This window comes from Staurois parvus, unplaced genomic scaffold, assembly GCF_062004578.1.
Source record: "Staurois parvus isolate SC_StPar_1 unplaced genomic scaffold, SC_StPar_1.0 ptg000108l, whole genome shotgun sequence".
Classification (NCBI taxonomy): Eukaryota; Metazoa; Chordata; class Amphibia; order Anura; family Ranidae; genus Staurois; species Staurois parvus.
The window spans coordinates 4,209,985-5,363,417 of NW_028317904.1; the positions used below are offsets into that span (position 1 = coordinate 4,209,985).

Here is a 1,153,433-nt window from a genome sequence, read left to right on the forward strand (position 1 = left end):
AATTTGATCTAAATTGCTTTATTAGTGATTTGTAACATCAATTTTGATTAGTTCCACTTAGAATAATGTATGTTCCCTGTTCACTAGTCGTCCCAATGGGTAGATCAAGATGTTTTGGTTAACTAGTGGCTCCTGATGGTATGTGTTACTTTGGATAAGTGGTACATATATGTTTGTTTTTTTATAAATGAAGTGATGTCTAAGACCATGTGATCCTTGGTCATGTGTTTGTTCACATGGGGCAATCATTATTATTGTATTGTTTTTAATTTATACACATAATTTATTCTATATATTTATAAAGTTCATTTAATGTGTATATATGTATATATTTTTATATTTATCTTAATATCCTAATTCCCACACTTTAGTGATGGGTTTTATTGCCTTGGTATGGGTATCTGTGAAGGCTGTTCCGCATACACTATTACCTGTAAGGAAAGGTTTTTGTATGTTCCCCTTTTTTTCTGTATGCTCTTTTTGGCCACTAGTGTTGGCTTAAATTTGTTACACCCGCCGGGTTTTTGTGTTGGCCCGTTTTTTGGTGAGACATCAGTCACCATCAACATGGAGTGGCAGACTGGTCTCCGGAATTATGGCTGCAGGGGGCGTTTCTTCCCGTACTGGATCAACGCCCCGGCCGCCTATTTTAGGCAGAGCTGTCAGGAGGGGTGTTTCACCCTGAAGAAGTCACGTGGATCGTGGCGCAACGCTTCGGAACGCACTGACAGCACTTCCGGGAACGCGGTGACGTCGTTTCCGGCGTGGACGCCAACTCTGGAGTTATTGTGGAGCCGCATGTTTACGCACAGCATCAGAACCATGAGTATACACCCATGATATGGGAATAAGGCTTTTGTGTTTTATTAAGAATGTGAGTGGGCATTTGGCTTTGTTTTTTATATATAATAAAAGCAGGATTACACTATGAAGGATCTTTTCTGTTTTTATTATTATCCTGCAATGGGCACATGTTTTTAAGCATCCCTGTAATAGGAGAAGTTTCAGAAGTACTGAGGTCGTTCATTCAAGTGGTTCAGCCCTGACGACATCTATTTTGAATATTTGTGTTTACCCACACAGTGTGCTGGCCCTGTGGGTCATATTAAGGAGGTGAGGAGCCACTTTGGCCGTTTACGGATTTTTGCACATTGTGTGGTACTGTGATCACCTCACGTTGTTTGCTGTGTCGTGTGTACTGGCCACCAAGCTCGGAATATCTACTACGGACTGTCACATAGCATGTACTGTATTTGCAATGTTTCAGGAGCACGTGCACTGTAATATTGCATTATATATTCATTTCACTTGAGTGGTTATACATTTTTTATATTGATCTTTTATTTGTTACCCACTGCATTATACCATAATATGCATGTCTTATAGGTAGTAATTTTGAGCGCTTCACTATTTTTTCTTTTATGTACATAGACCTTGTGGTTAAGGCCAGTGTGAGCTGCTTAGGAATAGGACATCCATTTCAGCGCAGGAGGTCTCATCTACAATTATAGCCCTAGACCTCCTCTGTAAACTTTACACTGGTAACCTGTAGAAATTTTAAAGCATCACCCATGGAGATTTTTAAGTACCGTAGTTTGACGCCATTTCATGCGCAATTTTAAAGTATGACATGTTGGGCATTATTTACTCGGCGTAACATTTTGCACAAAAAAATTAGGGTATATATAGTGTGTGTTTTTTTTTTTTTTTAATCATCAAAGGGTAGTTTTTTTCCAAAAAAAAATTGCAAGTGAAAAATATATAATATTGTTTAAATCTGTCCGTCCATTTCAGTTTCGGTTTTAAGCTAAGTGCATCCTGAATTTTCGGTTTCGGCACCAGAATTTTTATTTCAGCGCACCACTAATTTTTGTTGGGAATATGGTCAGAATTAATGATCTCTTCACTGCTGGAAAAGGACAAGGAGTCCTGGAAGTGATAGTATGGCTCTCACACAGCCATTAAAACTTATTCTGTCTGGGAATATATGAAGAGATGAAGCAACAGAAAGCCAAAATCCAGAGAAAACCGGTGGTTAGTGCACCTAGATGTTTGAGCGACCTGCCTACCGAGTTCCATAACAATATAGTGTGCAAGTGTAGTTATAAGAATTGAGGATGTTTCAAAGGCCAAAAGGTGGACACACCAAATATTTCCTGTTTATGAATTTTGTAGGCTGATAGATAAAATCTATACACTGCATTATTTTTTAAAACAATCTGACAGCATTTTTTTTTTCCCACACAAGCACCTAAAAACCCCCCAAAAAAGAACAAAAACTTACCTTCCTTTCCATCCGTTCATCCCTTGTCTCTGCCCTAGTTGGTGGTGGAGCATCTCTGGGGTCCTAAAGAAACAAGAACATGTTATCAAATTTCATATGCCATTAAGAAGTGTCAATCTCTCAACATTTTCTCTTAGTTTTTGGGCAGTCTGAAGTTAAAATTCTGCCTTTAAGGATTATTGACAGTATATTCGTTGAGTTGCATTTTGTGTTTCCCGTGTCCCCTGTTCAAACAATTCACGTACAAGGTGTTCAGAGAAGTGCACCTTAATATGGTGTAAGCAAACCTTTAGGTCTCAGATAACCAACACCTGCTGTGGTTTCTACGAGTATTTCCTACTCTCTGCCGGTCTAATAAAAATTGTGAAAAAGATAAAAAGTACAAACACGAATACCCAGGAGCAAATTAACAAAAAAAAAAAAAACACAACACACCACAAACAGGAAAAATCAAGGGAGAGGCGGTTCAGACTTCATGAATATCTGCAACTGAGTATGCCAACCCTAAAAAAAAAAAAAAAAAAAAAAAAACCCCACAAAAAAACCGCACACAATCACAAACTATTCTTACCTCAAATTCTTTAATATAAGGAGCAATTCCACAGTATGGTTGATTATGGTGCTTTTCATGAGGTAGTTTATCCAAAGGTGGCAGGTATGGAACTGGATCTCTTGGGGCAAACAAAGCTAACAAGTTCGGGGGCAGAAACTGCGTCATTTTGAAGACCTATAAAAAAAATAAAAAAAAATAAAAAAAAAAAAAGAAGAAGGAGGAAGGTCAGTGAACACATTTAGCTTTTCTTTGGACCCTAAATATAAAGTGAAATATCAAGGGCAACCAAATTCAAAATTAATAAGTATAACATTTTACCTGGAAAGGATTTGAAAATTTATAGTCAGTCTTGTGATTCACTGACCTATGACAAGTTTCATAGCTAGTTGTGCGACACCACCATTTCCTATTTCAGGTTTGAAGATTCACTTGTCATTTGCCAGCCTAATGTGTTCTAAGGTTAATTAGTAAGTGGAAAAGCTGGATTCATTTCCCCCTCGCAACATACACTACATCGCCAAAAGTATTGTGACACCCCTCCAAGTCATTGGATTCAGGTGCTCCAATCGCCTCCAGGGCTACAGGTGTACAAAATCAAGCACCTAGGCATGCAGACTGCTTCTACAAACATTTGTGAATGAATGAGTCGCTCTCGGGAACTCAGTGAATTCAAGCATGGTACCGTGATAGGTTGCCACCTGTGCCACCAAGTCCACCCATGAAATTTCCTTGCTACTATATATTCCACGGTCAACTGTTAATGGTATAATAAAGTGGAAGAAACCAGGAACAACAGCAACTCAGCCACCAGCTTAGTAGGCCACGGAAAAAGACAGCAGGGTCAGCGCATGCTGAAGCGCACAGTGCACAGAAGTCACTATCTGCAGAGTCAATAGCTAAAGACCTCCAAACTTCTTGTGGCCTTCAGATTAGCACAACAGTGCGTAGAGTGTTTAATGGAATGGGTTTCCAAGGCAGTTGCATCCAAGCCTTACATTACCAACTGCAATGCAAGCTTCAGATGCAATGGTGTAAAGCACACCGGCACTGGACTCTAGAGTAATGGAGACGTGATCTCTGGAGTGACGAATCACGCTTCTCTGTCTGGCAATCCAATGGACATGTCTGGATTTGGTGGTTGCCAGGAGAACAGTACTTGCCCGACAGTATTGTGCTAAGTGTAAAGTTTGGTGGGGGGGTAGGGGGGGGGGGATTATGGTGTGGGGTTGATTTTCAGAGGTTGGGCTTGGCCCCTTAAACTATTTTATGCTGGAGAAACTTAGTGTGAACAGTTTGGGGATGGCCCCTTCCTATTCCAATATGACTGCGCACCAGTGCACAAAGCAAGGTCCATAAAGACATGAATGAGCGAGTTTGGGGTGGAGGAACTTGACTGGCTTGATAGACCACCTTTGGGATAAATTAGAGCAGAGACTGCAAGCCAGGCCTTCTCATCCGACATCAATGCCTGACCTCATAAATGGGCTTCTGGAAGAATGGTCAAACATTCTCAGACATATTCCTAAACCTTGTGGATAGCATTCCCTGAAGAGTTGAAGCTGTTATAGCTACAAAATGTGTGCCAACTCAATATTGAACCCTACGAAGACTGGGATGTAATTAAAGTTCATGTGCGTGTAAAGGCAGGCGTCCCAATACTTTTGGCAATATAATGTAGTTAGTCTGACTTAAAAAAAGACACAAGTCCATCCAGTTCAACCATAAAAAGGGAAGAAAAAAAATTATAATCCACACACCCAGCTGATCCAGAGGAAGGCAAAAAAACCCCCAGTAAAGCATGATCCAATTTGCTCCTGCAAAGGAAAAAAAAATCCTTCCTGATTCTGAGAAGCAATCAGATATTTCCTGGATCAACTGTATCTATAGTTTAGTATCCAGTTATATTATGTGTATATAGGATATTGGAATTGTGGCTATTATTTAAAATAGAAATTAGGCAGCTGTCCTAATTAAATTACAAACAAAATTCATGGATAACATGAGTATATAGCATATAGTGACTTCCCACAAGACCGCGTTCAAATAACTAAAAGATTAAATTAACCAATAAAGCACAGTATATAGGGAAAAAGCTTAAACTATAATCCACTATACTCTCCACCACCGGGTGACAGTGTGTGACCAGAACATAAGAACAGTCCACAAGACGGCCTTAGAGGTGAAGAATCAGAACAAGATTGGATGAATTTTTTTTTTTTTTTTAAAGGGTGGCTTTAGGAACTTATATGGAAAAGACGGAAAATGGGAATTTTAGAAAGGCACGTTAAAGATTTACAACTTGAACCAATAAAAGGTTTGCACCAATGCAGTAAATTTAACAGACAAATAAATGGTTGGAAAAGGTGGATAAGGGTACTCAAAAGAAAAAAAATTCAATAGAGACTTAGGTGACTTCAGGAATAATGCAATATATTTATGGAAAAAATACCTGAGGTGAATAATGGGGAAGGGATGGTCATAATTCCTGTCAGCTCAGATGATAGTGAGGGACAGGGAATTAATTCCATTAATAGTAACCAAGTAGATTTAAATGCACAGAATAAAAATAAATTACCATCCCAAAGTAAATCAAGGTTGAATCCACCTACCAAAACAGGCCTGGTAAAAAGGAATCCAACTGGGGTGAGGGGAAGACAGGAGGGTCCACAACTCCTAGAAATAACTTTAGGGTGCCTACCTACAATAGATTTGAACTCCTAATGGATTATAGGGAAGATTTATTCTCTCATGCCTTTTTTAGGCAATTGGAAACAAGGGAGGAGGTTGGTTATGTCCCCCACAGGGGGAGATCTCAAACTGAATATGGACCACTCCCCCGATCCGCCCCAGAATACAGGGTTGGCAGCCCCCCCCACATTGAGAAAAACAAGGTTATACAAGGGAAGAACCATCAAGAAAGCAGGAAGAGGATGTAGGTTGAGGTCAGGACTGTGCAGGCCAGTCAAGTTCCCTCACCTCAAACTCACTCATCCATGTCTATATGGATCTTACTTTGTGCATGTTAGAACAGGAAGGGGCCATTCCCAAACAGTTCCCACAAAGTTAGGAGCATGCAATTGTCTAAAATGGATTGGTAAGCGGACGCCTTAAGAATTCTCTTCACTGGAACTAAATCCGGTCATACCCCCCCCCGGCCAGGCCATTTTTGCGATAAGATGCTGCGTTACTGACAATTGCACGGTCATGCTGCGCTGTACCCAAAATAAATTTAAGTCCTTTCCCCCCACAAATAGAGATTTCTTTCGGTGTTATTTGATCACCTGTGCGGTTTTAATTTTTTTGTGTTATAAAAAAACAAAACAAAAAAAAACAAACATTGACTTTTTGCTATTAACCCTCCTGATGATTTACCCCCCTTCCTGACCAGGCCACTTTTTGCGTTACAGCGCTGTGTTATTTTAACGGATTGCGTGTCATGCAACACTGCACCCAAATTAAATTTACGTCCTTTTTTCCCCACGAATTGAGCTTTCTTTCGGTGGTATTTGATCGCCTGTGCGGTTTTTATTTTGTTGCACTACAAGCGATAATTTTGAGGAAAAAAAAATAATATTTTTGAATTTTTGCTAACATGTCCAGTAAAAATTTTATTAAAAAATCAAATTGTCATAAATGTACGCCAAAATGTATTCTGCGACAAATTTTTTCCCCAAAACTAGTAATGGCAGCTACCAGCGACTTACAGTGGGATTGCGGCAGACATTCTGACACTGGTGGGAACTGACTTGGTGTCACTGACATCCCCAGTGACACCAATATAATGATCCGTGCTAAAAAAAAAAAAAAAGTACTGACACTACTAATGGCACTGGGCATGAAGGGGTTAACATGTGGGGCGATCAAAGTGTTAACTGTGTACTGGGAGTGTTTTACTAGGGGGCGGTGTGTGCGTTTCACTGTAATCACACTGCTCTGCACAGCAATCCAGAGCAGTGTGCCCGAGCTGAACAGGGAGGAGGACTGTTAGTAAATAAAACAGTCCTCCCTCCCTGTTGGTGAACGTCAGAAATCACCGGGTGCTGGCGAGTAATTACCGGCTGGGATCCAGTGATTGACAGCCACAAACACGAATGGCAGAGCGGGTAGGGCGCACAGGCTGCTCATGCGAACCACCTACCTGAAAATGCAAAATCACGTATATATACACACGTGATTTTGCGCACCCCTGCCGCCCTGTAGCAGTATTTCCTCTATAGGGTGGTGGTGGGGATGCGGTTAAACATGTCAAATGGCAGCGCGGGCAGGGTGCACACGCGCCCCCTACCCAGAACTGAAAAATCGTGTGTGTGTGATTTTGCACACTCATGCAGCCCTGTAGCACTATTTCTGCTACAGGGCAGCACGAAAGCAGTTAAACTCCAGGGATATTGATCTGGTCAGTTAAGCAGCAGAGGGGGTTGTTAACCAGTTTCAGCTGCTTTGGTGTTAATGAAATTAATAGCTGCACTGGATGTGCAACGAGTACGACCCCCAAAACAGGAATAGTTTTACAGGTGGAGTCCATGGACATTTTTTTCCCTACTCATCTTTTCTGAATGTTTTTCACTAGTTTTGCATTTGGCTAGGGTCAGTGTCACTTCTGGTAGGTTGCACAGGCTGTCCAATTCCTCCAGGATGACACATCAATATGTGCCATTGCCAGAAGGTTTTCTGTGTCTCCCAGCACAGTCTCAAGAGCATGGAGGAGATTCCAGGAGACAGGCAGTTACTCTAGGACAGCTGGACAGGGCCACAGAAGCTCATTAACCCATCAGCAGGACCAGTATCTGTTCCTTTGAGCAAGGAGGAACAGGATGAGCACTGCCAGAGCCCTACAAAATTATATCCAGTAAGCCACTGGTGTCAATGTCTCTGACCAAACAATCAGAAAGACTTCATGAAGGTGACCCGAGGGCTCGACGTACTCTAGTGGGCCCTGTGCTCACTGCCTGGCACCACAGAGTTTGACTGGCATTTGAAATTGAACACCAGAATTGTCAGGTCCGCCACTGCTACCCTGTGCTTTTCAGAGATGAGAGCAGGTTCACCCTGAGCTCATGACAGACATGAAAGGGTCTGGAGAGGCCGTGGAGAACGTTATGCTGCCCGCAACATTGTTCAGCATGACTGGTTTGGAGGTGCGTCAGTGATGGTCTGGGGAGGCATATCCATGGAGGGACACACAGACCTCTACAGGCTAGACAATGGCACCCTGACTGCCATTAGTTATCGAGATGAAATCCTTGGACTCACTGTCAGACCCTATGCTGGTGCAGTGGGTCCTGCTTTCCTCCTGGTGCACGACAGTGCCCAGTCTTATGTGGCGAGAGTATGCAGGCAGCTGCTGGAGGATGAAGGAATTGATACCACTGAATGGTCCCCATGCTTTCCTGACCTAAATCCAATAGAACACCTCTGGGATATCATGTTTCGGTCCATCCAACGCTGCCAGGTTGCACCTCAGACTGTCTAGGAAGCTCAGTGATACCTTGGTCCAGATCTTGGAGGATAAACCACAGGACAACATCCATCATCTCATTAGGGTTATGCCCCGACGTTTTCAGGCATGCATACAAGCACATGGAGGCCATAAAAACTGCTGAGTACCATTTTGAGTTGCTGCAATAAAATTTAATAAAAATGGACTAGCCTGCTGCATCATTTTTTTCACTATGATTTTCGTGGTATCTTTGAATTCAGTCATCTGTAGGTTGAGAATTTTCATTTCCATCAAATGATGGGGCATCTATATGTTTCTAATACATTACCCAGTCCATATCAGTATCCAGCATGATATTTTTCCCCATTGAGATCTGATGTGTTTTCAAAGTGTTCCTTTAAGTTTTTTTTATTTTTTTAGCAGTGTGCACATTTTTTTTTTTGCAGAGGCCCAAGAGAATAAAATGGTGGGTGTTGCAATTTTTTGTTGCACAGTAGTTTTTCAAAACTTTTTTGCGAAAAATATCCTTCAATGAATTTTAGTGAACACATATAACACCCAATTTTTGGTTAAATATAACTGATTATGTTACGGCAGATTATGTTCCGCCGAGTAAATAGATACCTAACTTGTCACACTTTAAAAATATGTACGCTCGTGAATGGTACCAAACTATGGTACCTAAAAATCTCCATAGGAGAAGCTTCAAAAGCCTTAACAGCTTACAAGTTTAGAGTTACACAGGAGGTCTGGAGCTAGAATTATTGCCGACTGAATTATTGTTTGTGAAGATACCTCATATGTGCGGGTCAATCACTGTTTATATATGCACACAGGACTTCTGTATGTGTTATTTCCGCATGAGCACAGGGGCACTTACAAATTTTTTTTTTTTTTAGAAGCTTTGTGAACACTGTACCTTGTGATAGCATAGACTTTGACAGTCATATCATAGGATGTCCATCCAGAGGGCAGTGGTTGAAGTGGCTGTAACTACATAAGGGTTTACATCCACTTCATACACCCAGTGAAGCGACTGGCCTCAGGTGATGCACACAAATCCTACATAAATTGTGCCTGTTTATCTGCAATATTGTCTTCTCTACATCTATTCAAAGTCCAGAATTTACTAAGCGTGTCTAAGCTTTCAGGATATGGGGTGGACAGCTGAAACTATACACTGCAGTAGCTCAGTGAGGAGAGCTGACTGCAGGGAATTAACCCCCCCACCCCCCTTTTCACACAGCACCCTCCGGTCACCTTTTTTCTCTTGGCGGCAGGAAAACGTGTCAGAAGAGATTCATGCTGATAGAGTAAGAAAGCAACAGAGAGAAATTACACAGTGATTCTAATTGAAATAAGTACACACTATAGATGGATGCGATTCATACGTGGCTGTATGGGGCGATTCCAAGCCCATTCATTTTCATAGTGCTTGCACAATTTTTTTTAAGCAGACTAACTGGACCGTATGGTACAAAAGTACCATGCAATCCAGTGCGGGCAAATGCACTGCATTTGGGGGCGTGAATACATTTTTGTTGACAAATGCTGCAGATCGCAAAGGCAGCGAGTTTTGCATGTGGGCTGAACCTCACATGAACACAGCACATTCCTGTGCAATTCAGACGCATGGTGGGAACCGGCCCTTACACAATACCCCTCTATGTTCAAATTGTGTACATTATAACAGAACTATAGGCAATATTTTTTTCCATTTTTGAAAAAGCAAGGGAGGGTTATAACCTGTCAGAATTTTGCCAGCTGTGCCCCATTGTGGAGATTTCCCTTCACTTCCTGTCCCATAGTCAAACAGGAAGTGAGGAAATCCCTGCAAATCAAGGGAATTTCTTGGGGACCCCCAGGTCACTAGAACTAGTGTCCCCATTGGCAGATATCCCCCCTATTACTTTTCTGGGGACAACCCAAAATATGTGATTTTCTTTTACTTTCACTAAGAAATGCAAACAGGACAAAGTATGAATCTCCCTAACGGGCACAGATCGCAATAAAAACTGATGGGTTCTAATCCCCTCTGACTATCCAAAACTTAAAAAAAAAAAAAAGTTCTGCCTTTAGTTACACTTTAATGCACACTAAAGTCTACACATTTTTTCCTCCATTAATGCTGTACCTCAAAATGTGGAGAATCCTGAAACTTCTGCTTTGTCCAGGCATTCAGCTAAAGAAGGAGTCCTTGTTATGCATGTTACCTGGCTGCTAAAATGCTGACGTCTCTAACCCGTAATAGCTCAGAGCTGATCAAAACTCCACTGCTCTACAGTACTGTGTTCCAGCAGCGGGTCGAGAAGTTCTCATCCAGGAGAAGATTTGCTCATACAACACAGATTCCTCTGAATTGGAGATCAGCACTAAGCTCGACTTGATTTTGTTTTCCGAAGTGGGATGAACCTCCTTATTCTGCTGCCGGAACACAGCGTGGTATATTACATACAGTCATGCTCTAGCCAAACTACAAATAAAATATCCTAGCCCATCTCTGGAACGAGCAAGGAGAATGGCTAGGTTCCTACATACAGAAGGAACACGGAGGAGCCTGAGAAAATGAACTCAAGGTTATTTGAGTTAAAAATACAAAGTTTTTAAGATTTCTTTAATCCTAAAAATTAAAAGCGAGAGCTTTTTTCCCTCAGGCAGAATGGGCCAAAAAATAGATCCAACTGCCTCTGAAAAGTCAAAAATGGTGAAGTCTTTCAGAGGGATGCAGCACTCTTGAAATTGCTAAAAATTTGGGGCATGATCACAGAACCACACGTTTTGTTGCAAACAGTCAAGAGGGTCGCAAGAAACGTGTAGAGAAAAAAAAATTGACAAAGATTTGAAAAGAATCAAACTTGAAGTTACCAGGAACCCACCGTCCTCCAGTGCGGTCAAATTCCTGAATTGCAACCTACCTGGAGTGCCCAGAAGGTGTACAGTGCTCAGAGACATGACCAAGGTAAAGGCGGCTGAAACCCGACCCCACACTAAACAGGACAATTTGAAAAGTCAAGACTGGGCTAAGAAATATCTGAAGACAGGTTTTTCAAAGCTTTAATGGACTGACGAGATAAGAGTGACTCTTGAAGGATGGGCCTGTGGCTGGATCAGTAATAGGCACGTCAAGAAAAAAAAAAAAAAAAAAACGATGCAGCAGAGTTGCTTAGCTGTGAACAAGGCCTCCTGAACACACAAGTGATTTTTTTTCTGCCTCTAAACGTCTTTAGTAGGGATGCACCAAAATTTCAGCGGCCGAGACATTTTGGCCAAAAACACCCCTTTTGGCTGCCTGCTGAAATGGAAAAAAAAAGCACCGATACAGGTGCTGAAAAAACCCCGCCCCTCAAAGCCGCCCGTCCGCCGCTCGGTAATTCAGTCTTACCTGAGAAACCATCGATCCCGGCGCTGGGCATAGAGATGGGTGAAGGAAAGATGGCCACCACATATCTCTATGCCCTTGGAGGACCGGAGAGATGTCACTTTCGGTTCTGAACATTTTTTTTTTTTTAAAGCATTAGATCAATTTTTTTTTATCTAATTTTTTTACATTGCAGAGGAGAGATGTGGGGTCTTATTGACAGTGCAAAAACAAAAAAAAAACAAAACCTTAAAATACATTTAAAAAAAAAAAAGTTTAAAGTGCCCCTGCCCCCCATCGTGCTCACACGTAGTGGTAAACGCTCATAGGCCATGCCCACATGTAAATGGTGTTCACACCACACATGTGAGGTATCGCCACGAACGTCGGCGCAAGAGCAATCATTCTCGTACTAGACCTCCTCTGTAACTTTACACTGCTAACCTGTAGAAATTTTTAAAGCATCACCCATGGAGATTTTTAAGTACCGCAGCTTCATGCCATTTCACGAGCGTGCGCAATTTTAAAGCATGACATGTTGGGTATCTATTTACTCGCCGTAACATCCTCTTACATATTTTACAAAACAATTGAGGTATATATTGTTTATTAAATCAAAGTTTATTTTTTTAAATATATATATTCATTTTTAAAGTCTGCGCATTTCGGTTTTCAGCCAAGTGCATTTAGAATTTTCAGTTTCAGCATCAAAATTTTCATTTCGGTGCATCACCGAAAACAAACAGAATGGAGCTTAGACCCAGTTCACATCTGATGTTTTGGGATCTCTGGAAGAATTTCTGCCTGTAATCTCAAGTCGCACCACGTGTGTTTTGGTGCCATTAAGTTTCAATTGCACCTAAATAAGGTGTGTTTCTGGCAGGATAAATCATGTTACAATCACAGCAAACTGCATCACATGAAGCTTGCCGTCCAAAAAGAAGCTCTTTTTTGGACAACAAAGTTTGCACGATTTATTGTGCATCAACCATGGTAGAACCGCCACTGAAAATAGATGGCACCTGAACATGTGTGTCGCACTGTACCACCGTTGCACGGCAATTTGAGATTGCACAGTGATTCTGAGATCCCAAAATGCCTTATGCATTTTGGGATCAGGGCCTTATGCCCTCCCTGTTCATACTGCCATTAAAAGCATGAGATTGAGGTGCTTTTTTAATTCATCTCAACCGCCTAGTAAAGTGGTCTGCAACTGAAAATATTGACACCACACAGTGCTGTTCACATTATCAAAACATTAAGCGCTTACGTCAAGTTGCTGTGCTTCCAAAATGAAGCTTCACGAGTTTGGAAGGAGTTGAAGCATCTTATCTATCACCTTCCATTCAAGTTTACGGTAACGCATCATGAACACGCCGCTACGTTTGCAATGCGTAGTGGCGTGTTAGACTGTTCACAACAGCCAAAAAAACCCCCTAGGTATCTGGGCTGTGTCAAATGCACACAGGTCAAACTCAGTGAACAGCTTGCATCAACAGTATATGTGCGCTTGTTAACCACTTGCCATCCACCTGCTGTTTATAAATGGCAGGACAATGGCACTCCAGGGGCAGGTTGCCGTTCATCAACGGCACCCGCCATTTCTAGCTGTGCGCGCTCCCTGGGAGCGCGCAGCACCATGATCCGGTGCCCGCTGTGTCCTCCGGACACAGTGAAACACCGATCGTCGGCCGGGATCCCGATCATGTGATCACTGATTGGCCAATCAGTGATCACATACAAAGTAGTAAGCAAGATGTCTCTTGTGACATCATTGCTTACTACGTGTGAAATCTGTGAATGATTACAGAGGTCACATGGTACAAGGCTATTCGCAACAGCCTTGTACTATGTGACAAACTGTGACCACTCACAGCTCACTCGGTATTTCTCAATGGCTGCAAGAATGCAGACAGAGGAGAAATTATTGCTTTTACATCCTATATGGGTGTAAAAGCAATCACTGTAAAAAAAAAAAATCTTCATCACCCCCCACAAGTAGTAGTGTCACCATGGTGACACTGTACTGCTAGGGTGACAGTATGTAAAAAAAAAAAAAACTAAAATAAAATAAAAATGTAAAAGAAATGTTTAAAAATTATAATTTGTTGTTATAAACTAATTTGGCTTTTTTTTTTTTTTTTTTTTTACTAAAAAGATAACGGAATACATTTCGTCCAAGATTTGTGATGAAAGATTATTTGCACAATTTTATAAGAAACTTTTTTTCAAAATTTTTGGACATTTTCATTTACATAGCAAAAAACATGAAAATCCCAGCGGTGAATAAATACGGCCAAAATAAAGCTTTATCGGTCTCAAAAAAATGGCAAAAAATTCATATGGGTACAGTGTTGCATGACCGCGCAATTGTCAAAGTGTGATAGCGCTGAAAGCTGAAAATTGCCCTGGACAGGAAGGGGGTAAAAGTGTCCGGACAGGAAGTGGTTAAGCCTCAGTATTTTGAGCAAGTGTGAACAAGGCCTTAGGGCTTTACACTTGACTCAAAATGCTAACTCTTAATACACATGTGGGTGCATTAATAGGTGCACATGACTCACATTTAACCCATTCCAGTTTGCCCTATAGCAGAACTACTGCTACAGGGCGGCACGGGTGTGCAAAATCATGTATTTTGCATTTCCGGATAGGGGGCGCGTCCTACCAGCGCCGCCATTCACAGCCATGCAAAGCAGTGTGCTTACTGTGAAACACAAACAAAGCCCCACAGTAAAACACACACAGCAACACCTTTAACCCATCGATCATCCCTCATGTTAACCCCCTCTTGCCCAGTGTCTGTAGTGTCAGCGCTTTTTATTAGCACTGATCACACTGTATTGGTGTCACTGGGGATGTCAGTGACACCACGTCAGTCCTCCCCCCCCCCCCCCCCCCCGTCAGAATGCCCACCTAATTTAAAAAAAATCCAGTATCTATAAAGCCGTTTGTAAACGCTATAAATTTCATGTAAACCAATTTACATGTATTGGAATTTTTTTTTTTTTTTTAGCAGACATATAGCAGAATACATTTTGGCCTAAATTTGACAAAATTTTTTTACTGGATATGTTTAATAGCAAAAAGTCAAAAACGCAGTTTCTCAAAATTGTTTTTTTTTTTTTTTATTAGCGCACAAATTATATATTTAAAAAAATGCACAGTTAATCAAAAACCACCGAAAGAAAACTATTTGTGGGAAAAAAGGAAGTAAATTTCATTTGGGTGCAGCGTTGCAAGACCGGGCAATTGTCAATTAAAGTAATGCAGCGCCGTAACACAAAAAGTGGCCTGGTAAATAGGGAGGGGGAATACTCAGGAGGGCAAGTGGTGAACCACATCCTGACCGCCCTATAGCAGATATACTACTACAGGGCGGCAGAGGTGCGCAAAATCAGCTATATATACACGTGATTTTGTATTTCCGGGTAGGAGGGCGCGCACGAGCGCCCTACCTGCGCCAACATTCGAGGCCCTCAATCACTGAGTCCCGGCCGACAGGGAGGACTGCTTTGTTTACTAACAGTCCTCCTCCCTGTCAGCTCGGGCACACTGCTCTGGATAGCACAGCCATCCAGAGCAGTGTGCTTACAGTGAAGCACACAGGCACCCACCCGTGGCTGTCAATCACCGGGTTCCGGCTGGTAATTACTCCAGCACTCAGTGATTTCCAATCACCGACGGGGAGGGAGGACTGTTTTATTTACTAACAGTCCTCCTCCCTATTCAGCTTGGGCACACTGCTCTGGATGGCTGTGCAGAGCAGTGCGATTACAGTGAAATGCACACCGCCCCCTAGTAAAACACTCCCAGTACACAGTTAACCCTTTGTTTGCCCCTCATGTTAACCCCTTCCTGCCCAGTGCCATTAGGAGTGATGGTGCTTTTTTTTTAGCACGGATCACAATATTGGTGTCACTGGGGATGTCAGTGACACCAAGTCAGCTCCCCCAAGTAAAATAAACTTATATATAAAATCTATATATAAAATCGAGCGCAGTGTATAGGTGTAAGTACGGTAGCTGCTTGCACAAAAAGGCACCTCGGGAACCTCCAAAGTAATTGATAAAGAATGAGAGTGCAGCGCTAACCCAAACAGCGATTAAACATATGATAGACCACATATGATAGTGGATCAGTAAAATGTCAGTGTAAGTTCATCAGATGTGCTGAAAATGCATACAGTCTCCAATATGTAAAGAACCAAAAGTAGTGACTTTCAGAAATGATAATAGCCAAATAATGCACTAACCAGATAGCGCATATTAAAGCGCATGGAGCATTTAAGACCTGCCCCTGGTGCTCAGCCACTGTATCACTGGAGCCAGGAGATGTCATCTATAGGGTGACCACTAGATGTCATCTATCCGGATGGAAGCTGAGTCCAGCCACTGTATTAGAGGATCAGGCGGATGTCATCGAACCGTTGTTAGTAAGTTCTTTTCTGATTATTTACCTACTTTAATAAACGATATCACACTATTTGAGGCCTTTTTCCACGGGCTCTTTATTTCTGGGGAGCCTGTAATTCTGAAGGTCCTGGGGCTGTGCTTAGCAAAGGACACATCTGCAAGTGACATCCCTGGATCCATGACACAGCTCCTCCTGGAACGGATGACATCTAGTGGTCGCCCTATAGATGACATCCGCCTGATCCTCTAATACAGTGGCTAGACTCAGCTTCCATCCGGATAGATGAAATCTAGTGGTCACCCTATAGATGACATCTCCTGGCTCCAGTGATACAGTGGCTGAGCACCAGGGGCAGGTCTTAAATGCTCCATGCGCTTTAATATGCGCTATCTGGTTAGTGCATTATTTGGCTATTATCATTTCTGAAAGTCACTACTTTTGGTTCTTTACATATTGGAGACTGTATGCATTTTCAGCACATCTGATGAACTTACACTGGCAGCTCCCCCAAGTGTCAGAATGTCCGCCGCAGTCCTGCTATAAGTCGCTGATCACCGCCATTACTAGTATAAAAATAAATAAAAATGCCAGTATCTATACCATTTGTAAATGCTATAACTTTCACATAAACCAATTTACACATACTGGGATTTTTCTTAGCAAAGACATGAAGCAGAATACATTTTGACACAAGTTTATGACAAAATTAGATTTTAATTTTTTTTTTTACTGAACATGTTTAACCACTTCCCGACCGGCCGTTGCATATAAACGGCCGGACGGTGGCACTGCAGGGTCGGGTGGCCGTTTATAAACGGCCTCCCCGCACTCTGCTTGTGCGCGCTCCCTGGGAGCGCGCAGCACCGCGATCCGGTACCCGCTGTGTCCTCCGGACACAGTGAATCACCGATCGGACGGGACCTCTGTACGAGGTCCCGATCATGTGATCACTGATTGGCCAATCAGTGATCACATGCAAAGTAGTAAGCAAGATGTCACTTGTGACATCATTGCTTACTACGTGTGAAATCTGTGAATGATCACAGAGGTCACATGGTACAAGGCTATTCACAACAGCCTTGTACCATGTGACAAGCTGTGACCAATCACAGCTCACTCAGTACTTCTCAATGAGTGCAAGAATGCACACAGAGAGAAAGAGAAATGATTGCTTTTACATCCTATAAAAGCAATCAGTGTTAAAAAAAAAAATCTTCATCACCCCCCACAAGTAGTACAGTGTCACCATGGTGATACTGTACTGCTAGGGTGACAGTATGTAAAAAAAAAAAAATATATAAATAAAAATGTAAAAAAAAAAAGTTTAAAAATTATAATTTTTGGTTATAAACTAATTTGGATTTTTTTTTTACTAAAAAGATAACGGAATAAATTTTGGCAAAGATTTATGATGAAATATTATTTGCAAAATTAAAAAAAAAAAAAAAAAAAACTTTTCAAAATTTTTTGACTTTTTCATTTACATAGCAAAAAAAAAAAATAAAAATCCCAGCGGTGAATAAATACCACCAAAATAAAGCTTTATCTGTCTAAAAAAAATGGTAAAAAATTCAATTGGGTACAGTGTTGCATGACCGCGCAATTGTCATTCAAAGTATGATAGCGCTGAAAGCTGAAAATTGCCCTGGTCAGGAAGGGGGTAAAAGTGGTTAATAGGAAAAAGTAAAAAACTCTCAAAAATGTCACTTTTTATTTTTTTAATAGCGCAACAAAACAAAATCGCACAGGCGATCAAATACCACAGAAAGACGTAAATTTAATTTGGGTGCAGCGTTGCATTACCGTGCAATTGTCAGCTAAAGTAACAGCATCATAATACAAAAAAATGGTCTGGTCAAGAAGGGGGGTAAATCCTTGCTGCGTTTGATGCACATTTGCAGCATGTTTCTATAGACATGAATGGAAGGGGTTAAAATGCTCCTAGTTCAAATGGCTGTAGAAGTAGTTTTGCCCTGTAGTGTGCATGAGGCCTAATATTGTGAAGCAGGCCCAGCTCCTCATATACATATCAGCAGGCGGATTCAAGAAATGACACAGGCCCGCCTCTGTTCACACGTGTCCTGGCCAAGACTTCTTATCTGCAGTCACTTGTTTCTTCATTGATGTGAGCCGTGCAGCAACCATCATACCCCATACAGACAAAGCCATCAGTCACGTGGGCGGCTACTAATTTCCGTCTCTTTTCCTAATGTGACTCGGCTGTCCGGGTACATATATAGACAGGAGAGAAACCACAAAGCGGCACAAACCCATCGCCCCCAGCAGCAAACCACCTCACGACGGCCTGGCTCCCAGTCCATAGATATCACCGCACACCCTACCAGGGCAGCGCAACTAACCATAGGGAGTAAGGTCCGGCCGCTTCTCCTGGGGACAATAAGTCCCCACCACTGCCCGCAACACTGGCCGAGGCGTGTGCATATCTTCAGCACGTTCCCGCCTTCCATTCCAGTCAGGACTAAGCCCTACGCAATGTACCAAACCCGCCACTTCCTGGGTATAGTACAGAGACCACCTTCCGCTTCTCTCCCGGTACTCACCAGGCGGTGCCCGATACGTCGCCGCTCTCCTCAACGATCCCGTTCTGTCTCCCGTCTTGCAGTTGAACTAGGCCGCACAGCAGCGGAACTCACCGTGTCATACGTGAGGATTCATCCGCCTAACAAAACAGCCACATGCTAACCTCAAGCCACACCCACTTCCGGGACTATTGAATGGGACTTTCTCTCTGTGTTCTGCTGCGCGGAACGACATGACACTGTAGAAAAAAAGTTCCCGTGAAAGGCAATTGTTAGTAGAATTCCGTGTCCTGTAGTCAAGCGTTAGTGTAGTGTACAGCCGTGTTCTGTCATTTCTGAGGCCCGCTCCACACATGGCGTCTGTACAGCAGAACCATTCCGGGAAATTCCTTCATGACTGCAACCGAAAAGCGGTTGTGGTTTTGGAGTGAATGTAAACCTATCATCGCTTCTTTGTTAGGAAGATCCCTCCAGTGTACTGCAGGCCAGGCTGTGTTCGGTCATTTCAGAAACTCTTCAACAAAATTCAGTCCCTGTAGCAGGCCGATTCCTTGAAATTCTTTTATGATTATAACCATGACGTTGGAGAGGTTTGGGGTTACTCTTAGATTGTAAGCTTCAAGGAGCAGGGCCCTCCTAACCCTCTTGTATTGTTGCTGTATTGTCTCCCATCATATTGTAAAGCGCTGAGCAAATTGTTGGTGCTATATAAATCCTGTATAAAAATAATACTCCGCTCTCGCTGCAGCAGGATTTAATTTGTACAGTACTTAAGAAAAAAAAACATTAACCAGAGCATTCAGCCCAATTCCTATGTGCAGAATGCATGTTTTTCATGTGTTTTAACTTGATACGTATAAAGTAGCTGATCCACTTGAATGGGCTTCCCCCCATATCCTGCAGCTTTTAGGAAATTGCACGTTTTAGTTGCATTTGTCTCTAAAAATGCACGTCTCCTTGTGGAATTTAGTGTGCCATTATTAATGAATGGCACCACAAACACGACGTGTGGTTTTCCTGCGTTTCAGGAGCAAGCAGATGTGAATGTAATATATATATATATATATATATATATATATATGTAAAGCGCTGCGTAAATTGATATATAAGTACCTTAAATAAATAAATGTGAATGCAGCCGTAGGCTCTTCACATCACACAAAAAAGCTCACAGCACACTAAAGCCTGTCATAGATGGTGCGATTTTCTTTCTTGCAGCCATGGGTTGCAGGAAAGAAAAGCACTCGGATAGTGTTAATGGGGGAATGCTTCCTGCGGAATTGTGTTCTGGTGGGGGGAGCTGTCCTTGCCAGGAGAACACAGTGATTACTGCTAGTGGCTACAATAGTCGCTAGCAATAATTGCATGCAAAACCCAGCAGGCTGGTTGTATATTCAGCCTGCCCATACAAGGTTTGAATCTCAGCTGGTCCATACTGAACGCTGCATCTTTGGCCAGGTTTAAGATGCTATTCATTGTTAATGGCACCCCAAACATGGCAAGGAAGTGGGTGTTTTCAAGTGCATCAAAACACACAACAGCACAGTTAAAACCATATGAAACTCAACGACCAAAATGGTACAGGAGTTTCTTTGGCTCCTTTGTTTTGAACTTAGGGCAACTATTTGAATGAAAAAAAACAAAAAAATAATGTGGCACTGCTACCATATAAATCCTTCACATAACACTGAATTTGCATAAATATAAGTCAAAAACAATTGAGTACTGTCCGTGATACTTTTTTTATTTGCACTAACATACAATTTTGAGGACAAGCTTTCGGGGTACATCCCCTTCTTCAAAGTCCAAGCAGTACTATTATAAATCACAAAGTTTAAGCAGAATGTTAGAAGGGATGAAGAAAAAAAAGGCTACAGATAAGATACACCAAAAGGAGGGGGGGAGGAGGGGATACTACACTCACACAGAGGGGGGCAAGCTAGCTCATAGTCATAAAACTGTTGGATAACGAGTGAGGAATCCCATGTCCAAATTAAGGCCGTTCTCTTGTGTCAAATAGAATTATCATATTTAGTTCAAAAGTTTTTCTTTCCTGAATGGATTTCAATTTTCCTTTCAGAACTAAAACATTGAGGTCTCCCATTGTGTGGCCTGGTTGTGTGAAATGGTGTCCTACAGGTGTGCAGAGGTCGTCTTCTTTATGTTCCTTGATGGTATGTCTGTGCAAATTCATACTTGTTTGCAACTTCTGTCTTGTTTCACCAACATAATATCCTTTGCTGCATTTTCTGCACTGGATAAGGTACACAACATTACTGGAGGTGCAGCTGTATGATCCGGAGATATTAAAGATCCCTTTTGAGTGTCTGACACTTTTTGATGGATTGATTTGGTTACACAGCTTGCAGCGTTTCTTATTGCAGGGTTTGCTTCCATTATTTGTGACATCATAATCAGAAGGAAGTTTCCTACTGATTAGTTTATTTCTGAGGTTGGGGGGTTGTCTGAAGGCCAGTATTGGGGGTTGCTGGAATATTTCTTTCAGAGTTCCATCCTCTGTTATGATGGGTTGTAATCAAAGATTTCAGAGGGGGTCCTCTGTGTGAGTGTAGTATCCCCCCCCTCCTTTTGCTGTATCTTATCTGTAGCCTTTTTTTTTTCATCCCTTCTAACATTCTGCTGAAACTTTGTGATTTGTAATAGTACTGCTTGGACTTTGAAGAAGGGGACATACCCCGAAAGCTTGTCCTCAAAATTGTATGTTAGTGCAAATAAAAAAAGTATCACGGACAGTACTCAATTGTTTCTGTCGCACATGCACTAATACGGCTACAATCACCTCATAAATATAAGTGAAATAGTGCAAATGAGTGAAAAAAGACCAATCAACAATACATAAACCGTGATGGACGACAGTGTAAAGTTACCTCACACAATAACACATGTAACAAGTGCCAACCAACAGGTCCAAAATAAGGGACCAAACTTAGGGTAATAGTGCCCCAAAAGATCCTAATGGATCTAATAGTGATCAACAAACAACATAAAAAAGTCCAAAAAGGGACTTGGCATAAATGCGTGCTGCAAAACCTCCCACCAGAACAAATAAATTATTCTAACCACACATAACAAAAAATCACAAGTGCATTCCAAACAACATATAATTGTGTCTAATCATGCAAAAAATTACATATATAAACGCATAATAAAACAGATAATATAGTAAAAAAGTCCCGTGAAGTGAAAAAACACCTAGCAGCAATCAACAAAATAAAGTCTACATAAATTCTTTAAACACAAAGTGATGACAGGTGTTCAAAGATATCCAAAATGGCTGAATTGCCTGCTCACCTCCCTCTTGCGACCCACACAGGGTCAAAGAGCCTTTAGGATCACTAATACCTGGATCCTTAATACCTGGGACTCCTCCACAGCTCTCCACACTGGTCTCCTCAAATACAGGCTCACAGGACAGCAGATCTCCTCTTCAGGCAATGTGCGTCACCGCCGACGCATATCGTTACACTTGTCGGCTCATGAAGCCCTGATGAAGTCACATGACAAGCGTGACGATACGCATCAGCGGTGACGCACTTCCGGTCGGACGCCATCTTGAGACACCTGGGACACCCATGCAACTACATCTGATCTGAGGTTTGAACTAAATGCGCTGGGAAAGTTGATTTAAAATGTGAGAGCATATTAGATTGTATTAGTGCTGTATTAGTGAATAAATAGTTTTACACTATACAAGTATTCACTTATATTTTCTGAGGGATTGAGTGGCTATTTACCATCCTATTGCCTGGAGAGGAGATCTGCTGTCCTGTGAGCCTGTATTTGAGCCTGTACTTGAGGAGATCAGTGTGGAGAGCTGTGGAGGAGTTCCAGGTATTAAGGATCCAGGTATTAGTGATCCTAAAGGCTCTTTGACCCTGTGTGGGTCGCAAGAGGGAGGTGAGCAGGCAATTCAGCCATTTTGGATATCTTCGCACACCTGTCATAACTTTGTGTTCAAAGAATTTATGTGGACTTTATTTTGTTGATTGCTGATAGGTGTTTTTTCACTTCACGGCACTGTTTTACTATATTATCTGTTTTATTATGCATTTATATATGTAATTTTTTGCATGATTAGACACAATTATATGTTGTTTGGAATGCACTTGTGATTTTTTGTTATGTGTGGTTAGAATAATTTATTTGTTCTGGTGGGAGGTTTTGCAGCATGCATTTATGCCGAGTCCCTTTTTGGACTTTTTTATGTTGTTTGTCGATCACTATTAGATCCATTAGGATCTTTTGGGGCACTATTATCCTAAGTTTGGTCCCTTATTTTGGACCTGTTGGTTGGCACTTGTTACACGTGTTATTGTGTGAGGTAACTTTACACTGTCGTCCATCACGGTTTATGTATTGTTGATTGGTCTTTTTTCATTCATTTGCACTATTTCACTAATATTTTTGCAAATTCAGTGTGTTATGTGAAAGATTTATATGGTAGTAGCACAACATTATTTTATTTTTGTTTTTTTCATACTTGTCTATAGGTATATGACTGAATGTTGGCAGCTTTACCTCTGTGATTAGTTGATAGGGTTTTTAGTTAGGAGTGCAGGAGGTCTATCACATTTATATAACTATTTGAATGAGCTGCCAAACGCACACCTAAACATCTCCTGTACCCTTTTGAGCATTGACCTTCATGAGAAAACGCAGTGGATCGCTTCTAAGAGGGCTGTATAGCAGCAGCTGGCAGGCATTCAGGAGGTGATAACACCTACCTTCAAGAGTAGGAGACTAGGCAAAAAAACACAAGCACAGTCGGGGCAGCCCCTAATGGTCACCAAATCCCTCAGCTCAGTTTTGCAAGCCTTAAAGTGGAACTTTAGTTAGAAAATAAAGTCCTGCTAGATCACTTATGGCTGGCCCCTTTTGCAGGTATAGCTGCAGTTAGGTCCATATATATTTGGACACGGGCACAATTTTAGTTTTTTTTCAGGTATTTGCCAAAACATATTCAAGCTATAGTTATATAATGGATATGGGATGAAAGTGCACACTCTCAGATTTAATTTGAGGGTATGTACATCCAAATTGGAGGAAGGGTTTAAGAATTACAGCTCTTAAGAGTAGCCATCCCCCCTTTTTCAAGGGACCAAAAGTAATTGGACAATTAAATCAAAAGCTGTTTCATGGCCAGGTGTAGGCTACTCCTTCGTTATTTTATCAATTAACCACTTGCCCTCCTGAGGATTTATCTCCCTTCCTGACCAGGCCTTTTTTTGCTATACAGCACTGCACTATTTCAACTGGTAATTGCATGGTCATGCAATGCTGTACCCAAAATTTATGTCCTTTTTTTCAATCAAATAGAGATTTCTTTCGGTGGTATTAGATCACCTGTGCGCTTTTTATTTTTTATGCTATCAACAAAAAAAGACTGAAAATTTTGAAAAAAAATAATATTTTTACTTTTGGTTATAAAAAATATACAGTAAACTCAAAGTTAGTCATAAATGTAGGCCAAATGTATTCTGCTACATGTTTTTGGTAAAAAAAAATCCCAATAAGTGTATATTTATTGCTTTGTGTGAAAGGTATAGCATCTACAAACTATGGTATAGATAATAGAATTTACACAGCTTTTGCTTTCTGACTGCCTATCACATTTCTTGAGGTACTAAAATACCACGACAGTACAAACACTCCCAAGTGACCCCTTTTCGGAAAGTAGACTCCCTTAGCTATGTGCCGAGAGGCATATTGAGTCCATGGAAGATTTATTTTTTTCCACAAGTCTTTGGAAAATGACAAAAACATTATTTATTTTACATAAAGTTGTCACTTAAATGATATATTGCTCACACAAGCCATGTGTGTATGTGGAATTACACCCCAAAATACATTCTGCTACTTCTACCGAGTATAGGGATACCACACATATGAGACTTTTTTGGAGCCTAGCCACATACAGGAGCCTGAAATCCAATGACCCTTTTGAAAGCCTGAAGGTGTGTAACTTCCTCATTTCACTTCCTCACTACTTATCACAGATTTGGAGGCTCTGAAATGCCAGGATAGCACCAACCCCCCCCCCCCCCATTACCCCTTTTTGGAAAGGAGACACCCCACAAGTTTTTGAAATAGAAAAAATGAAAAGAAAAAATATGTTTTTGTTTTCTTTCTTCATTTTCCAAAAACTTGTGGAAACAAACAATATCTGCAAAATACTCACCATGCTTCTTATCAAATTCCTTAAGGTGTCTACTTTCCAAAAAGGGGTCATTTGTGGGTTTTGGTGCTATCCTGGCATTACAGGGCCTCTGAAACTGTGATAGGTAGTCAGGAAGTGTAATGGGGAAATAAAGCCCTTTAAAAGCCTGAAGGTGCTTATTGAATTTTGGGGTCCTGTACTTGGCTAGACTGCCAAAAAGTATCTCACGTATCCCCATACTCGGGAGAAGTAGCCGAATGTATTTTGGGGAGTAATTCCACATCTTCCCATGGCATGTGTAGGAAATAAATCATTTAAGTGCCTTTTTTTTGTCATTTTCCAAAAACTTGTGGTAAAAAAATAAATTCTTCTATTGACTCAACATGCCTCTCAGCAAATAGTTTGGGGTGTCTATTATCCAAAAGGGGATGTTTCAGCCTCTGATGTGGATATAAGCAACACCATCAAACCTACTACAATTTTCCACACTACCAAGTAATCCTCATTTTTTAGCACCAATCTCCAATCCCCCCACGCAAACGGGACACAGAAATATAGAAACATACATGAAAAAGTCTATGGAGAAATAGGTCTGAATATTGTCAATCTATCCAATTATTCTTTGTCCAGTGAGGAAAAAAACGTGCTAGCTAAAGTTTCTGCCTTGCTGAAAATCTGTATAAATTCTCAGCTATCAAGAATTTACAATTGTTCGCTCTAAATTTAGTCTTAAAAAGTATGTACGACAAATCTGTCAGTGCACCTCTAAACAGAGAAGATCAAAAAGCCTTTGATGATCTGTTATCATTATTGGAAGAAAATGATCCATCAGATTTGATTGATCATATTAACATCACTCAACTTCTTCGACAAATAGATCTAGAAGAACCTAAACCTTTCGCTTATACCCCGAAGCTTAAGAAAAAAATCGGATTTTTTCCCCTCTCCAAGTACCAATTCATATGAGGCGGCTTTCTTGAAATTGGTGAGTGGACAAATTAACAAACTAAAAGTCAATACTAAAAGGAATGATAATCCTAATTTAAGTGAACAATTGGCATTGAAAGGTTTGGCAGCCTTCCCTCGTCATTAAGCCCTCTGACAAGGGAGGTAATATTGTCATTATGAATAATGACCAATATTTCAGTATGTGTAAATAAATTCTCCCCAATTCAGGTTGGTACTGTCCAATTCATCAGAAGTGATTATTAAATTCTATAGATTCAATAACCAATTTTATGAGCTGGTTGATTCTGCCTTTTTGAATAGCATTATCACCAAAACAACTTGGGATTTTGTTAGAACCAGCTTCCCCAGGATTCCTACTTTTTATTCCCTTCCAAAAATTCACAAGAGATTAGACAACCCTCCAGGAAGGCCTATTATATCTGGCAATGGAGCTCTGACTGAGAATTTAAGTAAATTAATAGATGAACATCTTAGCTAGTCTCCCTTCATATGTGAAGAACGCTATACATCTATTGAGAATTATTGACAATTTACATATTCCTGAAGAGGGCTTTTTGGTCACCATAGATGTGGAAGCAATATATAGTTCCATTCCCCATAGTAGGGGCGTAGCAGCTATTAGACAGCCTCACACAAAGGAGCCACTGTCAGGAATGGATTCAGCACTGGTGGTGGGACTCTCCTGCCGTGTGGGCTGCAGTACCAGAGCTGACCAGCGGGTGCTCTCAGCACTGGTGGTGGGACTCTCCTGCCGTGTGGGCTGCAGTACCAGAGCTGACCAGCGGGTGCTCTCAGCACTGGTGGTGGGACTCTCCTGCCGTGTGGGCTGCAGTACCAGAGCTGACCAGCGGGTGCTCTTAGCAGCCAGAAGTTCACAATCAGCCAAACCTGGGGCTGATTACAGAAAGGTGTATATAAGGCATGACCAGGCCTGTGCTCTGGGCCTTGGTGTATGTTTTCCCATGAGCCCCTGTATCCTGTTCCTAGTTCCTGTGAGAAGATACCTTGTTGCCGACCCTGCCTGATCCTGATTCCTGTTGACCGTCTCCTGTTCTGACTACTGGCTCATCCCTGACCATCCTTCTGCCTGATCCTCTGTACTGCGCTGTCCGTGAGTTACTGAACCCGGCTTGTGACCTTGACCATTCTCTGCCTGCTCCTTTGATACCTTGCTGCCCGCACGTTGCTGACTTGGCCCGTCTGACCACGCTCACTACTCTGCCATCCATCCATCCTGCACGGATCCAGCCGTACCTGCACATACCTCTGGCGGATCCCTCTATCACTAGCAGGTGTACTCAGGGGCCGCGACCTGGTTCCTGTCTGCTCCAAGTCCATCCCCACCATCAGGGGCCCTGGTGAATAGCAGACTGGGACTTAGACTCCGCGCCCTGGGGAATCCTGCCCTGAGGACCGCTAGAGGTACCACCAGGCAGTCGTTACAGAACCCTACGGCCGGCCTGACCATTCCACCTCTCCAGCCCTGACTACGCCTGTGTTCCTGCACCTCCTAAGATTAGTGGAAGGTTAGTTTGCTCACTGTGCGTTTATATATATATATATATATCTGGGTGGCTAATAATAACCTGTATTATACTATACCTGAAACCTGCGTTTCCCTGTGTCAGTCCACATCTTTCTGGTCACTCCTTGATTCCTGACAGCCACCAAGAATGGTCCTATAATGAGTTTATTGTTTCAGCCCTAGATTTCATACTCCAGCACGTCTTCCTTTTCAATGGTTCCCTCTATCTCCAGGTGCAAGGCGTGGCTATGGGGACCTCATGTGCCACATCGTACGCCAATCTTTACCTGGTTGAGTGGGAACAAATGTTTCTCTCCGATGATGGACTTAATGTTGTACATGAACCATAGTACTATGTGAAGCCAGTATATTGATGATATCCTCATGGTTTGGGATGGTCCTGAGGTACTTTTGATTGGTTGTTTAGAAAGAATGAACAAGAATGAGTTCACTATGGCTATAACAAAAGGGAAGTTACCTTTTTAGATGTCAACATTTTGGTCAATAATAATGGCAGTCTGGCTAGTAAACTGTATTGCAAACCTACAGTGGGTAATACCATACTGCATGCTACTAGTTTCCATACTAAGGCTTTAATCTCGTCATAGTCAATGTAACAATCATGCACACAGGGAGAGGCGCAGTTCTCCATTTTGCTCCAAACTTCTGCATTTTGGTATTTCTCTTAAACTCCTATGCAGGGGGGAGGTGTCGCCATCGTGCACACCAGAGCCAGACACGATCCTGTTAAGAAGTCTTAATGTTATCCCCTCATTCCCCCTCCCTCAGGAATGCAATCAGTGTATGATGCTGAGCTCTCTGCCTAACAATCCTCTGCCCAAATAAGGTAATTGGCTTGTCCGTTGTAAGAAGATACCAGTTGATTTTGGGTAGAAAAGAGGCTGTTATGCTTTGTGTGTAGAGAGAGAAGTAAGGATCTCCTGCGTTTAACATCTCGCAGAGAGAGAGAGAGAGAAGCCGAGTCTTGCTGTAACATCGAAACTGAGTGTGAGACCAGAAATCTCTTTTAAGCTCATCAGACTTGAAACTGCTTAACCCCAGGCATCTTTTGGCAAGTACTTATTTACCTAAACGTCTTTCTGTTAGCTGTTTGCTGTGCTGTTGTGCTCTGTATATATATATATATATATATATATATATATATATATATATATATATATATATATATATATATATATATTGGTTACATCTTTTTTCTGTAAATATTTCTACTGCACCCTTTTGACCTTTTAGTAATAAATCTTACTTTCTGAAAGTGTTGAACTATTTCTAAAGCTCTTTAATGCAACTTACGAATCCCTGCCGCTACAGAGCGCTACTATGAGTGTTTAACCCTCTGTATAACCTGTCTGTGGAGATAGCGGTATACCGACGATTAACCAATCATCCTAGTGTATTGTGGAGTTTCCTGTTTCTCTGCACAAAAAGGAGGTGGTGGCAGTGTGAAGGGTTAATTGCGTAATTAACCTGACCCAGTAACAAACGCTTCCAGGCTGCAGGTACGTCGATTGTGGTCCAATTAGCTGGAAAATCGGTGTGGAGGGTGCAGCTGGGCATGGCATTGTTACGCATGTGACATCGCGGTTTCAGATTGGCTAGTCCTTCGGTCACGAGTTTGGTGAGAAGGGCTGGGGTCTGACGCGCGATCGTCACAGTCAATATTTAAGGATAAGTAGAAATTGCTCTGAGGAACAAGCCTTCAAAGAGGAGGCTGATGCACTTCGTGATAGATTGTTGGAGAGGGGATATACAAAATCATGTTTTAAAAAAACCTACAAATGCGCCGGCAGTAATAGTAGGAGTGATCTTTTGTATAAAAAACAGAAAAAAATAGTATCAAACAGCCAAACTAGAATCATCATGAAATTCTTTAATCAGCACAAGCAAATTAGGAATGTGATCCAAATTTATTATCCAAAATTGTATCTTCCACTCCTCAGATTACCCTCAGGAGAGCGACATCCATTAGAGACCGTATCACGTGTAGTGAATATTATGGCGACTCGGCAAAAGATCCGTGCAAATTAAAGGGTACTTTCTGTTGTGGTAATTGCACTTACTGCAAGTATATGCACATGGAAGTACAATGCAAACTACCCAATAGGGTTTTGTTCAAACCCAAGCATTTTGCCAACTGTCATACAGCTTGGATGATATATCTGTTTTTATGTGGGGAAGTTGGAATTCTGGAGATGTGCATATAGACATATTAAAAGCATGCGAACAGGCGATCCTTTGGGACGCCATGTTCTGAATCTACATAATGGACATTTTCCCAAAGTAAAATTTCTTATCCTAGACCGGGTACATCCAGGGCTTCGAGGAGGTGACTAGAACAAACCGTTGTGGATTTTCCATCTACAAGCTACTTCCCCCCTTGTCTGAATGAATCAATCAACTTTCGTTCCTTTTTACAAGCTTTTACATCTGGAGGCATGGAAAAGCAAATTATATTTCATGTCCCCTATTTGTCCTACAATGTCTCTTTTGGGACTATATTGTTGTAATGCTCTCTATATGCCCCATATATGTGTGATGTATCCCTGTTTTGAATATCCATGTATTTCACTTGTCCTGTATTAATATTACAGTATGTATGTTATTGTTGTTAATTGTATAGCACTTTGTTTTATTTTGCTTTAGATGATGTATATTTCCATTATTGCAGACATTAGTGCTTTTTGTTAGTGCCGTCCCGACTGGGGATCCCTTGGTCTCAAATCTTGGCTTTAGGCTTCCCCTAGCTCATATCCCCAGCACGCTAAGGCTGCGCCACCAGTTACTGCTGGTGGTTGGAGCTCTATTTTGGCTGTCTGGGTTGCAGCGGCTGGAATCTCTTCCGGCCTCTGTACCCGGCGGCCTCTCTATGTGTGTCGGCGGTCCAGTGATGCGGGGCGTCATTCTGAAGTCAGGGCAGGGGGATGTCGCTCACCAACGTTCCAGGGGGCGGTTCCCAGCGACGTCCATGCTTTTTCCATCTATGGATCCCTGTGGCACAGCTGGACATCATCACTGCTCTAATTAGACTCCTATATCACAGGGAGCCTCTCTCCTATTCTCTGATAAAATCCTTGTTCTCTGTGAGCTGACACAAATGGTCTTTGACACGCTGCAGGTTTCTTTCCTTTTCTGTGAAGGTTGGAGAGCAGTATCCCTATGGGTTTTGGTAAGCCACATTGCGGCCATGTTGGTTAGCCCTTTTTTGAGTACTTTTAGTGCTTTCTATGCCGTTGTTCAGAACTTGTTAGTTGGATAGTTGCACTAATATGCTGCTTCTTTATCTTCTTAAAGCGGAGTTCCACCCAAAAGGGGAAGGTCCCCTTTAAAGATTGGTCCCTTGCTCCCCATTAAGGATTGGCACCTTTGGGGAGCAGGTACCCGAAAAAGACAGGTACCCGCTGCCACTTCCGCTGCGATCGCCTAGGCGATTGGAAGCTGAAGTTGTCCTCCCTCACCATAGTCTTGTGGGACACGTGACAGGTCCCAGAAGACGACGGGGCCATTCAGGAAGAGCAGCACTACTCGTGCATGCACAATGGGCACCCGGCTGTGAAGCCACAAGCTGTCACAGCTAGGTGCCCACACTGAAGATGCCGGCTCCTAGAATTCAGGACGGCCGATGAAATGGGCTGTGGCGGGGGGCACTGCGGGATCGTGGTACAGGTGAGTGGCTGTTTTTTAAAAGTCAGCAGCTACAGTTTTTGTAGCTGCTGACTTTTATTTTTTTACAGAGTGAGTGGAACTCCACTTTAATGACAGCATTATCGAGTGGCATATGTACATCTGTTTTTGTGAGCTATTGAACACGGTTGTTTTCAGCACTGCAGGTATAGTGAGAAAGCACTATATCCAGGGCTCTTTGGTAAGCCTTTTTTGGTTTCCTTCTTTTGTGCACTTTTTTCTATCCCTGGTCCCTGTCGGGCTTGTGGTGAAATCTTTAAGTAGATCTATATATTTATATAGTAATTTTTTCCTTTATAGTTACTGTACATTGTTGGGATTAATGGTGGAATGTGTTTTAAACCCGATAATTACTTTGTTAATATTAATACAATAAGACCTGGATACTGACACATTCCATTGTGTGTTTTTCATCCATTATTATAAGTTGGTGGACACATTCTGTGTTCCTATGACCCATATATATATACATTCATTGCAATTCCCTGTGGTGTGGTCCTAGTGATTTGTATCCTTTTCTGGACATATTTGTCCTTGAAGCCTCACATTACACTATAACTATTGTGCCAATACAAAGAGGAAATGCAGAATCTTGATTTTTAAACACTCTATGATGGGTTTTTATGTTTTACATTTTTCTCTATATTCTGTCGGATACAGTATGTGGTCTTGTGACTTGTTTACATGCAGTTATTTTTTGAAGCGTTCTGTGGTGTGGCCATAGTAATCTATAGTTCCAATTGGGCATATTCACCTTGAAGCCCTTTATTATACTCACTGTGCCAACATGAAGAGGATATAGAATCAGCTTTGGACATTGAGATATGGTGGGTTGTTCATGTCTTTTTAATTAACATTATACGCTGTTGGACACAGTACATGTGTTTATGACTTACATTTATAGTCATTCATTGCAGTTTTTGTGGTGTGGCCATAGTGACTTTTACCTCTCCCCCCCCCTCTTTTCTTTGGAGATGTCTTTTACAAATTTCCATCAAATACAACTTTGAGGTGGTGTGTGCTGACTTGGACGTCTATAAAATTTATGGTGGGTCCCCTGTTACACAAACAAATATGACACCTTGGTAAGATATATAGCATGTTTTCAATTACTCATATAGTCCTCTATTGCAGTGACCTGGGATGCCCTTGTGATTCAAGGTCCTTTGTGGGGGGTTCTGCTGTCCCGGTTCGTTAGGCTCCCAGCTTTTTGAGACAACATTTCTGAAGCATTTATGTCTTTTTAACCAATTATCCATTTTGCATTTTCATATACTGTAAGTATATTTACAGATTACAAGGTATTATATGTTAAGGATATGAGACATGTTCCAAACAAATATGTTTAATCTTGTAGATGATGTCATCCATGTGAAGAGTTCTCTTTTCCCCGAGAAATTAAATTATTATCTCTGCAGCTTTGTTACATCTATGATGATACTTATTTGTATCTTTTATGACCAGTCAAACACAGTCATACTGGGTATCCTTATCATGTAATTTCATTTTCTGATTGTGATGCTTTATTATGACTCTGTATGATGTATTGTTTTGTATGTCTTTGTGTTATCACCTTTTTTGACAAATAAAATTTGTACTTTTTTAATACTTCTAGTACCTTCTAAGCCCTTAAAGTCCCAGTGTCAGGGGTTCTCTCCTTTTTCCAATTGTACTTTCCAAAAAGGGGTCGTTTTGGGGGGTGGGGGCATTTTATGCCCAGCATTCTAACCACCTGAAGACCAAGTGTCAGGAATCGTGGAATGCGCCGCGGCGCGCGGGTCTGCGCATGCGCGGAGTACGCCGGCACACGAACATGCAGGCTCTAGGACCGGGGTGTCCGCGGCGGCAATTGCGGTCGCGCATGCGCACTCGTGCACACGGGTGCGTGCCTGGCACCAATGACGGTGCGGGGCGCGCTATTTAAACCAGCTCCTGTAGGGCTCACGTTGCCGTATGGTCTTTTCCTGTTATCCTGTGTTCCTGAGAGATTGCCTTGTTGCCGACCCTGCCTGACCCTGATCCGTTGACTGTCTCCTGCTCTGATCCCTGGCTTGTCTGACCACTCTCCTGTCTTATCCTGTACATTGCTGTACCTGGCCTGTGACCCGTTTATCCTTCTGCCTGCCGCTTGTACCATTCTGCCTCCACCATTACTGACCTGGCCTGTCTGACTTCACTCACTCCACCTCTTCACGTCAGGCTCTCACCTGCTACATACCACCAGCAAGTGCCCCTACCACAGCTGGTTGCACCCAGGGGCTGCGACCTGGTTTCGGCCTGCTCCAAGTTCATCCCCACCATCAGGGGCTCTGGTGAACAAGCAGGTCGGAGCTTAGATTCCGCGCCATGGGGAATCCCGGTCTGTGGAGCGCTAGAGGCTACCGCTGGTCGGTTAATAACAGAACCATACAGCCATGGCTGAGTCTGGAAGAGGACCCTCTCCTTGGGAAGAGATGTGTCAACACCTGGCGGTGCTCACTCAAGCCATTAAAACGCTAGAGGAAGGATATAAGCATTTGGAGGGACGTGTTCAGACCCTAGCCGCACCTGCTGTCATAGCATCAGATCCGGTTAGTTCGCCCCCTGCCAGGAGCCCCGCAGAACCTTCCGCTCGAGCAGTGTTCACCATTACCATGCCAGAACCTCGAGTGCCAACGCCCGAGCGTTTCAATGGGGATCGAGGGAAGTTCAGGGCCTTCCAGAATTCCTGCCAGCTATATTTTGATTTACAACCTCGGACTTTTTCGTCTGAATCTGTGAAGGTAGGGTTCATTATATCCTTGTTGCAGGGTGAACCCCAGGGATGGGCTCACTGTCTGCGGGAAACTCGCCACCCACACCTGAACTCTGTGGCTGCCTTTATCAAAGCAATGGCGCAACTTTACGATGGTCCGCATCGAGCTGCCTCGGCTGAGGCAGCCCTCTATACCCTGCAGCAGGGACGCCGGGCTGCGGAGGACTATGCATCCGAATTTAGGCGTTGGAGCGGAAACACTCAGTGGAATGACGCGGCCCTGGGTCATCAATTCCATTTAGGGTTGTCTGACCCACTTAAAATTGAGCTGGCAAGAGTAGGAGTACCTGACTCCTTGGAAGATCTGATAGACCTGGCCATCCAGATTGACGGTAGGTTGCGGGAACGGAGACAGGAGAGGTCCAGCCAGGGGCCAAGACCCACCTGGATGCTGTCAAGGGTACCAGTCCTGCCCAAGGCCACAGTCGGCAATTGGAATCCGGAACCGTCAGAGGGGACTGAGCCCATGCAGCTCGGACTGATGCGGCCTTCCCTTTCAACTGAAGAACGCCAGAGACGTCGGTCGAACAACTTGTGCCTCTACTGCGGAGCAGCGGGTCACATGGTACGCTTCTGTCCAGAGAAGCTCCGTAAGTGCTCTTCCTTTATTTCTGCTATGTCTCCTGCTTGCACAGCTAACCTCACTCAGCCGTGCCTGTTTCTTTTCAGCTCCACGAAAGAATCGTACAAGTGACAGCTATTATTGACTCCGGGGCATGTATGTCAAGGTCCTACCTCAGGGCTTGTGCTGCTCCATGTGCTGGCATCCATCTTAGGTGTCTGCAAAGCATTGTGGGATCCTTTATGCTTTCAGCCCCCTGCAGCTCCTCCCCCAGGAGGTGGCGGCTTATCACATATAAGTCTGCTGTTTGTAGCTGTCCATTGCATTCGTGTCCTGTCTGTTGCACAACAGAAAGCTCCTGTTTAGTTTCTCATTGCTCTCCTGGATACAGACTCGGCTTTGGCAAGACTCCTTCCTGGCTTCTGACCCCGGCTCTGGCGACCATCCTTCCTGGCTTCTGACCCCGGCTCTGGCGACCATCCTTCCTGGCTTCTGACCCTGGCTTTGGCGATCATCCTTCCTGGCTTCTGACCTCGGCTCTGGCGACCATCCTTCCTGGCTACTGTTCTACCAAGTCATCCGCTGTTGCTGTTGGACTTGCATAGACTCTGTCTTGTTTTTGTATAATAAACCTACCTTTAATTGCACCTCCTTGTGTGTCTGGCTCCTCGCTCCCTGACACTACATGAATGCCATGAATCCTGACGGTGCAGGTATGCCCTCGCTCCCTATGTTGGTTGCCAGACTTGATCAGCAGGATCTCTTGTTGGATCAGTTCGCTCAGGCATTGCAGACGCTGCTTGCACGCACAGTGCACCTTACTCCTGGTGCTATTAGGCTGGTTGTCACTCCTGTGGTCGCTCCATCTGTTGCGCCTACCTCCGCATCTGCTGCTGCACCTGCGGTGCCCAGAGGTATGACTGGTTCAGCCCCCCTTCCACAGCACTTTGGGGGTGAGCCGAGTCAGTGTCGGGGTTTCCTTAACCAAGTGGGCATATATTTTAAATTGATACCCCACGCTCTTCCTACGGAGAGGTCAAAGGTGGGCTTCCTAATCTCGCTGCTCTCGGACAAGGCCTTGGCCTGGGCAAATCCCTTATGGGAGAATGATAACCCTGTGATCCACGAGTTTGCCGGTTTTGTTGCCTCCTTCCATACGGTATTTGATGTGCCTGTTCGCTCCGCCTCTGCTACTAAGCTGCTCATGTCCATGCATCAGGGTTCACGAACCGTTGCCGAGTACGCCATAGAATTTCGTACCCTGACGGCAGAGGTGGTGGAGATCCGGGTGTGACCAGAAATCTGTGCACTGACACAGGGAAGCAGCAGGCTTCAGGAACACAGGCATAGTCAGGGCTGGAGAGGTGGAATGGTCAGGCGGGCCGTAAGGTACTGTCAGGCACCGCCCAGCGGGATCTCTAGTGACCCACAGAACAGGATTCCCCAGGGCGCGGAGTCTAAGCCCCAGTCTGCCTTTTCACCAGAGCCCCTGATGGTGGGGATGGACTTGGCGCAGGACTGAGACCAGGTCGCGGCCCCTGAGTGCACCCAACTGTGGTAGAGGGGTCCGCCGAGGGTATGTACCGGGGGAAAGCCTGATGTGAAGGGGCTGGCAGGTTTGGACAGTAGTGACTGGATCCATGCGGGATGGATGGATCGTCTGGGTAGCGTCAGGCGTAGTCAGGCAGGCCAAGTCAGCAACATGCGGGAAGTGAGGTACCGGAGGAGCAGGCAGAGAATAGTCAGGGTCACAAGCCGGGTTCAGTAACTCACGGGCAGCGCGGTACAGAGGATCAGGCATAAGGATGGTCAGGCAAGCCAGTTGTTGGCCATTATTCAGGCTCTCAAGGAATGGAGGCACCTGCTATAGGGTTCTGCGGTTCTGGTCCTCATTCTCACTGACCACAAGCACCTGACGTATCTCTCGGAAGCTAAGAGGTTGACGCCCCGTCAAGCCAGATGGGCTCTGTTCACGTCGCGTTTTAACTATGTGGTCTCCTATTTGCCTGGCTCCAAGAATGTCAGGGCTGATGCCTTGTCGCGGCAATGCTCTGAGCTGTCTAGGGAGGACTCTGAGCCGACCTCGGTCATACCTCCGGATCAGATCCTGGCTGCCATTTGTACCAGCCTGACTTCTCCCCTTGGGGAGCAGATTTTGGCGGCTCAAACTGATGCTCCCTCTGAGAGACCGGCTGGTAGATGTTTTGTACCTGAGGGATTGCGCAGCCGCTTGCTGCGTACCTACCATAATTCCAAGACTGCTGGTCATCCAGGGAGGAACCAGTTGTCCTGGGTCGTTTCTCGTTTTTTCTGGTGGCCATTTCTCCATTCCGACATTGCCTCATATGTAGCGGCATGTTCTGTCTGTGCCCAGAATAAATCTCCTCGGCATCTTCCATTGGGCCTTCTGCAACCCATTCTCAATGGGGAGCGTCCCTGGTCACACCTGGGCATGGATTTTATTGTAGACCTCCCTGCGTCTCGAGGCCATACGGTCATTCTTATGGTCATTGATCGTTTCTCCAAGATGTGCCATCGTGTTCCGTTCAAGAAATTGCCGACTGCGCAAGAACAGGCTACGGTTTTCGCCGGGGAGATCTTTCGCTTGCATAAGTTACCTAAGGTGATTGTCTCGGACTGTGTGAGCCAGTTTGTGTCCAGGTTCTGGCGCGCCTTCCGCTCCCAGTTGGGTATCAAGCTCTCCTTCTCTTCAGCCTACCACCTGCAGTCCAATGGGGCTGCAGAGCGTTCCAACCAGGCCCTGGAACAATTCCTTTGCTGCTATATCTCAGACCATCAAGACAATTGGGTCAATCTCCTGCCATGGGCAGAGTTTGCAAGGAACTTGGCTGTGAACTCCTCCTCCGGGATGTCTCCCTTCATGGCCAACTATGGGTTCCAACCCGCTGTATTGCCTGAGTTGTTCTCGCCACAGGACATTCCGACTGTGGATAACCATCTTGCTGCCCTGCGTTCCTCGTGGGGGCAGATCCAGAGGTCCTTGAAGGACTCAGCTCAGCGCCAGAAGCTCCAGGCTGATCGTAGAAGGTTGCCCACTCCTTCATACCAGGTCGAAGATCGGGTGTGGTTGTCCACTCGTAACCTCAATCTTCGGTTGCCTGCACCGAAACTGGCTCCCTGTTTTGTTGGTCCTTTCCGCATCCTCGACAGGGTGAACCCGGTTGCCTATGCCCTTGCTCTTCCTCCTGGGATGCGTATCTCCAATGTCTTCCACGTATCCCTGTTGAAGCCTCTGGTCTGTAATCACTTTACTGCCTGTTAAGGATCCGGGTATGACCAGAAATGTGTGGACTGACACAGGGAAGTAGCAGGTTTCAGGAATACAGGCGTAGTCAGGGCTGGAGAGGTGGAATGGTCAGGCGTCCGTAAGGTACTGTCAGGCACCGCCCGGCGAGATCTCTAGTGACCCAGAGAACAGGATTCCCCAGGGCGCGGAGTCTAAGCCCCAGTCTGCCTTTTCACCAGAGCCCCTGATGGTGGGGATGGACGTGGCGCAGGACTGAGACCAGGTTGCGGCCCCTGAGTGCACCCAACTGTGGTAGAGGGGTCCGCCGAGGGTATGTACCGGGGGGAAAGCCTGATGTGAAGGGGCTGGCAGGTTTGGACAGTAGTGACTGGATCCGTGCGGGATGGATGGATCGTCTGGGTAACGTCAGGCGTAGTCAGGCAGGCCAGGTTAGCAACGTGCGGGCAGTGAGGTACCGGAGGAGCAGGCAGAGAATAGTCAGGGTCACAAGCCGGGTTCAGTAACTCACGGGCAGCGCGGTACAGAGGATCAGGCAGAAGGATGGTCAGGCAAGCCAGGGGTTCAACAGGAGACGGTCAGCAGTGGTCAGGATCAAAGCAGGGTCAGCAACTAGGCAGATAAGCAGGAACACAGGATACCAGGTACAGGGGCTCATGGGAAACATACACCAAGGCCCTGATCACAGGCCTGGTCCTGCTTAAATACACCTCCTGCAATCAGCTTCAGCTGATGGCTGACTGCAGGAGTGAGCTTCTGGTTGCTGAGAGCACCCGCTGGCCAGCCCTGGTACTGCAGCCCACACGGCAGGTGAGTCCCACCACCAGTGGTGAATCCATTCCTGACACTGCCTCTCCGCCTCGTCCTATCTGGGTTGACGGTCATGAGGAGTATGAGGTGAGCCGCATCCTGAACTCTCGGTTGGTCCGTGGTCGGGTGCAGTTCCTTGTCCATTGGCGTGGTTATGGTCTCGGATGACCACTCGTGGGGATTACTGCCCTTCTTGGTCGGATCTGATAGAGGCTTGGCTAGCGTGGAGAAGCTCCTGATAAACTTCTGATAATAGTTGGCGAATCCCAAAAATGGGATGAATGGACCGAAGACCACTGGAACGAGGCCACTGCAGAACCGCCAAAACCTTCTGAGGGTCCATGGAAAATCCCACAGCGGAAATGATGTAGCCCAAAAAGGCAACCTGGGATCGGTGAAATTCACACTTCTCGAGCTTACAGAAAAGCTCGTTTTCACAAAATCGTTGCAGCACTCGCTTAACATCCTGGATATGAGACTCCATGGACGCAGAGTAAACCAGGATGTCATCCAAGTAAACCACCACGCACTGCTGCAACAAGTCATGAAAGACATCAGTAATGAACTCCTGAAAGATCGCAGGCACGTTACACAACCCAAAGGGCATAACCAGGGATTCATAGTGGCCGGTTCTGGTGTTGAACGCTGTCTTCCACTCGTCGCCCTCCTTGATCCGTACGAGGTTGTATGCAGCCCTAAGGTCGAGTTTAGTAAAGACTGTTGCTCCCTTGAGGCGGTCGAACAACTCGGTTATCAACGGAATTGGGTAAGCATTCTTAATCGTGATTCGATTGAGACCCCTAAAATCAATGCAAGGTCTCAATTCACCGCCCTTCTTTTTCACGAAGAAAAAGCCAGCTCCTGCTGGAGAAGTAGACTTGCGAATGTGCCCCCGGGAAAGCCTATCCGCAACGTACTCCTCCATGGCCTGATTCTCCGCAACCAAAAGAGGATACACTCCCTGCCACGCGGAGGAGTGGCACCGGGTTGTAAGGTTATGGCACAATCGTATGGACGATGAGGAGGCAGAGCACCGGCGCGCACCTTGTCAAACACGTCCAGGTACTCCCCATAGTCAGTGGGCAACACAGAGTCCGAGGAGGCACACAACACCGTAAACAGGTCCACGGATGCAACCGGCCCCATACTGTGGAGACCACGAGAGAATCTCGGCCGACCGCCAATCAAAGGTCGGATTGTGCTTCTGAAGCCAGGGATATCCCAAAACCACGGAGTAGTGCGGGGAAGAAATTACCTGGAAACAGGCCAACTCCCTGTGAACAGCCCCAATAGCTACTTCCACCGGCAGGGTCTCGTGGGTAACCTGCGGCGGTTGCAGGGGCCTGCGATCTATCGCCTCGAGGACCAATGGAGTAACTCTAGCCTGCAGAGGAATGGAGTACTGGGCAGCAAACGAACTGTCCATAAACAACCCACCAGCACCAGAGTCTACCAACGCCTGGGCCGTCCCCGAGCCCTCCGCCCAAGAGAGGACAACGGTGATTAGCGGTTTATCTTTGCGGGAAACCGGGGACGAGGAAACTCCACCCAAGATCTGCCCCCGACAGGATCTAAGGTGCGAGCGTTTCCCGGAAGGACCGGACAGGACTGCCGAAAATGCCCACTGAGACCACAGTACAGGCAGTGACCCTCCCGACGGCGAGAGGCCCACTCCCCCTCGGAAAGGCGAGCAAACCCCAGCTGCATGGGCTCACCGCCAGACAAGCCATCCCCAGGAGGCGTAGGAGGAGACGAAGGAACGGGTGGGACAGAAAACGTAAGCGCCAGTCGGTTAGGAGGCCTCCGCAGATGCTCCTTAAGTGAAGGCTTCTCCCTGAGCCTGGTGTCAATCAGGATTAGGAAGGAAATGAGTCCTTCAAGCTCCACAGGCAGTTCTTTGGCTGCAATCTCGTCCTTCAACGCATCTGAGAGACCATGAGAGAAAGCAGCCACCAGAGCCTCATTGTTCCAACCCACCTCTGCCGCCAGGGTACGAAATTCTATGGCGTACTCGGCAACGGTTCGTGAACCCTGATGCATGGACATGTGCAGCTTAGCAGCAGAGGCGGAGCAAGCAGGCACATCAATACCATATGGAAGGAGGAAACAAAACCAGAAAACTCATGAATCACAGGGTTATCGTTCTCCTATAAGGGATTTGCCCAGGCCAAGGCCTTGTCCGAGAGCAGCGAGATTAGGAAACCCACCTTTGACCTCTAGGAAGAGCGTGGGGTATCAATTCAAAATATATGTCCATTTGGTTAAGGAAACCCCGACACTGGTTCGGTTCACCCCCAAAGCGCTGTGGAAGGGGGGCTGAATCAGTCATACCTCTGGGCACCGCAGGTGCGGCAGCAGATGCAGAGGTAGGCGCAACAACCGGAGCAACAACGGGAGCAACCACAGGAGTGACAACCGGCCTAATAGCACCAGAAGCAAGGTGTGTGCGCAAGCAGCATCTGCAGCGCCTGAGCGAACTGAGCCAACAAGAGATCCTGCTGATCAAGTCTGGCAACCAACATAGGAAGCGGCGGCGTACCTGCACCGTCAGGATTCATGGTATTCATGTAATGTCAGGGAGCGAGGAGCCAGACACACAAGGAGGTGCAATTAAAGGTAGGTTTATTAATATAAAAATAAGACAAGAGTCTATGCAAGTCCAACAGCGGAAATTGTAGCCAAAGCCAGGGTCAAGAGCTAGGAAGAATCGTCGCCAGAGCCGGGATCAGGAGCCAGGAAGAATGGTCACCAGAGTCTTTGCCAAAGCCGAGTCGGTATCCAGGAAAGCAATGAGTAGCTAAACAGGAGCTTGCTGTTGTGCAACAGACAGGACACGAATGCAATGGACAGCCACAAACAGCAGACTTCTATGTGATAAGCTGCCACCTCCTGGGGGAGGAGCCGCAGAGGGCTGAAAGCATAAAGGATCCCACAATGCTTTGCAGACACCTAAGATGGATGCCAGCACATGGAGCAGCACAAGGTCTGAGGAAAGGTAGGACCTTGACAGGAGCGTTCCTGGGTTCTTTCCGCGGATGTTCATGCTCCTGCCCTCCGCGCTTTTCACTCCCGCTTTCCCCAGAAGCCTTATGTTGAGCCGCGGAGGGGGAGGGGCCCTTGAGGAGGAGGTACTGTTAAGGTCCTGCCTTTCCTCAGGGCTTGTGCTGCTCTATGTGCTGGCATTGTGGGATCCTTTATGCTTTCAGCCTCTGCAGCTCCTCCCCCAGGAGGTGGCGGCTTATCACATATAACTCTGCTGTTTGTAGCTGTCCATTGCATTCGTGTCCTGTCTGTTGCACAGCTGCAAGCTCCTGTTTAGTTTCTCATTGCTCTCCTGGATACAGACTCGGCTTTGGCAAGACTCCTTCCTGGCTTTTGACCCCGGCTCTGGCGACCATCCTTCCTGGCTTCTGACCCCGGCTCTGGTGACCATCCTTCCTGGTTGGTTCGTTATTCCTGGTGACGCATGTCCGGATGCCGCGGCCATATTGGATTCCCCAGTGCATGCAGATTTACCCATAGGTTAACCAAGAGGACTATGTGAGTGCAACTATTTGTGGTGTTTTACCCTTTCTTAATAAATATACTACACTATGGAAAGTTTTATGTCTTTCTATGAGTCTGAATAAGAGAGGAGGAGGAATAAGGAGTCTGCCAGAGGAGATACACCACTGAGGTGGAAACTGCTTTGGGGCCCTGTGTGGGTCAAGGAGGGGAGGTGAGCAGGCATTGCTGCCATTTGGAGGAGATTATTTGCACCTAGAAGTGGAGATCACGTGTGTTTTCCAAAAGCACAGAGTCACATGCATGGACATTTTTTCTTTTTCACTTATGATGTATATGCAATGTGTATGAATTAGGCACTATTTTATGTGGATAATTAATCTGTATATTCACTAATTTATTCACATTTGGTTATATATTGGAATTTTTAATATACACGGTATAATAGGTCTCTTTAAAGTGTGTGTTGAATCACTAAAGCTTAATTACATTCGGTTGCACTATTTTTTTCTCCCACTAGAGGGAGGTATTAGTGTTTATTATATAGATTTGTCACACAAGATTATCAGATTTATATTAATCCTTTTTTGTATGCACTTTATTTTATTTATTCATGAGATATAAGCGCCTCACTATTTTTTCTTTTTGTTTGCACTTGTTGGTATTAGTTAAGTGACAGCAGCTGTATTATAGTAATCATTCCATTGAGCGCAGGAGGATCCTTTACACTTTAGTCATCATTCCTGGTTACTGTTCTACCAAGTCATCTGCTGCTGCTGCTGCTGTTGGACTTGCATAGACTCTGTCTTGTTTTTGTATAATAAACCTACCTTTAATTGTACCTCCTTGTGTGTCTGGCTCCTCGCTCCCTGACAGTGTAGCTGTTTCATTGACCTTAGCTTTGCAGCCCAACAGCAAATTCCATTACTCACGAAGGAACATGGCCTGAACATTTTCTTGGCCGATGGGTCTCGAATAAAATCGGGAACGGTAGATCGGGAGACCCCTCCTATACACACCACAGTGGCGGGTCATCATCAAGAACTTCTGTGTTTGGACGCCATTGTGTCTCCTCTGTTCCCAGTCATTTTGGGGCTTCCCTGGCTACGAGCTCACGACCCCCAAATTAACTGGAAAGCCGGGTCAATCCAGTTTTACTCACCTTATTGTCAGGAGCATTGTTTACCCAGGTTACCACTAGACACACAACCTTGTTATGTGTGAATACCGATACCGAATTAGCCCAAATTGTGCCTTCTGTTTATCATCAATTTCTTGACGTTTTTAGCCCACGGGGAGCAGATATTCTCCCCCCGCACCGGGCTTACGACTGTCCCATTGACCTTCTCCCGGGATCTGAGATACCCTTTGGCCAAATTTTTCCCGTCAGAGCGAGAGTTGGGGACATTGAAGGGATAAATTAATGAAAGCCTTCGGAAGGGCTTTATTCGCCCTTCCACATCACCGGCCGGGGCAGGAATCTTTTTTGTTGAGAAAAAGGACCAGTCCCTGAGGACATGTGTCGATTATAGGGACTTAAATAAGATCACAGTCAAGAATCGCTACTCCCTTCCCTTAGTCCCTGAGTTATTCCAAAGATTAAAGAAAGCTTCTATTTTTACGAAACTCGATCTCAGGGGTGCTTACAATCTGGTCCGTATACGCGAAGGGAACGAGTGGAAAACCGCTTTTCGCACTCGGTTCGGGCACTTCGAATACTTGGTTATGCCATTTGGGTTATGTAATGCACCAGCCACTTTCCAGCATTTCGTGAACGATATTTTTAGAGACTTTTTGGACATTTTTGTGATCGTATATCTAGACGATATTCTGATATTTTCCTCGTCTCTGGAGGCACATTGAGGGCATGTCAGGAGCGTGCTGGAGCGACGTCGCCAGCACGGGCTCTATGCCAAAGCTGAAAAGTGCAGTTTCGAGCAGCGCAATATCTCGTTTTTGGGTCTAATCATTTCCACCACTGGAATCGCTATGGATCCCCAGAAAATCGCTGCAATTCTAGAATGGCCGACCCCCACAGATGAGAAGGGGGTTCAGAGATTTATTGGCTTTGCCAATTTCTACAGGAAGTTTATAAAAAATTTCTCAGGCTTGGTATCCCCCATCACCCAACTCACAAAGATGGGGGTACGTTTTCAGTGGACTCCAGCAGCACAGGCTGTCTCTGAGTCTTTGAAGAAACTGTTCACGGCAGCTTCCATCTTAAGCCACCCTGATGCATCATTACCATATATATTAGAGGTGGACGCATCAGAAATTGCTGTAGGAGCAGTATTGTCGCAAAGGGTAGGTGCAAAGGAGCTTATGCACCCGGTAGCTTTCTTTTCTAGGAAGCTCTCCCCTTCGGAAAGGAATTATGACATTGGGGATCGGGAATTGTTAGCAATTAAGACAGCATTAGAAGAGTGGTGGTATCTATTGGAGGGAGCCCTACACCCCATTTTGGTCTACACAGACCATAAGAATTTAGAGTACCTGAGGACAGCTAAACTTCTCAGACCACGTCAGGCCAGATGGGCATTATTCTTTTCTAGGTTCAACTTATATATAACCTATCGACATGGGTCTAGAAACACGAAACCGGATGCTCTCTCCCGGATGTTTGAAGACCCTAAAGAATCACCCAAACCGGATACCATCCTGCTGGCAGGTAGTTTCTTACTGCTTCAGTCTGAGCTTTTGTCTAAACTACAGGCTGCGTCCACCAGGGTTCCCGACCTACCCGGAATTTCAATACAAAGCAGGGAAGGTCTCTTGTGGAGGGGGGAACAGATCCTGGTACCCAAGGAAGCTTAGACCCTGGTTTTGGGCTATTGCCATGATCATCCATTGGCGGGTCACTTTGGAATACACAAGACCCTAGAATTGGCACAATGCACGTTTTGGTGGCCAAAGATTGTGAGACATACGTTAGAACTTGCACTATTTGCAATCGGAATAAGCCCACCAGGGACAAGGCTTGGAGCCTGCTGCGACCCTTGCCAATACCTAACCGGCTCTGGAGCGTGATCTCCATAGATTTTATTGTGGAATTGCCACCATCGCAGGATCACACTGTAATTTTTGTAGTAGTGGACCGTCTCTCTAAGATGGCCCACTTCACATGAATAAAATCAGTATTTTTTGCTAGAAAATTACTTTGAACCCCCAAACATTATATTTTTTTAAAGCAGACACCCTAGTGAATAAAATGCTGGGTACTGCAATTTTTTATGTCACATAGTACTCGCACAGCGATTTTTCAAACGCAAATTAAAAAAAAATACACATTTTTTACTTTTAATGCACAAAAACACAATTTATTGGCCAATTATTTGGTACAATATAAAAGATGATGGTATGCCAACTAGATAGATACCAAACATCACATGCTTTAAAACTGTGCATGCTCCGTGCAATGGCAACAAACTGCGTACATTTTTAATATCTATAGGCAACACTTTAAAAGCCTTTACAAACTACCACTTTAGATTTACAGAAGAGGTCTAGTGCTAGAATTACTGCCCTTGATCTGACGTTCGTGGCAATACTTCACATGCATGGTGCAACCGCTGTTTACATGCTGGCACAGGGTCAACGCTCGCACACACAGGTGCGGGGGGTGCTTTTTTTTTTTGTAAGTTAATTTGATTTTTTACACTGTCCCTTTCTTTTTTTTTTTCTTTTTTTTTTATCACTTTTAATGCTATCCCAAGGAATGCAAATATCCCCTATAACTTCAATGGGCATTGTTATATATTCTTTTTTGAAAAATCTGGGGTCTATCAGACTCTAGATATCTCATCTGCCCTTACATTATCTAATCTCACCAAGATTGTTGTCATCAGATGCTTTCCCAATTTACAAATGGCGCTGTTTATATCCAATTAAAATAAATAGTGTAGCGCTAATAATACTAACAAATTATGTGTTAAAATGCACAAACTCTATATACATCCCCTACATATATATATCCAAGGTGATAAATCAATACATAAATAATAAAATAGTTGTGTCATACGTGAATTCCCTCACGGGGAATATTTAGTGAAAAAAGTGACAAACACACTCCTATTTGCACATTGTGAAACAATATGTATACTGGTGCACAAAATTAGTGAACAAATAATCAATTCAAAAAGTCCAAAATGATATAATAATAGTAATACGATAATTTGTCATGATCCTCACACTTCACTCTTCATGCAAGAATATATAATGTGCCGTATACGTGGTACACACGTGCCAATCCTTTACCAGCCAAAATACCCTCTCACCTCCTTCATTAGACCCCTCAGGGTCAACACACTTTGGAGGATCAAGTGATCCTATCAGAATGGGTCCCTCTCAGGCTTTCCCCTCATGTCTCCAGCCTACAACAGACTAACAGCCAGCTCCTCACAGGATCATGATAAGACACAAACAGAGACCCTCCATAGTGCAACCGGTTTTTATTGCATCAAATTTAAAACAACAATAAGTATTACACTCACATTTGCCCACGAGTTTTCCAGCTTTTTACCACATGCTATGGGTGTACTGCATGGGTGTACTCAACAGGGTGATCCAATATGGCCCCCACGCCGGAAATGACGTCACCGGAAGCTCCTCCCCATGTACTGATGCGTTGCACCACGCCCACCTCGTGACTTCATCAGTGACCCTGACCCGCCTATGCTCTCACCTCAACAACAACAACCTCCTCAATCCCCTACAGTCCGGCTTCCATCCCCTACACTCCACCGAAACTGCCTTACTCAAACTCTCCAACGACCTGCTAACCGCCAAAGCTAATGGCCACTATTCAGTGCTCCTACTCCTTGACCTCTCTGCGGCCTTTGACACAGTCGACCACCCCCTCCTCCTCAAAAAACTACACTCCCTCGGCCTCAGAGATTCTGCTCTCTCCTGGCTCTCATCCTACCTGTCACAACGCTCTTTCAGCGTTACCTATAATGCTACCACCTCACTCCCCCTCTCTGTTGGGGTCCCTCAAGGCTCTGTCCTTGGGCCCCTTCTCTTCTCCATCTACACCTCCTCCCTTGGCCAACTCATACACTCTCACGGCTTCAACTACCACCTCTATGCCGACGACACACAAATCTATCTCTCAACCCCCCACCTCACCCCCTCGGTCTCCGCCCGAATCACACACCTGCTGAGCGACATATCAGACTCGATGTCGCTCCACTTCCTTAAACTGAACCTCTCCAAAACCAAGTTTCTTGTCTTCCCCCCAGCCCGGACACCACCCCCCATTGACTTCTCTATCACATCCAACAACGCTACCATCAAACCCGCCCCGCAGGCCACTTGGTGTCATTCTGGACTCCAACCTATCCTTCCAGCCCCAAGTCCAATCTTTAACAAACTCGTGCAGACTCCACCTCCGCAACATCGCCAAAATCCGCATGTTCCTAACTCCAGAAACCACTAAACAGCTCCTCCACTCCCTCATCATATCACGACTCCACTACTGCAACTCCCTCCTCACTGGCCTGCCTCGCCGCTGGCTATCCCCGCTTCAGTCGATCCTGAATACGGCTGCCAGACTCATTCACCTTTCCAACCGCTCCATCTCCGCCACCCCCCTCTGCCAATCCCTCCACTGGCTTCTGATTGCGCAACGGATCAAATTCAAAATCCTAACGCTGATGTACAAAGCTGTCCACCATACTGCCCCGAACTACATCACTGACCTAATATCCAAGTACCGCCCAGCACGCACACTCCGCTCCTCACAAGACCTCCTTCTCTCTAGTTCCCTGGTCTCCTCCTCCCATGCCCGCCTCCAGGACTTCTCCAGGGTGTCACCCATCCTCTGGAACTCCCTGCCCCAACCCATCAGATTATCACCTACTCTCCTCTCCTTTAGGTGCACCCTGAAAACCCATCTCTTCAGGGAAGCCTACCCCACCCCCTGCTAACTTGCCGACCTCCTCTACTCTTCCTACCACTCCATCCCCCACAGCTATCTCCTCCTGTGCCACCATCCCCTCCCTCCTAGATTGTAAGCTCGAAAGAGCAGGGCCCTCAATCCCCTCATGTTTTGCATTGTATTGGTATTGTTCTGTCACATGTTCTGTCCCCCTCTGTAATGTACAGCGCTGAGCAAACTATTGGTGCTTTATAAATACTGTATAATAATAATAATAATTTTGGTCTCCAATCAGCTCTATGGTCAGCTGGCAGAAACACCGGTTGCATTCTCAAGTTCCCCTCGATGGCAAGGGACTGCCTGAGAAGGCTGTGGAAGGCAGCAGGGGAGGACGCAGGCATCTTCTCCTGCTGCTTGTAAAAGTAATCTTGAAGTTAATTAGCCACTAGGATTGCTTTTACGTGAAATTCCAGTGATATACCAGTACGTCGCTGATTCTTGTTGGGTGTATATGCTATGTTCTTCTTTTTGTTATTTTTGTGTGTATGCAGACTATGGGCTGAATGAAAAAAAGAGAAGAAATCTCTGCCAGAAAAAGTGTGTGGTATGCCCACCATTAGAACATACCGCCCTGCATCCACCCACTTCTAATGGTGGGCACACATGAAATGTGCCAAAAAATATTATAAAATATATATGCCGAAGCATAGGGGCCATCCACCCACTGGCAAACCCAGGCCCCCATGCTTCGGCATATGTGCTCTTTTTTTAACTGCGGATGAAAAATCTCATCCAACAATGCTGCCCACACTGGCTTATGTATATTCTGAGAGTTAGTTCCTGTTGCTGTCAGAATAAACAGGTCGGTGCTGCAGCTGAATGACATTCTTGCAAAGAAAACGGCAATGGTTAACAGTAGAACAGAAACGACAACAGAAAAAAAACTATAACGTTTTGGTTTTTAATTTTTTTTTTATTTTTTTGGACTTTTTTTTTAAACTTTAACTTTTTAAAACAGATTGCAGGGTCTCTCAAAATTCGAAAGCCAGTTTCCTGACTACCTAACATCTTTCGAGACCCTGTGTAAATACAGTATGTGCCCTGAACTGTGCCGTGTTGTACCCTATTCTAATACTCCACTAATGTTTGATAGCGATGGAAGCAGTCCCAGAGACCAGGTTGGCCAGGACAGGAGGGACAAAAAAAGCAGGTGTCGCATCTTATTCCGTATCTGCTATAGACATCTTCTTTGGGGGTGACCTTTGGGTTGGGGTACCAGAGAGGACATCGGGTAAATGCCTCTCATGCATCTGGATTTGAGGATTGGGCCACAGCATCTTCTGGATACAAAAGGGCCGTAACGATCTCTTCCTGGAATTTTAGGAAGGATCCACTTCATCCAGTTGCTTTGTAAATTACAAAATCATTATATAGAACCAATTGAAATAAATAAATAGACACCTTTTTGTACCAGTGTCGAGCTTTCTGGGAAACTAGGTACGGATTCATCATTTGGTTGTTGAAGTCCACCTGTCAGGAATGGACTTGCCAATAATGGTGGGACTCACCTGCCTTGTGGGCTGCAGTACCAGGGCTGGCCAGCGGGTGCTCTCAGCAATCAGAGACTCACCCCTGCAATCAGCCAAACACCTGAAGCTGATTGCAGGGGTTGTATTTAACGAATGGCCAGACTCACAGTCAGGGCCTTGGTGTGTGTTTTTCCATGGGCCCCTGTACCTTGTATCCTGTATTCCTGTTCCTGTTTCGGTCTGACTTGTTGCCGACCCTGCCTGATCCTGACCTTTGCTGACTTCTTCTGCTTGATCCCTGGCTTGTGACCCTGACCATTCTCTGCCTGACCCTCTGTACCGCGCTGCCCGTGAGTTACTGAACCCAGCTTGTGACCCCGACCACTCTCCCGCCTGTTCCTGGTACTCCGTTTGCCCGTTTGCTACTGACCCGGCCTGCCTGACTACTCTTTGTATTGTATGTATTGTTATCGGTGGGTGGTTTGGTTTGTTTGCACTGTGTTTATGTTTAGTTTTGCACTGCATTTTGTATTGTTAGTCTTAATAAATTATATTGTTTATACCATATCTGAAGCCTGCGTTTCCCTGTGTCAGTCCACACACCTCTGGTCATACCTGGAGCCCTGACACCACCCCTCCCATGTTAAGGTTATAGTTGTGGACACAGAGGGGTTTCTCAACAACGCCAGATACCGTGTTAATTTGGACTGTCGCATCTACGTGAATGGGAGACAGGACAAAAACATCCCGTTTGTTCTTCCACTTCACTGCGAGCAATTCATCATTCCTCAAGCAGGCTTTCTCCTCCTTTCTAAGTTGGGTATTTACAAGCCGTTGGGGAAAGCCCTGGCGATTAGGTTGTCCGGTGCCACATGAGTCAATTCCAAGATTGTAGAAATAGTGGAACGCGTGTTTGTTTGCGTCGACTGGCGCTTTCTCCGTCTTACCTTGGAGCAGATTGGTTTGGGCTCACGGACCCTTGCTCGGATTATGTCCCTCTACTCTCACCCCTCAGTGTTTGTCATGGTTACCGGTACAACTTCATCGTCCTTTCCCATATTGAATGGGACCAGACAAGGATGTCCCTTCTCGCCTCTTCTCTTTGTTTTAGTAATGGAACATCTTGCGTGAGCCATACGAGCTAATGACTCTATACTGGGCATACTTACTCCCTCCGCACACTACAAATTATCCTTATACGCCGATGACCTGCTAGTTTATGCTCAACAACCACTTGTTTCCCTCCCCAGTCTTTTCCATGAATTCCGTAGATTTGGTTCCTTCAGTAATTTTAAACTTAATATCTCTAAAACGGAGGCCCTCAATGTTTCTCTACCTGCCCATGTACTGGCGAACCTTCGGCCTAATTTTTCCTTTCAATGGCGACCTAAGGCCATCACATACCTGGGGGTCCTGATTTTGGCTGATCTTAATGCTTTATATTCCCTTAATTATTTACCCTTACTTTCACGTATTCAAAAAGATTTAGCTACATGGGGCTCTTTATCCCTTCCCTGGTTCGGCCGTATCAACACCCTCAAGATGGATACCTTACCTAAGCTTTTATACATTTTTCAGATGGTACCGATCACTGTCCCTAAGAGTTTTGTCCTCTCTTTACGCTTTCTATCGATTCGATTTATTTGGCACTGTGGGTTCTCTAGGTTAAAGCACAGGTCACTTACTTACCCGAAACTTGAGGGCGGAGTGGGTTTGCTGGATTTTGAGCTTTATTACAGAGCTGCATTGCTGGCCCGGATGCTTGATTGATTCCCTAGACCTTTTCTTAAAGCCTTTTTCATGATTGAACAAGATCTTTCTCAGGTGGATCTTCGGGCATTACCATGGGGTTACGATCGGGACTATCAGCGTTTTTCTGCCCTGTCTCCCTTGACCTTGGCTGTGCTGCGGCTGTGGTATAAACAAGGCAAGGCTGCTCTCTTGTCTTCCAATCCCTCTCCTTTGTCATCCCTATTTGACAACCCCACTATTCCCCAAGGGTTGGGCTCCTCTATTATTGGATCCTTTACACGTTCCTCCTGGCCCATAGCTCGGGACTTTATTTGCCCCCAATTGGGTCTTCCGCTCCTTCAAGGTGGGTCTAGGGATTGGTTGACCACTCTACACCTATCCTCATTTTACAAGCACTTACACTCTTCCTCCAACATCCACCGTCCACTTTCTAAGATTGAACGGCTGTGCTCCCTCCCTGAACCGCCGAGACATGTCCTTGCCTTTCTCTATAAAGTGCTTCATAATGCTCTTTACTCTGAACTCCCTTCCTACACTAATGCGTGGGCTTGGGACCTAGGTAGGGAAGTGTCGGAGGAGGAATGGTCCACATCGTTCCACTTCACCCATAAATCGTCTATTTCTTGCTACTCACAAGAAAAGGAGTTTAAGCTTCTTTCCCGATGGTACAGGGATCCCCTCTCTCTACACAAAATGTTTCCTTCTACACCTGATCTTTGTTGACGCTGTGAGAGAGCTGTTGGTATACAACTCCACATTTGGTGGGAGTGTGATCGAATACAACCCTTTTGGTGGCAGGTCTTTGCTGTGTATAACGAGATCTATGGGGAGTCCTTGACCCCTTCGCTGGAAATTGCTCTTCTTTCTATATTACCGGGCTCACGGGCATCACAGAGGAAATGTTTGTTGCGTTTCTTCCTGTCTGCAGCCCGCCAATTAATACCTCTCTTTTGGAAATCGGCTGCCCCCCCTCTCCCGATATGGGTTTTCGTGCTTAATGATACTATGCGTATGGAGGAAATGCTGGTGTTTACTAATGACACCTATGATAAACATAAGCTGTTGTGGTCGATCTGGCTTCATTTCTCCTCCTCTACGACTCTCCGTGATATGTGTGCCCCTGCTGCGCTCTAGTAGATTTGTGCCTTGTCCTCCCATCTTGATCTCATTTTGGCTTATCTGCTGGTTGGACCCTGTGGTGCATGCCGTGCTATGTGCGTCAGAGTTGTTTCCATGAGACACGCGTGGGCAGCTATCCCATTGCTGCTTACTGCCATCCCCGTTCCCCACCCCCTTCTTTTTTCTCCTTCAATATCCTTTCCACTGACCCTTTCTTTTCTTTTTCTTTCCGTTTCCTCTCCCCCCCCCCCCCTTTTTTTTTTATTCTTCTCCTCCCTTTTTTCTTTTCCTTTTTCTCTTTCTCCTCAATTATGATTTATCAACTCGGTCGTGTGGAGTTCTTCCATATTGGTCCATACATCAAGCTGGGGAATCCCCCCCGACAATCTGTTATGTTTTACCTCCGTGATATGGGCTATTGATCCTTCCTCTTACTGTTATATTGCACTATCTTCATTTACCCACATGGATCATAACTACCTCTCTGATGTTTTTCTTTTGTTTATGTACTTGTATTTGTTTTTTTTATACTTCCTATGCTCTGTTTGTTAAATTTACGTAAAATAATAAAGACAAACTTGCCTTCAAATAGTGGAACACTTGTATGCAAATTGTCCTCACATAAGTGTTACCCCTTATGGAACAAACATGACACCAAGTCCCAAACTATCTTGCCACTGCTCCCCATGTAGTCTGGGCAGTTGTACGTATAGCCTGCGGCCCTCTCACAGAGCTTATACAATTTGACACCATATCTGGCACGCTTCCTGGGGATGTATTGTTTGAATGCAAGGCAGCCAGTAAAGTGAACGAGGGACACATTCACACAGATGTTTTGCTGGGGCGTATGCACATCTGCAAATTTCTCAGTGAAGTGGTTTATGAGAGGCCATATTTTGTAGAGCCTGTCATGTTCAGGGTCACCCTGAGGATGACAGAGTGTGTTATTAATGAAATGCATGAAGTGCATGATTGTCATGTGCCTGGTCATGGCAGCAGAGAGCACGGGCATATGATGAATCGGATCTGTGGACCAATATGACCGCAACTAATTCTTTTTTGTAATGCCCATGTTGAGAGTTAGGCCCAAAAAAGTTTTAAATTCAGAAACCGTAATGGGTTTCCATGTGAATGGTCTGAATTTGGGTTTGCGGCAATATTTATTTATTTATTTCAGGTACTTATATAGCGCCGTCAATTTATGCAGCGCTTTACATACAGGTATATCCCTGTTGATAGCTGCCACCACCCATCATGGCTGGCAAATATCCCTAAGGGACAATTCATGAGGATCAGGAGAAACTGTACAAACTTGGACACATTACTCACAGGCCCTGATCCTCAAAAACGGATTCCTTGAAAAGGGTTGTTTTGAAACTACTCTGAATGACACCCTAAATGCCGGGCCAAACTTAAATAGAGACAAAATGCTTATGAGTAGTGAGAAACAAGTTCAAACTTGGGTATGTCCCTTCATTACTACTTTTTCTATGCAACAAAGGGCAATTAGTGGAATTATTAAGAATAATTGGGGCATTCTTAAAACAGACCCTATCTTATCAAGTATTTTACCGAACAAACCGGAAATTATATTTTGTAAAGCTGCAGCCATAAGACATCAACTAGCACCTAATGTTGTGGACCCACCTAAGAACATCTCACTATTTTCAGACTTGAAAGGCTTCCACCCATGCAAGAAATGTATCATCTGCAAATGTAACAATACTAGGAAGCAGAAAATTGGGTCATTCTCTTCCAACTCTACTGGTAGATCATACACTATTAAGAATTTTATCTCTTGCAATAGCCGGTATGTGGTTTATATGCTTGCGTGCCCCTGCCACAAGCAGTACGTTGGTCGTACGACTAGAAGATTAAGGGACCAACTCCGGGAGCGTGTTTACAATATAAAAAGAGGTTTTAAGGAACATTCGCTGTCAAAGCATTATACTTTGCCATAACAAAGACCCCTCTACCCTCAAAGTCGTTGGGATTGATGTCGTTACTCCACATTGGAGAGGTGTATATAAAAAAATGGGCTGTCTCACAGTTGGAGAGCAAATGGGTCTTTGAATTAGGCACTTTACACCCTTTGGGGCACAATATAGAGGTTGATGTGAATAGTTTTATAGATAACAGCTAGATTTACGGGTTTATAACTTTTTATTTGCATGCATAGATTTTATGTATTTACAAATTAGGGTTTTACGTCATTTTACCCACTTATGTAGGTCTAATTCATGAATTATACCCGTTCTATTCTATACAATCAACTACATCTTAGAATTTTATGTACAGTTTTATCAGTGTTTGATTTTTTACTTATATTTATGTCATTTAATGAATTTATTGTATTATGTTAATTATATTCTAGAATTGTTTATTTTTTTTATATTTATTTATCTATAATGGTTTTACATTGTGACGTTTATTTTGCTATGGATTATTACTCATTTTTAAACATTTACCCAATTTTATATATACCATTAACTTTTTTATATACACCAGCAATTTTATATACAGTGGGGCAAAAAAGTATTTAGTGAGCCACCAATTGTGCAAGTTCTCCCACTTAAAAAGATGAGAGAGGTCTGTAATTGGCAACATAGGTAGATCTCAACTATGAGAGACAAAATAAAAAATCCAGACAATCACATTGGCTGATTTGGAAAGAATTTATTTGCAAATTATGGTGGAAAATAAGTATTTGGTCACCTACAAACAAGCAAGATTTCTGGCTCTCACAGACCTGTATCTTCTTCTTTAAGAGGCTCCTCTGTCCTGCACTCATTACCGGTATCAATGGCACCTGTTTGAACTTATTATCAGTATAAAAGACACCTGTCTACAACCTCAAACAGTCACACTCCAAACTCCACTATGGTGAAGATAAAAGAGCTGTCAAAGGACACCAGAAACAAAATTGCAGACCTGCACCAGGCTGGGAAGACTGAATCTGCAATAGGCAAGCAGCTTGGTGTGAACAAATCAACTGTGGGAGTAATAATTAGAAAATGGAAGACATACAAGACCACTGATAATCTCCCTCGATCTGGGGCTCCACGCAAGACCTCACCCCTTGGGGTCAAAATTATCACAAGAACGGTGAGCAAAAATCCCAGGACCACACGGGGGGACCTAGTGAATGACCTGCAGAGAGCTGGGACCAACGTAACAAAGGCTACCATCAGTAACACACTTCTATTGTTGTGACTTAGATGACGTTCAGAGCACATTGTATGCCCAATTCATGCAAAACTCCACGTAATCCCAAGGGGTTCACATACTTTTTCTTGCAACTGTATATAAAAATATATAAGATATGTAAAAACATAAAACTGGTCAGTAAGATAAGGATGATAAAATAAACAGAAACATGAATTATATAAGGCTATATAAATACATAAAAACATAAAAAGACCTATACATGTTCATTTTAATAAATACAATATAGGATAGATAAGAATAGAATAAAAACTAAGAAAATATTGTTTTAAAATTCGCAATGACCATAAAAATTAAGATAAAAAGGGAGTAAGCGAGGGGGCGCTCGTGAGCAGCAACCAGGATGGCTGCTTTTTAAAATCCCACCTCGGCCGCCGGACACATCGGCCGATCTTCGCCCTCCAGGGGGGGTCCCCCTGTCTCCTCTCTGGCCCCCTGTCTCCCTGGTGCCCTGATGGGCAAAAAAACGCCGGCCGCCCGTGCCTCCAGCTCCCGGCGGGCCGCTCCGGAGTTTGCGGCCTACCCGCCGGAGATCGCGGCTGAAGCCGCGGCCTCGATTTTTGGCCGGCCGCCAGACACTTCCAAGACCCCGGCCGCGGATTCGCGGCTCCCGCCGGGGACCTCAGATAGAGCCCCAGACGCAATTTTGGGTCCCTCGCTGTCACCATCCCTGGGTGGGTCGGACCCTGGCAGTGGGGAGGACCTGGCACCAGAGCCATCCCTGCAGTCTCCGATCCCATCCCTGCGGGATGCTGAGCTCCTACGCCGCTTTAAGTGCATGTTGCAGTCCGAGTTGTCCTCCGCTACCTCCAAGCTGGCCGATCGTCTTTCACGGGAAATTCGGGAGTTGGGCAATCGGACGAACGACCTTGAAGATAAGATGGACGCGGCAGTCACGGTCATGGAAAATCACGAACAGGATCTGTGCGACCTCAAGAAAGAATTGGCGGACACGCTACTACGGCTTGAGGATTTCGAAAACCGTTCCCGCCGTGGCAATCTGCGGTTAAGGGGTATCCCGGAAACGGTCGCAGATCTTACTTCTACTGCTACTGCTCTGTTCCAGGAGCTGACACCCGCTATTCCCATAGACCGGCTTGAATTTGACCGCATACATCGTGCATTGGGCCCCAGACGACCGGAGGGGCCCCCCAGGGACATTATCATCAAGTTTACGTATTACTGCACTAAGGAAACTATCCTCTTGGCGGCTAGGAACAACCCTGACCTCAGCTTCCAGGGGCATCGCTACCAGCTCTTTGCGGACCTCTCCCAGACCACTCTTCAGAAGCGCCGCCAGTTGAAGCCCTTCACTTCGGTCCTGGTGAAACACCGTATTAAATACGCCTGGGGCTTCCCGTTTCGCCTCACCTTCACCTACCAGGGCCGCAGTCACTCTGTGGCTACGCCGGAGGAGGCCCATTCTCTGCTGGAGTCCTTGCGCCTTCTTTCGCCTGATTCTGCGGATCGGAGCCCGGCTCATTCATCAGGATCTCCGGCACGGCCGCTTCCTCCGGGCCGCATCTGGGAGCGGTCGTCCGATAGGAAGAGGGCTCTCCCCCAGACCCCTTCGCGATCAAGTCCTTCTTGTTCTTCTCCGGGGTGAGGATGTGTCTTGGACTTCCCGTGTGTCATCTCAGCGATGGACTTCTCTGGCGGGACCGTGAGTTTGGCCCTTGGGGCTCCCCCGGTTTGTCAGCATTCTGGGTTGGGACTGATCTGGTTTACCCCCTTGGGTTCCTTCCCTGGTTGGGTGGGAGGGGGTCCCCTCGCGGACTCAGGACTTATGACTTTCCGCTGCCGCAACCTATCTTGGGCCTGGGTGAGGGTATTTTGGTTTCCGTTGGTAGCATGGGGTGAGGGTTCCCTCGGGCTTCGGGGTGGGAGGTTGATCTGGCTGGGTGGGAGGGGGTTGGCCCCAAGGTTCTTTGGGTTTTTATGGGAGGTCATCATGGAGGCCTCGCTCCTGGGACCCTTAGTTTTATAACTTCGGACCCCGTTCGATTATGTTTGTTGCCTTATTGCCCTTTTGCCCCCTGGGGGCTTTAGTTTCTGATGTTTTCATTTGCAGCCATGTGTCCGGTGGTAGAGCCACCCCTAACTGGTATCCTTCCTTTTGTAGGATGCGCGTCACCATTGGCGTGACACAATTGCACTATTGTATATACTTTTTATGTCTTTTTCCTTTTTTCTTTCTTTGTCTTTTTTCTCCTTTGGTTTTTTTTTTGTTCTTGTTTTCTGCAGGGTTCCAGGACGCCACGGTCCGCTCGCCATTGGAAGCGGAAATTGCTAGCTGCTTTATGGGTTTTTCTGCCGAGCGTGTTGCGTTGATATCGCCATGGCCTCGCCCCTTTTGAAAATACACTCGCAGAATGTTCAAGGCTTCAATTCGCCTCAGAAGCGGGCTAAAGTCTTTCATCACCTTAAATCGCAACAAATTGACGTGGTATGTTTACAAGAGACCAGGTTTTCGCAGTCCTCCGCTCCGCGTTATCTTTCACCTCACTATCCCACCTTTTACACGGCCTCGGCTCCTGAGAAGCGTCGGGGTGTACTGATAGCTTTTAAACGCAATCTTCCCTTTGTCTGTGCTTGGAATATAGCGGACCCCACGGGCAGGTATTTGCTTTTGCAGGGCACTCTCTGGGACCAGGAGGTTACTTTTGTCTCTTACTACGCACCCAATCGTTTTCAGGATAAATTCTTTTCGCATCTTTGCACCATTGTTTCCCGACACTCCAAGGGTCTCATTCTTGTTTTGGGGGATTCAAATGTTACTTTGGATTCCACGTTGGATAGGCGCTGTGCACGGGGGGCGGCCCCTTCCCATGATTTGGTGCTGGAGGAACGTATGCGCTCTCTTTTGCGGACAGCGGGGCTAGCGGACGTCTGGAGGGAGCTTCACCCGACTGAACGCGACTTTACATTTTATTCCAGTCCTCATGATAGTTTTTGTAGAATTGATCATATATTTATGCCGGTTCAGCAGCTTCCCTTGGTCAGGCGGATAACTATTCCCTCCTCACCTTGGTCGGATCACGATCCCTTGGTACTTCTCCTTGCCCTCTCTGGGTCAGAACGGCGCCCTTTTCATTGGCGCATCAACGATTCTTTATTGACCACTCAGGCTACCTGCCAACAAATAGAATTTTTCTTACGTACATACTTCACGGAAAACTCGGGATCGGTCTCCTCGGCAGTGCCCCTATGGGAGGCGCATAAGGCCACGGTGCGGGGTCATGTTATACAGCTGGCGGCGGTCCGGAAGCGGGAGCGGGAGCGCCGACTTTTGGAGCTTCATTCTCTCCTGGCTTCTGCGGATGCGCGCTGGAAGTCGTCTCCATCCGCAGCCCATAAACGCGCTCGGGACGCTCTGGTGACCGAATTAGACTTACTTGCCTCTTCGGAGGCGGAACGGGCTCTGCGTTGGACCAAACACAAATTTTATTCCTGTGCTAATAAACCGGGCCCGATGCTGGCTAGGAAGCTCAATTCCGTGGGGAAACCCCATAAACCAATCCGACTGCGACTTCCCACAGGTGGATGTACTTCTAATCCTCGGCAGATTGTTTCCCGATTTTCGGACTTCCTTTCGCGCCTTTACACTGCGCCTGATCCCTTCCCTGTGGCTCAGGCAGAGGCATTTTTTCAAGATCTTCGTCTTCCGGGATTATCCGGGGCAGCACAGGTGGCCCTCAGTGCCTGTGTTACCGTACCGGAAGTGCTCCAAGCCATCAAATCTTTGAGGTCCACCGCGGCCCCAGGTCCTGATGGCTACTCCGGTCTCTATTATAAGAAATTCTCGGTCCTGTTGGCGCCCTTCTTGGCTGACTATTTCAATGAGTTACGACAGGGCTCCTTGCCCTCCCCGGACGCACTTAGAGCACATATAGCCATGATTCCTAAGACGAACGAGGATGTACAGGAACCGCAAGCCTTTCGGCCCATTTCTCTTCTTAATGAAGACCTGAAGATATTGGGCAAGATTCTTAGCTCTCGCATCAATAACTATTTGCGTAGCCTGGTCCACAGGGACCAAGTGGGGTTTATCCCTGGGAGGCAGGCGGGTGATAACGTTCGTAAGGTGGTCCATCTTATATATCTTCTGCAACAGCGGAAAATCCCGGGATTCTTACTGTCCTTAGACATATATAAAGCCTTCGACTCTCTATCCTGGGAATATCTGCGGTTTGTGCTGTCTCGTTGGGGTTTCGGGGATTCTATCCTTTCTTGGATTCAAGCCTTGTATTCGTCTCCTTCGGCCTCCGTTAAATATGCTGGGTATTTCTCGAACCCCTTTCCTATTGGGCGAGGGACGAGACAGGGCTGCCCTTTGTCCCCGGTGCTTTTTATACTGGCGCTTGAGCCGCTGGCTTTAGCGCTCCGGACCGATTGCAATATATCGGGGGTTTCATACGCGGGACAGGAGTTTAAGCTGAATCTTTTTGCGGACGATGCCCTCTTGACTCTTACTAAGCCTCTGACGATGCTTCCTAATCTGCAACAGGTTCTTGAGCGCTTCTCTTTGATTTCGGGTCTCCGTATTAACTTGGATAAGACTGTCGCTCTTAATATTACTTTGGATTCCGATTTGGTTTCACGCCTTCAATCCTACTTCCCTTATAAATGGGCTTCCTCCTCTCTTGAATATTTGGGCATCCGCTTGACCCCCACCTATGACTCCCTCTTTGCTGCGAATTATTACCCATTGCTTAGTTCTTTATCTTCTCTTCTGCATTCCTGGCAATTTCCGCACCTGTCTTGGATAGGGCGGGTTCATTCGGTGAAAATGACCGTCCTGCCGAAATTGTTATATTATTTTCGTACTCTCCCGGTGCGGGTTCCCCCTCATTTCCTTCGGTTGCTTCAGGCGAAGCTTATGCGTTTCATCTGGGCCAATAAGCACCCCAGAGTATCTAGAAATACGCTCTTTGCTCATAGACTTCAGGGTGGCCTTGGGGTGCCCAATGTAACTAAGTATTACCAGGCAAGCCAGATTGCCCCGCTGTCTATGTTGCACGCTTCCTCTGACGTCCCTTTCTGGGTCTTGCTGGAGCTACCTAACTGTGCCCCTATCCAACCGTCGGCGCTTCTATGGCTTCCCCCTGCCCTGCGCCCTATATCGCTGAGCCCGATGTTGCTCCATGGCTTACGAATCTGGGACTCGGTACGTTATTCCAGTGGCCTGATGTCACCCTTTCTGCCTTTGCTTCCAATTGTTAACAACCCTCTTTTCCCACCGGGTTTAGATCACCCAAGGGCGTTCTCTTGGTGGGTGGCTCATGGGTTTTCGCAGGTACGACACTTTTTGGTTTCTCGGTCCTTCCCTACCTGGGATCTTCTTCGGGAGTCCCGGGATGTTCCCCCGGCGGAATTTTTTCGATACCTTCAATTGCGGCACTGGCTACTCTCGCTGCGGGGCACTTCTTCTTTTCCATACCAGAAATCGGCCTTTGAACAGCTTTGTCAGCAGCGCCCGGGTGCCCCGGGCCTTATCTCCCTTCTTTATGCAGCCTTGAACAGACGCCCGTCGCATACTTCTTTCATATGTTGTTCAGTGGGAGCGTGACCTGGGGGTGGATGTGGATCCGGAGGACTGGAATAGGGCCTGGTCACTCATAGCTAAATGCTCATTCAATACCACCACGCTGGAGGCAGCCTATAAGGTATTGTTTCGTTGGTATTGGGTTCCGGCTCGTTTGGCCCAGGCTAATCCCGCTTGTAGTGATCGATGTTTCCGGGGTTGTGGCCATCGTGGCGATGTCTTGCATATCTGGTGGTCATGCCCGAGACTGGTCCGTTTTTGGTCTCGTGTATTTGGCCTCCTTTTCACGTTGTTTCATCTATCCATACGCCGGGATGCTCGGTATGCCTTGCTTCATTGCCCCATACCGGGTCTCTTTGCTCATCAGCAGAAGCTGGCGTCCTATTTGTTTCTGTCGGCCACCAGAACAATTGCTCAGGCCTGGAAGAGTCCGTTTGTCCCTTTTCAGGGGGTGCGGGATCGTATGACCAATATGATGCTTAATGAGCTGATGTCGAGCATATGCAACGACTCCCAATGTAAATTCTCGAAAATATGGGAACCATGGTTGCAATATGCCTTTCCCACGCTTCCTTTGGCTAGTATGGGGATGTACTGACGTTAGGCACTGGCGTTTGATGGTGGCGCTCCTGGATCTCTGCCCCCTCTTCTCTTTTTTTTCTTTTTCTCTCCTCTTATTTCTCTTCTCTTTCTTTCTTTCCATTTCTGTTAGTTTTTTTGGGTGATAGTTGACAGTTGCCTTTAATTGCAGTTAGAATTTCATTACCGTCATTGTAACCTATGTGCCATTGATAGCCCCTGCGTGGGCGTACCTTCTGCCTTGTTGAAGTTAGAGCACTGTTTTTCTTTTATTATTATGTTTTTTATCTTATCGGTGCAATTGATAGCCCCTGTGGGGGCATGTTTTGTCGCCTCTGTTTTATACTGCTTAAAACTAATAAAAACTATTGAAATACAAAAAAAAAAAAAAAAAAAAAAAAAAGGGAGTAAGCGCCAAGATGATGTACAGGGAGACGGCCACTAAAATAATGATGTGTAATTAAATAAGTCAAACCAAAGAGAATCAATCGATTAAAAACCCATAAAATTAGCAGTATAAAAGGGGGACTAGCTATTGTCGATAAAACAATTAATATCCATATCTACATTAAGCCCCTTAGGGTACATGGACCCCATTTTAAAAATCCATTTTGATTCCATTTGTGATACTTCCCTCCTTCTTGTTAGTGCCTCTCCAATGAGCCTGCACTATATCTATCCCCATAAAAGTTAAAGAGGATGGGTCTCTGTTATGATGCAGTCGGTAATGTTTCGAGAGCGAATGTTCCTTATAGCTCCTCTTCACATTATAAACGTGCTCTTGTAAACGATCTCGTAATCTTCTTGTGGTGCGACCAATGTATTGTTTTTTGCAAGGACATTGCAAAAGGTAAACTATGTACCTACTGGTACAAGATATAAAGCTGTTGATGTTCTAAACTTTTCCAGTAGTAGAAGAGGTGAATTTCTCAACTTTCCTTATTCTATGACCATTGCAAGTGCAAATTACGCATTTATTACATGGATAGAATCCTACCATGTTATTAAAAAATGTCACTTTACTAGGTGGATCAATGATATTTGGGGCTATCTTGTTCCTCAGAGGTCCAGCTCTCCTGAATGTAACTTCCGGTTTATCAGGAAGGATTTTAGCCAAAACTGGATCTGCTTTGAGGATCCATTAATTATCATTAATAATTTTTGTAATGGTCTTATGCTGCATGGAGAAAGTAGTAACGAATGGGGAAACTCTGGATTGTTTTGGTCTTAAGCTATTACCCAGCAAATGATTCCTATCCATGTTTGCGACTGCTTGCATAGTGCGTGTAAGGATGGATTCATCGTAGCCCTTTTCTATGAACCTGTCCTTCAGCACAGTGGCCTGTGAGAAATAGGTGGTATCAAGAGTGGTGCAATTCCTCCTGATCCGTAGGAACTGTCCCTTCGGTATATTTGAAAGCCAACCTGGGTGATGACAACTGGTAACAGGAATATAGCTATTGCGATCCATTTCTTAAAAAAGGACGAGGTGACGATCGCTCCATCCGAATTCATTAGTGTAAGATCCAGAAAATTAACGCTAATCGTGCTATACTCATATGTGAGCTTGATATTCAAAGAATTGTTATTCATTGTCCCAAAAAAGTTAATAAGCGCCTGTTCCTCTCCTTTCCAGATTAGCAGAATATCATCTATGTATCATCTATTAAAAAATAATTCAGGCCAGTCTCTCACATAAATAATATCCTCCTCCCACCTGGCCATAAACAAATTGGCCAGGCTGGGAGCAAACTTTGCTCCCATCGCAACCCCCTTGTTTTGTAAAATACAAGGTAAAATTTGCCATCAAACCAAAATTAGTTTTTGGTCATTGCGAAATCTAAAAGGGTTAAAATAAATGTTTTTTGTAAAATAGGCATGTCACTAAGATCCTCCAGATAAAACGCCACTGCCTGCATCCCATGTGTATGGTCAATACTTGTGTAAAGGGACGCTATGTTCGCAGTGACTAAGAATGTGCCGGGTTCCATAGGCAAATCTTTTATATCCTGAAGGACCTGCTTGGTGTCTTTGAGATAAGATGGGGTTTTGCATACTAACGGCTGCAGGAAATAGTCAATATATTCTCCCGCTCTAGAACATAGGGACCCTATCCCGCTAATGATGGGCCTGCCTGGAGGGTTCTTTGGGTTCTTATGTATTTTTGGGAGAATGTACATCACTGGTAACCTAGGAGCTATCGGACACAAAAACTCTTTTTCCTTCTTATTAATCACCTTGTCCTGATAACCCTTTGCAATTATGGCTTTAAGAGATTTCTTATAGAGATTTAAGGGGTCTTTAGGTAAGATGCAACAAGCAGAACGGGAAATCCCTGCGATGAGGAGGCCAGTCGGGCTGTCTGTGTATGGGGGGCTATGTCGTACAAGGATCATGGCAAGTGGTATCAAGAGGAGCCAATACAGCGTGTTGGAAAGAGCCAGCAAAGTTCTGCTTGGAGAGTGTAATCTCCCATGGTGACCGGAGAAAAATATTGCCTGGGAGGAGGAGCTGCACTGGAGTGTCCCACCAAAGATAAGTGTGGAAATGTACCATGCCTGGAATGAGGTCAGTGGGGGCATGGGATCTTTACCTGTCCCAGATTCTGGAATACTGCTGCTACTGGGCAAATGTCTTCGACTGCAAGCCCAGATTCTTGTTTTAAAATGTTGGCAGCCACCTCTGGCAACAGGGAGGAAGTACCTGTTGGGCCTGCAGGGGGTGCCAGAGAGTCCATGGAGCCTATGAGGGCGTCTTACTTCACCTTGGGGCAAGGGAAAAGTTGCCAAGGAAAGTGCAGTTGAGGATGCATTTATGAGATGACGCACTCAAATGAAGATGGCGACACCTACTACTGTGGTGGGTAAGACTGTGTGTGATAAAACCATGGCTGGGACTGTCATGTTGAGAAGGACTGGTTATGAGACTGTCCATTCTGACTTACGAGTGACCCCAGTTAGTTGGGCCGCTGAATGTGCTTTTGAGAGTGACTTTTCCCTGTGCAGTGCCTTGTACAGTGGGGAGGTAGGGGTTAAAGTAAAATCTGTGTGTGGTTTTCAAAAAGAAAGTGATGTCACTAATGTGTGCCAGTCACAGGTTGGTAGTGGGCTAGTACAGCCCACAAGAGCTAAAAATGCTGATAACGGTGGTGATTATGAGAAATGTACTGCTGTTGGGAAAACCCTGAGCTCTTGCAGTGCAAAAGCGGTAATTAAAGATGGGTCATTTCCCATAGCAACTGGTGGTAAGATAGCACAGGTGTCCTTAGAAATCTCCAGGGGTATTGGAGCCAGAGGTTGCCCTGGACAACTGCGATGTCACTCTGGTGGAACAGAGTGGAACTGCACCTTGTAATAGGAGTGTGTTGGTGTGGTCTAACAATACTGAAAGTGTTCAGGTAAACATCGGGTTAATGCAGCCTGGCAAAAATGCGAATGTGTGGGTAATTCAGGAAGCACCACCAGAGAAAAGTGGTGGATGTGAGGTATTGCAACCTGCAGTTGGAAAACAGGTCTTACCCAAGTCTGACATGATCCAGAGTGATTTGTGCAATGGATCTGCAACTAAGTTCGTCTATTCTTATGTGTCTCCTTGGGCGGATGGATCAGTCCTGAGGAGTACTGGCGAATTGAGCACATATACAATGGATTGGGATAGTTGGGGTAAAAAGCTAATCTCATTCATAGATGAGGCTTTTATGCAAAAAAATAAGGTGGACACTGTTTCTGCTGTGCCAGCAGGAGGGTCTATAGAACAGCCTATAGATAAGAGCGTGCATACAGCAGAGACTTTGCCTGTGACCTACAAACGTGATGTTGGCATGGAGTGTCAAAATGATGTCACTGAGAATGTTTGGGGGCAGCTTATGGGTGCTGAGTCTGAGATGTTGAGAGTGAGCCCAGCATCTGGCAGCGCTCTGGTGGAGTACCAGGCTGTGGTTACCTCCAGCTGGGAGGAGATCCCTTTAAAAGTTTCAACTTCTCAAGTCTCAGCAGGTGAGCCTCTCAGCATTCCCAGTGTCCTAAAGATCGTCAGGAAGGTCTCTGGTCTGGAGTCAAGTGGTTGGGTTGTAACAAAAGTATTAAAGGAGATGCTTGAACTTTGGAATGTACAACCAATGTATACTGGGGTGTCTCCTCCACAGTCCGATGGTCTGGTACTGCGGAGTACCACTAGGGGGAGCACTGAATGGCTGGCTGTACAGATCAAAGGGGAACAAGAAAGTGGTTTATTTCTAAATTTGTTGATGGTGTTAAGTTGTATCAGGGTATGCTGCTGGACTACCTATAAATGTGATATATGAGAGAGGTTTTGGAGAAATGAAAAATGAGTCAAAAAAGGTTTCACCTCCTAACAGCCAGGTGGGAAGCATTTCTGCTGCTATGGTCCAGGATGGTGCCGGTCAGTTGTCAGTGAAGGGTGTGTTTACTGCACCAGTGGACAAACCACATGAGATGGAAGGGCCGAGCATGGACCAGAGAACAGCAGAGATCCTGACCAGTGCTCAAACGGATGTGCATAAATAAATCAGGGTCATTGGGCTAAAAAGAGGTTTATGTAGCAGGTCTGATAAGATACCTGAAATACAGGGACAAGTGGTATGTGAAAACTGGCAAAATGGATCAGAAGAGAGCTCATATGTAGAGGATTTGGATACAGATCCAAGTGGGGTAGTAAAAGTTAAAATGGTGGGACAGCCGCCTGCAGAGTGCATGACACCAGGTGAAGTGGCATCTTGTGAGGTTCCCATGGGTGATGGCTGCCCTATGGTGTGTGTGCCCTCTGCAGACACTGTCCTAACAAATGCTGGAAAAGATATTGAGAGGTGTAATATTGACTAGGATAGATCTGTTCATGGTAAACTAAATGCTGTGGTGATGAGTCATGCAGGTTTGATATCCAAAGGTACCAGAAATAAGAGGAGTGGTCCCGGTACAAATACAGTAGAAATAGTTCCCCTACAGCCTTGGGACAGTAATACTGAGACAGGTATTAGGAAGCCTGAGAACCTGAAGCAAAGAGGCAGAAAGGTCGATAGAAAGACCAGGGGGGCCCCGTAAAGATTTCAAGAGAGAAAGTGTTTATGAAAGTGCACCTGGAAAAAGAGTAGGGAAGGTCTGAGTAGAGCCCATAGTAGAGTGACAATGGGGCTTGGGGAGAGACACCAAAGGAGTCATTGGGTAAAGTTCCCCTTTAGGAAAGTCATGGTCAGACTGGATTGGACTTCTCTAAGTGAGAGCTGGCACAGAGGTGCCAAAGTAAAGAGTTTGGGCTTGTGTGTTCTGCCCCCTACGGGGTCAAAACAAAGGGGGGGATATGCGGCAGCGTGGTACCCTGCTACGGTCGAAATCAAGCCTTTAACCTGGATTCTCAACCAGGCTGGTTGAGGGGCTCCAGAGAGTTTATGTAATGCAGAGGAAACTGGCTTTTCAGTTTCCTCATTTATTCATAAAGTCCGTTTTGGGATCTGGAGCCTGGAGATTTCAAAGTGATCTGGGAGGGATGAAATCTCCAATCCAGGGTCCGTGTTTTCAGAGCCCCCAGCACACTGATTGCACAGGTGTGTGCAGGCCTTTTCATAGACGCCTAACCATGATTCTGGGCTCCACCCTGGCAGACAAGAGGTCTCTGCCTTGGAGTCAGGAAGGCTTCACCTAGGAGAGGTGGAAGCCAGATTAGCTGTATGCTAGTGGCTAGCTGTGTGCGAAAAAGCCATTTAGAAAGAGTCTGCAGGAGACGGACGTAAGCCTGAAGTGGAAGGCCAGAGGAAAATTGTGTACAAGCCAGGAGGCTGAATATTTGTTTGATGGTGGATACCCCTGCGTGGGAAGCTTTATGGAACTTTTTCTTTAAAGAAAAAGTGGGCTAAAAAAGCCTTAAAAAAGAAAGGTGAGTTGCTGTGTGGTTTAAAAAAGCTCTACCATTTGAAGCGAATTCCCACAATAGTTACATAGTCAAAAAATGTATTTATGCAATACATAGGTACATTTAGTTACATCTATTTTGACAGCAGAAACAATTAGGTACATTCAATTACTTGGGGAAAAAGACACAGCGGGATTTATGGTGCTACATTAGAACAGCCCTGCTCATAAGAACTTACAATCTAAAAGATCACATCTTATAATGGTCATAACTTTAACAGGGTACAGCAGGAAGCAAAAGGCTAATATGACACCGGCAACATTTTTGGGTCCAAAAACTTAACACCCCATCAGTTTGTTAGAGGCAGAATTATCTAAAATAAAACAGTCCGATATAAAAATATCCCTAAAATTCAGCACAATAAAGTCCAAAATATACATAAAACACCTACCACCTCCCCAAGTCCTACACACAAATACATACATTTCTGAGTATGGTTGGCAGGAAGCTGCATTTCGATCTTAATGATTCAGCAAATTATATCAATGTTAAGGCCCCATATACACGGGACACTTCTGAACAATGGAAACTGACTGCTGGAAAACGTAGGTTAAAAAAATCTGTTTAGCCGTGTTTGCATAACGCGTTTATGTGTGTTTGTGTTTAGAAGCATTTTTCAAAGATAAGCACAGAAGAACCTCCCAAATGCCCAGAATGCATTTAAAGGTGGTAAATTATTAACTATTTTAGACTGTTTCACAGAAATACAGAGAGTAGAAGCAGAGACAGCTGTATGTGTTGAGTTTAGCTTAGGTGTGAGTTGCTCATTAACATTTCTTTTGTTTTCCAAGGGTGAGAAAAGTGTCTGGTGGAATGAGTCATTAAGACCACCTGGCAAGGGGTCTGCATGAGGAATTTGAGGTGTGAATGGCCATTAATGTATTTTTTGTTTCCAATTGTGGGAGAGGTCTGAGGTGTGAATTGGTCATTAAAATGTTGACAAGCTTGGTAGGAACATCTTGTGTTCAGTGTTTTGTTCATCTGAGTACCTTGAAAACGCTTTGCATGCATTTTTGATGATGAAAAAGGCTCTGGACAGCATCGGGAACTTGAAGAGTTAAAAAAAAATTTCAAACGCTTATAAACGTGATTTGCCGTGTTTACAAGCATTTTGCATTTGAAATGCTGATAAAATCAACTGCTGAACGCAAGTTTTCTGCATTCACAAAAACGACTGTAAACTCAAATGCCTGTAAACGAAGATGTGTACATGGACACATAAGAAAACATTAGGGTGAGTTCAGGGGCTGCTGAAAAAAACGCTGAACAGCTCCTAAACGTGAGTTTATCAGCTGCACTGTAGAAGACCCTAAGGCTGGCCATACATTATACAATTATCTGCAGATTTTCTGCCCAATTTCCTTTAGATTTACCTTCAACTATGTAGTGCAAGGGCCTGCCTAATTGGATACAACTGAAAGTGTTGTTTAGGTTTGTCCTCCTATTATATGGTTTTTGGTAAATCTAAACCAAAAATCTGCAGATAATTGTATAATGTATGGCCAGCCTAAGAGTTTTAAGAGCAGAGCAATTGACATTTGTTAGTATCAATAACAAGGCAAGGATCAACAGAAGCTCACAAACCATAAACCCATGGTGATACTAGAACAATACACACAAGGCTGACGTCTTGCCCCCAAAAACACACTTTAGAGGGACAAAAAGCATTTACAGCAAACATCAAACAACAGCCTTAGTGGGGTCTTGGTCATTATATACAATACCTACCCCCCCCCAAAAAAAAACCCCACAGGCAAGGACTGACTGCAAATAATCTGGCCTCTTCTCAGGCAAAGCAAACCCCCCTACTGCAGTCCTTTAGCATGCCAAACAACTCCACAGGTCCAATGAAGGCAATGCCCATCATTGTCATTCATTTTGTCTGTTACAGTGATTGCACCTGATTAGAAGGCACAAATATTCTTTCCAACTGTGTTAGCCCTTGGCTATGTAGATGAATTACAGAATACAGACAAAAAAAATCCATGTGTACTTGTGCAGCGTACAACAGAAAATGTGAAATGGATGTGAAGGGGAAACCCATGCCAAAAATCATTTTTCACATTGTGTGACTTCCCCCCAAAATCCTTAGCATCCCCAACCCCCCCCCCCCCCCCCCTTTGCACATACACTCTCTTTTTATTTGTAATCTCAGTTTTTTTGTTGACATTATGTAAAACCCTTCAAAACCAGCTCAGATTGCACATAACCAAAAACATCCATTATTTCAGACACTTATATAGGCCCCGCCTTCACGGAGCTTGCAATCTAAAGTCCCAAATTCATATTCAGATACTAGGGATAATTTAGACAGAATCCAAATATGCTATCAGCATGTCTTTGTGAGGAAATCCACACAGGGAGAACATGCAACTTCATTGCCATGGTTGGAATTCAAACCGACAACCCTAGTGCTACTAGGGAGAAGTGCTAAACACTTAGCCACTGTGCTGTCACATGCACATAGATTGTATTTCTGTGGTACGAACCAACCCTACGTCCCTGGACATGGTCAGTGTAACAATCAATATACCTAAAATGTGACACAAATGTTTTGCGCTATGTTGCAAATTCAGAAGTGTGTTGGTCATATGTATCCCAATACAAAGGATTATAATGTTATCCAAAATGTGATATGTGTACCAAAATCATAAAGAAAAAATATCAGAGGGTGACACCACTATTCCAATGAAACAGAAAAAAACCCCCAGGGGTTAATGGTTTTCACCTCTGCTCTACTATGTACAGGGAGCCATGTGATTTTTCCTTGTACTTATGTGAGAAGATACATGATAAAGATGCATGATCAAGATGATTACTGACAACATGCTGCTTACTTAAAATAAAGATGAATAAAGTATTGCGCTCACAACCCTTCAATCAATACATATAAACAATTAAAAAATGTGTATTGATAAACATGAATACTTGTACTTGTGAATCTATTTGAATCCACTCAAATAAACAATATGCATAAGACAGTGAAAAAGTGAACTAATAAATGAAATAAAGAATATATGAAAAAAATATAATTGTATATAATAACGTCCCACAAAAAAGTGACTTTGTGCTGGGGAAATCTTCAATATCATAAAATCGGTGACTGCTTGTGCCTCCTCCCTCAAGTGAAGATATGCGCTCACCTCATAGATAGCCTGCAATTAGGCTATTAAAGCTTGCGGTTCACCTCCTTTGGAACCTACTTGATTAAGAACTCCTGTTTGTGAGATATCCATGGAATGCGACATGTACTATGGAAAAAATCTCCTCTCATGGGGTGCCACTCTAATGTCTTCCTGTCTCCATCCGGTTCTCCATAAACAAGAAAAATCCTGACATGGTGCTTTATCGTTTTAAAAGTTTTTAATTTGCTGACAGGTGGCACTCACATATATTCGTATAGTGGTAGTACAACTATTGTTCCAAACCGCCGCTGACTGTCGGAGCTGTGCGCTCGTGGTCCGGCAACCGGACTGACTCCCTCCGAGTGACGTATATTATATACGTCACTCGGAGGGAGTCAGTCCGGTTGCCGGACCACGAGCGCACAGCTCCGACAGTCAGCGGCGGTTTGGAACAATAGTTGTACTACCACTATACGAATATATGTGAGTGCCACCTGTCAGCAAATTAAAAACTTTTAAAACGATAAAGCACCATGTCAGGATTTTTCTTGTTTATGGAGAACCGGATGGAGACAGGAAGACATTAGAGTGGCACCCCATGAGAGGAGATTTTTTCCATAGTACATGTCGCATTCCATGGATATCTCACAAACAGGAGTTCTTAATCAAGTAGGTTCCAAAGGAGGTGAACCGCAAGCTTTAATAGCCTAATTGCAGGCTATCTATGAGGTGAGCGCATATCTTCACTTGAGGGAGGAGGCACAAGCAGTCACCGATTTTATGATATTGAAGATTTCCCCAGCACAAAGTCACTTTTTTGTGGGACGTTATTATATATAATTATATTTTTTTCATATATTCTTTATTTCATTTATTAGTTCACTTTTTCACTGTCTTATGCATATTGTTTATTTGAGTGGATTCAAATAGATTCACAAGTACAAGTATTCATGTTTATCAATACACATTTTTTAATTGTTTATATGTATTGATTGAAGGGTTGTGAGCGCAATACTTTATTCATCTTTATTTTACGGTTTTCACATTGGTAGTTATGTGCTAGAGGTTTGCGATCCAACAACAGGAATTTTCATTTTTTGGCTCGCAAGATTTCTTTCAAACATACTGCTTACTTAAGGATTTATGTTGATGGATTTTTAATTGATATTTTTGATTTATTGGTGTATCACTGTGGAATAGCGATGTCACCCTCTTTTTTTTTTTTTCAGTAAATTTTAGATTGATTATGTTAGTAAACATATCACATTTTTTGGGATAATATTATGAACCTTTGTATTGGGATACATATAACCAACACACCTCATTTAGTAACACAGCCTATAATTTGTATTCCTTTTAATGTTACTTCAGTACTGGTTTTGTGTATGGTTCGTGAAGACAGCTGGAAGTTTGGATTGAGATTTTTGTTAGATGCTGGGCAACAAGTGCAGTTTTACCACCATTTAGGTAATATATCTCAAAAGTTAAAGCCCCTGGTAATGCTCAGTGTAAAAAGAAACGTCTCAAATGGCTAAGTTCCTGGGCATGATCAGTGCACATGACAGTACATACACAAGTATATATAATGCAGAGAATATATGCTTTAAAAAATGTACTAGCATTTGTTAAAGTAGAAAAGAAAATGAGTGTATAAGAAACAAAGAAACACAGATTACAAAAGATTATAAATGGGAGGAAAAAGTTAGAATATCTATGTGGATGTTTATCTGAGTAGTAACAGTTCTACAGTTACAATCATGGACGTATACTAGGACATATTAAATGTATAATAATATATATAATAAATATGATATATAAATATAACAAATATATATAAATATGAATAAATATCATGTAAAACTGTAGAAGACAATAATAATAATAAAGGATAACAAACTAAAAAATAATAAATAGAAGACAAAAAAATATAGAAAACATAAATATTAGCCTGGGTAATAATGGTGCTGTTTACGAAAGTGAGTTGACACTTACTTTTACTATACAACATTTACTATACGACGTGGTCTAATATAAAAGTGCAAATACGATTTTGCACTTTTTTTGATTTGGGCTTGCGCACTTATATCACTGCATAGACACTTAAACTGCATGAAGTAATTGCCGATCTATTTTTTTTTAAATATCTTACTTCCCACACATATATAATATTTTCGAAGTAGGTATTCTTTAATATATACAGATATCTGGGAAAAAAAATTTGTATGTGATCATGTTTAAAAAAATATTTTTCTCTACTTTGCACCTGGTTCTAGGACGTGAGCTTTTTTAGACGGTCTCTTTTTTTTGTGTCCATTAGTAAATTCGCATTTGCGTCTATTTGTTGATGCATGCTTTAGTAAATCTTTTCTCCGTCTAAAAGTAGACAGTGTCCATGGGAAAGTAGACTACGTCCATGAGCGTTCGTCTATTCCCCAACTAGGCGCTTTAGTAAATCAACCCCTGTGTTTTTTTTCCTTGGCACAGTTACCTGTTTGACATTCAAGGTCTAGATCTTAATTAATCAACAGCAAATGATTAGTAAGAAAAAGTAATCATGCTTGAAATGAGCAAATATCTATACTCAAAAAAACAAAAAACAAAACAAAACACATACAAACAAAAAACAACTGATATAAAAAGTAAATACCAACTTGATGGGCCCTTTGGTATTTTTCTACAATCGCAAAATTTTATTATCAAAAAGCTGTGTTAATGCTCTCTGTAATGTTGACTGACAGCACAACTCACATTACAGTAAATAGGGGAAGCTGTATTACATTATAAAGCTGTGCTTTGTTCTGGTTTAAACCTACGTCAGTACACCAAGATTAAGAGGAAGGAGTGACTGCAAACAGGAACTAAAATTAAGACCTCTGCATGTGAATGTTAGAGGCATATAAACTAACTAAAACTTTAGTTTATGGTAGAGTTTTCAAAAAGTATAATGGGTTGTCACTTCTACCAGCATTGTTCTGCAGAGGTTAGCGAATTATGTACCTGCTATACAATCTAGGTTACACACCATGAAAAATATACAGTCATATGCAAATTATTTATAGCAGGCTGGATATAGCTACCTTGTGTGCGGCTTTTTGACCATTTCAGTACTGGTTTGTATATACCCCTTTAATGCAAGGTTTGATGTTGTTATGGACCACCTGGTGTACTCTAGCAGTCCCCAGGACAGGATTCCCCAGGGCGCAGAGTCTAAGCCCCAGTCCGCTTATTCACCAGAGCCCCTGATGGTGGGGGTGGGCTTGGAGTGGACAGTGACCAGGTCGCGGCCCCTGAGTACACCCACCTGAGGTAGAGGAATCACCAGAGGTAATGACAGGTAGAGAGCCTGACGTGAAGAAGCAGACAGGTCTGGAGACTAATCCGCGTGGATCGGATGGATGGCTGAGCAACAGCGTGGTCAAACGGGCCAGGTCGGCAACAGAGGGGTCAGCGTAGTACAAGGCAGCAGGCAGAAGAATAGTCGGGTCACTTGCCGGGGTCGGTACCAGTAGTTCAGATCAGGTAAGGATATCCAAAAGAGAGGTCGAACTTAGCCAGGGGTCAGAACAGGAGAAGTCAGCAGGGGTCAGGTCCAGGCAGGTCAGCATTGAATCTCAAAACAACGGCAATACAGGAACAAGATCAGACCATACGGCAACTTGTGTCTGTGCAGGGCTGGTTTAAGTAGCCCATCCTGCACCTGACAGGCGCAGCCTAGGTCCTAGTGCCTGCCCAGCACCGTCATAGGTGACGGGTGCGCCTGGGTCCTAGTGCCCTGCTGCCTGCATGTCTTGACAGACACCTACGCATGTGCAGACCCATGCATCGCGATGGTCCCTGACAGATGTTTTGTCTGAAACTGAAACGCTATACCCACATGAATTAAATTTTATTTATGAAAATAAAGCTCTCAATTTCTGGTATAAAGCATAGCAAATCAATGCCATAACAGTCTGAAAACACCCAATTGTCCCTTTTTCGAAAGTAGACACCCTTAAAAAATCTGATATTAATAGGGTTAAAGTATAGAGTGCACTAGATACAGTGAGGAACAGAAGTATTTGAACACCCTGCGATTTTGCGTTCTCCCACTTAGAAATCATGGAGGGGTCTGAAATTCACATTGTAGGTGCATTCCCACTCTGAGAGACAGAATTTAAAAAAAAATTCAGGAAATCACATTGTATGATTTTTAAAGAATTTGTTTGTCTTGCACTGCTGAACATAAGTATTTGAACACCTGAGAAAATCAGTGTTAATATTTGGTACAGAAGCCTTTGTTTGCAATTACAGAGGTCAAACGTTTTCTGTAGTTCTTGACCAGGTTTGCACACACTGCAACAGGGATTTTGGCGCACTCCTCCACACAGATCTCCTCTAGATCTGTCAGGTTTCGGGGCTCTCGCTGAACAACACGGAGTTTCAGCTCCCTCCAAAGATGTTCTATTGGATTTAGGTCTGGAGATTGGCTAGGCCACTCCAGAACCTTGATATGCTTCTTATGGAGCCACTCCTTGGTTATCCTGGCTGTGTGCTTCGGGTCGTTGTCATGTTGGAAAACCCAGCCACGACCCATCTTCAATGCTCTGAGGGAAAGAGGTTGTTGCTCAAAATCTCACAATAAATGGCCCCATTCATCCTCTCCTTAATACAGTGCAGTCACCCTGTCCCCTTTGCAAAAAAGCACCCCCAAAGCATGATGTTACCACCCCCATGCTTCACAGTAGGGATGGTGTTCTTGGGATGCAACTCATCGTTCTTTTTCCTCCAAACACGACGAGTGAAGTTTAGACCAAAAAGTTCTACTTTGGTCTCATCTGACCACATGACTTTCTCCCATACCTCCTCTGGATCATCCAGATGGTCATTGGCAAACTTCAGACGGGCCTGGACATGTGATGACTTGAGCAGGGGAACCTTCCGTGCAATGCATGATTTAAAAACCATGACGGTGTAGTGTTCTACCAACAGTGACCTTTGAAACTGTGGTCCCAGCTCTCTTCATGTCATTGACCAGCTCCTCCCTTGTAGTTCTGGGCTGATTCCTCACCTTTCTTATCAGTGATACTCCACGAGGTGAGATCTTGCATGGAGCCCCAGTCCGAGGGAGACTGACTGTCAGGAATGGACTTGCCAATGGTGGTGGGACTCACCTGCCTTGTGGGCTGCAGTACCAGGGCTTGCCAGCGGGTGCTCTCAATAACCAGAGGTTCACTTCGGCAATTAGCCATCACCTGGGGCTGATTGCAGGTGTATTTAAGGGATGGCCAGACCTGCAGTCTGTGCCTTGGTGTGTGTTTTTCCATGGGCCCTGTACCTTGTAACCTGCATTCCTGTTCCTGTTCCTCCCTGACTTGTTGCCGACCCTGCCTGATCCTGACCTCTGCTGACTTCTCCTGTTTGATCCCTGGCTTGTGACCCTGACCATTCTCTCCGCCTGCTCCTCCTGTACCTACCTGCCCGATAGTTATCGACCCGGACTGCCTGACTACGTTGTGCTCTATATGTGTATGTACCTGTGTATCTTTATCAGTTTAGGTTTGGGTTTGTTTCACCTTGTTGTATGTATTTGTATTAGCTTGGGGTTTGGTGCACTGCGTTTGTTTGTATTGTTAGTCTTAATAAATTGACTTATTTATACCATATCTGAAACTTGCGTTTCCCTGTGTCAGTCCACACACTTCTGGTCACACCCGCATCCCTGACATTACACCAAGGCCACAAACCTGACCAGAAGTGGCTGCACAGGGAGGCCATCTTGGCTTATTGTTGCTGGTAAGGATGGATCTTGATGAGGTGGTGTATTTATCTCTGCTAGTGTTTGATGACAAAGACTATGCTTATCAGACTCTTAAGGAGTATACCTGGGATCAACTGCTAGAGTGTATAAGGATCGCTCATTGTCTAGTTGATCAGGGCACAGAGTTTTCTGAGGTGCAGCCATTGATCCAGGTTTGTGCTGAGTTGGCTCGGTCCTGTACCCCTGAAAGCAGGGATGACTTTTTTCCCCCATTTAGTGTGGATCAAGTGGAATCACTGGTATGGTTGTTGGAGGATGATCCAGATTGTTTCCATGAGTACTATGCAGCATGTCCATCACATGTGCTTATGGATTGCATAAACGCAGTGCAGTCTTTGATCAGACAGGCTAGGTGTAAGCTGAATTTTGTTAAACCAGTACTGCAGACATGGACAGATTTGTTACACCCAGCCTCAGTTGGCTTGCAACATCATTCCTCTGCTCAAGGCACTCTTCCTGCATCCCCGACAGCACCCCCAGTGATGGCCCAGTATACTCTGCTAACTACCACATACCAGTCCCCTGCTCCCACTCGCTGCACCTATCCTTTCTTCAACCCTGTAAAGAAGTCCTCTGTAGCAACTGCTCCCTCCTCTGTTCCATCCTCCAGCTCTTCTCTGTCTCCAGCTGCTCCATCCGTTTACAAACCTGCGCTTACTTACAGTGCTCCGGTAACTAAAACCAGGAAAAGGCGAAAGTTCTTTCCAACCAATACCATCCTGCCAGTATCCAAACCGGTCAGCCTGCCATCTGAGAATCTGCCTTCCATGGTGCAGCCTGGTGCCTCGGCGCCCACAATTCAGCCTGATGCCTTTACCCAGCCTGATGTCTCTACCCAGCCTGATGTCTCTACCCAGCCTGATGTCTCTACCCAGCCTGATGTCTCTACCCAGCCTGATGTCTCTACCCAGCCTGATGTCTCTACCCAGCCTGATGTCTCTACCCAGCCTGATGTCTCTACCCAGCCTGATGTCTCTACCCAGCCTGATGTCTCTACCCAGCCTGATGTCTCTACCCAGCCTGATGTCTCTACCCAGCCTGATGTCTCTACCCAGCCTGATGTCTCTACCCAGCCTGATGTCTCTACCCAGCCTGTTAAACTGATCCAGCCTGATGATCTTATTATGCCAGACGACTCGGTGCCCGCGGTCTTGCCAGACGACTCGGTGCCCGCGGTCTTGCCAGACGACTCGGTGCCCGCGGTCTTGCCAGTTGACTCGGAGCCCGCAGTCTTGCCAGACGACTCGATGCCTGCAGTCTTGCCAGACGATCCAATGCCTGATGACCCAGTGCCCGCTGTCGTGCCTGGTGACCCGATGCCCGCTGTCGTGCCTGGTGGCCCGGTGCCCGCCGCCCTGCCTGGTGGCCCGGTGCCCGCCGCCCTGCCTGGTGGCCCGGTGCCCGCCGCTCCGCCTGGTGGCCCGGTGCCCACCGCTCCGCCTGGTGATCCGGCGTCCAGCCTGATGTGCCTCCGTCCGGTGCCCAGCCCGACGTGCCTCCGTCCGGTGCCCAGCCCGACGTGCCTCCGTCCGGTGTCCAGCTCGAAGTGCCTCCGTCCGGTGTCCAGCTCGAAGTGCCTCCGTCCGGTGTCCAGCTCGAAGTGCCTCCGTCCGGTGTCCAGCTCGAAGTGCCTCCGTCCGGTGTCCAGCTCGAAGTGCCTCCGTCCGGTGTCCAGCTCGAAGTGCCTCCGTCCGGTGTCCAGCCCGATGTGCCAGTCTTTGATATCCCGCCAGTCACCGGACCCGGGCGGTGGAACATTTTGCCCAGCTAGGACTGTTTGGAGCGTCCTGAGGCCACTCCTTGAGGGGGGGGTACTGTCAGGAATGGACTTGCCAATAGTGGTGGGACTCACCTGCCTTGTGGGCTGCAGTACCAGGGCTGGCCAGCGTGTGCTCTCAATAAACAAGGGGTTTACTTCGGCAATTAGCCATCACCTGGGGCTGATTGCAGATGTATTTAAGGGATGGCCAGATCTGCAGTCTGTGCCTTGGTGTGTGTTTTTCCATGGGCCCCTGTAACCTGCATTCCTGTTCCTGTTCCTCCCTGACTTGTTGCCGACCCTGCCTGATCCTGACCTCTGCTGACTTCTCCTGTTTGATCTTTGGCTTGTGACCCTGACCATTCTCTCCGCCTGCTCCTCCTGTACCTACCTGCCCGATAGTTATTGACCCGGACTGCCTGACTACGTTGTGCTCTATATGTGTATGTACCTGTGTATCTTTATCAGTTTGGGTTTGTTTCACCTTGTTGTATGTATTTGTGTTAGCTTGGGGTTTGGTGCACTGCGTTTATGTTTGTATTGTTAGTCTTAATAAATTGTCTTATTTATACCATATCTGAAGCTTGCGTTTCCCTGTGTCAGTCCACACACTTCTGGTCACACCCGCATCCCTGACACTGACAGTCGTCTTTAGCCTCTTCCATTTTCTAACAATTGCTCCAACAGTTGATCTATTTTCACCAAGCTGCTTGGCAATTGCCCCGTAGCCCTTTCCAGCCTTGTGGAGGTCCACAATTTTTTCTTTGGTGTCTTTTGACAGCTCTTTGGTCTTGCCCATGGTAGTAGTTGGCGTCTGACTGACTGTGGGGTGGACAGGCGTCTTTAAAGAGCTCAGACAGGTGCTACTAAGTTAGATTAATGAGTGGAGTAGAGGTGGACTTTTTAAAGGCACAATAACAGGTCTTTGAGAGCCAGAGGTGTTCAAATACTTATGTTCAGCAGTGCAAGACAAATGAATTCTTTAAAAATCATACAATGTGATTTCCTGAATTTTTTTATTAATTTCTGTCTCTAAGTGGGAATGCACCTACAATGTGAATTTCAGACCCCTCCATGATTTCTAAGTGGGAGAACTTGCAAAATTGCAGGGTGTTCAAATACTTCTGTTCCTCACTGTATATTAAATGTACAGGTCATACACAGTGCCTGACAGGACTTCCAGAATTCATGCCAGAATGTCCACTGGTGTTTGCAGAAGCCCTGCCAGGACTTCCAGTGATACTCACTGAATCTCTGCCAGGACTTTCAATGGTAGTCACAGAGTCCCTGCCAGGACTTCAAGTGTTTCCAGTAACAATGCTGGGTGTGCCCTCTGGCCAGATAGGTATTTAAATTGGAGTTCCACTCACTCTGTAAAAAAATAAGTCAGCAGCTACAAAAACTGTAGCTGCTGACTTTTAAAAAAACAGACACTCCCCTGTCCCATGATCCCGCGTTGCCCCCGCCGCAGCCAGTTTCACCGGCCATCGTTTATTCCAGGTGCTGGTATCTTCAGTGTGGGCACCTGGCTGTGACAGCTTGCGGCTTCACAGCTGGGTGCCCACTGTGCATGCGCGAGTAGTGCTGCGCTTCCTTAATGGCCTCGTCGTCTTCTGGGACCTGTCCCGTGCCCCGCAAGACTTCAGGGAGGGAGGGTAGGAGGACAACTTCCGCTTCTGATCGCCTAGGCGATCGCAGCTGAAGTGGGAGCGGGTACCTGCCAAATTCGGGTACCCGTTCTCCCCCCCCCCGCTCCCCAAAGATGCCAATCCTTAATGGGGATCGGGGGACCAATCTTTAAAGCGGAACTTCCCCTTTTGGGTGGAACTCCTCTTTAAGCTCCAGTCTTTGAAGTGGATGGTGCAGTGTTTTGTTGCCAGCTGCAATGTTGTACCTGAGAGCTAAAGAGCCATAATACTTGCCTGCCAGTTGCCTGTTTGTTGCCAGCTGCGACTTACCTGCTCTCTTGCTTGCTGCCTGGCTAGACCTCTGCTTGGACCTGACTATGTTCTTATTTGCTCTGTGCCTGTACCTCTGCCCAGATTTACTTACTCTCTTATCTGAAGCCCTGTGAACATTTTTTCTATCAAGGCCTCTCAGTTCCTGCCTTGGTGTGGCAGTCCTGAGGGCCTTGACATGATAAAAATGTGCAATAAAGTAAACTGGGAACACTAGCGTTCCCACCCAATTCCAACATCAGAAGATCTGGTGAACACCAGCTTCCACCTCAATTTAGTACCTGAAGTGTGCCTGTGTCTTCAGCCAGGAGGTGCCATAATAGTAAGGCACAGCCATGCAACCTTGCTACTGGAGACAGTTCCCCGCTTGATGAATCCTCTGTCAGGAGGAGCCTCAAGCCTAGGCTTTTTGTCTCATGGAAAAAGAAAATTAAATTTTTTACAGTTTTCTCTCTGTTTGAGGCAGTGACCGAACTTTACGACAACCTTTGTTAGAATGCCACCAAAGAGTCTGCTCTAGGAAACTTTTGTCAGGGCTGAGCACTCATCGCGTATATCTCCACCTTTCATAGGTGCAGTATGAACACTCAATCGAATGACGGTGCCAGCAGCAGTTCTGCTTAAATCTTTTGGAACAGTTAAAAGATGAACTAGCAAGAGTTAGTATTCTAGTCTTATTCACTTCAAGACTTTGGCATGCACGTGCTTTCTTTTCATTAGGGTACAACCCACAGACAGATGGTCAAGCTGAAAGGGAACACCAAACTTTGGAGCAACACCTCAGATTCTTCTCCTCTGCAACACTGGACGATTGGGCCCCATTTCTCCCGATTCACTGCTATGGTGCCCCAACAGGTGATGTTGGTTCATGTGAGGTATGAATTTTAAATGACAGAATTCACCAGAGCTCCTGAAGTTAGAAATGGACTGGAGACCCTATGTCAGGGATCCAGGTATGACCAGAGATGTGTGGACTGACAAAGGGAAACAGCAGGCTTCAGAAATGATTAAACAACAGTCCTTAGTGGGCAAAATGTTCCACCGCCTGGGTCAGGTAACTGGCTGATATCAGGGGCTGGCACATCAGGCTGGGCAGCGGCCGGAGGCACGTCAGGCTGGGCAGCGGCCGGAGGCACGTCAGGCTGGGCAGCGGCCGGAGGCACGTCAGGCTGGGCAGCGGCCGGAGGCACGTCAGGCTGGGCAGCGGCCGGAGGCACGTCAGGCTGGGCAGCGGCCGGAGGCACGTCAGGCTGGGCAGCGGCCGGAGGCACGTCAGGCACCGGGCCATCAGGCGGAGCAGCAGGCACCGGGCCATCAGGCGGAGCAGCAGGGACCGGGCCATCAGGCGGAGCAGCAGGGACCGGGCCATCAGGCGGAGCAGCAGGGACCGGGCCATCAGGCGGAGCAGCAGGCACCGGGCCATCAGGCGGAGCAGCAGGCACCATGCCATCAGGCGGAGCAGCAGGCACCGGGCCATCAGGCGGAGCAGCAGGCATCAAGCTCGACAGCGGGCACCGAGTCATCTGGCAGAACAGCGGGCACAGAGTCACCAAGCTTGACAGTGGGCACCGAGTCAACTGGCACGACAACGGGCACCGAGTCACCAAGCTCGAGAGCGGGCTCCGAGTCACCTGGCATGACAACGGGCACAGAGTCACCAAGCTCGACAGCGGGCTCCGAGTCACCAGGCACGACAGCGGGCTCCGAGTCACCAGGCACGACAGCGGGCACCGAGTCACCAGGCACGACAGCGGGCACCGAGTCACCAGGCACGACAGCGGGCACCGAGTCACCAGGCACGGCAACGGGCTCCGAGTCACCTGGTACAACAGCGGGCACCGGGTCACCAAGCTCGACAGCGGGCACAGAGTCACCTGGCACGACAGCGGGCACCGAGGCACCAGGCATGACAGCGGGCACCGAGTCACCAAGCTCGACATCGGGCTCTGAGTCATCTGGCAAGACAGCGGGCACCGAGTCAACTGGCACGACAGCGGGCACCGAGTCAACTGGCACGACAGCGGGCACCGAGTCGCCAAGCTCGACAGCGGGCACCGAGTCACCAAGCTCGACAGCGGGCATCAAGTCAACTGGCACGACAGCGGGCACCGAGTCGCCAAGCTCGACAGCGGGCACCGAGTCACCAAGCTCGACAGCGGGCACCGAGTCGCCAAGCTCGACAGCGGGCACCGAGTCGCCAAGCTCGACAGCGGGCACCGAGTCACCAAGCTCGACAGCGGGCATCGAGTCAACTGGCACGACAGTGGGCACCGAGTCACCAAGCTTGACAGCGGGCACCGAGTCACCTGGCATGACAGCGGGCACCGAGTCACCTGGAATGACAGCGGGCACCGAGTCACCTGGCATGACAGCGGGCACCGAGTCAACTGGCACGACAGCGGGCACCGAGTCAACTGGCACGACAGCGGGCACCGAGTCAACTGGCACGACAGCGGGCACCGAGTCAACTGGCACGACAGCGGGCACCGAGTCAACTGGCACGACAGCGGGCACCGAGTCAACTGGCACGACAGCGGGCACCGAGTCACCAGGCATGACAGCGGGCACCGAGTCACCTGGCATGACAGCGGGCACCGGGTCACCAAGCTCGGCAGCGGGCTCTGAGTCATCTGGTACGACAGCGGGCACCGAGTCGCCAAGCTCGACAGCGGGCACCGAGTCACCAAGCTCGACAGCGGGCTCCGAGTCACCTGGCATGACAGCGGGCACCGGGTCACCAAGCTCGGCAGCGGGCTCTGAGTCATCTGGTACGACAGCGGGCACCGAGTCGCCAAGCTCGACAGCGGGCACCGAGTCACCAAGCTCGACAGCGGGCATCAAGTCAACTGGCACGACAGCGGCCACCGAGGCACCTGGCATGACAGCGGGCACCGGGTCACCAAGCTCGGCAGCGGGCTCTGAGTCATCTGGTACGACAGCGGGCACCGAGTCGCCAAGCTCGACAGCGGGCACCGAGTCACCAAGCTCGACAGCAGGCATCAAGTCAACTGGCACGACAGCGGCCACCGAGTCGCCAAGCTCGACAGCGGGCACCGAGTCGCCAAGCTCGACAGCGGGCACCGAGTCACCAAGCTCGACAGCGGGCACCGGGTCACCAAGCTCGGCAGCGGGCTCTGAGTCATCTGGTACGACAGCGGGCACCGAGTCGCCAAGCTCGACAGCGGGCACCGAGTCGCCAAGCTCGACAGCGGGCACCGAGTCGCCAAGCTCGACAGCGGGCACCGAGTCACCAAGCTCGACAGCGGGCATCGAGTCAACTGGCACGACAGCGGGCACCGGGTCACCAAGCTCGGCAGCGGGCTCTGAGTCATCTGGTACGACAGCGGGCACCGAGTCGCCAAGCTCGACAGCGGGCACCGAGTCGCCAAGCTCGACAGCGTGCACCGAGTCAACTGGCACGACAGCGGGCACCGAGTCAACTGGCACGACAGCGGGCACCGAGTCACCAAGCTCGACAGCGGGCTCCGAGTCACCAAGCTCTACAGCGGGCTCCGAGTCACCAAGCTCTACAGCGGGCTCCGAGTCACCTGGCATGACAGCGGGCACAGAGTCAACTGGCTCGACAGTAGGCACCGAGGTACCAGGCCGGACCAGGTCGTCAGGCTGGATCGGATCATTGGGCTGGATCACGAACACCGGGTCATCAGGCTGGATCGGGTCGTCAGGCTGGATCGGGTCGTCAGGCTGGATCGGGTCGTCAGGCTGGATCGGGTTGTCGGGCTGGATCACGAACACCAGGTCATCAGGCTGGATCAGGCCGGATCGGGTCATCAGGCCGGATCGGGTCATCAGGCTGGGTAGCGTATACCAGATCATCAAGCTGGATCGGGTCATCAGGCTGGATCGGGTCATCAGGCTGGGTAGCGTACACTAGATCAGTGTTTTTCAACCTTTTTTGTGCAAAGGCACACTTTTTTCATGAAAAAAATCACGAGGCACACCACCATTAGAAAATGTTAAAAAAATTTACCTATAGTATAGTAATTCATCCCCCCCTATAGTAATTCATCCCCCCCTATAGTAATTCATCCCCCCCTATAGTAATTCATCCCCCCCTATAGTAATTCATCCCCCATATTAATTCATCCCCCATATTAAGTCTCCAAGCCCCCCCTGTGTCAATTCACTTACCTTTGCTCCGCGCGTTCCTCTCGCCGTTCCGGTGTAGCATGAAAATCTGTCTCCTATGAGGATCTGTCCCCCTCGACGTATCTGCGCATGTGCTAGTTTCAGGCATTAGCAGCCGATCGGCGATCTCCGGCACATGCGCAGATACGTCGAGGGGGACAGATCATCCTGACAGTATCACGCTCCGCGGGCCGGATTAAAAGGTCCGCCGGGCCGTATACGGCCCACGGGCCGTAGTTTGCCCATTGCTGTTCTAATGATTGGTCTATTTGTGAGCCGAGGCCACATGTTATGGATGAAATTGCAATTTTTTCCACGGCACACCAGACAATATCTCACGGCACACTAGTGTGCCGCGGCACAGTGGTTGAAAAACGCTGCACTAGATCATCAAGCTGGATAGGATCATCAGGCCGCATCGGGTCATCAGGCTGGATAGCGGCACTAGATCGTCAGGCTGGGTAGGAACATCAGGCTGGGTAGGAACATCAGGCCGGGTAGCATACACTGGGTCATCGGGCATCAGGGTATCAGGCTGAATTGCGGGCGCCGGGGCACCAGGCTGAACCACGGAAGGCGGGTTCTCAGATGGCAGGCTGACCGGTTTGGATACTGGCAGGATGGTACTGGTTGGAAAGAATTTTCACCTTTTCCTGGTTTTAGTTACTGGAGCACTGTAAGTAAGCGCAGGTTTGTAAACGGATAGAGCAGCTGTAGGCAGAGAAGAGCTGGGGGATGGAACAAAGCAGGGAGCAGTTGCTACAGAGGACTTCTTTACAGGGTTAAAGGCAGGATAGGTGCAGCGAGTGGGAGCAGGGGACTGACATGTGGTAGCTAGCAGGGTATACTGGGCTGTCATTGGGGGTGCTGTCGGGAGTGCAGGAAGAGAGCTTTGAGCAGAGGAATGATGAGAAGCAGGACTGGTTTGTTGCAAGCTGACTGAGGCTGGGTGTAACACGTCTGCCCAGGACTGTAGTATGGGTTGAACATAACTCCACTTACACATAGCCTGTCTGACCAAAGACTGCACTGCGTCTATACACTCCACTAGCACATGTGATGGACAAGCTGCATAATGCTCATGGAAGCAATCTGGATTGGATAGGTTTCTTCTGGAATGGACCTGATTTTAATGATGGAATCGTCAGTTGATTGGAATGGATACAGCATGAGTCTTGGGGCAGAGTGGCAGATCTAAGTGATCTGTGGGACAAGTCCCAAAAGCAGGCATATGTACTTGAGTCAGTAATAGCTTTAACTTCAGTGGTCTTTTTGAATACTTGCAAAGACAGGGATAATGAAGTATGAGTGAATGAGGTGATGGCGATTTCCATACCATCAATTCTGAAGTAAATAACTCAGAGCCCTACAGTAGATACAGAAATTGGCTTGTTGCAACCAGAGGGACTCTTCAGGGGTCAAAGCTGGTCAGCCCAGGCCCAGCTTTATCAATATTGTGTGTAGGGAGGATGCTGGAGTCATTGTTGCCTCACGCAGATGTAAGTAGGTAACCCCAGGACAATGGTAGGCTTCCATGTTTTACTGTTTCCACTCTCTGAGTTGACAGTTGAAAGGTGGCTGAGTAAGCTCATTTAATGTGTTTGGGATTCTAACTTGAGCAAGCTTGTCTTTTAACTGTTCTGAGAGGCCTAGGTACAACTGGTGCTTGAGGACAGGGTTTCTGTAAGTCCTGGCAGGGATTCTGAGAGTAGGACTTCTGGAAAAACAGGCAGGGATTCTGATAATACAGTAACATGGCACAATTTGTATGTAACAATATCTCGTATGCTCCCACCTTCTTCGCCAGGTATGGTTTTCATCTTGCTGCTCTGGATGTTCTCTGGTGAGAACCAAATGCCACTTAGATTCTGCATCTTGGGAGGGCCTGCATCACCTGCCAGGGGACACCATGGCAGAGGAGGAGGTGTGCAGGTCAAATACAGTGTCAGAATGGAGATAAAGGGAGCTAATATTCAGATGTGCAGGACAAGGGAGAAAAGGGTGTTAATATATGGTGACACAGAGGCAGCATTGAGCTGGGATATACAATGGAGAAGGGAGAGATGAAATGATTTAAAACTAACTGCAGCCACATTGATCAATAACAAAATTAGTCATTTCTTCAGTAGTTTCTCCCCTTCCTCCATTTTTATAAAAATAAATAGATACGGCTTAGGGTTGAAAATAATTGGCCAGAGCAATTATTGCTAATGATGATTGCATACAGGCCAGAATTTAGCAAACATAGACTATACCTCTGTAGGAATACAAATTGTCAGTAGTCAGTCAGTAGAAGTTTTAAGTTCTGTCTGGGGAATATTTTTGACCCAAGACTCCACTCTGCCTTTCCCACCATTATTAGAAGTAATACCCACTGCCTGATGGGTTCCTAGTCAATATGCACATGCAATGAAAAATAAATTAGCTTTGAAAAAAATTAACACTATCATCTTCATACAAATTGCCAAAAAGTGTCAAAACAAGTCACATAGCATAGTTTATGATATTCTTTTCAGTACCACACTGTATTGTGTACAAAGTTTAATAAAATGTCAACCCAGAGTGCACTAAAAAATCTCAAACCACAAACCCACTTTCAAAAAATGAGACCGTTCAAGCAGAGTTCCAGCCGTTTTTGTGTTTATTAAAAGTCAGCAGCTACAAAAACTGTAGCTGCTGACTTTTAATAAACACACACTTTGCTGTCCCAGGGTCCAGCGATGTGCTCACCCACGCTGTCCCTTCTCTCCTTCTCTCCACGATGCCGGCATCTTGACTGTGGGCACGGGACTGTGACAGCTTGCGGCTTCATAGCCGGGCGCCCACTGTATATGTGCAAGTTGCGCTTCGCATCCTGATTGGTCCGGAAGTCTTCTGGGACATGTGAAGGTACCCCGGAGACTGCGAGAGAAAGGAGGGGGCCAAAGTTCTGGCTCACTTCGCCGTGGCGAACTGAGTTGGACGTGGGAGTGGGTACCTGTCAAAACCAAATACCCGCTGCCCCCCAAAAGGTGCCAAATATGTCAGTGGAGGGGGGAGGAGCCAAACAAGCAGAGCTTAAGGCTGAATAAAGACATTACGGTTTCAAACACAACAAACAAATATATGGCACAGTGGCTCCAGAATATGTAAGCAGTTGGAATGGGGCAAAGAGCAGCAATGCAGCAGCAGCTGTAAATATTGTATAGGGTTGCTGCACATTATGCATGCATTCACACTTAGGCACTATGTTAGAGGGCGAGATGAGGCATAATTTATTGTGAAAAAAATCAATTTATTGTTTCAGAATCAGGAGCTTGAAATATTTAACACATGCTACACACCATGTATGCATTTTATCAGTGGAAGATGGAAGGACTAGGCATTATCATGAAGTAAAAATATGAGTGTGCTTTTTCAGAGCTGCAATTCAGAAAAAACTCAGCATATTTGCTGGACAGTATGGGGGAGATTTACTAAAACTGGTGCATTCAGAATCTGATGCAGCTGTGCATGATAGCCAATCAGCTTTTAACTTCAGCTTGTTCGATTAAGCTTTGGTAATAAAACCTGGAAATTGAACTGTACCAGATTTTGCATGTTCCAGTTTTAGTAAATGTAATCCTGTTTCTGCTACATGCAACAACAGAGGAAGAGAACAGACATATTTCATTTGGACTAAATTTATAGCATTGGCCTTTTTGTACTGAGACTTAAAATTTTAGTAAACCCACAACAGCAGTAAAATCAGTCTGTATATGCAGTAAATCATGCTTGTTATATTCACTGTGGAACCTAAGGGGTTAATAATCCGCACTGTGTAAAAAGGCTGTTTTATCCTGTCTTCTCTGATCCTCCCCTTCTACTGTCCCCAATCCATCTGCTCATAGTACAGAGCCCTACGAGTCACTCTGCACATGCTCAGTTTGATGTGCATTGCTAGAGTTTTTTTTGGGGGGTAGGGTGCATGTGGTCGGCACAGAGCCAATCAGCACTGTCCAGACAGAGGGTCAGGAGTCATGCAGTCTCATAGGAAAGTCAGATAAGAATGAAAACTCCTCCTACAAGCTTCAATCAGTGCTCGACTGGACACTGATATAAGTCACAAGACTGATATACACTGCTGATGAGTTTTTCAGGCCTTTTTGATAGTCTATTTCAAAGGCAGAAAGCAGACAGATTTGAAGTATAAAAACAAACTATTGTCTGTTTTATAATGCTCTGTTCACACTAGTGCGGGCGGAAGCCTCTGTGGGACCCATACTTCGTCCCGCAACTGCAACCACCCGCACACAAAACACCTGTGGGCTCTTAATGACATGCTGCCTGCACTGGAAATCGCACCCGCACTGGGAAACACACTGCTTTTTGCAAGGCACAACAGCTCATTCAAATGAATAGGCTGCCATGCCTTGGCCTGCTAAATGGCACTAGTGTAAACTGAGGGTTAGACTGAAGATTAAAAAATTTTAATATTTGAAGCACACCTTTTAAGCATTTTTGCATACATCACAGATTTTGTGGGAGAGAGAAAGCAGATTGAATCTGGAATGAAAAATGAGTGTCTTATTCCCCACAATTTAAGATGTTACTGATTTGCACCACAGCAATGAGGCCTTTTTGGTCAGGCCGAAATTTCAGAACAGAGTATTCAAGAAATAGTAATAGGCATATTGCATCTGGGAATGAAAAACTTGAGGTTACATTTCAAATAATTTCACCACCACCACCAGATGCTTTTTTTTTTTTTTACTTGAAAAGATAAACAACATATAGATTTGCACTACACTTTTGAAGCCTTGATTGGATAGGCCACAATTTATCAGGGACAGAAAGCAGATTGTATTTTGCAATAAAAATTGGGTACCTTTTTCACAGTCTATAAAAAAGACAGTAATATGTTTGCAGGGATGATCCAGCACTCTCTAGAGAAAGGAAAAAGCATGAAGGGCTTGTGTACCAAAAGTAGTTATAAATGACACAACAGCAGAAAATAACTTACATCAAAATTAAGCATCAAAAATGCTAAAAAGCATATACCAAGACAATTGGGATAGCAGCCAGTGGTGTAAAAATAAGCAATCATGGTTTACAGAGATGAAACCAGCAGCTAGCTGGAGCTGTATGTCCCTAGCAAGACCACTAAGGATGTTTAATCCACTTCTTGCCCTGCCTACTGTCAAATGACAGTCCGGGTGGGACTTTCATCTTTCCAGGTGGACGGCACGTGTCCACTGGCTGTGGTACCGCCGCTGCCAGTACCATGTGAATGCTGTGACTAATCACAGCAGATCACATGGCAATTGTAAACAATGAATAGCTTTGATTCATGCCATTCATGGTGTACAATTGTGTTGCTAGCTGTGGTTGGTCACAGTGATCGCATGGTACAGACAGGGCCAATCACAGCCCATCTGTACATGTGATTACCTGTGGAAAATCATATCTAATCACAATATTACACATTGAATCAATTTTATAAAGTAAAAATGATTGCTTTTATTAGTGAAAGTCATTGGTATAAGCAATCATAATGTGTAAAAAAAAATCCTGATCACTTCCCTAGTAGTAGCACAATGTTACTATGGTAACACTGTATTGCTCTGGTCAAAGTGTGATAAAAAAAATAGTAAAAAAATGTTATAAAAAAGATTTTACAAAATAGAAATATATTTACTTTACTGTCACTAATCAGTATCCCTGATCACCACCACTTTTCTTTTAATTTCTTCATTTTCAAAAAAGTTAAGACAAAAAAATTACAACTTCAAAAAATTTGCTATGCCTCTTACTAAATACTATAAAAAGGTGTAATTTGGGGGATATTTGTACTGTTGTGCCATTTTTGGGCCTCAAGAAATGAGATAGTCCATCAGTACATCAGGATTGATTGATTTTCAGATATACTGTATACCTAAGTTTATAACTTTCCTACAGAATAAATAATAAACACTAATTTGGGTTATTTTCACCAAAGAAATGTATCAAAATTCATTTTGCCCTAAATTAATTAAGAAAGATTATTTATTTGCAAAATTGTATAACAGAAAAGAAGAAAAACTTTATTTTTCAAAACTTTAGGTATTTTTTCGTTTATTTAGCAAACAATAAAAAACCTAGTAGTGAATAAATAACACCAAAAGAAAGCTCTATTTGTGTGAAAAAATGATAAAAATGTCATATGGGTACAGTGTTCCTTGATTGTACAATTGTTGTTCAACGTGTGACAGCCCTGAAAGCTGTAATATGGCCTGGGGTGAAAGTTCATGATGTTGAAGTGGGCTCCAATTTCCTGGTCAGTAATGCTATGGAAGTGTTGGCCAAACAAGGCAACAAATTTTGTGTCTTTATCCCCTTTCTCAAGCCTAATGGAAAGGTAACATGGGGCTGCCTTAAATCTAATTAGCTTGCTAGAATTACGGCAGTATAGGTAGGATCATCAATGTACATTTTAATAAAATGACAACAAAACTGGTGTACAGTATGGAAAAAGTATTGGTCATTCTGATTTGAAATCTAAAAAAATCTAATCTAAAAATGTAAAAAAATCAACTTATTACTAAAAATGGGGAGGAAAATTAGCGTGGCACACTATGGTCAATGCTGCCCTTGTTCAATGAGTATCCTGCGTTCCACAAAACAACTGCAGAGGGTTCTAATCGTGTGTTCCACATACAGGAAACCACAGGCACATGTGAGACAGATGACATACCCACTAGAACAAATATAACATTTTTCATACTGTATTATTTACCAGCTCTAACCTGGACAGTATTTTTCCCATGCCTAAAAAAATATTTTTAGTAGTGGTAGATGATTGATTTTTGTGCTTGTTTTTTAATTTACTAGGTACAAGTTTGTTTTTGCAGAGCGTCTTCCAGGATGGCTACAGAAGAGATACTGGCTCCACCGACTACAGGAAACACTAACAGAAACAGTTAAATAGCCCTTCCCCCCCCTCATCCTCAGTTGTTATTGTGTTTCTGACCCTTCAGGTGAACACATCGTCCCATTGGTTGTTTTCCCCTTAAGTGGGTAAATATGGTTGCCTGCTTCCTCCCAGTATGAACGACCTGCTTGTAGGCTTTTGTCCACTGTGCTGAGAGAGTTCTATTCTTTTTTCCTGTACCTCGCTCCTCCTGTGGGTATGGACTGACTCAAGGAGCCTCTGGTGGTTTCCCCCCGGTGGTGTTCCCGGGGTGGGCATGTTGGGGTCACCTGGGAGGGGGTAGAAGCAGTCAGCAGTCTGCAGATGGTGCAACAGCTTGGGTCAAGTACAGTGACCATCCTGTCCTCTGTCTTCCCTGGCAGCATGATGCCTCTTGCCCAGAATCTCCAATATTACGGTTGTTGTGTCACTTCCGGCAAGTTGGTTTTAGGGTTGTACCAAGATGGTGGGCTGCGCGGTGATGCATTTCGGTCACTGGAGAAACATGCCAGGGCACCATATTTTAAAGCAGGAGGTACTGTGGTGGGGGAGAATTAGTTGTTCCGACTAGGGCCAGCAGGCTTGTGGTCCAATAGACCTTCTCTTGGTCCCCACAAGCAGTGTGAGGCACTACTCTTTCCGGTATGCAAGAGGGAGATGCAGTGGAACCTAAACCAGGCACTCCTAAGGGTAAGCTGGGTGCTTCTTCAGATGGGTCCAAGGCCCCAGCAGCAGAAGTAAGGGGGCTGAGACCCAAGGAAGAGGGGGATTAGGCCTGGGTATGAGAGTGATCAGCTTCTGTCTTCTTCTTCCATATTTTTTCTTAGGTATCTGTGGAGCAGGGGCGGACTGACAACTCATGGGGCCCCCGGGCAATAGGGGATCATGGGGCCCCTGTGTGCTCGCCCACACCGAAAAAAGCCTATGAGAAAGCCAATGAAAGGTACCAGGGGCATCTCATGGGGCCCCCTACTGACCCCGGGCCCTTGGGCAGGGCCCGAGTGCTCGAATGGTCAGTCTGCCCCTGCTGTGGAGTAATCTCGCACATCTAGAAGGAAATGTGGGAGCTGTGGATCCAAGCTCTTGGACGCATACACTAAAAAGATTTGTGAGAAATGTATTCTGTCAGTGGCAGGCTCTGATTCTGTCTACTTCATTAAGGATTTTATGTGCTCAGTGCTAGAAGAAATTATTTCTACTTTTGTTCTTTTACAACTACCTTTTCATATGCTCCTTCTACCTCACAATCTGCTCCCTTTTCTAGTGAGCAAAGTTCTTTGAGGTTACCGATTTTAGATATGCAGATGGCTGGTTCTCAGGTGGCCTCTTGTTTGAATGAGGAAGAGGGTTCTCCTTGTTCATCAGGAAAGGTGAGCTCAGAGTAAGAGGAAAAAGAAGCTCGGGAAGGTTATGCAGGAAGATTTCTCTTTTCTATGGAGGAGACTGATCAGTTATTAAAAACCATTTATACATCTGAACAGATTGTAGAGGACCTACCCTCTCAGTCTGTGCAGGATGTGATGTATAGAGGTCTGCAGGATAAAAAAATGCAGAACCTTCCCAGTCCATAAATCAAGGATATGATCCTAAAAGAGTGGAAGGATCCAGAAAACAAGTTGTTTTTCTCTAGGGCCCATAAATGGAGATTTCCTTTTGGTGCAGCGGAGGAAATCTTTTATTATCTCAATAAAGTTTATCTGGTATTAACAAAAACAGGTAAGCAATAAGTTGATCCATGCAGGGGCTAGCAGAGGTAGGTGAGCATACATAAAAGCTAAAAACATCCAATAAAGACATTGGATGTCAATCAAAAACTGACACAACAGCAATAACTCGATACACACTGCTGGATACAAAGAGTGGAGGGCTAGGAGGGTCCCCCCTGCAATAGTGCGACTTCCTCGGGATCCATCCGGACCCACATGAGTTCAAAATCTGTAGCTCATGTAGATACAAATGGGTAGAAGAACAAACAGACATAAAAAGAAGACTAGGCTAAAAGACGAGGCAGCCGAAGAAAAAAGTTGCACACCTGTAAAGCAAACATTTCTGGGGGTGAAGAGTCGGCTCGAGGGCCAGAAACCATAGGGAAATCAGAAAGAAGGGAGAGGCATAAGGACTTGGGAGCACTGGGACTGCTCATCAGAGTAGGCCCAGACTAACTGGAGGGAGAGTGGGAAAGGCGTACATCAGCCACAGTTACCAGAGTTAGTTTGAGAATCATTTCAGATACTGGACATCTGTTCACTGAGTATCAGAGCAATCATATGATCCCACATCCCCTGGAATGAGACTGCGCTTTTTTCCAGGCTTGGGCTATCCTCCTGGTGGCTGACAGAAAAAGATAGGAGGCAAACTGCTACTGATGAGCAAATCCGGTATGGGGCAGTTTAATAAGGCAAATTTAGCTTCTCTACATATAGGTAAATGAAACAGGGTAAAGAGGAGGCCAAATATGCAGGACCAAAACCCAATTAATTTAGGGTATGTCCACCATGTATGTATAACATCACCTAGATGGCCACAACCCCGAAAGCAGTGATCTCTATGGGATGGGTTTGCATGGCTGATACCGGCTGGGACCCAGTACCAACATAATATCACCTTATATGCCGCCTCCAAGGTAGCTGTGTTAAATGAGGATTTGGCTACAGAAGACCAGGCCCTGCTCCAGTCCTCTATGTCTATTTCAACTGCCATATTCCATTGAGTAACGTAGGAAAGGGAAGTATGAGAAGGGTGACAGTTCAGAGAAGCATAGAGGGTAAAGATAAGACCTGGGGAACCAGGGTAATGGTAGCAAATGTGTTTAAAGGCAGTTTTCGGAAATGGATATGTGGAACCTCTACATAAGCAGGTGAGCCAGTGCTGTAGTTGAAGATAATGGAAGAACTTCGACTGAGGGATGTCATGGGTCTCCTGCAGAGAGGCCCATGTGGGAAAGGACCTGCAGGTTAAAAAGTGTCAAACTTGAGAGAGTCCTTTGTCTATCCTCCAAGAAAATGCCTGTGGCTGGTAAAAGCCTGGTAGAAAAAGAGGATTGTTAGTAATAGGAAGCAAGGACAGAAAGGGTGACATAAGGCCGCCTGAGTACCGCACTGAGTCTCATACTTGTAGGCTATGCATAAATGGACAGAGTTGCCATGCGGCGGTTAGAAGGGAGCCAGAGAAGGATTAGCATGGTGATGGGAGCACAATTGGGGAGGTCAAGCAGAACCCATAAGGGAACATCAACAGAAGCATGAAGCAAGCATAATTGAGAAATCTGAGGAAATCTTTTTAAAATGTCCTAGATTGGATGGTCCTCTGTTTCAGGTTGCAAAGGATCCTGATAAATCCTTTGAAGAGTCAGGGGTCATTAAGGATTAGATAGGAAAGCGGAGTCCCTTTTAAAGAAAGCTTGAGAGGCTTCAGCTTTTTCTCTGGGGCCAACATTAGCTTCCACTTGTTTGGCTAGGAACCTGAATATTTGGGTGGAAAAACTTAGTGATCTCTCTTATACTCCTACCTCTCAGGCAGCCCTTCAGCTTGTATCCAAAATGGTGGCCTTCCTGGCAGATGCAGTGGCAGAGAGCATTAGAGCAATGGCTAGGGCTACTGAACTCATGAACTCTGCTTGTAGAGTTATTTGGCTAAAGACCTGAGATCTGGAATTTATATTCTAAAGCAAAGCTTTGTGGCTTGCCTTTTGAAGGCAGTTTGCTGTTTGAATCAGGACCTCAGACTGTTTTGTCTTGCTCCACAGAGAAAGGGGACACATTTCCCGTCAAAAAGAACATTTTTCATGGCAAGGGTTCCTTCCAGGGTTGGCAGGCCAAGGCTCAATTTGATTCCTAGAAACCCAAGTCTGGCAAGAAGCGCTGGTCTTTTCATATAAACAAGGGAAAGAATGGCACTTTGTTCACTTCATGAGACCCCGTGTCTAAATCTGACAAGAGACACCCGGCCAAGGGTGGGGGGGAAGGCTATCCTTTTTTTAAAGGGAGTGGGAACAAAGGGAAGTAAGTCCATTTGTTCTGAAGATAGTAAAGGAGGGATACAAGTTGAAGCTATCCTCTCCTCCTCCCCCAAATGTTTTTACAACAAAGCTGCCGAGGAAACAGGCAGGAACTCTTTTGGGGGTGGTGTCCCATTTAGCATCGCAGAGAGCCATTGTCCCTGTGCCTCAGGGATTTTACTCTCATGTATTTCTGGTCAGGAAAGTCTTGACTAGTTACAGGATGATTATAAATCTTAAAAAATTAAACAGACATCTCCTGTACAAATGATTTTGCATGGAGAACATTTATACAGTGAGGAATCTGCTATATAAAGTAGTCCTAATGGTCTCCTTGGATCTGCAAGATACTTATCTTCATGTGCCCATTCACCAGTCCCATCAGAAATATTTGAGGTTCGTGGTACATTCCAAGCAGGGATTGCAGTACTGGCAATTCCAAGAGCTTCTGTTTGGTCTCTTCGGCAGCCCCAAGGGTGTTCACGAAAATTATGGCAGACGCCATGGCCTTTTCATTTGCAGGGCATAGCAATTTTTCCCTACCTGGACAATGTTTTAGTCTTTGCTCAGTCAAAGTAAAAGCTAGAATTAGATATGAACCTGATGATGTCAGGTTTAAGGTTCCTGGGGTGGTTGGCAAATTTGGACAAGTCCAACCTGGTTCTGTGGAGTTCCTGGGTTACATAGTGGACTCTGTTTTGCAAAAAACATTTTGTTACAGAGACAAAGGTTCAGAGCCCTCCAAAGTCATCGGTAGGTTTCTTTAAGGAACATTATGCAGATTATAGGGGTTGGTGACATCTGCCATACCAAGGGTCAGTTGGGTCCAACTACACTCAGGTAAGCTGCAGGTCTTTTTGCTGGCTCAATGGGATTACAGACACAATTCTCTAGACAAGGTAGCAAGTCTTCTAGAAGGTTGTTTACTGGGTCTCAATTGGTGGTTGGATTGGTTAAACTTGGTGAAAAGGACAGGCTTGGTTTCAGAGAGATTTGATAAAGATAACCACAGATGCCAGCTCCTGGGGTTAAGGGGCCCATACAGGGTCGGGGCATGTGCAAGGATCATGGGGTCCAGATTCCTTCAAATTCAAAGAGTTGTTAGCAGTGGGCCACCCCGGAAGGCTTTTTAAGTTCCATTCAAAACAGAGACTTTTTGATCCTTTTGGACAATGCCACCACAGTGGCATACATAAACAAGCAGAGAGATGCAAGGTCTCCAGGTTTGTTGGCTCTGTCTCAGGAGGAAAAGGAAATCTCTAGCTCTCGGTTCAAATGTATTAACTCTGCTTACACCTTTCTTCCACTGGCAATTCTGCCACAGGTGGTGAGGAAGATTATGTTGGAGCCCTGTTAGGTCATTTTTATAGCTCCATACTGGCCAAGGAGGAGATAGTTTTCAGCTCTATTATCCCTGTCAATTTCCCTCCTTGGACACTCCTGGACCATTTGGATCTGTTGCCCCAAGGGCCCATTCTGCACTTCAACCCTCAGCTCTTCTGTTGACAGCCTGGAGGCTCAGAGCTAAGGGTTGCATGGTAATTGGCACTCTGCTGTGCAGTAGAAAGCTCTGCACTAGGAAGATTTACTCTTAAGGTTTTTAACACCTTCTCCTGGAGAGCAAGATCTGTAAGGGTGGACATCTACATTCCCACGGTTTCTGAGTTTTTATAAGCAGTGGTGGATAAGGGTTTGGCAACTAGCATCTTTAAAGTGCAAGTAGCAGACTTATCAATTTTCCTAGGTAGTCCCCCTGGTCAAAGATTTTTTTTTTGGCAGATAGAGATGCACTCCCAAGATGATCAAGACAGTAACACCTTGGGCTCTGTCTTTAGTCCTGGGGTCTCTGATGAAAAACATTTATGAACCTTTACCTGTTTATTCCCTGAAGTTACTGACAATGAAAACTACCTTTTTGATGGCTACTACTTCAACTAGGAGGGTGGGGGACTTGCAGTATCTCTCTCCTGTAAGGATTCTTTTGTATCCATTTTGGAAGATAGGGTTATCATTCGGCCCAACCCTATGTACATCCCAAAGGTCAGATTTTCACCATTCACCGGTGTTTCGTTCTTCTTTCTTTTTGAAATTCTCCCAAGAATGAGAGGGAGGAACAGTTCAGTTTTTTAGATGTTAGGGGATGTTTACTAGCTTATTTGGAAGTCACCAAAGACTTTAGGAGATGCAGTCATCTCTAGATTCTGTTTAGTGGGCCTGACAAGGGTCTTAGTGCTTCCAAGGGTTCTATTGTTAGATGGATTTGTGAGACTATCCTGTTTGCGTTAAAGAGCTTGGTCTAGCAGCCAACCTCCAGAGTGCGCATATTTCACTAGGGCTTTAGTAGCCTCATGGGCAGGGAGAGCAGGCGCCTTGTGGGAAAACAGCTCCAGAGCGGCAGTCTCTTCCAGCAATCACACTTATGTGAAACACTACCGTGTGGAACTTCTTTCTACCCAAGATTTGGCATTTGGAAGGAAAGTTCTGCAAGTAGTTATCCCTCCCTGAGGTAGGAAGATAACTTTTCTATCCTCTCATGTAGCCATCCTGGAAGACCCTTTGGGAAAACCATGTTTAGACTTACCAGTAACCGTCTTTCCAGGACGGTGTCCTTTTTTGCCACCCTTGGTTGTTTTGTACCGTTTATTCTGGGTATTGGGTCATTGGTACATATGTAGCGTTGCATGTCTGCTTATCCCCTCATGTACTCTGGTGGTGGACTTCCTTTTTGCTATCAACTGAGGATGAAGGGGAGGGAGGGGCTTTTTAACTGTTTCTGATATTGTGTTTCCTGTAGAGGGCAGAGCCGGTATCTCTCATGTAGCCGTCTTGGAAGACTCAGGTAAGTCTAACAATGGTTTTTGATGCTGGGAGCTTTCCTATAAACAGATCTGGGTTTTGCTGGTAGAATGAAACCCAATTTTGGATCTCGCAAAAAAATGTACCATTGTCTTGTGATTTGTTTTATATAGCTGTATTATTGATTGAACATGGTAATGAATTTGATATCTGAAGTAGAATTCTTGTCTTGTGTAGGGGTCTTCTGGGCAGGCTTTTAAATATGTATCATAAGCTCCCACTATGACTTCCACAGAATATTAATTTTGAATGAATTTGTTCTTAATGATGTTACTTTGTGTGATATAGTTGTCTTATAACAGTTTTTAGTTTTAGTTGTCAGAACTGGCTCTTTGGGATGTTCTGTTTTTACTTGGAGTGGTGATAATTTTGGGGATGCAAGTTGGAGTTCTCTATGGTGGGTTTGCAGTGGTTAACAGATGTTATGACAAATTCAATATGAGAACTGCACTTGGGAAAATAGAACAAAATAAAAATGAAAACTTGAAAGCGATAGTGATGAGTAGTGTACCTCTCCAACTAACAGCTATAAGATGAGAATATTTCACAGAAAGTTATAGGGTCCTCCACCAGGTAACACCAAGCAAAGCTTGGAGAAATGTATGACCTTCTGATTAAAGAAAGGTCAACATGCGCATTAAGTACTAAAGAAGAGGAAGAGAAGAAGGGTGGGACTCTCTAGGTATCAATTAACAACACATTTGAGATAAAGAAAAACGACTAAATTTTATTAAACAAAATTAAAATTATACATATCACACATAATGGACCAGTCTGTGCTTAACTACAACTGCATAGATAGGACAATTGGGTTCCATCTGGAAAGATGTCTTCAGATGGATTTTGAGACCTTGAAACCTCAACACATTTCAGGTCTTAACAAGTCTTCGTCAGGAGGAAGGGAAATGGTCTAGAACAGAAGCACATATGGATAAATACCCAAAATAAATAAAAGATGTCAGTGAGTGCACAGGGAAGGAAATAAGCCGCTAGCACAAAAGGACCACCTTCTGTATCCTCAATAGTATATGTATAGAAAAGGTGCAGCACTAATGAGATACAGTAAATATGAAGCATATGAAATGGAAAAACAATTATAAGCTGAACGTGCAAATGAATAAATCTGATACATGCAAATAAAGATGACTTGAAAGTGAATATACGGCAACAGATAATACAATCTGAATGAAGCTCACTGATCGGCGCTAAAGTGACATAACAGTGTAACACTGGAGTAGCAGTGCAATAATGGCAAAAATAGTGACTGTAGTGAAACAAAAAATAGTGACTGTAGTGAAACAAATCAACAAGTGTGATGAATGAGAACAAATTCAATGTCCAATATTAAACAACGCAAAATGAGTCCAAATGAAGATCGTGACTTCCAGTGATAAGTGAATCCGTGAAAGTAACGTCTTTACAATGCACTCACCAGAAGCGCATGTAAAATGCGCATATACAGCAAAGATGGCAAAATCCTCCACATACAGGTCAGGCTGTTTTCCGGTCAGGCACAGACAAACAGAAGTTATGATACACCAGGATATTAGATGCCTCCAGCACAGCGATCAATCCTCGATATGAGTAATGGCAAAATCCTGAAGGAACCAGCTCACAAAAGAGGCCAGAAACAGAAACCTCTAATAGTGTAGTATTTTTGTTGCAGTAATAAAAGCATCCACGTAGAGCATGCAAACAAGGTAAAACCACTCACAAAGATGGCCGCCGGACCATCATGTGGACATGGCGGCGTGACGTCAGTATGCAGGCTCCTCCCTGACGCATTTCGTGCGCACGCACATTATCAAAGGGATCCACTTCCTCTCATTAGCACTGCACCTTTTCTATACATATGGAAAAATACTGCATGTCCTATATGGTAGACCTTCAATGGAGTCAGGTGAAGTGCAGAAAGGATAGACCCATTCCAGTGGCATAGAAGAAAGGGGCAACAAACTTGAACAAAGAGAGGTACAGTAATAGTATTTGTAACCACTAGGAAAAACCCTAGAATCACAGCATAGTTGTAACACTATAAAAAAAACTACACTGGTTACCTACCAGGCTCAGAATATAATGAATTATAATGTTAAGGATCCCATAAATGGTCATGATAGATGTATAACAATCACTGTGCTGCATACACCCAGATAGGTCACTTAACAGTATGCCAGAGACAGTCTAAACAAGAAAACACAGTCATTAACAATGAGGTCCACTGCAGACCCATAAATTTACAGACTGGTTATGGCAGTATCTCTGTACCTACCAGACTGAATGTCGTAAGATGTAACTCTAGAGGTCACATGGAAGATCACAATGGCTCCAAAGCAATGGTATAACTGCATGCACCAAAAACAAATCACTTATGGTCCCACAAAGGGCATGGCCTCTAGTCCGTTATCATAGAGATCAAGGCACATACCTAGTAAAAAAAAGCACACAGTATAGTTTTACCTTCAGTCAGTAAATAAATTATTAGCTACACACTACACAAAAGCCCGTGCCATTCAAACTTCCAAAAACTACCTGTCAGAATTGCAACATGCACATATAGGGCTTCCTTTATTGCCTCAGTGGTTCCAAACAAATCCTTAGTGCAGACAGCACTGAATGTCTCCAAACTTGCCTCCATTAATAAGCACCCAATAAAGGATCAGGTGTTGCAAACCAGCCAATAGTATTCGACCAGTCCTAAAATCATTAAAGCTAGCTTTAAGGAGGGGAGGTCAACATACAAGGCCTGTCCAATTCAGCATGGGGCACCATGAATGGCCAACGATCGGCCACTTGGGTCACCATAAATGGTGAATGGAGAGACCACGTCAGTTCTGGTGCGCTGGATATCATATGACCTGTGCACAGTCTCAGATGGAGTTGTGCAGCCATGTTTGATCAGGGCAGGTGCCAGCATGCAAAGAGCCGCCATGCAAGTGTCCCCAAATGGGAAAATCCCCACAAAGCGGAGACACTGGCCATCCGAGGAAACAAAGGGAGCACCAGTTCCCAGTCGGTATGGGGGCCACTTACGCCGGGCACTTAACCTGATCTCAACCAGGGAGGCTCCCAGATTTAAAAGACCATGCATCAACCTCTACAATTACCATATTACAAATACCACCAATATATAGTGATAACATAGTACATCATAAAAAACATTCAGATAATAATCATATAACACCTTGTATTGGGACCACAAAGCAGATCAATCAGAATTATATCAATTAATCAGTATGGATTTAAATTATACTCTATGTTGAAATCTACCTGAAATAAAGCCATCCAAAAATGGTCTGAAACTCAAAATATAATTTAATTCAGGACATTGTGTAGCCCGGAGTTTGTGAATCCAACGAGATTCTTGCTGAAGAATCAATTTATTCCAGTCTTCGCCTGGGGTACAGTGGGATACCATTCTCAGAGTGAATAGCTTTCATCCTAAACCCTTGATTAATTCAATTTCATATTCACAATATTCACATCTTCGCTGTAACTGTAATGGTGATGATAAATTTAAAGCTGCAGCGGATGAATTGAAAATGTGTCTATTGGAATGGGGATATTCGGAAACCTGTCTGTGAAAGGCTTATAACAAAGCCCTGTAACATTCCCGCACGGATTTGTTGTGTTAAAAAAAAGGGGAATTAGTAATCATGAACAACCTTTGAGAATTATCACCTCTTATAACAATCAACATTCCCTGGTACATAAATATATTAGGAGATATTGGCACTTATTAACATAAATTTCTCAGATTGTTCCTCTTGAACCCCTAATTACATATCACAAAGCACCATCTGTACAAAGATAAATTAGTTTTGAGTACATTTAGCTCCAGTCAGTACAAAAAATCTGGACTTACTAGGAGAGCTTTTCCATGTTGTAAATGCAATTATTGGCAATTCATAGGCTGTAATGGGAAGGTGAAGTTATCCAATGCCGAAATTTTCACTCCTAAGGAATTTGTTAATTGTCAAATGAAGGGAGTAATCTATTTGGGGGACTTGTCCTTGTGGATCTTTTACATTGGTAAGACCATTAGGGAATTATGGAGAATAGTTAAGGAACACATTAATGCCGCTGCAACTGGAAACCTATATTCCCCTATTGGATAACATGTGGTGCAAGTACATAATTATCATATGCCCAGGGCTGTCTTTAATATTGAGTGGACCCTGAGCAAACATTTCCCTTTCCCCCCATGCAATTTCGCTCTCCACCACACACAAAGACTTGTCTAAAAAAAACTCTAAAAAGGTTGTAAAGGCTGATGGCTTATTACCTTCATGCATTCTATGCATGAAGGTAAAAAACCTACCTTCTGTGTGTAGCAGCTCCCCCAAACACTTACTTGAGCCCCCTCTTGATCTAGCAATGTCCACAAGAGCCTCTGTTCTCTGGGGACTCTCACTCCTGATTGACTGAGGCAGCAGTGGGAGCCATTAGCTTCCACTGCTGTCAATCACAGCCAGTGAGCCAATCAGGAGAGGGAGGGGTGGGACCGAGCCACTGCTCTGTGTGTGAATGGCACGCAGAACCATGGTTTGGGAGTGCGCCTGCTCGGATGCTCCCATAGCAAGTTGCTAGCTGTGGGGGCACCCGACAGGAGGGAGGGGCCAGGATCGCAGACAGAGGACACAAAAATAGGATGATCCGGGCTGCTCTGTGCAAAACCACTGCAAAGAGCAGGTAAGTATGACATGTTTGTTATTTAAACAAAAACAAAAAAAACAAGACTTTAGTATCTGAAAGTAAACCACACCACCCTAATATAACAATATGTATCCAATAATAGTAGTGCACCCCTGGCCACCAAGATAACCCTTCCACCCAGGAAGTCCAAAATCAAAATATGTTCTATAACATCCAACAAAGTCTCAATTCATCCCCATGCAAACTTATAAAATCTTCATGCTTCTTAGTAGCTTTCTACAATCTTCTACGGAAAATTCCTCCTCTTCCTCTTTATACCTTAGAAAAATAAACTAAACATAGTGCATTACCCTTATCACATGATTAACAAATTTTTTTTAAAGTGCACTCACACAATAGTGTTCAAAACGTGCCCAATAATAACCAAGTGTCATTCCAGTGTCCAAAATTCCTACTCTAACCCTCCTTGGAGAAATAGCTTGCTTTAAATGAATTGTTGACTTAGTGAAGTCCTCCTTCAGAAATTCTTCCCAATATAAAATTCAGACCCTCCGAGAAATGTAAATCAAATATAGTGTAATATTGTCAACACATAATCATCATATCATGCAGATCAGTGCTTTGACACTCCACACCAGTGATCACCAAAAAAGTGAAACAGCCGAGTGATCCACCACCTGTCAATCCATGCACCTTACCAAAATGACAAGGGACAGAGGCTTTTTTTTTAAATTCTAAAAGAATATTTATTGGGTTTTATCACTTACATATTAATGACCAAACAAGCGAAGATGGCCACCGATCCTCAATGGCGGCGGCGTGGCGTCAGCAACAGGGCTCCACCCAATGTGTTTTGTGTACCAACACGTCCTATTGGTGTGCCCCTGAGGACATGTTGGTACACGAAACGCATTGGTTGGAGCCCTATTTCTGATGCCACACCGCCGCCATTGAGGAGCGGCTGCCATCTTGCTACTCACTTTGCTATTATTTTTATTACTCCACGTGGATATTTTAAATTGTTACTCGTGACCATTATAATAAAGTACTACACTATTAAGCACCTTTCTGGCTCCTGTAGCTGAGCTAATTCCTCCCCAGGACCATTTGGGCACCCACCCTGATGGATGGATGGAGCTGGATGACTAACCCATAGCTGCCAGCATACCGCTGCACCCCCAGGTGTGTGATGTGTATAACCCATGCGCATTAATACGTTTGTTCTGGTGAGTGTACACCCGTCCTAAGGGTTAATTACCTTTCACGAGTTCATGCACTACTGTTCGTCACAGATAAACCACACGTGCCATTCATAGGCACTCTCTATAGCACTCTCTATAGGTACTCTCACACAAAGGACATTCCATTATTCAGGAATGATTATATGAACTTTTTTTTAGCACCATTTACCAGTTTACATCATTATTGCACTTATTTGCACTTTTTGGATTTTACATGCATTTATGATTGATAACATGCATTTATAGCCCTGCACTATTACTTTAACATATTTCTATTTTGGGACTGTTGCCAATACCCTGAGTGCTAGCTGCCACCTTCATATCTATACCTATATTTATATTTATCTTGTGTAATACCATTTTAGTAGTCTATATCATTTTACCAGTGCTTGCTTTATCATTATTTTTAAACAATGTAACTATTCTACATTCCAGCTCAAACTCTGTCTCCTACTGTGGTTTAGTGGTTAGAACTCAGAATTTACAGCACTTGAGTCATGGGTTCTAATCCCAATCATGGCTGCACTTGTCTGCATCCCAGTTTGTATGCTTTCTCTGCATGGGTGTGTTTCTGTCAATACTCCAAAGACATACTGTTAGGTTAATAGAACCTAGTATATCTCTGAGTTTCTGGTCTTAGATTGTAAACTCCTTGACATTTGTGAATGCCCAAAATATGGAGATCAATTTCCAAGGTTCTGTCAGTGGCCTTTTAAAATTCTCCTCCCTTTGAGGAAATTTAGGCTTATTGGTATTCCCATATCCTACACCCCTAATCCTTGAAGGAGATTTCCCCGGGGATGACTCAGCCGACAGACAATTGTTGGTAGTGGCATCTTGCCATTTGTAAATCCTGTTGGCTTGATAATCCCCCATGTCTCTCATACTTTTTATGTTTTTTCTTCTTAACCTCCAAATCCTTTTTTGCTATTTGTTCCTGTAATTGTTTCATCAATTTCTCATAATCCTTGTTTTCTTTTAATGATTCCAACTTCCCTCTGATTTCTAATAGCTTATTTTCTACCTTTATGTAGTTTCCTTTTCTTTCTATCAATAAGTATATTGAGAAACTGCCTCTCGCAGGATAGAAAAAACATTTTCCACTCTTTTTCAGACTCTTCATCTGATAACCCATCATTAGGAGCTAAGTCACACCTTATGTGTATATAAGCCGGCCACATTCTGAGGGACGCATCCTTTGATAAAGTCGTGATGACAAAACGTGTCAAGCAGTGACGTCAGACGTTGCCAGAAGTATAGCGGCAGCGATTTTGGATGAGGTTCGGTCTAAGAATACACAACACTAAGGAGGTCCGGTCTAAGGAACACACAAACGCTGATGTTTGCTCTGCATATGTAAGCATCTTTTAAATTAATAAACCAGAATCTTTTGGAGTTGTTATGCAATGGTTGCTTATTCTATTTCTGGGCATATACTATCGTTGTGGTTGGAGAATTGAAAGCAACAGTGCCTGGAGCAGAGTTGACCTGATTAAAGCCTCTGTCCTGACTTTCGGAGCCGCATGCACTAGTCGCGGGACCCATGGCTCCGGACACTTTAACATATTAAGCTGGCTCCCTGCTCCCGAGATATATACTAAACGGCACAAAACTGCGCCCTGATCCTTACCCGAACCTCTCTGCATGGACCGGTGTCTGCTGCCGGCTCCACCAAGCTCTGGTCCAGCTGTGCAGACGGAGGGATGCGGCTCTCCCCCTCCTGCAGCCAAGATGGCCGACATCGGCCGCAGCAGCATGGACACAGGATCAGGTATGGCAGAGACACAGGCACTGACTGCAGCAACACCAGTGCACTTGGACACTCACAGCCCTACAGAGCAGTATGAAAAAATAGCACAAGCTGTTGCTTCATTATTACCTACTGTTACTCAGGCTGTGGACAGAGCAGTATCTCTGAGAATAGAACAGCTTAGAAAGGATTTGGGAGAACACGCTAAATGTATATCTGAAGTGTAACAGCGACTTTCAGACTTAGATAACAAGGTCCAATCTATGTGTTCATTCCAAACGCACGCAACAAAGCATTCTAGAAAAACTTGACGACCTAGAAAATCGTGCGAGCAGAAATAATCTGCACATCGCAGGCCTCCCAGAATCCTACAACTCAGGCGCCCTCTCAGAAATATGCTCCATGTGTATTCCCACAGCACTAGGTATCTCCGCACCTTGTCAAGTGGAGAGAGCGCACTAGGGGCACCCTCAAATGATTGACGCACACCACGCTCTATAATCGTCAAATACCTTAACTACACTGATCGAGTGGCCATCCTTAATTCATTTCGCAACTCTCGCTCCGTACAATTAGAGGATCATACACTGCTATTATTTGCTGACTACTCACAAGAAGTATCGCGAAAAGTATTCCAGCAAATATGTGCCACTTTATACCAAAAAGGGGTTAAAGTTACCCTAGCATACCCAGCTACACTACGATTTACCACGCCTACAGGAGATTCTAAATCTTTCGTTCATCCAGAGGAAGCTCTACAATACATACAGACCAATCTAACCGATACTAATGGTTCGCCGAATTCCCAGCATGCAATCCGAGACCCAGGCCCAAGAGACCAACGCAGTCCTCGCAAAGACCCTCCGAAATGCAATGCGTCAACCTCTCTTCTGCTAAGCTACGACTGCCCTGATAGGGCCAGTGCCCAATAGTCTAAACCAATATCTTACTACCAACCAAACTGACTCACCACTAGGTCTTAAATTTTTCAACGGTCTTACCGCGAGTTACCCACAATGGGGATGTTAAGCATCTAAGATGTGAATTTATAATTACCAATTTGATGTCCTGTACTTTGCCTTATTGTTACATTTATTACCTTAAAGGATCTTTAAGATCCATGGCATTTAGTCACGTGTGTATGTCACTGTCATGATTACTATGCTCCGACCATCATAACACTGCTGATACTTGGGATTGCTGGATCCTTCCCCACCAGGTCCCTCTCACTAAAACAGGGGACCCCCTTTTCACCAATCCCAACACAGCCCCTTGATGCAGGTTCATTTCCTGTCAACTCCGGTTACGCTGGTTGTAGTATAGGAGTAGCAGGCAGAAAAGTATGAAGTTCAGATTGCTATTATGGTTTACTGATTATTTTGCTCACTTGACAGGCCCCCGTTGGGCTTTAACAGTGTTCTTTTCTCTATTCTTCTGTCTATTCTTTTCTATTTACCTGGAGAACCCCCACTACCTCAGACACCAAAACCACTCCAAATGAGTTTGGAAGATAGCTAGCTAGGCCTTTAATGCATAAATATGATCATCACACCTCTCTATACATCCTCACATTCCCGACACTATGACACGCATATTTTCATGGAATGTCAAGGGCCTGAGATCACCCCACAAACGTATGGCCATACTCCGCCATCTTAAACAGCTGAATGCGGATATAGCTTTACTCCAAGAAACACACCTGACTCAATCCGATTTCGTCTGTATGAAAAAATTATGGGTGGGTCAGGTATTAGGTTCCCCTTCACTCAAAAACAAAGCAGGAGTGCTTATACTCATACACAAATGACTTACTCCTGAAATCATCTCCATAGACTTGGATGATGCTGGGCGCTATGTGGCTGCTCATATTAAGCTGGGCTCTTGCTCCCTACTTCTCATGAGCATATATGCCCCAAATTCGCCATGTAAACAAATTTTCCAAGAGATGTCCTCGAGGATATCGAAATACATTCATCTCCGTCTTATTATAGGAGGCGATTTTAACTCCTAAATGAATGCACAGGAAGACAAATAAAAGAAAATTGACCACGGTCGACGGCTTCCCATCATCTCACCCCCGGCACCAATGATGTTATGTAATTTTGTGGAAGCTCTGCAACTTACTGATCTCTGGCGTCTAGCCCACCCAGACGGTAGGGACTATACCTTTTACTCTATCTAGAATTGACTACTTCTTCTGCAACTCAACTTTGCTGCATCACATTACAGACTCCACCATACATGACATTGCTATCTCAGACCACTCTCCGATCTCCATCACTCTAAATTATCTAAATCCAACTCAACACCCACTGATATGGCGATTCCCATCATTCCTAGCAGACAACCAAGAATTATTTCAGTTGCTGGCTAGAATTCAGAGACACAAACGCAGCCCACCTATCCAATCCAAATTTGTTTTGGGAAACGGGCAGAGTGGTGCTACGAGGTAGAATTATCACTTACACATCTACCTACAAAAAAAACCTCATTTTATAAATTCACAGAGGCTAGTAACCTTCTTAGGCAGACTCAGAAAAATATGGCGGACCTTAACTCACACGAAAACAGAAAAGCATGGGCGGACACTAAACAACAATTCGATATATGGGCAGTAGCCCAAGAATCTACACATCAATCTTATCTTGATCTGCAATATCATAAATTTGTAAATAAGCTGGGTAAATTGTTGGCCCGACTATGCTGAAAATCTTTCACCCCCTACTCATTTTGCAACTTTGAAGGATTCCCAGGGCACATTAAAAAAAACTCACCAGAAGAAATCATTTCCATATTGGAAAATTTCTTCGCAAAACTGTATGGTCCAGATCCTATAAATATATCCCAAGCCAACTTTTTTTTGGAACATATTAACCTTCCTCAAATAGATCCTATAGCATTACAATCCCTAAATGCCACGATATCTCAATTAGATATTCTTTTGGCTATACAATCATTAACGAATGGCAAAGCACCTGGACCTGACGGGTCTATAAGCTCATGGCCAAAACCCTCACCCCCACTCCACAGTCAGTATTTCAAACAATTCAGGACGAAGGTGATTACCTCCTGTCAGGATTCCAAGCTCATATCAAATTAATAGCAAAAAAAGACAGACTCCACTGACCCGGGCTCGTACCAGCCCATATCCCTTTTAAACCTAGATGCAAAATTACTATCTAAAATTATAGCAAACCGATTAGCCACTATCCTACCTTTCCTTATTCATCCTTCACAAGCAAGTTGCGTACAAGGACGTTCAGCCGCCTCAAATATAAGTTTTAATAGTCCTGAATCTGGCTAAACATAATCCGCTCCAGGATCTAGCAATCATCTCTCTCGATGCCGAAAAGGCTTTCGACGATGTTAATTTCACATAGCTTTACAGAAATTTGGTTTTGCGGGCCCTTTCACGCATTTGATCCAAGCAATGTATTCGGCACCAGTAGCTCAAGTAATAGCAGCAGGCCGCATATCCAATCCCATGCAACTCCACAAGGGAACAAGACAGGGATGTCCTCTATCCCCTTTACTCTTTAATCTAGCCCTGGAACCATTAGCTTGCTTCCTACTGTTCAATTCCCACCTTCATTGAATTCCAATTGGCCAACAAGAATTGTGAATCGTGCTATTTGCAGACGATATATTAATTTTCACCTCTAGATCTGCCCTATATTCGCAATACATTTTCAGATTTCCGCCACTGTTCAGGCTATATCACGCTCGCCCTCCCACATGGACCCAAAACCCGCTTTTCAAACTTGCTACAAGTCATATCACATATCTTGGCATTAAAAATAGGGAAACTCGCCTCGTCTCCATAAATACTCAATTATACACCAACAATCAATAAAATTATAGGAGAACTGGAGATGTGGAAAGATCTACCATTATCGCTTTTGGGAAGGTCTCACCTCTTCAAGATGGTGAGCTTCCCGAAACTCTTATATCCTCTTCAAACTATACCCCTCCTGCTGAGGCATAGTGATATAACAAAAATAAACAAGGCGATCTCCAAATTTCTGTGGAGGGGATGACACCCACGCATACAAGTTGTTTCTTCCTGCGGAGTGAAGGGTATCTGGATTCCCCAACATGAGAATTTATAATCTCTCTTGTTTGTTACATATCTGCCTGGACTGGCTTACCCAGTCATCTAGATACTCCAACTTGAGTCCGCTATGGTCCATTTGATTTAATCTCACGGCCCTTTTACATTCAAATGTAAATTCACTCCCATTCCATTTAAAACATAACTCTTTCATACGTGACACTCTCATCACATGGAAGGAAGTCAGATGCAAGCTAGGAGTTTCCCCATGGCTTTCTCGATTTCTTCCTATTCACCCCTTCCTTTCCTCTTCCACAACTACATGCAGCTTATGAAACATGGGCTACACATGATCTCATTTTTGTAAAGCAACTGTTTGATACTTCTTCTGGATCTCCTAAGCCTCTTCATCACATCTTGCAAACCTTCAGCTTACCTTCCCATCACTTTCTTTATATTCTACAAGTGCGGAACTATGTCAATTCAATTGCTCCAATCAAATCTACCAGATTTTGCACATCGATAATAGATGTATTTTTTTTTATGTAACTATTGTGTCCATAGTGGACATCGGCTAACATGTCATTGCACCTTCGAAACCCAGAATCAATACCTACACCATACATATCATCCCTCTATACTATTCAAACTATGTTTGTTTCCAGCTAATAAACCACCTCGCTTTTATCACTGTGATACAGCTCGCCTATTAGGTACTAGACTCTACCTACCCCATGCTAGGGGTTCTCTCGTTCACGAACACTTGAATTTTCTATGTCATGCTTCTCATAAGATGCGAATAGAGTTTAACTACATTTTTATGCTGACATGATGACCCTGATTTGCTAATGTGCATAGGCGCATTTCCGTGGGCTAACGTCTACTTTTTATTAGAGACCGTCTACTTTTAGACGGCAAAGACATTTACTAAAGAAAGCGTCAACAAGTAGACTGGAAATCGAATTTACTAACTAGGCACAATCCAGGAATCAGTTTAAAAAAGCAGACTTGCTAAGAAGCACGTCTAACACCACAAAAAAATCACCACAGAGAAATGTTCACATTGAAATTTGCTTTCCAAAATATCAGGACTTCACTTTAAACAATATCTTATATTTAAAAAAAAAATGTAAAATGTGTAAAAAATAGTTTTTTAAAGGAAGTCATGACAGTGAAGAACTAGACACTTTTCCAGCCTGTTTCCAGTCTGTTTTTACACGCTGTTTAATAAATCTCTGTGTGGAGTCCTCTGACAGACGGCACTTGATCGCGTCTACTGTGTTTAACAAACAGCACTATTTGTAGCTAGGCATATCTTTATGTATTCTAATTTGATTTCCTTAGTTCTATTGATTCTGTTTTTGTTTCCTATCCTTTATAATTATTTCTGTAATGATTTTACATATTTCAAAGGTCTAGATAATATATATTTTGACAGCTGAATCTAAAAATAAAGGTCTGCAATTTAAAAAAAAAAAAAAAAAAATGGCGTGGGGTCCCCCCTCCCATCCATGCCAAGCCCTTCAGGTCTTGTATGGATCTTTAGGGGTAACTCCACGCCAAAATTAAAAAAAAATAATGGCGTGGGGTTCCCCCAAAATCCATACTAGACCTTTATCCGAGCATGCAGCCCGGCAGGTCAGGAAAGGGGGGGACGAGCAAGCGCCCCCCCTCCTGAACCATACCAGGCCACATGCCCTCAACATGGGGGGTGCTTTGGGGAAGGGGGGCTCCCCCCAAAAACACCTTGTCCCCATGTTGATGTTTTTTAATATTTATTTAATTTACGGAAATTCTTTAACATTCATCTGTCAGTGGGGAACCCCGCTGACAGCTGAAACATTAACACATGGTTGTCACTACTAAAATCCTGCATGAGTTATTTTATCAAGTCATGCAGCATTTTAGTAGTGAAAACCAATGCAGCGTTCATGTTTCAGCTGTCGGAGGAGTTCCCCACTGACAGCTGAATGTTAAAGAATTGCCGGGAATTTAAAAAATAATTTAAAAAACGGCGTGTGGTCCCCCCTCCCATCCATACCAACCCCTCGGGTCTGGTATGGATCTTAAGGGGTAACTCCACGCCAAAATAAAAAAAAAAACTATGTGGGGTTCCCCCCAAAATACATACTTATCCGAGCATGCAGCCTGACAGATCAGGAAAGGGGGGTGGGACGAGCGAGTGCCCCCCCTCCTAAACCATACCAGGCCACATGCCCTCAACATGGGGGGGTGCTTTGGTGCAGGGGGGCTCCCCCCCAAAGCACCTTGTCCCCATGTTGATGGGGACAAGGGCCTCTTCCCCACAACCCTGGCCAGTGGTTGTGGGGGTCTGCAGGCGGGAGCTTATCAGAATCTTGAAGCCCCCTTTAACAAGGGGGCCCCCAGATCCTGCCCCTCCTATGTGAATGAGTATGGGGTACATGGTACTGCTACTAATTCACAGAAAAACACTGATGGACATTGGATCTACTTCGGGGGACATTCTTTGAGGTTTTTCTTTTTATTAAAGGACTTGTGCTTTGGGGGGAGCCCCCCTGCCCCAAAGCACCCCCCCCATGTTGAGGGCATGTGGCCTGGTATGGTTCAGGAGGGGGGCGCTCACTCATCCCCCCCTTTCCTGACCTGCCAGGCTGCATGCTCGGATAAGGGTGTGGTGTGGATTTTGGGGGGGACCCCACGCCATTTTTTTTGTGTAAATTTTGGCGTGGAGATCCATACCAAAGCCAAAGGGATTGGTATGGATGGGAGGGGGGACCCCACATCATTTTTTATTTATTGTGCTTGTTTTTAAATGTAATTCTCACTTTTTTTTTCTTCACTATAGCTCAGAAATTCAGCTGTCACTTCCCCCAGCTAAAAGAGAAAGTTTTCTTTGAGTTTATATTCCTAAAGGAAACAATGTTTACTTTAATTTATTAAAAGATACAACGTTTTCTGTAACTTCGGGGAAAGTGATAGATAAGCTTATGAACTATAGTGAAGAAAAAAAAAGGCTGGCATATGCATTTAAAAATCGGCGCCGACCTACACTTTGTATTGCGAAAAAAAATATTAACAATTGTGTAAACCGAGGCATGATTTTCAATGGATTTTCATTCGTAAACTGAAAAATACGTCAACCGAGGTGTTGGTAAAACGAGGTACGCCTGTATTAGTATTGCAATCCTTTGTATTGGGATACATAGAACCAACATATATCTGAATTGGCAACATAGCACAACATTTGTGTCACATTGGAGATATCTGGCTAGTTACACTGACCTTGCCCAGGGACTTAGGGTTGATTCACACCACAGAAATACAGGCAGAATTGGTGTTCAACAGCTCCGTGGATGAGTGGTTAGCACTGCTGCCTCACAGTGCTAGGGTGGTTGATTTGAATCCCAACCATGGCAATGAATTTGCATGATTCTTCCTGGGTTACTACCCTAACATAGATGTGCTGGTGGCAGCATCTTTGCTTTCTGTCTAAATGATCCCTAGAACATGAATTAGAATGAGGCCTTGTCTGTTCAAACACCTTCAAAGCTGCATCTTATGTGAATGTCAAAAGATGGGATGAGATAAGGGCCTAGACTAATGATTGATATGATAATGCTGGTTTGCACTCTGCCCCCTTTTGGGAAGGATTTGTCAAGCCAAGAGCTGAGGGAGAGAGAGAGAGAGAAAAGGATTTAAAAAAAAAATAAAAAAATAATGGCATGGAGTCCCCCTCCAAATCCATAACAGACCCTTATCCGAGCATGCAGATACTGCATGCCTTTAAAGATTTATTTCCTTTGTTGATTTGCCTGCTTGGTTCACACTAGATGCGATTTAAAATTGTGCTTTTTGTTGGCAATTTCACCGTGTTTTCTGTAGATTTACCAATTAATTATTGCGTTTTCAACTGTGATTTGCATTGCGATTTCAATTGTAGTCTATATGTGAAATCGCTACAAAATGCAGAAAAAGACAAAAACTACTTTTGAAATTGTGCAGCAAATCGCTTATGTTAAGACACTCATATCCACATTCATTAGATCCGATATCAGGTACAATTTAAATTCCCAAATCGCACCTGAAATCGTGCACCCTGCATGCGACTTGGCATGCGATTTGCATGTCCTGCGACTTGCAAATCGCATGCCAAATTGCACCTGATGTGCCCTGGGGCTAACACCACAGTCACATCTAATCCAATTTGAAAATTTGGCAACTTACAGTGAAGTCGCATGATTTCCAAATCAGATTTTTGTGAATGGAGCCTATAGTGGACAATAGGGTGTGATTTGGCCTATGATTTGCAAGTCACCTAGCATGCAAATCGCATGCCAAATTGCACCCGATATGACTGGGGGCCACCCCGGTCACATCAAAGAGGATATTGAAGTGGTGTGACTTCACTGTAAGTCACATGATGTGACCGTAGTGTAAGTCGCATGATTTCAAAGTCGGGGGACATGCTGATTTAAAGCGCGATTTGCAAGACATCTGACACAGATCTCTCTGTAAATTGCATGAAAAGTAGTGTATTCATTACTTTAAAAATTGTTGCAGCTCCAACCAAGTTTCAACCACACCAATATGAACGCTCTAATAGCGGTCACATTGAGTGCAACTTGGCATGTGACTTGCATGACATGCGACTTGCAAATCGTATGCCAAGTCGCACCCTATTGTCTGCTATTAGAGCGGTCACATGGGTGTGTTTCTGACACTGATTTCTAAAGTAGTACATGTACTACTTTTGTGGCGATTTGCATAGATATCTGTGTCAGATGTCTTGCAAATCGCAAGGAAATCGGCATCTTCACTGTACGTCGCACGATTTCTAAATCGGCTTTGATGTGACCGGGGTGTAAGGCTTTTTATGTTTGATTTCCTGAGTGTTTTTCCGACTTATGGGAAATCCCGCATACTAGCAAAAGTAAATTGACATTTTCAGTATTGCATGCTAGATGTGGTCATGTGACTGCCTTAACTCATGCGATAATCTGGAGTGAATTGTGCCCATAGTGCCAATAAATATTGCCAATAGGGTTCCCTTTCACATCCCTGTTGTGGTGGTTTATGTAAGGATTTATTCTACTTGTAAAGGGCGGTGTCCCTTTCCCTTAGATGAAATATTATAGTGCCTCCAGCCGTTAAAATACGGCAAATATTTAGTAAACCAATAATTTGGACACCTTGATAATTTGATCACCACTTATTATTAAACCTTGAATTATTTTAGCCAGTATGATTTCGTACCATACACACAATTTGCCTTATAATAGATAAATATAAAAATTTATTTATGTACAAAAATTATATATATATTAACACAAAACGCAAAAGACTGGTGATTAATAAATACTGATACACACGGTCAAAGATATACTATACCAATATCATACACAATATAAGGTTTCTAAATAATGAAATCAATATAACAATTTCTAGATGATACTGATTAAAAATTAAATCTAGTAATAACTAATAATTTTAGAGTATTTCAGAGGTTATTTTTAGAGATGAGCGAAGTATTCAAAAATTCGATTCGACTGATTCGGCGAATTCGTGGAAAAATTTTGATTTGAGTCGAATATATTCGCTGTGAATTTAACTTAAAAAAAGGTGTTTCTAGGCTTCAGAGAGACTTAATATTAGTGCAGAACACTGTACCTTTAATTTAAATGCCCTTGGAGTCTGCTGGGGAAGAGAAATAATACTGTCAGTCAGTATGACATGCAGATGAGTGCCGTCGATCTTAGAATCACCGCACACTTCACTCATTTGGGCAGTCACGGGGCCAAAACCAGAGTGTGGAGCCACAGTGTGGCGGTGGAGGCAGCAGCAATGGGAGGCCATACAGCACCCTATGACAAAAATGGAAACCACCAGCAGTGTGAGGAGACCTGAAAGTGGCACATGGCAGAGTGTGGCGATAGAGACAGCAGCAATGGGAGGCCGTACAGGGACCCATGACACACTCTGGACCTGGCAGCAGCATGAGGAGGCGGTACAGGGGCCCATGACAGATTACGGGCCTGGCAGCAGCATGAGGAGTCGGTACGGGGGCCCATGGCAGATTACGGGCCTGGCAGCAGCAATGGGAGGCCGTACAGGGACCCATGACACACTCTGGACCTGGCAGCAGCATGGGGAGGCGGTACAGGGGCCCATGACAGATTACGGGCCTGGCAGCAGCATGAGGAGTCGGTACGGGGGCCCATGACACACTCTGGACCTGGCAGCAGCATGATGAAGGCGGTACAGGGGCGCATGACAGATTACGAGCCTGGCAGCAGCAACTTGGACAGGAGGACGTTCAGCTTCTGCACCGTCGGGTGCGTGCTCGCAAACTGTTGTCTCTTGGAAACGGATTCCAAGAAAGACTGCTGACGGAATCCGTGAAGAGGAGTAGCAGGAGAAGGAGCATCTGAACGAGCGGAATATGCCAACAAGCGACAACAGGGGCCCATGACAGATTACGGGCCTGGCAGCAGCATGAGGAGTCGGTACGGGGGCCCATGGCAGATTAGGGGCCTGGCAGCAGCTATGGGAGGCCCGTAATCTGCCAGCACCCTATGACAAAAAATGGAACCCACCAGCAGTGTGAGGAGACCTGAAAGTGGCACATGGCAGAGTGTGGCGATGGAGACAGCAGCAATGGGAGGCCGTACAGGGACCCATGAGAGACTCTGGAATTGGCAGCAGCATGAGGAGGCGGTATAGGGGCCCATGGCAGATTAGGGGCCTGGCAGCAGCTATGGGAGGCCCGTAATCTGCCAGCACCCTATGACAAAAAATGGAACACACCAGCAGTGTGAGGAGACCTGAAAGTGGCACATGTTTGGGGCATGATTCATGGCGGATTTAGTCAGTTGTGTCAGGAACTGGTGGTTTGAAATCCAGACTAATCCACGCCTGATTCATTTTCACAAACGTGAGTCTCTCCACACTTTGGGTGGACAGTCGTGTCCTCCGCGGAGTTGCAATACCTCCTGCCGCACTAAACACGCGCTCCGCCACGCTACTGGCCGGGCATGACAGCCTTTCAAGGGCAAATTCAGCTAGTTGGGGCCAAAGGTCAAGTTTCGTTGCCCAGTAGTCAAGGGGATTGTCTACCTCGGTTGGCAGGGTGCTGTCCAAGTAGGCCTAAGCCTGTTGTTTGAGGTCCTGCTCCAGGTCCACCTGATGCTGCTGCTGCGGCTGGTTAGTAGTTTCCTCACTGCGCTGGTGAAGAAAGCTACTCATCATCGACTGCAGACTGAGGCAGCCGCTGCTGGTGGAGCTGCCACTGCTCCTACCACCCCACCCCTCCCCTGCTGCCATGGCAGCGGAACGCGAGCGCACAGGGCCCACAGTGTCTGAGGATGGACGTTGGCGCAGACAGGCAGAGACCAGCTGACTACATAGGTGGTTTTTATAGTACGTTATTTTGGCCTCCCTCTCATCAGGTGTGAAAAAGGCCACCATTTTTGAACGGTAGCGAGGGTCCAACAAGGTGGACAGCCAAAAGTCATCCCTCTGTCTGATGGTTATTATTCGGCTGTCGCTACGCAAGCAAGCGAGCATGCTATGGGCCATTTGTGCCAAGGAATGCGAGGGACTCCCTGCCTCCATCTCCACAGCATACTGCCACGGTGCGTCTGGGTCCTCTGTCTCCTCTTCCTCCTCCTCTACCAGATGCTCCTGCTCCTCCACTCCTGTCCGCTGAGTGGAAAAACCACCCATTTCACTCAATAATTCCTGAGCACCAATGTCCTCCTCTACCTCCTCCTCTTCTTCCTGTCCTGCCCCCACAGGGGTCATGTGGCGTTGAGATCTGTGCGCCACGTCTACCGCACCCTGACCAGCCATTGTTAACAGCATTTGTTCCAGGACGTGCAACAGAGGAATGATGTCGTTCATCCTATAGTCCTGCCGACTCACGAATAGCGTGGCCTCCTCAAAGGGCCTGAGCAAGCGCAGGTGTCACGCATGAGCTGCCAATGGCTGACATCTAAGTTACACAGGGAGTACCTTTTATCCGCTTTTAACATCAGGAAATCTGTGATGGCCTTTTGCTGTTCGTAAAGGCGGTCTAACATATGTAGGGTTGAATTCCACCTTGTTGCAACGTCACAGCATGAGGAGTCGGTATAGGGGCCCATGGCAGATTAGGGGCCTGGCAGCAGCTATGGGAGGCCCGTAATCTGCCAGCACCCTATGTCAAAAAATTGAACACACCAGCAGTGTGTGAGGAGACCTGAAAGTGGCACATGGCAGAGTGTGGCGATGGAGACAGCAGCAATGGGAGGCCGTACAGGGACCCATGACAGACTCTGGACCTGGCAGCAGCATGAGGAGGCGGTATATAGGGGCCTATGGCAGATTAGGGGCCTGGCAGCAGCTATGGGAGGCCCGTAATCTGCCAGCACCCTATGTCAAAAAATTCAACACACCAGCAGTGTGTGAGGAGACCTGAAAGTGGCACATGGCAGAGTGTGGCGATGGAGACAGCAGCAATGGGAGGCCGTACAGGGACCCATGACAGACTCTGGACTTGGCAGCAGCATGAGGAGGCGGTATATAGGGGCCTATGGCAGATTAGGGGCCTGGCAGCAGCTATAGGAGGCCCGTAATCTGCCAGCACCCTATGTCAAAAAATTCAACACACCAGCAGTGTGAGGAGACCTGAAAGTGGCACATGGCAGAGTGTGGCGATGGAGACAGCAGCAATGGGAGGCCGTACAGGGACCCATGACAGACTCTGGACTTGGCAGCAGCATGAGGAGGCGGTATATAGGGGCCTATGGCAGATTAGGGGCCTGGCAGCAGCTATGGGAGGCCCGTAATCTGCCAGCACCCTATGTCAAAAAATTGAACACACCAGCAGTGTGTGAGGAGACCTGAAAGTGGCACATGGCAGAGTGTGGCGATGGAGACAGCAGCAATGGGAGGCCGTACAGGGACCCATGAGAGACTCTGGACCTGGCAGCAGCATGAGGAGGCGGTATATAGGGGCCCATGGCAGATTAGGGGCCTGGCAGCAGCTATGGGAGGCCCGTAATCTGCCAGCACCCTATGTCAAAAAATTGAACACACCAGCAGTGTGAGGAGACCTGAAAGTGGCACATGGCATAAGAGACTGTGGACCTGGCAGCAGCATGAGGAGGCGGTATAGGGGCCCATGGCAGATTAGGGGCCTGGCAGCAGCTATGGGAGGCCCGTAATCTGCCAGCACCCTATGACAAAAAATGGAACACACCAGCAGTGTGTGAGGAGACCTGAAAGTGGCACATGTTTGAGGCATGATTCATGGCGGATTTAGTCAGTTGTGTCAGGAACTGGTGGTTTGAAATCCAGACTAATCCACGCCTGATTCATTTTCACAAACGTGAGTCTCTCCACACTTTGGGTGGACAGTCGTGTCCTCCGGAGTTACAATACCTCCTGCCGCACTAAACACGCGCTCCGATGCCACGCTACTGGCCGGGCATGACAGCCTTTCAAGGGCAAATTCAGCTAGTTGGGGCCAAAGGTCAAGTTTCGTTGCCCAGTAGTCAAGGGGATTGTCTACCTCGGTTGGCAGGGTGCTGTCCAAGTAGGCCCAAGCCTGTTGTTTGAGGTCCTGCTCCAGGTCCACCTGATGCTGCTGCTGCTGCTGCTGCTGCTGCGGCTGGTTAGTAGTTTCCTCACTGCGCTGGTGAAGAAAGCTACTCATCATCGACTGCAGACTGAGGCAGCCGCTGCTGGTGGAGCTGCCACTGCTCTTACCACCCCACCCCTCCCCTGCTGCCATGGCAGCGGAACGCGAGCGCACAGGGCCCACAGTGTCTGAGGATGGACGTTGGCGCACAAAGGCGGAGACCAACTGACTACATAGGTGGTTTTTATAGTACGTTATTTTGGCCTCCCTCTCAGCAGGTGTGAAAAAGGCCACCATTTTTGAACGGTAGCGAGGGTCCAACAAGGTGGACAGCCAAAAGTCATCCCTCTGTCTGATGGTTATTATTCGGCTGTCGCTACGCAAGCAACCGAGCATGCTATGGGCCATTTGTGCCAAGGAATGCGAGGGACTCCCTGCCTCCATCTCCACAGCATACTGCCACGGTGCGTCTGGGTCCTCTGTCTCCTCCTCCTCCTCCTCTACCAGATGCTCCTGCTCCTCCACTCCTGTCCGCTGAGTGGAAAAACCACCCATTTCACTCAATAATTCCTGAGCACAAATGTCCTCCTCTACCTCCTCCTCTTCTTCCTGTCCTGCCCCCACAGGGGTCATGTGGCGTTGAGATCTGTGCGCCACGTCTACCGCACCCTGACCAGCCGTTGTTAACAGCATTTGTTCCAGGACGTGCAACAGAGGAATGACGTCGTTCATCCCATAGTCCTGCCGACTCACGAATAGCGTGGCCTCCTCAAAGGGCCTGAGCAAGCGGCAGGTGTCACGCATGAGCTGCCAATGGCTGACATCAAAGTTACACAGGGGAGTACCTTTATCCGCTTGTAACATCAGGAAATCGGTGATGGCCTTTCGCTGTTCGTAAAGGCGGTCTAACATGTGTAGGGTTGAATTCCACCTTGTTGCAACGTCGCAGATCAGGCGATGCTGTGCAATTCCGTTCTGCCGCTGCAGCTCAAGGAGGGTGTGCTTTGCGGTGTAGGAATGGCTGAAATGCATGCAAAGTTTACGTGACATTTTAAGGATGTCTTGCAGTGGGATGGTGGATTTTAGGAACCGCTTGACAACCAGATTGAACACGTGAGCCATGCATGGCGCATGGCACAACCTTCCTTGACGCAGAGCAGACACCATGTTCTTTCCGTTGTCGGTCAACATGGTTCCGATTTTGAGTTTGCGCGAAGACAACCATCTGTCGATTTCTCTGTTCATTACACTGAGAAGTTCCTCCCCTGTGTGACTACGTTCGCCAAGGCATACCAGGTGCAGCACAGCGTGACACCGTTGTGCCCTGCACATGTGATATGCCGGTCGGGTAATGGGACTTGGCACGGGGGTGGCGGCTGAAGACACGGCGGAAGAAGAGGTGGTAGAGGCGGACATCTTTGCCGGACCAAGGACGTGCAAACGTGGAGGCAAAAGCGGCGTGACCTGTCCAAGTTGCTGGTGCGGCTGTGACGGCACCACGTTCACCCAGTGGGCCGTAAATGACATGTACTGTCCCTGACCGTAGTTACAGCTCCACACGTCGGCGCTGCCGTGCACTTTGGCAGAGACCGACATGCTCAAAGACTGGCCCACCATCTCTTCTACATGTGAATGCAGGGCTGGCACTGCCTTTTTGGCGAAGAAATGACGGCTTGGCACTCTCCAACGCGGCGCGGCACAAGCCATCATTTCTCGGAAAGGTGCTGAGTCCACCACTTGGAAAGGGAGGGACTGCAGCACCAGCAACTTGGACAGGAGGACGTTCAGCTTTTGCACCGTCGGGTGCGTGCTCGCAAACTGTTGTCTCTTGGAAACGGATTCCAAGAAAGACTGCTGACGGAATCCGTGAAGAGGAGTAGCAGGAGAAGGAGCATCTGAACGAGCGGAAGATGCCACGAGCGACAACTCCCCTCAGCAGAGGTGTTGGAGCCTTGACTGGCTGATGGAGGGCGATTGACGTCGGGTGACGGAGCAAGTAACGGAGCGGGTGATGGAGCGGGGGCTGGGGCGGGCAGAACCGCCATATCACGGTTTTCCCAGGCCACCAAATGGCGACGCTGCATATGCTGCCGCAACGCTGTAGTCCCAACATGGGCCCCCTGGCCACGCTTGACTTTCTGGCCACATAGTCGACATACGGCTACGTTTACTTCCTCGGGCGGCTTGACAAAAAATTGCCACACCGCCGAGTAGGAAACTTTGCCCCCGATACTCCTCACTGGCTGACTGCTGCTTCCTCCGTGCACACCGGCACCACTACTGGCCGTGGTGGTAGGCTGCAGTGGAGCTGGTGCTCTACTCCATGGCCGTTTGGCTCCACTGACACTGCTGCGACCCTGCTGCTGTCTCCTGGGCAACCCACCGACTGTTTCGCTCACTGCCAAGCTGCCACCCTCTTCTCCTGATGATGCGGAAGAAATTGCCTGATGACGACGAGGCTGCCAAGTGCGATCAACCTCCTCATCAAGTATGGTCTCCGCCTCACTACTAGCCCCCTCGGCTGCGTCTGGGTCAGGAGACAGACCTGTCTCTAGACCGGCTACCGAGCCACTCTCCTCGCCACTACTTCTTCGCCTGGCTGCTGAAAAGGCGGATGTCTCCCCCCGTTCCTGACCACCCTCTGTTAGCTCTTCCTCACTGTACAGTGGGGCTGAGCCCACAGCATGCGATACTTCGCTTGGTGAGGGAACACCAAAGGACAGGGGCAGGTAGAGGACACGTGATTTCAGTGGGCTTGGTCCCGGGCCATGCCAACTAACGGTTGTGTCTGACGTACCCACCGACCGTTGGCTGTAGGTGTCAGAGGTGACCTGGGAAGAGGAAGACGACCGAGCCAACCAATCGACGACGGCAGGGTTGTCGGTGGAGACACGACCGCTGGATGACACCGGGAGCACTGGCCTCTGGCTGCGAATAGTGCTGCCTCGACCCCTTCCTCTGCTGCCACGTCTGCTCGCTCCTAAAACATTGCCTCCTCTGCCACTCCTCTGCATGTTGTCTGACATACTCTTTAATTCAACGATTCTGTGTCCCTGAGTAACAATTCTGTGTCCGTCCCTGAGTAACAATTCTGTGGCCCTAAGTAACGGTTCTGTGGCCCTCAGTAACAATTCTGTGTCCCTCAGTAACAATTCTGTGTCTGTCCCTGAGTAACAATTATGTGGCCCTAAGTAACGGTTCTGTGGCCCTCAGTAACAATTCTGTGTCCCTGATTAACGTTTATGTGGCCCTAAGTAACGGTTCTGTGGCCCTCAGTAACAATTCTGTGTCCCTGAGTAACAATTCTGTGTCTGTCCGAGTAACAATTCTGTGGCTCTAAGTAACAGTTCTGTGGCCCTCAGTAACAATTCTGTGTCCCTGAGTAACCTTTCTGTGGCCCTAAGTAACGGTTCTGTGTCCCTCAGTAACAATTCTGTGTCCCTGAGTAACAATTCTGTGGCCCTAAGTAACGGTTCTGTGGCCCTCAGTAACAATTCTGTGTCCCTGAGTAACAATTCTGTGGCCCTAAGTAACGGTTCTGTGGCCCTCAGTAACAATTCTGTGTCCCTGAGTAACAATTCTGTGTCTGTCCGAGTAACAATTCTGTGGCCCTAAGTAACAGTTCTGTGGCCCTCAGTAACAATTCAGTGTCCCTGAGTAACAATTCTGTGGCCCTAAGTAACGGTTCTGTGGCCCTCAGTAACAATTCTGTGTCCCTGAGTAACAATTCTGTGTCTGTCCGAGTAACAGTTCTGTGGCCCTCAGTAACAATTCTGTGTCCCTAAGTAACAATTCTGTGGCCCTAATTAACGGTTCTGTGGCCCTCAGTAACAATTCTGTGTCCCTAAGTAACAATTCTGTGGCCCTAAGTAACGGTTCTGTGGCCCTCCGTAACAATTCTGTGGCCCTCCGTAACAATTCTGTGTCCCTTAGTAACAATTCTGTGGCCCTAAGTAACGGTTCTGTGTCCCTCAGTAACAATTCTGTGTCCCTCAGTAACAATTCTGTGTCCCTCAGTAACAATTCTGTGTCTGTCCCTGATTAACGTTTACGTGGCCCTAAGTAACGGTTCTGTGGCCCTCAGTAACAATTCTGTGTCCCTGATTAACGTTTCTGTGGCCCTCAGTAACAATTCTGTGGCCCTCAGTAACAATTCTGTGTCTGTCCCTGAGTAAAAATTCTGTGGCCCTAAGTAACGGTTCTGTGGCCCTCAGTAACAATTCTGTGTCCCTGAGTAACAATTCTGTGGCCCTAAGTAACGGTTCTGTGGCCCTCAGTAACAATTCTGTGTCCCTGAGTAAAAATTCTGTGGCCCTAAGTAACGGTTGTGGCCCTCAGTAACAATTCTGTGTCCCTCAGTAACAATTCTGTGTCTGTCCCTGAGTAACAATTATGTGGCCCTAAGTAACGGTTATGTGGCCCTCAGTAACAATTCTGTGTCCCTGAGTAACGTTTCTGTGGCCCTAAGTAACGGTTCTGTGGCCCTCAGTAACAATTCTGTGTCCCTGAGTAACAATTCTGTGTCTGTCCCTGAGTAACAATTCTGTGGCCCTAAGTAACGGTTCTGTGGCCCTCAGTAACAATTCTGTGTCCCTGAGTAACGTTTCTGTGGCCCTAAGTAACAATTCTGTGGCCCTCAGTAACAATTCTGTGTCTGTCCCTGAGTAACAATTCTGTGGCCCTAACTAACGTTTCTGTGGCCCTAAGTAACAATTCTCTGGCACTCAGTAACAATTCTGTCTGTCCCTGAGTAACAATTCTGTGGCCCTAACTAACGTTTCTGTGGCCCTAAGTAACAATTCTCTGGCACTCAGTAACAATTCTGTCTGTCCCTGAGTAACAATTCTGTGGCCCTAATAACGTTTCTGTGGCCCTAAGTAACAGTTCTGTGGCCCTCAGTAACAATTCTGTGGCCCTGAGTAACGTTTCTGTGGCCCTAAGTAACAATTCTGTGGCCCTCAGTAACAATTCTGTGTCTGTCCCTGAGTAACAATTCTGTGGCCCTAACTAACTTTTCTGTGGCCCTAAGTAACAATTCTCTGGCACTCAGTAACAATTCTGTCTGTCCCTGAGTAACAATTCTGTGGCCCTAAGTAATAATTCTGTGGCCCTAAGTAACAATTCTGTGTCTGTCCCTGAGTAACAATTCTGTGGCCCTAACTAACGTTTCTGTGGCCCTAAGTAACAGTTCTGTGGCCCTCAGTAACAATTCTGTGTCTGTCCCTGAGTAACAATTCTGTGGCCCTAACTAACGTTTCTGTGGCCCTCAGTAACAGTTCTGTGGCCCTCAGTAACAATTCTGTGTCTGTCCCTGAGTAACAATTCTGTGGCCCTAACTAACGTTTCTGTGGCCCTAAGTAACAATTCTCTGGCACTCAGTAACAATTCTGTCTGTCCCTGAGTAACAATTCTGTGGCCCTAATAACGTTTCTGTGGCCCTAAGTAACAGTTCTGTGGCCCTCAGTAACAATTCTGTGTCTGTCCCTGAGTAACAATTCTGTGGCCCTAACTAACGTTTCTGTGGCCCTAAGTAACAATTCTCTGGCACTCAATTATACTCCAATTATTAATATTTAATAATTTATAAAATATGAATAATTTATAAAATATGAACAATTCTGTGGCCCTAATAACGTTTCTGTGGCCCTAAGTAACAGTTCTGTGGCCCTCAGTAACAATTCTGTGTCTGTCCCTGAGTAACAATTCTGTGGCCCTAACTAACGTTTCTGTGGCCCTAAGTAACAATTCTCTGGCACTCAATTATACTCCAATTATTAATATTTAATAATTTATAAAATATGAAAAATTTGTAATATGACACCAACAATCTCTAACAGTAATACGGGATCTCTCTATATATATAAACACCCAATACAGTTGTGATACACTAAGGTAATTCTTGTTACTCTACACACAGAGAAAATATACCATACAAAATTAAATGGACAGCCTCACCACACCCGGAATTCAGAATATGACACCTCCCAGTGGATCCAGATGGCAATGGAACGCCTTCAGAATGATGACCACAGGGGAAAGTGAGATATAGTTCAATAGTGTAGGAGAATGTAGAAAGATAGAAGCACAGAGATTTAGAAGTAAAGTTTTTAGAAGTTTGAAAGGATGGAAGAGTTGATAGACAGCAGAGATGGATTTCAGCTTCTTCAGATATCTTCAGTTAGTTTTCAGTCAGGTTCTTCAGTCAGTTGTTCCTTTTTCAATGAAGTTTCTTTAGTGAGTTTTTTTTCTTAGTGAGGTCTTTTTTTTTTAGTGAGGTTTTTTCTTCTAAATGAGGTGCATGGGTTTTTATACCAACTAAACTATTGTTCTAAGAGACCCTCCCACCAGGCTTTTTGATTGGCTGGTTGAGAAATGTATGTATTTAAGCTATCTCTCACCTGTCCACTAAGTGGCGGTCAGAGCTCATAGAACAATTTGAGTATTTGTGATGACTCACACCTCGGGTGGAACTCAAGGTGATTTCAGGTATTAACTATATGTCTTATCCTAGATATATATAGTTGATCATACTTATAATGTTCTAAATAGGAACCATGGAACATCTGTGTATGTTCAGTTATTCATCTCTCTGAGATACAACTTGTGTGAAAGCATTTGTTTCCTGGTAAGACATACAACTAATGCTAATTCACAATATATCTTATTTTTTCTCATCTCAATACTCAAGTTAGTGATATACAATCCCCATTCAGCTGAATATTTTGTGGTGTGTGAAACAGATTCTTTATAACATCCATTGATACTATGCTTTTTGGTAATATCTCCGTGGGTAGATATATTCAATTCTTAGCCTTAAATGTCCTGAATTTAACCTTACAGTTTCAGAATCAAACATTCCCATGGGTAGGAAAGACTCTATGTTTACCTGGCTATTGTGTTGGAAACAGAGTAAACAACCATTTATACTTTCAACCTTAGTGGATAATAGTATATTGTGATAGTTCGAGAGGTTTGTAGGTTCATCACACTTTGCAAGGTTCTGGGCAAACTTTCAACCAGTTGAGTTCCCGTCTTATCATTGTCTTTTAGTTAGGTGTGATGACTCAATGTTTGAAGGTTGAAGTCCTATTTGGCTGTCTATTTAACTTTTGTAGACCTCTTCCACTCAACCCCAATATATAAACAGTATTTGTTGACATCCCACACTTTAATTATTTTCACAGTCTCCAATCTAAACCTTACAATTGTCCGGTCTTAAACTCCCTGTTGACAGTCCAAACAGTCTATTGTCTTGGAAAAAGCTCACTTCACTCATTATGTACATTTCTTAACTGGAGGGTCCTTTGAATTTTCAACCAAGACAAGTTAACCCTTAACGGGCGGCTAGACTAGGTTGTTGTTGAAATAACGTCATGTTTTTGATACATAATTTCAAAAGTCACTACAAAATCCCCCTTTTTTGGGGTACAGGCACGTATAGATGGGTGTCTGTATCGCAAACAATGAGTGGGACTTTTGACTAGGGTGACCGTTCGTCTTCTCAGATGGGGTGAATGAAATAAAGAATTTTTTATTAAAAAAAAATGGCAGCGGTGATGTTGGTTTGGTCCTCAACTTGACTCGGCGTTCTCAGACGGACACTTCTGATGACGATTCTGGTCTTGCGATGAGGCCGGCCTGGCCTGGCACATCCACCTTGGGGTCCATGGGGTCCTCCGCACGGCAGGTCTCTTAGATGGTCTCCTAGGCGGGTCTTTTCCTCTGGACTGGCCCTTGGTGGCCTGGGACATCAGGTTATCGTCTCCGGATCGATCTCTAGCATCTGGTCTTTCCCACAGGACATTATAGCTTCCTTCTAGGGTCTGGTCATTGACACCTCCGATCGCCGGTCTGGTCATCGTCTGGGCCTTCATTTCTAAATTATTAAAATGAACAGTTTAAGTATTGGATATATATAATTATGTTACTGGATCCTGTAAGGCAAAAGATGAATAATAATTTTCCAAGGAAATTTAATAATGATCTCAATATCTCCAGATAGGAACTGGTGGGTTAGTCTTCCAACAACTGCAATTGAGACTTCGGATGGCAAGCACGTAATTGATTGATGTGCACCCATCTATCACTGATTTCACCATACCGGGGAATCTGCAATTTATATGCGACCGGAGAGATTTTATCAATGATAGAGAACGGACCTTTCCAAGATGGAAGGAATTTCCGTTCCTTGATCTGGTCTCTTGCAAAGTTGTATAGATAGACCTTGTCACCAATCTCATATTCCTTCTTAGAGGTTTTGAGATCATAGTATGTCTTAGCACTAGTTGCAGCTCTTTCCAAATTTCGCTGGGCAAAGGCAAAAGCATATTGCAGATGTTTACGTAAATCCTCTATGTACTGGTGTGTGGTGGTGGCATTGATCAAATTTTGATCTGTAGTGCGATACAATAAGTGCTGGGGCAGTACCATCCGTCTACCTGTCATCAGTTCAAAGGATGACATTTTTGTAACTGTATTCGGAGTAGCCCTCAACGCCATCAGGACCAGCGGACGTTTAACATCCCAGTCCTTGCCTGTCCCCTTAACAAATTTCTTAACGACGTTAACGATGGTCTGATTGTATCGTTCAACACCACCACTAGAGGCTGGCCGATAGGCGATATGCAATTTCCTTTTAACCCCCAAAATTTTCCACAATTTGGCCATCACTTCGCTAGTGAAGTGCGATCCTCTATCAGACTCTATCCTCTGTGGGAGACCAAAACGTGAAAAGACATGATTTATTAATAATGCAGCACACGTCTCGGAGCTATTATTCGGTGCTGGTATACATTCGACATACTTGGTGAATAAACATGTAACTGTTAACATATACCGATTTCCTCGTGAAGATTTTGTTACGGGCCCAATAAAATCCATTTGAAGGTCTGACCAAGGCATACATATCCCCCTTTTCTGGAGAGGTGCTCTATGAGTTGGTTTGGTAGGTTGAAATTGGGGACATATTAGGCAACCTTGGCAGTACTCCTTCACATCACGTAACATATGAGGCCAGTAGGCATAATCCCGCAGGATCTCATACGTGATTTTCTCTCCACGATGCCCGGAAGTAGGAGCATCATGGGCATGCTGTAGCATCAAACCTCTAAATTTAAGTGGGACGACCCATTGTTGTACGCCACCCTTTGAGGTTCGTATCAACAATCCCTGGTACAAAGAGAATTGGGATTTGGATTTCATTAAGATACGTAAATCCTCCTTCCCACTACATACTTCCTTATTTATGGGATTTTGGTTGGGATCTTCTATATGACTAAAATAAGCCAATTATTGGGTCTTCTTTTTGGGCAGTAATTAAATCCTCACTAGGAGAATCGTGACTCCACTGTAATGCATTTGGATCACCAGCTGTTCTGGCCTGTTGCCTGGTGATAGCTTCAACCTGTACGGTACCTAAAAGATGATCGATGTCTAATAATTCACCGGTGATTGCCCCTTCCTTAGCTAGAGAATCGGCCAGATTGTTCCCTTCTTTCTCGGCACCTAGAACCTTTGAGTGGCCTTTGGTCTTCTTGAAGTGTAGGGTGATATCATTGGACCTTACCAGTTCATCGATGTGACAAAAGAGCTTACCATGTTTCACGGGTTTGTGATTACTCTTGTTCATGTTGTTTCGCTTCCACCTAGGGAAATACTCCACAAAACTATTCCTGACATAATTGGAATCGGTTATGATGGCACACTCTTTAATGTTGAACTCTATAGCCATCTCAACTGCTCTAAGGATTGCAGTAAGTTCAGCAACCTGACTGCTTTTTGGTCCAAGTTTGTATCCCACAGAAATTGGGGTGACACCTTGGGTCCAAACGATTCCAATACCTGCCACTAGTTGGAGCTGTTCCCCATCCTTGTGATGAAAAGCACAACCATCCACATATACACACGGCAGCTGTTTACAGTATTCTTCATCATAAACCTTGTAGGGAGAGAACAGTTGTTCTTCCAAAAAGTCAGTGTCCGGGGCCTCCATAGCAGGCGTAGTTGCGGAACAATCATGGAGCTCGGCTAGGCCCTGGGCTACTGGACTTTCCTTGTTCTGTTTATAACGAATTTCAAGAGGCCACCCTTGCAAAGACAAAGTCCAAGCAGTGATGCGGCTATTAGACACATTTCCTCCCCTGATACGTTCACTCTTTAAATACTGTAAAGGCTGGTGTGCCGTTTCAACAATGATTCTCTCTCCCTGAATGTAACTGCGGAAATTCTGTAATGCCCACACGGTGGACAATAGAGCTTTTTCACAGTCACTGAATTTTACCGGGGACAAAGTTTTACTGGCATAGGCAATCACCTTACTGATATCATCTTGTTTCTGGTAAAGAACGGAACTCATACTTACCTGCGTAAATCCTGTCTCTAGATAGACAAGGGGGCCCCCAGATCCCGGCCCCCCCCCCTACGTGAACGAGTCTGCGGTACATGATCCAGCAGACTTATTCACAAAAAAACTAAGTGTGGTGTAAAAAAAACACAGTACAGGGTCTTTGACAAGTCCTTTATTAAAACAATGTCCCCCGAAGTAGATCCAACGTCAATCGCGGCGGCGGCGGCAGGGACCCGAAAAAAGAAAAAAAAAAAAGGTTCCGCTCCAGTCCCAGGCTTCCAGCCTTGTGAAGAAGAGGCTAGCTGACAGTTCTTATATAGGTATGGGGCGGGGCCAGCCGGGGACATCATCCGAGTGACCCGCCCCATGTCACATGCTTGCTGTTCCCGGATGGCCCCGCCCCATAGCTATATAAGAAATGTCAGACTGTCTCCTGCATTCAGCTAGTTAGCCTCAGTGGAGAGACAGGGTGACATTTCTCAAATAGGTAAGGGGCGGGGATGATGTGCCCGGCTGGCCCCGCCCCTAACCTATTTAAGAAATGTCAGCTAGCCTCTTCTTCACAAGGCTGGAAGCCTCCGACGGGAGCGGAACCTTTTTTTTTTTTTTTTCTTTTTTCGGGTCCCTGCCGCCGCCGCCGTGATTGACGTTGGATCTACTTCGGGGGACATTGTTTTAATAAAGGACTTGTCAAAGACCCTGTACTGTGTTTTTTTTACACCACACTTAGTTTTTTTGTGAATAAGTCTGCGGGACCATGTACCGCAGACTCGTTCACGTGGGGGGGGGCGGGATCTGGGGGCCCCCTTGTTAAAGGGGGCTTCCAGATTCTGATAAGCCCCCCGCCCGCAGACCCCCACAACCACCGGCCAGGGTTGTGGGGAAGAGGCCCTTGTCCTCATCAACATGGGGACAAGGTGCTCTGGGGGGGAGCCCCCCCTGCCCCAAAGCACCCCCCCATGTTGAGGGCATGTGGCCTGGTATGGTTCAGGAGGGGGGGGCGCTCGCTCATCCCCCCCCCCTTTCCTGAACTGCCGGGCTGCATGCTCGGATAAGGGTCTGGTATGGATATTGAGGGGGACCCACGCTGCTTTTTTTTTTTAATTTCAGTGTGGAGTTCCCCCTTAATATCCATACCAGATCTGAAGGGCTTGGTAAGGATGAGAGGGGGGACCCACGCTGTTTTTTTTATTATTTATTTAATTCACGGAAATAATTTGAAATTCAGCTGTCAGTGGGAAACCCAGATGACAGCTGAAACATTCCTTCTGTCCCTGCAGAGAGCTCCGCTATTATATTTGACATTAAAAAGTATAGAGACTGCAACATTGCATCTATTTGTATCCTTTCCGGATATAGATGTTTTTATTCGGATACAAATAGATACAATGTTGCAACCTTTATACTTTTTAATGTCAAATATAATAGAGCAGCTCTCTGCAGGGACAGAAGTAATTACTTTGCTATTATATTTGCAGGCCGTAGATGGGGCGAAAATCAAACAATTTTTTTACCATTGGTAACGTCGGCCCATTGAACAACCAAATTTTTTTTTTTTTTTTTAAACGGTCAGTTTTCGCCCCATCTATGGCCTGCATTTTTCTTTTTCTTATTATTTTTTTTTTATTCTTCTTTTTCTTGCAGGTCATGGCTCATGTGCAGATTTTTTATCTGTTAAAAGATCAGCCAATTTGCCGATCATTGCAGCTAAAATCGGCCGATCTGCAAAATCGGCCAATTTTTATCCAAATTTACCAATTAAAAAAAGTTGCAAAATCCCCAAAAATGGCTGACCAATTAACCCACTAACGGGCCGAAAATCAGCCGATTTTTTTTTTGCGGACAATTTTAGACCCATGTAAAGCAGGCCATAGATGGGTCTAAAATCGGCCGATTTTTCTGCCGAAAAAAAAATCGAACGATTTTCGGGCCGTTAGTGGGTTAATTGGTCAGCTGTTTTTCGGGATTTTGGCACATTTTTTTTATCAGTAAATTTGGAACAAAAAATTTTCAACTTTACTGGTAAACAAAATATGCTAAAATTCCAAAAAATGGCCGACCAATTATCCCAATAACGGAAGAGGCCCTTGTCCCCATTAACATGGGGACAAGGTGCTTTGGGGGGGAGCCCCCCTTCCCCAAAGCACCCCCCCATGTTGAGGGCATGTGGCCTGGTATAGTTCAGGAGGGGGGGCGCTCGCTCGTCCCCCCCCCCCCCCCCCCTTTCCTGACCTGCCGGGCTGCATGCTCGGATAAGGGTCTGGTATGGATTTTGGGGGGATCCCCAAGCTGTTTTTTTTTTTATTTCAGCGTGGAGTTCCCCCTTAATATCCATACCAGATCCGAAGGGCTTGGTACGGATGTGAGGGGGGACCCCACGCTTTTTTTTTTTTTGTACATTCAGCTGTCAGTGGGGAACCCCGCTGACAGTTGAAACATTAACACATGGCTCTCGCTCCTACAATCCCGCATGAGTTATGTTATCAACTCATGCAGCATTTTAGTAGCGAAAACCAATGCAGCGCTCATGTTTCAGCTGTCGGCGGAGTTCCCCACTGACAGTTGATGTAAAAGTATTGCAGGGAATTATAAACAATTTGTAAAAAACCCGGCGTGGGGTCCCCCCTCTCATCCATAATAAGCCCTTCGGGTCTCGTATGGATGTTAAGGGGTAACTCCACGCTGAAATTAAATAAAAAACAGCATGGGGTACCCCCCAAAATCCATAACAGATACTTATCTGAGCATGCAGCTCAGCAGGTCAGGAAAGGGGGGGGGGGGGGGACAAGCGAGCGCCTCCCCCCCTCCTGAACCATACCAGGCCACATGCCCATACCAAATTATTCAAACATTTGTAAACAGACCAATTAACTGAAATGGTTTGGCATTTGTACCCCAAATATGACGTTCCCTGAGGCATTGGTAAACTGAGGTACGCCTGTATTAGTATTGCATTCCTTTGTATTGGGATACATAGAACCAACATACATCTGAACTGGCAACATAGCACAACATTTGTGTCACATTGGAGATATCTGGTAGTTACACTGACCTTGCCCAGGGACCTAAGATTGATTCACAGCACAGAAATACAGGCTGGATTAGCAATGTAGCTCCGTGGATTAGTGGTTAGCACTACTGCCTCACAACTCTAGGGTTGTCGGTTTGAATCCCAACCCCGGTGAGGAAGTAGCATGATCTCCGTGTGTGGCTGTCTTCAAATAGATGTTCTGGCAACATCTTTGCTTTCTGTCTAAATGATCCCTAAAATGTGAATTAGAATGAGGCCTTGTCTGTTGAAACACCTTCAAAGCTGCACCTTATATGAATGTCATACAATGGAATGTCATACAATGGGATAAGAGCCTGGAGCACTAATAGATTTGATAATGATGGTTTACACTCCATCCACTTTTGTGAAGGATTTGGCAAGCAAAGAGCTGACAGAGAGAGAGAAAGTCTGCTAAGTCGCACCCTATTGTATGCTATTAGAGCGACCACATGGGTGTGTTTCAAACATTGATTTCTATAGTACATATAGTATATGTATATATAGTATGTAGTATATAGTAGTACATGTACTACTTTAGTGGCAATTTGCATAGAGATCTGTGTCAGATGTCTTGAAACTTGCATTGAAATGGTCAATTTTACTGTAAGTCGCAGGATTTGTAAATCCGCTTTGCCCAGAGTGTAATGTTTGGTGATGTTTGATTTCTGGAGTGTTTTGCCAATTGATGGGAAATTCACCATACTAGTCAAATCGATTTGTCATTTTCAGTATTGCATACAAGATGTGGTCATGTGACTGTCTTAACTCATGCGAGAATCTGGAGGGAATTGTGACCATAGTAGCAATAAAGGTTCCAATTGGGGTTCCCTTTCACATCCCTGCTCAATGTTCTGTTGTATGCTGCACACGTACATTTCACTGTATATATCTTTCTGATTTTTGGGGCCTGTATACCAAGGGTTAATGCAGGTAGGAAGAGGATTCATCAGGTGAAAACACTTTCACTGACCAAATTAAGGTCAGTGGTGGGTGAGGCTTCATTGGGTGTGGGGCCTTGTTTGGCATGCTCCAAATACAACCTAGCTTATATAAAGATGTGCAGTAGTGAGTAATTTGGCCTGTTACTAGGCCGGGTGGTTTGTGACTAATGCAGGCCATAGATGGGGAGAAAAAACGGCAGATTTTTCTTTTAAAAAATGAAAATTCGGTCGTTCAAGCGGCCGACGTTACCATCAATGGTAAAAAAAATCGGCCAATTTTCATCCCTTCTACAGCTGGCAAAAAGTGTCCCTGCAGAGAGCTCCGCTATTTCTGACAGTTCCTTCACATTTACAGCGGTTGAAACATTGTATCTATTTGTTTCCATTTAGGATACAGATGTTTTTATTCGGAAACAAATAGGTACAATGTTTCAACCGCTGTAAATGTCAAAGAACTGTCAGAGAACTGTCAGAAATAGCAGAGCTCTCTGCAGAGATACTTTTTGCTGGACTCGAATTCTTCTTATTTTCATCCTACTTCTTCATCCTCATCCTCTTCTTCTTCTTCATCCTCATCCTCTTCTTCTTCATCATCCTCATCCTCTTCTTCTTCTTCTTCTTCATCCTCTTCTTCATCCTCCTCCTCTTCTTCTTCCTCATCCTCCTCCTCTTCTTCTTCATCCTCCTCCTCTTCTTCTTCTTCTTCTTCTTCTTCTTCTTCTTCTTCTTCTTCTTCTTCTTCTTCTTCTTCTTCTTCTCCTTCTTCTTCTCCTTCTTCTTCTTCTCCTTCTTCTTCTCCTCCTCCTCCTCCTCCTCCTCCTCCTCCTCCTCCTCCTCCTCCTCCTCCTCCTCCTCCTCCTCCTCTTCTTCTTCTTCTTCTTCTTCTTCTTCTTCTTCTTCTTCTTCTTCTTCTTCTTCTTCTTCTTCTTCTTCTTCCTCATCCTCCTCCTCCTCCTCCTCCTCCTCCTCCTCCTCCTCCTCCTCCTCCTCCTCTTCTTCTTCTTCTTCTTCTTCTTCTTCTTCTTCTTCTTCTTCTTCTTCTTCTTCTTCTTCTTCTTCTTCTTCTTCTTCTTCCTCATCCTCATCCTCATCCTCATCCTCTTCTTCTTCCTCTTCTTCTTCTTCATCCTCTTCTTCATCCTCTTCCTCTTCTTCTTTTTCTTCTTTTTGTCTTCCTCTTGCAGGTCACTGCTCATGCGCAAATTTTTTATCGGTAAAAAATCGGCCGATTTGCTCACTAATTGCCACGAAAATCGGCCGATTTTTTTCCAACTTTACCGAAAAAAAAAACCGGCCAAAATACCGAAAAACGGCCGACCAAATCGCCCACTAACGATCCGAAAATCGGCCGATTTTATTTTCGGCCGAAAAATCGGCCGATTTTCGACCCATCTATGGCCTGCATTAGTCCTTGCATGGTGTGGTTTGGGGGAAGAAGAGATTTTGTGCTGAATTGCCCCAGACACCACTCAGGCTGTGTTTGGAAGTGGGCTGGAAATGTTTGCATATTTTTGGCCTTGTAAAGTGTTTGTGTGTTATTGCACAATGATTGTGTTTTTTCTCTTTGCATTGAAAGCCTCACACATGTCAATCGTTTTGTTTAAAATCTGCTCTTGTTTTAATTTTGTTTGCTTATTTAGACTCCAATGCATTTTTCTGACAAACCTGCTGACAAATGTATGTGTAGGGGATTTGTAGAGGTGGGAGTGTTTTTTTTTTCACATGCTTTGTTTTCTTTATATTTTGATGTGTAGACTTTTTTTTGTGAATGGATCTTCATACTAAGTGATTGTGTAAGTAAATCTTATGTGCACGAAAATGTTACTTGATTCATCTTCCCCTTTGTTTCCTGCTATAAACTGAGCACACACAGTTCACTAGAAGTATCTTTAGATTGTAAGCTCTTATGAGCAGGAGTGTTTTATTTTTGCCACGTGAATCCTATTTTTGTGACTCACCAAGATATTGACTGTACCTACTTGTTCCTGCTGACCAAATAAATGAAGATATATTTGATCAATAAATGTTTAACCGATGTTTTTGTGTTTATTTTATGTTCAATATATGAACAACCTTAATAGTTACTTTGTATACTTATATAATCTGCTCAAATGTAGCTTGTAAGAGCGTGAATATGCAAGTGTGTGCAAACTGGCTTTTTCAAAACCAAAAAAAAAAAAAACCCACTTGCACCACAATATTGTTATGTACTAATGAATGTCACATTCACTGTGCAGCCAGCTACAGGTTTTCTACAATTCGATTTACAGTAATAAAATAGTCCACACTTTGTTGATTTTTGGACTTTGGCAACAAATATTAGCCAAGGTTAAAAAAAACAAATCAATAAGAAACACACATTTGCGAAAGCTATCATAGCCGTGCAAAGAAATGCGCGATTGCAAACAAATAAGCACCAAACAGGTGTCCGCATGGCGCATGAACGGCTATCCTGGAAGTCCGTCATCACGTGCGCGCGCACCCGGAAGTGGTTGTGGGGAGTGTAAGTGGATGAGAAGTGGTTGGAGGTTTTGTGTTGGTTGAAAATTTTGATAACTTTATTGGCATTTGGACATGGCGAGAGCACAGTTCTCAACTGAGGAGATGATCCTTATATGTAAAGTAACTGTGGCCATTGCAAATATGTTTATAACATCTGAGGGACAGGTAATTGCAATTTTGTGGGTGGGGCCTAGCAGAATCTCACTTGGTGCACATGCTACTTATCTGTACATTAGCTCCTGGGTATTGATGGGTCAATGATATTAACCACTTGCCTACTGGGTACTCCTACCCCCTTCCTGTCCTGGCCAATTTTCATCTTTCTGCACTGTTACCCTTTGAATGACAATTGTGCGGTCATGCCACATTGTACCCATCTTAAATTTGTATCAGTTTTTTCAGACAAATAGAGCTTTCTTTGGGTGGTATTGACTTGCTCCTGTGAGTTTTACTTTTTGCTCGATAAACCACAAAATAGCTCATAATGAATAAAAGTCTGTTTATATTATAACATTTGGTAAACTGGTAATTTAGCAACACTGATGTGCGTTGATGAGGCAGCACTGGTGGGTGGCACTGCTGGCCACAGGTGGGCGGAACTGTTGGGTGGCACTGGTGGGCACTGATCATCAGGGCCGACCCCTGCTTTGATAACTGCTGGTTCTCGGCAGTACTTTCCACACATTCTGACAGCGTGATGAAAGTGCAGCCAAGACCCGGCAAATGCATTTCCCAGTGATCAGCGTGTCATTGGACACGGCTGATCACATGGTAAAAAGCCGCTGTGATTGGCCTTTACCACATCACGTGATCAGCTGTGTCCTTAGGACACAGCAATCACGGAGAGCGCGTTCTGCCAGGATGTCATATGACACCCTCCCAGAGCTGCCTGGATGCAGTGTAGCGTTATTCGGCTATCTGCGGTCGCCAGATAGGTAACCAGCTAGGCCTTCATGGCTAATCTTTGAATATCTGGACATGTATACTGCGTATAATGCATTACATTCTACAATGTGTTGGTGTACATGGTATTACAGTGTGCAATGCGTTGCTGGATTCTGCATGACAGTGGACAGCGTATCACAGTGTGCAATGCGTAGCTCCAGCCTGCATGACAGTGTACAGTGCATTACAGTCTACAATGTGTGGGTGTACACGGTATCACAGTGTGCAATGCGTTGCTCCATCCTGCATGACAGTGTACAGTGCATTACAAGTCTACAATGTGTGGGTGTACACGGTATTACATTGTACAGTGTACTACAGTGTGCAATGCGTTGTACACTGCAGTGTGCACTAAAGCATTTTACACTCATGCACTGTACACACTAACGCATTTGACATTTCTAGTGTGCAATGCGTTAGTGTGCAATGCCTTGGACAGTACAATGCATTTGCAGTATTGGTGTATGTTTATTAAGCACAGATAATTAATCTGATTTTAGTTATCAAGGAGAAGTCTTCTCTGTCCCCCTGTTTATGAGGTGGAGGACAATTGTTTTCCGAAGAAGAGAGGAGACATTTTTTCAAGGAGATCTGTATAGATTTCCAGAGATATGTGTAGATGGTTGAGGGGCTGCATGTGATCTCCGGAGATAATTGTGATTAACGATCACCTGCGTTAAACCAGTGAATGAAAAGTGTAAAAAAACATGGATTGAAAATAATCTGCACTGACCACTGTGCTTTGTCAAGCCACATATTGGCACATTCTGGTTTCACACAGATGCGATGTGAAATTTGCAGTGTTTTCTGTGCAAGCGCTGCACCGCATCACAACCGCAACCCCTTCATGCCACCTGCTGCGGCTTTCTAGGTGAAGTTACCAACACACCAATATTGGTACACAAGCGTATTGCGATTTGCCAAATTGGATGGCATGCCTATTCACACCCATGTGCATACCCTGAAAAAGGGTCCTGCACATTTTTGGCCCGGATGCGGTGCAATTTGAGGTGTGCAAAATGTTTGTCTCTAATTGCAACGCACACAAATTGCATGTGATTTGCCCAGGAGTGCAGTGTTAGACCACAATGCATGTATGTGAAGCCAGAATAAAAGGATGTGTATTTTGTCTATTTTTACTTGCGCATGTTAACATTATGTAAGTGCATTTTTCTTCTGTTTAACATGCTATAGAAATGCAACATGCATTTGGATGTAGTGTTTTTGTATGTGCATTTTGGAAGTATTCTAAACACACATTGACCCTAGGGCCACACCATATCTTATGGAGACCATAGATAGGTCGAAAATCGGCCGATTTTTCGGCCGAAAATAAAATCGGCCGATTTTCGGATCGTTAGTGGGCTATTTGTTCGGCCGTTTTTCGGTATTTTGGCAGATTTTTTTTTTCGGTAAAGTTGGAAAAAAAACGGCCGAATTTGCCGATCGGCCGATTTTCGCGGCAATGATGGGCAAATCGGCCGATTTTTTACTGATAAAAAATCTGCACATGAGCAGTGACCTGCAAGAGGAAGACAAAAAGAAGAAAAAGAAGAAGAGGATGAAGAAGAGGATGATGAAGAAGAAGATGATGAAGAGGAAGAAGAGGATGATGAAGAAGAATAAGAGGATGATGATGATGAAGAAGAGGATGATGAAGAAGAGGATGATGATGATGATGATTAGAGATGAGCGAATTATTCAAAAATTCGGTTCAGCTGATTCGCCGAATTCGCCGAATAAATTCGCTTCGAGCCGAATATATTCGCTGCGAATTTAACTTATAAAAAGGGTGTTTCTAGGCTTCAGAGAGCCTTTATATTAGTGCAGAACACTGTACCTTTAATTTAAATGCCCTTGGAGTCTGCTGGGGAAGAGAAATAATACTGTCAGTCAGTATGACATGCAGATGAGTGCCGTCGATCTTAGAATCACCGCACACTTCACTCATTTGGGCAGTCACGGGGCCAAAACCAGAGTGTGGAGCCACAGTGTGGCGGTGGAGGCAGCAGCAATGGGAGGCCATACAGCACCCTATGACAAAATGGAACCCACCAGCAGTGTGAGGAGACCTGAAAGTGGCACATGGCAGAGTGTGGCGATAGAGACAGCAGCAATGGGAGGCCGTACAGGGACCCATGACACACTCTGGACCTGGCAGCAGCATGAGGAGGCGGTACAGGTGCCCATGACAGATTACGGGCCTGGCAGCAGCATGAGGAGTCGGTACGGGGGCCCATGGCAGATTACGGGCCTGGCAGCAGCATGAGGAGGCGGTACAGGGGCCCATGGCAGAGTGGCGGAGCGTAAGCAGCTAAAATTGAAGGCCATACAGAGGCCTATGTTAAAAAGTCCCCCCAGCAGCAGCGTGGGGAGACGACTATCAAGAGTCCAATGGCAGAGTGGCGGAGCAGAAGCAGCTTCAATTGAAGGCCATACACAGGCCTAGGTTTAAAAGTCCCTCACAGTTAATTCCAATAACGAACTGTACTCCTCCGTGCAATCTACTTACGAGACCCTGGGCAGGTCTGGGTCCAATTTGTGGTAGAGACTGGTTTTGTTCAGCCATGCTTGAGCGAGTAATAACAGGTCTGTGCTGCCCTTTGGTGTCTGGCTTAATGCGCACAACACTGAACGTCCCAGCGTTTGTCAACGATTTGCCGTTAAGTGATGCAAACCCGCTGAACCACGTTCATGAGGAGCCGGTACAGGGGGCCATGAATCAGTATGGACCTGGCAGCAGCGTGAGCAGACGACAGAGGCAGATGGCGCAGGGTGGCGGTGTAGGCAGCATTATTCTGAAGCCATACACAGGCCTAGGTTAAAAAGCGGAAGCCGTCAGCAGCGTGAGCAGACGACAGAGACACATGGCGCAGGGTGGCGGTGGATGCAGCAGTATTCGGAAGCCAAACACAGGCCTCGGTTAAAAAGCGGAAGCCGTCAGCAGCGTGAGCAGACGACAGAGGCACATGGCGCAGGGTGGCGGTGGAGGCAGCAGCAATGGAAGGCCATACAGCACCCTATCACAAAATGGAACCCACCAACAGTGTAAGGAGACCTGAAAGTGGCACATGGCAGAGTCTGGCGATGAAGTCAGCAGCAATGGGAGGCCGTACAGGGACCCATGACACACTCTGGACCTGGCAGCAGCAAGAGGAGGCGGTACAGGGGCCCATGGCAGAGTGGCGAAGCGTAAGCAGCTAAAATTGAAGGCCATACAGAGGCCTATGTTAAAAAGTCCCCCCAGCAGCAGTGTGGGGAGACGACTATCAAGAGTCCAATGGCAGAGTGGCGGAGCAGAAGCAGCTTCAATTGAAGGCCATACACAGGCCTAGGTTAAAAAGTCCCCCCAGCAGCAGCGTGGGGAGACGACTATCAAGAGTCCAATGGCAGAGTGGCGGAGCGGAAGCAGCTTCAATTGAAGGCCATACACAGGCCTAGGTTAAAAAGTCCCCCCAGCAGCAGTGTGGGGAGACGACTATCAAGAGTCCAATGGCTGAGTGGCGATCCGGGAAGTCAGCGTTGTGATTGCAGATGCAATGCAGAAATTCTACGAAGTAATGCCGTGGGTGCGAAGAAGATCATATACCGTCGTACTTCCATCCATAAGACGGAACAACCTGCGAACCGGGAGCTTTATTGCCCTGACCCGCTGAGCAGCTTCTGGGATACCCAAGAGGCCCATGGCAAAAAATATTACCGCCACCCGGCGTGTATATGGATTTAACTCTTTGAACGTACAATAGTGGTTGTGAAGCAGAAAGTCAGTTTATTTAGCACAATCGGTCAATTGCAGCTTGTCGTTGGCTGGAAACTGTACGTTTATGTCACTGGAATGCACTAATCACCCAAAAAATATTACCGCTCCCCGGCGTGTAAATGGATCTAACTCTTTGAACGTACAATAGTGGTTGTGAAGCAGAAAGTCAGTTTATTGTACACAATCGGTCAATTGCAGCTTGCCGTTGGCTGGAAACTGTACGTTTCTGTCACTGGAATGCACTAATCACCCAAAAAATATTACCGCCAGCCGGCGTGTAAATGGATTTAACTCTTTGAACGTACAATAGTGGTTGTGAAGCAGAAAGTCAGTTTATTTAGCACAATCGGTCAATTGCAGCTTGCCGTTGGCTGGAAACTGTACGTTTATGTCACTGGAATGCACTAATCACCCAAAAAATATTACCGCCACCCGGCGTGTAAATGGATCTAACTCTTTGAACGTACAATAGTGGTTGTGAAGCAGAAAGTCAGTTTATTGTACACAATCGGTCAATTGCAGCTTGCCGTTGGCTGGAAACTGTACGTTTGTGTCACTGGAATGCACTAATCACCCAAAAAATATTACCGCCAGCCGGCGTGTAAATGGATTTAACTCTTTGAACGTACAATAGTGGTTGTGAAGCAGAAAGTCAGTTTATTTTGCACAATCGGCAAACTGCAGCACCAACTGTGCACGACAGCCACCAAAAAAAAAAAAGGGTGTATGTCACTTTAAATTTTCGATTCTTTGATAGCTGTGGCCCTAAGTAACGATTCTGTGTCCCTGAGTAACGATTCTGTGGCCCTAAAGTCTCTGTGGCCCTAACTCTGTCCCTTAATACACACAGGTCTGTCTCTCTTGAATGACCGGAGGCTAATGGAGAATTCTAAGATGGCCGCGATTTATAGCTCCACCATTACACAGTGCTGGCTGGCTGCTGATTGGCTAATGCGATCACATGTCATGAATGCATTATGGGTCAGCGCGCCTTCCCAGAGATCCCCGCCCCATCTTCTCTGTCCATTTTCTCCGTCGCCACACATGTCGCCGCCATTTTTGGGAAAATTCGATTCGTGCATCCGAAGTTTGCTAATCTTCGGATTCGTCGCGAATAGAATTTTTCCAAATCTTCGGAACGAATTCCACTTCGTCATGTTCGATTCGCTCATCTCTAATGATGATGAAGAGGATGATGATGATGAAGAGGATGATGATGATGAAGAGGATGATGATGATGAAGAAGAGGATGATGATGCAGAGGATGATGATGATGAAGAAGAAGAAGATGAAGAAGAAGAAGATGATGAAGAAGAAGAAGAAGAGGATGATGATGATGAAGAGGATGATGATGAAGAAGAAGAGGATGATGATGAAGAAGAAGAAGAAGAGGATGATGAAGAAGAGGATGATGAAGAAGAAGAAGAAGAAGAAGAGGATGATGAAGAAGAAGAAGAAGAAGAAAAAGAGGATGATGGTGAAGAAGAAGAAGAGGATGATGGTGAAGAAGAAGAAGATGAGGATGAAGAAGAAGAAGAGGATGAAGAAGAAGAAGAGGATGAAGAAGAAGAAGAGGATGAAGAAGAAGAAGAGGATGATGATGAAGAAGAAGAAGAAGAAGAGGATGATGAAGAAGAAGAGGATGATGATGATGAAGAAGATGATGAGGATGATGATGAAGAAGAAGATGATGAAGGGGAAGAAGAGGATGATGATGAAGAAGAAGAAGAAGAGGATGATGAAGATGATGAAGAAGAAGAGGATGATGAAGAAGAAGAAGAAGAGGATGATGATGATGATGAAGAAGAGGATGATGATGAAGAAGAAGAAGAGGAAGAAGGATGAAAAATGAGAGGAATTCCAGTATGGCAAAAAGTGTCCCTGCAGAGAGCTCCGCTATTTCTTTGACAGTTCCTTGACATTTACAGCGGTTGCAACATTGTATCTATTTGTTTCCGAATAAAAACATCTGTATCCGAAATGGATACAAATACATTGTTGCAACAGCTATAAATGTCAAAGAACTGTCAAAGAAATAGCGGAGCTCTCTGCAGGGACACTTTTTGCTGGCTGTAGACGGGATGAAAATCGGCCGATTTTTTTTTTTTTTTACCATTGCTAGTAACATCGGCCGCTTGAACAACCGATTTTTCATTTTTTAAAAGAAAAATTGGCTGTTTTTCTCCCCGTCTATGGCCTGCATAAGCATTAGTGTGCCTGGGGGAGGGGGGGACCTTTGGCCTTTCCAAACACAGTAGATGCTCCAAGAATGTTTCCTTGAACTGTTGAAATGGTTAAAAAGGAAAGACACTCTAGATAGCCTGCACTGAGAATTGACTGTCATGATGACGTGTCAATGATTATTTGCTCTCATTTTTCACGAGTGGTACTGCTTGCGGTTGAAGCTGGTAGAAATCCACCTTCACGTCCTCCACTCACCTTCACTTGTGGCCAGTGGATATTTTGTGGCCGCAGGCAAGAACTGGCATCGAGGACCTGCATAATGACCCTGGCATGCCAGAGGTGGTTTGGAAGCAGCACAGCAATTTGACCATCCCTTTCCTCTATGTTGGTTTTAGGGGTGCAGAATTGCTTCTCGTTCGTGAACGGACTGTCGCCGGATATCAGAGTCCCCATATTTTCAAGATATGTTTTAGCCATGTTGGCTTATTTTTATGTTATTTTCCAAGTGTGTCGCACCTAACCGCACAGTATTGTGGTGCCATGCGTATTTGTGGCTGTGAATGGGGCTGTTTTTAATAGACGTGTGTAGGTGCAACAACGTTTTCATCATGGTACCTGCGTACATCTACATAGGGCATTGCATTTCTTTGCTGTGCTGGAAAATGTGTGTTCTTGCATGCGTTTCTGCACCACCAATGGTGTGAACAAGTCCTAAGGGCTGCTTCACACTATAGAAACAGTCTAGATGTGTTCCTGATGGGTTTTTTTCATGCCCTTTTGGCATGCATGTTTAGTGTGTTCCAGTACATTTTGGATGCGTTTTTGGACATGTTTACATTGCATTTTTGTATCCCTTCCACTTATTTTTTTCTATTTTCTTTGTATTCAATGTAGTTAGGGACATGTGCGTTTTAGTACATTCAAGGACGTTTCAATGTGTTCCAGTACAGTTCTGTGCAGAAACAATGCAGCGTGGTCAACTTTGTTTACAGCACCTGCAATGCATTGAAAATGCAAGCGCTGATGTGAACTATGACATTGACAACCATATAACCTTCTTTCTGTGCGTTTGTGATGCTGAAAAAGCAACTGAAACACATGTAGTGTGAACTGGCCCTAAAGGTTATTAGAGGTCAGGGAACAGGACTGACCAGGAATTGTGAATTCAATCAGACTAGTGGTGAGATACAATCAGCAATTGTATAATAATGTGAGATCTGAGCTGTAGCTGATAGAAAATGAGACACATTCACTTGATCAGTAAATAGATAGTTAAAGAGTGGGGCGGTGATCCATAGATTTGGGACAGGTGATGATGGGGTGGGGGAGGGGGTCAAGTTGTATAAGGAGACAGATTTAAAAGAGAAAAAGTTACAATGAAATATACACGGCATGAAACTTGCACATTTCCTAATTGGCAGAAGAACAGTACGCAAGTAACATTCATCCACTTTCTAGTCATTAGGCAAAATCATAATTGATTGATCAATATTCCTGCCACAACCCAGAAAATTGATCTCCATTTTTTTGGGATGTTGCCAAGACTGGGATTAGAACCCATGACCCAAGTGCTGTAAGTTCTGAGCTCTAACCACTAAACCACTGTGGGAGACACAGTTTGAGTTATAATGTAGAATAGTTACATTGTTTAAAAATGATAAAGCGAGCGCTGGTCAAATGATATAGACTAGTAAAATGGTATTACACAAGATAAATATAACCACGAACAGTAGTGCATGAACTCGTGAAAGGTTATCCACCCCTGTGACAGTGTACTACACTATTGAGCACCTTTCTGGCTCCTGTGGCTGAGCTAATTCCTCCCCAGGACCATTTGGGCACCCACCCTGATGGATGGATGGATGGATGGAGCTGGATGACTAACCCATAACTGCCAGCATACCGCTGCACCCCCAGATGTGTGATGTGTATAACCCATACACATTAATACTTTTGTTCTGGTGAGTGTAGACCAGTCCCAAGGGTGGTTTACCTTTCACAAGTTCATGCACTACTGTCCGTCACGGAGAGACCACACGTGCCATTCATAGGCACTCTCTGAGTTGGTACTCTCACACGAAGGACATTCCATTATTCAGGAATGATTCTATGAACTTATTTTAGCACCATTTACAATATTACATCATTGTTGCAATTCTTTGCACTTTTTGGTTTTTACATGCATTCATTATTGATCACATGCATTTATAGCGCTGCACTTGTCTTTACCATAGAATAGTTACGTGATTAAAGAGAATGAAGATATATAATTATATTGGGAAATTAGAAGTATATAAATTATTTGAGATATAAGTGTGAAAATGTTTAACATTTGAGTACAGAATGTATGACATTCATTAGTAAATGCATTAGTTTCCTGATCATTTTGGAGACACAGCAAGAAAAGAAATAGAAGAAAATAGAAAATTCTAATACAGGTGTACTATTTATTACATTCTAAGAATTCTCTTTTGCCATCATAAGAACGCCAATGTTAATAAAGCCCGCGCTTGTGCGCCATCTAGCGAACATATCCGGTATTGCACCTAAAAATGTGCCAGACGGGATACCATATTTAGTGATAGCACAGTAGTCAGTAGACGCTCGTCAATGAGCTTGCTAGACGCTGGTCAGACGACTGATTGATTGACCTGAGTCTGCCTGAATGGTCAGTCTCTGCTAATACACTCACATCTTAGTGAATCAAGGCCTTGATGTCTCTTCGATTCGACAGGTACCATCTTTAGAATCGAATGGATAAATAGACTCTATGGTGAAAATACCCTCTGGTAATGAATGGAATGTTTGTTCAATTAATTGTTCCTCCGACAAATATTCATCGGAAATGAGTCCAATCACCTGGTTAGTGACCCCAAAGGTGTAATATTCAGTCTCTACCGCTAGACCAATAAGGGTCTCTTTGGGTAAGACGATGTCCTGATTGGACAGATTATGTATGTAAATGTACATCGGGAATTGATGTGTGTTGACTAAGGGCGTGTGTGTAATGTTCAGTCCTTCCCCCTGCATTTTATGGGAGAGGCATACTAATGCATCTGACCCCTTCAGTCTATGTCCCTTTTTAACTTGGATGGGGAGTATGAAATTATTTATGCCCTTAGGAATTGTAATCTTCTGGGCTACCTGGACTTCAACAGCATAAGGCATCTGTTGCTGGGATTTTAAGGCTAAGTCCAGATTTTGGTACTTCTCGGGGTCCCCCTTTAGTCGACTCCATAAACAGTCATTAATTAGGTCGACGTGCATTGCAAATCGATGTAATACATCGTTGCCAAAATAAATTTTAGTTTGGGGATTATCCAAGACTAGGAACACATGGGTGGCTGTTTTGTTTCCTACAGTGACGTTTAAGAGACACCTAGCTATTGAATTGTAATCATCAGAGTCATCAATGGAGTCTGAAATCCAATGACGCTGAGGTGTGAAGAAACGGATCATTTCCATTTCGGTCAGGTGTTTTATCAGCCCATGGCTTACAAAGCTGTGTTCCTGTCTCAAATCTAGTTTGGCATATTTTGACCTATTAAGACCATTTATCCGGATGGGGATAAACAAGTCGCTGTTAACCCTTTCAATACCTGTCAAGAATTGGGTGTGATTTCCCCCTTTTCTTGGTTTATCCTCCTGATGAAAAGATATCGTAAGGATGTCATCTTGGAGGGAAATATCTTTTATTTTATCTTGGGGAATTCTAAAAATGTGATCCTCATCTCTTCTGATAGGGTTATGGTCATCAGGTTTGATAACCGTTACATCAGGAAGTTGACTGTTCCTGAAATGGATTTCTAATGATCCAGGCCTTTCTTCCACCAGGTGGCAGTGTTGTCGGGAATGGGGAGTTTTAAGTTTCCCATATTTAATCGGGGTATTTACCTGTGACCACAGTACTTGGTTCACACAGTCAACTATTGTGTTCAGCCTTTTTAGAAAGTCCATCCCAATGATGCACCTTTCTCCTACCTCCACTCTTAACTCCAAAACGCATTGACTCCTGCTGCCTTCCTCCTGGGTAAATACACCTTTCTCCTACCTCCACTCTTAACTCCAAAACGCATTGACTCCTGCTATATTCAGAACAAATGGTGTATTTATATTTTTGTATATGTTGACCAGCTCTCACCTTCAGCTGCACCCGTTTTACAATTGGTGTCTGTTTCCTGAGAGAATCATCCCCCACTCCTCATGTGATCTTTATCAGCTTCTAATTGGGGTGGAGTTGAATGCTCATTTGAGCATCTCCCTATAAATTTAGATCAGCTCATGGGGGAGATCTCTGATGGGGGGCACAGTCTCTGATGGGGTGCTGCTTCAGATTGAGTGCGGCTTTGAACGAGTGCATAGAAGAAGCAGTTAAACGCAGCAGTTGAACTCAAGCAGCAGGAAGACACAACAACAGCAAGAAGCTCTACTGCATGCTGGAAGACTGCAAGCAAACACCTTGGGAAACATCTCTTACATGCCTGAGTCCCACTCTGTGTACCTTTATATAATACACCCCTCTTCTCCTTATCATATTACTACCCTCTGTTCCCAAATCTCATTTCTTTACCCCTCTGCTCCACCTCACAACCTGTACATCTCCCCCTCACTGCTATCATCTCCCTACTACTGCTCTCTTCACCTCCCCAAAATGTCTCTTCCACTCCTCCTTCTCATTTTCCTCTCCTCCGTTCCCAAAATCCATTCACTATATCCCTCTGCCCCTCCCAAACATTTGTATATCGTGTCCTCACTGCTTCCCTCACCCCTCTATGGCACCCACCACCTCCTCCTATTACTCCACTCTCCCACTGACCCCAACACCTCCACTAGGAGTTTCTCACGCTCCTGCACATCCCGCTCCCATGCCACCTTTCTCACCCTTCTCCTCCTCCTAGCCGCGGGGGACATCTCCCCGAATCCTGGCCCTCCACCTCCCTCACCCGCTCAACACCCTCCCACCTCCACGTCCTACTGCAACCCCCACAACTTAGTATCTGTCCCCCTGCTCCCTAAAATCTCCCCCCCGTTTTCATGTGCACTCCTGAACGCCCGTTCGGTGTGCAACAAGCTTACCGCCATCCACGACCTCTTTGTTTCCCGCTCCCTCAACCTCCTAGCGATCACGGAAACCTGGATCCAGCCCACTGATTCTACCTCCCCTGCTGCACTCTCCTACGGAGGTCTCACCTGGACCCACTCACCCAGGCCTAACGGTCGTAAAGGTGGTGGGGTTGGTCTGCTCCTGTCACCGCAGAGCACCTTCCGAGTCCTCCCAAACCCCCCCTCCCTATCCTTCTCCTCCTTCGAGGCCCACTGCCTCCGACTATTCTCCCCAACCCCCCTGAAGATTGCTGTGATATACCGGCCTCCTGGATCCATACCCCGCTTCCTGGATGACTTCTCCTCCTGGCTACCCTTCTTCCTCTCCTCTGAGCTACCCACCATCATTCTTGGGGATTTCAACATCCCTGTCAACCTCGACAACCCGGACACAGCCCGTCTCCTCCACCTAACCTCCTCCTTTGCACTTGCACAGTGCATACAATCCACCACCCACTCCGACGGAAATATCCTGGACCTTGTCTTCTCCAACCGCTACGCTCCCCACAACCTCACTAACACCCCCTTCCCTCTCTCTGACCACAACCTGATCACCTTCTCTATCTCCTCGTCCTCCAACGCCTACCCCTCCAAATGTCACACTACTACCAGCCGTAACCTCCGCAACCTTAACCCTGCCTCCCTCCACTCTGCAGCTGATCAACTCCACGGCCGCATCCTCCCCCTGTCCTGCCCCGACTTGGCTGTGACCGCCTACAACAATGCGCTCTCAACAGCCCTCGACTCACTAGCGCCTTTAACCACACGCAACATCAGACCCCGACCGCTCCAGCCCTGGCAGACTGATCACACCAAAACCCTCAAACGACAAAGTCGTGCCCTGGAGCGACTATGGCGCAAAACCAAATCCCAACAAGCCTTCATCCGCTACAAATCTGCCTTCCACACCTACACCTCCTCCCTCCAGGCAGCCAAACAAGCCTACTTCCTGACCCTCATCAAGGCCCTCTCCTCCAATCCTCGCCGACTCTTCTCTGCCTTCAACTCTCTACTCTCTCCACCCCCACCTCCACCCAGCACCTCACTCACCGCCCTTGAGATTGCCAATCACTTCAAAAACAAAATTGACACAATTCGCAAGGACATTGCCGCAACTCACACACCCTCTCAACCCGTCCCCTCTCACACAGATACCCCCTTATCCCCCCTCCCCCTCGACATAACCCGCAGGGACTTCGTCGCTGCTCAAACTCTCTCCAACCCCCTTCACCCTCACTCAGCTACCCCCTCATCACCCCTCTCCCACAGCCCCACCACTGCTCTGACCTCCTCTTCCACCCCACCCTACATTCCTCATACTGAAGCTCCCCCAACACTCCACACCTTTGACCTTACTACCATCGAGGAAGTCTCCAAGATCCTCTCTGATGCCCGCCTCACCACCTGCCCCCTCGACCCTATCCCCTCACAACTCCTACGACCTTCCTCCTCCTCCATCCTACGCTCCCTCACCCACATCTTCAATCTCTCCCTCTCCTCAGGCACTTTCCCCTCCCCTCTGAAACGTGCACACATCACCCCCATACTTAAAAAGCCCTCCCTGGACCCCAATGACCCGAACAACCTCAGACCCATCTCCCTGCTCCCATTTACATCTAAACTCCTCGAGCGCCTCGTCTACACCCGCCTATGCTCTCACCTCAACGACAACAACCTCCTCGATCCCCTACAGTCCGGCTTCCGTCCCCTACACTCCACCGAAACTGCCTTACTCAAACTCTCCAACGACCTGCTAACCGCCAAAGCTAATGGCCACTATTCAGTGCTCCTACTCCTTGACCTCTCTGCGGCCTTCGACACAGTCGACCACCCCCTCCTCCTCAAAAAACTACACTCCCTCGGCCTCAGAGATTCTGCTCTCTCCTGACTCTCATCCTACCTGTCACAACGCTCCTTCAGCGTTACCTATAATGCTACCACCTCCCCCTCACTCCCCCTCTCTGTTGGGGTCCCTCAAGGCTCTGTCCTCGGGCCCCTTCTCTTCTCCATCCATACCTCCTCCCTTGGCCAACTCATACACTCTCACGGCTTCAACTACCACCTCTATGCCGACGACACACAAATCTATCTCTCAACCCCCCACCTCACCCCCTTGGTCTCAGCCCGAATCACACACCTACTGAGCGACATATCAGACTGGATGTCGCTCCACTTCCTTAAATTGAACCTCTCCAAAACCGAGTTTCTTGTCTTCCCCCCAGCCCGGACACCACCCCCCATTGATTTCTCCATCACATCCAACAACGCTACCATCAAACCCGCCCTGCAGGCCAGAGTACTGGGTGTCATTCTGGACTCCAACCTATCCTTCCAGCCCCAAGTCCAATCTTTAACAAACTCGTGCAGACTCCACCTCCGCAACATCGCCAAAATCCGCACGTTCCTAACCCCAGAAACCACTAAACAGCTCATCCACTCCCTCATCATATCACGACTCGACTACTGCAACTCCCTCCTCACTGGCCTGCCTCGCCGCTGGCTATCCCCTCTTCAGTCCATCCTGAACACGGCTGCCAGACTCATTCACCTTTACAACCGCTCTGTCTCCGCCACCCCCCTCTGCCAATCCCTCCACTGGCTTCCGATTGCGCAACGGATCAAATTCAAAATCCTAACGCTGACGTACAAAGCCGTCCACCATACTGCCCCGAACTACATCACTGACCTAATATCCAAGTACCGCCCAGCACGCACACTCCGCTCCTCACAAGACCTCCTTCTCTCTAGTTCCCTGGTCTCCTCCTCCCATGCCCGCCTCCAGGACTTCTCCAGGGTGTCACCCATCCTCTGGAACTCCCTGCCCCAACCCATCAGATTATCACCTACTCTCCTCTCCTTTAGGCGCACCCTGAAAACCCATCTCTTCAGGGAAGCCTACCCCACCCCTGCTAACTTGCCGACCTCCTCCACTCTTCCTACCACTCCATCCCCCACAGCTATCTCCTCCTGTGCCACCATCCCCTCCCTCCTAGATTGTAAGCTCGAAAGAGCAGGGCCCTCGATCCCCTCATGTTTTGCATTGTATTGGTATTGTTCTGTCACATGTTCTGTCCCCCTTTGTAATGTACAGCGCTGAGCGAACTATTGGCGCTTTATAAATACTGTATAATAATAATAATAATAATAATGATCATGTGGTGCTGGGAGATGCTGGCAATGATGATGGGGTGTCTCAGTTCCTTATTACCCAGTTTCAGTTTAAGCCAGGCGGTACCCATGACTTGTAAAGGGTCTCCACCTACACCAATTAATGAGCTATCAAAGCTTTTAAGTCTTGGCTTGGTGGGCATGACATTCGCCACTTTATTAAAATGTTCCTGTGACATAATGGTTGCTTGGGATCCAGTGTCTATTAGGCCGACAATAGAGAGATCACTGGCATCCTGCACCTGCACTGTGGCATAATATCTCCCATCAGATTCAGTCAGCTCACACATGAAATTAGCGTGGTTGAAGATCTGTGGGCCCTTCAATGACATATGACTGGCTCTTATCTCACCGCATGTGGTGGACACATCACCCTTATCCTCCCTGGTGGGATTCTTGGACTGTTTCAAGACAGAAGCACAACTAGAAGTTGGTGCTCCGTCTGGCTTGTCAATCCCGACGACTTCCGATGCCGCGACTATATTAGGGGAAATAGATGGACACTGAAAAACAGGAGAATCGTTAATAAACAACAACTGGTCCCCTTTTGCCTGAGAACTAGATTCTCCATTAGTAGGCGTGTCAGGGACGGTACACACATCTCCTGTCCTTTGACTCAGTGTTCTCCCCTGTTGGTGTAAGTCTTGGTTGCCTGTTAATTCTGTGACCCTTGGTTGGTCACAGGGGCTGTTCCTAAAAAAGGATTGGAAGAAAATTTAGTGACAAGCCTGTCCATTTGTTCAGCTATTTTGCTGACCTGTGCCTCTATTTGCCCAATACGCTCAGAGGAGTCATTCTGTTGATTCTCCCTTTTCCTATACTTGCGCTTGTATTTTGGACGGGACTGGTAATGAGATTCAGAGTCAGAACTACTGCTCTGGTCCCGACGCCATTTTTCTCTCTGAGGTTTCGGGGTCTCCCTGTCATTAAGGGGAGCCTGGGGTACTGTATCCCCCCTTTGAGCTTGAGGGTGTTCTTGGCGTGGTCGAAATCTTTGGAAGTCAGAGTTCTTATTAAAATTGGGATTCTTATTGAAATTATGGTTCCTATTGAAATTGGGGTTCCCATAAAAATTCCCATGTTGGTCTTGGCGAGGATAATAGAACCTCCGAGGATACCATTGACTCCTTTGATTCTCATCACTATACTGGCCCTTACCATACTTTTTATTCTTCTCACTTCCACTACCGTAGTTCCCTGGCTTTTGTCTATCCTTCCTCACCCACTGGTTTTGGGGTGCAAAGTTATGGACCTCCTTCACTTGCTGGGTTTGAGGTACAAATCTAGGGGAACCATTGGTTTTACCTCCATGGACTACTTCCGCATATGATTTCTTCTCTGCCTGCAAATTTGGATTCGGAGGGGAAACGGTAGTGGCTGCTACTATCTTGGGACTATTCTTGGGTTCTCTTTTTATCCCGCCCTCACTGGACTGTTGGATTGAGAACAAATAGTCACTCTCTCTCACCAACCAATCAAGAGAGCATCCCTTTCTGTAATCCTGAGCAAGTCCCAATTTTATGTAAGCAGGTAGTGCTTCATAAAATAAGGTCTTGAATTCTGGCTGGTCAAGATTGGAATCCTTCTCAGCCAGGAAATAGGCATTTCTGAGGACAGCCAGAAATTCTGCAGGGCTTTGGTGAGGACCACACTTCAAATTATAGGCCGCAGCCTTGGCAGAGGTTACAGTTTTATAAGGCCCAAATTCCATGTGGCACTTATGTTTAACCTCTCTCCAGGACTGATTGGAATAGGCCCTCAAGGTATCAAAGAATTGCCGGTATTTCTCTTCAAATACCCATGGCAACAATTCTATTTTGGTGTGGTCATCTCTAATGCCCAGAATTTCTAACATCTGTTCATATGTTTTCATGTGTTCGGTGATCTCAAGGGACCCTTTCTTAGTAAACATAGGAACAGTGTCCTTCAGAAACTTAATGACCTTTGGGGTGTCATATCTTCTGAATGACCCCTGGGATTTCCCTTCCTGCCTATATGAAACCTCATACTTTTCTTCTGAGCGCTCTGGAGTGTATCTTATGAGCCTAGGGGGCGACCTATATTCTGTCTCTGCCTCCCTGTCAGGTACTTCACTGTGATGCGGGTATCCCCGCTCATCAGCCTCCTGCTTGACTGGGTTGGTCCGGTTTTGGACTCCAGAATTTATTTGGGCCGTTAACCTCACGATCTGCTCCTCCAGAGTTTTCTGCTCAGATTTTATCAATGCAAGTTCTGACTGGTCATGCTTATCCCCTGGGTGAACTTTAATTTCAACAGGAGATAACCTTTCTGATCTGAAGTACTCCACTTCATCTTTTAAATCCTGATACTTCTTTTGAAATCGTTTCAATTCCTGAAAATTTCTTTCATACAGGTCTTGAGCACTTTGAAAGTCTCTGACCAATCAATCTTGATATTCCTTGGATTCGTCTAAACGAATACCGGCATGACCAAGCTTCCCTTTCAAAGACTCAATGTCCTGATTTCTGCTTTCCAACAAGAGGCGGGCTTCTGACAACTCTTCCCTTAAAGTTATGGTTTGCTGGGCTGCAGCGCTCATAAACCATAACATAGGCCAGGCTTCTAAGAGAAGTCTGTCACGGCTTTTATCACTTTCTGCTCTAGCAAATGCTACTAAAAACTCAACAACCTGGCCCTTTTGGTTTAACAGGTCCTCAAAGGTGCTCATAGCCTGCTTTTTCTCTTCATCCACGAATTCATTATTGCTATCCCCCAAACCTAATCTCTTGCGGAGATAATCTATTACTGCACATTCAACATACTTCTGCCAAGTACCGACGGCTTTTCGGGCTGGCTTGGGAGATTCCTCCCCAATATCTTGGGCCGCCAGATTTTCCTCGCTATGCTTGGAAGAGGGAGATCCGTGATTACTGGATGCCATTTTGATACAAAATATATGTTTGACAAAGTGTACAGATATACAATCACCAGTGCGTTTTGTATTATGGTACGATTTCTATGGCTCTCAGCAGTGCCTCCAAATTTATCCTGTGGTGGTTTATGTAAGTATTTATTCTACTTGTAAAGGGCGGTGTCCCTTTCCCTTAGATGAAATATTATAGTGCCTCCAGCCGTTAAAATACGGCAAATATTTAGTAAACCAATAATTTGGACACCTTGATAATTTGATCACCACTTATTATTAAACCTTGAATTCTTTTAGCCAGTATGATTTCGTACCATACACACAAAATTTGCCTTATAATAGATAAATATAAAAATTTATTTATGTACAAAAATTATATATATATTAACACAAAACGCAAAAGACTGGTGATGAATGAATACTGATACACACGGTCAAGGATATACTATGCCAATATCATACACAATATAAGGTTTCTAAATAATGAAATCAATATAACAATTTCTAGATGATACTGGTTAAAAATTAAATCTAGTAATAACTAATAATTTTAGAGTATTTCAGAGGTTATTTTCTCTCATTACGTGGCCATAGCAATGGAAGAAGATATTCCCTGATAAATTATACTCCAATTATTAATATTTAATAATTTATAAAATATGAAAAATTTGTAATATGACACCAACAATCTCTAACAGTAATACGGGATCTCTCTATATATATAAACACCCAATACAGTTGTGATACACTAAGGTAATTCTTGTTACTCTACACACAGAGAAAATATACCATACAAAATTAAATGGACAGTCTCACCACACCCGGAATTCAGAATATGACACCTCCCAGTGGATCCAGATGGCAATGGAACGCCTTCAGAATGATGACCACAGGGGAAAGTGAGATATAGTTCAATAGTGTAGGAGAATGTAGGAAGATAGAAGCACAGAGATTTAGAAGTAAAGTTTTTAGAAGTTTGAAAGGATGGAAGAGTTGATAGACAGCAGAGATGGATTTCAGCTTCTTCAGATATCTTCAGTTAGTTTTCAGTCAGGTTCTTCAGTCAGTTGTTCCTTTTTCAATGAAGTTTCTTTAGTGAGTTTTTTCTTAGTGAGGTCTTTTTTTTTTTAGTGAGGTTTTTTCTTCTAAATGAGGTGCATGGGTTTTTATACCAACTAAACTATTGTTCTAAGAGACCCTCCCACCAGGCTTTTTGATTGGCTGGTTGAGAAATGTATGTATTTAAGCTATCTCTCACCTGTCCACTAAGTGGCGGTCAGAGCTCATAGAACAATTTGAGTATTTGTGATGACTCACACCTCGGGTGGAACTCAAGGTGATTTCAGGTATTAACTATATGTCTTATCCTAGATATATATAGTTGATCATACCTATAATGTTCTAAATGGGAACCATGGAACATCTGTGTATGTTCAGTTATTCATCTCTCTGAGATACAACTTGTGTGAAAGCATTTGTTTCCTGGTAAGACATACAACTAATGCTAATTCACAATATATCTTATTTTTTCTCATCTCAATACTCAAGTTAGTGATATACAATCCCCATTCAGCTGAATATTTTGTGGTGTGTGAAACAGATTCTTTATAACATCCATTGATACTATGCTTTTTGGTAATATCTCCGTGGGTAGATATATTCAATTCTTAGCCTTAAATGTCCTGAATTTAACCTTACAGTTTCAGAATCAAACATTCCCATGGGTAGGAAAGACTCTATGTTTACCTGGCTATTGTGTTGGAAACAGAGTAAACAACCATTTATACTTTCAACCTTAGTGGATAATAGTATATTGTGATAGTTCGAGAGGTTTGTAGGTTCATCACACTTTGCAAGGTTCTGGGCAAACTTTCAACCAGTTGAGTTCCCGTCTTATCATTGTCTTTTAGTTAGGTGTGATGACTCAATGTTTGAAGGTTGAAGTCCTATTTGGCTGTCTATTTAACTTTTGTAAACGTCTTCCACTCAACCCCAATATATAAACAGTATTTGTTGACATCCCACACTTTAATTATTTTCACAGTCTCCAATCTAAACCTTACAATTGTCCGGTCTTAAACTCCCTGTTGACAGTCCAAACAGTCTATTGTCTTGGAAAAAGCTCACTTCACTCATTATGTACATTTCTTAACTGGAGGGTCCTTTGAATTTTCAACCAAGACAAGTTAACCCTTAACGGGCGGCTAGACTAGGTTGTTGTTGAAATAACGTCATGTTTTTGATACATAATTTCAAAAGTCACTACACTGTTCAATGTTCTGTTGTATGCTGCACAGGTACACTTCACAGTGGCTTTCTTTCTGACTCTGATTTGTGGGGCCTGTATACCAAGGGTTAACGCAGGTGGGAAGAGGATTATTCAGGTGCAAACACTTTCTCTGACCAAATGAATGACAGTGGTGGGTGTGGCATATGTTATATAAAAAGTTGCAGTAGTGGGTGATTTTTTGCCTTGGAAGAGGCCAGGTTTTTTTCTGCAAGTCTGGTTTGGAGAGGAAGAGATATTGTGGTGAATTGCCCCAGACCTCACTCACGCTGTGTTTTGATGTGGGCTGTAAATGTTTTGCATTTTTTTCCTTCTAAGGTGTGTTTGTGTGTTATTGTACAATGATTGTGTGTTTATTATCTTTGCATTGTAATCCTAACACATGTCAATTGCTCTGCTCTTCCAAATCTGCACTTGGCTATAGTCTGCTTGCTCTTTTAGACTGAAATGCAGTTTTCAGACAAACCTGATGAGAAATGTATGTGTGGGAAATATGGGGAGGTGGAAGGTGTTTTATTTTGGCACGTATGTATTTTTATATTGATATTTTGATCTGCAGCCTGTTTTGTGGATAGATAAGCCTACTACATGATTCATATTAACCGTTTGTTTCCTGCTGTAACCTCTGAAAGCACAGTTCATTAGAAGTATAATCTTTCATGAGCAAGACCGTTCTATTTTAGCAACATCAATCCTGCTTTTTTTTTTCCCACTAAGAAATTGACTACCTACTTGTTGCTGCTGTCGAAATAAATGTGGAATATGTATTTGATCAATAAACGTTTGGACTATGTTTATTTTTTGGGGGGTTATTTCATGTTCAAGTTCAATATACTAGCACCCCTAACACTTATATTTTGCGAGCTATATAATATGCTATGTCTGTGTACCTGCAGCCTGAAAGCAATTGTCACTGGGTCAGGTTAATTACGCAATTAACCCTTCACACTGCCACCACCTCCTTTTTGTACAGAGAAAGAGGAAAGTCGGCAATATCAGCAATAACACTATGATGGTTGAAATAATCATCTGTATACCACTGTCACCACAGGCAGGTTATACAGAGGGTTAAACACACCCAGTAGCGCTCTTCAGCGGCAGGAATTCATAATTTGCATTAAAGAGCTTTAGAAACAGTTCAACACTTTCAGAAAGTAAGATTTATTACTAAAAGGTCAAAAGGGTGCAATAAAAATATTTACAGAAAAAAGATGTAGCCAATATATATATAAATATACAGAGAACAATAGCACAGCAAAGAGATAACAGGAATTTAGAGGGTTAACGTACTTGCCAGTCAGCCTTGGTGTAAGCAGCTTCAAGTTTCATAAGTCAAAAGGATTTCTTGTCTCTACTGTCAGTTTTGATGTTAAAAAAAACAGGAGACTCTTCAACTTTCTCACACACACCAAGCATAACAGCCTTTTTTTAGCAAATGCACAGGGTGTCTCCCAGGAGCAGTGAAACCAATCGTCTCCTTTGGGGAGGGAAGTGTAGGTGGAGCCCTAAGTTATGACTAGAAACTCTCATAGCTGCTATTATGATTCTTAACTCATTCTTGGGGCATTTGCCAGCCTGGGCACTAGTATATTAATACTCAGCAGCATCTGCGGAATGGTTAGAGATGAAACATGTCATATACACTTGAATGATTCAGGAGATACAATTTTCTGCTCTCTTACATGTGTCAGATAAGGGGTGCAACATACCAGGAGAATGGTCTCAAATTGAGCCGTCCGAATATGGGCTCCATGTTTAGGTAATTATGTCCTATGTGAAGATATCAACTTATATGAAAAAGTGAGTTTTTAAATGTAAGTCTGTTTTTACGACCCCTTGGAAGATCTTTTGAACTTCAGTGAGGGACTTGGTTTACACTTTTACAATATCCCAGATTGCACAGCGAACAGACAGCTAGGCCCCAGCTTCGTTGGGGGTTCTATAGCTCTGGAGCTCTCCTGCTGTGCTTTGGCTGCCTGTGACCTCTGCAAACACACTCAGACCACATGTCACTCAACAGAGAGGGAGGGGGGATGATTGGAGGAGGCAGACTTTGGGAGTGAGAAATGGTACAATTTGGAAAATTTTTAACAAAATGGAGGACTGCGTCCACCTTTGTGGGCACGATTGCTACACAAGGTATTCCATAGAAGAAGTTATTGTTCTTTCTAACTATACAGGTGGCACAGACAGAAGCATACACCCAGAGCCACTGTTAGATATCACGGGGCCCCGTACAGCATACCTGACAAATTATATTCATGGTAAAAATACACTAAAACATTATTAATGGACACAATCCCAACCATATTCCTGTGAAATCTAAATGATAAAACTGTACTGAGTTCATAAATAAAGCTGTGTGCATAATTGAGGTCTTGGGGCTCATTCACATGGGTGCTGTGGACTGTAGAGTGTGAATCAGTGGTTTGTTTTTGTGGCTGTTGCCGTTTGCAGGCAAACTATGTTACACTATGGAAATGCTGCAGGTCCTAATTTGACAAGCATATGGGTGCAGGTGTACAGCCCTGAACACAGACAGTGAGCATTCAGGGCCACTTCCCCACGCCTTCACACCTGTCAGATTAAAACCTGTGTTTATACAGCTGCTGTGTCCCCATAGTGTAACAGGTGGCTCCAGCCACATGAACAACCCACTCATTCATGCTGTATAGGCCAGAGGACCTGTGCGAATGTGGCATTTTTTACTTTTGTTTCCTCAGCTCATTACTTTCAATGGGCTGCCTAACGTGTGGGAACATGCAAAAATACTGCAGGCATATTATTTTAAAAGTGTGTTGCACCTAACCGCACAGTAGTGTGGTGCCATGCGTTTTGATGGCTGTGAATGTGTCTGTGTTTACTAGACGTGTGGAGGTGCAATTCAGTTTTCATCATGGTCCCTGCCAGGGGGGGACTGACAACTCATGGGGCCCATGGGCAATAGGGGATCATGGGGCCCTTGTGTCCTTGCCCACACTCAAAGCACACCCAAAAAAGCCTATAAAAGGTACCAGGGGCATTTCATGGGGCCCCCTACTGACCCCGGGCCCTCAGACAGTGCTCGAATGGTCAGTCCACCCCTGGTCCCTGCACACATCTGCAGAGGGCATTGCATTTCTTTGCTGTGCTGGAAAAAACGTGCTCTTGCATGCGTTTCTGCACCACAAATGGTGTGAACAAGTCTTAAGGGTCAGTTCACACTATAGAAACACAGTCTAGATGTGTTCCAGATGTGTTTTTTGCATGCACTTTTTTGATGCATGTTTAACGTGTTCCAGTGCATTTTGGATGCATTTTTGCTGTGTTCCAGTGCATTTTGGATGCATTTTTGGTGTGTTCCAGTGCATTTTGGATGCGTTTTTGGTGTATTCCAGTGCATTTTGGATGCATTTTTGACGTGTTCCAGTGCATTTTTTTATGCATTCCAATTCATTTTTTCCCCTCTCTTTTTCTTTAAGTTAATTAGGGACATATGTGTTTTAGTGCGTTCCAGGGCGTTTTACCGCGTTCCAGTACAGTTCTATGCATAAACAATGCAGCCTGTATGACTTTTTTGGCAGATTTTGGAAAAAGCCCAAGAACCTATGGTAAAAAAAATTTTCAGAGAGATTACAGAGGGAGACCCCAGGGACAACAACCCAGAGCCCCCAACTTCTATCAAGGGTGGGGAAGGGGGGCCCCAGGGAACAACAGTATTAACAGAGGGGAGGAACCCCTAAAGAGTATCACCATTATCAAGGAGGGGCGGAAAGAGATTACAGAAGAAGCCCAGAGAGAACACAACAAGGAAGGGAAGAAAGAGTAGGGGACGACAACAACAAAAGAAGGAGAGAAATATAGGCATATAGAATCTCAGTTCACTCCCTATATCGAAGGAGGAGACAATGGTGTTGGATTTGGGGCTGAAATTTGCACCTAAATCTAATCTGAATAAATTTCTAACTTATATTGATTTGAATAAATATGTTAGAAAACTTAATATAAAGAAATATTTTGCATCTCTCCCTGTCCTGTACGAATACGGCCAATAGGGGAGGAATTCATCATGAATTTTTGGAGAGTGGCCTTAGAAAAAGATTGACATTTAACCCCATTATTTCATCCAATCAAAATGTGGAAGTATTTAAACAAATGGTGAGCATGGACTTGAAGGAATTAAATATAAAAAACAAAGAGATGAGGATCTAATTCACCAAGGGTTAGAACAACTAGAAGAAAGGAAAAACATAGTTATACGACCAGCTGAAAAAGGAGGAGGGGTGGTGCTCTTGGATAGGAAGGATTATGAGGATGAGATGAGAAGAAATTTGAGTGATGGGAGTACATACAAAAAAATCAAAGGGAATCCCACAAGGAAATTGTAGAAGGAATTAAAAGATTTGGTAACTAAAGCAAAGAAGATAAAGATACTGGGTGAGAAAGAGGCGCATTACCTTGTCCCTTCATATTGTAAAGTCCCGGTATTTTATTATTTACCAAAGATACATAAAAGCCTGACCCAGCCACCCGTAAGACCTATAGTCAGTGGCATAGACTTGGTGCATTCTAGAATTGGTGAATATGTGGATATATTTTTACAACCTATAGTGAAGCAGATGCCAGCATACCGTAAAGATGGACAAGCTGTTATAGATATTATTATTATCTTACTCCTTGACCTCTCCGCGGCCTTCGACACAGTTGACCACCCCCTCCTCCTTGATAAACTACACTCCCTCGGCATCAGAGACTCTGCTCTCTCCTGGCTCTCCTCCTATCTCTCCCAACGCTCCTTCAGCGTTGCCTATAACACTACCACCTCCCCCTCTCTCCCCCTCTCTGTTGGGGTCCCCCAAGGCTCTGTCCTCGGGCCCCTTCTCTTCTCCATCTACACCTCCTCCCTTGGCAAACTGATACACTCCCACGGCTTCAACTATCACCTCTACGCCGATGACACGCAAATTTACCTCTCCACCCCTCAACTCACCCCTTCAGTCTCTGCCCATATCACCCACCTGCTGAACGACATATCAGACTGGATGTCGCTCCACTTCCTCAAACTGAAATTTTAAAAAACCGAGCTCCTAACTTTCCCCCCAGCCCGCGCCCCCCCCACCCTCTCCATCACGACAAACAACGCCACCATCAGTCCCACCCCACAAGCCAAAGTCCTAGGTGTCACTCTAGATTCAAACCTGTCCTTCCAACCCCATGTCCAATCGCTAGCAAGCTCATGCAGGCTCCACCTCCATAACATCTCCAAAATACATACGTCCCTAACCCCAGACACTACTAAACAACTCGTTCACTCCCTTATTATCTCATGCCTGGACTACTGCAACTCCCTCCTCACCCGCCTACCTCATCACAGACTATCCCCGCTTCAGTCAATCCTGAACTCAGCGGCCAGACTCATCCACCTTACCAACCGCTCCTCTTCTGCCACCCCCCTCTGTCATTCCCTCCACTGGCTTCCGATTGCCCAACGCATCAAATTCAAACTACTAACACTGACATACAAAGCCATTCATAACGCTGCCCCAAACTACCTCACCGACCTGATACCTAAATACCACCCAACCCGTAATCTTCGCTCCTCACAAGACCTCCTACTTTCTAGCTCCCTGGTCTCCACCTCCCACGCCCGACTGCAGGACTTCTCCAGGACTTCCCCCATCCTCTGGAACTCACTGCCCCAATCCATCAGACTGTCACCTACCCTCCTCACCTTTAGGCGCACACTGAAAACCCATCTCTTCAGGGAAGCCTACCCCACCCTCACCTAACTGCCGATCTTCTCCACTCCTCCTACCACTCCATCCCCCACAGCCACTTCCTCCTGTGCCACTATCCCCTCCCTCCTAGATTGTAAGCTCGAAAGAGCATGGCCCTCGAACCCCTCGTGTATTGTTTTGTCACTGTACTGTCTCATGTACTGTCCCCCACTATAATGTACAGCGCTGAGCAAACCTTTTGGTGCTATATAAATACTGTATAATAATAATAATAATAATTATTGAAAATATGGAGGGGGGTAAAGATTTTATGTTAGCCACTATTGTTAAATCCCTTTATACCGGTATTAAGCATGATGATGGGGTGAGGGCAATGAAATGAGCCCTTAAAAAGAACATGAATATTCAGAGAAAACAATGAAAATTTAGAATTCAGTTACTCGAATTTGGAATGCATAAGAATTATTTTTGGTATGAGGATTTTTATATCCAAAAGAAAGGAGTGGCAAAGGGTGCCAAATTTGCTAATATTTTTATGTCTAGGTGGGAGCATGATGAAATTTTTGGAAGAAAATGAAAGGGATTGAAGCTATGGAAAAGGTTATCGATGACATCTTAGTAATTTGGGAAGGGGATATGGATTCGTTTAATGATTTTATCCTCCATATAGAGAATAACCCCTATGAATTAGGGTTTTCTGAATCAATTGACACTCAATCGGTCGATTATTTTGGATTTGACTATCTTCCAGGAAGAAGGAAAACTTTTTTTACCAAGACCTACTTTAAAATTATAGACCGTAATGATTATATTCCAATATTTAGCTGCCATCATCCCCTTTGGATTAATGGGGTTCCGAAGGGTCAATTTTGTAGAATAAGGAGAAACTGTTCTAGATTAGTAGATTATATCGAACAATCCGAACTGAATAAATCTCGATTTATGGAGAAAGGATATGACCTGGTGACACTGGAAAAGGTCAGGTTTGAAGTTAGTAAGGGATATATAGGAGGGGGTAGAGTTACTAGCAAGATCAAAAATAAAGGCAACGCTAAAGCTAAATTGGAATATGCATTCATTTCCAATTTTAGCTGTCAGTTCAGGGATATGGAAACCATTATTAAGAAACACTGGCCTTTTATAACAAGGGACAAAGTTTTGGGTCCGCTACTACCTAAAAAAAGTCTTTCATATATAGGAAAGCATCCAATTTGTGTAACAGACTAGTTAGGAGCATCATCTCACCACCTAAGCAAAATACTAATACTATGTTTAACCTTAAAGGTGTTTTTCCTTGTAGGAAATGCAATATTTGTAGGACAACAGGACAAAAAACAAGTTGGATAGAAAACTTTATATCACAAATGACAGGCAAAGAATATAATATAAAAAAAATTATTACCTGCACCACCCCCTATGTCACCTACCTGTTGGAATGCTGTTGCAAGTTCCAGTATGTGGGTCGTACCACACGACAATTACATATTAGACTAAGATAACATGTGACGAATATTAAGAAGGGCAAAAAGGATCACAATTTATCCAAATATTTTAGGGAGGTTCACCATTGTGACCCGTCCCTGTTGAAATTATGTGGGATTGACAAGATTGAAGAGGTGTAAACAAAATTATAGAAATTTCTAAGAACTAAACATTTTGGATTTATGACATATGAAACTATGAAGCCTAGAGGGCTGAATGTGGAGATTTAAATTGCTTCATTTTCAGTTCTTGAGGTTAGAGATTAACAGGGACTTGCAGGGAGGGTATGGAATATTAATATTTATCTTCTCCTACACACACCACCATTGAGGACATCTGAGATTTATTGCCTAGTAGGGGTTTAGTATCTTCCCCCCTTTCCTGTTATATTGTAAATGGAGGTTGGGATTTGGTATGATCACTAAGTATATTACACACTCACTTTTGGTATATGTAGAGGCCCTTTAATATTTGATAGATGTTAGTTCCATTAGTCGATTTTGGGTCTTTGTTTTTGATTTATTTAATTTATTTTATTATTATTTTACTCAACACTTATATTTTTTATTTTTCTATTTTAATATTATTTTAATATAATTTAATATATTTAATGGTATGTAGCTGTATATTCAATTGGATGAGATTTGATATCTCGCCACTAGATGTCAGCATTGTGGAATATGGGGATCTATGACCTTAATTTATTGCCATTATTTAGGAGCACATCCATACTCCAGCCTACATTCATCGTTGGTTAGTTTAGACCACTTAAAGCATGTGGGAAGGTTTATGTTGGGCATTTTCACTCTTGCAAAATGGTGATTACATCCATAAGAGGGAGAAGGAACAGTGTATATAGGCCGGCTGCAGTCTGACAGATGCATCCTTTGATAAAGTCGTGATGAAGAAATGCGCCAGGCAGTGATGTCAGACGTTACCAGAAGTATAGCGGTGGCTATTTTGGATGCGGTCTGGTCTAAGAATACACAACGCTAAGGAGGTCCGGTCTAAGGAACACACAAACGCTGATGTTTGCTCTGCATATGTAAGCACTTTTTAAATGAATAAATCAGAGTTTTTTTGAGTTGTTATGCGATGGTTGCTTATTCTATTTCTGAGCATATACTATCAGTGTAGTTGGAGCATTGAAAGCAACAGTGCCTGGAGTGGAGTTTATGTGATTAATGCCTCTGTCCCTTGTTTTTTTGGTAAGGTGCATGGATTGACAGGTGATGGATCACTTGGCTGTTCTACTTTTTTGGTGATCACTAGTGTGGAGTGTCAAAGCACTGATCTGCATGACATGATGATTATGTGTTGACAATATTACACTATATTTGATTTACATTTCTCAAGAGGGTGGGAATTTTATATTGGGAAGAATTTCTGAAGGAGGACTTCACTAAGTCAAGAACTCATGTAAAGCAAGCTATTTAACCAAAGAGACTAAGAGTAGGAATTCCGGACACTGGAATGACACTTGGTTATTTTTGGGCACGTTTTGAACACTATTGTGTGAGAGCACTTTAAAACGTTTTGTTAGTCATGTGACAAGGGTAATGCACTATGTGTAGTTTATTTTTCTGAGGTTTAAAGAGGAAGAGGAGGGATTTTCCTTTGAAGATTGTTGAAAGCTGTTAAGAAGCATGGAGATTTTATGTTTGCATGGGGACAAATTGAGACCTTGTTGGACCCTATAGAACATGTTAATACTTTAGTATCACTTTAATAATGTAAACATAAAGGAATGGCCCAAACTCACTGATAGGTTGCTAGAGGTTACAGCACATCATTACTGCTCACTGATCGGTTGCTAGAGGTTACTGCATATCATTTACTCACTACCTGCACACCATACTACAGAGACTGCAGGTGTACTATAGAAGAAGGTCAGAGACTGCAGACGTACTACAGGAGAGGGTCACAGACTGCAGGCATACTACAGGAGATGGTCAAGAGACTGCAGGCATACTACAGGAGATGGTCAAGAGACTGAAGGCATACTACAGGAGATGGTCAAGAGACTGCAAGCATACTACAGGAGATGGTCAGAGACTGCAGGCATACTACAGGAGATGGTCAGAATGCAGGCATACTACAGGAGATGGTCAGAGACTGCAAACATACCACAGGAGATGATTAGAGACTGCAAACATACCACAGGAGATGATTAGAGACTGAAGACATACCACAGCAGATAGTCAGAGACTGCAGGCATACTATAGGAGAAGGTCAGAAACTGCAAACATGATACAGGAGATGGTCAGAGACTGCAGACAAACTACAGGAGTCGGTCAAAGACTGCAGACATACTGCAGGAGATGGTCAGAGATTGCAGACATACCGCAGCAGATGGTCAGAGACTGCAGACATACCGCAACAGATGGTCAGAGACTGCGAGACTGCAGACATACTAAAGGAGATGGTCAGAGATTGAAGACATACTACAGGAGAAGGTCAGAAACTGCAGTCATATTACAGGCGATGGTCAGAGACTGCAGACATTTTACAAGAGATGATCAGAGATTGCAGACATTTTACAAGAGATGGTCAGAGACTGCAGAAATACTACAGGACATGATTAGAGACTGCAGACATAGTACAGGAGATGGTCAGAGACTGCAGATATACTACAGGAAAAGGGCAGAGACAGCAAACATGATACATGAGATGGTCAGAGACTGCAGATATACTACAGGAGATGGTCAAGAGACTGCAGAAATGATAGGGATGATGGTCAGAGAGTGCAGACATACTACAGGAAATGGTCAGAGACTGCAAACATTTATTTATTACAGGTACTTATATAACGCCATCAATTTACACAGTGCTTTATATACATATATTGTACATTCACATCAGTCCCTAACCCTCAAGGGGCATACAATCTAAACTCCCTAAATTACATTCATACATACACATACTAGGGCCAATTTACCTACCAGCATGTCTTTGGAGTCTGGGAGGAAACTGGAGTACCTAGAGGAAACCCACACAGGCATAGGGAGAACATGCAAACTCCAGGCAGGTGGTTCCATGGTTGGTATTTGAACCAACAACCCTAGTACTGCTAGGTGGAAGTGCTAACCATTTAACCACTGTGCTGTCCAAACATGGTACAGGAGATGGTCAGAGACTGTAGACATATTACGAGAGAAGATCAGAGACTGAGGACATACTACAGGTAATGGTCAGAGACTGCAGACATACAGTGCATCCAGAAAGTATTCACAGTGCTTAACTTTTGCCACATTTTGTTATGTTACGGCCTTGTTCCAAAATGGATTAAATTAATTTTTTTCCTCACATTCTACAAATGATACCCCATAATGACAATATGAAAGAAGTTAATTTTAAAAACCTTTGCAGTTTATTAAAAATAAAAAACAAAAAAAAGCCCCACATGTACATAAGTATTCACAGCCTTTGCTCAATACCTTTATTATTTATTTATTTCAGGTACTTATATAGTGCTGTCAGTTTACACAGCGCTTTACATATATATATTGTACATTCACATTGGTCCCTAACCCTCAAGGGGCGTACAATCTAAGGTCCCTAACTCACATTCATATACAAGGGCCAATTTAGACAGAACCCAATTAACCTACCAGCATATCTTTGGAGTGTGGGAGGAAACTGGAGTACCCGGAGGAAACCCACTCAGGCACAGAGAGAACATACAAACTCTAGGCATGAGGTGTTGTGGCTGGGCTTTGAACCAACAACCCCAGTACTGCCAGGCAGAAGTGGTAACCATTTAGCCACTGTGCTGCCCAATTAGCACCCATTACAGCCTCAAGTCATTTTGAGTATGATGCTACAAGCTTGGCTCACCTATTATTGGGCAATTTCTCCCATTCTTCTTTGCAGTACCTCTCAAGCCCCATCAGGTTGGGTGGGGAGCATTAGTGCACAGCCATTTTCAGATCTCTGTCACCACCATGCTTCACTGTAGGGATGGTATTGGCCAGGTGGTGAGCTGTGCCTGGTTTCCTCCAGATATGACGCTTGGCATTCAGGCCAGAGTTCAATCTTTGTTTCATCAGACCAGAGAGTTTTGTTTCCCATGGTCTGAGATTCCCTCAGGTGCCTTTTGGCAAACTCCAGGAGAGCTGCCATTTGCCTTTTACTGAGGAGTGGCTTCCGTTTGGCCACTCTACCATACAGGCCTGATTGATGGAGTGCTGCAGAGATGGTTGTTCTTCTGGTAGGTTCTTCTCTCTCCACAGAGAAACACTGTGCTCTCTCAGAGTGACCATTGGGTGCTTGATTACCTCCCTGGCTAAGGCCCTTCTCTGTTGATCACTCATTTTGGCCAGGTGGCCCACTCTAGGAAGATTCCTGGGGGTTACAAACTTCTTCCATTTATGGATGATGGAAGCTACTGTGCACATTGGGACCATCAATGCTGCAGAAAGTTTTCTGTACCGTTTTCCAGATCTGTGCCTTGATACAATCCTGTCTCGGAGGTCTATGGACAATTCCATGGATTTCATGGCTTGGCTTGTGCTCTGACATGCACTGTTAACTGTGGGACCTTATATAGACAGGTTTATGCCTTTCCTAATCATGTTATCACGTACCTGGTAATGGAGGCCAATGGAGAGAGGGCTTCCCTTGCGGCTAAGTTCCAGACTCCCCTGAGAGTGGGACAGGGGGAGTCAGGCCCAAAGTTGCACAGGTCGCCTGTAGGAGTGCTGGTTGGTGGTCCACTCAGAAGCATAGCTGGTGCACAGAGATAGGTCTGCAGACAGGAGGCGTCTGTGCGTGGTATGCAAGCCCTTCCGGGATTTAGATGTTTACTGGGTAGTCGGTTCAAGCCAAGGTCAGGTACCAGGTACAGTAGGAATCAGAGCAGACATAGTCAGATGGGATAGCCGAGGTCATACACAGAGGAGCGAGAGAGAGAGTGTCCGTAAGCCAGGCCGAGGTCAGATCAGGGGTAAGGCAGAGTAGACAGGTCCAGGAGCAAGCCGAGTTGGTAACAGGAAATCACGGGTCAAAGTCACAGGGAACAGGGCACGGGGAGCTAGAGATCATCCAGCAACTTGAGGAAGTGATGAGCCTCCTTATAAAGGCCATCTGGCACCAAACTGAGGCTGATATGTCCTTCTGCAGCCATGCAGAGTACTGGCAGAAATGCCAGATCTTCTAGAACTTCTGCCATGGACAGGACCCTGACACATGTGGAATCAACTGAATTTCCCACAGGTGGACTCCAATCAAGTTGTAGAAACATCTCAAGGATGATCAGTGGGAACAGGATGCACCAGATTTCACATTATCATTATGGGGTACTGTTTGCAGAATGTTGAGGGAAAAAATTAATTTAATCCATTTTGGAATAAGGCTGTAAAATAACAAAATGTGACAAAAGTTAAGCGCTGTGAATACTTTCTGCATGCACTGTATCTGCCTGCTGCCTGAACATTGGGCTTTGGCTGCACTGTCAATATCACTGCCTGGCGTCTGTACTGACTATGAACAGTATTCCTACCTGCTGCCTGGACAATTCCTTTTGTTGTCACTGACCACGTCCCTGCCTGGATCAATGCTACCCTCTGTGGACAACTGCACTACTAAAACAACAGGTAATCTTTTGTTTACATTTGCTCAGATGAATGTGGTAAATTTTTGGGCCTTGGTGCTCCAGGCCCTTCAAAAATGTGATAGGTAGTCAGATTAGATGTGTAATTTATGCCTCTAGAATGCTCGATAGTGCTACTTGGATGTTGTGCTCCTCTATGTGGCCAAGCTGTGGAAAAGTCTCACACGTGGTATCGCCATACAGCAGAATGTATTTTGAGGTGCATTTCTTGGTATGTACATCCTGTGTGTTAGAAATATCTTAAAAATGTACAACTTTGTGTGAAAAAATATGTTTTCATTTTCTTTCCACATTTTCCGGAAACATTTGAAGAAAAAATTACATGTTCAAAATACTTATTATGCCTCCTAGAATATTTGTTGGGGTGTTTGCTTTCCAAAATGGGTTCTTTTTTTGGGTAATTCCAATGTCCTGCTGCTTCAGACCCTCAAAAATGTAATAGGTTAGCAAGAAATTTGATTTGTAATTTATGCCCCCAGAACACCTGATTGTGCTACTTAGATGTTGGGCCCATCTATGTGGCCAAGCTGTGGAAAAGTCTCACACATGTGGTATCGCCGTAATCAAAAGTGTAATTCTTGGTATGTACATCCTGTGTTGTGTCAGAAATACCTTATAAATTGAAAACTTTATAAAAGAAAATATAGGAATGCGCTAATTAAATAGCACATATTCAAAAATAATATATAAATGAAAAATAATCAAATCACAGTGTTCATATTTTCTGTGTAAAATCCAAACACTATGCAGTAGAAATAAATAAATACTGAAGTACTGTGTTACAAACAATAACACCGTCCACCACCAAATGAAATGAATAAACTCACCAGAGCTATATGCTGATCAAATTATAAATTAGCATAAGCGCTATTGCTCTGGCAGCGATGATCTGTGGAGAATATCCAAAGTATGGGAGCAATGTTCTGCAGCAAGCCAACCAGCACAGATGAAAACCCTTCAATCATATGGTTGTCCTCTCTCCATAGAATGTGGCAAAGCTCAGGGATAAAGAATGGACATGATGAGGCAGTACGTTTTTCAAACCAAGAATTTATTAAAACTAGATGTAAACTCACAAAATTGGTATCCCAGCCGACACCAGCAATGACAGCCTTAAAAAACAAAAGGACGAGCCCCGCTCACCGCGGATGAACAGCTGACAGTCTCGGGGAGCGTCTTGACGTCACATCCATTAAGCCCCGCCCTATGCATTTCATCATTCAACGTCCTCACGGAGCAGAATGGATGTCAGATGCCATACTATCTCTATATATATCAAACACAATCTGCATTGCGGTCCCATTCCATCCAGTCGAATGATATTATAATACAATACCACTCGATCTCTGCAGATTCAGTCAATAAAGAAGAATGATATATAAATTATATAACATATATCTGTAAACATATAACATACACTGGTAAGTATAAAATCAATCGGCATAACAAAATCTCATAATACATTGTATATAATGAATAAATTAACATCTCATAAACATATATCTGACATAAATAAAAGTAATATAAACAGATATCCTAATAAAGGAGAGATCAAAAACCACATACTACCGTATATAATATTAAAACTTAATATTTTAAAAATAAATGTCTTACTCATTAAATTTAAAGGGCCAGTACCAGATGTAAAGAAGCACTCTACCGCCATCAAATTATTAACTCAAATTGTATATCTCCAAAATAGGCGACTGATCATTCAAAAAATGTACTAATTTACAACAGGCTATTCCTGATCTTATCAAAATTAAGTGACATAAAAAATATTATTATATAGAGGACCAATCCCATGTTAAGGAAAGATACTGTAGTGATCGATATATATATATCAACAGTTATTAATACAATATGGATGAGTAAACTAATAATGTACTCACCCAAATATATCCCCAAAAAATTGGACATATATATTAATGTATGTTGATATAGGATATATGTATATATCCAGCTAACAGCAATTAATTGTTCATAAATCTAGGAAATTTCAAAAATTACTAAGAAAGTAGTTTAGATCGATATCAATATTTAAACCATTTGGTTTTAACAAATTTAATTCATAAATCCAGAATGTCTCTCTTTTTGAGGTTTTATTGATCATATCTGTACCCCTCCAATGTCTTTTCACCTTATCTATCCCATAAGTCAACAAACCAGGGTCACTATTACTGTATGTTTTATTTAAAGTGTCTAGACACACTGGCCCTGATTTACTAAGACTTGAGTCTACCAGCAGACTCTGAACATTCAGGCAGACTCAATTAAATCAATCAAGACCTGTCAGTCTTCTGAGAGGCGTCTAGCAATCTCATTGACGAACATCTACTTTACTATTAGTAAATGTGGAATCGCCTCTGGCATATTTTTAGGTGCAATACCGGATATGTTCGCTAGATGGCGCACAAGCGCGGGCTTTGTACCATTGGCGTTTTCCTGTTTGCATAAGAGGATACTTAGAATGTAACATAAAAAGTACACCTATATTATAATTTTATTTTTTTTTTTTGCTGTTTCTCAAAAATTATCAGACAACTAATGCATTTACTAATGAATGTCATACATTCTATTTTCAAATGTTAAACATGTTCACACTTATATCTCAAATAATATGGAATGTCTAGTTCTAAGTTCCCAATATAATGATATAGCTTCCTTGTCTTTAATCATGTAACTATTCGATGTTAAGGTATTAATGCGCATGGGTTATACACATCGCACATCTGGGGGTGCAGTGGTATGCTGGCAGCAATGGGTTAGTCATCCAGCTCCATCCATTCATCCATCCATCAGGGTGGGTGACAAAATGGTAAGGGGAGGAATTAGCTCAGCCACAGGAGCCAGAAAGGTGCTTAATAGTGTAATACAGACGTCCCAAGGGTGGTTTACCTGTCACGAGTCATGCACTACTGTTCGTCATGGATAAACCACACGTGCCATTCATAGGCACTCTCTGAGTTGGTACTCTGACACGAAGGACATTCCATTATTCAGGAATGATTATATGAACTTTTTTTTTAGCACCATTTACCAGTTTACATCATCATTAATGGGCAGCACAGTGGCTTAATTGTTAGCACATCTGCCATGCAGTAAAAGGGTCATGGGTTTGATTCCTGACCATGGCATCTCCTGCATGGAGTTTGCATGTTCTCCCTGTGCTTGCATGGGTTTCCTCCCACACTCCAAAGACATGCTGGTAGGTATATTGATTCCTGTCCAAATTGGCCCTAGTGTATGAATGTAACTTAGGGACCTTAGATTGTACACACCTTGAGGGTTAGGGACTGATGTGAATATACAATATATGTGTAAAACACTGCATAAATTGACAGCGCTATAAAAGTACCTAAAATAAATTATTGCACTTTTTGGATTTTACATGGGTTGATGATTGATAACATGCATTTATAGCACTGCACTATTATTTTAACATATTTCTATTCTGGGACTGTTGCCAATACCCTGAGTGCTAGCTGCTACCTTCATATCTATACCTATATTTATATTGATATTGTGTAATACCATTTTAGTAATGTACATAATTTGACCAGCGCTCGCTTTATCATTATTTTTAAACAATATAACTATTCTACATTGCAGCTCAAGCTCTGTCTCCTACAGTAGCTTAGTGGTTAGAACTCAGAATTTACAGCACGTGGGTTATGAGTTCTAATCCCAATCATGGCTGCATCTCAGTTAGTATGCTTTCTCTGCACGGGTGTGTTTCTGCCAACCCTCCAAAGACATGCTGTTAGGTTAATTGGGCCTAGTATATGTAAAAAAACAGCCATTTTTTAAAAAAACAAAAAATTGGTCTGATTTCCGTCCCGTCTACGGCCGGCATTTTTACTTCTGTCCCTTGCAGAGAGCTCCGCTATTATATTTTACATGAAAAGTATTGCGGTTGCAACATTGTATCCATTTCGGATACAGATGTTTTTATTCGGATACAAATAGATACATTGTTGCAACCGCAAGACTTTTCATGTAAAATATAATAGCGGACTGGAATTCTTCTTCTTCTTCCCAACTTTACCAATAGAAAAAAAAAAATTTGCCAAAACCCTGATTAAACGGCCGACCAATTAACCCACTAACGGTGCAAAAATTAGCCGATTTTTTTTTTCGTCCGATTTTCGACCCATCTATGGCCTGCATTAGATTGTAAGCTCCTTGACATTTGTGAATGCCCAAAATATGGAGATCAATTTCCAGGGTTCTGTCAGTGCCAGGAATATAGATCAATTAATTAAGATTTTGGCTACTGACTAGAAAGTGGAAAGGGAGTGAATCTTACCTGCAACCTTTTCTTCTGACAAGTTTGAAATTTTCAATTTTCCTTCTGTTTATATTTCATTACAACTTTATTTTCTCTAAGGCTGCATTCACACTAGCTTTGTCAGCAGGCATCAGACAGGCATTTGGGAAGCGTTTTTTACGCTTCTCAAACGTCTATGAAAATTCTGCATATGGCAGCACACAGTGCTGTTCACACTGGAGCGTTAGCATTGCATCAAGGCAAAACTGGCACCTTCTGTCGAGTCAGGAGGAGTTGAAGCCTCCCATTCAAGTCTATGGTGCCACTCCTCAAATGCCTGGCAGACGTTTGCGGTGTGGTTGCGAGGCATTTTCGGAGTGTCAATACCATTTAACTTCATTACAGGCATTTGTGGTGCAGTTTTAACGCTTGGTAAATGCTTATCACATGCCTCAAAACCGCACATAGGGCGTTTGGGGAGCATTTGAAAAAATGCTTCCCAAACAACGGTCAAACGCTATAGGGGCGTTTGGCAGGAGTTAGAAATAAAGTCGTGTGAACGAGCCCTTATCCTGTCACCTTATACAACTTGACCCCCTCCCGCACCCCCCCTGTCATCAACTGTTCCATCTGCAAATCTATGCATCACCACCCCACTCTTTTTATTTAACTATTTACTTATTGATCTTGTTAATGTCTCATTTCCTATCACCTACAGCTCAGATCTCACATTATTATACGATTCCTGATTGTATCTCACCACTAGTCTGATTGAATTCACAATTCCTGGTCAGTCCCATTCCCTGACCTATAATAACCTTTAGGGCCAGTTCACACTACATGTGTTTCAGTTGCTTTTTTTGCATCCAAAACGCACAGAAAGAAGGTTATATGGTTGTCAATGTCATAGTTCACATCAGCGCTTGCAGTTCCAGTGTGTTGCAGATGCTGCCAAAAAAGTCAAACAGGCTGCATTGTTTATGCATAGAACTGTACTGGAACGCAGTAAAACGCCCTGGAACGCACTAAAACGCACATGTCCCTAATTAAATTTTAGAAAAAGAGAGCGGAAGAAAATTAACTGGAATGCATAAAAAAATGCACTAGAACACGTCAAAAACGCATCCGAAATGCAGTGGAACACATCAAAAACGCATCCAAAATGCTCTGGAACACGCTAAACATGCATCAAAAAAGTGCATGCAAAAACGCATCTGGAACACATCTAGACTGTTTCTATAGTGTGAACTGGCCCTTAGGACTTGTTCACACCATTTGTGGTGCAGAAACGCATGCAAGAGCACGCATTGTCTAGCACAGCAAAGAAATGCAATGCCCTCTGCAGATGTGCGCAGGTACCATGATGAAAACTTAATTGCACCTCCACATGTCTAGTAAACACAGATGCATTAACAACCACCAAAATGCATGGCACTACTGTGCAGTTAGGTGCAACACACTTTTACAATAACATGCCTGCAGTATTTTTGCATATTCCCACACGTTAGGCAGCCCATTGAAATTAATGAGCTGTGGAAAAAAAAGTAAAAAATGCCCATTCACACAGGTCCTCTGGCCTGTACAGCATGAATGAGGGGGTTGTTCATGTGACTGGAGCCACCTGTTACACTATGGGGACACAGCAGCTGTATGAACACAGGTTGTCATCTGACAGGTGTGAAGGCATGGGGAAGTGGCCCTGAATGCTCACTGTCTGTGTTCAGGGCTGTACACTTGCACCCATATGCTTGTCAAATTATAACCTGCAGCATTTCCATTGTGTAACATAGGTTGCCTGCAAACGGCGATAGCCACAAAAACAAACCACTGATTCCCACTCTACAGGCCACAGCACCCATGTGAATGAGCCCCAAGACCTCAATTACACACACACAGCTTTATTTATGAACTCAGTACAGTTTTATCATTTAGATTTCACAGGAATATGGTTGGGATTATGTCAATTAATAATGTTTTTAGTGTATTTTTACCATAAATATAATTTGGATATTTGCTCTGGTGGTGGGGGGATGTCAGGTATGCTGTACGGGGCCCCGTGATATCTAACAGTGGCCCTGGGTGTATGCTTGTATCTGTGCAACCTGTATAGTTAGGAAGAACCTTGAACCTCTGCTATGTACCTCAATGGATCTAGGAATTGGACATGTTTTCAACTGAAAATACAATTATTAGTAATGTTTCCCCGGCAAATGAGGATCAGCTCCTTGGTGGAGAACAGCGATCTCGCCATGTGCAGATGTGGTCTGGAATTCCACAAAAGAAAAATTAACAAACCTATAAAATAGACTTGCAAATTACCACTAAACTCTGCTAACTACACTCCCATTCACTAACACTCCCCACTACCACTTCCGGGTGTGTGCAATGTCCTTCCGCCAACGTCATGGCGTATTTCCGGTATGACAGCTGCTCTAGCGCCTCCTCCAACAGCCGTCTTGGTGTTTATTTGTGCACCATAGCAATTTTACATGCGGCTCCATTGTGTATATAACATTCGCAAATATATGTTTGCAGTTCTATTGTGGATTTGGCATTGGTGAATGTATGCTTGCAGCTCTACTGTGTATATGACATTGCCAAATATATATTTGCCGGTAAAGGCCCAAAGTCAACATAAATTGGGGGCCCAATTTAATACTGTTAAGAGGATTGTAGAAAAAGAATAGCTAGCTGGACATTGAACACAACCTATTCATTGGTACATAACATGGTCTATGTGCAATAGGGGGCTGTTGGTTTGTTAGTTTGGACATACTTGCATATGTGCACTCTAACAAGAAAGATTTGGGCATATTATATAGCTAGCAAAAATAAGTGTTAGGGGTGCTAGTACATTTATTTCAGATACTTATATAGTGCTGTCAATCTACACAGCACATTAGTCCCTAACCCTCAAGGGGCATACTATCTAAGGGCCCTAACTAACATTTATACATATACTAGAGCCAATTTTGACAGGATCCAATTAACCTACCAGCATGTCTTTAGAGACAGGCACAGGGAGAACATGAAAACTCCAGGCAGGAGGTGCAATGGTTGGGATTTGAACCAACGACCCTAGTACTGCCAGGGTGGAAGTGCTAACCATTTAGCCACTGTGCTACATTCAACTAGACCAGGGGTGGGCAAACATTTTGACTTGAGGGCCGCAATGGGTTCATATATTGGACCCGGGGGCCGGACCAAGAGTAGATGAATGATGTGTATGTGTCATCCATAGTAAGTATAGTAATATTCCCCCATAGTAAGCATAGTAATTAATCCCCCATATAGTAATTCATCCCCCATAGTAATTCATCCCCCATATAGTAATTCATCCCCCATATAGTAATTCATCCCCCATATAGTAATTCATCCCCCATAGTAATTCATCCCCCATATAGTAATTCATCCCCCATAGTAATTCATCCCCCATATAGTAATTCATCCCCCATAGTAATTCATCCCCCATATAGTAATTCATCCCCCCTATAGTAATTCATCCCCTCTATAGTAATTCATCCCCCATATAGTAATTCATCCCCCATATAGTAATTCATCCCCCATAGTAATTCATCCCCCATATAGTAATTCATCCCCCCTATAGTAATTCATCCCCCCTATAGTAATTCATCCCCCATAGTAATTCATCCCCCCTATAGTAATTCATCCCCCATAGTAATTCATCCCCCCTATAGTAATTCATCCCCCCTATAGTAATTCATCCCCCATAGTAATTCATCCCCCCTATAGTAATTCATCCCCCATAGTAATTCATCCCCCACATAGTAATTCATCCCCCATAGTAATTCATCCCCCATATAGTAATTCATCCCCCATATAGTAATTCATCCCCCATAGTAATTCATCCCCCACATAGTAATTCATCCCCCACATAGTAATTCATCCCCCATAGTAATTCATCCCCCATAGTAATTCATCCCCCATATAGTAATTCATCCCCCATAGTAATTCATCCCCCATAGTAATTCATCCCCCATATAGTAATTCATCCCCCATAGTAATTCATCCCCCATAGTAATTCATCCCCCATATAGTAATTCATCCCCCATAGTAATTCATCCCCCATAGTAATTCATCCCCCATATAGTAATTCATCCCCCATAGTAATTCATCCCCCCTATAGTAATTCATCCCCCATAGTAATTCATCCCCCATATAGTAATTCATTCCCCATAGTAATTCATCCCCCATATAGTAATTCATCCCCCATATAGTAATTCATCCCCCATAGTAATTCATCCCCCATATAGTAATTCATCCCCCATAGTAATTCATTCCCCATATAGTAATTCATCCCCCATATAGTATTTCATCCCCCATAGTAATTCATCCCCCATATAGTAATTCATCCCCCATAGTAATTCATCCCCCATATAGTAATTCATCCCCCATAGTAATTCATCCCCCATAGTAATTCATCCCCCATAGTAATTCATCCCCCATATAGTAATTCATTCCCCATATTAATTCATCCCCCCTATAGTAAGTCCCCCCTGTGTCAATTCACTTACCTTTGCTCCGCGCGTTCCTCTCGCCGTGTTCTCGCGCCATTCCGGTGTAGCATGAAAATCTGTCTCCTATGAGGATCAGTCCCCCTCGACGTATCTGCGCATGTGCCAGTTTCCGGCATTAGCAGCCGATCGGCGATCTCCGGCACATGCGCAGATACGTCAAGGGGGACAGATCCTCATAGGAGACAGATTTTCATGCTACACCGGTCTTCAGGGCGGACTGTGAGAGGAGCCTAGCGGGAGCCTAGCTCCGCGGGCCAGATTAAAAGGTCCGCCGGGCCGTATACGGCCCGCGGGCCGTAGTTTGCCCATTGCTGAACTAGACCATGAAATAATCCCCCAAAAATACATAGTCCAAATGTTTATTGATCAAATACACATTCCACATTTATTTGGACAGCAACAACAAGTAGGTACATTCAATATCTTGGTGAAAAAAAAAAAAGGCAGGATTGATGTTGCTAAAATAGAACGGTCCTGCTCATAAGAGCTTACAATCTAAAAGACTATGCTTCTAATGAACTGTGCTTTCACAGGTTACAGCAGGAAACAAACAGTTAATATGAATCACTTAGGCTTATCCACAAAACAAGCTGCAGATCAAAATATCAATATAAAAATGCATACGTGCAAAATAACACCTCCCACCTCCCCAAATCCCCCACACATACATTTCTCATCATGTTTGTCTGAAAACTGCATTTCATTCTAAATAAAGCAAACTTGGAAGAGCAGAGCAATTGACATGTGTTAGGATTACAATGTAAATATAATAAACACACAATCATTGTACAATAACACACAAACACACCTTAGAAGGAAGAACATGCAAAACATTTACAGCCCACATCAAAACACAGCGTGAGTGTGGCCTGGGGCAATTCACCACAATATCTCTTCCTCCCCAAACCACCACAGACAAGGACTTGCAGAAATAATGTGGCCTGTACAAGGCAAAAATCAGCCACCAATTCATCTCTTTATATAAGGTAGGCCACACCCACCACTGTCATTCATTTGGTCAGAGAAAGTGTCTGCACCTGATTAATTCTCTTCCCACCTGCGTTAACCCTTGGTATACAGGCCCCACAAATCAGAGTCAGAAAGAAAGCCACAGTGAACTGTACCTGTGCAGCATACAACAGAACATTGAATAGGGATGTGAAAAAGAAACCCTATTGGCAATATTTCTTGGCCCTATGGGCACAATTCACTCCAGATTATCGCATGAGTTAAGGCAGTCACATGACCACATCTCGCATGCAATACTGAAAATGTCATTTCACTTTTGCTAGTATGCGGCATTTCCCAGAAATCAGAAAAACACTCAGGAAATCAAACATAAAAAGGCCTTACACCCCGGTCACATCAAAGCCGATTTGAAAATTGTGCGACGTACAGTGAAGATGCCGATTTCCTTGCGATTTGCAAGACATCTGACACAGATATCTATGCAAATCACCACAAAAGTAGTACATGTACTACTTTAGAAATCAGTGTCGGAAACCCACCCATGTGACTGCTCTAATAGCAGACAATAGGGTGCGACTTGGCATACGATTTGCAAGTCTCATGTCATGCAAATCGCATGCCAAGTTGCATCCAGGGTGCACGATTTCAGGTGCGATTTGGGAACTGAAATTGTACCTGATATTGGATCTAATTAATGTGGATGTCTTAACATAAGCGATTTGCTGCAGCACAATTTCAAACGTCGTTCTTGTCTACCTTTTCAGCATTTTGTAGCGATTTCATATATAGACTACAATAGAAACCGCAGTGCAAAACACAATTGAAAATTCAATAACTCATTGATAAATCTACAGAAAATATGGTGAAATTGCCAACAAAAAGCCCAATTTTAAATCGCATCTAGTGTGAACCAAGCAGGCAATTCAACAAAGGAAATAAATCTTTGAAGGCATGCGGTATCTGCATGCTTGGATAAGGGTCTGTTATGGATTTGGGGGGGGGACACCATGCCATTATTTTATAAATTTTTTTTTAATCCTTTTCTCTCTCTCGCTCACTCTTCTCATGGTTTGACAAACTTTCCCAAAAGGAGGTGAAGTGCAAACCAGCATTATCAAATCAATCGTTAGTCCAGGCCCTTATCTCATCCCTTCGTTTGACATTCACATAAGGTACAACTTTAAAGGTGTTTGAACAGACAAGGCCTCATTCTAATTCACATTCTAGGGATCATTTAGACAGAAAGCAAAGATGCTGCCACCAGCACATGTATGTTAGGATAGTTACACGGAGATCATCCAAATTCATTGCCATGGTTGGGATTCAAACCAACAACCCTAGCATTGGGAGGCAGTAGTGCTAACCACTAATCCACAGAGCTGTTGAACACTAATCCTGCCTGTATTTCTGTGGTGTGAATCAATCCTAGGTCCCTGGGCAAGGTCAGTGTAACTAGCCAGATATCGCCAATGTGACACAAATGTTGTGCTATGTTGCCAATTCAGATGTATTTTGGTTCTATGTATCCCAATACAAAGGATTGCAATACTAATACAGGCGAACCTCGGTTTACCAACGCCTCGGTTAACGGAATGTTTGGTTTACGAATGAAAATCCATTGAAAATAATGCCTCGGTTTACGCAATTGTTAATAATTTTTTTTCGCAATACAAAGTGTATGTCGGCGCTGATTTTCAAATTCAAATGCCAGCCTTTTTTTTTTCTTCACTATAGTTCACAAGCTTAGAAGTCACTTTCCCCGAAGTTACAGAAAACTTTGTGTCTTTTAATAAACTCAAAGTAAACATTGTTTCCTTTCGGGATATAAATTCCAAGAAAACTTTCTCTTTTAGCTGGGGGAAGTGACAGGTGAATTTCTGAGCTATAGTGAAGAAAAAAAAGGGAAAATTACATTTAAAAAGCAGCACCATAATAAATAAAAAACAGCATGGGGTCCCCCCTCCCATCCACACCAAGCCCTTCGGGTCTGGTATGTATCTTAAGGGGTAACACCACACCAAAATGTAAACAAAAACGGCGTGGGGTCCCCCCTCCCATCCACACCAAGCCCTTCGGGTCTGGTATGTATCTTAAGGGATTCCTCTGACAGCCGGCACTCAGTCGCATCTACTGTGTTTAACTAACAGCACTACTAGGCATATCTTTATGTATTCTAATTTGATTTCCTTAGTTCTAGTTATTCTATTTTTGTTTCTTATCCTTTATAATTATTTCTGTAATGATTTTACTTATTTCGAAGGTCTAGATAATATTTATTTTGACAGCTGAATGTAAAAATAAAGGTCCGCAATAAAAAAATAAGAAAAACACAGCGTGGGGTCCCCCCTCTCATCCATACCAAGCCCTTCAGGTCTGGTATGGATATTAAGGGGTAACTCCACGCCAAAATTAGAAAAAAAAAACAGCATGGAGTCCCCCCCAATATCCATACCAGACCCTTATCCGAGCGAGCAGCCCGGCAGGTCAGGAAAGGGGGGGGGGGACGGGCGAGCGCCCCCCCTCCTGAACCATACCAGGTCACACGCCCTCAACATGGGGTGGTGCTTTGGGGCAGGGGGGCTCCCCCCCAAAGCACCTTGTCCCCATGTTGATGGGGACAAGGGCCTCTTCCCCACAACCCTGGCCGGTGGTTGTGGGGGTCTGCGGGCAGGGGGCATATCAAAATCGGGAAGCCCCCTTTAATAAGGGGGCCCCCAGATCCAAGTCCCCCCCTACGTGAATGAGTCTGCGGTACATGGTCCCGCTACTCATTCACAAAAAAAGCAAAAGTGTAGTGTAAAAAAAACCACAGTACAGGGTCTTTGACAAGTTCTTTAATAAAACAATGTCCCCCGAAGTAGATCCAAAAAAACAAAAACCGTTCCGCACTCGACGAGTCTTACTAGCCTTATGCAGTGATCGAGGGTGACATTTCTTATTTAGGTATATATTCACGTAGGGGGGGGCGGGATCTGGGGGCCCCCTTGTTAAAGGGGGCTTCCAGATTCTGATAAGCCCCCCGCCCGCAGACCCCCACAACCACCGGCCAGGGTTGTGGGGAAGAGGCCCTTGTCCCCATCAACATGGGGATAAGGTGCTTTAGGAGGGAGCCCCCCTGCCCCAAAGCATCCCCCCATGTTGAGGGCATGTGGCCTGGTATGGTTCAGGAGGGGGGGTGCTCGCTCGTCCCCCCCCCCTTTCCTGACCTGCCGGGCTGCATGCTCGGATAAGGGTCTGGTATGAATTTTAAGGGGAACCCCACGCTGTTTTTTCTTTAATTTCGGCGTGTTTTTTTTTTTTTATTGCAGACCTTTATTTTTACATTCAGCTGTCAAAATAAATATTATCTAGATCTTTGAAATAAGTAAAATCATTACAGAAATAATTATAAAGGATAAGAAACAAAAATAGAATCAATAGAACTAAGGAAATCAAATTTGAATACATAATGATATGCCTAGTGCTGTTTGTTAAACACGGTAGACGCGACCGAGTTACGGCTGTCAGTGGAATCCAGCCAGAGATTTACTATTGAGCAGCGTCTAAAAAGCAAGCACCCACAGAGGACGTCTAAAATCTGTTCTGCACATGCGCATTCATATCAGCCAAAGACGCTGCACAAGCGTCTAGTTTTTCACTGTGTCAACTTGCTTTAAAAAAACTATTTTTAACACATTTTACATTTTTTATTGAAATGGCAGATATTGTTTAAAGTGAAGTCCTGATATTTAGCAAATTTCAATGTGAACATGTTTCTGCAGTGATTTTTCATGGTGTTAGACGTGCCTCTTAGCAAGTCTGCTTTTTGAGTCTGATTCCTGGTCTGTGTCTCATTAGTAAATTCGATTTGGCGTCTACTTGTTGACGCTTCTCTTTAGTAAATCTCTTAGCAGGGTAAAAGTAGACGGTCGCCACTAAAAAATAGACGTTCGCCCACGGAAATGCGCCTAGGCACATTAGTAAATCAGGGTCACTGTTTTTCTCATAGCCTTTTTTAATATTATTTAGATGTTCTCCTATCCTAGTTTTTAATAATCTTCCAGTCCTCTCCACATACTGAAGGTGGCAGGGGCATTCTAGAACATAGACCACATAGGACGAATTACATGAAATTAATGAATTAATCTTATACTCCTTATTAGTTGATGTGGAGTGAAAATTTTTCCTCTTTTTTCTTGAATCCTTTTTAACTGTTTTACATGCTTTGCAATTATTACAGTGAAAAAAGCCTTGAAAATTGGGAAAAAGATTGACTTCTTTAGGAGGATCTATGACTTTATGAACTAGTTTTGTCCTGAACGATTTATTTTTTTATATACAAATCTTGGTCTGTGGGGAATAACATTCTTGAGAGTCCCGTGTTTTAGCAAAATGGGCCAGTATTTTTTAAAAATGTCCTCAATGATCTTATATTGGGTGTTATAATTTGTAATAAAGGCCATATTATCCATATAGTTTGTTTCTTTTTGTTTAGATAGGAGTATACTTCTATCGTTTTTGTTTATAGCATCCCTCTCTATTTCCAAAAATGACCTATCGTATCCCTTTTCAACAAATCTGTTAATCAACAATTCAGTTTGATTAACAAAATCGCTCTGTGTGCTACAATTTCTTTTAATTCTAGTAAACTGACTTCTTGGAGTGTAAGGGTGTGGGGCATGGATAAATACTGATGTGCAATGTTAAACTGTAATATGCCTGCAATATGCTCCTTGGTCAGTAGATTGCAGCAAAGTACAAGAATCGATTTTGCATTGAAGTTTACTAAGACAAGACTAATGCTTATTTACCTTATAAAGTTTAATTAATGCTAATTTAGGGGCTGAGTAGGACCCTCAGAAGGGTCATAGTGAACTGTAAATGCAGGTTTGAGGCTGCAATTAGGAAATTACTTACTGCATCACAAACTCTCTGGGAAGAGGAGGAGTTCCAGTGCAGAGCAGGAAGTGACAGAGAGTCTGGCCCTGATTTATTATTGAGCCTAGGCGCATTTCTGTGGGCGAACGCCTAATTTTAACTAGCGACCATCTACTTTTACCCCGCTAAGAGATTTACTATTGAGCAGCATCAACAAGTAGACGCCCAATCGAATTTACTAACGAGACACAGATCAGGAATCAGACTCAAAAAGCAGACTTGGTAAGAGGTATCGTATGTACTCTCCAGCGCCTCAGGATATGCACAGCCAAAAGGGAAGCCAAGGGTACCAGGACAGCGACAACCAAAGGAAATGCTTCAGGGGTGCAGCCCTCCTCAGATGGGGAAATCAGCCACTGGATAGAGAGAAAACAGGTGGCGCACACACCTAGTGCATTATCCAAGGTTTATTGTAAGGAGTGAAAGAATAATAAAAACATACTCACAGATGAAGCATGTATCTAAAAAGCATAGAAAAATGACAATTACCACAACGGCAGGCAAGGTGTTCTCACTGTCAGTGCGGTCAAATGGCTGATGCGTTTTGGGGACGAATCCCTTTCCTGAGAGCTGATGACCAGCCTGTATGGAGGTCAAGTAGTAAATAACCAGGGCTAGATGCCTTGGGAGCAAAGCTCCACCTCCTCCACTTGTTATAAGATGAGGGGTTGGAGGGGGTTTTTTAAAGTGCAATCTTTTGTAGTTTTTATAAACGCATATACATAAATATATACACATGCATATACACATATACAAAGATACATACATGCACTAAGAGACAAAGCAAATAAATAATTATAAAAAATACATGAATATAGCACCTGCAAATGTAGATAAATAAAAAAATTTATTTTTTATTGGTTCCCTTCCCCCCCCTCTTTTCCTTGCCCCCTAAGTCTGCCACTTTCCTAGGTTTATTTCCATTATAGAACATTCATCACATCTGCCTCCTCTTTCCCCTCCCCTCCACCCTCTCCCCAGTTCTGTCACTACTATCAGCTGCATTTCCAGTACACATCACACAACAGGTCTCTGTCTCCCCTCCCCCCCCCCTTCCTTTCTGTCACACTCGTTATCTGCCTCCTATCACTCTTCAGTTCAGTCCCTTTGTTCCCCAGGCCATCCATGCCATTATCACCACAACACCCCCTCCAGCCATCCTTCACATGGCTATGCTGACTCCGTTCCCTTCTTCCCCCTGGGAGGAGCCTTGCAGTCACTGCACATGTTTATGTTTTGTTCCAGGGATACTAGACATAAGGTCATCCAGAGTTTACCTCCTGTCTCATGGTTTGCATTCCAGCAGCCATTTCCCCACAGGCATAAAGCACACTCCCACACCATCCCACTCAGGCATCAACAGCAAGGCTCCTACTTTCCATTCATCACACATCTGCATCAGAGGTATCTACACCATATTCATATGTCTCATCTATTCACTTAACCATTGCCTCCTAAAGGTCATTAATTTACCCATAGACACACTCTTTATTTCATGTCTTCTAATGTCCCCAATTTTTTTTTTTTTTCCAACAACAGTCCAATATCACTACACAGCACTCACATAGCACTGACAGTTTGCTCAGCGCTTTTCATTTGAATAGATATATATGGTCTACAGCCACACTCGTTACTTTGAACTGATAATCATCCACTATCCACTAGTCTTATTACTTTATTTTTATGATGTTTACTAATATTATTATTTTTATCATCATTGCCAGTGTTATTACTTATACATTTTATTTAAAAAATTTTTTTTATTTATCTACATTTACAGGTGCTATATTCATGTATTTTTAATAATTTTTTATTTGCGTTGTCTCTTAGTGCATGTATGTATCTTTGTATATGTGTATATGCATGTGTATATATGTATGTATATGCGTTTATAAAAACTACAAAAGATTGCACTTTATTGCACCTAGGCGACTTCAATATCCCGATCAACGCCAACAGCCCGGCTACTTCTCAACTCCTCCTTCTAACCTCCTCCTTCACGCTCACACAGCACACTCAGTCCTCCACCCACTCCAATGGAAACACCATGGACCTCGTTTTCTCCCACCTCTGCACCCCCCACGACTTCACTAACACCCCCTTCCCCCTCTCTGACCACCACCTCCTCACATTCTGCATCTCCCCCTCCCTCAACTCCCCCCCCCCCGAAGTGTCTAACCATCACCCGCAACCTCCGCAATCTGAACCGACCCATCTCCACCCAGCAGCTGACCGTCTGTATGACAGCATCCTCCCTCTGTCATGCCCTGACCTGGCCACTACTGCATACAACGACTCACTGTCAGCTGCCCTTGACTCCCTGGCACCCCTAACCACACGTAGCATTAGACCCCGACCGCTTCAACCCTGGCAAAACGACCACACGAAATGCCTCAAATGACGCAAAACCAGATCCCCTCCCGTGTTCTCCCTCTATAAAGCTGCCTACCTCGCCTACACCACTTCCCTCCATGCCTCCAAGCAAGCCTATTTCATAACCCTTATCAACACCCTCTCCACCTGTCCTCGTCGGCTCTTCTCCACTTTCAAATCCCTGCTCTCCCCCCCCACCCCCACCCAGCACCTCACTCTCCGCCCACGAGATTGCCACTCACTTCCAAAACAAGATTGACGCAATCTGTAAGGACATTGTCAACTCACAATCTACCTCTCCACCCAGCCTCCCGCCCTCCTTAAACCCCTCAACCCTCCCCTACCCTGACCTACACCCCACTATACCTAATGCCCCGCACATCATCACCTCCCCAACACTCCACTCCTTCAGCCCAACTATCCCCGAGGAGGTCTCTAAGGTCTTCACTGAAGCCCGCCTCACCACCTGCCCCCTGGACCCTATCCCCTCACAGCTCCTCCAGTCACCCCCCCTCCATCATTTGCTCCCTCACCCACATCTTCAATCTCTCCCTCTCCACCGGCACCTTCCCCTACCCTCTAAAGCACGCACACATCACCCCCATACTCAAAAAACCCTCCCTTGATCCCACTAACCTTAACAACCTTAGACCCATCTCCTTGTTGCCCTTCACTTCCAAGCTCCTTGAGCGCCTGGTCTACAATCGCCTAAGCGCCCACCTCCCTGATAACAACCTCCTTGACCCCCTACAGTCTGGCTTCCATCCCCTGCACTCCACCGAAACCGCCCTACTTAAAATCACCAACGACCTGCTAACCCCCAAAGCCAATGGCCACTATTCTATCCTCCTGCTCCTCGACCTCTCCGCGGCCTTCGACACTGTTGACCACCCTCTCCTCCTTGCCAAACTGCACTCCCTTGGCATCAAGGACGCTGCTCTCTCCTGGTTCTCCTCCTACCTTTCCCAACGCTCCTTCAGCATCACCTACAACACTGCTACCTCCCCCGCCCTCCCCCTCTCTGTCGGGGTCCCCCAAGGCTCTGTCCTCGGGCCCCTCCTCTTCTCCATCTATACCTCCTGCCTTGGCAAACTTATTCACTCCCACGGCTTCAATTACCACCTCTATGCTGACGACACCCAAATTTACCTTTCCACCCCCCCACCTCACCCCCTCACTCTCTGCCCGCATCGCCCACCTCCTAAATGACATATCAGACTGGATGTCGCTCCATTTCCTCAAACTTAACCTATCCAAAACCGAGCTCCTGGTCTTCCCCCCACCCCGTGCCCCCCCCATCCTCTCCATCACTACTAACAACGCCACCATCTCTCCCACCCCACACGCCAAAGTCCTGGTGTCACCCTGGACTCCCACCTCTCCTTCCTACCCCACATCCAACTGCTATCTAGATCTTGCAGGCTCCACCTCCGCAACATCTCCAAGATATGCACATTCCTCACCCCAGACACCACCAAACAACTCGTACACTCCCTCATCATCTCACGCCTGGACAATTGCAATTCCCTTCTCACTGGCCTACCCAAATGAACGCTATCCCCACTTCAGTCGATCCTAAACTCAGCGGCTAGACTCATCCACCTCACCAACCGCTCCACATCTGCCTCCCCTCTCTGCCAATCCCTTCATTGGCTTCTGATTGACCAACGCATCAAATTCAAACTGCTAACTCTGACCTACAAAGCCATTCACAATGCCGCCCCGAACTACATAACTGACCTGATACCCAAATACTACCCTACCCGTGCCCTCCACTCCTCACAGGACCTCCTACTCTCTAGCTCCCTGGTCTCCTCCTCCCATGCCCAATTGCAGGACTTCTCCAGGACTTCCCCCATCCTCTGGAACTCCCTACCCCAATCCATCAGACTGTCACCTACCCTCCTCACCTTCAGGCGCACCCTGAAAACCCTTCTCTTCAGGGAAGCCTACTCCAACCTCACCTAACACCCGACCTCACCTAACAACTAACCACCTCCACTCCTCCCACCACTCCATCCCCCACAGCCATCTCCTCCTGTACCACCTTACCCTCCCTCCTAGATTGTAAGCTCGAAAGAGCAGGGCCCTCGAACCCCTCGTGTAGTGTATTGTTACTGTCTTGTCTCATGTTCTGTCCCCCTTGCTACTGTTCAGCGCTGAGCATACCCTTTGGCGCTATATAAATACTGTATAATAATAATAATAATAAATAACCCCCCTCCAACCCCTCATCTTATAACAAGTGGAGGAGGTGGAGCTTTGCTCCCAAGGCATCTAGCCCTGGTTATTTACTACTTGACCTCCATACAGGCTGGTCATCAGCTCTCAGGAAAGGGATTCGTCCCCAAAACGCATCAGGCATTTGACCGCACTGACAGTGAGAGCACCTTGCCTGCCGTTGTGGTCATTGTCATTTTTCTATGCTTTTTAGATACATGCTTCATCTGTGAGTATGTTTTTATTATTCTTTCACTCCTTACAATAAACCTTGGATAATGCACTAGGTGTGTGCGCCACTTGGTAAGAGGTATGTCTAACACCATGAAAAATCACTGCAGAAACATGTTCACTTTTAAATTTGCTTTGCCAAACATCAGGACTTCACTTTAAACAATATCTGCCATTTCCAAAAAAAATTTAAATGTGTTAAAAAGTTTTTTTTTTAAACAAGTCGACACAGTGAAAAACTAGACGCTCGTGCAGGTTATTTGGCCGATATAAATGCGCATGTGCAGAACACATTTTAGACGTCCTCTGTGGGCGCTTGCTTTTTAGCCACTGTTCAATAGTAAATCTCTGGCTGGATTCCTCTGACAGCCGGCACTCAGTCACGTCTACTGTGTTTAACTAACAGCACTAAGCATATCTTTATGTATTCTAATTTAATTTCCTTAGTTCTAGTTATTCTATTTTTGTTTCTTATCCTTTATAATTATTTCTGTAATGATTTTACTTATTTCGAAGGTCTAGATAATATTTATTTTGACAGCTGAATGTAAAAATAAAGGTCCGCAATAAAAAAAAAAAAAACACAGCGTGGGGTCCCCCCTCTCATCCATACCAAGCCCTTCAGGTCTGGTATGGATATTAAGGGGTAACTCAAAAAAAAAACAGCATGGAGTCCCCCCCAATATCCATACCAGACCCTTATCCGAGTATGCAGCCCAGGCAGTTCAGGAAAGGGGGGGATGAGCGAGCGCCCCCCCTCCTGAACCATACCAGGCCACACGCCCTCAACATGGGGGGGTGCTTTGGGGCAGGGGGGGCTCCCCCCCAAAGCACCTTGTCCCCATGTTGATGGGGACAAGGGCCTCTTCCCCACAACCCTTGCCGGTGGTTATCAGAATCTGGAAGCCCCCTTTAACAAGGGGGCCCCCAGATCCCGCCCCCCCACATGAATGAGTCTACGGTACATGGTACCGCTACTAATTCACAAAAAAAGCAAAAGTGTACTGTAAAAAAACACAGTACACAGTCTTGGACAAGTCCTTTAACCACTTGAGCCCCAGAGGATTTACCCCCCTTAATGACCAGGCCTTTTTTTGCTGTTTGGCGCTGCACTAATTCAAATGATAATTGCGCGGTCATGCAATGCTATACCCAAACAAAATTTACGTCCTTTTTTTCACACAAATAGAGCTTTCTTTTGGTGGTATTTGATCACCTGTGCGCTTTTTATTTTTTGCGCTATAAACAAAAAAACCACGAAAATTTTGAAAAAAAACAATATTTTCTACTTTCAGCTATAAAAAAGATATCGTAAACTCAAAGTTAGTCATAAATTTAAGCCAAAATGTATTCTGCTCCATGTTTTTGGTAAAAAAATCCCAATAAGTGTATATTGATTGCTTTGTGTGAAAGTTATAGCGTCTACAAACTATCGTATAGATGCTGTAATTTATGCCTTTTTTTGCTATACAGCGCTGCACTAATTCAAATGATAATTGCACGGTCATGCAATGCTGTACCCAAACAAAATTTACGTCCTTTTTTTCACACAAATAGAGCTTTCTTTTGGTGGTATTTGATCACCTGTGCGCTTTTTATTTTTTGCGCTATAAACAAAAAAACCACAAAAATTTTGAAAAAAAACAATATTTTCTACTTTCAGCTATAAAAAATATATCGTAAACTCAAAGTTAGTCATAAATTTAAGCCAAAATGTATTCTGCTACATGTTTTTGGTAAAAAAAATCCCGTGCATTAGCGGGCAAACTGGCGCTATCTAGGAGGGGCGCTAACACTATCGGAAGTCACCAGTGACACTAATACAGTGATCAGTAAAAATCTGTTCACTGTAATCAATGACACTGGTGACAGGGCAGTGAAGGGGTTAACTGGGGGGGGGGCGATCAAGGGGTTAAATGGGATTTCTGGTGCACTAGCGGGCAAACTGGCGATATCTGGGAGGGGCGCTAACACTATCGGAAGTCGCCAGCGACACTGATACAGTGATCAGTAAAAATTGGTTCACTAATCGGTGACACTGGTGACAGGGCAGTGAAGGGGTTAACTGGAGGGGGGGGGTGATCAAGGGGTTAAACGGGATTACTGGTGTACTGGCGGGCAATCTGGCGCTATCTGAGAGGGGCGCTAACTCTATCGGAAGTCGCCAATGACACTGATACAGTGATCAGTAAAAATCGGTTCACTGATCAGTGACACTGGTGACAGGGCAGTGAATGGGTTAACTGGGGGGGGGAGATTAAGGGGTTAAATGGGATTACTGGTGTACTAGCGGGCAATCTGGCGCTATCTGGGAGGGGCGCTAACTCTATCGGAAGTCGCCAGCGACACTGATACTGTGATCTGTAAAAATTGGTTCACTGATCAGTGACACTGGGTGACAGGGCAGTGAAGGGGTTAACTGGAGGGGGGGGGTGATCAAGGGGTTAAACGGGATTACTGGTTTACTGGCGGGCAAAATGGCGCTATCTGGGAGGGGCGCTAACTCTATCGGAAGTCGCCAGCGACACTGATACAGTGATCAGTAAAAATTGGTTCACTGATCAGTGACACTGGGTGACAGGGCAGTGAAGGGGTTAACTGGAGGGGGGGGGGGCGATCAAGGGGTTAAACGGGATTACTGGTGTACTGGCGGGCAATCTGGCGCTATCTGGGAGGGGAGCTAACTCTATCGGAAGTCGCCAGCGACACTGATCAGTAAAAATCGCTTCACTGATCAGTAACACTGGTGACAGGGCAGTGAAGGGTTAACTGGAGGGGGGGGGGGCGATCAGGGGGTTAAATGTGTCCTAGAGTGTTCTAACTGTAGTGTAGTGCTTGTGTACTCACTTTTTGGATGTCTTCTTCTCTGTCTGGAACGGAATGTGTCCAGGCAGAGAAGAATGACATCATATCCTGCCCTGTGTATGTCAACACAGGACAGGATAGGACAGGGACCGATCATGTGATTTCAGCCAGAAATCACTGGCTGAAATCTAATGATTGATCCCTCCTGGATCAAATAGTGTCACCCGCGGGTCGGCGGGAGCGCACGCGCGCCCCCTGCCGGCGAAAGTGTCGGGAGCGCGGAACCCGTTTTTAAACGTGGTTTTGCGCTCCACTGCCGCCCTGCCACTGTGTATATACGTGTGCAGGCAAGCGGTTAATAAAACAATGTCCCCCGAAATAGATCCAACGTCAATCACGGTGACCCGAAAAAAAAAAAAATTCCGCACCCGTCAGAAGCTAACCAGCGTTATGCAGGAGACAGCCTGACAGTTCTTATATAGGTAAGGGGCGGGGCCATCCGGGGGACATCAAGCATGTGACATGGGGCGGGGTCACTCGGTTGATGTTCCCGGCTGGCCCCGCCCCTTACCTATATAAGAACTGTCAGGCAGTCTCCTGCATAACGCTGGTTAGCTTCTGACGGGTGCGGAACTTTTTTTTTCTTTTTTGGGTCGCCGTCGTGACATCGTGATTGACGTTGGATCTACTTCGGGGGACATTATTTTATTAAAGGACTTGTCAAAGACCCTGTACTGTGTTTTTTTACATTACACTTTTGCTTTTTTTGTGAATTAGTAGCAGTACCATGTACTGCAGACTCATTCATGTAGGGGGGGGGCCGGGATCTGGGAGCCCCCTTGTTAAAGGGGGCTTCCAGATTCTGATAAGCCCCCCACCCGCAGACCCCCACAACCACCGGCCAGGGTTGTGGGGAAGAGGCCCTTGTCCCCATCAACATGGGGACAAGGGGCTTTAGGGGGAGAGCCCCCCTGCCCCAAGGCACCCCCCCATCTTGAGGGTGTGTGGCCTGGTATGGTTCAGGAGGGGGGGCACTCGCTCGCCCCCCCCTTTCCTGATCTGCTGGGCTGCATGTTCGGATAAGGGTCTGGTATGGATTTTAGGGGGAACCCCACGCTGTTTTTTTCTTTAGTTTCGGCGTGGAGTTCCCCTTAATATCCATACCAGACCTGAAGGGCTTGGTAAGGATGGGAGGGGGGACCCCACGCAGTTCTTTTTATTATTAATAGTAATTACTTCTGTCCCTGCAGAGAGCTGTGCTATTATATTTGACATTAAAAAGTATAGAGGTTAAAACATTGTATCTATTTGTATCCATTTCGGATATAGATGTTTTATTCGGATACAAATAGATACAATGTTGCAACCTCTATACTTTTTAATGTCAAATACAATAGCGCAGCTCTCTGCAGGGACAGAAGTAATTACTTTGCTATTATATTTGCCAGCCATTGACGGGTGAAAATCGGCCGATTTTTTTACCGTTGGTGGTAACGTCAGCTGATTGAACAACTGATTTTTCATTTTTTTTTTTAAATTAAAACGGCCATTTTTCGCCCCGTCTATGGCCTGCATTTTTCTTTTTCTTCTTTTTCTTCTTTTTTTTGAAGGTCACGGCTTATGCGCAGATTTTTTATAGGTAAAAGATCGGCTGATTTGCCAATCATTGCCGTGAAAATTGGGCGATCTGCAAAATCGGACGATTTTTATCCACATTTACCAATAAAAAAATGTGCCAAAATCCCAAAAAACGGCCGACCAATTAACCCACTAACGGCCCGAAAATCGGCCGATTTTTTTTTTGGCCAAAAAATCGCCCTTTTTTAGACCCATCTAAAGCAGGCTATAGATGGATCTAAAATTGGTCGATTTTTCAGCCGAAAAAAAAAAATCGGCTGATTTTCGGCTGTTAGTGGGTTAATTGGTCGGCCGTTTTTTGGGATTTTGGAACATTTTTTTTATCAGTAAATTTGGAAAAAAATCGTCCGATTTTGCCAATCATTGCCGCAAAAATTGGCCAATCGGCAAAATCGGCCGATTTTTTTCCAAATTTACCAAACAAAATGTGCCAAAATCCCAAAAAACTGCCGACCAATTATCCCACTAACGGAAGAGGCCCTTGTCCTCATCAACATTGGGACAAGGTGCTTTGGGGGGGAGCCCCCCCTGTACCAAAGCACCCATGTTGAGGGCATGTGGCCTGGTATGGTTCAGGAGGGGGGGATGCTCGCTCGTCCCCCCCCCTTTCTTGACCTGCTGGGCTGTATGCTCAGATAAAAGTCTGGTATGGATTTTGGGGGGAATCCCATGCTGTTTTTTATTTAATTTTGGTGTGGAGTTACCCCTTAATATCCATACCAGACCCGAAGGGCTTGGTGTGGATAGGAGGGGGGACCCCTGCCATTTTTTGTTTACATTTTGGTGTGGAGTTACCCCTTACGATACATACCAGACCCGAAGGGCTTGGTGTGGATGGGAGGGGGGACCCCACGCCGTTTTTGTTTACATTTTGGTGTGGAGTTACCCCTTAAGATACATACCAGACCCAAAGGGCTTGGTGTGGATGGGAGGGGGGACCCCATGCTGTTTTTTATTTATTATGGTGCTGCTTTTTAAATGTAATTTTCCCTTTTTTTTCTTCACTATAGCTCAGAAATTCACCTGTCACTTCCCCCAGCTAAAAGAGAAAGTTTTCTTGGAATTTATATCCCTAAAGGAAACAATGTTTACTTTGAGTTTATTAAAAGATACAAAGTTTTCTGTAACTTCGGGGAAAGTGACTTCTAAGCTTGTGAACTATAGTGAAGAAAAAAAAAGGCTGGCATTTGCATTTGAAAATCAGCGCTGACATACACTTTGTATTGCGAAAAAAAATTATTAACAATTGTGTACACCGAGACATTATTTTCAATGGATTTTCATTCATAAACCGAAAATTCCATTAACCGAGGCGTTGGTAAACTGAGGTATGCCTGTATTAGTATTTGTATTGGGATACATAGAACCAACATAGATCAGAATTGGCAACATAGCACAGCGTTTGTGTCACATTGGAGATATCTGGCTAGTTACACTGACCTTGCCCAGGGACCTAGGATTGATTCACACCACAGAAATACAAGCAGGATTAGTGTTCAACAGCTCTGTGGATTAGTGGTTAGCGCTACTGCGTCCCAATGCTAGGGTTGTTGGTTTGAATCCCAACCATGGCAATGAATTTGGATGATCTCTGTGTAACTATCCTAACATACATGTGCTGGTGGCAGCATCTTTGCTTTCTGTCTAAATGATCCCTAGAATGTGAATTAGAATGAGGCCTTGTCTGTTCAAACACCTTTAAAGTTGTACCTTATGTGAATGTCAAACCATGGGATGAGATAAGGGCCTGGACTAATGATTGATTTGATAATGCTGGTTTGCACTCCACCCCCTTTTGGGAAAGTTTGTCAAACCATGAGAAGAGTGAGCGAGAGAGAGAAAACGATTAAAAAAAAATAATAAAATAATGGCATGGTTTCCCCCCCCTCCCCCAAATCCATAACAGACCCTTATCCGAGCATGCAGATACTGCATGCCTTCAAAGATTTATTTCCTTTGTTGAATTGCCTGCTTGGTTCACACTAGATGTGATTTAAAATTGGGCTTTTTGTTGGCAATTTCACCATATATTCTGTAGATTTACCAATGAGTTATTGAATTTTCAATTGTGTTTTGCACTGCGGTTTCTATTGTAGTCTATATATGAAATCGCTACAAAATGCTGAAAAAGGTAGACAAGAACAACGTTTGAAATTGTACTGCAGCAAATCGCTTACGTTAAGACACTCACACTGAAATCGTGCACCCTGGATGCGACTTGGCATACGATTTGCATGACATGCAACTTGCAAATTGTATGCCAAGTCGCACCCTATTGTCTGCTATTAGAGCAGTCACATGGGTGCGTTTCTGACACTGATTTCTAAAGTAGTACATGTACTACTTTTGTGGTGATTTGCATAGATATCTGTGTCAGATGTCTTGCAAATTGCAAGGAAATCGGCATCTTCACTGTACGTCGCACAATTTCTAAATCGGCTTTGAGGTGACCGGGGTGTAAGGCCTTTTTATGTTTGATTTCCTGAGTGTTTTTCCGATTTATGGGAAATGCCGCATACTAGCAAAAATGAATTGACATTTTCAGTATTGCATGCGAGATGTCGTCATGTGACTGCCTTAACTCATGCGCTGGAGTGAATTGTGCCCATAGGGCCAAGAAATATTGCCAATAGGGTTCCCTTTCACATCCCTGTTCAATGTTCTGTTGTATGCTGCACAGGTACAGTTCACTGTGGCTTTCTTTCTGACTCTGATTTGTGGGGCCTGTATACCAAGGGTTAGCGCAGGTGGGAAGAGAATTAATCAGGTGCAAACACTTTCTCTGACCAAATGAATGACAGTGGTGGGTGTGGCCTACTTTATATAAAGAGATGCAGTAGTAGCTGATTTTTAGCCTTGTACAGGCACATTATTTCTGCAAGTCCTTGTCTGTGGTCGTTTGGGGAGGAAGAGATATTGTGGTGAATTGCCCCAGGCCACACTCACGCTGTGTTTTGATGTGGGCTGTAAATGTTTTGCATGTTCTTCCTTCTAAGGTGTGTTTGTGTGTTATTGTACAATGATTGTGTTTATTATCTTTGCATTGTAATCCTAACACATGTCTATTGCTCTGCTCTTCCAAGTTTGCTTTATTTAGAATGAAATGCAATTTTCAGACAAACATGGTGAGAAATGTATGTGTGGGGGATTTGTGGAGGTGGGAGGTGTTTTTATTTTGGCACGTATGTATTTTTATATTGATATTTCGATCTGCAGCTTGTTTTGTGAATAAGCCCAAGTGATTCATATTAACCGTTTGTTTCCTGCTGTAACCTGTGAAAGCACAGTTCATTATAAGTATAATCTTTTAGATTGTAAGCTCTTATGAGCAGGACCGTTCTATTTTAGCAACATCAATCCTGCTTTTTTTTTTTTCACACCAAGATATTGAATGTACCTTTTTGTTGCTGTCCAATAAATGTAGAATGTGTATTTGATCAATAAACATTTGTACTATGTATTTTTTGGGGGGATTATTTCACGTTCTAGTTGAATGTTGCACAGTAGCTAAATGGTTAGCACTTCCACCTGGCAGTACTAGGGACATTGGTTCAATTCCCAGCCATGGCACCTCCTGCCTGGAGTTTGCATGTTCTCCCTGTGCCTGTGTTTCCTCTAGGTACTCCTGTTTCCTTCCACACTCTAAAGACATGCTGGTAGGTTAATTCGATCCTGTCAAAATTGGCCCTAGTATATGTATGAATGTAAGTTAGGGCTCTTAGTACGCACCTTGAGGGTTAGGGACTGATGTGAATTTACCACATCTATATGTAAAGCGCTGCGTAAATTGACAGCGCTATATAAGTATCTGAAATGTACTAGCACCCCTAACACTTATTTTTGCTAGCTATATAATATGCCCAAATCTTCCTTGTTAGAGCACACATGTGCAAGTATGTCTAAAATAACAAACCAAAAGCCCCCTATTGCACCACAAGACCATGTTATGTACCAATGAATAGGTCGTGTTCAATGTGCAGCTAGCTATTCTTTTTCTACAATCATCTTAACAGTAATAAATTGGGCCCCCAATTTATGTTGACTTTGGGCCTTTACTGGCAAATATATATTTGCCAATGTCATATACACAGTATAGCTGCAAGCATACATTCACCAATGCCAAATCTACAATAGAACTGCAAACATATATTTGTGAATGTCATATACACAATGGAGCCGCATGTAAAATTGCTATGGTGCACAAATAAACACCAAGACGGCTACTGGAGGAGGCGCTAGAGCAGCTGTCATACTGGAAATACATCATGATGTTGGCCGAAGGATGTTTGCACACACCCGGAAGTGCAAGTGGGGAGTGTGAGTGGATGGGAGTGTAGTTAGGAGAGTTTAGTGGTAATTTGCAAGTCTATTTTTTAGTTTTCTGAATTGCTCTTTTGTGGAATTCCAAACCACATCTGGACATGGCAAGATCGCTGTTCTCTACCGAGGAGCTGATCCTCATTTGCTGGGGAAACATTACTAATAATTGTTGTATTTTCAGTTGAAAACATGTCCAATTCCTAGATCCATTGAGGTACATAGCAGAGGTTCAAGGTTCTTCCTAACTATACAGGTGGCACAGACACAAGCATACACCCAGGGCCACTGTTAGATATCATGGGGCCCCGTACAGCATACCTGACAGCCCCCCACCGCCAGAGAAAATATCCAAATTATATTTATGATAAAATACACTAAAAACATTATTAATGGACATAATCCCAACCATATTCCTGTGAAATCTAAATGATAAAACTGTACTGAGTTCATAAATAAAGCTGTGTGTGTAATTGAGGTCTTGGGGCTCATGGATGCTGTGGCCTGTAGAGTGGGAATCAGTGGTTTGTTTTTGTGGCTATCGCCATTTGCAGGCAACCTATGTTACACTATGGATTTGCTGCAGGTTATAATTTGACAAGCATATGGGTGCAGGTGTACAGCCCTGAACACAGACAGTGAGCATTCAGGGCCACTTCCCCACACCTTCACACCTGTCAGATTAAAACCTGTGTTCATACAGCTGCAGTGTCCCCATAGTGTAACAGGTGGCTCTAGCCACATAAACAACCCACTCATTCATGCTGTACAGGCCAGAGGACCTGTGTGAATGGGGCATTTTTTACTGTTTTTTTTTCCTCAGCTCGTTAATTTCAATGGGCTGCCTAATGTGTGGGAACATGCAAAAATACTGCAGGCATATTATTTTAAAAGTGTGTTGCACCTAACCGCGCACATCTGCAAAGGGCATTGCATTTCTTTGCTGTGCTGGAAAATGTGTGTTCTTGCATGCGTTTCTGCACCACCAATGGTGTGAACAAGTCCTAAGGGTCAGTTCACACTATAGAAACAGTCTAGATGTGTTCCTGATGCATTTTTGCATGCCCTTTTGGCATGCATGTTTAGTGTGTTCCAGTACATTTTGAATGCGTTTTGGACACGTTGCATTGCATTTTTGTATCCCTTCCAGTTAGTTTTTTCTACTTTCTTTTTATTCAATTTAATTAGGGACATGTGCGTTTTAGTACATTCAAGGACGTTTCAATGTGTTCCAGTACAGTTCTGTGCAGAAACAATGCAGCGTGGTCAATTTTGTTTAAAGTACCGGCATTGCAATGAAAATGCAAGCGCTGATGTGAACTATGACATTGACAATCATATAACCCTCTTTCTATGCGTTTGTGATGCCGAAAAAGCAACTGAAACACATGTAGTGTGAACTGGCCCTAAAGATTATTAGAGGTAAGGGAACGGGACTGACCAGGGATTGTGAATTCATTCAGACGAGTGGTGATATACAATCAGCAATCATATAATAATGTGAGATCTGAGCTGTAGCTGATAGAAAATGAGACACATTCACTTGATCACTAAATAGTTAAAAAGAGTGGGGCGGTGATCCATAGATTTGCATATGGGACAGGTGATGATGGGGTGGGGGAGGGGGTCAAGTTGTATAAGGAGACAGATTTAAAAGAAGAGAAAAAAGTTACATTGAAATATACACAGCATGAAACTTGCACATTTCCTAATTGGCAGAAGAACAGGACGCAGGTAACATTAATCCACTTTCTAGTCATTAGGCAAAATCATAATTGATTGATCAATATTCCTGGCACTGACACAACCCAGAAAATTGATCTCCATTGTTCTAACGTTCATAAATGTCAAGCAGCTTATAATCTAAGGGCAGAAACTCAGCCATGTACTAGGTCCAATGAACCTAACAGCATGTCTTTTGATTGTTGGCAGAGACACATCCATACAGGGAAAGCATGAAAACTGGGATGCAGCCATGACTGGTATTAGAACCCATGACCCAAGGGCTGTAAGTTCTGAGCTCTAACCACTAAACCACTGTGGAAGACACAGTTTGAGCTACAATGTAGAATAGTTACATTGTTTAAAAATGATAAAGCAAGCGCTGGTAAAATTATATAGACTACTAAAATGGTATTACACAAGATAAATATAACCACGAACAGTAGTGCATGAACTCGTGAAAGGTCATCCACCCTTGTGACAGTGTACTACACTATTAAGCACCTTTCTGGCTCCTGTGGCTGAGCTAATTCCTCCCCAGGACCATTTGGGCACCCACCCTGATAGATGGATGGATGGATGGAGCTGGATGACTAACCCATAGCTGCCAGCATACCGCTGCACCCCCAGATGTGTGATGTGTACAACCCATGCGCATTAATACTTTTGTTCTGGTGAGTGTAGACCAGTCCCAAGGGTGGTTTATCTTTCACGACTTCATGCACTACTGTCCGTCACGGAGAAACCACACGTGCCATTCATAGGCACTCTCTGAGTTGATACTCTCACAGGAAGGACATTCCATTATTCAGGAATGATTATATGAACTTATTTTAGCACCATTTACCATTTTACATCATTATTGCAATTATTTGCACTTTTTGGTTTTTACATGCGTTCATTATTGATCACATGCATTTATAGCGCTGCACTTGACTTTAACATACAATAGTTACGTGATTAAAGAGAATGAAGATATATCATTATATTGGGAAATTAGAACTAGACATTCCAAATTATTTGAGATATAAGTGTGAAAATGTTTGAGATATAAATGTTGAGATATAAGTGTGAAAATCTGAAAATAGAATGTATGACATTCATTAGTAAATGCATTAGTTGTCTGATCATTTTGGAGAAACAGCAAAAAAAACCCAAAAACAATTCTAATATAGGTGTACTATTTATGTTACATTCTAAGTATTCTCTTATGCTAACACAAAAACGCCAATGCTACAAAGCCCGTGCTTGTGCGCCATCTAGTGAACATATCCGGTATTTCACCTTAAAATGTGCCAGACGCGATTCCACATTTACTAATAGCAAAGTAGACGTTCGTTGCTAGACACTGCCCAGAAGACTGACAGGTCTTGATTGATTTAACTGAGTCTGCCTGAATGTTCAGAGTCTGCTGGTAGACTCAAGTCTTAGTAAATCAGGGCCAGTGTGTCTAGACCAGCGGTTCTCAACCTGGGGGTCGCGACCCCTTTGGGGGTCGAACGACCATTTCCCAGGGGTCGCCTAAGACCATCGGAAAACACATTTCCGATGGTCTTAGGAACAGAGACACCGCTCCTCTGACTCAGTCGATGTGTGGGCGGGATGACACGCTGCCCTGTCACCTGGCCACACCTCCGTGATCCCTCAACAACTCCGCCTCCTCGCCGCTGATTGGCCACCGGAACTGTAGCTCAGGAGAGGCACACAGGCGGCCAATCACCGGCGAGGAGGTGGAGCTTGGAGAGGAGGAGCCGAGCGGCAGCGCGCGTAGATCTAAGAAGATCGAGGGAACTGCCGGAGTAAGTGAAGAGGAGAACGGCCAGAGAAGGAAGACAGCTGACAGGTAAGTGAGAGAGCGAGCCCAGGCTGGAGCAGGGGTCAGCAAGATAAGTATCATTGGTGTCAGTGGGAGGAATAGTGCCCCATCATTTGTGTGACTAATACCAACAATGGGGCACTATTTCTCCCACTGACACCAATGATGGGGCACTATTTCCTCCCCCCCCGCACTGACACCAATGATAGGCACTATTCCTCCCCCCCACTGACACCAACGATGGGGCACTATTCCTCCCCCCACTGACACCAACGATGGGGCACTATTCCTCCCCCCACCGACACCAACGATGGGGCACTATTCCCCCCCCTGACCCCAAAGATGGGGCACTATTTCCCCCTCCACCACACTGACATCAATGATGGGGCACTATTCCTCCCACTGACACCAATGATGGGGCACTATTCCCCCCACTGACACCAATGATGGGGCACTATTCCCCCCACTGACACCAATGATGGGGCACTATTCCCCCCACTGACACCAATGATGGGGCACTATTCCCCCCACTGACACCAATGATGGGGCACTATTCTCCCCACTGACACCAATGATGGGGCACTATTCCTCCCCCCACCGACACCAACGATGGGGCACTATTCCTCCCCCCACCGACACCAACGATGGGGCACTATTCCCCCCCCTGACCCCAAAGATGGGGCACTATTTCCCCCTCCACCACACTGACATCAATGATGGGGCACTATTCCTCCCACTGAAACCAATGATGGGGCACTATTCCCCCCACTGACACCAATGATGGGGCACTATTCCCCCCACTGACACCAATGATGGGGCACTATTCCCCCCACTGACACCAATGATGGGGCACTATTCCCCCCACTGACACCAATGATGGGGCACTATTCCCCCCACTGACACCAATGATGGGGCACTATTCCCCCCACTGACACCAATGATGGGGCACTATTCCCCCCACTGACACCAATGATGGGGCACTATTCCCCCCACTGACACCAATGATGGGGCACTATTCCCCCCACTGACACCAATGATGGGGCACTATTCCCCCCACTGACACCAATGATGGGGCACTATTCCCCCCACTGACACCAATGATGGGGCACTATTCCCCCCACTGACACCAATGATGGGGCACTATTCCCCCCACTGACACTATTCCTCCCACTGACATCAGTGATGGGGCACTACTCCTTCCACTGACACCAATGATGTGGCACTAGTCCTCCCACTGCAAAATTACAGTTATGAAGTAGCAACGAAAATAATTTTATGGTTGGGGGTCACCACAACATGAGGAACTGTATTAAGGGGTCGCGGCATTAGAAAGGTTGAGAACCACTGGTCTAGACGCTTTAAATTAAAACATAATAGTGACCCTGGTTTGTTGACTTTCTATAGGATAGATAAAGTGAAAGACATTGGAGGGGTACAGATATGAACAATGAAACCTCAAAAAGAGAGACATTCTGGATTTATGATTTAAATTAGTTAAAACCAAATGGTTTAAATATTGATAACGATCTAAACTACTTTCTTAGTCATTTTTGAAATTTCCTAGATTAATGAACAATTAATTGCTGTTAGCTGGATATATACAGTGGGGCAAAAAAGTATTTAGTCAGCCACCAATTGTGCAAGTTCTCCCACTTAAAAAGATGAGAGAGGCCTGTAATTGGCATCATAGGTAGACCTCAACTATGAGAGACAAAATGAGAAAAAAAATCCAGACAATCACATTGGCTGATTTGGAAAGAATTTATTTGCAAATTATGGTGGAAAATAAGTATTTGGTCAATATCAAAAGTTCATCTCAATACTTTGTTATATATCCTTTGTTGGCAAGGACAGAGGTCAAACGTTTCCTGTAAGTCTTCACAAGGTTGGCACACACTGTTGCTGGTATGTTGGCCCATTCCTCCATGCAGATCTCCTCTAGAGCAGTGATGTTTTGGGGCTGTCGCTGGGCAACACGGGCTTTCAACTCCCTCCAAAGATTTTCTAAGGGGTTGAGATCTGAAGACTGGCTAGGCCACTCCAGGACCTTGAAATGCTTCTTACGAAGCCACTCCTTCGTTGCCCGGGCGGTATGTTTGGGATCATTGTCATGTTGGAAGACCCAGCCACGTTTCATCTTCAATGCCCTTGCTGATGGAAGGAGGTGTGCACTCAAAATCTCACGATACATGGCCCCATTCATTCTGTCCTGTACATGGATCAGACGTCCTGGTCCCTTTGCGGAGAAACAGTCCCAAAGCATGATGTTGCCACCCCCATGCTTCACAGTAGGTATGGTGTTCTTTGGATGCAACTCAGCATTCTCTCTCCTCCAAACACGACGAGTTGTGTTTCTACCAAACAGTTCTATTTTGGTTTCATCTGACCATATGACATTCTCCCAATCCTCTTCTGGATCATCCAAATGCTCTCTAGCAAACTTCAGACGGGCCCGGACATGTACTGGCTTAAGCAGGGGGACACGTCTGGCACTGCAGGATCTGAGCCCCTGGCGGCGTAGTGTGTTACTGATGGTAGCCTTTGTTACGTTGGTCCCAGCTCTCTGCAGGTTCACTAGGTTCACTCTCATTCACTAGGTCCCCCCGTGTGGTCCTGGGATTTTTGCTCACCGTTCTTGTGATCATTTTGACCCCACGGGGTGAGATCTTGCATGGAGCCCCAGATCGAGGGAGATTATCTGTCAGGGATCCCCTCGGTCTCCGCCGCGATGGTCCTGGCGCAGGCGCAGTGTGCCGCCCTGTGCTGGGACTCGAGCATTAGGTCCGGGCCGGCCGCGGCGTTCGAGTTCGCGCATGCGCAGTAGAAGCCGCGGCCGCCCGCTGGGCACCAATGGCAGCGCAGGGCGGGATATTTAAATGGCCCTGAGCTGTCATTCAGTGCCTTCTGGTCTTACCTGTATCCTGTATCTGCGAACCTGTGAATAGTAAGTTGCTGACCCGGATTGTGCTTGACCTTGCTGTATTTCTCCTGCCCTGACCCTTGCTTTGCCCGACCTCTCTCTTGAATGCCCCCTATTGGATCTGACCTGCTGTTGCTGACCTGGCGTGTGACCCGACTATTCTCTGCCCGCTGCCTTGTACCATACCGTCCTCCCTGTTACCGACCTGGCTTGTCTGACCCCGCACCTGCTCAGCCATCCATCCATCCATCCGTCCATCCCTCCCAGTGGGGTCTCCTGACCTCCTCATATCAGGCTCTTCCCCGCAGGAGCCCTCGGCGAATACCACTACCACTAACGGGTTTGCCCAGTAGCCACGACCTGGTCTCGGGGGGCTCCAAGTCCATCCCCACCATCAGGGGCCCTGGTGAACAAGTCCCCTGGGACTTAGACTCAGTGCTCTGGAAACACCTATTTAGTGGAGTGCTAGTGGTACCGCCGGGCGGTCCCTTACAGTACCAGAAGGCCATGACGGAGCCTCGAGGAGGACCCTCCCCGCTGGAGGAAGTTTGTAGGCACCTGGCTTCCTTGACGCAAGCGGTAAACGTATTACAGGACAGGTGTTTGCAGATTGAAAATCGGTTCCAGGCCTGCACGATATCTGCCCCTGCACCACAGGCCCCGACCCCCGCACCTCCGCCCGTAGCGGCCCCTGGGCCTGCTTCAGGGGTTCCCGCGTCACTTCCTATGACCGAACCCCGGGTACCCCTACCGGAGCGTTTTCACGGGGACCGCACACGCTTCAGGTCGTTCCGTGAATCCTGCCTTCTCTATTTTGAGTTGCAACCTCGTACTTTTTTGACGGAATCGGTAAAGGTGGGGTTTGTCATCTCCCTCCTGCAGGGTGAACCCCAAGACTGGGCCCACCGACTGAGAGGGAACAATGACCCCCACCTAGGCTCAGTTAACATTTTTTTTGACGCAATGGCCATCTTATATGATGACCCACAGCGGGCAGCTTCGGCCGAAGCTACCATTTACACACTCCGGCAGGGCCGACGGGCGGCGGAGGAGTACGCCTCTGACTTTAGGCGTTGGATGGGGGACACACGCTGGAACGAGTTTGCCCTTGTGCACCAGTTCCGCATGGGCCTGTCAGAGGCCCTGAAAGACGAGCTCGCCCGGGTAGAAATGCCTGAGGCGCTTGAAGACTTAATTGCACTAACCATCAAGATTGACCGAAGACTGCGGGAACGCAGGTTTGAGAGGTCCGGTCAGGGTCGAGGAGGTTCCTGGGGGTCTTTCCAGGGTCACAGCCAATCCACTAGGCCACAGTTCCTGAACCCACCACCGGAGGATGCTCCTGAACCCATGCAGCTAAGCCTGGCGCGACCTAAGCTATCTCCAGAGGAACGCCAGCGCAGACGCTCCCAGAACCTATGCCTCTACTGTGGTGAAGCTGGTCACATGGTACGATCCTGCCCGCAGAAACTGAGTAAGTGCACCTCTTCTTCCTTATCTGTTGGCGATGTTCATTCTTCCCAATACTTAGTTGTACCCCTCTCCTTTCAGCTGCCAGAAAGGACCGTGGAAGTGACAGCCATTATTGACTCGGGGGCATGCAGCTGTTTTGTAGATATTAATTTTGCTCACCAGCAGGGTATTCCCCTCCAACCAAAAGAAAAGGGGTTCAACATATTTCTGGCCGATGGGTCCCGGATAAGATCAGGGGTGGTTAACCAGGAGACCCCTTCCATTTCTACCACCATTGCCAGCCAACACCAGGAACTCCTCCGCTTGGATGCCATTGCATCACCCCTTTTTCCAGTCATTCTGGGGCTTCCGTGGTTACGGGCTCATAACCCCCAGATTGACTGGGAAACCAGGGTAGTCTCGTTCCCTTCCTCATACTGTCGGGAACACTGCCGCACTTCGGGCCCGGGGGTTCCCCAGGTCCTTGTGTGCTCAGAGGGGGATGCCGACTTAAGGCAGGTCATTCCGGCAGCCTACCATGAATTCCTTGATGTATTCAGTAAACGGGGAGCAGATACTCTACCCCCCCACCGCCCGTATGACTGTCCCATCGACCTGTTACCTGGCTCAGAGATCCCTTTCGGGCGGATCTTCCCCCTTTCGGAGCTCGAATTGGGGGCCCTTAGGGAATACATTGAGGACAGCCTGCAGAAGGGATTCATCCGCCCCTCTACCTCTCCAGCAGGGGCAGGGATTTTCTTTGTAGAAAAAAAGGACAAGACCTTGAGACCGTGTATTGATTACCGGGAATTGAATAGACTTACAAACAAAAACCATTACCCCCTGCCGTTGGTACCAGAATTATTCCAGAGTTTAAAGGCGGCAGTGGTGTTCACAAAACTGGACTTAAGGGGAGCGTACAACCTGGTTCGCATAAGGGAGGGGGACGAGTGGAAAACGGCATTCCGCACCCGCTTCGGCCACTTCGAGTATCTGGTCATGCCGTTCGGTCTGTGCAATGCACCCGCCACCTTCCAACACTTTGTGAACGACATTTTTAGGGATTTCCTGGATGTCTTTGTTATAGTCTACTTAGACGATATTTTGATTTTTTCACCTTCTCTGGGGGAGCACAGGGTTCACGTAGCAAAGGTATTAGGGCGGTTGCGGCAGCATGGCTTATACGCCAAAGCTGACAAATGTTGCTTTGAACAGTCTAGTATTACTTTTCTGGGTCTGATTATCTCCACCGCGGGGGTCGCGATGGACCCTCAGAAAGTCTCTGCAATACTGGATTGGCCTGAACCCACAGACAGGAAGGGCGTCCAACGGTTTGTCGGGTTCGCAAACTTTTACCGCAAGTTCATCAAGAACTTCTCGGGTCTGGTCTCCCCCATTACTCAGCTAACCAAGCTTGGAACTCGATTCAGGTGGACGCCAGAGGCGCAGGAAGCTTTTGAAGCTTTGAAGAAACTATTCACTTCGGCACCCATCCTGGGTCACCCCGATGCCGCCTTACCCTACATCTTGGAGGTAGATGCGTCAGAGAATGCGGTAGGTTCCATCCTGTCCCAGCGAAAGGGCACCAGGGAATTGCTCCACCCTGTGGCATTCTTCTCACGGAAACTCACCCCGGCGGAAAGGAACTACGATATCGGTGATCGTGAACTTCTGGCGATTAAGACAGCGTTAGAGGAATGGAGGTACCTGCTGGAAGGAGCCTCACACCCCATCTTAATATTTACGGATCATAAGAATCTGGAGTACCTGAGGACCGCCAAACGCTTACGCCCACGACAGGCGAGATGGGCACTGTTCTTCTCAAGATTCAATTTCCACATTACATACAGGCCGGGATCAAAGAATACGAAGCCAGATGCGTTGTCACGAATGTACGAGGACGCCAAGGAGGCCCCAGCGCCCGACACTATCCTGTCTTCAGGAAACTTCTTGGCGCTCCAGACGGACCTTCGTTCCAAGATAATGGAGGCGTCCACGGCCTTATCCATCCCAGCCGGGGTGCCCCTCCAGAACAAAGGGGGACTCCTGTGGAAGGAAGATCGGATTGTGGTGCCAGAGGGAATCCGAACTCTGGTCTTGGGCCATTGCCATGACCACCCGATGGCAGGGCACTTTGGGTCGGCCAAGACCTTAGAGCTCATCCGACGCTCCTTCTGGTGGCCGGACATGGCAAAAGACTGCAAACACTACGTCAACTCCTGCATCACCTGCCAGAGGAACAAACCATCAAGGTGCAAGGCTTGGGGTCTTCTGCGGCCTTTACCAATTCCCGAACGGCCTTGGCAGAAAATTTCGATGGACTTCATAGTCGAGCTCCCACCTTCACGGGACCACACAGCAATTCTTGTGGCCGTGGACCGTTTATCTAAGATGGCCCACTTTATACCATTAAGTTGGACTCCGTCGGCAGCCGAAACTGCGCGAGTATTCATTCGAGAGATTGTAAGACTGCACGGGGTCCTTGAAGACATCGTCTCTGACCGAGGGGTTCAGTTTACCTCAAGATTTTGGAGGGCTCTGTGTAAAGCTCTGAACATCCAACTGTCCCTCTCTTCTGCATTTCACCCTCAGTCCAACGGACAGACCGAGAGAACCAACCAGACTCTGGAGCAGTACCTGCGCTGCTATACATCTTTTGCCCAGGATGACTGGATACCACTTCTACCCTTGGCGGAATTCGCGTACAACAACGCGTGCCATTCGGCAACGGGGCAGTCCCCGTTCTTCTCCAATTGTGGGTTTCACCCTACCTTCCTCCCGGACTTGGTCCCGGAATGCCCAATTCCGGCAACGCAGGATACATTGACGTTCTTCTCCTCGAACAACAAGAAGCTACAGGAAGCCCTAATTCGGGCCCAAGATGACTACAAGAGGGCATTCAACAAGAGACGAAGGGGAGATCTGGTGTTGCGACCCGGTGAGAAGGTTTGGTTGTCTACTTCTAACTTAAGGATGCTTTGCCCTTCAAAGAAATTAGGCCCTAAATTTATAGGACCCTTTTGCGTTAAGCGGATGGTCAACGAGGTGGCCTACGAACTTGTCCTCCCTGACACACTCAAGATCCACCCAGTCTTCCATGTGTCCCTGCTGAAGCCAGTAGTCCCGGATACCTTCCCTGAACGAGAATCTGGGCCTCCGCAGGCCATATCGGTAGAAGGGGAAGAGGAATTTGAGGTGGAATCAATCTTGAAGTGCCGAAGGAGGGGGGGCCAGACCCAATTCCTAATCAAATGGAAGGGCTATGGCCCTGAGGATAATTCTTGGGAACCTGCCCAAAATGTCCATGCACCTAGACTTGTCCGGAGGTTCTTTCGCGATCACCCATGGTGGAGAGATCGGGTGGGCATCCGGAGGTTGCCCGTAGGGGGGGGGCAATGTCAGGGATCCCCTCGGTCTCCGCCGCGATGGTCCCGGCGCAGGCGCAGTGTGCCGCCCTGTGCTGGGACTCGAGCATTAGGTCCGGGCCGGCCGCGGCGTTCGAGTTCGCGCATGCGCAGTAGAAGCCGCGGCCGCCCGCTTGGCACCAATGGCAGCGCAGGGCGGGATATTTAAATGGCCCTGAGCTGTCATTCAGTGCCTTCTGGTCTTACCTGTATCCTGTATCTGCGAACCTGTGAATAGTAAGTTGCTGACCCGGATTGTGCTTGACCTTGCTGTATTTCTCCTGCCCTGACCCTTGCTTTGCCTGACCTCTCTCTTGAATGCCCCCTATTGGATCTGACCTGCTGTTGCTGACCTGGCGTGTGACCCGACTATTCTCTGCCCGCTGCCTTGTACCATACCGTCCTCCCTGTTACCGACCCGGCTTGTCTGACCCCGCACCTGCTCAGCCATCCATCCATCCGTCCATCCCTCCCAGTGGGGTCTCCTGACCTCCTCATATCAGGCTCTTCCCCGCAGGAGCCCTCGGCGAATACCACTACCACTAACGGGTTTGCCCAGTAGCCACGACCTGGTCTCGGGGGGCTCCAAGTCCATCCCCACCATCAGGGGCCCTGGTGAACAAGTCCCCTGGGACTTAGACTCCGTGCTCTGGAAACACCTATTTAGTGGAGTGCTAGTGGTACCGCCGGGCGGTCCCTTACATTATCAGTGGTCTTGTATGTCTTCCATTTTATAATTATTGCTCCCACAGTTGATTTGTTCACACCAAGCTGCTTGCCTATTGCAGATTCAGTCTTCCCAGCCTTGTGCAGGTCTACAATTTTGTTTCTGGTGTCCTTCGACAGCTCTTTGGTCTTCACCATAGTGTAGTTTGGAGTGTGACTGTTTGAGGTTGTGGACAGGTGTCTTTTATACTGATAACAAGTTCAAACAGGTGCCATTGATACAGGTAATGAGTGCAAGACAGAGGAGCCTCTTAAAGAAGAAGGTAAAGGTCTGTGAGAGCCAGAAATCTTGCTTGTTTGTAGGTGACCAAATACTTATTTTCCACCATAATTTGCAAATAAATTCTTTCCAAATCAGCCAATGTGATTGTCTGGATTTTGTTTCTCATTTTGTCTCTCATAGTTGAGGTCTACCTATGATGCCAATTACAGGCCTCTCTCATCTTTTTAAGTGGGAGAACTTGCACAATTGGTGGCTGACTAACTACTTTTTTGCCCCACTTGTCAGGGAGCGAGGAGCCAGACACACAAGGAGGTGCAATTAAAGGTATGTTTATTTACACAGAAACAAGGCAAGAGTCTATGCAAGTCCGACAGCAACAGCGGATGACTTGGTAGGAGAGAGGTTCCCCTGCTGAGGTCGTCTTCCAGGATAATCAAGTCGAGAACCAGCAGGAATCGTAGCCAAAGCCGGGGTCAGAAGCCAGGAAGAATGGTCGCCAGAGCTGGGGTCAGAAGCCAGGAAGAATGGCCGCCAGAGCCGGGGTCAGAAGTCAGGAGGAGTCTTAGCCAAAGGCAAGTCGGTATCCAGAAGAGCAAAGAGGTAACTAAACAGGAGCTTGCTTCTGTGCAACAGACAGGACACGAATGCAATGGACAGCTGTAAACAGCAGACTTAAATGTGATAAGCCGCCACCTCCTGGGAGGAGCCGCAGAGGGCTGAAAGCATAAAGGATCCCACAATGATTTGCAGGCCTAAGATGGATGCCAGCACATGGAGCAGCACAAGCCCTGAGGAAAGGTAGGACCTTGATACCACTGTACATATATCCTATATCAACATACATTAATATATATGTCCAATTTTTGGGGGATATATTTGGGGGAGTACATTATTAGTTTACTCATCCATATTGTATTAATAACTGTTGATATATATATTGATCACTACAGTATCTTTCCTTAACATGGGATTGGCCCTCTATATAATAATATTTTTTATGTCACTTAATTTTGATAAGATCAGGAATATCCTGAGGTAAATTAGATAATTTTTTCCTCCTTTTTGAATGATCAGTCTCCTATTTTGGAGATATACAATTTGAGGTAATAATTTGATGGCGGTAGAGTGCTTCTTTACATCTGGTACTGGCCCTTTAAATTTAATGAGTAAGACATTTATTTTTTAAAATATTAAGTTTTTATATTATATACGGAAGTATGTGGTTTTTGATCTCTCCTTTATTAGGATATCTGTTTATATTACTTATATTTATATCAGATATACGTTTATGGGATGTTAATTTATTCATTTTATACATTATATTATGAGTTTTTTTATGCCGATTGATTTTATACTTACCAGTGTATGTTATATGTTTACAGATATATGTTATATAATTTATATATCATTCTTCTTTATTGACTGAATCTGCAGAGATCGAGCGGTATTGTGTTATAATATCGTTCGATTGGATGGAATGGGACCGCAATGCAGATTGTGTGTGATATATACAGAGGTAGTATGGCGTCTGACATCCATTCCGCTACGTGAGGACGTCGAATGATGAAATGCATAGGGCGGGGCTTAATGGATGTGACGTCAAGACGCTCCCCGAGACTGTCGGCTGTTCATCCGCGGTGAGTCCTTTTGTTTTTGAAGGCTGTCATTGCTGGTGTCGGCTGGGACACCATTTTTGTGAGTTTACATCTAGTTTTAATAAATTTTTGGTTTGAAAAACATACTGCACCATCATGTCCTTTCTTTATCCCTGAGCTTTGCCACATTCTATGGAGAGAGGATGACCATATGATTGAAGGGTTTTCATCTGTGCTGGTTGGCTTGCTGCAAAACATTGCTCCCATACTTTGGATATTCTCCATAGATTATCGCTCCCAGAGCAATAGCGCTTATGCTGATTTATAATTTGATCATAATATAGCTCTGGTGAGTTTATTAATTTAATTTGGTGGTGAATTGAATCACGGTGTTATTGTTTGTAACACAGTACTTCAGTATTTATTTATTTCTACTGCATGGTGTTTGGACTTTACACAGAAAATATGGACAGTATGGTTGATTATGTGATTTGATTATTTTTCACTTATATATTTTTCATTTATATATTACACCCTGTTCCAAATTATTAAGCAAATGATATTTTTCTCATTTACCTAAATAATTGATGTAAATAACAGTCAGCATAATTCTCATGTTATCAACTATTAAGAGTACAATTCAAATTTTATTGAACAAACCTCCTAATGATTACAATGCACTGTTCCAAATTATTACGCACAGTAAGTTTCAAAACACTTTATAGGTTGTAAAGAACTGAAAATTGTCATTTGTTGTGTTTGCAGCATATTTACTGAAATCAAAAGCTATTTCAATCAAACTTTTAACAACATTTTAACTTTTTAAACATTTTAACAGGTCACGTTACATTTTAACATAGGACCCCTTATTTGATAACAGCTTCACAAGTCTTGCATCCATTGAACTTGTGAGTTTTTGGACAGTTTCTGCTTGAATTTGTTTGCAAGATGTCAGAACAGCCTCCCAGAGCTGCTGTTTGGATGTAAACTGCCTCCTACCCTCATAGATCTTTTGCTTGAGGATGCTCCAAAGGTTCTCAATAGGATTGAGGTCAGGGAAGGTTTGAGGCTACACCATGACTTTCTCTCCTTTTATCCCCATAGCAGCCATTGATGCAGAGGTATTCTTTGCAGCATGAGATGGTGCATTGTCATGCATGAAGATGATATTATTACGGAAAGCATAGTTCTTCCTTCTGTACCAGGGAAGAAAGTGGTCAGTAATAAACTCCACATACTTTGCAGAGGTTATCTTTACACCTTCGGGACCCTAAAGGGGCCGACCAGCTCTGTTCCCATGATTCCGGCCCAAAACATGACTCCACCACCGCCTTGCTGACGTTGCAGCCTTGTTGGAACAGGGTGGCCGTCCACCAACCATCCACTACTCCATCCATCTGGTCCATCCAGGGTTGCACGGCACTCATCAGTGAACAGGACTGTTTGAAAATTAGTCTTCATGTATTTTTCTGCCCAATGCAGCCGTTTCTGCTTGTGAGCATTGGTTAGTGGTGGCCGAATAGAAGGTTTATGCACAGTTGCAAGACTCTGGAGGACTCTACACCTTGATGTCCGTGGGACTCCAGAGGCACCAGCAGCTTCAAATATCTGTTTGCTGCTATGTAATGGTATTTTAGCAGCTGCTCTCTTGATACGATGCATGGATCTGGCAGAAATCTTCCTCAATGTGCCTTTATCTGCACGAACCCATATGTGCTCTGAATCAGCCACAAATCTCTTAATAGTGCAATGATCACGCTTAGGTTTTTGTGAAATATCTAATGTTTTCATACCTCGTCCAAGGCATTGAACTATTTCACTCTTTTCGGCAGCAGAGAGATCCTTTTTCTTCCCCATATTGCTTGAAAATGGTGCTCTGCTTAATAATGGGGAACACCCTCCTTTAGTAGTTTTTCCTTAAATTGGGCTCACCTGCGAATCTAATTATCACAGGTGTCCGAGATTGTTTTCAGTGATCAAAAGAGCCCTGAGACACAATGCCATCCATGAGTTAAACTGAAAAACAAAATATTTCATCTTTGGGACACTTAAATAGAATTTGCATAATAATTTGGAACAGGGTGTATTTTTGAATATTTGTTATTTAATTAGAGCATTCCTATATTTTCTTTTATACACATACCTTTTTTTGGGCTAGGTTTGCAGCTTGAGTTTGGTTTATTTTGGCCCTTTTCTTGTAATTTTTTAAATTGAAAACTTTGTATGAAAAAAAATTAATTCATTTTCTTTCCACATATTCCATACACTTTTTAAAAAAAAGACATGTTCGAAATACTTATTATGCCTCCTAGAATATACGCAGGGGTGTTTGCTTTCCAAAATGGGTTAATTTTGTGGGTAATTCCAATTTCCTGGTGTTTCAGGCCTTCACAAATGTGGTAGGTAGTCAGGAAATTAGATGTGTAATTTATGCCCCTTTTTATGCCCCTAGAGTGCCTGATGGTGCTGATTGGATGTTGGGCCCCTGTATTTAGCTAAGCTGTAGAAAAGTCTCACATATGTGGTGTCACGATCGCAGCGTCAGACCCCAGACCTTTTCACCAAACTCGTGACTGAAGGACTAGCCGATCTAAAACCGCGATGTCACGTGCGTAACAATGCCACACCCAGCTGCACCCTGCACAATGATTTTCCAGCTAATTGGACCACAATCGATGTACCTGAGCCTGAGCGATTGTTACTGGGTCAGGTTAATTACGCAATTAACCCTTCACACTGCCACCACCTCTTTTTTGTACAGAGAATATCCGCAATAACACTATAATGGTTGAGGTAATCGTCTGTATAACACGGTTATACAGAGGGTTAAACAAACACAGTAGCGTTCTCTTTAGAGGCAGGAATTCGTAAATTGCAATACAGAGCTATAGAAACAGTTCAACACTTTCAGAAGGAAAGATTTATTACTAAAAGGTCAAACGGGTGCAATAAAAATATTTCCAGAAAACGATGTAACTAATATATATAAATATACAGAGACTAACAGCACAGCAAAGAGATATCAGAGAGAGGTGAAAGGATTAAGGTACTTGCCAAAGTCCTGGGTTAACAGATCCAAGTTTCAGAGGAAAAGGGCTCGGGTCTCCCCAGGTGGTACTGATGTTAAAATGGGAGACGTCTTCAACTTCCTTCTCTTAGGCCTGACAGCCCAATTTGTAGTTCCCCAGCAGGGGGTGTCTCTGAAGTCAAGGACCATTACCCCGTTTAGGGCGTGGAGGTCTGGGCATGCACCTAAACTAGAGCCAAAATCTTGTGTAGTTCATATTTTGGCTCATAACTTTTCCTATGCACAAGTGACACTCCACCCGCAGGTAGATTATTATGCAGACATGTCTGTGGATTGATTAGATATGAATTATGAAATTCTACACTGAATGGTTCATGAGATCTACTTTTCTGCTTTCCTATGTATTCGAGACAAGGCGAGTGACCTATCACACTGTTCAGCTCCTCTTAGCCAATCTGACGATATGTCTGGTTTTTATGTAAGTCTCTCATATTCCAAGATATGAAACATAGGGGAAAAATGGATCTTTTAAAAAGGTTATTTGGTTCAATGTCTTTTGAACTCCTGGGAAGGCTGCGTTATCTTTTTACGAGGTGTTAAATGGCACAGATTGCTCAGACAGCCAGGCCCCAGCTCCCTTGGGGATTTTATAGCACGTAGCCCCCTGCTGGGCTCTGGCCTCCTGTGACACTTTCAACACACATATGTCCCTGCGAATTAACAGAGAGGGAAGGGGGGAAATATGTTTGTCAGGATAGTTAACCCCTTGGCCAAGATGGAGGTTGAAGCCAAAATGGTTGAACCGTGTCCATCTCTGGGTGTACGCCTGCCACATGTGGTATCGCCATAATCAGGAGGAGTAGCAAAATGTGTTTTGGGGTGTAATTCTTGGTATGTACATCCTGTAAGTTAGAAATATCTTACAAATTGGCAACTTTCTTTCTTTCCACGTATTTCATAACCTTTTGAAAAAAAAATACATGTTCAAAAGACACAATATGCCTCATAGAATATAGATTGGAGAGTTTGCTTTCCAAAATGTGGTCATTTTGTGGTTAATTCCAATGTCCTGTTGCTCCAGGGCCTTCAAAAATATGATAGGTAGTCAGGAAATTAGATGCGTTATTTATGCCCCTAGAATGACAGAAGGTGCTACTTGGATGTTGGATCTCTGTATGTGGCCAGGCTGTGGAAAGTGTCACACATGTGGTATCGCCATACTCAAGAGGAGTAGCAGAATGCATTTTGGGGTGCAATTGAAAGCATGCCTATGCTGTGTGTGAGAAATAACTTGTTATTATGATAATTTTGTGTGGAAAAAAAAATATTCATTTTCCAAAGAATTGTGGGAAAAAATTACAACTTCGAAAAACTCATCATGCACTGTCAACTTTGCAAAAATGGGTAATTTTGGGGGTATTTGTACTGTCCTGGTATGTTAGGACCTCAATAATTAAGATAGGCCATCAGGTGTGATCAATTTTCAGTGATTAGTACCGTAGCTTGTTTAACTTTCATACAGACTACATAATACACACTGATTCTGGTTATTTTTACCAAAGAAATGTAGCAGTACAAATTTTGGCCTACATTTATGTAGAAAAATTATTTGCAAAATTTTACAATAGCAACTAAGAAAAACTTTTTTTTCCAAACTCTGAATTTTTTTGCTCATATCTCAAAAATAAAAAACCCAGTGCTGAATAAATGCCACCAAAATAAAGCTCTGTTTTTATGAAAAAAATGGTAAAACATTTGTTTGGGTACAGTGTAGCATGACTAAGCAATGGTCAGTCAAAGTGTGAGAGCACTGAAAGCTGAAAAATGGCCTGGGCAGGAAGGGGGTAAAAGTGCCCTGTAATGAAGTGGTTAATGGTTGAACTAGATGGACATGTGTCTTTTTTTCAACCAGACTAACTATGTAACTATGTGATTCATAGTCCAGTGTATTACTCACTTTGAGCTACAGCCACAGATCTTCCTTAAGGACCTTGCTAAAGTGACCTCTGTAATTTCCCTACTTTTCATGGGGATGCCTTAGCCTGGGCATTCCTGCTCTTGGAAAAAGATGACCATCTGACCAACAACATTGCTGCATTTCTGTCTCTTCCTTCATTTCAGTGTTTTCTTTAATGAATCTGCTTCAGTCTCCTCTGCAACAAGTGCCCTTCTATGTTGTCAGCAAGGTTCTCTCACAGCAAAACATTACGCTATTCAGTTTTGAACTCTCACAGCTGAAGTCACCTGGAATAATGAAGCGCTCACTGTTGCCTTCTGACAGGGTTTGTCTAACTGTATTAAAAATAAACTGTTTAGATGCAGGAATCCTACTACTCTCCATGAAGTGGTCTCCTTGGCCATGCAAATAGACATTCACTTTTAAGGATACCCACAAGAGAAATCTCACCTGCAAAAGGGCTGTTCCTCCTTATTCAGTACCAGCTTACCAATGCCCCCTGCGCACAGTTGGGCGCACACTGCTGTTCCTGACTGGAGCCTGACTGACCGCTTCCTGCAAACACCTGGAATCTTCCCACCTCTCCACCCTCCTCTGCATCCTGACAGGTCTGTTTTGACAGCAGCTGCCCTGCATTATAGACAGCCCTATATGTGCATGGGCTGTCCCCCCCTGATAGTTCTCTGACCCTCTGATTCTATCCCACACTCTCTAACTCACATCTTAAACCTCTGACTCTAGTCTGGCATCTTCCCCTACTCTCTAAAACATGCACTAGTCATCCCTATACTTAAAAAGACCTCACTGGACCCCAACAACCTATGCCCCATCTTCTTTCTCCCCTTTTCCTCCAAACTCCTTGAATGTCTGATCTACAACTGACTGAGCAAGCGCAACCATCTCGAACCCCTTCAGTCTGGATTTTGCCCTCAACACTACACAGGAACTGCTCTCCTAAAACTCACTAACGATCTACTAATGGCTAAAACCAATGGACACTATTCCGTACTCCTTCTACTGGACCTCTCTTCTGCCTTTGACACAGTGGACCACCCCCTATTGCTAAAAAAAACTCCACTCTTTTGGTTACTGTGATTGTACTCTTCGTTGGTTCTCATCCTACCTTTCTCACCACACCTACAATGTCACTTACAATTTTACTTCCTCCTATTTTAAATCTGTCAGGACATATATGGCAGAGTGCTAAAAGAGTGCCATCATACCTATAACATATATAAAAAGAATACCCTTATTAATTGGGACTATTATAGGTAAAAAATATATGTAAGCTTGTATATAAAAAATGTAAACAACTTCTACGGCTATGCCTTTAAGATTTACTTATCAGTCAGAATACTGTAGCAAAAGTGATGCAGAAATTTAACAAAGATGGAACTGCAACCATCTCACAGAGATGTCCAGGCCATCCCCGGAAGTTAACATCTCGACAGGAGCATCTTCTAAAGGGTTGAAGAAAATCGCCATGCAACTTCACTGCTTTAGCTAAAGAAGTAGAAAGCCAAACTGGGGTGATTGTTTCCTGTGACACAATACGGCGTATACTGCAGAGGAATGGAATGCATGTGTGTGGGCCACAAAGTAAGCCTCTTCTAAAGCTCATGTACAAAAAAGCCCACCTAGAATTTGTCAGGGCCCATGATGAAAAAGACTACTGGGACTTTGGAGTGATGAGACCAAGATAAATGTTTTTGGAACCGATGGCTTCAAAACTGTATGATGTCGCAAAGGTGAGAAGTACAAAGAAAAATGCATGGTGCCTACACTGAAACATGGTGGTGGCAGTGTCCTTTTGTGGGGCTGCGTGAATGCTGCTGGTGTCGGGGAGCTGCATTTCAACAATCTACAATCACTCTGTGCTCTTGGTCGTCGTGCACTTTTCCAACATGACAATGATCCAAAACACACATCTAAGGCCACTGTTCAGGCATTTCTGAAGAAGAACAGGGTGAAAGTGATTCAGTGGCCAAGTATATCTCCTGATGTAAACCCAATTGAACACCTAAGGGGAATTCAGAAGAGACAAGTTGTGCATCACTCTCCATCCAGCATCCAGGCTCTAAAAGATGTAGTTTTTGAGGAATGGAAAAAATTGATGTTACAATATGTCACCAACTTGTTCATTCAATGCCTAGAAGACTTGGCGCTGTCCTTATAAATCATGGAGGTCATACAAAATACTAAATAGAGTATTTTTTGTTGTGGGATATATTCGTTTTTGCATCAACTAATTTGAGTAAAACTGAAGATTTTGTAATCTGGGTTATAATATTAACCTTACTTTCATGTAATGAACTAAACAAATGTTTAGTCAAAAAACTCAGTTTTGTCAAAATTTTGGAAATTGTTCCCGTGTTCATTGGGGTATTGATTAAAATCTTACTTTTTAAAAAGGGTGTACTCATTTATGCTGAGCACTGCATTTGTACCAATAAAGTTGTTTACATTTTTTATATACAAGATCACATACAGTATATGTTTTGCTTATAATAGTCCCAATTAATAGAAGGTATTCTTTTTTACTTTTTTCTCTGTCGGGTCCCTCCAGGTTCTATTTTTGGACCCCCTCCTATTCTTGATCTACATCTCCCTGGGTCAGTTGATAGCCTCCCAAGGCTTCCAATACCGTTTCTACCCTGGTGACACCCAAATCTATCTCTCTACCCCTCAGCTCACTCCATCAGTCTCCACACACATCACTAATTTACTAACATACATATCAGTCTGAATGTCACACCACTTCCTCAAACTCAGTCTATCAAAAACTGAGCTCATAATATTTCCTCCCCCATGTGCTTCTTCCCCTGACATCTCTGGCAAAATTGATTGCACAACTATCAACCCATCCCTGGATGCTGAGGTACTAGGTGTTATCCTGGACTCTGAACTTTTCTTTTGGGCCCACTTCCAATCACTGTCCAAAGCTTGCAATCTCAACCTTGCAACATCTCTAAAATACACCCCTTTCTAACCAATGATACCACAAAGCCTCTAATTCACTCCCTGGCCATCTCTCGCCTCAACTACTGCAACTTCCTCCTCATTGGCTTACCTTTACACAGGCTATCCCCTCTTCAGTCAAACATTAATGCTGCTGCTGCTGCTGCCACTAACTGTTCAGTGCAGGGGCGGACTGACCATTTGGAAACTCGGGCACTGCCCGAGGGCCTGGAGTCAGTAAGGGGCCCCATGAGATGCTCCTGGTACCTTTTTCATAGACTTTTTTGAGTTTGGGCAAGGACACAGGAGCCCCATGATCCCCTATTGCCCGGGGGCCCCATGATTTGTCAGTCTGCCCCTGGTTCAGTGTTTGCTACTCCTTTCTGCCAGTTCCTCCACTGGCTTCCGTTCACCCAACAAATTATATTAAAAATACTAGCAACTTACAAAGCCATCCACAACTTGGTCCTCAGCTACATCACTAACCTAGACTCAAAATATTAACCGAATCATTCTCTTCATTCCTCCCAAAACCTCCTGCTCTCTAGCTCGCTCGTCACCTCCTCCCATGCTTGCCTCCAGGACTTCTCTCGAGCCTATCCCATCCTATGGAACTCCCTACCCCAATCTGTCTATCTCCTACGCTGTCCACTTTTAGATGATCCTGAAAATCCTTCTTTTTAGAGAGGCCTATCCTACCTTCACCTATAAACTCTACTTTTATTTTCTCCATCAGCTCATCCCCAACATTTCAGCCATAAGGACTTATTTGAACAGTTACTCTGGCCATGTGAATGAATGGATTTTTCATGCATATGGAGCTGCTTGTTACTCTAAGGAGACACAGTGTCTGTACAAACACAGCCACAGGCCCTAATTTGACAGGTGTGCAGGTGTGTGAGTGGCCCTGAATGCACACGGTCTGTATTCAGGACTGTACACCTGCACCCACACACCTGACAAATTATGACCTGTGACTGTGTTCATATAACTTGTGCATTCCCACAGTGTAACATCAGCTTGCTGCACACAGCTTCAGGCAGCCACATAAACCACTGTACAGGCTACAGCACCAATGTGAATGAGCCCCAAGATCCCATTTACACACAGAGCTTTATTAACTCAATACAGTTTCATGTTTTAAAATTAGCAGGAATTGTACTGTGTTTGTGTCCACTAATTATTTATTATTTATTACAGTTACTTATATAGCGCCTTCAATTTATGCATATATATATTGTACATTCACACTAGTCCCTAACCCTCAAGGAGTGTACAATCTAAGGTCACTAACTCACGTTCACACATACATATACTAGGGTCAATTTTAGACAAGAGCCAATTAACCTACCAGCATGTCTTTGGGGTGTGGGAGGAAACCAGAGCACCTGGAGGAAGCTCAGGCAGGCACAGGGAGAACATGCAAACTTCAAGCAGGTGGGGCCGTGGTTGGGATTCAAACCGATCACCCTAGCACTGCCAGGCGGAAGTGCTAACTATTTAGCCACTGTACTGCTTACTAATAATAATTTTAGTGTATTTTTAGTGAAAAATGCACTAAAATCACTGAGCCCTGGAATTTCTAACAGCAGCTCTGTATACAGCACTATATTCAGTGCTGTATGTTGCAACATACTTTTCAGTTAATTGCAGTTTTTCTGGCTAGGGAGAGTGTAGTGTAAGCCCACCTGCATTCACTGCAATATGATTGGCCCAATGGTCTTTTTATGGACTACCTTTTGTTTTTATAAAGGACAGGGCATACTGTTAGAGCTGGTTGTGCCACCTCGTGTCTTTATAGCTAAGGATGTGACAGAGCAGTCATCTCCATCTCTTCAATGCCCCCTTTGGGTGAGTCATCCTCTTAACCATTGGTTCTGCATAAGCATTCAAGAGGTTATGCAATGGCTCAAGCAAAACAATGGCATGCAGAGATTCTGTCAGGTCTGTAAAGGCAGGCCCAAAAGGTGGTTAAAGTGTTACTAAACCCAGGACCCTGCATTCATTCTATCTGGTCTCTCACAGTACACAGAACATGGAAATGCAATTATTTTAGTAAATATAAACTGCCAAATACCTTTTATCATCAGCTGTTAGAGCAGTCTTGTGACTTCTATCAGTGTCCAGCAGAGCACTGGTTAAAGCTTTTAGGAGGGGTTTTCTTTTTGCTCTAGGAGGATGAAAAACCCCTGACCCCCTGTCTGGACAGTGCTGATTGGCCCTGTGCTGATCAGATGCACTCTCCCAAAACAAAAACTCTATAGCAATACACACCAAACTGAGCATGTGCAGAGTGACTCCAATCAATATGTCTTATCAGGAGCTAAGAGGGGGACACTGGAAGAAGGGGAAGATCATGGAAGTCAGGATCAAACAGCCTTTTTACACAATGCAAAGGATTACCCCTTAGGTTCCACAGTGAGTATATCAAGCATGCTTTACTGCATATACAGACTGATTTTACTGTTGTGGGTTTAGTAACACTTTAACCCCATGCCATCTTGTGCTGAGAAGGGTTGTGTGTGAAATCTGCACCAGCTTGCTGTCTGTCCTTCAATAGGAAAATTTCACACATGTACAGTGTCTTGCCTGGCAGACCTTCTCAACCTGGTGATGCAACACTTCCTGGATCAGTACCCTGCCTTACAGGCTCTTCTAATGCAGGCTGGAAGAGTTTGTAGTCATTTCAGGTGGTCATACACAGCCAATTTTCAGCTGGGTGAAATTCAGCAGCAACTCCATCTGCCTGCAATGGTATGAGAACATGCTCGGGGGAGCTGTGATACTTTTCCCCATGTCAGTGGCTTTTAATACAGGACACATTCGCTGTGTTGTCACGATTTGAGAATGCAGCAAGAATAGTGAATTGTGACAATGCTTGAATCAATGACGCCATTCTTGTAGCACAATTTCTGGAGCACACACTGGGTGGGATTATAGACAAGGCACTCAAGGCACAGCAGCAGGAGAGACGTTGTCCCTGTGATGCAGGCACAGAAGGAGCATGAAATGTACCCTCCCAATAAAAAAACCCTCCTTAGCAATACCATTTCTAGCAAAAACCTCTCTAGCAAGGTTGCTATGGAGGTGTTGAAAAGGAGGAGGACATGGGGAAGGCTTCCAGGAGTGAGTTTCATCTTTCCAAACTCCAGGAGTTGTACATGGCTAGGGGATATAATAGAGGACAAGATTGTCCTTAGCAAACCTGAGGACTCAGGTTCCTCTGTCTCAGGTAACTTGAGGCAGATGGGCTTGTTTATACTGCAGAGCCTGCAAAAATTCCCTTGAATTAGGTGGACATGTAGAAGTTGACACCGTAAGAATAGATGACCCCCCCTGCAGATGCTGCAAATTACATTTTTTGGGATTCTGCACTAATTATTAATTTTCTGTACAGTATAAGCTTATATTTTCACCACTGCAGGCCTGAAACAAATCGTATCTCTTACCACAATTGTCATCTCTCTCAGCATGAGCACACCCAGACACTATTAACACCCCTTTTTACCACTGCTGGCCTGGCACTGTTAACATCTATTGTCACCACTGTAGGTCTGCTAAATTTATCATATGAACCATTGCTGTTGTTGGTTGCAATAATACTTTTCATTTTTCCTCAGCTGTTTCACAGTTGTAAGCTTCCTATAATATGCATGAATATTTCTGTAGGGTTACAGTGTTTTTGTGCCACTAACACCAAAAACCCAATTTCTATGCAGCTTTTTTACAGTTGTAAAAATTTTAATTTTTTTTAAACAGGGTTTATCCTGTGCTCTGCATAAATATTTGTGCTGACACCAATAATACTCAAAATCAAATTTTTAGTCAGCAGTTTATATATATATAGATAAATATCTATTCATTTTTGGTTGAGTAACCGATATGTTGGTCACTGATGTTTGCATTTCTATATGGTGCAGCATCATTAAAAATGGACAACACTTAATATTCCCACATGGTGCACCTCAGTTGGGAAATTTTAAGGCTTTAGGCTTTCATGCACTACTACTTAAGTACAAGTGCACTATCCATAAATATTTTGATACATTCTCTCTAAAGTAATGTGGCTAACAGTGATTCCTCAAAAAGAAACCACTTATTCTCACTGCCTGTATTGTACCTGGTGATGGAGCCTGGAGAGCAGAGGAAGGCCTCTCTTAGAGCTCTGGCTTGGGAGCCCTGGTAAAGTAACAGGGAGCACCAGAGCACAAAGTGGCATGAGTGCCTAATAAAACTTCAGCTGGTGGATGCTGATGTGCATCTGGGTATGCAGGAGCAGCTAGCGGATGTACGCTGGCAGAAGAGCAGAAGCTGGAGACAGGCACGGCTCAGCTGGTTCAGGTGCAGGAAAAAGGATAAAGGCAAGGTCAGACAGACCTGGTCAGCAACTAGCAGGCAGATCATGTATGAGTGGCAGGCAGAAGAGTAGTAAGGAGTCAAGCCAGGATTGGTAACAAAGCAGAAGGAGCGGGCAGAAGGGAAGTCCAAAGGCAAGCCAGGGGTCAGTGCAGCAACAGGAGAGCAATACAGGAACAGATGCACAGATGCTTAGGGAATATAGTAGACCAAAGGGCACTGATACATGGAACTAGTGCAGTTTTAATAGCCTGCCTGATGCCAATACGCCTTCGTGCACGCACACCGGCTGAGCGGCCAAAAGCAGGTCTTACAAGAATCCTGCACCCATGTATACGCCTTCCCTGACACTAACTCTGAATTGTGCGGCCTATAAAAGTTTATGCGCAGCTTGTTTGTACAACATTATTCTCCTTTGGCAGAGGAGAAATGCAATTTAAATTTTTGTAATAACAGATGGAGTCTGTCCAATCTCTCTCAAACTATGGAAATAATTAAATTCTTTGCTGCTAATCTGTCTATTATATACATTTTGTATACCAAAAAATGGTTAAATTGAATATTTTTTGGCTGAAATATTCCTTCCCCATGCTTCCAAAATGTAATCCTGTTTAAAATGATTTTTAAAAAAGGTCTCTTAACTTCTTCACGCCTCCTGGCACTTTAAGGGATTTGTGATGCCAGGAGCAGGGGTGGGGTTTATGATAATCTGATTGCTGGGATTGGCTGTCTTTTGCAAAAGGAGGCGCAATTGTGCCAGGAGCACACATTCGTTTACATCCGGTATGCAAATATGCGGCCTCATATTTGTGTACCACCAGAGCCAAGAGGTTAAAAATACTGTGTAATTGTAGTTTTATGCTTGTATTGGGAATATTATTTTGTTCCAAAATTGACTCCTATTAAAAAATATGAGATTCAATTAAATTCTATTATAATATAAAGTCTGCAAAGCATGACAGTCTAGTTGATTACTGCTATTAAAAAAGATGTGATATTTACTATTAATTTTATTTGTTTGCCTGATATATGCCTACTCCTTACCTCCCAAATTGCCTCCTATTAAAAAGGATGTGATTTTGTGCCTCAAATGTGTACAATTTAGTGTCTGGAAAAATAAAGTTTCACCTAATATTTATGGGCAGAAATATGCTGACTTACTGACTCTAAAACAGCCTCACACCATAAAGAAAGTGATTTAGTCCTGCAAATAATTGCAATTATTTCTAATGCTTACCATTGGAAACCATACACTTTCATTTAACATTTATGGCAGAAACCCTGCCTCCCAAATTCTTTCTATTAAAAATGGATGATATTCTGTTTAGCAAATATAGTACGTACAAATTACATGTGGTGTTTTAGATACCACTTTAATATTTATTTTCTCTAATCAGACTATTCCCTTTCTTCAAAAAATAGCTTTTGTTAAAATAGATAAAATAAATTCTGTTCAGCAAATCTGTACAATTTCATATAGTGTTTTTCAAGAAAATACCTTATCACAACTATGCTGCAAATGTTTATATTTTTCCCACTTCTGTTTGGAAAAAAAAATAACTCAATATTTTTTTGGAAGATGTAATCTGTGTTTTCTGTGGCTGACCAATAGCATCCTGTGCAAACAGAAGTTGTGGTGTATATTTGTTTAAATGTGCCACCTTGATTCACCTTTGAAAAAAGAAAATTATTTCTTATTTCCAGCTGCAATCTACTTGTGCTTTCTCTCATTGGTGGGTGCTCTCATTGTTCGTTGATCTTCCTGCTCTCAAGTAACTGCGGTATGGGCAGACAGTTATCCTCAGAGCCTGCTGATCACTGGTGCAATGCTTTACAGTCTCCTTAGAAAAAATAAAAGAAATGCACATTTTTTACCTGCAAAAAATGTGCATTATCATTTTTTTTCAAAAGGTGAACTTTAAATTTAGTTGCTTTCTCTTCAATTAGAATCACTACTTATTATCCGCAAACATGTTCTATCTGAGGTCTATTTTGCCATAAAACACTTAATACACAGAATACTGCATACAAAAGCTTTGATGAAAGCTCGCATTTTGTTTTACAGTTGGTTGTTCTTCAAGTTTTTTTTTTTTCAGTTGGAATGCCTTAATTCTATCTAATATCCACTGGACACCTCACCTAAGCAATGCAGTAATTAGTGACCAAGGTAATTGTCATACCCACATAAGATAATGGTAATTAAGGTATTTTCATTAAATGCTATGGGCCCAAATAGACCATATCAAAGAAATACTCTTTGGAATGAGGCTGTACAACCTAACAGCAACATAATATGCATGCAGGAGATGCATTTCTTTATTCTTAACCTCCTATTTGTTTTAATAATAAATATCCATATATTTTTTTGCCAGAGCTCCAAAAAAACAAAATAGGAGTAATTATGTTATAGCTGTTAAAGATTCAGAACATTTTAGGCTTCATGACATATGCTCAGATTACAATGGGAGACGATATGTCATTTTGTGTTGGACTCCTCCTCTTCTAAGCCATCTAAAAGGAAAAACCTCCAGCCCTTTCTTTCCCAGGCAGAGTTATACTACCCATGGAGATGCTTGCCTACTACTGAAAGATGATCATTTCTTTACTAGTGCACACATTTCTTATTTGAGAATTTACTTTTTTTCAATGACAAATGGTTATTACAGAAAAAAAGTGAAAAAAGCGCACAACCGTAGCATCATGTGGTCAGACCATGCTCCCATCACGTTGGAAATTATGGATAAACAATGATGCTGTGATACCTACAGTATCTATGGCAAAACAATACCTATATATTGTCTAATTTTCAATACTGTACAGAAAAATCTGACCATGAGAAACATTTTTTTAAATGTTAATGCATCTGAATTTGATAATGTGTTTAATCTTTGGTGTGTTCATAAGGCCTATATTAAAGGCATTCTTGCAGTTAGGGAAAAAAGGTGGAGAATGCAACACTTTATTTCCAATGGCAAATATTTGTAGGGTGGTGTCTGCTCATAAACTCACACTATTACATTTTATAGCTGAGCACCTTGATCCTGCAGAGAGCAGAAGGGGGCATTGTTGCTAGAACATGACAAATATATAAAAAATTTAAACTAAATTATTTTTCACAGGCAATAGAACAAGTAAACTGTTCACCTCCCAAATGCGACAAGTGAAAGCAACGTCAAGTAATGTGAGTCATTTTACAATTTAAAGTGGTTTTAAACCTTTATACAACCCCTGGCAAAATGTATGGAATCACCACTCTTGGAAAATGGTTATTCAATTGTTTAATTATGTAGAAAAAAAACAATCACAGACATGCCTCAAAACTATTTTCATTTAACATTCCAACCTTCTGGGTTTAAGAAACATTTAAAAAAATAGAAAAGAAAGAAAACTGTAGTCAACTACAACTGTTTTTACAGATCAAGCAGAAGAAAAAAATATGGAAATAACTCAATTCTGAGGAAAATATTATGGACTCACCACGTACTTTTGCAGTTCTAAAACAAACATCTGCATCAGATTACATCTGCTAATTAGTCTACAGTTAATTAGTCTACAGTCTACAAGTTTGCACACCGTGGTGAGCTGTTGCACCAAACGGATTGACATGAATCATGGCTCCAACATGAGAAATGTCAGTTGAAACAAAGGAGAGGATTATAAAACATCTTCAAGAAGGTGAATCATCACGGAATGTTGCAAAAGATGTTGGTTTTTCCCAGTCAGCTGTGTCTAAAATCTGGACCATGTACAATTAAATGGGAAGGTTGTAAAAGGGAAACATATTGGTAGATCAAGGAATGCATCAAAGCATCAAGATAGAACGCTTAAAGCAATTTGCCTTGAAAACCAAAAATGCACAGCAAAACAAATGAGAAACAAATGGACATAAACTGTAGTCAATGTCTGTGAGTGAACTGTAAGACATTGCCTAAAGGAAATGGGATATACATATAGAAAAACCAAATGAAAACCATCATTAACACCAGAACAGAAAAAAACAAGGTTACAGTGTGCTAAAGAAAAGCAATTATGGACTGTGGGTGACTGGATGAAAGTGATATTCAGTGATGAATCACGAATCTGCATTGATCAGGGTGATGATGCTGGAACGTATGTTTGGTGTTGTTCCAATTAAATGTATAAAGATGAATGCTTAAAAGAAACATGCAAATTTCTACAACCATTGATGATATGGGGTTGCATGTCAGGTTAGAGTACGGGGGAGTTGACAGTCATTAAATCTTCAATAAATGCACAATTTTATATTGAGATTTTGGACACTTTTCTATTCCATCAATTGAAAGGATGTTTGGTGATAATGACATTATTTTTTAGGATGATTATGCATCTTGCCATAGGGCAAAAGCCATGAAAACTTTCCTTCAAGAAAGGCATATAGCCCTGATTTACTAATAATAGAGTCTAACAGCAGACGCTGAACATTCAGACAAACTCAATTCAATCAATTAAGACTTTTCAGTGCTCAGAAAAGCGTCTAGCAAGCCGATTAAAAGACGTCTATCTCATAGACACAATTCCCTTCGTAAATACGAAAGCAGCTTAGACACATTTCTAGGAGCAATGCCGAATATGGTCGCTAGGTGGCACACAAGCGCGGGCTTTGTTCCATTTGCGCTTATTTGTCTGCCAGATGAGCATACTTGTAGGTGTGCTTTTTATTTTAAATTGTATTATTTTTTATTTTATTATTTTTTGTTGCTGCTATTATTGTTGCCTCTATTAATTTTCTTGCTTTTTTTCTCCAAAAATGATCGGCCAACTAATGCATTTCCTATTGAATGTTACAAAGTCATACAGCCTATTTTCAAATGTCAAACATTTTCAAACTTATATCTCAAATAATTTGAATGTCTAGTTCTAATTTCCCAATATAATTATATATCTTAATTTTCTTTAATCATGTTACTATTCTACATTCCAGCTCAAACTCTGTCTGTTGCAGTGGCTTAGTGGTTAGCACTCAGAGCTTACAGCACTTGGGTCATGGGTTCTGAATCCCAGTCATGGCTGCACCTATCTGGAGTTTGCATGCTTTCTCTGTGCGGGTGTGTTTCTGCCAACACTCTAAAGACATGCTGTTAGGTTATTTGGGCCTAGTATATGTCTGAGTTTCAGGCCTCAGATTGTAAGCTCCTTGACATTACAGACTATTGTGAATGCTGAAAATATGGAGGTCAATTTCCAGGGTTCTGTCAGTGCCAGGAATATTGATCAATCAATTAACATTTTGGCTACTGACTAGAAAGTGGAGAGGGAGTCCAAGAGCTGACTGGTGTATGCAGCGCCGCTGATAAGAGGGGCTCAGGCAGCTGACAAGCCCATCTCCAGCTGATAAATTCCATTCTTAGTCTCCTGTCACACAGCGGCTCAGTGTTGTGGATGTTACCTGCGTCCTGTTCTTCTGACAAGTTTGAAACTTTCAATTTTCCTTCTGTTTATATTTGATTGTAGCTTTGTTTCTCTTCTCTCCCCTAGACTGCTCATCCCTTTCTGTTCACTAATACAAGCCTCTCTCCTTATACAACTTGACCCCCTACCCCCCACCCCCCCTCATCTGCAAATCTATGTATCACTGCCCAACAATTTTTATTTAACTATTTATTTACTGATTTTGTTGATGTGTCTCATTTCCTATCACCTACAGCTCAGATCTAGCGTTATTATACAATATATATGATATAATATAACCTTTAAGGCCAGTTCACTCTACATGCATTTCATTGGCTTTTTACTGCATCCAAAACACACAGAAAGAAGGTTATATGGTTGTCAATGTCATAGTTCACATCAGTGATTGCATTTCCAGTGTGTTCCGGGTGCTGCCAAAAAAGTAAAACAGGCTGCATTGTTTCTGAACAGAACTGTACTGGAACGCGGTGAAACGCACCAAAAACACACTGGAATGCACATGTCCCTAATTAGATTGAAGAAAAAAGACAAATGGAACAGCTAGACTGCGTTTCCATAGTGTGAACCGGCCCTTAGGACATGTTCACACCATTTGTGGTGCAGAAACACATGCAAGAGCATGCATTTTCCTGCACAGCAAAGAAACGCAATGCCCTTTGCAGATGTGCGCAGGTACCATGATGCAAACTCAATTGCACCTCCACACGTCTAGTAAACACAGATGCATTCAAAACCACCAAAATGCATGGCACCACGCTACTGTGTGGTTAGGTGAAACACACTTTTAAAATAATATACCTGCAGTATTTTTGCATGTTCCCACATGTTAGGCACCCCATTGAAATTAATGGGTTGAGGAACAAAAAAAGTAAAAAATGCCACACATTCACTCAGGTCCTCTAGCCTGTACAGCATGAATGAGTGGGTTGTTCATGTGGCTGGAGCCATTTGTTACGCTATGGGGACACAGCAGCTGTATGAACACAGGTTTTCATCTGACAGGTGTGGGGAAGTGGTCCTGAATCCTCACTGTCTGAGTTCAGGGCTGTACACCTGCATCTATATGCCTGTCAAACAAACCACTAATTCACACTTTACAGGCCACAGCACCCATGTGAATGAGCCCCAAGACCTCAATTACACATACACCTTTATTTCTTAACTCACGTTTTTAGTGTATTTTTAACATCAATTGATATTTTTTCTGGCAGTGTGGGGCCTGTCAGGTAGGCTGTAAGGGGCCCCGTGATATCTAACAGTGGCCCTGGGTGTATGCTTGTGTCTGTGCCATATGTATAGTTTGGAAGAACAATAACTTCTTCTATGGAATACCTTGAACCTCTGCTATGTACCTCAATGTATCTAGGAATCGGACACATTTTCAACTGAAAATACAACAATTATTAGTAATGTTTCCCCTGAAGTAAGCAAGAACTAACCCCTTAGTATTATAAAGCATCCTGAATTATCATTTTCCAGAATGTACCCAATTATGCATAGGCCAGATCTGTGTACCCTGATAGGACCTCCCAGTAGCTATTCTATGGACAAGGTACACTTTTCTTTATGCCTGATCTATGTTGAGCTGCATTAGTCAATACGCTGCAATGGCCAGAAATATTCTGACCCAAACCACATGAGCTCAGGTATCCAAAGGTGAATGTCCCTTCATAGCAAGCCTCCATTATGTACCTGGCCCACTCAAAAGAAATGGATTGTTCTTGTAGGTCCTCCTATTACAGACTTTAGCTACATGTTGAGGAAATTGTACAGACTTTTCATCAGATTGCATATTATCTGGCCATCTTAAGTCTCGGAAATAGAATCAAGAGGATATGACACTGTTTTAAGGAACCAAAAAATATTCTTTATTCGACAAAACAAATTAAAAAAAAAGGCAAATACATGGCCTGATGGAAAGATATGGCTGCCAGCTCCCAATTTTTGTGCAAACCAAAAACTGGCTCCGCTGTTTGCCAGCACATGGCTCAAACATATCTGGAAAATTTGGGGACTCCGATATCCGGTGCAAGTTCGTTTAGGAATGAGAAGCAATTGTGCACCCCCAAAAGCAGCATAGAGGAAAGGGATGGTCAAGTTGCTGTGCTGCTTCCAAACCACCTCTGGCATGCCAGGGTGCTTATGCAGGTCCTTGATGCCAGTTCTTGCCTGGTGCCACAAAATATCCACTGGCCACAAATGAAAGCCAATGGATAACATGAAGGTGGCTTTTTCCAAGCTTGACCTGCAAGCAAGACCTCTCCTGTAAAATGAGAGCAAAGGATCATTGACATTTCATCATGGCAATCACTTCTCAGTGCAGGCTAGCTAGAGTATCTTTTTCATTATTTACCATTTCAGAAGGCGAGTGGAGGACATGAAGGCCACTTTCTCCCAGCTTAAACAGCAAGAAATTAAAAGTAAACATTGTTTCTTTTAACTTGGGGAAATAAACTAAAAGAAAACTTTCTCTCTTTTAGCTGGGGGGAAAGTGACAGCTGAATTTCTGAGCTATAGTGAAGAAAAAAAAAAACGGTAATTACATTTAAAAACTGGCAACATAAAAAATAAAAAAACTGCATGGGGTATCCATACCAAGCCCTTCGGGTCTGGTATGGGATTTTGAGGGGAACTCCCACGTCAAAATAAAAAAAAATGGTGTGGGGGTCCCCCCAAAATCCATAACCAGACCCTTATCCGAGCATGCAGCCCCGCAGGTCAGGAAAGGGGGGAGCCACATGCCAGGCCACATGCCCTCAACATGGGTGGGTGCTTTGTGGCAGGGGGGCTCCCCCCCAAAGCACCTTGTCCCCATGTTGAAGGGGCAAGGACCTCTTCCCCACAACCCTGGGCTGTGGTTGTGGGGGTCTGCAGGCAGGGGGCTTATCAGAATCTGGAAGCCCCCTTTAACAAGGGGGCCCCCAGATCCCAGCCTCTCCCCCCCAGTTGAGTACATGGTAACCCTACTCATTCACAAAAAACAAAAAGTGTAGTGTGATAAAAAGACAGGACATGGTCTTTGACAAGCCCTTTATTAAAAGAAAAAAACTCAAACAATGTCCCCCGCAGTAGATCAAACATCAATCACGATGCCCGCCATTGCCGCCACCCCGAGAAAATAAAATAAAGAAAAAAAAAGTTCCACAACCCGAGGATGGCTTCAAGCCTTCTGCCTGCTCCGGTGGTTTGACAGTTCTTAAATATGTAAGGGGCAGGGCCACCCGGGGACATCACCCGAGTGACCCCGCCCCATGTGACATCATTGGGTCATTATAAAGGATAAGATACAAAAATAGAATCAATAGAACTAAGGAAATCAAAGTAGAATACATAAAGATATGCCTAGCTACAAATAGTGCTGTTGATCAAACACAGTAGATGGGATCGATTGCCGTCTTGCAGAGGACTCCACACAGAGATTTACTATTAAACAGTATCTAAAAAGAAAGCGCCCATGGTAGATGGCTAAATTGTGTTCTGCACGTGCGCATTTCTATCACTGCATAGATGTTGGAAAAGCGTCTAGTTGTCATGAATTCCCTAAAAAAACTATTTTTACCCATTGAAACTTTTTTTGGAAAAGTAATATATTCCTTAGCCTGGGTTCACACTTGCTTGGTGTGGCATATCGGTTTGTGATTCGCACAGGAACTGCACCGCATTCCTGTGCAAATAACATTTGAATTATTTGTATGGTTCAAATCGCACCGCATCCGCAACAAATAGGTCCAGGACCCTTTTTTTGGTCTGCACTAGAATTGGATCACATGGTTATTCACATCTATGCAATCTGATTCTGCATATCGCATTGCGTTTTGCGGACCGATTTTGGGGTGTTGTTAACATACACACCCGCAGCAGTTCGCATGAACGGGGTGCGATTATGATGCGGTGCAGAATTCACACAGAAACCGCTGCGAATTCCACACAGCATCAGTGTGAACTCAGGCTTAAAGTGAAGTCCAGATATTTGGGAAATTTCAATGTGAACATGTTTCTACAGTGATTTTTTGTTCTGTTAGATGTGCTTCTAGGACGTCTGTTTCTTTAGATGGATTCTTGTATTGTGGCTATTAGTAAATTCTAATGATGGATTCTAATGAAAAGTAGACTTTAGCCTACGGAAATGTGCCTAGATGCCGTCTATGCACATTAGTAAATCAGGGCCATAATGTCAATGGCATGACCTGCAAATAGTCAGGACCTCAATCCAATTGAAAATCTATGGTGGAAATGAAAGAAAATGGTCCATAATAAGGCTCCAACCTGCAAATCTGATCTGGCAACTACAAGTTGGAGCTGGATTGATGAAGAATACTGTTTGTCGATAGTTAAATCCATGCCTCAGAGAATTGAAGCTGTTATAAAAGCCAGGAGGTGGTGCAACAAAGTACTAGTGGTGTACTGTAGTGTTTTTTATTTCATGAATCGATAATATTTTCCTCAGACTTTAGTGATTCCATATTTTTTTCCTCTGCTTGTTCTGTAAAAACAGTTACAATTGACTACAGTTTTCTTTTTTTTTCTTTCTTTTTTTTAAATGTTTCCTAAACCCAGAAGGTTGGAATGTTAAATGAAAATAGTTTTGAGGCATGCCTGTGATTAGTTTTTTTTCTACACAATTAAGCAATTGAATGAACATTTTCCAAGAGTGGTGATTCCATAGTTTTTGCCAGGGGTTGTTCATACCCAGTGAAGTGATTAGCCTCAGGTGATACAAAGAGATTAAACAAATCCTCCTACTGTACATAATATGTACCTACATAGTTATTGTTCAGGTTAAAAAAAGACACCAGACCATCTAGTTTAGACAATTAAAAAAACAAGAAACACACAAATAGAAAACCTCCATATACACTATCTTATACCCATAGTTGATTCAAAGGAGGGCAAAAAAACCCCCAATAAAGCATGGTCCAATTCATTCCAGTGGCGGAAAAATTCCTCCTCTAAACATTAGTATCCAGTTATATTTTGTGCATTTAGGAATGCATCCAGGTTTTTTTCTTAAAATAACCTACTGGGCTGGCCAGAACTACCGTATTTTTCACTCCATAAGACACACCTGACCATAAGCCCCACCTAGGTTTTAGAGGAGGAAAACAAGAAAGAAAATATTCTGAACCAATGGACTGTAGACATAGCACAGGATATGACCAGAGACTGCGGGCATACCACAGGAGATGACCAGAGACTGTGGACATGCTACAGGAGATGACCAGAGACTGCGGACATACTACAGGAGATAACCAGAGACTGCGGATGTACTACAGGAGATGACTAGAAACTGCAGACATAGTACAGGAGATGACTAGAAACTGCAGACATAGTACAGGAGATGACTAGAAATTGCAGACATAGTACAGGAGATTACCAGAGACTGCGGACATACTACAGGAGATTTTTTTGAAATAAAAAATACCATATGAATAAAGTGTTTAAAGTGGCGCTAAGTGAATTATTCAATCATAAGTACAAAACCATATAATAATCACATAAATGCCCATAAAATTCAATAATAATAACACAAATATGTGAAAAGTCCGTAATTGCTGTAAAAAATTATTAGAAACTAAAAAGTGATGGAAAGTCCATGAAAAAAGTGTGATAATGTAATCTGAACGTCCATGAAAGTAAATCTTCTATTTCACCATGTGCATCAAACTGACAACAAAGTGCTCCATAGGATACCCCACATGGATGTAAACTCACCAAAAGTATTTGCCTTCCACTCTCGTGGTTGGCAAACAAGCTTCTTGGGACAAATTTCCCATTTAACCACTTGCCGACCCGCCGCAGTGTTTTTACTGCGGTAGGGCGGCACCTGTGCGCACAGCGCTGTCTTTAAACGGCCCTCTGCAAAACAGGTAGGGGGCGCACGTGAGGCGTGTGCCCGCCCTACCCGTCCCGCAGATCGCTACAGCGGGAGTCCATCACCGGATCCCAGCGGGTCATTACCCGCTGGCTCCCAGTGATTACCGGTAAACACTGACAGATAGCACGGCTGCAGTGTTTACATTGCAGCTCTGATCCTGAGAGAAGACTTTATCCTGTGAAGTACACACCCCCCACCCACTAGTAAAACACTCCCCTCACACAGTTAACCCTTTCATTGAATAAAAATGTTAACCCCCTTCCTCCCCAGTGCCATTAGTACAGTGTCAGTGGTTTTTTTTGCACTGATCACTGTATTGGTGTCACTGGGGATGTCAGTGACCCCAAGTCAGTTCCCCCCCAGTGTCAAAATGTCCTCCGCAGTCCCGCCATAAGTTGCTGATCACTGTCATAAATCGCTGATCACCGCCATAAGTCGCTGATCGCCGCCATTATTAGTATAATAAAAAAAAATCCCAGTATCTTTCCCGCCATTTGTAGATGCTATAACTTTCATGTAAACCAATTAATTTACACGTATTGGGATTTTTTTTAGCAAAGACATGTCGCAGAATTCATTTTGTCAGAAATGTTTTGACTAAATTAGATTTTTACATATTTTTACTGGACATGTTTTATAGCAAAAAGTCCAAAATATTGTTTTTTTTTCTCAAAATTGTCAGCCTTTTTTTTTATAGCGCAAAAAAAAAAAACGAACAAGCAATCAAATACCACCGAAAGAAAGCTCAATTTGTGGGAAAAAAGGATGTAAATTTAATTTGGGTGCAGTGTTGTATGACCGTGCAATTGTCAGTTAAAGTAACGAGGCAACGTAAGACAAACCTGGTATTGTTTCTTTTTTTTCAGCCGGCGATTGGCTTTCATGTAAAAGCTATCCTAGTGGCTATTTAGCTGCAGGATTGCTTTTACAAGCAGCGGGAGATGATGCCCCCCCTCCCCCGCTGCCTTCCACGGCTTTCTTGGGCAGTCTCATGCCATCAGGGGAACCTGAGAATGCAGCCGGTGTTTCTGCCAGCTGACCATAGAGCTGATTGGAGACCAGAATGGTGCCAATCATCGCTATAGTCTAAGAATTCGGAAGCTACAAGCATTTCATCACTTCAGTTTCGCAGGATATAAACAGCGCCATTTGTAAATTGGGAAAGCATCTGATCACACAGATTTTGGTTTGATTAGATAATGTAAGGGCAAAGGAGATATCCAGAGTCTGATAGACCCCAGATTTCTCAAAAAAGAATATATCACAATGCCCATTGAAGTTATAGGGGATATTTGTATTCCCTGTGATAGCATTAAAAGTGATAAAAAAAAAAAAAATGAAAGGTACAATGTAAAAATAATAAAAAAAATCAAAATAACTAAAAAAAGAAAACAAATCGCCCCTCCCATGCGCGCGCACACCTGTGTGCACAAGCCTTAACCCTGTGCCGGTATGTAAACAGCGGTTGCACCATGCATGTGAGGTATTGCCATGAATGTCAGATCAAGGGCAGTAATTCTAACACTAGAACTCCTCTTTAAATCTAAAATGGTAGCTTTTAAAGGCTTTTAAAGCGTTGCCTATGGATATTAAAAATGTTTGCAGTTTGTCGCCATTGCGTGGGGCATGCGCAGTTTTAAAGCATGTCATGTTTGGTATCTATTTACTCAGCAAACCATTATCTTTTATATTTTATCAAATAATTAGCCAATATATTGTGTTTTTGCGCAATAAAAGTAAAAAAAGTGTATTTTTTAATTTGCTTTTGAAAAATTGCTGCGCAAGTACTATGTGCCATAAAAAATTGTAGTACCCACCATCTTATTCACTAGGGTATCTGCTTTAAAAAAATATATAATGTTTGGGGTTTTAAATTAATTTCCTAGCAAAAAATATTGATTTCTTTCATGTGAACCTAGATTGTAAGCTCGAAAGAGCAGGGCCCTCAATCCCCTCATGTTTTGCATTGTATTGGTACTGTTCTGTCACATGTTCTGTCCCACTTTGTAATGTACAGCGCTGAGTGAACTATTGGTGCTTTATAAATACTGTATAATAATAATAATAATAATAATGTGAACAAAAAGTGTCCGAAAAGGCTTGGTCTTCAGGTGGTTAGAAAAGTGAGTGATGTGTGGCATAAACTTCTAATGCTGGGAATAGAATGCCCCCACCCCCCAAAACGACCCCTTTTTGGAAAGTAGACACCCCAAACTATTTGATGAGAGGCATGTTGAATCAATAGAAGAATTTATTTTTTTACCACAAGTTTTTGGAAAATGACAAAACATTTTTTTATTTTTTTTACACAAAATTGTCACTTAAATGATTTACTGCTCACACATGCCATGGGTATATGTGGAATTACTCCCCAAAATACATTATGCTACTTCTCCCGAGTATGGGGGTACCACATGTGAGAGACGTTTTGGCAGTCTAGCCAAGTACAGGACCCCAAAATCCAATAAGCACCTTCAGGCTTTTAAAGGGCTTTATTTCCTCATTACACTTCCAGACTACCTATCACAGTGGAGGCCCTGAAATGCCAGGATAGCACCTAACCCCCCAAAATGACCCTTTTTTGGAAAATAGACACCCCAAGGAATTTGATAAAAAGCACGCTAAGTATTTTGCAGATCTCATTTGTTGGCACAAGTTTTTGGAAAATGAAGAAAAAAAACAAAAAACACCATGCCTCTTTTTAAAGTCCTTGGGGTGTCTACTTTCCAGAAAGGGGTCATTTGGGGGGGGGGTTTGGTGCTATCCTGGCATGTCAGGGCCTTCGAAACTGTGATAGGTAGTGAGGAAGTGCAATGAGGAAGTTACGCACATTCAGGCTTTCAAAGTGGTCATTGGATTTCAAGCTCCTGTATGTGGCTAGGCTCCCAAAAAGTCTCACACATGTGCTATCCCCATACTCGGTAGACATAGCAAAATGTATTTTGGGGTGTAATTCCACATATACCAATGGCTTGTGCAAGAAATAAATGACAGCTTTGTGTAAAAAAAAAATGTTTTTGTTATTTTCCAGAAACTTGTGGAAAAAAAATAAATCTTCCATGGACTCAGTATGCCTCTCAGCAGATAGCTTAGGGTGTCTACTTTCCGAAAAGGGTCATTTGAGGGTGTTTGTACTATCCAGGTATTTTAGCACCTCAAGAAATGTAATGGGCAGTCAGAAAGTAAAAGCTGTGTAAATTCCATTATCTATACCATATTTTGTAGACGCTATAACTTTCACACAAAGCAATCAATATACACTTATTGGGATTTTTTTTAACCAAAAACATGTAGCAGAATACATTTTGGCCTAAATTTATGATGAAATTTTAGTTTTTTTGATATTTTTTATGACCAAAATGAGAAAATATTGTTTTTTTCTTCAAAATTTTTTTTTTCTTCAAAATTTTTCTGGTTATAGCACCAAAAATAAAAAGTGCACAGGTGATCAAATACCACCAAAAGAAAGCTCTATTTGTGTGAAAAAAGGACATAAATTTCATTTATGTACCATAATGCACGACCGTGCAATTTTCCGTTAAACTAGCGCAGCACTGTATAGCAAACAAAATGGCGTAAATTGCAGTATCTATACCATAGTTTGTAGATGCTATAACTTTCACACAAAGCAATCAATATACACTTATTGGGATTTTTTTTTACCAAAAACATGTAGCAGAATACATTTTGGCCTAAATTTATAACTAACTTTGAGTTTACTATATATTTTTTATAGCTGAAAGCAAAAATATTGTTTTTCTTCAAAATTTTTGGACTTTTTTTTTATAGCATGAAAAATAAAAAGTGCACAGGTGATCAAATACCACCGAACGAAAGCTATATTTGTGTGAAAAAAAGGATGTAAATTTCGTTTGGGTGCAGCATTGCATGACCGCGCAATTATCAGTTGAATTAGTGCAGTCCCGAGTAACAAAAAGAGGCCTGGTCAGGAAGGGGGGTAAATTCTCAGGAGGGCAAGTGGTTAAAGATGAATATAAATTAACTGAAGAGAAAGATTCCACTGCATCCAAATTGACCATGTAAAACAAACAAAAAACGCTCCAATGGTGTAGTATGAACAAACAGATCCTTTAATAAAGTGATTGGACCTTACTCACAAGAAAAATCAATAAAAAAAAGTCTGTACATTAAATCCTCTGATAAGCCTGAAGTGAACATAGACCAGGTGCTCTTACCACCTTGTTAATGTACGCCGTCGCGTCACTTCCAGTCTCGGTCCATGTCACTTCCGGTCACCGCACTGTCACGCCCTTTACTACAGGAGATGACCAGAGACTGCGGACATAGTACAGGAGATGACCAGAGACTGCAGACATACTACAAGAGATGACCAGAGATTGCAGACATACTACAGGAGATGACCAGAGACTGCAGACCTTTAGGGAGCAGGGGGGCTCCGGGTACCCGCTTAAGGGGCAGCTGCTTTGGACCCTGCCTGCTGCTGCCACAGAAGAGCCAAGCGGCTGGTATTCTAACATGGCGGTGGAGACGGGGGGAATACCGGGCCGGCCGCTCCATATTCACTCCATACGATGCACAGCCATTTCCCCCCATTTTTTTTGGGGGGGGGAAGTGTGTCTTATGGAGCGAAAAATACGGTAGTTTCTTGAAGTGTGTCTTATGGAGCGAAAAATACGGTAGTTTCTTGAGGGATTAAATTCCACAACTCTTACTGTGAGGAAGCCTTTCCATATGTGAAGGTAAATCTCTGCTTCCAGGAGTAAAGAGTGCCTCTTTGTCCTTTGTAATGACCTGAAAGTGAATAACTCTATACCAGGGGTAGGCAACCTTTATGAGGTAGAGATCTACCTGAGCAACATGGAAGAGATCAAAGATCACCCTTTTTTTCTATTTTTAAATATACTAACTAACAAAGCCTCAATTAATAAAGTAAGGATAGCATGAGCAAAATGTATAAAATATAATAAAATAAACACCACTGTAAAAAAAAAATAAAAAATATAAACTTAGCCTACCTTAAAAGGTAGTTTTAGTGAGAAACTTGACGTTCACTTTAATTCACAATTTTGTCGTGTTTTGAGAATAATTGGTCACCCCCACAAGTCTGATGCAGGAGTATGTAGGGCAGTATACAGAGATCAGTAGAATGTAGGGCAGTGTACAGAGGGCAAGACGATGTAGGACAGTATGCAGAGGTAAGTAAAATGTACAGCAGTGTTCAGGGGTAAGTAGTATATAGGACAGTATACAAAGATCAATGGGATGTAGAGCAATGTATAGGGGTTAGTAGTATGTGTACAGTGTACAGAAGTCAGATATTTGTAGGACAGATTACAGGGGTCAGCAGGGCAGAAAACAAGGGTACTGTAGACCAGCGTTTTTCAACCACTGTGCCGCGGCACACTAGTGTGCCGTGAAATATTGTCTGGTGTGCCTTGGGAAAAATTGCAATTTCATCCGTAACTCACAAATAGACCAATCATTAGAACAGCAATGGGCAAACTACGGCCCGCGGGCCGTATACGGCCCGGCGGACCTTTTAATCCGGCCCGCGGAGCGTGATACTGTCAGGATGATCTGTCCCCCTCGACGTATCTGCGCATGTGCCGGAGATCGCCGATCGGCTGCTAATGCCTGAAACTGGCACATGCGCAGATACGTCGAGGGGGACAGATCCTCATAGGAGACAGATTTTCATGCTACACCGGAACGGCGAGAGGAACGCGCGGAGCAAAGGTAAGTGAATTGACACGGGGGGGCTTGGGGACTTAATATGGGGGATGAATTAATATGGGGGATGAATTACTATGGGGGATGAATTACTATGGGGGATGAATTACTATATGGGGGATGAATTACTATGGGGGATGAATTACTATATGGGGGATGAATTACTATATGGGGGATTAATTACTATAGGGGGGATGAATTACTATACTATATACTATAGGTAAATTTTTTTAACATTTTCTAATGGTGGTGTGCCTCGTGATTTTTTTCATGAAAAAAGTGTGCCTTTGCACAAAAAAGGTTGAAAAACACTGCTGTAGACAGTGTACAGAGGGTTAGCAAGGCAGAGGATGGGGGTCAGCAGACAGTCTACAGGGGTTCAGCAAGCAGGGCACTGGATGGGAATCAGCAAGGCAGAGGATGGTGGTCAGCACACAGTGTACAGGGGGTCAGTAGGGAAGAGGACATGGGTCCACAGACAGAGTACAAGGGGTTAGCAGGGCAGAGGATGGGGTCAGCAGGGCAAAGGATGGAGATCAGCAGGCAGTATACAGGGGGTCATCAAGGCAGACGACAGGTTCAGCAGACAGTGTATAGGGGGTCAGCAAGCAGGGCAGAGGACGAGAATCAGCAGGGCAGAAGACAGGGTCAGCAGACAGTGTAAAGGGGGTCAGCAGGGCAGAGGACAGGGGTCAGTGTTCATAGGTAGGTAGTAACACAGAGCGCAGGGTCACTGAAATGCAAGCAGAGGTTAGATATACAAACAGCACAATGCAACAGTTAGTGGTATATAACAAGCTACTGCCTGTTTGTATCTATAGCCCTGGCCATTAACTGTTTCCTCCTCTCAGGCAGCTGCCACTTTAATGCAAAATATACTTACTGTATGTCAGGTTCACACATCTGCATTATAGGCAGCAGCCTCATTGCAGCACTGAGTACCTGTCCTCACAGCCTTCTGCCTCCTGGAACCAAGCTCTTGCTGCCTCTTCACTCATATCCAGCCTTCAGTAACCTGTATTGGAGTATGAGTCCCACCAGGCTGCCTAAAACACAGACACAGCTTGGGGTTTCTAGTGCTGGCTGGGCAGAGACTCTCATGTCTCAGTAACTGTCTCATTCTTGTCTAGCCCCACCCCTTACGCAATACTTCCCACTGCTCAGCTTTACATATTATACTGTATATCGCTGCTGTGATCTGAGGTGGCAGGCGCGGTCGGGAGCTGGTGGCATGTTGGGGTCACGATCTGCCTGTCAGATGGCTGCAATTGATAGGTAGACCAACCCCTACTCTACACTAAGTTCACTATATGGACCACTTATGTATTTATACATGTTGATAATATCCTCTTTTAATCGCCTCTTCCCAAGAGAGAATAAATTCAGTTCAGCTAATCTTTCTGCATAGCTGAGACCCTCAATGCATTTTATCAGTTTGGTTGCCCTTCTCTGCACTTTCTCCAATTATGTGACATCCTTTTTGTGTAGTGCCCAAAATGTCATTATCCAGATGTGGTCTTATTAATGATTTGTACAAGAGCAAAATTATATTTATCTCTTTTCTCTGGTGTTCTATACCTCTTTTAATACAAAAAAGTATTTTGTTAGCTTTAGAAACTGCAGCTTGGCACTGCATGTTATTATTAAGTCTATGATCTACCAGAACACCCAGATCCTGCTCCACCTTTGACTCCCCCAGCTCCTCCTAGTATATATGATGCATACATGTTTTAAGCATAATTTTACATTTCTCAACATTAAGCCTCATTTGCCACATAGTTGCCCAATTTAATAATGGATTGAGGTTGGCTTGTAAGTTGGAGACAGCCTGTAACTCCACTGCATAGCTTGGTGTCACCTGCAAACAAGTAAATTGAACTTTTAATCCCAGACCTTAAATCATTTATAAATATGTTAAATAATAAGGGTTCCAACACTGAACCTTGGGGGTACACCCCTAAAAACCATAGGCAGGCCATACCTAGAGCAAGTTTCTTTCCTGCAACCACAGATCAATTTCCTCATCAACAAAGACAGTGTTGACAGGAGAATCCCTCCCGCCAAGCCATTGCATTCTCCCAGACAATCAATACAGACAAGGTCCATATACTTTGGAGTTGAAAGACTATTATGGGTTTTTGCAAATCAGTATCTGTATTGATCGCAAGCATAACTAGTGACCTCACCCCACTCTCCCCCTCCATTGCACTCCTCAGTATAGGAATTCATTATTTCCTCTTAAATATATAGGACTATAGTCATCCACATCTCATTTGTTGCTAGATTTACTATTACTATTAAAGTTTTGATGCTCCAAACCTTTCAGCAGTGATATGGAGGTTGAATACACAATGTCAATATGAAAAAAACATTAGCCTATAAGGAATTTACATTTGATAGTTTATCAATAAAAATGGAACACTTGGTTAATAAGATGTTTGCAGACATATTGGTGACAGGAGCATTTCCCTGCTACTTCCGGTTGGAGGTTAATTATTTGCAAATAATCTATATGCAAATTCTGGTTTTTAAGATTAGAATGGCAGTAATATCTAATATGTGATGTTAAAAACTTTATAGGCTCTATATTATCATGACTATAATTATATTTGGGAATAAATATACTTTAGTAACATAATAGTTTATAACATTTGATACTTTGTAAATGTAATATGCTACAACACTTTGTGCCTTGTTGTAACTTTAACTTTTCTTATAAGAATATAGAAATGAAAAAGTGTGCTGCAAATATGTTAAATTTCTTTTCTTTTCAATTTTAAATGAATAGACACAATTTTTTTTAAAATTTACTTTTACATTTTTTTAATATACACTATATTGCCAAAATTATTGGGACACCCCTCCAAATCATTGGATTCAGGTGTTCCAATCACCTCCATGGCCACAGGTGTAAAAAATCAAACATTTAGGCATGCGGACTGCTTCTACAAACATTTGTGAAACAATGAGTCACTCTCAGGAGCTCAGTGAATTCAAGCGTGGTACCGTGACAGGTTGCCACCAGTGCAATAAGTCCATCCGTGAAATTTCCTTGCTATTAAATATTTCATGGTCAACTGTTAGTGGTAGTATAACAAAGTGGAAGCAACTGGGAACAACAACAACTCAGCCACGAAGTAGTAGTCCATGTAAAATGACAGCAGGGTCAGCGCATGCTAAAGCACATAGTGCGCAGAAATCACCAAATGTCTGCAGAGTCAATAGCTAAAGACCCCCAAACTAGCACAACAACAGTGCTTCATGGAATGGGTTTCCATTGCCAAGCATGCTGCAGTCAAACCTTACATCACCAAGTGCAATGCAAAGTGTTGGATGCAGTGGTGTAAAGAACGCCACCATCAGACTCTAGAGCAGTGAAGATGTGTTTTCCGGAGTGATGAATCACGCTTCTCAGTCTGGAAATCTGATCCACATGACTGGGTTTGGCGGTTGCCAGGAGAACGGTACTTGCCTGACTGCATTGTGCCAAGTATAAAGTTTGGTGGAGGATTATGGTATGGGGTAGTTTTTCAAGGGTTGGGCTTGGCCCCTTAGTTCCAGTGAAGGGAACTCTTAAGGCATCAACATAACAAGACATTGGACAATTTCATGCTCTCAACTTTGTGGGAACAGTTTGGGGATGACCACTTCCTATTCCAACATGACTGCACACCAGTGCACAAAGCAAGGTCCATAAAGATATAGACGAGCAAGTTTGGGGTGGAGGAACTTGACTAGCCTGCACAGAGTCCTGACCTAAACGCGACAGAACCCCTTTGGGATAAATTAGAGCAGAGACTGCGAGCCAGGCCTTCTCGCCCGACATCAGTGCCTGACCTCACTGATGGCCTAGCCAGTCTCCAGATCTCAACCCCATAGAAAACCTTTGGAGGGAGTTGAAAGTCCGTGTTGCCCAGCGACGGCCCCAAAACATCACTGCTCTAGAGGAGATCTGCATGGAGGAATGGGTCAACATACCAGCAACAGTGTGTGCCAACCTTGTGAAGACTTACAGGAAAAATTTGACCTCTGTCATTGCCAACAAAGGATATATAACAAAGTATTGAGATGAACTTTTGATATTGACCAAATACTTATTTTCCACCATAATTTGCAAATAAATTCTTTCCAAATCAGCCAATGTGATTGTCTGGATTTTTTTTCTCATTTTGTCTCTCATAGTTGAGGTCTACCTATGATGCCAATTACAGGCCTCTCTCATCTTTTTAAGTGGGAGAACTTGCACAATTGGTGGCTGACTAAATACTTTTTTGCCTCACTGTACACTCCTAAACCATGTGGACAGCCTTCCTAGAAGAGTTGAAGCTGTTATAGCTTCAAAGGGTTGGCCAACTCAATATTGAACCCTATGGACAAAGACTGGAATGCCATTAAAGTTCATGTGCGTGTAAAGGCAGGCATCCCAATACTTTTGGCAATACAGTATACCTGTTTAATGTACAGTTAGGTTAAGCATAGCTGTGCTTCCCTGCTTACCAAAGAGGCTGTCAGGTATATTCAGTGTGGCATTCTGCTTAACAGAGTGCTGTGGTTGATGAGTTAGGTCTCCTCATGCTGCTCTGGTGCTGTTGGAGTTTGTTTTGGAGTTTTGGAGTTCTGCCCGTCTTCAAGAAGCCATGAGAGCCTTGCAGAACATAGGTAGGGGCTAGGCAAATGAACAGCATGAATATGGATACAGCCCTGGCCAATTGCTATGTGCTTGCTACCTCCCCTGTGTTTTGATAGTCAGCGTGGGTCTGGAAAAAGGGAACACTGGCTAGTATTCTGAAGAGCTTTTCCAAGTATTGCTACTGCAAGGGACTGAGGAGCACAGCCCTGTAACTACTACTACTACTGCAAAAAGGGACTTTGCTCACTCCTAAAACTACTTGCTGCTATATGTTACAAAACTTCTACAATGTCCAATTAAGAGATCAACTAGTCCTCAGTGTGAATAGTTCTGATTTGGAGTATCCTACTACATTCCCCTATCCCCAGTTCTACAATAAATTCCAAAAACAAAACATCCCCTAGATTGGTCATTGAAGACAACGAGCTGAACTGTGTGTGTGAGTGTATTTGGCTGCAGAAATACACTGTGCCTGGCTGCAGTGTGAAGTAAGGGGAAACCGGGACATCATACAAGTAGCTTCCTTGGGGGTAGCGCTATATTTGGGTACATTTTCTAGGATTTTCCCCTTGGAAGTCACAGTGGTTGCCCTGGGCAACAGAAGAGACTGTCAGTGTCATTGACGGTGCCGTGTGGATTGCAGAGAGGCAATCAGGATGTTGGATTGCAGAGAGGCAATCAAAATGTCGGATTGCAGGGAAGCAATGGGTGTGCTGGAGAACTCTTGTGCTGCAATGGAGAATACCTGCTTTACAGAAGAGTTGATGTGTGAGCGCCAGTGAGACCTGAGAGGAGACGGGATCATTATCAGCATGTGTGCCATGGAAGATGTCAGCTACACAGTTGCCAGTAACAGGACATTTTCACGTGATGGCAGTGAAAGAGTTAACTTGCAGCACATTAAGGAGAACGCTGGGAGTATTTGCCCAACAGGAGGGGCTGCCACCAAGACTTCTTCCAGTCAGGCACCCAAAGCCGTCCAATCTGGAGAGAGGGACGGGGCCAAGCCACCATTTCTGGGTGTAGCCAAAGAAGAACCATGAGGAGTGAGCACCAAAATTGTGGCGCCTACCGGAACATGCCTGCCGTGGTCAGCTGGTGTAAGCTGCTCATGGCTTAAAACCCATGGATCTAGGATGGGAAGGCCAAGCGTAAGCTCAAGTGGACCGAGCACTGTGCAATCGGCAAGAGCCAAACAGGGATCAGGGCTGGGACTAGAGGCCTTGCCTGCAACCGCACCCAGAAAGAAGAGACCCCTGTTTCTGATACTAAAGCAGGGTATCTAGCCAAAGCCCACCCAAGAGATGCCTCAGGGGGACCCATCACCCAAGTGAACCCTGTTGCCTCTGCCCAGAAGTCGTGATCAACTATTTCAGCAGGTGAATTGATGGGGAACAGAGAAAGAGCCGGTCTAAATCTTCAGTTGCTTGACTTGTCGCAGGGCCGGCATACACTTGCAAATCCAGAGAGGCACAGGTTTGAAAGTGCTATGTGGAACTTTATTGCTGAGGAGTTTGAGGCACATGTTCTTGCTCAGAGTTTGGCTCGGAAGGAGTTTATTAGAAAGGCCCCTGATTCTTGTGTCCCACAAGGGAAGTGGAACCCACAGGAATTGCCAGGGCTTTCACGGCTACAGCGCATGATACAGAAGAAAGTAGCTTTGGAATATGGATATGAGTACTCGTATGTGCCTTTATCAGCTGATGAAAGAGGTAGAGGTCCCGAGAGCAATGGGGTCAGGAATATATCTGGGACTTCCTACATGTGCCAAAACCCTGCCAAAACCCTCAGTATGCCCCTCTCTGGGAAAAGTTTCAGCGACTCAAAATAGAGTGGAGTGAAGTTTGCTTCATTTATCATGACTGCATTGTTCTCAGGAAAGCAGGACATGAAGATCAAGTGTGGTCTGTGTTTGTCTGGCGTCCAGATGGAAATCGGTTACTTATCCCGAACTCAGAGTTCTACTGCTAACCTGAATTCAGCTATGTAGATTAAGATTAAGATTGGACTGTTAGGTCTGAAACAGCAGATACTTGTCACTAAATTAAGTTTCTTTGAACTGCTCACTGATGTGCTACTTGAATGTAACTCCCTAGGTCTAAATCCCTTCCTTTACCTTCCTGTGACAAGGAGGAAGGGTACTTTGGTTCATAGTTACATAGTTAGTCTGGCTGAAAAAAGACAAGAGTTCACAAGAGTTCAACCATTAAAAAAATCCAATTTGCTCCTGCAGGGAAAGAAATTCCTTCCTAATCCCCTGAGAGGCAATTGGATATTCCCTGGATCAACTTTACCTATAAATGTTAGTATCCAGTTATATTCTGTGTATCTAAGAAAGAATCCAGGTCTTTTTTTAAAGCAATCCACTGAGCTGGCCAGAACCAACTCTTGAGGAAGTCTACTCCACATTTTCACAGCTCTCACTGTGAAGAAACCTTTCCTTGTTTGGAGATTAAATTTCTTTTCTTTCAGACGTAAAGAGTGGGCACCCTGATGCATATAAAAATGCAACACATTTTCAGGTTGGGAACCGACGGGAAATTGCATGGTAGAAAAGTAATTGTTAACTTGTGATCTGTCCAACTTTTTCTGCTCAACAGCTGTCCTTATTGTTAGTGTATTTTATGTGCAGCCCAAAACAATTTCTTTTCTTCCAATGTGGCCCTGGAAGGCCAAAAGGTTAGACACCCCTGTGTTAGAGCTTTTATACAATATTTCAGCCATGATAGTTAATGGCCAGTGGAGAGAGTGCTTCCCTTGCGACAAACTTCCAGACTTCCCTGGATATGGGACAGAAGGAGTCAGGCTCAAAGTAGCACGGGTCGCCTGTAGGAGTACTTGTCAGAGGTACACCCAGGAGCACAGCTGATGCACTGGGATGTTGTCTGCAGACAGGTGGTGCCCGTGAGAGGTATGCAGGCCTTCAGGGTAGCAGAGTATCACAGAGTATTCGGTTCAAAGCCAAGGTCAGATGCTGGGTGGAGATTGGAGCAGATGTGGTCAGTAGGATAGCCAGGGTCATACACAGGAGAGCAAATGAGAATATCCATTAGCCAAGCTGGGGTCAGACCAGGAGAGCAGGTGAGAATATCTATTGGCCAAGCCAGGGTCAGATAAGGAGAGCAGGTGAGAATATCCGTTAGCCAAGCCATGGTCAGATCAGGAGTCAGGCAGAGAAGACAGGTTCAGGAACAAGCCAAACAGCAGATCACAGTAGCAAGAGAACATTGACAAAGGTACTGGGGAGCCAGAGATCATCCAGCAATTTGAGGGAGTGTTGGGCTTCCTTATAAAGGCCGTCTGGCGCCAAACTGAGCTAATGTGTGTGCATAGATTTTCGCCAGCGTGCATTTCTGTGGCCATGCAAGGTACTGGCAGCAATGCCAGGTCTCCGAGTACCTGTCACGTACCTGATGGGAGACTGAAATGAGGAGGTTGGACTCACTTGTGTCACTAGCCCTGACCCCGCTGGAGTTGAAACAGAGGGAGTCTAGGGACAAGGAGGACAAGAGCGCCAGTAGTTGTTGTTTGCAGCTCTTGCAGATGATGACCTTGGAAGGCTGAAGATCCTCTGATTCAGGCACAGTAGTAACAAGCAGAGCAGGTCTTGTAGATTGCCAGGCCTGCACCAGAGCAAGGCAGGTAGAGGACAAGAGACAGGAGCAGTGTCATGGGAAGAGCCAGGGTCATCAACAGTTGGGCAGCATGGTACAGAATCAGAAGGAAATCCAAGGTCAGGAGCAGAGCCGAAGTCAGGAACCAGTATCAATCAGGAGAGCAATCAGAGTCAGGTCAGGAACAAGGCGGGTCAGCAACAAAGGAATCACACGGGAACAAGCAGGACACGGGGGAGCTGAAGACCAGTCAGCACTAAACACGGGCAGAGACACTCTTTAAATAGGCCGTCTGGTGCCACAACCGGCAATTCTTCTCTGGGAATTCCTATGCGCATGCGCATTTCTAATCGCGATATGTCTTGCCAGAAATCCCTTACAGCACCTCTGTTGTGGACAGAGCCCTGACAGCTACATCGCCAATCTGGTTTCAAAATATCAACCAAACTGCTCTCTTCAATCCTCCCAAGACCTTCAGCTCTCTAGTTCCCGTATCAGCTCCTCCCATACTTACCTCCAGGACTTCTCCCGAACTTCTCCAATCCTATGGAACTCCCTACCCCAATCTGTCTGGCTATCTCCTAATCTATCCACCTTTAGATGATCCCTGAAAACCTTTCTCTTTAAAGAATCCTATCCTGCTTCTACCTAGTAAACTGCCATTTATTTCCTCCATCAGCTCATCCCTGCACAGCTATAACCTTTTATATTACTCAACCCTTCCGCCTACATTGTAAGTTCTAACGAGCAGGGCCCTCTGTTTCTTCTTGTATTAAATTGTATTGTAACTGTAATGTCTACCTTTATTTTGTAAAGCGCTGCGCAAACTGTTGGCACTATATAAATCCTGTAAAACAATAATACCAGGACATCCTGAACTCTAAGATTACTAAGGGATCCACTCACAGTCAAGCTATAGTCCACAAATTTAGACCAGACTCTTCCATAGACCCTGTTGGTACTTGGTCCTCTGGCATTCAAAGGGTAGGGATGACTTCAGCAGGACAGCCTAAGGCCTCCAACCTCCCACTCTCAAGAACCAGACCATTAGATGAAGCCGGGCTGGGCAAGGGTGAGGAATGACCCCCTGTGACAGCAGGCCTGGCTTGAGATGGAGAGGAACCGGATTCCGAAAGCTGAGCTGCACCAGTAAGGGAAACCATGGTCTGTTTGGCCAGTAAGGAATTACAGCCATTATCCCCTCTGCTTCTGCTCTGAGCCTCCGAAGAAACCTGAAGATGACAGGGACCGGGGGAAACGCATAGGTCATGCGAAACCCCCACTGATCCGTCAGAGCATCTACCCCAAATGCCTGGGGATAGCGATTCCTGATGTAGAACATCCCCAGTTTGCTAGTGCACAGGGAGGCAAACAGGTCGATTAAGTAACCACTTGTAACCACTTGAAAACCTCTGTGTTGAGAGACCACTCGTTGTTGTCCAATTGAACCCTAGATATGAAGTTTGCATGCGAGTTCTGGACTCTGGGGACGTATACTGCCGATATGTTGGACAGGTTTTTCTGAGCCCAAGCCATGATTGGCTCTTCCTCTCGTGTTAGGTGCTGGAAGGCCCGTAGGGCAGAGAATGCCACTCCTAATTCAAGAACATTCGACCCCAACCTGTGGGAGGGAAAGCTCCATCTGTCCTGGGCTATCTCTGACTAGAAGAGAGCACCCCATCTGGAGTTACTGGTATTTGTAGTGATTGTGACCCAGGAGATGGGGGCAATTGAATGACAATTGAGCAGGTTCTTCCGCTGCAGCCACCAAGGAAGGCTCTCATTCTAGGAGATAGATATGTAAATGACCTGGCCCATGCTGCCTGGATTCCACTGTTGAAGAAAGCCCTTCTGGAAGGGTTGCATTCTCCGTTGTGCCCACTTCACCATAGGCACTGTGGACACCATGGTGCCAATGATCTTCAGGCATTGGAGGGCCCGAAGGTGTGAGGAAGACAGGGAAGGTAGTATTAGGCTCTGGATCACCAGAATCTTCTCCACGAGCAGGGAGATGGTGGCTCCGATCGTGTCAAAATGAGCCCCGAGGAATATTAGAGACTGCATGGGCTCCAACTGGCTCTTCTCCATATTCAGCAACCACCTGAACTCAAGAAGGGTTGAGATAATGTGGACCCTGTGCTGTAGTAGCTGTTCTCTGTCCTGGGATAGTAGGAGCAGGTAGGTGGTGCAGGTGAATGCCTCTGGCTCTAATTAGGGCCACGACTGCCAACAAGGCTTTTAAAAACACCTGAGGCACTGTCAAAAGCCCAAAGGGGACAGTCAGGGAAAAGGAGTTTTGCATGTCCACACACCTGTGCGGCACCACCAGGTGCCCGTTGGCAGTGCCGGTGCTCATGCGCACGTGGTTGCGCGCACCAGAGTGCGCACGCGTGCATGAGCTGACGTGCACAAGCGGGCTATTTAAACCCCTGCTGCACTTAGAATGATGCCTTTTGGTCTACTACGTTCTGTGCTTGTATCCTGACTCCTGTTATCTACCTGCTTGACCTGACTATGATTGAACTCCACCTGTACCGACCCAGCTCACCCCTTGACTATCCGCTTGCCTGCTCCTCTGTACCTGATTTGCCCGATTGATCCTGACGTCTTGCCTGACGCTTCTACCTCTCCTGCCTGTGACTATTCCTCGCTGCCAGCTGCCACGGTTGTCCGTATCTCCGCTATACCTTCCTGCTGCTGCACTTGCTCGCCTGCATCTGCAACCGACCTGCATCCTGGTCCTCCGGGCCATCACCTGCCAGCTGTAACCGCAGACCCGTCAGGCATTCGTGCCTCTCCTAGCTCAATACCTTCTGTCTACCCTATCAGGGGTACCGAGCGAGAGTGGAGAGAGGACGCACTCTCTCTATATCAGGCTTCCCAACCAGGTACGTTACAGTACCAGAAGGTCATGTCGGAGCCTGAGAGAGGGGCCTCTCCTCTAGATGAAATCTGTCATCACAGCTCGGCACTAACACAGGCTGTCAAGGATCTGCAAGAGGGATACAGATGACTGGAGAACCGCCTTCAGACCTTACCTGCACCTTACCTGCACCTGCTGCTAGTGCTGCAGCAGCACCTGCCCCCGCTGCTGCTTCAGGAAACTTAATGCCTCCTGCTGTAATGATGCTACCTCCCGATCCAAGGATCCCTACACCGGAGAGATTTTCTGGTGATCTCGGCAAATTCCGGGCGTTCCACAACACATTTGAACTTTATTCCGTTTTACAACCCCTTACTTTTTCCCTAGAAGCAACTAAGGTGGGGTTTGTGATCTCTCTACTCCAGGGAGAACCACATGCATGGGCCCATCACTTGCTGGAAAAGGAGGATGCCAAGATAGCCTCCTTAAATATCTTTTTTGACTCCATGGCTCAACTCTACGTTGACCCCAGCAATCCGCATCAGAGGCCGCTCTTCATGCACTCTAGGAGGGAAGCAGGGCAGTGGAGGACTACGTCACGGAGCTTAGACGCTGGAGTGCCAATACCAAATGGAATGATGCTGCCCTACGTTACCAGTTCTGCCTAGGCCTTGCTGAGCCCCTCAAGGATGAACTAGCCCGCGTGGGAGTACTCAACACTCTGGAAGAGCTCATTAATCTCACCATACAGATTGAACGACGTCTCAGGGAGCGCAGACTAGAGAGATCCACCGGGCTAGGTCGCCCCATATGGATGCAACCCAGGGCACCACCACTGACAAACATGGCGCCAACCAGCTCCGCTACACCCTCAGTGGAAAAACCTGAACCCATACAACTGAGTCTATTACGAACCTCTTTGACACCTGAAGAATGCCAGCGGTGTTGCCAGAACAACTTGTACCTCTATTGCGGAGAATCCAGGCACTACATGCGAAACTGCCCCGCTAATTTGCGTAAGTCGCAAACAATTTACCCACCAGTCCACCTCCTGCGCCCATCAACCATGCTCACATCTCTATTCCCATCTCATTTCAGCTTTCGGAAAGAGCCCTTCCAGTTTCCGCTATCCTTGACTCCGGAGCTTGCAGCTGTTTTATTGACGTAACCTTCTTCCGGCAACACCAGATACCCTTACGAGCCAAAGCACGGAGACTTACAGTATATCTGGCTGATGGATCCAACATTAAATCTGGAGCAGTCACCCAGGAAACGATTCCCCTACCAGTCATGATACCTTCTTCGGGCCACAAGGAACTACTATGCCTGGATGCCATTGCTTCCCCACTATTTACGGTTATCTTGGGAATCCCCTGGTTACAGGCACATAACCCTAGCATCAACTGGGTATTTGGTGAGGTGAAGTTCCAGTCCACCTACTGTCACGAGCATTGCCTGCTCCAGCCTTCGGCTCCACACAGACCCCTACTGTGTATTGATGCAGAAACTGAAGTACACCAAACAGTCCCAACGGCCTATCACAGTTTCCTGGACATCTTTAGCAATTGTGGTGCTGACTCCCTGCCACCACATAGACCATATGACTGCCCAATCAAATTATTACCTGGGGCTGAGATTCCCTTTGGTCGGATTTTCCCTTTGTCAGAGCGGGAATTGGAAGCACTAAAAGAGTACCTTGATGACAGCCTGAAGAAGGGATTTATCCGCCCATCTACTTCCCCGGCAGGAGCTTGCATCTTCTTCATAGAAAAGAAGGATCACTCTCTTCGTCCCTGTGTTGACTACCGTGAGCTAAATAACATCACAGTCAAGAACAGATACCCCCTACCACTGCTTCCAGAACTATTCCAGAGACTGAGATCTGCAACCTTGTTTACCAAACTGGATCTAAGAGGACCTTATAATCTTGTACGTATCCAAGAAGGAGATGAGTGGAAAACTGCCTTTCTTACCAGATTTGGGCATTTTGAATACCTAGTTATGCCCTTTGGCCTATGTAACGCTCCAGCAACCTTCCAGCTTTTTGTGAATTATATTTTCAGAGACTTCCTAGACATTTTCCTTATAGTGTACCTTGAGGACATTTACATTTTTTCCACTTCCCTTGGACTCCACCAAGGACATGTGCAAAAGGTCTTCAGTCGCCTAAGACTTCATGGTCTTCATGCCTGAGAAATGTGAATTTGAATGCCAGAGCATCCAATTCTTGGGATTAATCATCTCCACTGAAGGTTTCAGGATGGATCCCCAAAAGGTCTCTGCCATCTTGGAATAGCCTGCACCATCAGACAAAAAGGGAAAACAACGCTTTATTGGATTTGCAAACTTCTATGGGAGATTTATCAAGGGCTTCTCAGCCATCATAGCCCCCATTCACCAACTGACCAAGCAAGGCATCCGATTCCATTGGACACCCAAAGCGCAGACGGCCTTCGATTCATTAAAGAAACTATTCACCTCAGCACCCATTCTGAGTCATCCAGATCCGACACTCTCCTTTGTGGGGGAAGTTGACACCTCGGAGAATGCAGTGGGGGCACTGCTATCTCAGCGGCAGGGCCTGAAACTTCTACTACACCCGGTAGTATTCTTTTATCCCCTCCAGAGAGGAACTATGATGAAGGGGATTGAGAACTGCTGGCTATCAAATTTGCTTTGGAGGAGTGGAGGTATCTCTTGGAAGGAGCAGCACACCCCATCCTGATCTATACGGACCATAAGAACCTGGAATATCTGAAGACGGCAAAGTGTTGGAAACCCTGACAAGCCAAATGGGCACTTTTCTTTTCACAATTCATGTTTCACATAAGCTATAGGCCAGGCTCCAAGAATGTCAAACCAGACACCCTGTCTCGTATGTTTGATGATCCTAGGGATCTTCCCATTCCTGACACCGTGCTTTCAGCAGGAAATTTCTGTCTCTTACAAACAGAACTGTTTTCACAAGTTCATCAGGCATCAGTGGGGGCTCTCTCACCTCCAGGAGTAACCTTATCGGCTAGAGAGGGCTTAATGTGTTCGGGAGACAGAATTTGTGCACCGGGAAGTGTACGGCTAAAGATTTTAGGATTATGTCATGATCATCCCCTGGCAGGACACTTTGGGGTCCACAAAACTCTAGACTTAATACAACATCTGTTCTGGTGGCCTGAATGGGAGAAGGACTGCAAAGCTTATGTAAACTCTTGTTCTATGTGCATACGTAATAAGAGCAATAGGAGCAAAACATGGGGACTATTGAGGCCCTTACAAGTCCCCAACCAACCTTTGAAGATGATTTCAATGGATTTCATAATGGAATTATCCCCATCTGAAGGTTGTTCGGCCATCTTTGTTGTAGTGGACCGATTTTCGAAGGTGGCTCATTTCATTTCCATGAAAGGAGTATCCACTGCAACAGAGACGGCCCAAAGCTTCATTAAAGAAGTAGTAATGGAGTCCCGAGAAATATTGTTTCCGATCGAGGAGCACAATTCACCTCAAATTTCTGGAAAGCACTTTGTGAAAAATTAAGAATAGAACTCTCATTTTCTTCCGCCTATCACCCCCAGACTAATGGACAAACGGAAAGAACAAATCAGACATTAGAACAATATATCTGCTGCTTTACTTCATTTTCCCAAGATGACTGGGTGTCATTGTTGCCCTTGGCCGAATTTGCTTATAACAACTCAAAGCACTCAGCCACAAATAAATCTCCATTCTTCTCAAACTATGGATTCCATCCGTTATTTTTATCCAATACGTTGCCCGAATCATCGATTCCAGCAGTGCAGAATACTTTTGTGTTCCTCCAACAGAACGACAAAGTACTACAGGAGGCAATCCTGAAAGCCCAACAAGACAACAAGAAATGTTTTCATAAGAAAAGAAAGGGGGACTTGATCCTGGAGCCTGGTGAAGAGGTATGGCTGTGTACAACTAATTTAAAATTGACCTGTCCCTCAAAGAAGCTTGGTCCCAGGTTCCTGGGACTTATCATACAAGCTTACCTTGCCAGAAACACTAAGGATACATCCTGTATTCCACGTGTCACTACTCAAACCCTCAGTTCCTAACCTTTTTCCTGACCGAAATTCAAAACCACCTGAATCAGTGATCATCAATGGCGAGGAAGAATATGAGGTAGAAACGATCATTGATTGCAGAAGAAGAAGGAATCAGCTCCAATACCTAATTAAATGGAAGGGATATGGACCTGAAGATAATTCATGGGAGCCAGAATCCAATGTCCACACTGGAGACCTAATCTTGGCATTTAGACGCAAGCACCCTGAGAGAATGGCCCAGTTGGGCATCCGGAGGCTGCCCTTAAGAAGGGGGCACTGTCAGGGAAAATGAGTTTCACATCTGCGCGCCAGCGCTGGGTGCCCATTGGCCGTGCTTGTGCTCATGTGCATGCTGCTTGCCGCACCCGAGTGTGCACACGTGCATGCACTGACATGCACAGGTGGGCTATTTAAACCCCTGCTGCACTTAGAATGATTCCTTCTGATCTACTACGTTCTGTGCTTGTATCCTGACTCCTGTTATCTACCTGCTTGACCTGACTATGATTGAACCCCACCTGCACCGACCTGGCTCACCCCTTGACGGGTAGCTTGCCTGCTCCTCTGTACATGATTCGCTCGATTGATCCTGAACCGGCTTGCCTGACGCTTCTACCTCTCCTGCTTGTGACTATTCCTGGCTGCCAGCTGCCACGGTTGTCTGTATCTCTGCTATACCTTCCTGCTGCTGCACCTGCTCACCTGCATCTGCAAACAACCTGCATCCTGGTCCTCCGGGTCATCACCTGCCAGCTGTCACTGCAGACCCATCAGGCACTCGTGCCTCCCCTAGCTCAATACCTTCTGTCTACCCTGTCAGGGTTCCCAAGCGGGAGTGGTAAGAGGACGCCCCCTATCCACATCAGGCTCCCCAACCAGGTACATTACAGGGACATACAAACTGGAGGAATCTCTGAAAATCTCTTGCAATGGGCACATGAAAGGAGGCGTCCTTCAGATCTATTGATAGGAGGTAGTCACCTGGTTGAATTGCTCGTTGATTTGTGAACAGCACCTCCATCTTGAATTTTGATTTCCTGATAAAGGAGTTTTGATGGGTGAGGTCCATAACCGGCCTCCAGGCCCCGTTTCTCTTCTGGATCAAAAATAGGGGCAAAAACATGGCCAGAAATTCTTCAACCAGCACAACAGCACCCTGCGCCAGTAGAGAGTCCATGTAGGACAGCAGGATATCCCTCCTTTCTTTGGAATGTGGAAGGGCCGTAGGGGTGAACCTGAGATGAAGAGGGCTCTTGAACGCCCAGCATGCCCTAAAGATACCGTGTTGACGGCCCAGGCATCCCGGATTGAAGCCGCCCAGACAAGCCGAAAGTGGCGAAGGCATGCCAGACCTCCCGCCTGTAGCCCAGGCTATAGTCCAGTTTGTTCCCAAACAGGGAGGAACCTGCAAAGGGGATCTTGCACCATGCCTGCTTAGAGGCTGGATTAGCCAACCAGGGCCAAAGCCACAACACACACTTGGCTATAACTGCGGACAGCGTAATCCGAGCCAGCAGATGGGTGAGGTCGATCAAGGCCTCCCCCAGAAAGGCAGATGCCAACCTCGGATCCTGAATACCTGAATTCCTGGCCACCTCTTTTGGAACTCCTCTGAGGGCCGCATCCACGTTATCTGACCACACTTCCATAGCTTTAGACAAGGCCGTTAAGGCAAGCGCAGCTTCCCTGCCATAGTGTAGATTCGCTTGAGATCGGAATCGATTCTCCTTTCCAGGTTGTCCTTGAGAAACCCTTGAGAGGGAGGGTAACATGCTTGGCTAGCCTCATCAAGCTGCGTCCACCAGACGGGCTGATTCTAGATGTTTGACGTCCTCAGATTTGAACGGATAAAGCTTGGCTGCTTTATTCAGCAAGGAGGCTCTCTTATCGGCATTGCTCCACTGCTCGGTGAAAATTTCCCTGAGTTCCTCCAGGAACGGAAAGTTTGGATGATCCTTAGATGTTTAAAGAATTTCCTATGTTTAGGGGGAGACCCCACGGCTTCTTCCCACTTCAGGGCCTCTTTGACTACTTTGACTAAGGGCAAGACCAAGGCGAAATCGAAGCCCACACACGGATCCTCACTCTCCACCTCACTATCTGAAGCTCCGGCTGACAGGTGGCTAGGTTGTGAAGGCTCCAATCCCTCTTGGGGATCTTTGAAAGGGGAGCACACCCCGATTGATGGGCTGCGGGCACGACTAGTCCCAATTTATTTCAGGGACTCTTGACCAAAGCCTTTGTTGGTTGGCACTTTCTCTCTCACCGGTCGCCCATGCAAGACAGGAGTCACATAATGACGTCAGCAGGAACCTGAGAATGGCACCACCAGCAAGTTTTCCTATTGGAGCGGCCGGAGTGCCCCTTAACGCAATGCCTGGAGGACGAACGAGAGCTTCTCCTATGATGCCTGGAGCTGGAAGGAGACCTGTGGTGTCCGGATTTAGAGAGCGAATGATGGCACCGAGACCTGGACGCACTTCCGTCAGCATGTGCTGTATAGTGGTGATCAGACCTAGAAGGGCTAAGAGGGAAAAAAAAAAAAGACACAGAACGGGGGATAGTTAAAAGCAACAGAAAAGTGCCAATGGGGGATCAAGGGCTAAAGCTGTTCGTTCATACCTACTGCGCAGGGGCTGGCCACAAGGAGGCAATGACACATCCATGTAGGGTCAGCTGCGAAGGCAACCAAGCTGAAAAAAACCTGACATGCAGAATCCCAGCAGACCAGCAGGGGGAGGGGGGCAGGAGGGAGCAGGTACTGACCTTTGCAGTGGACCACAGCGCTTGGGGAAGCTGCTGCATTCAGCCCGCTGGTTTTCTCAAGAAAACAGCTATGACAGCTGTTTAAATTTGCCGCCAAAGCTCTGACGTCACCACTGCCATACTGCACATGCGCCAGCCCCCGGGACACCCGTGCATATGCGTGAGCATCGCTATCTTGCCGTTTTGCGAAGTCTAGCATGCGCAATAAACCGGAGACTGCAGCATTGTGTTCCAGGCACCCACTATCACCAGGGAAAGATAAAGGAAGAAGAAACAGGGATAAATTAGACCTGAACTTGGGCAAGGAACATTGCTTACCAACCCCGCACAGCCACAACTGCCTGCCTTGGAGACCACCTCGTCCGTTCGGGGCGCTAAATGGCCACCCACTGTTAGCAGGCTATCTGGCCCAAGTTGCCACTCGCCTGCCATTGGCAGACCTGAGCTCTTACTGGCACCGACTCCTACTCCATTTCCACCCCACTATTAGCTGGGGAACACTGGAATTGATGAGGGAACACCTGCTCCGCCACTCCCGGCACGGCATCCATCCAATACCCTGCCTTTAGCTGGGGATCCATGGAAGTGACAAGCGGCGTGTCACCTCGCATCTCCCGAAGAGGCTCGTCAGGCCTTGGACGTGGACCATCTTGTATGCGGGAACCAGGTAAGACTTGTACTAGGTCCATAGGAGGAGAACAAAAAAAGAACATGGCCTCTGGCGAGGAGCAAAGATTTATGGAAGTGGGGTCCTATTGGAGAAGAGAGGGCGGGACTAACCCATACGTATGCTGCCATGGCGTCTGTCAATTAACTGATTATTTTACAATAACAATTACATTTTTTTACAATAACAATTTTTTAACAATTCCCAGCAGGGGCAAATTGGATCATGGTTTGCTGGGTTTTTTTGCCTTCCTCTGGATCAACTGTGGGTATAGGATTGGAACTTTTTTTTTCCTATGGTTGAACTGGATAGACTTTTGTCTTTTTTCAGCCAGACTAACTATGTAACTATGTAACATATGCCTCATCCCTCTCTCTAACATAGTGACCAAGTACAAATGTTTGCATAATGTACAGCAAGTCTTTACAATATTTGTTGCTGCTGCTTTGAGATATCACACTCTAGATGTTATTTCACGAACAAAAATGTAATAATATCTCTTAGATTGCAGCCTCAGACCCAAATCAATCTGCCTATTTACTCTCCAACCACTGTGCCATATATTTTTGGCTGTTGTCTCTGAAACAAAGCACTGAACTTGGACCAGATCTGTGATGCCAGCTGATAGCAGACTTTAGCCCACTGTCAGATGAATATGGGCCACAGCAGTGCAGAAATAAATGCAATCCTGTGAACCACAAGAGAAGTATGGCCAAAAAAGCTTTGGCCATACTTCTCTTTTAACCCCTTGCTCTGTTGCAGACAAGCTTGATCTTGCAGACAAGCTTGATCTTATTTTGTTAAGAGACTAAGATCCCTTTCCTAATTAGGATCTTAAGATCCCTTTCCTAATTAAGCCTACTTCAGTTTGATGATAATCAGTCTTAGTGCTTAGAGTTGTTTTGCATGTTGTAATAGCTACCGTAATGGCTACAGCCTCTGCGGTTGAACATAACTTGATCTATAAGTCCCCTGATTGTACTAAAATATCTTTAAAGACTTGTTTCCAGAAGCTTTATTTTATTATACCCTTTGGCTTGTTTAAAAACTTTGGGTGACACCCTCCTTAGCTGTAATAATGGAGAGTATTAAGTAGTGCCTCACTTAAACATAAAATAAACAGCAATCAATGCGATACTATCTAGGAAAATAATAAGAATGGAGCTTGAGTTTTGCCAATTGCCTAGCTGTGATTAGGCAGGAGGAGTCTCAGACTCCTTGGCTTCCTTTGTGCTACAATAGTCCAAACTTTGATTCTTTGGGGGCCTCTTTCCCACTTAGGAAACCTTATGATTATATTACTTTTGGTCCTATTCAACCACTATGATACACTACCCTGATGAAGGCTCATTCTATGGGCTTATGTACACAGGGTGTTTGAAAAACTTTTCTGACTGCTGGAAACTGACTGCTAGAAAACGTAGGTTAAAAACGTCAGTTTAGCCACGTTTACCTATCGCGTTTATGTGCGTTTAGCCATGTTTATGTGCGTTTGCGTTTAGAAGCGTTTTTAAAAGATAACCTCAGGAGACCCTCTCAAATGCCCAAAATGCACTGAAAAATAGTAAATAATTAACTATTTCAGACATTTGTGAGAAGTAGAGAGAGCAGAAGCAGGGAGAGTAGTATGTTTTGAGATTACCTGCCTTTTCTGGTTGTATGCACTACAAATCCCATCATGAATATAATGCAGCATGTTTTACCATTTTTTCCTGCACGTGAAACCTGGAACTGACTGCACTGGTGTACTAGGTTCATTTGAATACATGGAAACTCTGTGCATGCATTTTTGATGAAGAAAAAAGGCACTGGACAGCATCTGGATATTGACAAGCCCAAAAACGCAAGTGCGCATAAACACATTTACACACGGTTACAAGCGTTTGGCATTTGAAACGCCGGTAAACTCTACTCCTGAATTTTGTGCTTTCAAAAAAATGCCTGTAACCTCAACTGCCTGTAAACTACTGTAAATGACTATGTGTACACGGACACAAGGGAAAACATAAAGGAGAGTTCAGGGGCTGCTGAAAGAAATGCACAACTGCTCCTAAACTTCAGTTTAGCAGCTGCAGTGTACATGAGCCCTAAGAATTGAAACACGTCAGAGTCACTACATTAATTATGCTTATATGTTTTACTTGTGGTTTATGTATAACTACAGACTATTTTATGGCTTGTTCTTATATGCATGGTGTTTTTAGTTTCAATATCTTTTTATTGTTATTTTCAAAGAAACAAAGAGCAAGATCAAATAAGGTTATACAGTAACCAACTGAGACATCAGTGCACATTTATAAGACATTTTCAAAAACAGAATGCCATACCGTAAGCAATCTATATCATCTTAATATCAGTTATACCACATACACTTGTAACTTGTAACAAAAGTTTTTGAGTAATTTCCCACAGGTTGACACATTTGGTAGCAGTGAATGTATACCGTAAAGTTTTTTTGCCATTGTACATCCAAGAGCTATTTAGGTCTCTTTCCCAGGCTATTATAGAAGGTGTTTTAACAAATAGCGTTTTATTGTTAAGGTAGTTTTAAAGCATTGAAAGCCCACCTTTACCAATAGTTTTTGATGTAAAATACCTTCCAACTATCCATGGAAGCTCATATTTAATGGGGATATTTTTCCAGGTGAAGGATGCTATTCTGAGATATGAATAGCTTTTTGAGTCAGGTAAATGGAATTCTTCCTGTAAAGAGGCAAAAGACTTCAAAAAGGAGTCTGCCATTAAGTCCGATACCTGCAGTATACCATGCTTTTCCCATTGTCCTAGATCTAGATCCTTTAGTAAAATAGCATATATAGAGATCGGTATGGATAAGTGTATACTTGGAGATGGGAGTGGTTTACCGAGGGAGACAGTGATTTCCATGCTCTCAGCGTTGCTAATATTGGTGGCGATAGGTTCTTTGGGTTATCTGTAAGGTAAGTTTAAGCTAGTAGATATGCATTCAGATTCCACCCTGAAATTTGTGTTTGTTCAAGCTCCCCCAAATAGAAGTGGGCAAATTCAGAAACCAATACTGCAATTGTGCTAGAATTGCAGCTGAATGATAATCAGAAATGATTGGCAATCCCATCCTTCCTACGGATCTCGCTTTAATCAGCTTAGTAAATGCACAACGTGCTTTACTTCACTCCCAGAGAAATCTATGAAGAATGGACTGTAAAGTATGGAAACATTTTTTGGTGGCTAGAATGGGTACAGAGCGAAATATATACAGAATTTGAGGGAGTAACTGCATCTTGAATGCCGCTAGTCTACCCGACCATGATAACATATGCTTACTTAAGGATAACAGACCCTCCTTTAATCTACTTTTTATTGGCAAGTAGTTAGCCTTAAATAATTGATCAGGGCAAGTGGTAAGTGTGCTACCTTAATAAGTGATGCCGGAATCCTTCCATAGGTAGGGAAAATTAGATTGCAATTTATCTTTATGTTGTGGAGTCACTCCTAGGTCAAGTATGTGGGATTTAGTATCGTTAACTTTATAATATGATACCATACCATATTGAAGGACTACCTGTGCCACATTACCTAAAGAAGAAAATGGGTTAGTCAACATTAATATAACATCAACTGCGAATAAACTTATAACATGTTTGCTGCCTTTGAACTGGAAACCAGTTATATCAGGGTGTTGTCTAATGCTAGAGGCCAAGGATTCAATCATAAGGTTGAAGATCAGCGGAGATAAGGGGCAGCCCTGACGAGTGCCATTAGTTATTTGAAAGGGTTTTGATAGCATACTGGAAGTATAAACCCTTGCAGATGGAAGACTATACAAAGCCAAGATTGCTGAGAGCATATGTCCCTGGAAACCAAATTTACGAAGTACTCTCTGCAAAAACAACCAATTTGCCCTATCAAATGCCTTCTCTGCATCTAACGCCACCGACAGAGAAGGCATCCAATATTTCCGTTCCAAATGAATGATGTTGATCACTCTCCTAGTGTCATCGGCTTTCTGCCTTCCCTTTGTAAAGCTAGACTGGTCCGGATGAACCAAGGTAGGAAAAACATCTATCAAACAAAGCGCCAACATTTTTGCGTAACCTTTTACATCATTATTTAGGCGGTGTTTTCGGTACATCCCCCGGAATGATGTTCCAGGATTTCAGCAATTGCAAACCTTTAGTAGGAGAGGTAATGACATGGGTGGAGCCATCTTTGGTAACAATAAGCTTCTTGGGATAGCCCCACTTGTACCCAATGTTGTGGTTTCATAAGGCTTTTGTAATTTTATTCTGACTTTTATGCAATTGCAGTGTATGCTGTGACAAATCTGTATAAAATTGAAGATCAGAGTAGGTGGTGGAGAGATGTTCTTCCCTGCACGTCAACAACATTAAACGCTCCTTTACATGAAAAAAAACGAATGCGAAGTAGTACATCCCTGGGCACGTGCTCTGGAATATATGATGGCTTTGGAATACGGTGGATCTTGTCTATCATTAGTTCCAAAGGAGACAGGTGGGGGATTAGGGACGAAAGCATGGTAGTGACAAAAGAGTGGAGTGCTGCAGGTTGTACTGTTTCTGAAATCTCTGATTTTAACATTATTCCACCTGGACCTGTCTTCTAAGTCAGCAAGCTTCACCTTTAACCAAACCTGTTCCTCTTTGTTAGTATCATGTGCATCTATTAGCTCGTTAATTGTGGCGGCGTATTCTCCCATCTTTGTTTCAATATGATTTACTCTGTCTCCTACAGCAGTAAGCTCATTGTTAAATTTACACATACACGCCATCATATCAGTATGAATGGTGCTTCTGAGAGAGATTAACATATCTTTTAGAGTAGTGTCTAAAATTGGTTGGTTTGAGGTGGGGAATGTTGTAATGGACTATGATAATTCTCTAGTGACCTCCTGTGAATCAGGGTTTGAGCTAACCTCACATTGCTGCAGATTTGAATTGTCCATCCTGAGTCTGGACTTTTCAGGGCTTCTGATTGATGGAGTGGAGGTCTGTGATGCTGCAGCTGAACCTGGGTTATTCCTGTGGAATCCATTCTGATCCCTGTATGGGGAACGAGGAGCTGCTGGAGAGGAGGGATGTGAGCCGGCGCCATCTTGGCCACGCTGCTGCTGAGGCTGGGAGAAGTATGCCATGAGTTTTTGGGGTCTGTGACCCTCTTTTCTTTTCCTGGGCATGTGGCTGGGAATTAGGGGAGTCAGATCGCCAGGTTGGGGTGAGAAAAAAAAGCCCCTGTAAGCTGCGGGCTGCTATTTTTCTCTGCCGGGTGCCGGAGTTCCGGTGTTAAGCCCCCATCTTGGCTGAGGTCAAGCTACGCCCCCCATGCATGGTGTTTTTAATCAGTAACAATAGAAATTCTCATTTTTATTTTTGCCTAGTTTTTTTGTGTGGTGCTCTTAAAATCCCCAAAAATGTTTTTGCTTGTTTCTTATCTAAACTTCATTTTGAATATAACCATATGGTGTGGCTCTTCAATCTTTGGATCAGAATGTTACGCTTCTCCACAAGGCTGCTCTTCTTTGGTTCTCACATGAAGTGGACACTTTTCCCTGATAGCAGTCCTTTTATTCTTAAAGAACAATCCTAGGCAACCAGCAAAATTAATCAGAGAGTTACTGATAGTAATTAGCAAACACTGCAAAATTTACCATAATCTACCGTAAGTACTGTGTACTCCACTGCCAGCAAGAATTCAGATGGCATTTCAGAGGATCACTGTCGGAGTACTTTCGGTAGCATATACACCAATAACATACACCAATAACATTAGAGACACATATACTTGTGTTCACTCAGCTTTTTTTCAGTGTAATTTTGTTATGTATTATATTGAGTAGATACATTAACATAAATGTATTTGCTTCACTAAATTAACAAAGAGAGATGTCTCATTTAGTATTCAAGGAAGGAGAACAAAGTAAATTGAGTGATTTTACTTTTATTGTCAGTTTTTTTTAGAATAGTTTAGTATCAAGAGTAAGGAAGATGAATGACTGTGTACATAATAAAACTTGGAGAACAGGTAGGCTGCAATTAATATATATATATAGGGGCCTTCAATTAGTAAAAGATCGACATCACTCAAGCCAGCACTGGGAATAAACTTCCAGTGTATTTCTTTTTGAAACTCCTATGAGTACGGTAGGTCCCCTTGGCAGTGTGCTTCCTGTCACTCACCAAAGGGCTGTAACAATGTAATTTTCTGTGGTTTCCCCAGTTTGCTCATTCTACAATAAATCTATTCTGGGAGTATGACATTTGGCTTTGTATCATGGCACAGTAGTAGATTAGAAGTGTTCTTCACCTACCCATTTGTCCCCAAGATATATTCTTCACAATCAAAGTATGCTTATTAGTAAAGGCTCATGTTCATGGGTGTTTGAATTTCTCCTCTGAACACGTTTTACTCCTGGCAGGAAAAGGCAGCTTAATGCCCCCTTAGTTCCTCTGGTTGAAGGGATTATTATGGGATGATGCCTGCAGCTACAGGCATCATCCCAGTAATTTTCTTTTCAACCAGTGATTCCCTAAAATGTAAAAGTCAGCCTAGATTCTAATTAGCCACTGGATTGTTATTACAGATGTTGGGAGGGGCTGCCCCCCGCCGCCTTAAGAGGCTCTATTGGGCTCTCCCGTCCCACTGGTGGTTGCACCGGCTTACCATAGCGGCGTTCACCTGATCGTCTCTGATCACTTGTATTTTCAGGTACTTATATAGCGCTGTCCATTTACGCAGCGTTTTACATATATATTGTACATTCACATCAGTCCCTAACCCTCAAGGGACGTATAATCTAGGGTCCCTAACTTACATTCATGCATACATATACTAAGGCCAATTTAGACATGATCCAATTAACCTACCAGCATTTCTTTGGAGAGTGGGAGGACTTGGAAGGAAACCCACGTAGACACAGGGAGAACATGCAAACTCTAGGCAGGTGGTGCCATGGTTTGTATAGTATTAGAAACCGGAAGCGACCTGTATATGTAATTTCCGGTTTCAATATTTTGTTTACAAGCTATTGCTAGCTTATACAAGCATTGGATCAAACCTATCTTGGTCTGATCTGATGATGTTAAAGTCAGAGGAGACATCTGGGGTCTAATAGACCCCAGATGTCTCAGTAAAGAGGACCTATCACTGATGATTGTTGTCACAAGAGATGTTTACAAGATTTTTTGGCCATATTTCTCCTGTGGTTCACAGGAGTGCACCTATTTCTGCACTCCTGTGACCCAGAATTAGCTGTTAGTGGGCTAAAGTCTGTTGTGAGCTGATGTCACAGATGCACTTCGGTCTCTGAGAGCAGCCCAACAATAATGTTGAGTTTCCTGACAGGTAGCTGGCTCAGCTTCTCGGCACGCTTTTGAGGGCCTGAGCCAGCAGTGGCAGGAGTGACAGGTATGTAAGAAGCTGTGGCTTCTCAGCCTGTACAAAAAAGTGACAGCTGTTGTTTTTCGTTACTGTTCACAATTACCTGCAGTGATCATGCTAGATGCAATTTGTAGCCTAATGCAAGCACATTAAAAGGATACGTTCACCTCTTGCATCATGTTACACCCATAATCAGGATGTAACGTGTTACAAATGCACCGCCCCCACAACACCCATGAGCCCCCGTTTCCCCGTTGTGACAACTAGTGGGGTATCTCAACCCCGCTAGCTTTTACAGGCTTACAAAAAGTAGCAGCCCACTCACTGCATCATTCATTCACAGTGTGCTGTGAATGGGAAAACTACAAGTCCTGACAGCCTTTGTGGCTGTTGACTTGTAGTTCTCAATGAACTACTAGAGAGCTGTTGATCACTCTCTAGGTAGTCAATTGAGCTTCCCCTAAGGGTTCTTTCACACGGGCGTTCCGTTTTTTTTCTTTAGTTCAGTCACATTTTCGCAAAGAAAAAATGGATGAGTTTACATCCGTTTTTTCATCCATTTACATCCGTTTTTAGTCATCAGCTGTCAGCAGGGTTCCCCACTTCAAAAAAACAGATGTTAACAGATGCGGACACTAATGGATGTAAAAAGATGTTCTTCCGTTTACATCCCCAAGTCCATAGAAATACATGGGTGTCCGTTTTGCATCAGTAAACGTACAGATGAAAAATGGACATACAGAACGCCCGTGTGAAAGAGGCCTTAGAGTGTATTGCCTGCCCGTATTGGAGGTACGGACAGACAACTACACAAACAACTGATTGTGGGTGCAACTCTTTACAGGTCACTAAGAAAAATAAATAAATGCATAAATATTTCTTTACCTGCAAAAATTATGTGCATTTATTTTTTTTTTTTCGTAGAAGTGAACTTACCATTTAATTCACAAAATGCTTCTTGGTAAGGTGTGAGGTAATGCACCACATAAAGTGGCCATTTAATCATGCTGTGAATAGCTGTCTTTAGTTATGAAGAGAAAAAAACAAAAGAAAACAAAAGAAAATAGCATACAGGTACTCAGATTTAGGCACCTTGATTTTCACCCATTTTATCAGCAGATTTCATTTCAGCAAGGTGAATACAATATATATGAATCAGCGTTGTTTGTTCTTCACACTGTTGATAACACAGTCCCATGTAACTTCCTACTGTGTGAGGGAGGTGGCCTGTAAAAACAGAAGAATAAGAGGTTAAAGTCCTGCCTTGGAGAGGAGGGAATTGTCTAACGGCTTCTACTATTGAATTATGCCTCTCACTTCCCTGTTGCTGTATCTGTAAAGTTCAAAGATCTGACAAGTTTCAACTTCAGTTTGTGCAACTATGCCTGAGTGACAGGTTCAGCAAAAGCCTGAGAGGTTGTCTGGGAAGCAGAATCTGAGCAGAACAGGTGTAGCTAGTCCTACATAAAGCCTCACAGGTGCTCTTCACTGACTAGTCTCCTTTACGTTCCAATGGCGTTTGACTGCATCATCTCTGTGCGAATCAAGCCAAACTTTCTATTACTGGTAAGAAGCATTTTAAATGTTCTCTGTTGATTGAAGCGCAGATCTCCAGCTGTGATAGTAGATAACTACCCAGATCTGAGTTACAGTCATTTGTTGTAACTGACGTATAACGTAACTGATGTTTAACTACCTGCTGTGTAGTATTTAACATCTGAGCAAGAATAATTAATGTTCTGCTTTTCTCACTTAAGAAAGATAAATGTCATTAATCTGTTTTATATTTCTTTTATATTATACTTTTTTTCTGTGTCTAGTGGTTCCTGTGTTTCGTATACGTTTATTTTTTTGCATTTAATGTTTTTTTTTTCACCCAGAACATCCTATGTATAAGTCACATAGATAGGAGTAGAAGAAAATATCAGCCATAGTGACATGATTTCAGATTTGTCTTCTATTCTAAGGTAGCCCATATGTCGATCATTTTTTTTTTTTTTTTTTTTTTCATTCAATCAGCGGGTTGAATGAAAAAAAAAAATCTGATTCCCCCCCCATCCACATTAATCTATTGTATGCTGCCGTTGGAGAGCCTTCCCAACCATCAGAATACAGTAATTAGTATTGCAGGCTATAGCCGGTGGCACTGATTGACTTGTGTACAACCAGCCTGCCCATACATGGATCAAAATTCAGCCAGTCCCTGCTGAATCCATTGAATTTTGATCCATGTATGGCCAGCTTAAGGCTACATTCACACAGTCGTAAACATTTTACTGACACAAAAGTTCTTGCGTAAATTATGCTTTAGATCTGTTTTTTACAGTAATAAAATTGTCCTGTTTTGTGTCTTTTTTTTTTTTTTTTTTTAAATACCAGAATGCACATGCATGTCCCTTGACTCGATTTTGTGTTGCAGATTTGAATGCAGCACATGTTTACCTGTGTGAATGTCTCCATTGAAAACAATGCAGCTGCATTCAGATCTATGAATATAAAAACGCTTGTAAATTTTTTTTTTTACAGCCGTGTGAACATAGCATAAAAATGACAGCAGCAATGTGATGGTTATGGGGACCAGCAGCCTCTTCAGAACACAATGTATTGCCTCAGGAAGAAATGGGTTTCAGTTGTAATCCAGATCTTTAATGTCATTTCAGAAACCTGTGGGCAAGGCCCTGCTGATCAGTTAGTTAAATATTAAGATGTTACTTTGTTAAACACTTGATTGTGGAAGGACATTTTCTTCTTTTATTGCTGCTTAAAAGCTATATTTATCTGAGGCACAGAAACACAAATACACACCCTTTCATCGCATGTTTGCAGTGTGCTGGAGGTGGTTGCTTTTCACTAAAGGTTAGGTTTTGGCTAAAAATATACCCTTTATTCAGTTTTCCTATCAATGCTTCATCTGTTTTGAAAGTAGGTGTGTTGACTTGAAAGGACCCTTCACACTTGCCAGGTCCATTGTGGTGTGGTACTGAATTTATATGTTGGGTTATAGAAGATAATTCATTTAGAATGGCCTGCCAAAGCACAGCTGTGGAACAAAAATTAGATTTTCACTTTTGGTGTATGTGTTCTGGTGTGCTGTGGTGTGGCTTTGTTGACACCTACTGTACTTGTGCATTGGTGTACCATTCTGAATTAATAGCACCACAATGCACTGCACAGAGTGCCATGCATTCTTATGTGTTGCGGTAAAATGAACGCTTTTACCTCACTTTACTGCATAGGTGTGAAACTTGCCTTAAACTTCAACTGAACTAGCCTGGATTAGGCTGTTGTGAGTTACAGTATAACTAAAAAGCTCTTAAAGGGTAACTCCTCTTGGTAACTTTGTGAAAAAACAAATGAGCAAATAAATTAATATAGCATATACAATTACGACTGAAGTCACATTGTAATTGAATGTTATTAAAATTTACCTTTCTTTTTCAAGCTGAAATCCTGTAATTTTCTGTAAAATGCAATATGGCTACCTGAAGGTCTTCTGTACACAGATGGTGTACAGAACTCCCCCTGAAAATTTAAATTCCTGCTTGAGTGATTGGCTTACTGATATTCCCAGAAGTCTGCACTAAGATACAAGTCAAATTTTTGGCATCCCCTGCAACAAAATGTAATTTATGGTGAGACACTCCCAAAGGCAAATCACGTCTAATGGGATGCAGACCTTGCCAATTTTCTCAGTGGATCCCTGCGGGTGCAATAGCTGATTGATAATTATGAAACCACTCCCATACATATTTCTCTGAGCCAATGGACACAGACAAGCTATTTTTTTCAGAATAACAAAAGATAGGAATCTGCAACAAAGTTTGTTAAAATCTCTACAATGTAAATAGATCACCCAGAGGGGAGTGCTTTATTTTCTTAACAAAAATGGAGTTACTCTTTAGAGCTGGTTGTTGAATACTTAATGAACAGTATACTTTAACTGATCACTCTCCTTCCCCAGCACCCCCAAAGTATTATATTCAGCTGCCTTCCATCATGCCAGATTATCACTGTGCGACCTGATTGGAAATGCACAACTGCTGCTGCAAGTCCTCCTGGCCGGCATCGACTTCTCTGCATGCACAGACATTTTTCATTCTTATGGGGAGGTTGTCTGCTAAGAATCCCAACAGTGGATGGCTTGGAATTATAGGAATTGTTCCTTTCATACCTTTCAGTGGGCTGCATTGCTAAGATCGACCAGGGACAAGGATCGGTGAATATAATTAAAGCTGGTAAAAGATGTATTTTCCATTTTTTTTGATCAGCCAGTTGCCTGATCAGAAAAAAATTAACAGATGCCCCCATCCAAATCTGCATTCCTGCTGCACTATTGTATTCAGACAGTGGGCCTCCTCTGCTGTCAGAATACACTGATCATCACTGCAGCTGATTAACTACAAGCGCTGATCAAATGAAAATATACTAATAGTCCCGTTCAAGAAAAGTTGATCATTAGATCGACTCCTCTCAAATGTGAACAGCCATAGATGGACCAAAACTAGGCTGGTCCCTTCTGCACCTGCCAAATTTTGATCCACCTATGGCCAGCTTAAAATTTTGGGGAGGTGCTGGGTGAGAAGGGGACAGTTAAATGTTTTAACTGTAATAAAGTTAAAGTTATCCTTTAAAGTGGAACCAAATGTGGGGACGCAGGAGCTCCTTCCAGGACTATTTGCAGCATTCTTGCATATTTTGGTAGACTTAATTCTCTGTTTGCCCTACCCCTACATTGACAGCTCTGTGTTCTTCCTCACCACTCTGTTGCCAACACTACCATCTTTTATTCCACTTTTTCCTCATCTGGTAATTTCTCTCTTTAGCCATTGGGGAGCCCTGATGATGTACTATAACTCCAGTGTGCATGTTTCTATTAAACTGGATCAAACTAGAAAACAAAGAATAAAACCAGAGACATAGGAAAAAAATAACAACAGAGTAAATAAAATATTTTCTTCAAATGAAGGTGAAAACATATGCATATTGTCACGATCTCAGCGTCAGACCCCAGACCTTCTCATCAAACTCGTGACCACTAGCAAATCTAAAACCGCAATGTGACGTGCATAACAATGCCACACCCAGCTGCACCCTGCAAAGCGATTTTCCACTTAATGGACCACAATCGATGTACCGGCAGCCTGGGCGATTGTTACTGGGTCAGGTTAATTACGCAATTAACCCTTCACACTGCCACCACCTCCTTTTTGTACAGAGAAAGAGGAAGCTCGGCGTTATCAGCTATAACACTATTATGATTGAAATAATTGACTGCATAACATGGTCATAACACAGGCCTTTTATACAGAGGGTTAAACAAACAGTAGCGTTCTCTTTAGAGGCAGGGATTCGTAAATTGCAATACAGAGCTATAGAAACAGTTCAACACTTTCAGAAAGAAAGATTTATTACTAAAAGGTCAAACGGGTGCAATAAAAAATTTACAGAAAAAAGATGTAACTAAGATATATATATATATATATAAATATACAAAGAACCATAGCACAGCAAAGTGATATCAGAGAGAGGTGAAAAGGTTAAGGTACTTGCCAAAGTCCTGGGTTAGCAGATCCAAGTTTCAGAGCAAGAGGGCACGTGTCTCCCCAGGTGGTATTGATGTTAAAAATGGGAGACGTCTTCAACTTCTTCTCTTAGGCCTGACAGCCCAATTTTTAGTTCCCCAGCAGGGGGTGTCTCTGACGCCACGGACCAATACCCCGTGTAGGCATGGAGGTCTGGGTGTCGACCTAAACTAGAGCCAAAATCTCGTGTAGTTCATATTTGGGCTCATAACTTTTCCTATGCACAAGTGACATTCCACCCTCGGGTAGATTATGCAGACAAGTCTGAGGATTGATTAGATCTGAATTATGAAAGTGTACACTGAACGGTTCGCGAGATCTATTTTTCGGCTTTCCTGTGTGTCCAAGACAAGGCAAGTGACCCCTCAAACTGTTCGCCTGCTCATCGTCCATCTGACGATATGTCCTGTTTTTATGTAAGTCCCTCATATTCCAAGATATGAGGCATGGGGGGAAAAATGGATTTTAACAAAAGGTTATCTGGTTGTGCTTCCTTGGAATGTTCTTTGAACTCAGGGGAAAGCTTGCCTTATCTTATACGAGGTGTTATATGGTACACCTCACCCAGACAGCCAGGCACCTAGCTCAGAGATGTTTTAAGGCTCTGGGGTTCCCTGCTGCCTTGGCCTGCCAGTGACCCACAACCAGCACACACACACTGGCCAAATGTCTCCTCTCAGAGGGGGAAGGAGTGAGGGGAGAAAAATGGATACTCAACAAAATGGCGGACTGCGTCCGTCTCTGTTGCGCACGTTTGCGACACATATGTGACTAGCATTACATAAATGACAATAAGTAGTTTCTGTAAGGGACCGCCTGGCGGTACCACTAGCACTCCACTGATTAGGCGTTCCCAGAGCACGGAATCTAAGCCCCAGAGTACTTGTTCACCAGAGCCCCTGATGGTGGGGATGGACTTGGAGTACCCTGAGACCAGGTCGTGGGTCCTGAGTATACCTGTCAGTGGTAGGGGTATTCACCAGGGGCTCCCACAGGGAAGAGCCTGATGTGAGGAGGTCGGGAGACCCGGTGGGATGGATGGATGAGCAGATGCAAAGTCAGACAAGCCGGGTCGGTAACAGTGGGGTCGGTGCGGTACAAAGCAGCGGGCAGAGAATAGTCGGGTCACACGCCAGGTCAGCAACAGGAGGTCAGATCTAATAAGGGGCATCCAGGAGAGAGGTCAGGCAAGCCAGGGGTCAGGGTGGGAGAATACAGCAAGGTCAGGTCCAATCCGGGTCAGCAACTTACAGAAAACAGGATCACAGGTACAGGTATGCAGAAGAGACCAGAAGGCACTGAATGACAGCTCAGGGCCGTTTAAATATCGCACCCTGCGCTGTCATTGGTGCCTGGCGCGCGACCGCGGTTCCTACTGCGCATGCGCGAACCTGAATGCCGTGGTCGGCCAGGAACTGGTGCCCGCGTCCCTGCACAGAGCGGCGCACTGCGCCTGCGCCGGGACCAGCGCCGCGGGGATCCCTGACAGTTTCCTTCTCCCATGGCATTAGCATCCATTGTTATGTAAACACTGTATTGGATACACTGGAACTTTCAATAGGTTATAACAATCGGGCTAATGGCACCATCAACAAAGATTGGCTATTTTCTTTAAAAGGCATGAAGGACATTTGTTGTGAGCATTTTTGCTTCATAAGATTATTGTATAATCATGTTAGGTAGGTGATATTGTGGATTTGACTGAAATTGGTATCAAACTGAAAGACAAAATGTAATATATTGAGTATTACTAGTTCTTAGATGTGGTGGCTACATACTTTCTTTTTTAGGCTTTTGTTCCTTTATTTTCACCTGTTGGTCAGGCCAGTAAGTCTGGTATCTTTCAACTTCCTTTACCAGAATAAACACTAAGTTCACCTTTTAAAGAAAATAGCCAATGCAGTCAAGTTTAGCTTTTTCCATATCTGTGGGCCATTTGCATGCCCCTGGAAGCCTGGCCAAAAATTCCTAGTAACCATAACCTGCCCTTTTTGCTAGGATATAAAAAATGTTAGTTTTTGCTCCTCTATTGGTGGGAGTGAGCTTTCAATGGTTTTCACATCCTGGCAACACGGCAGCGTGTGGGTATTGCTAACTGGGAGTTTTTCAGCCAGGCTTTCAGAGGGCCCCAAATGGCCTACAAGCATGACAATAACATTAATTAACATTTTACAAAGCTGCACAGATTTTTTAATATCTACTGAAGTCCATGTACTCGGTGCCAGATTTATAAAGGGGCAACTGCCCTGGGCCCCCTAAAAGAAGGGGTCCCCCTCTATACAAAAATAATAAAAAAAAACTGTATAAAAATTATAATAAATGATGAAAAAAATTAAATATGTAATATTAAAAATTACTTTCTTGCATTAAATGTATCTTGGGAAGTAATATTTTGGGGGCCATCATCTGTAAAAGTATTTACTCTGGAATGGTATAGTGCAGTGGTGGGCAACCTTTTTTTTCAACTGAGCCAAATCTCGCCAAAACCATGATTGAAATTTATTTTGAGAGCCACATTTTTAAAACTGAAAATACATCTCCCATATAGTAATTCATCCCCCATAGTAATTCATCCCCCATATAGTAATTCACCCCCCATAGTGTAATTCATCCCCCATAGTAATTCATCCCCCATCGTAATTCATCCCCCATAGTAATTCATCCCCCATATAGTAATTCATCCTCCATATAGTAATTCATCCCCCATAGTAATTCATCCCCCATATAGTAATTCATCCCCCATAGTAATTCATCACCCATATAGTAATTCATCCCCCATAGTAATTCATCCCCCATAGCAATTCATCCCTCGTATAGTATTTCATCCCCCGTATAGTATTTCATCCCTCGTATAGTATTTCATCCCTCATATAGTATTTCATCCCTCATATAGTATTTCATCCCCCATATAGTAATTCATCCCTCATAAAGTAATTCATCCCCCCATATAGTATTTCATCCCCCCATATAGTATTTCATCCCTCATATAGTAATTCATCCCTCATATAGTATTTCATCCCTCATATAGTATTTCATCCCCCCATATAGTAATTCATCCCTCATAAAGTAATTCATCCCTCATATAGTATTTCATCCCCCACAGTACTATTCCCCCCCCCGCCTTCTAGTAAGCCAAGTCCCCCGTGTCAATTCACTTACCTTTTGCGTTCCTCTCGCTGTCTTCCCGCGCCGTTCGGGTCTTCAGGGCGGACTGTGAGAGGAGCCTAGCTCCCCTCCCCTCACGTTCGGCACGCTGCCCCGCCTACACACATCCTGACAGCCACATCCGCGGGCCGGATTAAAAGATCCGCGCGGACGTTTGGGGCTGCCAACCGAGAGGAGGCAGGGGAGCGGCCGACCGAGAGGAGGGAGGGGAGCGGCCGACCGAGAGGAGGGAGGGGAGCAGGCGCCCGGCACACAGAAGAGCCGCATTAGAGTGGGTAAAGAGCCGCATGTGGCTCGCGAGCCGCGGCTTGCCGACCACTGGTATAGTGTATTGTTTTTAAAAATGAATTTTGGTGGCTTATGCAAACCACGCATAGAGCGCTTATGCTCTTAAGGAAGGAGGCTTATGACTGCATATATGTGTGTGCGTGTGCATGAGCTCAGAATGACGTTGTCTCATACATTTTGAAGAGGAGAGGAAATACCCTAAGACAAGAAGTGTGTTACTGGTCATTCACCTAGTGAAAATAAAGGAAAACAAAAACTAAAAACAAATGCAGCCACCATATTTAAGGATCGGTAAGCTACAATATATAACACTTTGTTTTGGAGTTTAATACTGCTTTAATAATGGTTTCTTTTTGTAATGGGCCCTTTTCCTTTATGAGCTGGAACATTTCATACAAATGTAAAATAGACTTCAGTGCAGTTCAATCTGCATTTCTTCCTTTTCTTTCTTTTTGCAATAACATTACCAATAAACTTGTAAAATTTTTCTTACCTGGATCTTTCTCTTAAAACCTGTGCACATATTTTGATTGGGACAGAATCGCAAGGATAGAACTGACTTATTGATCATAGAGAAACAATCAAGGCATGGACATATAGAAGAACTCCATCTGACAAGTGCAATTTAATATACTGCCATTCTGCAACCTGCAATTATGAAAGTTTTTGTTTTGTAACTAAATAGCCTTTACTGAACATTTTTTGGTGTGTTGAGTATTAGAGGAGAAAAAAAGTGCTAATCTGAAAAAAAAAATATAATACAGTGCAACACTAAAAAGTCAATATCCACCCTTTAAAATAATCCCAAACAGTGTCACTTTCAAAAGCAATCCTATAATAATAAATAAGTAACAAGTATAAGCATCCAAGAGTGTTCAAACTTCAAATCCATGTAAATATCCAAAGACTGCAATCATAATTTTCCATTACTTCACTTCAAGTTTTTTTAAATATCCAAAAGAGTGTCACTTTTAAAAAAAACATATAATATCCAACTAAAATGTGCTTCTCAAATATATCTTCAATTCATGCAGCTCTACCCAAAACTGGCCAAATTTTAATTGCATATTATGATTTTTTTTATTTTTTTTTATTTTTTTTACAGTGACTCTATTTTGGATATTTATAAGGTTTCAGTTTTTGGTGGAATCATGGAGAATCAAATTTAACATCTTTGTATATTTACACAGATTTGGAAATTTTTCGACACTTAGGCTCCATGCACACGAGCCTACCCTGACCGCTGGCCACTGGAAAACGCAAATCGCAGTAACATGCGGTGACTGTGGTACCGCAATTTTGCTGCGGTTTTGCATTTTCCCACGGTCGGTAGTCAAAACGTTCCCTTCCTGAATACGATTCTTCCACATTCAGGAGAGGAAGGTTTAACCTCACCTAAACGTGGCAGCTCCTAAACTCTGCTAAAAGCCTATGTGTACATGGACACAGGATTTTATGGAGTTGTTTAGGAGGTTTGGCAAAAAAGGAGCTGCTCGTATACATGAAGCCTTATACTTGTATACATTGTTTATTATTAATAGATTTTGGTTTCAAGTTATTTTTGCAGCGCAGGAGTAAAAATAGAGTAATGTTTTACCAAAAAAGTGCCACTTTTGGCTTACTTATTAAAGCACACAAAGGGGATGATTTACTAAGGGGAGAGAATAGAGACTGCTCACTTTACAAAGTAAATGTTTACTGAGCTTAGTAAATGTATTCACTTTGAAAATTCATACCTAACCATGTACCAAGGGAAATAAACAAGGAATTGTTTTTTTTTTTTTTTTTATAAATATTTATTGGATTTCAATCAAATATAATTAACAAACATTTTCTTCATTAAATAATCATTATATTCCTCATAATTTATTTAATTCCCACAACCCTAATCCCCCCCCCACGCCCATCCCCATATCCCCCCTCCCCCCTCCATCCCGCTCTGCCATTTCTTTTCAAATCCAAAAGAGAGAGGACGCATAAATAAATAAATATATAGCACTATCCTTTTTCTTTCTAAAACTCATTTCTAAAAATCATTGTTCGTCAAGAGGTGTAAATCAACTATATTTCACTTTCTTGTCTAAATTCTTCCCATTTTCCCCACTTTTTATGGTACATCTCCATCCCGTCTATGTGTGTATAATAAAGTCTTTCCATCTCACATAACTGATTCATTCTGATCAACCAATCTACTTCCGTCGGGACCTCCCTTTTTTTCCAAAACTTAGGAATCAAGCTTTTGGCTGCACTCAGAAAGTACCAAATCCCTGAGTCCTTATATGATCTCACTGTAAGCTCGGAGATATGAAGGAGACATAACTCTGGGTCCAATCTAATATCGATCTTAGTAATTTTCCTCATTAAATGGACGATTTTCCCCCAGAACACCTGTATCTTTGAACATTCCCACCAAATGTGATATAGTGTAGCCACTTCTCCACAGCCTCTCCAACATAGTGGAGAGTTCTCCTCATTCATCTTGTGCTCCACACTCGGTGCAATGTGCCATCTAACTAAACACTTATAATTTAATTCTACTTCTCTCATACTAATATTTTCGTGAATTAATCTAAGCATTTTCCTCTGCTGTTCCTCATCAATCTCCCTACCCATATCTTTTCCCCATTTCTCTACATAAATTAATTTTGTGTCAGTGTCTAGTGCCGTTAAGATTCTATATATTTTAGCAACTCCGTGTCTCCCATCTCCCCGTGTATCTAATAAACTTTCAAATAAATTCCAATCCTTTTTAGTTCTCACCGGTTTTGGGAGACTCTCAAAAAAGTGTTTTAATTGGTGGTATCGAACCTCGTCCATTCTGCTAAAAACCTCTCCCTTTAATTTCTCCATCTCTCTATAAGATCTTAGTTCCTCCCCCACCATTATATCTCTCAATTGCGCGTCCTGTTTAATAATCCAATTCCCCGTGATATCTTCCTTCCCCGGTGCAAAGTAATCTGTATTTTTAAGTGGCATTAATTGTGAATTAAAGACCCAACCCCTTTGTCTGTGTAACATCTGCCAAACTTTTAAAACAATAGAAGTGTATATACTTGTGTTAACATCTAGACCTCTATGATGTGTAGGTAACCATATAATTCTATTCAGATTGGACCCACTCAGTATATTTTCAATTTTGACCCAACTTTTCCCTGGGTTATGAGTCCAGTCAAAGATTCTCGAGATCAAGGTCGCTTTATAATATCTCTTGAAATCTGGGAGCCCTAAGCCTCCTCTCTCTTTAATTCTAGTCAGCGTTTCATAGCATATCCTCGTTTTTTTTTTTCCTCCATATATACCCCAACAGCATTTTCCTTAGTGTCCTGAAAAAAACCTCTGGAAGTTTAATTGGGATCATTTGAAACTTGTATAGGACTTTGGGCAAAATTATCATTTTTATTAAATTTATACGGCCCATCCAAGACGGATTTCCAGTTCCCAACCTCTTCAATTCCTCTTTTATCTCGTTTAAAAGTGAAATATAATTAATCTTATACATATTATTAATTGAGGCAGACAATTTTACCCCAAGATACTTTAGTTCTTTCTCCACACAAAGGGGAATTCTTCTTGTATTTTTTCTTTTTCACTATTTTTAAGATTTATATTTAAAATTTCTGATTTTGTTGGATTAATTTTTAAGTTTGATATTTCCCCATACTCTTTCAGTGTTTTCATTAAGTTTGGTAGAGAAATACGAGGGTTTCCAACGAAAAACAATAAATCGTCCGCGTAGGCCGCTACCTTATGTTCTCTATCACCTATCTTTATTCCTTTTATATTGATATTCTTTCTTATCATTGACAACAATGGTTCCAGGGACAAAACAAACAATAGTGGGGATAGGGGGCATCCCTGTCTAGTTCCATTTGACATCCTAAAGAGCTCCGATCTTCCTCCATTTACCAAGACAGTGGCTGTGGGGCCTTTATATAAATTACCAATCCACTTCCTAATTCTATCCCCCAACCCCATCTCCACCAAGGTGTCCATCATAAAACTCCAGTTCACTCTATCGAATGCTTTCTCTGCATCAATTGACCATAATATTACTGGGGTCTTCCCTTTTTTTCCCCTCTTGAATAAGCAACAATGATCTTAATCCGTTGTCTCTGCCCTCTCTTCCCGGGACAAATCCCACCTGATCCCCATGTATCCATTCTGGCAACAAGACCTTAAGCCTGTTTGCCAGAACTTTTGCAAACAATTTAGTATCAACATTCAACAGCGCAATAGGCCTATAACTTGCACACTGAGAAGGGTCTTCATCTTCCTTGTGAATTAAAACTATATTGGCCTGTAAGGACTCTCCCCTAATTTCCAACTTACCTCCGAGGGCGTTCATATATGTCTTCAATCTAGGTATTAATAACTCTTTATATTTTTTGTAATATTTTACAGTAAACCCATCTGGGCCCGGACTTTTCCCCACCGCTGTATCCTTCAATGCTATTTCTATTTCTTCTGACGTAATTTCTGAATCCAAAGAATTCAGTTGAATTTTACTTAATTTTGTTAGACCTGCATTTTTTAGAAATATACTTCTTTTTTCTTTATTTACTGTATCAATGTTATTGGGGGTGTCCTGGGGTATAATGTTGTATAATTCACTATAATAATCTTTAAATACTCTAGCGATTCTTTTAGTTGAGTGGACCATTTCACCCTTGGAGTTTCTTATTTTTTCTATATAATTCCTATTTTTCTTTTCCCTCAACGCCCTCATTAGGTCTTTTCCCGGCCTATCTCCCCATCTATACCTTTCGCTTGTTAATTTATTAAAGACTCTTCTTTTTTCTTCCTCCATTGTCCTCTCTAATTCATCTTTCTTTTTTGTTATCTTCTGCCTTAGTTCTTTCAAGATATACCTTTTATGAGCCTGTTCCAGATCAGCTATTTCATTTAAAAGTTTATTAATCTTTTCTCTCCTTTCTCTTTTCTTTTTTGCCCCTATTGCAATAAGTAATCCTCTGATATAGGCTTTATGGGCTTCCCACAATGTTGCGACCGATACTTCCTCAGTGTCATTCTCTTCAAAATATCTTTCAATTTCTATTTTAATCTTTTGGTCGATCTCCTCATCCAAAAGAAGTGCTTCATTCATCCGCCACACAAAACCACCTCTATCTTCACTACCCCATCTTAACTTCATTGCAACCGGAGAGTGGTCTGAGATAGAACTCCCTCCAATCATAACCTCTACAACGGAGTCTATAAATTGATGTTCTACCAATACGTAATCCAATCTGGAGTAAGTCTCGTGAACATGTGAATAAAATGTATAATCTCTATCTATCTTTCATATGCCTAATTCTCCATATATCCACAAACTGACACTCATTCAATGATTTCTTTAATAATCTCAGGGACCTATACTCCTCTTTCCTCGCTTGGGAGGTAGTATCCAGCCGTGGATCCATACAAAGGTTAAAATCCCCCGCTACTATCAATCGACCTCTTTTAAAATCCATCAGCCTCTGCAATACTTCCCTTAGGAATATCTCTGGTTTCTTATTTGGGCAATATATACTAGCAACTGTACAATCAATATCCTGCAACTTACCCCTTAGGAACAAAAACCTGCCCTCTGGGTCTGTTATTCTCTTCTCCACTTCAAACCTAATATTTTTAGCAAACCCTATAGCTACCCCTTTTGCTCTTCTAATTGGTGAGTCCGCATAATACCATGTCGGAAAATATCTTGAGCGCAGTCCAATCTTAGATTCCAAATCCAAATGTGTCTCCTGCAAAAAAACCACTGAGGCTGTCCTGTGTTGTAACTCCTTAAATAATCTAAATCTCTTTCCAGGGCAGCTTAGTCCCTTTACATTAAAAGTTACAAACTGAACTTCTTCCATGTTGGCCTCCTCTTTCTTTTCTCTCTCTTTCCTCTACCCGTCCTCTTACTCTTACCCCTCCTATGCAGAGTATTACCCATCCAACCCCCCCACTCCCCATCTCACCCCCCACACCATCCCCTCCAGGCCTCCTCTGCCTATGGATCTTTATCCACCTTGGATCCCTACCTCAGGGATTCAACTCCTCCCATGACCGCACTCCCCCCCCCCCCCCCTCCTCCTCCCCCGTGTCCCTTTATCCATTGCTTCTCTATTTCTTTTTCTAACCGGCTGCCAATTTTCTTCCTCCAGATTATATAACTCTCCCTCCTCCCCTTCCCAACCCGGGATCTCTAGTTTCTGTATACCAAATTTATCACAGAACTCCCCCACATCTTCTGGGAACCTCAAGACCGCTGTAATTCCTTCCCTCCAACCAATTAAACCCACTGTACGACCCCATCTATAGTTCACATTATGCTTTTTCAGCACTTCTAGTAGGGGTTTCAATGATCTCTTTTTCCGCAAAGTCTCTGCTGTTAAGTCCGCAAAAATTTGGATGTTTTTCCCTTCATATACAATATTTGTTCTTCCTTTCACCTTTTTCCATATCTCTTCTTTATCATCGTGATTATGAAATTTAACAATTATGTCTCTTGGTTTCTCTACTCCTTTTTCTCGTTGAAACCTCCCTATCCTATATACTCCATCCAGTTTACATATCGCCATGTCCTGATTCCATTATGAAGGTCAAAATTTTGCCAATTAACTCTTTTAAATCTTCCCCCAGGGTCAACTCTGGGACTCCTCTCACTCTTAGCTTGTTTCTCCTTGCTCTGTTTTCTTGTTGTTCCATCATATAAAGCAGTCTTTTTAGGTCCTTTCTATTGTCTATTATCCCTTTTTTCAAGTTTTGGATAATTTGGGCATGTTTTTGAACTTTTTCCTCCGTTTCCTCCACCCTAGTTAACAATTGCTCCAGATCTTCCCGAATTATACCCATCTCTTGCTTTATTGATATTTCCAGATTTTTAAACATCTCCGCCATTTCCTTTTTATTTGGTATTTGAAAGTCCCTTTCAATTTCTCTCGTCTCAATGCCTTCCATTAATTGTTGACTGTTATACACCGGACCCAGGGAAAGTCTCGGGCTGTTATCCAGGCTTATTTCCAATTCACTTTTTTCACTGTTTCCCTGGGATCTTTCTGGCGTGAGATTTCCCTGTGTCGTAAATTTTTTGATCGTACCAGATTGGGGGTTCCTAGACCCAACCCCTTTGGTGTTTTTTGCCTTTCATGATTATTTTTGAAGTTTTATCCCAACTCCTTTCCTTATAATCTATCGGATCTTTAGACCCACCCTAGGACTCTCCGGATTCAAAGTACAAATTCCTTAGACAACAGATGCAGAGAAAAAAAAAAAAAAAAAAAAACCCACTCTGCAATAAAACCACTGTTATCACTCACCCTCCAAGTTGTAATGTCCTTCAGGGTGCGAATCTCTTCTGTGGCAATCTTCTCCTGGGGGGGTTACTCTTTGTGGGGTTAACTTCTTCTTCTAGGAACAATATATAATTTCCCAATGGTGTGGAAATAAAGGCAGAGATGTATCTATAGTAGCATAGAGATAGTATAATTTGTTAACAGGGTAGAGTAGTCATGTAGGGTGATATAGAGGTATGGAGGAGGGAGGTAAGGAGTATAGTATTATAGTTCTATGATATATATAATGTATAATCACACGGAGACAGTAGCAGTATGGAGGCAATACGGAGGCAGTGTATCTGTGTTCCAAACCTCGGGGTACCCGGTCGCGGGTTTCTCTCCCCACTGGGCTCGCTGGGCCTCTCCACTCTTACTATATCTATCTCCCAGAATATGAGCCGGGGAACGGCGTCTCTCTCATGTGGCTGCGCCGTCCTAACCGTCTCCTGACGGCCGCACTCCTCGTCGCACCGTCACCACAAAATAACCCCAGGGGAGCAGGAGCCTTCTCAAAGGCCTCCAGGGGAAGCCTGGAGATCCACTGGGTCCGGGGGAAACTGGTATGGGGTGCTTAGGGATGCACTTACCCAAGCCACCGCGGACCCTTCCGATCGAAAGCCGGCTTTGCTCTGGCCTTCCGCCTCCCAAAACGCCAGCCGGTAACTCTGTCTCCCAGTGATCCTCCGCGGCTGCACACGTGACTGCGCCTTCCTGTCTCCCGGCAACCGCTCTCCTTATCTTGCCACTACCGCGAGATGACCCCCGGGGAAGCAGGCGCTCCGCTGTCTCAGTCCAGGCTCGGCTCCCCACCGTCTCCAGAGGGCTTCATCAGCCAAGCAGGTGGGTCCACATGTCTCCGGGGCAGCCGGTCCACAAGCTGGGACATTTGAGGAGGAGATAGTCGGGGGAGGCTAACGGAGAGTGTTCACTCTACACTCTCCAGTGCCGCCATGTTCAGGCTCCACCCCACTCCTAAACAAGGAATTGTTATTGCACGTGATTGAAGTGAACACTTCAAACTCAGGAACTAGTTATATCCAGATCAGTTAAATGTTTAAAAAAATCTGTATTTCTAAATTCACAGACTATAACTGTATATTACTATTTATAACTAATGACACCAAAGTTTTCTTCTTCTTCGTATTGCCTTCATAACTTTTATAATATATCTTTTATCCTCAATAAAAATGTTTTTGGAAAACAGTTTTACTTTATTTAACCACTTGCCCTCCGGAGGATATACCCCCTTCCTGACCAGGCCATTTTTTGCGTTACGGCGCTGTGTTACTTTAACTGACAATTGTGCGGTCATGCAACGCTGCACCCAAATGAAATTTAAGTCCTTTTTTCCCACGAATAGAGCTATCATTCAGTGGTATTTGATCACCTGTGCATTTTTCATTTTTTGCACTATAAAAGCAAAATATACCGACAATTTTGAGAAAAAAAACCAATATTTTAGATTTTTTGCTATAAAACATGTCCAGTGAAAAAATTTGAAAAATCAAATTTCCTCATACATTTAGGCCAAAATGTATTCTGCTACATGTCTTTGCTAAAAAATAATCCCAATACATGGAAATTAATTGGTCTACATGAAAGTTATAGCGTTTACAAATGGTGGTATATACTGTATACTTGGCTTTTTAAAAAAGTTTTACTAGTAATGGCGGCAATCAGCGACTTATTGCGGGACTGCGGTGGGCGTTCAAACACTTTGGGGAACTGACTTGGTGTCACTGACATCCCCAGTGACACCAACACAGTGATACAGTGCTAATAAAAAGCACTGACACTGTACTAAGGGCACTGGGCATGAAGGGGTTAACATCTGAGGAGATGAAAGGGTTAACTGTGTGATGTTTTTAACAATGTTCTGTGTTTTTGCTTCACTGTAAGCACACTGCTTTGTATGGCTGTGCAGTGCAAAGCAGTGTGCCCAAGCTGACAGGAAGGAGAACTGTTTCGTTTACTAACAGTTCTTCCCCACATCGGAGATCCTCGGCAATCACCGGCTGGGACCCGGTGATTGACAGCTGCGGCTGCGAATGGAGGCGCATGTACCCTACCGTGAAATGCAAAATCACATATATACGTGATTTTGTGCACAGATGCCACCCTGTTTCAGTATTTCTGCTATGGGGCGGAGCTGAAGCAGTTAAGTTCAGTGAACATTCGCTTTGCTTAGTGAACAAAGGCACAGTAACTAGTAGCTGATAAGGTTTGTTTTCTGTAGTATGATTGGTTGATTTGGTTTCTGTGGGTTATAGCATTTTTGAATTGTGATTTTGCTTTGCAATGTCTTGGATAAGACTATGCTTGGAGCATTATGGGCCCAAGCACACAGGGCTTAAAAAAACACTGCTTTTACAAGCATTTCTGACGGTAAACGCACCTCAATGTTAGCCTATGTGTCCATGCACACATTTCCAGGCATATTAACCCCTTCACGCCTAAGGGTAAAACAAATCTAAATGCCTAAGCACAATTTTGAAATGTTGACCTGTGTTAGTAAAACCGTATATATCATCACAACTACTTTGTACATCCAGGTGAATTATACCTTGCTTTTTTCAGGACAAATTGGGGTTTCATTTGGTGGTAAATGGGAATAAATATTTCCTGATTTTTTTTTTTTTTTTTTTTTTTTTTTTTTATTAAAGAAAAACCAACCCAAAATAATAAAAAAAAAATATTTTTTTTATTTACATGTATGTTTCTTGTTATTACCATAACCTACCACCAAAGAACAACCCAAAATAAATTCTCCAGCTCTTGACGATCGCAGCGATACCATATATGTGTATGTTATTTGTTGTTTGTACCTGCAGTACAGCCCAGAAACAATAGTGCACATTTTGTTTTTGTCTTTTTTTTTAAAACACACTGACATTGACACTAACTGATACCAAATTTTTTCTTTTTAATCTTGACCTTTGACCCTGACCTTTTGACCCAAACACTAACCCTGGCACTGAACTAAATCAAACCTAGATCTACAGTGTATGGGGAAAGGAACGAGCGCTGGATCTAACAGAATCAAGCCGCTAGCATAAAGGTAAACCTCGTATACCCTCTTCATAAAAAGTCAAATACAGCAACAAATTGCAGCGCTTGAGTATATAATAATAAAAGGAAAATACCATATAAATTGCAGAATTGAAAGAAATGACATTCGTTTTATAACATGCACCAGATCCAACGTTCATAAATTAATGTAAACAATGGTCAAGTAAATAATAGAGATTCATTCCACTAATCAAAGTGCCTTAAGTGATAAGGTTGTTAGAGTCATAGGTTCTGGGGGTATACCCAAGTGACCAGCAAATCCGTGACTTCCGTGATAGGGGAATAGCTGTAAAATGCACTAACCAGATAGCGCAAATAAATGCGCATTGGAGTATAATGACCTACTCCTGGTCACAGCCAGATGGTCCTCAGCGTAAAGCCCTCAGGAACAACAGTGCACCACTCTTGCCTTCTCCTGCCACCAGGGGGAGTGCGCCTCTTTCCAGTATCACGAAATAGCTTTATATCCTCTATCGCCAGGATTAGTGTGCTTTCAAATCAGGAGATCATCTCAGGGGCTCGGCAAAAAGACCCAGAAGAAAGAAATATTGATAGTGTAGTATTTTATTCAAAGGGTAAAAGCAAGTAGTACACTTACATGGTAATGTAATTATCAAAGGGATAATGTGCCATTGCCACGAAACGCGTTAGAGATAAGGACACCTCTCATACCACATAATATCCACTGGTTCATGCATCTGACTGTCGGCCATCTTTTTGGATTCTGTGAATCAGCTCTTTTGGACATTACCATGTAAGTGTACTACTTGCTTTTACCCTTTGAATAAAATACTACACTATCAATATTTCTTTCTTCTGGGTCTTTTTGCCGAGCCCCTGAGATGATCTCCTGATTTGAAAGCACACTAATCCTGGCGATAGAGGATATAAAGCTATTTCGTGATACTGGAAAGAGGCGCACTCCCCCTGGTGGCAGGAGAAGGCAAGAGTGGTGCACTGTTGTTCCTGAGGGCTTTACGCTGAGGACCATCTGGCTGTGACCAGGAGTAGGTCATTATACTCCAATGCGCATTTATTTGCGCTATCTGGTTAGTGCATTTTACAGCTATTCCCCTATCACGGAAGTCACGGATTTGCTGGTCACTTGGGTATACCCCCAGAACCTATGACTCTAACAACCTTATCACTTAAGGCACTTTGATTAGTGGAATGAATCTCTATTATTTACCTGACCATTGTTTACATTAATTTATGAACGTTGGATCTGGTGCATGTTATAAAACGAATTTCATTTCTTTCAATTCTGCAATTTATATGGTATAAACCTAGATCTAGGTATTATTTACACATAGTGCAGCGCTTACTAAATAATCATCAAAATAATGTGATATATTCTTCTCAATATCGAACAGTGAAATATTATAATAGTGAAAAAATTATATTGATAAGTGCACATACACTCAATCCCCCCTTAATCCACACTTGAAGGATCTAGGTATGTTTTCTTTTTTAATATTTTTTTTATCTTTTTTTTTTTTTTTTTAACAAACATTTTTTTTTTCTCTCTATGCCAGGAGTTGGAGAGATACAATGTATCTCTGTCCTCCATTCATAGAGAGAGGGAAAAAAACAAGGGGGCCGGGCTGTACAGTGACTGATCACTTTGATAGCCAATCGGGAGTCCTGGGTCCCAATCGTTAGAACGGGACCCGGTGCTCTCAGTGACACCACAGTCTTTGTGCTGGGAGCGCACCGTGTGGCACGCTCCCAGCACAAAGACAGATAAACAAATATGTGGCCCCACGGAAAAAAGGCCAGTTCTGTGAGACCGCATATCTGTGTTACCTTGGCGTCAAGTAGTTAAAATAGGAGTGTTTACATGCAGAAATAAAACATCACCAGCATGGTCAGGAGAGGAGCTTTAGAGCAGAAAAATGCTTGACCCATGTAAACATATCTAAGCATACTTAAATAGCCGCATTTACTGCCTGAGAGTTCATTCCAAAGACTAGAATAAATAAATAATTTCTGGCCAATGTAATCCATTAACGTTCAAAATCTTGATATGCAAATAAGTGCCTAAGCATGTATGTACGTCGCGGCTTTAGGCACTTTTTAAGCAGCTTTTCCCTGCAGGGAGTAAAAGACGATAAGCGAAGAAAATCAAACACACTGTGTGCATGAGGCCTAGTAAACCCAGGAATAAAAAGTAATGTACTGCAACTTATCAATACAGGCAGTCCCCGGGTTACGAACAAAGTAGGTTCTGTAGGTTTGTTCTTAAGTTGAATTTGTATGTAAGTTGGAACAGGTACATTTTTTTAAGTGTAAGTTTTTTTGGATAGCATCGAGAAGGGTTAACACCCCTGTAATGTTTTGTTTTGCGGTTTGTGCCCCTGTTCAGAAGATTTCACCTCATTTTTTGTCCCTGTGACAACTGGATTTTTGCTAATTTTGGGTTTCTCCCTCCGTTCGTAAGTACGAGTCATTCATAATTTGAATGTTTATAACTCGTGGACTACCTGTACTTCAATGTTGCTGCTGCATTGGTTTTCATTTTTAAATCTTTTTTTCCTTGATTTTCGCCAGGTGATCTGACAAGTAACACACTTCCTGTGATAGGGTGTTTACACTCCACTGGAAGAACATCAGAAATATCTTTGGACAGCAGCATTGTCAATCTGGAGAGAGGGTAGTGTTAGATGCACTAGCACGGGGTAGGAAAACTTTCAGAGGTTGAGGTCTACTTGGAGAACATGGAGTAAAGCAAAAATCCCCTGGGGGGTGGGGGTTTCTAGGCGGCACCCTTAAAAAAAAAAAAAAAAAAATCACCCCCCCCACAGTAGCATCCTCTGTCCCCCTTTACATCATCCCCACTGTAGTGTCCTGTACCCCTCAATGCAGTGTCTTTTGCCCCCTTTTCATCACCCCCCACTATAGTCTCCTAAGCCCCCCTCCCACAGAGTCATACTATGTCCCCCCTCCCACAGTGTCTCCTGTGTCCCCCCTCCCCACAGTGTCTCCTGTGTCCCCCCTCCCCACAGTGTTCTCCTGTGTCCCCCCTCCCCACAGTGTTCTCCTGTGTCCCCCCCTCCCACATTGTTCTCCTGTGTCTCCCCCTCCCACAGTGTTCTCCTGTGTCTCCCCCTCCCACAGTGTTCTCCTGTGTCTCCCCCTCCCACAGTGTTCTCCTGTGTCTCCCCCTCCCACAGTGTTCTCCTGTGTCTCCCCCTCCCACAGTGTTCTCCTGTGTCTCCCCCTCCCACAGTGTTCTCCTGTGTCTCCCCCTCCCACAGTGTTCTCCTGTGTCTCCCCCTCCCACAGTGTTCTCCTGTGTCTCCCCCTCCCACAGTGTTCTCCTGTGTCTCCCCCTCCCACAGTGTTCTCCTGTGTCTCCCCCTCCCACAGTGTTCTCCTGTGTCTCCCCCTCCCACAGTGTTCTCCTGTGTCTCCCCCTCCCACAGTGTTCTCCTGTGTCTCCCCCTCCCACAGTGTTCTCCTGTGTCCCCCCCCCCCTCCCACAGTGTTCTCCTGTGTCCCCCCCCCTCCCACAGTGTTCTCCTGTGTCCCCCTAAGCCTCCTCTCCCACAGTGTCTTCCTAAGCCTCCTCTCCCACAGTGTCTTCCTAAGCCTCCTCTCCCACAGTGTCCTAAGCCTCCTCTCCCACAGTGTCTTCCTAAGCCTCCTCCCCCACACAGTGTCTCCTGTGTCCCCCCCCCCCACACAGTGTCTCCTGTGTCCTCCCTCCCACAGTGTCTCCTAAGATCCCCACAGTGTCTCATGTTTCTCCCCTCCCACAGTGTCTCCTAAGCCCCCCCACAGAGTCTTCTGTGTCCCCTCTCCCACAAAGTTTCCTAAGCCCTCCCACAGTGTCTTCTGTGTCCCCCTTCCCACAGTGTTTCCTAAGCCCTCCCTCCCACAGTATCTCCTGTGTCCGCCCCTCCCACAGTATCTCCTGTGTCCGCCCCTCCCACAGTGTCTCCTCTGTCCGCCCCCCCCCCCCACAGTGTCTCCTCTGTCCGCCGCCCCCCCACAGTGTCTCCTGTGTCTGCCCCTCTCACAGTGTCTCCTAAGCCCCCCCCCACAGAGTCTCCTGTGTCCTCCCCTCCCATGGTGTCTCCTAAGCCCCCCCCCCCCACACACACACACAGTGTCTCCCGTGTCCCCTCCATCTCACACACACACAGGTAGCACTGCCTACCTGTCTGTGTGTGTGTGTAGAGCAGAGCGGAGATCAGAAGACAACACAGTGCTGGGTGAAAGGGGGGACCAGGAGCTGCCAAGTTGGTGGACAGCCTAGCAACCAATCACCGAGCAGCTTCCGCCCCCGACCACACCCTCCATCAAGCACTATGCTGCCTCCTGTTCTCCGCTCTGCCTGTAACGTGAGAGCAGCGGAGGCTGGGGGGAGGCAGAACCGCGGTCACAATTGAGCTGTCGGCTCCCCGTGATCGACGGGTTGCCGACCTTGCACAAGCAGATTTGGATGGACTTGACTATGTAATTAAATTCAAACTTCAGGCAACTTTTTTAAGCAGTTACAGCAACAGTTTTTTGGAATAAATATTTGACGAAAATGAATATGAGCTTACCATTGTTAGCACCTCTGTCATTGTTAAAAGGTTTGCCTCAATAATCCTACTGCCACGTTTGCTGAACAGGTGTGTTAAAGGAAGATGAAAAAATCAGACATACTAGCCAGATCAATAGGTGGAAATAAAATAAGCCTCAAAAAAGAAACTAAAGCAGCCATATCTAAGAATTGGTAAGCTGCAATATATTACATTTTTGCTTTCGGGTTTAATACTGATTTAGAGGGTTAGTTAACCTTTAAGGACATTTAAAAAAAAAAACCCATGAAGTGTTTATCCAATATGCACTTGGCAGAATATTATTATACAGTATTTATACAGCGCCAAAGGGTATGCTCAGCGCTGTACAGTAGCAAGGGGGACAGAACATGAGACAAGACAGTAACAATACACTACGCGAGGGGTTCGAGGGCCCTGCTCTTTCAAGCTTACAATCTAGGAGAATAGATGTGCTTCTTTCATTCCTGTAATGCTATTCACATATGCAGTCTCCACATTTAGTACTCGTTCAGACTGGAATGCGGTGCGGCTTCCCACACTGAAGTCTGATTGCAATGCCCTTGCGGTCTGCTGCGAGGGTCAATTAAAGAAAAAGACACCCCGAACGCAGGTCGCAAACGCATTGTAACGCCTTACAAAGTACCATGCGATTCAGTTGCCATAAGTCTAAAAATTGCAGTGCATGCACTATTTTTAGCGCAGTGCGACTTAATCTCATTTAAATGAATGGGCATGAAATCACAGTGCGTTCCTGTGCAGTTCATATCAGGGCACAGCGTGAACTGGCCCATGGAAATTAATAAGTGTTTGAAGACCAAGTGTCTCTTGGATATCCTTATTTGATGTTCATTTGGAGTGAAGTTAAGCTCAGTTGCTGGACTACTGTATGCTATCAGTGGCAAGGTATACAAGACCACTGACACCTGGTCCACTAAGCACAGTCAGGGACAGTATATATTGTTCACTTGGTACTGGGTGAAAGCCTGTGATGGATTCAATATAGTGCCCACTACATCACTTTGCAGTGCTGTCTCATTTGATGGAATTTGGTGGCAGCTGTGTAACCTCTGACCCCTCCTCCTTATTGGCCTCATTGTCCACAACATCAGGAGGACCACCTGACTCCACCACGTGCTCCAGAGCATACGAAACATTCCAGGCAAAGCATTACCAAACAGTACTGCATTATTTAAATAAGCACAGAAAAGGTGGCGGAATGGGTTATATTGATATAAAAGATTATTATAAAGCAACAATTCTAGATCAGCTTAAATATTTGTTCCCCCCCCCCCCCCCAACCTGATATCTTATGGTGTGAAATTTAAAAAAAAATTGCTACCCACCAATGATCTCTACTCAGCTCTTATAGCTAGTGCTTGGCAAAAAAATTCCTACTCGAAGATTCGCCCCAACTATCCAGGCATCTATAACATCATGGAAATTGCCCTCTACTAGCATTAGATGATCAAGCTCAATCTCTTCCAATACCTATAACTGCCGTAACAGCTCTTGTACCTAACATATCCCTATCTTTGTGGAGCCAGAAAGTTATTCATACAATAACAATCCAAACAGTTTGATAAACTCATGCTAGAGTTTAATCTGGCCCCTTCAGAACGACTTGCATACCTACAAATATTTTGTTTTTTATCTAAACATCTGGTAAAGATAATAACCATTCCTAAAATAGCAGCATAATTCTATATTTCATCTCTTTCTCATTCACACGCAAACTTTTTATTTTATAATCTTGTTCAAAATAAATTATTTTTAATAAATCTCCTCCCTTTATCAAGTGGGAAATAGATCTTGAGGCAAACTTTAATACCAAACAATGGACAGTTGCCTTCCAAGCTGTTTTTGCAGCTACCCGGTGTGTTAATCTTTGGGAAATTATACAAATTATCGTTGAGATGTTCTTTTACATACATTTTTCCATAAGGAATTCCAAAATTCTCTCCAAACCAAAGTGCACTATTTTGAAAAAGGTGTGGACAAATAGATACTCTAATACACATACTATGGTCATGCAAGAACATTTTGCAGTTTTTAGTGTAAAGTATTTCATTTACTTTCTGAAGTCACAGGGATCCTAACTCCTCCCAACCCACCACTTACCATCTTAAATCTTACTATTGCTAGCTACCCAACTTGTTATCGAGTTATTGTCACACACATTTTACTAGTGGCATGTTTAGCTATTGCAAGAATTAGCTCCCAACACATCTGAAGCCATCGATCCGGTTCAAAATCACTATTCCTACGAAAGAATGCTAGCTCATTATAATAACAAAACCAATTTATTTGATAAACTGTGTAAACCATGGTTTCATTGGTATAATACTAATATAAAATGTAACTTAACCAAGTTCCCAGAAGGTACTATCTCACATGTTCTATGAATGGAGAATCTTAAACATTTAAAAGATTCATGACAAATTCTACGTTTCACCTTTTCCTGTTTTCAGGCATTGCATACATAAAAATAGTTGGTTAATTAAGAGGGTAAATGTAACATAGTTTCATGAAGGTATATCACAAGCAGTACACTAAAATTTCATAGCCAAAACTTGATCCAAGAAAGCATATTTTTTTTTTTACTACAAAATAAATGATTTTAAATTCATTTTTATTTAAATATATGGAAGTCATGATTTTTACTGTATAGAGCAGCTGAAGAATGTCAGCTCCAGCTTTAGACTGGAGCTCTGCTATGTTCTAATTTCAGCCCCACTCCAGCTTTATTTTGCAGCTTTGCTCTGCTAAAAAAGTAATCAGCTCTGCTCTAGTTTCAGGAAATGTAGCCAGCTCCAAGCTCTGGAGCCCTGCTAACCCTACTCCAAAGGCCCATGCAACTATACAGTAATTTGATATAGCAGGATAGTCCTTTCCTTCCCTTTTCTGTCAACAAGCAAATGTGTTACTGTAAATTGTTGTCTAATCCCAATAAAAGTTTGTGGCCCTTTAAAATGTATCTGGTCAAAATTTAAAACCATAAATAAAATGGGAAAAAGTTTAAAAAATCGTATTCTACATAGCGTGGCCAATTCTTTGTAGGCTTCCCCATCTCTAAGGTCATAGGTGCCATGTACCCAATCTATCAAAATACCCACTTCAGGCAGTTTTTTTGCTCAGTCCCAGCAGAGGCTTTAGCATCTCCTGAAGCTAAATGGTTTTTGCATAGACTTTTGTTTTCTATATCATCCTAGAGCTGCCTATACATCATGGGATGCTTCCAAATGGGAAAAGCAGTATTCCAATCAGTATCTGAAATGCCTTCTCACTTCCTCACCATGTTTTCTATTCTGGTAGAGATGTCTCCAAGTCATGTTTATTCAGAATGGAGTGTAAGATGGATGGTTCACACCATCACATTGGAAAACTCAATTATGTTTTCCTCAAAGTACATAAATAAATTTAATGCATTTTCATAGTGTTAAAATGCAATGCAACACAAGTTTTACATGCATTTTGCATGCGCTTAACATGCATTTTCTTCATGGTAAATTTAACATGTAACTTGAAACAAATTTTAATATAATTTATTTAATTTAACTAATTAAACTGCATATTGCATTTTTCAGTCTTTTCCATGCATTGCTATTTACTATAATGCAGTGGCGGGGCGTGCAATTTACAACTAGGCCTCCAGTAATGTCCTAACTGAATTATTACAGCAATTTTTGGCTGTAACTGTCAGGAATGGATTCACCACTGGTGGTGGGACTCACCTGCCATGTGGGCTGCAGTACCAGGGCTGGCCAGAGGGTGCTTTCAGCAGCCAGAAGCTCACTCCTGCAATCAAACCATCACCTGAGGCTGATTGCAGGAGGTGTATTTAAGGAATGGCCAGGCCTGCAGTCAGGGCCTTGGTGGTGTTTCCCATGAGCCCCTGTACCTGGTATCCTGTGTCCCTGTTCCTCTGCCTATCTTCTGTTGCTGACCTCTGCATTGTTGCTGACCGTCTCCTGTTTAACCCCTGGCTTGCCTGACCATCCTTCTGCCTGACCCTCCGTACCGTGCTGCCCGTGAGTTACTGAACCCGGCTTGTGACCCTGACCATTCTCTGCCTGATCCTCTGTACCGCGCTGCCCGTGAGTTACTGAACCCGGCTTGTGACCCTGACCATTCTCTGCCTGCTCCTTCGGTACCTCGCTGCCCGCACGTTGCTGACCTGGCCTGCCTGACTACGCCTTACGCTACCCAGATGATCCATCCATCCATCCTGCATGGATCCAGCCATCCCTGCTCACACCTTCTGCCTCTTCACATCAGTATATACCTCTGGCGGATCCATCTACCACGAGCAGGTGTACTCAGGGGCCGCGACCCGGTTCCTGTCTGCTCCAAGTCCATCCCCACCATCAGGGGCCCTGGTGAATAAGCAGACTGGGACTTAGACTCTGCGCCCTGGGGAATCCTGTCCTGAGGACTGCTAGAGGTACCACCAGACGGTCGTTAACAGAACCATATGGCCGGCCTGACCATTCCACCTCTCCAGCCCTGACTACGCCTGTGTTCCTGCACATACTAAGATTAGTGGAAGGTTGGTTTGTTTACTGTGCATTGTATATTTGGGTGGCTAATAATAAATTGTATTATATAATTCCTGAAGCCTGTTACTTCCCTGTGTCAGTCCACACATTTCTGGTCATACCCGGATCCCTGACAGTAACGTTAAATATTCAGCATGGAAGAAATTGGGGACATGGAAAAAGCAGGGCCTGGATTATCCAGGGTTGACTGTATAGAAAAATGTAAATAAAATGCATTATTCTTACCAAAACTATCTGTACATAAAATCCATCCTCCTTTCTTTCCTGAAGAAGAGATCAATTACTCTGTTGCACAGGTTATCTGTATGTTTCAGTTCCAACAATGAATTCTTTTATATTGCCATAGAGGCAAATGCTGAAAGTAGAGTCTGTCCGGTTGTATACTTAAGTTTTAATATATTTTTTTCCATGAATGTGTTATAAATTATTTCCAATAGTCTATTCTCTTCATTTCATAGCTTTTTTTTCATGGTTGCACAGTTTCCAGTAGTGTATGTTTTATGTTAGAGCTTTTATCCAATTATATTTCAGCTATGATAGCCACCATGTGTGGCCAAGGTCAACGAAATCTGCTATGAGGCCTTCTGGCATAAGTAATTGTACACCTACTAGATGGCCCCAGTGTCCCCAACTCAAAATCTGATTGGTTAAAGCACTGTTGATTCTCAAGGCATCAAGACAGACTTCCTTGACCCTGTCAACACATGATGGCTATCATGGCTGAAATATGACTGAATAAAAGCTCTAACATGAAACATACACTACTGGAAGCAGTGCTACCAAGAGCACAGCTATGAAATGAAGAGAAAAGACTATTGGTAATTGGTAATAATTTAAAAGAGATGTATAGCCAAAGTTATTTTGGCTATACTTCTGTGGATCATAGGAGTGCAGTTCCTTCTGCACTCCTGTGACCTGTTTTCTGCCAACTGCAGGCCAAAATCCACTGTCAGCTAACATCACTGTGCTGGTCCAGGCTCTGAAAAGATCTCGACCATACCAAGAAGTGTGGACCACCACCTGGCTCAGCCTCTCTGCGAATTTCTGAGAGGCTAAGCAAGTCTCCCCACAACCCAGCACTCTAGTGTGAGCTGGAGGGGCAGAACAGAGAACCAGAGACTGACAGCCATGGCTCTCTGCTCAAAGCAGAGGGGAGAACTGAGTTATCTGGGTTTGTTTGATTGCTCAGTTCTCACTGCAGAGCTGGCAGGTAACAGATGCAGCAATGGATCGATTCTGCATCCACCTATATGAGTATAAATGTTTCTTTTTTTATAAAGTCCATACTTCTCTTTTTAATAAATATTAATGGAAAAACATATGTTAAAACTAAGTCGATGATCGTTTAAGCAGTGTTTAGGCCAGCACAGAAGGCCTTGCTGGCCCTGATGGCTCACCACTGCTATAATGTATCATGCGTTTTTATAAAAACACAGAAAAGATGCAGCAAGCAGGATTTGTCAACAATGCAACACACTACAGTTTATTGCATTTGAGGGCAAACAGCTTAAAAGATTATAATAGTAAGTAGTTTTCATGCACTTTTGGGGCACTGTGATCTTGTATTGTAGCATTCATAAAACACAATGGTGTTAATGGGCCTAAGCCTGTTTCTTCTACCGACTCTGAATATGTGGAGACATGATGAAAGATGTCCTGCATCAGTCAGTTCATTAGTTATAGGTAAGCCTACTTATGATTCTCCCAGTTGCAAGTGTACTAAGAAGGTACTTCTCTTTTATTGGGATAGGCAGTGTTGAGGCCACAGCTACGTGCTTCAGGTAGTATGAGCTACATGTTGGGCTCCTTTTTTGCTGGCACTGAAACTCTGGTGTCCTACAGACCTGGAGAAATATCAGCGTGGCAGAGATTCTTAGACCTCAGCAGACAGTAAGATCATTACAAATTTCTTCCCTTGACTTTACCTCCCACCTAGCAAAGCAAATCAAGGATATCATGGGAACAAGTGAATAGGCCTAGGCATGATATTGGCTAGTAATCTGAGCAGCTGTAAGTGCTGGTAACATGAGGAAATATTCAGACTGCCATTGCTAACCACTTGTCTTGAAAAAATGCCTGGCTGTCATGTTGACCTTCAGGTTTAAGTACAAGCACACGTATGAGCAGTTAAAAGTCAGTAGTAAAATATGAAGACAGAGATAGCCAGGCACAGATTATCTTTACTGGTTTAATCTTAGTTTTGCCATGATTCCGGTGCTATATAGAAAAGAAAACCTACAATTGCTATATATTGTTATAGTCAAGCTTTCTGCATTTATCTTTGCCTTGTATATGATGATAGCATGTCAGTTGCTGAAAATGTCAACTCTGCTGTTATTAATAAAATGCCATATTGTTATCCTAGCAATAGAAAATATAACCAGTCAGAAAGATCAATGTGAGTATTTCTGGCACTTCTGCTTGTTTTGTTATATGATGAGATGGTGAACAAGGAAACATAACCCTCTCACCCCAGGACAAATAGGACAAAGAGGCCTATGACTAGACATGTTTAGAGACAAACAAAGGGATATTTTCCACTTATTAAAAGAACAGTTGATTAGTGTACATTCATTTTTGCTAAATTTTAAAAACATTTCAAATTATGTATGTGACAAAACAAGTGAGGTTTAAAGCAAATACTTGTATTATGTGAGAGAAGTAGAATGTGTGAGATACTGTACATTCAACTACTGTACAAAAAAGTGTACTGGTCAGATTTTAGGACACTTTTCTAAAAAAAAAAAACCCAAATAACTATTTAAAAAAATGATAGCACATTTTAACCATTTTATAAATAAGAAGTAAAAATGACTTGCAGGCTCATCAATACCAAATATAATGGGACATTAATTACAGGGGTATATGCCTACAAGACATTAAAACTGTTAAGCAATGAAAAATTTTGAAATGCTTCCAAATGACATTCAGACAGTCAATGAATGAACAAGGAGTTCGTCACATCCCCCTCTTTTTTTCTGGTAAGCATAGAGAGGAGGCGGCCTCAAATGCATGATTGACAGTTCAGTTAAATTTTATTCATCATGATAGTAAAAAAAGGCCAAAACTTTCCGGGTGCTTCATCAATTCTTCTTTTTCAGGGCTAAAGTAAAATGCATAAAGATCCTTAATCAAAATTGCACTAATAGTATGTAATGTAGTATAAAATGCATCACGAGAAGATTTCATGAATCTGAATTAAAAAACCTGGGAAGTTTACAAAGTATATACATTCCTTTGAGATACATACAGGTGAAACTCAAAAAATTAGAATATCATGCAAAAGTTCATTTATTTCAGTAATGCAACTTAAAAGGTGAAAATAATACATGAGATAGACTCATTACATGCAAAGCAAGATAGTTCAAGCTGTGATTTGTCATAATTGTGATGATTATGGCTTACAGCTCATGAAAACCCCACATCCACAATCTCAGAAAATTAGAATATTACATGCAATCAATAAAACAAAGATTGTACATAGAACAATATCGGAACTCTGAAAAGTATAAGCATGCATATGTACTCAGTACTTGGTTTGGGCCCCTTTTGCAGCAATTACTGCCTCAATGCGGCGTGGCATGGAAGCTATCTGCCTGTGGCAGTGCTGAGGTGTTATGGAAGACCAGGATGCTTCAATAGCAGCCTTCAGCTCTTCTGCATTGTTCGGTCTCATGTCTCTCATCTTTCTCTTGGCAATTCAGGTAAGGCGAGTTTGCTGGCCAATCATGCACAGTAATCCCACAGTCATTGAACCAGGTTTTGGTGCTTTTGGCAGTGTGGGCAGGTGCCAAGTCCTGCTGGAAAATGAATTCAGCATCCCCATATAGCTCGTCTGTGGAAGGAAGCATGAAGTGCTCCAAAATCTCCTGGTAGACAGCTGCGTTGACCCTGGACTTAATGAAGCACAGTGGACCAACACCAGCAGATGACATGGCTCCCCAAATCAACAAAGACTGTGGAAACGTCACACTGGACTTCAAGCATCTTGCAGTGTGTGCCTCTCCATTCTTCCACCATACTCTGGGTCCTTGGTTTCCAAATGAGATGCAAAAGTTGCTCTCATCAGAAAAGAGGACTTTGGACCACTGAGCAACAGACCAGGTCTGTTTTTCTGTAGCCCAGGTAAGATGCTTCTGACGTTGTTTGTTGTTCAGGAGCGGCTTGACAAGAGGAATACGACATTTGAAGCCCATGTCCAAGATCCATCAGTGTGTGGTGGCTCTTGATGCACTGACTCCAGTCGCAGTCCACTCCTTGTGAAAGTCCCCAACACTTTTGAATGGCCTTTTCCTGACAATCCTCTCCAGGCTGCGGACATCCCTGCTGCTTGTGCACCTTTTTCTTCCACACTTTTCCCTTCCACATAACTTTCTAATAATGTGCTTTGATACAGCACTTTGGGAACATCCAACTTCTTTTGCAATTACCTTTTGAGGCTTTCCCTCCTTATGGAGGGTGTCAATGATGGTTTTCTGCACAACTGTCAGGTCAGTAGTCTTTCCCATGATTGTGATTCCTACTGAACTAGACTGAGAGACCATTTAAAGGCTCAGGAACCCTTTGCAGGTGTTATAGCTTAATTAGCTGATTAGAGTGGGACACTTTGAGCCGAGAATATTGCACCTTTTCACAATATTCTAATTTTCTGAGATTGTGGATTTGGGGTTTTCATGAGCTGTAAGCCATAATCATCACAATTATGACAAATCACGGCTTGAACTATCTTGCTTTGCATGTAATGAGTCTATCTCATATATTAGTTTCACCTTTTAAGTTGCATTACTTAAATAAATGAACTTTTGCACGGTATTCTAATTTTTTGAGTTTCACCTGTAGATATAGCAAGAAACCATTAGCAGAATAAGAAAAACATTCGGAAACACCCTTTAATGAATAACACCCTTAGAATGCTATACTTGGCTCCCAAATTTCCTTCATTTTGAAGGGTCTGCTCCTGTTTTGGGATCAAAATGCCTCTGCCTCTCTTTCTTGTTTTGTTGTCCACATTTTGATCTAAACCTGTAAAATGCACTCTTTACCAAAATTGTTTAACAACACTAAGCCTCTTAACTAAAAATCTAAATTATTGTTATTTTGAAAAGCTAGAATAAAGGAAACAAAGTAGTGTAAAAGAATGTGTGTTTCACTAATCAATTTTAGTCATGTTAGTAATTCAAAGTCTGAAAAAGAGGGATGTGTTCTTTGACTATATACAAAAAGTACCCCTCTTTTCTATTTCAAAAATGTGTAAGGTATGGCTATTATCTGTCAAAAACAGATATCTGATCTGATTAGCTCTGATTCTCAGTTGGCAGGACTAAACCTATCACCCCATTAAAACGTCAAATCAATTCTGAAGTCACTTTAACATACAAGGTATCACACTTGGTTGCAGCAAGCAAATTTCTAAAATTGGGGAGTCATATATCCCTCTTTAAATGCCACCAAAATCTTCAATTTTTGTATTCCTCAATCAACAAACCCATCCTTTTCAACCTCACTTTTTAAAACTGAGCATGGATCCACACACTATTAAACACACCTTTTCCATGACATACAGAATCAATACATCAGCTCCAAAGGGTTTCAATCCATCTTTTCTTGAGAAATGGAAAAAAGGCCTGGGCGTACCTTAGGCGCAAAATTAACATATATTTTGCACATCAGTCTTCTATTGCTCTAGGATAGAGAGAATGTGGTTCAAACCATTAAAAGGATAGCAGAAAGTTCTAGCTCTGGGCGGACTGACCATTTGGAAACTCGGGCACCGCCCGAGGGCCCAAGGTCCGTAGGGGGCCCCATGAGATGCCCCTGGTACTTTTTCATAGGCTTTTTTGAGTTTGGGCAAGGACACAGGGGCCCCATGATCCCCTATTGCTCGGGGGCCCCATGAGTTGTCAGTCCGCCCCTGCACCAGATATATTTTCAAAATTCATTGCTGTGCTGGAGATAACTGCAGTTAACTTGTTGGAGAGTGACCAAACAACAGGTACATGACTCCACATTACTGCTCTAATATAAAACAAGTGATTCACAAACTCACTGATGTCAATCTGAGAGACAACCCAATGGCCTACCTACTCCAATTATATATCCATAAAAACCATTAGAAAAGTCTCTCTTTTTCCATTCTAAATGCAAATACAACATGCATTCCACCTATGTGAAAACCACCTGTCTCCCCTACAATCTCTTTCTTGTTCTCAAAACTAAATGAAATAGAAAACATGGAGTATCTGGCCCTCTCCTTTACTAATCAGGTGGAAAAAAGTTTTACTGGATAGAATTACGGAAATGCTGGGCATTGTGACACACGTGTGACAGACCGCACTTCCTGCTCCTCCTCCCCACTAACCTCCACTATCTTTCCTCACCTTTCTCAAATAAGGGTGTGGATGTGATTTATAATCATGATAAAAAGGCATCATTTTTACAAGTTTGCAAAGCTGTTCAAAGGTTTTACAAGGCTTGAATTCTAGCTGATTTCTGCTAAACTAACCAAACTTTGAGCTCTGGGTGTATGCATCACTCAGCTCAACAAGCATCAACTGAAAAATTGAAGGAGCCGAGTGGGAAATTGTTGGCCCAACAATGACTACATCCAATCAGCACCTGCGGCTCTTTGAATTCAACAGCCAGTAAGGAAGATTTGAGTGAAATAGAGGTAAGCAAGAGAAATCTAAATGTGTAAATACTACACTGTAAATAAATACTATACACATACTATGCATGCTTGAAGAACCTCTACACATGAAACATGTTTAATTATGATATGTTCATGATATAATCACTGGCCAGTTGCAATCCATAAATTATAAAAAATTAAAAAGAAAATATTAAATATACTCAATCTCCGGAACTCCTCTTGTAGGAAATGGCATCTGCACTCTCCTCACACCCCTGTGGCTCCCCTTTTTAATATCCCCTGTTCCCCCCCTTGCCTACAATCTCTTCAATTTAGGAGGTGGATGAAAAAGGAACTATACTGTATTGGACACTTCTTTGACCATAAAGGAGTTCAAGCCCCCTCATAGTTTGTGCAGCATTTAGAGATTCCTCCCTCTGAGAGTTTTCACTTGCAACAAATTCAGCACTACCTATGCTGTCTTCAGAAAGCGAGCCCTGATCTTGCAATGAGATCAGTGTTTGAAAATGCCTGCAGGAAACCTTACAAGGAAGGTGCATCTCAACGCTGCACAAACTATTTGTTACCTCATCCTCTAGACTGTCCTACCAACTAGCTTGGGAGAAAAACTCAATAGAACCCAAGGCTGAGGATTGGCGAGCCTGGAATTCTTGTATCCATAAAGGTATCATGAATGTGGCTTTAGTTGAGGCAGGCTGCAAAGTCTACTCTAGATGGTATCTAATGCAGGAGCACCTCTCAAAAATATATCTGTACTCCTCGTCCTCGTGCTTTCAGGGTTGCAGACAGGTAGGGACCACCCTGGCACATGTGGTGGATGTGGACTTAGGAAATTTTGGATATGTGTCCATTAGTTAATACACTTAGTAACCACAGATAATATCACCAATGACACTCAGATTGCATTATCGAATGAGCCAGTAGAGAGTATCCTTAGAGACACACAACTACAATTTACTTTATGTTCCTGGCGGCCAAGATCACCATTGCTACTGCCCTCTGGTTGACTTGGCTTTGCTGAAGCACAAATTGACCTGGATTATGCTCAACAAAAAAATTGTGAGTGTCTTAAGGGATAAACAAGCATTCTTTGACAAGGTTTGGAAGCCCTGACTCTCTTATTTACAGGTACCAGACACTTAGTGGTGGACATCTGGCTGGGCAGCGTGTGATCCATGGATAGGTAAATTTCTTTCTTACCCATTTTTTTTTCCTTCTCTTTCCATAATTTTCTTTTACGACGTCTCCATTGACAATTCTGTTTTATCTCAATTTCCTACTTGTACCTGTCCTTTTGAGAGACTTACTTTTGTATTGGGCATAATTTATGGTTGACAGTCTTAGGGAGCGGTTAGTATGCCTTTAGGTTATTCATATGAGCAGCTGGCCTTTTTTCCATATTTTATTGTTCTATGTTATTGTTTCTTCCTTTTTTTTTTTTTTTTTTTATCCACAACTTGATGGGCTATATGGCCTGGTGTAAATGGCGTGTTAACCAGGCTCCACCTATTAGACAGGAATGTTGTAGGTGCTTTATGTGGTTTATCACCCTTGGTTCAAGGGGGGACTTGTTAAAGAGAATTGTGTATTTTCATTTGAGTCCTAATGACTAAGCGGTGTTTTGATACATTATCTGGTATTTGTTTGAATAAAGTCAGTGAAAATGTGTTTGATTTAAAACCAATAAAGTTCCGCAACCAATTTTTCCGCCAATTTCTTGTCTGTTTATTTCATGTTTATTTTGTAAGTTTTTTGGGTTATGGAGCATGCAGTCTGCAAACCCATGTGACAATGCTCATTGTTATTTGTCTGTGAGTACATTTGTTTTCTGTCTTACCTTTGTTTAAGAAGACACATAAAAAATCTTTTTTTTATTTGAAATGTACTTTGAGCACACTTTGCAGGGTACACCCTAGGGCTCTATGGGTACCCCATTTGTCTTATTACCTAATGGTATGAGTGCAGCCTATGACAGTCATAACATAAGGCGGCAGTAATCTGCCTCCTTTTGTTATGACTGTCATATGCTGCACTGATAGATTACAAAACTGAACCTTTCTCTTGTTGTTGAAAACCAATAAAAACACTTAAAACAGAAAATAGTAAATATAAAATGGGGCCTAAAGCCTTAGATCATGGCGTACCCATCTGTGTTGTCATGCTTTGCAGCACATAGAGCTATGCCAGTGGTACCATTAGTGTTCTGTTACCAGAAACCCATTCTAGTAGAAGACTATATTGTTTCTATAAACCAGGCATCACTAAATGGTGGACCAAGCCACTGTCCTATCCAAACCTATCTTTCCCCCTGGCCTCTGCCACTGTCATTCTCAAGGGTGAGAGGCAGGGCATAGGAAAGGGCAGAGAATGGCCAGGAGGCACAGCCACACTGCATGGAGAACGGGAGTGGGAACTGCATGAGTTAACTTTTCAGAATAACCAGCAGGTGATTGGTTGCTAGGGCACTGGGCAGTGTTAGCAACCAATCACCAGCTTGTTAATAGGAAAAGTTAACCCCGGCAGCCCCCTGCTCCCACCCTCCATCCAATGCTGCTGTGCCTCCCAGATGCTCTCTGCTCTGTGTAAGGTATGGAGGACAAGGCTGTGAAGGGGGGCAGGAGGTGACGTGAAGGGGGCAGTGTTGTGTGTGTGTGTGAGGTTTGAATTAAAGGGGGCATATCACATCATTGTGGTGGGAAGGGGGGAGAGTGGAGGGAGAGATGTAAATAGGGGCAGTGCTTTGGAGAGGGGGGATGTAAAGGGGGCTGTGCTGTGGGAGGGAAATGTAGAAGGGGGCAAAGCTGTGGGTGGATCTAAAGGGGTGATTTGAAGTGGGGCAGTGCTGTGGGTGGGGAGATGTGATGTAAAGGGGGTAAAGTGCCATGGGGAGAGGTCATGTGAAGGTGGGCTGTGCTGGGGGCAGGATGTAAAGGGGGGGGGCAGTGCTGTGGGGGGAGATGTACAGGGGAGTAGTGTTGTGGTGGGGAGATGAGATATAACGATGGGCAATGCTGTGGGGGGGGGGGTGATATAAAGGGAGGGCAATGCTGTGGGGGGTGTGGAAGGGTGGCAGTGCTGTGGGGGGGGGGATTAATTTGAAAGGGGCAGTGGACACTAATGTGAAGGGGAAACTGTTGTGAAGTGGGGGACTGAGGACACTGATGTAAGGATTAGATTGTAATATGGGGGGGGGGGCTGTGATGTGAAGGATCTGAGATATTACACAAACATATGATTCGGACCTCCATGAATTTTAATTCATTACCCCTGCTATAGACCATGATGCTCAATGGTCTCTTCATGAAAGAATATTAGAAGTTAGTATTCTACCAATATTTATGCATAATTGGTTTTGTCTTTGGAAATCAGGTTCAACTGACAAATGTGTTGTATGAAACATGAAGGATGAGGAAGTGTGCAAGAACTGTACGCATGATTCCCCCTAGTCAGAGTGCTGAAAAAGTAAAAATCTCTAGAATAAGTCTTCTGCGAAAAAAAGAGCCTTACTTCCACTTCTCTATCATTAATTCTCATCTGTGTGAAGCTTAAAGCCATAGTTGCATTATTATGAAATTTTGTAATGTCCCAGTTTTGATCCTTTGAGTGCACCCTGGCAACTGTAAAGTATACTTAGTGGCAATTAAATTTAGATTTAAAGATAAAATTAAACCAAAAAACAAAAATGTAATATTGCAGCTTACCAATCATTAGATGTAATGGCTGCATAAGTTTTCTTTTTTATGAATTTTCCTTCTGTTCTCACCTGATGATCGGGCTAGTGACACACTTCCTGCATTAAGTTCAAGTCTCTGCATTCTGGGTGAATGAGCACAGTGGCACCTTTGGACAGCAGCATTGTTAATCTGTGGCAAAATGAGTGCTAGATGCATTAGCAGATTTGGATACACTAACAAAGCTGAACTCCAGCAAGCACTTTGTAAGGCGTTACAGCAAACCGTTTTTTCCTTTTGGGATAAAGGTTTTACACAAATAAAAGCTGATCATTGTAATTACTCCTGACAGTAGTAAATGGTTTTTCTCAACACTAACTGCTACATCTGCAAGACAGCTTGTTCTGTTGAAAAGCAGCAGACTTGCTGGCCAGATCGACAAGTGAAAATAAAGAAAAGGAAGTCTAAAAAAAAAAGGCATCACATTTAAGAATTGGTACACTGTAATGTAATAAATGTTTGATTTTAGGTTTAATACTGCTTTAGAACCCTTTCACAATGATCCATTTTGATGTTTTTTTGATTCTAAAAAAAGCAAAAGAAAAATACATGCAAAATGTATCCCTGTACATCCTATGGAACTCTTCCCCCCCCCCAGAGTACTGTGGGTGTGGTATGGTTTTAAAAGTCCTGCATCTTTTGTGTGCGTTTCAAAATAGCACAAAAAAAGCATCTCCTATTGATTTCTTTAGAAAATGCACCTGCATTTCATTTTTGGTGTATTTTTTTAGTCATGTCCAGGTTTCATGATTGGAGTCAGGAGTCCAGAGAATGCAGCAAAAAAGCATAAACTCATGCATTTTTGTGGCGTTTTTTCAACAGAGCAGTGTGAAATGGCCCTTTATGTCTGTTATACCCATCATGTTGCTGCAAACGTGCATGTTACCACAAAACACTGTATATAAAGTACGCACCTGCACTACAGCAGTCCACAGCATACCATAATGCAGGATGTGCGCTGTGTTGCACTGCATGATAAAAAAAAAAAAAATACAATAGGAACAAATGTTTTGTTTTCATTGCTGGAGGAGGGTGCTTTTACAGGTAAATGTGCCATAATGTGCACGTATGCTGTACACCACCCACAATGATGTGGACTGTAGTTCCACTTCAAGAGATATATTATGTATTATGTCCAGGATTAATGTTTGCACTTAGATTAGGGGTGAGACTGAAGTAAAGGTTTAGCTTTTGGGGTGAGGTGGCAAAAGATAACATATTCACTTGGTCTTTGGTTTTTGGGGACTACTTTTTTGGATATGATTTTTATTTTGAACAGTTAATTGGTCCCTAAAAGAACTACTGCAGATTTGCTGTAAATCTTTATGTACTGATAGTAATAATACATAAAGAAGGAAGGTACTGTTGAGATACACCCATTGATGAGAAGTGAGTCACACAGAAACCTCTGCAGTACAGAAATAATTCTTTATTGTCCTGACTAATGAAAGCTGAAATAATGATTTCTGAGGGAAATGCACTTTGCATATTATTACTTCCTCCTGCGCTGCCCTTTTCTGTAACTGCAGGTGCAGCCTGGAATGGAAAAAGTGCCTAGCATTTTTGAAACTTCGTTCTCAGTTCTATTTCATTTCAGTAACTATTAGCATTTCCTTATTATAAATGTTCTGTTGAGAGATGGTGGTAGTGTGTGCCATTGACAAAGGCATAGTGTTTGTTTAGTAAACAAAAACTCAGATATCAGCCTCTATTTTTACTGTAAGGTAGAGATTAGTGATGACCTTTACTGGTTCATGAAAGGTGTGCATTGATGTGTGCTTTACAATAGGAGACAAAGCACAACAAAAGGGACCTCAAATTCTCATCTTTAACTACTTTTAGAATCTATTGAGGGTTAAATGCGAAAAGGCCAGTAGAGGCATTCCTAGGATTGTAATAGATCTACAGCACCCTTGGACACACTGAAAAAAAAATATTTGGGTGGCCACATTGTGTTGCACAGTGAACATGGCCTAAGTGGTGTTAAACCCAAAAGCACAAATTTATCATATTGCAGCTTACCAATTCTTAGATGTGATGGCTGCATTAATTTTTCTTTTTTAGACTTGCCTTCCTTTTTTTTTCTCCTGGTGATCCAGCCAGTAAGTCTGTTTTTTTTTTTAAACAGAACAAGCTGTCTTGTAGCTGTTCTGTAGATGTAGCAGTAGGTATAGAACAAACCATTTCCCACTGACACTGGAATTTACAATGATCAGCTTTTTTATTTATGTATAAACTGTATCCAAAAAGGAGCAAAACAGTTGCTGTAACTGTTTGAAAAGTGTTAGCTGGAGTTTGACTTTAATTTGTTCAGCATATCTAAATCTGCTAGTACATCTAACACTCCCCAGATTAACAATGCTGCTCTCCAGAGGTGCCCCTGTGCTCCTTCATCCAGAGTGGGGGCACTCTAATACAGGACATATGTTACCAACCAGGTGAAAACAGAAGGGAAAAATCCTAAAAAAGAAAGAAAACTAATGCAGCCACCACATCTAATGATTGGTAAATTGCAAGGTATTAACTTTTTTGGTTTCAAAGCCACTTTAAATGAACACAGTTAAACCCCTACTAAAGTTTTTTTTTTTTTGTTTTGCTTAATATTTACATACATTTTAATAGTGAGCAGGAAGCTCACTTCTGTCGTAAGTAGTATGACTGCTTTACTGTTACCAAAATAATTTGTTAAATTACCAAAAATTGTACCAGACTGATAGCAGAAAATCACACTGATGTCCCATAGACTTGAATGTGTGCCTACTTTATGGACACATCCTATTCAAGCCCATAGGATGTTAGTGTGCAGACAGTGGCAGCCAGGTATTTTGGCTGTAGACAATGTGAGAGGTCCCCAGCCCTTGGAGGAGTTAAGTATGTGTCCTCATGCACACTGGATGTTTTTAGTGCTGCTGTTTTTGGCTTTTGACATTTTTTTCTATAGCCAGTAAACTCCACAGCATGTTATCCTATGTGTCCATGCGCACATAGACTGTAATCAGCAGTTTTTGGCAGGGACATTTTTTGGCTGGAAAAAAACCCCCAGAACTAGTGGATTTCTAGAGGAGTTTTTTTAGCTGTAAAAATGCTCTAATGCAGAAAAACACAGCAAACCGGCGTTTTTGGATTTTTTTTTGAGAAAAAAAAAAAGCTAAAAAATGCAAACGCAAAAAAAAACACGTAACACGATGTTAAACGCTAATGCCAAAACACTAAAAAACACTGAAGAAGTCGCATTTTAAACGTGAGTTTACACAGCTAACGTTACCAGCGTTTTTAAAACGCCAAATGTGCATGGAGCCTGAATCCTTGGAGGGGGGTGATGGGTGCCTGTGGACCAAGCTGTGTGTATTGAGGGGCTGGAACAAGTTCTGATAAAACCAAAAAAATCTACTGTGAGGGGTCTGTTTATAAAGCAGAGAATGTCACTAGTGGAGAACCAATCACTCCCATTTAAAACACATGCACCAGGATGGTTCTCACCATAGAATGTTTGTGAAAGTCACATTTTCTGCTTTATAAATAGACCCCTTAGTATCCTGCTCACTATTCATTGTGGGTGTTCATGCTTTCTTGAAACTTAATTGAGGCTTTAAATAGAACCTGAACCTACTTGATATATGCACTGCACTCTTGTAGCACTCCTTGCATCCACACAAAAAAATAATAAATCACAGATCTAAAGCTCAAGTTAAAAAAAAATATACAGTATATACACTGCTCAAAAAAAATTAAAGGAACACTTTGAAAACACATTGGATCTCAATGGGGAAAAATATCATGCTGGATATCTATACTGATATGGACTGGGTAATGTGTTAAGAATGTAAGGATGCCCCATCGTTTGACAGAAATGAAAATGATCAACCTACAGAGGACTGAATTCAAAGATACCCCAAAAAATGATGCAGCAAGCGAGACCATTTTGCTGAAATTTCATTGCAGCAACTCAAAATGGTACTCAGTAGTTTGGATGGCCCCCACGTACTTGTATGCATGCCTGACAATGTCGGGGCATGCTCCTAATGAGACAATGGATGGTGTCTTGGGGTATTTCCTCCTAGATCTGTACCAGGCCATCACTGAGCTCCTGGTGTAACCTGGCGTTGTTCGATGGACCGAATCATGATATTCAAGAGGTGTTCTATTGGATTTAGGTCAGGTGAGCGTAGGGGCCATTCAATGGTATCAATTCCTTCACCTCCAGGAACTGACTGCATACTCTCGCCACATGAGGCCGGGCATTGTCGTGTACCAAGAGAAACCCAGGACTCCCTGCACCTGCGTAGGTTCTGATAATAGGTCCAAGGATTTCATAGAGGATGATTGGCCCTCAGGCCACCCTCACTAAGTGTGTTTCTGATTGTTTGGTCACAGATATTCACACCAGTGGCCTGCTGGAGGTCATTTTGTAGGGCTCTGGCAGTGCTGTTCCTGTTCCTCCTTGCACAAAGGAGCAGATACCAGTCCTGCTGATGGGCTAAGGACCTTCTATAGCCCTGTCCAGCTCTCCTAGAGTAACTGTCTGTCTCCTGGAATCTCCTCCATGCTCTTGATACTGTGCTGGGAGACACAGCAAACCTTCTGGCAATAGCACGTATTGATGTGGCATCCTGGACTGCCTGTTGGACTGCCTATGCAACCTCTGTAGGGTCCAGATATTGCCTCATGCTACCAGTAGTGACACTGACCCTAGCCAAATGCAAAACTAGTGAAAAACCATCAGAAAAGATGAGTAGGGAAAAAAATGTCAGTGGCCTCCACCTGTAAAACCATTCCTGTTTGGGGGGTCATCTCATTGTTGCCCATCTAGTGCACCTTTTGTTAATAAGTTTCAGCTGCTTTGGTGTTAATGAAATTAACAACTCCATCTGCTACTTAACTGACCAGATCAATATCCCAGTATGTTATTTGACTTGATGCTCTGCTCTGATTAAAAAGTGTTCCTTTAATTGTTTTGAGCAGTGTTTATTGAAAACTTATAATTTTGCTTTGCATATATTTTTTTTCTGCAAATATAATATACACATCTATTTATAAAAAAAAACCTGTCACCCCACAACAAAGTGCCCAAACAAAGACCTTATATCAGTATCTCCAGCTGTTATTTCCACCATTTTCAAGTTAGCAATAAAAAAATAATAGGCAGTCCAAGTGATTTACCATGTTAAAGCTTATTAGAGATTTTAGTGGTTGGGTTTACATCTACTTTAACAAGCTATGTTTACATTCTTTGAATTTCATTGCTAAGGTATATTTTCTATTGTGCCCTGCCTATGTGTACACATCTATACACCCAAAATTCCTTATGAGGACCAACATCTGTCAGCAACAACTGATTGATAACTAGCTCTTCAAGTGTCAACAGCTTAGCTACTTTTTTCTTTTTAGTTTTTGTTTATATCATAACTTTTAGCTTGGGGTGTTAGAGTGCCTTAGGCAGTTGTTGCTGACATCCTTTTCGAAAGTACTTCACTGCATCCTTTGAAAAAAAAAACTGCACACAAAACACCACACACCTACAAAAAAAGTTTAACAAAGATAAAAAGAAATTGTATAAAAAATGTAATTCTGTAAAAACAAGATAACAAAAATGAATGAGTCTTATCCAGCATTTGTCTCTCAGCACTATCAAAAGTCAGGTTTCTGCCTGTTCTGTCTCACTGTTGGCCTCTCCCTCCTTCATTGGCACCTGATCTGTGCTTTCTGTACTGCAGAAGTGGCCTTTTGAATTCATTAGAGACATTCCTGTCTCTACTATTCCCTATAAGGTAGTATTCCTTTTCAGCCATTACTTGGCCAGGACAGGGCCAACCTTACAAAAAAAACAATGTAAAAAAAAAAAGTAAAGCTGTAGAAAATATATTGTGTGAAAAACAAATATACACAACCTCTAGTCAATGACATCTCCATGTCTTCTCTTTGAAATTTTTAAAGCTTGGAAAATTTTAGTAATAGTGGGCACTCTATGGCTGTAGGATTCTATGCTTAATGGTTTTCTGCTGCCTGCCCTTCTGCTAGCTGTAGATTTTACCCTCTCCAGTTGCTGCTGCTGCCTGCATCTCCCCCTGCATTGTGGAAGGGTTTACAGCCTATGGCCATAGATTTTTTCCTGCAACTATGCCTCCAGTGCCCTGACTAAAAAAAATAATATATATATATTATATTATTATGTAGTCTGCTGCCATGTGGTTCAGGATCTGCCTGTGAGTACTGACTGCAGCTGAACCCAGCCATTGTGGTTATAAAAAGGAGCACTGGAAGAAGACGATATCTTGTCACCATCAGGGAATGTGCTGAAGAGGTTGTTATGCAGCACCTCCTACGTGAACACATAAGACCCCATTTACCAAAACCTGCCTGCAGTAGAGGACCCAGAGTTTCCTCAATTTCACCCCAACCATGTACTTCTCTCAGCGTTTGGGAGGGGTGAAAGGTCCCCCTTCAATTTTGCACCATTTCCTCCTCCTTCTTATTGCCAGCACCCCAACCCTTCTATTCATATTTTTCCTCTGTCTTCTGATGCCTTGATTGCATGATGGAGAGCAGGGATGACCTTGTGGGTAAATTTATAGTGACTGGGGGATGATCTTCTGGGCAAATTAATGGTAGCTGCGTACTTGCCACTATGGGGCAGCACATGGCAAAAACCCACATAAAGGAGTGATTCCACCAGCTGGAATAGGAGCAACTATGCACCCCCCAAACCATACCAGGCCACATACTCTCAACATGGGAGCATGGGAGTGCATATTCAGGGCAGTGACAAAGCACTTTATCCCCATGTTGATGAGAACCAGGGCTTCTTCCCCGTAGTTGAGGGGGTCTGCAAGCGAAGGCTTATTGGAATCTGAAAGTCCCTTTCAACAATAAGGGGGCACCTAGATACTGTCCTCCATGTGAATGAGCATGGGGTAATTAGTACCCCAACTCATTAACAAAAAAAGATGTAACCCTAGAAATAAGGACATCCAAATATTTAACATGTCAATCATGATGGCCAATGACCGGCCAAATAACAAAAAAAACATCACTGCTAAGACACAGGCCAGTGACGTCACTGGTTGTTAAGGACTAAGCGGTGCCTGCATCTTTAACCGCTATTGACTATGGGAAGATGTCATGAATATGTGCTGAATAGGTAGATGTTTGGGTGTTTGTACAAATGCCCTAATAGCCAAAGTTTGGTCTGATCTTGTGTTTAGACCAAACCTTGAGCTCATCCCTACTTTTCACCAGCCAGCACCAGAGCAATGCAGTATAATGTATTGTCAAAAGTAATAAAGTAAAAATTCACCCCTCTAATGTCATTCAACCCTCTGCCATATATGTAAGCCCCACCCTGTATCTCATCTGACCCGTATAAAAACCCCTCAGCTCCCTTATCCTGCATATCTGTATATTAAAGTGGATGTAATGGCAGAAGGTTTCTACCTTACGGTAGTCTATGTAGTAAGGTAAAACAGCTTCTGCATACAGGTCCCCCCTGCAGCCTCCCCTAAATAAATACATGAGCCCAATCTTGATCGAGCGATGTGCGTGAATGCTCTTGGCTCTCTCGCTCCTTACTGGTTTAGGCACCGGCTGTGGTCTTCTGGTGCTGTAGCCCATCGGCTTCAAGGTTCGATGTGTTGTGTGTTCAGAGATGGTTTTTCTTCATACCTTGGTTGTAACGAGTGGTTATTTGAGTTACTGTTGCCTTTCTATCATCTCAAACCAGTCTACCCATTCTTCTCTGACGTCTATCAACAAGGTATTTTCGTCCACACAACTACTGCTCAGTAGATATTTTCTCTTTTTCGGATCATTCTCTGTAAACCCTAAAGATGGTTTTGTGTGAAAAGCCCAGTAGATCAACAGTTTTTGAAATACTCAGACCAGCTCATCTGGCACCAACAACCATGCCACATTCATTGTCACTTAAATTCCCTTTCTTCCCCGTTTTTGATGCATTTTTAAGTCCAGTAAAAACATGGCAAAAATGCATAGGCGTTTTTGGGGTGGATCAGTGTGAAAGTAGCCTGTCTACATGCAGCACAGCCTGGGGAGGTTTCCAAATGATGACAATGGAATAGCCACTTGTAGTCTCCATTTGGAGACCATGTGACAGGGTGATTGCCAGGGGGAGAAACACTGGGAGACAAGACAGACTGGGCATTGTCAACATATAGCACAAAGTGCCTTAGTAAAGTCCTTTGTGACAGAATCACCAGTTATTATTTAGTTAAAGCTGGCAATTTTAAAATGATAGCAAATTATTTTTGAAGTGACATTGACCTATTAATGGGTTTACATCTAACTATGCTTGAGTTCTATGTGCCCCATCTGTATTCAGAGACCTTTACTTGAACTCAAAAGCTCTCTTAAGTGCCAGTTCACACTGATACGAATGTGTATCAGATGTGTTTAGAAAGCATAGAATGCAAGTGTACAATCCAAACGTACACGTTCTTGCGTTTAAAAATGGCTGTGTATATAAGTGGGGGCTGGAACCGACCAGAATCAGCAAGGGAAAATGTCACCAGCACACTGAGGATCACCAATATGAGTCCAAACGTTTTAACCACTTGCCATTTTGAGGATTTACCCCCTTTAATGACCAGGCCTCTTTTTGCTATTCGGCGCTGCACTATTTCAACTGATAATTGCGAGGTCATACAATACTGTACCCAAATTTCTGTCCTTTTTTTCACACAAATAGAGCTTTCTTGTGGTGGTATTTGATCACCTGTGCGATTTTTATTTTTGGCGCTATAAACAAAGTTTTGAAAGAAAAAAGATAATTCTCATTGCTGTCATTAAAAATATCCAAAAAACTAAAATGTCGTCATACATTTAGGCCAAAATGTATTCTGCTACATGTTTTTGGTTAAAAAAATCCCAATAAGTGTATGATTGCTTTGTGCGAAAGTTATAGCATCTACAAACTATGGTATAGATAATGGAATTTACACAGCTTTTACTTTCTGACTGCCCATCACATTTCATGAGGTGATAAAATACCAGGACAGTACAAACACCCCCATGATCCCTTTTTCAGAAAGTAGACACCCTAAGCTATCTGCCGAGAGGCATATTGAGTCCATGGAAGATTTTTTGGAACATGACAAAAACTTTTTTTTTTTTACACAAAGTTGTCATTTAAATTATATATTTCTCACACAAGCCATGGGAATATGTGGAATTACACCCCAAAATACATTCTGCTACTGGGGATACCACATGTGAGACTTTTTGTAGCCTAGCCACATACAGGAGCATGAAATCCAATGACCACTTTGAAAGCCTGAAGGTGTGTAACTTCCTCATTTCACTTCTGCTGGGATAGCACCAAACCCCCCCCCCCCAAATGACCCCTTTTTGGAAAGTAGATACCCGAAGGAATTTAAAAAGAGAATGGTGAGTATTTTGCAGATCTCATTTTTTCTCACAAGGTTTTGAAATATAAAAAAAAGAAAAGAAAAAATTTGTTTTTTGTTTTCTTTCTTCATTTTCCAAAACTTGTGGCTACAAACAAGATCTGCAAAATACTCACCATGCTTCTTATCAAATTCCTTGGAATGTCTATTTTCTGAAAAGGGGGTCATTTTGGGGGGGGGGGGGTAGGTGCTATCCTGGAATTTCAGGGCCTCTGAAATTGTGATAGGTAGTCAGGAAGTGTGATATACAGCCCTTTAAAAGCATGAAGGTGCTTATTATTATTATTATTATTATTATACAGGATTTATATAGCACCAACAGTTTGCTCAGCGCTTTACAATATAACGGGAGACAATACAGCAACAATACAGTTCAATACAAGAGGGATAGGAGGGCCCTGCTCCTTGGAGCTTACAATCTAGGAGGGAGGGGCTAGTGGTACAAAAGGTAGAACTGTGGGAGATGGACTGGTTGGAAGAGTAGAAGATTCCATTGTTAGCTGAGGGCAGGATAGGCTTCCCTGAAGAGATAGGTTTTCAGAGATCGCCTAAAAGTGAGCAGAGTAGGCGATAGTCTGATAAATTGGGGTAGAGAGTTCCAGAGGATGAGGGAAGCTCTGGAGAAGTCCTGGAGACTAGCATGGGAGGAGGAGACAAGGGAGCTAGAGAGTAGGAGGTCATGCGAGGAGCGGAGAGTACGGTTTGGGTGGTATTTGGAGACAAGATCGGTGATGTAATTTGGGGCAGAGTTATAAATGGCTTTATATGTTATTGTTAATGTTTTGAATTGTATCCGTTGGGCAATGGGAAGCCAGTGGAGGGATTGGCAGAGAGGGGTGGCTGATAGAGAACGGTTAGTAAGGTGGATGTGTCTGGCAGCGGCATTCATGATAGACTGAAGAGGGGATAGCCTGCGATTAGGTAGGCCAATGAGGAGGGAGTTACAATAGTCAAGGTGAGATATAACAAGGGAGTGAATAAGTTGCTTAGTGGTTTCCAAGGTTAAGAACAGCCATATCTTGGAGATGTTGCAGAGGTAAAGTCTACAAGATTTGGACAGTGATTGGATTTGGGACTGAAAGGACAGATGGGAGTCCAGGATTACACCTAGTACCCTGGCATGAGGGGAGGGACTGATGATTGTGTTATTGATCTTGATAGAGAAAACAGGGGTGGGGACACGGGCTGGAGGGAATAGTATGAGCTCAGTTTTGGAAAGATTGAGTTTGAGAAAGTGGAGTGACATCCATGCCGATATGTCACTTAGTAGGTTAGTAATGCGAGTGGAGACTGAAGGGGTGAGGTGAGGGGTAGAAAGATAGATTTGTGTGTCATCAGCATAGAGATGGTACTTAAGCCATGAGAGCTTATTGGATTTTCGAGTCCTGCACTTGGCTAGACTACCAAAAAGTCTCTCACATGTGGTACCCCCATACTCAGAAGAAGTAGCAGAATGTATTTTGGGGAGTAATTCCATATACCCAAGGCATGTGGGAGCAATAAATCATTTAAGTGACAATTTTGTGCCAAAAAAAAATAATATTTTTTTTTGTTATTTTATCCAAAAACTTGCGGTAAAAAAATAAATTCTTCTATTGACTCAACATGCCTCTCAGCAAATAGTTTGGGGGTGTCTACTTTCCAAAAAGGGGTCGTTTTGGGGGGTAGGGACATTTTATGCCCAGCATTAGAAGTTTATGCCACACATCATTCACTCCTCTAACCACCTGAAGACCAAGCCTTTTCTGATACTTTTTGTTCACATTAAAAAAAATCAGTATTTTTTGCTAGGAAATTACTTTGAAAGCCCAAGCATTGTCTATTTTTTAAAGCAGACACCCTAGTGAATAAAATGGTGGGTGCTACAACTTTTCATGTCACATACTACTCGCGCAGCAATTTTTCAAATGCACATTTTTTTTCAAAATACATTTTTACTTTTAATGCACAAAAACACAATTTATTGGCCAATTATTTGGTAAAATATAAAAGATAATGGTATGCTGAGTAAATGGATACCAAACATGACATGCTTTAAACCTGCGCATGCCCCATGCAATGGCCACAAACTGCATACATTTTTTATATCCATAGGCAACGCTTTAAAAGCCTTTACAAGCTACCACTTTAGATTTACAGAGGAGGTCTAGTGCTAGAATTACTGCCCTTGATCTGATGTTCGCGGCAATAGCTCGCATGCATGGTGCAACTGCTGTTTATAAACCGGCACAGGGTCAAACGCTCGCGGGGGGGGGTGAGGTTGCTTTTTTTTTTTTTGCTTTTTTTTTTACGTTATTTTGATTTTTTTATTATCTTTACACTGTCCTTTTCATTTATTTTTTTTAGCACTTTTAATGCTATTACAGGTATTGCAAATATCCACTATCACTTCAGTGGGCATTGTCATATATTCTTTTTTGAGAAATCTGGGGTCTATCAGACTCTAGATATATCCTCTGCCCTTACATTTTCTAATCTCACCAAGATCGGTGTGATCAGGTGCTTTCCCAATTTACAAATTGCAATGTTTATATCCTGTGTAACTGAAGTGATGACATGCTTCTGGTTTCTTAGACTATAGAGATGATTGACACCATTCCGGTCTCCAATCAGCTCTATGGTCAGCTTGCAGAAACACCGACTGCATTCTCAGGTTCAACCGAAGGCACGGGACAGCCTGAGAAGGCTGTTGAAGGCAGAGGGGGGGCATCTTCTTGCTTGTAAAAGTAATCCTGCAGCTAATTATCCACTAGGATTGCTTTTACATGAAAGCTGATCGCCAGCTGAAAAAAACAATATCAGGATGATGCCTGCAGCTGTAGGCATCATCCTGGTATAACCATTAAAAGTCCAGTGATGTACCAGTACATTGCTGGTCCTTGTTGCTATGTTTTGTTTTTTTTTTTTGCATACAGCCTGTGGGCTGAATGAAAAAAAGAGAAGAAATCTCTGCCAGAAAAAGTGTGTGGTATGCCCACCATTAGAATATACCGCCCTGCATCCACCCACTTCTAATGGTGGGCACACATTAGGTTGCACGGTGCCACATGTGCTAATTCCAATATTGTACAAATGTCTAAATAGTGGCACACTTGAATAAAAATTGTCCATGTATAAGTGGTACCCCATATGGAAAAAGGATGACACCAAGTCCCAAACTATCTTGCCACTGCTCCCTATGTAGTCTGGGCATCCAGGTGGCTCCACGTGACTATCTTTTCCCTTGCAAATCCAAAACTTCTATGTACAGCCTGTTGCCCTCTCACATGTCTTATACATCTTGACCCCATATCTGGCACGCTTGCTGGGGAGAAATTGTTTGAATGCCAGGCGGCCAGAAAAATTAATGAGGGACTCATCAACGCAGATTTTTTGCTGGGGAGTATAGATGTCTGCTAATTTTTGGTTAAGGTGATTTACGAGGGGCCGACTTTTGTGGAATTCAGGGTCACCTAGAGGATGACAGAGTGTATTGTCGTTGAAATGCATAAAACTCATTATACTCTCATATCTATGCCTGGCCATGGCAGCAGAGAACACGGGCATACGATGAATTGGGTCTGTGGACTAATACAACAGCAATTAGTTTTTTTAGTAATACCCATGTTGAGGTTTAGGGCCCCAAAAAATTTTATTTTGGAAACCGTAATGGGTTTCCATGCGAATGGTCTGGCAAGGTTTGGCGGCAATAAATTGTTGTGCATATAAATTGCTTTGATCCACAATCAATGCATACAGATCTTCTGTGAAAAACAGCTCCAAAAAATCAAAGGGAGTAGTTAAATTTGCTGTTTCCACCTGAATTCCAGGTTAGGCAGTGAATGGGGGAAGTACAGGTGCTGCAAAATGTGTGGGCTGCCAATCGGGATTTGCAAGCACATCCAGAAGGATACTAGGGGCTCTACGGGCCTGTGTGCGAATTCTTGGTGGCTGTGGGACAATACTTGTACTCGCCACCACACCAGCTTGTACGGCACTAATGGGACTTGCCACATCACCAAGTGATACCATAGTGCTGGTATGTGAAAGACCAGGATGTACTAGGCTGCTGGTGCTCGCCAATTCACCAAAAGGTAGCGCAGCATTAGTACTGGCACTCTGCTGCATATGAGCGTCATCAAAATTTATAGGCAAGTGCTAGCAGAGATTAGGCCTGACTCTTTGCACACTGCGGTTTTGTGTGCAATGCATCAGTGTGAACCGGTACTACCAGAGAAGTATGACCAAAGCTCTTTTGGCTGTACCTCTCAAGTGGGTCACAGAAGTGCACTTAGCTCTTCACTCCTGTGACTCAGATTCAGCCAATAGTGGGCTAAACCTCCAAAAAAAAAACAATTTCCACTGCAAAATAATGTCATAGTGCATAATGTGCTAGTATGCATTGCAAAGACTTATCTTAAAATTAAGCCCTCCAGCGGCACGCTGTCACCACTGACAGGGCTTCTATCTTCACCAGGTCTTCTTTCCAGGTTCGCGGGCTCTGGCCGCTTGATTGGCCGATCTACGATGAAGCCACTGCCATGCATGCGCACAGGAGTCTCAGCCGTGGCTCAAAGCTCTGAAAGAAATGCATGGGTATGCCATTCCTTCAGAGCGCATTTGCCAGTGACATCATCAGCTGCTGGGACACTGTATATCTCCTAAACATGTTTAGGAGATATTCCTTGTACCTACAGGTAAGCTTTATTTTAAGATCACCTGTACGTACAAGTGTCCAGTAGGAGTTTACATCCACATTAATATGTGTTCAGTTTTAAAGGGATGAGGTGGCAACCCTAGACCACAGTCTGCTGGCTGGTTGCAGCTGCAGGAATTGCAGCTGTTCCTGCACCCTCAACCACCCACAGCCAAATCTCTAATGAGACATGTGGGACTACCATTCACTCTGAATGGCACCCTAATGTATCTCAACCCGCAGCAAATTTGTGAGTGCAGGAAGTGCAAAGAAATTGTCAAAAGAACCATACGATTTCCCTGTCTGCCGTGTTTTTAAAAAGGTGCATGCGCCTTTTTTCTGTGGGATACACTGGCACGGAAACTTATTTAAATGATTGGGCTGATGTACCCTAGCAAATATGAACTGTAATAGTGTGAACCTAGGCTCACCCTAGGATCACACCTAAGTGTTTTCCACAGTGTTTTGCAGAAATGCAGTACAGTCCATTTAACATGATTTCCTAAGGGACACATTCACATCTCCGCGTTTTTCACCCGGTGCGTTTTTTGGAAAGGGTTAGGGACTTTTTTGAATGCAAAAAGTTGCTTTTTGGTTCTATAGACTGCAATGGAAATACTGTAGAAAAGCATGTAGTGTGTTTTTGATGCGTTTTGCATTTTAAATCTGCTTAGCAACAAGAAAAATAAAAATGCAAAACACATCAAAAACACACCAAAAATGCAGGCGCAAAATGCAGTGCAATGCAGAATTGGCTCACACACAAACTGCATAGGTGTGAACCTAGCCTCAGAGATAATACGATCATGCAAATCATTGTGTCTCTTGCAGATTGATGAGATCATCCCAGTCTAGGCAATATCAGTTAAATACACTTTAATGATAGGTTTTTAATTATGAAAGATACAACTTTATGAGAAATATAGCTGTGGGTTTATATTGTGATGTATCAGGAATTTATTCATGTTTGTTAAGTGAATGAAAAGTCCCCATTAATGGTTGGAAGCCTCCTATTGGGGTGTTTTAGTCTTCTTTTGCATGGTCCATATTAACAAGTGTCAAAACCAGTTCTTCCACTTTTCCTGCCAGCTGAGGAGGGTAGTAGTGCTGGTTCACACACCTTGCATTTAGTGGAAAGGGAAGCTGCTCTGATTGTTCTTTGAACAAAGAATCTATTTATTTCCTATAGACTTTCTGCTTCACTTTACCTAGGCTTTCATTTCAAAGCGGTTGCTGGTTTCTTTTGCACATAAATGTAAAACTGAACTCCAGGCAAAAAGCTAAATACACAGATGATACATACACATATATAGTTTTATATCTGGCAAATAAGAACATACATTTTTCAGTGTCCCTGCCCTTTATCAGGTATGCAGGTAAATATCAAGAAAAAAACTGGTTTTGAATATAATAGGGATAGAAACTATGTGATAACAAAGCATCACAACTCCCCACCTACATGGTTAACACCCTTCATTCATAAGAACCCAAAATACGAAACTAGTAGAATTGTAGTAATATACCTGAAAGTTTATAACATTGCAGAAAATGTTTATAAATGAACAAAAGTAGAGAGTGCGCATGCACGGCTGACAGCACGGGACATGTCTCCCTGAAGCTCCTCCGTGCCGCTGGGAAGACAGCCTCACCGCCGCGCGATCCAGGCCCACACCGCCCTACGAGCGGCACCGATCACCTCTATAACCCCCCGGCCACCTGTTATAATGGTCAGGGGGGGCACATAAACACCAGGCGGCGCCGCCGCACAAACCCTAGCTCGGGCCTCCTCCAAGATGGCCGCCACGTCGGGGGAACTACAACGCCCAGCCAGCATCTTCCAGGCTTGCAGCCTTACAGCCAGAGCAGCCGAGTCACCCATGCTCTTCAGAGGGTGAGTCTGATGATGAAACTGAGACCCCCATGCCTGTCAAGACGCCTGACCTTACTGCCCCTGACATCCTGGCTCGCATTGAAAAAATGCTGCAAAAGGCCCTGAAACAGACCTCTGATCGCATTACTGACAAGCTGTCCAGGGAAATCCGCGAGCTGGGGCAACGCACTGCAGACCTGGAACAGAGGGTTGAAGACATTGACTCATCACTCCAAACGTAGGGGGACGAGCTTGACCTGCTGCGGGACGAAAACATTACACTTCAGGCGCGTTTAGAGGACTTTGAGAACCGGGCTAGATGCTCCAATATTCGTGGCCTCCCTGAGTCGATCATGGATGTCCACTCTACAGTTACTGCGCTATTCCAAGAGCTCGCCCCTGCTATTCCAATAGAATGCCTTGAGATGGATAGGTTTCACAGGGCACTAGCTCCTAAGCGTACTGATGGCGCGCCGCGAGATATCATAGCTAAACTCCATTTTTTACGAACAAAAGAGCAACTGCTACAAGCCGCCCGCAACTCGGAGTCCCTCATGTTCCAAGGTAATGCCTATCAGCTATTCCAGGACCTCTGCCCCACTACTATCGCCAAGCGCAGAGCCATGAAACCGCTCCTGCTAGTGCTTCAGCAGCACAATATACCATATAAATGGTGCTTCCCCTTTGCAGTGCGTTTCAGGTATCAAGCCCGGGACCACGTATGCAAGACCACTGACAAACTTCTGGACACACTACGGAACCTCCAGCTACACCCCCCCCGCTACACCATCAGAGACTTCCAGAAGGCGATCAGCGTTGTGCTCACTGCAGAAGTCGCAGCCTCCACGGATCCCTAATGGTCACCTTAACGCACACAAGCTAGGTCGCTTTTCATCTCCTGCTCCCTCTCCACAAGACTCTATGGACTGAATCCTGTTGACCACTTCTGCTCCTCCAACCTGTTCCCCAGGCGGCAGACCGTTGCCACCCACGCAGTCGCTACTCGCAGGGTTTAGTCAGTTGACACTTCACCTGACTGTTGACGTTGTGCACCTGTATCCTTACACTTGTCTGCTGGGCTCCATTTGTTTTTCTTCTACTTTCGTCCGACCAGCTCAGGATACATGCCGCCCTAGATGAGAATTGCATTGGTTTATTACTTAGTTTATTGTTTGCCATGTTTGGGCTATTGTTGGGCGTCTACCTTACCTGGTGGACTTTCAGTCCTGGCGACTTGGTTGATCCAGTCCCGGTCTCTTGGAGGCCGTGCCGGATGGTCGGGGTCACCGGCGCCGAGGTTCTCCAGGTTCCTTGCCTGCTGATTTTGATGTTTTCTTTCTCACCAGGATCGCTCAAGTATACATATGTCTACATGCTGTCTTCCTAGCCGCCTGCGTACCTGTGCACTTGCCACTAGCCCCCTTGGTGTCCCGTTTTTTGACACCGCTTGGGCTACAACCGCTCCCTGGGCCACCCAGATTCTGGGTATCCCGGGGGACAATTTTCTTTTCCATTTTCTCTTGGTCTCTTTATGGTCTTCTTTACCTACCCTAGACCACCCTTCCCCCTCCCCATCCCTACCCTTACTCTTCATACGGCTCCTCATTAATGTCTAGTTTCTGCAACCACATATTCTCCCTTTGCCCAACTCGCAAAATATTCTTCCTGATGGTACCCCACTATCTACTTAATCACTGCTTGCTCTACCCATGGGTTCCCTGAATATCCTCACCCTGAATGTTCAGGGTCTTAATGTCCCGCAGAAGCGCAACAAAGCCTTCCGTTCTTTTGCGTCCCATAATGCCCACATAGTCTGCTTACAGGAGACACACTTCACTCCTACCTCTATTCCCAAGTTTTTTGGCTCCCATAACCGCAGGTCTACGCGGCCTCTGCTACTACTAAGCGCAGGGGGGTTTTAATTGCTCTTCACTGTACTACACCCTTCAAATTATACACTGAAATTAAAGATCCAGAGGGTCGTTACCTTCTACTTGTTGGGCAATTGCTGGATTTTTAGGTCACCATTGCCACTTATTATGCTCCAAACCAGGGTCCTCTGCCATTTCTTTCTCATTTCTTCTCAGTTATTGATCATCATAAACGAGGCACGCTCATAGTCTGTGGAGACTCTAATTGTATACTATACCCTTTTCTAGACAAATTCCCACAATCCCCCTCTCCGCACACCCCCAAACACTCCTTCCAATCCATTTTGCAACAGTACTCACTGGTTGATTCTTGCAGGGAATCCAATCCTACTAAACGCCAGTACACTTTTTACTCCCATCCACATAAAGTCTTTTCAAGAATCGATCACATTTTTATGACTGCAGTTCTTCCCCCCCATATTTTGGCTTCCGATATACTTCCAATTCCATGGTCGGATCACTGTGCAGTGATCACCACCATTGCCTCTCTAGCTCCTTCTCCCCCTGATCCCTCTTCTACCATTTATGAATGCCTGCTTGCCGACCCAGCTCATTGCACAGAGATGGCAGCTGCGCTCAAAGAGTATCTCTCCTTAAACCAAATCCCTGAGATCTCCCCCCTCCTATTATGGGAAGCTCACAAACCAGTACTCCGCGGATTCTGTATCAGTAAAGCCTCCTTCCTGAGCAGAGAAAGGAGGCAGAAACGCCTCCTCCTTGAACAAGCATACAACCAATCCCATAGTGCCTTTCAAACATCCCCCACCCCTGCTAACAAAGAAGCCCTTGAGCACTCTCGACTAGCCCTGGATCTCTTCCTTACGGACCAAGCCGAGCTCTCCATTCGCAGGTCTCGGCACAAATTTTACACTAAAGCCAATAAACCTGGCACTTTTCTTGCTCTCTCTCTCTCCATAAACTAGACCAAACCGTTAAGCCCATACGATTACGGACCTTATCTGCAAATTTCACCAGCAACCCGGAACGGATCCTGCAAACTTTCCACAAGCACCTCTCGCGTCTCTACTCTGCCTCCACACCCTTTGACTCTTCCCAGGCCGAAGCCCTTTTCGCTTCCCTTCCTTTTCCGAAATTGGCCGAAAATCATCTTGCAGCACTGGAACGACCCGTCACTACAGTCGAAACCTTAAATGCTATTAAATTCCTTGAAGCCCCGCAAACGCCCAGGACCCGACGGCTTTTCTGCCACTTACTATAAAAAGTTTGCCCCCATTCTCACACCTGTTATGACAAATGCGTTTAATGCCATACTCTCGGGTCATACCTTTAGCCCAGATACAGTGCAAGCCAACAGCTCTATGATTCCTAAGCCAAACTCAGATGACACACAATGGTCTAATTACAGACCAATTTCCCTCCTTAACGTAGATGTTAAACTGTTAGCCAAAATCTACTCGTCTCAATACATGCATTGGATCCCTGATCCACAACGATCAGGTTGGCTTCATACCAACCAGACAAGCAGGAGACAACTTCCGACGCACATCCCTATTAGCACATTTAGCCAAATCCCCGCAATATTCCCACATGCTTTTTGTCCTTGGACATACGGAAGGCGTTTGACACAGTCTCATGGCCATACTTACACTACATTCTGCGCCGATGGGGCTTTGGCCCACATTTCTTAACCTGGATCTTTTCTCTCTACCAGGGCCCTTCGGCCAGAATCAAATACCTAAGACATCGATCCGCTCATTTCCCAATTTTGTGTGGCACCAGGCAAGGTTGTCCCCTATCCCCCTTGCTTTTCGCACTAGCTATAGAACCGCAGGCACTATTGATTAGAACCGACCCAGATATCCGCAGACTTGAGGTAGGAGGCACCTCGCATAAACTGTGGTTATTTGCAGATGACGTCCTACTTTTCCTCACCCCTCCCTTAACTTCTACACCTACCCTACTTCACCTACTTGATAGGTTTGGTCCGTTCTCTGGCCTTCAAATAATCCCCGGAAATCATTGGCGCTTAATATCTCGCTCCCACCTAACGAACTTACCCACCTAAAACTGATCTTGCCGTTCTCATGGTCGCAAGACTCCGTTCCCTTTTTGGATATAAAACTCACCCCGCATATCTCAGGTCTTTATACCGCTAACTACATCCCTATGCTGGCTCATCTAACGGCACTTATGACTAAATGGTCCTCCCTTCCTCTAGTTTGGCTAGGCATGATAGCGGTCGTGAAGATGTCGATCCTTCCCAAAATCCTCTATCTCTTCAGAGTTCTCCCTATCCCAGTACCCGCCCACTACCTACGTGTTTTGCAGCGCCGCATTTCTTCCTACATTTGGGGCAAAGTTCGCCCCCGTGTCCCTCGCTCTACTTTATACTGATCTAAACTCTATGGCAGTCTGGGCCTCCCTGAGATCAGCAAATACTACCAAGCGGCACATATGGCACAACTGCTGAAGTATCACGCTACCTACGAAACCCTGCAGTGGGTCATTCTCGAATCCATCGAGTACGACCCATTTTCTACAGCAAACCTTCTTTGGCTGAGATGCATTGACCGCCGCACAATTGAGAATCCCATCACTTCACATTTTTTGTCCCTTTGGGATAAACTGAAGTCTCGTTACCTCCTAAAATCACCCCATAATCCCCTCCTTTCCTACCTTCGTAATCCAGCCTTCCCCCCAGCCTGGTCCGCACCACATGTCTTCACTCGATGGGCTACGGCTGGTCTCACCCAGACCCGACACTTCGTGCTCAGAAATAAATTTAAATCTTTTACCTCACTATGTGAGTCCCATAACCTCCCCACCTCTGAGTTATTCAGATATCTGCAGTTGAAACATTTCTTTGCTCCGTACACAATGGCTGCCAATCCAGTTTCCACTTTGTCTTCTTTTGAGCGAGCATGTCTCAGAGACCCTCATAGACGAGGCCTCATATCCTATTTATATTCCCTTTTTACAACCTCAACCGTATCTCCATTACCCTCGTATACGAAAAAATGGGAAGCGGATTTAGGCCGGCAAATGGACCCATCAGATTGGGACCTCATTTGGTCCAATACGAAAGAGTCGTCGCAGAATATTGTGGCCCTGGAGACCAATTACAAAGTCCTGACCCGCTGGTACCTTGTCCCAACTAGAATTGCGAAATTCACCCCTGATTACCCCCCAGTTTGTTTCAGAGGCTGCGCAGACCTGGGAAAATTTTTTCATGATTGGTGGGATTGCCCAATCGTCCAAGCTTTTTGGGCGGAGGTTTTAGAATACTATCCGCACTCAGTGCCATAACCCTCCAACCATGTCCACTAGTCGCGCTTTTCAACCACCGACCACTGGACATCACGAAGGCAAATTTTAAACTCATTCTACAAGTCACCACTGCGGCCAAGCAGGTTATCGCTAAGTCATGGAAATCTCCCTCACTGAGTATGTGTCAAGGTCCTACCTTTCCTCAGACCTTGGGCTGCTCCATGTGCTGGCATCCATCTTAGGTGTCTGCAAAGCGTTGTGGGATCCTTTATGCTTTCAGCCCTCTGCGGCTCCTCCCCCAGGAGGTGGCGGCTTATCACATATAAGTCTGCTGTTTGTGGCTGTCCATTGCATTCGTGTCCTGTTTGTTGCACAACAGCAAGCTCCTGTTTAGCTACTCATTGCTTTCCTGGATACCGACTTGGCTTTGGCTAAGACTCCTCCTGGCTCCTGATCCCGGCTCTGGCGACCATTCTTCCTGGCTCCTGATCCCAGCTCTGGCGACGATTCTTCCTGGCTCCTGATCCCAGCTCTGGCGACGATTCTTCCTGGCTTTTGACCCCGGCTTTTGCTAAGATTTCCGCTGTTGGACTTGCATAGACTCTTGTCTTATTTTTATATTAATAAACCTACCTTTTAATTGTACCTCCTTGTGTGTCTCGCTCCTTGCTCCCTGACAGTATGACTGCAGTTATGATTAGGGTCACTCAGGCGATGATCCACGCAAAAATAGAAGCCACTATCTTAGATTCCATCCCCAAGTTTAAAAAGATTTGGAATCCCTGGGTAGAGCTTTTCCTCCCATCCAATTTTGACGAAGAATGAACAAAAGTAAACCTAATCAACTGATAATCTAAGATTTGTGTGAACAAATTTGTGCAGAACCTGGTAATAAGATGTCAATGCTTGAGAAGTGGGTGTTGATTAATAATATTGATATTATTTATTTACATCTATAGTATTATTTGTTTAATTACCTGCATTTTCTCACATCAGCAGCCTGGAGTAAACCTAGCAGGCTGTAGGTGCCAATTCAACAGTTGCATTGCACAAGCATCCATCCATAATGGTGCTCATGGAGTTGCCTGTGCATGCTGAAGTTGGACCAGATTGTCTAACTTCAGTTAAAGTTAGCCAGTGGCCTTTTCCTCACAACCCTGGCCCAGTGGTTTTTGGGGTCTATGATTGGGGAGATTATTGGAATCTGTAAACCCCTTTTAAGACAAGACAGTCCCCAGATACCATGTGAATGAGTAAGTAGTACCCCTAATAATTATAAAAAAAAATGCAAACTATAAACACCAGTTTTTGTCAAGTCCTTAAAACAAAAACCAGTAAAAATGTCCTGTAATGTACATTCATTGTGAAGCATGTCATCCAGCAGTGCAGATCCTCATCAATTATGATGAATGATGCCTGCGGTCCCCCCAAAAGAAGGAAATCCCACTGATTACTGACATGATCCATTCCCGTTTCTGAATGACATCTGCCAGACCCTATCACTAAATGTAAATGAAGGGGTGGGTCTCCCAGGTGATGTCATGGCCATATTCAATCAATGTCATTGCCCAGAAAAAGTCATCACCCTCGCAAAATCTTTACTTACTCCAGTACAATCTGGCCCCAAGCATACTTTTTCCCTCCCCCTGAACACATCACAACTTATATGAAACAGGCTTCCTATTAACTTGTGTCATGTAACATGGCAGAGTCAAGAGAGCGCTCAGAGGAAGCTGCAGTGGTGGGCAGTTATGGTAACTGAGAGGAGATATGGGTATCCAGATCTATTGTCGCCCCTCTGTTAATCATACCCATGGACAACTACTGTAAACTGCTCAAGAAATTATTTAATCTGACTAACAATTTTTTTGTTTTTGAGAATGCGTTTTGTTTCCAGTGCAAATACATTGTAATGAGATCCTGTATCACCCCATCTTTTAATAAATGAACTTTAAAATTCCTTTGTTTTTTGCCCTATTCAAAGGCCACTGACAAGAATCAATAATTGAGATATGGCTGCTTTCATCCCCAAATGTATTCAGATCAGTTACAGAGCTAATTGTTGTGTTTGATACAGGTTGGCAGGATTTATGAATACAAGAGATACTTGTTGAGAGTATTCACAAGATCTACTGGAAAATCAGAGAATGCACACTGGGAATAAACACTGTTGGGTTGAAAGGAAGATGACTAAACCTAAGCAAATACCGTTTACCCAATATTATCCATAGAGTAGACAAGAGTTGAACTCAAAAAACATTTGCCTATTTTTTTCTCAGCCCTATCCAGATGTTCAATAGTTACTAATTGCCCCAGTGCAAGCTTTTTGACATAAAATATGTCTCAGAAACTGGTTAGTGAGGTCTGCACATAAAATTCTGGTTAAAGTGGTAGTAAAGTCTGTTCTTTCACTTGTACCTACAGGTAAGCCTATAGTAAGGCTTACCTGTAGGTACTGTAAATATCTGCTAAACGGCCACCATTCAGGAGATATTTACTTGTAAAGCAGTACTGGCACACATGTTTTCAAGGAACGGCATACCAGGCCATTCCTTCAGAGCTATGAGCCGTAAAAAGTGACTCCCACACATGCGTCATGACATCATTGCGGCTCTGCCATTCAAGTCGCCGAAGCCCACAAACCCAGAAGAAGGTGATGATGGAAGGCCTGTCAGCAGTAACAGTGTGCCGCTGGACGGATTTTTTCTAATGTATACTAGCATATTATGACATTGCCTTGCAGGGGATTTTTTTTTAAGTACCAGGTTTACTTAGGATGCACAGTACTCTGTCCTTGGTGTCAGACACACAGGCTCTTTTTCATGTCTACCATGTATAATGCTTACTGGTGTTAAAGTGAGACATTTTGTATATCTTAGAACAGAATAAACTAGAATTTTAAATGTCAGTCACCCTTTACGGTATATGCAATAATTTATGTGCTTGCAACATTTTTTTATGTGGGCCAAATAACCAAAATGGTAAAACATGAGATTGCTGACCATAGGCATTTATATGTAAAAAATAACCAACATTCCAGTATCTAAACATTTTCATGCAGTGGCTTAGTGGGTAGCACTTCCCCTTCATTAGCACTACTGCCATAGGTTTGATTCCCAACCATGGCAATACCTGCACAGAGTTTTGCATATTCTCCCTGTGTCTGCCATGGGTTTCCTATACTTCGGTTTCCTTCAACACTTCCAAGGCATGCCAGTAGGTTAATTGGTTCCTGTCTAAAATGGCCCTAGTATGTGTATGTATGAATGTGATTTGGGTACCTTAGATTGTAAGCTCCATGAGGGCAGGGACTGATGTGAATGTACAATATATGAGTAAATCGCTGAGTATACTGACAGCTCTATATGCACTCACCAGCCATTTTATTAGGCACACTTGTATAATTGCATGGTAACATAAATTGCAAATCAGCCAATCAAATGGCAGCAACTTAATGCATTTAGGTATCTAGAAGTGGTAAAGACAACTTAAAGTTCAAACTGAGCATCAGAATGAGGAAGAAAGGGGATTTAAGTGATTTTGAACATGGCATGGTTGTTGGTGCCAGATGGACTGGTCTGAGTATTTCAAAAACTGCTGATCTACTGGGATTTTCACTCACAACCATCTCTAGGGTTTACAGAGACTAGTCCAAAAAAACGAAAATATCCAGTTAGTGGCAGTTGTATGGACGAAATTGTCTTGTTGATGTCAGAGGAGAATGGGCAGACTGGTTCGAGATGATAGAAAGGTTTCTTGAACTTGATAATGAGTTTACTGTGCTCCACAGTCACCAGATCTCAATGCAATGGAGCACCTTTTGGAGTACCTGTAATAAATATGGACATTGTGAATCGTATTTTCATTTTGTAGTTTCGGAGGACATCCCAACTTTCACAGGTATTGAGCTAAGTTATGTGCCTCATTGTACCACACACATACTTGGATCCAAGCCCACATTGTGAAGCAGATACTGAGTCTGGGTGCAGCTTCCAAAACTGATTTGGTATTTGGCAGATGATACATTTATATGAGGCATTCACAGGGTTTGTCACTAGTCATATCAATGTGGTATTTTCATGCTGATGTTTTGTTTGTTATCTACTGCTACTTGCTATGTTTGTTGGTTTGTAACCTTAAAGTTATTCTAAAGGCTGAAGATCTTTTGCCTTAATGTATTTTCTGCCTTCTAAATGCAATCCCTGCCACCCCTTATACTTACCCAAGCACGATCTCGATCCAGTGCTGTGCACCAAAGCAGCTGCTCTCTCGACTCTCTCCCTCCTTATAGGCTCAGAGATAGCAGCAGGAGCTACTGGCTCCTACTGCTGTCAATTACAGCCAGTGAAGGAGTGGGGAGAGGAAAGGAGTGCGTTTCTGGACACACAAAGCTAGCTTGGGAATTAGCCTGCATGAGTGCCCCCATAGCAAGCAGGTTGCTATGGTGGGCACTAGGAGGGGGAACAAGAAACTCAGAAAAGAGGGGGATCAGGGCTGTTCTGTGTAAACCATTGGATAAAGCCAGTAAATATAAACTTGTTTATTTAACCACTTGCCTGAGGATTTACCCCCCTTAATGACCAGGCCTCTTTTTGCTACTCGGCGCTGCACTAATTCAACTGATAATTGCACGGTCATGCAATGCTGCTTCCAAACGAAATTTACATCCTTTTTTTCACAAAAATAGAGCTTTCTTTCGGTGGCATTTTGAGCACCTGTGCGCTTATTTTTCACGCTATAAACAAAAAAAGACCAAAAATTGTGAAGAAAAACAATACAAAGTTACTTATAAATTTAGGCCAAAATGTGTTCTGCTACATGTTTTTGGTAAAAAAAATCCCAATAAGTGTATATTGATTGCTTTGTGTGAAAAGTTATAGCGTCTACAAACTATGGTATAGATACTGCAATTTACGCCATTTTTTTTGCTATACAGCGCTGCGCTAGTTTAACGGACAATTGCGTGGTCATGCAATACGGTACATAAATGAAATTTACATCCTTTTTTTACCCACAAATTGAGCTTTCTTTTGGTGGTATTTGATCGCCTGTGCGTTTTTTTATTTTTTTATTTTTTGCGCTATAAAAAAAAAGGCTGACTATTTTGAGGAAAAAAAACAATATTTTGGACTTTTTGCTATAAAACATGTCCAGTAAAAAAAAAATTTAAAATCAAATTTAGTCATAAATTTCTGCCAAAATGCATTCTGCGACATGTCTTTGCTACAAAAAAACCCAATACGTGTAAATTAATTGGTTTACGTGAAAGTTATAGCGTTTACAAATGACGGGAAAGATACTGGTATTTTTTATTTTTTTTTATACTAATAATGGTCAGTGACTTATGGCGGTGATCAGTGACTTATGGCGGGACTGCGGGACTGCGGCGGACATTCTGACACTGGGGGGGGAACTGACTTGGGGTCACTGACATCCCCAGTGACACCAATACAGTGATCCGTGCAAAAAAAAAACACTGACACTGTACTAATGGCACTGGGGAGGAAGGGGTTAACTTTATTATTCAGTGAAAGGGTTAACTGTGTGAGGGGAGTGTTTTACTAGGGGGTGGGGATGTGTACTGCAGGGAACACCGCTGATCGGGAGAGATAAACTCTTCTGTCCGGATCAGCGTGTCAGGAGCTGTCAGGGAACTGACAGAAAGCACAGCTACTGCAGCTGTGCTCTCTGTCACTGATTGCCGCTAATCGCCGGGACATAGCCGGTAACGACCGGCTGTGACCCGGCGACTGACATCCGCGGCCGTGATCGGCAGGACAGGTAGGGCGGCGGCGCGCCCTCTACCTGTTTTAAAAACACAAGTTTTAAAACATGGTTTTGCCTAGCCGTGCCGCCCTGCCGCCGTATTTCTACAGTGGCTGGGCGGCATGTGGTTAAAGAAAAAAAAACTTAAGGGTTTATAATTACTTTTAGCAAATTTTTTGTATGAACATCACTTTGTTGCTGTGCAATGTTTCCTTCAACATGAAAAGCAATAAAGAGCCCCACTACAATATGCACTAATGTCCTAGATGTTTTCCATTACCTTCAAGTGCTGGGCGTGGTGATCTTAACTGTACTTGGGGGAATGGGAGCCCCACATTTTTTCAGGAGTCCCTGCATGGTATAGGTACATAGATGATATCTTAATGGTATAGGATGGTGATTGCCCCATGTTGACAGATTTCATTAAAACACTGAACATAAATGATTTGAATGTGATGTTTACCATGACAATTCTGGTCAAAAGTGATGGTGTGCTAACTAGCACTTAATATTGCAAATTCACAACTGGAAATACGATTTTACATGCATCTAGCTCACATCCAGCCCCATAATTAAAAGCAATACCGTATAATCAGTATTTACGGATAAGACAGATTTCCAGAAGAAAGCTGATGCACTCAAAGACTGTGGATATTGTAATCAAACAGTCCAGAAGGCCCAAGTAAATTCTAGAGATTCATTGCTCTTTAAGAAAAGCTCATCAACAGTGCAACAACTAATACTCAAATTGTTAAATTTATCATACGATTTATCACACACTATGCTTGATATGTTAAAAAAAAAAAAAAATCGAATCTATAAACAGTATACAGGAGGGTTTCTTAAATACAGATAGATATCCAAACACAGTAAAAAGGACCCATAAATGCAACAACTGTAGATACAGTCAGTATATTTGGTGTGAAAAACACATTACTCTAAAACTGTATTTGAAATAAGTTGTTTTATTTACTCCTTTTTGGTGATATTTATTATCCTTTATACAAACCCCTTCGCTAAGACTTTACTGTATACTTTACTGGTACTTTATAAATTGCAAACCTTGGGTAATAGGATATGGAAGACAATTATTGATAATTATGAATATTATTGGAGAACCAGGATTTTGACCAATTTGTGTCCTTTGACATATCCCCTTGGAATATTTTTATTTTGGTACTGGGAATTTATAGGGGCTTAAGGACTGCAATGCAGGATTTTTAATGCAATGCAATTGATGCTACATATGTAAGTGCTAACACATCTATGAGAATACTATAATACCTAGTTGATAGTCCTTGAAGTATTGTACAATTATATAGTCATATATGTCATAAACCAGCCTCCAGGCTTCTTCAGGGGTGCCTCGGCAGAATGCCTAAAAATTGCCCAAAAATAGTATACAAGCCAGCGGATGGACCATGCCAACCTGTTAGTTACACAAAGCCACAGATTTTCAATGTGCACCGTTCCAAACTTCCAACCGCCAGAGTCCTAACCAAGAAATATGTCATAATTTGATAAGGAGGATGTCAGGCCCCTGTACTGCTTCTTTATTTGCCCCTCTCCATCAACACTGGGATTACATTAGTTGAGAAAGGGAGAGAAGCTGAGGGAGAAGAGAAACACTAGAGTACTAGTCAGTACCAGTGTGAAAAGGTGTGTTTGCTTTGGAAGAATAAATCATCTCTAATGTTGGGTGTACTACGTGTATGGATGTTGCTGCATTATGTAAAACTATTAATTTAGTTTTTTACATTTTAGAATGGGTTGCCTCCAGATTGCGCAGAATTTTAAAGGGCCTTGACTGAAAAAAGGTTGAGAAACACTGTCATAGACTAGACCCTCCTATTCTTGTTTTCCTGATGGTGAGGACTATAAGTCTTGGAAATGCATAGAGAAAGAATTGTCTCATCTCTCCATAATCACCCTGTTAAAAACTAAGATCACCTTTTAGAGCATGTTACATCTGTATTTAGGCTGTAACATGTAACATGTTTTAGTTCTCCCTCTCCCCCTTAGAGTCTCTCTTCGGTGTGACAGAAGACAGGGGTTCTTCTCCCTGCACTCGCTGTCACATTTTGAAAATGCCCGCACAGCTGTGTCATTCATTCATTCACAGGAATCTGTATAAATAAACTTCAAATCCCCTCTGCCACCATGGTAGACAATCTTGTAGTTTAAATGAACTGCAAGCATGCTGATCAGTGTGTTCATTCACACTGCCCACAGCTCTGAAAATGACAGCCTGTAGAAAGGTATGGATACAGAGCTCTAGCCAATGTGTGCAGGAGCCTAATGTTACACCCGTGGTTTGCTGATTGCAGAAGCAATACATTGGAGGCTCCTGTTTTAAAAATTATAAATTTTTTGCAAACAACTAATCCAAATAACATTGAATTAATTTACATGCAGTCTAGCTATGTATGTGACTTTAATAAACACACTGAAAGAACTTACAGGCATATGTGTATCAAAGAGAGAATGGAGGATACCTTCACTGTTGTTCTTCAGGAAGCTAAATGGCTTTGCAGTGGCAGATGGGAAATCTTTACTAGCAAGACACTCCCAATTAATGTTGAAAGAAATAATAAAACCGATGCAGTTGCAGTGAACACCGAGAGATATGATATCCTTGTGATAGCTTGAGCAGTTACAGGTACTCTTTATTTAGAGATCAGGGGTCTACAAGACCCCTGAACCCTCTTCTGCTCTCCAAGGCATACGTTCAAACTGAAATCTGTTTTATCGTCTACATCCTTGGCCATATCAATCCTAGCTACAGCCTTGCTCCTCGTATAACCCCTTCTTGTGTATATATACATACAGTGGATGGGAATCGGTTTTTAAAGGAGAATTAGGGCCAAAGCTCTTTTGGCCCTACTTCTCCTGGGGATCACAGGAGTGCACTTCGCTTTGCAGTCCTTTGATCCGTATTCAGCCTACAACGGGCTAAAGCCCGGTATCGGATTACGTCATTCAGTCAGTCCACACTCTGGAGCGAACCTGACTTTAAAGTTGGGATCTACTGAGATGCCTAAGCCGCCAATTGGCTAAGCCTCTCAGTGTGCTGCTGAAAGCCTGACCCACCTGTACCCACTACCTTCACAGCCTGGTGCTCCAGTGAGCACTGGAGGGGCAGAGCACTGAGCATTGACTGACAGTCTCTGCTCACAGAAGACCAAGAGTGATCAGGGGTCTTTGATTACTCAGTTCATGATGTAAAGCCGGCGGGGGACAAATGCAGCATCCACCTAGGTGAGCATAAATGTTTGTTTTTCAATATCCTGAAATTCTCTTTAATCATTATCAGTGATCTGAAAATGAGGTAGGACAAAGATACAGTCTGCATTATCTGTATCAGGAGAAACACATGTTGCTCATTTGCTCATTCTGACATTTAATGTGACAAACAAAAATGGATCACATTATACAGATAATTACTTTCTTTATAGTGGCAGCTTAGGCCACATAGAAAAGCGCATCAATTTGTATTAGAGAGTTACCATTACTAACATATAGGATACTACACAGAGAAAGTGAATGTCAGAACAAATACAAAACTGAACAAAGATAGCACAAACCAAGTATGCCTAACCTGTATCAAGAGGAGAACAGAAAACACATGTTGCTCACTTGCTCTTTCCAAGTTTAATGTAAGCTTTTTGGTTGTTAGTCTCCTGAAGTCACACTACAGTGCATTTGCCTGAACTAGATTGCATGGTAAACAATTATTATGCAATCCAGACACAGTGCGCTTCCAAAAGTAGTGTATGCACTACTTTAGTGCAATGCGGTGCAATTTGAGCCCATTCAAAATGAATTTGCAGTGCGCATTCCTGTGCAATAGTGTGAACCTAGAATGAGCTCAATTGGCTGTTGAGAGTCCTCTGCAAATTGAGGCCTGATGCAAACAATTTAGAACTGCCATTGTAGGTACTACATAGCTGCTGAGAAGAATAGGCTTGGAACTTACATGAGAGATTAATATATAGCCATTATCTAGTTCAATAAAGATGCTGAAAACCATTAGTTGAAAGAGCAAGGCCACAAGCTTCACTGATTTACAGTATCCATAATTCAACTGTCATTGGCAAAAACAATAAACTTCACAGTTAAAAAGGAACAAAAATGTGCCTGTCACGGCTGAGCTGTGAGCACCCAATTATCATAAGATAGCTATAAATGATAAGTTTGTATTTAAAAAAAAAAAATACATTTTAAGATAAAATAAATTTTGCAGGTAAAAAAAAGTGCATTTACTATTTTACTATTTTTATTTAGGAGCCTGGAAAGCATTGCACCAGCGATCAGCAGATCTCTGCTGCCATGCAGTACTCCTGCAGACTGTCAGTGTAATCTGTCTGCTTATACATCGTACATGCAGACAGTTTCACACTGACAGGAAGATACAAAGAGCTACCACAACATTCAACATTACTGTGGTAGTTCAATAAGAACTAAAAGCCGACAGCTGCAAACGCTGTCGGACTTGTAGTTTCCCATTCACAGAACTCTGTAAATGAATGACAGACAGGCTGGCAAAGCCCCGCATGGTCGTGTTTATTTTAAATTGTGACAGCTAGTGGGAGGAGAAGATTCCCCACTAGCTGTCACAACAGCGGTTTGGGGCGGTGTGGGGGGGCGGTGTTACAGTAACATGTTACATGTCACACCCTGAGTATGGGTGTAACATGTATCATTTAAGAACTGAGGCAGGTTCAGTAAACATGACCAAAGTTTAGGTGCTGAATCCAAACCCAATTGATGTCAATGGGAACAGAATGTTAGAAAACAGTAAAGGCCATTTTCTAGGTTAATAGGCAAGGGGCTGTCAAGAAAATGGTAGATGGGCACTGCCCTGGGGGACACGCACTAAAGCAAATTTATTTTAAAAAATCAGTTTGGGAGGAGCAGCAGTTGTTTAAAATAAACATTAAAAAGGCAAAATTCCTTGATATAGAATTCCTGGGGTATGCCCTGACCCTGCTGGGAAGTAGCATATTTGTGCAATGTATTCAACTTACTACAGCAAAACTGACATTTTCAAAGAAAAAAGTGTGCTTAACCCCACTATATATGCTGGACCTGGGTCACCTGATTATGTGATAGCTCCTGATTGGCTCTCACAGTGGTCACTCACTGTGAATTTTGCCCCCATGTTTTCTCTTTCTCTGAATGGAGAAGAGAGGTACATTGTATCACCTTGCAGAGAGAAAAAAATGACTGTAGGCAAAAAAAAAAAAAAACCATTAATAAAAAATAAAATAAATCTAAAAAAAAAACCTAGATCAAGGTTTGATCTAGGTCAGTGCCAGGGTTAGTGTTAAGGTCAAGTGAGGGTCAGTAATTTTTTGGGCAGGATTTTTAAAAAAAAATTACATTTGTAATACTGTAGTGTCAATTAGTGTCAGTGTGTTTTAGGTAGAATAAGAAAAAAAGTAGTACAGCCCATAAACAATGGTGCGCATTTTAAAGGTACATACCATAGCTAACATACACGTATGTGGTATCTCTGCTATTGTCAGGAGCAGAAGAATTTATTTTGGGTTGTTCTTTAATCGTAAGTTATGGTAGTAACAAGAAATATACAGCTACATTTAAAAAGAGGGTTTTTTTTTACTATTTTGGGCCAGCTTTCCTTTGGAAATAAAAATAAAATCAGGAGATAATTAATTTACCACCAAAGGAAAGCCCAATTTGTCCTGAAAAAAAAACAAGATCTAATCTACCTAGATTCACAATGTAGTTGTGATATGTTTGCTTTTACTGACACTTGTCAAAGTTTCAAAATTGTGCTTAGGCATTGACATTTGTCTTAACCTTCGGAGGTAAGGGGTTAAATTGCTGGCAAAATGACAGCAGCCAGCTGCTTCTTTCTGTTTGTAAACAAAGCAGACAGAGATTACCTTAACTGGTTGCAGTCCAGCCACAGTATTAACCGCATGCCGCCCAGCCACTGTACATATACAGCGGCAGGGCGGCACTCACAGGCAAAACCATGTTTTAAGACGTGTGTTTTGTAAACAAATAGGGGGCGCGCGCGCCCTATTTGTCCCGCGGATCACCGCCGCAGATGTCAGTCGCCGGGTCACAGCCGCTCGTTAGCGGCTATGTCCCGGCGATCGGCGGCAAACAGTGACAGACAGCACAGCTGCAGTAACTGTGCTTTCTGTCACTTCCGTCAGCTCGAGGATGAGCTGATCGAGAAAGAACAGAACAGTTTCTCTTTCTTGATCAGCCTTGTTCTGTGCAGCACACACCCCCGCCCCCTAGTAAAACACTCCCCTCACTCCTATAACCCTTCCCTGCAAAATAAAGTTAACCCCTTCCTCCCCATTTGCACTGATCACTGTATTAGTGTTTTTGGGGATGTCAGTGACCCCAAGTCAGTACCCCCCAATGTCAGAATGTCCGCCGCAGTCCCGCCATAAGTGGCTGATTGCTGCCATAAGTCCCTGATCGCCGCCATAATTCGCTGATCGCCACCATTATTAGTATGAAAAAAAAACTAAAAATTTTTTATAGCGCAAAAAATAAAAAACGCACAGGCAATCAAATACCACCGAAAGAAAGCTCAATTTGTGGGGAAAAAAAGGATGTAAATTTCATTTATGTACCGTATTGCATGACCGCGCAATTGTCCGTTAAACTAGCGCAGCGCTGTATAGCAGAAAAATGGCGTAAGTTGCAGTATTTATACCATAGTTTGTAAACACTATAACTTCCACACAAAGCAATCAATATACACTCATTGGGATTTTTTTTACCAAAAACATGTAGCAGAATACATTTTGGCCTAAATTTATAACCAACTTTTGAGTTTACTATATATTTTTTATAGCTGAAAGTAAAAAATATTGTTTTTCTTAAAAATTTTTGGTCTTTTTATGTTTATAGCGTGAAAAATAAAAAGTGCACAGATGATCAAATACCACCGAAAGAAAGCTCTATTTGTGTGAAAAAAAGGACGTAAATTTTGGGTGCAGCATTGCATGACCGCGCAATTATCAGTTGAATTAGTGCAGCACCGAGTAGCAAAATGAGGCCTGGTCATTAAGGGGGGTAAATCCTCTGGAGCTCAAGTGGTTAAAACAGCCACAGGGCGGCACCCCTGCGCAAAATCACGTTTTAAAACGTCATTTTGCAAAACAGGTAGGAGGCACGCACGAGGCATGCGCCCGCCCTACCCGCGCCGCCGATCGTGGCCGCGGGTGTCAATCATCGGGTCCCGACGATTTACACGTGTTTACACTGCAGCTCTGCTCCCTGTCAGTTCCTAACACACTGATCCTGAGAGCGGAGTTTAGCTCTCAGGATCCGTGTGTTCCTGTAAAGAACACACCCCCCGCCCACTAGTAAAACACTCCCCTCACACAGTTAACCCTTTGAATAAAAATGTTAACCCCTTCCTCCCCAGTGCCATTAGTACAGTGTCAGTGTGTTTTTTTTTTCACTGATCATTGTGTTGGTGTCACTGGGGATGTCAGTGACCCCAAGTCAGTCCCCCCCCCCCATTGTCAAAATGTCCGCTGCAGTCCCGCCATAAGTCGCTGATCACTGTCATAAATCGGTGATCACCGCCATAAGTCGCTGATCGCCGCCATTATTATTATAAAAAAAAAAAATCCCAGTATCTTTCCCGCCATTTGTAGACACTATAACTTTCACGTAAACCAATTAATTTGCACGTATTGGGATTTTTTTTTAGCAAAGACATGTCGTAGAATACATTTTGGCCGAAATTTATTACAAAATTAGATTTTTACATTTTTTTTTACTGGACATGTTTTATAGCAAAAAGTCCAAAATATTGTTTTTCTTTTTTCAAAATTGCCAGCCTTTTTTTTTTTTTTTTATAGCGCATTGATCCTGTGCCAGTATGTAAACAGCGGTTGCGCCATACATGTGAGGTATCACCATGAAAGTCAGATCAAGGGCAGTAATTCTAACACTAGACCTCCTCTGTAAATCTAAAATGGTAGCTTTTAAAGCGTTGTCTATGGATATTAAAAATGTATGCAGTTTGTCGCCATTGCACGGGCATGTGCAGTTTTAAAGCATGTCATGTTTGGTATCTATTTACACGGCATATCATCATCTTTATATTTTACCAAATAAATGGCCAATATATTGTGTGTCTGTGCATTAAAAGTAAAAAAAGTGTATTTTTTTTTTTTAAATTTGCTTTTGAAAAATTGCTGAGCGAGTACTATGTGCCATTCAAAAAATTGTAGTACCCACCATTTTATTTACTAGGGTGTCTGATTTAAAAAATATATATAATGTTTGGGGGTTTAAATTAATCTCCTAGCAAAAAATATAGATTCTTTTCATGTGAACAAAAAGTGTCAGAAAAGATTTGATCTTCAGGTGGTTGGAAGAGTGAATGATGTGTGGCATAAACTTCTAATGCTGGGCATAAAATGCCCCCACTCCCCCAAAACGACCCCTTTTTGGAAAGTAGACACCCCAAACTATTTGCTGAGAGGCATGTTGAATCAATAGAAGAATTTATTATTTTACCAGTTTAATTTTTGAACAATGACAAAAATTGTTTTTTTGTTTTTGTTGTTTTTTTTACACAAAATTGTCATTTAAATGATTTATTGCTCACACATGCCATGGGTATATGTGGAATTACTCCCCAAAATACATTCTGCTACTTCTCCCGAGTATGTGGGTACCACATGTGAGAGATGTTTTGGCAGTCTAGCCAAGCGCAGGATCCCAAAATCCAATAAGCACCTTCAGGCTTTTAAAGGGCTTTATTTCCTCATTACACTTCCTGACTACCTATCACAGTTTCGGAGGCCCTGAAATGCCAGGATAGCACCTAATCCCCCCAAATGACCCCTTTTTGGAAAGTAGACACCCCAAGGAATTTGATAAGAAGCATTCTAAGTATTTTGCAGATCTCATTTGTTGCCACAAGTTTTTGGAAAATGAAGAAAAAAAACAAAAACATATTTTTTCTATTTTTTTTTTCTATTTCAAAACCTTGTGAGAAAAAAATGAGATCTGCAAAATACTCGCCATGCCTCTTTTTAAATTCCTTGGGGTGTCTTCTTTCCTGAAAGGGGTCATTTGGGGGGTTTGGTGCTATCCTGGCATGTCTGGGCCTTTGAAAGCCTGAAGCCTCATTTCACTTCCTCAATACCTATCACAGTTTCAAAGTGGTCATTGGATTTCAGGCTCCTGTATGTGGCTAGGCACCCAAAAAGTCTCACACGTGGTATCTCCATACTCAGTAGAAGTAGCAGAATGTATTTTGCGGTGTAATTCCACATATACCCATAGCTTGTGCGAAATAAATAATTTAAATGACAACTTTGTGTAAAAAAAAAAAAATGTTTTTGTCATTTTCCAGAAACTTGTGGAAAAAAAATAAATGTTCCATGGATTCAATATGCCTCTTAGCAGATAGCTTAGAGTGTCTACTTTCCAAAAAGGGGTCATTTGAGGGTGTTTGTACTATCCTGGTATTTTAACACCTCACGAAATGTGATGGGCAGTCAGAGAGTAAAAGCTGTGTAAATTCCATTATCTATACCAGTGTTTTTCAACCTTTTTTGTGCAAAGGCACACTTTTTTCATGAAAAAAATCACGAGGCACACCACCATTAGAAAATGTTAAAAAAATTTACCTCTGTGCCTATATTGACTATATATAAAGTAATTCTCTTGAATAGGAATCAAACACAAAGAAATTATTTTATAATTACTTTATTATGAAATAATAAAGTATTTTATAATTGGACCCGGGGGCCGGACCAAGAGTAGATGAATGATGTGTATGTGTCATCCATAGTAAGTATAGTAATATTCCCCCATAGTAAGCATAGTAATTAATCCCCCATATAGTAATTCATCCCCCATAGTAATTAATCCCCCATATAGTAATTCATCCCCCATAGTAATTAATCCCCCATATAGTAATTCATCTCCCATAGTAATTCATCCCCCATATAGTAATTAATCCCCCATAGTAATTCATCCCCCATAGTAATTCACCCCCCCTATAGTAATTCATCCCCCATATAGTAATTCATCCCACCTATAGTAATTCATCCCCCCTATAGTAATTCATCCCCCATATAGTAATTCATCCCCCATATTAATTCATCCCCCATATTAAGTCCCCAAGCCCCCCCTGTGTCAATTCACTTACCTTTGCTCCGCGCGTTCCTCTCGTCGTTCCGGTGTAGCATGAAAATCTGTCTCCTATGAGGATCTGTCCCCCTCGACGTATCTGCGCATGTGCCAGTTTCAGGCATTAGCAGCCGATCGGCGATCTCCGGCACATGCGCAGATACGTCGAGGGGGACAGATCATCCTGACAGTATCACGCTCCGCGGGCCGGATTAAAAGGTCCGCCGGGCCGTAGTTTGCCCATTGCTGTTCTAATGATTGGTCTATTTGTGAGCCGAGGCCACATGTTACGGATGAAATTGCAATTTTTCCCACGGCACACCAGACAATATCTCACGGCACACTAGAGTGCCGCGGCACAGTGGTTGAAAAACGCTGATCTATACCATAGTTTGTAGATGCTATAACTTTCACACAAAGCAATAAATATACACTTACTGGGATTTTTTTAACCAAAAACATGTAGCGGAATACATTTTGGCCTAAATTTATGACGAAATGTTAGTTTTTTTTATATTTTTTATGACCGAAATGAGAAAATATTGTTTTTCTCAAAAAATATTTTTTTCTTCAAAAATGTTTTTGTTTATAACGCCAAAGATAAAAAGTGCACAGGTGATCAAATATCACCAAAAGAAAGCTCTATTTGTGTGAAAAAAGGACATAAATTTAATTTATGTACCGTATTGCATAACCGCGCAATTGTCCGTTAAACTGGCTCAGCGCTGTATAGCAAAAAAATGGTGTAAATTGCAGTATCTATACCATAGTTTGTAGACGCGATAAATTTCACACAAAGCAATCAATATGCACTTATTGGGATTTTTTTTACCAAAAACATGTAGCAGAATACATTTTAGCCTAAATTTATAACTAACTTTGAGTTTAATATATATTTTTTATAGCTGAAAGTAAAAAATATTGTTTTTCTTTAAAATTTTTGGTCTTTTTTTGTTTATAGCGTGAAAAATAAAAAATGCACAGGTGATCAAATACCACCGAAAGAAAGCTCTATTTGTGTGAAAAAAAGGATGTAAATTTCGTTTGGGTACAGCATTGCATGACTGTGCAATTATCAGTTGAATTAGTGACAGCGCCGAGTAGCAAAAAGAGGCCTGGTCAGGAAGGGTGGAAATCCTCAGGAGTGCAAGTGGTTAATCTATACCAAACCCTTATCCTACTGTAGATGAGGGCCTATAGATGTTAATAGGGAATGCCCACCCAGAAAAAAATTGCCCCAAATTCTGTGCCAGATCGTGTTTTTTTGGGCTTTCTTTGTGCGGGTTGTCCCTTTAAATTTATACCAGACCTGAAGGACCTGGTATGATATACTGGGGGACTCCTACTGCATTTTTTTAACTATCTCCGCCATATAAGTGAATATGCCTGGTGATCTCACTGATTTTCTGCACCTGCTGGTATTCTTAAAGGATAAGTTCACTTTTTTTCCAAAATAATAAATGCACATTTTTTGCAGGTAAATAAATCTGCATTTATTATTTTTGGTTGCATGAGCCTGAAAACCATTGCACCAGCGATCAGCAGATTGCTGGTGACATGCAGATCTCCTGCAGATCTGTCAGTATATCTGTTTGCCTGTACAGGATTTACGAGTAAGCAGATATACTGACAGGAAGAATCAATCTACCATGGTGCTCCACATCTCCGTGGTAGTTCATTGAGAACTACAAGCCAACAGCCGCTAAGGTTGTCAGGACTTGTAGTTTCTCATTCACAGAGGACTGTGAATGAGTGGTGTGACTGGGCGGGCGGAGCCCCGCTCAGCCACGTTTTTTAAACAATTTGACAGATAGCAAGGGGAGAGAAGTTTCCACACTAGCTGTCAAAGTAGAGGAGTGGGGGGCGGTGTATTCATTAGATGTTACATGAATATGGGTGTAATATGTTATGAAAGGTGAACTTATATTTTAAAATCCATTGAAAGCAGGAAGCCATCAGGTATAATCGTGGTAGTAATACTGCTTTTATACAGGATGTTCAGCTTCTGCCAAACGGGTAAGTGTTCAGGATTTCATCCAAATGCCCAGTTAATGAACCTTAAGCTCATTACTATAATGTACAGCGCTGAGCAAACCTTTTGGCGCTATATAAATAATGTATAATAATAATCACTATTGTTTATCGACTATGCAGCCCCATATGTAAAAAAAAAGTGTGTGAAAATAGTTCTGGTTAATAATAAATAAAGCAGTTATAAATGTATTGAGTAAACCATTGCATACCTAATGCTGTTTTTGGCATTAAGGATTTGATTCTCCCTGGATATGAAAGGGTTAAAGAATGTGTATTTTCCATGTTGTCATCCAAAGTGTATGAAAAGTACCTGCCCCCCTACTGTTTGTTTGTCTTTCTTGCAAAGGTCTGCTATGCCTGTGCCTGGATTCCCATGCTGTTTGGGTAATAATAACTTGACCAGCAGACGTTCAAAGTTCCAAAGATGAAAGAAACAAAATGTTTCCCCCATTTACTTCAATGCAGTTTGAAATACAAGTTTGGCAAATTTTTTGGTAATTTGGGAAATTCATGTCACCCAATTCTCCTTTTTTTTGTCAGTTTATTAATACTTCTCATGTTGAACTCCTCCTGCCTTTTTCAACCCCTCCCTATTAATGCCCAGTAAATGCTATGAGTATATCAAACAAACGATTGTCTTTTTTTTTTTTTTTTTTTTTTTTTTTGATTTTTGCATGCTAGTTTCAAATCGAAAATGAAGAAGTTACTCAATTTATGAAAATTCTCGGATTACTGAATAGAATTTCAAAAGTAATGTATTTGTATTGTAATATCTGAGGACTACTGTACTGATTAAACAAAAATGTATGATCTGGTATTGTATGAAAAAAAAAATTTGCGTTTGTCCCTTCGGATATTGTTGCATGAATTGTTGTGATCGGCTCTTGAAAGCTGTGTACAAACGATCAGATTATCGAATGACTGATCTTAGTATGAAAATGTTTGTAGGATTTTCTTATTGTGTGTATGGGCCTTTACATGCACATGCTTTAGGGCAGATTCACAACATTCCTGTACATTAATTACACAGGAACGCAAAATGCTTTCCAGTGCGATTCACACCGCATGCAAAATGCACTCCATTTGTGATCTGCAGCAGGTGTCTATACAAAGTTAACAACACCCCAAACGTAGGTCACAAGCACAGTGCATTTGCCTGCACCGGATCGCATGTTACTTTTGTACCACGTAATCTGGTTGCAGTGCATTTCAAAAAGTAGTGCATGCACTACTTTTGGTGTGGCATGGTGGGACTTTAGCCCATTCAAAATGAATGAGCTGAAATCACACTTCACAGAACAGAATGTGAATCGCACACTGTGTTCATGTGCAGGCATGATGTGAACCGCTTAGACTCGGCTGCACATCATTGCTCTAGACTGCTCTAGTAACAATGGTGCACCTTGTCTGCGCAATTGTTGTTATTTTATTTTGATATGAACTGATTAAAAAATTTTTCAACTCTTTAAAGTGATATTAAGGCATTTAAAAAAAACCCAAATATGTCATACTTACCTACACTGTGCAGAGGTTTTGCACGGAGCAGCCCCAATACTCCTCTTCTCGGGTCCCCCACCAGCGCTCTCGGCCCCTCCCTCCTGCCAAGTGCCCCAACAGCAAGCAGCTTGCTATGGGGGCACCCAAGCAGGTTTGCTCCCGAACTGCTGGGATGCTCGGCCCTGCCCCCTCTTTCTCTCCTCACTGGCTCACATAAGGTTTTCTTTCTTACCTTCATGCATAGAATGCACAAATGTAAAAAAAAGAGCCTTTTCAAGTACTTTAACCATTGATGTGGGGCTATTTTTGCTTTTTGCAATTTTGAATTCTTGCTCAGGGTTCCCTATTAGGGACACTCTGCCTAATGAGAACAACCTCCCTAGAGATAGGGAGATCAATGGATGCCACAGGTTTTCTTCAGTCATAAATCATTAATAGGAGATATGTACACCCACGTTTGTGCAATGGGGTCAATTTACTAAAACTGAAGAATGCAAAATCTGGTGCAGTTCTGTATAGAAACCAATCAACTTCCAGGTTTTATTGTCCAAAGCTAAAGTTAAGTTTCTTTCAAAAATCTTTTCTAAGAATTTTCCTTTGAATTTCGCACCATTAGTGGGTCACAGCAATGGCTGATTTTCGAGCGACCATAGAATTAGAGTGATCGGGCATGTTGGAAATTGTTTGAAAAAACAAACAAATTTCTAACCAATGATGGGAGAATCATGCGAAAATAACTGAAAAATAAATGAGCATGAGCTGTGACCTGGAAAATAAAGAAAATTCCTAACCACGAAAATTATTTTCTAAAGCAACATGAGGTGAAATGAAAAGCTTGGTTGGTTGAATTTCGAAAGCAATGGTGGCACCATTGGATTACAAAACACACAACATTTTCAATCTCCTAAAGAACATTTGTTCAGAATTTGACCCATGCATGGCCTGCATAAGAAATACATTTGTTTTTCAACAAAAATTCCAACATGCCCAATCACTCAACTTGATGGACGTCCATTGCTGTGGCCCACTAATAGTGTGAAATTCAAACAAAAATTCTTAGAAAACATTTTCAAAAGAAAATTCTTTTAGAATTCGACCCATATATGGCCGGCTGATTGGCTACCATGCACAGCTGTACTAAAGTCTACACTCTACAGATTTATTTTCAAATATTTTTATTAGAAGATTTTTGAACATACAAAAAAACAATGGAAAACAGTAGTATAATGCAGTTCACATTTATATAAGCAAAATATGCAGTCAGAGAATGAGCTAACGGCACCTCGCCATCTGGCCGAGGTACTATGCAACGTCTTTGGTAAGGTACATGAGAGGTATGCTTCCTTATGTGAACCAAGTGGAACGATAGTGGGTGTATTTAGGGGGTATAGAAAGAGAAGAGAGAGGGGAGGAGGGGGGGGAGGGGGTGGGTGAAGGCACCATAGTTGTCAAGGTGATGTAGTATAAAGGGATGTGGTAGTATCAATTTATTGAACAGTTAGGGTTCTGTAACCATCGAGTCCATTGGGTTTTGAATTTATAGTACGAGGAATTACGGAGTGCTGTGTTTCTCTCCATCGCACATGAGAAGTTGAGATCGGTCAATAGGCGGGAAAGTGTAGGAGTGGTGTTGGAACGCCAGAGCCTGGTGATATTCAGTTTTGCAGCCGATAAGATATGTATAATAATAGTGCGTGAGGATAATGGAATTTTGTCTATACCAATGTGGAGGAGCGCTAAAGCAGGGTTTGGAGAGATTGGGGTTTGTGCTATTAAGGAGATTAATTGGAAAACTTGATTCCAGTAGGAAGTAAAGGATTTACATGCCCACAGCAGGTGAAGAAGAGAACCTCTATCTCCACAATGTCTCCAGCAAGTTTGGGGGAGATGAGGGTAAAATATAGACAGTTTGACAGGTGTTAAGTACCATTGATGGAGTATTTTTAAGTATGATTCCCAGTGTGAGCTACACTTTGAGGCCTTAAACGTAGTGGAGAAAGTTCTCTCCCAGATGGAAGGAGATATCGGTTGTTGATTTATGTTTTCCCAATTTGCTAGGGATGATGTATAAGTGGTGAACTGTGAGTCAACCAGCATTGTGTAAAAAGTCGATATACCTTTTTTTGGGTAGGTAGATTTTTGTAAAAAGTGGTGTGCCGTCGCTGGGAGTTTTATGTTAAGTGGTACTTTCGTCCTGTGAAGGGTATGGGTTAAGCGTATGTAGGTAAAATATTCGGTAACCGGAATTCGGTATTTCTCCCGAATATCCTGAAAGGTGTGTAGTTTATCGTTAGCGTATAGATCTTGTATATGAAGCATGCCCTGGTCTATCCAGAGGTTTAGGTTTAAATGTGGAGAGAGGAAATGTAGGGACGAAAGTGGAGTGGGAATTTGGAGATTGTCTTTGCGTAGTTGGGTAAGAGTAAGAAACTCCTCCCAAGCTGCTAGGGAAGCTCGTATACAGGGGTTATGGTGCAAGGCTGTGGGATGTACTCCATGGGATACGAAAAGTATATTGGGTAAGGCATGTGGTAGGAATAGGGAGGTTTCCATCAGGGTCCAGGTCTTATTAACAGTGGGCTGCCTCCAGAAGAAAAGCTGGTCAAGTAGAGCAGCAAGGTAATACGACTTCACATGTGGGAGGCCCGCTCCACCTCTGGAGGGAGGGCGAATTAGAAGATTCGTAACATATCTAGGCTTTTTTGAGTTCCATACGAACTGATTTAGAATTGTCTGAAGTTTGGTAAAAAAGATATGAGGAATTGGGATAGGGAGTGTTCTGAAGATGTAGAGTATCTTGGGTAAGATACACATTTTAAGTGTAGCTATTCTACCTAACGTCGAGAGGGTAGTAGTGCGTAGGCCTTTAATATCTTGTGGGATAGATTCAAGCAGCGGTTTAAAGTTAGTATTATACAATTGGTTAGTCTTTGGAGTGAGTTTAATTCCTAGGTACGGAATAGCAAGTCTTTCCCAAGTGAAGGGGAAATGCTTGGAAATAAGGTTTTGGGTGTTCGCAGGTGTGTGAAGATTTAGTATGGAAGATTTCGGTGCATTAAGTTTGTAGTAAGATACTGATGTATAATTTTGGATGTGCATTTGTATTGTGGTGAGGGATTTGTATGGGTTAGTGACCATTAGTATGATGTCATCTGCAAAGAGACTAATCTTGTGTTCGGTTTTTAGGAACTTAAATCCTGTAAAGTGAGGGTCTTTTCTAAGGTTGGTTGCTAGTGGCTCAATAAGAAGAGCAAAAATTATAGGGGATAGTGGGCATCCTTGTCTAGTTCCGTTAGAGATATAGAAAGGTTGAGAAAGTGTGCCGTTGGTTAATACTTTGGCGGAGGGTCTAGAGTAAAGGGACATTATGGCTGACAACATCCAATCTGATATTCCAATTTTTTGCAGGGTATGTAGCATGAATTGCCAGTGAATGCGGTCGAACGCTTTTTCTGCATCAAGCGATAGTAGAAGCGAGGGTTGGGGATTTAATTCAAGGTGGTGTATTAAGGATAAGATTCGTCTTGTGGCGTCAGGGGCCTGTCTACCAGGAATAAATCCTACTTGGTCTGGGTGAATTAAAGTTGGTAGGTAGGGAAGTAGTCTCAAGGCTATTATCTTAGCGTATATCTTTATGTCTGTGTTGAGAAGTGAAATTGGTCTGTAGTTCTGTACTAATTGAGGGTCTTTGCCAGGCTTCGGAATGGTAGAAATTATTGATTGCAGCATTTCTTGGGGAAATTCCCCACTAGTAGCGGCATGGTTATATAGTAGAGCTAGTGGTAGAGTGAGTTTGGGGGCTAGTGCTTTGTAATATTCATTGGTGAAGCCATCATTTCCAGGAGATTTGTTTAAAGGCAGAGTGCGTATAGTTCTCTCTATCTCAGGAGGGTCAATCGGTACAGAGATTGATGCCAGTTGGGAATGAGTTAAGCGCGGAAGATTAGTGTTAAGCAAAAACTGTTCGATCGATTGTGCTGTTGGCTGAATTGTATCAGGGTCGTCTTTTAGGTTATACAGTGACTGGTAGTAGGCCGCGAAAGCGTTAGCAATGTCTTGTGGGTTTGTCAGAATGTTTTGTGAGGTAGGGTGTCGGATTGTGGCTATCTTGGTTTTAAGTCGTTTTTGTTTAATAGTCTTACTAAGGAGTGAGTTAACTTTGTTACCTAGCGCATAAAATCTGTTTTTTGTTTTTTGCAGATTGGCGTCATATGCCTGTAGAAAAATGGTTCGTAATTTATTTCTATCAGAGTTTAGGATCGCCATTGTGGCTGGGTTAGGGTGTTGTTTATGCAGTTTTTCATTAAGGCGGATAGAAGCCATAAGTTGGTCAATTTGTTGAGACCGTTGCCTCTTAATGCGGGAGTTTAATTGGATGAGGATACCTCTCATGTAGGCCTTGTAAGCCGTCCAGAGCGTGGTAATGGATATATCAGGGGTGGAGTTAATATCAAAGAAAAGTTCATGAGCTTCTTGGATGTGCTTTAAATTTTCCGGTGTAGCTAAAAGAGCAGAGTTGAGTCTCCAGATAGGTGATAATGCTGTTTTTTGATCGTCTACCAAGGATATTTGGATCGGAGCATGGTCGGACCAGGTAATGGTCCCTATCTTGGATGATGTCACTTGTTGTAGTGTCCATTTGTCTGTTATAAACATGTCTATTCGTGAGTAGGAAAGATGCGGAGGGGAGTAGTACGTATAGTCTCGTTCAGAGCCATGTTGACATCTCCAAATATCATAGAGGTCATTGTCGTGAAGAAATTGGTTAAAAGTAGGTTTAGTATGTATGGTAGTGGAAGATGAGTCTATATCCGAATTCCCCAAAATGTTAAAATCGCCACCAATTATAAGTTTCCCTTGTTTATGTAAGGAGATGGTTTTTAAAAGTTTCCGGTAGAAACGTAACTGTTTGCAGTTTGGGCCATAAACATTTACTAGAGTGTGGGTTTTGTCATTTATTTGGCACACTAAAATATGGAAGCGTCCTTGTGGATCCGCTGTCTGTGAAATAATGCGGAATGAAAGAGAGTCATTTATGGCCGTGAGCACTCCATTTTTCTTAGTGGTGTTGGTCGCCATGAATACTTGAGAGAATCGGTGAAGGTATAATTTGGGTGATTTGTTGGCAGCAAAGTGTGTTTCCTGTATGAAGAGTATGTCCGCTCGTGACTTTCATGCTTCTCTAGACAGTAATGACCGTTTATAAGGTAAATTGAGACCTCGGACGTTTAAAGATAGAAAGTTAATCATTGGTGTTTGTAATTCCAGGATTTTCCGTTAACTGGAGTGTTATTTGGGAGAATCGGATGAGTATGTGTTTTTCCATGAGGGAAGATGATCGAATGAATGTGGCGTATATGTGACTCAATTGAAGTGGTAAAAAGAGTATTCCAATATGTGTCGCCGTAGATGATCTTAGAGAATGGAGTGGATATCCAATGGTGCCAGGGTAAGGAAGTAGTGAGGATAGGGGAAACAATAAAAAACCATTTGCGAAAAATGCAAACATCACGAGTAGCCAAGTTGCTACCTCTAAACTGGGGGGTGCAGGAGAGCTTGATCACCGGGTGGTGGTCAAGCTAATTGCAAAAAGGAAAAAACCTTTGATCGAAGTAGAAGGATGTAGGCCAAACGCCAGACAAATTAAGTGTATGAATGGCTCCTGGGAGAGTGGAGAAGTATGTGGAATGGTGAAGAAAAGTATGCCCTGTAAGGGCTATGTTGCGTCCATAGAACTATGCGTAGGATCCTGCGTTTCCGCAGGGATGATATTCCAGGATTTTAGCAAATCCAGGCCTGCTTCCAGTGTTTTGATGGTAAAGATCCTACATTTTGTCGCACCGTTAGCTTGGTGGGGAATCCCCATTGGTATGCTATGCCGTGGTTCCTGAGGGCCTTGGTGATTGACAGCATGCGTTTTCTGTTAAGGAGAGTCGCCTTGGATAGATCCGCATATAAGCGGAGATTGGCGTGTGACGGCGGGATCGGAGGCGGATTGCGGGCGGCTGACATGATTTTGTCTTTCACGTGGTAAAAATGAATGCGTGCTAAGACATCTCTAGGTGTAGATGCTGGTAAAAAGGAGGGTTTAGGTAAGCGGTGCGCCCGGTCAATTGCAAGTTCCAGGTCAGATACTGATGGCACGAGGATTTTGGCAAATTGCTGTATGTATGGGATTAGGTCATCGTTTGCCACAAATTCAGGTATTCCTCGGAACTTGATATTGTTGCGCCTTGACCTATCTTCCAGGTCGGCCAATTTTTGGTTAATTTGTTCTATGTCAGCAGAGTGGCCTGCATGAGCGTCAATTAAATTATTGTGCGCCGTGATGACGTCTCCCATGTTGTTCTCAATGTGGCTTATTCTGCGTTCCTGGTTTTGTACTATATTTGACAATTGGCTGAGTGACGTGAGGATATCAGTATGCAGCGTTTGGCGCAGGGATGTGCGCATATTTCTCATGCATATTTCTGTAAGCGGTATATCTGACGCAGGAAATGCATCTATATCTGATGTATATGCTGTGGTTTCCGGGGTCTGTATTAATGTGTTGGGATCCTGCTCTAGCCGCGGCTTAGATTTAGCCGGGCTTCGTGATGTAGGGGATAGTGGGGGTGACAACTCACCAGGGTCCCCGGGATAGAGCAGGTGCTGCAGCCTGGGATCTTTTTGCTGGGATCTGTAGTCCTCCTGCTGGTCTCTGCTTTCCTCTCCCTCTTTGCAGCCGCGGGCGCCATCTTGGATTCCCGGCCCGACTGCAGGGAAGAACAGGGTCAGTTTACCTGGCTGATCCGCCGTTTTTTTCCTTCTGGGCATAGCTGCAGAGGATCGGGTTAGGTAAGGGATCGTTGCGGTGCTGTGTGTGAGTCCCAGGGCCGGTGTGTGCCGGTCTGTGTCTGGCGGGTGGACGGAGCCGATTCACTACGCGTCCACCTTCAGTGCTGGCCGCGCATGCGCCCCCCACTCTACAGATTTAGTAATTTATCCCCACTGTGTGTCAGCTGGAGCAATTGTAGTCTACACCAGGGACTATTGTGATGGGTGATAATGCAAGAGTACAACTGAGAAACAATTGGCACTCCATTATAGGAGGTGGCTGAAAAATACTTGGCTGGATCACAGGTGTTCATTTAATGAAAGTTGACAATTTAAACATAATAAAAATACCTTTTTAAATTATGCTAACATAGTAAAGCTTATATATTGTAGTGACTGGGATAAGATATACTTTAAGGTGTCAGCCATTTTACACTTTTAATAAGTCTACCTTTAAAATAGCAGGCACCACAAGGTTACCTTTGTTAATCAGAAACAATTCTGCGTGCACCTCTGATCCAGGCTTCAATTTGTTGCTAAGTGTTTGACTTCCTTGATTTCGCCAAGAAGGGCTTAATTTGGCCATACATATTGCTAAATAACGTGTTTGGATGAATTACTCCTGAAGGCTGTTGTATTCAGACAGCCTGTTCCAGCAGCTGTTTGTATGTAATATTTCAATATTTTAATAATTTCAATATCGATATTCCAATATTCATTGTCCTTTTATCTTTGCTACTGACTTAAGTTCACTTTTGGGAACATGTTCCACCTAGAGTTGCCACCTCAAACCGAACACATTAATTACACAGGTTCTGTGGCCGAATAAAGTGGTAATTAAACTCACTTAGTGCCTTATCTGCATTAAATTAGTCTCAGAACCTGTGTAATTAATATTTGTTCTGGTTTAAAGGGAGGAGGTGGCAACTCTACTTCCACCTCTTGTTAGGTTCCTGCTCTGCTGCATCTATTGACAGCTAGCGGGGATCTTCTCTCCACTAAAATTTTTTTTTTATTTAAGAGTTTACCCACAAAAAGATGTGCATGTATTATTGATTATTGTTATGATTTGTTTATCCTTTATGTTTCTATGACTATATCTAGTATATTTAGTTCTAAAAAGCAGTGCAAGTTACCCGTTCTTCGAACTTGACACACAGGTTATGACATTGTAATTTTGCACATGACGCAGGGCACTGAGATAAGGTACACATGATATTGACATTTTCATGGGTGTGTTCATTAGAACATGATAAACTCGACTTTGTTTGAAAAAGTAAATTGTGTCAAGAAGGAGAATAAAATATGCACTACCTGTATAATAATCTTTTGAACTATATACAGCAAGCCACATGTGCTTTGGGTGCACCACAATATTTATTTATAGTCAGTCTTCCCTGTGCATTTCTGAGAAATGTGCAGGTCAGCACTAGCCATTCTGCACATATACAAAGGGCCAGTTAACATTAGATATTTATGAAATACATGTAAATATTCATATTAAAACCCGGATATTTTTTAAACTGCAGTGGACAATCCAAATTAAGGTTTTATAAAAACAGCCCCAGCATTTTATTATATTGACATGGCATTGTGCTAACTAACTGTTGAAAGGTTTGTCCACTCAAATAGAGATTGTGTATTTGTGTTTTTTTTTTGTTGTTTTTTTTAGCTATTTTTTCTTTTTTTTACATCTCTGAAACATGAACCCCCTCTAATTTTACCTAAATCAACTCAGCATCTCCACATATTCTTCGATATGTAACAGATGTGTTTGATTCTGTATAAACTGGTAAAATAATGGCTGCAGCAGGTAGGCAAATAAGAATGATTTTTTTCCCCCTCGCTGGAGCAAATTGGACCATGCATCATAGGGTTTTTTTGCCTCCCTGGATCAACTGTGGGTATAGGATAGTGTATATGGATATTTTCTTTTTATATATTTTTCTGTTTGTTGATCTAGATGGACTTTTTTCACCATGACTATGTAACTGTGTACTGGACACACAGGAGGCATAAGGCATGGTTCACATATATGAATTTAGCATTTGATGCTTTCTCCAGTGCTTTTTTTTGTTTGCATTTTTCTACAGGCATTTTTACCATGTTTTGCATTTTGTCCAGTTTTTTTTTTTTTTTTTTGTTAAAGTGGATTTTTTTTTTGTTGCTGGGCAGAATAAAAATGCAAAACACGGCTAAAACGCACTACCATGCATTTCAGCAGCTTCTCTATTGTAGCAAAAATGCTGCTTTTTGCTTTTAAAAAAGTCCCTGACCCTTTCCAAAAATGCAGCAGCTCAAAAAAAGCATAGATGTGAACATGCTCCATAGGAATTGGTTCTGATACACTAATCTGTATAAAAAGGCTGTCACAACAGTAAAATAAAGGTTTTTTTTAATATAATCAATTTTATTGGGTTTTGGCAAGTTTTGAACTGACAAAAGAAGTGTAGCACTATCCCCATAGGAGCAGCTGGATTTTTGGGTCTCCCTTTGTCTGCACAGCGAGGTGCTACATATTTTCAGCAGACACACTTAGTCAAAACCTCCCTCCAAAATAGCCTTGGGCTTGTCTTTATGTTTTATTGGGGGAATATAACTTTGTTAGGGTTAAGGGGTTATGGGATGCCCAATACTGAATTCAACAACAACTTGGAGGACAACTTCTCTATGTACAACTTGCAGCAAAAATGGATTCTAGACTGTACACCTTCCGGAATATTGTCAATCCTTAATGGATCAATAGTGAATATCCTTTCTGCATTTAGGAGCTCTATATTACCTTAGTAGAAGTAGCAAAGTCCCAACTGTATGTCGAAGCTCTATGTCCCCTTAGTAGAAAATGCCAGTGTACCTGGCTTCAACTGAGAATTCCCCAAACAAGGGTGGAAGATAACAGTATGCTGTCCCTCTGAAAGCTAGCTGAATATTGCACTCAGCTGCAATCTCCCTTGTAGGTTTTGGGGTGTGAAAAGTGTAGAAACTTTGAGGACCACTGTGGAATTTGTGCTCAGAACACAGTATAGCCAGACTTTGTATCCAGGGAAAACTACTTTCAACAGACTGGTAAGGCACTTCCAATACTGATCCCAGCACTGGTACGTTAGCACAAGATAATCTTAAGTAGGGGGAAGGTTGGCAAAAGCTGTCCCTTCTGGATGGCTAGCTGGGTAATGCACCTGGCTGCCTCCCTACTATGGGCTTTGGGTGGTGAACGTAGAGGTGCTCACACTCCTACTGCTCAGTTACAGACTGCTGTTCAGGCCTCTCGCTGAATAAGTCCCCCTGTGCAATACAGGGTGTCTCCTGGACATGAGGCTGAATGGTGGTGAAGTTCCCTCTGATCAAACTGCCCCTTTCCTTCCTTCCTTCCTCAGTTCCTGCCTGGAGGCAGAGACACCAGGCCCGGGGTCCTCCCCAGGTCTCGCGCATCCTGACTATGAACCTTGACTCAGCACTCCATCCTCTTAACCAGCAACAAACTCTGCTGGCCAGGTGCTTCAATATTTATGGCCATCATGCTTATGGCTATGCTTATGCTTATGGCATCATGGCCATCATGCTCAATCTTCTCCGGGAATTGATCCCTTTTTTATGTCTTGATGGAAAAATAAAGTGCTTCTTTTAGCCTTGAAATTCTCTGGTACCAGACTCTCACTCTAGTACTACTACTTTTAAAATACAACTTGGTTTTGTCCTCTGCAGTATCTATGTAGTTTGTCCAGCCATTGGCATTCACCTATCATTCTATCAATCCGCCCACTTATCCATCTGTCTACCACACTGCCCACTTGTTTGTTTATTGCTCACCCATTTATCTATCTGTCCCCCTGTTCACCCATCTATCGATCTTTCCTACCATCTATCCATGCTTTCACTACCTGCTTTCAATATTAGACCAATGGCACACTTCTGACCCTGTGGTTTGCAGCAACTGGTCAGCAACAGAAAATATTCACCTGGTTTTATTGCTCCTTTACTAATAGGCTGGGGAAGGTCACTTAACATGGATGGAGCAATAGCTCATTCACCTGACCAGTTAGGGAGTAGGTGGGGAGAGCAAGGGAGTAGGAAACAGATGAGTATTTTCTCTGCACATTTTAGCGATCCTGTCACTAATGAGTTGCCGTTAGAGATGAGCGAATCGAACATGACGAAGTGGAATTCGTTCCAAAGATTTGGAAAAATTCGATTCGCGACGAATCCGAAGATTAGCAAACTTCGGATGCACGAATCGAATTTTCCCAAAAATGGCGGCGACATGTGTGGCGACAGGAGAAAATGGACAGAGAAGATGGGGCGGGGATCTCTGGGAAGGCGCGCAGACAAGGCGCGCTGACCCATAATGCATTCATGAGTCATGAATCATGACATGTGATCGCATTAGCCAATCAGCAGCCAGCCAGCACAGTGTAATGGTGGAGCTATAAATCGCGGCCATCTTAGAATTCTCCATTAGCCTCCGGTCATTCAAGAGAGACAGACCTGTCTGTATTAAGGGACAGAGTTAGGGCCACAGAGACTTTAGGGCCACAGAATCGTTACTCAGGGACACAGAATCGTTACTCAGGGACACAGAATTGTTACTCAGGGACACAGAATCGTTACTCAGGGACACAGAATCGTTACTCAGGGACACAGAATCGTTACTCAGGGACACAGAATTGTTACTCAGGGACACAGAATTGTTACTCAGGGACACAGAATCGTTACACAGGGACACAGAATCGTTACTCAGGGACACAGAATTGTTACTCAGGGACACAGAATTGTTACTCAGGGACACAGAATCGTTACTCAGGGACACAGAATTGTTACTCAGGGACACAGAATCGTTACTCAGGGACACAGAATCGTTACTCAGGGACAAAGAATTGTTACTCAGGGACACAGAATTGTTACTCAGGGACACAGAATTGTTACTCAGGGACACAGAATTGTTACACAGGGACACAGAATCGTTACTCAGGGACACAGAATCGTTACTCAGGGACACAGAATTGTTACTCAGGGACACAGAATTGTTACTCAGGGACACAGAATCGTTACTCAGGGACACAGAATCGTTACTCAGGGCCACAGCTATCAAAGAATCGAAAATTTAAAGTGACATACACCCTTTTTTTTTTTGGTGGCTGTCGTGCACAGTTGGTGCTGCAGTTTGCCGTTTGTGCAAAATAAACTGACTTTCTGCTTCACAACCACTATTGTACGTTCAAAGAGTTAAATCCATTTACACGCCGGCTGGCGGTAATATTTTTTGGGTGATTAGTGCATTCCAGTGACACAAACGTACAGTTTCCAGCCAACGGCAAGCTGCAATTGACCGATTGTGTACAATAAACTGACTTTCCGCTTCACAACCACTATTGTACGTTCAAACAGTTAAATCCATTTACACGCCGGCTGGCGGTAATATTTTTTGGGTGATTAGTGCATTCCAGTGACACAAACGTACAGTTTCCAGCCAACGGCAAGCTGCAATTGACCGATTGTGTACAATAAACTGACTTTCTGCTTCACAACCACTATTGTACGTTCAAAGAGTTAGATCCATTTACACGCCGGCTGGCGGTAATATTTTTTGGGTGATTAGTGCATTCCAGTGACATAAACGTACAGTTTCCAGCCAACGGCAAGCTGCAATTGACCGATTGTGCTAAATAAACTGACTTTCTGCTTCACAACCACTATTGTACGTTCAAAGAGTTAAATCCGGTTTTATTTTTGGGGTGCTTATTGAATTAAAGAGTATGTCAGACAACATGCAGAGGAGTGGCAGCGGAGGCAATGTTTCAGGAGCGAGCAGACGTGGCAGCAGAGGAAAGGGTCGAGGCAGCACTAGCCGCAGCCAGAGGCCAGTGCTCCCGGTGTCATCCAGCGGTCGTGTCTCCACCGACAACCCTGCCGTCATCGATTGGTTGACTCGGTCGTCTTCCTCTTCCCAGGTCACCTCTGACACCTACAGCCAACGGTCGGTGGGTACGTCAGACACAACCGTTAGTTGGCATGGCCCGGGAGCAAGCCCACTGAAATCACGTGTCCTCGACCTGCCCCTGTCCTTTGGTGTTCCCTCACCAAGCGAAGTATCGCATGCTGTGGGCTCAGCCCCACTGTACAGTGAGGAAGAGCTAACAGAGGGCGGTCAGGAACGGGGGGAGACCTCCGCCTCTTCAGCAGCCAGGCGAAGAAGTACTGGCGAGGAGAGTGGCTCGGTAGCCGGTCTAGAGACAGGTCTGTCTCCTGACCCACACGCAGCCGAGGGGGCTAGTAGTGACGCGGAGACCCTAATTGATGATGAGGCTGATCGCACTTGGCAGCCTCGTCGTCATCAGGCTATTGCTTCCGCATCATCAGGAGAAGAGGGTGCCAGCTTGCCAGCGAGCAAAACAGTCGGTGGGTTGCCCAGGAGGCAGCAGGGTTGCAGCAGTGTCAGTGGAGCCAAACGGCCACGGAGTAGAGCACCAGCTCCACTGCAGCCTACCACCACGGCCAGTAGTGGTGCCGGTGTGCACGGAGGAAGTAGCAGTCAGCCAGTGTGGAGTAGCGGGGGCAAAGTTTCCTACTCGGCGGTGTGGCAATTTTTCGTCACGCCGCCCGAGGAAGTAAACGTAGCCGTATGTCGACTATGTGGCCAGAAAGTCAAGCGTGGCCAGGGGGCCAATGTTGGGACTACAGCGTTGCGTCAGCATATGCAGCGTCGCCATTCGGTGGCCTGGGAAAACCGTGATAAAGATACGGCGGTTCTGCCTGCCCCAGCCCCCGCTCCATCACCCGCTCCGTTACTTGCTCCGTCACCCAACGTCAATTGCCCTTTATCAGCCAGTCAAGGCTCCAACACCTCTGCTGAGGGGAGTTGTCGCTCGTTGGCATCTTCCGCTCGTTCAGATGCTCCTTCTCCTGCTACTCCTCTTCACGGATTCCGTCAGCAGTCTTTCTTGGAATCCGTTTCCAAGAGACAACAGTTTGCGAGCACGCACCCGACGGTGCAGAAGCTGAACGTCCTCCTGTCCAAGTTGCTGGTGCTGCAGTCCCTCCCTTTCCAAGTGGTGGACTCAGCACCTTTCCGAGAAATGATGGCTTGTGCCGAGCCGCGGTGGAGAGTGCCAAGCCGGCATTTCTTCGCCAAAAAGGCAGTGCCAGCCCTGCATTCACATGTAGAAGAGATGGTGGGCCAGTCTTTGAGCATGTCGGTCTCTGCCAAAGTGCACAGCAGCGCCGACGTGTGGAGCTGTAACTACGGTCAGGGACAGTACATGTCATTTACGGCCCACTGGGTGAACGTGGTGCTGGCACAGCCGCACCAGCAACTTGGACAGGTCACGCCGCTTTTGCCTCCACGTTTGCACGTCCTTGGTCCAGCAAAGATGTCCGCCTCTACCACCTCTTCTTCCGCCGTGTCCTCAGCTGCCACCCCCGTGCCAAGTCCCATTACCCGACCGGCATATCACATGTGCAGGGCGCAACGGTGTCACGCTGTGCTGCACCTGGTATGCCTTGGCGAACGTAGTCACACAGGGGAGGAATTTCTGAGTGTAATGAACAGAGAAATCGACAGATGGCTGTCTCCGCGCAAACTGAAAATCGGAACCATGTTGACCGACAACGGAAAGAACATGGTGTATGCTCTGCGTCAAGGAAGGTTGTGCCATGCGCCATGCATGGCTCACGTGTTCAATCTGGTTGTCAAGCGGTTCCTAAAATCCACCATCCCACTGCAAGACATCCTTAAAATGTCACGTAAACTTTGCATGCATTTCAGCCATTCCTACACCGCAAAGCACACCCTCCTTGAGCTGCAGCGGCAGAACGGAATTCCACAGCATCGCCTGATCTGCGACGTTGCAACAAGGTGGAATTCAACCCTACATATGTTAACCGCCTTTACGAACAGCGAAAGGCCATCACTGATTTCCTGATGTTACAAGCGGATAAAGGTACTCCCCTGTGTAACTTAGATGTCAGCCATTGGCAGCTCATGCGTGACACCTGCCGCTTGCTCAGGCCCTTTGAGGAGGCCACGCTATTCGTGAGTCGGCAGGACTATGGGATGAACGACGTCATTCCTCTGTTGCACGTCCTGGAACAAATGCTGTTAACAATGGCTGGTCAGGGTGCGGTAGACGTGGCGCACAGATCTCAACGCCACATGACCCCTGTAGGGGCAGGACAGGAAGAAGAGGAGGAGGTAGAGGAGGACATTGGTGCTCAGGAATTATTGAGTGAAATGGGTGGTTTTTCCACTCAGCGGACAGGAGTGGAGGAGCAGGAGCATCTGGTAGAGGAGGAGGAGGAGGAGACAGAGGACCCAGACGCACCGTGGCAGTATGCTGTGGAGATGGAGGCAGGGAGTCCCTCGCATTCCTTGGCACAAATGGCCCATAGCATGCTCGGTTGCTTGCGTAGCGACAGCCGAATAATAACCATCAGACAGAGGGATGACTTTTGGCTGTCCACCTTGTTGGACCCTCGCTACCGTTCAAAAATGGTGGCCTTTTTCACACCTGCTGAGAGGGAGGCCAAAATAAAGTACTATAAAAACCACCTATGTAGTCATGCAGTATATAGCCCTATCGGCCACTTTCTGGCATCCAGTTGCTGTAGCCCCCATCACCACACTGTGCCACGGGCCACTGTACCGCCTTCTCATACTGCTGCCAGATCCATCCTCTGCCATGTGCGTCTTTGTCGTCTGCTCATGCTGCTGGGTTCCAGTTTTAAACCTAGGCCTGTGTATGGCTTCCGAATACTGCTGCCTCCACCGCCACCCTGCGCCATGTGTCTCTGTCGTCTGCTCACGCTGCTGACGGCTTCCGCTTTTTAACCTAGGCCTGTGTATGGCTTCCGAATACTGCTGCCTCCACCGCCACCCTGCGCCATGTGCCTCTGTCGTCTGCTCACGCTGCTGACGGCTTCCGCTTTTTAAACTAGTCCTGTGTATGTCTTCCGAATACTGCTGCCTCCACCGCCACCCTGCGCCATGTGCCACTTTCAGGTCTCCTTACACTGTTGGTGGGTTCCATTTTGTGATAGGGTGCTGTATGGCCTTCCATTGCTGCTGCCTCCACCGCCACCCTGCGCCATGTGCCTCTGTCGTCTGCTCACGCTGCTGACGGCTTCCGCTTTTTAACCGAGGCCTGTGTTTGGCTTCCGAATACTGCTGCATCCACCGCCACTCTGCGCCATGTGTCTCTGTCGTCTGCTCACGCTGCTGACGGCTTCCGCTTTTTAACCTAGGCCTGTGTATGGCTTCCGATTACTGCTGCCTCCACCGCCACCCTGCGCCATGTGCCTCTGTCATCTGCTCACGCTGCTGACGGCTTCCGCTTTTTAAACTAGTCCTGTGTATGTCTTCCGAATACTGCTGCCTCCACCGCCACCCTGCGCCATGTGCCACTTTCAGGTCTCCTTACACTGTTGGTGGGTTCCATTTTGTGATAGGGTGCTGTATGGCCTTCCATTGCTGCTGCCTCCACCGCCACCCTGCGCCATGTGTCTCTGTCGTCTGCTCACGCTGCTGACGGCTTCCGCTTTTTAACCTAGGCCTGTGTATGGCTTCCGAATACTGCTGCCTCCACCGCCACCCTGCGCCATGTGCCTCTGTCGTCTGCTCACGCTGCTGACGGCTTCCGCTTTTTAAACTAGTCCTGTGTATGTCTTCCGAATACTGCTGCCTCCACCGCCACCCTGCGCCATGTGCCACTTTCAGGTCTCCTTACACTGTTGGTGGGTTCCATTTTGTGATAGGGTGCTGTATGGCCTTCCATTGCTGCTGCCTCCACCGCCACCCTGCGCCATGTGCCTCTGTCGTCTGCTCACGCTGCTGACGGCTTCCGCTTTTTAACCGAGGCCTGTGTTTGGCTTCCGAATACTGCTGCATCCACCGCCACTCTGCGCCATGTGTCTCTGTCGTCTGCTCACGCTGCTGACGGCTTCCGCTTTTTAACCTAGGCCTGTGTATGGCTTCCGAATACTGCTGCCTCCACCGCCACCCTGCGCCATGTGCCTCTGTCATCTGCTCACGCTGCTGACGGCTTCCGCTTTTTAAACTAGTCCTGTGTATGTCTTCCGAATACTGCTGCCTCCACCGCCACCCTGCGCCATGTGCCACTTTCAGGTCTCCTTACACTGTTGGTGGGTTCCATTTTGTGATAGGGTGCTGTATGGCCTTCCATTGCTGCTGCCTCCACCGCCACCCTGCGCCATGTGCCTCTGTCGTCTGCTCACGCTGCTGACGGCTTCCGCTTTTTAAACTAGTCCTGTGTATGTCTTCCGAATACTGCTGCCTCCACCGCCACCCTGCGCCATGTGCCACTTTCAGGTCTCCTTACACTGTTGGTGGGTTCCATTTTGTGATAGGGTGCTGTATGGCTTTCCATTGCTGCTGCCTCCACCGCCACCCTGCGCCATGTGCCTCTGTTGTCTGCTCACGCTGCTGACGGCTTCCGCTTTTTAACCGAGGCCTGTGTTTGGCTTCCGAATACTGCTGCCTCCACCGCCACCCTGCGCCATGTGCCTCTGTCGTCTGCTCACGCTGCTGACGGCTTCCGCTTTTTAAACTAGTCCTGTGTATGTCTTCCGAATACTGCTGCCTCCACCGCCACCCTGCGCCATGTGCCACTTTCAGGTCTCCTTACACTGTTGGTGGGTTCCATTTTGTGATAGGGTGCTGTATGGCCTTCCATTGCTGCTGCCTCCACCGCCACCCTGCGCCATGTGCCTCTGTCGTCTGCTCACGCTGCTGACGGCTTCCGCTTTTTAACCGAGGCCTGTGTTTGGCTTCCGAATACTGCTGCATCCACCGCCACTCTGCGCCATGTGTCTCTGTCGTCTGCTCACGCTGCTGACGGCTTCCGCTTTTTAACCTAGGCCTGTGTATGGCTTCCGAATACTGCTGCCTCCACCGCCACCCTGCGCCATGTGCCTCTGTCATCTGCTCACGCTGCTGACGGCTTCCGCTTTTTAAACTAGTCCTGTGTATGTCTTCCGAATACTGCTGCCTCCACCGCCACCCTGCGCCATGTGCCACTTTCAGGTCTCCTTACACTGTTGGTGGGTTCCATTTTGTGATAGGGTGCTGTATGGCCTTCCATTGCTGCTGCCTCCACCGCCACCCTGCGCCATGTGCCTCTGTCGTCTGCTCACGCTGCTGACGGCTTCCGCTTTTTAATTGAGGCCTGTGTTTGGCTTCCGAATACTGCTGCATCCACCGCCACCCTGCGCCATGTGTCTCTGTCGTCTGCTCACGCTGCTGACGGCTTCCGCTTTTTAACCTAGGCCTGTGTATGGCTTCCGAATACTGCTGCCTCCACCGCCACCCTGCGCCATGTGCCTCTGTCGTCTGCTCACGCTGCTGACGGCTTCCGCTTTTTAAACTAGTCCTGTGTATGTCTTCCGAATACTGCTGCCTCCACCGCCACCCTGCGCCATGTGCAACTTTCAGGCCTCCTTACACTGTTGGTGGGTTCCATTTTGTGATAGGGTGCTGTATGGCCTTCCATTGCTGCTGCCTCCACCGCCACCCTGCGCCATGTGCCTCTGTCGTCTGCTCACGCTGCTGACGGCTTCCGCTTTTTAAACTAGTCCTGTGTATGTCTTCCGAATACTGCTGCCTCCACCGCCACCCTGCGCCATGTGCCACTTTCAGGTCTCCTTACACTGTTGGTGGGTTCCATTTTGTGATAGGGTGCTGTATGGCCTTCCATTGCTGCTGCCTCCACCGCCACCCTGCGCCATGTGCCTCTGTCGTCTGCTCACGCTGCTGACGGCTTCCGCTTTTTAACCGAGGCCTGTGTTTGGCTTCCGAATACTGCTGCATCCACCGCCACCCTGCGCCATGTGTCTCTGTCGTCTGTTCACGCTGCTGACGGCTTCCGCTTTTTAACCTAGGCCTGTGTATGGCTTCCGAATACTGCTGCCTCCACCGCCACCCTGCGCCATGTGCCTCTGTCATCTGCTCACGCTGCTGACGGCTTCCGCTTTTTAAACTAGTCCTGTGTATGTCTTCCGAATACTGCTGCCTCCACCGCCACCCTGCGCCATGTGCCACTTTCAGGTCTCCTTACACTGTTGGTGGGTTCCATTTTGTGATAGGGTGCTGTATGGCCTTCCATTGCTGCTGCCTCCACCGCCACCCTGCGCCATGTGCCTCTGTCGTCTGCTCACGCTGCTGACGGCTTCCGCTTTTTAACCGAGGCCTGTGTTTGGCTTCCGAATACTGCTGCATCCACCGCCACCCTGCGCCATGTGTCTCTGTCGTCTGCTCACGCTGCTGACGGCTTCCGCTTTTTAACCTAGGCCTGTGTATGGCTTCCGAATACTGCTGCCTCCACCGCCACCCTGCGCCATGTGCCTCTGTCGTCTGCTCACGCTGCTGACGGCTTCCGCTTTTTAAACTAGTCCTGTGTATGTCTTCCGAATACTGCTGCCTCCACCGCCACCCTGCGCCATGTGCCACTTTCAGGTCTCCTTACACTGTTGGTGGGTTCCATTTTGTGATAGGGTGCTGTATGGCCTTCCATTGCTGCTGCCTCCACCGCCACCCTGCGCCATGTGCCTCTGTTGTCTGCTCACGCTGCTGACGGCTTCCGCTTTTTAACCGAGGCCTGTGTTTGGCTTCCGAATACTGCTGCATCCACCGCCACCCTGCGCCATGTGTCTCTGTCGTCTACTCACGCTGCTGACGGCTTCCGCTTTTTAACCTAGGCCTGTGTATGGCTTCCGAATACTGCTGCCTCCACCGCCACCCTGCGCCATGTGCCTCTGTCGTCTGCTCACGCTGCTGACGGCTTCCGCTTTTTAAACTAGTCCTGTGTATGTCTTCCGAATACTGCTGCCTCCACCGCCACCCTGCGCCATGTGCCACTTTCAGGTCTCCTTACACTGTTGGTGGGTTCCATTTTGTGATAGGGTGCTGTATGGCCTTCCATTGCTGCTGCCTCCACCGCCACCCTGCGCCATGTGCCTCTGTCGTCTGCTCACGCTGCTGACGGCTTCCGCTTTTTAACCGAGGCCTGTGTTTGGCTTCCGAATACTGCTGCATCCACCGCCACCCTGCGCCATGTGTCTCTGTCGTCTGCTCACGCTGCTGACGGCTTCCGCTTTTTAACCTAGGCCTGTGTATGGCTTCCGAATACTGCTGCCTCCACCGCCACCCTGCGCCATGTGCCACTTTCAGGTCTCCTTACACTGTTGGTGGGTTCCATTTTGTGATAGGGTGCTGTATGGCCTTCCATTGCTGCTGCCTCCACTGCCACCCTGCGCCATGTGCCTCTGTCGTCTGCTCACGCTGCTGACGGCTTCCGCTTTTTAACCGAGGCCTGTGTTTGGCTTCCGAATACCGCTGCATCCACCGCCACCCTGCGCCATGTGTCTCTGTCGTCTGTTCACGCTGCTGACGGCTTCCGCTTTTTAACCTAGGCCTGTGTATGGCTTCCGAATACTGCTGCCTCCACCGCCACCCTGCGCCATGTGCCTCTGTCATCTGCTCACGCTGCTGACGGCTTCCGCTTTTTAAACTAGTCCTGTGTATGTCTTCCGAATACTGCTGCCTCCACCGCCACCCTGCGCCATGTGCCACTTTCAGGTCTCCTTACACTGTTGGTGGGTTCCATTTTGTGATAGGGTGCTGTATGGCCTTCCATTGCTGCTGCCTCCACCGCCACCCTGCGCCATGTGCCTCTGTCGTCTGCTCACGCTGCTGACGGCTTCCGCTTTTTAACCGAGGCCTGTGTTTGGCTTCCGAATACTGCTGCATCCACCGCCACCCTGCGCCATGTGTCTCTGTCGTCTGCTCACGCTGCTGACGTCTTCCGCTTTTTAACCTAGGCCTGTGTATGGCTTCCGAATACTGCTGCCTCCACCGCCACCCTGCGCCATGTGCCTCTGTCGTCTGCTCACGCTGCTGACGGCTTCCGCTTTTTAAACTAGTCCTGTGTATGTCTTCCGAATACTGCTGCCTCCACCGCCACCCTGCGCCATGTGCCACTTTCAGGTCTCCTTACACTGTTGGTGGGTTCCATTTTGTGATAGGGTGCTGTATGGCCTTCCATTGCTGCTGCCTCCACCGCCACCCTGCGCCATGTGCCTCTGTCGTCTGCTCACGCTGCTGACGGCTTCCGCTTTTTAACCGAGGCCTGTGTTTGGCTTCCGAATACTGCTGCATCCACCGCCACCCTGCGCCATGTGTCTCTGTCGTCTGCTCACGCTGCTGACGGCTTCCGCTTTTTAACCTAGGCCTGTGTATGGCTTCCGAATACTGCTGCCTCCACCGCCACCCTGCGCCATGTGCCTCTGTCATCTGCTCACGCTGCTGACGGCTTCCGCTTTTTAAACTAGTCCTGTGTATGTCTTCCGAATACTGTTGCCTCCACCGCCACCCTGCGCCATGTGCCACTTTCAGGTCTCCTTACACTGTTGGTGGGTTCCATTTTGTGATAGGGTGCTGTATGGCCTTCCATTGCTGCTGCCTCCACCGCCACCCTGCGCCATGTGCCTCTGTCGTCTGCTCACGCTGCTGACGGCTTCCGCTTTTTAACCGAGGCCTGTGTTTGGCTTCCGAATACTGCTGCATCCACCGCCACCCTGCGCCATGTGTCTCTGTCGTCTGCTCACGCTGCTGACGGCTTCCGCTTTTTAACCTAGGCCTGTGTATGGCTTCCGAATACTGCTGCCTCCACCGCCACCCTGCGCCATGTGCCTCTGTCGTCTGCTCACGCTGCTGACGGCTTCCGCTTTTTAAACTAGTCCTGTGTATGTCTTCCGAATACTGCTGCCTCCACCGCCACCCTGCGCCATGTGCCACTTTCAGGTCTCTTTACACTGTTGGTGGGTTCCATTTTGTGATAGGGTGCTGTATGGCCTTCCATTGCTGCTGCCTCCACCGCCACCCTGCGCCATGTGCCTCTGTCGTCTGCTCACGCTGCTGACGGCTTCCGCTTTTTAACCGAGGCCTGTGTTTGGCTTCCGAATACTGCTGCCTCCACCGCCACCCTGCGCCATGTGCCTCTGTCGTCTGCTCACGCTGCTGACGGCTTCCGCTTTTTAAACTAGTCCTGTGTATGGCTTCCGAATACTGCTGCCTCCACCGCCACCCTGCGCCATGTGCCACTTTCAGGTCTCCTTACACTGTTGGTGGGTTCCATTTTGTGATAGGGTGCTGTATGGCCTTCCATTGCTGCTGCCTCCACCGCCACCCTGCGCCATGTGCCTCTGTCGTCTGCTCACGCTGCTGACGGCTTCCGCTTTTTAACCGAGGCCTGTGTTTGGCTTCCGAATACTGCTGCATCCACCGCCACCCTGCGCCATGTGTCTCTGTCGTCTGCTCACGCTGCTGACGGCTTCCGCTTTTTAACCTAGGCCTGTGTATGGCTTCCGAATACTGCTGCCTCCACCGCCACCCTGCGCCATGTGCCTCTGTCATCTGCTCACGCTGCTGACGGCTTCCGCTTTTTAAACTAGTCCTGTGTATGTCTTCCGAATACTGCTGCCTCCACCGCCACCCTGCGCCATGTGCCACTTTCAGGTCTCCTTACACTGTTGGTGGGTTCCATTTTGTGATAGGGTGCTGTATGGCCTTCCATTGCTGCTGCCTCCACCGCCACCCTGCGCCATGTGCCTCTGTCGTCTGCTCACGCTGCTGACGGCTTCCGCTTTTTAACCGAGGCCTGTGTTTGGCTTCCGAATACTGCTGCATCCACCGCCACCCTGCGCCATGTGCCTCTGTCGTCTGCTCACGCTGCTGACGGCTTCCGCTTTTTAACCGAGGCCTGTGTTTGGCTTTCGAATACTGCTGCCTCCACCGCCACCCTGCGCCATGTGCCTCTGTCGTCTGCTCACGCTGCTGACGGCTTCCGCTTTTTAAACTAGTCCTGTGTATGTCTTCCGAATACTGCTGCCTCCACCGCCACCCTGCGCCATGTGCCACTTTCAGGTCTCCTTACACTGTTGGTGGGTTCCATTTTGTGATAGGGTGCTGTATGGCCTTCCATTGCTGCTGCCTCCACCGCCACCCTGCGCCATGTGCCTCTGTCGTCTGCTCACGCTGCTGACGGCTTCCGCTTTTTAACCGAGGCCTGTGTTTGGCTTCCGAATACTGCTGCATCCACCGCCACTCTGCGCCATGTGTCTCTGTCGTCTGCTCACGCTGCTGACGGCTTCCGCTTTTTAACCTAGGCCTGTGTATGGCTTCCGAATACTGCTGCCTCCACCGCCACCCTGCGCCATGTGCCTCTGTCATCTGCTCACGCTGCTGACGGCTTCCGCTTTTTAAACTAGTCCTGTGTATGTCTTCCGAATACTGCTGCCTCCACCGCCACCCTGCGCCATGTGCCACTTTCAGGTCTCCTTACACTGTTGGTGGGTTCCATTTTGTGATAGGGTGCTGTATGGCCTTCCATTGCTGCTGCCTCCACCGCCACCCTGCGCCATGTGCCTCTGTCGTCTGCTCACGCTGCTGACGGCTTCCGCTTTTTAATTGAGGCCTGTGTTTGGCTTCCGAATACTGCTGCATCCACCGCCACCCTGCGCCATGTGTCTCTGTCGTCTGCTCACGCTGCTGACGGCTTCCGCTTTTTAACCTAGGCCTGTGTATGGCTTCCGAATACTGCTGCCTCCACCGCCACCCTGCGCCATGTGCCTCTGTCGTCTGCTCACGCTGCTGACGGCTTCCGCTTTTTAAACTAGTCCTGTGTATGTCTTCCGAATACTGCTGCCTCCACCGCCACCCTGCGCCATGTGCCACTTTCAGGTCTCCTTACACTGTTGGTGGGTTCCATTTTGTGATAGGGTGCTGTATGGCCTTCCATTGCTGCTGCCTCCACCGCCACCCTGCGCCATGTGCCTCTGTCGTCTGCTCACGCTGCTGACGGCTTCCGCTTTTTAAACTAGTCCTGTGTATGTCTTCCGAATACTGCTGCCTCCACCGCCACCCTGCGCCATGTGCCACTTTCAGGTCTCCTTACACTGTTGGTGGGTTCCATTTTGTGATAGGGTGCTGTATGGCTTTCCATTGCTGCTGCCTCCACCGCCACCCTGCGCCATGTGCCTCTGTTGTCTGCTCACGCTGCTGACGGCTTCCGCTTTTTAACCGAGGCCTGTGTTTGGCTTCCGAATACTGCTGCCTCCACCGCCACCCTGCGCCATGTGCCTCTGTCGTCTGCTCACGCTGCTGACGGCTTCCGCTTTTTAAACTAGTCCTGTGTATGTCTTCCGAATACTGCTGCCTCCACCGCCACCCTGCGCCATGTGCCACTTTCAGGTCTCCTTACACTGTTGGTGGGTTCCATTTTGTGATAGGGTGCTGTATGGCCTTCCATTGCTGCTGCCTCCACCGCCACCCTGCGCCATGTGCCTCTGTCGTCTGCTCACGCTGCTGACGGCTTCCGCTTTTTAACCGAGGCCTGTGTTTGGCTTCCGAATACCGCTGCATCCACCGCCACCCTGCGCCATGTGTCTCTGTCGTCTGTTCACGCTGCTGACGGCTTCCGCTTTTTAACCTAGGCCTGTGTATGGCTTCCGAATACTGCTGCCTCCACCGCCACCCTGCGCCATGTGCCTCTGTCATCTGCTCACGCTGCTGACGGCTTCCGCTTTTTAAACTAGTCCTGTGTATGTCTTCCGAATACTGCTGCCTCCACCGCCACCCTGCGCCATGTGCCACTTTCAGGTCTCCTTACACTGTTGGTGGGTTCCATTTTGTGATAGGGTGCTGTATGGCCTTCCATTGCTGCTGCCTCCACCGCCACCCTGCGCCATGTGCCTCTGTCGTCTGCTCACGCTGCTGACGGCTTCCGCTTTTTAACCGAGGCCTGTGTTTGGCTTCCGAATACTGCTGCATCCACCGCCACCCTGCGCCATGTGTCTCTGTCGTCTGCTCACGCTGCTGACGGCTTCCGCTTTTTAACCTAGGCCTGTGTATGGCTTCCGAATACTGCTGCCTCCACCGCCACCCTGCGCCATGTGCCTCTGTCGTCTGCTCACGCTGCTGACGGCTTCCGCTTTTTAAACTAGTCCTGTGTATGTCTTCCGAATACTGCTGCCTCCACCGCCACCCTGCGCCATGTGCCACTTTCAGGTCTCCTTACACTGTTGGTGGGTTCCATTTTGTGATAGGGTGCTGTATGGCCTTCCATTGCTGCTGCCTCCACCGCCACCCTGCGCCATGTGCCTCTGTCGTCTGCTCACGCTGCTGACGGCTTCCGCTTTTTAACCGAGGCCTGTGTTTGGCTTCCGAATACTGCTGCATCCACCGCCACCCTGCGCCATGTGTCTCTGTCGTCTGCTCACGCTGCTGACGGCTTCCGCTTTTTAACCTAGGCCTGTGTATGGCTTCCGAATACTGCTGCCTCCACCGCCACCCTGCGCCATGTGCCTCTGTCATCTGCTCACGCTGCTGACGGCTTCCGCTTTTTAAACTAGGCCTGTGTTTGGCTTCCGAATACTGCTGCATCCACCGCCACCCTGCGCCATGTGTCTCTGTCGTCTGCTCACGCTGCTGACGGCTTCCGCTTTTTAAACTAGTCCTGTGTATGTCTTCCGAATACTGCTGCCTCCACCGCCACCCTGCGCCATGTGCCACTTTCAGGTCTCCTTACACTGTTGGTGGGTTCCATTTTGTGATAGGGTGCTGTATGGCCTTCCATTGCTGCTGCCTCCACCGCCACCCTGCGCCATGTGCCTCTGTCGTCTGCTCACGCTGCTGACGGCTTCCGCTTTTTAACCTAGGCCTGTGTATGGCTTCCGAATACTGCTGCCTCCACCGCCACCCTGCGCCATGTGCCTCTGTCATCTGCTCACGCTGCTGACGGCTTCCGCTTTTTAAACTAGTCCTGTGTATGTCTTCCGAATACTGCTGCCTCCACCGCCACCCTGCGCCATGTGCCACTTTCAGGTCTCCTTACACTGTTGGTGGGTTCCATTTTGTGATAGGGTGCTGTATGGCCTTCCATTGCTGCTGCCTCCACCGCCACCCTGCGCCATGTGCCTCTGTCGTCTGCTCACGCTGCTGACGGCTTCCGCTTTTTAACCGAGGCCTGTGTTTGGCTTCCGAATACTGCTGCATCCACCGCCACCCTGCGCCATGTGTCTCTGTCGTCTGCTCACGCTGCTGACGGCTTCCGCTTTTTAACCTAGGCCTGTGTATGGCTTCCGAATACTGCTGCCTCAACCGCCACCCTGCGCCATGTGCCTCTGTCGTCTGCTCACGCTGCTGACGGCTTCCGCTTTTTAAACTAGTCCTGTGTATGTCTTCCGAATACTGCTGCCTCCACCGCCACCCTGCGCCATGTGCCACTTTCAGGTCTCCTTACACTGTTGGTGGGTTCCATTTTGTGATAGGGTGCTGTATGGCCTTCCATTGCTGCTGCCTCCACCGCCACCCTGCGCCATGTGCCTCTGTTGTCTGCTCACGCTGCTGACGGCTTCCGCTTTTTAACCGAGGCCTGTGTTTGGCTTCCGAATACTGCTGCATCCACCGCCACCCTGTGCCATGTGTCTCTGTCGTCTGCTCACGCTGCTGACGGCTTCCGCTTTTTAACCTAGGCCTGTGTATGGCTTCCGAATACTGCTGCCTCCACCGCCACCCTGCGCCATGTGCCTCTGTCGTCTGCTCACGCTGCTGACGGCTTCCGCTTTTTAAACTAGTCCTGTGTATGTCTTCCGAATACTGCTGCCTCCACCGCCACCCTGCGCCATGTGCCACTTTCAGGTCTCCTTACACTGTTGGTGGGTTCCATTTTGTGATAGGGTGCTGTATGGCCTTCCATTGCTGCTGCCTCCACCGCCACCCTGCGCCATGTGCCTCTGTCGTCTGCTCACGCTGCTGATGGCTTCCGCTTTTTAACCGAGGCCTGTGTTTGGCTTCCGAATACTGCTGCATCCACCGCCACCCTGCGCCATGTGTCTCTGTCGTCTGCTCACGCTGCTGACGGCTTCCGCTTTTTAACCTAGGCCTGTGTATGGCTTCCGAATACTGCTGCCTCCACCGCCACCCTGCGCCATGTGCCTCTGTCATCTGCTCACGCTGCTGACGGCTTCCGCTTTTTAAACTAGTCGTGTGTATGTCTTCCGAATACTGTTGCCTCCACCGCCACCCTGCGCCATGTGCCACTTTCAGGTCTCCTTACACTGTTGGTGGGTTCCATTTTGTGATAGGGTGCTGTATGGCCTTCCATTGCTGCTGCCTCCACCGCCACCCTGCGCCATGTGCCTCTGTCGTCTGCTCACGCTGCTGACGGCTTCCGCTTTTTAACCGAGGCCTGTGTTTGGCTTCCGAATACTGCTGCATCCACCGCCACCCTGCGCCATGTGTCTCTGTCGTCTGCTCACGCTGCTGACGGCTTCCGCTTTTTAACCTAGGCCTGTGTATGGCTTCCGAATACTGCTGCCTCCACCGCCACCCTGCGCCATGTGCCTCTGTCGTCTGCTCACGCTGCTGACGGCTTCCGCTTTTTAAACTAGTCCTGTGTATGTCTTCCGAATACTGCTGCCTCCACCGCCACCCTGCGCCATGTGCCACTTTCAGGTCTCCTTACACTGTTGGTGGGTTCCATTTTGTGATAGGGTGCTGTATGGCCTTCCATTGCTGCTGCCTCCACCGCCACCCTGCGCCATGTGCCTCTGTTGTCTGCTCACGCTGCTGACGGCTTCCGCTTTTTAACCGAGGCCTGTGTTTGGCTTCCGAATACTGCTGCATCCACCGCCACCCTGCGCCATGTGTCTCTGTCGTCTGCTCACGCTGCTGACGGCTTCCGCTTTTTAACCTAGGCCTGTGTATGGCTTCTGAATACTGCTGCCTCCACCGCCACCCTGCGCCATGTGCCTTTGTCGTCTGTTCACGCTGCTGACGGCTTCCGCTTTTTAAACTAGTCCTGTGTATGTCTTCCGAATACTGCTGCCTCCACCGCCACCCTGCGCCATGTGCCACTTTCAGGTCTCCTTACACTGTTGGTGGGTTCCATTTTGTGATAGGGTGCTGTATGGCCTTCCATTGCTGCTGCCTCCACCGCCACCCTGCGCCATGTGCCTCTGTCGTCTGCTCACGCTGCTGACAGCTTCCGCTTTTTAACCGAGGCCTGTGTTTGGCTTCCGAATACTGCTGCATCCACCGCCACCCTGCGCCATGTGTCTCTGTCGTCTGCTCACGCTGCTGACGGCTTCCGCTTTTTAACCTAGGCCTGTGTATGGCCTTCAATTGAAGCTGCTTCTGCTCCGCCACTCTGCCATTGGACTCTTGATAGTCGTCTCCCCACGCTGCTGCTGGGGGGACTTTTTAACATAGGCCTCTGTATGGCCTTCAATTTTAGCTGCTTACGCTCCGCCACTCTGCCATGGGCCCCTGTACCGCCTCCTCATGCTGCTGCCAGGCCCGTAATCTGCCATGGGCCCCCGTACCGACTCCTCATGCTGCTGCCAGGCCCGTAATCTGTCATGGGCCCCTGTACCGCCTCCTCATGCTGCTGCTAGGTCCAGAGTGTGTCATGGGTCCCTGTACGGCCTCCCATTGCTGCTGTCTCCATCTCCACACTCTGCCATGTGCCACTTTCAGGTCTCCTCACACTGCTGGTGGGTTCCATTTTGTCATAGGGTGCTGTATGGCCTCCCATTGCTGCTGCCTCCACCGCCACACTGTGGCTCCACACTCTGGTTTTGGCCCCGTGACTGCCCAAATGAGTGAAGTGTGCGGTGATTCTAAGATCGACGGCACTCATCTGCATGTCATACTGACTGACAGTATTATTTCTCTTCCCCAGCAGACTCCAAGGGCATTTAAATTAAAGGTACAGTGTTCTGCACTAATATAAAGGCTCTCTGAAGCCTAGAAACACCCTTTTTATAAGTTAAATTCGCAGCGAATATATTCGGCACGAAGCAAATTTAATCGGCGAATTCGGCGAATCAGCCGAACCGAATTTTTGAATAATTCGCTCATCTCTTTTTGCCGTCATTGCCACAGTTGTGACATGGCCCTTAGAGTCCAGACTAGCCATCTGTTTATTTGTCTGTCTTTCCATCTAATTGCCTGTCTATTTAAAGCTATTTTTTTCCCTTTTGAAAGTCATCCTGCAACAATACACCAGTCTAGTGGGCAGTGATTCCTGTCTTTACATTCATGAATAGCTAAAGCACCCAAAGAATGTAGTGAGGTAGCAGCCACAGAAGTAACCATTTCACTCAGGGGGACAAGGCATTTTGCACACCTGAAAGTGATTTCCTGGCACAAAGGCATACAATATAAGCAAAGATATGTTTCACTCCTTCTAGACTAGTACATTTTGTCACGCTTATTTTGCAGGATGGCTATTGAAAAAAAAAAGTTAGTTAGTTTAGTTATGGGCAGCACAGTGGCTAAAGGGTTAGCACTTCTGCCTGGCAGTACTAGGGTCGCTGGTTCAAATCCCGACCATGCCACCACCTGCCTGGAGTTTGCATGTACTCCCTGTGCCTGCATGGGTTTCCTCCCACTCTCCAAAGACATGCTGGTAGGTGAATTGGCTCCTGTTAATTTGGCCCTAATATGTATATGTTTGGATGTGAGTAAGGGATCTTAGATTGTACGCTCCTTGAGGGTTAGGGACTGATGTGAATGTGCAATATATATGTAAAGCGCTGCATAAATTGACAGCGCTATATAAGTACCTGAAATAAATAAATAAATAGTAGCTTTAAAGTGTTTATAAACCTCAGACATGAAATATGAACAAAACCTATCCCTCTATAGTGTGTGTTTGTCTCAAAACAGACCACTAAGGGTAATTTCTGTCTTCGTCTATTAGCATGAGTCACTTCTGACAAGAAAAAATGGTGACAGGGGAGGGCACAGCCTGTGATTGACAGTCCCAGCATTGTTTCTGTGTGCGCAACCACTTTAAGTAGACCGGCAGATACTGTAGATGGAAAGAAAGTAAGACAAATCTGAGCAAATATACACTGTAGAACTATGGCAAAAACACACGTGGCCTGTTTGCAAACATTGACAGCCATAATGTACTCCTTTGATTCAGGGCATTGCCATGTTTCTTGTCAAGCAATCAAGGAATACTTGGGAGTAGTAGTTAGAAGTATCCCATCATATTGCTTAATGGAGTTTTTTTTCATGTATGCCATTGTGTGAGAATTTTGGATGTGGCAGTGCTTCCCTAATATCATATCATGGTGAATTCTGGTAGGAATTCAAAATTTCAAGACAAGATCATTGAATATTTTTGTCGGCAACAGTTTTTGCGGACTTGTTCTTGGTTACATATGCCTGAGCAAATCTTGTAAAATGATCGATTACTACTAAGATATACTCATATCTACCTTTACATTTCTCAAGATGAAGAAAGTCAATCACAATATTGTTCAACTGGGCCCGAACATGTTTATTTGGCCGTTTGTCTTTCAGACATTGGCGGGTGATGTAATGCTCTGCGTCCCTTTGCATATTTGGCCAAAAGAATCTTTCTCTGATTAAATTTACAGTCCTTTCTACTCCTAAGTGTCCCATTTCTTCATGTAACTCCTTCCATACTATGTGATGGTACAACTTGGGCAACACTAGTTGAGAACCAGATGATGTTTTCCGTCTCAAAATTTCATCGTCGTCGAGGTAAAGTTTGGTCCATTGTTTCAGAAGTATGAAAAGATCAACAGGTTCACCTTGTCATTTCTGTTTGGATGGAAACTTGTTTTGGCTCTTGTATTTCCAGACTTGTCCAATCACAAGGTCTTCCTCTTGTGTGGTTCTTATTGTCTCTTTTGGTATTTGAGTTACCTTCTTTGGTGCCGCATCTGTTGTTGAAGTTGTATTGGCAATCGTCATTGGACATAGCCAAGGTATCCTTTCTTTTTGATGTGCTTGAATTGCTTGACTTATGCACGTTATGACTTTGGGGTCTACTTCTTTTGAACATTGTTGCATGTATTGTTCAGGACTCAATGGCATACAAGAAAGTACATCTGCATCAGCATTCCTTCTTCCAGGACGATATTTAATAGTGAAGTTGAGGTCAGCTAGTTCTGCAACCCATCAATGGCCTGTTGCATTCAATTTTGCTGTAGTGAGGACATAGGTTAGTGGATTGTTGTCAGTATATACCACAAATGATGGACAGTAATATAGGTAATCTTGGAATCTATGGCATATTGCCCACTTCATTGCTAGAAACTCGAGCTTCCCTGAATGCATGTGGTAGTTCTTCTCAGCAATGTAAAAAAAACTTTTGTGCTTCAAATCAGTGCAACATATAGTGCTCATCAAAATAATACTGATTCAATACTAAACAATAGTCCTCTTTATACTTTATATTTAACCAGTGCTGTGCCACACTCCCCGTGCTCTATAGATAGGTGTGCGCTCACCTCCTTATTTAGCCAAACAAAGTGGCTAACAACGCTTTTTGTCCTATCAGAACTGGGTGGTAATCTTCATACTATGTGTGTATATCCATCCATGCCGTGGATCTATATTGCCTTTTTCCTGCCACCAGAGGTCTCCCTTTTTCCTCCTTCCACACTGAGCCTCAATGGGTAGTAGGGATGGTTTAAGTAGTATTTCCTCCTCCCAATAAATTGGGGAACCATGTAAAAAAGAGCCACAATAGTGCCTTATCCTTTGTGAGGTTAAATCTTTTAATGAGAATAATTTGCCACTCACATTGTACTGTCTCCCACAGAGCTGTATCCAACAGAGCTGTGCCCAGATCCTGTGCTTGTAAATGCCGCTCGTCCACCGCGGCGTCGTGACGTCAGAGCCCCTCCCCTACCTCCAGTTGAATGTTGCAGCAAAGTCCAGTTGCAGAGGCCCCTGAGGATGATCACAATGTGGGTTCCATTTTGGTGTAATTATGTGTCAAAAGCATCATAATCTCAAAGCAACCAGGTCACCAGGTCAACTCCCAAACCTCGAGAAGACCCTCAGATGGCTGATGCATTTTGGGGGACAGTTCCCTCTTCCTCAGAGCCAGAGAGATTTGGCTCTGAGGAAGAGGGAACTGTCCCTCAAAACGCATCAGCCATCTGAGGGTCTTCTCGAGGTTTGGGAGTTGACCTGGTGACCTGGTTGCTTTGAGATTATGATGCTTTTGACACATAATTACACCAAAATGGAACCCACATTGTGATCATCTTCAGGGGCCTCTGCAACTGGACTTTGCTGCAACATTCAACTGGAGGTAGGGGAGGGGCTCTGACGTCACGACGCTGCGGTGGACGAGCGGCATTTACAAGCACAGGATCTGGGCACAGCTCTGTTGGATACAGCTCTGTGGGAGACAGTACAATGTGAGTGGCAACTTATTCTCATTAAAAGATTTAACCTCACAAAGGATAAGGCACTATTGTGGCTCTTTTTTACATGGTTCCCCAATTTATTGGGAGGAGGAAATACTACTTAAACCATCCCTACTACCCATTGAGGCTCAGTGTGGAAGGAGGAAAAAGGGAGACCTCTGGTGGCAGGAAAAAGGCAATATAGATCCACGGCATGGATGGATATACACACATAGTATGAAGATTACCACCCAGTCCTGATAGGACAAAAAGCGTTGTTAGCCACTTTGTTTGGCTAAATAAGGAGGTGAGCGCACACCTATCTATAGAGCACGGGGAGTGTGGCACAGCACTGGATTTGTCACTGAATAAATATAAAGTATAAAGAGGACTATTGTTTAGTATTGAATCAGTATTATTTTGATGAGCACTATATGTTGCACTGATTTGAAGCACAAAAGTTTTTTTTACATCACTATTTATATGATCACTTGTATATATGGAGCGCGGCACCTGTATATGTATCTGAAGATATATATACATATTTTTTGTTATATAATATATGTTTCACACAGATTATGAGTATTGTGTAAAGTGTTGATGCACCATAATTTGATTTAATAGTTTGTTAAATAATTTATTGCACAAGGGGAGTATCACATTTTGGCTCACGAGTATTACCTATTTCAGTTCTTCTCAGCAGGTGTGAGAGTTCTAGACCCATAAGCAATCACCTTTAGTTTCTCCTCCTGCTCTTGGTTTAATACAGCTCCTAGTCCTTCTTGCGAGGCATCACAGTGAACAACAAAGGGTTTGGAATAATCGGGGTAACCCATAACTGGAGGATGAGTTAACACTTCAATGAGCTGGTTCAGTACTACCTGATGATGGTCAGTCCAGGCTATAGACTGATAGGATGGAAGTTGACCTTTTGACATTGAGATTGGCTTCCTCTTCTTCTTTGTCTGGTTAGCAGGTTTTGAGGTTGTGGTAGGTGTTAAACCTGCTGACAGTTATTCAAAGAGAGGTTTGGCAACTCTGGAGAAGTTTTGAACGTAAGGGCGATAAGAAATAAATTCTAATAGTTTCCTGAGTTCTCCGACAGTCTTTGGTTGGTAGTTTCTTAAGGCAAGGACAGGTCAGTAGAGTGGCCTTCTTTTGACACAAATCTTGCCCAGGAATCTGACTTTATTTTGAAAAAGTTCACACTTCCTGGCTGTTAATTTGATTCTGTGTTGTTGGTAACCTTGGAGTACTGACCGGACATGCTCAACATGCTCCTGGAAGGATTTGCTATGGATGAGGTTGTCATCTAAGTATGGCAGGCAAATCTCATCTCTCAGTCCCATTAAACATGTCTCCATACTTTGCTGGAATTCGGCTGGTGCAGAGCTCAGACCAAAGGGTATTTGGATCCATTCATACAAACCCCAAGGTGTATTGAATGCTGTCAATGGTCGACTGGCTTCTTCCACAAATCCTTGATGGTATGCTTTCCCCTGGTCTAGCACAGCAAACCATGAACTTCCTCCTAGACTGTCCAGCATGTCTTGGATCCTAGGAATTGGATGACGGTCAGGAATGGACTTCTAGTTCAACTCTCTATAATCGCAACACAGTCTTAAACTGCCATCTTTCTTTCTTACGCACACAATAGGTGAGGAGTATGATGATTTTGATTCTGCAATCCATCCCCGATTTATCAGATCCTGCAGATATTCCTTAACTTCTTGGTGCAGTGGTTTCGGGACAGACATGTAGGTTCTCGTGACCGGTGTACTGTCTTTGAGATGAATCTGTAACTGTAAAGAAGGAATACATCCTACATCAGAGTCATCTTTAGCAAAAGCATTGAATTATTCCCTTAGCATTTCTTTGACGATTTGTTGATCCTCAGGAGAGAGGTGTTTCAGAGGCACTGGCGGATCCTAGCGCTCCTGATTGTCATCCCCCACCCGCGGATAAGTCTCATTTGGATTTCCAATTTTCTCTTTTGGTTCTACCTTGAGTGTCTGTGGTGCAGAGGTCACCGAGTTAGTAAACACATTTACTGATTGTTTCAATTGTACTTGAGCCGGATATGTTGTTTTTATGGGCTCGACGTCTCCAATCTCTGTTTGACCTGGTAACACAATGCCCTGTTTAGTTGTATTCCAAACTGGAATGGTCAGTTTGGAGAATTGTCCTCTTTGAAATGAGACTAATGTCTCACCAATATGCAGTCCATTCAGCAGGTGATAAGCCTCACTTGGTGTAAACAAAACTGTCTGAGCCTGCAAGGACGGTTTGGTGTGAGCACTACACCGGATGTATGTTACAGTATTTGCAAGGATTCTTTGGTTCTTAGTACCAGTCTTTATGATAGCACCACCGGTTTCCCTATAGTTGGCTTGTAGTAAGCTTACAAGGGCTTCTGCTTTGGGGGTTGGCAGTTCCAAAGCTGTTCTTAATATGTCTACAAAACCTGGGATAACTTTCTTCCCATCAGCAACTGTCTCTTTGAATGTTTCTTCAATTATATTGTAGCCGATAATTGGCTTCTCAGCTACTTTCTCATCCTCAGAGACTACTAGTAGAACTAATAACTGTTTGGTAGTATTACTGCTCAATGTAAGCTGAAAGGTTACCTCAATCCAACCTGAGAACGGAATCTCCGTCTCGTTGGCTGCTTTCCCTTGGAGTACCCCTGGCCCCAGCAGTTCTTCAAACAATCTAAGCACAGTGTGTGGCAGTACTTGCTGTCTCCAGCCCTCATTGAGAATGCTAACCTGAGAGCCAGTATTCCATAAGGCCTGGACAGGAGTGTTGTCTATTTCACAAGGCATCTCTTTCCAATAAGACCCAGTAGCTTGCTGTGCTGTTTCAAGGTGATGCCATTCACGTTGGTTGGCAATTTTTCAGCTGTCGGGGATAGCCTTTGAGTAGGGCAGGTTGGTGTTTTTCTCCAGGGGTCTGCATTTAACTTTCCAGTCCGAGGTCTGATGGTAGGTTGGGGACTGGTTTCTTTACTAATGACACGAATTGCACTTTGGGACGCAGGTTTGGTTTTGGCACAGGTTACTGTCGGTCCCTTAACAGCAACCCTCTCCCGTTTAACTGATTTTGTTTGGCCACTCTGCATTGTCTCGCCCTATATCCAGCTCGACCACAGTTAAAACAATGGTCACATGCAGTTCTCTGATCAGTCTTTTCACAAGATTGACAAGTCCCTGTCCTTTGACCAACCTTTGTGCTAGGTCCTCTAAAGCCATGCTCTTGTCTAGTTCTCGAATCTTGGAGAAGTGTTTTCATATCGAATATTTCTTGTTGCATCTGTATTACTATCTTTTCAAGGTCAGAGTTACTCTTTATTATTATTATTATTATACAGGATTTATATAGCACCAACAGTTTGCTCAGCGCTTTACAATATAACGGGAGACAATACAGCAACAATACAGTTCAATACAAGAGGGATAGGAGGGCCCTGCTCCTTGGAGCTTACAATCTAGGGAGAGGCTAGTGGTACAAAAGGTAGTAACTGTGGGGGATGGACTGGTTGGAAGAGTAGAAGATTCCATTATTAGCTGAGGGTAGGATAAGCTTCCCTGAAGAGATAGGTTTTCAGAGATCACCTAAAAGTGAGCAGAGTAGGCGATAGTCTGATAAATTGGGGTAGAGAGTTCTAGAGGATGGGGGAAGCTCTGGAGAAGTCCTGGAGACGAGCATGGGAGGAGGAGACAAGGGAGCTAGAGAGCAGGAGGTCTTGCGAGGAGCGGAGAGTACAGTTTGGGTGATATTTAGAGACAAGATCGGTGATGTAATTTGGGGTAGAGTTTTAAATGGTTTTATACATTATTGTTAATGTTTTGAATTTTATCCGTTGGGCAATGGGAAGCCAGTGGAGAGATTGGCAGAGAGGGGTGGCAGATACAGAACGGTTAGTAAGGTGGATGAGTCTGCAAGATTTGGACAGTGATTGGATTTGGGGCTGAAAGGACAGATGGGAGTCTAGGATTACACCTAGTACCCTGGCATGAGGGGAGCGACTGATGATTGTGTTATTGATCTTGATGGAGAAGTCAGGGAAGGGGGCATGGGCTGCGGGGAATACTAAGAGCTCAGTTTCTGAAAGATTGAGTTTGAGGAAGTAGAGTGATATCCATGCCGATATGTCACTTAGTAGGTTAGTAATGCGAGAGGAGACTGAAGGGGTGAGGCGAGGGGTAGAAAGATAGATTTGTGTGTCATCAGCATAGAGATGGTACTTAAAGCCATGGGAGTTTATCAAGTGACCAAGGGAGGAGGTGTAAATGAAGAAGAGAAGGGGTCCAAGGACAGAACCTTGAGGGACCCCTACAGAAAGAAGGCGTGAAGAGGAGGAGGCAGCGTTATAGGTAATGCTGAAGGAGTGCTGTGATAGGTAGGAGGAGAACCAGGAGAGAGCAGAGTCTCTGAGGCCAAGAGAGTGGAGTTTTTTGAGGTGGAGGGGATGGTCAGCCGTATCAAAAGCCGCAGAGGGGTCAAGTAGTAAGAGTATGGAGTAGTGGTCATTGGTTTTAGCAGTTAGTAGATCATTAGTGAGTTTTAGTAGGGCAGTTTCAGTGGAGTGTAGTGAGCGAAAGCCAGACTGTAAAGGGTAAAGAAGGTTGTTGTCAGTGAGGTGGGAGCTCAGGCAAATGTAGACTAAGCGTTCTAGGAGTTTAGAGGTAAATGGCAGCAGGGAGATGGGTCTTAAGTTGTTCAGGTTGGTGGGGTCCAGGGAGGGCTTTTTAAGTATGGGAGCGATGTGTGCATGCTTTAGAGGGGAGGGGAAGGCACCAAAAGAGAGGGAAAGATTGAAGATGTGAGTGAGGGAGCAAAGGATGGAAGAAGAGGGTGACCGTAGTAGTTGTGAGGGGACAGAATCCAGGGGGCAGGTAGTGAAACGGGCTTTTGAGAAAACCTTAGTGACCTCTTCGCTAGTAGCAAGGTCAAAAAGGAAAGTGTTGAGGGAGGTTTAGTATAAGCTATGCTAAGTGGGATGGATGTCTGTGCAGTGCCCCTATAAATTGCTTCAATCTTGTTTTTGAAATGATTTGCAATCTCGTGAGCAGTGAGTGAGGTACTGGGTGGAGGTGGAGAAAGTAGAGAGTTAAAAGTAGAGAAGAAACGATGAGGACTGGATGACAAGATATTAATAAGAGTGAAAAAGTAAGCTTGTTTGGGAGCATGAAAGGAGGAATTGTATGTTAAGAAAGCAGATTTATATAGGGTAAATGCTTGTTGAAATTTAGTTTTACTTCACAATCGCTCCAGTACACGACTGTCATTTAAGATTTCTGGTGTCGTCAGTCTGCCAAGGTTGTAATGGTCGGGGCCTTATGCTTCGTGTTGTTAGAGGAGCAAGTGAGGCTAATGTGGATGAAAGCGAACTGTTGTAGACAGCAGTGGCCACGTCAGGGCAGGACAGGGGAGAGATTCTGTCATAGAGTTGGTCAGTTGCAGAGTGGAAAGGAGCAGGGTTCAAGTTGTGAAGGTTTCTGCGGGTAATTGTTTGCTGTTTGGAGGGATAGGTGTTTGAAGACGAGGACACTGTGAACGTGATGAGATTGTGATCAGAGAGAGGAAAGTGGGTGTTTGTGAGGTTGTAGGGAGTGCAAAGATGGGAGAAAACAAGGTCTAATGTATTCCCATCAGAGTGAGTGGAGGACTGTATACATTGTGCTAATGCAAAAGATGAGGTTAGGTTGAAGAGTTGGGATGTAGCCGGGTTGTTGACAATAGGGATGTTAAAATCTCAAAGAATGACAGTGGGTAGTTCAGAGGAGAGAAAGTAGGGTAGCCAGGTGGAGAAATCATCAAGAAAGCGGGACACTGGTCCAAGAGGCTGATAGATCACTGCAATCCTCAGAGAAATGGGAGAAAACAGCCGGATGCAGTGAGTCTTGAAAGAAGAGAAGGATAGAGAAGGAGAATTAGGGAGGACTTGAAAGGTGCTCAGTGGAGATAGAAGCAAACCAACTCCACCACCTTTCTGACCACTGGGTCTGGGTGAGTGGGTCCAGAGGAGGCCTCCATAGGAAAGTGCCGTGGGAGAAGCAGAATCTGCTGCTTGAAGCCAGGTTTCTGTAATAGCTAGTAGGTTAAGGGAGCGGGAGACAAAAAGGTCATGGACAGAGGTAAGCTTATTACAGACAGAGAGGGCATTCCATAGCGCACATGAAAAAGGGAGGGTGGTTTTTGGGAGCATGGGGACCGATATTAAATTGAGGGGATTGCAGCTATTCCCGGAAGAAAGAGGATGCCTGGTGTGGGGGTGAGATACTGGAGGACCAGGGTTTGGGGAGATACCCTTCTTCTCCTAACCTTTGGGGATGAGGAAAGTAACATGGGAGCGGGATGTACATGAGTGTACATGCCTTCCTGTCCTGGTGTTTGGGTCAGCAGGAGAGTGAAGTATCAGCAGGAGGTGATGAGAGCAGTAGTAGGAAGATGGTAGCAGTGAGGGTGAGATGTACAAGTTTTGGGGTGGAGCAGAGGGGTAAAGAAGTGAGATTTTGGGAACGCAGGATAGTAATATGAAAAGGAGGAGTGAAGGGAACATATTAAAAGGTACACGGAGTGGGACTCAGACTTGTAAGAGATGTTTCCCAGGGTGTTTGCTTGCAGTCTGTCCAGCGTGCAAGTAGAGTTTCTTGCTGTTGTTGTATCTTCCTGCTGCTTGAGTTATCCTGCTTTAGTTAAACTGCTGTGTTCAACTGCATCTTAGCACTCCATCAAAAACAGCACTCACGCAAAAGCAGCACCCCATCTGTGACTATGCCCCCCCCCCCGATCTGTGACCACTCCCCATGAGCTGATCTAAATTTATAGGGAGATGGTCAAATGAGCACTCTTCTCCATCCCAATTAGGAACTGATAAGGATCACATGAATAGGGGGGGATGTTTCTCAAACACAGACCAGACACAGGCCATAGTCCTAAAAAGAGTGCAACTAGAGGTGAGAACTAATCAACATAGACAAAAATATATATATACACTATTTGTTCTGAAATTAACAGGAGTCTATGCATTGTTGTAGTTTAGAGTGGAGAGCAGATAGCAGCATTTACCCAGAGATAGCAGGAGTCTATGCGTTGTTGTAGTTTAGAGTGGAGAGCAGATAGCAGCATTTACCTGTGAAAAGCAGGGAAGGCATGATTAGACTGCTGTGTTCAACTGCGTCTTAGCACTCCATCAAAAACAGCACTCACGCAAAAGCAGCACCCCATTTTTTACGGCTGTTGGATTGCCAGACTACTTGCTTGTGGTTGAGGCAAAGAGAGGGTGCCTGGTTCCTGAGAACAATGGAGGATATTGGCCTGGCACTCTGTTCCCTTGGTCAGGTTACTGTGCTGAGGTTTCTTTTGTTTCTACTCCCTTTCCATTTCCATGTTCATAGCCTCATTCATCTTTTCTATGAGCAACTCATCTGAGACTGTAGGGTCGTCCAAGTGTTGTTTTAGTTGGAACTTGATATGGTCATTTCTCAGTCCAGTGCCCACTGACCATAAGAATTACTTTTGTATAAATTCAGTCCCGAAGTGTTCATCTGAACCTTCCCCTTGTGAAACAACCAGCAAACAGTCCTTCAATGCAATGGCCCTAAATAGGATGTTCTGGGGAGTCTCTTTACTATTCTGTGATATATTGATCAATTTTTGGTATAGATCATTCATCATCATCATAGCATTCTTCTCTTTATAATGGCTTTTTAGGATTCTCTTGAGTGGCACTAGGGTCAGACCACTCTTCAGCTCTAGCATGCCTCTGAGACTTGACCCAGGAAAAATGGTGTAACGTACCTGGTGGTGGAGCCTGATGTGGAGAGAGGGCGTCCTCTTACCACTCCCGTTCGGGACCCCTGATAGGGTAGACAGGAAGTAATGAGCTGGGAGAGGCACGAGTGCCTGACGGGTCTGCGGTGACAGCTGGCAGGTGGAGACCCAGAATACCAGGATGCAGGTAGCAGGATGCAGCTGAGCAGGTGCAGCAGAGACGTGTAGCGGAGATGCGGATGACCGTGTCAGCTGGTAGCCAAGGATAGTCACAGGCAGAGTAGAATAGTCAGGCAGGCCGGGTCAGGATCAATCGGATGGATCAGATCGGTACAGAGGAGCAAGAAAGCGGATAGTCAAAGGGAGATCCAGGTCAGTGCAGGTGGAGTTCAATCATTTGTCAGGAATCAAGCAAGGAGGTCGCAGGATACAGGAAGTAGTAGACCAGAAGGCACCATTCTGTTTTCAGCAGGGGTTTAAATAGCCCGTCTCTGCTCGTCAGCAGCTTGCGCAGCTGCGACAATCTTCTTCCCTGACAAATGGCTTTGACTACAGCTTCCACAAGCTCTGACTCGGGATATCCCTTTAGCAGTCCCATGTGAATCTGGTGCATGAGGTTAGTATAAGACAGCTTGCCTTTCTGTTCCTTTTCACATATCTGACCAGCAATTATAAAGTCCTTTCTCATTGTAACTGTTGGCAAGTTAATATGGGAAAGTCTCTGAGCAACTAGATTAGGGTATTGTTTTGCAGAACTTTCTTTTGAGTCTTTGTCTTTAGTGCTAAGTTCTTTCATCTGTTCCTCTATCATCTTGGCTGTTTCTTGAAGTTTATCTGTATACTGTGGTATTGCTGTTTTAAATCCTTTAACTGTTGTTCTGCTTGAGGGTCTTTGCCACTATCACTTGGTGCTTCCAAGTTATCTCTCTTCTCTAACTCACCGATGAATTTCTTAGTTGCCTGCAGAAATTGTGTCACCACTTCTTCACTTTCAGTCTCTACCAGTTCATCTAACACCTCATTCACTATTCGCATGTAATGGCGCTGGGTTTTTTCTTTTGCCATACTTGCTTTGGAGGCCTTTATAAACTGGCAAGTCTCCATGAGATCATCAACTGGCATGTGAATCAGGTGTTCACTGATTTTGTCTTGCAACTTTTCGATAGCCATACTCCTAATGTTTTTCTGTAACTTCACCACAGACAGCGTAGTCATTCCTTTTCACTTCCATGACCTTTTGGCGTTCCTTTCACCCGGCCCCACGTTGGGCGCCACTTTTGTTGCACATACGGTAAATAATTCCACTGTGTGAAGGATGGGTCGGGTGAAACCAGAAGTGCTTTATTAGGAATGGCTGTAATAAACACAGAAAACTCTTAATTACATGTGACTGGATATCTTCACTGTAATCACAGTCCTGCCTGAAACAAAGTGTTAGACTTTTAATTCCCCATTCTGTGTCCTCCTATTATAACAGGAAGTAGTTCTGCCCTCTTGTAATGATACAATAAAAATGCAATCTCTAGTATCTTCTATTGACAAAGATAGATTACTGTTATATTAGGTATTAGGCTTTGGATTTTAATTTTATGGGGCTGCCAATTTTCTACACCTCTTACAAATGCAAAATGATATATATATATATATATATATATATATATATATATATACACACACAGTTGTGTTCAAAATAATAGCAGTCAGACATCACTAACCTGATCAATCACTGTTTTTGGTAGAAATGATATTTCTACATGGCAAATAATTTACTAGCAGGTGTAGTAGAGTAATAGAAATCCAACAGACCCAACAGTCATGACATGCATGCTGCTGATTCTGTGTAATTGAATCACTAATTGAAAGGGGCATGTTCAAAATAATAGCAGTGTGGAGTTCTATTAGTGAGGTCATACATTCTTTGAAAAACAGGTGGCAAATATTGCCCTTATTTAAGGAAGGAAGGCAGCAAATGTTGTACATGCTGGTTACAGTGCATTTCTCTCTGAAATTCTGAGGAAAATGGGTCATTCCAGACATTGTTCAGAAGAACAGCGTACCTTGATTAAAAAGTTGATTGGAGACGGGAAAACATATAAAGAAGTGCAGAAAATGATAGGCTGCTCAGCTGAAATGATCGCAAATGCTTTAAAATGGCAACCAAAACCTGAAAGACGTGGAAGAAAGAGAAAAACTACCATTTGAATGGATAGAAGAATAGCCAAAATGGCAAAACCCAACAATCCGCTTCAGGAAGATCAAAGAAGGTCTAAAGTTACCTGTGAGTACTGTTACAATTAGAAAATGCCTATGTGAAGCCAAGCTATCTGCAAGAAGCCCCCGCAAAGTCCCACTGTTGAAAAACAGACATGTGCTGAAGAGGTTACAATTTGCCAAAGAGCACATTGACTGGCCTAAAGAGAAATGGCGCAATATTTTGTGGACTGATGAAAGTAAGATTGTTCTTTTTGGGTCTAGTGGCCAGTGAAGCATGGTTGCGCAAGCATCATGATATGGGGATGTCTCTCATACTACGGTGTTGGGCCTATTTATCGCATACCAGGGATCATGGATCAGTTTGAATACATCAGAATACTTGAAGAGGTCATGCTGCCTTATGCTGAAGAGGAAATGCCTTTGAAATGGGTGTTCCAACAAGACAACCCCAAACACACCAGTAAACGTGCAACATCTTGGTTCCAGACCAACAAGATTGACGTTATGGAGTGGCCAGCTCAATCCCCAGATCTTAATCCAATAGAAAACTTGTGGGGTGACATCAAAAATTTTCTGAGGCAAAACCAAGAAATAGAGAAGAACTGTGGAATATAGTCCAATCATCCTGAGCTGGAATACCTGTTCACAGGTGCCAGAAGTTGGTTGACTCCATGCAACACAGATGTACAGCAGTTCTCAGAAACAGTGCTTATACAACTAAATATTAATTAAGTGAATCAAAGGAAAGCAAAATCTTCAAACATTTTTCAGTTTATATAGTGAATGTTTGAGTTTGTAAAGAAGAATACAAACACTGCTATTTTTTTGAACAGTCTAATATTCACTTTTCTTAAATTTTTTTTAGAGTAACAACACAAATTTGATATATTTTTCTCCATGTTTTGATTTTGAATAGAATGTGTAGTGTTCCCAATACATTTGTGTGTATGGAAATAAAAGCTATTAGAAGGATTTTGAGCTTTATTCACTTTTTTCAACACACTGTTTTATTTATATATATATATATATATATATACATACACGTGATTTTGCGCTGCCCTGCCGCCCTGTAGCAGTAGTTCTGCTATAGGGTGATCGTGAAGCAGTTAAATAAAATTTGATTTTCTCACTTGTTTGCGACAGTTGACATAGGTGACATACAGAAAAAACCTGACGGAGGATCTTTAATTTTCTACATTTAAACCATATCTGAAAAACAAATGGCTTTTTTTTCCTCTTTATGTACACCTGGTGATCTAGTCAACAACATACTAAGTTGCCTTAGGTTGTCTTCACTATCTCCTCCATTGTGTCTATAGAGGAGCAACATAAGCCACCCTTGGACGGCATCATTTTCAACCTGTGGAGAGGGTATTGTTGGATGGAATAGCTTTAGATAATAAAAGTAACTAACACATTAAGGTGGTCTTAAACCCAAACATAATACAGTATATTGCATCTTACCAATCATGTGGTGACTGCATTAGTTTTCTGTTTTGTTTTTTTTTTCTTCTGTTGTTTTCTGGTGATATGGCCAATAACACACCTCCTGTATTAGAGTACCTGCACTCTGGATGAAGGAGCAACAGAGACACGTTTTGGATAGCAGCATTGCTAATCTCGGGGAGTGTTAGCACTAGCAAATTTAGATACACTAAACTGATTTCCAGCTAACACTTTATAGGCAGTTACAGCAAAAGTTTTGTTTCTTTTGGGATAAAGATATTACATAAATAATGCTGATCATTGTTAGCAACACTGTCAGTAGTAAATGGTTTATCTCATCCCAGTAACTGCTTTGAAAAACAGACTAATTGGCCAGATAACCAACTGAAGATAAAGGAAAGAAATTCTAAAAAAGAAATCTAATTCAGCCACCACATATAAGAACTGTTAAGCTGCAATACAATATATCAATACGTTTGCTTTTGGGTTTAACACTGCTATAAAAAGCCATTTTTAACGGATGTTTGTTTTCCCTGGAGGAGCAAAGGAACTGGGAATACTAGTCTTCAGTGGAGGAGAGTGATATCTGATGGTACTTCGAGTTATTACACCCTGCTCTGTATGACTTTCTTATCATTAAAGTGTTAATAAACCCCTTCATTCACTCTCCCTGGTCTCACATGGTACACAGAACATGGAAGTGCAATTATTTTAGTAAATATAAACTGCTAAATACCTTTTCTCATCAGCAGTTAGAACAGTCTTGTGACTTCTATCAGTGTCCAGCCGAGCACATGTTAAAGCTTGTAGGAGGAGGTTTTTTTCTGCTCTAGAAGGATGGAGAACCCCTGACCTCTGTCTGATTGGCCCTGTGCGATCACATGCACTCTTCCAAGTAAAAAAAAAAAAAAACCTCTCTAGCAATACACACCTGAGCAAAACTGAGCATGTGCAGAGTGTCTCCATACCATATGTCTTATCAGAAGATAAGAGGGGGATACTGGAAGAAAGCGAGGATCAGAGAAGTCAGGATCAAACAGCATTTTTACACAATGCAGAGGATTAACCCCTTAGTAAAGCATGCTTGTTATACTCACGGTGAGTATAACAAGCATGCTTTACTGCATATACAGACTGATTTTACTGTTATGGGTTTAGTAACACTTTAAGGGGTCATACATTGCTGGAGAGAATTTATTTAATTGTTTTGTCCTACGAGGTGGATCCATGAGTGGAAGTATAATATAGGAATATAGCATTATAGGAACTTATTCACTAGACTTTTTTTTGACTTGAGTGTAGAAGTGGGATTATTCATGATCACTGGTTACTGATTTTTATATACCGTATACATTTTTTTTTGCACCTATTAGCACATTTGTGTACACAGTAAATCCACTATTAATTATTTATTTAGTTATGTTGGAGCACATTATGAGTCAATTGTATTTGAAGGGGGTGTTACATAGCACTGGTGTATTGTTATCTTTCATTGACTTGTCCAGAGGCATGAGGTTTGTTCCAGCAGCTGAAAAAAAAGGAAAAATTATTAGTGAAAAATGTATTTTATTCACTTTATGCACAATTCAGTTGTTAGGGGTTATATATTGCTAAGGTTTCTGGAGGCAAGCGGTGTTATCATTTCTTTAGGGGCTGGTATATAACTAACAAATTAAAGCCTAATTTCAGCCAACACTTTTTAAGCAGTTACAGAAACTTTATTTTCCTATTTTAACTACAGCACCCACGGACGCCAGCATACTGCACCCACAGACTGCAGCCAGCCAGCTGCTGCCCTCCACTCTCACTCCCCCCCTACAGAAGGACTCAAATGGACTCCTCCACAGTGATACAGACTCTCCACATCACCTTGCCCTGACCTGTATCCCTTCACCTCCCCTGACCCGACCAGCACTCCACTCACCCCAACATGCCACCTGCACTCCTCCTCCTCGTTTTCCTCTTCTCCATCCCAAAACTCGCCTCCCTCTACCCGCCTACCCCCCCAAAACAGCTCTACATTGCCCCTTCACTTCTCCCCTCTCCCCACTATGGCACTCACCACCTCCTCCTGCTACTCCACTCCCCCGTCGACCCACGTGCCACCACTATCCGACCCACATGTTCCGGCACTTCCCATTCCCATGCCACCTTCCTCACCCTTCTTCTCCTATCTGCTGGGGACATCTCCCCGAACCCTGGCCCCTCACCACCTCACCCCTCTTCTAGGGGCCCCCCTGCTCCTGCCAGCCGCCGCAACCCCCTCAACCTCATACCTGTGCCCCTCCTCCCCGCATCCATCCCCCCTCTCTCGGTTGCACTCCTGAACGCTGCTCGGTCTGCAACAAGCTTACCACCATCCATGACCTCTTTATCTCCCACTCCCTCAACCTCCTAGCCATCACTGAAACCTGGGTACAGGCCACTGATTCTACCTCCCCTGCGGCACTCTCCTATGGAGGTCTCGTCTGGTCCCATTCACCAAGACTGAGCGGTCACAAAGGTGGTGGTATCGGCTTGCCTCTATCATCGCTGAGCACCTTCCAGGTCCTCCCTAACCCCCCCTCCCTAACCTTCTCCTTTGAGGCTCACTGCATCCGGCTCTTCACCCCCACCCCCCTAAGGATCGCAGTGATCTACAGGCCTCCCGGATCCATACCCCGCTTCCTGGATGACTTCGCCGCCTGGCTTCCCTTCTTCCTCTCCTCTGACCTACCGACCATCATTCTTGGGGACTTTAATATCCCCATCAATGACAACAACCCGGCTACTTCCCAACTCCTCCACCTAACCTCCTCCCTCACGCTCACACAGTACACTCAATCCTCCACCCACATCAATGGGAACACCCTGGACCTCATCTTCTCCCACCTCTGTACCCTCAACCATTTCACTAACACCCCCTTCCCTCTCTCCGACCACCACCTCCTCACGTTCTCCATCTCCCCTTCCCCTTACTCCCCCCCCCAGAGCGCCAAACCATCACCAGCCGCAACCTCCGCAACCTGAACCCGGCCCCCCTCCACTCGGCTGCTGACCGCCTACACGACAGCATCCTTCCACTGTCATGTCCTGACCTAGCCACCACCACGTACAACGACTCACTATCAGCTACCCTAGACTCTCTGGCACCCCTAACCACACGCAACATCAAACCTAGACCACTCTAACCATGGCAGAACGACCATACTAAATGCCTCAAACGTCGCAGTCACGCGCTGGAGAGACTATGGCGCAAAACCAGGTCCCCTCGTGCGTTCTCCCTCTACAAATCTGCCTTCCTCACTTACACCTCCTCCCTCCACGCTGCCAAGCTGGCCTTCTTCGTAAACCTGATCAACACCCTCTCCACCTGCCCTCGCCGACTCTTCTCCACCTTCAACTCCCTACTCTCTCCCCCCCCTCCTCCACTCAGTACCTCGCTTACCGCCCACGAGATTGCCACTCATTTCCACAACAAGATTGACGCAATCCGTAAGGACATAGTCAACTCGCAATCTACCTCCCCACCTAGCCTCCCCCCCCATCTCCCCCTCATCTCTTCCCTCCTCTGACCTTGCAACCGCACTGCCCCCCACCACACCCAAGGCCCCGCTTACCGTAACCCCCCCAGCACTGCACTCCTTCAGCCCTGCTACCACTGAGGAAGTCACCAGGGTATTCTCAGAAGCCCGCCTCACTACCTGCCCCCTGGACCCTATCCTCTCTCAACTCCTCCGGTCACCCCCCTCTTCCCTCATCCGCTCCCTCACCCACATCTTCAATCTCTCCCTCTCTACCGCCGTATTCCCCTCCCCCCTAAAGCATGCGCACATCACCCCCATACTCAAAAAGCCCTCCCTAGACCCCACAGACCCAAACAACCTCAGACCCATCTCCCTGCTGCCACTCACTTCCAAGCTCCTTGAGCGCTTAGTCTACGACCGTCTAAGCGCCCACCTAACTGACAACAATCTCCTTGATCCAATACAGTCCCCTACACTCCACTGAAACCACCCTCCTCAAAATCACCAACGACCTACTTACCGCCAAAGCCAAAGGCAACTACTCTGTCCTCCTTCTCCTGGACCTCTCCGCGGCCTTCGACACAGTTGACCACCCCCTCCTCCTTAATAAACTACTCTCCCTTGGCATCAGAGACACCGCTCTCTCCTGGTTCTCCTCTTACCTATCCCGACGCTCCTTCAGAGTTTCCTACAATGGTGCCACCTCCCCTTTCCTCCCCCTCTCTGTTGGGGTCCCCCAGGGCTCAGGCCTTGGACCCCTTCTCTTCTCCATCTACACCTCCTGCCTTGGCAAACTCATACACTCCCACGGCTTCAACTACCACCTCTACGCTGATGACACTCAAATTTACCTCTCCACCCCTCACCCCCACATTCTCCGCCCACATCACTCCCCTCCTAAACGACATCTCAGACTGGATGTCGCTCCATTTCCTCAAGCTTAACCTCTCCAAAACCGAGCTTCTCATCTTTCCCCCTGCCCGCGTCCCCCCCCCCCCATCCTATCCATCACTACCAACAAGACCACCATCAATCCCACCCCGCAAGCCAAAGTCCTTGGCGTCATTCTGGACTCAAACCTTTCCTTCCAACCTCATGTCAAATCACTTACAAACACAGGCAGGCTCCACCTTCGCAACATCGCCAAGATACGCACCTTCCTTACCCCAGACACCACTAAGCTACTCATTCACTCCCTGATTATCTCACGCCTTGACTACTGCAACTCCCTCCTCACCGGCCTACCCCAGTGCAGGCTCTTCCCGCTTCAGACCATCCTGAACTCAGCGGCTAGACTCATCCACCTCACCAACCGCTCCACCTCTGCCACCCCCCTCTGCCTATCCCTCCACTGGCTCCCTATTGCCCAATGCATCAAATTCAAACTACTCACTCTGACCTACAAAGCCATTCACAACACTGCCCCTAACTACCTCACCAACCTAATTCCCAGGTACCACCCTACCCGTACCCTTCGCTCTTCACAGGACCTCCTTCTATCTTGCTCCCTGGTCTCCTCCTCCCACGCACGACTGCAAGACTTCTCCAGGTCCTCCCCCATCCTCTGGAACTCACTACCCTAATCCATCAGACTGTCACCTTCCCTCCTCACCTTCAGGCGCTCCCTGAAAACCCACCTCTTCAGGGAAGCCTACCCCACCCTCACCTAACAGCCGTTCTCCTTCATTGCTCCTACCACTCCATCCCCCACAGCCATTTCCTCCTGTACCACTAGCCCCTCCCTTCTAGATTGTAAGCTCGAAAGAGTAGGGCCCTCTAACCCCTCGTGTGCTGTTTGTAGTTGCTGTACTGTTTCATGTATGTCCCCCCTCTATTGTACAGCGCTGAGCAAACCCTTGGCGCTATATAAACTCAATGTAATAATAATAATAATAACTATATGAATAAAAGCCAACCATTGTAAGAACCCCTGCCAGTGTTACATGGTTTGTCTCAAGCCTCTCACTGCCACTTGGCATGTTAATGGAAGTTAAAACATATTTTAATTTCTGGCAGAACTAACTGGTAAAAAAAGAAAAAAATTTTATAAAAACAAAACCAATGCAGCCAGCACATCTAAGGATTGGTAAACTGGAATATATTTAATTTTTGTTTTAGGATTTGGATATTATCGTGTAAAGACTAACATAAACATATAAGAATGTGACAATTGTGTTGAAAATGCATGTTACAATAATAATTAAAAAAAATACATCTTTTTTATTACTGTGATTATTTGAAATATTGATTATTGCATTATTTTACCCAGCATAGATTTAGATTATTAATTTATGGTATTATTTTTCAGGCTTTCACCATCTGCTTGTGTGGATCAAGAGTAATTGCACAAACTAGTAAGTGTGAATTTGAAAATTAGAAAGTTTTGCAACTTCTGTTTTGTTTTCCAGCAACCCAGCAGAAAGCATGTGATAAGCAAATCTCTAAGCTGTGCTGTGTCTGGACATTGTAGAAAAATGTTGACAGTAGTGTTTTTTGATGGGACAGATTCTCTTTAAAAATGAAAACAAAAACAAAACCTATGCTCAAATTAAAATAAAAATACAGGTATGACCGTATACCCAATGGTGCCAGGTATCCATTGATTTCATTATCTTGGCTCAGGTTTACTTATGCTAGAGACGCGTAAAAGAGGTTGCTTGGCAGGCATATTTACCATGGCTCTGTATACATTGGAATCATTAAACTGCACCCTTTTGGTTTTACTCTGCCTTAATAGCCCAACATGTATGCACCTACTTGTTCTATATGAATATGGAGTGAAGGCTAGCCATGGGCACTGAATCTCTTCTTCTTCACTGAGAACATATAAATATCTGGGAACATATAAAAATCGTAATTGAGGAAGAGGGTGGAGCCAACTATGACGTGCTACACTGTGCATAGTGTGTATGGCAAAAATGCACTAACAGTGAGTAGCAGCTTAAAACTTGATCCCACATACAGATTGCAGGGGTCAGCAGTATATAATGTACAGAGTAGAGTGCATGTGTTAAGAATATGCAGTGTACGGACTACAGGGGTCTGGGTGGGTAAGGTACAAACTGCAGGAGTTAGGTGTGTGTAATGTATAGATTGTAGGGCTCAAAAATGGGTAACATATGCAGTACAGCAGTCATAAGCATATACAACATGGCGCCCCCTTTGATTCATTTCACCACTACCCTCTTATATATATCACAGCGGTACTACTTATCTCCATACAGATTTATTACAGGTATGTATAAAGTGCCAACAATTTACACAGCACTTTTACATATACTGTATATTGTACATTCACAGCAGTCCCAGCCCTCAAGGAGCTTACAATCTAAGGTCTGTAACTCACATTCACATACTAGGGGCTTGAGGTGATTGTAGCCATATTAGTGCATTTGCGACAGGAACAATTGAGTGCTGTCCGTGATACTTTTTTTATTTGCACTAACATTCAATTTTGAGGACAAGCTTTCGGGGAATGTCCCCTTAGCAAAGGGCTATACACGATTTGCGCAATAATCAGGCAATCACCATCAAACCAGCGGATAAAGGGGGAGCAGTTGTTGTGATGGATACAAACAAATACATACAAGAAGGCCAGAGGCAGCTGGAAAATGCCATCTACTATAAGAAACTGGATTATGATCCGACCCAGGACTTTACAAAGCAATTAAAAGGTCTCATTAAAACACTTCCAGCCCACCTACATTCAGAACTTATAAATGCGATTCCGGATCATCCAGAAATCGGGGACTTCTACATGCTGCCCAAAATCCACAAGCCAGGAAATCCAGGCAGACCCATCATAACAGGTATGAATACACTCATCGAACAAATCTCAGGCTTTGTAGAAAAAAATTTAAAACCGTTAGTCAAGAATACTGCTAGTTTCCTGCAAGACACAACTGACTTCCTGAACAAGATCAACAACATACAGCAATTACCATCTAATACACTTCTAGTGACTATGGATGTAGTATACCTGTATAGTAATATCCCTCACAAGGATGGATTAGCTGCATGTCACAGATCCTTATCATCCTCACTAGAGATGAGCGAATCGAAGTAGGCGAAGTGGAATTCGTTTCGAATATTAGGAAAATTTCGATTCGCGTCGAATCCGAAAATAAGCAGACTTCGGATGCGCGAATCGAAATTTTTCCTAAAATGGCGGCGACATGTGCGGCGACGGAGCGGGGATGTCTGGGAAGGCGCGCAGACAAGGCGCGCTGACCCATAATGCATTCATTCATGACATGTGATCGCATTAGCCAATCAGCAGCCAGCCAGCCAGCACAGTGTAATGGTTGAGCTATAAATGGCGGCCATTTTAGAATTCTCCATTTGCCTCCAGTCATTCAACAGAGGCAGACCTGGCTGTATTCAGGGAGAGAGTTAGGGACAGAGAAACGTTACTTAGGGACACAGAATCGTTACTTAGGGCCACAGAAACGTTACTTAGGGCCACAGAAACGTTACTTAGGGCCACAGAATCGTTAGTTAGGGCCACAGAAACGTTACTTAGGGACACAAAATTGTTACTCAGGGACAGACAGAATTGTTACTGAGGGATACAGAATTGTTACTGAGGGCCACAGAATCGTTACTTAGGGCCACAGAAACGTTACTTAGGGCCACAGAATTGTTACTTAGGGACAGACACAGAATTGTTACTGAGGGACACAGAATTGTTACTGAGGGACACAGAATCGTTACTTAGGGCCACAGAATTGTTACTTAGGGACAGACACAGAATTGTTACTGAGGGACACAGATTTGTTACTGAGGGCCACAGAATCGTTACTTAGGGCCACAGAAACGTTACTTAGGGCCACAGAAACGTTACTTAGGGCCACAGAATTGTTACTTAGGGACAGACACAGAATTGTTATTGTGGGACACAGAATTGTTACTGAGGGCCACAGAACCGTTACTTAGGGCCACAGAAACGTTACTTAGGGCCACAGAATTGTTACTTAGGGACAGACACAGAATTGTTACTGAGGGACACAGATTTGTTACTGAGGGCCACAGAAACGTTACTTAGGGCCACAGAAACGTTACTTAGGGCCACAGAAACGTTACTTAGGGCCACAGAATCGTTAGTTAGGGCCACAGAAACGTTACTTAGGGACACAGAATTGTTACTCAGGGACAAACACAGAATTGTTACTGAGGGATACAGAATTGTTACTGAGGGCCAAAGAATCGTTACTTAGGGCCAAAGAATCGTTACTTAGGGCCACAGAAACGTTACTTAGGGCCACAGAAACGTCACTTAGGGCCACAGAATTGTTACTTAGGGACAGACACAGAATTGTTATTGAGGGACACAGAATTGTTACTGAGGGCCACAGAAACGTTACTTAGGGCCACAGAATTGTTACTTAGGGACAGACACAGAATTGTTACTGAGGGACACAGATTTGTTACTGAGGGCCACAGAAACGTTACTTAGGGCCACAGAAACGTTACTTAGGGCCACAGAATCGTTACTTAGGGCCACAGAAACTTTACTTAGGGCCACAGAATTGTTACTTAGGGACAGACACAGAATTGTTACTGAGGGACACAGAATTGTTACTGAGGGCCACAGAACCGTTACTTAGGGCCACAGAAACGTTACTTAGGGACACAGAATTGTTACTCAGGGACAGACACAGAATTGTTACTGAGGGATACAGAATTGTTACTGAGGGACACAGAAACGTTACTTAGGGCCACAGAAACGTTACTTAGGGCCACAGAAACGTTACTTAGGGCCACAGAAACGTTACTTAGGGCCACAGAAACGTTACTTACGGCCACAGAAACGTTACTTACGGCCACAGAAACGTTACTTAGGGACAGACACAGAATTGTTACTGAGGGACACAGAATTGTTACTGAGGGACACAGAATTGTTACTGAGGGCCACAGAAACGTTACTTAGGGACACAGAAACGTTACTTAGGGCCACAGAAACGTTACTTAGGGCCACAGAAACGTTACTTAGGGCCACAGAAACTTTACTTAGGGCCACAGAATTGTTACTTAGGGACACAGAATTGTTACTCAGGGACAGACACAGAATTGTTACTGAGGGATACAGAATTGTTACTGAGGGACACAGAAACGATACTTAGGGCCACAGAAACGTTACTTAGGGCCACAGAAACGTTACTTAGGGCCACAGAATTGTTACTTAGGGACAGACACAGAATTGTTACTGAGGGACACAGAATTGTTACTGAGGGCCACAGAACCGTTACTTAGGGCCACAGAAACGTTACTTAGGGACACAGAATTGTTACTCAGGGACAGACACAGAATTGTTACTGAGGGATACAGAATTGTTACTGAGGGACACAGAAACGTTACTTAGGGCCACAGAAACGTTACTTAGGGCCACAGAAACGTTACTTAGGGCCACAGAAACGTTACTTACGGCCACAGAAACGTTACTTACGGCCACAGAATTGTTACTTAGGGACAGACACAGAATTGTTACTGAGGGACACAGAATTGTTACTGAGGGACACAGAATTGTTACTGAGGGCCACAGAAACGTTACTTAGGGACACAGAAACGTTACTTAGGGCCACAGAAACGTTACTTAGGGCCACAGAAACGTTACTTAGGGCCACAGAAACTTTACTTAGGGCCACAGAATTGTTACTTAGGGACACAGAATTGTTACTCAGGGACAGACACAGAATTGTTACTGAGGGATACAGAATTGTTACTGAGGGACACAGAAACGATACTTAGGGCCACAGAAACGTTACTTAGGGCCACAGAAACGTTACTTAGGGCCACAGAATTGTTACTTAGGGACAGACACAGAATTGTTACTGAGGGACACAGAATTGTTACTGAGGGCCACAGAACCGTTACTTAGGGCCACAGAAACGTTACTTAGGGACACAGAATTGTTACTCAGGGACAGACACAGAATTGTTACTGAGGGATACAGAATTGTTACTGAGGGACACAGAACCGTTACTTAGGGCCACAGAAACGTTACTTAGGTCTACAGAAACGTTACTTAGGGCCACAGAAACATTACTTAGGGCTACAGAAACGTTACTTAGGGCCACAGAATCGTTACTTAGGGCCACAGAATCGTTACTTAGGGCCACAGAAACGTTACTTAGGGCCACAGAAACGTTACTTAGGGACACAGAAACGTTACTTAGGGACACAGAATTGTTACTCAGGGACAGACACAGAATTGTTACTGAGGGACACAGAATTGTTACTGAGGGACACAGAATTGTTACTGAGGGCCACAGAACTGTTACTGAGGGCCACAGAACTGTTACTTAGGGCCACAGAAATGTTACTTAGGGCCACAGAAACGTTACTTAGGGCTACAGAAACGTTACTTAGGGCCACAGAATCGTTACTTAGGGCCACAGAAATGTTACTTAGGGACACAGAATTGTTACTCAGGGACAGACACAGAATTGTTACTGAGGGACACAGATTTGTTACTGAGGGCCACAGAACCGTTACTTAGGACCACAGAAACGTTACTTAGGGACACAGAAACGTTACTTAGGGACACAGAAACGTTACTTAGGGACACAGAATTGTTACTCAGGGACAGACACAGAATTGTTACTCAGGGACAGACACAGAATTGTTACTCAGGGACAGACACAGAATTGTTACTCAGGGACACAGAATTGTTACTGAGGGACACAGAATTGTTACTGAGGGACACAGAATTGTTACTCAGGGACACAGAATTGTTACTCAGGGACACAGAATTGTTACTGAGGGACACAGAATTGTTACTGAGGGACACAGAATTGTTACTGAGGGACACAGAATTGTTACTGAGGGACACAGAATTGTTACTGAGGGACACAGAATTGTTACTCAGGGACACAGAATTGTTACTGAGGGACACAGAATTGTTACTGAGGGACACAGAATTGTTACTGAGGGACACAGAATTGTTACTCAGGGACACAGAATTGTTACTGAGGGACACAGAATTGTTACTCAGGGACACAGAATTGTTACTCAGGGACACAGAATTGTTACTCAGGGACAGACACAGAATTAATACTGAGGGACACAGAATTGTTACTTAGGGCCACAGAACTGTTACTTAGGGCCACAGAAACGTTACTCAGGGACACAGAATTGTTACTGAGGGACACAGAATTGTTACTCAGGGACAGACACAGAATTGTTACTCAGGGACAGACACAGAATTGTTACTCAGGGACACAGAATTGTTACTGAGGGACACAGAATTGTTACTGAGGGACACAGAATTGTTACTGAGGGACACAGAATTGTTACTGAGGGACACAGAATTGTTACTGAGGGACACAGAATTGTTACTCAGGGACACAGAATTGTTACTCAGGGACACAGAATTGTTACTCAGGGACACAGAATTGTTACTCAGGGACAGACACAGAATTAATACTGAGGGACAGACACAGAATTAATACTGAGGGACAGACACAGAATTAATACTGAGGGACAGACACAGAATTAATACTGAGGGACACAGAATTGTTACTTAGGGCCACAGAACTGTTACTTAGTGTCACGATATAAGGTCAGGTTCAGAGACCAGTTGCTACAGCAGTTGTAAGGCTTACCTGAAACCAGCAGGATTGGTACACCAGCGGCCCACCCTGGGAATGACGCAGGCTCACCTGAGGTGCGGGGTCTAAGCATCCACCGGTCTTCCCCAGAGCTCCTAATGGTGGAGATGGATTTGGCTGCGTGTGAATGCCAGGTCACAGGTCTCAGGATCACCCCACCAGGGAATGAGTAGGCTGGAAACCAAAAGCGGATCAAACAGTTCAGGGATTAAACAGAAGCGGAGTCAGTCACAAGCCAAGGGGTCGGTCACCAATGGTAGTAGATAGGATGAGGCAGAATCGTAGTCAGTAGCAAGCCAAAGGTCGGTAACGTAGATGAAGACAGCAGCAGGAACAGTAAGCAGGATATTGGCTGGTAAGGCACAATAATCTGGCAACCAGGAAGTGCAGGGACATGGCTTTTATAGGAAGTTCATGGGAGGAGCAAGAAGTTCAAGGTTCAAGACAAAACAGGGCAAAGGCAGGATCATCCAAAGAATTGTCAAGGGAGCTGTCCAGCATTCCAGGTGGCTCAGCGAGAAGAAACACTGTCTCTCACCGCAGAAGGCCCAGGTTCGATTCCAGGCTCTGACACTTAGGGCCACAGAAACGTTACTCAGGGACACAGAATTGTTACTCAGGGACAGACACAGAATTGTTACTCAGGGACAGACACAGAATTGTTACTGAGGGACACAGAATTGTTACTGAGGGACACAGAATTGTTACTGAGGGACACAGAATTGTTACTGAGGGCCACAGAACTGTTACTTAGGGCCACAGAAACGTTACTCAGGGACACAGAATTGTTACTCAGGGACAGACACAGAATTGTTACTCAGGGACACAGAATCGTTTAATTAAAGAGTATGTCAGACAACATGCAGAGGAGTGGCAGAGGAGGCAATGTTTTAGGAGCGAGCAGACGTGGCAGCAGAGGAAGGGGTCGAGGCAGCACTATTCGCAGCCAGAGGCCAGTGCTCCCGGTGTCATCCAGCGGTCGTGTCTCCACCGACAACCCTGCCGTCATCGATTGGTTGGCTCGGTCGTCTTCCTCTTCCCAGGTCACCTCTGACACCTACAGCCAACGGTCGGTGGGTACGTCAGACACAACCGTTAGTTGGCATGGCCCGGGAGCAAGCCCACTGAAATCACGTGTCCTCTACCTGCCCCTGTCCTTTGGTGTTCCCTCACCAAGCGAAGTATCGCATGCTGTGGGCTCAGCCCCACTGTACAGTGAGGAAGAGCTAACAGAGGGCGGTCAGGAACGGGGGGAGACATCCGCCTCTTCAGCAGCCAGGCGAAGAAGTAGTGGCGAGAAGAGTGGCTCGGTAGCCGGTCTAGAGACAGGTCTGTCTCCTGACCCACACGCAGCCGAGGGGGCTAGTAGTGAGGCGGAGACCCTAATTGATGATGATGAGGCTGATCGCACTTGGCAGCCTCGTCGTCATCAGGCTATTGCTTCCGCATCATCAGGAGAAGAGGGTGGCAGCTTGGCAGCGAGCAAAACAGTCGGTGGGTTGCCCAGGAGGCAGCAGGGTCGCAGCAGTGTCAGTGGAGGCAAACGGCCACGGAGTACAGGACCAGCTCCACTGCAGCCTACCACCACGGCCAGTAGTGGTGCCGAGGAAGCAGCAGTCAGCCAGTGAGGAGTATCGGGGGCAAAGTTTCCTACTCGGCGGTGTGGCAATTTTTTGTCAAGCCGCCCGAGGAAGTAAACGTAGCCGTATGTCGACTATGTGGCCAGAAAGTCAAGCGTGGCCTGGGGGCCCATGTTGGGACTACAGCGTTGCGGCAGCATATGCAGCGTCGCCATTTGGTGGCCTGGGAAAACCGTGATAAAGATACGGCGGTTCTGCCCGCCCCAGCCCCCGCTCCATCACCCGCTCCGTTACTTGCTCCGTCACCCGACGTCAATCGCCCTCTATCAGCCAGTCAAGGCTCCAACACCTCTGCTGAGGGGAGTTGTCGCTCGTTGCCATCTTCCGCTCGTTCAGATGCTCCTTCTCCTGCTACTCCTCTTCACGGATTCCGTCAGCAGTCTTTCTTGGAATCCGTTTCCAAGAGACAACAGTTTGCGAGCACGCAACCGACGGTGCAAAAGCTGAACGTCCTCCTGTCCAAGTTGCTGGTGCTGCAGTCCCTCCCTTTCCAAGTGGTGGACTCAGCACCTTTCCGAGAAATGATGGCTTGTGCCGCGCCGCGGTGGAGAGTGCCAAGCCGTCATTTCTTCGCCAAAAAGGCAGTGCCAGCCCTGCATTCACATGTAGAAGAGATGGTGGGCCAGTCTTTGAGCATGTCGGTCTCTGCCAAAGTGCACGGCAGCGCCGACGTGTGGAGCTGTAACTACGGTCAGGGACAGTACATGTCATTTACGGCCCACTGGGTGAACGTGGTGCCGTCACAGCCGCACCAGCAACTTGGACAGGTCACGCCGCTTTTGCCTCCACGTTTGCACGTCCTTGGTCCACAAAAGATGTCCGCCTCTACCACCTCTTCTTCCGCCGTGTCCTCAGCCGCCACCCCCGTGCCAAGTCCCATTACCCGACCGGCATATCACATGTGCAGGGCGCAACGGTGTCATGCTGTGCTGCACCTGGTATGCCTTGGTGAACGTAGTCACACAGGGGAGGAACTTCTCAGTGTAATGAACAGAGAAATCGACAGATGGCTGTCTCCGCGCAAACTGAAAATCGGAACCATGTTGACCGACAACGGAAAGAACATGGTGTCTGCTCTGCGTCAAGGAAGGTTGTGCCATGCGCCATGCATGGCTCACGTGTTCAATCTGGTTGTCAAGCGGTTCCTAAAATCCACCATCCCACTGCAAGACATCCTTAAAATGTCACTTAAACTTTGCATGCATTTCAGCCATTCCTACACCGCAAAGCACACCCTCCTTGAGCTGCAGCGGCAGAACGGAATTCCACAGCATCGCCTGATCTGCGACGTTGCAACAAGGTGGAATTCAACCCTACACATGTTAGACCGCCTTTACGAACAGCGAAAGGCCATCACCGATTTCCTGATGTTACAAGCGGATAAAGGTATTCCCCTGTGTAACTTCGATGTCAGCCATTGGCAGCTCATGCGTGACACCTGCCGCTTGCTCAGGCCCTTTGAGGAGGCCACGCTATTCGTGAGTCGGCAGGACTATGGGATGAACGACGTCATTCCTCTGTTGCACGTCCTGGAACAAATGCTGTTAACAATGGCTGGTCAGGGTGCGGTAGACGTGGCGCACAGATCTCAACGCCACATGACCCCTGTGGGGGCAGGACAGGAAGAAGAAGAGGAGGTAGAGGAGGACATTTGTGCTCAGGAATTATTGAGTGAAATGGGTGGTTTTTCCACTCAGCGGACAGGAGTGGAGGAGCAGGAGCATCTGGTAGAGGAGGAGGAGGAGGAGACAGAGGACCCAGACGCACCGTGGCAGTATGCTGTGGAGATGGAGGCAGGGAGTCCCTCGCATTCCTTGGCACAAATGGCCCATAGCATGCTCGGTTGCTTGCGTAGCGACAGCCGAATAATAACCATCAGACAGAGGGATGACTTTTGGCTGTCCACCTTGTTGGACCCTCGCTGGTGGCCTTTTTCACACCTGCTGAGAGGGAGGCCAAAATAACGTACTATAAAAACCACCTATGTAGTCAGTTGGTCTCTGCCTTTGTGCGCCAACGTCCATCCTCAGACACTGTGGGCCCTGTGCGCTCGTGTTCCACTGCCATGGCAGCAGGGGAGGGGTGGGGTGGTAGGAGCAGTGGTAGCTCCACCAGCAGCGGCTGCCTCAGTCTGCAGTCGATGATGAGTAGCTTTCTTCACCAGCGCAGTGAGGAAACTAGTAACCAGCCGCAGCAGCAGCAGCATCAGGTGGACCTGGAGCAGGACCTCAAACAGGCTTGGGCCTACTTGGACAGCACCCTGCCAACCGAGGTAGACAATCCCCTTGACTACTGGGCAACGAAACTTGACCTTTGGCCCCAACTAGCTGAATTTGCCCTTGAAAGGATGTCATGCCCGGCCAGTAGCGTGGCATCGGAGCGCGTGTTTAGTGCGGCAGGAGGTATTGTAACTCCGCGAAGGACACGACTGTCCACCCAAAGTGTGGAGAGACTCACGTTTTGTGAAAATGAATCAGGCGTGGATTAGTCTGGATTTCAAACCACCAGTTCCTGACACAACTGACTAAATACGCCATGAATCATGCCCCTGCCATGTGCCACTTTCACGTCTCCTCACACTGCTGGTGTGTTCCATTTTTTGTCATAGGGTGCTGGCAGACTACGGGCCTCCCATAGCTGCTGCCAGGCCCCTAATCTGCCATGGGCCCCTATACCGCCTCCTCATGCTGCTGCCAGGTCCAGAGTCTCTCATGGGTCCCTGTACGGCCTCCCATTGTTGCTGTCTCCATCGCCACACTCTGCCATGTGCCACTTTCAGGTCTCCTCACACTGCTGGTGTGTTCCATTTTTGTCATAGGGTGCTGGCAGATTACGGGCCTCCCATAGCTGCTGCCAGGCCCCTAATCTGCCATGGGCCCCTGTACCGCCTCCTCATGCTGCTGCCAGGTCCACAGTGTCTCATGCCATGTGCCACTTTCAGGTCTCCTCACACTGCTGGTGTGTTCCATTTTTTGTCATAGGGTGCTGGCAGATTACGGGCCTCCTATAGCTGCTGCCAGGCCCCTAATCTGCCATGGGCCCCTATACCGCCTCCTCATGCTGCTGCCAAGTCCAGAGTCTCTCATGGGTCCCTGTACGGCGTCCCATTGCTGCTGTCTCCATCGCCACACTCTGCCATGTGCCACTTTCAGGTCTCCTCACACTGCTGGTGTGTTCCATTTTTTGTCATAGGGTGCTGGCAGATTACGGGCCTCCTATAGCTGCTGCCAGGCCCCTAATCTGCCATGGGCCCCTATACCGCCTCCTCATGCTGCTGCCAGGTCCAGAGTGTCTCATGGGTCTCTGTACGGCCTCCCATTGCTGCTGTCTCCATCGCCACACTCTGCCATGTGCCACTTTCAGGTCTCCTCACACTGCTGGTGTGTTCCATTTTTTGTCATAGGGTGCTGGCAGATTACGGGCCTCCTATAGCTGCTGCCAGGCCCCTAATCTGCCATGGGCCCCTATACCGCCTCCTCATGCTGCTGCCAGGTCCAGAGTCTCTCATGGGTCCCTGTACGGCCTCCCATTGTTGCTGTCTCCATCGCCACACTCTGCCATGTGCCACTTTCAGGTCTCCTCACACTGCTGGTGTGTTCCATTTTTTGTCATAGGGTGCTGGCAGATTACGGGCCTCCCATAGCTGCTGCCAGGCCCCTAATCTGCCATGGGCCCCTGTACCGCCTCCTCATGCTGCTGCCAGGTCCACAGTGTCTCATGCCATGTGCCACTTTCAGGTCTCCTCACACTGCTGGTGTGTTCCATTTTTTGTCATAGGATGCTGGCAGATTACGGGCCTCCTATAGCTGCTGCCAGGCCCCTAATCTGCCATGGGCCCCTATACCGCCTCCTCATGCTGCTGCCAGGTCCAGAGTGTCTCATGGGTCCCTGTACGGCGTCCCATTGCTGCTGTCTCCATCGCCACACTCTGCCATGTGCCACTTTCAGGTCTCCTCACATTGCTGGTGTGTTCCATTTTTTGTCATAGGGTGCTGGCAGATTACGGGCCTCCCATAGCTGCTGCCAGGCCCCTAATCTGCCATGGGCCCCTGTACCGCCTCCTCATGCTGCTGCCAGGTCCACAGTGTCTCATGCCATGTGCCACTTTCAGGTCTCCTCACACTGCTGGTGTGTTCCATTTTTTGTCATAGGGTGCTGGCAGATTACGGGCCTCCTGTAGCCGCTGCCAGGCCCCTAATCTGCCATGGGCCCCTATACCGCCTCCTCATGCTGCTGCCAGGTCCAGAGTCTCTCATGGGTCCCTGTATGGCCTCCCATTGTTGCTGTCTCCATCGCCACACTCTGCCATGTGCCACTTTCAGGTCTCCTCAAACTGCTGGTGTGTTCCATTTTTTGTCATAGGGTGCTGGCAGATTACGGGCCTCCCATAGCTGCTGCCAGGCCCCTAATCTGCCATGGGCCCCTATACCGTCTCCTCATGCTGCTGCCAGGTCCAGAGTCTCTCATGGGTCCCTGTACGGCGTCCCATTGCTGCTGTCTCCATCGCCACACTCTGCCATGTGCCACTTTCAGGTCTCCTCACACTGCTGGTGTGTTCCATTTTTTGTCATAGGGTGCTGGCAGATTACGGGCCTCCCATAGCTGCTGCCAGGCCCCTAATCTGCCATGGGCCCCTGTACCGCCTCCTCATGCTGCTGCCAGGTCCACAGTGTCACATGCCAGGTGCCACTTTCAGGTCTCCTCACACTGCTGGTGTGTTCCATTTTTTGTCATAGGGTGCTGGCAGATTACGGGCCTCCTGTAGCTGCTGCCAGGCCCCTAATCTGCCATGGGCCCCTATACCGCCTCCTCATGCTGCTGCCAGGTCCAGAGTCTCTCATGGGTCCCTGTACGGCCTCCCATTGTTGCTGTCTCCATCGCCACACTCTGCCATGTGCCACTTTCAGGTCTCCTCAAACTGCTGGTGTGTTCCATTTTTTGTCATAGGGTGCTGGCAGATTATGGGCCTCCCATAGCTGCTGCCAGGCCCCTAATCTGCCATGGGCCCCTGTACCGCCTCCTCATGCTGCTGCCAGGTCCACAGTGTCTCATGCCATGTGCCACTTTCAGGTCTCCTCACACTGCTGGTGTGTTCCATTTTTTGTCATAGGGTGCTGGCAGATTACGGGCCTCCTATAGCTGCTGCCAGGCCCCTAATCTGCCATGGGCCCCTATACCGCCTCCTCATGCTGCTGCCAGGTCCAGAGTCTCTCATGGGTCCCTGTACGGCCTCCCATTGCTGCTGTCTCCATCGCCACACTCTGCCATGTGCCACTTTCAGATCTCCTCACACTGCTGGTGTGTTACATTTTTTGTCATAGGGTGCTGGCAGATTACGGGCCTCCCATTGCTGCTGCCAGGCCCGTAATCTGCCATGGGCCCCCGTACCGACTCCTCATGCTGTGACGTTGCAACAAGGTGGAATTCAACCCTACATATGTTAGACCGCCTTTACGAACAGCGAAAGGCCATCACAGATTTCCTGATGTTAAAAGCGGATAAAGGTACTCCCTGTGTAACTTAGATGTCAGCCATTGGCAGCTCATGCGTGACACCTGCGCTTGCTCAGGCCCTTTGAGGAGGCCACGCTATTCGTGAGTCGGCAGGACTATGGGATGAACGACGTCATTCCTCTGTTGCACGTCCTGTAACAAATGCTGTTAACAATGGCTGGTTAGGGTGCGGTAGACGTGGCGCACAGATCTCAACGCCACATGACCCCTGTGGGGGCAGGACAGGAAGAAGAGGAGGAGGTAGAGGAGGACATTGGTGCTCAGGAATTATTGAGTGAAATGGGTGGTTTTTCCACTCAGCGGACAGGAGAGGAGGAGCAGGAGCATCTGGTAGAGGAGGAGGAGGAGGAGACAGAGGACCCAGACGCACCGTGGCAGTATGCTGTGGAGATGGAGGCAGGGAGTCCCTCGCATTCCTTGGCACAAATGGCCCATAGCATGCTCGCTTGCTTGCGTAGCGACAGCCGAATAATAACCATCAGACAGAGGGATGACTTTTGGCTGTCCACCTTGTTGGACCCTCGCTACCGTTCAAAAATGGTGGCCTTTTTCACACCTGCTGAGAGGGAGGCCAAAATAACGTACTATAAAAACCACCTATGTAGTCAGCTGGTCTCTGCCTTTCTGCGCCAACGTCCATCCTCAGACACTGTGGGCCCTGTGTGCTCGCGTTCCGCTGCCATGGCAGCAGGGGAGGGGTGGGGTGGTAGGAGCAGTGGCAGCTCCACCAGCAGCGGCTGCCTCAGTCTGCAGTCGATGATGAGTAGCTTTCTTCACCAGCGCAGTGAGGAAACTAGTAACCAGCCGCAGCAGCAGCAGCATCAGGTGGACCTGGAGCAGGACCTCAAACAACAGGCTTAGGCCTACTTGGACAGCACCCTGCCAACCGAGGTAGACAATCCCCTTGACTACTGGGCAACGAAACTTGACCTTTGGCCCAAACTAGCTGAATTTGCCCTTGAAAGGCTGTCATGCCCGGCCAGTAGCGTGGCATCGGAGCGCGTGTTTAGTGCGGCAGGAGGTATTGTAACTCCGCGGAGGACACGACTGTCCACCCAAAGTGTGGAGAGACTCACGTTTGTGAAAATGAATCAGGCGTGGATTAGTCTGGATTTCAAACCACCAGTTCCTGACACAACTGACTAAATCCGCCATGAATCATGCCCCAAACATGTGCCACTTTCAGGTCTCCTCACACTGCTGGTGTGTTCCATTTTTTGACATAGGGTGCTGGCAGATTACGTGCCTCCCATAGCTGCTGCCAGGCCCCTAATCTGCCATGGGCCCCTGTACCTCCTCCTCATGCTGCTGCCAGGTCCAGAGTCTCTCATGGGTCCCTGTACGGCCTCCCATTGCTGCTGTCTCCATCGCCACACTCTGCCATGTGCCACTTTCAGGTCTCCTCACACTGCTGGTGTGTTCCATTTTTTGACATAGGGTGCTGGCAGATTACGGGCCTCCCATAGCTGCTGCCAGGCCCCTAATCTGCCATGGGCCCCTGTACCGCCTCCTCATGCTGCTGCCAGGTCCACAGTGTCTCATGCCATGTGCCACTTTCAGGTCTCTTCACACTGCTGGTGTGTTCCATTTTTTCTCATAGGGTGCTGGCAGATTACGGGCCTCCTATAGCTGCTGCCAGGCCCCTAATCTGCCATGGGCCCCTATACCGCCTCCTCATGCTGCTGCCAAGTCCAGAGTCTCTCATGGGTCCCTGTACGGCCTCCCATTGCTGCTGTCTCCATCGCCACACTCTGCCATGTGCCACTTTCAACAGTTGCGAGCACGCACCCGACGGTGCAGAAGCTGAACGTCCTCCTGTCCAAGTTGCTGCTGCCAGGCTCGTAATCTGTCATGCGCCCCTGTACCGCCTCCTCATGCTGCTGCCAGGTCCAGAGTGTGTCATGGGCCCCCGTACCGACTCCTCATGCTGCTGCCAGGCCCGTAATCTGTCATGGGCCCCTGTACCGCCTCCTCATGCTGCTGCCAGGTCCAGAGTGTGTCATGGGTCCCTGTACGGCCTCCCATTGCTGCTGTCTCCATCGCCACACTCTGCCATGTGCCACTTTCAGGTCTCCTCACACTGCTGGTGGTTTCCATTTTTGTCATAGGGTGCTGTATGGCCTCCCATTGCTGCTGCCTCCACCGCCACACTGTGGCTCCACACTCTGGTTTTGGCCCCGTGACTGCCCAGATGAGTGAAGTGTGCGGTGATTCTAAGATCGACGGCACTCATCTGCATGTCATACTGACTGTCAGTATTGTTAGAAGCTTTCCTTAACCTAATATTTAATATCTTCTTATTAACAGTACTAACATAAGTATGAATGAGTTGGATCTTAATAGAATAATTGAGTTATTATATTTATATTTGTTCTAGATTGGGAAAAGTAAGGAATTAGACTTCATAGTCTGTGAACATATATCTTGGGTTTTTCCTTTACATTCAAGCCACATATGAGAGCAATTAGCTATACCTTCCCCCATCCTCCCCCACCTATGTAAGAGATAAAGTTACACTCAGACTTTGAGAGAAGCAATTATCTTAGTAGAACTACAAGAGAATACCAACCCACTTTTAGGTTGGTGGGGGCTGGATTGCTCTTAAGAGTAGAACAAAGTTTTGAGTCTCTCTCACTCTATAGCAGCCTTGATGCGACAGACATACACACACACATACACACACATATACATATATACAATCTTATTATCAAGAACTTAACTATATTTTTTGGACATTATTTAAACATTCTGTATGCCAATATTTTATTTCTAATTTTATGCAACGTTTTTATTAAATCATCTTTTTGAGTTTATACAAGCAGTTGAAGGACTTTCTATCTGAACATTTCTCACCAATACAAGTTAATAAAATATCGAGACAATACGATATTTTACAGTGGCGAGCCTCCAGTTCGATTAGTTTCCGACACTCGCTTATTTTTGACTTTTTTCTCTTTCATCTTGATGAGAGGGACGTGGTTTGCAAACTCAGCAAAATATGAAATCAAGCTTTCAGGAGAAGTAAAAGTCTGCAACAGATGAATCGTCGGCATAATCGAGAACCTAAAAGCAGAATTGGTGAGAATTTTGCGCAATTGCAAGAAACGCTGTTCCTTGGTGATGTCATTTCCCGCCAAGAGAGAAAAGACGCGTTATGTAAAGAAAGACCTTCTTAATCAGTAAGTAATGGATTTTATTGATGAATTATCTAGAGAGAGTAAGTTAGAATTCAAGAATCTGTCTACATTTGTTAAAGATGATGAACTTTGGCGGTACATGTATAATGAGTGCTTACAGGCTAATAGTAAGATAGAAAAATCTAAGTTTTCCTTTAAGAAACTGAGCAAACAAGTTAGAAATGTAATGAAGTTAGTTCATGTTTTTAACGCCATGATTTTTGATGTTCCTAAGACTGCTGGTTGTGTAATGCAGCAAGATCAGAGCAGTGTATGTGCTAATTGCCAGACTTTGATTGAGCAAATTGATGATCTGCAAAGTGTAATTCAAACAAAAGACATTCAGTTATCTGACCTGCAGAATGATGTAAAAAGAATTTGTGTGAATACTAAGGCAGAGAAACAAAAATCTTTTGTACCAGAGATCCAGTCTATAGAAGGAGATCCTACCAATCAGGAAGAAATGTGTAAGAGAAAATTAAGGGATAAAGCTGCAAAACTTAATCTTAAAATCCTTGATCAGCTCATGAAAATTTTGAAGGATATGCCAGCCTATGATATGGACGCCGATGCTTTCTATAACATGGAGGTTTATGAAAATTTTTGTAATAATTTTTGTTTAAATCAGGAGCAAAGAAATTTTCTATTCTGTTTATGGCTCCCCAGTGTTATGGCATGTAGATTAATCAAAACGCCATATATTGAGGATGATGAGGAAATGCATAGCAATGCATCAGACCGACTACGTCAATTATTGAAATTTACTACTGGAGAGGAAACACCTTCTTTGGAAATCTTAGACTCCTTAAGAGCTACGATTAATGATGATCCTTTTGAATTTAAAAATAGATTTTCTAAAGTATACAAAATGATATTTAATTTAGACAATGAGACTCCTTCTATGGTAAATGCTTTTGTTAAAAAATTCAAGTATCTTGATCCAGCATCTGTTATTATTGCTACTGGAAAAAATGATTTAGATCAAGCAGCCAAAGTTATTGATACAGTTAGGAGACAACTTAAATTAAATAATCAGAAAAAGGAAAGTTTAATTGTTCAAAATGGAGAACAGAGAGAGACCATGTGCTTAGCCACACCCAATTATGATGATGAATACGTCACAGGCAGGATGAGAGTCTCAGAGCAGACAGGAAATACTATTTGTTTCTATTGTAAATGATTTGGTCATTTGAAAAGAGATTGTATTCATTATAAATTAGATTTACAAAGAAAAGCTTTGGAATTAGAAGATGAAAATATAATTTCTGAACAATCTGCTCCTCCATGTTCCAACAATAGTCTGTCTGAGTTGCCTTATGCCTCAGAAGTTAAAAAGATCAGTTCACTGAGAGTCAACAACAGCTTAAACAATATGGTAAACAGTGCTGTTGTCATTAACAGGAATGGTTTATTGCCATTGCCGAAATTTAAATCAGGATCAAATCGAGATTCTTCTTCTTTACCGTTGGAATATGTTGCTCCACATTTATTGGATGAAAGTGGAAGGCCCAAATCAACATTAATTGATTCTTCCATGTACTGTAATGTTGGAAGTATTTGTACAGCAACTGCTGACATGTCTTCAGATCATAAATGGCCACATACATGCAATCTTGAATTGGAACAATTGGTTACATCACATACAGATCTTTGGAGTCAAAGCAAAAATGATGTAGGTTTGTTTACAAATTTTGAAGTTGACATTGAAGGTAGAGACCCTAAGCCTCAACCTCAATACAAATTGCCATTAGAATCAATTAATCCAATTTCTTCCATTATAGATGAGTTTTTACAGCAAGGAATTTTAAAGAAAGTACAATCAGTGGTGAATAATTGTATTTGGCCTATCAAAGCTGATAATTCATATTCTTTATCAGTTGATTTCAGGACATTGAACAAATGCATCACAAATAACAAATCTATTGTTCCTGATTGTAACATAATGTCACATCTGGATGCCAAGGCCAAAATATTCACTGTACTTGAAATTGCCAATAGCCATTTGTCAGTACCCTTAGCTAAGAGTTGTCAATATAAACTTGCTTTTAGCTTCAACAAAGAAACTTATACATTCACAAGATTAGCCCCAGGCTTAGATTTAAGTGATGGCATTGTTCATGAGTATTTGGGAAAAATATTATCTAAATTCTCTAGGCCAGAATGTATTGTCCAGCATGTAGACAAGCTTCTCTTGTCTACACAAAATATAACTGAACATATCACTCTTTTGTCTGAAATATTTACGTTGTTACAAACAGCAGGATTGAAATTGAATACAGAGAAAGTTCAGTTGATGAAAAGACAGGTGGAATTCCTTCATATGCAAATTAGTCATGGACAGAGACAGTTGTTGCAAGAAAAAGTTAGAATTATTTCTGCTTATCCAATTCCAACAAATCGCAAGGCTTTGCGTCAGTTTTTGAGTGAAGTAAATCATTGTAAAGATTTTATACCCAATTTTGCAGAGAAGTCTAGATCATTATTTGATCGTTTGAGACAAAAAGATGGTGTATTGGAACAATGGGATCAAACTGAGAAAGAAGCTTTTGAACTATTGAAATGGGATTTGCAGAATGCTACTACATTAAATACTGTTGAGTTTTGTAGTAAAATTCCTTTTGTTTTAGAAACCAATGTTTCCAATAATGCAATCTCAGCAACTTTGTCACAATTAAAAGACGGTAATCAGAAAATAATAGGTTTCTTCTCAAGAACTTTGACAAATATGGAGAAAAACTTTGATGCACATATGAAAAAATTGTTAAGTGTTTTCTTTGCAGTCAAAATAACTGAAAACATTGTGAGATTCAGTAATATCATATTACAGACACCTGATTCATCACTGAAACTCCTAGAGGAAGATGGTTCAACAGAAAATTACTGTGAAAATTATCCTATATGGTACAAAACACTGTCTTCCAAACACATTCAGATAGATGTAACAAAAAGACATTTTCAGGAAAACATACCAACACATGTTTGTACAGCTGTAGGTGAGAAGTTTGTACCTCATGTTTTCAACATAAGAACTGAGGAAAGTTTGAAACCAGTATGTATTACTGCAGATCAGTCTTACACTACAAGAAGTGAGCCAACACAGAAAACAGCTACGCATATATCCAATTTTATAGAGATAAGATCAAAGGCATGATCCTTTGTCATCTCTGGGTTGATACAAAACCTTTCTTTGGTTTTGAAACCAAGGTTTTGAATCATGACCAATAATGGAGATGTAGCGTCCTGTTATATTTATTTTTGTTTATTTCAGGTACTTATATAGTGTCGTCAATTTTACTATTTTATATGTAGTGCTTTTTACATATATTGTACATTCACATAAGTCCCTAACCCTCAAGAGGTGTATAATCTAAGTTCCCTAATTCACAGTCATACATACACATACTAGGGCCAATTTAGATAGGAGCAATTCTCCTACCAACATGTCTGTGGAGTGTGGGAGGAAACCGGAGTACCTGGAGGAAACCCACACAAGCACAGGGAGAACATGTAAACTCCAGGCAGGTGATGCCATGGTTGGGATTTGCATCAGCAACCCTAGTGTTGTTAGGCGGAAGTGCCTGCATTCTAAAATAGAACACTACAAGTCAATAAGAAGTGTTATAATCAAAATATGTCTTCCATGTCATGACTAGAAATGTTTGTGATTGTGATATGTAATGTTAACAGATTAAATGTAAGAGGATTAATCCATGTAAAATTATCAATGCCAAAATAATGATACTGCATTTCTGTTACAGGAAATGACCTAAGAGTAACTGTTAAAGGAAGAAAACTCAAATATTTCTAAACCTTTCAGATGATAATACATTTTCCAAGAAGGAAATTTATTCTGGAAGAAGCTTTGCAACAAGAATTTCATTCATCATAGTTTTGTTGTTCTTTTTATGTTCAATAAAGTTATTTTAACTTTACAGAGCGCTAGAAGAAGACAAGACATCTCAAGGCATCTCATAGAGGAAGAACTTATAAAACAATTGACTTTTGACTACTGATGAAATAATTCATTCATCATCAGATATATTGGTTTTTTGTGTGTACATTTTATTTTGACATAATATGTTTACCATATCAAGATGAGATCCGTTTTCACATGAACATTTGCAATCACACACTATGTATTTTCAGAAATGAAAGGGTTAAACGTTTGTTATAACAGAGTCACTCTACTTAGTTAGAACATCTGTTGTTAATTAAGCTAAAGATACGTTTTTCTAAGGTACATATAGAAAAACTTAGGCAAACTTTACATTGTTATATGTATGTTTTAAAAAAAAAAAAAAAAAAAAATAATCATTTGATATACATGTATGGATTGAAGTTAGAGAACATATGTTATGTTTAAATGTTGATAAGGTAATTTGAAAAATGTATGGATTATAGAACTGTGTGCTACACACATTTTGGAGGGAAAATATGAAACATCTATTTTTTAAGTGACATATTTTAAAGTATTGTACTATAATGTTACAGTTATACATTTATTAAGGGGATGAATTATTTGGTAAAAGGAAAATAATAAGGGTAAAAATATTTTCATGTGATACATAACAAAAGGTTTATCAAAGAATTTGTTTTCCCATTATAGAATCAAATTAAAGATATGTTCAGATCAATTATCTTAAGATCCAAAAACGCATGAATGGATACGAAAGTGACGAGAATGTGTATAAATGGATTAAGATAAGGAAAATGATTAAGATTCGATAAAATCGATCATTTTGAGAGGGAAATGTTAGAAGCTTTCCTTAACCTAATATTTAATATCTTCTTATTAACAGTACTAACATAAGTATGAATGAGTTGGATCTTAATAGAATAATTGAGTTATTATATTTATATTTGTTCTAGATTGGGAAAAGTAAGGAATTAGACTTCATAGTCTGTGAACATATATCTTGGGTTTTTCCTTTACATTCAAGCCACATATGAGAGCAATTAGCTATACCTTCCCCCATCCTCCCCCATCTATGTAAGAGATAAAGTTACACTCAGACTTTGAGAGAAGCAATTATCTTAGTAGAACTACAAGAGAATACCAACCCACTTTTAGGTTGGTGGGGGCTGGATTGCTCTTAAGAGTAGAACAAAGTTTTGAGTCTCTCTCACTCTATAGCAGCCTTGATGCGACAGACATACACACACACATACACACACATATACATATATACAATCTTATTATCAAGAACTTAACTATATTTTTTGGACATTATTTAAACATTCTGTATGCCAATATTTTATTTCTAATTTTATGCAACGTTTTTATTAAATCATCTTTTTGAGTTTATACAAGCAGTTGAAGGACTTTCTATCTGAACATTTCTCACCAATACAAGTTAATAAAATATCGAGACAATACGATATTTTACAAGTATTATTTCTCTTCCCCAGCAGACTCCAAGGGCATTTAAATTAAAGGTACAGTGTTCTGCACTAATATAAAGGCTCTCTGAAGCCTAGAAACACCCTTTTATAAGTTAAATTCGCAGCGAATATATTCGACTCGAATCAAAATTTTTCCACGAATTCGCCGAATCAGTCGAATCGAATTTTTGAATACTTCGCTCATCTCTAATCCTCACCAAACCACAAATACACTGCTGAGGATGTTACACAGCTCATTGAATTCATACTTGCACACAACTGCTTTACTTTCAATAAAGACATCTATCTTCAATGTATGGGAAGTAAAATGGCACCCCGATATGCCAATTTATTTATGGCTGACCTGGAGGAAAAATTCCTGAACAGCATGGAACAAAAACCATACAGATACTATCGCTATATTGATGATATTTTCATCATATGGACAGAAGGTGAAGAATACCTAAAACAATTTTACTCATTGATCAACACTTTTCATCCATCAATCAAACTAAAAATGGAATACTCACACAACTTCCTAGACACCACAGTATACATCAGGGATGATACGCTTCACACCTCAATATACAGGAAACCCACTGACAGATGCAGCTACCTCCACAGTCCCAGCTTCCACCCCCAACACACGAAACGTGCCATCATACACAGGCCATTAGATACCACCGAATATGTTCTGACCCAAGAGACAGAGATAAACATCTCGGGACACTAGCAGACGCCTTCCATAAGAAAGGTTACAAGGACAAAACTATCAACAATAGCATAAACATAGCCTTGAGAACACGAAGGGAAAATCTACTTCAGTACAAAAAGAAAAAAACAAACAGCCGTGTACCTCTAGTAACCACATACAACCCAGCACTATAAGGAATAAGAAAAATAATCAAAGATTTACAACCCATCATAACAGAGGATGGAACTCTGAAAGAAATATTCCAGCAACCCCCAATACTAGCTTTCAGACAACCCCCCAACCTCAGAAACAAACTAATCAGTAGGAAACTTCCTTCTGATTATGATGTCACAAATAATGGAAGCAAACCCTGCAATAAGAAATGCTGCAAACTGTGTAACCAAATCAATCCATCAAAAAGTGTCAGACACTTAAAAGGGATCTTCAATATCTTCGGCTTATACAGCTGCACCTCTAGTAATGTTGTGTACCTTATCCAGTGCAGAAAATGCAGCAAAGGATCTTATGTTGGCGAAACAGGACAGAAGTTGCAAACAAGGATGAATTTGCACAGACATACCATCAAGGAACATAAAGAAGATGACCTTTGCACACCTGTGGGACATCATTTCACACAACCAGACCATATTATGGAAAACCTCAATGTTTTAGTTCTTAAAGGAAATTTCAAACCCATTCAGGAAAGAAAAACTTTTGAACTAAGAATGATAATTCTATTTGACACAAGAGATAATGGCCTGAATTTGGACATGGGATTCCTCAATCATTATCCAACAGTTTTATGACTATCAGCTCAAGCATGACTGCCTCTGTTGGTGTTGCCCCCCCCCCCCCCCAGACTTTGCTTTTGCTGTATCTTATTTTTTTATTTTTTTCCCATCCCCTACATCTCTTGTTTCAGTACTGCTTAGACCTGAAGAAGGGGACATTCCCCGAAAGCTTGTCCTAAAAATTGTATGTTAGTGCAAATAAAAAAAGTATCACGGACAGTACTCAATTGTTCCTGACATACTAGGGGCCAATTTAAACAGGAGCCAATTAATCTACCAGCACATTTTAGACTGAGGGAGGAAACCAATGCAGGCAGAGGGAGAAAATGCAAACTCCATGCAGATAGTGGTTGGTATTAGAACCAACAACCCAAATGCTGCTAGGCTGAAGTGCTAACCACTTAGCTAGTATGCCACCATACACACTGCATACACGTACATACAGTCAGGTCCATAAATATTGGGACATCGACACAATTCTAACATTTTTGGCTCTATACACCACCACAATGGATTTGAAATGAAACAAACAAGATGTGCTTTAACTGCAGACTGTCAGCTTTAATTTGAGGGTATTTACATCCAAATCAGGTGAACAGTGTATCAATTACAACAGTTTGCATATGTGCCTCCCACTTGTTAAGGGACCAAAAGTAATTGGACAATTGGCTTCTCAGCTGTTCCATGGCCAGGTGTGTGTTATTCCCTCATTATTACAATTACAATGAGCAGATAAAAGGTCCAGAGTTCATTTCAAGTGTGCTATTTGCATTTGGAATCTGTTGCTGTCAGCTCTCAAGATGAGATCCAAAGAGCTGTCACTATCAGTGAAGCAAGCCATCATTAGGCTGAAAAAACAAAACAAACCCATCAGAGAGAGAGCAAAAACATTAGGCGTGGCCAAAACAGCTGTTTGGAACATTCTTAAAAAGAAGGAACGCACCGGTGAGCTCAGCAACACCAGAAGACCATGGAAAACAACTGTGGTGGATGACCGTAGAATTCTTTCCCTGGTGAAGAAAACACCCTTCACAACAGTTGGCCAGATCAAGAACACTCTCCAGGAGGTAGGTGCATGTGTGTCAAAGTCATCAATCAAGAGAAGACTTCACCAGAGTGAATACAGAGGGTTCACCACAAGATGTAAACCATTGGTGAGCCTCAAAAACAGGAAGGCCAGATTAGAGTTTGCCAAACGACATCTAAAAAAGCCTTCACAGTTCTGGAACAACATCCTATGGACAGATGAGACCAAGATCAACTTGTACCAGAGTGATGGGAAGAGAAGAGTATGGAAAAGGAAAGGAACTGCTCATGATCCTAAGCATACCACCTCATCAGTGAAGCATGGTGGTGATAGTGTCATGGCGTGGGCATGTATGGCTGCCAATGGAACTGGTTATCTTGTATTTATTGATGATGTGACTGCTGACAAAAGCAGCAGGATGAATTCTGAAGTGTTTCGGGCAATATCTGCTCATATTCAGCAAAATGCTTCAGAACTCATTGGATGCCGCTTCACAGTGCAGATGGACAATGACCCAAAGCATACTGCAAAAGCAACCAAAGAGTTTTTTAAGGGAAAGAAGTGAAATGTTATGCAATGGCCAAGTCAATCACCTGACCTGAATCCGATTGAGCATGCATTTCACTTGCTGAAGACAAAACTGAAGGGAAAATGCCCCAAGAACAAGCCGGAACTGAAGACAGTTGCAGTAGAGGCCTGGCAGAGCATCACCAGGGATGAAACCCAGCGTCTGGTAATGTCTATGCGTTCCAGACCTCAGGCTGTAATTGACTGCAAAGGATTTGCAACCAAGTATTAAAAAGTGAAAGTTTGATTTATGATTATTATTCCGTCCCATTACTTTTGGTCCCTTAACAAGTGGGAGGCACATATGCAAACTGTTGTAATTCCTACACTGTTCACCTGATTTGGATGTAAATACCCTCAAATTAAAGCTGACAGTCTGCAGTTAAAGCACATCTTGTTCATTTCATTTGAAATCCATTTTGGTGGTGTATAGAGCCAAAAATGTTAGAATTGTGTCGATGTCCCAATATTTATGGACCTGACTGTAGTTTGTATACATATACAACCAAGCTGTTACCCCTCTGGAGGTATGCCTGGCTGTCCCTTTAGCCTCTTCAGTTCCCTGTGTCCCTACTCCTGCCTGGTAGTGATGCTGAGAGGGATCATCATGACAGGCTGTTTCTTGTTTAAGGCCACCCTCCATGCTTCTGTAGACAAAATTTGTGGCTGCACTGCACAACCAACAGAGAAGTGACTGGGTAGTAGTGGCATACCTGCTTCTGGCAATGTTGGGTCATCTCTCCCCCCTGGTCCACTTTGCTCCCACACAGCAACCCTCTTCACCTTCCCTCTTCTCCAGGCAGCCAGTGCATGCAGAGTGCAGCATGTGCGAGTCAGAGAAATGATGTTACACACGCTGCTCTTTGTTTATATTACTAGGATAGTAACGCCGGAAATTTTAAGATTCTTGTAATGACCTGGCCACCTCAACAGAATTACGGCATTTCCAGGTCGAATTCAGAGAGTTCCCAGGTATGTCTATGAAGACCTGGCTTGTTTTTTAACTTGTTTCTCTGGTAATCCAGAACAGCATGAGATTATGTGTATATTCTTGTTAACATGGTTTAGTTTAAATGAACCCTTGTGTCTACGTAAAGGTTGTATACATATATGTAGGTGAGATAGCAGCCATGTTTGCTAATTATATATGTCGGCTCCGCTTACTTGTTACACAGTGCTTGGGCTTTGCTGCTCCTTATCGCAATTGCAAGTATATCAGTCAGCTGATTGAAGCTGGCCATATACTGTATGGATTGAAGTTTGGCCATTTCAGAAGGAACAAACCAAATTTCGATCCATCTATGGCTGTTCCCGTTCATAAGAAGTTAATCTATCAATTGACTTCTCATGAACTGGCTTGTTAGAATATTTTGCTTTGATCAGCGCATGTAGCCAATCAGCTGCATCGCTGATCAGTGTATTTTGATTCAGCTGTCAGAATACAATGACACAGTGGGGAGGATTCCCCTATTCATCTCCGATATGAAGAAGGGGGAATCAGTTCAGTTTTTTTTTTCATTCAGCTCCCTGGCTGAATGAAAAAACTGAACAATGCATAGCCAGCTTTGCTGTAAACAAAGAACTCATCTTCATATCAACATTTCTGCAATTAGGCAGCCTGACTACACTCATACTTGCATACTACAATCTCCATTTATTCCAATTGAAAATTCTTATTTCACCAGAATAAATACTACATAGACTTTCAAATAGAGCAAATAGAGATCTGATATACTGTATGTGGTAAAAATCTGACCTAACCTTGAAGATTTCAAAAAGAAGCTCTATGGCACCAAACAACAATAAATATCTCAAAAAAGCAGAGACAGGTAAATATATTCTTTCCAAGGGCTTTGAGGATAGACACCAGAGCCCAATAAATGTAAGTGCAGCATGAAGGAAGGAAAAACAGCATAGCCATCAATTGCATTCCTGTAATTCTGCCACTGGTGAGAAGCCCTCAGTGTGACATGACCCTTAGAAGTTGGAGGATTGGGGGTGAACTACCAATCACAGCTGGAATAAAAGAGATCACAAGGGGTAATTGCCAGGATGTTTTTTTTATCAGCTATGTATTCCACACAGCATTTGACTGGGCTGGGAGTCATTTGCCTCTCTGTGGTTCATAGGCTTTAAGCACAGCAGTCCTAACACTGTTCTCATCTACGGTCATCATCCTGACAGGAACTGCAGAAGCAGTGACTGTAGATGAGAGTGCTGTGAAAGCTTTGCTGTACTGATTGTAGGATCTAAGGTTTGCTTGTTTGGAGTGGGAATCTAAAACATAAAAAGCCACTGGACCACCAATGTAAAAACAATTTAGTAAGAATGTACGTGTTGAAACAAGTGCCAAGTAGAAAAATCCCTGATTAGGGTGTATCCTTCTTACATGTACCATGTCTGACATCCATTTTAGTCTGCACTACTCTTCTTTTTCTCTCCCAGTATCCCTGCTACACAGATTCTCTTGTCAGCCTCCAGTAACCTAATATATTGCTTTGCTCTCCTCCTGTAGTAATGCCCTTCTTTGTCTCCAGCATCACTTCCTCCTCTACTATGCTTTGAATGCCTCCTCCCTCCGCTCCCCTCTGTACTGTTCCTCCAGTTCAACCATTCCTCATGTAATGCTCCCTTTCTCCACCTACAACGTCCCTTAACATCCTCCCTATACTGTGTACCTTTTCCCCAATACCTGTTCCTCCCCCCCATACATGCACCTCTCCTTCCCTATTTAGTATTCTGGCAGGGAGTAAGTGACATACTTATCATAAGCCAATGCAACAGAGTGATTTACTTGTTAGATAGTAAAAGCAAAACTGAAAATATTTAAATGATACATCACAGTGAAAATATTTTTGGAAAGACAAAATTGTCATAATGACCATCAACAGCAGTGTGTGACTTTTTTATTTTTGAATAGGGTATTGAAGGGTTAGAACCCCTGTCAAGTTTTTATTTTTGCATCCCCGCTGGGGAGATTCACCCTCTCTATTTGTGCAGGTGACCACTTGGGATCATTAGAGAATTTTAACATTGGCCCTTTGGTAGTAAGCTCTGGAATAGATTATCTGTCTTTCCTATTCCCTGCCTTTTGTTAGAATATTCTGAAGTACAGGGGTGCCGGTATAATTTTTGGGGAATGACATAAAACAGTGTTTTGTTCAACAGTCATCCTTTTCTTTTTCATCTGTTTCTGTTCTCTGTCTAAGCTATATGAGAATTACCTACAGTATATTTTCACCTTTCTCTTTCTTCTCAGGGCATTTCTTTAATTGGTCATGCTCAAACATGGGAAATGAGAATATACAGGTGAAACTCGAAAAATTTGAATATCATGCAAAAGTTCATTTATTTCAGTAATGCAATTTAAAAGGTGAAACTAATATATGAGATAGACTCATTACATGCAAAGCAAGATAGTTCAAGCCGTGATTTGTCATAATTGTGATGATTATGGCTTACAGCTCATGAAAACCTCAAATCCACAATCTCAGAAAATTAGAATATTGTGAGAAGGTGCAATATTCTCGGCTCAAAGTGTAACCATTCTAATCAGCTAATTAAGCCATAACACCTGCAAAGGGTTCCTGAGCCTTTAAATGGTCTCTCAGTCTGATTCAGTAGGAATCACAATCATGGGAAAGACTGCTGACCTGACAGTTGTGCAGAAAACCATCTTTTACACCCTCCATAAGGAGGGAAAGCCTCAAAAGGTAATTGCAAAAGAAGTTGGATGTTCCCAAAGTGCTGTATCAAAGCACATTAATAGAAAGTTATGTGGAAGGGAAAAGTGTAGAAGAAAAAGGTGCACAAGCAGCAGGGATGACCGCGGCCTGGAGAGGGTTGTCAGGAAAAGGCCATTCAAAAGTGTTGGGGACTGAGTCAGTGCATCAAGAGCCACCATACACAGACGGATCCTGGACATGGGCTTCAAATGTCGTATTCCTCTTGTGAAGCCGCTCCTGAACAACAAACAACGTCAGAAACGTCTTACCTGGGCTAAAGAAAAACAGACCTGGTCTGTTGCTCAGTGGTCCAAAGTCCTCTTTTCTGATGAGAGAAATTTTTGCATCTCATTTGGAAACCAAGGACCCAGAGTATGGAGGAAGAATGGAGAGGCACACACTGCAAGATGCTTGAAGTCCAATGTGAAGTTTTCATAGTCTGTGTTGATTTGGGGAGCCATGTCATCTGCTGGTGTTGGTCCACTGTGCTTCATTAAGTCCAGGGTCAATGCAGCCATCTACCAGGAGATTTTGGAGCACTTCATGCTTCCTTCCGCAGACGAGCTTTATGGGGATGTTGACTTCATTTTCCAGCAGGACTTGGCACCTGCCCACACTGCCAAAAGCACGAAAACTTGGTTCAATAACCATGGGATTACTGTGCTTGATTGGCCAGCAAACTCGCCTGACCTGAACCCCATAGAGAATCTATGGGGCATTGCCAAGAGAAAGATGAGTGACATGAGACCGAACAATGCAGAAGAGCTGAAGGCCGCTATTGAAACATCCTGGTCTTCCATAACACCTCAGCAGTACCACAGGCTGATATCTTCCATGCCACGCCGCATTGAGGCAGTAATTGCTGCAAAAGAGGCCCAAACCAAGTACTGAGTATATATGCATGCTTATACTTTTCCGATATTGTTCTATGTAAAATGTACTCTCCAAAACAGAGTTTCTTGTCTTCCCCCCAGCCCGGACACCACTCCCCCCCCATTGACTTCTCCATCACATCCAACAACGCCACCATCAAACCCGCCCCGCAGGCCAGAGTACTTGGTGTCATTCTGGACTCCAACCTATCCTTCCAGCCCCAAGTCCAATCTTTAACAAACTCATGCAGACTCCACCTCCGCAACATCGCCAAAATATGCGCGTTCCTAACTCCAGAAACCACTAAACAGCTCATCCATTCCCTCATCATATCACGACTTGACTACTGCAACTCCCTCCTCACTGGCCTGCCTCGCCGCTGTCAATCCTGAATACGGCTGCCAGACTCATTCACCTTTCCAACCGCTCCGTTTCCGCCACCCCCCTCTGCTAATCCCTCCACTGGCTTCCGATTGCGCAACGGATCAAATTCAAAATCCTAACACTGACGTACAAAGCTGTCCACCATATTGCCCCGAACTACATCACTGACCTAATATCCAAGTACCGCCCAGCACGCACACTCCGCTCCTCACAAGACCTCCTTCTCTCTAGTTCCCTGGTCTCCTCCTCCCATGCCCGCCTCCAGGACTTCTCCAGGGTGTCACCCATCCTCTGGAACTCCCTGCCCCAACCCATCAGATTATCACCTACTCTCCTCTCCTTTTAGGCGCATCTCTTCAGGAAAGCCGACCCCACCCCCTGCTAACTTGCCAACCTCCTTCCACTCTTCCTACCACTCCATCCCCCACAGCTATCTCCTCCTGTGCCACCATCCCCTCCCTCCTAGATTGTAAGCTCGAAAGAGCAGGGCCCTCAATCCCCTCATGTTTTGTATTGTATTGGTATTGTTCTGTCATATGTTCTGTCCCCCTTTGTATTGTACAGTGCTAAGCAAACTATTGGCGCTTTATAAATACTGTATAATAATAATAATAATAATAATGTACAATCTTTGTTTTATTGATTGCATGTAATATTCTAATTTTCTGAGATTGTGGATTTTGGGTTTTCATGAGCTGTAAGCCATAATCATCACAATTATGACAAATCACGGCTTGAACTATCTTGCTTTGCATGTAATGAGTCTATCTCATATATTAGTTTCACCTTTTAAGTTGCATTACTGAAATAAATGAACTTTTGCACGATATTCTAATTTTTCGAGTTTCACCTGTATATGCATTGAAATTCATGAAACTTACAACATATGGTTTACATGAGGTTAAATTTTAGCCAAGGTCTTAAACTGAGCAAATCACGGCTGTCATTTTAAAAAATCTGTGATTCGTTTGCAGTTGTGGCAGAGGAGTGATGTCTGGGGAAGAGGAAGAGTATGTACACTGTACACTGCGTTTTCCTATTTGTCTTCTACAATGGCATGATGTTAGAGAGATGGCTCCCCTCCTGGAATGCTTTAAAAGGAAAATGTATTGCTACTTCTGTCTTGTGTTTCCTACACATCAGCTGGTACTTTCCCCAATTTGGCATTTTTCTTATGGGACAATAACTAGGTGTGCAAAGACCTTCCCTTCTTGCTTGTGGCTGTGTAAGGGTGTCAGGAATGGATTCGCCAATGGTGGTGGGACTCCCCTGCCTTGTGGGCTGCAGTACCATGATGGCTTCCCTGTGCAGCCACTTCTGGTCAGGATTGGCCTTGGTGTAATGTCAGGGCTCCGGGTAGTGAGATTCTGGCTGCTGAGAGCGGGTGCTCTCAGCAGCCAGAATCTCACTACCCGGAGCCCTGACATTACACCAAGGCCAATCCTGACCAGAAGTGGCTGCACAGGGAAGCCATCTTGGCTTGTTGTGAAGGATGCATCCGGAGGAGGTTATATACTTGTATCTGCTAGTCTTAGATGACAGAGAATATGCCTATCAGACTTTGCAGGAGTATGCCAGGGATCAGCTGCTAGAGTGCATACGGGTCGCTCATTCCCTAGTAGATCAGGGCACGGAGTTTTCTGAGGTGCAACCATTGATTCAGGCTTGTGTTGAGTTGGCTTCATCTAATACCCCTGAAAGCAGGAATGACTTTCTTCCACCATTCAGTACGGATCAAATAGAATCACTGGTATGGTTGTTGGAGGATGATCCGGATTGCTTCTGGGAGCATTATTCAGCATGTTCACCACATGTGCTAGTGGACTGTATAAACGCAGTACTGTCTTTGGTCAGACAGGCTATGTGTAAGCTGAGTTTTGTTCAACCAATACTACAGTCCTGGTCAGACTTGTTACACCCAGCCTCAGGCAGCCTGCAACAAACCAGTCCTGCTTCCAATCATTCCTCTGCTCAAAGCTCTACGCCTGCATTCCCAACAGCACCCCCCGTGACAGCCCAATATACCCTGTTATCTACCATATGTCAGTACCCTGTTCCCACTTGCTGCACCTATCCTGCCTTTAACCCTGTAAAAAAGGCCGCTGTAGCAACTATTCCCTCCTCTGTTCCATCCTCCAGCTCTTCTCTGTCTCCAGCTACTCCCTCCATTTACAGACCTGCATTTACTTGCAGTGCCCCAGTAACTAAACCCAAGAAGAAGCGAAAATTCTTTCCAACCAGTACCATCCTACCAGTATCCAAACCGGTCAGCCTGCCGTCTGTGAACCCGCCTTCCGTTGTTCAGCCTGATGCCCTGATGCCTGATGACCCAGTGTACGCTACCCAGCCTGATGACCCAATCCGGCCTGATGACCCGATTCGGCCTGATGACCCAATCCAGCCTTATGATCCTGCCCGGCCTGATGATCCTGCCCGGCCTGATGATCCTGCCCGGCCTGATGATCCTACCCGGCCTGATGGTCCTACCCGGCCTGATGATCCTACCCAGCCTGATGATCCTATCCAGCTTGATGAACTGGTGCCCGCTACCCAGCCTGATGGCCCGATCCAGCCTGATGGCCCGATCCAGCCTGATGATCCTACCCAGCCTGATGATCCTACCCAGCCTGATGATCCTACCCAGCTTGATGATCTGGTGCCCGCTACCCAGCCTGATGGCCCGATCCAGCCTGATGGCCCGATCCAGCCTGATGATCCTACCCAGCCTGATGATCCTACCCAGCCTGATGATCCTACCCAGCTTGATGATCTGGTGCCCGCTACCCAGCCTGATGGCCCGATCCAGCCTGATGGCCCGATCCAGCCTGATGGCCCGATCCAGCCTGATGAACCGATCCAGACTGATGACCCAATCCAGCCTGATGATCCTATCCAGCTTGATGATCTGGTGTACGCTACCCAGCCTGATGACCCTACCCAGCCTGATGACCCTACCCAGCCTGATGACCCAATCCAGCCTGATGATCCTGTCCAGCTTGATGATCTGGTGCCCGCTACCCGGCCTGATGACCCAGTCCGGCCTGATGACCCGATCCAGCCTGATGACCCGGTGTCCGCTGTCGAGCTTGGTGACTCTGTGCCCGCTGTCGTGCCAGATGACTTGGTGCCCGCTGTCGTGCCAGATGACTTGGTGCCCGCTGTCGTGCCAGATGACTCGGTGCCCGCTGTCGAGCTTGGTGACTCGATGCCCGCTGTTCTGCCAGATGACTTGGTGCCCGCTGTCGTGCCAGATGACTCGGTGCCCGCTGTCGTGCCAGGTGACTTGGTGCCCGCTGTCGTGCCAGGTGACTTGGTGCCCGCTGTCGTGCCAGGTGACTCAGTGCCCACTGTCGTGCCAGGTGACTCGGTCCCGCTGTCGAGCTTGGTGACCTGGTGCCCGCTGTTCTGCCAGATGATTCGGTGCCCGCTGCTCCGCCTGATGGCCTGGTGCCCGCTGCTCCGCTTGATGGCCCGGTGCCCGCTGCTCCGCCTGATGGCCGGTGCCCGCTGTCCAGCCTGATGTGCCTCTGTCCGCTGCCCAGCCTGATGTGCCTCTGTCCGCTGCCCAGCCTGATGTGCCTCTGTCCGCTGCCCAGCCTGATGTGCCTCTGTCCTCTGCCCAGCCTGATGTGCCTCTGTCCGCTGCCCAGCCTGATGTGCCTCTGTCCGCTGCCCAGCCTGATGTGCCTCTGTCCGCTGCCCAGCCTGATGTGCCTCTGTCCGCTGCCCAGCCTGATGTGCCTCTGTCCGCTGCCCAGCCTGATGTGCCTCTGTCCGCTGCCCAGCCTGATGTGCCTCTGTCCGCTGCGCAGCCTGATGTGCCTCTGTCCGCTGCCCAGCCTGATGTGCCTCTGTCCGCTGCCCAGCTTGATGTGCCTCCGCCTGCTGCCCAGCTTGATGTGCCTCCGCCCGCTGCCCAGCCTATTGTGCCTCCGCCCGCTGCCCAGCCTGATGTGCCAGCCCCTGATATCCAGCCAGTTACCCGACCCGGACGGTGGAACATTTTGCCCACTAAGGACTGTTTGGAGCATCCTGAGACCGCTCCTTGAGGGGGGAGTACAGTCAGGAATGGACTCGCCAATGGTGGTGGGACTCACCTGCCTTGTGGGCTGCAGTACCAAGGCTGGCCAGCGGGTGCTCTCAGCAGCCAGAATCTCACTCCTGCAATCAGGCCATCACCTGAGACTGATTGCAGGAGGTGTATTTAGGCAGGACCAGGCCTGTGATCAGTTCCTTGGTGTATGTTTCCCATGAGCCCCTGTACCTGCATCCTGTCTGCTTCCTGCCTGATCCTGATTCTGCTTTGATCCTGACTCTGAAAGAACTCCGCCTGTCCTGACCTCGGCTATTCCTGACCACTCTTTCGCTTGCTCCTGGAACCCTGTTTGCCCATTTGCTACCGACCCGGCCTGCCCGACTACGTTTGATTGTATATATGGTTATCTGTTGGAGGTTGGGTTGTTTGCACTGTGTTATGTTTACCTTGCACTGCGTTTGTGTTGTTTATGTTTGTGTTGTCCTTAATAAATTATCTTGTTTACACGCTATACCTGAAGTCTGTGTTTCCCTGTGTCGTCCACACACCTCTGGTCATTCCCGGAGCCCTGACAAAGGGCTAATGGAGCACTACAGACTTTGACCAAACGGCTCATTTTTGTTCAAGTATAACCGTATTGTACTCCTTAAAAACACCCACACCATCTTTTTCCAGAGCAGCCTGTATATCTCTTGAGGTTGCCTGTGGGTTTTTCTTTGAGTCCCGGAAAATTCTTCTGTCAGTTATGGCTGCAATCTTTCTTGGTCTACCTGACCTTGGCTTGGTATCAAAAGATCCCCACACTTTCCACTTCTTAATAGGTTATTTAACAGTACTGATTGGCATATTCAAGGCTTTGGACATCTTTTTATGTCTTTTTCCATCTTTATAAGGTTCCATTACCTTGTTACGCAGGACTTTTGACAGTTCTTTTCTAATCGCCATGGCTCAGTATCTAGCCTAGTTAGTGCTTCCACGTAAGAGCTAACAAACTCATTGACTATTTATACACTGACACTAATTGCAATTTAAAAAGCCACAGATTAACAGTGGGACATTAACCTCTAATTGGCATTTTAACCCATGTGTGTCACCTTGTGTGTCTGTACCAATGCCAAACATTCCAGGATATGTAAACGTTTTTGATCCGGGCCATTTGGATGATTTCTGTTTTCATTATGATTTAAAAAGAAGCCAAACAACTATTTGATAAGAAATGGCTTCATATTATCATCATAAAAGAGCATTTTTTGGCATGATCAGTCATATTTTCAATATCCATGCCAAAATTTCACAATTTTCTGCCAGGGTATGTAAACTTTTGAGCACAACTGTATATCTGATAACAATGTCATAATCTCTTGGGAACTTTCTAAAGATATTAATGCAGGAACTTACACCTACAACATAGCTGGGGAAGGGCCCATGTGTCAGAACCACACAGGTTTAAAGGTTAAGAGCATAGTAAGTAATCTCTTACTAGGAACAGACAATATCACAGTCTACGCAGTCACTGAATATAATATATCTAGCCAAGCTTCTCAAACTTGTAAGTTTGAAAAAAGACATATGCCCATTAAGTTCATGCTATGTGTGTGTTATTCTTATTCTCAACCAATTCTCATAGCCCTGTATATTCTACTTTCTGAGGAAGACATCTAAATTTTTTTTACACTCTCAGATAGTACCACTTCCAGGGAGAGGGAGTTTCACGTTTTTACCGCTCTAGCAGAAGAGAACCCTTTCTGCAATCTAAGGTTAAACCTAGTTTCTTCTAAGCTGAAATTGCCATGTGTCTTCTCCTATGACCTTAAACAGTTTATTACAGTTACTGCAGTCACCTTTGAAGGGGGAGTAGGTACCTGGTTTTGACCGGTACCCACTCCCACTTCCGTCTCAGTTCGTGCAGGGAAGTTCATCCCCCTCCTTCCCCCCTGCAGGCTTCTGGTACACTTCACAGGTCCCAGAAGACTATGGGACAAATCACAAGGTGCAGGAAGGGAAACCAGCTGTGAAGCCATAATGTTTCACTTCTGTTTTCACTTACCCTAGGTTCACACCTAAGCGTTTTCTGCAGCATTTTGCAGAAACGCACTAAAGTCCATTTAACATGATTTCCTATGGGACACATTTCACCCTTGAAAGGGTCAGGGACTTTTTTAAATGCAAAAGGCTGTGTTTTTGGTTCTATAGACTTCAATGGAAACACTATAGAAAAGCATGTAGTGCATTTTTGATGCATTTTGCGTTTTAATCTGCCAAGCAGCAGGAAAAATAAGCAAAATGCATACAGAAAAAAGTACATGTGCAAAAACGCACCACAAAAAGCACTGCAGAAACAGATCAAATGCAAACTGCATAGGTGTAAACCTAGCCTTACTGAAGATGCAAGCACCGGGAGCCCAGAGGTTAATGAAGAACTAGCCTGGATGACGCTGGTGCTGGACCCTTGTGTACTTACATCAAAGTCAACAGCTACATTATTTGTCCAACAGACCTTATTTTTGTAGATAAAACATTTATGAGGTACAGCAGGGGTTCTCAACCTTTTGAAGAGTGAGAGCCACTTAAGTGATTTGGTAACAGGTCACGGGCCACAATGAACTATGGGGTTTTACTGCCCCCCAAACCACAAATGTAAACAAGCCTTTACTGTCCTGAGCCCCCCATAAGGCTGCTTTCCCACTGATGTGCTGCAGTTTACTTGCACTGTCCTTTCCTATGGATTAGCTGCACTGAGAGATAGACTTCTATTACAACTTGCGGGTATGGGGCACCTTCTGAAAGGACACCAAAACTCCAGCATTCAGGAGCTTTGGTGCGCTTTCTGAAAGTGCACCAAACCCACAGGATATATTAGAATTCTATTGCTCACTACAGCTAACCTGCGGGAAAGCCACTTGTGCACTGTACCGCACTTGCAGGTCAGTGTGAAAGCAGCCTAATAATCCTTTTTATGGGTGCTAATATGCCCATTGCAAAAATGCAGTATATGTGATGTTTAATACACTAACCTTTTCCTCTTCCAGCTTTTGCAGGCACCGTTCTCCAGGCTGCTAGAAAGGTCCCAGGCAAAGTGCACTTGGTATCACTCCGCCTGGGACAGATGCCAGTGCCAGCTCCATGCACTCTGATTCTTTGGGATGGCGGATCGGAAACTCGTTGATCGCAATCTGGGCTTGCTGACCACCATCCCAGAGCATAGGCATGCGCTTCTCTGGTTTGAGCACCCCGAGTTACAGTATCAGTTGGAAGGACCCCCTTGTGAACTTCTTAGAGTTCAAAGTAATTTATACTAATGGTTCAGTTGAAGGAAAAATTATTGTAACTGGTTGCACAATAGCCAATCTACATCCTGGGGAGAATTACAACATTACAGTGTATTCAGTAAATGGAAAGCTCTAGTGTCACTATATTTGTTACTACATGTGAGTACTTCTGGTATAAACTTTTCAATCTACAGCACCCTAAATGTAAACTCTAGGTGGTCTACAAGACTCAAACTATGGAATGTTTTTCCTAAACAAAATGTACACAATTCAGCTTATTTAATAAAGAGTGCAAAGAACAAAATGCATTCACTCACATTAACCAATTACAATGTTTCTTACTAAAGAGAGAACAGTTCTCAGGTTACATAATAATAAAGTTGAAAAAAAATTAAGTTTAACTTCTCACAGATCAATAAACTCCAAGATAACCCAAATCCTTCACAAGGACTGTTGGATCAATTCGTTTGATCAGTTGCTAGTGTCACAATCTAGCCTGCAGATTTCTGCTTGTGTATTTCTTACCTCCTTGCAGTTGTGGTTCTTCTAGATCTGCTTCCATTCACATGTGCTGCTTTTCTGTTCACCTGTGGGTGTTGCCTGCACTACTGTGGATTTATATCCCTTCTCCTTCTATTACTTCCTGGGTCACCTCCTTGTTTGTCTCATACATATATATATATATATATATATATATATATATATATATATATAGTTTGAACATAATGTATTCATATTCCGAGAACCACTTGCAGCAAAACTATATACAGTATACACACGTACACAGTGCAGTGCTCCTTGCCTGAGTAACGTAACAGTTCCCTGAGCTCCTGTTCCGTTGCCATTTTGTGTATTCTGTGTCTGACTTCCGATGTACTGTCTCTGGCTTAGTCTTCCATTTGTGCTTGTCTGCCACCTGCCTTGACCTCAGCTTGTTTCCTGGATCCTCTTCTGTCTCCTGCCATCAGTTCTATGCACATGCGAGTGGTCTCTATGTAATCAGCTGGGCGTACCTGGGGGCGGCGACCTGGTTCTAGCATGCTGCAAATCCATCCCCGCCATTTAGGGCCCTTGTGAAAAAGCAGGCTGGGGCTTAGACTCCACGCCTTGGGGAACCCTGGGTTAGCGTTCTACAAGGGCTCACTACCACACAAACCTGACAGCTTTTGGGCACTACATTTTGTGCTTTGGTCTGTGTTTAGTTACATAATTCTAAGAGTAATAGCCATTTGGACTTCTGTTTTGAGCAGTTTTGGGCAGGCAAACAAAACATTTTTTATCACTTTGTCATAAATTACTGTATGGCTTTATTTTTGCACTTTTATTATATAACTCCAATCTAACCACTCACATTCACACATTTGTTCTTAACGGCACTTTTGGAAACAGCTTGTTTACAACTGCTCCAATTTGCACACAACTAAATAAAGCTGGCCATAGATGGCTTCAAATTCAGCTAGTTCAGGTGGGACAATCTTCAACTTCTGTCAAATGGGCTTGATGGAAAATTTGTTTGGTCAGTGGCCGCAGCCAATAGGCTGCAGCCACTGATCAGTGTATTTCGACAGCAGAGAGTCTCCACTGTCAGAATACAATTTCTTAGTGAGGAGTATTCTTTTATACACCTCAGTCATGTGGATGTAAGAATCATTTTCTTCTTTTTTTTCCCTACAGCCACAGGCTAAAAAAATGAACATATGATCCATCTATGGCCAGCTTTAGTCAAAGGTGTGGATTATGGAGTTATCAGTAGAGAGAGATAGTCTGCAAACAAACTGTTTCTAGTGGGCTGTACCTTTAAAAAAAACCCATAACATTCTGTGGAATCAGAGTAATGGGTGCATGCTGTATTAAATGTTCATTCCTAAATAAAGATTTTATAACCATTGTAAACAAAATGTAACATAAAACATCAGTTTGGAATCAAAAAGTTAAATTGACCCCAAGCTATTATAATTTTGATTCATTGCAATAGTGTCAATGTATGTAAATGTTTAGTACATATTTATAACATTTCTTTTTGTATTTTGTCTCCTCAGCACCCTCTCCAGTTGTGGGATTAAATGTAACCAGTATATCAGGTAATAATGTGACCGTCTCTAATGATATTTTAGACCTACAACATAGCTGGGGAAGGGCCATGTGTCAAAACCACACAGGTTTAACGGTTAAGAGCATAGTAGTGAGGAACCTCTTACCAGGAGCAGGCTATAATATCACAGTCTATGCAGTCACTGAAAATAATATATACTGTATAGCCAAGCTTCTGAAATTGCTAAAGTTACAACTTATATGTTTACATAATTTATACGCTTGAAAAAAGACACATGTTCATTAACCACTTCTGCGCCGCCCTATAGCAGAAACACTACTACAGGGCAAAATGGTGCGCAAAATCACAAACATATACGTGATTTAGTAGTTCTGGGTAGGACCGGTAGGGCCACCATTCGCGGCCTCATCTGTCAATCACCAGGTCCTGGCCGGTGATTCCCCACCGGCACCTGGCGATCTCCGAGGATTTCCAATGGGGCAGAGACCTGTATGTAAACGATACAGATCTCTCCCCTGTCAGCTCCTGCACACTGCTTTGTATGACTCTGCATTGCTATGCAGAGCAGTGTGCTTACAGTGAAACACAAACACAGCACACATAGTGAAACAGCACACAGTTAACCCTTTGATCTCCCCCCATGTTACCCCTTCCTGCCCAGTGCCATTAGTACAGTGTCAGTGCTTTTTATTAGCACTGATCACTGTATTGGTGTCACTGGAGATGTCAGTGACACCAAGTCAGTTCCCCCCAGTGTCAGACTGCCCACCGCAGTCCTGCTATAAGTTGCTGATCGCCGCCATTGCTAGTAAAAAAAAAAGAAAATTCCAGGATCTATGCCTCCATTTGTATGCGCTATAACTTTCACGTAAACCAATTAATTTACATGTATTGGGATTTTTTTTAGCAAAGACATGTAGCAGAATACATTTGTCCTAAATTTATGATGAAATTTGATTTTTAAATTTTTTTACTGGACATGTTTAATAGCAAAAAGTAAAACATATATATTTTTTTAAATTGTCAGTCTTTTTTTGCTTATAGCGCAAAAAATATAAAATGCACAGGCGATTAAATACCACTGAAAGAATGCTCTATTTGTGGGAAAAAAAGGACATAGATTTAATTTGGGTGCAGCATTGCATGACCGTGCAATTGTCAGTTAAAGTAACGCAGCGCCGCATCGCAAAAAATGGCCTGGTCAGGAAGGGGGGTAAATCCTCTGGAGGGCAAATGGTTAAGTTCACGCTATTTGTGTATTTTAATTCTCTAACAATTCCCCTATTCCTGTATATTCTACTTCCTGAGAAAGACATCTAAAAACTTTTGAAACACTAAGCGATTACCACTTCCAGGGAGAGTGAGTTCCACATTTTTATTGTACTAAAGCTGGCCATCGGTGGTTTGAATCCTGCCTGGTTCAGCAGGGACAGGCCAAGATTCGAACCATGTTTAGGCAGGCTGAATATACCCAAGTTGATCAACCGATTGATCAACTTGGGTGCAACAAGCCTTCTGGATTTTACATGCGATTATTGCCAGTGGCTATTATAGCCGCTAGTAGTAATTACTGTGCTCCCCTGGCTGGGATGGCTCCCTCAGCTGCTGTGAGGGCCCCCCCCCCTGCTGCTGGTGGAACATAATAGCTCAGTGGGAGCGATTTCCCCACCAACACTGTCTCTGTTGATGGGGGAATCAAGTGATTTTCTTTCCTGCAACCCGTGGTTGCAAGAAAGAAAATCGCATCATGTATGGCCTGCTTAATAGTAAAGAACCCTTTCTGCAATCTAAGGTGAATCTAATTTTTTCTAACCTCAAATCATCATGTTTCCTCTTCTGGGAGTAAACAGATTATTACAGTTATTGCAGTCACCTTTGATGTATGTGTACATTGTAATCATATTTGCTCTTAAGTGTCTCTTTCCCATAGTGAATAACTTTAATCTATGTAATTTATCCTAATAACTGAGGTCCTCCACCTCCTTATTTATTTTGGTGTCATTCACTGAGGAATGGTGACCAAAACTGAACTGCATATTCAAGATGAGGCCAAACCAGCATATTATAAATTTTACAGCCTCATCAAATCCAACATACCTTGTTTTATATATGCATTATTTATGAAGTACAGTATCAAATGTTTTGCAAAATCTGCCTATTTTTTTCTTTTGTACAGGTCCAGCCAATGTTTCCAATTTACAAGCAATCACTGTAACAGAAACCACTATAATTGTGCAATGGGAAGCACCCCCTTCGATAAAGGATTTCAAAGTATTATATACTAATGGTTCGGTTGTAAGAAATATTAATGTAACTGGTATAAATTGCACGATACTCAATCTACTTCCTGGAGAGAAGTACAACATCACAGTGTATTCAGTGAATGGAACTTTGGAAAGCTCTGGTGTCACTATATCTGCTACTACATGTAAGTACGTCTGGTATATCTGTTACTACATGTGATTACTTCTGGTATAAGCTTTTCAATTTATAGCACCCTAAATGTAAGCTCTAGGTTGTCTACAAGACGCCAGTTATGGAATGGTTTTCTAAACAAAAACAAAATTCAGCTTATTTAATAAAGAGTGCAAAGAACAAAAAGCATTAACTCACATCAACCAATTAGAATGCTTTTTACTAAAGACATAACAGTGCATGTCCTGGGGTTACATAAAAATAAAGTTGAAAAAAATGTAATTTCACCTTTCACAGCTCCTTTAAAACTCCAAAATAAACCAATTCCTCCATGACCCCACAAGAGCTGTTGGATTAATTCCCTGGAATAAAGCCGCGTTCTTTTAGTTTTAAGAATATTATCCAGGTTTTTTTTAAAACCATTATTGTTTTTTGCTATTAATATCGCATATGGTCAAATGTCCCACAGCATTGCCACTAATACTGTACAGAACCCTTTTCTAAACTGATGGTAAAGTTACCTTTATTACACTTGCAGCTGATATTTATTTTTGTTCTGATCCAGGAGCGGACTGACAACTCATGGGGCCCCCGAGCAATAGGGGATCATGGGGCCCGTGTCCTTGACCAAACTAAAAAAAGCATATGAAAAAGGTACCAGGGGCATCTCATGGGGCCCCCTACTGACTCCGGGCCCTCAGGCAGTGCCCGAGTTTCCCAATAGTCAGTCCGCCCCTGTTCTGATCAGTTGCTATGGGTACTACATTTTTGCTGTGGTCTTTGTTTGTTTAGGTACATAGTGCAAAGAGTAACAGCCATTTAGACTTCTGTTTTGAGCAGTTTAGGGCAGGTAAATTTGATCATTTTTGTCGCTTTTTGCTATTGAATAGTGTAGAGCTTTGTGTTTTACACTTTTATTACTTTTATTAATCTAACCTAATCATTTACATTCACACATCTGTTCTTAGTGGCACTTTTGGGCATTTTTTTTGTTTGCAACAGCTCCAGTTTACACACAACTGAATACAGCTGGCCATAGATGGATAAACATTTGGCAGGTTCAGCAGGGATTGGCTGAATTTCATTTCACATACAGTGAGGAATAGACGTATTTGAACACCCTGCGATTTTGCAAGTTCTCCCACTTAGAAATCATGAAGGGGTCTGAAATTCACATTGTAGGTGCATTCCCACTCTGAGAGACAGAATTAAAAAAAAAATTCAGGAAATCATATTGTATGATTTTTAAAGAATTTATTTGTCTTGCACTGCTGAACATAAGTATTTGAACACCTAAGAAACAGCAAGAATTCTGGCTCTCAAAGACCTGTTACTGTGCCTTTAAAAAGTCCACCTCTACTCCACTCATTAATCTAACTTAGTAGCACCTGTCTGAGCTCTTTAAAGACACCTGTCCACTCCACAGTCAGTCAGATGCCAACTACCATGGGCAAGACCAAAGAGCTGTCAAAAGACACCAGAGACAAAATTGTGGACCTCCACAAGGCTGGAAAGGGCTACGGGGCAATTGCCAAGCAGCTTGGTGAAAATAGATCAACTGTTGGAGCAATTGTTAGAAAATGGAAGAGGCTAAAGACGACTGTCCGTCTCCCTCGAACTGGGACTCCATGCAAGATCTCACCTCGTGGGGTATCACTGATGATAAGAAAGGTGAGGAATCAGCCCCAAACTACAAGGGAGGAGCTGGTCAATTACATATAGAGAGCTGGGACCACAGTTTCAAAGGTCACTGTCGGTAGAACACTACGCCGTCATGGTTTCAAATCATGCATTGCATGGAAGGTTCTCCTGCTCAAGTCATCACATATCCAGGCCCGTCTGAAGGTTGCCAATGACCATCTGGATGATCCAGAGTAGGCATGGGAGAAAGTCATGTGGTCAGATGAGACCAAAGTAGAACTTTTTGGTCTAAACTTCACTCATCGTGTTAGGAAAAAGAAGGATGAGTTGCATCCCAAGAACACCATCCGTACTGTGAAGCATGGGGATGGTAACATCATGCTTTGGGGGTGCTTTTCTGCGAAGGGGACAGGACGACTGCACTGTATTAAGGAGAGGATGAATGGGGCCATTTATTGTGAGATTTTGAGCAACAACCTCCTTCCTCAGTCAGAGCATTGAAGATGGGTCGTGGCTGGGTCTTCCAACATGACAACGACCCGAAGCACACAGCCAGGATAACCAAGGAGTGGTTCCGTAAGAAGCATATCAAGGTTTTGGAGTGGCCTAGCCAGTCTCCAGACCTAAATCCAATAGAACATCTTTGGAGAGAGCTGAAACTCTGTGTTGCTCAGCGTCAGCCACGAAACCTGACTGTCAGGAGCCGCCGCGGCGTGTGGCCCGGTGCAGGCGCAGTGTGCCAATGCACACTGGCGTGCGGGCACTCGGTCCTGGGTGGCATACGCACTCGTGACCACGGGCACGCGCCTGGCACCAATGACAGCGCAGGGTGCGGTATTTAAATCCGCTCTGCACTGACACTGGTTGCCATATGGTCGTATCTGTTTGTTCCTGCTCCTGCTATCTGTCATTTGATTGTTGCCAACCCTGAGTGATTCCGACCGTGCTGTCTTCTCCTGCCCTGACCCCTGGCTTGCCTGACCTCTCTCTGGATGCTCCCCATTGGATCTGACCCCCCTGTTACTGACCCGGCGAGTGACCTGACTATTCTGTGCCCGCTGCCTTGTACCACGCTGTCCCCATGGTTACCGACCCGGCCTGTCTGACCACGCTTCTGCTCAGGCATCCATCCATCCGTCCCGCGCGGACCCATCCGCCTCTTCACATCAGGCTCTTTGCTAGCAGATACCTCTGGCGGAACCCTCTACCACGGGTGGGTGTACTCAGGGGCGACCTGGTCTCTGTCTGCTCCAAGTCCATCCCCACCATCAGGGTCCCTGGTGAAAAATCAGACTGGGACTTAGACTCCACGCTCTGGGGAATCCTATTCCGTGGGTTGCTAGAGATACCGCCAGGCGGTACATTACACTGACAGATCTAGAGGAGATCTGTGTGAAGGAGTGGGCAAAAATTCCTGTTGCAGTGTGTGCAAACCTGGTCAAGAACTACAGGAAACATTTGACCTCTGTAATTGCAAACAAAGGCTTCTGTACCAAATATTAACATTGATTTTCTCAGGTGTTCAAATACTTATGTTCAGCAGTGCAAGACAAATAAATACTTTAAAAATCATACAATGTGATTTCCTAAAATTTTTTTCTAATTCTGTCTCTCAGAGTGGGAATGCACCTACAATGTGAATTTCAGGCCCCATAGCCCTTTCCAGCCTTGTGGAGGTCCACAATTTTGTCTCTGGTGTCTTTTGACAGCTCTTTGGTCTTGCCCATGGTAGTAGTTGGCGTCTGACTGACTGTGGGGTGGACAGGTGTCTTTAAAGAGCTCAGACAGGTGCTGCTAAGTTAGATTAATGAGTGGAGTAGTGGTGGACTTTTTAAAGGCACAGTAACAGGTCTTTGAGAGCCAGAATTCTTGCTGTTTCTTAGGTGTTCAAATACTTATGTTCAGCAGTACAAGACAAATAAATTCTTTAAAAATCATACAATGTGATTTCCTGAATTTTTTTTAATTCTGTCTCTCAGAGTGGGAATGCACCTACAATGTGAATTTCAGACCCATCCATGATTTCTAAGTGGGAGAACTTGCAAAATCGCAGGGTGTTCAAATACTTCTGTCCCTCACTGTATGGCTGCTCCCACTCGATAGAAGTCGATCTAATGATTTCTGTCAAACGGGTGTAGCACTACCCCCTTTAGAGTTGCTGATGTTTTGGGTCCCCTTATTGTACTGCACAGCCAGGCAACATGCATTCTCACACAAACTTGCATCTAGGAGACAGTAACCAGTCCTTGAGCCTGTTTTGAAGTTTTATTAGGGGGTTTAGAACTTGAATAGGGTTAGGGGTGTATGGGATGCCCAATGGAACTGTGCAACTAAAGACAACTTCCTGGAACTATATACAGGTTTTCACAGCAAAATCCTCTGCTTGGAGAGCTAGTCAGTGTCTCCAGTTGTACCACTCCAGATCCCAGACAAATCCTCCTCTCATCCAGCTATCTGAGGGAAATCCCTGAGCAGGGGATCCAATGCTTGCCACGTTAAAGTAAGACAGTCTCGGGTAGTTGCTAATTTGATTTCCCACCAGAGTGTTCCTTCCCCTATCTGGCCCAGGGGAGGCAGGTCTACTCACTTAGTCCTTCTCCTGTGTCGCTGGCGGGTCGGTGACTGCTACCTTCTAACTGGGCCACTCCTTTCCTATCACACAGGTGGTCCTCTCTTAGGGGGCATTACTCCTTCTAAGGTTCTAAGGTAACTCCCTTCACATCTGGGTCCCCTCGCAGGCTGCTGTTCTCCAGCCTCACTTCCTCTCCATCTTCCACCCAAATTCTCCTGCTGCTGAGCAGGCTCAGTTACTCATAAAGGCTCTGTTATGTTAGGATCTCTCTCCTGTTAGGATTGGCCAGGATCCTCTAAGAGTACAGACCAGCCACTCCTCACCTCCACCCACTGCTTCTAGATCTTTCTCCAAAGTCCTAGAGCAGGGGGAAATCCCAGAGAGCTTGTCTGCAGAGCCTCTCAACTCTGACCACAATTTGACTTTGCTGGCAATCACACCCAGGCTGCTACTCAGCCCTCCTAGCTAACAATTAAAGTCTAGCTCCCCCTAGCTGACTAGGAGGGTGCTACATGGGCTTGATCAGTTGCTGATCAGTGTATTTTGACAGTGGAGAGTCTCCGCTGTTAGAATACAATGCCTCAGTAGGGAGGATTCCTTTATCCACCCTGATTGTGTGGATGGAGGGATCCATTCTTTTTTTTCATTCAGCCCACTGGCTGGACAAAAAAAAATATGATCCATCTATGGCCAGCTGTAACCAAAAGTGTGGTTTATGGAGTTTTCATTAGAAAGAGACAGTCTGCAAGCAGATTGCTTCTACTGTGCTGTATGTTTTAAAACCCCATAACGCTTTGTGGCATCAGCGCAATGGGTGCACACTATTAATTAACAATGAATTTCTAAATATTTCTATATTTCTAAATAATCAATTGTGAACAAAAGGTAACATAAAACATCAGTTTAGAAACAAAAAAGATAAATTGACCACAAACTATTATAATTTGGATTAACTGTAATAGTGTCAAAGTATGTAAATTATTGCTAATTACATATTAATAACATTTCTTTTTGTTTTTTGTCTCCTTAGTGCCCTCTGTAGTTGGTGGATTAAAAGTAACCAATATATCAGGAAACAGTGTGACCATCTCATGGGAACTTTCTAAAGACATAAATGCAGGAACTTACAACTACAGTGCAGTTGTGAACAGTCCAAGCTTTACGATCCAGAGAACTTCAAAGGGTAACAGCTTAGTAGTGAGGGAGCTCCAACCAGGAACAGACTACAATATCACAGTCTATGCAGTCACTGAAAGTAACATTTCTAGCCATGCTTCTGAAATTGCTAATGCCACAACGTGTAAGTTTATAAGCTTCAAAAAAGACATATCCATCCAGTTCAGCCTATGTCTGTTTATCTTTTATCCTCTAACAATTCCCATAGCCCTGTATATTCTGCTTTCTGAGAAAGACATCTAAAATTTTTTTACTCCCAGCTAGTACTATAACTGGAGAGGGAGTTTCACAGTTTTACTGCCTTAACGGTAAATAACTCTTTCTGCCATTTAAGGTTAAACTCCTTTCTTCTAACTTATGCGGTTATGCATCCTCTTCTGGGGCCTTAAAGTAAACCGTTTATTACAATTACTGGATTCAAGTGCAAATCACTTAGATCTGCTCTTAAGTGCCTTTGCTCTGTAGTGAATAACTCTAATTCATGTAATTGATCCTAATAGCTGAGGTTCTCCACCCCTCTTATTAATTTTGTTAACATTTGCTGAACTCTTTCTAATTTAATAAGGTATTTCCTTAGGATTGGTGAACAAAACTAAACTGTATATTTAAGATGAGGCAGAACCAGTGTTTAATGACGTGGTAGACATATTGATTTATCTTGTGAATATATTTCTCAATATTGAACCTCATCTGCCATGTAGCTTCCCAACCCCTATTTTATTATGGTCTTCTTGCAATTATGATATGCCCTGTACCAAAGGTATTTCTCTGCATAATTTGGTATCGACGCACACTGAAAATTAGCTCTTAATTCCAACTTCTATATCATTAAAGTGGTTCTAAAGCCTTAAGGATTTTTACCTTAATGCATTCTATACATTAAGGTAAAAATCGTCTGTTGCAGAGGATCCCCCTCAGCCCCCTTATACTTACCTGAACCCAAACTTGATCCAGCGATCCAGACTCTGTCCCTCCTCATTGGGCAGCTTGATAGCATCGAGAGACATTGGATCCTGCTCCTGGCAATCAAATCCCATGATGAGGAAGCGGGGCAGGGGATGAGCCTGCAGGAATGCTCCCCTAGAAAGCATCTTTCTAGAGGGGCACTAGGTGTGGAGGAGGAGCTAGGAATTCCAGTGGGGGGCCCAAGAAAAGGAGAACCATTACACTGAGCAGGCAAGTATAATGTGTTTGTACAGGTTCCATTTTTTAAATTAAAATATCAATCACTTTAATAAACAAATTACACAGTATAGGCCCCAGGACAAAACTAAGGGGCATGGCACTCACATTAGACCATTTAGAGAATGAGTAATTTATCACTACTCTCTGGACTCATTCATGTAATTTCACAATTTTATCAATTCCAACAGACTTTATTTTATAGAGTAAACATTTATGAGTTACAGTATCTTTACAGCTTTAGTAAAATCTGGATAAACTACATTCACTGGACTTCCACCATCTCATTTCTCACTAACTTCCTCATAGAAAGATAGCAGGTTGGTCTGACAAGAATGATCTTTCAGAAATTCATGCTGTTCATCACCTTTTATATCTTTACTGCAGCCAATCTTCTGAATAGAGACTGAACTGAATAAGTTAATTTGTTATGTTTATTATTCAGCATATATTTCCCCTTTCCTGTTTACTCATTGATTTGTGGTCAGTTTGTGAATACCAGGAGTAGTTCTTTAGCTGGGATGTATGTATGCCATTATTTAGAAAAACTTAGAACAGATGTCAGGGTAGTGGTGAGTAAATGTGTTTCTTTTAGACATTGCAGTATTTGTTATCCCAACAGTTCTATTTATAAGATTGTTTTTGGTTTTACTTTTATCTGAAAGGGAGTATTGTTTAGGACATCTAGAGTGTTGTTGAATGGATACTGATTTTGCTTGAGATAAGGGCTCAGCACTCAGCAAAAGCCTCAAGAGTAGTAACATTAAGGTGGAGCTATCTTATATTTTCATCTAAGTAAGTTCAACAAACGAGTGCAAGGTAAAAAATCTATCAAAGCAGCTGGCATAAAAAGGCGAACCTCTCAAACCTCCTAATCAATACAAAATGCCAATATGCAGCGCTAAGGTGTAAAATGCATGACAAACAAATAAATAGGCAAAACAACATATGAGAGAGCTACAGAGCGCTTAAATAACACAATAAAGTGAATAAACGTCCCAATATGATGTATAAAGTGCTCAAGGTGATAAAATGAATATAAATAAAGTCCAAAAACAGCAAAAACGCCTTAAGGTGCAAATCCGTGACTCCTGTGATAATACAATGGATTATCACTAACCAAAAAGTGCAATCAAAAGCACATTTGAGTAATTCAAACCACTCCTGGTCAACTGGATCTGGGCAGCAGGATTCTGGGGGTCAATCTGGCAAACCTCAGCATGTCGGGCAACACTCAGCACACATCTCCAGGCTCCAGGGACATGACATCCATCCAGCAGGGGGGGAACACTCACATCGGTGCAGTGAATACCAGGAACTAAACCTGGCCCTCTTTCAGCTGATGCTAGGTGACAACAAGCGACCGGCGAACACTCCACTTCATGGTCAGGCGGCCTAGGACTCAGGAAAATAATAGCGTCCACGACCTCGCACACTCCAAATTAAACTCATTCCTGGAGAACATTTTCCACCTTCTCAGGAGTTGGTCTTTAGCCCTCTCCTTCTGCTCTGGCATAATTGGAGTGAATGCTCTTTGGATCTAACTATTCTGTTGGAATCTCACCTTCAGCTTCATCAAATAAATCTGATGGTGAGATGGGGTTTGCTGGATTTTGATCAGAATATGAACTTGTAGCTTCACCTGGGAGTCTGTAACTGTCAGGGATCTCTCCCTCACGCAGCCGTGCGTCGGCGCCAGATCCCTTCTGGCCACAGCAGTGCGAGTGCGCATGCGCAGGAGCATGCGGGCGCGCATGCACAAGAGCGTACAAGTGCGCGCATGCGCACTAGCGTACACGTCACCGCAAGGCGGGCTATCTAATCCACCAGCACAGTTTAGTCTATGCCTTCTGGTCTATAACGTTCTGCACTCCATAACCTGATTCTGTTGCCTGTATCTGATCTAACCCTGACTAAGAAAGAACTTCGCCTGCACTGACCCGGCTTATCCCTGACTAGCCGCTTGCCTGCTTCCTTGTACCTGATTCGCTTGATTGATCCTGACCTGGCTTGTCTGACACTGCTGCACATACATACCTGTATCTGCACCTGGTCTGTATCCTGGTTGCCGCCATACTTACCTGCTGCTGCACCTACGTTCCTGCACCTGGCCTGCACCCTGGTTACCGCCATACCTGCATGCTGCCGCACCTACGCTCCTGTGTCCGTTCCTGGTCTGCATCCTGGTTGCCGCCATACCTTCCTGCTGCTGCACCCACGTTCTTACATCCACACCTGCCTGCATCTGGATCTTCTGGGTCTTCACCTACCTACCATCAGCTCCAGACCCACCCGGAACTCGTGCCACTCCTGGCTCAGCGCCCTCTGTTCCCACTATCAGGGGCTCCGAGTGGGAGTAGTAAGAGGATGTCTCCTCTCCATGTTAGGCTCTCCAACCAGGTACGTGACAGTAACATTGCAAACACTGACAGGAATTCTTCCTTGGGTCTGTTGTAATGCCTTCACCAAAAACACTTTGATCTTTACCCCAGGGTCTACTCCCTGTGGGTCAGCTTCAAGGACAAAATAAGGACCTGGCTGGCTCAACTTGAATGAAGCACGCAAAAACACCACTTCTCCTGGCTGTAGAACCATCTCTGACTTGTCTTATCTCTGTAGCCTTTCCAGTCCATCTGCTTTCTATACACCATCTGTTGCATGGGGTTCACACCATCTGGCGTAGAGACACTTTCAGAGGGATGTTGTCATGTAACTAGGTCAATATTCATCTCTGCATTCAGTTAGCTCCTGTTAGACCCTGGGGGTTGAAGGCACATAATTAGAGATGAGCGAAATATTCAAAAATTCGATTCGACTGATTCGGCGAATTCCTGGAAAAATTTCGATTCGAGTCGAATATATTCGCTGTGAATTTAACTTAAAAAAGGGTGTTTCTAGGCTTCAGAGAGACTTAATATTAGTGCTGAACACTGTACCTTTAATTTAAATGCCCTTGGAGTCTGCTGGGGAAGAGAAATAATACTGTCAGTCAGTATGACATGCAGATGAGTGCCGTCGATCTTAGAATCACCGCACACTTCACTCATTTGGGCAGTCACGGGGCCAAAACCAGAGTGTGGAGCCACAGTGTGGCGGTGGAGGCAGCAGCAATGGGAGGCCATACAGCACCCTATGACAAAAATGGAAACCACCAGCAGTGTGAGGAGACCTGAAAGTGGCACATGGCAGAGTGTGGCGATAGAGACAGCAGCAATGGGAGGCCGTACAGGGACCCATGACACACTCTGGACCTGGCAGCAGCATGAGGAGGCGGTACAGGGGCCCATGGCAGATTACGGGCCTGGCAGCAGCATGAGGAGTCGGTACGGGGGCCCATGGCAGATTACGGGCCTGGCAGCAGCAATGGGAGGCCGTACAGGGACCCATGACACACTCTGGACCTGGCAGCAGCATGGGGAGGCGGTACAGGGGCCCATGACAGATTACGGGCCTGGCAGCAGCATGAGGAGTCGGTACGGGGGCCCATGACACACTCTGGACCTGGCAGCAGCATGAGGAGGCGGTACAGGGGCGCATGACAGATTACGAGCCTGGCAGCAGCAACTTGGACAGGAGGACGTTCAGCTTCTGCACCGTCTGGTGCGTGCTCGCAAACTGTTGTCTCTTGGAAACGGATTCTAAGAAAGACTGCTGACAGAATCCGTGAAGAGGAGTAGCAGGAGAAGGAGCATCTGAACGAGCGGAATATGCCAACAAGCGACAACAGGGGCCCATGACAGATTACGGGCCTGGCAGCAGCATGAGGAGTCGGTACGGGGGCCCATGGCAGATTAGGGGCCTGGCAGCAGCTATGGGAGGCCCGTAATCTGCCAGCACCCTATGACAAAAAATGGAACCCACCAGCAGTGTGAGGAGACCTGAAAGTGGCACATGGCAGAGTGTGGCGATAGAGACAGCAGCAATGGGAGGCCGTACAGGGACCCATGACACACTCTGGACCTGGCAGCAGCATGAGGAGGCGGTACAGGGGCCCATGGCAGATTACGGGCCTGGCAGCAGCATGAGGAGTCGGTACGGGGGCCCATGGCAGATTACGGGCCTGGCAGCAGCAATGGGAGGCCGTACAGGGACCCATGACACACTCTGGACCTGGCAGCAGCATGGGGAGGCGGTACAGGGGCCCATGACAGATTACGGGCCTGGCAGCAGCATGAGGAGTCGGTACGGGGGCCCATGACACACTCTGGACCTGGCAGCAGCATGAGGAGGCGGTACAGGGGCGCATGACAGATTACGAGCCTGGCAGCAGCAACTTGGACAGGAGGACGTTCAGCTTCTGCACCGTCTGGTGCGTGCTCGCAAACTGTTGTCTCTTGGAAACGGATTCTAAGAAAGACTGCTGACAGAATCCGTGAAGAGGAGTAGCAGGAGAAGGAGCATCTGAACGAGCGGAATATGCCAACAAGCGACAACAGGGGCCCATGACAGATTACGGGCCTGGCAGCAGCATGAGGAGTCGGTACGGGGGCCCATGGCAGATTAGGGGCCTGGCAGCAGCTATGGGAGGCCCGTAATCTGCCAGCACCCTATGACAAAAAATGGAACCCACCAGCAGTGTGAGGAGACCTGAAAGTGGCACATGGCAGAGTGTGGCGATGGAGACAGCAGCAATGGGAGGCCGTACAGGGACCCATGAGAGACTCTGGACCTGGCAGCAGCATGAGGAGGCGGTATAGGGGCCCATGGCAGATTAGGGGCCTGGCAGCAGCTATGGGAGGCCCGTAATCTGCCAGCACCCTATGACAAAAAATGGAACCCACCAGCAGTGTGAGGAGACCTGAAAGTGGCACATGGCAGAGTGTGGCGATGGAGACAGCAGCAATGGGAGGCCGTACAGGGACCCATGAGAGACTCTGGACCTGGCAGCAGCATGAGGAGGCGGTATAGGGGCCCATGGCAGATTAGGGGCCTGGCAGCAGCTATGGGAGGCCCGTAATCTGCCAGCACCCTATGACAAAAAATGGAATACACCAGCAGTGTGAGGAGACCTGAAAGTGGCACATGGCAGAGTGTGGCGATGGAGACAGCAGCAATGGGAGGCCGTACAGGGACCCATGAGAGACTCTGGACTTGGCAGCAGCATGAGGAGGCGGTATAGGGGCCCATGGCAGATTAGGGGCCTGGCAGCAGCTATGGGAGGCCCGTAATCTGCCAGCACCCTATGACAAAAAATGTAACACACCAGCAGTGTGAGGAGACCTGAAAGTGGCACATGTTTGGGGCATGATTCATGGCGGATTTAGTCAGTTGTGTCAGGAACTGGTGGTTTGAAATCCAGACTAATCCACGCCTGATTCATTTTCACAAACGTCAGTCTCTCCACACTTTGGGTGGACAGTCGTGTCCTCCGCAGAGTTGCAATACCTCCTGCCGCACTAAACACGCGCTCCGATGCCACGCTACTGGCCGGGCATGACAGCCTTTCAAGGGCAAATTCAGCTAGTTGGGGCCAAAGGTCAAGTTTCGTTGACCAGTAGTCAAGGGGATTGTCTACCTCGGTTGGCAGGGTGCTGTCCAAGTAGGCCTAAGCCTGTTGTTTGAGGTCCTGCTCCAGGTCCACCTGATGCTGCTGCTGCTGCTGCTGCGGCTGGTTAGTAGTTTCCTCACTGCGCTGGTGAAGAAAGCTACTCATCATCGACTGCAGACTGAGGCAGCCGCTGCTGGTGGAGCTGCCACTGCTCCTACCACCCCACCCCTCCCCTGCTGCCATGGCAGCGGAACGCAAGCGCACAGGGCCCACAGTGTCTGAGGATGGACGTTGGCGCAGACAGGCAGAGACCAGCTGACTACATAGGTGGTTTTTATAGTACGTTATTTTGGCCTCCCTCTCAGCAGGTGTGAAAAAGGCCACCATTTTTGAACGGTAGCGAGGGTCCAACAAGGTGGACAGCCAAAAGTCATCCCTCTGTCTGATGGTTATTATTCGGCTGTCGCTACGCAAGCAACCGAGCATGCTATGGGCCATTTGTGCCAAGGAATGCGAGGGACTCCCTGCCTCCATCTCCACAGCATACTGCCACGGTGCGTCTGGGTCCTCTGTCTCCTCCTCCTCCTCCTCCTCTACCAGATGCTCCTGCTCCTCCACTCCTGTCCGCTGAGTGGAAAAACCACCCATTTCACTCAATAATTCCTGAGCACCAATGTCCTCCTCTACCTCCTCCTCTTCTTCCTGTCCTGCCCCCACAGGGGTCATGTGGCGTTGAGATCTGTGCGCCACGTCTACCGCACCCTGACCAGCCATTGTTAACAGCATTTGTTCCAGGACGTGCAACAGAGGAATGACGTCGTTCATCCCATAGTCCTGCCGACTCACGAATAGCGTGGCCTCCTCAAAGGGCCTGAGCAAGCGCAGGTGTCACGCATGAGCTGCCAATGGCTGACATCTAAGTTACACAGGGAGTACCTTTATCCGCTTTTAACATCAGGAAATCTGTGATGGCCTTTCGCTGTTCGTAAAGGCGGTCTAACATATGTAGGGTTGAATTCCACCTTGTTGCAACGTCACAGCATGAGGAGTCGGTACGGGGGCCCATGGCAGATTACGTGCCTGGCAGCAGCAATGGGAGGCCCGTAATCTGCCAGCACCCTATGTCAAAAAAATTCTACACACCAGCAGTGTGAGGAGACCTGAAAGTGGCACATGGCAGAGTGTGGCGATGGAGACAGCAGCAATGGGAGGCCGTACAGGGACCCATGAGAGACTCTGGACCTGGCAGCAGCATGAGGAGGCGGTATATAGGGGCCTATGGCAGATTAGGGGCCTGGCAGCAGCTATAGGAGGCCCATAATCTGCCAGCACCCTATGTCAAAAAATTCAACACACCAGCAGTGTGAGGAGACCTGAAAGTGGCACATGGCATGAGACACTGTGGACCTGGCAGCAGCATGAGGAGGCGGTATATAGGGGCCCATGGCAGATTAGGGGCCTGGCAGCAGCTATGGGAGGCCCGTAATCTGCCAGCACCCTATGTCAAAAAATTCTACACACCAGCAGTGTGTGAGGAGACCTGAAAGTGGCACATGGCAGAGTGTGGCGATGGAGACAGCAGCAATGGGAGGCCGTACAGGGACCCATGAGAGACTCTGGACTTGGCAGCAGCATGAGGAGGCGGTATAGGGGCCCATGGCAGATTAGGGGCCTGGCAGCAGCAATGGGAGGCCCGTAATCTGCCAGCACCCTATGTCAAAAAATTCTACACACCAGCAGTGTGTGAGGAGACCTGAAAGTGGCACATGGCAGAGTGTGGCGATGGAGACAGCAGCAATGGGAGGCCGTACAGGGACCCATGAGAGACTCTGGACCTGGCAGCAGCATGAGGAGGTGGTATATAGGGGCCTATGGCAGATTAGGGGCCTGGCAGCAGCTATAGGAGGCCCGTAATCTGCCAGCACCCTATGTCAAAAAATTCTACACACCAGCAGTGTGAGGAGACCTGAAAGTGGCACATGGCAGAGTGTGGCGATGGAGACAGCAGCAATGGGAGGCCGTACAGGGACCCATGAGAGACCCTGGACTTGGCAGCAGCATGAGGAGGCGGTATAGGGGCCCATGGCAGATTAGGGGCCTGGCAGCAGCAATGGGAGGCCCGTAATCTGCCAGCACCCTATGTCAAAAAATTCAACACACCAGCAGTGTGTGAGGAGACCTCAAAGTGGCACATGTTTGAGGCATGATTCATGGCGGATTTAGTCAGTTGTGTCAGGAACTGGTGGTTTGAAATCCAGACTAATCCACGCCTGATTCATTTGCACAAACGTGAGTCTCTCCACACTTTGGGTGGACAGTCGTGTCCTCCGCGGAGTTACAATACCTCCTGCCGCACTAAACACGCGCTCCGATGCCACGCTACTGGCCGGGCATGACAGCCTTTCAAGGGCAAATTCAGCTAGTTGGGGCCAAAGGTCAAGTTTCGTTGACCAGTAGTCAAGGGGATTGTCTACCTCGGTTGGCAGGGTGCTGTCCAAGTAGGCCCAAGCCTGTTGTTTGAGGTCCTGCTCCAGGTCCACCTGATGCTGCTGCTGCTGCTGCTGCTGCTGCTGCTGCTGCTGCGGCTGGTTAGTAGTTTCCTCACTGCGCTGGTTTAGAAAGCTACTCATCATCGACTGCAGACTGAGGCAGCCGCTGCTGGTGGAGCTGCCACTGCTCCTACCACCCCACCCCTCCCCTGCTGCCATGGCAGCGGAACGCAAGCGCACAGGGCCCACAGTGTCTGAGGATGGACGTTGGCGCACAAAGGCAGAGACCAACTGACTACATAGGTGGTTTTTATAGTACGTTATTTTGGCCTCCCTCTCAGCAGGTGTGAAAAAGGCCACCATTTTTGAACGGTAGCGAGGGTCCAACAAGGTGGACAGCCAAAAGTCATCCCTCTGTCTGATGGTTATTATTCGGCTGTCGCTACGCAAGCAACCGAGCATGCTATGGGCCATTTGTGCCAAGGAATGCGAGGGACTCCCTGCCTCCATCTCCACAGCATACTGCCACGGTGCGTCTGGGTCCTCTGTCTCCTCCTCCTCCTCCTCTACCAGATGCTCCTGCTCCTCCACTCCTGTCCGCTGAGTGGAAAAACCACCCATTTCACTCAATAATTCCTGAGCACCAATGTCCTCCTCTACCTCCTCCTCTTCTTCCTGTCCTGCCCCCACAGGGGTCATGTGGCGTTGAGATCTGTGCGCCACGTCTACCGCACCCTGACCAGCCATTGTTAACAGCATTTGTTCAAGGACGTGCAACAGAGGAATGACGTCGTTCATCCCATAGTCCTGCCGACTCACGAATAGCGTGGCCTCCTCAAAGGGCCTGAGCAAGCGGCAGGTGTCACGCATGAGCTGCCAATGGCTGACATCGAAGTTACACAGGGGAGTACCTTTATCCGCTTGTAACATCAGGAAATCGGTGATGGCCTTTCGCTGCTCGTAAAGGCGGTCTAACATGTGTAGGGTTGAATTCCACCTTGTTGCAACGTTGCAGATCAGGCGATGATGTGGAATTCCGTTCTGCCGCTGCAGCTCAAGGAGGGTGTGCTTTGCGGTGTAGGAATGGCTGAAATGCATGCAAAGTTTACGTGACATTTTAAGGATGTCTTGCAGTGGGATGGTGGATTTTAGGAACCGCTTGACAACCAGATTGAACACGTGAGCCATGCATGGCGCATGGCACAACCTTCCTTGACGCAGAGCAGACACCATGTTCTTTCCGTTGTCGGTCAACATGGTTCCGATTTTGAGTTTGCGCGGAGACAGCCATCTGTCGATTTCTCTGTTCATTACACTCAGAAGTTCCTCCCCTGTGTGACTACGTTCGCCAAGGCATACCAGGTGCAGAACAGCGTGACACCGTTGTGCCCTGCACATGTGATATGCCGGTCGGGTAATGGGACTTGGCACGGGGGTGGCGGCTGAGGACACGGCGGAAGAAGAGGTGGTAGAGGCGGACATCTTTGCCGGACCAAGGACGTGCAAACGTGGAGGCAAAAGCGGCGTGACCTGTCCAAGTTGCTGGTGCGGCTGTGACGGCACCACGTTCACCCAGTGGGCCGTAAATGACATGTACTGTCCCTGACCGTAGTTACAGCTCCACACGTCGGCGCTGCCGTGCACTTTGGCAGAGACCGACATGCTCAAAGACTGGCCCACCATGTCTTCTACATGTGAATGCAGGGCTGGCACTGCCTTTTTGGCGAAGAAATGACGGCTTGGCACTCTCCACCGCGGCGCGGCACAAGCCATCATTTCTCTGAAAGGTGCTGAGTCCACCACTTGGAAAGGGAGGGACTGCAGCACCAGCAACTTGGACAGGAGGACGTTCAGCTTTTGCACCGTCGGGTGCGTGCTCGCAAACTGTTGTCTCTTGGAAACGGATTCCAAGAAAGACTGCTGACGGAATCCGTGAAGAGGAGTAGCAGGAGAAGGAGCATCTGAACGAGCGGAAGATGCCAACGAGCGACAACTCCCCTCAGCAGAGGTGTTGGAGCCTTGACTGGCTGATGGAGGGCGATTGACGTCGGGTGACGGAGCAAGTAACGGAGCGGGTGATGGAGCGGGGGCTGGGGCGGGCAGAACCGCCGTATCTTTATCACGGTTTTCCCAGGCCACCAAATGGCGACGCTGCATATGCTGCCGCAACGCTGTAGTCCCAACATGGGCCCCCTGGCCACGCTTGACTTTCTGGCCACATAGTCGACATACGGCTACGTTTACTTCCTCGGGCGGCTTGACGAAAAATTGCCACACCGCCGAGTAGGAAACTTTGCCCCCGATACTCCTCACTGGCTGACTGCTGCTTCCTCCGTGCACACCGGCACCACTACTGGCCGTGGTGGTAGGCTGCAGTGGAGCTGGTGCTCTACTCCGTGGCCGTTTGGCTCCACTGACACTGCTTCCACTGACACTGCTGCGACCCTGCTGCTGTCTCCTGGGCAACCCACCGACTGTTTCGCTCACTGCCAAGCTGCCACCCTCTTCTCCTGATGATGCGGAAGAAATTGCCTGATGACGACGAGGCTGCCAAGTGCGATCAACCTCCTCATCATCAAGTAGGGTCTCCGCCTCACTACTAGCCCCCTCGGCTGCGTCTGGGTCAGGAGACAGACCTGTCTCTAGACCGGCTACCGGGCCACTCTCCTCGCCACTACTTCTTCGCCTGGCTGCTGAAAAGGCGGATGTCTCCCCCCGTTCCTGACCGCCCTCTGTTAGCTCTTCCTCACTGTACAGTGGGGCTGAGCCCACAGCATGCGATACTTCGCTTGGTGAGGGAACACCAAAGGACAGGGGCAGGTAGAGGACACGTGATTTCAGTGGGCTTGGTCCCGGGCCATGCCAACTAACGGTTGTGTCTGACGTACCCAGTGACCGTTGGCTGTAGGTGTCAGAGGTGACCTGGGAAGAGGAAGACGACCGAGCCAACCAATCGATGACGGCAGGGTTGTCGGTGGAGACACGACCGCTGGATGACACCGGGAGCACTGGCCTCTGGCTGCGAATAGTGCTGCCTCGACCCCTTCCTCTGCTGCCACGTCTGCTCGCTCCTAAAACATTGCCTCCTCTGCCACTCCTCTGCATGTTGTCTGACATACTCTTTAATTAAACGATTATGTGTCCCTGAGTAACAATTCTGTGTCCCTGAGTAACAATTCTGTGTCTGTGCGAGTAACAATTCTGTGGCCCTAAGTAACAGTTCTGTGGCCCTCAGTAACAATTCTGTGTCCCTGATTAACGTTTCTGTGGCCCCAAGTAACAGTTCTGTGGCCCTCAGTAACAATTCTGTGTCTGTGCGAGTAACAATTCTGTGTCTGTGCGAGTAACAATTCTGTGGCCCTCAGTAACAATTCTGTGTCCCTGATTAATGTTTCTGTGGCCCCAAGTAACAGTTCTGTGGCCCTCAGTAACAATTCTGTGTCTGTGCGAGTAACAATTCTGTGTCTGTGCGAGTAACAATTCTGTGGCCCTAAGTAACAGTTCTGTGGCCCTCAGTAACAGTTCTGTGTCCCTGAGTAACAATTCTGTGTCTGTGCGAGTAACAATTCTGTGTCTGTGCGAGTAACAATTCTGTGGCCCTAAGTAACGGTTCTGTGGCCCTCAGTAACAGTTCTGTGTCCCTGTGTAACAATTCTGTGTCTGTGCGAGTAACAATTCTGTGGCCCTAAGTAACAGTTCTGTGGCCCTCAGTAACAATTCTGTGTCCCTGATTAACGTTTCTGTGGCCCCAAGTAACAGTTCTGTGGCCCTCAGTAACAATTCTGTGTCTGTGCGAGTAACAATTCTGTGTCTGTGCGAGTAACAATTCTGTGGCCCTAAGTAACGGTTCTGTGGCCCTCAGTAACAGTTCTGTGTCCCTGTGTAACAATTCTGTGTCTGTGCGAGTAACAATTCTGTGGCCCTAACAGTTCTGTGGCCCTCAGTAACAATTCTGTGTCCCTGATTAACGTTTCTGTGGCCCCAAGTAACAGTTCTGTGGCCCTCAGTAACAATTCTGTGTCTGTGCGAGTAACAATTCTGTGTCTGTGTGAGTAACAATTCTGTGGCCCTAAGTAACAGTTCTGTGGCCCTCAGTAACAATTCTGTGTCCCTGATTAACGTTTCTGTGGCCCCAAGTAACAGTTCTGTGGCCCTCAGTAACAATTCTGTGTCTGTGCGAGTAAGAATTCTGTGTCTGTGCGAGTAACAATTCTGTGGCCCTAAGTAACAGTTCTGTGGCCCTCAGTAACAGTTCTGTGTCCCTGAGTAACAATTGTGTCTGTGCGAGTAACAATTCTGTGGCCCTAAGTAACAGTTCTGTGGCCCTCCGTAACAATTCTGTGTCCCTGATTAACGTTTCTGTGGCCCCAAGTAACAGTTCTGTGGCCCTCAGTAACAATTCTGTGTCTGTGCGAGTAACAATTCTGTGGCCCTAAGTAACAGTTCTGTGGCCCTCAGTAACAATTCTGTGTCCCTGATTAACGTTTCTGTGGCCCCAAGTAACAGTTCTGTGGCCCTCAGTAACAATTCTGTGTCTGTGCGAGTAACAATTCTGTGTCTGTGCGAGTAACAATTCTGTGGCCCTAAGTAACGGTTCTGTGGCCCTCAGTAACAGTTCTGTGTCCCTGTGTAACAATTCTGTGTCTGTGCGAGTAACAATTCTGTGGCCCTAAGTAACAGTTCTGTGGCCCTCAGTAACAATTCTGTGTCCCTGATTAACGTTTCTGTGGCCCCAAGTAACAGTTCTGTGGCCCTCAGTAACAATTCTGTGTCTGTGCGAGTAACAATTCTGTGGCCCTAAGTAACAGTTCTGTGGCCCTCAGTAACAATTCTGTGTCCCTGATTAACGTTTCTGTGGCCCCAAGTAACAGTTCTGTGGCCCTCAGTAACAATTCTGTGTCTGTGCGAGTAACAATTCTGTGTCTGTGCGAGTAACAATTCTGTGGCCCTAACTAACAGTTCTGTGGCCCATAAGTAACAGTTCTGTGTCCCTGAGTAACAATTCTGTGTCTGTGCGAGTAAGAATTCTGTGTCTGTGCGAGCAACAATTCTGTGGCCCTAAGTAACAGTTCTGTGGCCCTCAGTAACAGTTCTGTGTCCCTGAGTAACAATTCTGTGTCTGTGCGAGTAACAATTCTGTGTCTGTGCGAGTAACAATTCTGTGTCTGTGCGAGTAACAATTCTGTGGCCCTAAGTAACGGTTCTGTGGCCCTCAGTAACAGTTCTGTGTCCCTGTGTAACAATTCTGTGTCTGTGCGAGTAACAATTCTGTGGCCCTCAGTAACAATTCTGTGTCCCTGATTAACGTTTCTGTGGCCCCAAGTAACAGTTCTGTGGCCCTCAGTAACAATTCTGTGTCTGTGCGAGTAACAATTCTGTGTCTGTGCGAGTAACAATTCTGTGGCCCTAACTAACAGTTCTGTGGCCCTCAGTAACAATTCTGTGTCTGTGCGAGTAACAATTCTGTGTCTGTGCGAGTAACAATTCTGTGTCTGTGCGAGTAACAATTCTGTGGCCCTAAGTAACGGTTCTGTGGCCCTCAGTAACAGTTCTGTGTCCCTGTGTAACAATTCTGTGTCTGTGCGAGTAACAATTCTGTGGCCCTAAGTAACAGTTCTGTGGCCCTCAGTAACAATTCTGTGTCTGTGCGAGTAACAATTCTGTGTCTGTGCGAGTAACAATTCTGTGGCCCTAAGTAACAGTTCTGTGGCCCTCAGTAACAATTCTGTGTCTGTCCCTGAGTAACAATTCTGTGGCCCTAACTAAAGTTTCTGTGGCCCTAAGTAACAATTCTCTGGCACTCAGTAACAATTCTGTCTGTCCCTGAGTAACAATTCTGTGGCCCTAATAACGTTTCTGTGGCCCTAAGTAACAATTATCTGGCACTCAGTAACAATTCTGTCTGTCCCTGAGTAACAATTCTGTGGCCCTAATAACGTTTCTGTGGCCCTAAGTAACAATTCTCTGGCACTCAGTAACAATTCTGTCTGTCCCTGAGTAACAATTCTGTGGCCCTAATAACGTTTCTGTGGCCCTAAGTAACAATTCTCTGGCACTCAGTAACAATTCTGTCTGTCCCTGAGTATGAATTCTGTGGCCCTAACTAGCGTTTCTTTGTCCCTAAGTAACGATTCTGTGGCCCTAATTAACAATTCTGTGTCCCTGAGTAATAGTTCTCTGTCCCTAAGTATCGTTTCTCTGTCCCCAAGTATCGTTTCTGTGGCCCTAACTCTGTCCCTGTCCCTAATACAGAGCGGTCTGCCTCTGTTCAATGACTGCAGGCAAATGAAGAATTCCAAAATGGCCGCTATTTATAGCTCGACCATTACACAGTGCTAGCTGGCTGGCTGCTGATTGGCTGATGCGATCACATGTCGTTGAGGAATGCATTATGGGTCAGCGCGCCTTGTCTGCGCGCCTTCCCAGACATCCCTGCTCCGTCGCCGCACATGTCAGCCGCCATTTTCGGAAAAATTTCGATTCGCGCGTCCGAATTAGGCTATTTTTCGGATTCGGCGCGAATCGAAATTTTTCCGATATTCGACTCGAATTCCACTTCGGCTACTTCGATTCGCTCATCTCTACACATAATGACTAGATTGTAGACTGTCTGTGACTGTCCGATTACTGAAGGGTCAACTTGACTCGGAAATACACTTAAAAACTTTTCAGTTCCAATGATTCACATCTTTAGATACTCCAGCTCCTGCAAGGAAAGGTTCTTTGGGTGTGTAACAATAAAAGTCTCTATACAGTAGAGTCATTGGCACCTAAGTCAAGAGCCTCATATAAATACCTTCCATGAGAACAGGCACGGTCAGCGAGGGGTCAATTAGCTTGTCAAGAAGCTTATACATAGCACTTGGAGGACACAGATCCAGCCGTCTGAGCTTGAACTGAAGGCGCTTCAGGTGATATTCCAGCTGGCATTTCAGTGGTAGATGTGCATTGTGATCCCATGAAAGGAAGCCTGATGCAGAGGGAGACATTGTTGACAATCTTTTTGATGATGTAGGTTCAGGAGAAACCTGATTTAAGGGTTCAGGCCTTCTTTTTTTCTTCTTTTCATTTTTGAATTTGGAACAGGATGGCATAATCGAGCACCTGGTTGGCTCCTACACTGGGTTTGTGGTCAGTAACTCCCCCAATGCTTTCAATACTTACTCTGCTATATCTGGAGGGAGACTTTTCTTTGGTCACTGAGATCTGAAATGTCTCTCTATGACTGTAACACTTCTTTCCAGAAGGGGGTGGTGCAGTACCCAATTCAGCTTTCCCTGATGTCGTCTTTTCTGTGGCCAAAGCAACTACAGGCTTCTGGACATCTGTAAGGGATTTCTGTATCCTCACTTGAGCCTGCTACATACCTGCCTAAGTCCCCACCATTTGCATAACTGTCTTATACATCTCCAGCTGGGCTTGTACTAAATGAGCCATCGATTTTCACATCCCAGGATAACATGGCATCTGAGGTGTAGTTTTATTCAACAGTTCAACATCTGATCAAACAATAACTAATGATCAGCTTGCATGAAGTACTCTCCTACCTGAGCCAGACACATGAGAACCTTCTCTTTCTTGTGAGTAGGCCTTGCCACAGTGCTTCAATTCTTCCTCTCCAGCAGAGTTTCTTCTTTTCTGACCTCTCTTACCAGTTCAGGATACATGGGAGTGCTTCTTATGTCCTTCAAGAGAAACTTTAGGACAATAGGATGGTTTGGTTGGACTCCCTGTAGGACTTGGTTGAGTTCTGTCAGCATGTCATGAGTTTATCTCTTTTTTTTTGATGACTTGGTGTGAAATTTCATCCACTCGGCTATGTAGTTGGACAGCTTCTTCCCTTTAAGCTGATGCATGTGTTCAAACATAAACATTACATAAGAAAGCTTTCCTATCATCCCAAACTCAGCACACAGCACCTTAATGTAATTTAAGGACCACCTCTTCAGCAGGTCTTCCCAGACTTTTGCTGATTCTTTGCTTGTTTAGCACCTCAGGGATATCCCACTCCTTTCAAGTTTGAAAAGGGACTTGATCTACCCATGTTTCAAAGTCCTCCTCCCCCAGTGAAAAGAACCACAGCTTTCCATACCCATGGTTAATGGGTACAGAAGTGTTTTTCACAAAGCTTTCTACCAGTTTCCCATGTCTGTGAAGAAAGAAGCAGGAGACAATCCCAAGGATGGTGCAGATGCTGCAGCAACCAGTCCTGTATCTGGCATTATCTGTCTAGGACTCCCAAGTGACTTTATAGTGGGTTCAGATGGATCAGGAGAACCTTTATGTCCCTTGTAAGATGTAAGCTGACAACCTGACTGGAATTTCCTTCCTCCACTCTAACAGTACATCAGTATGGAAGGTGGCTCAGTACATTTTGTTTCAAGTATGAACACTGATCTGGAGCTGTCAATGCTCTGCTGATCTTTTCTTCTGTCCAGTCTTTGGGGATGTCCACTACTACGCTCCACCCTGTTTGGAGCAGCAAGCTCAGAAACCCCAGGATCTGGATACAAAACCCTCTGAAAACACAATATCTGGAATCAGCACAGCTGACTGGATGCAGATGGTATGCTGGGCTCTGTAGTTCCACAGCTGCAAAACATGAGGTTCAATGGCAGAAGCCTCCTCACTCTGCTCCCCATGCACAACTGAGATCACGGCAGCCTTGGCTTTTAGTCCTCTATATCCTTGCCCAGTTTCCAGCCCCTGGAACTTGTAGTCCAAACCTGTCTCTGTCCTGATCCAGGCTGCTCTCCTGAGGACTACATTTCCCTTGAGTCTTTGCACCCTGCCCAGTCTGTGGATGCAAACAGAACGGTTTTCTTAAATGTCCAGGATGCCTACTTGGCTGCATAAAAAGCACATGGTTAAAGCACATAACCTGAGGAGAGATGACTGAAGAGTTAGTCTAGGTTCACACTGGTGCGGTGCAGGACACCACATACGATTTACACAGTAATCACATTGCATTCCTGTGCACATCACATGCAATGCCTTTGTGGTGCTGTTTAAGCCATGCATTCTGTATGGTTTAAATCGCATTGCATCTGCACCAGAATGGTGCAGGGCCCTTTTTTTCCGCATTTCAATCGCATTAGGGCTCATGTACACTGCAGCTGATACACTCACGTTTGAATGGTGGAAATTGACAGCAGGTAAACACAGATTAAAAAAGTCAGTTTTCACATGCTTGCATACCGCATTTAGCCGCGTTTATGCGCGTTTGTGTTTAAAAATGTTTTTTAAAGATACGCACAGGAGAACCTCCAAAATGCCCAGAATGCACTGGAGAGTGGTAAATTATTAACTATTTCAGACTGTTTCAGAGAAATACAGAGAGTAGAAGCAGAGAGAGCAGTATGTGTTGAGATTAGTTTAGGTGTGAGTTGCTCATTAACATTTCTTTTGTTTCCAAAGGTGGGAAAGGTGTCTGATGGGGTGAGTTATTAAGGCCACCAGGCAGGGGGTCTTCCTGAGGAATTTGAGGTGTGAATGGTCATTATCATATCTTTTGTTTCCAAGGGTGGGAGAGGTCTGAGGTGTTAATTGGTCATTACAATGTGTGACAAGCTTGGTAGGAACATCCTGTGTGCATTGTACCTTGAAAACAATTGGCATGTATTTTTCAAGATGAAAAAAGGCTCTGGACAGCATCTGGAAATGGAAGAGTTAAAAAAAATTTCCAAACACAAAGGCTTATAAAGGGGCTGCTGAAAAAAATGCTGAACAGCTCCTAAATGTGAGTTTATCAGCTGCAGTGTACATGAGCCCTTACATGGGTGTTCACACCCATGCAATGTGAATTCTGGCAATCGCACTGCATTTTGTGATCTGTTTCTGGGTGTCATTAATTTAACATTGACACCCGCAGCAGATTGAATGGACACCTTGCGATTGCAATGCGCTGTGAGACACTCACAGGATTCACTGCATTTCCCACATCGCATTAGTGTGAACCAGGATGTAAAGCATAATTCTGCTTTTGTATTTAAAATTTGAGAAATGTGTTTCTTATGTGTTCCCATTCACACAACACACCAAAAATATTTCTTACCTTTTTAGATGTTTTTCAGGAGGAGGTATAATGGCTGAGTGCAAGGTTTTTTGAACAGTAGCCTCTAAACCATTCACCTTCTGTTAGGACAGACAGTGTTCAAGTATTTTATTTATTTATTTATTTCAGGTACTTATATAGCGCCGTCAATTTTACGCAGCGTTTTACATATATATTGTACATTCACATCAGTCCCTAACCCTCAAGGGGCGTACAATCTAAAGTCCCTAACTTACATTCATACATACACATACTTGGGACAATTTAGACAGGAGCCAATTAACCTACCAGCATGTCTTTGGAGTGTGGGAGGAAACCGGAGTACCCGGAGGAAACCCACGCAGGCACAGGGAGAACATGCAAACTCCAGGCAGGTGGTGCGGTGGTTGGGATTTGAACCGACGACCCTAGTGCTGCCAGGCGGAAGTGCTAACCATTTAGCCACTGTGCTGCCCCTAAGTATAGTTACAAGTGATAATGATGATCTCCCTGCAATACAGACAGGGTTAATTATGCCTGCCCCCTCATAAACAGAGAGAACTACCTAGATTTTTTCCTTGCTGGAGGGTCCAGCATAAAGAATCTAAAAAAGGTAAGCTGCTATGTTAATTATTTTAAGGTATGTTATGTGAATAGGGGCATGTAACAAGCATAAAGTAGGTGTTATCCCACTTTGGCTGCAAAATATGCTTTAACGTTTATTCTGTGTGCTGCAGGCAGAATACAGGTGAAAGACCTATGGGTATTCTACACTATACTGCAGACTCGTCGGTGAAGGGTTAAAGTACATGCCCTTAAAGCTGATAATGGAGGGGAAAATTAATATATGCTGTAGGTTGTTAAAGGATTTTAGCACTTTCTGCTCACATTTAAAAATTCAATCCAAGCCTGAAGATTAGATAAAACCCTCAAAACATTATATATTTCATGGAAGCAAACACCCTAGAGCAGGGGTGGGCAAACTTTTTGACTTGCAATGGGTTCATATATTGGACCCGGGGGCCGGACCAAGAGTAGATGAATGATGTGTATGTGTCATCCATAGTAAGTATAGTAATATTCCCCCATAGTAAGCATAGTAATTAATCCCCCATATAGTAATTCATCCCCCATAGTAATTCATCCCCCATATAGTAATTCATCCCCCATAGTAATTCATCCCCCATATAGTAATTCATCCCCCATATAGTAATTCATCCCCCATAATAATTCATCCCCCATAGTAATTCATCCCCCATAGTAATTCATCCCCCATATAGTAATTCATCCCCCATAGTAATTCATCCCGCAGATACGTCAAGGGGGACAGATCCTCATAGGAGACAGATTTTCATGCTACACCGGTCTTCAGGGCGGACTGTGAGAGGAGCCCAGCGGGAGCCTAGCTCCGCGGGCCGGATTAAAAGGTCCGCCGGGCCGGATTAAAAGGTCCCGCGGGCCGTAGTTTGCCCATTGCTGCCCTAGAGAATAATATAGTGGTAGTTCCATTTTTTGAGTCGCACAATATTAGTACAATGGCTTATGAAACACAAAATTTCCGTAAAAATACACTAAACCTAGTTTAACCTCTTCAGCCCAAGCCACTGCATATGTACGTTTGCAGAGCGGCACGGCTGCGCAAAACCACGTTTTAAAACATGGTTTTGCAAAACAGGTAGGGGGCGCGCGCCCGCCCTACCTGTCCCGTGGGTGTCAGCAGCGGGTCTCCGCCGCCGGGTACGGCCGGTCATTACTGGCCGTTTCACTGCGATTTGCGGTGATCGCTGACAGAGAGCAGGGCTGCATTGTTTATACACAGCCCTGCTCTCTGTCAGTTGCCTGTCAGCTCGTGACAAGCTGAAGAGGGAGAGAAGAGTTTCTCTCTCTTGATCAGCCTGTCCCCGTCCAGCACACACCCACGCCCACTAGTAAAACACTCCCCTCACACAGTAAACCCTAAAAATGTTAACCCCTTCCTCCCCAATGCCATTAGTACAGTGTCAGTGGGGGTTTTTTTTACTGATCACTGTATTGGTGTCACTGGGGATGTCAGTGACCCCAAGTCAGTTCCCCCCCAGTGTCAAAATGTCCGCCGCAGTCCTGCCATAAGTCGCTGATCGCCGCCATAAGTCGCTGATCGCCGCCATATGTTGCTGATCACCGCCATTATTAGTATAAAAAAAAATTTAAAATCACAGTATCTTTCACGCCATTTGTAAACGCTATAACTTTCATGTAAACCAATAAATTTACACGTATTGGGATTTTTTTTAGCAGAGACATGTAGCAGAATGCATTTTGGATGAAATTTGTGACAAAATTTGATTTTTTAATTTTTTTTACTGGACATGTTTTATAGCAAAATGTCCAAAATATAGTTTTTTTTTCTCAAAATTGTCAGCCTTTTTTTTTTATAGCGCAAAAAATTAAAACCGCACAGGCGATCAAATACCACCGAAAGAAAGCTCAATTTGTGGGAAAAAAAGGATGTAAATTCAATTTGGGTGCAGTGTTGCATGACCGCGCAATTGTCAGTTAAAGTAACGCAGCGCGATAACACAAACCTCTTCTGTAACCGCTTCCTGACCACCCTACAGCAGAAATACTGCTACAGGGCGGCATGGGTACGCAAAATCACATATGTACTGTATATATACGTGATTCGTGCTTCCGTGGTTTTCACACCCCTCCTAGATAGCGTCAGATTGCCCATCAGTACACCAGTCATCACATTTAACCCCTTGATTGCCAGGAGCATGCTCATGTACAATAAACCTCCATTGCTAATATAGTGTCTGAACGGGTCAATATCTTTGATCAGGTCAGCACTGTACCAGCGTTCACATTAGTATAGCGTCCCCAAAAACGCAGCGTTAGCGGGATCATCCCCGGCACCTGCCAACACCTGCGTTTAGCCCCTACGCTTACCCCCCCTTCTCCCCCAGCAAGTGCAGTGTCAGTAGGTCACTGTCACTTGATACACTGCACACAAAACCGCAGTGTTCGCAGAATCAGGCCTGATCTCTGTTAGCACTTGCCGGTAAATTTTGATGACTCTCATTTGCAGCAGAGTGCCAGTACTAGTGCAGCTCTACCTTTTGGTGAACTGTCGAGTACCAGCGGTCTAGTACATCATGGTCTTTCACATACCTCCTTGATTTTTGGAGCTGTTTTTCACGGAATATCTGTATGCGTTGATTGTGGATCAAAGCAGTTTATATGCACAACAATTTATTGCCGCCAACCAAAATTCAAACCTTGCCAGGCCATTCGCATGGAAACTCATTACGGTTTTCAAATTTACATTTTTTTTGGGCCTAACCCTCAACATGGGCATTACTAAAAGAAATGAATTAGGTTGTATTGGTCCGCAGACCCGACTCATCATATGCCGTGTTCTCTGCTGCCATGGCCAGGCATAGATATGAGAGTATAATGTGTTTTATGCATTTCAGCGACAATTACACTCTGTCATCCTCGGGGTAACCCTGAATTTGACCGGCTCCACAAAATTCAGCCCCTCGCAAATCACCTTAACCTAAAATTTGCAGATGTCTATACTCCCCAGCAAAACATCTGCGTTGAGGAGTCCCTTATTAATTTTTCTGGCCGCCTTGCATTCAAACAATTTCTCCCCTGCAAGCGTGCCAGATATGGGGTCAAGATGTAGAAGACCTGTGAGATGACAACAGGCTATACTTATAGGGTTTCAGATTTATGAGGGAAAAGATAGTCACGTGGAGCCCGCCCGGTTCCCCAGACTACATGGGGAGCAGTGGCAAGATAGTTTGGGACTTGGTGTCATCATTTCTCCATATGGGGTACCACTTATACGTGGACAATTTTTATTCAAGCGTGCCACTATTTAGACATTTATTCAATCTTGGAACTGGCGCTTGTGGCAAAGTGTGATCTAATGTGTGCCCACCATTAGAAGTGGGTGGATGCAGTGCGGTATATTCTAATGGTGGGCATACCACACACTTTTTCTGGCAGAGATTTCTTCTCATTTTTTCATTCAGTCCACTGGATGCATGCAAAAAAAAAAAAGAACATAGCATATATAACCAACAAGGACCAGCGATGTACTGGTACATCACTGGATTTGAATGGTTATACCAGGATGATGCCTACAGCTGCAGGCATCATCCTGGTGTCGTTTTTTTCAGCCAGTGATCGGCTTTCATGTAAAAGCAATCCTAGTGGCTAATTAGCTGCAAGATTGCGTTTACAAGCAGTGGGAGATGATGTCCCCCCTCCCCCGCTGTCTTCCATGGCCTTCTCGGGCAGTCCCGTGCCATCAGGGGAACCATGAGAATGCAGCCGGTGTTTTTGCCAGCTGACCATAGAGCTGATTGGAGACCAGAATGGTGCCAATCATCGCTATAGTCTAAGAATTCGGAAGCTACAAGCATTTCATCACTTCAGTTTCACAGGATATAAACAGCGCCATTTGTAAATTGGGAAAGCATCTGATCACACTCATTTTGGTTTGATTAGATAATGTAAGGGCAGAAGAGATATCTAGAGTCTGATAGACCCCAGATTTCTCAAAAAAGAATATATGACAATGCCCATTGACGTTATAGGGGTTATTTGCATTCCCTGTTATAGCATTAAAAGTGATAAAAAAAAAAAAATGAAAGGTACAATGTAAAAATAATAAAAAAAAAAAATCAAAATAACTAAAAAAAAAAAAAATTGCCCCTCCCATGCACAAGCCTTGACCCTGTGCCGTTATGTAAACAGCGATTGCACCATGCATGTGAGGTATTGCCGTGAACATCAGATCAAGGGCAGTAATTCTAACACTAGACCTCCTCTGTAAATCTAAAATGGTGGCTTTTAAAGTGCTGCCTATGGATATTAAAAATGTTTGGAGTTTGTCGCCATTGAACGGGGCATGCGCAGTTTTAAAGCATGTCATGTTTGGTATCTATTTACTCGGCATTAAAAGTAAAAAAAAGTGTATTTCTTTTTTTAAAAATTGCTTTTGAAAAATTGCTGCGCGAGTACTATGTGCCATAAAAAATTGTAGTACCCACCATTTTATTCACTAGGGTGTCTGCTTTAAAAAAATATATAATGTTTGGGGGTTTAAATTAATTCCCTAGCAAAAAATAATGATTTTTTTCATGTGAACAAAAAGGCTTGGTCTTCAGGTGGTTAGAAGAGTGAATGATGTGTGGCATAAACTTCTAATGCTGGGCATAAAACGCCACCACCCCCCAAAATGACCCCTTTTTGGAAAGTAGTCACCCCAAACTATTTGCTGAGAGGAATGTTGAATCAATAGAAGAATTTATTTTTTTACCAAGTTTTTGGAAATTGACATAAATATATATATTTTTTTTTACACAAAATTGTCACTTAAATGATTTACTGCTCACACATGCCATGGTTATATGTGGAATTACTCCCCAAAGTACATTTTGCTACTTCTCCCGAGTATGGGAGTACCACATGTGAGAGACTTTTTGGCAGTCTAGCCAAGTACAGGACCCCAAAATCCAATAAGCACCTTCAGGCTTTTAAAGGGCTTTATTTCCTCATTACACTTCCAGACTACCTATCACAGTTTCGGAGGCCATGAAATGCTAGGATAGCACCTAACCCCCCAAAATTATCCCTTTTTGGAAAGTAGACGCCCCAAGGAATTTGATAAAAAGCACGGTAAGTATTTTGAAGATCTCATTTGTTGCCACAAGTTTTTGGAAAATGAAGAAAAAAAACAAAAACATATTTTTTCTATTTTTTTTCTATTTCAAAACCTTGTGAGAAAAAATGAGATCTGCAAAATACTCACCATGCCTCTTTTTAAATTCCTTGGGGTGTCTACTTTCCAGAAAGGGGTCATTTGGGGGGGTTTCAGGGCCTTCGAAACTGTGATAGGTAGTGAGGAAGTGTAATGAGGAAGTTACGCACCTTCAGGCTTTCAAAGTGGTCATTGGATTTCAGGGTCCTGTATGTGGCTAGGCTCCCAAAAAGTCTCACACATGTGGTATCCCCATACTCAGTAGAAGTAGCAGAATGTATTTTGGGGTGTAATTCCACATATACCCATGGCTTGTGCGAGAAATAAATCATTTAAATGACAACTTTGTGTAAAAAAAAAAAAGTTCTTGTCATTTTTCAGAAACTTGTGGAAAAAAAATAAATCTTCCATGGACTCAATATGCCTCTCAGCAGATAGCTTAGGGTGTCTAATTTCCGAAAAGGGGTCATTTGAGGGTGTTTGTACTATTCTGGTATTTTAGCACCTCAAGAAATGTGATGGGCAGTCAGAAAGTAAAAGCTATGTAAATTCCATTATCTATACCATAGTTTGTAGACGCTATAACTTTCACAAAAAGCAATCAATATACACTTATTGGGATTTTACCAAAAACATGTAGCAGAATACATTTTGGCCTAAATTTATAACTAACTTTGAGTTTACTATATATTTTTTATAGCTGAAATTAAAAAATAATGTTTTTCTTCAAAATATTTTTTTTTTTTTCGTTTATAGCGTGAAAAATAAAATGCGCACAGGTGATCAAATATCACCGAAAGAAAGCTCTATTTGTGTGAAAAAAAGGACGTAAATTTTGTTTAGGTGCAGCATTGCATGACCGCACAATTATCAGTCGAATTAGTGCAGCGCCGAGTAGCAAAAAGAGGCCTGGTCATTAAGGGGGGTAAATCCTCAGGAGCTCAAGTGGTTAGGTGACTAAAAAGTTAACACATTCTGTGGAGCTGATCACTGAGAAGTTACTGAATGTACACTGTAGAATGGCCACTGATTGGTTAATACACATACTCTTCTGATTTAAAAATTGGCTTGAGAACTCTGTGTAATGAAGGAATCTAATTTTTGGCATGAATACCCAGAAGTAAGATGTGTGTGTTGAGGGGCAGGATACACTGAAAGACCAATGGGTGATCAACACTACACACCAGAGGTTGTAGGATTGTAGAAGACCTGGGGCACCCCTAGACACTATGAGGAGGCAAATAGTTGTTGTGGCCAAATGGTGCTAACAGAAGGAAGGGCTTTAAGATGCATGATTAAATAAAACATAGGCCTACTGTCTGTATAAAAAGCACACATATGCCACAGTCCTTGTACCCACAATATATGCTTTAATTATTGTGCCATGAATAAAAGACTAGCAGACAAATCCAAACCTCATTATTTACAAAAAAAATTAACACGTCCATTACATATGCTTGTTGGCAGGTGTAATTCCTACTCTACCCAGTAGGTGACACCTTGCCACCTTGGGATTGGAGTGGAGACTCCGGGAATGATGTTTCTCTGCAGCCTCAATAGGTGTCACTAGGGCAGTGTTTCTCAACTCCAGTCCTCATGGACCCCCAACAGGTCATGTTTTCAGGATTTCCCTCAGATGAAACAGCTGTGGTAATTACTAAGGCAGTGAAACTGATCAAATCACCTGTGCAAAATAATGGAAATCCTGAAAACATGACCTGTTGGGGGTCCATGAGGACTGGAGTTGAGAAACACTGCACTAGGGGAACAGCTGTCCGATTAGACGCTGCAACCTCCAATCACCTTCTGTTGCCATCTTGGTTGGGGCAATGCTCATAAATCGCAGTGCCCTGCTGAGTTTTTGTGTGCATTTGTGAATGGACAGTTTAGGGAGAGATACTCTGCTTGGAAAGGACAGAGATCTCGAAATAGGGTTCCAGTGTGAGTAGGGTAAGGGTAGGGTTAGTGATGCGCTGCCCCCTAGTGACCCCCCAAAAAATACTAATAATAAATACCCTCCTGAGCATCAAACCCAATGTGTAATAGAATAAATCTGTGAAACAAATAAAGTCAGTAGTAAATAAAACTGGCTAAGTCACTAAACCCAAATGATAAGTGAAACATCTATAAAAAATAAACCAAAATCAAGTAGCAATAAACACCTGGCCAGCCTATAATAAACACCCGGCTGAGCTGAAGAATAAAGTGTAAAAAAAACAAAAACAGTAAAATATGCGAAGGTGAACCAGCATGATAGAATTGTACACCTGTCGAAGTCACTGGTGCATTACTTTAAATGTTGGAAGAATTAATGTTATATCACTTTTGGACTGCAGTGTTATCTATCATTCACCATTTATCTGTTTTTTGTACATTCAGTAGAGCTGCTTATCTTTTTTTTTTTTTTTACGCACTTTTTGTGAGTATCTAGCCCAGCTGAACATTTACTTGGTTCATCACATATTTATTCCACTGGGGGGCTGATTGCTCAGCTGGTCATTTGTTTTACAATCATTTAATACTGTTTTTGTTGATTTTCACACTTTATGCTTTAGGTCAGCCGGGTGTTTATTACAGCTCGGCCAGGTGTTTACTGCTATTGTGATTGTGCTTTATTTCTGATATACAGGTGAAACTCGAAAAATTTGAATATTGTTCAAAAGTTCATTTATTTCAGTAATGCAACTTAAAAGGTGAAACTAATCTATGAGATAGACTCATTACATGCAATGCAAGATAGTTCAAGCCGTGATTTCATTTTCCAGCAGGAATTAGCACCCGCCCACACTGCCAAAAGCCCCAAAACCTGGTTCAATGACCGTGGGATTACTGTGCATGATTGGCCAGTAAACTTGCCTGACCTGAACCCCATAGAGAATCTATGGGGCATTGCCAAGAGAAAGATGAGAGACATGAGACCGAACAATGCAGAAGAGCTGAAGGCCGCTATTGAAGCATCCTGGTCTTCCATAACACCTCAGCAGTGCCGCAGGCTGATAGCTTCCATGCCACGCCACATTGAGGCAGTAATTGCTGAAAAAGGGGCCCAAACCAAGTACGGAGTGCTTATACTTTTCAGAGGTCCGATATTGTTCTATGTACAATCCTTGTTTTATTGATTGCATGTAATATTCTAATTTTCTGAGATTGTGCATTTGGGGTTTTCATGAGCTGTAAGCCATAATCATCACAATTATGACAAATCACGGCTTGAACTATCTTGCTTTGCATGTAATGAGTCTATCTTATATATGAGTTTCACCTTTTAAGTTGCATTACTGAAATAAATGAACTTTTGCACGATATTCTAATTTTTCGAGTTTCACCTGTATGTTTTGCATATTTTACTGTTTTTGTTGTTTTTTACACTTTATTCTTCAGCTCAGCCGGGTGTTTATTATAGGCTGGCCAGGTGTTTATTGCTACTTGATTTTGGTTTATTTGTGATATATGTTTCACTTATTATTTGGATTTAGTGGCTCAGCCAGTTTTATTTACTACTGACTTTATTTGTTTCACAGTTTTATTCTATTACACATTGGGTTTGATGCTCAGGAGGGTGTTTTTTATTGTTCGTATTATTTTTTGGGTCACTAGGGGGCAGAGCAGCACTATTCTTGGAGAATTTTATTGATGTGGGAACACATTTAGGTGCTTGCAGCAGATTATCATTTATTTGTGGCAGCACATGAGTATTATATCCTCATAAGGGTAGGGATACCTGTCACAAGCCTGGTGGAGGAGCCTGATGTGATGAGGAAGGCTTCTCTTACACCTTCAGCTCAAGGCCCCTGGTAAAGTAAAAGGAGACATGAGGGCATGGAGTGGCATGAGTGCCTGCTTGTTCTTCCAGCAGCTGATGCAGATAGGCCATCTGTGTGTCCATGGAATCAGACCAGACAGCAGAAAAGAAAACAGCAGAGACAGATGACAGCAGGCTGGTGCCTGACAGGAACTGACATGGTAGCAGGCAGTGGATCAGTAGGCTCTGGCTGGACAGCAGGTAGTTGATCAGCAGGCTCTGGCTGGACAGCAGGTAGTTGATCAGCAGGCACTTGGCTGGGCAGCAGGTGGTTAATCAGCAGCCACTGGCCGGGCAGCAGGTAGAAGATCAGCAGAGTCCGGCAAGCCAGGTTGGTAACAGGCGGGCAGATCAAGTATAAGCATGAAGACAGAAGAATAGTCAGGGTTCATTTTAAAGTCGACAACGGTAAGGCAAATCAGAAGCAAGGAGTAGGCAGCAACATCTTCCATGGCAAGCTGGGGTCAGTGCAGGCAGAGTTCAGGAGTAGTTAAAGGCAGGCTGGGTCAGTAGCAGGTGGTAGGACACAAGAGTGGATAACACTACACACAGGGAATGCTGTAGACTAGACAGTATTGATCATGTGAAAAGCACAAAGAGGTAAGTAAGCGCTTGAAGTCAATATAGCCGCTGAGACACCAAAAGGCACCAAAAATACCTTCAAAGCATCAACAGAAAATTGGGTGCAGCACAAAATGAACATAAGCACATGTGTAAAATATGTATATATATAAATAAATGACAATAAAAGCATCTGTTAAAGTGACCATTAACAAAGTGCTAGCAGATCAATATGAATAAAGTGACTTAGTGATGACACATATCTTAGTTGCTATATGCATAACCACATATAAAATTGAAAATCAATAAAAAAAAACTGTGACTAGTGACAAGGTGCTGGCAAAAATGAATAAAGTGACTCAGTGGTAACGTGAAATGCTGTCACTCTATGATGACCAGCAGTGCATACAATATAGTGCTGGAAATAATAATCAGCAAATGTCCAAAATAGGTGCACGGAAGATCATGAAGATTTCCAATAACTGGTATTCTATCCAATGAGGTGGTGATGTGGCCAAAAATATAAAGACTGCGCACTCACCAGATGCGCACTCACCAGATGCGCAATCAATGTGTGCATTAAGAGATAATACTCTCAGTGGCAAACTGGAGGCTCCTTTAAGGTGAATATGGTCTGGTCTGGTCTGATGTGCCTCACTGCTCAACTCTTGCTGTCAGCAATGGCTCTGCCTCTCCTCTCATGTAGCTCTGTGGGTGGTTAGAAGCTCACAGGGAGCCTGCTGCAACCGTAGAAACTTCATCTCCAGCTGTCATCTCTTCCTCCAGGTCCTCAGCCCAGGACCGTATTGAATTTTCAGACAGAGCCACAAGTGAGACATCCTTTAACAGTTTTTTGATTGATTTTCAATTTTATATGTGGTTATGCATATAGCAACAAGTTATGTGTCATCACTAAGTCACTTTATTAATCTTGATCTGCTAGCACCTTGTCAATGGTCACTTTAACAGATGCTTTTATTGTTGTTTTTATATATATATATATATATACATATTTTACACATGTGGTTATGTTCATTTTAGCGCTGCACCCAATTTTGTGTTAGTATTGATCATGTGCAGAAGCTTCCTTTAAATAGTCCTCTTGCAGCCAGCATTAGTGACAGGCTTGTGCACTTCATGGTTATGTGCTGGCCATCGTCTGCGCACACATATGCGCTCTGATGCACCATTTCATGTGCGGACATGCCTTTCCTGACAATGCTGCTGTATACCCCACATAGCCACCAGCCTTCGAAGCTGCCACTGCAGACCTGCTCAGCTACTCTAAGTTGTGCCACTGCCCTACCAGTCATCCCGCCAGCAGATACTGCCCTAGTAATGTAGGCCTTGTCTGTGCTTTGACTAGTTGTGCTGAAGACATAACACTGCATATCTGTGACAAGGGCCTGCAACATCCTGCTACTAGCTGGCCTTGCTCTATTGGCTTTTCACTCCTAGGCCATTAAGGATAGCACCTTGCAGGGAGTTGTGCTGTGCCTGTGTGGAGTGGCAATCATACCAGTTACTGCCAGTGTTACTGAGCCTGTTACTGCAAGTGACAACACACCTGTAACCATAAATATTCTTGTACCTGTAACCACAAGTGTTCTTCATCTGTTATCAGTAATAATACTAGTACTAATGTCTGTGTTTCCCTTTAATATGCATTCCTCCCAATATAATTCTTATTCTCATATGGGATTGCAGGCTGCATGGCTCACACATATCAAAAGTAATAAAAACACAACAACTTTTGTGGCAGAAAAAATGGTCATGACACCTTTATTGGTTTTCCTTTAAACTTCCTTAAAGCAGAACTTTATCCATAACAGTATGATAACAATGAATGTTCTTTAACAAAAGATCGTACATGGGATTGCAGGCTGCATGTCTCACACATATCAATAGTAAAAAAAATACACAACTTTTGTGGCAGAAAAAATGTGTGCGGCTCCCATTTAAAGGTTTTCAATCAAACATGAATACCATATATCAAATTATAAATCAAATATATGAATATACTTTGATGAAAAACTGCTCAGTCATCAGAACTTGCTCAAAATATTCAATCAAATAAATAAAGTCCTCCCTTGATTAAGGGTGACGAACCACACAAGGTGCCAACGATAGGGTAGGAGGTTGGGGAGGGTATGGTCCATTGTCCAGCCAACTGCAAAGAATCCAGTAGCATTGTCGCCTTTTATACTGGTCCAAATGAGATGTAAAACATTCCAGAACGTCACATGCTATCAATCAATTCAGATGTGTGTATACAGGTAAGCTCAAAAATTTAAAGGGGCAATAACCTGTAAGTTTTAAATTATACTTCAGGTGAATTTGAAATGAGAGATGACAGCCATAAGCCCATGTACATTGGCCCAAATAAATTTTGCCCTTATTCTCATATGGGATTGCAGGCTGCATGGCTCACACATATCAAAAGTAATAAAAACACAACAACTTTTGTGGCAGAAAAAATGGTCATGACACCTTTATTGGTTTTCAATCAAACATGAATAGCATATATCAAATTATAAATCAAATACATACATTAATGAAAAATTGCTCAGTTATCAGAACTCAATCAAAATATTCAATTAAATAGATACAATTCTCACAGGTTGCACCTGTTGAAAACAGGTGAAGGCCTTACCCAACAGCCACAGGCATTTCTATACATGACTGTAAACCCAAATTAAAAAGATCAAGGCCCATTTCAGAAGGGGGAATGGAATCCTGTCTATACAAACCAGAGACTCCTCCCTTTACATCAATAAGATGGTAAGAAAAACCTTCACCTCCTGATTCTCTCCAAAAGTTTTAGATAAGCTATAGAAAACCAGACCAGACGAGAAACAATCTCAGAAAGACTATTCTCATTTGCGGAAAATATATTTTTCAGAGCAAATCTCTTATTATTGTAAATGGTAAATCTAAAGTCTTAAGATGGCATATATAATTTTCCACCAGCATGAATAATAAGAATAGCAGGGGGCGGCCAGACTTTACATAACACAGAAAGTTGAAAATAAAGATTACACCATTTCAAACCTCTAATACCTGTACAAAATATCTGAAAAGAATCCAAAGGCAAAGAGAAATTTATAGAATAACACTTTTGTGACTCTTGTTTGTGAGCCCAGAAGACAAATGAGTGTCCTTTAAACCAGATGATGGATTTACCTGCAAAAGTTATAGAGTCTACAAAATATGAAATAAATGCTGGATTTATTTTTTTCATACTAGTAATGGTGTCGATCACCTACTTATAGCAGGACTGCAATATTGCAGTGGACAATTTTACACTAACTGACACTTTGTGGGAACCAATGACACAAATACAGTGATCAGTGCTAAAAACATTCACTGACACTGTACTAATGACAGTGGGTGGGAAGGGATTAGACATCTAGGGCAATCAAAGAGCCTAGTTATGTGTTTTGTGCACATTGTGCTGCTTTTACTAAATTTGTGAAAATTTACAACGCATTAAAAAACATACAAAAAGTAAAACAGAGTCTCCTCTGTTCAGCATCTAACCCCCAATCTTTATTAAATGAATCCTATTTGGGCCATGCAACCAAATATTCGGCCCATGTACAGGGAGCAAGTGATTTTATTTTTTAATTCTTTATTTAAACATTGCGCATTTACAAAATGTGCTAGTACTGCAAGAAACAATAAATGTCATCATGAGTGCCACCAAGAACCAGCAATGGTAAGTGATTTTTAATAGATTCTAAAAGAATGGTCATATCAGATTCCACAGATGATCCAAGCATACAAATCCTTTTGGATCTACGTGCGGAAGCAATTCCCGAAATTGAGAAATCTGAAAATAGAAAAGAGAGTCTGCAACATTATTAACTATCCCAGGAACGTGTTTGGCTTTTACCCACATGCTATATTTCAAACATAAAAACACAGAATAATGCAGTAATGTATTCACAAACAGGGATTTAGAAGACAAACAATTAACAGCATAAATGATGCCTTTATTATCTGAATGAACAGCGATCCTCTTATTGAAAAATGATTCACCCCAAAGCAGCAACAACTGGAAAAAATTCCAACAAAACAATATTTTTCATAGCTTTTTTGTTTATCCACGACTGAGGTCAGGATCCATTACACCAGGGGAAACTGACGGCCCTCCAGCTGTTGAGGAACTACAAGTCTCATCATGCCTCTGCCTGTGGGAGTCATGCTTGTAACTGTCAGCCTTGCAATGCCTCATGGGAATTGTAGTTCTGCAACAACTGGTGGGCCGCCAGGTTGACAGTTGCACTTGCATTACACCAATGAGTATGCCAGACAGCTGAAAAACCTTTGGATCCAGCTGTGTCCCAGTAAATAAATCAGCAGCAAAAACAAATTAATCTTGAAAGAAAGATCTGCCATTATATATGTAAAACAATTTAAACCAAACCAGGAGATCCTCTGAGTTCATTAGTTAAACAAATATTTGAAAGGGGGGAATTAAGACTACAGGATGCTAGTTACAAATGCCTAGAAAATATCCTACCCACTTGCATGATCCTGGATGCAAATGAAAGTAAGCCCAATAAAGTTTGAAGCTCTTTCAACAGTATTTTCTTTTTGTGGATCAAAAAGAAATAGACGATTTGATTTTTGAAATTTTCTCCACAGGAAGTTTAAAATATGATATAGTATCAATATTGATACCCCAAAATTCGATAAAGCCCAAGGGAAAAAACATTTTTTTAATTGCCAGGAGAACACCAAAATATTTAGTGATAAGGCAAAAAGTTTCAGTAGAAGAGAGCATCAAAGAGAATCAGGTGGTCCAATCAGAGGCCAAAGTCATTAATGCCCCATTTAAGATTTGGGTATACAGAAAGGATTAATCATAATATAACCAACCTAGACCCCCAAAATTCTTACAAGCTTCTAGTATAGAAGTATATAATGTACAATTAAGCATGAAGAGTATGTAATGTACAACATAGTCCATATAGTGCAAGGTTCAAGACTGTGTAACACCCAGAGCCTGCAATGCACAAAGTGCTGTGGTCAGGAGTGTGTTTTGTGCAGAGCGCAAGGTTATGGATATTGTAATGCTCAGTAGGCAGGGACCAGGGGTGTGTTATGTGTAGAGTGAAGGGTTTTGGAGATTGTAGCAATCAGTTGGCAGTAGAGTGTAACAGAGAGAGCAGGGGGCAGGAGTGTGTTATGTACAGAGTGTAGGGATCAGGAATGTGCAACACCAAGAGTGCAGGGATTAAGAATATTTGACGCAAAGAGTGTAGGGTTTAAGAGTAGGGTAACAGTTAGGAGTAGCTCACAGAGATGCAATGGTCAGAATTAAGTAATGCACAGAGGGCAGGGGTCAGAAGTGTGCAATGTACTCATGCCTAAATCCCCCCTCCCCTATAGAAACATAAAAATTAATATGTTAAAAAAGGTAAACCTATATTATGAAAAAATAAATATACCTCCCCTCAGCCAATATCTACTGTAAGAAAGTTTGTATCAGAACACAAACACTTTGGGGATCTCACTGAGGAAATACCAATGTGTGTGCTGGAGGCATGGTATTACTGTATATTGTGGATGGTGCAAGGTGCAGGTTTTGTGGAACAAACAGGTTTAATAACTTACCGCACAGTAGTGTTGATAATGTGCATGATTTTGTTTCTTGTTTTCTCTAATGTTTTCTCAGTGACGTCTACAGGTAAAAGTTTACTTGCATGTAACATATTCAGTTAAGAAGTAAGTGTTCCTTGGATGAATTCCTAAATGAAAGTATGTATACTTGTGCATATTGTGAACGGGCCAGGTCCAGGTTTTGTGGAAAAAACAGGTTTTAAAACAATAGTATGGTGTCAAATATTCAGTTAGGAAGTATGTGTCTCTTGGATGAATTCCTAAATGAAAGTATGTATACTTGTGTATATTGTGAATGGGCCAGGTCCAGGTTTTGTGGAAAAAACAGGTTTTAAAACAGTAGTATGGTGTCAAATATTCAGTTAAGAAGTAAGTGTTCCTTGGATGAATTCCTAAATGAAAGTATGTATACTTGTGTATATTGTGAATGGCCAGGTCCAGGTTTTGTGGAAAAAACAGGTTTTAAAACAGTAGTATGGTGTTGAAAACAGATTACATCTTTACTGTTTATGCAGTCACTAACACTGAAGCTTATAACCCAACTTGGGCTAAATACGAGAACATGAACATTATTGTCCTTGCACTTGAAAAGCAAATTGTTATTACAACAGCTAACTAGGAACACTTCAATCAGAAGAATTACTGATTTGTCACTTTTTTTTTTTGGATGTACTGTATTTGGATGTAAAAGTGTTCTATCTATGGAGAATCAACTATTTTAGAAATGCATGCAAACAGTATTACTTACCAACTAATTTGCTGGGACAGTTCCACTATTTTTTTGGATGTCCCAAGATAGTATCCAAGGTGTCCTAGGAATAAGCTGTGGGATTTGCATATGAATAAGCCAAGGGTTTTGCATAGGAATGGCACTGGAGAGGAAGCAGTGAAAGAGTAGGTGAAAGAGGAAGAGATGAGATGCTGACCACCCATGCACGCACACAACCCCCAGACACTGGAGGTCCTCTGTGGGGTGAAGGAAAAGAGGAAATAACCATTTTAAGATAGAGGTTATTGAGAGGGGGTGTCTATTACTCCACCTGTGAGACATATTTTTTACCCACTGACAAGTAGTAAAGGGCACAATATTATTGGCCACTGAACTCTGTATAGAGTGCTGTATAATAGACCTCTGCACTAAATTCACTATATTGCAAATTACTCATGATCCCTGCACTGCATTCACTGTTTTACACTGTATACACTATGTTGTACATTATATTCCTGACTCCTACACTGCATGTGTTATGAATTTTATTATAACCCTGGCCCCTGCACTGTACACAACTGTATTGTACTTTATACTCTAGCACTACACTCACTCTGTTGTACTTCATGCTAATGACCCCATGCACTGTATACACAATGTTGTACATTATACTCCTGACCTCTTCACTGTATATGTTATGTCTTACATGATTCCCCTGACCTTTGCACTGTACATGACTGTGTTGTACTTTATACTCCTGGACTATATTCTTGAACATCATGCTACTGACCCCCATGCAGTGTATATGCTATGTTGTACATTATATTAAGCTGGGTGACCGAGTCCTATATAATTTTATTACACAAGATTTTTGCCACCTAAAAAACTCATCAGCAGAAAGGTCAGTGTCAAATGATACGTTTCTAAATATTTTATGCCAAATGTGTTTGCAGTATGATTGGTGTTTACCATGGTACTCTTCGCAAGAGCTGTTTGGTTGTCTTCCTTTAAACATACTATACAGTCAAAAAGTTGTAGCTGGATAAACAAATTCATATATAATTTTACTAATGAACAATATTTTCTTGGCTGTGTGTTTCTGTCCTTACTATGGTAACTGTTCTTGTATATATAGTATTTTAAATCGTACAATAGGTTAGTGATATGCCTCTTGTAGATCCACATTCATTTGAAATTAATGGCCTGCCCCTAATTAAAATACATTTTCTGTCTGTGATAGATTCTCTGTCTAGATACATAGCAAAAAAGGCAAATATTGGCAAATAAGGATTATGAATCTGTATTTTAGTCTTTAGACTGAAAAAAGCTTACATAAATACTTTCAATAGAATTGCAAAACCTGTAGGTAGCCAACTCAATTAGTTGTCAGATGAATTATTTTATTCCTACTCTGTGTATAATGCTTTTTGCTCTTTGTCTCTCTAGTGCCATCTGTAGTTAACGGCTTAAAAGTATCCAATATATCTCCTCATGAAGTGACAGTCTCTTGGACAGAATCCAGTGACCCAAATAATAAAACATATACTTATACCGTGGATGTGAAAGGTTTTGGTAATCAAGCGAATTTAACAAACACCAGCACTGTTGTTTCAAGTCTAAAGCCGGGATCAGAATACTTCTTTAAAGTCTATGCAGTCACTAACAATGGAGTTTATAGCCCAGCCTCTAACATTGTAAATGCCACAACATGTAAGTTGGGGGGTGGTTATTGAAAAAAACAAACAAACATGATAGAGCCTTTTTTTTTAAGCAGAATGCCAGGATTTTTATCTATATATTCTTTGCAAATGGTACAAGTCAGATAAGTTACCTGCAAAACATGACAATTATAGGTCTGGATGGACACTGGTTACTGTACAAATCATAGATTCATTCATTCTGTATACTACACAGTTCTCTTCTCCCAGGGTTGCAACTGAGCGTTTAGGCTATGGTACAGCACATGGATCATGTTGTTCATTCTCTTCCTTTCCACTTTAAAGTTTGAGGTGCTCAAAGCTTAGCATTCACTTGCTGCTGATCATCTGTTTTTGAAGATGACTTTTTTCCACAGCAAGCCACTGCACCACTGAAAACAGCAAGAGGTAGAAAAACAATGTGCACCTAAACCACCCCACTTTCCATCACTCACATTTACTGCACTCCACTATCTCCATAGTTAAGAGAAAAAAAAGTTAGGCATACACCAGTTAGGTCTAAAACTGTCCTGACATTGGCCAACTTTACTCATCTCTGCTCTTACTTCTTTTAGGAAAACACCTGATTGTACCAAGTGTCTAGCACATTTCTGCCTTGTTTTGCTCATTAAAATTGCCCTGCAACTGAACCATTTGTAGTCGGTTAAGTATTGAAGGAAAACACCTGCCTGTGCCTTGTCTCTCTACATTTTCACCTATTTTCCCTCATTAAAACTGTACTTGTCATTTTGTACATCATCTGCGGTCTCTTAAAATGTATCTATACCCAAAACATGTTTGTTTTTTGGATATAGTGGGGAAGGATTGGAATTTCTGTCAGGTTATACTACTGTTGAAGGCTCTTTTGGAGACTTTAATTCCTAAGAAAGGGAATGCTAGAACCTCTGTCAGCTTTTTAATGCTGTTTCCCTGTTGCAGATTTTACCTCTCTGTCTGGTAAAAGGTTGGTCTCAGAAAAGAAAATGAGGGGAACTCTTTCTAATGGAGCCTTGGACAGCAGTAAAATGTGTCAGGGGCTTTAAGCTTCCCCTATTCTATCCATAACTAAAATGAAACATTTTAGGTATAGATACACTTTAAATCTTAATAAGAGTTTAATAGAAAATGGGCAGTTATATAAATATTGGGAAATAAGGATTATGAATCTGTATTTTAGTCTTTAGACTGAAAAAAATATCTGCATGAATACATTCAAAAGATTTGCAAAACCTGCAGTTAGCCAACTCAACTAGTTTTCAGTTGAATTGGTTTAAAACTACTTTGTATACGTGTATAATGCTTTTTACACTTTATCTCTCTAGTACCTTCTGTGGTTAAAGGCTTGCTCATATCTAAAATATCTCCTCATGAAGTGACAGTCTCTTGGACTGAATCCAACGACACAAATAATAAATCATATACTTATACCGTGGAAGTGCAAGGTTTGAAAGATCAAACGAAGTTAACAAACACCAGCACGGTGGTGTCAAATCTAACGGCTGGATCAGAATACTACTTTAAAGTCTATGCAGTCACTAACAATGGAGTTTATGGCCCAGCTTCTGACATTGTTAATGCCACAACACGTAAGTTAATGCTAACTAGCAAATATGTGCCTGTTCATAACATATACAAGATTCAGCTCATATAGACTTCAGTGGGGTTTGGCACTAAGTTAAAGATTTGCTGGCTTCTGAATGGGTTTGCCAAAGCTGGCACAAACCTACCCAGCCAGATTAGCTAATCTCTAATTAAAGTGCCATGAAATCCAAAAACAAAAAATTTAATATATTGCAGATTTCCATTCCTTAAATGTGATGGCTGCATTATTTTTTTTCCCTTAATTTTCACCTGGGGATCCAGCCAAATACTTCCTCTCTTAGGATGTCTCTACTCTGGATGGAGGAGCAATGGAAATACCTTTGGACAACAGCATGGGCAGCATTGACAAACTGAGTAAAGGGTAGTGATAGATGAACTAGCAGATTTAGATAGACTTGACTAACAAATGAATGCCAAACTTTAGCTAATACTTTTTATAGAGGAATTTTACCCAAAAGGGGAAGTTCTGCTTTTCTGTTTCCTCCTCCTCCCCCCCCCCCCCACTTCAACTTTTGGATATATTGTTTGGGGGAGGTGATATCTGTTTTTGATAGGTACCCTCTCCCACTTCCTCCTGGGTTGCCTAGGTGATCTAAACAGAATTTCAATTTCTTTTGTCCGCTCCCAGAACAGTAACTGGAAAGAACCTGATGCATACTTGCCATTGGGAGCTTTCCAATCATGTGACCGCTGCGACTGCCAATCACAGCGATCACATGACCAGAATGTCCACCTCTGCTTCCCGGGATTTAGAACCTCTTAAAGTCCTGGGAGGCAGTAAAAGCAACAGTTTTTTTTTTTTATTGGTCAAAGGTTTTACATAAATATATACAAGCTCACCATGTAAGCACCACTCTCACTGTTTAATGGTTTTCCTCAATCCTCTAACTGCCACTTTTGTTGGACAGCTTGAACTGGTAAATTAAGTTGAAAAATAACAGCATCACTAGCTAGACAAGTGAAAATAAAGGAAAAAAATCTTAAACCTAAAAGAATAGAAATACTGCATTCATCACATCTAAGAATTGTTAAGCTGCACTATAATAATTTTTGGTTTGGGGTTTAATACCACTTGAAAGTATATCTAGGCTTTGCTTAATGCACTTAGCACTCACAAGAGACAGGATGTCGATTCACATGATGCGAGAATCCTTCAGTAAGAACAGGAAGTTGTAATTTCATTTATTGAAGGAGAAGAACAGCCAAAACTCATCTGGCTGTATTTCTCCTGTGGATCACAGGAGTGCAGTTCATTTGCTTAATGCACTTAGCACTCACAAGAGACAGGATGTCGATTCACATGATGCGAGAATCCTTCAGTAAGAACAGGAAGTTGTAATTTCATTTATTGAAGGAGAAGAACAGCCAAAACTCATCTGGCTGTATTTCTCCTGTGGATCACAGGAGTGCAGTTCATTCTGCATTCTTGTTACCCATTTAAAGTGAGCCAAAGCCCACTGCTGGCTAACGTCAGTCAGATGGTCGGGATCCACCCAGGAGCCTGGACCGGCACCTCTCAGAGAGGCTAAGCCAGCCACTCCCACCGGAGAGTGATCAGCAGTGTCTGATTGCTCAGTTCTCACCCTTAGAGCCAGCAGGGGACAAATGCAGCATCGGATCAATGCTGCATCCACCTAGGTAAGTATGATTTTAAAAAAAATCCCAGATTTCTCTTTTAATATTAACAATATGTGCATAATCATGAACAGGGGGTTTTAAAATTGGGTTGTATTTCTTTAAGCATTTCTTTACAAAATTGTCAGTGAACAGATACAGACTAGGAAGAAAGTGAATAGCAGCACAAAGGAGGAGAAGAGTGAAGGTTTGGAGTGTGGGAAGGATTAGAATTTCTAAAAATGTGTTTATTGTGGTCTGTGCCTTACTGTCCCAGTGATAGTCACTCCGCCCATTTTTTATATGGGCATCAAAAGCAAACAAGGTGCAGAAAAATCTCAGATTGGGTTAGAGATAGAAATATAAACTTGACAGAAATTCAGACATTTACACCTAAAATTATGTTTTTAACTCACATCTAATTCATCATATCTCAGATCACGAAGGTCACTGGGGATAAAGAATTTAAATGTAGTAACCCTTGCTATGTAGCAATATGTACAGTCAGCGCTGGTCTCTTTGGGGTGCAGCTTGTGCGACAAGTTGTCTGTACACTGAACTCAGGAGGTCATGTACTTGGCACCCCCACCATTCAGAGAATGTCTTGTATTTGTTTCAGTGAATACGAGGTGTTCTGTGATTGGACAAGGTAGAGAGGAGGGGAGGATGGCCTCCGAATTATCTGCACATAAAGGATTTAAGGGCCAGTTCACACCATGCCCGCATACTTTTTAAAACACATTGTAACCAGATTACATGGTACAAAAGTACCATATGATCTGGTGTGGGCAAGAGCACTACGATTTCAACATGCATTTGGGGTGTCGTTAACTTTTTATTGACACCCACAGCAGATTGCAAATGTAGTGTATTTTGCATGTTGTTTGAATCGCACAGGAAAGCACAGCACGTTCCTGTATGATTCAGATGCATGTATTGTGTAATCTGGCCCTTAGGTTGGCAAAACAGAAGAGAAATTGCAAACTAGAATTAATTTACACAGACACACCATTAAGAAACATAAGAAAGAAGATTTCTGCACACCTGTGGGACATCATTTCTCACAGCTAGACCACACTATGGGAGGCCTTAATGCTTTAGTTCCTAAAGAGAACTTCAAAACTACTCAGGAAAGGAAAACTAAGAATGATAATTCTATTTGATACAATGGATAATTAACTAAATGTGGACCTCAGTTTTCTAAACCATTATCCAAAAGTTTTACAACCATCCTCACCTCTATGACTGTTACTCCCCCTTCCATTCTATAGCCCTCCCCGCCTTATCTCACTAACTACCCATATTTAATTAGTATTTCTGTGTATGTTTTTTGTGCCTTTTTTTCCATCAGAGATTGTCTTACTTAACATTCTGCTAAAACATTGTGTATTAGTGCTGCTTAGGCCTTGAAGAAGGGGGTGCGCTCTAAAAGCTTGTCCGGAAGATATGGATGTTAGTGCAAATTTATTTATTTCAGGTACTTATATAGCGCTGTCAATTTTATGCAGCGCTTTAAACACATATATATACAGTTGCAAGAAAAAGTATGTGAACCCCTTGGGATTACGTGGAGTTTTGCATGAATTGGGCATAAAATGTGCACAGCGCAGAATGCTGCTTGAGGTAAAGAAGAATCCCAGAGTGTCAGCTAAAGACCTACAGAAATCTCTGGCACATGCTAACATTTTTGTTGACACATCTACAATAAGGAAAACATTAAACAAGAATGGAGTACATGGGAGGACATCACGGAGGAAGCCATTGCTGTCCAAAATGAATATTGCAGCACGTTTGAAGTTTGCAAAAGAGCACCTGCATGTTCCACAGCACTACTGGCAAAATATACTGTGGACAGATGAAACCAAGATTGAGTTGTTTGGGAAGAACACACAACACTATGTGTGGAGAAAAAAAGGCACAGCACACCAACATCAAAACCTCATCCCCACTGTAAAACATGGCAGAGGGAGCATCATGGTTTGGGGCTGCTTTGCTGCCTCAGGGCCTGGACAGATTGTTGTCATTGATGGGAAAATGAATTCCAGAGTTTATCAAGACATTTTGCAGGAAAACGTACGACCATCTGTCCTCCAACTGAAGCTCCGCAGAGGATGGGTGATGCAACAGGACAATGACCCAAAGCATGCAAGTAATTCAACAAAACAATGGCTGCAACAGCACAGAATGCGCCTTCTGGAGTGGCCCAGTCAGAGTCCTGACCTCAACCCGATTGAAATGCTGTGGCATGACCTTAAGAGAGCGATTCACACCAGACATCCCAAGAATATTGCTACACTGAAACAGTTTTGTGAAGAGGAGTGGTGCAAAATTACTCCAGATTGCTGTGCAGGTCTGATCTGCAACTACAGGAAACGTTTGGTTGAGGTTATTGCTGCCAAAGGAGAGTCAACCAGTTAAGTCCAAAGGTTCACATACTTTTTCCTCCCTGCACTGTGAATGTTTACATGTTATGTGCAATTAAACCATGGCAACATCTAATATTTGTGTAGTATTATGTTCAGCAGACTGTGTTCTTCTATTTTTGTGACTTAAATGATGTTCAGAGCACATTTTATGCCCAATTCATGCAAAACTCCACGTAATCCCAAGGGGTTCACATACTTTTTCTTGCAACTGTATATGAAACATTCACATCAGTCCCTAACCCTCAAGGGGTGTACAACCTAAGGTCCCTAACTCACATTAATACATATATTAGGGCCAATTTAGACAGGATCCAATTAACCTACCAGCATGTCTTTGGAGTGTGGGAGGAAACCGGAGCACCCGCAGGAAACCCACACAAGCACAGGGAGAACATGCAAACTCCATGCAGGAGGCGCCATGGTCGAGAATCGAACCCATGACCCATTTACTGCAAGGCAGATGTGCTAACCACTAAGCCACTGTGCCACCTACAAATAAAAAAGTATCACAGACAGTACTCAAGTACTTCCCACATGGAAGAAAAATTTATTTCAAATATATGTTAAAAATATTCTTCCCAAACATATTGACATATTTGTAATGCTACAATTTTGGCCATATTCAAAAAAAAAAAAAAAAAAAAAAAAATTATATATATATATATATATATATATATATATATATATATATATATATATATATATACACACACACATACATGCATACACACTGCATGTTGAAATGCGTTTTTTATTACAAAATATATGAAAAATATTTTTAAAAATACATTTCAAATATACTGTATGTCTTTAAAAAAACAAATCTACATTTTGTTATGTTAAAATGACTTTTTTATATGTTAAATCTGGAGAATATATTTAAAAATTATATATTTTTAAAAACATTGTTTTAATATATTCTTCAACATTTTTTTAACATATAAAAAAGTCATTTTAACATATATTTGTAAATGCTTTCCAAAAATTTATATGTGTATTTTTAAAGACATATAGTATGTTTGAAATGTCTTTTTAAAAATAGCAGCATTTCAGATTTATGGCAATGTATTTGGAAAGAATATTTTTTAAATATATTTCAAATATATTTTCTGCTAGATTTGTCTTCTTCAAGAAGCTTAGAAATACAGGCAATCCTTATTAATAAATTGAAAAAATATTTTGAAAATTAATAGAAAAATGTACATGGATATATTTAGAAGAGATGCAAAACCTGCAATTAGCCAACTTATCTAGTTTTTATATTGATTCATTCATCACTACTGTGCATATGTTTATAATACTTTTTGCTCCTTGTCTTTCTAGGGCCATCTGTAGTGAATGGCTTGATCATATCTAATACATCTACTAATGAAGTGACAGTCTCTTGGACAGAATCCAGTGATCCAAATAATATAACATATACCTATACTGTGGAAGTGCAAGGTTTTGTCAATACAACAGATTTAAAAAACACCAGCATAGTTGTGTCAAAGCTAAAGGCAGGATCGGATTACAAGTTTATAGTCTATGCGGTCACTAACAATGGAGTTTCTAGCACACCTTCTGCTGTTGTTAGTGTTACAACACGTAAGTTTGTATTTTGAAAAGTAACTAATGCAAAGAAACTGATTTCTCATTTTCTGTTTTGTTGTCTGTTTGCCCAGAGCAGGGTTTTATTATATGCAATCAAAAGAGCCAAAATAGGTGATGCTCGTTTGGCAACAAATTTCTTGCTCATTGAAAGGTTGTCGATAGCCCCTGGCTATCAGTCTTTATCAGGCTGTTGAAGGTACGACGCGTCGGGGAGACTGACTTCATCTCAGAAATGACAGACATACACACGGTGATAGTTGAAATCAATCTCTCAAGTTTATTAGCGGGAAGAAAATTAATATAACAGAAAAAAGAAAGGTGGGGGGCACAGAGTATCAAAAAGCTGAGTTGTCAGTAATTGATTGGCTGAATACAAAAAGACAACATTGACGTCAATTCTGAAAAGTGATGAGAAGTGGAGTTTCACTTTCCCAGGAATAAAAGTTTCTAAATTGTTTTAAAACACTTATCTACTACATACAATAGAATCTCGCTAGATACTTGTCAAGGCTATAAACATGACTTTCTCAGGCCTTGAAATCAGTTACAAGTATCCAACAATTATTTTCCCATGGGACAGAAATATTTGACTTTTAATTATATCATAACAGAAACAGGTGCTGTTAATACAAAGAAATAATTGGATACTATCTCCATCTCTACCAAGGCTAAGCTAGAAGAAGAATATTGGGAGTACAGTTCTGTAACACATAACTAACACAGCATATTTTCATTAACTCATTCTGGGTATAATACAAAACAATACATTTCCCTTCAATCCCCTCTTAAAATCATTATTTACATATATGATTTTAATTCCCCTTATACAACATAGTTCTTTTCCTGCTTCTTTTTGTATTTGGCTAGATAACTGTGGTACTCTTTAGGTTTTGGGTTCAGTGGGACAGTTTGTTCTTAGATCACTTCTTCATACATAGTCATACCTATTCCTTTGTTCATAAGCTTCTTAATACACGGGAAAATACAGCAAACCACAAAACCTATGGTAATCAATATAATCAGGATAACAATAGCAAGCTGCACTAGTGTCTGTTTCCAGCTGGTGAACCACCCAAAATACTAATCCCAAAGGTTGTCTAAGCTGGAGTTTTTCTTAAACTCTATAGACAAGACTTCAAGTTTCTTTATGGCTAATGTGACTTTGCCATTTGGGCCTGTGTTGTCTAGAATGTAAGTGCAACAAATGTCTACCATGTCTATGTATTTTGCATGTACCACTCTTCTCAGCTAGAATCATATCTAGAGCCATCCTGTTCTGGAATGTCATCTGTGAAGTGGCTTCTAATTGTTCAGCAGTTCCCTTTAGGGCATTCCTAGTATAATTAACAAATCTTTGTTGATTATAATAAATACAATTTATCCATCAATGTTCTTGTTTATGGTAACAATGAAAAATATAGACTCAAATCCTGCTGCTGCTTGGTTTTTGACCTTGAATTAGTCTGGAACCCCTCTTGGTACCCCTATGGTATCTATATATACATGGCTAATAGCATGTGCAGTATGATACATATTACACAACCAGAGTAAGTGGGAGTTATGGGAACATTGTACAATTTGGCAGTAATTAATAATGAAGGTAGCAACCTCAGTATTTGATGAATTATACCACAATATGGTGTGGCCTGAGTCCTGTATTATCACCATTTCACCATGGCTAGATGCCAACAAAATCAGTATGATCAGGAGAAAGTGGCAGAACCATGGTCCAAAATTGGGGAAGCAGTTCATCTTCTTCAGGGTCTTCTACCCCCGTTAATACCCCCTTTCCTTGATTGTCCTGTTCGAGGTCAGGGCTTTCTCGACCAGCTTCGCTCTGGCAGCATGGATCCAGATGGAACTATGTTCAGTGAGGACTGCTGTTCTGGTTACTGCTACAACCGTAGTTTCTGGTCCATAGGCGAAATCCTGCTATTTCTTGTTTCTTGTCAGCTGTTTCACCACAATACGATCTCCGGCCTGGAATGGGTGGGTATTTTCCTGTAAAAAAAACGGAAACTTGCGGATAACATCGTTCTCTTTTTGTGGGGTACATTTCTTGCCATCGGGAAAACACATCTGTGACCACACAAGCTGGTTGTTGTCTTCCCTTTTGTTGGAGTATGTGTGTAAAGTCAATTTAAAGATGTGTAAAAGGTGTTGTGGGGTAAGGCAGGTGTTGATGCATGGCTTTATTTGGGTTGTTACTGATACATGTGATGTATCTTTTCACATAATCTTGTACTAACTCCACCATTCCTGTGATATAAAAATCTTTTTGGAGTTGTTTTAGGGTTGCCTTCCATCCTATATGTCCTATCCCATGGTATTGTGCAATGTATATTGGGGCTCTACACCGTGGGATGCATGGTTTCCCCTCTTTGCAGATTAATCCAGTCTGTAAAATAGGGTAGCACCAGTCTTCGAGCTCCTTTGTGGAAGCTGACTGCTACAAAGTTGTGATCAATTGGGAATCATCTGGGAGGATGGGGCATAAGTGGGCATTTGCAGTAAAACAAATTATTGCTGAGCTACCTTTTTTGCTTCATAATCTGCTAGAGTGTTACCTTTTGTTATATCATCGTCCCCTTTGGTATGCGCTCTGCAGTGTATGACAGCAAGTTCCTTGGGAAGTGTGAGAGCCTTGAGCAAAATGGCTATTAATTGGAAATGGGCAATCTTTTTCCCATCAGCTCCTATGTGGCCTCGGAGAAACCATAATACACCATGGTCATACACTGTTCCATAGGCATATTTAGAATCCGTGTAAATAGTGACAGACTGATCTTTGTACAGTTCACATGCTCTAGTGAAAACAATCAATTCAGCATCCTGGGCTGATTGAAAAGGGATTTGTCATTTGGCCTAGTGCAGGAGCCATCTATGAAAACAACATCAGCATTTGGGATTGGAATCTTTGATAAATCTAGTCTGGGTGAAATATTAGCCTCAATGGATTTGAAGCAGTCATGAGCCTTGGGTTTCAGATTGTTTGACAATTTGAGACCCAACAGTGCGTTTAGGATCATTGCTGGACCTGAGTTGTTATACTTGATATGCAACATGAGGTTGCTCATCAAGATAACCTCATATCCGCTGAATCATTGGGACGACATGTGCTGAGTGTGTATATTTCTTAGTAAAATAGCTACATTATGTGTAGTGTGCAATATCATAGGGTGTCCTATGGTGAATGACATAGACATCTCCACAGTCATAACGTAAAATGCCAACACTTTGAGACATGCAGGCATGCCTTGGACCTGAACTGGCACCATTTTTGAGAAAAAAGCTACAGGGCGAAGTCTGCCTCCATGCTCTTGGGCTAGTACACCAGCCATGGTCTTACAATTGTCCCTTGCATACACATGAAACATTTTTACATAGTCAGGAAGGCTAAGGCCTGGGGCAGTTACCATTGCATTTTTCAAATACACATATGCATCAACCATGTCATCTGACCACTTAACAATTTCTGACATTTTCTGGGTTGTGGCTTGTCATAATAGGAACAGTCAGGTATCCACTGGCGGCAGTAACCAATGGCTGCAAGAAAGAAGAACATATCTTTCTTGGTTTGTGGGCGGGCAAGTTTCAGGAGAGCCACAGCTTTCTTTGAACTGACTTTCCTTTCCTCCTTTTGTAAGCACAAAACCCAGATATTTAACACTTATTTTACACCATTGTAGTTTTTCTTTTACACTTTGTTTCCACCTTCAAAAAGACATTTCAACAAACTCTCCCCATCCCTCAGGCCGGCCCCCTTAGTGAGACTGCAGAGGCAGATGATATCCGCGTACTGCAGCAGGACTGACCCATAGTCCAGTGTCCACCCCCTCAGAGTGGCCTGGAGAACAGTTGCGTAGACTACAGAAAAATCTACAAAAACCCCAAGGCATTAAACAGAAAACAAAAAAGTGGGCTGTGTCTCTGCATCAACAAAGACGCTAAAAATGCATTTGCTAAATTAATTACTAAAAAACATTCAGCATCAGACGGTATGGCTGCAAAAAAAAAAACGGAATGTCAAACACCAACAGAACAATGTTTTGTAACACAGTCAATGTCCTCTATGTCCAAACATTTAATTATCAATAAGTCTCCTACAGTGAGAAATGAATATAGCTTGATCTGTATCGCCACTTTGTGTCTGGTTCTACCTGCCTTTCCGGGACTGAAAATTTTATCTATTCCTGCTTTATTTGCCATGTCTACTAATAGGGACCCTGATATCTTTTAATCCTTCAGTAAAAAAGGTTTTCCTCATTCTGTGTGGAATCAGGAATTCCTTGGGTGGGGGTTCAGGTTGGTCTTCCACAGCGTCCTGGACTGGGACAGGGTATGGGGCTGTGGGTTGGATTTGCTGCTGTGCTGCAATGAAAAAATCACGTCCTCTTTGGAGAAGGAAAGATATATTCTGACAGTACGGAGCTGACAGTACAGAACGGGTCTAGTGACACATAACCACTTATCACTCTCAACAAAAGATAGACAATAAGAACTTAAATATTGACTCTATTTCAATGACTTTGACCCGTTCACTTACCAACCGGGTTCACTTATTTGCATAAACAAATTATCTTATACTCTATGCATTTGATAATAGAAGCAAAGAAAAGAAAGTTGGTTACCCTCAACAGACTAGTTAAGACTCTGTAATTATACCTAGACCCCGTCTAGGTATTTGAAATGTAGACCCTGTCTACATAAATCACCTTTCCTTATCTGAGTCTCCCGGAGACTCAATGAAGTATTCCCGGAATACTCCTGTCACAGTTCAGAGATCGAGAGTTTAGTCAGAGCCCACGGACAGCCGGACAGACAGACAGATTTTGTTTATCTTACCGGGTGACCGCAAATGGGTTGACCTCCCGATCTCGGTGGGACCTCCAATTGAAAGGTTGTCGATAGCCCCTGGCTATCAGTCTTTATCAGGCTGTTGAAGGTACGACGCGTCGGGGAGATTGGCTTCATCTCAGAAATGACAGACATACACACGGTGATAGTTGAAATCAATCTCTCAAGTTTATTAGCGGGAAGAAAATTAATATAACAGAAAAAAGAAAGGTGGGGGGCACAGAAAAGCTGAGTTGTCAGTAATTGATTGGCTGAATACAAAAAGACAACATTGACGTCAATTCTGAAAAGTGATGAGAAGTGGAGTGTCACTTTCCCAGGAATAAAAGTTTCTAAATTGTTTTAAAACACTTATCTACTACATACAATAGAATCTCGCTAGATACTTGTCAAGGCTATAAACATGACTTTCTCAGGCCTTGAAATCAGTTACAAGTATCCAACAATTATTTTCCCATGGGACAGAAATATTTGACTTTTAATTATATCATAACAGAAACAGGTGCTGTTAATACAAAGAAATAATTGGATACTATCTCCATCTCTACCAAGGCTAAGCTAGAAGAAGAATATTGGGAGTACAGTTCTGTAACACATAACTAACACAGCATATTTTCATTAACTCATTCAGGGTATAATACAAAACAATTAATCCACATGTTAGTACAAAATGTAAAATGGAGTGGAGGGGAAAACAAAATGACAGACCTAGAAGACATACATTTCCCTTCACTCATCCATTGAAGGACACAGGAATTTGTAGAATTTTTAGACTGTTGCTACTGGATAAGAATCTACAATAGACAATGATCAGCTCTTAAATGAATTAGTTGCAGTTATTCCCATAACATTACCACAACCAAAAATCAGATTTTCTGGATTATGCTCCATTGAAAAATTGACATGCTATTAACAAGACAAACAGGATTCATTTGAAAGAGTCTGAAATACATGGATTCGTTATGTACAGTCCCCTCATTAAGCTTGAGGATGGAGATGGAGCTGGTTTCAGTTTGAGGGAAAATCTATCTTGTTCTTTTCCTTATGGACTCTTTCATGCAGGCACCGAAAATAGGCGGTTGGGTCGTGTTTGCACAGCAGATTTAGCATTGTCTCGTGTTGTGGTAAGGCAAAAATAATGCTGCCTGCAGAGTTTGGCATTGACTATTTGCAACTGCCTCCAATCACTTCAATTTAAACGCACTATAAGCACCTTAAACACATTGTAAAAGTGATCATTTCCCATTTTAGCCTTGTAGAAAATAAAATTAAAAAAAACACATCTCACATGGCGTTTGAGGAGTGTTGCCTGACACCAACATGAATGCCTATACAACACATCCAAAATGCACATTAATGCTATATGTGTGTTAATACGCTTTAAAGGATAAGTTTATCTTTTGGAAATATGTTATATGTTCCCAAAGCTGCAGCCACTGCCTGATCCCCTCCTCCTTGTTATGACAGCAGTATGGGGAGAAGAACTCCATACTAGTTGTCAGTTTTTGAAGTACTCCATACTAGTTGTCAGTTTTTGAAATCAGCGTGAAATGCCCACATGGCGTGTCATTCATTCACAGAGTTCTGCGAATGAATGAACTACAAGTCCTGACAGCCTCAGCAACTGTCGGCTTGTAGTTAGTTCTCAGTGAACTACCATGGCGCTGTGGAATGCCGTGGTAGTTCATTAATTCTTCCTGTCAGTATATCTGCTTGCCCGTCTATCTCATATAGGCAAGTAGATACACTGACAGGTCTGCAGGAGTCTTACATGGTGCCATCGATCTGCTGTCTCTTGTGACAATAATAAATGATAATAAAAAATCCAAATACCACCCAAAACGCACTCTCCGCTCCTTACAAAAACCTCCTTCTCTCTAGATCCCTGGTCTCCTCCTCCCATGCCCGCCTCCAGGACTTCTCCAGGGCATCACCCATCCTCTGGAACTCCCTACCCCAATGCATCAGGCTATCACCTACTCTCCTCTCCTTTAGGCACACCCTGAAAACCCACCTCTTCAGGGAAGCCTACCCCACCTCCTGCTAATTGCCGACCTCCTCCACTCTTCCTACCACTCCATCCCCCACAGCTTTTCGTCCTGTACCACTATCCCCTCCCTCCTAGATTGTAAGCTCCAAGGAGCAGGGCCATCGAACCCCTCGTGTATCGCATTGTATTGTTATTGTACTGTCACATGTATTGTCTCCCATTGTAATGTACAGCGCTGAGCAAACTGTTGGCGCTTTATAAATACTGTATAATAATAATAATAATAATAATAATAATAAATGCACATTTTGTTACCTGAAAAAAAAATGTGCATTTATTTTTTGTCAAAATGTAAACCTATTCTTTAAAGTGTTTCTAAAGACTGAAGGTTTTTTCACCTTCATACATTCTAAAAAACCTTCAGTGTGCAGCAGCCTAATACTCACCTAAGCCCCCTCACTGGAGTCTCGGCTATCCCAGGACTCCTGCTTTTCACTGGCTAAGACAGAAGCGGGAGCCACTGGCGGTGCCAAACCGCAGCTCTGTGTGTGAATGGATACACGGAGCAGAGGGTGCCCCCATAGCAAGCTGCTTGCTGTGGGGGCACCTGACAGGAGGAAGGGCCAGGAAAGCCTGTGGGGGACCTGAGAAGGGGAGAATCTGGGCTTTTATGTGCAAAACCACTACAAAGAGCAGGTAAGAATAGACATGTTTGTTATTTTTAGGAAAAAAAAGTCTTTAGAATCAATTTAAGGCTATCATGTTTCTGGTGATGGAGGCCAATGGAGAGCGGACTTCCCTTGTGGCTAAGTTCTGGACTCCCCTGAGAGTGGGACAGCGAGAGTCAGGCCCAAAGTTGCACAGGTCCCCTGTAGGAGTGCTGGTTGGTGGTCCACTCAGAAGCACAGCTGGTGCACAGAGATAGGTCTGCAGACAGGAGGCACCTGTGTGTGGTATGCAAGCCCTTCCGGGATTTAGATGTTTACTGGGTAGTCGGTTGAAGCCAAGGTCAGGTACCAGGTGGGAATCAGAGCAGACGTAGTCAGATGGGATAGCCGAGGTCATACACAGAGGAGCGAGAGAGAGCGTATCCGTAAGCCAAGCCGAGGTCAGATCAGGGGTAAATCAGAGTAGACAGGTCCAGGAGCAAGCCGAGTTGGTATCAGGAAATCACAGGTCACAATCACAGGAAACAGGAACAAGGCACAGGGAGCTAGAGATCATAAAGGCCGTCTGGCATCAAACTGAGGCTGTTGCGTGCTTCTGCGGCCATGCAGGGTACTGTCAGAAATGCCAGATTTTCCAGAACTTCTGCCGTGGACAGGACCCTGACAAGGCTGCTTCAGAATTCCACGCCTGCCTGAAAGAGCTTTTTTCTGTTTCTACTGTTCTAAGTTATACCTGTCCATCTTCCTAGATTGTAAGCTCGAAAGAGCAGGGCCCTCGAACCCCTCGTGTATAACATTGTATTGGTATTGTTCTGTCACATGTTCTGTCCCCCTTTGTAATGTACAGCGCTGAGCAAACTATTGGCGCTTTATAAATACTGTATAATAATAATAATAATAATATCTGCAGTCTTCTCTTCTCTACATCCATTCAAAGTGCTGAATTTAAACACTTGTTTGAAAATTTAGAAAACAAGCTGGCAGGGACCAGAAATTACACTCAGCAAAGCTCAGTGAGGAAAGCTGAAAGCTGATTGGATGGAAGGGACACACCCCTTCCACACAGCTCACAGAAACAGAGCTGAAGCTGTCAATCTGCTGGAGGTCTCTCTCATGTCACCATTTTTCTCTTGGTGTTAGGAAAACTAGTCAGAAGTGATTCAGGCTGATAGCAGAGGAACAAAGCAGCAGGCAGAAATGACACTTAGTCCTCTTAAATGAGATAAGTACACACTATAAATGGATATGCTTTGTTCATATTTGATGTCTGAGCTTTACAACTCCTTTAACCGCCTCCCACCCGCCATATAGTAATATGACGGACGCAAGGTGGTTCTCTTGTTCTGGGAGGACGTCCTCCTATGCGTGGCTCCCGCCGATCGCCTCGCTGGCTCCCGGAACGTGCAGCAAGGTGATCGGCGGTGCGCTGTGTCCATCGGACACAGCGGATCACCGATCCACGGAAAGAGCCAAAGATGTCGCCTCGGTCATGTGATCCAATCACAGCTGATCACATGTAAACAGGGAGATGCCGGTTATTGGCATTTCTCTCCTCACAAGCTGTCACGCTGACAGCTCGTGAGGAGAGGAGAGCTGGTAATCGTCATTCTTCGGAGGGGACATGTACACAGATCATCAGAGCACTGATGATCAGTGTGCCCTGATGATCTGTGTAGCCCCAGCAGCGCCACCTGTCAGTGTCCATCAGTGCCAGCTCTCAGTGCTCATCCATGCCACCTGCCAGTTCCACATCAGTGCCACATTTCAGTGCCCATCAGTGCCACATCAATGCCACATATCAGTGCCCATCTGAGCTGCCTTTCAGTGTCACCCATCAGTGCTAGTCAGTGCCACCTATCAATGCCAGTCAGTGCCACCTATCAGTGCTGCCAGTCAGTGCCGCCTAACAGTGCCACCTATCAGTGCCAGTCAGTGCCGCCTATCAGTGCCATATATGAGTGCTGCCTTTCAGTGCCTCCTCATCAGTGCCCATCAGTGCCACCTATCAGTGTCCATCAGTGCATACTATCAGTGCCCATCACTGCAGCCTCATTAGCGCACATCAGTGAAAGAGAAAAATCACTTATTTACAAAATTTTATAACAAAAACTAAGAAAAAACTTTTTTTTTCAAAATTTTCAGTGGTTTTTGGTTTGTTTAAGAAAAAATAAAAAACCCAGAGGTGATTAAATACCACCAAAATAAAGCTCTATCTGTCACAAAAAAATGATAAAAATTTCATATGGGTACAGTGTTACATGACCCCGCAATTGTTATTCAAAGTGCAACAGCGCTGAAAGCTGGAAATTGGCCTGGGCAGGAAGGGGGTATAAGTGCCCTGTAGGCTAGTGGTTAAATATGTGGTTAAATCCTTGTATTCACTGTGCATACTCTTGTATTCAACGTTAACTTTTCTATGGTAGGACATGAGAATGTAAAGGAAACTTAAGAACTTAAAACTTAAGAACAAGATAAGTTATGCATCAGGTGAGGTAAAGTGGTGGGGGTTGTGGGTAATATTCCAGGCCAAGACGGTGGGGATAGGTGAGAAAAGATGGGGGAGTGAGGTAGTTTCTACTCCTCTACATATTATTTAGGGTAGGGTCTGCCTGAAGTAAGTTTTTTTATATTTAGGTTAAGGAGAACACATGCCAATAGATCCATTTTTGCTCCAGAATTTATAGTGGGAGCGTTTTTTGTGAAGATTAAATACTCCCTTCATTGAATGTCCTTTGCCATAGCAACTGTGGGGGGTTGTTGCTGAAATACAGCTTCTGGCTGGGACCAAATTTGGTAAGGGCGAACGTTTGTCGACCATGGAATGATGTGGCAGTGCAATAGGGAGAAAGCAGGGTCCAATGGGATTTCAAATTCTATACGATCCAAAAGGTCTGTAGTATATTGGTTTTCTAGAAGATGCACAGGAGACATCACATGGCCAGACCACATCTCCAGCAGGTATCTGAGGTCAGTGGAAACATTTGGTGGAGCCTATGTGCAGTTCAATACCATCTTGTCAGTATTTTAAATCCGTATTTCTGATATTTAGTGCATATGGAGGTTTTGTGAGTATATCAAAGCATTCTATCAATTTGTTTGAGTGAGAATTTTAGTTGAAAATCTTGTTCCTATTTGGTTATATATGTTGGGTCAAAATGTATGAGTGTGGTGGTGAGCAGAATGAACATCATGGAGACCGTATGTTAGGTCTTGCTTTCTGAAGAGCAATTCTTGTTAAGATTGCTCTAAAAAAAACATTTGACAGGCAGTGAGGAGACATTTTATTGCCTCCTCACCGCCTGCTTTAACCTCTTGAAACTTGCACCACCAGCATGCTGCAACTGCCTGCATTGTACACAGTTGCAGGGTGGTTGCAGCAGAAACACATTCAATTGAATGGGTAGCACCCATCGAAAGCAACAGGAGGTTAAGTTTCTGCTGCAGCCATAAGGCAAAGCATCACAGCCACGGCATGTGTACACCCCTGGCTGCTGCCTCAGCACTTAAGGGATGAGTGGTTGGGGGTGACAAAATTATGGCTCAACAGGGTTTTACCGCTCACCAACCACTAGTGTTAACAAGCTCTTAATATCCTCAGGTACCATATTCTTAAATACATCAATTGGGTGAATAATAATAAGGTAGGAGTTGAAAGTAAAATTGTTGATGCCGTTATTAACCACTTGAGCTCCTGAAGATTTACCCCCCTTAGTGACCAGGCCTTTTTTTGCTACTCGGCGCTAATTCAAATGATAATTGCGCGGTCATGCAATGCTGTACCCAAACAAAATTTATGTCCTTTTTTTCACACAAACAGAGCTTTCTTTTGGTGGTATTTTATCACCTGTGCGCTTTTTATTTTTTGCTCTATAAACACAAAAACAAAAATTTTTAAAAAAACAATATTTTCTACTTTCAGCTATACAAAATATATCGTAAACTCAAATTTCATCATAAATTTAGGCCAAAATGTATTCTGCTACATGTTTTTGGTAAAACAAATCCCAGTAAGTGTATATTGATTGCTTTGTGTGAAAGTTATAGCGTCTACAAACTATGGTATAGATAATTTGAAATTTACACAGCTTTTACTTTCTGACCGCCCATCAATTCTCTTGAGGTGCTAAAATACCAGGATAGAAAAAATACCCCCAAATGACCCCCTTTCGGAAAGTAGACACCCTAAGCTGTCTGCTGAGAGACATATTGGGGTTTATTTACTAAAGCTGGAGAGTCCAAAATCAGACTCCCTTCTGCATAGAAACCAATCAGCTTCCAGGTTTCATTGCCAAAGCTTCATTGAACAAGCTGAGGTTAGAAGCTGATTGGTTTCTAGGCAAAAGGGAGTCTGATTTTGGACTCTCCAGCTTTAGTAAATAAACCCCATTGTGTCCATGGAAGATTTATTTTTTTTCCACAAGTATCTGGAAAATGACAAAAACATGTTTTTTAATTTTTTTTTACACAAAATTGTCATTTAAATGATTTATTTCTTGCACAAGCCATGGGTATATGTGGAATTACACCCCAAAATACATTCTGCTACTTCTACCGAGTATGAGGATACCACACGTGTGAGACTTTTTGGGAGCCCAGCCACATACAGGAGCCTGAAATCCAATGACCACTTTGAAAGCCTGAAGGTGCGTAACGTCTTCGCTTCACTTCCTCACTACCTATCACAGTTTTGAAGGCCCTGACATGCCAGGATAGCACCAACCCCCCCAAGTGACCCCTTTCTGGAAAGTAGACACCCCAAGGAATTTAAAAAGAGGCATGGTAAGTATTTTTCAGATCTCATTTTTTCCTCACAAGGTTTTGAAATATAAAAAAGAAAAGAAAAAATATGTTTTTGTTTTCTTTCTTCATTTTCCAAAAACTTGTGGCAACAAATGAGATCTGCAAAATACTTACCATGCTTCTTATCAAATTCCTTGGGGTGTCTACTTTCCAAAAATAGGTCATTTGGGGGGTTTGGTGCTATTCTGGCATTCCAGGGCCTCCGAAACTGTGATAGGTAGTCAGGAAGTGTAATGAGGAAATAAAGCCCTTTAAAAGCCTGAAGGTGCTTATTGGATTTTGGGGTACTGTACTTGGCTAGACTGCCAAAATGTCTCTCACCTGTGGTACCCCCATACTTGGGAGAAGTAGCAGAATGTATTTCGGGGAGTAATTCCACATATACATATGGCTTGTGTGAGCAATAAATTATTTAAATGACAATTTTGTGTAATTTTTTTTTTTGTCATTTTCCAAAAACTTGTGGTAAAAAAATAAATTATTCTATCGATTCAACATGCCTCTCAGCAAATAGTTTGGGGTGTCTACTTTCCAAAAAGGGGTCATTTTGGGGGCTGGGGGCATTTTATGCCCATCATTAGAAGTTTATGCCACACATCATTCACTCTTCTAACCACCTGAAGACCAAGCCTTTTCTGAAACTTTTTGTTCACATTACAAAAATCAGTATTTTTGCTAGAAAATTAAACTGAACCTCCAAACATATATTTTTTTAGAGCAGACACCCTAGTAAATAAAATGGTGGGTGCTGCAAATTTTTATCTCACATATTACTTACACAGCGATTTTTCAAACGCAATTTTTTTGAACAATATACACTTTTTTAATTTTAATGCACAACAACACAATATATTGGCCAATTATTTGGTATGATATAAAAGATGATGCTATGCTGAGTAAATAGATACCAAACATGACATGCTTTAAAATTGCACATGCCCTGTGCAATGGCGACAAACTGCATACATTTTTAATATCTATAGGCAACGCTTTAAAAGCCTTTACAAGCTACCATTTTAGATTTACAGAGGAGGACTAGAGCTATAATTACTGCCCGTGATCTGACGTTCGTGGCGATACCTCATATGCATGGTGCAATCGCTGTTTCCATACTGGCACAGGGTCAACGCTCATGACCGTGGGTGTGCGTGTGCGCGGATGGGCGAGGGTACTTTTTTTTCTGATTTATTTAATTATTTTTACACTGTCCCTTTTAATTTTTTTTTTTTATCACTTTTAATGCTATCTCAGGGAGGGGGAGGGGGGCATTTTCTCCTGCTGCTTGTTAAAGCAATCCTGCAGCTAATTAGCCACTAGGAATGCTTTTACATGAAAGCCCATTACCGGCTGAAAAAAATGATACCAGGATGATGCCTGGATACCAGGATGATCACCCTGGTATAACCATTCAAAGTCCAGTGATGTACCAGTAGGTCGCTGGTCCTTGTTGGGTGTATATGCTATGTTCTTTTTTTCTTTATGCAGCCTGTGGGCTGAATAAAAAAAAAAAAGAGAAGAAATCTCTGCCAGAAAAAGTGTGTGGTATGCCCACCATTAGAAAACCTCCCTGCATCCACCCACTTCTAATGGTGGGCACACATGAAATGTGCCAACAAATATAAAATATATATGCCAAAGCATAGGGGCCATCCACCCACTGGCAACCCCAGGCCCCCATGCTTTGGCATATATTCTCTTTTTTTTTTAACTGCGGATGAAAAATCTCATCCGACAGCACTGCACACGCCTACTTATGCCTATTCTGAAAGCAAGACCCTGTTGCTGTCAGAATAAACAGGTCAGTGTTGCAGTTTGACATTCCTGCAAAGAAATCAACAATGGTTAACAATAAAACAAACTCAATAAAACAACTTTATAAGGAAAAGTGTGTGGTGGTATGCCCACCATTAGAAAACCTCCCTGCATCCACCCACTTCTAATGGTGGGCACACATGAAATGTGCCAACAAATATAAAATATATATGCCGAAGCATAGGAGCCATCCACCCACTGGCCACCCCAGGCCCCCATGCTTTGGCATATATTCTCTTTTTTTAACTGCGGATGAAAAATCTCATCCAACAGCGCTGCCGACATGGATTTATGTCTATTCTGAGAGCAAGTTCCTGTTGCTGTCAGAATAAACAGGTCAGTGTTGCAGCTGAAAACATTCCTACAAACAGAAATGATTAACAATAAAACAGTAACAATAAAAACAGTAAAAGTAGAACAATCACAAAAAATTACAACAAAAAAAACTATAACTATTTTTGGTTTTTAAATTTTTTTATTTTTTGGGGGGATGTGTACTTTAATTTTTTTTTTTTTAACTTTTTTTTTCAAACTTTAAACATTTTTAAAACAGATGGTCGGGTCTCTCCAAATGCGATAGCCAGTTTCCTGACTACCTAACATCTTTCGAGAGCCTGTGTAAATGTGCCCTGAACTGTGCCGTGCTGTACCCTATACGAATAGTTCACTAGTGTATGGTAGAGGCGGAAGCAGGGCTTGACGCAGAGGCCAGGTTGGCCAGGACAGGAGGGACAACAATAGCGGCTGTCACGCCTAATTCCACATTTGCTGCAGACACGACATCTTTTTTGGGGTCTTCTTTGGGTTGGGGTACCAGGAATGGTATCGGGAAAATGTCTCTCATGCCGACGGCTAACTGCATCTGGGATGGGGGTTTGGGGCGCAGCACCTTCTGGATACAAAAGGGCCCTGATGATCTCTAACTAGAATTTTAGGTAGGATTCACTATGTCCAGTTGCTTTGTAGAGAACAAAAGCGTTATATACAGCCAATTGAAATAAATAAACAGACGCTTTTTTGTACCAGCGTCTGGCTTTTCGGGAAACTAAGTACGGCTTCATCATCTGGTCGTTGAAGTCCACCCCTCCCATGTTAAGGTTATAATCGTGGACACAGAGGGGCTTCTCAACAACACCAGCTGCTGTGGCAATTTGGACGGTCGTATCTGCGTGAATGGAAGACAGGAGGTAAACATCCCGTTTGTCCTTCCACTTCACTGCGAGCAATTCTTCGTTTCTCATGCAGGCTTTGTCCTCCTTTCTAAGACTGGTATTTACAAGCCGTTGGGGGAAGCCCCAGCGATTAGGTCGCACAGTGCCACATGCGCAAATTCCCAGATTGAACAAATGTCTAAATAGTGGCACGCTTGAATAAAAATTGTCCACGTATAAGTGGTACCCCATATGGAAAAAGGATGACACCAAGTCCCAAACTATCTTGCCACTGCTCCCCATGTAGTCTGGGCATCCAGGGGGCTCCACGTGACTATCTGTTCCCTCGTGAATCCGAAACTAACATGTATAGCCTGTTGCCCTCTCACAGGTCTTATACATCTTGACCCCATATCTGGCACGCTTGCTGGGGAGAAATTGTTTGATTACAAGGCGGCCAGAAAATTGAATGAGGGACTCATCGATGCAGATGTTTTTATGGGGAGTATACATATCTGCAAATTTTTGGTTAAAGTGATTTACGAGGGGCCGAATTTTGTGGAGCCGGTCAAATTCAGGGTCACCCCGAGGACGACTGAGTGTGTTGTCGTAGAAGTGCATAAAACGCATTATCGTCTCATATCTATGCCTGGCCATGGCAGTAGAGAACACGGACATATGAGCAAGCGGGTCTGTGGACCGCAATTGATTTTTTTTATTAATGCCCATGTTGAGGGCTAGGCCCAAAAAAACTTTAAATTCGGAAACCGTAATGGGTTTCCATGCAAATGGTCTGGCAAAGTTTGAATTTGGGTTGGCGGCGATAAATTGTCATGTATATAAATTGCTTTGATCCACAATCAATGCATAAAGATCATCTGTGAAAAACAGCTCAAAAAAATCAAGGGGAGTAGTTAAATTTGCTGTTTCCACCTGAATTCCGGGTTGGGCAGTGAAGGGGGGAAGTACGGGTGCTGCAGAATTTGTGGGCTGCCAATCGGGATTTGCAAGCACATCCGGAAGGATACTAGGGGCTCTACGGGCCTGTCTGCGAATTCTTGGTGGCCGCGGGACACTACTTGTGCTTGCCACCGCACCAGCTTGTACTGCATTTATGGGACTCTCCACATAACCAAGTGATACTGCAGGGGAAAAAGAGCGCCTGGCTGTCAGGGACTGCTTGAACCGCTACAAAAAATTTACCGACAAGTGCTAACAGAGATCAGGCCTGATTCTGTGAACACTGCGGTTTTGTGTGTAATGTATCAAGTGACAGTTATCTACTGACACTGCACTTGCTGGGGGAGAAGGGGGGGGGCGTAGGGGCTAAACGCAGGTGCTGGCAGGTGTCGGGGCTGATCCCGCTAACACTGCGTTTTTGGGGATACTATAGTAATGTGAACGCTGGTATAGCGCTGATCTGATCAAAGATATTGATCCAATCAGACACTATACTAGCAATGGAGGTTTAGCGTGCAAGTGAGCGTGTTCCTGGCAATCAAGGGGTCAAATGTGATTACTTGTGTGCTAGCGGGCAATCTGACGCTATCTGGGAGGGGCGCTAACTGACGCTAACACTATAGGAAGTCACCAGTGACACTAATACAGTGATCAGTAAAAATCTGTTCACTGTAATCAATGACACTGGTGACAAGGCAATGAAGGGGTTAACTGGGGGGGGGGGGCGATCAAGGGGTTAAAAGGGATTACTGGTGTACTAGCAGGCAAACTGGCGCTATCTGGGAGGGGCGCTAACACTATTTGAAGCCACCAGCAACACTGATACAGTGATCAGTCAAAATCTGTTCACTGATCAATGACACTGGTGACAGGGCAGTGAAGGTGTTAACTGGGGGGGGGTGATCAGGGGGTTAAATGTGTCCTAGGTGTGTTCTAACTGTGGGTATGTGCTGTTTTACTCACGATTTGTATGTCTTCTTCTCTGTCTGGAACGGAATGTGCCAGGCAGAGAAGAATGACATCATATCCTGTCTTGTGTAACTGTCAGCACAGGACAGGATAGGACAGGGACCGATCATCCGATTTTAGCTGGACATCACAGGCTGAAATCGAATGATTGATCCCTCCGGGATCAAATCATGACACCCACGGGTCAGCGGGAGCGCGCGCGCCCCCTGCCCGCGAAAACCTTGGGAGCGCGGAGCACGTTTTAAAACGTGCTTTTTTGCAGCCGTGCTGCCCTGCAACCGTTTATATGCAGTGGCTGGGCGGCAAGAGGTTAATAAATGTACTACAATCTTCTACTTTACGGGCAACACGCATACAATTACTCTTAGATAGCAGCTTTTTTTAATTAGTAATTTCTTATTATTTGTGGACATCAATATTGAAATTTGTTAAAACTTTTATGAGGTGCAAATTTGAGGTCCTGATCTAAAAGTTTAAAACCGCATTTAGCCCAAAAACTAATATGCTGTATTGCAATCTACAAATTCTAAGATGTGGTGGCTGCATTTGTTTTCTTTTAGGTCTTTTTTACCCTTTAATTTCACCTGAACAGTAAGTCTGTTATTTTTCAAATTCCTGCAAAAGTGGTAGTTGGAGGGTTGAGACAAGCTACTTAACACTGACAGGGATGCTTACATTAGTTAGTTTCATTCATTTATGTAAAACCGTAATCCCAAATGGAAAAGAACTGTTGCTTTAACGTTTCTTCATTGGTCCTCCATTCTCTAAAACAGGAAGAGTGTTACTGGCCATACCACCAAGGTTAAAAAAAGTAGAAAAAAAGCTTTAAAAATAATTAATGTATCCACCACATGTAACCCCTTCCCCTTTTACCCTATTAAAGGTGATTGGCTGTCCTAGTGGTCATATGATCGGGAGCTTGTCCTGCTGGCTATCAATCATTAGTGGGGACCAAGAGCTGTCTTTGAAACCTCAGCTGCCCAGTGATGCATGTTAAACTGGCGATAACATAAGAATTGTTTATCTGCAATATAGTACATTTTTGTTTTTGGGTTTAATACTGTTTAAGCTCATCCCAGCCCAATGTAAAAATACTGAGATAAAAAAAGAAATCCCCTTTCTTACAACCAGTCTTTTTACTCTGAACCCACTGCCCTGCCCTACATCCCCTTTTCATAATATAGGATTTCCCCTGTAGTCTTCATCTTGATCTCTGTATGAGAAAGCCTTTCCTCTGTGATTTAGAAAGCATGTGGACAGGATGATGCATACAATTTATCTTGGCAGCTGGCGGCAAATCATGAGGTTCTGCATCCAGAGCCGTGCATCTCTCCCTGTACTGATGTAAACACTGGCATGTGCATGAAGAACCCATTCCGTACAGCCAGTCTCCTCTCATTGTGTCATGGATTTTGATAAGCTGGCTGCATGGAACACTGGTCATTCCAGTTGGGCGCATAAATACAACCCTTCATACAAAGGTACGGGTCTATGTGCATATGAAGGCAAGAAGGCATAGGTGGATATTGCATTTTGATGAAAGGTCTGGTCTGGTCTGGTGTGGACTGTCTGTTCTGTAGCAATCTACTGCTGCCCAGGTACCAGACTCAACACAGCAAACACTTTTCACCTGAGATTGTATTTAGTGTGTGTGTGTGTGTGTGTGTGTGTGTGTGTGTATATAAGCTTCTGCTTACCAGCCCTTTAATCATTATGAGCATGCTAAAATAGTGATTTTTTTTTAAATGAGAAAATAGCTATTTCTTTTTTTCTCTTTTCAAGTGCCATCAATTGTCAGTACATTTGCTGTTGTCTCCAAAACTAACCAGTCTGTGGTTCTTAACTGGACATTTCCTAATAATATTAATGTGCTTACATATACATATATTGTGGAGGTAATATGCATCACTGGGAACTACAATATTTCAAATATTAAAGAAAATTTCACAACAGTGAACTTGCAAGCTGGAGTAACATGCAGTTTTACTATCTACACTGTAACCATTAATGGTGTTCGGAGCGTTCAACATCCATTTATTGAAGAAACGACAAGTAAGTTTGTTTTGTTATAACTAATATTACACTGTTTTAGGATTACTGTTTAATGTTTTTGTTTATTGGGTTTTAAAGAGTGTGTTTTGTACTCTTTTTGGTATTTTGTCAGATATTTTTCATTAACATAATACAAAAAGTTAATTTATACATATAAGGTGGCCACACACTATGTACCAAGAATAAATTGACACAGGGCTTTACAGGTTCTAATACAAATTCACAAACTATATCATAAAATTCATATATTTATGAATATTTAAATTAAATGTAATCGGAAAATATATAAGGCTGGCACATAAATCCACATCACATTGCTATAGAATCCCCTTTAAATCTCCCCATTGTCTGATCTAATAGAAAACGGTTGCAATTCATAGGATAGAAATGCAGAAAGGAGCATCACACCAAAACTGGATAAAAGAGTCCAAGATAATTTTAATTGTTGATAGCTGTATAAAAACAGCCAACATGTTTCAGGGGCAACATCACTTTCCCTTCATCAGGGCTACAGGAATAAGCAAAAAACATAATTATCATAATTTGATATTATCATAATGATCACAAATGTCATAATTATGAAATATTGTTTCTAGATATGCATATGAATTTCTATCACATAGTCTCACATAATAACAACAGCAGGGGCATTGATAGGATTGTAGAAGACCCCAGGTCCAGAACTCCACCTTTGGGCATTCTGCACCGCCCTATAGCAGAAATACTGCTACAGGGCAGCACGGCTGTGCAAAATCACGTATATATAAGTGATTTTGCAGTTCCCTGTAAGGTGCGCACGCTCCCTGCCCGTGCAGCCATTTGCGGCCTTGGCTGTCAATCACTGGGTCCCGGCCAGAGTTTCCCCGCCGGCACCCGGCGATCACTGAGTATCACTGATGGGGGAGAGACCTGTGTATAAACACAGATCTCTCCCCTGTAGGCTCCTGCACACTGCTCTGTATGGCACTGCATAGCAGAGCCATACAAAGCAGTGTGCTTACAGTGTAAAGCACACACACAGCACACAGTAAAGCATCACACAGCACACAGTTAAGTCTTTGATCGTCCCCAGATGTTATCCCCTTCCTGTCCAGTGTCATTAGTACAGTGTCAGTGCTTTCTATTAGTACTGATCACTGTATTGGTGTCACTAGGGGATGTCAGTGACACCAAGTCAGTTCCCCCCAGTGTCAAAATGCAAATTGATCAAATAATTGTCTTCTGTGTGAATAGTGTGGTCACACACTGATCGAAATTTGTCCGATCCATGCTGAACTGACTGAAGGTTAATCAGTGTATGACCACCTTCATATACACAGTTTTGTGGACAGAGCTGGGTTTAGGAGTACACAGCATGCACAATGTAGGAGTCTGGAATACATAAAATACAGAGATCATGATTCAGGAGCACATAATGCACAAAATGCTTGGATCAACTGGATGAATAGTGCAGGAATCAGGGATACTCCCCATATTCCACCTCCTAGTTCAAGCCCTCTTCCCCCCCCCCCAAGAAAATACATCCCCATGCACAAATCCTCTCCTCCCAAAATCCCCCTATGCGTTAATGTGATTGGAGCTTAAAAGTTCCCAGCTCCTCTTAAAGCATGCTGTTCTGGAGTTCAATTCGTAACTTCGTAACAACTTCCTTCTAATTACAAAATGGTCAGATTCATGTGTCAGCACATTTCATGGACATACAAAGCTACTTCCTAGAAAATTAAAATCTATGGATGTTTAAACATATAATTTTAATCATATTTTGAGCTGATCTCCAGGTTTTAGTGAAGTTTACATAGTTTGCATGGACCAATTTGATCCAATACAACCATTTACTCACTAACATCTGCTGCAGCTTTCGGCACTGTAACGGTTTACTTTACTCCTGAGGTATGTTGCTGTTGTGCATTGTCTTTGGCTGAATGTTTTATAGGTAAATGGAATCATATTTACATAAATGGTCTATTCATAGGGTTACCTCCCCTTTAAGACATCTGGCACTCCAGATCCTTTTATTTTTCAATGTGAGCCTAGAGCTGGAACTCCTATGTGGGGGATCCTTTTATTTTTCAATGTGGGCCCAAGAATATTAAGGAATGATTCAGTTTATTGAGATTTGGTATAGTGAATAGTTACTGTTTTAATTTACAGATACTGCTGAAGGGCATATTATTGTGAAACCATTGAACACTAATATAATATTAATACAGGGAGGAATCTACTTTTTATTATACTATCTAGTCAGTTAGTGGAACCCCAAGTTTTCATTCCTGATTTAAAGAACGCATGCAAAATTGGGGATGTGTGTGCATGGGATAACTGCTCGTTTTTGTCTAGGGGCGAGGAGAGCAGAGATAAACTTACCTAATCTGATGATCCTCCGAGCACAAGACCGGTCCCTGACACTCCTGCCCCCCCCCCCCCCCCACACACACACACACACACACACACACACACACATACGCTAGTGATCTTGTGAATGAACTGTTCCTGATATCATCAGCCCCATAGACCAGCTCTGGACGTGAGGATGGCAGAAACAGTCCACTGCTGGGCGTGTGGGAGGGCTGTTTTCCGGAGGATTGAAGGATCAAATAAGTATAGCTTTTCCTTGCGCCCCTGCACAAAATGAGCAGTTAACCCATGTAGTGTGGGCACAACCCCACTGCATGGGAACATAAAAAAATAAAAATTCTACCTTGAGTTCTGCTTTAAAGTGATTCTAAAGGCAGAACGTGCAGCTTTCCCCCCCAGCCTTGCTTATATTTACTTGAACCGCATCTTGAACCAGTGATGTGCATTAGAGCCATGGCTTTAGTTATTATTATACAGGATTTATATAGCGCCAACAATTTGCTCAGCGCTTTACAACATAACGGGAGACAATACAGCAACAATACAGTTCAATACAAGAGGGAAAGGAGGGCCCTGCTCCTTGGAGCTTACAATCTAGGAGGGAGGGGCTAGTGGTACAAAAGGTAATAACTGTGGGGGATGGACTGGAAGAGTAGAAGATTCCATTATTAGCTGAGGGTAGCATAGGCTTCCCTGAAGAGATAGGTTTTCAGAGATCGCCTAAAAGTGAGCAGAGTAGGCGATAGTCTGATAAATTGGGGTAGAGAGTTCCATTGTAAAATTGTTAAAGTTAAATTGTAATGCATTATTTAAGCATTTCTCTAGAATTTCCAAACTCATTATATATTCCTAGAGTAAAAATCTAATAACATTATTTATAGTATTAAGGTTTGAGCATGCACTACAGACACAAATTTAGCTGCTGTGATATATAACCAGAGTGTTCATTTTGAAGTCAAATTTTGATTTGGTTTTAGTCAGTCTTTTGACTAAAATGCCATTTTAGTTTTAATCGTATTTTAGTAATCCAAATTGTTTTAGTCGTATTTTAGTCAACTAAAATAGTGATAATTTCATAAATCAAAATATTTTCATTGATGAAATGAACACTGATAACATGTTTGTTCATTTTTAATAAAAAAAAACAGCCTTTACAATCAATTTAAGTTTCTAAAGATATAATTTCCCCTTATATTACATTTGAAGAGTGTTGCCTTGTATTGAACTTTAAGAAACAACAACACATTTTTGTCTCTAATATGGAAAAAGTAAAGTCATACAGCAACATGCCTCTGATGTAAAGCAATTATTTTGAGAGTGTCACCCTTATCAAAGATTTGTTAACCTATTACTTAAATCTGACTTTGACAATTGTGAGTGATACATGTTTGATGACACATACTGTATATAGTATACAATTCTTAGGCCTAGTACACATGATCAGAAAATACACAGCTTTCGTTCAAAATTATTCGAAGGGACAAACACAACGTTTTTGTTTTGTATGATACCAGATCATGCAATTTTTGTGTAATCAGTACAGTATTAGTCTAAAAAAAATGGGAAAAGCAAGAACATGCATGCTCAGAAGTGAAAGAATACATTATAATGCAATACAACATGTTATATCACTTCCAAAGTTGTATTCTGTTGTACTAGAATTTTCGTAACTTTATTAACCTCTTAATTTTTTATATGAAACTAGCATGAAAAAAAACAATGGACAATCATTCGTCCGATATTCTCATCATGTCTAGGCTTTACAGACAATGTAAAAAAGAGTGGTAACTCCGTTATCTCTAAATATTCCCATGGGCAGTCCTGGTTGGTTGGGTTCACACAAATACGTTGTACATGAAAGGTACCAAAAGTTTTTTTGAATGTGGCTGGGACAATTATTACATTGGGTTATGAACTGCAAGAGGTTGGTTTTAAAAAAATGTGTATAACCATTCACTCAGTAAAAGTGCATGTACATTCATTCTGTGCCAATGGGGCAAAAATAGGATGATGCTGAATTGTGCTCATCAAATGTAAATCATTGATTTTAAAGGGAATATACCACATCTGAACGGTATTACAATCTTCTGATACTTAGCTCCATCCATGGATTGCCTTATAAAAGGCCTGGATTCTTTCCTAGATACACATAATATAAATAGATACTAACATATAGGTAAAGTTTATCCAGGGAATATCTGATTGCCTCTTGGGGGATCAAGAAGGAATTTTTTCCCCTGCAGGAGAAAATCGGATCATGCTTTGCTAGGATTTTTGCCTTCCTCTGGAACAACTGTGGGTATAGGATTATAACTTTTTTTTTCTATGGTTGAACTGGATGGACTTTTGTCTTTTTTCAGCCAAACTAATTATGTAACTATTCATCTAGTGGCCAAATCAGTAATTTTCTATTTCAAATCAGTTATACTGTATATTCTCCTAACGTCCCAAAGAAGTGCCTGTTTATGTTCACAAACCATACTGAGATGTCAGTTGGACCTTATAGTTTTGAAATTGGAAGGAAACTGGACTCTTATGAATTGGAAATCTTTTTCATTAGATAACACGTTGGGGAATTGAAAGTGATTATAGTATGTGCCAGCGTTATGCATTTTATGATAACATTTTAGCAAAATAATTATAACAATATTAATTTTATTATACAGTTTGTGCACCTGTTTTAGTAATAAAGAAGTCCCGTGTGATTTTTTTTCTTGGTAAACAATTATGTATAGGAATGAAGGTACTTCCCATGAAGGATAAATGCAGTTACAGATGTATACTGATTAATTATTAGGCATACACACCATAGTCTGAGAGTGAGTTTTCCTTTAGATTTACTGTATCAGCAGTGTAAGGTCTTACCAATTCAGATATAAATTAAAAGGATTGTTTAGATTGGCTTTCATAGTATATAGATGTTAATACGAACATATTACGAAGATTGTACAGTCATATTGTAAAGTGTGTGGCCAGCTGTAAAATATGACATTGGTTTGTCATTAAGTGTGTATACTGGGACCATCTATATTTGTATATTATATGTGCACATGCTACCAGACAAGCATTGAATTATTTTGCATTACTCTTGTCTATATACTGTACAAGTTGTTGGGCAGCATAGATCCATAGTGATTCACTGAAAATTGGATTGTCATTGAGGAAAACCATGTTGCAATTACTGACTGCTCATTGCAGTGAGACAAAGCTCATCACTGGAGAGATAGCACCTACAGATTAATGTATAAAAAAAAGGCTGGGAAAATAAAATACGACAAAGCAGTCTCAATAAATTTTGGGCAAACAGGTTGCAGCCTTCATGTGTAAAAATGCTCATGTGCAAAACAAAAGTATTGTCCTTTGATATACACATGCAAATGTGAAATCCAAATAATTAATACATTTTACACACATTTTTTTAATTCAAATATTTTATTGAGTGACACAAAGGCCACCACAAGCATATTAACATCCATCATAAGTAAAGATTGACTCCACGTAGGGAAAAATAAAGAAACAACCACTGTTAACAATTTGAATCAAGACACTAACCCATCACACAGGGTAAATTAATAAATGAGCAGGAAGGAGAATATGGATGCCAGACAGCAAACATTTGGAGAAAAATTAAAGTGGACCTTCTTGCCAGAATTGATGTTTGCAGTGCAGTAACTCTGATAAGTTTCTTTGTTAATGTGTTTGTGTGTGTGTTTTTTTTTGTATGATGAAATAAAGCTGTAACAGATCATTCAGAAATTTATTCTAAAACAAATACATTTTTTCCAGTGCCAAATGAACCAAAAAGTGTTGCTGGATATGCGACTGGTATAACCGAAATAGTTATTGATTGGATACCACCTACAGATGTTCACAGTAGTTCATATGAGTACAATGTGGCATGGAAAAATGTGAACTCAAACAAAGACAAAGGACAGAATACAACTAATGACACAAAATGTATCATCAAGAACCTATTTCCAGGAAATCTCTATGCAATAACAGTAACATCTGTATTTAGAAATACTTCTAGTGTAAATGCTGTTAACAATTTTCAAACCAGTAAGATAATTTTTCTTGTTTATTTTTTCTGTATCTTGTCATAATTTAGTTTGTATGACTAATGTAGTTATTTTTTACCAAGAGGGTGAAGTGTAGTGAACAAAGATCCCTGACTATCAATCATTATCAAGATCCCTGACTATCCCTAACTATTAAAGCAGAGTTCCAGAAGTTTTTGGGTTATTAAAGTCAGCAGCTACAAAAACTGTAGCTGCTGACTTTTAATAAACACACATTTACCTGCCTTGAAGTCCAGCAATGTTGTCACCCGCGCCATCCCTTCTCCCCTTTTCTCCCCTCATGGCACCGGCATCTCTACTGTGGGCACCAGACTGTGACAGATTGTGGCTTCATAGCCGGGTGCCCACTGTGCATGCGTGAGTCACGCTACGCTTCCTAATTGGTCCGGCAGTCTTCTGGGACCTGTGAAAGTTCCCAGGAGACTGTGGGAGGGAGGAGGGGGCAGAACTTCTGGCTCACTTCACCGCGGCAAACTAAGCTGGAAGTGGGTACCTGTCAAAAACGGGTATCGGCTCCCCCCAAACGGTGCCAAATACGGCAGTGGAGGGGGGAAGCAAATAAGTGGAGCTTCTGCTTTTGAGTGGAACTCCGCTTTAAGCTTTAGAGGAAACTTTGATGTGCTGCCACAATCCAACTGCCCTCTGTGTTGTCTCTTGGACAGCAAGCCCATGAACATTCACATCCAGTCCACTAACCATTTAGAATGTTTAAATAATGGAGAGGAGGATGTGGGAGCTTCTGCAAGAAGAGGAAAAACTATTGCAAGGCACCTCCAACACCAGTTTTTCAGTGGGGAAACAACCACAAATGTTCCACTATGAATGATTGCTGTTTCCCTAAGATCTTTCCACAGGCGTTTTTTGGCATTATCCATAGAGACATTATTGTTTGATCTGGAGCAAAATGGCCCAATTGAACAACTGACTCCTTGTGAGTAGATATCCTATGAACTCGGTAACACCTAGCACATTGCAGTAATGCATGTGGTACTGCACACTTTACCACAGCACACTGAAACACCCCATTGGGTTGATTTCCTAAAGGCAATTAGACTGTGCACTTTGCAAGTGTAGTTGCACTCTTCAAGGGCATTTTCTCCACATCTTGATAAATGAGGGGAGGCTCTGCTGACTTCCATCCTCCAATTATGTGTAAACATTTTTATTTTCCTTGGATGTGGTTGGGTATTCTTTGGAAAGTGAAGCTTCAATTTATTTACTAAGCTCTGGAGCAAATGTTCTTGTAGAGTGCAACGGCACTTTCAAAGTGCACAGTCTATTTGCGATTAGTAAACCAATTCCAATGTGTGTGTTGCCGTTCATTTTGAAAGGCACTCCTTTGCATGTGCAAAATGTATCTGTGCTACAGCACACCACAGGTGACCACAACTCAAGACATAGGTTGCAGCATGCTGCAGTGAAAAACTTTGAGTACCAGTTTTGCTGTGTTGGAGTCCATTAAAAATGTATGGCCTGCATAAATACAGTGCACAACACAGCATGTTACTGCAGAGCAGTATAATATGAATTAGACCATAGTGATAAAATTCATATATTACTATTGATGTCTTCTGTAAAATGTATAAAAGTGTACATTGTGAGAATTGTCTAAAGGGCTTATCACAGTTAATTCACTGGAATGCATGATAATCTTAAACTTAAATCTTAATCTTACAACCAAACCAGCTCTATTTGAAAAGACTTTGATGTAAAATGTGATTTGTTACTATGGGCTACTTCCACCATTATTTTTGTTCCTGAACTGCATTATTGAAGCAGCCTATTATTACTTCTCTTCCCTCATAGCAATTTAAGTCGAGGGGAAAGGCCACATAACAGTTGGGAATTTTCACCTTAACCACTTGCTGACCAGCAGCAGCAGTTTTACTGTTGGTTGTGGCTTTTCTAGTCGTGTTGTGGACACATCACATGTTTGTCAGCAGGCTCAGAGCCAATGATTTTTTCTGTGAACCTGCTGATGGCTGTGGGCCAACCACAGCACAGAGATCTGTGTGTTTTGTAACAAAGCACACAGATCTGGCTTTCTCTTTCTCCCTGTTCTCACATACTGTTCAGAGCTGAGATCAGGGAGAAGAAAAAGACAGATCTGTGAGTAAAATCAGCACACATACACTTGTTTGGCACACAGTTAACCCCTTCATTTCTCTCTTGATCACCCATGTCACCCAGCCATTGTCAGTAGTACAATGTACAAGTGTACAGTATTATCACTGATCACAGTATTAGTGTCACTAGCAACATCAGATAGTATCAGTTAGAGTCAGTTAGTGTCCCTCTCAGCCAGTGTAAGTTAGCGTTAGTCCGTGATTGTTCGCCCCACTATCACAGTCACACTTTAAGTCGCTGATCACTCCCATTACTAGAATAGTGTCTGTATGCATTAGTATCCCGGTCACAGTCAGAACTATGCTAGTGTCCCCAAAAATGTAATGTTAGGATCAGCCCCGATCGCTGCCAGCACTTGCATTTAGCCGCCCCCTTCCCCCCAACAAGTGCAGTGTCACTATAATTTTTCTGATCATTGCCATCTCTAATACATTGTCCACAAAACAGAAGTGGTAGCAAGATCAGGCCTGATCTCTGCTAGCACTAGCGGTTAATTTTATTTCTAGTGAGTAAGGAATCTCTGATTGCTAGCCAGGAGCTATTTTTCCTATAGTCACCATTAGGTATCGGTAAAGTCAGTGCTCAAAATGTTCACAAAAATGTATACTAATGAGGAGGCATACAGAATTCTGAGCATGACAGATGAGAGCAAAGGGGAGACCACACTGTCAGAATCAGGCTCAGAATATGAATCTGTTGAAAGCAGGCTGGCCCCAGATTCAGCAGCACCTGTTATCACCCTATTCACAGCCCTAACTGGGGTTCAAGTGGAAACAGGCAACTTAACAACATCCCTTGACTATTTATGAGCTTTTTTACACCAAAGACCTATATAATTTGATTGCAGACCAAAGTAATGTTTATGCCCTACAGTACATCACCCCTAACCCAAATTCATACCTTGCCAGACCATTCGAGTGGAAACCTATCACAATTTCCAAATTTACATTTTTTTTAGGCCTAACCCTTAACATGGACATTACAAAAAAGAAAGAATTGGGGTCGGAGATTTGGATGTATACAAATTTCTGAATGGACATAGTAACAAATGTCAATGAACATGAAATAAATTTATAACAAAATTAAAGAATGCAAAGAATGCATTTGTTTCTTTTAAATTATGTTACATGATTCAATAGTAGTTCAGGCCCATGGGGAAATAAATTCAGCTTTGGAGCTTGTTCAATTATTCAGATTCAAGTAAATTTGGGATTTAAAATGAATTTGTCATTTTTACAGTTCATTTCCACAGTCTAAAGCAATTAGGTTTGAAAAATTTGAGGTGCCAAATTTTGCATTGTATATATTCCGTTGTATTTGAAAATATTGAATAGTTTTGTTATATGAATAACAAATCCACACAAAATATTGAAACCGAAAATGAATATGTAGCAATCACAGGCTGAACAAAAAAGGACCATAACTTGTATACCCAACATTAGAAGTATGTATAGATGTGTGGTGGAAGCTTCTAATGTTGGGCATATACTTTTTCTGACAGAGATTTCTTCGTCCACATCAATTGATGTGAATGGAGGAATCTGTTAGGTTCTTTTTTTGCTCAGCTTACAGGCTGAATGAAAAAAAAAAACATTATGTATGCCCAGCATTAGGAGTGTGGCAGAAACACTTAATGCTGGCCATACATGTAATATTTTTAAAGGTCCTAAAATGCCAGGGCAGTTTACACGCCACTACAAATGACCCCTTTTTGGAAAGTAGAGAGGCATGTTAAGTCCATGGAAGAGTTTTTTTGCCGCAGGTTTTTGGAAAATGCAAAAAATATTGTCATTTTAATGAGATATTTCTCACACATGCCATGGATACACATGGGATTACACACTAAAACACATTCTGCTACTTCTCCTGAGTATGGGGATACCACATGTGGGAGACTTTTTGGCAGCCTAGCCACACACGGCTCAAAATCCAATGAGCACCTTCATACTTCAAGGGGCCTGTGTGTCAATGGACACACAGAGAGCAACTCGGGAGTGAGCCTGAAAGAATTCCCCCATAGCAAGTGTCTTGCTATGGGGGCACTGGGAAGGAGGGAGGAGCCAGAAACGCTGGTGGGGACCCAAGAGGAGGAGAATTGAGGCTGCTCTGTGCAAAACCATTGTACAGAGCAGGTAAGTATAACATGTTTGTTATTTGAAAAAAAAAATCCATTACAATCACTAAGGTAGGAGATGTCTACAAGCGACCCACTGAGCAAGAACTTATTCATAACTAAAACATTTTACTGGATGGACAGACCCTTTAAGAGAAATATAGAACTGTGGATAATTGCTGACCTCCTCACATCAGTTGCCCATCTATCATAGTATATGTTGTACATTTGGCATAAACACTTTAAAGTCCCAGACTTCACTGGCTGAATATTTTTTTAGGTCATGGATTAAGCAGGCCTTCTAGTCTCTCCCTTTTAATACCCATGTGAACATATCCTGTTTTTTGGAAAACTGACCGGCGCAATGTGTGATCTTAGGGCCAATTCAAACCACACGCAAAATGCACTACATTTTTGATCTACAGTGAATGTAAATAAAAAATTAACTCCCCAAATGCAAGTTTCAAAAGCAGTGCTACTTTTGTACCAGGTGATCCAGTTGAAGCATGTTTTAAATAGTAGTTCATGCACTACTTTTGGTGCTGTACAGTGAAATTTTAGCCTATTAAAAATGAACCACGTGAATTGCACAGAATCGCATAGTGCGTTCCTGTGCAATTCAGATGTGAGCACGGTGTGAACTGGCCCTAAAAACAGTTCATTTATAAAGTTGTTTTGTTTTTTTTCCTTTTAGACCCAGTTTCTACAGAGAACTTTACAGTCAATACATCCAGCACCACTGCAAGCTTACAATGGGATCTCCCATCTTTTAACAACAGTAATGTGAATGGTTATCGTGTCATAATTCTGCTAAATAAAGCTACTGTGTACAACCAGACTACAGAAAATATGAGTATTCTTGTAGGTAGTTTGGAACCTGGATGTATATATGATTTCAGTGTGGAAAGTTTTGCTAAAAATAAAATTACTCTAGAAACGAGAAGTTTCAGTCAAATGGATTCAACGTGGATCTCATACAGCACGCCAAAAACTAGAAAAGAGGAAACAGGTATGTCAGACTTTTCTGCTTTTTTATGACATAGGACTTGTTGTATAGTGATTTATAAAAAAAACAAGAGTGTTACAGAAATGTCACAGCATGCTGTCTGTCTCTTTATGCTAAGTTTGAGTTGATCCTAATTAACTCCCATTTTGTTATCTACAAACTGGAGGTATTTTTTTTTTAATTTAATACAGGCATAGTGCCACTTTATAAAAGTGGCATTGTTAAGAATTATTTGAATGTACTGTATATGTCAGTAAAACTACAGAAACTTTCAGCAGGGTTTTTTTTAATATGGTACAGGTCACTTTAAAGGGTTGTCACTCCATAGGTCCTAGACAAGGACCTTCATGGCAGGATCAACAGGTATAATTTTACTAAAAGTTGCATATTTATAAAGATTTTAAAAGGCATTTAAAATATACATTAACATGTTAAAACTGTTGGGTGAGTTTAGCTATTTGGTTTAGATCTACTTAAATCTCTTAGTAGCAAAAAATTTAAATTGCCCTGTCTCTAGAACCTTAAATTGTTATTAAACACAGAACCCTGCATTCACTATATCTCCCATAGTACACAGAACATGGAAATGCAATTATTTCTCTAAATATAAACTGTTAATTATCTTTTCTCATCAGCAGTTAGAGCAGTCTTGTGAATTCTATCAGTGTCCATCAGAGCACTGGTTAAAGCTTGTAGGAGCAGTTTTCATTCTGCTCTAGGAAGATGCAGAACCCTGACCTCTGTCTGGACAGTGCTGATTGGCCCTGTGCTGATACCAAGAAAAAAAATAAAACCTCTCTAGCAATACACACCAAACTGAGCATGTGTAGAGTGACTCCGCACACTATGTCTTATCAGGACATAGAGGGAGTACTGTGGAAGAAGGGGAGGATCAGAGAAGTCAGGATCAAACAGCATTTTTACACAATGCAGAGGATTAACCCCTTAGATTCCACAATGAGTATAACAAGCATGCTTTACTGCATATACAGACTGATTTTACTTTGTGGGTTTAGAAACACTTTAAACTGGGTTTTGCATGAGGCTGATGTAAATACAGTGCTCCATCTGCAGGGAAATTCACAAATATCTGTATTTGATACAGTTAATAAAATATTGTAGAGTGAGCATGTAAATTTTGAAAGGCAAATGAAAAATGACTTTAAAGTAAACTTGATATAATAATACAAAACACTGTATGTGCTAGCTGAAAATTCACTTGGTAGTAAATATTTTCTCTTTCTTAGTGCCAGATCAAGTCCCGCATCCTAAATGCTCAAAAGTTGATGGGTACCAGATAAAAGTGGAATTTAAGTGTCCAAGCGGCAATTTTTCTGAAATCCAGGTGTGGGTCAATGATAAGCCCAAGAATAACTGCAGCTGTAATGAAAGCAATGTAATATCTGGCCTTCAACCTGCTAAAGGATACACGGTTAAAGTAGTCACTTTGGGAAAAGATAAAAGTAGTTCCACTGGAACATTTGAATGCTACACTGATAGTACAGGTATAAAAACACGTCACATTAAAATAAATTACATTAAATCTAATATTGGTCAGCTATATTGACATAAACTTTGTTTTTGTTAATAGGAGTTATTGTTGGATCAATATTAGGCATTTTATTATTCCTTCTCCTCATTGGATTAATTGCTTACTTCGTCATCAGATTAAGAAGGTAAGATTGTTACAATATTTCAAACTGTTTTCACAAAAAGGTGAACACCAGGTAACCAGTTAACTACACTGCTGAAATGCATACAGTATTTATTTACTATGTTATCTGCCAAAGACTTGTACATTTTTTTAGAAATTCTTGTTATGCAACTGCCTCATAGGAAGAGATAGCCTGGCCACTGCTGTTTGAAATATGTTAGACACTCTCCTCCAGCCTCTAGTAAAAAGAATACCTTAACACTTACAAGATACCAAAAATAATGTTTTCCTTGGAAGAATGTATGGAATGGCCCATCTGTGAAGTCAAATTCTTGTATTCAAGTATTCCACATGCCTTGGGCGCTAGGTCACTTAAACATCATATGAATATGTAAATTGAGGGGGCACTCTCGAGCAGCGGCTCAAGATGGCCACGTGCTAACTCCGCTCCTCGCCACCTGGACGCATCTGCATCATTCTAGCAGCCCAGAGGGTCCCCTGCCCAACCCACTACCTGGCTCCTTTCTCAAATGACCCTGGCACACCTCACGGGGAAAGATTCTGTGCCCACTCGGGCATCTAGCACCAAGCAAATGGGCCACGATCCAGACGAGGCCCTCCCGCCCAACGCAGTCTTGGAAGTGCTGGTTTTGAGCCCGGATCCTTTCTCCCTTCCACCAATGGAGGAATCCATTTATCCTACTGAAGCAGGTGACAGGTAGAGCCACAATTGCTGCTCCAAGCCCCAACTCTCTGATATGCAGACCTCCTGGCCTACTTTAAAGTCATGCTACAGACAGATCTCTCAGTGACAACTACCAAACTTGCCATCACTAAAGAGATCCGGGAGCAATGACCTGGAGGACAAAATGGAGGTGGCCATCATGGTCCTAGAACCATGAGGCCTTCCAGAAATGATCACCGACCTCACCTCCACGGCCACTACCCTGTTCCCGGAGCCAGCGATTCCCATAGACCGTTTGGAGTTTGAACAGATCCATCGGACACTAAAAAAAATGGAGGGCCCGCCCTGGGACATCATCAAATTTACTTTGTAAAGCACCAAGGAAACCCTCCTGAGAGTGGCCAGGGAGAATCCGGACCTATAGTCCCAAGGCCACCACTATTAGATCTTTGTTGCTTTCTCTAAAACCACCATTATAAAGCAGTAACAGATTAAGCCCTACACCTCGGCCCTTTTGGCTCACCATATCAGATACTGCTGGAGCTTCTCTTTCAAGCTCTTTCCTGCAGGGGCCGCAGCCATGTGGTAACAACCCTAGATGAGGAGCGGTTCCTCCTGTCTTCGCTCCATCTGCTATTCTCAGGAGAGGTACAGCCTAGCCTGGTGGGCTCCAACACCTCAAGATCAGCTCAAGATCACCTCAAGCGCAGCTGTCCAGCCATTCCTGGGAGAAGGTACAGGGTTATAAGCGCTTCCTCCCCAGCACCCCATCTGCAGCTGCTTCTCCAAGTTCTGAACTATGCTGTACATGGCCCCTCCAGGTTTTAGATATTCTCTCCTTGGCCTAGTTGAGCCTTTTGTTGCTTGATTTTAAGCCCTGTCCCCATTACCTGGATACTGTTTTTGGACACCTTCTGTTACATTGTAAATGCACCTGTTGGCATCTGAGCCTGGTTCTCCCACCCCCCCAAACCTTTTCCCTCCCTTCCCCCCCATTCCTTCCATCCCCCACTGGACCTCAGGTCGCCTACTCCCCTGTGTGGTCAATGCAACTGAACCACATGGAGAATGTTTAGACATGTCTGGATCTAGCATCCACTTTGAACATGAAGCCTTCCACCATCAGTCAACCATCATTGACAGTACCAAAGGACTATGCCCAAACTTGCTCAGTCAGTCTTCCCATGCCTTCCACTTTCTGGTAAACTGGCCCCAGGACTCTGGCATCTGGACTATATCCCTTCCCCTGGTTCCCTTTGCTACCCACCCGAAGCCCCTTTACCCCCTTCCCTTTTCCCCCACCAGAGGACCCTGTGGTTATTGCTACCTCCTCATTTTTAGTACCATAGATTCAAAGTTGCCTCCGGGACCCCTCTCTGTGCCGGCAGTATAGCGTCAAACAGCTGTAGCTTGACCCTGACGTGTTCAGCTAGGATAGCTGAAAACCCTATGACTACGAGCATTTGCTCGAAACGCGTCAGCATCGAGCTACAGCTGTTTGACGCTATACCGCCGGCACCGCGAGGGGTCCCGGCGGCAACTTTGAATCTGGGCAGTACTCACCTTGTTTTTTTGTTCTGCTCACTTGCCTATACTTGGAAATAAATATTCTTGACATATTGCACTACTGGCCTCCTCTGTTTTTTTGGAGCTCCTGAGGGAGCTGGCTACATCCACAGAGTGGTCATGAACGCTGAGTGCAAACCATGAGGCAGTGAAGGATGCGTTACCAGATCTGACCAAACCTATGTGAAGACATCTGATGTCCTTGTCATATTACACAAATGCGCATAAAGGTTGCGTATCTGGTGGGTGCGCAGTCTATATCCTATTTTTCTCACCTCATCCACAATTTGTGTCATTGGACGTCAGAAGAAGGTCATCTGAGATCTCGCTCACATTTTTACCTTGGACTTACTTCCGTTTGATATAGTGCATTTCTCTCACAATATCAGCCCATATCCTAGTGGCATATATATAATTGCACAGTGTCACATTATATTTATTCATTCATATATATGTATGATTTTATTCATTTGTTATTTTTCTGAAATTTTACTAGCGCTGCACCCTCTTTTATGTTACTTTTTATAATCATTGCTGAATTGTTTGGTGGGTCATGTACCCGGGCACTAGAGCTGGTGTGCCCCACTACCCCTGGGGCCTTTAGCCTGGCTACGGCGGGTGTTGGCCCGACCAGCCCGGTGGCATCAGTTTGGGGTTTCAAACAGAGCCTCTGCGGGCTTATATCTGTGGGCCTTGCCTTGCCCCAACCCCATTACCTTACTTGTTTACAGTGTTAGATTTAATTTGCCAACTGCTGTTTATTGTTCTTGCTGGCCCCTCCATTATTGTCTCTCATCACCTCTTCTGGGGGACCCCCCCAACTGGTGCTGTGGGGCCAGGACACTCCAGTGGATGTGCTAACTTAAACCCTCCAACCCACTCACTCACTTGAAGGGTGTCCAGGCTATTTGCAATTCCATGGAGTCATTGCCTTATGCTAACCATACTTAATACCTTGGGGGTTTGTTCCCCTCTCCTACTGCAAATGTTTTTTGATAATGCTCTTTATCCTTACATCTTATTGAGTATTTATCCATATATTCCTTCTCTCCCTAGTTTGCTGGAAGAAGGTGGGGAACCTGGAACATCTACTCTTGTATCCCCCCAACCCCCCCTTTTTTCTTTTCTCCCCCCCCACCCTTCGTGTGACCCTCCTACTTCCCAGTTGGCCCTATGTGCCTTGAGCAGCCATGTGTCCAGTGGCAGAGCTCCCCCCACTTCTAGTGTCCTCATTTAAGATGTTGTCCACTCTTGTAGTGGCAGTTAATTGTGTTTTTTCCCCTCCCATCTCCCCTTTCCACCTTTTCTCTTCTCTTTTCTTTATCTCTATTTCTTCTCTTTTTAATACTTCAGTCCCTGTGAGCCATCCTCATTCTGACATGGCCATCTCTTACCGTAGGGCAACGAGGCCCCCATGTTGAGAGCTGGCAGTGCTGCTAACCTCCATCTCTGCACTATGGCTTCTGCTCCCATAACGATATACTCTCACAACATCCACAGGTTCAACTCCCCAGTTAAGCCTTCTAAAGTTTTTCACTCTCTCAAGTCTAGCTGTATTGACCTTGTTTGCCAATAAAAGACCAGCTTTTCCTCCTTCTTGGCCCCCCAAATACCTCTCCCCTCACTATCCTATCTTCTAACTAGCCTCTGCTCCAAAGAAACATAGTGGTGTCCTTATCATGTTCTGCTGCTACTTAGTGTTTGTCTGTGTCAAGAAAATTGCAAACTCCATGGGTAGATATTTGCTCCTCCAGGGTACCCTCAATGGGCATGAAGTTACCTTAGTCACATACAGTACTACACCCCCAACCGCTTCCAACACAAATTTTTTTTCTCATCTTTTACAGGTTATTTTCCATCACAGCTCTGAGACCCTCCTCATGGGGAACTCAGTGTGCCTGTAGACTCAGCTGACAGTCGGTACGCCCCAAGCATCACCCCCTCACTTGACCAAATGGTCGAGAGACAGATGTGTATGCTCTTGCTCTCCCATGGTTTAGTGAATGTCTGATGTGAACATCATCCTCGTGATCGGGACTTCACCTACTATTCCAACCCTCACAACAGCTTCTGTAGAATTGATCACATCTTTGTCACATTCTGCTTCCTTTCCTGAGTCGAACGAATCTCCATTCGCACCTCCCCCTGGTCAGATCATGACCCTATTATCTTTTTTGTCTCACTCTCTTGCTCCCCCCGACCCCTTCCTCAATGGAGGCTCAACAAGTCCTTTCTCACAGCACAGGCCTCTTGCCTGGATGTACACACTCGCATCAAAACTTTCTTCACAGAAACCATGGGTTCAGTTTCCTCAGCGATCTCCCATTGGGAGGCCCACAAGGAGACCTTACAGGGCAACCTTATTCAAATGACCTCAGCCCCTAAATGTGAACAGGAACAGAGACTTTGAGACTTCACCACCCAATTTACAGTGGCTGATGCGGCCAAGACCCCGAGTGCCCATGACACTATTGCCACAGATTTAGATCTTCTGGCCTCTGACCAAGCTGAGAAGGCCCTACATTGGGCCAGGCATAAATTTTACTCCTGTGCAAACAAGTTGGGGGCAATGCTGGCCCAGAAACTGCACTCCTCAGGCCAAATGCAAAAACCAGCTTAGAACCACTGGGGGTGATCTCTCCTCAGACCACAAGAAAATTGTAGAGTCCTTTGCCGCTTTCTTATCTTCTCTGTATAGCAAACCTGCCTCCTTCTCTACTGATCTAGCCGATGCCTTTTTTCAAGACCTTCACCTTACCATTTTGTCTACGGCAAACTGAGAAGCGCTGAATGCAAACATAGTGGAACTGGAAGTGACGCTATCTATCAAATCCATCCATCCCTTGAAAGCTCCAAGCTCCAACATCTTCTGTAGCCTGTACTACCGCAAGATCTCCCAACTGCTGGCTCTCCATCTAACAGCTTACTTTAACGCCCTGTGTGGGGGAGAGGAGCCCTCCCCTGCTGCACTACAGGCACACATCTCCCGACATCTGAATCCAAAGCCCATGACCCCCAGGCATTCCATCCGATCTCCCTACTAAGTGAGAACATGGAACTTCTGGACAAAATTCGGTGTACCTGCATCAACAAACATTTGTATCAGCTGATTCAAAGGGACCAGGTTGGTTTCGTCCCTGGTCATCAGGCAGGGGAAAAATATCCGCAAAGAAGTACAACTTATTTCCCTGATGAACCAGCGTAAAATCCTTCCTTTGGCGTTTGACACCTTCTCTTGGGAATACCTCAGAAATGTGTTACACTTCTGGGGCTTTGGTGATTTTGGGGATTCATTTTTAACTTCGCTTTCAGCTCTATATTCCTCCTCTGAGGCCTCTGTCTGGTATGCAGGCTTCTTCTCAGACCCTTTCTCCATTTTACGGGAAATCTAATGTCAGGGATCTCAAGATCCGCCGCGGTGCAGGGGTCTGCGCAGGCGCAGAATATAAATGCGCACCAGCATGCGAGTGCTAGGACATAGGCGACCGCGGCAACAATCACGGTCGCGCATGCGCACTCACGCACACGGACGTGCGCCTGGCACCAATGACAGCGCAGGGCGCAATATTTAAACCGACCCCTTGCAATGCTCAAATTGCCATAAGGTCTTGTTCCTGTTCGTTCTGTTCCTGAGATTGCCTTGTTGCCAACCTAGCCTGACCCTGATTGCTGTTGACTGTCTCCTGCCCTGACCCATGGCTCGTCTTGACTTCTCTTCTGCCTGTTCCTGATACCTGACCTCCTGCTGCTGAACCTGGCCTGTAACCCGATTACTCTCTGCCTACTGCTCTGTACCGTTTCGCCTCCACTGTTACTGACCTGGCCTGCCTGACTTCGCTATCTCTCCATGGTGTCATCCGTCCATCCATCCTGCACAGATCCATTCGCTACTGCCCAGATCTGCTCCGCCTCTTCACAGCAGGCTCTTATCTGCAACGTACCACTGGCATTTACAGTTGCAAGAAGAAGTATGTGAACCCCTTGGGATTACATGGAGTTTTGCATGAATTGGGCATAAAATGTGCTCTGAACGTCATCTAAGTCACAACAATAGAAGAACACAGTCTGCTGAACATAATACTACACAAACATTAGATGTTGCCATGGTTTAATTGCACATAACATGTAAACATTCACAGTGCAGGGAGGAAAAAGTATGTGAGGCCCTAGCTTAATGACTTCTCCCAGAGCTAATTGGAGCCAGGAGTGAGCCAACCTTGACTCCAATCAGTGTGATGATATTGGATGTGTTGCTGACTGCTGTCCTGCCCTTAAAAAAACACACACCTGTTTTGGGTTTACTGGTTTCAAGAAGCACTGTCTGATGTGAACCATGTCTCGCAGAAAAGAGCTCTCAGAAGACCTACGATCAAGAATTGTTGACTTGCATGAAGCTGGAAAGGGTTACAAAAGTATCTCCAAAAGCCTTGATGTTCATGTGTCCATGGTACCTCTACTGCAGCTGGGTGTACTCAGGGGCCGCGACCGGGTCTCAGCCTGCTCCAAGTCCATCCCCACCATCAGGGGCTCTGGTGAACAAGCAGACTGAGGCTTAGACTCCGCACCCTGGGGAATCCCGGCCTGTGGACCTCTAGAGTTATTGCCAGTCGGTACCTGACACCTAACAAAGTTGCCCTCTCTCCCTTGGCCCCTTTTCATCCTGGCCCTGAAACCCCTGGCGGCAGCCCTCCACCCTGATCCCAATATCACAGGGATTTCCTATGCTGGTGTGTCCTACAAAGGAAATCTATTTGCATATGATGCCCTCCTGACCCTCTCTAACCCTATTACCATGCTCCCTAACCTGCATGCCATCCCCAGCCTCCAAATCAACCCCCATAAAACAATAGCCCTGAACATTTCCTTCCAGATTCTATGTTCTCTCATCTTCAGTCATCCTTCCCATACCACTGGGCAACCTCATCCTTGTACTACCTAGGCAACCTCCTGATCCCTTCCTATTATTCCCTTTTTGCGCCCAAGTATTATCCCCTTCTCAACTCAATCAGTTTCCTCATGACCTCCTTATACTTTCCCTCATTGTCATGTATAGGGCGCATCAACATGAGCAAGATGACTGTGCTCCCTAACCTCTTGAACTTCTTTCGGAACCTCCCAATTAAGAGTCCCTGCTTTTTTTCTGCGCTAATTGTTCCCCTGTTCTGGTCTTAGCCCTTCTTTGGCTCCCCTTACCTCATGCCCTTCCCCCCTTATCCCTCTTATGGCCCACAGCCTGCACTTCTGGGGCTCAGTCTGCTACGCCAACATGATGTCTCCCTTTCTCCTTCTTCTCCCCCTCCTGAACAACCTTCTCTTTCAGCCTGGGCTGGACCAAACCCAGGCTTTTGCCTGGTGGCCTGCCCACAGATTCCCTCAGGTTTGCCACTTTTTGGGGCCCTCCTCCTTTCCTTCTTGGGCTTCCATGTTTGAGACCTGCAACGCACCTTCCTTTGAACACACCTGCCTACATTCTCTAGGTGCCTGAGGCACTATTTCTTCTATTTACTCCACTCTATTTGTGGGGAGCCTGGTGGGCTTCTCGTCATGGGTCTACGGCCTTCTTTTGACCCTGTTCCATACACCCTTCCACAAGGATCCCTGGCATGCACTTCTCCACTGCCCACTCCCGGGAAGAATCCCTCTGTGTTTGAGAAGGTGTAGAACATCTTGACCACATTCATGGTTCATGATAAAATGACGAGTATACTCAACAATTCCCATTCCACATTTCTGAAAGTGTGGAGCCCATGGTGGTCTTATGCTCTCCACACTCTGCCCTCAACAAGCCTGGGTATCCCAGGTCACTAGGGGATGTCATTTGACTCACAGGCATGTTTTCTTGCTCCTACCTGACTTTGCTCTTTTCTTTCTTTCTTCCTTTCCCTGTTTTCTCTTTTGCTCCCTCTCTTTTTCTCTTTCTTCCCTTCCCCACCTTTCTCCTCCCTTCAACCCCCATCCCTTTTTTTCTCTCTCTCTTTTCCTATTAGTTCACCTTCCCTCCTACCAAGGTTGGGGAATACCTGTCCCACTACCTTGTCAAGCTCTGGGTCCTCACAACCAGGCGTATGTTGCCACTTCCAGCACCAGCTGCTGGATGCTATTGCCTCTCTTTATTTGGGATCTCCCTGAAAATGTGCTTGTTTGCTACCACATGTTTTCTTTGTTTCTTTGTTTTTGATCTTGTCCCCTGCATGCGACCTAACTACCATATTTTCCGGCGTATAAGGTGACTGGATGTATAAGACGACCCCCTAATTTTCCAGTTAACACATAGATTTTGGGCTATACTCGCCATATAAGACTACCCCCCTTCCGAGGCAACACCATTTAAAAACATCAGATTTTTTTAACTGAAATGGTTATGACTTACCGGTACTTAAAATCCTTCAAAATCCTCATGTTCATCCTCTGACATCATAAGTTCATGAATGACATCTTGTGATACATTTGTAAGACAGTCATCATATGGATCAAATTCCAAACCAGATGGTTACCGCTGGATGTGCGGTAATATGGTAGCTTCGGCTACATACAGTATATATACAGCCGCTGGATGTGCAGTAATGTACATACAGTATACCGCGCTGAGCCAAGCTGGCTCAAAACAAATGTCCCTATGACAGATTAATCTGTCAGCCTGCTGGATGTGTGGTATATACAGTATACTGAGTATATATCACTGTGGTATATACAGTATACTGAGCCAAGCTGTTTCAAAACGTACCGGTACGTCCCTACTGTAATCAGCCCGCTGGATGCGTGTATGTACGGTAGCTGCGGCTACATACAGTATACACTGGGCCAATCACGGTGAGCGATGTATTCTACTAATGAATACAAAGCCTGCTCGGATTGGCTGAGGTTGTGACATCATCAGCCCACCTCTCTGACTCAGCCAATCCAAGCAGGCTTTGTATTCATTAGTAGAATACATCACTCACCATGATTGGCCCAGTGTATAATGTATGTATCTTCAGCTACTGTACATACACGCATCCAGCAGGCTGATTACAGTGGGGATGTACCGGTATGTTTTGAAACCGCTTGGCTCAGCGCAGTATACTGTATATACCGCACATCCAGCGGGCTGACAGATTAATCTGTCATAGGGACATTTGTTTTGAGCCAGCTTGGGTCAGCACGGTATACTGTATGTACAGTATTACCACACAGCCAGCTTGACCCAAACAAACTCAAGGTTCACATTTTATACCCCGCGTATAAGACGACCCCCAATTTTTGGGGTATATTTTTAAGTATAAAAAGTAGTCTTATACGCCAGAAAATACTGTACTCAGTTTGTACTGTGTTATTATTACGCAATAAAAACTATTGTACCAGAACTAGTTGTTTTTTAAAATGGTTTGTTTTGGAAGGAGTTCTATTCTTTTTACATCATAAATTGCCTATGGGAGTGAGTTTTTCACCCACTTATGCCAATTTATATATGGGTTCGTGTGAGGAAGAATACATTTACAGCGCACAAAATCCACATAGGGAGGCTGTTATTGCCTTTTTCCTTTAAATCAAGGACCACATATTTGTTGCAAATAATGATCTGACATTGGTGGAATTTTTAAAACATCTTAATGATAACTCCCTCAATTTGCATTTAACAGGGGAGGAACTAAAATATGAGATCAATTATCTATATGTAACCCTGACTGGATCCCCCCCTAGTCATGAAGTTAGCGTATGCACTTACAGGAAGCCTGCCTTCAGAAATTTACTTTTAGATGAGTTAAGATGCCATCCTTTGCATGTCATTAAAGATATCCCAAGGGTCAGTTTATTAAGGCAAGACACAACTACTCTATTTTGGCCAATTTTGATAGAGAGGCAGCTCAAATGGAATGTAGGTTTCTAGAACGTGTTGGAGATGAAAAGAGGACGTATCCATACATAAGGGATCTCAAAAATCAACCTCCTAAGAAAACATCCACGTAACAAACAGTGTAAAAAGGGAAGTCAGAGTCATAATAATAATTATTCCCCTTCCGCTTTCTTTCTACTCGCTATATTTCACAATTCCAACATATAAAATGCATTTCCACATACCTTCCCATTCTCTATGGTGATCCTGGATGTAGGGAGATATTGAAAACAGGGATTAATTTTGTCCTCAGGAAAGCCTGCACCATTGGCAACATGATTTCACCTAGTTTGCTTAGTTTTAAAAGAACTACGAAAACATGGCTACACACCACTGGCATGGTAAAATGTGGGGCTACCAGATGTGTCAGTTGTAGATATCTAGGTGAACTACACACCATTGTATCTTGTACGAATGATTATTCTATTAGGCAATTAGTTAACTGCCAAAGTAAGTTTGTTATTTATATAATAACATGCATTGTCTGTAACATCCAGCATGTTCATCATCATTACAGATAAAGACACAAATTTAATTTAAATTTAATCAAAAACCTTTCAGAGAAGTTCACAATTCTAACATAGCAGTGCCTCAGAGTACAAATTATTGAAAGCATTAAGCATCCAACCTGTGGTGGAGACAGGTTTTCACTCCTATGTAAAAAGGAGGGGTTTTTTTATCTTTATATTTGATACCCAGATTCCTAAAGGCTTGAATCATGAATGGGGCATCAACCATTATTATGAGTACTCCCACTCCAAAGAGTTTTCTCCCTTCCTTTTTTCCACTTTCCCATCCCTACACCCCCCCCCCCTTTCCCTACCTTCTTTTCTCCTCTTTTTCATTCTCCTCTCACCCCTGCTCCCCTATTCTTCCAGGGCCGGATCTAGACGGTCTGATGTAGGGGTGCAGTAAAAAATCTCGGGGGGTGGCAGAGGATGTAAGGTAGATAGGACAGTGTGCAAGGGGTATCAGAGCAGAGGACAAGGGTCAGTCCTTGCACATATCTCCCCTAATCCCTCCTCCTTGCACGTATCCCCCCTAATTCCTCCTCCTTGCACGTATCCCCCCTAATTCCTCCTCCTTGCATGTAGCCCTCCAATCCTTCCTCTGTGCACATGTCCCCCAATCCTTCCTCCTTGCACATTTCTCCCCCAATCCTTCCTCCTTGCACATGTCCCCCCCCCAATGCCTCCTCCTTGCACATGTCCCCCCCAATGCCTCCTCCTTGCACATATCTCCCCTAATTCCTCCTCCTTGCACATATCTCCCCAATCCTTCCTCTTTGCACATATTTGCCCTAATCCCTCCTCTTTGCACAAATCCCCCCCAACCCCCCATCCTTGCACATTTGTGCCCTAATCCCTCCTCATTGCACATATCCTTCCTCCTTGCACATATTCTCCCTAATTCCTCCTCCTTGCACCTATCCCCCCAATCCTTCCTCTTTACACGTATCCCCCCAATCCTTCCTCCTTGCACATCCCCCCTAGTCCTTCCTCCTTGAACATGTCCCCCCCAATCCTTCCTCCTTGCACATATCCACCCTAATCCCCCCCAATCCCTCCTCCTTGCACATATCACCCCCATCCCCCAATCCCACCTCCTTGCACATATCCCTCCTCCTTGCACATATTCCCCTCCAATACCCTCTCCTAGCAAATATCCCTCCCCAGTGCAAATAGTTGCTAATCCCTCCACCTCTAATCTCAAACAAATTATTTTCACACAGCCCCCCCCCCCCTCCCACAAACAGGATCGCTAGTCTGGACTGCACACAGTTTACCTGCATCCTGCCTCCTCCAAGTACCGGTGTAGAGGCAAGATGTGGCTCCCATGTAGATATGTCCCCCCTGAAGCAACTGCGCATGTCCCGGTTTCAGGCACAATCGATAATAGAACTACTGTATCCGACCATGTACCTTTGGTGAAGTAACCCCTTCCATGCCAATTTGCTTCAGGTGGGACATATCTACATGGGGGACACATCTTGCAGCTACAACGGCCCCCCCATGTCACTGACCCCCCCACATATCACTGTCCTCCCCATGTCACCCCCCCCCCCATGTCACTGTCCTCACCACATGTGACTGCACTCCCCATGTCACCCCCTCCATGTAACTGTCCTCTCTCCGATCCATTATGCTCCCCAATAATCAGCGGAGCAACCTAAAAGGGGTTAACTGTGGCAGCTCTGTGCTACAGTTGGTGATCGGCTTCTTATGTCTGAAACCGGGACATGAGCAGTTGCTTCAGGGGGGACATATCTACATGGGAGACACATCTTGCCACTACACCGGTAGAAGGAAATGTGTGCAGGGTGTAGGGAATTCAACTGTGTGCAGTCCGAGCCACCGATCCTGTGTGATGTGCTGTGTGTAGGAGTGCTCCACTGACAGGAGGGAGAGGGCACACCACATCATCTCTCCTGAACACAGATCACTGCACTAGGTTGTGCACTCACGTCCCGGGCTGGCCCTGAGAGTGGGAATGGGGGATGATACTCGGCCATCAGCTGTCAACCAGGGGGGCATAACAGAAATCTGGGGGGCACAGCCCACCCCAGCACCCCCTTAGTTCTGGCCATGTATTCTCTCCCTACTTCCTTTCCTTCTCCCTCCCCCCTTTTCTTTCCTTCATTCCAATGCCCCTTTATGTTACCTTCTGATTGATTTAGTGCTGGTTGATTGAAAGCCTTTTTCTCCTGTCTTTTAAGACATGCCTTTTAGCTTTTTTTCATATTACATATTTTTATAGTGAATAACAATAAAGTTAATAATATTTTGTACTAGGGAATTAGGCTTTTGTAGGGTCGCTTGTGACAGTTCGTTTTTTTTTTTTTTTATCCATTTTTTTTTGCATTCAACATGCAATACTTTTATTTTCATTTTCTTCCCTCACTGATTTCAGTCCCTGTTTACATTCTATGCCTGTGTATGCATGCCTGTTAATTGGCAATTGATTTTCATTTTTTCTATACCACACATGACGTTTCTGACTGTGGATGCTTTTCAGGGGCTTGGACTCATATGCTACATGATGCACTTTTAATTCACCTGTCCCTTTAAATTTTCTGAGTGGTTTTATCGCACTAATATTGAGTCAGCTGATGGTATTTATTATTATTCTCCTGCTACCAGCAGATCCCCTCCTCCATGATTAAGCCCGGGGGTTGCCTTTAACTGGCAACACCTGTTTAAGAGAGTTAAACAGTATAGATATAGAAATAATAATTGTGACCCATTGTTGGTTGGATGAGCTAGACATAACTAGACATAACTTATACAATATCTGGGGTGCTGTATTTGGAAACAGGTGACAATTTTCTCTACAGTTTCTAGCAATCCTGTTTCTGGTGAATTGATGGCTGTCTAGAGTGAGTCACTGTCTAGAACGCATTAGTCAAACACAAGGTCTGTGGGCTGAACCTGGCCCACCAGGCCATTTCATGTGGCCCTCGCACCACTCCTGCAGCTGTGGAACCCCCCTTGTCTCCGCCCCCAGCTTGTCTTAGTAGTCAGCAGCATAGAGGAGGACCAAGTTCCTCCTACAGATCCTGTGTCTCAGCCACAGCACACCCTCGTCTCTGCCTTCCCCGGTCTCAGCATTCCACAAACTTTGGCAGCTGACTCCAGACCTCCTCTGGTCCTCTTCCAGACCCTGCACTTTCTAGTTTTCAGCTTCTTCCTGGCAGCAGCACAAGGTAAGGGGGTTGCACTGTGATGTAAGGGAGGGTGGGGAACTCTTGACTTCTGATGGTGGGGGGCTCTTAACATCTGATGTAAAGGGGGGGGTGCTCTGCACATTATTATTATATTATTATACAGGATTTATATAGCGCCAACAGTTTGCACAGCTCTTTACATCATGAGGGCAAACAGTACAGTTGCAATACAATTCAATACAGGAAGAGTCAGAAGGCGCTGCTTGCTAGAAATTGCAATCTAAAAGGAGAGGGTTAAGTGATACAAAAGGTAAGAACTGGGTGATGACCTGATGGAGAAAATAAAAGTACAGTTGTTAGTTGGAGGCAGGATAGGCTTCTCTGAAGAGAAATGTTTTCAGGGATCGCCTAAAAGTGGACAGAGTAGGAGATAGTCATACAGACTGGGGTAGGGAATTCCATAGGATAAGACATGATTGGGAGAAGTCCTGGAGGTGCATGGGAGGAGGTGACAAAGAAGCAATAGGTCTTGGGAGGAGAAAGGAAGAGAGCGATTTGGTTGATATTTTGAGACTAGGTTAGTGATGTAGCTGGGAGCAGAGTTGTGGATGGCTTTGTAAGTTGTTGTTAGTATTTTGAATTTAATTTGTTGGGCAAGTGGCAGCCAATGCAGGGATTGGCAGAGAGGGGTGGCAAATGCTAAATGGTTTGTAAGGTGGATGAGCCTGGTGGCAGCAGCATTCATACTGCACTGAAGGGGGGATAGCCTGTGTAAGGTAAGCCAATGAGGAGGGAGTTGCAGTAGTCGAATCAAGAGATAATCTGTGAGTGAATTAGGAGCCTTGTGGTGTCATTGGTTAGGAAGGGGTGTATTTTGGAGATGTTGTGGAGGTTAAGATGGCAAGCTTTGGAAAGTGATTTGATGTGGAGAGCTCATCTAGTCTTACAGATACTACTGGTCTTTTGAGGGCAACCATAATGCTGATGCTGCCTGCAAGGAAATTGAGTTTGACACCCCTGGTCTAGAAGGCTGGAGAATAAAAGCTGTATGGGCTCTTTTACACAGGCATTGAAAATAGGCAGTTGGGTTGTGTTCTTACTGCTACTGTTCCCAACTGCCTATCAACATGACTCAAAACTGTTAAAATATGGATCGTACGGAAATATACACACTTCAGCATTAGCTTTGCCTCATGTCACGGCAAGGTAAAAGTAATGCTGCTTGTAGAATTCGACAGATGTTGACACTTTCCAACCGCCTCCATTCACTTGAAATGTACCACAAGCGTGCCATAAACACACTGCTGTAAATGCACCTGTGGTGTTTATAGCATGGTTAGGGTATGGAGCAAAAAGTTAAAAGTGATCATTTCACATTTTAGCCTTGTATAAAATGAAAAAACATTTCACAAGGCAGTTGAGGAGTAACACCTGACATGACTTGAAGGCTTGTACCACAGGTCCAAAACACTAATTTGTTATACATTAATGCATGTTAAAGACTGTTTTGGAATTCAACGCCTTTGTAAAAGAACCCTATAAGTGAACTGGAAAGTAGGACTACTTTTTAGGAACTGTATATCCCCTCTCTGGCTATGCAGAGTAGAATATTTATAAATCACAAGACTGGCTCTACAAAACTACACATTATGTGGTAGGGTAATTAGTTTTTTTTTAGCACTGATGACTGTATTGGTGTCACTGGGGATGTCAGTGATGCTAAGTCAGTTCCCTCCAGTGTCAGAATGCCCCCCACAGTTTCGCAGTCCCGCTATAAGTTGCTGATCACTGCCATAAGTCGCTGATTGCTGCCATTATTAGTATGAAAAAAAAAAATCCAGTATCTATACCGCCATTTGTAAACGCTATAACTTTCACATAAACCAATTAATTTACATGTATTGGGATTTTTTTTAGCAAAGACATGTCACAATACATTTTGGCCTAAATTTATGCCGAAATTTGATTTTGAAATTTTTTTGCTGAACATGTTTAATAGCAAAAAGTCCACAATATTGTTTTTTTCTCAAAATTGTCGGACTTTTTTTTTTATAGTGCAAAAAATAAAAACCGCACAGGCAATCAAATACCACCGAAAGAAAGCTCAATTTGTGGGAAAAAAAGGATGTAAATTTCATCTGGGTGCAGCGTTGCAATTATCAGTTAATGCAATGCAGTGCTGTAATGCAAACCGCTTCTTTTACTGCTTCCCACTTCTAATGCTGGGCACGCATGGTACGCAAAATCATGTATATATAGGTGATTTGCACTCCTGTGGTTTTCACACCCCTCCCAGATAGCCTCAGGTGGAAACAGCAAATTTAACTACTCCCCTTGATTTTTTTGTAGCTGTTTTTCACGGAAGATCTATATGCATTGATTGTGGATCAAAGCAATTTATATCCACAACAATTTATCGCTGCCAACCCAAATTCAAACCTTGCCAGACCATTCGCATGGAAAACCATTACAGTTTCCAAATTTAAAAATGAATTGCGGTTGTATTGATCCACAGACCCAATTCATCATATGCCCGTGTTCTCTGCTGCCATGGCCAGGAATAGATATTAGAGTATAATGTGCTTCATGCATTTCAATGACAATACACTCTTTTGTCCTCGGGTGACCTCCTCGGCCCCTCGTAAATCCCCTTAACCAACATTTTGCAGATGTCTATACTCAAATATATATATATAAAGTGCAAATATACTAAATAACACTAATAAATAAATAAATACTACTGTCCAAAAAATATATTGTCCACAATAAAAAATAAAATCAAATAAAATAAACAGAATAAACAAAAATCCTCCAAAAAGACAGTCCGCAAAAAGGCTTCCAGCCGAATGTAGATCCAGTGATTATGGAGATCGAACCTCAAAAAAAGAGAGAACTCACATAGTGTAATACCATAAAAACGCATAAGGTAATATCAACATCACTGCAAAACGCATGTGAATCACACTAAACCACACGTGGTGACTCATGCAGGTGAGTATAATGTGAGCTGTGCAAACCGCTATAAACACTCTCATGCAGTGTGCAAACCATGTAAACACGTGTCCACTTCTAAGTGTAAGGATAAAACACCCTTACCAGAACATGGATATCACAAGCATGTAAGTCCCAATCCAAAAATGGCTTTTCAAACTTAGCAAGTGGGAAATTCCTCCTCCATTACCATATAGATTCCCTCCAAAGCTGAACAGATTATACTGATAGAGTTCATGTAAAAACTCATCCGGTCATGTTCTCAATGACTCCGGATAATGCCACCACAAACAGCAATAGGAAGTTCTTCAATACCACATAAATTTTATTGCATAAATGTCACATCATATTGTATAAAATTACGAACAGACCCTCCATAGATCCTCATGAACACTCCTCCTGTGTCTCTGAATGGAATTTCCAGGATCCAAGATGGCCGACCGGCAACATCCGGTTGCTCAATACGTCTTGACGTCACTTCCCTTTGACATGTTTCATCACCTGACTTATTCATAAAGGGTAAGGACGTCTAGTAAGAAGGTCTTCCTTATATTGCTCTCTGAAATTGGCAATGAAATCAATCCCACCATTTTGCTAAAGGTATCACCGCCCATACAGCACATCGCTATTATAACCCAATACCAGCGGCGATTACATCTCATACTAAGCGCACTATCTATAAAACGTCATTAAAACATATATATTACATCAAGAATTGATAAGACAATATTCTTATAACAAAAATTATTCAAAATTAAAAACATATACAATATGATAAAAAACAAACTACTAGCTCCCCTAGAGGGCAAAATGTAAACTCCCAATAAAATGGTTTACCTAGATGAGCATACTACATATATATAGAGCAGGACAGTGTGCAATTCCATGATCTAATAATCATATATTACATTACAATAAATCATATATAATATAAAGACTATAATTCCTCTTCTAAAACCTGATTAATAATACTAAAATCCTAAAATATTCCCAAATATAACCCTATAATAATTAATAATAATTAATAAAATTATGACTAATAGCGTATATCCTCTCAAGAACATATAAAATCCATATACAAATCCGCAAAGGCTTATTAAAAATTGGAAATAAAAGCATTCAGATCCAAATCCACATTTAACCCATAGGGTCTCAAGGTCTTAAATTCAAAAATCCAGAAGGTCTCATTCTGGGAAAGGGCTTTTAATCTGTCACCGCCCCTCCAATGTGCATCCATCCTATCTATTCCACAAAACTTCAGCTTACTCGGGTCACAATTATGGTGATCCCTAAAATGCCTCGAAAGACAGTGGTCCTTTTTCCCCTTCTTTATATTAGTTATATGTTCCCCTAATCTGACCTGTAGGGACCTGGATGTTCTTCCTACATACTGAAGTTTGCAAGAACACTCCAATACATACGTCACATACTTGGTCGAACATGTAATAAATTTCTTAATTTTAAAATTAGCCCCTGTATTATTGGATGTGAACTCTAATACAGATCTCTTTGTCATATTAGTGGCCTTACAAGTAGTACATTTCTTACAGGGATAAAATCCTTTAAAATCAAACATGTGTGTTTTGCTGCGTTTTGGGGGAGAAATAATACTTTTAACTAAAATATTCCTCAAGTTCGTATTCTTTCTATAAATGAAGGGAGGTTTTACTGGTAGGCTAGGGCCCAATACCGGATCCTTCTTTAGTATGGGCCAATATTTGTAAAAAAACTGATTCTATTTCTCTATATTGGCAGTTGAAACCCGAAATGAAGGCATATTGTGCTTTATTCAATTTGTCTTTTCTTTTTGTTACTCTTCTAATTTTCTTATCTCCTATATAATTTTTACTGACTTCAAACCTTGTTCGTTCCAAAACATCGGGATCATATCCCTTTTCAACGAACCTATGCTTAATAATTTCTGTTTGCTCTATGAATTCCACCAGTCTGGAACAGTTTCTCAAGATTCTGATAAACTGTCCCTTAGGGATACCATTGATCCAAGAAGGGAGATGACAGCTGCTGGTGGAAATATACCCATTTCTATCAGTCTCTTTAAAGTAAGTCTTTGTCAGTAAAATTCCATTTTCTATAAATATACTTAAATCCAGAAAATTAACTGTCAACCTATCCATATTAATCGAGAAACCTAAATCATGTTCATTGTTCTTAATGACATCTAAGAAAACTTCTAATGTCTCCATCGAACCTTCCCAGATAACCAAAATATCGTCTATATACCTCTTTCACAGGGTAAGATCGGGCCACTTATTATTAAAAATCACCTTCTCCTCCCACTTACTTAAAAAGATAAAAAGACAATACACTCTGTCATCCTCGGGGTAACCCTGAATTTGACCGGCTCCACAAAATTCAGCCCCTCACAAATCACCTTAACCTAAAATTTGCAGATGTCTATACTCCCCAGCAAAAAATCTAAGTTGATGAGTCCCTCATTAATTTTTCTGGACGCCTTGCATTCAAACTATTTTTCTCCAGCAAGCATGCCAGATATGGGGTCAAGATGTATAAGACCTGTGAGAGGGCAACAGGCTATACATATAAGTTTTGGAATTATGAGGGAAAAGACAGTCACGTGGAGCCCCCCCGGATGCCCAGACTACATGGGGAGTAGTGGCAAGATAGTTTGGGACTTGGTGTCATCCTTTTTCTATTTTGGGTACCACTTATATGTGGACAATTTTTATTCAAGCGTGCCACTATTTAGACATTTGCACAATTTTGGAATTGGTGCATGTGGCACCGTGCAACCTAATGTGTGCCCACCATTAGAAGTGGGTAGATGCAGGGTGGTATATTCTAATGGTGGACATACCACACACTTTTTCTGGCAGATATTTCTTCTCTTTTTTTCATTCAGCCCACAGGCTGCATACAAAAAAAAGAAAATAGCATATATACCCAACAAGAACCAGAGACGTACTGGTACATCACTGGACTTTGAATGGTTCTACCAGGATGATGCCTACAGCTGCCGGCATCATCCTGGTATCGTTTTTTTCAGCCAGCGATTGGCTTTCATGTAAAAGCAATCCTAGTGGCTAATTAGCTGCAGGATTGCTTGTACAAGCATTGGGATACGATGCCCCCCCTTCCCTGCTGCCTTCCACTGCCTTCTCGGGCAGTCCCGTGCCATCGGGGGAACCTGAGAATGCAGCCGATGTTTCTGTCAGCTGTCCATAGAGCTGATTGGAGACCGGAATGGTGCCAATCATCTCTATAGTCTAAGAAATTAGAAGCTACGAGCATTTAATCACTTCAGTTTTGCAGGATATAAACAGCGTAATTTGTAAATTGGGAAAGCATCTGATCACACCGATCTTTGATTAGATAATGTAAGGGCAGAGGAGATATCTAGAGTCTGATAGACCCCATATTTCTCAAAAAAGAATATATGACAATACCCAATGAATTTATAGGGTATATTTGCATTCCCTGTGATAGCATTAAAAGTGATAAAAAAAATTAAAGGGACAGTGTAAAAATTATTTTAAAAAAATCAAAATTCTAGTACTAGACCTCCTCTGTATATTTAAAATGGTAGCTTGTAAAGGCTTTTAAAGTTTTGCCTATTGATATTAAAAATGTATGCAGTTTGTCACCATTGCATGCGGCATACGCAGTTTTAAAGCATGTCATGTTTGGTATCTATTTACTCAGCATACTGTCATCTTTTATATTTTACCAAATAATTGGCCAATATATTGTGGTTTTGTGTATTAAAAGTAAAAAAGTGTATTTTTGAGAAAAAAAATTGCGTTTGAAAAATCGCTGCGTGAGTACTATGTGACATAAAAAATTTCAGTACCCACCATTTTATTCACTAGGGTGTCTGCTTTAAAAAATATATAATGTTTGGGGGTTCAAAGTAATTTCCTAGCATAAAATACAAATTTTTTTCCATGTGAACAAAAAGTGTCAGAAAATGCTTCGTCTTCATAAAATGCCCCCACCCCCCAAAACGACCAATTTTTTGGAAAGTATATACCCCAAACTATTTGGTGAGGGGCATGTTGAGTCAATAGAACAATTTATTTTTTTACCACAAGTATTTGGAAAATGACAAAAAAACTTTTTTTTTTTTTTTTTTACACAAAATTGTCTCTTAAATGATTTATTGCTCACACATACCATGGGTATATGTGGAATTACTCCCCAAAATACATTCTGCTACTTTTCCTGAGCATGTTGGTACCATATGTGAGAGACTTTTTGGCAGTCTAGCCAAGTACAGGACCGCAAAATCCAATAAGCACCTTCAGGCTTTTAAAGGGCTTTATTTCCTCATTACACTTCCTGACTATCTATCACAGTTTCGGAGGCCCAGAAATGCCAGGATAGCACCAACCCTGGTATTTTAGCACCTCAAGAAATGTGATGGGCAGTCAGAAAGTAAAAGTATTATCTATACCAGCAATGGGCAAACTACGGCCCGCGGGCCGTATACGGCCTGGCGGACCTTTTAATCCGGCCCGCGGATGTGGCTGTCAGGATGTGTGTAGGCGGGGCAGCGTGACGAACGTGAGGGGAGGGGAGCTAGGCTCCTCTCACAGTCCGCCCTGAAGACCGGAACGGCGCGGGAACACGGCGAGAGGAACGCGCGGAGCAAAGGTAAGTGAATTGACACGGGGGACTTGGCTTACTACTTGGGGGGGAATAGCACTGTGGGGGATGAAATACTATATGAGGGATGAATTAATATGGGGGATGAATTAATATGGGGAATGAATTACTATAGGGGGGATGAATTACTATATGGGGGATGAATTACTATGGGGGATGAATTACTATGGGGGATGAATTACTATGTGGGGGATGAATTACTATATGGGGGATTAATTACTATGCTTACTATGGGGGAATATTACTATACTTACTATGGATGACACATACACATCATTCATCTACTCTTGGTCCGGCCCCCGGGTCCAATATATTGCATTGCGACCCTCAAGTCAAAAAGTTTGCCCACCCCTGATCTATACCATAGTTTGTAGATGCTATAACTTTCACACAAAGCAATCAATATACACTTATTGGGATTTTTTACCAAAAACATGTAGCAGTATACATTTTGGCCTAAATTTATGATGAAATTTGAGTTTTTTGGATATTTTTTATAACAGAAATGAGAAAATTATATTTTTTTTTCAGAAAAAAATTGTTTCAAAATTTTTTTGTTTATAGTGCCAAAAAATAAAAAGCGCACAGGTGATCAAATACCACCGAAAGAAAGCTCTATTTGTGTGAAAAAAAGGACATCAATTTTGTTTGGGTACAGCATTGCATGACTGTGCAATTATCAGGTGAAATAGTGCAGCGCCGAATAGCAAAAAGAGGCCTGGTCATTAAGGGGGTAAATCCTCAGGATGGTAAGTAGTTAAAGGTCCTGTTCACATCTATGCAGTGCGATTTAGGTGTGTTACCATTGAATTCTATATAATGTGCATTTTGATGAAAACGCATTAAAGATGCAGCAAGCAGGATTTTTTTAAATAACACACCTAAAGCGCGTGTACTGTATACTGCAAAGGTGTGAACAGAAGCTAAAGTAATAAAGAAGCAGTGATTTTTACACCAATGGTCATGAGACCCCATAGGATGACCTAGCAGTGATTGATCATTTAGACGTGTCCAAGATGCACACAGTGAAGGCTCAGGCTGAGCCCTATCCCATGTGTGTGCTCCGCTCTCTATGTATTTGGTGGAAGTACAGCACACCTGCTCTCCCCCCACAGGTGACAATGTCCATCCATGGCAGCACACAGTGGTCATCCCTCTGGACCCCAGTGCCTGGCTCTCCTCCATCCCCACAGTGTGTCATCTCCCCCCTTTCCTTTACCACTCTGCTGATGGACACTATTCTGACTCAGATTGTTGTGATAGCGATTTATCCCTTGTGAGACCTCTCTGCCTAGCCTGTATAAGCAGATATAATCACTGTGGGCAATCCTTATCAGATAGCTTGAACTCACCAATACTGTGTTCATCCAGAAGTTGCTTTATTCTATACATGTGACAACAGGATACAGCAGAATGAATGGTTTCCAGTATTATGCGGTCAAAAGATGATACTTTCTGTAGCGTACTATGCAGAATACATGTGTCCCTGTTACATGTGGTCTGTTAGCTGCCTCCATGAAACAGGAAGTGCTGAACTCAAGAAGAAGGGAGGAGCTTCATATACAAAGGAATTGTGTCATAGATCTCAGGGAGGCAATATAAAACAAATGCATTACCAAATAAGACCACTGGATGGCAGCATAACTAACTATAGAAATGTCCATAGGAAATGGTACAAAGAATAAACTATATGAATTCTCATGTACATTAACATGAATATTAACTGTGTAACAGCATACTCCCCGTCTGGCATTGTAAATGTCACTATTTAAACCATAACGGTAGTTATACAATTGCAAATAAACAACAGTGCAATTTGCTTGATGTCTTGAAGACCTGAAAGACATAAAAAAGAGAACATGCATATAGTGCAACAATTATAATGTAAGGCTTCAAGTTGTATCAAATAAAGTTCAAGACACTTCCTTCTTGAAGTCACAGGTTGGATCCAGCAGCATATGCAAGCAAGTTCATTCTCCAAAGGGTAAGAGCAGAACAAGTTCCGTGATAGGTCTGCTGAAAGTCTTTACAGTCCCTTGTCTTGCAACTTTCACCTCCACCTTGCGTACCTTGCCATCATCGCTAGGAATGCTCTTTACAATGAGTCCCATAGGCCACTCGATTCTTTCAGCTTGCTGGTCCTTCAGCAGAACGAGATCTCCAACTTTAATGTTAGGGTTCAGGCGTTGCCATTTTCTGCGTCCTTGCAGAGTAGAAATATACTCCATTCTCCAACGATTCCAGAAGTGGTTGGAGAGGTGTTGTACTCGCTTCCACTGGTCATAGCACAAATTTCCTGCTTTAAAGTTTCCAGGTGGAACAGGAACGGACCCAAGCTTCTGGGTAAGTAGAGTAGCTGGGGTAAGGATAGTTGGGGTCTCTGGATCTGTAGAAACTGGAACAAGTGGTCTTGAATTGATTATGGCATATGCTTCTGAGAAGATGTGAAGCTCTTTTCCCTGACTTGTAGCAAGGGAAGCTGAGGTGTAACAGCGTGGTATACTGATTACATCTAAGGCATGCAGAGATTGTTTCCAGGACTCCCACTTTGGAAGCTTGTCTGTAGGCAGCAGAGCATCCCAATCTTTAATAGACTCTGAGAACTGTCTAAGTAAGGCTTTACCTTGTATGGTTATGGGAGCCACAAATCCCAATGGATCGTATAAGCTGTTCACCACTGACAGAACACCACGCTTGGTAAATGGTTTGTCTGCAGAGCCGACTTGAAAGCCGAAGGTATCTTTTAATAAGTCCCACCGTAGGCCCAGACTTCTCTGTACAGGTGGCATGTCCATCCCAAGATTTAAATCTTTAAACCCAGTGGCATGATCGCCAGGTTGAAAGGCTTTCATAACAGCGACACTATTCGAGGCAATCTTGTGTAGTCTGAGGTTAGCCTCAGAAAGCATACCTTGTGTCCTTTGGAGCAGGTCTATGGCTTCTTCGTCTGTAGGTAAAGACTTAAGTCCATCATCAACATAAAAGTCTCTCTCAACGAAGTGTCGAGCATCCGCACCATACTCCTTTTCTCCATCAAGGGCAGTCCTTCGTAAACCATATGTTGCAACAGCGGGTGAGGGACTATTTACAAAAACATGTACCTTCATGCGGTATTCAATGATCTCATTGTCCATGTTGTTGTTACGGTGCCACAGAACCTTAGGAGGTTCCTATGGTCTTCACGTACAATGAAGCAATGAAACATTTGATCAATATCAGCAGTTATGGCAACTGGTTCTCTTCTAAATCTCATAAGTATACCTACACGGTTGTTGGTTAGATTCGGGCCAGTGAGAAGAACATCGTTCAGGGATGTGCCTTGATGCTTGGCACTGGAGTCAAATACTACCCTGATTTGTTTTGGCTTACGTGGATGATACACTCCAAAGAAAGGCAGGTACCAGCACTCATCGTATCTTTGAAGTGGTGGCGCTGGTTTGGCGTGATCATTGTCAAAGATCCTTTTCATAAAAGCAATGAAATGTTCCTTCATTTCAGGCCTGTTCTTTAGTGTTCGTTGAAGTGAGTTGAATCTGGATAGAGCCTGTTCACGATTGGTTGGGAGTGTGGCCCTTGCAGCACGAAGAGGTAATGGTGCGATCCAGCTGTTAGACTCATCCTGGAAGAATTCTTCGTCCATTATCTTGATGAACTCTCTATCTTCCACTGACAAGGCTATTTTGTTGTCATCATTTGTAGTACAAAACACTGTGGTACCTAGGTTGTCATCACAAAGAATAGGAGTAACATCAGGTACTTGGATGATGCCAAGAGGCTTCTCCTTTACTTCATAATGGTGAGGGCACTGTTTGAAGTGGGATGCACGTCCATTTCCCAACATGTACGTTTTGAAGGACTGGATCTCAGATGACGTTCTGTCCAGGCATACATCGCCCACTATTACCCAGCCTAGGTCAAGTCTTTGTGCATAAGGGGCATTGTCAGGTCCATCGCATTGGTCGCGTACTTTATGTACTCTGAGAATGTCTCTTCCTAGCAGGACCAAGATTTCAGCACTCTTGTCCATTGCCGGAATCTCATCAGCAAGGTGCCTTAAGTGAGGATGATGATATGCAGCTTCTGGAGTAGGAATCTCTTCTCTTTCGTCTGGTATCTGATCACACTCAACTAATGTTGGGAGGGGTATGCCTTCTCCATCCTTGATATGAGAGACCATGAATCCATCGACCCTTCTGCCAAAGGTCTCTACACGACCAGAACAGGTTCTGAGAGTATACGGTGTGGCGTGACCTTCTAAGCCAAAGATCTCAAAGAATTTAGGCTTAACCAGGGATCTGTTGCTCTGTTCATCTATTATGGCATACATCCTAGCAGCTTCCTCAGGATGATCCTTGGGGTATATCTTGACTAGGCATATCTTGGCACAGCATTTGTGATCCAGTCCCTCTCCACAGACTTCTGTGCATGAAGAAGAAACATTACTTTTGGCTAGAGCATGACTTTGTTGCTCCCCGACATAATTTGAGACAGGGGTTGAGGTAGGTAGCTGCTGCGGGTTGTCTGAAAGTGGAGTAGGATGCATGGCTGTAACATGTCTGTCGCTACCGCATTCTGTGCACTTGATGACAACTTTACAGTCTTTAGCAAAGTGGTTATAAGAGGCACAGCACTTGTAGCATATTCCAAGTTTCTGGAGAATCTCCCTGCGCTCTTGTAAAGTCTTTGCCCTAAGCCCACGACATTTCTTAAGAGGGTGAGGCTTCTTGTGAATAGGACACTGACGATTAGGGTCTTTATCTCTGGCATCCACAATGCCTTGGTCAGTAGGTGAGGTTGTGGAGGGTGAGATGTCTGTCCTTTTAACAGATATTGCTCTAGTACAGTCTCTACGTTTAGCTGCTGTGTTGTCATACCTTGATGATGATGAGGATGAAGCAGGCAAGTTTGGTTCGCTGAAGCTGGGATCGTTTCTCATCCAGGCTTGATCACTAATGAACCTGCAAAAGTATGAGAATGGAGGAAAGGATACGTTATAGTCTCTTTTGTACCTTGAGCCCTGTTGTGCCCATTTCTCTTGCAGGCCGTATGGCAGTTTAGACACCACTGGGTTGACACCATGAGCGGTGTCCAGGAAGCTTAGTCCAGATAGACGTGGGTCTGTCTTTGCCAACTCTAGCTCCATGAGGAGGTCACTTAGATCTTGGAGCTTGCGATAGTCTTTGTTTCCTATTTTTGAGAAGTTTTGCAGTCTCTTGAATAGAGCGCTCTCTATGGCTTCAGAGCTACTATAGGCTTGCTCAAGTCTTGCCCATGCAGCAACAAGACCTGCGTCTGGGTGGTCAACATGTACTGTTCTCAGTCTTTTAACACGATCTGCAGATTCTGGTCCCAGCCACTTTATGAGCAAATCAAGTTCTTCCTTAGTAGTAAGGTTGAGATCAGCAATAGCAGCCTTGAAAGTTGATCTCCAGGCCCTGTAGCTCTCTGGACAGTCATCAAACCTTGAGAGGCTGGTGTTAATGAGCTCACGGCGAATCATATATCTGGCAAAGTCATTCAAGTCTGATCTCTCACTCTTTGGTGCCAAAGTAACTTGTGAAACCCCTTGGGTGTGAAAGTTCTCTGGTGATGTAGGGTGAGATTTACCAGGGTAAAATGATGTTGCATGAGCGTTTGACTGTGGTGTAATCTCTAAGGCTTGTGCTGGCTGTGGCTTGAGCTGCGACTTGTCACTGGAAGTCACCTTGTTGTTGGCAGGAGTTGATGTGGTTTGCTGCATAGATGTACTTGTGTTGTAGATTTGAAGAGGCTTAGGCATATGGAGCTGAGAGGTCTTGGTGCGTTCAACTGGATCTTCCAGTTCTGCTGGGATAAGGCAGTCTGAATTAGTACTTTGTCCCATTGCTTGTTCAAGGACTTTCAGCCTTGCTAGGGAAGCTGCTTCCTCCCCTTCCATCTGCAGAATCTTTATTTGGGAATCTGCCTCTGCTTGTTGAGAAGTCATTTGTGCTTGGAGAGCTTTGCTTTGAGCTTCCATCTCTGCTTGCTGAGCTATCTTGCGTGCTTCTATCTCTGCTTGCTGAGCTTTGCTTTGAGCTTCTATCTCTGCTTGCTGAGCTTTGCTTTTGGCTTCCATCTCTGCTTGCTGAGCTTTGCTTTTAGCTTCCATCTCTGCTTGTTGAGCTACCTTGCGTGCTTCTATCTCTGCTTGCTGAGCTATCATCTCTGCTTGTTGCGCTTTCTTGCGTGCTTCTACCTCTGCTTCCTTTCTGGTAAAAGAGCTTTGCGCCTTTTTTGATTCAGCATCAGCGCGGGCCTCTATTAGCTTATCGCTTAACGTCGAACTTCTGGAGCGAGAGGATCTAGAAGAAAGTGCAGTGCGCTTGGTTGAGGTGGATCTGTGAGATCTGGTCTCCTGCAGTTGAGTAATGCGGAGTTCTGCTTTAAACTTAGCATTTTGCACTGCAAGATCCCTTTGTTGGTTTAGTGCATCAGTCCTGGTCAGTTCTGCTGAAGAATCCTCTATATTAGAGTCCTGCAAGAAAGCTGAGTATTTTACAGACAGCCGCTGGTAGCGTTCATACGCAGCAGATAGGCGATTTATAGAGTCTCTTAATTCAGCTGGTTGATTATTAAAGTGTGACAAAACTGACATGCATTGTGAAGTTCGGTCCCAGAGGTCTGACAGATTACTGGAGAACTCATCTCTAGTGGCTTCATAGTTTTCCCTGAGTTTCTGTGTCGGTTTTATTGTACGTTTGGGTTTTACGCTCTGTTCGGGAATGTCTGCAGAATCTGCTCCCTGTACGTCTGCTGGTTCAGAGGAATGATGTATCTGCGTTGGTTCGGCCATAAAGGAGTGTTCAGAGCCTTGTCTAGACATTTTTTACTGTTCTGCAAAAATTGGTACTGTCTCTTTAAGAAGACGAACAGCAGCTTAGACAGGTGGGGTAACACAGTTCAATGCAGAGAAACAGTTTTCAACATTCACATGAAGTGCAGTAAGCTTGTGCGACCATGTGATTTGCAAGATGGCGGATGGCACTGAGCTTGATTGCAGATTAGGCACACACATATACACAGCAGGCTGTAGGGATTCTATGCATCTTTTGACTATTCTGACTCAGATTGTTGTGATAGCGATTTATCCCTTGTGAGACCTCTCTGCCTAGCCTGTATAAGCAGATATAATCACTGTGGGCAATCCTTATCAGATAGCTTGAACTCACCAATACTGTGTTCATCCAGAAGTTGCTTTATTCTGTACATGTGACAACAGGATACAGCAGAATGAATGATTTCCAGTATTATGCGGTCAAAAGATGATACTTTCTGTAGCGTACTATGCAGAATACATGTGTCCCTGTTACATGTGGTCTGTTAGCTGCCTCCATGAAACAGGAAGTGCTGAACTCAAGAAGAAGGGAGGAGCTTCATATACAAAGGAATTGTGTCATAGATCTCAGGGAGGCAATATAAAACAAATGCATTACCAAATAAGACCACTGGATGGCAGCATAACTAACTATAGAAATGTCCATAGGAAATGGTACAAAGAATAAACTATATGAATTCTCATGTACATTAACATGAATATTAACTGTGTAACAGCATAGACACCCTAGCCAAACAATCACAAAGCAGGAATGTTGGCTGACCCTGCCCTGCTCTTTTCCCATGCCTGGGGGGCTGATCTTTGTTTCAGACACCAAGCACCTGTCCAGCTGTGTACTGGCTGCACTGTCCTGCTCCCTGCGGAGCCCCTTCAGCACCAGCAGAGCACGGTGATACTTGCTGATGGCCTCCCCGTACTATTTGTCTCTGTAGCACTGTGCCCCCTAAGCTCTTGAAGTCCATGGAGCTTCAGATGAGCTGGCCCCGGTCTCCTCAGGTGGCGGTGGTGACACTGGGCTGATCAATACTGCAAGGCGTCAGTTACATGCATAGGATCTGCCGATCTAAGGGGAATCCAAGGATGTGTCCTGGAAGCACAAACTGTCTGATCAGAGCAGGCACAGCACAGCCCAACCCCTGCCCCGCTGGCCACTTCCTCCTGCATGTCCAGTCCAGGGCCGGACATGCGGCCCAGCAGCCCCAGCTGACCAGCCACATGGTAGTATGTTCACACTGTATTTGGGTGCCCCCAAGACTTAAAGTGATATTAAAGGCAATTAAAAAAAAACTTATTTCAAGATTAATGCACTAGAGACCAAAATAACAAAATAAATCCCTCACTTTAGTAGCAGATGAAAAAAAACTCTGCACCCCAGCAGAGGAAAATATCAGTTATGAAATCAGCACTAGATATTAATGTCCTTCCCACCCCAGTCCACAAAATGTCCTTCTAGAGATCTTCAACACCTCGTTATCCAGTCTAAAGCATGGATTCCAAACCTTCCTCACTGATCATGGATCTTTAATAGTGCTCCACTTGACAAGACGATTAATCTCGAAAAGAAAAACGCTATATATAGTGTAGCATGTCTTAACTCCATATGTGCACAAACTACATTCTTATAATGTGCTTACTGTGCTGGACGTCAGAAGCTCCCAAATATCAGAACTTTCATGCATAATCAACCAAAACTGTCTAAGGAATACTTCTCCCTCTTGTATCAAAGGATATGCATGAAAAAAGCCAAATGTTAGTATATATAAGCTCTTCTCCTTAATATTCTTGTCAACAGCATTCCTCCTGGTCCTCCACTCCTCATTGTCAGGAATCCCCCATGCAAAGATATCATGTACTGTGTTCTGTCTCTCCAATCTAAGCATTGATAGTGTGATCTCTGTAACTTACAGTTGTGATGAGAACGATAATTTCAACCTCAGTTGGATACCGCAGTCAGTGACTCAATCGATAAGACATCTTGTAGAATTTGTGAAGTTTATTCCATAAACTGAGAGAATCTTACAACAATGAACATTTGATAGGTGAAAAGATCATAATATGATCCACTTCATGACATGAGGCTAGAGCTGCAATGCATTTCAGGGAAAAGGGGAGGGCTATCTATACAGCATTAACTAAACCAAAGGAAAGGGAGGAGCAGAAACAAAATATAGAAACACTTAAAGGCATATGACAGTCAATATGACAGTCATGTGAAACATGACACTCCCCGTCGAATTCTATTATAATAAACTTTAGTTCAAGTCCAATATAAATAATGAAGATTCTTTCCAGGAACATCTGCAAAAAAAGAGGGCAGGGAAGAACAAAGGAAAACAATGCAAACATTTAGCATAATACTTGTAGATGTTGGTCTCGAAAGTCCAGGCTGAGACATGGAAATCCACATTCAGAGGGGAAGGCAGCAACATGCACATTCCTTCTTACCTCCCTTTGATTCAGGTTGATGTCTTCCTCTTTGGGCAAAAGAAGTACTAGTTCCTTTATAGGCCTGAAGTAAAGGTGTGCAGAACCTTCTTTCATGGTGGATATAGCCAAGATGTGTCCCGAAATGCAGAAATAGGTACTTCAGGACTGCCGCAGTCAGCAGGGTTGAGGCTAGTGGGAACATAGTGCCATTGTCCAGGCGTAGAGAAGACATGAATCTCTCTTCTGATGGCATTATTTAAGGATGCTTGGGTATAAGAGCGTGGTATCTGGAGTTGTTGTAATGCTTTCAGAGACTGTTTCCAGGATTCCCACCTTTGTTGTTTCTCCTTGGGTAAGGGGGTATCGCAGTCTGAACTTTCAGAAGTAAGTTGTCTCAGCAGTATCTTACCCTGAATGGTGAGAGGTATACTGAAACCTAACAGATCATAAATGCTGTTTACTGTAGACAATACTCCTCGCTTTGTGAAGGGCTTGTCACAGGCTGATGCTTGAATTGTGAATGTGTCTTGTTTAACATTTCAAAGCAATCCAAGACTGCGTTGTGTAACAGAAAGGTCAGATCCTAGTTTGAATTTCTTCACACTGACAGCATGGTCATCAGAAGGAAAGGCTATCATGACCTTGTCGCTGTTAGAGATGATTTTGTGAAGTCTGAGGTTTGCAGTGGCAAGCATGTTCTGGGTTCTAGTAAGAAGGTCAATAGCTTCTTTTTCATTGGGCAGAGATTTAAGTCCGTCATCTATATAGAAATTCCTTTTGACAAACTGTCTTGCATCAGATCCAAATTCTTTCTCACCCTCTTGAGCTGTTTTCCTCAGTCCATAAATTTCTACTGCAGGAGAAGGACTGTTACCGAAAACATGTACCTTAATTCGATAGTCTATGACTTCATGGTTGATATCATTATTTCGGTACCATCGGAACCTGAGGAAGTTTCTGTAGTCTTCACGGACGATGAAACAGTGGAACATCTGCTGAATGTCAGCCATAACAGCAATTGGCTCTTGTCTGAAGTGAAGTAAAACTCCTATGAGATTGTTGTTCAGATTAGGCCCAGTGAGAAGATTGTCATTGAGGGAGACACCTTCATGACGAGCACTTGAGTCAAAGACCACCCTAATCTAATCAGGCTTGCAAGGATGGTAGACACTAGAGATGAGCGAATCGAACTTGGCGAAGTGGAATTCGTTTTGAATAATAGGAAAAATTCGATTCGCGCCGAATCCGAAAATTAGCAAACTTCGGATGTGCAAATCGAATTTTCCCCGATCGGCCGATTTTCATCCCTTCTACAGCCGGCAAAAAGTGTCCCTGCAGAGAGCTCCGCTATTTCTGACAGTTCTCTGACAGTTCCTTCACATTTACAGCGGTTGAAACATTGTTTCTATTTGTTTCCATTTAGGATACAGATGTTTTTATTCGGAAACAAATAGATACAATGTTTCAACCGCTGTAAATGTGAAGGAACTGTCAGAGAACTGTCAGAAATAGCGGAGCTCTCTGCAGATACACTTTTTGCTGGAATGGAATTCTTCTTATTTTCATCCTACTTCTTCTTCTTCTTCTTCTTCTTCATCCTCATCCTCATCCTCTTCTTCTTCTTCTTCTTCTTCTTCATCCTCTTCTTCTTCTTCTTCTTCATCCTCATCCTCTTCCTCTTCTTCTTCATCCTCATCCTCATCCTCTTCTTCTTCATCCTCATCCTCTTCCTCTTCTTCTTCATCCTCATCCTCATCCTCTTCTTCTTCATCCTCATCCTCCTCTTCTTCTTCATCATCCTCATCCTCTTCTTCTTCTTCTTCTTCTTCTTCTTCCTCACCATCATCCTCTTCTTCTTATTCATCCTCATCCTCTTCTTCATCCTCATCCTCTTCTTCTTCTTCTTCCTCATCCTCATCCTCCTCTTCTTCTTCTTCCTCATCCTCATCCTCTTCTTCTCCTTCTTCATCCTCATCCTCATCCTCTTCTTCTTCTTCTTCTTCTTCTTCTTCTTCTTCTTCATCCTCATCTTCTTCTTCTTCATCCTCATCTTCTTCTTCTTCTTCTTCTTCATCCTCATCTTCTTCTTCTTCTTCATCCTCATCCTCTTCTTCTTCATCCTCATCCTCTTCTTCTTCTTCATCCTCACCTTCTTCTTCTTCCTCATCCTCATCCTCTTCTTCTTCTTCATCCTCATCTTCTTCTTCATCCTCATCCTCATCCTCTTCTTCTTCTTCTTCATCCTCATCTTCTTCTTCTTCTTCTTCTTCCTCATCCTCATCCTCTTCTTCTTTATCCTCATCCTCTTCTTCTTCTTCATCCTCATCTTCTTCTTCTTCTTCATCCTCATCTTCTTCTTCTTCATCCTCATCTTCTTCTTCTTCTTCTTCATCCTCATCCTCTTCTTCTTCTTCTTCTTCTTCTTCTTCATCCTCTTCATCCTCATCCTCATCCTCTTCTTCTTCTTCTTCATCCTCATCCTCTTCTTCTTCTTCTTCATCCTCATCCTCATCCTCATCCTCTTCTTCTTCAATTGAAGCTGCTTCTGCTCCGCCACTCTGCCATTGGACTCTTGATAGTCATCTCCCCACACTGCTGCTGGGGGGACTTTTTAACATAGGCCTCTGTATGGCCTTCAATTTAAGCTGCTTACGCTTCGCCACTCTGCCATGGGCCCCTGTACCGCCTCCTCATGCTGCTGCCAGGTCCAGAGTGTGTCATGGGTCCCTGTACGGCCTCCCATTGCTGCTGTCTCCATCGCCACACTCTGCCATGTGCCACTTTCAGGTCTCCTCACACTGCTGGTGGGTTCCATTTTGTCATAGGGTGCTGTATGGCCTCCCATTACTGCTGCCTCCACCGCCACACTGTGGCTCCACACTCTGGTTTTGGCTCCGTGACTGCCCAAATGAGTGAAGTGTGCGGTGATTCTAAGATCGACGGCACTCATCTGCATGTCATACTGACTGACAGTATTATTTCTCTTCCCCAGCAGACTCCAAGGGCATTTAAATTAAAGGTACAGTGTTCTGCACTAATATAAAGGCTCTCTGAAGCCTAGAAACCCTTTTAATAAGTTAAATTCGCAGCGAATAAATTTGCATCGAATCAAATTTATTCCGCAAATTCGGCGAATCAGACGAATCGAATTTTTGAATAATTCGCTCATCTCTAGTAGACACCAAAGCATGGTAGGTACCAACATTCTTCTCCTTCCATAAGAGGAGGTGCAGGCTCAGCATGATCTCTCTCAAACACCTTCTGCATAAAGTCCACAAAGTGCTTTTTCATCTCAGGCTTCTGGTTCAAACTGCGATTTAAAGAAACAAACCGTGATTCTGCATGTACCCTATTGTTTGGTAGTCCCTTTCTTTGGGTACGAAATGGTAGAGGTGCTACCCAACTGTTGGAATCATATTGGTAGAACTCTTTACTCATGGTTTTCAAGAATTCTTTGTCTTCTATGGTAGCTGCCAACTCATTGTCTTTAGTGGTTACCTCGAACATTGTGTTGCCGATGTTGTCATCCCAGAGATTAAGAGCTTTCTTATTGTCTTGTATGATGTGCTGTTGTGCACCTTTTTCAAACAGTCTTTCTTTCACAATATATTTATGTGGTCATTGTGCTGAACAAGTTGTTACTCCATTTGACAGGAAATGTGTTTTAAAGGAAGAGACTGAGTAGGACCTCCTGTCCTTGTCTAGGCAGACATTGCCTATGATGACCCATTCTAGATCCAGACGCTGAGCATATGGTGCATTGTGTGGACCGTTGATTTGATGACGAACTTTGTGCACCCTTAGGATGTCTGGACCAAGTAACAGCAGGATATCAGTACTTTCATCGAGGGCTGGTATTTGGTTGGCTATGGGCTTTAAGTGAGAATGGTGAAAAGCATCTTTAGGAATAGGAATCTCTTCTTGGATGCTTGGAATCTGGTTGCACTCAGTGATAGTGGGCAAAGATATTTCCACATTGTTATTCAGAGGAGCAACTACAAGACCACTGGCTCTCCTACCCAAGACTTCTGTAGTGCGTGCCAGAACAAGTGCTTAGAGTATAAGGCAGAGCATCTCCAGTTATGTTCAACAGTTCCAAAAACTGTGTTCTTGCAAGAGATCTGTTACTCTGATCATCCAGAATAGTATACAGTCTTATGGCCTTTTCAGGTTGACCTTTGGGGTATACACGGACCAAGCATATCTTTGCACAGGATTTGTCACAGAATCCTTCTCCACAGACCTCTGTACATGTAGAGAACGCTGGGTTGGTAGGTGCTGCTTGATCTGGGTGCTCCCCGCCTTGCTTTGCCTCAGGAAGATTATTTGTGAGCGTAGTAGAGTTGTGCAAATATTGATGAAGAGCTTGCACATGGTCATCACAGTCACACTCTATACATTTGATGATCGCTTTACAGTCCTTTGCAAAATGTTCTGTGGAGGCACAGTATTTGTAGCAAACCCCAAATTTCTTCAAAAGTTCCTTACATTCTTGGAGGGTTTTCTTTCTGAAGCCGATACATTTCTTAAGTGGATGTGGTTTGTTATGTATTAGACACTGGCGATTTGAGTCCTCAATTCTCTTGTTTTGATCAGTCTTTTCAAGAACTGTAGCAGGTGCAGGTAGAAAATTAGTCCTTTTCACTAACGGTGGATCTCTACGGTCTCTTTGCAACATGTGTGTGTTTGTAGGTCTTGGAGAGAGTGTACTAAGAGAGTTACAGTCCCCATATGAGAAACTTGGGTCATTCTTAGTGTCTGCAATTCTTTTGATGAACTCGCAGAAGTAGGAAAAACGGAGGAAAGGCAACTCTATATTATTCCTTATACTTTGATCCAAGCGCTGCCCATCTTTCTTGAATTCTATATGGTAGCTTGAGAATAATAGATTTGATGCCATGAAAGGTGTCAAGGTAACTGAGACCAGGTAAGTTGATGTCAGCCTTAGCAAGTTGATGCTCTAATAGAACATCGCTGAGTTCTTGAAACTTTAGATTGTTGCTAGCAGAAATCCTTGGGAAGCTTTGCAACCTTTTGAATAAAGCATCTTCAATGGCCTCTGGGCTGCCAAAGGTATGTTCAAGTCTTCCCCAAGCAGCATTAAGGCCTGCAGCAGGGTTGTCAATATGAACTGCTTTGAGCCTCTTGATGCATTCAGTAGACTGGGGACCTAGCCATCTGATGAGTAGATATACTTCCTCTGTGGCATTGATGTCTAGGTCACTCATAGTGGCCTTAAAAGGGGATTTCCAGCCTCTGTAATTTTCAAGCTTGTCATCAAACTTGGTGAGGCCTGTCTTAACAAGCTCTCTGTGGAGCATGTATTTAGCAAACTGTGACATGTCCGTGTTTTCATATTTTGGGTGCATGACTGCATGTGGAACAGAGTTGGTTGTGATGGTTGGTGGACTTACGTGGAGTGATTTGGGAACATATGTTGCTGCTAAGGCATTCAATGCCGGAGCTGGCTTAGAGTCCATTGGCATGTTGGTTTGTAGAGTAGTGCGTTTACTAGGAGGTACTCTGTTGATGTCAAAGTAAGGTGGATGGTCTGTTAAATGCATACCAGTGTCTGCAGCTAGCTGAGATGTTGCAGTCTGATGTATTGGAGGATATAAGGGCAAATCGTCTTGAGGTGCAGTAGGTGCAGAGAAGAGACTTTGATTGAGTACTTTGGCTGCAGTGACATGAAGCTGACGTTCTGGAGAGGTGTGTGAAGAATCTGAGACATAAGATACAACTGAGTGTCTGGAACTGTTGTCTCTTTCGTTTTCACTAGCGGCTTGTTCTAAGACTTTTAACCTTGCCATGGCTGTGGAATGCTCACATTGTTTTTCCAAATCTTCAATTTCTGCCTTTTGGCGTGTTGCTTCAGCTTCTTTCTCTGCTTTCTGATGTGCAACCTGAGCCTCCATTTCTGCTTTCTTATATGCAACCTGAGCCTCTATCTCTGCTTTCTTATGCATGGCCTGAACCTCCATTTCTGCAGCCTGAGCCTCCATTTCTGTTTTCTTATATGCGGCCTGAGCCTCCATTTCTGCGGCCTGAGCCTCCATTTCTGCTTTTTTATATGTGGCTTGAGCCTCTATTTCCACATTCTTATATTGAGCCTCTATTCCTGCTTTCTTTTGGGAGAAAGCTGCCTGAATTTTAGACGCTTCAACATCAGCACAGGCTTTTATTAGTTGTTGACTGAGTGTAGAAGACCTTGATTGTAGGGATTTGGAAGATCTTGAGGAGTGTCTAGTAGATGCAGATCGATAAGATCTGGATTCATGGAGCTGTTATTCTCACTTCTTCCTTTGTCTTTATTCACACCACTAAATTGTCTCTTTCAAGATTGAGCTCCTCAAAACTCATTAATTCTTCGAATGACCTTTTGAGTGTTGTACCGCTTTAACAGAGTGTAACGGAACCGGAACCCAGACCGCACTGAGTTTTTCCGTTATACCGCAGCTTGCCCTGTCCGAACACCATCCACAGACCACACCCTTGAAATCCCTCAGGAAAAAGACAACACCCAGCTCTTCTTAATACAAGAAGCCAACTCTTTTTATTGTACACAAAACACAGGATATATACAGAGGGCGGGGAAAGACAACCAGGAACAGGAAATACATCATCAGCCCGCCCCATCCCACCAAGACACAGAACAATGGGATGAAACACATGGCAAAGGACATTTCCCAACCCCCACACCAATACACAAACAGTACATCCCATAATAGTTGGCTGGACAGGAAGACTCCGCACAATGGGGGGGGTAGCACATGGCAAACAGACAATGGACAGCCATGTGGCCGAGAACAAAGGAACACACACTATACACAAGACTCAGACATTCACATACACACCCTGTAACCCTTAACAGGCACAGGGTGGGTTAAACATAATGATTTGGGGAGATGATACAGGGGTCCCCCCACCCCCAAAAGTCACTCCCGTCACACAGAGCAATATATTTAATAATTCTCAAAAACAAAATTCAATTGCTGGATAGAGCCCTTGTTAGGTTCCTACCGGTGGTAGCCTCTAGCATTCCACAGACCGGAATCTCCCAACTTGCTTGTTCACCAGGGCCCTTGATGGTGGGGATGGACTTGGAGCAAGCCGAGACCAGGTCGCTGCCCCTGGGCTCACCCAGCTGCGGTAGAAGCACCAATGGAGGTGTATAGCAGGTGAGAGCCTGATGTGAGGAGGTAACAAGAGCAGTGTCGGGCAGGCCGGGTCGGTAACGGTGGAGGCAGCGTGGTACAAAATCAGTAGGGAGAAGGATAAACAGGTCACAAGCCGGGTTCGGTAACAGGAGATCAGAACGTGCAGGGTTAAGCAGGAGAATGGTCAGACAAGCCAGGGATCAGAACAGGAGACAGACAGCAAATCAGGGTTGGCAGGGTCGGCAACAAGACAATCTACAGGAACTCAGGATACAGGTAAGACCATACAGCAACTAGACACAACCCCAACCTGTTTTAAATAGGGCGCCCTGCGTCCTCATTGGTGCCAGGCACGCGTCCGCCATCACAAGTGTGCATGCGCGAGCGCCGCTGCAATCGCGGGTGCCTAGGTCCCAATGCTCGCACGCTAGTGCGGCAGAGCACACCGTGCATGCGCAAACCCATGCGCGATCGAGGTCCCTGACATTGCCCCCCCCCTTACGGGCAGCTTCTGGATGCCCACCCGATTCCTCCTTTGAGGCTGGTTACGAAGGAACTCCTGCATCAATCTGGGAGCATGGACATTCTGAGCAGGTTCCCACAAATTCTCCTCTGGCCCATAGCCTTTCCACTTGATCAGGTATTGCACTTGACCACCCCTTTTCCTGCAATCCAAAATTGCTTCTACCTCGAATTCTTCCTCCCCGTTGATATCTATGGCCTCTGGAGGTCTAGATCTGTGGTCTAAAAAGGGGTCTGGAACTGCAGGTTTTAGCAACGACACGTGGAAAACCGAATATATCTTGAGGGATTCGGGGAGAGCCAGTTTAAATGCCACTTCATTAACCTTACATTCTACTTGGAAGGGTCCCACAAATTTGGGTGCCAATTTCCTTGATGGACATGTCAGTTTTAGGTTGGCTGTTGACAACCAAACCCGATCTCCCGGGTGTATGATCAATTGACCCTTTCTCCTCCTGTCACAGAATTTTTACTGTCTTCGTGGGCTCTAGCCATTGTTTCCTGTAATAACTTGTTATTGGTAGTAAAGAATTTTAAGGCGTTCTGGGCTGCAGGGACTGAGTTTTTTGGAACCAGGTCTGCCAGGAAGGTAGGGTGGAACCCATAGTTGGCGGAGAATAAGGATTATTATATGCGAATTCTGCCATTGGTAGAAGTGTCAGTCAGTCATCCTGTAGGAATGATGTATAATATCTCAGATATTGCTCGAGCGTCTGATTAGTCCTCTCTGTCTGCCCGTTAGTCTGTGGATGGTATGCAGAAGAAAAAGATAACTTAATCTCCAACCCCTCACATAGCGCCATCCAGAAATTGGACATGAATTGCACCCCTCTGTCCGAGAGAATATTTTTTGGCACTCCGTGAAGCCGCACAATCTCTTTAATAAAAACTTGGGCCGTTTCGGAAGCAGATGGCGTCTTTGCTAGTGGAAGAAAGTGGGCCAATTTAGAAAGGCGATCTACCACTACAAAGATCACGGTGTGATCTTGCGTGGGTGGCAATTCTACAATAAAGTCTAAGGAGATCATACTCCAGGGTCGGTCATGGGCAAAGGTCTCAACAGGCCCCAAGCCCTGTCTCTGGTGGGTTTATTCCGGTTGCAGATGGGGCAAGACCTCACGTACGCTTAACAATCCTTGGCCATATTTGGCCAATAAAATGTGCATCGTGCCAATTCTAAAGCCTTATGTATCTCAAAATGACCCGCCAGTGGATGGTCGGGGCAATAGCCTAAAACCAGGGACTGGGCCTCCTTGGGTACCAAGATCTGTTCCCCCCCTCCAGAAAAGACCTTCCTTGCTCTGTAGTGAGGTCCCCGATAGATCAGGAACCCAGGTGGAAACGGCCTGCAGTTTGGATAACAGCTCAGACTGGAGCAATAGGAAGCTACCTGTTGGAAAAATGGTATCTGGTTGGGGTGTCTCTCTAGGGTCCTCAAACATCCGGGAAAAAGCATCTGGCTTAGTATTTTTAGACACCAAAGATCCATTATCTCCTGCGCTCAAGGACTCAGATCAAACAGGCGTTAGTGACAAGCAGCGTGTTGTGTATTCATCCACTGGTGATCAGAGGTTGTGCAGCTCTATCATGAAGCTGGGGAAGCTTAATAAAACTGTAGAGGAAGATGAAAGAAAGAGCACACAAACCTTGCGCATTACCTCAATAAATAGTGACTAATTTTATTAATAAGGAAATATACTCACAAAATGATTGTATAACAGGCATAAGTAACCATAATCCAAACAGGGTCACAGGTAAATCAAAAAGGGGGGGGATGAAGGCTAACGCGTTTTGAAGGGTGCTCCCTTCTTCATCAGAGCTGGGTTTGGGAGATAGAAACTTCAGTATGGCAGAGTTCCCATGGCAAGGAGATATTCAGCCACTGAGTGTCAGTATTACAGCAGTTCAGCCTGTTTAGTCAACAGTCAGTAAACAGGCTGAACTGCTGTAATATTGACACTAGCTCACGTTCTGACAGTGGGAAAAAATGGCTGAAAGGTATTTCAGAACCCGGGAACAGATCAATGGGACAGTCATATGCCCGACGCGGGGGAAAATTTCTTCCCCCTGTGGGCTAAACACATCAAGGAATTGATGATAGGCCACAGGCACAATATGGGCCAACTCGGCATCAGGGCTCACAGCTAATAGGGTCGGTGTTTCCAGTGGCAACCTAGGCAAGCAATGTTCCTGACAGTAAAGTGAAGGAAACTGTATTGACCCGGTCTTCCAGTCAATGTGGGGGTCATGAGTTCGTAGCCAGGGGAGCCCCAAAATAACTGGAAATAGGGGGGACGCAATGGCGTCCAAACGGAGAAGCTCCTGATGATGTTCTGCCACTGTGGTGTGTGTATAGGAGGGGTCTCCCGATCTACCGTCCCCAATTTTATTTGCGACCCATTGGCCAAGAAAATATTCAGGCCATGCTCTTTGGCGAGTAACGGTATCTGTTGCTGGTCAGCAAAACCGAGATCGACAAAGCAGCTACATGCCCTGGAGTCAATAATAGCCGTTATCTGTATGCTTCGTCCGGGGAGCTGAAAAGACACAGGCACAGCCAAGTGAGTGGGGTTGCCTGTGCACACAGTAGATATAGCAGAAGAAATGGAAAAGGACTTACGGTATTTTACAGGACAGGAGCGCACCATGTGACCCGCAGCTCCGCAGTACAGAAACAGATTGTTAGCTCGACGCTTTTGTCGTTCCTCTGTAGAAAGGGAAGACCGCATCTGACCGAGCTGCATGGGCTCAGCCCCCTCTGATGGCTCTGGACTCCGATTGCTGACACTGACCCTTGGCATGACTGGTACCCTTGGCAGCATCCATGAGGTTCTTGGCCCCTGGCTGGACCTCTCCTGCCTCCTTTCCCGCAATCTGCGATCGAGTTGAATGGCCCGGTCTATTAGGCCTTCCAAGGAATCAGGGACTCCTATTCTTGCCAACTCGTCCTTTAGTGGTTCTGACAATCCCAACCGGAATTGATGGCGTAAGGCTGCGTCGTTCCATTGAGTGTCTCCACTCCAACGCCTGTTGTAGGGAATAGAGGGCTGCCTCAGCCGAAGCAGCTCGATGCGGGTCATCATAAAGCTGTGCCATTGTCTTAAAGAAGGTGGCTACAGTGTTCAAATGTGGGTGGTGGGCCTCCATCAGGCGATGAGCCCATCCCTGGGGTTCACCCTGCAATAGGGATATAATAAATCCCACCTTCACCGATTTGGAAGAGAAGGTCCGGGGTTGCAGGTCAAAGTACAGCTGGCAGGAGTTCTGGAAAACCCTGAATTTCCCTCGATCCCCATTGAACCGTTCAGGGGTTGGTACTCTTGGTTCTGGTGGAGGGATGGAAAATGCTGCTCCAGTGGAAGGCCCTGCTGAACCTGTGGCAGGAGGCGCCCCCACTGCGCCTGATCTGGGCGCCGGTGCGGCCAGGCTCTGAACCTGTCCCTCCAGGTGTTTGTATCCCTCTTCCAATGTTTTTACGGCTCGTGTGAGTGCCGCCAGATGTTGACACATCTCTTCCCAGGGTGAGGGTCCTCCTCCAGACTCTGTCATGGCCGTATGGTTCCTACTGGCGGTAGCCTCTAGCGTTCCACAGACCGGAATCCCCCAAGGTGCGGAATCTAAGTCCCAACCTGCTTGTTCACCAGGGCCCCTGATGGTGGGGATGGACTTGGAGCAGGCTGAGACCAGGTCGCTGCCCCTGGGTTCACCCAGCTGCGGTAGAAGCACCACTGGAGGTGTATAGCAGGTGAGAGCCTGATGTGAGGAGGTAACAAGAGCAGTGGCAGGCAGGCCGGGTCGGTAACGGTGAAGGCAGCGTAGTACAAAATCAGTAGGCAGAAGGATAAACAGGTCGGTAACAGGAGATCAGAACTTGCAGGGTTAAGCAGGAGAATGGTCAGACAAGCCAGGGATCAGAACAGGAGACAGACAGCAAATCAGGGTCAGGCAGGGTCAGCAACAAGACAATTTACAATACAGGAACTCAGGATACAGGTAAGACCATAAGGCAACTAGACACAGCCCTGACCTGTTTTAAATAGGGCGCCCTGCGTCCTGACTGGTGCCAGGCACGTGTCCGCCATTGCGAGTGCGTATGCGCCACTGCAATCGCGGGTGCCCAGGTCCCAATGCTCGCACACTAGTGCGGCCGGGCACACCGCGCATGCGCAAACCCGTGCACGATCGCGGTCCCTGACAGCCCTCTAGTTGTATTGGCTCATGAGATTGTTGAGAGAGAGCAGACATGCATTTAACAGTATTAGACCATAAGTAATCAATATTAGACAGCAATTCTACTTTGTCAGTATTAAAATTCTCTTGCACATTGCAGGTTTCTTTTCTTAAGCGTTTTTCCCTTTTATCTAAGTCCTGCTCTGGATGAAGCTCTGATTGTGGTTGTGTATTAGTTTCCCCAGACTGTATATTACTTTCCTGAAACATCATGTTAGCAAGGAGAGGGGTTGATAGAAATTTTACAGAGAAATGTATCACTTTTTCTGTGGGTGAGTTCAGGTTTCCTAGGCAATAATTGCAGAAAGATTTTCTTTTTCTTTCTTATAAGTTCATAGACAAGCCATGCGGTAATGCATACATACAGATGCAGTGAATAAACTTGCAATTGTAAAACATTCACATCAATAATTTGTCCTGGCACCAGGGGCGGACTGACAACTGGCAGGCAATAGGGGATCATGGGGCACTCAAAAAAGCCTATGAAAAAGGTACCAGGGGCATCTCATGGGGCCCCCTACTGACCCCGGGCCCTCGGGCAGTGCCCAAGTTTCCAAATGGTCAGTCCGCCCCTGCCTGGCACTGATGAGTGTTATGCTGGGATATACTTGGAGACATGTACAGACTTGTGTAAAGGTGACTGCACTATCTATAGCTGTTATATCCAGTATCCATATAACATCTTACTGTGTATTCTAGCTAGCAAGGATTCTTATGAAGACATTTCACTGATCTTTTGACTAGCCAGGATCCTATGAAGCATTCCACTGATCTTTTGACTAGCCAGGATCCTATGAAGCATTCCACTGATCTTTTGACTGTTCTGTCTCTCCAATCTAAGCATTGATAATGTGATCTCTGTAACTTACAGTTGTGATGAGATAGCGATAACTTCAACCTCAGTTGGATACCACAGTCAGTGACTCAATCGATAAGACATCTTGTAGATCTTGTGAAGTTTATTCCATAAACTGAGAGAATCTTACAACAATGAACATCTGATAGGTCAAAAGATCATAATGTGATCTACTTCATGACATGAGGCTAGAGCTGCAATGCATTTCAGGGAAAAGGGGAGGGCTATCTATACAGCATTAACTAAACCAAAGGAAAGGGAGGAGCAGAAACAAAATATAGAAACACTTAAAGGCATATGACAGTCAATATGACAGTAATGTGAAACATGACATACTGTAAACCACAACTGCACTCAAGCAGATATCTGACAAAAGACATATTACATGAACTACATTTTTTAATCTGGTATCTTTTTTGTGTGTGTGTATAGGGGTTTTATGGTATATAAATGTGAATAAGAGGGGATAAGGGAGCCCAAAACATTAACACTCCTCCTATATATAGGGGATAAAAAAGGTGAAGTGTTTGAAGAACAGTTAGTTAGACAATAGCAATATTGATTTTGCCTTTATTTTTTTATTACAATTTCCAATATAAATACATAAAGGGGATTATTAAGAGGTACTGGCCAATCATGAGGACAGATAAAGTTTTGGGTCCCTTATCCCCTCTCAACCACATTTTATATACTGTAAAACCCCTAATCTAAAAACTAGGTTGGTAAAGAATGTAGTTTCCCCACCCAAGAAAAAACAAAAGGTCAGGTTGGATTTAAAAGGGTTTTTTTTCCATGTGGTAAATGTAACATCTGTAGAACCACTAGAACCAGTAAACGCAAGATAGTGGATTTTGTATCAAACATCACGCAAAAAAGATACCAGTGAAACATTCTATTGCATGTAATACGTATTTTGTCATAAATCTGCTTGAGTGCAGTTATGGGTTACACTCACACCACCAGACAACTGCACATCAGATTAAGGGAAAACAAAATATCAGAAAAGGCTTAAAAACACACTCCTTGTCAAAACATTTCAGGGAGATCCAAATCCGTGACCCATCACATTTAACATTCTGTGGCATAGACACGATACAGAAACATTGGAGAGGGTCCAATTATGTCAGGTCCAAAAATGAAATATTCTGGATTTTTGAGCTAAATTGTTTGTCCAAATGGGCTAAACATGGAATTAGATCTAAACTGCTTTATTTCAAATTTCTAATAGAAATCATGTTTATTATGTTTATTTTATGTATTTATTTTAGATTGTTTTATATAAATTGAGTTTTGTGAAATGTTTTAGAATTAGATGTCCTTGCATTGTGAATGTATCATGCCACTTTAGGGAGTATTGAGGGTTAATGTGGGAGGTATCTTCGGTAGGTTAAAGTACAGTAGTCTTGAAACTCCTGAGTGGCTGAAGGACCCTGGGACTTGTTTTCCATAAAGTAAAATGGGGGAGTCTGAGACTACTAAGGGCGGAAGCAGCAGCATTTAAAGATGGCTTGGCGTTTCTTTCAATCACAACCTGAGAAGGAATCCATTAGACGAAATGCGTCAGCTGGACATCATCCACGCTGGACATCATCCACCCAGGGCCGTAAATAATTTTTTTTCCTGGGGGGGGGGGTACAGCCTTGGACACCTAAGGTACAGTAATTTGACAGCATGCCTGCCATGATGTGACAAATTGTGGGTGTGACAAATTGACAAATATGACAGTCCTTGTACCCACAAAATGTGCTTTGATTACTGTGCTGCAAATGAGAGTCTAACAGACATGAACAAACTTCAGCACAATGATCTGTAAAACATGAAGCCCTACTATTACATTTGCTTTTTCTGCACACAGTCTACAATGAAGAAGAACTTATTTAACAGTGACTGCTAAGCAACCAGCATCTGTTGTACAATATAGCATAAATAATGCAGGGGTCAGGAGTATGTCATATACTGCCCAACATATGCAATCGTCTTTAGGCAGCACTCTGCTGGTGGCAGCAAATCCCTGTGGAAGCAAACAAATATGAAACAAATAAGGGTGACTGAAGGCCTCTCATCAAACTGATTCAAAGGAAGTTTTGTCTTTTATCAACACATTCAAAGTTTGGGGGAAAGTAGTGATGTTATCGCCCGCCTCAATCAATTAGAAGAAGCCTTGTATTTGTTGATAAAAATACAAGGCTTCCTGTGAATGGCTGAGCAGTGCCCAACCTGAGTTTTGTTCTGGGAATGGGGTGGAAAGTCCCCATCCTGCTGCCAGAACACATGATGCTCCATACAGTTTACACAGTGCTCCCAGCAAGAACATCCATAATGCAACTAGTAAACATGGAGGCTTCAATGTCTGATTTCTAAAAAGGTCAGTCTATCAGGTTCTTTACATAGGGGCTGAGCCCCAATTTTACTGCCCCTGGCCACCCACCTAAAGTCTAAAATACAGCTGAAGGAGACTGTTACATGCCTCCTTCAGCCACAGAAAATTGGATGTGGCACGTCAAGATGACTATCAAACTCAATTCCATTCAAGTCATTAGTGCTGTGCCACAACCATGATCCAAGCCCCATTACAATAATAATTTATTGTCAGTAAGAAAGACACCCATCAGCATAGACCTCCTCTCCCTCAGTACAAACCATCCTCCCAGCTCACCACCTCAGTACATTAGCAATATTATAAACTGCCATTTGACCTCCAGCTGCTTAGCTGCAGGCTGAAAAGCAATCCACTGCAGATCACTTTTAAGAGCCTTGACTAGTGTGAACCAAGCCTAATAACACTCATTGTAATGCAACCCATATTCCTGTCCTTTTGACTAGGTGACCATAAGCTGACACCTGCTACACATGTGTCATAGTTACATAGTTAGGCTGGCTCAAAAAAAACAAATGTCCATCCAGTTCAACCATAAAAAAACCCCAAAAAACAAGTTATAATCCTATATCCACAGTTGACCCAGAGGAAGGCAAAAAATCCCAGCAAAGCATGTTGATTTCACGCAGTAAAAGAGCACACTCCCAATTACAAAAAGGAATCTTTATAAAGCAAATGATGTAAACCACTTGAATAATAGTAGGAAACCAATACTGAGCTTTGCACCTTTACACCTTAGATCACCCCAATTCCTGCACATTCACACCTCAGATCAGAGTCAATTTCTGCACCTTCACACTTCAGATCAGCCCCAATTCCTGCACCTTCACACCACAGATCAGCCCCAATTTCTGCACCTTCACATCTGGGATCAGTCCCAATTCCTGCACCTTCACACCTCAAATCAGCACAAATTCCTGCACCTTCACACCTCAAATCAGCCCCAATTCCTGAACCTTCACACCTCAGATCACCCCAATTCCTGTACCTTCACACCACAGATCAGCCCCAATTCCTACACCTTCACATCTGGGTTCAGTCCCAATTCCTGCACCTTCACACCTCAAATCAGCTCAAATTCCTGCACCTTCACACCTCATTTCAGCCCCAATTCCTGCACCTTCACACCTCAGATCACCCCAATTCCTGTACCTTCCCACCTCAGATCACCCCAATTCCTGTACCTTCCCACCTCAGATCACCCCAATTCCTGCACCTTCACACCTCAGATCAGCCCCAATATCTGCACCTTCACAGCTCAGATCAGCCCCAATTCCTGCACTCTCCCACCTCAGATCAGTTCCAAATTCCTGCACCTTCACACCTCAGATAACCCCAATTCCTGCACCTTCACACACTGAAATTTTTGGGAGAGAGTGGACATTTTTAAAAAGTTGGAGAAGGTTTATAGATGACATTATGATGATCTGTGAAGGTTCCTTGGATTCCTTACACATATTTTTAAAACATATAGAGAAGAATCAATATGATCTAGGTTTTACTTATACTATAGACACAGAATCTGTGAATTTTTTGGACTTGAATATATTTAAATGCAATAATAGGCTATGTACTAAGACCTATTTTAAGGATACAGATAGAAATGGGTATATCCCAACCTGTAGCTGTCACCATCCCCAATGGATCCAGTGTATAACCAAGGGTCAATTTACTGGGATTATGAGTAACTGCTCAAGATTAAAAATGTTTGATTGTTCAATGTAATCACTTATAGAGAGATTTGTCCAGAAGGGTTATAACCTGGAGAAATAGGAAAAAAATAGATTTAAAATCAGTGAAGGTTATATGGGGAAGGTAAGATCAAGCAAAATAGGAATGAAATAATGAAGGATAACAAGGAGGAATATGCTTTCATTTCTCAATTTATTTGCCAATACAAGGAAATTGAGTCAATTATTAAAAAATATTGGCCGATTGTTAAAAAGAATACATTTTTGGGGTCCATATTACTGGACAAACCACCTTTTGTATATAGAAAAACCAGGAACCTTCATAGTGAATTGGTTAGAGTGTGTTTTCTCCTCCCAGAAAAAGAAAAACTCAGATGTTTGATTTTAAAGGTTTTTATCCATGTAAAAGGTGCAATACATGTAAAGTAAAGGGTATAAATAAGAGAGTAGTACCGGACTTTATTTCTAGTGCTACTGGTAAAGTGTTTACTATAAATGAATTTATTGCATAAATTATATTACATATCTGTTAGAGTGCCCATGCCGGCTTCAAAATGTGGGGAGCCCTTTATAAAAGACTTAGGGAGCATGTAGCTAATATTAAAAAAGGTAAAAAGGATCATAGCCTATCTAGGCATTTTAGGGATTTCCATAACTGTGACCCTAGGCTACTGAGGTGATTGTAGCTGTATTAGAGCACTTGCGACAGAAACAATTGAGTACTGTCCGTGATACTTTTTTTATTTGCACTAACAAACAATTTTAAGGACAAGCTTTCGAAATAAACTAATCAGTAAGAAACTTCCTTCTGATGATGATGTCACAAATAATGGAAGCAAACCCTGCAATAAAATACGCTGCAAACTGTGCAACCAAATCAATCCATCAAAAAGTGTCAGACACTTAAAAGGGATCTTTAATATCTCCGGATCATACAGCTGCACCTTCAGTAATGTTGTGTACCTTATCCAGTGCAGAAAATGTAACAAAGGATCCTATGTTGGCGAAACAGGACGGAAGTTACAAACAAGGATAAATTTGCACAGACATACCATCAACGAACATAAAGAAGATGACTGTTTCACACCTGTGGGACACCATTTCGCACAACCAGACCACACAATGGGAGACCTCAATATTTTAGTTCTTAAAGGATATTTCACATCCATCCAGGAAAGAAAAACTTTTGAAACAAGAATGATAATTCTATTTGACACAAGAGATAACGACCTGAATTTGGACATGGGATTCCTCACTCATTATCCAACAGTTTTATCATGTCAAGAATCACTGCCTCTGTGAGTGTTGTCTCCCCCCCCCCCCCCCAGACTTTGCTTTTGCTGTGTCTTATCTTATCTGTTCTTTTTTTGTTTTTTTCTTTCCTTCCAACTCCAAAACATCTTTTCCAACCCTTTGTGATCAGTACTGCTTTGACCTGAAGAAGGGGACACTCCCCAAAAGCTTGTCATTAAAATTGTTAGTGCAAATAAAAAAAAGTATCACGGACAGTACTCAATTGTTTCTGACCCTAGGATACTAAAATTCTGTGGAATAGATAAAATTGAAGCACATTGGAGGGGTGGCAATAAAACTCAAGATAGTTCGAAGAATGAGACTTTTTGGATTTTTCAATTGGAGATATTAAAACTGAAAGGCCTGAATGCAGACCTGGCTTTGAATTGTTTTCTTTCAAATATTTGAATTTAATAGATCTTCTTTAGGTATTAGTAAGAAGGGATATTGATTATAAGCTTCAAAGATTTTAATATTTTTTTAAAAAATAATGTAATATAATATAAAATAATATTTTCATATTTTAATATAGTTAGAGCTAGGTGGTTTAATATATATATTATTTTTTAATAATGTTTATTTTAGTACTAAAAGAAAGGATTTGAGATTATGGGGTAGAGATTAGAGGCATTTTGGTAGAATTATGATAAGGAATTACATATGTCGTATTTAAATTTTACCACTAGATGGCGGATTGTTTAATTTATGGATTTAGGCTTTTAACCACTTGCCTACCGGGCACTTATACCCCCTTCCTTACCAGGCCAATTTTCAGCTTTCAGCGCTGCCGCACTTTGATTGACAATTGCGCGGTCATGCAACATTGTACCCATATGAAATTTTGATCATTTTTTTCTCACAAATAGAGCTTTCTTTTGGTGGTATTTAATTGCCACTGGGCGCTTTACTTTTTGCGCTATAAATTAAAAAAAGTGCAAAAAATTTGAAAAAAAAAAAAAGTTTATTTGTTTCTTTTATAAAATTTTTCAAACAGGTATTTTTTCTCCTTCACTGATTTGCGTTGATGAGGCGGCACTGATGGGCACTGATAGGCGGCACTGATGGGCACTGATAGGCAGCACTAAAGGGCACTGATAGGCAGTACTAATGAGGTGGCACGGATAGGCGGCACTGATAGACAGCACTAATTAGGGGTCACGGATAGGCGGCACTGATATGCAGCACTGATAGGCGGCACTGATAGGTGACACTGATGATGGGTACTGATAGACGGCACTGACTGGCATCACTTCTGGGCACTGACTGGCGGCACTGACTGGCACAACCCCTGGGCACTGACTGGTGGCACTGACTGGCAGCACTGGTGGGTGGCACTGGTGGGTGGCACTGGTGGACAGCACTGGTGGGTGGGCACAGGTGGGTGGCACTGGTGGGCACAGGTGGGTGGCACTGGTGGGCACAGGTGGGTGGGCACAGGTGGGTGGCACTGCTGGGCACATGTAGGTGGCACTTCTGGGCACAGGTAGGTGGCACTGCAGAGTGGCACAGGTGGGGGCACTGCTGGGCACAGGTGGGGGCACTGCTGGGCACAGGTGGGGGCACTGCTGGGAATGGGTGGGCGGGGCTAGTGGGCGCACTGCTGATCGGAACTTGCGGGGGTCACTGCTGGGCACCGATCATCAGGGCACTGATCATCAGTGCCCTGATGATCGGTGCCGATCCCCGCTCTGACAACTGCCGGTTCTCGGCAGTACTTTCCTCACGATCTGACAGCGTGAGGAAAGTGCAGCCGAGAACCGGCACTTGCATTTTCCTGTGATCAGCGTGTCATTGGACACCGCTGATCACGTGGTAAAAGGCCGGTGGGATCGGCCTTTCACCACATCACGTGATCAGCTGTGTCCGTAGGACACAGCGATCACGGAGATCGCCGGATGCGCGCCCCCTGGGGCGCACAGGAGAGTGCGTTCTGGGAGGACGTCATATGACGTCCACTCAGAACTGGCCGGCCGCGGTGAAGCCGTCTTTCGGCTATGCGCGGTCGGCAAGTGGTTAATTAATAGATTTAGGTGTTCCTTTATATATAATTTTTGATCTAATATTTTTAAGATATTATATATGTATTTTGTTCCCTGTATTATGAATCCCTATATTGAGCACCTTATATTTAATATTCGTTTGTAGAAATATTCTTGTTATGTGGATTTAGTGGATTTAGTAGTGTATACATAATAATTACGTCCCCCGCATAAGGTACCTTCTTATTTAGTTTATTTAGTACTTGGTAGGAAGATACTACAGAATGTGTTTATAATTTGTTATTAATGTTATCATATTGTTTGATGGGGAAAGGCTGGTTATCGATATTGGAGGAATAGGAACGAATAGTTCTGGTTAAAAATGGCAGATTGAGCTTCGGAGGTCATTAGGAAATACAGATAAATATGGCTGCTAATCCGATGAACACACCCCTTATGAAGAAGTCAGAAAGTGACGAAACGCATCAAGGGACGTGATGTCGGATGTTGCACAGTTACCGGAATTGACAAAGCGGCCATCTTAACTGAGGGAATATCGAGATTGGCGTTCCTGGAAGCTGCTCGTGAGATGGGAATGGGAATATAAATGGTTTTTATGCAATTTTATACTAGTTTAAATGTAAGCACAACTAATAAAGCCTGAATTTATTTATGTGATATACAGTTGTGTCCAAAATTATTCAACCCCCACTGAAATTGAGTGTTTTGGCCAGTTTGACATTGCTTTTGATCATTCAGTCATCTTGCTTACATTTACATTAAAGAGGCACTTGTAGGTCAGACAAATATAACATAACAGTTATAATGAAATAACCACAAATGTCTTTTCTGTGCTCACAGCATTATCAGTTTTATTCAACCCCCAAGTGACATTCAATCTTAGTACTTAGTACAGCATCCTTTTACAGTTATAACAGCTTTTAAACGTGAAGCATAGCTTGACACAAGTGTCTTGCAGCGATCTACGGGTATCTTCGCCCATTCTTCATGGGCAAAGGCCTCCAGTTCAGTCACATTCTTAGGCTTGCGCACTGCAACTGCTTTCTTTAAGTCCCACCAGAGGTTCTCAATCGGATTTAAGTCTGGTGACTGCGATGGCCACTCCAAAATGTTCCAGCCTTTCCTCTGCAACCATGCTCTAGTGGACTTGGAGGTATGCTTGGGATCATTGTCCTGTTGAAAGGTCCAGCGTCTCCCAAGCCTCAGGTGTGTGACGGACTGCATCACGTTTCCATCCAATATCTCCTGGTACTGAAGAGAATTCATGGTACCTTGCACACGCTGAAGCTTCCCTGTACCTGCAGAAGCAAAACAGCCCCAAAGCATGATTGACCCTCCACCATGCTTCACAGTAGGCAAGGTGTTCTTTTCATCATAGGCCTTGTTCTTCCTCCTCCAAACATAGCGTTGATCCATGGGCCCAAACAGTTCTAATTTTGTTTCATCAGTCCACAGAACACTATCCCACAACTTTTGTGGTTTGTCCACATGGCTTTTGGCATACTGCAGTCGACTCTTCTTATTCTTTGGAGACAGCAAGGGGGTACGCCTGGGAGTTCTGGCACGGAGGCCTTCATTACGCAGTGTGCGTCTTATTGTCTGGGCTGAAACTTCTGTACCCACATCTGACAAATCTTTTCTCAGTTCCTCAGCAGTCACACGGGGACTTCTCTCCACTCTACGCTTCAGGTAGCGCACAGCAGTCGAAGTCAGCATCTTCTTTCTGCCACGACCAGGTAGCATTTCAACAGTGCCCTTTGCCTTGAATTTGCGAATGATGCTTCCTAAGGTGTCTCTTGGTATGTTTAACATCTTTGCAATCTTCTTATAGCCATTGCCCTTCCTGTGAAGAGAAATCACCTCTTCTCTTGTCTTCCTGGACCATTCTCTTGCCTTCACCATGTTTGTAACCACACCAGTAAATGTCTAGAAGGAGCTGAGTATCACAGTCATTTTAAAGCTGCCTAATTGGTGCTTATTATGCTTGATTGCTGCTCGGTGACATCCACAGGTGTTTTCAATACCTGATGGAAAGCACCTGTATGAACCTCTGTTCTTCAGAGTGGTAGTCTTTAAGGGGTTGAATAATTGTGGCAATGAAGAAACCACATAAGAACCATTTACTACTGTATTACATAAACAATTGATGTCATTTTAGTTGCATTTGGGTAGTTACAACGTCCTTGTAGGATTTGATTCTGAATACAATTCCAAATGTACACTATAGTCCCTAAACCCCTTTACAGCATTGGGGGTTGAATAATTTTGGACACAACTGTACTAAGCGGATGACATTTTATTGTTTTTAGCGGATCCTCGGACCACCCTGCCCAATCTGCTGAAGGATTTTTCATTCTTTCAATTTCTTTCGAACCTCAAAATCAACTATTCTAAGTCCTATGCCCTTAACATCACTTTCTCTTCTGACCTGGTATCTTTTTGCCAGTCATGATTCCCATTTCGTTGGGAAGGCGAAGCCCTCAGTTATCTGGGAATACAGCTCACACGTAACCTTAATGACCTATATGCCAAAATATTTGTTCCAGCCCTCAGTGTCAGGAATGCTCTCAGCACTGGTGGTGGGACTCGCCTGCCGTGTGGGCTGCAGTACCAGAGCTGACCAGCGGGTGCTCTCAGCACTGGTGGTGGAACTCACCTGCCGTGTGGGCTGCAGTACCAGAGCTGACCAGCGGGTGCTCTTAGCAGCCAGAAGCTCACAATCAGCCAAACCTGGGGCTGATTACAGAAAGGTGTATATAAGGCATGACCAGGCCTGTGCTCTGGGCCTTGGTGTATGTTTTCCCATGAGCCTCTGTACCTGTGTTCCTGCTTCGTTGCTGACCCGGCTTGATCCTGAACTCTGTTGACCGTCTCCTGTTCTGACTACTGGCTCATCCCTGACTATTCTTCTGCCTACTCCTATGCTGTTTGACCTCCTGTTGCTGTACCTTGGCTTGTGACCTGTTTACTCTTTGCCTGCTGCTCTGTACTGATCTGCCTCCACCGTTACCGACCCGGCTTGTCTGACCACGCTAACTACTCTGCCATCCATCCATCCTGCACGGATCCAGCCGTACCTGCACATACCTCTGGCGGATCCCCCTACCACTAGCAGGTGTACTCAGGGGCCGCGACCTGGTCTCAGTCCTGCGCCAAGTCCATCCCCACCATCAGGGGCTCTGGTGAAAAGGCAGACTGGGGCTTAGACTCCGCGCCCTGGGGAATCCTGCCCTGAGGACCGATGGAGGTACCACCAGGCAGTCGTTACAGAACCCTACGGCCGGCCTGACCATTCCACCTCTCCAGCCCTGACTACGCCTGTGTTCCTGCACCTCCTAAGATTAGTGGAAGGTTAGTTTGTTCACTGTGCGTATATATATTGTGGGAACTCGCTTCAAGTGGTAGAGCTCTTCTTCAACACACAGCAACTCGCATCTGTTTAAGGGCCTTTTTGCCCAATTTTATTTACAAGAAAGTTCAAATAAACAAGAATTCTTCCCACGCAGGGGTATCCATCATCAAGCAAATTAATAGTATTCAGCCTCCTGGCTTGCAAGCAGTTTTAAGTCTGCCTCCTGCAGACTCTTCTCAAAAGGTTCTTTTGGCACCCAGCGAACCTTTAGCACACAGCTATTCTGTAGCAGCCCCTTGTTGCTTTTGGCTTCCACCTCTCCTAGGTGTAGCCCACCTGACTCCACGGCTGAGACCTCCTGTCTGCCGGGGTGGAGCCCGCCTGACTCCTAACTGCTGGGGTGGAGCCCAGAACTATGGTTAGGCCTCTACAAAAAGGTCTGCACACACCTGTGCAATCAGTGTGCTGGGGGTTCTCAAAACATGGACCCCGGATTGGAGATTTCATCCCTCCCAGATCTCTTTGAAATCTCCAGGCTCCAGATCCCAAAACAAACTTTATGAATAAATGAGGAAACTGAAAAGTCAGTTTCCTCTGCAATACATTAACTCTCTGGAGCCCCTCAACCTGCCTGGTTGAGAATCCAGGGTTTTCAACTTGAGTTTGACCGTGGCAGGACACCGCACTGCCACAATATATATATATATATATATATATATATATATATATCTGGGTGGCTAATAATAACCTGTATTGTATTGTACCTGAGACATGCGTTTCCCTGTGTCAGTCCACACCTTTCTGGTCATTCCTTGATTCCTGACATCACACCAAGGCCTTTCCTGACCAGAAGTGGCTGCACAGGGAAGCCATCTTGACTTGTTGTGAAGGATGCATCCTGATGAGGTTATATATTTGTCTATGCTAGTCTTTGATGACAGAGAATATGCCTATCAGACTCTGCGGGAGTATACCAGGGATCAGCTACTAGAGTGCATACGGGTCGCTCATTCCCTAGTAGGTCAGGACCTAGAGCTCTCTGATGTGCAACCATTGATTCAGGCTTGTGTTGAAGTGGCTTCATCTAGTACACCTGAAAGCAGGGATGAATTTCTTCCTCCATTCAGGGCGAGTCAAATAATATCACTGGTATGGTTGTTGGAGGATGATCCGGATTGCTTCTTGGAGCATTATTCAGCATGTTCACCACATGTGCTAAAGAAGTGTATAAACGCAGTGCAATCTTTGACCAGACAGGCCTTGTGTAAGCTGAGCGTTGTCCAACCATTACTGCAGACATGGTCAGACTTGTTACACCCAGCCTCAATCAGCTTGCAACAAACCAGTCCTGCTTCTCATCATTCCTCTGCTCAAAGCTCTTTTTCTGCATTCCCGACAGCACCCCCAGTGACAGCCCCCCCAGGGACAACCCAGTATACCCAGCAATCTACCACATGTCAGTACCCTGCTCCCACTCACTGTATCATCCTGCCAGTTGACTCGTGCCTGCTGTCGTGCCAGTTGACTCGGTGCCCGCTGTCGTACCAGTTGACTCGGTGCCAGTTGACTCGGTGCCCGCTGTCGTACCAGTTGACTCGGTGCCAGTTGACTCTGTGCCCGCTGTCGTACCAGTTGACTCGGTGCCAGTTGACTCGGTGCCCGCTGTCGAGCCAGATGACTTGATGCCTGATGATTGGGTGCCAGTTGACTTGGTGCCCGCTGTCGTACCAGTTGACTCGGTGCCAGTTGACTCGGTGCCCGCTGTTGAGCCGGATGACTTGATGCCTGATGACTCGGTGCCCGCTGTCGTGCCAGTTGACTCGGTGCCCGCTGTCGAGCCAGATGACCTGATGCCTGAGGACCCAGTGCCCGCTGTTGAACCACATGTCCTGATGCCTGATGACTTGGTGCCCGCTGTCGTGCCAGTTGATTCAGTGCCCACTGTTGTGCCAGTTAATTTGGTGCCTGTTGTCGAGCTTGGTGACCCGGTATCCGCGGTTCTGCTAGATGGCTCGGTGCCCGCTGACATGCCCGGTGACTCAGTGCCTGCTGACTTGCCAGGTGACTCTGTGCCCGCGGATCTGCTAGATGACTTGGTGCCCGCTGTCGTGCCAGTTGATTCAGTGCCCACTGTTGTGCCAGTTAATTTGGTGCCTGCTGTCAAGCTTGGTGACCCGGTACCCGCGGTTCTGCTAGATGGCTTGGTGTCCGCTGACGTGCCCGGTGACTTGGTGTCCGCTGACGTGCCCGGTGACTTGGTGTCCGCTGACGTGCCCGGTGACTCTGTGCCCGCTGTCGTGCCAGATGACTCGGTGCCCGCTGACGTGCCTCTGCCCGCTGCACAGCCCGACATGCCAGCCCCTGATGTCCAGTTAAACTGGCCGATAACTGATACCCAGCCTGCTCCTGGAAATCCTGTGCCCAGTGACCTGCCTTCCTGGGTTCTCCTACACAAGGAGAAGTCTACCAGCAGGAAGCCCAGCCAGCCCGTTTACTCCGGCAGTAGGATATTCAGCCAGTTACCTGACCCGGGCGGTGGAACATTTTGCCCACTAAGGACTGTTTGGAGCGTCCTGAGGCCGCTCCTTGAGGGGGGGGGTACTGTCAGGAATGCTCTCAGCACTGGTGGTGGGACTCGCCTGCCGTGTGGGCTGCAGTACCAGAGCTGACCAGCGGGTGCTCTTAGCAGCCAGAAGCTCACAATCAGCCAAACCTGGGGCTGATTACAGAAAGGTGTATATAAGGCATGACCAGGCCTGTGCTCTGGGCCTTGGTGTATGTTTTCCCATGAGCCTCTGTACCTGTACCCTGTGTTCCTGCTTCGTTGCTGACCCGGCTTGATCCTGATCTCTGTTGACCATCTCCTGTTCTGACTACTGGCTCATCCCTGACTATTCTTCTGCCTACTCCTATGCTGTTTGACCTCCTGTTGCTGTACCTTGGCTTGTGACCTGTTTACTCTTTGCCTGCTGCTCCGTACTGATCTGCCTCCACCGTTACCGACCCGGCTTGTCTGACCACGCTAACTACTCTGCCATCCATCCATCCTGCACGGATCCAGCCGTACCTGCACATACCTCTGGCGGATCCCCCTACCACTAGCAGGTGTACTCAGGGGCCGCGACCTGGTCTCAGTCCTGCGCCAAGTCCATCCCCACCATCAGGGGCTCTGGTGAAAAGGCAGACTGGGGCTTAGATTCCACGCCCTGGGGAATCCTGCCCTGAGGACCGCTAGAGGTACCACCAGGCAGTCGTTACAGAACCCTACGGCCGGCCTGACCATTCCACCTCTCCAGCCCTGACTATGCCTGTGTTCCTGCACCTCCTAAGATTAGTGGAAGGTTAGTTTTTCACTGTGCGTTTATATTTATATATATATATATATATATCTGGGTGGCTAATAATAACCTGTATTGTATTGTACCTGAGACCTGCGTTTCCCTGTGTCAGTCCACACCTTTCTGGTCATTCCTTGATTCCTGACACTCAGATCCATTCAGGAAGATCTAACTAAGTGGCACTGTCCATGCTTCTCCTGGTTCGGGAGGGCTGCTATACTAAAAATGAACATACTCCCCTGCCTCCTCTATCTTTTTCAAACCTTACCTATCCAACTGCCACCCGCCTTTTTCACCTTGTTTAGAAGAATGTGTTCATTGTTCCTTTGGAACCACAAGCGCCCGCGCATTTCGTTTTCTCAATTGGTTCTCCCCAAATCCAAAGTAGGGATTGGGCTCCCAGACCTACAACAGAAATTGTGGTTTTGTTGGCTGAATTGGTTGGACCACGCAGGGAAGCAAAATATTTCTTGATATTTAATTTTCTGATATATTTATTCGCATCTATGTACCACTATCCCCTCCTTCCTAGATTGTAAGCTCCAAGGAGCAGGGCCCTCGAACCCCTCGTGTATCGCACTGTATTGTTATTGTACTATCTCATGTATTATCTTCCATTGTAATGTACAGCGCTGAGCAAACTGTTGGCGCTATATCAATACTGTATAATATTAATAATAATGTATGCGTCAAATTTATTTAAATTGAATTTAGGTGCAAATTTTAACCCCTATCTAACACTTCAATTTCTTTAGTTGTTAAAGGGATAGAACTCAGATTGTAAATACCTTCACCTATGTCTCCTTTCTTTTCCTTTTGTTGTCGTTCCTTTTTTATATCTTTTTCATAATACCCTGGACTTTGCCTGTTGGGTCCTCCCTCTTTCTCCCTTCTTTGGGCAGGTCCCTTCTCCATATATTCCCTGTACTGGTTTTGATAATGATTTTGATATTCTCTTGGTAATCCCCTCCCCCAAACGTGTTGGTAATAGGGAACTCTGGGTGGGGGTCCTGAGGGTCTTCCCCTGTAATCCCTCCTGAAAAAATTTCCATTGTTCCTATTTCCTCTAGGGCTATCTCCATAACAGGGGGGTTATTCCTCCACCCTTCCAAAGGTTGGTGTCAGGAATGGACTTGCCAATAGTGGTGGGACTCACCTGCCTTGTGGGCTGCAGTACCAGGGCTGGCCAGCGGGTGCTCTCAACAACCAGAGGTTCACTTCGGCAATTAGCCATCACCTGGGGCTGATTGCAGGTGGTGTATTTAAGGGATGGCCAGACCTGCAGTCTGTGCCTTGGTGTGTGTTTTTCCATGGGCCCCTGTATCTTGTAACCTGCGCTCTGTTCCTGTTTCTGCCTGACTTGTTGCCGACCCTGTCTGATCCTGACCTCTGCTGACTTCTCCTGTTTGATCCCTGGCTTGTGACCCTGACTACTCTCTGCCTGCTCCTCCTGTACCTACCTGCCCGATAGTTATCGACCCAGCCTGCCTGACTACGTTGTGATCTATGTGTATGTACCTGTGTATCTATATCAGTTTAGGTTTGGGTTTGTTTCACCTTGTTGTATGTATTTGTGTCAGCTTGGGGTTTGGTGCACTGCGTTTACATTTGTATTGCTAGTCTTAATAAATTGTCTTATTTATACCATATCTGAAGCTTACGTTTCCCTGTGTCAGTCCACACACCTCTGGTCACACCCGCATCTCTGACAGTTGGAACCTATTATGCAGAGGAACATTAAATTGCTGCTTATAGGGGCTATAAGGTTTAAAATTACCCCTTCCTTTGTTTTTATATGGAGAACCCTAAAATCCTGGTCCCAGTGTATGAGTGGGGGGCTTTCTATTATCCTCCATTTTTTTTTCCATAGTTTGAGGTATAAAATTATGGTGTTTACTTTTATTAATTTGCGGGGATTTAACTGGTGATAATTCGGTAGAGGGGCAGTTGTTAGAAACAATATCCTGCCATTTGTAAATTTTATTTGATTGATAATCGCCCATATCTAGAACATAATTTCTATGTTTCTTTTTCTTAATCTCTAGATCTTTTTTATACAATTGATCATGCAGTTTTTTTCAACAAATTATTATATTCCTTTCTATCCTTGCATATCTCAACTGTATTTTGCAGCTCAACCAATTTTGGTTCCACTATGTGTAATTTCTTTTTCTTTCTTTCTATGAGCATATTGAGAAGTTGTCTCTCACATGTATGGAAAAAGCCTTTCCATTCTTTATTCGAATCCTCATCCATAAGGCCATCATTGGGGCCTAAATCCCATCTTAGGCGTCTAGGTATGATATCCTCTGTGAGATATTTTTCAAATGTGACTATATCCCACCAGAGTTGTATTTTATTCATAGCATATCCAACCTTTTTTTTTTACCATAAACTCTAAATTATCCTCTGGTAGTGCTTGTGTAATAGAAAATACTTCATCCAAATTAACTCTTCTATTGCTAATAGAATTGAAAACATCCATCTCCCCAACCAATATCATACACTCCCCAGTGTATATACAATATAAACTGAATAAAATCGGTATCCAAATAGTAAAAACAAAAATTGTGAGAAATGAATACCCTATACTTTGACACTTAAAAGTCACACTTTCACCCTTGAAAGTCCAAAATATAGATCATGAATCCTCTTTACTATCAGTGAATCCTTCCAAATATAATCTTCAATGTGATAATCCCAAAATAAGATCCAATATCACCGTGTACCTCAAAAAAATTAAGACTGAATAGTGTATTATCCTCAGTGCATCAATATTCAAAACCATATATACATATGTGAAAAATTGTGAAAACACAATATAAAACACAGAGTGTAAACACGTGAAATAGTGTAGCACTCCGTGTACACTCCAATATGTACACTTCTCCGTGAACACTCAGTGAACACTTTTATGTGGCTAGAGTGAATACTCTTACCATCAATATGTGATCAAAAAGCCTTCTAAGAGAGAGAATTCAATTGGCCACCAATCCTTAGGTTAATTCACAAACGTTATATCAGATGCCAGACATCCCATACTTCCAAATATGGCATATTGCTTCCCAGAGCCAAACATAGGTAATCACTCATAGAAAAAAAGATAACCATATAGTGTAGTATGTCACATAAATAAATCCAGGCTTTATTAGTTGTGCTTATATTTAAACTAGTATAAAATCACATAAAAACCATTTATATTCCCATTCCTGTCTCACGAGCAGCTTCCAGTAATGCCAATCACGATATTCCCTCAGTTAAGATGGCCGCTTTGCTACTTCCAGTCACCGTGCAACTTCCGATGTTAAATCCCTTGACGCGTTTTGTCACTTCCTGACTTCTTCATAAGGGGTGTGTTCATCGGATTAGCAGCCATATTTATCTGTATTTCCTAATGACTACTGAAGTGCAATCCGCCATTCTTAACCAGGGCTAAACATTCCTATTCCTCCAATATCGATAACCAGCCTTTCCCCATCAAACAATATGATAACATTAATAACAAATTATAAACATATTCTGTAGTATCTTCCTACCAAGTACTAAATAAACTAAATAAGAAGATACCTTATGCGGGGGACGTAATTATTATGTATACACTACTAAATCCACTAAATCCACATAACAAGAATCTTTCTACAAACTAATATTAAATATAAGGTACTCAATATATTTGCAGATCTAATTTTTTTTTCACAAGGTTTTGAAATATATATATATATATATATATATATATATATATATATATATATATAAATAAAAAGTTTTGTTTTTTAAAAAACTTGTGGCAACAAACAAGATCTGCAGAATACTCAACATGCTTCTAATCGAATACCTTGGGTTATCTACTTTCCAAAAAGGGGTCATCTGCGGGGGTTTGGTGCTATCCTGGCATTTCAGGGCCTCCAAAACTGTGATGGGTAGTCAGGAAGTGTAATGAGGAAATAAAGTCCTTTAAAAGCCTGAAGGTGCTTATTGGCTTTTGGGGTCCTGTGTTTGGCTGGACTGTCAGGGAGTCTCTCACATGTGGTGCCCCCGTGCTTGGGGGAAGTGGCAGAATGTATTTTGGGTAGTAATTCCACATATACCCATGGCTTTAGATTGTAAGCTCTACGAGCAAGGCCCTCACATTCCTTCTGTACTGAAATGTATTGTAAGTGTACTGTCTCCCTTATATTGTAAAGCGCTGTGCAAACTGTTGGCGCTATATAAATCCTGCAATATAATAATAATAATATAGGGATTCATAATACAGGGAACAAAATACATCTATAATATCTTATAAATATTAGATCAAAAATTATATATAAAATAAAACCTAAATCTATTAATTAAAAGCCTAAATCCATAAATTAAATAATCCGCTATCTAGTGGTAAAATTTAAATACAACACTTCATATGTAATTCCTTATCATAATTCTACCAAAATGCCTCTATTCTGTACCCCATAATCTCGAATCCTACACTTTTAGTACTAAAATAAACATTATTAAAAAATTATATATATATATTAAACCTAAGAAAAGAGGGGGGCGCAGCGCTAAAATAAAATATACCTAATATACATACATATATAGCAGACAGAATAAGTGATTATAATGTGCCAAGAATTGTGCAAAAAAGCATTAAAAAGTCCTTAAATAATAGATGGTGATTCAAAAACGTGCGTCTTCCGGTGATCAAATTAATTGAATCATGCACTCTGGGCATGATCTGGGCACATCAGTCCGTCCAGGTTCTCCTTATGGATCGTGTGTTTCCACACTAAAACACCTCTCAGCTGTCTCCCCAGGTGGCTCTGCAGGTAATGGACTCAGCAGGGTCCCAAGAAAGAAAGCCAGGATGGTGTGATATTGTTTTAAATGGAAAATTTATTGATCCAAAACAAAGACAAGGACTGAATAAACAAAACTGACCATAAAGGTGTACAAAGATGGCCGCCGCTCCATGCGGTGGCGTGATGTCTGGGGTATGCTGCTCTTACACTGACGCGTTTCCTGCCATATGCACGTATTCATAGGGAGTGTGTCAGCTAACCAGACACCTGCTCAAAGCCCTGTATAAATGGTATATGAATCAAAAATTTATACTTTTTTTAAAAAATATTAATATTTTTTAAAAAAAAGTTTAAAAAAAAAAAAAAGTTTAAAAAAAGTATAAATTTTTGATTCATCATTAACTGTAAATATAGTGCAACCCTGTCTTTTATTGATTTTCTATTATTAATTGCATATAATACCTATTCATGTGGTTTACCTTGGTATGGTTCTTGGTCATCGCGATCTTCTATTTATTTATTTTCGTTTGTATGGATATTATGTATTCTATTCATTTGTATTTTTGCTTTATACTTAGAATATATTAATGTCTTTTAATTCTATATATTATGTGTTTAGATACCTTAATATATAATTTTTGTCACAGTTTTAAACTGCATTTTATTGTATATCTACACTGGAGACACCATATGATGACTATGATAAAGTTATTTGTAAATTCTTTATTTATAACACGTAATGTTTGGTCCACTTTTAAGGAATATACATATACCAACATTCGTGCATATAACATATATGGATGTTAATTCATCCGTATATATATGTTTACCGTTTTATACGTTTTTTTAAGATTCGTTTTTGTATGGATCTATTGGGTGTCTTCACTGTATCTTTTGTGTTCCATTCCTGCTCTGTTTGTATTATTATGGCTAATAGCTGCCAAGGACTATGGTGGAATGACATTATGCTCATCACACAGCTGTGTTTGCGGCTGACATCGTAGCCGCAGGTGGTTATAGTTAAGACTACAACAAAATGGCGCTGGACTATTATGCAGATGTCGTAGCGATGTCTGTTCTGCGCATGCGCGAGGGCGCCGGGAAAATGGCGGGCGCGCTTATGCGATTGCCATATACTATTTATACAGGGCTTTGAGCAGGTGTCTGGTTAGCTGACACACTCCCTATGAATACGTGCATATGGCAGGAAACGCGTCAGTGTAAGAGCAGCATACCCCAGACATCACGCCACCGCATGGAGCGGCGGCCATCTTTGTACACCTTTATGGTCAGTTTTGTTTATTCAGTCCTTGTCTTTGTTTTGGATCAATAAATTTTCCATTTAAAACGATATCACACCATCCTGGCTTTCTTTCTTGGGACCCTGCTGAGTCCATTACCTGCAGAGCCACCTGGGGAAACAGCTGAGAGGTGTTTTAGTGTGGAAACACACGATCCATAAGGAGAACCTGGACGGACTGATGTGCCCAGACGATGACCCTATGATGCCATATCCGATTTTGAGATAACTCCGCTTGGATATCGGGATATCATCTATATGCATATTTGAATTATGCATCTGGTGAGTGCATGATTCAATTAATTTGATCACCGGAAGACGCACGTTTTTGAATCACCATCTATTATTTAAGGACTTTTTAATGCTTTTTTGCACAATTCTTGGCACATTATAATCACTTATTCTGTCTGCTATATATGTATGTATATTAGGTATATTTTATTTTAGCGCTGCGCCCCCCTCTTTTCATATGTTCTTTGTAGAGTCCTTTGGTACCTATTGGCGCATAGCAGCTTTATATCTAGCGCTCACTTTCATTTTCTTTTGATTTATATATTAAACCACCTATATCTAACTACATTAAAATATGAAAATATTAAAATAGTATTTTATATTATATCATAATTTTTTTAAAATATTAACATATTTGAATATTATACTCAATATCCCTTCTTAATAATACCTAAAGGAGATCTATTAAATTCAGATATTTGAAAGAAAACAATTCAAATCCAGGTCTGCATTCAGATCTTTTGGTTTTAATGTCTCCAATTGAAAAATCCAAAAAGTCTAATTTTTCGAAATATCTTGAGTTTTATTGCCATCCCTCCAATGTGCTTCAATTTTATCTATTCCACAGAATTTTAGTAGCCTAGGGTCACAGTTATGGAAATCCCTAAAATGCCTAGATAGGCTATGATCCTTTTTACCTTTTTTAATATTAGCTACATGTTCCCTAAGTCTTTTTATAAAGGGGTCTCATAGTTCTCCCCACATATTGAACAGCCCTGCAGAACAGACAGTGCACAGTCCACATATACTTTTCTGCTTCACTGCGACAAGAAAACAGGTAACTTTATTTTGTATACAGTACTATAGATGCAGCTAAAAATGTATAAACATTGTTATCTAGATTGTAAGCTCGAAAGAGCAGGGCCCTCAATCCCCTCATGTTTTGCATTGTATTGGTATTGTTCTGTCACACGTTCTGTCCCCCTTTGTAATGTACAGCGCTGAGCGAACTATTGGCGCTTTATAAATACTGTAGTATAATAAGATCTACTGGTTGAAGAATATTTTTTTTTATTAATATTTTATTAACTTTTACATTTCATATATTCCATCTATAAAACATCTGTTATTCAACTATTTTCTCCCAAAATGCAAATCCCCCTCCCTTCCTCACTCCACACCTGCCCTTCCCACCCCTCCCCCTCTCCCACCCTCCCCACCCCTCCACTCAGCATCCTTCCCCTCTCTTTTTATAGTCCTGGGGTTTACTTCCATTCCTATTTCCTATATACTTTCAATTAAGTTAACCTTCTTAAACTCCTCCCATTTTTTCCATTTTTCACAAAACCACTCCATTTTATCCTCATCTGAATGATATAGTTCCTCCATTCTATATATCTGATCTACCTTTTTAATCCAATCCGTTGTTTTTGGTGCTTCTTGTTCCCCCCAAAATATAGGAATCAAACTTTTTGCTGCTTTAATATAATGCAATAACCCAGAATTTTTATATTTTTTAACCGTTAGTTCTGTTCCATGAAAAAGACATATCCTTGGGTCCTTTGATATTTTTATCCTAGTTATTTCCTGTATCTGGTGAATTGTTTCTTTCCAATATTTTTGGATTTTACAACACTCATACCAGATGTGACCCATTGTTCCCTGTTCCCCACACCCCCTCCAACATAAAGATGATTTATCCCTATTCTGTCTGTGCACTATATTTGGTGTCATATACCACCTCGGCAAACATTTATAGTTCATCTCTATGTCTTACATACTTATATTACCATGTGTTAACTTAGAAATTTTTTTGTGTGTTTCTTCCTCTATCCTTCATCCTAGTTCTCCTTTCCATTTCTCCATATATGTGGGAACCATGTTTGTTACTAACTTAGTGAAAAATGTATATATTTTTGAAGTACCGTGCTTCCCATCCCCCGTGTACTAAACAAAAATTCAAATGGATTCCACTTTTCTTTCTTCCTTAAGGGCCTCGGGAGTTTTTCTATAAAATGTTTCATTTGTAAATACCGCCACTCATCCACTTTAATAAACAACTCCTTATTTTCTTTCATTTCCACTAAGGGGCAAATTATTTACCCTTTCATTAGATCTCTTAATTGTGCATCTCCTTTTCTTATCCACCTCCCTGAAACCCTTTCATTCCCCGGCAGGAAGAAATCTGTATTTACAATAGGCATCAACAAATAATTAAATTCCCATCCCATCTGTTTGTGTATTGTGTCCCAAACCCTCAAAACCGTTCTTGTAAATATACTTGTGCTCTCTTTCATTCCTGTTAAGGTGCTACCTTTCCTCAGGGCTTGTGCTGCTCCATGTGCTGGCATCCATCTTAGGTGTCTGCAAAGCATTGTGGGATCCTTTATGCTTTCAGCCTCTGCAGCTCCTCCCCCAGGAGGTGCCGGCTTATCACATATAAGTCTGCTGTTTGTAGCTGTCCATTGCATTTGTGTCCTGTCTGTTGCACAGCAGCAAGCTCCTGTTTAGTTCTCATTGCTCTCCTGGATACCGACTCGGCTTTGGCAAGACTCCTTCCTGGCTTCTGACCCTGGCTCTGGCGACCATCCTACCTGGCTTCTGACCCCGGCTCTGGCGACCATCCTTCCTGGCTTCTGTCCTACCAAGTCATCCGTTGTTGCTGTTGGACTTGCATAGACTCTGTCTTGTTTTTGTACAATAAACCAGCTTTGATTGCACCTCTTTGTGTGTCTGGCTCCTCGCTCCCTGACAATTCCCCAACATTGAGGTGGCAACCATATTATCCTCTCCAAATGTGCTTTACTTAATGTGTTTTCTATATTTATCCAAATTTTCCCCTGTGCATTATGTATGCAGTCAAAATTTTGTGCTATCAATACGGAGTTATAATATCTTTTAAAATCGGGAACACCTAAACCATCATTTTCTTTGTCTTCGTAACTTATTCTAGCTTTTTTTATTTCTCCATATAAACTTTATCAAAAATTTTTTTATTATCCTAAAATACAATCCTGGCAACTGTATTGGGATCATCTGAAATTTATATAGAATTTTTGAAACAATTACCATTTTAATTAAGTTTATTCGTCCTATCCAAGATATTCTCCCTATCCCGAATTTTCTCATTTCATCTTTTATTTCATTTAGTAATTGGATGTAATTTGCTTTATATACCTTTTTTAAGGATACGGCTAACTTTATTCCTAAATATTTTAATTCTTTTTCCTTCCACGAAAAAGAGAGCTCTTTTTGTACAGCTTTTTTCTCTCTTCTTGGAAGATTTATATTCAAGATTTTTGTTTTAGTTGGATTAATCTTTAGGTTAGACAGCTCCCCATATTCCTTCAGTGCTTTTATTAAATTGGGTAAAGTTATCCTTGAGTTACCTACATAAAACAGCAAATCATCGGCATATGCCGCTACTTTATGTTCTGTCTCTCCTATCCAAATTCCCCTAATATCTGTATTTTTCCTTATTTTTTCTAAAAGGAATTCTAAGGACAAGACAAACAGCAAAGGTGACAATGGGCATCCCTGACGGGTCCCATTATACATCTTAAAGCTCTCTGATATTTCTCCATTAACCTTTATAGCCGCAGATGGTTCCCTATCCATATTCCCATTCTAGGGCCCATTCCCAGAGCTTTCAATGTATCTAACATATACCCCCAATCTAATCTATCGACAATAACACTACAGGAAAGTTTTCTTTTTTACTTTTTTGTATAAGCAATAATGATCTTAATCCATTATCCCTACCCTCTCTTCCAGGGACAAACCCCACTTGATCCATGTGGATCCACTCTGGCATTAAGTCCTTTATCTTATTTGCTAAGACTTTTGCGTATAATTTAGTGTCTATATTTAGTAAGAATATTGGTCTATAACTAGAACACTGTGTACTATCTTTCCCATCTTTTGGTATTATCGTAATATACGCTTGTAGGGATTGCTCTCTCATTTCCATCTCCCCTCCCAATGCATTCATATATAGATTTAATTTAGGTATCAATTGATCTTTAACCAATAGCCGCCCGGCCAATAGTCATTTGGCGGCCAGCAAAATGCAGTAGATTTCCGGGTGGACGCCATATGGCGTACTCCCGGGCATGCGCAGTTTTCACGCTTGCAGAGCCACGCAGTGGCGCGATCTGTCACCGGCCATGTACCTCGGACACGGCCGATGACAGATCTGAGTACCGGCCCCCGTTGCCGGTACCATGTGACCTGCTGTGACCAATCACACCAGGTCACAGGATGGTTGTATATGGCTTCATTCATGCCATCCATTGTATACTAGTGTCTAGCTGTGAATGCTCACAGCGATCACATGCACATGTCATGTGATTAGCTATGGCCAAATCACAGCTAAGCACAAAAAAAAAAACCTGAATGAATCAATGTCATTCAGGTAAATGCTTGCTTATAGCAAAGTAATTCTGATCACTAAAAAAAAAAAAAAATACTGATCACTTCCCCAAAGTAGTACAATGTTACTATGGTAACATTGTACTACTTTGGACATAATGAAATATGAAAAAGAATCTTAAAAAAAAGAAAAAAAATGTAATAAAAAATTAAAACAAATTAAAAAAATATATATATATTTTTTTTCATACTGTCACCAGTCAGTGTCCCTGATCACTGCCATGCCAGTTATATGATGACGCTGTACTGCACTGGTGACAGTATGTAAAAAATAGTGAAAATAATTTTTTTCATTTTTTCATTTTCCGAAAAAATATGACAAAAAATACAACTTCAAAAAACTCGCCATGCCTCTTATGAAGTACGTCGGACTGTCTACTTTGCAAAACTTTGCATTTGGGGGATATCTCTACTGTTCTGACATTCTTGGACCTCAAGAAATTAGATTGGCTGTCAGTACTTCAGGATTGATCAATATTCATATCTATACCATAGTTTGTGAACTTTATAACTTTCCTACAAACTAAAAAATACATCCTAATTTGGGTTATTTTCACCAAAGACATGTAGCAGAATACATCTCGGCCTAAATTTATGAAGAACAATTATTTATTTGCAAAGTTTTATAACAGAAACAAAGAAACGTGTTTTTTTTTCTAAATTTTCGGTCTTTTTTTGCTAATTTAGCAAAACATAAAAACCCCGGCAGTGATTAAATACCACCAAAAGAAAGCTCTAGTTGTGTAAAGAAAATGATAAAATTTTAGTTTGGGTACAATGTTGTATGACCGCGCAATTGTCATTCAAAATGTGAGAGCGCTGAAACCTAAAAAATGGCCTGGAAGGGAAGGGGGTAAAAGTGCCCGGTATGGAAATGGTTAAATTTCTTATAGTAACTCACTGTATACCCATCCAGTCCCAGACTTTTCCCTGTCATAGTACTCTTCAGTGCACATTGAATTTCCTCTTCTGATATTGATCTCTCAATAGATATTAGCTGTTCTTCTCTTAATTTTGGTAACCCTACCTCTTTTAAGTATGTCTGTCTTTTTTACTTCTTTCTTCCTCTTCTATTATAGACCGTTGAGGGTTGATAATATATAAATTACTATAATAATCTTTAAACACTTTTGCAATATTTTTGGTAGAATATTTTAGTTCTCATTTATTATCTCTTACTTTCTCTATATAGTTCTTACCTTTCTTTTTTCTTTGAGCTCTCATTAAAAATTTTCCTGGTCTATCTCCCCACCAATATCTTTCACTAATCATCTTATTAAACACTCTCCTTTTTTCCTCCTTCTTTAAGTTATTTAATTCTTCTCGTTTTTCCATTGCATCTTTTTTTTGTTACTTTTTTTTTGTTATTTTCTTTTTATATACCTGTTCGAATTCAAATAATTCTCTAAGAAGCGTGTTAATTCTCTCTTTCCTTTTTCTTTTGTGCCCTAATCGCTATTAAGATTCCTCTGAGGTAGGCCATATGGGCCTCCCATACCGTCGCCACCGACACCTCTTCAGTCTCATTTCTTTCAAAATATTGTTCTATTTCTCTTTTAATTATCTGTACCGTCCCCTTATCCTGAAGAAGTGTCTAATTTAATCTCCACGTATTCATCTTTTTTATGTTCTCTTCCCCATAACAACCTCATTGTGACAGGTGCATGATCCGATAGCATTATAACTTCTATCTTTGCTTTCACCAAAGACTCTATGGCCCTGATTTACTAAGACTTGAGTCTACCAGCAGACTCTGAACATTCAGGCAGACTCAGTTAAATCAATCAAGACCTGTCAGTCTTCTGAGCGGCGTCTAGCAATCTCATTGACGAACGTCTACTTTGCTATTAGTAAATGTGGAATCGAGTCTGGCACATTTTTAGGTGCAATACCGGATATGTTCACTAGATGGCGCACAAGCACGAGCTTTGTACCATTGGCGTTTTTGTGTTAGCATAATAGAATACTTAGAATGTAACATAAATAGTACACCTATATTAGAATTGTTTTTTTTTTTTTTTTTGCTGTTTCTCCAAAATGATCAGACAACTAATGCATTTACTAATGAATGTCATACATTCTATTTTCAAATGTTAAACATTTTCACACTTATATCTCAAATAATTTAGAATGTCTAGTTCTAATTTCCCAATATAATGATATATCTTCATTCTCTTTAATCACGTAACTATTCTATGTTAAAGTCAAGTGCAGCGCTATAAATGCATGTGATCAATAATGAACGCATGTAAAAACCAAAAAGTGCAAAGAATTGAAATAATGATGTAAAATGGTAAATGGTGCTAAAATAAGTTCATATAATCATTCCTGAATAATGGAATGTCCTTCGTGTGAGAGTACCAACTCAGAGAGTGCCTATGAATGGCATGTGTGGTTTCTCCGTAACGGACAGTAGTGCATGAGCTCGTGAAAGATAAACCACCCTTGGGACTGGTCTACACTCACCAGAACAAAAGTATTAATGCGCATGGGTTATACACATCACACATCTGGGGGTGCAGCGGTATGCTGGCAGCTATGGGTTAGTCATCCAGCTCCATCCATCCATCAGGGTGGGTGCCCAAATGGTCCTGGGGAGGAATTAGCTCAGCCACAGGAGCCAGAAAGGTGCTTAATAGTGTAGTACACTGTCACAAGGGTGGATGACCTTTCACGAGTTCATGCACTACTGTTCGTGGTTTTATTTATCTTGTGTAATACCATTTTAGTAGTCTATATAATTTGACCAGCGCTCGCGTTATCATTTTTAAACAATGTAACTATTCTACATTGTAGCTCAAACTGTGTCTCCCACAGTGGTTTAGTGGTTAGAGCTCAGAACTTACAGCACTTGGGTCATGGGTTCTAATCCCAGTTATGGCTGCATCCCAGTTTGCATGCTTTCCCTGTATGGATGTGTTTCTGCCAACACTCAAAAGACATGCTGTTAGGTTCATTGGACCTAGTTACATGGCTGAGTTTCTGCCCTTAGATTATAAACTGCTTAACATTTATGAACGTTAAAAAAATGGAGATCAATTTTCTGGGTTGTGTCAGTGCCAGGAATATTGATCAATCAATTATGATTTTGCCTAATGACTAGAAAGTGGATGAATGTTACCTGCGTCCTGTTCTTCTGCCAATTAGGAAATGTGCAAGTTTCATGCCGTGTATATTTCATTGTAACTTTTTTCTCTTCTTTTAAATCTGTCTCCTTATACAACTTGACCCCCTCCCCCACCCCATCATCACCTGTCCCATATGCAAATCTATGGATCACTGCCCAACTCATTTTAACTATTTACTGATCAAGTGAATGTGTCTCATTTTCTGTCAGCTACAGCTCAGATCTTACATTATTATACGATTGCTGATTGTATATCACCACTAGTCTGATTGAATTCACAATTCCTGGTCAGACCCGGTCCCTTACCTCTAATAATCTTTAGGGCCAGTTCACACTACATGTGTTTCAGTTGCTTTTTCGGCATCACAAATGCACAGAAAGAAGGTTATATGGTTGTCGATGTCATAGTTCACATCAGCGCTTGCATTTTCAGTGCATTGCAGGTTGACCACGCTGCATTGTTTCTGCACAGAACTGTACTGGAACACATTGAAACGTCCTTGAATGTACTAAAACGCACATGTCCCTAATTAAATTGAATAAAAAGAAAGTAGAAAAAAATAACTGAAAGGGATACAAAAATGCAATGCAACGTGTCCAAAACGCATCTAAAATGTACTGGAACACACTAAACATGCATGCCAAAAGGGCATGCAAAAACGCATCAGGAACACATCTAGACTGTTTCTATAGTGTGAACTGGCCCTTAGGACTTGTTCACACCATTGGTGGTGCAGAAACGCATGCAAGAACACACATTTTCCAGCAAAGAAATGCAATGCCCTTTGCAGATGTGCGCAGCTAGGTGCAACACACTTTTAAAATAATATGCCTGCAGTATTTTTGCATGTTCCCACACATTAGGCAGCCCATTGAAATTAACGAGCTGAGGAAAAAAAAAAAGTAAAAAATGCCCCATTCACACAGGTCCTCTGGCCTGTACAGCATGAATGAGTAGGTTGTTTATGTGGCTAAAGCCACCTGTTACACTATGGGGACACAGCAGCTGTATGAACACAGGTTTTAATCTGACAGGTGTGAAGGCGTGGGGAAGTGGCCCTGAATGCTCACTGTCTGTGTTCAGGGCTGTTCACCTGCACCCATATGCTTGTCAAATTATGACCTGCAGCAATTCCATAGTGTAACATAGGTTGCCTGCAAACGGCGATAACCACAAAAACAAACCACTGATTCCCACTCTACAGGCCACAGCACCCATGAGCCCCAAGACCTCAATTACACCTCAATTACACACACAGCTTTATTTATGAACTCAGTACAGTTTTATCATTTAGATTTCACAGGAATATGGTTGGGATTATGTCCATTAATAATGTTTTTAGTGTATTTTTACCATAAATATAATTTGGATATTTTCTCTGGCTGTGGGGGGCTGTCAGGTATGCTGTACGGGGCCCCATGATATCGAACAGTGGCCCTGGGTGTATGCTTGTGTCTGTGCCACCTGTATAGTTAGGAAGAACCTTGAACCTCTGCTATGTACCTCAATGGATCTAGGAATTGGACATGTTTTCAACTGAAAATATAACAATTATTAGTAATGTTTTCCCAGCAAATGAGGATCAGCTCCTCGGTGGAGAACAGCAATCTCGCCATGTCCAGATGTGGTTTGGAATTCCACAAAAGAACAATTCAGAAAACTAAAAAATAGACTTGCAAATTACCACTAAACTCTCCTAACTACACTCCCATCCACTGACACTCTCCACTTCCACTTCCGGGTGTGTGCAAACATCCTTCCGCCAACATCATGATGTATTTCCGGTATGACAGCTGCTCTAGTGCCTCCTCCAACAGCCGTCTTGGTGTTTATTTGTGCACCATAGCAATTTTACATGCGGCTCCATTGTGTATATGACATTCGCAAATATATGTTTGCAGTTCTATTGTAGATTTGGTATTGGTGAATGTATGCTTGCAGCTATACTGTGTATATGACATTGGCAAATATATATTTGCCAGTAAAGGCCCAAAGTCAACATAAATTGGGGGCCCAATTTATTACTGTTAAGAGGATTGTAGAAAAAGAATAGCTAGCTGCACATTGAACACGACCTATTCATTGGTACATAACATGGTCTTGTGGTGCAATAGGGGGCTTTTGGTTTGTTATTTTGGACATACTTGCACATGTGCGCTCTAACAAGGAAGATTTGGGCATGTTATATAGCTAGCAAAAATAAGTGTTAGGGGTGCTAGTACATTTCAGATACTTATATAGCACTGTCAATTTATGCAGCGTTTTACATAAAGATGTGGTAAATTCACATCAGTCCCTAACTCTCAAGGGGCGTACCAAGAGCCCTAACTTACATTCATACATAGACTAGGGCCAATTTTGACAGGATCCAATTAACCTACCAGCATGTCTTTAGAGTGTGGGAAGAAACTGGAGTACCCGGAGGAAACACTGGCACAGGGAGAACATGCAAACTCCAGGCAGGAAGTGCTGTGGCTGAGATTCAAACCAACGATCCTAGTACTGCCAGGTGGAAGTGCTAACCATTTAGCCACTGTGCAACATTCAACTAGAACATGAAATAATCCCCCCCAAAAAATACATAGTACAAATGTTTATTGATCAAATACACATTCCACATTCCACATTTATTTGGACAGCAACAAAAAGCTACATTCAATATCTTGGTGTGAAAAAAAAAAAACACGATTGATGTCGCTAAAATAGAACGGTCCTGCTCATAAGAGCTTACAATCTAAAAGATTATACTTATAATGAACTGTGCTTTCACAGGTTACAGCAGGAAACAAACGTTTAATATGAATCACTTGGGCTTATTCACAAAACAAATGTAAATGTAAATAAACTCTATAAATCCCTACAAAAAGTACCACTCTCACCCTAGAAAGTGTGAATAAAATAAAATAATGTCTTTTTTTCAAATAATCCCTCTACCACACTCCCATCATCTACCCTCATACATGAAATAATACAAAATCGTGTATATATATAAATGTCCAAAGGGTAGATGATGGGAGTGTGGTAGAGGGATTATTTGAAAAAAAGACATTATTTTATTCATAAAACAAGCTGCAGATCGAAATATCAATATAAAAATGCATACGTGCCAAAATAAAAACACCTCCCACCTCCCCAAATCCCCCACACATACATTTCTCACCATGTTTGTCTGAAAACTGCATTTCATTCTAAATAAAGCAAACTTGGAAGAGCAGAGCAATAGACATGTGTTAGGATTACAATGCAAAGATAATAAACACAGTCATTGTACAATAACACACAAACACACCTTAGAAGGAAGAACATGCAAAACATTTACAGCCCACATCAAAACACAGCGTGAGTGTGGCCTGGGGCAATTCACCACAATATCTCTTCCTCCCCAAACCACCACAGACAAGGACTTGCAGAAATAATGTGCCTGTACAAGGAAAAAATCAGCCACTACTGCATCTCTTTATATAAGGTAGGCCACACCCACCACTGTCATTCATTTGGTCAGAGAAAGTGTTTGCACCTGATTAATTCTCTTCCCACCTGCGTTAACCCTTGGTATACAGGCCCCACAAATCAGAGTCAGAAAGAAAGCCACAGTGAAGTGTACCTGTGCAGCATACAACAGAACATTGAATAGGGATGTGAAAGGGAACCCTATTGGCATTATTTCTTGGCCCTATGGGCACAATTCACTCCAGATTATCGCATAAGTTAAGGCAGTCACATTACCACATCTCGCATGCAATACTGAAAATGTCAATTCACTTTTGCTAGTATGCGGCATTTTCCATAAAAAGGAAAAACACTCAGGAAATCAAACATAAAAAGGCCTTACACTGCAGTCACATCAAAGCCGATTTAGAAATTGTGTGACGTACAGTGAAGATGCTGATTTCCTTACGATTTGCAAGACATCTGACACAGATATCTATGCAAATTGTCACAAAAGTAGTACATGTACTACTTTAGAAATCAGTGTCGGAAACGCACCCATGTGACTGCTCTAATAGCAGACAATAGGGTGTGACTTGGCATACGATTTGCAAGTCGCATGCCATGCAAATCGCATGCCAAGTCGCATCCAGGGTGCACGATTTAAGGTGCGATCTGGGAATTGAAATTGTACCTGATATCCGATCTAATGAATGTGGATGTGAGTGTCTTAACGTAAGCGATTTGCTGCAGCACAATTTCAAAAGTAGTTCTCGTCTAACTTTTTCAGCATTTCGTAGTGATTTCACATATAGACTACAATAGAAATCGCAATGCAAAACACAATTGAAAATGCAATAACTCATTGGTAAATCTACAGAAAACACAGTGAAATTGCCAACAAAAAGCACAATTTTAAATCACATCTAGTGTGAACCAAGCAGGCAATTCAACAAAGGAAATAAATCTTTGAAGGCATGCGGTATCTGCATGCTCAGATAAGGGTCTGTTAAGGATTTGGGGGGGGGGGGGACTCCATGCCATTATTTTTTTTTTTTTTTTTTAATCCTTTTCTTTCTCTCGTTCACTCTTCTCATGGTTTGACAAACTTTCCCAAAAGGAGGTGGAGTGCAAACCAGCATTATCCAATCAATCATTAGTCTAGGCCCTTATCTCATCCCATTGTTTGACATTCACATAAGGTGCTACTTTAAAGGTGTTTGAACAGACAAGGCCTCATTCTAATTCACATTCTAGGGATCATTTAAACAGAAAGCAAAGATGCTGCCACCAGCACATGTATGTTAGGGTAGTCACACGGAGATCATGTAAATTCATTGCTGTGGTTGGGATTCAAACCAACAACCCTAGCGTTGTGAGGCAGTAGTGCTAACCACTAATCTACGGAGCTGTTGAACACTAATCCTGCCTGTATTTCTGTGGTGTGAATCAACCCTAAGTCCCTGGGCAAGGTCAGTGTAACTAGCCAGATATCTCAAATGTGACACAAATGTTGTGCTATGTTGCCAATTCTGATGTATGTTGGTTCTATGTATCCCAATACAAAGGACTGCAATACTAATACAGGCGTACCTCAGTTTACCAATGCCTCGGTTAACCTAATTTTCGGTTTACGAATGAAAATCCATTGGAAATAATGCCTCGGTTTACACAATTGTTAATAATTTTTTTCGCAATACAAAGTGTATGTCGGCGCTGATTTTCAAATGCAAATGCCAGCCTTTTTTTTTTCTTCACTATAGTTCACAAGCTTAGAAGTCAACTTACAGAAAACTTTGTATCTTTTAATAAACTCAAAGTAAACATTGTTTCCTTTAGGGATATAAATTCCAAGAAAACTTTTTCTTTTAGCTGGGGGAAGTGACAGGTTAATTTCTGAGCTATAGTGAAGAAAAAAAAAGGGAAAATTACATTTAAAAACCAGCACCATAATAAATAAAAAACGGCATGGGGTCCCCCCTCCCATCTACACCAAGCCCTTCGGGTCTGATATGGATATTAAGGGGTAACTCCACGCTGAAATTAAATAAAAAAACAGCTTGGGGTTCCCCCCAAAATCCATACCAGACCCTTATCCGAGCATGCAGCCCGGCAGGTCAGGAAAGGGGGGGATGAGCGAGCGCCCCCCCTCCTGAACCATACCAGGCCACATGCCCTCAACATGGGGGGGTGCTTTGGGGCAGGGGGGGTTCCCCTCTAAAGCACCTTGTTTCCATGTTAATGGGGATAAGGGCCTCTTCTGTTAGTGGGATAATTGGTCGGCCGTTTTTCAGGATTTTGGCACATTTTGTTTATCAGTAAAGTTGGAAAATTGTTTTTCAACTTTACTGATAAAAAAAATGTGCCAAAATCCCCAAAAACGGCCGACCAATTAACCCACTAACGGCCCGAAAATTGTTCGATTTTTTTTTTCGGCAGAAAAATCAGTCGATTTTAGACCCATCTATGGCCTGCTTTAGATGGGTCTAAAATCGGCCGAAAAAAAAATCGGCTGATTTTCGGGCCGTTAGTGGGTTAATTGGTCAGCCATTTTTTGGGATTTTGCCACTTTTTTTAATCAGTAAATTTGGATAAAAATCGGCCGATTTTAGCGGCAATGATCGGCAAATTGGCTGATCTTTTTACAGATAAAAAATCTGCGCATGAGCCATGACCTGCAAGAAAAAGAAGAAAATGAAAAAGAAGAATTAAAAAAAGAATAGGAAAAAGAAGAAAGAGAAAAAGAAAATTGCAGGCCATAGATGGGGTAAAAAAAAAAAACGAAAAATCGGTTGTTCAATGGGCTGACGTTACCACCAACGGTAAAAAAAATTGTCCGATTTTAGCCCCGTCTACGGCCAGCAAATATAATAGCAAAGTAATTACTTCTGTCCCTGCAGAGAGCTGCGCTATTATATTTGACATTAAAAAGTATAGAGGTTGCAACATTGTATCTATATGTATCCGAATAAAAACATCTATATCCGAAATGGATACAAATAGATACAATGTTGCAGTCTCAATACTTTTTAATGTCAAATATAATAGTGGAGCTCTCTGCAGGGACAGAAGGAATGTTTCAGCTGTCATCGGGGTTTCCCACTGACAGCTGAATTTTAAATCATTTCCGTGAATTAAATAAATAATAGAAAAAACAGCGTGGGGTCCCCCCTCCCATCCATACCAAGCCCTTCGGGTCTGGTATGGATGTTAAGGGGTAACTCCACGCGAAAATTTAAAAAAAAACAGTGTGCAGAGCCCCCAATATCCATACCAGGCCCTTATCTGAGCATGCAGGTCAGGAAAGGGGGGGAGGGGATGAGCGAGCGCCCCCCCCCTCCTGAACCATACCAGGCCACATGCCCTCAACATGGGGAGGGTGCTTTGGGGCAGGGGGGGCTCCCCCCCCCAAAGCACCTTGTAGACGTTCGCCCACGGAAATGCGCCCAGGCACAATAGTAAATCAGGGTCTATAAGTCTATGGTCTAGCAATATATAATCCAATCTTGAGTATGTCTCGTGTGCATGAGAATAAAATGTATAGTCTTTATTAGAGATGAGCGAATTATTCAAAAATTCGATTCGGCTGATTCGCCGAATTTCAGGAAGAAATTCGATTCGATGCGAATTTATTCGCTACGAATTTAACTTATAAAAAGGGTTTCTAGGCTTCAGAGAGCCTTTAAATTAGTGCAGAACACTGTACCTTTAATTTAAATGCCCTTGGAGAGAAGGATGAGGAGAAGGAGAAGGATGAGGAGAAGGAGAAGGATGAGAAGAAGGAGAAGGAGAAAGATGAGAAGAAGAAGAAGGATGAGAAGAAGGATGAGAAGGAGAAGGAGAAGGATGAGAAGCAGGAGAAGGAGAAGGATGAGAAGAAGGAGAAGGATGAGAAGAAGGAGAAGGATGAGAAGAAGGAGAAGGATGAGGAGAAGGATGAGGAGGAGGATGAGAAGGAGAAGGATGAGAAGGAGGAGGATGAGAAGGAGGAGGATGAGAAGGAGGAGGATGAGAAGGAGGAGGATGAGAAGGAGGAGGATGATGAGAAGAAGAAGGATGAGAAGGAGAATTCCAAGCCGGCAAAAAGTGTATCTGCAGAGCTCCGCTATTTCTTAGGCTATTTCTGACAGTTCTGTGACATTCACTCCATACAGCGGTTGAAACCGCTGTATGGAGGGAATGTCCCAGAACTGTCAGAAATAGCCTATTTCTGACAGTTCTGTGACATTCACTCCATACAGCGGTTGAAACATTGTATCTATTTGTTTCCATAAATGGATCCATTTATGCAGATACACTTTTTGCCGGCTTGGAATTATTCTTATTTTCATAGGTTTCAACCGCTGTATGGAGGGAATGTCCCAGAACTGTCAGAAATAGCCTATTTCTGACAGTTCTGTGACATTCACTCCATACAGCGGTTGAAACATTGTATCTATTTGTTTCCATAAATGGATCCATTTATGGAAACAAATAGATACAATGTTTCAACCGCTGTATTGAGTGAATGTCACAGAACTGTCAGAAATAGCGGAGCTCTGCAGATACACTTAGCGGAGCTCTGCAGATACACTTTTTGCCGGCTTGGAATTATTCTTATTTTCATCCTTCTTCTTCTTCATCATCCTCATCCTCTTCTTCTTCTTCTGAGGATGAGGATGAAGAAGAAGAAGAAGAAGTAGGATGAAAATAAGATTAATTCCAAGCCGGCAAAAAGTGTATCTGCAGAGCTCCTCTAAGTGTATCTGCAGAATAGAGGAGCTCTGCAGATACACTTTTTGCCGGCTTGGAATTATTCTTATTTTCATCCTACTTCTTCTTCTTCTTCTTCTTCTTCTTCTTCATCCTCATCCTCAGAAGAAGAAGAAGAGGATGAGGATGAAGAGGAAGAAGAAGTAGGATGAAAATAAGAATAATTCCAAGCCGGCAAAAAGTGTATCTGCAGAGCTCCTCTATTCTGCAGATACACTTAGAGGAGCTCTGCAGATACACTTTTTGCCGGCTTGGAATTATTCTTATTTTCATCCTACTTCTTCTTCTTCATCCTCATCCTCTTCTTCTTCTTCTGAGGATGAGGATGAAGAAGAAGAAGAAGTAGGATGAAAATAAGAATAATTCCAAGCCGGCAAAAAGTGTATCTGCAGAGCTCCTCTATTCTGCAGATACACTTAGAGGAGCTCTGCAGATACATCTGCAGAATAGAGGAGCTCTGCAGATACACTTTTTGCCGGCTTGGAATTATTCTTATTTTCATCCTACTTCTTCTTCTTCTCCTTCATCCTCATCCTCAGAAGAAGAAGAAGAGGATGAGGATGAGGATGAAGAGGAAGAAGAAGAAGAAGAAGAAGAAGTAGGATGAAAATAAGAATAATTCCAAGCCGGCAAAAAGTGTATCTGCAGAGCTCCTCTATTCTGCAGATACACTTAGAGGAGCTCTGCAGATACACTTTTTGCCGGCTTGGAATTATTCTTATTTTCATCCTACTTCTTCTTCTTCATCCTCATCTTCTTCTTCTTCTGAGGATGAGGATGAGGATGAAGAAGAAGAAGAAGAAGAAGTAGGATGAAAATAAGAATTCCAAACCGGCAAAAAGTGTATCTGCAGAGTTCCTCTATTTCTGACAGTTCTCTGACAGCTCCTTCACATGTACAGCGGTTGAAACATCTGTTTCCGAATAAAAACATCTGTATCCTAAATGGAAACAAATAGATACAATGTTTCAACCGCTGTACATGTGTTCCTTCTGTCAGAGAACTGTCAGAAATAGCGGAGCTCTCTGCAGGGACACTTTTGCCGGCTGATCGGGAAAAATCCGATTCGCGCACCCGAAGTAGGCAAATATTCGGATTCGACGCGAATCGAATTTTTCCTGAAATTCGTATCGAATTCCGGTTCGCCTGGTTCGATTCGCTCATCTCTAGTCTTTATCATTCAGATTTTTAATTCTCCAACTATCCACCAGCTGACAATATTGTATTGTTTTCCTTAAAAACTTTCAAATAATTATTGCCCTCTCTCAGCACATGTGACGTCGTATCCATCTGTGGTTCCATGCAACAGTTAAAATCTCCTGCCACAATTAATTTGCATTTTTTTAAATCTAATTACCTCTTTAATATATTCTTTAAATAGACCTCAGGTTTTTTATTAGGGCAGTATATATTTGCCAGTGTGCATTCTACCTCTTGCAATTTCCCCTTTATAAATAAAAATCTCCCCTCCGGATCCTCCATTTTATCTTCCAAACAAAACCTTATATTTTTTGCAAACCCAATTACTACACCCTTAGCACGTTTAGTTGGGGAGTCTGCATAATACCATGTTGAGCAATGCTTAGAATATAATTTCACATTTGTTTCTTGTATTAGATGGGTTTCCTGTATAAACACTACATCAATACATCTTTTTTGTATTTCTCTAATTATCTGAATCTTTTTCCCGGGTTATTTAACCCTTTAACATTATATGTCATAAAATTAACCTCCTCCATTACTATATATTTTTTCAGTTCTTTCTTTCCCCAGGATTCCCCCTACATCTACTAACTTCTCTCTTTATGCTGAGTGTCCCCCTCATCCCTCCCTCCTCTCTCCTCCCCCTCCTACCCTCCCCAACCCCATCCCTCCCTTCACCCTCCCCATCTCTTAGGCTACCTTTTTGCCTACAAATCATTTGTGGTCCTAATCCCACTTTAGATTCCACTTTGAGGTGGTGCCCCAAACATGCACGATATACCAGCCACCTATCCCCCTCCATATCCTGCCACTCTCTATCTCCAGTAGAAAATCTCCGACAACCCCTCTGAATGGAAGGGTTGGAGGGGAAACGAAAAAAGGGGGAGGGGGGGGAGAAAGCAAAGGGCAAAAAAAAAAAGGGGGGGGGAAGTTTCCTTTCCCCTCCCTCCTCTCTCCCCCCTGTCCCCCCTCTCCCTTCCTACTCTCTATTTCTCCTTCTAACTACCTGCCAATCCTCTTTTCCAATAGCCCCTATCTCTCCTTCCTCATCCTCCCACCCAGGTATCTCCATTCTCTGCAAACCAAGTCTCTCACAAAAGTCTCTCATATTTTCAGGAAATCTCAGTCTTTCTGTACACCCATTTTTCCATCCGATTAAACATGCCGGAAAGCCCATCTGTATTGCACATTTTGCTTCCTCATTTGCTCCAACAATGGTTTCAAAGATCTCCTTCTTATTAATGTCTCTGCTGCTAAATCAGCAAACATCTGAATATTTATTTCTCCATATTTGATACTTGTTCTTCCTTTAATCTTCTTCCATATCTCTTCCTTATCCCCATAATTATGGAACTGTACAATTACATCTCTCGATTTTTCTATACTCCTTTCATCTTGAGGCCTTCCTATTCTATATACTCCATCCAATTTAAGAGTCTCTGATGCAGGTCTGTCCATTATAGTATTCAACAATTTACAAATTATACCCCTTTGGTCTTCTCCATGTGAACTCTCTGGTATTCCTCGAATCCTTAGATTACCTCTCCTATCCTGGTTTTCTTGGTCCTCTATTTTATATAGCAGCTTTCTTTGTTCTTTCTCATTTCTACCGTCCATTTTTCACACTTCAAAATGTTTTGGGCATTTTTGTTCACTTTTCCCTCCATCTCTTCCATTCTTGTTAACATTTGCCCCAAATCTTTCTGTATTATCTCTTGTTTTATTGATCTTTCAAGACCTTTAAACATGTCTGCTATTTCTTTTTTATTTGGCATGTGTAGGTCATTTTCTTGTTCTACCACTTCCACTCTTTCTTTTACTTGTTGACCACCATTAGCCATTCCCAGGGATAGTCTAGGATTATCTTCTAAACTGATTTGCAGCTCACTCCTATCACATATTCCTTGTTGTCTTTCTGGGGTCAAATTCCCCTGTGAGGGTATATATTTTTTTAATTGTACCTGTTAGGGAACCTTTGGGCCCACTTCCTTTGGCCACTTTATTTTTCATGCCGCCAAACTACTTAATTCCTTATCCAAGTTCTAAGGATATTGGGGGGGGGGGGATTTCCTCCTTTTCTTTTTCTTTCTTCTTTTTCCTTTCTTTCCTTATGATCCCGTTTGTTACTTTAATTCCCTCTCAACCAACATAACTCCAAGGGCTTGTGCTGTATAAGTTCCGTCTCCCTTTTCCTTTGGACTCCCTGGGTGATCTCCCCCTTTAGTTCACATTACAGTTCAGTTCTTTTTCCATATAATGCAATCTTATAATGAAATCCTGTAATAAGCCTTGCCGCTCTCACTCACCCTCCTATGGTCTTTTCTTATATGCAGGTCAGCTTCAAGATCTGCCTTCGGGGGTTGTGATTCCCCACAGACCCCTTGCTTAGTACATTGATGTCCTCTGTTTAGGGGGAGATTCCCCCCACTGGGTCCTTTTCTTCCCTGTTCCTGTAGGGCTGGGAGCACAGCACTCGCCCCGTTCACTCCCGAGGAGGACTGGCGTCTTCCTCTCCCTGGGAACACCGACCGGCTTCTCCCCCTTCCAGTGCTCCCCTGCGGCCGGCCACACGGCCCCCCCCTGCGCCCCCCCGGCTCCAGGCTGCCTGCCGAGCCAGACAGGACCCACAGCCGTCCCGCTGCGGCACCTGCCCGAAGCCCCACCCACCCCCCCAGCCGGCTCGACCCACGACCCCCGCACTCCGCAGCCCACCCCAGACCCCCCCTCCCACAGGTAGGTCTCCCCGCTGTCAGCTGACATCTCTCTGGCTTTTTTTAGCAGGTCACCTGGGGCATAGATAGCTGGCAAGCGGAGAGCTCTCACATCGAGATCTCCCTCAGTGCCATGTTCAGGCTCCTCCTTTTACTGGTTGAAGAATATATCTCTACTGAATACTGATGTAGTTGTTGCACAAAATACATGAACACTGTATTCCAACAATAAGTCATGCAAAGTACATGTGAGGGATTTACATGTTAGCAATGTCCAACTTCAGATAACTTTCAGCCTCCAGGACAAGTGCAGTGCACACACAGTTCTCCTCTCAACTCCTACTATTCCACCACACCTAGCACTAGGAGCTTCCTCTCTTATGTGCTACTTCTTGGAATCTACTTAACACTGTAGGGACCGGAGTCCCCGAAGTCAGGTATGGAGGTTCATTTCGAACCCAAATATCACTCTGAACCTTCTTGAAATTCTGGGTCTCAAATAAGCCATTACCAATGCAGAGAGGACTGCAAATCAGTCCTCTCCTTAGATTTTATTATCCAGGAGTTCCTTACCCAGCAGGGGTGAGATCCTGAGTACATAAAACATTTCACTTTAGGGACCACAACCCAAATTTTGGTGCCATGTAGCACCTGTCCAGGACCCCCCCCCCCATTGGTGTCTTGTACACTATGTATTGTATAAAGGAATAGAAAAAATAATTAGCCAGATCAAACAATGTGAAATAGCTGGCTGCGGGACATAACAGGGTGCATGGATTTGGCACAACAGGTGTGTCAGCATTTATCATTTTGTTTGCTTTCTCTTCTCTTTTTTTCTGGCAACATTATAATTTCTCTTTGCTTGCTCTGTTGTTAGTTTTAGCTAGATAACACAGTATCTAATTTTTTTTTTTACTCTCAAACCATAGACCATACAGTAAGTTAATTTCAGACCTTTAGTTTTAATTTTTATAGAAAATGTTTTAATTTATCCCGTCCATTTAGGCTAAATTAGGTATTGTGAAAGCTGTAATATAACAGCACCTTCTCTTGGTTTGAAATAACCCATTGTAGCCTGGTACTGGCACAAAACCCCTTTAAGTAAAGTTTAACTAAACTACACCAAATGTTTGTGGGACAACAAGTCCAAGCATGTTTGCCTACTATAATCTCATTGACTTTCATTGCTCCTCCCTGACTGACCAGGACCAGATGCCAAAGGGGAAAGTTTGCTGGAAAGAGAATTATGGGATATGTAGTTCCATCATACAAAGTGCTCCTTGTTGAGAAGAAGCTGCAACTCCCAAATGGTCTGAGAGACTTAGAAGTAGGGGGGAGAAAACTCCTACAAACTGCCCAGGAAGGTTTGGGGCACTTGGCACCAGACTGGGGAAGGAAGCAGGTTTTGGGATGGAGTGCTGAGGCTGCTAGCACTTGCCTGTCAGCGTGGCCTACATCTAGCGAAACAGAGCAGGATCGCCAGTCTACACCCAGCTGTTCCAGAGATACAGAGCGGGTTTCTCAATCTACTACCAGCTGTTGCAGAGACTCAGTGGGTTCACCAGTCTACTCCCAGCTATTTCAGAGACATAGAGCGGGTTTACCAGTTTACTCTCAGCTGCTCCAGAAGTGCCAAGCAGGTTTGCCGAGATCAAAGTCTCAGTCCATGAGGGGACCCTCCATCACCATTGCCTACCTTGTAACTTTGTTACAGTTTAAGCTGATCTTTGTGTCTGGTTAAACCTGGGGATCGTGTTTTTTTTGTCTTATTGTCCACAAACACCTATAGCATTGAAGGGCGCTGTATAGTGTTAGGGGTCATTGCATTCTCTTGTTCATTGGTTGTGTTACTTTATTCTCGTTTGAGCTGTTTGACATTAATAGAACTGCAGCTTCTACTCCATTTGGTGTTGATGTGCTGGCTGTTCCCAGACTGTGTGTAGTGCGGGAATGTGAGAAGAAGCTCAAAGTGCACAGCATCCATAGAGGATGGGGAAATACAACTGAAATTGGGGGGGCACAGCTCTACCCAACACCACCCTTCAGATCCAGCCATGTCCATGCAACTTATGTATTTTCCACTTGTATGCAGAGGAATAGCACAATGCCTGAACTTGTTTACTCCTCATAACAGATGAAATGTCCCTGCTGGAAAAACAAAAGGAGGGAGGAAAGAAATAGCTTATTCATGATTATGGTAATATTTCTGAATTATTTTGCCTATCCCAGTGATGGCAAACCTTATAGAGACCGAATGCTCAAACTGCAATCCAAAACCCACTTATTTATCGCAAAAGTGGTAACGCTGCAATTAAATCTGAATGAGGTTTTAGTTTAGAAAAAACAACCCATACATTAACATCTTTTGTCTTAAAAGAAAAACACAATAGCAGAGTTTCCACTGACTACCAGCACAAGGGGGCAAAGTTCCACTGACCACCAGCACAAGGGGGCAAAGTTCCACTGACCACCAGCACAAGGGGGCAAAGTTCCACTGACCACCAGCACAAGGGGGCAAAGTTCCACTAACCACAATCACAAGCTAAAATCTTGTGTTAATAAAAATGAATGTATTAAAACTCAAAGCCAGTCCAATATATATACAGTATATCCTTGGCAGCCAAACGAAAGCTTGGACTACGTGTGGCTAATGAGTCGTGGCTTGTGACATCATCACCTGGTGCTGCTACTCCTTCCCAAGCATGGCCCTTATGTGTGCTGTTATCTGATACTCAACTGCTTGGGTGACTTGTCTCAAGTGCCGACAGAGAGGGCTCTGTGTGCCCGCTGCGGCACTCTTGCCATAGGTTTGCCACCACTGGCCTATCCAATACTTCTCCTTTAAGTGCACTGTTTTTAATATCAATGGATGTTTCATGAGCTTGTGTTAAATTAGTACCAAATTAAGTTTTCACTTAAATTTAATTTGGCAATCCTTGTAAAGTTCGCTTATAGAAATACATTTGTTTTTTCATGGCTAGCACACAGGTTCAAAATAACTGTGATCACATTGTTTATCATCATATTAATTAAGCTGGCACATAATGTTCCTTTCTGAAAAAAAAAACAGGTGTGCATAGATTATTGCTTTAATTTAAGGACAAAAGAAATTAATGTCTTATTGCTAATACGTCAATAAAGCATTTCAATTTTCCTTAGTAAATGTGCTTTTGTGATAAAGCTGCTAACATTGTGCCCATTTACATTGTTTTTTGTAGGATAAAGAGTCCATCTGATGACATACTCATTGCTCCTGGAAAAAAAAGGTAACAGGTTATGCACAACTGCACTGTTTATTCTACATGTACTGAATATTTGGACATCACTGCAGCTTTTCAAATGTCAAATGTCTAAAAATATTAGTTTTTTTTAACTACACAATCTTATATCTGGCTTTTATAGATGTCACATTTTCATTAAGATAAAAGTGACTTTAAATAGTAAAGGGGTAGACAGATCTGTTTGGAGTAGGAGTATATTTATAAAGACAAATTTGTCAAGGAGTATGTGCGATCTGGCCTTATGCCATTCTCCCAAATTAGCTGGACATTCCAGAGTCTCATTCACTCTAATTGTAATAATGTGATGTGCACCAGGCAAATGCAGCAGCATCTTAAGAACGTGTGTGAAGCTTAATGTTGCCGCTCTTAAACTAGACCGAGAGAGAGGAATTGCCCCACCGGCAGAGGAATGAAGGGAGCAGCGGCCTAGGTCTGTTCCTCTGTGATCAAGCCCCGATGGGTGGGGCAAAATGCATAAGAGTGGCTAGTGCTGAGACCAGGGGTGGACTGACAACTCATGGGGCCCCCGGGCAATAGGGGATCATGGGGCCCCTATGTCCTTGCCCAAACTCAAAAAAGCCTATGAAAAAGGTACCAGGGGCATCTCATGGGGCCCCCTACTGACCCCGGGCCCTCGGGCAGTGCCCAAGTTTCCAAATGGTCAGTCCGCCCCTGGCTGAGACCACTTCACACACTCAACATGCTTAACTCCTTGGGATTGTTCTGAGTGGCTTCTGTTCCCCCTCATTTCACTGAACATATTAAGAACTAGTAAATGTAATTTAAACTGTAAAAACAGCTTTTAACTTGACTTACAAATGGTGCCCATGAGCACTCTAAGAAGTGTTATTTTTTTTTCTTTTTTGTATTTAAGACGATGTGACTAGCCCAGAATTCCAGGCATGCAGGTTGATATCTACTGGAAAGAGAATAGGGATCACATCTGTCTGCCTTGCTCATCGATGATGTAATTGCCTATATTAATAAAAAATATGGACTTATAGTCAGTGATGACACACAGAATCCAGAGAGACACCTCCGTAGAACCTCCTCTGCAATTAATAACGTGCTGATATCTCTCTCAATTTTCAAAAGTTGAATTGGCCACCTAAAATCGATTCACCAGGAAAGTTATTTTCCCGCATTATTATTATACAGGATGTATATAGCACCAACAGTTTATGCAGTGCTTTACAACATAAGGGCAGACAGTTAAAATACAAATTAATAGAGGAGGGATCAGAGGGCCCTGCTCAATAGAGCTTACAATCTAAGAGGGAGGGTCCATTGATACAAAAGCTAACAACTGTGGGGTATGAACTGACGAAGAAAATACATGTACAGTTTCTAGGTGGGGGCAGGATGGACCTCTCTGAAAAGATGAGCTTTTAGGGATCATCTAAAATTGGACAGAGTAGAAAATAGTCGGACACATTGGGAAAGGGAGTTCAAGTATGGGAGTGGCTCTGGAGATGTCCTGGAGGCAAGCATAGGTAGAGGTGACAAGGGAGCTCGAAAGCAGGAGGTCTTGGGAGGAACGAGAGAATGATTTGGTCGGTATTTTGAGACAAGGTTAGTGAGGTAGCTGGGGGCTGAGTTGTGGATGGATTTGTAAGTTGTTGTAAGTATCTTGAATTTTATTCATTGGGTGAGTGGAAGCCAATGGAGTGACAACCAAAAGGAAATGTTCCAGGGGTGCAGCCCTCCTCAGACGGGGAAATCAGCCACTGGATAGAGAGAAAACAGGTGGCGCACACACCTAGTGCATTATCCAAGGTTTATTGTAGGAATTAAATCATAAAAACATACTCACAGACGAAGCATGTATCTAAAAAGCATAGAAAAATGACAATGGCCACAACGGCGGGCAAGGTGTTCTCACTGTCAGTGCGGTCAAATGGCTGACGCGTTTCGGGGACGAATCCCTTTCCTCAGAGCTGATGACCAACCTGTATGGAGGTAATCCTCCATGCCTCTTAGGGGATCAGGAAGAATTTTTTTCTCCTGTAGGAACAAATTGGATCATGCTTTGCTGTTTTTTTTTTTTGCCTTCCTCTGGATCAACTGTGGGTATGGGATTATAGCTTTTTTTTAAATTATTTTATAGTTGAACTGGATGGACTTTTGTCTTTTTTCAGCAAGACTAACTATGTAACTATGTAACTATCAATCTTCTTTTTGAAGTGATTGACAATCTCCTGGGCAGTGAGTGAGCTGGTGGGTGGAGGCAGTGGAGGATGAAGAAGAGAGTTGAAGGTAGAGAAGAGTTGACGGGGATTGGATGAGAAGGTGTTAATGAGAGTGATGAAATAGGTCTGCTTGGCAGTGAGCAGGCAGGAATAGTATTTCTGGAGGGCAGATTTATATCGGTTGAAATGTTTCTGAGACTTAGTCTCTGCCACAGACACTCAAGAGCGCAGCTACGTTTTTTGAGACTTCCGGTGTCATCCGTAACTGACCAGATCAATATCCCAGGAGTTTAATTGACTTGATGCTATACTCTGATTAAAAAGTGTTCCTCTAATTTTTTTGAGCAGTGTATCTCCAGAAGTTAGGAGAGGCAAAAAGGTGAGGGAGGTAATATGAGAGTGTGATTTATATTAGGGGACATGCATCAGTGTCATGGAGGTTTTATTTGCGTGTGGATTTAGAATTAGCAGGAGTTGGTGAGTACAGTAATAGGGAGAGGACAGAAGGGAGGGTGATGTATATAAGCTGTGGGGTGAAGAAGAGGGTTGAAGGAGAATGAGTTTAAGGAGAGATGATACAACTGTCAGAAGGAGTTGTAGAAAGCACATCCTACAGAGAGGAAAGAAAGCTGAATAAAGAGAGGGTCACCTGATTGGTGCTTTTCAATACAGTTAGCAATGTATGTTTGCTTCATGCAATTGCTGAAGTGCAGAGCATGAAATGCAAATCACATGTATAATCAATCACTTAGAGAAAGAATCACTAAAGGAAAGAACCCCAGCAAAGTGCCATCCCCGTAAAGGTACTCTAGTTTAATACTATTAAGGGTGGGGGCGCTTGGTTGTTAACCACTTGCCCTCCGGAAGATTTACCCCCCATTAATGACCAGGCCATTTTTTGCTATTCGGCACTGCGCTATTTCAGCTGGTAGTTGCACGTCATGCAATGCTGTATCCAAACAATGTCCTTTTTTCACACAAATAGAGCTTTCTTTTGGTGGTACTTGACCAATGGGGTTTTCATTTTTTGTGATATAAACGAAAAAAGACCAAAAATTTTGAAAAAAACCCAATATTTTTTTACTTTTGGTTATAAAAAATATATAGTAAACTCAGTTAGTCATAAATTTAGGCCAATATATATGCTGATACATATCTTTGGTAAAAAAAAATCCCAATACACGTTTATTAATTGATTTGTGTGAAAGTTATATCGTCTACAAACTATGGTATATATATTGGAATTTACACAGCTTTTACTTTCAGACTGCCTATCACATTTCTTGATGTGCTAAAATGCCAGAGCAGTAAAACAAAAAACCCAAATTACCCTTTTTTGGAAAGTTGATACCCCAAGAAATTTGCTGAGCGGCTGAGAGTCCATGGAACTTTTAATTTTTTGCCACAAATTTTTGGAAAATGACAACATATATTTATTTATTTTTACACAAAATTGTCACTTTAAATATATTTCTCACGCATGTACATTGCTGTTACATGTTGGGAATATATGCAGCAGCAAAGAGCATGGCCATATGATGAATCGGGTCTGTGAACCAATATGACCGCAATTCATTCTTTTTTGTAATGCCCATGTTTTGGTTAGGCCCAAAAAAGTTTTAAATTCAGAAACTGTGATAGATTTCCATGCGAATTGTCTGGCAAGAGCTGAATTTTGGTGAACGGTGATGTATTGTTGTGCGTATAAATTTCTTTGGCCCACAATCAGTTCAAACAAATCTTCCGTGAAAAACAGAGGAGGGGATAAAAGTGAATGTTGGCAGCAAATGGGCACAATTCTGCTAACACTGTGTTTATGGGGACACTATACAAAGGAGACACTACTATAGTTCTGTTCGTGATCAATATATTGATCTTTATAAACATTAAACTAGTAATGGTGGTGATCAGCGACCTATAGCGTGAGTACGACTGATTGCGGGTAATCTAATGCTAGGTGACCCTGGCTGGGAGGGGTGGTAACTGACCCTGACGCTATCTGATGTCACTAGTGGCAGTAATACAGTGATCAGTGAAAAATTCTATATACTGGCACTGTACTAATGGCACTGGCTGGGTGTGGGGTGATCAAAGGGTTAATAGGGGCAATCAAAGAGTTAAATGTGCTAATCTAACATGTGTAGTGCTTTTATTCAGTGCCATGTTCCTTCTTCCCTCCCTGGACGGCATATGGGGCAGCGGGGGGGCATGTGCATACACACCCAAATATAGAAATCAATACAATGCCACTCGCCCACACACTGGTGGAGGGCTGGCGGCAAGTAGTTGAAAAAAAATTGGAAAAGAATTTCTCACAATTTTTTTAAAGCTTATTTTTAGAGATGAGCGAAGTATTCAAAAATTCGATTCGGCTGATTCGGCGAATTCGAGGAATAAATTTGATTCGATGCGAATATATTTGCTGCGAATTTAACTTATAAAAAGGTGTTTCTAGGCTTCAGAGAGCCTTTATATTAGTGCAGAACACTGTACCTTTAATTTAAATGCCCTTGGAGTCTGCTGGGGAAGAGAAATAATACTGTCAGTCAGTATGACATGCAGATGAGTGCCGTTGATCTTAGAATCACCGCACACTTCACTCATTTGGGCAGTCACAGGGCCAAAACCAGAGTGTGGAGCCACAGTGTGGCGGTGGAGGCAGCAGCAATGGGAGGCCATACAGCACCCTATGACAAAATGGAACCCACCAGCAGTGTGAGGAGACCTGAAAGTGGCACATGGCAGAGTGTGGCGATGGAGACAGCAGCAATGGGAGGCCGTACAGGGACCCATGAGAGACTCTGGACCTGGCAGCAGCATGAGGAGGCGGTACAGGGGCCCATGGCAGATTACGGGCCTGGCAGCAGCAATGGGAGGCCCGTAATCTGCCAGCACCCTATGACAAAATGGAACACACCAGCAGTGTGAGGAGACCTGAAAGTGGCACATGGCAAAATGTGGCGATGGAGACAGCAGCAATGGGAGGCCGTACAGGGACCCATTAGACACTCTGTACCTGGCAGCAGCATGAGGAGGCGGTACAGGGGCCCATGTCAGATTACGGGCCTGGCAGCAGCAATGGGAGGCCCGTAATCTGCCAGCACCCTATGACAAAATGGAACACACCAGCAGTGTGAGGAGACCTGAAAGTGGCACATGGCAGAGTGTGGCGATGGAGACAGCAGCAATGGGAGGCTGTACAGGGACCCATGAGAGACTCTGGACCTGGCAGCAGCATGAGGAGGCGGTACGGGGGCCCATGGCAGATTACGGGCCTGGCAGCAGCAATGGGAGGCCTGTAATCTGCCAGCACCCTATGACAAAATGGAACACACCAGCAGTGTGAGGAGACCTGAAAGTGGCACATGTTTGGGGCATGATTCATGGCGGATTTAGTCAGTTGTGTCAGGAACTGGTGGTTTGAAATCCAGACTAATCCACGCCTGATTCATTTTCACAAACGTGAGTCTCTCCACACTTTGGGTGGACAGTCGTGTCCTCCGCGGAGTTACAATACCTCCTGCCGCACTAAACACGCGCTCCGATGCCACGCTACTGGCCGGGCATGACAGCCTTTCAAGGGCAAATTCAGCTAGTTGGGGCCAAAGGTCAAGTTTCGTTGCCCAGTAGTCAAGGGGATTGTCTACCTCGGTTGGCAGGGTGCTGTCCAAGTAGGCCCAAGCCTGTTGTTTGAGGTCCTGCTCCAGGTCCACCTGATGCTGCTGCTGCTGCTGCTGCGGCTGGTTAGTAGTTTCCTCACTGCGCTGGTGAAGAAAGCTACTCATCATCGACTGCAGACTGAGGCAGCCGCTGCTGGTGGAGCTGCCACTGCTCCTACCACCCCACCCCTCCCCTGCTGCCATGGCAGCGGAACGCGAGCGCACAGGGCCCACAGTGTCTGAGGATGGACGTTGGCGCAGAAAGGCAGAGACCAACTGACTACATAGGTGGTTTTTATAGTACGTTATTTTGGCCTCCCTCTCAGCAGGTGTGAAAAAGGCCACCATTTTTGAACGGTAGCGAGGGTCCAACAAGGTGGACAGCCAAAAGTCATCCCTCTGTCTGATGGTTATTATTCGGCTGTCGCTACGCAAGCAACCGAGCATGCTATGGGCCATTTGTGCCAAGGAATGCGAGGGACTCCCTGCCTCCATCTCCACAGCATACTGCCACGGTGCATCTGGGTCCTCTGTCTCCTCCTCCTCCTCCTCTACCAGATGCTCCTGCTCCTCCACTCCTGTCCGCTGAGTGGAAAAACCACCCATTTCACTCAATAATTCCTGAGCACAAATGTCCTCCTCTACCTCCTCCTCTTCTTCCTGTCCTGCCCCCACAGGGGTCATGTGGCGTTGAGATCTGTGCGCCACGTCTACCGCACCCTGACCAGCCATTGTTAACAGCATTTGTTCCAGGACGTGCAACAGAGGAATGACGTCGTTCATCCCATAGTCCTGCCGACTCACGAATAGCGTGGCCTCCTCAAAGGGCCTGAGCAAGCGGCAGGTGTCACGCATGAGCTGCCAATGGCTGACATCAAAGTTACACAGGGGAGTACCTTTATCCGCTTGTAACATCAGGAAATCGGTGATGGCCTTTCGCTGTTCGTAAAGGCGGTCTAACATGTGTAGGGTTGAATTCCACCTTGTTGCAACGTCGCAGATCAGGCGATGCTGTGCAATTCCGTTCTGCCGCTGCAGCTCAAGGAGGGTGTGCTTTGCGGTGTAGGAATGGCTGAAATGCATGCAAAGTTTACGTGACATTTTAAGGATGTCTTGCAGTGGGATGGTGGATTTTAGGAACCGCTTGACAACCAGATTGAACACGTGAGCCATGCATGGCGCATGGCACAACCTTCCTTGACGCAGAGCAGACACCATGTTCTTTCCGTTGTCGGTCAACATGGTTCCGATTTTGAGTTTGCGCGGAGACAGCCATCTGTCGATTTCTCTGTTCATTACACTGAGAAGTTCCTCCCCTGTGTGACTACGTTCGCCAAGGCATACCAGGTGCAGCACAGCGTGACACCGTTGCGCCCTGCACATGTGATATGCCGGTCGGGTAATGGGACTTGGCACGGGGTGGCGGCTGAGGACACGGCGGAAGAAGAGGTGGTAGAGGCGGACATCTTTTGTGGACCAAGGACGTGCAAACGTGGAGGCAAAAGCGGCGTGACCTGTCCAAGTTGCTGGTGCGGCTGTGCCGGCACCACGTTCACCCAGTGGGCCGTAAATGACATGTACTGTCCCTGACCGTAGTTACAGCTCCACACGTCGGCGCTGCCGTGCACTTTGGCAGAGACCGACATGCTCAAAGACTGGCCCACCATCTCTTCTACATGTGAATGCAGGGCTGGCACTGCCTTTTTGGCGAAGAAATGATGGCTTGGCACTCTCCACCGCGGCGCGGCACAAGCCATCATTTCTCGGAAAGGTGCTGAGTCCACCACTTGGAAAGGGAGGGACTGCAGCACCAGCAACTTGGACAGGAGGACGTTCAGCTTTTGCACCGTCGGGTGCGTGCTCGCAAACTGTTGTCTCTTGGAAACGGATTCCAAGAAAGACTGCTGACGGAATCCGTGAAGAGGAGTAGCAGGAGAAGGAGCATCTGAACGAGCGGAAGATGCCAACGAGCGACAACTCCCCTCAGCAGAGGTGTTGGAGCCTTGACTGGCTGATAGAGGGCGATTGACGTCGGGTGATGGAGCAAGTAACGGAGCGGGTGATGGAGCGGGGGCTGGGGCAGGCAGAACCGCCGTATCTTTAGCACGGTTTTCCCAGGCCACCAAATGGCGACGCTGCATATGCTGACGCAACGCTGTAGTCCCAACATGGGCCCCCTGGCCACGCTTGACTTTCTGGCCACATAGTCGACATATGGCTACGTTTACTTCCTCGGGCGGCTTGACGAAAAATTGCCACACCGCCGAGTAGGAAACTTTGCCCCCGATACTCCTCACTGGCTGACTGCTACTTCCTCCGTGCACACCGGCACCACTACCGGCCGTGGTGGTAGGCTGCAGTGGAGCTGGTGCTCTACTCCGTGGCCGTTTGCCTCCACTGATACTGCTGCGACCCTGCTGCCTCCTGGGCAACCCACCGACTGTTTTGCTCGCTGCCAAGCTGCCACCCTCTTCTCCTGATGATGCGGAAGAAATAGCCTGATGACGACGAGGCTGCCAAGTGCGATCAGCCTCATCATCATCAATTAGGGTCTCCGCCTCACTACTAGCCCCCTCGGCTGCGTGTGGGTCAGGAGACAGACCTGTCTCTAGACCGGCTACCGAGCCACTCTCCTCGCCAGTACTTCTTCGCCTGGCTGCTGAAGAGGCGGATGTCTCCCCCCCGTTCCTGACCGCCCTCTGTTAGCTCTTCCTCACTGTACAGTGGGGCTGAACCCACAGCATGCGATACTTCGCTTGGTGAGGGAACACCAAAGGACAGGGGCAGGTAGAGGACACGTGATTTCAGTGGGCTTGCTCCCGGGCCATGCCAACTAACGGTTGTGTCTGACGTACCCACCGACCGTTGGCTGTAGGTGTCAGAGGTGACCTGGGAAGAGGAAGACAACCGAGCCAACCAATCGATGACGGCAGGGTTGTCGGTGGAGACACGACCGCTGGATGACACCGGGAGCACTGGCCTCTGGCTGCGACTAGTGCTGCCTCCACCCCTTCCTCTGCTGCCACGTCTGCTCGCTCCTAAAACATGGCCTCCTCTGCCACTCCTCTGCGTGTTGTCTAACATACTCTTTAATTAAACGATTCTGTGTCCCTGAGTAACAATTCTGTGTCCCTGAGTAACAATTCTGTGTCCCTCAGTAACAATTCTGTGTCCCTCAGTAACAATTCTGTGTCCCTCAGTAACAATTCTGTGTCCCTCAGTAACAATTCTGTGTCTGTCCCTGAGTAACAATTCTGTGTCTGTCCCTGAGTAACAATTCTGTGTCTGTCCCTGAGTAACAATTCTGTGTCTGTCCCTGAGTAACAATTCTGTGTCCCTGAGTAACAATTCTGTGTCCCTCAGTAACAATTCTGTGTCCCTCAGTAACAATTCTGTGTCCCTCAGTAACAATTCTGTGTCTGTCCCTCAGTAACAATTCTGTGTCCCTCAGTAACAATTCTGTGTGTGTCCCTGAGTAACAATTCTGTGTCTGTCCCTGAGTAACAATTCTGTGTCTGTCCCTGAGTAACAATTCTGTGTCTGTCCCTGAGTAACAATTCTGTGTCCCTGAGTAACAATTCTGTGTCCCTCTGTAACAATTCTGTGTCTGTCCCTGAGTAACAATTCTGTGTCCCTGAGTAACAATTCTGTGTCCCTGAGTAACAATTCTGTGTCCCTGAGTAACAATTCTGTGTCCCTGAGTAACAATTCTGTGTCCCTCTGAGTAACAATTCTGTGTCTGTCCCTGAGTCACAATTCTGTGTCCCTCTGTAACAATTCTGTGTCCCTCTGTAACAATTCTGTGTCCCTCTGTAACAATTCTGTGTCTGTCCCTGAGTAACAATTCTGTGTCTGTCCCTGAGTAACAATTCTGTGTCTGTCCCTGAGTAACAATTCTGTGTCTGTCCCTGAGTAACAATTCTGTGTCTGTCCCTGAGTAACAATTCTGTGTCTGTCCCTCAGTAACAATTCTGTGTCCCTCAGTAACAATTCTGTGTCCCTCAGTAACAATTCTGTGTCTGTCCCTGAGTAACGGTTCTGTGGCCCTAAGTAACGATTCTGTGGCCCTAACTCTCTCCCTGAATACAGACAGCTCTGCCTCTCTTGAATGACTGGAGGCTAATGCAGAAATCTAAAATGGCCGCAATTTATAGCTCGACCATTACACAGTGCTGGCTGGCTGGCTGCTGATTGGCTAATGCGATCACATGTCATGAATGAATGCATAATGGGTCTGCGCGCCTTGTCTGCGCGCCTTCCCAGAGATCCCCGCTCCGTCGCCGCACATGTCGCCGCCATTTTAGGAAAAATTTCGATTCGCGCATCCGAAGTCTGCTAATTTTTCCTAAAATTCGAAACGAATTCCACTTCGCCAAGTTCGATTCGCTCATCTCTACTTATTTTTAAAAGCATTATTTTTCTTGTTTTTACAATTTTTTTCAAAATGCTTTGATCACTGGGTCCCGATTGCAGGGATTCTCATTCCGACACAGAGGACATAGGGGCAGAGGGTTGCATGCCCGCTCAGGCACACCTCTGTGTTGGTAAAAGACCAGTGACATATGGGTATGACGCTGGTCCTGTAGCTGCCGCCCGTTCACAGTACATTGCGGGTGGCCCGGAAGTGGTTAATTAATCATGAGCTAATATAAGGTTGGCTGGCTATCAAAGAATGCTTTTGACATCTAAGCCAGGTTTGCAAGAGGGCAGAGAAAGTTGTAAAGATAAGATCAGACATAACTTAGGTAAGACACTTGCAAAAGCAACATAGACATTAGGATGCAGACAGGACAACAGATAGTGTAGACAGCAACATACCAAAAAGCACAAAGACTGTGAAAATAAACAGTTTTCAGTTTTGGGTGGATGTAGACAGCAACATACCTGTGGAGGGGCAATAAAGATATGTTCAAATGAAGGTGGAGCAGAGCATGAAGTGCAAATCACTTGTATAAAGAATCTCTTAGAGAAAGAATCACTAAAGGGAAGATCCCCAGCAATGTGCCCCCTAGCAAAGTGGAAGCAGTTAGTTGGTAGCTTATTATCTTTTCTTTCCTGGCACCCTCTTTTTGTTACTTGGTTGCCGAAGAGGCCAATGCCTATCAACATCCAGTTGTCAACATACTGGTGCTTTGATTTGTTTTGGGAAACAACTCTAAAAACATCTCTTTAGTGCATTTCAAGGGTCTGCATACTTCCTACTCCCTTGCTACAGGGTTTCCAGCCCTCATATCAAGTATATCAAGTTCTTTAGTTCCGTATCTTTAAAAAAAAAAAAAAAAAGAATCCATAGCACAGGTTCAGCTCTCTCTACAGACAAGTGTTGCATTTTCATTATAAAATGAATTGATTTCATTTTCAAATGACCTTAAAATGGTAGGTGAATATGTGGAGGATGTAGCATTTACCCTTTTATAAATAAGGTTACTGCTACAATAAGCACCCTTTCCCTTTGAAGAACAGTTTCAGAATATCAGGTGTTGGTGGTGTTTGCGGAGTGCTGAGTGAATGGTGCCCAATCCATTTAGGATGAGTGTTTGGAGAAAATATGCCAAATTTGCCATCAAATCTTTTATCATTTTTTTCCCTTAGAATTCAGTGTTCAGTACAATTTAGATGGTCATCCACCCAGCAGATCCAGCGCAGTCCTGCTGAGATCCTCTTCTCTTATGACAGCACTCTGTCCTGCTCCCATTCAAAGACAATTCTAACTACACTATGAAAGAAAAGTTGTCTATACTTATGTAATCTGAGGCTGCTCTGGTTTGGTCACATGTTCGAGTCCCACTGTCTCAGCACCTGCTTCAGTGTAGAGGGGAGGCAACAACAAAGGCTGCAAAGCCGGGGTGATGACATTACCCATAGGCTTACTATAGGGCAACTGTTCTCGGCTGCCCCTCCTCTACACTGAAGTCATTTCCGGGACTAGACCAGAGCAGTCTCAGAGTAAGCAAGTATAGACATACAGAAGGGTCTGGTATGGATTTGGGGGGACCCCCACGCTGTTTTAAAAAATAAAAAAAAGGCCAATGCAGGCAATTATTTTGTTTACATTCTGCTGTCAGTGGGGAATCCCACTGACAGCATGTGAGTCATAGTTGTTAAGGACACTGTGGCTGCCTGGTCCTTTAACAAGGGGGGCCCTATATACCACTTCCCCCCCCCCCCATGTGAATGAGTATGAGGTACATTGCACCCTTACTCACCAAAAAAAGTCATGGTATGGATTGGGAGGGAAAAGGGCACGCTGTTTAAAAAAATTAAAAAATTAATGTCGGCACTGGTTTATTTCAGGAAGTACCTCAGAATGAGGCTACAAGTATATACACAAGGTTTGTGATGAAATAACCTTTTGTGCCCTGAAAAAGTGGCAAAGAGAGGTAGAGAAGAAGTAAACTTTGAGAGGAAACTGGCACACAGAAATTTGAAACAGTTGCTCTGAGCAGATTCCTTACTTCCCCTAACTCATTGAATATGCTGCTCTGTGCAGCTGTCCCAGTTGTTTTAAAAATCAGCCATATACTGTACATTTAGCAATTTGTTCTCTTTCATAAGATCTGTTTATGTAAAGGTGTAACCATTGTTTTTTGTGTTCATTGTGTAGGTAAATGGTTTGCATATTTTGTTGTGTTCTAGATTTCACACCATATCGAAAGAAAGGTTTAAACAGCATTATGAAAGTAAACATGCTAACAGTGACTTTGGATTTGCAGAAGAATATCAGGTATGGCTAATTTAGGCCATAGATTTTTTTAAGTCTGCCCCCAGATCAATGGCCCAGTGCAATGCCTGGGCAAAGATAAAATTGTTTGGGGTAAACATACAGAATAATAACAAGCATTTCAATAGTGGCATCACTTAGTATAGCTTGTTGAAAAATCCCCGGGTAATAGGGCTGACTCTTCCTCTTTCTTCTCTTTTTTACCTAAGACAGCAGGTGTTAGAGATTATGTTCACCACTTCTCTCAATTTCTAAAACTGGACAGATTGCAAAATATACATTGAGACCGTCTGTACCCAGGGGTCAACAACCTGTTGATCGCAATCTACCCGTCAGCAGCGGGCAGATGACAGGTAGATTGTGAACACATCCCTGCCTTGCCAACCCATTGCTTTCCCCCATAGCTGAGGGGCACAGATGCATGCTCAGTCAAACCTAGGCTTCAGAGGCAGCTCCTGCCTCTTGCGCATGTGCAGCTCAGGGGCTGGGAAGTAGCTAAGGTGGCTGTTTTCCGAGAAACCCAAACTCTTCTTCTGCATTGACCCTCTTGTCCGATCTATCCATAGGGCCGGCGGGGTTCAGCGCAAGAACATGTAGCTCTGCCACAGCAGCTTCCCTGCACAGGAAACAACCTCTGTGCCCTCCTGACCCCCCAGTACTATGCCCTCCTAACCCCCCAGTACCATGCCCTCCTGACCCCCAGAACCGTGCCCTCCTGACCCCTCTGTACCATGTCTTCCTGATCCCCCCCTACCATTCCCTCCTGATCTCCCAATACCATACCCATCTGACACCCGAATGCCGTGCCCTCTTGACTCCACAGTGCCATGCTCTCCTGACCTGCCTGTACCAAGCACTTCTGACCCCTCAGTACTGTGCCTTTCTGACCCCCCAGTACCATCCCCCTGCACCATACCTCCTGACATTCCTATACTGTTCCCCCCTGCCCTCCTGACCTCCCCAGTACCATGCCCTCCTGAGCCCCTGTCCCTGAAAATGGGAGGAGATGATTTTTATCATTAAGAGTAAGAGTCTCACATACATGTATAAACATCAACACAATATATATATATATATATATATATATATATATTTTTTTTTTTTTTTTTTTTTAAGTAAACTTTTTCATTATATATGATTTTGTGCACTTTGAGCTAACGCTTTGTCTGAACCTTACAGAAGAAACCCCCAGGTCAGTCTGTCTCCAGTACAATCTCCACATTCAGTCTGTCTCCAGTTCCTTCTAGACCCCTGATGATTCACCTGCCCTCTGTTTAGGCTAATGGAGCTCGATTAGCCACAGCGGCTGGGAAAAGTGACAGTTTAACCCAAAAGTAACTCAATACACATCACTTCCAGGTTCTTACTAGGTAGGGGAGATAAAAGAATGGAGGTTCGCTGGCCTCCCTCCCCTCTACCTGGTCCCAGGTCCGCCGATGGGAATGCAGAGCCTGGGAAACATGGTGGGGGCACTCACATAGCAGGCAGCCATCTATTCGGCAGGACAACAAAATAATGTTCATGATGCAGGCCAACTTCTTTTTCCTTTGGCCCAGGCTACTTTCTGCAAAATCCTCAGGCAGTATGCCTGAGAAAGATGACCTCCAACAAAGCCTGGAAGGGACAAAAGGACCCTTCTGGAAGTTCTCCCTAAATAGATATCTCCTTCCCAAGTCTACATTCCTGGCAATAAACCTCCTAGTGATTGTCCAGAGTGAAATAAATATTCATAACTCATTGTATTGTTTCTTCTTGCTCTATCTGTTGGGGAACACAGCAGCAGACAGAAGCAAATACAATCCTGAACTCAGAGAAACAGAAGCAAGAACAATCAGAGTTAAGGCTAGCTAAAGCCTAACTGCCCTTTAAATTTGGACTAGAGACACTTAAGCTTAAGGCAAGTCCCTGTTGTCATTCTGTCTAGGGTAGAGGAGTAAGGTGTTAAGCTTACCTTATTTCCTACTGCAGCAGGCTTCCTCCAAACTATGCAACTGGTCCACCAAAGCCTCTTTTCTAAGGTGCTCCGGCCAGCGATTAGACTGTAATGTTGTCACATATAATGTAGGACAGAGTCCTGCATGGTATGTGAAGATGGTGAGGGCCCACCCACAACTTGGAACGTCAAAGTGAAGAGGTGTGTTTTGGAAGCCTGCTGGAGTAATGAATAAGTTAAGTATTACACCTTATTCTTCTACCCCTAAACATTTTGTAATTAATAATATAAACTACACCAATGTGGTGGCAATCCCAAAGTATCAAAATGTTCAATGAGTTTAATGTATTCAAGATTAACTTACTTGCACAGTGTGCTTGAGGATTTTTCCTTTAAACAGGTCCTCCAGGCTTTCAGTGAGCCTCCTGGATAGGATGCTGTGCTGGCAATGTATGGGAAAATAATTACTAATCCAGATAGAAGCTGGTGAAAGAGTCTTTTATCAAAGCCGGTACTTTCCAGGGTTTGCAGAACCAACCCTAAGCTGACCCTCCTCCACAGAAACCTTTCCCTATGTTGAAGCTACCTGTCCCTAGCCAGTGGGTCTCTGTCCCTATCACACACTCCTCACACTGCAGGGCAAATCATAATGACCCAGCAGGAGTTATATATAGCCTTTCTGAGTGGCTGCCAAAATTTTAGGAAAGCTCTGTATCCAATCAGACACAGGCTTCCCCAAAAGGGCCCCTGGGAGTCCAATACAGAAGACAAGTCAAGCCTCTGCAAGTTTTCCCTAGCTCCACAGGTAAGCAGAGATCTGTGTTTAATTCTGACAGCTAACCAGAATGTGAATGCAATATCACTACCTCATCTTCTATGCTGACACCCGCTGAAGAGTTGTGCTCAGAAGAACAGCGGTGACTGCCAACAACGCCCTTTTACATTCATGGATGTTTTTATTCCCCAGTAGAATAATTTTACATTTATCAACATAAAACCACATTTGCCATGTTGTTCCCCAAACAGAGCATACAGGTGAGCTTGTAAATAAAAGACTCCTCTAGGGGCTTTTTCACTACATAGGTTAGTGTAATCTGCAAACACTAAAATGTTAATAATCATCTCAAAATGTATATAATTTATGAATAGGGTAACAAGTATATATCCCATTACTGAACCTTGGGGTACACCCAGGGCCAGATTTACTTCCCAGAAACACAGAGACTGAGATTATGGCACCTTAAATCCCACCCATAAATAGGTCACACATCAAGACATGCCCCTCTTTTTCTGGTTAAAATGACAATGGAATTGTTAAATAATAGCAACACTAATATACCTGGAAGAAAAATAACAAATGTGACTCATCACCCCTCAAACAGGTTAAGCTTATTAACATTATAAATAAGCTTATTCTTTTACAGGCTGGTATGCTTTTAAAAAATCTGAATATCACAAATGTAGGTGCAGGGTGAGACAGAGGAAGCGGTAGGAAGCAGGGAGAGAAGGATAAGTGGATGGTGGTAGGGTGACAGGAGGGAGGGGTGTTAATGGTAAGAGGAGTGTTATTGGGATCAAGACAGCAAGGCAGGTCACCAGAAAGGCTGAAGCATGCCCTGTCAGAGATTTCAGTGGTATGCGTAACCCTGGGTGAGAGGAGGGGTGGTAGAGTGATCAGGGAGATCGGAGAGTTAGGGAGGGAGTAGCATGATGATAAAAGAAGGGGTGCACAGTGACAGGAGAGGGGTCAAGGTGAAAGGAAAGGGGTGCTAGGTGATTTGGGGTGCTAAGGAGTGTGTGGAAAGAAAGGAGGTATTAGGATACAAAGACAAAGGATGCAGAAAAATAGGAAAATGGTGGTAAAGGGTGATGGGGCAGCAGTATGGCAGGCAATGAAAGTGCTTTGCAAAGGGTAAGGGAATATAGGCCGACAGTTTTAGGTAGACTGGAAGAAGATTAGAACTTCTGTCAGGTTTTACTGCAGCTGGACACTCTTCGCTTACTTCATGTCCTGTCTGGTAAAAAAAAAAGTTGTTCCAAGGACAAAAAGACAGGGACCATGTCTCTAACTACAACACTGAGAGACATAAAAATGCATTTTTTAAGCAAGTAGAAAAATGCCCAAAATTCTGTTAGCTTATCATTGATGTCTGTGTATGTGTTGCAAATTTTATCTCACTTCCTGTTTGGTTAAAGGTTATCACCTTTAACCAGACAGGAAGTGAGATATCCAGAACAGAAAATAAGGGGAAACCTCTCTAACAGAGCACTGGATAGCACTAGAACCTGACAGGGGTTTTAACTTTTCCCTATTCTATCCAAAATTAAAAAAGAAAAAGTTTTGGGGAAACATACACTTTAAGGAGTTTCTAAAAATTAGGAAATCAATCATATGATGTTATTTTATTGAGTTTTTGCTTTTCCAAAAGGAACTAAGCTCTGTTGGAACAACACAGTCAAAAAGAGCAGCTGAACTAACAGAAAACAAGACAAAGAATCGGTTTACTAATGTCCTTCCATGTAAGTAGCTATAAACAAGACAGCATCAATCTATGAAGTTTGCACAGTAAAACTAACTAACTGTATTATTGACTACTAAATATAACTTCTATTCTGTACATATAATTTATATAATTAGTTTCGAAGTAACTCATTATAACTTAAATTGTAACAAAACACATTTCTTGGTGCTCAGCTTGGTTTATCAGCTGACGACACATTACTTAAAGTGGAACTATGCTCACCGCGGCTCCAGCGATGCGGCATCCCCGACCTCCCTGCCCGCTGTCATTGGTTGGGCGGGGATGACGTAATTCCCGTGCATGCGCTGGAGTTTGGTCAGATGCTGAATTTGTACAGTGAGCTGCGTGTGCGCAAGGGTGGACAGGCAGGTAAGTAGCTTTTCTTCTGCATTAAAACTCTGCCTTTCCATCCATTTTCATGTTGCAGCTTAAAGTTCCACTTTAAAGGGAACTCCAGTCCCATGTGTGACTCCCTCTGGCACTGCCATTATGGCGTGTATGCAGATGTACCATAAGGGCTCTGTCAAGCCTTCAAGTCCTGGCATAGCACTTTGGCACATCTCTATGTGTGCAAGAGATTTCCATGCATGTACAAAGTTGGTGAAGGTTTAAAACTTCCATAATTGCAGTCTTTGTGTGAGGGCAGATGTCTAGGAAAATCGGAGCATGGGCAGATGTCTAGGAAAATCGGAGCATGTGCAGATGTGCCGCAAGGCTCATTTGGGACCCAGAGTGCTGTGGCACATCTGCACACGTGCAGGGGCAGAAGGCCACACAAACGTCATTCTCTGCTAGGCGGGAGATGAGGAAGCGCAATTTTGCAGCACAACTACATGTCACGAAAACACATAATGTACATTCATATCTAATTGGAAGAAAGGGAGGAGAACGCAGGGCAGCATGACATATACCTGAAGTGTTTACAAACCTCAGATATGAAATGTGAGCAAAGCACATCCCTTTGTAGTGTGTACTCACCTGAATCCAAAGCATCTATTCTGGCTCTTCTATGTCTGATCCCTCTGCTACATGGGTCACCGATAGAACTCTAAACCGACACCTCAGCCTCCTGGGAGATAGAACTCTAAACCGACACCTCAGCCTCCTGGGATATTACCTGCCCCTTTTCAGCACAAAACAGGTGACTCATACACTCAGCTCTGTGTTTCTCTGAGTCTGATTAGAATAGTGTGCGTCACGTTTCTCTAATCAGCTCTCAGATTACTTTCAGCTTTGTGCTCTAGCTTTGCACTGTCTGTGATATCAGATCCCCACCCTCTGCTTTCTGCTGCTGAGAGATCCTGTGTAAAATGGAAGGCTGTAGAGATGATATGACTGCAGATAAACAAGTACAACTTATGTAGAAGGATGTGTTTTATCCCTGTGTATACCTGAAGCTTGTCACTTCATTGGATATATGTAAGGGTTTGCAACCACTTTAAGGGTGAAGGTCCATTTTAAAACATTAGTATAAATTTATAATAAATGCATAAATCATATTTTATGAATGGCAGCTTTAATCCACCTCTTGGTGTCTGCATGTATGGGTCTAAAGTGTGTGGTAACTAAACTGTGAGGAAAGCGTATCCGATGTTACCTCAACCCTCTAGATAGTTAAAGTTCATTGCTAGCAGAGGGGAGCTGCAGATTCCTAATGGCTCCTTTCAATGCTTAACTCCTTGGCAACAACTGCCTCCCAGCCCTTTAAGGGTTCATATACACGGGGCATTTGAAAAACTCTTCTGAACGATGGAAACTGACTGCTGAAAAATGTAGGTTAAAAAACGTCAGTTTAGCCGCGTTTATGCACGTTTGCGTTTAGAAGCGTTTTTAAAAAATAACCAGGAGACCCTCCCAAATGCCCAGAATGCACTGGAAAATAGTAAATTCACTAAAAAAGGCTACTAAAATACCGCATTAGCTATTTTATCAAGTCATGCGGTATTTTAGTAGTGAAAAGCATGCATTAATGTTTCAGCTGTCAGCAGAATTCCCACTGGCAGCTGACTGTAAAAGAAAGAATTGCAGGCAATTAAAAAATAATAAAAAAAACAGCGTGGGGTCCCCCCTCCCATCCATACCAAGCCTTCGGGTCTGGTATGGATTTTGAGGGGAAGCCCCACACCAAACTTACAAAAAAATGGCATGGGGTTCCCCCCAAAATCCATACCAGACCCTTATATGAGCATGCAGCCCGGCAGGTCAGGAAAAGGGGGAGCAGCGAGCGCCCCCCCCCTCTTGAACCATACCAGTCCACATGCCCTCAACATGGGGGGGTGCTTTGGGGTAGTGGGAGCTTGCCCCCCCAAAGCACCATGTCCCCATGTTGATGGGGACAAGGGCCTCTTTCCCACAACCCTGGGCCGTGGTTGTGGGGGTCTGCGGGCGGGGAGCTATCGGAATCTGGAAGCCTCCTTTAAGCTCCAGACCCTTTCTCTCTGTAATAGCAGAGGAGGGATTGATCCTCTCCCCGCACCTACTGTCACCTTTTAAAAAAAGGTGAGGCTGTGTGGGGCCTGTCCACACAGCTGTGTCATTCACAAGAATTTGTCAATGAGAAAACTACAAGTCCCATCTTTCACTGCGCCAGACTGCTTGTAGTTCTCAATGGACTGCGAGTGTTCTCGCACTCCATTCATACTGCTTACAGCGCTGTAACAAAAAGTCAATACAGAGGTGTGGGCAAGAGAGTTGCAGACAGTGTGTGCAGGAGCCTGGTACTGCACCCACAATCTACAGATCACAGGAGCAATGCTTTCTAGGCTCACATGAAAAATATAATAATTGCACATTTATTTTTTCAAAAATGTGCACTTAGTCTTTAATTAAATTAGTAACAATCACTTGGAAAAACAGCCAATTGAAAAAAGTGGAAATGTTTCACTATTAAAAGCTCAGTGGTTTAGTAAGATTGGTGGTAGGACAATATATACAATATATATGCAAAGCTCCGCCTCTTTCTATCTGAATAAGAACAGCAACACAGAGAAAATAACATGGTTTATCTTAAAGGATACCCTGTGTACTCAAAGAGTACGCCTACCAGGGTAGTAATTACCTAGCTTCCCAAAATTAGTATCTCCCCTTTTCCTACATGTCCTAATGCAACATTTCTTATTCCAATTCCTTCAATGGTGAAGGAATCTGCCTTTTAAAATTACAATTCCTTCCCCAGTCAGTGCATGTTGCATTTTTTCACAGTCATCTCTAGATAGCAACAACCTGATTTTTTAATTCATTGTTTTATTAAATCATTTAACAGTTTTACAGGTATACACTACAAAAGGTGCCCATTTTGGAACTACATTTTCAGTGATGGAGTAACAGCCTGGAGTATATCTAATTGTTAATAAAGGAGGGATAATTACATTAGGATTAAAAACCATCTCTTTGTTGGCTGTGGGCTGAAATCTATAAACTTTGGCCAAAATATGAATGGAGGCCCAATCCATCAGATGTGTACAGGAAGCTGCCCTGGAATTATACACTCACCAGCCACTGTATTAGGTCCACCTTGTTAGTACGGGGTTGGAACCCCTTTTGCCTTCAGAACTGCCTTAATTCTTCATGGCATAGATTCAACACAGTGTTGGAAACATTGCTCAGAAATTGTGGTCCATACTGACATGATAGCATCACGCAGTCACTGCAGATTTGTCAGGTGCACATCCATGATGTGAATCTCATCACATCCCAAAGGTGCTCTATTGGATTGAGATCTGGTGACTATTGAGGCCATTGAAGTGCAGTGAACTCATTGTCATGAACCCAGTTTGAGATGATTTGAGCTTTGTGACATGGTGCATTATCCTGCTGGAAGTAGCCATCATAAGATGTGTACACTGCAGTCATACAGGGATGGACATGGTCAGCAACAATACTCAGATAGGAATTTAAACGATGCTCAATTAGTACTAAGGGGCCCAAAGTATGCCAAGAAAATATCTCCACACCATTACACAACCACCAGCCTGAACTGTTGATACAAGGCAGGATGGATCCATGCTTTTATGTTTTTTATGCCAAATTCCGACCCTAACACCTGAATGTCGCAGCTGAAATCGAGGCTCATCAGACCAGGCAAAGTTTTTCCAATCTTCTATTATCCAATTTTGGTGAGCCTGTGCAAATTGTAGCCTCGTTTCCTGTTCTTAGCTGACAGGAGTGGCACCTAGTGTGGTCTTCTGCTGCTGTAGCCCATCTGCTTCAAGGGTCAACGTGTTGTGGCTATTTGAAATACTGTTGTCTGACACAACTGCCACTCACTGAATATTTTTTCTTTTTCGGCCCATTTGAACTTCAGCAAGTTGTCTTCACCATGTCTACATGCCTAAATGCATTGAGTTACTGCCATGTGACTGGCTGAATAGCAAGTTGTGTTACCAAGTAATTGAACAGGTGTACCTACTAAAGTGGCTGTTGAGTGTATAGTGCCAGAGAATAATGAACTGTAAGTGGCTTTAGCAGATGGTTGGTGTTTTTTGAAGATTTACTACATTTCAGATTCTTAAATGTAATCTTTTCTTGGGATTGAATTGGGATTTGGGTGATTTCATTTCCAGTTCATTCTTGGGATTGGCATTTTTAAGTTCCCAGAGTTAAGGTTGTCAACAATTGTGATATCTAGAAAAAAGTTTTTTTTTTTTTAAATTGTCTGAATACCACTAAAAAAATGATGTGCAGGTGAATGCAATCACAACCAAATACTGTTTAAAGAGCTTGCAGCCTAATAGATATTGAAACCCAACTCTGGGAACCTAAAAATAAATAGCACTGCTGATTTATGCTCCTTATGCCACAATCTCTTGACAGCCAGCAGTGCAGTCCTTCACTATCCAGCTCTGGATTGTGGGCAGATACTCCTACCAGTGGCCAGGCCATTAGGCAGGACCTCTGATCCTGTACTTATTTCAGTGCAGGTGTGAAGCAGGGGCAGCAGCAGGACCTAGTGGTTGAAGATTGACAGGAAGTGTAGCTTCAGTGGAACAGTCACCACAACCAAAATCAGCAGGGATGATTATCGTGGACTAGGATCAGGATCATGGAATAAAATGTGTAGAAAAAAAAAGCAGTTTGTTATTTTTCATCTGTGGTGGGTGGAGGGATGGGGTTGGGAGTGTAAATTTCTGTGTAAACCCTAGAGTTGGTTGTGTGTGTAAATCCCTGTAGATCAGCAGTTTTTGAAATACTCAGATCAACCCACTTGGCACCAACAAACATGCCATGTTCAAAGTCACTTAAGTCCCCTTTCTTCCCCATTCTAATGCTCAATTTGAACTTCAGCAAGTAGTCTTCACCACATCTAGATGCCTAAATGCATTAAGTTGCTGTCAGGTGATTGGCTGATTAGCAATTTGTGCTACCAAGCAGTTGAACAGGTGTATATAATAAAGTGGCCAATGAGTGTATGTCATCATAAAACTTTTCCAAACCCTGGGATTTAAATATACTGTAGGACGTAATTAGAACTGCATAAGTGCAGGCAGCTTTCAATGCCTCAAGATTGAAAGCAGCCTGCACTTAATTGTAGGGCGCAATCTGATCTGTCCAACCAAGTCACACAATTCCATTTACTAGTGGATGACTTAGAAAATCATAACTGTAGACAAAATATCCAGCTTCAAGGTATCCCAGAAATGGTGACACAGACCAACTTGCATCCCCATGTTTCCTCCATTTTCTGAGATCATCATTGATAGAGTTCATAGAACCCTAGGGCCATGCCTGGCCTCTGCGGAATGCCCACGTGATGTTTTGTGCCGCCTACACTCCTACCGCCTTAAAGAAGAGATATTACAACAAGCCTGGAGAGTGGGGGTACTGGAATTTGATGGTGCCTCAGTCCACTTCCGGACATTTCTAAACATACGCTACTCATGCGTAGGTCCATGAAGCCGCTAATAGACTGCATTTTGGAGCTGGAAATGTCGTACAAATGGGGTCATCCCTTTCACTTAATAGTGCGCAATGGTAACCACTCCTTTCTGGTGCGTCAACCATCTGATCTGCAAGCACTATTCGCCTTTGCTGAAATGGACCCCTACCAGTTGCCAACTGGCTCACTTTTCAAGCCACGCTTGTTCTCCCTGAGCAAGGGCCAGCCTCAGAGGGTTTGTGCAAACCGTAGATCCAGAAGAAGCCGACAGCAAGCTCCACGCCACGATGAACTGTCCTGATGACCCTGATCCGGGCTGCCTACCTTTCCAAGATGTAACCCCACTCTTCGAGCTCTGAATACCAAATCAGACTGAACTAATTTACATAATGTTCACCTCATCATCCTATCTGGAGTGTACCGCTAGCTTTGTATAGGGCACTGATGCTCCTTAGGAGGCCATATACGTGTTCCCTGGGGTTGCTAGAGACCCGGCCTGCGGCTGCTTCTCCAACTCTCTTCAAAGTCTTTAGTCTTGGGCCAATCAGGCTGAGAGCCAATCTATACTAACACTTATTGACTAATGTAATTTTATATTGAACAATATATTGTTATGCTCGGTTGGTTATTATTATTGTTCTGATTTTGTGAACTACACTTAGTTTCATATATTCCTCCTAGCTGGCTTTGCATGTTTTTGTGGCCTGTTCGGTCATTCCCGCGACCTTGGGGCGAGTCCCTGTTGTCCCCTGTGACTGTGTCTGCGGTTTGTTATGTCTACCCTACTTATCCGCCTCGGGACCACGGGAGTGACAGGCACGGCCACAGGATGCTGAGTGGGGAGGTGCATAGTGCCTTTTCACGCTGAGTCTGTATGCCAAGCTAATACTACAGTATTGTTTTCTTACCTGTTGAGATTTATATTACGTTTATTGCCTTCCAGAAATGTATATCAGCTGTGTCTTCCTGTTTTGTATTGTATTGCTTGCATGATTTTGGACCAAAGAGACATTTGACCGGGGTGTGTTAGACCCTATTAGTTGGATTCCCTCTGGTGCAATTTCATAGTTGTTGCTAAGTAACAGGACCTTTCGGGTGTTGTTTTGAGGTGGTATGGAATAGTGTCACCTGACGGAAACTGTTCCAGTTCCTCCTGCCTTCTGAAGGAATGGGGATCTTCTGCAGGCCGTTGCAGTTACCAAATTGTTTCTAGTCCCTATATGGATATCAATTTGACACTTGAACTGCGCAAAGACTCATCAGCTGGAACAACTGCCCTCCCTAAACAATTAAGACTACGTCTCTGGGATTTTCTCAGTTCAAGACAGTTGGTAGATATCTGGAGGATCTTTCACCCTAGCGACTGAGGCTACACATATTTTTCTCCCCCTCATGGTTCTTATTCTAGAATCGACTTTTTTCTTGTACAGCACTCCTCTATTTCCCTGTCATCTAAAATGGATATACAGTGGGGATCGAAAGTTTGGGCACCCCAGCTAAAAATTTGTATTAATGTGTATAAAGAAGCCAAGGAAAGATGGAAAAATCTCAAAGGCATCAAATTACAGATTAGACATTCTTATAATATGTCAACAAAAGTTAGATTTTGTTTCCATCATTTACACTTTAAAAATAACAGAAAGCAACAAAATGGCGTCTGCAAAAGTTTGGACACCCTGCAGAATTTAAAGCATGCACTGCCCCCTTTGCAAAGCTGAGACCTGCCAGTGTCATGGATTGTTCTCAATCACCGTATGGGAAGACCAGGTGATGTCAATCTCAAAGGTTTTAAATGCCCAGACTCATCTGACCTTGCCCCAACAATCAGCACCATGGGTTCTTCTAAGCAGTTGTCTAGAAAGCTGAAACTGAAAATAGTTGACGCTCACAAAGCTGGAGAAGGCTATAAGATCCACTATAAAGAGATACTTGTACAAATATGGTCTTCATGGAAGAGTCATCAGAAGAAATCCTCTTCTACGTCCTCACCACAAAAATCATCGTTTGAACTTTGCAAATGAACATATAGACAAGCCTGATGCATTTTGGAAACAAGTTCTGTGGACCGATGAGCTTAAAATTGAACTTTTTGGCCGGATTGAACAAAGGTACGTTTGGAGAAGAAGGGGCACAGAATTTAATGAAAAGAACCTCTGTCCAACTGATAAGCATGGGGTTGGATCAATCATGCTTTGGGGTTGTGTTGCAGCCAGTGGCACAGGGAACATCTCACGAGTAGAAGGAAAAATGGATTCAATAAAATTTCAGCAAATTTTGGATGGTAACTTGATGCCATCTGTGAAATAGCTGAAGTTAAAGAGAGGATGGCTTCTACAAATGGATAATGGTCCTAAACACACCTCGAAATCCACGGGGGATTACATCAAGAGGCGTAAACTGAAGGTTTTGCCATGGCCTTCACAATCTCCTGACCTCAACATAATTGAAAATCTATGGATAGACCTTAAAAGAGCAGTGCGTGACAGACAGCCCATCTCAAAGTACTGGAAGACTTTTGTAAGGAAGAATGGGCAAAGATACTTCAAACAAGAATTGAAAGACTCTTGGCTGGCTACAAAAAGCGTTTACAAGCTGTGATACTTGCCAAAGGGGGCAGTATAAGATATTAACTCTGCAGGGTGCCCAAACTTTTGCAGGCGCCATTTTTTTGTTTTCTGTTATTTTGAAAGTGTAAATGATGGAAATAAAATCTAACTTTTGTTGACATATTATAAGAATGTCTAATCTGTAATTTGATGCCTTTTGGAGATTTTTCCATCTTTCCTTGGCTTCTTTATGCACATTAATACAAATTTTTAGCTGGGGTGCCCAAACTTTCGATCCCCACTGTAGGTCATATAGCGCTTTCCGATCACGCTCTTGTCTTTCTTGAACTCTTGAACCCCTCCAAAAACCATCTACGACTCCACTTTTGGCATCTAAATGTATCTTTACTGAAAGACCCTGACGTCGTAGCTGACATCCTCCATGAACTGGACACTTATTTCTCCACAAACACCGGGTCAGTAGAGAACCCTTTGTCTGTATGGTCAGCACATAAGTGTTACATTCGCGGGATATTCATCAAGCACGGCCATGCAGCCAAACAACGCAGACTACAATCCCTAAATGATTTACTTACTAAATTCCAGACTTTAGAGGATTTGCATAAAACTAATCCTGATCCAACTACAGAAGCTGAATTTACGAAGGTTCGCGAGTCAGTTAGGGAACATTCCTTATATGAAGCTAAACACACCCTCTTGAGGATGCATCTGGCTTATTAAAAATCCGGAGACAAATGTGGCCGCTTACTGGCTAGAGCACTAAATGTTCAGAATGCCCAATCCTATGTCTCCGCCTTACAGTCTCTGTCAGGCAAGATGCTTCATCCCACGCCAGAATTGGCAAGTGCTTTCTGAACGTTTTATTCGGTCCTCTATAATATACGACTCCCATCTACCGCTTCTCAACAAGAGACACACCTTGCGGACATTACCAAATATTTACGTGAAGCCAACCTTTCAGTGCTCTCCCACGAAGAACGGGAATCCTTAAAAAAACCGATCTCGGTGGACTATCTGCTGTGGTGGCTGCCACCCAACCCGTAAAACCCCCAGGCCCGTATGGCTTTATCATTGCATATTATAAAACTTTCCTACCTCAACATTGCACCTAACTTTTCGGACGCTTTTAATGTTCCCCCTGATCTTCTACAAGCCAGTATTTTGGTGATTCCAAAGCCAGATAAGGATCCCCTTCTCTGTGCCAGCTACCGCTCTATATCTTTACTGAATTGCAATGTTAAATTGTTAACTACACCGTGTTCCAAATTATTATGCAAATGATATTTTTCCCATTTACCTAAATAATTGATGTAAATAACAGTCAGCATAATTCTCATGTTATCAACTATTAAAAGTACAATTCAAATTTAATTGAACAAACCTAATGATAAAAGTATTTTTTTTTTAAACATAAAAAAACTTACAATGCACTGTTCCAAATTATTACGCACAGTAAGTTTCAAAACACTTTATAGGTTGTAAAGAACTGAAATTGTCATTTTTTGTGTTTGCAGCATATTTACGGAAATCAAAAGCTATTTCAATCAAACTTTTAACAACATTTTAACTTTTTAAACATTTTAACAGGTCACGTTACATTTTAACATAAGACCCCTTATTTGATAGCAGCTTCACAAGTCTTGCATCCATTGAACTTGTGAGTTTTTGGACATTTTCTGCTTGAATTTGATTGAGGTCAGGGGAGGATGGAGGCCATGCCATGACTTTCTCTCCTTTTATCCCCATAGCAGCCATTGATGCAGAGGCATTCTTTGCAGCATGAGATGGTGCATTGTCATGCATGAAGATGATTTTATTACGGAAAGCACAATTCTTCCTTCTGTACCAGGGAAGAAAGTGGTCAGTCATAAACTTCACATACTTTGCAGAGGCAAGTCCCACCTTCGGGGGCTCTAAAGGGGCTGACCAGCTCTGTTCCCATGATTCCGGCCCAAAACATGACTCCACCACCACCTTGCTGATGTCGCAGCCTTGTTGGAACAGGGTGGCCGTCCACCAACCATCCACTACTCTATCCATCTGGACCATCCAGGGTTGTACGGTACTCATCAGTGAACAGAACTGTTTGAAAATTAGTCTTCATGTATTTTTCTGCCCAATGCAGCCATTTCTGCTTGTGAGCATTGGTTAGTAGTGGCCGAATAGAAGGTTTATGCACAGTTTCAAGACTCTGGAGGACTCTACACCTTGATGTCCGTGGGACTCCAGAGGCACCAGCAGCTTCAAATATCTGTTTGCTGCTATGTAATGGTATTTTAGCAGCTGCTCTCTTGATCCGATGCATGGATCTAGCAGAAATTTTCCTCAATGTGCCTTTATCTGCACGAACCCGTCTGTGCTCTGAATCAGCCACAAATCTCTTAATAGTGTGATGATCACGCTTAAGTTTTTGTGAAATATCTAATATTTTCATACCTCGTCCAAGGCTTTGAACTATTTCACTCTTTTCGGCAGCAGAGAGATCCTTTTTCTTCCCATATTGCTTGAAAATGGTGCTCTGCTTAATAATGTGGAACACCGTCCTTTAGTAGTTTTTCCTTAAATTGGGCTCACCAGCCAATCTAATTATCCCAGGTGTCCGAGATTCTTTTCAGTGATCAAAAGAGCCCTGGCACACAATGCCATCCATGAGTTAAACTGAAAAACAAAATATTTCATCTTTGTGACACTTAAATAGAATTTGCATAATAATTTGGAACGCGGTGTAGAATACAAGATTGAATGTAATTCTTTAATGCATTATATCCCTAGATCAGAGTGGCTTCATACAGTCCAGAGAAGCGAGAGATAATACAATTAGAACAATTATGTAATAGCGACGGCCAAACAACAAAACTCACCTTTGTTGCTTTTGTCTACCGACGCGGATAAAGCATTTGATAGAGTTGACTGGACTTTCATTTGATAGGAGGCATGGAGGAGCTCAGCTATGAGGAACGATTAGCTGAACTGAATTTATTCTCTCTTGAGAAGAGGAGATTAAGGGAGTGATGATCAACATGTATAAATATATAAGTGGTCCATACTGTGAATTTGGTGTTGATTGTTTACTTTTAGGCCATCACAGATGACAAGGGGGCCCTCTCTATGTCTGGGGGAAAAGAGATTTAATCTCCAAATATGGAAAGGCTTTTTCACAGTAAGAGCTGTGAAAAATGTGGAATAGAGTCCCTCAAGAGCTGGTTCTGGCCAGCTCAGTAGATTACTTTAAAGGATGGGATTCTTTCCTAAATGCACATAATATAACTGGATACTGGTATTTATAGGTAAAGTTGATCCAGGAAATATCCTATTGCCTATTGGGGATCAGGAAGGATTTTTTTCCCCCACCAGAGCAAATTGGATCATGTGTTATTGTTTTTTTTGCCTTCCTCTGGATCAACTGTGGGATTAGGATAGTGTATGTGAAGGTTTTCTGTTTGAGTGTTGTTTTTTTTCTACCAGATTAACTATATCTCCTCAACTGTTTGATTGTCTTAACAACATACAGAAAAGGGCAAAAAGCAGCTCACTGCATATACCCACCCCCTGGAATTGCATTTGCATAATGATCTAATGTAAATATTTTCTTTTTTTTTGCTGTTTATTTACTCCTTTTAACATGAGGATAAAGGGGCAAGCCTTGCAGTGATCGCAGTGGGACATCCCTTTTGGTTTCTCTGGCTTGAGTACTTTTCAATTCTTTCTCAACGTGGCCATGCACGAATATGTCTCTTAGAGTTTTGGCCCTCTGATATATCACCAGTGGGAGGGACTTAGGGAGGGCCTCTCTCAGGTCTCTATCGTCTAAGAGGACTGGCCAATATTTCCTCAAGATATTCTAAATCTCTCCAGACTACAGTGAAAACTGACTATCAAGCCCATTACATCCTCACTTCAGGATAATTTATTGTAATTTGTTAGTAGCGTGTTTATCTCTGACTTTTTGAAATGATCTATATAATTAGATCCTTCTTTGGGCTGCCACATACCAAAAATCTCCTAAATAAGATCCTGCTCTTATCCATAAAATAGCCCTCAGATTAGCAAATTTTGCTTAGGCCTCATAAACAGTCCAGTCCGGTTGCCTCTTTTCAATGACTTGGGGGGGTGGCTACTCCAATACAGTAAATTATTTGTGGATGACGGCTTCTTATAGATGGTCATATAGAAAGTTGCTATCATTTGTTTTTTTATTCAGAATAATTATATTTGTATTTTGAGAGAATCTCTTTCTCCATCACCATTTTATGATTCGTTGTAAAGCCTATAAGTACACATTTGTTGGATCTTCAATCAATATGGCATTGTTTTGTTCATTACTTTAGATTTTTAAACACATCTTTAGGTAATGACATTTATCCATTAGGGCAAGATTTCCACTCTTATCTTCTGGTTTTATTATTACATTTTTATCACTTTGCAATGCTTGAAGGGCTCTTCTTTCCTTTTTATAGTCAGAATATAATGTTTTTTTCTCTTCAGTCTTCTCTTTCCTGCAGAGCAGCCCTAAATCATTCTCAGAATTCACAAATAACTGAATGCTGCTCCCTTGTGGGAACAGTGGCGTAGCATCATTCAGACCTCAGTGGCACCAGATATACTTTTATTTTGCAGGGACTCTAACACTCTCAAGGTTTATATAGGTCAAAGGGAGGGAGTTAAATAACCATCACTATTCTGGACACTGTGTTGTATAGGTGACAGCATTTGATCAGACCTACATCCCACAGGCATTGGAAACTTTGCTTTCCAAGGCATTTTGCCTTTAGGTTTGGCTATTGCTATTATATTATCAGTTAACTTATGAGGTTAATGGCATCTGTGTTAATGTTGCTGCTATTATGGTAATTTTGCTAAATGGCTTTCTTGTGCCAACCAACCTGATCCAGTTAATGAATTGCGTACATACTATACTGAATGCAATGTGATACATTTTGAAGAGGATTATTTGTATTGTTCATTCTTTTTGTATTTCCAGTTGTTCATTGATGCTACTGTCTCTTTAATCAGTCATGGGCACATTAAAACCAAACACTGTTGACTGTAAAATTTCCTTACACAATGTAAAGGGCTTTAACTACCTCTGAAAACCAAGCAAGTCTTTTTGAAATATAACAAGCATAAACCAGAGCATTTGCATGCAGAAACCCACTTTTCCAATACCATTGCAAGATGAATTTGAAATAAAGAACTATTATTTGCAATGAGCCGTATAACAAGCCCATATGCAGAGTCATTTCTTATGCTCCTGTGAAAATGTAGTATACAGAAATTTCCATTTTTTGTGCTGTGCTTTGCAAATTAAATAAGATCTTTAATTTCATGCTATTTTATTGGATAAATCAACCCCATCAGTAGATGAATTCACTATGGCCCAGTGTATAGTGCTTTCTTTCATCTTTTGGTCCCTAGGTCTGACAGAAACTTGGAGAGAGTCTAAATAGCTTTTGCTAACAAGTTAACAACATTATAAAGATTTTAAAGCTAGCTGACAAGGCTATCAAGCAGTAATCCAACACATGTTGTTAGATCTCAACATTAAAAAGGCTGTTGGTTCTCTCTCATACATTTGGTAAATTGATTAAGCTGAGACAAGCAATTGTGTTTCATTTGCAATTAAATTTTTATTAAAAAAAAAGCAGTGATCTAAATAATACTCTGTATTTACTTTGCATAATATTTTTCTTTTATTTCAAAGATGATCATTCTCGAATCAAATTGACTATTATCAATGAAACAGCCACTACTGATTATATCAATGCCAACTTCATGCCTGTAAGTATCTGTGTGGTTTCATTTTATATACTTTTTATGGTTTTGCTCTACTTAAAGTGGCATTAAATATTTGTTGATGTGGGAGAGCTTTTGCCCTAATCCGCAAGTATCCATAGCAAATTATATTATAAAATACAGTATATTAGGGCACACCTTACCTCCTACTGTGCTGTCCTCCAGTGAAGGCGGGCCCAAGATCCTGTCAGTGCTTTGTCCCCAAGTGCCGCCATTTCCACTGACACAGTTTTCAAGTTTCTGCAGCGATCCTTTTCAAACAGAGGACAGCCACTGCTGGTGTAACTCCTGTGGATGCATGCATGCACAATTAGCCAGGTTATACAGTATGTAATGCCCTCCAGGTTAGTGAGATAGCCTGGTTGTTATTTTATTTTTTAACTAGAGGCTGAGTAGCAGCCTGGGGATGAGTCAGCCTGTGAGTAAGGCTGGGGTTCACCTCAGGACAGGATATCGTATGTACTCTCCAGCGCCTCAGGAAATGCACAGCCAAAAGGGAAGCCAAGGGAACCAGGACAGCAACAACCAAAGGAAATGCTTCAAGGGTGCAGCCCTCCTCAGACGGGGAGATCAGCCACTAGATAGAGAATAAACAGGTGGCGCACACACCTAGTGCACTACACATCTGCACCAGAGGCTGCTCAGTAGCTCTGAGGAAAGGGATTCGTCCCCGAAATGCATCAGCCATTTGATCGCACTGACAGTTGGAACACCTTGCTTGCCGTTGTGGCCATCGTCATTATGCAAATGCTTATTAGATACATGCTTCGTCTGTGAGTATGTGTCAGGGCTCCGGTTATGACCAGAGGTGTGTGGACTGACACAAGGAAATGCAGGCTTCAGATATAGTATAAACAATATAATTTATTTAAGACTAAACAATACATAAACACAGTGCAAGACTAAACATAAACACAGTGCAAACAAACCAAACCAAAACCCCCAACAGATATGGCACTAAATGGCGGCAAAAATTCATCCCTGCTTTCGGGGGTACCAGATGAAACCAACTCGGCACAAACCTGAATCAATGGTTGCCCTGATCTACTAGGCAATGAGCGATCCTTATGCACTCTAGTAGTTGATCCCTGGTATACTCCTTCAGAGTCTGATAAGCATAATCTCTGTCATCAAACACTAGCAGAGACAAATACACCACCTCATCAAGATTCATCCTTCCCAGCAACAATAAGCCAAGATGGCTTCCCTGTGCAGCCACTTCTGGTCAGGATTGGCCTTGGTGTAATGTCAGGGCTCCGGGTATGACCAGAGGTGTGTGGACTGACACAGGGAAACGTAGGCTTCAGATATAGTATAAACAATATAATTTATTTAAGACTAAACAATACATAAACGCAGTGCAAGACTAAACATAAACACAGGGCAAACAAACCAAACCAAGACCCCCAACAGATAACAAAAGAACAATACTAAGCGTAGTCGGCAGGCCAGGTCGGTAGCAAATGGGCAGGCAAGGTACAAAGGAGCAGGCAGAGCGTAGTCAGACGGACCGGGTCAGGAACAATCAGGCATACAAGGTACCAAAGGAGCAGACTGGAGAGTGGTCAGGAATAGCAGAGGTCAGGACAGGCGGAGTTCAATCAGAGTCAGGGATCAAGCAGGATCAGACAGGAAGCAGACAGGATGCAGGTACAGGGGCTCTTGGGAAACATACACCAAGGCCCTGATTGCAAGTCTGGCCATTCCTTATATGCACCTCCTGCAATCAGCCTCAGGTGTTTTGGCTGACTGCAGGAGTGAGCCTCTGGTTGCTGAGAGCACCCGCTGGCCAGTCCTGGTACTGCAACCCATAAGGCAGGTGAGTCCCACCACTATTGGCGAGTCCATTCCTGACAGTCTGTTTTTACTTTTCATACCTTTCAATAAACCTTGGATAATGCACTAGGTGTGTGTGCCACCTGTTTATTCTCTCTCTTCACCTCAAGAGAAGCTAGGGAGGTTCTGCAGGTCAGAGCTTCTGGAGCCCTCCCACCACTCCAGAAAGCTGATAGCATTCTGGGGGAGGGATGGAGGAGGGGAGGATGCTTGGATCTGCATGTTTGAGGGACCTTGGTCAATCCCCTGGCTGGAGGCTGGACATGGTGACCAAGGCAACCCTTAAATGTGGCAGCCTGGTGAGGAACTCAGTGTATGTCGGGTTGAAGATGGAATGAGAGGCTGGACTGTGGGGCCTGGAAGGGGGCCCAAGGAAGGGGCCTATCTAAACGCATTTGCTGAAGAAGAGGATCTCCACTGTGTCACCGTCTCCAAGGGAGGACAACCTGAACATCAGGGAAAGAGCCAGCTCAGTGAAATGCCGGAAGGCAGTCACCAACCCATTAAGCTATCAGGAAGGACAGTGTGAGTACTCTTACACCCCCCGGGCTGCATAAAGGGAGAGGGCAGTCAGGTGGAGAACTCAATTAGCTTCTAATCTGGGACTGCTGTTTTATATTGGCAGCTTCTGCCACACCCTTGCCCAAGGAATACCCTAAGTGCAGCTGGGTGAAGAGGAGTATTCATCTGGAGTCTGAGAAGGTACAAGAGAGAGCTTTGGGGGCTCTTAAAGGAGAGAATATTTTTGTCCACATTTTTGTACATAGTTATCCTCAAGTTTGCACTTTCCTTGGGCATCCCATACACCCCTCAACCCTATCTAAGTTAACAACCCCTGAATAAAAGTCACAAAACCAAGCTCAAGGACTGTTTACTGACTCTGAAAATGTGTGTTGCTTGACTGTGCAGAGCTTTAGGGGGACCCAAAACTCAGCGACTCCTAAAGGGGTAGTGCTACAAGTACATGGCCCATGCATCATGAAGTGTACAGGCAAAGACCACCAGGAGAAGAAAAAGGGTTTTTTTTTTGGCAAACGAGACTTTGCATGTCTTTACACCCTGGTGATTTTTTTTTAGAGGTGATATACCAGAATCTGGCTTTGTGAGCTTTAACTATTTATTATGAAACTTGATGGATATTAACTAAAAAAAACAGTGGAAGTTCAGGCTGAGGGGAGAACAATGCTTGCTTTTTATAAGGATTAAATAGATTCTACCTTTTATGTTTCCAGTGGAAGGGAATACTGAATGGTCAGCATAGGCAACAGCAAAAATTTTTTTTTGTTTACAAACGATTTTATTGTACATGAGTAGACAGTAAAACAACAGCACATTATGAAAGTGATATTGTCAACAAAAATAAGGCATATTTGAAATGTACAATACATAAAAGTATATTAACATAAAAAAGAAGATAGAGGAAAAAAGGAAGTTATGAGTGCATGAGATACATAAATGATAAAATAGATTGAGTGATACATCTATCAACAATACATGTCAGCCAACCTTTACCGGGGATGTTGTCAAGCATGCAATAAATGTCTACAATCTTTCCATGACTCCCATTTTTTATCGTATAAGTGCATCTTATCCAGTAGGGTATAATGAATACGTTCCATAAGCATTACAGCGTCAATTCTGTGTAAAACGGAGTCCAAGGGTACAACATTGGACCGCCAATGCAGGGCAATGGACCACAAAGTGGCAATACATAATGTATGTATCAATCTCAGAGTGGCATCAGAAACCCCTGGGATATGAGCCCCCAATAAACAGGTCTGTATGGACAATCGTATCGGGTTGCCCGATAGTGAGGTAGCCACCTCAGATATCTTACGCCAGATCAAAGATATGTTCGGGCAATCCCAAAATATATGGACCAAAGTACCTGTGCGGCCACAGCCCCGGAAACATAAAGGGGATGTTTGTGGAAACAATATATGTAGTCTTGACGGGGTATAATACCATCTGGTTAAAACTTTAAGGGCCGTCTCACGAACCGAAAGAGATCTAGAGCTCTTGCATATATTATCCACCATGGAATCCCAATCCTCATCCGAAAAAGTGATACCACAATCCTCCTCCCACTTTTGTCTGTACAAAGGGGGAGCATGAGAAAGACAGATCAAAAATTGGTGATAAAGATCTGAAATAAGACCCCTACCTCTGGGAGAGTCACGGCTGATACGCTCAAAAAAAGAGATCGGAGAAGATGGGGTAAGGCCAAAGTGCGCATTATAAAAGTGCCTAATCTGTCTATAACGAAGGTACTCACGAAGAGGAACATCAAATAACACGCGCAGCATATCGAAGGTAATGTAAGATCCTCCTCTTTAAAAATCAGATAATCTGATAAAGGATCGATCATACCACCAACGAAACATGTGAGGGGAAGAAAAGGCTACAACAAAAGTAGAATCACCAAAAAATGAAACACCTGGGGGAATATGAGAGACTAAACTCAATTTAGCCTTGTATTTGGACCAAAGTGTCAGCGAGTGGGTCACTATAGAGTTATGAAAAGTAAGCGATCGGGGGGAGATTTTAGACCATAAACTTCCGGGTAAATAAAAAGGACGTATCGACTGAGACTCAAACTTAATCCATGGGATTTGAGAGTTAATAGTAGCCCATTGTGATAATTGCGCAAAACGAGCCGAGAGGTAATATAGCCAAAAGTTGGGAAGACCGAGACCTCCCGTCCGTTGTGAGCGATACAAAATGGATGAGGCAAAACGTGGATGCTTATTTCCCCAAATAAAATTGTTAATAGTCCGCTGAAAATGATCCAAAAACGTTTTTGAAACCGGAACTGGAAGTGCTCTAAAAAGATAAAGCAGTTTGGGCAAGATATTAATTTTAACCGCCGTGACTCTACCCAGAAAGGAGATATGATAACCATGCCAATCTTCAGTAGAGTAGAGAGACGTGACACACATGGTGAATAATTAGCTGTAAACATATCTGAGTATCTGGGAGCAAGATTAATCCCCAGATAGGATATCCTGTCCTTGACCCAGCGAAATGGAAAAGAACTACGGAGAGATGCACTTAGGGAGTCAGGAACATTAACAGGCATAATCACCGATTTGGTAAAATTAACGGTGAGACCTGACACTTTAGCAAAATCATTCAATATGACACACAAATTAGGCAAAGTCAACGGGTTAGTAATAAAAAGCATAACATCATCAGCATACATGCTCAGCTTAAAATGTGAAACTAATAATGAATAGCCAGAAATATCCAAATGTGATTTGATCGCCAATGCCAAAGGTTCCAACACCAGCGCAAACAAAAGGGGCGAAAGAGGACAACCCTGACGGGTACCTCTACCCAATGTAAAAAAGTCAGAGTTACAGCCAGGAAGCCTTATTCTTGTTTTAGGAGAGTCGTATAGGGCATGTATGCCTGCTAAAAACCCATCACTGAAGCCCATTTTCTGTAGCAAGGAGAACAAGTAGGGCCAAAGAACACTGTCAAAGGCCTTGTTTATGTCTAAACTCATCAACAGAACCTCTTTGGAATGTAAATTAGCATCTTGAATAACGTTTAGAGTGAGACGAATGTTATCAGTAATAAATCTGTTGGGAATAAAACCCGACTGGTCTGGAGAAACCAAAGAGGAGATGATAGGAGCTAACCTGTTCACCAAAATACGGCTAAATATCTTCAGATCGTTATTCATTACTGAGATTGGTCTATAGTTTTGCGGCAAACAGTGGTCTTTCTGTGGCTTGGGTATTAGAGACATGTTAGCCAACAACATCTCCTCGGGGAACTTACCCCCCTGTAAAACATCATTAAATAAAGTTATCAAGTATGGAGCCAATGTAGAGGTGAAATGTTTATAATAGCTAGCAGTAAATCCATCAGGACCCAGTGCAGTAGAGAGTTTCAGCGCGCCTATCGCACATGTTATTTCCTCTAAAGTACAGGGGGCATTAAGAGAGGCAATCTGAGAAGGTGTGAGAGCAGGAAGGGGTATAGAATCTAGCCATGAATCTGATAGAGAAACAGAATCCGACTGTGGAGAAACTAGTAGTTTAGAATAAAAATTTTCAAAAATACCCAAGACTTCCTGAGGTAAAGATGACATAGCACCCGAATTAGTACGCAATTTATACACGTGTGGGGGGCGCAAAGAATGGTTCAATTTCCTTGCAAACATGGTAGATGCTGAGTTGCTATGTAATAGGAACGAGGCCTTCGACCAGCGGAGGGCCTTTTCAGTTTTTTGGGAAAGTAGGGCATTCAGTTCCAGGCGTTTTTGGGACAATAGCTGTTTATTGAGTAAAGATGGATTAGCTACATGGCTTCTATAGTGTGCTTCTAATTCTCGGGTTAAAAGTAGTATCTGCTGCCAACGTTTTTTATTTCTGGTCGAAGCCATAGAGATAAGTCGGCCTCATAGGACCGCCTTGTGGGCTACCCAGAGTGTGGCTGGGGAAATATCAGGGGTTGAATTAGATTGAAAGTATTCCTGAAGAGATGTAACCACCTCCTGGCGAGAGTCAGTATCAGTTAGCATAGAGTCATTAAGTCTCCAAGAAAAGGGAGTAGGTGCCAATCCCACAAACGTGATAGATAAGGCCATAATACTGTGATCCGACCAGGGGCTCAAATGAATACTAGCTATCCTAGAATTAGCTAGCAAAATAGGGGTACAATAGAGATAGTCTAATCTAGCATAAGAGTCATGTGGGTGGGAATAAAATGTGTAATCTCTGGCTCCCGTGTTGTGCACTCTCCAGGCATCCACCAACTGGAGGGCATCTAGTTTCTTAGTAAGGGATTTTGGGAAAGCTTGGGAAGTATGCGAGGAGGAGCTACGGTACAAAAGAGGATTTGCCACCAGATTAAAATCGCCACCCACCAATAGATGGGGGGACATCGTCTGGATCACGATACACATGTTGAACCTCAAAGGGAAATGAGTTATGTAGAAAGATGGCCACTCCCCTACTCTTGGAGGAATGTAGGGTATAATACCCCTGCCTATAGGATCTATGAAAATATGCTGGGTGTTTTGCGGCTGCAAAATGTGTTTCCTGTAATAAGATGATTTTTGCTCCTAATCTTTTATATTGAAGAAAGGCTGTTTTGCGCTTATTTGGCGAATTGAAACCCTGGACATTATGCAAAATACATTGAATTACCATAATAAACAGAGCTTGCCACTATCATCATAAAAGTACACATTACAAGGATATCCCCTAAAATTATTTGACTAGACATAGAGACCCGCAGGTCTGCATCAGACAGACGTACAGGTGGCAGAACCAGCCTAGGGGACCCCCAGACCCCAACATAGGGGCTGTGACGTCCACAGACCGACACAATACCATCCTCATGCACTAAAGTTTTGAGAAAAGAGAAAACGAAAAACAATGGAGAAGAAGCTTTAATATCCTCTATATTTGAAAGGGTAACTGAAGAACGTGGATCAGGCAGAAAAGTTGTCATACCTGATAAAACAAAAAGTTCAAACATTAAGGGGCCACATGGGCCCAAACCCTGTCTCCTTAGAACATGGAAAACAGAGCTGCCACCCCGCAATCGGGCGGCGACACCTCCGGCCATGTCAGGAGGCAGGGTGGGGTAACATGTCAAATAGTACAACCATGAATTAATGGGCGCAATTAGGAGGGTCCAATGACCCTTGTTATACCTTAACTCGTCCAGTTATCAATGCAAGGCATACATAATAGTATTGCAAAAATATCACAGCAGCAACCACAGAAATACACAACCTGACAATGTAAGAAATAGAGAGCAAAATCCCTGTGTCCCAAATCTTAGTAAAGTCATAAAAAACAATAGACAGGACCAAAGACTATCAAGACAATGGGTATTAGGCAAGTGAGAATGGAAGTGAGAATGGACCCGTCAACCCGGTTCTTGTCTGACTCTCCTTCTATCCCTCCATGGGGAAGGGGTATGCCAAATGGGAGAGATACGAGGGGTGGAGGGTGGACGTTGAGGTGATGGGGCATCCGCCAAGCCTAATTTGGCCAAGATTGCTCTACCTTCGGGAGGGGATGTAGCTATATATGTGCTCCCATTATGTGGAACTATCAGCTTAAAAGGGAAGCCCCACTTGTAGCGGATACGAGCTGAGAACGGGGCAGTTGTAACTTCTTTCATTTTTCTACGTTTCTCCAACGTGGCCGGGGAAACATCAGGATAGATTTGTAAAACCGAGCCTTCAAAGGAGATCGTTGGAGTATTGCGAGCAGCTCTGAGTATTTCTTCCTTGGTCAGAAAATCCTTCATGCACAAGACAATATCCCTAGGCGGCTTGTCAGCAGGAGGTTTAGGGCGTAGGGCTCTGTGGATGCGGTCACAGGCAAAAGACCCAGGGTCACGATCCGGAAGGAGTGACTTGAATAACTTGGTTATAATTAATGAAAGATCCGACATAGACTCCGGGATTCCCCTGATTCGCAGATTATTCCTGCGATTGCGATTATCAAGATCCTCGACCTGCGCCTGCAGTTGTGAAAAGGCTGTTTGTAAATGATCATGCTCTCTGGAAAGTTCACCATAGGCCAGGCTAAGTTCATCGTGTTTGGTTTCCAAGCGGTCTGTCCTGGAACCCAGCGTGGCTATTTCCTGAGAGAGAACATTAGTGCTTTTATGCAATTCTGATTGAAATTTGGCGGCTAGTTTGGCGTACATAGATTCCAAGCAGGACTCCAAGTCCCCTTTTGTGAGTTGCTGTGTATTTTCGCTGACCAAGACCGATAAGGGAGCGGTGGTATCCCGTGTGGGATCGGACAGGGATGCTTGCTCTGTATTAACTGGAGACATGCCGCAAATCTCGTGAGCCTTAAGTAGGTATGTCGTGAGGGACTTCTGAGCTTGTCCCTTTTTTTTCTTGGTGGACGGCATACAAGGAGTCTCCCGGGGGTGATCAGCTGAAAATTGGAAAGTGAGTGGAGATTATAACCCCAGGGGACCTATAGCGCCAAAAATAGGTTCAGGGTTGTAGTTACATGAATGCTGTCAAACCCATCTGCGAGAACATTATATTGTAAAAATATTCAACAAGCCTCGAAAGGGTAGGTAGAACATAAGTCGCAGCAACCAGCAAAAAGTTCACTCCGGAGCAGGATGATGGCACCAGATCCCAACTCAGGACACGAGAGGGACGGGTGGGAAGCAGGAAGCAGAGGACCTCCAATTCTGAGTACAAGGCCCTGCAGGGAGATTCCCTCCGGGGCAGTATCAAGGTCCCAGTAGGCCCCTGAGCCCAGTAAGGGCCACGGTCACAGAAGAAGATGGGCTCTGGGGCTATTAATATGAGGCCCACTCCCCAAATCACTGTGGGGAGATCTTAATGACAGGATGCCACCTGTACCCCCCACTCACTGTGACCAGGTGAAAGGAGGCCTCTGGCAGATGGTGTAGGCCGCAAACGTCGCCGCCGCCGCGGGGAGCAGCAACACTCAGCGGCGTCTCTCTCTCAGCCTCTGTGATGCAGAGGACGCTGCAGACGTCTTCGGGTGATCCCCCACAGCCCGGATGGCAGCGGGTGCAGATAGAAGGTGCCGGAGCCCCGGCCCACGCGGCCGCACCAGGCCGCGGACGTCCGCTGCCACGAAGGGCGGAAATGTCGCCCGGAGTCTACCTCCCAGGTATCCGGGATGATACCAGGGCCCTCCGCTGCTCCGCCATGATCCGCTGCTGCACGGATGGCAGTGGATTCCGGAATTCGGCGCCGGAGCTCCGGATTATGCGGCCGCTCCGGTCGCCATCTTGGACACGCCCCCCAACAGCAAAAAATTTGATCAAACGAGTTTATGCATTTTTTATGTTATGTTATCACCACCTTATTAGCTTCACTCTCTCCCTGTTTCCCACCTCCTCTCCCTCCAACCACCTAACAGTTACCCGTAGAAACCTTCGCCACCTGAACCCTTCTCTTCTCTGCTACTGACCACCTCTATGACAAAATATCATCCCTGTCTTGCCTAGATCTAGCCATTTCTGTCTACAATGCTTCACTGTCATCCTCCCTAGACAAGCTTGCCCCCCTCACTACATACAGTTAGGCCCTGACCCCTGCAACCTTGGCAAACAGATGACACTAGAGGTCTCAAAAAACATAGCCACGCTCTAGAGCATCTGTGGTATAAGACAAAGTCTCAGAAAGACTTCAACCAATATAAATCTGCCCTCCAGAAATACTATTCCTTTCTCCACACTGCCAAGCAGACCTATTTCATTACTGTCATTAACACCTTCTCATCCTATCCCTGTCAACTCTTCTCTACCTTCAACTCTCTTCTTCATCCTCCACTGCCTCCATCCACTAACTCACTCACTGCCCAGGAGATCACAAATCACTTCAAAAAGAAAATTGTTACAATTCATGAGGAGCTCTATCTGGCTCTATCTTACACTCTCTAACTCACATCTTCAATTTCTCCCTCTCTTCCAGCATCTTCCCTAATTTTCTAAAACATGACCTAGTCAGCCCCATACTTAAAACGCCCTCACTAGACCCATCCAATCTTAACAACTTATGACCCATCTTCTTACTCCCCTTTTCCTCCAAACTGCTTGAACGCCTTGAACCAGCTCACTGAGAATAATCTTCTTGATCCCCTTCACTCTGGATTTTGCTCTCAGCACACCATTAGAACTGCTCTCCTCAAACTTGAAAACAATCTACTAATGGCTAAAACCAATGGACACCATTCTGTACTCCTACTCCTGGACCTCTCTGCTGCCTTTGACACAGTGGACCACTCCCTCCTGCTCAAAAAACTCTACTCCTTAGGTCTCCATGAATATGCTCTTCGTTGGTTCTCATCCTACCTATCCCACTGCACCTTCAGTGTCACTTACAATTCTACTTCCTCTTCTGCCCTTCCTTTCTCCGTTGGGGTTTCCCAAGGCTGTTCTGGGATCCCTCCTATTCTCAATCTACACCTCCTCTCTGGGTCAGTTGATTGCCTCCCATGGCTTTCAATACCATTTCTATGCTGACAACACCCAAATATATCTCTCTACCCCTCAGCTCACTCAGTCATCAGTCTCCTCTTGCATCACTAATCCTACTAACAGACATATCAGCCTGGATGTCACACCACTTTCTGAAAACGAATCTGTCCAAAATTGAGCTCATAATATTCCTCCCCTATGTGCCCCTTCCACTGACTTCCCCACAGGCCAGGGTGCTAGGTGTATCTTGGACTCTGGACTATCCTTTTGACCCCGCATCCAATCACTGCCCAAAGCTTGTCGCCTCAACCTCTGCAACATCTCCAAAATACGCCCCTTCCTAAGGAATGACACCACAAAGCTTCTAACTCACTCCCTAGTCATCCTCTGCCTTGACTACTGCATCTCCCTCCTCACTGACTTACCTTTGCATAGGCTATCTCTCCTCCAGTCCATCATGAATGCTGCTGTCAGACTCATCCACCTTACCAACCATTCAGTGTCTGCCACCCCTCTTTGCCAGTCCCTCCACTGGCTCCCGCTCACCTTATGAATAAGATTCAAGATACTCACAACTTATAAAGCCATCCACAACTCAGCCCCTAGTTACATCACTAACCTGGTCTCAAAATACCAACCAAATCATTCTCTTTGCTCCTCCCAAGACCTCCTGCTGTCTAGCTCCCTGTCACCTCCTCCCATGCTCGCTCATCTCTGGAACTCCCTTCCACAATGTGTCCGACTATCTCCATCTCTGTCCACTTTTAGACAATCCCTGAAAACTCATCTCTTCAGTGAATCCTATCCTGCTTTCATCTAACAACTGTACATGTATTTTGTCCATCAGCCCATCCTCCACAGTTATTACCTTTTGTATCTCTCGACCCTCTCTCTTAGATTGTAAGCTCTAATGAGCAGGGCCCTCTAAATCCTCCTGTATTGATTTGTATTGTAATTGTACTGTCTGCCCTTATGTTGTAAAGCGCTGCGTAAACTGTTGGCGCTATATAAATCCTGTATAATAATAATACGATTAATGCTGTCTGCATACCTTGTCTTTACTGTTATCTTACCTCACTGTCATGTTAGAACATCTTTTTGCTACACCTGACTACACTCAACATGCAGAAACCATTTGTTTCTTATTGTCCCTCAAAGCATGAAGGTATAAAACCTTTTGGGTGTTACTCCTCCCACACCCCCTCCTAATACTCCCTTGAGTCTCCCTCTCAATCCAGCGATGTGCACAGGAGCCTTGGCTGTCCTGGGTCTCGCGATCTCCTCATTGGCTAAGACACATTGGCTCCAACTGCTCTCAATCACAGCCCGTGAGCCAATGATGAGACAGCATGGTGCGGGGCCAAGCCATGGCTCTATGTGTTTTATGGATGCATAGAGTGGAGCTCAAGAGTGAGCACATACCAGTTCCCCCAGAGCAAGCTGCTTGCTATTGGGGGCACTGGTCGGGAGGAGGTGCCATGAGCGCTGGTGGGGGACCCGAGAAAAAGAGGATCGGGGCTGCTCTGAGCAAAGCCATTGCACAGAGCAGGTAAGTATGACATGTTTGCCATTAAAAAAATTAAACCTTTAATATCACTTTAAAGCAAGCAAGTAGTTACAAAATTGTAACATTAGCCTTTTTTGCTACAACTTATTCATTGGTGCAGAAATATTTCTATTTTAGTAAAAACAATTGAGGTAGTCCACCTGCACACTGGAATGACAGGTAACAGTAATTAGCCACAAATTCATGAAAAAGTCAGCCACCCCTAACTAAAACTAAATAAAATGAAGAGAAATTAAGTAAAATAAAGGAACCAATAAAAGGTAACAAATGGGCATTTATTTATTTTTTCCATAATAAGTTTGTTGAAAGTCAAAACAGTACAGGCAGCATGGGATACAATCAGAGATTAATGAGAACCTGAGCACAGGGTTAATAGGAACCACTTGTCTTATACAGAAAACTGAACATAAATACAGACCCGGTATCGAATAGGTGTCAACAGCAACAACTGAAAATAGGACTCCTGAATGGGGAATCCTTAGTGATGTCCCAACAGAGCCCAACCAGAATCAACACAAGTACCAAAGCATGTCTCAGGGCCTCTGAAGGGATGAGAAAAAAAACACACAAAATTAGAGATAGCGGTTAAGAGGATAAAATAGGGAGGTAGAAAGGACAAGTAATAGTAAGGGGTAAGAACAGCAGAAACAGGGAATCTCCCAACCCCAGCATATTGGAGAAAGAACTGATTATGGAGAGAGCTTCCTAAACCAAGGTGAGGTATGATCAGCTGTTAGCAGCCTGGGTCTGGGGGAGGACTAGAGTTGTGAGAGAGGAGGACAAGATATCTCGAGGACAGTTTAAATTGGGACCACCCATGTCAGATGGCCGAGAATTTGGATAGATTTTCTTTGGAAATCGCAATCAGCTCTTCTAATTTTCCATCCTGTTCAATCTGATACCATTCCTCCAAGGACGACGGTTTCATTGAGCGCCAGTGGCATGGAATATATTGTCTCTCTGCCAGGATCATGTACATTGCTAGGGAGCGGTAATGCAATTTCCTGGGAACTGAGATATGATGTAGCAGGTGTTGCACCAGAGAGAATTCCAGCCTCATGCCCGTGATTTCGATAATTAATTGATGTACTTTTTCCCAGAAAGGTTTCAGACTGGAGCATGACCACCACACATGAAGCAATGACCCTTCCTCCAAACCACCAGGCCAACAGCAATCAGGAACCATGGGGAGAAATTTATGGAGGATAGATGAGGTCCTGTACCATTGCAAATAGATTTTATAGCTGCATTCTTGAGCGGACACATTCATAGTGCCCTTATGGATGAGTGAGCAGATCGACTCCCAGTTTTCGGGGGACAATAAAATGCCTAAATCCCGTTCCCAGGCAGTGCAAGAATTGGTCCTGTGTGTGGGAACTTCACTGAAGAGGAAGGAGTAAACATTTGTTATTACATGTCTCTGTGGTTGTTTTTTCATTACACAGAGTTTCAAATGGCATGAAAGATCTAGACCAGGGGATACTTGCTCCTTGAGAGAGAAGAAAGTGTTGTACTTGTGCGTAAGGCCAAAACAATAAGGCGTGTGGGGCAAGGGATCTATTGAGAGCATCCAGAGACAGAAGAGTGCCCCTGCGGAAAAATGCGATGCCCAAATGTCATGATGCGGCCATAACTGCATTAAATACGTCCTTGACATACCTGGAGGAAAGGCCGGATTGAGGCGTAGTGGGGACATGGGGCCTGGAAGACTCTTCTGAACCGAGATGCATGCTTCCAGAGACTGTCCAATGAAGGGTTGCTGTAGGGCCGCCTGTGGTATGTGTTTACAAGAGAGCCAAGGACTATTCCGTAGTGGTTGTGGAGTCTGGGATTGCTCTAGAGGGACCCAGCCCATGAGCAAGTCATGGATATGGTGATCCACTACCCGAGAGAGTAAGCAAGCGTAGTGATAACGGTATAAGTAGGGCAAGCCTATACCTCCCTTCATCTTGGGTAATGTAAGGTGAAAAAAATTAATTTGCGGGGCTTGCCTTGCCAAATAAACGAAGAGCAAATCGGGCAAAAGGTGCCAAAGAAAGAGGGGGGGGAGACGAATAGGAAGTTTGCATGAGGTAAAGAAATCAAGGCAGATTAACCATTGTATTCAGAGCTGCTCTGCCAAACCAGGATACTCGTAGAGAAGCCCATGACAGCAGGTCTCTGTGGAGGTGGTCCAGGGCTGGCAAGAAGTTCTGTGTGTAGAGCTCCGACAGGGACCCTGGAATTTGGATGCCCAGATAGGTAATTGCCTCGGATGCCCATATAAAAGGTAAATTTGATTTGCAAAGAGTCACCACCGACTCCGGGAGTGTTATGTTAAGCGCAAAAGATTTAGTGTAGTTTATCTTCAGGTTGGAGATGCGGCTGAAGTGTTCCAATTTGCATAAAAGATCAGCGATGGTAGTGATGGGATCGGAGAGGAAAAGGAGTATGTCATCCGCAAACGCTGAGAATTTATATTCACGGTCCTTAACCTTTACATCAGAATCATGACAAAGTTTTTTTAGGAGGGGTTCCAAGGTGAGAACAAATAGCAATGGGGACAGGGGACAACCCTGCCTTGTACCATTGTGGAGCTCAAAGGCGTTCAGCACATGGCCATTGATTCTAACTCTAGCAACAGGGTTACGGTAGACGGCCTGAATATAAACACATATGCGGGGGAGAAGCCTCACTGAGTGCAATACTGAGGCCATATAATCCCAGGCCACTCTGTCGAATGCCTTTTTCACGTCCAAAGAATTAAAGAAACCTGGTTGTGATTGAGAAGTGAGCCAATGGTGTAGGTTCAAGGCTTTCGTGGTATTATCACACCCAAATCAGATGAGGAAGCAAAGGGAGCAATCTATTACCCCGGAATCTTCGCAAAGAGCTTGATGTCTACATTTAAGAGGGAGATCGGGTGGTAGTTCGTGACTTAGGTAACATCTTTGCCTTCTTTTGGAATGACTACTATGTGGGCCTCCAGGAGATTTGACTGGGTAGTGGATTGAGACGACAGGGACCTAAAAGCCTCGAGGAATTGGGGCTGAAGCACATCAGTAAAGGTAAATAAAAATCGGTAAACCACAAAATTTCTTAATGTGAAATAACATAAATCCCCTAGATGCACAAAAAGTCACACTTTCCCCCCAGAGAGTCCAAAAGTCAAAAAAACCTCCTCTGTGTCTGTGAATCTTCAAATTATAATGCATAAACTTGATCCATCTCCAAAACCCAATTCTTATGTGTCCTTGTGTACCTCAAAAAAGCAAAATACTGCATATAGTGCATTACCCTCATAACAAAATCAATATCAATGTGCACTTATGATCAAAAATTATAAAATTCATAAAAATCACCCAGTGTCCACTAAATATGGCTGAATAAAATACTCTTACCCTAAAATTAACTTTAAATAGTTTTATATCTCACTTCCCATAAGGATCCACTCATGGCCTATCCTACGGACTCATCATCATCATATAAGGGATACCTCCAAAAAAAAAGTATCATAGCGTGTCATCCTTTAAACATGTGATCAGTGCTCCCCTCTTCAACACCACTTAGTGAAACGTAAAATCACTCTCCACCACCTTCCAAACCATGCACCTTACCGAACTACAGATGTCCAATAGTATGAATAGATGTAGGATGGCTCCTCTTTACTCCATACCTATCCAATCTCCAATCCCAATAAGCATCATATCTAACATCAGATGTGCTGGAACTTCGATCACACGATCCTCTTGAGCTTTTTGACCTCACATGTACAATGCTTTGGTCACACCACGCTTGTGTCCTCTAAATGGGACAAAGTAAGATGCAGGTTCCCCTATCGGCACTCCTTCCCACAACAGGCTTTAAATATTGTCCACCTTCTCTTCCTTTCCCCAGTGATCGTGATCCATAAAAAACGGAATAAGCAGAAATGGTGCTGTCAGTTTAGAAAATCCTTTTTGCTGTTCACACTTTTTCGCTTCCATGTATAGACAACATCTTCTTGCCTTCAGATATCTCCAGTGGCACCAATCAATCTTCTACCTTCTCTAGAGAATGTATAGCTGCTGTCCTCTTACTCCTCTATCTCAGGAGCACATCCTGGTTCCTTCAAACTGCAGTTTGAAGTACAGGGGGGCCCCAGTATGCCTCAGACCCAGTTCAGGTCTGTAAGTATCGTATTGCAACTCAAGGAGACATAGAGAACTGGGGGAAGGAGGTTAGGCTACAAAGAGTTCAGGCAAGCTGAAGAAAGAAATAGGGGACTATGGGAGAGAGCCCAGGCATCAGTGAGCTTCACCGGGGAGAGGAGTAGACTCTCCCCCGGCATTGCCGTTGGTCTCCATGAACTCGAAGTGAAAGATGAAAGGAAGAGGCCGGACATGCATAGCGGTGAGCTATGTATCCATGAGCCGTGAACAAACATGCACTGTGGAGCAGTTACACAAACAGTATATTACAGGAAAACAGCGTAACATAACAGAGCCAACAAAGTAAAAGGGAGGCATATAACTGCTTATGTCCTCCATGGGTCACGACAGATGTTATCACATGGGAAGTCGGAGGGCTATTACCAACAAGTTCTTGACCCCTGGAGTGCTACAGAACAGGTATCAAAGAGGAAGTCCCAAGGCCAGGTAAATACTTGCTAATGGTGTGTGTAGACCTCAGTATACGAGAAAGGTGGGGTTCCGTAATTCTGGAAAGTGTCCACACTTCAGAGTAAAGCAACCGTAGGACAGCTAGTCACTGTGGCGGGCTCTCCTGTGAGCAGGGGAGGCTGTCGGGCTTGGGTTATTCGGATCCCTGCAGTGTAGATAGGGAGTCGAAAGGTAGCGAGCGTTGACTCCAGGCATGAGGAGGGTGGCCTGGAGCTTCTCGTGGAGCAGACTGTTCCTGAACTAAGGGGCGAAATACGCTGTCCTACGCAGTCCAGTGTTGGGATATCCAGGCATTCACAGAAGTGGGATAAGTCCTCTGGGAAACAGAGCAGAGTTGTGCGTCCCATAGAGGTGGCTGATAGGCAGAAGGGGAATTTCCACCGATACAATATCTGCCTGGCTCTCAGAAGATCCAATAGAGGACGAAGATCTCTTTTATGTTGCAATGTAATGGCGGAGAGGTCTTGAAACTGTTGAAGCTCGATTCCATTGAAAGTGACACGCTGTCTGTTTCTAGCACTTTGCAGGAGCTCCTCTTTGGTAGCAAAACTCACCAAGCAGCAGATGACATTATTATTATTATTATTATTACATCGAGTTTATATAGCGCCAAAGGGTTTGCTCAGCGCTGTACAATAGGGGGGACAATACATGGCACAGTACAACACAAACAGACAGCGTACGAGGGGTAAGAGGGCCCTACTCTTTCAAGCTTACAATCTATGACATCTCTCGGAGGATCGCTATCCCTACCCTGGGGACACAGAGCAGGATGAATACGCTCCATTTCAATTGGGGACTCTGGGTCACGATCTAGCAGATTATTGAAGTTATGGAGGACTGATTTCGACAGCTGCTCTTGCTCCACTGATTTCAGCAGCCCCCTAAGGCGTAAGTTATGGTGGCGACCCGTTATGCAGATCTTCCAAGTGCCTCTGAAGATCTCTCATCTGCAGTTTATGAGAGTCAGCAACACATGCCGTACGTTTAATGGATACCTCGTGATGTAAAGTGATGTTCCACCGTTTGCAGGCGGGTAGCCATCACAAGAATATCTTGGCGGAACTCTGTGATTACCGCTGACAGGGTGTTCTTTATGTGTGCAGCTATGACATGCAGGTCAGCCAGGCTAGGGGCTTGTGGAGCCATGGAAGAGGTGCTGGGAGGCTGAAGATGAATGTCCCTGTCTCTGCTCGAGCTACGACTCTCGGGGCTTGAGAGGCCTGGGATGCGGCCTATGGGTAAAACCAGAATTGCTGGGGGATATACTGGCGCAGCTGTGTCCCCGTTTCCCTGGGGGAGCGAGACGGTGAACTGGACCTACTCCGGGGTGACTTGTCTGGTGCAGGGATCCTCTCCCTGGTGGCGGGAGCTCCGGTCTCAGGTGGACATCTTGGACAAGGTGAGACCACGCCCCCCCACCGAATGGGCACTTATTATGCAGTGTCTGGTCTTACTTTTTTAGATTTAAAAGAGTACAGAATGCCTTAACGTTTCAAACCATAAAATGTCAGAAAATCTCGCTGAGTAGCATCAAGTTCAAGTTTGCTGCTGAGATAAACCAGCCCTCATTACCTACTGTAACTCATTCTGTGAGACTCAGTGAGAGTCAGTAGTGGCAGCCTTATATTACCAGACCTATACAAAATCACTATGCACTGTCTTATGCAACAGCCCTATTACTCAGCCCTCCGAAAATACTTTTTTGCTCAATCCTCTGCACTAATCTCTGTAAGAGTCCTATGCAAAGCCCTATGCACAGCCCTATGCAACAGTCCTGTGACGGACCGCCTGTCACCCCAGTTATTCTGTCAGAGAACTGCTTCCTGGTTGCTACGACACAGGACCAAGGTATTATAGCCGGGCATCGCACCCAAGACTAGGCGACACTAGCTTAGATGCCAGATTGGAGCTGTTTATTGAACAATCAGAAATAGGGCAGTCCCCACATGAACAATAAAACAAATATTACACATTGTGATAAAAATCACACACTGATTAGAAAAAGAGTTCAAGTTGGTACCTCCAGGGGCTAGCCAAAAGACAGAAACAATAACTGATTCAATTAACTCAATGAACAATGGGACAAGTACACAGTAAACACATCCCAGCTTAACCACTTGCCTACCAGGCACTTATACCCCCTTCCTTACCAGGCCAATTTTCAGCTTTCAGCGCTGCCGCACTTTGATTGACAATTGCGCGGTCATGCAACATTGTACCCATATGAAATTTTGATCATTTTTTTCTCACAAATAGAGCTTTCTTTTGGTGGTATTTAATCGCCACTGGGCGCTTTACTTTTTGCGCTATAAATTAAAAAAGTGCAAAAAATTTGAAAAAAAAAAAAAGTTTATTTGTTTCTTTTATAAAATTTTTCAAACAGGTATTTTTTCTCCTTCACTGATTTGCGTTGATGAGGCGGCACTGATGGGCACTGATAGGCGGCACTGATAGGCAGCACTAAAGGGCACTGATAGGCAGTACTAATGAGGTGGCACGGATAGGCGGCACTGATAGACAGCACTAATTAGGGGTCACGGATAGGCGGCACTGATATGCAGCACTGATAGGCGGCACTGATAGGTGACACTGATGATGGGTACTGATAAACGGCACTGACTGGCATCACTTCTGGGCACTGACTGGCGGCACTGACTGGCACAACCCCTGGGCACTGACTGGTGGCACTGACTGGCGGCACTGCTGGGCTGCACTGGTGGGTGGCACTGGTGGGCAGCACTGGTGGGTGGGCACAGGTGGGTGGCACTGCTGGGCACATGTAGGTGGCACTTCTGGGCACAGGTAGGTGGCACTGCAGAGTGGCACAGGTGGGGGCACTGCTGGGCACAGGTGGGGGCACTGCTGGGCACAGGTGGGGGCACTGCTGGGCACAGGTGGGAGCACTGCTGGGAACGGGTGGGCGGGGCTAGTGGGCGCACTGCTGGGCGGAACTTGCGGGTGTCACTGCTGGGCACCGATCATCAGGGCACTGATCATCAGTGCCCTGATGATCGGTGCCGATCCCCGCTCTGACAACTGCCGGTTCTCGGCAGTACTTTCCTCACGATCTGACAGCGTGAGGAAAGTGCAGCCGAGAACCGGCACTTGCATTTCCCTGTGATCAGCGTGTCATTGGACACCGCTGATCACGTGGTAAAAGGCCGGTGGGATCGGCCTTTCACCACATCACGTGATCAGCTGTGTCCGTAGGACACAGCGATCACGGAGATCGCCGGGTGCGCGCCCCCTGGGGCGCGCAGGAGAGCGCGTTCTGGGAGGACGTCATATGACGTCCACTCAGAACTGGCCGGCCGCGGTGAAGCCATCATTCGGCTATGCGCGGTCGGCAAGAAGTTAATAAACAGAATACAGCAAGAACCCTCAGCATTAGGTTTTTTGATCTGATTAATCAGTGAGCCCACCCAGACAGTCCAGGGCCTACATAGGAATACACAAACTACATTACACATGCTGTCTTTGAGGTGTCTGGCCCCCACCTGTGCAATCTGACCATCATGAGACAAAACTCATCTGGAATTTTGTGTGAGTGGAATTAATTTATCTACATAGATTACTTGAGGGAGATTGCTGATAAATATTTCTGTCCCAAATAGAGGAGCTTCTCCACCCCAGTCCACATGAGGGCAACCATATTTCCTCTGACCATTGACCTGTACAAGACTAACATTACACCTTTCCATCCACTCTAGAAGGGAAAATGTATTGTCTTTATGCAGAGAATTATTCCAAGCCTCACCCTCAGTGTTCATCATGTTGTTGTCCATCATTAGAGAGTGATGTGCTCTCTCCATGGGCCATAATCAGTGGGTAGAAGGCTAGCCTCTAGTCCCCTCCAAAAGCCCCTGTCCTAGTTGCATCTATCACAAGTCCTATGCACAACCTTATACAACAGTCTTATTACTGAGGCCTATTTTCCACCCTGCTCTGCAACCTCCAGTTCATCATGAGCAGTACTCATAGCTCATGCTGTGCGCCAACCCTCTGCCCAGCCTCTTCCATCCAACTTTATCCTGTTGTATAAGAGGCACTATCCAGCGGAAGTATTAGGGTCATGGCACCCCTTGCAGAACATTAGGACACGAAGGTCCACCACAAAGATTAGTGGGAGTCTTGGTCTTCTCCTTTTTCTTCAGTTGTTGAAACTTTTCCACCACCCTGCATTCCCCTGGTACATTGATAAATAGCTCTGCCCCATCCAATGAGAGGGAGTTAAGATTTTTTGTGCATGTGGAGTCCTCAAGTGAAGAGTCATACATTTTAAACATTTCATTCCTGACTTGATAGTAGAAACTGTACTGTACTGGCTGTTGTGTTTTGAGGTATTAGGGTTTTCATGGCTGTTATTAGATACAGTGTATGCTGTAGAACCAGTTGGAAGGCTTTATCACGGATTAAGGCTTTTCCAATAACAAATAATAGTAAGTACCCAGTAGTGGTGCTATATTAAAGAAAACAGGCACCAAACCAGTTAAGCAAAGCTTAATATATTGTCAACCAATATAGTTGACAAGCATAAAAGCATAAAATAGATTAACAATGGTAATAACACAATTTAGGATGCAAAGTGATTAACAGTAAAGACTAGGCATAAGATGACATTTGTTGTCCAGATCAGCATAAATAGTCACCTCAAGTGCAGAAGTGAGCAGTAATAAAGTTTAATCTACCAAGTGCTGGAACTATACTCTACTGCCAGAGTATTTTTATGGCTGTGATGCTAGTCCTAGACCAACTGGGTATGCACTGTCCAAAAGAAAAGGAGGATGGTAGAGGAGGGGGCAGGAGAATAAAAGGGGACTTGCAGAATAATTTCTATGGGAGGAGCAGCCCTTTGAGATGTTCTTCTGCCGGCTATAGGTGGGGCCCTTTTAGAGAGTCAGTGCACTTAACAACAGTCCCAGTTAACCTGCATTTATTGTGGGTGCAGTATAGTAATAAAAATCCTTTCTCCACTCCTCCAACTTCACAGTGTATATTGGGAAATGTAGAAACATAGAAAACATAGGAAAAACGGGGTCAGTAGGGGGCCCCATGAGATGCCCCTGGTACCTTTTTATAGGCTTTTTTGAGTTTGGGCAAGGACACAGGGGCCCCATGATCCCCTATTGCCCGGGGGCCCCATGAGTTGTCAGTCCGCCGCTGCTCCCAACTTTCCCTGATTTTGAGAGACTATCCCTGATTTGGAACAAAGTGCCTCTGTCACTCTTTCCTCCTCATTTGTCCCTCATTTTGTTCTGATCTATATACAGTGAGGAACAGAAGTATTTGAACATCCTGCGGTTTTGCAAGTTCTCCCACTTAGAAATCATGGAGGGGTCTGAAATTCACAATGTAGAGACAGAATTTAAAAAAATATTCAGGAAATCACATTGTATGATTTTTAAAGAATTTATTTGTCTTGCACTGCTGAACATAAGTATTTGAACACCTGAGAAAATCAGTGTTAATATTTGGTACAGAAGCTTTTGTTTGCAATTACAGAGGTCAAACGTTTGCTGTAGTTCTTGATCAGGTTTGCACAAACTGCAACAGGGATTTTGGACCACTCCTCCACACAGATCTCCTCTAGATCTGTCAGGTTTCGGGGCTGTCGCTGAACAACACGGAGTTTCAGCTCCCTCCAAAGATGTTCTATTGGATTTAGGTCTGGAGACTGGCTAGGCCACTCCAGAACCTTGATATGCTTCTTACGGAGCCACTCCTTGGTTATCTTGGCTGTGTGCTTCGGGTCGTTGTCATGTTGGAAGACCCATACACGACCCATCTTCAATGCTCTGACTGAGGGAAGGAGGTTGTTGCTCAAAATCTCACAATAAATGGCCCCATTCATCCTCTCCTTAATACAGTGCAGTCGTCCTGTCCCATTTGCAGAAAAGCACCCCCAAAGCATGATGTTACCACCCCCATGCTTCACAGTAGGGTGTTCTTGGGATGCAGCTCATCCTTCTTTTTCCTCCAAACATGACGAGTGAAGTTTAGACCAAAAAGTTCTACTTTGGTCTCATCTGACCACATGACTTTCTCCCATGCCTCCTCTGGATCATCCAGATGGTCATTCGCAAACTTCAGACGGGCCTGGACATGTGATGACTTGAGCAGGGGAACCTTCCGTGCAATGCATGATTTGAAACCATGACGGCTAAAGTTCTACCAACAGTGACCTTTGAAACTGTGGTCCCAGCTCTCTTCATGTCATTGATCAGCTCCTCCCTTGTAGTTCTGGGCTGATTCCTCACCTTTCTTATCATCAGTGATACCTCACGAGGTGAGATCTTGCATGGAGCCCCAGTCCGAGGGAGACTGATAGTCATCTTTAGCCTCTTCCATTTTCTAACAATTGCTCCAACAGTTGATCTATTTTCACCAAGCTGCTTGGCAATTGCCCCGTAACCCTTTCCAGCCTTGTGGAGGTCCACAATTTTGTCTCTGGTGTCTTTTGACAGCTCTTTTTGGGTCTTGCCCATGGTAGTAGTTGGCGTCTGACTGACTGTGGGGTGGACAGGTGTCTTTAAAGAGCTCAGACAGGTGCTACTAAGTTAAATTAATGAGTGGAGTAGAGGTGGACTTTTTAAAGGCACAGTAACAGGTCTTTGAGAACCAGAATTCTTGCTGTTTCTTAGGTGTTCAAATACCTAAGTTCAGCAGTGCAAGACAAATCTTTAAAAATCATACAATGTGATTTCCTGAAATTTTTTTTTAAAATTCTGTCTCTCAGAGTGGTAATGCACCTACAATGTTAATTTCAGACCCCTCCATGATTTCTAAGTGGGAGAACTTGCAAAATCGCAGGGTGTTCTGTTCCTCACTGTAACTATATAGATATTAAAAAAAAATGTATCTGAAGAACAGCTGCGCAAATACAGTGTGACATAAAAACACTTACCATTTTTTCTCTAGGGCCTCTGCTTTAAAAAATATATAATGTTTGGGGATCTAAGTCATTTTCTAGCAAAAAATACAGTATTTTATATAAACAAATCTGTCAGAAAGGCCTGGTCTTAAAGTGGTAACAAATAACTAGGCTCACCTATTGACTGCAGAAATCATCTCTCAAGGGCTGGTGCAGTACAAACTCACCACTCATATTCACACACTATGGGATCGCCTCCAGGCAGTCTTCGGCAGCACCTCCCACTGTATGCACGATCTCCTTGCTCCATGGAGGAGAGGAAGAGGTTATTGAGGTTACATACAATGGGTGGATGGAGATGAAAGGGTTAAAGTGCAGATGTACAGGATGAGGGTTAATATACAGGTCACTGAAGGGACAGGATGGAAATTATATGTATAGGGGAGCAGAGGGGTGAAAGGGTTTACATTTTCTTGAATCGACAGTTGCCACTGATCTCTTCTGTGCTCAGATGCCTTATTAATTTATTAGTTTCACTTTCTTCTCTTCCTCTGTCATAAGAGGAAGAGGTTGGTTTAAAGATCTAAACACATTGTTTACATCATGTAATCACTGTGTTTAGTCTCTATATGATTAACTGTCTCTGTACACAGTACCTGTGAACAGCATCATCTTTGCACTTGCACTTGATGCCCGAGGGCTATTTCTAGGGCTATTTATAAATTGCACTCCAGAAAGAGATGTTTACAAATCTGCCATATTTCTACAATGCAACACTAGTTTAGTGGTTACATTTTTTTTTTGCTGATTACCAAATGGCACTGTTCTGCACATGCTGGCCAGGGTCGAAGGGCTTAGAATTTATACCATATCCCTAAAATTTTATACTCCAAGAAAGACTAATTGATGCAAAAAAATACTGCCAAGTTACTGAGTAAATTTAAAGTGAACTCCCTGCACTGCTGCTCTTCTCTGGCAACTTCTATTCCCAGCATAGATCCCTTATAGTTTTCTAACTATGATGACAGCTCCCCTGCTACCTCTTCTTGATTTATGCATAAATCAGTTACAATATTGTCTTAATGGACATTGCCAGATGTCTCACAAAGTGGTTGCTGGAAGGATCCATCAAACTTTTGCTGTAAGTCCCCATTAATTGTAGTTATACCCATGTTATGTACTGTGCCATTGCTTCTGTAACAAGGAAATTATTTGCTCAATGTGACCAGCGTGGGGTCCGTGTACAGTTTCCAAGTAATTTCCAAGGTTACAATGTTGCAGATGCAGTGCTTCAATTGTTGAAGTAGAAAGCAGTGAAGATTTGTTTGGAGAATCCAAAACAAAATGATATAAAGAAAACCGTTTAAAGCAGTATTAAACGCAAAAGCATTTATTATATTGCAGTTTACAAATTCTTAGATGTGATAACTGTATTATTTTTCTTTCTTAGGCTTTCTTTCCTTTATTTTCACAAACCATTTAACAGTGGCAGGGTTGCTTACAATATTCAGCTTTTATTTATTTATGTAATACCTTTATCCCAAAAGGAAATAAACTGTTTGCTGTAACTGCATAAAATATATATAACCCCTCACCTTGTAAAATAACCCATACAGTTTAAAATAGTAATGAAAGGTAAATCATTTGTGTATAGAACTAAAAAACATTATAGCTACCTTTTTTCCCTTTTTTATAAGTAATCACATACTCTCTGTTCTCAGCTGCATAAAGAGGTGAGGGTGGAGAAACAGCAGAACACTGAACTTTCCAATGAATGGCTGTGCGGGGGAGGGGGAGTAGTGTCAGCACATGTTTGATCATTGCAGGAGTGCAGACTGAGTTCCCAGCACAGCTAGAGAACTAACCATGCTGTGCTCTGATGCCTAATATGGTCAGTTTTTGATAGAAAAGCAGAGTATTTCACAAAAACATCACATAAAACATCAGGTATTTCACAAAAAGGAAGCAATACAAAAAGAACAGGACACTTTTTCATACAAGTACGTGGTACAGCAGGCACATATCAGGCATATGAAATGTTGGGTTTACATATTCCTTAAGTGTTAGCTGGAGTTTGGCTTCAATTACTCTAGAATATCTATGTCTGCTAGTACATCTAACACCCCTCCCCATAGACCACGGGTGTCAAACTGGTGGCCCTCCAGCTGTTGCCAAACTACAAGTCCCATGAGGCATTGCAAGATTGACAGTTACAAGCATGACTCCCAAAGGCAAAGGCATGATGGTACTTGTAGTTTCGCAACAGCTGGAAGGCCGCCAATTTGACACCCCTGCCATAGACTGACAATGCTGCTGTCCAAAGGTGCCTCTGTTGCTCCTAGATCCAGAGTGTAGGCATTCTAATACAGGAGGTGTGTTACTGGCCAGATCACCTGGTGAAAACAGGGGGGGAAAAGCCTAAGAACAGAAAACTAGTACCCACGGAGGGGTTTCAGCTTTACACAGCATCGGTAGTGTTCTGTTAGTCGATCCTGCTCAGATGCTCACACACTGTAGTTAGTAGCAGACATTTTATTAGGTGCTCATAGCTGCCATTAAACATGTGTCTGCTTTCAGAACTACAACCAAAGAGACGCAATAACACAGTTGTACCAGTATCTAAGTAGTGAGACCCCTAGAGGCCATACACAGCATATAACATATTGCTACATCCTTTCTCTTTTAAATAAAAGAACAGTGAAATATAACAAACACAAAATGGTGAAGTAGAACATAGCTATAAGTTAGATATTATCCTTGAGGTGAGCCGGCTTTCTGATTGTTCTGCCAGCTCGCGTAACATATGAGGTTTCTTCACAGAAATCTTGGTGTTCTTCTGATTCTGGCAGTCTATTTTCTGGGACTGTCTCTCTCTGCCTAGAGACCTCCCTATGCTCCTCAGCAGTCCCTGTTTCTTTGTTGCTGGTATTCATAGTTTCATCGCTTTGAGTGTCCATATACTGTTCCCAGGGCCCTGTATCATCTCCTTCTTGTGTTTTTCTCAAATGTCTCCGATTTCTCCTCCATCTTCTTCCTTCCTCTGTTATAATTTCATAGGACCGTGGTCCCAATTTCTGTACAACCTTCGCTTTTTGCCAGTGTTTGTCATATTTGCCTATTGGCTGAATCCGTACATTTTCATTGCTCTGGAGAACAGGCAGATCTTTTGCAGATTTATTATAATAGAAAGCTTGCCTATCTTGATTCTTCGTTAGTTTGGCTTTAACATTGCCCACAAGCTTTGGCTTTAGTAGTTGACCTGCAGTTGGTAGGAGTCTACTCATAAGCCGCTGTGCTGGACTGGTGTCTAGGCCTTGTGTGGGTGTGTTTCTGTGGTCCAGTATAGACAGGTATATCTGTGTACCTGCCTGTTTTACCTTTTGCATGAGTCTTTTGGCTGTTTTTACTGCTGACTCCACTTTACCATTACTCTGTGGATATCCAGGAGATGATGTCTGGTGCTCAAATTCCCACCTCTCCCTGAATTTTTTGAATTCTTCCGATGTAAATTGAGCAGCGTTGTCAGAGAACACAATATCCGGAATGCCATATCTGGCAAAATGGGCCTTGAGTTTTTTAATTACTGTTTTGGCCCTTGTGTCCTGTAAGTAGTCTATCTCCCAGAAGTTGGAAAAATAGTCCACAGTTACCAGATATTCCTTGTCGTTCCACGTGAACAGATCTGTTCCTACTTTTGACCATGGTCTGTTTGGAATTGTATGTGGTTGCAATGTCTCTTTCGGTTGCTTATCATTGCACGATGCACATTTTTCACACTGTGCTATAAAGTTTTTTATGTGGTCATTCATTCCAGGCCAATAAACATATTCTCGTGCACGACGTAGACATCCTTCTACACCTAAGTGAGTCGAGTGCAATCTTTCTATAATGTCTCTTCTAAGGGATTTTGGTATGACAGCCCTTTCTCCTTTAAAGAAGATTTAATGCTGCACAGAGAGTTAATCTCTTATGTGAAAAAATGGAGAAACCTCCATTGGAGCATGCTGCTTGTGTTTTGGCCATCCCTTCAAGATGACAGTCTTTAGGATCTGTAGAATTTTATCTTCCACTGTGCAGGTCTGTATTTGTTTCAGTCTGTCTTTTGAGACAGACAGATATTCACACATATTGATGCTTTCAATGTCTTTTTCTTCTTCATTTGTGATGGGTAAGTTAGGGCATCTGCAATCAGTAAATCCTTCCCTGGACAGTAACAAATGTTAAAATCCTATTTCTGAAGCCTTAACAGCATACGCTGCAGTCTTTTTGGGACATTCAGTAGTGGCTTCTTTGTAATACTTTCTAAAGGCTTGTGATCTGAATGCACCACCACTTGTCGACCGTAGGTGTACTGGTGAAATTTCTCTAACCCAAATACTACCGCTAGTAGTTCCTTCTCGATTTGAGCATATCCTTGCTCTGTTAGAGTTAACGCTCTGCTTGCATATGTGATTGGCTGTTTATCCTGCATTAGTGTGGCTCCAAGGCCGGTTTCTGAGGCATCACATTGTACTACCACTGCTTGATCTTGATCAAAATATTTTAGCGTTGCTGCGTCTGCAATAGCATTTTTCACTGACTGAAAAGCAGTTTCATGGCTTTCTGTCCATTCCCAGAGTACGTCTTTGTGAGTTAGCTGTCTCAGTGGCTCACACATGTCTGATAAATGCTTGCAAAATTTGGAAAGATAATTCACCATGCCCAGGAATCGTTGTACTCCACGTATATCTGTAGGTGTTGGCATGTCCTGTATTGCCCTCACCTTCTCGACTTTAACACCATTTGAGGTAAGAAGATGTCCAATATATGGTACTTCTGTCATTTTTAGTTTGAATTTTGCCAGGTTCAGTTTGATTTGTTTTTTTCTACATCTGTCTAAGAATTGTATCATCTTTTTATCGTGATCCTTTGTTGCGGATTCTAGATCATCACCTTCCCCAACTATTAGTATATCGTCTGCTATTATTTTTACTCCAGACAGTCCTTCCAAAGCTTGCATCAATTTTTGTTGGAACACTTCTGGAGCCGGGCTTAATCCCATTGGCATTCTCAGCCACTTACAGCGTCCAAATGGGGAAGAAAATGCTGTTAATAAACTTGATTCTTTATCCAGTTCCACGTGCCAGAACCCATTTTTCACATCACATACCGAAAATATTTTAGTCTTTGATAGATCTGGTAGAATATCTTCTATTGTTGGCATTGGATAGTGATTTCTTTTAAGGGCCTTGTTCAGTGGCTTAGGATCAATGCATATTCTTAACTTGCCTGATGGTTTTTTCACTACCACCAAACTGCTTATCCAGTCTGTGCTTTCCTGTACTGGTGCTATCATACCTCTGCTGGGCAAATCCTGCAGTTCCTCTTTAAGCAGTTGCATTAAGGCTACAGGTACTCTTCTTGTAGGCAGTCTGGTAGGCTGTATTGTATGATCAATTTCTAGTTTGTATTTACCTTCCAGGCACCCATCACCTTCAAATAAATCAGCATACTCTGTTTTTATGTGGTGAAAATCCAAAATGTATTCTGCCTTTTGTTTAGGATTTTGAGTATTCTCAGAAACTTCCAGAGCCATGATGTTATGGGACTGCACCTTTATTAAGTCCATAGCCTGAACTGCTTTAACTCCCAGCAAAGGAATGTGATCGTCTTCCTGCAACACAGTAAACTCCACTCTGTAGCTCTTTCTGTTACGTGGATTTCTTAATTTTAGCTTGCATGTTCCCATGGGTTTCAGAACACTTTTGTTGTACATTACCAGTACCTTATCAGTGGGCTCAATGGGAACCTGTTTGTTAAGCAGAGTAAATGGAATGACATTGCAGCTTGCTCCACAATCCAGCTGAAATCTTATGGGCTGTTCATCCACCATAAATATGGCAAAGAGCTGCTTTGCATCATTGGCTACTGGCTGTTTGACTACATTGACGTTCTCTGTTGCAGACTGCAGCTGCAGCCATGTGATGCCCTCTGTGCTGTCCTCGTCTGTGTCCTGGGTCACTGTGTGGACTTGTCTGTACTGTTTGCTGGTTTTGAATCTGCACACAGCTAAAAAGTGGTTCATCTTGCCACAAGTCCTGCAGGACTCCCCATACGCTGGACATTTCTCTTTGTCTCTTTCATGTCTTTTGCCACAGTATTTACACTGGACTGAGCTCACAGGGAGCCTGGACCTTGCTCTGCCTTTCACAGATACTGCATGTACTGAGGCATCACTGGTGCCCTCCATCATCTTCAGCCTGTCTTTAGTCAGCTCAGCAGCCCTGCAGATTTCTATACATTTCTCCAAAGCCAGCTCCTCCTCCCTCAGTAATCTTTCTCTGAGGTGAGAGTCTCTGATGCCACACACTATCCTGTCTCGGAAAAGGGAGTCCCTGATGTCCCCAAATCCACAGGTTGCAGCCAGTCTCCTCAGCTCTGTCACATATCTGTCCACACTGTCCCCAATCTCCTGATTCCTTGAGAAGAACTTGTATCTCTCCACTGTCTCATTCTTTTTGGGGTCACAGTGCTTATCAAATGCTTGCAGTATGTCTGTCAGTGCCATGCTGTCTGTGAGCAGGGTCTCGGCTAGTTCTCTGCCTTTTTCCCCAGTCAAGTAATAAAACAGCTTTACTTCCCTCTGCTCATCTCTGGGTGCCACTGTCAGGTCCACATACAGAGTAAACTCTTCCTTCCAGTGTCTCCATGTCTGTGAGAGATTGGAAGAAGTGACATCCAGTCTCTGAGGGGGTTTCAGGCCACTCTCCATAGTGCAGTCTGATAGGGACTCTGTACTTACAGTTGCTGATTCTCTGTACAGTTCTAGTGTCACACAATCTGTATTTGTAGACAGATTTGCTATTCAGAGGTCCAGTGCCCAGCTGCCACCATGTTCTATTAGTCAATCCTGCTCAGATGCTCACACACTGTAGTTAGTAGCAAACATTTTATGAGGTGCTCATAGCTGCCATTAAACATGTGTCTGCTTTCAGAACTACAACCAAAGAGACGCAATAACACAGTTGTACCAGTATCTAAGTAGTGAGACCCCTAGAGGCCATACACAGCATATAACATATTGCTACAGGTATAACACATATTGCTTAGCTTCTTGGCTATCTGCTTCTCTCAACCCCTCAGCCTTGTTAGAATGCCTCTCCTTCAGACTAGAATAGACAATTGCGTAGTGTCTAGGTCACACACACTGCTCCCTTGCAGCACCACTGTTCCAAAGCACACCACAGTGACCCACACTGTGTTTGTCAGATGTCCAGCTGGACAAGGCACCTGTCTGCCATGCTGGACAGACCTAGACAGGCACACACAATGCCCCTTGCAGCAGCTTGTCTCCTGAGCAGGGAGCCTCCTGCCCCCGAGTGGAGCTCTCCTGACCTCCCTCTTATGCTGAGACCTTATAGCCGACCTCAGTGAACTATAGCAAACCTCAATTAACTCTTTAATTGGGCAACTATGTGGCAAATGAGGTTTAATGTTGATAAATGTAAGGTTATGCACTTGGGAGCTAAGAATATGCATGCATCATACATACTAGGGTGGGGGTACAACTGGGGGAATCAATGGTGGAGAAGAATCTGGGAGTTCTGGTAGATCACAAGCTTAATAATGACATGCCAAACTGCAGTTTCTAAAGCGAGCAAAATTCTCTCTTGTATTAAATGAGGTATAGACTCCAAAGAGAGAGATATCATTTTACCCCTGTACAAATCATTAGTAATACCTCATCTAGAATATGCAGTTCAATTTTAGGCACCAATTCACAAAAAGAACATTGGGGAATTGGAGAAAGTACAGAGAAGGGCAACCAAACTGATAAGAGGCATGGGGGAACTCAACTATGAGGAAAGATTAGAGGAACTGAATTTATTCTCTCTTGAGAAGAGGAGATTAAGGGGGATGTGATCAACATGTATAAATACATTAGTGGTTCATATAGTGAACTCAGTGTAGAGTTATTCACCCTGAGGTCATCACAGAGCACAAGGGGGCACTTTTTATGTCTGGAGGAAAAGAAATTTAATCTCCAAACACGGAAAGGTTTCTTCACAGTAAGAGCTGTGAAAATATGGAATAGACTCCCTCAAGAGTTAGTTCTGGCCAGCTCAGTGGATTGCTTTAAAAAAGGCCTGGATTCTTTCTTGGATACTCAGAATATAACTGGTTACTAACAGTTATAGGTAAAGTTGCTCCAGGGAATATCTGATTGCCTCTTGAGGGATCAGGAAGGAATTTTTTCCCCCTGCAGGAGCAAATTGAATCATGCTTTGCTGTGTTTTTTGCCTTCCTCTGGATCAACTGTAGGTGTAGGATTATAACTTTTTTTTATGGTTGAACTGGATGGACATTTGTCTTTTTTTCAGCCAGACTAACTATGTAACCTTTTGTCTCCTGGATAGAGCACACACCTGCACATGTACCCTGCTGGTCTTCAGCAAGACCTGGACACTGGGTTGTACATTGAGAATGCTTTAAAAACAGTTTTCTCTGCTCAAAACTGATATGCGGAACCTGGTGTTCCTTTTCCACACTTACTTTCTTATCAACAATATTTATTGGTTCTCACATATATATACAAACAGTAAATGAAAGAGGAACACAAGAGAAAGAGGGAGCACATCAATGGTGAAATCTGCATGGTTACAAACATAATAATGTCACATAGCAACAGTGGGGAGGCCATTAGAACTGTACATTTGGAGAAAGGTGGTAAGAGGTGAAATTATCCCATGGGTGCCACACTGCCTCGAACACAGCAATTGAACAGGCATGTAGAGCGGTCAAGTATTCCATCTGTCTCACATCAGCAATAATTTTAAACAGAGTTGGCATCGAAGGAGGTATAGAGGATAGCCAACACATAGGAATGCTTCTTCTAGCCGCAGTCAGAAAATGTGTGGTGAGTTTCCTGGCCATTTTGGGAAGACTTGGGAATGGCAGGCTCAATAAAAAGTATAGGGGCTCAAAGGGGAGAGAGGTATGCAATAGCAATTGTAAAAAGAACAAAACCTCTTCTCAAAAAGGAACAATGGATCCACAGGTCCAAAAAATGTGGAAGAGGGAGCCAAAGTCTTTCCCGCAATGCCAGCAAGCGGAAGAAGCATTCGGGTTAAAGGCATGAATTACATCGGGAGTTTTGTACCAGAGCATCATAATTTTGTATGTATTTTCCTTATAAACCACACAGACAGAAGATTTAGATGTGTTTTCCCAAATTTTCTTCCACTGCGTCAGATCAATGTCACATTGTAAAAACTGGGACCACTTGCACATGTAATGATGAGTGTCATTAGAGAGGGGGGAAGCATCCATTAGAAGTTTGTATGTATTAGAAATGATGCCCCTTTGAGCGTCTTTGCATTCAAGGTCCCCATCAAAGGGGGAGTGGGTTTCCCAAGACTCAATGTAGGGGACATGGTAGAGAAAAAGTGGCGTATCTGGAGGTAGATATATAAATGTTGGAAAGGTAAATCTTTTTTCTGGAGGTATGAGAATGGTTGCAGCTTCCGAGTCACAGGATGTACTAAGTGGCGTAATTGGAAGAGAATGGCTGTGACCCAAGGTAGCACCCAGGGCATGGCCAGACTATCTGGAAGGTTGGTGTTAAAGAGGATATTAGTCAGTGGGGAGTAATCTGAGGTCAATGCAAACCTAGTCTTACATTTCTGCCAGATACTCATAGAGAAATGCATAGGGCCAAGGAAGGGATGACGGATAGAGGCAAGGTCCACCGTCGAGGATGACCAGAGGAGGGAACAAGGATGAGTCGGAGTCAATTGTAAGGACTCGATCTCAGTCCGCAGGTTGGGAGGGTAGTGGGTGGACCATGATGTAAGGAAGCAGAGGTGAGTAGCATAGTAATAGGTCACGATATCCGGTGCCCCTAGGCCTCCCATAGAACTCAGAGAAAGTAGTACACTACGTGTGATTCTTTTTTTTTTTTTTTAATTTAAATATTTATTAATTTTTCATATTATTACAAATTTCACCAAGAAAGGTAAAACACAAAAAAGTATCCAAAGCATTTCTACATTTTCCCCCTAAAAAAAAAAAAAAAAAAACTGTTTCCTCTCCCCTTCTTCCTCCCTCCCCTCCCACCCCTCTGCATGTTAAACCACTCTTTCCTCTTTAAATCCAGGAGACATTTTCTATTATCTTAACTTATACTTTCCTATATTTCTCTTTCAATTCAGATTTTTCCCATTTTTCCCATCTCATGTAGTAAATCCTCATCTGGTCTTCCTGCATATAGTAAAGTTTTTCCATCCTACCAATCTGGTTCACTCTATTAACCCAATCCTCCTCCCTCGGCATCTCTGTTTTCTGCCAAAACTTGGGTATCAAACCCTTAGCAGCGGTCAAATAGTACCATATACCTGTTTCTTTATATTTAATTACTGATAACTCGATATTATGTAAGAGGCATATCGTTGGGTCTAACCCTATGTCAATCCCAGTTATTATCTCAATCAGTTTAACTATTGATTTCCAGAAAGCCTGAATTTTCGGACACTCCCACCACATGTGAAAAACTGTGCCGATCTCTCCACACCCCCTCCAACACCACTTTGTGTTCTCACCACTGCTCAACACTCGGTGCAATGTGCCATCTTGTCAAACACTTATAATTTAATTCCACCTCTCTCATACTTATATTTTCATGAATCAGTCTAAACATCTTTTTCTGTTTATCCTCATCCCCACCCATATCCTTTTCCCATTTTGTTATAAAAATTAACTTTGTGTTTGTGTCTTACTCAGTGAGTATTCTATATACTTTGGCAATACCGTGCTTCCCATCCCTTCGTGTCTCCAACAACCTCTCAAACAAGTTCCAATCCTTTTTTAATCTCAGTGGTTTCGGGAGATTCCCAATGAAATGTTTCAATTGATATTTCCACTCATCTATCCTATTGAAGATCTCTCCCTTTTTCTCTTCTAAATCTTTAAGTGGTCTCAATTCCCCCTCTATCAAAACATCTCTCAATTGGACATCTTCCTTTTTGAACCATCTCCCTGTTATCTCTTCCCTGCCTGGTGGGAAATACCCCGTGTTTCTTAGTGGCATTAATAAAGAATTAAAATCCCATTTCATATTTTTGTGCAAGTTATCCCATACCCTTAAAACATTTAAAGTGTAAAGACTTGTGCTATCTTTAATTCCTCTATATTGTGCTGGTACCCATATAATCTTACTGAAACTAGTTCCACTAAGTTCGTTTTCAACTTTCACCCAGTTTTTTCCTTTTAACTAGTTGCCGACCGCAGATAGCCGAATGACGGCTTCACTGTGGCCGGCTAGTTCTGGGTGGACATCATATGACGTCCCCCCAGAACGCGCTCTCCTGCGCGCCCCAGGGGGCGCGCACCCGGCGATCTCCGTGATAGCTGTGTCCTACGGACACAGCTGATCATGAGATGTGGTAAAAGGCCGATCATACCGGCCTTTTACCACGTGATCAGTGGTGTCCAATGACACGCTGATCACAGGGAAATGCAAGTGCCGGTTCTCGGCTGCACTTTCCTCACGCTGTCAGATCGTGAGGAAAGTACTGCCGAGAACCGGCAGTTGTCAGAGCGAGGATCGGCACCGATCATCAGGGCCACTGATGATCAGTGCCCTGATGATCGGTGCCCAGCAGTGCCACCCACAAGTTCCGCCCACCTGTGCCCAGCAGTGCGCCCACTAGCTCCGCCCACCTGTGCCCAGCAGTGCACCCACCTGTGCCCAGCAGTGCACCCATCTTTGCCACTCTGCAGTGTCACACACCTGTGCCCGGGAGTGCCACCTACCTGTGCCCACCCACCAGTGCTGCCCACCAGTGCCACCCACCAGTGCAGCCCAGCAGTGCTGCCAGTCAGTGCCACCAGTCAGTGCCCAGCGGTTGTGCCAGTCAGTGCCACCAGTCAGTGCCCAGCAGTGATGCCAGTCAGTGCCATCTATCAGTACCCATCATCAGTGCCGCCTATCAGTGCTGCATATTAGCGCCGCCTATCCGTGACACCTCATTAGTGCTGCCTATCAGTGCCGCCTATCCGTGCCGCCTCATTAGTACTGCCTATCAGTGCCCTTTAGTGCTGCCTATCAGTGCCCATCAGTGCCACCTATCAGTGCCCATCAGTGCTGCCTCATCAACGCACATCAGTGAAGGAGAAAAAATACCTGTTTGAAAAATTTTATAATAGAAACAAAGAAACTTTTTTTTTTTTTTTTCAAATTTTTAATTTATAGCACAAAAAGTAAAGCGCCCAGTGGCGATTAAATACCACCAAAAGAAAGCTCTATTTGTGAGAAAAAAATTATCAAAATTTCATATGGGTACAATGTTGCATGACCGCGCAATTGTCAATCAAAGTGCGGCAGCGCTGAAAGCTGAAAATTGGCCTGGTAAGGAAGGGGGTATAAGTGACTGGTAGGCAAGTGGTTAAGTTAAATGTCCAATCATAAATTCTTGCTAAGATTACTGCTTTATAATATCTCTTAACATCTGGCAGTCCAATCCTCCCTTCTCTTTATTCCTACTTAGTGTTTCGTATGATATTCTTGGTTTTTTATTCCTCCATATATATCTTGATAGCATTCTTTTTATTATCCTAAAAAACGCCTCTGGGAGTTTGATTGGGATCATTTGAAATCTATACAGTATTTTGGGTAGAATTACCATTTTTACTAGATTTATGCGTCCTATCCATGACAGGTTTCCTCTTTCTAAAGTTTTTAATTCTTCTCTAATCTTGTTTACCATTGAGATATAGTTTAATTTATACAGATATTTATATGAAGCAGTAAGTTTTATTCCCAAGTATTTTATATCTCTTTCTCTCCATATAAAGGGGAATTCCTTTTGTATTTTTTCTTTTTCGCCCTTTGGTATATTAATATTCAGAATCTCCGTTTTTGTTGGATTCATTTTTAAGTTCGATAGTTCTCCATATTCCTTCAGAATCTTCATCATATTTGGGAGTGTTATCTGGGGGTTCCTCACATATAACAATAAATCGTCCGCAAAGGCTGCTACCTTATGTTCTATGGATTCTATTTGGATTCCCTTTATATCTGCGCTTTTCCTTATCATAGCCAACAGGGGTTCCAATGACAAAACGTACAACAGTGGGGACAGTGGGCAGCCCTGTCTTTTACCATTTGACATCCTAATGGGTTCTGATTTCTCCCCATTTACCGTGATAATTGCGGTAGGCTCCCTATATAGTGTTCCTATCCACTCTTGCATTCTCTCTCCTATCCCCAGAACTTCCATGTTGTCCATCATAAAGCCCCAGTCGACTCTATCAAATGCCTTCTCGGCATCGATTGACAACACTACCACCGGATCTTTCCCTTTTCTACTTTTCTGGATAAGCATCAGAGTTCTCAATCCGTTATTTCTCCCCTCTCTTCCTGAAACGAAACCCACCTGATCCCCGTGTATCCATTCAGGCATTAAAGCTTTCAACCTGTTTGCCAGAACCTTTGCGTATAGCTTAGTGTCGGTGTTCAATAATGAGATTGGTCTATAGCTAGAGCACTGAGAAGCATCTTTTCCCTCCTTGTGAATAAGTACTACATGGGCCTGTAGAGATTCTCTCCTCACCTCCATGCCACCTCCCAGAGCGTTCATATATTTCTTTAGTTTAGGTAAAAGTAATTCACCATATTTTTTATAGTACTTCACTGTATACCCATCTGGCCCTGGGCTTTTCCCGGCCCCTGTACTCTTTAATGCTGCTTTTATTTCTTCCTGAGTAATTTCCACCTCCAAGGAGTTCAGTTGTGCTGCACTTAATTTCGGTAGTCCCGCATTTTTTAGATATGTCTTCCTTTTTTCGGTATTAACCTCTTCTGTATTTTTCGTAGAACTTAGGGGGCTAATGTTATAAAGTTTTCTATAATACTCCGTGAACACTTTAATGATCTCTTTAGTTGAGTGAACCAACTCCCCCTTGGGGCTTTTTATTTTATCTATGTAATTCCTGTTTTTCTTTTTACTCAGAGCTCTCATTAAATGTTTTCCTGGCCTATCTCCCCATCTATATCTCTCACTTAATACTTTATTGTATACTCTCCTCCTCTCCTCTTCCATCAGCGTCTCTAGCTCTCCTTTCTTATTTATTAACCTCTGCCTAATTTCTTTTGTTATTTTGTTCTTATGTATCTGATCCAAGTCTAATATTTCTTTTAGAAGCCCACTTATTTTCTCTCTCCTTTCTTTTTTCTTTTTTGCTCCAATCGCAATCAAGATTCCTCTTATATATGCCTTATGGCTCTCCCAAACTGTGGCTATCGACACCTCCTCTGTCTCATTTTCCTCAAAATATAACTTAATCTCTTCCCCAATCTTCTTAGCAGTATCCTCATCTAGCAAAAGAGCCTCATTTAACTTCCATCCTAGGCCTCCCGTCCACCGCTTTCCCCAACGCATTTTCATTACGACAGGAGTGTGGTCCGAGAGTGTCCTAGCCTCTATTTCTATTTTATCCAAGAATTCAATAAGTTGATGATCTATTAATATATAGTCCAGTCTTGAATACATCTCATGTGCATTTGAGAAGTAGGTATAGTCTCTGTCTTTCATATGCGTAATTCTCCAGGTGTCCACCAGCTGGTACTCGTGGATCACCTTCTTCAAAGCTCTCAGAGACCTACCCCCTTCCCTCTGCACATAAGAGGTTGTATCCTTTTGTGGGTCCATACAAAAATGTAAGTCTCCCGCTATTATCAAACGGCCTTTTTTAAAGTCCATCAATTTTTTCAACACACCCTTCAAAAACATCTCCAGATTCTTATTGGGGCAGTATATATTAGCTAGAGTACACTCTATTCCTTGTAGTTTACCTTTTAAGAAGAAGAATCTTCCCTCCGGGTCAGTCTTTCTATCCTCTAGTTCAAATCTTATATTCTTTGCCAACCCTATTGCAACCCCTTTTGCTCTTTTAATTGGAGAGTTGGCATAATACCATACTGGATAATATTTAGATTTTAATTTCACGTTTGACTCTATCTCAAAATGTGTCTCCTGCAAGAATACCACTGAGGATGCTCTATGGTGTAACTCTTTAAATAATCTAAATCTTTTCCCCGGGCTATTCAATCCATTTACATTATACGTTATAAACTGTATTTCTTCCATCCTTCTTCTTAAATCTCTCTACCTCTCCTCCCCTTCTCTTCCTCCTCTGACCTTGCTTTCATACCTCCTTCTTTCATGCAGAGTATTGACCCTAAAACCTCTCCCCCCCCACCCTCCAACCCAGTCCCCATCCCCCCCTCCCTCCCACCTCCCATCTCCCTCCCCTCTTTCCCCCTACCCCTTTTTAGGCTTGTAAAGTGCCTACTAATCATTTGTGGGACCATTCCCACCTTTGATTTAAGACTTTGGGGTTGACCTCCACCCATGGACGGCTCACCTCTCCTCCATCCTCCCCAGTTTCCCTCTCTCTAACAATTTGACTCAGAAAATTCCCATTACCCCCACTAACCAAAAAAAAAAAAAAAAATCCGGAGGAGTTACCATATTATCAGAAGGGGGGTGAATTGGAAGAGAGAGAGAGAGGAGAAAAAAAAAAAAAATCAAAGTCCCTATTTCTCCCCTCACTCTCTCCTCTCTGTCACAGAAGATTATAATACACAGAAGATTCCAGTATATAGAAAGCCCCAGCCGCTCTCACTCACCCTTCTCTTTCCTTGTCAGAGGCTCCGGTCATCGGGTAGAGGGCTTTTCTCAGTCCTAGGGGGATTCCTCCGGATCTCCTTGGGCTTTTCGATCACTTGGGGGTCATCCCCAGGCAACAGGCTGGGTCTCCTGAATTTCCTGGGTCCAGGGTCAGTCTGCACGCCGGGGAACGAGGCCAGGAGTAAACCGGCACTTCCCTCTCTCCTCGGGATGCCGGCCGGTCTCTCCTCCTCCCAGAGATCCTCCGCGGCTAGTCACGTGCTCCAGCCACGTCTCCTCGTCTCCCAGCTGCCCAGGCTCCTGCCTCACTTCACGACCCGCTCACATCCCCTGCTCTCCAGCCTCTCCTCCTCGTCCCGCCAAACTCCGGTGAGTCTGCCCCTTCATCTATTTGCTCCAGAGGGTCCCTGGGGAGGACGGGAAGCGGAGCCTAGCAAAATGCTAGTGCCTCACGCTCTCCTCGGCCGCCATGTTTGGGCTCCCCCCCCCCCCCACTACGTGTGATTCTATGTCGCTTATTATGCCAAATGAAATGTAGAAGAGATTTCTGGAGGGAGTGTAGTTTGGACATAGGAACAGGAACGGGAAGAGTCGCAAATGAACACAGAAGTTTGGGCAGAAGTCATTTTTATGACGTTGATGCGTCCCAGGAAGGATATGGGTAGGGTATCCCAGAATTTCAAGGAGCGAGAGATAGCTATAAATAGGGGGGGAAATTGGCGTCATATATAGAACTGTAGGAGGAAGTGAGGCTAGCACCCAAATATTTTCGTGAATGAATGCACCATCGATAAGGGAAGGATTCTTGGAGGGACGAGAGGACAGCTGGTGGGATGTGAAGGAGTGCTTCAGTTTTGGAGGTATTAACCTTGTAACCCGAGAGGGTCCCGAACTGACGTAAAGTTTTATGTAATACTGGAAGAGAGATTTGGGGGTTCGAGAGTGTAAGGAGGATGTAATCCACAAATAAGTATAGTCTGTACTCACGGCCATGAGATAATATCCCTTGTATGTTGGAGTGAGACCGGATTTCAATAGCCAATGGTTCCAAGCAGAGGATAAACAATAGAGGGGAGAGTGGGCATCCCTGTCGCGTACCATTCGATATCTGGAAAGGGGGTGGGAGAAAAGAGTAGAGAGCTTTTAAAGCTGCCACGAATGGGCCACGGAAGCCAAACTTCTCCAAGACCATAAACATATATACGCTGAGGCAGTCAAAAGCTTTTTGGGCATTTAGGCTCAATAAAATGGTGGGTATAGAAGATCGGTTAACCAAGTCAACCAAATCAATGGATCTCCTGGTATTATCCGCTGCATGTCTGGCAGTAACAAAGCCTACTTGGTCTCTGTGTGTGAGCTTGGAGATGAGCCTGGACAGCAGATTGGCTAGGATCTTAGTAAAAATCTTGTAATCAGAGTTTAGTAAAGCAATAGCTCGGTAATTGTCTAATGATCCTTGTCAGGTTTGGGAATTACAGAAATATATGCATGGGAGAAGTCAGCCTGGGGTGTAATACCCTTGAAAAAATCTTGATAAAGAGAGAGAAGATGGGGAGCCAGGATACCAATGAAGGTTTTATAAGAGTAGGGCAATCCATCTGGTCCCGGGGTTTTGCGTGAGGGAAGATGTTTGACTGTATCAAATAGTTCTTCAGATGAAATGTCAGCGTTAAGGGCCGAAATGTCAGAAGGTGATAGCTTTGGTAACAGTAGAGGGTTAAAAAAACTTATCAAAAGAAGTCTCTGTGAGGGGAGGATAAAGATCTGGGGTCAAACAGTTGTAAAGGGACTCATAATATGAGCCAAAAAGGGAGACCATTACATGGGGGTCATAAGTAGGGTCCCCATTCGGCTGGATAAGATGGTCTGGCATTGTAGAGGGAGATTGTGTTTTGAGTCTATAGATGTGCATACAGTGAGGTTTGTTAGAGAATTCATAGAATTTCTGTTTGACCCAGAGAAGAGATTTTGTGGACTTACAGGCATCAAGAGCCTTGATTTGGTCACGAAGAGAGGTCACTTTATGCAGCCCAGAAATAGACGGCTTTGTGAGAAGTCTACATTCAGCTAGGGTTAACTGGCAGACTAGGGTAATCCTGGTACTCTCAGGATTTCTTCAAACGGGAACCCATGGAGATACAAAGAACTCAAAATACTGCCTTGTGGGCTTCCCATATGGTTGAGGTAGATGGTACAGAGCCTACATTGTGGTGGAAGTACATGTCAAGTCCCTGTGAGAACTCAGCACGGAGATGTTCCGTGGTTAAAAAGGTCTCATTGAGGCACCAATGGCCTGCCTTTGGCATAACATTAGGGAATAACAGATTTAAGGTCAAAGAGGCATGGTCAGACCATGTGATAGGGTTGATGTCAGAGGAAACCTGGAAAGGGAGCAGAGGAGCTGAGTTAAAAAATGTTCTAGGCGGGAATAACTACAATGAGGGGTGGAGTAGAAGGTGAATTGTTTGTGAAGAGGATGCCGAATCTGCCAAGCATCAAAGAGAGGATGTTCCCTGATCAATTTGCAAAAGGATTTTGAGGAGGAACACTGCCGCTTCGAAAGGGTGAACCTTCCTGTGTTTGTGTGGAGAGAGGATTAACTTAAAGTCACCCCCTATAATCATGTGTGGAGTAGAGAAGGAACCTAATTTGGCGAGTGTTTGCGTAAGAAACTGTAACTGACCAGAATTCAGGGCATATAGATTCAACAAGATAAGGGGGGTGTCACCAAGCATGCATTCTAGAATAATGACCGACCCTGGAGGAAATGACCCGAAGGGAGCAATGTGTCTGAATCAGAATTGCCACTCCAGCCTTCCCAGATGGATCAAAGACCGAGAAGGATTGAGAAAAAAACCTTGAGGCAAAACGAAAGGAGCTAGTTGATTTAAAATGGGTCTCCTGAACAAAAATAATGTCTGCTCCTGAGGATTGGAATTCCTTCAAAGCCATCCACCATTTCTGAACGGAGTTAAGGCCTTTAACATTATATGACAGAAGTCGTAGGGCCATCACAAAATGACAATGGATATAGCATGTGTACCAGCAGAAAAGGTAAATGGGATACCATCGATGGAACAAAACAGAAAACAAATAGCATTAATAGATTACATAAGATGTAAACCGGAAACAAGACAGTAAAAAATATAGATATCCATAGGGATATACACTTGGGAAAAACATCTATACCCAAGTCGTCCAGTCCAGTGGCTGGACGGGATCAGGGGCAACAAGACAACTGAAACATAACAGTCGTCAAACCCGGTCAGAAAAACAAAACAAATGAAAGCACCCAGCAAGGGCTCAGCTAGCAAGAAAAAAAAAAAGGAAGGGGAGGGAGGAGGAGAGGAAGGAGGGGGAGGAGGAGGGGGGGGGAGGAGGGGGGAGGAGGAGAGGGAGGGAGGGACAACCCCGAAGTATCCACAGGAGAACACCCTAGAAGAGCATCTGGTAGGCTCGCTGGATCGAGGATGAGGACATTCTGGAGTATGTGAAAGACGCTTCCGGCCCCCACTAACTGGTGTCCAAATCTTGTTGGGGGTAACGGAAGGGCGAGATGAGGTAGGCGGAAATGAGGAGGTGTCTTCCGATAAAGGAGGTAGTCCCAATTGCTTCAGAAAGTAGTTCACCTCTAAAAGATCACGTAGGATAACTTGGGAATTATCTTTGGAGATGACCAGTTTGAAGGGAAAACCCCAGCGATAGGGGATACGGTGATGTTGAAGGTGTGTGGTGATTGGCTTCAGCACTTGCTATTTGGCCAGGGTAATTGGAGACTGATCACAAAAGAGCTGGAGCCTGTCCCCTTTAAATTCCAAGGAGGGTTTGTTGAGTACTGAGGACAAGAAGGCTTCTTTGCTTTCAAAAAAATGAAAGCGGACGTTGACATAACGTGGTCTGGTGCAATCAGCAGGTCTAGGGCCCAGTGATCGGTGTGCCCTGTATAGGCGCCAATCTGCTTCTGGGACCATGGGGGCGGTTGCGGTGAAGAAAGACAAAAGATGTTGGTGAAGTTGAGAATCGGTAATAGATTTAGACATACCGTGAATACGGATGTTCTGCCGGCGTTCCCTGTTTTCCAAATCTTCTTGTTGGATCTGGATTTGGGACATGGTGTGTTTCAGCTACGTGTTATCTTCTTCTAAGACATGAATGTATTGCACCAATTCGTCAAATTTATTCTCCAATTGATCTGCACATTCACCGATCTGAGCTATTTCCCCTCGAAGATCCAAAGCCAATTTGCCCACTTCAGCAGAGATAGAGGTGGTAATGTTGCGTAGAAATACTTGTAATTTTGCATCTAACGCAGATACCGTGAGAGAAGGCGACACATGCGGAGTGGCAGGAGCAGAGGGATGGTGACTCAAAGAAGGGTGTTCTGAAGCCCCCCCACCAATGTCAAGGGCTCGGGATCCTCCATCTGGGGGTGTAAAAAGGTTGGGGATGCTGGCTGTTCAATTGCAGATGAAGCTGCAGTACCTCCCGCCGCCGCTCGGGGTCCAGAGCTCGTCCTCGGGTTTACTCGAGGCCGGGGATTGCAGCCTAGCGAGGAATCGCTGCAGCAGGAAGGGCCGTGGATCATATGGCGGCTGGGAAGGGGGCTTCCAGCACCCGATCTTCCCCATTATTCCTCCCTTATATTGCGGACCGGGTGCAGGGCTGATGAGACTCACCTGAGGACATCTGGAGGCTGTGGACGGGCCGTGGGTGAGTCGCTAAGGCCCGGGATGGATGGAGCTCTAATGAGACGCAACCTTCCTCATCCCTGGTCACGCATGCGCCCCCTCCCTTTTCCACACTTTTATACAGTGCCAGAGTCTTGCCCTGTCATAAAGAGTAGGAGAGTAGGACTCTGGGGGGGGGGGGGGGGTTGTAGCGTGCTTAGCAAAGCTTTCCCCAGTCTTGAGTCACATGAAGGTAGCAGCCGATAAATAACCCATGGTCTATGTACATCCAGCCTTTGTCATGTACTGTGCTATTAAGATAAAAGGCATACCTCCCAACTTTTCGAGATGGGATTGAGGGACACCTATCAGCAAATGTATGAAGACATAGGACACACACTCTGCCATGCCCCTTTAAAGGAGTATTGGACAAAAAAAGGATTACGTAAAGCCACAAGTGCTTTTTTTAACCACTATTTCTGTACACTGACTTTTGAAGTTTAAAAATACAACTTAGAAATTGGATGAAAGGATTAGCACTGGGAAACACTTTTTGAAAGATAAATAGTTCACTTTATGTACAGTTGTGTTGTGTTCAAGTATTACTAAACCAACAACAGTAAAATCAGTCTGTATAAGCAGTAAAGTATGCTTGGTGTGCTTACTGTGGAACCTAAGGGGTTAATCTTGTGTAGCACCCTTGTCTTAACAGGGCTACCAGTGCATTTTGTTATGCTGGGTTGTAGGCAACCTGATTTATAGTCTTTTGATCATTGGGTTTTCTTCTAAGCCTGCTTTAGCTGGGGTTCCTCCCTTCTGTCAATAAATGGCACTGTTACCTTTGGTTCTAGTATGATGGATTGCAGTGAAGCTAGGTAGGTTATGAATATGCATACTTTTCTCAGCTAATCAGCAGGACTTTCATTACCGTTGAGCATGCTGGGGGAAAGTATAAATATTTGGGGAGGTCAAGTGATTGGTGTCTTCCCACACAGACTTGGGTCTGGTGTGGATGAATGTGATACTGCTGTTCTGGTTACGCCTGAAGCCTAGGGCCTAGCCATGTGCTCAGGACTGTGCTAGAGAGAGAGCCTGCTATCACCTGGAAGCATGAACAAGAGGATGGAGACCTGAGATGAAGTACCAGAAGTGATTCTGCAATAGACAGGGGAACTGTGGAGACCTGGGAAAGCGTAAAGATGCCCTCATCTAAAGAATTTCTGCATGACCTTGTGAGTTTTATTTTTTTTACTATCGGAGACAGCTGTCGCTACTAAAGTACAGATTGCTGGTCACAACTTAAAGGCTCATTTCCTGTACTGCTGTCTACTCCTATTTGATTTGTCTAAGGAGTCTGCTACTTTTGACTTAGGGTGCCCTGTGCCTTAACCCTCTCTCCCTGAGTGGTCTACTATTAAGAAATAGAACTAATTTTTGTGCATTCTAAAAGTGACTGAGTCCCATTTTCCTACATTGTCTACCACTCAAAATGCCTAGTCACCTGCACCCTGAGATGAAATTTCAGCCCTCCCTGTCTTTTGGGGTAACCACCATGCTTCTAGAGGTCATGGGGGCGCTACAGCTGTTTGAACCTGTGTTCTCTGATGCTCCCCTTCTTCTACTGTCCCCAATTCATCTGCTGATAGTACTGAGCTTTATAAGTCACTCTACACATGATTAGTTTAGTGTGTATGGCTAGAGAGTTTGTTTTTTTTAATTCAGAGGGTGCAGCACTGTCCAGACAGAGGGTCAAGGGTCATGCAGCCTCAAAGAACAGCCAGAACAGAATGAAACCTCCTCCTACAAGCTTTAACCAGCGCATAGCTGGACACTGATAGAAGTCAAAGACTGCTATATATTGCTGATGAGAAAAGGTATTTTGCAATTTATATTTACTAAAATAATTGCATTTCCATGTTGTTTGTACTGTGGAAGACCAGATATAGGGAATGCTGGCTTAGTAACACTTTAATGAATTTTATTGCACACAAACACAATATAATACCCAAATGTTTGGTAAGATTTAAAAGATGATGTTTTGTAGATGGATACCAAACATGTCATGCTTTAAAATTGCGCACAGCCACGCAATGCCGACAAATAACGTAAATTAATACTCGTGAGAGCATACAAACTATGCGCTTATGTATTGGTAAAACAAATCAAAAAAACAAATCAATGAGCTGCTGTTTTGATGTAATTTAAAACTAATTATAGAGTGTGAGCATAATAATTCCCATAAAACAGCGCTTATTTTGAATATAACAACAGACGTAAATATGATAAAACATAAAAAAATACAATAAAAAAGACGAAGAATGGAATTCCATTCTTATCTCATTCCATTCTTCTTTTTTGTTGTATTTTTTTTTAGTTTTTACCATATTTACGTCTGTTGTTATATGCATATTAAGCACTGTTTTATGGGAATTATTATGCTCATACTTTATAGGTGATGCTTTAAAAGCCTTTATGGGTTACCACTTTAAATTTACACAGGGGGTCTGGTGCTAGAATTACTGCCCTTGATCTGCTGTTCGTGGGGATACCTCCCGTGTGTGGGACAATCGCTGTATGCGCGCATGTGTGACCTTTTGCACACAAGCACAGGGGCAGGGGTGCTTTAAATTTTATTTTATTTATTTGTTTACATTGTCACTTTAAAAATTTTTGTTAATCACTTTTATTGTTATCACAGAGAATATAAATAACCCATGTGATAGCAATAGGGAGTGATAAGTACTGTTTATGGAGAGATCTGGGATCTATTAGACCCCAAATCTTTTCTCTTAAAAGTATCTGATCACACCAAGATCAGTCTAATCAGATGCTTTACTATTTTAAAAATGGTGCTCTTTACATCCGGGAAAACTGGAAGATAGAAATGCTCTCAGTTATTTCAGTGCAGTACACTTTGCATCTCAGGCTACCACTTGAAACCCAGACATCTTAGCCCAATCTAGTACTGCGGCCTACAGCTTTAGTGCCCCCCATCCACTGGCTCTGAACACAGGACTCCTGCAACACATGTGTCTTTGTGGACAGTGACACTGTTAATTCCACATCTCCAATATATTATAGCTAAAAAGGAACTTGCTTTACCAAGCCAATTCCCTACCTATTGAATTACAACTTCAACTGGAGTCTACTCCCACTCCTTCCTCATCTACAGTGCCTTCACTCACTCACACAAAGGGGATCCTTTCTAGTTCTGCTGCCATCAGTTAAGGGAAAATATTCTTAATACTGTGCCTTTTCCTCTTCAAGAAATTTTGATCTCAAATATAAAGGGCGCCAACAAGCATGCAGAAGAGTTGTTTCTTTTATTCTGGGGTGATATTAAAGGGGACATTAATATCTGCATTTCCATCTTTAGGGTTAAACCCTGTTTGCAGTCATTGAGAACCCAAAAGTGAGTTAGCCCAAACTCTTGATAATTTCTGGGAAGCATATCTCAGTGAGGGAATTGGCTTTAACTCTAGTCCTGCAGGACATACTGTATTGGGTTTGTTCTAAAGTGTCAAACTGTTATACATGCTTACTGTTATCTCTTTGGTGCTAGTACCATTTCTGATACTTTGATCCCAATACAATCAAAATATTGGTTTCCCTTAAACTGTGTGATTACTTTGTGTTTCAGGGCCAGGGGATTCTCCTGGTTAAAGTTTTACAGTGGTGTCCGCCAGGGCTGTGCTTCCAAACCAGGCTCATAACAGACAGGGAATACATAAATATTCATCTCTTAAGGAAGTATCGCTACACTTGTAAAAGCAATCCAGTGGTTAATTAACCGCTTGGATTACTTTTATAAGAAAGCCGACTGTTGGCTCTATAAAAAAAAAAAAATACCAGGATCAGCTGCAAGCATCATCGTGGTATAATCACCAAAAGCCCAGTGATGTACGTGTACATCCTGGTCTGGAAGTGGATATTTATGAGTTTAAATATTACACAAGGATATTAGAAGATACATTTTAAGGACACTCTCTTTTGTTTGCTATACAATATATATATGGTCTTGATTATTATATATTTTATTAATTCTCTTTAGAATAAGAGACAATACAAATAACAATAATATCACATCAAATACACCCCCTTTTCCCCCATTTCCCCCCCCCCTTTAAAAAACCCATGTCTATTCCTGTCTTAACTTCTCTTTCCCTTTCTGTATATCAACCCATTTCTATTTATCTGTTTAATCTTTTTTAATTCTCCAACTCAATTTCCAAATCACCCCTCATTTTAACATATTTTCCAGATGTTTTAAAATCATACCACCCTCTCCTTTTTTCTCTATACACTTCCACTTTATCCTCCTCAATATAACACAACTCCTCCATCTTATTAATATACTCAATTCTATCTATCCAGTCCTTCATTGTTAGGGAATCCTGGACCTGCCGATATTTAGGAATCAAGCTCTTTGCCGCACTAAGTAAATAATACAGTATACTATTTTTATATTGTTTTACTGACATCTCTGTTTTGTAGAAAAGGCACACCCATGGGTCCTTCTGGATTGAAGTCCCCAAAATCTCCTGTATATTTTTAATTATTTCTTGCCAAAATACCTGTATTTACTCGGTGAACAATACCATCTAGACAAACATTTATAATTCATTTCAACTATGTTCATATTCCTCACCCGTGTATTAACTTTAACACTTTACTCTTCTGTTAATCATTTATTTTTGCTCCCAATTCTCTTTCCCATTTTTCTAAGAATGTTGGAATTCTAGCTCCTATGAGTTCAGATAAAATGTTATAAATCCTTGATATTATATGTTCACCTATCTTTGAACGCAACAATTTTTCAAATGGTATCATCTCTTCTTCCAATCCTCAGTGGCTGGGGGAGCGTTGAGACAAAATGTTTCAATTGACCATATCTCAGTTCATCTAGTGCAACAAATTCATTCTTTAATTCCTGAAAAGCGCGTATTTTCCCCTTATCTATTATATCTCCCAAATGTGTATGTCTATCTTTAAACCATTACCCTGAGACCTCCTCTCTCCCAGGAAGGAAAAATTCTGTGTCCACCAACGATAACAATAGTGAATTATAATTCCATCCTATAGACTTGTGCAACCCATCCCATATTCTCAACACTTCCTTTGTTAACGTGCTACTATTTTTGTATATTACCCTATATTTACGTGGGATCCAAATGATCTTCTCCAATTGTGTATTGCTTATAATACTTTCCATTTTAACCCAATTTTGTTCCTGTGAGTCATGTGTCCATTCGACCACCCGTGATAGTAAAACTGATATGTAATATTTCCTCATATTTGGCAAATTTAATCCTTTTTCCTTTTTTAAAGTCTTTTTGCAGATTCCTCCTCTTTAATTTTGACATATTAATATTTAGAATTTCAGATTTTGTAGGATTTATTTTTAAATTAGATAATTCTCCATATTGTTTTAATAACCTCATTAAATTGGGTAGCGTCAATCTAGGGTTCTCTATATAAAACAGCATATCGTCTGCATATGCTGCTACCTTATGCTCTACTTCTCCTATTTTAATTCCCTTAATATCTATGTTTTTTCTTACTGATGCCAAAAGTGGTTCCAGAGACAGTGCAAACAGCAATGGTGACAACGGGCATCCCTGCCTAGTACCATTATGTAATCCAAAGGAATCAGACAGGGTCCCATTTACCATCACTGTCACTGAAGGGACATTATAAAGCTCTTTTATCCATTTTAACATTATTTCCCTTATTCCTAGAACTTCCAGCGTGTTTATCATAAACCCCCAGTCTACTCTATCAAAGGCTTTCTCTGTGTCGATCGACGATATTAGTGTTGGCTGTCTACTTCTCTTTGCTTTTTGCAAAAGAAGCAATGTTCTCAGTCCATTGTCCTTTCCTTCTCTTCCTGGTATAAACCCAACCTGGTCCAAATGTATCCATTCCAGCATCCGTTCTTTCAAACTAGTAGCCTACACCTTTGCGAATAATTTGTTATCGGTATTCAACAGTGATATGGGTCTATAACTGGCACATTGAGTACCATCCTTTCCCTGTTTAAGAATAATTGTTATATGTGTATGCAATGATTCCCCTCTCATTTCCACTCCCTCTCCCAACGCATTCATATGTCTACAGAGTTTAGGAATCAGTAGCTCTTTTAATTTTTTATAGTACCCCACTGTATAACCATCTGGGCTCGGGTTCTTCCCTCCCACCGTATTTTTCAAAGCCTCCCTAATTTCATTCTGAGTAACAGCTCGTTCTAATGATATTAATTTATCTTTTGCAATCCTTGGTAAGTCAGCTGCTATTAAAAATTCTCGCCTTCTCTTACTCTTTTCTTCCTCTGTTGCTTTTTGATTTATAGGGTTCACCTCATACAGTCCACTGTAAAACTTATGAAATCTTTCTGCGATACCAGTGGTGGTATAGATCAGATCTCCATTTTCATCTTTAATTTTTTCTATATATGGTAATTCTTTGATTTCTTTTCCTTCAAGCTCTTCATTATATATTTTCCTGATCTATTCCTCCACTGGTATCTTTCCTTTGAAACTCTATTAAAGGGTTTGCTTGTTTCCTCCTCTATTAAATCTTTTAATTCTTCTCTTTTAAGAGTGGTCTTTCCATGTAGATCTGGATCTTGTTTTCTTTTATGTGCTTGTTCTAATTTATATAATTCTTCGGTTATTTCTTCTCCCGATCTCTCTTTTTTTTTTGTACCTACCGCTATCAAGATTCCTCTCATTTTTGCCTTATGTGCCTCCTATATCATTGCTACCGATACTTCCTCAGTTTCATTTATTTAAAAAAATTGTTCTAGTTCTTCTCTTAACTTCTTTTCTATATCTTGGTCATTTATAAGTGTCTCATTTAATCTCCACATTGCTCTTTTATGTCCCTCTCCTCCCATTCGTTATCTCACCGTTACAGGGGCGTGGTCTGAAATTGTCATAACCTCTATATTAGATTTATCCAAAGATTCCAACTGTCTATGTTCTATCAATATACAGTCCAATCGTGAGTACGATCTGTGTGGAGAGGGAAAGAAGGTATAATCCCTTTCTCTAGGGTGTTTTATTCTCCACGTATCTACTAGTTGGCTTTGATGTAATCCCTTTTTCAACTTTCTTAGTTTTTTCCCTCCTTCCCTCTGCCCACTAGAAGATGCATCCATCCATGGATCCATATTGCAGTTAAAATCTCCAGCCACAATCAAACAACCTATCTTGAATTCCACTATTCTCTCAATTAAATTTGAAAGGAAATCTTCTGGGTTCTTATTTGGGCAATATACTGTACATTTACCACTGTGTATTTTTGTCCCTGCAGTTTCCCTCTTAATCCCAAATACCGACCTTCTGGATCTACCATTTTCTCCTCAACTTCAAAGTTTATATTTTAAGCAAATCCTATTGCTATTCCTTTTGCCTTCTTTATTGGCGAGTCTGTGTAATACCAGGTTGGGAAAGACTTTGAGTAAAACTTAATGTTGGCCTCATAAGAGAGATGCGTCTCCTGTAGGAAAACCACGTCTTCAGAGTGCTGGTGCACATCCCTAAGTATCTTATGTCTTTTAGTTGGAGAGTTAAATCCTTTCACATTATAAATCATAATATTAATGAAATTCATATCTAATAGTTATTTTCAAATCTACATTCCTTTTACAGGTAGGGATACCCAGATCTTTTTGTATATGGACAACCCGTATCTCTGACAGGATATAAATCTGGAACATATACAGTATAATGTCATCAATTAACATTACTTGATTCAAGAGGATATAAACAAGAAAAAACAGAAGAGGACATGCTCCAAACCAGGATTGACATACAGTAAAATGAACATATCAGTTGGGAATAGACATCAGCCAAACCTCATATGAGCCCCTTTAAATGCCAGATGTAATGTAGTACAAAGTGAGAGGATGGTGAGAACATTAGATAATAGGATGTCCACCCCTAAGGGGTGGAGGCTGAGGAGCTGCCATTGTACCTGTAAGTCTGCTAGTATTCTAGATTCATTTGAACTCAGAGAAATGAGAAGGTAATGTTAAGAATGTAGGGCAGGGTGAAGCGGGATAAAGAGAGGGAGAGAAAGAGGAAAGTAAGAAGAAGGAGAGAGGAGAGAGATGGAGAAGGAGAAAAAAAAGAGGGGGGGAGCAGCTGCAACTACTCCAGGTCAAACCGGTTAAGATAATTCAAGCAGCAATCGGATGTCTCATATGGCAATCTAGATAGGCGTGTGAGGAGTGATGGAGTAAGAATTGCGCAGGAGATAGAACTAGGGAGTAGGTTGTTACTTGAGCAATTATTGACTGTATTTTTCCCTAGAATGATTGGAGCATTGGGCAGTCCCACCATATGTGTAGAAGTGTACCAGTCGCTTGGTAACATCTCCAACAAGAGTCGGGAATGGTAGGATCAAATCTGTGGAGTAGAGATGGAACTCTATACCATCTTGAGTACAGTTTAGAATTATTTTCCTGGGTTGAAACACACATGGAACCTTTGTGTATATGACCATACACATGGTCCCAATCGTTGGGGGCTAGGTGCAGTTGTAGGTCATTACTCCAGGCTACACAAGCCTTTTTAAACGTGCTTTCATTGGTGTTTTCTAGACAGGTGTATAGTTTGGAGACCACATGTCTCTTTGGGGAATCTGTGGAGCAGAGTTTCTCAAATGAGGTAAGGGGTCTAGTATGCTCTTTTGGACGTGATGGCCTATGTATGAAGTGGTGGGGTTGCCGATACATCCATGGCATCAAGTTTAGGGTTGGCCATTGGTTCAGAAAGCACTCTCTTATCAAAAAGACTCCATCCTTGAAAAGATGGTACAGTCTCGGGTATTCTTGAGGGAGGAACCCAGCGAGGAACGCATTAGACATTCCGGGGAGGGGAAGTCAGGGTTCATTCGGATAGGTGTGAGTGGACCAGGAGTTGAGGAAAGACCTGATTTCTGACATATCAAGTGATAGCAAGACAATGTCAGGCCGATTAGTGCGTGTTCTTTGAAGTTGGATGATACATGTGATTTTCCCAGCCATGGAGATGAGGCGAGTGGGGTCACCGAAAAGGCAGCTTCCAGGTTCACCCAAGCCACACCCCAAAATTCCATTAATTTTGGATTATTATTATGAAACTTAGCAAAATGATCTGACACATTATGATAACCTTTTTTAATATTTTTTATATGTTCAGCAATCCTCACCTTAAGAGCTCTTTTAGTTCGACCTATGTAAACAAGATTACAAGGACATCTAATGGCATATGCCACAAACGTGTCACATGTTATAAATTCAGATATTTTATATTCTCGCTCATTAACTTCAAAGGATCCACGTTTAACCATATTATTTTTAGCTGTTTTACAAGCTTTACATTTTTTACAGGCCTTAAAGCCTTTTTCCATTGGAAACATAGAAACAGTTTTTGGTACATCTAAAATCTTTTTCATAATCCTCGCTTCTACATTTGCGGCCCTTCTGTAAATAAATTTAGGTCTATTTGGCAATATCGGTCCAAGTATTTTATCCATCAAAAGTATATGCCAATGTCTTTGAAAAATACATTCAATGTCTTTATATTGTGAATGAAGCATAGATAAAAAATTCCACTGATGTTCATTATTAATTTCCTTATTTTTAGTGCTGAAGCAAGATATTCTATGGTTACCAAGGATTTCTTGTATGTTATAATTCAAAAAGTCATCAGAATAACCTTTTTGTAAAAATCTATTTTTTATATTCTCTGCTTATAATTTTAAATCATCATCCAATGTGCAGTTCCTTCTCACTCTCATGAACTGACCTCTAGGTATATTTTTGTGCCACATTGGATGGTGACCACATTAATTGACAGATAGCAATTCCTATCTGTTGGTTTAAAGTATACTTTAGTGATGATATTATTATCAACCCTTTGTATGACAACATCCAAAAGAAGGAGATTTGTTTATATTATATTTTTTTTGAGGAATATCACTATACATGTTTGTAGTCACATATATTTTTTTTAATTTTGTGCACATTATGTTTATTACAGGACAGGAATGTTTATTACAGGAATGTTAATGAAGACACACATGAATGTTAATTAGAGTTTAACCATGGCCGAATGGCGGCCTGCAAAATCCCTTAATGTTCCGGGTGGACGCCTTATGGCGTACTCCCGGGCATGCGCAATCTGCGTGCCTGCAGAGCCGCGCAGTGGCGCGATCTGCCACCGGCCATGTACCTCGGGCACGGCCGATGACAGATCTGAGTACCGGCCCCGTTACCGATACCATGTGACCTGCTGTGATTGTCACATGACAGTTGTATACAATGGATGGCTTCATTCATGCCATCCATTGTATACTAGTGTGTGTAGCTGTGATTGGTCACAGCGATCACATGCACAAGCTGGGCTAATCACAGCCCAGCTGTGTCATGTGATTAGCTGTGGCCAAATCACAGCTAAGCACAAAAAAAAAAAACCCTGAATGAATCTATGTCATTCAGGTAAATGCTTGCTTATAGCAAAGTAATTCTTTGCTATAAGCAAATTGTGTAAAAAAAAAAAAATACTGATCACTTCCCCAAAGTAGTACAATGTTACTATGGTCCTAGTGAAACATGAGAAAAAATCATAAAAAAAAAGAAAAAAATGTAATAAAAAATTAAAAATAATAAAAAAAATAAAACAAAATGTAAACAAATTGTATATATATATTTTTTATACTGTCACCAGTCAGTGTCCCTGATCACCGCCAGGCCAGTTATATGATGACGCTGTACTGCACTGGTGACAGTATGTCAAAAAAAAATATAGTGAAAATAATTTTTTTTATTTTTTCATTTTCCGAAAAATTATGACAAAAAAATACAACTTCAAAAAACTCGCCATGCCTCTTATGAAGTACGTCGGACTGTCTACTTTGCAAAAAGGGGTCATTTGAGGGATATCTGTACTGTTCTGACATTCTTGGACTTCAAAAAATTAGATTGGCTGTCAGTACTTCAGGATTGATCAATATTCCGATTTATCCCATAGTTTGTGAACTCTATAACTTTCCTACAAACTAAAAAATACATCCTAATTTGGGTTATTTTCACCTAAGACATGTAGTAGAATACATTTTGGCCTAAATTTATGAAGAACAATTATTTATTTGCAAACGTTTATAACAAAAACAAAGAAAAACGTGTTTTTTTTTTTCAAAATTTTTGGCCTTTTTTTTGTTAATTTAGCAAAAAATAAAAACCCCAGTGGTGATTAAATACCACCAAAAGAAATCTCTAGTTGTGTGAAGAAAATTATAAAATTTTAGTTTGGGTACAATGTTGTGTGACCGTGCAATTGTCATTCAAAGTGTGAGAGCGCTGAAACCTGAAAAATGGCTTGGGCAGGAAGGGGGTAAAAGTACCCGGTATGGAAACAGTTAATGTGTCGCATATGTCATGCGCCGTTATTAATCACTATAAATAGGGGTTATAATATATAATGCATACTCTCTCCTACCTCCTCCCAACAGCCCCCCCCAAGCTCTCCATCCTACTACCTTCTTCTTCTATTAATTTGCTGCCATTTCTCACTTCTTAACTCTGTCTTTTTATTGGACCCCTCTGACCAACCCACTATCTCAACCATCTGTAATTCTAGTTTTTCACAGAAGTCTCTTAATTCCTACGGATATCTCAATCTTGCCGATTTTCCATCTCTCCACCCGATCAAACAGGCCAGGAACCCCCAGTTGTACTGAACTCCTTTCTCTCTCATCTGATCTAATAACAGGGGGAGGGGCCTGAACATGGCGCCATGAGCTCATGAGACAGAGAAGCTCTGGACACTGATGAGGGGGATGCTGATGCCTACCTGGATGTAGGGAGACACCTCTTGATTGCCTACTGGTGCCGAATGTCTTGTGCGCCATCCCGGGTTGAACGGAGCAAGCGGGAGCACAGGACAGAGGATTGGATCTCTCCCTGGTGCAGTGGTGGTCTGTGTAGAGAGGTACACACGTGGCGGCTGCAGGGCATCCAAAGGATGCTGTCCTGTTGCCGGGGAGATGGGCGCTGGAGATCCCTGTGCCGAAGGACAGCTGCCAGAGCCTCCAGCTGAGTGACAAGGAGGAGTGTCAGTACGTGTGCTGAGATCCGTGGTGGAGCAGACTAGAGGCTCTGCATAGCTCTGTCGAGAAGCTGATCCCTGGAGCTCCTGGAGGGATTGGAGCTGAACTCTAGGGAGGGATTAAACAATGGAGGGAGGCTTTAAAACCCATATAAGAGGACATGCCACCTGGAGGAAAAGGATATGTGGAATAGAATGATCACACGCCCAGGAAACCCATAAGGAGCCAGAGAAACAAGCCTGTATGGACTGGTGAGTTGCTGTGGAGAACGGCCAATTATTTATATCAATATTGAAGTATTGGTGTTACAGGAGTCTGGATATCTGAAGAGAGACCGGGCGGGTAGATGAAGAATGTGCTAGAAGTTCTCAGTAGGTCAAGGAAAATAAAATCAAAAGAAGGTGACCATATTTTATATCTTATACCCATGTGAATATAGTTAGAACTTAGTTAGTACATATTTTGAATAATTTTCTTTGTCATGCTTGTGGACAAGCTCAATTGAAATGAAGAGTAGATCCACTAAAGGAGGAGGGGTAAAGACCCCCCAATCAAATGCTAACATGAGCACTATTAAAAAATATATGCCGATACAAGAAAAGAGCCATGAGACTCACGGTCCGGAGAATCAAAAGGAAAAAAAGAGGAAATCCGATGGGGATCAATCTAGACTGTCATTTGGAATATGGGAGGGAAATGAGCCGAATGAATCCATAAATAATGAATGCATAATAGAACAAAATTTGGCGGATCAACAGGGAGCTTTATCGCAAACTCCTACCAAAAATTATATGGTAGAAATGTTCGCAAAAGTAGAATGCTCTATAGAAAATGAAGTGGCGGTGATTCATAAGGACTTGGGATCAATGTTATCAAGAGTTGAAGAAATAGAAGGGAAAATGGAGTCCCAAGATCAGGAGATTATAAAATTGAAAATGCAAGTTGAAGATATGGAAAAGGAACAGAGGAAGTTGTCATATAGACTTGAAGATCAGGAGAATAGAGAAAGGAGAAATAACTTGAGGATCCGGGGCCTATCAGAGGACATAAGAGAAGAGGGTTTACGGAGAAAAATAAAAAGTGTACCTAACCCCCTGTTAGGAAGATTAGGCACAGACCCTTAAAAACTGGAAGAGTGCATAGAATTAGACAAGCTCTAGAAATCACGTCAGAGCTTCCAAGAGATGTTATTGTCCATTTCCATAACTTTGAAGACAGAGAAAGAATATGGAAAAAACTTCACGAGAACCCCGAAATAAAATATGAAGAATTGAAATTGCAGATTTTTGCAGACGTTGCTTCCGAGACTCTAATTAGAAGGAGAATACTTAAATCATTATGGAGGATCTGCTCTTGGACTACTAGCAGACATTGGAAGGAGGCATCCATCCGTCTGAGGGCTTGTGAATACAGACCGCGTGAGAGATCCCAGAGACTGTGTTGCCACCTGCCCCTCTGGTACTTGAGAGTCAGATGAGAGTGCAGGGAAAAGGGAAAAATGGCTGGTATTTGAAAGAGCATTGTCCACACTATTCCATTCCAATGGACTTTGCTCAAGTTACTTACAGAAACAAGTTTGTGCCTTTTATCTGCTTCAACTAAGCTAAGTGCTTTACTGGCCCCTGCAAGGACTGTGCCTAAAGTGCTGCAGAAGAAGAAAGTTAGTATGCTTAGTTCTCTTTGGAGCATCCCACTGTTTCCCAATCCCTATCCAAGTTACCCCAAAAATAAAAACACCAAAAAGAACATCCCTGGACTGTTCTGTGAGCCAAAGAGTGACTGTGTTGAGTAACTGTGTTTGTGTGCCTGACAGACCCAAGGGACCTATCAATCTGCTGGCCTTTACGGGGGTACCGCTACATCAGGTTTTATCTGAGGAGACACCCTGAGATTTTTTAATCTCAGGAAAATTGTAAGCAAACAGGGTTGCTATGCCCATAGTTATGACACAGATGATTACCAACATAAGTTCAAGCAAACAAGGGCTGGAACAGTATATATTGTGCACTGCACACATGGCGAACCATTTCTAATTCTTCTCTCATCCTGTTTGTTTTTTCAAATCTTTATGCAAATATGCAAGTAATAAACGTACAATTCTACGCAAAGCAGTGTGATGAGTTATTTAAATGCTACTGTATGTACTCAGTCTTGCAGTTAAACAAATTCTGTTGTTTTGCAGGGTTACAATTCTACAAAGGAATTCATAGCCAGCCAGGGTCCTTTGCCGAACACCACTGTAGATTTCTGGAGGATGGTTTGGGAGCATCATGTTAACACCATTGTAATCTTGACCAACTGCATGGAAAATGGTCGGGTATGTTAATCAAACAACTCACAATTGTCCTAATTTGACCTAGGCTAGGGATAAGGTTTTGGTTCAGCACTTGAGGCAGAGCAATGAAATTCTGAATTTATAGACCAAAAAAATTGTTCTTGAACCTAGCATAGGAAAGATACAGTGCTATACTGTGCATTTCAGTGTGGTAAGCTACATAGCCTTGTGTTCATAGTCCCATAGACTCAACCTAGGGCTCCTTTTTTCTGTATCAGCAGCAAGTATGCTTGCCTCCTATTCTCTGTACCACCCCTTTGTATCCCTTTTTTCCTTTTGTGATTTAATCAATTTTTTTTCTTTCATTCATTTTCTTTTTACTTATGTTCTGTTAGGGTTAAAGAATGGGTTTTTGGGTTTTCTTGGGGGGTAGGGTTGGGTTCAGTTTCAAATGCCACTTTATGCATTGGCGTACCTCCATAAATCTCAGTCTCTCCAGACAATATGGTCACCTGCTGATTCAGCACTGTTTGCAGACCACTTTGCTCCCTAATAAGAGTCAGAAGTTGAATCCTAAAAGGTTTTACTTCTCAGAATACAGTACAGAGGATGTTTTTTTCCAGTCGCTTGAAGTGTGACAGTCTAATATCTACTATGAAGACTTGAGACTAACAAGAAAACATACAAATATAAGACCAAAAACAAAGGAATCTAGTTAAACCTTCAAGAACTCATCCTCAAGTCAGAGACCCACAACATATCAAACTTGACTCAATTGTAGTCCTAAAGAAACAAAACATAATAGGTCCATATTGTTCTTTTTTCCCATAATACTGTACATTTTTATTTGTATTTACAAATATAGTTACAACAACAACAAAAAAAAATAGGATAGTGAAAAGCTACACAATATCACAGTATATGTGCTGTGTTAAAGTTTAACAAAGAGAAAAAAGGAAATATTGAATAATTCCTAACAATCCTACTAGTTCCATGAAATAATCATTTTAGAGTATCCAAAAAAAGGGTAAACATAATAATATCTTAGGTTACAGTTCTGAACCAGGTGGACCAGGGTTTCCAAGCTTTTCAAATTTGGTAATTCTATCATTTAGGTAAGCTAAAGATTTCTCATAGATGAAGTGGTTCTGGACTAGCTCAATGACTTCTTTTAGAGAAGGGACGAAGTCTTTTTTCCAGTGTCTAGTAATGGTAAGTCTTGATGCTAGAAAAATATGTGTCACTAAGAGTCGATAATGGATTGGATATGTATCTATATTTATATTCAAAATGGCTAGGGTAGTATCTGGTTGTTTTATTATTCCAGTAATTTCTGATATCATGTGGAAAACTTTATACTAATAGCTTCTAATATTTTTACATGTCCATAATATATGTGATAGAGTACCAATCTGACCGCAGTTTCTTCAGTATTGAGGACTATGTTGTTCTGAGAATCTGGCCATTTGGTAAGGAATTAGATACCATCTTGTGGAAATTTTGTGCATTAGCTCCCAAAGGTTAACACATCTAGTAGCTGAAAATGCACATTCCCAATGCTCATTAGAGATTTCAGTTTCTAAATCTTTAGATATATATATTGCTTTTACTGGTTGTTTCAATAGGCAACGATTAATGCGTGTATAGGTTTATTTTTCAGAAGGGAGGAGGTTAAATTCTTTCATAAGGAATTCAAAAATGCTTGTCCTTTTTAACACAAATATCTTGTATTGTGCGTATGCCAATAAGTTTCCAATTCAAGATATCTATGCTAGGCATTATGACTTCTAAGGCTGTAATAGGTATAAGAAGAGGACTTATTCAGAGAGGATCTATAGGCATGAAGCTTAAGGATTTCCAGGCTTCAATTGAGGCTCATATAGTTGGTGTTGTTTTACTAGTGGGAATCCTTTGCCACGAGCTCGCTAGTAGTATGGCGCTTAAATCTGTAGTTTTTTCAGTGTCACCCCATTTTGTATAACCTTCCACTATAAACCAATGTTTGAGTTGACCTAATAATGATGCTTTGTGATAGTCCCTAATGTCAACAAATGCAATTCCTCCTATTTGTTTGTGTTTGATTAATATATTATGTGAGCATCTAGGTCTCATATTTCCCCAGACATATTTTTTATTATTATTATTATTATTATACAGTATTTATATAGCGCCAAAAGGTTTGCTCAGCGCTGTACATTATAGTGGGGGACAGTACATGAGACAGTACAGTAACAAAACAATACAGGAGGGGTTCGAGGGCCCTGCTCTTTTGAGCTTACAATCTAGGAAGGAGGGGATAATGGCACAGGAGGAAGTGGCTGTGGGGGACAGAGTGGTAGGAGGAGTGGAGATCGCCAGTTAGGTGAGGGTGGGGTAGGCTTCCCTGAAGAGATGGGTTTTCAGGGTGCGCCTAAAGGTTAGGAGGGTAGGTGACAGTCTGATGGATTGGGGTAGTGAGTTCCAGAGGATGGGGGAAGTCCTGGAGAAGTCCTGCAGTCGGGCGTGGGAGGTGGAGACCAGGGAGCTAGAAAGTAGGAGGTCTTGTGAGGAGCGAAGATTACGGGTTGGGTGGTATTTGGGTGTCAGGTCGGTGAGGTAGTTAGGGGCAGCGTTATGAATGGCTTTGTATGTCAGTGTTAGTAGTTTGAATTTGATGCGTTGGGCAATCGGGAGCCAGTGGAGGGACTGACAGAGGGGGGTGGCAGAAGAGGAGCGGTTGGTAAGGTGGATGAGTCTGGCCGCTGAGTTCAGGATTGACTGAAGCGGGGATAGTCTGTGATGAGGTAGGCCAGTGAGGAGGGAGTTGCAGTAGTCCAGGCGTCAGATAATGAGGGAGTGAACGAGTTGTTTTAGTAGTGTCTGGGGTTAGGAACGTACGTATTTTGGAGATGTTACGGAGGTGGAGCCTGCATGAGCTTGCTAGAGATTGGATATGGGGTTGGAAGGACAGGTTTGAATCTAGAGTGACACCTAGGACTTTGGCTTGCGGGGTGGGACTGATGGTGGCATTGTTGGTCGTGATGGAGAGGGTGGGGCGCAGGCTGGGGGGAAAATTAGGAGCTCGGTTTTTGAAAGATTCAGTTTGAGGAAGTGGAGCGACATCCAGTCTGATATGTCGTTCAGCAGGTGAGTGATACGGGCAGAGACTGAAGGGGTGAGTTGAGGGTTGGAGAGGTAAATTTGCGTGTCATCGGCATAGAGGTGATAGTTGAAGCTGTGGGAGTGTATCAGTTTGCCAAGGGAGGAGGTGTAGATGGAGAAGAGAAGGGGCCCGAGGACAGAGCCTTGGGGGACCCCAACAGAGAGGGGGAGAGAGGGGGAGGTGGTAGCGTTATAGGTAACGCTGAAGGAGCGGTGGGAGAGATAGGAGGAGAGCCAGGAGAGAGCGGAGTCTCTGATGCCGAGGGAGTGTAGTTTATCGTGGAGGAGGGGGTGGTCAACTGTGTTGAAGGCTGCGGAGAGGTCGAGGATTAAGAGGACTGAGTAATGGCCATTAGCTTTGGCGGTTAGAAGGTCATTAATGATTTTGAGTAAGGCGGTTTCGGTGGAGTGTAGGGGACAGAAGCCAGACTGTAGTGGATTGGGGAGGTTGTTTTCAATGAGGTGGGAGCTTAGGCGATTGTAGATTAAGCGCTCAAGGAGCTTGGAAGTAAATGGCAGCAGGGAGATGGGTCTAAGGTTGTTCAGGTCAGTGGGGTCCAAGGAGGGTTTTTTGAGTATGGGGGTGATGTGCGCGTGCTTTAGGGGGGTAGGGGAATGCGCCAGTAGAGAGGGAGAGATTGAAAATGTGGGTGAGGAAGCATAGGATGGAGGGGGAAGGTGCCTGGAGTTGTGTGGGGACAGGGTCAAGGGGGCAAGTGGTGAGGCGGGCTTCTGAGAAGACCTTGGTGACCTCCTCAGTGGTGGCAAGGCTGAGGGAGTGGAGTGTTGGGGGGGTTATGGTGTGCAGGATGTTGAGGGTGGTGGGGGGCAGGGCGGTTGCGAGGTCAGAGGAGGAGAGAGTTGGAGGGGTTGTAGTGGGAGGGAGGCTAAGTGGGGAGATAGGTTGAGCATTGGCAATGTGCTTACGGATTGCGTCGATCTTATTTTGGAAGTGAATGGCAATCTCGTGGGCGGTGAGTGAGGTACTAGGTGGGGGTGGGGGGATGGGAGTAGGGAGTTGAAAGTGGAGAAGAGCCGACGAGGATTGGAGGAGAGGGTGTTGATGAGGGTTACAAAGTAGGTTTGTTTGGCAGCGTAGAGGGAGGAGGTGTAGGTGAGGAAGGCGGATTTGTAGAGGGAGAATGCTTGAGGGGATTTGGTTTTGCGCCAGAATCATTCCAGCGTGTGACTGCATCGTTTAAGATGTTTAATGTGGTCGTTCTGCCAGAGTTGAAGCGGTCGGGGTCTAATGCTACGTGTGGTTAGGGGTGCTGTCTTGGAAATTCGTTTTCAATTAATTTTTCCTTACCGTGAGTAGCTCTTTTGAGATGTGGGGAAAAATGGAGCTCCCGTTACCCAAGAATTATCACACGACACTCTCAGGTTGGAGGTTGAATTCACTCTGTCTCCGGCTCTAACCCCGGACTCCTGTTTTATTAAAAGCACACACACGCCCCCCCACACGGGGGGTCAGGTCAATCCCCTCCCACAGAACAATGTTTAGGGGGTGTCCATACATGAGAATATACATCCTGTTTGGAGTGTAGCATTTCCTCTTATCTATACTGAAAACCAGTTAAACCAGTTCTCCCCTCCCCCATAAGCTCTCTTTGGAGAGCAAGCTTCCCATCCTTTACATGCTATCAGCTCCTAGTAGTATGTTCACTCTCTGTACAAGCATCCCTTAGATTAAACAGTGCCAGTCTGTATCTGAATGGGCCCGATACGATCTTTATTAAAACACATCCATCCAGATACAGTTCAGGTCGGTAGTGGCTTGTAGAGATACATATGAGCCTACACGCGGAGTTCGCACTGCCCGGCGCCTGGCCATACGAAGTCCATGTGGTACTATGCTGCTGATATGTGGATACAGGCCCGCGGCCCACCGCCGGTGGCATTCGCATCGAATGCCGTGGTGGTATACACGCCGGTCTATAAGCGCAGATCTGCCATCTCATCCATTACCGAGCTGAGTACTATAATATATACATTGTACATGCGCATGGCCTAATTGCAGCCTTCAGAGCTTTAATTAAGCCACGCGAGAGACATATGAATAACACTAATATATGACACATTTAAAGTTCAAACTGTAATTCAAAATTTCCATGACATTCCCTCCTGTTTTATCATATTTTCCTCGTGTCCCTTCTTGATCTTCTTCAGCTTGATGGGTGTAGTCTCAAAACCTTAAAGAGTTGGTCTTAGACCAGAGTTCCTGTAGTTGTCCCTGAGAATAAAGCTCCACGGGGTACCTGAAACAACAAGACCCGACGCAGGCTCGACGCAAACAGGTTTGATTGAAGCGATGAGCGTTGGAACCTTCACTACAGGAAGGCTCTTGCAAAAACCACAAACAGACTTCTGGTATAAATAAGGCTTGTGATCCCACGGTGGTCCGGGGAGATCCAGCAGCAGATTCTCAAATTGCCCCTACAGACGGGGCCATACAAGGCTGGTCTCGACCCAGACGGTTTTCCAAAACGCAGACACAAACAACGATGAGGCTTTGAAGCTAGCTTGGAGGTCTTGGAGAACATGGTCTTCAGGGAGATAAATTTAGAGGGCAGCCAGGACGTAACCCGCAGAGAAGGTGGCTGGTTGGTGAGGTCTTCCTCCGATCAGTGGTTGGAGTGGGATCCCAGGAGCGGGCATGGAGATGTGGTCGTCTGCCAAAGCTTGGCTTACACGGTTGATGAGGCAACAGGAACATCTCACCGCGGCATATAGGAGGCAGAGGAAAAAGAGAAGCATCAGGACATACACTCCCACTTCCTTCAACCAAGATCCGATGGAGAACAGGAAATCTCCCAATCCTCCCAAACCCTTGAACAGATTCCAACCCTCACTAGCTATAGCTCTAGCTTTTCCCTGTAGTTCACTAACTTTGTCCATATGGGCCTGGACCTTGTCATCGGTGTCTTCTATCCAAGTACAACAATCCTCTCCGATGAACTCACAGAACCCCCCTTTGGCGGCTAAAAGGTAATCAAGGGCCATCTTCTCCTGAAGCACTAAAATTCCCATCTGCCATTGTTCTTGGGCAATTTCTCTGACAGCCTCTACGGTCTCGTTAAACATACTATCCACGATGACAGAAAAATTGTTCAGGTGCTTCATAAGTTCTATTCCCCAACCTGTCCATGAGGGGAACCAAGCCCATGCCTGGTCGCCCTCAGAGAACAGCTCCCTGCGAACTCTCCCTGCTATCCCTACCTTCTTGTGGACCATCAACTCTTCATGATCCATCACTACATAGGATGTGGGGACTAGCTTTATGAGGGCACACAAACCTTTCGTGTTCTGGGGAAATGTTCTATAGGCTGCCGAACCACACAGAAAATAGTACGGACCTGTCAGAGCAGAGCAGGAAGGTTTTTCGTTTGGCCTCTGGCACTGAGCAACCGTTGCACAGACTGGGGGATTGCTCCCTCAGTCTGCACATCACATCTGTCCTTCCAACAAACGTGGTCTGGTCGGTCAGTGTGGTTACTCAGAAGGGAAGTCTGGTTAGTCAGATTGACAGTTATACCTCCCTCACAGGTGGTAGTCCCAACAAACTTGTTACCTGTGCCAAAGCTGATATTAAAGCACACCTGAGGGCTGCCTAGCTGCCCAGTTACCCATAATGGACTGACAAGGGCCCTACAGGAGCTAGAGCTAATATTGGTACTAAAACTGATGTTACCTGCTAAAAATGTGTCTAAGTTCTACAGACAAATGTCTACATGGGGGCTGACCAGGGGTCCCTTGCTTTTTTCATGCCGACACGGATGTCATATAGGGCATGAACAGCGGCCATTGCGGACATGTGATGACTGGGTGGGGGCTTAGAGCATACCCAACAGTTGGTTTTGTTCGGCGGTTCTGGCTAGTCGCAGATGCATTTTAAATAAAAGGTTGGGGTATCTGCCGTCTTTTCCTCCGTTCACACACATGTAAGACATACAAACAAAAAGAAAAAGGAAAATGACACCCCTCATTCTCTGGTGTAGCTGAAAAGCTTCTTGCATTGGCTTGCGTGCACCCAGTTGTCTCGTCCCTCGAGCTTGAGTGAGGTAGGTGTTGTCAGCTGGACTTGGTATGGTCCGGTGAATCGTGGTTCGAGTCCGGTTCTTTGATGTTTCTTTAGGACGACCCAATCACCTGGCTCAATAAAAAGAACACCTGTTATTGCATTTGGATCGGGGAGCGATTCGCGAACCCGATGGTGTATCTTCTGCAGCTCCCGTTGCAGAGATTGCACGTAACCTGTAAGCTGTGAATGCAAAGACGACAACTGTTGAGGAAAGTACAACCCTGTTTTGGGAGGTCCCCCAAACAACACCTCGTAGGGTGACAGCCCATGTGGTTGCCGAGGGCATTCCGGATGGAATAGAGGGCAATGGGGAGACACTCAGGCCAAGGTTTTTGAGTATCGGCCATGATTTTGGAGATCCTGTTTTTAAGGATTCCGTTGAGACGTTCAACCTTACCGCTACTCTCGGGGTGATACGGGGTGTGTAGCCCTTGGTTGATGTGAAGGGCTTTACATACCTCTGCAAAGATCTGTCCAGTGGAGTGTGACTCGATGGTTTCAGGTAGACCCCAGCGGCACACAACCTCGGACAGGATTTTCTTCGCCGTGGTACTAGCGTTGGCAAACGTAACGGGCCACGCAACTCACATGCCCTGGCCAGTGCCCACAGCTCAGCTTCCTGAGCTGACATATGTGCGTTCAAAGAGCCCTTTTCCACAACCTGTGTGTGGCTTACCGTCTTGGGTGTAGTACCTGGACCCATCGACATAAAGATTTTTCGCTTCCGGTAGTGGTGCTTCCTTCACCGGGCTGATCGCCGCTGACTCCAGTTCCATCAAAGAAATGCAGTCGTGTCCTTTGGAAGAGAGGTTAGTAGTGGAAAAAGAAGACATGTTAGCAGAAGAGGTGTTAGTATCGTTAGTCGAGTTGCAAGAGTTAGCACTGTCGTTGCTGTCCTCCCCCCTTCTCTTCTTCCAACACAGGAAGAAGAGAAGCTGGGTTAAGAATAGTGCATCGTTTGATAGTGAGATTAGTAGGGATTAGGAGGGCTTTCCCCTGAGAGGGGTACCTTGCCTTGGATGTCCTGTTTTCGCAAGACCGTTCTTGCTGCACTGGTGTCGGTGAGGCAAGGGAGGGGATATTTTAATTCCTCTAGAAAAAGATGGACCTGGGCCGACACCGATTTGCCAACTTCCTATGAGGATTCATAGGAGTTACTTACCATGGTGGTGACAGGGGCGGAGGACTCATCTGGAATGAACTGCCATCGATCTTTAGGTAATTGGGGACAGCTCCTCCTCATGTGCCCCGTTTGGTGGCACTGAAAACACCTGGGAGGGGGCCTATCCTTCCTGTGACCCAGATCCCTTGGTTTTTCGTGTGGGGTCTGGGACATAAGAACTTTGGCCTTGTCCTGTTTTCTCCTATCCATTTCCCTCTCTATTGCCCCAAGAGTGGAAAGGATAGCAGGGATAGACATCTCATTATATTCGGGTCAGGCCAGAACCAGCCTTTCCCGAATTTTAGTATTGATGCCTTCCAAAAATTTGGCCCGCAACAGAATGTGCGTCGTGGTCACCTTTACCCCTTCAGTTGGAGCATCAGGTCCAACTTCCAGATCCGCATCCAGTGCCGTCTGCTTGAGACGGCGCCAGAAGCAGGCGCTTTCCTCATTAGGACCCTGAGTGAGCTTCATCATGTCCGTAGTAGAGGAAGCACCATACATTTCTGGAAGCTTTGCCTTTAGCTGTGCACAAAACTCTTTGCCCCCTGAAGTCATCTCCTCATGAGTGGTTATAGAGCACCCTGCAATCACTGCACTGGCCACTTCCATGCTCACCTTTGCCCGTAGGATCTGCGCACAATCCGACCCGCTCATACCATAGCTGAACTGGTTTTGTCCAAACATTCAAGCAAATCCTCTCGGATTGACTCGATAGTCCGGGAGCTCAGCCGGAATAGTGCGGATCTCTGCCGGGGTGAAGGGGACATGCCAAACTACCCGTTCCCCTAAAGTCCGCTCCCCCTGTCCATTGGGAGGACCTTCAAACTGCTGCACCCTGACTGGATAGGTCTCGGTCCGGGGAGAGTGCAAAGGCTGGCCCGACTTCATCGGTGGGCTTAGATTAACCATCTTGCTTACTGCCCCTTCAGGTTTGAGGTCCCTCAGATCAGGGTATAGCTGGGGGGGCAGGGGTCTGATCAGTGGCTTGTAGCGCTATGATGCAATCCGCCCTGTTTCTTAACCGGGTGTCTATTCCCCTTGATTCGCAGGTAGTCTGCAAATTGGCTGTTGAGAAGACTTCGTAGTTGGAAAAAGAAGGAGCTGGGGTGAAGCAGGGAGAAGGGAGAGGTAGAGGTAGAGGCTGAGGCATAGATACAGAAGACACGGAAGGCACGTCAAGAGTGACGTCACTAGCAGAAGAGACAGGTGCAGTTATACTTATCTCAGCCACTGTTGGTTGCTCGGGAACCCCAGCAGACCCTGACCCTGCCTGCCTTAGTAGAGTCAGCCCTGAAAGAGCTTCCTCCACCTCTGACACCGGATCCTCCTGTTTTATTCCCTTTGGAGGCCAGGTATACATCACCTGGTTCTTCCGGACAGACACGAGTTTATGTATGCCCTGCTTCCCTAATTGGATTGACCTGTGAAGCCATAGCTGTGCGATCTCGAGTTCTGACGCCTGCATCCGTGGTTCAAATTCAGAGATTAATTTTTCCCACCTCCATGCGTCAAATGTACCTTCCCGGGGAATTTCCCATCTGGTACCCTTCGACCATTTATTCCACCTTTTGAGCGGTTCTGTAGACTCCCCCCCCCCCCCCAAACTCACCTTCATCAGCTGTGCAGCTGTCGTCACCCTGAAGAGGGCTGGTTCCCCCTCTCTCTTCATGGACTGACTACTGCTCATCGTGACTAGTCACTGGTATATATCCCGGGTCCGGGTACCTGTTTACCCCCTGGAGCACTCAGTGGAATCCTACCGAGAGGCCTGATTCCACCACTTTCCCAGCACAGCATAATTTATGTGATTCTTATCGATCACCCGAAGCGCATCAAGTGGCGGTCAGACTGAGAGCACACCTCCCACTCCCACAGCGCAATTTATGTGATCCTGACCACCCGAAGTGTTTGTGGTAACCAGGCTAAGCGTTACACTTCCCTGGACCGCCCACTCGCACAGCGTAATTTATGTGGTTCTCATCACCCACTGTGTTTGGCAGGCCACACCGCACAATGATGCAAGTGGCTTTTCTCTCCCTGCACACAGTAGCTAACACAAGTCAAAACAAAAGGAGGGGTTCTTTGCTTCTTACTTATGGGTCACTGGTTGCCCGGAAACCTGCTAACTGACCTTTAGGAAAATCGTGTAAAGAAAAAACTTTCCTAATACACACAGAAAATCCCTTTTCAACCAGAAAAACCGTTAAACAGGACAAAGTGGAGCCTTATGAAAAACTCGGGACGTAAAACAATTACACAGAGGTAAACCAAAAAACTGCGCCATAAATAACCCCAGTTGCCGACGCGAAAATCGCTTCTACCAGCGCCGCTAAACGATCCGCGCTACACACGCGATCTTTGCTGCAACCGCCTAAAACCGTTTACACAAAAAGTCTGCTGGATGCGGAACATGCGACGCAGCAGCTTTAAACAAACCCGCTTTACAAAAAGGAACTACTTTTAACAAGAGAAACACACTCACTATACAAGAAATCTATGCGCAAAAACCCTAAACTTCACTGCGCTCACTAAATGTGGAACACGTGAGGAAAAAACTCGCTAAACACACTTTAAATTGGCTGGCAATACGCAAATTTAAAGCTAAAAGCAAACAACTTAAACCATGCTTTTGAGTGAAGGCGGTAGCGTACCCAGAGCTAGATGTGCTGCCCTCGTGGGTAACCCCCTCTTGAACCAAAAGGAAATAACAACGATGGAATAAAATACAAAACTGTAAAATTGGATTAAAAACACAATGCGGGTCAAATGCATATAGAGAACTGCATATACATTGCATAAAGATTACTGAAACTCAAAGCGAAACTCGCAAAACGTTGTTCCCGAGTGATCAAAAAACAAAATGGCAGAGAAACACATGGCAGTCACAAAATGGTTGCCAAACAAAGAGACATGTGGAGCAGTCAACAAAATGGCCACCAACAGAGAAGCACATGTGGTAGTCAACAAAATGGCCACCAACAGAGAAGCACATGTGGTAGTCAACAAAATGGCCACTAACAAAGAAGCACATGTGACACTAGCCTCAAAATTGCCTCTAACCTCTTACATAAAACAGACTTTTGGACAAAACATACACTGGACAATTACACAACAATATACAGTACACATACAACACAAATTTGGCACAATCACAGAACGGACATGGATATCACACTAACATGCGCATGTAACAGAAAAGACCCACTGTTGCATGCTTGCTGGGAGCAGTAGTACCGACAAAACACTGCACAGACTATATGCACACAAGGGTCTTACAACAGTTAACGATTAATCTAAACCTTTCAGCACTGTAATAATTACCTCACCTGGAGGGAGGTAAAGCAATTACCAGAGTACCTACAACCCGCAAATACTTACCTAAACTATGCAAAAACTTTTACCCGCTAAAACATATACCCGTTTAATTTTTGGTTGAAAGATTTTTAAACTTGACCAAATCCAGCCAACCAAACCCACCCCTCTGCTGTTTTTTGCAGAGAAAAACCCTTGTCTTTCACCCACAAATCAAAATTTTAGGACAACTAGGTCCTTGCTAAGCGGAATTCACGTTAGCTAACAGAGAGCGAAATTAGCCACACGAACGCGCAAAAAGCGATCCTCTTAACGGTAGAGAGACCTGAAATGTGCCGGCATACTTTTTGCTAGTTCATGATAGCTCATTCCCCCCTCGTACTCAGTTAGCTATCACAGAATTTGTGTTAGAATCCACTGGCTCGCCAAATGTCTTGGAAATTCATTTTCAACAAATTTTTCCTTACCGTGAGTAGCTCTTTTGAGATGTGGGGAAAAATGGAGCTCCCGTTACCCAAGAATTATCACACGACACTCTCAGGTTGGAGGTTGAATTCACTCTGTCTCCGGCTCTAACCCCGGACTCCTGTTTTATTAAAAGCACACACACGCCCCCCACACGGGGGGTCAGGTCAATCCCCTCCCACAGAACAATGTATAGGGGGTGTCCATACATGAGAATATACATCCTGTTTGGGGTGTAGCATTTCCTCTTATCTATACTGAAAACCAGTTAAACCAGTTCTCCCCTCCCCCATAAGCTCTCTTTGGAGAGCAAGCTTCCCATCCTTTACATGCTATCAGCTCCTAGTAGTATGTTCACTCTCTGTACAAGCATCCCTTAGATTAAACAGTGCCAGTCTGTATCTGAATGGGCCGATACGATCTTTATTAAAACACATCCATCCAGATACAGTTCAGGTCGGTAGTGGCTTGTAGAGATACATATGAGCCTACACGCGGAGTTCGCACTGCCCGGCGCCTGGCCATACGAAGTCCATGTGGTACTATGGTGGTGGTATACACGCTAGTCTATAAGCGCAGATCTGCCATCTCATCCATTACCGAGCTGAGTACTGTAATATATACATTGTACATGCGCATGGCCTAATTGCAGCCTTCAGAGCTTTAATTAAGCCACACGAGAGACATATGAATAACACTAATATATGGCACATTTAAAGTTCAACCTGTAATACAACATTTCCATGACAGTGCTAAGGAGTCTAGGGCAGCTGATAGAATGTCGTTATACACAGCACTGGCCAGGTCAGGGCATGACAGTGGAAGGATACTGTCGTACAGACAGTCAGCTGCAGAGTGGAGAGGGGCTGGGTTTAGGTTGCGGAGATTACGGCTGGTGAAGGTTTGACGTTTCGGGGGGGAGGTGTTGGAGGATGGGGAGATGGAGAAGGTAATGAGGTTGTGGTCAGAGAGAGGGAAAGGGTGTTAGTGAGGTTGTGGGGGGTGCAGAGATGGGAGAAAACGAAGTCCAGGGTGTTTCCGTTGGTGTGGGTGAAGGACTGTGTGCACTGTGTGAGTGCAAACGAAGAGGTTAAGTGGAGGAGTTTGGATGTAGCCGGGTTGATGACATTGAGAGGGATATTGAAGTCACCAAGGATGATGGTGGGGAGCTCAGAGGAGAGGAAGAAGGGCAGCCAGGCGGAAAAGTCGTCAAAGAAGCGGGATACGGGTCCAGGGGGCCGATAGATTACTGCAATCCTCAGAGGGGTGGGGGAGAAGAGTCAGATGCAGTGGGCCTCAAAGGAGGAGAAGGATAGAGAGGGGGGGTTTGGGAGGACCTGAAAGTTGCTCAGCGGTGACAAGAGCATGCCAACCCCACCACCTCTACGACCGCTCGGTCTGGGTGAATGGGACCAGATGAGACCACCATAGGAGAGTGCCGCAGGGGAGGTGGAGTCAGTGGCTTGGATCCAGGTTTCCGTGACCGCTAGGAGGTTGAGGGAGTGGGAAATAAAGAGGTCATGGATGGCGGTGAGCTTGTTGCACACCGATCGGGCGTTCAGGAGTGCAACTGAGAGTGGAGGGGTGGATGCTGGGAGGAGGGGGACAGGTATAAGGTTGAGGGGGTTGTGGTGGTTTGTGTGAGTAGGAGGGTGCCTAGTGGGTGAGTGAGTTGGTGAGGGGCCAGGGTTCGGGGAGATGTCCCCGGCATTGAGGAGGAGAAGGAGGGTGAGAAAGGTGGCATGGGAGCGGGATGTGCAAGAGCGTGTGGGTCTGTTAGGGGTGGCGTGTGGGTCAGTGGGAGAGTGGAGTATCAGGAGGAGGTGGTGAAAACCGTAGTGGGGAGAGGGAAGTAGTGAGGGTCCGATGTAAAGTAGTTTTGGGGGGGTAAGGGGGTAGAGGAGGAGATTTTGTGGATGGAGGAGAGGAGTATGAGGAGGAGGAGTACAGGTGGCATATTAAGAGGGTGAGCGGAGTGCTGGTCAAATGAGGGAGGTGAAAAGTTTCACATCAGGGCGTGTAGATGCGCAGAGTCTATCGCGCAGTGGCGGAGGAGTTCAACAGTGAGAGGGGAGGGAAAGTGGTGGGCAGCTGGGCCTGCTGCTGGCTGGCTACAATCTATTTTTAAGAATAGATTGTAGTTTTGTTAGATATGAATATTCAATAGGGATTGGAAGTGATCTAAATAGATATAAAATATGTGGCAATATGAACATTTTAAATATGGCCAGTCTGCCAGACCAGGATAGTTCATGTTTAGTCATTTTATTAAGGTGGGTTTGAATTTTTGGAATGAATTTTGAATAATTGAGAGTTCCTAGGTCAGAGGTTGGCTGATAAGGAAATAAGGCAAGATAAGGAATGGCTTCATTTTCCCAGATGTAGGGACATTTGTTTTGGAGGTGAATTTTTAGAATGTGATCTACACCCAGATTTAGGATATTAGATTTGGATGCATTTATTTTATAATATAAAATATAACTGAATTGTATTAGAGTTTCTTGAATTGCTGCTAAAGAAGTAGAGGGATTAGTTAGCAATAAAATTATGTAATCCGCAAAAAGCGTTATTTTGTGGTGATTTTTACCTATATGGAAGCCATGTATATCTGGATTGTTTCTTATAGTTTCATCAAGAGGTTCAATTGATAGGTTAAAAATTAGTGGTGACAATGGGAATCCTTGTCTGGTACCATTCGTAATTAAGAATGGTTTTGCATAGCATGTTAGATACATAGACTTGGGCGGAAGGATTTGAGTAAGGTGCTGAGATAGCATTAATAATTGTTCCTGAAAATCCAAATTTATGCAGTACTTGGAACATGTATGTCCAGTGTATCCTATCAAAAGCCTTTTTGGCGTCCAGAGCAAGTAATAAGGAGGGAATTTTATGTGAGTCTGCGTAATGAATTATGTTAATTAGTTTCCGTGTTGTGTCAGATGTTTTTCTACCTTTAGTAAAGCCTAACTGATCAGGCTTTATCAAATCTGGTAGTATATTGGCCAGTCTTCATACTATAATTTTAGCATAGATCTTAATATCAGTATTTAATAAATAAATAGGCCTGAAATTTTGTGGGTTGTCTGGATCTTTACCTGATTTGGGGATTGTTACAATTAATGCTTGCAGCATTTCGAAAGGTAATGAGGCAGAAGAAAACACGTTAGTGTATAGTTGGTTTAGATGAGGATTCATGGTATTTTTGGAAATTTCATAGTATTTGCTGGAAAATCCACCTGGTCCCGGACTTTTGCCATTGGGTAGTTTTTCTATTGTTCTGTTTATTTCATTTATTGTGATAGGGGAGTTTAAGATACTTAGTTGTGATTTCAAAGAGTGGGTAAGCAAATTTGTGATAAAAATGCTTGTATATTTTCTATAGAAGGTTGGAGAGTGGATTTGTCTTGATTTAGGTTATAAAGCAAATCGTAGTAACTAGCAAATTAATTTGCTATTTCTTGAGGATTAATGATTTTAGTTTTATCCTTTGGGTTGATAAGATACGGTATTTTAGTTCTAGTATGCAGAGATTTAATTTTATTTACTAGGTATTTCCCTGCTTTGTTTCCATTACAGTCGAGTAGTAGTTGAGTTTTAATCTTTGCGTACTTCTATCAAATTGCAAATTGGTACATTAGTAAGGAGAATAATTTGTATGTAAGTAGTAAGGAGAGTGTATTTGAGGTGGTTTGATCGACTTGAGTTTTATTTTGCATTTCTAGCTTGCGAATATGGTTCGCAAAACTAGATGATGATTTTTCCTGAGTTGCATGGTGCGCTTAGATAAACCTGTGAAAAGCTGTAAAGAGAATTGTGCAGGTAAATTTTGGGGTTTGCGTGCAATTTCCATGATTTTTTTCTTTGACATGAAAAAAATTAAATCTCATCAAGACATCTCAAGGTATTTTATCTGATAGATAGAAGGGTTTTGGAAGGCAATGTATGGCCAGATCTGTGTTTGTAGCATCAGGTAGGAGGGCACGAAAGAGCTCTTGGGTATATGCTCTCAATTGGTCAGGTTGTATCGATTCTGAAATGCCTCTTATTTTAATATTGTTACGTCATGATCTATCCTTCAGATCTGTGACTTTATTTTTGAGCCATTCAATTTCTTCATCCCTTTAGTTGTGGGCATCTACTAAGGTATTAAAGGAAGTGGCGTATTCTCCTATTTTTGTTTCAACATGGTCAACTCTGTCGCCAAGATCATTAATCTCTGATTTGATTTGTTGCATAGAGTTAATGATATCGGACTGTATGATGATCTTAATGAAAGGAGCATCTCCTTCATTAATATATCACAAATAGGCTGACTAGTAGTAGGAAAGTTAGCCATTGGATTTGAGAAATCACTTGCAGAATGTGAAGTATTAGTGAGAATCTGTTACATCATGCTGTGGGTTAATATCTGCCATTCTAGGTTTAGAGTTTGCTGGGCTATCAATAGAGGAAATAGAGAAAGCAGGGCAGACAGGCTGCATTAAGATAGAGCTGATTTTCTGCTTAACAGGTGTCACAGGAGAAGCTGCAGAGACTTGCCTGTGTGCTAAGTAAGAGAAGGAGGATCCTAAGCTGCTACTGCCATGTTGGGGATTGCTGTGATCTGGCCTAGGGGGAAACTGTTAATTTCAGAAGTTTCCTCTCAGCTTTTCTCTTCTTTGTCATCTCCCTGAGGGTCACTGGGCTGTTGTCTCTCCTCTGGTCGCTTTAGCAGTGTCAGATCCGCCACTGCTGTGTGCTGGCACTGTGAGTACAGCAGAGCTGTGTGGTTATGCAGCCAATCAGCCTCTGCTCTGGCCACACCCCCAGGTCCATATTGTTCTTTATGTCTGGACCTTGACATCCTAGAACAGTCCTTGAAACATCAGGTCATCCTTTAAAGGGCCAGAGGGTTTACGAGGTCCTTTATGGGTGGTAGAAGGATAGCCCATCTAGCAGGTTACAGAAAGTCTTTGACAAATCTAGATGACTCTGCTTTTAGCTTGTGTAGCACTACCCCTTTAGGAGTTGCTCAAGGTTTGGGTCTATGGTCCTGCACAGCCAGGCAACATGCATTTTCACACAGACTTGCATTCAGGGGTCAGTAACCAGTCCTTGAGCTTTGTTTTGAAGTTTTATTAGAGGATTTAAAACTTGGATATGGTTAGGGGTGTACAGGAAGCCCAACAGAACTGTAACTGAGGACAATCTTCCTGAACTACAGTACATAGATTTTTTTACACAAAAATCCTCTTCCTGGAGAGGTAGCCAGCATCTTCTGTTATACCACCCCACACTCTAGATACTCCTTTATCCAGCTGCCTGGAGAAATCCCTGAGCAGTGAAGGTCCAGGTTTTCCTCCATCCAAGGTCCCTGCCTGGAGGTGAGCCCCTCTCCCTTCTGGGTTCCCTCCCAGACTCCTCTCTCAAGCCTCACATCCTCCTCTTCCACTGCAACTCTCCTCCTGCTGAGCAGGCTCGGTTACTCCTAAAGAATGTTTTGGCCCCTTGCCAAGTCTCCTGGTGGGGATTGGCCAGGATCCTCTAAGAGTACAGACCAGCCACTCCTTAGATCCACTCACTGCTTTCAGATCTTTCTCCAAAATTCTAGAGCAGGGGGGAATTCCAGACTGCAGAGCCTCTCAGCTCTGACCACACATTGACCCCTGGAAGCTATCACACCCAAGCTGCTACTCAGCCCTAACTAACAATTGGATCTTGGCTCCCTCTAGCTGACTAGGAGGGTGCTACACTTGTGTAGAAATGAATGTTCTTGCATGAAGACAGATGTGCTTCTTAGGGCTTTTTTTTCTGGAAGGGTGCTTGGTGTAATGCTTAAGCTGTCAGTTGTATCACCTGAAGCCTTGACGGATGAATACTTACAGTATGTATACAACAGGAATGTAGTATCAAAGTCTTTGGAGCTCTTACTGACATTCTCCAAGTAAAGACATGCTGCATTTTGCAGTTGTTGGATGTAGTTTGAATGATGGCAGGGCTAGCCTGAGGTTGCAACTAGTTCTCTGTGAACAATTCTGTAGCATCTACCAAAGATAGTAATTTAAAAATCACTAACTGTACAGTCCATGAACTGGTGAATGGCAGTATAAAGCATGATCTCCGTATTAGTAGACTCTTTATTGCTATTGAGGATTCATGCTTGCTGCTGTCATTAGTAGTTTGCGATACCCCTGTTAAGACAACGCTGCAAAAAAGTTCTCTATTGTAGCTGTGATTTATTTGAATGATGTTTTTTGAATGTGCATCATCTGAGGCTTGAGGTTTGTATGATTGGTGTGTTCCAATGGTTACCCAAACTTTTTCAGTCTTTTGTACATAAGGACCATTGTCCCAACTATTGTGTTGCTGATGTACCTTACTTTCAAGATGTCTGTTCCTAGCAGAAGCATGATTTGGTATTGTTTTCCAGTAGTGGGATGCAGTCAGCTATATGGCTTAGGAGAGGTTGAGAAAGTGAAGTTTCTGATTTAAGGATTTCCTCTCAATTATTAGGTATTTGATTGCAGTCAATGAGCAAAGGAAATCAATAGACGTTAATCTTTCTGAAGTTTGCACTGAACCAGCACAGTTATGTAGTGTATTGGACAAGGTTTTTCCATCTATGTCCAAAAAATGAATGAAGGCTGAAGTTGCAAGTTTGGTTGTTTATGACAGCATATATCTTAACTGCTGTATTAGGTTCCCTATCTGGAAACAACTTGACGAGACATATCTTTGTACAAGTTTTTTACCAAATTCCTTGACAACATAGCTCATTACATTTGGACATGATTATTGTAGGTTCATGGCAATCACCACCATGATTTGGCTTGATAGGGGAGAATCTTGAGAAAAGGAGTTGTACATGAAAGGCCTGAAAACAAGTATTGCTGTTGTACATTTGAATATGTCATTACAATCCTTTGCAAGATGTTCTATGGAAGCACAATACTTTAAGCACATCCCAAATTGTTTGTTGATTATTTTGATTTTCTTGAAGAGATTTGTTCTAGAAACCAATGCATTTTTAGAAGGATGCAGTTTCTTATGAATCAGACACTGATGATTGAGATTTTCTATCTCTGCCTTCTGTTCACTTCTGTCAGAGTTTGGGTCAAAACTGAGTAACATATATGTCTTTTTAGGGTTTATGTCAGCATGTTTGCCTTTTTTTCAAAGCACCCGAACCTTGTGATCTCTGAATTTGGTATGAGAATATCTATTCTTGGAAAAGGTTGCTGCTTTGGCTTAAGACATAGTTCTTAGTGTGCTCTATATGATCTTCTGAGTTTGAAAGATTGACACTGTCTAAATTTTCTCACAGTAGCAGCTTGTTCTAAAACTATTACCTTGTTTCTGCTGTAGCTTGATCACATTTCATTTATAGGGCCTGCACTTCTGTTCACGTGATTGCATTTTCTGCCTCCATTTCAGCTTTTTTTCCATGCAGCTTGTGCATTTACTCTTGTAGGAGCAGCTTTCAATTTGCTCAGGTTCTTCCGCAGTGGATTTACCCATAGCCAAGCACACAATCTCAGCCATACTTTTCCTCAATAACTAGTCTAGGGTGTTGTTCTTGTTGTGTTTACTTTTGGAGATCGGGTTGAGGGAGTTGGGTGGGATACTCCGAAAAGAGAACTATGTAAAGATTTGAGGACAGTGAACTCCTTTCTAAAAAGCTGGAGCAGAAGTCCTTGCTTATAGCAAACTGTGGACTTGGCTTGTAGTGGAAATAGTTAAATGCAGAGGTGAAGCAGATGTCCTTGCTTATAGCAAACTGTGGACTTGGCTTTGTAATAGAAGCAGTAAAAGCATGCAAGCTTCTTCCTTCAGAGCAACAACAGCAGAGTCCCTTCACAGAGAACTAGATAGACTAAGCTCTTCAGAACACCTTGAGTGTAATGATCTGAAGATCTTAGTGAGTCTGGTGTATATCAAGCAATAAGATGTATTTTCATTCAATTGTGATATACTCGCATTTGTTTGTGACTTCAAAATTTCAAACTGCTTTTCTTATAATAACATAATAGAACTAAAGCTATTTGACTCTTAGGGAGACTTTTCTGAATTAATAAATTGATGGAAGAGAGGAATATTTTTCAGACAGGCCCCTATAGCTTTCATACGTTCTCTTCAACTTTGCAAGTGCAAACCTTTGTTTCTCAGGATTGGAATGCCTGTAAAGTTGTTACTGCTTTCTGTGTTCCTGTCAGGAATATTCACCACCTCTGTTTGTCCAGGTAAGCGATATCACAACCTTTTTTTAAATCAGCATCATCATAGAGAAGGTTGCTCGCTGTCTAATTGCTGTCTAATGGTTAGCACTTCCGCCTGGCAGTACTAGGGTCGTTGGTTTGAATCCCAGCCATGGCACACCTGCCTGGAGTTTGCATGTTCTCCCTGTGCCTGCGTGGGTTTCCTCCGGGTACTCCGGTTTCCTCCCACACGCCAAAGACATGCTAGTAGGTTAATTGGATCCTGTCTAAATTGGCCCTAGTATGTGTATGTATGAATGTAAGTTAGGGACCTTAGATTGTACACCCCTTGAGGATTAGGGACTGATGTGAATGTATAATATATATGTAAAGCGCTGCATAAATTGACGGCGCTATATAAGTACCTGAAATAAATAAACTGTATAGAAAGATCTTTGCTGTGACATTTTCTTGCAAATGTGTGAATTTTAGCTGAAAGTATATAGAGATTATGCAGAAACACATATGCACTTGGGTTTCCAAAAAATAATAAACATGCATTGTATTTGGGCGGGGCTTCCTTGGGAGAATCAATGATGGAAAAAGATCTCGGGGGACTTGTAGCTCATAGACATAGCAAAATTACTCAATGTCAAGTTGCAGCTAACAGAGCTAGCAAAAAACTCTCATGCGTTAAAAAGGGCATATATTCAAGAAATAAATCAATAATTATACCCCTTTAAAAAACACTAGTTGAGCCTCAGCATTGAATATGCTGTTCAGTTCTGGTCATGCATCCTGAAAGCGGAGTTCCACCCAAAAGGGGAAGTTCAATAATGCTTTGTCCTCTGCTCCCCATTAAGGATTGGTACCTTTGGGGAGTGGGGGGGCGAGCGGGTACCCAAATATGACAGGTACCTGCTCCCACTTCCACTGCGATCGCCTAGGCAATCGGAAGCAGAAGTTGTCCTCCCTCCCTCCCCGTAGTCTTCTGGTACACGTGACAGGTCCCAGAAGACTACAGGGCCATTCACAAAGTGCAGCGCTTCTCACACATGTGCAGTGGGCAAGCTGTCACAGCCATGTGCCCACACTAAAGATGCCAGGGCCAGAGAGAGAATATGGTCGGTGAAACCAGGGACAGGAAAGTGGCTGTATTATAAAAGTCAGCAGCTACAGTTTTTGTAGCTGCTGACTTTTTTTTTTTCATCTGGAACTCCACTTTAAGAAAGCCATGGTTGACATAGAAAGAGTTCAGCAAAGGGCAACAAAATTAATAAGGGGGATGAAGAACCTCAGCTATGAGGAGTGATTACATAGATTACAGTGATTCGCTCTGCAGAGGAGGCACATAGGAGGGGATATGATTACAATATATAAATATAGCAAAGGTGACTCAAACTGTCAGGATCATAGAGGAAAACAACGTAAACCAAATAGTTCTATCAACTTGAAATCTGCTCTATTTGTCAGCAACACAACAGGTTTTGTCTTCAACTTTGATTAAAAAACAAAAAACAAAACAGGTGTAGCTTCTTGACAGTGCAATACACAGTCTTAAGGTAGGCTCAGCAACCAGGAAAGGAAAGCAAGTCTTCAGTGGGAACTAGGATGCACACAGGTCTCCTTTCTCCAGACATCAACAACTCATTGTTCACTTGGTTAACAAGCAGGGCTGTAAGGGAAATGCCTGCCCTCTACAAATGGCCCTTATTTGACCTTGCCCAAGCCTGACTTTCCACAAACTTTATTATAAGCTATGTAAGAAAAGAGCTGTCTGTTTAAGATGTGCACAACGGAAAATTTGTTTTGTTTAATTTTGGATTCGTTTGTTAAGTTAATAATTTTGTTTTGTCATATTCATTATGTGAGAATGATTTGTTTTCGGATTTTGTTTCGTATATCTGTAATTTTCAAATCGATTCAAATTTGAAATGTCCAAAATTCGAATTTCAGAAATGAAATTGGAATTTGAGAAGACGGCTATATCCATTCTATTTTATTTTATTCTAATCTATTCTATTTTTTTTCCATTCTATTTTTCTATTCTTTTGCTTTATATTCCATTCTATTCTTTTTTTGATCCAAAAATACTTTTATTAGGAAAGATAAGGCATAACAATGTACATACAAACACGGATCACAGTCCAAACACAGACACAACATGTAGCATCCCGTTACGCAGAAGGGCCAAGGGTTTAAACTGCATTACAAATCGAGGTGAAATATATCATTATGTCAAATGTATATAGCAAACAGGCAGATACAAAAAGTATAACGGATAAGTCATTATAGGTATATTGATTACTGACCTATTTACTTGTGAGCCCTTATGTTGAGGGAATGTGAAGTGCTGGGAAAGGATAGCACATGATGATGTATATATTATGGTTTGTGTCCATTTCGGGAGCGTGTGAGCCCCGTGAAATTAGTCACACCTGTATAAGAGAATAGATGCTATATTTTGTTGGGGATATGTGAACAGTGAATGCGTATAAAAGGTGTGAGATAAAGATAAGTCAGAAAGGTGAATAGTTAGAGGAGGAGATGTAGAGTGAGGTGGTGGGGGGGGATATGAAAAAGAGAAAGGAAAAAAAAGGGGGGAGGGGTGGGGGGGATGGGGGAGAGGGAGAGTGGGTAAGGGGTAAAGGGATGTTAGAATGGGTAGCTGCAGATAAAATAAATAAATCAATCACATCATTTTGTATGAGCCAGAAAGATAGTCTTATAGCTTAGGATGCAATACATGCAAGATCATTCAATGGTGCAACACGTGAGTCAAGAACCTGAAAGGCAGGCCATGATGCCGAGTCTCAGCCCATCCAAATGTGCATCAAATGCATCTTCGGTGGACAGGGTGTGACCCGGTACAGTCTAATCAATCAGTCGGGGGGTGTAGACTGTTCATGCAATAATAGGTGATAGGTAGTGGTGGTTTTGAAATGACTCCAACAAGCCCATGTCTCCTGAATCTCTCGGGGTGTTCCTTTACTACAGAAATCAATTCCTCCGTTTCCTCAATTTTGTTGATTCTAGCAAACCATTCTCAAATAGTGGGAACATGTATAGAGTGCCAGTGGATTGGGATACATTGTTTTGCCGCGTTTACCATGTGCATGGCGAGTGATTTACGGTAAGCCCTAAATGGAAGTGTGGAGTGGTGGAGCAAGAATTGTGCGGGGGAGAGGTCTAGGGAGTACGTGGTTACTTGCGTGATTATGGGTTGGAATTTCTCCCAGAAAGGCTGTAGCGATGGGCAGTCCCACCAGATATGCAAGAGTGTACCCGTCGCCTGGTGACATCTCCTGCATGAATCTGAGATGGTAGGGTCAAATTTGTGAAGTAGGGATGGAACTCTGTACCATCTAGAATATAGTTTCAAATTATTTTCTTGTGTGGAGACACATATGGACGCTTTGTGTATATGTTCGTAAATGTGATCCCAGTCTTCTGGCGATAGTTGTAGTTGTAAGTCAGAGCTCCAGGCCTTGCAAGCTTTCCGAGACGGAAGGTCAATGGTGTTTTCGAGGCATGTGTAGAGCTTAGATATAACATGTCTCTGGGGAGAGTCTGTTGAGCAAAGTTTTTCAAATGGGGTGAGTGGTCTAGTATAGTCTTTTAGGTGTAAAGAGCTATGTATAAAGTGGTGGAGCTGTCTGTACATCCACGGCGTCAGTGTCAGGGAAGGCCATTTGCTAAGAAGGTGGTCTCTGGGCAAGAACGTCCCATCCTTGAAGAGTTGATGCAGATTCAAATTGTCTGTGGGGCTAGACCCGAAGAGAAATGCACGAGACATACCAGGGGGGAAGTCTGGGTTCATTTTGATCGGAGTGAGTGGACCAGGGGTTGAAGAGAAACCTGTTTTACGACTTCTCAGATGATAACACGATAGAGTAGGGCCTATAAGAAGGTGTTCCCTAAACTCAGACGGAGTGTGGGAATCTTTCAGCCAGGAGGAGGTGGCGAGCGGGGTCCCTGAAAATGCAGCTTCCAAATTAACCCAAGCCTTACGGTTGCGGCTTGTAGACCAGTTTACTATTCTTTCCATGTGACAGGCTCTGTAGTAGCGGGTGATATCGGCAGTCCAATACCTCCGCTCGTCTTAGGCATGGTAAGTTGTTCAAAACCGATTCTGGGGCGTTTATTACACCATAGAAACGAGGTACATAATGTTCTATAGGACTTAAAGAAGGAATTGGGCAGTTTGATTGGAATCATTTGCATCAGGTATAGTAGACTGGGAAGCACATTCATCTTGAGAATAGCTGCTCTGCCAAACCAAGAAAAAAATGGTTTGTCCCAAGTCTGTAGATCTTTGGTGATGCTATGTAAAATGGGTAAAAAGTTTTTGCCATAGAGTTCTGTAAGGTGAGTCGATAATTGAATTCCTAAGTAAGTGATGGCCTCGGACTACCATGCAAAAGGAAAGTTGGTTTTTGCCTGTCTGACCGTATCTTGGGTTAGGGAAATATTAAGGGCCTGGGATTTATTGAAGTTAATTTTAAAATTGGCCAAACACTGGAATAATTTGAAATCATGTAATAAGTTAGGTAGCGTAATATGTGGGTCTGTCAGAAAAAGCAGGATGTGATCAGCAAAGGCAGCTATTTTGTGAATTTTGATATTGATTAAGATTCCTTTGATGTTGTCATTCCGTTTAATGCAGTTCAAAAAAGGTTCCAACGTAAGAATGAATAGGAGGGGGGATAATGAACATCCCTGTCTGGTCCCGTTGCTTATAGAAAAAGAGTCTGAAAGGAGGCCATTGACTCTCACTTTAGCCATTGGTGTTGTATATAGAGATATGATAAAGTTCAAGAGACGAGTAGGAAGCCCAAGGCCAGTCAGAACGGCCTCCATGTAGTCCCATGCCAATCTGTTGAAGGCCTTCTCAGCGACTAGAGAGAGGAAAAAGCCAGATTGTTTCTTCTGCGTCAACTAATGATGTACATTTATTGCCCTAATTGTATTGTCTCTAGCCTCTCTACCGGGTACAAATCCCACCTGGTCAGTGGAAATAATGGGGTCTATGATGCTCAGTAGACGATTGGCTAGTATTTTGGCAAAAAATCTTTAAATCAACGTTCAGGAGGGAGATTGGACAATAGTTTGCTGGCGATGTCTGGTCCTTGTTTTCTTTCGGTATAAGCATGATGTGGGTTTCAGAAAGATGGTGCATGGACTGTCCTAGGGTATCTAGTGAATTAAAAGCCTTTAGGAATGGGTGTGCGAGGATGTCTATAAAGGATTTGTAATAGGTGGTTATAAGTCCGTCTGGGCCCGGGCTTTTACCTGGTTTTAATTGTGCGATGGCCTGTTGTAATTCTGTCAGTGTCAAGGCTCCATCTAGTTCTCTTGCTTGTGATTGGGAAATGGGTTTAGGAAGATATTGGGAGAGAAAAGTTGGGATAATGACCTTATATGGTCTAATATCCCCTGTCGGTTTTGGGGCTAAGGGTAGGTTGTAGAGGGTAGTATAATATTTCTTAAATTCAGCTGCGATATCCGTAGAAGTTTTAAGTAAGTGACCTTGTTTGGAGTTAAGTTGATGAATGGTGTGAGCTGCTTTTTTAGATTGCAAGGCCCTGGCTAAAAATTTGCCGCTCTTATTTCCATGTTTATAAAAGAGTTTCTGAGACAAAGTAAAATTACGCTTGGTTTTCTCTTCCACTATGTCTTGAAGTTGTTTGCATGCCTGATCAAGTTCGGATTCAGAGTTTACAGCCGTGGAACGTTTATGTGCGCATGCAAGTTTACGTACTTTTTGAAGTATAGAAGTAAAAGATGCCTGAGCTAAGCGTTTTCGAGAAACAGTGATGGAGAGCAGGAGCCCACATATCACACATTTGTGTGCTTCCCATTGAATGAGAGGTGTCGTTTCCGGGGAAGCATTTTCCTTAAAATAATTGGTCAGAGATTCGCGATTTTGGAGGGCAACCGATGAGTTCGTAAGGAGAAAGGGATCTAATCTCCATGTTTTGGAAGTAGATGGGGCATCAGGAAGATGTATGGTCATCATGATCGGGTGATGATCAGAAAGAATCATTGGTTCAATAGAGGCTGATTTTAATGTGTGTAAGTCTTTTTGTGAAAGAAAAAGATAGTCAATTCTGGAACGACGCTTGTGAGGTGCTGAGAAGAAAGTGTAGTCTTTGTCAGAGGGGTGTAGGGTACGCCATGTATCATGGAGAAGGTCGTTCAGGTTAAGTTTAATCTGTTTAAGTGCTCGGAAGGATTTCGATGAAAAGCCTGTCGAGGTATCTTCCAATGGATTCAGCGCTACATTAAAATCGCCCCCAAGAATCAGGATACCGATTGAAATGTTGCAAGTGTTTTAGAAATCTTACGGAAAAAGCTCACTTGTGCCGTATTGGGGCTGTAAATGTTGGCTAAAGTAAGCGGTTTGTTGTAAAGGGTGCCTTTAAGGAAGAAGAACCTTCCCTCCAGATCCTAGAGAGAATCAGTAATTGTAAACAGAAGTGTTTTGGAGATCAAAATGGACACACCTTTTGCTTTCACCTCTGTGTTAACTGAATGATAGACTGTTGGGTAATTAGCATTGGAAAATTTAGGAATTTGATCAGCACGAAAGTGAGTTTCTTGAATGAAGAGCACGTCTGCTCGCAAGCTTTTCATGTAAGTCAGGAGTTGTGAGTGTTTCTCAGGTATATTTAAGCCTCTTGCATTAAGAGATGCCACAGAAAGTGTATGGTGGGCTCGTATGGATGTGGGTTTAGTAGACATTGTCTTGTATGGCAGAAAAAGTATTATTCAAGGTCTATAATGTGCAGCAGATGGGTGTGAGAAAAGAAAAGAGGAAGAAGAGAAAAAAAAGAAAAAAAAATCCCCCCCACAACACCCCCCCCCCAACAAACAGAGAAAAAGAAAAGTAGAAATAGGAGTGAGAAAGATAGAGAGGAAGAGTCAAGAAATCAGAAAATAGTAGAGGTGAGAAGTGTTAGGCGTCGACAGTAAAAACCCATACAGATGTAGTGGCATGTGTTCCTAAAACTTCCCTTACAAAACAAACTCCGGGGACAGTGAAGTCCAGCTACGCCGCCCTGTATTGAGAATCGTATGTGTTAGTGAGGTACTTAATGTATTTGTGTGTGGATGTGAAATACAAATCAGAAATGTATCAGACCCAGAGACGGCCGCTGTGTGTGTCGTGGGAAAGTACCAGGAAGACCGTCTAGGACCTACTAGGTCTATCGGGGACAAAAAGTATGTATAAGATAGGGTCCAATAAAAGGTAGCAGTGACACACGGAGATAGGTTGATGTCAGCAAATTTTTGTGGGGAGAGGTGTTCAATTTGTGATAAGGGGGCATAGGTAGGAGATCTTACATCATCACATCTCTACATCATATGTAGAGGTGTGTTAGTTATAGTAGTGTGGGTAATCATGTGTAAATCTAGGAATGATCACTAAGCATAAAGGTATGGTGTTATGAAGGACGGTGTCAGGAAAGGACTCACTGCTGGAGCTCACCTACTCTATGGGCTGCAGTATCAGTTCTTACCAGTGAGTACTTTTCAGCAGCCAGGATCTCACCTCCTGCAGTCAAGCCATCAACTGAGGCTGATTGCAGGAGGTGTATTTAAGCAGTAACCAGGCCTGCAATCAGTGCCTTGGTGTTTGTTTTCCCATGAGCCCCTGTTGTCCTGTACCTGTATCCTGTCATCTACCTGCTTGATTCTGACCACAATTGAACTCTGCCTGCACCGACCCAGCTCTCCTTTTTGACTATCCATTTGCCTACTCCTTTGTACCAGATCTGCCCGATTTGTTCCTGACCCGGCCTGCCTGACTACTGTACCTCTCCAGCCCTGACTACACCTGTGTTTCTGATCACATAGATATTAGTTGAAGGTTTGGTTTTTACTTGCATGGTGTATTTGTATATTGGTGTGTCGCACAAATAAATTATATTACTTACATCACTCCTGAAGCCTGACATTCCCTGTGTCAGTCCACACATCTCTGGTCATATCCGGATCCATGACAGACGGCTCCTATGTGTCTAGATGTATATAAAACTGTCTTGAGAAGGCATCAAGGTAGGGTTGTGTAACAGGATGCGGCATAGTCATACATTTATAATACTATAGTATCACAAGATAAACAGTATACACTAATAGTAAGTTACATTCTGCAGTTGTCCATGAGCCATACATTATGATCACAAAAGGCAATGCGAGAAGGTCTTTTTATACTGTGTCTGTTCGGATTTAAGATATTAACCATATATAAAACCTTGCAAGAAAACATTAAATACATAACGCAGTAGGATTCAGGGATGCGGGCCGAGGGCAAACCATCTGATTAAACTGCAGCCCTGAAATCCTGACAGAAGAGAAATAGTGGCCCTAACCGAGGCGTTCCAAGCAGTGCAGCAGGTCGCTACCACGGATGCAGATCAACCCCAGAGTTAGAGAGGTTGTGATAAACCGCTGGAGTGGCATCATGAATCTGTGGCCTGTTGAGAGCGTGGTCCATAATAATCTATGTACACATATCAGAAACTTGCACAACCATAAAGTGAACCTGCAGTATGCACAACAAGTAAAGAAATCCCATGCCTTGTTTGGGGGTTTGCATTGGAAGATGACTTGGAACCTTGGTTTCGAAAGTAATCACACCATATACTGGGAAGAATGTGAAGGCAGCCAAAATATGTGGAGAGATAGAGACGATGTACAGAGGATGGCAGGGGGAAGGAGAAGTGTATAAGTGCATAGCATATAGTATCTCAAGTGTTTATACATAAATCTGGGTATGATCATGAACGTGTAGGAGAGTATGGAATATAGAGAGAGGTTCCTATGAGCTCATATATAGTTAAAAAGCTCATGAAGAGACACTATGGGCAGGATGTGTATCAAGGTATGGCATGGTCACACAATAACTGCACCACAGAACCACAATATAAACATTGAATAAGAGTGAGACGGCTCGTTTCAGAATTGCTCATGGACCATAAAATATGTTCCCAAAGAGCAATGCGAGAAGGCCTGAATAAACCGAAGTAGTTTGGACTCAAAATCTCAATCTTATAAGATTTTCTGTATAGAGACGTCAATTGCAAAATGCGGTGAGATCCAGGGACGCAGGCCCACATCAAGGTAACTGAGCAGTCTGCGCCGCTGGATCCCGAACCAAGAAAAACTCCAGTCTCAACCGAGGCTACCAGTATAATGCAATAGGTCATAACTGTCCAAACAAACTCCAGAACCAGTAATAGTACGAACCGCGGCTCTATTAGCACTGTTACCATGCAGCCCGCAGAGAGCAAGAATCAATATGATCTCAGTATAATCACACAATATAATAGGTCAGGTGTAGAAGTGGCCATAGAATGGGGGAAGAGTAATGCATGGGTGGGGGGGGGGGAGGGGGAAGGGAGAAGTGTCATTCGTGACGTGCCTTGCGGTGAGCTGGAGAAGCTAGGAGACTGTCCCCAATGATGAGCCTTCGCCGAGCAGGAGAGGACGAGGTGCGTTGGGATGGTCTGCGGCGCCTTGCTCCTCCAGGGTGTCCAGTGGATTGGGCCTCCATTGGGTCTTCATCTGTCTGGATAAAAGCACACAGATGTGTCCCAAAGGAAATAAGTGAATGGTATATGTCAACTGTCATTGGTGGGGAAAAAACTCACTGCTGCCATGGTAAAAACACATCAGTTTGTGGAAAGTATGAACAGGAGCCAGGCGCTGTGTAGTTTTGTGATAAAAGTAATACACCTTATGTGGAGGTGTGCCTTTAATAATTCATATGGTAAAAAATAGATAACCAGCCTGTGGCTTTAAGAAGCCAGGTTCCATGATGGACAGTCCGTCCGCTCAGAGTGAAGTAGTGGAGTAGAATGCCTGTCAGTGCAGGGACCACGTGTATCCAACGTCCCAGCGTCCCGGATGATGTCACCACGATGTGGAGAGACGGAGGGGGGAACTCTTGCTGGAGCCGCAGCTTTAGAAGGAGGAGGCCAGTTGCCGGGACAACATGTTTCGCGCACATGCGCTTTATCAAGCCTCTTGATACTTGAGAATTGATAAAGCGCATGCACGTGAAACATGTTGTCCCGGCAACTGGCCACATCGTAGTGACGTCATCCGGGACGCTGGGACGTCGGATACACGTGGTCCCTGCACTGACAGGCATTCTACTCCACTACTTCCCTCTGAGCGGACGGACCGTCCATCTTGGAACCTGGCTTCTTAAAGCCACAGGCTGGTTATCTATTTTTTACCATATGAATTATTAAAGGCACACCTCCATATAAGGTGTATTACTTTTATCACAAAACTACACAGCGCCTGGCTCCTGTTCGTAATTGTGACTTATCCCATCCTGAGACCTCTGTGCCTGGCCTGAATATAGCAGAAATTCTCGCATACAGTTTTATTCAGATAGCTGAACCCACGAAAGAAGGCAAACAATATGATGCAGTGCATGTCGGCATTTAAATGTTTAAAGTGGTCAAAATTAATATTTTATTTTGTAGCCTCAATGTGTGCCTTGTAGGAACAATACAGAAACTCACAAATGAGAAAGGAGGAAAATACATCATACAAAAGGGGAAGAATTACAGACAATTACATGTAGTTAAAGCAAATATCACAAGGTGGCAGCATAACATAAACAAATAACTAGACAAACAGCAAAGGCTATATAAAGCACTTAGATGCTATCGCATTTCCAATTTTACTGCTGAGGGCACCATACTCCCAGCCTGGTGTTGTCAGACACTACTATATAACATAATGACAGTTATGTAAACGCAAATAAACAACAGTATAATTTGCAGTAGCTTAGTCCCAAAACTCTGAAAGATCAAAAAAAAATTAGGCATATAATAGAACAAACAACTTGGTAAATTGTCTGAGGAAGCACAGCACCTACAGCATATTCCAAACTCCAACACCAACCCCCCGCCCCAGCAAGAGGCTATAGGGGCACTCAAGCAGGCTCCCGAGCCACGCTCCTCTTAATGAACATTGTCCATTCACACACAGAGCGTGGCTTAGCCCTGCCCCCCAACCCCCCTTTCTCTCATCAAGGATTACTAGCTGTGACTGAGAGAAGCAGCAGCCAATGAGGAGAGAGAGACCTGGCTTTCATGTATATTGCTGGATTGAAATGGTTATGTATGGGGCAGAGGGGGGAGCTGCTCCCAGAAAGTTTTTTTAACCTTCATGCATAGAATGCATTAAGATAAAAAAAAAACCTTCTGCCTACCACTTCAACTTGCAGGGAGATAGGAAAAAAAACAAACAAACAAAAAAACCTTTCACATCTTACTACTGCTTTAAGAGGTGAGTTTTTTTGGTGAATTGGGCTCCAATGATTGAGACATTTATCTCTACCGCCAGAAACATTCTGATCAGTAAAAGAGGATGTGGCAGGTGAAATGTCTATATTTTTAACATGCAATGGATTTGATTTACTAAACCTTGAGAGTGCAAAATCTGGTGCAGGTCTGCAGAGAAACCAATCAGCTTCCAGTTTGTTTTTGTCAAAGCTTAATTTAACAAGCTGAAGTTAGAAGCTGATTGGCCACCATGCACAGGTGCAACAGATTTTGCACTCTCCAGTTTTAGTAAATCAACCCCACTGTTTTCCTTAAGTCTTTATGTTTAGGTGCTATATTGTCATATCTTGATGATGATGATTTTAGAAACATTTAAAGTCCATTGAATAAACTGCTGACAGCTGAATGAGCAGGGCAGGGATGAGTCACTGGTTATTGGCAGGTACTGGCTCCTTGACAATCAGCAACTCTGGGCTGGAACTGGCACATTTAGCAGTGGTAGGAATAGCACTTCTCTTTTTATACTATGGATGAATATTCTATGTCACTGGTGGTGATGCTGTGGTGATCATACGTGGAGACTTGGAGGCAACATAAGCTCCCCCACAGATGACCTACAAGCTCATGTGACTTGCAAAAAGATTTCTTTTCATCACATATTTCACTTGTTTGGACTTATTTGGGACTAATATGGGACAGAAGGCAGGACTTTAAATAACATTTATTAAATAAAAGACACTGAAACAATGGATTTGATAAAAAATTTGGGCCGCGGCCATTTATTATTGATTTAAATATTGATAAATGCTAACTTTCAAAAAAATATACTGAAAACAACCTAGTCACCACGACTCCGGCTGCATAAGACATGTTCTGAACTTAATATTTTCCCAAATACTTTGTTATAAAACAAACCTTTTACTAACTATGCTTAAAAAAAATAGTTTAGCCATTACAGCTCAAACTACTTTTACTAGAACAAAACATCCCCCTTTGTTTACAAAGGTGACACCACCACATAATAATGGCTGTAATCAGGAGGGCGTGGAGCACCAAAGCTCTGTCTTCTAAGGTGTCTGAGCTCTGCTGCTAACCCCCTTTTTATAGCTCCAGAATGGGGTTCTGGAAGCTTCCATACAAAGGTCACATGACCCTTGCAGAGGTCATCTGACCTCTGCTAAGGTCACCTAACCCTTTATAAGTCTCCCCACGATCTACAGGTTCGTATGCGGGGGGGGCTTGAAACTCACCTCATTTTTTTTTAAAATGTAAGCCTTTAATATCACTTTAATATTTTCCTAAACTAAACCCACCTGTTACACACACCCCCTGCACTGCAGCCATTTCAACACAGGTATGTAAATCTGAGTTGAAAATAACCAATCCATTGTCTGATATATGAACCCTGTCATCTCTGTATAGGCCAGGTAAGCCCCCTTCTTAATCTACATGTCTAAAGGACATAATTGAGAGAGTCTTTAACAACTGCCCGTTCACCCTTTTTTCCAAAGGACGCAGAGAAGGGGTTTCAAGCCACCTCAACCTTGTCACTACTTTGAAAAAATAATAACTGTATGGGGGAAAGACAGTTGAAAACAGTGTAAATCATTTATGATTTTAAAAATAAAATCAAGCATTTTTTTGTTGCCCAGTGTCATTGCTTCCCAGGTGAACAATCAAGATATCCGGTAGATGAAGTCTACTAATTAAAAAAAATAGGTCGGACCATACCATACCTCTTCTACCACTTCAAAAAATCCTAAATTTACAATGATCCAGACCTACGTTTTCAGAATATACCTTTTCCTTTGCTCTGTGTTGGGCCCAAAAGATGAAGGAATGGCTGATAATCCATACTATTCAAGCAGTACCTGAATAAATGTAAACATAAGAATTAGGACGAATATATAACAGATTTCACCTCCCTACTTTTTTTTCACTAATGTCAGCATCCAATCCTAATCTTGATGCTTCCATGACTGCCCCAATACGGAATGAGTGAGATGTTAGATGAGCCTGTTGTAAATTCAAGAATTGTAATAATTTTTTTAAAACACTCAGAAATTGATATTTCGTAAGGGAGGTACCTAGATACTCTAAAGACAGCAAAAAATGTAATGGAAAAACAGCTTTAACTGCTTGCCTACAGGGCACTTATACCCCCTTCCTGCCCAGGCCAATTTCCAGCTCTCAGCTCTGTCACACTTTGAATGACAATTGCGCGGTCATGCAACACTGTACCCATATGAAATTTTTATAATTTTTTGTGACAGATAGAGCTTTATTTTGGTGGTATTTAATCATCTCTGGGTTTTTTTATTTTTTCTTAAACAAACCAAAAACCGCTGAAAATTTTGAAAAAAAAAAGTTTTTTCTTAGTTTTTGTTGTAAAATTTTGTAAATAAGTGATTTTCTCCTTCACTGATGTGCTCTAATGAGGCTGCAGTGATGGGCACTGATAGGCTGCACTGATGGACACTGATAGGTGGCACTAATGGGCACTGATGAGGAGGCACTGGTGGTAGGTGGCACTGTTGGACATTGACAGGCATCACTGATGGGCACTGAAAGGCAGCACTGATAGGCGGCACTGTTAGGTGGCACTGACTGGCACTGATAGGAGGCACTGACAGGTGGCACTGATACACTGAGAGGCGGCACTGACTGGCACTGATAGGCAGCACTGACTGGCACTGATTGGCAGCACTGATAGGTGGCACTGATTGGCATTGATAAGTGGCACTGATGGGTGACATTGAAAGGCAGCTCAGATGGACACTGATTTGTGGCATTGATGTGCACTGGTAGGCACTGATATGTGGCATTGATGTGGCACTGGCACGTGGCACTGTTCAGCACTGGCAGCTGGCACTGATGGACACTGACAGGTGGCACTTCTGGGGTCACACTGATCATCAAGGCACACTGATCATCAGTGCCCTGATGATCAGTGTACATGTCCCCTCCGCAGAATGCCGATTACCGGCTCTCCTCTCCTCTCAAGCTGTCAGCGTGACAGCTCGTGAGGAGAGAAATGCCGATAACCGGCATTTCCCTGTTTACATGTGATCAGCTGTGATTGGACACAGCTGATCACATGACCGAGCCGACATCTTCAGCTCTTTCCGTAGATCGGTGATCTGCTGTGTCCGAGGGACACAGCGCACCGCCGATCACTGCGCTTTCCCTGATCCGCACATGCACGGTGAGAATGGGAGGACGTCATATGATGTCCTCCCAGAACGAGAGAACCACCTTGCTCCCATCATTGGACTACATGGCGGGTGGGAGGTGGTTAAACAGGATGAGTTCGAAGGAAGAAAAACATACCTGGCCTGGCACCTGACAGAGCCGAATAAGTATATGTGGAGTAATATGTTTTTCTTTGTCCTTTTGGAAATTATATTTTTTATACCCTTTTGATGTTTAACTGAGAAGAATTGTGAACAAGCTGGCAAATTGTGCAACTTAAGAAAAAATGAGACACCGGCCATTATTGTATTCACATGAGCCCAAAAGTGACTTTTATTAAATAAAGAATTTAAAAACAAGAATACTAATCCCTCAGAAAATTAACTACTAGAAACATTAGTTGCATTTAAGAATGAAAGCCACATTAGACATAGACCGATTGATATCCAGACTAGGTCGACAAAGCTACTGAATTTTTTATGTTCTCACTAAGTAAACTTAAAGAAGGTCCCATAAATGAGATGAACAGGGTATAGCCACCTGGTCCGCATCTGGAAGCAATTGGAAGAAATGATCCACTGCAATCAAGACAGAGAATCTGCCAGATCATTACTTTTCCCTGCTACATGAGAGCCTTGATCCAAATGTTCAAACTCTAACATTTAAAGAGCAAAATAATGACAGGTGGAGACTTTAAGGAGTTAATTGCATATAACACACCTTTATTAGCAGTTCAAATAAGTAGGCACTTGTTCCAAAATTTGTGGCCCCAAATTTCTAAGGCCGCAATGATGGGAAACAATTCTAGCAGTACAATATTGCTCAAATAACCTTTTGTCTGCCAGCTAGGATTCCAGCCTGCCGCCATCCCATGAGGAAAAGGGGGACTAGAAACCATCTCCCCCTTTTCCTATCATTTCCATTTCCTATATACTTAGATACACGTTTGGTCCATAATTTTCACTTGTTTTTTTTAGCGTGGCAATGTTATTTTTGTATACAATTGATCTAATTGTTTTTGCCAGCTGCTATTTTTTTATCTGTCAGCATGATTTCTGCTAAGTGAGAAGGAGAATCCTGGAACGTGTTATGTAATACTGAAGAGAGATGTATATATATTCAGTGAGACAGCCCAATCCAGTAAAGATGCATCTCCATATATTTAGCAAAGAGACAGCCCCCATATATCCAGCAAAGAGACAGCCCCATATATTCAGTAGAGAGACATCCACATATATGCAGCAACTAGATGGCCCAATCCAACAAAGAAACATCCCCAAATATTCAGCAAAGAGAGGGCCCAATCCAGCAAAAAGATATCCCAATATATTTAGCAGAGAGACATCACAATCCAGCAAGGCGACATCCCCATATATTCAGCAAAGCTATGGCCCAATCTGGATCTTTCGGATCTTTGCTGGCAGAGACATCCTCATATTCAGCAAAAAGATGGCTCAATCCAGCAAAGAGACATCCCTATATATTCAAAGAAACATCCCAATCCAGCAATGAGAAATCCCAAAATATTCAACAAAGAGACATCCCCATATGTTCAGCAAAGAGACAGCCAAATCCAGCAAAAAGACAGCTCCCATATATCCAGTAAAGAGACAGCCTCATATATTCAGCAGAGAGACATCTATATATTCTCAGCAAAGAGGTGACCCAGTCCTGCAAAGAAAAGACAGCCCAATCCAGCAAGGAACCATCCCCATATATTTAGCAAAAAGGCAGACCAATCCAGCAAAGAAACAGCCCCATATATTCAGCAAAGAGACATCCCCAATCCAGCAAAGAGACATCCCCAAACCAGCAAAGAGGCATTACATATATTCAATAAAGTGACATCCCCATATATTCAGCAAAGGGATGGCCCAATCCAGCAAAGAGACATCCCCACCCAGCAAAAAGACATCCCAAAATATTTAGCAAAGAGGCATCCCCTTTTATTCAAAGAGACATTCCCCCACCAGCAAAGAGACTTCCTCCACCAGCAAGGAGACATCATCCAATCCAGTAGAAAGACAATCATCAGCACAGGTTCACATCCAAGCAGCATTAACAGACAGCCCCATCTAGTAACATTGTCAAACAATTTAACAAAAATGTCTTTTCTCCAGTCCACAGCACAGAGAAGTCACAGTCAGGCCAGGCTTCCCGATTCCCATACGCTCCGCATCTCTTCCAAACAGCTGAGCTGTGAATGGCATCAAAACCAGCTTCCAGTCTCCAGAGAAAGGCAGAGTGCAAATGATTTCACTCTGCTCTCTCAGGTTGCAGCCGGAAGTAAGTGGGCTGCATCGGCCGCGGGTGCTCTGCTAAGCAATAGAATGCTACACTCCCTCTTTGTCTCTGGGCTGGCAGAGGTGCCAGAATGACGTTCCAGCATGTTTCGCTAGAAAAAAGCTCTGGTCTATATGTATTAACTTATAGCCTTGTCAATCTTCTGCATGATGCATGGATGTGAAAGTAGAGAATTGTGGATCTTTGGGATGAGTTCCATCTTTCTTTTTTTTAAAGATATGACATAAAAATTAAGTTTTAAGTTTAAGTGGGCCAGGTTCATGGTGAAAAAAAAGCACATCACGTCATCAGTTTCTTAAATATTTGTTTGCTCCCACAAAGGACACAGAATTATCTACAGTATTCAGCCTTTGAACTATTGGATGGATTATGGTGGTTGAAAACACTTATAAATATAACCAGTGAAATTACTAACCTCAAGCGATACACAGAGATGAAACAAATCCTCCTACATAGCTTGTAATACTTTATCTGCAATCATCTGTCGTGTACAGCCTTCTACATCACACATAATTTATACAGAATCTGCCAGTATCTCTCAGCAGCACAAAGCCAGAGGCATGGATCTGAATTTAAACACTGCACAGCTAAGGCTGACCATACATTATACAATTTTCTTAAATTTGTCTGCACAATTTCTGTACAATTTCCTTAGATTTACCTTGAACTATTTAGTGCAAGGGCCTGCATAATTGGATACAACTGAAAGTGCTGTTTAGGTTTGACCTCAAATTATTTGCTTTTTGGTAAATCTAAAGGAAAATTGTATAATGTATGTCCAGCCTAAGGGAGAAGAACTCTGATTGGAGGGAGAGACACACCCCCTCCTCACACTACACAGAGAACAAGCACAGCTGTGGCTGTCTTTCTCAGGCTGTTGCCGGTGCTCTCCTTTGGGTACATTTTTTTCTCCAGAAAAAGCTGTCAGATGTACACAGTATAGAAGAATGTACTTTGAGGTTTTACATCCACTTTTTTAATCAAATCTGTTGCCAAATGTTAGTTTAGAAATGTGTGGAATGCATGATGTAGAGGGGGAGACAATAGGAAAAATTGAATGATTTTTTTTGTGAGAATAAATTTAGACCTTTTTAAAATGTTTTGTTTTGTAGGTAAAATGTGAACGTTACTGGCCACTGGATTACACACCCTGCACTTACGGTGATATTACAGTTACTGTTACATCAGAAACTATCTTGCCTGAGTGGACAACTAGAGATTTCTCAATTAGACATGTAAGTTCTTCTTTGTCTGAAAGCTTATATTTGCCATATTGCATGGATTATTTCATAATAGAATTTGCCACTATTAAAGCTGAACTACAGTTAAAGCTGAACTCCAGGATTCTGCTACAATACATTTACAAGATGCTCTCTGCTGGCCCTATTAAACCGCTATCAAATTATAACCAAAAAGGACTTTTTGAGATCTCTGGGACTATAAAGTACTATGACGTCATAGCATTCCACAGAACATCACTCTGCTTCTGAGCTCAGGGAGAAGGACTTTAGCGCTGCCTAGACGTCACATCTGCACTGCTATACAAAACGCATTTTTCCATGATGCAAAGGGAAATGTAAAACATGATGGGTGCATGTGCAGGCAGAGATGAGGGCAGAGCTGGGGGCTGTGGGTGTGTCTGTGGATGGAGCTGAGGCACAGTTGCAGCTAAAGTGAGCTGCAACGGGCGTAATTACGTTTGCTTGCTGTCTAAAGTAACACAGTGGGAAACTTACCGGTAGCCAAGGGGATAGAGAGCGTAATCGGTGTTTTGCAATGGGAGATAAGGAGAAAGAAACCCTAAAGCTCTAAAGAAACCATGATTTTATTACTACCTGGATAGCAATTAATGGAAAGAAGAAAGTTTTACTTAAAAGGTATGAAAGCACCTTTGCAATGATGCATTAATATTTCTGCCTGGAGTTCTGCTTTAAATAAAGTAAGCCCTGTTGACATTTTGTTTCTATTTCACATATAGTAAGCTAAAGAAAGTATATTTAGTCTATAACTACTGGGCCACATACTGTTATGATATATTTTACAGTTAAGTTCATTATGGGGTCTATTGGTAAACAAATAGCTTTACGAACATCTCATCATTTATGCAAACATAATCAATAATACCTGTAATGTTTGCAATATGTGTGTAGTAAAACAATATTTTGTGCAGTGCTCTGAGTGAGACTTCCTACCACAATAGTGAATATTATGAAATTTCACAACACATACATCATGCATTATAACAACAAAAAGCAAAAGACAATGTGGATCAACGTCACAACATAATCAGTGAACTTTAAAGCGGAGCTCCACCCATTAGGGAAAGTTTCGTATTAAGGCTTCCTTCCCCACTCCCTGTTAAGGATTGGCACCTTTGGGGAGTGGAGGTATCCGAATGTGACAGGTACCTGCTCCCACTTCCCGTTTAACCAAATGAATCTTCAGCTGCTGTGTTTAAGTGAAACATTTAGTTACATTTAGTGGTATCATTACCGCACTTTGGCTGTTCAGGCTTTCGGACAAATGCCTAAACATTTACCCATTTAGCAGGAGCCAAATGTTGTGTATAATATGGTATTACTATTGCTATTGCATACAGTTAAAGGATAAGTTCACTTTGAAAAAAAAAAATGAATACCTAATTTTTAGTTTCCAACAAATTTTATTGAATAATTTTACAAAAAAGTTATTGCATATAGATATAAAACACCAATAATGACAAATTCTGCCACAACAATTGGCAGTTAACCTCCCTAGCAGTTTTCCTGAGTCTGGCTTGTGGTTAAATCTAGCTCTCAAAAGCGGTAACCCCGAACCAGACTCGGGGTCACCACAAAATACATACCTGGTCCTGCAATCTGTGTCCCAGGTCTTGCAGCCACCTCGAGCCATCCGCTCCGATCATCCCGTCTCCTTCCTGGCTATCTCACACTGATCTGTGTAATCAGCGTGAGACAGCTGCGCTGTGCCGGCAGGGGGCGGGGCTTGCAGGAGGCAGGAGTTTTAAAAATAGACCTGTGTAAAAATAAAGCGTTACTCTAGTGAATACATTGTAACATTACCTCAGATATATCCATAGTGCAGTTTTTCAGTTTCTGTGACTAAAAACGGTTTTGCACCCATGGCTTCCAAAAAGCGTCTAGCTAGCACCAAAGCTGTTTTTGATGAGCTAGCAAACAGCGACAGTGAGGAGCTACTTGAATTGAGCAATAGTGACTCATATGGAGATTTGTCTTCAGACACCGACAGTGAAGACAGCGCCGTATCTGAAATCAATGTGAGTGATCTGTGAACGTGGTGCACAATTGATTGCGGTATGCCAGCGCCACCAAGATTCCAATTTACTGGCACACCTGGTATGAAATGCCTCGTTGAAGGTAAAAACCCCTTGGCATACTTAGAATTGTTTCTGACTGATGAGGTTATTGGAATAATCGTGATGAAGACAAACAGGTACGCTGCGCAACAATTAGCTGCTCCATACAGCAGGTTTTCAGGAAGCAGAAAGTGGGAGCCTGTGACCAAAGAGGACATTTGGCTGTTTCTCGGCCTAATTATTCTACAAGGAGTGGTGGGGAAACCGCTGCAGAAGTGGTATTGGACCACCAACAAAATGCTTGCCACGCCATTCTTTGGCACAGTCATGTCGGAGTACTCCTTTTCACTCATCATGAAATTTTTGCACTTCACAAACAATGATGATTTTGATGAATCGACTCATCCAGCTCCCAAGCTAAAGAAAATTTGGGAAGTCTCCCAAATAGCTCTCAGGAATTCCCAGCAGAGCTATGTGCCAGAGAGAGACATCAGTATAGATGAAAGTCTAATGGCCTACAAAGGAAGGCTCAGCTGGGTACAGTACATCGCATCCAAGAGAGCACAATTTGGTGTCAAATCCTACCTACTGTGCAAATCCTCTACTGGCTACATCTGGAACACAATTATTTACACTGACAAAGGAACAAAATTTGATCCCAAGTACAGGAAATATGGAATGGCAACTTTACCCGACCTGTCACTAATTGAGCCTCTGCTAAACCAAGGTTACTGTGTAACAATGAACAATTTCTACACCTCTCCAGAACTTTACGAGGTTCTTCTGCAGCACAAAACAGATGCCTATGGAACCGTTAGGGCTAACCGGCGCAACTTGCCATCAATGTTTGGAAAAACCAAACTGAAGCCTGGAGAAATAGTTGCCTGGCAGAAAGGCAAAATGATGGCACTGAGATGGCGGGACAAGAAGGATGTGTGCCTAATGAGTACCATTCACAATGCCTCCACAGTGATGGTACAATCAAAAGGTGGGAAAAACATTCAGAAGCCTCAGGTAGTTATTGACTACAATAGCATCATGGGAGGTGTTGACAGAGCTGACCAAGCTATGACTTTCTATGCAGAAATGAGAAAGCTGCAGAGGAAATACTACAAAAAGATTTTCCGGCATCTTCTGGAACAGTGCTTGTAGAATGCCTACATTCTGTTCCGCAAAAACAGTGACAAACCTGTGCTTCAAGCAGACTTTATTAGGAAAGTTGCGGAATCCATCTTCCTCAAACACCAAACGCCATCAATGTCTGTAGGTAGATCCGGACGACGTGCTGTAGGAGTTGTCAACCCAGAATGCCTGACTGGAAGTCACTTTATGGACCACATCCCACCAACCCAAAAAAAGGCAGCACCTACACGGATGTGCATAGTATGTTGCTCTCGGCGAGATGAGAGTGGAAAAAAAATCCGCAAAGAAACGAGGTTCCACTGTTCTGATTGCGATGTCGGACTTTGTGCAGTCCCGTGTTTCAAGCTATACCACACCGAGATGTTTTCTAGAACAAAATGCAGTGTCTATATAATATTGTTTAGACAGAGTTCTGTGTGTTTGATTTGATTACATTATTTAATTTATTATTATATTATTATTTTTATAATTTATTATATTATAATTTATGATTTAATGTAATAAAATTTTCTCGCACCCAGGATGTCTACTCTTGTTTAAACAGATTTCAGTGAGTTATTCCTAAGAACTACAGGCCTACAATAAAAAAACAACATATTTCCATTGAAAACAATGTACCGCTTTGAGCACAGAAATACTGACATAATCATACCGCTAGGGAGGTTAAGGCAAGACATAAATTACAGCCAGTTCGAGGTTAAGTGTATCTCGCCTAACCAACATAGAAAGTACAATGCAGAATAGAAAAAAGAATAAAGAGGACAAAGGAAAGAGTAGAAAGGAAAATCATGAAGTTTGTCATTAACGATTTGAAAAGAAAAAGGGGCCATTTAGGGGACTTCATAGGCATTACAGCAGTGATAAGTAAAATAATTGCTTTATTGAACACACATAGAAGTACAATAATTATTAAAATCCTCTACAGAGAATGTACTCCCACAGTAATTGGAATTGTACACTCAATGCAAATACAGTACAGATCGAATAAGTACATATGGTATTAATACATTCCACTGTAAAAGTATACCGTAACCCGGTACAGGTTTAGAAACAGATATTCTGATATCAATGGCTGCAGTAACTCGACATGTTTTGCGATGTGTATTGCTTCTTCAGGAGTTAGGTTTCTACATAGAAAGAATGACATACATTTGTAAACAGCATTTTATCTTGACCAATATTCATCACACAGATCAATTAAATAAGTTGTCATACCTTAGTCTACAGGCAACAGTTCAGAGGCTGAGAAAGAGTACCTCAGACGTTCCCAAACAGGGCCAAACAAAGGGTCCAATTCTGGACCAAATGAAGTACACTTGGACCACAACTGGTGACGAGACTGTATTTCCATATTATACCAGTTACTGCTGGTCTCTTTTTTATATATGCTCCATTCAGACTGGGATTGATGACGTTAGTTCACCCCTATCAGTGGGAAGGTTAGTCTAATTTGTACACCCACATACCCTTATTTCTCATTTAGTAGGTCCCCATCATGTTCCTTAACAGTTGTATATATTTTATACATGTCAGGAAGCCTTTTGAGGGGCTGTCGCCTGCCCTCTTGGTTTATTTGGATCCCCCCTTTGACTGGCCCTGTTTGGAAAGGCCTGAGGTCCTCTTTCTCAGCCCCTGTACCGTTGCCTGTAGACTAAGGTATGACAACTTATTTAATTGATCTGTGTGATGAATATTGATCAATATAAAATGCTGTTTACAAATGTATATCATTCTTTCTATGTAGAAACCTAACTCCTGAAGAAACGATACACATTGTGAAACATGTCGAGTTACTGCAGCCATTGATATCAGAATATCTGTTTCTAAACCTGTACCGGGTTACGGTATACTTTTACTGTGGAATGTATTAATACCATATGTATGTATACGATCTGCATTTGCATTGAGTGTACAATTCCAATTACTGTGGGAGTACATTCTCTGTAGAGGATTTTAATAATTATCCAAACTCTGTTTCAATGTATGGTTTTAGGGTACTTCTGACATATAGGCCCTGATTTACTAAGAACTGAGTCTACCAGCAGACGCTGAACATTCAGGCAGACTCAATTCAATCAGTCTAGACCTGTCAGTCTTCAGAAAGGCATCTAGCAAGTTCATTGAAAAGAGTCTACTTTGTAGACTCTTTTCTGTTCGTAAATGCGTAATGACATTGGGCACATTTCTAGATGCAATGCCGGATATGTTTGCTAGGTGGCGCACAACCACGGGCTTTGCCCCATTGGCGTTTATCTGTTTGCATATGAGAATACTTATAATTTAAAATAAAAAGCACACCTATATTATAATTTTTTTTTGTTGCTGTTTCTCCAAAAATGATCGGCCAACTAATGAATGTCATACATTCTATTATCAAAAATCAAACATTTTCACACTTATATCTCAAATAATTTGAATGTCTTGTTATAATCTCCCAATATAATTATATACAGTATCTTCATTCTCTTTAATCATGTAACTATTCTACATTCCAGCTCAAACTACTCTACTGTCTCCTACAGTGGCTAGAACTCAGAACTTACAGCACTTGGGTCATGGGTTCTAATCCCAGTCATGGCTGCACTTGTCTGGAGTTTGCATGCTTTCTCTGCATGGGTGTGTTTCTGCCAACACTCCAAAGACATGCTGTTAGGTTAATTGGGCCTAGTATATGTCTGAGTTTCTGGCCTTAGATTGTTAGCTCCTTGACATTTGTAAAAGACCAAAATATGGAGATCAATTTGCCGGGTTCTGACAGTGCCAGAATATTGATCAATCAATTAAGATTGTGGCTACTGACTAGAAAGTGGAAAGGGAATGAATCTTACCTGCATCCTGTTCTTCTGACAAGTTTGAAACTTTCAATTTTCCTTCTGTTTATATTTCATTGCAACTTTGTTTCTCTTCTTAGGCTACGTTCACACTAACTTTGTCAGCAGGCAACAGACAGGTGTTTGGGAAGCTTTTTTTAACACTTCTCAAATGCCTATGAAAATTCTGCACATGGCAGCACACAGTGCTGTTCACACTGATGCGTTAGCATTGCGTCATGGCAAAACTAGCGCCTCATGTCGAGTCAGCAGGAGTTGAAGCCTCCCATTCAAGTCTATGGTGCCACTCCTCAAATGCCTGGCAGGCGTTTGCGGTGCAGTTGCAACGCGGTTGTGAGGCATTTTCGGAGTGTTAATACCATTTAACTTCATTATAGGCATTTGTTGTGCAGTTTTAACGCTTGGCAAACGCCTATCAAGTGCCTCAAAACTGCACATAGGGCGTTTGGGGAGCATTTGAGGAGCGGTAAAAATGCTTCCCAAACGCCTGTCAAACGCTATAGGGTCATTTGAAGAGTTAGAAATAAAGTCAAGTGTGAACGAACCCTTAAACCTCTCTCCTTATACAACTTGACCCCCCCCCCCCCGTCATCACCTGTTCCAGCTGCAAATCTATGTATCACCGCCCAACTCTTTTTATTTAACTATTTATTTACTGACCAAGTTAATGTGTCTCATTTCCTATCAGCTACAGTTCAGATCTAACATTATTATAAGATTCCTAATTGTATCTCACCACTAGTCTGATTGAATTCACAATTCCTAGTCAGTCCCGTTCCCTTACTTATAATAACCTTTAGGGCCAGTTCACACTATATGTGTTTCAGCTGCGTTTTCTCCATCCAAAACGCACAGAAAGAAGGTTATATGGTTGTCGATGTCATAGTTCACATCAGCGCTTGCAGTTCCAGTGCGTTGCAGGTGCTGCCAGAAAAATCGAACAGGCTGCATTGTTTATGCATAGAACTGTACTGGAACGCGGTAAAACACCCTGGAACGCACTAAAACGCACATGTCCCTAATTAAATTGAAGAAAAAGAGAGGGGACAAAATTAACTGGAATGCATAAAAAAATGCACTGGAACACATCAAAAACGCATCTAAAATGCACTGGAACATGCTAAACATGCATCAAAAAGTGCATGCAAAAACGCATCTGGAACACATCTAGACTGTGTTTCTACAGTGTGAACTGGCCCTTAGGACTTGTTCACACCATTTGTGGTGCAGAAATGCATGCAAGAGCACGCATTTTTCTGCACAGCAAAGAAATGCAATGCCCTTTGCAGATGTGTGCAGGTACCATGATGAAAACTTAATTGCACCTCCACACATCTAGTAAACACAGAAGCATTCACAGCCACCAAAACGCATGGCACCGCACTACTGTGCGGTGAGGTGCAACATACTTTTAAAATAATATGCCTGCAGTATTTTTGCATGTTCCCACACATTAGGCAACCCATTGAAATTAATGAGCTGAGGAAAAAAAGTCAAAAATGCCACATTCACACAGGTCCTCTGTCCTGTACAGCATGAATGAGTGGGTTGTTCATGTGGCTGGAGACACCTGTGACACTATGGGGACACAGCAGCTGATTTACAGCCCAAATCAAAACACAGCCTGAGTGGGGTCTGGGGGCACTATCTCTTCCTCCCCAAACCACCACAAGCACAGACTTTCTGAAAATAACCTGGCCTAGTAACAGGAAATCACCCACTACTGTAGACCTTTATATAACATAGGTTGCAATTGGAGCACACCACACAAGGTCCCACCCCCAATGAAGGGCACACCCACCACTGTCATTCATTTGGTAAGAGAAAGTGTTTGCACCTGATTATCCAGTACCAATCCTCTTCCCACCTGCGTTAACCCTTGGTATACAGGCCCCACAAATCAGAGTCAGAAAGAAATTCACAGTGAAGTGTACCTGTGCAGCATACAACAGAAAATTGAACAAGGATGTGAAGGGGAACCCCATGGCAACATTTATTGGCACTATGGGCACAACTCACTCCAGATTATCACATGAGTTAAGGCAGTCATATGACCACATCTCGCATGCAATACTGAAAATGTCAATTCACATTTGCTAGTATGCGGGATTTCCCATAAATCGGAAAAACACTCTGGAAATCAAACATAAAAAGATCTTACAGCCCGGTCACATCAAAGCCGATTTAGAAATTGTGCGACTTACAGTGAAGTTGCCGTTGTCCTTGCGATTTGCAAGACATCTGACACAGATATCTATGCAAATCGCCACAAAAGTAGTGCATGTACTACTTTACAAATCAGTGTCGGAAATGCACCCATGTGACCGGTCTAATAGCGGACAATAGGCTGTGACTTGGCATACGATTTGCAAGTCGCATGTTGTGCAAATCACATGCCAAGGCGCACTCAAAGTGACCGCTATTAGAGCGTTCATATTGGTGTGGTCCAAACTTGGTCGGAGGTGCAACAATTTATAAAGTAATGAATACACTACTTTTCATGCGATTTGCAGAGAGATCTGTGTCAGATGTCTTGCAAAGCACACTTTAAATCAGCATGTCCCCCGACCTTGAAGTCATGCAACTTCACATGATGTGACCGTAGTGTAAGTCGCACCACTTCAAAATCCTCTTTGATGTGACCGGGGTGGCCCCCGGTCACATCGGGTGCGATTTGGCATGCGATTTGCATGACAGGCGACTTGCAAATTGTAGGCCAAGTCGCACTCTATAGTCCACTATAGGCGCTCCGTTCACATCCAATCTGATTTTGAAATCGTGCGACTTCACTGTAAGGTGCCCGATTTCCAAATCAGATTAGATGTGACTGTGGTGTTAGCTCCAGTCACATCGGGTGCAATTTGGCATACGATTTGCAAGTCACAGGGCATGCAAATCGCATGCCAAGTCGCATCCAGGGTGCACGATTTCAGGTGCAATTTGGGAATTGAAATCGTACCTGATATTGGATCTAATGAATGTGAATGTCTTAACATACGCAATTTTCTGCAGCACAATTTCAAAAGTAGTTCTTGTCTAACTTTTTCTGCATTTTTGTAGTGATTTCACATATAGACTACATTAGAAATTGCAGTACAAAACACAACTGAAAACGCAATAACTTGTTGGACTCTACAGAAAACACTGTGAAATTGCCACCAAAAAGTGCAATTTTAAATCGCATCTAGTGTGAACCAAGCAGGCAATTCAAGAAAGGAAATAAATCTTTGAAGGCATGCGGTATCTGCATGATTGGATAAGGGTCTGTTATGGATTTGGGGGGGGACTCCATGCAATTATTTTATTTTTTTTTTTTTAATCCTTTTCTCACTCTCGCTCACTCTTCTCTCTCTCTCTTGCTCGCTCTTCTCTCTCTCTCAGCGCTTGGCTTGACACACCCATCCCAAAAGGGGGCGAAGTGCAAACCAGCATTATCAAATCAATCATTAGTCCAGGCCCTTATCTTACCCCATCTTTTGACATTCACATAAGGTGCAGCTTTTGAAAGTGTTTGAACAGACAAGGCCTCATTCTAATTCACATTCTAGAGATCATTTAGACAGAAAGCAAAGATGCTGCCAGCACATCTATTTTAGGGAAGTCGCCCAGGGAGAACATGCAACTTCATTGCCGAGTTTGGGATTTTAAAAAAATGACCCTAGTGCTGTGAGGCAGCAGTGTTAACCACTCATCCACGGAGCTGTGACACTAATTCAGCCTGTATTTCTGTGGTGTGAATCAACCCTAAGTCCCTGGGCAAGGTCAATGTAACTAGCCAGATATTTCAAATGTGACACAAATGTTGTGCTATGTTGCCAATTCAGATGAATGTTGGTTCTAGGTATCCCAATACAAAGGATTTCAATACTAATACAGGCGTACCTTGGTTTGCCAACGCCTCGGTTAACGTAATTTTCGGTTTACGAATAAAAATCCATTGAAAATAATGCCTCGGTTTACAAATGTTTTCATAATTTTTTTCGCAATACGAAATGTATGTCGGTGCTGATTTTTAAATGCCAGCCTTTTTTTTTCTTCACTATAGTTCACAAGCTTAGATGTCACTTTCCCGGGAGTTACAGGAAACTTTGTATCTTTTAATAAACTAAAAGTAAACATTGTTTCCTTTAGGAAAATAAACTCATAGAAAACTTTCTCTTTTAGCTAGGGGAAAATGACAACTGAATTTTTGAGCTATAGTGAAGAAAAAAAAGCCAGAATTACATTTAAAAAACAGCACCATAATAAATAAAAAAAGGCGTGGGGTTCCCCCTCCCATCCATACCAAGCCCTTAGAGTCTGGTATGGATCTTAAGGGGTAACCCCATGCCAAAATAAAAAAAAATGGCATGGGGTCCCCCCCAAATCCATACCAGACCCTTATCCGAGCATGCAGCCCAGCAGGTCAGGAAAGGGGTGGGGGCGAGCGAGCGCCCCCCCCTGAACCATATCAGGTCACATGCCCTCAACATGGGGGGGTGCTTTGGGGCAGGGGGGCTCCCCCCCAAAGCACCTTGTCCCCATGTTGATGGGGACGTGGGCCTCTTCCCCACAACCCTGGCCGGTGGTTGTGGGGGTCTGCGGGCAGGGGGCTTATCGGAATCTGGAAGCCCCCTTTAACAAGGGCGCCCCCAGATCCCGCCCCCCCATGTGAATAAGTATGGGGTGCATGGTAGTGCTACTCATTCACAAAAAACAAAAAGCGTAGTGTACAAAAAGATAGGAAACGGTCTTTGACAAGTCCTTTATTAAAAGAAAAATTTAAAAGAATGTCCCCCGAAGTAGATCCAACGTCAACCACGATGTAAGCCGCCGGTGGCCCGAAATAAAAAAATAAATAAATAAGGTCCCGTACCCGAAGCTGGCTCCTGCAGTGTTCCAGCTCCGGTGGTTTGACAGTTCTTAAATATGTAAGGAACGGGGCCACCCGTGACATCACGCATGTGACCCTTCCCCATGTGACATCAATCATGTCACATGGGGCGAGGTCACTCGGATGATGTCCCTTACATATTTAAGAGCTGTCAACCCAGCCAACAGCAGAGGGCTGCATGCCATCGTCGGGATCGGAACCTTTTTTTTTTTTTTTTTTTTTCGGGTCGATGGCAGCTTACAGCGTGATTGACATTGAATCTACTTCAGGGGACATTCTTTTAGATTTTTCTTTGATTAAAGGACTTGTCAAAGACTGTGTCCTGTCTTTTTTTACACTACGCTTTTTGTTTTTTTGTGAATGAGTAGCGGTACCATGTACCCCATACTTATTCACGTAGGGGGGGGATCTTGTTAAAGGGGGCTTCCAGATTCCGATAAGCCCCCCGCCCACAGACCTCCACAACCAACAGCCAGGGTTGTGGGGAAGAGGCCCTTGTCCCCATCAACATGGGGACAAGGTGCTTTGGGGGGGGGAAGCCCCCCTGCCCCAAAGCACCTCCCCATGTTGGGGGCATGTGGCCTGGTATGGTTCAGGAGGGGGGGCGCTTGCACGTCCCCCCCTTTCTTGACCTGCCGGGCTGCATGCTCGGATAAGGGCCTGGTATGGATTTGGGAGGGACCCCGCGTCATTTTTTTTATTTTGGCATGGGGTTACCCCTTAAGATCCATACCAGACCCAAAAAGTTTTAAAAAATGTTTTTAATTGCCGACCTTTATTTTTAGATTCAGCTGTCAAAATATATATTATCTAGACCTTCGAAATATGTAAAATCATTACAGAAATAATTATAAAGGATAAGAAACAAAAACAGAATCAATAGAACTAAGGAAATCAAATTAGAATGCATAAAAATATGCCTAGCTACAAATAATGCTGTTTGTTAAACACAGTAGAGACGATCCAGTGCTGACTTGCAGAGGACTCCACACAGAGATTTACTATTAAACAGCGTCTAAAAAGAAAGCGCCCACAGCAGACAGCTAAATTGTGTCCTGCACATGCTCATTTCTATCCCTGCATAGATGTTGGAAAAGCATCTATTTCTTGACTGTCATGAATTCCCTTAAAAAACTAATTTTTACCCATTGAAAATTTTTTTTTAAATGTAAGATATTGTTTAAAGTGAAGTCCAGATATTTGGGAAAGTAAATTTCAATGTGAACATGTTTCTGCAGTGATTTTTCATTGTGTTAGACGTGCTTCTAGCACGTCTGCTTTCTTAGACTGATTCCTGGATTGTGCCTAGTTAGTAAATTCACTTTCGAGTCTACTTGTTTGACTCTTTCTTTAGTAAATGTCTTCACCATCTAAAAATAGATGGACTCTATTGAAAAGTAGACTTTATCCCATGGAAATGTGTCTAGGCATATTAGTAAATCAGGGTCATAGTGTATGAGGTAGGCTTGATTCCTCTGAGAAGGTTGGAGTAACTATGTCCTGAGCCATATTAAAAGGTGCTGAAGATTAAGGCAAATATGGCAGAAACATGAGCTTTTAGTATTTTCCAGTTGAGTCATTTTTCCAAGCCTTCCTGGAAAAACACTAGCACGTTATTTATTTTAACCTCCCTGGAGGTATTCCCGAGTGTAGCTCGGGGTAAAGTTTCAGCACCACAAGCAGTAAGCCCGAGCTACACTCGGGAATACCTTGCAGCGTTGCTCCGGGATCCCTTCTGACCTTACCTTGTCCTTCGCTCCCGCGATGTCCCCCCTGCAGCATCCACGGCCATCTCCTCCGGCCGATGCCGGCATCTGTCTTCCGGGTTCCGTTCCCTGTGACGTCGGGACGTACAGGGGACGGAACCGGCGGGAAATTTAAAAATGTCAAAAAGTGACATTCACTAAATACACTAAAATCACACAGTACTACTCATTACTGTATCAAACAATTTCACATACATTTTGTCCCTAGTGTTTTGTCCTGTGCCCTGCCTGCATTTTTACTGTTCTTTCTGCCTGGAAACTGAGAAATGTCCATGGCGTCCAAAAAGCGTCCCTGTAGGTCAAAAGTGGATTTAGACCAGCTAGAGAACAGCGATGGTAAATTAGAACCACTTGCAGAATTGAGTGATAATGATTCGTGGGGAAATTCATCATCAGACACTGAAAATGATTTTGTGACTTTGCTCAGTGATGAACTTGGCGTTCTATTTAAAATGTCAGTGTTTTTGGTTTGAATACATTATTGAATTACATTTATTATATTATTATTTTTTATGATTATTTATTATATTATAATGTATGATTTCATGTTTCAAACTTTATCATACCCGGGATGTTTACTAGACTCTTCTTCAGACAGATTTCAGTGAGTTATTCCTAAAAATTACAGGCCTACAATAAAAAAAACGACATGCAAAAAAAGTACCGCTTTGAGCACAGAAATACTGACATAATCAGACTGCTAGGGAGGCTATGTGAAGGAGGGTTGAATGACCTTAGAGAGGTTGATAGCAACAAAAGCTTCCATACCTTATGGTAAGTTATGTTGGTAGAGTGTTTTTTTTTTGCCTTCATTAAAGTACATATCACAACCTGGGAGCAGCCTAAGCATCATAATTTCTCCCACTCAACCTTCATGCCATTAGAGTTTGTCCAGGGATGGATGTGGAAATAGTCTCATTAGAAGTTTCGGGGAAGATTCTAGACTTAGGCGGAGAAGTAAGAAAAATTAATAATAGCGCCTATGGTCAAAATTATATAACTTACTAATAGTGTACCAGCTGCAAAAAATCACCATATATAAAGTGTACCAATAAATAAATAATTTGCGCTAGTAAATGTGTATAAAAAGAAATCATCAAATCATAAGTCCAGAAAAAAATATATATATGCCAATACCACAAAAAAAATAAAAAAACTTTTAAGTGCAAAAAACTTTTGTGCAAAAAAAGTGTCTAAATATGAAAAATTTCACCAAAAAACCTTGATAATATAATGGCAGATCATCCATAAATATATCTTCAGAAACGGAAACTCTGCAACACACCGATCCTCATCGATCGAAATAACAGGATGAAAAACTTTGTAGTTAATCGAAAATCCACTTCTCCAATAGATAAAGGACCACCTTCAAACGTATCCATGGGGGGAAATGCCAAGCACTCGAGAGAAACAGAAAGACTTCATGGTGCAATATTATAAAAACCAATTCCTTTATTAGGTACTCATTGCACTTACTCAAGAGGTGTCCCAGCCGACACCAGCATCAACAGCATAACAGCAATCACATAAACGAGCCTGGCTACTCAGCACATGCGCAGTAGCTGGCAGCCAAAAACGTAATGACGTCACATCAATCAAGCTCCGCCCTACGCGTTTCGTCATCGACGTCCTCACGGAGCAGGAGGCGGAGAAGTGTGTGGAACCACTGCCTTCGCAGCCAATACAGTATTGTAGCTATCCTCATTCATTAAAAATGATGCACCCTCTGCAGCCACTTCAGAATTGGAGGGTAAGGCATACATTATTGAGAAGGTCCAAGGAAGGGAAATGGCATCCTCTCCAAGGGGTCCTGGAACCCTGGAACATTCTAGAATGGATGGAGCTGCTCTTTGTGTTCTCAGGAGAGCCTAAGAGCTATATTTCGGGCATTCTCCAAAACTCTGCAATCTGACTGAAGACTTTTATATTCAGGGACCATTTCTTGTTGTCTGTTTGGGAATGACTGTGGATTTTCATCAGATTGTTTTGCTCCCCTGGGTGTTAGATTGCTCATATGTTTGACTGAACAGGTGTGAGAAAGATTAGAAGGTCTCAAAGGCTGCTCTAATTTCCAATATGTTTGCGACAAGAGTGGAGACTTGGAACTTCCACTTCCCCTATGCTGCAAGGTCTTTGTAATGAGCACCCCAGTCCCAGTGGCTGACATCAGAGGTAAGGATTGCCATTGTGTCTGGAACAATGCAATGGTGCCTGGATATACTTGAGTGGCATAACCATAACCGTAGTAAATCTTTCATAAAATGAGAGTACGCTGTTGTAGTTCTTGTTTGTTCTTTTGAGCCAGGAATCCTACCTTGAATTTCTGCATTCTCCAATGTGCTCATCTTACCACAGGAATTGTAGATGAAAGAGTACCAAGAGACTCAGGCACATGGACTCATTCATCCATTGTGACTGCATTGCTGACTGGACCTTGGTCTGAATATTGAAGATCTTCTCCTGTGGTAATTGAACTGAGAAAAATGAGGAATTGGGTAGAGACTAGATTGGAGTTGTGTTTGTTCATTATTTATTCGAAATGGTGCTCTTTGTTGTTTCACTAGAGTATTGAGGTCCTAGACCAATAGAAGAATGATGTCTAGGTAATGATTCATGCTGAGGCCCTTTACTTTTAGATGTGCAGTGAGAGGCAGAAAGACCTTAGTGAATGTCCTCCGTGCAGTGGAGATTCAAAAGGTAGGCATACAAATTGTATTACAAAGTACCTCAGGACTGCAAACCAAAGACATTTTTGGAATCACAGATGGACCGGGATGTTGAGGAATGCATTGGAAAGATCTGCCAACATCATCCAGTCTCCCAACTGTATAGTCAGAATTATAGACTGACTGGAGCGACTCCATGTGAGGATGATAACTGGATGGGTCTGCTGAGAGACTTCAGGTGTAGAATTGGTTTTAGGTTGTCTGTTTTTTTCTTCTGGCTCTGCTTTTTCCAAATTGGCCACCAGTAAGTTTTGAAATGGTTGAATCCAGTTTTTCCCCCCAAAGAGGATGGAGCTACCGTAAGGTATCTTGCACCACTTCAAAGAAGATTAATTGGCTATCCTGTGCTCTAGTAATAGTGCCCTTCTTGCGGTGACTGAGGATAACATAACTCTGGAAGAACATCTAACAACATCAATGGTGGCTTAACTCCTTTATTTCCTCCATAAAAGTAAAGGAACCACTGGATTTTTTAAGCTGGGAAAGTATCTTCACATGTTTGCAGGTTCTTCATCTGGATCCTCCCATTAGGTGGCTTCTTTTTTTTTGGGCTGTGACAAAAGGATTCACCAGGCTGAAATCAAAATCAGTGGAGTAAGCTTGTCTGCTTCCTCTGAATAGTCTCAGAAATCAGCACCTGAGGCCTGATGAGAGGTAATAGGAACAAGTTGTATTGGTGGTTCTCTAAGCTGTCTGCTGTTATCCTAACCTAAGGTATCCTGACCTGGCCATCTGAAATTGGGTCTGTGCCCCATATACCTTAGGTCAGTGGCAGTGAAAAGGGTTAAAGCAACGCCTATAGAAAAAACTGAGTATAATTAATTATCGCCATTTCACAGGTGCTTGCATTTTTAGTCTTGACATGTTTGGTATATATTTACTTGACACAATCTCATCTTTAAATTTTACCAAAAAATATGAACTTTAATTTGTTTGTATATAATAAAATTAATTTTAGTGTATTTGTACTGAAAATATCGTGTGACATAAAACTCTCTACAGTTACCAACTTTTTATTCTGTAGGCCTCCTACTTTCAGAAAATATGTTTTGAAGGTTTTAAGTCTTCCCAAGGCCAAAAATTTGCATTTTTACATGTTTGTGGGGCAAACAAGAAAGAAATTAGCTCTGGCAGTGAAATGTTTAAATTCCATTTTCAGTTTTTTTTTTAAATATTATGCAACTCCAATTGGATCTGTGAGAAACTCTCTATTACATTGTTATTTTCTTATTAAAAACAAAGTGTTCCAATATTTTAAAGGCCTAAGTCTAAGGTTGGATATACATGAGTCTGTTTTTTTTGGTCAGCCAGAATGTTGAACAAAATTAATTGACTCGATTCCCCTATCTGTACACTAGATGTGGACATGGGAATACCTCCCACTAAATTTTCATAATCTGACAGCAAGAAGACTTGCCCAACATCAAAATACACTGATCAGCACTGCCAACTATAGCGCAAAAAAGGGAAAAGTTTCCAGCAGGCTTGCTGTATGCAAGTTGATTAATCTATTGACTTGTGTATGACCAGCCTGCCCTTATAAGGGTCAGATTTTGAAATTTGGCTGGTCCCTGCTGAACCAGTATGGCTGACTTTAGCCTATTTATAGTATGTACTGCATCTGTAAAGGGATACAAAAGAGTGCCTAGTTAGTAATGATTCAAAGGTATGTGAAGTTCAGTAAGCCTTAGCAATCATTTAGATTTCACTTTTTTGAAGTTAGTTTTTGAGATTTTTCTATCTGTTTGCCTTAGATTAGTGTACCTTGCAGATTAGCATTATTTTTTTTTTTTGCTCTGTTTTAATGAGGCAGATTATGTTTTGTGTAGGTGTAAGGTTTGCTTCTAATGATTATATATATATATATATATATATATATACTTGATAATTGCCTTTTTGTTATGCAGGCTAACCAAACCGGAATTCAAACTGTTCGTCATTTTCATTTCACGGCTTGGCCTGATCATGGGGTTCCAGATTCCACTTCATCTATCATCCAGTTTCGTAATCTTGTTAGAGAATATATGGACCAACGAAGGAGCAATGGACCCACTGTTGTGCACTGCAGGTATAAATTGGTTAAACTGGTAGAATACAATCTACCAGTCTGTGAGTGAATTAACTACAAGTCTTGTCTGCCACCACAGGAGGCAGAATTGTAGTTCTCAATGGACTGTGAGAAAGCCCTTAGAGTGGTATGGGCAAGAAATCTGGAGGGCTGTGTCTCTGCAATGCTTTGCAGGTTTCTTGGCAAAAAATATTACATTCACATTTTTATTACTGCAAAAATATGTGCATTTATTATTTTTCCCTTAAAGGTAAACTTGCCTTTTAAAATCTGCAATAAAATTATCATAATATATATGATCCCACCACACTACCCCTCTGGTTCCCATGTTGCAACCCTTTCTCTCTCAAAAGCCCTATTTATCATTATACATAACACATCTATAGAGGCATATCTTCCTCCTGTTATGGACGATCGATAATTGCTACCTTAACCCTCATCTCTCTGCAGATAACAGCCGGCTTCGCTTTCTTCTCTACTCTTAACTTCTTTGACTTCCTTATGCTTCTATAATTTCATTCATGTGACCTCATGTGCTTACTTCCTCTGCTGGCTGGTGACTGTGCACAGTGGACCATTCCACTCTCTGGAGTATGTGTAATTCAGAGAAATTACATCATGCATGGTTTGTCACATTGCTTACAATACACAGATTCTAACGATTCCAACAATGACCCTGGCGACTGTATTAAAATTTCAGCATTGTCTGGTCAAATGATTAATAAGACCTCATCTGGAATAAGAAAGTTCAGTTTTCAACACTAGTTCACAAAAAGAATTTGAACTGGAAAAAGTGCAGAGAAAGTCAACCAAGCAGATAAGTGGCATGGAGGAACTATGCTATGATGAAAGGTTAGTTGAATTGAATTTATTCTCTCTTGCAAAGAGGCGATTAAGTGTGATATGACCACCATATAAAAATACATAAGTGGTTCATATAGTGAACTTGATGTAGGGTTATTAACGTTCAGGTCATTACAGAGCACAGGAAGCATTCTTTACATCTGGAGTAAAGTAAATGTAACCTCCACATACTGAGAGGCTTATTCATATTCCTCAAGAGCTAGTTCTGGCCAGCTAGGAAGATTGTTTTAAAAAGAGCTGGATGCATTCCTAAATGCCCAAAATATAACTGGATATTACCATTTATAGGTAATAACACCAGAGATTGTTGATCCAGAGAATAACCAATTGCATCCTTGGGACAGGAAGGATTTTTTCCCACTGCTGGAGCAAATTGTACCATGGTCTATGGTTTTTTTTTACCTTTCTCTGAATCAACTGTGGCTATAGGATTGTGTATATGGAGGTTTTCTATTTATTTATTTCTATTGGCTGAACTAGATGGGCTTGTGTCTTTCTTCAAACTGACTACATAACTATGTAATTCTGGTAAGCTTCCAGACATGTTAACCCCAAAATAGCAGAAAATAGCAGAAAAAAAAATGTTTTTGGCTTGACATACTTTTCAAAAATATCAATTTAAATCTGTTTTCCCACAATTATGATAGTAATTATCTATGCCTGAAAAGTTACACTTTTGCTGTCATTATGTCAGTACAAGCCCAATTATGGTGCATTTTACTAGGTAAAAGAGGTTTTTGTTAGGTAGAAAATGCTTTCATGCTTGGAAATACATATATAAGGTAAGGGGATTTATATGTATTTTAGTTATTGTTAGTGATTCACATTTTGTATATAGACCCAGAATACTTTACCTAATCCCTTGCTGTTTTTCTTTTTTATCCTATATAGTGCGGGAGTTGGTCGTACTGGAACTCTAATAGCTTTAGACTACCTTATCCAGCAGATGGAGAGGGAGCAACGTATTGGCATTTATGGCTGTGTAGAGAAGATGAGAATGAACAGGTGTCTAATGGTGCAAACAGAGGTAAGCAAATCAAATAGTAATTTGATGATTCAATAGCAGAATTGGTGACTGAGCGTAAAACTAATTTTTGTTCTGCTATGGACAATGTGATCACATACATGGGTATACATCAGTGTGACTTTCATCAAACATTCACTGGTTATGATTCTAGCACTGTCTTTTGAAACACATGCACTGGGAAGATTCATCAGAATTCCTGGCAATTGTCAAATTCACTACTTTATAAATATGCCCCTTAGTGTTTGTTATTAAAAAATGTCTGCGGGTATCAGCAGGCACACCTTAATGACTGATCTTGGGTGAAGATGGGGTCAACTTAAAGTGGAGTTCCAGTCATTTTTGTGTTTATTAAAAGTCAGAAGCTACAAAAACTGTAGCTGCCGAATTTTAATAAACACACACTCACCTGTCCCAGGATTCAGCGATATGCTCATCTGCACCATCCTTTCTCTCCCTCTTCTCTCCCCGGCGCCGGCATCTCAACTGTGGGCACCAGGTTGTGACAGCTTGCAGCTTCACAGCTGGGTGCCCGCTGCGAATGTGTGAGTCGAACTGCGCATCCTGATTGGTCCGGCAGTCTTCTGGGAACTATGAAGTGTCCCAGAAGACTGCAGGAAGAAGGAGGGGGCCGAACTTCCATCTCTCTTCGCCGCGGCGAACTGAGTCAGAAGTGGGAGTGGGTACCTGTCAAAACCAGGTATCCGCCCCCCCCCCCCAACAAAGTGCCAAATAGGGCATGTGAATGGGGTGGGGGAGTAGGCAAACAAGCAGAGCTTCCACTTTTGGGTGGAACTGCGCTTTAATTGCCTTATTGCTTCAAATCACTGTTTTCTTAAAGCAAGGCAAATGTACTTATGAGAACATATAACACAGACCTCAATCACGAAAAGAGGAATAGGAACCAGATACACCATAAGAACTTTGAGTGCTTTTCAAAAATGAATCAAATATTGAAAGTATATAGTAAAAAATGTTTAATAAAAAATAAAGTAGGTGTTGTACTCACAAATGACAATATAGTCAAGGCACATCATAAAAGAACAGCTGGGTCAAAGCCGCGCTGAGTAGCAGTCCGCAATAGGGAGTGTAGACATCCAAAAGGCTGACGCGTTTCGAGGACTTGCCTCTTCCTCAGAGCCAACTGACCAAATGTCTGCTCCCTCTTTTATATGCTCACTACTAGTTAAACCAAAGGTCACATGGGCCATCCTGGACACTCCCCTGTGCAGGTGGAGGAGTCACAGTGGCAATTGACATAGTGTAAGTAAACACGAAAGGTCTATACAAATATATATATATGTGTATAAATAAAACCATTGAAACTAGTGACAATCATAAAATCATATGATCATATGTCAGTTGGCTCTGAGGAAGAGGGAAGTCCTTGAAACGCGTCAGCCTTTTGGATGTCTACACTCCCTATTGCGGACTGTTACTCTGCGCGGTGTTGACCCAGCTGTTCTTTTATGATGTGCCTTGACTATATTGTCGTTTGTGAGTACAACACCTACTTTATTTTTTATTAAACATTTTTTATGGTAATGCACTAGGCCTGTGCGCCCTCTGTTTTGTCTTTTCTCATTCAGTATATTTGGATTTCCCCGGTCCATTTGAGGGCAGCAAGGTGTGCATGTTGCAGGACATTCTTAATGTGGTTGTAGCCTGCATCGAGTCCATCCCCAAGCGCAGGAGCATTTGTGTTTGCTGGTTCATTGAAAGTATATACACTTGTGTTCAAAATAATAGCAGTGTGTTGAAAAAAGTAAATAAAGCTCAAAATCCTTCTAATAGTTTTTATTTCCCTACACACAAATGCATTGGGAACACTACACATTCTATTCCAAATCAAAACATGAAGAAAAATATATCAAATTTGTGTTGTTCCTCTAAAAAAAATTGAAGAAAAGTGAATATTAGACTGTTCAAAAAAATAGCAGTGTTTGTATTCTTCTTTACAAACTCAAACATTCACTATATAAACTGAAAAATGTTTGAAGATTTTGCTTTCCTTTGAATCACTTAATTAATATTTAGTTGTATAACCACTGTTTCTGAGAACTGCTGTACATCTGTGTTGCATGGAGTCAACCAACTTCTGGTACCTGTGAACAGGTATTCCAGCCCAGGATGATTGGACTACATTCCACAGTTCTTCTCTATTTCTTGGTTTTGCCTCAGAAACTGCATTTTTGATGTCACTCCACAAGTTTTCTATTGGATTAAGATCCGGGGATTGGGCTGGCCACTCCATAACATCAATCTTGTTGGTCTGGAACCAAGAAGTTGCACGTTTACTGGTGTGTTTGGGGTCGTTGTCTTGTTGGAACACCCATTTCAAGGGCACTTCCTCTTCAGAATAAGGCAGCATGACCTCTTCAAGTATTCTGATGTATTCAAACTGATCCATGATCCCTGGTATGCGATAAATAGGCCCAACAACGTAGTATGAGAAACACCCCAATATCATGATGCTTGCGCAACCATGCTTCACTATCTTCACAGTGTACTGTGGCTTGAATTCAGTGTTTGGGAGTCGTCTGACAAACTGTCTCCGGCCACTAGACCCAAAAAGAACACTTACTTTCATTAGTCCAGAAATTGTGGCTCCATTTCTCTTTAGGCCAGTCAATGTGCTCTTTGGCAAATTGTAACCTCTTCAGCATGTCTTTTTTTCAACAGTGGGACTTTGCGGGGGCTTCTTGCAGATAGCTTGGCTTCACATAGGCGTCTTCTAATTGTAACAGTACTCACAAGTAACTTTAGACCTTCTTTGATCTTCCTGGAGCTGATTGTTGACTGAGTCCTTGCCATTTTGGCTATTCTTCTATCCATTTGAATGGTAGTTTTTCACTTTCTTCCATGTCTTTTAGGTTTTGGTTGCCATTTTAAAGCATTTGCAATCATTTTAGCTGAGCAGCCTATCATTTTCTGCACTTCTTTATATGTTTTCCCCTCTCCAATCAACTTTTTAATCAAGGTACGCTGTTCTTCTGAACAATGTCTGGAACAACCCATTTTCCTCAGAATTTCAGAGAGAAATGCACTGTAACCAGCATGTACAACATTTGCTGCCTTCCTTCCTTAAATAAGGGTAATAATTGCCACCTTTTTATTCAAAGAATGAATGACCTCACTAATAGAACTCCACACTGCTATTATTTTGAACATGCCCCTTTCAATTAGTGATTCAATTACACAGAATCAGCAGCATGCATGTCATGACTGTTGGGTCTATTGGATTTCTATTACTCTACTACACCTGCTAGTAAATTATTTGCCATGTAGAAATATCATTTCTACCAAAAACAGTGATTGATCAGGTTAGGGATGTCTGACTGCTATTATTTTGAACACAACTGTATATGTAAACACACAAAAAATTACCAAAACTATTTAAGTATATCACAAAAAAAATATTTATTTAGCCAACTATCCCTTAAGAGACTACCTGCTAATCTCTCTAAGCAAAAAAAGCATTTTCTGGTCAACCTGTCTCATAAGTTCATGACTTGTATCCATGAATTCACACAAAGTTATGTGGTATAAGAATATCCAACAAAATAGCCCAGAAATGCTGGTAAGTATGGTATATCACTGGATAAACATGACTGTCATTTAAATTTTGAAGAACATCCTGGAAAATGTTTGCAGTAATAATGTGTACGAAACGGCTAGTCACCCCAGATGTCTGTTATTCATGGAAAATTTAACAAGATAGTTGAGGCAGATCTCTGCCAAATTCATGCTTATACTATTAACTAGGTTTAATTTCTTTATATTAGTAGAGAAATGCCTATAGGTAAATTTGTTATTTCAAAAAAGGCAAAAAATCATGATGTAAATTCCATAGTGAGATGAGCTCCAAAAGCTCCTATAACTTATCCATTTTTTTGTCAGTTCCACTGCGGGAAACAGCAGACACATTTGAGTAGAAATCATCCAATGTAGTACACCATCCTATAAGCAAAGTCAAAGGCACTCATGCACAAAGGTGTATGAATTTATGCTCAAAATATGCTGGATTTGGGGGGCATGGCTTGTGCATGGATGGAGAAGCAACGTAGAGCCTTGCTCCTGCCAAGACCTGGGGAAAACATCTCTCACTTACCAACAAGTATATTTTCCCCACTGCCCATAGGACACCAAGGACGAAGCAGCTCCAGCCATCACTCCAGTCCTGCTCCTGCAGCCTCCAGGTACGAAACCCCGGAGTTCTTCTCCCCTGGCAATCAGGCCCAGCCTTCCCACTCCATCATTAAGATGGCCACCACAGCTCCTCGTGGCACGGCTCTGACCCACTCTCACTCTCTCTCTTCAATCCCCAGCCCTGCTATCCCTCTCACGGGTTCCACAAGCTGCCATTCTGTTGTCTCACCTCCTCCCTCTCCTGTAGCTGGCCATGGGCAGGATAACTGGGACCTCTGAGAATATCTCCAGTGCAATCGTACAGAACTCCATCAAAATTGACTTACGGGCAGTTCTCTCCAAAACATCTTTTCCGGAGCATACCTGTCAGGCCCTCTTCGACATCAGTGGTGACCTAGGAGCTAGGACACCCTCTACATGCTATTTTTACTTCTGGAGGATAAGGACAACTGCAACCGCAGGAATAATATATGGTTGTGGGGACTGCCAAAGGCCATGGTCATTGAAAACCTCATGCACACAGTCAAAGGCGTATTTGCTAATCTCCTAGGCACTTCCAACTTGGAGGTGTAACCCTAACCATGCCAAGTCCAGAGATGTCATCTACCGGGTGCACTTCTATCGCACCAAAAAAGATATCCAGAAAACAAGGGAAAGGGGTCTCCTGGACTTCAACAGTGACACCATTACTCTTTTTTGCCAGATACAGTCATGGCCGAAATTGTTGGCACCCTTGATATTTTTCCTGAAAATCAAGTATTTCACACAAAAAAGGTATTGCATTAACACATGTTTTGCTATACACATGTTTATTCCCTTTGTATGTATTGGAACAAATATAAAACAGAGGCAGAAAAGCAAATATGACATAATGTCACACAAAACCCCAAAAATGGGCTGGACAAAAGTATTGGCACCCTTAACTTAATATTTGGTTGCACACCCTTTGGAAAACATAACTGAAATCAGTCGCTTCCTATAACCATCAATAAGCTTCTGACACCTCTCACCCGGAATTTTGGACCACTCTTCCTTTGCAAACAGCTCCAGGTCTCTCTTATTGGAAGGACACCTTTTCCCAACAGCAATTTTAAGATCTCTCCACAGGTGTTCAATGGGATTTAGATCTGGGCTCATTGCTGGCCACTTCAGAACTCTCCAGCGCTTCTTTGCCATCCATTTCTGAGTGCTTTTTGACGTATGTTTGGGGTCATTGTCCTGCTGGAAGACCCAGGATCTTGGACGCAAACCCAGCTTTCTGACACTGGGCCCTACAGTGCGACCCAAAATCCTTTGGTAATCCTCAGATTTCATGATGCCTTGCACACAGTCAAGGCACCCAGTGCCAGAGGCAGCAAAACAACCCCAAAACATCATTGAACCTCCACCATATTTTACCGTAGGTACTGTGTTTTGTTCTTTGTAGGCCTCATTCCGTTTTCGGTAAACAGTAGAATGATGTGCTTTACCGAAAAGCTCTATCTTGGTCTCATCTGTCCACAAGACGTTTTCCCAGAAGGCTTTTGGCTTACTCAAGTACATTTTGGCAAACTGTAGTCTTGCTTTTTTATGTCTCTGTGTCAGCAGTGGGGTCCTCCTGGGTCTCCTGCCATAGCGTTTCATTTCATTTAAATGTCGACGGATAGTTCGCGCTGACACTGATGCTCCCTGAGCCTGCAGGACAGCTTGAATGTCTTTGGAACATGTTTGGGGCTGCTTATCCACCATCCGGACTATTCTGCGTTGCAATCTTTCATCAATTTTCCTCATCCGTCCACGACCAGGGAGATTAGCTACAGTGCCATGGGTTGCAAACTTCTTGATAATGTTGCGCACTGTGGACAAAGGCAAATCTAGTTCTCTGGAGATGGACTTGTAACCTTGAGATTGTTGATATTTTGCCACAATTTTGGTTCTCAGGTCCTCAGACAGTTCTCGTCTCCTCTTTCTGTTGTCCATGCTTAGTGTGGCACAGACAGACACACAATGCAAAGGTTAAGTGAACGTCTCTCCTTTTTATCTGCTTTCAGGTGTGATTTCTATATTGCCCACACCTGTTACTTGCCCCAGGTGAGTTTACAGGAGCATCACATGCTTGTAACATTCTTATTTATCCGCAGTTGTGAAAGGGTGCCAATACTTTTGTCCAGCCCATTTTTGGAGGTTTGTGTGACATTATGTCGAATTTGCTTTCTTTCCTCCCTTTTTTTGTTTTGTCCCAATACACACAAAGGGAATAAACATGTGTATAGCAAAACATGTGTTAATGCAATACGTTTCGTGAGAAATACATGATTTCCTGGAGAAATATCAAGGGTGCCAACAATTTCGGCCATGACTGTATATCTCGTCATATCTTGAAGAAAAGGAAGGTGCTCAAGCCATTGCTAGCCCTTCTACAAGACAGGGGAATCTTCTATTATTGGGGCTTCCCATTCCAGCTACAGATTGTATGAGAGGGCAAGCTTCACAGCATCAGGCGTCCCTCAGATGTGCCATCTGTGGTAATGGCTCTTAACCTACCTGCCCTTCTTATAGAATGGCCTTTGTCTTACTCTCTACCTCCAGGATTCCGCAGCTCCTCTGTCACCTTGCCTGCTTCATTAGCTGGCCAGAGCTCCAGGCCACCGGAGGTGGTGGAATGAATCGACTTTAGCTCGCTTCAGATGGCCATTACATTTCTTGTTACCTATCTCTGTATTCCTCCTTTTATATCGATATACAGTGACTCTACGTTAAGCGGACCTAACTACAGCTTAGAATTTATGACTCTAAAAATTATAAAAATTTTGACTTACTATCTGCCCTCGGTCTTGCAGCCACCTGGGGGGCTTCCCCTCATGGCTGCACCCCACTTTTGTGCAGGGCGGCAGGGTAGGGATCCCACGATTGGCTGTGTTGCCATGTGGGAACACCCCTATATGCTTTGATCTATTTTTCTTATTAGTCATTTCAGTCTGCTTCCTGTTTGGTTACACATGGTGATGGAGCCTGCAGGAGGGTAAGTCCACATGTTTTGCCGCTTTTTGATATGCCCATGCTTTATATGCTTACTTTGGGATGGGGGGGGGTAATGCTCCTTTTGGTGGCAATGTTTTTCACTCCTCCATGTGCCTATATGATGATATTTGGGCTTCCAGATCTCCTATATGGCACCTGCCACTGGCTCCCCCACCCTATACGCCTTGTTTGACCTATTAATGGTTACTTAGCTGTACTTTATGGAGGACTGGGTTAGTACCTTCACATTGCCCTCTTTCTGGTCCTTCCATTAAGTGCCTTTACATGTTTTGTTTTATTTTCACTGTTCTATAATGTAAAATGATTTATTTTTATGCATGGTTGGGATGCGTTGGCTGGGTGGGGTGCAGTGAGAGGCGCCACTCAGCGTGGAAAAGGTTTCTGGGTCCATTTTTTGGGGGCTGGGACACTCTCCCATCCCTCCTTTTATTTATCTTCTCAGCTGTGATGGTCCCTCTTGCACTGCAGCACCTTCTATATGCAGCTGCATTTGACCCAAGCCAGCCCCTTTTCCATGGATGAACTTCTTGCGGATACTACAGCTACCCCTGCAGGTAAATGCCAAGGTCCTGATGGCTTTTCCCCAAAGTTTTAAAAGACCTTCAGGAATGTTTTAGCTCCCTTCTCTGTGTCTCAGCAGAAGTCTCTTTTCCTGCTCAGACCCTCAAGACATATATTTCTTTGCTCCCCAAACTGGACAAAGACTTGTACCTATGTTCTAGCTATTGTCTTATCTCCTTAAGATGATTGCCTCACTCATCTAACCTCTCCTCCCCCACCTGATACAGTTCTACCAGGTTGGATTCATGCAGGAATGGGAGACTCGGGACAATACCCTGAAAACCCTACTGGTAAGGGACAAAGCCCCTTCTACAGACCTCCCTGTTTGCCCATAATCTGTTGACACCAAAAAGACGTTTGACAGGGTGAGCTAGCAATTTCTGGCCCAAATGTTGTCCCAGCTTGGTATGGGCTCTGCAATGCAACAACGCATAATGACTCTTTATTCCTAACCAAATGTCCAGATTAGGATAAATGGCGCCCTATCTCCTGGATTCACTATCACCAATAGCAACCGGAAAGGGTGTCCTCTATTTCCTCTTCTTTTTGTCTTGGTCATGGAGCATCTAGCCACTGCCTTACGCAAGTAGAAAAATGTTGAACACCTTTATAAGCAGCATTTTTTAAAGTCCCATGTGCATGATCCTTTTTTTTATGGAAAATAATTTTTATTAATTTTAATATAACATAACATAGTACAGTAACTGGCACAGCCAGTAAAAGCAAAATAAAACAACAAAATTACAAAAATATCACCCGCTCCCCTTCCCAACAATAGTGCATGCCTTCAGTTAAACAGAGTCAAATTGCAGGTGCCTCAACCATACAAAATATAAAACTTCACATAGAACATACCTGGAGAACCGCAAGCAGGGTAACTTTAAACAATCAATATATATGAGCTAATTTTCAACAGATGCCAAGAACCAACATAGTAGCAAGCCCATCGGTAGACCCCTCTAAATATTCATACTAGGGTAGAGGAGGCAGAAACCCAACAATGCAAGACCTTATCAAACTTTTTGGGTGAACCTCTGCTCAAGTAGGTTGCCTTATATAATGGTAAAATCTTATTAATCAAGGATTTCCAATATGAGATAGTGGGAACTGCAGGTCTCTTCCAATGGAGCAAGATAACCTTTACGAGCATAGAACAGGGTCACTGAGAGGAGGGTTCGCTGTGCTCGCAAAGGCGCCAACTCCTCCACCAGTCCAAGAAGGCACACCGATATAGTTTGCAGAATTTGCAATGTTGTGACATCGACCAGAGACCAGACCACCCCACTCCAAAAATCTTGAATCTTCAAACAGGACCAAAAATATGATCAAAGTCCGCCAAGACGTACAGCGCCAGCATTCCACCGAGGCTGAGGCAGACATGCCAGCCTAGCAGGCGTGTAGTATATTCTATGGACCAGTTTAAATTGGATGAGTCGATCTCTGGCCGATACCAAGTTGCGGAAGGGACAGTCCCACATATCATCCCAGTCATCTCCCTGCAGATCAAGGAACCACAGAGATCCATTGCGTCTGACATTTCTCTAAAGACTTAGGTGTGGTAACAAAAAGCTCTTTATATACCACAGATAGGGTTTTCTTAAGAGTATCAGAGCTAAGCAACTGCTCCAGCTCTGAGGATTTGGCAACTAGAGTCGTACCCCAAACTGTGCTACAAAAGCATGAGTTGAAGAAATCTAAATAAATACCAGTTGGAGAGGTGAAACCTGAGTTTAAGTTTGTCAAAGGGAAGAAGCCTATCAGTCTCCAGCATATCCCTCAACTGCTTAATCCATTTAGTAGCCCAGAGTGCAAGATCAGCAGGCGAAGATTAAACCATGGTGGGGAGGCAGGGGAGTATCCCGTCCCATCTGGTTGAATAAGATGATTAACCCTATCCCACACACGCAAGGTGACTTTCATGGAGTCTGCTATGGGGGCCGAAACCTGGGAACCCCTGAAGAGCAAATTATGTAGCCCCTCGTACGAGCCCATTAATGCAGCCTCCAGAACATTTGCAGCATCTTCCTTGTCTCTCAGGAGCCAACGGCGGGCAAATACCATCTGACTAGCCAGAAAGTATTTATACAACTCAGGTAATGCAAGACCACCCTGTCCCAGCGGCTCCTGGAGTGCCCGGATTCCCAACCTTGGATGAGAGGAAGACCATATGAATGTACTAAAAAAGACCTTCAATTTTCCTAAAGTAGGAGAGGAGGACCCAAACTGGAGTGTTATGCAAAAGATAAAGGGAAACAGGCAGAATTTTCATTTTAAGCAGATTGACCCTGCCGATCAATGACAGGAGCAGATGTTTCCAAGCCTCTAGCCTCCAAAATCCTCACTGTTGCAAATAAAGGCAGTAGATTAAGTTAAAAAAAACCAGTCACCTTTGAAGAAATAAGTATTCCAAAATAAGTTATCTCAGACACCCAAGGAATAAGAATCCAAGGGTCCATCCCAGCTTGAGCAGCATCATCTAAGGTGAAGACACACTGGACTTTACCCAATTGACTTTAAAACCTGAATATGTGCTAAAAGGTATTGAAGATCCAGAAGACATCTTGCAGGGAGGGTCCAGGGTCATATAAAAAGAGTAGGGGATTGTCTGCATATAACACCGTACACTCCCGAATACCCCCCACTTCCAGTGCATTCACCTCCGGAGATGTCCGTAAGGCAATAACTATTGGCTCCATCATCAGTGCAAAAAGGGATGGGGACAGTGGACATCCCTGCCTAGTACCTATTACCAATCTTAAGTGGAGCTGTGGGGTGACTGTATAACAGGGAAATCCATGTGAGGAATTTAGGCCCAAAACCCATATGGCGCAGGATAGAAAGCATATAATGCCAATGCACAGTCGAAGGTCTTCTCCATATCCAATGACACCACTACCCATGTACCACTATTAGTATGGCCAATCCGCAAATGTGTAACCAACCTTCTCAGATTAGTATCCATGTATTTAGTAGGAATAAATCCAGTTTGATCTATATCCACTAAATCGTTGATGACCCGGGAAATCTTCTTAGCTAATATCTTGGTCAATATTTTAAGATTCATATTAAGTAACGCAATCAGTCTATAAGAGAAGCATTCCCGGTTTAGGCAAGAGGACTACATGGGCTTCAAACATGGAGGCAGGCAAAACAGAGTTATTTAGACAGTAATTATACAAAGAGTGCAACCAAGGTCCTAGTCATCCAATATAATGCCTGTACCATTCAGCCAGGAACCCATCTGGGCCTGGCGATTTGGGAAGGAGGGATAGCCAATTCAATTTCTCCCACTGTAATGTCCCCATCCAGAAGTTCACCTGTAGCCGCCTCCAAAGTAGGGATAGGCAGATTTTTCTGAAAGCCTTCCAGCGCTTCATCATCATAGACCGAGATGGGGGCATATAATGTGCTATAGTAGTTAACAAACGTATCTAAAATTATAGCAGGATCAGTAGTCAATTCACCATTTGGAGTTCTAATACAAGGGATATTTGTCTGGACCCTCTGCTCTGCCACCTACATGGCCAAAATCTTGCCATTTTTATCACCCTGTTCGAAAAGAGCTTCCGCCTTCGTGGGCCAGGATGCTTGAGTAGGTTCAGTTAGATGGAGAGCTAATAGGTGTCTGGCCTCCGGTAATTTCTCAAATGTGACTGGAGAAGGATCTGAAGCATGCGCAAGTTCACACCCTCGCTCCTCCTTCTGTAATTATAATCCTGTCTAGCTGTCTTAACCACTTGCCGCCCTGCCACTGTATATATACGTGTGCAGGGCGGCAGTGGAGCGCAAAAGCACGTTTTAAAACGGGCTCCGCGCTCCCGACACTTTCGCGGGTAGGGGGCGCGCGCGCTTCAGCTGACCCGCGGGTGACACGATTCGATCCAGGAGGGATCAATCATTAGATTCCAGCCAGTGATTTCTGGCTGAAATCAGATGATCGGTCCCTGTCCTATCCTGTCCTGTGTTGACATTTACACAGGGCAGGATATGATGTCATTCTTCTCTGCCTGGACACATTCCGTTCCAGACAGAGAAGAAGACACAGTAAAAGTGTGTACAAAGCACTACACTAACAGTTAGAACACACCTAGGACACATTTAACCCCCTGATCGCCCCCCCCCCAGTTAACCCCTTCACTGCCCTGTCACCAGTGTCACTGATCAGTGAAGCGATTTTTACTGATCACTGTATCAGTGTCGCTGGCGACTTCCGATAGAGTTAGCGCCCCTCCCAGATAGCGCCAGTTTGCCCGCCAGTACACCAGTAATCCCGTTTAACCCCTTGATCGCCCCCCCCAATTAACCCCTTCATTGCCCTGTCACCAGTGTCACTGATCAGTAAACCAATTTTTACTGATCACTGTATCAGTGTCGCTGGCGACTTCCGATAGTGTTAGCTCCCCTCCCAGATAGCGCCAGATTGCCCACTAGTACACCAGTAATCCCATTTAACCCCTTAATCTCCCCCCCCAGTTAACCCCTTCACTGCCCTGTCACCAGTGTCACTGATCAGTGAACCGATTTTTACTGATCACTGTATCAGTGTCGCTGGCGACTTCCGATAGTGTTAGCGCCCCTCCCAGATAGCGCCATATTGCCCGCCAGTACACCAGTAATCCCGTTTAACCACTTGATCGCCCCCCCCCAGTTAACCCCTTCACTGCCCTGTCACCAGTGTCACTGATTAGTGAACCAATTTTTACTGATCACTGTATCAGTGTCGCTGGCGACTTCCGATAGTGTTAGCGCCCCTCCCAGATAGCGCCAGATTGCCCGCTAGTACACCAGTAATCCCATTTAATCCCCCCCCCCCCCGTTAACCTCTTCACTGCCCTGTCACCAGTGTCACTGATCAGTGAACCGATTTTTACTGATCACTGTATCAGTGTCGCTGGCGACTTCCGATAGTGTTAGCGCCCCTCCCAGATAGCGCCAGATTGCCCGCCAGTACACCAGTAATCCCGTTTAACCCCTTGATTGCCCCCCCCAGTTAACCCCTTCACTGCCCTGTCACCAGTGTCACTGATCAGTGCACCAATATTTACTGATCACTGTATCAGTGTCGCTGGCGACTTCCGATAGTGTTAGCGCCCCTCCCAGATAGCGCCAGATTGCCCACTAGTACACCAGTAATCGCATTTAACCCCTTAATCTCCCCCCCCAGTTAACCCCTTCACTGCCCTGTCACCAGTGTCACTGATCAGTGAACCGATTTTTACTGATCACTGTATCAGTGTCGCTGGCGACTTCCGATAGTGTTAGCGCCCCTCCCAGATAGCGCCATATTGCCCGCCAGTACACCAGTAATCCCGTTTAACTCCTTGATCGCCCCCCCCCCCCAGTTAACCCCTTCACTGCCCTGTCACCAGTGTCACTGATTAGTGAACCAATTTTCACTGATCACTGTATCAGTGTCGCTGGCGACTTCCGATAGTGTTAGCGCCCCTCCCAGATAGCGCCATATTGCCCGCTAGTACACCAGTAATCCCATTTAATCCCCCACCGTTAACCCCTTCACTGCCCTGTCACCAGTGTCACTGATCAGTGAACCGATTTTTACTGATCACTGTATCAGTGTCGCTGGCGACTTCCGATAGTGTTAGCGCCCCTCCCAGATAGCGCCAGATTGCCCGCCAGTACACCAGTAATCCCGTTTAACCCCTTGATTGCCCCCCCCCAGTTAACCCCTTCACTGCCCTGTCACCAGTGTCACTGATCAGTGAACCAATTTTTACTGATCACTGTATCAGTGTCGCTGGCGACTTCCGATAGTGTTAGCGCCCCTCCCAGATAGCGCCAGATTGCCCACTAGTACACCAGTAATCCCATTTAACCCCTTAATCCCCCCCCCCCAGTTAACCCCTTCACTGCCCTGTCACCAGTGTCACTGATCAGTGAACCGATTTTTACTGATCACTGTATCAGTGTCGCTGGCGACTTCCGATAGTGTTAGCGCCCCTCCCAGATAGCGCCAGATTGCCCGCTAGTACACCAGTAATCCCATTTAACCCCTTAATCTCCCCCCCCAGTTAACCCCTTCACTGCCCTGTCACCAGTGTCATTGATCAGTGAACAGATTTTTACTGATCACTGTATCAGTGTCGCTGGCGACTTCCGATAGTGTTAGCGCTCCTCCCAGATAGCGCCAGTTTGCCCGCTAGTGCACCAGAAATCCCATTTAACCCCTTGATCGCCCCCCCCCAGTTAACCCCTTCACTGCCCTGTCACCAGTGTCATTGATTACAGTGAACAGATTTTTACTGATCACTGTATTAGTGTCACTGGTGACTTCCGATAGTGTTAGCGCCCCTCCTAGATAGCACCAGTTTGCCCGCTAATGCACGGGATTTTTTTCACCAAAAACATGTAGCAGAATACATTTTGGCTTAAATTTATGACGAACTTTGAGTTTACGATATATTTTTTATAGCTGAAAGTAGAAAATATTGTTTTTTTTCAAAATTTTTGTGTTTTTTTTGATTATAGCGCAAAAAATAAAAAGCGCACAGGTGATCAAATACCACCAAATCTGCCCTCTGTACATAGTGCAAACCTGAATTTTACACTGTGCACGTAGGGCACCCCTGAAACCTGCACACTGTATGTAGTGCACTCTTGAACACTGCACTCTTTATGTAGCACACCCCTAAACCCTGAAGTCTGTACATAGTGCACTTCTGTACTCTGCACTCTGTACGCAGCACACTCCTGAACTTTACACTCTGTATGTAGTACACCCCTGAACTCTACACTCTGTATGTAACGCACTCCTTGTTTTTAATGCCTCTTTAAAACCCTCCCACTGAAGTTTGGCCACACCCACCATTTGATACAGTTTGGCAGGAAGTGGGAGCTCACACATCTGCCTTATCCGTTATATATACCTCAGTGTTTTTAGTTAATGTCAATAACCTCTCTGCAATTAGTCTCTTGGAATGTCCGAGGTCTAAACAATAAGTTCCGGAGAGCCTTGGTGTTCCAATATTTGAAACCTCATAGACCACATGTAGTGTTTTTTCAGGAGACACACTTGGATTCGGGGGGGTGCATGGAGGTTGAGTCCGGGGTGGTTGGATATGGAGACGGTGTCCTCCCAGGTGGCTCCTGTGCTTGATAACTACTGGGTGGATAATATTTCCTCTACAACCCTCCCTTTGGTATGGAATGTTTTAAAGCCTGTGTACAGGGGCAGTATATGTCAGCCATTAACCACTTGAGCACCTGAGAATTTACCCCCCTTAATGACCAGGTGTTTTTTTGCTGTTTGGCGCTGCTCTAATTCAAATGATAATTGCGCGGTCATGAAATGCTGTACCCAAACGAAATTTACGTCCTTTTTTTCACACAAATAGAGCTTTCTTTTGGTGGTATTTTATCACCTGTGCTCTTTTTATTTTTTGCGCTATAAACAATCATAAATTTAAGCCAAAATGTATTGTGCTACATGTTTTTGGTAAAAAAAATCCCAATAAGTGTATATTGATTGCTTTGTGTGAAAGTTATAGCGTCTACAAACTATGGTATAGATACTGTAATTTACGCCATTTTTCTGCTATACAGTGCTGCGCTAGTTTAACGGACAATTGCGCGGTCATGCAATATGGTACATAAATGAAATTTACATCCTTTTTTTCCCCACAAATTGAGCTTTCTTTTGGTGGTATTTGATTGCCTGTGCGGTTTTTATTTTTTGCGCTATAAAAAAAAAGGCTGACAATTTTGAGGAAAAAAAAACAATATTTTGGACTTTTTGCTATAAAACGTCCAGTAAAACAAAAAAAATGCAAAAATCAAATTTAGTCATAAATTTCTGCTAAAATGCATTCTGCGACATGTCTTTGCTAAAAAAAAAAAAAAACCAATACGTGTAAATACTAGAGATGAGCGAATCGAAGTATCCGAAGTGGAATTCGAGTCGAATATCGGAAAAATTTCGATTCGTGCCGAATCCGAAAAACAGCCTAATTCGGACGCGCGAATCGAAATTTTTCCGAAAATGGCGGCTGACATGTGCGGCGACGGAGCGGGGATGTCGGGGAAGGCGCGCAGACAAGGCGCGCTGCCCCATAATGCATTCCTCAACGACATGTGATCGCATCAGCCAATCAGCAGCCAGCCAGCCAGCACTGTGTAATGGTCGAGGTATATATAGCGGCCATTTTGGAAATCTTCATTTGCCTGCAGTCATTGAACAGAGGCAGACCGCTCTGTACTAGGGACAGGGACAGAGTTAGGGCCACAGAAACGAGAATTGGGGACAGAGAGAAGTTACTTAGGGACAGAGAACCATTACTCAGGGACACAGACTTGTTAATGAGGGCCACAGAATCGTTATTTAGGGACAAAGAAACGCTAGTTAGGGCCACAGAATTCATACTCAGGGACAGACAGAATTGTTACTCAGTGCCAGAGAATTGTTACTTAGGGCCACAGAAACGTTATTAGGGCCACAGAATTTTTACTCAGGGACAGACAGAATTGTTACTGAGTGCCAGAGAATTGTTACTCAGGGACAGACAGAATTGTTACTGAGTGCCAGAGAATTCTTACTCAGGGCCACAGAATTCATTCTCAGGGACAGACAGAATTGTTACTCAGGGACAGACAGAATTGTTACTGAGTGCCAGAGAATTGTTACTCAGGGACAGACAGAATTGTTACTGAGTGCCAGAGAATTGTTACTCAGGGACAGACAGAATTGTTACTGAGTGCCAGAGAATTGTTACTCAGGGACAGACAGAATTGTTACTGAGTGCCAGAGAATTGTTACTCTCACAGACACAAAATTGTTACTTGCACAGACACAGAATTGTTACTTGCACAGACACACAATTGTTACTCAGGGCCACAGAATTCATACTCAGGGACAGACAGAATTGTTACTGAGTGCCAGAGAATTCTTACTCAGGGCCACAGAATTCATACTCAGGGACAGACAGAATTGTTACTCAGGGACAGACAGAATTGTTACTGAGTGCCAGAGAATTGTTACTCAGGGACAGACAGAATTGTTACTGAGTGCCAGAGAATTCTTACTCAGGGACAGACAGAATTGTTACTGAGTGCCAGAGAATTGTTACTCTCACAGACACAAAATTGTTACTTGCACAGACACAGAATTGTTACTCGCACAGAGACAGAATTGTTACTCAGGGCCACAGAATTCATACTCAGGGACAGACAGAATTGTTACTGAGTGCCAGAGAATTGTTACTCAGGGACAGACAGAATTGTTACTGAGTGCCAGAGAATTGTTACTCTCACAGACACAAAATTGTTACTTGCACAGACACAGAATTGTTACTTGCACAGACACACAATTGTTACTCAGGGCCACAGAATTCATACTCAGGGACAGACAGAATTGTTACTGAGTGCCAGAGAATTCTTACTCAGGGCCACAGAATTCATACTCAGGGACAGACAGAATTGTTACTCAGGGACAGACAGAATTGTTACTGAGTGCCAGAGAATTGTTACTCAGGGACAGACAGAATTGTTACTGAGTGCCAGAGAATTGTTACTCTCACAGACACAAAATTGTTACTTGCACAGACACAGAATTGTTACTTGCACAGACACACAATTGTTACTCAGGGCCACAGAATTCATACTCAGGGACAGACAGAATTGTTACTGAGTGCCAGAGAATTGTTACTCAGGGACAGACAGAATTGTTACTGAGTGCCAGAGAATTCTTACTCAGGGCCACAGAATTCATTCTCAGGGACAGACAGAATTGTTACTCAGGGACAGACAGAATTGTTACTGAGTGCCAGAGAATTGTTACTCAGGGACAGACAGAATTGTTACTGAGTGCCAGAGAATTGTTACTCAGGGACAGACAGAATTGTTACTGAGTGCCAGAGAATTGTTACTCAGGGACAGACAGAATTGTTACTGAGTGCCAGAGAATTGTTACTCTCACAGACACAAAATTGTTACTTGCACAGACACAGAATTGTTACTTGCACAGACACACAATTGTTACTCAGGGCCACAGAATTCATACTCAGGGACAGACAGAATTGTTACTGAGTGCCAGAGAATTCTTACTCAGGGCCACAGAATTCATACTCAGGGACAGACAGAATTGTTACTCAGGGACAGACAGAATTGTTACTGAGTGCCAGAGAATTGTTACTCAGGGACAGACAGAATTGTTACTGAGTGCCAGAGAATTCTTACTCAGGGACAGACAGAATTGTTACTGAGTGCCAGAGAATTGTTACTCTCACAGACACAAAATTGTTACTTGCACAGACACAGAATTGTTACTCGCACAGAGACAGAATTGTTACTCGCACAGAGACAGAATTGTTACTCAGGGCCACAGAATTCATACTCAGGGACAGACAGAATTGTTACTGAGTGCCAGAGAATTGTTACTCAGGGACAGACAGAATTGTTACTGAGTGCCAGAGAATTGTTACTCTCACAGACACAAAATTGTTACTTGCACAGACACAGAATTGTTACTTGCACAGACACACAATTGTTACTCAGGGCCACAGAATTCATACTCAGGGACAGACAGAATTGTTACTGAGTGCCAGAGAATTCTTACTCAGGGCCACAGAATTCATACTCAGGGACAGACAGAATTGTTACTCAGGGACAGACAGAATTGTTACTGAGTGCCAGAGAATTGTTACTCAGGGACAGACAGAATTGTTACTGAGTGCCAGAGAATTGTTACTCTCACAGACACAAAATTGTTACTTGCACAGACACAGAATTGTTACTTGCACAGACACACAATTGTTACTCAGGGCCACAGAATTCATACTCAGGGACAGACAGAATTGTTACTGAGTGCCAGAGAATTGTTACTCAGGGACAGACAGAATTGTTACTGAGTGCCAGAGAATTGTTACTCTCACAGACACAAAATTGTTACTTGCACAGACACAGAATTGTTACTCGCACAGAGACAGAATTGTTACTCAGGGCCACAGAATTCATACTCAGGGACAGACAGAATTGTTACTGAGTGCCAGAGAATTGTTACTCAGGGAAGACAGAATTGTTACTGAGTGCCAGAGAATTGTTACTCAGGGACAGACAGAATTGTTACTGAGTGCCAGGGAATTGTTACTCTCACAGACACAAAATTGTTACTTGCACAGACACAGAATTGTTACTCGCACAGAGACAGAATTGTTACTCAGGGCCACAGAATTCATACTCAGGGACAGACAGAATTGTTACTGAGTGCCAGAGAATTGTTACTCAGGGACAGACAGAATTGTTACTGAGTGCCAGAGAATTGTTACTCTCACAGACACAAAATTGTTACTTGCACAGACACAGAATTGTTACTTGCACAGACACACAATTGTTACTGAGTGCCAGAGAATTGTTACTCAGGGACAGACAGAATTGTTACTGAGTGCCAGAGAATTGTTACTCAGGGACAGTCAGAATTGTTACTGAGTGCCAGAGAATTGTTACTCAGGGACAGACAGAATTGTTACTGAGTGCCAGAGAATTGTTACTCGCACAGACACAAAATTGTTACTTGCACAGACACAAAATTGTTACTTGCACAGACACAGAATTGTTACTCGCGCAGACACAGAATTGTTACTCAGGGCCACAGAATTCATACTCAGGGACAGACAGAATTGTTACTGAGTGCCAGAGAATTGTTACTCAGGGACAGACAGAATTGTTACTGAGTGCCAGAGAATTGTTACTCAGGGACAGACAGAATTGTTACTGAGTGCCAGAGAATTGTTACTCAGGGACAGACAGAATTGTTACTGAGTGCCAGAGAATTGTTACTCGCACAGACACAAAATTGTTACTTGCACAGACACAGAATTGTTACTCGCACAGACACAGAATTGTTACTCGCACAGACACAGAATTGTTACTCAGGGCCACAGAATTCATACTCAGGGACAGACAGAATTGTTACTGAGTGCCAGAGAATTGTTACTCAGGGACACCTAATCGTTGAATTAAATAGTATGTCAGACAACATGCAGAGGAGTGGCAGAGGAGGCAATGTTTTAGGAGCGAGCAGACGTGGCAGCAGAGGAAGGGGTCGAGGCAGCAGTATTCGCAGCCAGAGGCCAGTGCTCCCGGTGTCATCCAGCGGTCGTGTCTCCACCGACAACCCTGCCGTCATTGATTGGTTGGCTCGGTCGTCTTCCTCTTCCCAGGTCACCTCTGACACCTACAGCCAACGGTCGGTGGGTACGTCAGACACAACCGTTAGTTGGCATGGCCCGGGACCAAGCCCACTGAAATCACGTGTCCTCTACCTGCCCCTGTCCTTTGCTGTTCCCTCACCAAGCGAAGTATCGCATGCTGTGGGCTCAGCCCCACTGTACAGTGAGGAAGAGCTAACAGAGGGCGGTCAGGAACGGGGGGAGACATCGGCCTTTTCAGCAGCCAAGCGAACAAGTACTGGCGAGGAGAGTGGCTCGGTAGCCGGTCTAGAGACAGGTCTGTCTCCTGACCCAGACGCAGCCGAGGGGGCTAGTAGTGAGGCGGAGACCCTACTTGATGATGAGGAGGTTGATCGCACTTGGCAGCCTCGTCGTCATCAGGCAATTTCTTCCGCATCATCAGGAGAAGAGGGTGGCAGCTTGGCAGCGAGCAAAACAGTCGGTGGGTTGCCCAGGAGACAGCAGCAGGGTCGCATCAGTGTCAGTGGAGCCAAACGTCCACGGAGTAGAGCACCAGCTCCACTGCAGCCTACCACCACGGCCAGTAGTGGTGCCGGTGCGCACGGAGGAAGTAGCAGTCAGCCAGTGAAGAGTAGCGGGGGCAAAGTTTCCTACTCGGTGGTGTGGCAATTTTTCCTCAAGCCGCCCGAGGAAGTAAACGTAGCCGTATGTCGACTATGTGGCCAGAAATGCAAGCGTGGCCAGGGGGCCCATGTTGGGACTACAGCGTTGCGTCAGCATATGCAGCGTCACCATTCGGTGGCCTGGGAAAACCGTGATAAACATACGGCGGTTCTGCCTGCCCCAGCCCCCGCTCCATCACCCGCTCCGTTACTTGCTCCGTCACCCGACGTCGTCAATCGCCCTCTATCAGCCAGTCAAGGCTCCAACACCTCTGCTGAGGGGAGTTGTCGCTCGTTGGCATCTTCCGCTCGTTCAGATGCTCCTTCTCCTGCTACTCCTCTTCTCGGATTCCGTCAACAGTCTTTCTTGGAATCCGTATCCAAGAGACAACAGTTTGCGAGCACGCACCCGACGGTGCAAAAGCTGAACGTCCTCCTGTCCAAGTTGCTGGTGCTGCAGTCCCTCCCTTTCCAACTGGTGGACTCAGCACCTTTCCGAGAAATGATGGCTTGTGCCGCGCCGCGGTGGAGAGTGCCAAGCCGTCATTTCTTTGCCCAAAAGGCAGTGCCAGCCCTGCATTCACATGTAGAAGAGATGGTGGGCCAGTCTTTGAGCATGTCGGTCTCTGCCAAAGTGCACGGCAGCGCCGACGTGTGGAGCTGTAACTACGGTCAGGGACAGTACATGTCATTTACGGCCCACTGGGTGAACGTGGTGCCGGCACAGCCGCACCAGCAACTTGGACAGGTCACGACGCTTTTGCCTCCACGTTTGCACGTCCTTGGTCCAGCAAGCATGTCCGCCTCTACCACCTCTTTTTCCGCCGTGTCCTCAGCCGCCACCCCCGTGCCAAGTCCCATTACCCGACCGGCATATCACATGTGCAGGGCGCAACGGTGTCACGCTGTGCTGCACCTGGTATGCCTTGGCGAACGTAGTCACACAGGGGAGGAACTGCTGAGTGTAATGAACAGAGAAATCGACAGATGGCTGTCTCCGCGCAAACTAAAAATCGGAACCATGTTGACTGACAACGGAAAGAACATGGTGTCTGCTCTGCGTCAAGGAAGGTTGTGCCATGCGCCATGCATGGCTCACGTGTTCAATCTGGTTGTCAAGCGGTTCCTAAAATCCACCATCCCACTGCAAGACATCCTTAAAATGTCACGTAAACTGTGCATGCATTTCAGCCATTCCTACACCGCAAAGAACACCCTCATTGAGCTGCAGCGGCAGAACGGAATTCCACAGCATCGCCTGATCTGCGACGTTGCAACAAGGTGGAATTCAACCCTACACATGTTAGACCGCCTTTACGAGCAGCGAAAGGCCATCACCGATTTCCTGATGTTACAAGCGGATAAAGGTACTCCCCTGTGTAACTTAGATGTCAGCCATTGGCAGCTCATGCGTGACACCTGCCGCTTGCTCAGGCCCTTTGAGGAGGCCACGCTATTCGTGAGTCGGCAGGACTATGGGATGAACGACGTCATTCCTCTGTTGCACGTCCTGGAACAAATGCTGTTAACAATGGCTGGTCAGGGTGCGGTAGACGTGGCGCACAGATCTCAACGCCACATGACCCCTGTGGGGGCAGGACAGGAAGAAGAGGAGGAGGTAGAGGAGGACATTTGTGCTCAGGAATTATTGAGTGAAATGGGTGGTTTTTCCACTCAGCGGACAGGAGTGGAGGAGCAGGAGCATCTGGTAGAGGAGGAGGAGGAGGAGACAGAGGACCCAGACGCACCGTGGCAGTATGCTGTGGAGATGGAGGCAGGGAGTCCCTCGCATTCCTTGGCACAAATGGCCCATAGCATGCTCGGTTGCTTGCGTAGCGACAGCCGAATAATAACCATCAGACAGAGGGATGACTTTTGGCTGTCCACCTTGTTGGACCCTCGCTACCGGTCCAAAATGGTGGCCTTTTTCACACCTGCTGAGAGGGAGGCCAAAATTACGTACTATAAAAACCACCTATGTAGTCAGTTGGTCTCTGCCTTTGTGCGCCAACGTCCATCCTCAGACACTGTGGGCCCTGTGCGCTCGCGTTCCGCTGGCATGGCAGCAGGGGAGGGGTGGGGTGGTAGGAGCAGTGGCAGCTCCACCAGCAGTGGCTGCCTCAGTCTGCAGTCGATGATGAGTAGCTTTCTTCACCAGCGCAGTGAGGAAACTACTAACCAGCCGCAGCAGCAGCAGCAGCATCAGGTGGACCTGGAGCAGGAGCTCAAACAACAGGCTTGGGCCTACTTGGACAGCACCCTGCCAACCGAGGTAGACAATCCCCTTGACTACTGGGCAACGAAACTTGACCTTTGGCCCCAACTAGCTGAATTTGCCCTTGAAAGGCTGTCATGCCCGGCCAGTAGCGTGGCATCGGAGCGCGTGTTTAGTGCGGCAGGAGGTATTGTAACTCCGCGGAGGACACGACTGTCCACCCAAAGTGTGGAGAGACTCACGTTTGTGAAAATGAATCAGGCGTGGATTAGTCTGGATTTCAAACCACCAGTTCCTGACACAACTGACTAAATCCGCCATGAATCATGCCTCAAACATGTGCCACTTTCAGGTCTCCTCACACTGCTGGTGTGTTTAATTTTTTGACATAGGGTGCTGGCAGATTACGGGCCTCCTATAGCTGCTGCCAGGCCCCTAATCTGCCATAGGCCCCTATATACCGCCTCCTCATGCTGCTGCCAAGTCCAGAGTCTCTCATGGGTCCCTGTACGGCCTCCCATTGCTGCTGTCTCCATCGCCACACTCTGCTGCCATGTGCCACTTTCAGGTCTCTTCACACTGCTGGTGTGTTAAATTTTTTGACATAGGGTGCAGGCAGATTACGGGCCTCACATAGCTGCTGCCAGGCCCCTAATCTGCCATGGGCCCCTATATACCGCCTCCTCATGCTGCTGCCAAGTCTAGAGTCTCTCATGGGTCCCTGTACGGCCTCCCATTGCTGCTGTCTCCATCGCCACACTCTGCTGCCATGTGCCACTTTCAGGTCTCTTCACACTGCTGGTGTGTTAAATTTTTTGACATAGGGTGCAGGCAGATTACGGGCCTCACATAGCTGCTGCCAGGCCCCTAATCTGCCATGGGCCCCTATAAACCGCCTCCTCATGCTGCTGCCAAGTCTAGAGTCTCTCATGGGTCCCTGTACGGCCTCCCATTGCTGCTGTCTCCATCGCCACACTCTGCTGCCATGTGCCACTTTCAGGTCTCTTCACACTGCTGGTGTGTTTAATTTTTTGACATAGGGTGCTGCAAGATAACGGGCCTCACATAGCTGCTGCCAGGCCCCTAATCTGCCATGGGCCCCTATATACCGCCTCCTCATGCTGCTGCCAAGTCCAGAGTCTCTCATGGGTCCCTGTACGGCCTCCCATTGCTGCTGTCTCCATCGCCACACTCTGCTGCCATGTGCCACTTTCAGGTCTCTTCACACTGCTGGTGTGTTTAATTTTTTGACATAGGGTGCTGCAAGATAACGGGCCTCACATAGCTGCTGCCAGGCCCCTAATCTGCCATGGGCCCCTATATACCGCCTCCTCATGCTGCTGCCAAGTCCATAGTCTGTCATGGTCCCTGTACGGCCTCCCATTGCTGCTGTCTCCATCGCCACACTCTGCTGCCATGTGCCACTTTCAGGTCTCTTCACACTGCTGGTGTGTTAAATTTTTTGACATAGGGTGCAGGCAGATTACGGGCCTCACATAGCTGCTGCCAGGCCCCTAATCTGCCATGGGCCCCTATATACCGCCTCCTCATGCTGCTGCCAAGTCCAGAGTCTGTCATGGTCCCTGTACGGCCTCCCATTGCTGCTGTCTCCATCGCCACACTCTGCTGCCATGTGCCACTTTCAGGTCTCTTCACACTGCTGGTGTGTTAAATTTTTTGACATAGGGTGCAGGCAGATTACGGGCCTCACATAGCTGCTGCCAGGCCCCTAATCTGCCATGGGCCCCTATATACCACCTCCTCCTGCTGCTGCCAGGTCCAGAGTCTCTCATGGGTCCCTGTACGGCCTCCCATTGCTGCTGTCTCCATCGCCACACTCTGCTGCCATGTGCCACTTTCAGGTCTCTTCACACTGCTGGTGTGTTAAATTTTTTGACATAGGGTGCTGCAAGATAACGGGCCTCACATAGCTGCTGCCAGGCCCCTAATCAGCCATGGGCCCCTATACCGCCTCCTCCTGCTGCTGCCAGGTCCAGAGTCTCTCATGCCATGTGCCACTTTCAGGTCTCTTCACACTGCTGGTGTGTTAAATTTTTTGACATAGGGTGCAGGCAGATTACGGGCCTCACATAGCTGCTGCCAGGCCCCTAATCTGCCATGGGCCCCTATATACCGCCTCCTCATGCTGCTGCCAAGTCCAGAGTCTGTCATGGTCCCTGTACGGCCTCCCATTGCTGCTGTCTCCATCGCCACACTCTGCTGCCATGTGCCACTTTCAGGTCTCTTCACACTGCTGGTGTGTTAAATTTTTTGACATAGGGTGCAGGCAGATTACGGGCCTCACATAGCTGCTGCCAGGCCCCTAATCTGCCATGGGCCCCTATATACCGCCTCCTCATGCTGCTGCCAAGTCCATAGTCTGTCATGGTCCCTGTACGGCCTCCCATTGCTGCTGTCTCCATCGCCACACTCTGCTGCCATGTGCCACTTTCAGGTCTCTTCACACTGCTGGTGTGTTAAATTTTTTGACATAGGGTGCAGGCAGATTACGGGCCTCACATAGCTGCTGCCAGGCCCCTAATCTGCCATGGGCCCCTATATACCGCCTCCTCATGCTGCTGCCAAGTCCAGAGTCTGTCATGGTCCCTGTACGGCCTCCCATTGCTGCTGTCTCCATCGCCACACTCTGCTGCCATGTGCCACTTTCAGGTCTCTTCACACTGCTGGTGTGTTAAATTTTTTGACATAGGGTGCAGGCAGATTACGGGCCTCACATAGCTGCTGCCAGGCCCCTAATCTGCCATGGGCCCCTATATACCGCCTCCTCATGCTGCTGCCAAGTCCAGAGTCTGTCATGGTCCCTGTACGGCCTCCCATTGCTGCTGTCTCCATCGCCACACTCTGCTGCCATGTGCCACTTTCAGGTCTCTTCACACTGCTGGTGTGTTAAATTTTTTGACATAGGGTGCAGGCAGATTACGGGCCTCACATAGCTGCTGCCAGGCCCCTAATCTGCCATGGGCCCCTATATACCGCCTCCTCATGCTGCTGCCAAGTCCAGAGTCTGTCATGGTCCCTGTACGGCCTCCCATTGCTGCTGTCTCCATCGCCACACTCTGCTGCCATGTGCCACTTTCAGGTCTCTTCACACTGCTGGTGTGTTAAATTTTTTGACATAGGGTGCAGGCAGATTACGGGCCTCACATAGCTGCTGCCAGGCCCCTAATCTGCCATGGGCCCCTATATACCGCCTCCTCATGCTGCTGCCAAGTCCAGAGTCTGTCATGGTCCCTGTACGGCCTCCCATTGCTGCTGTCTCCATCGCCACACTCTGCTGCCATGTGCCACTTTCAGGTCTCTTCACACTGCTGGTGTGTTAAATTTTTTGACATAGGGTGCAGGCAGATTACGGGCCTCACATAGCTGCTGCCAGGCCCCTAATCTGCCATGGGCCCCTATATACCGCCTCCTCATGCTGCTGCCAAGTCCAGAGTCTGTCATGGTCCCTGTACGGCCTCCCATTGCTGCTGTCTCCATCGCCACACTCTGCTGCCATGTGCCACTTTCAGGTCTCTTCACACTGCTGGTGTGTTAAATTTTTTGACATAGGGTGCAGGCAGATTACGGGCCTCACATAGCTGCTGCCAGGCCCCTAATCTGCCATGGGCCCCTATATACCACCTCCTCCTGCTGCTGCCAGGTCCAGAGTCTCTCATGGGTCCCTGTACGGCCTCCCATTGCTGCTGTCTCCATCGCCACACTCTGCTGCCATGTGCCACTTTCAGGTCTCTTCACACTGCTGGTGTGTTAAATTTTTTGACATAGGGTGCTGCAAGATAACGGGCCTCACATAGCTGCTGCCAGGCCCCTAATCAGCCATGGGCCCCTATACCGCCTCCTCCTGCTGCTGCCAGGTCCAGAGTCTCTCATGCCATGTGCCACTTTCAGGTCTCTTCACACTGCTGGTGTGTTTAATTTTTTGACATAGGGTGCAGGCAGATTACGGGCCTCACATAGCTGCTGCCAGGCCCCTAATCTGCCATGGGCCCCTATATACCGCCTCCTCATGCTGCTGCCAAGTCCAGAGTCTGTCATGGTCCCTGTACGGCCTCCCATTGCTGCTGTCTCCATCGCCACACTCTGCTGCCATGTGCCACTTTCAGGTCTCTTCACACTGCTGGTGTGTTAAATTTTTTGACATAGGGTGCAGGCAGATTACGGGCCTCACATAGCTGCTGCCAGGCCCCTAATCTGCCATAGGCCCCTATATACCGCCTCCTCATGCTGCTGCCAAGTCCAGAGTCTGTCATGGTCCCTGTACGGCCTCCCATTGCTGCTGTCTCCATCGCCACACTCTGCTGCCATGTGCCACTTTCAGGTCTCTTCACACTGCTGGTGTGTTAAATTTTTTGACATAGGGTGCAGGCAGATTACGGGCCTCACATAGCTGCTGCCAGGCCCCTAATCTGCCATGGGCCCCTATATACCACCTCCTCCTGCTGCTGCCAGGTCCAGAGTCTCTCATGGGTCCCTGTACGGCCTCCCATTGCTGCTGTCTCCATCGCCACACTCTGCTGCCATGTGCCACTTTCAGGTATCTTCACACTGCTGGTGTGTTAAATTTTTTGACATAGGGTGCTGCAAGATAACGGGCCTCACATAGCTGCTGCCAGGCCCCTAATCAGCCATGGGCCCCTATACCGCCTCCTCCTGCTGCTGCCAGGTCCAGAGTCTCTCATGCCATGTGCCACTTTCAGGTCTCTTCACACTGCTGGTGTGTTTAATTTTTTGACATAGGGTGCAGGCAGATTACGGGCCTCACATAGCTGCTGCCAGGCCCCTAATCTGCCATGGGCCCCTATATACCGCCTCCTCATGCTGCTGCCAGGTCCAGAGTCTCTCATGGGTCCCTGTACGGCCTCCCATTGCTGCTTTCTCCATCGCCACACTCTGCCATGTGCCACTTTCAGGTCTCCTCACACACTGCTGGTGTGTTGAATTTTTTGACATAGGGTGCTGGCAGATTACGGGCCTCCCATAGCTGCTGCCAGGCCCCTAATCTGCCATGGGCCCCTATATACCGCCTCCTCATGCTGCTGCCAAGTCCAGAGTCTGTCATGGGTCCCTGTACGGCCTCCCATTGCTGCTGTCTCCATCGCCACACTCTGCCATGTGCCACTTTCAGGTCTCCTCACACACTGCTGGTGTGTAGAATTTTTTGACATAGGGTGCTGGCAGATTACGGGCCTCCCATAGCTGCTGCCAGGCCCCTAATCTGCCATGGGCCCCTATATACCGCCTCCTCATGCTGCTGCCAAGTCCAGAGTCTGTCATGGGTCCCTGTACGGCCTCCCATTGCTGCTGTCTCCATCGCCACACTCTGCCATGTGCCACTTTCAGGTCTCCTCACACTGCTGGTGTGTTGAATTTTTTGACATAGGGTGCTGGCAGATTACGGGCCTCCTATAGCTGCTGCCAGGCCCCTAATCTGCCATGGGCCCCTATATACCGCCTCCTCATGCTGCTGCCAAGTTCAGAGTCTGTCATGGGTCCCTGTACGGCCTCCCATTGCTGCTGTCTCCATCGCCACACTCTGCCATGTGCCACTTTCAGGTCTCCTCACACTGCTGGTGTGTTGAATTTTTTGACATAGGGTGCTGGCAGATTACGGGCCTCCTATAGCTGCTGCCAGGCCCCTAATCTGCCATAAGCCCCTATATACCGCCTCCTCATGCTGCTGCCAAGTCCAGAGTCTGTCATGGGTCCCTGTACGGCCTCCCATTGCTGCTGTCTCCATCGCCACACTCTGCCATGTGCCACTTTCAGGTCTCCTCACACACTGCTGGTGTGTTGAATTTTTTGACATAGGGTGCTGGCAGATTACGGGCCTCCTATAGCTGCTGCCAGGCCCCTAATCTGCCGTAGGCCCCTATATACCGCCTCCTCATGCTGCTGCCAGGTCCAGAGTCTCTCATGGGTCCCTGTACGGCCTCCCATTGCTGCTGTCTCCATCGCCACACTCTGCCATGTGCCACTTTCAGGTCTCCTCACACTGCTGGTGTGTTCCATTTTTTGTCATAGGGTGCTGGCAGATTATGGGCCTCCCATAACTGCTGCCAGGCCCCTAATCTGCCATGGGCCCCTATACCGACTCCTCATGCTGTGACGTTGCAACAAGGTGGAATTCAACCCTACATATGTTAGACCGCCTTTACGAACAGCAAAAGGCCATCACAGATTTCCTGATGTTAAAAGCAGATAAAGGTACTCCCTGTGTAACTTAGATGTCAGCCATTGGCAGCTCATGCGTGACACCTGCGCTTGCTCAGGCCCTTTGAGGAGGCCACGCTATTCGTGAGTCGGCAGGACTATGGGATGAACGACGTCATTCCTCTGTTGCACGTCCTGGAACAAATGCTGTTAACAATGGCTGGTCAGGGTGCGGTAGACGTGGCGCACAGATCTCAACGCCACATGGCCCCTGTGGGGGCAGGACTGGAAGAAGAGGAGGAGGTAGAGGAGGACATTGGTGCTCAGGAATTATTGAGTGAAATGGGTGGTTTTTCCACTCAGCGGACAGGAGTGGAGGAGCAGGAGCATCTGGTAGAGGAGGAGGAAGAGGAGACAGAGGACCTAGACGCACCGTGGCAGTATGCTGTGGAGATGGAGGCAGGGAGTCCCTCGCATTCCTTGGCACAAATGGCCCATAGCATGCTCGGTTGCTTGCGTAGCGACAGCCGAATAATAACCATCAGACAGAGGGATGACTTTTGGCTGTCCACCTTGTTGGACCCTCGCTACCGTTCAAAAATGGTGGCCTTTTTCACACCTGCTGAGAGGGAGGCCAAAATAACGTACTATAAAAAACACCTATGTAGTCAGCTGGTCTCTGCCTGTCTGCGCCAACGTCCATCCTCAGACACTGTGGGCCCTGTGCGCTCGTGTTCCGCTGCCATGGCAGCAGGGGAGGGGTGGGGTGGTAGGAGCAGTGGCAGCTCCACCAGCAGCGGCTGCCTCAGTCTGCAGTCGATGATGAGTAGCTTTCTTCACCAGCGCAGTGAGGAAACTACTAACCAGCCGCAGCAGCAGCAGCAGCATCAGGTGGACCTGGAGCAGGACCTCAAACAACAGGCTTAGGCCTACTTGGACAGCACCCTGCCAACCGAGGTAGACAATCCCCTTGACTACTGGGCAACGAAACTTGACCTTTGGCCCCAACTAGCTGAATTTGCCCTTGAAAGGCTGTCATGCCCGGCCAGTAGCGTGGCATCGGAGCGCGTGTTTAGTGCGGCAGGAGGTATTGCAACTCCGCGGAGGACACGACTGTCCACCCAAAGTGTGGAGAGACTCACGTTTGTGAAAATGAATCAGGCGTGGATTAGTCTGGATTTCAAACCACCAGTTCCTGACACAACTGACTAAATCCGCCATGAATCATGCCCCAAACATGTGCCACTTTCAGGTCTCCTCACACTGCTGGTGTGTTCCATTTTTTGTCATAGGGTGCTGGCAGATTACGGGCCTCCCATAGCTGCTGCCAGGCCCCTAATCTGCCATGGGCCCCTATACCGCCTCCTCATGCTGCTGCCAAGTCCAGAGTCTCTCATGGGTCCCTGTACGGCCTCCCATTGCTGCTGCCTCCATCGCCACACTCTGCCATGTGCCACTTTCAGGTCTCCTCACACTGCTGGTGTGTTCCATTTTTTGTCATAGGGTGCTGGCAGATTACGGGCCTCCCATAGCTGCTGCCAGGCCCCTAATCTGCCATGGGCCCCTATACCGCCTCCTCATGCTGCTGCCAGGTCCAGAGTCTCTCATGGGTCCCTGTACGGCCTCCCATTGCTGCTGTCTCCATCGCCACACTCTGCCATGTGCCACTTTCAGGTCTCCTCACACTGCTGGTGGGTTCCATTTTTTGTCATAGGGTGCTGGCAGATTACGGGCCTCCCATAGCTGCTGCCAGGCCCGTAATCTGCCATGGGCCCCCGTACCGACTCCTCATGCTGCTGCCAGGCCCGTAATCTGTCATGGGCCACTGTTGTCACTTGTTGGCATATTCCGCTCGTTCAGATGCTCCTTCTCCTGCTACTCCTCTTCACGGATTCCGTCAGCAGTCTTTCTTGGAATCCGTTTCCAAGAGACAACAGTTTGCGAGCACGCACCCGACGGTGCAGAAGCTGAACGTCCTCCTGTCCAAGTTGCTGCTGCCAGGCTCGTAATCTGTCATGCGCCCCTGTACCGCCTCCTCATGCTGCTGCCAGGTCCAGAGTGTGTCATGGGCCCCCGTACCGACTCCTCATGCTGCTGCCAGGCCCGTAATCTGTCATGGGCCCCTGTACCGCCTCCCCATGCTGCTGCCAGGTCCAGAGTGTGTCATGGGTCCCTGTACGGCCTCCCATTGCTGCTGCCAGGCCCGTAATCTGCCATGGGCCCCTGTACCGACTCCTCATGCTGCTGCCAGGCCCGTAATCTGTCATGGGCCCCTGTACCGCCTCCTCATGCTGCTGCCAGGTCCAGAGTGTGTCATGGGTCCCTGTACGGCCTCCCATTGCTGCTGTCTCTATCGCCACACTCTGCCATGTGCCACTTTCAGGTCTCCTCACACTGCTGGTGGTTTCCATTTTTGTCATAGGGTGCTGTATGGCCTCCCATTGCTGCTGCCTCCACCGCCACACTGTGGCTCCACACTCTGGTTTTGGCCCCGTGACTGCCCAAATGAGTGAAGTGTGCGGTGATTCTAAGATCGACGGCACTCATCTGCATGTCATACTGACTGACAGTATTATTTCTCTTCCCCAGCAGACTCCAAGGGCATTTAAATTAAAGGTACAGTGTTCTGCACTAATATTAAGTCTCTCTGAAGCCTAGAAACACCCTTTTTTAAGTTAAATTCACAGCGAATTTATTCGACTCGAATCGAATATTGTCCACGAATTCGCCGAATCAGTCGAATCGAATTTTTCATTTCTTCGCTCATCTCTAGTAAATACGTATACTGGGATTTTTAGGGTTTTTTTTATACTAATAATGGCGGCGATCAGCGAATTATGGAGGCGATCAGTGACTTATGGCAGCGACCAGTGACTTATGGCAGGACTGCGGGACTGCGGCGGACATTCTGACATTGGGGGGTACTGACTTGGGGTCACTGACATCCCCAAAAACACTAATACAGTGATCAGTGCAAAAACAAAAACACTGACACTGTACTAATGGCACTGGGGAGGAAGGGGTTAACTTTATTTTGCAGGGAAGGGTTATCTGTGTGAGGGGGAGTGTTTTACTAAGGGGTGGGGGTGTGTGCTGCACGGGACACCGCTGATCGAGAGAGAGAAACTCTTCTTTCTCGATCAGCTCGTCCTCGAGCTGTCAGGGAAGTGACAGACAGCACAGCTACTGCAGCTGTGCTCTCTGTCACTGTTTGCCGCCGATCGCCGGGAAACAGCCGGTAAGGACCGGCTGTGACCCGGCGACTGACACCCGTGGCGGTGATCGGCAGGACAGATAGGGTGGCGGCGCGCCTCGCGCGCGCCACCCTATCTGTTTACAAAACACATGTTTTAAAACTTGGTTTTGCCTGCCCGTGCCGCCCTGCCGCCGTATTTCTACAGTGGCAGGGTGGCAAGTGGTTAAAGATAAGCACAGGAGAACCTCCCAAATGCCCAGAATGCACTGAAAAGTGGTAAATTATTAACTATTTCAGACTGTTTCAGAGAAATACACAGAGTAGAAGCAGAGATAGAAGTATATATTGAGATAATTAGGTGTGAGTTGCTCATTAACATTTCTTTTGTTTCCAAGGGTGGGATAGGTGTCTGGTGGAGTGAGTCATTAAGGTCATCTGGCAGGGGTCTTCATGAGGAATTTGAGGTGTGAATGGGCATTAACATATCTTTTGTTTCCAAGGGTGGGAGAAATCTGAGGTGTGAATTGATCATTATAATGTGTGACAAGCTTGGTAGGAACATCCTGTGTTAAGTGTTTTGTCCATCTGAGTACCTTGAAAATGTTTTGCATGCATTTTCATGATGAAAAAAGGCTCTGGGCAGCATTGGAAATTGGAAGAGTTAAAAAAAAATTCAGACGCAAACGCTTATAAACACGATTTGTCGCATTTAGACGCATTTAGCCACGTTTACAATCGTTTTGAAACGCTGATAAAATCGACTGCTGAACACAAGTTTTCTGCGTTCACAAAAACGACTGTAAACTCAAATGCCTGTAAATGACTGTAAATGAAGATGTGTACATGGACACATAGGAAAACATTATGGTGAGTTCAGGGGCTGCTGAAAAAATGCTGAACAGCTCCTAAACGTGAGTTTATCAGCCTCACTGTACATGAGCCCATAGAGTACAGGGTTCAGGGGTGCACTAAGTACAGGATGCAAAGATCAAGGGTGTGCTATGTACAGAGTGCAGGGTTCAGGGGTGTGCTACATACAGAGTGCAGGGATCAGGGGTGTGCTATGTACAGGGTGCAAAGTTCAGGGGTACACCACATACAGAATGCAGAGTTGAGCTCTCTTTCACAACCCTTACCTCTGCATCTCATTTCCACCCCTTCTTAGCTCTGACCTATGTACCACTCCCCCATCCCCCAACTCTGCACACCCCCCTTCACTGCCCTCATCTTCCCTCTCTCCCCATTCCTTCAGAGCTTCTATGCATTTTACCTTAAAGAAAATCTCCCCACACTATAGGCAGCTTTACCTCTCTAATTTGCAGCAAAATCATCTGTGGAGTTGGCATCCATACACTTGGGAACAGATGGTGAACATACAGGGTGTAGCCTACCACAGAACAACCCCTCCCATCAGTGTAGGGTAGGGAGGGATTTGTGAAGCCACTTGGAGAGGCAAGTTGTTCTTGTAAGCACAAAAGCTGGTCTTCTGTGTTCACAAGTGACTGTGGAGAACAGGGAGCAAAGGGTGAGAACCAGAAGTAGTGGAATTGAGTTTCCTGCTAAGAAAAAGCCCTGCTGTAGATTATATTAGGAGGGTGGGAACTCTTGGCTTGCAGGAAAACAGTGCCAGTCATTGGTTTACAAAATAAAGAGAAAGCAATAGATCCATCCAATTCCTTAGCAAGACATACCAAAAAGTTAATTGTTTATGATGAAAGGGCAAAGTTCTTATTAGAATTCAAAATGTCAACAAACTTGTTTAACATTTTGATCGATCCAGTCAAAAAAAAACATCATCAATGTATCTGTGCAGAACAGGCTGTGGCTGGATAAATTGCCATTCTCAAACAAATCCCTCTCTAACTTTGCCAAGTACAGGTTTGCATACAATGGAGCACAAATAATGCCCACTGCAGTGTCCTGCACTTAGAGACAGCAGGAGAAGGAAAAAATGAACCAATTATGTGTTCGCAAACAAATCAGAAGATAAATAATACAAACATTGTGTTCTGCTTGAGCAATATTGCTTTCATTGAGAAAGGATCTAACTTTCTAAATTCCCTTATTATATGTAATACACAATTACAAAGAAAGAGCAAGTCAAGAGACCAAAAGAGTCTCAGGAGGGACAATAACATCTTGTAAGGTTTGAAGAAAATTGGGAGAGTCTAGAACAAAAGATGGCAAAGTAATCACATGATGTTTGAAAAAGAATTCAATATAATGGCTATATAGTCTAAGAACCTTTACATGTTATGCTTTAGTAAAGCATAAAATGTGGGTATAGTAGGATTAAAAATCTTAAAAAACAAACCCATCGGTGTATCAAAAACCTATTTTTCTACAGCAGAATAAATACTATGAAAACAATCTTCCTGATTACTTAGATAAAGTCCCTTTTTGTATTTTAACTTATCAATCTTTGTTTTTACTGATCTTATCACACATCTGTTCATATTTAACTCAATCAATGATGATCTCATTGCCACCCTTTTCCACTGGCTTGATCTCAATATTATCACACACAGCTAAATTTTGTAATATATAGAGTACACAATCAGTAAGATTTCCATCTTGATGGAATTTATAAACAAATAGCTGGTCAGCAAAGGTGGCAACAATGGGACTTACAGAGGAGGGGGAAGAGGAAAAAGGTCATCTAAACTCTCGTTCCTGCCTCCAAGATGTTATACTTTCTTCTGCCAAATATACAACTATAAGTATCATAGAAACATAGAAAAATGATGGCAGAAAAAGACCAAGTGGCCAATCCAGCCTGCCCAGTTTTTGGTGTGTGTGTTTGTGTGTGTTTTCTTTTTTTTGTTTTTTTGGGGGGTTTTTAGGGGGGGGGGGGTTTTTGTTAACTTCTTTTGTCTGAGTAAAAATCTATGCTTGTCCCAAGCATGTTTGAAGCTATTTACTGTTGACTGGCTCACTACCTCTGCTGAAAGTTTATTGCAAGCATCAACTACTCTTTCAGTAAAATAGTACTTTTTGAGATTAGTTTTGAACTTTCCTCCAGTTAGTTTAAGGTCATGTCCCCATGTTCTTGATTTTGATTTTGTGTTGAATTTTGATTCTGCCCTCCTGAACCTTATTCACCCCCTTGATGTATTTAAATGTTGTCTCCACTTTCCCTTCTTTCTTCCAGACTGTACATGTTATGTTCCTGAAGTCGCTCTTGATATGTTTTATTCCCCAGGCCTTTCACCATATTTGTTACCCATCTCTGGACTCTTTCTATCTTAGCAATATCTTTTTGTAAGTGAGGTCTCCAGAACTGGACACAGTATTCTAAATGAGGTCTAACTAAAGATCTATATAGAGGAATCGGGATATCCTTCTTCCTGCTGGTGACGCCTCTAGTGATGCATCCTAGAATTCTATTTGCTTCCCCCACTGTCTGGCCACACTGTTTGCAACATGGAACATGATGGAAAATTACTTGGGGGTACTTATTTCAGATGATTGCAAAATGAGCAAACACCTCCAGGGATATCAACCCTATTACACATCTTTGTGCAATCAGCAAAAAGACATACCTTGCCCAACAAACCTTTAGTTATATCACTTACATATAGATAAAATTGAACAGAAACTAGTACAGAGCCTTGCGGCACACCACTTGTGACTGGTCTCTGTTCAGAGTGAACCCCATTAACAACCACACTCTGGTATCTCTTCTTTAGCCAGCTGTATATCCACTGAACCACCCAAGGGTTAAGTCCTAGCTTGTACAGCTTTTGTACTAGATCATTATGTGGAACTGTATCAAATGCCTCACTGAAATAAAGATATGCTATGTCCACAGCACCACCCTGGTCCAAAACATTGGTAATATAGTCATATCCCTATCCCCATGACCTTCCAACCATAATTAATTTAATGCTTTCAAAGCTCTCCATTCCTTCTGGCTCAATTGACCCCAATAATCTATGGGGGCTCCCAAACTGGCATATTCTTTGTAAATTCTGTGTAAATAATTTAACATTATTTTCCTTCCAAACAAGTGAACACCTTTTATGCCTTCAAATCTGCCAATACTGCTTGAGGGACAAACATTAAAACCCCTTTTAATTAAAGCTCTCTCTTCTACCATAAAGGATCTAGAAGACAAATAATAATTTGGTCATCCTGTATTAATTCTTCCTTAATAAAAAATGATCTAGTTGTTAATTTTTTAGGATTGCACCTAAATTTGAAGATGGTGTAAAAACATTGTTTAAAACATTCTGGGAGGTACACTGTTGTGAAGGAGGTTCGATAGAGTGGACATACAAACCAATAGACCAATGGTTGCGGAGCCATTCATTAAATCAGAAATAGTTGAAGAGGAACCAGATGAGGAATGAAGGTGTGTAGAAAATATATTGAAGAAGTGATAATGGTAATGGTGTGCTGGCATGGTAATATTTCATATATGTGAATTTTGAGGTGCAATGATATTCCCAAGACGTTGCCTATCCTGAACCTGTGAAGAATGTGTTTGCTTGTGCTTTTTGTGAATGTTCCCTGTGTGATATCTAGTGTGATAAGGAGGTCTTTGGAGTTTAGCAAGTGATAATCTCAGGGAATCCAGACTAGGAGCATATGGTGAACTATCAGAAACAATATCCTAAACCAAAGTATTGGCAGGATCAATTTTATGTTTAATAAGTTGTCTTAGGTTTTGTTTATGTCCCCATTGATATGCCCAACCAGACCTACAGTGGGGATCGAAAGTTTGGGCACCCCAGCTAAAAATTTGTATTAATGTGCATAAAGAAGCCAAGGAAAGATGGAAAAATCTCCAAAAGGCATCAAATTACAGATTAGACATTCTTATAATATGTCAACAAAAGTTAGATTATATTTCCATCATTTACACTTTCAAAATAACAGAAAACAAAAAAATTGCATCTGCAAAAGTTTGGGCACCCTGCAGAGTTAATATCTTGTACTTGTCAGGGCAGGGCTGTGGAACGGACAGGTAGGCCTAGTGGCAGGGTAACGCACTGGCTGACAACAACCACCACCAACAGACCGAAGTCCCTCAGGGCGCGGAGTCTAAGTCCCAGGCTGCCCTTCACCAGGGCCCCTGATGGTGGGGATGGACTTGACGCAGCCAGGAACCAGGTCGTGGCCCCCGAGACACCCCGGCTGCGGTAATGGCCGCCGCCAATGGCGTGTAGCTGGTGAGAATGACAATAGCGTAGTCAGGCAAGCCGGGTCGACAACAACGGGACAAAACGGTACAGAACAGTAGACAGAGAATCACAGGTCACAGGCCGGGTTCAGCAACGGAAGGTCAGATTGAAGGAAAACACAGAGAATGGTCTTAGTCACAAGCCGAGTCAGATACCAGAAGAGTCACGAGCGTATACACAGAGCTGTAGCAAGACAAAGACACAAGACACAAGTGCAAAGAGCATGTGCGGATCACAGGCTTATATGTACTCAGCCACACCCCTCTGGGGGATGGACCTCAGAGACCTGAAGGCACAAAAGATTCCCACCATGCTCAGCAGAAATCCAAGATGGATGCCAGCACATGGAGTAACACAACCTCTGGGAAAAGGTAGGACCTTGACAGTACCTCCTCCTCAAGGGCCCCTCCCTCTCCGCGGCTCAACAAAAGGTTTCTGAGGAAAGCGGGTATGAAAAGCGCGGAGGAGGGCAGGAGCATGGACATCCGCGGAAGGAACCCAGGAACGCTCCTCGGGACCATAACCGCGCCAATGAACCAGGAACTGTAATCGGCCACGCACCAATCGAGAGTCCAGGATCCGGCTCACCTCATACTCCTCATGACCGTCAACCCGAATGGGACGGGGCCGAGGCAGAGAGGTAGTGAAGCGATTGCAGATCAGAGGTTTCAACAGTGATACATGAAAGATATTGGAGATCCGCATCCCAGGTGGAAGGGTAAGGGCATAGGCCACCGGATTCACCTTGCGGAGAATGCGAAAAGGACCGACAAAACGGGGAGCTAGTTTGGGTGTGGGCACCCGAAGATTGAGGTTACGAGTAGACAACCACACCCGATCGCCGACCTGGTATGAAGGAGCGGGCAACCGACTGCGATCAGCCTGGAACTTCTGACGCTGAGCCGAGTCCCTCAAAGCCCTCTGGATCTGCCCCCATGAAGAACGCAGGGCAGCAAGATGGTTCTCCACAGCCGGAATGTCCTGTGGTGAGAACCTCTCAGGTAATACCGCAGGTTGGTACCCATAGTTGGCCATGAAGGGAGACATCCCGGAGGAGGAGTTGACCGCTGAGTTCCTGGCAAACTCTGCCCAAGGCAGGAGATCGGCCCAATCGTCCTGATGGTCCGAGATATAACACCGAAGGAATTGTTCTAAGGCCTGATTGGAACACTCCGCAGCCCCATTGGACTGCGGGTGGTAGGCTGAAGAAAAGGAGAGACTAATACCCAACTGGGAGCAGAAGGCGCGCCAGAAACTGACTCCCGCGGTCCGAGACAATCACCTTGGGCAGGCGAAAAATCTCCCTGGAAAAGACCGTGGCCAGTTCTTGCGCTGTTGGTAATTTCCTGAGTGGAATACAATGGCACATTTTGGAAAAACGATTGACGACCATGAGGATGACCGTATGACCCCGAGAAACAGGGAGGTCTACAATAAAGTCCATGCCCAGGTGTGACCAAGGACGCTCCCCATTGGGAATGGGTTGCAGAAGACCCATTGGAAGATGCCGTGGAGATTTATTCTGGGCACAGATCGAGCATGCCGCTACATAAGAGGCGATGTCGGCATGGAGAGTTGGCCACCAGAACAACCGAGAGACGACCCAAGACAACTGGTTCCTCCACGGATGCCCGGCAGTTTTGGAGTTATGGTAGGTACGCAGCAGACGAGTGCGCAACCCCTCGGGTACAAAACATCTACCCTCCGGTCTCTCGGGAGGAGCGTCAGTTTGAGCCGCCAAAATCTGCTCCCCAAGGGGAGAAGTCAGACTGGTGCGAATGGCAGCCAGGATCTGATCCGGAGGTATGACCGAGGTTGGCTCAGAGTCCTCCCTGGACAACTCAGAGTATTGCCGCGATAATGCATCAGCCCTGACATTCTTGGAACCAGGCAAATAGGAGACCACATAGTTGAACCGCGACAAGAACAAGGCCCATCTGGCCTGACGGGGTGTCAATCTTTTGGCCTCCGAAAGATAAGTCAGGTTCTTATGATCGGTAAGAATGAGGACCGGAACCGCGGAGCCCTCGAGCAGGTGCCTCCATTCCTTGAGAGCCAGAATGATTGCCAACAACTCCCTATCTCCAATCTGGTAGTTGCACTCTGCAGAGGAAAGCTTCCTGGAGTAGAACCCACAGGGAAGTAGGGGTCCATCAGGCGACCGACGTTGAGACAGGAGAGCGCCTACTCCTGTCTCGGATGCATCAACCTCAAGGACGAAGGGCAATCCAGGATTGGGATGAGACCGTATCGGAGCCGAAGCGAAGGCGGATTTCAGAGCCTCGAAAGCTACGATGGCCTCGGATGGCCACTCGTGAGGATTACTGCCCTTCTTGGTTAGGTCTGAGAGAGGCTTTGCCAGCGTGGAGAAGTTCCTGATGAACTTCCGATAGTAGTTGGCAAAACCCAAAAAGCGCTGAATGGGCCGAAGACCATTGGGACGAGGCCACTGCAGAACCGCCGAAACCTTCTGAGTGTCCATGGAGAATCCCTCCGCAGAAATGATGTAGCCTAAAAAGGCAACTTGGGATCGATGGAATTCGCACTTCTCAAGTTTACAAAAAAGTTCTTTCTCACGTAATCGTTGCAGCACCTGCTTGACATCCTGGATATGGGACTCCATGGAGGCAGAGTAAACCAGGATGTCATCCAAGTAAACTACCACGCACTGCTGCAAGAAGTCACGAAGGATATCATTTATGAATTCCTGAAAAACTGCGGGCGTGTTACACAACCCGAAGGGCATCACCAGGTATTCGTAGTGACCGGTTCTGGTGTTAAACGCGGTCTTCCACTCATCCCCGTTTGATCCGTACGAGGTTGTACGCCGCCCTAAGGTCAAGTTGGTAAAGACTGTTGCCCCCTTAAGGCGGTTGAACAACTCAGTAATCAAGGGAATCGGGTAGGCATTCTTAGTGGTGATTCGATTAAGACCCCTATAATCAATGCAAGGCCTCAATTCACCACCCTTCTTCTTTACAAAGAAAAAGCCTGCTCCTGCTGGGGAAGTAGACTTACGAATGTGCCCCCGGGAAAGCGCATCCGCAACGTACTCCTCCATGGCCTTATTCTCCGCAACCGAGAGAGGATACACCCTGCCACGCGGAGGAGTGGCACCGGGTTGCAAGGATATGGCGCAGTCGTAAGGACGATGAGCAGGTAAGGCACCAGCGCGTACCTTATCAAACACGTCTTGGTACTCCCCATAATCAGTGGGCAACGCAGAGTCCGAGGAGGCACACAACACCTTAACCGGCCCACGGATGCACCCGGCCCCACACTGTGGAGACCAGGAGAGAATCTCGGCTGTTTGCCAATTGAAGGTTGGATTGTGCATCTGGAGCCAGGGATACCCCAAAACCACCGAATAGTGCGGAGAAGAAATCACCTGGAAACAGGCCAACTCCCTGTGAACAGCCCCAATAGCTACTTCAACTGGCATAGTCTCGTGGGTAACCTGCAGTGGTTGCAGGGGCCTGCCATCTATCGCCTCGAGAACCAATGGGGTAACTCGAGCCTGCAGGGGAATGGAGTGCTGGGCAGCAAACGAGCTGTCCATAAACAACCCGCCGGCCCCAGAATCTACCAACGCCTGGGCCGTCACCGAGCCCTCCGCCCAAGAGAGGACAACGGTGATCAGTGGCTTATCTCTGCGGAATTCCGGGGACGAGGAGACTCCACCCAAGATCTGTCCCCGACAGGATCTCAGGGGCGAGCGTTTCCCGGACGGACCGGACAGGACTGCCGAAAGTGCCCACCAAGACCACAGTACAGGTAGCGACCCTCCCGACGCCGAGCGGCCTGCTCTCCCTCAGAAAGGTGAGCAAACCCCAGCTGCATGGGCTCACCACCAGACAATCTATCCCCACAGAGGCGTGGGAGGAGAGGGAGGAACGGGTGGGACAGAAAACGCAGGTGCCAGTCGATTGGAAGGGCTCCGCAGGCGTTCCTTGAGTGAAGGCCTCTCCCTGAGCCTGGTATCAATCAGGATCAGGAAGGAAATTAGTGCTTCCAGCTCCACAGGCAATTCCTTGGCTGCGATCTCATCCTTCAATGCATCAGAAAGACCCTGAGAAAACGCAGCCACCAGAGCCTCATTGTTCCAACCCACCTCTGCTGCCAGGGTACGAAACTCTATGGCGTACTCGGCAACGGTCCGTGAACCCTGATGCATAGACATGAGCAGCTTGGCAGCCGAGGAGGAGCGAGCCGGTACGTCGGAAGGCATCGACAAAACCGGAAAACTCGTGACTCACTGGGTCATTCCTCTCCCATAAGGGATTCGCCCAGGCCAAGGCCTTGTCTGAGAGTAGCGATATTAGGAAACCCACCTTTGACCTCTCAGTCGGAAAAGCGTGGGGTATTAATTCGAAGTAAATCCCCACCTGGTTGAGGAACCCACGACACTGACTCGGCTCACCCCCAAAGCGCTGTGGAAGAGGGGCTGAACCAGTCATACCTCTGGGTGCCGCGGGTGCCGTAGCAGCCACGGCGGTAGGCGCAACAAGCGGAACAGCAGCGGGAGCGACCACCGGAGTGACAACCGGCCTAATAACACCAGGAGTAAGGTGCGCGGTGCGTGCAAGCAGAGTTTGCAACGCCTGAGCGAACTGATCCAAGAGGAGATCCTGTTGATGCAGTCTGGCGACCAACATTGGAAGCGAAGGCGTACCTGCACCGTCAGGGTTCATGGCACTTGTGTAATGTCAGGGCAGGGCTCTGGAACGGACAGGTAGGCCTAGTGGCAGGGTAACGCACTGGCTGACGACAACCACCACCAACAGACCGAAGTCCCTCAGGGCGCGGAGTCTAAGTCCCAGGCTGCCCTTCACCAGGGCCCCTGATGGTGGGGATGGACTTGACGCAGCCAGGAACCAGGTCGTGGCCCCCGAGACACCCCGGCTGCGGTAATGGCCGCCGCCAATGGCGTGTAGCTGGTGAGAATGACAATAGCGTAGTCAGGCAAGCCGGGTCGACAACAACGGGACAAAACGGTACAGAACAGTAGACAGAGAGTCACAGGTCACGGGCCGGGTTCAGCAACGGAAGGTCAGATCGAAGGAAAACACAGAGAATGGTCTTAGTCATAAGCCGAGTCAGATACCAGAAGAGTCACGAGCGTATACACAGAGCTGTAGCAAGACAAAGACACAAGACACAAGTGCAAAGAGCATGTGCGGATCACAGGCTTATATGTACTCAGCCACACCCCTCTGGGGGATGGACCTCAGAGACCTGAAGGCACAAAAGATTCCCACCATGCTCAGCAGAAATCCAAGATGGATGCCAGCACATGGAGTAACACAACCTCTGGGAAAAGGTAGGACCTTGACAGTACTGCCTCCTTTGGCAAGTATCACAGCTTGTAAACGCTTTTTGTAGCCAGCCAAGAGTCTTTCAATTCTTGTTTGAGGTATCTTTGCCCATTCTTCCTTACAAAATTCTTCCAGTTCTTTGAGATTTCTGGGCTGTCTGTCACGCACTGCTCTTTTAAGGTCTATCCATAGATTTTGTCAGGGATCCCCTCGATCCCCGCCGCGTTGGTTCCGGCGCAGGCGCAGTATGCCGCCCGGCGCAGGGACTCGAGCACTGGTTCCGGGCCGGCCGCGGCGTTCGAGTTCGCGCATGCGCAGTAGAAGCCGCGGCCGCCCGCTGGGCACCAATGGCAGCGCAGGGCGGGATATTTAAACGACCCTGAGCTGTCATTCAGTGCCTTCTGGTCTTTCCTGCATTCTGAATCCTGTGAACCTGTACCCTGTAAGTTATTGACCCGGATTGTACCTGACCTTGCTGTTTTCGCCTGTTCTGACCCTTGCTTTGCCTGACCTCTCTCCTGAATGCCCCTTATTGGATTTGACCTGCTGTTGCTGACCTGGCGTGTGACCCGACCATTCTATGCCCGCCGCCTTGTACCTTGCCGCCCTCTCTGTTACCGACCCGGCCCGTCTGACCCTGCTCATCCATCCATCCATCCCGTGCAGTGGGGTCTTCTGACCTCCTCACATCAGACTCTTCCCCGTGGGAGCCCCTTGCGCATACTACTACCACTGACGGACGCACCCGGTAGTCACGACCTGGTCTCAGGGAGCTCCAAGTCCATCCCCACCATCAGGGGCCCTGGTGAACAAGCACCCTGGGACTTAGACTCCGTGCGCTGGGGACGCCTATTCAGTGGAAGCCGGGCGGTCCCTTACAGATTTTCAATTATGTTGAGGTCAGGAGATTGTGAAGGCCATGGCAAAACCTTCAGTTTACGCCTCTTGATGTAATCCCCTGTGGATTTCAAGGTGTATTTAGGATCATTATCCATTTGTAGAAGCCATCCTCTCTTTAACTTCAGCTTCGTGAGATGTTCCCTGTGCCACTGGCTGCAACACAACCCCAAAGCATGATTGATCCAACCCCATGCTTAACAGTTGGACAGAGGTTCTTTTCATTAAATTCTGTGCCCCTTCTTCTCCAAACGTACCTTTGCTCATTCCGGCCAAAAAGTTAAAATTTTAACCTCATCGGTCCACAGAACTTGTTTCCAAAATGCATCAGTTTGTCTATATGTTCATTTGCAAAGTTCAAACGATGATTTTTGTGGTGAGGATGTAGAAGAGGTTTTCTTCTGATGACTCTTCCATGAAGACCATATTTGTACAAGTATCTCTTTATAGTGGAATAGTGTACCACAACTCCAGTGTCTGCCAGATCTTTCTGGAGGGATCATGCAGTCAAACGTGGGTTTTGAATTGTTTTTCTCACAATCCTGCGAGCTGTTCTGTCTGATAATTTTCTTGGTCTTCCAGATCTTGCTTTAACTTCCACTGTTCCTGATGACTGCCATTTCTTAATTACATTCTGAACAGAGGATATTGACATCTGGAAAAAGGCTTTGCTATCTTCTTATAGCCTTCTCCAGCTTTGTGAGCGTCAACTATTTTCAGTTTCCGTTTTCTAGACAACTGCTTAGAAGAACCCATGGTGCTGATTGTTGGGGCAAGGTCAGATGAGTCTGGGCATTTAAAACCTTTGAGATTGACATCACCTGCTCTTCCCAGACGATGATTGAGAACAATCCATGACACTGGCAGGTCTCAGCTTTGCAAAGGGGGCAGTGCATGCTATAAATTCTGCAGGGTGCCCAAACTTTTGCAGAAGCCATTTTTTTATTTTCTGTTATTTTGAAAGTGTAAATGATGGAAATAAAATCTAACTTTTGTTGACATATTATAAGAATGTCTAATCTGTAATTTGATGCCTTTTGGAGATTTTTCCATCTTTCCTTGGCTACTTCATGCACATTAATACAAATTTTTAGCTGGGGTGCCCAAACTTTCGATCCCCACTGTATATGCTTGAAAATATTTCTCAAATTTTATATCATTTGATTCAAATATTTCCTTATTAATGTTTTCAGCATATTTGGACAAACCCTGTATTTGCAAGATAAAATTAGGCGAGTCCTCAAGCACATCTAAATTCAATCATTTGAGTTTCCTCCTCCATCAGTTTAATTTGATTATAATTAGAGATGAGCGAATTTCTCAAAAATTCGATTCGGCTGATTCGGCGAATTCCAGTGTGAAATTCGATTCGATGCGAATTTCTTCGCTACGAAGATGACTTATAAAAAGGGTTTCTAGGCTTCAGAGAGCCTTTAAATTAGTGCAGAACACTGTACCTTTAATTTAAATGCCCTTGGAGATGAGGAAAGAGAAGGAGAAGGAGAAGGAGAAGGATGAGAAGAAGGAGAAGGATGAGAAGAAGGAGAAGGAGAAGGATGAGAAGAAGGAGAAGGAGAAGGATGAGGAGAAGGAGAAGGATGAGAAGAAGGAGAAGGATGAGAAGAAGGAGAAGGAGAAGGATGAGAAGAAGGATGAGAAGAAGGAGAAGGAGAAGGATGAGAAGATGGAGAAGGAGAAGGATGAGAAGAAGGAGAAGGATGAGAAGAAGGAGAAGGATGAGAAGAAGGAGAAGGATGAGGAGAAGGAGAAGGATGAGAAGAAGGAGAAGGATGAGAAGAAGGAGAAGGATGAGAAGAAGGAGAAGGATGAGAAGAAGGAGAAGGATGAGAAGAAGGATGAGAAGAAGGAGAAGGATGAGAAGAAGGAGAAGGATGAGAAGAAGGAGAAGGATGAGAAGAAGGAGAAGGAGAAGGAGAAGGAAAAGCAGAAGGAGAAGGATGAGAAGAAGGAAAAGGAGAAGGATGAGAAGATGGAGAAGGAGAAGGATGAGAAGAAGGAGAAGGAGAAGGATGAGAAGAAGGAGAAGGATGAGAAGATGGAGAAGGAGAAGGATGAGAAGAAGGAGAAGGAGAAGGATGAGAAGAAGGAGAAGGAGAAGGATGAGAAGGATGAGAAGAAGGAGAAGGAGAAGGATGAGAAGAAGGAGAAGGAGAAGGATGAGAAGAAGGAGAAGGAGAAGGATGAGAAGAAGGAGAAGGATGAGAAGAAGGAGAAGGAGAAGGATGAGAAGAAGGAGAAGGAGAAGGATGAGAAGAAGGAGAAGAATGAGAAGAAGGAGAAGGATGAGAAGAAGGATGAGAAGAAGGATGAGAAGAAGGAGAAGGATGAGAAGAAGGACAGTTCTGTGACAGTTTCTGTCTATTTCTGACAGTTCTGGGACATTCACTCCATACAGCTGTTTCAACCGCTGTATGGAGGGAATGTCATGGAACTGTCAGAAATAGACTATTAATGACAGTTCTGGGACTGTCCTTCCATGCAGCGGTTGAAACATTGTATGTATTTGTTTCCATAAATGGATCCATTGTGGGTTTAGTAACACTTTAACACGTTTCACACTTAGAATTAGCGATTACTCATGACATTCCCTCCATACAGCGGTTGAAACAGCTGTATGGAGTGAATGTCCCAGAACTGTCGGAAATAGACTATTTATGACAGTTCTGGGACTGTCCTTCCATACAGCGGTTGAAACATTGTATCTATTTTTTTCCATAAATGACATTCTGCAAATACACTTAGAGGAGCGCTGCAGATACACTTTTTGCCGGCTTGGAATTAATCTTATTTTCATCCTACTTCTTCTTCTTCATCCTCATCCTCATAAGAAGAAAAAGAAGAAGTAGGATGAAAATAAGAATAATTCCAAGCCGGCAAAAAGTGTATCTGCAGCGCTCCTCTAAGTGTATCTGCAGAATGTCATTTATGGAAAAAAATAGATACAATGTTTCAACCGCTGTATGGAGTGAATGTCCCAGAACTGTCATAAATAGTCTATTTCTGACAGTTCTGGGACATTCACTCCATACAGCTGTTTCAACCGCTGTATGGAGGGAATGTCATAGAACTGTCAGAAATAGACTATTTATGACAGTTCTGGGACTGTCCTTCCATACAGCGGTTGAAACATTGTATGTATTTGTTTCCATAAATGGATCCATTTATGGAAACAAATACATACAATGTTTCAACCGCTGTATGGAAGGACAGTCCCAGAACTGTCATTAATAGTCTATTTCTGACAGTCCATGACATTCCCTCCATACAGCGGTTTCCGGCAAAAAGTGTATGTGCAGAGTTCCTCTATTCTGCAGATACACTTAGAGGAGCTCTGCAGATACACTTAGAGGAGCTCTGCACATACACTTTTTGCCGGCTTGGAATTATTCTTATTTTCATCCTACTTCTTCTTCTTCTTCTTCTTCTTCTTCTTCTTCATCCTCATCCTCATCATCTTCTTCTTCTTCTGAGGATGAGGATGAGGATGAAGAAGAAGAAGTAGGATGAAAATAAGATTAATTCCAAGCCGGCAAAAAGTGTATGTGCAGAGCTCCTCTAAGTGTATCTGCAGAATAGAGGAACTCTGCACATACACTTTTTGCCGGCTTGCAATTATTCTTATTTTCATCCTACTTCTTCTTCTTCTTCTTCATCCTCTTCTTCTTCTTCTGAGGATGAGGATAAAGAAGAAGAAGAAGAAGAAGAAGTAGGATGAAAATAAGATTAATTCCAAACAGGCAAAAAGTGTATGTGCAGAGCTCCTCTAAGTGTATCTGCAGAATAGAGGAACTCTGCACATACACTTTTTGCCGGCTTGGAATTATTCTTATTTTCATCCTACTGCTTCTTCTTCTTCTTCATCCTCATCCTCATCCTCAGAAGAAGAGGATGAGGATGAGGATGAAGAAGAAGAAGAAGAAGTAGGATGAAAAGAAGAATAATTCCAAGCCGGCAAAAAGTGTATGTGCAGAGTTCCTCTATTTCTGACAGTTCTCTCACAGCTTCTTCACATGTACAGCGGTTGAAACATCTGTATCCTAAATGGAAACTAATAGATACAAATTAGTTTACTAATTGTATCTATTAGTTTCCATTTAGGATACAGATGTTTCAACCGCTGTACATGTGAAGAAGCTGTGAGAGAACTGTCAGAAATAGAGGAACTCTGCACATACACTTTTTGCCGGCTTGGAATTATTCTTCTTTTCATCCTACTTCTTCTTCTTCTTCTTCATCCTCATCCTCATCCTCTTCTTCTGAGGATGAAGAAGAAGAAGAAGTAGGATGAAAAGAAGAATAATTCCAAGCCGGCAAAAAGTGTATGTGCAGAGTTCCTCTATTTCTGACAGTTCTCTCACAGCTTCTTCACATGAACAGTGGTTCAAACATCTGTATCCTAAATGTAAACTAATACAGTTGTGGCCAAAATTATTCAACCCCCACTGAAATTGAGTGTTTTGGCCAGTTTGACATTGCTTTTGATCATTCAGTCATCTTGCTTACATTTACATTAAAGAGGCACTTGTAGGTCAGACAAATATAACATAACAGTTATAATGAAATAACCACAAATGTCTTTTCTGTGCTCACAGCATTATCAGTTTTATTCAACCCCCAAGTGACATTCAATCTTAGTACTTAGTACAGCATCCTTTTACAGTTATAACAGCTTTTAAACGTGAAGCATAGCTTGACACAAGTGTCTTGCAGCGATCTACGGGTATCTTCGCCCATTCTTCATGGGCAAAGGCCTCCAGTTCAGTCACATTCTTAGGCTTGCGCACTGCAACTGCTTTCTTTAAGTCCCACCAGAGGTTCTCAATCGGATTTAAGTCTGGTGACTGCGATGGCCACTCCAAAATGTTCCAGCCTTTCCTCTGCAACCATGCTCTAGTGGACTTGGAGGTATGCTTGGGATCATTGTCCTGTTGAAAGGTCCAACGTCTCCCAAGCCTCAGGTGTGTGACGGACTGCATCACGTTTCCATCCAATATCTCCTGGTACTGAAGAGAATTCATGGTACCTTGCACACGCTGAAGCTTCCCTGTACCTGCAGAAGCAAAACAGCCCCAAAGCATGATTGACCCTCCACCATGCTTCACAGTAGGCAAGGTGTTCTTTTCATCATAGGCCTTGTTCTTCCTCCTCCAAACATAGCGTTGATCCATGGGCCCAAACAGTTCTAATTTTGTTTCATCAGTCCACAGAACACTATCCCACAACTTTTGTGGTTTGTCCACATGGCTTTTGGCATACTGCAGTCGACTCTTCTTATTCTTTGGAGACAGCAAGGGGGTACGCCTGGGAGTTCTGGCACGGAGGCCTTCATTACGCAGTGTGCGTCTTATTGTCTGGGCTGAAACTTCTGTACCCACATCTGACAAATCTTTTCTCAGTTCCTCAGCAGTCACACGGGGACTTCTCTCCACTCTACGCTTCAGGTAGCGCACAGCAGTCGAAGTCAGCATCTTCTTTCTGCCACGACCAGGTAGCGTTTCAACAGTGCCCTTTGCCTTGAATTTGCGAATGATGCTTCCTAAGGTGTCTCTTGGTATGTTTAACATCTTTGCAATCTTCTTATAGCCATTGCCCTTCCTGTGAAGAGAAATCACCTCTTCTCTTGTCTTCCTGGACCATTCTCTTGCCTTCACCATGTTTGTAACCACACCAGTAAATGTCTAGAAGGAGCTGAGTATCACAGTCATTTTAAAGCTGCCTAATTGGTGCTTATTATGCTTGATTGCTGCTCGGTGACATCCACAGGTGTTTTCAATACCTGATGGAAAGCACCTGTATGAACCTCTGTTCTTCAGAGTGGTAGTCTTTAAGGGGTTGAATAATTGTGGCAATGAAGAAACCACATAAGAACCATTTACTACTGTATTACATAAACAATTGATGTCATTTTAGTTGCATTTGGGTAGTTACAACGTCCTTGTAGGATTTGATTCTGAATACAATTCCAAATGTACACTATAGTCCCTAAACCCCTTTACAGCATTGGGGGTTGAATAATTTTGGTCACAACTGTAGATACAATGTTTCAACCGCTAAACATGTGTTCCTTCTGTCAGAGAACTGTCAGAAATAGCGGAGCTCACTGCAGGGACACTTTTGCCGGCTGATCGGGAAATGTTCGATTCGCGCACCCGAAGTAGGCAAAATTTCGGTTTCGCCGCGAATCGAATATTTCCTGAAATTCGACTCGAATTCCGGTTCGCCTGGTTCGATTCGCTCATCTCTAATTATAATGGTCACACAGAATCCTCACCATCTCTATAATATAATTCTATTCTATATTTTCACATAATAATTTTAGATTTTCAGTAATTTGTGGAACCTGTGGAAAATTTCAATACACAGCCAAAATGGGCAGATGAATACAGCTGATGGGGGACCCCATAATGTTTGCATTGAATGGCTCCATTAGGTTCCCACTTCAAAGAACATCAGATAATCACTGCACCTGAAGCCTTTAAGTGATTATACTATTATGGCAGCATGATTGAATCAAATGTTTCTATGCTTTTTTAGTAAATGAGTGCATGTCACCTTATTAGATGCCAGCATATGCCAGGTCCTCATTATGTCTATGGATCTGCTTATTAATGTCCATACCCTTGTCTATGGGATGGCATCAAGGATTTTTTTCTCAGAGAAAAGGTGCAGGAACTCACCCCCCTCCTGTAGGCCATGCCTTTTCCCACCTCTATCCAACCCTAGGACTGACCTTTGTCTCCACCCCTACACACCTCCTAGCACCGCCTCCTTTACAGAACAGGGAACCAACTTGGTTCAACAAAGTATAATTTGGGGGGCTATACAAGTAATTTATATGGAATTTACAAAATATTGTAAAATTACAAAGCAATGTAGTAAAATGTACAAAACATTAGAAATATCCAGTACTTAAAGTAAGCTCAGAGGCACTCCTAGTCCATATCTAGCAAGAGATAGCACCATATCAAGCAAGAGACAGCCCCCATATCCAGCAAAGAGACAGCCCCAATATCCAGCAAAAAGACAGCCCCAATATCCTGCAAGAGATTGCCAATATCCAGTAAGAGACAGTCCCATATCCAGCAAGAGACATCCCCAGTACCCAGCAAGAGACAGCCCCGGTATCCAGCAAGAGACAGCTCCGGTATCCAGCAAGAGACAGCCCCGGTATCCAGCAAGAGACAACCCCCATATCCAGCAAGAGACATACCCATATACAGCAAGACACATCCCCAAAATCCAGAAAGAGACAGCCTGATATCCAGCAAGAGACATCCCCAATATGCAGCAAGAGACAGCCTGATATCCAGCAAGATACAGCCTCAATAACCAGCAAGAGACAGTCCAAATATCAAGCATGAAATGGCCCCAAATATCCAGCAGAGACGGCCCCAAATGTCAAACGAGACATGCCCAAATATCCAAAGAGACATCCCCATATATTGAGCAAATAGACATCTCCATATATTCAAACAGACATCCACATATATTGAGCAAAGAATCATCTCCAAATATTAAGCAATATTGCAAAGAGACATCCCCATATATTGAGCAACTAGACATACCCAAATATACAGCAAAGAGACATTCCCAAATATCCAGCAAAGAGATGGTTCAGTCCAGCAAAGAGACAGCCCAGTCCAGCAAAGAGACACTTCAGTCTAGCAAAGAGACAGCCCAATTTAGCAAACAGACAGTTCAGTCCAGCAAAGATACAGCAAACTTCAGCAAAGAGACAGGTCAGTCCAGCAAATAGACAGACTGCTTCAGCAGAGTCAGATCAGTCCAGCAAAAAGACAGCCCAGTCCAGCAAAGAGACATTACAGTCTAGCAAAGAGACAGCCCAATTCAGCAGACAGTTCAGTCCAGCAAAGAGACAGCACACTTCAGCAAAGAGACAGTTCAGTCCAGCAAAGAGACAGCCCACTTCAGCAGAGTCAGTTCAGTCCAGCAAAGAGACAGCCAAGTCCAGCAAATAGACAGTCCAGTCCAGCAGAGAGACAGTCCAGTCCAGCAAAGAGACAGCCCAGTCCAGCAAAGAGCCAGTTCAGACTAGCAAAGAGCCAGCTCGGCACATCAAAGTGATAGTCACAGCAGGCACAGCACAACCCTCATTCAGCAGTATTGTCACCAGAATACTTGTCTCCACAGCACACAGCACAGGAGGAGGAGGACAGGCTAGCTACTGACACCAAATCTAACGATCATCCACGCATCCGTTCCATACCTTGTTCTCACAGCAAGTTGTCAGGTGCCAAAACAAGGTTTCCGGTTGGTCTTCAGGGAGAGGCAGAGTGGAGTGCAGTACACTCTGCCATCTGCTTTCTCAGGCTGCAGCTCTTTGATCCCTTCATGACCACGGTCCGTTTTTTCTTTCAGGCACCAGCAGCAGTACACAGTAAATGACAGAGAGAGAGAGTGCTGTGGTGGAGGTACCGGACCCGGTTCCAGCACAGTCAGCCAGAAAAAAAGCCCTGGATGGCATACAACATGGCACGATTTCTAACTAAATTCAGCTGCCAAGCCCTACAGTGGTACTGATCAAATGGATATATTATATGAGCTGTTGAAGTCTAGAACTAGAGCATAGCAAATTTACTTCTTGGCACACTATTACCAAGAAATTTGACCTAGTATAGGCATGACATTGACAGAAATCTGCCTCAGCTACTTTGCTGAATTTTCTGTGATAACATAGACATCTGAGATGACTAGCATTTTGAGGCACATTCTTGTTTACTCAATGATATACCATACTTGCCAGCACCATTGCCCTGTTTTGTTAGATTTTCTTCATACTACATGTAACTTTGTATGAATTCATGGATACAAGGTTGATATGTGGGCTCATTTCCAACCTATGAGACAGACTGAAGTATGTACTGTATGTTAGTAATTAGGACTGGATGGTTTACATGGCCAATGATGCGTTTAGCTTTTATTTGTGTTAAAGTTAAAAGTAGTCTTTATATACTGTGAAAAATATATTAACCCTTTACTGTGTACAGGAAGAGAAAACACACACACAGAATCGTTGGGAGAAAGATATCTCATCTATTGAGAATGTTACAATGGCTTTATTGGGCGGCACAGTGGCTTAGTGGGCGGCACAGTGGCTTAGTGGTTAGCACGTCTGCCTTGCAGTAAATGGGTCATGGGTTCAATTCCTGACCATGGTGCCTCCTGCATGGAGTTTGCATGTTCTCCCTGTGCTTGTGTGGGTTTTCTCTGGGTGCTCCGGTTTCCTCCCACACTCCAAAGACATGCTGGTAGGTTAATTGGATCCTGTCTAAATTGGCCCTAATATATGTATGAATGTGAGTTAGGGACCTTAGAATGTACACCCCTCGAGGGTTAGGGACTGATGTGAATGTTCAATATATATATATGTGTAAAGTGCTGCGTAAATTGACAGCGCTATATAAGTACCTGAAATAAATAAATATTACAGCCTGGAGATAGGAATTAGATCATGTGTCAGTTGGCTGAACAATACACATCTATGCCTTAGAAGGCGCTCAAGGTCACAGCTGGCTATGCGCCTAGGAATAAGGTTATCTTAGTTTTTCTCATGAGAATGTAGCTGAAGAAAGGAATCTTTAAAGAAGAACCCTATGGGTATAAAAATATAAAATAAAGTCTCTAAAGCATAGCTCTGAGTGAGGTCAACTTGCTTATTACTCCCCTTTTTGTCCATTCATGGACAACTGTTAGTCCATTATCAGTTCTCCAAGGTGCTTTTCCGGTGGGTGGATTCCTGATCTTGAAAGCAGAAGCTCTGTCCCCTTGAAGCTTTATGAAAAAGTTTTAAATAGTCTCTATTCCATAGGAGGGTGTTTCATCAGCAAAATGGGCTTCTTTTCAGCAGATACTGTGGCTTTGCACATAGAAACATAGAAAAGTGACGGCAGAAAAACACAGAGTGGTCCATCGAGTCTGCCTGGTTTTTTTTTGTGTGTCTGCGTTTTCTTTTTTGTTTACAAACGATTTTATTTTTCAAGACATAGACTGTAAAATAACATTAGAGCTTCAAACAATATATAAAACAGAAACAAGGCACAGCTGAAGTGTACATTTCAAAAGATACAATCATGTAGATTAAAGAAAGAGAAAGGAAAAAAAATAGAGAAAGAACTTAAGTACATGAGCAATATAAGTAAAGAGGTAGGCAGAGTTATACCGCTACCAACAGAGTAATTCAATCAATCCAAACATGGGTGATCCTTAGTCATATAGTAGATGTCTATGAGTTCTCCAGATTTTCCATTTTCTATCAAATGAGTGCATCTTATCCAATAAAGTGTAATGAATTCTTTCCATAAGCATCACAACATCAACTCTATACAGCACAGTGGCCAATGGTACATTGCGAGATTTCCAGTGTAGGGCAATAGCCCATAGAGTGGATATACAAATGGTATGGATTAGCTTCATAACCTCAGTCCGAACACCTGAGACATGAGCTCCTAATAGGCAGGACTGCATAGACAGATGCACTGGGGCTCCCACCAGTGCAGAAGCCACCTCAGAGATCTTGCACCACACCAAAGAGAGGCCTGGGCAGGCCCAAAATGTATGCACTAGGGTACTGGCAAGGCCACAGCCTCGGAAACATAGGTGGGACGTCCCTGGAAACAGAACGTGTAGTCTAAATGGGGTATAATACCATCTGGTTAATACTTTGAGGGCTGTCTCACGGACAGAAAGGGATCTAGAGCTCTTACGCATGTTATCCACCATGGAATCCCAATCCTCAGCCGAAAAGGTGATACCACTATCAGCCTCCCATTTCTGTCTATAAAGAGGGGGTGAGGGAAAGGAACTAACCAGAAATTGGCGATATAAATCTGAAATAAGACCCCTGCCCCTAGGAGAGTCACCGCTAATGTTTTCGAAAAATGAAATCGGAGATGAGGGTGTAAGGCCAAAATGTGAGTTAAAAAAATGTCTAATCTGTCGATAATGATAATATTCACGCAGCAGGATATCAAAAAGTATATGTAGCATCTCAAAGGTGATATACGATCTTCCTCTTTGAAAGTCACATAACCTGATAAAGGATCTATCGTACCACCAATGGAACTCCTGTGGAGATGAGAATGCCGTAATAAAATTCGGGTCACCAAAAAATGATGAACCTGGTGAAACAGAGGAGACCATATTTAATATAAATTTGTATCTGGACCAAAGCATAAATGATTGGGCTACAATGGAGTTATGGGTCCATAACGAGCGGGGGGGGGGGGGGGGATTTCGGACCATAAAATGCCTGGTAGATAGAACGGATGTGTAGACTAAGATTCAAATCTGATCCATGGGACCTGGGAATTAAGAGTCGCCCATTGTGATAGCTGTGTGAAACGGGCCGACAGGTAGTAAAGCCAAAAATTGGGGAGACCGAGGCCTCCCGCCCGTTGCGACCAGTATAGGACCAATGAAGTAAAACTAGGGTGTTTGTTACACCAAATAAAGTTATTAATCATCCGTTGAAAGCGGTCTAGGAACATTTTCGAGACCGGGATTGGGAGTGCTCTAAATAAATAAAGTAATTTAGGCAAGACATTCATTTTAACTGCCGTGACTCTACCCAAGATGAGATAGGGTATCCATGCCAGATTTTCAACAGAGTAGAGAGGCGTGACACACATGGTGGGTAATTAGCAGCAAATAATTTTGAGTATCTGGGAGTGAGGCCAGGGGCGGACTGACAGGCCCCTGTGTCCTTGCCCAAACTCAAAAAAGCCTATGAAAAAGGTACCAGGGGCATCTCATGGGGCCCCCTACTGACCCCGGGCCCTCGGGCAGTTTCCAAATGGTCAGTCCGCCCCTGGGTGAGGCTAATACCTAGGTATGAAATCTGGTCTGTGGCCCAACAAAATGGAAAAGAATTGCAAAGAGATGCACTCAGGGAATCAGGAACATTTATAAGCATAACTACTGATTTAGTAAAATTTACAGTAAGACCTGATACTGTTGCAAAGTCATTCAATAATGCGCATAAATTGGGTAATGACTCTAACGGTTTAGTAAGGAAAAGCATAACATCATCTGCATACATACATATTTTGAATTGTGAAACCAATAATGAGTAACCAGAAATGTCTGAATGTGATCTTATTGCAATTGCTAAGGGTTCCAAAACAAGAGCAAATAATAAGGGCGAAAGAGGGCAGCCCTGACGGGTGCCCCTGCCCAGTGTAAAAAAAGAGTTGCAGCCTGAAAGTCTTACTCTTGTTTTGGGGGAGTCGTATAAAGCATGTACACCAGACAGAAATTCTTCACTAAAGCCCATCTTCTGCAGTAGGGAAAACAAATAGGGCCAGAGGACACTATTAACCTCCCTAGCGGTCTGATTATGTCCATATTTCTGTGCTCAAAGAGGTACATTTTTTTGCATGGAAATATGTATTTTTTTTATTGTAGGCCTGTAATTTTTAGGAATAACTCACTGAAACCTGTCAGAACAAGAGTTTAGTAAACATCCCAGGTATGTTAAAATTTGAAACACGAAATCATAAATTGTAATTTAATAAATAATCATAAAAAATAATAATAATAAATTTAATTCAATAATATAATCAAACCAAAAACACTGAAATTTGAAATATAGCGCCAAGTTTGCAGATCACTGAGCAAAGTCGCAAAATCGTTTTCAGTGTCTGATGACGAATTTCCCCACGAATCATTATCACTCAATTCTGTAAGTGGTTCTAATTTACTATCGCTTTTCTCTAGCAGGTCTAAAACCACTTTTGACCTAAAGGGACGCTTTTTGGACGCCATGGACGTTTCTCAGTTCCCAGGCAATAAGAACAGTAAAAATGTAGGCAGGGCACAGGACAAAGCACTAGGGACAAAATGTATGTGAAATGGTTTGATACAGTAATGGTTTACTATGTGATTTTAGTGTATTTAGTGAATGTCACTTTTTGTCATTTTCAAATTTCCCACCAGTTCCGTCCCCCCGTACATCCCGACGCTCGCAGGGGACGGAATCCAGAAGACAGATGCCGGCATCCGCCGGATTACATTACAGGGGACACTGCAGGAGGAACATCGCGGGAGTGCAGGACAAGGTAAGTGAAGAACAGATCCTGGAGCAGCACCGCACGGTAAGCCAGAGTGTAGCTCGGGGTTACCGCTTTTGGTACTGAAACCTTACCCCAAGCTACACTCGGGAATACCGTCAGGGAGGTTAAAGGCCTTGTTAATTTCTAGGCTCAGCAACAAAACTTCTTTATAATGCAAATTGGCATCATGAATAACGTTTAATGTGAGATGAATGTTGTCCGTGATAAGTCTGTCTGGGATAAATTCCGATTGGTCCGGTGAGACCAAAGAGGAGATAATAGGGGCAACCTATCTGCCAGAATATTTTCAGATCATTGTTCATTACTGAGATTGGTCTATAATTTTGAGGTAGATGATGGTCTTTCAATGGTTTAGGTAATAGAGACATGTTGGCCAACAGCATCTCCTCAAGAAACCTGCCTCCCTGCAAGACATCATTGAATAATGACATCAAAAAGGGAGCTAATGTAGGGGCAAAATGTTTATAATAACAGGCCGTAAACCCATCAGGACCCGGTGCTGTGGAAGTTCTTAGTGTGCTAATCGTGTGGGTTATTTCCTCCAAAGTGCACGGCGCATTGAGAGAGGATATCTGAGAGAGTGTGAGAACAGGGAGGGGTATGGCATCAAGCCATGAGCCATTTGGGGGAGCTGAAGTTGGTTGTGCGGGAGCTGATAGGGTGGAATAAAATTTCTCAAAAACACCCAGGACTTCACGAGGAAGAGAGGAGATATTGCCGGACTTAGTACGTAACTTGTAGATATGTGGGGGTCGTATAGATTGGTTTAATTTCCATACAAACATAGTAAAGGCTGAGTTACTATCTAATGAAAAAGAGGCCTTCGACCAGCGTAGAGCCTTTTCAGTTTTCTGGGAAAGTAAAGTATTCAGTTCTAGACGCTTTTGCGATAACATCGTTTTGTTAAGAAGAGATGGATTACCAACATGAGCCCTATAATGTGCTTCCAATTCACGGGTAAGTTTCTGAATTTGTTTCCATGGCCCCCTATTTCTAGAAGAAGCCATGGAAATAAGGCGGCCTCGCAAGACCACCTTATGGGCTACCCACAAGATAGCCGGGGAGATATCGGGAGTTGTGTTTGACTGAAAGTATTCTTGGATAGACGTGACTACTTCTTGGCGAGAGTTAGTGTCGTAAGTCATAGAGTCGTTAAGTCACCAGGAGTAGGGGGTAGGTGCTAAACCTATGAAAGTGAGAGATAGCGCCATAATATTATGATCTGACCAGGGGCTTAAATGAATGCAAGCTTTCCTAGAGTTAGCTAGCAGAATGGGGGAACAATAGATATAATCAAGTCTAGCATAAGAGTCATGTGGGTGGGAATAAAATGTATAATCACTATCTCCTACATTATGTGCTCTCCAGGAGTCTACCAGTTGAAGTGTATCTAATTTTTTGGTAAGGGATTTTGGGAAGGCCTGGGAGGATGGTGAGGATGAGCTTCTGTCTAAAAAGGGGTTAGCTACCAAATTAAAATCACCTCCCACCAATAAATGAGGGGATAGAAACCTATCAAGAATTTAGAAAAAGCTGGAAAAGAAGGATGCTTGCGCCAAATTTGGTGCATAAATATTAGCGACCCGAAAGGGAGCCTTTAATAATAAGAAATCTGCTCTCAGGATCAGGATAAATTTGTTGAATATCGAAGGGAAATTAGTTGTGTAAAAAAATAGCCACGCCTCTACTTTAAGTAGAATATAAGGTATAGAACCCCTGTTTATAAGATCTATGAAAATATGTCGGGTGTTTAGCGGCTGCAAAATGAGTTTTCTGTGATAAAATAATTTTTGTACCTAGGCGTTTATACTGAACGAAAGCAGTTTTACATTTATTTGTTGAGTTGAAACCCTGGACATTATGTGAGATGCAATGGATAACCATGGCAAATAAGAATCATTTCAGTCAGCATTATGGTATTCATCTGAAAAGTATCCAAGATAGTGTATCTAGTCAGTGGAGCATCCGGATCCGCAACAGAGAAGGCAAAATCCGCCAGTATCAATTTATGGAACATCCAAGCCCCAATATGGAGGTCGGGACGTCCACAAATTGGTGTATAAACAATGTCATGTACCAAAATTGTCACAAAAATAGAAACATAAAGCAATAGAATTGGGTCTTTAAGAGCCCCTACAACTAAAGAAATCACAATAAACCATGGATCAGGTAGGCTATCTGCCTTTCCTGAAAAGACAAAAAAATTTAACATCAAAGGGCCAATCGGGCCCGAACTCTGCCACCACAAAACACCAGAAGTGGAGCGACCACCCCGCAAGTGGGAAGTGACATCTCTGGCCATGCCAGGTGGCAGGGTGGGGTCACGTGTCCAAGAGTCCTATTGCATTAGCATACGGGCGATAAAATTGCATTAGCATATGGGCGATAAAGTAAAGGACTGATGACCCTTTCTGAACTTTTGCTCGTCCAGATAATTGAAAAGGAAATCATGAACCAATGGTCAACCCTAAACTCGACACCATGGATGTACAGTTGTGGCCAAAATTATTCAACCCCCACTGAAATTGAGTGTTTTGGCCAGTTTGACATTGCTTTTGATCATTCAGTCATCTTGCTTACATTTACATTAAAGAGGCACTTGTAGGTCAGACAAATATAACATAACAGTTATAATGAAATAACCACAAATGTCTTTTCTGTGCTCACAGCATTATCAGTTTTATTCAACCCCCAAGTGACATTCAATCTTAGTACTTAGTACAGCATCCTTTTACAGTTATAACAGCTTTTAAACGTGAAGCATAGCTTGACACAAGTGTCTTGCAGCGATCTACGGGTATCTTCGCCCATTCTTCATGGGCAAAGGCCTCCAGTTCAGTCACATTCTTAGGCTTGCGCACTGCAACTGCTTTCTTTAAGTCCCACCAGAGGTTCTCAATCGGATTTAAGTCTGGTGACTGCGATGGCCACTCCAAAATGTTCCAGCCTTTCCTCTGCAACCATGCTCTAGTGGACTTGGAGGTATGCTTGGGATCATTGTCCTGTTGAAAGGTCCAACGTCTCCCAAGCCTCAGGTGTGTGACGGACTGCATCACGTTTCCATCCAATATCTCCTGGTACTGAAGAGAATTCATGGTACCTTGCACACGCTGAAGCTTCCCTGTACCTGCAGAAGCAAAACAGCCCCAAAGCATGATTGACCCTCCACCATGCTTCACAGTAGGCAAGGTGTTCTTTTCATCATAGGCCTTGTTCTTCCTCCTCCAAACATAGCGTTGATCCATGGGCCCAAACAGTTCTAATTTTGTTTCATCAGTCCACAGAACACTATCCCACAACTTTTGTGGTTTGTCCACATGGCTTTTGGCATACTGCAGTCGACTCTTCTTATTCTTTGGAGACAGCAAGGGGGTACGCCTGGGAGTTCTGGCACGGAGGCCTTCATTACGCAGTGTGCGTCTTATTGTCTGGGCTGAAACTTCTGTACCCACATCTGACAAATCTTTTCTCAGTTCCTCAGCAGTCACACGGGGACTTCTCTCCACTCTACGCTTCAGGTAGCGCACAGCAGTCGAAGTCAGCATCTTCTTTCTGCCACGACCAGGTAGCGTTTCAACAGTGCCCTTTGCCTTGAATTTGCGAATGATGCTTCCTAAGGTGTCTCTTGGTATGTTTAACATCTTTGCAATCTTCTTATAGCCATTGCCCTTCCTGTGAAGAGAAATCACCTCTTCTCTTGTCTTCCTGGACCATTCTCTTGCCTTCACCATGTTTGTAACCACACCAGTAAATGTCTAGAAGGAGCTGAGTATCACAGTCATTTTAAAGCTGCCTAATTGGTGCTTATTATGCTTGATTGCTGCTCGGTGACATCCACAGGTGTTTACAATACCTGATGGAAAGCACCTGTATGAACCTCTGTTCTTCAGAGTGGTAGTCTTTAAGGGGTTGAATAATTGTGGCAATGAAGAAACCACATAAGAACCATTTACTACTGTATTACATAAACAATTGATGTCATTTTAGTTGCATTTGGGTAGTTACAACGTCCTTGTAGGATTTGATTCTGAATACAATTCCAAATGTACACTATAGTCCCTAAACCCCTTTACAGCATTGGGGGTTGAATAATTTTGGCCACAACTGTATAGGCAACTCCATCACTTCATACATAGCCTGTTACATTCAAGAGAGCATGCTAGACCCCTTACCCCATTTGAGAAACTCTGCTCCACAGATTTCCCACAGAGACATGTGGTCTCCAAACTATACACATGCCTAGAAAACACAAATGAAGTCACGTCTAGAAAGACTTGCGTAGCCTGGAGTAATGACCTACAACTACACCTGGCCCCTTACGATTGGGACCATGTGTATGGCCATATACACAAAGGTTCCATGTGTGTTTCAACCCAGGAAAATAATTAAAAACTGTACTCAAGATGGTATAGAGTTCCATCTCTACTCAACAGATTTGATCCTAGCATTCCCGACTCTTGTTGGAGATGCTACCAAGCGACTGATACACTTTTACACATATGGTGGGACTGCCCAATGCTCCAACCGTTCTGGGAAAAAATACAGTCAATAATTGCTCAAGTAACAACCTACTCCCTAGTTTTATCTCCTGCACAATTCTTACTCCACCACTCCTCACTCCCTTATAAGACATACTGCAAATCACTCTCCATGTATATGGTGAATGCGGCAAAATAGTGTATTCCAATTCACTGGCGCTCAACACATATCCCCTCAGTCCAAGAATGGTTTGCGCATATAAACAAAGTTGCCGACATGGAGGAACTCATCTCTGTAGCAAAAGATTGCCTCGAGAGATTCAGGAAGACATGGGCATGTTGGAGTAATTTCAAAACCACAACTGCTTATCACCACTGCTGCTTGATTCCACCCCTTCCCTCACTTGAACATAACATGATGACCAATAGGAATAAATAATTTTTCTCAGGTGTCATGCATACAATGTGCACCTTACCTTACTGAGACCGAATATTACGGCCCAAATATCATGGAAACTGACCTATATATTGGACTACTGCACATGTCTACCTAGATTGCCATACGAGACTTCCGATTGTTGCTCAGATTATCTTAACCTGTTTGACCTGGAGTAGTTACAGCAGATCCCCCTTTTCTCCCTACCCCCCCCTATTTTCTTTTCTTCTTCTCCTCTGTCTCTCTCCTCTCTCCCTCTTCTTGCCTCCCTCTTTCTCTCCCTCTCTTTCCCCTACTTCGCCCTATCCTACATTCTCAACATTACCTTCCCATTTCTCTGAGTTTAGATGAACTTGGAATACCAGCAGACCCGCAGGTACAATTGCAGCTCCTCAGCCTCCTTCCCTTAGGGGTGGACACCCTATTATCCACTGTTATCACCAGGGGCGGACTGACCATTCGAGCACTTGGGCACTGCCCAAGGGCCTGGGGTCAGTAGGGGGCCCCATGAAATGCCCCTGGTACTTTTTTAATAGGCTTTTTTGAGTATGGGCAAGGACACGGGCCCCATGATCCCCTATTGCCCGGGGGCCCCATGAGTTGTCAGTCCGCTCCTGGTTATCACCATCCTCTCACTTTGTATTACATCACATTTTTCATTTAAAGGGGCTCATATGAGGTTTGGCTGATGTCTGTACCCAACTGCTCTGTTCACTTTATTCTATGTCAATCCTTGCTTGGAACATTTTCTATTCTGTTTTTTTTTTGTTTATGTCCTCTTAACTCAAGCAATGTTAATTGATGACATTATATGTGTTCCAGATTTATTCCCCGTCAGAGATATGGGCATTTACTGAGTTGTATACATGATCCGAATGTAACCTGTATTTGTTATCATTCTGCTTTATTTCTCAATAAAATTGTTTTTGGAAATAAAAAAAGAAAAGGAAATCAATTATAATAAACATATAAATATGAAGAGATCGCAGCATTGCTCAAAAACCCATACAAAGAGTGTATGATATGAAAATTAGCAAAATCCTTTCATCCTGGTTCTTGCCTGACTCTCCTCCTTTCCCTTCGTGGAGATGGAGTATGCCAAATGAGAGATACCCGAGGAGTGGAAGGTGGACGTTGAGGCAAGGGAATATCCGCCAGGCCTAATTTAGCCAAAATTTCTCGGCCTTCAGGAAGAGATGTCGCAGTGTATGTGCTGCCATTGTGTGGGAGTATCAGCTTAAAGGGAAATCCCCATTTGCAGCGGATACGAGCTGAAACAAGGGTGGATGTGATTTCCTTCATTTTTCTGCATTTCTCCAACGTAGCTGAAGAGACATCCGAAAATATTTGCAAAGTTGAGCCTTCAAAAGTGATCGTTGGGGTATTACGAGCAGCCCTAAGTATGTCTTCTTCGGTCAGGAAATCTTTCATACATAGAACAATGTCGCGAGGCGGTTTATTATTAGGATGTTTTGAACGCAGAGCTCTATGGATGCGGTCACAAACAAAGGACCCAGGATCGTGGTCCTCAAGGAGGAACCTGAATAGCTTGGTTGTGGCTTGTGAAAGGTCAGTCACAGTCTCTGGGACTCCCCGAACTCACAGATTATTCCTGCGGTTGTGATTGTCAAGATCCTCAACCTGCGCCTGCAACTGTATAAAGACCATCCGTAAATGATCGTGATCTCTGGACAGCTCGCCATAAGCTAAGCTGAGCTTGTCATGTTTTGTTTCTAAACGGTCAGTTCTGGAGCCCAACGCAGCTATTTCCTGAGAGAGGACGTTTGTGCTCTTGTAGAGTTCTGATTGGAATTTAGCGGCTAACTTGGTGTACCTAGTCTTCAGACAAGATTCCAAGTCCCCCTTTGTAAGTTGCTGTGCGTACTCACTGTCCTGAACTGAAGGATGGGCTGCGGTATCCTGTGTGGAACTGGATGGAGATGCTCGTTCTATAGTATCTTGAGACATGCTGCAAATCTTGTGCGTTTTCAGTAAATATGTCATAAGGGATTTTTGAGCATTACCCCTACTTTTCGTTTTGGTGGACGGCATGCAGGAAGTCTTCTGGTAGTGATCAATGGAAATTTTGTATAGCCAAGAATAGTAATGACCCCAGGGGACCTATAACGCCCGTACTGGTGCAAGGATATGGTTACATAAATGTGATCAGTCGTCTACGCACAATCTCCGTATTGTAAAAATGAGATTCAACATCTGGAGAGGAGTAGTGGACAGAAGCCGTGGTAGTGTGCTCAATAAGGGCCAGAGATCCAGATGCAGGACACTACCCCTGTTATAGGGTCAGATAGGGCACAGGGGACCTCCTGTTACAGTATCTCCAGGACTCTGAGCTCCAGATCAGGTCAGAGGGGGAGTAAGGAGCCAAGATGCCTGACTCCCAGGTGACTGCAGGTCACAGCAAGCTTCTAGGCCCAGTAGGGGCCTCGTGTGTAGTGATGGAGGCCTCCGGGACCACAAACACCCACCACAGCCACTGGAGCACTGATAGGGGACCCAATGGGTGTTGGTCGCCCTCCCCCATGCCGACTCCACTCACAGGGCAGCCGGATGGTGCCTAAATCAGGGCCGGACTATATCGGGGTAGGCCAAGGTAGGCCTCACCAGGCTGGGTACTGCTACGGAAAGGGGCCAAAAACTCACCGCTCCCCTCTTCCAGGTGCGGGTAGGGTCGGGAAGACCTCCGGTGCCCTCCGGAGGTTCGCTGCTGCCCGGATGGCAGCGGATTAGGAGGGGAGACTGTGACGCGGCAGGCCGCACAAGGCCGGGTACAACCGCTGCCGTGGAGAGGGGTCAAAATCACTCTGCTCTCCTCTTCCAGGTGCGGGCAAGGTCGGATAGACCCCCAGTGCCGGGTGCCGGCGGATTTTTAGGAACTGTGGATTATGCGGCCGCTCCGGTCGCCATCTTGGTCACCCTCGCCCTGTGTCTGTGTTTTTTTGGGGGGGGGTTGTTTGGTTTTTTTGTTAACTTTCTTGTCTAAGTATAGATCCATGCTTGTCCCAAGCATGTTTGAAGCTATTTACTGTTGACTGGCTCACTACCTCTGCTGGAAGTTTCTTCCAAGCATCAGCTACTCTTTCAGTAAAATAGTACTTTCTGAGATTAGTTTTGAACTTTCCTCCAGTGAGTTTACGGTCATGTCCTCGTGTTCTTGATTTTGATTTCATGTTGAAAATGCTGCCCTCCTGAATCTTATTCACCCCCTTGATGTATTTAAAGGTTTCAGTCATGTCTCCCCTTTCCCTTCTTTCCTCCAGACTGTACATGTTAAGTTCCTGAAGTCGCTCTTGATATGTTTTATCCCCCAGAACTTTCACAATTTTTGTTACCTGTCTCTGGACTCGTTCTATCTTATCAATATCTTTTTGTAACTGAGGTCTCCAGAACTGGACACGGTATTCTAAATGAGGTCTAACTAAAGTTCTATATAAAGGAATCAGGACCTCCTTCTTCCTGCTGGTGACCCCTCTAGTGATGCATCCTAGAATTCTAGTCCCTTTCCCCACTGCCTAGCCACATTGTTTGCTCATTTTGCAATCATCTGAAATAAGTACCCCCCAAGTCCTTTTCCTCTGAAGTGCTGGAAACACTGTACCCCCAATGCTGTACTCTCTTTTTCCCTAAGTGCATTGTTTTACATTTAGAAACATTGAACTGCAATTTCCACTTTTTTGACCAATCTTTCAGCAATGCCAAACATGTTCCATGTTACACACGCATTGTGAAGCTCAGGCACATAAGCAACTTTTCTGCAAGTTAAATTAAAAGCATAGGTAAAATTGCCATGAAATCGGCATCTCTACTCATGTAAACCACAAAAATATGCTAGCAAAGAAATCTCCAAGACCTCTTAGACCCTTAAAAGGATTCAACCCATCATCAGTAATCTTTCTAAACTTGGCTTGAAAGAGACTAAATACCTTTTTACTTTGTTGTCTAATAAGCTCATAAATAGACTTGGGCCATTATTGGAAAGGGGGCTGATTAGTTCACAACATTGTCTGACAAATTTTGTAAACTGACAGATTGGGTACCATTCAAGAGAGATGTGACATTTAGGCTACGTTCACACTAGTGTTGTGTGCAGGCGGCAGAGAGGCGTTTGGAAAGCGTTTTTACTGCTTCCCAAATGCCTCTGCACATTCTGCACATTGCAGCACATGGTGCTGTTCTAATGGGAGCGGTAGCATCGCGGTGTGTCGTGGCAAAACGGACGCCTCTGGGTGAGTCAGGAGGCGTTGAAGCCTCCTATTCTTGTCAATGGTGCTGCTCCGCAAACGCCCGGCATTTGCGATGCGGTTGCGGGGCGTTTGCGGAGAGGTAACACCATTCAAACTTCATTCTAGGCGTTTGTGGGGTGTTTTTACCGCTTGGCAAACGCCTAGCAACCGCTGCTAAACCGCGCATGCAGCGTTTGCGGAGCGTTAAAAAACACTCCGCAAGCGCTGGACCAACGCTTGCCAAACGCTATAGGGGCGTTTGCCAAGCGTTGGTAAAACAGTCAAGTATGAACAAGCCCTAATACAGATATGCCCAGAAAACTGACCATAGGCAATGCTGGATTTGTAGCAAAATTGCACCCTAGTATATTGAGTATTCACCTTGTGGCAATACCAGTAAGGGCTCGTTCACACTTGACTGTTTTACCAACGCTTGCCAAACGCCCCTATAGCGTTTGGCAAGCATTGGTCCGGCGTTTGCAGAGCGATTTCTAACGCTCGGCAAACACTCAGCAAACGCCGCATGCGCAGTTTAGCGGCGGTTGCTAGGCGTTTGCCGAGCGTAAAAAAAGCCCCACAAACACCTAGAATGAAGTTTTAATAGTGTTACAGCTCTGCAAACGCCCCGCAACCGCGCCGCAAATACCAGCCGGGCGTTTGCGGAGCAGCACCATAGACAAGAATAGGAGGCTTCAACGCCTCCTGACTCGTCCAGAGGCGTCCGTTTTGCCCTGACGCTACCGCTCCCGTTAGAATAGCACCATGTGCTGCAATGTGCAGAATTGCCAGAGGCGTTTGGGAAGCAGTAAAAATGCTTCCCAAACGCCTCTCTGCCGCCTGCACACAACGCTAGTGTGAATGTAGCCTTAGAGCTGCAACAAAAGTCGGGACTGCAGACTGACACTGTAGGAGACTGAGGTAGAGAGCACTGACAGCTGGAGAGGGAGGAGCAGCCGGGGACAGGTGAGAGAGGGCTCAGGAGTTGGGACACAAAGAAGGGCACAGGAGCCCTGATAGAGGAGTAGCTGGAATTTGACAGTTGGCAAGGAACTTACTAAAAGGAGAAGCTGCAGGCATGCTGTGAGTAGCTTGGAGTACCAGAAGTAACTTGGAGTTTTGAGAGAACTCTGTTAATGACTTGGAGAACTGGGAGTAATTGCAAGTACCTTGGAGTACAGGGAGTGACTGCAGGTTCCTTGGAGTGCTGGGAGTAACTGCAAGTACCTTGGAGTACTGGGAATAACTGTAAATAATTTGGAGTACGGGAAGTAACTGCAAGTACCTGGAGTACTGGGAGTATCTGCAAGTAACTTGGAGTACTGGTAGTAACTATAAATAAATTGGAGTACTGGGAGTAATTGCAAGCGAGTAACTTTAAATAAATTGGAGTACTGGAAGTAACTGAAAGTAACTTGGAGTACTGGGAATACCTGTAAATAACTTGGAGTACCTGTAAGTAACTGTCAGGGAGCGAGGAGCCAGACACACAAGGAGGTGCAATTAAAGGTAGATTTATTATACAAAAACAAGACAGAGTCTATGCAAGTCCAACAGCAACAGCGGATGACTTGGTAGAACAGTAGCCAGGAAGGATGGTCGCCAGAGCCGGGGTCAGAAGCCAGGAAGGATGATCGCCAGAGCCGGGGTCAGAAGCCAGGAAGGATGGTCGCCAGAGCCGGGGTCAGAAGCCAGGAAGGATGGTCGCCAGAGCTGGGGTCAGAAGCCAGGAAGGAGTCTTGCCAAAGCCGAGTCGGTATCCAGGAGAGCAATGAGAAACTAAACAGGAGCTTGCTGCTGTGCAACAGACAGGACACAAATGCAATGGACAGCTACAAACAGCAGACTTATATGTGATAAGCCGCCACCTCCTGGGGGAGGAGGCGCAGGGGGCTGAAAGCATAAAGGATCCCACAATGCTTTGCAGACACCTAAGATGGATGCCAGCACATGGAGCAGCACAAGCCCTGAGGAAAGGTAGGACCTTGACAGTAACCTGGTGTACTGGGAGTAACTGCAAGTAACTTGGAGTACTAAAAGTAACTGTAAATAACTTGGAGTACTGGGAGTAGCTGTAAATAACTTGCAGTACTGGGAGCATTGGGAGTAACTTGGAGCATTGGGAGTAACTGGGAGTAACTTGGTGTATTGGGAATAACTGTGGTTAACTCAGATTAACTTGGAGTACGGGGAGTAAAGAGTAACTCGAAGTGATTTGGAGTAAATTGAAGTAGCTTAAAATTGAAACTAAATAGCGAGAGAGAGTTTTAAAAAAATCAACTTACCTAGCAGGTGCTGGCAGGGGCTAGTATAGAGGGGGTGTGGGGATATGGAGGTACAGGAGCCAGGAGATAGGCAGCTGGGTGACAATTAGGAGGGGCAGAGGGAGGAGCCTCAGGGAAGCTAGTCCTGAGCTGATACATCCCAATACGTATGCCAAGTTGCATGATGTTGGGGATATCAGCTCAGGGGTGGCAGAGCAACTGGAGCGGTCTCCCTCCCCTAGCTGCCAGGAAAATGACTGCCTCAGTAAGGAAGAGCACAGGGATACAGGCAGGACTAGGCAGATACTGGTGGTAGGGGACTTAAGTATTAGGAGGACAGATAGGGCAATCTGTCACAAAGACCTTGATTGCCGAACGGTATGTTCTCTGGTTCAACATATCGCGGATAAATGAACAGATTATTGGGTGGGGCTGGGGAAGATCCAGCTGTCATGGTACACATTGGTACCAATGACAAAGTTAGAGGAAGGTGGAGTGTCCTAAAAAAATTATTTCACGGACTTAGGGGCTATAATGAAAAAGAGGACCTCCAAGGTAGTAGTCTCAGAAATACTGCCTGTACCTTGAGCCACACCAGAGAGGTAGCAGGAGCTAAGAAAACTTAACACGTAGCTGAGGAATTGGTGCAGGAAAGAGAATTTCAGGTTCCTGAAGAACTGGGTTGACTTTTCAGTGGATACCGGTTCTATAGTAGGGACGGACTGCACCTTAATGGGGAGGGTGCAGCTCTGTTGCGGTAGAGGATAGCAAAAAAGTTGGAGGGGCTTTTAAACTAGGTGGTGGTGGGGATCGGAGGAAGCAATAGCCATTAGCAAGCAAAGGTCAGAGGGTGCTATATAAGGAGGAAATAATATGAGCTGGTACAAAATTAAGAGGCATGTACACAAATGCCAGAAGTTTAGCTAACAAAATAGAGGTACTGGAGCTGCTGATACACAAGGAGGATTTTGACTTTGTAGATATATAAGAAGCTTGGTTTGATAGCTCACACGATTGGTCAGAATCTATTCAGTGGTGTTCCTTGTATCAGGGGGACAGGGAGGGTAGAAGAGAAGGAGTGGTTTGCCTGTATATAAAAAATTATTTGCTAGTAAACTTGAGGGACAACAATGGGGTGCAGGGTGAGGTGGAATCCCTGTGGGTGGAATTCCAAAGGGAAGAGACATGTGGAAAAACAATAGTGGGGATATACTACAGGCCCCCTAAACTGAAAGATGAGGAGTTGTTGGATCTCCAATCATAATTAAAAATGGCAACAAGGCAGGGCAATGTCATCACAATGGGGGACTTCAACTACCCAGATATTAACTGGGCAGAAGGAACAGCTCACTCATACAAGGCCCTTCATTTCTTAAATGTCTTAAAGGACAACTTCATAAGGCAGTTGGTGGATTCCCAACTAGAAAGAATGCATTGCTAGATCTATTAATTATAAACAACACAGATCTGAACACAGATGTGGAAGTACGGGACACCTTGGGAAACAGAGATCATAGGATAATTACAATCAGTATAAATAAAAGGATAAGGGGGCACAGGGGTAGTACAAAAACACAAAACTTCAAAAGAGACAACTTCTCTAAACTCTGCTCAATACTATAGGAAATTAAATGGGACCAAATCCTTGAAACATTGAACACTGAGGAAAAATGGGAACACTTTAGGAACATATTAAATGAAAGTATTATCCAGTGTATTCCAATGGGCAATAAATATAAAAGAGTGAAGGTTAAGCCTGGGTGGCTAAACTGTAACAGAAAAGGACATATCAAAGAGAAAAAAATGGTCTTCAAGGAATATACGGAAGAGGGAACATTGTCAGAATTTTAACACTGCAAGGAATGCAATAAAAAGTGTAAGCAAGCAATCAGGGCAACTAAAATAGACTAAGAGAGACACATAGCAGAAGAGAGTAAAAATACATTTTTTAAATATACTAATAGTAAAAAAGGCGGGGACTGAACATATTGGCCACCTAAAGGATGATGAAGGGAAGATGGGTACAAACGACAAGGAGAAGGTAACGATTTTGAATACATTCTTCTCCTCAGTTTTTACAAAGAAATAGGAGGGGTATAGTAAACAGGACTGTATCATTATTAACACACCACAGAATGTACCCTTGTGGCTAACAGAAGATAATGTCCAAAAAACATTAGAAAATCTCCACACAAATAAATCACCAGGACCAGATGGCTTACACCCAAGAGTCCTCAAAGAACTCAGTCAGGTTATTGCCAGACCGCTTTACCTAATTTTATGGACAGCATACTGACAGGAATAGTACCAACTGAAGGACCAATGTGATACCACTATTCAAAAAAGGTCAGAAACATATGTGATACATAAATGATACAAAATTCTACACCAAGACACAAACAAGATAACCGTCAGCAGAGGTGTAATAGTCGATGAAACTTCAGTGTCAAACGCTTCAAACTGACTTTGTCCCATCAGTGACATCAGTGTCATATGAAAGATAAGCAACAAAGTGACACAAAAATTAATGCAGACAATCCAAATATTGTAAAAAAAGAAAGTAGGCCACAAGAGACTTCGATCAGGAAATCCACCAAAAGCAATAAAGGCATCCCAGCCAAATGTCTGACCTATGCGGCTTTCATAGTATTAAACACAGAGCCAGATTTATGGGACAAGATGCAAAGACTTCCAACCCATTAGAAACAAAAGTGGATCAGAACTGCTAATGAAGACATGAAATCTCTTAGTGAACTGCAGACATGGACACTTTCAGAGCTACCTCATGGTAAACATGATTGTAGAAGCTTTGACAAAACCATTTACAAGAAACAGATTTATAGAACTTAAATCCAAAATAGGACTAATATAAGGAGTAGTTATTGAGTGGGGGTGTTGGAATACATTGTTCGTGTATTTTCGATATATTCTTCAACCAGTAGATTGCAGTGTTTATAAGTTTGTAGCTGCATCTATGGTTAAACTCTATGTCTTCACTCTGAATAAACTTCCTGTTTCCTGTTAGCAGAGAAGCAGCAAATAAAATGTGGATTGCGCTCTGTCTGTTCTTTAAGGCTTTATACAGAATCTCTAACAAGAGTTGTGACGGAGGTGTAGGTGGGGCAGAACACACACAGAGAGCAGTGGGACACACAAGGTTTTTATTGAGTGATTTTGAGGGCACGCAATGAGTATAGCAAGGTTCTGGCAAAACAAAAGTTAAGTCCATACCACAGGACAAGGCAACAAGGTGGTTAGTCCGTAGCACCATCTGGGCCCACAACAGAGAGGCAGGCAAGAATTAAGTCCAGGTTGGCACACAGCAGGGAGGCAGAGCTCTGGCAGGCAATAAATTTAAGTCCGGGTTGGCACACAGCAGGGAGCCAGACTCTGGCAGGCAATGGGTTAAGTCTGGGTGGCACACAGCAGAAAGGCAGACTCTGGTAAGTAATGTGTTAAGTCCGGGTTGGCACACAGCAAAAAAGGCAGACTCTGGCAGGCAATGGTTTAAGTCCGGCATGGCACACAGCAGAAAGGCAGACTCAGCCAAGGGGGAGGTATGGGGTCCGCAGCAGGAGGCAGCTCCCTGGTGCCCAGCACACCACTTATGTTGTGGGCTACATGCGGGCACAGGAGCATGTAATGGGGAAGGGGGGGTGCAGGGAACTGAAAGGGGGGAGACAGGGAGGGAGCAGGGGGAACCGTGACAGCCCCGCCCCCTTTTTTTTTACAAGTGCCGGGAAGGGGACCTTGGCGGGTCTCCTTGGAGGCACTTGTGGGGGGTAAGCTCACCTACTGAGGGTCCTGCTGCTGGGATAGCCCATCTGCATTTTGGTTTTGGCTTCCCCATCGATACTGGATGGTGAAGTTGTAGGGTTGGAGGGTTCGAGGCTCCATCTCAGGAAGCATCCGTTATCCCAGGACACCCTGTTCAGCCATGTTAGCGGGTTGTGATCTGTGAAGATGGTGAATTCTCGGCCATAAAGATAGGGTTGAAGCTTTTTTAAGGCCCAGACTATGGCCAGATATTCTTTTTCAATGGTGGCATAGGCGCCCTCCCTGTCCAGATGTTTCCGGCTGATGAAGGCAATACAGTGTTCCTCTCCAGCCTTGTTCACTTGGCTAAGGATGGCACCCAGGCCATAGGTGGAAGCATCGGTTTGTACCTGAAAATGTTGGTTGTAGTCTGGAGCAGCCAGAACAGGGTTACTTGCAAGGGCGGATTTGAGCTTGTGGAAGGCAAAGTCACAGGCCGAGGTCCAGTTCACCATCCTAGGGCTGTTTTTCTGGGTAAGGTCGGTCAGGGGCTTTGCCACAGTGCCAAAATTGGGAACAAATTTGTGATAGTAACTTGCAGTGCCCAGAAAAGACATTACAGGTGAAACTCGAAAAATTAGAATATCGTGCAAAAGTTCATTTATTTCAGTAATGCAACTTAAGAGGTGAAACTAATATATGAGATAGACTCATTACATGCAAAGCAAGATCAAGCCGTGATTTGTCATAATTGTGATGATTATGGCTTACAGCTCATGAAAACCCCAAATCCACAATCTCAGAAAATTAGAATATTGTGAAAAGGTGCAATATTCTAAGTGTCCCACTCTAATAAACTAATTAAGCCATAACACCTGCAAAGGGTTCCTGAGCCTTTAAATGGTCTCTCAGTCTGGTTCAGTAGGAATCACAATCATGGGAAAGACTGCTGACCTGACAGTTGTGCAGAAAACCATCATTGACACCCTCCATAAGGAGGGAAAGCCTCAAAAGGTAATTGCAAAAGAAGTTGGATGTTCCCAAAGTGCTGTATCAAAGCACATTAATAGAAAGTTATGTGGAAGGGAAAAGTGTGGAAGAAAAAGGTGCACAAGCAGCAGGGATGACCGCAACCTGGAGAGGATTGTCAGGAAAAGGCCATTCAAAAGTGTTGGACTTTCATAAGCAGTGGACTGAGGCTGGAGTCAGTGCATCAAGAGCCACCACTCACCCTGGACATGGGCTTCAAATGTCGTATTCCTCTTGTCAAGCCGCTCCTGAACAACAAACAATGTCAGAAGTGTCTTACCTGGGCTAAAGAAAAACAGACCTGGCCTGTTGCTCAGTGGCTCAAAGTCCTCTTTTCTGATGAGAGCAACTTTTGCATCTCATTTGGAAACCAAGGACCCAGAGTATGGAGGAAGAATGGAGAGGCACACACTGCAAGATGCTTGAAGTCCAGTGTGAAGTTTCCACAGTCTGTGTTGATTTGGGGAGCCATGTCATCTGCTGGTGTTGGTCCACTGTGCTTCATTAAGTCCAGTGTCAATGCAGTCATCTACCAGATTTTGGAGCACTTCATGATATTACTGTGCTTGATTGGCCAGCAAACTCGCCTGACCTGAACCCCATAGAGAATCTATGGCACATTGCCAAGAGAAAGCCAAGAGAAAGATGAGAGACATGAGACCGAACAATGCAGAAGAGCTGAAGGCTGCTATTGAAGCATCCTGGTCTTCCATAACACCTCAGCAGTGCCACAGGCTGATAGCTTCCATGCCACGCCGCATTGAGGCAATAATTGCTGCAAAAGGGGCCCAAACCAAGTACTGAGTACATATGCTTATTCTTTTCAGAGGTCCGATATTGTTCTATGTACAATCCTTGTTTTATTGATTGCATGTAATATTCTAATTTTCTGAGATTGTGCTTTGGGATTTTCATGAACTGTAAGCCATAATCATCACAATTATGACAAATCACGGCTTGAACTATCTTGCTTTGCATGTAATGAGCCTATCTCATATATTAATTTCACCTTTTAAGTTGCATTATTGAAATAAATGCACTTTTGCACAATATTCTAATTTTTCGAGTTTCACCTGTACTTGTTTTTTGGTCTGAGGGTTAGGCCAGTCATGGATGGATTGGACTTTTGCGGGTTCCAGTTTCAGTTTCCCACCCCCTACTCAGTGGCCTAGGTACTGCACCTCAGCCATTTCAGCTGTCATTTGTCTGGTCTTACAGTCAACCCTGTTTCGCATATGCAGTCCAAGATGGTCCCCACATGCAATATGTGTTCCTCCCAGGTGTCACTAAAGATGGGTATGTTGTCTAAGTAGGCGCAAGCGAATCCCTGGCATCCCTCCAACAGTTGGTCTACGACTTGCTGAAAGGTGGTGGTTGCATTTTTCATCCCGAAGGGCATCACCAGGAATTCAAACAGTTCAAAAGGGGTAAAAGTGGAGCGTTCTATGCCCTCCCTGGTAAGGGCAATTTGCCAGTAGCCCTTACTGAGGTCCAGGGTGGTGATGTATTGGTCCAGTAGTTCGTCTATGCGCGGCATGGGGTAGGCGTCCCTAACAGTGTAGTCATTTAAACGCCTGTAGTCGGGTGCAAAATCAGGCATCAAGTGCGCCCATCCTTTTTAGTCACTAGCACCACTGGGGAAGCCCAGGGGCTGTGTGAGGGCCTGATAATACTCAGCTGGAGCATCTTGGTGAGCTCTGCTCGGATGGCCATTTTTATGGACTCGGTAGGGGGCCTGTTGGATAGGTTTTTGTCCGTGGGTCTCTACATGGTGAAGGGCTAGGTCAGTGTGTCCCGGGGCTGCCAAGAATGCGACAGCCTGGCCCTCTAGTATGGCCCGCATCTGACTTGTTTACTGGGAGCTTAGCCAGGCCCCAGCTGAAATTTGATCAAGAGAGTGGGTGGCTTTGGTGGCTTGCAGGAGGTCGGGCAGGGTTCCTTCATCGGCCTCACCTGTGGGTGTAGGGAAAATGGCCAGTATGGGGAAGGTCCTGTCATGGCACTCTTTAAGCATGTGTACAAGGAATGTGCGCTGCCACGGGTCACGATCGTCCAGGCTAATCACATAACTAGTCTCGTCAATTCTGTGGAGGATCTTATAGGGTCCCAGGTGTGCTGTAGTTTGTTCTGGGGGTGTGGGACTATCAGGGGAACTCCTGTTCGCGGGCCCTACAGTCATACCACATCTTCTGCTGTGTCTGAGCCGCTTTGAGGTGGCTGTGGGCTACAGCAGCAAGTCGGGTTAGCCGCTGTTGCAGTTCCAGGTACGACTGGAGTGCCAGTATCTTCAACCTTCCCTTTTCAGTGTTCCCGCAGTAAGGTCAGAGGGCCTTGGACTTTCCGCCTGTATAGGAGTTCAAAGGGGGAGAACCCAGTGGACTCCTTCTGCACTTCCCGGTATGCAAACAGAAGATGGGGGAGGAGTTTTTCCCAGTCTGCCTCACTGTCTACAAAGGATTTCAGCATGCTTTTTAGGGTCCCATTAAAGCGTTCACAGAGGCCGTTGGTCTGGGGGTGGTATGGTGTGGTCCGGATGGCCCTTAACCCACAGATGCACCACAGGGATTGTATTACATCTGAAATAAACTGCGTGTCTTGATCAGTTAGGATCTCACTGGGGAATCCCATGAGGAAAAAAATGGTGACAAGGGCTTCTGCTACCTTGGGTGCCGAAATGCTTCACAGGGTTACAGCCTCCGGGTAGCGGGTCGTGTCGCCCACTATAGTAAGGATATATTGTTTTCCTGACTTACTGGGGCGAGCCAGAGGGCCGATGATATCTACCGCCACCCTCTGAAAGGGCTCCTCGATGATGGGCAGAGGGCGAAGTGGAGCCCTGGGGCAGTCCCCCGGGCGCCCTTTCCTTTTACACGCATTACAGGTCCGACAGAAGTTAGCAACAGACTGGGAGATGCCTGGCCAGTAAAATGCTTGGGTCAGTCTTTTTTCTGTTCTCTGTTCTCTTCCCCAGGTGTCCAGCCAAGGAAATCTCGTGGAACAGTTGGGGAACTATTAGCTGTTTAGCTGTAGTCCAAGGCTGACTTGGGCGGCTCGAGTCCGTCACGTGGTACAGTAGTCCTTTCTCCCAAAGGAATTGCTCCCTGAACTCCCCTAATGGTCTGGCATCCACCTGGGCCCTAAATCTGCTCAGTTTGGGGTTCGAGTCCAGTTCCCCTTAAAATTTTCCCGGTCCTAGCTCAGAGTGGTATTTAGATCAGGGTTGGGAGCACTCACCAGATCCAGTGCAGGAATGGGTTCCAGTTGGGCTTTTTCAGCTGGTGGACCTCAACTGCCTTGGCTCCTGGCTATACCCCCGATGCAATGGCACCGCAGCTCCCCTAAAACGTTTCCATGTAGGACACCTGCGGGGAGCCCGCTCATTGCTCCAATCTGACAGCGCCTTTCCCTAAATCAAGTCTAATTGGACTGAAGCCCTTCGAATGTGCTGCCTGGTGCCACCTACTAGTTCAATGGAAAACCCAGGGTCTGGTTCGATGGCTTCCAGTTTTACCACACGGGGTCAGCGATGGTGAGGAAGGCCCCGGTGTCTTGGAATCCCGTGGTACTTTGCCCAGGGTAGGAAGAGACAAGTGGGTGAACACTGTAGACTCCCCAGGGTGTACTGACCTTTGTGGAGGTCACCCATTTGCGGGTGGTGGGGGAAGCGGCTCCTCCTCTGGTGGTAGTTCGATGTAGTTGACCGGGCAGGTGGGCAGCGGTTCCTGGGACAGCTGCACACATAACAGTCTGGTTGCACCCATAACACCGATGGTCCAGGGGAGACTCAGATGGTCAGGGGCGGTAGGAAGGCATTGGAGAGGGCCCTGGGGCTGGCACGATGGGCCACCGGAAAGGTGGCATGGGAAGGCCAAGGAGCGGTTGGGCGGGGCTCTGGGTTTTAGGTGGTTTGGTTACCAGTCTTTTCCAATGTGGCTTGATGGTGAGGACCTTGTCTGTCAGTGCAGCAGCCCGCTCAAGGCTGTCAGGGTTTCTTTCTCCTTCACCCACTCTCGCACATCTGCAGGGCATTGGGTATAGAACTGTTCTTTCAGAAAGGCCTGGATAACATGTTCAAGGGTGAGGGCCTGTTCCCCTTCTAGCCAGCACCAGCAGGATCGCGACATCTTGTGTTTAAACATTTTGAAGGATGGATCAGCATGACAAGAAAGGTCCCTTAAGTGGATCCGGTGGGTTTCCAGAGTTACAGCACAGTCTGTTTGACCCGAGTGTAATCTCGATTCCACTGGGCACCCATTGTCCGGTTTGTAGCAGCTGCACCTCCCTCCAGCAAGCTGACCAGGTGCCGCACCCAGTCTGCATGGGGTATAGCATTTGGCATAAATGTTCGAAGTCTTGGAAGAATCTCTCCACATTTCCTGCAGCTTCACTAAAGGGCTTAAAATCTTTACGAGTCACCCTGGGAGGGTCAGGCCCAAGGGCTTTTGGGCTGGGGAGGGAATCTCATCCATTGAGGCCTCCCAGGGTTTCCCTCTCATGGGCCCTCCGGATAGCCTTCCGTCTGTAGTCCAAAATGGCTCCGGGGCCCAGGATGGCCATCTCCTCCTCATACCAGGTGATCCAGGGGCTCCTGGGGCTTTGGTTGTCTGATGCAGGGTGTTCTGTCTCTGGTTGATGAGCATCCAAGCTGTCAGTCCCTCGAAGGCTGGCTTCCTCGATGGCGGTGACCAACTCCTCCTTGGATAGGCCCCTTCCAGTGAGGCCTAGTTCCCGGGCCCTCTCCTGCAAACTTGCCACGGTCCAGTTCCTGTATTCACTACTCCGGGCTAGGTCCAGTGTCAGGGGAATATTGCTCTCTATCATCTTCTTCCGCTTTCTGATCCCACCGCTGCCAACCAATTTGTGATGGAGGTGTAGTTGGGACAGAACACATGAGAGCAGTGGGACACACAAGGCTTTTATGGAGTGATTTTGAGGGCACACGATGAGTATAGAAGGTTCTGGCAAGACAAAAGTTAAGTCGGTAGTTACCACAGGGTGCGGCACATGACAAGAATCACCGAGTACTGGTAGGCAGCAAGAGGGTTAGTCCATAGTACCATCTGGGCCCGCAATAGGGAGGCAGGCAAGGATTTAGTCCGGGTTGGCACACAGGAGGGAGGCAGAGCTCTGGCAGGCAATGGGTTAAGTCCGGGTGGCATACAGCAGAGAGGCAGACTCTGGCAGGCCATGGGTTAATCTGGCTTGGCACACAGCAGAAAGGCAGACTCTGGCAGGCAATGGGATAAGTCTGGCTTGGCACACAGCAGAAAGGCAGACTCTTCAGCGCTTGGTCAAAGTGGAGGTGTGGGGTCCGTAGCAGGAGGCAGCTCCCTGGCGCCCAGCACATCACTGATGTGGGCTATATGTGGGCGCTGGGACATATAATTGGGAAAGGGAGGTGCAGGGATCCAGAGGGGGGGGGGAGAGAGAGAGAGGCAGCAGGGTGCTGACTGTGACAAGGGTATTATTAGGAATATAGCACAAAATGTTCCCTTGTGGCTAACAGAAGTCAGTGTTCAAAAAAGACTTGAAAAACTTAGTGATTCTGAAGGTTCATTTTTTGTTTTTTTAAAAGGACTTGAAAAACTTAGTGATTCTGAAGGTTCATTTTTTGTTTTTTTAAAATACCAAACATGTCTATACTTACCTGCTGTGTGCAGTGGTTTTGCACAGAGCAGCCCAGATCCTCCTCTTCTCAGGTCCCCCGCAGGCTTTCCTGGCTCTTCTTGTCTGTCGGGTGCCCCCACAGCAAGCAGCTTGCAATGGGGGCACCCGCTGATTCGTGTGCCCATTCACACACAGAGCCATGGCTTGGTCCCGCTCACTCTCTCCTCATTGGCTGACTGGCTGTGATTGACAGCAGCGGGAGCCAATGGCTCCCACTTGCTGTCTCAGCCGGTGAGGAGGCAGAGACCCGCGTCAGTGAATGTGTCATTCACATTGCTGGATCATGATGAGGCTCAGGTAAGTATTGCGGGGTCTGGGGGAGCTGCTGCACACAGAAGGTTTTTTACCTTCATGCATAGAAGTAGGTTGAAAAAACCTTTACAACCACTGTGAATAAATCATCAGGACAGATGGCTTACACCCGATTGTCCTCAAAGACCTTATCAAGGTTTTTGCTAGACCGTTATTTTTAATATTTAAGGACAACTTACTGACCAGAATGGTACCAGCTGATAAGCGAAAAGTTAAAGTGGTACCAATATACAAAAAAGGTCAAAAATACATACCTTGTAAATACTGACAATCATTCTAACATCAATCGTATGTAAACTACTCGTGGGGATGATAAGGGACTATAAGAATTTGCTGATGAAAATAGCATCATTAGCAGTAACCAGCATGTATTTATGAAGGATCATTCTTGCCAGACCAACTAGTGTAATGTGTGTAATATGTGCTGCTTTTACTAGGAGATATGGCAGTTTTTTCTCCCTGCTTTGCAAGGTGAAGAAACAGCCAGATCGCTGATCTTTGTACAGAGCCCTGTGTGTTTGTAAACACAGAGCTCTGTGCTGTGAGTGGCTACAGCCAATCCGCAGGTTTCAGCCATAAATCATTGGTTGGGACCTGCTGACAAAATCCCACTGTAGCCAATGGCAGCAGGGAGTAGCAGTGTAAGCGTGCATGCACATTCCTAACCCAGAACAAGCTGGATGATGTACATGTACAACATCCAGCCTGCTCATTCCACCCACCCACAGTAAATGTACTGTGGGCGGGCAGGAAGCAGTTAAAAGGAGACTCCTCCCCACAGTTTTAGTGTTTCATCCAACATGGCATAGCACTGCAGGAACTGTGCAGCAGATGCACTCTATCAGGTGTTATCCCTGGAAGTGTATAGAGATGATCCTCCTGTGCTACCTTCCTACCCCAAATGACCCCCCCAAAAAAATAAAGTGGCCTCAGACACCTAACTATTTCTAAAGAATAATAAGTGAAAAAAATGAATAGCATAAATTGCACATAAATGTGTCCCTTATCCAAATGTGAACATAACATATAAATACAAATGATTAGTGCAAAAATCAGGTGACAGTACTGGCTGCAAAAAATGGCTGTAAAGTGCTAGTGACACAAGTGAATAATTCAAACACTGATGTATAGAAAAGGTGACTCAGTCCCAAATAATCAATCCAAAAAATGATGAGCAACTCAATCCAAAAAGTGACTCAGTCCCAAAAAAATATATATGAATATAAATTAAATTAAAATAAAAAAACAGTCCCCAAAAATATTAATTTTCAAAAAACACAGTGAATCTTCAGTGCGTGCTGTGACACATCCCGTGGTGCAAACATATACGAAAAAATCCTCCACCAATTAGTGTGCGCGTTCACCTTCAAAATTCAACCCACAAGGGGTCACAAAGCATAGAAAGCCTTAAACGATAATTTTCTGGGAATCTGAATCTGTTTATTTTAAATTGTGATTGCTGGTGTAGGGAGAAGATCCCTGGCCTGCTGTCACAACAAGGGTTCAGGGGGTCTCAGAGCTGCGCATTTAGTATGAAAGGTGATGGAATAGCAGCTTCATATGGAATAGGATACCTAAATTTGATGCAGCTTTTTCCAGGTGTCTAAGAACACTGACATAGCCTTCACAATGGACATGTTGAAAATGCTATGGACAAAATGGATCCCCTGCTAAAAAGATTCTGTGAATTAACCTTGTCTAACCTCAAGCTGGCCCTGGCCACCACTTTTGTGGCCAGGAACCTGGAGTATTGGTTACAGGTAAAGGCTCACATTGAAATAGGAACTTCTAAAGAAGACATTTTGGATTACTCTCATATTTATATAAAAGCTGTTGGCTATATTGGTGCTGCTTCTCCAGAGTTCATTTGCATGTCATTTGCATGCCGGCTAGGTCTGCTGCATTGAATAATTCAGCTTGCCTTATGGATGAAGACTTGGCTAGATGACAGAGTTTCTTAGGTCAAATTGTGTAGAATCCCAATTTCAGACTGCTTTTCCAGTGAAGAAAAATAAAGCTCCTCAGGGTAGGCTTTTATTTGCCCTCCTTAGGATAGCAAATGGCAAAGCCAGAAGAAAGCATGGCCCTCTCAAAAACCCAAGGATAAAAGGGGAGTGATTTTCTTCTGAGAAGCCCTCAAAATTACAGTGACTGTTCCCCCTGTTGGAGGATTATTTAAAGCCTTCTATCCACAGTGGATTAACATCACTTTCAACTCTTTTATTCAGTGGGTAGACTAGAGTTTCTGTTGCTACTTAAATCTTGATTCTTCTTAAATCTTGAATCTAAAACCCCTGAATAGACCCATCCTGTACACGAAGTTCCATGTGTAGTTTCTCAGCCATGAATATGTTTTTACTGTACTGCTTCATGACATCCATAGACTTAAAGAATGCTTAGTAGGGATGATCCAAATGTACTAGGGTTTCGTTCGAGGCAGGTTTAGTGAACATTACAGAAGTTCAGGAACCAAATACGAACTCCATTGAATTATGCTTGCAGTATGACCTCCTTGCACTGCAAGGATTAACAGCTTATTAAATCTCAGGGTTAAGGAATATGAAGTAATACTTACCTTATTCCTTGTCCCAACATCCTTCTTATATGCTATGCAACCCATCTCCCAGAGGCTCTTTTTTCTAGCCAGCAGTCACATGCTGAAATCATCACGTACAGTATGGGACCAGTAGTCCCGAACTGCACATTATTATGGTGGGGACCCATCCAGACAAGAGTGCTGACAACGGGTAGTATGGGTAATGAGAAAGTATTACAGTGGTTTTCTCTACCACTCAAATTTAGAAGGGAATACTGTAACTATTACAATTTTATTTTATTGATAAAATGTTTTAACTCCAAAATTAGATCTGGTAATAGAGTATGTTTAAGAGAATGTTTACGCTGTCTATGGTCAGTTTGGGGAATGTTTGTATATCTTTATGCCTTCAATGACTTCCTTAGCAGAATCTGCTCAGGAAATATTTGATTTACAGGAATAGATTTTCCAGGCCACTATCTGTTGTACGCTACTGAACTAAGGAAGCAACTGTAGAATTTCTTTTCCTTTCCCCTGTTACTTAAGCACACACATATGTTCACTTAACGTGGAACTCCAGGTAGAAAACTTTTGGTCGGAAAGTTTGGAGAGAAAAGTTACTTCTGCTGCTTTTTGCTATATCTGGATCAGTTCTGTGTAGTTTAAAATTCACTTTAATTCATACCAGATAGTACAGTATCCACTTTACTTCTGTCCAGATGTGTTTCCAATACAGGGAAGCAGTACTGTTGTTTATCTGCCTTTCCTCTCCCCCATCCATTTACAGAAAGCCTTGTATTCTGTGAATCATTCCAGAACAATGGTCAGTGACAGCCACAGCTAAGACCATACTATCTTTTAAAAATGAAAGTGAATTTTTGACTGCAATCTGGATATAGCATAAACAGCAGCAGAGGTAACATTTTTTTTTTATAGATATGATCAAAATCTTTCTGCCTGAAGTCTCACTTTAACTTTAATACACATATCTGTAGAAAGATACTGGTGTGTATTGATGAGTTCTAATCAGAAGGATTTGGAGGAATTGCCACATGAGTTATTTAGCTCAATATCTTCTTTATTCAAAAATGTTCAAAGTACAAGATATAATATGATAAGCAAATGTATTGTTAAACAAGTAAATACTTTGTGTCAAATGTTCAGATCACAGTTGTATAGATAAGAAAACAAAGGGGAACTAGATATAAGAGAAGGGAAGTGTTACCAAGTCCTATAGAAGAAGGAGATTGAACAGGATGGAGGAGGAAGGTCTGTTTGGATAAAGATAAGAATTTTTGAGAAACATTCATAGAGAAAGAAAACAGCACTCCTTCAGTGTTACCTAGAACTCCATCTCCTCCTCTCAACTTCCTCTTTCTGTAGGGGTTTCCCAAGGCTCTGCCCTTGGACCCCTTCTCTTCTCTATACACACCTCTTATCTTGGTCAGTTAACCCCTTGACGCCGACATAACACAAATATGCGGCCTCACAGAACTGGGCTTTTTTCCGTGGGGCATCATAATTTCCATGGAGCAGGGCCCTCCTATCCCTCTTGTATTGAATTTTACTGTTGCTGAATTGTCTCCCGTTAGATTGTAAAGCGCTGAGCAAACTGTTGGCGCTATATAAATCCTGTATAATAATAATAATATTTGCGTACCTTTCTTTCTGGTGGGAGCACACCGCACAGCGCGCTCCCAGCACAAAGACCGGAGTGTCACTAAAAGCTCCGGGTCCCGTTCTAACGATTGGGACCCAGGGCTCCTGATTCCGGGTTACATGATCGCTGTGATAGCTTCTGATTGTCTATCACAGTGATCAGTCACTGCACAGCCCAGCCCCCTTGTGGTTTTTTTTCTCTCTATGAATGGAGGAGAGAGATACATTGTATCTCTCTAACTCCTGACATTGAGGGGAAAAAAATGTTTGTAAAGAAAAAAAAGAAAAACAGAAATAAAGAAAAAATACCTAGATCAAGGTTTGATCTAGTTCAGTGCCAGGGTAAGTGTTTGGGTCAAAGGTCAAGGTCAAAAAGTCAGGGTCAAAGGTCAGGATTTAAAAAAAAATTGGTATCAGTGTCAGTTAGTGTCAGTGTCAATGTCAGTGAGTTTTAGGTAAAAACAAAAACAAAACAAAATGTGCACTATTGTTTCTGGGCTGTACTACGGGTACAAACAACAGATAACATACACATATATGGTATCGCTATGATTGAGGAGAGCTGGAAAATTTATTTTGGGTTGTTCTTTGGTGGTAGGTTATGGTAGTAACAAGAAACACACAGCTAAATTTCAAAAAATTATTATTTTTTACTATTTTGGGCCAGTTTTCCTTTGATAATAAAAAAAAATAATCAGGAGATATCCTTTAACATTTACCACCAATGAAAGCCCAATTTGTCCTGAAAAAAAAAAAGGTATAATTCACCTGGATGTACAAAGTAGTTGTGATGATATGTATGGTTTTACATGTCAATGTTCCAAATTTGTGCTTAGGCATTTAGATTTGTTTTATCCTTAGACGTGAAGGGGTCAATAACCTCTCAAGGCTTTCAATAACATTTGTATGCTGATGACACCCAGATCTATCTTTCTATTCCTCAACTCACTCCTTCATTCTCCTCTCACATTACTGACATACTAACTGACATATCAGCAAGGATGTCACACCACTTCCTCAAACTAAATATTTCTAAATGATAATATTGTAATATTTGCTCCTGGCTGTGCCATACTCCCTGTCTTTTCCATCAAGATCAATAATACAACTATCACTCCCTTCCTTCATGTCAGGGTATTAGCTGTAATTGTAAACTCCAACCTCTCATTTCAGCCCCAAATCCAATCACTGTCAAAAGCTTGTAGACAGCACGACTGTAACGTCTCTAAAATATACCCCTTTTTAACCAATGAAACCACTAAGCTACTCATTCCCTCCATTGTTATCTCTCTCTTTGGCTATTGCAACTTACTTCTCTTAGGCCTACCACTATCTTCCCTTCAGTCTATCATGTGTAGCACTACCCCCTGAGGGCCGCTGAGTTGTTTTCGGGTTCTCTGTCTTCTTCTGAGTGGGCTTTGGAAGCCCGGCCCCTGCTGACACTATCTTAGACCTTTGGTCAGAAGAACCATCTGGTTGTTGCCATAAAGTAGACTCACACTCAGGTTAGAGTGAACTGACACTTTGATTATATTGACATCAAATTGTAATCACAGTAAAATGACAAGAAAATATGTGCATGAAATGACAGCTAACACTCCTAATGAACTCAGATAAGGGTTGCAATACAGCGCACTCAAATCAATTTTAGATGTCTTGCAATTCAGAATTCAAATGATGACCCCAGATGTTTTTTCCCAAGTGAGCAGAATGGGAACAATTAAGTTGGCAGGCTAATGTGGGTTACCACAATGGACTTTCAGGTACCGGTGGCTGGTGATGATTAGATGATTAACTAGATGAGTGGAAGCAACTGGGAATTAACTTAATGAGTCAATGTCCCTTTAGACTGTAGTGTCCAGTATTCTGTGTGCTTTATGGGGCCCTAGTTGGTAGACATGAGAATTTAAATCTCTCTATTGATTTAAATGTAGGAGTTCTTCAAAAGAGGGTGAGCACAAAGAAAGGGAAGCTGCTCCTTTGAGTGATTCTGTGCTGAAGCACACCCTGGGTGAAAATATAAAATTAGGCTGATATTGAGGAAGGGGTCAGAAAATTATAGTAATAGGGAAGTTCCTTGGTAAATAGTAGAAACTGAAGCACTAACGCAGCTTGACCCACAGGGTGCAGATATTGCAGCAGGTTATTGTCATTTAATATGTTGAAAGTGTGTAGTGATCAGTAGGCCACAGCAATCTAGGCCATAGCATGTGTAACTTGTGAGGAAAAGGATGCTAACCTGAGAAAAGCGTAACTGAGTTTAGCAACGTCCACTGTAACTTAGGTAATTTTGAGTATGGAGCTCTCTCACCCAATCCATGACTGTGGTCAGGCAGCGGATAGTCTCTCACAGATGGGGGCCCCCGTGTTCTCTGGATTCCTTTTGACATGAATCAATACAGATGACAGCACTCCAGTCTGCCTGTTTGTGAGGTTTCCCATCCAGCTTGCCAGCGGTCAGCAACTCTTCCTCACTCCTTCACTCTCTGCAATTCTGGCCCAGCCCAGACCTCCAGAATCCCGCACAGCTTTCCTCTTGCACACCTTCCCTCTCCAGCTCTCGCAGTGAACTTCCCCCCCAGGTTCCTGGGCTTCTGTATTTATCTGCCCCCATACTTGGCCAGCTCCACTGGGAAATGTAGTTCATCAGCTCTACAGTAAACAGTGAAGTCCTGAGATCAGCCTACAAGTCCCATAAAGCTTTTCTTTGTCCGAGTCTGTAAAAAATGGGCTGCAGAATGCTGCCATTTTGTATCCATTTAACATCCTACAACCGGTATTTCTGCAGGGTGTTACACATGAATGCTTCTGCCAGACTGATCTACCTTACCAAATGTTCTCATTGTTCACCACATGTCTATGCCAGTCCCTCCACTGCCATCCGATTGCCCAATAAATTAAATTCTAAATACTAACAACATACACATCCATTCACAACTCTGCACCCAGCTACATCACCAGTCTTGTCTTAAAATCACTTATCAGGTCAAAGCAACCATTTATTAAATAACAATAATATACAACTTTAAACTGAACTTTTAATTCTTCCATTGGCTCATCCTTCACTGTTGTTACCTTTTGTATCACTTACCCCACCCAATTAGATTGTAAGATCTTATGAGCAGGGCCCTCCTAACCCTATTGTATTGTAATTGTACTGTCTCCTTTTATATTGTATTGACACTAATCTGTATAATAATAAATATAAAACATATTGTAACCAGTATGGTATTTTGTAAACATAGGATTCAATTCGCATAACTATGTTAGCAAACTCACTGTGATGTAAGGGTAGGAAAAGCTTCAGATTCCTTGTGGGCTCCTTAACATGTCCAAAGTGAATGAGTCTTTTCAGGGTCAACACTCTCTTCAGCCACTATTGTCTCCATTGCCATGATGTCATTAAGGATCTAGGTCCACTCTACAGTACATAGTTTGTTTAAAGCTGTTTATATTGTAGATATTAAATAGGCACAAAACAAGGCAGTAATATCGATGGTGCTACATATTATTAATAATATTATTATTATTCAGGATTTACATAGTGCCAACAGTTTGTGCAGCACTTTACAAAGTGAGGGCAGACAGTACAGTTACAATACAATTCAATAGGAATCAGAGGGCCCTAATTGTTAGAGCTTACAAACTAAAAGAGAGGGTCAAGTGATACAAAAGGTAATGACTGTGAGGGAAGAGCTGATGGAGAAAATAAAAAATATTTTTTATAGGTAAAGCTGGGATAGGCTTCTCTAAAGATATGGGTTTTCAGGGATAGCCTAAGAGGTGATAAGGTAGCTTAGAAAGCAGGTCTTGGGAGAAGTGAAGAGAACAATTTGGTTGGTATTTTGAGACATGGTTAGTGATGTAGCTGGGGGCAGAGTTGTGGATTGCTTTATAAGTTGTATTTTGAATTTTATTCGTTGGTTGAGTGGATATCGGTGGTGGGATCGGCAGAGGGGTAGGAGACACTGAACGGTTGGTACGGTGGATGAGTCTTGCAGCAGCATTCATAGTGGATTGAAGGGGGAATAGCCTGTTTAATGGTAAGCCAATGAGGTAGGAGTTGTAAAAGTTGAGGGGAGGGATGCCAAGGAAATAAAAGGGGCATATTTTGGAGATGTTGCAGAGGATGTGGCAGCAAGATTTGGACAGTGATTGGATGTGGGGCTGAAAGGAAACTTAAGATTTCAGGATTACACCTAACATCCTGGCATATTGGGGACAGACCGATAGTTCAGATTGATAAGCATCAATGCCTTCAATCTCGACTGAGAAGTCGGGGGAAGGGGTATGTGGGGCAGGAAATACAGTATTATGAGCTCAGTTTTGGATAAATTAAGTTTGAGAAAGTGATGCGACATCCATATTGATATTTCTGTTAATAAATTAGTGATGCATGACGATATTGATGGGGTGAGCGGAGGGGTAGAAAGATAGATCTGGGTGTCATTGACATTTTATTAGAAGCCATGGGAGGCTATAGGCTCACATATGGAGGATAAGAGAAGTCCAATGACAGAGCCTTGGGGGACCCTGACACTAAAATAAAAAATCCAGACTGCTGGGGATCCTGAAGGTTATTTTCAGTGAGATGGTAGCTCAGGCAGTTGTAGACTAAGTGTTCAAGGAGTTTGGAGGTAAAAGGAAGCAAGGATATTGGGCTGTTAAGATTGGAGGGGTCCAGCAAGGGCTTTTTAACCATTTGATGCCTCAGCTGCAGGCATCATCCTGGTATTGTTTTTTTAAAGCCAGCGGAGCACTTTTTTGTAAAAGCAATCCTAGAAGCTAAATAGCTGTGGCGAGAGAGGGTACCCCCTTCCAGCTGCCTTCTGCCACCTTCCCGGGCTCTCTTGTACTTTTAGGGAACCAGGAACTGCAGGCAGCGCTTCCACCAGCTGACCAGAGAGCTGATCAGGGACTGGAATGGGCCAGATCATCTTTGAAGTCTAAGAAACCGGAAGCGACAAGTATTTTGTCACTTCTAGTTTATCCAGTTGCAAACAAACCATTACTGGTTTGAAATAAAACACTGGATCATACTGATCTTGGTTTGATCCAAAAAATTTTAATGGCAGGGGAATAAAGAGTACCTGTCACTGCCCATGATATCACAAGTGATGTTGTTTATTCCTTGTAACAGCAATAAAGTTGATCAAAAAAATTAAAAGGCACAGTGTAAAAATACAAAAATTAAATTAATAAAATAACAAATTTAACCACTTTCCTACTGGGCACTTTTACCCCCTTCCTGCCCAGTCCAATTTTCAGCTTTCAACTCTGTCGCACTTTGAATGACAATTGTGACAATTTTTATAATTTTTTTGAGACAGAGCTTTCTTTTGGTAGTATTTCATAACTACTGTGTTTTTATTTATTGCTATAAAAGACTGAACAAGTTTTTTTCTCAGCTTTTGTTATGAAATTTTGTAAATAAGTAATTTTTCTCCTTCATGGATGTGTGCTAATGAGGCTGCACTGATGGGCACTGATGGGCAGCACTGTTGAGGAGGCACTGGTAGGTGGCACTGATGGGCATTGACAGACATAACTGATGGGCACTGAAAGGCAGCACTCATATAGCACTGATAAGCAGCACTGATTGGAACTGTTAGGCGGAACTAATGGGCACTGATAGGTGGTACTGATGAGCACTAATAGGCGGCACTAACTGGCACTGATAGGCAGCTATGATGGGCACTGATATGTGACATTGATGTGCACTGGTAGGCACTGATACATGGTAATGATGTGCACTGATGGGCACTGGTATGTGACATTGATGGGCACTGACAGATGCCATTGATGGGCACTGACAGGTGGCACTGATGGGGCTACACTGATCATCAGTGACTTGATGATCAGTGTAGATGTCCCCTCTGAGGAATGCCGCATGAGGAGAGGACTGCCAATAACTGGCATTTCCTTGTTTACATGCAATCAGCTGTGATTGGACACAGCTGATCACATGATAGAGCCTGTGTCATCAGCTCTTTACTGTGATCGGTGATCCACTGTGTCCCAGGGACACAGCGCACCACCGATCGCCATGCCGTGCGACCCCGGGGGCACGCATGTGCAGTTGGAGTGAGAGGACGTCATATGATGTCCTCCCAGAACAAGAGAGCCACCTCTCATTTCCTTATATGGTGGGCAGGAGGCTGTTAACCATTTCAATACCGTGCAATTTTACACCTTCCTGCCCAGGCCATTTTTCAGGTTTCAGCGCTCTCACACTTTGAATGACAATTGCGCGGTCATACAACACTGTACCCAAACTAAAATTTTATCATTTTCTTCACACAACTAGAGCTTTCTTTTGGTGGTATTTAATCACCGCTGGGGTTTTTATTTTTTGCTAAATTAACAAAAAAAGACCAAAAATTTTGAAAAAAACCCACATTTTTCTTTGTTTCTGTTATAAAAGTTTACAAATAAATAATTGTTCTTCATAAATTTAGGCCGAGATGTATTCTGCTACATGTCTTTGGTGAAAATAACCCAAATTAGGATGTATTTTTTAGTTTGTAGGAAAGTTATAGAGTTCACAAACTATGGTATAGATCTGAATATTGATCAATCCTGAAGTACTGACAGCCAATCTAATTTCTTGAGGTCCAAGAATGTCAGAACAGTACAGATATCCCACAAATGACCCCTTTTTGCAGAGTAGACAGTCCGACGTACTTCATAAGAGGCATGGCGAGTTTTTTGAAGTTGTATTTTTATGTTATAATTTTTCGGAAAATGAAAAAATTAAAAAAATTATTTTCACTATTTTTTTTTTTTACATACTGTCACCAGTGCAGTACAGCGTCATCATATAACTGGCATGGCGGTTAACAGGGACACTGACTGGTGACAGTATGAAAAAAAAAAAAATATATATTTTTTTAATTTTTTTTATTTTTTTATTATATTTAATTTTTTATTACATTTTTTTAAATTTTTTTTAAGATTTTTTTTTCATATTTTACTATGACCAAAGTAGTACAATGTTACCATAGTAACACTGTACTACTTTGGGGAAGTGATCAGTATTTTTTTTTTTTACACAATTTGCTTATAGCAAAGAATTACTTTGCTATAAGCAAGCATTTACCTGAATGAAATCGATTCATTCAGCTTTTCTTTTTTTTTTTTTTGTGCTTAGCTGTGATTTGGTCACAGCTAATCACATGACATGTGCATGTGATTAGCTGTGACCATTCACAGCTAGGCACTAGTATACAACTGTCATGTGACCTGCTGTGATTGGTCACAGCAGGTCACATGGTACCAGCAACGGGAGCCGGTACTCGGATCTGTCATCGGCCGTGTCCGAGGTGCACGGCCCGTGACAGATCCCGCTGCTGCGGCGCTCTGCATTACCGCAAACGGCGCATGTGCGGGAGCACACCAAATGGCGTGCACCCGGAATGAAGAGGCACATCTGAAGCCGCCAAACGGCCATTGGCTGGGCGGCTAATGGTTAAAGAACCCTGAGCTTCCCTGCTCGCATGCAAAGGCAAACACACGCATTGTTCCCACGTTGGTATGTATACAGCAATTGTAGGACACATGTAGCTATCACCGCAAATGTCAGACTGAGAGCAATAATTATAGCACCAGACCTCCTGTGTAAAACTAAAGTGGTAACCTGTAAAGACTTTTGAAGTGTTGCCTACAGATAATATAATATACAGTTTGTTGCTGTTCCACGGGCATGCACAATTTTAAAGCGTGACGTGTTTAATGTCTATTTACTCGGCGTAACATCATGTTTTATATTTCACCAAACAATTGGGTGTTGTGTTTTTGTGCAATCAAATTCATTAAAGTGTATTTTTTCCAAAACAATTGTGTTTGAAAAACTGCTGCACAAATACCATGTGACATGAAAAACTGCAACACCCGCCATTTTATTCTCCAGGGCCTCTGTATAAAAGAATATATATATATACACACTGTATTGCCAAAAATATTGGGACACCTGCATTTCTACGCACTTGAACTTTAATGGCATCCGAGTCTTAGTCCGTTGGGTTCAATATTGAGTTGGCCAACCCTTTGCAGCTATAACAGCTCCAACTATTCTGGCAATGCTGTCCACAAGGTTTAGGAGTGTGTCTGTGGGAATGTTTGACCATTCTTCTAGAAGCAGATTTGTGAGGTCAGGCACTGATGTTGGACAAGAAAGCCTTGCTCACAATCTCCGCTCTAATTCATCCCAAAGGTGTTCTATTGGCTTGAGGTCAGGACTCTGTGCAGGCCAGTTCAGTTCCTCCACCCCAAACTCTCTCATCCATGTCTTTATGGACCTTGCTTTGTGCACTGGTCATGTTGTAAAAAGAAGGGGTTATCCCCAAACTGTTCCCACAAAGTTGGGAGCATGAAATTGTCCAAAACGTTACACTTGGCACAGTGCAGTCAGGCAAGTACCATACTCCTGGAAACTGCCAAATCCAGACATGTGCATTGGATTGCCAGACAAAGAAGTGTGATTCATCACTGCAGAGAACACGTCTTCACTGCTCTAGAATCCAGTGGTGGCATGCTTTACACTACTGCATCCGACGCTCTGCATTACACTTTATAATGTTAGGCTCGGATGCAGCTGCTCGGCCGCAGCTGCTCGGCCATGGAAACCCATTCCATGAGGCTGTCTATGCACTGTTGTGCTAATCTGAAGGCCACATGAATTTTGGAGGTCCAGCGCACTGTGCATTTCAGCATGCGCTGATCCCACTCTGTCCCACTTCGAAATCTCCGGGCCCCAGGTCCCAAAACGGACTTTACAAACCAACGAGGAAACTGAAAAACCAGTTTCCTCTGCATTAAGCAAACTGCCTACCTGTTTAGTTGAAAATCCTGAGTTATAACCTTGACCCTGGCAGTATACCGCAGTGCCACAATATATATATGATTTTTACATGTAAACAAAAGGCCTGGTCTTCAAGAGGTTAAGTATGGGAGTGACCAGTAGAGAGCCAGTAGTAATAGGACAAAGAAGAGCACTAAAAGCAAAAAAGAGTTGATGTGGACTGCGTGAGACGGCATTAATGAACGTGATAAAGTAGGTTTGTTTGGCAGTGTGGAGGCAGGAATTGTATTTTTGGAGGGCAGATCTATACTGGGTGAAGTCTTACACCACAGATGTTCAAGAGTAAAGCTATGTTTTTGAGCTTTCTGGTGTTGACAATTCTTACCAAGGTTGGAGTGGTCTGGGCCTGATTCTGTGTGTGGTGAAGGGAGCAAGTGTGCCAAGGGAGGATGACAGTGAACTGTTGTAGACACAAGTGGCTAGATTGGGGCAGGACAGGGATGAGGTTTTGTCATAGAAGTAGTCTGTTGCAGAATAGAGAAGATTAGGATTAACATGGCAAAGGTTTCTACGGTAACTATTAGGTAGTTGGAGGAAATGGAGGTGAAAGATAGGGAGAGAGTGAAGCTGAGAAGGTAGTGATCAGACAGGAGAAAAAGATTGTTGAAGAGGTTGCAAGGAGTGCATAGGTAGGAGAATACAAGGTCAAGAGAGTTGCCATAAGAGTTAGCAGAAGATTCCAAAGAGCACAAAAGAAGGGGGGACTGGTTCTGAGAAGAAGAGGGATAGAAGTTAGATTGTGTGGATTGCTGCTGCTGTCAGAGGATAAACTTGACTTGTTGGTCAAGTTAAATGATGGAGGCCCAGGGTTTGTGGACATATGTCCAGAAGTTAGCAGAAGGATGAGATAGGTAATATTGGAGTAATATATTCATGAAGGGATATGCACCGGTGTCCTGGCAGTTTTGTTAGCATGTGGGATAAGAATTAGAAAGAGTTAATGAGTGCAGTAATAGGGAGAGGATGGGAATGAGGGTGATATACAATATATATAAGCTGTGGAGTGGAGAAGAGAGGTGAAGAAAAGAGAGTTTAAGGAGAGAGGACACAGCAGTCAGAAGGAGAGACAGACAGCGCAAGTTACAGTGGAGAGATTAGGAAGCAGACTGGGTAAGGGATGATATGTGGCAGATCATAAGGTATCTGAGGTAGAAAAGATAATGTTTATCAGCAAGGCACTTTTCCAGAAGTGTCATATACCTACAGACTGCAGAGGAGCACTTCCTTTTGAATTCACACCTCAATCCCCAAAAGTCCAGCTGCCAATGGGAGACTGCTTCAAAAAGCTGACAGAAGAGACACCCTGTACTGAGAAACCTATTATTTCCATACCTCTCCCTGATGCTGCTCCTATTATCTCACTAATTAGCGGGGCTCTGTCCTTAACACTCACCCAAGCTGTGGTCACACCAAATGATGCAGAATCTTCTATTTAAGCAGTTCTTAGTCAAGGTGACCATCTAATAGGGGATGCTGACCTCCAGAAGAAGCCAATAACAGAGGGCAGAATAGTCCTCTATGGTCCCCTTCCGTCCTAAAGGTATAGCACTTTGCAAACCTTTAGCTCATCGAACATACTGCAGTCTAACACATGTCTACATGAATGCACTGTTGCCTACCATCCACTGTATCTAGGTGCATTTAGAATATTAACAAAAAACTAGTATAAAGGTGGAATTATCTTTTTAAAAAAATCTGTTGATCTTCTTGAAATTGGGCAGTTTTTTTACCCCTTGACGCCGACCGTACACAAATATGTGGCCTCTTGGTGGCTGGGCCTTTACACCAAGTGGCCATATATTTGCATACCATTTGAAAACACATATGTGTTGAGAGCGTGCGCCCTGCATGCTCCCAGCAAATATTTTGGTGTCTCACGGAAAGGTCCCAATCTCCCCTTGCAATCGGGACCTTTTTTTGAGCATGTGACCGCCATGACAGCAAATCACGGTGGTCCCATGACCCTAAAACCCCACCTCCCGGCGTTTGAAACCCCTTAACCTCCCTAGCGGTCTGATTATGTCCATATTTCTGTGCTCTAAAAGGTACATTTTTTGCATGGAAATATATATTTTTTTTATTGTAGGCCTGTAATTTTTAGGAATAACTCACTGAAATCTGTCCGAACAAGAGTCTAGTAAACATCCCGGGTAGGATAAAACTTGAAACAGGAAATCATAAATTATAATTTAATACATAATCATAAAAAATAATAATATAATAATAATAAATTTAATTCAATAATATAATCAAACCAAAAACACTGAAATTTGTGATATATACCGCCAAGTTTGCACGTCACTGAGCAAAGTCACAAAATCGTTATCACTGTCTGATGACGAATTTCTCCACGAATCATTATCATTCAATTCTGCAAGTAGTTCTGATTTACTATTGCTGTATTCTAGCTGGTCTAAAACCGCTTTTGACCTAAAGGGACGCTTTTTGGACGCCATGAACGTTTCTCAGTTTCCAGGCAGAAAGAACAGTAAAAATGTAGGCAGGGCACAGGACAAAGCACTAGGGACAAAATGTATGTGAAATGGTTTGATACAGTAATGTTATACTATGTGATTTTAGTGACTTTAGTGTCACTTTTTGTCATTTTCAAATTTCCTGCCGTTCCATCCCCCGTACGTCCCGACGCTCGCAGGGGACGGAATCCAGATGACAGATGCCAGCATCCACCGGATTACATTGCCGGGGACACTGCAGGAGGGACATCGCAGGAGCGCAGGACAAGGTAAGTGATCGAGGGATCGTGGAGCAGCGCCGCATGGTAAGCCCGAGTGTAGCTCGGGTTTACCGCTTGTGGTACTGAAACTTTACCCCGAGCTACACTCGGAAATACTGCCAGGGAGGTTAAAGGGATGGGAGGGGCCGGCGTGAAGAGGCTAACTAAAATGAATATTGTGTAATATTACTAGTCACTAAATATAAAAATACTTTTACATACCTTAGAATTGTTAGCACACAGACATAGTACACAGGGAATAAAAATTCAGTCACTAGTTGCTCCAATAGAGGATCAAACAGGCATTTGGAAGGAGACAAAAAATGTTACTACTGTTTGTGAAAAGGGATATTTTAGAGGTATTTTTAAGTAAGTAACATGCATTTTAGTATATTATTTACAGATATTTATGTATCTTCACTAAGATTTTTTATCTGTTTATAGGAACAATATATATTCCTCAACAAGTGTATGCTGGACCTAATTGAGCAACCTTTAGAAGAAAATATTTATGAAAATCAGGTTCCCATAGATCTGATCTATGAAAATGCAATAGTAGTCCGAAATTTCCAAAGAGAAAATGCTTAGCTGTAAAGCATTGACGATCTTGGCACTGGAGCTGATGAGAGCAATATGGACATAGCAAGGATATAACCTTCTTGTGAGCTTTCAAAGGATGTTCATAAGTGTCTTAAGAACTTTTTTCTACATTGTCTACGGTCTGAATCAAGTCTTATGCACTATATCCCAAGTGAAGTGTTAACCACCGAACCAATTTCAGGTCCTTTTATTGCAGGCTGCTTTTTTCACTTCCTTGAACCAGAGCACAGGAGGGTTGGAAACTTTTGATCTGGGAGGCAAACAAAACCAACTGGTAGGGACAATTTATTTGTGGCCAGAAGTGCACCACATCAAGTGTGCCATAATGCCATAAGAATTGGTAGTTTTTTTTTTTACAGAAACAGATTTTTTGTAACACTTTTTTACATATACAGTCATGGCCGAAATTGTTGGCACCCTTGATATTTCTCCAGGAAATCATGTATTTCTCACGAAACGTATTGCATTAACACATGTTTTGCTATACACATGTTTATTCCCTTTGTGTGTATTGGGACAAAACAAAAAAAGGGAGGAAAGAAAGCAAATTCGACATAATGTCACACAAACCTCCAAAAATGGGCTGGACAAAAGTATTGGCACCCTTTCACAACTGCGGATAAATAAGAATGTTACAAGCATGTGATGCTCCTGTAAACTCACCTGGGGCAAGTAACAGGTGTGGGCAATATAGAAATCACACCTGAAAGCAGATAAAAAGGAGAGACGTTCACTTAACCTTTGCATTGTGTGTCTGTCTGTGCCACACTAAGCATGGACAACAGAAAGAGGAGACGAGAACTGTCTGAGGACCTGAGAACCAAAATTGTGGCAAAATATCAACAATCTCAAGGTTACAAGTCCATCTCCAGAGAACTAGATTTGCCTTTGTCCACAGTGCGCAACATTATCAAGAAGTTTGCAACCCATGGCACTGTAGCTAATCTCCCTGGTCGTGGACGGATGAGGAAAATTGATGAAAGATTGCAACGCAGAATAGTCCGGATGGTGGATAAGCAGCCCCAAACATGTTCCAAAGACATTCAAGCTGTCCTGCAGGCTCAGGGAGCATCAGTGTCAGCGCGAACTATCCGTCGACATTTAAATGAAATGAAACGCTATGGCAGGAGACCCAGGAGGACCCCACTGCTGACACAGAGACATAAAAAAGCAAGACTACAGTTTGCCAAAATGTACTTGAGTAAGCCAAAAGCCTTCTGGGAAAACGTCTTGTGGACAGATGAGACCAAGATAGAGCTTTTCGGTAAAGCACATCATTCTACTGTTTACCGAAAACGGAATGAGGCCTACGAAGAACAAAACACAGTACCTACGGTAAAATATGGTGGAGGTTCAATGATGTTTTGGGGTTGTTTTGCTGCCTCTGGCACTGGGTGCCTTGACTGTGTGCAAGGCATCATGAAATCTGAGGATTACCAAAGGATTTTGGGTCGCACTGTAGGGCCCAGTGTCAGAAAGCTGGGTTTGCGTCCAAGATCCTGGGTCTTCCAGCAGGACAATGACCCCAAACATACGTCAAAAAGCACTCAGAAATGGATGGCAAAGAAGCGCTGGAGAGTTCTGAAGTGGCCAGCAATGAGCCCAGATCTAAATCCCATTGAACACCTGTGGAGAGATCTTAAAATTGCTGTTGGGAAAAGGTGTCCTTCCAATAAGAGAGACCTGGAGCTGTTTGCAAAGGAAGAGTGGTCCAAAATTCCGGGTGAGAGGTGTCAGAAGCTTATTGATGGTTATAGGAAGCGACTGATTTCAGTTATGTTTTCCAAAGGGTGTGCAACCAAATATTAAGTTAAGGGTGCCAATACTTTTGTCCAGCCCATTTTTGGGGTTTTGTGTGACATTATGTCATATTTGCTTTTCTGCCTCTGTTTTATATTTGTTCCAATACATACAAAGGGAATAAACATGTGTATAGCAAAACATGTGTTAATGCAATACCTTTTTTGTGTGAAATACTTGATTTTCAGGAAAAATATCAAGGGTGCCAACAATTTCGGCCATGACTGTATATATATATACAGTTACAAGAAAAAGTATGTGAACCCCTTGGGATTACGTGGAGTTTTGCATGAATTGGGCATAAAATGTGCTCTGAATGTCATCTAAGTCACAACAATAGAAGAACACAGTCTGCGGAACATAATACTACACAAACAGATGTTGCCATGGTTTAATTGCACATAACATGTAAACATTCACAGTGCAGGGAGGAAAAAGTATGTGAGGCCCTAGCTTAATGAATTCTCCCAGAGCTAATTGGAGCCAGGAGTGAGCCAACCTTGACTCCAATCAGTCTGATGATATTGGATGTGTTGCTGACAGCTGTCCTGCCCTTAAAAAACACACACCTGGATGTTCCACAGCACTACTGGCAAAATATACTGTGGACAGATGAAACCAAGATTGAGTTGTTTGGGAAGAACACACAACACTATGTGTGGAGAAAAAAAGGCACAGCACACCAACATCAAAACCTCATCCCCACTGTAAAACATGGCGGAGGGAGCATCATGGTTTGGGGCTGCTTTGCTGCCTCAGGGCCTGGACGCATTGTTGTCATTGATGGGAAAATGAATTCCAGAGTTTATCAAGACATTTTGCAGGAAAACATACGACCATCTGTCCGCCAACTGAAGCTCCACACAGGATGGGTGATGCAACAGGACAATGACCCAAAGCATACAAGTAATTCAACAAAACAATGGCTGCAACAGCACAGAATACGCCTTCTGGAGTGGCCCAGTCAGAGTCCTGACCTAAACCCGATTGAAATGCTGTGGTATGACCTTAAGAGAGCGATTCACACCAGACATCCCAATAATATTGCTACACTGAAACAGTTTTGTGAAGAGGAGTGGTCCAAAATTACTCCAGATCGTTGTGCAGGTCTGATCTGCAACTACAGGAAACGTTTGGTTGAGGTTATTGCTGCCAAAGGAGGGTCAACCAGTTCTTAAGTCCAAAGGTTCACATACTTTTTCCTCCCTGCACTGTGAATGTTTACATGTTATGTGCAATTAAACCATGGCAACATTTAATGTTTGTGTAGTATTATGTTTGTGTAGTATATTTTTCAAAATTTTCTGCACCTATATATACAATATATAATAGTGTTAAAAGAAGTGCGGAAACCTTTTTTAAAGAACACGCGTGTGTGTGTGTGTATAAATATATATATATATATATATATATACACACACAGCGTGTATGCTAAAGAATTTGATTGTAAAGGATTAACACTGAAGCTGAACAAGCTGTGAAAATGATACAAAGACACCTAAATAAAATAGTAAATAAAATGTGCTACCTCCATCACAAATAATCTTATCACTTAGCTTCCTTTAACCGCTTCCCAACCACACTATAGCAGAACTACTGCTACAGGGCAGCAGGGCTGTTCAAAATCACGTATATACACAAGATTTTGCATTTCCAGGTATGACCCGCACTGCCATTGGCGGCTTCAGCTGTTGATCACCGGGGTCCCAGCCAGAGATTCCCTGCCGGCACCCGGCAATCGCTGAGTATCGCTGACAGGAGAACACAGATCTCTCCCCTGTCAGCTCTGCATAGTAGAGCAATACAAAGTAGCGTGCTTACACTGTAAAATACACACACACAGTACAACAGCACACAGTTAACCCTTTGATCGCCCCAGATGTTAACCCCTTCCTGCCCAGTGTCATTAGTACAGTGTCAGTGCTTTTTATTAGCACTGATCGCTGTATTAGTGTCACTGGGGATGTCAGTGACAGTAAGTCAGTTCCCCCGAGTGTCAGAATGCCCACTACAGTCTCGCTATAAGTCGCTGATTGCCGCCATTACTAGTATGAAAAAACAATTCCAGTATATATACCCCCATTTGTAGATGCTATAATTTTTATGTAAACCAACACGTACTGAGATTTGTTTTACATGTACCAGAATACATTTTGGCCTACATTTATAATAAAATTTGATTTAACAAAAAAAAAGAAATTACTGGACATGTTTAAAAGCAAAAAGTCAAAAATATTGTTTTTTTCTCAAAATTGTCAGTCTTTTTTTGTTTATAGCGCAAAAAAATAAAAAAATAAGAGGCAATCAAATACCACCGCATCGCAAAAAATGGCCTGGTCAGGAAGGTGGGTAAATCCTCTGGAGGACAAGTGGTTAACAGATAAGCAGAACACATTGTACAGTTTTGCATTTTTCCAGCACTGACTTTCTTTGTAGCTGTCAGCATTCAGTATCATAATATCTCAGAACTGCAAAGCAAGTCAAAGGCTAGAAGACTTGCCTCTTCTAGGAGCTGTGATCATGTTTAAATAGGGATTAGATAGCTACAATATATACCAGCAGCTGGCACTGACTGTGAGTCCCATACTATTTAAGATCTACTGTAAATAGGTAAATATCACCATTTAGGGCCACCAACCAACCATATTTTATTTGTGCTGGCTTTGGGGGAAATTCTCCCAAAGCCTAGTCCTCCCCTAAACCAGAGAATGTTGACAACCATCTTAAAGTAGAACTGAAGGCAAACCTTTATTTTTCCTTTGGATAGGGCAAGAGAGAGTTATATTCTGTCAGTTTTTTTGTCATTTTTCCCATTGAGAACATTCCCCTTTACTACCTGTCTTGTTGTCAAAACAGCAAGTGAGAGAGAATCCCTCCACAGTAAGAGAAATCCCTGGCAGTCACAATGGTCACTAGAACTATGGTCCCCATTGGAAGAGTTCCTCTCTGCTCTTGTTCTGGTGACCAATCAAACTTGTGATTTTCTTTCACTGTCAATAATGGTCATCAGGACAAATTGAGAGGGTGAATCTTTATTAGAGGGAAACAGACAGCTAGAAAAAACCTTACCAGTTTTGTAATCCCTCTCCACTATAAAACTAAATGTACTAAAGATGGGGGAATTCTGTAACTTTCGATCTTACTCACTTTAGATCATTCAGCATGAAATATTAAGAAAACATGATTGAAAACCTAAACTAAAGTAAGAGTTCATCATGGACCCAATGCAAAGCTAAGCTAATTTTACTATAGCTAGACAAAATGTAATACTGTAGTAATAAACACCATTGCATTGTTTAAATACAAAGTGTTGAGTTATACAAAAAAATTGCACATCAAATTGTTAAGATCAAAATGCATAGCTGAAGGAAGTAAAACAATTCTGACAGTCCCATAATGTGCACTTTTAAAGTACTAGGTTTCATATATAAATTTGTCTGAAAAATGTTGGTTTTGTCCATATTGATTCCTTTCACTTTCAAACTTGCAAAGACTATTGAAGTGTTGTACATTGCTAGGGACAACACAGACACTTTCAGGTATTTTTGAAATGTTATACTATTCATAAACGTCACTACAGGGCACAGGAAGTGCCACATCATGCATTGTGGATGTTCTAGTTGACACGGCCAGAATTGTTGGATAGTAATAGTGCCCAGAGCTGATAGAAAAAATGTAATGTTTCAACACAACTCCTACCAAAGATGTGTGTATAAAGTTCTTTTTCAGAGTTGCTATCGTAAGCTTTTCTATTTCCTGACAGGGTCACTTTGATAAAGTTTTAATTTAACATGTAATTGATTTATTTTTTTATAATGCACTAAAAATATGATATACAGTATGTCCATATATTTTATATTGATTATGTTCTCTTTTAAAATTATGATAAGCATTTTATTTAAAACACATGTAAAGTACAATAACTATAGCAGCCAAATAGGAATTGGCTTTTATTGTTCTGAATGCACCAAACTGATAGCAGGTACAAACTGATTTTCTGAATATCATTGCTCCTTGCATCTACCTAATAAATATCTAGCATTGACTAGAATATATCAGTTTTGTTATACTGTATTTGTTCTTTAGCTAGAAAGCTGCACATACTGGTCTGACAAGAAGTTAAGGAGCATTTGCTTAACATTAGTCTAACATTCTTTAAAAAGGTACAGCTGGGCAAACTGCTCACCTCAAGCTAATAAAGAAACAACAAAATTACAACATGTCCTGTGAGAACTTGTCCACTTTGGTACTGACCCTAAGCTTTTTACTTAGCTTGTCATGAGCAGTGGGGGGATCCTTTGTTGTTATTCAGGAAATATGAAGACCCAGAGGCACAGTGCAGATTCGCCCACCTGCTTTCAGCTGCATCCAAGGCACATAGCAGAGCTGCCAGTCAACCAGAGGTCATCACATGATTGAATGTGGGGCCCTTCCATCTCAAGGATCTTCCGTTGATGAGCAGGAATTGGTGAGAGGGTTGTTAACCCATTCTTTACTCTGTTCAGCAGACACATTAGTCTACTACTGTTTAACTCTACCAACACTTTTTGAAGTAATCCAACCTAACCAGATTATTTGCAGCCATTAATCTAACTTCACAAGGCTATCCCCTTCTTGACTCATTATCATTATAGTGGTAACCATCACCCCCCCTTCTTCCATGTTGAACTTGTTATAACTCCACAACTGCCTTGATTTTTCTGGATAAACCCCATATACTGTAGTTTCTTCTGCTTCTATTGTCCATTGACTTTAATCAGGCAAGGATTATTGAGCTCCATCAATTGTGCACTACCGTAAGGGCCCCAACCAAGCAGGTGAGACAAAAAGATTGTACTCCTTTTTGTTTTTTTGAGGACACTTCTAAATCTTGGTAACCATTTACCCATCTTTGCAGACCTTTCCATCCACACCCTACTCTCTTATGGGGAGTTGGTTAATGAATACATTGTGAAGTCCTGCAGGCAGACTTGAACATAGTTGGGTCAATCTAAGGAGACCTATATATATATATACAGATATGCAGCGCTGAGAAAGGACAAATGATTTAAAGTGACTAGGTACAAGCGCTTTATAGCGCTATAGGTGAAAAATTAGTATGACGTGAATCGTCCAATGATGACGTATCAGAAAAAAGTGAAAACAAATAAATAAATATAATAAAGATTAAGTGACTTGAGTGATTTGTTGAATTATTGACATATAACAATGAAATAAATAAAGTCCAGCAATCAGGTGATCCGTGTCGGTGAAATCCATGACTGGAACTGATAATGTGATTGCACTCACCAGAAGCGCAAAATTAAAGCACATGCGTGTATATATTATCCCTTTGTGGTCATCTGGGTATGGGTAAAGATGGTGGAAATCATCTGGCACATGGTCAGCATGCTAGGTAACTCCAGACCTCTCTCACAGGACCCTCTCAACATCCAGGGACATCTCAGAACTTTCAGACCACTGGATAAAACTCAGGAAAAACAGGGATCTCTCCACCTTAGGGGCTTGTTAGTAACGAGCCAGAGAATAAAGTGATGGTAGTGTTGTATTTTTTATTTATAATGGGAATACAATAGGTATTTGCAGAGCGTGTAAAATACACTCACATCTGGGAAAGAGTTTAAAATGGCCGCCGGCCTTCCATGCGGCCTAGGCGGCGTGACATCACAACGGCAAAGCTCCTCCCTGACGTGTTTCGTGCTCGTGCACATTATCTAAGGGAACCGCTTGCTTACACATTTGGAGACCTGATGGCGGTGTAGTCTAAAAAGGTTTTGGAACTGCTTGCCGTGGACGTCAGAATATTTATGGGGTCGCATGCGTAAACTGGCACCATATTCCCGTACCACGTATGCGCGAACCAAAACAAGACGGCGAGGAGGACTCGCATCAACAACTCACCACTGCGGGCAGAAATATTAATAGAAATACATTGCTAAGTGCCAATTAGGCTATATATGGAAGAGCATACAAGGGCAATTTATTTAAGACCTAATAAAATTACTGGGATCGGCCAGCATTCTATTATAATGAAACCGGATAAAACACGACCGCCATTTTCTTGTAGACCACTGTATGATAGCCCATCAGAAGCCTCAAATTAGACACGTGGCCAAATGGAACAATAAGTCACAGCTAAACTTAATTTAAAGGAACTGTTGGGTAAAATACTGTCCTATAAAAACTATAATAATTAAGCATGGCCAAATGTATACAGTATTTATCACTCCAAAAATGGAAAATAAAAAATTAAGTAAAATTAATTAATAGTGATCATATCTACAAAATTGGGCTAAGTGGATATATCAATATGCTCATTTAAAATGATTGTTAAAAATAGGTATCAATATGGCAAAAAAACAATTTGCAGCGTTGAGTGTTCTGCTAAAAGATAAACATCAAAATATATGCTCTATTATAGAAACAGGAATAAAATACAATATAAAATTCAATATAAAACTCAATAAATAGGCCATAGGCCATGAATATTCAAGGCCATAAACTAACACTGGCTAAAATTATATAAACAAGTATTATTATATAAGCTGGATGTGAAAAATTACAAAAATATGTAAAAAAAATTTGATAAAGGTACTAAAAAAATGAGAAGTAATATGAGTAATAGACCTAAAACCACCCTATATTAAAAGGCACTGGGAATTATAAAATACATGTCAATTTCTACAAATCGTGTAAACCCATGAAATATAAAATATAAAAAATATAAAAAAATTGGGAAAGACCATATGTGGTCATCTCTAGCTTCATGATCATATCTGACACAACTATTATCTATAAAGCAATTGATATCTAGGTCAATATTTAAACCATTTGGAGATAAGGATCATAATTCTACAATCCATTTCGTTTCCAACAGACAGCTCTGCATTTGTGTCCACCCCTCCAGTGAGGTTTAATGAGATCAATGCCAGTAAATTTTAAACATGTAGGGTCTCTATGATGACAATCCCTAAAATGTTTGGAGAGAGAGTGCTCCTTGAAGCCTTTCTTTATGTTGTATATGTGCTCTCTGAGCCTGTCTCTTAATCTCCTTGTAGTTCTTCCAACATATTGTTTTTTTACATGGGCATTCTAATAAGTAAACCACATGTGTGCTATTACACGTAATTAGGGATTCGATATTGTATACTTTCCCTGATATGTTGGATTCAAAATTTCTGGTCATTTTCTTACGGATGCCATTAAATTGACAGATCATGCATCTGTTACAGGGGTAGAATCCTTTCATACCAAAGGAAAAAGAGATGTTTTTGGGTGGGTCAATAATGTTAGGTGCCAGCGTATGCCTTAGAGAAGGAGCTTTCCGGAAATTTATTTCTGGATGCTCTGGTATACTGTTGCTCAAAACCGGAGCATTCTTCAAAATTCCTTTTGATAATTTTTGCAACCTCCTTATATTGTACTGAAAAGTTGGTAATGAATTTCAGCTTGGGAATGGAAATCCTCCATACTGTCACAATTTCTACGAATACGGAGAAATTGTCCTTTTGGGATATTTTTCAGCCATGTAGGATGGTGGCAACTGTCAGTGGGAATGTAACTGTTCCTATCCGTGTTTTTGAAAAAGGTTTTGGTAGTGATACCAGTGCCATTATTTATTAGAGTGAGGTCTAAAAAATTAATTTCCGTGAAGTCATATTGAAATGATAATTTAATATTTAAATCATTAAAATTCAAAGTATTAAAAAAATGAATTAAAGAAAATTCATCCCCTTGCCATAACAGAAGAATATTGTCTATGTAGCGACGATAAAAAACAAGGTCAGCCCAATCTCTAGAGTAAATAAGGTATTCCTCCCACCTGGACATGAATAGGTTCTCTAAATTGGAAGCAACTTTTGCTCCCATTGCAACACCTGTAGTTTGCAAATAAAAATTGTTGCTAAACCAAAAATGATTATGTTGCATAGCAAAATTTAATAAATCTAGAATTAAGTTTTTCTGTCACATACCTGATGGGAGACTGAAATGACGAGGTTGGCCTCACTTGTGTCACTAGTCCTGACCCCGCTGGAGTAGGAACAGAGGGAGTCTAGGACCCAGGGGAACAAGAGTGCCAGTAAATGTTGTTTGCAGCTCTTGCTGATGAAAACCTTGGAAGGTTGATGATCCTCTGATCTTGGCACAGTAGTAGTAGGCAGAGCAGGTTTTGCAGATTGCCAGGCGTGCACCAGAGCAAGGCAGGTAGTGAGGACAAGAGACAGGAGCAATGTCATGGAATAGCCAGGGTCATCAACAGTCGGGCAGCACGGTACAGAATCAGAAGGAAAAGCCAAGGTCAGGAGCAGAGCCGAAGTCAGGAACCAGTATCAGGAGAGCAATCAAAGTCAGGTGAGGAACAAGCCGGGTCAGCAACAAAGGAATCATACAGGAACAAGCAGGACACGGTGGAGCTAAAGACCAGTCAGCACTGAACATGAGCAGAGACACTGCTTAAATAGGCCGTCTGGTGTCAATCTTTGCCGTGCGTGTGCGCGATCGCGTATTTCCGGTCACGATTCGTCTTGCCGGAAATCCCTTACACTTTCTGACATGCGGGGATGTCCATAGCTGTATTCAGGTAAAATTCCACCACCACCATACCATCTGTATGTTTAATATTGCTATGCAAGGCTGCAACATCTGCTGTTACAAGGTAAGTAGGGGTTATAATCTTTACGTCCCTAATATCTGTTAACACTTGTTTAGTATCTTTCAAGAAAGCAGGGGTGGTAGCCACTAGTGGTTGCAGGAAGAAATCAATGTACTCCCCAATAAGGGAGCTAAGTGGATCTATCCCGCTAACTATAGGTCTCCCTGGGGGGTGTATAGGGTCCTTATGTACCTTAGATAGACAGTAAAGGATGGGTAGTCTTGGGGCTACTGGACATAAAAAAATCCTTTCCTTATAACCTTTTTTGATTATCCTTTTGAGATCTTTCTTAAAAGGAATTAGGGGGGTTTTTGAAAGTGGTGCATACAAATCTTTGTCTTCAAGGATTTTATATATTTGTGCCATGTAGTCCTCTTTATCCAAAACTACCACTCCACTTCTGGAGTCTTTGGGAAGAAGCCGGAAGTAGACGGAAGTGACTATTCTTGTCTTTCAGCATGCACCTGTGCCAGCTTCTCAGAATGTTCTTATGAGTATCTGTATGGACAGACGTGTGTGTGTGTGTGTGTGTGTGTGTGTGTGTGTGTCCCAGAGACTGTCCCTTATGGTCATTTTATGAAGCAAGTAAGCATCATAACTTGTGATCTTAAGGCCTTGTATGGCAAACAATACTGCTTAGCAGAGCAATTTCATTGAAGGGAGGGGACGCTACATATATGGTGTTTTGATTGACAGGTACATATGTAACGACCATAATAAGCTGGTGATGTAACCTCAGCTTACTCGTATTTAAATGATAATATAAATTAAGAACGTATCTTTACAACATCACAATAATGTTGTATAACCATAAGTTGGTAACAATATTACCAACTTATAAATCAAACTAAATACACACAGATACTATTAGAATACATTATGTAATTCTATTCTATTTTGAGTCACTTCTAACACTCTTGACATTTTTACTCCAGAGTCCTGTAACCAGCTGTGCCCTAATATAGAATACTCAGCTCTCAGCTGGTTAGCTAGCTAAGCTTATAACTCCCGTCATATTTTTCTGTCTCAGCTATAACTGAGGAATTTTAACACTATCACTTGTCCAAGGCCATTCACACATTAATATTAATTTTGATTAATCATAAAAACCAAATATTTTGCAAGCTTGCCATCAATATATTATAAGTGCCGAATTATGAATTTGATATACCGTGTTTTCCGGCGTATAAGACGACTTTTTAACCCTTGAAAATCTTCTCAAAAGTCGGGGGTCGTCTTATACACCGGTATACGGCATGCTGACACTTGGTGCCAGGGCGGCATTTTTTAGGGGGGCGGCGCGGTGCCACCGCCGCCCCCCCCATTCCAACAGAAGGGACACTAAGTACAGGGGTGGGCAGGGGGCTGCTGTTTCTTACCTGGGTCCGGTCCCAGTCCCACGACGATCAAGTCCAGGAAGCGCGGCTGATCCTTCATTCAGTTCAGCCGCTGGATGTTCGCGTGGCGGTTCGGCTCCGCCTCCTCACTGGTGATTGGCCGCCAGAACTGTAGCTCAGAAAAGGCACACAGGCGGACAATCACCGGCGAGGAGGCGGAGCCGAGCCGCCCTGCGAAAATCGAGGGAGCGGCTGGTAAGTGTGCCGTGCAGAGGTGCTGCTGCAACCACATATGCTTGCTGCAGCAGCACCATACTGGAATGGGTCAGCAAGTGTCATTGGTGTCAGTGGGAGGAATAGTGCCCCATCATTGGCGTCACTGATATTAATGATGGGGCATTATTCCTCCCACTGACACCAACGATGGGGCACTATTCCTATCCCCACTGACACCAACGATGGGGCACTATTCCTCCCCCCCACTGACACCAACGATGAGGCACTATTCCTCCCCCCCCCACTGACACCAACGATGGGGCACTATTCCACCCCCCACTGACACCAATGATGGAACACTATTTCTTTCCCCCCTGACACCAATGATGGGGTACTATTCCTCCCACTGACACCAATGTTGGGGCGCTATTCCTCCCACTGACACCAATGATTGGGCACGATTCCTCCCGCTGACACCAAAGATGGGGCACTATTCCTCCCACTGAAAACAAGGATGATGCACGATTCCTCCCACTGACACCAAAGATGGGGCACTACTTCCCCCACTGATACTGATGGGGCACTATTCCTGCCACTGATACCAATGATGGAACACTATTCCTGCCACTGATACCAATGATGGGACACTATTCCTGCCACTGATACCAATGATAGGGCACGATTCCTCCCACTGACACCAAAGATGGGGCACTACTTCCCCCACTGATACTGATGGGGCACTATTCCTGCCACTGATACCAATGATGGGACACTATTCCTGCCACTGATACCAATGATGAGGCACAATTCCTCCCACTGATACCAATGATGGGACACTATTCCTGCCACTGATACCAATGATGGGGCACGATTCCTCCCACTGACACCAATGATGGAGCGCTATTCCTCCCACTGACACCAATGATGGGGCACAATTCGTCGCTCTGACACCAATGATGGGGCACGATTCCTCGCTCTGACACCAATGATGGGGCACTATTCCTCCCACTGACACCAATGATGGGACACTATTCCTCCCACTGACACCAATGATGGGGCACGATTCTTCCCACTGACACCAATGATGGGGCACTATTTCTCCCACTGACACTGATGGAGTACTATTCCTCCCAATGACACTAATGATGGGACACTATTCCTCACACACTGACACTAATGATGGGGCACCATCTTTGGTGTCAGTGGGAGGAATAGTGTCCCATAATTGGTGTCAGTGGGAGGAATAGCACCCCATCATTGGAATACCATACTGAAATACCATATTGAAATCAAATCTGATGTTTTTTAATTTTTATTTGGTGTGCGTTGGAAGAGGGGTAGTCTTATACGGCATGTATAGCCCAAACCCTATATTTTAACAGGAAAAGTAAGGGGTCATCTTATACGCCCAGTCGTCTTATACGCCAGAAAATATGGTAACTTTTATCAAGTCCCCCATATTATGATTAATCTCAATTAATGTAGTAACCAATACACACTTCATCCATGGCCCACACACACAGCCTTGTACCAAATGATCGTACATATTCTTCATAACTGGACCAACCAAAAATAACTTTCCTTCTAAACTCTATACCTTATCTTCAGTTTCTCTTTCTATAAAAAATCTTAATCATAATACTAATTTTAAATTATATATGATAATAATAATAGTCATACAATAATAATAATTAAATAATGTAGTAGTATATTTCCATATTTGTATAATAATATTTTAGCTCTCCGGAAATATACTTTCCATTTTAAAATGTGTCGTAAGTTTCTATTGCTCCTATAAGAGTAATATGTTTCTTAACCTTTTAACAAAAGATATTCTATTACCTAGAATAACTCTGTGAAGTTTTAACCAAAAAATATTCAGTATATGAATATGTAAAAATAAAAATAATAATAATATTATTATCCTAATATGGATGTTAGTATCAGAATAAGAGGATCATCAAAATGTATACGTGACCTATAACAATGTTTTCAATAATAAATTATTTTATCACTAGTAGATTTCCTCTGATGAATCCTTTCTTCATGCAACGTCTATAAAATATCGTCTTCTTTAGGTTCTGTAAAATTAAAAAAATTTTGCTGAACGTGATAAAGCAGTCATAAGTATGAAGTATTAAGCTCTTGTTTAATCTTCTTCCTATGAAGATCTCTTCTTTTACTTCTGAATTCCTTACCGTTGGCTTCGTAAGAGATTGTTACGCTTCATATTTGATTTTAGATGCCATTTCTGTAAAGAAATGCAGTATCATTACTTTGGCACAAACATAACATTATTCCTGCACCTTTTTTCAACAAATATGAAAAATTATGGGACAATCAGTTTATGAGTTTGGAACACATATGTGAAGTAACATTACTTTATATTTCTTTTCACAGAAAAACTACTATATATCAAAGTACTGTCCTAGTCCTGTCTAAAATGACCTAAACTAGAATACAAAAGTAGTGTGAAATTTAGGTATGACAGGACGCAACATCTCTTTATTGGTCATGATTTAAAACCCCATTTTAATAAACAAAGAAAGGTTTTGTATCACCCCAGAGATAACAATAGACTATGCCTTTGTTCTCATCTCTATAAAATTAGAAATATGCGTAACTGTTTTCTGTGCTGATGTCATTATTCTGGTGTTAGACTGTTCTTCAGTAATGTGTATGTGTGTTTTCCTGAAAATGTTTTCCTGTTACATCTATCTCAATGTGTTTGGCTAACAGTGCTCTAAAACACTGGGGATACCTTTCACGACAATCTCTGAATGTATCTTCCTCAAGAATTCCTCTTAGTGAACTGTCAGGAGTCTGTAATATGATCCTTTTTGACTTCACTATGCTCTCTGATGCTTTGATTGCATAAAAAACACTTAGCAGTTGCTGTACCTCTGATTTAAAAGTTTTTTCCAATGGTGATAAATCTCTGGAGAAGTAACTAATTAGTCTCTCATTACCTTCTTTTAATGGAGACAAAGTTACTGAAATTGCATTATCAGATACATGAGTTTTTACAACAAAAGGAACTTGTATCTAATGCTGGCGCATTCTGCAAATCTTTTTTCAACACTTCTAAAGCATAATTCTCATTTGGACACCTAGGCCCTGATTTACTATTGTGCCTGGGCGTATTTCCGTGGGCGAACATCTCATTTTTATGAGCGACTGTCTACTTTTACCCCGCAACGAGATTTACTATTGAGCAGCGTCCATAAGTAGACGCCCAATCGAATTTACTAACGAGACACACGCCCGGAATCAGACTCACAAAGCAGACTTGCTAAGAGGCATGTCTAACACCATGAAAATTCACTGCAGAGACATGTTCACTTTGAAATTTGCTTTGCCAAATATCAGGACTTCACTTTAAACAATATGTCAGGAACCATCGCGACGCATGGGTCTACACATGCGTAGGTGTCTGCCGAGACGTATAGCTGGCAGGGCACTAGGACCCAGGCGCACACGTCGTCTGGACAGTACTAGGCAGGCACTAGGACCCAGGCTACTCCTGTCAGGTGCAGGGTGGCCTATTTAAGCTAGCCCTGCACAGACACTTGTTGCCGAATGGTCTTTGTATCCTGTTACCTGTGTGTGAGGACTTCTGATCTGGATTGTTTTGACCTTGTTGCCTTCTCCCGTCCTGACCCCTTGGCTTGCCTGACTCTGCTCCCGGATGTTCCCGTTTAGATCTGACCTCCTGGTATTGACCCTGCGTGTGACCCGACTATCCTTTGCCTACCGTTTTGTACCTTACCGATCCTCTAGTGACCGTCCCGGCCTGCATGACTCTGATTTAGCTCATCCATCCATCCACCCTGCAGGGATCACTAGGCTCCCTTACATCAGACTCCTAGCTCTCTGGAGCCCCTGTCAGACTCCTCTACCCCTGTTGGAGATACCTGGTAGTTGCGACCTGGTACCGGAGCGCTCCAAGTCCATCCCCACCATCAGGGGCCCTGGTGAACAAGTGCGCCGGTGCTTAGACTCCGCACGCTGGGGAGGCTCTACCGGGGGACTGATAGAGGTGCTGTCAGGCGGTCCCTTACAGTACCATTCGGCCATGTCCGAGTCTGGAGGGTCGCCTTCTCCATGGGATGAGATGTGCCGACATTTGTCCGGACTGACCCAGGCAGTAACTAAACTGCAGGACAAGTGTAGTCGGTTAGAAAATCGATTTGACACCCTAACATTATCTGGAGTGTCCCCTCAGAGTCAGGCCTCAGCTATTGACACTAGGGCAGTTTCTGAATCTCCCAGTGGGGCTGCGGCTGCAGCTCCACCAGCCGAACCCCGCGTTCCCATGCCTGAACGTTTTCAGGGAGATCGAGCACGTTTTAGAACGTTCAAAAACGCATGTTACTTGTTTTTTGAACTGCAACCACGTGCGTTTACCACAGAGTCGGTCAAGGTGGGATTTGTAATTTCTCTACTACAGGACGAGCCCCAGGACTGGGCCCTTAGACTAAGGGAAACGCAGGACCCTTAGTTACAGACCTTAGACGCATTTTATAAGGCCATGTCAGTTCTGTACGATGACCCCCAGCGGGCGGTTTCGGCTGAAACCACCCTTTATGCCCTACGACAGGGTCGTCGAGCTGCGGAGGAATACGCCTCCGAGTTCAGGCGATGGATGGGGGACACACACTGGAATGACGCCGCCCTACGTCACCAATTTAGGGTCGGACTCTCGGAGGGCCTAAAAGATGAGTTCGCTCGGGTTTGCCTCCCCGGGTCTCTAAAGGAGTTGATCGACCTGGCGATTCAGATTGATCGCAGGTTAAGGGAACGCCGGTCTGAGAGGACAGGTCAAGGCCAGGGTCAAGGAGCTACCTGGATACCCCCCAAAGGCACAGGTCATTCCGTCCCTGCTACTGTTCCACCAGTTGTCTCCACTGATGTGCCAGAACCGATGCAGCTGGGTTTGGCGCGGCAGACCCTTACTCCAGAAGAACGCCAGAGATGGCGGGCCAAGAACCTGTGTTTCTATTGCGGGGGAGCTGGACATGCAGTGCGAAATTGTCCAGTGAAGACATGTAAGTCTCGATCTTCGGTTCCTGTTTCTTTGAGTAATATAAGTCAGTCCAATTACTTAGCGGTACCCTTTTTGTTTCAGCTGCCAGAGAAAACCGTGGTAACCACTGCAATCATTGATTCGGGGGCCTGCAGTTGCTTCCTGGACCTTGACTTTGCCCGCCAGCAGGAGATACCATTACAGGCCAGGAAATGGGGGCTCAATTTGTTCTTGGCTGATGGTTCCCAAATAAAATCAGGTTTAGTGGACCAAGAGACCCCTCCCATACTCACCACCATAATGGGCTCCTATCGGGAATTACTACACTTTGACGCCATTGCGTCACCCCTTTTTCCAGTGATCCTGGGGCTTCCGTGGCTGCAGGCCCACAACCCCCAGATCGACTGGAAAACCGGGTCCCTTAGTTTTTCTTCAGAGTATTGTCAGAAAAACTGCCAGGCCTCTGGGCCCCGGGCCCCCCAGATCCTCTTATGTGCAGAAGAGGACGCTAACCTAAGACAGATTGTACCAACCGTATATCATGAACCGTATATCAAGACGTGTTCAGTAGACGAGGGGCTGATACACTACCACCACATCGACCATATGATTGTCCCATTGACTTATTGCCAGGTTCTGAGATTCCTTTTGGCCGTATCTTCCCGCTATCGGAAAAGGAATTAGGGGTACTGAAGGACTATATTGAGGAGAACCTCCAGAAAAAGTTTATTCGCCCTTCCACATCTCCGGCAGGGGCGGGTATCTTCTTTGTGGAGAAGAAAGATAAAACCTTGAGACCCTGTATTGACTATAGGGAATTAAATCGGGTGACCATCAAGAACCGCTACCCTCTACCTTTGGTCCCAGAGTTATTCCAGAGTCTGGGGACAGCGGTCTGCTTTACGAAGCTGGATCTGCGTGGGGCATACAATCTGGTCCGCATCCGGGAGGGGGATGAGTGGAAAACAGCTTTCCGTACTCGATTTGGGCACTTCGAGTAAGTGGTCATGCCGTCTGGACTTTGCAATGCCCCAGCCACCTTCCAACACTTTATAAATGACGTGTTGCGTGATTTCTTGGACATTTTCGTTATCGTCTACCTAGACGATATTCTGATCTTTTCTCCATCTCTAGATGTCCACAGAAACCACGTAATCAAGGTTCTGGAATGGCTGCGCCTGCACGGCCTATATACCAAGGCAGAAAAATGCAGCTTTGAGCAGCAAAGCATTGCGTTTTTAGGAATGATTATCTCCACTGCGGGGATTGCAATGGATCCCCAAAAGATCTCGGCAATTCTTGATTGGCCAATTCCAGCCGATAAGAAAGGCGTCCAAAGGTTCATTGGATTTGCCAATTTTTACCGTAAATTCATCAGGAATTTTTCAGGTCTGGTTTCCCCCATAACGCAGTTAACCAAGTCAGGAAATCGCTTCAAGTGGACACCAGGAGCTCAAGAAGCATTTGAGACTCTGAAGCAACTGTTCACCACCGCTCCCATTTTGGGCCACCCGGATACAGCTCTGCCTTTTGTGCTAGAGGTAGACGCATCCGAAAACGCGGTTGGATCCATCCCCTCCCAAAGAAAGGGTCCCAAGGAACTTCTACACCCAGTGGCGTTCTTTTCCAGAAAACTAACCCCGGCAGAACGCAATTATGACATCGGGGACCGGGAACTATTGGCCATCAAGACGGCATTGGCAGAATGGAGATATTTACTGGAAGGAGCTGCTCACCCAATCCTGATCTTCACAGACCACAAGAACCTTGAGTACTTGAAAACAGCTAAACGCCTAAGACCACGCCAAGCCAGGTGGGCCCTGTTTTTCTCACGGTTCACCTTTCACATTACATATAGGCCCGGTTCAAAGAATACAAAGCCTGACGCCCTGTCTCACATGTTTGAGGACCCTGAGGAGGAACTCAAACCGGATACCATCCTGTCTGCTGGTAATTTTTTGGCTCTGCAAACGGAACTAAGGGCTAGGTTGCAGGACGCATCTGAAACTTGTTCCACAATGCCAGACATGCCACTCTCCCGCCAGGAAGGGTTAATACGGAAAGAAGGACTGATTGTGGTTCCAAAGGAGGTGCAGACACAGGTGTTAGGGCACTGCCATGATCACCCCATGGCAGGGCACTTCGGAACGGCAAAGACTCTGGAGTTACTCAAACGCACCTTTTGGTGGCCTAAGATGAACCAGGAATGCAAAAGATACGTGGAATCTTGCGAGATCTGCCAGAGGAATAAACCGACCAGAAACAAGGCCTGGGGGCTGCTACGCCCACTACCCATTCCTACACGATGCTGGCAAAAAATTGCCATGGATTTTATAGTGGAGCTACCCCCATCCCAGGGTCATACGGCAATTTTTGTTATCGTGGACAGATTGTCAAAAATGGCCCACTTCATACCGCTAAGGGGGACCCCTTCAGCAGAAGAAACGGCCAGGATCTTCATCAAAGAAGTAGTTAGACTACATGGGGTTCCTGAAGATGTGGTATCCGACCGTGGGGTGCAATTCACCTCAAGATTCTGGAGAGCCCTGTGCAAAGCTCTGGACATTAAGCTTTCGCTTTCCTCCGCCTTCCATCCTCAGACGAACGGGCAGACAGAGAGAACCAATGAGACACTGGAACAATACCTAAGGTGTTATACATCTTTTGTACAGGACGACTGGCTGACACTCTTACCCATGGCGGAATTCGCATTCAATAACGCGAATCACTCGGCTACAGGGCAGTCTCCGTTTTTTTCAAATTACGGGTTCCATCACACGTTCATGCCTGACCTGTTGGCAGAAAGTACGGTGCCAGCCACTCAAAGCATGTTGGAGTTCTTCTCAGACAACAACAAACGGCTACAAGAAGCTATGACTAAAGCCCAGGAGGACAACAAGGAAGCATTCGATAAGAAACGAAGGGGAGACTTAATTTTGCAGCCCAGAGACAAGGTCTGGTTGGCAACAACTAACCTGAAACTACAGTGTCCATCCAAGAAATTAGGACCAAAATTCTTAGGTCCCTTCCCGGTGAAACGCATGATTAATGAGGTTGCTTATGAGCTGATCCTTCCTGAAACCTTTAAGATCCATCCTGTGTTTCACGTCTCCTTGTTGAAACCAGTAGCCACAGACCCATTTCCAGATCGAGAAGCCAGACCCCCAGAGGCTATTACAGTAGGGGATCAGGAAGAGTTTGAGGTGGAAGCAATCCTGAACTGTCGTAGAAGGGGGGGCCAGACCCAAGTCCTGATTAAGTGGAAAGGTTATGGTCCTGAGGAAAATTCTTGGGAACCTGTTCAAAATGTTCATGCTCCTAGACTTATGCGGGAATTCTAGCGGGGTCACCCGCAGTGGAGACATCAATTGGGCACCCGGAGGGTACCCATAGGGGGGGGGCAATGTCAGGAACCATCGCGACGCATGGGTCTACACATGCGTAGGTGTCTGCCGAGACGTATAGGTGGCAGGGCACTAGGACCCAGGCGCACACGTCGTCTGGACAGTACTAGGCAGGCACTAGGACCCAGGCTACGCCTGTCAGGTGCAGGGCGGCCTATTTAAGCTAGCCCTGCACAGACACTTGTTGCCGAATGGTCTTTTGTATCCTGTTACCTGTGTTTGGTGGTTTGGTCTATTGCTGGGAGAGCTGCCGGGGGGTTCCCTTTTTTTAGGGGCACCCTCCGGGTGTTATTCTATCTGGAGGCGAGACACGATTGGGTGTCGAACATGGGGACTCGTGGAATGAGAGATTCACTGCGCTTTACGGTGAAGCCGGAATTTAAGGATGTCGTGGATTTAAGGATGGTCGTGGTGGATTTGTTGCTGGATTCCCTAGGCTTGGCGGTAAGGGATATTATGTGTTTGCAGGATTTTCCGCAGCAGAGAATTTACGACATTACTTTTATATCTACCGAGGTGTGTTGGAATGCGTACGAGAAGGCCAGAGGAGCTGTGGATTCTGCTGTCATGGGAAAGTTTGAGGTAACACCACTGTTCATGCAAGAAGAAAAGGTAATAACTGTGCATATGTACAACCCCTTTGCGGACTTACATCTGGTGTGGGCATTCTTGCACACCTACTGTGATGAGTTGAGAGGGGGAGAAAGAGTCCTGAACAGATATGGGATTTGGTCTGGAAAGTATCGTTTCATGGGAAGGTTTAAAATGGATCCTGACTGTGTAGGAGGGGTGCGGAGGCCCCCTGCAGTCTTTACCATTGGAGGTGAGAGGGGCTTTCTCTTTTACCCAGGGCAGCCTAGTTACTGCAGGAAATGTCTTGTGTATGGCCATACAAGTGGAGACTGTGAACTGAGACCTAAGTGCAGATTTTGCAAGAAAGAGGGTCATCCCTCGGGAGAGTGCAGAGATAGGAAGCTCTGTGACATTTGTAAAAAAACAGGCCATTTGGCTAAACAGTGTGAGGAATACTTTGCAGCGAAGAGATGGGCTGCGGTGGAGAAGAGACTTACTGGACAACAGGAGAAGGTGGGAGCTAAAGGGCAGTCGAGGCCGGGGAGGAAGGCATGGGAGGTGAAGGATGGTGCGGGACCCGTTGGTAGGGATCCGCCTGTCCAGCCCCCTGTCTTTTCGGCTGATGACACTGCGCCCGCCGAGGTTGCAGCGGAAGTGAACGGAGCCGGGGGTTCCGGTGTAGCCACCGGGTGTGCGGGGGTGAGCGGGAACGCCGGCTCCGGGAACATTGTGCCCGAGGCGGGGGAGGCCGGCACCGGAGTGGAAGGGGGCGTGCCTAGAGTCTTCGGTGGAGAGGAGGAGGAGCGGCGTCTACTGTTGTCTCCGCCGGGAGAGGAGGATCTGCAGCGGGAGAAGGACTTCATGTTAACCAGTGCCTCCGGTCCTGGAGTGTTGGAGGCGCTGATGGGTGGTCTGTCCTCGAGTGACGAGGGGGAGGAATTTGAGGATGTTGACAGTGAAGCTAGCCTGGAATGTGAGCAGCGGCTGGTGGTGTATGTGCCGGGGGCGGAGGCTCTGTCGGCCAGTAAAAGAGCGCGGGTGGAGGTGCAGGAGGCGGGCGGTGGTAGCAGCACTCCCACACCATTTGATGGGGATTCCGAGGCGGAGTCTGCCAGCTCTCCTGTGCCAAGGAGACGTCAGAAGAGTCATGGGAGTGGCTTGAGTTTGAGTATGGATGGGTCACAGATGGACCATTAATATTCTGTATGATGGCTGTCTGTGGGCTCATTTATTTCATTATGATGGCGCTGACCATTAGCTCCATCAATGTAAGGAGTGTCGTTTCTAGGGAGAGGAGGGCGGTGATCTTGGAGGAGTTAAGTAATGTGAAGGCAGATGTGATTTGTCTGCAGTAATGTGGAATGGGGAGAGGTCTTGAAGCGGAGTGGAAGCAGGGGGCATCCTTCTGGGCTCCTATGTGTGGGGTACGGAGTGAAGGTGTGGGGGTTCTAATTAAGAATGCTGCTGTGCAGTGTGTGTCCCATGAGGTGGTGGTGCCCGGTAGACTGCAGGTGGTGATGTTGGAATTTCTGGGGAAGAGGTTTCGTGTGTTGAACTGCTACGCCCCGGCTGATAGGAGAGAGCGGTGTGATTTCCTGAATACCGTGAAATTGTGGCTGCCTGGAAGAGTCCCAACAATGCTTGTTGGAGACCTTAACTGTGTGAGGACGAGTGCGGAGAGAGAGAGGGTGAGTGGAGAGGGAGGGAGAATTGATGTGTCCTCTAAGGTGCTAAATGAGATGGTGGGGGACTTTCATTTGAAAGATGTGGGGATGGAGGTGGAAAAGGGGAAGCCTTCTTCTACCTTTTTTTCAGATAAGGGATCAGTTAGGTCCCGGATAGATTTTATTTTTGTCTCACATTTTGTTAAGATTAAGGGGTACCGTGTGGAGCCTACTCTGTTTTCTGATCACTGCCTGATTACTGCTTCTTTTGATTTGGAAGCAGGGGTGCAGTTTGGAAGGGGGCTGTGGAAGTTGAACTGGGCTTGTTTGGAGGAGGAGGGTGTGTTTGAAGCCTTTGTGTCCTTCTTTGAGGGACTCACCTTCAGGAAGCGTTTTTTTGAGGATGCTTTGGAGTGGTGGGATTGGGCAAAGAGACGGATTGGAGGTTTTTTTAAGAAATTGGGGAGTGAGAAGGCACGGAAGAAGCGGGAGGAGAGTCGGAACTTGATAGACAGGCTGCATTTTTTGCTGCAGTGTAAAAAGATGGGAGTGGAGGTGGAAAAGGAGATAAAGGAGGTTCGGGAGGAGAGGAAGGTTTTTCTGGAGAAGCGGGGCAGGGAGATTGTCTTCCGGGCTAAGATCCAGGTGATGGAAGAGGACGAACAATGCTCCAGATTCTTTTTTAAGAAGACCTTTGACCCAAAGAGGGTTTTTCAGACTGTACTGGAAGGAGGCGAGGAGGTGTATGGGGCAAGGATGGAGGAGGCGGTCAAGGCGTTCTATGATAGATTGTATGATGGGAGTGGAGGTGGTAAGGAGGAGGAGATTGAAAATTACTGTGCTGTGGTGGAAGGAAATCTGGGTGATGAGGAAGCTGAAACTCTGTTGGATCCTGTGACGGAGGTAGAAGTGGAGGGTGTTGTGAGGAGTATGAGCAGGAACAAGACCCCAGGGGAGGATGGATTGCCCATAGAGTTCTACGTGAAATTCTGGCCAGTGGTGGGAAAGTATGTGGTGGAAGTGATGAAAATATGTTTTGAGAGGAAGGTGGTGTCCAGATCAATGAGGGAGGGTATAATTACATTGTTATACAAGAAAGGGGATCAAAGGGAGGTTAAGAATTGGAGGCCAATCACGTTGCTCAACTGTGATTATAAGATCTTGGCAAAACTTTTGGCCAATAGACTGAGTGGTATTATTTCTGGAGTAATTGGAAAATGGCAGGTGTGTGCAGTGCCTGGCAGGCGAATCTCTGATAACCTGATCCTCTTGAGGGATCTGATATATTACGCTCAGAGCAATAACACCCCTTTGGCGGTGGCTGGCATAGATTTAGAGAAGGCGTACGATCGGGTGTCTCACAGGTATTTATTTGCTGTATTGAGGCGGATGGGCTTGCCTGGAGGTTTTGTGGCTATGGTGGAGGGTCTGTACCAGGGTGTGCAGAGTAGGATCCTGGTAAATGGCACTTTGACGGGGGCGGTGGAGGTGAGGTCCGGGGTGCGCCAGGGGTGCCCCCTGTCGCCGATCGCCTTCATTTGTGTCATGGAGCCGTTGCTGAGGCACCTGCAGAAGGACAAGGTCTTTCAAGGGATGTTTGTACCGGGCTGTGGGAATGAATGCTCCAAGGCTCTCTGCTATATGGATGATATCACGCTCTTGTGTGGGTCCGCTAGAGATCTGGGAAGGGCTGAATTGCAGCTTAAAATTTTTGGTGGAATGTCTGGTTTGAGGATTAATTGGAGTAAGAGCAAGGTTTGTGTTCTTAGCGGATCCTGTGATGTGTCCCGGAGTAGTTTGGAGAAGGTGGAGGAGTTGGATGTCCTGGGAGTCCATTTTGAGAGGAATTTAATGAATCAGGTGAATGCTGAGAGGAGTATAGGGAAGGTGGTCAAGAAGCTGGGGCTGTGGAAGATGAGGAGGCTGTCCTTATCTGGAAAGACTCTTATTGTTAAAGCGGTAGTTCTCCCTGTGTTGTTATACTTTGGGGTGATCTTTCCATTTAATAAGAGGATGTGTCAAACTGTGACCCGGATGTTATTCCAGTTCTTTTGGGGGTCCAAAATGGAGAGAGTGGCTAGGGAGGTGGTGATGAAGGCTGTGTCTTTGGGAGGTTATGACTTTCCCAATATTGCCCGGTTCCTGGAGATACAGTGGTGGTTGGTGCATTGGAAGGCCTTTGACACGGGTGGTGCTGTAGCTGCCTTAATGAGGTTTTTGATAGGATGGCCTCTGTTAAGATGGGGGTGGTGTGAGAAGGACCTTACTCGGCCCATGTCCCTAGTGTCCCCTGCATATTATCTTGGCATGGGGAAGTTTTTTAGGGACCACTCTCTGGGTGAGTTGGGGCAGGAGACGGGGAAGAAAGAGAGTCTTTGGAGATGGTTGAGGAGGGCAGAGCTATTAACTAACATCAGGGGCTTGGGCTCGAAACAGACGGAAGATTGCTGGAGGAATATGGGAATGGTAGGGGTGACAAATAAACAGAAGGAAGTTGTATGGATGTCGTTGCATAATGTCTTGCTTACAATGGATTTCCTGAAAGGGAGAGATTTGGTGAGGAGTGAGAGGTGTCCAAGAGAAGGTTGTGGGGGAGTTGAGAATGTCAGGCACGTTTTTTGGGATTGTGGCTTTGCAAAGGAAGTGTGGAGGAGGTTGGGTGGATTTGTGCATAAGGTGGTGGGTGTTCAGAATATTACTTTTAAAGCTGGAGTGTTTGGACTAGTGGAAGGAGGGAAGGTGGTACAAAGGCGGGCGTATGTGTTTTCGGCTATTTTTAGAGAGGTGATGTGGGAGGCCCGGTGTGCTTTGCAAAAGGGGAAGTTGGATCTGTCGGAAAGTGATTGTGTTGACTGGTGTTTTGCTAAATTGTACTTTATGCTAGTGGTGGAAAGAAAGCGGATGGGAGAGGATGGTGCGAATGCGTTATGGAGGTATAGGAGGTGGTGGGAGGGGAGGCGGGAGCCTCCCTGAGAAATTGGGGTCTTTTAGCTTTTGTATTTGCCTTTTACTGTCCTAGATGATGCAAGGAACACAGCTCAGTTAAGTTCTTATTTTTGACAGTTACTGCTGAGTAGTTGTGATTCAGTCTGATGGGGAAAAAAAAAACAAAAAACTTCTGATCTGGATTGTTTTGACCTTGTTGCCTTCTCCCGTCCTGACCCCTTGGCTTGCCTGACTCTGCTCCCGGATGTTCCCGTTTAGATCTGACCTTCTGGTATTGACCCTGCGTGTGACCCGACTATCCTTTGTCTACCGTTTTGTACCTTACCGATCCTCTAGTTACCGTCCCGGCCTGCATGACTCTGATTTAGCTCATCCATCCATCCACCCTGCAGGGATCACTAGGCTCCCTTACATCAAACTCCTAGCTCTCTGGAGCCCCTGTCAGACTCCTCTACCCCTGTTGGAGATACCTGATAGTTGCGACCTGGTACCGGAGCGCTCCAAGTCCATCCCCACCATCAGGGGCCCTGGTGAACAAGTGCTCCGGTGCTTAGACTCCGCATGCTGGGGAGGCTCTACCGGGGGACTGATAGAGGTGCTGTCAGGCGGTCCCTTACACAATATCTGCCATTTCAAAAAAAATTAAGAATGTGTTAAAAATAGTTTTTTTAAAGCAAATCAACACAGTAAAAAACTAGACGCCTGTGCAGTGTCTTTGGCCGATATAAATGCGTATGTGCAGAACACATTTTAGACGTCCTCTGTGGGTATTTGCTTTTTAGCCACTGCTCAATAGTAAATCTCAGTGTGGATTCCTCTGACAGCCGACACTCGGTCGCATCTACTGTGTTTAACAAACAGCACTAAGCATATCTTTATGTATTCTAATTTGATATCCTTAGTTCTAGTGATTCTATTTTTGTTTCTTATCCTTTATAATTATTTCTGTAATGATTTTACTTATTTCGAAGGTCTAGATAATATTTATTTTGACAGCTGAATGTAAAAATAAAGGTCTGCAATAAAAAAAAAAAAAAAAAAAACGCGTGGGTCCCCCCCCCCTCATCCATACCAAGCCCTTCAGGTCTGGTATGGATATTAAGGGGGAACTCCACGCCGAAATTTAAAAAAAAACAGCGCGGGGACCCCCTCAATATCCATACCAGACCCTTATACGAGCATGCAGCCCGGCAGGTCAGGAAAGGGGGGGGGACGAGCGAGCGCCCCCCTCTCCTGAACCATACCAGGCCACATGCCCTCAACATGGGGGGGTGCTTTGGGGCAGGGGGGCTCCCCCCCAAAGCACCTTGCCCCCATGTTGATGGGGACAAGGGCCTCTTCCCCACAACCCTGGCAGGTGGTTGTGGGGGTCTGCGGGCGGGGGGCTTATCAGAATCTGGAAGCCCCCTTTAACAAGGGGGGCCCCCAGATCCCGGCCACCCCCCCTACGTGAATGAGTCTGCGGTACATGGTCCCGCGACTCATTCACAAAAAAACAAAGTGTGGTGTAAAAAAAACACAGTACAGGGTCTTTGACAAGTCCTTTATTAAAACAATGTCCCCCGAAGTAGATCCAACGTCAATCACGGTGGCGGCGGCGACCCGAAAAAAAGAAAAAAAGTTCCGGTCCCGTCGGAGGCTTTCAGCCTTGTGAAAAAAAGGCTAGCTGACAGTTTTTAATGACTTCCTGACCGGCCGTTGCATATAAATGGCCGGACGGTGGCAGTGCAGGGTCGGGTGGCCATATCGGGTCCCAATCATGTGATCACTGATTAGCCAATCAGTGATCACATGCAAAGTAGTAAGCAAGATGTCACTTGTGACATCATTGCTTACTACGTGTGAAATCTGTGAATGATCACAGAGGTCACATGGTACAAGGCTATTCACAACAGCCTTGTACCATGTGACAAGCTGTGACCAATCACAGCTCACTCAGTTTTCTCAATGAGTGCAAGAATGCAGACAGAGAGAAAGAGAAATGATTGCTTTTACATCCTATATGGGTGTAAAAGCAATCAGTGTAAAAAAAATAAAAAATCTTCATCACCCCCCACAAGTAGTACAGTGTCACCATGGTGACACTGTACTGCTAGGGTGACAGTATGTAAAAATAAATAAATAAATAAAAATAATATAAAAGAATAAAATAAAAAAGTAAAAAAAAAATGTTTAAAAATTATAATTTTTGGTTATAAAGTAATTTGGATTTTTTTTTTACTAAAAAGATAATGGAATAAATTTTGGCAAAGATTTATGATGAAATAACATTTATTTGCAAAATTTTATTAAAAAAACACTTTTTTTCAAAATTTTTGGACTTTTTCATTTACATAGCAAAAAAAATAAAAATCCCAGCGGTGAATAAATACCACCAAAATAAAGCTTTATCTGTGTCAAAAAAATGGTAAAAAATTAATTTGGGTACAGTGTTGCATGACCGCGCAATTGTCATTCAAAGTGTGATAGCGCTGAAAGCTGAAAATTGGCCTGGTCAGGAAGGGGGTAAAAGTGTCCGGTCTGGAAGTGGTTAAATAGGTTAGGGGTGGGGCTAGCCCCATGCCACATGCTTGCTGTCCCCGCCCCTTACCTATATAAGAACTGTCAGACTGTCTCCTGCATTCAGCTAGTTAGCCCCCCTGCCCCAAAGCACCCCCCCATGTTGAGGGCATGTGGCCTGGTATGGTTCAGGAGGGGGGGGGGCGCTCGCTCATCCCCCCCCCCTTTCCTGACCTGCCAGGCCTCATGCTCGGATAAGGGTCTGGTATGGAAATTGGGGGGTACTCCACGCTGTTTTTTTTTAAATTTTCGGCGTGGAGTTACCCCTTAACATCCATACCAGACCCGAAGGGCTTGGTATGGATGGGAGGGGGGACCCCATGCTGTTTTATTATTTATTTAATTCACATAAATAATTTAAAATTCAGCTGTCAGTGGGAAACCCCAATGACAGCTGAAACATTCCTTCTGTCCATGCAGAGAGCTCCGCTATTATATTTGACATTAAAAAGTATAGAGACTGCAACATTGTATCTATTTGTATCCATTTCGGATATAGATGTTTTTATGCGGATACATATAGATACAATGTTGCAACCCTTATACTTTATAATGTCAAATATAATAGCGCAGCTCTCTGCAGGGACAGAAGTAATTACTTCGCTATTATATTTGCCAGCCGTAGACGGGTGAAAATCGGACAATTTTTTTTACCATAGGTGGTAACGTCGACCAATTGAACAACCGATTTCTCGGTTTTTTTTGTTTTAAAAAATGGTCAGTTTTCGCCCCATCTATGGCCTGCATTTTTTTTTTCTTCTTCTTTTCTTCTTTTTATTGCAGGTCATGGCTCATGCGCAGATTTTTTATCTGTAAAAAGATCAGCTAATTTGCTGATCATTGCCGCTAAAATTGGCCGATCTGCAAAATCGGCCGATTTTTATCCAAATTTACCGATTAAAAAAAGTGGGAAAATCCCAAAAAATGGCTGACCAATTAACCCACTAACGGCCTGAAAATCGGCCGATTTTTTTTCGGCCGATTTTAGACCCATCTAAAGCAGGCCATAGATGGGTCTAAAATCGGCCAATTTTTCTGCCGAAAAAAATTGAACGATTTTGGGGCCGTTAGTGGGTTAATTGGTTGGCCGTTTTTGGGGATTTTGGCACATTTTTTTCATCAGTAATTTTGGAAAAAAAATTTTCCAACTTTACTGATAAACAAAATATGCTAAAATCCCGAAAAATGGCCGACCAATTATCCCACTAATGGAAGAGGCCCTTGTCCCCATTAACATGGGGACAAGGTGCTTTTGCACCCCCCCCCCATGTTGAGGGCATGTGGCCTGGTAAGGTTCAGGAGGGGGGGCGCTCGCTCATCCCCCCCCCCCCTTTCCTGACCTGCTGGGCTGCATGCTCGGATAAGGGTCTGGTATGGATTTTGGGGGGATCCCCAAGCTGTTTTTTATTTAATTTCGGCGTGGAGTCCCCCCTTAATATTCATACCAGACCCGAAGGGCTTGATGTGGATGGGAGGGGGGACCCCATGCTGTTTTTTATTTATTATGGTGCTGGTTTTTAAATGTAATTTTCCCTTTTTTTTCTTCACTATAGCTCAGAAACTCACCTGTCACTTCCCCCAGCTAAAAGAGAAAGTTTTCTTGGAATTTATATCCCTAAAGGAAACAATGTTTACTTTGAGTTTATTAAAAGATACAAAGTTTTCTGTAACTTCAGGGAAAGTGACTTCTAAGCTTGTGAATAGAGATGAGCGAATTATTCAAAAATTCGATTCGGCTGATTCGCCGAATTCGCGGAATAAATTTGATTCGAGGCGAATATATTCGCTGCGAATTTAACTTATAAAAAGGGTGTTTCTAGGCTTCAGAGAGCCTTTATATTAGTGCAGAACACTGTACCTTTAATTTAAATGCCCTTGGAGTCTGCTGGGGAAGAGAACTAATACTGTCAGTCAGTATGACATGCAGATGAGTGCCGTCGATCTTAGAATCACCGCACACTTCACTCATTTGGGCAGTCACGGGGCCAAAACCAGAGTGTGGAGCCACAGTGTGGCGGTGGAGGCAGCAGCAATGGGAGGCCATACAGCACCCTATGACAAAATGGAACCCACCAGCAGTGTGAGGAGACCTGAAAGTGGCAGATGGCAGAGTGTGGCGATGGAGACAGCAGCAATGGGAGGCCGTACAGGGACCCATGACACACTCTGGACCTGGCAACAGCATGAGGAGGCGGTACAGGGGCCCATGACAGATTATGGGCCTGGCAGCAGCAGTGGGCGGGCGGTGGATGCAGCAGTATTCGGAAGCCAAACACAGGCCTCGGTTAAAAAGCGGAAGCCGTCAGCAGCGTGAGCAGACGACAGAGACACATGGAGCAGGGTGGCGGTGGATGCAGCAGTATTCGGAAGCCAAACACAGGCCTCGGTTAAAAAGCGGAAGCCGTCAGCAGCGTGAGCAGACGACAGAGGCACATGGCGCAGGGTGGCGGTGGAGGCAGCAGCAATGGAAGGCCATACAGCACCCTATCACAAAATGGAACCCACCAACAGTGTAAGGAGACCTGAAAGTGGCACATGGCGCAGGGTGGCGGTGGAGGCAGCAGTATTCGGAAGACATACACAGGACTAGTTTAAAAAGCGGAAGCCGTCAGCAGCGTGAGCAGACGACAGAGGCACATGGCGCAGGGTGGCGGTGGAGGCAGCAGTATTCGGAAGCCATACACAGGCCTAGGTTAAAAAGCGGAAGCCGTCAGCAGCGTGAGCAGACGACAGACACATGGCGCAGGGTGGCGGTGGAGGCAGCAGTATTCGGAAGCCATACACAGGCCTAGGTTAAAAAGCGGAAGCCGTCAGCAGCGTGAGCAGACGACAGAGACACATGGCGCAGGGTGGCGGTGGATGCAGCAGTATTCGGAAGCCAAACACAGGCCTCGGTTAAAAAGCGGAAGCCGTCAGCAGCGTGAGCAGACGACAGAGGCACATGGCGCAGGGTGGCGGTGGAGGCAGCAGCAATGGAAGGCCATACAGCACCCTATCACAAAATGGAACCCACCAACAGTGTAAGGAGACCTGAAAGTGGCACATGGCAGAGTCTGGCGATGAAGTCAGCAGCAATGGGAGGCCGTACAGGGACCCATGACACACTCTGGACCTGGCAGCAGCAAGAGGAGGCGGTACAGGGGCCCATGGCAGAGTGGCGAAGCGTAAGCAGCTTAAATTGAAGGCCATACAGAGGCCTATGTTAAAAATAATAACATGTTTGGGGCATGATTCATGGCGGATTTAGTCAGTTGTGTCAGGAACTGGTGGTTTGAAATCCAGACTAATCCACGCCTGATTCATTTTCACAAACGTGAGTCTCTCCACACTTTGGGTGGACAGTCGTGTCCTCCGCGGAGTTACAATACCTCCTGCCGCACTAAACACGCGCTCCGATGCCACGCTACTGGCCGGGCATGACAGCCTTTCAAGGGCAAATTCAGCTAGTTGGGGCCAAAGGTCAAGTTTCGTTGCCCAGTAGTCAAGGGGATTGTCTACCTCGGTTGGCAGGGTGCTGTCCAAGTAGGCCCGAGCCTGTTGTTTGAGGTCCTGCTCCAGGTCCACCTGATGCTGCTGCTGCTGCGGCTGGTTAGTAGTTTCCTCACTGCGCTGGTGAAGAAAGCTACTCATCATCGACTGCAGACTGAGGCAGCCGCTGCTGGTGGAGCTGCCACTGCTCCTACCACCCCACCCCTCCCCTGCTGCCATGGCAGCGGAACGCGAGCGCACAGGGCCCACAGTGTCTGAGGATGGACGTTGGCGCAGAAAGGCAGAGACCAACTGACTACATAGGTGGTTTTTATAGTACTTTATTTTGGCCTCCCTCTCAGCAGGTGTGAAAAAGGCCACCATTTTTGAACGGTAGCGAGGGTCCAACAAGGTGGACAGCCAAAAGTCATCCCTCTGTCTGATGGTTATTATTCGGCTGTCGCTACGCAAGCAACCGAGCATGCTATGGGCCATTTGTGCCAAGGAATGCGAGGGACTCCCTGCCTCCATCTCCACGGCATACTGCCACGGTGCGTCTGGGTCCTCTGTCTCCTCCTCCTCCTCTACCAGATGCTCCTGCTCCTCCACTCCTGTCCGCTGAGTGGAAAAACCACCCATTTCACTCAATAATTCCTGAGAACCAATGTCCTCCTCTTCCTCCTGTCCTGCCCCCACAGGGGTCATGTGGCGTTGAGATCTGTGCGCCACGTCTACCGCACCCTGACCAGCCATTGTTAACAGCATTTGTTCCAGGACGTGCAACAGAGGAATGACGTCGTTCATCCCATAGTCCTGCCGACTCACGAATAGCGTGGCCTCCTCAAAGGGCCTGAGCAAGCGGCAGGTGTCACGCATGAGCTGCCAATGGCTGACATCTAAGTTACACAGGGGAGTACCTTTATCCGCTTGTAACATCAGGAAATCGGTGATGGCCTTTCGCTGTTCGTAAAGGCAGTCTAACATATGTAGAGTTGAATTCCACCTTGTTGCAACGTTGCAGATCAGGCGATGCTGTGGAATTCCGTTCTGCCGCTGCAGCTCAAGGAGGGTGTGCTTTGCGGTGTAGGAATGGCTGAAATGCATGCAAAGTTTACGTGACATTTTAAGGATGTCTTGCAGTGGGATGGTGGATTTTAGGAACCGCTTGACAACCAGATTGAACACGTGAGCCATGCATGGCGCATGGCACAACCTTCCTTGACGCAGAGCAGACACCATGTTCTTTCCGTTGTCGGTCAACATGGTTCCGATTTTGAGTTTGCGTGGAGACAGCCATCTGTCGATTTCTCTGTTCATTACACTCAGAAGTTCCTCCCCTGTGTGACTACGTTCGCCAAGGCATACCAGGTGCAGCACAGCGTGACACCGTTGCGCCCTGCACATGTGATATGCCGGTCGGGTAATGGGACTTGGCACGGGGGTGGCGGCTGAGGACACGGCGGAAGAAGAGGTGGTAGAGGCGGACATCTTTGCTGGACCAAGGACGTGCAAACGTGGAGGCAAAAGCGGCGTGACCTGTTCAAGTTGCTGGTGCGGCTGCGCCGGCACCAGGTTCACCCAGTGGGCCGTAAATGACATGTACTGTCCCTGACCGTAGTTACAGCTCCACACGTCGGCGCTGCCGTGCACTTTGGCAGAGACCGACATGCTCAAAGACTGGCCCACCATCTCTTCTACATGTGAATGCAGGGCTGGCACTGCCTTTTTGGCGAAGAAATGCCGGCTTGGCACTCTCCACCACGGCTCGGCACAAGCCATCATTTCTCGGAAAGGTGCTGAGTCCACCACTTGGAAAGGGAGGGACTGCAGCACCAGCAACTTGGACAGGAGGACGTTCAGCTTCTGCACCGTCGGGTGCGTGATCACAAACTGTTGTCTCTTGGAAACGGATTCCAAGAAAGACTGCTGACGGAATCCGTGAAGAGGAGTAGCAGGAGAAGGAGCATCTGAACGAGCGGAAGATGCCAACGAGCGACAACTCCCCTCAGCAGAGGTGTTGGAGCCTTGACTGGCTGATAGAGGGCGATTGACGTCGGGTGACGGAGCAAGTAACGGAGCGGGTGATGGAGCGGGGGCTGGGGCAGGCAGAACCGCCGTATCTTTATCACGGTTTTCCCAGGCCACCGAATGGCGACGCTGCATATGCTGACGCAACGCTGTAGTCCCAACATGGGACCCCTGGCCACGCTTGACTTTCTGGCCACATAGTCGACATACGGCTACATTTACTTCCTCGGGCGGCTTGACGAAAAATTGCCACACCGCCGAGTAGGAAACTTTGCCCCCGCTACTCCTCACTGGCTGACTGCTACTTCCTCCGTGCACACCGGCACCACTACTGGCCGTGGTGGTAGGCTGCAGTGGAGCTGGTGCTCTACTCCGTGGCCGTTTGCCTACACTGACACTGCTGCGACCCTGCTGCCTCCTGGGCAACCCACCGACTGTTTTGCTCGCTGGCAAGCTGGCACCCTCTTCTCCTGATGATGCGGAAGCAATAGCCTGATGACGACGAGGCTGCCAAGTGCAATCAGCCTCATCATCATCAATTAGGGTCTCCGCGTCACTACTAGCCCCCCCGGCTGCGTGTGGGTCAGGAGACAGACCTGTCTCTAGACCGGCTACCAAGCCACTCTCCTCGCCAGTACTTCTTCGCCTGGCTGCTGAAGAGGCGGATGTCTCCCCCCGTTCCTGACCGCCCTCTGTTAGCTCTTCCTCACTGTACAGTGGGGCTGAGCCCACAGCATGCGATACTTCGCTTGGTGAGGGAACACCAAAGGACAGGGGCAGGTAGAGGACACGTGATTTCAGTGGGCTTGCTCCCGGGCCATGCCAACTAACGGTTGTGTCTGACGTACCCACCGACCGTTGGCTGTAGGTGTCAGAGGTGACCTGGGAAGAGGAAGACGACCGAGTCAACCAATCGATGACGGCAGGGTTGTCGGTGGAGACACGACCGCTGGATGACACCGGGAGCACTGGCCTCTGGCTGCGACTAGTGCTGCCTCGACCCCTTCCTCTGCTGCCACGTCTGCTCGCTCCTGAATCATTGCCTCCTCTGCCACTCCTCTGCGTTTTGTCTGACATACTCTTTAATTCAATAAGCACCCCAAACATAAAACAGGATTTAACTCTTTGAACGTACAATAGTGGTTGTGAAGCAGAAAGTAACGATTCTGTGTCCCTGAGTAACAATTCTGTGTCCCTGAGTAACGATTCTGTGTCCCTGAGTAACGATTCTGTGTCCCTGAGTAACAATTGTGTCCCTGAGTAACGATTCTGTGTCCCTGAGTAACGATTCTGTGTCCCTGAGTAACGATTCTGTGTCCCTGAGTAACAATTCTGTGTCTGTCCCTGAGTAACGATTCTGTGTCCCTGAGTAACAATTCTGTGTCCCTGAGTAACAATTCTGTGTCCCTGAGTAACGATTCTGTGTCCCTGAGTAACGATTCTGTGGCCCTAAAGTCTCTGTGGCCCTAACTCTGTCCCTAATACAGACAGGTCTGTCTCTCTTGAATGACCGGAGGCTAATGGAGAATTCTAAGATGGCCGCGATTTATAGCTCCACCATTACACAGTGCTGGCTGGCTGGCTGCTGATTGGCTAATGCGATCACATGTCATGAATGAATGCATTATGGGTCAGCGCACCTTGTCTGCGCGCCTTCCCAGAGTTCCCCGCTCCGTCGCCACACATGTCGCCGCCATTTTTGGGAAAATTCGATTCGTGCATCCGCAGTTTGCTAATTTTCGGATTCGGCGCGAATCGAATTTTTCCTAATCTTCGAAACGAATTCCACTTTGTCATGTTCGATTCGCTCATCTCTACTTGTGAACTATAGTGAAGAAAAAAAAAGGCTGGCATTTGCATTTGAAAATCGGCGCCGACATACACTTTGTATTGCGAACAAAATTATTAACAATTGTGTAAACCGAGGCATTATTTTCAATGGATTTTCATTCGTAAACCGAAAATTACGTTAACCGAGGTGTTGGTAAACTGAGGTACGCCTGTATTAGTATTGCAATACTTTGTATTGGGATACATAGAACCAACATACATCTGAATTGGCAACATAGCTCAACATTTGTGTCGCATTTGAGATATCTGGCTAGTTACACTGACCTTGCCCAGGGACCTAGGATTGATTCACACCACAGAAATACAGGCAGGATTAGTGTTCAACAGCTCTGTGGATTAATGGTTAGCACTACTGTCTCACAACACTAGGGTTGTTGGTTTGAATCCCAACCACAGCGATGAATTTGGATGATCTCTGTGTGACTACCCTAACATACATGTGCTGGTGGCAGCATCTTTGCTTTCTGTTTAAATGATCCCTAGAATGTGAATTAGAATGAGGCCTTGTCTGTTCAAACACCTTTAAAGCAGCACCTTATGTGAATGTCAAAGGATGGGATGAGATAAGGCCTGGACTAATGATTGATTGGATAATGCTGGTTTGCACTCCACCTCCTTTTGGGAAAGTTTGTCAAACCATAAGAAGAGTGAGCGAAAGAAATGGATTAAAAAATAAAATAATGGCATGGAGTCCCCCCCCCCCCCCCTTACAAATCCATAACAGACCCTTATCTGAGAGATTCAAATATTTATTTCCTTTGTTGAATTGCCTGCTTGGTTCACACTAGATGTGATTTAAAATTGTGCTTTTTGTTGGCAATTTCATCATGTTTTCTGTAGATTTACCAATGATTTATTGCGTTTTCAATTGTGTTTTGCATTGTGAATTCTATTGTAGTCTATATGTGAAATCGCTACAAAATGCTGAAAAAGTTAGACGAGAACTACTTTTGAAATTGTGCTGCAGCAAATCGCTTACGTTAAGACACTCACATCCACATTCATTAGATCGGATATCAGGTACAATTTCAATTCTCAAATCACACCTGAAATCGTGCACCATGGATGCAACTTGGCATGCGATTTGCATGGCATGCGACTTGCAAATCGTATGCCAAATCGCACCCTATTGTCTGCTATTAGAGCAGTCACATGGGTGTGTTTCCGACACTGATTTCTAAAGTAGTACATGTACTACTTTTGTGACGATTTGCATAGATATCTGTGTCAGAAGTCTTGCAAATCGTAAGGAAATCAGCATCTTCACTGTTTGATTTCCTGAGTGTTTTTCCGATTTATGGGAAATGCCGCATACTAGCAAAAGTGAATTGACATTTTCAGTATTGCATGCGAGATGTGGTCATGTGACTGCCTTAACTCATGCGATAATCTGGAGTAAATTGTGCCCATAGGGCCAAGAAATATTGCCAATAGGGTTCCCTTTCACATCCCTGTTCAATGTTCTGTTGTATGCTGCATAGGTACACGTCACTGTGGCTTTCTTTCTGACTCTGATTTGTGGGGCCTGTATACCAAGGGTTAACACAGGTGGGAAGAAAATTAATCAGGTGCAAACACTTTCTCTGACCAAATGAATGACAGTGGTGGGTGTGGCCTACCTTATATAAAGAGATGCAGTTGTGGCTGATTTTTGCCTGGTACAGGCACATTATTTTTGCATGCCCTTGTCTGTGGTGGTTTGGGGAGGAAGAGATATTGTGGTGAATTGCCCCAGGCCACACTCACGCTGTGTTTTGATGTGGGCTGTAAATGTTTTGCATGTTCTTCCTTCTAAGGTGTGTTTGTGTGTTATTGTACAATGATTGTGTTTATTATCTTTGCATTGTAATCCTAACACATGTCCATTGCTCTGCTCTTCCAAGTTTGCTTTATTTAGAATGAAATGCAGTTTTCAGACAAACATGGTGAGAAATGTATGTGTGGGGGATTTGGGGAGGTGGGAGGTGTTTTTATTTTGGCACGTATGTACTTTTATATTGATATTTCGATCTGCAGCTTGTTTTGTTAAAAAGCCCAAGTGATATTAACCATTTATTCCTGCTGTAACCTGTTAAAGCACAGTTCATTAAAAGTATATTCTTTTAGATTGTAAGCTCTTATGAGCAGGACCGTTCTATTTTAGCAACATCAATCTTGTGTTTTGTTTGTTTTTTTTTCACACCAAGATATTGAATGTAGCTTTTTGTTGCTGTCCAAAAGTGGAATTTGTATTTGATCAATAAACATTTTTACTATGTATATTTTGGGGGGATTATTTAATGTTCTAGTTGAATGTTGCACAGTGGTTACAAATGGTTAGCACTTCCACCTGGCAGTACTAGGGTTGTTGGTTCGAATCCCAGCCACGGCACCTCCTGCCTGGAGTTTGCATGTTCTCCCTGTGCCTGTTTCCTCCCACACTCTAAAGACATGCTGGTAGGTTAATTGGATCCTGTCAAAATTGGCCCTAGTATATGTATGAATGTAAGTTAGGGCTCTTAGTATGCCCCTTGAAGGTTAGGGACTGATGTGAATTTACCACATCTATATGTAAAGCGCTGCGTAAATTGACAGCGCTATATAAGTATCTTATATGTACTAGCACCCCTAACACTTATTTTTGCTAGCTATATAATATGCCCAAATCTTCCTTGTTAGAGCGCACATGTGCAAGTATGTCCAAAATAACAAACCAAAAGCCCCCTATTGCACCACAAGACCATGTTATGTACCAATGAATAGGTTGTGTTCAATGTGCAGCTAGCTATTCTTTTTCTACAATCCTCTTAACAGTAATAAATTGGGCCCCCAATTTATGTTGACTTTGGGCCTTTACTGGCAAATATATATTTGCCAATGTCATATGCACAGTATAGCTACAAGCATACTTTCACCAATGCTAAATCTACAATAGAACTGCAAACATATATTTGCGAATGTCATATACACAATGGAGCCGCATGTAAAATTGCTATGGTGCACAAATAAACGCCAAGACGGCTGTTGGAGGAGGCGCTAGAGCAGCTGTCATACCGGAAATACGTCATGATGTTGGCGGAAGGACGTTTGCACACACCCGGAAGTGGAAGTGGGGAGTGTCAGTGGATGGGAGTGTAGTTAGGAGAGTTTAGTGGTAATTTGCAAGTCTATTTTTTAGTTTTCTGAATTGTTCTTTTGTGGAATTCCAAACCACATCTGGACATGGCGAGATCGCTGTTCTCCACCGAGGAGCTGATCCTCATTTGCTGGGGAAACATTACTAATAATTGTTGTATTTTCAGTTGAAAACATGTCCAATTCCTAGATCCATTGAGGTACATAGCAGAGGTTCAAGGTTCTTCCTAACTATACAGGTGGCACAGACACAAGCATACACCCAGGGCCACTGTTAGATATCATGGGGCCCCGTACAGCATACTTGACAGCCCCCCATCGCCAGAGAAAATATCCAAATTATATTTATGGTAAAAATACAATTGAGGTTTTGGGGCTCATGGGTGCTGTGGCCTGTAGAGTGGGAATCAGTGGTTTGTTTGGTAGAGACTGTCAGGGCTCCCAGGTATGACCAGAGGTGTGTGACTGATGCAGGGAAACGCAGACTTCAGATATGTGATAAACAATACAATTTATTAACACTAACCATACAAACATAAACGCAGTGCAATACTAAACATAATACAGTGCAAACAAACCAAACCAAACCACCCACAGATAACAGTACATACAAGCAAGCGTCGTCAGGCAGGCCGGGTCAATATCAATTGGGCAGGTAGGTACAGGGGGAGCAAGCAGAGAATGGTCGGGGTCACAGGCCAGGTTCAGCAGGTAGCAAGCAGCGTAGTACAGAGGGTCAGGCAGAGGGATGGTCAGGGTCACAAGCCAGAGATCAAAACAGGTAACAAGCAGCGTAGTACAGAGGGTCAGGCAGAGGGACAGAAACAGGATGCAGGACAGATACAGGGCCCAGGACAAACACAACACCAAGGCCGAGTCTGTGGGTCTGGCCATCCCTTAAATACCCCAGCATCATCAGTTCCAGGTGTTAGCTGGCTGAAAGGTTGAGTCTCTGATTGCTGGGAGCACCCGCTGGCCAGCCCTGGTACTGCAGATCAAAAGGCAGGTGAGTCCCACCATTGCTGGCCAGTCCATTCCTAACAGTACCCCCCCCCCAAGGAGCGGCCTCAGGACGCTCCAAACAGTCCTAGCTGGGCAAAATGTTCCACCGCCCGGGTCTGGTAACTGGCGGGATATCAAAGACTGGCACACCGGGCTGGACTCCGGGCAGCGGCACACCGGGCTGGACTCCGGGCAGCGGCACACCGGGCTGGACTCCGGGCAGCGGCACACCGGGCTGGACTCCGGGCAGCGGCACACCGGGCTGGACTCCGGGCAGAGGCACACCGGGCTGGACTCCGGGCAGAGGCACACCGGGCTGGACTCCGGGCAGAGGCACACCGGGCTGGACTCCGGGCAGAGGCACATCGAGCAGAGGCACACCGGGCAGAGGCACACCGGGCAGAGGCACACCGGGCAGAGGCACATCGGGCAGAGGCACATCGGGCAGAGGCACATCGGGCAGAGGCACATCGGGCAGGACTCCGGGCAGACGCACATCGGGCAGGACTCCGGGCAGAGGCACATCGGGCTACCAGGCGAAGCAGCAGGCAGTGGGCCACCAGGCGGAGCAGCAGGCACCGGGCCCCCGGGCGGAGCAGCAGGCACCGGGCCCCCGGGCGGGGCGACATGCATCGGGCCCCCGGGCGGAGCAGCAGGCACCGGGCCCCCGGGCGGAGCAGCAGGCACCGGGCCCCCGGGCGGGGCGACCGGGCCCCCGGGCGGGGCGACCGGGCCCCCGGGCAGAGCGGCAGGCGCCGGGCCCCCAGGCGGGGCGGCGGGCGCCGGGCCCCCAGGAGGGGCGACAGGCATCGTGCCCCCAGGCGGGGCGACAGGCATCGTGCCCCCAGGCGGGGCGACAGGCATCGTGCCCCCAGGCGGGGCGACAGGTCTCGGGCCCTCAGGCGGAGCGGCGGGCGCCGGACCCCAGATGGAGCGACAGGTCTCGGGCCCTCAGGCGGAGCGGCGGGCGCCGGACCCCCAGGAGGAGCGACAGGTCTCGGGCCCTCAGGCGGAGCGGCGGGCGCCGGACCCCCAGATGGAGCGACAGGTCTCGGGCCCTCAGGCGGAGCGGCAGGCGCCGGACCCCCAGGCGGAGCGACAGGTCTCGGGCCCTCAGGCGGAGCGGCGGGCGCCGGACCCCCAGGCGGAGCGACAGGTCTCGGGCCCTCAGGCGGAGCGGCGGGCGCCGGACCCCCAGGCGGAGCGACAGGTCTCGGGCCCTCAGGCGGAGCGGCGGGCGCCGGACCCCCAGGAGGAGCGACAGGTCTCGGGCCTTCAAGCGGAGCGGCGGGCGCCGGACCCCCAGGCGGAGCGACAGGTCTCGGACCCTCAGGCGGAGTGGCGGGCGCCGGACCCCCAGGCGGAGCGACAGGTCTCGGGCCCCCAGGCACAACCGTGGGCTCCGAGTCAACTGGGATGACCGCTGGCACTGGGTCAGACATTGGATCGTCTGGCTGGACAGCGGGCATCGGGTCACCAGGCATCAGGTCATTTGGCTCGACAGCGGGCACCGCGTCATCTGGCAAGGCAGTGGGCTCCGAGTCAACTGGTATGACCGCGGGCACTGGGTCAGACATTGGATCGTCTGGCTGGACAGCGGGCACTGGGTCACCAGGCATCAGGTCATTTGGCTCGACAGCGGGCACCGCGTCATCTGGCAAGGCAGTGGGCTCCGAGTCAACAGGCACGACAGTGAGCACCGGGTCATCAGGTACCGGATTGTCTGGCTCGACAGCGGGCATTGAGTCACCAGGTATGACAGCAGGCACTGGGTCACCAGGCATCAGGTCATTTGGCTCGACAGCGGGCACCGGATCAGGTACCGGATCATCTGGATCAACAGCGGGCATCGAGTCAACTGGCCTAATAGGATCGTCAGGCTGGATCAGTTCATCATGCTGGGTAGAGGCATCAGGCTGAATGCCGGCGTCCGGCCGAGTAGAGGCTTCAGGACGAGTAGAGGCTTCAGGCCGAGTAGAGGCTTCAGGCCGAGTAGAGGCATCAGGCCGAGTAGAGGCATCAGGCCGAGTAGAGGCATCAGGCCGAGTAGAGGCATCAGGCCGAGTAGAGGCTTCAGGCCGAGTAGAGGCTTCAGGCCGAGTAGAGGCTTCAGGCCGAGTAGAGGCATCAGGACGAGTAGAGGCTTCAGGCCGAGTAGAGGCATCAGGCCGAGTAGAGGCTTCAGGCCGAGTAGAGGCATCAGGCCGAGTAGAAGCTTCAGGCCGAGTAGAGGCATCAGGCCGAGTAGAGGCATCAGGCTGAAGAGAGGCATCAGGCTGAAGAGAGGCATCAGGCTGAAGAGAGGCATCAGGCTGAGGAGAGGCATCAGGCTGAGGAGAGGCATCAGGCTGAGTAGAGGCTTCAGGCTGAGTAGAGGCTTCAGGCTGAGTAGAGGCATCAGGCTGAGTAGAGGCATCAGGCTGAGTAGAGGCATCAGGCTGAGTAGAGGCATCAGGCTGAGTAGAGGCTTCAGGCTGAGTAGAGGCTTCAGGCTGAGTAGAGGCTTCAGGCTGAGTAGAGGCTTCAGGCTGAACCACGGAAGGCAGGCTCACCGGTTTGGATACTGGCAGGATGGTATTGGTTGGAAAGAATTTTCGCTTTTTTCTGGTTTTAACTACTGGAGCACTGCAAGTAAACGCAGGTCTGCAAACGAATGGAGCAGCTGGAGACAGAGAAGAACTGGAGGATGGAACAGGAGAGGGAGCGGTTGCTACAGAGGGCTCTTTTACAGGGTTAAAGGCAGGATAGGTGCAGCGAGTGGGAACAGGGTACTGACATGCGGTAGATAGCAGGGCAGGAGGAGCTGTTGGGAATGCAGGAATAGAGTTTTGAGGAAATAGATTAGAAGCAGGACTGGGTCTTTGTAAGCTGACTGAGGCTGGGTGCAACAAGTCTGTCCATGTCTGCAGTATGGGTTGAACAAAGCTGAGCTTACACAAAGCCTGTCTGGTCAATGACTGTACTGCCTTTATACAATCTCTTAGTGTCTGTGGTGAACATGTGGAATAACGCTCCAGAAAGTAACCCACATCATCCTCTAATAACCACACCAGGGACTCTACCTGGTCTGCACTAAATGGTGGCAAAAATTCATCCCTGCATTCGGGGGTACCAAATGAAACCAACTCAGCACAAACCTCAATCAATGGCTGCACCTCAGAGAACTCTGTGCCCTGATCTACTAGAACATGAGCGAGCCGTATACATTCTAGCAGTTCATCCCGGGTATACTCCTTCAGAGTTTGATAAGCATACTCCCTGTCATCAAACACTAGCAGATATAAATATTCAACCTCATCAAGATCCATCCTTCCCATCAACAAGCCAAGATGGCTTCCCTGTGCAGCCACTTCTGGTCAGGATTGGCCTTGGTGTAATGTCAGGGCTCCCAGGTATGACCAGAGGTGTGTGACTGATGCAGGGAAACGCAGACTTCAGATATGTGATAAACAATACAATTTATTAACACTAACCATACAAACATAAACGCAGTGCAATACTAAACATAATACAGTGCAAACAAACCAAACCAAACCACCCACAGATAACAGTACATACAAGCAAGCGTCGTCAGGCAGGCCGGGTCAATATCAATTGGGCAGGTAGGTACAGGGGGAGCAAGCAGAGAATGGTCGGGGTCACAGGCCAGGTTCAGCAGGTAGCAAGCAGCGTAGTACAGAGGGTCAGGCAGAGGGATGGTCAGGGTCACAAGCCAGAGATCAAAACAGGTAACAAGCAGCGTAGTACAGAGGGTCAGGCAGAGGGACAGAAACAGGATGCAGGACAAACACAACACCAAGGCCGAGTCTGTGGGTCTGGCCATCCCTTAAATACCCCAGCATCATCAGTTCCAGGTGTTAGCTGGCTGAAAGGTTGAGTCTCTGATTGCTGGGAGCACCCGCTGGCCAGCCCTGGTACTGCAGATCAAAAGGCAGGTGAGTCCCACCATTGCTGGCCAGTCCATTCCTAACAGAGACAGTGAGCATTCAGGGCCTTCACACCTGTCAGATTAAAACCTGTGTTCATACAGCTGCTGTGTCCCCACAGTGCAGTGTTTCTCAACTCCAGTCCTCATGGACCCCCAACAGGTCATGTTTTCAGGATTTCCCTCAGATGAAACAGCTGTGGTAATTACTAAGGCAGTGAAACTGATCAAATCACCTGTGCAAAATAATGGAAATCCTGAAAACATGACCTGTTGGGGGTCCATGAGGACTGGATTTAAGAAACACTGCCATAGTGTAACAGGTGGCTTTAGCCACATAAACAACCCACTCATTCATGCTGTACAGGCCAGAGGACCTGTGTGAATGGGGCATTTTTTACTTTTTTTTCTTTCCTCAGCTCGTTAATTTCAATGGCCTGCCTAATGTGTGGGAACATGCAAAAATACTGCAGGCATATTATTTTAAAAAATAACACAAAAAACAACGCAAAAATTAAATAAATAAAAATAATCACAAATAAATAAATGTCCGTGCAAAAATATATATATAATATTTCAAACATAAGTCCTTATTTTCCCAAAAGGATTTTCAAGACAATGTTCCAAAATGTGCTTCCACCTAATCACCACGTGAAAAATAATATTGACCGCACTCACCAGATGGATGTCAGTAATATATATATATATATTTTTGCACGGACATTTATTTATTTGTGATTATTTTTATTTATTTAATTTTTGTGCTGTTTTTTGTGTTATTTATTATTGGTGGTTTTCACTGGTGCACAGCTGCATAATTGTATACTTTCTTTGATTGGCGCTGGGATTTTTTTAGTTTATATTATTTTAAAAGTGTGTTGCACCTAACCGCTCACATCTGCAAAGGGCATTGCATTTCTTTGCTGTGCTGGAAAATGTGTGTTCTTGCATGCATTTCTGCACCACCAATGGTGTGAACAAGTCCTAAGGGCCAGTTCACACTATAGAAACAGTCTAGATATGTTCCTGATGCGTTTTTTGGCATGCATGTTTAGTGTGTTCCAGGTACCAGGGGCTTCTCATGGGGCCCCCTACTGACCCCGGGCCCTCAGGCAGTGCCCGAGTTTCCAAATGGTCAGTTTGCCCCTGCTTGGGACAAATTTTCATGCATTTCTGTGTTCTGTACAGTGCTACATTCTGTCTGCTTTAATGTACAATCTTTTTTTAACAGGTAAATCAACATTTATCTTTTTACACTGTTTACAGTAAATCTAGATTTTTTATCTCTGAATATTGGCCTGTAAACATTCATTGTACATGTACTGCCATAAACGACCATCATCAGGATATAAAGAAACATCTTTAAACTCTAGCTTGCTTTCTCTAATTAATTCATCAATAAATTCGCACAACCAGACCACATTATGGAAGACCTCAATGTTTTAGTTCTTAAACGAAATTTCAAATCCATTCAGGAAAGAAAAACTTTTGAACTAAGAATGATAATTCTATTTGACACAAGAGATAAGAGCCTTAATTGGGACATGGGATTCCTCAATCATTATCCAACATTTTTATGACTCTCTCTGTGAGTGTTGTTCTCCCCCCCCCCCCCCCCCAGTCTTTGCTTTTGCTTTGCTGTGTCTTATCTCTAGGCTAACCCTAGGCTTGTGTTTCTTTCTGCTTTTTTTTTTCTCATCCCCCACATCTCTAACATTCTGCTAAAACTTTGTAATAATAGTACTGCTTGGACCTTGAAGAAGGTGACATACCCCGAAAGCTTGTCCTCAAAATTGTATGTTAGTACAAATAAAAAAAGTATCACGTCAGTACTCAATTGTTTCTTGTTTTAATGTTTTGTTCTTTCAGTCTTATCCAAAAGGAATTTATCCAATTCAGTTTTATATTCTTCTTTACCCACATAGGGAACTAGTTTCCCTCTGGTTTTATTTATCTCATTATCCAAATGGACAAGCTTTTTCTTTTTCTTCAAAATGAGGAATTTGAGTAGAACAAGGCCCATTTTATTGAAAAAACCGGTACCACTCAGTTTCACTATTTATGTCAGCAGTCTCTGGGGGTATATCCCATCTCAGAGATCTTAGTACCATGCCTTCCTTAACATATTTTTCAAGGAAGGATATATCTCAGAGGGTTCTAATCTCTGATATGGTGTGATTAGACAGGTGTATGAATAACCCATGAAGGTTATCTACCTCCTCCTCATAAGTGAAAACATCATCTGATATAGTGGACCTCTTAGACCTTAGTTCAAAAATATCCATATTTATTAAAATATGGACCAGGACGGAAAAAGAGAGGAATATCCAAAAGATGAAATCACGAGACTTATATATATACAGATATGCAGCGCTGAGAAAGGACAAATGATTTAAAGTGACTAGGTGTGAGCGCTTTACAGCGCTATAGGTGAAAAATGAGTATGACGTGAATCGTCCAATGATGATATATCAGAAAAGTGGAAACAAATAAATAAATATAAATATAAAGTGACTTGAGTGATTTGTTGAATTATTGACATATAACAATGGAATAAATAAAGTCCAACAATCAGGTGATCCGTGTCGGTGAAATTCATGACTGGAACTGATAATGTGATTGCACTTACCAGAAGCGCAAAATTAAAGCACATGTGTGTATATATTATCCCTTTGTGATCATCTGGGTATGGGTAAAGATGGTGGAAATCATCTGGCACACGGTCAGCATGCTAGGTAACTCCAGACCTCTCTCACAGGACCCTCTCAACATCCAGGGACATCTCCTCAGAACTGTCAGACCACTGGATAAAACTCAGGAAAAACAGGGCTCTCTCCACCTTAGGGGCTTGTTAGTAACGAGCCAGAGAATAAAGTGCTTGTAGTGTAGTATTTTTATTTATAATGGGAATTCAATAGGTATTTGCAGAGCATGTAAAATACACTCACATCTGGGAAAGAGTTTAAAATGGCCGCCGGCCTTCCAATGCGGCCTCGGCGGCGTGACGTCACAACAGCAAAGCTCCTCCCGGACGTGTTTCGTGCTCGTGCGCATTATCGAAGGGAACTGCTTGACGTGGACATTAGACGTAGTCTAAAGAGGTTTTGTTAATACACCATATGGCATACACCCACGGGTCCTTAAAGAATTGAACTCTGTCATTTCAAAGCCATTGTTTCTATTTTTTAGGGACTCTTTAATGACTGGCATAGTACCACCAAGTAACTATAAACCTGTTAGTTTAACTTCTGTAGTTGGGAAGATACTGGAGAGTTTAATAAAAGACCACATAGATGAGTTCTTGCTGGAAAAAAATATTTTAAGCAACAGACAGCATGGATTCTTGAAAGACAGTTGTCAAACAAATCTGACTTCTTTTTATGAGAAGGTGAATTAAACCTTGGACAGAGGAGTGGCGGTGGACATGGTATACTTGGATTTTGCAAAAGTGTTTGACACAGTTCCCCACACATGGATAATGTGTAAGAAAAAGTCTACAGGCTTGGAAAAATCTGTATGTAAATGATAGAAAACTGGCTAAATGATCGTATTCGGAAAGTAGTGGGTAATGATTCATACTCTTAATGGTCTAGGGTTGTCAGTGGTGTACCCCAAGGTTCAGTGTTGGGACCCTTACTTTTTAATATATTTCTAAACGATATAGGGTCTGGGATTAAAAATACCATTTCAGTATTTGCAGATGACACCAAGCTGTGGAGTGGACTAACGTCCTTATAGGATGTCTCCAACTTACAAGCCGACCTCAATGCACTGTTTAATTGGGCAGCTATGTGGCAGATGAGGTTTAATGTTAATAAATGTAAGGTTATGCACTTGGATGCTAAGAATATGCATGCATCATACATACTAGGGGGAGTACAACAGGGGAAATCAATGGTGGAGAAGGATCTGGGAGTTCTAGTAGATCACAAGCTTAATGGCATGCAATGCCAAGCAGCGGTTTCTAAACCGAGCAAAATCCTCTCTTGTATTAAAAGAGGTATAGACTCCAGAGAGAGATATATCATTTTACCCCTGTACAATATTCCATACCTCATCTGGAATATGCAGTTCAATTGTGGGCACCAATTCACAAAAAGAACATTGGGGAACTGGAGAAAGTACAGAGAAGGGCAACCAAACTGCTAAGAGGCATGGAGGAGCTCAGCTATGAGGAAAGATTAGAGGAACTGAATTTATTTTCTCTTGAGAAGAGGAAATTTAGGGGGTATATCAACATGTATAAATACATCGGTGGTTCATATAGCGAACTCAGTGTAAAGTTATTCACCCTGAGGTCATCACAGAGGACAAGGGGGCACTTTTATGTCTGGAGGAAAAGAAATGTAATCTCCAAACACGGAAAGGTTTCTTCACAGTAAGAGCTGTGATAATGTGGAATAGACTTGGTAGTGTTAGTTCTAGCCAACTCAGTGGATTGCTTTAAAAAAGGCCTGGATTCTTTCTTGGATACACAGAATATAACTGGTTACTATTTATAGGTAAAATTGATCCAAGGAATATTCGATTGCCTCTCGGGAGATAAGGAAGGAATTTTTCCCGTGCAGTAGCAAATTGAATCATGCTTTGCTGTTTTTTTTTTTTGCCTTCCTCTGGATCAATTGTGGGTGTAGGATTAAAACGTTTTTTTGTTTTTTTTTATGGTTGAACTGGATGGACTTTTGCCTTTTTTCAGCCAGACTAACTATGTAACTGCACTACAGCTGCCATCACTGTACCCCTTTTGTGCCCCTGCTACAGTTTAAGCCGTAAGAAGGAATTAATGAGATCCGTGCCTGAATATCTACTGCATTTTGTTATACTGACATATTTAGCAAGGGCTTTGTGTTATGGGGATTGCATTCTATTGCTCTTTTTTGTGGTGCTTTATCACTGTTCAAACTGTCAAATGTTAATAGAATAACAGCTTCATCTTATTTGGTATTGTCTAATTCCTTGTTGGGGTGTGTCAGAGTAATTAATGAAGTAACATTGGGTGACTTTGTCCCAGATTTTCCTTGGAGGGCTTTTTCACACTGTGGCTCCCACGGAGGTGTGCTTCATGTAGAGCAGGGGTCCTCAAAATTTTTAAACAGGGGGCCAGTTCACTGTCCCTCAGACCATTGGAGGGCCGGACTATAGTTTTAAAAAAAAAAATCTATGGTCATCTCCTGTACTGTGTCCGCATTTGTTCAGAGACTGCGGACATAATACGACAGTGGGAATACTGGGCCAGCCGCTCTACAAGACGCACAGACATGTCCCCCAAGTGTGTCTTATGGAGCGAAATAGTGTCCCATCATTGGTGTCAGTGGGAGGAATAGTGTCCCATCATTGGTGTCAGTGGGAGGAATAGTGCCCACCATTGGTGCAAGTGGGAAGAATAGTGCCCCATCACTGGTGTCAGTGGGAGGAATAATGCCCCATCATTGGTGTCAGTGGGAGGAATAGTGCCCCATCATTGGTGTCAGTGTGAGGAATAGTGCCCCATCATTGGTGTAAGTGGGAAGAATCATGCCCCATCATTGGTGTCAGTGGGAGGAATAGTGCTCCATCATTGGTGTCAGTGGGAAGAATCGTGCCCCATCATTGGTGTCAGTGGGAGGAATAGTGCCTCATCATTGGTATCAGTGGGAGGAATTGTGCCCCATCATTGGTGTCATTGGGAGGAATAATGTCCCATCATTGGTGTCAGTGGGAGGAATAGTGTCCCATCATTGGTGTCAGTGGGAGGAATAGTACGTCATTGGTGCCAGTGGGTGGGGGGTGGAATAGTGCCCCATCATTGGTGTCAGTGGGAGGAATAGTGCCTAATCATTGGTGTAAGTGGGAGGAATAGTGCTCCATCATTGGTGTCAGTGGGAAGAATCGTGCCCCATCATTGGTGTCAGTGGGAGGAATAGTGTCCCATCATTGGTGTCAGTGGGAGGAATAGTACGTCATTGGTGCAAGTAGGGGGGGTGGAATAGTGCCCCATCGTTGGTGTCAGTGGGGGGAGGAATAGTGCCCCATCATTGGTATCAGTGGGAGGAATAGTGCCCCATCATTGGTGTCAATGGGAGGAATAGTGTCCAGTCATTGGTATCAGTGAGAGGAATAGTGTCCAGTCACTGGTATCAGTGGGAGGAATAGTGTCCCATCATTGGTGTAAGTGTGAGGAATAGTGCTCCATCATTGGTGTCAGTGGGAAGAATCGTGCCCCATCATTGGTGTCAGTGGGAGGAATAGTGCCTCATCATTGGTATCAGTGAGAGGAATCGTGCCCCATCATTAGTGTCATTGGGAGGAATAGTGTCCCATCATTGGTGTCAGTGGGAGGAATAGTGTCCCATCATTGGTGTCAGTGGGAGGAATAGTACGTCATTGGTGTCAGTGGGGGGGGGGTGGAATAGTGCTCCATCATTGGTGTCAGTGGGAAGAATCGTGCCCCATCATTGGTGTCAGTGGGAGGAATAGTGTCCCATCATTGGTGTCAGTGGGAGGAATAGTACGTCATTGGTGCCAGTGGGGGGTGGTTGGAATAGTGCCCCATTATTGGTGTCAGTGGGGGGAGGAATAGTGCCCCATCGTTGGTGTCAGTGGGAGGAATAGTGCCTAATCATTGGTGTCAGTGGGAAGAATTGTGCCCCATCATTGGTGTCAGTGGGAGGAATAGTGTCCAGTCATTGGTATCAGTGGGAGGAATCGTGCCCCATCATTGGTGTCATTGGGAGGAATAGTGTCCAGTCATTGGTATCAGTGGGAGGAATCGTGCCCCATCATTGGTGTCATTGGGAGGAATAGTGCCCCATCATTGGTGTCAGTGTAAGGAATAGTGTCCCATCATTGGTGTCAGTGGGAGGAATAGTGTCAAGTCATTGGTATCAGTGAGAGGAATAGTGTCCAGTCATTGGTATCAGTGGGAGGAATAGTGTCCCATCATTGGTGTCAGTGGGAGGAATAGTGCTCCATCATTGGTGTCAGTGGGAAGAATCATGCCCCATCATTGGTGTCAGTGGGAGGAATCGTGTCCAGTCATTGGTATCAGTGGGAGGAATCGTGCCCCATCATTGGTGTCATTGCGAGGAATAGTGACATTGCTGTATCTGGATTTCTAGACAATCACCTGAAGCATTTACCTCTGTGAGAGCTGGAGGTTCTGGAGATCTGGGGTACTGACACGCAGAAGTTCCCAGATGATGGGTATCTCCTGGTCCAATTGACATTTACTCCTATTTGTAGCTGGAAACACTTCACAGAGTTCACTACTGATCGGCACCAACACTGACTTGGTGAGAAGGCTGCTTACCCCTCCAGTCCTGAAAGAACCCTCCTCAATTCAAGACATCCATCAGTACCTGCACTAGGTCTATCAGCGAGTCATGTGAGAACAAAGGGCCCCAAGCAATAAGGTAGAGAGGCTTTGGAGGCTGGGTACCTGAGAATATGTACTACAACCAGGGAAGCTTGCATGTCTACAAGCTATGGTCAAGCTATCGTGGGACCAGCCCAAGCTCTTCCTTGTCCTTAAAGCCGAATCTCAGGGAGAGGACGTGGGGGTGGAGTTGGTCTCATTTAAGGTCATACAGAGGGCTCAAAGAAAAATTTCCATCACAGTTTGGAATACCACCAACCATCCAATCGTACTGAAGCTTTGAGGATTGTTGGGAGAAATAAACTCCATCACCTCTGTAGCCCCAACCAGTGTAGTGGGGGGGAGCTTCCGAAGACATTGTAGAGAGAGGTCTTGATATTCAGGGCTCTCTGCTGCCCCCCAGAGTGGAAAGATGGAGTGAAAGAATGACTCCTGATATGGCAGGAAATTTTCTCATGAAATGACTATGTATGCATCCCAGGCAAGAATGACAGTAATTCTCTACATTGGTCCTCATGCAGAGCTAGTCAAATCTATCACAAATTAGCTTGAAAGTCTGTTCGGGCCCTAAACAACCATGTTAATCTCTCAATGCTTTGAGTACTGTCCCCCTGTGCTTTTCAGGTAGTAGGAGCTGTCATCTGTCTTTGGGACTATCTAAGGGCCCTTCAATAGACCACCCCTTCCCTCAACTGAAGATGGTGAACTATCTTTGCTTGTTTTGGATTGTCTATAAGTAGCATATCTGGCTTTCCAGTCTGCACTGCCTTTAGCACTAACTGGCAGAAGGGGTCTTCATGCTGATCTTGCCTTTGTTATTCAGCATTCGCTATTGCTCTTGATCTGCTTGAGATCTCAGTAGGCCTCAATAATCTCCTCTGCAGTTACACCTACAGCCTCAACCTCAGCAGCTCCCTTAGCCCGGTACCCTACTCCTTAGCATAGGGCTCGCACTCCTTCCAAAGTCAACTGCATCCCATCGTCCTTAACATTACTGCTTCCATATGATCTTCAAGAGAAAGCATCTGCACCTCGGTTACCCACACCTGGGCAGTATTTTAAACTAAATCGGAACCCAGTCATCAATGTCCAGTGGCATCCAGTATAGCTGTAGTAAGGACATAGGTAAGGGGATTATTATCTGTCTTGACCACGAAGTCAGCACAATAGAGTTAGTCACTAAACTTGCCCACTACTGCGAACTTGTGTGTCAGACAATTATTTTCTGCCAGGGAGAGAATTTGGTTAACAAACGCAGCCGCGCGTAGGTGTCCTTCATTTTCTTGATAGAGTACCCTGCCTAGTTTGTCTCCACTGGTGTCAACATGAAACTGATACGGTTTGAAGTAATTAGCATAAGCCAGCACAGAAGTGTTATATAAGCTTATCTTCAACTGATTGAAATCTCTGTCACACTGCTCTGTCCATTGATGTTGTATAGACTCTGTAAATGTTCAAGGTCCTTTGTGAGTCTCGAGGCCCTTGCATCCCTTCTGCTTCCTCTACTTTCAGCAGCTCAATTAATGGTCTTGGCGAAACCCTCTGTCAGGAGTGTCTAGCACTCCTGAACCATCACAGCTGCTGGTCTCATTCTAGTATCTTGGTTTTGGCTATGATGCACTCTCCCTGTCTGTCAGTCCAGCTGCAAGGTGTGGCCAGTCTCTGGGTGGAGACCAAACCTGATTTAGGCCAGCCAAGCCTGCAGTCTCATGCCTGTTATATTGCATTTGCAACATGTGCTGCAAGCTTCCTGTCTGTCTGTCCTGCTCTGCTGTTTGGATTCCCTCATTGACGACCTGGATTCGGATATCAACTACTCTCTGAACTCTGCCTGCCTTTTGACTAGGAATCTGACCCTGACTATTCTGAACCTTGCCTGCCTTGTACCGGAACTATCATTGAATCACTATGCCTGTCTGCCAACCACAAGTACCTGTTTGCTGTGCTCAGTTCGCACCTGCCACAGTGTGGTTCCAGCATTATAGCATTGTGTATAAGTCCTGAGGACAACCGAGTACTGGTAGGTCTGCTTGCCTTATGGGAAAGAGGGCTGCTATAGGTGAAGAACACAGCAGCCAGCAATAGTGTTTGACCACCTGCATTAGGGGTAAGTGTAAAACAATATTTTCTCATTTCTCAATCCAAATAAGTGTATATTGCTTGCTTTCTGTGAAATTTATAGCATGTACAAACTATGGTATAGATGATGGAATTTACGCAGCTTTTACTTTCTGACTGCCTATCACATTTCTTGAGGTGATAAAATACCAGGACAGTACAAACACCCCCAAATTACCCCTTTTTGGAAAGTAGACACCCTATGCTATCTGCTGAGAGACATATTGAGTCCATGGAGGATTTATTTTTTTTTCCACAAGTTTTTGGAAATTACAAAAACATTTTTTTTACACATAGTTGTCAATTTATATATTGCTCACACATGCCATGGGTAGATGTGGAATTACACCCCAAAATACATTCTGCTACTTCTACCCAGTATGGGCAGGTGCAAGCACGTGTGGGATGAGGGGGAAAGGGTGCTTTTTTTTTTTATTTTGATTTTTTTAAATATTTGTACACTGTCCCTTTCATTTTTTTAATCACTTTTAATGCTGTCACAGGGAATGCAAATATCCCCTATAACTTCAATGGCATTGTCATATATTCTTTGTTTGAGAAATCTGAGGTCTATCAGACTATATCTCTTCTGCCCTTACATTATCTAATCTCACCAAGATCAGTGTGATCAGATGCTTTCCAAATTTACAAATGTCGCTGTTTATATCCTTTAAAACTGAAGTGATGAAATGCTCTTACCTTCTGATTTCTTAGACTATAGAGATGATTGGCACCAGTCTAGCCTCCAATCAGCTATATGGTCAACTGGGAGAAACACCGGCTGCATTCTCAGGTTCCCCTGATGGCACAGGAGAACCTGAGAAGGCCGTGGAAGGCAGGGGGGGGGGGCATCTTCTCTCGTTGCTTGTAAAAGCAATCCTGCAGCTAATTAGCCATTAGCCACTAGCACTGCTTTTACATGAAATCCGGCAGCTACAGGCATAATCCTGGTTTAACCACTCAGCTAATTAGCCACTAGGATTGCTTTTACATGAAAGCCGATCGCCGGCTGAAAAAAATGATACCAGGATGATGCCTACAGCTGTAGGCATCATCCTGGTATAACCATGCAAAGTCCAGTGATGTACCAGTACATTGCTGGTCCTTGTTGGGTATATATGCTATGTTCTTTTTTTTTGTATGCAGCCTGTGGGCTGAAAGAAAAAAAGGGAAGAAATGTCTGCCACAAAAAGTGTGTGGCATGCCCACCATTAGAATATACCGCCCTGCAATCCACCCACTTCTAATGGTGGGCACACATGAAATGCGACAAAAAATATTATAAAATATATATGCCGAAGCATAGGGGCCATCCACCCACTGGCCACCCCAGGCCCCCATGCTTCGGCATATTTGCTCTTTTTTTTAACTGCAGATGAAAAATCTCATCCAACAGCACTGCACACACCTACTTATGTATATTCTGAGAGAAAGACCCTGTTGCTGTCAGAATAAACAAGTCGGTGCTGCAGCTGAATGACATTCCTGCAAAGAAAACAGCAATGGTTAACAATATGGTTAACAATAACAGTAAAATTGGAGCAGAATCAACAATGAAAACAACAAAAAAAACTATAACTATTTTTGGTTTTTAAAATTAAAAATTTTGGGATTTGTACTTTTTATGCTTTTTTTACATTTTTTTTTTTTAAACTTTAACTTTTTACAACAGATTGTAGGGTCTCTCAAAATACGACAGCCAGTTTCCTGAGTACCTAACATCTTTCGTTGGGGTACCAGGAATGGCATCGGGAAAATGCTTCTCATGCAGCCGGCTAACTGCATCTGTGTTGGGGGTTTGGGCCACAGCACCTTCTGGATACAAAAGGGCCATGATGATCTCTTCCTGGAATTTTAGGAAGGATCCACTACATCCGGTTGCTTTGTAAAGCACAAAAGCATTACATAAGGCCAATTGAAATAAATAAACAGACACTTTTTTGTACCAGCGTCTGGCTTTTTGGGAAATTAAGTACAGCTTCATCATCTGGTCATTTGAAGTCCAACCCTCCCACGTTAAGGTTATATTCATGGACACAGATGCTCTTCTCAACAACACCAGCTGACGTGGCAATTTGGATGGTCGTGTATGCGTGAATGGAAGACAGGATGAAAATATTCCATTTGTCCTTCCACTTCACTGCGAGCAATTCCTCATTTCTCAAGCAGGATTTTTCCCCCTTTCTAAGATGGATATTTACAAGCCGTTGGAGGAAGCCCGGTGATTAGGTCACACGGTGCCAATTCAAAGATTGTACAAATGTCTAAATAGTGTCACGCTTGAAAAAAAAATTGTCCACTTATAAGTGGTACCCTATATGGAAAAGGGATGACACCAAGTCCCAAACTATCTTGCCACTGCTCCACATGTTTGGGCATCAGGGGGGCTCCATGTTACTATCTCTTCCCTCGTAAATCCAAAACATATATGTATAGCCTGTTGCCCTCTCACAGGTCTTATACATCTTGACCCCATATCTGGCACGCTTGCTGGGGAGAAATTGTTTGAATGCAAGGTGGCCAGAAAAATGAATGAGGGACTCATCAACGCAGATGTTTTGCTGAGGAGTATAGACATGTGCAATTTTTGGTTAAGGTGATTTACAAGGGGCCGAATTTTGTGGAGCTGGTCACATTCAGGGTCACCCGAGGACGACAGTGTGTTGTCGTTGAAATGCATAAAACACATTATACTCTCATATCTATGCCTGGCCATGGCAGCAGAGAACACGGGCACATGATGAAATCGGGTCTGTGGACCAATACAACCGCAATTCATTTTTTTTTAGTAATGCCCATGTTGAGGGTTAGGCAAAAAAACCTTTAAATTCGGAAACCATAATGGGTTTCCATGCGAATCGTCTGGCAAGCTTTGAATTTGGGTTGGCGGCTATAAACTATTGTGCATATAAATTGCTTTGTTCCACAATCAATGCATACAGATCTTCCATGACAAACAGCTCCACAAAATCAAGGGGAGTATTTAACCTCCTCGGCGGTCTGATTATTTCCGATTTTTTTTGTGCTGAAAGCGGTACCATTTTTTTGCATGGAAATATGTAGTTTTTTTATTGTAGGCTGTAATTTTTAGGAATAACTCACTAAAATCTGTATGAACAAGAGTCTAGTAAACATCCCGGGTAGGATAAAATTTGAAACACAAAATCATAAATTATAATTTAATAAATAATCATAAAAAATAATAATATAATAATAATAAATTTAATTCAATAATATAATCAAACCAAAAGCACTGAAATTTGAAATACAGAGGCAAATTCGCACATCGCTGAGCAAAGTCGCAAAATCATTTTCAGTGTCTGATGACAAATTTCCCCACGAATCATTATCACTCAATTCTGCAAGTGGTTCTGATTTACTATCGCTGTTCTCTAGCTGGTCTAAAACCGCTTTTGACGTAAAGGGACGCTTTTTGAACGCCATGGACTTTTCTAAGTTTCCAGGCAGAAAGAACAGTCAAAATGCAGACAGGGCACAGGACAAAGCAGTAGGGACAAAATGTATGTGAAATGCATTGAAACAGCAACAGCAATGACATTTTTTAAAAATTTCAAATTTGCCGCCAGTTCCGGTGCCCGTACATCCCGACGTCACAGGGACCGGAACACGGAAGCCGGCATCAGCCGGAGGAGATGGCCGGAGACGCTGCTCGGGGTTACCGCTCTTGGTACTCAAATTTTACCCCGAGCTACACTCGGGAATACCGCTAAGGAGGTTAAATTTGCTGTTTCCAGCTGAATTTCGGGTTAGGCAGCAGGGCTGTAGATAATTTTTTCTTCTGGGGGGGTTCAGCTCGCAGCTTCATTTTTATCACCCAACCCCCCTCCCCCCAACTTCTCCCCCTTGAAGGAATGAAGGAAGGGAGGGGTGGAAGGAAGGAAGGGGTGGGTTGAAGGAAAGGTGTGGATGGAAGGAAGGAGGGGGTGGGTAGAAGGAGGGGGGGTGGATGGAAGGAAGAGAGGGGTGGGTGGATGGAAGGAAGGGGTGGATGGAAGGAAGGGGTGGGTGGAAGGAAGGGGTCAGGGCTCCGGGGTGTGACCAGAGGTATGTGACTGACGCAGGGAAACGCAGGCTTCAGATAAGTTATAAACAATATAATTTATTAAAGACTAACAATACAAACAAACGCAGTGCAATACTAAAACATAACACAGTGCAAACGAACCAAACCAAACCACCCACAGATAACAGTACATACAATGCAAGCGTCGTCAGGCAGGCCGGGTCAATAACAATCGGGCAGGTAGGTACAGGGGGTCAGGCAGAGAATGGTCGGGGTCACAAGCCAGGGATGAAACAGGAGAAGTCAGCAGAGGTCCGGATCAGGCAGGGTCAGCAACGAATCAGTCCGACAGGAACAGGAACAGGGATGCAGGTAACAAGATACGGGGCCCAGGAAAACCACACACCAAGGCAGAGACTGCAGGTCTGGCCATCCCTTAAATACACCTGCATGATCAGCTTCAGGTGTTTGACTGGCTGCAGGGTTGAGTCTCTGATTGCCGGGAGCACCCGCTGGCCAGCCCTGGTACTGCAGCCCACAAGGCAGGTGAGTCCCACCATTACTGGCAAGTCCATTCCTGACAGTACCCCCCCTCAAGGAGCGGCCTCAGGACACTCCAAACAGTCCTAGCTGGGCAAAATGTTCCACCGCCCGGGTCTGGTAACTGGCGGGATATCAAAGACTGGCACATCGGGCAGGACTCTGGGCAGCGGCACATCGGGCTGGACTCCGGGCAGTGGCACACCGGGCAGGACTTCGGGCAGCGGCACACCGGGCAGAGGCACATCGGGCAGGACTCCGGGCAGCGGCACATCGGGCAGGACTCCGGGCAGCGGCACACCGGGCAGAGGCACATTGAGCTGGACTCCGGGCAGCGGCACATCGGGCAGGACTCCGGGCAGCGGCACATCGAGCAGGACTCGGGGCAGCGGCACATCGGGCAGGACTCGGGGCAGCGGCACATCGGGCTGGACTCGGGGCAGCGGCACATCGGGCTGGACTCCGGGCAGCGGCACATCGGGCTGGACTCCGGGCAGCGGCACATCGGGCAGGACTCCGGGCAGCGGCACATCGGGCAGGACTCCGGGCAGAGGCACATCGAGCTGGACTCTGGGCAGGACTCCGGGCAGAGGCACATCGAGCTGGACACCGGATCACCAGGCGGAGCAGCAGGCACCGGGCCACCAGGCGGAGCGGCGGGTGCCAGGCCCCCAGGCGGAGCGGCGGGCGCCGGGCTGCCCGGCGGAGCGGCAGGCACCGGGCCACCAGGCGGAGCGACAGGCATCGGGCCCCCAGGCGGGGCGGCGGGCGCCGGGCCCCCAGGCGGGGCGGCGGGCGCCGGGCCCCCAGGCGGGGCGGCGGGCGCCGGGCCCCCAGGCGGAGCCCCGGGTGCCGGGCCCCCAGGCGGGGCGGCGGGCTCCGGGCCGACGGGCGCCGGGCCCCCAGGCGGAGCGACGGGCATCGGGCCCCCAGGCGGGGCGGCGAGCGCCAGGCCCCCAGGCGGGGCAACGGGCATCGGGCCTCCAGGCGGGGTGCCGGGCATCGGGCCCCCAGGAGGGGCGACAGGCATCGGCCCCCAGGCGGGGCGACAGGCATCGGGCCCCCAGGCGGGGCGACAGGCATCGGGCCCCCAGGAGGGGCGGCAGACACCGGGCCCCCAGGCGGAGCGGCGGGCACCGGGTCATCAGGCACGACAACGGGCATCGGGTCACCAAGCATCAGGTCATTTGGCTCGCCAGTGGGCACCGCGTCATCTGGCAAGGCAGTGGGCACCGAGTCACCAGGCACGACAGTGGGCTCCGAGTCAACTGGCATGACCGCTGGCACTGGGTCAGACATTGGATCGTCTGGCTGGACAGCGGGCATCGGGTCACCAGGTATGACAGTGGGCTCTGAGTCACCAGGCATGACCGCGGGCACTGGGTCAGACATTGGATCGTCTGGCTCGACAGCGGGCATCGGGTCACCAGGCATCAGGTCATTTGGCTCGACAGCGGGCACCGCGTCATCTGGCAAGGCAGTGGGCACCGAGTCACCAGGCACGACAGTGGGCTCTGAGTCAATTGGCACGACAGCGGGCACCGGGTCATCAGGTACCGGATCGTCTGGCTCGACAGCAGGCACCGGGTCATCTGGTGCTGGATCGTCTGGCTCGACAGCGGGCATCAGGTCACCAGGCATGACCACGGGCACTGGGTCATCAGGCATTGGATCGTCTGGCTGGACAGCGGGCATCGGGTCACCAGGCATGACAGCGGGCACTGGGTCATCAGGAATTGGATTGTCTGGCTCGACAGCGGGCATCGGGTCACCAGGTATGACAGTGGGCTCTGAGTCACCAGGCATGACCGCGGGCACTGGGTCAGACATTGGATCGTCTGGCTTGACAGCGGGCATCGGGTCACCAGGCATCAGGTCATTTGGCTCGACAGCGGGCACCGCGTCATCTGGCAAGGCAGTGGGCACCGAGTCACCAGGCACAACAGTGGACTCTGAGTCAATTGGCACGACAGCGGGCACCGGGTCATCTGGCGCTTGATCGTCTGGCTCGACAGCGGGCATCGGGTCACCAGGCATGACAGCAGGCACTGGGTCATCAGGTACCGGATCGTCTGGATCGACAGCGGGCACCGGGTGATCTGGCGCTGGATCGTCTGGCTCGACAGCGGGCATCGGGTCACAAGGCATGACAGCGGGCACTGGGTCATCAGGCATTGGATCATCTGGCTCGACAGCGGGCATCGGGTCATCAGGTACCGGATCGTCTGGCTCGACAGCGGGCACTGGGTCATCAGGCGTGATAGGATCATCAGGCTGGATCAGTTCATCAGGCTGGGTACAGACATCAGGCTGGGTACAGACATCAGGCTGAAGTGCGGGTGCCGAGGCACCAGGCTGAACCACGGAAGGCAGGTTCTCAGACGGCAGGCTCACCGGTTTGGATACTGGCAGGGTGGTACTGGTTGGAAAGAATTTCCACTTTTTTCTGGTTTTAACTACTGGGGCACTGCAAGTAAACGCAGGTCTGCAAACGAATGGAGCAGCTGAGGACAGAGAAGAGCTGGAAGATGGAACAGAGGAGGGAGCAGTTGCTACAGAGGACTTCTTTACAGGGTTAAAGAAAGGATAGGTGCAGCGAGTGGGAGCAGAGGACTGGTATGTGGTAGTTAGAGTATACTGGGCAGTCACTGGGGGTGCTGTCGGGGATGCAGCAAGAGTGCCTTGAGTAGAGGAATGATGTTGTAAGCTGACTGAGGCTGGGTGCAACAAGTCTGACCATGTCTGCAGTATGGGTTGAACGAAGCTCAGTTTACACAAAGCCAGTCTGGTCAATGACTGCACTGCGTTTATACAATCTCTTAGTATCTGTGGTGAATAGAGATGAGCGAAGTATTCAAAAATTCGATTCGACTGATTCGGCGAATTCGTGGAAAAATTTTGATTCGAGTCGAATATATTCGCTGTGAATTTAACTTAAAAAAGGGTGTTTCTAGGCTTCAGAGAGACTTAATATTAGTGCTGAACACTGTACCTTTAATTTAAATGCCCTTGGAGTCTGCTGGGGAAGAGAAATAATACTGTCAGGCAGTATGACATGCAGATGAGTGCCGTCGATCTTAGAATCACCGCACACTTCACTCATTTGGCCAGTCACGGGGCCAAAACCAGAGTGTGGAGCCACAGTGTGGCGGTGGAGGCAGCAGCAATGGGAGGCCATACAGCACCCTATGACAAAAATGGAAACCACCAGCAGTGTGAGGAGACCTGAAAGTGGCACATGGCAGAGTGTGGCGATAGAGACAGCAGCAATGGGAGGCCGTACAGGGACCCATGACACACTCTGGACCTGGCAGCAGCATGAGGAGGCGGTACAGGGGCCCATGGCAGATTACGGGCCTGGCAGCAGCATGAGGAGTCGGTACGGGGGCCCATGGCAGATTACAGGCCTGGCAGCAGCAATGGGAGGCCGTACAGGGACCCATGACACAATCTGGACCTGGCAGCAGCATGGGGAGGCGGTACAGGGGCCCATGACAGATTACGGGCCTGGCAGCAGCATTTGGAGTCGGTACGGGGGCCCATGACACACTCTGGACCTGGCAGCAGCATGAGGAGGCGGTACAGGGGCGCATGACAGATTACGAGCCTGGCAGCAGCAACTTGGACAGGAGGACGTTCAGTTTCTGCACCGTCTGGTGCGTGCTCGCAAACTGTTGTCTCTTGGAAACGGATTCCAAGAAAGACTGCTGACGGAATCCGTGAAGAGGAGTAGCAGGAGAAGGAGCATCTGAACGAGCGGAATCTGCCAACAAGCGACAACAGGGGCCCATGACAGATTACGGGCCTGGCAGCAGCATGAGGAGTCGGTACGGGGGCCCATGGCAGATTAGGGGCCTGGCAGCAGCTATGGGAGGCCCGTAATCTGCCAGCACCCTATGACAAAAAATGGAACCCACCAGCAGTGTGAGGAGACCTGAAAGTGGCACATGGCAGAGTGTGGCGATGGAGACAGCAGCAATGGGAGGCCGTACAGGGACCCATGAGAGACTCTGGACCTGGCAGCAGCATGAGGAGGTGGTATAGGGGCCCATGGCAGATTAGGGGCCTGGCAGCAGCTATGGGAGGCCCGTAATCTGCCAGCACCCTATGACAAAAAATGGAATACACCAGCAGTGTGAGGAGACCTGAAAGTGGCACATGGCAGAGTGTGGCGATGGAGACAGCAGCAATGGGAGGCCGTACAGGGACCCATGAGAGACTCTGGACTTGGCAGCAGCATGAGGAGGCGGTATAGGGGCCCATGGCAGATTAGGGGCCTGGCAGCAGCTATGGGAGGCCCGTAATCTGCCAGCACCCTATGACAAAAAATGGAACACACCAGCAGTGTGAGGAGACCTGAAAGTGGCACATGTTTGGGGCATGATTCATGGCGGATTTAGTCAGTTGTGTCAGGAACTGGTGGTTTGAAATCCAGACTAATCCACGCCTGATTCATTTTCACAAACGTCAGTCTCTCCACACTTTGGGTGGACAGTCGTGTCCTCCGCGGAGTTGCAATACCTCCTGCCGCACTAAACACGCGCTCCGATGCCACGCTACTGGCCGGGCATGACAGCCTTTCAAGGGCAAATTCAGCTAGTTGGGGCCAAAGGTCAAGTTTCGTTGCCCAGTAGTCAAGGGGATTGTCTACCTCGGTTGGCAGGGTGCTGTCCAAGTAGGCCTAAGCCTGTTGTTTGAGGTCCTGCTCCAGGTCCACCTGATGCTGCTGCTGCTGCTGCTGCTGCGGCTGGTTAGTAGTTTCCTCACTGCGCTGGTGAAGAAAGCTACTCATCATCGACTGCAGACTGAGGCAGCCGCTGCTGGTGGAGCTGCCACTGCTCCTACCACCCCACCCCTCCCCTGCTGCCATGGCAGCGGAACGCGAGCGCACAGGGCCCACAGTGTCTGAGGATGGACGTTGGCGCAGACAGGCAGAGACCAGCTGACTACATAGGTGGTTTTTATAGTACGTTATTTTGGCCTCCCTCTCAGCAGGTGTGAAAAAGGCCACCATTTTTGAACGGTAGCGAGGGTCCAACAAGGTGGACAGCCAAAAGTCATCCCTCTGTCTGATGGTTATTATTCGGCTGTCGCTACGCAAGCAACCGAGCATGCTATGGGCCATTTGTGCCAAGGAATGCGAGGGACTCCCTGCCTCCATCTCCACAGCATACTGCCACGGTGCGTCTGGGTCCTCTGTCTCCTCCTCCTCCTCCTCTACCAGATGCTCCTGCTCCTCCACTCCTGTCCGCTGAGTGGAAAAACCACCCATTTCACTCAATAATTCCTGAGCACCAATGTCCTCCTCTACCTCCTCCTCTTCTTCCTGTCCTGCCCCCACAGGGGTCATGTGGCGTTGAGATCTGTGCGCCACGTCTACCGCACCCTGACCAGCCATTGTTAACAGCATTTGTTCCAGGACGTGCAACAGAGGAATGACGTCGTTCATCCCATAGTCCTGCCGACTCACGAATAGCGTGGCCTCCTCAAAGGGCCTGAGCAAGCGCAGGTGTCACGCATGAGCTGCCAATGGCTGACATCTAAGTTACACAGGGAGTACCTTTATCCGCTTTTAACATCAGGAAATCGGTGATGGCCTTTAGCTGTTCGTAAAGGCGGTCTAACATATGAAGGGTTGAATTCCACCTTGTTGCAACGTCACAGAATGAGGAGTCGGTACGGGGGCCCATGGCAGATTACGTGCCTGGCAGCAGCAATGGGAGGCCCGTAATCTGCCAGCACCCTATGTCAAAAAATTCAACACACCAGCAGTGTGAGGAGACCTGAAAGTGGCACATGGCAGAGTGTGGCTATGGAGACAGCAGCAATGGGAGGCCGTACAGGGACCCATGACACACTCTGGACTTGGCAGCAGCATGAGGAGGCGGTATAGGGGCCCATGGCAGATTAGGGGCCTGGCAGCAGCAATGGGAGGCCCGTAATCTGCCAGCACCCTATGTCAAAAAATTCTACACACCAGCAGTGTGAGGAGACCTGAAAGTGGCACATGGCAGAGTGTGGCGATGGAGACAGCAGCAATGGGAGGCCGTACAGGGACCCATGAGAGACTCTGGACCTGGCAGCAGCATGAGGAGGCGGTATATAGGGGCCTATGGCAGATTAGGGGCCTGGCAGCAGCTATAGGAGGCCCGTAATCTGCCAGCACCCTATGTCAAAAAATTCTACACACCAGCAGTGTGAGGAGACCTGAAAGTGGCACATGGCAGAGTGTGGCGATGGAGACAGCAGCAATGGGAGGCCGTACAGGGACCCATGACAGACTCTGGACCTGGCAGCAGCATGAGGAGGCGGTATATAGGGGCCTATGGCAGATTAGGGGCCTGGCAGCAGCTATGGGAGGCCCGTAATCTGCCAGCACCCTATGTCAAAAAATTCTACACACCAGCAGTGTGAGGAGACCTGAAAGTGGCACATGGCAGAGTGTGGCGATGGAGACAGCAGCAATGGGAGGCCGTACAGGGACCCATGAGAGACTCTGGACCTGGCAGCAGCATGAGGAGGCGGTATATAGGGGCCTATGGCAGATTAGGGGCCTGGCAGCAGCTATAGGAGGCCCATAATCTGCCAGCACCCTATGTCAAAAAATTCTACACACCAGCAGTGTGTGAGGAGACCTGAAAGTGGCACATGGCAGAGTGTGGCGATGGAGACAGCAGCAATGGGAGGCCGTACAGGGACCCATGACAGACTCTGGACCTGGCAGCAGCATGAGGAGGCGGTATATAGGGGCCTATGGCAGATTAGGGGCCTGGCAGCAGCTATGGGAGGCCCATAATCTGCCAGCACCCTATGTCAAAAAATTCTACACACCAGCAGTGTGAGGAGACCTGAAAGTGGCACATGGCAGAGTGTGGCGATGGAGACAGCAGCAATGGGAGGCCGTACAGGGACCCATGACAGACTCTGGACCTGGCAGCAGCATGAGGAGGCGGTATATAGGGGCCTATGGCAGATTAGGGGCCTGGCAGCAGCTATAGGAGGCCCGTAATCTGCCAGCACCCTATGTCAAAAAATTCTACACACCAGCAGTGTGAGGAGACCTGAAAGTGGCACATGGCAGAGTGTGGCGATGGAGACAGCAGCAATGGGAGGCCGTACAGGGACCCATGAGAGACTCTGGACCTGGCAGCAGCATGAGGAGGCGGTATATAGGGGCCTATGGCAGATTAGGGGCCTGGCAGCAGCTATAGGAGGCCCGTAATCTGCCAGCACCCTATGTCAAAAAATTCTACACACCAGCAGTGTGTGAGGAGACCTGAAAGTGGCACATGGCAGAGTGTGGCGATGGAGACAGCAGCAATGAGAGGCCGTACAGGGACCCATGAGAGACTCTGGACCTGGCAGCAGCATGAGGAGGCGGTATATAGGGGCCTATGGCAGATTAGGGGCCTGGCAGCAGCTATGGGAGGCCCGTAATCTGCCAGCACCCTATGTCAAAAAATTCTACACACCAGCAGTGTGTGAGGAGACCTGAAAGTGGCACATGGCAGAGTGTGGCGATGGAGACAGCAGCAATGGGAGGCCGTACAGGGACCCATGACAGACTCTGGACCTGGCAGCAGCATGAGGAGGCGGTATATAGGGGCCTATGGCAGATTAGGGGCCTGGCAGCAGCTATGGGAGGCCCATAATCTGCCAGCACCCTATGTCAAAAAATTCAACACACCAGCAGTGTGAGGAGACCTGAAAGTGGCACATGGCATGAGACACTGTGGACCTGGCAGCAGCATGAGGAGGCGGTATATAGGGGCCTATGGCAGATTAGGGGCCTGGCAGCAGCTATAGGAGGCCCGTAATCTGCCAGCACCCTATGTCAAAAAATTCTACACACCAGCAGTGTGTGAGGAGACCTGAAAGTGGCACATGGCAGAGTGTGGTGATGGAGACAGCAGCAATGGGAGGCCGTACAGGGACCCATGAGAGACTCTGGACCTGGCAGCAGCATGAGGAGGCGGTATATAGGGGCCTATGGCAGATTAGGGGCCTGGCAGCAGCTATGGGAGGCCCGTAATCTGCCAGCACCCTATGTCAAAAAATTCTACACACCAGCAGTGTGTGAGGAGACCTGAAAGTGGCACATGGCAGAGTGTGGCGATGGAGACAGCAGCAATGGGAGGCCGTACAGGGACCCATGACAGACTCTGGACCTGGCAGCAGCATGAGGAGGCGGTATATAGGGGCCTATGGCAGATTAGGGGCCTGGCAGCAGCTATGGGAGGCCCGTAATCTGCCAGCACCCTATGTCAAAAAATTCTACACACCAGCAGTGTGAGGAGACCTGAAAGTGGCACATGGCAGAGTGTGGCGATGGAGACAGCAGCAATGGGAGGCCGTACAGGGACCCATGAGAGACTCTGGACCTGGCAGCAGCATGAGGAGGCGGTATATAGGGGCCTATGGCAGATTAGGGGCCTGGCAGCAGCTATGGGAGGCCCGTAATCTGCCAGCACCCTATGTCAAAAAATTCTACACACCAGCAGTGTGTGAGGAGACCTGAAAGTGGCACATGGCAGAGTGTGGCTATGGAGACAGCAGCAATGGGAGGCCGTACAGGGACCCATGACACACTCTGGACTTGGCAGCAGCATGAGGAGGCGGTATATAGGGGCCTATGGCAGATTAGGGGCCTGGCAGCAGCTATGGGAGGCCCGTAATCTGCCAGCACCCTATGTCAAAAAATTCTACACACCAGCAGTGTGAGGAGACCTGAAAGTGGCACATGGCAGAGTGTGGCGATGGAGACAGCAGCAATGGGAGGCCGTACAGGGACCCATGAGAGACTCTGGACCTGGCAGCAGCATGAGGAGGCGGTATATAGGGGCCTATGGCAGATTAGGGGCCTGGCAGCAGCTATGGGAGGCCCGTAATCTGCCAGCACCCTATGTCAAAAAATTCTACACACCAGCAGTGTGTGAGGAGACCTGAAAGTGGCACATGGCAGAGTGTGGCTATGGAGACAGCAGCAATGGGAGGCCGTACAGGGACCCATGACACACTCTGGACTTGGCAGCAGCATGAGGAGGCGGTATATAGGGGCCTATGGCAGATTAGGGGCCTGGCAGCAGCTATGGGAGGCCCGTAATCTGCCAGCACCCTATGTCAAAAAATTCTACACACCAGCAGTGTGAGGAGACCTGAAAGTGGCACATGGCAGAGTGTGGCGATGGAGACAGCAGCAATGGGAGGCCGTACAGGGACCCATGACAGACTCTGGACCTGGCAGCAGCATGAGGAGGCGGTATATAGGGGCCTATGGCAGATTAGGGGCCTGGCAGCAGCTATAGGAGGCCCGTAATCTGCCAGCACCCTATGTCAAAAAATTCTACACACCAGCAGTGTGAGGAGACCTGAAAGTGGCACATGGCAGAGTGTGGCGATGGAGACAGCAGCAATGGGAGGCCGTACAGGGACCCATGAGAGACTCTGGACCTGGCAGCAGCATGAGGAGGCGGTATATAGGGGCCTATGGCAGATTAGGGGCCTGGCAGCAGCTATAGGAGGCCCGTAATCTGCCAGCACCCTATGTCAAAAAATTCAACACACCAGCAGTGTGTGAGGAGACCTGAAAGTGGCACATGGCAGAGTGTGGCGATGGAGACAGCAGCAATGGGAGGTCTCCCATTGTCCCAACATGGCCCAAATAGTCCCAACATGGGCCCCCTGGCCACGCTTGACTTTCTGGCCACATAGTCGACATACGGCTACGTTTACTTCCTCGGGCGGCTTGACGAAAAATTGCCACACCGCCGAGTAGGAAACTTTGCCCCCGATACTCCTCACTGGCTGACTGCTGCTTCCTCCGTGCACACCGGCACCACTACTGGCCGTGGTGGTAGGCTGCAGTGGAGCTGGTGCTCTACTCCGTGGCCGTTTGGCTCCACTGACACTGCTTCCACTGACACTGCTGCGACCCTGCTGCTGTCTCCTGGGCAACCCACCGACTGTTTCGCTCACTGCCAAGCTGCCACCCTCTTCTCCTGATGATGCGGAAGAAATTGCCTGATGACGACGAGGCTGCCAAGTGCGATCAACCTCCTCATCATCAAGTAGGGTCTCCGCCTCACTACTAGCCCCCTCGGCTGCGTCTGGGTCAGGAGACAGACCTGTCTCTAGACCGGCTACCGGGCCACTCTCCTCGCCACTACTTCTTCGCCTAGCTGCTGAAAAGGCGGATGTCTCCCCCCGTTCCTGACCGCCCTCTGTTAGCTCTTCCTCACTGTACAGTGGGGCTGAGCCCACAGCATGCGATACTTCGCTTGGTGAGGGAACACCAAAGGACAGGGGCAGGTAGAGGACACGTGATTTCAGTGGGCTTGGTCCCGGGCCATGCCAACTAATGGTTGTGTCTGACGTACCCACCGACCGTTGGCTGTAGGTGTCAGAGGTGACCTGGGAAGAGGAAGACGACCGAGCCAACCAATCGATGACGGCAGGGTTGTCGGTGGAGACACGACCGCTGGATGACACCGGGAGCACTGGCCTCTGGCTGCGAATAGTGCTGCCTCGACCCCTTCCTCTGCTGCCACGTCTGCTCACTCCTAAAACATTGCCTCCTCTGCCACTCCTCTGCATGTTGTCTGACATACTCTTTAATTAAACGATTATGTGTCCCTGAGTAACAATTCTGTGTCCCTGAGTAACAATTCTGTGTCTGTGCGAGTAACAATTCTGTGGCCCTAAGTAACAGTTCTGTGGCCCTCAGTAACAATTCTGTGTCCCTGATTAACGTTTCTGTGGCCCCAAGTAACAGTTCTGTGGCCCTCAGTAACAATTCTGTGTCTGTGCGAGTAACAATTCTGTGTCTGTGCGAGAAACAATTCTGTGGCCCTAAGTAACAGTTCTGTGGCCCTCAGTAACAGTTCTGTTTCCCTGAGTAACAATTCTGTGTCTGTGCGAGTAAGAATTCTGTGTCTGTGCGAGTAACAATTCTGTGGCCCTAAGTAACAGTTCTGTGGCCCTCAGTAACAGTTCTGTGTCCCTGAGTAACAATTCTGTGTCTGTGCGAGTAACAATTCTGTGTCTGTGCGAGTAACAATTCTGTCTGTGCGAGTAACAATTCTGTGGCCCTAAGTAACGGTTCTGTGGCCCTCAGTAACAGTTCTGTGTCCCTGTGTAACAATTCTGTGTCTGTGCGAGTAACAATTCTGTGGCCCTAAGTAACAGTTCTGTGGCCCTCAGTAACAATTCTGTGTCCCTGATTAACGTTTCTGTGGCCCCAAGTAACAGTTCTGTGGCCCTCAGTAACAATTCTGTGTCTGTGCGAGTAACAATTCTGTGTCTGTGCGAGTAACAATTCTGTGTCTGTGCGAGTAACAATTCTGTGGCCCTAAGTAACGGTTCTGTGGCCCTCAGTAACAGTTCTGTGTCCCTGTGTAACAATTCTGTGTCTGTGCGAGTAACAATTCTGTGGCCCTAAGTAACAGTTCTGTGGTCCTCAGTAACAATTCTGTGTCTGTGCGAGTAACAATTCTGTGGCCCTAAGTAACAGTTCTGTGGCCCTCAGTAACAATTCTGTGTCTGTCCCTGAGTAACAATTCTGTGGCCCTAACTAAAGTTTCTGTGGCCCTAAGTAACAATTCTCTGGCACTCAGTAACAATTCTGTCTGTCCCTGAGTAACAATTCTGTGGCCCTAATAACGTTTCTGTGGCCCTAAGTAACAATTATCTGGCACTCAGTAACAATTCTGTCTGTCCCTGAGTAACAATTCTCTGGCACTCAGTAACAATTCTGTCTGTCCCTGAGTAATAATTCTGTGGCCCTAAGTAAAGTTTCTGTGGCCGTGAGTAACAATTCTCTGGCACTCCGTAACAATTCTGTCTGTCCCTGAGTAACAATTCTCTGGCACTCAGTAACAATTCTGTCTGTCCCTGAGTAAAAATTCTGTGGCCCTAAGTAAAGTTTCTGTGGCCCTGAGTAACAATTCTCTGGCACTCCGTAACAATTCTGTCTGTCCCTGAGTAACAATTCTCTGGCACTCAGTAACAATTCTGTCTGTCCCTGAGTAAAAATTCTGTGGCCCTAATTAAAGTTTCTGTGGCCCTAAGTAACAATTCTCTGGCACTCAGTAACAATTCTGTCTGTTCCTGAGTAACAATTCTCTGGCACTCCGTAACAATTCTGTCTGTCCCTGAGTAACAATTCTCTGGCACTCAGTAACAATTCTGTCTGTCCCTGAGTATGAATTCTGTGGCCCTAAGTAAAGTTTCTGTGGCCCTGAGTAACAATTCTCTGGCACTCCGTAACAATTCTGTCTGTCCCTGAGTATGAATTCTGTGGCCCTAACTAGCGTTTCTTTGTCCCTAAGTAACAGTTCTGTGGCCCTGAGTAACAATTCTGTGTCTGTGCGAGTAACAATTCTGTGGCCCTAAGTAACAGTTCTGTGGCCCTCAGTAACAGTTCTGTGTCTGTGCGAGTAACAATTCTGTGTCTGTGCGAGTAACAATTCTGGGGCCCTAAGTAAAGTTTCTGTGGCCCTCAGTAACAGTTCTGTGTCTGTGCGAGTAACAATTCTGTGTCTGTGCGAGTAACAATTCTGTGGCCCTAAGTAAAGTTTCTGTGGCCCTAAGTAACAATTCTCTGGTACTCAGTAACAATTCTGTCTGTCCCTGAGTAACAATTCTCTGGCACTCAGTAACAATTCTGTCTGTCCCTGAGTAAAAATTCTGTGGCCCTAAGTAAAGTTTCTGTGGCCCTGAGTAACAATTCTCTGGCACTCCGTAACAATTCTGTCTGTCCCTGAGTAACAATTCTCTGGCACTCAGTAACAATTCTGTCTGTCCCTGAGTAAAAATTCTGTGGCCCTAAGTAAAGTTTCTGTGGCCCTGAGTAACAATTCTCTGGCACTCCGTAACAATTCTGTCTGTCCCTGAGTATGAATTCTGTGGCCCTAACTAGCGTTTCTTTGTCCCTAAGTAACAGTTCTGTGGCCCTGAGTAACAATTCTGTGTCTGTGCGAGTAACAATTCTGTGGCCCTAAGTAACAGTTCTGTGGCCCTCAGTAACAGTTCTGTGTCTGTGCGAGTAACAATTCTGTGTCTGTGCGAGTAACAATTCTGTGGCCCTAAGTAACAGTTCTGTGGCCTTCAGTAACAATTCTGTGTCTGTGCGAGTAACAATTCTGTGTCTGTGCGAGTAACAATTCTGTGGCCCTAAGTAAAGTTTCTGTGGCCCTAAGTAACAATTCTCTGGCACTCAGTAACAATTCTGTCTGTCCCTGAGTAACAATTCTCTGGCACTCAGTAACAATTCTGTCTGTCCCTGAGTAAAAATTCTGTGGCCCTAAGTAAAGTTTCTGGGGCCCTGAGTAACAATTATCTGGCACTCAGTAACAATTCTGTCTGTCCCTGAGTAACAATTCTCTGGCACTCAGTAACAATTCTGTCTGTCCCTGAGTAAAAATTCTGTGGCCCTAAGTAAAGTTTCTGTGGCCTTGAGTAACAATTCTCTGGCACTCCGTAACAATTCTGTCTGTCCCTGAGTAACAATTCTCTGGCACTCAGTAACAATTCTGTCTGTCCCTGAGTAAAAATTCTGTGGCCCTAAGTAAAGTTTCTGTGGCCCTGAGTAACAATTCTCTGGCACTCCGTAACAATTCTGTCTGTCCCTGAGTAACAATTCTCTGGCACTCAGTAACAATTCTGTCTGTCCCTGAGTAAAAATTCTGTGGCCCTAATTAAAGTTTCTGTGGCCCTAAGTAACAATTCTCTGGCACTCAGTAACAATTCTGTCTGTCCCTGAGTAACAATTCTCTGGCACTCAGTAACAATTCTGTCTGTCCCTGAGTAAAAATTCTGTGGCCCTAAGTAAAGTTTCTGTGGCCCTGAGTAACAATTCTCTGGCACTCCGTAACAATTTTGTCTGTCCCTGAGTATGAATTCTGTGGCCCTAACTAGCGTTTCTTTGTCCCTAAGTAACAGTTCTGTGGCCTTGAGTAACAATTCTGTGTCTGTGCGAGTAACAATTCTGTGGCCCTAAGTAACAGTTCTGTGGCCCTCAGTAACAGTTCTGTGTCTGTGCGAGTAACAATTCTGTGTCTGTGCGAGTAACAATTCTGTGGCCCTAAGTAAAGTTTCTGTGGCCCTAAGTAACAATTCTCTGGCACTCAGTAACAATTCTGTCTGTCCCTGAGTAACAATTCTCTGGCACTCAGTAACAATTCTGTCTGTCCCTGAGTAAAAATTCTGTGGCCCTAAGTAAAGTTTCTGTGGCCCTGAGTAACAATTCTCTGGCACTCCGTAACAATTCTGTCTGTCCCTGAGTAACAATTCTCTGGCACTCAGTAACAATTCTGTCTGTCCCTGAGTAAAAATTCTGTGGCCCTAAGTAAAGTTTCTGTGGCCCAGAGTAACAATTCTCTGGCACTCCGTAACAATTCTGTCTGTCCCTGAGTATGAATTCTGTGGCCCTAACTAGCGTTTCTTTGTCCCTAAGTAACAGTTCTGTGGCCCTGAGTAACAATTCTGTGTCTGTGCGAGTAACAATTCTGTGGCCCTAAGTAACAGTTCTGTGGCCCTCAGTAACAGTTCTGTGTCTGTGCGAGTAACAATTCTGTGTCTGTGCGAGTAACAATTCTGTGGCCCTAAGTAACAGTTCTGTGGCCTTCAGTAACAATTCTGTGTCTGTGCGAGTAACAATTCTGTGTCTGTGCGAGTAACAATTCTGTGGCCCTAAGTAAAGTTTCTGTGGCCCTAAGTAACAATTCTCTGGCACTCAGTAACAATTCTGTCTGTCCCTGAGTAACAATTCTCTGGCACTCAGTAACAATTCTGTCTGTCCCTGAGTAAAAATTCTGTGGCCCTAAGTAAAGTTTCTGGGGCCCTGAGTAACAATTCTCTGGCACTCAGTAACAATTCTGTCTGTCCCTGAGTAACAATTCTCTGGCACTCAGTAACAATTCTGTCTGTCCCTGAGTAAAAATTCTGTGGCCCTAAGTAAAGTTTCTGTGGCCCTAAGTAACAATTCTCTGGCACTCAGTAACAATTCTGTCTGTCCCTGAGTAACAATTCTCTGGCACTCAGTAACAATTCTGTCTGTCCCTGAGTAAAAATTCTGTGGCCCTAATTAAAGTTTCTGTGGCCCTAAGTAACAATTCTCTGGCACTCAGTAACAATTCTGTCTGTCCCTGAGTAACAATTCTCTGGCACTCAGTAACAATTCTGTCTGTCCCTGAGTAAAAATTCTGTGGCCCTAATAACGTTTCTGTGGCCCTAAGTAACAATTCTCTGGCACTGAGTAACAATTCTGTCTGTCCCTGATTATGAATTCTGTGGCCCTAACTAGCGTTTCTTTGTCCCTAAATAACGATTCTGTGGCCCTCATTAACAAGTCTGTGTCCCTGAGTAATGGTTCTCTGTCCCTAAGTAACTTTTCTCTGTCCCCAATTATCGTTTCTGTGGCCCTAACTCTGTCCCTGTCCTTAGTACAGAGCGGTCTGCCTCTGTTCAATAACTGCAGGCAAATGAAGAATTCCAAAATGACCGCTATTTATAGCTCGACCATTACACAGTGCTGGCTGGCTGGCTGCTGATTGGCTGATGCGATCACATGTAGTTGAGGAATGCATTATGGGTCAGCGCGCCTTGTCTGCGCGCCTTCCCAGACATCCCCGCTCCGTCGCCGCACATGTCAGCCGCCATTTTCTGAAAAATTTCGATTCGCGCGTCCGAATTAGGCTATTTTTCGGATTCGGCATGAATCGAAATTTTTCCGATATTCGACTCGAATTCCACTTCGGATACTTCGATTCGCTCATCTCTAGTGGTGAACATGCAGAATAACGCTCCAGAAAGTAATCCACATCATCCTTTAATAACCATACCAGGGACTCTACCTGGTCGGCACTAAATGGCGGCAAAAATTCATCCCTGCATTCGGGGGTACCAGATGAAACCAACTCAGCACAAACCTGAATCAATGGCTGCACCTCAGAGAATTCTGTGCCCTGATCTACTAGAACATGAGCGATCCGTATACACTCTAGTAGTTGATCCCTGGGATACTCCTTCAGAGTCTGATAAGCATATTCTCTGTCATCAAACACTAGCAGAGATAAATACACAACCTCATCCAGATCCATCCTTCCCAGCAACAAGCCAAGATGGCTTCCCTGTGCAGCCACTTCTGGTCAGGATTGGCCTTGGTGTAATGTCAGGGCTCCGGGGTGTGACCAGAGGTATGTGACTGACGCAGGGAAACGCAGGCTTCAGATAAGTTATAAACAATATAATTTATTAAAGACTAACAATACAAACATAAACGCAGTGCAATACTAAAACATAACACAGTGCAAACGAACCAAACCAAACCACCCACAGATAACAGTACATACAATGCAAGCGCCGTCAGGCAGGCCGGGTCAATAACAATCGGGCAGGTAGGTACAGGGGGTCAGGCAGAGAATGGTCGAGGTCACAAGCCAGGGATGAAACAGGAGAAGTCAGCAGAGGTCCGGATCAGGCAGGGTCAGCAACGAATCAGTCAGACAGGGACAGGGACAGGAACAGGAACAGGAACAGGAATGCAGGTAACAAGATACAGGGCCCAGGAAAACCACACACCAAGGCAGAGACTGCAGGTCTGGCCATCCCTTAAATACACCTGCATGATCAGCTTCAGGTGTTTGGCTGGCTGCAGGGTTGAGTCTCTGATTGCCGGGAGCACCCGCTGGCCAGCCCTGGTACTGCAGCCCACAAGGCAGGTGAGTCCCACCATTACTGGCAAGTCCATTCCTGACACAAGGGGTGAGTGGAAGGAAGTAAGGAAGGGGTGGGTGGAAGGAAGGAAAGGAGGGGTGGGTGGAATAAAGGGATGGGTGGAAGGAAGGAAGGAAGGAAGGAAGGAAGGAAGGAAGGGGTGGGTGGATGGAAGGAAGTAAAGAAGAGGTGGATGGAAGAGAGGGGTGGAAGGGTGGATGAGTGGAAGAAAGGAAGAAAGGGTGGGTGGAAGCAAGGAAGGGTGGGTGGGTGGGTGGGTGGAAGAAAGAGGTGGAAGGAAGGGGTGGGTGAAAGGAAGGAGGGGAGGGGTGGATGGAAGGAAGGAAGGAAGAGAGCGGTGGGTGGATGGAAGGAAGGAAGGGGTGGGTGGAAGGAAGGAAGGAAGGGGTGAGTGAAAGGAAGTAAGGAAGGGGTGAGTGGAAGGAAGGGGTGAGTGAAAGGAAGTAAGGAAGGGGTAAGTGGAAGGAAGGAAAGGAGGGGTGGATGGAAGGAAGGAAAGGAGGGGTGGGTGGAATAAAGGGGTGGGTGGAAGGAAGGGGTGGGTGAATGGAAGGAAGGAAAGAAAAGGTGGATGGAAGAGAGGGGTGGGTGGGTGGAAGGAAGGAAGGGTGGATGAGTGGAAGAAAGGAAGAAAGGGTGGGTGGAAGAAAGAGGTGGAAGGAAAGGTAGGGTGGGTGGAAGGAAGGGGTGGGTGAAAGGAAGGAGGGGAGGGGTGGATGGAAGGAAGGAAGAGAGCGGTGGGTGGAAGGAAGGGGTGGATGGAAGGAAGGAAGGGGTGGGTGGAAGGAAGGAAGGAAGGGGTGAGTGGAAGGAAGGAAGGGGTGAGTGAAAGGAAGTAAGGAAGGGGTGGGTGGAAGGAAGGAAAGGAGGGGTGGGTGGAAGGAAGGAAAGGAGGGGTGGGTGGAATAAAGGGGTGGGTGGAAGGAAGTAAGGAAGGAAGGGGTGGGTGGATGGAAGAAAGGAAAAGAAGGTGGATGGAAGAGAGGGGTGGATGGGTGGAAGGAAGGATGGATGAGTGGAAGAAAGGGTGGGTGGAAGCAAGGAAGGGTGGGTGGGTGTAAGGAAGGGAGGGGTGGAAGGAAGGGTAGGGTTGGTGAAAGGGTAGGGTGGGTGGAAGGAACCAAGGAAGGAAGGGGTGGGTGGAAGGAGTCAAGGAAGGAAGAAGTGGATGGAAGGAAGGGTGGGTAGAAGGAAGGAAGGGTGGAAAGAAGGGAAGGGTGGGTGGAAGGAAGGAAAGAAGGGGTGGGTGGAAGGAAGGAAGGAAGGGGTGGGTGGGTGGGTGGAATGAATGAATGAAGAGGTGGATAGAAGGGAGGGGTGGGCGGAAGGAAGGGTGGGTGAAAGGAGTGGATGGAAGGAAGGGAAGGAAGGGGTAGAAGGAAGGGGTTGGTAGAAGGAAGGAGAGGAGGGAGGGGTGGGAGGAAGGAAGGAAGGAGTGGGTGGAAGGAAGGAAGGGGTGGATGGAAGGAAGGAAAGAAGAGGTGGATGGAAGGGAGGGGTGGGTGGGAGAAAGGAGGGGAGGGGTGGAAGGAAAGAAGGGGTGGGTGGAAGGAAGGAAGGGGTGGATGGATGAAAGGAAGGAAGGGAGGGGTAGATGGGTGGAAGGAAAGGTGGAAGGAAGGGGTGGGTGGAAGGAAGGAAGTGAGGGGTGGGATGAATAAAAGGGTGGGTGGAAGGAAGGAAGGGAGGGTAGGGTGGAAGGAAGGAAGGAAGGAAAGATGGGTGGAAAGAAGGGTGGGGTGGGTGGGAGGAAGGTGCTATGTGCTTGTCCACGAGACATTTTGTAAACCCCAACCAGTTTTCCGTCCTGAGGGGATCTTTTGGCCTCCTGCCAGTGTTTTCAGTTAATATCATTATGGCTCTGTTAGCCTACATGTTGGTAATAATTTCAGTATTCTACCTTGTTTTGTTTATGGTTCACCTGGGATGTCTGTGTTTAGTGGAGTGCATGTTGCTGGATCTCTCTTCCCTGCTTCCTGCGGTTGTCGTCCTGGTCACCTTGACCCATGTGATCTGGGTCCCTCCTACTGCCTATCTCTTCACTGCTCCCCTTGGGGGGTGTTATATTTATCCACGACTGAGTTATCCTTCCTATTTTCCCCTTATGTATTATGTCTGTCTCCCATAAAGAACTGATGTTTTTATCCTGCAATGTAAGTGGCCTATGTGATAAAACCAAACGGGGTGCTGTCTTGCATGTATTTAAACATATAAAACCGTCTGTAGTATGTTTGCCGGAAACCCATTTGAAATCTGACACTGTCGGTACCCTCCACTCTAGTTTATTTCCCATACAATATCATTCCTTTCACTCCATGTTTTCTAGAAGACTTGGCCCAAGCCTCATCTCTAACTCTGTTCAATTTGTCATGTGCAGGAGTGGATTGATGCGAAGGGCAGGTATATTTTCCTGCTGTGTACTTTGAATGGGTTTCGCTGCATAGGGGATCCCTCTGCCCTACTTTTCAGAGGTCATTAAACGCCTAGCTCAATTTATGGCCAATCATCCTGATGTTCCCCTGTTGGCATTGGGTGATTATAACAATTGCTTACTTCCTAGTTTGGATAGATTGCCCTTGGGCGGTAGGGGCAGACAATTATCCTCTCAGTCTACCCCATTTGTTAATTTATTAGTGAAACTGCACCTCCAGGATGTGTGGTGGATGAAGTATCTGACAGCAAAATGTTATTCATGTTTTTCTGCTACTCATGATGGGCTCTCACGCATATATTTGGGCCCTGGGAACATGACTATCCTGCCATATGTGTTTGATGCTGCGTATGAACCTGGGGCTCTGTCTGACAATGCCCCTTTCTGGGTCAAGCTACAGGTGTGTTATACCCGCTCTTGTCCGCTGTGGAAGGTGAACCAATTTTGGTTGACGCTGTTTCCAGAGTCAAAGTTGATTCCGTGGGAGTTGTCAGACTTTCTGCAGCGGAATGAAGGCCTGTCCCCACCAGGAATGGTTTGGGATGCGCTGAAGGCCTTCCTGAGGGGCTTGATTATCCAGGAGATTTCAGCGGTTAAGCGTAGATCCAGGGATGGGAGGAGAAGGTACGATCAGATGATCAACAGTGGGAAATTCAGATGATCAAAGACCCAAGCCCCTGTAACTGCATCTCCTGGAAAGAGGCCCAGACCCTTTATGAACCAGTACTTAAGTGGTTGATAAGAAGCGATATTTTTTGCAACAAAAAAATTTTGAGGAGGGGGAGAGTATGGGGCACCTTCTTGCTCTCGTGGCGAGGTCACAATAAGGATTGTCCACTATAGACAAGATTGAGGATGCTGAAGGAGTGATTTTCACAAGTCATGCGGAAATCCTGAGAGTTTTTTATCACTTTTTGGATAATCTGTATGCTTCTAAAACTGTAGCCACCCATTCTGAGCTTTTGCAGTTTCTAGATACCTTCTCTGACCAGAGAGAACTGGAGATGCCAATTACTGTTAAGGAGCTGTCTGAAGCTTTGGCAGGCACCCCCAGTAATAAATCTGCGGGTTCAGACGGATTGCCATTCGAAATATATAATAGATACGGTGAACAACTCCTCCCAGCATTGCTCAATGCCCTGAATGCCACCATGGATGGAAATGGCTTGCCCCTTCCATGAATGAAGGTGTTATTATAGTACTATTGAAGCCTGGAAAAGATTGATTAAAGCCTGACTCCTACCGACCTATTTCCCTCCTGAATATGTGTCAGCACCTGTGGTAGTGAGCCCTTGTAGATAGTCAACTTGGGGTTCCCTATCATGCAGAGTCTAAGCCCCAGCCTGCTTCTTCACCAGAGCTCCTGATGGTGGGGATGGACTTGCAGCAAGCTGGGATCAGGTCGCGGAATCCAGGTACACCCAGATGATAAGGAGACCGGTCCCAGGAGCAGAGTACAATGGGAGGAGACAAACAGAAATCCGATAGACTAGTTGAGGTCAGGACGGGCGGAAAACAAGCACAGTTAGAGAACGAAGCTGGGGTCGGTACATGAGTCGTCAGTGCAAGATACAGGTGATAGCAACAAACAGGAGCTCGGTCAACTAGGAAGTTGCTCAGGCAAAGTGGTCTAGACTGAGCATGTCTTATAGAGGCAGGCAAACAAGGAGGCGGGCCAGGAAGTGATAGAAGGGAAGGAAATAAAACCCAGAGAACAGCAGACAGCGCCATAGGTGAGCACAGACAAACACACATGTGAAAGGGATCAGGAACAGCACTGCAGCAAGAAGATAAGAATACACAAACAAGAAACTGCAGGCTAACTTGTGACAGTACCCCCCCCCTCTTACAAGGTCTCCCCACTTTTTTAGGGCCAGGCTTAAGGGGAAACTTCTAATGAAAAAATTCCACCAGACGGGGTGCAGAAACATCAGTAGAAGGAATCCAACACCTCTCCTCAGGACCATATCCCCTCCAGTCAATTAGATATAAGAGCTTCCCTCTGATGAATTTAGAATCCAAGATTTGCTTGACTACATACTGATCTGAAGTATTTGCTATTGGGGAAGGATGACGATGAGGACAGGAAAACCTGTTGATGTACAGTCTCAGAAGAGAAACATAGAAAACATTAGGAATTCTCAGATGTGAAGGGAGGCAAAGTTTTAAAGCAACAGGATTGACCTGGCGGAGGATGGTAAATGGACCAATAAAACAAGGAGCAAATTTCATAGAGGGTACTCATAGATGGATATTCCTGGTAGAGAGCCAAACCTTGTCACCAAGGAAAAATCTGGGACTCACCCGGCGATGACAATCGGCAGCTACTTAGTACTTGGAATCTGGCAGATGTACCAAAAGTTCTTGGAAACATTTGCCTCAAAAGGAGTAAGAATGGGAGAACATAAGACAGGAAGCTGGGCTGGAGCAGACACCAATAACCAGGATGAAGGGTCTGGTGAGGAGGCTGCCAAGGAGGACACAGGAGTAGGCGTAAAGGCTTTGATTTGTACAGTGGGCAGCACAGGCTGTTCAGAATAGGAACCTGGGGTTTTATAGGGGACAGAGGGCCCTGAAGGGTGTATGGGGGCAGTAGAGGGGACAGAGGACACAGTAGGTGTATGGGGGCAGGACAGAGGACACAGTAGGGTGTATGGGGGAGGGACAGGGGACAGAAGGCACAGTAGCTACTAATGTGGAAACCACGGCTGGGTCCAAAGCAGCTGAACTGAGTTTTGGGGTCTCAGCAGGCAGGGCACACGAATCTGGGAACTCAGATGGTACAAAGGTCACAGATGTTGGAGTCTACACCCATCCAGAAAGTAGTGAAATAGGAGCTCTGAGCTGCACAGTATGTAAAGGGACCGATGGTTTGGGTAGCAAACAGGGTAAGGAAATACAGATAGACAGCACTGGAAGGGGGCCTGCAATAGGAGTAGGCAGGGGAGAGGCTTTACTACAAAAAACCTCTTGGAAGGCCTGGCAATGTTGATGGAGCATTGAAGTGGTGGTGGCCTCAGCCACGGGTACAGTGCAAGGTGGGAGCAGCTTAGTGAGACAAGTTGCATTTTGATCCCCAAGACAATACTTAGCCAGAGTTCCAGTCAAGATTGGGTGAGTGCTTCTGCAACCAAGGAAGTCCAAGAATGATGGGACTTGAAGACTTGGCCCAAGCCAGTGCTTCACCAGAAAGGAGGGAAATCATGTACGCCACCTTGAAACGGTCAGTAGAAAAATGGTGGGCTGCTAGCTCGAAGTGAATTGCGCACTGATTGATGAAGCCCTGACAAGCTTTGGGATCACCAGAGAAGCGAGGTGGTGGAGGCAGCTGGAGTTTCAAAGGACTAATAATATATATTATAATTACTTGCGAGCCACTGAGGTATGAGATAGTAATTAAATATATAGGTCAGCAGGCATCTGTTCACATCCTTATATAAATGTGTTTTGTAGTAAATTGTTTGCTTATTGACGCGCCCTAAATGTGAGATATGAATACTTCCAGAAATAATGAACAATCCAAGTCAACTTATGACAACTTCAAAATAAATCAATAATAGAATGTGAAAAAAAAACAAAAAAAGTGAAAAAAAATCATAGTACAAGTAATTTAAATAATAAAAATGAATAGTGTCCTCAAAAAGTCTATATAAATTCGATTAAAGTTGATTAGTCAAACAAGATTGCAGATGGATTCTTGCTGGAATATAGATACTTATATGCACTCACCTTCCATTAAGCCTACTGCTGGGCTAACACAGCTTTTTTTTTTACAAAAGAAAAGTCTTTATTAATAAAGAGCATAATGGTACAAAAGACATGTACAGGGTACCTGAGCGAAACAGCAGGCACAACATACAGCGACATAGCAATAAATCAAATAAGAAAAACACATGCAATGATACAGAATGCGGCTATGACAAGGTTATGCTTGTAATAATCGGGAGCTAAGGTAGTGTAGTCTGGGGCGTTGCTGCATCAAGTCTCCTGTGCTCGTGCTTCGCCCTACAGGAATATAGCGGAGGGAGGGTGGTCATGGCGCCTGCACGTAGGGTATGGCCATAAACACATGACAATAGGGAGCACTGGAAACTGGCTAACATTGTCGTAGGGGCCGCTGATGGAAGTGGAGAAAGTGAGAAATTGGCATGTCTAGAGTTCCAATTAGTATGTCAGGACGAGAGACGAGAGAACTAGAGAAGAGAAAAAAGAGAAGAGGAAAGGAAAAAGATAGAAACGGAGAAGGGGGGAGGGAGAGAAGAAAAAAAAAAACCAAAGAAAAAAAAAAAAGGGGGGGGGAGGGGAAACAGGTTTGTAGTAGCAGCAATATCTGGGGTTAATCATGTATGGGGTCAGGGGTTAAGCTATCACCAGAGTCATGTAGGAGGGGTACATCGTCTAGGAGGGTCAGTGCCTACCATGAAAACTACTGTGGAAAAGTAACATCAACAGGAGAGCTGAACTAGGTCAGACATATTGGTCCATAAGGGACTTGTATGTAGGGGTAGTTACAAAATAAGTCCAGCAGGCCCAAATGTGGGAAAATTTAGTGGGAGTGTCAAGTGCCGTCGCAATCAATTCCTCCATGTCAGCTATTTTGCCCACACGGACAAGCCAATCACGCATGGAGGGGGGGCGAGAGGAGCCCCAAAGAGCGGGAAGGCAGAGTCTGGCTGCGTTGATCATATGCATGGCAAAAGATCTATGGTATTGTCCCCCGAAAGGGAGGAATGGTGGAGAAGAAACTGGGCCGGGGACAGGTCCACAGGCAAGGTCGTCACCGATACAACAATCCTATGGACCTCCTGCCAGAATGGTTGAATGCTCGGACAGGACCACCAAATGTGAAGAAATGATCCATCTGCAGCCCCACATCTCCAACAGGTATTAGGATAAGAAGGGTTGAGAGATTCTCGAAGGGGTGCGATACCACCTTGACGCCAATTTGTAGCCGTTTTCCTGCATCGAGACGTTAAAGGAGCATTTATGAGAATACTTGAATACAAGTGCCCAATCAGAGTCTGACAGATTATCGTCCAAATCTCTGTTCCAGGCCTGACATGAGGGTAGAGAATTATAGGCCCTACTCTCAACTAGGAGGGGATAAATCTCTGAAATCAAGTGCTTACACGGTTCACCTTTCGAGCATATAGCTTCAAAAGGGGTAAGAGGGCGGGTCCAATCGTGGAAAGGCCTATGCGAGAGCAGAAAGTGCCTTATCTGCAAGTAAACCCAGAAAGGAAAGTCGCGGGTACCCATGCTTTCATGCAGTTCGTGGAGTGATTTCACCTTGCCTACGTAGAGAAAGTGTTTGGCCAAGATGTGATCATGTGGCCAGTGTTCAGATAGGAAATCTTTATGCATTCCGGGGGGAAAGTCAGGGTTGAGTCGGATGGATGTTAGAAGATTCGGTGACGCGGAGATAGAAGCTGATTTGCAAGTCATGCGGAAGGTTTTCAGGGTAGGGCCCACCAAAGGGTGAGTGAGAAGGTCTTGAGGCGTATGCTTCGGCGGAAGCCATGGGATCGATATCAGGGGTGAGGGCGAGAAGGCGTATTCTAATTGTACCCAGTCTTTAGAGGCAGAATGGACGTGCCAATCCACCACACGGCAGAGGTGGCACGCCAAGTAGTAACGGTGAAGGTCAGGGAGGCCAATGCCACCGTTAAGTTTAGGGAGAATCAGTTGAGAGTAAGCGTTGCGCGGGCGCTTATGGTTCCATAGGAATAGGGAACACAGTCTCCTACAGGATGTAAAGAAGGCAAGAGGTATGTGGATGGGCAGAGTTTGAAAGAGGTAGAGAAGGCGGGGAAGGATGTTCATTTTAATTATCGCTGCCCTTCCAAACCACGAGAAGCAAGGACGATGCCATTTATTCAAATCCACTTGGAGAGAACGGAGAGTGGGTAAAAAATTTTTCGCATATAAGTCGTCGGGGTTGCGGGTAAGCTGTACGCCTAAGTAAGAAAGTGAGTCCCTTTCCCATTGAAACGGGAAACGCGTCTCGCAATCAGAAACTACTTCCGAAGGCATGATGATGTTGAGAGCGAAAGACTTGGAAAAGTTCATCTTAAAATTTGACAAATATCGAAAAAAAGCAAAGTCCTTTAGTAAATTTGGCAGAGTGATATGAGGCTCGGCAAGGAAAAGAAGAATATCGTCCGCGTAAGCCACAAGCTTATATTCCTTGTCCGAGACCTTGAACCCTTTGATGTCGGGGTTAGAGTGTAACTTCCGTAGAAGGGGCTCCAAGGAAAGGACGAACAGGAGTGGGGAAAGGGGGCAGCCCTGACGCGTGCCATTTCCCAAATGGAAAGATTTTGACAAATGTCCGTTGACCCGGACACGAGCAGTAGGGCCTGAGTACAGGGTCATTATAAAGTTGAGCATCTTCTCACCCAAACCCAGTTGCACCAAAGATGCCTTCAGATAGTCCCAAGCAATCCTATCAAAGGCCTTCTCTGCGTCCAAGGAAAGGAAAAAAACGGGAAAGTTAGATTTACAGAGCCAATGATGGAGGTTGACGGCCTTAATGGTATTGTCCCTGGCTTCCCTGCCCGGGATGAATCCAACTTGATCCAAACTGATCAAGGAGGGGAGCAGGGGAAAGAGTCGATTTGCAAGGATCTTCGCAAAGATTTTGATATCCACATTCAGCAGGGAAATGGGTCTATAATTGGAAACCTGTGTGGTATCTTTGTCACCTTTGGTGATAACCGTTATATGGGCTTCTAGAAGACGATTTTGAGGTTGAGGAGATTGAGAAAAAGTGTTAAATGCCGAAAAAAAAGGGGTACCCAGGATATCAAGGAAAGATTTGTAACAGGCCACCGAAAAGCCATCCGGGCCCGGACTCTTACCCGGTTTCATCTGTTTTAGAGCACACTGCAACTCATTCAGTGTCAGGTCCCTTTCCAGCGAGTCAGCCGAATCCACCGAGAGGGCCGTCGGACCATGAAGGCGGAGAAACTCGGAAATCAGGGAAGCCCTTGATTTGTCAGTAGGCAAAGGGGGACGCTCAGGAGGGAGATTGTATAAAGAAGCATAAAATTGTTCAAAGTGGGTGGCAATGTCAGGGTTAGACGTGGCCATAGTGCCGTCAGAACCCCTGATTCTGTGCACCGTCATACTGGATCTTTTCTCGCGGAGAGCTCTGGCAAGAAACTTCCCACTCTTATTGGCAAATTCATAGTATAGCTTTTGTGAAAGAATAAACCATTTCTTAACCACCTTACCCAGCACAGTAAGAAGTTGTGAGCGTGTGCTCATGAGTTCGGACAAGGTCGACGCAGCCAGAGACTGCTTGTGCGCCCTCTCTAAGGAATGGATCCTGTCCGTGAGGAATTTCAAATGCTCTTGTCTATCTCTTTTACGCTTTGTCGCCGCTGCAATGAGGAAGCCACGGATAACACACTTGTGGGCCTCCCACTGCGTGAGGGGGGAGGTATCCGGAGAGGAGTTCAGGGAAAAGTATTCCGTCAGATTGGAGCGTTATCTCCTGTACGATAGCGGAATCTGCAGGAAGGGAAGCATCTAGGCGCCAGAATTTCGAGCAAATGTATCTATCTGGGAACCGTAAGGTCATTGTGATGGGGTGGTGGTCGGAAAGGACCATTGGTTCTATAGAAGCAGCATGGAGGAGAGGAAGATCCGATTGCGACAGGAAGAAATAATCTATCCTGGAATATTATGTGGTGCGGAATAAAATGTGTAATCCTTCACAGAAGGGTGAAGGGTTCTCCAGGAGTCATGCAGTTGTAAATGTTGTAGTTGTATGCGTATTTGTTTAAGGGCCTTGAACGGTAGAAAGGAGCTGCCTGAGGAAGAATCTAACAGTGGACTTAGTGGGATATTTAGGTCGCCCCCTAGTACCAAAATTCCCGATTGGAAGACAGCTAGGGCGGCGGTAATTGAGCGCATGAAAGAAACCTGCTTGGTGTTAGGAGCATAAACATTGGCAAGTGTAACAGGTCGATTGGCACAAAAGCCCTTGATAAACAGGTATCTGCCTTCCGGATCTACAAGGGAGTCTGACATAGAGAAAAGACAATGTCTAGCGAATAAGATGGCTACTCCCTTTGATTTGGCCAGAGAATTGGTGGCGTGGAGGACTGTGGGGAAGTGGAAATTGAAAATCTTGAGGATAGAATCCTGACAAAAGTGCGTCTCTTGGAGGAAGACTACATCCGCTTTTTGTTTACGCATGTAGGAGAGCAGCATGGAACGCCTTTCGGGCACATTCAGACCCTTGGCATTGAGTGATAGGCATTTCAAGGACAATGGTCCCAAGACTGAGGTGGAGGCCGGCATGATAACCTGTCAGTATTTTGAAAATCTAGAGCTACAGTGCACTAGGGATGAGGGGAATGGGGGGGGGAGAGATTAAAAAAAAAAAAAAGAAGAAGAAAAAAAAACCCAAAAGGTGGGAAAAAATTAAAAAAAAAGAGGGGGGAGAGTTCGAGAGGAAGAAGTAGAAAGGATAAACGGCGGGAGGAAGAGACCCGCTATTCCACGTGAAAAAAAAGAAGACCAGAAAAGAAGAGGGAAAACAGGAAGAGAAGAGTACTAGGAGGGGGAGTATGAAAGAGGTGGAAATAGGGAAAGAAAAGAGAGACGAGAAATGGAAACAGTCGATATAGTGATACGCGCCGTACGAACGTTCAGTAGGAGCTCACAGAGCCCACTGTGTGGGGAATGAAGGGGACGTCGAGACGAAAATAAACACCACCGCCGGCCGGAGGCCACGCCAAAATATGTAAGCAGATGATAAGTTATAATAAGAGGAGGGGAGAGTTCGATAGTGACATACGTTGCCGGGGATTCTAGAAATGTAGCCAGGGTCCCAAACCAGCTGCATGAGGTGGCAGGGTGTAAGCTATGTGTGGGGCACCAAAGCGCAGGCTGGGACAGGGAAATAATCTAAGAGGTATAAATCCGGTCAAAGACCGCCCCCATGCAGTCTGTGCCCGGAGTGTCGGGGTATATCTAGACACGTGTGAGAAGGGTCAGAATATGTGAAGACGGTCACAAGACCTGCAACGAGGGAAGACTAAATATGGAAATGTGGAGGGCCAAGACGAATAATTCAAGCATCTCCTTAACTAGAAACAAATTATCAACGGGTTAGCAGAGGCAAAACAAATGAAAAACTGTCAAAAGCCCTCTTACTGTCTTCTTGGGCCTTCATGATTGCTTCTTGAAGCACCTTGTTATTGGCAGAAAAAAAACTCAGCATATCCTGCGTGGCAGGAACTGGACCTTCAGGAATTAGGTCAGGCAAGAATGTGGGGTGGAACCCATAATTTGCAAAGAATGGGGATTGCCCCGTCGCGGAGTGATTCGCATTGTTGTACGCAAATTCGGCCAATGGCAAGAGCGTCAACCAATCGTCCTGGAGGAAGGATGTAGAACATCTCAAGTACTGCTCAAGTGTCTGATTTGTCCTCTCTGTCTGCCCATTGGTCTGTGGGTGGTAGGCAGACGAAAATGATAGTTGAATACCCAGAATCTCGCATAACGCCTTCCAAAACTTCGAGGTAAACTGGACCCCATGGTCAGAAACGATGTCTTCTGGAATCCTGTGAAGCCTTACTATTTCCTTCACGAAAATCTTCGCTGTTTCCAGGGCCGAGGGCGTGCCCCTTAGTGGCAAGAAATGGGCCATCTTTGATAGACGATCAACAACCACAAAAATTGCTGAATGGTTTTGAGGTGGGGGAAGCTCCACTATGAAATCAATAGCAATCATCTGCCACGGCCGACTCGGTATAGGTAAAGGTCGTAGTAAACCCCAGGTCTTGCTTCTGGTGGGCTTGTTTCTCTGACAGATGGCGCAGGACTTTACATACTGCTCACAATCTTTGACCATGCTCGGCCACCAGAAGGTGCGCTGGAGCAACTCTAGGGTCTTGGTGATTCCAAAATGGCCCGCTAATGGGTGATCATGACAATATCCTAGTACTGAAGTTCGGACTTCCTCGGGTACCACAACTCGCCCTTCCTTCCAAAGGAGACCCTCCTTGTTCTGTAGAGAAACCTCAGGTGGGCTTGCCATTTCCACGGTTGCAGACTGAAGCCTAGAGCGGAGCTCCGTTTGGAGGGCAAGAAAGTTCCCAGGGGACAGAATCGTGTCGGGTTTAGTGGTTTCTTCTGGATCCTCAAACATTCGGGAGAGGGCGTACGGTTTGGTGTTCTTGGACCCGGGCCTATACGTGATGTGGAACATGAATCGGGAAAAGAAAAGTGACCATCTAGCTTGGCGTGGTCTCAGACGTTTGGCTGTCCTCAAGTATTCCAAATTCTTGTGGTCTGTAAAGATTAGTATTGGATGCGTGGCCCCCTCCAGCAGATACCTCCATTCCTCTAGTGCCGTTTTAATGGCCAAGAGTTCCCGGTCACCGATATCGTAATTTCTTTCGGCGGATGTACGTTTCCTAGAAAAGAATGCCACTGGGTGCATGAGCTTCTTGGTCCCTTTCCTCTGGGACAGGATGGCCCCTACCACGTTCTCAGACGCATCGACCTCCAGGATGTAGGGAAGCAAGGAATCAGGATGACTCAGAATGGGGGCTGTAGTGAACAGTTTCTTCAGGGTCTCGAATGCGGACTGTGCCTCGTGCGTCCACCGAAAATGTACCCCTTGTTTGGTAAGCTGGGTGATGGGGGACACAAGGCCTGAGAAGTTCCTGATAAATTTCCGATAGAAATTTGCAAACCCAATGAAGCGTTGTACGCCCTTTTTGTCCGTGGGCACCGGCCATTCAAGAATTGCCGAAACTTTTTGAGGATACATCGCAACCCCCGTGGTGGAGATAATCAGCCCCAGAAATGCAATACTGTGCTGCTCAAAACTGCATTTGTCCGCCTTAGCGTACAACCCATGTTGGCGTAGACGCTCCAACACACTTCTAACATGACCCCTATGGGACTCCAGGGAAGGCGAGAAAATTAGAATATCGTCTAAGTAGACGACAACAAAAATGTCCAGGTAGTCCCTAAACACGTCATTGATGAAGTGCTGGAACGTGGCTGGGGCGTTACAAAGTCCGAAGGGCATAACGAGGTACTCGAAGTGCCCAAATCGAGTACGAAATGTGGTCTTCCACTCATCCCCCTCTCTTATGCGGACCAGGTTATACGCGCCCCTCAAGTCTAACTTATTAAACAGTACCGTTGACTTTAACCTCTGAAAAAGCTCTGGGACCAAAGGGAGGGGATAGCGGTTCTTAACCGTAATTTTATTTAAGTCCCGGTAGTCTATGCATGGTCTTAAGGACTTGTCTGTCTTCTCCACGAAAAAGGTTCCAGCTCCGGCTGGCGAAGTGGAGGGCCGAATGAACCCCTTCTGTAGGTTTTCATCTATGTACTCCTTGAGTACCCCCAATTCCCATTCTGACAAAGGAAATATCCGTCCAAACGGGATCTCAGATCCGGGCAGAAGGTCAATGGGGCAGTCATAGGGAGGAAGAATGTCTGCGCCCCGCTTACTGAAGGGTGGGGAGGAAGAATGTCTGCCCCCCGCTTACTAAAGACATCTAAGAAGTCATGATAGGCCGGGGGAATAATTTGGACTAACTCGGCGTCTCCGTCTAAACGTAGAAGGGGCTGGGGAGCCGAGGAAGTCGGGGCATGACAGTGTTCCTGGCAGTAAGGTGACAGGAACTGGATGGTCCCGGTTTTCCAATTAATCTGGGGGTTGTGGGCCCGCAGCCACGGAAGTCCCAGAATGATTGGAAATAATGGGGACGCAATGGCATCCAGTTGGAGAAACTCCTGATGATGATTGGTCACTGTGGTGCAAATAGGCGTGGTTTGCCGGTCTACAACCCCTGACCCGTCGGCTAAGAAAATATTTAACCTTGATTCCCTGGTCTGGAGGGGGATTCTCTGTTGCGTGGCAAAATCCAAATCAATAAAACAACTACATGCCCCAGAGTCAACAATTGCTGTCGCTGACAGGGTTCCTCCTGGGAGCTGCAAGGAAACAGGCAATGCTAAGTAACTTGAATGACTAGCATGTGAAGCAGATACAGAGGAAAAAACAGTGTGGCACTTACTCATTTTCGCTGGGCAAGAACGTACCATGTGACCGGCTTCCCTGCAATAGAGACACAGGTTATTCACCCGTCGTCTCTGGCAATCTTCTGCTGACAGAGATGGTCGTGTCATACCGAGCTGCATGGGTTCAGGGGTGTCATCATGTTCCATGCTCCGGTTCCCTCCAGGTGGGGGTTGAAGAGGAGCGTGAGGAATACCCATGCAGGCCTCTGACCCTGGTTGGACCTTTCTGCCCTGCGCTCACGTAGTCTGCGGTCAATTTGAATGGACAGGGTGATGAGGTTCTCCAATGAATCAGGAAGGCCCACCCTGGCCAAGTCATCTTTAAGGGACTCAGATAGACCCATCTGAAATTGGTGACGTAAAGCAGCGTCATTCCATTGGGTGTCCCCCATCCAGCATCTGAACTCAGCGGCGTATTCCTCCGCTGCCCTGCGGCCCTGCCTGAGGGCGTACAATGCTGTTTCTGCGGAGGCAGTGCAATGCGGGTCGTCATATAAGACTGCCATCGCATTGAAGAACCCTGTTACCGTTTCCAGCTGGGGATCCTGGGTTTCCATTAGTCGGTGGGCCCAGCCCTGGGGTTCATCCTGGAGCAGCGAGATGATGAACCCCACCTATACTGACTCAGATGAAAATGTCCACGACTGTAACCTGAAGTACAGCAGACATACGTTATGGAAGGCCCTGAATTTGGCCCGATTCCCATTAAAGCATTCCGGCAGAGGCACACGGGGTTCAGGAGGGGGCAGAGAGACCGTTGCCCCGGGAGGAGGTCCTGAAGGTTCTTCTGCTGCAGCAGGAGGGACTGGATTCTGGACCGCATTGGCTGGTGCGGCCTGCATCTGGACACGGCCCTCAAGGTGCATGTACCCTTCTTGTAATACCTTGACGGCTTGAGATAGAGCCAACAGGTGCTGACAGATTTCCTCCAGTGGGGTCAATCCTCTTGCAGGCTCCGTCATGGCCATATGGTTCTGTTATGGACCACCTGGTGTACTCTAGCAGTCCACAGGACAGGATTCCCCCGGGCGCGGAGTCTAAGCCCCAGTCCGCTTGTTCACCATAGCCCCTGATGGTGGGGATTGGCTTGGAGCGGACAGTGACCAGGTCGCGGCCCCTGAGTACACCCACCTGAGGTAGAGGAATCACCAGAGGTAATGACAGGTAGAGAGCCTGACGTGAAGAGGCAGACAGGTCTGGAGAGTAGCAGCTAATCCGTGCGGGTCGGATGGATGGCTGAGCAATAGCGTGGTCAAACGGGGCAGGTCGGTAACAGAGGGGTCAGCGTAGTACAAGGCAGCAGGCAGAAGGATAGTCAGGTCACTCGCCGGGGTCGGTACCAGTAGTTCAGATCAGGTAGGGATATCCAAAAGAGAGGTAAAACTTAGCCAGGGGTCAGAGCAGGAGAAGTCAGCAGGGGTCAGGTCCAGGCAGGTCAGCAACGAATCTCAAACAACGGGAATACAAAGCATGATTCAATTTGCTCCTGCAGGGAAAAAAATTCCTTCCTGATCCCTGAAAGGGATTTGTGCTTCTAATAATCACTGGCAAGTTTCGGTTCCCCCATTAGGCCTAAGAGACTGTGTTCTGGAAGAAAGAAATTAGCATGCAGACACAGAGGTTTCCAGAAGACAATCTGAATCTTTATTCGTAGATTCTTCCTCTTATATTGTAACAAAGAAAACCATACAATAGGATTTTGCTGGATACTTGTCAAGGCTGTGAACGTGAGATTTCTCAGGCCTTGAAATCAGTTACAAGTAACCAACAGTTATTTTCCCATGAGACAGAAGTGTTTGACTTTTAACTATATCATAGCAGAAACAGTATCACTGGTTATTTTTATACACAGAAATGCTGAATAAAAGTTGGACTGTAAGCCACATAGGTTTGATTTTTTTTAGCCTTTTAAACGTGTTGCCCATGGAAATATATGTTGCAGTGTGTTCACATACAGTCTTTTTGAAGAACTCCTATTTCTGTGTTGTGTTCATTGATGCCAATATTCCCTCCCAGTCTAAGTCTTGGAGAGCAGCTCTCAGCCTTGGAAAATTAGCGGTTTTATTTTTCCCATATGTGCTTGTTGTTTACAGCTAACAATAAATGAAATCATGTTATGGTAATTCTATAATGTAATTCTCCCTCCCCCCTCGATCCTAGTGTAAATACTCGTCCAGCCTTCACATAAACCTCTCCTCCAGCACAGCAGACCCCCTTCCACTTAGGTGCAAACCATCTCTAGCATATAGGTTGCACCCCAATGAAAAGTCCAGTGCTCTAGAAACCCAAATCCTTCTCTCTTACACCAGGTCTTTAGCCATGCATTGAGTTCTCTAATCTCCCCCTGTCTTTCCTGAGTTGCGTATGGCACAGGTAATATTTCAGAGGATATCACTTTGGAGGTCCTTCCCTTCAACTTGCAGCCTAGTTCTTTAAATTGATTCTTAAGGAGCCGCCACCCTCCATGTATTCTGTCATTGGTTCCAACATGGACCAAGACAGCTGGGTCATGCCCAGCCCCTCCCATTAATTTATTAACCCGGTCCACCACATGTCGAACCCTGGCTCCAGGGAGACAGCAAACCATCCAGATGAGGCAATCCTGGCGACAAATTATTCTATCAGTCATTCTGTTTATAGAATCCCCTACTACCCCCAACTGTCTAGGTCTTCCTGCACTACCTTCACCACCCCTCCCAGATGGTCTGCCCTCCCGGCTGTTAGGGATAGCAGTGACATCCAGGGCTGCCACCCCTAAGCTTGCCACCCCCACATCTTCACCCAACTTGGCAAATCTATTGCACAAACCCAGGGCAGCCTTCCTTTTCTGTGAGCCCCTATCACTCCCTCTCATTACAGTAACCCATCTTCCTACCTAATAATCCTGATTGGCCCCTCCACCTCAATCCCATTAGCTACTTGCTCAGAGAGCAGAGGACAACTGTCAAGGTTTCAAGGAGCAGATCCAGCCTCTCTCCTTTTAATGTAGAAACTTATGCTGGGCATTGGAAAAGGCTCTTGGAAAGGATTACAAACAGCCTAAAGTGACAGCCTCAGCCAGTGTCCAAATTTTCATGGACAGTTTCTCCTAAAATTAGAGTTTTGTTTTTTGTTTTTTTTTTTACAAACTGTCCATGAAAAGACAATTTGTAACCCTGCCAGCCACTGATTTGCTCCATTGGAGGCCCATGGCATTTTGGACTAGGCCACCAAATTTTCCTGCGAACATAAAATTTGCGCATTCCCAAATCAAATACATGATATTCAGGGAAAGTTTCACTTTTACCCAAACATGAACAGCAACAGTACTCAGTACCTATTATCTGATAGAACAGAATCTTCCAGTAAGTGTTGCCATAAATATTTTACTAAGACATTTAGCCATTTTATGAAATTAGTAAATAAGGCTGGTAGAGTAAGAGAATAAGCCTAAAGGTTATATTTTTTAGTGGGAACTCAGCTCAGAAAAAAAGGAAGAACTAATGTTTTGAAAAGCAACATAGAAAATAGCATTGCATAATGGTGAAACTTACAGGAACCAGATTTGAAAAAAATAATGAGACGGATTCCAGTAAAAGATCTGTGATGATGAAAGAGTGATAAGCATGCAGTGAAAAACAGCATCAGACATGCCAGATCTGAAACCATAACTTTAAATGTAATGTAACTCCTGCAATGTTGCTGATTTAGAATTTTTTTAAAGGAATATGTCATATTTATATTACAATATGTTTTACATAAATGTATATAAGAGATCAGTGCACTATAAATCAACTCTTAAAAAATCCTTGCTTTTATATGTAGTTGGAACAGCCTTACACAGGATCTGCTTTCTACTTTGAAGTGCTGCATAACAGTTGTGTTTTACCCTTTATTCACAGAGTGCAAGATATTGAGTCAGCAGATTTATTAAAAACAATGCACTCTTGGGGTGGATGATTTCTTATCTCAACAGTTATTAAAAGGGAACTCTGAACAAAAAGTTTGATTTTCTAGTTTTGAGTAGAAGTCTTAAATCTTCTGTTTTTTATTGTTGTCTTTTCTCATTTTGGGAAATTCATCTTTCTGTTGTGGTACCCATTGTGGGAAATCTAATTTCTTTTTACCAAAAACATATGGGTCTTACATGACATGTGGGAAGTAACGATAAAGAAAGTTTTATCCTATAAATGCAAACCATATATATATATACAACTTGATTAAACAAAATAAATACATAAAATAATAATGAATGTTTATTCATATACCTCAAAAAATAAAAAAATAACCTTCAAAACACCTAAACAGCCCATTTGTCCCTCTTCAGGGGGTGCGGGATCGTATGACCACTATGATGCTCAATGAACAGATGTCGAGTATCTGCAACGACTCCCAATGTAAATTTTTTAAAATATGGGAGCCGTGGTTGCAATATGCCTTTCCCACGCTCCCCCCGGGGGAGTCTGGGGATGTGATGGCGTTCAGTATTGGCGTTCTTGTACCCCTGCTCTTTGGTTTTGTTTTTTTTCCTTCCTTTCTCTTTGTACTCCTTTCTTTCTTTCTCTGTTTGTTTTTGGTGTGACAGTGGAAAGCTGCCTTTAGTTTGTTACAGTCAGAGTTATATTAATGTTATTGTAACTTATGTGCCATTGATAACCCCTGTGTGGGCGTACCTTTTGCCCTGTTGGCGTTAGAGCATTGTTTTTTCTATTTTACATTTTTTATCTGTGCAATTGATAGCCCCTGCGTGGGCGTGTTTTGTTGCCTCTGTTTTATACTGTTTAAAATTAATAAAAAACATTGAAATACAAAACACCTAAACAATATTAGATGCCATGCAATGCATACTTCCAACTCAATAGAATATATAGTATAAATGCCACAATCATGACATGTAGCATTTATACTATAGGGTAAATGGGCCTGGTACTCTCAGCATAATTCTAGGGAAGCCTGGCATTTGTTTTGCCAGGCTTCCGTAAGGGCTGTGCTTCGGTGTGTGCCCTGAGGTAAAGGGGTGCAGTCGCACAGGCATAATGCTAAGGAAGCCCCAGGATTCCATAAATGCCCTGTATTGGTCTTTGTGGCGTGCCCTGAGGTGAGGTGGAAGGGCGCAGCACAGCTGCTAAGGCCTAACACGACACTACGGAAGCCGAATACCAGGCTATCATTAGGACTTTCGCCACGCTGCCCATGGGAACGTTTTTTGTAGTATACACTATAGGATTGTAAAAGACCTGAGACACCTTTGGGTGCTTAGAGGAGAAGTTGTAATGAGGCGAACAATGGGTGTGGCCAAATTGTGTTAACAGTCGGAGGGGCTTAAATGGGCATAGTTAAATAAAAGAAGCGCATTCTTGTTTCCATAAAATATGCTTAGATTGCTGTAACACATAAGAGTCTCACAAACATGTATAAACCTCAGCACAATAATTAAAAAAAAAATAAATGTCTTCCATTACCATAGAGGTAAGTACATTGGGGGCCAGGGGTGGTAGTCCACCTTTTCATATTCTTTAACCAGTTCCGCGCCACCCTATAGAAGAGATACTGCTACAGTGCAGCACGGGTGCGCAAAGTCACGTATATATATGTGATATTGCAGTTCCGGGTAGGGGGCGCATGCTCCCTACCTGTGCTGCCATTCGCGGCCTCGGCTGTCAATCACCGGGTCCCAGCCAGTGATTACTCGCTGGCACCCGGTGATCGTCGAGATCTCGAACAGCAGAGCCATACAAAGCAGTGTGATTACAATGAAACACAGACACAGCCCCCATAGTGAAACAGCACACAATTAATCCTTTGATTGCCCCAGATGTTAACTCCTTCATGCCCAGTGCCATTAGTACAGTGTCAGTGCTTTTTATTAGCACTGATCACTGTATTGGTGGGGATGTCAGTGAAACCAAGTCAGTCCTCCCCAGTGTCAGAATGCCCTCCGAAGTCCTGCTATAAGTCGCTGACCGCCACCATTACTAGTAAAAAAAAAAGAAAAAAATCCAGTATAAATACCGCCATTTGTAAACGCTATAACTTTCACATAAACCAATTAATTTATGAGTATTGGGATATTTTTTTTTAGCAAAGACATGTAGCAGAATACATTTTGGCATGTTGTGGCTGCAATGGTGCGTTTTGCTTTCAAGTGAACAAGGCCATTCTGCAATCATGGTGCCTATATTTAAAATGTGATCATAGTCTTTACCAAGTAACTATAGACCTGTTAGTTGAACTTCTATAGTTTTGAAGATACTGAAGAGCTTAAATAAAGACCACATAGATGAATTCTTGCTGGATAAATATATTTTAAGCAACAGACAGGAGGAATTCGTGAAAGACAAACAAATCTGATTTCTTTTTATGAGGAGGTGAGCAAAACCTTGGACAGAGGGGTGGCAGTAGAAGTGGTATACTTGGATTTTGCAAAAGCATTTGACACAGTTCCCCCCACACGGCTAATGTGTAAGGTAAAGTGTAAGGTAAAGTCTACAAGCTTGGAAAAGTCAGTTTGTAAATTAATAGAAAACTGCCTAAAAGATCGTATTCAGAGAGTAGTGGTTAATGATTCATACTCTGAATGGTCTAGGGTTGTTAGTGGTGTACCCCAAGGTTCAGTGTTGGGAACTTTTTAATATATTAATAATGGATATAGAGTGTGGGATTAAAAGTACCATTCCAGTCTGCAGACCAAGCTATGCTTACAAACTGACATTCAATGCACTGTTTAACTAGGCAACTGTGTGGCAAATGAGGTTTAATCTTGAAAAGTGTAAAGTTATGCACCTGGGGGCTAAGAATATGCATGCATCATACATACTATGGGGAGTACAACTGGGGGAATCAATGGTGGGGAAGGATCTGGGGGTTCATAAGCTAAACAATGGCATGCAAAGTGAGTAAAATCCTTTCTTGTAGAAGTAGACTCCAGAGAGAGAGAGAGAGAGAGAATTTTACAAACCATTAGTAATCTAGTAGTTCAGATTTGAGCACCAATTCACAAAAAGGATAGCAGGGAACTGGAGAAAGTACAGAGAAGGGCAACCAAACTGGTAAGAGGCAGCTAAAAGGAATGATTAGAGGAACTGAATTTATTCTCTCTTGAGGAGACTAAGGGGGATATGATCAACATGTATAATTACATAAGTGGTACATATAGTGAACTTGATGTAGAGTTATTCACCTAATGGTCATCATAGAGGGCAGGGGGGCACTCTTTATTTCTGGAGGAAAAGAGATTTAATCTTCAAGTACAGAAAGGTTTCTTTACAGTAAGAGCTGTGAAAATATGGAATAGAGTCCCTCAAGAGCTGGTTCTGGCCAGCTCAGTACATTGCTTTAAAAAAGCCTGGATTCTTTCCTAAATGCATATACTATAACTGGATACTAACATTTATAGGTAAAGCTGATCCAGGGAATATCTGATTGCCTCTTGGAGGATCAGGAAGGATTTTTTTCCCCTGCAGAAGCAAAATTGGATCGTACTTTTCTGGGGTCTTTTGCCTTCCTCTGGATCAACTGTGGGTATAGGATTATAAAAAATATTTTTTTCCTCTTATGGTTGAACTAGATGGACTTTTTTCAGCCAGACTAACTATGTAACTATGTAGCTAGTGTGGGGTTAAAGCAGGCAGTGAGGAAGCCATAGTACCAGTAGCAGTACCTGACAGCCTGTCAAATGCTCTCCAAAGAGAGATCCAAACACAAATCGCTCTTCAGAGAGCACCACTAGTGTGAAAGAGCCCCAAGAGGGTGGTACGCACTGCCATCTGCCTTAAAGGGCTCATTCACACTAGTGCTGGTGTCTGAAGAGTAATCTGTGTTTGGATCTCTTTTTGGAGAACATTTGACAGGCAACAAGTAGGCATTGTATTGCTTTCTTACTGTCTACTTTATCCTCTTGATCCCCACATTTTCCGGGCAGCAATCACTTGAACAGCCCACAATCGACAAGGACTAAGCCCACTGAAAGCAGCAGGGGCTATAATTCCTACAATGGCAGAGACAGCAAAGCATCCCTGTGGCAGCAAGTGTACACCCCCAGCTGCTGTCTCTGCTAAAAGGGAAAAGGGGGGCAGAAAAAAGTGTGGTCTAAACACAAGGTTTTACTGCCCCCCAACCACTAGTGTGAATGAGCATAAATTAATTGCTCCATCACTGCAGAGACCACTGGACAGTGGCATGCACAGAGCAACTGAAGCCGGCTGCAAGCACACAGCATCAGTACTAGCTCAATACCCATCTGTAGATACTCCCTCAAAAACTCATCATGTTCTCAGTTTCCCCCACCTGCTCGCCCCGACCCTCCCAGCCACCTTAACACCCTTTGTTGAATCCCTAACATACCACAAAACTCCAACAACTTACTATGCAGCGAAGTTTCCCAGTGCACTCTCCGAGGCTGAGAAATGCACTTATTCTGTCCATAGTTCTCAACAGAGCAATCAGCAACATGGAGACTCTACCTTCACCTCAGCCTTCGTGTCCCTTTTGCAGCCATTCAGAGCACCAGCAACATGGAGGCTCCGCCTCCACCTTGGCCTGGTGCATTCATCATGAGGCAGGAGCAGAGACAGTGTAGCTGTCACTGCAGCCACAATCTCGGGACATGGTGGAACAGCTTAGGCACAGGCACAGTGAGCCATAGTCTGGTCTGAATAATCTGTCTGCTGGTGGCTGGGCCTATATTAATGTAGGGCCTGGAGCTGTAGCTCCAATAGCCCCTACGTTAATCCCTCCCTAATAGTTATATATAGTGGCATAAACCATATGGTCATGTTTCAAATATAATTCCTAAATCTATGAACAATTCCACTCATGAAAGTTACTTTAAATACACACTGAAGGAAATGTGAGAATACTGTCAGGAAAAGCATGCCAGTAGAAAAAATGGCTAATCTGGGTGGACTTTTGTACATCTTCACAGGCTAATCCATGTTCATTCTCGTGGATGTAAGAATTTTGGACATGCTCATACCCATGTGAATACACTTGTGCATTGGCATGCTCAATTGCACTTGTGACAGATGCAGGCACCAAATGGGCTATTTAAACTTTGCCAGTGCTCAGGATCAGTGCTGACTTGTCTTCAACCTCCAGTGTATCCTGAGACCCTGTGTTCCTGTATCCTGACTCCAGTTGCTGACTAGGCTTGTCCTGACTTCTCTTTGAATTTTGCCTGCACTTACCTTAGCTTGTCCTTGACCACTGCTTCTGCCTTCTCCATTTGCTTCTGTTCCACTGATCGGCTCCTGACCTGGCTTGTACCCTGACTACGCTACTGCCTGTGCCTCTATACCTGATGACTCAGCCTGCTTGCTACCAGTATATCCCTTGCCTGCCTGCTGTCGCTAGCATCATTTTGCTTCAGTCTGCTGCCCACCAGCTATCTACAAGCCTGCTTATTTCAGTGAAGATAACTGATGACTTCTCCTGCCTAGCATGGACACCTGCTCTGCTGCTAGCAAGACTTATAGGCACTCGTTCCACTCTGCACTCCTGTGCTTTCTATTCACACTACCAGTCACGCCGAATCAGAGGCATAAGAGATGCCTTCCTCATCATTTCAGGATCTGCTGCCAGGTATGTGGCAAATACAGAGTCAACAATAGCCAAGTAATTAAGCCAGAAGGCTTAACACACACCTCCCAAACCACCCAGGACTGTCACAGGATTTTAGCAAAATCTTGGCATCCTGTGGATGCAAGCTGTCTTCCTGAAGCCCAATGCTGATTTTCTGGCACTTAGCTCCAGTAATTTACTTCAATGCACTAGCAGTGGCACGCTAACTGGGAGGGGGAATTGGGTAGAGTAGAGCATTTGTACTGGATGGGGAAATTGGTGGGTGAGGGGAATTGTTTTGGGGGGAATTTAGGTGGTAGGGATTTGTGCTAGGATGGTAGATTGGTGGGGGTGTTGTGTTGAAGGGGTGGTATGGGGAATGGGGAAGAGGATTTGCATTGGGGTGGAGAAGATCTGAGCTGAAAGGGGTGATTGGGAGGGAAAGGATCTGTACTAGAAAAGGGATTTGGGAAGGGTCTGTGCTAAAAGGAGGCAGAGGATTTATATTTGGGGGGGGGGGGATTCTGTTCAGGGGAATTTGAGGGGGATGTGTATTGTAGGATTGTGCTGGGATGGTTGGCTGGAGGATATTTGTGCTGGAAGGGGTGTATGGAGGGGGATTTGTACTATCAGGGAAAGAGATTGTGTGCTGGAAGGGGGATTGGGGGATGGAGGAGATTTGAAGGGGAAGAGGATTTGTATTTGAAGGGGGATTTGGGGGAAGAAGATTTGTGCTGGAAGGGGAGGAAGATTTGTGCTGGGAGGGTAGGATTTGTGCTGGGGTGGGGGCAGGGAAGAGAAAGTGCACTGAGAGGGGGGATTTGGGAGGAGGGGCAAAGATTTGTGCTGGGAGGGGTAAATGTGCAGAGTGATGGATTTTTGATGGTGGGGATTTTTGCTGAAACGGTAAAGTGGGAGAGAACATGGTTTGCTGGGTGAATTTTGTACTCTTCTGACTCCTACACTGTAACAAACATCCCTGACTCCTGCACTCTTTTCATTTTGTACTCTTGACCCCTACTGTGCATTACTTATTCCTGACCTTGCTCTCTGTATGTAATATACTTTAAACCTAGTACTGCTCTCCGCGTTACATACTACAGACCCCTGCACTGTACCTTACAGACTCCTGAACTATATACACTATGTTGTACATTACATATTCATCAAAGTGTTCATTGTCTCAACAGTTGGTGGTTGCTAAGCAGTCCCTGACTAATTTAATGAAGTTCTTCTTTAGAGTAGGTTCAGACAAAGTAAAAGCATATTTAATAGCAGTGTTTCATTTTTTCTCAATTATTGTGCTGAGGACTATATGTGTATGTAAGACATGTGTGGCACAGCAATCAAAGCTTAAATATTAGTTACAAGGAGGCTCAGGGGGCAATGTGTACAAACGGCAGTATTTATAGTCAGTTAATTTAATGAATATGTTCCCCCAACATTTTCATATTCCTGATATATGCCTGTTGTAACATGTACTTGTTTCCTTTGTGTGAAGTACCTGATGACCCTTCCAGTCCCCCTGTTTTCCTATTTCAAACTGAGTACGCTAGGCATGAGAGAACATCCATGCCACACATGGTCAGTTTTCTGGCTGTGCTGGGAGAACAGCCGCCTGTCCTGCAATGATCAAACATGTGCTGACTCACCCAACTACACAGCCATGTACTTAGAAGATCAGTGTACTGCTGCTTCTCCACCCAAAGCTTTCTAAACCCGTTATGTAGCTGAGAACAGAGATTATTTATTACAAAAAACAAGTAAAGGATTTATAATAATTTATGTATATGCATAACTGTATACATACACAAATGTTTTACCTTTTAAATTGAATGGGTTGTATTACAAGGTAAGGTTTCACATATACTTTAATGTGGGGTAATTCCAGGTTGTGTTTATTTGTTGTTTCCAATCAGAATATTAAGCCACACTCAATATTTAGCATAATTTAACCACACTCACTTTTTGCAGGGGCACGCTATGCCCATTTTAATATTTAATCCCTATGGTTTTTTACTCAATCTGACATCCCCAGTGACACCAATACAGTGACCAGTGCTACTAAAAAGCACTGACACTGTACTAATGGTACTAGGCATGAAGGGGTTAACATGTGGGGCGATCAAAGGGTTAACTGTGTGCCGTTTTACTTTGTGTTCTGTGTTAGTGCTTCACTGTAAGCACATTGCTTTGCATGGCTGTGCTGTGCACAGCCATGCAAAGCAGTGTGCAGGAGCGGACAGGGAGGAAAACTGTTTTGTTTACGAACAGCTCTCCCCCTCATCGGAGATCCTCGGCAATCACCGGGTGGACCAGAGTGAATGTAGATAAGAATAACTCCTTCAAGACTTTAAAGACCTGAACTGCTTCTGGGGGCTACATCCTGCAATGGTTTGCCTTTTTTGATTGGGATTGTGAGGAGAGCAACTAAGCTGGAGTAATCCTTAATAAACTGACAGTAATAAATAGCAATGTCTATGAACCTATGGATGGCTTTAAGCCCTGAGACTGAAACCAGGTTAAGATTTCAGACACACCATTTTGTCATGCTCACCATGAAAGACCAGATCTGGAGAAAAAGTTAGTCTTTCATCTAAATATAACACAACACGGGCATACAGAAGGTCTCTGAAGACCTCATTTACAAATTTTTGGAAGACGGCAGGGACATTGCAGCAACCAAAATGGCATGACTATATGCTTGTATTGGCCATTTTGAGTATTGAAGGTAGTCTTCCTTTTATCACCTTTAATGTACACGAGGTTATATGATCCAAGTTTAATATATTGAACATGGATGCCCCCATGCCAATCAAACAACCTTGAGATCAATTGGAGGGGATTTTTCACAATTTTGTGTTTAGTAATACAAAGACTCCAGGTCTTCTGCCACAGGCAATTTGCTGCATATTAGGTCCTTCATGATACAATGTTGTTGCAAGAACCCTTGCATTAGGATGAACATGGAAAAGGGTTACTACTGGTGGCATCATACTGGATCCACAGTTTAAGGGTAAAATGGCAGATCTACTACCACCATCCCAAAGGGTGGCCAAATGCAGTGCTTAACAAGAGCTCCTTTGCTACATTTCCTTTTGGTGGCAAATTTCCTTCTGCTGAGCAATGTAACGTTGCTGCTTATTTCTCCTTAAACAGTAGCCTCAACTTTGACAGCTGTGAGCAGGCTTAGCTAAAGGGCACCACTCACACATTTAAATCTTACGATTGTGACTACAATGGCTTCAAGGCTGATATAGAAGCACTGAAAACAAGGACCCCATGGACTACTGGATGTCCAGGATGGACCACTGGCTGGAGTTAGCACAATATGTGCTGGAGGTACTGGCCCTATCTTGCTGGAAGTGTGATATCTGAAAGAAATTGCAGTGTAGCAAGAGGATATATCTAAAAAAAAGTGCTTCCATTTGTATTCCTGACAGCATGGACCAACTGGCTTTCATTAAAATTATTCAGGCCTGGATCACTGATGGCTACCAAACATAGCAATTTAATTGCCTCCCACTTGCTACTGTAAACTAAGCCTTAATTAAAGTCTATAGGTGCTATTGCACAATATTTCAGCAAATGAATTTCACTTTAAAGAGCTCACTTTTTTTACAGGAAGACTTCTACATTGTGTGTCCTAATTTGCATCCTATTGAAATGCTTATGCACTTTCATGATGCTGCACAATTTTTCTGAAAATTAATCTCAGCTCAACTGATGAAAAGTATAGGCACAATAGAAAAAACAGGCAATTCTCAATGAATATACTTTACCCATCTTTACCCAATAAACACTGAAACTGTTTCAATGGAAGGTCAAGGCCATAGCTGCAGGGGTGTGGAAATTTTTTAAGAAAACTACTTGTCCAGGGACTAAATCGGGGCCCCAATCTACTTGTCCCTCAAGACAATCTAGATAAGAAAAACATTTTTTTAACCAAAACTGTATTTAAATTGGAGGTGATTTTAGGAATGTCTGGGGCTTTTAAAAACAAAAGAGGATTTATGGCGACTTAAACGTGTAATATTTTTAACATTGCACTGTTTATCTCCTCCTCCCCTCCCTGCCTCTCTCCAGCACCACACCCAGGGACTAGCAGGGAGGGGGGAGACCTTGTAGCGTGATGAACAACGATTGGCTGCTCATCAGGAAAGGCTGGGTCAGGGCTTATACTTTATCCCTTTTGCTGCCAGAGCAGTTTTTGCATTTTTTGCACACCCGGTAAAAAAATCATTTTAGGCCTGAAGATTACATAAACCCCCCAAACATTATATATTTTCTAAAATCCAAGACCCTAGAGAATAAAATATTGGTAGTTCCAATTTTTATGTTGCATGATTTTACCACAAAAATTTTCAAAAAAATACAAGTTAATTTTAGGGCACAAAAAAACAATAAATTACCCTATTTTTTTGTAGGATATAAAAGATGAGGTTGCAGCGAGTAAATAGATATCCAACTTGTCAAACCTTAAATTTGTGCGTGCTTGTGAAATGGCGACAAACTTCAGTACCCTATATTTTCTATAGGTCAACACTTTTAAAGCTCCTTATCGGTCACCAGTTTAGTGTTACGGAGGTCTGGTACTAGAATTATTGCTCTAGTTCTGCATGCGTGGCGATATGTGTATTGCAATCGACATTTTCATGCATAGGCACCCCAACGTATGCTTTTACATTAGTACATGCATATATGTGGGGGTGGGGGCCTCAATATTTTTGTTTGGAGGGATGGTATGTGCTTGGGTGTAACTTTCATTTTTTACTATTAAAAAAAACAACTTTTTTTTCATCACATAGGGGACAAAGTCCCCAATGTGATGATTTTTGGTGACAGGTTCTCTTTGATACATCCAAGTTCTAAAAGACTCTGCATGTTTCCCCTCTGCTCCACTGAATGTAATGTGGTGCACATCGCACCATATTACATTCTTTCCTGGGGATTGCAGTACAATCTCTCAACGGGGACTCGGAAGTGCCATCGTAATGTCACTTCCGGGTCAGCACAAGAAGGGGAGCAGACTTGTCCACTCTTCTCCCTCCCCTCTAGCCAACGGCGAGCCGGGCCCGCAGATGGACAAGCGGAGCCCGGGAAACCTCACAGGGGGGTGCGGAGAGGCTGGCACTGTGTGTAAGCAATCGGTGGCAGCGCTGTCGCCAAATGCTTCCACCTGACAGGTGAACCCTGCTGCTTGCCCACAGCAGGGCTAAAGGAAGAAAAAAACTACTTGCCCAGCGCCCGGAACTACATGTCCCGATGCGGGCGATAGGAATCCAACATCCATGAGCTGTATTGATTTAACAAGGTGAATATATTTAATTCCACCAAACTTTAGAGTTTCATAAAGAGGTGAAGCAAGGAGAAGGGTGGTAAAAAGTGGGTGTGACTACATAGCACTGAATATTGGGCATGGTTAAATAGACTGAATCTTAAATAAACAGTTTACACTGCACAGAGTTGCTGCAATCCTTGTACCCACAAAATCTTACAGGCACACACAAACCTCAGGAGAAAATATTTTTAAAATCTTTTCTGTTACTTGCACACATGCGTATGGATGTCTTAAGATAATGGTTTATTAATACACTTTAAAAAAGGCAACATAAATCACTTAAATAACATTGACGATTACATTTATAAACATATTTATGTATTAGTATTATAACAAAATTATAATGAATAAGCATAATCAATATACAATATACATCTCCACTACATTATAAATTAATTCCACCACCTACGTAAACACTATGGAGACTATTTATAAAAATGTGCTGGACAAATATCACAAGCATTTGCCTAGCCATCACAAATTCTGACTGCATTTTGCCTAATACAGTGATTTCCAAAGATCATCAGCTCTATTTATTGGCTATAATGAGGTATTTTTCTCACTGAGGTATTTCAGGAATAACACCACATTATAACCACTAGATGGAGCCAACTGTCATAGGAAATCAATGTAAAACAGTCAGAATTTGTGATGTCTGGGTGAATGCATGTGTAGCGCCACCCCGAAGGAGACGCTAATGACTTTAGGTTCACTGTTCTCCTCAACTCCAAGAACAATCTTGCACCCCCTCCCCCCGACACACCTAGTCGAATAGAGACACTGTAAACCCAAGTGCAGGAAACTCTCAAAAGAATAGCTTTACAAGATAATGCATTACTAAAGATTATTAAGCCAGCAGGGAGCAATAAAAAGTTAGTTGTGAGCAGTCCCAAAATATAGAACCAAACAAAATCACAAAGATACACAATAGAAATTACCGTGTCAATAGGCTTAATTGCAGAACCAACAAATCCTAACTAAACCTATGATTACAGGAGCAAGAGGAGGGAGAGGAAACATTTAGTCAGTCAGCTCCCTCTAAGTCCTGCCACCACAGGCAAAGTAAGCAATAAACACAATTTAGAAAACCTGGGTAGGAGTTCCCTCTTTGAGTAAACAGTGCTACCCAGTCCAATGAATGGAGAAAATCCTGGAGGTATTTTTAGGGCTCGTTCACACTTGACTAATTTCTAACTCTTCCCAAATGCCCCTATAGTGTCAGACAGGCATTTGGGAAGTGTTTTTAACGCTCCTCAAATGACCTATGCGTGTTTTTGAGGCGTTTGATAGACATTTTCCAAGCGGTAAAGCCACAAATGCCTATAATGAAGTCAATGATATTAATTAGAGATGAGCGAAGTATTCAAAAATTCGATTCGACTGATTCGGCGAATTCGTATAAAAATTTCGATTCGAGTCGAATATATTCGCTGCGAATTTAACTTATAAAAGGGTGTTTCTAGGCTTCAGAGAGCCTTTATATTAGTGCAGAACACTGTACCTTTAATTTAAATGCCCTTGGAGTCTGCTGGGGAAGAGAAATAATACTGTCAGTCAGTATGACATGCAGATGAGTGCCGTCGATCTTAGAATCACCGCACACTTCACTCATTTGGGCAGTCACGGGGCCAAAACCAGAGTGTGGAGCCACAGTGTGGCGGTGGAGGCAGCAGCAATGGGAGGCCATACAGCACCCTATGACAAAAATGGAAACCACCAGCAGTGTGAGGAGACCTGAAAGTGGCACATGGCAGAGTGTGGCGATGGAGACAGCAGCAATGGGAGGCCGTACAGGGACCCATGACACACTCTGGACCTGGCAGCAGCATGAGGCGGTACAGGGGCCCATGACAGATTACGGGCCTGGCAGCAGCATGAGGAGTCGGTACGGGGGCCCATGGCAGATTAGGGGCCTGGCAGCAGCTATGGGAGGCCTGTAATCTGCCAGCACCCTATGACAAAAAATGGAACACACCAGCAGTGTGAGGAGACCTGAAAGTGCCACATGGCAGAGTGTGGCGATGGAGACAGCAGCAATGGGAGGCCGTACAGGGACCCATGAGAGACTCTGGACCTGGCAGCAGCATGAGGAGGCGGTATAGGGGCCCATGGCAGATTAGGGGCCTGGCAGCAGCTATGGGAGGCTCGTAATCTGCCAGCACCCTATGACAAAAAATGGAACACACCAGCAGTGAGAGGAGACCTGAAAGTGGCACATGGCAGAGTGTGGCGATGGAGACAGCAGCAATGGGAGGCCGTACAGGGACCCATGAGAGACTCTGGACCTGGCAGCAGCATGAGGAGGCGGTATAGGGGCCCATGGCAGATTAGGGGCCTGGCAGCAGCTATGGGAGGCCCGTAATCTGCCAGCACCCTATGACAAAAAATGGAACACACCAGCAGTGTGAGGAGACCTGAAAGTGGCACATGGCAGAGTGTGGCGATGGAGACAGCAGCAATGGGAGGCCGTAAAGGGACCCATGAGAGACTCTGGACTTGGCAGCAGCATGAGGAGGCGGTATAGGGGCCCATGGCAGATTAGGGGCCTGGCAGCAGCTATGGGAGGCCCGTAATCTGCCAGCACCCTATGACAAAAAATGGAACACACCAGCAGTGTGAGGAGACCTGAAAGTGGCACATGGCAGAGTGTGGCGATGGAGACAGCAGCAATGGGAGGCCGTACAGGGACCCATGACAGACTCTGGACTTGGCAGCAGCATGAGGAGGCGGTATAGGGGCCCATGGCAGATTAGGGGCCTGGCAGCAGCTATAGGAGGCCCGTAATCTGCCAGCACCCTATGTCAAAAAATTGAACACACCAGCAGTGTGAGGAGACCTGAAAGTGGCACATGGCATGAGACACTGTGGACCTGGCAGCAGCATGAGGAGGCGGTACAGGGGCCCATGGCAGATTAGGGGCCTGGCAGCAGCTATGGGAGGCCCGTAATCTGCCAGCACCCTATGTCAAAAAATTGAACACACCAGCAGTGTGTGAGGAGACCTGAAAGTGGCACATGGCAGAGTGTGGCGATGGAGACAGCAGCAATGGGAGGCCGTACAGGGACCCATGAGAGACTCTGGACCTGGCAGCAGCATGAGGAGGCGGTATAGGGGCCCATGGCAGATTAGGGGCCTGGCAGCAGCTATAGGAGGCCCGTAATCTGCCAGCACCCTATGACAAAAAATGGAACACACCAGCAGTGTGAGGAGACCTGAAAGTGGCACATGGCAGAGTGTGGCGATGGAGACAGCAGCAATGGGAAGCCGTACAGGGACCCATGACAGACTCTGGACTTGGCAGCAGCATGAGGAGGCGGTATAGGGGCCCATGGCAGATTAGGGGCCTGGCAGCAGCTATAGGAGGCCCGTAATCTGCCAGCACCCTATGACAAAAAATGGAACACACCAGCAGTGTGAGGAGACCTGAAAGTGGTACATGGCATGAGACACTGTGGACCTGGCAGCAGCATGAGGAGGCGGTATAGGGGCCCATGGCAGATTAGGGGCCTGGCAGCAGCTATGGGAGGCCCGTAATCTGCCAGCACCCTATGTCAAAAAATTCAACACACCAGCAGTGTGAGGAGACCTGAAAGTGGCACATGGCAGAGTGTGGCGATGGAGACAGCAGCAATGGGAGGCCGTACAGGGACCCATGAGAGACTCTGGACCTGGCAGCAGCATGAGGAGGCGGTATAGGGGCCCATGGCAGATTAGGGGCCTGGCAGCAGCTATGGGAGGCCCGTAATCTGCCAGCACCCTATGTCAAAAAATTCAACACACCAGCAGTGTGTGAGGAGACCTGAAAGTGGCACATGGCAGAGTGTGGCGATGGAGACAGCAGCAATGGGAGGCCGTACAGGGACCCATGAGAGACTCTGGACTTGGCAGCAGCATGAGGAGGCGGTATAGGGGCCCATGGCAGATTAGGGGCCTGGCAGCAGCTATGGGAGGCCCGTAATCTGCCAGCACCCTATGTCAAAAAATTGAACACACCAGCAGTGTGAGGAGACCTGAAAGTGGCACATGGCATGAGACACTGTGGACCTGGCAGCAGCATGAGGAGGCGGTACAGGGGCCCATGGCAGATTAGGGGCCTGGCAGCAGCTATGGGAGGCCCGTAATCTGCCAGCACCCTATGACAAAAAATGGAACACACCAGCAGTGTGAGTAGACCTGAAAGTGGCACATGGCAGGGGCATGATTCATGGCGGATTTAGTCAGTTGTGTCAGGAACTGGTGGTTTGAAATCCAGACTAATCCACGCCTGATTCATTTTCACAAACGTGAGTCTCTCCACACTTTGGGTGGACAGTCGTGTCCTCCGCGGAGTTACAATACCTCCTGCCGCACTAAACACGCGCTCCGATGCCACGCTACTGGCCGGGCATGACAGCCTTTCAAGGGCAAATTCAGCTAGTTGGGGCCAAAGGTCAAGTTTCGTTGCCCAGTAGTCAAGGGGATTGTCTACCTCGGTTGGCAGGGTGCTGTCCAAGTAGGCCCAAGCCTGTTGTTTGAGGTCCTGCTCCAGGTCCACCTGATGTTGCTGCTGCTGCGGCTGGTTAGTAGTTTCCTCACTGCGCTGGTGAAGAAAGCTACTCATCATCGACTGCAGACTGAGGCAGCTGCTGCTGGTGGAGCTACCACTGCTCCTACCACCCCACCCCTCCCCTGCTGCCATGGCAGCGGAACGCAAGTGCACAGGGCCCACAGTGTCTGAGGATGGACGTTGGCACACAAAGGCAGAGACCAACTGACTACATAGGTGGTTTTTATAGTACGTTATTTTGGCCTCCCTCTCAGCAGGTGTGAAAAAGGCCACCATTTTTGAACGGTAGCGAGGGTCCAACAAGGTGGACAGCCAAAAGTCATCCCTCTGTCTGATGGTTATTATTCGGCTGTCGCTACGCAAGCAACCGAGCATGCCATTTGTGCCAAGGAATGCGAGGGACTCCCTGCCTCCATCTCCACAGCATACTGCCACGGTGCGTCTGGGTCCTCTGTCTCCTCCTCCTCCTCCTCTACCACATGCTCCTGCTCCTCCACTCCTGTCCGCTGAGTGGAAAAACCACCCATTTCACTCAATAATTCCTGAGCACAAATGTCCTCCTCTACCTCCTCCTCTTCTTCCTGTCCTGCCCCCACAGGGGTCATGTGGCGTTGAGATCTGTGCGCCACGTCTACCGCACCCTGACCAGCCATTGTTAACAGCATTTGTTCCAGGACGTGCAACAGAGGAATGACGTCGTTCATCCCATAGTCCTGGCGACTCACGAATAGCGTGGCCTCCTCAAAGGGCCTGAGCAAGCGGCAGGTGTCACGCATGAGCTGCCAATGGCTGACATCGAAGTTACACAGGGGAGTACCTTTATCCGCTTGTAACATCAGGAAATCGGTGATGGCCTTTCGCTGTTCGTAAAGGCGGTCTAACATGTGTAGGGTTGAATTCCACCTTGTTGCAACGTCGCAGATCAGGCGATGCTGTGGAATTCCGTTCTGCCGCTGCAGCTCAAGGAGGGTGTGCTTTGCGGTGTAGGAATGGCTGAAATGCATGCAAAGTTTACGTGACATTTTAAGGATGTCTTGCAGTGGGATGGTGGATTTTAGGAACCGCTTGACAACCAGATTGAACACGTGAGCCATGCATGGCGCATGGCACAACCTTCCTTGACGCAGAGCAGACACCATGTTCTTTCCGTTGTCGGTCAACATGGTTCCGATTTTGAGTTTGCGCGGAGACAGCCATCTGTCGATTTCTCTGTTCATTACACTGAGAAGTTCCTCCCCTGTGTGACTACGTTCGCCAAGGCATACCAGGTGCAGCACAGCGTGACACCGTTGCGCCCTGCACATGTGATATGCCGGTCGGGTAATGGGACTTGGCACGGGGGTGGCGGCTGAGGACACGGCGGAAGAAGAGGTGGTAGAGGCGGACATCTTTTGTGGACCAAGGACGTGCAAACGTGGAGGCAAAAGCGGCGTGACCTGTCCAAGTTGCTGGTGCGGCTGTGACGGCACCACGTTCACCCAGTGGGCCGTAAATGACATGTACTGTCCCTGACCGTAGTTACAGCTCCACACGTCGGCACTGCCGTGCACTTTGGCAGAGACCGACATGCTCAAAGACTGGCCCACCATCTCTTCTACATGTGAATGCAGGGCTGGCACTGCCTTTTTGGCGAAGAAATGCCGGCTTGGCACTCTCCACCGCGGCGCGGCACAAGCCATCATTTCTCGGAAAGGTGCTGAGTCCACCACTTGGAAAGGGAGGGACTGCAGCACCAGCAACTTGGACAGGAGGACGTTCAGCTTTTGCACCGTCGGGTGCGTGCTCGCAAACTGTTGTCTCTTGGAAACGGATTCCAAGAAAGACTGCTGACGGAATCCGTGAAGAGGAGTAGCAGGAGAAGGAGCATCTGAACAAGCGGAAGATGCCAACGAGCGACAACTCCCCTCAGCAGAGGTGTTGGAGCCTTGACTGGCTGATAGAGGGCGATTGACGTCGGGTGACGGAGCAAGTAACGGAGCGGGTGATGGAGCGGGGGCTGGGGCGGGCAGAACCGCTGTATCTTTATCACGGTTTTCCCAGGCCACCAAATGGCGACGCTGCATATGCTGCCGCAACGCTGTAGTCCCAACATGGGCCCCCTGGCCACGCTTCACTTTCTGGCCACATAGTCGACATACGGCTACGTTTACTTCCTCGGGCGGCTTGACAAAAAATTGCCACACCGCCGAGTAGGAAACTTTGCCCCCGATACTCCTCACTGGCTGACTGCTGCTTCCTCCGTGCACACCGGCACCACTACTGGCCGTGGTGGTAGGCTGCAGTGGAGCTGGTGCTGTACTCCGTGGCCGTTTGCCTCCACTGACACTGCTGCGACCCTGCTGCCTCCTGGGCAACCCACCGACTGTTTTGCTCGCTGCCAAGCTGCCACCCTCTTCTCCTGATGATGCGGAAGCAATAGCCTGATGACGACGAGGCTGCCAAGTGCGATCAGCCTCATCATCATCAATTAGGGTCTCCGCCTCACTACTAGCCCCCTCGGCTGCGTGTGGGTCAGGAGACAGACCTGTCTCTAGACCGGCTACCGAGCCACTCTCCTCGCCACTACTTCTTCGCCTGGCTGCTGAAGAGGCGGATGTCTCCCCCCGTTCCTGACCGCCCTCTGTTTGCTCTTCCTCACTGTACAGTGGGGCTGAGCCCACAGAATGCGATACTTTGCTTGGTGAGGGAAAACCAAAGGACAGGGGCAGGTAGAGGACACGTGATTTCAGTGGGCTTGGTCCCGGGCCATGCCAACTAACGGTTGTGTCTGACGTACCCAGCGACCGTTGGCTGTAGGTGTCAGAGGTGACCTGGGAAGAGGAAGACGACCGAGCCAACCAATCGATGACGGCAGGGTTGTCGGTGGAGACACGACCGCTGGATGACACCGGGAGCACTGGCCTCTGGCTGCGAATAGTGCAGCCTCGACCCCTTCCTCTGCTGCCACGTCTGCTCGCTCCTAAAACATTGCCTCCTCTGCCACTCCTCTGCATGTTGTCTGACATACTCTTTAATTAAACGATTCTGTGTCCCTGAGTAACAATTCTGTGTCTGTCCCTGAGTAACAATTCTGTGTCCCTGAGTAACGTTTCTGTGGCCCTAAGTAACAGTTCTGTGGCCCTCAGTAACAATTCTGTGTCCCTCAGTAACAATTCTGTGTCCCTCAGTAACAATTCTGTGTCCCTCAGTAACAATTCTGTGTCTGTCCCTGAGTAACAATTCTGTGTCCCTCAGTAACAATTCTGTGTCCCTCAGTAACAATTCTGTGTCCCTCAGTAACAATTCTGTGTCCCTGAGTAACAATTCTGTGTCCCTCAGTAACAATTCTGTGTCCCTCAGTAACAATTCTGTGTCCCTGAGTAACAATTCTGTGTCTGTCCCTGAGTAACAATTCTGTGTCCCTAAGTAACGTTTCTGTGGCCCTAAGTAATGGTTCTGTGGCCCTCAGTAACAAATCTGTGTCCCTCAGTAACAATTCTGTGTCTGTCCCTGAGTAACAATTCTGTGTCCCTAAGTAACGTTTCTGTGTCCCTAAGTAACGTTTCTGTGGCCCTAAGTAATGATTCTGTGGCCCTAAGTAACGATTCTGTGGCCCTAAGTAACGTTTCTGTAGCCCTAAGTAACGTTTCTGTGGCCCTAAGTAACGTTTCTGTGGCCCTAAGTAACGTTTCTGTGGCCCTAAGTAAAAGTTCTGTGGCCCTCAGTAACAGTTCTGTGGCCCTCAGTAGCAATTCTGTGTCCCTCAGTAACAATTCTGTGTCTGTCCCTGAGTAACAATTCTGTGTCCGAGTAACGTTTCTGTGGCCCTAAGTAACAGTTCTGTGGCCCTCAGTAACAATTCTGTGTCCCTCAGTAACAATTCTGTGTCCCTCAGTAACAATTCTGTGTCTGTCCCTGAGTAACAATTCTGTGTCCCTGAGTAACAATTCTGTGTCCCTCAGTAACAATTCTGTGTCCCTCAGTAACAATTCTGTGTCCCTAAGTAACGTTTCTGTGGCCCTAAGTAACGGTTCTGTGTCCCTCAGTAACAAATCTGTGTCCCTCAGTAAAAATTCTGTGTCCCTCAGTAACAATTCTGTGTCTGTCCCTGAGTAACAATTCTGTGTCTGTCCCTGAGTAACAATTCTGTGTCCCTGAGTAACAATTCTGTGTCCCTGAGTAACAATTCTGTGTCCCTCAGTAACAATTCTGTGTCCCTGAGTAACAATTCTGTGTCCCTGAGTAACAATTCTGTGTCCCTCAGTAACAATTCTGTGTCCCTCAGTAACAAATCTGTGTCCCTGAGTAACAATTCTGTGTCTGTCCCTGAGTAACAATTCTGTGTCCCTAAGTAACGTTTCTGTGGCCCTAAGTAACGGTTCTGTGGCCCTCAGTAACAAATTTGTGTCCCTCAGTAACAATTCTGTGTCTGTCCCTGAGTAACAATTCTGTGTCCCTAAGTAACGTTTCTGTGTCCCTAAGTAACGATTCTGTGGCCCTAAGTAACGTTTCTGTAGCCCTAAGTAACGTTTCTGTGGCCCTAAGTAACGTTTCTGTGGCCCTAAGTAACGTTTCTGTGGCCCTAAGTAACAGTTCTGTGGCCCTCAGTAACAGTTCTGTGGCCCTCAGTAACGATTCTGTGTCCCTCAGTAACAATTCTGTGTCTGTCCCTAAGTAACGATTCTGTGGCCCTAAGTAACGTTTCTGTGGCCCTAAGTAACGTTTCTGTGGCCCTCAGTAACAAATCTGTGTCCCTCAGTAACAATTCTGTGTCTGTCCCTAAGTAACAATTCTGTGTCTGTCCCTAAGTAACAATTCTGTGGCCCTAAGTAACGTTTCTGTGGCCCTAAGTAACGTTTCTGTGGCCCTAAGTAACTATTCTGTGGCCCTAAGTAACGTTTCTGTGTCCCTCAGTAACAAATCTGTGTCCCTCAGTAACAATTCTGTGTCTGTCCCTAAGTAACAATTCTGTGGCCCTAAGTAACGTTTCTGTGGCCCTAAGTAACGTTTATGTGGCCCTAAGTAACGATTCTGTGGCCCTAAGTAACGTTTATGTGGCCCTAAGTAACGTTTCTGTGGCCCTCAGTAACAAATCTGTGTCCCTCAGTAACAATTCTGTGTCTGTCCCTAAGTAACAATTCTGTGGCCCTAAGTAACGTTTCTGTGGCCCTAAGTAACGTTTCTGTGGCCCTAAGTAACGTTTCTGTGGCCCTCAGTAACAATTCTGTATCCCTCAGTAACAATTCTGTGTCCCTCAGTAACAATTCTGTGTCCCTAAGTAACGTTTCTGTGGCCCTAACTAACGATTCTGTGGCCCTAAGTAACGTTTCTGTGGCCCTAAGTAACGTTTCTGTGGCCCTCAGTAACAAATCTGTGTCCCTCAGTAACAATTCTGTGTCTGTCCCTAAGTAACAATTCTGTGGCCCTAAGTAACGTTTCTGTGGCCCTCAGTAACAATTCTGTGTCCCTCAATAACAATTCTGTGTCTGTCCCTAAGTAACAATTCTGTGGCCCTAAGTAACGATTCTGTGGCCCTCAGTAACAAATCTGTGTCCCTCAGTAACAATTCTGTGTCTGTCCCTAAGTAACAATTCTGTGGCCCTAAGTAACGTTTCTGTGGCCCTAAGTAACGGTTCTGTGGCCCTCAGTAACAATTCTGTGTCCCTCAATAACAATTCTGTGTCTGTCCCTAAGTAACAATTCTGTGGCCCTAAGTAACGTTTCTGTGGCCCTAAGTAACGGTTCTGTGGCCCTCAGTAACAATTCTGTGTCCCTCAATAACAATTCTGTGTCTGTCCCTAAGTAACAATTCTGTGGCCCTAAGTAACGTTTCTGTGGCCCTAAGTAACGGTTCTGTGGCCCTCAGTAACAATTCTGTGTCCCTCAATAACAATTCTGTGTCTGTCCCTAAGTAACAATTCTGTGGCCCTAAGTAACGTTTCTGTGGCCCTAAGTAACGATTCTGTGGCCCTCAGTAACAAATCTGTGTCCCTCAGTAACAATTCTGTGTCTGTCCCTAAGTAACAATTCTGTGGCCCTAAGTAACGATTCTGTGGCCCTCAGTAACAAATCTGTGTCCCTCAGTAACAATTCTGTCTGTCCCTAAGTAACAATTCTGTGGCCCTAAGTAACGTTTCTGTGGCCCTAAGTAACGATTCTGTGGCCCTCAGTAACAATTCTGTATCCCTCAGTAACAATTCTGTCTGTCCCTGAGTAACAATTCTGTGTCCCTAAGTAACGTTTCTGTGGCCCTAAGTAACGTTTCTGTGGCCCTAAGTAACGATTCTGTGGCCCTAAGTAACGTTTCTGTGGCCCTAAGTAACGTTTCTGTGGCCCTCAGTAACAATTCTGTGTCCCTCAGTAACAATTCTGTGTCTGTCCCTAAGTAACAATTCTGTGGCCCTAAGTAACGTTTCTGTGGCCCTAAGTAACGATTCTGTGGCCCTCAGTAACAAATCTGTGTCCCTCAGTAACAATTCTGTGTCTGTCCCTAAGTAACAATTCTGTGGCCCTAAGTAACGTTTCTGTGGCCCTAAGTAACGATTCTGTGGCCCTCAGTAACAATTCTGTATCCCTCAGTAACAATTCTGTCTGTCCCTGAGTAACAATTCTGTGTCCCTAAGTAACGTTTCTGTGGCCCTAACTAACGATTCTGTGGCCCTAAGTAACGTTTCTGTGGCCCTATGTAACGTTTCTATGGCCCTAAGTAACGATTCTGTGGCCCTAACTAACGTTTCTGTGTCCCTAAGTAACGTTTCTCTGTCCCTAACTCTCTCCCTGCATACAGCCAGGTCTGCCTCTGTTGAATGACTGGAGGCAAATGGAGAATTCTAAAATGGCCGCCATTTATAGCTCGACCATTACACTGTGCTGGCTGGCTGGCTGCTGATTGGCTAATGCGATCACATGTCATGAATGAATGCATTATGGGTCAGCGCGCCTTGTCTGCGCGCCTTCCCAGACATCCCCGCTCCGTCGCCGCACATGTCGCCGCCATTTTAGGAAAAATTTCCTAATATTCGAAACGAATTCCACTTCGCCTACTTCAATTCGCTCATCTCTAATATTAATGCCCCACAAATGCCTTGCAAGCACCACTCAAGTGCCCCGCAAACGCCTGTCAGGCGTTTGAGGAGCGTCACCATAGACTTGAATGGGAGGAGTTGAAAGGCTTCAACTCCTGATTTGACATGAGGCGTCAATTTTGCCATAACACGACCCTAACGCTTCAGTGTGAACAGCACTGTGTGCTGCCATGTGTATAATTTTCATTAGTGTTTGAGGAGTGTTAAAAAGGTCCCTCAAACGCCTGCCTACAAAGCTAGTGTGAACTTAGTCTGCAGTTGGCTTATGATAAGGTAAAGATAAGTCACTCTGCAATGGACACTAGCAGAGTGAAAAAGATTACAAAAATTATTCCCCAGCAGAAGCCTTCAGGTAGGCGAAGAGAGGGAAATATGGTGTCTGCATGAAGTGTTGGTCTTGCACTGGCTCACCAGACCCCTAGGGTATGACACAACCACAATCTGCTGTGGAAGACCGAGGTCCAGGTTGCCTCCTGACAAGCGATCAAGACAGTGGGTAGTGCTGCCTGCAAAGTGCTCAAAAGCAGCCTACCTGATTTTCAGAGTGTAGCGCTATTTTTACACTCTTTGTTGCTACTGGGGTGTGATGGCGCCACCTGTATAGTAATCTGTGTGATCAGGACAAGATCTCTAACAAGCACTAGTGCCTCCACACAATTGGGGCTTGTGGATAACAAGTGAAATCCCAACTGAGAAAGGTATAGTCCACATAGGCAGTAATCCACGCAGCATTGTATATGAAAGTCCATGTATTGAAGAAATAACATTCAGTGAACCATCCAACATAAAGTATCTTCCAAACAGGAACATTAAAGCATTAACAGTCTTTTTTGCATGTCTCAGTGATGGGAGGCTGCTTACTTACTTACAGTCTGAGCTCTCTCTCTCTGCAGGACCATCCACACCCCTCTATTTTCCACAAGTCTCTCTCTGATGACCTCATCCTCAGTGCCCAGAGAGCATAGCAGCCATATTGGAAAAGGGCAAACACTGCATAACACTAGAAAATGGGCAAAGAAATTATCACATCACTACATTCTCCCTCTGCTGAAAATCCTTCCAACCCAGCAAGGATTTACACATAAAACAACAACAAAACATAGCAAGTTAACATTGTTGTCACCTTCTGCAGACCACTTCTGAAGCAATCTATTACAGAGATTAGCTGCAAAGAAAACATGGTTAGTAACAAATAGGCATCATGCTAACCAATCTACAATGGGCTGTAATCTTTTCCATCAGAACATGAGGTTGTACAGCATAGTTCTGTACAGCATAGCAGGGTCTTCCCAAGGTGTCATAAGTAAACATTGGTGGAGGTCCTTGAACAAGATTTCCTCTCCTCAAGCCCTCAGGCATTAGTCCAGATAAATCTGGGACTGGACTAGTGGGAAAACTTGGTGCTCTAATCGTGCCTGGAACTGTAAGCACAAAGTTTTGGGCTGTTGGTTCAAAAGCAGGAGTATAAAAACAAACCCCAGCGCACAGGACCACCCCTTAAAAAACAATAATAAACCAAGGTTGTGAATTGCTGCTGCACACAGGTCAACAAACCAAAACAGAAAAAAACAATAATCACCACCTCAATAAAATTATACATAAAGTAATTGTGACAAATAAATATTAATATGTGAATATTCCAAAACAATTAAATAATTAATGTGTTGCCCATAATAAAGTGTCCACAAATATACAAAGTCCAAATGAAAAAATATAAAATCTTTTCTCCCCAGTGCCAGAAATAATACTTCCACCATCCACCAGTGAAAAAACCAACATCTACCGCACTCACCAGATGTTGGTGAGTGTTGTGCCTTTTAGGATTATTATGGGCTCCTAGACCCCCTTTAAGACCTCCAGGATTCCTTTCCACCACAAAGTATAAGATATTCCTCCACTCGCTCCTGCCTTTTCCTCTCTCCAGCTCCACAGCAGTGCAGGGAAAAGAAATGCCAATAGTGTAATACTGCTAATAAACTGTGTTATACCAAAAACAGTTTACCAGACCACTCACATTTCTCATGATCATAAACAGCGTATATTGCTTTTAGAGCTGCCACAGAATCACAGGTTCCACATTGTTTAAAGACGAGACCTCACAGCCTGATCCAACAGCAGGATGACAGGAACAGGATACACCATTCAACAATGAACCAAGATGGCCGCTTGGAACGCACCGCTCGGCGTGCGTTCCACTCACTGGAAATTACGCGGAACATACGGACAGCCAACCCGAAGTGCGCCTATGTGTTTCGCCCCACCTACAGGGCGTTCTCAAGATGCACACTTCCTGTCATAGGCCACTTAACCACTTCCCGACCGGCCGTTGTATATAAACGGCCGGAGGGTGGCACTGCAGGGTCGGGTGGCCGTCTATAAATGGCCTCCCCGCACCCTGCTTGTGCGCGCTCCCTGGGAGCGTGCAGAACCGCGATCCGGTGCCCGCTGTGTCCTCCGGACACAGTGAAACACCGATTGTCGGACGGGACCTCTGTACGAGGTACCGATCATGTGATCACTGATTGGCCAATCAGTGATCACATGCAAAGTAGTAAGCAAGATGTCACTTCTGACATCATTGCTTACTATGTGTGAAATCTGTGAATGATCACAGAGGTCACATGGTACAAGGCTATTCACAAAAGCCTTGTACCATGTGACAAGCTGTGACCAATCACAGCTCACTCAGTTCTTCTCAATGAGTGCAAGAATGCACACAGAGAGAAAGAGAAATGATTGCTTTTACATCCTATATGGGTGTAAAAGCAATCAGTGTAAAAAAAAAAAAAAAAAATCTTCATCACCCCTCACAAGTAGTACAGTGTCACCATGGTGACACTGTACTGCTAGGGTGACAGTATGTAAAAAAAAAAAATAAAATAAAAAATAATAATATAAAAAAATAAAATAAAAATGTAAAAAAAATGTTTAAAAATTATAATTTTTGCTTATAAACTAATTTGAATTTTTTTTTTTTTTACTAAAAAGATAACGGAATAAATTTTGGCTAAGATTTAGGATGAAATATTATTTATTTGCAAAATTTTATAAAAAAAACACTTTTTTTCAAAATTTTTGGACATTTCATTTACATAGCAAAAAAAATACAAATCCCAGTGGTGAATAAATACCACCAAAATAAAGCTTTATCTATCTCAAAAAAATGGTAAAAAATTCATTTGGGTACAGTGTTGCATGACCGCGCAATTGTCATTCAAAGTGTGATAGCGCTAAAAGCTGAAAATTGCCCTGGTCAGGAACGGGGTAAAAGTGTCCGGTCTGGAAGTGGTTAAATAACAATAGGAAGTCCCTCCCCTTCATCCCCATGGAAATTAAACTCATTAGGCAAAATAAGTACCTGTCATCCTCTGTTACCACCCCGTGAGGTCCCTTCACATAGGATACATGTAAATTACTCAACTCTCCATAGAAATAGCGGTAAATACCCTCAGCTCATCATAAAAACCGGTAAATACCCCCCCAAAAAAAGGGGGCTTACCATCCATTTTTCCTTAATCATGTCAATAATCATGAACTAACTACCAATAATTACACATAATAAAATAATTAATTAAAATTAGTTAAAACCTTTATAACATATAAGTATATCCCTCATGTATATCCATAGAGAAAAACAAACAGAAAAAAAACAATTAAATAAAAATAAAAATATGTTATTACAAAAATATGTATATAACCATATACAGTGGGGCAAAAAAGTATTTAGTCAGCCACCAATTGTGCAAGTTCTCCCACTTAAAAAGATGAGAGAGGCCTGTAATTGGCATCATAGGTAGACCTCAACTATGAGAGACAAAATGAGAACAAAAATCCAGACAATCACATTGGCTGATTTGGAAAGAATTTATTTGCAAATTATGGTGGAAAATAAGTATTTGGTCACCTACAAACAAGCAAGATTTCTGGCTCTCACAGACCTGTACCTTCTCCTTTAAGAGGCTCCTCTGTCCTGCACTCATTACCTGTATCAATGACACCTGTTTGAACTTGTTATCAGTATAGAAGACACCTGTCCACAACCTCAAACAGTCACACTCCAAACTCCACTATGGTGAAGACCAAAGAGCTGTCGAAGGACACCAGAAACAAAATTGTAGACCTGCACCAGGCTGGGAAGACTGAATCTGCAATAGGCAAGCAGCTTGGTGTGAACAAATCAACTGTGGGAGCAATAATTAGAAAATGGAAGACATACAAGACCACTGATAATCTCCCTCGATCTGGGGCTCCACGCAAGATCTCACCCCGTGGGGTCAAAATGATCACAAGAACGGTGAGCAAAAATCCCAGGACCACACGGGGGGACCTAGTGAATGACCTGCAGAGAGCTGGGACCAACGTAACAAAGGCTACCATCAGTAACACACTACGCCGCCAGGGACTCAGATCCTGCAGTGCCAGACGTGTCCCCCTGCTTAAGCCAGTACATGTCCAGGCCCGTCTGAAGTTTGCTAGAGAGCATTTGGATGATCCAGAAGAGGACTGGGAGAATGTCATATGGTCAGATGAAACCAAAATAGAACTGTTTGGTAGAAACACAACTCGTCGTGTTTGGAGGAGAGAGAATGCTGAGTTGCATCCAAAGAACACCATACCTACTGTGAAGCATGGGGGTGGCAACATCATGCTTTGGGGCTGTTTCTCCGCAAAGGGACCAGGACGACTGATCCATGTACAGGACAGAATGAATGGGGCCATGTATCGTGAGATTTTGAGTGCAAACCTCCTTCCATCAGCAAGGGCATTGAAGATGAAACATGGCTGGGTCTTCCAACATGACAATGATCCCAAACATACCGCCTGGGCAACGAAGGAGTGGCTTCATAAGAAGCATTTCAAGGTCCTGGAGTGGCCTAGCCAGTCTCCAGATCTCAACCCCATAGAAAACCTTCGGAGGGAGTTGAAAGTCCGTGTTGCCCAGTGACAGTCCCAAAACATCACTGCTCTAGAGGAGATCTGCATGGAGGAATGGGCCAACATACCAGCAACAGTGTGTGCCAACCTTGTGAAGACTTCCAGGAAATGTCTGACCTCTGTCATTGCCAACAAAGGATATATAACAAAGTATTGAGATGAACTTTTGATATTGACCAAATACTTATTTTCCACCATAATTTGCAAATAAATTCTTTCAAAATCAGCCAATGGGATTGTTTGGATTTTTTTTCTCATTTTGTCTCTCATAGTTGAGGTCTACCTATGATGCCAATTACAGGCCTCTCTCATCTTTTTAAGTGGGAGAACTTGCACAATTGGTGGCTGACTAAATACTTTTTTGCCCCACTGTATATAATATAAGTGGGTATACATACTCCCTCAACAAATAAAAAAATAAATAAAAAATATGTGTAAATGTATACACCCACATCCAAAAATCTGCACTCGGATAATATTGCTAGTAACTCAGATAATGCTACCAATTGGATAGAAAACAATGTCAATATCTGCATTTAACCCTTTGGGGCTCAATGTCCCCATCTGATATATCCATTTAGTTTCATTTTGAGATATACTCTTGACCATGTCACCCCCTCTCCAAGGGGCATCAATCCTATCTATCCCACAAAATTTCAATGATGACAGATCCCTGTTGTGATGAACTCTGAAGTGGTATGACAAACTATGATGTTTAAATCCCTTCTTTATATTGCTAATATGTTCTCCCAATCTAACAGAAAGCTTTCTGGTGGTCCTCCCTATATACTGGAGTTTATAAGAGCACTCCAGCACATAGGTCACATAAGAGCTATTACAAGATATACATTTCTTGATTTTAAAAGATTCACTGTTTGAACATGATCAGAAACTGTCATAATATCTTTTATCATCACCTTTTAGATGTTTGCACGCTATACACCTTCTACACTTAAAGAAGCCCACCCTATCCAGGAAAGTTACCACCTTCCTAGGCACATCTAGAACATTTTTTACAAGTCTCGTTCTCAAAGTGGGTGGCTTCCTATAAATGAACATAGGCTTCACAGGTAATAGTTTATTCAGGACCTCATCCCTTTTCAGAATTGGCCAATATTTTTTGATTATATTCTCAACCAGTTTGAATTGCTTGGAATATCCAGTAATGAAAGCCAAATCCCCTACCTTTTTCCTATTCTCCTTTTTCTTCAGCAAGTCTTCTCTTTTAATATTTTTAACCTGTTCCAATGAGCAAGCTAGATTTTCCTCTCCATATCCCTTCTCTCTAAATCAGCTCCAGGTTTGTTTAGCACCATTAGGGAGGGTACCCAACATATTCAACAAGGTATGATTGAAATGCTCAGGGACAGCATCACCCTCTGGATGATAAGTTGTGGTTCGGCTCTTGATGTTAAGCAATGTTAACAGCTCTTTAATTAGGTGACTTTCAAAGTCCCGTCCCTGGTCAGAGTGAAGTCGATTTGGTAGTCCATAATGAACAAAAAACTTCTCCCACAACACTTTGGCCACAGTTATTGCTTTTTGATCTTTGGTGGGATAGGCTTGAGCATATCGAGTGTAGTGATCAGTCACAATCAAAACATTTCCCACACCACTGCTGTCATTATCAATACACAAAATGTCCATGCACACTAAATCCATTGGACCAGAAATTTTAAGTGTTCCATAGGAGCAGCTCGAGTAGGCAGAGTTTTCAGTTGCAGACATCTCACACAACGGCGGCAATAGTCTACAACAGCTTCCCTCATTCGTGGCCAAAATAAACGGTCTCAGATTAATCCATGTGTTTTTTCAACTCCTAGATGCCCATGTTGGTCATGCAAACATCTCAAAACAGATTTTCTGTAGACTTGAGGGAGCACTAGCTGTCTCCTTCCAGGATGATCATAGAACAAATGTACCCTATACAAAAGCCCATCAATTATTTTGAGTTCATCCCATTCCTTAAGATAGTAGGTACTCTGCTCAGGTAGGGTTTTTCTTATGTAATTAGGATCTTTGTGGAAAACAGACTCTCTAACATGTCTGATTACTGGATCCCTCATTTGTAAAAGAATCATATCTTTCTTTTGCAGCTGGATGTTTTCTGGTACTCCTAGAGTAGTGGGGCAGCAATACATGTTTGGGATACACTCTTCAACAGCTCCCAATGAGTCAATAACTCGTAAGTCAGAGAAAACAATATTGTCTCCTTGTACAGCAGCTGTAGCACAGTAGACAGCCATAGCAGGCCCAGGTACTTCCTCCCATTCACTTTCTTCTAAGTTCATTGGCAATCCAGGACACCTGGAGAGAGCATAAGCCCCAATATTTTTGGGTCCTGGCTTGTACTTGAGAGTGAATTGGTAATTAGACAAGGCAGCAAGCCACCTATGACCAGTGGCATCCAGCTTGGCTGTAGTCAAAACATAAGTGAGGGGGTTATTGTCAGTTCTCACCTCAAACTGAGCCCCATACAAGTAATCATGCAGCTTTTCAACAATAGCCCACTTCAGAGCAAGAAATTCCAGTTTATGAACAGGATAATTCTTTTCTGCTGGGCTTAGACTGCGACTGATATAAGCAACAGGCCTTAGTCCTCCTGGGTACTCCTGATGGAGGACTTCTCCTAACCCATCATAGCTGGCATCTACATGTAGAACGTATGGCTTTTGTGGATCTACATAAGCCAACACTGGTGCTTCTGTAAGGCTTTTCTTAAGCTGTAGAAAAGCTTCCTCACAAGCAGAAATCCACCTTTCACTGAAAAGAGTTTTGCTGGTTTTGTCAATGCCAGTTGTTTCTTTAAGCAAGTCATTAAGAGGTCGAGCAGTCTTGGAATAGTCTCTAATGAAGCGGCGATAATAGCCACAAAACCCCAAGGACCTCAGTTCTGTCAGATTTGTGGGACGGGGCCAGGTTACCACAGCCTCCACTTTAGCAGGATCAGTTGCTACCCCTTCTGCAGACACGATATGGCCCACAAAGTTTACTGAAGAACGGGCAAACTTACATTTGTCCAGGGAGAGTTTCAGACCTTCTCTCCTCAAATGATCAAGCACTTTAAACAGTCTCTAATCATGCTCCTCCAGAGTGGAGTCAAAAACAATTATGTCATCTAGGTAGACAATACATTGAGTGGGACAAAGGTCTCCCAGTGTCCGATCCATTAGACGATGGAAGGTTGCAGGTGCACCACTAATTCCCTGAGGCATTTGAGCAAACTGGAAAAACCCCAGGGGGAAAATAAAAGCTGTCTTTTCTTGATCTTCCTCACTCATTGGTACTTGGTAATACCCGGATCTTAAGTCCATTACTGTGAACCATTTTCTGCCTTGCAGGGCATCAAGAGCTTCCTCAATGCGAGGTAGAGTGTAATGATCTGGGACCATTCGCCGATTTAGAGTCCTGTAATCAACACATATTTGTACTCCACCATTTTTCTTTCTGACCACCACTATTGGGGATGCATACAGACTTTTAGACTCAACAATTATGTTTTGATCTTTTTGTGCAAGCACTCTCGAACATCATCCAGATCTTTAGGAGGTATGCGCCTGGATCTCTCTCTAAAGGGGGTGCTATCTGTTAGGCGAATACTTTTAGCACACCCGACATCCATGTCATCAGTAGAGAAAACATCATTGTATTCAATTAGCTGCTCTTCTAGTGCTTTTTTGTGCTCTGCAGGACTATCAGCATCATTAAGGTGAAAGTCTAATTTGGTTTCTTTCTCCTCGACCTTGGCAGGGTAAGAGCTAATGGTTTCCACTGAGTAACAATAGCCTACCTCCTGCCAGGCTGGTATTATAACTGGGTATGTAATAACATTCCGAACAGTAAAAACATCCATTCATGGACATTTTAAACGATAGTCTGTTCTTTCTGGTACTATCTCCCAGCCATTCTTTGTAGCCTCTTTTGGATCAGTCTCTAGCAGGAAAAAGCTACCATTTGCACCTGGTGAAATTTCCACATAAACCCGCAACACTCTCACTCCCTCGGCTGGAAGCTCTAAGGGATGTCATGGATTCCCCACACATCCTCCAGGAAGATCAGTAGCAAACTTTTGTCAGATATTTTGAAGTTATAGAGCAACAGGCAGTGAAGGTAAAGGAGTACCCTGCTGTGGCTGAAGAAACCTTATGAAAGCAGCCTCAATGGCTTCAACATTGTAACCCACAATCATAGGAGCATACTCACTACCCCCGGGTGGAGGGCTCACATAGGCAAGGACTTTAAGTGTGGGATCTTCATCAGCTGTCACACCAGGAATGCGAAGCTCAACTTCTAGACAACCATCCATAAAAACAGGATTTTCTCCCACACCATAAACAGGCATAGTGTCCATAGGTTTCGAAGGGAGGTGGCTTAAGTGTTGCTGATAGAAGGGCCTGTAGATAATAGTCAGCTGAGAGCCAGTATATCATTAACAAACAAATTGAAAGTACATCTGCGGCCTACTCCAGCCAGTTCAGTGAACATTTGTTTTCTTGATTTTCCCTGTTTTCTTTTATACATTTGTCCAGCTTTACTGTGAATTTCAGACCTATCAGCAAGCAGTGGACACTGATGAGCTGTGTGGCCTGCTTGTCCACAGAGGAAACATTTAATGTGGAAGATGGCTTATCACTGGAGGTTTTATCAGCAGACAGAGCTCTAGGCTGAGGAAGTCCACCAACTTCTTTGTTTTTATGAACAGTCTCATTTTTGTGCTCACCCGAAGAACTCTGATGAACTTTGCTTTCAGAAGGGGTACTAAAAAGGATAAAAGCCTCCTGTTTTTTACTTCAGTCATAGTTTCAGTAAAAGTAAAGTTTCTCTCTCTCAAAACAACTCTTAGGACCGGTGACATTGGGTGATGCAGCAGTAACCCCTTTATGATTTGAGCAGTCCTTAATTTATCAACATCTGTAGGAGAGATGATCTTTTCAGTGAGCAATCTTCCTAGAAGCACTTCTAGTCTCCTCACAAACACAGAAACATCCTCTCCCTCTTTATGCTTTGTTTAAAATCAGCAAGCATCTGATCTGGGTCATGGTGCAGTCCATAAGCATCTGTCAAAATTTCACTATATTCTTGAGCGCTGGTTATCACATATGTACTTACAAAGCTTGAACAATAATGGATGCTGGTGGTCTTAAGATTTACATGATGCACTGTTTTTTCATTTCCTCTGAGCAGGTCCATTCCTCTATCACTTGCTGTGCAAAATCTTTCCACACTTCAAAGCTTTCTTCACTAGCAGGGACAGATAGCACTCCTGAAAAAGCCTTTAATTTGCGGTAAGAATCAGCATGTAAATTCTGAGCAATGACTTCAGTGACTTTTAGCAGCAGACGCTCAATATTTGTTTCCTGCTTAGTGGCTGTAGCAGGCGACATTCCAGACTCTCCTGATGAAGCAGTTGTATTCAATGGTTCACACTTTACAGGCAGGGCTGGTAGCTTTCGCCTTACTGGAGGTGAAATCACTGGAAATACTACAGCACAACCAATTGCTTCAGCCCGTTTGGGATTTATGCAAAAGGGCCCTTTAACTGGATTTAAATCCACCTCACTGAGACAGAGATAATGGGTATAAAGTTCAAAACTCTTATCTTCTTCTCTTTTATCCACAAGAGTGGCATACTGCAAGGTTTCATTTGCTTTTAGTGCCTCTTGCAGTCTGTGGGAACTCACAGTGATAGGCACATATGAAATAGTAAATGTCCTTTCAGGTGGCAATCCCTCTTTTAGGGCCCACTGCCTCACAGCTTCTGTTGATAACAGTGACATGGTGGTTCCTTAATGTCCTGATCCAAGATATATTATCTCAGCAGTGCCTCCAAATGTAGCGCTATTTTTACACTCTTTGCAGCTACTGGGGTATGATGGCGCTACCTGTATAGTAATTAGGAGCAAAGTCCTTATAATCTATGTGATCAGGACAAGATCTCCAACAAGTGCTAGTGCCTCCACTCAATTGGGGCTTGTGGATAACAAGTGAAATCCCAACTGAGAAATGTTCGTCCACATAGACAGTAATCCACGCAGCATTGTATATGAAAGTCCATGTATTGAAGAAATAACATTCAGTGAACCATCCAACATAAAGTATCTTCCAAACAGGAACATTAAAGCATTAACAGTCTTTTTTGCATGTCTCAGTGATGGGAGGCTGCAACACTTACAGTCTGAGCTCTCTCTCTGCAGGACCATCCACACTCCTTTATTTTCCACAAGTCTCTCTCTGATGACCTCATCCTCAGTGCCCAGAGAGCATAGCAGCCATATTGGAAAAGGGCAAAACAAACACTGCATAACAGAAGTATACACTGGAAAATGGGCAAAGAAATTAACACATCACTACAAGAGATTACTGCAGTTCCAGGAATGTTGAAAGCCACCCCTCATGCTAAGTAATGCTGAATTGCCAAGCAATGCTACTCATGCACAAAAAACAAAAAGCATAGTGTGAAAAAAGACAGGACATAGTCTTTGACAAGTCCTTTAATAAATGAAAAAACTAAAAGAATGTCCCCCCGCAGTAGATCCAATGTCAATTGCAATGTCTGTTGCCAACCAGAAAAAAGAATTTAAAAAAAGGCTCCTCTCCCGACAATGGCTCCCGGCTGTCTGCCTGCTCCACTGGCTTGATATTTCCTAAATATGTAAGGGGCGGGGCCACCCAGTGACATCACGCGTGTGGCCTCACCTCCTTTTGACATCATTGACCCAGCATGCCCCGGTTGATGATGCCAGAAGGAGGTGGGGCCAGATTCCAAAAAGCCCCATGCCCGCAGACCCACACAACCACCGGCCAGAGCTGTGGAGAAGAGGCCCTTATCCCCATCAACATGGGGACAAGGTGCTTTGGGGCAGGGGGTGCTCCCAAGTTGAGGGCATGTGGCCTGGTATGGCTCAGGAGGGGGGGCGCTTGCTCGTCCCCCCCTTTCCTGACCTGCCGGGCTGCATGCTCGGATAAGGGTCTGGTATGGATCTTGAAGGGGACCCCCACACCAATTTTTTAAATTGTGGTGTGGGGGTTCCCCACAAAACCCATACCAGACCCAAAGGGCTTGTTATGAATGGAGGGGGGACCCCATGACGTTGTTTTATTTATTATGGTGCCAGTTTTTAAATGTAATTACTGCTTTTTCTTTTCTTCACTATAGCTCAAAGATTCAGCTGTCACTTTCCCCCAGCTAAAAGAAAGAAAGTTTCCTTTTAGTTTATTTCCCCCGAGTTAAAAGAAACAAAGCTTCCTTTAACTCCGGGGAAAGTGACAGCTAATTCTGTGAGCTATAGTGAAGAAAAAAAAAGCCGACAATTGCGTTTAAAAATTGACACCGACATACACTTCGTTTTGCAAAAAAAATTTGTAGACCGAGGCATTATTTTCAATGGATGTTCATTCGTTAACTGAAAATTACGTTAACCGAGGCATTCATAAACTGAGGTACACATGTGTGTGTATATATATATATATATATATATATATACACTGGCCTCAAAATTTCCACTCACCAGCTCGTATTTGGTGAGTGGAAATAATGTAGGGGCGAGTCACTGGCAAAGCCGGCACCACTGTAAGCCAGCACAGGCAGCTGGGTAGACAGACCCTAGTGCTCCATGTCCCGGACCTGTGCACCAATCACCCCCATTCCTCTCCCCGCTCACCTGTTTTGCTCTCCTCCCTCAGCCTTGAAAAGAAAGTTTCCTTTCGCTGTCCGAGTCTCTCACTAGGGGGAACATAAGTGGGCTGGCACTGTGTACAGGGTGCCGCCGCACCAACCTCAACTTCCTGACACGCTGGTTCTCATCTGACAGGTTAGATCTCTGTGCTCTGGCTGTTGCTGCACTTTCTTCCCTGACAATCTCTCCCCTCCTCTCCAGTGTAGATCTTCTATTCTGCTTCAGTCTCCTCTTTTACTCCTCTCTGCCATCCTGATCCAGCCACACCTGTTCTCTGCTTTCCTCCTCTCCTTTTCCGCCATGCACAGTTCCAGTACCATTGGAGGGCTCTGTAAGTGGGTACTCTGATGGTAAAGGGGGCTCTGATGGTAAAGGGGGAATCTGATGGTACAGGGGGAATCTGATGGTACAGGGGGACTCTGATGGTAAAAGAGGACTCTGATGGTACTGGGGGACAATGATGGCACAGGGGAACTCTGATGGTAAAGGGGGGCTCTGATGTTACAGGGGGACTCTGATAGTACAGGGGTTTTTGATGGTAAAGGGGGGGCTCTGATGGTAAAGGGGGGCTCTGATGGTACAGAGGGACTTTGATGGTACAGGGGGACTCTGATAGTAAAGGGGGGCTCTGATGGTACAGCAGGACTCTAATGGTAAAGGGGGACTGGTAGTGGAGGACATGGGATGGGGAAGATGGGACTGGAGAAGGAGAAAGACATGGGATTTAATATTGTTAAATATTTTGTTAATATTTATTCTGCATAAAACATTTAACAGTGTCATTTCATGAGATAATTTATGAGAGCATGTTTAGGGGCAGAATTAGGGGTGGGGCAGGGTAGGAGGCAGATGGGGCAACTGGTGGCGAGTAACTCTTAAAGCCTGGCTAGTAGCTAAGACTTGAAATTGTGAGCCTTGTATAGATATACTGTATACAATATATTGCCCGAAGTATTGGGACACCTCTCCAAATCATTGGATTCAGGTGTTCCAATCACCTCCATGGCCACAGGTATATAAAATCAAGCACCTAGGCATGCAGACTGCTTCTACAAACATTTGTGAAAGAATGGGTCGCTCTCAGGAGCTCGGTGAATTCAAGCGTGGTACCGTGATAGGTTTCCACCTGTGCAATAAATCCAACCGTGACACTTCCTTGCTACTAAATATTCCACGCTCAGCTGTTAGTGGTATTATAACAAATGGAAGCAACTGGGAACAACATCAACTAAGCCACCAAGTGGTAAACCACGTAAAATGACAGAACGGGGTCAGCGCATGCTGAAGCGCACAGAGTGCATAAGTCACCAACTGTCTGGAGAGTCAGTAGCTAAAGATATCCAAACTTCGTGTGGCCTTCAGATTAGAACAACAGTGCGTAGAGAGCTTCATGGAATGGGTTTCCATGGCCGAGCATCTGCATCCAAGCCATAAGGCACCAAGTGCAATGCAAAGAACCGGATGCAGTGATGTAAAGCACGCCACCACTATGCTCTAGAGCAGTGGAGACGTGTTCTCTGGAGTAACCAATCACGCTTCTCTGTCTGGCAATCTGATGGATGTGTCTGGGTTTGACGGTTGCCAGGAGAATGGTACTTGCCTGACTGCATTGTGCTAAGTGTAAAGTCTGGTGGACTATTATAGTGTAAGGTTGTTTTTCAGGGGTTGGGCTTGGCCTCTTAGTTCCAGTGAAGGGAACTCTTAAGGTGTCAGCATACCAGGGGCAGACTGACCATTTGGAAACTCGGGCACTGCCCGAGGGCCCGGGGTCAGTAGGGGGCCCCATGAGATGCCCCTGGTACCTTTTTCATAGGCTTTTTTGAGTTTGCACAAGGACACAGCGGCCCCATGATCCCCTATTGCCCGGGGGCCCCATGAGTTGTCAGTCCGCCCCTGCAGCATACCAAGACATTTTGGAAAATTTCATGCTCCCAACTTTGTGGGAACAGTTTAGGGATGGTCCCTTCCTGTTCCAACATGACTGTGCGCCAGTGCACAAAGCATGGTCTATAAAGACATGGATGAGCAAGTTTGGGGTGGAGGAACTTAACTGGCTTGCACAGAGTCCTGACCTCAACCCGAAAAAACACCTTTGGGATGAATTAGAGTGGAGGCTGCAAACTAGGCCTTCAAGTCCAATTCTGGAAGAATGGTCAAACATTTCCATAGACACACTCCTAAACCTTGTGGACAGCCTTGCCAGAAGAGTTGAAGCTGTTATAGCTGCAACGGGTGGTACAACTCAATTTTGAACCCTATGGACTAAGACTGGGATGCCATTAAAGTTCATGTGCATGGAAAGGCAGGCATCCCAATACTTTTGGCAATATAGTATATATATATATATTTATAAATTACAGCCATACTCCTTGAAGTAAGAGCAGTGGGAACAGTGAAGAAATGGCTCTCCTTATCTCTCCTTATATCCTCCACCATGACAGGCTACACAACTTGCAGCTGATGCGCTGTGTGATTTTGTCCCAGTGTGCCCCAGAAGCTGCACATGCTGCAGATGTTTACCATAAGGAGTCCAAGGTACAAGTCACTTTTACCCATGTTAGGTGAGGAATTCTAACAAACTCAGCTCTATGTATCCAGGAGGGATGGGTGGAGGAGAGCCCAGACAGTGGGCTTAGCCACTAAAATCAATATCACTAATATCATTGCCATACAAAGTAAAGGTATATTGGCCACAAAAATAGGATGATCACATGAAAGTGCCCCTATATTACCTCTGTGACCTCCCTAAAGGAAATCTTACCACCATAAAGCACCCTCCTCATTCATACAAACAGAAATATTACAAACGTGAATTGGTGCACACCTTCAGTTGGCTGTGAAGCAGACAGCATCCTTGACAACCAGTGACAGGTGGTATGTGCCTGTCTCTGTACAGGAATATGGAGTTTGCCTTAATAACTTTTAATTTTATTATCTTCAAACTAGAGGTCATTCATTTTTAATTTGGTGCACCCATGGCACCACTTTGTGGTACTTACAAAAACTGCCTGAATCCTCCTCACATTTTTGTAAAGCTTCCGAAATGAGTGGCAGGGCTTTTTTAATCTGGTGTTGGACTTTTTAAAGAGCCATTTCAACAGAAAATTGTTTAGAGAGTAGTAATGAATTATTCATACTCTGAATGGTCTAAGGTTTTTAGTTCAATGTTGGAACCCTTACTTTTTATCATATTTATAAATAATATAGATAGTTTGGAATTAAAAGCACAATTTTACTGTTTGCAGATGACACCAAGCTATGTTTTTGAAAAATGTCCTTAGAGGATGTCTCCAACTTAGAAGCCAACCTCAATGCACTATTTACTAGGGTAACTACAGTATGTAGCAAATGAGGTTTAACATTGATGAATGTGAAGTTATGCAGTTGTGGGCTAAAAAAATGCATGCATCATACATTCTTGGAAAAGTATAGCTAAGGGAGTCAGTGGTCAAGAAGGATCTAGATGTTCTTGTAAAATATAACCCTAATAATAGCATGCACTGCCAAGCTGCACTTATAAAGCTAGCAAAATACTTTCTTCTATTGGGGGAGGGGGTATATACTCCAGAGAGAGAGAGAGATTAATTTTGCCCTTGTACAAAGCATTAGTAAGATCTCATCTGGAGTATGTAGTTCTGTTTTGGGCACCAGTTCACAAAAAGGATATCAGAATTTATGTAGGTGCTTACAATGTGGAGCAGAATTAAAGTGGTTTTTTTTTCGTGAACGTTTTATACTAAGTCAGTATTGTATGCTAAATTTTGTTGTTCAAAGTCATGTGCACATCATGCTTTAAGCTTGCAGGTTGCTTGTAGTAAGGGGTTAAGATACTGACCCCTGGGTATTCACCCCTTTATGTGTCCCATAAATACAAGGGGAGATTACCTCTCGAAGTCCTTGGAGCGCATGGGAGTAAAAGCAAGCTGGACTGTGGACTTATGTAAGTGGCCTTTACAGAGGAGAGTGCAATGGAAACATCCTCTTTTTGGTGGGATTTTTAGAGGCACCCATTTTCTTTTTGAGGAGAGCACCTTCATTACGGGCACCCAGTTGGGGGGTTCTGCATGAAATTAATGGACTATATTAGTAAAAAGGTCTTTACCCCATTGAGATGTATAAGCTGGCAGACAGAGGTAGGAAGAGATGGTTAAGCTGCAGGATACCTGTGAGCGACTGTGTGGATTGACTGTATTAATGAGAAGTTCTTCAGTAAAAGCCCATTAATTTTTAAGTGCCTGGTCTGGAGTTCTTCCCAACAAGGGGCGCATGCGGGGCGTATCAAGAACAGGGCTTTTACAAAAGGGGGTGAAGAGGAAGAGGGACACCATTGAAGGGTTAATCATGCAGAGGAGTTTGTGGGAAATGAGGCTATATTGTTATTGCTACAGGTAACCAGTGAAGTGGTGTAGAAAGTTGTACCTGGCATGGGAGACTGTCACCCCAGTAGTGAGGGGGATGGTGAGATTTACTCCCTCTCTAGCGATCAGTTCCTCAAACATGGGACCTATATTGCAGCACAGGGGAGCTAAGGACCTAGCAACCTAGCCTGGAGGTACGGGAAGAAGGAGGCAGAAGGAAGTGGATCCAAGTCAAGTGTAAAGCTTGTTAACAATTGAGGTCTGCGCAGTGTGTATGGCAAGATTGTTGCTGGGAGCGAGATGACAATCATAACTGTGCTAGTGAGCGGCACATAAGCTCTGCAGTGCCCCCTTACACTTAGTTACACTTAGTAGACCTAAACACTTTTCAGTTAAGCACTTTTCCCATGTCACTGTACACCTTCTGCTCACAAATGCATCATTTCTAAGTGTAACTAAGTGTAATTGAGCAAGGCGAATGGTTCGCATTTGAGTTGGGGTGCCGCTTTAATGCTGACCTCTGCATGACCACCGTGCCCATGTTCTCAGGGTATTAGCAAGCATGTTTGCGAGGGTCCCCACATTGTCTCCTATATCCTTCCCACCAGAGAACTGGAGAAAGTGCAGAAAAGGGCAACCAAACTGATAGGAAGCATGTAGGAACTTAGCTATGAGGAAAGATTAGCTGAGTTGAATGTATTCTCTCTTGAGAAGAGCTAATTAAAGGGAATATGATCACTATTTAAAAATACATAGGTGGTCCATATAATGAACTTGGTGTAGAGAACTAGTTATGGTCAGCTCAGTAGAAGTATTTTTTTTTTAAAAAAAGAGCTGGATTTATAACTAAATGCATACAATATAACTGGATATTAACATTTACTGTATAGGTAATAACTCCAGGGATTGTTGATTCAGGGAATATCCGATTACCTCCTTAGGGATCAGAAAATAACTTTTTGCCCCCACTGTAGCAAATTGGATCATACTTATTTTTTTTCCTGCCTTTCCCACAACTCTGGGTATAGCATTGTGTATATAGAAGATTTTATATTTGTTTATGTGTTTCTATTGGTTGAACTAGATGGGCTTGTTAACCTGACTAACTATGTAACTTAAATGCCCTAACAAATTCTTTGTCTGAATTGAATGTGATGCTGGGGCCTTTCTCAGCCCTGCATACTTACTTTCTCCTATGTAACAGCGGAAATCAAAAACATCCCAGGGTTAGTGGTCAGTGGGAAAAACATGCCTGTCATCATTGGTCAGTGTGAAAAAAACTAAATGCCCCACTGTTGGTGGTTAGTGGGAGGAACTTGCCTACTGTCATTGGTCAGAAGGGGAATAATGCTTAGCATCAGTAGGGAAAAAAGGTTGAAGTCTGTGGGAAAAAAAATGCCTTGCATCTCTGATCAGTGGGAGAAAAATGCTTACAACTATCTATCAGTGGGATAAAAAAAATTCACTGACATTAGAGGGAGGAAAAAATGGCATTGACACCAGTTGTAGGTGAGAGGAAAAAAATGCCCCACCATCAGTGGCTAGTGGAAGGAAAAAATCCACCAACAAGTGGGATGAAAACTGTCCCCACATCAAAGGTAGAAAAAAAATCAGCAGCCCTTAACATTCAGACCCTACATCAGTCCTCATTAACATTCAGATCCCAGATCAGTAATTCATAATATTCACACCATTCAGACCATAAATTACCTTAACATTTAGACCTCAGGTCAGTTACCTTTAATATTCAGACCCCAGATCAGTATGACCTCAACATTCAGATCAGCCCCTATTTAGATCCCCCATAAGCCCCTCTTAAACACCCCTTCAGACCTAATATCAGCCCCTTACTGTAACTTCCCTTTGGACCCAAGATCAGTCCTTCCTCAGACTTCAGATCATAGTCTTCTCTTCACCTGCCACCTTCCCCCACCCTTTCGGACCTCAGACCAGCGTGGTGCCTTATAGTATAATAAATTAGGCCCAGACCTTCCTTGCGGCTCTGACATTTTTATCACATGACCAGAAGCATGGATAAGTTGTTCTTTCATGCACAGGTGTCAGTCTGTTAGCAGAAACTGGCATCAGGATACAGGGTAGGTCTATGAGACCCTGAGATTTGTCTCAAATTCTGGGACAGTACCATGGAAATCATAGGGATTGGTGTCACAGTTCGCACGATCGCCACCCTCAACATGCGACAATCGCACGACCGCAACCAACAATACGTCACGCCCGCGGCGTCAGACCCCAGACCTTCTCACCAAACTCGTGACCGAAGGACCGGCCAATCTAAAATGGCGGTGTGACCCGCGTAACAATGCCACACTCAGCTGCGCCCTGCACAACGATTGTCCAGCTAATGGAACGCAATCGACGCACCGGCAGCCTGAACGCGCGTGTTACTGGGTCGGGTTAATTACACAACTAACCCTTCACTGCCACCACCCCTTTTTGTACAGAGAAAGGGGAAACTCTCTTTCAAATATACATTATAATGATTGAAATAAAGGTCTGTACAACATGGTCCGCAGGCACGTTATACAGAGATTAGAACAAACAGTAGCGTCTCTTCAAAGGCAGGAATTCGTGAATTGCAAGTAAGCGCTTAGAAACAGTTTAACATTTTCAGAAAGAAAGATTTATTACTAAAAGAGTCAAACAGGTGCAATAAAATATTTACAAAGAAAATGTAACTAAGATATATATTTTTATATACATAGAAAACAGCACAGCAAAGAGATAACAGGGAGAAGTTTAAAGGTTAAGTTACTTGCCATGTTCAGCCTTAAGGTAAGCAGATCCAAGTTGCAGAGCGGAAAGGGTCTTTGATCTCCTGCTGTTACGATGTTAGAATTGGGAGATGTGATTTAGCTATTCTCAGGCCTACAGCCTGTGTTTTTTAAAGTCCCCCAACAAGGGGGGTGGCTCTGAGAAACTGGCCAATACCCTGGTTAGGGAGGGATGTCGGGCGGACTCTGAATTAAAACCAACAGCTTCATAATCCATGATATGAAACATAGGTGACAACTGGATCTTTTAAAAATGTTATCCGCTTTGTGCTTCTGGGGAATGCCTTGAACTCTTGAGAAGGCCTTGTTATCTTTTCCTGAGGTGTGAAGTTACACAGGTTTTGGGACAGAGTCTGCTGTCTCTATGGGGGGGCTTTGTAGTTCTGGGCCCCCTGCGGTTCCAGCCTGCCAGCAACTTTTAACACTTACACATCTGTCCCTGTGCCTCTCAGGAAGGGAGGAGGTAGGGAATGAAGGATTAGGAATGAAGGATTGAGGGAGAAATGTATGCTCTTATCAAATTGGATGTGCCTTGACAAAATGGTGGCACTGCATCCATATCTGAGCGCACGATTGCTACAATTGGGGCAAGATATTGCATCAGCTTTTTGTTTATTATTTCCAAATTAATAAAGAAATGGAAGTCTGTTTGCGGATGGTTACCATACTTTGTATTTACCATATGTGACCAACCAGAAATCTCTTTTTGCTCATCTGAGCACACTAAAATCTGGTTGCTGTGGATTAAAGCAGTTGTAAACCCTTACCCAGTGAAGTGACTGGACTCAGGGTATAAAGATATTAAACATATCCTCATACATATGTTGTACCTGTTTATCTGTAGCCCTCTCTTTTCTACATCCATTCAAAGTCCAAAATTTATCAAGCTTTTCTGAGAGTTCAGAAAAAAGGAGAAAGGGAGCTGAAATTTCACTCTGCTGAGCTCAGTGTGGAAAGCTCTGAGAGCTGATTGAAGGAAAGAGACATCCCCCGCTCCACACAGCTCACAGGAACAGAGCTGAGGCTGTCAATCTGCTGGAGGTGCCTCCGCTGTCACCTTTTTTCTCTTGGTGTCAGGAAAACTTGTCAGATGTGACTCAGGTAGCTAGCAGAAGAATGAGGTAGGAGACAAAAATTACACTTAGTGCTTTGGATTGCAACAATTACATACTATAGAGGAATATGCTTTGTTCATATTTAAAATCAATGTAGCACCCTCCTAGTTTAGCTAGGGGGAGCTAGATCCTAATGGTTAGACAGGAGCTGTTAGCAGCTAAGGTGTAATAGCCAGATGGGTCAAATTGTGGTCAGGGTTGAGAGACTCTGCAGGCCAGCCCCTTTGGAATTTCTCCCTGCTTGGGGCTTTCAGAGGAGGGCCTTGGAGGCAGTGGGTGGATCTGAGGAGTGGCTAGCTGCACTCTTGAGGGACCTCAGCCAATCACCAACAGAAGGCTTGACAAGTGGATGGGACTATCTTAAAAGTGTAAGAGCCTGCTCAGTAGGCAGGAGTGTGAGGAGTCGGTGGAAGAAGGAGTAGGAAGATGTGAGGCTGGAGGAGAAAGGCTGCCAGGAGGCCTGGTGGAATGGGGCCTGCCTGTGAGCCTGGAGATGGAAAGGTAGAACACTTGGAACTCACTAGCCCCATGAGTGGGGACCACCTGTATGGCAGAGAAGGAGCAGCCCAGCTGATAGGCCTGGTAGCAGTAACCGACCCACAAGTGGTACAGGAGAGGATCTGAGTGAGTACACCTGCACCCCTGGGTGGATAGGGGAATGAGCACTCTGGTGGGAAACCAGATTAGCCCCCATACTAGTGACTGTTCACCTCATTTAAAGAAACAGGAGCCAGATCCCATGCGCAGGAAGAACGTCTCCAGATTTCTGGGTGAAGAGGAGTTCATCTAGGGTCTGGGGTGGTACAACTAAGAGATGCTGGCTAGCACTTCAACAGAGACTGCATCAGAGAAGAGAAGCTTGTGAATAGTTCAGGAAGTTGTCTTCAGATATCGGTTCCCTTGGGCATCCTAAACTCTCCTTACCCTATCCAAATTCTAATCCCCTCAATAAATAACAAAACCAAAGGACTGGTTTCTGTCTCCGAATGCAAGCTTGTGCTGAATGACTGGCTGTGCAGGACTATAAGGGGACACAATTCATCAGCAATCCCTAAGGGGGTAGTGCTACACTACTTTAATGCACTTCCCACATTGTGCATTGTACTGTCCTTTTATTTTCTTCCCCTGTGTACCTTTGAATTTCAGATTGCTTACGGGAGTTCTACTTTAATAAATGCTTTAATAAATCTGCCTTTTTTCTAAACAACAGTTAATTGTTATTTTAGCTCTACTAAATAGTAATATTGTTGCCCAATGCAGTCTGTTTGCAATATTGTATTAGTCATAGTATTACTGCACTGAGATTCCATTAAAAAATTTAATACACAAGTAAAATTTTAGCTTCTTAGTACATCGTATTTGCTCACAGTGCTTTAATACATCCCTTTCACATTAACAAACTTTTGACAGACTTCCTTGCTCTCTGTGGCTGCCACTCTTGCACTGTTTGGCCTGATTTACATAGTATATGGTCTAGATTTCCCAGAAATCACAGGCTCCTCCCCATTCTGTAAATGACAGATAAATGTTTAACAAGAATTCATGCAGACTCATGTAGGAAGAGATTAATCAGAAGACGGGAGGCACTGAGGCTGTGAAAATAGAGGGACAATAAATCCAAGGCAGCCAACAAGTAAGCATTAAATGATCAGAGACAATGCTGCTATTTTATATAATCCAATGGAGAATTTTCCTATGTAGTGACATGGCTAGGACTATAATCTCACCAAGAAGTAAAAATAGTAAAATATCCATAGCAATTATTTGATGTTGACTTTTGTACATTCTATGGTTTTATAGTGGTTATATTTTAAATAGAAATAATATTGTATGTTTTAACAGAGCTGAAAGCAAAATTCTGCTAAGCAATATTTGCATTCAAACCAGGAGTCCTGAGCTTTTCAAACAAAAGACCAGTTCATTGGCTTTCAGACTGTTGAGTTGCCAGACTGTGAGTAAAAATGAGAGTGTAGCACTACCCTCTTAGGAGTTGCTGATTATTTGGGTCCCCGTATAGTCCTGCACAGCCAGGCAACAGGTATTTCCACACCGACTTGCTTCCAGGAGTCAGTAACCAGTTTCGAATTTTATTAGGAGGATTTCGGCTTGAATAGGGTAAAGGGTATATGCAATGCCCAATGGAACTGAGAAGCCGATGACAACTTCCTGAACTATGTACAAGTGGTCACAGCAAATAGTTTCTTCAGGAGAGCTAGCCAGCATCTCCTGTAGTATTACCCCAGACCCCAAATACTCCCTATCCAGCTGTTCTAGGAAGAAAAGTCAGCCACACACCGGAGGATAGATGAATATAGTGTGTATTTATTGATCCATAGGACACACAAATCATAACAGTTATGATTAAGCACGAGATCGTGTGAAACGCGTTAACAAGTCCTTTATTTATGTCCTGGAGTTTTGTGTGTCCTATGGATCATTAAATACACACTATATCCATCTATCTCCCGGTGTGCAGCTGACCCTTCTTCCTATTGCATCTTGTGTGGTGGTGACCCAGAGCCTGCACCTGTTGTGGATTGATCTGGATTGTTTGCCTGAGCGGTATACCTTTGTTCTTTGTATCCAGCTGTTCTGGGTGAATCCCTGAGCATGTTATCCGGTTTCTGCCACATAAATAGTGAAACAGTCCTGGGTGGCAGGCTAACCCAGCTTCCAATTAGAGTGCCTCCTTCCCCTTTCTGGCCCAGGGGGTGCAGGTCTACTTACTCAGTCCTTCTGTGTGGCTGGAGGGTTGGTGGCTGCTACCCGGCCTTCTAGCTGGGCCATTCTTTCCCTGCTACACAGGTGGCCCTTGCTATGGGGGCCGATGAAGGTCTGAGCTTTCCTCCTTCCAAGCTCCACTGACTATAGGTGAGCCCCACTCCATCTGGGCTCCCTCCCAGGCTCCTCTCTCCAGCCTCACTCCATCTGCAACTTCACTCTCTCCTTCTCTTCTTTTCCTACTTCTACCCTGTTGCACAGGCTCAGTTATTCTTAAAGGTTGATATGGCCGCTTGCCAAGCCACCTGTTGGGGATTGGCCAGGATCCTCTAGAAGTACAGACCAGCCACTCCTCAGATCTACCCACTGCTTCTACCTTTCTCCAAAGTTCTAAAGCAGGGGGAGATTCCAGAGGGCTGGTCTGCAGTGCCTCTCAGCTCTGACCACATTTTGGCCCCTGCTAACTATTACACCTAGGCTGCTACTCAGCCCTCCTTGCTAACATTTGGAGTCCAGCTCCCCCTAGCTGACTAGGAGGGTGCTACAAGAGTAAACTCTTTGTGAAGCTCTGTGACATAGGAGCATGGCTGGATCTAGGGGGGTGCTAAGGTGGGTTGCGCCCCCCCCAGGTTTCATTTGTGCCCCCCAGACTGCTAAGCTCCTTCTCCCCCCCATCCCTACCCTCAGAGCTGGGACAATCAAAAGGAAGAGTGACAAAGCAGAGAGAGCAAGGAGGAGTACTGGATAGCTCTGCCCATGGGAATGTACACAGTTTCATTACCCGCCCCTATCTCCTGCAAGGACCACTTATATCCCACAGCAGGAAATGTGAGTAGGGGGCGGGTAATGAAACTGTGTACAGCCCAATGGTTGGAGCGACCCTGTGTCATCAGCTATATGGAGCAGCTGTGTTCCGACAGGAGAAGGGGGCAGGGCACATCACAGCACCGCTCCACCAGACTGAAAGTTGGGAGGATGGGGGGGGCTTACAGGCAAATTATACATAATGAAGGGAGAGGTGTGGGGGAAAATAGTCATATGTGCTTGGGATGGGAAGGGGCTATTTGTGCTGGAAAGGGTAATGGCAGTTGGGGGGGGCGGATTTCTGCTAGGAGAAGGATTTGGGGGGAATTAAGCCAGGAGGGGGCTTAAGGGGAATTGTTGTGCCTATTTGTGCTAAGAGAGGGCGGAGGGTTTGGAAAGGGAGAGGATCTGTGCTGGGAAGGGTACTTTGGAAGGGGTCGTGCTAGGAGTAGGAATTTAGAGGAAATTGTCATAGGGAGGGGATTGGAGGATGGGGATTTGGGGGAGGGGATTGGAGGATGGGGATTTGGGCTAGAAGGTAGATTAGTGGGGAGATTTTTGCTATACGGGGGGATTGGGGGGTTGTTCAGGGGGGGGCTTAGTGGGGGGATTTGTGCTAGAAGGGGGGTGGGGGGGTTGTCCTAGGAGAAAGGATTAGTGGGGGATTTGTGCTAGGAGGGGGGATTGCGGGGATTTGTGCTAGGAGGGGGTATTAGCGGGGGGGGGTTTGTGACAGAAGGGGGGATTGGGAGGTTTGTGCTAGGAGGGGGGATTAGTGCTAGAAGCGGGGATTGGGGGGGATATGCTAGGAGGGGGGATCTATGCTAGGAGGGGGGATAAGCGAGGGAATTTTTGCTGGAAGGAGGGATTGGGGGGTTTGTGCTAGGAGGGGGGATTGGGGGGTTTGTGCTAGGAGAGGGGATTAGTGGGGGGGATTTGTACTAGGAGGGGGGGAGTAGTGGGGTATTTGTGCTAGAAGAGGGATTTGTGCTAGAAGGGGGGATTAGGGGGGTTTGTTCTAGGAGAGGGTCTCCTCTCAAAAGGTGTAAGAAAGGAGCCTGGGAGATGTATAAAATATGAACAAGACTCTTACAGACTTCTTGCAAGACACTGCTACATATCCTCCCCCCTTGTTTCAACCCACCCTAAAGTTGGAACACCAGTAACACATCAACAGTGCACCATGATCTATATTTACCATCTTCTTACACAGTCAGTGTTTTATCCTGAAATAATAATCCCATAGAAGAAAAAAAACACTGCTTCACTTGTCTGTTTGTCTCTTTCTTCTGTGCCATCTATTTGAGGGGAGAACGGCCAGTTAGCAGGTCAAAATGGCACTCTAATAAGTAGTATCTTAGTGTGTCCAATGCTTCCTTTTTCGCTAAACATTGTCCCTCAATTACTGTATATAAATGTTTTTCATGTTAATTAAATTTTTTGGTCAGCTACAGTAAATGGAGTTCCTCCCTATCCTATACCTGTGACAAAACTGCCCCAGACCCACATCTGATGTGACTGAACTACAAAGTCCCTGGAAAAATCTGAGGAGTACAGAATGGATATGCACACAGAGCCCTTTTCAGGATTTGGAATGATTCTTCTGCTTCTTGGGACCATATTACCATCACATAATATTTACCTTTGGTAAGGTCAGCCAACAGGGTTGCCAGAGTTGCAAAGCTTGGCATAAATCTCTGATAGTAACCGGTTATGCCAAGGAAAGCTCTGACATCTGGCATCTTGTTTGTGAGAAGTGGGCATTCTTGGATGGCTTCTGTTTTGTTCAATTGAGGTTTTATGACTTCCCAACCAGTAGTGTAGCCTAGGTACTTGACTTCATCTAAACCAATGGACCATGTTTAAGCATTTGATGTAAAAACTGCCTTAAAAAGACCATCCAATACAACCTGGGTGTGGGACAAGTGAACCTCCAAGTCAGTGCTATACATCACTATATTGTCCAGCAGAATATTGCTGGTGAGATCTTAGGGTTCTGTCAATGGCCTTCTAAAATGTTGCTGGATCATTTTGTAACTCAAAAGGCATCTTTTTATATTACCATGATCACTTGGGTTACAAATGTAGTCTTTTCCTATGCAGTTGCAGTCAAGGGGTTTTGCCAATATCCTTCTGTCAAGTCCAAAGGGCTTTCACACATCTGTCTACAAGCTCATCTACTCGAAGCATTGGATAAGTGTAAAATTTTGTTACTGAATTAAGCTTGCTGGAGTCATTACAAAACCTCCAACTACCATCTGGTTGTGGGAGTAAAACAATGGGATCTAACCAGTCACTATATGACTCTTCAATTATGTCTATCTCAAGCAATCTTTTAACTTCATCAATGATGTATTTTCTCCTTACTTCTGGAATCCAGTAGGGTTTGAGTTTAACACATAAGCCAGTGTCAAATGTCATGTTATACAACTGATGTCTGGCCAGGTAACTTTGAAAACTTGTTTCTATAACCTATCAGGAATTCTTTGGTTTCCTGTTTTTGGGAACAGGATAGCATATCTGCAACTTTAATGTCAGGGACCTGGGGGGACTCAGTACTCACAGGAAAGGCTACCAGGATAGACTCTGTAGTTAAAATAACCTTGACCTTTCAGGGCTTTAGTGAGTCTACATGGTATGGTTCAAGTTTTTTTTCCCAGTTGACAAACTTTGTAATTTACTTTCCCAACTCTTTCAATCATTTCAAAATGACCCTGCCATTTAGAATTTGTTTTTAACAGTTGGGAGCAACACCAGCATCATGTTTCCAGGTGAGAAAATGCAGACTTGAGCACCCACCCATTGCATATTCTTTGTTGGGCTGTCTGGGCCTGATCTAAATGCTTTTTTACAATTGGCATTACTACTGCAATCCTATCCCACATTTGTGCGACATGTTCAATTACAATTTTGTGGGGTGTCTTTCCCCTTCCCAAGTCTCTTTGGCTATGTCATGAAGTCCTCTAGGGTGTCTCTCGTACAGCAACTCAAATGGAGGACCGAGGAATATCCCTGATGGCAAACATCAAATATAGACCTAAATAGTCCTAATTTTTCGCATTCTTGTCAACACTTTTTTTTCAACATACTCTTTAAGGTTTTTTTTTAAATCATTCCATCAGGCCATTAGCTTCAGGGTGGTACATGGAAATGTGCAGATGTATCACCTTAAACAATTTGCACAACATAAAAAGGGTACCTTGGTCTGTAAGTACCTCCTTAGGGACATCAGGATGACAACTAGCAAGTAGATTAGGTTCAGACGGCAGGCAGGAGAGTAGTCAGAAGACAGGCCAAGGTTGGCAAAGGCAGGGCGGATAAACAAAATAAGCTTGCAGAGCGTAGTCCAGGGACAAGCCAGGGGTCGGTACAGGTGGATCAAGTCAAAAGCGGATCAAGTCGGCAACAGATCAATCAGGACCAAATAACAGGAACTCGGGAATTTAAGAGACCACACAGCACTGACACACTGCACTAGTACAGTTTAAATCGCCCTCCTGGAGCCAATGCATGCTCGTGCATGTGCATGCTCACATGCATGCGTACCTGTTCACGCATGCGCAATCACAATCCAGCCACTGGCAGAGTTCCTTAATCCTGGGTGTCTGTGCACACGGATGTTCCTTTCCTGACAGCTGCCCATTCAATAGCTGTAGGGACTTCCTCAGACTCCTCCAGTTTTCCTGCAAAAACAGGGAAAGGAAAACCTGGGGGTCCCTGAAACGAATCCTCTGAACTCAGAGGATGTACAGGTCAAACATTCTGACTCAGCCTCTGATTGAGATACTGGAAAATCCCAAAATTCAGGAAAATCCCTCCAAATTATTGCATCATGCAAAAAGTGGTACAACTCCAACCAGATGAATCACGGTACCTAGGGCCATTTCATATTTCATGGTTGCTATAGAATACTCTCAGGTATCCCTATGTACACAGATTACAACAATCTTTCTATTGTGGAAGTCCACAGGGGCTTTGATCAGAGTAACCAAGCTTCCTGAGTCTAACAAAGCAGTAATATGCTTATCTATCACAATCATTTGGCACATGTGCTTGCCACTTCCATGCTCTGCAGTACAGGTAGTGGGAAAACAAAGACTGGCATTTATCCCTGAAGAAGAATCACACTGCATACATCAACAGAAACATTTCATATTTCCCCAGCTACATCTGCCAACAGGCAACAACTTCCATGGTTTGGGATGCCAGTTTCCAGACCTGACACCAAAAAGTTCTGCTCCTGTTTCTTTGCTAGGAGAGACTATGGCTTTGGGTGGAAAGTCTGTGGGTTTCTAGAGAAGGCAACCAAGTTCTCAGTTGCAAAGTACCTCTCAATGAATTCCAAGATATTATCAACTTTGGCTCACCCATTGTTGCAGAGAGTTACATAAGGACCTTAGAAAGCAATCTATAACTATCCTCTCCACTCCCTGTGACCTAGACAGGGGCTCCGGTTGCAGCCACTTCTGGACCAGGTCAAACACCTGTGATAGGGGAGATTTCTCAACTTGAAAGGACCAGCTGCTGAACTTCTGTGCGCATCCTGCCAAGGTAACAGCCATCCATACCAATATTTTCTAGTTAACTCTGTTACAATCCGCAGCATCAGCAGACTTCAAATCATAATAGGCTTTCTGTGATTCATTAGTTAGCAAGGGGGACACCAGTCCTTCCCACTGTGTTTTAGGCCAGCCTTCCCTCTCAGCAGTTCTGTCAAATGTGACATCATGATCAGTGGTCATTTTGAACAGGAATTGACTAGCATGGATGGCGTTTTATTAATTTCTGCAGCACTTATTTTTTAATTACAGGTACTTATATAGAGCCGTCAATTTATTCAGTGCTTTACATATATATATTTTTTGTGTTGCTATGAATTTAAAGAATATGTAACCCCAACATTTCATATTCCCAATATGTTTCGGCTGTACCATGTATTTGTATGAACAAGTATCCTGTTCTCTTTGTGTTGCTTCCTTTGTGTGAAATCCCTGGTGTTCCTGCCTGTTCCTCTGCTTTCTTATTAAAAACTGACAACACTAGGCATGAGAGCACAGCATGGTCAGTTCTCTAGCTGTGCGGGGAAGTCAGTGTGCTCTCCTTTAATGATCAGACTTCTCCTCACATGCCCCCCTGCACAGCCATTCACTGGGAAGCTTAGTGTGCTTCTGTTTCTCCAGATCTCTATTATCAGCTGCATAGGAAGCTATGTATGTAATGACTTATAAAAAAAGAGAAAAAAGGTATGTATAATGTTTTATATGTATACGTGCATTTTTTGTCTTTAATTTCTCTTTTAAACTGAATTGGTTGTTTTACAAGCTCAAAGAGCAGTACATACTTGTTGTGGAAAAAATGTAAAATTGGCAGTATATCATTGCATTGTTGGGGAAAAATACTGTGGTAAAGGAAGTGCATGGGTGTAGGAAGTTGTAGGGATAGTTTGGGTGTAGTAGGCAGAATAATGGCTATATAGGTTGGGTGTACAACGGAACTTCCTGCTCCAGCAGACGCTTGATTGGCTGGGTGAAACGTGTTGAGCGGGACGTCCGGTGATGTCACTTTTTGGCCTGTGGAACGCATGCAGCGATGGCATTTCTGGGTCTACAAGCAGTTTTTACAGATTTACATGTGAGTGCAATGACATTATATGTAATTTAAATAAAACGATATTACACTATGTGGGTTCCCTCCCTTGTCTCCTTACTTTACATTTGAGAGATTTAGGTTCCCAAGGAGGATCATAAACACCGCTGCGAGAGGAGGGATATGGAGGCCGTTACTGCCATTACCAAGGAGGGTAAAATCCACAAGTGCATCCTAACTTTTATGCTGAAAAGCGTAAGGGCAATACTATCTGGTGAGTATGGGAGAGCACGAAGCACTGAGAAGAAATTTCATCAGTATATTATTGCACTGGAGCACTTTTTTCTGTAATAAAGCACTTTTTGTTGGATGGATGGGACTTTATAGGGACCATTTAGGACTGTTGGATTAACTTTATATTTATTTTATTCATCTGATTCTGTTAATGTAAAGGTTGAGAAGATTGTGCGGTTTATCGCTTATTTGTAAAGTTTGCCGTTTCTGTGTAGAAGTTAACCCATGTGATACAAATGACTTTTAATAAGGTTTTTTGATGAGAAGCAGCAGTCATACATAGTAGAAAAAAAACACAAAAGAGAAAGGGTGTTCAAGGGTGACCCACCGATATACATATATGTAAATATATCACTAATGACCAGTTTTACAATTATACTAACTTACTAACAATTTTATTAGACATATACTAAAAACACAAATCATCCAATAAAAAGAATAGACTAGTCACAATATAGAGTTACACTGTTGTTTGTATTCGTTTGACGCATTTCGCAGTAATGACTGCTTCTTCAGACTGTTAAACTCAAGTGTGAGAGATATTCATAATATCTCTAGAGATAGAAAACATACATATAAGATACAAGTACATGCATAGGTAATATAGTGCACAATAAATATATTCACTGGCCCAGGAGGAGAAAAGGTGAAGAAGAAAGAAGAAAAAAATATATTCTTTGCAATGACACTTACAAAACCAAAATGGCGTACCAAGATGTAATCACTTCCATCCAGGCTGTGGGGAGGCATATAACAGAAACTTTTAATGGGCCACAATGGGAACAAAAGCCTTAGTCCTCTAAAACCAAACAGATATACAGTGAATGAACCTAGAGAGATTACCAAAAAATGGAATAAGGTCATCCAACAGGTCACCCAACCCTATAGCAAATATATATTAATTACATTCCAAATCCCTGCTATACTTATTCTAATGTCAAGTATGGGTCCAGTCAAAAATCCAAAGGTAGGTAACATGGACCAGTCATATCATAGTGCATCTCCACCCATCATGGGAATGGGAAGGAGTAGCATCTGATAAAGTATAGATGGAACAATAAGGAGTCAATATCCAAAAGCAGTGTGTTCTTAGTATATATCTTGAGATGGCCACTCTAAAGAAGTCAAACAAAACAAAAGGAAAATACCAAATAACAAATCCCATGCCACTAGCTGGGTAAATCATAACCCCATATAGTTGTAAAATGCCAACATAATCTATAACACCTATCACTTATAGTATGGTACATCAGTCAGAGCCCATCAGTGCCTTAATGCATATACTGCCCATAATAGAAAGGGAGAAGTCTCAACCAATGACCCATATTATAGTCCTTGGGCCTCCCAAGGATGCACCCATAATTATCCAACATCTGAGCACCTACCAGTACTGCTTTGCCACTGAGAGGTTGGGAAAAAGGCAGGTCCTTTCCCCCAAGGAGGGCTTGTTCACACATGTCACAAATAACACTAATTACTTGGTCGACATCAGGAAGGCATCAAGCCTTATTAATCCCCACCCTTATACCATGTGGGCCAAACACAGCTGTGTACTAAAATGGCCACCACACCGGAAATGACTTCACCTTTCATGTGCGCAATGACGTCACGACGCGTATGTGCAGTGGCGCACGCGCTAACCTTCCAGCAACACAGGCAAACAGCATACCATATCTATCATGCTCCACCTAGGAGACAATATACAAACAAAACATATTGACTGCCAACAATAGCCAGACAACAAACATCTCCACCAAAAGCATGAATACATCGTCCAAAGGGGACACAGCCCATATAGAAGCAAATCATCTTAGACAAAACAAAAAAGAAGGCTAGACATAAAAAAACAAACAAAAAATGTCATACATAGACACTAAAAGTACAGTGGGCATATTCTACTATATACAGTGTAAGTGCACACAAGCACATATGTGCTGTGTACCCAAAGAAAACTACATCACTCACATTAATTTTACCTAATATTTTCTATAACATGTCACACTTTAAAATTGCACATGCCCATGGAATGGTGTCAAACTACTGCACATTAAATTATCCATAGGCAACACTATATTATTATTACAATGTGCAGAATCACTGGCAGTAAAAAACAATAATAGAAAATATGGCAGTATGACAAGGGCAACACTGCCTACAAAAAGTGGTTAATTGAAAATCCAAGCGGAGTAATATAACTGCATTCAATAGCTACAAAAATATTTTATTTGATCCCATGGATCATAAAGAGGTTGGACATAGACACGGTGAACAAATCATGATAAAATTACAAAATTAAAAACATTCAGCGTCTTCAAATCTGGATAATTATCGGCAAGCAGGAATCCACATAAGACAATGAAGTTTCCTAGCTATGTGATCATAGATTTCCATATGTTTCCACATTGTATCTGGATAGGGAGAACATTCTTCAAAGATATTCTTTGGTAAACACCACAATAAGCGGTATGACTTCCTATAATGGAAAGCAAAGAAGGATCATAGTAGTGGAAACATAAAAAGAATAATGTATGCAAACGTCATGTACTAGAACAAGGCAACCAAACAAAATGGTAAGCTATTAGTTCCATTACCTTCTCATGAGCTTGACCATCATGAAAAAATGATGAATGCAAGGCCTTCCTGGGTGACCACCCCAAGTGGAAATGAATCCACAATAGCAAGTGATTCTGAGAATGTATAAACATAAATCGTGAATATCAAACAAAATACCTGAATAGAATAAATATAATGGTAAAAAATATATTACCATAAATAGGATCAAGGAGACCTCACTTGAAATGAGATCAGGTCTTTGTGTTTCCAATAATGAATATGGGGGTGGAGAGCCAGGTGGTCTTTGTATATAAAATCTAAGCTGATTGTAACAGGCAAAGTATACCTGTGTCGGGGACCACCGCGACGCATGAATCTGCACATGCGTAGGTGTCCGACAAGACATGCAGGCGGGCAGGCACTAGGACCCAGGCGCGCCTGTCACCAATGACGGCGCTGGGCAGGCACTAGGACCCAGGCATGCCTGTCAGTGCTGGTTGGGCTACTTAAACCAGCCCTGCACAGACACAAGTTGCCTGATGGTCTTCTCCCTGTTCCTGTGTTCCTGCTCTTCCTGTATGCTGATTGCCTTGTTGCTGACCCTGCCTGGACCTGATACCGTTGTCTTCTCCTGCCCTGACCTTTGGCTCGCCTTGACCATCCTCTGCCTGCTCTTTTTGTCTGACCTGCTGTTACCGAACCCGGCTTGTGACCCGATTACTCTTTGTCTACCGATCTGTACCGTCTGCCTTGCTGTTACCTACCCGGCTTGCCTGACCACATCACACCTCTTCACATCTGGCTCCTACCCGCTACACGCCATTGGCGGTTGCCTTTACCACGGTTGGTGTCACTCAGGGGTCGCGACCTGGTCCTGGTCTGCTTCAAGTCCATCCCCACCATCAGGAGCTCTGGTGAACCAGCAGACCTGGGCTTAGACTCCGCGCCCTGGGGGACTCCGGCCAGTGGGCCACTAGAGGTCACCATCAGTGTTCGTGACAGTACCAACAGGCCATGACTGAGTCAGGAAGAGGTCCTTTCCCGCTGGACGAAATATGCCAGCATCTGGCGGCACTCACCCAGGCGGTGAAAACCCTGAAAAAGGGATACACGCAGCTGGAGGGGCGGATCCAGACACTCACTGGACCAACAACCACGTCCGCAACTACGGCAGGTCCATCCGCGACCCAGGAATCCGCTGAATTCCCCGCCAGAGCAGTACTCACCATTCCTCCACCTGAACCACGGGTACCTATGCCAGAGCGTTTTAATGGGGATCGGAAGAAGTTCCGTGCCTTCCGGGACTCTTTTTTTCAGAATCCGTAAGAGTGGGGTTCATCATCTCGTTATTACAGGAAGAACCCCAAGCCTGGGCCCATCGGTTACTAGAGGATCATCATCCCAGTTTAAATTCTGTGTCATCCTTTTTCAAGGCTATGGAAGTCCTCTACGATGATCCACAGTGAGCCGCCTCTGCTGAGGTGACCCTGCATTCCCTGCAACAAGGCCGCCAGGCAGCAGAGGATTATGCGGCTGAATTCAGGCACTGGAGTGGGGACACGCAGTGGAACGACGCAGAACTGCACCACCAATTCCATCTGGGCCTGTCCGAACCACTCAAAGATGAGCTGGCCAGAGTTGGCATTCCAGACACCCTGGAGGAATTGATCCGCACAGCCATCCAAATTGATCGCAGGCTTCGGGAACGCCGACAAGAAAGGGCCAAGCAAGTGGCTAGGCCCACATGGGTGTTACCCGGAGTTCCGCTTCACTCTACTTCCCCAATGAGAAATCCAGGTCAGGAAGGGGCTGAAGGTCCAGAACCAATGCAGATCGGTCTAATGCAGTCCTTTCCACCTTTTGAGGAACGTCAGAGGCGCCGACTGAACTGGTTATGTCTGTACTGTGGAGCAGCTGGTCATATAGTCCGTACATGCCCTGAAAAGATGAGTAAATGTCCGTCTGTTGCATCTGCTGTATCTCCTGCCTGTCTAAACAACTTAACTCATCTAGCTGTGCCTGTCTGGTTCCAACTTCCCGGACGAGTCGTATCAGCGACAGCCATAATTGATTCGGGGGCCTGTAGCTGCTTTGTCAATCTTGGTTTTGCAGCGCAGCAACGGATTCCATTGCAGACCAAGGTGCAAGGTCTGAATATCTTTTTTGGCAGATGGGTCTCGGATAAAGTCCGGGTTGGTAAACCAAGAGACCCCTCCAACCCACACTACAATAGCTGGGCACCACCAGGAGTTCATTCGTTTGGACGCCATCGCGTCACCCCTATTTCCAGTAATCTTAGAATTTCCTTGGCTGCAAGCCCACGACCCTCACATTGATTGGAAGACTGGTGCAATTCAGTTTCGGTCTTCCTACTGCCAAAAATACTGTTGCCTCAAGACGCCCGGAGTCACCCAGTCCCTAAGCTGTGTGACCATGCACAAAGAATTGATCCAAACAATCCCACCAGCTTACCACTCCTATCTTGATGTGTTCAGCCCACGAGGAGCAGACATCTTTCCCCCACATTGGGCATATGACTGCCCAATAGACCTCCTCCCAGGATCAGAGATTCCTTTTGGCCGGATTTTCCCTCTGTCGGAACGAGAGTTGGGGGCTCTGAAGGATTACATTGAGGAGAGTCTCAAGAAGGGGTTTATCCGCCCATCCACGTCACCGGCAGCAGCCGGGATCTTCTTTGTAGAGAAGAAAGATCACTCGCCGAGGCCCTGTGTAGACTACCGGGAATTAAACAAGGTTACTGTGAAGAATCGTTATCCTCTTCCTCTGGTTCCCGAGTTGTTTCAAAGGTTAAAGGCGGCTTCTATTTTTACTAAGTTGGATCTTCGAGGTGCCTACAATTTGGTCCGTATTCATAAGGGAGATGAGTGGAAGACGGCCTTTCTTACCCGATTTGGGGATTTCGAGTACCTGGTGATGCTTTTCGGATTGTGCAATGCCCCAGCAACTTTCCAACACTTTGTAAGTGACATCTTCAAGGACTATTTGGATATCTTCGTGATCTTCTACCTTGATGATATCTTAATCTTCTCCCCGTCCTTGGAGACTCATCGAGACCATGTCAAAAATGTGCTGGAGCGGCTTCGGCAGCACGGCCTGTATGCCAAGGCGGAGAAATGCTGCTTCAAGCAAGATAGCATCCAGTTCTTGGGATTGATCATCTCCACCTCAGGGGTTGCCATGGATCCCCAGAAGGTCTCCGCAATCCTGGAGTGGCCAGTTCCCACAGACAAGAAGGGAGTTCAACGGTTCGTGGGATTCGCAAACTTTTACAGAAAATTCATTAAGAATTTCTCAGGCTTGATCTCCCCCATCACTCAGCTTACTAAATCGGGGTTACGCTTCCATTGGACGCCAGAAGCACAGATGGCCTTCGAGACCTTGAAAAAATTATTCACGACAGCCCCCATCTTGAGTCACCCAGACGCATCTCTACCTTACATTCTGGAGGTAGATGCATCAGAATGCGCAGTAGGGACTATCCTGTCACAGAGAAGCGGCATTAAAGCCCTCATGCAATAGCCTTCTTCTCCAGGAAACTCTCCCCCGCAGAAAAGAATTAGGATATTGGGGATAGAGAACTTCTAGCAATCAAAACTGCACTAGAAGAATGGAGGTATCTGCTAGAGGGAGCCCGGCATCCAGTTTTTATTTACACCGATCACAAGAACTTGGAGTACCTAAGAACGGCCAAGCGCCTCAGACCACCGCAAGCCCGATGGGCGCTGTTTTTCTCAAGGTTCTCCTTCCACATAACTTATTGGCCAGGCTCCAAAAACACAAAACCCGACGCTCTGTCACGAATGTTTGAAGACCCAAAAGAAATTCCAAAGCCTGATACTATTTTGCCTACAGGAAACTTCCTGCTACTACAGTCCGAGCTCCTGTCCAAGCTACAAGCCGCATCTATGGGGGCCCCCAACCCATCTGGAATCCCAGTACAAAGTCGAGAAGGGTTGTTATGGAAAGGGGAACAGATTGTGGTCTCTGAGGGAGCTCAAACTCTGGTCTTGGGCTACTGCCATGACCATCCACTGGCGGGGCATTTCGGAATCAACAAGACTTTGGAACTGACCCAGCGCATGTTTTGGTGGCCAAGTATGGTCAAAGACTGTGAAACATACGTCAAGACCTGCACTGTTTGCAACAGGAGTAAACCTACATGGAGTAAAGCCTGGGGGCTACTCCGACCTTTACCGGTACCTGACAGACCATGGAGGATGGTGTCCATGGACTTCATTGTAAAGCTGCCATCTTTGCAAGGCCACACAGCAATATTTGTGGTGGTTGACCGCTTATCTAAAATGGCCCACTTTCTGCCATTCAGAAATATACCATCAGCTTCTGAAACTGCACAGCTTTTCATCAAAGAAGTGGTAAGATTGCACGGGGTACCTAGAAATATAGTATCTGATCGTGGAGTTCAGTTCACGTCAAAATTCTGGAGAGCCTTGTGTGAAATGCTGGAAATCAAGTTATCATTTTCCTCGGCATATCATCCACAGACGAATGGGCAGACAGAGCGGACCAATGAGACATTGGAGCAATACCTCAGGTGTTATACATCCTTCCTCCAAGATGACTGGTTGGCACTCCTACCTCTAGCTGAGTTTGCCTACAATAATGCAAAGCACTCTGCCACGAAACAATCACCATTTTATGCCAATTATGGGTTCCATCCCACTTTCCTTCCGGATTTAATTCCGGAAAACCCAGTACCAGCAGCGCAAGATATTGTAAAATTCTTTTCCTCTAACAGCAAATTACTACAGGAAGCAGTAACTAAGGCCCAGGAGGATAACAAAAGAGCATTTGATAGGAGGAGAAAGGGAGAATTGGCTATACACCCGGGAAACCAAGTCTGGTTAGCTGCTACCAACTTGAAGATGGCTTGCCCTTCAAAAAAGCTGGCACCTAAATTTATAGGCCCTTTTTCGGTAAAATGGCAAATCAGTCAGGTGGTTTTTGAATTAGCTTTGCCTGAGTCCTTTCGAATACATCCAGTATTCCATGTATCCTTGTTGAAACCAGCAATTCCAGATCCCTTCCCAGAACGTAAGTCAAGACCTCCGGTAGCCTTGGATATTAATGGAGAGGAGGAATTTGAAGTGGAGGCAATTTTGGATTGCAGAAGTAGGGGAGGCTAGGAACAATACTTAATTAAATGGAAGGGCTATGGCTTGGAGGAAAATTCGTGGGAACCTGCCCAAAACATCCACGCTCCCAGATTAATCCAGCTGTATCACTGTAACCACCCACAAAGGAGAGGTCAGTTGGGCATCTGGAGGCTGCCCGTAGGGGGGGGGCAATGTCAGGGACCACCGCGACGCATGAGTTTGCACATGCGTAGGTGTCCGACAAGACATGCAGGCAGGCGGGCACTATGACCCAGGCGCACCTGTCACCAATGACGGCGCTGGGCAGGCACTAGGACCCAGGCACGCCTGTCAGTGCCGGGCGGGCTACTTAAACCAGCCCTGCACAGACACAAGTTGCCTGATGGTCTTCTCCCTGTTCCTGTGTTCCTGCTCTTCCTGTATGCTGATTGCCTTGTTGCTGACCCTGCCTGGACCTGATACCGCTGTCTTCTCCTGCCCTGACCTTTGGCTCGCCCTGACCATCCTTTGCCTGCTCCTTTTGTCTGACCTGCTGTTACCAAACCCGGCTTGTGACCCGATTACTCTTTGACTACCAATCTGTACCGTCTGCCTTGCTGTTACCTACCCGGCTTGCCTGACCACGTCACACCTCTTCACATCTGGCTCCTACCCGCTACACGCCATTGGCGGTTGCCTTTACCACGGTTGGTGTCACTCAGGGGTCGCGACCTGGTTCTGGTCTGCTTCAAGTCCATCCCCACCATCAGGGGCTCTGGTGAACCAGCAGACCTGGGCTTAGACTCCGCGCCCTGGGGGACTCCGGCCAGTGGGCCACTAGAAGTCGCCATCAGTGTTCGTGACAACCTGAATGTATATACACAGTTTAGGGTTTCCAAAAATTACTCTTACTGAGAAATGATGCGGTTCCTTATAGATATATGAGACTACTATCACATACCACAGCATGTGTGTAGCATAATGTAAAAATATTCCTCCAATAGGAGTTCAAAAATTCCCCAAAGACAGGGCTAATGGGCACATGGTTCCCAATATGTGGAGTATGCTCCCTGTATATAAATAGCAATTGAGGCTATCTAAGCCAAACAAGCTAATAACTTGCCACCAGTGGAAGTGAGCTGTGGCTCTAAGTCGCCATGTGCGGGCTGCTTAGGATGATAGCCTCATCGTGATCTTTAATGCCTCGTGCTTTTCCGAACACGTGCTGTGGTATGTGATAGTAGTCTCATATATCTATAAGGAACCGCATCATTTCTCAGTAAGAGTAATTTTTGGAAACCCTAAACTGGGTATATACATTCAGGTATACTTTGCCTGTTACAATCAGCTTGGATTTTATATACAAAGACCACCTGGCTCTCCACCCCCATATTCATTATTAGAAACACAAAGACCTGATCTCATTTCAAGTGAGGTGAGGTCTCCTTGATCCTATTTATGGTAATATATTATTTACCCTTATATTTATTCTATTCAGGTATTTTGTTTGATATTCACGATTTATGTTTATACATTCTCAGAATCACTTGCTATTGTGGATTCATTTCCACTTGGGGTGGTCACCCAGGAAGGCCTTGCATTCATCATTTTTTCATGATGGTCAAGCTCATGAGAAGGTAATGGAACTATTAGCTTACCATTTTGTTTGGTTGCCTTGTTCTAGTACATGACTTGTGCATACATTATTCTTTTTATGTTTCCACTACTATGATCCTTCTTTGCTTTCCATTATAGGAAGTCATTCCGCTTATTGTGGTGTTTACCAAAGAATATCTTTGAAGAATGTTCTCCCTATCCAGATACAATGTGGAAACATATGGAAATCTATGATCACGTAGCTAGGAAACTTCATTGCCTTATGTGGATTCCTGCTTGCCGATAATTATCCAGATTTGAAGACGCTGAATGTTTTTAATTTTGTAATTTTATCATGATTTGTTCACCATGTCTATGTCCAACCTCTTTATGATCCATGGGATCAAATAAAATATTTTTGTAGCTATTGAATGCAGTTCTCCGCTTGGATTTTCAATTAACCACTTTTTGTAGGCAGTGTTGCCCTTGTCATACTGCCATATTTTCTATTATGTACTTTGGGTTTATAAATCCACATTTATACTATAAGTGAGATGGAGATATTACTTTGACACGGATATACGTGTCATATTAGGTGGCTCTTTTCTTTTTTTTCAGTAAAAAAAAACACCTGTATCATGATTGTAGCTTCAACCATGATCCCAGTATAACCACCCCAATACCATGGCATATATGTATGTATGGAAGTATTGAGGTGGTTAAAGGACAGTTTTTTTCCATTTGATGTGCCTTTTTATGCTTGAATTTAGCCACCCAGTTTTAACCTTAGTTCTTTTATATTTGTTTTCCACTGGAATACACTGGCCAATAGCATTAATTAAAATGTTATTAAAGCTCTCCCACTTTTCCTCCATATTTTTTGTTTCAATATTGTGTTCCCATTTAATGTCATATAATATAGAGTGCAGTTTGGCAAAGCTGGCTACGTTAGAGTCGATGAAATTGTATGTAACTGGATTAACAGGTTACAAAAATGGGTCCAGAGAGTGGTGATAAATGACCCAGTCTCTGAATGTTCAAAGGTTGCAAGTGGTGAGTCCCAGGGTTCTGTTCAATTTGTTTATTAATGACATATAGTAGCCTTTCTCAACCAGGGCTATGGCTCATAGGGGTTGCTAGAGGTTTCTTGAGAAGTTTCTGACTCTCAAAATTGTTTCCAATGACAGCAGTGATCGTATTAGCTATCTGTCAGGGGTTATGTTTTCCCAACTCTTCCCACTGACCATCATATTAATGTACAGTAAGGTGTAGATATAATAACTATCAGGGGTTCCTCGAGACTGGAAAGGTATTTCAAGGGTTCCTCTGTTTAAAAGTTTGAAAAAAGGCTGATATAGTGACTGGAATAAAGATCTTGAATTATGTGTTTGTTGGTGATACCAAATTATACAGGGAAATAACTTTGGCACAGGATATAGTATCATTACAAGAAGACCTTGACAAAATAGTGGGTTAAGTGACTACAGGGCAGATGAAGTTCAATATTGAGAAATGTAAAGTTATGCACTTGAGTGCCAAAATACACATGCAAATTACATATTAGGAGGGGCTTCCCTGGGAGAATTAGTGATGAAAAAGGATCTTGTAGATCAAACTTAGCAGTAGCATGCAATGTCGGGCTGAAGCTAGCAAAACTAGCAAAATACTCTCATGTATTAAAAATGGCATACATTCAAGCAGGGCTTTTTTTTCTCAGAAAAGAGGTGCAAGAACTCAATCACATACATCCCATCCCCCCCATAGTTGCCAACATTTCAAATAGAGTTCTAGGGATACCTTTTTTAGTTGTGCGTTCCGCAAGCCTTGTGTGAGGGGCATTCCTTTAAGTGTTGAGTGTATGATGTATGTACAGAAAAGGAGTGCAGTGTGTATGATGGTATGTGCAGGAAAGGTGTGTGGTGCAGAAAAAAAGTGTGGTGTGCATGGCAGCATGTGCAGGAAAATAGTGTGCAGTGTATGGAATTATGTGTAGGAAATGAGTGCGGAGTGTATGACAAGGGGTAGTTTATGTAGGAAGAGAAGTTCAGACAATATTATTATTATTATTATACAGTATTTATAAAGCGCCAATAGTTCGCTCAGCGCTGTACATTACAAAGGGGGACAGAACATGTGACAGAACAATACCAATACAATGCAAAACATGAGGGGATCGAGGGCCCTGCTCTTTCAAGCTTACAATCTAGAATATGAAGGTACATGGTGTGAACAAGCCCTAATTCTATGCTCCTTCACTGCAGAGGCCACTGGCCAGTGGCATGCGTAGAGGCAGCATCTGATGTTAGCTGTAAATACACAGCATCAGTGCCTGCCACCCTCCTTGTGCACTTTCCCCCCTTTTGTGCCTCTCTGTCATCCTAACCCCTTGCCACAATAACACTTTGCCTCCCAGCCACCTTAACAGCCTGCCTACCTGACACCTTAACGCTTTTTCACTCGCTTAACATCCCACAACATCCCGCAAACTTACCTCCGCATACATATCCGGGAATGAAATACTGGAGGTTACATCCCTCCTGGCAATATCTCCGGGGCTAAGTGGTGAGAAATCTTCCAGATGCTCTGCCTCCACCCCCCCAATCCTTCTGCAGCAAGCACTGAAAGTATTTAGCTAGAGCGCTGGAGGGAGATGAAGGAGAAGTAAGGGCAGCATGGGTTCTGTGAAGCCGCAGCCGGTGCTGGGAGAATAGCTCTGTCACGTGAACACACAGGAGCCGAGCTTCTGTGCATGCAAGTGACAGTAGTGAGCCTCAAGCACAGGGCAGTGCCAGAGGTGGCGGAACGCATTCAAGAGATACAACAATAATTCTATTCCTTTACAAAACACTGGTTCAGCCTCAACTTGAATATGCAATTCAGTTTTGGTCACCAATACTCAGGAATGATGTTGGAGAAGGCTCTGGACTCTGGAGAAGAGGCACTTAAAAGGGCATATGATCACAATATAAAAATATATCAAAGGTGACCACAATTTCAAGTTAGAAGTAAGGAGGTTAATTTTAGACTGGGGACATGATTTTTACTGTTAGAGCAGTTAAATGTTGATCTCCCTCACCTATGATACAAGCTGATCATGTCAAGGACTTCAAAAAAACTAAAAAAACATTTAGATCTCATCCCCAGGAAGGAGAAAATACTATGTGAATAAAAATCACACCCACATGCGCACATTGGTTGAACTGGATGGACCTGTGTCTGTTTTCAACCTTATAAACTATGTAACTAGGTGTGAACAGAAGACCAGGGGCAAATATACAAATGTGACAAACAGACTTCAGACGATTCTGAAAAGCCCATGAAGCATTGAGAGATCTAGTTTAGTGTTCCCTAACAGGAAAGGGAGGTATCTTGTCCTTCGGACTGTAGGTTAGGTTGATGATTTGTCTAATCCACCTGGCGATAGTGGAGTGAGATACAGGATTTACCTTGTGGGGACCCTCAGGAATGATAAAAGATTCATTTGATTATCTAAAAAAAGCCATAGAAAAGAGGTAAACTCACTCAGTACTTCATTGAGGCAGTGGAGGGAAATCTACTTGTTAGCAATAAGACAAAAGGAGGGAAGCACAATGATCTGGTTAGAGTGAAATGAGGAAGCCACCATAAGAAGAAAGGAGGCCTTATGCCACAAGATAATCGTATCCCTGTGTAATACTAAAAACAGCTAGTTACAGGATATGGCCACTAGCTCCGAAACACGTCTATCAGAGATAACAGATGCAACAAAGGTAAACTTGTGAGTGAGAAAAGACAGCAGAGTTTGAACTGAAGTTTCTGAAGAACCAATAAAATCAAGCTGAGATCTCACAGAGATACTGGAGAACACATAAAGGAAACTATGTGAGCAACACCCAGAACAAAAGCTCTCACCAGTGAGTAAAAGGCAAGTTGTCTGTGGAAGAGACTGGCTAGGGATGAAACTTGACTGTTGATGGTATTTAAAGCCAAACACTGATCTAGACCAGACTGGAGGAAAGACCAGATTCATCCACAGATAACTTCCTGGGGTTGAATTTCTTAGCCTTACACCAGGCAAATTGGGTCTTCCAGGTGTGGTGGCAAATTTTGTGAAAAGTTGATTATCTAGCTTTCAGGAGTGTGGAGGCTGCATTTTAACAGAGCAGAGAGAAAAGAAGTCTGCAGACCTAAGGACACTAGTAAAAAAATTAAACTTGCAGTGCGTGGTAGAGGTTATACCCCAGTCCCATTGTCAATTCACCTGAAGGTAACAGCATAACCCATCCATCTAAGACTCTGGTCCCCTGCCTTTAATGTACAATTAAAAAATATAATTTCACAATAAAATATGCTGCGTAAGTGTACTATCATTGAGTCTTTTATGGAACCTTGCTGTGCAGCTTTAAGCAATAACCTAAACCTTGAACATAACCCTCCCCCCGCTGTACGATTTTCTTTTTTCCATTAACATAGGTCCTCCACAACAGTGCTTAGTTTCCCATGCTATTTGTTTAGTATCACACCTAAGTTAAGTCCTAATAGCTGCCTGCCACATCATGAGTTCCAACAATGCAAAGGCTTCTGTGATAGGGCAGGAAGAGGAGAGAGGCAGGCATAGTAGCTGTACCGACTCTACACTTGAAGAGGCTGAGCCCAGCGTAGGAGCTTCAGAAGCTATGCTGCTGGAGCACAGTAAACATGGCAGAAATACTGTAAATAATACAGTAGAGATAAGGCACCTCGTCAGACTTAACTCACAGAGTGCCTTCACTTTTTACAAAGTTACTGAATCCCTGGAATTCAGCTTTAAAGTAGAATTTGAACCTCAACTTAACTAGTCATAAAAATGCCCCCGCCCCTCTCCTATTATGCTGACTAACCTGAATAAAAAATATGTCTCTATTTACCTACAGTATTTTCTGCCTGCTCTAGTTCAGTCATGTGATTGCCTGTGTCAGCCAGCATTGGTTAGCAGGGGAGAGGAGAGTGCTTGACAATGGATGGTAATACATGGAAGTAGTGACATTACCCAAAGGCCATTGTTGATGTTCTCTGTTCTCCCCTGAAACCACCACTGGCTAAGACAAGGGAGCCTGCACATATAATCAGGTCAGAGTGGACTGAAAATAGATAAGTATATACATACTTTCTACACAGGTTAGTCAGCATAGGTGTTAGGAAGGGGGAGGAAGGGGGAGGAAACATTTTTAAGACTGGTTAGGTGCTGGTATTCTACTTTAAAGCCGATTTAAATGAGATATAAAGTTATTGTCAGGAATGGACTGGCCAGCAATGGTGGGACTCGCCTGCCTTATGGGCTGCAGTACCGGGGCTGGCCAGCGAGTGCTCCCAGCAATCAGAGACTCAACCTTGCAGCCAGCTAAACACCTGAAACTGCTTACACTGGTGTATTTAAGGGATGGCCAGACCTGCAGACTCTGCCTTGGTGTGTGTTTTTCCTGGGCCCTGTATCCTGTTCCTGCATCCTGTTCCTGTTCCTGTCTTGTCGCTGACCCTGCCTGATCTGACCTCTGCTGACTTCTCCTGCTCTGACCCCGGCTCGTTCCTGACCATCCCTCTGCCTGACCCTCTGTACCACTCTGCCCGCTACCTACTGGCTTGTGACCCCGACCATTCTCCGCTTGCTCCCCCTGTACCTACCTGCCCGATTGATATTGACCCGGCCTGCCTGACGACGCTTCCATTGTATGTACTGTTATCTGTGGGTGGTTTGGTTCATTTGCACTGTGCTATGTTTTAGTATTGCACTGCGTTTATGTTTGTATTGTTAGTGTTAATAAATTACATTGTTTATAACATATCTGAAGTCTGCGTTTCCCTGCGTCAGTCACACACCTCTGGTCACACCCGGGAGCCTTGACATTACACCAAGGCCCATCCTGACCAGAAGTGGCTGCACAGGGAAGCCATCTTGGCTTGTTGCTGGGAAAGATGGATCTTGATGAGGTTGTGTATTTATATCTGCTAGTGTTTGATGACAGAGAGTATGCTTATCAAACTCTGAAGGAGTATCCCCGGGATGAACTGCTAGAATGTATACGGCTCGCTCATGTTCTAGTAGATCAGGGCACAGAATTCTCTGAGGTGCAGCCATTGATTCAGATTTGTGCAGAGTTGGTTTCATCTGGTACCCCCGAATGCAGGGATGAATTTTTGCCGCCATTTAGTGCCGACCAGGTAGAGTCCCTGGTATGGTTATTAGAGGATGATGTGGATTGCTTCTTGGAGCATTATGCTGCGTGTTCACCACAGATACTAAGAGATTGTATAAACGCAGTGCAGTCTTTGGTCAGACAGGCTTTGTGTAAGCTCAGCTTTGTTCAACCCATACTGCAGACATGGACAGATTTGTTGCACCCAGCCTCAGTCAGCTTACAAAAACCCAGTCCTGCTTCGAATCTATTTCCTCAAAGCTCTATTCCTGCATTCCCAACAGCTCCTCCTGCCCTGCTATCTACCGCATGTCAGTACCCTGTTCCCACTCGCTGCACCTATCCTGCCTTTAACCCTGTAAGAAAGCCCTCTGTAGCAACTGTTCCCTCCTCTGTTCCATCCTCCAGCTCTTCTCTGTCTCCAGCTGCTCCATTCGTTTGCAGACCTGCGTTTACTTGCAGTGCTCCAGTAGTTAAAACCAGAAAAAAGCGAAAATTCTTTCCAACCAATACCATCCTGCCAGTATCCAAACCCGTGAGCCTGCCGTCTGAGAACCTGCCTTCCGTGGTTCAGCCTGAAGCCTCTACTCAGCCTGAAGCCTCTACTCAGCCTGATGCCTGTACCCAGCCTGATGCCTGTACTCAGCCTGATGCCTGTACTCAGCCTGATGCCTCTATTCAGCCTGATGCCTCTATTCAGCCTGATGCCTCTATTCAGCCTGATGCCTCTATTCAGCCTGAAGCCTCTACTCAGCCTGATGCCTCTACTTAGCCTGATGCCTCTACTCAGCCGGATGCCTCCATTCAGCCTGATGCCTCTACCCAGCATGATGAACTGATCCAGCCTGACGATCCTATTAGGCCAGTTGACTCGATGCCCGCTGTTGATCCAGACGATCCGGTGCCCGCTGTCGTGCCAGTTGACTCAGAGCCCGCTGTCGTGCCTGGTGACTCGGTGCCCAATGCCTTGCCAGATGACGCGGTGCCCGCTGGCGAGCCAAATGACCTGATGCCTGGTGACCCAGTGCCCGCTGTCACACCTGGTGACCCGATGCCCGCTGTCGAGCCAGACGATCCAATGCCTGGTGACCCGGCGCCCACTGCCTTGCCAGATGACGCGGTGTCCGCTGGCAAGTCAAATGACCTGATGCCTGGTGACCCAGTGCCCGCTGTCATACCTGGTGACCCGATGCCCGCTGTCGAGCCAGACAATCCGGTACCTGATGTCCCGGTGCCCGCTGTCGTGCCAATTGAGTCAGAGCCCACTGTCGTGCCTGGTGACTTGGTGCCCACTGTCTTGCCAGATGACGCGGTGCCCGCTGTTGAGCCAAATGACCTGATGCCTGGTGACCCGATGCCCGCTGTCCAGCCAGACGATCCAATGTCTGACGCAGTGCCCGCGGTCATGCCAGTTGACTCGGAGCCCACTGCCTTGCCAGATGACGCGGTGCCCGCTGTCGAGCCAAATGACCTGATGCCTGGTGACCCGATGCCCGCTGTCCAGCCAGACGATCCATTGTCTGACCCAGTGCCAGCGGTCATGCCAGTTGACTCAAAGCCCACTGTCGTGCCTGGTGACCCGGTGTCTGTCGCTCCGCCTGGGGGTCCGGCGCCCGCCGCTCCACCTGGGGGCCCGAGACCTGTCGCTCCGCCTGGGGGTCCGGCGCCCGCCGCTCCGCCTGGGGGCCCGAGACCTGTCGCTCCGCCTGGGGGTCCGATGCCCGTCGCCCCGCCTGGGGGCCCGATGCCCGTCGCCCCGCCTGGGGGCCCGCCGCCACGCCTGGGGGCCCGAGACCTGTCGCTCTGCCTGGGGGTCCGGTGCCCGCCGCTCCGCCTGGGGGCCCGAGACCTGTCGCTCCGCCTGGGAGTCCGGCGCCCGCCGCTCTGCCTGGGGGCCCGAGACCTGTCGCTCCGCCTGGGGGCCCGATGCCTGTCGCCCTGCCTGGGGGCCCGATGCCTGTCGCCCCGCCTGGGGGCCCGATGCCTGTCGCCCCGCCTGGGGGCCCGCCGCCCCACCTGGGGGCCCGGCGCCCGCCGCCCCGTCTGGGGGCCCGATGCCTGTCGCCCCGTCTGGGGGCCCGGCGCCCGCCGCTCCGCCTGGGGGCCTGATGCCTGTCGCCCTGCCTGGGGACCCGATGCCTGTCGCCCCACCTGGGGGCCCGATGCCTGTCGCCCCGCCTGGAGGCCCGAGGCCTGTCGCCCCGCCTGGGGGCCCGGCGCCCGCCGCTCTGCCTGGGGGCCCGATGCCTGTCGCCCTGCCTGGGGGCCCGATGCCTTTCGCCCCGCCTAGGGGCCCGGCGCCTGCCGCTCCGCCTGGGGGCCCGATGCCTGTCGCCCCGCCTGGGGGCCCGATGCCTGTCGCCCCGATGCCTGTCGCCCCGCCTGGGGGCCCGATGCCTGTTGCCCCACCTGGGGGCCCGATGCCTGTCGCCCCGCCTGGGGGCCCAGTGCCTGCCGCTCTGCCTGGGGGCCCGGTGCCTGCCGCTCCGCCTGGGGGCCCGGTGCCTGCCGCCCCGCCTGGGGGCCCGGTGCCTGCCGCTCCGCCTGGGGGCCCGGTGCCTGCCGCCCCGCCTGGGGGCCCGGTGCCTGCCGCCCCGCCTGGGGGCCCGGTGCCTGCCGCTCCGCCTGGGGGCCCGGTGCCTGTTGCTCCGCCTGGGGGCCCGGGGCCTGCCGCTCCGCCTGGTGGCCCGGTGCCTGCTGCTTCGCCTGGTGATCCGATGTGCCTCTGCCCGGAGTCCAGCCCGATGTGCCTCTGCCCGGAGTCCAGCCCGATGTGCCTCTGCCCGGAGTCCTGCCCGATGTGCCTCTGCCCGGAGTCCTGCCCGATGTGCCTCTGCCCGGAGTCCTGCCCGATGTGCCTCTGCCCGGAGTCCTGCTCGATGTGCCTCTGCCCGGAGTCCTGCTCGATGTGCCTCTGCCCGGAGTCCAGCCCGATGTGCCGCTGCCCGGAGTCCAGCTCGATGTGCCGCTGCCCGGAGTCCAGCCCGATGTGCCGCTGCCCGGAGTCCAGCCCGATGTGCCGCTGCCCGGAGTCCAGCCCGATGTGCCGCTGCCCGGAGTCCAGCCCGATGTGCTGCTGCCCGGAGTCCAGCCCGATGTGCCGCTGCCCGGTGTGCCGCTGCCCGATGTGCCTCTGCCCGGAGTTCTGCCCGATGTGCCTCTGCCCAGTGTGCCGCTGCCCGGAGTCCTGCCCGGTGTGCCGCTGCCCAGAGTCCTGCCCGGTGTGCCAGTCTTTGATATCCCGCCAGTTACCAGACCCGGGCGGTGGAACATTTTGCCCAGCTAGGACTGTTTGGAGCGTCCTGAGGCCGCTCCTTGAGGGGGGGTGAAGCGATTAGCCCCTAAGTTTGATGTCCCACCATCTTGTCTCTCTCTGAGCCAAAGTTCTTCCATTTTAGAATCAGTAATCCATCTTAAGACTTAAGTCAGTACTTTAAAAGAATTGACTTTCTTGTCTTAAACGGTAATTTGTCAGGAGTTAAAAGTTCCTCTTTTTGTCCAGGTGCAACTTCCCCTTTTTTCCTTAGCTAGCCCAAGACTGAAAGTCTGTGGTGGGCTACATCCTGTTGAGAGAGTATTAATAATTATAAGCCAACGGTAAAGAGGAACTGTCTGCTTTCTGTGCTGTTCAAAAGTTCAAAGCTTGACGTATATAATAATAATTAACATATATTCCAAATGATTGGGCATGACTGACGTATGTAATATTCTAATTGGTTAAATGCATACCTGTCAATTGATTGGTTCTTATATTTCTATGCATTGTTTTAAGTTTCATATATAAGTTTAAACACGGAAGAATAAATTCAGTTCCTTCTGAGATACCACTTTGTGTCTGTGTGCATTTCCTATATCTCAAAGGGGACTCCAGGCCTGAGGACAGACACTGATCAGGGCCAGGGGGCTGACGGGGGTCAGTGGCTACAGGAAGGAACGAGAAGAGCCAATTCCTTTCAGGGGGTACTGTCAGGAATGGACTGGCCAGCAATGGTGGGACTCGCCTGCCTTATGGGCTGCAGTACCGGGGCTGGCCAGCGGGTGCTCCCAGCAATCAGAGACTCAACCTTGCAGCCAGCTAAACACCTGAAACTGCTTACACTGGTGTATTTAAGGGATGGCCAGACCTGCAGACTCTGCCTTGGTGTGTGTTTTTCCTGGGCCCTGTATCCTGTTCCTGCATCCTGTTCCTGTTCCTGTCTTGTCGCTGACCCTGCCTGATCTGACCTCTGCTGACTTCTCCTGCTCTGACCCTGGCTCGTTCCTGACCATCCCTCTGCCTGACCCTCTGTACCACTCTGCCCGCTACCTGCTGAACCTGGCTTGTGACCCCGACCATTCTCCGCTTGCTCTCCCTGTACCTACCTGCCCGATTGATATTGACCCGGCCTGCCTGACGACGCTTCCATTGTATGTACTGTTATCTGTGGGTGGTTTGGTTTGGTTCGTTTGCACTGTGTTATGTTTTAGTATTGCACTGCGTTTATGTTTGTATTGTTAGTGTTAATAAATTACATTGTTTATAACATATCTGAAGTCTGCGTTTCCCTGCGTCAGTCACACACCTCTGGTCATACCCAGGAGCCTTGACAGTTATACATGCATTGTTTATTTGCCTAAAACCACTTCCCGCCTATCCGCGATGTACTGCGACAGAGCGGCAGCTACAGGCAAACTGACGTACCCGTATGTTGCTCTGGCTGTACTAACACACCCCTCGCGACTGCTATTTCCAGTGGACACAGCGGAATGAAGATCCCAGTGAATGGGACCCGGTGATCATGTGATCTCTATGCAATCACATGATCGCAATGTAAGAAAAGCTGTTATGAATCAATCTCATTGATTCATAACAGCTCTGCTTCTCTTCCTAGTGAGCTGTGATTGGCCCACAGCTGTCACATGATACATGGGGTCAATCACAACACCCTGTACCATGTGACCAGCTCCAGCCAATCACAGATCACTATCCTGAGCTGTCAAAATTTAACTCATTCATGACAGCATGCGCTGTGCTTTGCAGAAGAAATTATCTTTATCTCTCCTGCAAAGCAAAGTGTAGAAAACAAAATCCCTGATCCCCCCCCCCCCCCCCCATGGTAGCATTGTACTTTTCTGCTAAAAGTATTTTAAAAAATGTTAAAAAGAAAAGCATATTGAGAATTTTTTTTTCAACTACTTGCCAACCATTTACCTGCATTTTGCGTGTGAGCAGCAGCTCTTAGCAAAGTGATGTAATGTTGCGTCACTTCCTACATTGGGGTGTGAATGCACCTGTGCCACCAGCTGCCCCCCCCCCACACCTGTTGGTCCAGGGAGAGAAGTGAAAACACTGCACCGAGTAAAAGCACTACATTTTACACACAAGTTAGATTGGCACATTTAACCCTTTGATCACCCCGTCACCCAACCAATGCCATTAGTACAGTGTCAGTATATAGAACTTTTCACTGATCACTGTATTCCTGCCACTAGCGACATCAGATAACGTCAGGGTTAGTTAGCGCCCCACCCAACCAGGGTCAACTAGCGTTAAATTGCACTCACACGATAGGTTGCTGATCACCCCCCTTAGTAGTATAGTGTTTGTACGGATCAAGATATTGATCACGTACAGAGCTATACTAGTGCTTCCTTTGTATAGTGTCCAAAAAAATGCAGAGTTAGCAGGATTGGCCCCGTTCACTGCCAGCATTAGCGTTTAGTCCCTCTGCTGTTTTTCACGGAAGATTTGTACCAATTTAATTGTGGGCCAAAGTAATTTATACTCACAACAATACATGGCCGCCCACCCAAATTCAGCTCTTTTCAGACAGTTTGCATGGAAACCTATCATGGTTTCTGAATTTAAAACTCTTTTGGGCCTAACCCTCAACATGGGCATTACAAACAAAAATGAATTGCAGTCATATTGATCCACAGAGCCAATTCATCGTATGCCTGTGTTCTCTGCTGTTACATATATGCCCAACATTGACTAGCAATGTACTGGTACGTCACTGGATTTTCTAATGTTGGCCCTGAAATGCCAGGATAGTAGAGGCAACCCCTCCAAATGATCCCTTTTTGGAAAATAGACACTCCAAGGTATTTGCTAAGAGGCATGGTGAGTGTTTTGCAGATCTCATTTGTTGCCACATGTTTTTTGAAAACAAAGAAAGAAAGCAAAAAAAAAATTTATTTTTTCATTTTCAAAACCCTGTGACAAAAATGATTTCTGTAAAATACTCACAATGCCACTTATCAAATTCCTTTGATTGTCTGCTTTCCAAAAGGGGTCATTTGGGAGGGGGGGTGTTTGTACTATCTTGGCATTTTAGAGCCTCCAAAACTGTGATAGGTAGTGTGGAAGTGATATGAGGAAATATGCCCTTTGAAAGCCTAGAGGTGGTCATTGGATTTTGGGGGCTTGTATGTAGCTAGGCTGCCAAAGTCTCTCACATGTGGTATCTCCCCATACTCGGAAGAAGTAGGAGAATGTGTTTATGGGTGTTATTCCACATATACCCATGGCATGCATGAGCAATATATCATTAAAGTGACAACTATGTGTAACAAACACAAATTGTCATATTCAGAAAAATTGTGGCAAAAAATAAAATGTTCCATGGACTCAACATGCCTCTCTGCAAAATCATTGGGGTGTCTACTTTCCAAAAAGGGGTCATTTGGGGGGGGGGGGGAATGTACGACCCTGGCATTTTAGCAACTCAAGAAATGTGATAAGCAGTCGGAAAGTAAAAGCTACGTAAATTCCAATATATATACCATAGTTTGTGGATGCTATAACTTTCATACAAACCAATTAATATACATGTATTGAGATTTGTTTTACCAAAGACATGTAGCAGAATACATTTTAGCCTAAATTTATGACTAACTGAGTTTATTTTGATATTTTTTATAACCAAAAGTGAAAAATATCTTTTGTTTTTTCAAAATTTGCAGTCTTTTTTTGTTTAAAGCGCAAAAATTAAAAACCACAGAGGTGATCAAATACCACCAAAAGAAAGCTACAGTGGGGATCGAAGGTTTGGGCACCCCAGCTAAAAATTTGTATTAATGTGCATAAAAAAGCCAAGGAAAGATGGAAAAATCTCCAAAAGGCATCAAATTACAGATTAGACATTCTTATAATATGTCAACAAAAGTTAGATTTTATTTCCATCATTTACACTTTCAAAATAACAGAAAACAAAAAAAATGGTGTCTGCAAAAGTTTGGGCACCCTGCAGAGTTGATATCTTGTACTGCCCCCTTTGGCAAGTATCACAGCTTGTAAACGCTTTTTGTAGCCAGCCAAGAGTCTTTCAATTCTTGTTTGAGGTATCTTTGCCCATTCTTCCTTACAAAAGTCTTCCAGTTCTTTGAGATTTCTGGACTGTCTGTCATGCACTGCTCTTTTAAGGTCTATCCATAGATTTTCAATTATGTTGAGGTCAGGAGATTGTGAAGGCCATGGCAAAACCTTCAGTTTACGCCTCTTGATGTAATCCCCCGTGGATTTCGAGGTGTGTTTAGGATCATTATCCATTTGTAGAAGCCATCCTCTCTTTAACTTCAGCTTTTTCACAGATGGCATCAAGTTACCATCCAAAATTTGCTGAAATTTTATTGAATCCATTTTTCCTTCTACTCGTGAGATGTTCCCTGTGCCACTGGCTGCAACACAACCCCAAAGCATGAGTGATCCAACCCCATGCTTAACAGTTGGACAGAGGTTCTTTTCATTCAATTCTGTGCCCCTTCTTCTCCAAACGTACCTTTGCTCATTCCGGCCAAAAAGTTCAATTTTATCCTCATAGGTCCACAGAACTTGTTTCCAAAATGCATCAGGCTTGTCTATATGTTCATTTGCAAAGTTCAAATGATGATTTTTGTGGTGAGGACGTAGAAGAGGTCTTCTTCTGATGACTCTTCCATGAAGACCATATTTGTACAAGTATCTCTTTATAGTGGAATAGTGTACCACAACTCCAGTGTCTGCCAGATCTTTCTGGAGGGATCGTGCAGTCAAACGTGGGTTTTGAATTGTTTTTCTCACAATCCTGCGAGCTGTTCTGTCTGATATTTTTCTTGGTCTTCCAGCTCTTGCTTTAACTTCCACTGTTCCTGATGACTGCCATTTCTTATTTACATTCCGAACAGAGGATAGTGACATCTGAAAACGCTTTGCTATCTTCTTATAGCCTTCTCCAGCTTTGTGAGCGTCAACTATTTTCAGTTTCAGCTTTCTAGACAACTGCTTAGAAGAACCCATGGTGCTGATTGTTGGGGCAAGGTCAGATGAGTCTGGGCATTTAAAACCTTTGAGATTGACATAACCTGGTCTTCCCAGACAATGATTGAGAACAATCCATGACACTGGCATTTCTCAGCTTTGCAAAGGGGGCAGTGCATGCTATAAATTCTGCAGGGTGCCCAAACTTTTGCAGACGCCATTTTTTTGTTTTCTGTTAATTTGAAAGTGTAAATGATTGAAATAAAATCTATTTTTTGTTGACATATTATAAGAATGTCTAATCTGTAATTTGATGCCTTTTGGAGATTTTTCCATCTTTCCTTGGCTTCTTTATGCACATTAATACAAATTTTTAGCTGGAGTGCCCAAACTTTCGATCCCCACTGTATATTTGTGTGAAAAAAAGGACATACATTTTGTTTGGGCACAGCATTGCACGATCACGCAATTACCAGTTGAAATAGCGCAGTGCCGTACAGCAAAAAATAGCAAGAAGGGGGGTAAATCCTCAGGAGGGCAAGTGGTTAAATAATTTTGTACCTGCCTCATTCTGTAAGTAGAGGAGGATCTAAGTAGTTAATCCCACCCCTCTTCCTCTTGCTTTAGTCTCCATTGTCCCCATGTACTATATTCTACTGGAGCTAGACAACTATGATTTTTTTTTACCTATACAATGCTTATCTGTTATGATCTGCACAAAAGTTTTTTTGGATTAAAAAGTTTACTACAAACTGAGGGAATGTTATTTGGATTGAGTCACTGTCTGCTATTTCTACTGAAACTGTAAGGCCTCTTTCTGTTGCGATCAGCAGGGGATGTCAGAGCCTGGGCCCAAACCTGGGCTTTCTGTGGTGAGTGGCAGTATTTGTTCTTGCTGAGCCACCTGGAATACTGGACAGCTCCATTGACAATTATTTGGATGATCCTACCTTGACCTTGTTTATCATGAACCTTGAACCCCTTGCTCCTCCCATGAACTTCCTGATATAAGCCATGTCTCTGCACTTCCTGTTTGCCAGATTATTGTGCTCTCCAGCCAGTATCGTGCTCCTTATCATCTCTACTGTTATCCGTATTTTGCTATCACTCGTTATTGACCCTTGGCTTGTTGACCCTTGGCTTGTTCTCGACTACGCTTCTGCCTGATCCCAACCTGTGACTGCTCCTTACCGACCTTGGCTTGTTTACTGACCACGCTTCCGTTTGATCCTTACCTGTTTATACGCTACTGGACCTCTGCTTGCTCACCTCCTGGTGGGGTGATCCTGAGGACCGTGACCTGGTGCTAACACACAGCCAAATCCATCTCCACCATTAGGAGCTCAGTTGAACACCGGTTGGTACTTAGACTCCACGCCTCAGGTGATCCCACTCCTCCGCCACAGTGACCTGCCTGTGTACCTATCCTGCTGGTTTCAGGTAAGCCTTTCCACTGCTATAGCAACTGGTCTTTGAGCCTGACCCTGATCATGATAGAATAATCTGGCCCAAACATGGAGGCCACTATAGCAAACGTTGTGGCTCCTCTTAGGCAGCAAATTGCTGAGCTGCATGAATTCGGGGTTACCCATCAAGAAAAAGTTGCCAAACTAGAAAGCATAGTGGATAGGCAACAGGGAGAGATTCGGACTCTGCAGAGACAACTCCTGAACCAAGATGATACCAACTCACATATGCCCCAGCCCCAACCATCTAAGTTTAATGGAGACCGCCGCCACTACAGGGGTTTCCTTAATCAATGTCGTATATATTTCCAAATGCACCCTGCTGCATTTCCTTCAAAGAAAAAAAATTAATGTTTATTATTGGACTTCTGACTGGGGAAACTCTAGCTTGGGCCTCCCCTTATATAGAACAAGACCATGGCACTCTGAATGATTTTGATACCTTTTTGACCACGATGAATCAGGTTTTTGATGATCCCAACCGTTGTGCTACTGCCGAAGCAAAGTTACATAGTCTGCGGCAGGGTAAACTCTCGGTCGCTGAATACACAGCCGAATTCAGATGTTGGATCGCAGATACCACTTGGAACCCTGCAGCACAAAAAAGCCAGTTCCGCCAAGGGCTTTCTGAACAGGTAAAGGATGAGCTTGCAATAGTAGATATTCCTAATGAGCTTGAGGAATTCATTCAATTATGTATCCAAATTGATCAAAGACTTACAGAAAGGAGGAAGGAGAGGCTGGGAATGTTTGGAAATAATAGGGGCATGCATCTCTCTGCTAGTTTATTTGTTCAGCAGGATTCAAAACTCTCTCTGGGTTCTAACACTCCCGGGCCTATGCAGGTTCATGCTATCAAGACATCCATTTCCATTCAGGAGAGAGAGAAGACGTTCAGAGAACTTATGTCTATATTGTGGGGACTCTGGTCATTATGCAGTTAATTGTCCTAACAAAGTTAGAAGAACAGTTGCTATGGCTGATGTGATTGTGCCTGAACAAATAAACTCTATTAGCCAGTCTGTCTCCCCACTGATTCCTGAAGAAAATAAAGTGAACTCTCTACTCTCTCATTTTGTCATCCCCATTAAATTTGTCTCCGAGGGCCGTGAAATTTTCTACTCAGCTATGCTGGACTCCGGAGCTGGGGGGAACTTTATGGATATAGAATTGGCACACAGCAATAATATTTTTACCCCTATTGATATGGGGACAGTTGATGGTTCACCCTTATCTTCAGGACCTGTTACCCATAAAACGGTTTCCTTGGTACTGCAGTTTGAGGCTGCCCATTGTGAGACCATCAGGTTTCAGCTGATTAAGTCACCCAAGTTTCCCATCATCCTGGGCATTCCTTGGTTCTCCACTCACAATCCTTCCATCAACTGGGGAGCACGGACAATAGATTTTACATCCCCCCACTGTGAAAAATATTGTAAGAAACTTTGTTGACCAAGTTCTTCACCGGCCAAGGAATCGCAAAGTGATATAGTAGCTATCCAGTCATATGATAACTTGCCCCCACAATACTATGAGTTCCGGGATGTCTGTGACAAGAAAAATTCCGATCAATTACCCCCTCATCTCCCATATGATTGTCCCATTGAGCTGCTCCCAGGGGCAGAAATACCCTTTGGCCGCCTTTTCAATCTGTCGGAACCTGAATTAAAAGTGCTCAGGGTGTGGATCGATGAGAATTTAGAGAAGGGCTTTATTAGACACTCAACATCTCCTGCAGGAGAAGCCTTGTTCTTCGTTGAAAAGAAAGACCCCACCTTGCATTCATGCATTGACTACAGAGACATGAATAAAATCACAATTAAAAACCGCTATCCACTACCTTTGATCTCTGAAATGTTGCAAAGACTTTGTTCTGCCAAAATGTTTACAAAATTTGATTTACGAGGGGCATATAACCTTGTCCGCATTTGTCAAGGAGACGAATGGAAAACCACCTTTAGAACCAGGTATGGGCATTTTGAGTCCTTGGTTATGCCGTTTAGACTTTGCAATACCCCTGCAACATTTCAGCATTTATTAACGATGTTTTTCATGATCTGTTGGACCAATTTGTAATTGCTTCTCTGGATGATATTCTTATCTTTTTCGATAATTGGGAGGAGCACCACAAACATGTTTGCACTGTCTTTGAAAGATTAAGGAAGAATAGACTTTCCAGTAAATTGGAGAAATTTGAGTTTCAACAAACCCAGATTCATTTATTAGGCTATATCATTCCTCCAGAGGGAGTGAGCATGGATCCCGAGAAGATCAAAGCAGTGGTAGATTGGTCAGCACCTGGAAATGTTAAGGAAATTCAACGTTTCATCGGGTTTGCCAACTTCTACAGAAAATTTATAAATGTTTCTAAAGTGATAGCTCCAATTACACAGCTGACAAACAAAGGGGTACCCTTCGTATGGACCCCTGAGGCACAGGCTGCGTTTGGAAAGCTAAAAACTCTTTTCACTTCTGCACAAATTTTGGTACATCTCGATCTTGAAATACCCTTTATAGTGGAAGTGGATGCTTCTAATTCTGACATGGGAGCTATCCTGTCTCAGCGAAGTGGTGAAAAAATGCAGCTTCATCCTTGTGCATACTTCTCTCGTTTGATGTCCTCAGCCAAAAAGAATTACGACATTGGGAATAAAGAGTTACTGGCAATTAGGAAGCCTTTTCTGAATGGAGGCATCAGCTAGAAGGGGCTAATCATCCTGTAACTGTTCTCACTAACCATAAAAATCTGGAATTCATTCGCTCAGCCAAGAGATTGTCTTCTAGACAAGCACATTGGTCGTTATTCTTTTCCAGATTCAATTTTATTATATCCTATCGACCTGGATCGAGGAATGGTAAGGCCGATGCTGCCAAGGTTGTTGTCTGAGCCTCCCCAGGAGGGCAACTCTGAATGTTCAATCCAAAATCAAAAGAACTTCCTAGTGGCCACAAGTACAAAGACATTCTTGAGTCTTCTCAAAGAGGGGTATGAGAATGACCCACTTCTCAATGATCCTCCTAAGGACATTAACCTTGAATACAAGAACAGCTTTAGGACTCAAGCACATCGTCTCCATGTACCTGAGTCTGCTCGGGTGGAAGCCCTCAAATTAGTTCATGACTCTAAACTTGCGAGACATTATGGGATTTCAAAGACAGATGAACTTTTATCACGTTCCTTCTTGTGGCCTAGTTATAGGAAAGACATCAAACGCTACGTCGCCTCCTGTCTGACGTGCGCACGTCATAAGACACCCCGAGCTTCTCCTTTGGGGTTGCTCCAGCCACTGCCTATTCCATCAAGGCGTTGGGGGTCAATTTTTATGGACTTTGTAGTCGAATTACCTCCCTCAAAAGAAATGACCACTGTCTTGGTAGTCCTCGACGTCTTACAAAGATGGCTCATTTTATACCAGTTAAGGGGGTACCTTCTGCTGAACAAACTGCGGAGTTGATGGTTCGAGATGTTTTTAAACTACATGGAATTCCTGATGATGTGGTATCTGACAGAGGAGCACAGTTTACATCAAAATTTTGGAAAAGTTTTTGTTCAGCTTTAGGGGTAACAGTTAACCTGTCCTCTGCTTTTCATCCGCAGTCTAATGGTCAGACCGAGAGGACCAATCAAACTTTGGAGCAGTTTTGTCAGTTATCTTCAGGATAACTAGGTGGACTTTCTACCTACGGCAGAGTTTGCCTATAACAATGCTAAACATAGCTCCACCTCCCAAAGCCCTTTTTTCAATACGGGGTATCATTCAGTTTTTATTCCTGATCTCCCTATCGCAACTCAAATTCCTGCTGTTGCCAAACGATTAACTACATTGCAGAAGATTCAGGCGAAGTTGATAGAGACTTTGGGGGAGGTTCAGGAATGTTATAAAGAGGCTACCGACAGTTATCGCAGATCACTTCCTTCCTTTCATGTAAGCGACAAGGTTTGGCTATCAACCAAAAAAATCTGAAGGTTCATGTTCCATCTGCAAAGTTGGGCCAAAAGTTTGTGGGACCTTTCCAGATTTCTGCTCAGATCAACCCAGTCACCTTTCGCTTAAAACTTCCTGATAGTATGAAGATTCACCCTGTTTTTCACGTATCGCTTTTCAAACCATTTCATGAAAATCCTTTCTCTGGAAGAATTCTTCCACCTCCTCCACCTGTTGAGATCCAGGGTGAAGAAGAATACGTGGTGGAGAAGATTCTTGACTCTAGGATGTTTAGAGGAAAATTGCAATATCTTGTCCAATGGGAAGGACATGGGCAAGAGGAGAATTCTTGGGAGCCTGAGGAAAATGTTCATACACCTAGATTAACAAGAGAATTCCACCAGATGTTTCCCCACAAGCCTGGTCCTAAGACGTCCAGGGGACGTCCTGTGAGGAGGGGAGTACTGTCAGAGCCTGGGTCTGAACCTGGTCCTTCTGCAGTGAGTGGCACCTGGAATACTGGACAGCTCCCTTGATAATTATTTGGATGATCCTACCTTGACCTTGTTTGTCATGAACCTTGAACCCCTTGCTCCTCCCATGAACTTCCTGATATAAGCCATGTCTCTGCACTTCCTGTTTGCCAGATTATTGTGCTCTCCAGCCAGTATCATGCTCCTTATCATCTCTGCTGTTATCCGTATTTTGCTATCACTCGTTATTGAGCCTTGGCTTGTTCTCGACTACGCTTCTGCATGATCCCAACCTGCGACTGCTCCTTACTGACCTTGGCTTGTTTACTGACCATGCTTCCTTGACTCTTATAGTCAGCAGTGGACTTGTACAGAGCCTAATTGTAATGTTTCTCTAATCACAGAGTATATTTTCTCTGCCACATGTTGTTTGAGCTTGCTCCAGCATGGTAGACTAGAGCTGTGTTACAGATATATAATAGCTTGGTGAATCAGTAGGCCTGGGGAGCCTACTGAGGCATACTGGGAGAACTATTAAACATCTGCTCCACTTCCTTTTCATTGCCCTCTTCCCTCTTCCCTCATTGCCCTGTGAGGATGTCAGCTTAGAGTCAGTCTGTCCTAGGCCTGGGGCATAGGCATATAGTAGGATCTCCTCTCCTGGCTGCAGGGAGAAGAGAGCATAAGGCCGAGGGGAAGCAAGCTGCAGCTGCCTCCTCACATATGGCGACATGGAGAGGTATTATTGAGAGAAAAGTTATATACAGGAATTTTTCCATGCTGTCTTTCTCTGAAAGTGAAGACTGAGATGCCATTTGAACCTTATTCCCTAGAGTGCTCCAATGTAGTCTAATCATCATAGTCTGTGATCTGAAGGTAACATCCAGTGATTATAAAATAGACTTTCAGGGATCCAGAAGGGAGTAAGGCCTAGCTTTATGAATGTGATTAAAGGCTAAGTTAACTTTTTTGGGGAAAAAATACATTCGCATTTTTTTTCTGCTAAAATGTGCGCATTTCTTTTTTCCTGCAGAAGCCTGCAAAGTATTTCACCTGTGATCAGTGGAATACAGGTTCATCATCAGACTCCTGCAGACTAGCCCTAGAGCTTTAAGCCCATACCTCTATATGGACTGTCAATTGGCAAGCTTTAGGGGTTGTGAATGAATTACCAGTGTTCTCATCAGTGCCCTCGAAGTTCATTCAGAACTGCAAGCAATCTGCTGTTATGGCAGAGGGGACTTGTAGTCCCCTCATTCACAGACTCATGTGAATTAATTACATTGCCCCACCTGCTGTCATGGGGAATCAGAGGGTGACAAGGACATGTACTGGAGCATTTTACACATTACACCCTAATTACGGATGTAATATGGTGCAGAAGGTTAACATATCCTTTAAATGTAATTGGGCATATCTTATTCTGCATCTTACACTGCTTCCCATATTGTCTTTTTTCTTTTTTAGATTTACTAAAGTGACTGGAACCCATTATTACTGAATGTCAAGAAAGGAAAAAAACTCACGCCTCAGCTGATTGGAGCTAGGACTATTCATGTTGTAAAGCACTGCACAAACTGTTGTGACTTTTTAAATCCTGTATATGATATAATACTGTAGGTAAATTTTGTAAGCTGAATATTGACATCTCTTCAAAATGTGTCATTCAAGTTACTGATATCACTACATGTGAATAGAATGCAAGACGTATTATGAATGGATGAGGGGAAAGGAAGGTGGAGAGTAAAACATACTATCATTCATCGTAAGAGTGAGTACTAAAACACAGATCAGCAAAACTCTGAATTCTGCATATCTGGCATGAATACAACAGGTTTTTAGCATCATCAGCATTTATCCAGGCATATTATATTGCAGCACAAGAGATAACTTAGCTGGACCATTCAAAAGTTTACAAAAACAATCCTGTTCATGTGTAGGCACGTGTAAAACAAAAATTAATGCAGCTCTTTAAAAAAAAAGTACATCATAAATGTAAATGTCCTTCTCACACTTTCTGTGTTTGTGGCTGCATGTATAGTTGTAGCACAGATAGGGTGTGCACATGTTGCAGACAATGAAACAATACTCCATAGGATCTGGTTGCACAGGGAGAATGAGAGTATAGTAGCATGGCCAGGGGACCTCCAGGGAAAATATTAGCCACTTAAATACTGGGCACTTTTACCCCTTTCCTGCCCAGGTAAATTTTCAGCTTTCAGCACTGTCAAGCTTTGAATGAGAATTGTATGGTCATGCAATACTGTACCCAAAATAAATGTTTACAATTTGTTTTCACATAAATAGAGCTTTCTTTTGGTGGTATTTAATCAGTACGTGTTTTTTTTTTGCCAAATAAATGAAACCTCCTCCCCCCCGTACATTTTGAAAAAAAATGTATTATTTAGTCTGTAAGAAAGTTATAGAATCCACAAACTATGGCAAATCTCTGAAAATCGATCACTCCTAATGTACTGATGGCCTGTCTAATTTCTTAACACCCAAAAATGTCAGGACAGTACAGATATGCCCCAAATGACCCCTTTATGGAAAGTAGACAGTCCAAGGTATATAGCAACAGGCATGGCGAGTTTTTTGAAGTTGTCATTTTTTGTCATAATTTTTTGGAAAATGAAGAAATTGAAAAACAAAAGCACTTTTTTTTACATACTGTTACCAGTGTAGGACAGCATCATAACTGGTGTGGCGGTGATCAGGGACACTGGTGACAGTATGAAAAAAAATGTATAGTTTTTTTTCAATGTTTTTTTTTTTTCTTCCTTTTTTTTTTTCTTGATTTTTTTTTTTTTTAAAGAAACTGTGACTGGAGTAATACAATGATATGATAGAAACATTGTACCACTCTGGGGAAGTGATCAGGATTTTTTTTTACACGTTATGATTGCTTATAGCAGTGCATTTCACTGCTATATGCAAGCATTTTATTGAATAAAAATTATTAATTCACTTTGTTTTGCTGTGATTGGCCACGGCTAATCACATGATACAGATGGGCTGTGTTTGGCCCTGTCTGTACCACATGAGCACTGTGACCAATCACAGCTAACAACACAATTGTGACAATGAATGGCATGTTTATCTGCGGTATTCTCTTCTCTTACAGCTGTTCAAAGTCCAGAATTTATAACTCATGTCTGAGCTATCAGTAAAAGGGGTAGAGAGTTGAACTTACACACTGCAGAGCTCAGTGTGGAGAGTTCTAAAAAAGGAGGAAAGGGACACACACCCCTCCATATAGCACACAGGAACAGATCTGAGGTTGTCAATCTGCTGGAGCTCCCTTGTCAGTCACATTTTTTTCTCTTGGTGTCAGGAAAACTTGTCAGAAATTATTCATGCCAGTAGCAGAGGATATAGGGATGCTTTGTTCATATTTCATGTCTGAGGCTTACAAACACTTTCAACAAAATTTCAAATGTATGTGCTATGTTTTTTATTTTTTATCTTATTTAGAGTGTAAAGCTTACCCCTGAAGGAGCTGCTTGCGATGATGGGTTATTTGTTCTGTTAAGCTGGTTAAGCTGTTCAGTCCCCACTGACACACCTTATAGGTTGAAAGCCATTCACACCTGTGTAACTTAAGTGTTAGTAGACTGCCACTCTATAATAGCGCACATAAAGTAGGCCACAAGCAACTGTATAGTTGTAAGCCATGTACCAGGGTGGGCTCCCCAGGATACAATGAAGTCAAGGACGAGGAAAGCAACCCCAACACCAGCTTTTGCCACAACTGAATTTTACTTAGATGTGGCAAATAAACACAACCACAAATGCTGAGAACATACAATAAATTTACATACACCCAGCCCAAAGGCTGAGACCCTTGTGCTGCACAGCATGGCACCTTCTGATGGATAAAGGTAGAAAGTGTAGCAATTTACCTACTGGCGGGTACAACTAAGCTGCCACACCTTACCCGTTATTACCCTAAAAGAGCAGGAATCAGTGTATGGGTGTATGGTATGGGCTAGCCTGCGATGCAGCACAACAGCTTACAATCTTACACAAATCTACAGTATTCCCCCTCCCATAACTGGTCCTGTAGCACGTGCCTGAGTATTCCTTCTGAGCAAAACGCCAGTCTGGCTTGAGTTTGTGGGATTTTATCAGCTCTCCAATGTGAAATGTCGCTTTAAGTTATGAAGTCCTTCCAATGATCAATAATAACACTTGTGGCCTGACACAGAGACCCTAACTAACTATAGGCCTGGTCTCAGTCTCTAGGTGCCAACACTGAAATGAGGTGCGTGCACGATCTTACCGTCCCGGGTCTGCTTTGTATCCACTGGTGATTCTGAACAGAACAAATGTCTCTCCAACAAGCATGCGGTATCGCAGTGTATGTTGCTTTGTTCATCTGCTCTCATCAGCATTCCTGGCAGCAATCTTCCTTTCTCTGAACAGGATCAGGGTCATGGACACAATCAGCTTCACTTAGCTGCAGCTCTGGTTACTGAGGGATGCCATCAGATTCTCTGCTCACACGGCTCCTTCATTCACCATCCTCCAAAACATGGCTCCTCTCTCTCCTCTTCCTGTTCTCTAAACTCTGAGTGAAAACCCCACCTCTTCATGAATATAGAAATATCTATGCAGTCTGAGGCTGTGTTAGGAAAACATCTTTTGTGGCTAAACCGCAGAATGTCAGTCCAGAACATTTAATTTGCTCCACACAAACAGTGTTCAAACAATGAGTGCTGTTTCCCCATCTCACATGCCACCCCACTAGAGGTTGTCGTCCTCGGCAACCCTCCCCATACAAATTCATTCTGGGCATAACGCTGTGGGGGCACACCAGCATTGGGCCTTGTTGACCTTCGTAGAGTGACAGGCTCAGAAGCACTGGGGACGTCAAGCACATTTAATGGGAGAGGAGCTGCTGACCGCTCAACACTTTCCCTTGGTGGCAAACTTGTTGGAGCCTCTGTGGGTACTCGGACAGGGACAACCCACCATTCCTCCCCCTCCTCTAAGGGGATTTTCTCAGTACTCTGAGCAGGAGGAGCCATCCCCTCCATGCACACTAGTTCATCAAAACGCCTCAACACGTTACAGTGCAAGTTTCGTGAGGGCCCCCCAGTCCCTATTGGCTCTACCTCATAGACCGGGATGGCAGAGTCTACCCTCCTCTTCACCATGTATGGGACCGCCTCCCACCGTCCATCCAACTTTCCAGACGGTCGCTTGGCTTTGACTATCACTCGATCACCCGGGGCATACCCCCCTTCTGCACTGGTCTTGAATTGGGGTATACCACTTGTCTAAGGTGCTCCCCCACAACCTTGTGGATCTCTCTCAGCTGGCGGTGGTGCTCTTGCACCCATGTGGTAGTATTTCTCGGTGGTGGCTCCATCGGATCGGGCATGTGGAGATCTTCAATCTCCCGTCCGGCTCTCCCAAACATGAGCATATGTGGGGAGTATCCGGTGGTACTGTGTACCCTGTTATTATAGGCCCACATCAGTTCAGGTAGGTATTCGGGCCACCGAGTCTTTTGGCGGTCCTCCAGAGTCTGCAGCATCTGGAGCAAGGTGCGGTTGAACCGCTCGCACGCCCCGTTTCCCTGGGGGTGATACGGGGTGGTGTGGGAACGTTCGATCCCATACAGTTGGTACAACTCATTCATTAGAGTACCCTGAAAACATGCCCCCTGGTCCGAATGTATTCTCTGTGGACACCCGAACACCTGTATAAAGTGTTTGCAGACCACTTCAGCGGCCGACTCTGCTGTCTGGTCTCTGGTGGGTACAGCCACCGCATGCTTTGTGAACTGATCTGTCATGACTAGACAGTACGAGTGTCCCGAGGTAGAGTACCCAATCTATACATAATCGATCGTAAGGAGCTCTAAGGGTGCTGATGTCCGGATGGCCTGGACAGGAGCCCGCTGTTCAGTACTCTTACTCAGCCCGCAGGGCCGACACTTAAGAAATGCCTCGGCCACCATTACTGCCAAATCTGGACAGTACACGAGCCGTTGGAGCCACTTGAATGTTTTATCGCTCCCAAAATGGGCTCCCCTCTCATGGGCTTCCCGGGCAGCCTCCGGTCCCAATGACATGGGGGTGACAATCTGTCGCCGGTACTGCAACTCTGACTGCAAGTATATGGTCCGACACAGAAGGCCCTGGGTAACAGTCAGCTTATCCCACTGCCTCAATAACTTTTGGACCTTGGGAGTCAGACGAGCACTCTCTTCTGACCGAGGCCAGATCTTGGTCCGGACCCATTCTTTCACTTTCCACAGGTCTAGGCAGCTATTCTGGACCCTCTCCCAATCAGCCAACGTCTTTCCCAGCACCATTGGTATCCCGGACGCCACCCCACTTGAATGTGCCACGTCCTGGAACATGGGTAATTGACCAAGGTCAGGAGTTTCAGTGTCCTCTAGCTCCTCATTGGCACTCTGAGCCGACAACCCTACAGGGACTCAGGAGAGTGCATTGGCGATGTCGTTCTCCCTACCTGACAGGAACTTGATGCGGTATTGGTACTTAGAAAGGCGAGCCAACCACCTCTGCTCAAGCGCACCGAGTTTGCATTTTCCAGATGTGCTAACGGGTTGTTGTCCGTCATCACGGTCACCTCTGCACCGGTCAGGTACTCCGCGAACTTTTCGGTCATGGCCCACACCAGTACCAGTAGTTCCAATTTAAAGGAGCTATAGTTGTCAGGGTTGCGCTCTGACTCCCTCAGAGACCGGCTGCCATAGGCAATGACTCTCTCACATCCATCCTGGACTTGGGATAACACAGCCCCCAGACCATGTAGACTTCCGTCAGTGTACAGCACGAATGGGGTGTCGAACCGTGCATAAGACCGAATTGGGGCACTGATCAGCGCCCTCTTCACTGCTTCAAAGGCCCCTTGTTGCCGGGGTCCCCACTCGATGGGACGATTCTTCGGGCCCCCTGCAGTGCCCCTTAATAACTCATTTAACGGGCCCACCAAATGAGAAAACTTGGGTATAAACCTCCTGTAGTAGCTGGCCAGTCCAATGAACGCCCACACCTCTCATAGTGTACTCGGCTGGGGCCACTTCTGGACAGCCTCCACCTTATCGGGGGTTGGCTTTACCCCCTCCTGGGTGACCAAATGTCCCCAAATATATGCTGTCGAAACAGTTGGCACTTCTTGGGCTTGATTTTAAGCCCATGGTCTCGCAGACGTCCTAAGACCTGTCGCAGTTTCTGGAGGTGATCCTCAAAAGAGGCCCCAAACACTACTACGTCATCCAGGTATATCAATACCGACTCGAAGTTGAGATCTCCTAGACAGTGCTCCATCAACTGCTGGAATATTCCCGGGGCATTGGACAGGCCGAATGGCAACCGGTTGAACTCATAGAGTCCCATAGGTAGGATGAAGGCCATCTTTGCTTTGTCCTTCTTCGCCACCGGTACCTGCCATTACCCACTAGCCAGGTCAAGAGTCAAGAAGAACTTTGCTTGACTCAGGACGAACAATGACTCCTCAATCCGCGGAAGGGGGTAGGCATCCCGGACGGTCTGGGCATTCAGCTTCCGATAACCCACGCAGAAACGGAGACTCCCATCTTTCTTCCGCACCAAGACTACTGGAGCCGCCAAAGGACTTTGACTCTCCTGGATCACCTGGTTTTCCAACATGCTGGCCACCATATCCTTCACCTCCTGGTACACTTTAGGCGGGATTTTCCGGTAACGCTCCCCGGTGCAGCATTGCTGGTGGGGATTTCGTGTTCGATGGTGGAGGCACACCCGAAGTCCTCCTTATGTCTCGAGAAGACCTCCTGAAATTCCCAAAGGGTGTCTTCCAGCAACTTCTGTTGTCCTGGAGTCAGGGTCTTGCAGTTCACCCCCATCCGGGCCATGATCACTCGACCGTTCCACTCTGCTGTCGGGGTCTCCCTTTGATGGACCTCTACAGCATAGGTCCAGGCTGATCTCCTATCTGGCCGTAGCGTGAAGCTCTTCCGTCGAGGAATATCCCCTTCGGACACATAAACTTCGGCCAGCAAGGTATTCCCAGGGACGGTTAACTCACAGTCTTCAACCTTGAGGCAGCGTACAGGCACACATCTATCCTTCACAATAGCGAGGGCCCGGGCTACCAGTGGATGAGTCTGCGTTTCTTCTTGGTAAGCAGGCTCGATCAGGACCTCCAGTCCATTCAGTGGTCGTCCAGCCCCAACTGGCAGCATCAATATTCGCTCTTGTTGAGGCGGGACCTTCACCGAGGTCCTCCGCGGCACCCTCAAGTGTCCAATGGTTCGCCCGGACATGTCGCCCTTTCGCAGACTACAACTCTTCTCTTCACCATCTGCTGTAGAACCTTCTGGGTTGGCCGGTGTGTGGTGGCCCATTGCCAATACCTCGGCCCTTCTTTGGCATAAAGTTGATGGTCTAGGTCTCTCAGCACATTCATACCTAGTGTCACGTCCATCCCTCTCCGAGATGAATGATCCACCAGCATGACCCCATTCTTGCCGACGTCTTGCCCACACAGCCAGACCCGCATCCAGACTATTCCTCGGACTTCCATCTCTCTGTTATTGGTAGCCGTCAGCTTGATGACGCTCCCATCTTCCTGCTCCATCATATGTCCAAAATGTCTTTCGAAGAGCTCCAGAGGCATAAGGGTGCACTCCCACCCTGTATCAACTAGGCAGCGTACCTTCTGGCCTTCCAACTCGGCTTCCATAATGGGGCTGCTGGCATACAGGTCGTGTTTCTCAAGCTTAGGGCTTAGCTTCTGGTGTACCGCCACAGGACGCCCAGCTACTGCAGCGGTTGGAAGTTTAATGTCAGCTCGGACTTCATCTGTTCTGGGCACTCTCTGGCCATATGGCCGTACTGTCGACAAGCCCAGCAGAGGGATCCCCTTTTGACGTGCCCCCACAGCTGAGTTATCCTGGATGGAGTGGCGCGGGGTGCTGGGGTCATTTCCGGTGGCCGGGTAGATTCTGCCTTCATCTGGGACACTTCCAGCTGAAGTTCTCTTAATTCTGTCCGCAGGGCCTGGACCACATCCTTTAAGGATTCTGAGTCTTCAGATGCAGACTGACCTCTTGTAGCATGGGTATTACTCACTATTCTTGCCGCCACAGGTATGCACTCTTCCTCTCTCTCCACGACGGCTAAGTAGATGCTGTAGAATGTCATGTTGGGCGCGGTCCGGGTCATCTCTTGCAATTTGTCCTGTAAGGACTTATTGGAGAGCCCCACTATAAACTGGTCTCGTAGTAGCCGGTCCACCTCCCGGAAAGCTCCCATGGCCTCTGGATCTCGCCGTGTATTTCATTTATCGTTTCCTGTAGGGCATTGGAGTACTGCATCAGGGTCTTGCCCTCTTGCTGTGGTCGGTTGAAGAAGTGGCTCTGCAGCTGCACTAATTTAGCATGCCCCCCTTGGGCTCTCCCCAGCAGGGAGAATATTTTCTCTAGGGTGTCTCTCTCAGATTCGGGCCTTACCATCATTGTCCGTCTGACGTCACCCTCTAGAGCCCCAATGCAACCTCTGCCCGCAGCTCGGAAGTCAGGCTACACATTCTAACTGCACTTCGCACTCTTTCAGTCCAGTCCTGCAACGTCATATTTTTACCGGCAAATTTTGGCAGGTGACTCAACAGTGCCCCCACGGGAATGTACCCTACTGGTACGGGCTGGGCGAAGGCAAGCTGTATCAGCGGTGTTGGGGCAAATTGGTCTTGCACTGGCGCACCCTGAGCTGCGTCCTGGACTGGTGCCATTGGTGCCGGGGGAAGATCTCCTGCCGCATTCCCGTCCATAACGGTCGCTGTATCCTGCCGACTATGCCAAGTTGTAAGCCGTGTACCGGGGTGGGCTCCCCAGGATACAGTGAAGTCACGGATGAGGAAAGCAACCCCAACACCAGCTTTTGCCACAACCGAATTTTACTTAGATGTGGCAAATAAACACAACCACAAATGCTGAAAACATACAATAAATTTACATACACCCAGCCCAAACGCTGAGACCCTTGTGCTGCACAGTACAGCGCCTTCTGATGGATAAAGGTAGAAAGTGTAGTAATGTACCTACTGGCGGGCACAACTAAGCTGCCACACCTTACCCGTTATTACTCTAAAAGAGCAGGAATCAGTGTGTGGGTGTATGGTATGGGCTAGCCTGCGGTGCAGCACAACAGCTTACAATCTTACACAAATCTACAGTATTCCCCCTCCCATAACTGGTCCTGTAGCACGTGCCTGAGTATTCCTTCTGAGAAAAACGCTAGTCTGGTTTGAGTTTGTGGGATTCTTCCAATGGTCAGTAATAACACTTGTGGCCTGACACAGAGACCCTAACTAACTAGGCCTGGTCTCAGTCTCTAGGCGCCAACAATGAAATGAGGTGCGTGCACGATCTTACCGACCCGGGTCTGCTTTGCATTCGCTGGTGACTCTGAACAGAACAAATGTCTTGTTTTGGACTCGGTCACTTACAGACCATTTACCGTGATGTACCAGTGAACCAAATTAATATGAGAATACGTGCACGTGGAAGTAAGACACTGACACTTCGCAGTTTGCCAACTTCCTAAAATTCTGTTTTATTGAGGAACTAACAGTATCATTTATAGGTCTTATGATGTAGGCAAAGCATATACATTGATTGGGTGAAAAGTCCACTGGGTTTCTGCGTGTTCTTCCATCCGTGTTGATATCTTCCAATCAATTTCCCCAAAAAGACTCATTCCCTTTTATGGGGGTTGTTTACATTAAAAGATACTTTTCTCCTAATGAGTCACCTAGGGTGAGACTCCGGATGAAGGCGCCATCTTAATTATCATCATTGTTCTGTCAACCTATATCTGATTGTTTACTTAAGAGAGTAAGGAATTTAAAGAGCAAGAAACAGAAAGTAGCAAGACTATAAAATTGTCATTTTACTGATCATCTAATAAAACATGGACTGTCTATCACAATCCGCTACAATCCCCCTTAAAATGGATATTTTATTCCTGACTGTCCCTATGTCTTCTGATGTCCTAACTGCCTGCTGGCCCTCCCCTTGGAACTCTTTTAAGATGCATATAGAGCCCCTGAGTGGCTAATCCATCCCTAGAGTCTCAATACGTCCTGAAAAGGCCACAGTCAGACACTGTCTTTCCCTGCTTATAGTTGTCTGTTAAGGGAGGGGGGGAATTGTAGCATTCCTTTTTTTCTTTTTTTTTTTTTTTTTTTTTATAAGTCTGAAATATGATGATCAGGGGCCTGAGTTTTCCTTAAGTTTATTTGATAGGTCCTCCAACCTCTTGATGGCCATTTGGGCCTGTGTTATCTGAAATATACGTACAGCAGGTCATGGTCTTTGGTATCATTTTACAGACCCCCCCTTTTTCAGCTAATAACATATCGAGTGTCATACGATTTTGAAAAACCCTGTTAGAAGTAGCCTCCAACTGCTCTGCTATCCCCTTTAGGGCATCTCGTGTATAACTTACAAACCGTTGTTGATTATAGTAAATGTAGTTTATCCAATCTACATTCTTGTTCTCAGTGATGAAGAGGAATAGGGATTCAAATCCTGCGGCCACCTGGTCTCTGGCCTTGAATTCATCGGGTACCCCCCTTGGGACTCCTATTGCGTCTACATAGACATGGGGGTCAAAACTCCCTTGTAGGGCACTTCGTTTCTGCTTGGTTGCACGGGGGGGTTGGGCGCCCCCTTAAGTAATGGATCTGACAGGATATGCAGTGGCATTATGGCCTTGGCAAGGGTGCATTCCTCTCTCCACTTCCCTGTCAGTCGGGTCCTAATCTTCTGATTACCACAGATCCAGAATATATCCCCCAATGATATGACCTGGTTCTGGGTTAGATCTGACCGGGCTGTACTATAAGCAGCACAGAATCCCTTTGTGAAATTCCCCAGGAACCTTCCTCCTCCCTCGTAGTTGGCATAGCAGGTATAATTACCGGGATATATAGTTAAACCATTTGGGGCCTTTTCGTAGTTATCTGTAACACATATATATATTGTGGAGGCAATGGGGACAGGTGTGTTCTTGCACAGGCTATGATTGAAGAAAAATGTTGCTACTTGTGTGTTGGATGAATTATACCAAAACTGGGTGGAGTCACCCTTGTGAGTGATGGCCACCTGTTGGCCCCCTCCCATTTCCACCAAAAAAGGATATGCAACACAATCATTGTGGTGTGGGTGACACGGACAGGGCCTCGTCCTCTGGAGCTGGAACCTTCTTGCAATGTGAGGCGTGTATCCAGGTACTCTTTCCCTCCAATTTCACTGAAGTGGCAGTCACCAGGAGCACCTGGAAAGGACTGTCATATCTGGGTTCCAATGTATGTTTTTGCAGAAACTTTTTTACCAAGACCCAGACTACAGGTTGTAAAGTGTGTGTTCCTATGTCCGCCTCAGGATCTGGAATGGAGGAGAAAACATGCGCATGGATATTAGTCAACACACGTGCCAAAGATATCACATACTTTGTCAATGGGTCAGACTGCAATTGTAATTGTTGAGGATAGTAGGTACCCAGTCTAGGGGCGGACCCAAACAAAATCTCATAGGGAGACAACCCATGACTCCCCCTTGGTGTGTATCTAACCCTGAAGAGAGAAATAGGCAAGCTGTCCGGCCATCCCATGCCTACCTCTTGGGCCATTTTTAACATACCTGACTTCAGGACCCCATTCAGGCGCTCTACCTTCCCACTACTCTGGGGATGATAGGGTATGTGAAACGCAAGTGTGACCCCCAGAGCCCCCCAGATCTCTTTTGTGACATTGGCAGTAAAAGCCGGTCCCTGATCGCTTTCAACCACCTCGGGCACTCCATATCTGCAGACTATCTCCGTGAGCAGCTTCTTGGCAGTGGTTCTTGCCGTCTGGTTGGTTACTGCGAACGCCTCTGGCCATCCTGAGAACATATCCACCACCACTAGGGCATATTCAAATCGTCCACTTTTTGGCATCTGGATATGATCTATCTGGATCCTCTGAAATGGATATAGTGCCCTGGCCAGATGTTTGCTTGGAGGTTTCTCAGGTCTTCCAGGATTGCACTTGGCACATACAACACAAGACTTACAGAATCTGTCTGTGTAAGCCGTAATTCCGGGTGCCACGTAGTATTTACTGATCAAAGTTCATTAGCATCTTGGACAGGTGTGACGCTCCATGTGCCCACTGCACTGTTGCCGGATATAAGCATCTGGGAAGCAAAACCTTCTTCCCCACTACCCACAATTCTTTGTCCTCAACTGCTCCTTTCTGTATCTATTCCTTCCTTTCTTCTTCTGAAGCGTTATCCTAGGATTCCTGGAGTTGGTTTTCCTTGGGCTGATGAATTAACACAGGCATCACCTCACTGCACATCTCTTCATCCTCTTCCTGCTCCTTGACCGCAGCTTGCTTAGCAGCCATGTCTGCCAGATGATTTCCTTTTGCTTCCATAGTGGTCAATTTACCGTGCGCCTTCACCTTCAGTATGGCCACTTGGGCTGGTAGTAAGAGTGCTTCCATAAGGCGGTTGATCGCCTTTCCATGCTTTACAGGAGTCCCAGCTGCCGTGAGAAAGCCCCTCATTTTCCAGATTAGGCCAAAATCAAGTGCAACCCCCAGTGCATATCTGGAGTCCGTGTAAATGTTAGCTGTCTTTCCTTTTGTTAATTCACAGGCTTTGGTGAAGGCCCTTAGTTCAGCCTCTTGTGCAGACATAAAAGGTGGAAGAGGTCTAGCTTGTACCATTGTGTCGGTAGTCACAGCATATCCAGTGTGGTAGGTGCCGGCATTATCTGCAAAGCGGGATCCATCCACAAAGAGTATTAGGTCAGGATTTGATAGGGGCGTATCATGGACTGTTGGTAGGTGTGTAGTTTCTGCCTGCATAAGTTCCAAACAGTCATGTGCCACATCCTCTGGTGCCATGTCTTCGGTGTCTTCTTCTTTTTCTTCTACCCCCCTCCTGGAAGAGGGAGAAGAGTTGCAGGGTTTATCTGGGTGCATCTGACCAGGGTGACATGATCAGGTAAAAGGAGGGAGCCTTGCAGTCGCAGATGCCTGGCAGCAGATAGATGTTTGGGTTGGGTTTGGTTCAATATTGCAGTGATGTCATGGGGGGCCAGAAGTGTGAGGGGGTGTCCTAGGACCAAGTCTGCCGTCTTATCCAGGAGAAGATGGGCAGCAAAAACAGCCCTCAGACAGGAGGGACCACCCCCTGCAACTGGGTCCAGCCTGCCGGAGTAATAGCCTAGAGGCCGGAGGTGACCTCCATAGCGTTGTGCCAGAACTCCTGTTGCATGACCCTGTCTCTCAGCCACAAAAAGTTTGAATGGCTCATCATAATCTCGTAGACCTAGTGCAGGTGCAGTGGAAATGGCCTTTTTCAGGCAATGGAAATCAAATACAGCTTCTTCTGTCAGGAAGAAGGGTTCAGATTTCAGGGCATCATAAAGGGATTGCATCAAGATGGATGCTTCTGGGATCCAGGAACGACAATAGGAAACCAACCCTAGGAAAACATGCAGGGCTTTTAATCCCTGAGATATTGGGACATTCTGGATAGCCCGTACTCTATCTGGCGTGAGGTGACGAGTGGCTTGCAATGCAATGTCCCAAGAAAATGACAGAAATTTGGCACCACTGTAACTTGTCCTTAGAAACCTTGCAACCCTGTTCAGCCAGGTGGTGGAGGAGGCTCAGAGAGGCGATTTTTCCTTCAGAGTGGTTGGTGGCACATAGGAGCAAGTCATCCACATATTGGAGCACTATGACTTCCGGGTGTGACTGTTGCCAGGTGCTGAGGATAGTTGTCATGGCCTTTGTAAATTGGCTTGGCGAATTTTGGCCCCCTTGGGGCATAACTCTCCAGGTGTACTGTCGGCCAGCATGGGTAAAGGCGAAGAGGTACATGCAGGAGGGGTCCAGCGGAACACTGAAGAAGGCATTTGCCAAGTCAATAACTGTGAACACTTGGGCTGTGGGAGGTACCCCTGCAAGCAGGGTGTGGGGGTTTGGTACAATGGGGGTTTCCAAAATAGTTGCCTCATTGACTGCTCTCAGATCTTGAACCATGCTATATTTGGTGGGCTCACCCTTTGGAGTTCTTTTCTTCAGTGGGAAAAGGGGTGTATTGCATGGGGACACACAGGGAATTAATGCCCCATTTTCCAGAAGTATATTGACTTGTTTGGAGATGGCGTCCATCTGGGCTTGCTTCAGAGGGTATTGAGGCTTCCGTGGCAATGGTGCTCCAGGCTTAAGCTGGACTAACACTGGAGCAACTTTAAGATGGCCAATATCCTCAGGGCCGGTGGACCAAAGAGTGAGTGGCAGCTCCTGTAAGGCCTGTTCTACATGGTCTGGCAAGGGGTGGCCTGAAACTTCCTGTAGAGACATCATCAGTGGTAATGAACATAGAGCCAAGGTGTCCTCCTCTCCCAAGGGGGTGGAGAGCTGAATGGTGCCATCTGGTTGGTAGGATATAGTTGCTTGCAACCTGGACAAGACATCAGCTCCCAGCAGATTCAACGGGCAAGTATTTGACACCACAAAACGAGACAGAAGATTGGGTAAGGTGCCGATATGTAGAGGTTTTGTAAGCCAACTGCGTTGTGGGGAGCTGTCTACTCCAACGCAGGAAACATCAATGTTTGAGAGGTATGTTTCATTGGGTAAATCTTCTCTCCGCAAAACGCTTCTGGCTGCACCTGTGTCCACTAAGAATTGTGTAGGATGTCCCTCAATGGGGACAGTGACCTTTGCTAGGGGCCCACTAGCACAATATCCATGAGGAGAAACTGTCATAAGGGGAGTGGACACAGGCTTGCCCCTGTCCTATTGGAGAAGGTTCAGATGTTCTTGGGTAGGACCTGTCCGTGGGGGTCCTGGAAGCGGTGGAGGTGGTGGCATTGCAGACTCTTCCCACCCTGAGTTGTAGTCATTGAGTCGTCGTGAACGTCTGGGAGCTCTGCATTCCCTTCTGAAATGTCCTGGTTTTCCACAGTTGAAGCAAATAAGTGGGTTTCTTCTGGAGACCTGCTCTCCAGCCGACAACATGAGTGGTGTCGGCTTCCGGGCCACCTGGGCGGTCTCCAGACCCTTTGCCACTAATAGCAGTATATCCAGGTGGAGGGTACGGTACTCTGGATGGGCAGTGATCAAACCCTTGCAAACAGACTCCTTTAATCCTGATACAAATGCAGAGGCCAGCATTTGAGTATGTACCTTGTTATGGACACTGAATCCCAGGTCCGTAAACACCTGTGTTAGTCTGGTATGGAAATTTTCCACCGACTCAGTCTTGTCTTGGGTAATGTCCTGCAATGTGGTGGCCTGGTCCGCCAGACTCTCTCTGGCCCACTGCTTCAACTGGTCACAGAAAAAAAATTCCCGAGGCATAAGTGGTGTCCTCATTTGGCTTTACTCTGGTGAGGTCCTTTTCCATTATAGGCCAATATGCATCCCCAGCCTTGATCTCACACAGACTGACCAAATCCCTCCAGGCTGTGGAATAGGTCTTGTGGATCTGGGCTATGCGCCGGTAAAAAGGAATCGGGTGTTTCTCCGGGTCCGGGAGAGTTGTGACTAGTGCGGAGGCTTGGGATACATGATAGGAGCATCAGGTAGGTTGGGCGCCGGGCGGGGATGGTCTTCTTCAGATCCTTGGGAGCGATAGACAGGATTGTGGTAAGTGGAAGAAAGGGGATGAGGTGCTGAGTCTGCTCCCATTCCAGACTCATACATAGATAATTTTTGACGATGGGGTTGTGTGGTTGGGGGAAGTTGAACGAGTGGTTTGCTTTCTGGACCATGGCCTTCTGAGAACGGATCATTCCGTTGGGAACAAATGGAAATAGCATCATCCTCTCGGGTACCCTGGCGGACTGCCGCGGCCACTGTCTTTTCTTGAGCCCATCTTCTTCTGTCTGGCAGAGAGGTAGGGGTCACCACATCTGTAAAATTCCAGCCCGGCCATTCTGTGGGTGTCTTCAGTTCAACTTGGTCTGAAGCCTCTGTTTGTTTTGGTGGTGGTGGTACTACAGGCATTAGGGGTGTGTGGAGGGCCGAAGGTGGTTGGGAGCCAGAGACAGTAAGCACTGGGCAAAGGGGGGCAGCTGGCATGAGGTGTGTATGGTGTATCGGTGTACTAAGCCCAGAGTCAACATGGTTTCCGGTGGCCTCACTGGGCGCCGCCATCTTTGATGAGGGCGGAAGCGGGCGGGGCCGGAGGCGGTAATGGAGGTGACTAAGTTGGAAGCATCGAATGTTGCATAGTCAGCTTCCGGTCACATCCCTTGCAAATCTCCTCCCACCCCGGATTCTTAACTGAACACCCCTTACATATCCGGAGGTTCTGACTACACGGTATGCAAAAATCTGGACTCTCGGGGTGGGCCCTTCCTGTATTTCCACATGCCTCGCACCTCCAGGACGGGCCATCATCATAGGGGGGCGGCTCCTTGCCGGGCGCATCTCCTTTCCTGTAATATACATATACAACTCCCTCGTCCTGATTCATTTTTTGCTCCACCCACCCCTCCTGATGTAGGGTGCGGGCCACATTAAACCAAGTTTCTGCTGTCTTTAACATGTTATGCTTCATTAGAAGCCCTTTCTTCTCTTAACACAGTTTCCTCCACCAGTTCACAAGCAAATGAACTGTTCTCTGGCTTTGTAAGTTTCTGTCCCATTTTGTTTTACTTCCCTCCCGGGGACCCTAAGGTGGACCCCAAAGCCGTCACTCTCTCTTGTTCTGAAAGTGCTGTGTCGTGAGACGGTTTAAGCAGAACCCACGCAGCACTTCCCCCCCTGCTTCTCATCCCAGTGACTTCCCTATTTTTCAGCTCCACTGAGAGTAATGTACATTAACCCTGTAAACCAATATATCAGGAGCTACGATACGAGCCTCACTGTACTACTTTCACCAATCCTCACTCTTTCGTGTACACCAAACATTAATCCACATACACAGTGTGATCATGACATAGTATTTCAGACACGCCTGTCGGGAGTAAAAAATTTTTTTTCCCCCACAAGACCAATCCCTGGCTGTGTTTTTTTTCCCTCGTGTCGCCATTACTGCGACTGCGAGTTCCCCTCGTGTCGCCATGACTGCGACTGCGAGTTCCCCTCGTGTCGCCATGACTGCGACTGCGAGTTCCCGGCACCCTCTCTCAAATCAGGGTGTATCCTGTCCACTCCTGATGAGGAATATTGTGCCGTAATTCTCCCCTCCCTCACAGGCGCCTCAACAACAACCCAACCAATCACACTGGTACACACAGACAACACAAAAGACAAGACATATCACACTGGTAGATGACGTTACACTGACAGGTGGGTTCAAAGGAGCCCCGGGCAAGTATACCTGTCCTTTGCTGATCAACGGACAGCCAGACGGGTGAGTAGTCCCGCTGGGCAATTCCAGACTACGCAGGTAAGGAATTATTAGACATAAAAATTCACTTACCGCTTTCGGAGGTGATCAGTCTCCGCGTCTGGAATGCTCCACGGTCCCCCTCGTCCACTCTGGGTTGGCTGGTCCAGTGTTCAGAACCCGGGCTCCACGTTGGGTGCGCCAAAATGCTTTGGACTCGGTCACTTACAGACCATTTACCGTGATGTACCAGTGAACCAAATTAATATGAGAATACGTGCACGTGGAAGTAAGACACTGACACTTCGCAGTTTGCCAACTTCCTAAAATTCTGTTTTATTGAGGAACTAACAGTATCATTCATAGGTCTTATGATGCAGGCAAAGCATATACATTGATTGGGTGAAAAGTCCACTGGGTTTCTGCGTGTTCTTCCATCCGTGTTGATATCTTCCAATCATTTTCCCCAAAACGACTCATTCCCTTTTATGGGCGTTGTTTACATTAAAAGATACTTTTCTCCTAATGAGTCACCTAGGGTGAGACTCCGGATGAAGGCGCCATCTTAATTATCATCATTGTTCTGTCAACCTATATCTGATTGTTTACTTAAGAGAGTAAGGAATTTAAAGACCAAGAAACAGAAAGTAGCAAGACTATAAAATTGTCATTTTACTGATCATCTAATAAAATGTGGACTGTCTATCATAATCCACTACAGTCTCTCCAACAAGCATGAGGAATATGTTGCTTTGTTCCTCTGCTCTCATCAGCATTCCTGGCAGAAATCTTCCTTTCTGTGAACAGGATCAGGGTCTTGGACACGATCAGCTTCACTTAGCTGCAGCTCTGGTTACTGAGGGATGCTCTCACACCTGGATGCCATCAGATTCTCTGCTCACACGGCTCCTTCATTCACCATCCTCCAAAACATGGCTCCTCTCTCTCCTCTTCCTGTTCCCTAAACTCTGAGTGAAAACCCCACCTCTTCATGAATATAGAAATATCTATGCAGTCTGAGGCTGTGTTAGGATAACAGTGGCATCTTTTGTGGCTAAACCGCAGAATGTCAGTCCAGAACATTTAATTTACTCCACACAAACAGTGTTCAAACAATGAGTGCTGTTTCCCCATCTCACATGCTTGATAAAATAATTATATTGTAACAAGGCAGGCAGGATTGGTGCAACCAATAGGCAGTTTAGGGCACCAGGATATAGGGGGAGGCAGTAAAATCTGCATCCCCAGCCACTTGCTTGTGACGTGTTTTTACCACACTCCCGGGTGCAATACAGGCTGGGAGTGTGTGTACTTTTGTAAAGCCGACTGACAACTCTCAAAGTGGAAGTGATATAAGCAGTGAAGTTGCTGATCACTTCCACAACCGCTGTCCCACTTGAGGGCCTGGTGCAGTCATTGCAGGTGTCACTGGACATCCGTCTGCTGAGCTTATCTCCTGTGCACGGACTAGGAAGTGATGTGTATGACATCACCTCCTGGTCCTGAACTGTCAATCCCCGGGATCGGTGACTAGGGAAGAAGCTGATGGAACACAATCTGTGCTCCATTAGCTGCAGTGGAGTAAAGAGGAGACATCCAGGGTCTAATAGACCCCGGGTGTCTCATAAAGAGAACCTGTCATCTACTGTATATGCTATCAAGTAGGGGTCTATTGTGATAGTAATACAGTCATGTTAAAATAAATAAATCATTTTAAAACTTTAAAGAGACACATATACAAATAAAAAGGAAAAACCAAAAATGTTTTAGAGTCCCCCTACACCATCATACAAAAACGCATGCGTTGGGTGCCAAGAAAATTGGCAATTGCCCTATATATGTTATATATCACTACTCATGTCAGAGTGAGACCAATAATTTTACCAGAGCTACTGTGTAAATCTAAAGAGATGCCCTTTAGGGGCTTTTAAAGAGCTGCCTGTACAAAAATATAGGGTACTGAAGTTTTTCACCGTTTCATGGGTGCACCTGATTTAAGGTTTGACATTTTGAATATCTATTTACTTGGCACAACCTCATCTTTTTATCTTTTACCAAATAAATAGTAACAAAAAGGAATTATGTGCCCAAAAATTAACTTTAGTGTATGTTTTTACTAATATTTTGTATTTCATAAACTGTTACACTATTGTGTAACATAAAAAAATATAACTACCAACATTTTATTTAGGGTGCCTGCTTTCAGAAAATATATAATGTTTTGGGGGTTTTAAATAATCTTTAGGCCTAAAGCAATTTTAAAACATGTCAACAAACTAAAAAATGGCTCTGGTACTCAAGTGGTTAGAATTCCTATCTTCTGCTTCCTAACACTGCCCCCTCTCTCCTATAAAGCGCAGAATGAAAGTTTTAAGTTTGCCTCACATGCCAGCTGCCCGTAGTCAGTGAGGGGAAGTGGGGAATGCATACCCCCCCCTCCATTACACACTGCCATTGTGAAGCGGAAGGGGGTGGTGGGAGGAAGATGCAGGGGGGTGGGGGCAGAAAAATGTATATATATGTATATATGTATAATACATATATAGACAAAAATCTTTGCACCAGCCCTAAAGGCAGTTTAACACAATGTGTAAACCCTAAACAAGCAAATTAACATGTTTAAAGATGTACTAGAAATTGTGAACACTGACCCATAAAACAGCAATAAACTGAACTGTAGTAAGGGTAAATCCAATTTTAACTGATGCAAGCAGGGTTAAATATATAGGCAGTAAAAAACCTAAAAATAATGGTTCTAATGTGCACACTATGCATACAACCCTTTATGGGCTGGATGCACACATTCTTAACAAGGGGTACCCTTGTAGGTGGCTACAAAGTACCTGGCTCCTAATTGTTCGCATTAGCCAGCTATCATTGGGACCTTTCTGTAAGGTGATGCACATGATGCACATGAAGCTGTACCTTTCAAACTGTACAAGGGATGGCTGATAGGCAGCTAAGGAAGTCTTCAGACTGTACCATGGGTGGCTGATAGGCAGCTAAGCAAACCCTACAGTATAGGCATTAACTATGGGAAGTAAGACTTTAAGCTCAATTGTTCTGCTCATCAATCCTAGCATGTAACTGATCTGGTGCAACACGCTTGGTATCAGTTTCTCATGAACAGGTTCTCACAAGGCTCAGCCTCTCAGCTTTGGACCTCAGGGTCTCTGTCCTCCCTGATGTAGGCACACACGGTAGTGAGTCTCTCCAGCTCTTGTCCCAATACACAGCGACTCTTCACGGCTCAGTCTCCCTGGTGCTATGCTAGTTAAATCCAACCAATATTGGCCATTCTGTATCTGTTTGGGCACCAATCTTGAATATTGCAATAATAAGCTGCAATAAATTACAAATTTAGCTTTAAATCAAAATGTATATAACACATTTGGTAATTACAAAATGGCAGGGGAGAATACATTAGTATTTACTGCATCATGGAGAATGATATGATGAGTGGTATACTCTTTTTAACGTATTTGTAGAAAAGCAGACAAAGCAGCACACTGAATGAAAGAAAAGTATTTCAATGTCAACCAAGTCAACAATACATCAAACCCTTTTGTTGAGTTCTGGGAATAAGCTCCTTGCTCTTCCTTTACCAGAAAAATTCAGCATCTTTATCACTACTATTGTTCAAAAAAGGAAAAAGAGAGCATCTCCTTCTTACAAGAAAAATGGAAAGGAAAATGTAAATATATACTTCAAGAAGCACCTCTCAACCTGATGTACTGTATTGATGAGTACTCAATATATACAGAATATATATATATATATATATATATATATATTTACTTTTAGATTTTTCAGTACTGTGATTGATTTTTTGTTTTGCCTACAAAATATTTGTTCTTCATTCCGAGTGTTGTTAATAGTGGCAAATTAAGCGTACATGTCTAGGCTGTGCATCTACACAGCATGCAGTTGGTTCTGTAGATTATGGAAAAGGTAGGAGAGTGCCTTCTTACTGTCAGGAGGGCCATGTGCCTAAGTAAAAAAAACTGCAAGTAATGTGTTGCTAGCTGAACAATTAAGCTCTAAACCTACTGCATTCCTTTAACTTTAAACAGATTGTTTCACTGATGATACTTTTATCAACACACAGCTTCGTAACTGAAATGGAATTTGTAACACCTTGTTTTTGGATTTCTCTACCTGGTACAAGAGCTCTCTCCCCCAGATTTCAATCTATTACAGGCTCTCAACAAAATTCACCAAAAGTAAATGAGGGCTCCAAAGTGTAGTACAACATACAGAAGTTCTAGAATTAAAAATGACTTACTGGAAGGTATGGGGAGAGGGGTGTAGAGCAGGGTCTGTACCATCTGTAGCATGTTTAGAATCAAACATATTTGTACTCGTTTGGGAGTTTCAAAGCTGTAATAACACTATTTTGAAATGTTTGGAAACCTTTTGATGTGCAATCGTATTTATCTTTTATTTATAACATGTATGTCATATTTGTTTTTTAAAGTTTATTTTCTATATTTTTTTAAATAACTTCTTCTCCACCACAAATATTACAGTATGCTCCACAAATAATACAGTTGCTCCACCATAAATATTACAGTTTCTCCACTGACATTACAGTTGCTCCACCACAAATATAACAGTATGCTCCACAAATATTACAGTTGCTCCACCACAATTATTACAGTTGCTCCACTACAGATATTACAGTATGCTGCACAAATATAGTTGCTCCACTAACAGTTGCTCCAGCACACTTTTGTAGCCCCTCAGCACATCTATATAGCCCCAGAAAATCTCTGTACCCCTCAAAACACCTCTATACCCCACAGCACACCTTTGTAACCCCCATCACACCTCCATACCGCCCCCAGCACATGTGCCTTCAGCACATCTCCATATCCCCAGAAAATCCCTGTTCCGCCCAGGACCCCTTTGTACCCCCTTGCACATCTTTGCTCCTCTTGCAAGCCTTCACAGCCCCCTGCACACTTCCATACCCCCCACACATCTCTGCATCCCACAGAATACTCTGTATCCCCAAGTACACCTGCATACCCCTAGCAAGCCTTTGTATCCCCAGCACATCTCTGCACCCTACCACACACCTCTGCACCTCCAGCATGCCTTCATACACCTCAGCATGCCTTTCGTACCCCCATCAGGGCTCTGCACCCTTCCAGCATATATCTGTACACCCACTACACTTCCATACCCCCCCCACACCTCTGTACCCCAAACACACCTTCACATCCCCCTACAGACTTCTGCATCTTCCAGCATTCTCTATATCCCCCAGCACATTTCTTCACCCCCCGGCACTTTCATGTACTCCACCACTGCTTCTGTACCTCTAGCACAACTCTGCATCATCCTACACACTTCTGCATCTTCCAGCATCCTCTATATCCCCCAGCACACCTCCATACACTCTAGCAAGCCTCTGCACCCCTAGTACATCTATGTATTCTACTACACATTCCTGCAAGCCCTTAAACCCTTAACACTCCTCTGTACCCACTTACATATTTCTACACGCCCCCCCCCCCTGCACACCTCTGCACCCCCAGAACATCTCAGTAACCCCCTTTCCCACACACACAAAAATCTTTTTCATGTGTGGAGGTTAAATCTCTTTTCTCCAGACATAAAGAGTGCCCCCTTGTCCTTTGTGACAACCTTAAAGTGTTACTAAACAAACAATAGTAAAATTAATCTGTCTATGCAGTAAATCATTCTTGTTTTGATCCTAAGGGGTTAATCCTCTGCATTGTGTAAAGAAGATGTTTGATCCTCTCTTCTTTCCCTTCTCCCACTGTCCCTAGCACATTTCCTGATAGAACATAGCCTTGGGGGCAAGCTGCACATGCTCAGTTTGGTGTGTATTGCTAGAGATTTTTTTTCTTGGGAGGGTGCATGTGACCAGCACAGGGCCAATCATCACTGTTTAGACAGAGGTCAGGGGTCCTATAGCCTCATAGGAGAGTGAGGAGAGAATGAAAACTCCTCCTACACTTTAACCAGTGCTCAACTGGAAACTGAAAGAAGTCACAAGACTGCTTTAACTGCTGATGAGAAAAGGTATTTAGCAGTTTAGGCCTCATGCACATAGGACGTTAAAACAAAACTTCCCTAGAAGCTGTCATCCTGGCAGCTCATTTTTACAGAAAAAATGCTTGATGCTTGTAAAGGTACGCTTGGTTGTTAATTCACTTCATTGGCCAGAATGATCATTTATTCTGGCCATTGAAATGAGTTAATGCTCAAGCACTAAATGTGCCTAGTGTTTAGGCTCTTTTAGCCGCATCAAGCTTTTTTTCTGACAAAACGTTGCTGCTCCTGGACGCACTGGCCCTGGGGTTTTTTTTCCTGCTGGTAAACGCTACTGCTACTAAAAGCTTCTAAAAGTCTATGTGTGCATGGACACATAAGATAAAATGGAGGGCTGTTTGAAAGCAGTAAAAAAACACCTGACGCCCCTAAAAGTGGCTGCAAAAATGCCCTGTGTGCATGAGTCCTTATATTTACTAAAATAATTGCATTTCCATGTTCTGTGTACTGTGGGATGTAGCGAATGCAGGGTCCTGGGTTTAGTAACACTTTATGTGCTGCCACGCAGCTTTACTGTTTAGCAGTTGTTATTACATGTTATGTTATAATGCTATTTGGTATCATCCACACACCCCTGCTGTTTCTGACTAGTTGGTTGCTTCCACCCTCCATTTCCTGTTGTAATTCTATTATTGTTTAGTGGTTATCAAGAGTCTGTAGAGTGAGAAAGCTGTGTAACATCACTGGAAATTTACCTATGAAAACACCTCTATGTTCATACCTTTGCTACCTTGAAGCATAAAGAAGCATTGGAAAACACCTCTGAAGTGGTTATTCATTGAGTAAACTATCTGTTAAGGCGATCATTCAACTTGCTGCACACATTCTTACAGACTGGGTCTAAACGAATCTCGCCACAAGTACAACCGATGCCAAGACAGAACAGTACATTTCCAGTAAATCTCCATGAGAATCCATCACACAGCCATCTCTGCAGCTTCAGAACTGTGAGTAACCATTCTCCTGTATGAAGAATAGACAAGAATCCATCTTCTTACTGTGCACTGAGTGGAGCATCCAGTGTGAGCCAGGCTGCTGCTCTAGCTGCCTCATTGCAATAGATATTCAGCTCCCCAGCTCAGCCTGCTTGCAAATAAAAGTAACTACTTACAGAGCTGAGCTTCTGCAGATTTCCAACAAGACACTAAAACTACAGCACTTGTCATTATGTCTGACAGAGATCCCATTTATGAGTCACCTGCATGTAATCAAGATAAAACAGACACCATGCTGCATTCTGCTCGTCCTATTAGAGCCCCTCATCCATCTTTGAAGGCAAGGGAGGCTTATGATGCAAGTAAGGAAGAGACATACAGTAACCTGACTGCATTATGGGAGAAAACTTTAAGTTGTATAACAGCCAGTAATGAAACTAGCAACAATTCTGAGCAATTGAACACTGCCCTCTCAAGGGTTAAGAAGGCATTTGAGAATTATAAAAGACTTTCTGAAAAGTACTCTTCCCTTTTGTCACATTACAATGTAGAGGAAGCTTCACTAGAATTAAAGAACTTTATTTCTACTGACCAGCAGAGACATATCACTTATCTTGAAGCAAAGACATACTGTAGATAGAGGGTAGATTAGCACAACTACATGAAACTACATGCTGTATATCTGCTTCTTCCAGACACTCAGGAAAATCAAATAGATCTGCCCGCTCATATCATAAATCATCTTCTAAGTCATTGCGGTCCTGCTCTGTAAGGTCAACACTGAGCGACCAAATACTCAAAGCTCGCCAAAAGGTTGCAGTGGCCCAGTTTCAAGCCACCTGTTCTGAAAGAGAAGCAGCCTTCAAGGCAGAAGCTAAATGCAAGGAAGCAAGAATACAAGCAGAATCAGAGGCCCAGCTAGAAATCCTTCAGAAGAATAGAGAAAAGGAAGTAGCCTTAGCGGAATTATCCGTATTGGAACAAGCCCTTTTAGAAGAAGAAGGAGCATATTGTCCCAGCTTGGCTGCTTGTCAAGACCCTGTTGAAAGGACCCTACAGTTTGTCTTAACCCAGAACCACGATGATACAGTTCCACCTACAGTTGGAGATTCTTCCCATAATCATCCAGCAAGTCAATCGGAAAGCAACATGTCATCAAAGCAAGCTGACCAACCAGACGCACCTTCCAACAGAGACACTCCACAACTACCGCGTGCCACAAAATTAAGTGTACCAACCTATCCAGCTCATGTGCCACCACAACCATATGTGAATAGAGATTACAAGGGCACAACAGAAGACTACAGAGTGAACTCTATACCGCCTGTAATACAGTTAACTTCAACTTAAACGCACAGAGATCTTCAGACACCAGACCCTTACCTGGATTGAACCCATCTGCAATACCTTTCTCTCCACCTATCAGCCAGCATCAGATACCAACCATGATTCAAGATGGTGCACCATCAGTATCACCTGTGGATGTAAAAACTGAAAGGGTTGATATTGCAGAGTTCAGCAAGTACATGATTCGGCGAGAGTTAATTACTACTGGACTGTCTAGATTCGACGACCACCCAGAGAACTATAGGAGTTGGAGATCTACATTTAAGGCGGTAACCAAGAACTTGGACATTGAACCTCAAGCAGAACTTGACTTACTAATAAGGTGGTTGGGGCATCAATCTTCAGAACAAGTAAAGAGACTTAAATCCGTCTACATTTATAACTTTGAAGCAGGCCTCAATGCTGCCTGGGAACGTCTGGAACAAGACTATGGGAGCCCCAAAGTCATTGAATCTGCCTTATTCCAGAGACTAAAAGACTTTCCTAAGATCTCTGTTAAAGACAATCATAGGCTTAGAGAGTTAGGTGACCTCCTTCATGAACTTGAAATTGCTAAGTCAGATCCTAGTTTGCCAGGTCTTAGCTATTTAGACACTGCTCAGGGCGTAAATCCTATTGTAGCAAAGTTGCCTAGTCATCTCCAGGGAAAGTGGACTAGCGTAGGATCAAAGTATAAATATGAACACAATGTTTCCTTTCCCCCCTTTTCCTATTTTGCAGAGTTCGTGAGGAAGATCGCAAGAACCAAGAATGACCCAAGCTTCTTGTATCCAGATACAACCACCTTTCCTTCAACTACGTCAAAGGGTATTGCCACCAACAGTAAATTCAGGGACTTAAGGCATCCTATTGTCGTGAGGAAGACCGCTATCACATCCAACGTCTTGGCTACAGACACTAAATTACAAGATACCAAGGCAAGCAATCTTGATCAACAATGTCCCATTCATAATGCACCCCATTCTCTCTCCAAATGTCGTGCATTTAAGGACAAGCCTATCGAAGAACACAAGACATTTCTCAAAGAACATAATATCTGTTTCAAGTGTTGTGCATCTTCCGATCATTTCGCTAGAGACTGTAAGGTCGCCATCAGATGTTCCCTGTGTAACAGTACCAAGCATGTGGACGCTTTCCATTCAGACCTGTTCAAAAGGAAACCTTCACCCGGCAGCAACCCCAAGACCACCTCAGATGATGGCGGGGAGAAAACTGAGCAACATGCCAACCCCGTAACCACAAGATGTACAGAGGTGTGTGGAGAAGGGCTTCATAGCAAGTCTTGCAGCAAGATATGTCTTGTAAGGGTTTTTCCTGAAGGATGTCCACAAAATGCTATAAAAATGTATGCCATACTCGACGATCAGAGCAATCGCTCGTTGGCAAGTACAGAGTTCTTCGACTTATTCAACATTCATGGAGAGGCCTGGTCCTATACCTTGCAGACATGTGCAGGAAGGGTCAATACTTCTGGAAGAAGAGCCCTTGGCTTCATAGTGGCATCAGAATATGAGAACATAGAGTTTCCTCTTCCTACTCTAATCGAATGTGATCAGCTACCAAACAACAGAGATGAGATCCCCATACCTGAGGTTGCACGTCATCAATCTCATTTGAGCCACATTGCTAATTGCATTCCTACACTTAACAAGGATGCGAAGATCTTGATTCTTCTAGGGAGAGACATTCCTAGAGTTCATAAAATAAGAGAGTTATGTAACGGTCCAGTTGATGCTCCTTATGCCCAGAAACTTGATCTTGGATGGGTGATAATAGGAGAAGTTTGTTTAGATCAATCTCACAAGTTCTCGGATGTAGCTTCCTACAAAACTAATGTGGAGGGATCATACACCTATCGATCGATGAAATATCCATTGCACTATTATGTGAGGGAAAGACTTGATTTCAATCCTGAAGTTCCATATCAAGCACTCCAAGGCATTACTTGCAAGCTCACTTCTCACAAGGATCTTGGTGATGCAGTGTACCAGACTACTTGTGATGACAACAAGATTGCTCCTTCGGTCGAAGACAAGGAGTTCATCAAGATTATGAATGAAGAGTTCTTCAAGGACAACTCCAACAGTTGGGTAGCTCCATTACCCTTTCGTGTACCAAGGCTCTAACAATCGAGAACAAGCTTTAGCCAGATTTGCTGCACTTAAGAGAACTCTACGCAACAAACCTGAGATGCAAGAGCACTCTCTAGCATTCATGCAGAAGATTCTAGATAACCATCATGCCGAGCCAGCCCCAGACCTTGAAGAAGGTGAAGAATGCTGGTACCTTCCATCCTTTGGAGTCTACCATCCTCGTAAACCGGGGCAAATCAGAATCGTCTTCGACTCAAGTGCTCAGTTCAAGGTAACTTCTTTAAACAACATTCTTCTAACGGGTCCAAATCTAACGAACAACCTTGTAGGAGTGTTGATACGGTTCAGGAAGGAACCCATTGCCGTGACAGCTGACATCCAACAGATGTTCCACTGTTTCATAGTCAAAGAAGACCACAGAAATTATCTCAGATTCTTGTGGCACCGCAACAATGATATTAATGATCGGGTGATGGATTATCGCATGAGAGTCCGTGTCTTTGGCAATAGTCCATCTCCTGTCGTGGCAACTTATGGCATGAGAAGAACAGCACAGGAAGGTGAAAACGAATTTGGATTTGCCACCCGGCAATTCATTGAAAGAGATTTCTATGAAGATTATGGTCTGAAATCCTTCACAACACCTGAAGAAGCCATCAATCTGATAAAAGGAACTCAACAGCTCCTGTTGACTGCTAACTTAAGGCTTCATAAGATCGCATTTAATAGCAGTGAAGTAATGAAGGCTTTTAATCCAGAAGATCATGCTAAATATTTGAAGGATTTGGATTTGGGAGTAGATGCCCTACCCACGCAAAGGAGTCTCGGTCTTCTCTGGAATGTATCTTCAGATGCATTTACCTTTCAGGTCTCTGACAAGAAGCCATTCACCAGACGAGGAATCCTGTCCACTGTCAATAGCCTTTAAGATCCCCTAGGCTTCATGACTCCAGTTACCGTCCAAGGGAGATCCATACTTTGTCAGCTTACTGAGAGAGTGACAGATTGGGATGACCCTCTGCCAGTAGACCTACTACCTAAATGGGAGAAATGGAGAGACTCCTTGAAAGTACTGGAAGAAGTTAATATCCCACGCTGCTATTCACCTACTTCAACTTCAAGAAGTCAGAGGAAAGAGATTCATATCTTTTGTGATGCGTCCACCGAGGCTATAGCGGCTGGGGCTTATCTCAAGATCATAGATCCCTCCGGGAGATTCCATGTCGGGTTTCTTCTAGGAAGAGCCAAGTTAGCTCCAAAACCGGCTCACACTATTCCAAGATTAGAATTGTGTGGAGCAACCCTAGCTGTCGAAGTTGCAGAATTCCTGCAAAACGAAATGGACACTGAAATTGATCAGGTTAAGTACTACACTGACAGCAAGGTCGTACTTGGCTACATATGCAACAGTGTAAGAAGGTTCTATGTGTACGTGGCTAACAGGGTAGAACGAATAAGAAAAATCAGTAGACCTGAACAATGGAACTATGTCCCGACTGGTTTGAATCCCGCCGACATTGCCACAAGGTCAGTGCCAGCAGTTGTCCTCACGCAAACCATTTGGTTTACAGGACCCAAGTTTTTAACAGACCAGTCTTCTACAAACTCAGAAGAAGATATCGATTTCTACCTGGTGGATCCAGACACTGATCAGAAAATCCGCCCTGAAGTTATAACATTGAGTTCTAACATCTGCTCAAGAAGAAACTTGGAGGTAAGACGTTTTGAACGTTTCTCTTCTTGGAAAAGATTGGTGAAGACTATAGCAAGATTGAGTCATATTGCACAGATTTTCCGCAAGTCCAACCAGACATCGTCTTGTCATGGATGGCACACTTGCAAGGAGTCACCCAATGCGCTAGAGTATGAGATGGCAGAGCTATTCATCATACGTCGTGTGCAAGAAGAAGTCTTTGCAGAAGAGATTAAGTGTTTGAGAGGCAATAGACCGGTCTCAAAGGGTAGCCCACTGTTCAAACTGAACCCAATAATCAACAATGAAGGCAACCTTGATTATCCGGCATTACCATGAGAGAGTCAGACATCAAGGAAGACACTACACACGAAGGTACTATCAGAGTTGCAGGGTTCTGGATAATTGGAGTGAAAAGACAAATAGCCACGATTATTCATAACTGTGTCAAATGTCAGAAGTTAAGAGGAAGACAGCAGTATCAACAGATGGCTTACCTACCCGCAGACAGACTGAGTGAAGATGCACCCTTTGCATATGTTGGGATCGATCTGTTTGGACCATGGATAGTAACGGCTAGAAGAACTCGTGGTGGTGAAGTCAACAACAAAAGATGGGCTGTAATGTTCACTTGCTTAAGTGTAAGAGCTGTACATATCAAAGTGATTGAGTCAATGGACACTTCAAGTTTTATCAACGCTCTAAGGAGATTTCTTGCTCTAAGAGGTCCTGTGAAGTTGTTGAGATCAGATTGTGGAACTAATTTCATTGGTGCTTGCAGAGAGTTACAGATAGACCAACAACAAGTTGGAAATTATTTGAGTGATCAAGGCTGCGTATGGAAATTCAACCCACCACACTCTTCGCACATGGGCGGAGCATGGGAACGCATGATTGGGATGGCAAGGCGCATACTGGACTCAATGTTGCTTGACCTGAGTTCTTCACGCCTTACCCATGAGGTGCTCACCACATTCCTTGCTGAGGTCACAGCAGTAATCAACTCAAGACCATTGACTGCGATATCTACAGACCCAGAATTTCCGACTATCTTAACTCCAGCTACATTATTGAGCCAGAAGATTGGACAGATTCCAGCGCCAAAGGGTATCTTCGATGAAAAGGACATATATAAACGTCAGTGGAGATACGCTCAATACCTTGCAGATCGTTTCTGGGACAGATGGAGGAAGGAATACCTCACACTTCTCCAAGGACGTAAAAAGTGGCAAACCCAGAAGCCCAACCTAAAGGAAGGGGACCTAGTCCTGCTAAAAGACCAGCAAACTCACCGGATCCAGTGGCCAGTTGGACTTATTACAAAAGCCATTGCCAGTGATGATGGAAGAGTCTGAAGTGCGGAAGTCAGGATCGTTAAGGACGGAGACTCAAAAACCTTCTTCAGACCAGTCACTGAGATTGTCCTAATTATGCCTGCTTCTAGTAATTCTGATTCAGTGTTATGTGATGGAGTCACTTAAGACCTCTAATATAGCTAACTTGCAGATTTGAGAAGGTTAGATAGTATTTAACTGTATGCAATGTTGATAGTATTTTATAAAAAAAAATAATAATAATAATAGTTGTGTAGTGGTATCTCCCGATACCAGACGGGGAGTGTGCTGCCACGCAGCTTTACTGTTTAGCAGTTGTTATTACATGTTATGTTATAATGCTGTTTGGTATCATCCACACACCCCTGCTGTTTCTGACTAGTTGGTGACTAGTTGGTTGCTTCCACCCTCCATTTCCTGTTGTAATTCTATTATTGTTTAGTGGTTATCAAGAGTCTGTAGAGTGAGAAAGCTGTGTAACATCACTGGAAATTTACCTATGAAAACACCTCTATGTTCATACCTTTGCTACCTTGAAGCATAAAGAAGCATTGGAAAACACCTCTGAAGTTGTTATTCATTGAGTAAACTATCTGTTAAGGCAATCATTGAACTTGCTGCACACATTCTTACAGACTGGGTCTAAACGAATCTCACCACAAGTACAACCGATGCCAAGACAGAACACTTTAAAGTGAATAACTGTACACCAAGTTCATTATAGATCACTGATATATTTATCCAAGGTGATCATATCCCCCTTATTCACCTCTTCTCCAGAGAGAATAAATTCAGGTCCTGCATGCCTCTTATCAGTTTGGTTGCTATTCTCTGCACTTTGTTCAGTTTCACAATATCGTTTTGTGAAGTGGTGCCCAAAACTGAACTGCATGTTCCAGATAAGGTTTTCCTATCCAATAATTTTTATTAGTATCATTCAAAGAGAAATAGAAAAGAAGTTCAAACATTTTGTATACGCAAGTATATAAAATGTTTCCGAGAACAAGAAATATTTTCAGTAGTCTCAGATATTGACATTTGGGCATCATGCAGAGGATTCTCAAGTGTCTCTACATTGTGTATATCCTGTCAAACTACTGTCAAGGATATGATCATACAGGGAAAAGTAGTTCCTTTGGACCATGAAATGGGTGAAGTACCCACCCTGCCTTACAAAAATAGCCCAGACTGAGAGGGGTAGAGAGCAACTAGATCTGTGAGAGTATCCCCTACATGGAATTCTTCATGGTATTGTTCTTACCCACTAGAATCTTAATTCACTGCCCTCTTTTTCAGTAAATATAATCTGAGCAAGAGTAACAGAGTTTAGAAAGAAGGAATATGAGTAGAGAAAGAGAACAGAGAAACATTTACTACCCATCCCATGGGGTGTAAAACATTGAGCGTATTTTATATTTCCTGGTATATGTAATTGATCCAGGGATACTAGATTTTCTTAAATAATTTCAATTTATTATTCAGGATTGCCAAACAATTTTCATTTATCATGATCCAGGATAATTTAGTCTTTATCACATCAAATTAGATGTTTGGAGACTTTTGGAATCTGGCAATTGTATATCTTGTTGCAGCTAGCTCATTGGCCCCAGTCGGGAGAACTTTATAGATAGTGGACATTATGGATCAATAAGTATTTGCTATTTAAATTATTGCCATGGCTTGTGGATTTTTCTTCATAAATGGATACTTTGCATCTTATTGTGAATGGTTTTTCAATTTATATCTGTAGAATATGATTTTATGTTCTATATGACTGACACCACTACTGTGATATACTTTTGGGGACTTCCATTCTGTCTATATGACGCATGACTTACCATAGTGGGGCTTGTTTCCGGATTTGAAGCCAGTCCAGTTTTATTGAAGTGTTCTGGCCAGTACACCAGAACCAATGCATGCCTGAAGATACTTTATATGTGGGACTTTAACATTACTATGAAATCATATATTTGGATAGGCATATTTGAGGTTACTCTGTTGCATATTGTTACTTCCATCCATAACACATTGAGTTGAATGCATTGTATACATATATTATGCAGGAACTAAACTGGAATACAAATTCCTTGCCTGAAGATTATATGCACTCCACCACTGGTCATAAGCCATGGTTTTACTTGTTATATTTGGGTTCCAGTTCAAGCAATGACATATGTAGATGTATGAGTATAGCTGACCCTCCTCATAAATAGTTCTCAATTATATAAACCACAAAATATGAATCAAACATAGTATTAATGAATAAATAGAGAGTGAAGGCAAAACAAAACTTCCACCACGGTGTATCAGAGTGAATATGCACACAGTCCAGTCCACCTTATTAAAAAATTCCTGTATTCCAACATATCCAATCCAACACCTTTGTGAATTTGCAGTGATTAGCATCCCATCAGAATGGACATTCACCAGATGCTGGTGAATAACCAGCAGTGGAAAATCTCCTCCTTAATGATAGGCATTGGTAAGTAACCACTAGTGGAAAATCTATTCCTCAATAGCTAAACAGCAGTCCCCATCCAATAAGTGAATACCGTATATACTCGAGTATAAGCCGACCCGAATATAAGCCGAGGTATCTAATTTTACCACAAAAAACTGGGAAAAACTATTGACTCGAGTATAAGCCGAGGGGGGAGGAATAGTGCCCCATCGTTGGTGTCAGTGGGGGGAGGAATAGTGCCCCATCGTTGGTGTCAGTGGGGGGAGGAATAGTGCCCCATCGTTGGTGTCAGTGGGGGGAGGAATAGTGCCTCATCGTTGGTGACCCCTGCTCCAGCCTGGGCTCGCTCGCTCCCTCCCTCTCCCATGGTACACACTTACCGGTCAGATGTCTTCCTTCTCCGGCCGCTCTCCTCCTCTTCACTCGCTCGATCTTCGCGGTGCCGCTCGGCTCCTCCTCTCCAAGCTCCACCTCCTCGCCGGTGATTGGGCGCCTGTGTGCCTCTCCTGAGCTACAGTTCCGGTGGCCAATCACCGGCAAGGATTGATCCCGGGGGTGTGTCCAGATGACAGGGACGTTGACTCGAGTATAAGCCGAGGGGGCCGTTTTTCAGCACAAAAAATGTGCTGAAAAACTCAGCTTATACTCGAGTATATACGGTAACCATTAAAAGATTCTCCTTCCGGGCTCCACAGCACCATTACTCAAGCATAAGGATACAATCCCATACATAGGTAAAGAAGTGGAAAAAACCACATAGTGTAATTCCGCTTTTTAAGCCTTTATTAATTCAAACCCCCTTAAAAATACACTCACATTTTGTTTAAGAATAATGCACCAAACACAAGTAAAACGTTGATAACATTACTACCGCTTCAACGGTGTATTGATATCTCACACAGTGCCGCTGATAACTTCTGCGATGGCTATCACGTGGTGTCAGTGAGCATGCTGATGTCACAGATGGTCGTGCACTGACGCATTTCGCCATTACAACTTCCTCTGAGGCTGTGGTCATACGTGCAAACAAGCAGTCTTATAAAGCACCGCTGGATTAATCATTGGCTAACCAATCAAACCTAACACTACCATCTAGTGGGTTAAAGAAAACACTACATCATCTATCATTAGATATTATGTCAAACATCTTAATTGGACATTTTAGATAATAAACTTAGCATTTTATCTAAATTAATACCACATTCAAGATCAATTTGGATCAGACAAAACATAAAAGCATGTGCTGTATACGGAGGTAGAGATAGAAATCTTGTTTCGGGATTTAAAAGGTAGTGGACAGAAGCAGGAAAGTTTGGAGGACTTGATGCGAGTACATCTGGTTCAGAGAGTATACCCCTTTGGTGGTCCATTTGTGTATGGGGAGGTTTGGGGAGAGGAGAGTCAGTGACCACAGCGGGAGGTGTTCCAGCGTACGTGCAGAGAGTTCTTTGTTGATTGTAAGCTAGAGCACCATACTCTCGTAGTGGCTTTGATTCTATCCAGAAAGAATTGGGGTGGGTGATAGCGAAGCAATAAGGCACTTAGGAAAAGTTGTGGTTTCGCGGGTAGGAGAGTACATTCAATCTGTTTCCAGTTGGTAAAAATTCCAGGGTTCCACCAGGTTTTGGTTTGATGGCAGCTTTGTAGTATACTTTGAGGTCTGGTGCTCCCATCCCTCCAGGCTTGGTCAGAAGACAGGATAGAGTAATGCAAACGAGGTCGTTTGTGTTCCCAGATAAAGGAGTGTATAGTCATTTTTTTTTTTATGTGGTGGGAGAGCATGGGCACCGGTAGGGTTCTGAATAAGTACAAGGCATGCGGTAAGAGGAACATTTTAGTGAGTGCAATTTGTCCAGCCCAGGATGTTTTAGTCCCTTTTAGGTTAGAGATGATTTGTTGCAATTTCTTGTTCAGTAGTTCCAGATTAATACGAAGGTGGGCAGAGGAGGGAGTAGTTAATTGTATCCCTAGGTATGAGAACATTGAATTGTGTGCCCATGAGACATGCGCTATTTGTGAGATCTCTGCTTTAGTGGCATGGGTGAGATGTACGCCAATCATTGCTGATTTAGAATGATTAACTTAGTATAAAGAGGCCTATCTAAAGTCTTCCAATATCTGTAGTAGCGTGGGTATAGACTGGAAGGGTTGGATAGGGAGACAATAATATCATCTGCATAGAGGCCTTATTTTGATCCAATCTCAATATCGGCGGTTAATGTGTTAGCTCTAATTGTGGCAGCTAGGGGTTCAATTACCATTGCAAAGATGAATGGTGATAATGGACATCCTTGCCCCTTGTGCCATTAGTAATGGTTAGTGAGTCAGATAGGTAGCCCCATTTCCAGATTTTAGCTGTTGGATAAGAAAAGTGCCTGTCAGCCCGAACTTTATCAGAACCTGTTCTAGATATTTCCAATGTACCCTATCGATCGCCTTCTCTGCATCCAAAAAGATGAAGAGAGAAGGTGTCCGATAGTGTTCGGCCCACTGAAAGAGGTCTATGAATCTATGCGTGCCATCAGAGGCCTGTCAGTTGGGGATAAACCCGACTTGATCGGGGTGTATCAAGAGAGGGATATAGGTTGCGAGGCAGGAGGCTAAAAGCTTGGCATAGAGTTTCAAGTCAGTGTTGAGTAATGAGATGGGTTGGTAGTTAGCGGGGTCGTCAAAGCTTTTACCTGTTTTAGGAACGGTGATTATGAGTGCCTCCAGGGACTACTTAGGTATTTCGCCAGTTGTCAAGAATCTATTTAGAGAGGCGCAGAGGTGGGGTACTAATAGATCTGTGAAAACTTTGCAGTATTCATTACAGAACCCATCCGGTCCCGGACTTTTGTGTAGCGGGAGGGATTTAATAGCTGCTAGACGTTCTTGATCTGTGAAGGGTTTGGCAATTTGGTCAAGTTGGGTAGAGGTAAGGGAAGGTAAATGAACTGCAGATATAAAGGCCTGTATAGCTGTTTCGGGGGGAGGCAGCGATACGGAAGAGGTAATGATATTATAGAGCTTATTGTAAAATTCTTTAAAGCAGTTGGCAATGTTGACTGGATTAGTGCATCTGTTGCCCTGTGTGTTTGTCAAATATGGGATTTTAGATTGAGCTACTCTTCACTTATATTGGTTAGCCAATACTTTGCTAGGTCTGTTCCCTTGAGAGCACCATGGGAGTCGAAGGCGTTTAATATAGAAAATCAAAGTCTTTGTGGAGATGGGAGCTGAGTTCAAGCCTTACTTTGCAGAGTTCTTCAGCAGTGCGTGGGGTAGGGGAGATTTTATTGTGGGATTCAAGTGTCTTAATGCAGTCAAGATATTGGGAAGTAATTTTTTTTTCTCATGGGCACAAATTTTAAGAAATACTTCTCTGGGTACAGATTTGTGAGCATTCCATACAGTGGTAGGGTTTGTTACTGAGTCAGTATTTTTTTACAGAAAAATAGGAATCTATTTCAGACCTGATATGTGATTATAGAGTTTGTGGGACAGAATAGAGGAGTTCAGTCTCCATACAGAATGAGACTTAGTTACAGGGCCCATGGTAAGTGTCATAGTTACTGGTGTGTGGTCTGACCAGGTAATGAGTCCAATTGTTAGAGAGGAGACTTGTTGTAGGAGAGATTTGGAGGTGAGAAACAGATTAAGTCTGGAGGAGAGAAAAGGTATAATCCCGCTCCATACCATGCATACACCGCCAAGTGTCATAGAGGTCTTCTGTAGCCATCACGGAAGATAATGTGGAGGAGTGTTTCCTGAGTGGGTTGGAGGAATTCAGGGAATGATCTGGGATCTCATTGAAATCCCCACAGAAAAGTACGGTCTTTAGGGTAGGTGGACAATTTGTTTAGTACGCCATTAAGGAAAGATTTTTGTCCTACATTAGGTGAGTAGAGATTTACTATAATCAATGGTGAGTTGTTAAACTTAGACACAAGAATGATAAACCTTCCTGAGGGGTCTTGCTCTTCATGTTCTAATTGAAACATTACTGAGGAGCAGATGGCTATCATGACTCCTCTAGTTTCCTTACCTAAGTGAGCGAAAAAGCAGTGAGGGTATAATCTGTGGGAACAGACTGGTGCTTTTTGTTTAGCAAAATGGGTTTCTTGGATGCAAAGGACATCCGTGTTTTGAGAGATAGCTTCTCTCCATAATAAGGAATGCTTGTAGGGGTGGTTAAGGCCATTGGCGTTGATAATGCTAATAGTCAGGGACATGTTGGATTATAAGGGCTAATGTTAACCTTGGTAAAAAGCAGGGATTGTATAATTCACTTTACAAATGGGGGAGATTAGGTTGTTGATAAGGCAGTAATAGCATATGGTTACATGCAACAAATGAATGTAGCTAGTTCAGAAGCAGACACAAAAGTAATACTGAGATACTTCAATATTGGAATACACGGTATCAGATAAACATATGCAACATAAATAGTAGTATTGCATACTAAAACACGAAACAGATTGAATAACTGAGTAAGCAAATGTGCTTAGCAGGATATAATGGAGGGTGGCTATACCAACACAGAAATTCTACTCATCCCAGAGGGCACTGGGAGGAGCTGGACAAGGTGCCAGTGCGAATATAGGCAGTCCTGAGATCAGATTATAACTATATTCTGTTATGGGTTGCGTATGTTAGATCTGGAGTCATGGACTTTTGGAGACCGTTTGGGTAAAGGGGTTCTCGGTGAAACCTGAGATGTGAGACCCAATTATGTAGTTGTTTTAGGTCATCTTTTGGCATTAGGAAGGGAGTTGGTTGATTCTGATATGAGACTAATAATTTTGGGGGGAAACCCCAGCGATATGGGATGAGCATTTCCTACAGGATAGAAGTAACCTGAGTGAATGATCTTCTTGCTCGGGCTGTGGCAGCTGAAATATCGGAAAAAAATAGAAATTGCTGTGTAAGGCTCTCGGAGGGCGTTAGAGGATCTGATTGCTTTTACCAGTCTTTCCTTAACGTGGAAAAAATGTATCCTAGCCAGGATATCTCTTGATACGCTGTTTGGCAGATGTTTCGGTTTTTGAATCCTTTGTGCACGATCAATAGTGAGCTTTTGAGAGGTTAGGGATAATTGTGCGGATTAGCTGTTGTACGTATGAGAGTATATCAGCAGTTTTAATAGATTCAGGTATACCTCTGAATTTTAGATTGTTCTGCCTAGAGCGATCTTCAAGATCTGCAAGCTTAAGTTGAATTTGTTGGATAATGGCGGCTTGATCATCTTGGGTGTCGACAACTGCATTATGAGCGTGAGCTATTTCAGATATTTGTTGTTCTATTGTTTCAGTGTGTTCTTCTATGTATTGCAGTTTATGGTGCATTTGCTGGAGGGAGAGTCTTAACTCTTTCTGTATGTCTGCTTGTAGTGTAAGGAGCATAGATTTGAGAGTGTTTTCACACGTAGGGTTGTTTGATGTGGGAAAGGCCGCTAAGGAAGTAGAAGATTCTACTGCTGGGTAAGAAGTCCCATAGTGCTTCTTATACTGTATGCATGGGATTCAGCTGGGGAGCAAGCAGGTGATGCTGCTGCTCTCTTAACTCTCTCTAGGGTTTGCTGAGCCAGCTCGGGAGAGAAGCGGGACTTCCCTCCAGTGCCATCTTGGATGGATCTGTGAGGCAGTTTCATGAAGAAGTCCTGCAGTTTTGGGGTCTGTGAGGCGGCAATTTCTTCCTGGACATGTCCAGGGGGTCTCCGGAACTGTACCTCCATTTTGAAGGTAATCAATGCAGTCACTGGCGCTCTGAAGTTGCTTTTGTGCCACAGCTGGGAGCAGAGAAGCTAGCTGGCCATCTTGGGACATCTTGGGCTGCAAGCCAGACCATGCCCCCTGCAGGTAAATTTTTTTGTAACGGTTCAAGCAGTCCCTGACAGCCAGGTGCTCTTTTTTTTACAAGTCGCCCTAGGTACCTATAAATTTAGTGACCAAAATGTCCAACGAAAGGTACTCTAGTGAAGAGGCCTACAGGATTCTAAGCATGTCAGATGAGAGTGAACAGGAAGCCTCACTGACAGAATACGAACCTGTAGACAGCAGGGGCACCCTGACAGATAGCTCAGATGATGGAGAAGAGGTCCCTGCTAAGGTCAGCCATTCCCGACCCCGTTCCCAGGTTGCTGAGATATATTACAATTGCATTATAATTCTCATATGCAGCAGAGTGCCAGTACTAGTGCCACTCTACCTTTCGGTGAACTGGCGAGCACCAGCGGCCTAGCACATCCTGGTCTTTCACATACCAGTACCGCAGTATCACTTGGGGTGACGTGGCAAGTCCCATAAGTCCAGTATAAGCTACACAAGTAGTGTCCCGCAGCCACCAAGAATTCGCACATAGGTCCGTAGAGCCTGTCAGGAATGGACTTGCCAATAGTGGTGGGACTCACCTGCCTTGTGGGCTGCAGTATCAGGGCTGGCCAGCGGGTGCTCTCAACAACCAGAGGTTCACTTCGGCAATTAGCCATCACCTGGGGCTGATTGCAGGTGTATTTAAGGGATGGCCAGACCTGCAGTCTGTGCCTTGGTGTGTGTTTTTCCATGGGCCCCTGTATCTTGTAACCTGCATGCCTGTTCCTGTTTCTGCCTGACTTGTTGCTGACCCTGCCTGATCCTGACCTCTGCTGACTTCTCCTGTTTTGATCCCTGGCTTGTGACCCTGACCATTCTCTCCGCCTGCTCCTCCTGTACCTACCTGCCCGATAGTTATCGACCCAGCCTGCCTAACTACGTTGTGCTCTACATGTGTATGTACCTGGGTATCTGTATCAGTTTAGGTTTGGGTTTGTTTCACCTTGTTGTATGTATTTGTTTTAGCTTGGGGTTTGGTGCACTGCGTTTATGTTTGTATTGTTAGTCTTTAATAAAGCCTCTTATTTATACCATATCTGAAGCTTGCCTGTGTCAGTCCACACACTTCTGTTCACACCTGCATCTCTGACAGAGCCCCTAGTGTCCTTCCAGATGTGATTGCAAATCCTGATTGGCAGCCCATAAATTCTCCAGCACCTGTACTTCCTCCATTCACTGCCCAACCCAGAATTCAGGTGGAAACAGCAAATTTAACTACTCCCCTTGATTTTTTTTTTTTAGCTGTTTTTTACGGAAGATCTTTATGCAATAATTGTGGATCAGAGCAATTTATATGCACAACAGTTTATTGTCGCCAACCCAAATTCAAACTTTGCCAGACTTTGGAAACTTTTGAAACCTATTACGGTTTTCGAATTTACAGGTTTTTTGGGCCTAACCCTCAACATGGGCATTACTAAAAAAAATGAATTTGCGGTTGTATTGGTCCACAGACCCGATTCATCATATGCCCGTGTTCTCTGCTGCCATAGCCAGGCATAGATATAAGAATATAATGTGATTTATGCATTTCAATGACCATACACTCTGTCGTCCTCGGGGTGACCCCGAATTTGAATGGCTCCACAAAATTCTGCCCCTCGTAAATCACCTTAACCAAAAATTTGCAGATGTCTACAGTATACTTCCCAGCAAAACATCTGTGTTGATGAGTCCCACATTAATTTTTCTGGCATTCAAACAATTTCTCTCCAGCATGCGTGCCAGATATGGGGTCAAGATGTAGAAGACCTGTGATAGGGCAACAGGCTATACATATAAGTTTCGGATTAATGAGGGAAAAGATCACGTGGAGCCGCCTGGATGCCCAGGCTACATGGGAAGCAGTGGCAAGATAGTTTGGGACTTGGTGTCATTCTATATCCATATGGGGTACCACTTATATGTGGACAAATTTTATTTAAGCGTGTCACTATTTAGAAATTTGTACATTTGCATGTGCATGTGGCACCGTGCGACCTAATCGCCAGGGCTTCACCCAACAGCTTGTAAATACTCATCTTAGAAAGTGTGAAAAAGCCTGCTTGAGAAATTATGAACTGCTCGCAGTAAAGTGGAAGGAAAAACTGGATGTTTTCGCCCTGTATTCCATTCACGCAGACACGATCATCCAAATTGCCACGGCAGCTGGTGTTGTTGAGTAGCCCCTCTGTATCCATGAATATAACCTTAACATGGGAGGGAAGGACTTCAATGAGCAGATGATGAAGCCGTACTTAGTTTCCCAAAAAGCCATACACTGGTACAAAAAAGTGTCTGTTTATTTATTTCAGTTGGCTCTATATAACGGTTTTGTGCTTTATAAAGCAACTGGATGTAGTGGATCCTTCCTAAAATTCCAGGAAGAGATCATCACAGCTCCTTTGTATCCAGTAGGTGCTATGGCCCAAACCCCCAACCCAGATGCAGTTAGCCGGCAGCATGAGAGACATTTTTCCGATGTCATTCCTGGTACCACAACCCAAAAGACACCCCAAAAAAGATGTGTCTGTAGCAGACACGGAATTAGGCGTGAAACCTTCTTTTTTTGTCCCTCCTATCCTGACCAACCTGGTCTCTGCCTCAAGGACTGCTTCTGTCGCTACCACATACTAGTGCAGTATTAGTATAGGGTACAGCACGGCACAGTTCAGGGCACATATATTTAAAAAAATTATTTTTGGCAGAGATTTCTTCATCAACATCAATCGATTCACAGGCTGATTGAAAAAAAGAAAATTTCATTTAGTTTTTTTTCAGCCAGCGATTGGCTTTCATGTAAAATCAATCCAAGTGGCTAATTAGCTGCAAGATTGCTTTTACAAGCAGCAGGAGAAGATGCCCCCCTCCCCCGTTGCCTTCCACAGCCTTCTTGGGCAGTGCCGTGCCATCAGGGGAACCCGAGAATGCAACCGGTGTTTCTGCCAGCTGACCATAGAGCTGATTGGAGACTGGAATGGCGCCAATCATCTCTATAGTCTAAGAAATTGAAAGCTATGAGCATTTCATCACTTCAGTTTCGTAGGATATAAACAACGCCATTTGTAAATTGGGAAAGCATCTGATCACACCGATCTTGGTGAGATCAGATGATGTAAGGGCAGAGGAGATATCTAGAGTCTAAAAGACCTCAGATTTCTCAAAAAGAATACCCTCGCCCCCCCACCCCCCGCACCTAGGTGCACAAGCATTGACCCTGTGCCGGTGTGTAAACAGCGTTTGCACCATGCATATGAGGTATCGCTGTGAATGTCAGATTGAGGACAGTAAGTATAGCACTAGACCACCTCTGTAAATCTAAAATGGTAGCTTGTAAAGGCTTTTAAAGCATCGCCTATGGATATAAAAATGTATGCAGTGTGTCGCCATTACACGGGGCGTGTGCAGTTTTAAAGCATGTCATATTTGGTATCTATTTACTCGGCATACCATCATCTTGTATATTTTACCAAATAACTGGCCAATATATTGTGGTTTTGTGCATTAAAAGTTAAAGAAAGTGTATTTTATTTTTTAAAATTGTGTGAAAAATTGCTGTGCGAGTACTATGTGACATAAAAAATTGCAGCACCCACCATTTTATTCACTAGGGTGTCTGCTTTAAAAAATATATAATGTTTGGGGGTTAAAAGTAATTTCCTACCAAAACATACAGATTTTTTTCATGTGAACAAAAAGTGTCAGAAAAGCCTTGATCTTCAGGTGGTTAAAAGAGTGAGTGATGTGTGGCATAAACATCTAATGCTGGGCATAAAATGCCCCTCCCCTCTAAAAAAAAAGGCCCCTTTTTGGAAAGTAAACACCTCAAACTATTTGCTGAGAGGCATGTTGAGTCAATAGAAGCATTTGGAAAATGACAAAAAAAATAATTTTTTTTTTACAAAAAGTTGTCACTTAAATAATTTATTGCTCACACATGCCATGGGTGTATGTGGAATTACTCCCCAAAATACATTCTGCTGCTTCTCCAGAGTATGGGGATGCCACATGTGAGAGACTTTTTGTCAGCCTAGCCACGTACAGTACCCCAAAATCCAATAAGCACCTTCTGGCTTTTAAAAAGCTTTACTTCCTCATTACACTTCCTGACTACCTATCACAGTTTCGGAGGCCCTGAAATGCCAGAATAGTATGACCCCCCCCCAAATGACCCCTTTTTGGAAAGTAGACACCCTAAGGAATTTGAAAAGGAGCATGGTAGGTGTATTGCAGCTCTTGTTTGTTGCCACAAGTTTTTGGAAATTGAAAGAAAACAAAAATATATTTTTTCTTTTTCAAAACCTTGTGAGAAAAATGAGATCTACAAAATACTCACCATGCCTCTTATTAAATTCCTTGGAGTATCTACTTTCCAAAAAGGGGTCATTTGGGGGGGGGGGGGGGGTTGGTGCTATCCTGGCATTTCAGGGCCTCCAAAACTGTTCTAGGTAATGAGGAAGTGAAATGAGGAAGTTATGCACCGTCAGATTTTCACATTGGTCATCGGATTACGGGCTCCTAAAATGTATCACAAAAGTGGTGTCCTCATACTTGGTAGAAGTATCAGAATGTATTTTGGGGTGTAATTTCACATATACTGTAGCCATGGCATGTATGAGCGGTATATAATGTAAGTGACAACTTTGTTAAAACAAACGTGGTAAAAAAATAAATCTTCCATGGACTCAACATACCTCTCAGCAGATAGCTTAGGGTGTTTTCTTTCTGAAAAGGGGTCATTTGGGGGTGTTTGTTATACTGCCCTGGTATTTTAGCACATCAAGAAATGTCAGAAAGTAAAAGCTGTGTAAATTCCATTTTCTAAACCATAGTTTGTAGATGCTATAACTTTCACACAAACCAATTGATATGTAATTATTGGGTTTTTTTTTTTTTTTTAGCAAAGATATGTAGCAAAAGACATTTTGGCCTAAATTAATGGTGAAATTTGAGTTTATTGGATATTTTTTATGACAGAAATGAGAAAATATTGTGGGTTTTTTTTTTCAAACTCTTTGGTCTTTTTTTGTTTACAGAACAAAAAATAAAAAACCTAGAGGTGATCAAATACCACCAAAAGAAAGTTCTATTTGTGTGAAAAAAAGGCATAAATTTCATTTATGTACAGTATTGCATGACCATGCAATAAATTTCACACAAAGCAATTAATATACAATTATTGGGATTTTTTTTTTTACCAAAGACATGTAGCAGAATACATTTTGTCCTAAATTTATGACTAACTTTGAGTTTACTATATATTTTTTATAGCTGAAATTAAAAAATATATTTTTTTTTTACATTTTTGGTCTTTTTTTGTTTATAAAAGGGCATACATTTCATTTGGGTACAGTATTGCATGTCTGCGCAATTACCAGTTGAAATAATGCAGTGACAAATAGTAAAAAAAAGGCCTGGTCAGGAAGCCGGGTAAATCCTCTGGAGGGCGAGTGGTTGAGGAAGAGACAACATTTATCACTGAATCTTAATTAGTATTAGCAGGCCTTCTTTTCAGAAACTAACCCAATACTTTCAACCTCAGGTGGTCTTACAGTCCCCAGGGAGCAGCTAGGACTATCAAACAGGTATCTCACTTTGGGCCCTCAGGACCTGATGGCAAGGAGATAGCCTGAAATAAGGAAAAGAGCTCTTTAGCCCAAAACAACTAATGTTCTTGCCAACCGCGCTATAGCCGAATGATGGCTACAGGGGCACGCACCCGGCGATCTCCATGATCGTTGTGTCCAATGACACAGCAGATCACCGGTAAATGCAGTTGCCGGTTATCAGCGGCACTTTCCTCACGCTGTCACAGTGTGAGGAAAGTACTGCCGATAACCAGCAATTGTCAGAGGACGGATCGGCACCGATCATCAGGGCACTGATGATCAGTGCCCTGATGATTAGTGCCCAGCAGTGCCACCCACCAGTGCCGCCCACAACTGCCCAGCAGTGCCGCTAACATGTGCCCATCAGTGTCTAGTATTGCCACCCATCTGTGCCAAGCACTGCCACCCATCAGTGCCCAGCAGTGCCACCCATCAGTGCTGCCCAGCAGTGCCACCCAGCAGTGCCATCAGTCAGTGTCGGCAGTCAGTGCTGCCTATCAGTGCCCCCTAACAGTGCCCATCATTGTTGCATATCAGTGCAGCATTATCAGTGCTGCCTCATCAGTGCCAGCTCATCAGTGCTGCCTATCCGTGCCACCTCATCAGTGCTGCCTATCCGTGCCACCTCATCAGTGCCGCCTATCAGTGCCCATCAGTGCTGCCTATCAGTGTAGCCTCATCAGCGAAGGAGAAAAATTACCTGTTTGCAAAATTTTATAATAGAAACAAAGAAAAACCTTCTTTTTTCTTCAAATTGTTTGCTCTTTTTTTATTTATAGTGCAAAAAATAAAACACCCATCGGCAATTAAATACCACTAAAAGAAAGCTCTATTTGTGTGAAAAAGTTATAAAAATGTAATATGGGTACATTGTTGCATGACCACGCAATTGTCATTCAAAGTGCGACAGCGCTGAAAGCTGAAAATTGGCCTGGGTAGGAAGGGGGTATAAATGCCCGGTAGACAAGTGGTTAAAGGCAATGAAGAGTCTTCTGCGTGTGTGATGGGGTCCAGTTGGTGCACAGTGAAGAGACGTGTGGACTGTAACTCTCTTAGGAACAGTGTATAAAGAGAGGGAAGAACTCCCCCTGCAAGCAGCAATTTTACAGATGTAATGTTCCTTTAAGGCACTAGTAACTAGCGAATCTAAAGCAACAAGTGGCCAATATGGAAAAAGTGATTCTTGGCATAGGGTAACTCTTCCTTGAGCTATAAGACTTTTGGCATGAAAGGAAAAAGGCCTCCTTAGCAGAGTGAATTGATGATGATGGTGACACAGCGTGGGTTCGTCTTGTGAAAGACTGTCCTGCTATCAGTTCTGATGTGGCTGTACTAAGTGTAGTCAGAAAATAGTGGCTAAAGGAACTAGGCCGCAACTTCTAGTAACTATGAGCATTGTTTCTGCAACTGTGTGCAGGAAAATAGCAAAAGTGGAGCAGGTGTCAGTGTTCCCTGTCCTTGATAATGCTTGGGACTCTCTCACCTGAGGGATGGCATCTGGCGAATTCTGACACTCTCTCTCCTTCAATAAGGCCTCCACACACTCTCCGGTCCTGCCTGCAGTGCTCTGTCCGGTTACCTGCTAGCAGATTAGCTTTCTCTACAATGCAAGATCATGATCAGCAGACTCTCCTTGCCTCCTCTCTTTCTCTCTTTCCATGGCCTGGTCTGGTCCTCCCACAGTCAGTGCACTTTCCAGATCTCTCCCCTCTCACTTCCTATCTCATCTCCCAGGCTTTTATATATATATATATATATATGTCTCTGCCCACACACCAGCTCCTCTGAGAAATGTATTTCTTTACTACACAGTACATTAGCAAAGTCCTGCGGTTCAGCATACAAGTTCCATTTCCATGGAGCTGCTCTACAGAATGTGATTGCCACTGTTCTGCAGGACACTGCCATCTTGTTTTTGTTTTAACATCCTGCATCCACTTGAAGCAGGGTGTTACATCTCTTTGTTTGGGTTAGAGTTATTTAACAGCTTACCGACCGCCCTACAGCTGAACTACTACTACAGGGTGGCAGGGCTGCGCAAAATCACACACATATATATATATATATATATATATATACTTGATTTTGTATGTCTGGGTAGGGGGCATGCTCGTGCTTGGTGGGTACAGCTGTCGATAACAGGGTCCCGGCCCCCATCGGCACCCCGCGATCGCTGAGGAACACTGACAGGGGAGAGGCCTGTATGTAACAGGGGCGGACTGACCATTCGAGCACTTGGGCACTGCCCGAGGGCCCGGCGTCAGTTGGGGGCCCCATGAAATACCCTTGGTACCTTTTTATAGGCTTTTTGGGTGTGCTTTGAGTGTGGGCAAGGACACAGGGGCCCCATGATCCCCTATTGCCCGGGGGCCCCATGAGTTGTCAGTCCGCCCCTGGTATGTAAACAATATAGATCTCTCTCCTGTCAGCACCAGCATGCTGCTTTGTATTGCTCTGCATAGCACAGTAAAGCACACACAAACAACATAGTAAAACAGCACACAGTTAACCCTTTGACTGCCCCAGATGTTAACCCCTTCCTGCCCAGTGTCATTAGTACAGTGTCAGTTGCTTTTTGTTAGCACTGATCACTGTATTAGTGTCACTGGGGATGTCAGTGGCAGTTAGTCCCCCCCCCCCATTGTCAGAATGCCCGCTATAAGTCACTGATTGCCGCCGTTACTAGTAGTAAAAAAAAAAAATCCATTATATACAGTTGCAAGAAAAAGTATGTGAACCCCTTGGGATTACGTGGAGTTTTGCATGAATTGGGCATAAAATGTGCTCTGAACGTCATCTAAGTCACAACAATAGAAGAACACAGTCTGCTGAACATAATACTACACAAACATTAGATGTTGCCATGGTTTAATTGCACATAACATATAAACATTCACAGTGCAGGGAGGAAAAAGTATGTGAACCTTTGGACTTAATAACTGGTTGACCCTCCTTTGGCAGCAATAACCTCAACCAAACGTTTCCTGTAGTTGCAGATCAGACCTGCACAACAATCTGAAGTAATTTTGGACCACTCCTCTTCACAAAACTGTTTCAGTGTAGCAATATTCTTGGGATGTCTGGTGTGAATCGCTCTTTTAAGGTCATGCCACAGCATTTCAATCAGGTTGAGGTCAGGACTCTGACTGGGCCACTCCAGAAGGTGTATTCTGTGCTGTTGCAGCCATTGTTTTGTTGAATTACTTGTATGCTTTATGTCATTGTCCTGTTGCATCACCCATCCTCTGCGGAGCTTCAGTTGGAGGACAGATGGTCGTACGATTTCCTGCAAAATGTCTTGATAAACTCTGGAATTCATTTTCCCGTCAATGACAACAATCCGTCCAGGCCCTGAGGCAGCAAAGCAGCCCCAAACCATGATGCTCCCTCCGCCATGTTTTACAGTGGGGATGAGGTTTTGATGTTGGTGTGCTGTGCCTTTTTTTCTCCACACATAGTGTTGTGTGTTCTTCCCAAACAACTCAATCTTGGTTTCATCTGTCCACAGTATATTTTGCCAGTAGTGCTGTGGAACATCCAGGTGCTCTTTTGCAAACTTCAAACGTGCTGCAATATTCTTTTTGGACAGCAATGGCTTCCTCCGTGGTGTCCTCCCATGTACTCCATTCTTGTTTAATGTTTTCCTTATTGTAGATGTGTCAACAAAAATGTTAGCATGTGCCAGAGATTTCTGTAGGTCTTTAGCTGACACTCTGGGATTCTTCTTTACCTCATGCAGCATTCTGCGCTGTGCTCTTGCAGTCATTTTTACAGGACGACCACGCCTAGGGAGAGTAGCAACAGTGCTAAACTTTCTCCATTTGTAGACAGTCTGTCTTACCGTGGACACATGAACATCAAGGCTTTTGGAGATACTTTTGTAACCCTTTCCAGCTTCATGCAAGTCAACAATTCTTGATCGTAGGTCTTTTGAGAGCTCTTTTCTGCGAGGCATGGTTCACATCAGACAGTGCTTCTTGAAACCAGTAAACCCAAAACAGGTGTGTGTTTTTTAAGGGCAGGACAGCTGTCAGCAACACATCCAATATCATCACACTGATTGGAGTCAAGGTTGGCTCACTCCTGGCTCCAATTAGCTCTGGGAGAAGTCATTAAGCTAGGGCCTCACATACTTTTTCCTCCCTGCACTGTGAATGTTTACATGTTATGTGCAATTAAACCATGGCAACATCTAATGTTTCTGTAGTATTATGTTCAGCAGACTGTGTTCTTCTATTGTTGTGACTTAGATGACGTTCAGAGCACATTTTATGCCCAATTCATGCAAAACTCCACGTAATCCCAAGGGGTTCACATACTTTTTCTTGCAACTGTATACCGCCATTTTTAGACGCTATAACATTCACCTAAACCAATTAATTTACACATATTGGGATTTTTTTTTAGCAAAGACATGAAACAGAATGTATTTTGGCCCCAATGTATGATGAAATTTGATTTTTAAAATTTTTTTACTGGATATGTTTTATAGCAAAAAAGTCAAAAATATTGTTTTTTTTTCAAAATTGTCTGTTTTATTTTGTATATAGTGCAAAAAAATAAAAAACGCAGAGGCGATCAAACATCACTGAAAGAAAGCTCCATTTGTGGGAAGAAAAGGACACAAATTTCATTTGGGTGCAGCATTACAAGACCACTCAATTGTCAGTTAAAGTTATGTAGCGCCTTATAGCAAATAATGGCCTGGCCAGGGAGGGGGGTAAAACCTCTGCAGGGCAAGTGGTTAATCTTTGATTGAAAAGAATATTGATAACTCCTCCAAAAACCACATGGCCCACCACATGAAGCAATAAAGAGTCAAGCATTGTGTGGAAAAATCCAATTTGGCCAGCACTAGGTGTAATAAGATATTAAAGTGATCACATGTTCATTCATTTTTCCTGCCACTGGAAGGTATCTGCCTTCATTATTTCTTATGACCGTTTGTAATGTAAACAATACCTTTTTGAACATACAAATCACCACCCCTCTTTTACTCAGGACCATTAGCAAGAAAAATATGGCGTATTTGTTGTGGAGGTATTTGGCACAAACAAATGGGAAAATGTATTTCTTGGAGCAATAGGATATCTATGCCCAGTTCATGATAGCTTTGAAATGCCTGAAATTTGGGTGTTTAATTGTTTATCATAACAGTTCAGTAAATTGTACTCGCCAGTTGAAGGATCTCTTTGGATTGCATGGTTCAACCAAACACAGCATTGGGAACATAATCCTGACAGGGAGGGTGGATGCAAGTTGAGAAAAAAAGGAGGGAAAAAGAAGGATGAGAACAAACAGAGCATTAGAACCAAAAACAACTATCGGTAACAGAAAAATTATAAATGTAAATGACCTGGGGGGCGGAGCCTGAACATGGCGGCGGCGGAGAGCACGAGATAGGAGCTCTCCGCTAAGACTCCCCCACCCAGCCTCCCCAGGAACCCCATCCGAGTGGGGACATGCGGAGATAAGAGGTACCTGGAGTGTGGGGACCTCGGTGGTAGTGCGGTGATCCGGAGACGGGGAGAGCGGGGAGCAGCTGGTCTATCAGGAGACCCGGATCTTGGCAAGTGAGAGAGCTGGGAAGCTGGGTTTCCAAGGAGACAGGAGAGCGGAGTGACCACGAGATCAGCCGCAAAGGAGTGCTGGGAAAGGAGGAAGCCGGCCGGCGTCCCACAAGGAGTGGAGAGGGACAAGGCGGCTTTTCTGAGTACCCCCCTGGCTGGATATCCGGACCGGAGAGAGGTTGTGTGCCCTAAACATACCCAGGAAACACGGACACCCCTAAGGGAGAAGACTCAAGGAAATATAACCAAAGTTACCCTGTGGAATCCCCCAGGAAATCGCTCTGAAGATAGTAGCTGAATGCCAACTAGCTGGATGTTAGCAAGCTGGAACCACACTGAAGAAAAGGAAGGGAGAACTGGGTGAGTGGAAGCAGCTTGAAATGAACTAATGTTTTATTACTTTCCATGTCTTGTTTTTGAAATGGTATACAAGAACAGAAGATGAGAGAGATGAGGGGATTCCCAGGGGCTTTGAAGGAGAGATCAATTAAGTAATTAAAGAAGGAAATCTAGAGGACAATTTATCAGGCAAAGAGGAGACCCTGCCATAGAATTATAATACCTAATATCACATGAAAATTTAGAAGTGGCCCACAGAAGAAATGAAGAATAAAAGTACTAAAGGAAGTGGGCTTAAAGGGTCCCAAACGGGAACAATTAAAAAATATACGTCGCAGGGAAATGTAACCCCAGAAAGGCTACAAGGTATAAATGGAAAAGAGGAAGGTGATATTAGACAGGAAAATAGCCCTAGACTATCACTGGGCCTGAATGATAGTAATCAGCAAATAACTGGAATGGTGGAGATGAGAGAAATGGAAAGTGACCTACAAACACCAAACAAAAAAGAGATGGTAGAAATGTTTGGGGCCTTAGAAAAAATAATAAAGAATGAAATGGCAACTATCCAGAAAGATCTGGGGCAGGTGCTGATAAGAGTGGAGGAAACGGAGGAGAAAGTTAAATATCAGGCCCAAAACATTTCTCAATTAGAGAAAAAAATAAAGAGTATGGAGAAAACCCAGGAAAAGTTGCTGTATAAATTGGAAATACAAGAAAATAGGGACAGGAAGAATAATCTGAAGTTGAGAGGAGTCCCAGAGACTGTAAAAGGGGAAATATTGCAAAAAGAAATATGTAAAATTCTAAATTTTACAATGGACAGATCTGAATTAGAAGTGATTAAAATGGATGGTGTTTGGAGAAGAGGGAAAAAATATCAAAATGGTGGGAAGGAAAAACCGAGAAATGTAATCGTCCAACTCCACAGATATGGGGATAGAGAGGAGATCTGGAGGAAGATTAAAGGGAAAACAACGATTAAATATGGTGAAATGGACATTCAGATTTTTACAGACCTTACACCAGAGACCTTGTGGAGAAAAAAATCTCTGAAACCACTGATAGAGCAGATGAGAAAAAAGAATGTGTCTTACAGATGGGGAAATCCAATATGCCTGATTGGTTGGAAAAATGGTATAACAGCTCACATGAGATTTCCAGAGGATATGAGGGATTTTTGGGAAAGACTTGAGTTGCAAAGAATGGAGATTGTCGGATGGGAAGAAGAAAATAAAGAACGTGGAGAGACAAGACCAGAGGACTGGCAGGCGGTCAGGGGGAGAAGGTAGAGGGGGAGAGAGGAGGAGGAGTGAGAAAGGAAGGGAAGGGAAAGTGTTGTGTTTTTCTGGTTTTTTTTGTTTTGTTTTTTTAATCTCTTCCCCCCATTTTCCATGTTATAGATCACTGCCTAAACAGAGACCTTCTTGAGATCTCCCCCCAGGATACCGTGGAATCTTAATATTAAAGAGATGATATAACGGATGGGAAGTGCTGGGGAGGAGGGTGGGAGGAGGAGCTGCCTATGGGCGGAGTTCAACCCCGAAAACTAATCAATAGTGGTGCTTAGGCTCACAAATGATTAATAGGTATACTAGAAGCCTAAAGGTGGGAGGGGGGAGAGGGAGGAGGGGGGGAAAGGAGGGGGTGGGAGGGAAGGGAGAGGGGGAGAGGAGGGGAAGAGAGGGGGTAGGGAGGGAGAGATGGCGAGGGGGGGGTTGGGGGGAGGTGAGGGGGGAGGGAAATTGATAATAAGGTTAACACTCTGTAGGATTGAGAGAGGTATTAAAGCAAGGGAAAAGAGGAGGAGGGTAGTTACGCGACCCCCGGTTGGAAAGGAAAAAGAAGGATATAAAAAGGATGGAAGAATTACAAGTTATCACTTATAACGTAAAGGGGCTGAATTGTCCTGGGAAGAGATTTAGGTTATTTAAAGAATTACATCATCAAGCAGTTTCGGTGTTTTTTTTGCAGGAGACACATCTTGAGATAGAATCTAAGGTTAAGTTAAAATCCAGAGATTACCCAACATGATATTATGCAGATTCCCCGATTAGGAGAGCTAAAGGGGTGGCAATAGGGCTCAGAAAAAATGTAAGATTTGAATTGGAGGATAGAAAAGTGGACCCAGAGGGGAGATATTTGTTCTTGAAGGGTAAAATACAAGAGGTGGAGTGCACAGTAGCTAATATATATTGTCCAAATAAGAAACCAGAGAAGTACTTGAAAGGTGTGTTAAAAAAAACTGATGGATTTTAAAGAGGGTTGTTTGATATTGGCGGGAGATTTTAATTTCTGCATGGATCCACAAAAAGATACAACCTCTTCTGTGCAGCGAGAGGGGAGTAGATCTCTGAGACTATTAAAGAAGGTGATCCATGAGTTTCAATTGGTAGACTCATGGAGAATTTTGCATATGAAGGATAGAGACTACACATTCTTTTCAAATGCACATGAGACGTATTCAAGGCTGGATTATATACTGATAGAACATCAATTTATAGAGTCAATGGTTAAAGCAGATATAGGAGTAATGACTCTTTCAGACCATGCCCCTGTTGTATTGAGGATGGGATGGGGAAGGAGGAAAACAGATGGGGTAGGATGGAGGCTGAATGAAGCACTTCTCATGGATAAGGATATTGCACAGAAGACTGGGAAAGAAATTGAGTGATTCTTTAGAGAGAATGAGACAGAGGATGTGTCCAGGGCAACAGTGTGGGAGTCTTATAAGGCATATATAAGAGGAATCCTGATTGCTATTGGGGCAAGAAAGAAAAGAGAAAGGAGAGAAAAAATTAGTGGGCTCTTAAAGGATATATCTGACCTGGAACAGATACACAAAAATAGTATGGCAAAAGAAATTAAGCAGAAGATAGAAAAAAAGAAAGAGGAGTTAGAGACTCTGATGGAAGAGGAGAGAAGGAGAGTTTATAACAAAGTGCTAAGTGAGAATTATAAATGGGGAGATAGGCCAGGAAAATATCTAATGAGAGCCTTAAGGAAAAAAAAAATAGGAATTATATAGATAAAATAAAAAGCCCCAAGGGAGAATTGGTCCACTCAAATAAGGAGATCGCAAAGGTGTTTGTGGATTATTACAGGAAGTTGTATAATATCAACCCATACGACGTAGCAAATAATATGGAAAAGGAAAATAGGGAAAAAAGGAAGATATATTTAAAAAATGCGGGACTACCAAAACTAAAAGATCAACTAAACTCCCTTGAAGCAGAAATCACACAAGAAGAGATAAAAGTAGCAGTAAAAAGTATGGAGACGGGGAAAAGCCCAGGACCGGATGGCTACACAGCAGGCTACTATAAAACATTTAGTGAAATATTGATTCCCAAATTGGAAAAATATATGAATGCCCTGGGAGGAGAGATGGACATGAGGGGAGAATCTTTACAGGCTCATATGGTACTGTTACATAAGGAAGGGAAAGATGCCTCGCAGTGTTTGAGTTACAGGCCAATTTCATTGTTGAATTCAGACACGAAGCTATATGCAAAGGTCTTGGCGAATAGGTTGAAAGAGCTTATGCCTGAATGGATACATGGAGATCAGGTGGGCTTTGTCCCAGAAAGGGAGGGCAGAGACAATGGGTTGAGATCCCTGATGCTGATACAGAAAAGTAGAAAAGGGGAGATACCGGCGGTGGTTCTTTCAATTGACGCCGAAAAGGCCTTTGATAGAGTAGACTGGGGCTTCATGATGGATACCTTAGAAGCCCTGGGAACTGGAGTTAGAATGAGGGAATGGATTGGAAAGCTGTACAGTAAGCCCTCCGCAGTGGTAATAGTAAATGGGGAAAAAACAGAGCCCATCGGGATGTCAAATGGAACAAGGCAGGGTTGCCCTCTGTCTCCCTTATTATATGTTATGTCACTAAAGCCTCTTCTGTCAACAATAAGGAAGAATGGAGATATAAGGGGAATTCAGATAGGAGACGAAGAGCATAAAGTGGCGGCCTTTGCAGATGATCTGCTGTTTTATGTGGGGAATCCCAGGATAACACTCCCAAATTTAATGAAATTGCTGAAGGAATATGGGGAACTATCAAATTTAAAAATCAACCCAACAAAAACTGAGATCTTAAACATAAATATCCCAAAAAGCGAAAAAGAGAAAATACAAAAAGAATTTCCCTTCATTTGGAAAGAAAGAGATATAAAATATTTAGGAGTAAGGCTTAGTGCGGCGTATAAGAACTTGTATAAGCTAAACTATATTTCATTATTAAATGAAGTGAAGGGGGAATTAAAAACTTTAGAAAGAGGATTTCCATCATGGTTAGGACGTATAAACCTGGTAAAAATGATAATCGTACCTAAAATTTTATATAGATTTCAAATGATCCCAATTAAACTCCCGGAAGCTTTTTTTAAAGTAATAAAAAGAATGATAACAAGATATATCTGGAGGAAGAAAAAACCGAGGGTGTCCCAAGAAATATTAAGTAGAGATAAAGGGAAGGGCGGTCTGGGAGTTCCAGATATTAAGAGATATTACGAAGCAGTAATATTAGGGAGAATTTTTGACTGGACGTTCAATTTAGAGGGGAAAAGTTGGGTAAAAATTGAAAATACACTTAGTGGAACTAATTTGAATAGAATTATATGGTTACCGGCACAATATAGAGGATTGAAGGAGGATTTAAGTTTGTACACTGTAAACGTGTTAAGGGAATGGGATAAAATACACAAATATATGAAATGGGAATTTAACTCTATACTAATGCCACTAAGAAATACAGAATTTTTTCCCCCAGGTAGAGAAGAGATAACAGGTAGATGGTTTATAAAGGAAGATGTCCAACTTAGAGATATAATGGGGGAAGGGAAATTGAAGACCTTTAAAGAGTTGGAAAAGGGAAATATTTTCACTAGGTTAGACGAGTGGCGTTATCACCAATTAAAATCCCAAAACCCCTGAGAATGAAAAAGGATGCACGGGGGGATAGGAAACACGGAACAGCTAAAATATATAGAATCCTCACAGATTTAGACACAAACACTAAACCAATGCACATAGTGAAATGGGAAAGAGATATGGGGGTGGTATTAGATGAAGAAAAACAGAAAAAAATAAACAGATTAGTTCACGAAAATGTAAGTTTGAGGGACGTAGAAACAAATTATAAATGTTTGACAAGATGGCACATTGTTCCGAGTGTAGAATGTAAGATAAGTGGGGAGAAATCACAGTGGTGTTGGCGAGAATGTGGGGAAGTGGGGACAGTGTATCATTAGAGATGAGCGAATCGAACATGACGAAGTGGAATTAGTTTCGAAGATTAGGAAATATTCGATTCGCGCCGAATCCGAAAATTAGCAAACTTCGGATGCACGAATCGAATTTTCCCAAAAATGGCGGCGACATGTGTGGCGACGGAGCGGGGATCTCTGGGAAGGCACGCAGACAAGGCGCGCTGACCCATAATGCATTCATTCATGACATGTGATCGCATTAGCCAATCAGCAGCCAGCCAGCCAGCACTGTGTAATGGTGGAGCTATAAATTGCGGCCATCTTACAATTCTCCATTAGCCTCCGGTCATTCAAGAGAGACAGACCTGTCTGTATTAGGGACAGAGTTAGGGCCAGAGAGACTTTAGGGCCACAGAATTGTTACTTAGGGACACAGAATCGTTACTTAGGGACACAGAATCGTTACTCAGGGACACAGAATTGTTACTCAGGGACACAGAATTGTTACTCAGGGACACAGAATCGTTACTCAGGGACAGACACAGAATTGTTACTCAGGGACACAGAATTGTTACTGAGGGACACAGAATCGTTACTCAGGGACACAGAATTGTTACTCAGGGACACAGAATCGTTACTCAGGGACAAAGAATTGTTACTCAGGGACACAGAATTGTTACTCGGGGACAGACACAGAATTGTTACTCAGGGACACAGAATTGTTACTCAGGGACACAGAATTGTTACTGAGGGACACAGAATCGTTACTCAGGGACACAGAATTGTTACTCAGGGACAGACACAGAATTGTTACTCAGGAACACAGAATTGTTACTCAGGGACACAGAATTGTTACTGAGGGACACAGAATCGTTACTCAGGGACACAGAATTGTTACTCAGGGACACAGAATTGTTACTCAGGGACACAGAATTGTTACTCAAGGACACAGAATTGTTACTGAGGGACACAGAGTCGTTACTCAGGGACACAGAATTGTTACTCAGGGACACAGAATTGTTACTCAGGGACAGACACAGAATTGTTACTCAGGGACACAGAATTGTTACTCAGGGACACAGAATTGTTACTGAGGGACACAGAATCGTTACTCAGGGACACAGAATTGTTACTCAGGGACACATAATTGTTACTGAGGGACACAGAATCGTTACTGAGGGACACAGAATCGTTACTCAGGGACACAGAATCGTTACTGAGGGACACAGAATCGTTACTCAGGGACACAGAATCGTTACTGAGGGACACAGAATCGTTACTGAGGGACACAGAATCGTTACTCAGGGACACAGAATTGTTACTCAGGGACACAGAATCGTTACTCAGGGACACAGAATCGTTACTCAGGGACACAGAATCGTTACTGAGGGACACAGAATCGTTACTCAGGGACACAGAATCGTTACTGAGGGACACAGAATCGTTACTCAGGGACACAGAATCGTTACTCAGGGACACAGAATCGTTACTGAGGGACACAGAATCGTTACTCAGGGACACAGAATCGTTACTCAGGGACACAGAATCGTTACTGAGGGACACAGAATCGTTACTCAGGGACACAGAATCGTTACTGAGGGACACAGAATCGTTACTGAGGGACACAGAATCGTTACTTAGGGACACAGAATTGTTACTCAGGGACAGACACAGAATTGTTACTCAGGGACACAGAATTGTTACTCAGGGACACAGAATTGTTACTGAGGGACACAGAATTGTTACTCAGGGACACAGAATCGTTACTGAGGGACACAGAATCGTTACTCAGGGACACAGAATCGTTACTCAGGGACACAGAATCGTTACTGAGGGACACAGAATCGTTACTGAGGGACACAGAATCGTTACTCAGGGACACAGAATTGTTACTCAGGGACAGACACAGAATCGTTACTCAGGGACACAGAATCGTTACTGAGGGACACAGAATCGTTACTCAGGGACACAGAATTGTTACTCAGGGACACAGAATTGTTACTCAGGGACACAGAATTGTTACTGAGGGACACAGAATCGTTACTTAGGGACACAGAATCGTTACTCAGGGACACAGAATTGTTACTCAGGGACACAGAATCGTTACTGAGGGACACAGAATCGTTACTCAGGGACACAGAATCGTTACTCAGGGACACAGAATCGTTACTCAGGGACACAGAATTGTTACTGAGGGACACAGAATTGTTACTGAGGGACACAGAATCGTTACTCAGGGACACAGAATCGTTACTCAGGGACACAGAATCGTTACTCTGGGACACAGAATCGTTACTGAGGGACACAGAATCGTTACTCAGGGACACAGAATCGTTACTCAGGGACACAGAATTGTTACTCAGGGACACAGAATTGTTACTGAGGGACACAGAATCGTTACTGAGGGACACAGAATCGTTACTGAGGGACACAGAATCGTTACTCAGGGACACAGAATCGTTACTCAGGGACACAGAATCGTTACTCAGGGACACAGAATCGTTACTGAGGGACACAGAATCGCTACTGAGGGACACAGAATCGTTACTCAGGGACACAGAATTGTTACTCAGGGACACAGAATCGTTACTCAGGGACACAGAATCGTTACTCAGGGACAGACACAGAATCGTTACTCAGGGACACAGAATCGTTACTGAGGGACACAGAATCGTTACTCAGGGACACAGAATCGTTACTGAGGGACACAGAATCGTTACTCAGGGACACAGAATCGTTACTCAGAGACACAGAATCGTTACTGAGGGACACAGAATCGTTACTCAGGGACACAGAATCGTTACTGAGGGACACAGAATCGTTACTGAGGGACACAGAATCGTTACTCAGGGACACAGAATCGTTACTCAGGGACACAGAATCGTTACTCAGGGACACAGAATCGTTACTGAGGGACACAGAATCGTTACTCAGGGACACAGAATCGTTACTCAGGGACACAGAATCGTTACTGAGGGACACAGAATCGTTACTGAGGGACACAGAATCGTTACTCAGGGACACAGAATTGTTACTCAGGGACAGACACAGAATTGTTACTCAGGGACACAGAATTGTTACTCAGGGACACAGAATTGTTACTGAGGGACACAGAATTGTTACTCAGGGACACAGAATTGTTACTCAGGGACACAGAATCTTTACTGAGGGACACAGAATCGTTACTGAGGGACACAGAATCGTTACTCAGGGACACAGAATCGTTACTCAGGGACACAGAATCGTTACTCAGGGACACAGAATCGTTACTCAGGGACACAGAATCGTTACTGAGGGACACAGAATCGTTACTCAGGGACACAGAATTGTTACTCAGGGACAGACACAGAATCGTTACTCAGGGACACAGAATCGTTACTCAGGGACACAGAATCATTACTCAGGGACACAGAATTGTTACTCAGGGACACAGAATTGTTACTCAGGGACACAGAATTGTTACTGAGGGACACAGAATCGTTACTCAGGGACACAGAATCGTTACTCAGGGACACAGAATCGTTACTCAGGGACACAGAATCGTTACTCAGGGACACAGAATCGTTACTCAGGGACACAGAATCGTTACTGAGGGACACAGAATCGTTACTCAGGGACACAGAATCGTTACTCAGGGACACAGAATCGTTACTGAGGGACACAGAATCGTTACTGAGGGACACAGAATCGTTACTCAGGGACACAGAATTGTTACTCAGGGACAGACACAGAATTGTTACTCAGGGACACAGAATTGTTACTGAGGGACACAGAATTGTTACTCAGGGACACAGAATCGTTACTGAGGGACACAGAATCGTTACTCAGGGACACAGAATCGTTACTCAGGGACACAGAATCGTTACTGAGGGACACAGAATCGTTACTGAGGGACACAGAATCGTTACTCAGGGACACAGAATCGTTACTCAGGGACAGACACAGAATCGTTACTCAGGGACACAGAATCGTTACTGAGGGACACAGAATCGTTACTCAGGGACACAGAATTGTTACTCAGGGACACAGAATTGTTACTCAGTGACACAGAATCGTTACTCAGGGACACAGAATCATTACTCAGGGACACAGAATCGTTACTCAGGGACACAGAATTGTTACTCAGGGACACAGAATCGTTACTGAGGGACACAGAATCGTTACTCAGGGACACAGAATCGTTACTGAGGGACACAGAATCGTTACTCAGGGACACAGAATCGTTACTCAGAGACACAGAATCGTTACTGAGGGACACAGAATCGTTACTCAGGGACACAGAATCGTTACTGAGGGACACAGAATCGTTACTGAGGGACACAGAATCGTTACTCAGGGACACAGAATCGTTACTCAGGGACACAGAATCGTTACTCAGGGACACAGAATCGTTACTGAGGGACACAGAATCGTTACTCAGGGACACAGAATCGTTACTGAGGGACACAGAATCGTTACTGAGGGACACAGAATCGTTACTCAGGGACACAGAATTGTTACTCAGGGACAGACACAGAATTGTTACTCAGGGACACAGAATTGTTACTCAGGGACACAGAATTGTTACTGAGGGACACAGAATTGTTACTCAGGGACACAGAATTCTTACTCAGGGACACAGAATCTTTACTGAGGGACACAGAATCGTTACTGAGGGACACAGAATCGTTACTCAGGGACACAGAATCGTTACTCAGGGACACAGAATCGTTACTCAGGGACACAGAATCGTTACTCAGGGACACAGAATCGTTACTGAGGGACACAGAATCGTTACTCAGGGACACAGAATCGTTACTCAGGGACAGACACAGAATCGTTACTCAGGGACACAGAATCGTTACTCAGGGACACAGAATCATTACTCAGGGACACAGAATTGTTACTCAGGGACACAGAATTGTTACTCAGGGACACAGAATTGTTACTGAGGGACACAGAATCGTTACTCAGGGACACAGAATCGTTACTCAGGGACACAGAATCGTTACTCAGGGACACAGAATCGTTATTCAGGGACACAGAATCGTTACTCAGGGACACAGAATCGTTACTCAGGGACACAGAATCGTTACTCAGGGACACAGAATCGTTACTGAGGGACACAGAATCGTTACTCAGGGACACAGAATCGTTACTGAGGGACACAGAATCGTTACTCAGGGACACAGAATCGTTACTGAGGGACACAGAATCGTTACTGAGGGACACAGAATCGTTACTCAGGGACACAGAATTGTTACTCAGGGACAGACACAGAATTGTTACTCAGGGACACAGAATTGTTACTGAGGGACACAGAATCGTTACTGAGGGACACAGAATCGTTACTCAGGGACACAGAATTGTTACTCAGGGACAGACACAGAATTGTTACTCAGGGACACAGAATTGTTACTCAGGGACACAGAATTGTTACTGAGGGACACAGAATTGTTACTCAGGGACACAGAATTGTTACTCAGGGACACAGAATCTTTACTGAGGGACACAGAATCGTTACTGAGGGACACAGAATCGTTACTCAGGGACACAGAATCGTTACTCAGGGACACAGAATCGTTACTCAGGGACACAGAATCGTTACTCAGGGACACAGAATCGTTACTGAGGGACACAGAATCGTTACTCAGGGACACAGAATTGTTACTCAGGGACAGACACAGAATCGTTACTCAGGGACACAGAATCGTTACTCAGGGACACAGAATCATTACTCAGGGACACAGAATTGTTACTCAGGGACACAGAATTGTTACTCAGGGACACAGAATTGTTACTGAGGGACACAGAATCGTTACTCAGGGACACAGAATCGTTACTCAGGGACACAGAATCGTTACTCAGGGACACAGAATCGTTACTCAGGGACACAGAATCGTTACTCAGGGACACAGAATCGTTACTGAGGGACACAGAATCGTTACTCAGGGACACAGAATCGTTACTCAGGGACACAGAATCGTTACTGAGGGACACAGAATCGTTACTGAGGGACACAGAATCGTTACTCAGGGACACAGAATTGTTACTCAGGGACAGACACAGAATTGTTACTCAGGGACACAGAATTGTTACTGAGGGACACAGAATTGTTACTCAGGGACACAGAATCGTTACTGAGGGACACAGAATCGTTACTCAGGGACACAGAATCGTTACTCAGGGACACAGAATCGTTACTGAGGGACACAGAATCGTTACTGAGGGACACAGAATCGTTACTCAGGGACACAGAATCGTTACTCAGGGACAGACACAGAATCGTTACTCAGGGACACAGAATCGTTACTGAGGGACACAGAATCGTTACTCAGGGACACAGAATTGTTACTCAGGGACACAGAATTGTTACTCAGTGACACAGAATCGTTACTCAGGGACACAGAATCATTACTCAGGGACACAGAATCGTTACTCAGGGACACAGAATTGTTACTCAGGGACACAGAATCGTTACTGAGGGACACAGAATCGTTACTCAGGGACACAGAATCGTTACTGAGGGACACAGAATCGTTACTCAGGGACACAGAATCGTTACTCAGAGACACAGAATCGTTACTGAGGGACACAGAATCGTTACTCAGGGACACAGAATCGTTACTGAGGGACACAGAATCGTTACTGAGGGACACAGAATCGTTACTCAGGGACACAGAATCGTTACTCAGGGACACAGAATCGTTACTCAGGGACACAGAATCGTTACTGAGGGACACAGAATCGTTACTCAGGGACACAGAATCGTTACTGAGGGACACAGAATCGTTACTGAGGGACACAGAATCGTTACTCAGGGACACAGAATTGTTACTCAGGGACAGACACAGAATTGTTACTCAGGGACACAGAATTGTTACTCAGGGACACAGAATTGTTACTGAGGGACACAGAATTGTTACTCAGGGACACAGAATTGTTACTCAGGGACACAGAATCTTTACTGAGGGACACAGAATCGTTACTGAGGGACACAGAATCGTTACTCAGGGACACAGAATCGTTACTCAGGGACACAGAATCGTTACTCAGGGACACAGAATCGTTACTCAGGGACACAGAATCGTTACTGAGGGACACAGAATCGTTACTCAGGGACACAGAATCGTTACTCAGGGACAGACACAGAATCGTTACTCAGGGACACAGAATCGTTACTCAGGGACACAGAATCATTACTCAGGGACACAGAATTGTTACTCAGGGACACAGAATTGTTACTCAGGGACACAGAATTGTTACTGAGGGACACAGAATCGTTACTCAGGGACACAGAATCGTTACTCAGGGACACAGAATCGTTACTCAGGGACACAGAATCGTTATTCAGGGACACAGAATCGTTACTCAGGGACACAGAATCGTTACTCAGGGACACAGAATCGTTACTCAGGGACACAGAATCGTTACTGAGGGACACAGAATCGTTACTCAGGGACACAGAATCGTTACTGAGGGACACAGAATCGTTACTCAGGGACACAGAATCGTTACTGAGGGACACAGAATCGTTACTGAGGGACACAGAATCGTTACTCAGGGACACAGAATTGTTACTCAGGGACAGACACAGAATTGTTACTCAGGGACACAGAATTGTTACTGAGGGACACAGAATCGTTACTGAGGGACACAGAATCGTTACTCAGGGACACAGAATCGTTACTCAGGGACACAGAATCGTTACTGAGGGACACAGAATCGTTACTGAGGGACACAGAATCGTTACTGAGGGACACAGAATCGTTACTCAGGGACACAGAATCGTTACTCAGGGACAGACACAGAATCGTTACTCAGGGACACAGAATCGTTACTGAGGGACACAGAATCGTTACTCAGGGACACAGAATTGTTACTCAGGGACACAGAATTGTTACTCAGTGACACAGAATCGTTACTCAGGGACACAGAATCGTTACTTAGGGACACAGAATCGTTACTCAGGGACACAGAATTGTTACTCAGGGACACAGAATCGTTACTGAGGGACACAGAATCGTTACTCAGGGACACAGAATCGTTACTCAGGGACACAGAATCGTTACTCAGGGACACAGAATTGTTACTGAGGGACACAGAATTGTTACTGAGGGACACAGAATCGTTACTCAGGGACACAGAATCGTTACTCAGGGACACAGAATCGTTACTCTGGGACACAGAATCGTTACTGAGGGACACAGAATCGTTACTCAGGGACACAGAATCGTTACTCAGGGACACAGAATCGTTACTCAGGGACACAGAATTGTTACTCAGGGACACAGAATCGTTACTCAGGGACAGACACAGAATCGTTACTCAGGGACACAGACTCGTTACTGAGGGACACAGAATCGTTACTCAGGGACACAGAATTGTTACTCAGGGACACAGAATCGTTACTGAGGGACACAGAATCGTTACTCAGGGACACAGAATCGTTACTCAGAGACACAGAATCGTTACTGAGGGACACAGAATCGTTACTCAGGGACACAGAATCGTTACTCAGGGACACAGAATCGTTACTGAGGGACACAGAATCGTTACTCAGGGACACAGAATCGTTACTCAGGGACAGAATCGTTACTCAGGGACACAGAATCGTTACTCAGGGACACAGAATCGTTACTGAGGGACACAGAATCGTTACTCAGGGACACAGAATCGTTACTCAGGGACACAGAATCGTTACTGAGGGACACAGAATCATTACTCAGGGACACAGAATCGTTACTCAGGGACACAGAATCGTTACTCAGGGACACAGAATCGTTACTGAGGGACACAGAATCGTTACTGAGGGACACAGAATCGTTACTCAGGGACACAGAATTGTTACTCAGGGACAGACACAGAATTGTTACTCAGGGACACAGAATTGTTACTCAGGGACACAGAATTGTTACTGAGGGACACAGAATTGTTACTCAGGGACACAGAATTGTTACTCAGGGACACAGAATCTTTACTGAGGGACACAGAATCGTTACTGAGGGACACAGAATCGTTACTCAGGGACACAGAATCGTTACTCAGGGACACAGAATCGTTACTCAGGGACACAGAATCGTTACTGAGGGACACAGAATCGTTACTCAGGGACACAGAATCGTTACTCAGGGACACAGAATTGTTACTCAGGGACAGACACAGAATCGTTACTCAGGGACACAGAATCGTTACTGAGGGACACAGAATCGTTACTCAGGGACACAGAATCGTTACTCTGGGACACAGAATCGTTACTGAGGGACACAGAATCGTTACTCAGGGACACAGAATCGTTACTCAGGGACACAGAATCGTTACTGAGGGACACAGAATCGTTACTCAGGGACACAGAATTGTTACTCAGGGACACAGAATCGTTACTGAGGGACACAGAATCGTTACTCAGGGACACAGAATCGTTACTCAGGGACACAGAATCGTTACTGAGGGACACAGAATCGTTACTCAGGGACACAGAATCGTTACTCAGGGACACAGAATCGTTACTGAGGGACACAGAATCGTTACTGAGGGACACAGAATCGTTACTCAGGGACACAGAATTGTTACTCAGGGACACAGAATCATTACTCAGGGACACAGAATCGTTACTCAGGGACACAGAATCGTTACTGAGGGACACAGAATCATTACTCAGGGACACAGAATTGTTACTCAGGGACACAGAATCGTTACTTAGGGACACAGAATTGTTACTCAGGGACACAGATTCGTTACTCAGGGACACAGAATCGTTGAATTAAAGAGTATGTCAGACAACACGCAGAGGAGTGGCAGAGGAGGCAATGTTTCAGGAGCGAGCAGATGTGGCAGCAGAGGAAGGGGTCAAGGCAGCACTAGTCGCAGCCAGAGGCCAGTGCTCCTGGTGTCATCCAGCGGTCGTGTCTCCACCGACAACCCTGCCGTCATCGATTGGTTGGCTCGGTCGCCTTCCTCTTCCCAGGTCACCTCTGACACCTACAGCCAACGGTCGGTGGGTACGTCAGACACAACCGTTAGTTGGCATGGCCCGGGAGCAAGCCCACTGAAATCACGTGTCCTCTACCTGCCCCTGTCCTTTGGTGTTCCCTCACCAAGCGAAGTATCGCATGCTGTGGGCTCAGCCCCACTGTACAGTGAGGAAGAGCTAACAGAGGGCGGTCAGGAACGGGGGGAGACATCCGCCTCTTCAGCAGCCAGGCGAAGAAGTACTGGCGAGGAGAGTGGCTCAGTAGCCGGTCTAGAGACAGGTCTGTCTCCTGACCCACACGCAGCCGAGGGGGCAAGTAGTGAGGCGGAGACCCTAATTGATGATGATGAGGCTGATCGCACTTGGCAGCCTCGTCGTCATCAGGCTATTGCTTCCGCATCATCAGGAGAATAGGGTGCCAGCTTGGCAGCGAGCAAAACAGTCGGTGGGTTGCCCAGGAGGCAGCAGGGTCGCAGCAGTGTCAGTGGAGGCAAACGGCCACGGAGTAGAGCACCAGCTCCACTGCAGCCTACCACCACGGCCAGTAGTGGTGCCGGTGTGCACGGAGGAAGTAGCAGTCAGCCAGTGAGGAGTAGCGGGGGCAAAGTTTCCTACTCGGCGGTGTGGCAATTTTTCGTCAAGCCGCCCGAGGAAGTAAACGTAGCCGTATGTCGACTATGTGGCCAGAAAGTCAAGCGTGGCCAGGGGGCCCATGTTGGGACTACAGCGTTGCGTCAGCATATGCAGCGTCGCCATTCGGTGGCCTGGGAAAACCGTGATAAAGATACGGCGGTTCTGCCTGCCCCAGCCCCCGCTCCATCACCCGCTCCGTTACTTGCTCCGTCACCCGACGTCAATCGCCCTCTATCAGCCAGTCAAGGCTCCAACACCTCTGCTGAGGGGAGTTGTCGCTCGTTGGCATCTTCTGCTCGTTCAGATGCTCCTTCTCCTGCTACTCCTCTTCACGGATTCCGTCAGCAGTCTTTCTTGGAATCCGTTTCCAAGAGACAACAGTTTGCAAGCACGCACCCGACGGTGCAGAAGCTGAACGTCCTCCTGTCCAAGTTGCTGGTGCTGCAGTCCCTCCCTTTCCAAGTGGTGGACTCAGCACCTTTCCGAGAAATGATGGCTTGTGCCGAGCTGCGGTGGAGAGTGCCAAGCCGGCATTTCTTCGCCAAAAAGGCAGTGCCAGCCCTGCATTCACATGTAGAAGAGATGGTGGGCCAGTCTTTGAGCATGTCGGTCTCTGCCAAAGTGCACGGCAGCGCCGACGTGTGGAGCTGTAACTACGGTAAGGGACAGTACATGTCATTTACGGCCTACTGGGTGAACGTGGTGCCGGCACAGCCGCACCAGCAACTTGGACAGGTCACGCCGCTTTTGCCTCCACGTTTGCATGTCCTTGGTCCAGCAAAGATGTCCGCCTCTACCACCTCTTCTTCCGCCGTGTCCTCAGCCGCCACCCCCGTGCCAAGTCCCATTACCCGACCGGCATATCACATGTGCAGGGCGCAACGGTGTCACGCTGTGCTGCACCTGGTATGCCTTGGCGAACGTAGTCACACAGGGGAGGAACTTCTCAGTGTAATGAACAGAGAAATCGACAGATGGCTGTCTCCGCGCAAACTGAAAATCGGAACCATGTTGACCGACAACGGAAAGAACATGGTGTCTGCTCTGCGTCAAGGAAGGTTGTGCCATGCGCCATGCATGGCTCACGTGTTCAATCTGGTTGTCAAGCGGTTCCTAAAATCCACCATCCCACTGCAAGACATCCTTAAAATGTCACGTAAACTTTGCATGCATTTCAGCCATTCCTACACCGCAAAGCACACCCTCCTTGAGCTGCAGCGGCAGAACGGAATTCCACAGCATCGCCTGATCTGCGACGTTGCAACAAGGTGGAATTCAACCCTACATATGTTAGACTGCCTTTACGAACAGCGAAAGGCCATCACCGATTTCCTGATGTTACAAGCGGATAAAGGTACTCCCCTGTGTAACTTAGATGTCAGCCATTGGCAGCTCATGCGTGACACCTGCCGCTTGCTAGGCCCTTTGAGGAGGCCACGCTATTCGTGAGTCGGCAGGACTATGGGATGAATGACGTCATTCCTCTGTTGCACGTCCTGGAACAAATGCTGTTAACAATGGCTGGTCAGGGTGCGGTAGACGTGGCGCACAGATCTCAACGCCACATGACCCCTGTGGGGGCAGGACAGGAAGAAGAGGAGGAGGTAGAGGAGGACATTGGTGCTCAGGATTTATTGAGTGAAATGGGTGGTTTTTCCACTCAGCGGACAGGAGTGGAGGAGCAGGAGCATCTGGTAGAGGAGGAGGAGGAGACAGAGGACCCAGACGCACCGTGGCAGTATGCTGTGGAGATGGAGGCAGGGAGTCCCTCGCATTCCTTGGCACAAATGGCCCATAGCATGCTCGGTTGCTTGCGTAGCGACAGCCGAATAATAACCATCAGACAGAGGGATGACTTTTGGCTGTCCACCTTGTTGGACCCTCGCTACCGTTCAAAAATGGTGGCCTTTTTCACACCTGCTGAGAGGGAGGCCAAAATAAAGTACTATAAAAACCACCTATGTAGTCAGTTGGTCTCTGCCTTTCTGTGCCAACGTCCATCCTCAGACACTGTGGGCCCTGTGCGCTCGCGTTCCGCTGCCATGGCAGCAGGGGAGGGGTGGGGTGGTAGGAGTAGTGGCAGCTCCACCAGCAGCGGCTGCCTCAGTCTGCAGTCGATGATGAGTAGCTTTCTTCACCAGCGCAGTGAGGAAACTACTAACCAGCCGCAGCAGCAGCAGCATCAGGTGGACCTGGAGCAGGACCTCAAACAACAGGCTCGGGCCTACTTGGACAGCACCCTGCCAACCGAGGTAGACAATCCCCTTGACTACTGGGCAACGAAACTTGACCTTTGGCCCCAACTAGCTGAATTTGCCCTTGAAAGGCTGTCATGCCCGGCCAGTAGCGTGGCATCGGAGCGCGTGTTTAGTGCGGCAGGAGGTATTGTAACTCCGCGGAGGACACGACTGTCCACCCAAAGTGTGGAGAGACTCACGTTTGTGAAAATGAATCAGGCGTGGATTAGTTTGGATTTCAAACCACCAGTTCCTGACACAACTGACTAAATCCGCCATGAATCATGCCCCAAACATGTTATTATTTTTAACATAGGCCTCTGTATGGCCTTCAATTTAAGCTGCTTACGCTTCGCCACTCTGCCATGGGCCCCTGTACCGCCTCCTCTTGCTGCTGCCAGGTCCAGAGTGTGTCATGGGTCCCTGTACGGCCTCCCATTGCTGCTGACTTCATCGCCAGACTCTGCCATGTGCCACTTTCAGGTCTCCTTACACTGTTGGTGGGTTCCATTTTGTGATAGGGTGCTGTATGGCCTTCCATTGCTGCTGCCTCCACAGCCACCCTGCGCCATGTGCCTCTGTCGTCTGCTCACGCTGCTGACGGCTTCCGCTTTTTAACCGAGGCCTGTGTTTGGCTTCCGAATACCGCTGCATCCACCGCCACCCTGCGCCATGTGTCTCTGTCGTCTGCTCATGCTGCTGACGGCTTCCGCTTTTTAACCTAGGCCTGTGTATGGCTTCAGAATAATGCTGCCTACACCGCCACCCTGCGCCATGTGCCTCTGTCGTCTGCTCACGCTGCTGCCAGGTCCATACTGATTCATGGCCCCCTGTACCGGCTCCTCATGAACGTGGTTCTGCGGGTTTGCATCACTTAACGGCAAATCGTTGACAAACGCTGGGACGTTCACTGTTGTGCGCATTAAGCCAGACACCAAAGGGCAGCACAGACCTGTTATTACTCGCTCAAGCATGGCTGAACAAAACCAGTCTCTACCACAAATTGGACCCAGACCTGCCCAGGGTCTCGTAAGTAGATTGCACGGAGGAGTAGAGTTCGTTATTGGAATTAACTGTGAGGGACTTTTAAACCTAGGCCTGTGTATGGCCTTCAATTGAAGCTGCTTCTGCTCCGCCACTCTGCCATTGGACTCTTGATAGTCGTCAACTATCAAGAGTCCAATGGCAGAGTGGCGGAGCAGAAGCAGCTTCAATTGAAGGCCATACACAGGCCTAGGTTTAAAAGTCCCTCACAGTTAATTCCAATAACGAACTCTACTCCTCCGTGCAATCTACTTACGAGACCCTGGGCAGGTCTGGGTCCAATTTGTGGTAGAGACTGGTTTTGTTCAGCCATGCTTGAGCGAGTAATAACAGGTCTGTGCTGCCCTTTGGTGTCTGGCTTAATGCGCACAACACTGAACGTCCCAGCGTTTGTCAACGATTTGCCGTTAAGTGATGCAAACCCGCTGAACCACGTTCATGAGGAGCCGGTACAGGGGGCCATGAATCAGTATGGACCTGGCAGCAGCGTGAGCAGACGACAGAGGCACATGGCGCAGGGTGGCGGTGTAGGCAGCATTATTCTGAAGCCATACACAGGCCTAGGTTAAAAAGCGGAAGCCGTCAGCAGCGTGAGCAGACGACAGAGGCACATGGCGCAGGGTGGCGGTGGATGCAGTGGTATTCGGAAGCCAAACACAGGCCTCGGTTAAAAAGCGGAAGCCGTCAGCAGCGTGAGCAGACGACAGAGGCACATGGCGCAGGGTGGCGGTGGAGGCAGCAGCAATGGAAGGCCATACAGCACCCTATCACAAAATGGAACCCACCAACAGTGTAAGGAGACCTGAAAGTGGCACATGGCAGAGTCTGGCGATGAAGTCAGCAGCAATGGGAGGCCGTACAGGGACCCATGACACACTCTGGACCTGGCAGCAGCAAGAGGAGGCGGTACAGGGGCCCATGGCAGAGTGGCGAAGCGTAAGCAGCTTAAATTGAAGGCCATACAGAGGCCTATGTTAAAAAGTCCCCCCAGCAGCAGCGTGGGGAGACGACTATTAGTCGTCTCCCCACGCTGCTGCTGGGGGGACTTTTTAACATAGGCCTCTGTATGGCCTTCAATTTTAGCTGCTTACGCTCCGCCACTCTGCCATGGGCCCCTGTACCGCCTCCTCATGCTGCTGCCAGGCCCGTAATCTGCCATGGGCCCCCGTACCGACTCCTCATGCTGCTGCCAGGCCCGTAATCTGTCATGGGCCCCTGTACCGCCTCCTCATGCTGCTGCCAGGTCCAGAGTGTGTCATGGGTCCCTGTACGGCCTCCCATTGCTGCTGTCTCCATCGCCACACTCTGCCATGTGCCACTTTCAGGTCTCCTCACACTGCTGGTGGGTTCCATTTTGTCATAGGGTGCTGGCAGATTACGGGCCTCCCATTGCTGCTGCCAGGCCCGTAATCTGCCATGGGCCCCCGTACCGACTCCTCATGCTGCTGCCAGGCCCGTAATCTGTCATGGGCCCCTGTACCGCCTCCTCATGCTGCTGCCAGGTCCAGAGTGTGTCATGGGTCCCTGTACGGCCTCCCATTGCTGCTGTCTCCATCGCCACACTCTGCCATGTGCCACTTTCAGGTCTCCTCACACTGCTGGTGGGTTCCATTTTGTCATAGGGTGCTGGCAGATTACGGGCCTCCCATTGCTGCTGCCAGGCCCGTAATCTGCCATGGGCCCCCGTACCGACTCCTCATGCTGCTGCCAGGCCCGTAATCTGTCATGGGCCCCTGTACCGCCTCCTCATGCTGCTGCCAGGTCCAGAGTGTGTCATGGGTCCCTGTACGGCCTCCCATTGCTGCTGTCTCCATCGCCACACTCTGCCATGTGCCACTTTCAGGTCTCCTCACACTGCTGGTGGGTTCCATTTTGTCATAGGGTGCTGGCAGATTACGGGCCTCCCATTGCTGCTGCCAGGCCCGTAATCTGCCATGGGCCCCCGTACCGACTCCTCATGCTGCTGCCAGGCCCGTAATCTGTCATGGGCCCCTGTACCGCCTCCTCATGCTGCTGCCAGGTCCAGAGTGTGTCATGGGTCCCTGTACGGCCTCCCATTGCTGCTGTCTCCATCGCCACTCTGCCATGTGCCACTTTCAGGTCTCCTCACACTGCTGGTGGGTTCCATTTTGTCATAGGGTGCTGGCAGATTACGGGCCTCCCATTGCTGCTGCCAGGCCCGTAATCTGCCATGGGCCCCCGTACCGACTCCTCATGCTGCTGCCAGGCCCGTAATCTGTCATGGGCCCCTGTACCGCCTCCTCATGCTGCTGCCAGGTCCAGAGTGTGTCATGGGTCCCTGTACGGCCTCCCATTGCTGCTGCCAGGCCCGTAATCTGCCATGGGCCCCCGTACCGACTCCTCATGCTGCTGCCAGGCCCGTAATCTGTCATGGGCCCCTGTACCGCCTCCTCATGCTGCTGCCAGGTCCAGAGTGTGTCATGGGTCCCTGTACGGCCTCCCATTGCTGCTGTCTCCATCGCCACACTCTGCCATGTGCCACTTTCAGGTCTCCTCACACTGCTGGTGGGTTCCATTTTGTCATAGGGTGCTGGCAGATTACGGGCCTCCCATTGCTGCTGCCAGGCCCGTAATCTGCCATGGGCCCCCGTACCGACTCCTCATGCTGCTGCCAGGCCCGTAATCTGTCATGGGCCCCTGTACCGTCTCCTCATGCTGCTGCCAGGTCCAGAGTGTGTCATGGGTCCCTGTACAGCCTCCCATTGCTGCTGTCTCCATCGCCACTCTGCCATGTGCCACTTTCAGGTCTCCTCACACTGCTGGTGGGTTCCATTTTGTCATAGGGTGCTGGCAGATTACGGGCCTCCCATTGCTGCTGCCAGGCCCGTAATCTGCCATGGGCCCCCGTACCGACTCCTCATGCTGCTGCCAGGCCCGTAATCTGTCATGGGCCCCTGTACCGCCTCCTCATGCTGCTGCCAGGTCCAGAGTGTGTCATGGGTCCCTGTACAGCCTCCCATTGCTGCTGTCTCCATCGCCACTCTGCCATGTGCCACTTTCAGGTCTCCTCACACTGCTGGTGGGTTCCATTTTGTCATAGGGTGCTGGCAGATTACGGGCCTCCCATTGCTGCTGCCAGGCCCGTAATCTGCCATGGGCCCCCGTACCGACTCCTCATGCTGCTGCCAGGCCCGTAATCTGTCATGGGCCCCTGTACCGCCTCCTCATGCTGCTGCCAGGTCCAGAGTGTGTCATGGGTCCCTGTACGGCCTCCCATTGCTGCTGCCAGGCCCGTAATCTGCCATGGGCCCCCGTACCGACTCCTCATGCTGCTGCCAGGCCCGTAATCTGTCATGGGCCCCTGTACCGCCTCCTCATGCTGCTGCCAGGTCCAGAGTGTGTCATGGGTCCCTGTACGGCCTCCCATTGCTGCTGTCTCCATCGCCACACTCTGCCATGTGCCACTTTCAGGTCTCCTCACACTGCTGGTGGGTTCCATTTTGTCATAGGGTGCTGGCAGATTACGGGCCTCCCATTGCTGCTGCCAGGCCCGTAATCTGCCATGGGCCCCCGTACCGACTCCTCATGCTGCTGCCAGGCCCGTAATCTGTCATGGGCCCCTGTACCGCCTCCTCATGCTGCTGCCAGGTCCAGAGTGTGTCATGGGTCCCTGTACGGCCTCCCATTGCTGCTGTCTCCATCGCCACTCTGCCATGTGCCACTTTCAGGTCTCCTCACACTGCTGGTGGGTTCCATTTTGTCATAGGGTGCTGGCAGATTACGGGCCTCCCATTGCTGCTGCCAGGCCCGTAATCTGCCATGGGCCCCCGTACCGACTCCTCATGCTGCTGCCAGGCCCGTAATCTGTCATGGGCCCCTGTACCGCCTCCTCATGCTGCTGCCAGGTCCAGAGTGTGTCATGGGTCCCTGTACGGCCTCCCATTGCTGCTGCCAGGCCCGTAATCTGCCATGGGCCCCCGTACCGACTCCTCATGCTGCTGCCAGGCCCGTAATCTGTCATGGGCCCCTGTACCGCCTCCTCATGCTGCTGCCAGGTCCAGAGTGTGTCATGGGTCCCTGTACGGCCTCCCATTGCTGCTGTCTCCATCGCCACACTCTGCCATGTGCCACTTTCAGGTCTCCTCACACTGCTGGTGGGTTCCATTTTTTCATAGGGTGCTGTATGGCCTCCCATTGCTGCTGCCTCCACCGCCACACTGTGGCTCCACACTCTGGTTTTGGCCCCGTGACTGCCCAAATGAGTGAAGTGTGCGGTGATTCTAAGATCGACGGCACTCATCTGCATGTCATACTGACTGACAGTATTATTTCTCTTCCCCAGCAGACTCCAAGGGCATTTAAATTAAAGGTACAGTGTTCTGCACTAATATAAAGGCTCTCTGAAGCCTAGAAACACCCTTTTTATAAGTTAAATTCGCAGCGAATATATTCGACTCGAATCGAATTTATTCCGCGAATTCGCCGAATCAGCCGAATCGAATTTTTGAATAATTCGCTCATCTCTATGTATCATATCTGGTGGGAATGTCCAAAAATTCAAATATTCTGGAAAACAATAGTACATTTAATAGAGACCATCATTGAAATGAACATCGGGTTAGATCCAGGGATGTGCCTGTTACATAGTTCAGAGCTATCAGTTAGCAAATATAAGAAATTAGGTTTAGGGTACTATTTGAAAGCGGCAAAAAGCCTGATCCCTAAGTATTGGAAGAAAAAAGAAATACCGAAAGAGGAGGAGTGGATAGAAAGAGTAAACTGGATTAGTAAGATGGAGAAGTTATATTATATACAGGAAGATAAGTTGGAGGTATATTCCGCGAAATGGGAAAAATGGGAAAACTTTGTAGCAAATGTGAGAAAGTGAAAAGTAGAAAGTCATACAATGGATAGATGGGTAGGATACGCTTGCTTTGGATAAAAGATAGTGAAAAATGCAGAGTGGGGAGGGGTTCGGGGGGGGGGGAAGGGCGTAATGTTTTAAGAGGGGAAAAATAAAGTAATAAGAAATAATTGTATATTTATGATGATTGAGATGAAAATGTTTTTGTTATTACTGTGAAAAACCAATAAATATTTAAATAAAAAAAAAAATTAAAAAAAAGTAAAGCGCACAATGAGCATGTTAACACTAATGCCTCGTACACACGATAAGAAAATCGTACAAAAAATTTAGCGGAACCGCTGATTAAACGATTTTCTCTTAGTTGATGAGCAGGATGTTTTAACCGATAACGATATAGTGAACAAAAAATCTGGTTGAACAACTATGAAAAATGTTGTCGTTTTGCATTCGAACGACCGATTTTCTATGCGTTGGTATGACGGTCGTATGAAAAAAATCTATCAAGCGCTATCATGCATGAGCGGAAACAGAAGATGACTCGGATGTTTATGTCCAAGGAATCTTCGTAAACACGAATGAAAAATTCAAATGTTAAAATTAGATTGGCCTAATGAGATACTGAAACCAGAATTATGCATATTCTATTTTTATGTATCACTATTTATGTATATAGTTAATGTAATAAACTATATTATACTATATTATTGCTGTTAATTGTTGTGTTTATTGCTCGTTCTGACAGGAAGGGCGTGGCTACAAGATCACACGCACACTATATCACTTCCACTTGTACGGAACACTATGTATTGTCCGACGAACAATTTTTTTAGATTTGTTAATGTGGGCCATGATTTTGACCAACGAATGAACGCCTCTCAGTTGTCGGATGACCAATCGGACGATTTTCTAATCCCATCTTTAAAAACAAGAAGTTAATACTGTAAATACAGAACAGTTCCCTAAAATTAGGGCATGAAGTTGCTAACATCATCAAGGTAGGGGCAAGTTCACTGTAAGTGGCATGTGTTTCTGCTCCAACCCATGTCTATTACACATATTTAAGGGCGCTGTGGATGGGGGTGGGGGATATTAATGGTAAAAAAAATAAAGTTAATTATATTAAAAGATTTTCAAATGCAGAACAAGAAACTCATAAAGAGTTTGTTTACTGTTGAGAGGATGGCTCATAGTTTGAGGAGAAAAAGAAGAAACCAAGTATGAACATCTGTCAGAGGGCCTAAGCCATTATAAACATGACACTAAATTCAGCACACAAACATCCAAGTTGTAGGTGGCCTCATAGGAGCATTATCGCAGTGAAGACATTTGTAAACTCAAGTTAGCATTATTCAAGTTCAAGTAGCACAAAAAAGTGTGCGTGTATAGGAGGGGGGGGGGGATAGAAATGGGGAGCAACTTTTAAGGCCTAGAGCACGTAGGAGCATTTCCTGGGATCAGTCCTGAGGCAGTGAAGTGAGTCTATCCATATGTAGAAGTACTTTGTGTTCCTCAACCAACTCTATAGAAAAGAGCTAGCAAGGGAATTAGAGTGTTACCAATCAGGTGTTCAGGTATCACGAGAGACTCTTCTCAGTATCAATCACCTTTGTTGAGAAATGGCATGATTCTGGCTCAAAAACTTCAAACTGGAAGAATCCCTGTAGATAAGGTGATATGGAAAGGTCCATCTATACTTGATGTTCTGGTTCATTAACTGAGTAAATAGAGGTTTTAGAGAGTTTCCCTTTTGGATAGTATATTGGGCTATATCAGCAAACAATTAGACATTGTGCCCAAGTAAGGTGATGTTGGTTGGCTGCTGACATACTTCTCTCTCTGAATATGTAGAAATGTGGTTTGATTATCACGTCTTTCAGACCTGGGAGAAATGGTGTGATGACCCTTGTCCACCTTCAGCTGGTGTGGAGAGATGTCAGGGATTAGTTCTTTCATCAATGTGTGCACTGCCTCATCAAGGTGATGGTCTCTGGAAGTCCTCTTATGCAAACATTATAACGCCTGCATCTGTTGTCCAGATCTTCCTTTTTTGTTAGCTTGTTCAAGTTGGGATTGCAATTCTGTGACCATTTTGGAGTTTTGATTAGCTCTTGCTAATTGTCCATTTTAGTTTTGATAGTGTTCAGCAGCTCGCCTATGCTGTGTAGGTCACTTTTCAGGGCAGTGGTAATAATGCCACAAGCCTTGGACAATTGTTGTCATAAGAGAGCTGCAAAGTGTACAATGCGGACTGCATGTAATGTGTGTGATGTTGTCTGAACAGTGGAAGGCTTCTATACTGAGCTAGATTGGCTAAAGGGTAGGTAAGCCATTTCTGCATGGTTCTGTCCATAGAGGAAGCTGGAGATATACACTATATTGCCAAAAGTATTGGGACACTCCTCCAAATCATTGGATTCAGGTGTTCCAATCACCTCCATGGCCCCAGGTGTATATAATCAAGCACATAGGCATTCAGACTGCTTCTACAAACATTTGTGAAAGAATGGCTCACTCTCAGGAACTCGGTGAATTCAAGTGTGGTACTGTGCTAGTTTGCCACCTGTGCAATAAGTCCATCCATGAAATTTCCTAGCTACTAATTATTCCATGGTCAACTATTAGTGGTGTTATATCAAACTGGAAGCAACTTGGAACAACAGCAACTCAGTCACAAAGTGGTAGGCCATGTAAAATGACAGAGTGGGGTCAGCGCATGCTAAAGTGCACAGTGCGCAGACATCGCCAACTGTCTACAGAGTCAATAGCTAAAGACCTCCAAACTTTTTGTGGCCTTCAGATTAGCACAACAGCAGTGCGTAGAGAGCTTCATGGAATGGATTTCCATGGCCGAGTAGCTGCATCCAAGTCTTACATCAGCTAGTGCAATTCAAAGCGTTGGATGCAGTGGAGTAAAGCACACTGCCACTGGACTCTAGAGCAGTGGAGACATGTTCTCTGGAGTGACAAATCACACTTCTCTGCCTGGCAAGCCGATGGACGTATCTGGAGAACAGTACTTGCCTGGCTGCATTGTGCAAAGTGTAAAGTTTTGGTGGAGGGGGGATTATGGTGTAGGGCTGTTTTTCAGGGGTTGGGCTTGCCCCTTAAGTTCTAGTGATGGGAACTCTTAAGGCATCAGCATACCAAGACATTTTGGACAATTTCATGCTCCCAACTTTGTGGGAACAGCTTGGGGATGGCCTCTTCCTGTTCCAGCATGACTGTGCACCAGTGCACAAGGCAAGGTCTATAAAGATATGGATGAGCAAGCTTGGGGTGGAAGAACTTGACTGGCCTGCAGAGTCCTGACCTCAACCCAAAAGAACACCTTTGGGATGAATTACAGTGGAAATTGCAAGCCAGGCCTTCTCGTCTGACATCAGTGCCTGACCTCACAAATGAGCTTCTGGAAGAATGGTCAAAACTCCCATAGACACACTCCTAAACCTTGTGGATAGCATTCCCAGAAGAGTTGAAGTTGTTATAGCTGCAAAGGGTGGGCTAACTCAATATTGAACCCTATGAACTAAGACTAGGATGCCATTAAAGTTTATGTAAAGGCAGGCGTCCCAATACTTTTGGCAATATAGTGTATCAAAGTCCTGTGTACCCCTAGGAGAGGCTGTGCGCACTCCCTGGGAGCGTGGAGCACTGCGATCCGGTGCCCGCTGTGTCCTCCGGACACAGTGGAACACCGATCATCGAACGGGACCTCTGTACGAGGTCCCGATCATGTGATCACTGATTGGCCAATTAGATTAGTAAGCAAGATGTCGCCACGCACATGCACTGCGCATGCGTGGGTTTCCTGCGATGACGTGGCGGCGGCACAAGGCGTATGCGCGCCGAACGATATTTAAAGGACCTGTTTATCTGTGCACACTCCCTTTGATAACGCGTCCTGTACACGAAATGCGTCAGGCAGATGCCCCCTACTGGTTTACTGGTACACTGCACCTCATGGCTTGGTAAAGACAGCCGGTGGCCATTTTGGAAAATCTCTATGTAAGTGTATTTCTTATTTATGTGCATCACCATTATTAAAAGTTACTACACTATCAGAGGCTTTGTCTGGGGCTCTTTTGTGTATGGGAACCCCTACTCCTTGAAGGTTTGCCTGACTCCTGCTTATCTGAAGTCTGATGTCTGGGATGAAAACCCCCTCTGGTGGCCCGAGATTGGTATTTCCGGAGGCCCTCTATGGATCCCTGATGTATGACACCTGGTGGCTGCAGCATAGATGACCACTACCTATTCCAGTGATCCACATCCAGAGAACCAGGAGTAGGTCTTATATACTCCATGCGAAAGCATTTCTTCTATCTGGTTAGTGCAAATCTATACTCACTTCCACCATTACAGGAGTCACGGATTTTCTGCTTTATTCTGCACCGTCTACTTGTGGACTTTAGTCACTGCAATTATTTCATCTTACACTGTCATTTATATACAATTGACACGTCTGATACTGTCATTTATATGCATTTGTATTCCTTTATGGCTACTAGTGCTGCATTGTTTGTTTATTTATGATTTACTATTTGTAGGTTCTAGAGGTGACCCTTATGCCAGCAGCTAGCCTTCGTTTTTTATCATATTTTTACCCAGCGCTTGATTTTGTTTGTCTTTTATTCTGTGTTTGCCTCATCTTTCAAGCAGCAGGGTTTCTATTACTCTAGTGCAGACTTTTGATCACATTTTCTACACTCCTTATCTTTTATTGGATATTTTTTATTATTTTATACAATGGACATCTTTGAATACAGATCTAAACGGTTTGTCATTCCTGATGATGTCATGTGATAAGGAGCCCAACGATCTCCATGGCCTCTTTATCCATTTATCAAACCATGCCACCTCAGAAATTCGCATGTTGTGGGAAATTTCTTTTTTAGAAAAATATCTAAAGGAAGGAATGGTCCCTAGATCGCTAAGGTGGGACATTCCACCAGAAACAGGAGACATTAACAGTGAGTCTGAGTGGTACCTATTTTTTAATAATATGGGCCTAGATTTGCTGAAATTCCTCATATCTAGGAAAAGGAAGAAGCTCATTCATTTAGAGACGGAAATTAATAAAACCAAAGAGTTACTGGTCCCTTATATGGATAAAGAAGAATACAAGGTTGAATTGGATAAACTAAAATTACTTCTTGATAAGACAGAGAAAGAACAAAAGATCAAGAAAAAGAAAAAGTACACTAGGGACTATTTTGATTATAAAGAAAAATTGGTGTTCAAGTGGGAGACTTCTAGCTATGATTTTTTAACTTCTAATGATACACACCCTCCTACTAATCAATCTGCTAAGGACTCCAAACCAAAGAGAGTTTTTATTCCCCGCATACACCTATTGGTAAACACAGGAATCTTTCCTTTGCCTCTCCTAGGCCTAACTCACCCAGACCTGGGTATAATATTCCCACACATAACCGGTTTGGTCCCCTCAGTAGTGACTATCACAGTCCTAATATAGGAGACAGGTATTTAAGGACGCATCCCCAGTCTGAATATAGACACCAACATAACACTAAGGCACCATTTAGGCCTAATCACCATCCCTCTAGAACTAGGATTTCAATCAGCTTCACCTTCTAGGAATATGAATTCCAGAAATCAAAGAACAGATGGTGATTATTGTTATGATAATGACTATAACTATAGGCACTATGACCAATCATACACACCTTATGACTGAACACCTTCTAGTAAGCAGACGAATTACAAATATAGGCCATACCAGAAAGGATCACGTAATTCCCAGAACCCACAACAGCATAACCCCTCCCACTCTTATTCCAGATATAGGAATCCCAATAGCAGAGAATTACCAGACAATACTTACCCTTCCAGATCCCATCACCAAAATGGACCTAATCATTTTTAGAGAAAGGTCCAGGAAGAAAAAGGAGTCTAAGACAAGAGGAAAACGAGGAGGATCAAAGGTTAACAGACAAAAAAAAGAAGGATGTAGTGGACTCAGGAATTTTTAACCTTAGTAATAGAGATGAGCGAATCGAACCAGGCGAAGTGGAATTCGTTTCGAATTTCAGGAAAAATTCTATTCGCGGCGAATCCAAATATTAGCATACTTCGGGTGCGCGAATCGGATTTTTCCCGATCAGCCGGCAAAAGTGTCCCTGCAGAGAGCTCCGCTATTTCTGACAGTTCTCTGACAGTTCCTTCACATGTACAGCGGTTGAAACATTGTATCTATTTGTTTCCATTTAGGATACAGATGTTTTTATTCGGAAACAGATACAATGTTTCAACCGCTGTAAATGTGAAGGAACTGTCAGAGAACTGTCAGAAATAGCGGAGCTCTCTGCAGATACACTTTTTGCTGTACTGGAATACTTCTTCTTTTCATTCTTCTCATTCTTCTTTTCATTCTTCTTTTCATTCTTCTTCTTCTTTTCATTCTTCTTTTCATTCTTCTTTTCTTCTTCATGAAAAGAAGAATGAGAAGAAGAATGAAAAGAAGAATGAGAAGAATGAAAAGAAGAATGAAAAGAAGAAGAAGAATGAAAAGAAGAATGAGAAGAATGAAAAGAAGAATGAGAAGAATGAAAAGAAGAATGAAAAGAAGAAGAAGAAGAATGAAAAGAAGAATGAAAAGAAGAAGAATGAGAAGAAGAATGAAAAGAAGAATGAAAAGAAGAATGAAAAGAAGAAGAATGAAAAGAAGAATGAGAAGAAGAATGAAAAGAAGAATGAGAAGAATGAAAAGAAGAATGAAAAGAAGAAGAATGAAAAGAAGAAGAATGAAAAGAAGAATGAAAAGAAGAATGAAAAGAAGAAGAAGAAGAATCTTTTCATTCTTCTCATTCTTCTTTTCATTCTTCTTTTCATTCTTCTTCTTCTTTTCATTCTTCTTTTCATTCTTCTTCTTCTTCTTTTCATTCTTCTTCTTCTTTTCATTCTTCGTTTCATTCTTCTTCTTTTCATTCTTCTCATTCTTCTTTTCATTCTTCTTCTTCTTCTTTTCATTCTTCTTCTTCTTCTTCTTTTCATTCTTCTTCTTCTTTTCATTCTTCTCCTTCTTTTCATTCTTCTTTTCATTCTTCTCATTCTTCTTTTCATTCTTCTTCTCATTCTTCTTTTCATTCTTCTTCTTTTCATTCTTCTTTTCATTCTTCTCATTCTTCTTTTCTTCTTCATGAAAAGAAGAATGAGAAGAAGAATGAAAAGAAGAATGAAAAGAAGAAGAAGAATGAAAAGAAGAATGAGAAGAAGAATGAAAAGAAGAATGAAAAGAAGAATGAGAAGAATGAAAAGAAGAATGAACAGAAGAAGAAGAATGAAAAGAAGAATGAGAAGAAGAATGAGAAGAATGAAAAGAAGAATGAGAAGAATGAAAAGAAGAATGAAAAGAAGAAGAAGAAGAAGAATGAAAAGAAGAATAAGAATGAAAAGAAGAATGAAAAGAAGAAGAAGAATCTTTTCATTCTTCTCATTCTTTTTTTCATTCTTCTTTTAATTCTTCTACTTCTTCTTTTCATTCTTCTGCTTCTTCTTTTCATTCTTCTTCTTCTTTTCATTCTTCTTTTCATTCTTCTTCTTCTTCTTTTCATTCTTCTTCTTCTTCTTTTCATTCTTCTTTTCATTCTTCTTCTTCTTTTCATTCTTCTTCTTCTTTTCATTCTTCTTTTCATTCTTCTCATTCTTCTTTTCATTCTTCTCATTCTTCTTTTCATTCTTCTTTTCATTCTTCTTCTCATTCTTCTTTTCATTCTTCTTCTTCTTTTCATTCTTCTTTTCATTCTTCTCATTCTTCTTTTCTTCTTCATGAAAAGAAGAATGAGAAGAAGAATGAAAAGAAGAAGAAGAATGAAAAGAAGAATGAGAAGAATGAAAAGAAGAATGAAAAGAAGAAGAAGAATGAAAAGAAAAATGAGAAGAAGAATGAAAAGAAGAATGAGAAGAAGAATGAGAAGAATGAAAAGAAGAATGAGAAGAATGAAAAGAAGAATGAAAAGAAGAAGAAGAAGAATGAAAAGAAGAAGAAGAATGAAAAGAAGAATGAAAAGAAGAAGAAGAATCTTTTCATTCTTCTCATTCTTCTTTTCATTCTTCTTTTCATTCTTCTTCTTCTTTTCATTCTTATTCTTCTTCTTTTCATTCTTCTTCTTCTTTTCATTCTTCTTCTTCTTTTCATTCTTCTCATTCTTCTTTTCATTCTTCTTCTTCTTTTCATTCTTCTTCTTTTCATTCTTCTTCTTCTTTTCATTCTTCTTTTCATTCTTCTTCTTTTTCTTTTCATTCTTCTTCTTCTTCTTTTCATTCTTCTTCTTCTTCTTTTCATTCTTCTTTTCATTCTTCTTCTTCTTCTTTTCATTCTTCTTCTTCTTTTCATTCTTCTTTTCATTCTTCTTCTTTTCATTCTTCTTCTTCTTCTTTTCATTCTTCTTTTCATTCTTCTCATTCTTCTTTTCATTCTTCTTTTCATTCTTCTTCTCATTCTTCTTTTCATTCTTCTTCTTCTTCTTTTCATTCTTCTTTTCATTCTTCTCATTCTTCTTTTCTTCTTCATGAAAAGAAGAATGAGAAGAAGAATGAAAAGAAGAATGAGAAGAATGAAAAGAAGAAGAAGAATGAAAAGAAGAATGAGAAGAAGAATGAAAAGAAGAATGAGAAGAATGAAAAGAAGAATGAGAAGAATGAAAAGAAGAATGAAAGAAGAAGAAGAAGAATGAAAAGAAGAAGAAGAAGAATGAAAAGAAGAATGAAAAGAAGAAAAATGAAAAGAAGAATGAGAAGAGGAATGAAAAGAAGAATGAAAAGAAGAATGAGAAGAATGAAAAGAAGAATGAAAAGAAGAAGAAGAATGAAAAGAAGAATGAGAAGAAGAATGAAAAGAAGAATGAGAAGAAGAATGAGAAGAATGAAAAGAAGAATGAGAAGAATGAAAAGAAGAATGAAAAGAAGAAGAAGAATGAAAAGAAGAATGAAAAGAAGAAGAAGAAGAATCTTTTCATTCTTCTCATTCTTCTTTTCATTCTTCTTCTTCTTCTTTTCATTCTTCTTCTTCTTTTCATTCTTCTTTTCATTCTTCTTCTTCTTTTCATTCTTCTTCTTCTTCTGAGGATGAGGATGATGAAGAAGAAGAAGAAGAAGTAGGATGAAAATAAGAAGAATTCCAAGCCGACAAAAAGTGTATCTGCAGAGCTCCTCTATTTCTGACAGTTCTCTGACATTCACATTTACAGCGGTTGAAACATTGTATCTATTTGTTTCCATAAATGGAAACAAATAGATACAATGTTTCAACCGCTGTAAATGTGAATGTCAGAGAACTGTCAGAAATAGCGGAGCTCTGCAGATACACTTAGCGGAGCTCTGCAGATACACTTTTTGCCGGCTTGGAATTCTTCTTATTTTCATCCTACTTCTTCTTCTTCATCCTCATCCTCAGAAGAAGAAGAAGAGGATGAGGATGAAGAAGAAGAAGTAGGATGAAAATAAGAAGAATTCCAAGCCGGGAAAAAGTGTATCTGTCAGAAATAGAGGAGCTCTGCAGATACACTTTTTGCCGGCTTGGAATTCTTCTTATTTTCATCCTACTTCTTCTTCTTCTTCTTCTTCTTCATCCTCATCCTCTTCTTCTTCTTCTGAGGATGAGGATGAGGATGAAGAAGAAGAAGAAGTAGGATGAAAATAAGAAGAATTCCAAGCCGGCAAAAAGTGTATCTGCAGAGCTCCGCTAAGTGTATCTGCAGAGCTCCGCTATTTCTGACAGTTCTCTGACATTCACATTTACAGCGGTTGAAACATTGTATCTATTTGTTTCCATTTATGGAAACAAATAGATACAATGTTTCAACCGCTGTAAATGTGAATGTCAGAGAACTGTCAGAAATAGCGGAGCTCTGCAGATACACTTAGCGGAGCTCTGCAGATACACTTTTTGCCGGCTTGGAATTCTTCTTATTTTCATCCTACTTCTTCTTCTTCTTCTTCTTCTTCTTCATCCTCATCCTCAGAAGAAGAAGAAGAGGATGAGGATGAAGAAGAAGAAGAAGTAGGATGAAAATAAGAAGAATTCCAAGCCGGGAAAAAGTGTATCTGTCAGAAATAGAGGAGCTCTGCAGATACACTTTTTGCCGGCTTGGAATTCTTCTTATTTTCATCCTACTTCTTCTTCTTCTTCTTCATCCTCATCCTCATCCTCTTCTTCTTCTTCTGAGGATGAGGATGAAGAAGAAGAAGAAGAAGAAGTAGGATGAAAATAAGAATTCCAAGCCGGCAAAAAGTGTATCTGCAGAGCTCCGCTAAGTGTATCTGCAGAGCTCCGCTATTTCTGACAGTTCTCTGACATTCACATTTACAGCGGTTGAAACATTGTATCTATTTGTTTCCATTAATGGAAACAAATAGATACAATGTTTCAACCGCTGTAAATGTGAATGTCAGAAAACTGTCAGAAATAGAGGAGCTCTGCAGATACACTTTTTGCCGGCTTGGAATTCTTCTTATTTTCATCCTACTTCTTCTTCTTCTTCTTCATCCTCATCCTCTTCTTCTTCTTCTGAGGATGAGGATGAAGAAGAAGAAGAAGAAGTAGGATGAAAATAAGAAGAATTCCAAGCCGGCAAAAAGTGTATCTGCAGAGCTCCGCTAAGTGTATCGGCAGAGCTCCGCTATTTCTGACAGTTCTCTGACATTCACATTTACAGCGGTTGAAACATTGTATCTATTTGTTTCCATTTATGGAAACAAATAGATACAATGTTTCAACCGCTGTAAATGTGAATGTCAGAGAACTGTCAGAAATAGAGGAGCTCTGCAGATACACTTTTTGCCGGCTTGGAATTCTTCTTATTTTCATCCTACTTCTTCTTCTTCTTCTTCATCCTCATCCTCTTCTTCTTCTTCTGAGGACGAGGATGAGGATGAAGAAGAAGAAGAAGAAGTAGGATGAAAATAAGAAGAATTCCAAGCCGGCAAAAAGTGTATCTGCAGAGCTCCGCTAAGTGTATCTGCAGAGCTCCGCTATTTCTGACAGTTCTCTGACATTCACATTTACAGCGGTTGAAACATTGTATCTATTTGTTTCCATTTATGGAAACAAATAGATACAATGTTTCAACCGCTGTAAATGTGAATGTCAGAGAACTGTCAGAAATAGAGGAGCTCTGCAGATACACTTTTTGCCGGCTTGGAATTCTTCTTATTTTCATCCTACTTCTTCTTCTTCTTCTTCTTCATCCTCATCCTCTTCTTCTTCTTCTTCTGAGGATGAGGATGAGGATGAAGAAGAAGAAGTAGGATGAAAATAAGAAGAATTCCAAGCCGGCAAAAAGTGTATCTGCAGAGCTCCGCTAAGTGTATCTGCAGAGCTCCGCTAAGAAATAGCGGAGCTCTGCAGATACACTTTTTGCCGGCTTGGAATTCTCCTTCTTCTCATCCTTCTTCTTCTTCTCATCCTTCTTCTTCTTCTCATCCTTCTCCTTCTTCTCATCCTTCTTCTTCTTCTCATCCTTCTTCTTCTTCTCATCCTTCTCCTTCTTCTCATCCTTCTTCTTCTTCTCATCCTTCTTCTTCTTCTCGTCCTTCTCCTTCTTCTCATCCTTCTTCTTCTTCTCATCCTTCTTCTTCTCATCCTTCTCCTTCTTCTCATCCTTCTTCTCATCCTTCTCCTTCTTCTCATCCTTCTTCTCATCCTTCTCCTTCTTCTCATCCTTCTCCTTTCTTCTCATCCTTCTCCTTTCTTCTCATCCTTCTCCTTCTCCTTCTTCTCATCCTTCTCCTTCTTCTCATCCTTCTCCTTCTCCTTCTTCTCATCCTTCTCCTTCTTCTCATCCTTCTCCTTCTCCTTCTTCTCATCCTTCTCCTTCTTCTCATCCTTCTCCTTCTCCTTCTCCTTCTTCTCATCCTTCTCCTTCTTCTCATCCTTCTCCTTCTCCTTCTCCTTCCTCATCTCCAAGGGCATTTAAATTAAAGGTACAGTGTTCTGCACTAATATAAAGGCTCTCTGAAGCCTAGAAACCCTTTTTATAAGTTAAATTTGCAGCGAATAAATTCGCATCGAATCGAATTTCTTCCTCAAATTCGGCGAATCAGCCGAATCGAATTTTTGAATAATTCGCTCATCTCTACTTAGTAATCAGTCTCTTACTGATAAAGAACTGTGTCTTTTGAATAAAGGTTTGAAATTTGCCCCCTCTGCCAAACTGAACAAATTTGGCACTATCATTGATATCCACAAATTTGCTAGAAAGCTTTCTTTAAAAAGACACTTTCTAAGCAACCCTGTTACGAGAGGTACCATTAACATAAGTCAGGCCTCTTTTAAATATTCTAATCTTAAAAACACTTCACTTTTTAATCCGCCTGCCCACTCTTACATCAATATTTTTAAAAATATGGTTTTAAAAGATTTGGAGAATATTAAGGTTAAAAAGCAATATGATCAACAACATATTGACAATACATTCAATAGCTTATTAGAAACTAAAGACCTGGTAATACGTCCTGCCGATAAAGGTGGGGGTGTGGTGGTTACGAATAAATGTGACTATCTGGCGCAAGTTAATAAAATACTAGACGATAGAGATACTTATGCATTATTGCCTAGGAACCCTGTTCTTGCATATAAAAAAATCGCTCAAAGCATTAACCAAGAAAGGCTATGACCGGGGTATTATTAACAAGAAAGAAAGAGATTATCTTTGTCCGGCCGTTCCCAAACTACCGGTTTTATATTGTCTACCAAAAATCCACAAAGATCCTGTCAACCCCCCGGGCCGCCCAATAGTTAGCGGCATTGGTTCATTGTGCGCTCGGGTGGGGGAGTACATTGATTTTTTTCTTCAACCCCCTAGTATGCAGTACGCCAGCCTTTCTTAGGGACTCTAAACAAGTCCTTGTTGATATTAAAAATATTAAACTACCTAACCCCACTTTCCTGGTTACGGCAGATGTCTCTGCCCTTTATAGCAATATTAAACATGAAGACGGCCTCTCAGCCGCTGAATTTTACCTAAATGGTGCAGAAGACATACCCCCAGCACAAAAACTGTTCATACTTGATCTGTTAAATTTCGCTATGAACCACAATTATTTTTGGTTTAGCGACAAGTATTACCTCCAAATTACCGGTGTAGCCATGGGTGCTAAATTCGCACCAAGTTTGGCAAATTTATTTATGGGTAGGTGGGAGGAGGATTTGATCTACTCCAGGGATTGGTCACACCTTCTTTTTTTATTGCCGGTACATTGATGACATTCTGTTGTTGTGGGATGGTGACCACTTTTCATTGAAGAACTTCTTCACCACTCTTAATTATAATACTCTTAATATCAAGCTAATGTTTCAGTATGATTACCACGAAATCAACTTTCTAGATCTTACCCTCTTTAATAATGGCACAGGGATATCATCCAATACTTTTTTCAAAGCCACGGATAGGAATAGCTGCATCCCTAAGAACAGTTGTCACCTGCCTAGATGGTTAAACAACATTCCTAGAGGCCAGTTCCTCAGGATTCGCAGGAACTGTGATAAGTTGGATGATTTCATCACACAATCTAATGTTCTGAAAAATAGGTTTATTGAAAAGGGCTATGATAGTATTGCATTAGATACAGAAATCAATCAGGCTAAGGATACCAGCAGAGATACCCTTCTCTCTTCTAATGCTAAAATTAAGACTGAGAGATTTTGCCCTTTTATAACTAATTTTTCAGCTCAATTTAAGGACATAGCCAAAATCATAAACAAAAACTGGCGCATTTTAGAAAATGACCCTGTTTTAGGAGACCTTCTGCCTGACAATCCAGAAATAACATACCAGAAAGCTCCATTGTTAAGAAATAAACTGGCTCCTAATGTAGTGAATCCTCCTAAGCCATTGTCTTTTTTCTTTGATCGCAAGGGTTTCTTTCCGTGCAATAAGTGCATGTTATGTGTGCATAATGGCATTCACAAGAAACCTATACATTCATTCCGTTCAAACTCCACAGGTATACATTTTGATATTACATCTACCATTACATGTAATAGTTTGTATGTGGTCTATCTATTAGAATGTTCCTGTGCTAAACAGTATGTTGGCAGGACAACTAGGAGGCTCAGAGATAGATTATGTGAACATTTAATGAGTATTAAAAAAGGCTATAGAGAGCACTCAGTTTCCATGCATTATCGCCAACAACACAATAGGAACCCCTGTTCCCTTAAATTTACCTGTATCGCATTATCCACAAACATTGGAGAGGAGTTAATAAAAGGAGGGCAGTGTCTATGTTATAGACAAAGTGGATTTATTTATTACACACACAGTCTCCACATGGTCTAAACATAGATTTAGACATTAATTGTTTCATAGACACTAGTTGAGTCTGCTTCTTTCCTTTATTCAATGTCCTTATTCATACATGCCTTTCTTTATCATGTTACGGTTTATCTTGATTGTCAGTTGTACATACATCGGTCATATTTATGATTTGATTGGATTTTTATATATGTATTTATTTTATCCATCAATTTTATTCATTAATTTAAATTTTATTGTATTTGTTGATATTTATTTCTATTTATGTATATTGGGTGAGTCCAATTTTGGAGGCTTCTGCCTCTTTACTGCTTTACTGGATTACCTTAATTCTCGATTGAACAGGGGTTACCCTCCTTTTTCAATTTAATTCCTTTTATACATTTTTAATTCTTTCTTTTCACTACTCACAGCTAGATGGCGCTATACTGACCGCAGCCATCTAACTGTTTCATTCCTTATATTTTATATATATATATTTTTTATATATTATTTTTTATCCTATTAAAAATTTTACATGCCTACACCGATCATTAGTTGACCCATGGATTAATTATGATGGCTGTGGAGCCCTGTTTTATTTGCCTCCTTCTTTCCCCTGTTTGGTCTCCCTGGTGACCTAAGTACCATTCAGGTTATTATGACACTGGTCAACCGGTAAAATGGCCGCCGTTGGCACTTATCACGCATGCGAGACCTGTGTTCTGTCTGTTTCCTCCACCACTACAGGAAAATGGCCGCCTCACACATGCACTGCGCATGCGCGGGTTTCCTGCAATGACGTGGCGGCGGCACAAGGCGTATGCGCACCGATCGATATTTAAAGGACCTGTTTATCTGTGTACACTCCCTTTGATAACATGTCCTGTACACGAAATGCGTCAGGAAGATGCCCCCTACTGGTTTACTGGTACACTGCACAGCATGGCTTGGTAAAGACAGCTGGTGGCCATTTTGGAAAATCTCTATGTAAGTGTATTTCTTATTTATGTGCATCACCATAAAAGTTACTACACTATCAGAGGCTTTGTCTGGGGTTCTTTTGTGTATGGGAATCCCTACTCCTTGAAGGTTTGCCTGACTCCTGCTTATCTGAAGTCTGATATCTGGGATGAAAACCCCCTCTGGTGGCTGAGATTGGTATTTCCAGAGGCCCTCTATAGATCCCTGATGTATGACACCTGGTGGCTGCAGCATAGATGACCACTACCTATTCCAGTGATCCACATCCAGAGAACCAGGAGTAGGTCTTATATACTCCATGCGCAAGCATTTCTTCTATCTGGTTAGTGCAAATCTATACTCACTTCCACCATCACAGGAGTCACGGATTTTCTGCTTTATTCTGCACCGTCTACTTGTGGACTTTAGTCACTGTAATTATTTCATCTGACACTGTCATTTATATACAATTGACACGTCTGATACTGTCATTTATATGCATTTGTATTCCTTTATGGCTACTAGCGCTGATTGTTTGTTTATTTATGGTTTACTATTTGTAGGATCTAGAGGTGACCTTTATGCCAGCAGCTAGCCTTCGTTTTTTATCATATTTTTACCCAGCGCTTGATTTTGTTTGTCTTTTAAGATGTCACTTGTGACATCATTGCTTACGTGTGAAATCTGTAAATGATCACAGAGGTCACATGGTACAAGGCTATTCACAACAGCCTTGTACCATGTGACAAGCTGTGACCAATCACAGCTCACTCAGTAGTTCTCAATGGCTGCAAGAATGCAGCTCTCTAGCTCTCTAGAAGGAGAAATGATTGCTTTTATATCCTTTATGGGTGTAAAAGCAATCAGTGTAAAAAAAAAAAAAAATCTTCATCACCCCCCACAAGTAGTACAGTGTCACCATGGTGACACTGTACTGCTAGGGTGACAGTATGTAAAAAGAAAATAATAAAGAAAAAATTATATAAAAAATTTTTTAAAAAATGTAAAAAAAAGTTAAAAAATTATACTTTTTGGTTATAAACTAATTTGGGTTTTTTTTTTTTACTAATAATATAACTGAATACATTTTGGCTAAGATTTATGATAAAATACTATTTATTTGCAAAATTTTATAAGAAAAACATTTTGTTAAAAAATTTTTGGACATTTTAATTTACATAGCAAAAAAAATAAAAAACCCAGTGGTGAATAAATAACACCAAAATAAAGCTTTATCTGTCTCAAAAAAATGCTAACAAATTCATATGGGTACAGTGTTGCATGACTGTGCAATTGTCATTCAAAGTGTGATAGCACTGAAAGCTGAAAATTGGCCTGGACAGGAAGGGGGTAAAAGTGTCCGGACTGGAAGTGGTTAATAATAATTAAATTCATTTTGGACTCATTCACACCATGGCGCAGAGACGTCAGTTTTTCTGCACGCATTCTGCAAGGGAACAACTAAATCAGTTGTTCTCTGTGTCCTGTTCACACCACAACACTAGTATCACATGCAGATTTTTTTCTGCGCAGGAATCTGCAACTGGTATGAAACTCACTGAAGCGTGCATGAAAACTGATGTAAACTGATGTCTTTGCAAGTGAAATCTGCATGACAGCTTCCATCAGTTTTCATGCACGTATAGTGTGAATGAGCCTTTCTAGTAAAAAGGAAGTTGGAATTCAGCTTACACTGCTTTCTAAAGATGCTACTTTTATTACTTGCCTGAGCATCCGTTTAATGTCATTGAGGTGCAATATCTGGAAGTCTACAGCCAAGCAGTGTAGGAGTACCTAGGCATAAACAAAACAAAAAACCCTCTAAGGGGTAGGTGGGACTTTAAATGTCCCTCTACAGTGTTATATATATGAGTTCTCACAACTTACCATTTGTCATAAAAACATTATTTTGTACAAAATATAAAAGCAACCACAAAACAAAAATGCATTCATAAATTATAACAGTTTGGACACATCAGCAAATGTCTACACGTTTCATGGAAATTCTGCTTCTTCAGGACATATAAAGAGAGCTGTTTTGTCTCAACGGGATAAGAAGATGCAATATTCCATCTGGAACAAAACCAGGCTGGACATAAAATACTAAGCCGGAGTGATAGGAGGGCATAGGAGGGCATATAAAATCACAGAAGGCAATCACTAAGGAAATGTAGGTACCACAACCTATTGACCAAAAGAGCCAGGTGAAGGTAAAAACTGGATTTTTTTTTCAAAACCATCAGGGTATTACACACTGGCCCACATACCTGAGCATTACTGCTCCAAGACCTGGTAAGATGCTGCTGGCAGGATGCAGATTTGGCTGTGCTATAATGGATAGTGTCACAGGAAAACCTGTGTAGCATACTGCGCTCACTCCGAGGACATTAGTCTCACCAAGTCCTCCCACCCAGCCAATGTACATAAACGTCTGGGTGGGAGCTTCCCTGTTCTGAGTGGGCGTACCCATACCCATAAATCCATCAGAACTATGCCTCCCCCAGGGGCATGCATCGTTGTGCTCATATGACCGCTGTGTCCGCCAGACATAGCAGACCACCAATCTCAGTACCGAGCAGTGGGGCCCCACCTTGGTACCATATGATCATTGTGTCTAATCACAGCTTATTGCTTATCAAGTAGTAAAGATGGCTGCCATTGATGCAGCCATTCAGAACTACTGTGAGCTCTGTGAGTGCTCACAGAGATCACATGGTACAGGACCAGACACCGCATCACTGTAAAATGTGACAGCTGTAGCTAATCACAATGTTCTCAATGGCTGCAGCAATGAAGCTGAGAACTGTCAGAAATGATTGCCATCAGTGCTGTATAAGCAATCATAATGCAAAAACAACAAAACAAGTACCAATCACTTACCTAGAGTGTTACTATGGCACAGCAGATGTAAATGGACATGTGTCCATTTACACCCATCTACATCCAATCTGATTTGCTAAAGAAAAAGATTTGGGATCCGTTCCCCTCTGCCTGGGCAGATTGGATGGCAGTTGCGTGTAAACGGACAGGTGGTCTATTTATATCCGACTGCCCATAAAGGAGAGCAGGCTGTGTCTGACACACAGACCTGTCATCCACCTGCTCACTGGGGACTAGCGGACGGATCCCTCACTGAGCAAGTGGATTGCAGGTCGGGTCTATCCCATGTGAAATGAGCCTTACACTATGGTGACATTGTACCGCACCACCGCACCAAACATTGTCCCCAAGCTTCGCCACCCACTCCCAGCTTCTCTAATCACTGCCACATCACTCAGTATCCTGATCACCATCATACCAGTCATATTGTCCCTGATTACTGCCACACCAGTCATTTTGTCCCTAATCATCACCCACCAGTCACATTGTCCCTGATCACTGCCATGCCAGTTACAATTTCCCTGATCTCCGCCACACCAGTCATATTGTCCCTTATTACTGTCACACCAATTACAGTGTCCCTGATCACCACCACACTAATCATCCCCACATCACATACAGTGCCCCTGGTCACCACTACACCAGTTGCAGTGTCAGTACACCAGTGTAAGCCAACAACGGTGTCCCTGATTGTCGCTACACCAGTCCTAGTGTCACCTGACCAGTATCAGTCAGCAGCATTGTTCCTGATTGCTGCCACACTAGTCCCCAGTGTCACCAGACCAGTGAAGCCAGCAACAATGTTCCTGATCACTGTCACACCAGTACAGTGTTGCCTCTGCCTGCTGCCTGTTATGACCCTGGCCTGTTTATCGATTACATTTCAACCTGTTGCCTGAACCGATCCTTTGCCTGTTTGCTGACCATGTCTCTGTCTGTGGCCTGAATGACCCATCTGCATGTACAACTGACTATGCTCCTGTAAGACACCAGTCCTAGCCATCCCATGGGACTGCTATAGGTGACGCTACACTAAACTATATTCCCTGACCATTACAGTACAATGGGTTTTATACAATTGGTTGATTTGTGTGATATACAAGATACAACATTCAGTATATAATCAGTCCAAATAGTGAAAAACTCTCACAAACGTTGTATCGCCATATTCAGGAGTAGCAGAATGTGTTTTGGGGTGTAATTTTAAGTATGCCCATGCTGTGTGTGAGAGAAATATCTATTTATTGACAACTTTGTGTAAAAAAAATAATTTAAATTTTCTTTCTGCATTTTCAAAAAACTTGTGTAAAAAAATTAAATCTTCAAAAGACTCACCGTGCCTTCTAAAAAATACCTTGGGGTGTTTGCTTTCCAAAATGTGGTCATTTTGTGGGTGTTTCTGCTGTCCCAGTGCTCCAAGGCCTCAAAAAATGTGATAGGTAGTATGAAAATGAAATGTGTAATTTATCCCCCTAGAACGCCTGAAGGTGCTCCTTGGATTTTGGGCCTCTCTCTGTGGCTAGGCTGTGAAAACGTTTCAAACATGTGGTATCGCCATACTCAGGAGGAGTAGCAGAATGTGTTTTGGGTTGTAATTCTAAGTATGCCTATGCTGTGTGTTAGAAATATCTTATTAATTGACAACTTTATGTTAAAAAAAAACATTTCATTTTCTTTCCTGCATTTTCCAAAAAAGTTTGTCAAAAAATTACTCACTATGCCTTTCAGAAAATACCTTGGATTGTTTTCTTTCCAAAACAGGGTCATTATTGGGTGTTTCCACTGTCCTGGTTCTCGAAGGCCTCCATAAATGTGATAGGTAGTATAATTTACTGTATGCTCCTTGAAAGCCTAAACATGCTCCTTGTATTTTGGACCCCCCTATGTATCTAGGCAGTAAAAAAGTCTCACACATGTGGTATCACCATACTCAGCAGATATAGCAGAATGTTTTCTGGGGTGTAATTATAAGTATTTCTTTGCTGTGTGGGAGAAATAACTTGTTAAAATGACAACTTTTAGTAACAAAAACAAATTGTGTTTAATTTCTTAATTTAAAAAAAAATTGTGAAAGAATCATTACAACTTCAAAAGACTCGCTATGCTTCTTACTAAATAACTTGAACTGTCTACTTTGCAAAAAGGGGCTTCCAGATTCCTATAAGTTATCCCCTGCACCCCCACAACCACTGGCCAGGGGACAAGGTGCTTTGGGGGGAGACCACCTGCCCCAAAGCACTCATATTGAGGGCATGTGGCATGGTATGGTTCAGGAGGAGAGGGGATAAGGGTCTGGTATGGATTTTGGGGAGAACTCCCACAACATTTATGTTTTATTTCAGCCATGGATGGGGGGGGGGACCCCCACTCAGTTTATTTTCCAAATTTGTAAAGTGTTACACCCACAACAGTAAAATCAGTCTGTATATGCAGTAAAGCATGCTTGTTATACTCACTGTGGAACCTAAGGGGTTAATCTTCTGCATTGTGTAAAAAAACACTGTTTGATCCTGTGTTCTCTGATCTTCCCCTTCTTCCAGTGTCCCCCTCTTATCTCCTGATAAGACATATCATGTGGAGACACTCTGCACATGCTCGATTTGGTGTGTATTGCTAGAGAGGTTTTTTTTTCTTCGGAGAATGCATGTGATCAGCACGGAGCCAATCAGCACTGTCCAGACAGAGGTCATCCTCCTAGAGCAAAATTAAAACTCCTACAAGCTTTACAATGCGCTTGGCTGAATGCTGATAGAAGTCACAAGACTGCTCTAACTGCTGATGAGAAAAGGTATTTACCAGTTTATAGTCACTAATTGCACTTCCATGTTCTGTGTACTGTGGAAGACCAGATATAGTGAATGTAGGATCCTGGGTTTAGTAACACTTTCATTGCTGTCATTCTTTTTTTTTACATTCAGCTGTCAGTGGGGAACCCTGCTAACAGCTGCTGAGTTATCGGTTGTTAAGGAAGCTGCAGCCGGCTTGCCGGCCCGCTCCTTAGCAACCAGTAATTCTTTCCACAGAATTTGGATCGGTCGAGCAATTTTCCACCAATTCCAATTCATGAGGTAGATTACCTGTAGCTGATGTTCTCATTGGCCGCAGGCAAAGTCGCATGTCATCGCACTTCAGGTTGCCAAGAAGTTGCCTGGCACCATAATTTGCACGACTTTCAGGTTCCAGTAATGTGATCCGACACTTACATGTGTTTGGATTTTTGTATTGCTGCACGTTTATTTTAAAATTTGGAAATGTTATAGTCAGGGGCGGACTGACAACTCATGGCGCCCCCCGGGCAATGGATAAGCCAGTTGTTCATCAAATTGGCCATCAGCACCCTGTTTCTTGTGAATGGGTTAGCCTCCCTGATCCTGCTTATTACTTCTGAAGTTGCTGAGGATTTCTTTAGCAATGCACTTTGGTACTGGTTGTAGCAATTAAGAGTAGTCAATGCACCAAAATAAGCAATTGTATTGCACTTTGTATGTTGTCCTGAATTTGTTTTTCTTAAACATCTCTTTTATCAAATTTTCAATACTGAAGCCTAACAAAAACCAGGGAAAACACACAAGCGATTAGACCACGTAGGGGCACAGCCCATAGACAAAACAATTAAAAAAAAAAACAAATTAAGAAGTTCTGCAAAACTGCTCTTATCACATAATGGGCATGGTTCGCGCACAATTACAATATGAATAATAAGGATATAGCATCCACCGGGGGGGGGGACCCAGATTGCATGCAAGGAAATATCTCAGAAACATTACACATCAACAGAAGTGGCTGTGGAAGGATTATCTAGCTAACTTGACCAAATTTTCTGAAATTTTTTTGGACAATGTTGAAGCGGACTGTGGGGGCAGAGAATTTTTTCCAGTAAAACAACAAAATGAATGAGCGCTAAAGCCAAATGGAAAAATAGAAATAAAATGAAACCAGCAGCTGAACACCAAAAGGCACCATATAAAACCTTCAAAATAATCAAATAAAGCAGGGTGCAGTGCTAAAATAGTCCATTAAATCTCATTATGTTCAAATACTCTCATGTATGGTATAAATTGCAATACAATAAAAATCACATAAAATAGATGACAAAGTGCAGATAAAAATGTCACTAAATAGCGACTGGTAACGTGAATAGGTGTTACACACTAAAACAAATACAGTTCGTAGTGTACCTGCAAATGAGATCCCAGATGATCTTCAGAAATCCAATGGCTGGATCCGTGGATGAGGCGATATACAGCATGCTCAGGGGTGGACTGACAACTCATGGGGCCCCCGGGCAATAGGGGATCATGGGGCCCCTGTATCCTTGCTCAAACTCAAAAAAGCCTATGAAAAAGGTACCAGGGGCATCTCATGGGGCCCCCTACTGACCCCGGGCCCTCGGGCAGTTTCCAAATGGTCAGTCCACCCCTGAGAATGCTGCTCCTTTGGGAGCCATCCACATCCACAGAGCAGTTCTTTCCAAGTGTGGCAGCACTACCAAGCTGAGAGGGGTATTTGACCAGACCTGACCAGAGCCATATAGGATCCTTGATGTCCTGTGCTTACCAACTTTAAATGCGCATTTTGATTGCGTATCTGGTGAGTGCGCAATCTTTACATACTATATCACCTCATCCACGGATCCAGCCATTGGATTTCTGAAGATCATCCGGGATCTCATTTGCACTTACACTACGAACTGTATTTGTTTTAGTGTGTAACACCTATTCACGTTACCAGTAGTGACATTTTTATCTGCCCTTTGTCACCTATTTTATGTGATTTTTATTGTATTGCAATTTATACCATACATGAGAGTATTTGAACATAATGAGATTTAACGGACTATTTTAGAGGATTTTTTCTAGCACACAGTAATAGCGTTCCTCACATAAAGCCACAATAAGCTTAGAAGAATCCTCACAACTATAATGTTGGCCAGGTCTTCTACCAGGCCCAACAGGCAATACCTAGGAGTACGGGTAAGTTGTACCTGCGTCGTGGAAATGATAACTTGAAGCACACTTTGCCAGTATAAAACAATAGCTGGACAGGCCCAAAAATGTGAAAAAAAATCTTCAGTCCAGTGTGTGTTTCTCCAGCAAACAGAGGAGATACTAGACTAGAAAGTGGAATTTGGGCCTAGCCAGGACCCACTGGGAGGTCAGCTCATAATGGTAGAAAGTTTGTGTCTGGGCGTTTGAGAACCCCATAGGAAGGATGTGAACAACTGGTTAAGTTTAGAAAAGAAAATTTGAGGAAGCCATTGCAAAATAGTCAAAAACAAAAAATAGGGTAGACCGAAAGGGCCACCTTTTACCAAAGAAGCTTTATAAAGGACTTACCGTGGTATAATAGGAAATTACACTTTATTAATAAATTGAATATCAAAAATGTAAATATACTTCATTAGCAAAATCTAACCATCCTCCAAACATTATTTAAAAACAATGTTTGACATTGTTGTCACATTAAAAATTAGAACCCGGGCCATACACCACCTTCAATTGCACCTCACACATTCAACTAGCATGACTTTGCAACAGCTATCATGGGACAGGGCTGTCAGAGTTAAATGGAGTCTACTTTTCAGCCTTTACCAGGTTTGAGGTTTTTTTTGAGTTGCGAAATAGGTATGTAAATTTGGGAAGGACTTTCATTTTTAGGAGATTGATGCAGCCAGCTAAGGAACGGGGCAGGTTGCCCCATGCCTTCAGTTTGGTCTTAACATCCATCAAAACAGGGTGGAAGTTAAGCGACTTGAAATCCGAAACATGATGGGACACAACAACTGCTAGGTAGATAAAGGGTCTCCAAGGATGACACCCTGGCCCCATCATCGACCAGGGACAGTTGAGACTTATACCAATTAACCCTCAGGCCTGTAAAATGATAGAAGGTATTTATGATCTGAAAAGCCCCTTGTAGGGAAGGGCCTACATCATTCAGAAATAGATCATTTGCATATAAGGTTACCCTTTCCTACAGCCAACCCCCCCCCTGAGTCTACGGATGTTAGGAGAAACATGAAGGGCCTCTGCAATAGGTCTGTTATACTGAATTTTAGTTTTGATTGTTTTACTATTGTGGGGTGCACAGAATGGAGATGTTCTGAACATTTAAGTGTAGGGGAACGTATGTAGGTGCCTAATTTTTTTTTTCAAGGTTTGTGTTTGAGTGTTATATTTTGCACTGTGACCAGGACAGAGACAATGGGGGCTAGCGCACTGGTGATATGTGAAGAGGAGGTGCTGATAGCCCGTCAGCACTCTGATCTCTAGCTGCCTGAATGACAGAAGTGACTACTGGAGAAGGATAGTGAGTTCAGTGACAGCAGCTGCCCACAATATACTCCATTATCCATTGTACGGAAAATGATACCACTTATTTTTAGGAGTGACACTGCCATCACTCCTTTTATTCACAATGGAGCACCCTGCATCCTCTGTGACAGCTGCTAGAGGGAGGTCTCTGTTTTCTCCTCCCTGCAGCAGCAGTATGGAGAGACGGTGAGGCAGCATTTATGCTGAGAACACTGGAAACTCATCAGAATGGGTGCCTGCCAGTGAATGAGGGCAGAGTGCCGTTCTTCCTACCTCCCATTGTCAGGTGACATACCACATGACCAGAGAGGGGCAGAAGACAAAGTTACCTTCATTCCTGGGTAGGTGCCACTGAACACAGTACAATACACTGAACTGTAAGTGCACAGAGGGTGGGGGGGAGCAAATTAGTTCCAGAACTGCTCTTCCCTTCTCATATCTACCCTACATCCCAAGCTTAGCTACACTTCCAGTTGGGGGAATAAGAACCTGCTGGTAAGACGTGTTTTTTACTGACCCCAAATGCTCCCCCTCTTGCCATGCATGTGATACATGCAGTATGTGTGGCTGCAAAACGGTGGGGTTTAATGCGCACATGCTGTGCACATATGCGTTGCTGAGCAGCTGATGTTTCTGTGCTGAGAACATGTTCACTGTGCATGCCCAGTACATAGAATGGGCTGTGAAAGACCACTCTTGGTTCCTGCCAATTGATTGGTAGCTGACTGTATTGGGTCCCAATCATGTCACCACTGTGACAGCCAATCACAGTGGTCACATGATCAGCTGATCTTTTAAACATACACTTGGGCGAGTGGAAAAAGGGTTAAAGGATAAGGTCGCTTTTGGAAAATGTTACATGTTTTACCAGTATTTAGGGTGGGACATGTAACATATTCCATCTCCTGCCTGATCCTGCTCTCAGTGTGGAACAGATGGGGGATATTCCAGCTCCTGCCTGATCACACTCTCAGTGTGCATAAGATAGGGGTTCTTCTTCCAGCTGCACCAGCTGTCACTGTTTAAAAATAGTATGGCTGTGCGGAGTTTCGCCCACACAGTCAAATCATTCATTCACATATTCCTGGTAAAAGTACAGTCTGCCACCGCTGCATATGCTCTTGTAGTTTGAGTGAACTGCAGGCTCACTGAACAGCACTCCCATAGTTCATTCACACTCCTTACAGCTTTGCAAATGACAGCTGTACACAAGTACGGGCAACAAAGCTGTAGGCAGTGTGCGCAAGAGCCTGACATTGAACACGCAATCTTCTGATTGCAGTTGCAATACTTAGCAGGCTCCTGTTTAAAAAAAGTTATAAATGCACATTTCTTTACATGTTAAAATATGTGCATTTTTATATGTTTTATGTGTAGCACTACCCCCTTAGGAGTTGCAATAGATTTGGGTCTCCCAATAGTCCTGCACAGCCAGGCAACATGCATTTCCTTCACTCAGACTTGCATCAGGAGACAGTAACCAGTCCTTGAGCTTTGTTTTGAAGTTTTTTTAGGGGATTTAGAACTTGGATGGTATAAGGTTGTATGGGATGCTCAAGGGAATGGCAATGGAAGACAAACTCCTTAGCAAGTGTGTACAAGTCTTTACAGCAAAAATCCTCTTTCTTTTGGAGAGCTAGCCAGCATCTCCTGTTGTACGAACCCAGATAACTCCTCTCTTCATCCAGCTGCACTGGATGAATCCCTGGCTAGGGGATCCAGTGCCTGCCACTGCAATGTAAAACAGTCCTGGGTAAGATAGCAAATCCAGTTTCCTCCTAGAGTGCTCCTTTCCCCTTACTGGCCCAGGGGGTGCAGGTTTACTCACGTGGTCCCTCTCCTGTGCTGGCTGTGGGTCGGTGGCTGCTACCAGGCCTTCTAGCTGGGCCGCTCCTTCCCTGCCATACAAGCGGTTCTCTCTGAGGGGACCAGTGAAGCTTCACATTTTCAGCCTTCCAAGGTCCTCTGCCTGCAAGTGAGCCCCTTTCCCACTGGACCCCTCACAGGCTCCTGCCTCTAACATTCTTCTCTCTCCTCGACCTTAACTCTCCTGCTGCTGAGCATGCTCAGCTACTCTTAAAGGTTGTGCTGGCCCCTTGCCAAGCTTCCTGTTGGGGATTGGCCAGGATCTTCTAAGAGTACAAACCAGCCACACCTCAGATCCGTCCCCTGCTTCCAGACCTTTCTCCAAAGTTCTAGAGCAGGGTTAAATTCCAGAGGGGCTGGTCTGCAGAGCCTCTAAGCCTGGACCCAATTTTTACTCCATGCTAGCTATCACTCACAGGCTTCTACTCAGCCCTAGCTAACAATTGGAGTCTTGCTCCCCCTAGCTACCTAGAAGGATGCTATAAATGTAAAGGTGAACCTAGCCTTTAAGCTACAAAGGGAGGAGACAGATATAAGCATACCATGGCAAGAATAAATCCCTTGTTGGCAGTACCATATTCCAAATACAACCCATACAACTCATTGGGTCATGCCACAATTGTGTGCAATGCACGTGATTGCAGGCGGTGGTACAGGATTTTAAATGGTTTAAACCGCTAGTAAACAGGAGACATAATGCCACCTTGCCACCTGTTAAAAACCTTGTAAAACACTTTCCACTCACAGCCACACAGGGCCCCTTAGTTAAATGCACCCCACAGAGCTCCTCCCCTCTCATACCAGTGCCAAAACAATACTCCTTACACCACCTACACAGGGACGTTTTTTCTTTCATGTGACACCACTGATGTAGGTCCTTTTTCTTTCCCACTGTCACTACATGCAGAGATATTTTTTTACGCCACTGATACAGGGTATTTATTCCTTCCACTAACACAACCAATATGGGCATTTTTTCCTCACATAATTACTGGAGCAATTTTTACTACATCCCTATTAGCCCCATATTTTACTGCGGGATGAAAGGTGTATGTAATCCAACTTATATGTAACATTCAACAACCCCACCCCCTACTCTACCACCCTGAGGGGAGGGCGCAATCTTCACCCTGGGCACTGGTTGTCCTGCCACTGACTGTGACCTTAAATTTCTGGCTGTTGCATAGTTTTGATGAGTCTTGCCATGCCGTGTGTGTGTAAGTCTATTACTGTGGCTATAATGTATATAAAGGGAAAATCAGTCTCAGAGTGAGTGAGTCCGGTGTGGGAAGTTCTGACGAGAGGTCCATTCAGGATGTAATTCTTGTTTTTGTCAAGATCCCTTCAAAGGGTCCATTCTCAGGGACGAGAAACTATGGACTTTTTACTGGAATCTAAGGATTTGTTGCTAGGGACAATCTTCAATTTCAGGTTCTCTTCATTGCACCTTGTCCTTTTCTGCACCTTTTAGTGAGGTTGTGGTACTGCAAGCTGAATTCAGAAGACATAACCCTTGGGACCACAGACCAACTAGTTCCCCTCTTGTGCTTGCACTCAGACCATTACATCTTGACTATAGGGCCGGAACGTTCCTCTTCCTGGACCACAGCAGAGGATTTGGGAACTTGTACTCCTGCTGTCAACCATCCCTGTATTTATGAATCCCTTCTAGGCTACACACCCCAGAAAAATGGCCAGTGAAAAGGACTGTGGGAGAGGCTTTTTAAAAAACTGCTACTCTCTTGATGCAGGATCCTCTACTGAACGGTGGGACTGCTGTCTTGCACACAGTGATGTAGGGATATTGTAATCTTATTATATACTGTATATATATATATATATATATATATAAAAATACTGTATGTGGTGTATTCTCAAGTTATTGAGCAGGCCAGTACAGGACTGTGCTAGATGTATTTTACACAACAAAAGCACAGCCAAGGACTCTTTGCTATGTTAATTTTATGCAAGATCACCTTGGCACGCAGGGGTAGCATTAGAATTAGCGGTCTATCGCTGCAGTCTCCTCATAAGGTTTTCCTCCCTATGGCAATCTGTAAACCATTTCCGTATCCTCCTACCCATACCAGGATTCAGGGCTCCAGATTAACAGGGTAGTTATAGTTGATGTTTGCAGATTGGCAATATAGAGTTCCACATAATTGCATCCCTGCACCTGGACTTCTGAGACATTGCCCAGGGAACACCATGCACCTCTAGCTATGGTTAGGTTCAAGGAACACCTTAGTTTCATGACTAACATTATATCGGTATCCTTTAGGACAAAGAAGCAAACTCTTATATGTCTTAAATAATACACAGGTGATTCCTTCCTAATAATGATCTTCCCACCCAGCACACAGAGTGAAGCATTTTCCCAAACTTCCAAACTTTAATCTCTCGATGAAAACCCCACAGTTCACATTCCTTGGTTTGAAGAACTGGATAGGTTATGTTCCTCCTCTAACCAACAAACCACTTCATTTGTATACATTATACAGTTGAGTGCATAACTGTCTGGAGAGATTCCAGCATGAAGTTTCACAAGTCCTGTTGATGCGCAAAGTCTTTCTGATGTTGAATTAGAATGAAATTGTCCAAAAGGAAACAAAACCTTTTATTGTCCATTATAATTTTAACTTTCCCTTTTATCACTCTTTCCCTGAATGTTCATCAGGATAAATTTGTGATGTGACAGGACACAGACACACTGCCAACCAGATGACCATCTTTCATCCATGTTCCAGAGACCTAGCCAATCTCTCACTCCGCTAGGACTCTGGAAATTAAAACAAGAGCAGAATCAAATTCTTATCTGTAATATCTCTTAGCTTGCTATTTTCACTTATAGAACCTCACTTGTAACCTAGGACCTTAGTTTTTCCTGGCTTCTGCAACTCTAAACAAACTATTTAAAAACATGCAAAACCTTTTTTGTGCCTGTCAAATAAATAAAATGGAAAAAAAATATAATCCACCAAAATAAACATGGCAGGGAGAGAGAGCTCGAGGTGAGAGCTCTCCGTCAAGCCAGCCGCCCCATCCCTCGGGAAGATCTGTCAAAGCCCGGGAGAAAGTGATGGATACTACATGCCTGTAGTGGAGGCCGGGGGGCTGTGGAGCACGGAGGTCGAGGGACCGGACGGAGCTCTGGGTGGATGCTGCAAATAGGTGGGGGTGAGTTCCGTTGGGCGCGGTGGGCAGCCTGGAGCCAGGAGGATGCGGAAGGAACCACATGACCTGCCACAAAGGAGCTCTAGAAAGGTGAGAAGCAGGCCGGCATTTCTAGGTGGAGGAGGACGCCGGTTCTCTCCTAGACAGAACGGGACTTGTGTACGTGCCAGGGAGGAAGCAGACCCAGCAGGAGGGAATCTCCCCCTATATCCATCTCTGCTTAAATCCCTCATATTCTCTCCACAATCACCATACAAAGAACAGTGGAACATTGAGAAAGGGGCTGTGGGGAATCACAGACCCCAGAAGGACAAGCAAGTAGACTTCAGGAGGGTGAGTGAGTGTGGCAAAGCTATTTGCATTTTTTCTTTGCATTACACTGAAAGAACTGAACTGTGACGTGAGAGTAAAGGGGGAGATCACCCAGGGGACCTAAAAACAGAAGAGGAGAGAAGTACTATAGCATAAGACCCAGGGGATATAGACTCTGGTAGAGAGGGGGATTTTAAAGTGACGAACAGGACTCCCGCACCCACCCCACATCCTCCCCAGAACTTGGATAAGCAAACTACAGTATATTGTCGAGTCACATGAAAAATAAAGTGGCCAAAGGAAGTGGGCCCAAGGGTTCCCTAACAGGTACAATTAAAAAATATATACCCCCTCACAGGGGAATTTGACCCCAGAAAGACAACAAGGAACTAGTGAAAGAAGTGTATTGGAAATCAGTGTGGAAGATAGCCCTAGACTATCCCTGGGAATGGCTAATAGTGGTCAACAGATAAAGGAAAAAACAGAAGCGGGAGAACAAGAAAATTACCGACAGATGCCAAATAGAAGAGAAATAGCAGACATGTTTAAAAGTCTTGAAAAATCAATAAAAATAGAGATAGTAATAATACAGAAAGATCTGGGGCAAATGCTATTAAGGATGGAAGAGACGGAGGGGAAAGTGAATAAAAATACAGAAATCATATCAAAGATAGAAAAAAGGATGATAGAAATGAGAAGAGAACAAAGTAAGCTGCTATGTAGAATGGAGGATCAAGAAAACCGGGATAGGAGAAGTAATCTAAGGATACGGGGAATACCAGAGATTTCACACGGAGAAGATCTAACGGGTATAATATGTAAAATTTTGAATACCATAAGGGACAGATCTGCATCAGAGACTCTTAATTTGGACGGAGTATATAGAATAGGAAGGCCCCAAGCTGAAAAGAGTAAAGAAAAGCCAAGAGATGTAAATGTAAAATTCCATAATTATGAGGATAAAGAAGAGATATGGAAGAAGATCAAATGGAGAACAATTATTAATTGCGGAAAAATAAATATTCAGATTTTTGCTGATTTGTCTGCAGAGACATTGATAAGAAGGAGATCTTTGAAACCATTGTTGGAGCAGACAAGGAAGCAAAATGTATAGTACAGATGGGGATTCCCAGCGTGTTTAATCAGTTGTAAAAATGGGAATACAGCAAGATTAAGAGTTCCTGAAGATATGAGAGACTTTTGTAAGAGACTTGATCTGCAGAGAACTGAGATACCTGGGTGGGAGGATGAGGAAGGAGAGATAGAGGATACTGGAAAGGAGGAATGGCAGGTAGTTGGAAGGAGAAATAGGGAGTAGAGAGGGGAAGGAGATGGGAGAAATTCTTTTTTTTCTGCCATCCCCCTCTCCCCCATATTTTGCTTCCATATTTTGCTTCCCTTACGTACTATCCTCCTAAAATATGTCCAACTAGACAGGTTGTAGGAGAGAAAAAATATTTTTGTTTTTTTTTGAGAGCGGGGGGATAGGGAGAGGGGTAGGTGGCTGGCAAATCATTCATGTTTGGAGTAACACCCTAAAATTGAATCTAAAGTGGGATTAGGACCACAAATGATTTGTAGGTGAAAAGATAGCCTAAGGGGGGGAAAGGGGGAGGGGGAAGGAGGGAGGGATAAAGGTAATACTCAGAATAAGGAAAGGAGATAGAGGATGCAGGAAGAATCCTAGGGAAAGAAAGAATGGAAAAATATACAGTAATGGAGGAGGTTAACTTTATGACTTATAATGGTAAGGAGTTAAATTGCACAGAGAAGAGATTTAAGATACTTAGAGAGATACAAAAAAGATCTATCGAGGTAGTGTTTATACAGGAAACCCATTTAATGCAAGAAACAAGCGTGAAATTGTATTCTAAGCATTATCCAGTATGGTACTATGCAGACTCCCCAACTAAACGTGCTAAAGGAGTAGCAATTGGGATGCGAAAAATATAAGGTTCTGTCTGGAAGAAAAAATGGAGGATCCGGAGGGGAGATTTTTATTTTTAAAGGGAAAATTGCAAGAGGTAGAATGTACATTGGCAAATATATACAGCCCTAATAAAAAACCGGAGGTCTATCTAAAGAACATATCGAAGAAACTATTGGATTTTAAGAAAGGTAAATTAATTGTGGCAGGAGATTTTAATTGTTGCATGGAACCGCAGATGGATACGACGTCACATGTGCTGAGAGAGGGGAATAAATATTTGAAAGTACTAAGGAAAACATTACAACAGTGTCAGTTGGTAGATAGTTGGAGAATTAAAAATTTGAACTATAGAGACTATACATTTTATTCTCATGCATATGAGACGTAGTCAAGATTGGATTATATATTGCTAGATCACAGACTCATGGGCCCTGATTCACTATTGGGCGTGGGCGCATATTCATGGGCTTAAGCCCAATTTTCATGGGCGTCCGTCATTTTTTACCCTGCAACCTAATTCACTATTGACCAGAGCCCATAAGCAGATGCCCAATCTAATTCACAAAAAGACACACGCCCGGAATCAGACTCACAAAGCAGACTTGCTAAGAAGCACGTCTAACACCATGAAAAATCACTGCAGAGACATGTTCACTTAGAAATTTGCTTTGCCAAATATCAGGACTTCACTTTAAACAATATCTGCTATTTCCAAAAAAATTAAGAATGTGTTAAAAAGCGTTTTTTTCAAGGAAATCGACACAGTAAAAATCTAGACGCCCATGCAGTGTCTTTGGCAGATAGAACTGAGCATGTGCAGAACACATTTTAGACCTCAGCCATGGGCGTTTGTTTTTTAGCCACTGACTAATAGTGAATCTTACTGTGGATTCCTCTGACAGCCGGCACTCGGTCGTGACTACTGTGTTTAATAAACAGCACTCGGCATATCTTCATGTAATCTAATTAGATTTCCTTAGTTCTAGTGATTCTATTTTTGTTTCTTATCCTTTATAATTATTTCTGTAATGATTTTACTGATGTTGAAGGTCTAGATAATATTTATTTTGACAGCTGAATGTAAAAATAAAGGTCCGCAATAAAAAAAAAAAAAAAAAAAAACAGCGTGGGTCCCCCCTCTCATCCATACCAAGCCCTTCAGGTCTGGTATGGATATTAAGGGGGAACTCCACACTGAAATTTAAAAAAAAAAACAGCGTGGGTCCCCCTCAATATCCATACCAGACCTTTATCCGAGCATGCAGCCCGGCAGATCAGGAAAGGGGGGGGGACGAGCGAGCGCCCCCCCCCCTCCTGAACCATACCAGGCCACATGCCCTCAACATGGGGGGGTGCTTTGAGGCAGGGGGGCTCCCCCCCCCAAAGCACCTTGTCCCCATGTTGATGAGGACAAGGGCCTCTTCCCCACAATCCTGGCCGGTGGTTGTGGGGGTCTGCGGGCGGGGGGCTTATCAGAATCTGGAAGCCCCCTTTAACAAGGGGGCCCCCAGATCCCGCCCCCCACGTGAAGGAGTCTGCGGTACACGGTCCGAAGACTCATTCACAAAAAAACTAAGTGTGGTGTAAAAAAAACACAGTACAGGGTCTTTGACAAGTCCTTTATTAAAACAATGTCCCCCGAAGTAGATCCAACGTCAATCGCGGCGGCGGCGACCCGAAAAAAGGAAAAAAAAAAAAAGGTCCGCTCCCGTCCGAGGCTTCCAGCCTTGTGAAGAAAAGGCTAGATGACATTTCTTATATAGGTATGGGGCGGGGCCAGCCGGGGACATCATCCCAGTGACCCACCCCATGTCACATGCTTGCTGTTCCCGGCTGGCCCCGCCCCATACCTATATAAGAAATGTCAGCTAGGCTGTTCTTCACAAGGCTGGAAGCTTCGGACGGGAGCGGAACCTTTTTTTTTTTTTTTTTTTCGGGTCCCTGTCGCCGCGATTGACGTTGGATCTACTTCGGGGGACATTGTTTTAATAAAGGACTTGTCAAAGACCCTGTACTGTGTTTTTTTTTACACCACACTTAGTTTTTTTGTGAATGAGTCTGCGGGACCGTGTACCGCAGAATCCTTCACGTAGGGGGGGGCGGGATCTGGGGGCCCCCCTTGTTAAATCTGGGGGCTTCCAGATTCTGATAAGCCCCCCGCCCGCAGACCCCCACAACCACCGGCCAGGGTTGTGGGGAAGAGGCCCTTGTCCTCATCAACATGGGGACAAGGTGCTTTGGGGGGGGAGCCCCCCCTGCCCCAAAGCACCCCCCCATGTTGAGAGCATGTGGCCTGGTATGGTTCAGGAGGGGGGGGTGCTCGCTTGTCCCCCCCCCCCTTTCCTGACCTGCCGGGCTGCATGCTCGGCTAAGGGTCTGGTATGGATATTGAGGGGGACCCACGCTGTTTTTATTTTTAATTTCAGCGTGGAGTTCCCCCTTAATATCCATACCAGACCCAAAGGGCTTGGTATGGATGAGAGTGGGGACCCCACGCCGGTTATTTAAAAAACAGTTTCTAATTCCCCGCAATACTTTGACATTCAACTGTCAGTGGGGAACTCCGCTGACAGCTGAAACATGAGCGCTGCATTGGTTTTCACTACTAAAACGCCGCATGAGTTGATAACATAACTCATGCGGGATTGTAGGAGCAACAGCCATGTGTTAATGTTTCAGCTGTCAGCGGGGTTCCCCACTGACAGCTGAATGTAAAATAATTTCCTTTATAGCATAAATAATAAAAAAAAAAAGCGTGGGGTCCCCCCTCCCATCCATACCAAGCCCTTCGGATCTGGTATGGATATTAAGGGGGAACTCCACGTCGAAATTTTAAAAAAAAAACAGCGTGGGTCCCCCTCAATATCCATACCAGACCCTTATCCGAGCATGCAGCCCGGCAGGTCAGGAAAGGGGGGGGGGACGAGCGAGCACCCCCCCCTGAACCATACCAGGCCACATGCCCTCAACATGGGGGGGTGCTTTTGGGCAAGGGGGACTCCCCCCCCAAAGCACCTTGTCCCCATGTTGATGAGGACAAGGGCCTCTTCCCCACAACCCTGGCCGGTGGTTGTGGGGGTCTGCGGGCGGGGGGCTTATCAGAATCTGGAAGCCCCCTTTAACAAGGGGGCCCCCAAATCCCGGCCCCCCCCCCTACGTGAAGGATTCTGCGGTACACGGTCCGCAGACTCATTCACAAAAAAACTAAGTGTGGTGTAAAAAAAAACACAGTACAGGATCTTTGACAAGTCCTTTATTAAAACAATGTCCCCCGAAGTAGATCCAACGTCAATCGCGGCGGCAGGGACCCGAAAAAAAAGAAAAAGGTTCAGCTCCCGTCCGAGGCTTCCAGCCTTGTGAAGAACAGCCTAGCTGACATTTCTTATATAGGTATGGGGCAGGGCCAGACGGGGACATCATCCCAGTGACCCGCACCATGTCACATGCTTGCTGTTCCTGGCTGGCCCCGCCCCATACCTATATAAGAAATGTCAGCTAGGCTTTTCTTCACAAGGCTGGAAGCTTCGGGCGGGAGCGGAACCTTTTTTTTTTTTTCGGGTCCCTGCAGCCGCGATTGACGTTGGATCTACTTCGGGGGACATTGTTTTAATAAAGGACTTGTCAAAGACCCTGTACTGTGTTTTTTTTTACACCACACTTAGTTTTTTTGTGAATGAGTCTGCGGACCGTGTACCGCAGAATAATTCACGTGGGGGGGGGGGCGGGATCTGGGGGCCCCCTTGTTAAAGGGGGCTTCCATATTCTGATAAGCCCCCCGCCCGCAGACCCCCACAACCACCGGCCAGGGTTGTGGGGAAGAGGCCTTTGTCCTCATCAACATGGGGACAAGGTGCTTTGGGGGGGGAGCCCCCCCTGCCCCAAAGCACCCCCCCATGTTGAGGGCATGTGGCCTGGTATGGTTCAGGAGGGGGGGCGCTCGCTCGTCCCCCCCCCTTTCCTGACCTGCCGGGCTGCATGCTCGGATAAGGGTCTGGTATGGATATTGAGGGGGACCCACGCTGTTTTTTTTTTAAATTTCAGCGTGGAGTTCTCCCTTAATATCCATACCAGACCTGAAGGGCTTGGTATGGATGAGAGGGGGGACCCACGCTGGTTTTTTTTATTATATTTATTTAATTCACGGAAATAATTTAAAATTCAGCTGTCAGTGGGAAACCCCGATGACAGCTGAAACATTCCTTCTGTCCCTGCAGAGAGCTCCGCTATTATATTTGACATTAAAAAGTATAGAGACTGCAATATTGTATCTATTTGTATCCATTTCGGATATAGATGTTTTTATTTGGATACAAATAGATACAATGTTGCAACCTTTATACTTTTTAATGTCAAATATAATAGCGCAGCTCTCTGCAGGGACAGAAGTAATTACTTTGCTATTATATTTGCCAGCCGTAGACGGGGCGAAAATCGAACAATTTTTTTACCATTGGTGGTAACGTGGGCCCATTGAACAACCGATTTTCTTTTTTTTTAAACGGTCAGTTTTCGCCCCATCTATGGCCTGCATTTTTCTTTTTCTGCTTTTTCTTATTTTTTTTTTATTCTTCTTTTTCATTTTCTTCTTCTTTTTCTTGCAGGTCATGGCTCATGTGCAGATTTTTTATCTGTTAAAAGATCAGCCAATTTGCCGATCATTGCAGCTAAAATCGGCCAATTTTTATCCAAATTTACCAATTAAAAAAAGTTGCAAAATCCCCAAAAATGTCTGACCAATTAACCCACTAACGGCCCGAAAATCAGCCGATTTTTTTTTTGCGGACGATTTTAGACCCATCTAAAGCAGGCCATAGATGGGTCTAAAATCGGCCGATTTTTCTGCAGAAAAAAAAAATCGAACGATTTTCGGGCCGTTAGTGGGTTAATTGGTCAGCCGTTTTTCGGGATTTTGGCACATTTTTTTTTATCAGTAAATTTGGAACAAAAAATTTCCAACTTTACTGGTAAACAAAATATGCTAAAATCCCCAAAAAATGGCCGACCAATTATCCCACTAACGGAAGAGGCCCTTGTCCCCATTAACATGGGGACAAGGTGCTTTGGGGGGAGCCCCCCCTGCCCCAAAGCACCCCCCCATGTTGAGGGCATGTGGCCTGGTATGGTTCAGGAGGGGGGGCGCTCGCTCGTCCCCCCCCCCCTTTCCTAACCTGCCGGGATGCATGCTCAGATAAGGGTCTGGTATGGATTTTGGGGGGATCCCCAAGCTGTTTTTTTTTAATTTCAGTGTGGAGTTCCCCCTTAATATCCATACCAGATCCGAAGGACTTGGTACGAATGGGAGGGGGGACCCCACGCTTTTTTTTTTTTTACATTCAGCTGTCAGTGGGGAACCCCGCTGACAGTTGAAACATTAACACATGGCTGTCGCTCCTACAATCCCGCATGAGTTATGTTATCAACTCATGCAGCATTTTAGTAGCGAAAACCAATGCAGCGCTCATGTTTCAGCTGTCGGCGGAGTTCCCCACTGACAGTTGATGTAAAAGTATTGCAGGGAATTATAAACAATTTGTAAAAAACCCGGAGTGGGGTCCCCCCTCCCATCCATACTAAGCCCTTCGGGTCTCGTATGGATGTTAAGGGGTAACTCCACGCTGAAATTAAATAAAAAACAGCATGGGGTACCCCCCAAAATCCATAACAGATACTTATCCGAGCATGCAGCCCAGCAAGTCAGGAAAGGGGGGGGGACGAGCAAGCGCCCCCCCCCCCCTCCTGAACCATACCAGGCCACATGCCCATACCAAATTATTCAAACATTTGTAAACAGACCAATTAACTGAAATGGTTTGACATTTGTACCCCAAATATGACGTTCCCTGAGGCGTTGGTAAACCGAGGTACGCCTGTATTAGTATTGCAATCCTTTGTATTGGGATACATAGAACCAACATACATCTGAATTGGCAACATAGCACAACATTTGTGTCACATTGGAGATATCTGGCTAGTTACACTGACCTTGCCCAGGGACCTAGGATTGATTCACAACACAGAAATACAGGCAGGGTTAACAATGTAGCTCTGTGGATTAGTGGTTAGCACTGCTGCCTCACAACTCTAGGGTTGTCGGTTTGAATCCCAACCCCGGCGAGGAAGTAGCATGATCTCTGTGTGTGGCTGTCTTCAAATAGATGTTCTGGTAACATCTTTGCTTTATGTCTATATGATCCCTAAAATGTGAATTAGAATGAGGCCTTGTCTGTTGAAACACCTTCAAAGCTGCACCTTATGTGAATGTCATACAATGGGATAAGGTAAGGGCCTGGAGCACTAATAGATTTGATAATGATGGTTTACACTCCATCCACTTTTGTGAAGGATTTGGCAAGCAAAGAGCTGACAGAGAGAGAGAAAGTCTGCAAAGTCGCACCCTATTGTATGCTATTAGAGCGACCACATGGGTGCGTTTCAAACACTGATTTCTATAGTACATATAGTATATGTATATAGTATATAGTAGTACATGTACTACTTTAGTGGCAATTTGCATAGAGATCTGTGTCAGATGTCTTGAAAATTGCATTGAAATGGTCAATTTTACTGTAAGTCACATGATTTGTAAATCAGCTTTGCCCAGAGTGTAATGTTTGGTGATGTTTGATTTCTGGAGTGTTTTGCCAATTGATGGGAAATTCACCATACTAGTCAAATCGATTTGTCATTTTCAGTATTGCATACAAGATGTGGTCATGTGACTGTCTTAACTCATGCGAGAATCTGGAGGGAATTGTGACCATAGTAGCAATAAAGGTTCCAATTGGGGTTCCCTTTTACATCCCTGCTCAATGTTCTGTTGTATGCTGCACACGTACATTTCACTGTATATATCGTTCTGATTTGTGGGGCCTGTATACCAAGGGTTAATGCAGGTAGGAAGCGGATTCATCAGGTGAAAACACTTTCACTGACCAACTTAAGGTCAGTGGTGGGTGTAGGCTTAATTGGGGGTGGGGCCTTGTTTGGCGCGCTCCAAATACAACCTAGCTTATATAAAGGCGTGCAGTAGTGAGTGATTTGGCCTGTTACTAGGCCGTGTGGTTTGTGACTAAGTCCTTGCATGGTGTGGTTTGGGGGAAGAAGAGATTTTGTGCTGAATTGCCCCAGACACCACTCAGGCTGTGTTTGGAAGTGGGCTGGAAATGTTTGCATATTTTTGGCCTTGTAAAGTGTGTTTGTGTGTTATTGCACAATGATTGTGTTTTTCTCTTTGCATTGAAAGCCTCACACATGTCAATCATTTTGTTTAAAATTTGCTCGTTTTAATTTTGCTTGCTTGCTTTAGACTCCAATGCCTTTTTCTGACAAACCTGCTGACAAATGTATGTGTAGGGGATTTGTAGAGGTGGGAGGGTTTTTTTTTCACATGCTTTGTTTTCTTGATATTTTGATCTGTAGACTTTTTTGGTGAATGGATCTTTATACTAAGTGATTGTGTAAGTAAATCTTATATGCATGAAAATGTTACTTGATTCATCTTCCCCTTTGTTTCCTGCTATAACCTGAGCACACAGTTCATTAGAAGTATCTTTAGATTGTAAGCTCTTATGAGCAGGAGTGTTTTATTTTTGCCACATCCTATTTTTGTGACTCACCAAGATATTGACTGTACCTACTTGTTCCTGCTGACCAAATAAATGAAGATATATTTGATCAATAAATGTTTGACCGATGTTTTTGTGTTTATTTTATGTTCAATATATGAACAACCTTAATAGTTACTTTGTATACTTATATAATCTGCTCAAATGTAGCTTGTAAGAGCATGAATATGCAAGTGTGTGCAAACTGGCTTTTTCAAAACCAAAAAAAAAAAAAAAAAAAACCCGCTTGCACCACAATATTATGTACTAATGAATACGTCACATTCACTGTGCAGCCAGCTACAGGTTTTCTACAATTCGATTTACAGTAATAAAATAGTGCACACTTTGTTGATTTTTGGCCTTTGGCAACAAATATATATTAGCCAAGGTTAAAAAAACAAATCAATAAGAAACACATATTCGCGAAAGCTATCATAGCCGTGCATAAAAATGCACGATAGCTCACAAAAATGCGCGATCGCACACAAATAAGCGCCAAACAGGTGTCCCCATGGCGCATGAACGGCTATTCTCCCGGAAGTCCGTCATCACGTGCGCGCGCACCCGGAACTGGTTGTGGGGAGTATAAGTGGATGAGAAGTGGTTGGAGGTTTTGTGTTGGTTGAAAATTTTGATAACTTTATTGGCATTTGGACATGGCGAGAGCACAGTTCTCAGCTGAGGAGATGATCCTTATATGTAAAGTAAGTGTGGCCATTGCAAATATGTTTATAACATGTGAGGGACAGGTAATTGTAATGTTGTGGGTGGGGCCTAGCAGAATCTCACTTGGTGCACATGCTACTTATCTGTACATTAGCTCCTGGGTATTGATGGGTCAATGATATTAACCACTTGCCTACTGGGTACTCCTAACCCCTTCCTGTCCTGGCCAATTTTCATCTTTCTGCACTGTTACCCTTTGAATGACAATTGTGCGGTCATGCCACATTGTACCCATCTTAAATTTAGATCAGTTTTTTCAGACAAATAGAGCTTTCTTTGGGTGGTATTGACTTGCTGCTGTGTGTTTTTACTTTTTGCTCCATTAACAACAAAATAGCTCATAATGAATAACAGTCTGTTTATATTATAACATTTGGTAAACTGGTAATTTAGCAACACTGATGTGTGTTGATGAGGCAGCACTGGTGGGTGGCACTGCTGGCTACAGGTGGGCGGAACTGTTGGGTGGCACTGGTGGGCACTGATCATCGGTGCTGACCCCTGCTCTGATAACTGCTGGTTCTCGGCAGTACTTTCCACACATTCTGACAGCGTGATGAAAGTGCAGCCAAGACCCGGCAAATGCATTTCCCGGTGATCAGCGTGTCATTGGAAATGGCTGATCACATGGTAAAAAGCCGCTGTGATTGGCCTTTTACCACATCACGTGATCAGCTGTGTCCTTAGGACACAGCAATCACGGAGCGCGCGTTCTGCCAGGATGTCATATGACGCCCTCCCAGAGCTGCCTGGATGTAGTGTAGCGTTATTCGGCTATCTGCGGTCGCCAAATAGGTAACCAGCTAGGCCTTCATGGCTAATCTTTGAATATCTGGACATGTATACTGCGTATAATGCATTACATTCTACAATGTGTTGGTGTACATGGTATTACAGTGTGCAATGCGTTACTCTATCCTGCCTGATAGTGTACAGTGCATTACAGTCTACAATGTGTTGGTGTACACGGTATTACATTGTACAGTGTATTACAGTCTACAATGTGTGGGTGTACACGGTATCACAGTGTGCAATGCGTTGCTCTATCCTGCCTGATAGTGTACAGTGCATTACAGTCTACAATGTGTTGGTGTACACGGTATTACATTGTACAGTGTATTACAGTCTACAATGTGTGGGTGTACACGGTATCACAGTGTGCAATGCGTTGCTCCATCCTGCATGACAGTGTACAGTGCATTAGTCTACAATGTGTGGGTGTACACAGTATCACAGTGTGCAATGCGTAGCTCTATCCTGCATGATAGTGTACAGTGCATTACAGTCTACAATGTGTGGGTGTACACGGTATCACAGTATGCAATGCGTTACTCTATCCTGCCTGATAGTGTACAGTGCATTACAGTCTACAATGTGTTGGTGTACACGGTATTACATTGTACAGTGTATTACAGTCTACAATGTGTGGGTGTACACGGTATCACAGTGTGCAATGCGTTGCTCTATCCTGCCTGATAGTGTACAGTGCATTACAGTCTACAATGTGTTGGTGTACACGGTATTACATTGTACAGTGCATTACAGTCTACAATCTGTGGGTGTACACGGTATTACATTGTACAGTGCATTACAGTCTACAATCTGTGGGTGTACACGGTATTACATTGTACAGTGCATTACAGTCTACAATGTGTGGGTGTACACGGTATTACATTGTACAGTGTATTACAGTGTGCAATGCGTTGTACACTGCAGTGTGCACTAAAGCATGTTACACTCATGCACTGTACACACTAACACATTTGACATTTCTAGTGTGCAATGCGTTAGTGTGCAATGCCTTCGACAGTACAATGCATTTGCAGTATTGGTGTATGTTTATTAAGCACAGATAATTCATCTGATTTTAGTTATCAAGGAGAAGTCTTCTCTGTCCCCCTGTTTATGAGGTGGAGGACAATTGTTTTCCGAAGAAGAGAGGAGACATTTTTTCAAGGAGATCTGTATAGATTTCCAGAGATATATGTAGATGGTTGAGGGGCTGCATGTGATCGCCGGAGATAATTGTGATTAATGATCACCTGAGTTAAACCAGTGAATGAAAAGTGTAAAAAAACATGGATTGAAAATAATCTGCAGTGACCACTGTGCTTTGTCAAGCCACATATTGCACATTCTGGTTTCACACAGATGCCATGTGAAATTTGCAGTGTTTTCTGTGCAAGCGCTGCACCGCATCACAACCACAACCCCTTCATGCCACCTGCTGCGGCTTTCTAGGTGAAGTTACCAACACACCAATATTGGTACACAAAGCGTATTGCGATTTGCCAAATTGGATGGCATGCCTATTCACACCCATGTGCATACCCTGAAAAAGGGTCCTGCACATTTTTGGCCCGGATGCGGTGCAATTTGAGGTGTGCAAAATGTTTGTCTCTAATTGCAACGCACACAAATTGCATGTGATTTGCCCAGGAGTGCGGTGTTAGACCACAATGCATGTATGTGAAGCCAGAATAAAAGGATGTGTATTTTGTCTACTTTTACTTGCGCATGTTAACATTATGGAAGTGCATTTTTCTTCTGTTTAACATGCTATAGAAATGGAACATGCATTTGGATGGAGTGTTTTTGTATGTGCATTTTGGAAGCATTCTAAACACACATTGACCCTAGGGCCACACCATATCTTAAGCCGCGTTTGTCAGAAATGCTGTACAGTAAATTTAAAGCGGATTTACACTCCACCTATCAAAAAATAACAGTCATCAGCTACAAAAACGGTAGCTGCTGACTTTTAAAAAGCAGCCGCTTACCACAGAGCAGCCAAAATCATTCATTTAGCTGCTCCCATGCCAGCATTCCTTGGCCCCTCTCTCCTGTCCATTGCTCCCCGAACAAGCACCTTGTTTTGGTGTGATCCCAAGAACACTCCTTCATGAGCCACGTAGACCAGAGAGGCAAGCTTTTCAAGCACATCATGAAATCAGGATGGGGCTCCACTTCAAGTAAGCATTAGTGTGCCTGGGGGAGGGGGGGACCTTGGGCCTTTCCAAACACAGTAGATGCTCCAAGAATGTTTCCTTGAACTCTTGAAATGGTTAAAAAGGAAAGACACTCTAGATAGCCTGCACTGAGAATTGACTGTCATGATGACGTGTCAATGATTATTTGCTCTCATTTTTCAGGAGTGGTACTGCTTGCGGTTGAAGCTGGTAAAAATCCACCTTCACGTCCTCCACTCACCTTCACTTGTGGCCAGTGGATATTTTGTGGCCCCAGGCAAGAACTGGCATCGAGGACCTTCATAAAGACCCTGGCATGCCTGAGGTGGTTTGGAAGCAGCACAGCAATTTGACCATCCCTTTCCTCTATGTTGGTTTTAGGGGTGCAGAATTGCTTCTCGTTCGTGAACGGACTGTCGCTGGATATCAGAGTCCCCATATTTTCAAGATATGTTTTAGCCATGTTGGCTTATTTTTATGTTGAGTCAATTAAAGACTATTTTTTGTTACCTTAAAAAAGTGTCAGATCCTCTTGATTGTATTCCCGAGACTTCAGATGGCCAGATAACATGCAATCTGAGGAAAAGTCAGTGCAATGTCCTCCACATGTAGCTAAAGTCTGTCATAGGAGGACCTACCAGAACAATGCATTCATTTGGAGTGGGCCAGGCCCATACAGTACATCATGGAGGCTTGCTATGAAGGAACATTAATGTTTGGATACTTGAGCTCATGTGGTTTGTTTCCAAATATTTCTGCCCATTGCAGCGTATTGACTATTGCAGCTCAATAAAGATCAGGCATACAGAAAAGTGTACCTTGTCCATAGAATAGCCACTAGGAGGTCCTATCTGGGCACACAGATCTGGCCTATGCATAATTGTGGAAAATGCCAATTCGGATGCTTTATAATATGAAGGGGTCAGTTCACGCTTGCTTCAGGGGAAACATTACAACGAATTTTGTTATTTTTCATAGGAAAACGTGGCCGATCCCTAGATGCATTGAGGTACATAGCAGAGGTTCAAGATACTCCATAGAAGAACTTATTGTTCTTCCTAACTATACAGGTGGCACAGACACAAGCATACACCCAGGGCCACTGTTAGATATCACGGGGCCCCATACAGCATACCTGACAGGCCCCCACCACCAGAGAAAATATCCAAATTATATATATGGTAAAAATACACTACATTTTCTTCATGGACACAATCACAAACAAATTCCTGTTCAATCCAAATGATAAACCTGTACTGAGTTAATAAATCAAACGTTGTGTAATTGAGGGCTCATTCACATGGGTGCTGTGGCCTGTAGAGTGTGAATCAGTGTTTGGTTTTTGTGGCTGTCACCATTAACATGCAACCTATGTTACACTATGTGAATACTGCAGATCCTAATTTGACAAGCATATGGTTGCAATTGTACAGCCCTGAACACACAGTGAGCATTCAGGGCCACTTCCCCACGCCTTCACACTTGTCAGATTAAAACCTGTGTTCATACAGCTGCTGTGTCCCCATAGTGTAACAGGTGGCTCTAGCCACATAAACAACCCACTCATTCATGCTGTACAGGTCAGAGGACCTGTGTGAATGTGGCATTTTGTGTTTGTTATATTTATTTTTTCCCAAAGCCCAATGGGCTGCTTAACATGTGGAAACATGCCACAATACTGCAGGCATGTTATTTTCCAAGTGTGTCGCACCTAACCGCACAGTAGTTTGGTGCCATGCATTTTTGTGGCTGTGAATGGGGCTGTTTTTAATAGACGTGTGTAGGTGCAATAACGTTTGATCATGGTACCTGCACACATCTACAGAGGGCATTGCATTTCTTTGCTGTGCTGGAAAATGTGTGTTCTTGCATGCGTTTCTGCACCACCAATGGTGTGAACAAGTCCTAAGGGCCAGTTCACACTATAGAAACAGTCTAGATGTGTTCCTGATGGGTTTTTTCATGCCCTTTTGGCATGCATGTTTAGTGTGTTCCAGTACATTTTGGATGCGTTTTGGACATGTTTACATTGCATTTTTGTATCCCTTCCACTTATTTTTTTCTATTTTCTTTGTATTCAATGTAGTTAGGGACATGTGAGCTTTAGTACATTCAAGGACGTTTCAATGTGTTCCAGTACAGTTCTGTGCAGAAACAATGCAGCGTGGTCAACTTTGTTTACAGCACCTGCAATGCATTGAAAATGCAAGCGCTGATGTGAACTATGACATTGACAACCATATAACCTTCTTTTTGTGCGTTTGTGATGCCGAAAAAGCAACTGAAACACATGTAGTGTGAACTGGCCCTAAAGGTTATTAGAGGTCAGGGAACAGGACTGACCAGGAATTGTGAATTCAATCAGACTAGTGGTGAGATACAATCAGCAATTGTATAATAATGTGAGATCTGAGCTGTAGCTGATAGAAAATGAGACACATTCTCTTGATCAGTAAATAGATAGTTAAAGAGTGGGGCGGTGATCCATAGATTTGCATATGGGACAGGTGATGATGGGGTGGGGGAGGGGGTCAAGTTGTATAAGGAGACAGATTTAAAAGAGAAAAAAGTTACAATGAAATATACACGGCATGAAACTTGCACATTTCCTAATTGGCAGAAGAACAGTACGCAAGTAACATTCATCCACTTTCTAGTCATTAGGCAAAATCATAATTGATTGATCAATATTCCTGCCACAACCCAAAAAATTGACCTCCATTTTTTTGGGATGTTGCCAAGACTGGGATTAGAACCCATGACCCAAGTGCTGTAAGTTCTGAGCTCTAACCACTAAACCACTGTGGGAGACACAGTTTGAGCTATAATGTAGAATAGTTACATTGTTTAAAAATGATAGAGCGAGCGCTGGTCAAATGATATAGACTACTAAAATGGTATTACACAAGATAAATATAACCACGAACAGTAGTGCATGAACTCGTGAAAGGTCATCCACCCCTGTGACAGTGTACTACACTATTAAGCACCTTTCTGGCTCCTGTGGCTGAGCTAATTCCTCCCCAGGACCATTTGGGCACCCACCCTGATGGATGGATGGATGGAGCTGGATGACTAACCCATAGCTGCCAGCATACCGCTGCACCCCCAGATGTGTGATGTGTATAACCCATGCACATTAATACTTTTGTTCTGGTGAGTGTAGACCAGTCCCAAGGGTGGTTTACCTTTCACGAGTTCATGCACTACTGTCCGTCACGGAGAGACCACACGTGCCATTCATAGGCACTCTCTGAATTGGTACTCTCACACGAAGGACATTCCATTATTCAGGAATGATTATATGAACTTATTTTAGCACGATTTACCAGTTTACATCATTATTGCAATTCTTTGCACTTTTTGGTTTTTACATGCGTTCATTATTGATCACATGCATTTATAGCGCTGCACTTGTCTTTAACATAGAATAGTTATGTGATTAAAGAGAATGAAGATATATAACTATATTGGGAAATTAGAAGTATATAAATTATTTGAGATATAAGTGTGAAAATGTTTAACATTTGAAAATAGAATGTATGACATTCATTAGTAAATGCATTACTTTCCTGATCATTTTGGAGAAACAGCAAGAAAAAAAAAATAGAAAATTCTAATACAGCTGTACTATTTATTACATTCTAAAAATTCTCTTTTGCTATCAGAAAAAACGCCAATGTTAATAAAGCCTGTGCTTGTCCGCCATCTAGCGAATATATCCGGTATTGCACCTAAAAATGTGCTAGACGGGATACCACATTCACTAATGGCAAAGTAATGAGCTTGCTAGACGCTGGTCAGACGACTGATTGATTGACCGGAGTCTGCCTGAATGGTCAGACTCTGCTGATAGACTCACATCTTAGTGAATCAGGGCCATAGAGTCTTTGGTGAAAGCAAAGATAGAAGTTATAACACTATCAGATCATGCACCTGTCACAATGAGGTTGATATGGGGAAAAGAACAAAAAAAGATGAACACGTGGAGATTAAATGAGACACTTCTTCAGGATCATGAGACAGAGGAGAGAATTAAAAGAGAAATAGAACAATATTTTGAAAGAAATAAGACTGAGGAGGTGTCTGTGGCAACCGTGTGGGAAACCCATAAGGGCTATATTAAAGGAATTTCAATAGCGCTTGGGGTGAAAAAAAAAGGAAAGGAATGAAAGAATTAATACGCTCCTTAGAGAATTATTTGAATTAGAACAGGTGCACAAAAAAGAGAATAACAAAACAGACTAAGCAGAGGGTTATGGAAAAACAAGAAGAAATAAATAACTTAATGGAAGAGGAAAAGAGGAGAGTATTTAATAAGATGATTAGTGAGAGATATCGGTGGGGAGATAGACCTGGGAAGTATTTGATGAGAGCTCAAAGAAAAAAAGGTAAGAACTATATAGAGAAAATAAGAGATAATAAAGGAGAACTAAAATATTCTACTAAAAATATAGCAGAAGTGTTTAAAGAGTATTAAAGTAAATTATATAATATCAATCCTCAACGGTCCATAATAGAAGAGGAAGAGTAAAGTAAAAAAAGACAGGCATACCTAAAAGAAGCGGGGTTACCGAAATTGAGAGAAGAGCAGTTAAAGTCCCTGGAGAGACCAATATCGGAAGAAGAAATTCAAAGGGCATTGAAGAGCACAAAAGTAGGGAAAAGTCCAGGACCGGATGGGTACACTGTGAGATATTATAAAAAAAATTGAAAGATCAATTGAGTGCATATATGAACACACTGGGAGGGGAGATGGAGATAAGAGAGGAATCCCTACAGGTCCACATAACAATAATTCCAAAAGAAGGGAGAGATGGTACACAATGTTCTAGTTATAGACCAATATCCCTGTTAAAAATAGATACTAAACTATATGCAAAAGTGCTAGCAGATAGGTTAAAAGACTTAATGCCGGAGTGGATTCATACGGATCAGGTGGGGTTTGTTCCTGGGAGAGAGGGTAGGGACAATGAATTAAGATCGATGTTGCTTATACAAAAAAGTAAAAGAGAAAAATCTTCTGTTTTGTTAATGTTGATAGATGTTGAGAAAGCATTTGACAGAGTAGACTGGTCCTATATGTTAGATACACTGAAAGTTTTGGGAATAGGTCCTATAATGAGAACATGGATAGAGAAATTGTATAGTAAGCCAACAGCAGCAATAAAGGTTAATGGGGAAATATCAGAGAACTTTAAGATGTATAATGGGACCCGGCAGGGATGTCCACTGTCACCTTTGTTGTTTGTCCTATCCTTAGAATCCCTTTTGGCAAAAATAAGGAGAAACATAGATATTAGGGGAATTTATGTAGGAGAGACAGAGCATAAATTAGCAGCATATGCTGATGATTTGCTGTTCTATGTAGATAACCCAAGGATAACATTACCCAACTTAATGAGGGCACTGAAGGAATATGGGGAGCTGTCAAATTTAAAAATCAATCCAACTAAAACAGAAATTTTGAATATAAATCTACAAAGGAGAGAGAGAGAGGTTTTACAAAAGGAATTTTCTTTCACATGGAAGGAAAAAGAACAAAAATATTTGGGAATAACATTAACAGCATCCTTAAAGAATTTATATAAGGCAAATTATATTCCATTATTAAAAGAAATCAAAGCACTGAAAACATTTGGGATAGGTGGTATATCTTGGTTAGGAAGAATACATTTGATTAAAATGGTAATTGTTTCAAAAATTTTATATAAATTCCAGATGATTCCAATAAAGCTGCCAGAAAAGAATTTTAGGATAATGAAAAAACTCATGACAAAGTTTATATGGAGGAATGGAAAACCTAGAATAAGTTATGAAGTTTTAACTAGAGATAAAGAAAATGGGGGATTAGGTGTTCCTGATTTTAAAAGATATTATAACTCAGTATTAATAGCACAAATTTTTGACTGGATACACAATGCACAGGGGAAGAGTTGGATATATATTGAAAGTATATTAAGCAAAGTGAAACACAAATGATGCAGCGCTACTACCATAAAAATGAATAAGTGAAACAGTGCAAAATTAGTGACACAAATAACATAAACACACAATATTAAATAGTGCCAAAAAACTCATAAATAATCACGTGTGACAAGTGTCAATACGAGGTCCTAAAAGGACCAAATAACATAAATGGTGCCCCAAGTAATCCAATGGGATCCAATAGTGCTCCAAATCAAACAAGTAAGTCACAACAGGACTCAATGTGCTAAAAAACCTCCCACCGGAACTAAAAATCAGTTCCCACCATATAACACAAAACACACGTGCATCCCAATAAACACATAAACTAAGAACTGATCATGCAAACAAACATGAATAAATGAATAAATATATAAAGTCCCGTGAGGTGTAAAACACCTGACAATATACAAAAAACCATATATAAAGTCCACAGCAATTCTTGAAGAAGAAAAAAAAAAAAAAGTGCCGATAAATGTGCAGAGATATACAAAAATGGCTGAATTGCCCGCTCACCTCCCTCTTGCGACCCGCACAGGGTCAAAAGGCCTTCAGGATCACTAACACATGGACCCTTAATAGTAGGTAATCCTCCACAGCTCTCCACACTGACCTCCCCTCATGTACAGATTCAAGCACAGGCTCACAGTGCAGCAGATCTCCTCTTCAGGCACATAAGGTGGCTGCAGCCACTTGATCCCTCAGAAAATATAAGTGAATGCTTGCATAGTGTAAAACTATTTATTCACCAAAGTATCACATATCGAATATGCTCACATTTAAAATCATCTTGTACATCACATGTAAATCAAACCTCAGATCAGATGTACTTGCATGGGTGTCCAATGTAAATAAAGAAGGCGTCCGACCGGAAGTGCGTCACCGCCAACGCGTATCGTCACGCTTAACACGTGACTTCATCAGGGCAAGCTGATAGGGTGACACACTTTCCTTATATAATGACCTACTGTCAATAAATCTCATTAGGAAAGGCACTACTGCACATCTCCGGTGGCCATTTTGATGTAGTCCATAGGTCCGGCGGCCATTTTCCCTTAGTCCATTTTGCATGTGAATAGAATGACTGCATCAGAACAATATAGGGAAGCGGCCATTTTAATGTAGTCCATAAGTCCGGTGGCCATTTTCCCTTAGTTCATTTTGCATGTAAATAGAATGACTGCATCAGAACAATATAGGGAAGCGGCCATTTTAATGTAGTCCATAAGTCCAGCGGCCATTTTCCCTTAGTTCATTTTGCATATGAATGGAATAACTGGGGAAATGGGGAAGAGAATTAGGAGTTAAGATAGAAGAAGATAAACAAAAAAAGATTTATAAGTTAACACACGGTAATGTAAGTATGAAGGATATAGAGATGAATTATACATTTTTGGCGAAGTGGTATATGACACCAAATATAGTACACAAACAAAATAGAGATAAATCACCTTTATGTTGGAGGGGTTGTGGGGAACAGGGCACGGTATGTCACATTTGGTGGGAGTGTTATAAAATCCAGGAATATTGGGAAGAAATAATCCAGCAGGTATGAGAATTAACAGGGATAAATATATTAAAGGATCCAGGGATATGTCTGTTACATGCAACAGAGTTAACAGTAGAAAAATATAGACACTCTGGGTTATTGCAGTACATGAACGCAGCAAAAAGTTTAAATCCTAAATTCTGGATGGAAAAGGGAGTACCAAATATAATGGATTGGATTAAGAGAGTAGAGCAGACATATAAAATGGAGGAACTATACCATTTGGATGAAGATAAAATGGAAGGTTTTCGTGAGAAGTGGAAAAAGTGGGAGGAGTTTAGAAAGGTTAAACTAATGGAAAGTATATAGAAAACCCTAGGACTTCAAAAGAAAAAAAAAAGAAAAGATGAGGATTGGTGCTGAGTGGAAGGGAGGGGGAGGGAAGGGGAAGGAGGGGAAGGTAGGGATTGGGAGAGGGGAGGGGGTGGGGGAAGGTTTTTGTATTTGTAATTTTGTATGTTGTATTTTGGGTGAAAATAAGTGACATTGAATTTTATATTGGAATGGAATAGAAATGAAAAAATTTAATAAAATAAAATCCTCCAAAATAAAGTCCACAAAAATAATGAATTACTGAAATGTTCTCTTCTGTGTTTAACTTGTACCTCCACAAAAAAATCCAGTGTGTACCTCAAAAAAATATAAAATACTATATAGTGCATTACCTTTCGTAACAACAGGTATATACTTTAAGCAAACAATAAGTATATACTTAACACAAATATGTGCGCAAAAACGTGCAAAAATATGTGCAAACAAAATATGTGTAAAAAAGTATAAAAGATTCAAATCGTGAGCAACACGTGAGTCGTGAAAACACTCTGTGTACACCTTAATTCAATACATAAACGTGAGCAATCAGTGTACACAAAAAAATAAATAAATATATATATATATATATATATACAGTGTGTATGTATATATATATATATATATATATATATATATATATATATATATATATATATATAAAATAAATTAAATAAATGAATCAATAAATAGTGCACTCTCCGTGAACACTTCTAAAGCTGAAATGCATACAATTACCCTCTCAAAGTGGTAACAGGCCTTGTAGGGTATACCCTGGACTCTCACTCCAGTGGAGTAATCATTCCCTGGACTCTCACTGCAGTATACAGGTGGAGTTCCATTTTTAGGCAAGTATCTAATGTCTCCTCATCCTCATAAAACAGAAAGGAAGCCCATGTACAGTAATATCAGAAAGAATAAACATTTATTATAAATATCTTACATTGAAATCTCAAACTGTCAGCTGCATAACAACACCTGGGCAGCTCCCTGGAATGTACCATCAGTTTTCCAATAGTCAAAATGGCCCCTCCGCCACTTCCGGTTTCGGCACTTCCGGACTTCTTCTGAAGGGATGTAGACATCTGGACGGCGGTTCCTCTTATCCCTGCTTGCTTAATTGGCAGGGAGTCCTAAACCGCCATCTTAGTACTGGGCAGAACTGGCCAACAATTGGGAAACTAGTACCTCTACTGCAATTTCACCAATATTGTATACACTAACAAAAATTAACTTCAATGCTAACTGTAGACTCCAAAACATTACTACTCTGATACATAAAACTAATATAAGGTAAATAATAATTGCATAAATCGGGAACATAAATAATCTGGGGATAAATCCATAAATACTAATACATAGGAGTGTGGGGAACACAACTATAAATAATAATCATAAATAAATAAATATATATATATATATATATGTTCATTAAATACTAATCCATAACACGCATCAACTATTATATATACATATACTATATCCCCTCTAACCCCACTACCGCCATCTAGTGGTGAGCTACATATTGCACTCATTTATTATTATATTTAAAACATACTATTTATTGAAAGATCATTACAATTAAAATCCATCCACCACTAGACACTCATAACCAACTAAAAACTTTTAAACGTTTATTAAGAGATCCGCATGTGCAAAACTTAAAATTAACCTTAAACATTATTAATATTATTAATACTAATTAATTATCTGATAAAATGTGTACTAAACCCCATACAATACTTTAATAAAAATAATACCAATACATAATCTCTAAAATGTTCAACATTATTAATATCATTAATATTATTTATCTGAAAAGTGTATATTAAACCCCATACAATATTCTAATAAAATAATACTAATACATAATCACTAAAATATCTAAAAAGATAAATAAATAAATAAAATATAAAATTCATATGAATAAAATGAATTTAATCTATTCCCTATTTGATCCTCTAATTTTATACCACTTGAACATATTAAAAATTAGAAATAAAACAATTGAGGTCCAGTTCTATATTTAAACCTTTGGGCTTTAAAGCACCTAGCTGAAATATCCAGAACGTTTCATTTTGGGAAAGGTTTTGGATTCTATTCCTGCCTCTCCAATGTGCTTCAACTGTGCCTATTCCGCAAAATTTTAATAGACTGGGATCACACTTATGAAATTCTTTATAATGTCTTGATACACTGTGATTACTTTTACCCTTCTTAATATTCACTACGTGTTCCCTCAACCCTTCATGGAGGGGTCTTTTTTGTTCTACCCACGTATTGTAGCTGGCAGGGACATTCTAATAAATATGTAACATATTTAGAAGAACATGTAATAAATGTATTCATTACAAATTCAGCTCCTATAGAACAGGAGGTAAATTTAGATATCACCCTTTTTTCCATACCAGTAGTTCTACATATGTTGCATTTTTTACAGGGGTAAAATCATTTCAAATCAAACATATGTATTTTTTTGGAT

The 1,153,433-nt window shown here is 44.3% G+C and overlaps 2 protein-coding genes, 1 long non-coding RNA gene and 1 pseudogene across 3 annotated transcripts in view; 2 read left to right on the plus strand and 2 right to left on the minus strand.

The window, feature by feature from the left end:
• SNRNP70 (small nuclear ribonucleoprotein U1 subunit 70) overlaps positions 1 to 18,763 on the minus strand; it is a 45,501-nt gene extending 26,738 nt beyond the window's left edge. The window contains exons 1-3 of the mRNA XM_089671608.1: positions 18,610 to 18,763; positions 2,856 to 3,011; positions 2,285 to 2,347 (exon numbers count right to left, since the gene is read on the minus strand). Of these exons, the coding sequence (XP_089527734.1) occupies positions 2,285 to 2,347; positions 2,856 to 3,002 (210 nt within the window). The 5' untranslated portion in view covers positions 3,003 to 3,011; positions 18,610 to 18,763. The remainder of the gene's footprint in view (positions 1 to 2,284; positions 2,348 to 2,855; positions 3,012 to 18,609) is intronic.
• A 249,293-nt stretch (positions 18,764 to 268,056) lies between these two features.
• LOC149467497 (receptor-type tyrosine-protein phosphatase H-like) lies at positions 268,057 to 849,852 on the plus strand. Its single transcript, XM_089671609.1, has 22 exons — positions 268,057 to 268,276; positions 395,512 to 395,557; positions 434,929 to 434,970; positions 437,119 to 437,370; positions 442,601 to 442,870; positions 479,840 to 480,103; positions 481,413 to 481,676; positions 487,056 to 487,319; positions 506,315 to 506,584; positions 512,726 to 512,998; positions 517,953 to 518,267; positions 519,512 to 519,769; positions 519,856 to 519,940; positions 606,622 to 606,669; positions 619,169 to 619,256; positions 623,616 to 623,706; positions 637,852 to 637,928; positions 696,426 to 696,560; positions 734,774 to 734,896; positions 752,224 to 752,384; positions 754,140 to 754,275; positions 849,311 to 849,852. The coding sequence occupies exons 1-22, from the start codon at positions 268,223 to 268,225 to the stop codon at positions 849,452 to 849,454; spliced, it is 3,660 nt and encodes a 1,219-aa protein (XP_089527735.1). The 5' UTR covers positions 268,057 to 268,222; the 3' UTR covers positions 849,455 to 849,852.
• LOC149467498 (uncharacterized) lies at positions 726,290 to 806,191 on the minus strand. The gene is made up of 3 exons (XR_016311922.1): positions 806,034 to 806,191; positions 729,966 to 730,036; positions 726,290 to 726,430 (listed from the first exon to the last, which is right to left on the minus strand). It is a non-coding gene; the product is annotated as an uncharacterized LOC149467498 (long non-coding RNA).
• A 200,326-nt stretch (positions 849,853 to 1,050,178) lies between the features above and the next one.
• Positions 1,050,179 to 1,053,419, plus strand: LOC149467499 (uncharacterized; annotated as a pseudogene).
• Positions 1,053,420 to 1,153,433: the final 100,014 nt, after the last annotated feature.

Bases quoted from the DNA above. Each gene is read 5' to 3' on its own strand.
- LOC149467497 (XM_089671609.1), top strand. From the start codon at position 268,223: ATGGCGTTTGACTGCATCATCTCTGTGCGAATCAAGCCAAACTTTCTA. The intron at 606,670-619,168 runs GTAACAGGTTAT...GTTGTGTTCTAG, and splicing joins ATTGCTCCTGGAAAAAAAAG to ATTTCACACCATATCGAAAG. The intron at 752,385-754,139 runs GTATAAATTGGT...TATCCTATATAG, and splicing joins CCCACTGTTGTGCACTGCAG to TGCGGGAGTTGGTCGTACTG.